The sequence below is a fragment of the Triturus cristatus genome, chromosome 12, assembly GCF_964204655.1.
Source record: "Triturus cristatus chromosome 12, aTriCri1.1, whole genome shotgun sequence".
Taxonomy (NCBI): domain Eukaryota; kingdom Metazoa; phylum Chordata; class Amphibia; order Caudata; family Salamandridae; genus Triturus; species Triturus cristatus.
The window spans coordinates 291,576,315-292,572,420 of NC_140595.1; the positions used below are offsets into that span (position 1 = coordinate 291,576,315).

General features: G+C 45.2%; 1 protein-coding gene across 1 annotated transcript; it reads right to left on the reverse strand.

Moving 5' to 3' along the window:
* Positions 1–3,554: 3,554 nt before the first annotated feature.
* On the reverse strand, positions 3,555–962,085 carry CNGB1 (cyclic nucleotide gated channel subunit beta 1). Its single transcript, XM_085637063.1, has 39 exons — positions 961,262–962,085; positions 903,033–903,154; positions 893,016–893,058; positions 875,362–875,446; positions 874,870–874,990; positions 869,079–869,163; positions 867,918–867,972; positions 843,943–844,070; positions 837,322–837,472; positions 825,227–825,314; positions 811,423–811,456; positions 790,400–790,436; positions 789,820–789,834; positions 787,393–787,462; positions 738,552–738,588; positions 695,467–697,044; positions 635,296–635,539; positions 630,181–630,225; positions 582,786–582,827; positions 529,663–529,713; positions 445,132–445,231; positions 411,035–411,077; positions 406,209–406,359; positions 398,641–398,703; positions 359,997–360,154; positions 335,440–335,631; positions 327,007–327,215; positions 316,594–316,644; positions 305,348–305,434; positions 287,210–287,274; positions 259,971–260,093; positions 258,909–259,050; positions 224,999–225,158; positions 221,601–221,698; positions 181,369–181,452; positions 142,926–143,044; positions 73,510–73,656; positions 6,588–6,777; positions 3,555–4,216 (listed from the first exon to the last, which is right to left on the reverse strand). Exons 2-39 carry the CDS (start codon positions 903,144–903,146, stop codon positions 4,013–4,015), a joined length of 5,409 nt encoding a protein of 1,802 aa, XP_085493189.1. The 5' UTR covers positions 903,147–903,154; positions 961,262–962,085; the 3' UTR covers positions 3,555–4,012.
* Positions 962,086–996,106: the final 34,021 nt, after the last annotated feature.

Consider the following 996,106-nt stretch of genomic DNA (forward strand, 5'->3'; position numbering starts at 1 on the left):
TGTTGATGGATGTAGAATTGTGTCTTCTGATAGTTGATGATTAAACCCAAACTTTGGAACAACTGAAGACAGGCCTTTGTTGCTCTCGATGCCTGATGGGCAGTTGGTGCTTTTATGAGCCAATCGTCGAGGTACGGGAATACCTGGAAACCTTTTTGGCTTAGGTGGGCTGACATTGGGCTAGACATTTCGTAACGATGCGAGGGGCTGATTTTAGACCAAAGGGGAAGACTTTGAATTGATAGTGAAGGATGCCTACACTGAATCTGAGAAATTTGTGATATTTCGGTTGAATAGGAATGTGAAAATAAGTATCCTGTAGATCTAAGGTTGCCGTGTAATTTCCATGATTGAGGAGATGCAGCATGTCTTGAAGGTTTATCATTCAAAAGGACTGCTTTATCAGGTATTCTTTCAATCTTTGGAGATCTAAAATGGGCCACCATTTCCCTGATTTCTTCTTTATTAGGAAAAAACGGGAGAAGAAACCCATTCCTTTCTGAGAATGTGGGACTTTCTATTCTGCTCCTTTGCGTAGCATGGCTAACACCTTCTTCTGAAGTAGATGGAGATGAGGTTAGTGCACTCCTTTTTGTGGATTGTTCAGAAAAATCTGAAAGAATTCTAAAGTATAACCGTACGTGATGAGATGCAAAACCCATCTGTCAAAAGTTTTTTCTGTCACTGACGGGAATAGTTAGAAATATTTGATCCTACAGGTTGGTGATCTGTAGAAGCTACAAATGGCACTTTTGAGATGTCACTGTTTTCTGCCAGTGTCTCTTGAGATGCTTGCTTTCGCCTTGGTGGTTGTTTGGTGTAAGCTGCTACTGGAGGCAATCTATAAGTCTGCTGATGGTAGGGAGGTTTGTATTGCTGACTGAAAGGGCTGATAATGCCGATACCTCTGATAACACGCTGTGTATGAAAATGAGCCTCTTCCACGTGCCCCTCGAAAAGGCACCTTTCTAATTTGTAAGGTGCCCAAGGACGGTGTCTGCGTCTGCCTGTATTGGTTGCAAGGCATTGTCATCATGCTTGCAAAACAGAGTCTTTCCGTCATATGGCATATCTACTATTTTGCTCAGCACTTAAGGCCTGAATGATGTGGCCTTGAACCATCCTTGCCGCCTAAGAACCGCAGACCCTGACAACTGTCTGAATCCTGTTGAAGCTATAGCCATAGCACAATCTATAATCTCTGACAAGGTTAATTTTTCTTCCTGCAAGATTTTCTTTGCCACCCATTTTTGATCCTCAGGCAGAAGATCTATATATGTGCAGAAGTCTAACCACATTTGTCTACCATATCTGCACATAACTGATGGAGAATTCGCCTCTTGAACTGATGTTGCTGACATTGTCCAGGAAGGTTTGCCTATATTATCAAGACATCTGCCTTCTCTGTCAGACGGGGTTGGTATTGGTATTGAAGAGTTCTTGGACCGGTGCTAGACCACCTGTGTCATCACAGAATCCAGCTTTGGGTGACGAACCAGACATGCAGGCGAATCCTCGGGTGTCCTGAATTTTTTATCAATTCTTGGCAGGACGGCTTATACTGTGGCAGGAGTTCTCATATTCTTTATGCCTGCCTCCCAAATGTAATCCACTATTGGGATTGCTCTAATTGATTTTTTGGAGGGTTAAATCATACAAGCAATCCAATTGCTTAATCGTTAGAGGCAATTGAAATCATTTTGACGCTCTCTCCATGAGACTATGGAAGTCTTTATATCATCTGGTGAGGAGTCCACCAGTTGCGGTGCAGATGGAGGTGTTGAAATGAAATAATCATCATATACGCTGGGAGTAAACTGATTATCAAGGATTTCCCCTTTCTCCCTATCCTCAACCGAGGAAGATGGATCATCCACAGGAGGCACTGCATTGTTAGACATCCGAGTCATTCTAGGAGTTGCAGGTAGTGGCATAGGACATGAAGTTCCCGGCGGAGGAGCTTGAGGTGGATGTTTCGGAGATGTTGACTTTGTGGGTTCTGGGAATTGTTTATAATAGTCCTGTAACATGCCCTGAAAGTCTTGAACTAGGTCTATCAGAATCTGAACCATACCCTCTTGAGATGGTGGTTGAGCGAAATGTTGAAAATGCTCCACTTACTGCTTAGGTTCTTCTATGTACTGTTTTCTTGGTTCTGAGTCCTCTGCATCTAGCAGATGGCTTGGCGGCAGAAGAGATACATTGCTAGGTGAAGTGTTTTTTGTGCAAAATTTCACGAGTTGGCTCTGTCGACGATGTCATTCTCAAGTCTGTTTTTAATTGTAATGCTGGCAGCTTCCTTGTAGGTGGTCTTACCATCGACAATGGTGTCTTTGCCAACATCTGTGTCGTAGTCAATGGTCTGGTCAACAACGTCTTTGTGGTCACAATCATCGTTGACAGTGTCGTTAGGCTTGCAGTTGATGGCATGTTTGTCGAATTGGTAGTCGTTGAAGATATGGTTGTCGTCGACGCCATCCTCGTCAGTGTTGTCGTCACTAGCATTTAACAGCGATACAGTCATCGTCATGTCTTTGCAGCCAGCCTGGATTTTACAGTTGATGGCTCTGAGGAGGATTTTACAGTATGGAAAGCCAGGTTCAAAGAAGTGGTAGGCTCTGACCTTGTGGCTTCTGAAGACATTTTCTTCCTCCTATCTCTGTGAGGAGCCTCTCCCGAAGACTCATGGTGAGTCTTTTTTAAGGCTTCCTAGGTGCCTCTGGTGACCCCTGGTGTGATCTCTCCCTTTTTCTTGATCTTTCTTGTGAGAGAGTGGAATCCTCACTATCCTCAGAAAGGACAGACTTTCTTGAATTTAATTTCTGCAGCCATAATAAAAGCCTCCTCTCTCTATCTTTAAGAGTTTTGGTAGAAAAAGTATGACAAATCTTACGATCTTTTACCTTGTGGACAGGATGAAGGCAGTAGATGCACTAATTGTGTGGATCCTCTGAATGCAGCCTTTTTTCCACAGGTCCCAAAGTCCTTTTTTATATGGTTCTGACATTTTATTGTCAGTGTCTGGTAAATAGGAGTAAAGTTGTCTTTGGATTACCCAAAATTTGGTCAAATGCTGAAAAACTGAGCAGAGCTCAAGAAGACTCCGTTCACATGACATGCGGTAGAAAATCTGAGGGAAGATGCCTCGGTAGGGAGTTTTCTAGAGGGTGCTGTCTCCTGATTGGTTGGAGATTGATTCTTTATAAATTATGTGGATAAGCTACTCAAAGTAATGTCTTGTAGCCACTATAAGCTATGTGTGCTGTTTGTACTGCTTTGAAAAGGTACTGTGGGACTCCCAACTCGATGACAGGGAATGATTCAAGCATGTGACTCTATGAAAGATCCAATACTGGAGAATATACAATGACCAGGGATTTCCAGTCTGATGACATGGAATGGTTCAACTTTGTAAATATATGAAACATATCAACGCAAGAGAATTTGAGCTACAGAGAAGTAACTAATTTTATCATTGTGTACCAGTCTCCAGAACCCGAGAAACATGCATAAGCAGCTTTCCTCTATGTAACAATCAATAATAAAGCAACAAGTCATATATGTACCATTTATTGATAATCATCTTTACAAACAGCAAAGCTTCAACTCCAGACACCCGACACCCCAGAGAGGTGGGGAACGTGGCAGTAAATAGAATACCCTTTTTTAGACAGGATCCTCTTCAAAGTCAGTAGCCCTGAGACAGATATCAAGATTTACTGATATATGGCGTGTCATTCGACTTGCTAACGTCTATGGAAGTATTTTTATTATTCTTGAAGATCGCAATGCGACCTCCAGGTTTTTGCCTTTGTCTATACTCGGTGCAGCTGGTGAAGTTCTAAGCTTCTGCTTCTCTGGAATGCAATGTTTTTTCTCTTCTACAATTGCTCTCAAGCAGGGTCCTTAAAAGGCTTCTCACACATCTAAAGTCTCCATGACTTTCCGGGGCTCCCTGACAGCCCTGTAGCCAGAGCGCATTCACTCCTCTCTCCCATCTAGCATTTGCTCTTTATTTCTTCCCCTCTTCTTTGGTGGGAACCTCAACTGACAAGATGTGCTCATCTCTCCTCGAAGTGGGGCTCATACGGATAACGACAGAGTGTTCTACGGATTCTGAAACTATCTCTGCACCATCGTCCTCAGGTTTGTGGGTGGGAATTGGGGATCGTCTGTGTACTGGAGAGCCCGGAGGGATTTGACTGGAGGTGGATGGCTGCAAAACAGATAGAAAATAAATGATTAGACAAAGTGAGCTGAGACATCAAAGGCTCAAAAAGCATTATATATATTTTTTTTATCAGTGGATTATTCCAGCAGTATGCTAATAAGGTTACTAGTGTAAATCAATGTCTTGGTATGTACAGTCTTTTGACTACACTAAATTTTCCATCTAATAGCATGGAAAGATATTTTCCCTCCTTCAAAATGAAAAAAGTCTCCCGGAAACGTAGTCCTTCTTTATGTGTGAAAATACCATTTATATCAAACAATTCTTTCCAAAGTGTAATAGAAAAGAAAGGGCACCCTGTGTACCAACTATTGATAGGTGATTGTCAATGTATAGGCATTTTTGATAAAACTATACAAGCTCAATTTCAAAAGCAGTTTCTGGCCAATATGTGCTGCCACTGAAGATCCTGTCAGTGCAGGTCTGTCCCAGAGATGCCCAACTACTGACAACCCAGGTGTGGAAAAACTATTTTGAAATGACCAGAGTATAAGAATTTTTTTAAAAAAAACCAAAAATCTGTTTCATATAAATAATCTGTTGCACATAAAAGACATTTTCAATACCTTACAAAATATTTTTAGCAATGATAATTCAAATTCAGATTATTGTAGTTAGGGAGGTTTTGTGGTATTTGCTTATATTTTTAAATAGGTTATGATCGAAATATATCAATATCACTGGAATTCTGTCGAGAATTAACTTCTCCTTAATTAGAAGAGTTTTATATTATCTGCAGTTGTCAATGAAACCAAAGGAAGAATTTAGGTATTTCAGACAGAAAGATGTAAATATAAAGTTGGAACATGTGCATCATTTTAAGGGCTAGACTGGTTGGCAAAATTCTTAATGTTCCAGATTCCCAAGTTATTAATGTTCTGGAGACCTTGGAAAATATGTGCTTGCTGCTGGTGGATGCAGGAATAGAGATTTGATATTCCTGATCTGGTGAACCATTTGTAAACGGAGTCAAGTTGAAACAGGAAAGATAGACTTCACCTTTCAGAACTGATAAAACTACCAGATTGGTGTTAGTTTTACACAAGTGATAAAATATGAAATAGAGAGCCCGATAAAGACAGCACACATTATAGGCATAATGCTTAAAATATCTGATGCATCCTAATGTATAGATATTAAAATATCTCCATTACTCTGCATAAGCAGCAACGCTCCCCACAAGTCGTGGTGACAGCAAAGCAGTCCCGTACTACACTCCTTTATCATACATTGATACGGATTCCTTACAAAAGCACGAGACCATGTCAAGGCACACAAAAGATAAACTTAAAAATTGGGGAATTAGGTGAAGTGCAAGATGCACATTTTCTATACTATTCAATCCAGCTCATGACCCTATTTTGCCCTTATGTGGGAAAATGAGCTCATAAACATGGGGTCTGCTTGATGGTAGTTTAAACATGACAGATAGACAATGCACACTGAACATAAGTGTATCTATGTAGGGGTGCTCAAAGCTTTTACTCTACAAGTGTTGTCTTGTGGAGGTTCTGATTATTGATCTCTCTGCACTCTGCAGAGTTTCACACTTTTCCTACATGTGTGCACTTGCATAATTTCGTTGGCTTTGGTACCTCAAGGCTCTTTCTCTAGGATTGCATACCTTGCTTCGCTTGACCTGCAAGTACTCTGAAACTGTGTTGGTAACTCAATTTTTACATGAAAGCTTACTTTGCTCAGCATTTCCTCGCAAGTGACTCAACACCAATTACACTTGTGTACAAAATACCTGTGAAAATCCTGATTTTCATGTGAAAGCCCAAGTTGTGTTGAGCTTAATGATCTTAGGGGATTTGCTGTGGTTTACCAAGAAATATTAGAAGCTAGTGAGAAAAACACTTTCCACACCAAGAGCCATATGGCGAGCCAGTACTCTACATGAAGAGCAATAATTAGGCATGCGAAAGGGATAGTGACACCATGTATGCTTGAGACTCTACGGCTATGTGAGCCCTTTTTTCTGTATGCTACCTCAAGTTACACTGTATATACTCCAACTCAGGGACGGCATTAGGGCAGTGCGACTGGTGCGATCGCACCGGGCGCTGGCCTGTAGAGGGGGGGCCGACCTCAGGAGGGCCGCCGTGTTTAGCAATAGCTTATGATTGTAGAGCTGAGGGGCACTTTTTTCTGGTGGTAGTGAGAGAATCCGAGGTGGCGGTCATGGGTTGTGGGGACGCCAAAATTGATAGTTGCACAGGGGGCCACCAGCGCTAAAGCCGGCCCTGCTCCAACTACTGTGGTATTGATGAACGTCCTTACCTCAATGTGCATGTTTGCTAACTACAGTGTACATCATGTAGAAAAATGTTAAATTTTCCTCTCCCCTCCTCACCTGGACTGACTTCTTGGCCTTCATTTTCCGGCGAATCTTGGCAAATGTTCCCTTCAGTCCCACCTTCTGGGATGCGGCCAGGGCTGCTTGTAAGAGCTTCGGAGTCTCCGGTCTGGGGGGAATGATGTGCTGGAAACCTTTCTCCAATGGTTTCTCCTCCTTTGGCTTGCTGCTATTTTTCAGCATTTTCCTAGACACAAGAACAAGTGACGCTTTTATTTTGGAGCAATATGTTGACTTTGATCTGATCCCTAGCATTCTATGAACACTAACTTCCACAATGAATTATATCTTGGTGGTAATCTGAAGATACCCAAATAACAAATCACAAGTATCTTGTGAGCAAACATCTCTAGTACCATTCAGTGGGTCTGTGAGTCACACTCCAGAGCACCACTTCACTTTTGCCCAGTCTTAATTACACCATTACATCTCACAACTGTGAATTCTCATTGTTGTCTAAGAACAATAATACCCAGTACAAAACCCTCATATATTATTCTATTGGACATTTAGCGGGTTCATTTAGGGATTAGCAGAACAGGAGTACACCCATAATCACCGATCTGCCACAGGGCTGCCTTGCTTGCAGTATCAGTGGCCTGCCACATATAAGGGGCGTACAGTGGACCCAGGCAGGGAAAATCAGCAATAGTACGGTGTAAAGACGAAACATCCTTCATATCTGGGACAAAGTTTTTCTCTTTCTCAGAAATAAACCTCAGCTTTGGGGGTTGGTTTTGCGAAGTAAAAGTTACTAACCCTAAGTAACGATCTTTCTGGTGGATACTCAATCTACCAGCAGATTCCTCACTTGTAGAACATACCCCAGGTTTCAGACTGGATCTGAAACCTTCAAAGCAATGAGGTCTCCGGTAGAGGTAGCTGGATTCAGTCGCTGCTGGAAGTGATGTCAAATGGCACCACAAGGCCTTAAACCTCCTGCACCCCCTCATCAACATCAGTTTCTCTCCAATTTGTTTCCTAGCCTTCGAGGCAAGATTTGAAAAGATTGATATCAATGATGGAATACAGTACCAAATAATACAGGATGGATTATTTTAACTTCCCCTATAATTTATCCATCAAAAGTAGGAGGGTGGGGGTGGTGGTGCTTTGGGCGATTCAGTGAAGATTTTGAAGGTAGATAGAGTATTCACCAGAAAGGTCGCTACTTAAAGTAAGTAACTTTTTCTTCTGATGGATACTTCTACCTGCAGGTTCCTCACCTGTAGATCATATTTCACAGCAATACCCTGGCCAGGAGGAGGATCAATGGATGATCAAACAAGGAAATTCTGCCAAACAGAAGTGTCCCTCCTCGCACACTTCTGGATTTATGCAGTAGTGCTTTGCAAAGGTATGCAAGGGAGCCTATCTTGCTGACTTAAAGATCTCTACAATCGGGACACCACACCATGGTGCAAAAGTAGTTGATTTAGCCCAGAGGATGATCCAATGAGATAAAGCCCTCTTCTGTACTCCCTTACTCTTTTTGGCACCACTGTAGCTGACAAAGAGCTGGTCGTCTGACCGTTAGTCCTTAGTGCAGTCCAGGTAATAGTTAACCGCCTGCCGAGGGTCCATCCGATGCAATAATTGCTCCTCCTTTGTGGGATAAGTAGGGGGCAGAAGGTCAGAAGCGTGATGGATTGGGCAAGATAGAAAGGAGGGACCACATTAGGAAGGATCCAGCCCTGGTGCACAACACCAGCTTGTTGGGAAAGAAGGTAGTGAAAGCAGGGCAACAGCTAAGGGCTTGCAACTCACTGATCCTTCTAGCAGATGTGAGTGCAACGAAAACACAGTTTTGAGAGTCAACATACAAAGGGTAAAACTATGAAGGGGCTCAAACCGTGTCCCCATCAAAAATGTTAGACCCAATTTAAGTCCCACTGAGGAACCACAGATGAAGTGGGAGGAAAAACATTGGTCCAGGCCCTTACGAAAAAGCATGACAACAAGGAACTTAAACAGGGATGGCTGACCACTGTTTTTGACCAATAGCACACCCCCTCTGAGAATGATTCAGCACAAATTGTGACACTTGAGGCAGTCTGGCCTGGAAGGGATCAACACCATTGTCCACACATCATGCAATGAACTTAGCCTATCTGCCAGACTAAGCCGACTTAGTGGAGTGGTTACAAGATGACGTCAGCCACCTCCAGTGGCAGATGAAAGCAGCTCTGTAGTCCCTGCTCAATTTCCAAGAATCTAGGTGGAGGTCTTGGAGATTAGGGTTCAGAAACAGTCCATCTGACAGGGAGAGAAGTTCCGGCTTAAATGGAAGGGGCAAAGGGGAGGGGGGGGGGGAACGGATATGCGGAGAAATGCAGAGGGTCCACATACCACAGCCTTCACGCCCAATTCAGGGCAATGAAAATGACTTGTGCCCAGTCTTGGTGAATCTTCCCAATGCCTCAAGGAATCAAGAGTATGGTGGAAATGTGTAGGTCAGCTGAAAGTTCCACCTCAACTGAAATGCATCCCCCAAAGTTCCCCTCAACAGATCTGCTGGCACTGATTATTTTCAGAGAAGGCAAATAAGTCCACCTGAGGAGTGCCACTCTGGGCGAAGATGTCCTGGACTATAGTCTCAACGCTTCCAGGCAGAGAAAGTGAGACCCTATTCCCCCATGCTGTTCAGGTTCCGCATTGCAGTTGTGTTGTCCATCAAGATGCGGACGGACCGACCCATGATGGAGGGGAAGAAGGCCTTGAGCACCAGCCGAATCGCCCACAGTTCCAGCAGGTTGATGCACCTGTAACTCTGGAGACCAAAGGCCTTTAATCTCCAAACCCTCCAGATGAGCGCCCCACCTTATAGTGGAAGAATCCATCACTACCATAGTCACAGATGGAGGGAGAGTGAAGGCCATCCCGTGAGTTAGGTTCGCCTCATTCCCTCACCAAGCCAAATCCGCCGCAGCACTGGGGGAGATCATGATGGAGTTCAAAAGGTCTCCCCCGTACTGTAGCTACTGCCTTAGGAGGCACCACTTCAGGGCCCTCAGGTGCCAATGTGCATGCATGACTAGGAGAACGCAAGAAGTTAGCAGACCTAGGAATCGAAAGATGGAACCATCACCTGGATGTCACAGATTCTCTGTGGGGAAAGAAAGGCAAGGAAAATGGTGGTGTCCAGTACTGACCCTATGAACTGGAGTTGTTGGGAGGACCATAGATGAGATTTGGGCTCGTTGATCGAAAAACCCGGGCTGAACAGCAGGGATTCTGTTGTCAATAGCTGGCTTGACAGCATCTCTGGTGAGCTGTTTGAGGAGAAAGTCGTCTAGGTATGGGAAAATGAGGATGCCCAACTGTATGAGTTGGGCCACGACCACTACCATCACCTTTGTGAAGACTCGATGTGCCGAAATCAAGCCAGAGGGTAGTATCACAAAATAGTAGTGTGTAGAGCCCACCACAAAGCGCAAGTACTTCCGATGCGACCTCAGGATAGGGATGTGGAAGTATGCATCCTGCATGTCAAGTGACACCATCCAGTCTCCAAGCTCCAACAACAGTATAACTTGAGCTAGGGTCAGCATCTTGAAATTTACCTTTCTGAGGAAGAAGTTCAGGCTCCTTAGATCCAGAATGGGACACAGACTGCCATGTTTCTTGGGCACATGTAAGTAATGTGCATCACAACCTTGGCCCTTTTCCTGGTCTGATACCAACTCTACCGTTACCTTGAGAAGAAGAGCTGCCACTTCCAGGTGGAGAATGGTCAAATGATCAGGAGAAGTGGGATGGGAGGTGGAACTTATAGGAAAGGAAAGGTGTAGCCCTTTTCTACTATTTGAAGGACCCACTGGTCCAAAGTAATGGCCTTTCAGGCTGAAGGAAAATGGGACACTCTGACAGGCTCTGTGTGGACTATGTGAAGCAAACTAGGTCTGCTTTCCTTGTAGTGGGGGAGGAAGAGGAGGAGGAGGAGGGTTGCAAGGCAGATCCATGGCCTTTACCTCTAGTGTGTATTGCAGGACAAGTGGATTCTGTTGCTGCTGGAGTGCCGCTCTATACTGTTGAGAGTGAAAGAAGGATCCTTGTGCAAAGCCACAAATGCAGCGCAAGACCGGAAATCTTTGGTCAGGAAGGAAACTGAATTTCCAGAGACATGACCGTAGCTTTTAAAAAGCTTAAATTGCTCCAGGGCCGAGTTGGCCTTGTCTCCAAACTGACGCACACCATCGAAGGGAAGGTCCATCAGGTTAGCCTGGAAGTCAGATGAGAAATTGGAGGTCCTGAACAAAGTGTGGAGACATGCTGTCACAGAAGTGGTCATATATCTGCAAAGGAGTCCGCAGTGTCAAAACCAGACTTAATAATGTGTTAGGAGGCATTCTGTCCATTTACAACCAGTTCTTAAAAATCCTCCTTCATGTCAGCTGGAACATGCAAAAGGATCATCTGGGCTGTATCCCACAAGACGGGGTTGTAACAAGCAAGGAAACAGTTAGCATTAAGGGACTTCAAGGTCATACTCCCTGATGAAAACATCTTCCTGCCAAACACCTCCAAACATTTTGATTCCCTGTCAGAGGGGGCCGTAGGGAAGGTCCCTTCTGATTGGGTGCTTGAACAAGAGACCTGGACACCAAGCTCTCTGGCAAAGGGTGTGTTGAAAGGAATGCTGGATCACCAGGAGCAGAGCGATAACCTCTGGCTACGAGCAGATTAAGCACCAGAGCAGAGGAAGGCTTCTCCCAAGCCACCATGATGGGCTCCAGGAAAGCCTCGTTGAATAGAAGGAGGGTTTCTGAAGAGGTCATGAAGACATTTGTTGTTATCTCCATTGTTTGCAGCTGCAAGTCCAACTCCTCGGCAGCTTTAAGCATGACCTTATGCAAGGACACAACCTCTGGCACTGGTGGTCCAGTGGGAAAGTCCATATCCAACTCTGGTGACGTGTCCAGGCTGCTGGCCAAAGACAGGCCCTGTAACTCCAGGGGATCCTGAAGCAGTTCACCATCAGTGAAAGATTTCACAGGGTCAGAATCGGTCCTAAAAATCTCATTGAGGATTGCTCAGTAAGACGCTTCTTTAAATAGGTTTTGAGACTCCCTGCTAGAGTGAGTCTGAGGCTCAACATCAGGCAGCAGCTCCAATGGGGTTGTGTCTGGAGCCAGAGGTGGAGGAGGTGGTGACAGTGAAAGTGAAGGCGGTGCCATCCACAGCATCAGCTGCTGCGCAGCGAGGTGGAGTGCTGGGTCAAAACAGTATGAAGCTGGCACCGAATCTGGTGGTGCAGCACCAAAGAATCTTTGCTGGAAAGCTAAGAAGAGTGGTAGCTGTGGTGGGGTTGATGGATGCCAGTCATAAGTCTTTATTCGAATTAAAAAATAATTCATACAAGACACAACAAATCACAAATATATAAAATCACAGTAATCGGTTCAATAAATACATTCCAATAAATATATAAAACCTTTTAGATAAGAAAGTATTAAACAAGCAACAGACAAATGACATGAAATTCACATAATTAAAAGAAGATAATTGGGATAAAAGTGACAACAGTGCATTTTGCAAACTTCAAGCCAGCCCATGTGCATTCTCTAAGGAATGAAGGGTTTTTAATCTAAGTGACCATGCCCACCCCAAATATTTAGCTAGACCTATTGAATGGACTGGTAAGGTACTCGTGCATAAAATTTGAATAGCTACGTCAGAGCTCCTAGTGCCCATCAATTTGCATAAAGGGGAAAGCCAGTGGCGTCGAGGGGCGACATATACTGGGCACACGAAAAGGAAATGGCCAGTGGTTTCTCGTTTGTCTCCACAGGCAGGGCAAATACATGTACTTCCACCAAACCACCCAGAAGTTAAAGCCCTTAATGGAAGAGAGCCTGCTCTGAGTTGGAAATAGAGTTTCCTATCCTTTGGAGACGTTATCAGATCCCAGTAGGGTTCCAAAAGGGGTATAACCTTTGCCTCTAGGAAACGATGAGTCATGGAAGAGGAAGTAGAGGCTGCCCACACCCTGTGATTTACCTTGTCCCAATAAAGTTCTTTCATAAGCTTTTTTGTAGGGAAGACAGCGACCACTGGGTCATTCCATAAGTTTTCCAGTCCCAAGGCAATTAGTGAATCTCGGAGATTCCTTAACCACTTGATTTTGTGAAACGTGTCAACCAGGATTACGTCCATGATACCCACTGCGTAAGGTCGAAGTTCCGGAGTAGTCCACAATCTCATCCAGTATAAAACTGGACGGAGCTTTGCCAAATCTTTGATGGACTTCCTACCTAGGTCGTAACGCAGTGGGACCATTGGCGTACTTTGTGGCAAGCCTGTAATGGAGCGGAAAAATTTATTTTCAACTACCGAGAGGGGTGTTAATATATCAAAGCCCCATAACTCGGCTCCATACAGAACCGAGTTTAAGGCCTTTGCCTCGTAGACTTGTAACATCGGTTTAAGAGGTTTAGTAAAAGATTTTTTAAACTCTTTGGCCAGCGTTCCCGATATTTGTGTGAGTTTCAATGTTGACATTTCCAAATGCCTGTTCCATCGGTTGTTGTGGGACATATGAATGCCTAAGTATGTGAAGTTAGTAACCTCCTCAAGAGTTTGGCCATTCATCCTAAGCTTACCAACCCTATAGCTAGTGTGTGGGTTGAAGGTCATAAGCTTTGTCTTTGCCACATTGACCTCCAGTCCGTGGTCTTTACAGAAATTTTCAAAAATTGCCAATGCCTTCTGCATGCCGCTCGGGGTTTTTGACACTAAAAGAGTGTCATCGGCAAACATTAGTATTGGTGTTGTAACACCTGCCAATTTTGGGGCATCAGTATTGGTCTGAAGCATGTAGTCCACTCTTCCATTAATGTACAAAGAGAATAGTGTTGGTGCCATTGTACATCCTTGACGGACTCCCCGCTCTACTGGGAACTCGGTGGTAGATTCCCCCAGGCCACCCCATTGAATTTTTGCGAAGTTGGACTCATGCAATCTTCGAATTAAGGTCAGGAGTTCCAAGGAAAGTCCTAGCTTTTCTAGGACCCTCCAGAGCTGTTCACGAGGGACGAGATCAAAGGCAGCTCTTAAGTCCACAAAAGTGACATAGAGACTGCCTTTGCCCAGTTCAACAACTTTCCATAACAGTTGCTTAAAGCGGAACACCTGATCAATGGTGCTAGTGGATTTGCGAAAACCCGCCTGGAGACTAGAAAGAATCTCGTTCGCATCAATCCAATTATGTACCTCATTCAGGACCATCCTCCCAATGACTTTTTGAATTGTGTCAATTAGGCTGATGGGCCTGTAGTTCCCCGGGAGGCTTTTGTCACCCTTTTTATAAATTGGAATTATGACTGCGCCTCCCCAAGATTTAGGTACTGGCGCACCTTCAGCCACGGCATTCGCTATGAAAGCGATATACTTGCTCCATGAATCTTTATTCTCTAAAAAGAGATCAGAAGGAATACCATCCAACCCAGGAGCCCGTCCTGCAGCTACACAAGACAGTGCAGCTAAGCAGTCTTCCGAGGTGAAAGGCCCTGACGAATAAAAAGCATAAGGCATTATGCCCTGACTTATGTAGAGGGGATCACGCGCATATTGGGGCTTAAAGTAGTCCAGCCAATCCCCTTCTGAGACATGGTTTGAAGGATTTTCTGATAGACCTCCTCTGCCCCACTTCAGAACGTTCCAAAATAGTCTAGCATCTCGGGAATCACTGGCTTCCTTTAGGTCCTGCCAAAACATTTCTTCACACTTTATTTTAGCATGTGTGATGCTTTTCCTATAAGCAGATCTTGCTAATTGAATGAATGGGGTGCTACCACTAGATAAGGCTTTAGCCAGGATGGATCTTGCATTTTTACAGTGTTTATCGTACCACTTAGGTTGCTTGGGCTGCTGTTTAGTACCGTGCCTTGTTTGCTTAAAAAAGAAGGGACGTAGACCCTCAAAAAATGACTCGTGCAGCCTGATTACTTGGTCTCGGCTTTGCGAAATGTCCTCAAGATTCGCCATGATTGCAGAGAGTTTGATATTAATCTGGGCTAATACTGAATCTTTGGACTTTACTGATGCCCATTTTAACCTTCGTAGGTCGTTGGTAGGCACGCTTGCGGGGGGGACCCGAATTGCTTCTTTTAACATTAGGCATGATTTACCCCACCAGCTATGGGAGACACAAATGGGGTTGTGGTCGCTCTCCAATCTTTGCACCACCTCCATATCTATAGGGGGGGACCACAGTCTCATACAGCAAAGGACATAATCAATCCTGCTGCATGAGCGGCCGTTATCAAAGGTCGGTGCTCCAAGCTTATCTCCATTGACTCTACCGTTCAGTGCCCGAAGCCCGAATTCTAGACAGAGTGCATTGACCTGGGTAGCCACCATAGACCACCGTTTGATTGGAGGTAATGCGAGGGCTGGGATGCCCCAACGTTGGTCCTCTTCGGGGTCAAGCCCCCATTCAGAATCGCTATCTAGGAGGGGTTCAAAAGTGACATTAAAATCCCCAGCTACAATCAAGTCCCTGCTACTCGATTTAGATTCTATGAGTGCAGTAAGGGATTCAAGCGCACTTGACTTCTTCCCCTTCGTGCCCCGAAGGTAGACATTATATATATCCACAGACTTCTTGGGGCCGAACGTGAGCCTAACCAATTGAATATCCTGGGACCCAGTGTCAATGTCTGTGGCATGTGAAAATAAGTTCTGGCGAGCCCATATAGTTAAACCGCCAGAAGGACGACCTTTTGTGCCTTTTATTGCTGGGACATAAAAATTCAGATAACCCGGCATGTACTGGGCCTCGAGGGACCATGTTTCCTGAAATAGGCAAACATCGAAATCATTAATAAAACTCGCCCATTCAGGAGTATCGATTTTAGTTGTGATACTAGCCAGGTTCCAAGACAAAAGAGTGCCCCGGTTTTTACCCGCGCATATAGCACGGGGCTCAGCAGAATATCCAGATACATTTGCCCTTGCTTCGCGCATATATGATGACAACGGTGAGATCTCTGGCATGATTACCAGTCCATCCATTGTTGGGTTAACAGTAGCCCCTAATGCCACAGGAATTAAGGGGGTGTCAATACTATGAAATTGTCAATGGCATGTAGGTGTAGTATAGAAGTAGTTTAAATCATGCACCGCAATTCCAGAACTGGGGCCATAGGAATTAATTTCCGTGATAAACTTTGAGAGGCGCGCATCTTTAAAATTGACAACAACACAATCGCCCTGAGTATTTTTAGGTAAAGGTCCTACCCATTGGACCCTTCTAACAAAAAGAATTCGACCATTCAATTCATTTGGAATAGGTCTATGGATATTGAGCCAGTGACTAACTTTGTTTTTTAATTGCTCATAGGATTCATATTTGTTAGTGGGAAGTTCGGGAACACCAGTTAAAACTGCAACATAAGGGAAGGATTCACATGGGAGATGGAGTTGGATCGGGGATGGCCTAGATTCGTTTCCTTGTGGAACAGCGTTCAAACTAGGAGGATTAGTGCACGGACCACCCAAATGCATGGTATTTGTATTGGTGCCCTGTGTATCTTTACTTGACCTACCCTCACACCTCGGGGATTTACAGTTTTGTATCGTTCCCTTCTGTCGAGATGGCTGATTGCTGTTTGTGGTTAAAATATCTACAGCAGTTGAAATAGAGGCAGAGACAGGCGGTATGACAGATATGGGTAGGACAGGGCCAGCAGAACCGACAGAGTGATTGTTTTTGGATATGTCCTTAGCACATAGTTTAACAACATTCTTCACCGAGCAGAAGTTGTCCAAGATAGTTTGTTCCAATTTATCTACTTTGGATACAACCATTTCGATCCTTTCCATTAAAGGGGATATTAGAGTACGAACGATGCTTTCTAGCTGGAGAGCAAAGTTACTTGGGTCAAAAGGAGGTAACTCAAGTCTACCAGAATCCTCCTCAGCAGTGCCGGGACTAATGTTAGGTGAGTCAAGAGGCACAATATTTTTAAGTGCTTTGGAAACTTTAGCTGGTCTAGAGCGCTCAGTCGCCCTCCCCCTCTTCCTTTTCTGTGCGACTAATCTAGTGGGTGTAGAAGATCTAGCCCCTGCTCTAGTCTGAGGGCGAGGGGTTTTAGGTGCTAGTATAGATTCTACTTCCTCTGCTGATGATGCAGCCACTAGGTCAGTTGTGTCTGATATGGGTCGTGATACCTCTTCTCGTGGCTGCTCTCTGTTATTGCTTGGTGAGCTTACGTGAACTAAGGGGCCCAGTGATGAACGCCTTGTAAATAGGGGCTCTGTTGAGAGACGTCTTTCGGTAATGGCAATTTCATGCTCCAGGACCGAGACGGCACGAGTGATAAATTGGTCCATGGTCCCTGCAATTGTGGTTTGAGCTGCGGTACGTTTCCCCTTCCCTGCCATTTTCACGGGACCAACAACACAGTGATCTACAAAGTGTAAATATCAACAGTCATCAATAGTCCCGATTTGGCAACCAACAGCGGCTTACTTGAAATGGCAAACGAAACAGAGTGTGGCCCAGCCGGGCCTCTTCCGGCCCCGGACGGCCACAGACGGTCCCGCCCTTGTCCCGGGCTTCTCCCGGCGCCGACCCGCACGCGATCCCGCGACGCGGGGGGCGGGCTCAGTTAAGTAGCGCCTCCGGGCGCGCAAAGTGCGTGGTTTCTACTTCCGGGTCGCTGAGGGGCCTGGGTAATGTAGTCCCCGTGGAGAACTCCCCCCACATGGCGGTCGCGATGTCAGGCGACGGCGGGGGGGAGTCGTGAGGCCAGATGAGAAAGAACGAGTGGTCCCAAGAAACACACGAGGCCACACAGGTGAGCAACAGAGATCCGCTTGCGATTGACAGGAAACAGCCCCCGCTCTGCCGGGGGCGGGCTCAGTTAAGTAGCGCCTCCGGGCGCGCAAAGTGCGTGGTTTCTACTTCCGGGTCGCTGAGGGGCCTGGGTAATGTAGTCCCCGTGGAGAACTCCCCCCACACGGCGGTCGCGATGTCAGGCGACGGCGGGGGGGAGTCGTGAGGCCAGATGAGAAAGAATGAGTGGTCCCAAGAAACACACGAGGCCACACAGGTGAGCAACAGAGATCCGCTTGCGATTGACAGGAAACAGCCCCCGCTCTGCCGGGGGCGGGCTCAGTTAAGTAGCGCCTCCGGGCGCGCAAAGTGCGTGGTTTCTACTTCCGGGTCGCTGAGGGGCCTGGGTAATGTAGTCCCCGTGGAGAACTCCCCCCACACGGCGGTCGCGATGTCAGGCGACGGCGGGGGGGAGTCGTGAGGCCAGATGAGAAAGAACGAGTGGTCCCAAGAAACACACGAGGCCACACAGGTGAGCAACAGAGATCCGCTTGCGATTGACAGGAAACAGCACCAGATGGTGCCATGGCTTTCGCAAATATGTAGTACATCACATGTACGTACCCCAGGGATCCTCCCTCCGCCCAACACTGTTCAACATTTACATGGCCCCGCTCGCACACGTTGCCCGACAACACGGCCTCAACATAATCTCCTACGCCGACGACACTCAACTGATCCTCTCCCTCACCAAGGACCCCATCACTGCCAAAGCCAACCTCCACAAAGGAATGAAGGCCGTCGCCGACTGGATGAAGATCAGATGCCTGAAGCTGAACTCAGACAAGACGGAGGTCCTCATCCTCATCCTCGGCTCCAACCCTCCAGCCTAGGACGACTCCTGGTGGCCGACGGCACTGGGGGCAGCCCCGACACCCACCGACCACGCACGCAACCTGGGAATCATCCTAGACTCATCGCGCTCAATGACCAAGCAAGTCAACGCCGTCTCCTCCTCCTGCTTCAACACCCTCTGCATGCTCCGCAAGATCTACAGATGGATCCCGACAGATACAAGAAAGACAGTCACCCAGGCCCTCGTCAGCAGCAGACATGACTACGGAAACGCCCTCTACGCAGGAGCCCCGACCAAGCTCATCAAACGACTATAACGCATCCAAAACGCCTCGGCACGACTGATCCTCGACGTACCACGACACGGCCACATCACCCCCCACTTGAGAAACCTGCACTGGCTCCCCGTCAACAAGAGTATATCCTTCAAGCATCCACGCACACAAAGCACTCCACAAGACCGGCCCAGCCTACCTCAACAGACGGCTCTCCTTCTACATCCCCAACCGCCAGCTAGGCTCCGCCTACCTCTCATTCGCCACCGTCCCGCGCAGCCACAGAACAACCACCGGCGGGAGGTCCTTCTCCCACCTCGCCGCCAAGACATGGAACACCCTCTCACTGAGCCTATGACAAACCCAAGACCTGCTGACCTTCAGAAGGATACTCAAGACCTGGCTGTTCGATCAGTAGTGGCCCCCCCCCATGTTGAAAATTGAAACAACGATGTGATTAAGCATTCACTAAAGACATGAACTCCCCTGTCCTCGGAACGGGTTTCTCTTCTTATGTTGTCTAATGTCCGGACTCCATTTTGTATTGTCATGTTTCCACGTGCTGTACACGAGAAGAGTCCTACCTTCTCGTTAGTTGCTCTTGTAATCTGCCTAGTAACAGTCTATAAATAGCTCCTTTGTCCGTCTGGCGCATGCCCAGACTTGACCACATCTGTTATCAGTTAATCCTCGCTTGACCATGTTTTCGCGGGCTCAGGAAATTGGTTACTCCGCCCACATATTGGTTCTGTATCGAAAATGTCCATATAAGGTAAAGATGTTCGCCTCATGATGTATCCACCCACTTATGAGCCCCTCTGTTGTGTATAAAAGGGGACTGTGTACGCAAGTTCTTTGTGCTACTCTATGCAATACTGAAGGGTGTTGTATGGATTGTAGGACCACCCTTAGGGTTAATAAACTTTGTCTTTGTACTTTGCAGTTTCCGTGCCAACTTCCTTGTAGATTCCATTGCAGGAGAGCGAACCCTTGTGTCCTGCGGGCCTAGCTGGGGCCTGTATTCATCAATTGGCGCCCGTCACGTGGGGCTCATCGGCGACTCGGATGCTCGAAGGACTGGTCGTGACGAAGGTGAGGAATTTGGCCGGGGATGTGATCACTGCCAGAGGCACTTTAGTCCTGGCATCCCGAGGTTTTCTTCCTTCCCTTCCGAACTGACCATCTGGGTGGCGCCGGTCCTCGACTGAGACCTCTTCTGTCGGTTCTGCCGTGAAAGCCGTTTGGGCGAATTTTGGAGCTTGGCAGTTGGAATCTGGACACTCTTGATTGGTAAGAACCGTTGTACGGTACTTGCTCCGAGTTTTTGAAGCCTGGGTTGGCTATTTGAGTTTGATTTGTGATGACCGGTCATATCTTGTATTGATTGATGTGAGAATATATGCGTTGCAACACATATAGGCAGGTAATGTGGAGATATTTCTCCGGAGTTGTGTAAATTTGAACGGCGCAAAGTTTTAAGTGCCATTTTTTTGATAATACTGCATATTTTGCATTATTTCTGAGCATGCCTGCTTTTAGCGCACTCCGTAAGTGGTGCTGCTGCTTTGGAAACCGGTTAAACCTCGAGGAATCTGCTCCAGCCCCCCCAGAGGGGACTCCTAATAGGGATATGTATGTGAAGCATGGTCTTTCCTCTATAATGTACAGCACAGTATGGAGGAAATACACCAAAAAGGATCCTGAGTTACGATGGCCTTTGTATGGATCGTTTGATCTGCGTAAGATTGAGTATGTGGAACAGTGTATGTGTAAACGGCGTGCTCGTCAAGATATGTTCGAGTGTGTGCGATTATGGGTGAAGGAAGTGCGTGAGCGCGAAAAACGTGAGAAAGCGCTGTTTGATAAAGAGCAACGGAAGAATGATCATGTGCGAGCGCAGGAAGCGAAGCGTCGGGAGGAAAGAGAACAGACGGAGAGACAAGAGAAAGAGCGTAGGCTGCAAGTGTCGGGTCAATATGCTGTTCGGCAGCCTCTTTATCCTGTCCTTACTAATCTTGATGATGATTTTTTCCTATTAGATCGTTCCCCGCCACCTTATGTAGGTGCGTCTGCTCCGACAGTTCAGGATTCCGGATCGGGTAAAGATAGGATAGACACGCGATCCATGTTATCTCTTGAGCGCTCGGGTGAGCTTCGGAAAATTTCTTATCGTGCAGTTTCAAATAAGCTGTCTTCTGCAGAGTTATTACCGGTTCTGGAAGGATGGCAGGATAGGGAGAAATTGTATTTTACTGCCGTTTTCTCTGATGAAGTGGTTGCTGCCTTTCGAAAATATTCTGATGCTTTTGAGCCGCAGGAGATAGTGTCGGATTCTAGAGCACTACGTAATGGTACTTTCTCTCCCTCTCAGGTGCCTGATGCGATCCGACGTCTGTTTGCGCTCCGGGATGAGATGCTTCGACTGCGGGACAAAACGCGCCGGAAGAAGGAGGAGGAGAGCTTGACCTTGCAGGCGGACGACCAGCAGCTGTCTTCCTCCCAGTCAGATAAGGGCGAACTAGTGCATGCTAAACCCATGCGAGAGGCGGCACCTTTGTATGTTCCTCCTAAAGGAGCGGGAACTAGTGCGGATATTACTTCTGCTGATGCTAAGGGATATTTTGTGTACAATTGGGTTTATACTCCCTGGCATAGGGCTGATGTTATGGCATTAAAGAATGCATTGCCTGATCCCCGCAAGAACCCAGCGGCCTTTTACGAAGAAGTCGAAGGGGCCTTGAATTCTTGTACTATGACCTTAGCAGATATAGATCTGTTCTTTGGGCTTATTTTACCACCGGATATGTGGCGATCTGTACGGAAGGTGGATGATCAAGCCGCTTTTAAGGCTCGGTGGTCTGAGATTGAGGATGAGGATAAGGAGAGGAAGCCCGCGCAGAAACCGCCTCAGATTATCTTAGATCTCCCCGCTGCTATTTTGACCAAGTTGAAAACAATTATTCCCCCTAAAAAGATTGACTGGAACATGTTAGCCTCGTGTAAACAGAAAGTTGAAGAGTCAGTTGCAGATTTCTTTACGCGCTTTGAGGAGACATTTCATGATTTTAGTGGTCAGTCACTTATGGGTGATACGGGTCGACACCTTTTTGCTGATAAATATGTGGCGAATTTGTTACCGGAAATAGCAGCTCGTTTAAAAGCGAGTGAAAGTTCTTGGTCCACCGCGTCTCCGACATCCCTCCTGACTATAGCTCAGTATTATGAGCGTCAGGAACAAGAAGCGAAGGGGCAGGAGGAGAAGAAGTCGAAAGATTTGAAAACGAAGGTGATGTTAGCGCAAGTGTATGGTCCGCCCCGTCGGGGTGTCAATAGAGGCAGGGGAGGATTCTATGGTCCGCCTTCGGGTCGCTCAGATTTAAATAGGAATCAATGTGCGTATTGTAAACAATCGGGTCATTGGGCCAGAGATTGTCCGGCGTTGTATGCATCTCGTCAGGGGCATAATCAAGGTGCACCGAGAGGTAGAGGGGGTTTCCCGAATCTCAGAGGGAATTCTAATGATCGTGCTCGTTTTGAACCTACCGTGCAGCAGCGAGATAGACCTAATGTCTTTGATCGACAGCACCAGTATCAAGTGTCAGGGACGGACCGCTCTGGGTACCATGATTCGCAGCATGCATAGGAATGCGTTGGATGGGGGTTAGAATCAGTTGAAGTGCCAGTTGATCAGAAGGGTCCTTATGTCTCAGCGAAGGTTTTGGGTTCTACTGATCGGTTCCTAGTAGATACAGGAGCGACTCGTAGTGCGCTGTCTAAACAATTGGTTCCGAGGGCTCCCCCATCTGGCTTAATGGTTACTTCGGTAGGGTTTGATGGTACACTCTCTCGAAGCCCTCTTTCCCGACCCCTTGCATTCCAGGTTGATCCTTTTTCTGCACCCTGTCCGTTTTTGCTTGCCCCGAACACGCCTGACAACATTATGGGTTTGGATATGCTCAAGCACTTCAGAGCTACGATCCGCTGCTCCCCCGCTGGAGTACGTGTGATATTAAACGATAATCACCCTTTGACAGAACGGATGTGTGTGGTTACAGAGGACACTGTGTTAGCCTCTCTCCCTCGTACTTTGTGGGCCATTTCGGATACCGATGTGGGACAGATGGTGATTCCGCCTGTCCATATTAGTGTCCAGGAGGGGGCGGTGTTACCACGCCTCCCTCAGTATCGTATTTCCCAAGAGGGGGAGGAGGCCCTGATACAGATTGTGCAGGATTTGATTAAGGTGGGAGTAGTGGAGGAAGTTCCCTACAACGTCTGTAACAGTCCGATTTTACCCATCTTGAAGAAGGATACGGATGCCAAAATTTATCGGTTTATCATTGATTTGAGGGAGGTGAACAAGATCGTGATACCTCAGTATCCAGTGGTTTCTGATATCACGACGTTGCTCACTTTGGTCCCGCCAACGGCGACCACGTTCTCGGTTATTGATTTGAAAAATGCCTTCTTTTCGATCCCTATTCATCCTGATAGCCGATACCTTTTTGGTTTCACTCTGAATAATAGGTCTTATCGATTTTGTAGAGTCCCTCAGGGCTACACAGAAAGCCCTAGCATTTACAGTCAAGCATTGAAAAGGCAATTGGACTCCTTTGTTCTGCCCGAGGGTGTCGCCCTTATACAATATGTCGATGACATCTTGTTGGCGGCTGACATTCCTGAGCTATGTGAGAAGAGTACGTTATCCTTGCTTTCCTTTTTGGCATTGCACAATCACAAAGTATCGAGGAAGAAATTGCAATTCTGTAGACCAAAGGTGACTTATTTGGGTCACCTTTTGTCTAAGGAGGGGCGTGCACTCACACCAGATCGTATTCAAGCAATTTTGGACACGCCAGTGCCTTCCACACAGAAGGACGTGCGTGCATTTTTGGGTCTTGTTTCTTTTTGTAGGCAATGGATATTAGGGTTTTCACACATAGCCAAGCCATTATTAGCCCTTTTGACAAAAGACACACCTATTCCGCTTACCTGGTCAAATGAGTGTGACATTGCCTTCCAGCAATTGCGACAGGCCCTTTGTTCAGCACCAGTGTTAGGGACCCCTGATTATACAAAACCCTTTTCGCTGTATGTGCATGAGAAAGATGGATCTGCATTATCAGTTCTAGTGCAGATGCACGGCGACAAGCAGCGCCCTTGTGCATATTTTTCGGCTGTACTTGATCCTGTTACCCGAGCATTGCCGGGTTGTTTTCGCTCGGTTGCGGCGACAGCTGTGTCAATACGCCAAAGCGAGGGAATTGTGTTATCTCACAAATTGTTGGTATTAGTCCCCCATGCTGTTGATGCCCTGCTTAATCAGACAAAAACGCAGCATTTGACCAGTGCCCGTTTAACGGGATATGAGTTGACGCTTTTGGCTCCTCATATTACGTTAAAGAGGTGTGTAACGTTAAATCCGGCTACATTGTTGCCGTTCCCGGAAACTCAGTCTGAAGCACGAAAAGCACATGATTGTATTCTTGTGACTGAGGAGCAGACAAAGGGTCGTATTGATCTCCAAGATACACCCTTTTCAGATGTAGATGGAGAATTGTGGGTGGACGGATCATGCCTGAAGCTACCAGATGGTACGACTTCAGCAGCGTATGCAATTACCACACTGCAAACAATAGTGGAGACAGCACGCATACCACAGAAATCAGCTCAAGCAGCGGAACTTATAGCATTAACACGAGCATGTGAGCTCAGTACAGGATTGTGCGTGAATGTTTATACAGATAGTCGCTATGCCTTCGGAGTAGCGCACGATTTCAGCCTGCTCTGGAAGGAGAGAGGGTTTCTAACGTCGCATGGAGTACAGATAATGCATGGAGAGTTAGTTCACAACCTTTTGACTGCATTGACATATCCGAAGAAGATTGCTATAATTAAATGTAGTGCCCATAAGAAAGTGGTTGATAAAGTTGGAGAAGGGAATGCTTTGGCAGACCGGGTGGCACGGGAGACTGCAATGCAGCCTGGTGCTACTGCCATGTACGTAGTGAAGTCGCAGGTAGAAAGATGGCACGATGCAAAGAGAGAAGTGCTGGAAATACAGAGGAACGCTTCTGACAAAGAACGGGAGCAATGGTCCAATGATGGAGAATTGGATGATGAGGGTTGTTGGAGAAATAAGCAGATGGATAGATGGAAGTTACCCACAGCTTTTGTACAACCTATGGTTCAGATGGCACATGGGCTAGCACATGTTGGAGCTTCCGCAATTGTAAAATTGCTTACTCAAGTCTGGGAGCATCCAGAGATTGCTAGCACGGCAAAGAGGGTAGTGCAGACCTGTATGATTTGTCTGAGGTATAACCCAGGAAAGGGTACTCGAACTCCAGCAGGAGGATTTGTGACACCTACTGCACCCTTTGAGGTTTTGCAGATGGATTACATCCAGCTTGAGCGCTGTAATAATTTGAAGTATGTTCTAGTAGTGGTTTGTGCCTTCAGTAAATGGGTTGAGGCATACCCTACGAAAGATAATACTGCAATGACTACAGCCAAGATGCTATTGAAGGAGTTCTTCCCTCGATATGGCGTTTGTAGACTGCTGTGGAGCGATAACGGACCTCACTTTATAGCGGATGTTATAAAGTATGTCCTGAAGGGTTTAGGCATTACCCAGAAGTTTCATGCAGTGTTTCACCCCCAGTCTGCAGGACTGGTTGAGAAGTATAATGGTACGCTGAAGCTCAAGATCGCTAAGATCCAAGCTTCGACTTCTTTGACTTGGCCAGATGCTTTACCGCTGGCATTATTGTCAATTAGATCGATACCACATTCTCGAACCGGTCTCACGCCTTATGAGATCGTTTTTGGACGCCCAATGAATATTTGGGGTCCACCAAGGCCTAAGGCTGTGTATGATGTACCTTGTGTAATGATGAATGATTATCTGGAACACTTAACGGATAACTTGGTTTCTATTCATCAACAGGTCCGAGAGGCGCTCCCTGATCGGTCCACAGGCGAAGGTCATAGTCTCCGACCTGGAGACTATGTTATGCTGAAGATTTTTGAAAGGACGAACAGCTTGGAGCCGAGATGGGTTGGTCCTGAGCAAGTCCTACTTGCAACGAGGACGGCTGTGCGGGTTTCCAACCGAAAGAACTGGATCCATTCCCTGCACTGTCGCAAAGTGCCGCCCGGATTGGTGGAGCCTGCTGTATTGACCGACTATCGAGAAATTCTGACTGCAGAGAAAGGCCGTGCTGTGGAACCGAACGACACTGAGGAGCTCTTTCCGGACCACGTGATTCCTGGAGGAAGACGATATCATCTCAGACCAAGGAAGTGAATTCTTCAGTATCAGGACAGGTTGTCAGAACGGCCCTTAGGTTAGTGAAACGGAGAGCCGATGTGGCAAGGGGGGGGGGGGGAATCAGCCCTGCATTAGTGTAGCGACACCCGTCTTGGCCCGCTGGTGAAGAAATCAACCGCTGCCTAAGGGGAAGAGTTCTGACAACCTTTTAGTTTCCGGAAGATATTGATTTTTTCATTCTAAAATGGAGAAAAAGAAAAATCCTTTGTGCAACAGGTTTTATTCTTACAGTAGCTATTGTTGGGATAACCACATGGTGTGTGGAGGATGTGACTCCTGCTCGAGAGTTGCTTGTTTTGACTACTCCAGTGCCTGAGGAGCACTATTTTTATACCCTTCCGTATCAAGAGTTGAAGCATCGCCAGTCTTACTTGAATAACACTTTCATCCAGATGTTGCATCATACCCATGTTGCCACGAATGCTACGAACTGTTGGATATGTGGCATGATGCCAGCTCACCAGAAGAAAGGAGGAACTCCGTTCATACCTCTTCCTTTTTCTCATAATGGCTCTTGCAGAGCATGGTACACTTTGCTTTTTGCCACACGGAAACCTACAGTGGGACGGTTACTCTTCAGACTTAATAGGGAATGTCATCAAGATAAGGATGGTTATCCACAGGCGAATGGGACAATTTGGGAATGGGAAGAGTATCGACCAGACAATGAATCGATTCCCTATATTTTCACGAACACTAGAGACACTGTGGGGAAGGACCGATTTGTGATTCAAGTGGCACAAGCTCAAGCGGACCTGTGCGTCCAGAGTGTGGGCTATATTCCTGTTGGTGTTAGCGATTGTGTCACCATCCTGAACATTGATGGGTTGAATAATAGTACCTTCTTAGCATCCCATAATACATACTTCGTATGTGGGAATAAGGGTTATTATCGTTTGCCAGCCGGTTGGTCTGGGGTATGTTATGTAGCATTCTTATTACCTCCTGTATTCTTGGCACCTGCATCTTATCATAAAGATTTGAAGTTGTTGAATAATGTGACTGTAAATAGGTATAAACGCACTCTATCCATTGATGATGTCGACCAGACCGATACTAGTCTGCAGCAGTATATTGATTTTAATTTAGGATTGTTCTTCTTTGTTGGAGCTGCCCTAAATAGTAGGAAAGTTCGAAGGTTAACAAGAGTTGTAGAGGCTGTGACAAATCAAACCGCTGCTGCTCTTGGGAATCTTACGGAAGAATTACAAATTACTAGAATTGTTGCATTGCAGAATCGTATGGTGTTAGATGTTATGTTAGCTGACCGAGGTGGAGCATGTAAAATTATCGGAAGTAGTTGTTGTGTGTTTATTCCTGACCACACGCCATCGATCTATAATGCTATTAACAAGTTACATAAAATTGCATCTGAAATCCATACAGAAAACGGCACTTGGACCTTTTCTGGATGGTTCTGGACATTGATCACCACGTGGGGATGGAAGGTTTTAACTGGTCTCTGTATTATCGTAGCAATTTTGTTTTCCTGTTGCATTTGTATCCAATGTGGTCCTTTACTCTGTTCCCTATGTGTGTCACTCTGTATTCCTGATAAGAAAGCTATTGCCAATGTCACTTACCAGAAACATTTGACTAAAGAAATAGAAGAAATGATGAAAATTGACATATACGATGATTATTTTAATAAACCGGATGTCTTCAGTAAATGCTGAAAGGGTCGTCTGTTGAAAATTGAAACAACGATGTGATTAAGCATTCACTAAAGACATGAACTCCCCTCTCCTCGGAACGGGTTTCTCTTCTTATGTTGTCTAATGTCCGGACTCCATTTTGAATTGTCATGTTTCCACGTGCTGTACACGAGAAGAGTCCTACCTTCTCGTTAGTTGCTCTTGTAATCTGCCTAGTAACAGTCTATAAATAGCTCCTTTGTCCGTCTGGCGCATGCCCAGACTTGACCACATCTGTTATCAGTTAATCCTCGCTTGACCATGTTTTCGCGGGCTCAGGAAATTGGTTACTCCGCCCACATATTGGTTCTGTATCGAAAATGTCCATATAAGGTAAAGATGTTCGCCTCATGATGTATCCACCCACTTATGAGCCCCTCTGTTGTGTATAAAAGGGGACTGTGTACGCAAGTTCTTTGTGCTACTCTATGCAATACTGAAGGGTGTTGTATGGATTGTAGGACCACCCTTAAGGGTTAATAAACTTTGTCTTTGTACTTTGCAGTTTCCGTGCCAACTTCCTTGTAGATTCCATTGCAGGAGAGCGAACCCTTGTGTCCTGCGGGCCTAGCTGGGGCCTGTATTCATCACCCAGAGCGCCTTGAGACCCTCGCGGGTATGTAGTGCGCTTTACAAATGATTGATTGATTGATTGATTGATTGATTATGAAGACTGACTGATTCAAACTGGAAACTCTGGGGAGTTTGTGGCCAGTTTCAGAGGTGGAATTGATGGCACCAAGGGCTCTGAGAATCAAGGTTGGTCTGAAGCTGGGCCCTTAGGGGGAGCAGGCCTGCTTGGACGATCCATTGGTGTCAAGTTAATAAGCTCTCGGAGAAAGAGAGTGACGGGGAGATGTACCTTTGATCTGTTCTTGCCTTCCTCCTATGCTTCCTCTTCTTCTTAGCTGAAGATGACAGGGCGTGGAGACGGTGCCGAGAGTACTTTTGGCTCCAGTGGTTGTCCTTCGATCGACTCATGAAGAGGTTGACCTCCCACTCCTTGATGGCCTTGGGATGCATTCTGAGGCACGATGGACAGGTCTTAGAATTGTGGTCTGAACCCAAGAAATGCAGATAGACACAATGATGGATTGTAATGGACATCTGTCCCTTGAAGTCCCCACAGGGTTTAAACTCAGGCTTTTTTGTGGGGAGACATATAGGTACTTTCTATAGGTGTTTTCTAAAATTTGTGAGGAAAATTCCTCTCAAAGATTAGAGCTCCAGATCTACGTCAAATGTGCGGAAAAGGAACTGACATTGATGCGCCAGGGTGGGCACTTTATGGCCTCGGTGGTGCTGCCTGACGTGACTGAGTCCAGCACCCTCTGCCGGTGACCCAGTAGCTTTGAAGCTTTCAGATCAAGACTGGCATCTGGGGATTGTTCTACAGGAGAGGAATATGCAGGTAAAAGTATCTATCAGAAACAAAAAATGCTGAGTGGGCCACCCATCATTTGGTATTGCCGAAAGTACTTTTGTTGCACCAGAAGAGATCTTTGTATTTCCAAGCAAACTCATGAGTGCCTGCCAGGCTCCACATACACCTATTAGTCCTGGACATCTCTGTCAGACATATTACCGAATGTGGTATATAGGAAATGATCCACATCAGTATAAAATGCTGTGCACACTAAATAACAGTTTTGCACCCAAGAGGGACTCAGACTGAGAATATACTTTTTTCAGATATGTATATAGAGCAAACTATAAAACAATGGTAATGCTTCACAAATGACTCAAAAAAGTGAAATGAGCTATGGGGAAGACCGTGACCAGTTAACGGCTATCTATAAACCCAGACACGATGAATGTGGAAAATTATTGAGGGCCAGATGTATGAAGCATTTTTGAAGTTGCAAGCGGGCGGATTGGCAGAATTGGGCCATTTGAAACCAAAAAAATTGCTTTTTTATGTACAAACACCAAACTACAATTCTCCAGAATCAGAATTTTGGTTTGTAATTTGATATTTGGAAGGAGCATGTTTAGGGCATCCCTTCCAAATACCGAATAACAGAGGTATTTATTAATGTTGTGCAAACATTTTCTGGTTGCAAAACATTGTTTTACCACCAATTCAAAACTGGTGGTAACGCATTCGCATATGGGAAGGGGTCCCCATTGGAATTTGAGAATGTTAAAAAATATATATATTTCAAGAGTGGGCAGTTGCCAAAATGAAAGTTAAACGTTTCAATTTGTTTTTGAATGCATCCAGTTTTCCTTTAAGAAAAATGGGCTGCAATAAATAAAATGCTTCATTTAAAAGCAATCATAGACGTGGCCTGCTGACCCTAGCAAGCAACCATTACTGCAATGGCTATCATTCCTAATGGGTCGCAAACTGCAACCTACTTCATAAATATTCAGGAGTCAGGATTGATTTGCGAATCTAGGAATTAGTAATTGAAAAATGATAGTTTCATATGTTAGAAATAGTTTATTCCTAATTGCAATTTGCACAAAACCGTAATTTGGAAATTGCTATTCCCAATAATAGTACATCTGGCCTTAAGGGCCTTATTTAAAGTATGGTAGACGGACAGTCACCAGGTCAGTAGATGGATGTCTTCAGCTGACCTGGCAGCAGACTGCCCGCTAACATGGCAGCAGCCCTGCTGAAGGCAGTGAAGCTTCGTTGAGCAGGCACCATGTTTGAAGATTTGTATTTTTCAAAAACAAACTCCCAGAGTGAGTTTGTTATAAAAATTCAAAATATAAATGCCCTTGACACACTGGCCGTTTTCTCCCAGTGGACTGGGAACATATCTCTGCTTTCCTTTTCAGGACCGCCAGCCTGTCCCTAGTAGTCCCAAACATGAAAAATATATATCAGAATTTGTCCACCCTAAATAGGATGGACGGTCTGACATACACTGACTGACAGCCAAGTGACGATGGGTAGTCAGTCAAAGGTTTCTGCCAGTGGGGATAGCGGGGATAGTGGAGACAGCGCAGTCCGAAACATAGCGCTTTAGTGCTCTAAATAGAGCAAAGATATCGCAAGTTTGGCTGGCAGGACATCTGCCAGTTTTGGTGGATGCACTAAATTAGCATTCGAGGGGACCTCATGTAGAGTATGGCAGATGGTCTGCCAGGTTAGCAGAGGGATGTAATTCACTAACCTGGTAGAAGACCGCCACCATACCTAGAGATCTCAACCAGACAATCGGGAGTCTGTGTGCTTCAGCTGAGCCATGGTGATGACAGGTCGAGTATCCTTGTTAGTTGCCCCAGGCAATGTTTGGTATCTCCGACTGCATTCAGCAACACCCTGGCCATAAAACCTTAATGAGATCTCCCTGCCCAGTCTTTATCAACCAGCTCTGCTACAGGCCATATGTCCATCTTTGTAAAGCTGAGAGGAGCACTCTGTTGCCTGACTCTCTGGCGAGGTAACGCAGCGTTGCCTCATCGCCCTGCACTGTTCAGCCAATATCGAATGATTATTTGAACGCCGCAATAATTTTAATTGTTTTGTGTCACTAATTGAATTTGTTGACTTGAATTTGAATGTATACTGCATTGAATGTGTACTCGTGCATGTATGCACAAGCTCATAAAGGCTTACCGCGACCGCTGGCGCGTGTGAGCAGTGTCTTTTAGGAATCACCCCAAGCTTGTTTCCCATTCCCCACGAAGGGCTGCTTAACAGATCACCACAAAGTGAAGCGCTCCACGCCTTCTGACCATAGAGAGGATCACTCCTCCCCTTGGTCACGGACTAGCGTGGCGGGTTAGCGCTCCAGACTCAAGTAGCTCGCATACTTATGGCGGCAGCTGTGCAGACGCACCGCTGGCGTGCCAATGGCCAGCCCATCTCCTCCCGTCCATGCCCAACCGGGACAAGGGGCCAGGAACCCTGCCCAATCTCACCCAGACCCTGCAGGAATAACAAGGTTCACAAAAAAAGAAGTATAACTACTAAGGCCAGCCATGTCGCTACGCTGCTTACATTCACTCAATGATGATAACCCTTCGGGTGTCACAACCCTCTGGCAAAACTGCGACTTCTCACTAAACATAACCCTGCCTAACATGAGCCACAAAGAGATTGAGAGTCATAATCACAAGCACAGGAAGATGGGCCTCATTAACTGCAGATCTCTTCCAGGTCACAAAATTGAGATCGGGATTCTTATAGAGGAGGAAGACCTTGATGTGTTGTTTCTTACAGAAACGTGGCTCAAAGAAAGCTCTACGCCAGACATCATAGTTACCTTCCCCCCAGGCTATGGGATACATAGGCTTGACAGGGTGGGAAAAGCGGGAGGCGGTGTGGCCATTATTTATAAGTTACTTTTGAGCTGCTCTGTCTGCTCCCTCAAAATAACCAATTGCGAGGTAATCCAATTCAGATTGACTCTCTCCCCCACATCTTCCTTCTCTGGCAGCCTCATCTATAGGCCTCTAGGGTCATGTACATCTTTTATAGATTCTAATAGCCGATCTCTTAGCCAGCCTAATCGTAGGAAAAAGCACATTCACCACACTAGGCGATTTGAACATCCACTTGGACGATAGAAATAACCTATCCTCCATGCAACTTTTGTCCGACCTAGAGGTTATGCAATTTACGCAGTGTGTGGGTTCTGCTATGCATGAAAAAGAGCACATTCAAATTTTTGGGGGGAAAATGGGAAAAAAGTGCTGCAAATGAAAGCGTCTGGGTTTTTCTCTGCAAATGGTATCAAAAAAGGGTTTGTGGGGCTGAAATCACCATTTTCCCTGCTTTTAGGGAATGACAGACTTTTGTCAGAAAACCAAAACTTTTTACGCAGTTTTGGCATTTTTCTGGGACATAGCCTATTTTATCTATTGTTTGTGCTTTCAACCTCCTTCCAGTTAATGGTATGAAAGCAATAATGGATCCGGGACAGCTATATATTTTTGAAAAGTAGACAAACTTCTGAATTCAGCAAGGGGTTATTTGTGTAGATCCTTCAAGGTTTCTTTATAGAAACTAACAGTTAAATATAGGAAAAATGGAAAATTAGTTGACAAAACAGCTTTTTGTGTCAATATTTTCACTTGTAACGTCTTCTAATTATGACAGTTCTTTGAAAGCTATATACTGTTACATCCGCAGGACCTTACTGGTTGTGGGGATATATAGGACTTGTAGGTTCACCAAGAACCCGACGAACCCAGAGCCTAAAACTGAGCAGTGACTTGCAATGGTTTTTTATTATGTAGCGGGTATATAGCAATTACTCTGGGAAAATGTATACATGGAAAAATTGGTATGAAAGACACCTATGTATTTCTGAAATGGGAACAAAATATAGAGTTTAGAAACAGTAGATATTTGCACATTTCCGAAACTGGGAACACTCATACTAGCATGAGAATTATCTGTCATTTTTCAAAATGACTTCTTTTTTACACTTTGTCTTTCATTTGGAAGGCAGAAATGCATTGAAAGTCAATCGGTAATAACAGTTGCTTTACAAATCTAAATTACACTAAGTCTCCCGATAAAAATGGTACCTCACTTGTGTGGGTTAGCATAGTGCCCACGACAGGAAACAGCTCAAAACGCAATGTGAACACACCACATTTTCACAATGAAAAACTTACCCTTTTTTTTCAAAGTGCCTAGCTGTAGTTTTTTAACCCTAGCTCTGCCGGCACCTAGGGAAACCTAGCAAACCTATACATTTTTGAGAACTAGACACCCAGGGGAACACAGAATGGGGTGACTTGACTGGCTCTCTCCAGGTTCCGTTACCCAGAATCCCTTGCAAACCTACAAAATTGACAACAAAAACATTTTCCTCACATTTCTGTGGTGGAAAGTTCTGGAATCTGCGTGGATCCACAAATTTCCACTCACCCCCCATTCCCCAAAGTCTTCAGAGAAAAATGGTACCTCACTTGCGTGGGTAGGCCTAGTTCCTGCGACATGAAACGGCGCAAAACGCAACGTGGACACACCACAATTTCACAGTGAAAAATGACCCCTTTTTTGGCAAACTGCCTAGCTGTAGTTTTTTAACCCTAGCTCTGCCGGCACCTAGGGAAACCTAGCAAACCTATACATTTTTGAAAACTAGACACCCAGGGGAATCCAGGATGGGGTGACTCGTCTGCCTCTCACCAGGTTCTGTTACCCAGGATCCCTTGCAAACCTAAAAAATTGTCAAAAAAACCCAACTTTTCCTCACATTTCTGTGGTGGAAAGTTCTGAAATCTGCGTGGATCCACAAATCTCCACCCACTTCGCGTTCCCCATAGTCTTCCGAGAAAAATGGCCCCTCACTTGCGTGGGTAGGCCTAATGCCCGTGACAGGAAACGGCTCAAAACGCAACGTGGACACACCACAATTTCAAAGTGAAAAATGACCCTTTTTTGGCAAAGTTCCTAGCTGTAGTTTTTGAACCCAAGCTCTGCCGGCACCTAGAGAAACCTACTAACCCACACATTTCTGAAAACTAGACACCCGGGGGATTCCAGGGAGGTATGGCTTGCGTGGATCCCCCAACGTTTCCCTACCCAGAATCCCCTGCAAACTGCAATTGTAGCTGAAAAAATCACTTTTTTCAGATATTTTTGTGTGGGAAAGTTGTGGCATCACCGGGCTGACACAAATTTCCTACCACCCAGCGTTCCCCCGGGTCTCCCAATAAAACGGCGCCTCACTCGTGTGGGAGGCCCAAGTATCCGCGACAGGCAGGGGCCCAAAACGTATTGAGGCGACATCAAAATCGTCTATCACCAAACAACCTGGTTTTGCAAGGGGGGTCACCTGGGCTTTGGGCCCGTGCTCGGCAGCCATCTAGGGAAACCTACCAAAACCACACATTTCTGAAAACTAGACACCCGGGGGATTCCAGGGAGGTATGGCTTGCGTGGGTCCCCCAACGTTTCCTTACCCAGAATCCCCTGCAAACCTCAATTTAGCTGAAAAAAATCTGTTTTATCACACATTTTTGTGTGGTAAAGTTGTGGCATCACCAGGCTGACACAAATTTCCTACCACCCAGCGTTCCCCCGGGTCTCCCGATAAAAACGGTGCCTCACCACAGATATGTGATGAAAATTTGTTTTTTTTGACAAAGTTTTAGGTTTGCAAGGGATTCTGGGTAACAGAACCTGGTTACCCCATCCTGGATTCCCCTGGATGTCTAGTTTGTAAAAATTTACAGGTTTGGTAGGTTTCCCTATGTGCCGGCTGCGCTAGGGCCCAAAATCGACAGGTAGGCAGATTGCTAAAAACAAATCCGTGCATAGTCGGCTTTCTGCTGCCCTGGGGGGGATATCGGGGGTGGGCAGTGTGGCTATTTTTTTGAGGGGTGAGGGCATTGGTATGCCCATTCTGGGCAGCCTCCACCCATAAAAAAGCCAGCGTAATCGTTGGCGTCTAGTGGGCTTTTTGTCCCCCGGGGGTGCAGATTGGGGGTTACTGCCCCCATCTTCCCCCCGTGGGGGGCAGAAAGGCTGTAATTGTTGCGGGTGGCGGCATTGGCATGCCCGTTTTGGGCAGCCCCACCGAATTAAAATTTGTCCCAAAAAATACACGGCGTCTAGTGAGCTTTTAGCCCTCGGGGGGGCTGATTGGGGGCTACTGCCCCATCTGCCCCCCAGGGGGGCAGGAAGGCTGTATTTTTTGCGGGGGAGGGGGTGGGGGCATGGGCATGCCTGTTTTGGGCAGCCAACACCTTAATTCAAATTTGCCCCCAAAAAATCCCTGCTGACTATGGGTTTCTTGCCCCCCCGAGGGTGCAGATTGGGGGCTAATGCCCCCATCTGCCCCCCAGTGGGGGGGCAGAAAGCCTACTAGAAGCCAGGGATTTTTGTGAGCAAATTTGGCGTCAAATGGGCTTTCTGCCCCCCCGGGGGGGCAGAAATGCTGTAATTTTTGCAGGGCAGGGGGTGGAGGCATAGGCAGGCCCATTAAGGGCAGCACTCACCCCAAAACAAATGGCGCAAAAAACATCCCTGGCGTTTAGTGGGCTTTCTGCCCCCCAGGGGGGCAGAAAGGCTGTAATGGTGGAGGGGGGTGGGGGCATTGGCGTGCCCATTTCGGGCAGCCCCCACCTGAAAAAAATGCACCAAAAAATCCCTGGCGTTTAGTGGGCTTTCTGGCCCCCCGGGGGCAGATTGGGGGCTACTTCCCCATCTGCCCCCCAGGGGGGGCAGAAAGACTGAGTTTAGCCCATTTCTTTATGGGGGGAGCGAAGGCCCTTGCCCAAGGGGCCGCTCCCCTCTCCCTGGTGTCTAGTGGGTGGAATCCTGCTTGGTGATCGCCCTCCTGGGGCGATCCCCAAGCAGGGATCCACTGGGGATGGGTACCATCGGAAAGGGGGATTCTCCCCTTTACAATGATACCTCTCCCGTCTTTCTACATGCTGGGGGGCTGAGATAGCCCCCTGAGCACATAGAAAGTGAAACTGAAATGAGCCTAAAGGCTCATTTCAGTTTCGGTTTCTGTGCAATGACGACAGCGCGACGTGCGCGCTGATCTTCATGGCACAGAAACCAGGGGAGCTCTTCTCCAGCTCCCAAGGTCACAGTGGTGAAATAGAAATCCCTCTGCTGTCTGCAGCAGAGGGATTTCATGCCCCTGGCCTCATGACGGAATGGTTCCGTCATGAGCACAAGGGCACCGATGCTCATGACGGAACCATTCCGGCATGAGCATCGAAGGGGTTAAGGAGAGGATTGAGAGGTCCTCTACTTCTCCCAAAGAATTGATCAAAATAGTGACATTTCTTACCACAATTGAACCAGGCACACACATACCCCAACAATAAAAGGGGAGATGTAACAAATGAACCACTTTCTTTAGGAACAATGTTGAAAACATCTACAACTTGCTACACACACTCCGGGGACATCCCTGAGGGGACGAAGGATACAGCAGACAAGCCAGACTCTCACCCTGCCCATAACTGCCCAAGCCCACCCCACCCCCGTCACTGTTCACCTTCCCTACGCTGAGCAAAGAGTGGGCAGGTCTCCTGAGTAACACCAAAACGGGGTCTCCAATAGATCCCGCCCCACTCACATCCTATCCCAGGGGGGCGATCCCATACTGGACAACATGGCCGACCTTATCACACTATCTCTTGGAAATGGCCTAGTGCCCAAAGAATGGAAGCATGCTATAGTGAAGCCCCTGCTCAAAACCCCATTTGGACCCTACAACCACGAGAAACTACCGGCCCATCTCACTCCCACCCATTCTGGGAGGAATTACGGAGAAACCCGTCAAGAGCTCCATTTCTCAATACCTGAAGGACAATGACATCCTGCACCAGTCTCAGATGGGGTTTCGCCCGGAACACACCACTGAGTCAGCCCTGCTTGTGATCACAGAGAAACTAAAATCTATACTCGATCAAGGCAGAGCCGCTGCAATTTTGCTCTTAGATCTAAGTGCGGCCTTCGACACTGTAGACCACAAGATCTTAATGCACAGGCTCAAAGAGATAGGGATTAGGGACAACGCCAATCAATGGGTGGCCTCATTCCTGGGTGATTGATCCTTCCAGTGAAGGCAGGCAGGTATCCTCTCCGATATTTTCACAGCCCCATGCGGAGTACTTCATTGAGTCCGAACATTTACCTGAGCCCTCTAGCACACATGGTACAGAAATTCGGCTTATCTATTGTATCTTACGCTGATGACACTCAGCTGGTGGTCTTGGTGTCAGTAGCACCCAACTCAAACCATCTGCAACTAGTTCCATGCTTGAAAAAAATAGAAACATGGATGGCCAACTGTAGCCTAAAACTGAACGGGGACAAAATGGAGCTTATGTTCTAGGCAATGGCCCGGGGCCATGGGCTGGGATCAGCTGGCCGGGAAATTGGGGCCCTCCCCCACTCCTAAAACCTCCATAAAAAACCTGGGGATGTAGTTAGACCAAAACCTAAGCATGGAAACACAGGCCAAAAAACGTTCAGCTATCTGCTTATGCTTATGATGATCCGAAAAATCATTAACCTAATCCCAGTAAAATCTAGAAAGATGGTAGTACAGGCCCTTGTGGTCTTGCGACTGGAATACGGAAACTCTTTATACCTTGACTCTCCAAAATATGTTACAGACAAGCTGCAGGTGGTCCAGAACGCAGCAGGCAGAATGCTTCTAAAGATTCCCAGACACAAATCAGCGAGATCATCTCTGAAGAAGCTGCATTGGCTACCAATCCAGTCCAGGGTTAAATTCAAGGCCCTCTGCATGACCCACAAAGCCATGCAAGGGAGAGGTCCGACCATGTTAAAATCCTTGGTCTCCCCATATGTTCCTAGCAGGCGTCTTAGGTCAGGAGCCAGTTTCCTGATGAACTCTCCAAAAATAAGGGAAATGAGATGGGGTGGAAAAGCCTTTTTACACCTGGCCCCAAAACTATGGAATGCAATGGACCCACAACTAAGACTGATCAAAAACGAACAGTGTTTCAGAAAAAAACTAAAACCCTGGCTGTTTCAATGAGACCTCACATTATGTCTGCTCCTCTCAGCAGCACTGGGATGCCTTTGGGTAGCCATGCGCTTTATAAATCCCATAAACATAAAGATAAGACCCAGGCATCCGACCCCTTCCTAGGTTTTTACTAGTACTGTGCTGGCTCTTAACAACCCCATATGGCCTCCTACGACTCAATCGCACATAGATCTTTATGCACTTTGTAACTAAGATACCTAGATCGCTGATATTACCAATTCATTTGATTTACCAGAAGTATTCAAATTCAGTGTTCTTAAGTCCTGATGAAGGTGGATGGATGATAGGTTGATACCCATTGAAACGTGCATCAGTGTTTTATCGTGACCATAGTGGATTGGCTTTATGACAAGTGAAGTCGCGGTTGACTGACTTCTGTCCTCATTTGATGGCCAACACTTCGCTACTAGGACTTTGTTTTCTGTTTATTTTTATTTTCTGGAAATATTTAAGTGATTTGCTTTCCAGGTTCTTTTATTTCTATAGGGGGGTTTAGGATTCACTTATTTGATGTAAGTCTATGAAAAATATAATGCTTTCAGCCCTTATATACTGTATAGATGAATTATTGATTATGAATTTAAATGTGATTCTTCATACATGTTTTAAGTTGACTAAAAACATTTATACACTGATAAGTAGAAATAATTGATTGCTCTGGTACTTTAAGACCGCTGAAACTACTTGATATTTTGGTGGTTACTTTTGATTATAGTTGGGTATAGAGTTTCAGTATTTATGCTTAATGGGTACTCTATTACCATATTAGGATGTTTCCCACCCTATTCTGCTTATTATTTAGATATCCCACATCCACCAAACTCTAAATGTGGTCCAAAGTCAGATTTGAAGATGTGGGTTTTCAGAGCCTGTTGATAGTGAGCAGAATATATGTTTTCTAGTAAGACGACTACATTTGATGTATCTCTGTCAGTGCAACTAAAGCACATTTTACTATAGCTGATTTAGGTAAAGGACAAATGGCTATTACTCCTGCAAAGGTCCTTATGCAAAGCTTCTGTTAGCAATGTAATGTACTGCAACATATTGATAACACATACTACCCCATTGTGTGGTGCTGAAGGGCTAGTCTACATTGGTAGCATTCTACATTGTGTAGGGTGTGTGGCTGAAAGTGTATTGTTTTTGTTTTGATCCTGTGTGGAAAGTGTTTCCATGTTGTGTGGGAGGACCACTGATGTGTGGTTATCATGTTATTGGATGCAGCACTCAGCAGTGTGATGGATAAAGAAGTGTGATAGACCGGCATGCAGTTTATGGTTTTCAGTAAGATGACAGCTTTTAACAGATCGACAGGTTTCATTATGGTATTTCTTATGGTTATAGTACACTTCGGGCCAGATGTACGAGATACTTATTTTGCATTTCCTAAATAGCGACTCCTTAGAAATCCCTATTTAGGAAAAGCAAAATGGTATGCACAAAAATATGGATTCCCTAATAGCAATTCCTACAGAGTAGCAATCGCTATTAGGAAATCACTATTGAGGTAATACTAAACAATTTGTACCTATGGGCCTTGGGTATGAATGTTTTTTCATGTCGTAATTTGAGATTTCCTGTTAGGAAATTGCAAATTAGGAAATGCTAAAGTAAGGGTGACGTTCAGCCTAAGGCCCCCCCCTTGCTGCACCCTGAAAAAGGTGGTGCCCATGTAAAGTGTGCACGTGTGCGCTTTATATCACTTTAAAAAAAGCCTTTTGGAATGCCTTTTCTAAAAATAGCACATGCTAACCACCAACTTTGAGTCAATGGTAATTGAATTTCCTACATGCCCAATTCGCATTTAGGAAATGCTTTGTACATGTGCTAAGAAATTGCAAATAGGAAATCCCTATTTGCGATTTCCTATTTAGTGAATAACAAAATGTGATTTCTACTAGGTAGAAATCCCATTATGCGATTTCCTAAAGGCCTTTGTACATAGGAAAAGGCTGTTTTACATTTCCTAACGGGCTGAAATTGCGATCGGCCCCGTTAAGAAATGCAAAAGGCCCTTGTACATCTGTCCCTTAGCTACTGCATTGGGTTGTCCATTCTGAGATATTTTGTTTAAAGTTATGGTCCTCAGCAGGCTTAGGTTAAAGGGAGGAATGGTGGAGAGCTCTGCTGGATAGACTTTGTTAATATCAGCTGTTACGATAGGAAGATTCCTCATAAAAGTGCCTTTCAATGCCTTTTCAGTGGTAGTAAGTGCTATATAAATGCAAATGCATGGTGAGGGATGTGCACCCCTGTCCTGAGTGCCTCGGCTGCAGCGATGTCTGGAATTCTGGTACTCCAGGCCTGTCTTGTTGGACTGAAAGAGGCACCCAAAGTGCTGCCCTCATAATGGTGAAAGGCTACTGCCTTTGCCAGGAGTGAAGTGTCATAAATGCGGTGGTGGCAGCATATCGCGTAATGATCAGTAGAAATGAACAGGACCTTTTACTTGTGTCACTGGAGAGAGGCCTATGGGCTGGCTCATGTAAAATTATGCTGCTGTGTGCTCAACTCACCCTTGGCCTACATCAAATTAGTATGTAGCGCTGTGCAGTGCACGTGTCATTGCCTGCATGTTCGGTATGTATGGCTGACTGAGAATGGTGCAATACATGGAGGACTCCATTTTGGGAAGCCCTGGAAGATCATGTGGTGGTACCGGAATCCCCTCAGACAGATTTGTGGATTGCTGTATTCCTGTGGGCAGGGTGACACACATGCTGAAAGAAGAAGAGCCAGGCTCTTTTGTACACTTTAAAAGGTGCTCTTTGATTCAGGAAGGAGTCACCTGAAAGGGGCTGGGCACATCTCAGGAAGGAGATGATGATGATAAGAGAATCATAAAGAGTAGGCCTGAGGACATGGGGTAACATTTTGATGCACATATCACTGTGACTGACATCCAGGCGTGATCCTCTAGTCAATCCCATGGTCTGTGTTGTGGGGCTATCAGATTTGTGACAGACTACCTTCTGAAGGAAGGAGAGGGCAATAGAGTGGACACTTCAAAAAGAAGCAGACCCACAGTACAAACTTCAAAGGCTCAGACTAAATCACTTTTGGTGTCTGGAAATGGACTATGAGAAGAGGCGCTTGAGGCCCCCAAACCTGTCAACTGCCGAACAGTCAGTCGGGCTGTATGAGCAGAAGAAGTTCTACAAGACTTCAGCTTGTGACCGGGGCTGGGCGCTTACGACCTGCCAGTCTCCTAGCTGGATGAGGGACATCATCCAGGGAAATCTAAAACCACCAGCCCCTGGAGCCTGGTGTACCAATGCTTGTCTGATTGTTAGTCCAGTGTGCCATGTGAGGGAGAGAAGAGCGCTGGAGTAAGCGAAGTCTAGAGGGGGGTCTTTTTCAGTGGATTCCTGCAGCGAGGTGTGGGGAGATGGCTGCTGCATCTTTCAGGTTGATGTTCATGTGCAGGTTCAAGTCAGTGACTCTGTATGCCAGAGGGGGCTGTCGTGAAGTAGCCATGGTTGGCACCATTGCCATGCCGTTTGGGCGGATGTATGACGTTACAACGCATGCTATTACAACGCCTACCATTACAACGCATTTTTTACAACGCAAACACTACTACAACGCACTACTTTACAACGAATACTTTTACAACGCTACACCTATTAAAATACTTAAAAGTGCAATTACAACGAAAACCATTACAACGCATACCATTACAACGCATAACATTTTTTTATTTATTAAAAAGTACAATAAAATCTGGCACGGGATGCAGGGAAATTAGGGGTTTTAGGGTGGGGAAGTGTATTAAAATGTGGAGAACAACTGTACGTAAATTAACTGTAATGCATGACAAAATCAATGCGCGAGTATTAAAATTAATACTCGAGTATTAAAATTAATACTCGGGTATTTAAATTAATACTCCCATTACCCCCAAAAATCCGTTTCCACACATTTCACAGTTTAAAACACATAACGAAAAATTAAACAACAGTTCATACACATTTTTATCATGAATATATCGCAAAATAAGCAAACAGAGTAAAACAGAAGACACATAAACATAGGCGCCATTTTATCCATCTCACTGGTAAATCTTGTCCTACAACACTTTCTATGAAAACAATAGTAAAAGACATGTTCCAAAATGGATGCCAAAACGGAGCAAATGAATAAAAACAATACATTTTTAAATGCTTTTTAAATTATCATTTTCCACAGAATATTAAAGTATACTAAAAACCACAACGAACGCAGTTTTAAAAAAAATTAATAGTGACACTGACTAAAACTTATAAATACCAGGAAGACACCATTTTGCAACCAGTTGATTATCAACTACCAGAGAGACCAGACGTCAAATCCTGACCCTCTGAGACCTCCACTGCGACCTCCAACGTCAGAGCACTGAAATCGTTTGGAAAAGCATTGATAGTTTGCAACTACTAGTAAGTCACTAATATATTTTAACACCTTGCTTTAGCGTAATTCATGTTTTCTTTCCATACAAACAATGTTTTAATAAATTTTATATTAACTTATAAAATCAACTATTTCTAATTTTTTAATCACTAAAAAAATATCACAACTTAAATCATCTACTTTCTTTTCCAAAAACAGAAACTTGATATTTTTCCAAATTCAAGAACTCTTCTACCTAATTGTCCATCACCTCAACCTATTCGACTCACCTGTTATATTGAGAAGGTAAATGTTGTTAAATTGCAATTGTTTTTTTATTAAAATAAATGTTATCCATTAGCAAAAATGTTGTATGGTAAAGGAGATTATATTAATTATTCACACATTCACACTGCATCGTAAACGAAATTATGATGTAGGGGTATCCCTTATTACTCTTATTTAATAATGCCTTGAAAGTGTATTATGTTTAGCATTACCAATTGTTACTCATACTCATTTCTTATGCAGCACCATCAAAAGTATGTTATATGATATAGAGTAAAATAAAGTATTAGAATTACAACCCATTTTTTTTTTTTTAAGCAACGTAGCCCAAGTAATTTTTTTATTTTTTTATTTATATTTCCACAGTAATAGCGTTGCATCTTTTTGCATTAAATCCATAAAAAAATAACTTAATCCAGCAGCCAGCAGTACCAAGAACCAAGAAAACAATCCGCCACAGAAAAAAGGTATTTTAAATGTTCAATGTAATAAATTCCACAATGGAATAGTCATTCCTTTTGTTATTGTTACTCCAGGAAGGTGCTGCAGTAGGGAAAGTGTTGGATAGTGTAGGGGTACAATTTACTATTCTAACTCCAGTAAGGTGCTGCAGTAGGCAAAGTGTTGGATGGTGTAGGGGTCCAATTTAGTAGTCCAACTCCATGCAGGTGCAGCATTAGGGAAAGTGTTATGTACTACTAATTATATTCAATGTCTTAATTTTCCAAAGTTAATCAAACTTTGCATTTATCAACAACGTTCAGTTATTTCATTTTCAGTCTCTGTATTTTTCCAGACAATTATTTGTTACTTTGTTCAACGAATCTGTCCGTCACATAAGTGACAACTCCAGCCAGCAGGCCAATTCCACTTTAGAAGCCTCCACAAGGAAACCAATTTCCAAAAAACAAGGTATTTTTAAGCAGCATTGTTTTTAAACCATCAATATGTTAAACAAACCATTTTCTTCTTTTTGTTAATATAACACCAAAAGATATAAAATTAGAGTTGCAGTTAGACGAAGTTTTTTTTCTTACTACAGGAAGCTGCAGCTATATGGAAAGTGTTGGATGGTCTAGGGGTGCAATTTACTATTCTAACTCCAGGAAGGTGCTGCAGTAGGGAAAGTGTTGGATGGTGTAGGGGTACAATTTACTATTCTTACTCCAGGAAGGTGCAGCAGTAGGGAAAGTGTTGGATGGTGTAGGGGTGCAATTTACTATTCTAACTCCAGGAAGGTGCTGCAGTAGGGAAAGTATTGGATGGTGTAGGGGTGCAATTTACTATTTTAACTCCAGGAAGGTGCTGCAGTAGGGAAAGTGTTAAGTACTAGTAGTTATATTCAATGTCATAATTTTCATAAGTTAATCAAAATTTGCATCTGTCAACAACGTTCAGTTATTTCATTTTCTGTCTTTTTATTTTTCCAGACAATTATTTGTTACTCTGTACAACGAATCTGTCCATCACATAAGTGACAACTCCAGCCACCAGGCCAAATCCACTTTAGAAGCCTCCACAAGGAAACCAAGTTCCAAAAAACAAGGTATTTTTAAGCAGCATTGTATTTAAACCATCAATATGTTACACAAACCATTTTCTTCTTTTTGTTAATATAACACCAAAAGATATAAAATAAGAGTTGCAGCAGGAAGAAGTTTTTTTTCTTACTCCAGGAAGCTGCAGCAATATGGAAAGTGTTGGATAGTGTAGGGGTGCAATTTACTATTCTAACTCCAGGAAGGTGCTGCAGTAGGGAAATTGTTGGATAGTGTAGGGGTGCAATTTACTATTCCAACTCCAGGAAGGTGCAGCAGTAGGGAAAGTGTTGGATGGTGTAGGGGTGCAATTTACTATTCTAACTCCAGGAAGGTGCTGCAGTAGGGAAAGTGTTGGATGGTTTAGGGGTGCAATTTACTATTCCAACTCCAGGAAGATGCAGCAGTAGGGAAAGTGTTGGATGGTGTAGGGGTGCAATTTACTATTCCAACTCCAGGAAGGTGCTGCAGTAGGGAAAGTGTTGGATGGTGTAGGGGTGCAATTTACTATTCCAACTCCAGGAAGGTGCTGCAGTAGGGAAAGTGTTGGATGGTGTAGGGGTGCAATTTATTATTCTTACTCCAGGAAGGTGCAGCAGTAGGGAAAGTGTTGGATGGTGTAGGGGTGCAATTTACTATTCCAACTCCAGGAAGGTGCAGCAGTAGGGAAAGTGTTGGATGGTGTAGGGGTGCAATTTACTATTCTAACTCCAGGAAGGTGCTGCAGTAGGGAAAGTGTTGGATGGTGTAGGGGTGCAATTTACTATTCTAACTCCAGGAAGGTGCTGTAGTAGGGAAAGTGTTGGATGGTGTAGGGGTGCAATTTACTATTCTAACTCCAGGAAGGTGCTGCAGTAGGGAAAGTGTTGGATGGTGTAGGGGTGCAATTTACTATTCTAACTCCAGGAAGGTGCAGCAGTAGGGAAAGTGTTGGATGGTGTAGGGGTGCAATTTACTATTCTAACTCCAGGAAGGTGCTGCAGTAGGGAAAGTGTTGGATGGTCTAGGGGTGCAATTTACTATTCCAACTCCAGAAAGGTGCTGCAGTAGGGAAAGTATTGGATGGTGTAGGGGTGCAATTTACTATTCATACTCCAGGAAGGTGCAGCAGTAGGGAAAGTGTTTGAAGGTGTAAGTGAACATTAGAGGTATAGCACTTACTTTTTCATCCTAATTTGTTTTTCTTCTTTTTTCTTTTCAGATAATGTCTAGTCTTGAGACTGCGAAGTACATTAAGTCCAGAAAGGGAAAAAATGTATTAAACCATGGAGGATACATACATAGTAAGGAAAGAGTAAGTTTTCCAAGAAATCATTGGAGGTGTGTGCAATACTACACTACCCATTGCAGTGGCAGAGCGGTTACTCTTGATAATTTAGTTGTTAAAACAACTGAGCATAACCACTCTGCCTCTGCAATGGAGGTAGAAATTAGAGAAACTGTAAACGAAATGAAAGCTATTGCAAGCACCTCCAATGATTCCACAGGATCTATTTTAAGAGAGGTTGCACAGCATGTCCCCAGTCATGTTGCTAGTAACATGCCTATAATTCCTAATCTGAGAAGAATTATTCAAAGACAAAAGCAGGCAAGTAACATTCAATTAACTACACCACATTCTTTCTCAGACATTAGAATTCCACATGACCTTGCTATTTCTTTTTCTGATGAACCTTTCCTTCTGCATGACAACGAAAACCCTCAGAAACGAATTCTAATTTTTAGTACCCCACGTAACCTTGCAAAGTTAGAAAATAGTGAAATTTGGATGATGGATGGGACGTTTAAAAGTACACCCCATCCTTTCACTCAAATTTACACTATACATGCCAAAATTAACAATAGTGTAATCCCCTTAGTTTATAGTTTGCTACCGGATAACACTTCTGCAACATACACTGAACTTTTATCAGTTATTAAAAGTAAAACATCTTCAAGTCCTAGGAAAATAATTATTGATTTTGAATTGAGCATGATCAATGTGATCAATAAAACGTACACGGATACCCAAATTCAGGGATGTTTTTTCCATTTTTCCCAGGCATTTTGGCGTAAATTACAGAAAACATCCCTAGTTGCAGAATATTCTCGTGATAGCAAACTACAATTTGAACTAAAAAAATTAACTGCACTTTGTTTTGTTGCTCCCGATAGTGTGGATGAGTACCACACTGCAATTATAGAATCTGCTTATTATACTAGTAACGAAGAGAAATTGGCACCCATTCTAAATTATTTCGAAGACACATGGATTGGGCACCTAAGCAGATCGGGTCACAGGAGGAAGCCACGATTCCATGTGGAGTGGTGGAACTGCTACACGAGTTGTTTAGAGGGAGAAGCAAAAACAAACAATGCCATTGAGGGATGGCATAACTCCTTCAACCACACAATTGGCAAACCTCATCCAAACTTCTACTCTTTCTTGGAAACTTTGAAGAAGGAGCAAAGTTTTCAAGAAATGAGAATAGCCCAAACACTTGCAGGTAGTCTAAACCCACGAGTAACTGTCAAAACTAAGGAGATGTCTGAGAGACTATTGGCTATTGTACAACAATTTTCGTTGTGTGTGGCTATAGACTACCTGGAAAATCTTTCTAACATTCTTTCTTTCTAAAATTAGTTTTGAACTTACTTTCTTGCTTTGCTTCAAATTTAAATATTTTTCAATTACAATTGGCATACAATGTTTTTCCAAAATTTTTTCCAAAATTACAAGTCGGGTCATTTTTTTTATTTTTTCTTCAAATCTTCATTTAAAGCAAAACTACCAATGTGAAAAAATCTACTATTCCATAGTATTGGACTAAACTTTCAACAACCAAACGCCAGTTGATTAATTTAAGAAAACTTCTTTATTAATTACCGACCTAAAAATTCTCCAAAATTCAAAATACTCCTCTTTGTAAAAGTTAAGCCACTATCCAAAATGCACATTGCTGCATAAACACCAATTTGTAAACATTCAATTTTTTGCAAAATTTAACGCAAACGCAATTAATTTTCACATTGAAATGAAGATCTAAATCATTTTTTTTTGTTCCGAAGTTAAGAAATAAACTTTGTGAGCAGTAACTTTAAATATTTTTACAGTTACATACATTTTTTTAATGAACCAATTTCTTTGCGCGACCCGACATAGGCATACATTAATAACATAAATGTGGACATGACTTAAAACAGTTACAACATCAATTAGTTTTTCCGCAACCTCTCCTTACTCCTTTCTTACTATATATGTATCACTTTTAAAGGTTTAATCTATAGTTTAAAGTGAAAACTGGTTCCTACCTGGGCGCAGATCAGCTTCCTGCTGCTTCCTCCAGCGATGGTCTTCAAAATGGCGAATTACGTCGACGCTCACGTCATGACGTCATCGTGCGCATTGATGTTTATCGCGGACTACTTTATGTATATAATGTATTAATAAATGTTTATAAATATAAATAAATTATTTCTAAGTTTACTAAATATTTTGCATTATTTTCAAAAATCAATAAAAATGTATTTATATTTTTAAAGTTTGTTGCAATAAAAAATAAATCTTTAAAATGTATTTGTTCACTGTTATTATTTTTTAAAAATGTAATTTTATCATGAAAAAAGTTTATTACTAAATGTAAATTTACTAAATATGTTCCTTACCTCGACTCTATATTCTTTTTCCATGCAAACTTGCGCTTTCTTCTCTTTCTGCTCCTTCTTTTCATGTTCCGCGGGTTGTATATTCTGAAGCTGCCAACATAAATGAAGGACAAATATGCTCATAGACTTCAATGCAAAAGCGTGGGATTTTTTTTAAAAGTAAGTTTTATTTTCTTTGCACTATTTTTTTTTGGTGTATTTTGTTTTTAAAAATACTTTTTTAATTACTCTATTAATGTAATAAATATATTTTAGTTTTTATCTTAAGTTTTTTTTTTTATTTCTCTTTTTTTAAATTATATATTATTATTATATATATTATAATACTCCAAAAGTTCTCTAACTTTATTAATTATTTTTTTTTCAATCATTACACATAAAAAAATAAGATTAAAAATGATTCTAGTATTAATCATTTTTAGTACTAATTCTTATATAAATTTTTTAATTACATTAAAAAGTACTCAAGTATTAATCTTTCTTAATACTAATTTATAAATTAATTTTTTTTTAAAGTATCTACTATTATATGCTCTATAATTATTAAATTATAATAATTTAAATTTTTATATTTTTAACATATAGAAATTAAATAAAAAATACTCAAGTATTAATTTCTCATAATACAAATCATTTTTTTTAAAATTAATATTTATTAAATTTAAAGAAAAAAATACTCTTTCTTATCTTAAAAATACTCAAGTATTAATTTCTCACAATACACTTCATTTTTTAATAATTTAATTTATTTTTAAATTAAATCAAAAAATACTCTTTGATATCATAAAAATACTAAAGTATTAATTTCTCATAATACAATTAATTTATTATTAAATTAATATTTATTTTAAATAAAATAAAAAATACTGTTTGATTTCTTAAAAATACTCAAGTATTAATATTTTGTAAAACTGTTCACATTTTTTAAATATTCTTAATTAATAAATATATACACATTAATTACTCTTTCATATTATCAAATATAGTATTTTTTTAAATTAATACCATATTAATTAATTTTTTAAAGAAACAAAATTTTCTTTTTTTTAAAAAATGCGTTGTAATAGTATATGCGTTGTAAAAGTACTTACCATATAACAGCATGCGTTGTAAATGCATGCGTTGTAAAAGCTTTTGCATAGTATACGTTGTAATGTTATATGCGTTGTAAAAGTACTTACCATATAACAGCATGCGTTCTAAATGCATGCGTTGTAAAAGCTTTTGCGTTGTAAAAAATGCGTTGTAATAGCATAGCGTTGTAAAAGTTGCGTTGTAAAGGTTGTTTCCCGTTTGGGCCCTAGCCTGAGTGCAGAGTGAAGTTGGAGACCCATCAGAGGGAACCCCCATGAAGATTACTGCTGTGCCAATCGAGCTGTAGCCTATGTGAAGAGTGAAGTTGGAAACCCTGTATGCCAGAGGGGGCCACAGTGAAGATGAGGTTGCTATTGTGCCAATCGAGGCGTCGCCCGTGTACGGAGCAAGGTTAGTGACTCCGTATGCCAGAAGCAGGCCACTGGAAGGGCAAGTACTGTTGCATGGTTCAAGCTGTCATTGAGACGAGAGGCTGCCATGATGACCCATGCAGGCCCGAGCCCCCGACCTGAGCAACAACACCCATCAACCTGTGAAAAGGATAAGAGGAACGTACCGTCTCATTGGGGGAAGCGCCGTGGGCACCTCAATGTTGCCCCTGCAGAGCTGTAAGTGCTAACAGCAGCCACTGCAGCTCCCTGTCTGCGAGGGAAGCGCTCCCGTAGTTGACGGCCACGCCATTTCTCCAGGAGCGGGTAAGACCGATCATGGAGACGGAAGGCCAAGGGGAGCATGTCCTGTCACATAGCACGTTGGGTGCAAGAACACTTTTAACTTTTTAAGAGAGTCAGAGTGCAACTCCTGAAACTTAGACTACAAGTGGCACCTAACCAGAATGTTGCCTGTAGTCAATGGGGAGTAACCACTAATTCTAGGGAAAGGGAAGTGGGGCACAGGGACCTGGCTATCGAACACTAGAGCCCTTACTTCAGAGGGACTGTGTGTATTGCTTGTGTATACTTTATTTCACTTTGTGTTCGACAATAAATACTCCTTTTTTCATAGAAGCAAGTATTCGACTGGACAATCATTTATTGCTGCTATTGAACTGATTTTGAGTTCTGAGCCTGTGTTCACACCTCTATACGTACCTCCCCCTGAGAAGCCTTGGACTGCTCGACCTGTGCTACCATTGAACAGCAAGTGCTGAAGGGGTACTTGGCCCAGTTCCTCAGGACTCATGGTAGGTTGGGCCCCAGGACATCAAGAGTAAAAGGCCTCAACCCCCACGGCTGGGCCCAGTAGCTCCTGCTTGCCCTCTGGCCTCTGAAAGGGGTTCTGACATCATCCATATCTGATTGCCATTGGGAGATGTCATGAAGCAGTCATAGTATGTAACTTTTTGGGACCTGCAGTGGTGGACTAAATTAAAATCCTCCGTTTGAAAGGTAGTGTGTGTTGACATGACCATTGTTTGCCTATTGTTAGTGTAAGAGTGTTAAAATGTCAAGCAGTAAAAGGGAATTCTTATGCTGCATGTATGAGCTACAATTGATGCCAAACCACTGAGTGTTATGGTATTAATATTAATGTGGCCTATATATTGCATTTTGTTTTAATTACATTTATATAGCACTTACAACCCATGATGAGGTGTTGTAGAGCTTTACGCCAGGCAGCATGCTACTCTGAAACCAAGGATAAGTTGCTTTTTGTGGTTATTGTGCTTTATTGGGATTCGTTTTGTGCTCTGAAAGACATTTACTCCTGTTTCTATGTGGCAGATTAAATTAATAGGAGTTAGGTGCAATCTTTGGTAGGAGTAGGCGATATATGAATTCATGCATTGACTGACTGTATTTATAGATGAGCTACAGGAAAGTTTGTCCTATAGGTACAGTATCAGTTGCATTTCATCGGTGTAGGAGAGGATGTTGATGTGTGCGAGCAAGAAGTTTGGCAGTGGGGTCATGAAGATGTTGAAGAGGGTGGGTCTGACAGAGAATCCTTGAGGTACTCTGCAGATGATTTCTGGGCTTCTGAGGAGTAAGCCGACATGTTGACTTTTGGGGTTCTTCTGGTTAAGAATATAAATATCCACTGAAGGGGCGGTCCGTGAATGCCAGTCACGTGAAGTTGTTGGATGAAGATGGGGTGGGAGACGAGGGAAGAAGGCTGCTGAGCGGCCCAGTAGGATGGGGGAATCCGGTTTCTTCTCTGTATTTTAATTGTTGGTCATCCATAGCCGTCAATCAGAAAGGCTTTTGACCGGTTAGCTGGACACATAGCAAAATGTGAGACTTCACCAGTAGGAACAGGAACTATCATTGTTGCAGACGTAAAACTGTGCATGGTTCAGATACTTTAAAACAGCCATATCTTCAATGATTTGCAGAAGTCAGATGGTTATGAAAGTCTTTTGTTTGAGCATGGAGTGAATTACAAACATTTGCTGTCTGGAAGTTTGAGCCTTCAACTTGCAACTTTCTGTACATTGATAATTCAGGTGTACTTCTATTCTCCCTTTTAGGTCTGAAGTTTGTGGATTAGGTTATAGTAGCTCTGACATTGCTCAAATCCTGCTTCTCTAGCTGCACGTATGTTCCATTGTTTGGATGAGGTGTGCAAGTGGTCTGGTTTTGGTTGCTCTTCTAAGTCTCCTCTTCTCCTTGTGGGAATAGCATTTTATTCCTCCTCTCTACGGATTGACCTATGGGAGTGAGTGATTGGGGTTTATTCTGACTGCCTTTTGGTTGGATAACTCTTGGTTATTTGGTTCATAGTTCTTTTACTGAATGTATTTGGGGCAGTGATCTGACCTGCAATATGATCCCCTGATGGAGCTTCAGTTTCTTGATCATTCATATGGCAATTATGTAACATCAGCCTGCTATTTTTCTGGTCAAATGCAAATACTCCTTTCAAAGCAGAGTCCAGCACTGGGCTAGTTGTTTTGGGGCATGTTTAGCATTCTGGATTGTAGGAGTGGGCATTGGCTTAGGACTGTTTGGTCCAGACAAGGTGCAGCTTATATCCAAGAGTGCCTGACTATTTCTTCATTATCTGTTACTTTACGTAGTTGGGTTCTGAGTATGCAATGATCTCTATTGGACGTTTTGAGATTCTGCAGCTCATGTGCTTTTTCCAGCCTTACATTTGTTGATACTGTGTTCTTTCACAAGGGTTTAAGGCTGGATGGAACAATAGCTTCTTTAGTCAATATGTCCTGACCTAAAGATGGGAAAACCTATGCTTAAACCACTTTGCCAGACATTGACTTGAAACTTAAAGCTGGAGAGTTTCCTCTAAGAAAAACAACAAACAGGAGGAAAAAGTCTGTGACAGAAAATACTCCCTATCAGAAGCTGCCATCAACAAAAGTGCACAATTGTGGGAGAATATTAACCGGCCAAGGCTCACTAAGGAAGGGACTAGTAGACAAACACAGAAAATAAATCAGAAAAAGCAAGAAAGAAAAGAGTCCAAAAATGCAAGGAGGCAAGATTCAGACAAAGTAATGATGAAGCAGCTAGACAAAAGTACTGAGAAGTATTGTTATACCCCAAGCATCGAATCAGTATGCTTATATACTATTTGTTGTGCTGGAAAGGAATCCTGTACCCAGGAAGTGATTCCACAGTTTTCTGCTGGGAAGAATAACATTGGATGTCCTGAAGTGGTGACTGTGATGTAATTAGACTTAGAGACCAGTAAGTGTCGCACCAAACATGGCGCAATCCCTAACAACATCCCTCAAATCAACATCGAACCCTAGCACATCCTACTCTGCCACCCACTCCTGTGAAAGTCAAATGGTCACAACCACCGAGGCAAAGATAGTGCAACATCGACGTAAACGACGTAAACGACGTAAACGAAAACGATTTCCGTGGTTGGTGGTCCAGTGGGAAAGTCCATAACAAGTTTAGGCAAGGTATCAAAGCCCCTGGCAAGAGGGTCCTGGTCCGGGGCACCACAAGAGAAGTGTTCTACAGTGTCATAATGGATTGGTGCTGTAAAAGCCTCCTCTTCCAGCAGCCTCTGTACCTCTCTCGGGAATGGATTTGAGACACGACATTGGGTTGCGGTGCTGATGGCATCGCTTCTGGAGCAAGAAGAGGCGACTGTGGTGGTGGTGGTGGTGACGGTGGACGTGGGGGCAATGCCATCCACAGCATCAGTTGCAATGCCAAGAAGCTGAGCGCTGGACTAAAACAATATAGCAAAATCACAAGTCCTGATGCTGCAACATTGAAGGGCATCAGCTGAAATGCTGCCAGGCCCAAAGGCGTGCCAAATGTCATTGAGGCTTTCGCGGAGATGGAATACATCACATTCAAGAATCCCGCTGGGTCCAAGGAAGTCAGGAACTCAGTGAAAACCGATGTCGGCGCAGAGGCCCAAATCGTGGAGGTGCCGAAGACTCTGGGAATGGAGGTTTGTCTGGAGCTCAATCTATAGGAGGAGGAGGGCTGTGCAGAGGATCAACTGGTGTCAGGGCGCTTTGTGGCCTCAGTGGCGTTGATTCATGTCACTTCGGGCGCCGTTTAAATCCAGCCCTCTCTAATGGTGACCTTGCTACTTTGACATTTTCCAGATCCAGTTTGAGGCCTGGGGAAAGTTCTACAGATGAGGAACCTGCAGGTAGAACTAACCATCAGAAAGGTAGTTTACAACCGTCACTTTGACCATTATGAGTCAGTGTATGAGAATTATGAACAACTCCCTATGATGAAGGTGCCAATAGATCACATAAAAGACTTATGCCACATGATGGAAGACTATTATACAAGATTCCCTTCAGGTTCTCAAGATCTACCTGCACCTCTGCCTCCCAAGTAGCTGCCGGCTTCACCTTTACCTACACCAAAGGTATCGAGGCAGGAGGGTGGACAAAACACACCTCCAACAGCAAGGTAACCAATACAGCAATTTGTGGATGCACCTCAAGCACCTATCCAAGCAGACACCTGACAAATATGCTGCTATAGAGGAGGGCAAAATACCTTCAGCAGATAGACCAAGGGGAAATGAGTGGGATAATTACATCCTCCCGGCAACAGACCTTCCAACAACTCACCTATTGATTTACCACCAGACGATATTAGCATATTCCACACTCTAGTGAAGAGAGCAGCAAAAAGATTTAACTTGCCCATCGCTGTCAAAGACACTGACTGTTTCCTATATGATTTTAAGGAACTAGCAAGGAAATCAGGAAAGGCTAAAACCTTGGTGGACCTCATTTGGCAGAAGGGAATAAAACTGATGCAGACTCTAGCCTCAGCAACAGTAACCAGGATCGATAAGAAATACAAGATCCAAGACAAAAAATGCCCAGGTTGTTTCCTTAGTCTCTGTGGCTGAGGCAGGAGAAATTACTAAATCAGTTTCAGGAGAGGTGTCAAGCCCACTGGCCTCGCCCAACTTCTCATACCAGTTCTCTTTGGCGAAAACTTGGTCAAGATTGTCGGTGAGGTCAAAGGCCCCATACTCTGTCTCCTCATCAATTTCCCTTATGTCAGGAAAGAAAGATTGCCCAGGTGGTGCTGGTCTTGATCATGGACTGCTCGTATGCAGCGCTGTCTCTGAGTCAGAAAGGACTATTGGATTGTCATGTGCCATCAGCGATGGCTGTGGTAGTGCCGTAGGATCAAGTGTGGGCAAAGGATGTTATTCAGCGCCAAGATACCCGTAGTGGTGAACGTGCACTTTACAAATACACATGTTATGTGGAGCCTTGGTGGGGCTTGGGACCGGGGCCGTTCTGGGTCCGAAGGTGGAGCCCCAGGGCACTAGTGGCTTCAGGGGAGAACCTGGCAATGGTAACCCGGTTGGAATGCCTCCCGACCCCAAGGGACCCAAAGGCGCTCCAGAGGAAGCTGGTTGTCCAAATACACCGACATAGTCATGTAAAACACCTGAAGTTGGGCAGGAGTCACACCGGTGCCTGGAAAGTCTGGGAAGCACAGAGATGGAGTCAGCGTCATCTCCACGGGAGGTGTGTGGAGGAGGGCCTCGTTGCACAGGGGCAGTATGGCACTCCTTTCAAGGATTTGGAAGGGAGTGAGAAAGCCAAATCGTACTTAGACTTCTTTTTCTTCTTGGCCCTTCATTAGATAGCATACTCCCCCTTTTTAACCCCCCCTCCAACCTTTTTCATCCCACATAAAGCCGCTTGTGGATGTGTTTCCGGTACTGTCACTGTTTTGAGGCATAATGCCGGCACAACATTTTAGTACTGTGAACCTGACCCTCCCTGTACAGCATAACATGTGCCATTTTATTCCACTTCTGCCCAAATTCATTTCTTTGAGGTTATGACTGAAAGCGAGGGGTGTTGGAGACCATTATGCAGCTATACTTGTTTACTCATCTGTGAGGGGTTGCACTTACGAGAGAGGCTTCAGGACCCATCAGTCATTTTTAGGTTGAAGCCTACCAGACAGCGCAGCAGTCTGGTTTGCTTAAGACATCTTGGAGACAGTCAGAAAGTCAACCTTGGAATGGATTCCACCTGTTGCTTACTATTGGCTTTGCAGTTTGTCACTTACATTTTCTGGCTTTGTACTTGTTTGCTTTATTTGCTTTAGGCTGTCCAGCTTGAGTTTGCCCCTCACCTTTGCCCAAACCTTGTTTACTGTATTCTTCCACAAACTCGCTTTCTACTAAACAGACCTTTAAATCTTGTTTCTATCTTTTCACATCAGCTGTGCATTCAAAGACCGAGATCAAATGTCAAGCTCTCTCTTACCAAGAAGCTTGTGGTTTACTTTACTTTCTCTAACTTCAAAGTGAGAGAATTTATGTGACAATCCTGCTGAGTATCCATGTAAGAGGAGAGGTCACACACAAACTCTGAGACCAGAAGGCACATTCAATTTGTTTTCTCTCCGCTTCAAGTACACATGCTCTGGTGACTGGCTTGGCTGTTAAGAGCCTGAGCACGAGCCGAGCCCTGAAAATGTTTGTCATGTAAATCATACAACAAACATCATGTAAAATATAACAAAGGTCTCTCCAAAAAAGTATATTTCTTTAACATGTGGAAACTTTGGCATTAATATGTCACATTATAGTCCTGCAGTGAAAAATATTTCATAAAAGTAATCGTTTTTAAACATGAATATAGAACCATTCCTTCCCCACCCCCACTCTGGCGACGGGGTCGTTAGGGAACTAAGAGACAAGACAGATGCCAAGCCAACCCTATATGTGGCCCAGATTGTTATAGACAGAGCAACATTTTAGCCTATTAAATTAAATGGGTCTTTGTACAGCTAGAATGCTGAACTCACGTATTTGAAGGTGCTTTCTTATGCGATAGTGAAGAAAAAGGAGAATCAGTAAATAAAATATTTGCTCAGGGTAACACAGTTTTGTTAAGGGCGAAGTTGCGATCAATCTACGTTTTCTAGTTGCACTTTGCACAAGTCAGCCACCACATGGGTATCTATTTGTGTCTCTCCTTTTCCCCTCAAATGTTAATAATGCCTTCTTTTTACCTCTTTGTGCATACAGGAAGAGGGAGGGTGGCTTGCAGAAGCCATATGGAAGCTCGGCTCGTTATGGCCTCGAGGTTACAATGGGACCTGGAGCTGAGCCAGAGCCAGGATACAGGCTCGAGTTTCAGCAGCTCGCCAACCTCTATATAGAAATAAATAGTATCACATCCATGCACATGGCGGTTCTCGCTCCTTAAAGTACGGTGCCGGGAAGAGATTTAAACATTGCATTTTGGCAGTACCAATGGTCCTTTATCCTTGGTCGTTATTGGCTCAGACCTTTTGTTACACTTTTTTTCATTGTCGAGGGCCTTCTTTGAACTGATTCATTAACACTATAAAGTGATTCTAAACGTTTTCAAGATATTCACTAACTGTCACAAATATATAAGTAAACACGCATTGGCATAGCCAATAGGTCTCGCCTTTGGGACCTTATAAATGTTTAACCATGCAACACTTGATGTTGTTGCACCAAGGATATTGTGCTGGATAACTAAACACTTATAAGGTCCCAATGCTTGTTTTTAATGCATTTCAACCACTGGGTGTCAGAGCACTTTACACACACATTAGACAGAGATAGTGAATCAAACGTGTGTAAATCAGTCCTTTTGAAATGTTACATAAAACAGTGAGGATTAAAAGTTGTAGGAATCACATGTCATCCATACTAGTAGGCAGTATATTGTAGGAGTGTTTGGCCCGGGGAAGCACAAACTCAGGATTTAAGAGGTACCACTGTGATCGTGTTTACTAAAAGAATGTATTTCTACCTAAGCTAACTGCTTTTAGCACCATAAGGATAATGAAAGACGGGAGAATCAATCAATCAATCAATGCATTTATAAAGCGCACTACTTGCCCGTGCGGGTCTCAAGGCGCTGCAGGGGGTGGGGGGGGGGAGGGGTGCTGCTACTGCTCGAAGAGCCAGGTCTTGAGGAGTCTTCTGAAGGTGAGCAGGTCCTGGGTCTGCCGCAGGTGGGTGGGGAGGGTGTTCCAGGTCTTGGCGGCGAGGAAGGAGAAGGATCTTCCACCGGCGGTCGTTCGTTGGATGCGGAGGACAGTAGCGAGGGCGAGGCTGGCGGAGCGGAGCTGGCGGGTGGGGGTGTAGAAGCTGAGTCGGCCGTTGAGGTAGGCTGGTCCGGTGTTGTGGAGGGCTTTGTGTGCGTGGGTGAGGTGAGGAAAAAACATTCTAACCTATCCCATGCCATTTGAATGCAGCTCCTTGGTTGCAGTTGATATGTAACTGTGGATCGTAACGTATAAACTGCAAATAACAAAAGGATCTCTGTGACAGAAGCAGTAACCCAGTGAGCTAGCCACAGAAAATGCAGTTCAGTGATCTGCATGGTACACATTCTTTGCAGCAGTCACATTAACTCTGTGCACTACTTCATGATGAGTTAAAACTGCCAAACGCTGATCTTACTCCAGAAGCAATATAATTCATGAGTTATCCTGACATTTTTATTGTCCTGGACACAAGGAATTCAGCAGCAGGTGGTTTTAAACCCATGATATTTCAGAATACACAACACCTGACCCTCCACCCCCCAGCCAACACTAGGTGTCGTGGTACAACAGAAGTTCCAAAAGTAACAGAGGGATCTCTATAATAAAAGCCGTAAGCATGATAGACCGAGGGAACTAGGAGACGTAACACTCCTCTGGAAGATACGATTGTTACTACATATGACACGCCTGGCAAAGGGGGGGAGGGAGTTGTTTTGTTGTTTTGTGTGTCTTTGCTCCTTGGCCTCTTGCAAGAGGCAGGCGAAATGATGCAACAGGCTTGAACTCACATCCTATTGAGGATCACTGATGTAAATAGGAGGATTGTAGGGAGGTGGGGGGCATCAAAAGGGACAAGAATTATACAAGCAAAGATGCTAAGCCATTAGACCTGTCAACAGAAGGGATAATGGGAACGAGTGAACTTTAAGAATGCTTGACTGTAACAGTGATTGCATTTGAATGTAAGACGACAAGAACAAATGTTCAATAAAATTTGTTTAAAATAATATATAATAAAAGCCGTAACTCACTGTTATAATCATCATAAAATACAGTGAAGTCTGTGATAAATGCATGGTACGCGTTCTTTGAAGCATGATAAATAACCCTCAGTGCTAGGAGAGGCGTGGCCTGCCAAGATGCCCGACTAGACGTCTTTCCTGACCTCTCCTGCAGATGAGCTCTGTATCCTTCGTAATCCTGGGCCAAATCATGCTTAAGAGAAACTAAAATACTAGTGGCGGCACCCTCTACTGATGGCAGTGTCTTGTGGGGGCCCTAAAAGTGTTTTGTGCGAAGTGTGGTGTGGTGTGAAACGGCGGGCCTGAATGGGCCCGGACACCGTTGGGAGTGTGGAGGGCCCAGTGTGACAGAGATGTAAGGCCACGTCAGCAGCGAAGAGACCTGAAAACCTGCCAGTGAGTGGGGAGCCTGGCGGACACACAGTGCGGATCAACCGACATAGATGAGGGGCCAGTGGCAGAGGCTTGGCCTTGGAGACAAGAGGACCTGAGCCAGCGGGCAAGAGGGACCATGTCCATGGCCTGCCCTACTCCCGCGGCTTGATTGCAGGGCTGCCCCGGGCCCACGCAGGGGGCCCTCCTAAGAGGGCAGCCCCCCTTAGTGCCACAGGATGGCACACGACGAGTCAGCCTACCAGTGTCTGGGACCCTCGTGGGTCCCCCATGCCCACGTCACTTCCGGGCAGGAGGGGGTGGGGGGGAGAGGTACATATACCTCTCCCGCCCACTGGTCGCCCTCTTTTTTATCCTGCCTGGACGCCGTTTGGTCGTTGGTTTGGCGTCGGTCCCCTTCCCCGGTGTTTTGACCCCGGTGAGTGCAGGGGTATTGCCTGCCCCGTCCCTCAAGTCTTTCTTTGTGTGTTACTGTGCGGGGGGGGGGCAGTCATGCGCCATGGTGGGTGACCCGGGGCCCCGTGTGTTGTGGTGTCGGGTTGTTCGTCTGCGTGTGCTGCCTTGATGTCCTCGATCCTCCCTGGCTTGGCTGGGTGCTGTGTTGTGGGAGCAGCCGGGCCGGGACTGCCTCCTGGCGTGGCTCGGGGGGGGGGGTGGGCAGTGGGGGAGCGAGGGTAGCGCCGAGTGTTGGTGCGAGGCCCGGAGGGGCCTTTACCAGGGTCACGCGTTATGCGTCACTTCCGGGACAGAATGGCCTTCATCCTCAGTAGTTCAGGGTGATTTGGGTTGCCTGGTGGTGTGTTGCGAGGGCTACAGCTCCTGGGCATTTTTCGGGGGGTGGCCTGTCTATCCCTCGCCACGGTGAAGCTACTGGTACCCTTTAGACTATGTTTTACTGGTCGACTTGATCATTAGGGCAGTTTCCCCCCCATCACAGATTGCCGCTCACCCCGGGGGGCGTGCATGAGCCGTAGTGCATAATTGCAACTCAAAACGCCATGCCACGGCGAAGCGGGTGTTACGGGTCCCGATTTGAGGGGCAGATGTTGCGGGCCATGTGTTGTGGCCGCCGGAGGTCTCTTTGTCGGTCTCTTTGTCGGTCTCTTTGTCGGTCGCGGGGGGCCAGTGAGCGGGATCACGGGGTGCTGGGAGAATGCCACAGGAATGTGTGGGCCCTCCTCGTCACGGCAGGAACCATGCAGCTGCCCTTGACACCGTTTTGCAATCCTTCACGCCGTCCAGATGGGTCCCGGGAGATTCTTAGTTTTCCTGTATCACGGCGAGTGCGTCCTCCCCCCACCCCCCTACAAAGGGTCATCAACCAGGACTGGGCAGCTTTCCTCGGCCATGCTTCCTTCGCCTCATGTGGGGTTACGGTGAGAGCACGACTTGGGTGAGCTTGGCTGGGCCTCGGTTGGGGGGGGGGGGGGGAGGACTAGCGAGCGCTGCGATGCTCCCTCCACCGCTGTTCCTGGGAGGCATGATTGCTGCAAGGGGGTCTACCGTGCGCTTTTTGCGGCCTGAGATGGGGCCTCGGCCCACGTGGGCAAGGATCGCATGGGGGAGGCTTTGAGGCCGCGCTGTTCACTCTCGCTTGGCGGGATCGCACATCAGGTCAGATCCTCGGCCCATTGGGTGTGCCCATCAGCTAGGCTGATCACCGTCTTCTCGGCTCTTCTCCAGGGTTCAGGCTTCCTGTGCCACTGTATTATGGGTTATAAGCGGATGATCTGTCCATTTGTTCAAAATGAGGTGATAGTCTCTGGAATGTGTTTCTATTGCAGTCGGCTGCTAGTTTTGGTCGCCAGTGGTTGCGTTAAGTTAGCACTGTCTTACTGCTTGCATTGGTAATCTTACAGCTCTAAAAGCTCTCTTTGAAGCTTCTTATTACTACCTCCTGTCCGGCCGACTTGTGTGTTTTATGCATGGGCGGTCAGCCGAGGGTCAGCTGGTGATGTGGGTGCCGCCGGCGGGGTTGGCGTGGTTTGACGGGGAGGGCAGTGGCGTTGTGGCGGATGGGAGGTTGGATGGTATTGGTGGTCCACATTTCTTGGTGGACATGCTGCCCTTGCGGTACCACTTGGTGGTGGGGCAGGCGGCAACAGTTTGTCGTGTGGGCACACGGCGTGCCGTCTTTGTATGGCCTTCTCATTACGGAAATGGGATAAGATAACTGGATTGAGTGCAGTCCGCTTCCTGAGCCCAAAACATTTTTCTTTTTTAAATTGACAATTGATTGGGCATCCTCATGAGGATGCTCTCTTGTCCTGCACGGTCCCCAACCGGGAAACAAGATGCCACTGTATCCTTGGACCTTTCACTCCTCTTTGCTTTCTGAAGACATTTGAATTCATTTTGTTCTGTTGGTTCTCCTCTCCTTCGTTGGGAATGTTGTTGGGAGCCGGATTGTAATTTGCAACAAGCCGTTTGGCTTTGGCGCCTCGATGCCCTTTTGGGTGAATGTGCCTGTCGTGGGGGATCTGCTAGTCGCTCTTACCGTCACACGAGCCTTCTGACCATGGGGAGGTATTTGTCATTTTGAAAAGTGAGAACCCTGGTTTGCAGATACAGTTATGTCATGCAAGGTCACGATACACACAGAGTTTCTTCGGACACAAGCCGTTGTCATCGCAGGTTGCCTATTGCGGTGAATGGAAATGGATAGCAGATAATTGGTGTTGAGGTTTTGGGATACTTATAGAAAAAGCGTGCTTTACAAGAAGTTGCATGCACACATGTTGTGATCTGTTTCAAGTGAATTATGAACATTCTATTGAACTTTTAGCCACAGTTTGCGTCCAGTACACAGTCGGGAGGCTCCAGTACACACAACTTCTAGTTCGAATCTCAGAACTGCCTTGATATGTTTGTCTAATGGTGACCACAGTGGTCTTAGGCGGCCATGGGGATGATTCTAAAAAGGAAAAGATTACAGAGTAGTGTGTTGTGTCCAGCCTCTTCCTAGCTAATGGACTGTTGTGCACTGAGGCGAAAAGTCCGACGTCTCAAGGGCATCTCTGGCTCGGAATGTCATACTGCCTTGCGGAGACAGTCTCTTAGCACGTTTCCTTTCTGAATCTAGGCCTGCACCCCGAACTTGTGTTGGAGGGGCTTTGTTACACAGTGTGCTCTGTTTCCAGTGGGGATACGTCAGGCCTGTTTTGGGTCTATACACTTTAAGAGAAATTATTGCGAGGCGCTTGGTGACAGGAACAGACGGGGTGTGCATCCAGTGCCTGGTGTGGGCCGGTGGTTTCCGGTGCTCGGCACCAGTACTTATTTCTTGGCCCCGGGGCTTGCGACGGTCTGCCGCGTTGTGGCCCTGTCTGCCAGGTTTGGACATGAGCACAACAACAGCTGTTTATTGGTTTAATATACATTGACGACCACTAGTGCATGCCACCCAAGCCAATTTTGTGGCTTTGGTGTCTGGTATGGTATGAATTGTCACGCGTGTAGGAGTGCTATGGTTAGTAGTTTTTTTCTTGCTGTCATTGGCGGCACCCGCGGGGGGCAATGGATGGTGCACGCTGCCTTGTCCGCTTGACGAGAGCCCTGGCACTTGTAGTTTTACAAATTGACCACTGTGTGCTGCGCGCCCCCTCGGCTGGTGCTGCCCTCAGGTTTGCGAGCGGCTTGATTTCGTGCCATCCGGTGGTCGGGCACAGGGGTTTTTCTTGGATCGCTTTTGACAGCGGGTCGCCTTGGCTGTGTTTCACAGATCAAGGGAGGAGAACGAACAATGACATGTGAGACGTCTTTGTGTTGGGATTGCCGATCCGGTTGACGCATGTCTCATGTGTGGTGTAGCGCTGGCGAATGCTGATTCTGATTTTGCGCAATATTGGACGTTTTTGGGCTGGGGTCGCTGTGAACTTGTGTATTGCACTGCCTTCAGTTTACTTGGCGGTGCGTCCGCCTTGGCTGGAACAGGACTGGGTGCCCTTCAGTTTGGGGAGTAAGGGTGCGAAACTATTTTGTACTGCTAGGGTGCCATAAGTGTGAAGGCCACCTGGGGGCAGTGTTTCTCGCTTTGCCTGAAAAAGAATGAATATTGTTTTCAGTCACTAAGACCGATCGGGGTAGTGCACTATATAACCTCGTAAGCAGGTCGGGAATGGTTTCTCATTCCCCTACATGGCTGTGCGACGGGGCATATTTAACTGAAGCGGTGGAATACACAGTCAATTCAATGAAATAATTATTACTTGGGGCCCAACTCTAACAGTCAGTAATGTGCACAAGGCATACAGCACGGTGGGACAGGGGTACCATCTTGATTGCAAGGGACCTGCTTTTCTGCGGTGTGCTTTCTAACGCTGATTGTTGCGAATAGGGAAGTATGCCTGTTACCCTTCTTCACTATTTGTTTGCGTTACATTCCCCAATTTATGTACGACTTAGGCCACATCCCATGAGTGAAGGGTATATGCACAGATAAGTCGAGCATAACTAATCCTGTAGGGGGATCCTGGTAGCAGGTTCAGAACCTGGTAGGTACACTCAGCAACTCATCCTTCAGAAGTCGACAATTCAAGTGCCATTCAGTTGGGTGGCTACGTTACTCTGCGCCAAGTTACCATGGGGGGGAACATATTTACATTCAGTGCGGATGGAAAGTTAAAGGAACTTTGCAAAATGCTGTGGGGCTGGTGGTATGCCCTTACTTCTCTGAGGCAATAGTTGGGGGCGGATGGGTATGCAGGCAAGAAGGCCTGGGTGATCCACCCCTTGCTGTTTGTCAGCGTGGGCGTAGGCTGAATCCAGTTTCGCGCAACATTGGCCATCTCTATGTATGTGTCGCCGCGAACAGTTTTAGATCAGAGCTGTTTTACTCTTCCTTCAGTTGGCCTTGCGGTGCGTCTGCCTGAGCGATAACCGGACAGGGTGCCCTGGGTGGGGCATAACAGTATATCAGTTTGGGGTTGACAATTGGGCGTTAAATCAATTTGTACTGCCAGGTGCCATAAAGTGGGAAGGTCTCTTGGGGGCAGTGTTTCTCTCTTTGGGAGCATGAATGAATAATGTCTTCATTTACTAATACCGATAATGGGCATGGCTCCATCCTTCTCAGCGAGGTAGACCTAAGCGGTTTGATATGTCCTCTGACTTTGATGAGCGATTCATTCATTGCTGTTTGTTAAGAATTTACACAACTGCTAAACATGAGGAAATAACATTTAGAGACATTCTTGGGTAACGCCATGCATCAAATCAGCAACCCAGCATTGCAATTGTTCACAGGAAGGGCCTGTTGTTGTGTGTCAGTCAATTTTAATTGAGAGGCAGTCACACCTGGCACTGCATATGTCAAATCAGTCCGGAGCCAGTTGCTCAGAGCCAGGCGTAAGTCAGGGGATACCGTGACAGGTGCTCAGGTAAGGCGCCTCGATACCTTCAGCTTGGGTGTGTGCTAGATAGAACTGTGAGGGGACTCCAATGGCACTTTGCATTTATTTGATCAAGGTGAGCGTTAAGCAAGCTGTTTGAGCATCAGTAGGTTGGGTGGGCACGTCCGCTTCCGACGTAGTGGCTTTCGACTCCTGATGTGACTCCTTGAGTCTATAGTCTTGCTTGTGGTAGACAAGGGCATATTATTATGGCAGGCAAGGTGGGTCCTGACAGGTGCCTTTGCAGTCATTCCTTTAGCAGGGGCAGCAGACACAGCGTTCTGGGCGGGCTTGGCAGCAGAGCGCACCATGCAGGTGGGATGATGGGAATCCCTAGGTTTTATAGGTACAGCTTTCAGTGGCCACCCTGGGGAGTCGCCGGATTGAGAGGTTAAGTGTATTATGTACAGGCGAACTTTATGTTGTCCGAAGGCACCCTGTGAGGCACCTGAGGTGACGGGGTGCAGTGTTTTGTGCAACTAGGTGCAAGCTCGAGTAGTTGTATAATATGGTGTGCAGCGCTCATTAAAGGGGCTAGCAACTGAGTATATCTTTATTTTGCCAGGATCCAAGGTCTGGGCTAGGGCCGTTCATGCGTCCTGAGTGTGGCGTGACGGGCGGAATCCAAAAAACGGAGGCTTGGGTTTTCCACTTCGGAATTACTGGGGGGGATGTTCTCCCCTCCCATCTTTTTGGTCATACACTAGGGGAGGCATGAGTTGACTTTCCTTGGAAGGAAGGCACTGCGGTAAGATTTGAAGCCCTCCATGCGTAAGATGAGCAGCTAATTGGGGAGCGTGTGAGTTAAAGGGGTCAGGGATAACCCCTTGTTTAGTTTGGCGAGGAGCCCGGCCAGGGGAGGCCAGGAATCCTTGTGCAGGAAAGGTAACAGTGCCATGCGTAAAATTCACTGAACAAAGGTGGTTTAGCTTCATCAGGCAGGGATTTTAGCAGGCCAAGTACACAGGGCGTTTTCATTAGGAGGGGTTCACCTGTCCAGAGTGAACAGGGACCTGTACCGGGAAGAGGCCTGTGAATCAGGAGGATATAGGTAAAGATGCCTACCTTGGTGGGGGGCCCTGGGTGACGGTGGCCACGCCCAGTGCTGTGGCGGAGTTACAGGGCGATCCAGAGGCTGTAAGGTACAGAAGGGTACTCTCTGCACGAGCACAGTAAGGGTGCTAAAGCCAAATATCCCCAGGGAGGTCCTGGCGTTGGACCCTGGAGGAGCGACGGCGCCCCGTTAGTCCTATGGGCGGTTGAGGACCTGAGCAACCGGGGGTTTCCTCAATGCTCCGCCCCCTATAGCTGGGGGGGCGTGAGTAAGGGGGTGGGCTAGCCCCTCCCTCAAATCTAACAAACACCGGTTGGCTAGGGCCACGGTGAATTTTGGCGCATCAGGTGGGCAGGCGGCGAGGGGCTGCCTGCCCTGGGATCGCCCGTAAGATAACCCACCATGTTGGCATATTTGTTATGCAAATAAACCTGCAGCAATTTTCTCCACTAAGAATGTGTCTTGTCTGATTATTTCTCTAAGATATTGCTGTGGGAGGGATGGGGAGTGTTGCCGATATTGGCACTATGCAGGGCTGCCCCGGGCCCACGCAGGGGGCCCTCCTAAGAGGGCGACCACTTAGTGCCACAGGATGGCACACGACGAGTCAGCCTCCCAGTGTCTGGGACCCTCGTGGGTCCCCCATGCCCACGTCACTTCCGGGCAGGAGAGGTACATATACCTCTCCCGCCCACTGGTCGCCCTCTTTTTTATCCTGCCTGGACGCCGTTTCCCTCCACACCGCTTACCCGGCGTACAGGCAGGGGTGGGGGTGTGTCTATCTAACTTATTATTTTGTGTTGCAGGCGGAGTTACAGGGTGATCCAGAGGCTGTAAGGTACAGAAGGGTACTCTCTGCACGAGCACAGTAAGGGTTCTAAAGCCAAATATCCCCAGGAAGGTCCTCGCGTTGGACCCTGGAGGAGCGACGGCGCCCCATTAGTCCTACGGGCGGTTGTGGACTTGAGCAACCGGGTGTTGCCTCAACGCTCCGCCCCCTTTAGATGGGGGGCGTGAGTAAGGGGGTGGACAGGTGGTCCACCGGTGGGAGGGGCTACCCCCTCCCCCAAATCTAACAAACACCAGTTGGCTAGGGCCACGGTGAGTTTTGGCTCATCAGGTGGGCAGGCGGTGAGGGGCTGCCTGCCCTGGGATCGCCCGTAAGATAACCCACCATGTTGGCATATTTGTTATGCAAATAAACCTGCAGCAATTTTATCCACTAAGAATGTGTCTTGTCTGATTATTTCTCTAAGATATTGCTGTGGGAGGGATGGGGAGTGTTGCCGATATTGGCAATAAGCAGTGCGGTGTCGGGGCGAGAGGATGGTGCCCCTCCCCACCCTGAGACACCCCAATGATAATGAATGGACCTGTGTGGATGCGGATGCATCTGGCAATTGAATTCAGGGCTGGGCTGTACCATTATTACTGCAACGTGGTCACAGATGCAGACTCCTTGTAGACTGGTGACCAGGGGACTGCACTATGAATGTTCCTGGGTCTGTGTAGGTGGATTGCGAGGACTGCTGGTGCCCCAGGAGTTTCAGCGCTCCCACCTATGAGGCCTGAGATGAGGATATAGCAGTTACGGCCAGTGAGGGAACAGGGAGTTGAATGCAGCCCAAGCTACAAGCCCCCAAGTGACTGGGGGAGTTTCTGAGGTTGCAAGTAGCCTTCTGGATGTCTTAAGTGATGCTAAGATAGGTAGGGGCCTGAACTGGGCCCTTGGAGTGAAGATAGTGGCCTGGGCTCTTTGCAGTTGTCTACAATTGTCTGATCTCCCTGACTAGACCCAGGGAGAAGGTGTGGACAGTGAAGTGAGCTGGACAGTGCGGTGAGAAGCGCAGGGCTTGAATGGAGTAGCTGTGGCTGGTGGAGGCCCTGGCATCGCGGTAGGAACTGTTGGGGTAGAGCTGACAGTCTGTGAGTCAGAAAAGCTGAACGGATTATGTGCTAGACATACATCCATAAACGCACCTTGTGATAAAACTACTCCGGGCCTCGATACCAGGTGCAGAGACAGAAGGGTGCATTCGCCAGTTGCTGGTGCGGCAGCAGACAGGTGATACTGCCTAGTGCGAAAAGTCCCAGAGAGCTGCTGACAATGGGGAAGGACAAAGGGACAAAACTGGCACAAGCCAACAACATCGATCAATACATTGTGACAATGCCAAAGGCGCTGCCGGCACACCAAGTCAGTGAAAAATCCACGGCAGCGCTGGTTCAGGGGCCCACTGCTGCGGAATTCCTGGCGGTGATAGAGGGCTCCTTTGTTGTGGTAGAGCGGAAAATTGACTCAATGGCTATGGAGATTAATCATCTGAGCCTGGATCTAAGGAAGGTAGCGGATGGGACCACAGTGGTGGAAGATGATGCAGATGCTCTGAAAAAGGAAGTTCACTCACTCAGAGCTGAAGTGGAAGGATTAAAACGCAGTGCCACGCACACGGAGGAAGCTGAAGGCCGGTCTCAGCAAAAACAAGCGCGGGCGCCTCGCGTTGTAAGTAAAAAAACTAGTTTGATGAGGAGAGGAGGAGGCAGCAGGAGGAGGGGAGAGAGGAGGGGGCCTGCACCTGTTTCCCTTGCGGGAGCGAGCAGGAACCATCTGTTAATTACAAACAGATGGTTTCAAAGGTCGCTCCCGCAAGGAAATTGCCAAACGTGCACGCGTTGCCATTCAAAGCAATGCAATGCGTGCACGTTTTTGCCTGAAAAACTGAATCAATTTCTAAAGGTCTCCTCCTATGCAGCGCATGCGCGCTGCGTAGGCGAGACCTAAAAACAAGCACATATGGAACATCGGACTGGAGGTGATTTGTGGGGATTCACAAAGCTTAATTTGAACTGGTGGTTGCAGATGGGGCCCACCAGCACTCTTTTGTTTGTGGACCAGAACTTATTTTCAATCCTCATCTTATTCTTTGCCCAATAATAAGGGAGAGAAAGGCAGCAAAGCAGGAAAGGAGGCGGAAGAGAAAGATGGAAAGAACACCAGAAAACCAGAGAGAAAGCGGGGATGAAAAGGAGTCGGCAAGAGTGAGATAAAGAGGGAGTGAGAGTGAGCTGGTGGGAGAAAGAGGCATGAGGTGAAATACATCAATGGTATTTAGCAATCCCGACATTAGACTGCGGCGCAAATGGGCTTCTGCGAAAAATGTTGGTCCAGGCACTTATTCAGGTCCAAATTAAGCAATGGTGGAGACTACAGTTATCTTTTGTAACTTGTTGTATATGCCTCAAAGAAAAGATGTGTTCCAGAATGGTAACAAACCAGTATAAGCCATTACAAAAACCAGCCGATGCAGTTGCACAGCCTGGTCGAGTGTCCTGAAAGCTAGTAAGAATGTCTTGTAAAGTCAAGAGTCGCTGACTGACTGCAGATGACTGTTCAGCAAGAATGTGCTTACAAATGCTGAGAGCGACTCAGTGCTTCAACCTGGATTAATTCCTGAAGATTAGTCGCCATGAAATGCAGTTTTCCCATTTTGACCTGGCCCATCAGCTGGGTGGCAATCTTGTTCCTAACAACGTAGGTAAATAAGCTTTGGAAAACCGGTGTCGGCTGTGAAACCTATTGAATTTGCCAATGACTTTTGTTATCCTAGATAGGCGCCAGAGATGTGTGCGCGAGGCCATCTTGAAGTTGCATATATTAAAATAAACCAAAACTGAATGCGAAGATGGCTACAGCAGATGTGCATGCATTCAGTGGCCATATTTAAATACACTTAGAAGTGGAGAAGCAAAAAAGCACATGAACGCACAGTAAAAAAAATACTAATTATGCAAAAGTTAGAGTGAATAAAATCTAGCAATTGTGAATCGTCTCAACTGTGCACGATTGACGCTGTACTCTCCCTATACTCACCAGGCCCTCTTTCAATTGGCCTATTTTTTTTCTCACAGCTAAGAACTATTATTTAACTGTTCAGAGAACCCCCCCCCGCCCCCTTTCGGGGTTACTACTATGGGCTCCTAAAAACCCTGAATATCTGCGACACGGATTATTACTATAAACTGCTGGATAGTCACTGGCGTTACAGTGAATGGGGTAACCCAGTATCCCGCAGAACCTGTGAAGTCAATCAATATAGGCAACAATTGGTTCTGGAGGGTGTAAGATACTAAATGAATTAGTTACTGATTAAACTCAGGCAAGCCACCCATTCAGCTTATCTACACGTAAACGTATAAACAAATCGATCCATGTAATAAATCATTGACACCAAAAGTATTTGAAGAAAAGTACTAAGGTATATTACAATTCATGTACCTTAGGTGCATACACTAGCCCAAACGCCATTGATTACATATATACAGTAAGTGAACGAACAACATTCAGTACGTCATATACAATTGGTGCATGATGTCACAAATGTAAACATTTAACTATACAAGACGTTACATGTGTTACAGAACAATACAAAACACAGACATTTCTGCAATGCTGGTGTCCTGAAATACGTTAAAAGTGATTCTGGTCTATGTCCTTATTAATAGGCTATGGAGTATGCTTGGTCACAATATGGAGCACCAGAAACGATCGTCCACGTTTCGACCCAATTATGTCACGTGCTCGGGTAAGGCATCAACACGGGTCTTCATCAGAACCATGTAGTGGGACAACATTCAATCGCCATTGCAGAGGAGCCACCACTGTTTGAAAGATTATCCTCCAATAACCACATCATCCAAATTAGGGCCTGATTCACAAACTGCATTTTGTCGTACTTAAAATAATACTATTTACTTACTACAAAATGCAATTCACAAACCTACTGTTAGACATCGCCACCTCTCCTATGTTTTCTATAGGGAAATCCTTACACATGTACGTTTACTACAACGGGGTCGATTACGATGCAGTAGGATACGGCTCCAACAGTCCGTCAGAGGCATTCCTACTGCATCGTAATCAGGTTGCCGGATTCCTTTCTGACCCACCCATTAGGATAGTGTTGGAATCACTTCAGTAATACCAAAGGCAGCTCTTTCTGCCCGAGGGATTACAATGACGGATTCCTACAGCCTTTCTGTGCTGGTCTTTCTGACACAGAAAGGCTGTAGGAAGTCAAATTTGGGGGCCCCCAGCAGGGTCCCCATGGGTGCACGGCCTGAGGTTGGAGTCCGAGGGACACCTATGGTGCCCCCCCCTTTTGATCCCTGCACCCCATGACAGGCACCTTGAGGTACCTGCGACGGGGTGCAGGGATGAAGTGCACCTCGCAGTTTTACAATGAAAGCATGCATTCCGGTCGGAATGCATGCTGTTATTGTAAAGAATAGGAGTGTGACCGAACAGCGTTCGGTTGCATCCTAATTGGTCGGTTGGGACCACCGACAGAATGTCGGTTGGTTGGTCCCAGGACCGAAACAATATCTTAAGTCCGCCTGACATCGTAATTAGGCCCTTAGTAGTAAATGTGGGAGGGACCGGGGGAATGGCTGAAAAATGGGTAATATCTACTACTAAGTGGCAGGGCATTTAAGGGCAGTATTGAGGGGTTTAGGTAGGGCTACGTATGGGTTTAGGGAGGAATAGACATCCACCCACAAAAGAATAAGCCTATTGTTGGGTATGAATTGCACTTCTAAAGTTACTACAGCCAAAAAGGACCTAACAACAGTAGTAAATGTAGTTGAGCTGAGACCTGGAGTAAGTCGAGCACCTTACATGGCCAACCACTAGTATTGTAACACTCTTGCATAGAAAATAATGAAGGCATGGAGTTAAAAATAGAGTCCCATAGGAAATAATGTTTAAATAAATTAATTTATTTCGACTTTGTAAAATATATATATATATATATATGTAATTTAATGATAAGATAAACATAAATGTAACTACTTAACATATTTAAATTAATTTAAATTAATTATGTGCCTAACTTTTTAAAACTTTTAATACATAATAAATAATTATAAACATTTTATTTTAGGTGTCAATTTTAAATGAAACCTTTACAAATATTTTTAATTTCATTTATTTAAATTAATTACATACTTTATTAAAAATTACATTAATAGTGTTGTACTATTTAACATGAAAATATTTTAAATATTTATTTTAAATACATTTTCTAAATCTTTGCTATATTTTACCATAGGAAGATCCACACACTGGTGGTGGTGAACTCCACCTACGTGTAAGAAGTTACTAGTAGTAATTCTACACTCGTAAATCTAAAGCTGTTGTAGGGGGGAAGAAATGGAAGTCTACATTTTAATATAAATTTAGAATCGAACATGGTGACAAGCTAAAACCAATAAATTTACTAAAAAATTGTAAGAGTAAATTTACATGTGTAGAATTACTCATGTGTAAATTTGTCTTTTTGAATAGGCCCCTTATTTTGATTGAAAAGCAGTGGACGGAAGGAATAATTTAGAGAGTTATGGAAATAAAAAAAAGACCCATTTTAAACTAGTAGTGATAATAATATACTGCGGGTCCCTGTAAACAAGGAGTAGTTGAGACATATGACGCACAAATCAGTTGCCTACATTTTAAAGCTACATAGGAGTAATAGGATTTAGGGCAGCTACCTAACAACTCATTTTCCTTTAGTAGAAAGAGTCATCATTAGGAGATATGCCTCTGTAGAAGAGAAGAGACTTCAAGGAGAGGCGACTCCCCGCACGAGGATCCGCTGACACCAGTGTGAACGATGCTCAGGGTGCGATGTTACTAGATTGTAGACTCTGTGGGTAAGTAAGGGCACCAGGGCTCAGTACACACTAATAGATGGAGAGGACAGCAAACAGCCTTAGCAAGGCACTGACAGCCCGTGGGATGACTGGCACACACCAACCAGTGATGCTGAGGACCACTGACTGGAATCTGTAAAATGTGATTTCAGTGGTCCTGTACAGCATGATTATAACAATATTTATTAATTGAACAATAAATATATTTACAATTACACCAATTGGAAATAGCTGATCTAGTCAACAGACAGCAAAAATTGCCTGTGTCTGAGACCTAACAAGGTATGGTATCAATCTATACACATACATTTCCTGGGGCTCACCCCAGGGTTTTTTAGAATGGGACAAAGAGTTGTGTCTTCTTTCTCTATGATATCAAACTAATCTCTTCCGAAAAGATGCATTAAATCAGCAACTACTGAAATACGAGGACACCCAGTGCTCTGATGAACCTTCTAAATGTGTGCAATGCTGGCAAAAAAAAATCCTCTGTATGCAGTGCTTCAATTCAGATTTTGCATGAAGAAGTATTAAAAAAATACATAAACAGTGACCGAATGTGCCGGGCAACATCATCCTGCCTTTCAATTATTTTTGGAGAACAGAGCTGCCCATGAGATTTGTAACAATCCCAGACTGGACATAGGAGTGGAGAGAAGGACACACATTGAATTTCAAGGGAAAACATGTCAGCCAGTCATATTAAGAATATTTCCACTGCACCACAAATGGAAGTGACATTTACGTCTTTTCCACAACTTGAAACCATTTTTGAAAAAACATATTTGGCATTTCTAGAAATAAAAAACTTTTTTAAATGCTTAACAGATACAGAGCTCCACTCTATGTGCATTTGACAAATAAAATATGTTTTTAAAAAAAAAATGCTTAACAGATGCATTGCTAGTAAGTGGTGAGAGGAATACCCTGCTAGAGCCACCAATCGCAAGAAGGATAACAAAAAGCAATGATATGGAACACCAGTGTTTTCCACCTGCTCCGAGGTGATGGACCTCTACAAAGAGTAAATTTGTACCACTTCTGTCACAACTAGAATTGAAGGTGACCTCCAGGCATCAAAAGGCACCGCTCATACACTAGTGAGCATTAATGGTTCACAAATTGTAGAGACATGTCCTCCGCTTGGCATTTACTGCATCTCCGGAAATTAATTTTTCTCTCACAGACTAAGGCAAGACAAATATATCAACATTTACTACGGGATAAATGCGAGGAAATAAAGGATACTATTTTGAATTGCCTGCTCTAAATACCAATCTAGCATGCTATGCCTGACTTCAACGGTGACAGTAAAGGTATATAACAGGTATGGTAAATACCTTACCCTTTACTGACCCCCACATGATCTTGCTCCAAGCAGGGTTTCTGAACTAACAGATTTGGTTAAGATTTGCTTCAGGTTCGTTTAGCACATTTGGTTCACAAACGACAGACAGAATCAGTCCACCAGTAAGTAACTTTGCAGGACACACAGGATGCTGGACACCAACCAGAAACCACATGGTATAGACTGTGAACCATGTACTTACTTGGCCTTCCTCCGCAGTACTTTCTGCGACTCCGGGTAATGGATCAGGATTTCATTCAGGTCCTTTTTATCCAGGATGAAAAGGTTGGTAAATCCATGCGCGACAACATTGGCAGTGCGTCGGTTTCCACCTCCTACGGCGAGCAAACTAGCCAAAGTGAAAAAAGCATATGAGACATGGGGTACTTGGAAAGTGTGCGTGACAACGGCAGAGTGTAACAGGGATTGGATAGAGGAGCACTGGCACAACAGGAATTGTGCGTAACATGCATTTTGTTTAATTGGGTCTATTTTCATTTATCAACACAACCGGCTTCTGTTGGTGAGCTTGAGCTCTTAGTATTTCATACCCATCTTTTTACATGTAGCACTACAATGAATGTAGGTGAAAATATTTTTTTTAGTTTAAAGATTTGTCTGTAACTGAAGTGCTTATTTGATTTTTGCTAGTAAACTCATAAAGGGAACGGATTCATTTTTACAAGCAATGAAGGTCTAATCTGAATATAGAAGGCAGCAGAGAGGATACCATATTGCACTCTCTATTTCAAGTGCTAGTTTAAGCAGTGCAGGGTTGAAGGATGTTGGACCTGTGGACAGCTATACCCAGCAAGGAAGCACCTTGGATGCTAGATTGCATGCCAGCTTGTTGCTGATCACCATTGAGGCCAGCAAAGCTACGAGTGCTTGTGGTCTGGTTGTACTGGTTGCAGAATCCACTAGCTTGTCATCGCAGCTTTGCTCGCCTCCCCAGTGATAGTTTAGCATCACTCGTAGTGTCATTAGTTCAGTACCTAATGTTCCACTCTTTCCACAAGAGCTGGGCCTCATGTTCACTCTAATAAAAAGCTTTGGTTTGGAGATACTGAAGGCCAACTATTTGAGGAACATAATCGACCATAACCAGCCTAGGTTCAAGTTTACGGCAGGTGATGAGTGAACCAGTCCGGTTTAACTGCCAACAGTCACCAACCCGGACTCCTTCATTCATCTGAAGAGAGCACCAACTTCACTTACTTTCAAATCAGGATTGAGCAAACTGTCAATCCTAGTGGAAAACTGGCCTCCATTGTGAAAGGCTAATGTGTTAACTTCAAACTTCTGGGAAAGATGCCCCGGGTTATCTCTTGACCTCCATAGCAGAGCAACCGCCACACTCATTGCTTGTAGATCCTAAGGGACTTCTGCAATATTCTCCATCACAATGTGTGTTTCATGGTTGTCACTAACCCCTTCGCTGCCAGGCCTTTTCTCCCCCCCATGCCAAGCCCTTTTTTGCCTATTTGGGGTAGATCGCGCTTAAGCCCCCATAATTTTTTGTCCACATAAGGTATCCACACCAAATTGGCATCCTTATCTTCCAACTTGCTGAAGATTCAAAAGATACCCAGGGTTTGCAGATTTCCCTGGAGAGGATTGCGAAATTAGCCAAAATTCAGCAAAATGTTGTGTTTTGGGGGGAAATGGTAAAAAAGTGCTGCGGAAGAAAGCGTCTGTTTTTTTCCCTGCAAATGGTATCAAAGAAGGATAAAATCACAATATTCCCAGCTTTCATTAACAGGCAGACTTTTGTCAGAAACCCAACATTTTCTACACAGTTTTGGCATTTTTCTGGGACATAGCCTATTTTTCTGATTTTTTGTGCTTTCAACCTCCTTCCAGTTAGTGGTAGAAATGGGTATAAAACCAATAATGGATCCTGGATAGCTATACATTTCTTAAAAGTAGACAATATTCTGAATTCAGCAGGGGGTCGCTTGTGAAGATCCTTCAAGGTTTTCCTATAGAAAGTAACAGTTGAAATAAAAGAATATTGAACTTTAGTTGAAATAAACAGCCATTTATCCCTACATTTTCACCTGTAACTTCTTCTAACTATGGTATATTTTGAAAAGCTATATGCCGTTACGTCCACGGGATCCTTCTGGTTGCGGTTTGTATGTTAACCAAGAATCTGAGGTACCCAGAGCCAATAACTGAGTTGCACCTTGCAATGGTTTTTCATTGTGTACCTGGTATACATTAATTCATCTGGTAAAATATAAAGAGTGGAAAATAGGTATCAAGGAGACCTATGTATATCTGAAATGGGAACAAGATATGGAGTTTAGAAGCAGTGGTTATCTGTGCATCTCTGAATTTGTGGATACCCTTATTAGCATGTGAATTAGAGGGTTGTTCGAAATGACTTCTATTTTACATACTGTTTTACATTTGGAAGCCAGAAATACAAAGAAAAACAAATGGTAATAAAACGTGCTCTACTATTCTGTGTTCCCCTAAGTCGCACAATAAAAATGATACCTTACTTGTGTGGGTAGCCCTAGTGTCTGCGACATGAAATGGCCCGAAACACAATGTGGACACATCACATTTTTCCACTGAAAACTGACAATTTTTTCACACTGTGCATAGCTGCGAATTTTGAGCCCTAGCTCAGCCAGCACCTAGAGAAACCTAGCAAACCTGTACATTTTTGAAACCACTCGGGGAAATCCAGGATGTGGTGACTTGTGTGGCTCTCACCACGTTCTGTTCCACAGAATCCTTTGCAAAGCTCAAACGTTGTCAAATAAAACACATTTTCCTCACATTTCTGTGATGGAAAGTTCTGGAATCTGTGGAGAGCCACAAACTTCCACCCACCCAGCATTCCCCTAAGTCTGCCTATAAAAATGATACCTCACTTGTGTGGGTAGGCTTAGTGCCCGCGACAGGAAACGGCCCAAAACACAATGTGGACACATCACATTTTTCTAGTGAAAACTGACCCTTTTTAGGTCTCGCCTGAGACAGCGCTTTAGCGCTGCTCTGGCGAGACTTATAGTAAGCGAGTTTTGGAAGTGCAAACGAGTGCTTTCAGGCCTCCAAATACAGTGCATGTGTGCCGGGCGCGCGCACCATTTGGAGGCCTGAAAGCACTCGTTTTCTTTCACTTTCGCCTGTCACACAGCCTTTGAAGTGTGATCGCGATTGCGATCACTTACATTTCGTGGGCGCTTTGATGTTTTCAGTGAGCCGCGCGGCCACTGAGGACATCAAAGCGCCCGTGAACAACATTTGCCACCCCCTTCCTGCTTGTTTAAACTGGCTTGCTCTGTTGTCCTGCTACGGTTATATATATTTTTTAATAAGATGTTAGCTGTCACTGTGTATAGACTACCTGCACTAACAGCAAAGCAGCGACATTGTAAGCTGGTGTTACGCATCTGACCACACCCAGCAGAACAACTGCACGGTCCCCATTTTGCAGAGGAAGCGGATGGAGAATTGTTTTCATTTTTCTTTTTACACCTCCCTCCTCATCTTTTAGTGCTCTTTTTGTAGCCTGCTAAACAGAAGATCAATCCAGCCGGAGCCAAGCCCCGCCTGCCTAAACCTCTCCCACTTTCAGAGACAGCAGCGCAGGGGCTTTGGTGCGTGTGCGCTCGTGTGTTACTTCAGAGAAAAACTGAAGTGGCCGCCATATGCTTAGGATTTTTTAAACATTTCCCTCAAGTTCTTAACTGTAGGGAGTCTGGACATACACCTCAATGGGAAGTTCTCATTTGCTAAACAAGGGGTTGCCTCCTCTAGGTAAAACATTTTGCACTGTTCTATTTTATCCCGATTTCTTGCTTTCAGCGAGCTCGTGGGCGGCAGCGTTGATATCTGTGTATACATAAAGGCTTGATCTGCTCCCCTCCCATCCCCCTCCCTTGGCCGCCTGCTTGCTTTGTGTGTGCTCTCTTGTTGGCTCCTAGTATGTCTCTCCCTGTCTCTTTCTCAATTTTTTCTCCCGTCCTGCCTCTGTCTTTCTTAGTCTCTGTCTTTCTTTTGCTTTCCCTCTTTCTATGCCTCTCTGGTCTCCCTTTCTCTCCTCATCTTTCTCTAGCCATCTGTCATTCTGACGCTCTCTCCTTGTCTCTCCGCCTGCCTTTCTCTGCCACTTCCTGTCTGTCTTATTTTTCCCTCTCTCTGTATCTTTGTGTATCCTTGTCTCTGACTTTCTATTTTCTCCCTATCTTTGACTTTTGTCCTGCTCTGCCTGTCTCTCATTATCTCTCTCTCTGTCCTTATCTGGAATTCCTAATTTCTGTCCCTGATTTTCTTTCTTTCTACATCTCCCTCTCCCTCCCCCTCCTGTTTATTTCTCCCTCTTCCAGGCACCGAGCTATGGGTGTTCTTAATGTCCTGGACAAACTACAAATGTTTGGTGCTAAGTGTTATTTTTGTGGTGCATGGATAATGAACAAGCATTTGCAATGCAATAGGTCTCGCATTTACGAGAGTTGGAGCTATCAGCATTGTAAATGACAATGCCTTTTATTAATTTGTTTTGAAAACCTGCAAGTGGTGCATAAACACGCACTTTGTACCTATAATTCTTAATTACGAGAAGCAAGGCTGTCAGTAAAAGAGACTGCCAGCTTTGCTTCTCAAAAGCAAGGACTATAAGTACAAAGTGCTTGTTTACGCACAGCCTGCAGGTTTTCAAATGCATAAATAAAAGGCATTGGTATTTACATTGCCAATAGCTCAAACTCTCGCAAATGCGAGACCTATTGCATTGCAAATGCTTGTTTTGCAATGTGCCTAGCTGTGGAGTTTCAGCCCTAGCTCAGCCGGCATCTTGGGAAACCTAGCAAACCTGTACATTTTTGAAAACTAGACACCAAGGGAAATCCAGGAAGGGGTGACTTGTGTGGCTCTCACCAGGTTATGTTACCCAGAATCCCTTGCAAATCTCATACTTTGTAAAAAAACACATTTTCCTCATATTTCTGTGATGGAAAGTTCTGAAATCTGCGGGGAGCCACAAACTTCCACCGACCCAGCATTTCCTCAAGTCTGCAGATAAAAATGGTATCTCAGTTGTGTGGGAAGGCCTAGTGCCCGCAACAGGAAATGGCCCTTGATGCAACGTGGACACAACATTTTTCCAGTGAAAACGGACACTTTTTTTGCAATGCGCCTAGCTGTGGATTGTGGGCCCTAGCTCAGCCGGCACCTAGGGAAACCTAACCAACCTGTCCATTTTTGAAAACTAGACACCCAGGGGAAACCAGGATGGGGTGAATTATTTATATCTTTTATTTTCTCACTTGACCATTACCTACAAAGAATTATGATTGAACAATGAGCTGAGAAACAATTGTTGAGAACTTCTCTATTCTATAATCATGTTAAATTCAAATATATAGAAGCTTGGTGCAACATTTATAAGGTTTTACAAATGTTTTGTTTTTAGCAAACTGTCGATAAAGTTTTGTTGAAAGTAGAAACATGCAAGATATGCATATTAGTTTGTTTATGTCGATTGACAATATGTCAGGATGACGTTGTACTCAAGGAAGTAATGTGAAAAAACGGCTCATGTGAAAAAGAACGAAAGTACGAAACGCGTCTGTTTCTTTGACATTAAATACTTGTGTTAATCAAGACCGCGTTTGTGTGGCTGTTTCCTGCTGGCTGCGACTCTTGTCTAATATATATATATATATATATATATATATATATATATATATATATATATTGTTGGACTTGGCCCTTCTGGCCGGTTCACCCCGAAACTTTTTGCTTAATATTGTGACTTGGTTTAGTGATTTTATTGACTTCTGCGCACTTTACCGCTGTGTCCCAGGGTAAAGTGCGTGCGTGTTGTGAGGTTGGCCTGCCCTCCCATAGGAATGCATGGGGGAATGTATGTGCCCTGGTAGTTCCTGATGCGTGGGGTGTGCAGGCCCGTGTTTGGTATGTGCGGACTCGTGTGAGTGAATGCTGCGCGTTGATGTGTGCGGCGTGCATGTACCTAGTGTGGAAGTGCCACTTCTAGAAGTGGGCACTTCAGTGTGCAGTATGAAATGTGTGGCTTGTCTGGCGATTGGCTGGTGGAGGTCACGTGACGGGTTAGGGAAATCCCCAGGGTCAGGAGGAGTCACCCAGTGGTGAATGGGGAGTTAGCATGTTGATGGCTGGGGAGGAGTGTACCTGGGTCCTGAATAGGACAGGGCTTCCCCCACACAATGCTGGCGCCGGCCCCTGTGGTGCATCTAATGACCCTGTTGGAACTGGTTCGCCTCTTCCCTGCACCTTAGACAAAGCCTTGTACTGTATAAAAAGGGGCTGTGTCCCCTTACATGGTGTTCTCTTGCAGGATCCACTTGAGGGGGGGCCTGCTGCTGCTGGGCGCCAGGAGAGACCGCCACTGGGGACTGCCTCCCTGCTGGAGGGCCCTGTGAGCTGGCTCTGGGCCCAGCCTTTGCCCCCCTGCTCTCTGAAGGAACTTTTGATTGCTGGACGTTGCTTATAGCGCCTGGGAGCGCTTTCTGGACTTCGTAGCGCTGTGCGCGCTGTTTTCCTGGACTTTGCCATCTTTATAGCGCTGGGAGCGCTGTTTTGCTTTATAGCGCTAGGCGCGCTGTGATTCTGATAGCGGGTGCCCACCCCGTGATTCTGCCGTGTTTGACCAGGTCGGCGGGTGCCCACCCCGCCGTTGTGTTCGTTACGAGGGAGCCTACCCCTCATTGCCGCTGTGGACGAGAATCACTGCTGCAGCCCGGACCGGAAGTCAGGCGGGCTGAGGGCGGGCCTCCGGGACAACCGGAACTGAGAAGAGGAGGGCGGGAGCCTACCCCGCCTCCTACCGAAGCGTCGCGGCTGCTTAACCCCCGGAGCAGGCAGGAGCCTACCCTGCGCCCCGGGGTACTGAGGAGAGTGACGAGGACGGCCGGAGCTGGAGCGGAGGGGGGCGCGAGGCACATTGTCGGTGCCTGCCCCCTCCGTGTCGAGAAGCAGCCCCGGAGTCCGCCGGCACCAGAAAGAGCAGAGCGGAGACGACGCGGGAGTTCCCCAAGCAGCCGGTGAGTGTCTAGAGGGCTGGGGGACTCCGCGCATGTGCTGGGGGTGCGGGGAGCCGTGCTCACGAGCCCCGTGAGGCTCCAACAGTTGTCACATTGCTCACGAGCCCCGTGAGGCTCCAACAGTTGTCACATTGCTTCTCGAGCCCAGTGAGGCTCCAAAGTTGTGGGGCATCGTTTGTTCAGAGCCGTGAAGGCTCCAACGAGCGGCAGAGATTGTGCAGAGTCCAGAGGGACTCCAACGACGGGGCATTGTAGGTGCAGAGCCACGAAGGCTCTAGAGGGCATTTTTAATGGTCAGAGCCCAGAGAGGGCTCCAGAGGCACGCAGAGTGCCTGAAGTTCGTTTTCCAGCTGCCCAGCACTTAGTGGGCAGCTGCCACGTTTAGGTGGGGGGACCATTTTCGTTTTAGTCTGTGCAGCTGGCGCAGCTTGACTGAATACAGAGCGTCCTAGCTTGGACAAGGCCAGTTGGCCCAGGGACTGCCACAGGTGGTGGCTCATGTGGAGTTTTGCGCTGTTGTCCCTACTTGCACCTCTGAATGTGTGTTGATGCATCATGTGCCTTGTTTTACACCTCTGAATGTTTTATGCATCATGTGTGTTCCTTCCTTGCACCTCTGAATGTGTTTTGATGCGTCATGTGCCATTGCTTTACACCTCTGAATGTTTTTAGGCATCATGTGTTTTCCTTCCCTACACCTCTGAATGTGATGCATCATGTGTAACGTTCTATTACCCCTACAGGTATTGTGATACTTAGGTGGTTGTCGCTTTCTCCTAGTGCAGGTGGTGCTAGTGAGGTTCTAGTTCCCTGCGTGACAGTCTCCTAAGGTAGTTAGGGTTACGCAGGTGGTACTTCCCCAATACCAGTAAGTACTGGTTGTGTGCTATACATCTTATTTTTGTGCTACAGTGATTTTATATATTTTATGTGCTAAATATCTAAAAGTGCTAATTCCTGACAGTGGTCCAGGTGGCCCTGTCTTGTACATAATCCCTTGTAAATTCTGCCCGTGCCTGTTGGCACATTGTAAAGTGTGTGTTTTTATCTAATGTGTTGTGTATAATACAAAGGTTATTTTTATAGAATACCTTGTGTGGAGTTTCCTTTGTGGTGGGCCTTGGGTGTTGTTGCTGGGTGCTCGCGCAAACGCTTTACACATCGCCTCAGAGATAAGCCTGACTGCTCGTGCCAAGCTACCAAGGGGGTGAGCAGGGGTTATCTTTGGCGTGTAACTTCCTTGCCCTGACTAGAGTGGTGGTTTCTGCCTGGCTTTGGCGCAAGCCTTAGCCAACCAGAAATCGCCAGGTCTAATAAATATATATATATATTCGGTCGCATTTGCTGCAATGGGGAGAGAGGAGGCAGCATCCAATGCCTGAACAAGGGGACGACAGGAGGCTTTTATTTTCATCCAACTGGGCACTCAAGCTGGACTGTAGCTCAGGCCCAACGAGTTGGGGGCATCACATGGTGTTTGGAGTGACCCTGCCACTGTGCAGACATCCATCTGGACTATGTTACCCAGCATGCATCTGCCTGGGAGGATGTTCGCGTGATGCAGGTACACCTTTAATTGGAGGAGGGGTCGAATACCACCTGACTGGGAGTGGTCAACTTATCAACTGCACTTTGCCTGACCCCCAGAGAGACAATGGAGTCCGTGAGACCGGCACTGAGGAAAGCCAAGAATGGCTGAAACGCGTCTGCCAAAGCATTTCAGGGACTGCCAGAAGCACGCAATTGTCATTTTAATAAAGCCCTTTTGAGAGACCCCGGGGTGTGCCGAGCCTTTACTTACCTGGGAGAAGGCAGTGGTCGTTGTGTTTGGTCAGCAAGCAGGTCGCTGACATGCGGCACACCCTCTCGGTCAGGAGCATCGCGGAAGACCAGCAACCCTGGACGCTTGCACTAAAATGCAAATACGCGGAGCCCCCCCAGCAGCTGGTAACACCATTCGGTCGCATTTGCTGCAATGGGGAGAGAGGAGGCAGCATCCAATGCCTGAACAAGGGGACGACAGGAGGCTTTTATTTTCATCCAACTGGGCACTCAAGCTGGACTGTAGCTCAGGCCCAACGAGTTGGGGGCATCACATGGTGTTTGGAGTGACCCTGCCACTGTGCAGACATCCATCTGGACTACGTTACCCAGCATTCATCTGCCTGGGAGGATGTTTGCATGATGCAGGTACACCTTTAATTGGAGGAGGGGTCGAATACCACCTGACTGGGAGTGGTCAACTTATCAACTGCACTTTGCCTGACCCCCAGAGAGACAATGGAGTCCGTGAGACCGGCACTGAGGAAAGCCAAGAATGGCTGAAACGCGTCTGCCAAAGCGTTTCAGGGACTGCCAGAAGCACGCAATTGTCATTTTAATAAAGCCCTTTTGAGAGACCCCGGAGTGTGCTGAGCCTTTACTTACCTGGGAGAAGGCAGTGGTCGTTATATATATATATATATATATATATATATTTTACAGATTTGTAGAGCGCATGGCTGCCCATGGGCGTCCCAGCGCTGATAGACAAGAACCTAGTGAGAGATGCTTTATGGGAACAGCCATGTTTTAAGTGCTCTACGGAATGAAAGAAGGTTAGGTTGGGCTCTGAGGTTAGGGTGGAGCGAGTTCCAAAGTTTGGCAGCGTTGAGTGAGAACAGTCGGCCGCCTGAGCGGGCTTTTCTGATCCTTGGAACTGAGGCTAAATTGCAGTTGGAAGAGCGGAGAGTTCTAGAGGTGGTGTGGGGTGAGATAAGATTTTTGAGTATGGGAGGGGCCTTGCCATGCATAATCTTGTGGGTCGTGCAGAGAGCCTTGAATTGAATTCTCTCTTGGATAGGGAGCCAGTGAAGGGCCTTCAAAGACGGTTTGGCTGAGCAGCGACGATGGGTAGCTGTGAGAATGCGGGCTGCCGCGTTTTGGGCCGTTTGGAGTTTTGCTAAAACTTTTTTGGGGGCCCCTAGGTATAGGGCGTTGCCATAGTCTAAACGAGATAGTACAAGGCCGTGGATGAGGAGTTTGCGGGATTGAGTCGGAAGCAAGGGTAGAATTTTTCTTGCCGATCTTAGCAGACCGTGACAGGTTCCAGCGGTTTTCCGTGCTTGGGCTGAGAAGTTGAGTTTTTCGTCTAACCAGATGCCCAGGCTCTTAATTTCTGGTTTGGGCACAGGGGGGGGCCCATGGCTGACGGCCATATGGAGATGGAACTGTATAAAGATTTGTTACCTAAAAACATGATCTCAGTTTTTTCGTTGTTCAACTTGAGGTGGGAGCTACTCATCCATTTTGTTATTTCGATCAAGCAGGTATGCAGGTTGGGAATGGAGAGGTCTTGCTGGTTAAGGGAGACCACAAGTTGAGTGTCGTCGGCGTATGTCAGGAGTTTGATGCCATAGGGGGCGACGATCTTCTCAAGGGGGGACATATAGACATTAAAAAGGGTTGGGCTCAGAGACAAGCCCTGTGGTACCCCGCAGTTGATGGCTGTGGGTCTGGACGTAAAGGTGCCCTCTCTCACCTGAAAGAGTCGGTTATTGAGGAAGGATTCTAGCCAGGCCAGAGCCGTTCCTGTGACTCCAAGGTGTTTGAGTCTTTGGGCCAGGATAAAGTGGTTGACGGTGTCGAATGCGGCGCTAAGATCCAGGAGGATCACTGCCACTGATCCCCCTGAGTCTATGATCTTCCTTGCCTCTTCGACTACCACCAGTATTGCGGTCTCGGTGCTCTGGCCTGGCCTGAATCCCGTTTGGGAGGGTTTCAGTAGTTTGTTGGACTCGAGGAATTGGGAGAGATTTTGGTTAACATGTTTCTCAGCTATTTTACTGGTACCTGGGAGTAAGGAAATTGGCCTTTAGTTGCCGAGTTCTAGTGGATCAAGGTGGGGTTTTTTGAGCAATGCTTCCACCGTGGCTCTCTTCCAGCTGGGGGGGACAATACCTAGGGAGAGTGAGTCGTTTATAAGTTTTGTCAGACTAGGTAGAATAGTGGATCCGACTAGTTTCAGGATGTTCAGTGGAGCAGGGTCGGAGGGGCTGCCACTTTTAATAGAATTGAGTATGTGGAGAGTGGTATCAGTTGTGAGCGGAGTGAAGGCTGACAGCTGATTGTTGGGTGGGTTGACGTCAGGGGGGGCACAGAGGGCGTTCAAGGAGGTAGGGGGGAGTGAGTTAATGATTTTAGTAATTTTAGAGTTAAAGAATTCTGCAAGTTCATTGCAGCGGGTGACTGAAGGTTCCACCAGAGGGGGGGGATCAGGTGTTTTGAGTAGCTTCCTTGCTATTTGATAGGTTTCCCGGGCTGAGTTGTGCGAAGATTTAATTTTATCCTCAAAGTGGTTGATTTGTGCAACTTTGATTGCTTTTTTGTAGGTGACAAGAGTAGTTTTATATTCGGTTTTCCTGGAATGGTCGAAATTTTTCCTCCATTCTCTTTCTGACCTTTTGCAGGCTTTTTTTAGGAGTCGTAATTCATCAGTGAACCAGGGGGAGGTGGGTTTGTTCCGTGGGTTACAGGAGACTTTTTTGGGGAGGGTTTTGTCTAGAGTGTTGACAATCCAGGCTGAGAATTCTGCATCAGCACTGATGGGGTTATTGTTGGGTTCAGGAGGGGAACTCTCTAGGTGAAGTTTCCAGGTTTCTACATCAAGTTGAGACCAAGATCGTGAAGGTTATATATATTCACTGAAAAAACCATAGGTTTCACACACGTTATAGTTAGGAATTAGCATTTAAAAAACCTTGCAAATTCACTGAAAAAACCATAGGTTTCACACATGTTAGAGTTAGCGGACATTTTAATCATAAAAAACCATTGAAATTCCCCCGTTATAGTTAGTGCAGGCAACTATAACTCACGCGACCGCAATCCTCTGCTGATGACATATGTGTCTTTATGAAAAAAAAATATTTGCAATATATGTATAGCTAAAATTTAATGGAAGAAGACATGGGCAAATAAGTGTCTAAATACAGTATTAGCATCAGCAGAGGATTGCGGTCGCGTGAGTTATAGTTGCCTGCACTAACTATAACGGGGGAATTTCAATGGTTTTTTATGATTAAAATGTCCGCTAACTCTAACATGTGTGAAACCTATGTTTTTTTCAGTGAATTTGCAAGGTTTTTTAAATGCTAATTCCTAACTATAACGTGTGTGAAACCTATGGTTTTAAAAAAAAAATAAAAAATGATTTTTTGGTCTTGGGGGTTCGGGTGGGACACCCTCACCATGGATAGGGGGTTAGGAGCTGTCTAGCCTGCCCCTTTTCATGTTATCCAACTTTGTTTTTCCTCCCCCCCTCAGAGTGCGAGAGAGAAAATGGCGGCCGATACTTCCTGGTTTCGACCGATTCGAATTATTACTAAGATCTGACAGCCAATCAGAATCGCGCTCGCGCACGGCACCGTACGCGTACGGTAAGCTTACCGTAAGCGCACGTTAAGCGCACCGTAAGCTGCCACAGATATATATATTGATTTAAATGCTATTTTCTCAGGAACTACTGAACAGATTTACACCAGACCTACAAAAGGCACTTCCTTAACCTGTAGACTACCTCTCTGCCAAATTTCAAGTAACTCTGTTCAGCCGTTCGGGCTGTAGCTGTGTCTAAAGGTCCTATGGAGAAATGCATGGGGAAAACGCGTTTTGGGACCCCCCTTTTTTTCTCAGCCCCCGCGTGACGAATCCCCCCGAGACTTTCAGGGTAGGAGCGGAGCGTAGCGCCCCATTAGTTTTGAAAATTTCACGAGGATTCGTCGACCGGCGCCAAAGTTATTCAAAATAGAATGTTGCGGTTTTCCTATGGAAACAGGGTCCTAACTATAACTACCTACTGGCGACCGCCAGTAGGTAATATATATATATATATATATATAATTATATATATGTATATATATACTTTTTTTTCGCTGACGACCTTTGTATCTGTAACATAGAAATTACCCAACACTTAGGTTTTTTTAAGGAGTCGCAGGTGGAAGTTATCAAATGGAAGAAGATTGTATCAGTGGATTTACGGAACACTTCTGTCTTCAGACAACCATTTTCAGCAATAATCATCAAGTCACAGAAAGACAGCTGCACTTTGTCCACTGTAATAGAGAATTTCAAGAAAGAATCAAATGAGTTGAGCCATGTTGAAAAAAATCTAAAATTGTCTTCACTGCCTTGCCAGATTAAGTAAAATCTCATCAATATATTGTTTCCATGGATTTATATGTCTCTTAAAAGGATTTGAAGAGTGGAGAACATATTCTGTTTCAAAGGCATGTACGTACAAACATGCTAAACTAGGGGTGAAGGTACTCCTCCTAGATGTGCTGTGTACCTTAAGAAAGAATTCCACTTCATATTCAAAGTAGTTACATGTGAGCGCCATGTGTGTGCAATCCAACACATATTCTTGTGGTTTTATGTATTTTCAGTTCAAGCCAGTAAGAAGTCTTTCTATTACTTTCAATGTTGCTTCCTGCGGGATACTAATATATAAGGACTCAATATCCAGACTGATCAAAATTAGTTTTTCGCTGTCAAAGGTAAAGTCTTTTATTATGTTCAGGACATCCTTAGTGTCCTTCAAAAATGAGGGCATGCATTTAACTAGTGGTCTGAGAAAAAAGCCACAGAATTGGGATACGGTCTCAAGAACAGAGCCAATGCCTGATACAACAGGCCTTCCAGGAGGAGGAAATTCATTCTTATGAACCTTCGGGAGTACGTAAAAGTAAGGTACATGGGATTCTTTCTGAATGAGGAAGTCGAGCCTCATGTTTCATGATCCATCCATTATCAAGACCCTTCCTGAACAAAAAATGCAATTTCCTCCGGTATTTCGGGTGTGGGATTCTTAGAAAGGGATTTGTAATTGCAGCTATTATTCAAGAATCTCAGGCAATCCTTATTATACATCAATCTCAATAGAATGATAATTGCCCGCCCATGTCTTCTGGTTTTATTACGACAGTGTCATCTGTAGCTAACTCGCTTAGAGCTTTTCTTTCATCGTTAGTAAAGCCATTAAAGGTGGTATGTTGGTCATTGCTCAAGGAATCGATCTCTCAATTCACCTCCTTTTCAAAGGCTTTTACCTCAGGGGACATTTAAAAAAAGAAGGATTGAAAGTGGATTTTGGTCTAAGTCAGATGTTGCAGTCTATTGGTTCTCCCACAGGCTCGTTTCCAAAGAAAACTGTCAATCTAATCTTCCGCAGAAATTCCACTATTTCCAATTTCAGTTGGAAGATATTTTCTTTGGGAGTAGGTACAAACCCAAGACCCTTTTTGAGTACACTATTTTGCGCCTTGGTGATAACGTTTGCGCTGTAATTAATGGTGATATCAGAAGTGGGCCCTAAGTTTTGCTTGTTCCTGGTATTGTACCCTTCATTCTGGTGGCTCCTTGTAATGTCTCTGTATTCTGTCATGTTGTTTGATGGTCACGTCAGTGTGTTTGATGATCTAGTTTCTATGCGTCATGTGATGAGGGTGTTTCCAATCACTGCAGAGCTGTCACAGGGAGTGGACGCCAGGAAGTTACACTCCTCCACTCTGCGTCCCCTGCCCAGGCGTCGATCTGGACCTGGACCCTGCCCCAGCTCTCCTAAACTCCTCACTCCCGCCTCAGCCTGTCCCGTTCTGCCACCTGCAGCTCGGCGGCCTCAGCGGGCAACTGCGGGTCACTGTGCAGCTCACCGCTCTGTGTTCGGAGAACAATGAGCATTCTAGTGATGACAGAGGCTGGCCCCCACCAAGCCTGTTAAAGCCCATGGAAGCCCTAACCTCTAAGCCCGCACGTCAAACACCCATTTCTCGTCTCCTGGCTGGCCCCAGCCCTTCCAGGGAGCCCTGGGGTCTGGATTAGAGGACCACAACAAGCAAATGTAGCACAGGAGCTGGAGCATAGGTGTTTGAGCCTGAATCAGTGTTGCAGCCGGAGCATAGTGGAGCACAGCAGCTGCAATTACACCAGGAGGAGTGAGGAGTGACCAACAGGAGCGAGGGAAAAGTGAGGAAGTAGGAGGGGAAAGTGAAGGCAAGCAGTGGAAGAGAAGGAGGTTAGATCCGTCTCACCAGGTCGAGACCCCTGATCGCGGAAGAAGCCCTAGCAAGGTCCAGGTGAGGCTTGCGGCAAGGGATGTGCTCACGCCCCCAGAATTGGCTGCCCTAGGGTCTCTGCGCTGCAGAGGTGAGAAAGATAACACCTCCAACAACTTCCAGCAAAACCCTCTAACAACACCCTTCAATATCCTTCAACAACCTCAGAGAAAAGCCAATCGACCTCCATGCACCACCTCAAGCACCCCACTGTGCTCTCCACAATGGGTGATCGCCCGACAGCAGCTACAATCCTTCCAGCTTGCTCCACCTTGCCATTTTAGGATCACGCCATCTGTGTGGAAGAACAAAGGGGTAAACTCCTCTAGCTTTACCCCTCATCTAACCATCCAGGAAAATTGGCCACGCCATAGTCTGGGAACCCACTAAAATACAAGCCATATCAGGAATGCCTACCTAATAGGACAACCCTCAAGATAAAGGCTGCACGAGTAGGCCCTAGCGCCATTTAATCCCAATCAAGCACTAATAAGTTTAGGCAAATCAAGACAAATTTAACACCAACTTGGCACAGCCTCCTATTCTTAAATGCTCAACATGTTATCTGGGAAGACGACGGGCCCCCAACAACACGTGCAAAAAGGAAAATAGCTCTGGCCAGAGGGACAGCATGCGCAGAGCCAACCATTTTAAACAAATCGTCACCATCATTCCCAGGATTTACTTTAGCAGCAGATAGTCCCACAGCCACAGTACCAGTGGACCAGGCCAAATCAGATATAAAATAGATAATTTCCACTTACGAGGACATGTGCCAGCCTAAAATTCACAGGAAATAGTTTTTTCCTCAGACACCAAGAAGCGGCCGTTTTCAGTTAGAATTCAAACATCTCGGGCCTACCATCTCCCCTAGAGCCAACCGTTATGAACTAAATTGCCTCCTATAGTCTCGCCCATGGTGCACTTAGTTGCAGTTTAGTTGCTTCACAGCCTACATCCAATGCCGCAACTTAAGGAGTCGAAGCATCCTTTAGCCCTATAGCTGACTATGACCACCTTTTCAGCAACAAATCACACATTGGGGATAATATTGTGTGACCCAAACGAGTGTCGAACCTCGCCACTATCCAACAGGCCAAGCAAGTGGATAGGAGATCCCCAAACCACATTCACCTTCACAAAGCCTGTCAACAAGCAGGGATGATGGAGACTCTGTCATTTTAATAGAAGCTATAGGTACCCAGGCAAGGCAACCAATTTTGCTTCCACCAGTCATCTCCACCATGTCCCAATCACAGCCACCAGGGCCTGCCCCCGGCGATATAACTGGTGCCCAACACTACAACAATAGTCACAAAACCAAGTGCCACCAACTTAGCTTCAAGGAACATGCAATACAGACGTGCTCCAACTGTGTACATTCCGGCAGCCTTGCCAAACTTGACCTTTATGAGGCTAGACCTTTACAGAATCCGTCCTCGCTTACCTCCAGAGTGGGAAGCCATGGTAGCAATGTATGGTGAGGACCAACTGAATTATACAAACTCAACTCCTGTAGCAAGTCACAACCTGACTCCACTTGGCATGACAGAGGAGCACAACAACTTTCATACAACAATTTTGCATACCACCCAACAGGTGTATGGGCAACTCTACTAAGAACCCTGCAACTAACAGTTGAAGCCCTCAACTACCACTCAACGAAAATTGATACTCAAATTAAACTGCTAAACACACTGGCTGTTTTCACATCTGGGATCGACACTATAATTGCTAACTTTAATAGCCTCACAACTAAAGCTCAAAAAGTGGTAGAAGCTTCAGGGCGAGCCAGCTCTTGTGCCTGCCCACCGATCCTAGACAAACTAGAGACTCTCCCAGCTATGCTGAACTAAGTCCTTAAAGATCTCAAGGTGTCCTTGAAACAGCCAACATTGACAAATGACTTTCCACCGAATGCTGCAACCATCTCCTCTCAGTGTGCACCACACCTGGAGCCCCCTTAAACAACTACTACCTCCAGCACCAGCCCGGGGCACCTTACACAGGCTTCACCATTGCTGACAACAACACTACCTTCTGAGGCAAAATCTAAGGAAGCGCTGCAGCTTTACCTGCCCTCGATCAGTCTCATCCGCGGCCTTAGCAATGGCTCCAACAGCTGCCCCCATGAACAAACCAGGATTATAAAATGTGTCAGGACCAACAGCCACAAGACCAAACAAAGAAGAACCGGCTCAAAGCGTGAAAACAAAGGGAAAAAACAAACACAGAAAAGACCATCTACTCCTTCTTTGGCATTCAAAGCAACAACCCTAAACCACACAATATGAGTAACATTTTAGCACATGAGATGACACCAGGCTGTGCCAACAACAAGGAGCCTGAGTTGCCAACTCCCAGAAAACCTCCCAGGAAGAGCTGGGCAAACGCACTGAACACAGCCAGGAGATGATTCAGACAGGAACCCTAAATCAAGATTTTACACTATCTCCAGCAGGCAGCTCAGGTAAAACCATGGCAATCAGATTGCCCAGCCCAAGCCTTTCAGTATGTAGAGACACTACCCTTAATGCCCATCTCTCTGATAGGCCCCACTTTGTAGATAAGAGTGCTGCACCAATTCTGGGTGCTGGCCAAACAAAAATATCTTGCACAATTAGACCAGTGCAAGATTTAACCCACCTCAATCTAGAAAATCTAGCACCTCAGGAAGCCGATTAAACACAACAACTGCTGTAAGAACCAGAGCTGCATGAGCAGCAACGGTCCTAACCACCGCCATCTAGATAAAGCAACACCCGGCCGTTGACCACGAACATACTGAACAAACAACGATCCCTCTCGTCACGAAAAGCAGCCGGGCTATTCTAATTTACCCGGAGTATAAATCAAGAGGTCCCTTAGACCTTCTTAACCGAGGCCACATTATTCGCCTATTTAGTCATATCCCAAGAACTTATCAACAGCTTACATCATCTAGGTCGAGTTCCTACCCCCCTCGCTGAACAACTCAAACAAAACCACCAAACTGACTTGGGCTTCCAGCACAGCTGCTACCTAGGTACTAGAGACCCCACTGCTAGAGTGGTTGCAGGTGCAGTGGTGTCCGTCCCCTATACAGCGCCTTGAGACCCTCACGGTTGAGTAGCACGCTTTATAAATCCCCTGATTGATTGATTATACCATACACAGAGGGACGAGATAGGGATGTCCACTGCCACCCTTGTTTTTTGCACTGGCTATCGAACCTCTGGCGGAACGCTTCAGAAGGGAAGGGGTATGACATGGGTTACTCCTGGATAGAAGGGCACATATAATTACATTATATGCAAATGAACTATTGTTATATATCAGAAATGGTCCCCGGGGCATACATCAGGCCATGAACATTCTAGATGAATTTGCGGGGCTGTCCGGACTGCGAGTCAATACTCTAAAAACCCAGATATTCCGGCTGGCGCCTTCTTTCCCCAGACCTAGGGACCTACCAATGGGCCTTACTTGGGCCCGGACTCCTTTCAATACCTGGGCATTAAAGTGTTTCCCAAACAGGCCGATCTTATGGAAGGCAACCTTATTTGAGCGCTAGGCTCCCTGAAGTCCAATGAGACATTCTGGCATTCCCTTAAACTATCGGTTATGGCTAGGGTGGCGCTCTCTAAAATGGTTATCCTCCCGAGGCTACTATATCACTCTCTTAACACCTCCCAGTGGTGATTCCCCACGGATGGCTTAGGGACTAAGACGGATTGGTATGAGAATTAATCTGGGACAGGGGGAGGAATAGGGTGGCCCTGGCAGTCCATCGAAGACCTATGGTGGCAGGAGACATGGGCACACCAGACTTTGAGGCTCATTATTTGGCAGCGCAGCTCCAATGGATGTCCCAATGGTTGAATGAGAGGGGATTAGAGACTCTTGGACTATCAGGACCTCACCCCCACAGAATTCTCCTCACCAAGCTCTTGAATCCCAAACACCAAATACATGGCATAGGGGTTCTGCTACAAGTGGCATTAAAATGTTGAGACAGAAGCGTTCCACATGCAGCCAAGATTGCCCTTTACGCACCTGACCTGCCCCTGAGCGGACTGCCGCGGGGAGGGGAGCTCCCCTTTCACACAGGGGCAACTGGGGGAGTAGACGGCAATGGGAGTGACCCCAGTTCTTGACTGCCCCCAAGATGGAGAGCAGTTCCCCCTGACGGACTTCTTTGCACATTATGACTTATCCTCAGGGCAGTTCCTAAATTACCACATTATGATGGGTACATTTACCACCTTAAGGGGAGGGAGCACCCACAAACCTAACACACACGCAGTACTACAGGCAATAATGACACTTGGGTCGGCGAGACATCCGGTAAAATGGATATATGCTGCGATTATTACCTTGACGGAACAGCCCTTGGCTCACCTGCAGGAGAAAAAGGAAAAACTGTGGGTAGGAAGCTGTCTGAACCAGAATGGAAGACCTCGGAGAGCTCAAGAAAAATCTCCAGGAACTCTAACTTCATATTTACATAGTTTAACATCCTACATATGACCTACCTAACTCCGCATAGATCAAATATTATGTATGGGGAAAATAGCCAACAATGTATGGGGTGTAGAGCACTAGATGCGAGATTCACACACATGATATGGGAGTGCCCAATTATACAAAAGTGTTGGCTTAAGACAATAGAGATTCTCAATGGGGTCTTGGCACAAACTCTGCCATGTACAGCAGAGATTTGCCTGTTAGGCCTATACCCGAGGCCCAAAGCAAAAAAAGTGGGATATAAATTTGTTGACCTAGCACTAATTTTGCCCAAGAGGCGCATAGCCCTTAGATGGCGGGTACCTACAGGACCTAGAGCCCCCGATTGGGAGAAGGAGGTATCGGCTGGGGCTGAAGAAAGGGCTTTGGCACGGGAAGACAAAATGAGTAAAACGCGCAGACCACTGGTGGAACCCTTGTTGCAGGGATTCTGCACATACACAGAACTAAGCGCACAATTATGGGACCTCGGTGTATAGGGGCTAAGCCTTCCCACCACCTTAGTGCCCACAAGTCCATGACTGAATAGCTATAGTGTCTCACTTGCTCTCCTACACACTTACAGAGAAGCAAATGATTAGACACCCTTGAACACAACACTCCCGACTCTCTCAGGAATTGTGGTAACAATGCAAAAACCTTTCGCTCGCACTCCTGTTTTTGTCAACAATAAAGTCTGACAGAGACACGAAATAGTTCAGAATATTTATTTGAACTATTGTGTTCTATAATGCAGTATACGTGCCACAACAAGCAGAAAACTGCAAAATACAAATATTGTCAGCATAGCAACAAGGCCATATATCATGAAGGGAGATGTCATAATGAAAAGACAATAGAGAGAAGACAATTCAGCCTAACCTCCCTCCCCTTGCTAGGAATGGATACTATTGTTTAAGAGAATGTCTCTGGGTTTTGTCAGCAGACCCCATGCCTTAGTGCCTAGATGGTAGATCTACGTCACAGGAACCACATAGCCCTTCTCCCTGGAAAGGTCCCTTTCCAAGTGTCTGTTTTTCCTGCGTTCATCCCCTTAATATCAAAATGCTAGTCTCCCACCAGCTGCATTGGTATGTTGTGTCTAGGTGCTAGGGCCTGACCAGAACAGAACAACAAGGGGCATTGTTTATCGACCTTGCTCACAATGTTCAGACTAAACTCCAGGAATAGGCAGACAGCGAACACAGCAAACAGTTCCCTTGTGAAAAGTATGGACAGAGACGTTGCAAAAATAAAAGCAGCTAGTACCATGTGTAAAGCTGAATCATGGCTGAAGGGCTCATTCTAACTTAGTGATGTTGGCAATGCCCCCACCGACCACGTAACACCCTCCCCTTGGCCAGGTCAGTAGCACTGATGCTAGGAGAACATGTGCCAAAGCTATTTGCCATAAGCCAAATCAAAAATCAAATTCTTTTTTTTCAATAGTCAAAATGTATTAAAAAAGCTTTCAGAAGTTGCGATTAAAGTGAAAAGATCACGTATACTGTAGAAGGCGATCAGTTCCAAAACACTTCTACCTCCAAAGAGGGTTGCCATCCAGTCAAGCAGCGTGAATGAACAGACATGCTGCTCATAATCCTGTGCATCAAGGAGCATTAGCGGGCAACCTGCATGAAATTCGAATGACACGGCTGTAAGACGCCCTGCGCAGAAGCACGGGTACTCAAACCAGCCAAAACTCCAAGAGTAGCGGAATACATCAAACGGTCATCCCTGGAACAGTCATGGTCGAGGGCCAGCAACGGACCCACTCACAGTTCATTATCTAGGTCAATGAGAGATGTATTTGAGCAGCATATATCCATGGCCCAATTGAAGGGGCACCAGCGACAATAGAACACAGGTTGCACGCAAGTGAAGTAGGCATAGCGGTAAGCATCCAAAAAGCTGCTGCATTCGTTCACGGTACTGCCGCAAGTGTAGGGGCTAGGCTGAACCACAGGACGAGCAGCCATTACGTAGCAGGCAGAAAAGCAGGAGTGCACCGCCAACCAGCAAGAGCACCAGGGGAAACCCATCGAAGGCCCTGGAAAAATAGAATGAATAAAAGCAAGTATAACACCAAATATAGTCTGAAATGATGACACCAGGCTGGATCCCACAAGTTAAAAAAAATTAACCAGTCCTTTGGTGTCAGACGCATTAAATATTTGGTGCATTAACTCCCCAAAATGTAGTGGGAGATTTGTGTTCAGCAGTGATTGAACCTCACTTGAAGTTCTATCCACCTGCAATTTGAAGGTCTCTCTAGCCGATGTGAGAGCGACTTCTTGTTGAAACAATAGCGCTTTGAGACTGCTTAACTTGTTGAAGTTTGTCTTCAAAGTTGGAATTGAAGGCCACCTTGTGAAACAGTTACTATGTACGGGATGCCGGCCCGTAAGCCGCAGCAATTATGGTTATTCAGAATAAGATAACTACCGTTAGAAAGTAAAGTCAGTGCGGGAATTATCGCAGGCACTGGAGTTCCTTTAAAACAACAGGCCATATTAGGGGCCGATACGTTGCAAGCGCCGTAATTTAACTTGTTTACATACTAAGGAATGTCCCACGGTAGAATCACAGTCCTCCCCTCTAAGGAATACTTCCTTCTCCTCTTGTTGACAGTGGAATTGAAAGGGTAACGACCATAATTCATAAAGAAAAGTACTACCAAGCGGTTCACACCTTCTGATCGGCTAATGCTTCATGCAGGCTGTGAATTAGAAGAGGGAAATAGGTAATAATATAACCCAATGTATTAACCAGACCGAAGATTCGGTCTCAGCAATAGTGAAAGGTAACTGATCTAACTTTTCAATGTGTAACATAGTATATGTTGCGTCTTTCATAGACATAAGCTTCTGTTTTCTGTCAGATAGAATGGTAAAAATAAGGCAGGATCATTAAAATAATTGCATGGAACTTTTCCACTTTTCAACGTTTGCAATGTCCAACCAAACTGCATTACAGACCGTAACTGATTTTGACCGTGGAATAGCACAGATACATCATTTTGTAGGATATCAATCATAGATGAGACAATATTATCCAGTGTATAAATACGCAAGGACATTGTGTTAATGCTATTATCAACCACATCGAGAACTTTGCGTAAATTATCCTGTTCAAGTTGTCGTAAGCGGAAAGCAGCTTCAATTTGTGACAATTTCCAAAATTTGTTATATGCGGCATACATAAAAAAAAATGTAGGCCCTAAAAGGAAGTCGGGCAAATCTATGTCCCCATTTAACAGAGACAAATGTTGTTTAACGGATGACAATGTGGAGTGTTCCAACCATTGCTTACATAATTTACTTACCGGGCACGTAGTAACGGTATGTGACTGAGGGAAGTGAGGGTCAGGTCTACTTAGCGTAAACCCGGTGGAAGCATTTAGAAAAGCGCAATTGACATGCAGTGGTACTCATTGGCCGTATCAACCAGCCGAATTGATTACTGTTGGAGGAGTTAAGAGTACCATTTAGAACCATGGAATATAGATCGGCCACAGAATAGTTTTTATATTCTGCCCATACTCCATAGGCAGACAATTGCAGAACTGAGGGAGCATTCACATTTTTAGTAGTAGCTAAACCAAAACATGTAGTCTGTTGTACTGTAATAATCAAACTGGAGGGAGAAGGAAGAGCTTCTGATCCACTCAGCTTCCTTGTCTCAAGTATCCAAAAATCAATGGGAGAGTGGATCACTAGTCCCAAATGAACCAGGGTGTGCAAAGGCAGTACAAAGTGCTGTTAAGAAACCCTCAATCACGTTATACAGAGGTCGATATTAGCGGTATATTTTCATTCTCCTCTTCGTTATTTGTAACGTGACAGCATCATCATCGGGTTACTGTAATGCTTCCTCCACCTGGAGGACGTACCACTGGTTGTATTGGTAGTGATCGTAGAAAAAAGGGTGAGTTCTAGTGAGGTGACAAGTGGTGAAAAGGTATGTTTAAAAATCCCGTAGAGCCAGTAAAAAATCTTTAATTGCACTGGATGCAGGAAGTTATAATAGATCTTCAATGTGCACTCGAAGGCTAATTAGGGCCCTGTGCACTGTAAAAAGGTGTCCATAAAATAGGTCGACATGTTTCAGCCCTTCTTATGCCCCGGCGGGTCAAGTGGGCTTTCTTCAGGACCTAAACGGTGAAGAAGACCCTAGTATTCATAAGGCCTTACAGTGAGGAGAGGGAGGTTGATTGATCCCAAGTGTATCTGTTCAATTGAACCTATAATTGTCGTTCCGAACAGGAAGGGTGGGGAAGAGGGTAGAGGGAATAACAGACCTTGTTAAAACTGTGAAGATGTCATTAAATAGAATACAAACATTGTTGGATATTCTAAGACTTTTTTCATAAGTGTGTGTAACAACTAAAAAATGGCAATTCTTTTTTATAAAAGTGAGTAACTGTAAATATCCTCACTCTGTGTGGCAAAATTTGTCCCTCCTTTCAACAAGAGTAAGAGAACACACATTCCATCTTGTCATACAAATTTAGAAAGTACTTATCTCAATGGTATTACTATGTTATGAACATTATTACTAGAAGTCAAATGCCCCTTAGTTTGTATTTTGGGCGAGTTAAAAAAGTGACAACAGAAATCTTTTCATATTGCGTGTTTGGTTCTAGATCGAGAGAGGTGTAGTTTCTGTTATAAAGGAGACAGATAGTGCCTCGACAGGAATAGGAGAACACAATTTACATCTTGTCATACATGCGCGAACACACTTATGTAAATGGCATTGCTGAGCATTGAGAATTATTACCATGAGTCAGGTGTCCCAAGGCATTGTTAGTGAATGGAAAAAGGGCCGGTGGAACGAATGGGAAAGTGACTAGCGATTTAGAGTACTTTCTTAGGCCAAGGAATTAGTAACGCGCTGAATTTTAAGGACGCGCTGAGTTTTTAAGGAATGGAGCGCAGTAGCGTGGTACGCAAAAATAGATTATCCGTACCTGTATCCCGTTATTGCAGGCTACAGCGGGTGTAGTTGGGGCGGTCGCTCACGCTCTTTGAAAGGAAATAGGGTGGAAGGAGAAAGGAAAGGTTCGTCAAATACTTGGCAAAGTAATACGTTATGGTTACGGTGTCAGCTGCAATCCTTCTGACCTCTTCGGCGTGGAACAGTCGTTCTGTGCTGACTCTGCCCTCGATGACCCGGTACTACTTTGAGTGCCTGTGTAATGAAGTTAAAGGAAGGCAGAGGGGGCATAGATATAAACGAAGGACTAATGGTGGAGGATAATACTTCCGGGAGGAAAAAGGAGGAGATTGTTCACCTTAAAATAGTCTTAACATGTAGTAATGTGCACAGTCTCATGAGTCTTTTTAGAGAAAAGGCAGGTTTTTTGAAAAAACGGATAAAACGAATTTAAGAAGGCAAGTAGTGGTAACAGATAACCACGTAGTTATACTCAAAGAAAATACGATATTCAGATGAAGTTACATTGCATTGCAGTAACGATATCCCAAGTGGGAGGGTTACATGATAGCTAATCATGAATATGGCAAATTGTGTGAAACTAAATTAGAAAAATTAAATAAATTAAATACCACCAACAGGTCGAGACGCAAGGGAGTCACTTGGTCAGACCAGCAGCGCCAAGTTCATACAAGGAGCATGACGAGCGCCAAACCAGGGACCAGCACAACAACCTCATCTTCAACCTAACTAATATAACACTCACAAACGAACAAGAAGATGTTCTCAATAAAGGTCTCAGTTATGTACCCACACCACCTCTAGATATTTTCAGACTCCAGTGCGAAATGGCTGAGTTCTGCAGAAAAATCTAATTGAAAGCCTTCTTCAACAAACAGGATGAAGTAACCAGAGACGGCGACACAACACTTCGTCGTAAATCCAATTTCTGTCCACTGAATCACCAGGTTCCAGTAGAAATTCTAGCTTTCGAACAGGCGATAATGAAGGAAGTGGAAGACCTAAAAGATCAGACCAAAAAACCTTTTATGAACATTTCCAATTCTGAACAGAAAGCACTAGATACACTACGACAGGATGAAGAACTAGTAATCAAACCAGCGGATAAAGGCGGTGGCATCGTATTGCTTAGCAAGGAAGGGTACCATCAACAATGCACCGAATTGCTTTCTGACAAGAAGTTTTATCAAGTCATTCTCACAGATCCCACCTCACGCTTGCAAAATACCATCGCAATTATGGTTGACGAAGCTGAAACCAACAATTGGATCTCGAAGACTGAGGCAGATTTTCTGATAACAAAAACACCAAGGATGCCGTATTTCTATTCCCTCCCAAAGATTCACAAAGAACGACGACCGCCACCTGGACGCCCCAGGTATCCGGGATTGGTTCTCTTCTAGAACCCTTATCACAATTCGCTGACCACTACTTGAGACCACTAGTACAACAAACCCCCACCTATTTAAAGGACACAAAAGACCTCCTTAATCTCCTACAAAATCTACAATACTCAGAGGACAGAATGTTACTAGTGGGACTCAATGTCGAAAGTTTGTATACCAGCCTCCCATAACAAAAAACTCTGGAAACCTTAGAGACGTTACTGTTTAATCAACAATGGGAACACAGAACACCGAGACATTTTGTTCTCGAAGGTTGTAGACTAGCGCTTACAGAGAATCACTTTGAGTACAATAAAATCACGTACAAACAGTGCCATGGTACTTCCATGGGGAGTACCTTTGTGCCGAGCGTAGTAGGGCTCTACGTTAGTGATTTCGAGGCCACCCATATCCATGACCCCTCCAACCCCTTCCTGAGCCACATCGTCTTCTGGAAACGTTACATGGATGACGTTCTCCTAATATGGGAAGGAGACAATGAGAATTTGAGTGAATTCCATCAATGGCTCAACACAAGAGATGAGTGTTTGAAGTTCACATACAGGAGCGAATCCAAACAAACTAGACTTCCTGGACGTCACAATCTTTATTGAAGGTGACAGAATACAGACAAAGACCTACTTCAAACCAACGGCCAAAAACAGCCTTCTGTCATACAAAAGGTTCCATCCACGCCCAATGAGGGAAAACCTTCCTTACGGACAGTTCCTTAGACTAAGACGGAATTGTAGCAACATCCAAGACTACAAAAGTCAAGCGAAGGAGCTTAGTGGTACCCTTCCTTGCTAAGCAATACGATGCCACCGCCTTTATCCGCTGGTTTGATTACTAGTTCTTCATCCTGTCGTAGTGTATCTAGTGCTTTCTGTTCAGAATTGGAAATGTTCATAAAAGGTTTTTTGGTCTGATCTTTTAGGTCTTCCACTTCCTTCATTATCGCCTGTTCGAAAGCTAGAATTTCTACTGGAACCTGGTGATTCAGTGGACAGAAATTGGATTTTCGACGAAGTGTTGTGTCGCCGTCTCTGGTTACTTCATCCTGTTTGTTGAAGAAGGCTTTCAATTTGATTTTTCTGCAGAACTCAGCCATTTCGCACTGGAGTCTGAAAATATCTAGAGGTGGTGTGGGTACATAACTGAGACCTTTATTGAGAACATCTTCTTGTTCTTTTGTGAGTGTTATGTTAGTTAGGTTGAAGATGAGGTTGTTGTGCTGGTCCCTGGTTTGGCGCTCGTCATGCTCCTTGTATGAACTTGGCGCTGCTGGTCTGACCAAGTGACTCCCTTGCGTCTCGACCTGTTGGTGGTGTTTAATTTATTTAATTTTTCTAATTTAGTTTCACACAATTTGCCATATTCATGATTAGCTATCATGTAACCATCCCATTTGGGATATCGTTACTGCAATGCAATGTAACTTCATCTGAATATCGTATTTTCTTTGAGTAGAACTACGTGGTTATCTGTTACCACTACTTGCCTTCTTAAATTCGTTTTATCAGTTTTTTCAAAAAACCTGCCTTTTCTCTAAAAAGACTCATGAGACTGTGCACATTACTACATGTTAAGACTATTTTAAGGTGAACAATCTCCTCCTTTTTCCTCCCGGAAGTATTATCCTCCACCATTAGTCCTTCGTTTATATCTATGCCCCCTCTGCCTTCCTTTAACTTCATTACACAGGCACTCAAAGTAGTACCGGGTCATCGAGGGAAGAGTCAGCACAGAACGACTGTTCCATGCCGAAGAGGTCAGAAGGATGGCAGCTGACACCGTAACCGTAACGTATTACTTTGTCAAGTATTTGACGAACCTTTCCTTTCTCCTTCCACCCTATTTCCTTTCAAAGAGCGTGAGCGACCGCCCCAACTACACCCGCTGTAGCCTGCAATAACGGGATACAGGTACGGATATTCTATTTTTGCGTACCACGCTACTGCGCTCCATTCCTTAAAAACTCAGCGCGTCCTTAAAATTCAGCGCGTTACTAATTCTTTGGCCTAAGAAAGTACTCTAAATCGCTAGTCACTTTCCCATTCGTTCCACCGGCCCTTTTTCCATTCACTAACAAGGCCTTGGGACACCTGACTCATGGTAATAATTCTCAATGCTCAGCAATGCCATTTACATAAGTGTGTTCGCGCATGTATGACAAGATGTAAATTGTGTTCTCCTATTCCTGTCGAGGCACTATCTGTCTCCTTTATAACAGAAACTACACCTCTCTCGATCTAGAACCAAACACGCAATATGAAAAGATTTCTGTTGTCACTTTTTTAACTCGCCCAAAATACAAACTAAGGGGCATTTGACTTCTAGTAATAATGTTCATAACATAGTAATACCATTGAGATAAGTACTTTCTAAATTTGTATGACAAGATGGAATGTGTGTTCTCTTACTCTTGTTGAAAGGAGGGACGAATTTTGCCAAACAGAGTGAGGATATTTACAGTTACTCACTTTTATAAAAAGAATTGCCATTTTTTAGTTGTTACACACACTTATGAAAAACGTCTGAGAATAACCAACAATGTTTGTATTCTATTTAATGACATCTTCACAGTTTTAACAAGGTCTGTTATTCCCTCTACCCTCTTCCCCACCCTTCCTGTTCGGAACGACGATTATAGGTTCAATTGAACAGATACAATTGGGATCAATCAACCTCCCTCTCCTCACTGTAAGGCCTTATGAATACTAGGGTCTTCTTCACCGTTTAGGTCCTGAAGAAAGCCCACTTGACCCTCCGGGGCATAAGAAGGCTGAAACATGTCAACCTTTTTTATGGACACCTTTTTACAGTGCACAGGGCCCTAATTAGCCTTCGAGTGCACATTGAAGATCTATTATAACTTCCTGCATCCAGTGCAATTAAAGATTTTTTACTGGCTCTACGGGATTTTTAAACATACCTTTTCACCACTTGTCACCTCACTAGAACTCACCCTTTTTTCTACGATCACTACCAATACAACCAGTGGTACGTCCTCCAGGTGGAGGAAGCATTACAGTAACCCGATGATGATGCTGTCACGTTACAAATAACGAAGCGGAGAATGAAAATATACCGCTAATATCGATCTCTGTATAACGTGATTGAGGGTTTCTTAACAGCACTTTGTACTGCCTTTGCACACCCTGGTTCATTTGGGACTAGTGATCCACTCTCCCATTGATTTTTGGAGTCTGTTGTACTGTGTCATTCAAAAATATCAACTGTGATGGAATTAAACATGCACGATGTAATGACTCGACCTGGATCTGCCAAATTTTGGTACCTCATATCGATTTCATATAAATGGTGTCCTTCCAGTAATCATACCCCTTCAGGCACAGGTCGGTTATGAACGAAGAAGCGTATATCAATTTAGTTTTGGTCAACATAAATTTTGAACATGTTTGTCTATTCAGTATGTCATAAAATGACGACGGTCTGAAAGATTATATCCAGAAAAATATACAATCTTATTTTTCTGTGTTGGTGAACTCCCTTTAAACGACGTTGGACAATGTTCCCACTGTGTTTAATTCACTACAGGTCAGAGAGTATTTGTTTTGTGTAAATAATGATGACCATAAAGATGGAAACAGTATAAGTCAGCATAGTTTGCAGAATTTAAATACAAATATTCAGTCTCCAAAGCTGTGTAATATTTCAAATCTGAAAACAAAGAATGGACTGTGTTGACATCCCAGTCATCTAAATGTATTCCTGGTGTGATGACATCACCTAAGGAAATACGGGACACGTATGGAATTTGAATTATCTCAGTCGGACCATATATTTCGAATGGAATTTTGTCCCTTCATTAAGTGGAAATGCTAAAATATTGACAAATGTTTGATCCAGTTTAATTTTTTTAGATGAAATGTGTGGGGCCAAAACTCCATCTAACAGATGGGCTGCAGAGCATTCAGGTAAGTAATGGCCATTTATTAGAAGGAAAAAAAACTGTCACAAAACCAATCCACATAAAGAGAAACACCATTGTTAGCACCATCCAGATGTACGTCCAAGGAGGAACCAGATATGGTTTATGAAACCAGGAGATGAAAATGCAGATCCAAGTTTGGGGCTCTTTTTCAGAAAAGCTATGTCTGTCCATATAATAACCACTGGCACCCAGGTGAAACAACAGAGGATGTTCTGTATTAGAAGAGGAATGGATTTTAGGACTAGGCAGTTCAACTGTAAGCATATTCATGCGCGATTGAGACTGATGGAGGTATAGAGACCAAATCGACCGGAGTCTCCACATCAATTTCCAATTGCTTAGTAGGCGGTGAAGTAGGCGAAGTCATCAGACTCAAAGAAACATTGCAATGAGGAATGCTTGTAGACCCACTATTCATAATTGGCCATATGGTGTAGCTTGACATTTTCAATAGAAATAAATCAGTTTTCCTTGCGGCCAGGCAAAGGAGGCAAAATCAATGTACGAATCCCCTTTAATCTAATAACTGGGACAGGTGCTCGATAAGAGGGACCAAATTCTTTTTTGTTCTCCAGCTTTTCTCGGACCAGATCACCAACTTTAGGAAGCCAGCCAGTAACAGGAATCAGCACAGCTGCTTTAGTGGACGAGGGCGTATGATCTTTAGCCAGTGTGTCACGGGTCTTTTGTAGTTCCTGTAATATAGTAGAATGGTTATCTACATCAAATGTTGTGGCAGCCGCCACAACATCTAGACCATCAAGGTCTGGCACAAACAGTCTAATGCCACAGAGCATTTCGTATGGGGTCCGCCCACCCCGAGATCTTCTAGGAAGATTATTCAGTGCACGTTGGACTCCGTACAAATGAGTTAGCCAACTCCTGCCAGTACCTAAGACTCTTGCTGTCAAAGATTGCTTTAAGTCATGGTTCATCCGCTCCACTACTGAATTGCCCTCAGGCCTGTATGGAGATGAAAACTGCACCGGCACCCCCAGAGACTCCATCGCGTCCTTGTAAGCCATAGAGGCAAACTCTGGACCTTGGTCAGAATGGAAGGTGCCACAGTCAAATGTCCCGACAAAGACACGCAAATCTCTAATGACATTTCAAGCGTCAGCACTATGTTGTGGCCAAACCCAAAGGAATCTAGATCACAAATCCACTGCAACCAAAATATGTTTAATGCAGTTTTTCCTCGTCAACCTCAACCCCGGCCGCACGCCGGGCTGCTACTGCGCCACCCCGAAACGTACCCACGGACCCTTCACCTGCAGCAACTGCCGCTTCACCTGCCTCCGAACCCACTCCGCTCCCGCCAAGAACTACTCCCCCGGAAACAACCTCCACTGCATCCTGGTCAACACCCGATCCATCCACAGGCACGCCATCGAACTGTGGAACCTCATTAACTCTACGAACCCGGACATCGCCTTCCTCACCGAGACCTGGATGAACCCCTCCTCGGCACCCGACATCGCCATAGCCATCCCCGACGGCTACAAAATCATCCGGAAAGACCACACCAACCGCATCGGAGGAGGCATTGACATCGCACACAAAAACTCCATCCGCATCTCGACCGACACCGACAACTCACTCCCCGACGCCGAACACCTCCACTTCATGATCCACAGCGACCCCAAAACCACCCTCAGAGGCACCCTCATGTACAGACCACCAGGACCTTGCACCAAGTTCAGCAAAGACATCGCAGACTTCGTCAACCCTCACGCACTCTCATCCACCGACTACATCCTCCTAGGAGACCTCAACTTTCACCTGGAGAACCTCACCGACAACAACACCACCGCCTTACTGGACAACCTCGCCAACCTGGGACTGAATCAGCTAGTCAACACCCCCACCCACGACGCCGGACACACGCTCGACCCCATCTTCTCCTCCAGCAAACACATCACCTTCAGCCACACCACCGAACTCACCTGGTTGGACCACAGCTGCGTCCACTTCATCTTCAAGAAGACCACCGTGCCCCACCACACCCAGCAACCACCAAGAAGACACTGGAATCGTATCACCATGGAACAGCTCGCATCAACCCTCTCCCAGAACCAACCCACCAGCACCACCGACCCCAACGTAGCCGCCAACAACCTCACAAACTGGATCTCCGACTGCGCCAACCTCCTGGCCCCCCTGAAGACTCAAGCCAGCACCAACAACCACAAGAAAAACTCCTGGTTCACCCCCGACCTCAAGAACTCCAAGAAAGAATGCCGCGCCCGCGAGAAGACGTGGCGCCTTAACCAGACCGAAGAGAACATGTCAGCTCTCAAGGACGCCACCCGCCAACACCACCAAGAAGATGAAAATGCAGAATAATAACGGCATGGCCATCCTAAAATCCCCTTTTTGATGCGCTTAGTATCCCACTAGGAAGTGTTGCAATTGTATAAACATTAATACTAATACAACCGCTCATGTCGTACAAGATAATAAGGGAGAAAAGCACAGTTTTTGGTAAATGAAACCGTATAAAATGGTTCCATCATCCTACCAGGGCGTGCAACACACGTACCGCTGTTTCAACTGTTATGAACGTGTCAGTTGCTTTCGCCTCCAGACATTGGTGGAGTGTCTCCCGCACTGTGGCAACTTCCGCTGCGCTGTCTAGGATTCTTACCGCCCAAGTCCAATCGAGGAGCAGGGTTCTCACCATCCGAGGCATACTTTGCTGTTAATGCTGCAACTTTTTTCTTCTGAAATTGGGCTTGATACGGAGGAGGTCCCTCTTCTTTGGGTTTTACTTCAAACTGGCGCTGCAGATTACGTCACTGTGGCGTGGTCACGCCTTGTCTATGATCCCTTTGCCCTCTGCAACCGAATTGCTGATCCGATGTTCCCTGAAAGGAACGAGGAGTACGAGGAGCAGGAACCTGAAACCACTCGAGGCTTTTTATAGTACAGAGGTCATGCAAATCATATCTAGGCTTAGAAGTAGGAGGCGGTGGGGACCCCACATGTGAACCAGCACGTGACTCTTGCTTCTGTTGTTGCTGCCACTGATTTTTATTCCAAGCCTTCTTTGGAAAGAATGGACGTCCCTCCTTCTCAGGAGGAGGCATATTTTGAGGAGGCTGTGTAAAAGGGCGAACTCCCAAACTATTGCAGCCCAATGATTTATATACATCCGCAATAATAAGCAGCAACTCCGGCTGCTTGTCAACGTCCACCACTACTGGCAGGCATTGACGGACCTGTAAGCTAACTACTTCACCTTTGACATTGACAAGAATCATATCTGAGACTATAGGGAACATTCCCACTAATCTCATCCCTAATTCATGGGCTGACCCAGCATCGTGCTCATCCTGAACCTTCTTTAGAACGGTCTGTAGAATGGTCATAGAGGGGGTGCCATAGCACAGCAAATAAACGGCAGCAAACATCGTTCCCCAGGTGGTGCAATCAGTTACATCGGGAGTTATACCTTTCGGTAAACTTATCGTCAGGATCCTATGTTTCTCAACAGGGGTAGTGTGTAGAAAAACAGCCTTGAGTTACTCAAATTTATATGCTAACCAAAACGGTAAATCATCTTTATTCTGAGGACTCTTGGCCATCACAGAATAGACCCTGATGGGACTAATAACTATACTACCACCATGTCCTGGTGGTTATGGAGCGGCTCCAGCCGGAGCCTCTTGTAAATTACGGGACATATATTGTATAACACTTCTGTGTATATGAATCAGAGAAGTATGTAATTGTCTAAGCTCTGCAAGTGTAACACCAAGATAATTAGGATGTGGTGTAAATTCCACCAAAACGGGGCATGGGGCCCCGTCGACCGATAAAGGGCCTAAATGAACCACAGTTACAGGGTGAGGAAGGGTGCCATTAAACCAGATGGTATGCTCCCAAGCTGGCAATGGAACTTCAAGCAAGTGATAAGGACAATGCTGTTGCGGAATCGGGGCACGAGTACATTCATGAAATAAATTATGATTTCCATCTGGTGCTGGAAATGTAACCCATGAGTAAAAAACCTTGAAGTGGTAAGCTGGATCCGCCTTGACTACAAATATGAAATCAGCTCCCGCATTAGGGACTCCATGCTGAGTCAAATGTGCTGTGACCGGCACCCGATTATGTGCCGCAATAGATTCTGCCATAACTAAAACAGTATAGAAGAAATCTGTAAATCGGTAGCGCAAAATGGGGTTCAGATGATAACAACAAAACCTTTTAAACTTCAAGCCCATCCTTGCACAGCGACACATCAACACCTTACCGGGGACTCCAAACCCCAGCAAGCAAAGCGGCAGGCACCGCCAACGTGATTCACCCGTGCCAGGGAGGTGCTTAAAGGCAGCTCAGGAGTCCCGCAGTGCGTGAGCCCGTCCTTGCACACCGGCACTTTTCTGGGGTCTCCAAACCCCAGCAAGCAAAGCGGCAGGCACTGCCAACGTGATTCACACGCACCAGGGAGGCGCTTAAAGGCAACTCAGGTCTCCCGCAGTGCGGGAGCTCATTCCTTGCACACCGGCACATCAACACTTTACCGAGAACTCCAAACCCCAGCAAGCAAAGCAGTAGGCACCGACCAAACATAAATTACCCGCGCCAGAGAGGCGCTTAAAGGAACCTCCGGTCTCCCGCAGGGCAGGAGCTCATCCTTGCAGATCGGCACATAAACACTTTACTGGGACTCCAAACCCCAGCAAGCAAAGCAGCAGGCGCCACCAACGTGATTCACCCGGGCAAAGGGAGGTGCTTATAGGCAGCTCGGGGACGCGGGTGTGCCTGGGCAAAGCCTGGGCCATGGGCGGGCCCGTCTGTGCCTGTCAGTGGCAGGAAGAGGCAGTGCTGCCTCCCCTCTTGGTTGGATGCTTTGACAATCTACTTTACTGCCCCCTATTGATGTGGCTGGCTCTGATCTAATTCTGATAGATAACATCTCCCCCCAGCTGCAAACCCTTATGTGGTTGTACTGGCCAATGTTCCGACTCTTCTCGCCTCTACACAAGAAGCATGAGACTTGTGAAGAAACAAGTCACTCAATTGGTTAAATACAAGACTTGGGCTGGGGGCAGCCCTTTTTGCAGATTTTAAGATGGCTGTACAGGTCAGGTGGGTTGGTAGAAGTCCTTAATTACTCCAGGGTGATTGGAGGTGCTCTCTTTCAAAACGCCAGGACTAGTTAATGCTATTCTAGGAAGAGTTGTTTCAGTGTTTTTAAACCAAAATCAAATATCTGTTTTACCCCTTGTTTTTTTATCAACACTTTTCACAACCCCTTATTCATTCTAATACGCAGATACAATATATTCCTCAATCACAATCACTATTTCAACCATCAAAATCCAATGCAAACTTTGCCGGCCCTTTCATGTATCTTATTTTGGCCTCTAATAGGTTTGATTGTCTCTGCAGCCTTACTGGGGTGGACTGAATGAGGGTAAACACTCGAATGGAGCTATTTGGTGTGGATTTGCCTCCACAATCATGACTCCTGCTTCTAGAACACCTATAGATGACAACTCATTAAATCCCCAAATAACTGCCGAATTGTCTCAAATAAGGAGTGAAGCAAATACGGATCCCACATCTCTAAATGGAAGTACCATTACAGTGTTATGCTGGAATGTAGCTGGGCTCTGTAGTAAGCATAACCCATTAGAATGGATAGACTTTACAACAGGTTTTATTATCATCTGCCTACAAGAAACACGGACCATCGAACCTATCAATCTCAATGGCTTTAAAGCATTCCATTCTTCAGCCCTTCCATTGAGACATGGTAGACCCAAGGGTGGTCTTTGTGCTTACGTTTCTAATAAACTAGTTTCCTTCAATATTGCTGTTAAGTCCCCTAACTCCTTCTATCAACTTGTCTCCGTAGATCTTTCAGTGTCTTCCTCAAGGGTATTAGCAAACTTTTATAATAACGCCTATGACCTAGATATACTGAATGTTTTAAGCCATCTCGATGTTGACCTGGAATCTGTAATTTTAAGAAGTCTAGAGATAAAGTCCTCATATGAGGGGGAGATTTCAATATTCAACCTTGCCGACTGCCAGCAAATACAATCTGTGATATGGCCTCCCCCACAAACGACAATATCTCTCACTTTTTACAGACAGAGTATGGAGAGAAACTTAATGAGCTACTTTTCAAGTATGACCTGGGCTTTAGTAATGAGATGGGAGACAGTTCAGTTGATGTATTTTGTACATTCAACGGTAGTATGGGAAAAAGTGTTATCGATTTTCTGTTGTTTCCTAATAGTTATTCAGCTTTAATTAATAATTTCATGTTACGCGATTTTGCAATGGGCGCTCATTTTCCTCAGAGTATATAGTTGGACACCAATTTTGTTAAAAACCATGGGGTTTGTCATCACAACTTATCAGTGGAAAGTATAGAACTCTCTTGTCTTAATGGTTTTACTGTGCGCTGGTCTATGGTGGATCTGACCAGATTCCTAGAACAACTCATACAACATCAGAGGTGGGTCTTTGATGCTTGCTTAGATGAGTCAGCAGAAGCCCCTGTGGTTATCGAGGCATTCAACCGAATTACTAAAGAAATTAAAGAAGGGCTTTCTTCAAATCAGAAAAGAGGAGCTGTAAACACCAAGGGATGGTTTGATCATGCTTGTACTCAGGCTCATAAAAATCTGAAATGGGCCTTAAACATCGTACCCAGGAATTTTTCTGGAATACAACATTGGAGGCGGGTGTACAGACTCGCCCTAAACCATCATAACAGAGGTTTGAAAGAGAAGGCCTGGGAAAAATTGCACAAGGCCACCTGTAATAAGAACTCCACGGCATTTTGGCGGGTTATAAACTCCCACTTTTTTTAGTGATGTAGATAAGCCCAGAATTGAGGTTGCAGTGACTGAAGAAGATTGGTTAGCCCATTTCTCCAAATGATACGCCAATACAACTGATGGGGGCTGTAATAGCCCAAGATCATGTCCGGTGACTGATTCCTCTTTGTCTACACTCCCCCACAACCAGTTTGACCTCAATTTCACTCTGGAAGAGGTCAATTCAGCTCTAAGGTCAAGTAAAGGTGGCAAAGCACCGGGCCCAGATGGGATTCCAGTTGACGTTTTCAAGGCTAATATTGAGGTCTGGGGCCCCCTTCTGACTCTTGTCCTTAGATCGGTGGACGGAGAGAATATCAAGTTTTTTTTTCCGAACTACAATAATATCGAGTTTGAAATAGCGAGGTAATAGCAACTGCAAGAATATCGTGGTACAGAATATCGACAGTAAGGTAAGAAATATCGCCTTTTTTAATATCGAAGACAGTAATATCGTCTGTAAAAATATCGTTGTTGATAATAACGAAATTTATATTAGTGTTCTGTATTTTTGTATGTGTGTTAAAAGTATGTGATGTAATTTTTTGGTATTAGTGTTGTGTTTTTTTAATGTATGTGTTAAATGTTTTTGCAGTAATTACTTTTATGTAAATCATTTTTTGCGTATTTTAGTTCTGTAGCGGGTTGTGGGTTTATAGGGGAATAGGGTGGGAAGTAATTTATTTATAATAAGGTAATTATTATTTTTTCTTTATTATTATTATATTGATTATTAAGTGGTTATTAATTTATATTAATTAATTAATAGATAATTATATTAATTGTGCTATTATTTTAGGAGCTGGTTGTGGGTGTATAGGGGAATAGGGTGGGAAATGATTTAATTAAAAAAAGTAATTATTCATTTTTTGTTTATTAGTAGTTATAATTAATTTATTTTAAATTAATTAATTGGATATGAATTTTTATTACTTAATTAATTGATAATCATATTAATTAAGTTATTTTTTTAGGAGCGGGTTGTGGGTTTATAGGGGAATAGGGTGGGAAGTAATTAAATTATAATAAAGTATTCATTAATTCTTTATTTATTAGTATTTATAATTAATTTATTATTAATTAATTCTTAATTGGTTATTAATTTGTATTAATTAAATAATTGATAATTATATTAATTGTGTTTTTTAGGAGTGGGTTGTGGGTTTATAGGGGAATAGGGGAGAAGTAATTTAATTATAATAAAGTAATTATTAATATTTAGTTATTAGTATTTATAATTAATGTATTACTAATTCATTATTAATTTGTTATTTAATTGTAATAATTATTTAATTGATAATTATGTTATTTTTAAACCTCTGCTATCAAACACTTTCCCTACTGTTGCAATCACTGGAGTGGGAATAGTAATTTTTACCCCAGCGCTATCTAACACTTTCCCTACTGTTGCACTCTCTGGAGAGAGAAAAGTAATTTTTATCCCTACGCTACCCAACACTTTCCCTACCGTTGCACTCACTAGAGTGGGAATAGTAATTTTTACCCCTACGCTATCCAACATTTTCCCTACCGTTGCACTCTCTGGAGTGGGGATAGTAATTTTTACCCCTACGCGATCCAGTACTTTCCCTACTGTTGCACTCACTGGGGTGGGAATAGTGATTTTATCCGCTCCACTATCCAATATTTTCTCTACTGTTTTAGTTAATGTAGTGTAAAATGTATTTTAAAAAGATTAAAAATATTTTAAGATTTTAATTTGTTATATATATATTTTTTTAATTTTATATTATTGGTGTATGTGTATGTATGTATTTATATATATATATATATATTTCTTAATTATATGTATTATTTACTTTATTTTACATTATTATTTAAACATTAAAAAAACGAAACGATATTTTTAACAATAATATATTTTTTTCAATATTTTTGTACTTACCATTATGTAGATACAACTTCGATATTCTGGACATCGATATTTTTTTACCTCGATATTGTGAGTGTCGATATTCTGTCAGTGATCCCCTTAGATCCTGTCAGAGTGTTGGTTTCCCAAATTCCCGGTCGGAGTCCCATATTGTGCCAATATTAAAAAAAGGCTACAAAAATTGTCCCGGGCACGATAGCCCCATCTCTTTGTTAGATTCTTTAGTGAAAGTGGTTGGTTGCATGCTTTTATGCAGACTACAGGAGTGGGCAGATTGCAATAACATCATTTCGGATTTACAATATGGATTTCGACCAGGAGTTGGGACCACGAAGCAAGCCATTAATCTGAATCTGCTGATAGGCAAATATGTACACATAAAGCGTGGTAATTTGTTTAAAGTTTTTGTTGATTTGTTATGCGCCTTCGATTGTGTAGTGCACGATAAACTTTGGTCTGTTATGATCTCAATGGGTGTAGATTATGTAGGAAGGTAGGATCTGACTGTATAGTTACCCCCACTTTTTGCCTGGTGCTTTGCTGGGTTTTGACTAGTCTGACTGGGATCCTGCTAATCAGGACCCCAGTCTATCAGCTTTCTCCCTAAATTGGCTGTGTTATGTACTTAGGTACACTCCAGATTGGATACTGGGGTACCCTCATCAGTCCCTAGTATATGGTACACATGTACCCAGGGCATAGGTACCCCAAAGGCCTCCCATAGGCTGAAGCATGTATTATTCCATCCATGAGAGGCCATGCAAAATGGAATTACAGGTCTGCTACTGCAACCTGTGCAAGCTGGTGCTTGCACCACTTACTTTAGTTATAGGTTCACTATATCTATAAGTCACTACACTTAAAACTTATAAGTCACTCCTATAGCAGCCCTTAACAATCCTGAAGGCAGGGTGCTGGGTTTTACGTAAGAGGGTGCCCCTGCATGAGCAGAGCCCCTCTGCAGCTTTTGGAGGCCATTCTCCAGGGTTGTCTGTGACTCAGCCAGACATATAGGTAGAGGTGCATTATAACATCGCCGTAAATGCTATCTCGAAAACGGCTGCATAGAAACATATTGTGGTATCAAACACCTTGGAATCATACCTACACACCGGTAACCGGTGTGGGAGGTATGATTCCACCCTTCTGAATCAAGCTTCATGGGGTCACTGGTCTATCCGGTGCCAGCCTTCTGGACCTGGTCAGCACAAAATGGATGCTGCCTACCAGAGACACATTTCTGCCCTCCTGCTTCTGAGCCAAGCTCGAGCAGAGGAAGGCAGCACAATAGGCATCCTGTCACAGGGAGGTGTGACCACCTCCCTGACAGGATGTAGTGTATTGGGGCTGGGTGGGTGCACTCTGAGAGTGCCTGAAAGGCTGCACTTGGGGCACATTTGGTGTCCCTGTGCATAGTCCAGCTCAAACCAGTTCTGGGAGCCATTGGCTCCTGCTCTGGCACGAAACTGGACAAAGGACATGGGTGTAACCACCCCTCTGTCCTGACCCTCCCCTAGGAGGGTCCCCTGAATCTGTCTAACCCCCTCCAGTGGGTACAAAAGGGCTTACCTGGCTGTAAGACTTTAGATTTTACGTGGACAAGATTCTACAAGAAGAAACCACTGACCTTCGACCGTCTGGACACTGGACTTCACTGGACTTCGACTGGGCTAACTTCGTCTCCCTCTCCATCCAAATCTTTGTCTGTGCCCTTGTGCCATACAGGCTCCGTGAAGGACCTGTGGTGCACTAAGGACAACTGAAGAATCTCCCTTGGAGTGAAGAAGTCACTCCCCTGCACTAGCAGGCACCTCAACGCAACGGACAGGTTTGCTGCTCCTGAGCTCCTGCGGACCCCAAAGATTTCAGCAACACAGCAGGTACGTTTTTGAAAGTCCCTGAGGTCTATTTGCCCTCTCACTAAGTTTAAGGCCCGTCCCCCTCGTGGGGACTGCATAACCCGAACCCCTGTGCACCGCATCCATTTACAGTTGCATATGCTTGTTGGCAATTCCCGAGCTTGTACATTGGATTACGCGTAGTCCTGACCCTGAACAGTATTTGCACATAAGAACTCCGGCCTCCTCACACCGAGTGCTCCGTGGGCTGGTACTTTGCAATCTTGCTTGAGGTCCCCTCGCTACTCCCGGTCATTTGGCCTGTGGGTCCTCTTGAGGGTCATCTTGATTTCTATTGGACTTCCCTGGTTGCTCCAGTTGTACCCTGACTCTCCATTTCTTGGAGAGTCCCCAGGATCTTGCAGGTCCTCACCGTAACCTGCTTGACCTTCTTGCGTGGGTTGCTGTTGCCAAGGCTTGTTGGTGCTCCAGCCAAACACCGACCCCTCAGCACTCGACATCCTTTGGGGGACAGCTAGCATCTGGCTCCTGGTCATCCTCAACATATCCTGGTCCTCGTGGCTGCAGAGTCAAGCATCCCCTCTTCGCACCTGAAGCACCCGACATCGGTGGGCATTCGTATACCGAGCCCCTGGTCACTCTGAAGTGACCCAGACTCTGTCCCCTCTGCTTTCAGGTTCCTTCCTTCCAGAATCCAGGCTTGGACCCTTTTCACCTTCAAGGCAGCAGTACTTCTTCACAGATCTCCATTGAGAACGGCTGCAGTTTCCGACACCCCTCCAGACCTATGCACCCGGCACCTCTGGGATAGGTAACTTGGGTACTATGGTATCCACGGTTGGGATGGCTCTCCAACCTCTTAAGCTCCAAAGGGTTTCCACGAAGTCCTCCTAGAAGGGTCTTTAAACTGTAAAATTGCAACCACCACTTTCCCATAGAATTGTACCGAGCCCGCGGTCGTGTTAGCACACTGAACCCATCCTCCGTGGGGTCCCTATCTACTCACCTTGGGTGGTTCCTTAGGGTCCCAGCGATTCTACATGCTCTAGACCTTGTCTTGATCCGAGTTGTGGTTGTTATACCATTATTTTAGTATATGGTTTTGTCTCCCCTCTGGAGCTCACTGTGTATTGTGCTATTTACAACTGTTCTATTGATCTCGTATTGTGTGCTTTGTGTTCTATCCTCGTGTAGAGGATGCTAGAGAGTGGTATATTAATAAATACATATTTTTATAAAACTACTGGGTGGTTCTCTTTTCCTATAATCAATATAGGAGGTGATATTCTGGTAAAACAAGCTGCGTTACATTCCTTCAAGATTAAGCCTAAAGGCTGCTCTCCACAGCTACCACTAGGATAGTTTTCTAAAGGTTATCTTTGACCTCATACATCATAGGGGTCATTTGGACTGGTGCTAGGTGCCCACTTTAATTAGTGGACAGCATATACCAAGCCAACTTCTCATAGATACCACTATAGTTAACTTTCTTAGATTTTTGTACTCCACTATATCCGCAAGGATCCGATTTGGTCTGAAGGAGGAATGTACATGACCCTTCAGTATCCAAAAAATGGGTTCGACAAAGGTGTGCACTCGCTCCTTTTCTATTTAATTTGTACATTAAAAGTTTGGGCAGCACTCTTGGCAATACATGTATGGAGTTGCCACACGTTGGGCTTCGACCTATACCGGTCCTGCTTAACTTATCTGTTTTCACTTTTATTCTATTGTCTTTTATTATGTATGCTTTTATGGTACACTATGTGAATCGAATAAAGATTATGATGATGATGAAACTTCAAGCTTGAAAACACAGAACTAGGGGCAGGATTATGGGACCTCGGTGTATAGGGGCTAAGCCTTCCCACCACCTTAGTGTCCACAAGCCCAGACCGACTAGCTATAGTTTCTCACTCGCTCTCCTACACACTCACCTAGAAGCAAATGATTAGACACCCAAAACAAAATAGTTTAGAATATTTATGTGAACTATCATGTTCTATAATGCAGTATACACGCCACAACAAGCAGAAAAATGCATAATACAAATATTGTCAGCATAGCAACAAGGCCATATAATAATGAAGGGAGATTTGATGATGAAAAGACAATAGAGAGAAGACAATTCCACCTAACCTCCCTCCTCTTGCTAGGAATGGGTATTTTTGTTTAACAGAAGATCTCTGTAGGCAGACCCCATACCTTAGTGCCTAGATGGTAGATCTACATCACAGGAACCACATTGCCCTTCTCCCTGGTAAGGTCCCTCTCCAAGTGTCTGTTTTTCATGAATGCATCCCTGTAATATCAAAATGCTTGTCTTCCACCAGCTGAATTGGTATGTTGTGTCTAAGTGCTAGGGCCTGACCAGAACAGAACAACAAGGGACATTGTGTATCGACCTTGCTCACAATGTTCAGACTAAACTGCAGGAACAGTCAGAGAGTGAACACAGCGAACAGTTCCCATGTGAAAAGTCCGGATAGAGACGCTGCAAAAATAAAAGCAGCTAATACCGTGTGCAAAGCTGAATCATGGCTTAAGGGCTCATGCTAACTTAGCCCCCACCAGCCAAAATTGTACGAGCGTGGGATGCCAGAGGGAAAGAGGCTGGAGAGAGATTTATGGGGAACCCCCCCTGGGAATTCCAGAGAGGGGGAAGCCTGAGAGACAGTAATGTAGAAGCATAACCACAGAGCCACGTAATACAACAGGATGCTCTGAGAAATCCTCACCTGCGTGACCCCCAACCCACTGTAGAACGCTATCCGATAACTGCCACAGATAACGCTAGATCACCACAGAATATGACCCCAGAAGGTAGTAGTTGTTATGGGTTTAATAAGTTAAAAGAAAATGTTTTCTCATTATAAAACAAAAAATTATTTGACATTAGCAGACCTGGAAGACCCCCCCAGACGAGACGCTTCCAAATGAGGCAAACTGTGTAAATGGCAGTTATTGAACATACTCTTGCAGAAATTGGAGTTATAACTGAAATGTAAACTGCTTGGAATTATCTTGTTTACTCCTCACTGCAGTAGTGCCAACTTTTCATTATGTTTTGCTTGTCATGCATTTTTTTTCTGGCTGGATGTATTGGAAAACTGTGAATAAAAAGATATAAAAAAAACCTAGGTACTAGAGGTTGCTGTGGTCTTCAAAACTAGGGGTATACTGGTATCAATCGCCAATACCCCCGGCTCTGCAAGGCCTCTCTCAGCTTGTACGTGGGGCCTGAGGAGTACCCCATATCCACGACTGGAGCTGGATACCAGGAGTCCTGAGCCAAACATCAAACCAATTATGAACAAGCCCCCCAGCATCAGCTCCTCCCGTGCATGCCAGGAAGCTCCAAAATCTGCTCCTGGAACATTAATGGTCTGCTAGACAAACTTGAAGACAATGACACATTGAATTTCCAGCTCTCTTTCCAGATCATTATGTTACAGGAAACATGGGTCGAAAAAGTGAAACTATTCCAGGATACATGAACTACATAGTCCCGGCCACTATAATGCCATTTAAGGTTGCCAATTTGGAGGACTAGTAATTTACATCCAGTCTACCAGGGAGTCACGTCATGATACCAGTAGTCTGGAGCAAAATGCAGACAGTCCTACTCACCTTGAATCGGGCACCTTGAAGCTCAAGCTTGCGCGTGTGATTATCTATATCCCACCGAAAGTGAAACATAAATTGGCAGCTACAGATCACCTGACCAACCAAATCCTACCTATACAAGATGGCCCCTCCACCTTTGAAATAATACTTTCAAGGGATTTTAACATGAATTTGCTCGGCTCAGGCCAGGATGAGGAGGCACTAGCAGCTCAGAAGGCCGTTTGGCAGATCCCAGATCAAGTCCCTACTTAATTTTCAAAGACGACAAAAAGGGCAGTGCACTAATTAGTGAACTAGAGTCAATGAACTTGCGTGCTGTCATCTGTGGCTTTCACGATAATCGCCCACTGTCATTCTCATTTCACAACCACAAGGCACGCACTTTAATAGATTTCACAATACTCTTGGCTCATCTGATTCATCTGGTTTCCAGCTTTCAAATGAATCCTCGAGACGAAATGACCACCTTCCGCAAGAGCTACTCTTTGCCTTGTACTTGGATTACCACAAACCAACAGACACATTCCAAAGCAGTGTTTACACAGTAAACAATAAAAAGCTCAAATGGTCATCAAGCACAATTACCAACCTGTCAGAAGAAGCGAATGGCATGTGGACAACCCACTTAGACAGAACGAGAGCAGCCCACATGGTATGCAAACAATTTGGGGCAAAATTTGTAGATAGCCACTCAAACTTGGGTGGCAGCTCCAGACGTAACCAAAGTGTTCCAAGATCGAAAGTAAATAGAAAAACAAATGAACTTAAAGAGTGCTTAAACCAGGCCCTACAAGCATATCAAAGAAATTCAAGGGATGATACATCAAGGACAAACCTGACTAAGTCCAGGTTAGCATACAGGAAGCACCTATGGAAGTTAGAAAGAGAAACGTCAGTCAAGCTATCAACCAAACTCCTGTGTGACCTTAAGACCAATAGGCACGATAAGTTCTGGAAGCTGGTGAATAACCTAAATGAGCTGTCGCAAACAGGAACCATAGTAAACATTTCAGAAGAGACATGGAATCAATACCTTGCAAAACATTTTGCCCACTCAGGCCCCAAATCGAGCCAGATGAAGAACATCACAAGAGCGACGGGCTCCCCCGGTCATAAAACTGCCCTAACCAGACCTTTGATCTTAAGTTCTCCACCCATTCGGACTGCTAAAATTGAGCAGCGGATCACCAAAAGTCGAAGAGAAGGGGAACCTGGACCAAATGAAATCCCGACTGCCGTTTTCAAAGAATAGAAAACGCACCGAGCAGAACTCCTTGAATCAGAGCAGAATCATATCTAATACCATTCCCTCCTCATGGAAAGGCTCCACAATCATGCCAATCTACAAAGGGGGCATGACAAATGACCCAGAAAAGTATCGGCTTACAGCCCTTCTGGATGTAGAATGTAAGTACTTTGTTGGCTGTCTCCTGAAGGAAAAAGCAACCTGGGAATCAGACAATAACTTAATCTCTTTCAACCAAACAGGGTTATCGAAAGGAGCAGGCACAACCTCTAACCTCCTGGCCATATCTCTTCTAATTGACCACAGCAGGGCATCCAAGCAATCTTCTACCTCCCATTCATAGATTACAAGGTCACATTCGACCAAATAAATGGAGGAAAGATGTGAAACAAGCTAGCCAGATGGCACATATCCAATCGGTTGCTGAGAGCGATAACCCTTCTCCACACTGACATCTGGTTGAGGATCAAGCTTGGTGACGGTGCTCATTTATCAAGGGAGATTCCAACTCACTAGGGGCTACAGCAAGGGAGTGTGTTAGCCCCTACCCTTTTTAATCTTCTTATAGCTGATCTGCCAACCAGCCTGGTGCAAGTGAATTCTCATACCCAAAACTGGGGAACACATTATTACTGTGTTTGATGTATGCAGATCACTTAGTAATACTCAATTAAACAAAAATTGGCTCACACTGGCGTCCAAAACCAAACTAATACCTCTGCTGGGCATAGCTATTAAAACCCAGCTCAAAACAGCTTTCATGAGGTCCCGATTGGGTTGTCTGCCATCACTCCCACATCTGCTCCCATGGAAGCATGCAAATGGGGCAGGCCTATGATGGCTACGTGGAAAAGCCCCTGAGACTCTGGTCCACCAAATCTGCATTTGCAAGGCCAACATCAAAGATCAGAGTCTGGATGCAAAGGGGCCTACATTGATGCAGGCCAGCAATCCTGGCCTCCTTCAACAGGACTGACATACAGCTCAGCTGAAGGCTCACAAAATATCTGACCAGGCTTGATCAGAAAATCTCAACCACATCAGAAGTCCTGTCTGCTGTAGAATGCAAAACCACAGGAAAAGTTCCCCAAGTCACCAGTGCAACAGTGAACAGCAGCAGCCTAGAATAGCAAACGGGATAGTAGCCGAGACTCATTGATATAAAGGCATCTAGCACTGTAGCATTTTAATGCATAGTCATTTATAAACATCTCTTTTTCTTTTTATGCCATTTTATATGTAACGTTTTAAAATATCAACACTTTGTGCAAAGGTTTGAATTAACTGTGCACTTCATAACATTAATTTGAACTTGAAACTGTCACTTTACTCTCTGATCTTTCCCTTTTCCTCTTCCTCTTCCCACTTCCTCTCTCTAAAAAAGATCTATTCTGATAGAACCATGGAAAATTTGTGGCGGATATACAGGGGGTCCATAATTGGCTGGCCACATCCATGGACACTCATTGGATGGTGCGAGTCCAAACGGTGCCTGCAGGATGAGAGGGTGCAGGGGGGGAACCCTCCTTGCCATCTCCTGCCTCTTGATTGTCTAGATAATGTATGCTCATTCTCAGAATCTGAGGTGAAACTACTCCTAGATAAAGTGTCTGAGATAGGTTTTGCTACTTATTCTTCCCTTGAGTATAAATAAACCGTCTCATGTGAGAATCTTTTTACGTCCTTTTGGAATTTTGTGTTCTTAGATTGCGTCAAAAAATCTTTAAATTCAGAAATTATCTTGTTTGCTTCTTCTAGTTTCTTTATGAAAGCAGAAGTGCTGATGCAAGATTTTAAGGCAGTTTGGCTGGCCTTGATGTTGATGATCAATGCGTCTGGTCGTCTTTTTGCTGTTTTTATTAAGACCAAATACTCTTGGTTCATTCATAACTAGCAATCCACATGGTGTATAGCAACCCGCTGTAAAATCCTTGGTGGCAGTGGGAGCCCTTTCCCACGTTATGTCTTAGTAATCGTACAACTAACATAAGTAGATATCTATTGTATGTATCACAACCCAATGTGAAATCATTGGTGGCAGGTCTACCCATGTTAGTGGTATGAATATCAAGAGATGACTAGGAAAGGAACTCCCAATGCCACCATATTTTTACGTTGGGTGACTACAATTATGAAGGTTGGGAGGTCAATTTAAAGCTGTAAGCATCAATCAATGTGACATAGTGTTCCATAGCATTTCTGCTGTTTGGTTGCTATAAGTAAGGTACTGAGGACGGCTTTACATTATAGACCTGTCCAGTGTATAGCCTGGTTTGTGCCAAACGAATACAGCAAAAGGGTATTTATTACCTATACTTCCAGTAGGGGTGCAAATGAGTGTCTATATCAATCAATCAATCAATCAAAAACAACTTTATTCGGGTTTTTGCTAAAACCATAAAAGTTACAACATATCCACACCTCATTAAAAGACTGAATCTTAGGGATAGATAAAAACAAATAAATACATAGAATTAAAAAAGAGTTTTACAGTTCATGTTATTAATTAATATACAATACAAAACGCACGAACCATAATTTTGAACCTTCTCCCTCTAATATGACTAAAATTCAAGACATGCCCTTGTTTTCACTACTGCTTTCAGATATCCCACGATGAAGAAAATACAATCTGGTTTTAACATCTGCAAAAACAAAAGTGCCGGGCGGACCTGATTAAAATTCAACCTTTTTAAAAGGGGGAGCATAAAGTGTCTTTGTGGTATATCATAAAATTTACATATGAACATAACATGTAGCAGATCCTGTGGAGATACTTGATCGCAGCCACAGGGTGCTAACACCTGTCCTCTGCTACACCCTTTAGGAACGGCAAGTTACAGATGAAAAAGATCAAAGCGGAACCTAGACAATAAAATTCTCTCGTATGTAGTCAATGTTCCCAAGAGATATGGCTCAGTAGATGGATCAGTTTTCAAAGTTAGGAGTTTGCGAACACTTGCTTTTCTTAGTTCCAGCTCGTCTCTTTCTAGCTTCCTGCTACAATTGAAAGCTTTCTTAACCAGTTCCCCATCCTTTTTTACTATAGCAGAAGGTTTTAAAAAGAGATCCAGGCGGCCCAACTCGGTAAAACAACCACCAATGTATTTCAGCCATGGGATTCGAAGCATATGGTCAAGGCGCATACAGTCCATTATGATCTGTTGTGTGAGCTCTAGATCTTTGTTTAGCCAGCACTTGAGCCAAAACACCAAAATGGCACCCCCAATTCCTCATGGACTCCCAAATTAGATAAACTTTTTGGCACACCCAGCAGTCATTTTAAGAAGTTATTCTCAACCACCTGCAATGCGTCTGTAGTGGTGTATCCCCAGATCTCACTGCCATAACAGGCAGTTGCTACACCTTTGGCCTGATAGATTTTCAGCATGGCTGCAATTGGGCGCCTGTCCATCTTGGCAGCAAAGTTGAAAATAGCGGTGGTAATTCATGTAAACTCCCCTTTTTTCTTCTGTATATGGGGTCCCCACTTTAATCGGTCATCCAACAGAAACCCCAGGTATCGAAACACTGTCATCAGAGGGACCCTCTTGGGACCCACGGCAAAGGGGTACTTTTTCGTAGGCTGAGCCCCTACCTGCATTATAAAAGATTTGGCGTTGTTGATAGCCAGGTCTCGGGTCCCCATAAAGGTCTCGAAGGTTTGTAGTCCCCTTGCTGTCCTGGCTATGAGGACCGCGTCATCCGCATACAGTAGGACCGGGAGACCCCGTTGCCCTATATGCGGATAATCAGCCCCTGTTGCAACCAAGGCTCCTTCAAGATCATTTATATAAAGATTGAATAAGAAGGGGGCCAGGATGCAACCATCACAGTGTCTATATCAATTTACACATTTGCAGAGTGTGCCTATAGAGGATACCATCTCCACCCAGACCACAGTGCTGTCTCTCCGTAAAGTTAGGTAGGGTAAGGAATCTACAATTAGATATAACTAGGCTTTTGCATGTGTCGACTGAACATGTGATTTTTTGGTTTGCAGTGCAGTGTCACAAATTGAATTACACTTATGTGTGTTTTAGCACTTTACATGCACTATTCCATGTGAGTGCCAATTTTTATTAATTCCCTTAAATGTTGAATTTTTAAGTGTTTGTACATTTTCTAGGAAGCATATTGTGGGGTCTCAAGGTAGGACACACACTGTCATAAGAGAAAGACAACCTCTAAATACTCCCTAATAACAAAGGGTATAACTCCAGAAATATATATACACAACTCAATATATAATAGTGCCGATTCCCAGAGACATAAATTGTTGAATATAAATAATCAATTCTTTTTTATTTTCATGTTAGTTAAAACTTATGCAAAAACAGCAATATCCATATATTTTTCCATCAAAGTTTTCTTATATTGCACAAATTTATATACACAAAAACCCCCACCTACCCATCAGTAACATTGACACCTATTTCTTTCATACTCACTGATTTAGCGTGTGTTTTAGCAACAGGGATCCCCACTGGCCCTGAAGAATGCCACTGACCAGGATTGGCAAACATTAGGGAGGAAGCATGTTGGCTTATGGTGGCTGGTGGGCAATAATGCCCATACCCCATCCTTGTATCGTTTTTAGACATACCGGAGGTACACACTAATAAACGTATTATCCTGGGTTTACCTTTAAGTATTTTTAGTTGATCTGGATCCCTTCCTGTCCAGTCAGTTTTATCTAAGAATTCCCTCTCAATTGAAGTGGAGTCCGCGCTTATAGTGTTATCTTAGCAGGGTGGGATGAGGTCGCCAATGATGAAGCATGCCACTAAGATTAGGTGAGGCCTCCTCTTCTAATATAATTGGAATCTCAACGGTGCGCTGGGAGACTGAATATGCACATCTACTAATTGACTCCCGGGTGCGGTGCCCGACATGGGCCAGAACCTACTTCTGATGAACTTGATTGCAACTTAGGACCAGTGATTAACATTTAAATTATAAAGATCAACATCTATTATTGGAACCCAGTGAAAAATATGTTTCTGAAATGAGGAAACTGGTAAACTAAAATGAATCCCTGAAGAAGTCCCAAGACGGATTGAAACACGTTGGCTACTTTTGGAGGATCAATTTTTGTAATAGTAAGAATAAAGGATTTCATAATCAACGAAAGTTTTTCCATATATTGACTGAGATTTACCCAGTGTGAATTTGTAAACCTTTTGAGACACAATTTACTGTTCTAAAATCAATATTGAGTTAATCTGCCTCAATCTTGATTTATTATTGGAGATAATAAACAAATAGTGGGTACTAAGCACTATATAAAAGCTTCAATACAAAACAATGGAATTGTACAGTAAGATACGGTATAGCCTTTTGTTGCATAATCTTGCATGGAACATTATGGCATGCCATTGTATGATATTATATGGTATAATATGGCTTTTCATTGTGTAGTATGGTATGGTACAGCCTGTCATTGTATAGTATTGTACGGCCTGTCTTTTTATGGTATGGTATGGCTTGTCATTGTATAGTATGATATGGCCTGCCATTGTCTATTATGGTATGGTGTAGTATTTTCTGTTTTTTCATAGTATGACCTGTGACTGTATGGTATGGTGTGGTATGGCATAGTATCGTACAGTATGGCCTGTCATTGTATAGTATGGTACGGCCTGTCATTGTATAGTATGGCGTGGCATGGCATGGTATGGCCTGTCATAGTATACAAAGGTGTGGTACAGTATGGCCTGTCATTGTTCAGTAGGGTATTATATGGACGGTCATTGTATGGTATGGTATGGTATGATCTGTTATTGTATAGTATGGTATGAGCTGTCATTTTATTGTATTGCATCATATGGTATGGTATGCTCTGTCTTTGTATGGCATGATACGGCCTGTCATTGTTTAGTATGGTAAGGCCAGTCTTGTATAGTGTGGTATGATATGGCCTGTCATTGTGTGGTATGATACGGTAAGACGTATTGCCCAATGGGTGAGATGATATGGTATGTTTTGTCATTGACTAATATGGTATCCTTTGTCATTGTATAGTGAGGTATGGCCTGTCACTGTTAAGTATGGCTGGTATGGTATAGCCCATCACTATATGGCATGGTAGATTATTGTATCACATGGGCTGTAATTGCACAGACCCACATAACGCAATGAGAGAGATGGAGGTACGCCACAGCACACCCTCCACAATCACTAATCAAATATCACAAACAAGTGAGGTGACTGAAGATATAAGGCAGATTTGGTATATATCATAGGTATTCAAATCAGATCCCAATGAAAATACTATCAAGAGATGGCAATTATATTGGAAGAGGAGGTCTCACCCACTCTTTGTGGCATGCTTCATCACTGGTGACCTCATCCCAACCTGGTAAGATAATACTACCAGGGTGGACTCAACCTCAAGTAACAGGGAGTTCTTAGATAAAACTAACTGTAGAGGAAAATATCCAGATCAGCTAAAATACCTAAAGGTAAACCCAGGATATACCTTTATTAGTAGATACCCCCAGTATGTCTAAAAAGGATACAAGGATGGGGTATGGGCAAAATGGCCCCACCATCCATCATAAGCCAACATGTTTCTGCCCTAATATTTGCCAATAGTGGTCAGGGGCCTACTTCAGGGAGCCAGTGGGGATCCCTATTGCTAAAATGCACACTAAATCAGTGAGTATGAAAGAAAATGTACAAACAAAACAAAATTAAACATTTAGGGAATTAATAAAAATTGGCACTCAAGAGGAATAGTGAAAACGTGCTAAAACACCTAGAAGTGTAATTCAATTTGTGACACTGCACAGCAAACCGAAAAATCATATGTGCTCAGTGGACACATGCAGAAACCTAGTGCATCCTTGACCATCTTCAGGTTCTGCATCCCTTGCATCAGGATCACTCCATAGAGGTCAATGGCAACGAGCCACTGAAGCTGGAACTGAATCGAAGACTGATTTTCTGGTCCCACTGACTGGCTCCCAATCGGAGTTGGTTGCCTAAAGTTACTCTAAGTAACTGCATTGATACTTACCAAAGTTTTTCCTGAAAACAGCTTTTTAGTGTCAAAATAGTTAAATTTGCCAATGTTTGTTTGCAGGTAAGTAAAAAGGGTTGATTTACTATGTAATTTTTTTTATCTCCGGAACCCCCTGGTGGATCTTTTTTGTTTTTTGTCTAAATTTATATAAAAATATACTCTATTTCAGTAAATTGGTGTTGGATTTCTTGAGTGTCTCGTGTCTTTATTCGCCAATTGTTTTGGTGCTGTTTAAATGCTTTACTCTTGTTCCCATCTGTAAGCATGACTGCTCAGAGCTACAGCTATCCAGAATTGAGCTAAAGGTTTAACAAACAAATTCTACTGGTCCTAAAGAGATTGGTAAGTGTATTACACGGTGAGATCTTACCACAACACCATATAATACATCCAATTTCCTCACATTGGTGCCTAGCAGTGGGATCCAGAACTTGTGTTTAGCAGTACCATACTGTTGTTTGAACTTGAAACATTGAGAATCCTCCAAGAGCGACAACTAGGAAAGAAGTTATTGTGCCTCCGAAGCTGTAGTTGACTTTTGTCGTCTCCGATAGCACTGTTTCTTAGAATTTGCTAACTATTCAATAAGTTAGGAAAAGTTGTGACAAAGTTTCCACAAAGGTTTTAAAAAGTTGGGAAAAGTTCCCAAAAGTTCATAGAAAATTTGAGGAGTCATTTCTACATCAAGGAAACATGGAGCTCATTATAGCGAGTCTGTCGAACCTCAAGAGAGATGAGTTGAGGGCACTTTGCAGGGACAGAAAGCACAGTGTGTGCATCAGGGCCAGAAATAATTATTTTCTGGTTAAAGTCCTCCAGGCTAAGGAGGAGGCCCACAGAGCTCCTCCAGTACTGGTGTAGGAATTACACCAAGGCAATAGGGAAGAAGATGAAGATGATGAGGGCAGGAGTGCCACTGAGGGAACAGAAGTGGCAGGAGAGAACCTCGCCCCCAACACTAGGCCAAGGGTTGCCTCCAGAACAGGCATCCTAAGAGGCTCCATCACTAGCCATAGGTCCCTCCAAGAGGACAAGACAGAACTGGAACTGGGGAAGAGAGACAAAGCCTTGGAAGAAGGATGACTGGCCCTTGATGAAAGGAGGGCCCAGTTGGGTATGAGCCCCAGAGAAGATGGTAGCAGCAGAAGAGTAACATTGGTTTCTGACAGGGGTACCCATGAGATTAGATTGTCCTCAGGGATTGTATTTAACTATGCCCAGGGGGATGATATTGACAAGTGGCTGTACCCATATGAGTGAGCTCTCACAATGAGGACGGTAGTACATAACACTGGGGGACGCTACTCTAGGAGTTAGTGCCAATAGTTGGTAGGGATAGGCCACTCACACTTGAAGGACCAGAGAGAGCAGAATCCCACCTAAACATGAGTGCAGCACTTGTTGAGCTCTTTGGATTCACGCCTGAAGATTATAGGCAGAGGCTCAGGATAACACAAAAGGGGGCAACACAGACCTGGGTAGACTTCATAGGCACCTCAGTTAAGGCACTAGATGGCTGGATTAAGGGCAATAAAGAAAGGCACTTATGAAGTGCTCTATAATCTAATTGTTGAGGAGCAAATTCTAACTAATTGTTCATCAGAGAAGTTGAACCAGTATCTGGTGGACTCTAAGCTGTCTCGTTTCAGGGACCTGGGTGAGACAGCTGACGAGTAGGGTCATACCAGGGGTCCACAAGAAGTCCCTTGGTGGTGACTAAAAGAAAGGAGGTCAGACCCCCCTTCAGGGGACATAGCAGGGTAAGGACAAAATGAAAGAGAATCCCAAAGACTACCCAAAAGATTCCAAAAGTGGGGAGCCCAGAGTCACATCCGAATCCAAGGGGAGGGACTATGTGGGAAAGAAGTTTAACCCTTCTAAGGCTGGGGTGTGCTTTGATTGTAATCAACCAGAGCACAAGAGGAAACACTCTGCGTGCACCAAAAGGCACCCATTAGTGACCTTTCCAATGGTATGGCCAATGTAGGGATGGCCCAAGAGATCCCAAAGGGTACACAGAGCCCTCCTTAGTGTTCATTGGTTGGGAGGACATCGAACCTTAGGCCCACTGGCTTCCTCGAATGGGGAACATACAGGCAGTTGCCAACAATCAATGAGGTGGAGGTGAAGGCTGTGAGGTATACATGTGCTAGTGTAACCATGGTAACGGCCAAACTGATTTCCCCAGATCAGATTCTTCAGGAAGAGGTGCACCAAATTGTCAATGCTGACAATGTCACAAAGCCCCATCCCATGGCTGTGGTGGAATTTAAGTGGGTTGGGCTTACTTGCCCAAAGAAGCTAGCTGTGACCCCTTCCATCTCAGTTGAGTGCCTGCTGGGCAATGATCTGGAAACTTCTGCCTAGTCAGAAGTGGAAAGAAGGACACATAAAAATTGCTGTGTCTTCCTGAAGGGGTGTGTGCTACCACAAGAGCACAGAAGGCCCTGCAGGACAATTAAGGGAACCTGGAGCCTGAAACAATAGTACTGGCCCCTAGAGCCAAAAGAAGGGACAGGAAGGCTGTTACCCACCTTTCAAAAGTCCACAAGCCCAGAAGGAGCCCAACCCTCAGGGAGAAGGCCTGATGCCCAAAGAGGGGGCTGCTCCAGGTGAATTGCCAGAGCTGGCAGAACTGAGGGGAGAATGGGGTCCCTCCAGATATGACCTGAATAAAGGACAGAGGACATGTCCCACTATTGAGGACCTGCAGCAGTTAGCTGTCAGGCAGGGACAAGTAAATACCAGTGGTACCCACAAAGCATACTGGCAGGAAGGCCTCCTGTACAGCAAGCCAAGGGACCCCATACCAGAGGCAACCAGACGATTGGTGTTTCCCCAGCAGTACAGGGTGTTTCTCCTTAAACTGGCCTACAACATTCCCTTAGCTGGACATCTGGGGCAGACCAATACCTGGGGCAGGCCCACCAGATGGCAGAGAAGGACAAGGAGTTTTGTGGCTCCTGTGTCACCTGCCAAGCCATGGCAATGCAGAGGGCACTCAAAAGGCTTCCCGGATACCACTTCCTGTGGTGTGGACTGTCTTTGAGAGGGTGGATATTGGCATTGTTGGTTCCCTAGACCCCACAACAGCCTCAGAGAGCAGGTTCATCTTTGTGATAGATCCTGAGGCTATTCGCCTTAGGACTTCCATTGCTCCTGCAGTAGCTAGGACCCTCAGTTGAATCTTCACCAGGTTTAGGTTCCCTAAAGTTATCTAAGACAGAGGCACTCATTTCATGTGTGTCTATCTAAAAGCAGTGTATGATGAGTGTGGTGTAACTTACAAGTTCACCACCCCCTACCATCTCCAAGGAAACTGCCTTGTTGAAAGATTCCACAAAACCTTAAAAGTAATGATATGGGTTTGCCTGAAAAGCTCAGGAGGCGGTGGGATGTTCACCTACAGGAATGTTCCACAAAAAGGAGTAGGCTTCAGTCCCTCTGAGGACATATTGGATTATGTGCTTGGCCTTTGGTCAAGAATGGTCAGTACATGAAGAAGGTAAATAAGGAGGTCAGCAAGGAGCGTGTGTAGTACTGGTATGACCAAAAGTCCTCAATGGTGGAATACCAGCTAGGACAGTTGGTATGGGTCTTAGAGTCTGTAGTTCCCAGAACACTGCAAGACAAGTGGACTGGCTATACCAAATCCTGGAGAAGAAGGGGGGAAATCACCTACTTTGTGGGCTTGGGGACCCCCGAAACCCCTACAGGTTAATAAATGTCAAAAGGCTCAAGCTACACCATGAAAAGGCAGACATACCCATGCTGATGGGTGACCAATTGGGGAGAACAAGACGAGAGTGAGCCACTCCTGAACTTGTGTCCTCTAATGTTCAAGACGGTACTGTGTAAGGAGTAGTTCTCTTCTCCACCCTAACAGACCAGCAGCAAAGGGACTACTATCAGTTGCAGTAGCAGTTTGCTCAGCTGTTTTCACTGACCTCAGGTCAGACCACATGGTGAGCCCATGATGTGGACACCAGTGCACCAGTTCAGTTCAGTTATCTTTATTTGGATAAAACACAAATCCATAAAAGAGGCAGGCACATACAATAGATAAATACATACTAAGCCTGGGCGGAGTGCAAACAAACCTCCGCCATGCTACGCGAAACTCCGCAGGTGGTGGAGTGTGTTGGATAAATGCTGTCCGCTGTGATTTTCAGTGCCAGGTGCTTGTTCGCACTGTGTAATCATCGCGAATGGCACCATGCACAGCGCAAGCGGGTGCTGCTTCCTTTCTGCCGCTCAAGAAGATTTCTACTCGACCAGCAGCTTTCTCAACGCGAACAGACAGTTTCTCAACGCAAGCGGTTGCGAGCATACGTAACCACTTGTAATGAGAAATCTGACCGCCCGTGTTGAGAAATCTCGCCAGGAGATTGATTTTCGATGCTCGCGCTCACCAACTTGATGTTGACGATCGCGAATGAGGAAAAATCTCACTGTGTGGTGGATTTTCCTCGCTTGCCAACTTGACTTTGGCCAATGCGAGCCAGAAAAGAATTCACCGCCCAGACTAAATACATACACAATCATAAAATTGTTAAAAACAACACTTGATTCTACAATACAGTTAAAATTATAAACTGCAATTAGACTGAGTTCATTGAGATGTGAGATCTAGCCGCAATTTTCAGAAAGGTACCCACACTAATTATTAGCTCATCCTTGCTCAGTGCAAGGGGGGTTTTGTAGGCATCCCTAAAATCGATGTATGATCTTTTCTTAAAAAAAAGGAGCATGAATGATTTGGTATATTGTTCATAGAACTTACAGAAAACCAGAAAAGGGAATAGAGTTTGACCCGAGTGGCCATTACATGGACAAGGAATACAATCAAGATTTGCTTGAAAGCCCAGAGGAAAGCATAGTAGATATTTGACAGTACCTGCTCTTAGGCGGAACAGGAGGCCACACTCCCATCTGCCCATAGATTTAGTCAGATAGCCGGGCAAATGTCGATCATTCTCGATGTTCATGTATGCAACAATGCTAGATTTACAAGACTGTGTAGCCAGTCTTTCCTCGTTTTAGTGCCTACACAGGGCCGCCCGCAACTCTTTTTTATTTACAGTATCTAAATTGTTGGGGTTATCAAAACATTTCCATAGCTAATCCTGCATTTCCTGGATCTCAACTCTGCTAACCTTGGAATTTCCATACCTTTCTCACATTCGAGACAATCAACTATGACATCCCTAGTAAGGGACGCGGCCTTATTTTTCCATATGGTTAACCAAAATAGAGCAGGACGGGCTCTAATATAATCTAGGATATAGTGTAGCTTAAGTTCCCTATGGCACAGAAATTGAGAAGAAGAAAATGTGGCACTCAAGAGCTTGAAACAGAACCTATTCTCCTCAAGCTGGGTATTATGACATTTAAATGAGTAAAATACCCCTTAGATTTCGGTACAGTCCTGGACTGACGACTCTTCACCGGATTAAGTGAACCGAAATCTAAGCCAAACACGGCATACACAAGCAACTTTCTACGACTCCCATTTGTGGGGAAGTACTGAGTGTCCACACAAGTGTCTCACAGGACTTAACTTTTAGAGGACATCTCCCGAGACACCTTCTTGTCATCATTTGACGAGAGCTTTTTTCAGACCTACTACGGATCTCTTGACAGTTTGATTATAAGACTACATATTTCGAGAGGGACATCGTTTACCAAGCAACTATCTACACCACAAATAAGTACCTGTTCGTGGGGTTGTGAAAGCCCTGATGAAGCCCTGTTTAGGGAGAATCGCGATGGCTGCTTGTTTGTCTGGTTGAAGCTAATAAAGAAGAATTTGAAACTTCACCCGAAGACTCAAGATTATGTGTTCTTGCTGGTTGAATTGAATATTTGTGTTGACCCTCTGTTTTTGCATTCAAAGAGACGAAGGTGCCTGCCAAACATATTTATAGGCATAAAACAACCTACAGTGCCCTCAAAACATTTAGGGTTACTAGGGTGAAGGCAGGAGACTGTTTAAGGAAAGGGTGGGGATGTGTCCTGCCTGAGGGCAAACAGTCTTTACCATGCAGGACCTTTACCATACAGGTAAGTACTAGGCAGGAAAGTATTTGTATCTTTAGCATGCAGAACCCTACCACACAGGTAGGGTTTGTAATACAAAATAGCATACTTTGTATGTTATTTAAAACAAATGACTAAGTTTTAGGGATTGGTATAGTTAGAGGGAAATAAGGGTGACTTTAAGGTTCGGAGTGGTGGCTAGAGATAAAGGGAGTGAAGGGTGACTTGAGGGTTGGGGTTGGGCTGAGGTAAAGGAATGTGAGGGTGACTTGAGGGTTCGGGGGTGGGTAGCGCCAAAAGGAGGTAAAGATGATTTTAGGGTTCTGGGTGGGTAGAGGTAAAGGGAAGTAATGATAATTGTAGGGGTCAGGGGTGGGTAGAGGTAAGGGTCAAGCATAAACCTTTTGAAATCTCTGCATGTCTGGTTATGAATAAACATCGTCTAAATTATAAAAGAGGTAACCAAAAAATTAGTGAATGTAACCCAGCACCAAACGTTAATTCAGAAAAAAACATACTGTATGGCCACAGTCTTAAACGAAGGTAGTATTTTTACAGCTTCACCATCAATAAAAGCCCAGGTAGCCGAAATGTATGTTTTGGACATTAGTCAAATGCGACAAAGTTTTGTTATTGCTAGTTGTTTACATTCAGCTCTTGGAAATATCATGAAGAGGAAGCTTCAACTTGGATGGTTTTAAGTTGGCTTGCAAGCAAAAGCAAAAAAAGTGTACCACAATCCGAGTGCATGCAGTGTGGAAGAACACTGTTCAATAAATCAATCATTAGTAGGTCCATACTTCGGGAAGTAAACAGAAACACAGGGAGACAAAGTATTGGCAAAAGGCTCTGACATGAGCTTACCAATGAAAAGGAGGAAAATAATATTGACTATGAAGTAAGCCAATGATAAGTAATTGTCGGGATTAAAGCCCCTTTTTTTTTTTTTTAAGAAGTAATGGATCGTCGCAAATAACAGCGCATGTGCTGACTCAGGTGCGACCTAAAAACAGGATTGACTGCGGGGTGTTATCTTACACAATCTGGTTTGGCATTTTTGTTACTTTGGAGCGGTTTCTGGGTGCTGCGTTATATAAAATACTGATCTCTTCAGACCCCTAAGAACAAATACTTCAGCATTCGGAGTGGTGGCTTCAGGTAGGTATCAAAGGGCTGAATGGTGTTCACTCTATTTGCGCACTGCTAAAGCGGCAATTTTTGCACAATTCCAGATTAGTGATTTTAACAGCGCTTCATACATTCCCGATCTGCCAACAGCAGTGAAAGAAGGAAACAGGACTGGGTCTAGCCCAGAAACAACCATGTTTTTGTGGTTTTAGAGTTCATACCACACCAGCATCCTTGCAGCCTGAGGGACCCTGAAGCTTCATAGACTAGATTTTCTAATACATTTGCGAATTTAAATGACAAAAAGTTCATTTCAACTGAATGCAACTGTGAGTCTAATCCAATATAAAAATGCAAGCTTGAGTCCCACATTTATTTTTTATTGCATCTATGCATTCTGCATGAATTTGGCAAAGATGGCCACAGGGAGGCATTTTATGATTTATATTTAATTTTTTGGAGTACCTTCTGTTCTTTGTCTGCTGTACATATTTCTATAAACAAAAAAGTCAATATTTAAAGAGCACTGCTGGATGAAAACCTACACTGATCAGTTGAGTGCTCTGAGGTAAACCCTTTATATTTGTGAGCTTTCAATGCATGTAACTCAAGATTGCATCAGTGCATAGAAAAACTTGTACCAGCAACCCCCAACAACAAACAAAACATTTGAATAAGTTGAGAGAAACATGCTGTTGCATTGACTGCTTTAATGAAAAGCTGGAATTGCCAGTTGAAAACAAGAAACTGACATGAAATATTAAATAAGTCCATGGCTAAAATGCCAAAGTACCTCAATCTGAGTGCGAACAGTGGACCAACACTAATAAAGACATTAATCAGTACTTGGTCTATGCTCCATTGAAGGAACAAACACATGAAGAGAAAAGGCATGCACTGACCAATGGGAAGCAAGGGAATGAAAGTGCCAATAAAGTCACCCAATTATAATAAACATGCAGGCTGTAAGTTAAGTTAACACATGATCTCGAGGCACATTCACTGTCCCAGTTGGCACCTAAAAACAGAGCAGCATCCTTTGACTCTGCAGATGTTGGCTATTTTTCAGAAGTAGCAAAGCCTAGTTATTAGATTGGGAGCTAGGTCCATTAACCTTTTAATGGTATTGTATGGTATGGTCTGTCGTGGCATGGTAAGGTATGGTATAGTATGGCATGTCATTGTATAGGATGGTATGGTATGGCCTGTCAATCTATAGTATGGTGTAGTATTGCCTATCATTGGATAGTATGGTAAGATACGGCATGGCCTGTCAGTATATATTATGGTTTGGTATGGTATGATATAATCCTCCACTGTATGAAATGTGATATGATATGGTATTGATTGTCATTGTATTATGGTATGTAATGATATGGCCTGTCATAGCATGGCATGGTATACGAATAGAGCAGCATCAATCTTGGCTATTTGTCTGAAGTGGAAGAGTTTTGCTAGAAAATTGGGGACAAGGGCTATTAACCTTTGTTTTGGTATGGTATGGCCAGGCATTGTATAGAATTGTATGGTATGGTATGGCCTGTCATTCTATGGTATAATATGGTATGGTATGTCTTATTGTAGTATGGTAAGGCATGGTAGGGTATGGTATGACCTGTCATAATATAGTATAGTGTTGCATAGTATGGTACAGTATAGTATGGCCTGCCATTGTATAGTAGAGTATGGGATAGCCTGTCTATCTATAATATAGTATGGTGTTGTATGGCTTGCCATTGTATTATATGATGTGGTATGATATAGTATGGCTTGTCATTGTCTCAGGCGAGACCTAGAATGAGAGACACATTGATTAACTACGCAGATTTTGGCTGTTTTTCTGAAGTAGCACAGTGTTGCTACTAACTCGGGGACTAGGTCTAATAACCTTGTTATGATATAGCATCAATCAATCAATCACTGCATTTGTAAAGCGCGCTACATACCCGTGGGGGTCTCAAGGCGCTGGGGGGGGGGGGTGCTACTGGTCGAAGAGCCAGGTCTTGTGGAGTCTTCTGAAGGCCAGCAGGTCCTGGGTCTGTCGTAGGATGGTGGGGAGAGTGTTCCAGGTCTTGGCGGCGAGGTAGCAGAAGGATCTGCCGCCGCCGGTGGTTTTCCGGATGCGGGGGCCTGTGGCGAGGGCGAGGTTGGCTGAGCGGAGGTTTCGGGTGGGGGTGTGGAAGCTGAGTCGGTTGTTGAGGTAGGTGGGTCCGGTGTTGTGCAGTGTTTTGTGTGTGTGGATGAGGAGCTTGAAGGTGATCCTTTTGTTGACGGGGAGCCAGTGCAGGCCTCTCAGGTGGAGTGTGATGTGGCTGCAGCAGGGGACGTCGAGGATGAGTCGGGCCGAAGCGTTATGGATGCGTTGGAGTCGTCTCAGGAGCTTGTTCGTAGTTCCTGAGTAGAGGGTGTTCCCGTAGTCGAGTCTGTTGGTGATGAGGGCCTGGGTGACGGGTTTTCTCGTGTCGAGGGGGATCCATTTGAAGATCCTGTGGAGCATACGGAGGGTGTTGAAGCAGGACGCAGAGACGGCGTTGACTTGCCTGGTCATGGAGAGAGTGGAGTCGAGGATGACCCCCAGGTTGCGTGCGTGGTCCGTGGGTTCTGGGGCTGTGCCTAGCGATGTGGGCCACCAAGAGTCGTCCCAGGCTGATGGGGTGGGTCCGAGAATGAGGACCTCCGTCTTGTCTGAGTTCAGCTTCAGTCTGCTGTCCTTCATCCAGTCGGCAACGGACTTCATTCCTCTGTGGAGGTTAGCTTTGGCGGTGTGGGGATCTTCGGTGAGGGATATGATCAGCTGGGTGTCGTCGGCGTAGGAGATGATGTTGAGGTTGTGTTGTCGTGCGACGTGGGCGAGGGTAGCCATGTAGATATTGAACAGCGTCGGGCTGAGGGAGGATCCCTGTGGGACGCCGCAGATGATCTCGGTGGTTTTGGAGCGGAAGGGTGGGAGGCGGACGCTCTGGGTTCTGCCGGAGAGGAAGGATGTGGTCCAGGACAGGGCCTTCTCTTGGATACCGGCGTCATGGAGGCGTGCTGATAGGGTGCGGTGGCAGACCGTGTCAAAGGCTGCTGATAGGTCCAGGAGGATGAGGGCGGCTGTTTCTCCTTTGTCCATCAGGGTCCAGATGTCGTCAGTGGCGGCGATGAGGGCGGTCTCGGTGCTGTGGTTGCTGCGAAAACCGGATTGGGAAGAGTCCAGGATGTTGTTAGCTTTGAGGTAGCGGGTCAGCTGTTTGTTGACAATCTTCTCGGTCACTTTGCCGGGAAAGGGAGCAGGGAGATAGGCCGGAAGTTCTTGAGGTCCTTGGGGTCCGCCTTGGGCTTTTTCAGAAGGGCGTTGATCTCGGCGTGCTTACAGCTTTCTGGGAAGGTTGCTGTCTCGAAGGAACAGTTGATTGTTTTCCGGAGGTGGGGCGCGATGGTTGTGCTGGCTTTGTTGAAGATGTGGTGAGGGCAGGGGTCCGCTGGGGATCCTGAGTGGATGGAGTTCATGGTTTTGATGGTGTCTTCGACGCTGACGCTGGACCAGACGGTCAGGCGATTGATGCGAGTGGTAGTCGCAGGGGTGGTGGACTCGGTGGCGGGTGCGGGGGGGGGTCTGAGTTGAAGCTGTCGTGGATGTCGGTGATCTTGCGGTGGAAGATGGTGGCCAGGGAGTCGCACAGGTCTTGAGATGGCGGGATGTCGTTGGTGTTGGAGCTGGGGTTGGAGAGTTCTTTCACGATGCTGAAGAGCTCTTTGGTGTTGTGTGCGTTATTGTCTAGCATGGCCTGTCATGGTATGGTATGGCCTGTAATGGCTTGGTGATGTATGGCCTTTAATTACAAAGTACGGCATGGATTGACCTGTCAATCTATAGTAAGGTATGATACAGTCAGTCATTGTATAATATGGTATAGTATTGTATGGCTTGTCAGTGTATAGTATGGTATGGTACAGTATGGTCTGTCATTGTATTGTACAATATGATATATTATGGCTTGTCATTGTATGTTATGGTATGATTTATGGCCACTTGCAGTAGGGCATAGTATGGTATTGTATGTCCTTATATAGTATGGCTTGGTGTGGTACGGCTTGTCATTGTTATATGGTATGGTCTGGACTGTCATATGGTATGGTTTGCCCTGCCATTGTATAGTATGGTGGTGCACAGACAGAATATCGACTTGCAAATATTGACCAACCATAATATCGAGTTGCAAATATCGTAATGCAAGAATATCGACTGCAAGAATATCGTGGTCCAGAATATCGACAATAAGGTAAGAAATATCGTATTTTTTAATATCGAAGTCAGTAATATCGTTAGTAAAAATATTGTTGTTTCTAATAGTGTGATTTATTTTAGTATGTATTAGAAAAGTATGTGATTTAATTTTTTTGTATAAGTATTGTATTTTTTTTTCATGTATGTGTGATTTTTTTTTATGTTAATTAAATTTTGCGTTTTAGTCCAGTAGCTAGTTGTGGGTTTATAGGGGAATAGGCTGGGAAGCAATTTAATTATAATAAATTGAATATTCATTTTTTTTTAAATAAAATATGCGTTTTAGTTCCGTAGTGGGTTGTGGGATTATAGGGGCATAGGGTGGGAACTAATTTGATTATAATAAGGTAATTAATAATTGTTATGTATTAGTATTTATAAATATTTTTTTATTAAGTCATTATTAATTGGTTATTGATTAATATTAATTAATAATTGATAATTGTGTTATATTTTTTGGGGTGGGATGTGGGTTTATAGGGGAATAGGGTGGGAAGTAATTTAATTAAAATTAATTATTCAATATTTTTCATTAATTAATATTTATGTATTTAATATTTTATAATCGTAATTGTGGTAAATAATTTATTAATTAGTTATGAATTGGTTATTAATTATCAATTTATTGTTAATTGTGTAATTTTTTTAGCAGTGGGTTGTGGGTTGATAGGGGAGTAGAGTGGGAAGTAATTTAATTTTAATACATTTTTTAATATTGTTTTATAAAATATATTTATTTAATGTTGTTTTATAGTGTTAATTGTGTGAATTAATTTATTAATAATTGTTTATCAATTGTTTGTTAATTGTTATTGAGTAATTAATTGTTAATTATTAATGTTAATTGTGTCATGTTTTACAACATTGGTGGTGTCATTTCTCCACTATCCAACACTTTGCCTACTGTTGCACTCCCTGGAGTGGGAATAGTAAATTATTCCCCTCCGCTATCCAACACTTTCCCTACTGTTGCACTTGCTGGAGTGGAAATAGTAATTGTTACCCCTCCGCTATCCAACACTTACCCTACTGTTGCACAATCTGGAGTGGGAATAGTAAATGGTTCTCCTCCGCTATCCAACACTTTCCTTACTGTTGCGCTTGCTGGAGTGGGAATAGTAAATTATTCCCTTCCGCTATCCAACACTTTCCCTTCTGTTGCACTTGCTGGAGTGGGAATAGTAATTTGTACCCCTAAGCAATCCAACACTTTCCCTACTGTTGCACTCCCTGGAGTTGGAATAGTAAATGATTCCCCTCCGCTATCCAACACTTTCCCTACTGTTGCACTTGCTGGAGTGGGAATAGTAATTTTTACCCCTCCGCTATCCAACACTTTCCTTACTGTTGCACTCCCTGGAGTTGGACTAGAAAATGATTCCCCTCCGCTATCCAACACTTTCCCTACTGTTGCACTTGCTGGAGTGGGAATAGTAAATTATTCCCCTCCGCTATCCAGCACTTTCCCTACTGTTACATTTGCTGGAGTGAGAATAGTCATCTTTACCCCTGCACTATCCAACACTTTCCCTACTGTTGCACTCTCTGGAGTGGGAATAGCAATTTTTCTACCCCTACTTTATTCAACACTTTCCCTACTGTTACATTTGCTAGAGTGGGAATAGTCATTTTTACCCCTCCACTATCCAACACTTTCCCTACTGTTGCACTCTCTGGAGTGGGAATAGTAATGTTTACCCCTACATTATCCAACACTTTCCCTACTGTTGCACTCTCTGGAGTCGAAATAGTAATTTTTACTTTTGCGCTATCCAACACTTTCCCTACTGTTGCACTCCCTGGAGTTGGAATAGTAAATTATTCCCCTACGCTATCCAACACTTTCCCTACTGTTGCATTTGCAGGAGTAGGTATAGTAAATTATTCCCTTCCGCCATTCCAGCACTTTCCCTACTGTTACACTTGCTGGAGTGGGAATAGTAATTTGTATCCCTCTGCTGCCCAACACTTTCCCTACTGTTGCACTCTCTGGAGTGGGAATAGTAATTTTTACTTTTACGCTATTCAACACTTTTTCTACTGTTGCACTCTCTGGATTCGAAATAGTAAACTTTACTTTTACGCTATCCAACACTTTCCCTACTGTTCCCTGGGGTTGGAATAGTAAATTATTCCCCTACGCTATCCAACACTTTGCCTACTGCTGCATTTGCTGGAGTGGGAATAGTAAATTATTCCCTTCCGCCATCCAGCACTTTCCCTACTGTTACACTTGCTGGAGAGGGAATAGTAATTTTTATCCCTCTGCTATCCAACACTTTCCCTACTGTTGCACTCTCTGGAGTGGGAATAGTAATTTTTACCCCACCACTATCCAGCACTTTCCCTACTGTTGCACTCTCTGGAGTGGGATTAGTAATTTTTACTTTTATGCTATCCAACACTTTTTCTACTGTTGCACTCTCTGGAGTGGGAATAGTAATTTTTACCCATCCACTATCCAACACTTTCCTTACTGTTGCACTCACTGGAGTGGGGATAGTAATTTGTACCCCTATGCTATCCAACACTTTCCCTACTGTTGCACTCACTGGAGTGGGAAGAGTAATTTTTACACCTTGTGCTATTCAACAATTTTCCTACTGTTACTCTCAATGGAGTGCAAAATGTAGGTTAGAAAATGTATAAATATTATAGTATTTTATTTGATAATATAATGTTTTTATTATAATATTTTATGTTATAGATGTATGTATATATCATAGTTACGAATCTGAATAAAAAAACGGGCGCATTAAACAAATTAATCCGTCTGCAATTTTTGCAATTTTCAGAGGCAAGAGATAAAGAAATTAAACATCTAAAAAGCTGCCGACAGAGGGAAAAAGGAAAAATCCGGAAAACGCAACAGGACCAAAATTGGGTTGATATCCAAACTGCAGCCAATTATCATGACAATTGCGCACATTGGAATTTAATAGCTAAACAAACTGGAACAAAGAAATGTTTGCAAGCATCACCAGTTCCTCCAACTGACTGGGAAATATACTTAACCAATTTATATAATCCAAATACAAGTTGTGAAAATCGGAGGCAAGCACCAAGTGAACTGGAGGAAAACGCTCAAGATAATCTAGCCTCTGTAGCACGTCAAATAGAGCAGTATATAAAGATCGCAAGATCTTCAGCCGCTATGGGTCCGGACCAGATCCAGATAAAGGTACTTTAAAATAACTCGGAGGAGTGGAGTAAGTTTTTGGTTCCTTTATATTCTCACTGTTATTCCACAAGGAAAATTCTGAAATCATGGAAGGGGGGTATAGTGATTCCCATCTTTAAGAAGGGATCTTGATTACACCCCTGTAATTATCGACAGATTGCCTTGTTGGATGCAATAGGGAACATTTTTGCGGCTAGCGTACTGAAGCATCTCAAAGACTGGGCTTTTTCCACTGGAGCAATCCATTTTAATCAGGCTGGGTTTCGCCCAAAACATGCTGTTACTGACAACATCGCAGTACTACAGACAATCATAGATAAATATATGGTCACAAAATCACAGGTCGTTTACGCTGTCTTCGTTGATTTTACAACAGCATTCGACAGAGTGAATAGACCTACACTTTGGAATAAGCTCAGAAACCAGGGAATTCCATCAAATCTCCTTTATATAATTATATCACTTCATTCTGAAACTTGGTGTCAAGTTCAAATGGGTAAAGAGAAGGGTCTTACACGTCCAATAGACACATCTAACGGACTAGGGCAAGGTTGCCTTTTGGCTCCCCTCCTCCTTTTGTTATACCTCAGTGACCTTCCGGCATGTTTCTCACAGGTCATCAATTTTCCTCCAAAGATAGCATCTAGTAAAATGTATACCATGATGTATGATGAGGATGTTGTAATACTCAACCTGACTCCAATCGGTCTTAAAAGGAATCTTGAAGTCCTCACCAAATATACAACAGAAAATTTCCTGATCCCCAATACAACAAAAACGAAAATATTGCCGCTTAGCGGGAGAAAGCACTATACAAAGTACAATTGGACATTGGGTTGAGAATCGCTGGAAGTGGTAAAAGAGTACACATACTTGGGGCGAATATTTACTCAATCATTGCAAAACTCTCCCCATCTGCAGCACATCAGTCGAAAAGCAGACGTTCATGTCGGGGCGCCCCAACGCTTATATTCCTCCTCGGGACAAAGACACTTTCTTCCACTACTACAGGTCTACATATCTAAGATCCCTCCAATGTTATCATATGTTTCGGAATATATTCCAATACAACACTGGCATCAAGTACAAATTAAGGAAGGGAAAATTCTACGCAAAATGATTAAGGTCCATCAAGCCGTCCCGGCACAAGCATTACGTTTAGAGAATTTTCCTTAGTCAGCTCCAACACCCGCGCCATCACTAACATCTTAAGATGGGCTTATAATCTTTTACATTCAGACCCAGGTACCCTAAGATCATTACTAAAAATTGAGACGTTCCAGCAGGAATCAACAAAGTACATTTTTAGCCAAAATCTGACTACTGTTTTTAAAGCATCAAACTGCACAATTGCACTTCTGAAATCATGGACTCCTGCATAACTAAAGCTTTTTCTAAAACATCTAATGCCGAGGCTAAGTTTCGATTTGGACACTCAACATTGCTCTAAACTTCATCATTACGAACTTTATGCTGCGTCAATTGAATATAAACAATTACAACATTATATTCACTTTACTTTAGGGCATGGAGTCCGGCGCTGTATTATACTTTTACATCTTGGGATACTCCCTTTTAAATCATTGAAATCTAAATGGAACTATAAAGAAAATGTTACCAGTGAATGTGAGATATGTAAAGGAGTAATCCAAGATCTAAAGCATGTTATATTTATATGTTCGAATCCGATAATAGTAGAGGCCAGAAAGAGCTATTTAAGATTAATTCAATTGAGATATAATAGTACATCAGTGCAGAGTTTGATTTTGTTGTGTAAATCTCCACCAGATGAATTTGTCTGTCACAATCTGTTTAAAGTTTTAAAATCATTTTTAAATTTATATTGAAAAATGTATTGTATACTATACATTTTAAATGTTTTATCAGAAAATTTGTTGTTCTCAGCAGAGAACTAAATCAAATAAACAAACTTGACTTGAAAAGTTAAGTTTTATATATTTAAAATATTTTACAATAAATTAAAGTTATTAGTTTGTTAATAATTTTACAGTAAATATACATTTATATATTAAATTTTATAAATGTATGTTTAATTTTTTATACATTAAATTTGTTTATTATATTTTTTTAATGTAGATTATATTAAAGTAATTTATTTAAAGTTAATTTTATAATATAATTGTTTTAACATCTATATATTTTTTACGATATTTTTGTCATTTACAGTTTAAAGATAGGATGTTGATATTTTGACTATCAATATTTTTACATCGATATTTTTGTGTTCTATATTTTTGACTTTGATATTATGTCAGTGATTCTAGTATGGTATGGTATGGCCTGTCATTGTATAATATGGTATGGTATGGCCTGTTGTATGGTATGGTATGGTATGGTATATGGCCTGTCACTGTATCGTAAGGTAGGGTATGACCTGTCAAGGTATGGTGCTATTGACCTTGTTGCTATTGATTTTGTTACCTTTAGCTTGGGGCAATAAGGGCTGTTAATTCCTCTCAAAATTGCAGTTTGGGAAATTAACAGCCATTAGATTCCTCTGTCTTAAGCAATAACGCTTAACTTATTATTTGCGGAAAAGCTAAAATGCATTCACTGACCTTATTTCTCCAAACACAGATCCGGATTTAAGAGTGACGAGCACAGTCTTTCCATCTGGCCCTCCTAACACCTGCACCTGGCCGGCTTTGATGATGTACATCTCCCTGCCAATCTCCCCCTGAAAGACAGAAGAAGAGTGATTGGCCTTTTGCATACATGGGAATTCTCAGACAAAACAAGAGACACATTTCAAATCCAAGCACATGAGAACAAAAACAGCAAGCGTTTGAGTCATAAAGGGTATTTATTGTAAATCTGCACTCAGAAGTACTTTATCGTACAGGATACCATTCATGATTTTTTCTTGATTCTCATAACACATCTGTTGTGGCAATAAGTAATATAATTTTTAAAATGTTGCTATTTTCCCAATGCGGAACTGTGCACAGGATATATTTAACATTTTTACAATGGCGACCCAGCCTCCATGCCCAACGAAGCTTGGTGGTGTTCTTGTTCCCTTTTTGCATAGAAAAGGGTTTGAACAGAGATTGGTAATGTCCAAAAACTCACATTTTTGTAAATTGTCACAACTCTCAAGGCAATCCATGTGTTGATCTTCCTACTCCCCAGCCCTCAAGTAAAGCTTAAAGCTGTTGATTTGTATGCAGTTGTGACGTACAGTTGTGCAGTACTAAATACAATCACGCTTGTTAGCGATCCTTTAGTAGATACCTGCAAACATAGGCAAGAATGGCTAAGTGAATCAGGCCCAGGTGTGCTCAAAAGTATCAGGAATGTATCTCATAGATAAGTAAACATCTAAGAGTGAGCTATGCATTTCTGCTAATTCACATACATTTCCTAATGTAATCTATATGCATCAAGCACGCTATAACATGTACACACAATGGGTTTCACAGATGCAAACAACAGTTTGGCCTCAGACATTTCCACAAGCCCTGTGCACTAAGCTATCCCATAATTCAAGTGCAAAGTAAAATGAGTTATATTTTTCCTACACTCGCAAAAGTATACTTTTTTAAATTTGGGAAGAGTTCAACCACTAGGAAAATTAAGAAAATAATCTATATATGTTTTCTCACCTTTGTCCAGTAGACACTCCTTCCTAATGTAGCCGATTTAGGACTATAATTACTATCATCTGCATTGTTTTTCAACTATCTAACTCCAAAGAAATCTGCCTTTTGGGTGAATTATTCATCCTTCTCTTACCTCTTTCAGCATACATCAATGGTTCCTAAAGATTGGCAATCAATGACTCTCCGCCCCTCTCAATTTGAGATACTGGGCAAAAGTAGGACTTGATTTAGCATTGAGTGACAGTGGAGAATCCTTTGATTTTGTTTTGAAGTGCTAAGAAGAGAAGATAATTCACCAGTGTAATTACCTCAACCATACTATCCATGAAGGTAAGGAAATTCCACTGGTAGATTCTCTGGATTTAACTTTTCTGCCCAAAATTAAAAGTTTTAGTTTGATCATCCAACTCTAAACCAGATATTTAATCTTTATGCCTCTGTTAACTATCTAGCTACCAAAACACAGTGTTAAGTGACCCTATATTGAAGGATAATAGCAATGAAAGTTATTATGCTTTGAAATTAGTTACATTCAGATGTGATTCACTCCCTGAGAACATTTGTTTTTAAATGCCCTAATTGTGTATTTTAAAACCCAAACTTTCAAATAAATTGTCCAAGAACTCATTGCTTTTGAAGGCAGTTTTGAAGGGGAACTTGTTACATAATGCAGAACTTCCATGGGGTAACAAGCAATTCCCAGCGTATTGGGTGGACTGCACCCCAAAAAACGTTCCAAAAAATGGTAGAAAAACAAAGCAAACTTTATCAAAATTTCCCTCAAAATTCATCAAATAGCCATACATTTTACAAGCAGTTCAAACAATTAGGATATGTACTTTTACATGCCCTCATTTCATTTATCAACATGTATAAGTCACTTTTACCTTACCCTTCTTTTCACTTTTCTACACAGGCACTTTCTAAGAAGATTTTCAGATCCTATAATATGACGGGTAATCTGCTTGGAAGAGGAAGGGTAATAAATTATATAAATCTGACGATCTCAGATTGTATAGGGAAGGGCTGTTCCCTCACGTTAGAAATATCTCACGTGCCCTGACACTAGAGCCATCATTCTGATTACAGATACCTTATAGGTCAGACAACAGAAAGTGTCCTATGGTTATACCAATATTACAGGTGTTGACAACCTTACAGACCTATTGCTTTTTCTAGATTGGTGGACGATGCAAAGTTTCACTGTGATTGGTCAAGGAGGTGCAAAGATAAAAGGGGGGTCCCAAACGCGTTTTGGCACCAATGCATTTTCCATAGACTTCATGTAGCAGCCACCTTACACCCAGTTGGTTGTGCATGAAATTTGGCAGGATTGTAGATTATGGTGTGCAGATTATCCTTTTGGGGATTACAGGTAAGTAGGGTAAGTATTTTTTAAGTTATAAGGCATTTAAACTAAGGGATATCTGGTGTTGCGAAATTCCGGGGTATTTCAAGAAACTACAGGGATATATAGCGATGACAAGGCATTATGTGATTGGGTAATGACCGTCTTTACAAAAGTTAAAGGCAGCCATGTTGTTTTCAGTACACTTTGGCGGTGCTCTGCATTACGTCCTTAGATATAATTAAGTATTACCTTCTATAGTTTTTTTCTTACCTATTACCACTTTAGTAAAGTGGTAATAGGTAGGGCAAATAATGTATACGTTTCTATATCTTTTCAAGAAAATGTACTGCATACTGCGGTGTTTCCTTAGAAGTACCTCAGTAGTTAAAAATAAAAAATATGTTGGTAAATTCAAAATACACTGTACTACACTATACTTTACAAATATAGTATCTTACAGTGTATTTTCAATTGTTTTCCATATTTATTTCTGTACAATTAAAGCTCTGTTCGCTGTACAGTGCTGTATAACTTTATAGAAAAATAAAAATCTATTTCTCTACCTAGTACCACTTTAACAAAGTGGTAATATGTAAGGAACAATAATAAAATCTAGTACTTACCTAACTCTAAGTCCCTAACCCAGAATGCAGCGAAACGCAGAATGCAGCGAAAGTGTGCGGACGACATGGCTACATTGTATGTTTTGTAAAGACAGCCATTAGCCAATCAGATATTGCCTTCTCATCAGCATGTACCATGGTATACCTTGGCACAATATATAACTAAGTATCTTAGCCCTTATACCTTTAACACTACTTACACATACTATCAAAAATAAACATTTACACCTCATAATCTATATTCCTGCCACATTACATGTACATCCATTCATGCACTTTCATGCTGGGTCTGTTTGAAATATCACACTCCACTCTATGCCACTCCACTCTATGCTATTACACTCTACTTCACTCTACTGTACATCACTTCACTATATGCCACTCCACTCTAATCCACTGTACACAATTTCAATCGACCCCAGTCCACTGAACACCAATCCACTCTACACCACTCCACTGTATGCCATTACACTCTAAGCTACACCATTCTGCAACACTCCGTCAATGTCACTCCACTGTATGCCCCTCCACACTACACTATTCCACTGTATGCAACTCCACTCTACCACACTACACTCTACAATATTTCACTCTATGCCCCTTGACAGTGTGCTGCTCCAGTGTACACAACTCCACCGTACGCTATTCCACAGTACGCCCCTCCACTATATGTCACTCCACTCTGCGCCATTCTACTCTACGACAATCCACTGTATACTATTAAACTGTACACCATTCCAGTCTTCGCCAGTCCATTCTATGGTGTTGTACTGTATGCCACTCCTCTCTACTTCACCACACTGTACTCCACTTAACGCTATTTCACTGCATGCTATTCCACTGTACGCAACTCCACTCTATGCCAATCCATTGTATGCTATTCCCCACTCCACTGTATGTCACTCCAGTCTACGCCGCTCCACTGTACATCAATCCACTCTACACTATTTCACTCTACGCCACTCTATTGTACGCTATATCACTGTATGCCACTCTCCTCTAAGCTATTCCACTGTTTCTCACTCCACTGTAGACTACTCCATTCTACGCCAATGCACTCTATGCTATTCTACTGTGTGCAAATCCACTGTTTGCCATTCCACTCTATACCATTCCAATATATGCCACTACACTCTATGGTATTCCACTGCACGCCACTCCATTTTACACCACTTCACTGCATGCCACTCCACTGTACCCCACTCCAATCTACGCTATTCCACTGTTCGCTACTCCGCTCTACACCACTTTTCTGAATGCTACTTCTCTCTACCCCACTACACTGTACAACACTCCAGTCTACACCACTCCACTCTACTGCAAGTTATTCCACTCTATGCTATTCAACTCTATGCAACTCCGCTCTACGCTATTCTACTCTACACATTGCCCCACTTCACCCTACGCCACTCCACTCTGCACAACTCCACTCTACACTATTTCACAATATACCACTCCACTGTTTGCTACTTCACTCTACACCACTTCTCTGTATGCTATTTCCCTCTATCCCACTCTACCGTACGACACTCCAGTCTACGCCAATTCACTGTATGCCGCCACACTCTAACCTATTCCAGTCTACGCCACTCCACTCTATTCTATTTCACAGTGTGCCACGCCACTCGCCCCAGTCCACTTCACTGTACGTAACTCCACTGAACGCCACTCCACTCTACGGCACTCCACTCTATGTCAATTCCTTCTATGCCACTCTACTCTATGCTATCTAACTGTACTCAACTCCACTATACACCACTCCACTCTATGCCATTCCACTCTCCCCCACTCCACTGTACATCACTCCAGTCTATGCCACTTCATTGTATACCACTTAATTCTACGCTATTCCACTCTATGACATTTAACTGTACGCTACTCCACTCTACGCTTTTGCACTGCATGCCGCTCCACTCTACCCTATTCCACTACATGCCATTCCACTCTACGCCACTCCATGCTTCCACTGTATGCCACTCCACTCCATGCTACTTAACTATACGCCACTCCACTGTACACCACTTCAGTCTACGCCACTTGACTATACGTAACTACACTCTACGCTATTCCACTCTATGCCACTCCACTCTACACTGTTCTACTGTATCTCACCCCACTCTAACCCCATTCCACTGTATACCACTCCACTGTACGCTACTCTGCTCAATGCCACTCTACTGTATGCCACTCCACTCTACACCACTCTACTCTATACTAATCCACTGTATGCCACTCCTATGTATGCCAATCCCCTCTACGCTTTTCCACTGTACGCGACTCCACTCTGCCCCACTCCACTTTATGCTCTTAAACTCTACCCCACTTCCCTATCCGCCACTCCAGTCTATGCCACTCCACTGTACGCCATTCCATGCCACTCCACTCTATGCTATTCAACGGTATGCAACTCCACTCTATGCCATTTCTCTCTGCTCTTCCACTATGTGCCATTCCTCAACTCCACATCACTGTATGCCACTCCATTCTACACTACTGCACTCTATGCCACTCCATTCTACAGTACTCCACTCAACGCTATTTTACTGTATGCCACTCCACTCTACGCTATTCCATTATATGCCATTTCACTGAGCGACACTTTATGCTGATACACTCTACGCCACTCTACTGTATGCCACTCCTCTCTATGCCGTTTCCCTGTACGCCAGGCCACTCTATGCCACTCCACTCTAATCCACTGTATGCAACTCCACTATAAACCACTTCAATGTATGTAATTCCACTCTACGGTATTCCACTCTATGCAACTCTACTGTATGCTACTCTACTGTATGCCACGACACTCCATGCTATTCCACTGTATGCCATTCCACTGTACGGCACTCCGGTCTATGCCACTCAACTGTATGCCACTACACTCTATGGTACTCCACCTACGTTATTCCACTGTATGCCCACTCCACTTTACACTGTTCCACTGTATGCCACTCCAGTGTATGCTACTCCAATCTATGCCACTCCACCGTATACCACTCCACTCTATGCCACTACACTGTACACCACTCCACTCTGTGCTATTCCACTGTACGCCAATCCACACTATGCTATTCCACTGTATGCAACTCCACTCTTCCCCACCTCACCCCACTCTAGGCTCTTACACACTACCCCACTCCACTGTACGCAACTCCAGTCTATGCCACTCCACTCTACGACACTCCACTGTACGCTATTCCACTTTATGCCATTTCACTCTATGCTATTCCACTATAAGTCACTCCACTCTATGCTATTCCTCTCTACGCTATGCCTATAACATCACTCCACTGTATGCTATTCCACTATATGCCGCTCTACTATACACTATTCCACTGCACGCCACTCCACTCTACTCTACATCAGTCCATGCCATTCATCTGTACACATCTTCACTATACGCCACTCCACTGTATGCTATTTCACTCTACTCCACTCCACTGTACGACAGTCCAGTCTATGCCACTCCACTCTAATCCACCGTATGCAACTCCACTATAAACCACTTCACTGTATGTAATTCCACTCTACGGTATTCCACTCTATGCAACTCTTCTGTATGCTACTCTACTGTATGCCACGACACTCCATGCTTTTCCACTGTATGCCATTCCACTGTACGGCCCTCCGGTCTATGCCACTCAACTGTATACCACTACACTCTATGGTACTCCACCTACGTTATTCCACTGTATGCCCACTCCACTTTACACTGTCCCACTGTATGCCACTCCAGTGTATGCTACTCCAATCTATGCCACTCCACCGTATACCATTCCACTCTATGCCACTACACTGTGCACCACTCCACTCTGTGCTATTCCACTGTGCACCACTCCACTGTACGCCAATCAACACTATGCTATTCCACTGTATGCAACTCCACTCTGCCCCACCTCACCCCACTCTAGGCTCTTACACACTACCCCACTCCACTGTATGCAACTCCAGTCTATGCCACTCCACTCTACGACACTCCACTGTACGTTATTCCACTTTATGCCATTTCACTCTATGCTATTCTACTATAAGTCACTCCACTCTTTGCTATTCCTCTCTACGCTACTCCTATAACATCACTCCACTGTATGCTATTCCACTATATGCCGCTCTACTATACACTATTCCACTGCACGCCACTCCACTCTACTCTACATCAGTCCATGCCATTCATCTGTACACATCTTCACTATACGCCACTCCACTGTATGCTATTTCACTCTACTCCACTCCACTGTACGACAGTCCAGTCTATGCCACTTCACTCTAATACACTGTATGCAACTCCACTATAAACCACTTCACTATATGTAATTCCACTCTACGGTATTCCACTCTATGCAACTCTACTGTATGCTACTCTACTGTATGCCACGACACTCCATGCTATTCCACTGTATGCCATTCCACTGTACGGCACTCCGGTCTATGCCACTCAACTGTATGCCACTACACTCTATGGTACTCCACCTACGTTATTCCACTGTATGCCCACTCCACTTTACACTGTTCCACTGTATGCCACTCCAGTGTATGCTACTCCAATCTATGCCACTCCACCGTATACCACTCTACTCTATGCCACTACACTGTACAACACTCCACTCTGTGCTATTCCACTGTGCACCACTCCACTGTACGCCAATCCACACTATGCATTTCCAGTGTATGCAACTCCACTCTGCCCCATCTCACCCCACTCTAGGCTCTTACACACTACCCCACTCCACTGTACGCAACTCCAGTCTATGCCACTCCACTCTACGACACTCCACTGTACGCTATTCCACTTTATGCCATTTAACTATATGCTATTCCACTATAAGTCACTCCACTCTATGCTATTCCTCTCTACGCTACTCCTATAACATCACTCCACTGTATGCTATTCCACTATATGCCGCTCTACTATACACTATTCCACTGCACGCCACTCCACTCTACTCTACATCAGTCCATGCCATTCATCTGTACACATCTTCACTATACGCCACTCCACTGTATGCTATTTCACTCTACTCCACTCCACTGTACGACAGTCCAGTCTATGCCACTCCACTCTAATCCACTGTATGCAACTCCACTATAAACCACTTCACTGTATGTAATTTCACTCTACGGTATTCCACTCTATGCAACTCTACTGTATGCTACTCTACTGTATGCCACGACACTCCATGCTATTCCACTGTATGCCATTCCACTGTACGGCACTCCGGTCTATGCCACTCAACTGTATGCCACTACACTCTATGGTACTCCACCTACGTTATTCCACTGTATGCCCACTCCACTTTACACTGTTCCACTGTATGCCACTCCAGTGTATGCTACTCCAATCTATGCCACTCCACCGTATACCACTCCACTCTATGCCACTACACTGTACACCACTCCACTCTGTGCTATTCCACTGTGCACCACTCCACTGTACGCCAATCCACACTATGCTTTTCCACTGTATGCAACTCCACTCTGCCCCATCTCACCCCACTCTAGGCTCTTACACACTACCCCACTCCACTGTACGCTACTCCAGTCTATGCCACTCCACTCTTCCACTATGTGCCATTCCTCAACTCCACATCACTGTATGCCACTCCATTCTACACTACTGCACTCTATGCCACTCCATTCTACAGTACTCCACTCAACGCTATTTTACTGTATGCCACTCCACTCTACGCTATTCCATTATATGCCATTTCACTGTGCGACACTTTATGCTGATACACTCTACGCCACTCTACTGTATGCCACTCCACTCTATGCCGTTTCCCTGTACGCCAGGCCACTCTATGTCACTCCACTCTAATCCACTGTATGCAACTCCACTATAAACCACTTCACTGTATGTATTTCCACTCTACGGTATTCCATTCTATGCAACTCTACTGTATGCTACTCTACTGTATGCCACGACACTCCATGCTATTCCACTGTATGCCATTCCACTGTACGGCACTCTGGTCTATGCCACTCAACTGTATGCCACTACACTCTATGGTACTCCACCTACGTTATTCCACTGTATGCCCACTCCACTTTACACTGTTCCACTGTATGCCACTCCAGTGTATGCTACTCCAATCTATGCCACTCCACCGTATACCACTCCACTCTATGCCACTACACTGTACACCACTCCACTCTGTGCTATTCCACTGTGCACCACTCCACTGTACGCCAATCCACACTATGCTTTTCCACTGTATGCAACTCCACTCTGCCCCATCTCACCCCACTCTAGGCTCTTACACACTACCCCACTCCACTGTACGCAACTCTAGTCTATGCCACTCCACTCTACGACACTCCACTGTACGCTATTCCACTTTATGCCATTTCACTCTATGCTATTCCACTATAAGTCACTCCACTCTATGCTATTCCTCTCTACGCTACTCCTATAACGTCACTTCACTGTATGCTATTCCACTATATGCCGCTCTACTATACACTATTCCACTGCACGCCACTCCACTCTACTCTACATCAGTCCATGCCATTCATCTGTACACATCTTCACTATACGCCACTCCACTGTATGCTATTTCACTCTACTCCACTCCACTGTACGACAGTCCAGTCTATGCCACTCCACTGTGCGTCATTACACTTTACGCTACTCCACTCTATGCTATTACACTCTATGCCATTCCACTTTATGCTGCTCCACTCTATGTCACTTGACTCTACAACACTCTATACAACTCCACTCTACAATGCTCTACTCCACTGTACTCTCATCTACAACACTTTCCAACAGTCTATAACACACCACTCCATTTTACGCCACTCAACTCTATGCCACTCCATTGTACGCTATTCCACTCTACATCACACCACTCCACGCTTCTACACTGTAAGCCACTCTACTCTACCCAACTCCACTACACGCCACTCTACTCTGCTGTATAATGCTGTACTCCACTCAACGTCACTATACACCCCTCCACTCTATCACACGATACTCCACAATATAGCAAGCTGCTGTATTGAAATGAAATGAAATGAAAAATTATATTTATATAGCGCGTAACTACCCGGAGGCCTCGTCGCGCTTTATTCCACGCCACTTTACTCCACTGTCCGATACTACACTGTACGGCACTCCACTGTACGGCACTCTCCCCACTATACTGTACAGCACTCAACATAATGACACTCCACTCAATGATACTGGAGTGCATGATTTGAAAAATATTTATTTAAAAAAACAAAGTTTTAAGGATCAGATGTAGTTAGGAAAACATTATTTAGTCTTTCTCTACAGACCCAACTTAAACAACACAAAACATAGAAATTCTCATGCTATAGTTACAACTTAAATTTATAAGTTATGCACCACCAGTTATAACTTACATTTATAATTTCACACCACCTTCAATTTACTTTAAGCTGCACACCTCTGTACACAGACTTGCCACCTCACTCGCCACACTACATTAACTATATCTCGCCCTTTCTCCATGAACTGGTTATACCCTTGCATATTATATGACACATAGCTTGTGAAATCATTCTCTCATTCAAGCATTCATAGCAAGACTTATGACATCTTAAATGACAATTTCTGAGAACACAGTGCATGGTAGAGAGGCAAGTTACAGTTAATGTAGTGTGGCGAGTGAGGTGACAACTGTGTATAGAGAGATGCATGATTTATAGTTGGTCTCTAGTATTGGGCTCAGACATGTGAAACTTGTTATTCTTAGATGACGTCTTTTGAGCCACAAGTTATAGTTACTCCTATGAGTGGTAGTACACATGCACACAGCAGGTGAGGATGGAAATGGAGCCTCAAAGTGAAAGATTGGGCATGCAAGTAAATGTAGAAAAGAAAGGTAAAGTTAAGAAAAAAAACATTTGCAACAATAAAAGGTTTCCGAGGAGGACGGTGGGCACATGTTAATCTACAGGACTGCATGACATGAACAGATGCTTACAGGGTAAGTGACATTTTCTGTTTGTGGCATGTGCAGCTGAAGATACACATGCTGTGCACAGACTGTAAAGCAGTTCTCCCCAGTGGTTAGCCAGAGGATGTTGGAGAGGATTGAAAAAGGGTATGCAGTACAACTTGGCCTACTTGAACTTGCTGGCGTGCTAGCATTTCCACACAATAATGTTTGGTGAACTTGTGTGTGGTGGAGTAGGTAGCTGCCTTACAGATGTCAGCTATTGGGATGTTACCCAAAAAGGACATGGATGTTGCCTTCTTGCGTGCAGAATGCGGCCTAGGTGAGCAAAGAGTTGTTTTTTTGACCTTGGCATAGCAGATTTGAATGCAGTTGACAAGTCAATGTGTTTGGGGAGGCAGTAACGAACAAATCTCTTCCACTTTGCCTGAATAGCAGGCTCAAGTGACAGGATGGCGTGCCTCTTTGTGGATGGGCATACATTCCTGATGCAAATTGAGGTAAGCAAACACTAGATCCTCAGGGGCCAAATCGAAAGGTTGAGCTGCTTGGGGTTGTGGTTACTCACTGTGCCCTGGTGTTGAGTGTGAAGATCAGGCAGGTTGGGGAGCTTCTCGAGAGGGACTACTGACAACTCGAGAAGGGTTGTGGATCACGGTGATCTGGTCCATGTGGGAGCCACCAGGATGAAGGAGAGGAGGGTTAGCTGTAGCCTTCGTACTACATATGGAATTAGTGGTAAAGGCAGAAAAACATAGGCAAATATCCTTGACCAGTTCATCCATGGTACATTGCCTATGGGTTGTGGGTGGGGAAACCAGAAGCGAAGCTTGGGCATTTGGCGTTTTTGGTAGTTGTGAACAGATCTAGATTGGAAAACCCCCAATGTTGGAAATATGGGAGCAGGACTTGGTGGCGGCCTGCACAGCTTGTGGGTGGTAGGGGAGGCACGCGGGGGGACACAGGGGGTGGGCGCTTACAATATTAAAAAAAACAATAACACTTACCTTGCTGCTGGGTCCCGCGTCTCTGCTCTACTGCATCTGACTCCAGGAACAGAAAGCAGGCAGCCAGGTTCCCTCCCCTAAGCCAATCACAATGCTGCAATGCATTGTAATTGATCTGAGCGCCGTGACACGGTGCTCAGCCAGGGGCTGGAGGGGTGGGCATGTTCTCCACGCAGGCTGTATTGCTGCCTGTATGGAGAACAGGGAAGCAGGCATGACTGTTTTGGGCAGCTCGAGAGAGCTAAACAAACAGTCATTGCGCACTTAGGAGTGGGCAAACCTCTCCTCCCCTGCTCTGTAGCCCCGCCCGCCCCTCATGCAAAGCTGCAGCAGCAGGACAAAATAAAATTATAATAACATTACGTTATTATCATTTTATTTTTTCCCTTCTTTTACTGTTGCAGAGCAGTGAGTCGATGCTCCTACGCCTTAGCGGAGGAGTAACCACTGTTAGGCAGTGGAATTCCAACTCATGGATTTGTTGCAACATTCTGCTAAGCAGGTCTGCAATGTCGTTGCCCACTCCCGAAAGGATCTCCACTAACAGATGAACTTTGTGGTGGATCTCCCAATGCCATATACTCTACGCTAACGTAGAGAGCTGGGGAAAATGTGTGCCCTCGTTTCTGAATGTAGTATATGGCAGACATGTTGTCTGTTTTGACCAGGACTGCTTTCAGAGCAAATTGGACTGCCAATAATTAAATAATTGGTGTGGAAGCTCTGTTGAGGGGGTATCCAGAGGCCCTGAATGGTCATACCCCGCAAGTGCGCCCACCAGCCCATGAGTGAGGTGTTTGTGGTAATGGCCACTTGGGCAACCAGGTCCAGAAAAGGACTGCCCTGCAACAGGATGTTGCTTTCCACCACTGTGGAGAGTGATGGCTGCTGGCCCATATCAACACTAGATCTTCCCAGAGACTTGTGACCATTGTGCCACTAGACACTCTCGAAGTGGGCCTCCTCAGCCCATGAGAGAGGCGTCAGTGGTAATGGCCACTTGGGCAAACAGGGCTAGAAAAGGACTGCCCTACAACAGATTGTTGCTTTGCACCACTGTAGAGAGTGATCAGCAATAGATATTCCCAGAGACGTGTGACCATTGTGCCACCAGGCACTCTTGAAGTGGGCTCATATGTAATCGAGCATAGGGAACAATGGCGATGCAGGAAGTCATCATTCCGAGAAGGCGCATTACTGTTCTGACTGTTAGGCAGCGATTTGGCTGAATAAGAGGCAGCTGAAGATGGAAGGCTTGAATTCATGCAGGGCTGAGATAAGTGTTCCCACTTAGGAACACTTAGGAACCTAGATAGAAGCCTTTCTCCTTTTGCATTACAGGAACTTTCTCTATTGCTCCTTTGAAGAGCATAATGATAGCCTCCGTTCTCAATAAGTGAAGACAAGAGGGGTGTCCTCCCCTGGGAGGGGTGTTGGATGGTCGTTGTATACATTCTAGGGTGTGGCCATGGGCAAGTAAGTCCAGCACCCATTTGTCCAATGTTATGCCGTTCCACTGATGGACGTGGCTAGATATTTGTGCACCAATGGGACAGGAAGGGGTTGTAGCTGGTACCTGATTAAGGTGACTGTTTGCGACCTGGGTCTCAGGTTTGAGAAGGTATTCTCCTTTGGGATCCCTGTTTGAAGAAACCAACTGTTGCTGACTGTCGATAAGAGGCCTGCTGGTAACCCTGTCTGTACTGGGACTGTTAGGCATGGTACTGTTGGGTGTGCTGGTATCCACACTTATATCTTGAAAAGCCTTTACCTTGCGCACCTCGAAAAGGCAATTTACAATAGTGTAGCGTACCCTGAGATTTGGCATAGCCAGTGTCAGTTTTGATGGTCAGCAAAGCCTCATTATTATTGTTTCCCAAATAATGATTCTCCATCGCAGACCATGTCCAGTATTGTGTCCTGAACCTCTGGCCTGTATGTCATTGCTTTCAGCCAAACCTGGTGTTGTAGAACAGCTGCGCCAGCTAGCTGTTGAAAGCCTGTTGTACCTATATCCATCATGCAGTCAATGACTTCTGGAGCTACTTGCTCCCCTTGTAAAATTGTCCTTGCTTCTTGCTATTTATCCTCTGGGATGAGATCCAACAAAGATGCCATTTTGGACTACATCTGCAGATCATAGCGGCCCAGAATTGCCAAGGCATTGGCAGCCCGAACTTTAATAGCAGACATTGAAGAAAAGCGTTTACCAATAGCATCTAATCTGTGCCCCTTTTTAAGTCTCGCATAGCGTTGCAGCGCAACGCGCTGTTCGCTTTGAGAGGCATGCAGAATACAGTATAGTGGGGGGGAAGCTAAACCCACGTTCCGTCCATGTTTTACATCGGATTAAATCGAAAATGCTGCATTCTTATTTGTTTTCGGCTTGTTTGTCCCTCCTCCTGACGTCCATGTCGTAATTTTTCTCCTTCCATGGCTATCGGCCCCTTTACTTTAAAAACTCTTTTGTTCCTCTGCCCCCCCTTCCCTCCCACAGTCCATAACTTCTCAGTCCACCACTCCCCCCACTCCCGATCATGCCTTCTTGGACGCACGCACTTTTGTTTATAATGCAATAGGCCTCGTGTAATACAAGTCCTATTGCATTTTTCAATGCTTGTTTTCTCCTGGGATTGGCTGGCTGAGTCTCGCACTTTATTTTGCCTGACCTGTCCAGACGGCTATGTTGCGCATGCGTTGTCCAGCAGCCGCTATACAGACGCTCCTGCGCATGAAGAGGAAGGTGTTTACCAGGACCCAGGAAGCCGCCCAGCAGAGCAGGAAGAGAAGCGTGCTGCGCCTGAACACCCACAGCTGCAGCCTCTTCAGCAGGGCCGGGAGTCACATAGTGACACCTGTGGGCAAGGTACAGACAACCCATCCCGCTCTAGGGGGCAACTGTCCCGGGCAGGAAGGGGGACACGGCGTATGTTCGGACTTGTGATGGCCTGTCCTGGGTTAAGACATATGAACCGCTTTGTGCTCACCCAGTGTGTGGACAATGAAAGTGTGTGTGTTTGCTGGTCGCACTAGAGCACGTGCTCTGTACAGTGCATGGCATGGTTGGCTTGCGGAGAGGTGCTTTTCAGCACCGTGCACAGCTCCGAAGGGACGGGCACAGCCACAGGCGCTCCAGCCCTGACCGGCCTGGAAAGCGGCGCATGCCTCCCGCGTCGCGGTTATGGTGCTCGAGGTGCCAGGAACTGTGGGGGTCATGGATCGTGAGGTGGGCAAGGAGCGTGAGGTGAGGGTGTGTAAGGTACTCAGTGTGACCAGCGTTCACAGGGCTGAGTTGCTAACTGCGGCAGGGGTTCACAAAACTGAGGTGTGGGGTCACAGAGCCTGAGGTGATGGTGCGTGAGGTGCTCATTGTGGCAGGGGTTTACAGGACGTAAGTTGCTCAGTGTGGCCGGTGTTTACAGGTCTCTAGGTGCTCAGTATCATAGGGGCTCACATGGTGTGACCGGGGTCCACTGTGCGCGCGGTGCCCAGGGTGACCGGTGTCACAGTACCTGAAGTGCTCAGGCTGACCCGAGTCACACACTATGTCAAGTCTCTGGCGGCACAGTCCGCACGGTGATCTCGACGCAGATACACGCGGGACTCAGGGCAGCACGGGTCACATGTAGGGTGATCGCAAAAGGCGTTGGCACGAGTCACCGTGCACGAGGTGACTCTTCAAAGTACGGTATGGGGTCGTATCGAAAGGTATCCCCATTTCAGGGCTGCTGTATGATAGGTGTAATTATGCAGCCATCTAAGGGGACTATCCGATGCCCCATGAGCGTACTGTGAGACAGTGAGGATCGTCTAGCAACAGCCCGGCAGCTCGTGCACAATAGTGTTACCACGACGGATTACACTAAAATACACCATAGAATGCCTTCAGTTTCTCTTAGATTGCACCACACAACTCTCAAACTCCCCCATATTCATCCTCCGCAGCATGACACGTGAGCCTCGAAGAGGTAGTGCGCAAACTGAAGGCGCATCATTTCTTGACGACAATATTTTCACAATTGCGCATCACTAAAAAAAAACGCGAAGAGCAGTTAAAGGATCAATGCCATTGAATTGTGCGGGTACTTATACATTTCCCAGAAAATATCAACTTTCAACAAAACATAGGCAAACGGGTTCAGAAGATAGTGAGGTGCTGTCGCGAGGAAGTGTGGACATGAATGGTCCTTTGGCTGGCTTACACACACCTGTGTAACCACCAGACACAGCACGGCGCCCATCGCCTATACTACAGGTGCACACACAAAGGTGCTCACACACCTGCTGTGGTAAGAGCTCTGTGTGTAAAACATCACAAAGCATAGTATGTTGTCAGCACTGCAGTAAACTGCTGATGTGTAGATCTGCTTGATCAGAGAACGTGCATCTAATTGCTCGCTTTTAAAAAATAATATTTGATGCACCTTATCAGGTTGCTTAAATTTTTGTTTAGGCGATGCTATTTTACACAGTAAATGCATACGTCAGAATTAACAAGCAGTTGCAGTTCCATAGGTCTCGCATTTGCGAGAGTGAGCTATTGGCATTGTTAACGATAATGCCTTTTATTTATGTGTTTATAAAACCAGCAAGCGGCGTTTAAGCACCGCTTACAGGTTTTGTAAACACATAAATAAAAGGCATTATCATTTACAATGCCAATAGATCTACCTCTGGCAAATGCGAGACCTATGACACTGCAAGTGCTTGTTGTCAGGAGGTGCTGCATTTGGCGTTGAGGGATTCCTAGACCTTCTTTGTGCAGCTTGAGATATGACAGAATCTACCTTGGGATGCACAGTGAGGCATGCTGGGGAATAGTCTGGGGTCCTGTATTTTTTGTCAATTCGAAGTAGGATCACAGTCACAGAAGTCATAACCTTTAGTCCCTCCTGCCAAATTTAGTCAATAATAAGTATGGAGCGGACCGATTTTCTTGTTTGCTCCTTAAAATCATACAGGAAGCAGTCCTACTGATTTAAGACCATGGGGAGGTAAAACCTAGTAGCCGTTCTCTGCATCAGATTGTGAAATCCTCCGACAACCTCTTGTGGAGAGTCAGCTGGATGATGTGAAGGCGGAGATGGCATAGGGATTATATAGTCATCCCACTCATAAATTGGCCATTAGTTAGGGTCATGAATTTTGACCTCCTCACCTTCATCATCAGAAGTGTATGGATCTTCCCTTGGAGGTAAATGAGTTAGTGGGTAAGGAGTTATCTTTGGTGTAGATGGCCTAATTGGAGTCAAAGGGTCAGAAGATTGCATTGGTGGAGTTGCAGGACGTATATCCTGAGGCTTAGGAAATCTCTATCTGTAGTCTGACAGCATAGCCAGTAGGTCCTGAATTAAAGATGGTGGTAGGTGCGCAGTATCCTGCCTAGTGGGTCTTGGGTAAAAACCATAAGGTTCAAATTGCCTCCGAAGAGCAGGGCAGGAATGTTGATAATACTGCTCCCCATCATCATAGTTCTTGTCGTGATATTTTACTGGGCACTCAGATGGGCTGTGGACTGTGCCAAAAGGACCTTCCTCATCCGAGTCCTGCAGATCTAGTAGGTGACTTAGTGTAACGGAGACACCTTGCTTAGTGAGGTGATCTCTCGGCGTAAAAATGTCTTGTGTATCTTTTAATTTGAACTCTTGTTGACGGTGTTGTCTTCTGCTGGCTGGTGTTTTTTGGAACTGAAGACGACGGGGCCTCTGTCGAAGGGTTCATAGACAGTGGGACCATTGTCAGTGGTAATGTCTTCGTCAACGGAATAGCTGAGGCTGGATCTGAAGGTGCCATCGACGGTGGCTTCGCCTGTGGGATCTTCATTGGTGGTGATGACGACGAGGTCTTCATGGACGAATGAATTGCTGTTGATATTATAGGAGCATTGGTGGCAACTGTAGTCAACAATATAGACGCAGACGGTCTCGATGATGAGATAGAAGTGCTGGTTGAAGTCGTTGGTGCTTGCAACATCGATGGAGATGGCATCATCGACAGGGACTTCTGAGGAGATTTATGTTACCCTGTATGAGAAGAGGAGGCATGAGGGGTATATTCTCCAAATGAGAAGAGTAGATGATACAGATAAGGCTGACTCTGAGGAGAATTTTGAGTGATTCTTCTTTTTATGAAAGTCCTTAGCCCTGGAGGTTTTTTAAAGTTTTTTGGACCCCTCAGATACGTTCTAATGGGACCTGGCTCTTTTGCAAGACCTATAAGAGGCCTCGCTGTCCTCATCAGAAGATGCTATTTGAAGCCACAAGAGCAACCTCCCATTTCTATCCCTCAAAGTCTTAAAGGAAAAGGTGAGACATATTTTACACAGTTTTCCCTCATGTTGGGGATGGAGGTGTTAGATTGTGCTCGTTGAGGCTCTTTAATGCCATGTATAAGTTAGCATTCGCCATGCCATTTTCTATTTAGGTGCCATTTTAATGTACTGTTCGAAACTAATACTGTTTGATTCCAAGAAATGCCCCTTGCTAAGTTTTGTTTCTATAATGAGGAACTGTTTGTGCCAGTGCATAGCTTTCCCTCAATAAAGGACCTCTCCTACCTGTCTGGCAGTTTGATCGCAGACCAGGGTGGAACGGCTTTGAAAGTGTTCTGAGCTGTGCATGATATGCGAGTAGAAACCTTTTTTTTGTCTTTTCGCTGTTCGCCCACATCTGTTGGGAAAATTCCACTCTGGGTGTGTTATTAGTTGACCATGCAATGCATATAATATATGTTCACTCTTACTGTTACTCAGTTCCCTCTGTAGTACTCTCTCGAGACTGTGCAGACGGAGCCTCGCTCTGAGGGTATATATTAAATGATTATTGGTGTATATTCTCCACTGTTTCTCTGACTCTTCATTCAGAATGGAAGGCTGATAGGTGGTCTGAGGTGACCCGGGTGGCCCTAGGTGGGTCACTTCCTTCAGTTGGTGCCCAAGCAGGGACTCCATCGAGGCATGACCCATCCAGTTTCCACAGGCAGAGGGGAGGACGAGGACATCATCAGGTCAGACTGACGGCTCAGGGATCCCTGCACGAAGAGATACGTTTCTCGCAGCTGCTACCTCTGTCCCACCGGAGGGTGCCTCGCCTAGTGGTCATCCCGACTGTAGAATCTGAGGGACTCAGCCTCTCTTGGGAGTGTTCTAGAGGGTGCTAGCACTTGATTGGCTATAGCTTAAGTTTGGTCCTTTTTTAAAAAAAAAAGGCTATTGAATTTATGGCCCAGTGACAACTTTATCATACTGCTTATTTAAGGTACCGTGGGACTCCCACTAACGGCGGGGAATGATTCAAGCATGTGAATCTATGAAAGATACCCCAATTCTGGATAACAATATTTACAAAGTGTATAGCATTAGTGGCAGCTTACCTCAGGAGGCAGGACCACCAAGTATTTCCCTATTTGGACTACTGGCTAGTGAAGGTAAACTCATTCTAAAGTAACAAAAACTCTACCAAAGCCTGTCTTCAGCTCTTTAACATTATAGGACTTACTCTCAACAGAGGACTAGTCATCTCTGAAGCCTCACAGGAAAATATACTTTAATGGGGCTTTTCTGGTTACTGTAGTAAACAAAGCCTCTTCTTCCACAGAATGATCGTGGAGGCTGATCTGTTTAGCCAACCAATTACAAAAAAACATTTAATATTATGGCATACTACTCACAACCCGATTTCTAACTCTCCACCTCAAATTCAATTTTATGTGCTTCATTTAGCACTATCAAGTTTAACTTTTGCATTGATCAAAGTCCACTTGGCAAGTATCTCCCGTATGAGAATGAAAAATGTCCTAGTAAACATGAAGGAAAGTTTCAATTCTATTAAGGAGACGGAGGTGAGGATTATTCTTTCTTTCTTTATTTTCCACAACCTGCAGTTTTCAAAATTAATACAAAAAACTATTTCCCATGGATCCTAGGGAAAGGTCAACAACAGAGGTGAACCGATAGGCAGCGTCAGGCGTTCTGAAAGGCAAAGGCTGCTGGGATACGTCCTCTTTCTTGACTGTGACCGTCTGGCCTTCATCGAATTCCGCTTGTCCGTTTTAGCAGGCTCGGACCCTACAAGAAGCCAGAGGACACAGAGATGAACCTGAACTTTCAAACCTTGGAATCTTGTAGAAAAAAACATACCACTCAGGAACAGCATAACATTAGGATATGTTCAACTAAAACTGCAGTTTCATAAAATACAGCATTGCATAGGACCAAGAAAAGACATGGTGGCTCATACTTATCCCATATGGAGTGCAGGACTCTTCTAGGTCTATATGTTTGTGACAATGGGTGGGAGTGATGACTGATATTCTCAGGAAAAAACTCTGGGTGGGAATAATCCTCGCCTCCGTGTCCTTAATAGAAATGAAACTTTACTTCATGTTTACTAGGTAATTTTTCATTCTATGGCAGGACCGGAGGCGAGGATTATGCTCGTTCAAAGCTTGCCAACGACCAGGGAGGCCATATCCATGACTGGTTTAAAATAGAATCTTTTGAACATGGAATCTGAAGACCAGTCTGCGGCATTAGTTATATCCTCAAGGCGAGCCCCGAAGGAAAAGGCTTTGGAGGCCATTGCTCCTCTGACTGAGTGGGCACCGAAGTGCGAGATATCAATGCCTGCCTCCTGCATGACCCATCTGATCCATCTTGCTATGGTGGGAGAAGAAACAGCCTTGAAGGGTTTCCTGAGGGATATCAGAAACTGGTTCTCACCGTGGGGGCGATGTTCGTCCGTCATACTTTTGTAAGTTTACAGACAACGCACAACTTCGGGTGCTTATCAAAGGCCATGTACGAGATCGCCCTAAAGCCCGACTTTGTGTGACGGGAAATATGGAAGGTGGCTCCTTGGGGAGTAAAAACGCAACCATGGAGGTCCAGGGCCCTCACATCAGACACTCCTGCAAGAGATCAAGCAAAGAAAAATGGCTAGCTTCGCCGATAACTCCTTTTGAGGCAGGTATTTATTCGACTGCCAGGCCTTAAAAAGATTCAACACGTTGTTGACATCCCACAGCTCAGAATATCTGGGTAGTGGAGGCAGCGACAGGCGAATACCTCCCATCAACTTACAAACAAACAAGTGTTCACCCACCACATTCCCTTGAAGTGGGACATGGCCCGCCGATATCGTGGATCTGTAAGAATTAATCGTGCGGTATGCCAACCTTCTGTGGCCAGGGAGGCCAGGAAATTAAAAATGTGTACCACTTCGAACCCCACCGGATCTTGATTCCTCCCAAGGCACCAATCCACCCATCTGGACCAGGGCGATCTATATAGTTTGTTGGTGCCTTCTGCCTATGCTGCTGCCAGGATGTTCTGAGCGTCTCCTGATAAGCCCAAGAGTCTCCAGCATTGCCGGAAATCTGCCAGGCCATCCGACTCTGCAGGATCAAGGGAGGTGGATCTCCCTGGGTATCCTGGAGAATCATCTGATCTTGGGGTAGAAGGATTGGAGAATCCCAGGAAAGTTCCAGAAGAACTGGAAACCATACTTGCGATCTCCAATAAAGCATGATCAGCACCACCTTTGCCTGCTGTCTGCGAAGCTGAGCTGAGAGGCACATTATCATGGCAAACGGAGGAAAGGCATAACCTGCCTCTTTTCACCAATCCTGGAGAAAGGCGCCCATGGCTGCTGCCAGGGGGTCCAGCTTCCAGCTGAAGAACCCGGGAAGTTGATGGTCCAGGCTAGATGGGAAAAGATCTGTCGAGAATGGGCCCCAAAGGGTGTGCAACCTCTGGAAAACTCGGGGCTCCAGCTTCCAGAGACTCCCGTCCGACCATACTCTGGAGTACCAATCTGCGACCACATTGGCTGCCCCGGGAAGATACTCCGCTGTCACAGAGAAGTTTTGTTCGAGGCAAAAGGTCCAAATCTCCTTGGCCATGCCTGCTAGCACTTTGGATTATTGCCACCCAGGTGGCTTATGTAGCGGACAGCAGAGACATTGTCCATCTTGAGGAGGACACTGCAGCATACCTTGTTCTTTGTCCAGCACTTTATGGTGAAGGAGCATGCCAACAATTCCAGGCAGTTGATATGAAGCCGCTGCTCATCTGCGGACCACTTTTCTCCTGTAAAGGAGTCTCCGCAGTGTGCTCCCCTGCCTGACTTGCTGGCGTCGGACTCTATAACCATGTCCGCGGCGGAGCCGAAGATGACTCGCCTGTTACAGGCCTCCATATGATCCAACCACCACTGCATCTCTAACCTCACCTCGTCCGTGAGAGGAACCTGCTCTGCGTACTGCAGACCCTCCCTCAGGTGGGTGGCCTTGAGCCTCTGGATGGCCCTGTAGTGGAGAGGGCCCAGAAAGATGGCCTGTATCGAGCACGAGAGGAGACCTACTAATCTGGGGACCTGCCGGAAGGAAATGGTAGTTCTGGCCAGGGTTCTCCTGAGCTCCAGACGAATCTTCGAAACCTTCCTGGATGGTAAACTCTGAGTTTTGCTGACTGGGTCTATGACAAAACCCAGCAATGTAGTTTGTCTTTCCAGCGTGAGGAGGGACTTCTTGTTGATAATGAAGCCGAGGCCCTGCAACAATGCCACAGTCACCTGCAGTTGGCTTGTTAGGAGTGTTGGGGACTGAGCCAAAAGAAGGAGATCATCCAAGTATATGATGAGGCGGAAGCCCCGAGTTCTGAAGTACTCTATCGTGGGTTTGAGGACCTTGGTGAAGCACCAAGGTGTGGAAGACAGACCGAAAGGAAGGGTGGTGAACTCGTAAGCCTGCCCTTTCCACTGAAGTTGAATGGACCGGCGGTGCGGGGAAAAAATCGGAACCGCCAGGTAAGCGTCCTTTAATTCTAGATGCACCATCCAGTTGTCTGGGCGCAGGAGATCACGCAGCAGGTGGATCCCCTCCATTTTGTAATGGGGGTAGACAGACCAGTTGTTTAACTCCTTTAGGTTGATAACCAGGCGTTGACCCCCATCTGTTTTGTCCACCAAAAAGATGTTGCTTTGAAAACGCCTTGGGTGGAGGGAGGGGTGAGAGCTCGCCCTTTTGCGTACCAGATCCTGTACTTTCCTGTCAACCAGGGCAGTCTGGGCTCCGGTAAACACCAGGGGATGGGGGCAGAATTCCTGTGCCAGGCTCACTTAAAACTCTATGTGGAATCCCCTGATGGTCTGTAGAACCCATAAATATGAGGTAATAGCCTCCCAATTGTGCGTGAATAAAGCCAGCCTGCCCCCTACCTGTGACTGGGGGTAAAGGGATATTCTCACCTGAGTGGGTCTGAAAGTGACCTTTGGTTGCGCCTCTGGAGCCCCTGCCCCTGTTGTTTCTCCTGGCCTGGAATAACTCCTTCTTGGGCTGCTCCTGTGTCTTCCTGAAGCTTCTGGAAGGAGCTTGGGTGTAGAAACGGCTGGCTGAGCGCCCCCTGTCACGACCGGCCCGACGAAACCTTCGGGTGAAACACCTTCTTTATGGAAGCCTGCGCCTTGTCTAAGGTAGTGAAGGTTGTCACGAACTTATTGAGTTCCTTAACAAAAGGTTCTCTGAAGAGTCCCCCTGTCGGCCACAGCACCTGCCTCAGAAGAAGCAAGATCCCCAAGCTTGGGGTCTACCTTCAACAGTAGGGAGCGTCTTCTTTCAGCCGAGAGGGTGCAGTTGGCGTTGCCCAGAAACACAATGGCACACTGGGCCAAACCAGACACGGACTTGGGAGAGAGCGTGGTATTGGATGCCTTAGCTTTTTCTGCAACGTCCAACATCTTAGTAAGGGGTCCGCAAGCGTCCAGGAGCTTGTCCTGGCAAGCCTTCCAGGACCTGTCTATCCCTTTTTTAGGGTTGCGGATATACTTCGGAAGGAATGTGGCCATTCTAGTGTCAATCTCAGGAGTGACCACCATCTTACCCGTGAGGGCGGGTCGTGGGCATTCCGCCCTCAGGCAGGCCCTGACCTCCTTCCCCAGAGGTTTCCTCAGGCGGCTCGCCACAAACTGAGCGACCTTATCACCTGGAATCCACTCTGTGGAGCGAGGGTGAAGGTGATCCTCTGGGACCAACATGTCTGAGGGAGGATCCGCACCCCCTGTAGCTGGGTGCCAGGGCCGGGAGGGGCCCACTTCCTCAGTGGATTCAGTGTGGGAATCATCACCCTCAACACCCCCCCACCATGCGGGGATAAGGGAGCAACCTCCTCTAACACTTCTAAGTGTTCATGGGATGGGCATGTGAGAAGGCCTTCTTAAGGCGCTCAAAGGAGCCTAGGTCCACAGCTGACTACTGCTTGCGTTTCGGGGAAGAAGTGAGAGGGGGGACGTCAGCAAAGTAATATGCTATTTGCATGCGGCGTCCCTCAAAGGGGGCCATGGCCGCCGCGACTGCCTGGTGGATGGAGGCATCCACCCCCTCACAAAACTCGTTAGCCAGGGGCAGGACCTGCAGGGACTCCTCCTCAACATAATCTCCCTCCATAGGAGACCAAGCCCATAATGCTAGAGTACCTCTGCCTCAAATATTTTTGCCAACCTGGGGTTCTAATGGTTTTGGCGGGCTAGAAGCCCTGTAATCTATGGCTGCGAAGTGCGGGAATTAGGGGAACTAGGACCCCTGCGGCTAATGCACCCACTTGTCAAGGGGTTAATAGGCCAGGCCCCAAATGACAGCCTTATTAAGGTGATAGCAGACCAGTGAAAAAACAGCCCTCAGGCTAGTTATTAATGTGAGCCTTATTATGGAGGAGAACACAGGGTAATACAGACCTGTTAAAACGGGCATCCAGGCTGTTCACATATTGACATACAGACCCGTGACACACGGGCGTCCGGCTTCCAGGTGGCGCGGGCAGCTGCTCGGCGGGGAACGCACTGTGACAGGAAGAATCCTGAAAGGGAAGTACGCGCGTTCGCGCAGAGCAGCGAGACGCAGCTCGCACAACACACGCGCCCTCTAGCAGCCTTCCGCCACTACCGCACTGCCCGCCACGAAAAAAGCCGCAAATGGAGTGATGAGAATACTCCCGCGGGCTTAACGGCTGCGGCGAGCTAGCCTCTTCAGATGAGCAAGAAACAACATTAGATCACAACATTGAGCAAATAAGCATTATGACAAAATACAAGAAACACAGAAAATCGACTTAACTGCTGGTGGAGCAGGAAAAGAAAGAGGACGTATCCCAGCAGCCCGTGCCTTTTTAGGATGCCTGACGCTGCCTATTGGTTCACCTCTGTTGTTAAACTTTCCCTAGGATCCATGGGAAAGACAGTTTTTGTATTAATGTTGAACACTGCTGGTTGTGGCATATAAAAAAAGAAAGCATTATCCTCGCCTCCGGTCCTGCCATAGAATTATTACATATAGACCATCACTTTGGTCCATTAGAATTATCAAGTAATTTTTAAGAGGACTCTACAGGGTTTTACACAAATAAGACACCCACCAACTCTCTGCCAGCTTTACTCAATCTTATCTCAATTAATGAGAAGTCCCTTGGAGTCAATTCACAATGCAGAATTTCCTGGCAGATGTCTAGCCTCTTGGCACTAAGGGGCATATCTACAAGAACGTCGATAAATAAACGCAAAGTGCGCTTAGCGCTTTGTTATTTATCGCCGTCTATCTCTGGAACTTCTCACCCTGGTAACGCGTTATTAACAACGCCTTACTCCAGGGCGATAAAAATTCCAGAGATAGCGGGGAAATCGCAGTTTTGCAGGGAACATCGCTGGTTTTCCAGCAATGTTCCCTGCAAAATGGCGATAACCTTGCTGATACGACCCACAGGGTCGTATCAGCATAATCCACCCCAATGTCAAGGATAGGTAAGTCTGCATTTTAGCAGACGTTAGTTTATGGAGATAACAGTGGTTTTCTCCAAAAACTAACATGTGCTAAAATCCTGTGGGATGCCTTGTAAATATTGCGATGTGAACATCAGCGATATTTGCAAGGTAGTCTATCCGGGGTACGCCCAGTGATGCACACATTGCATCTCATTAGAGATGCAAAGGAGGCGTTGGTAAAAAGGGTACTAACATGCGATTAGGCATGTTAGCACCCTCTTGTAAATAGGGTGATAGTTTTATCTCCGCTTTATTGGCTTTTTAAGCCAAAAAGCAGAGATAAAGCCCTTGTAAATATGTCTGAAGTTCTGAGAGAATAGTCAGTAAAATTCAGTCACTTACGATCAACGAACCTTGTATGCAATTCTGTGATGACAGTGTTATCCCTAATGATGAATCCTCATTTTGTTCCTAAAGTCCCTTCAGACTTTCATTTAAATAAGCCCATGATAATAAAGACTTTCTTCCAAAATTCAACTTCTGCAGGAGAAAGAGCACTTTAAATACTCAATGTCAGAAATTTTACATCAACAGAATCAAATATTTTTGCAAAACTGACCAGATACTAATAGCTTCTCAGTCAGTCAGTATTATCTTTATTTCGACTATAGAAATGTCATAAAAGAGAAGAATACAAAATAAAACAAATCATTATCAAATTTCCAGTATATAAAAAATACATCTTCAAATAGCAATAATAACCAAGAAAAAAACATCATCACCATTGCCTGTAGAAGATATCAACAAAGAATTGCATTCATCAATAAAATAATCATGTACAGTGGAGGTAATTTCATTATTTCACTAGGCTTCTTCTAATATTCCACATTGCAGCTAAGAATTTGCTAACAGCAAAAACAGTTAATGGGGATAGATCAGATTTTAATATTCGATAGGCGTGCAAATGCTGCCTGAACCCCCATTTTTTGCATAAGGGAACAATCCACTTTTTCCTAGGCTTCATATCAGAAGGACAGAAAAACATTACATGAATATCATTCTCCAGCTCCTCAATACAGGCGGGACAATTTTTAGCAGTTGGTGGGTGCCATCTGCTCGTAAGGGCTCTAATTGGTAGGGAGTTGTGTCTCCATTGGAGAAATAATTTTCTGAGACCAATGGGATTAATGTCATCCAGGACAGTCTCCATCTTATAATGGTCTTTCATTAATACAAATGTACTCGACATTGACCCCATTTTGTCGCTCAATAACCACACAGACAGGCTACAATCATAATACATACTGACCAGGTCTTTACGGGATATGTTTCTGCAAGTCTCTTCCGGATTTGTTCATAGAAGAGAACAACCCAGCCTCTCAAACTCATCCTTTATATATTTTAGCCATGGGAGTTTCTGTATGATTGGATATTTTAATAGTTCCAAAAATTCTTGCCTGTAGATGTTAAGTTCAGGGGTTACCCAAAGACGCCTCCAAAAAGTTAAGTGCTTTAAGCCTAATTCCTCCTTTATAGATCTGATTCCCAAGTCAAGCCTGAGAGGAAGAAGGGGAGAACTAGTAGGTAGGGAGAGTAGATTCCTAAGGAACTTGTTTTCCGTGGCAATGATTGCAGGGGCACAATTATGTCCCCACAATTCACTGACATAGGTTACTGCCCCTCGTGCCTGCATTTTATAAATCTCAAGTGGCGGTCCAATGGGTTTTGTCTGAGATTTATTCCAAAGTTTAATAATCCCCCCCGCCTTTTGCGTTAACTTTAGTTGGGATTTAATCTGGTGTTGGACCCAAAGCAGATGTTCATTTAGGGTCAATCCCAAGTACTCGAACGTCTGGACTCTTTCCAGGCTGACGCCATTTATAACCGGATTAGGACGGGAAGTCTTAGGAGGATTAAAGATCATGAACTTTGTTTTGGCCGTGTTTATTTCCAGCCCCCGATCATCACAAAAAGAGACGAAACCATCCAAGACTCGCTGGATACCCATAGGAGTCTTAGCGAGTAACAGGGTATCATCAGCGAACATAATCGCTGATATCCCTATGCCACCGAGCCTTGGTGCGTCTCTATTGGGGACCGCATTCAAATGGGAGATAACTCCATTTACATAAAGGCAGAACAGGGTTGGCGCCAAGACGCAACCCTGCCTGACCCCCCTATCAACGGGGAAGCTAGATGATAAGTTACCCTCTCTCCCACACCTGATCTTTGCAAAGTTATTAGTGTGGAGTCGTATTATAATATCCAAAAGGGGGGATGGCATTCCTAAATCCCGTAATACAATCCAAAGTTTCCTGCGTGGGACCAAATCAAAGGCCGCACGCAGATCTACAAAGACGGTGTATAGGGAGCCACCCTCCACCTTAGCCGTCTTCCAAAAGAGCCTACTCAATCTAAAAATCTGATCAGTAGTCGATACACTCTTTCTAAAACCCGCCTGATAGTGGCTCAGAATCTCAGATTCCTCCATTCAATCCAAGAGGCGGTCAAGGATCAACCTTGCAAAAAGTTTCTGGGCTACATCTATTAGGCTAATAGGCCTATAGTTGACTGGGAGCAGGGGCGACCCCTTCTTAAAGATGGGGACTACCTCTGCTCCCAGCCAAGTAGAAGGGACTGGCATACCCCCAGAGATTGTATTAAATATTATAAGAAGATAGGGCGCCCATACTCTGGGTTCATGTTTATATAAATCTCCGGTAACCCTATCCAACCCTGGAGCTTTACCCGCAGGCAGCCTGGATATAGCAGTCTGAACCTCGCCCAGGGTGAAGCTAATCACCGCTGTATCAACAGCGTCACTCATCAGTAATTCACCCGAAGAAACCTCCATACAGGAATGATCCCCCTTATAGAGGGAGCTGAAATGGTCTTCCCATACTTCTGGGGCAATGTTCGGGTTCACTGCTGGATCAGGTTCAGCTGAACCAGTGGTCACAATCTGCCAAAACGTCCTCGCATCCCTATCCGCTAAGGCAATTGTTAACCTAGCCCAGTTCTCATTCCCCCACTCAAGCTTGGCGTGGTGGATTAGGTGTCGATATACTCGTCTCCTATGTTGGATAACATCCCTGTTTGCATTATCTTTCAGTGCATCCAACAGTTCACTCTTCGCTAATCTACATGCCCTGTTATACCAGGGGTGCTTTCTGCGTGCCCTTCTCCCACAAGGGGCTGGGGGATTTAAAATATCAGTTAGGCTCAAGAATAATGCCTTGTTAAGTTCGGCCAGTTTTTCATAAAAATTAGACAAAGGTTGATGCCCAATTAGAGCAGCCATGTCTTCCAATACTGGACTAACCCTGACGTATACTTTAGATAGTTCATCTGGGTTGCTAGCCAATTTGTCCCATCTTACCCTGCGTCTATTGTTGGACAGGATAGCCCTATTGGATTTATCAGATTGCAATAAAGGTTCACCCTTACGCAAACCTGGTAATAAAAAGTCCAGGATCAGGGGATTGTGATCGCTCTCTCCCCTGGGGACCACCCTAAAATCTTGAACTCGGTTCCACTCCTTACATTGGACAAAGATATAAACAAGTTGAGCCTCTCTCCCTGGCTTGTTAAAGGTAGGCCTAGAGGGGTTGTCAGATTTTGCTCGTCCATTGCATGCCCTAATCGAATGAGCCAATGCCAGGGATGTGATTTGGACAGCCAAGGGTGTCCAAGATCTTACTGTTGGGCCCACCACCAGTGGGATTTTCCATAAGTCATCCTCCTCCTGATTTATGGCATCCAACAACCCGTCAAGTGGTTCAAAGTGAGAATTAAAATCTCCACCCACCACTAACATAGTACCATCAGAATTCTTGGCCAACACATTAGATAACTCTTCAATAACCCTTGACTCGGCAGAGAGACTCATAGGTCTCGAATAGACATTAATCACGGCTAGTCCAGAACCGGTCTGCCAGTCCAAGAGCACACACTGCACATCCACAGACTCTGTATCTGGAACACTGGCACTGCAACCCAAGTTGATAGCGACCCAGATTGTTAAACCCCCTGACGGTCGGCCCCTTCCTCCCCAGCTGGCAGGGACTGAAAATGAGGCAAACCCAGAACGGAATTGCTCTTCCCTGGCCCAAGTTTCCTGGAAACAGCATATATCTTGAAAGTCTATAAATGAGCCCCATTCAGGACAATTAAGCTTGTTTGAGAGACCAGCTATGTTCCAGGAAAGAATTGTTAGTAGGGATGGGGCATTAAAAGTAACAGGGGAGTTTTTACAAGAGACTTCATTAGTTAAATTCGGGATTTGTGTAGAATGCCCACTATCAGGGACAGAAAGGACCGGCTGCGGATATACACAGTGAGGCCCTCCTTCGTCACCCCTAACACCATTCTCCCGTTCCAGTCAGTCAACCTCCTCGAGGCAGCTAAACCTATTATAACCAGAATAGTCATCCAAAGCGGGCGCATTGTACCGGATGTGCCTCTGCCTTCTACTTTGAGATATAGATCCCACCCTTGTCCATTCTTCAACATGCCCTGCGTGGGTATATGTATTTCGTGGTGAATAGAAAAAGGACAATGGGAGGGATTGAATAGATGAGCCTCCTATATTCCCCATCCAATTACAAATATGTGACACAATCTGTGGATTTCTAAAATTCACCAGAATGCAGTCACCCTTGGTTTTCTTCATGGTATTTCCCAGCCAGCTAACCCTCCTAACCATCAGGACATCAGCTCTCATATTCAGGGGGAGAGGCCTGTGGGTATTCAGCCAACTGGTCACTTTATTTTTTAAGGAATCATAGGTTTCTAAGTCCGAATTAGGAAGCTCTGGGACTCCACTTAGGACTACTACATAGGGAGCTGCCTCAGGAGGGAGATTCACAACATTTTTCCGTCTCAAACTACTCAAATCTTGGTTACTAATGCCGCCATTCTCATTAGAGGTTTTCCCTAATTTAGGTAAATTTAATTTGGGTGACAGATTGGAAGACCTTACAGAGATGGATGATTGATTCTGTAGAAGTGGGGATATGTCGGTAGTAGGAGGTGGAAGATTTAGGGTGAGTGGGGATACACCTATTGGAATCGTTTGGGTTGCTGTTACAGGTTTTAACAGGGTAGCAGAATTAGTAATAGTAGACGGCAGAGGTTCGGGCAAATTCATTTGAGCCACACCTTGAGTCATACCATTATTCCTAATACAATTATCGATAGCCCCGGTAACCGTTTCTATATCTTTTAATCTAGCATCGATAATGTCAAATCTGGCCATCAAAGGGTCAAAAAATCCCTTCAATACGTTTGTAAGGGTATTTATTAAACAATTCCCCGCTCCTCCAGACCCCATTCCCGAAATAGAAAGAGGAGGCTGCGATTGGGGTAGGGTTTGTGCAGGAACTGAGATAGTTATTACATTAGGAGTTACAATTGGCCGGGTATCCACTACAGGTGGGATTACCACTAAAGCATCAAGAGGGGAATCTATTTTAGCTTTATTTCCCCCTTGAACTTCCTCACGCATTTTCTTTTAGGGGCAGCTCCCTCCCGTGGGCCTCGTGCACATAGCGACTTAGATTCACTCCCCATATCTGAAACAACTTCAGATGTGGGGGCAGATGCACACTCAGGAATAGGCTGAAGCGAATCTCGCCGTGAGGATATGCTAGTCCTCAGCCCCTGCAAAACCGATTCGATAGTTTGATCAATGCTATCCATTAGGGCAGTATGTGAGTCGTCCAAATCATCTGGGGATCTAGCAGATGCAAGTAAGCCCAAGGAGGATCTTCTGGTGCTTTCGATCCCCTCTGAGAGGCGTCTTTCTAAAATGTTTATTTCGTTATTAACCACAGAGTTAGCCCTAATAAGAAAACTATCCAAAGTACCTGGGACCATAAGAGATAACGGCATGGTTTTCTTCCGCATGACCCTTGGTGTCATTACCTCATTCCTTTACCTATATTCTCAGCAAGGGCCAAGAGGGGGGGCCCGGTCCGGTCTTGTCCGTGCTTGAACGGGCTTAAATGGGCCCGCCCTTTGCCCGGGCTTCGCCCCGGTCTGCGCCCCGCTCGCGTCCGGCTCACGCGAGACTGGGCGTGCCTAAAATAGTCAGAAGGAGGAGTCAGGAAGAGGGCCCCAGGTGCAGTCACAGATGGATGCGCGAAGCGCACTGGTCCTCGCAGTCCCAACGATGAAATTCCCCTAAAAACACACTCGTTCCTCAGTAATGGCCGGTCTGCTGCTCCGGAACGGTTACAAAGTGTCAAAAGTTAAAAACAATGCCCAAGCCTACGAGCGGCTCCCGCGAAGCGGGGGCCGCGAGGCGTTAAGTACCTTGCGGGGGAGGAGTCGGGAAGAGGGCCCCAGGTGCAGTCACTGATGGATGCGCGAAGCGCACTGGTCCTCGCAGTCCCAACGATGAAATTCCCCTAAAAACACACTCGTTCCTCGGTAATGGCCGGTCTGCTGCTCCGGAACGGTTACAAAGTGTCAAAAGTTAAAAACAATGCCCAAGCCTACGAGCGGCTCCCGCGAAGTGGGGGCCGCGAGGCGTTAAGTACCTTGCGGGGGAGGAGTCGGGAAGAGGGCCCCAGGTGCAGTCACTGATGGATGCGCGAAGCGCACTGGTCCTCGCAGTCCCAACGATGAAATTCCCCTAAAAACACACTTGTTCCTCGGTAATGGCCGGTCTGCTGCTCCGGAACGGTTACAAAGTGTCAAAAGTTAAAAACAATGCCCAAGCTTACGAGCGGCACCACTAATAGCTTCTGGTCCTCCCGAAAGGCACAACCTCTTTTAAAGCAAAGAATAGCACATTGAGTGTATGCAGCCTTAGTGTTTTCTTTAGTTTGCAGATTTTATATAGCGCTAACTCGACCAGAAGGTATTGGAGCGCTTTACATGAGCATCAGAAGTTATGTTACACATTCAGGCACGGGGAGATTAAGTGATGTGCCCAGAATCACAGGCTATGGACGCGACCCCGAGGCTCGAACCCTGGTTTTCAGCACCAAAGTCGGCAGTCTAGCCGACGGACCACATCCTCTCCCCAACAGTGTTCTGTCACAACAAAGCTGGCACTCCTCTACAAATAACCATGAAGGCTCACTCTATGAGAGGTGTTTACATGACCAATGCCTTATTTGCTGGACTGCCTATAACAGACATTTGCAGAACGGTGACCTCAAAAAACAGATTATCTTATGCAACACTACTGCCTGGAGTCGACAACATAGAGAGGTGCAGTTTTGATTCACATGCAAAACACCCTTTTCCCTGACACAGGCTCACCTATCACATATGATTTCTTACCACTGGTGCTATGAAATCTGAGTTATGGTGGCTAATGGGGGATTGGTGTTTGCCTGACTGAATTTTTCAAGCATGTGCTTCTATGAAAGCCAGAAACAATGGAGAACTACAATTACAGGTAAATAATGTTTTTTCCATGTACTGTTTTCTATAACATGTACTCTTCTTTATGCATTTTGTCATTTGAATCGCCAATTTAAAGTATCAAAATCAAGTACAACTTCCTTAGTTGCAAAAGGTAAGGACAACAGCACATGAAGGTGGAATCGATTCCTGGCCCATCCAGCAGAGATATAATGCATTCTATAATACTTTGGTAGACAGGAACTTCTAAGCAACCTCATACAGATTTGCCTCAGGAGGAAGGGCCACCAAGTATTTCCCTATGCCTTTCCCATGGACACCTATGATCCATTTGAACCGCACACTCACACACAAACACATGTAGACAAGTTAATTCACTTGCACATAGGCACACACTCTCTCATGTTGGCTGATGAATACTCTTACTTTTTTTACGAAAACACACACACACAAACTCTCTCCTTGCACTTAAATGGTCGCTGGTGCAACTCTCATTTTCAGAGTTCTTGCCATCTACATGGAATTAAACATGCAGGGTTTTGGATACTTGTCACTTTCTAGTACACAGTCACAGGGTGCGTTGCTGGCCTCCCTTGGGCTTTGGAAACTGTTGCTGTATAATGTCTGAACCCAGGGAAGACACTAAGCCTAGAGAAGAACAGGCGCAAGCAGAATTGCAACCTTACACTCACTGTCCTATCAAAGTTTTGGGAAAAGGAGGCTGGCTGAGATTCCATCCAAGCTCACGATTTAGACATTTATGCATGCTTGAAGGAAATCGCTGTGCTGCCAAAGAATATTTTGTCACACCAGCTGAAGAGTTGCAGAGAGACCGTCATGTTTCATGCAGCCCCTCAGAAAAGTTGTTGTATTTCAGGCACACTTTCAAAGTGGGAGTTTGTTTTTGAAAAACAAAAAGCTAATGACTGTGAGACCCAGCACAAGTTTTCCAAGCATGTGTGGCTAATTTTTATGTTTTGCTGTTTGGGACTGCCAGGCTTTTCCTGGTGATGGCAAACAGGAAATATGATGTTTGGATGACCCCGAAATAGGAAGGTCTGAAGTCTATTGACCCACAGATCAGTTTCTGACCTGTCGTCCGTCAATGGTTCCCAACAGCAGAGGCTCTGCCAGTGGGAACATGATGGGTCAAATGACTTAAAATAGAGCTGGCAGACCCGCAGATTAGCGGACAAGGTACTCTGACATGGTTGGGGCAGACTACCCTGTCGACCAAACTCTAATTAAAGATATAAGTTAAAATTAACTTCTTTGGTCCAGCAATCAGCTTTCTTCTCTTATATCAAGTACTCCATTCCCCCAAAAGTTCCACACTACATAGTTATTAAATAATCTACCTCAAATAAAAAAGTTTCTGCTGCTTCTTTAAAAAATCATACTTTGTGTCACTGGATTCCCATAAGAAGAGATTTAAGATCATCCTGCCAAGATTTCATACTTTTGACAAATTTTTCAAGTAAGTGGTCCTCCCTTTACACATATATATCAACTCTTATGGACAGTGGAAGCCCTGCCATTCCATGGCCACCAATTCATACACATCTTCATTGGTTGATAAAGACAGATACTGGCTTCAGTTCAGCATCTGTAATTTCCATAAACAGTGCATCATCAGTTTTCAATAACTATGTGCAATCAGTGCTGAGATTCTATTCCAGTTGTCTCTCCACATCCACTTTATGCTCCTTTAGCGACAATGGAGCCACTATTTGTATTGCTTTATTAATCCTCCACTATGTCATCTGCGATACCACTCAAACATAACCTAAGTCAGTAGTCTTTGAGAATGCTGTCCTGAGGATTAATACATGCACTGAGTCCTAACAATAAGACCCATGTTCACACTTGATTGATGTTGAGAAGGCAGTTCCCCTTCACTGTCTACTAACACACGCAATGATAAACATGGACGTACGGAATAAGGTATTATGCCTCTAAGAAGATCAGACTCAATATCAATGTATTGTCTATCACCTGACTTAACCCACTAGTGTAATGATGGTGGAGGTAGTGTTGTAATCCAGCAACAACAATTCCAGGAGGGAGGTAGAGTTCCTTATAGTGGACAATTGTCACACTCTATATTTCAAAATCTCTCAAAGTTTCAGACAAACTGAACTCAAATATCAGGGCTCAGCCTGTCATGCAGACACCAGATCTGTTCTGGAGCCCTTGACTTAATGATCCAACTTTTCTACTGAGAATTGATTTTAAATTCATTGATATGCAAGATTTACACTGTAAAATATGTTTGCTTTGATCCTAGTGCACAAGTATAGGTGAAATTAGATATTGAAGCACTTTGTAGGAGTAACTGTCAACATGTCACCTTGAAGGCCACAGCATACATTGTCAGGAGCTTTGCAGCCTATTCATAAACTGCACTTTGTAGTACATTTAGTAGTACTAGAATAGTACTACTAACCCACTACAAAATGCCATTGACAAACCTACATGCAGAGACATCCGCCTCTCCTATCTTTTCTTTGCAGAGTTTTACACACACGTATACGTATTAGTAGTAAATGTGGGAAAATTGTGGGGGAGGGGATGCAAAATGGAGAATACTGAATAGAAAGGGATTATGGAGGTGTAAGGAGGGGGTTAGTGAGGGGTAAGGAACGGTTTAGGAAGGGGCATGCATATAAAAACACCCACAAACAAAAGAGCAAGTTCATGCTATTCACAAACTGCAGCCCAGATTTACTTAGATTTTGCATCAGGGTTGGGTCCGTTTTTTTACTTAGCCCCAACAGAAAATCTATCTTGGTATTTACTAAGCAACTCAAAATCTGATTTGTCTGGCTTAGCATTGCTTAGTCAAATAAAAATAATGCAAGGCAGCACATAGCACTGCCTTGTGATACTTTGCATCAAGGAGGCATTCTACGACTTGAACACGGGCATTCCATTGCATCCACCCGTGGATTTTGACACAAATCTAGACTTACTAAAGACAGTAAACTGGGTTTGCACCAACATGTTTGTGGCAATTCTGTAGCACACATAGAGGAATAGGCCTCTAAAGATGTTTTTGTTCAGGAAGGTATTCTTTCCTGCACAAAAACAATCCTGACCGTAACACAAGCACCATTGTGCCATGATGCAAGAGTGTCCGGATTTGGTGCTAGGCAGCCACAAGTGGGCCAGCATTAGGCGAGAGCTGCATGCAACGTATACCTATAAATATGACACAGTTCAACTATCTGTTTCAAGTCACGCAGTGCAACAACTTCCTTTGCTGCACTACATGAAATGATAGAAAATATGTTCCTGCACCTCTGCAAGATGCCACAGCGAAAAACGTATCCAAAACAGCCATAAAAGTATCCCAGTCCACCCTGGGGTAAGTGCAGCACCACACATGGCCATTCCAAATTTAGGGGGTGTGTGGGGGTGTGTGGGGGTGTGTGGAGGTGTGTGGAGGTGTGTGTGTGTAGGTCTGTGTAGGTGTGTGTAGGTGTGTGTAGGTGTGTGTGTGTAGGTGTGTGTGTGTGCGTGTGTGTGTGTGTGTGTGTGTGTGTGTGTGTAGATATATATATATATATATATTTGGAATGGCCATGTGTGGTGCTGCACTTACTTATACATATATATAGTTATAATCAATTCAAAATCTAAATTGAAAACATATTTAAATATTTGTTTAAAATAATTAAATAAACCTTTTAAACTTTTAATACATATTCAAATATAACTAAACAAATAAAAATAAGAAAAAGTTATTAAATAATATTTAAATATAAAACTGACAGTAAATAATATTGATTCTAAATGTAATTAATATATCTTATTTATTAAATATTGATGTGATAAGATAATGTGCTGGACCATTTATTTTTTAACACCAGTGCAGTAATAATTTTCAACTATTTTACATTTTTTTTAAAACATTTTTATTTTTTTAATAATGATAAAATGTAATTTTGTTTTTCCCTAGACTTTATCATAGGAAGATCTCCACCCTGATGACAGAGACCTCCACCTACGTGTGAAAAGTTGCTAGTAGTAAATTTACACTTGTATAAGGTTTGATTTAGAAGGTTCCACACCCTGTTTTGAGGATATGGCGGCATGTATATCTATGCTGAGTGGTAAATTTACCCTCAGAAATGGTGAATAGCAAAAAAATGTGTAAAGTTACTACGAGGTGCAACAGTAAGTTTACACATAAGTAAGTCTACATATGTACATTTACCTTTGTGAATTGGACCCTTAAAGTGGTTTTACAAGTTACCATTTCCGTTGTGATGAAATTAGTCAAGGTGGTCCTCATGAAGATTATTTTAAGTTTTGTTTTATTGGTATATTACAGGTACCTGCACAGGTGCCACATTTATCCTCAGATAAGCAAATCTGTATATTGATAACTTTGAGCTGAAGCGAGTGCCATACCAAGATAATCCTTAAGGCTGGAATTTGATATGTTGGAAATGTTACATCAATGATGTGTTCTTCATCTAGTGATGCTCCGAAAGGCTCCTTCAAGGGTTTTTGAGTGAATCAGATGTCAGGATCCCCACTTTTCAGAAATAATGTGGATGTAGCACACCACAACCTTCTGGATTTGGAAATCTACCTAAACGATGGCCCCCGAAACATAAGAGTTTATAAAAAGCTGATAGACAGGAACTCTTTGCATGAGACTTTTAGCTTTCACCTAAGGTCTCTCTGTGAGAATAATCACTTACAACTGTTCTGAAGGGTCTATAGAAACTACACAGACATTTATTAAAGTGTGAACCGTTAGTAAAAATAGCATCAGGTTAATGAAGTGTAGCAACATACAACAAACATCAATCTGCCACCTCCTTTAGGTTATGCAGACATCTGCGTTGCCAAGTTTCGACCATCTAAAAACACCTGCTTGTGTTTGTGTAATTCACTGTATGTATGCATGTGTTATTTGGATAGTGCCGACCTAGCCAAATGACAGCAGAACTCTGAACACTGTTAAAGGCCAGGATATAGTCAATGAATGACTGGAGAGATAGCTGTTTTCTGAGAGCAGAATTGTACTATTGCTGCTTCATGATGTAGTATTCTTTAAAAAGATGCTTTTTAACACATTCCTAAATTGGGGCAATCGAAATGCATACAGGGATGGTGTTCCAGATCCTGGGTGCATACACAGTAATGGCCGGTTGCCTTGTTTTTTAAATTTTTTTACACTTCTTTGTCTCCAGACTGATGGCGTCCTGGCTGCTTGTGTACAGAAAGCCACCAGAGGTGCTTGATTAGCAGGGGTGGTGATTGTGATGGCTTTTTAAAATAGGCACCTGGTTTCGAAAAACATTTATAAACATGTGGAGCCACCAACCTAAAGTTGGAATTTTAAATATCATTCTCTTACCTTTTTGCAGACATAGTCCCCTGGCAAGTACACCACAGAGTGCAGCCGCTGCAGCATATCATAGATCATCTGGCGGTCACAGCCCTGAAAAAGAAGCAAAAAGAAAAATGGGGTTTCAGTCATCCAGTACAAGTGTTGGAAATTGTAGTGGTGGAGGTGGAAATGTTTGTGCAGATGAAGGTTTAAAAAGGCTGATAGACGTACAAGTTTCAAACTTCAAGCGGGGAAACATGCCGAGGTGGTGGCAGCACCACTATCAGTCCCTTTCAATCACTCTCTAGAAGCAGGAATAGAGAAGGCAGATCTTGTGCCACTCTGCAACTGTGAGAGTAACGTGGAGGGTTTCACCAGCTAAATGGTCAGTCAGACATCAGTAGAGGGAAAATGAAACTGCAGCACCTTGAAGAACAGGAGCCAATTTAAGTCCTGGCATATGGACTGTTGTTTCACGAGGGCAACAGAGTAAAATACTCTGTCCCAGTGGTAGAGAGGCCACCCACTAGATTTATAAATGACCACCAGGTTGGCATCATTTATAAAGCTTTGCCAGGAACCGTCGTCTCAGCACTCCCTAGCAATGCATTTCGCTGTTTGGTGCAGGGATCCAAAATGGTATTTTCATTTTGAAAATGAAATAGAAAATGCTTCCCTTGCCATAGGAGTCCTATCCGATGGCAAGGGAAGCATTTAGCAGTTTTCACTGCCACTTACCGCCAGGGGTGTTCAGGAGGTGACGGGTAGTGAAAATTGACCTCTAATTTTTTTCATCTAAATCAGGTGGGCGGAATTAGAGATCTTCCTCCGACGGCCCTCACTCCACAGAGTTGACAGAAGGGTTTAATCATGGCAGAGATGGTGCTGTCTCTGCCTTAATTAAACCTATGGCCCGCTTGCATCTAAATCGTGTGGGTGGACCATTATGTTGGTGGTAAGCATCACCGTTGTGAATGAGTATGCTTACCACCAAGATGTAAACCAGGCCCTAAGTCCGAAGGACCGGGGGGAACATGGCGGCCGCTAGTTAGTGCCGGGCGGTCGCGCTCTCCTCTTCCCTGACGGAAAGGGAAATTTACACCGTAATGGACACAAGCCTCGGATCGTTAGTCTTGGGAATGTAACGTAAATACCTGTGGACCTTAGATCGACTTCCTGGTGTGCACTGGCTTCTTTTTCGGCGGTCTTTGGATCAGCTACCGCTGGGGCGATTTCGTTGAGGCCGCGGCGGTTGGAGACGCCAACCCGCTACCGAGAGGTGGGATCTGGGCGGAGGCTGCGCTACGTATCACCAGACGTCGTTGCGTGGCAGCTAGGATCGGCTTCCCTGGATGTGGAAGCCCTTGCACGGCCTTAGTTGCGGTGGCGGCTGGCGGGAAATTAATTTGCCCGGAAAACGGCAGGGAAGGTGCCGAAAAGAAGAAGCAGTGCCCCTCGCAGATGACCCCAGTAAAAAAAAAGAATAAGGGGGCACGGGGTTGCACCTAGAAGGCGGGACTATAAGGAATGAAGGGGATGAAGCCGGTAATGGTAGTGCTCAATAATCTTTAAGGAGGGCAGAGAGATTGGTGGCTGTAGGTACAGAGGGGTGTAGCAGTACCCTGAATAGATATACTCTGCGCCGGAGAGGTCTGTGGGAGCAGGACTTGTCTTGCACCAAAGCGTCACCTAGTACATCACAAGTGGAGAAAACAACAATTCAACCTCAAATACCAGAGAAAAAAAGCACTAAGTCCGTAAAACCCCTAAAAACAAAACATAACCAGCCCAAGTTAATTAATCAAGTGAGTACTCGGGTTACGCCATCTCTCCGTAGTTACTTTAAAGTCCAAGCCCAGACCTGTATCCAAGCTGCCCAGGCCCCCTACAACTATGATAGTGAGAGAATAAAGGGTGGTTTAGCAGCTATGGAGCAGGGAAACGACACGATTCAGCTGGAGAATAGGTTCTCCAACTTAATAGATATGGAAGACGCATTAACAGAACCATGAATCAGTAGCGTAGAGCAAGACTTAACACAGAAAAACTCAGAAACTTTGAGCGCTAGTTCCAACCCCATCTCTACTTCCAGTTTTATCCTAACCCCTGCCATAAACATTTCCCCACATAATTTGCCATGTCAATCAGCCGAGCAGGGAGGAGGAGTAGGAGGACAGGCGATAGGGCCTATTTCCACCACAGAGAATTTACTCTTAAAACTGATCTCTGAGATGAGAGAAAATTTTGCGACATCCGAAAAAAAACAGCAAAAGATTCAGGGGGCCTGTGAGGCGCTTGAATTGAGAATTAATGAAGTAATGGGCAGAGTGGAAGCGGTAGAAGCTACAGCTGAAGATCTCTCAAGACAGGCTAAGGAGAATACAGTAGAGATTAAGAGATTAAAAATAAAAGAAAGAGCAATTGCGGATAAACTGGAGAGTTTGGAGAACAGCGCTAGAAGAAATAACCTCCGGTTTCTGAACATTCCAGAAGATCTTGAGGGAAGAGACATAAAAACTTTTGTAATCGATCTCTTAAATGACTTCCACCCTGAAATCGAGAGGTCGATTTTAGAAAATGATATCCAAAGAATCCACCGAGACCCCTTTATTAAAAAGCCCGGAAGGAAAAACCCCAGGAAAATACTAGTACATTTTAAAACATATGCTATAAAAGAAAAGGTTCTCTCAGAAAGGCTAAAAAGGGGGGTCTACAATAAGGGGGATTGGTCTTTCCGCATTAGATCAGATATCTCACATACCACACAGGAGAGGCAATGGGAACTTGGAAAAGATATAGAGGAATTAAAGACCCTGGGAGCCACTGCAAAGCTCCAGTTCCCCGCCTCTTTGAAAGTGATGTGGGATAATAAAATGTTTAATTTCAGAGACCCCGAGGAACTCAGTACTTGGATAAAGCAGATAAAAGGCACGTCCATCTAACTAATGATTAATCTACAAATCTCTATCCTATCCGTCAGGGGAGGGGATGAGCCCATTGGAAAGAGACTTGATATGTCTCTAGAGTTGAGGGAGGGTTCCCCAGGGAGGGAAGGGGTGGGGGGTTTTAAGAGAAAACACACACATTTTTCTTTCTTTTATCACAGGGTGGGGGAGCATATGGGAGAAATATTTAAAAAAACAAAAACCGTCCTTATATACAAAACATAGCCCTAGAAGCCGCGACATTGCAAGTAAGAAGATATTCTTAATGGATCTCATGATTAAATATGGATAGTGTACAAAATTTAAAAATTCTATCTTGGAATGTGAATGGGTTTAGGTTTTTAGCTAGAAGGAAGAAAGTTTTGGAATATCTGCGTATTACTAATCACAACATTATATTTATTCAGGAATCCCATCTTACCAAGGAAGAGTGGGCGGTAATACTTAAAGATCACAAATGGATAGAACATTGTTTCTACTCAACACAAAAAACGCCGACAAAAGATGTAGCTATTATTTTTAAGAAAAATACTCGAGTAGTTATCGGTAATGTAACAGCAGACACTGATGGTAGGTGGGTGACCGTTAGGGCCAAGATTAATACAACTTGGTTTACGTTCGCCAGTTACTATGGCCCCAATACTGATGATCCAACCCACCTTCAATCTCTGTTTCTCCACCTGGGAGAAGAAAACAATTGAATTATTATGGGAGGAGATTTTAACGTAGTTTTAAATCCCAATTACGACTCTACGTCTAAAAGAGCCGCAGGGGCCACATCAAAAACCCGTAAAGCCCTACAACAATTAATGACTGAGGGAGGACTTTCGGATATATGGGGCGAAAGCAGATTTACATTAAGAACTGCAGGGGGAAAATTCACCTTTCATAATAAGAAATGTGGCCACTCTTCAAGGATTGACTTCTTCCTGGTGGATCATACCACCAGTAAAGATACATCTAAAGTTTCACATCTGCCAGAACATCTGTCTGGCCACTCAGCGGTACTCCTAGAAGTTGCCCTACTAAAGCGCTCCTCACCAAGAAGATGGACTCTCAATCGTGCATTACTCCTTGATCGCGTTATTATTGATAAACTGAAAATAGCCACAAAGGAATTTCTCATATTCAATGTAAACTCAGCTGCCCATCATATCGTCTGGGATTCCTATAAAGCCTTTTTAAGAGGTTTATTGACCTCACTTTCTATAACACACAGCAAGAAAGCAAAGGAGCATATTGCGGCAATTGAAGCTAAAATTACCCAAAAAACAACAGCATTACAACAAACACCAAACGACCCGAATAGAACACAACAATTATTTCTTGCCAAGAATGAGTTAATAGACCATCTAAAGGCAATAAATAAGAAAAAATGGGAGGCAAGTAAACTTGCCCACCATGAGTATGGAGAGGGCTGTGGTAGACCCCTAGCATGGAAAACTAAATCAGAGTACACCCGAAATATGGTGAAGAGCCTCAAATGCTCAAGTACTGGTAAAATTACTGAAGAGGATTCCGAGATTGAGGAGGCCTTTGTTCGCTTCTTTCTAGATCTATATTCTGAAGAATCAACCCGAGTAAGGAAAGTCTGGAAGCCTTCTTCCAAGATCTTCAACTCCCTACTCTTTCGACCGCTGATAGTAACAGTCTAAATAATCAAATTGGGTTAGAAGAAGTATCGCAGGTTATCAAAAATCTAAAAAAGGGAAAGCAGCTGGCCCAGATGCCATCCCGAATGAAGTTTATATCATTTTGAAAGAAGAGCTAACTCCCTTTCTATTCCAACTTTTTAATTCTGTGTTTTCCCTGGCTCAGGAGTTGCCGGCTTCCTGGAATGAGGCCACAATTACTATTATTTTAAAACCCAATAAGAAGCCACAACTTTGTGAGTCATACAGACCTGTTTCCCTTTTAAACTGCGACCATAAACTTTATACTCAACTCCTCACTAAGAGGCTAGATAAGGTCGCCAGTTCCATAATACACCCTGACCAAAAGGGTTTTATGAAGGGGAGAAAATTACATGAATTAACCCATGATCTTATTGGAGCAATAGATCTAGGAAACTTATATGAGATTCCATTGGCAGTTCTAACATTTGACGCTGCTAAAGCTTTTGATAGGGTCAGTTGGCCCTTTCTAATAGAAGCAATCCAATGCTTCAATCTTGGTAAAATCTTTGTAGCAGCAATAAAGGCTCATTACATTAACCCTTCCGCCAGGATCCTCGTTAACGGGACTTTAACTAAACAACTTAAAATCTCCTGTGGGACTAGACAGGGTTTTCCCCTTTCTCCCCTTCTTTTCAATATGTATATTGAACCATTGGCATGCAAATTAAGATCTTGTCATAATATCCCCCCCTTTTGTTGTATGGGTTGGGAAAGGAAAATTGGTCTGTATGCGGACGATCTTATGGTCCTAACAGGAGACTTAGAACAAGCACTTCCGGAGATCTGTGCTCAGTTAGAGAGCTTTGGGAAAGTTTCAGGATATTCTGTAAATCAGCAGAAAACTGAGCTTATGATATGGAACTCCTCCTATAAAAGCAATCTGGAAAAACATCAAATAAGATATCTTGGGCTTCAAATTATTAAGAACATAGATAAGATAGCTCAGTTAAACTTTGATAAAACGGTCGCAAGTGTAAGACAGCAGTCACAGACATGGGATTTTCTCTCTCTTTCAATCGTAGCCAGATCTAACCTACTGAAAATGTCAATTCTACCTAGATTCACTTTCTTATTTGATACTATTCCCCTAGAATTCTCTAAAAGTTGGTTAAAAAAGGTACAAGGCTTATTCTCCTCCTTTATATGGGGTAGGAAAAATTCCAGAATTTCCCAAAAGAAACTCAGGAGGAAAAAATCTAAGGGTGGAATAGCCACTCCTGATCTATACCTCTATTATTGCGCTTTTCATCTTAAGAATTAACGCCAACTTTTAAACGACAGTCAGACCTACTCACCCCTTTTCACTGACTTAACACTCGCCTATAAAACATAAGCTGATTCCTTTCTTTTAAAATATGGACATCCGAAATTTTTTAAAAAGGTCAGATTGAAGATCCTCAAAGCAGCTATTAGAGTTCGGGTCCATTAGACATTCCCTATTATAATGAAGAAACACTGATATGGGATAGCCTGGGTACTCCGTCATGCTTACAAGATGCTCTCACACTTCCCCTACGTAGAACCGAGATAAAAAGATGGGGAGAGCGAATAGTGGACGAGCTAATCCCTTGGCAGTGTTTTTCTACTTTAACAAACAACTCGGTTTCCCGATTTAAGTGTCTGCAAATTCTAAGTTGGACCAAATCAATTAGCAAAGAAAAGGCTGGGAATGGAGATCTGGTTAAAGGACTCAGCGCAAGATCAACCCGAAAGGAGGTAGCAGCATGGTACTGGCTAATGATTGAGACTGGAGAGGAAAAAAACATTCATTTTACAGAGAGCTGGAAGAAGGACATGCCGGGCGAGGACCTCGAAACTCTTTGGCAAGTATCTATGTCTACTCTTTGGTCTTATGTGAAAGATGCCCCCCTAAAAAGAAACCATCTCTTTACTGTCCACAAGGCCTATTAGACACCACTATCTAAATTTGGGAATAGAGTGACAAAGAAGTGCCCGAAGTGTTATGGAATCAACGTAAACGAGGTACATATGTTCTGGCAGTGTCCTGCGCTGGAGCTCTTCTGGGATTATGTGAGTAAGATCTTTCTTGAAATTACGGGAAAAGAGGTCAGATTAACAGTCCCTATTGTCATTTTTGGGGTAATTCCAGGGGGGATAGACAATTTGGCTCTATCAAGAAAACAGAAGGCTCTTCTTTTTGTTTTGATCCTTCTGGCACGTAGGGAAATTTGTATAAAGTGGATCTTACCTATTCCACCAACTAAATCCGAATGGATAAGCTCGGTCCAGCGCATTTCAACCCTGGACCGAGCAAGTAAAAGGGTTGAAAAGACCAAATTTTGGGATTTATGGGATAATTGGTTTACAACTTTTATTTACAACTCATAGTTTTTAATTCAAGGTGTATCGTTTTTTCTTCACTATTTTTTGATCTGTATAGATATGGCTGGTTATCATTTATTATTGAACCTATTTAGGTAAAGAGGCACAATTTGAACACGTTTCAGTCCAATGATTATGAACTTGCTCTCAGGGGTGAGATGATGGGAAGCTAGCTACAGCTAGGAGTAAATGCCCTTTGAACGAGGAGGAGCTTTGGTCATGTCGGATAAGCGCTTATTGAGGACACCTCGCCCGGGGGTTAAATTTTTACCCATCCTTCAACGAGAAGAGACCGGGGATAGATGTTTCCTCTCGTCGGGCTATAACATGGTCTAATAGGCTCAATCTTCCCGAATTAAGAGCATGTTTTGTTGTATGAGGACAAAAAAAAAAAACAGGCCCTAAGTTACTTACCTTCTGTAACATTCTTTCTGGTAGATACTCTGTCTAACTGCTGATCCCTCACCTTAGAATACTCTCCAGATATCAGACTGGATCAAGAAAACTTCACATAGCAGTGCTGTGACAAGCCACTAGGTGGAAAGGTCCAGCTCTGTCCTGGGTTCACACTGCCTGGAAGTGACAGAGCGGAGTTGCATAAAAGTGTGTGTTGGACTAGCTGTACGGAAAATATGCACCAACGCCCTGTTGTAGCCAGGCAGATGTCAAGTACAGGCACTTCACACAAGCCAACACAGTGAAAACTGCCTTAACCCTGCTGGAATGGGCTCTCAGACCTTCTGGAAGCTGCTTTACCGCCACTACATAGCAGATTTTAATGTAGACAGCTATCCTCCTCAATAAAGTCCTCCTCTGCACAGCATTCTTTTTCTTCGCACCAGAAAACCCTAGTAAAAGCTAATCATCCACTTGATGGTCTTGGTAATACAATGTAGAAGGTAAAATCGCTATTGAGGTCCAACCAATGGAGCATCTCTTCTTTTTTTGAGGAGTGAGATAGGGCCAAGAAGACTAGCAGAATGATGGATTGCCCAACGTGAAAGGGAGTCACGACCTTCGGTAAGAAGGCCACCTAAGTCCTCAGCACCAACTAGCCTGAGAAAAAGGTGGTGTAGGGTTGTTGCACTAAAAGTGCCTGATGTTCGCTCATGCAACAACTTGACATAATCGCAAAAAGGAAGATCGCCTTTAAGGTTAGGAAACACAGCGAGCAGGTATTCTTTGGCTGGAAGGGCGTACACATGAGAAATGTCAAGACCAAATGAAGGGCCCACTGTGGCCTCACAAACGGGTGTCGGCCGTAGTCTGGAGGTGGGAGACGACTACCTGGGGCGAGCCCGCCTTCAACAACCAGTCGTCGAGATAGGGGAAGACTGGAACCCCTGATCTGCGCAGATGAGCTGCGACCACCGCCATCACTTTCGTGAACACCCGAGGGGCAGTGGTAAGGCCAAAGGGAAGCACGGCAAAGTGAAAATGCTCTTGGCCTACCGTGAACCGCAGGTAACGCCGGTGGGCCGGCAGGATGGGGATATGAAAATATGTGTCCTGCAAGTCCAACGCTACCATCCAGTCTCCAGGGTCGAGGGCAGTCAAGACCTGAGCCAGAGTCAACATCTTGAACTTCTCCTTCCGGAGGAAGCGGTTGACGTTTCTGCGGTCCAAGATGAGGCGCAGGCCCCCTTTCTCCTTCTTGGGGACCAAAAAGCAGTGGGAATAACAACTACGTCCTACTTCTAGCCAAGGAACGCGCTCGATGGCCCCCTTGGCCAAGAGGGCCGTGACTTCCTGCTGGAGAAGCCCAAAATGGTCCCCCGACATGCGGTGGAAGTGAGGTGGCATGGCTGTAGGGGCAGACTTGAAGGCGAGGGAGCAGCCCCTTCGGACTATTTGCAACACCCACCTGTCCGAGGTAACAGAACGCCAGTGGGGGAGGTGATGGTGAATCCTGCCGCCCACCGGTGTGGGGTGTGACCCAAAGCTCAGACTAGGAAGGCTTTGAGGCGGATGCTGTGGGAGTGGAGGTGGACTGACCCACACGCTGGCCCCTGTCCCGCCGCGGCGTGAACGAACGTGTCGGGCACCCCTTTCGTGGCCATGCGAGGAACGAAAAGCAGACGTGGCTGGGTGCGTGGTGGAGAGACCCAAGGACCTGGCCGTAGCCCGGTAGTCCTTAAAATGCTCCAGCGCACTATCTGCCTTATCGCCAAACAGGCGTGTTCCATCAAAGGGCATGTCCATAAGAGAACTCTGAACATCCCCTGAAAACCCAGTGGACCGCAACCAGGCGTGGCGACGGAGGGCCACTGTCGTAGAAATCGCCCTACCCAGTGAGTCCGCGGTGTCCAGTCCACACCGGATGGCGAACTTTGCTGCATCTTTCCCCTCAGCAACAGCTTGGGAAAGCACTGTCCGAACCTCCTCCGGACACTGAGGCAGCACCTGCGCAACCGTGTCCCACACAGCGTGGGAGTAGCGGCCCAAGAGGCATGTGGTGTTCACCGACCGCAGCCCTAAGCTGGCAGATGAAAACAGTTTCTTGCCGAAGTGTTCCAGCTTCTTGGATTCCTTATCCGGTGGGGCGGTTGGGAATGCGCTTTGGGAAGTGGAGGCCTGGATGACCAGGCTCTCCGTAGTTGGGTGGGTTGTCAAAAAAGCAGGGTCACTCGGGGCCGGGCGATGACGCCTGGCTACGTTTTTATCCACAGGAACCCCCGTTGCTGGTCTAGACCAGGTGCCCATCAATACCTCAGTTAACGCCTAATTGAATGGTAGCAGGGGCTCTGTAGAGCTTGCCGCTGGCTGTAGTACTTCAGTGAGGAGATTAGTTTTGAGGGTCACCATAGGCAGGTCAAGGTCAAGGGCCTCAGCAGCTCTACGGAGCACCATAGTGTATGTGGCACCCTCCTCCATAGCCACAGTAGGAGGAGAAAGTAACCCAGGTTCAGAGGAGAGGTAAGGCCACCTGCATCCTCCAACTCTTTTGTCCATTCCTGCCCCGACCGCACTGCCATGCGAGAGGGTCCTCAGACCCCTTCCAGTCGTCCCCGTCCTCCACTGCCCGTGGAACAGGCTGTGGCAGCGGGGGAGGGACATGGGAATAAAAAGGGTCAAACAGCGCCGGTCTGGCTCCGTGTCCAAATTAGGGTCCCAACTAGGGACAAAATTGTCCGGGAAACCGGGCAAGGGCGGTAGTGGAATGAACGGAACCCACTGCGGCGCTGGGAACGGAGCTGCGAGCGGCGCCGGGGCAAGGGCCACCGGCGGAGGACCTTGCGGCACCCGGGCCGGAGCTGCCGGTGGAGGACCTTGCGGCGGCAGGGCTGGAGCCGCCGGCAGCGGAGCCGGTGGCAAGGGAGGGCCCTCAGCTGGGACCGCGGGGCCCGAAGGGCCTGAAAAGGCGGTCCATGGCAGCAAGGAAAGCTTGCACCTGGGCAGGAGTGGCCGACAGACCCGGATAAGGTGGGTAAGCCGCGGAACTCACAGGCTCCAGAGGAGCCACGGGGGAGGTACCCCCAGCTCCCTCGTCTGCATCCGGAGACTGACGAGGGGACGTCAGAGAGCAAAAATGCTTCTTCCACTTCTTCTTATGACGTCTCTTACCTGATTCCGAGTGGGAAGACTTTGACCCCGAGGAGCGATGATGATGGCTCCGCGGTCGGTCCCTCGATCGACCCTTGGACCTCGAACGGTGTGGAGACGACTGCCAGGCCTCCAGCAGCTTACGGAACAACTACCGTAAGACCTTCGGAGCCATGGCCAGACATTCGGAACATGACCTGGACTCATGGTCGCGCTCCAGACATTAGAGACAGATGTCATGGGGGTCGGCCACCGACATCGTACGGCGACAGGGCCCACAGGATTTAATCCTAGGCATCCCTACGTGGCACTAGGAGTCAAAGACTCAAAAATGAAAGACAAAAAGTCTCAAAAGTTAGTCGAAAAGTGACTAGGGTACGTGCTCTAACCGGATCTGCGCTTGCTGGCACGGAAAAAAGGAAAGAACCGACGTCAGCGCGCAGGGGTCGCGCCTAAGTAGTCTTCGTGATGTCATCTTGGGGCATACGATGCCATCGACGTACGCAGAGCCGCACAACGCCACCTTCAAACGTGCAGGGGTACTACTGACGAAAACTTTCCGGATCCAGTCTGACGCCTGGTAATATTCTAAGGTATGGAATCTATCACTAACATGTCTCTTTCAGATAATGCTGGTACTCCTGTGCTGCCTGTATCTTTTTTAATGTTTGCCATTCCCCATACCACATGAGTTACTGAAGCAATTGAGGTCGCTGGCAATTGCTAAAGTATGGGGCAGGAAGCGTAATAGGGTCAGTATGGACACATTACAATGCAACTAGGAATCGGGGGCTCAGAATCCCTGATATCAAGGCCTACTATTAGGCAGCACAGCTTCAGTTTGCGGCGGGGCAGTAAATCTGTAGAACAGTACTGATGGGAGGATGTTGGACTGGGCTTTGGTGGAGAAAACACTCACAAGGGAACTGTTTGCAGGGGGATATACGACAGTGGCATAACCAGGCATAGCAAAGATCATCTTATAGGCATGCCAGGAGCTATGCCACTATGGGAAATACTCAGAAAAATGAGAAAAATCTGAAAAATTAGGCACTTAAAGAGATGGTTGATGGGTGATGTAGGTTGGGGTGGGTAGTAGAATTAGTGGTTTGAAGTGATTGGTTAATAATGAGGGTGGGGAACCTTTGCACGAGTGGTTAAAGGCAGAGTCACGGGGTAGGTGTGTTTGTAATTTCATTTGACATGGAAGAGGTAGAAACGCGCTGGAATTGATGGTTGTATAATGAAGGATGCAGGTAGATGTGTTTGTTTAGTTTGCTGCAATTAGTGGGCAAAGGAGCATTAGCCAATTGATAAGTTTGGCGTTGTAGGGTTTATAAGCACTGGGGACGAATTTAAAGGAGGTATTTTTGTCGGTGAGATGATTGGGTGTGGGACAATGATGCGTGGCACATATTTTGGAGGCACTAAGCATGGGTTTTAGACAGTCAATATTGTTTATTGCAATACAGTTAAATCAGATGGTTGGTTTTTCGTTTTTGTTAAAAAAGATAAAAATAACCATGTTGGACAGATGTTTGTATGGTAGCCTTATGGTAATGTTTTAATATTGCAGTGAACCCCCGAAGAAGGGCTAGGAAAGCCCGAAATGCATTGGGTTAATTAAGATACACTGTTATGGAAGATTACGTATTCTCTCGTGCTTCAGAGAAAGGCCCGGATGGGCATATCTGCCGCATTTGAAACATTGGGATTACGTACCATCTCACATGTGAATGAAGAATGAAAATGTGATTTTGGGAATACAATTAGAATACATGGATTAAAAATCGATAAGCAACAGATAAGTGTATGGATTTTTTGTGAAAGAATTACAGTTTTCAGCAGTGCGCCTTGGAGTGGAGCGTCACTTCGTTCCCGTTTTGAACATACTATGGGACATACTGGCATTTCATTGCATGACAAATTTATAGGTATGGTTGAATGGACGACGGGAGGCTGTAGAACGGGAGGAGATCCCTAAGAGGGTGACTCTTTCATCCCCCTGCGGCAGACTACTGAACAGTTCGATCTGGGGTGGGGTCAATATCAATACTACTACACATTACACCATACAGCCCAGAAAGTGTGGGGTACAGTAACCCACAACCCCAAGTGTCCCATACACGGGAACTGCTGCTCCACACAGACAATGGCAGAAGAATCATAACATGGGTGTATACGGCCCAAAGGTGGATATCTTGAACTTCTCCTTCAAGTCCAGAGAAAATGGGAGATGGACTGTAGCCAAGAATACACCGATGCCAAATGGAACTATACCCTGGCTCTCTTCCATACTATTACAAGCAATGATCGGTTTGGGCTGATACAATTCAATTTTATACATAGAACATACATCACTCAAGTCATGTTACACAAAATTTACCCCGCTAGAGTGCAGGAGTGTCATAAATACAGCCAGATGGAGGCCACATATTTTCATCCAACGTGGGACTGCCCTGGGTACTTGCATATTGGATGCTAGCAGTCAATTGCTATCAGAATGAGCCCTAGCTAGATTTACAAAATAATCTGCAAATCTTCCTACTCGGTATGGGAGCCAGTAACTCCAAAAATAAAATGAAACATATGTTTATTCACTTCTCTCTGTTACTGGCACATAGGCGAATGGCGATACACTGGCTGAAGCCCGCAGGCGCTGATGGACGCTAGTTGGATGAATGGTGTATAGCAGAGGAAATCAGGATGAAACTAGTGTGATAAAACAAAAACAAAAAACTGGAAGACGACCTCGAGCTCTATTGCTGTTGACCAAAAAACTGCAATTTACTCTAGATGAGCGCCTACCATGAATGGGATTCGACCCACACTCTTTTATAGGTAAATAGGAGTTGGAGGCACACAAGTAAACAGAACGTGGACACCCTTAGACGCCCGACAGCATGCATCACATCATAGAGGGTAGAGCTTATTATGAAAGCAGCTGGATGATAACAGTCCTGTTAGCCAGGACGATGCCCCCAGGTAACTCATCAGGGGTCTTCGGAGATATATTTGTATTGAGGCCATCACATCAAAAATCATATATATGAGTGACTAAGATCGGAAAGATGTGGCCTTCTCCATCCGACAGTCCTTCTGGACAGGTTTACCCCCTCTAGAACTTTGGTGAACTTGGGATAATTGTTGGTACAACTCGCTGGTGGGCTATACATTGTTTTGATCTATCATTCATGATTTCCCCAATGTGTGTTCTAATCTCAAATGTAAAAGGGAACGACTTGCTGTTCCTTGCATTATGTGGCATGTGTTGTGCTGTATGTATAAAACCAATACAAGTAATAAAAAACAGCTTACCATTGTTAAGAGACCATGCTGTGGTTTCTGGTAAGATTTCTGCCACCCACATCCTTGAGCACCATAAGTTGATGCCTGCAGCTCCAGTAATGTTGTGGCATGCTCATCTCACACTGTTTTCTCCTCCTCAGGCACAGCACATTCAGTGTACTGGCGCTATGTGGGCTACTCTGGCTCTCATTTATGGAATTGTAACTGCTGACTATCATGCACTCATGTACAGAATGCACCTCCAAAAGTGAGAGGCAAAAGGGGAAACCACAGAGACTTTTCCCATTGGACTGAGTACACTGTTCCTCAGCTGCTCTGACAGATCTAGACAGTCCTCGACCTTCTAGGGGTACAGCCACTGGTGGAAGATAGGGCCCGCACCCGATTCATGGCTACCTAGGCCCTTGAACCCCCACTTCTAGTTTTGAGCAGGGTAACAAATAATTCATTCTTATTATGACCCCCAAGCTTCTTGAATCTTCCCATCTTTACTTTATTTCACTGGCTGATTGATAAATGCTTAGGCCTTGCTTTCCTAGCAGTTCAATCCAATGGACATGAAAAAACATAGGTCTACACATACATTTACCTTCTTTCACTCTGCTATAAGCAATTGAGTTCTATAAGCTACACTTTAAGATGTTACTGAATACTCTTCGCCATCTTGTCATCCTGGAATTTCATGATGATCAGATTGGCCAAGGGCCCAACAGTTCCCCTTGACACTGGCAAAATAGAGAAGAATTGTGTTCTTTTCTAAACTGCCTCACCAACTTTCTTCTCAATCTACATGGAACAAGCCTTATGGGATCCCAATAGAAATGAAAATGCAGATCCCTCTTTATAGTGAGGAATAGGCAAGTGTGTATGTGCCTCATACTCAAGAGTTACGCCAGCAATTCCTTCATCTCATTCTCTAACAGGAAAATCACAGGGACCAGTGTGTTCAGTAAAACAGCTCTCCACACACCTTTGGTTTGTGGCATCAATTTGGATGCTGAGAATTTACTTCAGGAATACTCTGGAGTTTTCCATTCATGTCTGATTGTTCTCACAGGACTAGACATTGTGTATGCAGGCCACCATAAAGCTTTTCTTTTAAAAGACTGGTCACGATATTGCAGCTCCGTAACTAGAGCCACAGTTAGCACACCCTGGTGGGCTGTTTCTAGGGTATTTCAATACCTCCTACTGCTGGGAGGGCAGATACTGAAGTCAAGCCTCTTCCTTATCCTGATCTTCAAGCAGTGTTAGGTCGAACACTGCAATATACCACTTTTCAAAACTGCCATATCCTCTTGAGCTTGTACAGGTCACTCACCTTACACAAGGCTTGGTCTGCAGTGGCAGGCAGCTTGCTGACATTAGAGCACACAGCCTTCTCTGTCCACTGCTGGGCTGCTGTTGTGCTCTTCACTAATGCATCATGGTAACATGCTCCCCAAGTATTCAGATCACTTCTCTGGTTACCTCTTTCATTGGTCCAGCAACAGCAATCTCCACTGTCTACTCCATTGCTACCTTTTTATTTTCTATCAGGACCTGCACACAGTGCTTCACTACTGATGTCCAGTTTTGGAGAGGAGTAGTGGAAAAGTATTTTATTCCATCAAGATACCTGAGGCCTAATGTTTCGCGGGTTTGAAGGAAAGCATTATTCTGTAAGGCATCTTCTTATTCCACTTACACCCTCATTCTGAATACCTGAGAATTACCCATTGGGTGGAAATTGGAATTTCTGGCCACATAGATATTCCAAAACTCAGTATTACCACACTTGAAATTTCACGAGGACACATTTTGCCACATATAATCTGGTGAAATATGTCTTTGGGAAATTGCCTGGAATGTGGGAGTTATATGTGGAAATCGATGTGGAGACACCTGTTTCCACTGTCATTTTCTGTTCCTTAGGGGATATCTTGTAATGCTGCATTCATATTGCAGCAGGATATTGCTGCACCCCTAGTGTTGGAATTCCTGGGTGTAGTATTACTGCATTGGGAGCTCTGCAAAGCAATAATGAGAGTCCTAATAACAAACCCTTTGCAGAAGTTCACTACGTCACACAGAAAGTGTACCTCATATCTCTACACATTTTCTTGAGCATTTAGCTTGGTGAGAGAGGGATTTTGGTGGTTTCAATGTGATTGAGGAACTTGTCTCCCTCGTCTAGAACCTTCCAGAGCAATCAAGACCAATTTTTAGTTTGGGCATAATGGCACTTTAGTATCATTAGGTTTAAACTATTGCATTAGTGTTGTAGGAGTGGAGAATGGGAGAAGAAATGGCAGTACACTTCACATTTTCCACCTTCCCATGTCCATTGCGGTTCATCATGCAGCAGTGCATAATGATGAAAGCATGGCGCACTGATCCTTTTTTGCTGACAATGAGGGTATGTAATGTTATGTTATGTTAATTGTATTTGTTAAGCATACTAATCACCCCAGGGGGGTCTCACGGTGCTGAAGCAGCTCCACAGGTCAGATTAAAATAAGTTAGACGTTAAAAAGCCAGGTTTTAAGAGATTTTAAAAATAAAATAAAATTCGGACAGGAACAGTAGCCTCTGAGTTTCTAGAGCCTGGGGGAGGGCAGAGGGGCACAGTTTGGAGTGTGGTTAACCTACACCTCTAACTACACTACCACTTGCACCTAACCCGTGAGCATAATACTACGACTAGTGCACTATATAGAAATGCTGATAAAACATAAGGCTAAATTATTGTTAACCCTTGCGGAAAAATATATCCCAAGAGGATTGAGTCATTTTCAGCTCCAGAGACGGACTCAACATGAACTTAGCAAATTATTTTACACTGACTTGTTACTCCTATTGAATGCACACTGCTCCAGAATACTCTTCACACACAGTATGCTTCATCCACAATCTTCTTGGATATGAACCTAATGCTACTAGCAAACTACTGTGATCTGTAAGCTTAATGAATAAATCTGTAATAAAGTTTCCATATGAGTACACAATATGAGATATGTGAACAGCAAGTAAATGTGTGATCAATTCAGTTTACAGAGTTACTTACAAATGATCTTGCGAAAGAAAACAACGTTTTTCGAGAGGAAACAATGCAGTAATAGGAAATAGAGTAATTCCCATATAAAATGTACCATTCCCTTAGCACAAATTAGATTAAAAAAAAGTTTCTATGAGCCATTGGAGCAGTTTACAATATGATCAGAATAGTATGGAGATTTTTCATCTCAATCCAATTGTTCACGGATTGGCAAATATATTGCGGTAAGGTATTATGAAACCTGTGAAACTGAAAATGCAAAAGTAGCCTAATGTACATTGTCCAGCAAAGCAAGAGTTAGTTAGAAAGAGCAAAAATCAGATCCATGCATACTGCACTCGAGTTCTGGATAGCAAAATATTCTTATGAAAATAATCATAATACTAGCCAATGTTTGTTTCAGGTCTGTGGACGCAATAGCTCCAGGCACTTTAAATGATTGTCATGACATATCATTTTTTAGAAAAGATTGGGAACATTTGAAACCATGATCATGATGATTTTGACAGAAATCAGTGTTAAGATGGCTGTCGCGAATACTGCCCAAAAGATTTCACGTTGAATTCAAAGATTTTTGATGAATTCATCATTCAAGTGACCATGGGATAAACAATGATGACGGATTATTCCTGTAAATCAATGTTTTCGCATTCTGGCATATAGGTGACAGCTTGCTGGTTGGTAGAAACTTTTTGAAGATGTGTTTAGGATTTGGATATAACATTAACAATTGTTTAAGGTCATTGTGACCCTGTATAAATTACTAATCTGTTGCTAAATTGATTTATTTTTAATAACAAACCGATGTATAACGTATAGAAATGTATTATCTCAACATACTTTGGCCCGCATTATACGTTTGTTGGAATAGAGTGGGTTATGTACTACACTGGTAAATACCATTACCCCAGGGTGAAGTATTTACCACATGTGATAAATGCCTCCTATTCTTAGTTTTTAAACGAAAAGAGAGCCTAACATCTGGGGCTTTTCCCTTTGATATATGTTGGAAGGTTTGACCTGCCGGATTTATCTGGACATCTGGGAGTGTATGATAATTATCACACAACTCGTAATTCAGATCCCTGTGCAAACACGTTTGTACAGGGATTGGAATTGAGCTCTTAACTCGCAATGAGAATATTTAAATTAATGTGAGCTTTTGTAACTGCTGTATTATTTATAAAGAACTGAACTACTTCAAGGAGGAAACAGATTGGATCAATACATTGGAAGCTCTTTCTTGAAGCACTGCTCGTGCTTGAAATATTTACTTTCGGCGGGGAGTGGGGTGGCCAGGGTCAGATTGGGATCACAATTAGGCCCAAGCACTCCCCCAAAAAGTGGCACACATTCCCAAATGGTTAGTATTTTTTTGTGTAGCTTTATATAGGTTGAACTCGGTCCCAAGGCATTGGAGCCATTACCATGGGCACCAGCTACATTGCACAAAATCAAATTCGTTTTATTTTAGGTAGGTAGATTAAGTGATTTGCCCAGAACCACTGGATGTTAAGATGAAGCCAGAACTCCAACGTATTTCCCCATCTCCAACCTCAGCAGCTTTGAGACCATAATGCTTCATCCTATGCATTTTCTTTCTATGGGAAAAGTGATCTCACAACGAGGCCTATCCGAACACTCCCCACCCCTCCACCGACGCTTAAAAGACACTCGGCTCTACTTTCTACCTCCCACCTGGCAGCACATCTTCTTCCGGTTGTGCGGACCTGCGGACCCTCTCGTCAGTTCCCGTTGTTTCACTGCGCTAAGGCTGTCCCAGTCTCCCGCCGCCGCGTCATCAAACATCGCGGCCGCGGTGGGGAGACGGGACTACACACTCCAGCAGCCCTAGCGGCTACACACCAGCTGACGCTCAGTTTCGCGCTAGGAGGCGCTTAAACCATCGCTGCAGCCCTGGCAGAGCGGGCTCTACTTTCTACCTCCCACCTGGCAGCACATCTTCTTCCGGTTGTGCGGACCTGCGTACCCTCTCGTCAGTTCCCGTTGTTTCACTGCGCTAAGGCTGTCCCAGTCTCCCGCCGCCGCGTCATCAACCATCGCGGCCCCGGTGGGGAGACGGGACTATACACTCCAGCAGCCCTAGCGGCTACACACCAGCTGACGCTCAGTTTCGCGCCAGGAGGCGCTTAAACCATCGCTTCAGCCCCGGCAGAGCGGGCTCTACTTTCTACCTCCCACCTGGCAGCACATCTTCTTCCGGTTGTGCGGACCCTCTCGTCAGTTCCCGTTGTTTCACTGCGCTAAGGCTGTCCCAGTCTCCCGCCGCCGCGTCATCAACCATCGCGGCCGCGGTGGGGAGACGGGACTACACACTCCAGCAGCCCTAGCGGCTACACACCAGCTGACGCTCAGTTTCGCGCCAGGAGGCGCTTAAATCATCGATGCAGCCCCCGCGACGCGGGATCGCGCGCGGGTGGCGCCGGGTTAAGCCCGGGACAAGGGCGGGACCGTCTGTGGCCGTCCGGGGCAGGAGGAGGCAGGGCTGGGCCCACTCTCTAAGTCCACCATCCTACACTCTAAGGTACTGTCCGCATATAAGTTCATTTCAAGTGGTACACTTTGACTATCAGTTGCTCCTTGCGTTACAGTATTTGTGTGTCCCTCACATTTGTGGTGTGTGATTTTGTGGACCTCTATCGACGGGTATTGCCATCTAATTAATTATATTATGTCAAAACAAACCCCTATGTGTAAACCATCTATGCTGGGAGGTTCAGTCAGAGGCACGCTGGACAGTTTCATTACAAGAGCTGCTTCTGTCCTGGAAAAGGAGATTGCTATGGTAGAACGTCACCTATCGGCCGATCACTTACAATCTAAAAGATCTTCACTCGGCCCTATCCAGCTGGCCGTTTCACCGGCGTTGGCTCCACCCATCTCCTGCTTAAACAACAGCCAGATTGCCTGTCCATCTTCCCCGCCTGCTCATGTTAGTAAGATAATGTCACATTCTTACACACATTCAACACCGCCCGCTTCTAACTCTCTTGATAATCATTCTATGGATTCCACCTCATCGATCCCACAAGTTCTTAGGACTGTGCCCATCCCCATTGATGCCAGCCCACAAAGGTTGGGAAGGAGAAGTCATATTACAGGTCCGCCCCTTCAAAGAAAAGGAAGAAGGGAGGGAAAAAACACAACAAAACGAACCATTTGGGTAATGTTAAATATAAACTGGTGGAAAACATTGCAAACCGTTCTCCGTCAGCTGCTAAACAGCTAGTAGATCAAGCAACAGAGTCGGATTCTCTTAACTTTGAACTTCCACAAAATGACATTATGCGCCGACTTGAGACACTAGTCAAATCACTTCTTCTTCCATTAATAGAAAGGATGAAGGGGGTGTCGAACCAACTTGGGGTAATTGAGCAGTTGATTTTGAAAAATGTCGTCCAACCAAAAGATACATCGCCCAAGGTTTTGGCACCATCAAATAGTATTTCTCTTCTTAATTCACTCCCAGCGCTAGATGATAGGCAAAGTAGCTCAGAGAATCCTAAAGCTAAAACTGTACCAACTTTACCAAATGTAACTAGCTTGTTACCCAACCGAAAGTTAACTGACGCACCAACTCCCTCTCTCAATAGTTCCCACCCTCCCGCAAACAATTTACTTCCTGGCACCTCCTCGAACAAAATATATGGTGCTAGTCTTGATCACATAGATCTGTCACCAGAGGCAGCCCCCTATGTTGTACTTATGACAGGAGTCCCTGCACTACAGGTAGGAAGGAAAGAGGGTTATTATGACCTAAAAAATAAGGTCCTGCACTGGTTGGGAAAGAATAGACCTTTACCGCTCAACATAAATGGTGAACTTCTGAATGTTCGTAGGCTTGGCTGGGTGGGCCCACGCCCTAAGGATATCGAAGGTGACGTAATTGTTGTTAACTTTAGAGACTACAGAGCAACTAAACACATAGTTAACTGCTTTCAATACCAATACCAGAGCGCTATCAGTACTTTTGATTTAACCTACTTTTATCCACAAAGATTAATTAGGAACCCAACACATCCCAATATCTCTTCTCGGTCACAGACAGGGCCCCTTATTTTTAATTTACCAACTTTTAATCGTTTCTCCTCACTCAGAGGACTGGAGGATGTTGATTGACTCGCCCCAGAAGAACACCTTCAGCACCCTTCCTGTGGCTCACTGGATGCACAACCAGCTAGAGATCATTGTGTTCTAGCTTTGCCCAATGTTGCACTAGATAGTGGGGGGGGCAATTCTGGAACAATTCAAATACTCTCATGGAATATCGCAGGCCTTAAGAAGCACTTGGCTAATACGGACTGGCTCGACTTTGTTAACCAATATGAAATCTGTATGTTCCAGGAGACCTGGAGCCTGGACCCTCTTTATATGTCCGGTTATTCCACTTTCCACATACCGGCAGTGCACCAGGGTGTGGGCCGCCCTTCGGGAGGCCTACACATCTGGATTAAGGTCACACTGAATTTGGATATCAAAGTCCATAATGCCAAGTCAGCAGACATTCTCCATTTATCTTTTAAACGGCACTGGAATGGCTCTAGAGTTGATCTTTTTAATGTATACGCTAGGGGAGGCCCCTCTAATCAAAACTCTGTTACCATCTCCACTCTGGAAAATGCCTTGTCAGGTACCCCCCCACTCTCTAACATAATTTTAGGTGGCGATCTGAACTGTACATATGAACCATTAAGAGACGCAGATCTTCTGGGTCTCACTGAGGATGACACAAAAAACTGTATCCCTCCCTTAAATCTGGGTCCCATCAAGAGATGGACAGCGAGGGTACTACAGATTACTGGTCTCACCCTGGAATACAACCTCCGAGCATTAAATGGAAGAACCCTCTCTGATCCTTATTGGGCTATGACATTTAATAGACTAAATGGGCCATCGCGCATTGATTATATCATTGTAGACGCAAAGTCTTGGGACTATGTGGTTGACATGAAGGTAGAACAGATGCCAGATAGTGATCATAATCCCCTCTGTGCAGTTTTAAAATGGCACACAAGGTTAAACTCTTTAAATTTGAACTCAACCTCAAAAGTAGTAATTCCCACAAACTGCAACAGAAGGTTGAAATGGCATAAAGTATCATGTCATGAGGACATTCTAGCTTCCATAAACTCTCATGTGGCCATTAAGGCTGCAGAATTTGCCCTCCTCAATGCTACGTTGGCAGAGACAAATTGTGCAGACCTTAATAATTCCTATAAAACATTCATCGAGGACATAGGCTCTCATTTTAAAATAAAAGGATCAAAGGCTGGTATAAATCTTCCAGCTAAGAGAGGCAATCCATGGTACACTACTGAATGCAGAACCCGGAGAAAGGCGATCTCACTTGCCCTTCGTAAAAGAGATCCTGTAGCAGTTAGGCTGGCCAGACAAGCTTACAAAAAATCTACAGAAGCGGCTAAACGGATTTGGGAGGAGGATCATTGGCAAGCATTAAAGAAGGCAGCTTTTTAAAAAGATTCTAGTACCTTCTGGACTTTAATAACCCAACTAACCAGAAGAGACTCTGATCCAATTCCCAATCACATAACCAAGCAGCAGTGGTCTGCGCACTTCTCAAAACTATATTGTAACGAGGTAGAGCCCGACCACCTCGCGATTCTTAGCCCAGATCCCAACCTAATCTCCTTACAACCTGATCTAACAGATCTCTTCACACTTGCGGAGGTTCAGATCGCCATTAAAAGCATAGCACCTGGGAAGGCGGCAGGCCCAGATGGCCTGCCAGGAGATTTGATTCTTCATAACCCTTTAGTATGGGCAAGTCTTATTTTTAATATGATGAATCTATTGTTATGTGGCCATGCAGTCCCAGACTCCTGGAAGGGCGCTGAGGTGGTCACAATTTACAATAAGGGGGCGAGAGAGGACCCTGCCAACTACAGACCGATAAGCCTAATCGATGTCACCCAAAAGGTGGTTGGCAGGGTTCTTAATTCACGATTGGGGACTTGGCTTGAAGAGGGAAATGTCTTAACACATTTACAATCTGGTTTCAGGAAGAAAGTAGGTACTATGGACCAAGAATTCAGATTTGTAGCCACTTACTTGAAGACCGTCCTGATTGGCGGGGGATCTTTATACTTGGCCTTTATCGACCTCAAAACCGCTTTCGACCTCGTCCCTCGGGTTAAATTGTGGCAGGTACTACATGAAATGGGGATACCACGATATCTTCTGGAGTTTATCAAAAGATTGCATGATGGCACATATGCAAGAATTAGATGGGGGACCGAAGGTCAACTGACTGATCGAATTCCTGTTCAGAGGGGGGTCCGCCAGGGATGTGTGATGGCTCCGACTTTGTTTTCCCTCTTTATTAATGGGGTGGCAGACCATTTGAGGGAGGACCCAGCGGATGCCCCCTCCCTGGCGGGGGACAAAATACCTACCCTCCTCTTTGCAGATGATACGCTTCTCATGTCCAAAACTCCCATGGGCCTCCAGAAACTGCTTGATAGGTTTAGTGCTTTCTGCGATAATCGTGGCCTTACTGTTAATACCACTAAGACCAAATTGATGGTACTAACCAGAAACAAAAAACATAAGAAAATCAATATCGCATTAAATGGCACCCCGCTGGAGGAAGTAGATGCCTTTGACTACCTAGGGGTCAGGATTAATTCCAAAATGAAATGGGACTCCCACATTGTTAAGATGTCTTTAAATTTTAAGAGAGTGACAGGAGCAATACTTAGAGATCACCGTCTATCCTCTACTAAGCCTATTAGCCCCGCTTTATTAGTATATGAGGGCAAGGCACTGTCTGCCGCTACCTACGGCTCTGAATTATGGGGATCTGAAAGAGTTGCTGATCTAGTCATAGCAGAACACAAATTTATGAGAGAGCTTGTGGGCCTTCCAGTCTCCACCCCTCTTAAACCATTATTTTATGAACTGGGACGTCATTCCATTAAAGATATTGTTTTGGGTTCGTCTTAGAAGGACCCCGGAACTTAGTAATTATGCCGCAGTCCTCGACGAACTCATCGCTTTAAATGGTTTTGGGGTGATTTCATGGTTGAAAAATCTAAGGGACTTGGTAATTAACTTAGGGCTAAAAGAAGAATGGCTCTCACAGCAGCCCCCGCAAAAAGATATCATCAAGAAATTATACTGGGCAAATATAGAAGCAGCGGACTTGAAAAACCCTAAGTTGGGTACCTTAACTGATATATTCTTGACTTGCAAGCCAACACCAAAGTGGGAACCATTTCTTGATTTTATCTCTTTACCAAGGGATAGAGCTTTGTTTCTTAAAATGAGGCTAGGCACTTTACCCCTAAATGTTTTCACAAGCAGCTGGAAAAATGTTAAACCCCATTATACAGCTTGCCCGGGATGTTCTAATCCAACTGAATCATTGGGCCACTTCCTGTTTGCCTGTAAGGCATATAGGGCGCCCAGAAAACGCTGGTTGAGCACAGTATGTAGAAATCTGGGAACCAGGCAGTCGTCAGTGGCCCTCCGTATCCTAACAACGGATACCACATCCACGTTGGTAATTTGTGGGGTGGCTAAATATCTTGGGAAAGCATGGCAAATACGAACTAAGCTTGTTGAACCAAGTATTCTCTAGGCTGCAACATTGTGTAACTGTACCACTATATGAAATAGCTCCTTTTCAATTGATGTGTTTCTGCTTGATGTGTTTCTGCTTGTCTTCATTCACCTAAGTTCTCTGTGTTTTTTACTTATTGTGCATTTATTTTGAGCAATACATTTTATTAATTTTTATGGTTCTATTTATGCTGTATTGTATTTACTTTTATGATACCTTGTTATCGAATAAAGTATATCAACCTATTCCTGTAAATCAATGTTTTCGCATTCTGGCATATAGGTGACAGCTTGCTGGTTGGTAGAAACTTTTTGAAGATGTGTTTAGGATTTGGATATAACATTAACAATTGTTTAAGGTCATTGTGACCCTGTATAAATTACTAATCTGTTGCTAAATTGATTTATTTTTTAATAACAAACCGATGTATAACGTATAGAAATGTATTATCTCAACATACTTTGGCCCGCATTATACGTTTGTTAGAATAGAGTGGGTTATGTACTACACTGGTAAATACCATTACCCCAGGGTGAAGTATTTACCACATGTGATAAATGCCTCCTATTCTTAGTTTTTAAACGAAAAGAGAGCCTAACATCTGGGGCTTTTCCCTTTGATATATGTTGGAAGGTTTGACCTGCCGGATTTATCTGGACATCTGGGAGTGTATGATAATTAAGACACAACTCGTAATTCAGATCCCTGTGCAAACACGTTTGTACAGGGATTGGAATTGAGCTCTTAACTCGCAATGAGAATATTTAAATTAATGTGAGCTTTTGTAACTGCTGTATTATTTATAAAGAACTGAACTACTTCAAGGAGGAAACAGATTGGATCAATACATTGGAAGCTCTTTCTTGAAGCACTGCTCGTGCTTGAAATATTTACTTTCGGCGGGGAGTGGGGTGGCCAGGGTCAGATTGGGATCACAATTAGGCCCAAGCACTCCCCCAAAAAGTGGCACACATTCCCAAATGGTTAGTATTTTTTTGTGTAGCTTTATATAGGTTGAACTCGGTCCCAAGGCATTGGAGCCATTACCATGGGCACCAGCTACATTGCACAAAATCAAATTCATTTTATTTTAGGTAGGTAGATTAAGTGATTTGCCCAGAACCACTGGATGTTAAGATGAAGCCAGAACTCCAACGTACTTCCCCATCTCCAACCTCTGCAGCTTTGAGACCATAATGCTTCATCCTATGCATTTTCTTTCTCTGGGAAAAGTGATCTCACAACTAGGCCTATCCGAACACTCCCCACACCTCCACCGAGGCTTAAAAGACACTCGGGGAGATGTGACAATACCTGGCCCCTGACGAGGCCACCTCTCTTACTAACCTCCTCTTCCTCCCATTATAGCCTTAGGGTTTGACCTGGCAGGAGAGGGGGGGTCAAGAAAAGGACACAGCTGATACTGCTACTCCAGAGGGGCTTAAGTGAGAATGCCCCCCTCCGAGGCCCCTGCATATTCCCATTTTCCCAACAACTGCCATGGCCTGACAGTGACGACCCATTAGGAGGCATGATACGGTTTCTGGGCCAGGGCATCACACAATGCAGGGGGCCGACGTGAGAATACCCTAAGGGCCAGAACAACACCTGGCCCCCAGCCTCACTTTGACAGCATGGCAGGGGAGTGCCCATAATACTGATGACACTTTAAAGTGGTTTGGCGGGGACCGGGGTAGACAGCCAGTTTCTCTGGGCCGGTTTACAGAGGCTCTAAAAAAACTGGCCCACAGATGACCCTGAGGCACCGGCCCATCACCCAATGCCCGACTGCCAACCTTCTCAAGCCGACGCAGGGGGTGGCCAAGAAAGCAGAATGGTGAGACACTTCTGGCCTCACTCCTGTGGGCAATCTATTTTCTATGTAACCATCGTGTCTGCAAGAGCAGGGAAACATGTCTGGCTGACCGACAGAGACATGGGGGCCTTGTGAACCCCGCCGCCACTAATCCAACTGTGGAAACTCCTGATGCGTAGGAAGGACATGGCCCGTGCGGTGTGTGTGGAAATTTACCTTTTTAGGGGTACACTGATGCAGGGTCACCCTCTTGTTCACAGGTCCAGAGACCAACAAAATAGAGATCAGCATTGGAGTTGGAATAAATAACAAGTTTATTAATCACTCACGAGTGGGACCACGTCCACACAGCACTCTCAAGTGCTGCAAGGAGGTAGTACACTGAAGTCTTTTATACAGGTTTTCTGCAATGTAAGCATGTGAACTGAAATAGGAAGAACAAGTTTTAGAAATAGTTATCAGCAAACAAGGGCAGATGAATAACCACTTGGTCAGCAAAGTGTGAGGGGGAGCAGAAATGCTTATGGCAGCAGTAAATGGTTGACAGTTAACATCTATGACGAGGTGCCCTGGCAGCTACAAACCCCCAGCTCGTACATTGCTTTTAGCTGAGTCAGGAAGTCAACAAAAATAGATAAAACAAGCAGAGTGGAAGGACGAAAGAATTACGAAGGAAACTTAAATGGAAATCATAGCCAAAATGGCTGTTGCTTATGCTAAGTAAAATATTACACGTTTTCCACACGTGGAGATGCGCTGCAATAAAGAAGGCTGTCTAAAGGGGGCAGTAAGATCCTCCCACCAGAGCATGAGGAGCAGGAGAAAACACAAGAAACCACAATGGCAGGCCTGACTGCTCAGATGGTGAATTATGGCCAATGTGAGAGGAGCGGGGCAGCTGAGGACAATGTTAGGTGGTGCCATAGGCCCCTGATCTGTGCAGCTGCGAGAGGGGAGTGGCAGAAGATCAAGCCGAGTCGGGCCGGTGCACTTGGCCTGCAGCAGATACAGCATGGAGATTGCCCCTGAGGGACTCAGCAGCGCTATCACAACCACTGTGACTCATTGGATGCCAACCCCTATTCCAGTGCCCCCTGGCACAGTGACTATAGATTGTTTAGTCCAGGGAGGAGTTGGCTGGGAGATTTCCCACTGGAAGACCGTACAAGCAGTGAGGAAAGTACCCCAAGGAGAGGAGTGAAGACTGGCTTCTAACGCTTCTCCTGGTAGGCCTGAGAGTGCTGCACCGGTGGCAGACGCACTGCCCAGTTTTTTGAGAAAGTATTGCCACTCTTGATGCTATCCCCATGAGCCTCCATGGAGTGGGTCAAAGTGCCTGCCATGTTTTTGAATGACCTGGATCATAGGAGAAAACCTCCTTAAAGACCCAGCCCATTGCGACATATTAGGGACCGGTCACCCACCCAGGGTCTGGTGACTACATCAAGCGGGACAAAACCTGTTGGATACAAGTGGTGAGTAGGCCACGGCAAGGGAACGCTCTTCATTTCCCCTAAGAGGAAGAAAGCCTCCCATGGTGACCTCCTTGCCCACTTAGACAGACCACAGCCAAAAACCTGTGACACCTGAAGACATCACCCTTGACTCCACCATGGCTCTCACCAAGGCTGATCTGCTGGGTAGTCTCTGCATGTTGGAAACAGCCCACTCCCACTCCGCAGGGTGGTGGTGGACTCCCCGAACACACTGTGGTAGCTTGGCTCGAGTGGTCAGGAAACAGGCGCAGTGCTAAGCATACAATATACCCATACAATAACCATGCGTGCATCCGTTCCAAAAACGACTCTACACCGTAAAAATTATGAAAATATTCTTTCTTTATCTTTTTCTCTTAGTTGCTGATTGGGAAAATAAATAGGTCAATCACAATATACAAATTTCAATTAGTGCAGGTCAAATAAATATTGGCTGTTTGTTGAAATAAATAGGGGTGATCATAAATAACAGGGCATAAATACAAGTGCAATATATACAGACAATTAAATACTTTGAGGCAATAAATACTGTATCAATAAATATTGTACACCAACCAGTCCTGTGGACCTATAAATATAGTGCAGCAATAAATAGATAAAAATTCAATAAATACAGTATCCCCAATAAATAATTAAAAGTATACAGCAACACTCCTGTAATCAGATGACACTTCAATTCTTAAGGGCTGATTTGGCCCAGGCACAGCTTGTAGGGTTGTGGAAGGCTTGAGGGGGGGGCTACTCCCTGGCTGGGACAAGGCTGAGGCCTAAACTGAGGTAGATCAAAGGGGGGAATACCAATGCCCTGGCTTTCCTTCTCCACACAACCTCTCTAGGTTAGTCCCAGTTCACCCCAGGCACAGTCAGGTGGGTTTCAGCACCTCCCTAGCCCCTTAGAGCAGTCTCTCAGGTCTCCACAGGGCCTTAGGCGCCCTCTACTCCACTTACTGCCCTTTTTCTGCTGTTCCGACGCCGCTGGAGTCGTGTCGACGCCGTGAGGCGGTTCCGGTTCGGTCTCGGCGGCCTCGGCACAATGTCAGTTCTTTGACGACGCCGGTAGGCGGTTCCGGTCCGATGTCGGCGGCCTCGGTTCGATCTCTACCTCCGATTCGACGGCGTCGGGCAGTCTCTTCACGATGTCGACTTCGGGCGGCTCCGGTCCGATGGCGCTCTCGGCTCCGATGACGTCGGCCGGCCTGGCCTCGATGTCGACTTCCGGCGACTCCGGGGTGCGATCCTCACCCCCGACCTCCGGTGCTCCTCCTCACAGGTTCCGGGCGACTCCGGAGTGCGATCCTCACTCCCGACCTCCGGTGCTCCTCTACCTCGGTCTCCGACGACTCCGGAGGGCGGACTTCACTCCTCCGATGACGCCGCTCGCTCGACCTCGGTTCACTTCCTCCTCGACCTCTGGTATTCCTCACGACCTCCGTCGGCGCCCTCTTACGACCTCAGGCGGCTCCGGGTACGACGTCTGCTACTTCAGTCAGCGCCGCTTCTCCACCTCGGGCTCCAGGTCTTCAGGCTACTCGACGCCGGACTCCAGGGAAACCAGTCTCCAGGTCAGGATCTTGCTGTTTTCTTGGTTCTAAGGCCTGTTCCTGCTGTCCAGGTCCTTAGGATGGTTTTCTTCTGTCTTCTTCCCACACAGGGCTATAGGCTGGGATCCATCAGTAGGGACAAGTATCAAGGGTGGGTTTATGGACCCCACTCCAGGCACAAGTTTCCACCCCTGCTGCTTCACTCCTTCCTCCTTCACTGTTGTGCTCCTCTCTCTTCACCAGTCAGGTGCCAACTGCCAGCTCCAACTGCCAACTGCCTCTCTTATCCTCCCAACATTCTAAACGGCCTCCAACTGTCACAGAGTTCTGGAATCTCCTGGAATGTTCTGGAAGGTGCTGGTAGGTTCCAGTGGATGCTGGTGATGTCACAGGTGGCCACCATTTTGTGCTCCAGGCCCTCAGACAGAAGTTTCAGGGGTAGATAAAATGGCTCCCTGAATCTGTAGCAACACGAAAAAGTCTGGTGGTTCCCAAAAAGGAAAAATTCAAACAGGGTTTTGAGGCAAAAGTGGGACAAAATAAATAATGATGAGGAGGGACCACCCAAAGGGCTGACAGGTCTAACACGCGTCCCCCCCAGCTGAAAGTGGGGAGAGCTACCCAACCCCTTGGGAGTTCTCATCACTAAGGCGGAAATACCTTGAGAGACCGTCTGCATTGGCGTGGTCCACTCCAGGCCGATGTTCCACCTGAAAGTCCATCCCCTGTAGGGAAATAGACCACCTCAACAACTTGGGATTCTCCCCCTTCATTTGCATCAGCCAACGAAGGGGTCGGTGGTCGGTCTGAACCAGGAAGTGCGAGCCAAACAGGTATGGCCGCAACTTCTTCAGAGCCCATACCACTGCAAAGGCTTCACGCTCTATTGCACTCCACTTCTGTTCCCTGGGAAGTAGTCTCCTGGATAGGAAGACCACGGGTTGATCCAGACCCTCTTCGTTGAGTTGCGATAACACTGCCCCAATGCCATGTTCTGATGCATCTGTCTGGACAATGAACTTCTTGGAAAAGTCTGGGGCCCTTAAGACCGGGGCCTCGCACATGGCTTTCTTCAATTTCTCAAAGGCTTGCTGACAAGCCTCCGTCCAGACTACCCGTCGAGGTTGTTTCTTGGACGTGAGCTCCGTGAGGGGGGCTACGATGGTACCGTACCCCTTCACGAAGCGGCGATAGTATCCCGTGAGGCCCAAAAATGCTCGGACCTCAGTCTGTGTCTTGGGGGGTTCCCAGGCCATGATGGCCTCGATCTTCGCCTGGAGGGGCTGCACCGTTCCCCTACCCACCAAGTGTCCAAGGTACACTACCGACCCCTGCCCGATCTGGCACTTGCTGGCCTTGATCGTCAATCCAGCTTGTCTCAGGGCCTGGAGAACAGCTTGCAGGTGACGCAAGTGATCCTCCCAGCTGTTACTGAAGACGGCTATGTCATCCAGATAAGCAGCAGAGAAACTCTCCATTCCGGTGAGGATCTGGTTTACCAGGCGCTGAAACGTGGCAGGTGCGTTCTTGAGCCCAAAGGGCATCACACAGAACTGGTAGTGGCCATTGGGCGTGGAGAAGGCTGACCTTTCCCTTGCTCCATCTGTCAAAGAGATCTGCCAGTACCCCGAAGTAAGGTCAAAGGTACTTAGATATTGGGCAGCTCCCAGCCGGTCAATTAATTCATCCGCCCTAGGGATCGGATGAGCATCAGTTTTTGTCACTGAATTCAGTCCCCGGTAGTCCACACAGAACCTCAGTTCTGGTTGGGCACCCGGTGGTGCAGCTTTCGGTACTAACACCACCGGACTAGACCAGGGGCTGCTAGAAGGTTCGATCACTCCTAGCTCCAGCATCTTAGTGACTTCACTATGAATGCTGGCCTTCACCTTGTCTGACATCCGGTAGATCTTGGACTTCACAGGTGGGCTGTCTCCTGTGTCCACGTCATGGACGCACAGGTGAGTCCTACCCGGGACAAGGGAGAACAACGAAGAGTACTGCCCCAGGACCTGGCGACAGTCCTCCTGCTGTTCAGGAGTTAGAGATGGGGAGAGAATCACTCCCTCCACCGACCCATCCTTTTCTTGAGACGCAAACAGATCAGGGAGAGGCTCGCTTTCCACGTCCTCTCCTCCGTCAGTCACCATCATCAAGATGACTTCGGGCCTCTCGTGGTGGGGTTTGAGGCGGTTGGCATGCAGCACCCGCAGGGGCTGACGAGGGGTCTTCAGGTCCACCAAGTAGGTAGCCTTACCCTTCTTCTCCAACACCTCAAAGGGTCCTGACCAGCGATCCTGGAGGGCACTAAGCTCTCCAGGTTCGATCACCCACACCTTCTGGCCAGGCTCCAACTCCACCGGGTGAGCGTTGTGGTCATACCACGCCTTCATCACTGCTTGGCTGGCTTCCAAGTTGTCAGAAGCTTGCTTCCACAACTTAGCCATTTGGCTCCGGAAGGCCAGCATGTAGCTCACCACATCCTGGGGGAGCTTTCTGGGAGTTCTTTCCCATCCGTCTCTCACCAGGTTAAGAGGTCCACGTACAGGGTGCCCATACAGAAGCTCGAAGGGGCTGAAGCCCACTCCCTTCTGTGGCACTTCCCTGTAAGAAAAGAGCAAACAGGGTAGGAGGACGTCCCATTTCCTCCGCAGGCTTTCAGGCAGACTTCTGATCATGCCTTTTAAGGTTTTATTAAACCTCTCCACCAGACCATTGGTCTGGGGGTGGTAAGGAGTTGTGAACCGGTAGGTCACTCCACACTCCTTCCACATTGCCCGCATATATGCTGACATGAAGTTGGTCCCCCTGTCGGACACAACTTCCTTGGGAAAACCCACTCGGGTAAAGATTCCCATCAGGGCCCTAGCCACAACAGGCGCTGTTATGGTCCTCAGAGGTATCGCCTCTGGGTACCGTGTGGCATGATCCACCAGAACCAGGATAAACCTGTGACCAGCTGTAGTTGGTGGATCTAATGGACCCACAATGTCGATGCCCACCCTTTCAAAGGGGGTGCTAACGACAGGAAGTGGTTCCAGGGGAGCTTTCAGCTTCACCCCTGTTTTCCCACTGGCTTGGCAAGACACACATGTCCGGCAGTAGGTATCGGACGACACTTTCATCTGAGGCCAATAAAAGTGTGGGACAAGACGGGCGAAGGTCTTGTCTTGCCCCAGGTGTCCTGCCAATGGTATCTCGTGAGCCAACTCTAAAAGGAAGGCTCGAAAACGTTGAGGAACTACCAAGGCTCGTGACGATCCATGTAGGGGTGCCTTGGGTTCACTGTAGAGGAGGCCATCCTCCCAGTAAACACTGTAGTTCCCTTCAACGTTCCCTGCTGCCTGGGCTTCGGCCTGTCGCCTCAGCCCCTCAAGGGTAGGGCACTCCCTCTGGCCCTGGCAGAATTCCTCCCTAGACGGGCCTCCCTCCACGTGCCACTCGGCCGGGATGGGTAGGTCCTCCAGGTTGGTAACGTCCCCCTCCGCAGACTCCTGGTCCACCACCTCCGGTGGCCTATCCGTCCTACGGGGTGGAGACGCCGAGGCAGGCTCCTCCTGTCCTCGGTTCTTCCCTTGACTGGCAGCTGGCTGGGCCTTTGTTCCAGGCTCCAGCCGGAATGAACTCCCTCTTCGGGTAGTCACGGACCTTGTGCTAACACAGGCCCAGTCAGGTGTACCCAGCATCTCGGTGTGAGTCCGGTATTCCACCTCCTTCCAAGCGTTGTGCTCCATGTCATTGCCCAGCAGACAATCGACTGGCACGGCAGGGCTTACGGCAACTCGAAGTGAACCTGCAACCCCCCCCCATTCAAAGGGAACCTCGGCCACTGGATAGTGACCTGTTCTGCCGTCAGCCATCGCGGCTGGGTGGAGTACATCGGGAATTACCTGCTCTGGAGACACCAGTTGGCTACGCACCATAGTCATACTGGCTCCTGTGTCTCTCAGAGCCTCCCCTCTTTGGCCGTTGATGGTGATCCACTGCCCATACTTTGCGGTATTTGCGGGCACCTGGATCTTAGGAACCATCTCCCGTTCTCCCAGGGACACTAAAGTGACACCCGCCCACTCCCTTCCCTTAGTTAAGGGCATCTCCTCCCCGAGCACTACACTAGCTACTCCGGGGGGCTTTCCTCCAGTGGGAGGGGGTGATCGTTTCTGACACTTCGGATCTCCTTTATAGTGTCCAACGCCACCGCACTCGTAGCAATGGACAACCCTTGGCTGCTGACTCTGGCCAGGATTAGGGTTTCTGGGTGGGTTAGCCTTAGAGGTGAATCCTGTTCCCTTCCCTTGGAAGTTATTTTGGGGGCCTTTGGAGAACTCCTTTTTCTTTTCCCCTCCTTCTTTCTTCTGGGGGGCGCCCTGTCCGGCCTTTTGAGTATCCCCTCCAGTCCCCCTTGTGGACACCCGGGTACTAGCCCAAATGTCCGCCTCCTCAGCAAGCTTCCGGGGGCTGGTCAGCTTGCTATCCACCAGGTGTTGCCGCAGTTCAGGGAAACATTTCTCGAGTAGGTGTTCCTTCAGTACTAGGTCAAACAGCTCCTCGTAGTTCCTTACTTCACTGCCCTGAATCCAACCTTCCAGTGCCTTCTTTGCATAGTCCAGGAAGTCCACCCAATTCTGTGTGCCCAGTTTGTGACTACCCCTGAACTTCTGTCTGTACTTTTCAGGTGTTAGTCCAAACTTTCTGATGAGCGCCAGTTTCATGGTGGGGTAATGGGTCTGCTCATCCTCTTCGAGGGCCAATAAAGCATCCCTACCAGCTGGAGGCATGTACTTATACAATCCCCCTCCCCAGTACTTCAATGGAACCCCATGGGCCCTCAACGAGACCTCATAGGCTGCTAGCCACTTGGCGATGTCGTCACCCGCCCCATAGCTAGCTACTATGTCCTTGGGCAGGTAAGGTTTGGGTTCCCTGGTGGACTCTTGGATTTGGCTGCCACCATTAGGAACAGTTGGTGCCCCAATTCTTAGGATCTGAAGCTCTATCTCTTTCAGTCTTATCTCATGAGCCATCCTCTGTTTCTCCGTCTCATGAGCCAACCTCTGTTCCTCCTTCTCCTTCTCCAGCTTTGCTAAATCCCATGTGAGCTGTCTTTTCTCTCTCCGATCTGCTAACTCCACGTTGGATAAGCCCCCACTAGAGACAGTGCTGCCCTTCCTAGAAAGTGTCCTGGGCCCTGCTGACAGGTTCCCCACCTCAGGTTGGTACATCTCAGCCCCCTCGGGGTCAGGCTCTCCATCCCTGTCTTCCTCCTCAGCCTTGCTTTCTCGGCGTGCCTCCCCCCAAGCCCTTAAGCTGGTTTGGAGTGCACCCTTCTTTGCTCCTGGGGGACAGTACACCCCCTCCCGCTGGCAAAACTCCCTGAGTTGGGCCACAGTGTACGTTTCTAAATCTTCCAGTACAAACTCCATCTTGCCCACTCAGGTCAGAGGACAGGTTTTGTGCAGTAACAATGCAGGGGGGTACCTTTAATAATACCTCCTCCCACCACCAGAGTAAATTTGGAAAAAACAAAAACCCACAATTAGGAAGGCCGCTGTGAGAAAACTCCCGGTGTAGGCCTATGGACTACCCACAGTTATTGTTGAGTATATGTAGGCACAGCTCAATCCCACCACTGAACACCAATTTATGTTGGAAACAGCCCCACTCCCACTCCGCAGGGTGGTGGTGGACCTTCCCAACACAATGGGGTAGCTTGGCTCGAGTGGTCAGGAAACAGGCGCAGTGCTAAGCATACAATATACCCATACAATAACCATGCGTGCATCCGTTCCAAAAACGACTCTACACCGTAAAAATTATGAAAATATTCTTTCTTTATCTTTTTCTCTTAGTTGCTGATTGGGAAAATAAATAGGTCAATCACAATATACAAATTTCAATTAGTGCAGGTCAAATAAATATTGGCTGTTTGTTGAAATAAATAGGGGTGATCATAAATAACAGGGCATAAATACAAGTGCAATATATACAGACAATTAAATACTTTGAGGCAATAAATACTGTATCAATAAATATTGTACACCAACCAGTCCTGTGGACCTATAAATATAGTGCAGCAATAAATAGATAAAAATTCAATAAATACAGTATCCCCAATAAATAATTAAAAGTATACAGCAACACTCCTGTAATCAGATGACACTTCAATTCTTAAGGGCTGATTTGGCCCAGGCACAGCTTGTAGGGTTGTGGAAGGCTTGAGGGGGGGGCTACTCCCTGGCTGGGACAAGGCTGAGGCCTAAACTGAGGTAGATCAAAGGGGGGAATACCAATGCCCTGGCTTTCCTTCTCCACACAACCTCTCTAGGTTAGTCCCAGTTCACCCCAGGCACAGTCAGGTGGGTTTCAGCACCTCCCTAGCCCCTTAGAGCAGTCTCTCAGGTCTCCACAGGGCCTTAGGCGCCCTCTACTCCACTTACTGCCCTTTTTCTGCTGTTCCGACGCCGCTGGAGTCGTGTCGACGCCGTGAGGCGGTTCCGGTTCGGTCTCGGCGGCCTCGGCACAATGTCAGTTCTTTGACGACGCCGGTAGGCGGTTCCGGTCCGATGTCGGCGGCCTCGGTTCGATCTCTACCTCCGATTCGACGGCGTCGGGCAGTCTCTTCACGATGTCGACTTCGGGCGGCTCCGGTCCGATGGCGCTCTCGGCTCCGATGACGTCGGCCGGCCTGGCCTCGATGTCGACTTCCGGCGACTCCGGGGTGCGATCCTCACCCCCGACCTCCGGTGCTCCTCCTCACAGGTTCCGGGCGACTCCGGAGTGCGATCCTCACTCCCGACCTCCGGTGCTCCTCTACCTCGGTCTCCGACGACTCCGGAGGGCGGACTTCACTCCTCCGATGACGCCGCTCGCTCGACCTCGGTTCACTTCCTCCTCGACCTCTGGTATTCCTCACGACCTCCGTCGGCGCCCTCTTACGACCTCAGGCGGCTCCGGGTACGACGTCTGCTACTTCAGTCAGCGCCGCTTCTCCACCTCGGGCTCCAGGTCTTCAGGCTACTCGACGCCGGACTCCAGGGAAACCAGTCTCCAGGTCAGGATCTTGCTGTTTTCTTGGTTCTAAGGCCTGTTCCTGCTGTCCAGGTCCTTAGGATGGTTTTCTTCTGTCTTCTTCCCACACAGGGCTATAGGCTGGGATCCATCAGTAGGGACAAGTATCAAGGGTGGGTTTATGGACCCCACTCCAGGCACAAGTTTCCACCCCTGCTGCTTCACTCCTTCCTCCTTCACTGTTGTGCTCCTCTCTCTTCACCAGTCAGGTGCCAACTGCCAGCTCCAACTGCCAACTGCCTCTCTTATCCTCCCAACATTCTAAACGGCCTCCAACTGTCACAGAGTTCTGGAATCTCCTGGAATGTTCTGGAAGGTGCTGGTAGGTTCCAGTGGATGCTGGTGATGTCACAGGTGGCCACCATTTTGTGCTCCAGGCCCTCAGACAGAAGTTTCAGGGGTAGATAAAATGGCTCCCTGAATCTGTAGCAACACGAAAAAGTCTGGTGGTTCCCAAAAAGGAAAAATTCAAACAGGGTTTTGAGGCAAAAGTGGGACAAAATAAATAATGATGAGGAGGGACCACCCAAAGGGCTGACAGGGCTAACACTGCACTTTCAAGATTGAGCTCCACAATGAACGGCAACAAAACCTTAATAGCAGATTAGCTAAACTGAGCTCGGACCTAGGAGCCAAAATAACAGAACTGTGAACAGATGTGGATTCAGTGGGACAATGGTTCCTAGGGATGGAAGGATGCCTTAAGAACATAGCGATGGACAAATCCAGAGATGCGCCACACTGGAAGATCCACTTAAAGGTGCCATTAACTGACTGGAAGACCTCAAGAACCACCTGAGGAAAAAGAATCTTTGGCACAGGGGACTGAGTGAGGAGGTTCTTAATGCAAATCTCGAACCCTTCATGGTGGGAATGTTCTCGTCTCTACTGGGTGACAATCCCCCTGAAATATGGATTGCCAGAATACATCAAACAGGCTCCAGGAGGCAATTGCAGCAGCAGAGACCCAGTACTTCCTACAGGGAGCTAGAAGGGCAGGAGATGTGAATTTACAAGACTACTCCTGCACAATCTTTCAGGACGTCTCCCAACTGACATTTCAACATCATACTACATTCTGCCTGATAACCCAGAGTTTCAGAGAAGACGGCATCCGCTACAGATGGGCCTACCTCTTCTACCTTTTCTTTGAAACAGGAGACAAATGCCAAACTGTCGCAGAAGTACCGCTTGCGGAGGCCCTGCTAGGCAGGCCTGCGGATAGTATCTCACAGAACTCACAGACAACAAATTTGAGCTCAAGACCACCCTGAATGGGGGAACGAAGTTGCAATCGGACATGGAACCAGAATGTAAATAACCTGCCTGGGAGAGGCCGGGTACGATCCCCAGAATTGGCCTGCAGAGACGGGGCCTGGGAGCTGGCTGAAGGAGGGCATTTGTGGACTTTGTAGTTGCCATAGGGGATCAAGAATGGCTCCAGCCTTGATGGAGTCCTGCACCCTAAACGAAACAATGAAAATGAATACTTTCTGCTGAACACCAACTATACGAAGCCCATGGCAAAAATAGTAGTAGTCAGGTACCACTGGTGCTGGTTTAACAAGGGCTATATTTACTCAAAGCTCACTGAGGAGCTACCTGGTGACCTATGAGCTGGTGGTACGACAGGGGACTAAATTCCAGCTCAATGAGGTGGAGCAACTCTCACCAGTTTATCCCTGCTATAACTGATATGAGCACAAGGAGGGTATGTCACAGAGATATTGACTGGCCATGCAGAAGCAGAAGGGAGGTCCGGAGATTTCTCGCTGGTGGACTGGCTATACCCAGACAGACCAAGTCCAGTCAAGGAGCTGTGGGATCTCCCGGAGAGGAGGGGCCTCCCGCCCCCCCCCCCCCCCATTCGCTGCCCTCAACACAGATTCTCAAGGGAGGGTAGCTGTCCTCCCCTGATCCTGCTAACTTCATGTTTTGTTCTCATTCTTTATTTTTGGTTTATTTCCTTATTCTGGAGTGTTACATGCTCACTGTTCAGGAGGGAGGCAACAATGCAGTGTCCGCCATGGCAAAGCCTCTATGCAGATACAAAACACTCCTGATTTTACAGACTATTATTCCCAACACGAACACAGAGGAACTGAACTCCCCTAACAAATGGGGGACTCTCTGGCAAACACTCCAAGATTCCAATCCTGACTTATATGCTACAGAAAGACCAGGGAAAACAAACACACTTAAATACACTACATACCCAACTGCTTATCACTCTTCAGCTAACTCTAAACAACGGGGAGTAGCGATTTTCCTGAGAATAAATATCCCTCTGGTCTCATGGGTTAAATGGGATAAAGCGGATGAAGAGGGCAGATATCTCATTCTGTTGGGTGAGCTGGAGGGATGATCCCTCACATTAGCCACGGTATATCCACGTAATATGGTCCAGGACCTATTTCTTGCAGGCTTTCTGGAAGACATGGCAGGAGTGGGATGGGGGAATTATCCTCACTGGAGAGTTTAATTTGGTGTGGGGCCCACAAAGGGATGGGGAGTGTGGGTATGGGACACACACAATAGCCTTTTCCATACGGCTGAAGATAATCATAGAAGAACTAGGCTTGAGCGACGACCGGTGAGAGAGACACCTTAAAACCACCACCTTCACATTTACTCATATGTTCATCAAACTCGTTCCCATATTGATTACATACTATTGAGTAACCCAATTATCAGCATGATCCGTGCAGCAGAGATTGGACCGATCTCGGTCTCTGACCACGCTTTGTCTCAATTCGACTAGATTTGGGGACACAGAGGCACCCAGAGTGTTGGCCACTTCACCCTTCCATGATGAGAGAACAAGTTAACAGAGATGAAATAGGACAACACATAGATGAATGAAGACTAATGATGAGTGGCATAAGTGTCTTCAATGCAAGGGAGCTGTGAAACTGAAAACAGCCCACACATGGAGACAAACAGAATGGCCAGCACTCGCCCAGTGGTATCCTAGACTGTGGAATATACTTGCTATGGAACGATTGATGCTTAATACACAGGGACCCCGCTACTATTTTACGATAAATGGAAGCCAATGTACATCCAACTGAGTGGTGGGGGTCAGGCTAGCTCAACCCTTCCATCCCGATGGAGGGCTTTGAGCCTGTTTGACTGAATCCGACAGATGAGCTATTGCCACCAGTACTCATCGATACTGGAGTTGGGAGAAATCTCATATAGTCTGTTTGTCCGTGTTGAGGATATGTTCTGGAGCGATATTAAGGGTTAACGCAAGGGGAGGGCTCAGCCTTCTGTAGTTGAGGATGGCAGAAAGTAGGGAAGGTACATAGTGAGTATAGGGACCAAGATACAATGTAATCAGACAGTATCCCTACAAGATTGAACTAATGTGCTTTCTGTAACCATAATTTGCATTTGCATGTTACCTATGCCTATTGTCATTCAAAAAGTTGCAAAACCTTAATCAATGTCTCTACCGTACCTGAACATTTTATTAAAAAGAATAATAAAAAAAAAGAAATATTTGTTTTTAAGGAAAAAAGTGATGTACACAGATTTTCAAAAACTCTTGTGTGAGATTTGGGTAGTTCCTCTATGCTGTGTACCTTTTTCCAAGGTCATTCCTTGGAAGTATTTACTATGTTAACCTGGCAGTCCTTGTTAAGCTGCTGTGCTGTACTCAATAGAGAGTTCCTGCAGTTCAGTCTTAGACACCTTGCCATTGGGTAAATGAGTACAAAACATTTCTCAAAGTTTAGCTATATGCTCTCCCTGCTAGAAACACCATGCTGTTCATTACAGTGCTCCTAAGGGTGTAAACTGCCTGTTGCTGGATACACACCTAGCGATCCTATGGTGGTGTTTTATGAAATGCATGGAAGAAGCTATGTTTGTACACACCTGAAAGAGCGCAACCCTGCTCACAATGTTGTAGTTGACATCAACAGCAATATCCAGTCTCATTTTGTCAGGAAGCTGCACCATCAGCTCGGTCTCATCTGCGAAAAGGTGAAAGTGCTAAGTTAGACAGAGGCTACAACCAGTGCTGTACTTACAGTGGGTTTTACTGAAGTGAGGTTAAAGTGCCTCACTAGCTCAGTGATCTCCTGTGACAGGCATGACAAAAGGCGTCTGTGCAAAGACTACTGCTGTGCATGTGCCCACAGATACTAGAAGAATGTAACAGTTTGGTTAGTTATAAGGCTAGATGAGTGAAACATGCTGCAGGAACAACACACTTCATAACAAGCAGAAAGCGTTGAGTTAACCTACTAGCGGACTTGGTGTGTAGATCATATGGTCATATGGATACTGGACTCGGTCCTTGGCGAGTCATGATGTGAATCTTGACACTGACACTCTGAGCCTGAGCAGTGCAATTGATGTTAACAGTAACACATTTAGGGCAGACATTGTGGTACCGGGTATGAAGCCTAGCTCTACACCATTGACCGAATCCTGTCATTATTTTGGAGAAGGTGAATCATAGCCACAGTCATGCGTTGGATGGAAATGTTGCAACTGCTCTGGAGTTTTAGAAACCAAGAGCCAATCATGCTCTTGGTGTCAAATCTGGTGCATGTTTTGCTGGATGCTATACATGTTGTAACTAAACTAAGAATGAAAATATGTACATGTATTAGTTGTTAATTCTGTCACTAGTACAGTGACCAATCCATTGAACACACCTGGAGCATGTAAAGCCAGTCACAATTGCAGACAGTTTTTTTTCTTACCCATGATCACCTGAGACGTTGCGAAGGCTTCAAAGCATGTCTATTGTGTATGTTGGCTGTAGACCATTGCATGTACAGGATTGAGTGCTGGGGGGACTCCAGGCGGATTTGGTTTTGGAATTGTCTTTGTTATTTTTTAGTGCAGTACCCTACAAATTTTGTTACATCCAGGTAAATGTACACTTACAACTGGAACAAACAATTTCAATGATACTAAAATGTAGTCCATTTGTTATAGCCAGAAACAATAGTGAAACATTTTTTAAATAAATAAGTATTTTTTTCACAATATTACACCATTCTTAGATAGCCCGGTGGAGGAGAAATACAAAGTTTAGACTTTGGTAACACAGAATAGCCAACCAAACAATCTGAGCCTCATAGAGTAAAGTGTGTGTTTGTCTTTGTTATGTCATGAGAAGGTGTTGATTTGTGCAGTAATGGATTACAGTACACTATAGTTAGGTGGCTCTGGTGTGGAGCACGTGGTGCTAATAAAAATCAATCATTGTCACTTGGGGAAGTAGTTTTTTCAGCAGTGTCACAATCCTTACGGTCTGACATACTGTGAAGGTTTTTCCTGAACAATTTAGTGGCCTGTTTGGGGATGGTGAACACGTCACCTACCTTTAATTGTGATTCGGAGCTTAGCAGGGTAAAGCAGCGCATATTTGATTATTGCCTTTTGCAGTTTTATTTTTATACAGAGACATAGGTGGTATATGCTGTCTGTGTTTGCCGAGACGTTCTATCATTCGGTCTAGTCAGTCTGTGAGTTTGACTATCTTTGTGTCTATTTTTGCCAGGCTTTGCTTTGGGTCTGTAAGTAGTGTTCCGAAGTCTTGTTTATCAGACAGATCTTAGTTGGGCTACGACTGGATGCCTTCCAGTGGCGGATCATTCTCAGTAGGGCTAGTCAAATGTCTGTTCTCAGATGCTTTGGCTGCTTGGGGTCATGCTTGCCATGTTGCAGACATTAGTGCTATCTAAGCGCACACTGACATAGAAAGTGGAAAGTTTGGGGCCTAGCATAATTCTGCATAATATTCTGCACAGAGGATTCATAACTAAATCCATAACCTTTGTGCAGCCCAATGTCCTGTCTCATGCGCTAAGGTATGTTAATGTGATATCACAAAGTTTTCCTATAGCAGACTGTGGTATTTGATAGCAGCAAGCAACAGCAAGTGGATTTGATACTAGGAAATGCAAAACTAACCACTCCAGAATTACTAAGTATGGCTGACATCCAATCCAAATCGGGTCCTGCCTCAACCCACCAAAAGACTACCAGGCACAGTGCCAAAGGGAAAACTGCTCAGAATTGTTTTCCAGATCCGTCTGATGCCTGGGGAAAATTCCAAGGTAAGGAATCTGCAGCTGGAAGTATCTATCACATGGGAATCTCAACAGAATCATTCTTGAATTTTATCTGACAGTTGATCCCAGCAGCATAGTCCCGGCCAGCAACGTTCCCCTCAGTCTGGGATAACCAAGATAGCCAGTAGTGTAACGTAGCTTCTATACAATGGGAACACCATAAAGCTGCCAGGCACAGCACTCACACACGACAGATGCCACAGTCCACGCTTCTGCATACACACAACCCAGAGGCTGTTGTTGCCTGCTGCGCTGTGCACTCTGATGAAATGATTAACGCCTTGGCCGGCAGAGCCTTGCTAGTGTGCAGCCATATTGTGGCCCTACTCTCTGGATTCCCCCATCCTGAAATAATTATTTGGACTACCCAGAAACTTCCAGGTTCTACTAGTAAAAAAGTTTCATTTTGGCAATTATTGAATATACATTTATACACTACCATGCTATAGGTATTGAGATATTTTCTACATTATGTCTTCAGTTTATTAATTCTTTTTGCTTTTTAGATGGATCAGAAAGTTGGGGCACATTTTCCACATTTCATCGTGTTAGATTTGTGCATGCGGATCTGTAGAAGACGAGATTGGCTCAGTCAATAACAGTTGATCTAGTAATGGTGTTATGTTAAACTAAGGTAATTTTCTTTTAGCTTTGAATTAGTATGTTTCCTATACTGGACTGAGATGGGCAAGTATATCTGATATCATCCAAATGTATGATGAATTGTGAAAATGTATCCGATAAATATTAGATCAAGGATATATCTAATTTAGTAGGTGGGATTAGCGTCACTTTGTTTACAGATTAATTGGTGTAATTCATTTGGAGAAAGCACCTGTCCTGGGATACCAGGTTGATTGTGGGATAGTGAAAACTAAGTACATTGAGCAAGTTTTGTAATTTGGTACTACTCACCTGGGTGAAAATTTAATACTAGCGCATTGGGTATGAGTCTTACTAGTACTACACTAATGTGGTATGTGAGAATTTTAGCAGTGGTGCTGCAGAAGTTATTTCTGGCAGCATATTGCTGCCTGTGTACTTGTAGCTTTCATGGTGTATTCCTGACACTAACGTATCCACTGTAAATTCTGCCAAAGGTGTGCAGGGCACACATTCCAGTAACTGTGCACCTTTTACTGTACATATGTATCATTTTAACAATGATAAAAAATGTCTTACCCAGCATGCCTTGTGAATGCCAGGTGTACTCGTACCACATCTTGATGCGTTTCTGAACCGATTTGGGGATCCGGTTTGAGGTCATGTATTTTATTGTACTGTCCATACAGCTGCGATAGTATGTCTGTCCAGCAGTGGCTGCTCCCACTACGTCCCTCATCTATAATGAAAAGAATGATGCAATCATCGAATGTTAGAAAGGGGGACAAAAGGAGTAAACAAGGGTCATCTAAGAAAAAGAATTGAAGAGACACGAAAGAAACAGACACGAAGAAAGGAGAGGGGAGGGAACGGCAGGAAAGAAAAAGAGAAGAAAGGAGACAAGACCAGATAAGAGGAACTCTTTGGAATGATTTCACCATTTTTATGAATGTTCCCTTTTAGTTAGGTTGTTTCCTTTTTAAGAACATTTATCATAATATTTATGGTATTGGAAATATGATGAGTCTTGGTTGTTGAACTGTAATTGTCACATTAGCTTACCTTTTAATGAGGAATGCTACTTTTAAAAAATAAATTTGTACTTACTTTGCATTTATATCGAATGTTTTATAGTGTATCTTTTGTGGTTTTATGGAACCGAAATAAAGTAAACATGATAATGATGATAGTGATCTGAGGAGAAGAGTCAGAACAAAAAAAAACAAGAGGATGTTGGGAAAACAAAAAAGAGAGGAGAGGAGGAGGAAATGAAAAATTATGAGATGGAGGAAGATGGAATTAAGAACGAAAGAAAGGAAGAGTAGTCAAGTGAGGAAGGACATTTAAGGGGAGCAGAGCTGAAAAGTAGAACAAGACAGATAAGATCACAGTGTGGAAGAAAAGTGAGAAGCAACACATGAGAGAGTGAAAAGGTAATGGCACAAACATCAAGTGCATCAGTAAGGAGAAGGGAAAAGGTAAGATGTGGGAGAATGAACAAAGTCACAGTATGTTAATGTCAATTCTTTAGGGGAATATTTCACGACGTAAAGCCATTTCGAGTATTAAAGTGTAAATAGCTGTGAAATCTTGAAACATCAGTTTAATTTTTGATATATCACTGTCTAAGTAATTGGCAGTGAAATGAACTGTGACTTCTGTAAGGCCTACTCAACCGTGACTGTCAATCTATCACATCATTGATGTATACAATATCTGAAGTATTCCTTATAAATCTGCCACCACTGACATTTTCACTATCATCTGTAAAAGTGACTTTAGTTTAGTTTTTAAATTTATAATGCGTGACAGCTACCCAAAAAAGGGATCCCGGCGCAGAAGCAGGCCAAGGTGTGATAGACAGCAAGCATTCTATTTATCAAACAGCCAGGTTTTTAGCGACTTGCGGAACTTGATATAGTTTGTCTCATTAAGGAGAGCAGTGGGAAGAGAATTCCAAAATGATTGGCCTAGGTGTGAGACAGATTTGCCGCCCATCCGGGCTAATTTGAATTTCGGGACAACAAACCTTCCTTGGGTGGCTGATCGAAGATTGCGAGAAGGAAGGTATGGCTTGGCCAGGGCCAGCAGGTAGCTGGGAGCACTGCGAGATTTAATTTTGTGCATATAGTTAAGCGCCTTGAATTTTATTTGACTCTCGATTTTCAGCCAATGTAGTTTGCGTCGATAAGTTGAGATGGGGATGGTCTTAGGGACTCCACATAGAAGTCTAACTGCGGCATTTTGGGCCATCTGTAGTCTGTGAATTACCGATTTGTTTGATCCCACCTAGAGCACATTACCGTAGTCAAGCCTTGATGTAATTAAAGCATTGACTACGGTTTTTCTAGTCACATCTGGTAGCACCCAACAAATTTTCCCCAGCCATTTAATGATGGTGAAGCAGGTTGCTGCGACTTTGACTGATTGGGGATGCATACTAAGTGCATCATTAATTATGATGCCTAAGTTACGGACATGTGGTGAGGGGGATGGGAGATCACCCATTTTGCACGGCCAATGTTGCTGGTTCCAGAGGTCTTTCTGTTTTCCCAACCTCCGTTTTCTCTCCATTTAATTTCAGAAAATTCTTTTGCATCCATGATGCTATATTGTTTAGACCAGTTTTTAGAGTAGAGGGGTAGTTGTGTTATGTGAAGATAGGGAGAAAATAATTTGATAATCATCGGCATAGGAAAACATGGATAAGCCGGATTTCTCAGTCATCTCAGCCAATGGTCTTACATAAAGATTAAATAATAAAGGGCTGATGATGGATCCCTGAGCCACCCCATGGGCAGAAGAATGGACTTCAGATCAGGCAGTTTGGGAGAAAACTTGGAAGGTATGGTTGGAGAGGAAGGCAATGAGCCAATTTAGGGCGGCCCCTCCAATACCCTGTGATTTGAGTGTATTTATAAGCACCGTATGGGATACCGTGTCAAAAGCGGCGTCAAATCCAAAAGAATAAGTGCCACTGTGTCCCCGTTGTCTAGATGGTGACGTATGCCTTCCATAACCCCAAGTAGGGTGGTTTCAGTAGAAAAGCCTGCTCTGAAGCCTGATTGAGAGGAATGGAGAAGATGGTGTGTTGTGGCATACTGAGTTACGTGAACATGAATATGTTTTTCTAAAATTTTATACAGCACGGGGAGCAATGATATAGGACGGTAGTTGCTGGACAACTCTGGGTCCGCATTCGCCTTGTTAAGAAGGGGATGTATCATCGCATGATTCCATGTCGAAGGGATCTTGCATTCCTCTGTTGAAGCATTTAGGAGATGGGTTATCACGGATAGTGCTGAGGTGTTTAACTGTTTTAGTATGGATACGGGTAATGGGTCTTTTGGAGATCCAGATTTGATGTTCTTCAAGAGTATAGTTACACTATCTGTTGTAAGTAGAGGCCATGCCCTAAGAGAATGGTCTGGGTCATTGAGTTTTTCAGCTTGGTTTGGGGGAGAATGTGCCATACCAAGAGTGGGTTGTGATGGATAGGGTTATGGTGGAATGTACTGTCTGTTCCGACACAATATCTTAATATATTTTGTCAACTTTATGGATAAAGAAGGAATCTAACTCCTCACATTTAAACTGAGTCAGTGCAGGAGGCTGCATTAAGGTTTTAGATCCGGCTAGTTCTTTTACCGTGTTAAAAAGGGTTTTAGAGCAATTTGCCACTTTGGAAATGGTTGCAGTAACAAAGTTTGCTCGTGCCTGTTTACAAAGTTTATGATATTTGTTCAAAGCAAATTTATAGACCAGTTTGGACGCAGAAGCGTAATCCTTTCTCCATTTTACTTTAATGTAAACTCTATACCAATAATAAAAGGAGAGATGCCTAGTAAGTTCACAGAACCTACACGTGCTGGCCAAGTAGTCAGAAAGTATGACCGCTGTTTGTCTTTATTCACTCCTGTTCTAAAAATAACTTGTCGCAAACCTTCAGTTATTATGACATTCAATTACATGTATTTATGGGCAACAAGACATCCTTTTTTTTACTGATTTTGCCAACACTCAGTTTAGATATGTAACAAATCTCTCCTATTAATATATTTTTTTCCAAACCCTTACAGGGTCAATCAGTGATTACATATAGTTTATTGTTAAATTATAAAATACTTGTGGAAAATGCAACCATATATTTTTAGTTTATGATAGACCTTTTAAAAGAAGCATGAGTACAATACTTGTGCCCAAGACTGAGAAACATGAAGGTAACAGATGTATTTGGTGAATAGTATCAGCTTAAGAAAGACTGCCTTATGGCACAAAGGTTCTTGTCAACATGTTTTAGCTGATGCAGAAGATTAGGCCTACCCTTCTTCAAGAAGAAACCGTCAGATGTTAAACAATGCCTCAATTGTGTCACAGGAAATATATTAACTCCAAATCCAAACTGATCGAATAACATTTGGGAAGCAATGGCCCTGTTTCCCATCCCATCAAAAAGAAAATAAAGCCTTGTAGCTTTCACAAAGTAATATGTTGTCCCCTTGGGGTTTTAGTGACAAATACATCCACACAGGAAGAAACAGCTAAATGTAACTGATTTAACTGAACAATCATGTTTAGAATGAGTTCTAACAAAAACTCAACAGTTTCTTCTAATACTGCCCTTAACCATTATATGTAACTTTATTTATAATATCAACAGAAGTTTTTACTTGGCAGTAATTTATTGACTGCAACATCAGAACTTTAATCCTTTGTGACCAAGTCTTTAACACTGCTACTAACCTGTTGAATGCACATCGATCTTGCAACTGATTTTTTATAGTTGGTATCTTAGAACTGTCTTTCACCTGCACTGTGTCTCAAAATCAACCTACCACATAAGTGTAGTCAGCCTAGACTCCCAATACATTTAAACTCAGAATACCGATCTCACATCCAAACCACCTAGAGTTCAAAATTAAATTCACCACAGTAACAAAAATGAAGGAACATGTTGCTTTTGAGAGGTTCATAGACTTAAACATGGTCGTCATTCTTGGGTGAATGTTGAGACAAGTCCAAAGTGTGCTTAACTGATAATTACTGCTGTTACCAACATGTCATTAACAGCTATTGTTTTGCTCTCCCGCTTACATTATCAATCATTTTTCTCGTTTTACAAAAACGTATTGTATATCCACTGTCACCCAGACATTTTAGTCCTACAGAAAGCCATCCTGTTGCAAGGAAAGTGTTGAAGAAAGGGATCATCTGCAAACTTCAGAATCATTTGGATAACTCACACAGGTCTTGATATCAATCCGTTGGAATTGTGCCCCAGTCATGGGATGAACCTGGTCCTGCTTAATGTCATGGACAATCTCCTTAACTTAACTTGATTGATGGGGGAAATCTAATTATGATGATACAGTTTGCCAGCTCTATGCAGCTTTTGATGTGCACAGTCACTTTTTATAGACAAATCACTGACAGAATATCGAGGAGCTAAATATCGACCTACAAAAATATTGGTGACAAAATATCGACTACCAGAATATCGAATTCCTGTCTACAAACAGGTAAGTTAAAAAATATTGAATCCTAAATATCGGTGTAAATAATATAGTTTGCTAAAATATCGACTTTTTTAAATGTCTTAAAAGTAATGTAAAATTAATGAAATAACAAATATAATTAAGTAAAACATACTTAAAAATACTTAAATAACCTTAAAATTAATAATTAATTAATAAATAATAAATGTAAGTAAAAAAAGGTTTACATAATGAATGATTGATGAATTTTGTTTCCTACAATGTATGAAAAGCCTGCCCATTCAGTGCTAGATGATGGGGATATATGAGCAACTAGGGCCATATAGGCCGAGATTTTTATACATTTGCTCCAGAATGTTTATTATATATATGTGTATATTTTGATAAACTTAGAGAAAGTTATCAATAGATAGCTGGTGCCCATATGTTTATGTGTTTTCATCCAGGCAAAAACGTACCTATTTAAATATGGCGCTTACATTGTGGTGGAAAAGGTGGTCCTTCCTTTATGTTGATATGTGGATACAGGAAGTGTTGGTTGTAAACAATGTATAAAAAATGTCAGTTTCCGGCGCAACCTCGTACCATCGAGGAAGGCGACTACCGAAACTCGTCTGGTGCGATGTGGAGTTTCAATAAAATCAGAAGACTCTCCTCCGTGAGTGCTGCGTCTTTTCTTTGAGGGAAAGAAGACGAGGAGCGATAATATATATATATATATATACCTATAATATAAATATAAAAATAAATTATATATAATAAGTTAAAACATTAAAAAACAAAAATGTTTTGTTTTAAAGATAATATTTTCCACTACATTAATACATTAAATATAACAATACTGAAAAGATTGCATAGCGTAAAAGATTAAATTACGATTTCCACTCCAACAAGTGGTACAGTATGGAACGTGTTGGATGGCGGGAGGGTAAAAATTACTATTCCCACTCCAGTGAGTGCAACAGTAGGGAAAGCGTTGGATAGCGGGAGGGTAAAAATTACTATTCCCACTCCAGTGAGTGCAACAGTAGGGAAAGCATTGGATAGCGGGTTGGTAAAAATTACTATTCCCACTCCAGTGAGTGCAACAGTAGGGAAATAAGTGGATAGCGGGTGGGTGAAAATTACTTTTCCCACTCCAGTGAGTGCAACAGTCGGGAAAGTGTTGGATAACGGGAGGGTAAAAATTACTATTCCCACTCCAGTGAGTGCAACAGTAAAGAAAGTGTTGGATAGCACAGGGGAATAATTTAATATACCCACTCCTGCAATATAATTAACATTAATAAACTATTAATAATTTTAAAAAAATTAATTTACCTCCCACCATTCCCCCTATAAACATGACCTACAATATTGTAACATATTAATATATTAACATAATTAATTAACAATTAATTAATTAACTAATTACAATTAATATAATTAATAACAATCAAATCCCAATTAATTCACACAATTAACACTATAAAACAACAAAGAAATTATAATATAACAAATAATAAAAATTACATTAATATAAATTACTTCCTACCCTACTCCCCATCAACCCTCAACCCACTGATAAAAAAGTACAAATTAACAAATTAATTTTGTTAATAATTAATATCTAATTACTAATTAATAAAAAATACACAACTAACATAATTACCAATTAATTATTAATTGTTATTAATCAATTTATAATTAGTAATACACTAATTAACTTAATTAACAATATAAATTATTAAATATTAAATTATTAAGTAATAAATTAATAACTTAATTAATTTCAATTAAATTACTTCCCACCCTATTTCCCTATAAACCCACAACCCGCTACAGACGTAAATTACGCAAAAAAGATTTAACATATAATTAATTAATTCTAAATAATGCTAAAAATATATATTATAAATAAATTACTTCCCACCCTTTTCCCCTATAAACCCACAACCCGCTACGGAATTAAATTATACAAAAATTATTAACATAAAATTCATTACTTTTACAAAATTCAAACATACATTACAAAAAATAATACAAACTTTTAACACATATACTAACACTTAAAACACACAAAAAAATCGATATTACTAACTTCGATATTGTGGAAATCAATATTTCTTACCGGCATTTCGATATTCTGCACCACTATATTTTTGCAATTCGATATTCTGTCCATTCTATATAAAAAACTAGATATTCTGTCCAGTCGATATTTTTTGTTCGCTATTATGACTAGCTACCTTTATAGACACTACCCTGAAATGGCTTTCATTGTTTCTCTAGAATTAGAGTTCAGATGGTTAGAATTAGCACTTTGACCTCATCTCTGCTCTCACTAGGATGGTGCCATCCCCACAGGTGCTACCACTGCCCCTGCATATTTAACATTTACATTAAGTTAAGCTGTTCAGACAGCATAATATCTTATTTTAAGTAAACACTGATAAACAGATGATATCAAGGTCTTGGTAAAAATAGGTGGGTCAGAAGCGGTTACTGGCCCGACATGAATAACATGAGCCAACACTCAACTCCTGGACAGTTTCTCCACACCCCCAGACAGACTGAGGAGAAAAGAGACCAAAAATGTCTGCACATGTTTCTGCTCAGCTGAATGAGAGGGCAGGTATGTCAGTAAGCTGCAGCTCCGCAGTACTAATCAGTTAAAGGAAAGGTCCATGATTAGAAGCAGAATGGAGGCTGCGAACAGATCAGGACGGATGTTGTAACACGAAAAGACCCAGTTATCTTCTAGGGAAGGATGCTGCATTCTCCTTAGCCCCAGTTCCAAGAACACACTGTGGCCTCAGGCAAGTGTTGGGAAATTGGTGGTGGGGAAAACAGAGATCACTACAGGAAGTTGGATGTGATAACCTCAAAGAGGAATATCTGGGTACCCTCATGCATTAGACAACTGCAAGTGTTACATGGTCCTGTGTCTAAGGTACAGGGATGAATTGGGGTTCAAAATGAACAGGGGTAATGTACAAGAAATGGCGCTCTGCAGATTTAAGTTTGTGGGAAAATAATGGGGGGGGCTTTAACATGTACATGGTTTATTAAGTTTAGTGAGGTGAAAAAATGAAATGTTATTTGCACACTTTGGGCATTAGTTTGTGCACACTTGTAAAGCACACATGAATATAAGTTCAGGTATTGTCAAGCTTCCTGCTCGTGCTGAAGCTACCTACATCACAGGGGCGGCAGATCGACAGACTGGGAATGACATGTCCCTTGAGGCCCCTCCACCACTCCGTGTTGCCTCTCGTTCTCTTACGGTTTGTTTCCCGTAGTTTGCGAAAGGAACATAACAGAGGGGTGTGGCAGGGAGGGGGGGGGGGTAGTAGCGTGCGACATACGACGGACAGGAGTAACGTAAGTAATTAAATAAATAAAACAGTTTACCTTGCGTGTGGTGCATCACCAAGTTGGCGCTGCAGCGCTCGCAAGGTAAATTGTTTTATTTATTTAATTACTTACCTTATTCCTGTCTGTGGTATGTTGGACTCCACTACCGCCCCTCCTTGCCCTTCCTCTGCCGTGCCCCACCGCCCCGCAGTACTCCCTCCGCGAGCCGCTACTGGTACAGAGATGAATTGGGGTCCAAAATCGGTTGGGGTAATGTAGAAGAAATGGCCTTCTGCAGATTGAACCTTGTGGGAAAATAATGGGGGTGGGGGGGCTTTAACATAGACATGCTTTAGTAACTTCAGTGAGATGAAAAAAATGAAATGTTCTGTGCACACTTAGTGCATTCGTTTGTGCACACTTGTAAAGCATGTGACTATAAGTTAAGATATTGTCAAGCTTCCTGCTCATGCTGAACCTGTGTACATCACAGGGGCGGCAGATGGAGAGAGTGGGAATGACACGTCCCTTGACCCCCCGTTCCTTCCTCCCGCTCTCTAAAGGTTTGTCTCCCGTTGTTTCTAAAAGGAAGGTAACAGAGACCCGTGTACCATGAAAAATAGCAGTTAGACTTTCAGTGGCTTGTTGGTGGCATCTGTAGAGCACAGAGAAAGTTGCAATTGGTTTCAGTGGTAAATGAGTGCAGTGTGTGATGTTGCAAAGGTTACGTGGTCTTGTGTCTAAGGTACAGGGATGTATTGAGGTCTAAAATGCGCCGGGGTAATGTACAAGAAATGGCGTTCTGCAGATTGAAGCTTGTGGGAAAATACTGTGGGGGGCTTTAACACAGACATGCTTTAGTAACTTCAATGAGATGCAAAAAATGAAATGTTGTTTGCACACTTCGTGCATTGGTTTGTGCGTACTTTTGAAGCACACATGAATATAAGTTAAGGTATTGTCAAGCTTCCTGCTTGTGTTGAACCTGCGTACATCACAGGGGCAGCAGAGTGAGAGACTGGAATGACATATTTGAGCTCCCCTTTCCTCTCCTGTTTCCTCCCGGTGTGTAATAGTTCCTGTTCCCTTCTTTCTCACTGGTTTTCTGGGGACATGTGAGGAGCAGAGAGAAAGTCGTAATGTAGTTGTATGGTATAGAAAAAAACTGCACATAGTTGCAACTTACATATGACTGTAATTTACTTTGCTCAATAATTTCTCTTTACAGTTTAACGTTGCTGAGGTATGTCTATGCTTCAACATCTATTTTCACACGAGTTATGTATTAGAATATCTGATACCTATAAAACACAGTTATAGATCTAGTTGTATGTTTCTTTTAAGTATGATGCCACTAGGAAAAGGCATAGGGAGATGTATGCATCCTTTGAGTAATATGGTGACACTTTGAACTGTGATATGGAAAGGGTTTCTGGTTTGCGTTTTGGAGGCCGAACATTGTTAGTAGTTGCTGAGTAGTTAGATGCAAGAGGCCAATGAGGTTAAAGACATGATAAGAAATGATATAGTGAATATGGTACTTTGTATAAGTATTTGGGTAGGTATTGTTGAAGAACGCAGTATATATTTGTGTGGAATAAGTAGTGTTTTGATATTTGAAATCCAGAAAATAGTAATGTAAAAAATTGCTTTGTAATTAATATCAGTAATTATATAAAAGTATTTTAAAATATTGAATAAATGTAAGAAACTAATGAAACTGTTCTTTGCTTTTCAGAAAATTATTCTGTTTGGATCACAAATTGAAGATGGCAAGAAAAGATGAAAAGAGAAGGAAACAAAAAAAAGAGATCTACTTAAAGAAAAAGAAACAAAAGGTGTCAAAAACAAATGAGAGTCTTACTAAGGATAAAGTTTGTTTAGGTAAGACCACTAAACAGTTTCTTAAAAAAGTTGTGGAGAAATTTTATGAGAAGAATAGGAATGAAAGGACAAAGAAGAGTTTTTCAACTATCGAGAAGGAGAATGACAATTCAAATGGAAAAAAGAAAACAAAAAATAAGGAAAAAACACAAGTTGCACAAAGACAAAAACAATTTCAAGAGATTCGACAACGACTTTGTCGAAGTAGAGTAATTCAGAATTTATTGAAATACTGTAAAAAGTATAAAAAAAGAGTACTAGCTTACAAACAAAAGCAGCGGATTGAAACTGTAGAAGATTCTGCTTTTAACTTGAAACGAAAATTATTTATATTAATTCTAAAAAGGATGGAATCTTTAAATAAAACAATGAAGTGTCTGAAAGACAAAAGCAAAAAAAAAGGCTTGTTAATAGAAGTAACTTTTGGAAAACTTTCAGTGGTGAGTGAAAACACACTTCTACTAGTGAGCCTTTCTTTAATGAAGAAAGCTACTTTCAAGACAACAATTTACCATTTGCAGTTGATACTGGAGGTCGCTGTAATGAAGTTCGGAATGGTTGTCCCATTGCAAAAGAAGAAATAGTGTTTGTGAGTGCAGAAGAATTAATAATTCAGGAAGTCCAAGGGAGACGCACACGAGCTCCTGTATATAAGTGGGATTTTAGCAGTATTTACAGTATTCAACAGGAATCTATTGACATAATGTGAAATTTTTTACGACAATATGCATAGAAAAGTGTTAAACAGAAGATTAGATTGTTACAAGGGCTAGATCCAGGTAATGTAAGAAAATATACTAAGAAGCACGATCATTTTCTAGCTTGTCTTTCGAGAAAAGTGTGTAAAAGTACTTTTCATCACTTAAGAATGTTAGCAGTACACCACTCAGGAATGCGGAAGTTCGTAAGGAAAGTGTACTATGTAAAGACTCCTGCATTATGTTTAAGTGAACTGAACACAGCTCTTTTACATGGTTGTTTATCAGATGTAGAAAAAATGTGTGATGAAATTGAATTTCGTTTTTTTGGTTCAGAACAGCAGTGTGTAGAAACTGAGAGCTTGACAACTGCAGATGTTGAAGAACATGGGAAAGAGATTAGCATTGATCAGTTTGAAGAAGAAATTACAAAGTTTAAGACAGTATGTTCTGAAAAACCAAACTATGTATTTGTTGTCGACGTACTCATTATAAAAGTCAAACTAGAAAGTTAATTTGTATTTAAAAAGTGAAAAGGAGAACAATGATAGGTGGCAGCAATTTGGAGGTTACTTGTTGGTGGAAGGTCGATTTGAGTTGGGTACGGATCAACATATTTGTAAATATTGCTACAACAAATCAGAAGAGAACAAAATGCCAGCTACAGGAATACATAATAACTTAGAATTAGTACCTATTCCAGAGGAACTGGCAGATTTGAATACATATGAGTCAGTTCTTATTCAATCTTTTCATCCATTTGAAACTAGAATTTGCATGGAGCCGAAAACAGGAATACTGCCACCAACAGACTTACAAAGAGGTCTGAAAGGAAGAGTTGTGTACTTACCTTTAGATTTTAAGAAAAATATTGAAACTGTTGGTGGAGATAGAGAGGAAAATGAGGCAGTAGTTATTCTAGTAAATGGTGTACCAACAAAGAGTCAGAAAATATGGCAAGAGTTCGTAGATGTTAATAAACTTCAAAAGGCTATGTTATATCTTGTACAGAACAATATTTTTTATAAAATGTAAATGTTGATGAAGAGGTACTAAGTTTAGAAGATGAATCAGAAATTTCAAGTCGAGGAGTGAAGAGATTTATGAACATTATACAATACGTCCTCTACATTCAAAAGAAGTAAGAGGAAACAGCATTGAGTTATTTCAAATGAAAAAGCAAAGGGAACTCCAATGAGTGTATGGGAGAAAAGCTTAGAAGCTCGTTGTTTTCCACATCTGGTCCCTACTGGACAAGGTGGACGATTTGATGAGCGACCTGTACGGATTCCAGCTTCAGAATATCGCTCAACAAGATTATACTCTGAAGATCCTAGATTTCGACAGTGAATTCCATATATATTTCACCTTTTGTTTGAAAATGATTTGTCGTTTCTTTCATATGCAGTGAACCACATACTTAAAACGGGAGTTCATCAATCACTTGTTTCAGCCAAAGAATTCATGGACAAAGTTTAACGTACAGATGACAATTTAGAAGCACAGTTACTTAATTTGATGGCATGTCAACGTAGAACCAATGAGTATTGGTTTTGTCATCATGGTGAACTTAAGTGTATGTTAAGAAACTTAGGTACACCAACATGGTTTGTAACACTTAGCTGTGTGGAGTATTCATGGGAAGATTTACTTGAATTTCTACGAGAAGTAAATTCTAATATCAAAAATATTAAAATCTAGACACCTGGAGAACTGTGTTCACTGGATCCTGTAAATGTCTGCAGGTATTTTAATCATAGGTTTCAAGCTAAGATGTCTTTTATCTGCAATAAAAATAATTGTCCTCTTGGAGAAGTTATTGATTTTTTGGGCGAAAAGAGTATCAAGCGAGAGGTGTTCCATATATACACATGCTATTATGGGTAAAGAATGCTCCGAAATTTGGAGCGGATACTGATGAAACAGTATTGTCTTTCATTGAACAGTATGTTATGTGTGAGATTCCAAGAGAAGGAGGAGAAAAAAGCTTGAGACAACAAATTTTACGTTTCCAGAGTCACCGTTGTGGATAGTATTGTCGACGAAAATACAAGTCTAAAGGAAAATTTTATACCAAGTGTCTGTTTGGATTCCCACGTCCAGTAATTTCTAAAGGAAGAGTACATTCTTTTATGTCTGCTGTGAGGCACACAATAACTCGGAAATCACCGAAGAATACTTACAACTTAAAAAGAACAGAACAGTCAAAGCATATTAATGACTACAATCCAGTTAATTTGAAAATGTGGAATGCAAACATGGACATTCAATATGTTGCAGATTACTCAATCGCAATTGCACGCTATGTTACATCATATATAACGAAATCAGAAAAGACAGATGAAAGAAATGTGGGAAGAAATTTCACAAGAGAAGAGCCTTAGCAAAGAATTGTACAGCTTTAGCTTGAAAATGCTTTCCCACAGAGTAATTGGATCCTATGAATGTTTGGATCGCTTGTGCTCTTCTAGTTTATATTCAATGTCACGTGGAATCATTTGGGTAAGTTTAGGTCTTGCCTGCATACGAAATAGAGTGTTGAAAACATTAGAATAAATTCAATACTTAGCAGAGAATGATCCTGAAAGTACAGAATTTCTTAAAACTAATATGTTGGATACACACTATCCTAAAAGGAGTCCACATTTGGCAGAGCTTTGTTTGTATGAAATACTTCAACATTACAGCTTTAAAAGAAATGTTACACAGATTTTAAAACAAGGAAAATATGCAATAATTGGATGTGATGGTTGTTTAGTGAAACATGCCAAAGGAAATCTCATTAATCATAGAAAACTCAGTTGCGAAACTCCAGATAAGAGAGAATTTTTGTTTATTTAGCACTTTTGCAACTGTTCAAGCCATGGCATAGCGAAACTGAATTACTTGGACATTTTGACTGCTATGAAGATTCTTTTAATGCATGCAAAGATAACATTGCATGTACAGTTTTTCCTACATATCTACTAATGTTAAATGATGAAATTGAACAAGAAAGGACTATTACAGCTGAAATAGCTAATGGCAGTTCTCAAGATAGTCAAAGTTCTAGTCCAGCTAGTCAAGATCCACTGGGACAACGAATTATCGAAAATGAAGCAGCAATAGCCATGTATGAAGTAGAAATTGCAATGCAACAAGCACAAGAGAATACTACCTTGGAAAACTTAGAAGAACAGCTAAATGTTGAACAGAAAGAAATATATGTACAAGTGACGGAACAGATACAACATGGTTTGATGCATGAAAAAAAGGAATGTATATGTTAATCATTTAAACCTGTTCTTATGTACATCAGTGGTCAAGCTGGAACAGGTAAAAGTTTTTTAATCAAAGTTTTGACTAGGTATCTCCAAAAAACTACAGATTCACATTTATCTTGTGTTGTAACAGCTCGTACTGGATTGGCAGCACACAATATTAAAGGAATTACTTTACATAGACTACTTATGTTACCAGTTGAACATGATAATAAATTAGAATATCAGAAGTTGTCTGGAGATGCTTCTTATGAAGTGTCAAGAGTGCTGAAGAAAATGAAACTTCCCATCATAGATGAGGTGAGCATGGTCTCAAACTTAATGCTTGCCTTTGTACACTTGAGAATGCCACAGGTTTTAAAAACAGATTACGATGTTCTGTTTGGAGGCAAACATGTAATTGGATTTGGAGATCTACTACAACTAACTCCTGTAAAAGGACAATCAGTCTTTAAAACAGTGGTGCATGAAGACACTAGTAAATGTTTGGGAAGTATTGGAAATGTGAATAAATATGGTTACATTTTGGATTTAAAGAATTTATAAAGAATATGCGACAAGCAACTGATGAAGATTGTGGAAATATTCTGAAAGATATAAGAATTAGTGTCCTAAGCAAACATGGTAAACAAGCTATAGAAAGTCAGTTACTAAAAAACTTGTTTACAACTGAAAATACAGCAGCTGAAGTAATGTATAAGAAAATTGGAGAAAAGAAGTCTATAGTTTGCCTAATGCCTACACTGCAAGAGTGTTGTACATTTAACCAAGAGCTTCTAAAATTGGAAAAACAAGAAATAGTTCAGTTTCAAGCTATTGATAAAATAGAACATCAGGGAGTGACCATTCTTCTTTCAGAAAAACTACGGACTAAATTGGACTCTTTGGAAAAGTCGGTATCTAAAACTGCTGGCTTAGAAAAAAGTTTAGATGTATGTATAAACTGTCGGGTAATTTTGCGGCGTAATTTAAATGTAGAAGGAGGTTTAGTAAATGGAGCAATGGGAAAGTTGTTGATTTTGTAAAATATCAGAACAGAGATGGAATAGAATTCCTGAAAATAAAATTTGATCAGATTACAGAGGTAAAACAGATTGGGAGTTGTGCTGTACGTTTTTTGCTTGTAAAAGACTTGTATGTTCGCAGAAAACCGTTTCCTTTGTCTTTAGCATATGCAGTAACTTTTCATAAATCTCAAGGTTTAAGTGTAGACAGTGCTTTGGTAAATATTGGAAGTACTGTGTTCAAAGAGGGAATGGAAGATGTTGCATTAGCTCGAGTTAGAACATTGTATGGTTTGTATTTAATTGATTTCGATGACAACAAGATTAGTGCTGATGTAAATTGTGCTAGAGAATATAATCGTTTAAGAAGACTTTATGCACCAAATTTAGGTGAATATCCCATTTATGAGAAACGTGTTATGTGTTCTAAGCGAAAATATATTAATGAATCAAGTGCGGTTGAAAAACATTAAAAAATTCAAACAGAAAGGAAAAGGTGTAAAGAAACAGAAAATGGAAAGTGTTGATGACATTGTGGGATACCAACTGGAAAATAGTTCAGGTATCAACTGCTATGGTAATGTTATTCTGAATGTTGTATTTCACCTAGAAGATCTTCATAATGAAACTATGGGAAATCACGAAAAAAGATTATGTTCAATTTCACCTAGAAGATCTTCATAATGAAATTATGGGACATCACGAAAAAGATTATGTTCTGCATTTTATGATGTATTTCAACAATTGACAACTGACAGAAGTAAAATGCGAAGTTTGTGGTATTCGCCAACGCTTGGATATATGTACTGGTTCTTTGACGTTCAGTCTTAATATACAACAAGATACACAAGAATTTCTGATGGTTATGCTTGGAGTATTAGAAGATATCAAAAACTTATTTGGACTAAGTTACAAATGGGATCATAAATGTGAACAGTGTTCATTTAGTTCAAGCAGTGTAGTGGACACAGAACGATTCATATACTTAACAATACCTGATTGCAAATCTCTAGCTTTTAGCAAAATAGTAAAAGCAGCAAACCATGATATGAAATGTTCTCAGTGTAAATCAGAGAAGTTATTTACATTACGCATAGAAAGATATGGAAAATATCTGATTTTAATCCTACAACCTTGTTGAGCAAATGGAACAAAACTGGAAACCAGAATTAAAAATGTTGTTGCCAGTCAAATCTCTATTTCTGGAAGAACTTTTACAACAGTGGCTATTGTTTTCCATGCTGGACCTACTACGACATGTGGACACTATACTGTGTATTTAAAGTGTAATAAAGGATGGACACATTGCAACGATGCACACTTGGAAATAAAACCCAGATTACCTTACGAATTACCAAATTCATATTTGATATTTTTGAAGCCTAAGTTTTGAATACATCATTCGGCCTATTGGGAAGATGTAAATATGCTTTAACGAACTCATATTGGATATTTTATAAACCAAACTTTTGAATACATTATTCGGCCTAGTGGGAAAATGTATAGAGAAAGTACAGAGCACTGGAAACAATAACTAATTATAACTACTGTTGGGACTATTATTTGTGGTGATTGGTATTGCATTTGGAAAAATTGCGTTGCAATGAAATAGTTTACATATTTGTTCTGTATACTCTAGATGTACATTTGTGTACATTTTGAAAATGTTGTTGAGTTAAATAAAAGATATCTTTTAGAAGAAACATGAAATGAAAAAAATTGAAAGGAGGAATACATATAGGTACAGGTATTGAAAATAATGTTGTACACTGATTTTTTTTTTTTAACAATCTAGTTGATTGTTTCCCCCCCCCCCGCTGTTTCATGATGAATCTCATTGACATCACTGCGTACAGTGAAGTTAAGCAGAATCTGAAAACAGCAAAAAAGGGAAAATAAAATGTTATGTAAATGTTAAGTTATGTTGTAGTCTTTAAAAAGGAGCAGTGTAATTTGTGAAATACATTACATTACATAACAGTTTTTTCGGTTTATTGTATTTTTTTTTTTTTTTAATCCTCATTCGCCCCAGACCCCAGTTGACAAAAATACGGTGTTGTTACCATTACTCGGTTTTAAGGAGACGTAGGCAATTGAGATGGACCAGGAGGAAGCACCCCGCCTACTGGTATACAACAGTCCCAAAGAATGTCACTGACCCCTTGTTTGGAAGGGGGTGGTCTCACTCTCTTCCAGTTTAGATGTAGCCGAGGAATATTTATGTTGGGCTACTAAAAGTGGCAACTGAGGAAGGGGCCCAACACAGTCAGAGTTTTCAAAGAGGCCTAATCATAGGATCCAAAATTATTTTAAACGTGACAACGTGACAACTCAAACCCCTAAATTATAATTAGGGCTCCTGGTTTTATGGTATTTATTTTTTTGCCATTTCCGTCTGTATTTATCCATATTTATTTTATCTGTATTTATCCACATTTATTTTTCCCACAAGTAAAAGACGACGCTGCAGCTAGTATTTTTCCACATTTATTTAAATTGACAAGAAGTGTATTTGTGAGGGGGTGGGGCAAATTTTACTATTTTCGTTGGAGCATTGAAAACGACTTTTCTTGAGAAGCTATCACCAACAGGTGTGTGTGGAGGGAAGGCAGTTCATGGGACTTTATTTCTTGTTTACTTATTTAAAAAATTTATCTATTTAAAAATTATATAGACTAGTTAATTGTAATTTTAAGTTTGTTTTGCCATGTTGGCATAATATCCAACTTAATTAACTAAACTGAAACTGCACGCTCAATAAAACATTAATAAATCCTGCTGTAGTGTGGGAAAAAAACTAGGGAAAATGTATTGGCTTTTCTAGGCAAAGTATATATGAGATACATAATTTTAATGTGATAGTTCAGTGTGCATTTGAGATGTAATACAGTCCTGCACTGCAATGCAAGTGATCTATAGGCGGTGGAATGATACAAAATAACAGCCTATGGCCAGAGGTGAGAAGGAAATGGTCTTCACCTCAGTCTGTTTAGATTTTAAATATTTGGTAACAATAGGTGTATAATTGGGGCACTGTTAAGCTGGGCATAAAAAGAGCATATCTGGGCTTACTAACTGCATAATGTCTTCTGTACATAGGTAAGGGTGTCATAGCATAAGCACCTACAGGGATCAGCGTTCATACTTGGGACAAGTACTGAGAACAGAATGATAATGATAGCTAGGGGTGTCCTTCCCTCAGAACACCTCATCACAGTAGCAACAAGAGACTTTCGTACTAATCCCGGCTTCCCAACTAGGCCGTATTTCCGTGCTCCTGGGCAAGTCACTTCGGCTCCATACCTCCCCTGACGAAACTCAGTTAATCTATTGTAAAGGGCACTTAAAAGAAATCTTTCCCTTTTAAATAATTTGGATATGGGAACTGGAGTACGGAGGAAAATAACGTTATGTCTGTCATGATGTCACCGGACCCGTAACTAATTAAACATCTGTTTTTTCCCATGAGGCTGAAAGCATGCTTCACACGTTTTAGGCACGGCGACCTTTCTCTTTCACAATACCTCCTCCCTACGTTGTGTGTGGCAGCCCGGACTGAGACAGCTTCCCGTGCACACACAGCCGCACCCGAGTACTTCACAGGTCTTTAAAAGACCATTTGCTTGTTAATGTGGCTTTGTTGTTTTTCGCCCCTTCTTAGAGCCCCTGCAGCTCCACTCTGCCACGGATGGCCGCATTGCATTCGCCGACTAGTGATGTCCCGCATTACACCTATGGTAAATTTGGCTTGGAAACAGACAACACCTGCCCCCGACATCCGAAGCCACCGGGTGCGTAAAACTTTCTCTGGGGACTCAACCTCCACTGCAAAAAAGTACTGTCACACAATGTCATCAACCGATCCAAACCCTGCATGATGACTCAATCTCACCTCAGAGGAAGCAATGCAGCATCCAGCCAAACCAGTGTCCCCCAACGGACAAACAAACTCTGCATGCATGCCAAGTGGCCCTGGACGGCATTAGGACACGGAGCCCCAAGAGACGATCCGACTCCACCCGATGAAAACCCACAATACTAGCAAACAACACCATCTCCTCACTGCAGTTAAAAACAGCATGGGGTACTGCCTCATGCACTGATGCCGCCTGCTGAGTGCACCTCCATGTTTCTACGGATGTGAAGCAGTGAGCGCCGGAGTTCACCACAACCCAATAGACATGCGTCGATTCCACGGCCTCCGAAAGACTGCATGCACCCACCAGGATACGAACCGGTGACCCAACGTCAGGCGCGCAGTGCCCATTGGACTCAAAGGGCTTCAGCCCCCTCCATCCTGTCTGGCAGCCCGGGCTGAGACAGCTTCCCGGCACATACAGCCGCACCAGAGCACTTCACAGGTCTTTAAAAGACCATTCGCTTGTTAACGAGGCTGTGTTTGAATACTGATAACACCAGAGGCGATTGCTCTGTGAGCAATCACCATACCAATCCTGTTTTCAACTCTCTGCTGGAGCATGGCAGCGCCGCAAAATGTGCTAGTGTTTTCCCGTTTTTATATATAAATACAGACAAAGAAAAACTTGTTTTCCGTCTGTATTTATATGTAAAAATCCGTTTAAACGGAAAACCGGGAGCCCTAATTATAATCCCCCAAAAACTAGCGCTGAGACCAGCTTAATAAAAAATCCCATAGTGCTCTCTTCTTACTATTCTGCAATCTACCCAAATCAGTCCTAGATATTTTGAATAAAGAGGACAGTCACTCCGAATGTGTGGGGGGGTGCAACTTCTACCCATCTCTTGCGGATTTCCCCCCTAGTCACCAGGATTGCGTCAAAGAGGAACCCCCTAGCAGGGCCCGTTACCTCGCTAGATATGCCAAAAATTATCAGTGCAAGATAAATTTGGACTGGGAATCCCAAAATATCAGCTATAGTTGCCCCTACTTTTCCCCAATATTCTGTTATCACTGGGCATTCTTTAAACATGTGAATATCAGAGGCACTTTCTAAGTCACACTTCTTGCAGCTAACTGGGAGTCCCTTCGATATTTTGGTCAGTCTTAATGGAGATAAGTAAGCCCTGTGGGTAGTGAAATAATGATTCCTCCTAAGCCAAGCTAGTTTTACAACAGTGAACAGGATGTTAACGGAAGTTTGCCACAAGTCTTCCCATTGTTCATATGGCAAAAAGGCTCCCCACAGTTCTTCAGCTAATCTAAAATCTCCATCAATAGCCTCCTCGATGGACCAATAAATGGAGGAAACTTCTTTCTTTCCCACCGGTCTTATCACTAGTTGCTCCTCAAGGGTATTTCCTATGCCTATGGTTTGTTTTAGGTTCTGGGCCCAACTCTGCAACTGCAAGTATTTAAACCTAGACATGCTCTCCTCTAGCCTAATGTGGAGTGACGACCATGATGTAAGTGAACCGTCAGGCGCCAGATCCCCCCACACCTTTAATCCCGCTGTTCTAAGTGGTATAGCTAATTTATCTTTCAGTCAATCTGGAACCCCTGGAGAATCCCACGGGGGGCCCAACTAGAAAAGTAATTAAGACCAGTGTATTGTTTAATTCTAGCCCATATTCGAGCCATCCCCAGCAAAACTTTCAACCTGATCTTTTTGAAGAACTTTTGATCTCCATATTTAAAGAGGAATCCCTCCTGCGACAGACCCACACCCTTTAGCATAGCGGAGAACATGACCCCCACCCCTGAATGATAAGGGGTTTTCAGCAGCATTCTCGAGTGCGACAACAGGAAAGCCCAGGCATAGTACTGCAAGTAGGGGAGAGCAAGACCCCCTTTCTCCCTCCTACGCCTTAGCTTCTTCCAGTTGATTGCTTGCTGAAGCTTATCTATCGCCAATTTTTCAAAATGTAAAGGAGTGGTGTTAAAAAGAAAAGTGATTTTTGGTAGTATAACCATTTTGATCAGATTAATCCTCTCCAGAATGGTCAATGGGAGATGGGCCCAAGATTTCATTCATTTCTGGCATTCCCTAGAAAAATTTGCCAGGTTAGTCCCTGAAATCTTATCTATGTCCTGAACAATCCTGACCCCCAAGTACCTTATGTCCCTCTTGGTCTGGTGCCGGCACTCCGGTAGGTTCCATGACATGATTTTTGTTTTTTCAGCGATAACCTCGTAACCGGAAACCTGCCCAAAATCCTGTGCCAACCTAATGGCCTGAGGAAAAGACCTCTACGAATCAGAAGAGAGGATCAGAACGTCATCGGCATACAGAGCTACCTTCCTCGCCCATGCCCCAAACTTGAATGATAAAATACCAGGCTCTTCTCTTAAACGCTGAGCAAAAGGCTCAATGTATAGGTCAAAGAGGAGCGGGAAGAGGGGGCAGCCCTGTCTGGTACCCCTGGTGATCTTGAAAGGGTTGGTCAATATGCCATTTACCAGTAGTCTCGCCAAGGGGTCTCGGTATATGAGCTGAATAACTCGACAGAATTTTCTACCAAAATTAAATTTATCCATTACTGCCGAGAGATATACCCAATTAACCCTGTCAAAGGCCTTGGTGGCGTCTAATGTCATGGCTAGAAGAGGAAGTGAAAAGGTGGAAGCCAAGTCTATTGCACCAACGAAATCATAAGTGAGATCAGCTAGATTCCTGCCTCTCACAAAACCCTTCTGATCGGGATGAAGCAGATCACCCGCCACTGCTCCCAGCCTGTCTGCCAGGATCCTTGCATAGATTTTGTAATCTGCATTCAGCAGCGAGCTGGGTCTATAAGACCCACAGTTCGCCAGATTTTTTCCTGCTTTCAGGATCAATGAAATAGTGGCTTCTCCCCATGAATCCAGGAGCCTGGCATCCTCAGATAGTATCTTATTAAAGAGTGCTGTCAAAGTCGGGATTATTGCCTCCCCCAAAGATCTGTACAATTCATCTGGCAGCCCATCGGGCATTGCAGCCTTTCCTCCCTTACAGGCAGATATAGCCTTCCTGACCTCTTGCTGGGATATATCTAGCTACAGATCTTCTCACTGGAAGGAATTTAGGGAGGTAAGCTTACTCCCACTTAACCACTCCATGGCAGTGGTTTTATCCACTACACAATCTTCTTCATATAGCTCTTGAAAGAAAGCGAAAAAAGCATCCCCAATCTCTTCGTATGCGGATAACACAGTAGTCTTATCCTCGCTGTCAATTTGTTTTATCAAATTTTGCGTCCTATCAGACTTGACTTTCCACGCCAGAAGCTTACCAGCCCTCTCTCCATACACAAAATGGGCAAGCTTACTGGCCTCCCATCTTTTTATGATCCTCGTCTGCATAATAGTATCCAACTGATCCTTTAGACTACCTAATTTAACCAGATGTTCTTGGCACTTTGCAGGGGCAGTCTCACTATTCAAGCTCAACTCTACTACCTTTATCTCGAACTCCATATGAGCCACCTCCTCCCTGTGACGTCTATTTTTGTAGCACACCCTGCTTGTGATCATGCCTCTTAAGAAAACCTTCCATGCATCCCACACCACGAGATCTCAGCCGACCCGATATTCATGTTTAGAAAACACTCTGTTTCATGAAATAAATACTTGGTTTCAGATTCATCGAGGAGTAAAGAGCAATCAAACGTCCACCCCTCGATTGTACTTTCCCTACCAAAAGTAAGTCCATCCATACAGCTGCATGATCTGATAAATGAGGAGTCAAATAGCCAATGTTCTTGACTTTACCCCTAAGGTTTGGCTGACCAGAATGTAATCGATCCTTGACTTTTGGCCATACTTGCTGTTATAAAAAGAGATTCCTGGCTGGGAACCCGACCTGTCTTTCCAGATATCACAAAGTCCGGTCTGTGCCATCATCGTTTGAAGATACATCCGAGACTTGGATAAAAAAAACATTAGCTCTACTACTTGGGGACTTGTCCACCTTGGGGTTAAAACTATGTTGAGTCCCCCACCATAATAACTTGGTCTGGAAATTCCGCAAGATTTGAAAAGATAGTTTTCAGAGAGGAGGGGTCATCTTGGTTGGGGCCATAATAGCCCACCACCATCAGCAAGAAACCTTGAATAGACAATTTTGCGATGACTCACCTGCCACATGGGTCTACCGTTGAATCTAAAATACAAGCGTTTGCTTGCCTTTTGATCAAAATAGCTACACCCCTGATATCAGCACTCTGACTGGAACTGATCAGGTGTTCCACCGACTTTACATTAAAAAAAAACCAGACATTTCTTCTTTTAAGAGATGGGTTTCCTGAAAGATAATGATCTGCGCAGTTGAGTCTTTTAGATACTGCAGAATTTTAGCCCTCCTGGTTTTCACTCGCAGGCCATTAACGTTCCTGGATAAAAACTGGATGTTGCTCGTGGAGGTTTAAACACCAGAACCGTGAGTGTATTAGGTCTCCCAAAGAACCGATCCCAGACCAAACGTGACAAAATCAAGCTAAAAGGCGAATGAGGAAATTGTTTGTTTTTTAACCCAATGCTCCCCACCCTGTGCTCCCCCCACTTCCCACCTACTCCCCATCCCTCTAGCCCCCCCTGGAGAACCCTTCCCCCATTTACCTGGACTGATAGTCCAGATTCTGCCCACCGGGGGCAACCTGCTTTGTCCCTATATACTCTAGTGCTTAAACAAGATGAGAGGCTAGGACCCTGAGACCCTACCTCCAATTTCCCTTAACTATGCTTCTCTAAATGTAACCTCATAAGCTTGTGTTAATTAATAAACCAGTGTTTCTTCCTTATATCTCTGGTATCTGATATCCCAGGGAACTCAAAGCCTCAAGTGCGTTTAGATCCACCCTCAAGAACCCCGGGGAACCTAATACAAGTGATATTTATAAATACCAGTAACAAATCTATTTTGTAGCTTTACCAAGGCTGTCCAAAAGCTTATCTGCCTCTTGCAATGATTTTATGTTGTACATTTTGTTGTTGTGCATGACTTTCAAGAGTGCAGGACATTTTAGCTGGGCAACTGCACCAAGGGGCATATTCTCAAGGAGCTATCGCCGAGTTTACAGCACTTTATCACAGCCAAAGTTGCGATAAATGTATCGCCCCATTCACAAGCTGGTGTTACCAGCCCACAGCACCAGTTTACCCGCGATAGCAGCCTCAAAAAATATCGCCACAGAAGACCCCCGCAACTATAGCTAATGAGATGCAGAGTAGGCGTTCCCGTGCCAAAAGCCGCGACAACACCACTCCACAACATTCACAACAACCAGCCAAAACTGCGATAAGAACACAAAACAGGCGCGTCAGCAGCAGGAAAATAACACCTGCACTGACCTGGTGCAAAGTCGGACCACAGTCTGCACCACAAAATGGAGCAGAGCCCACAGCCACATCGGAATGGCAACAGATGCCATGGAGCCACTGGTCATGCGGTCCGGACACCCTGGCTGTACTGCACATGTTGGCCCTTGGTACCCCCCAACTAACCCCCGACAGAGTCAAAGGAGTCACACTGCCAGCAACATCCAAGTCCCTCACACCTGTGCTGAACATCACCATCAGCCTGGTACCCCAGTCCCCATACGTCCAACACAATGCGTGGGATCCGCTGGAGACCAAGCAAGGACCATACGCCATAGCTGGATGCACACACGTGTTGGGGCAACCCACAGCACACATGTCATACCTGTGCCCCCTGCCGACACAGCACAAAATCACCGCAACAGAAAGCACACCTCTCCTCTCACATCAATGTGCAGGCAACAACCGAACACCGTGGAACCTCCACCAATGTCGCCTCTAAAACCCAGCCAGTGTGCATGGTCACTTCATCCTCCGACAGTCCATCGCAACCAGCGTTCCCAGGATGGCACCAAGGGAAATGCACAACCCCTTGGCAAGTTCCAAATAAACACCCCACCCACCTCAACTCCAGAACCATGCAACTCACAACTCTGGCAATGCACACGTCACAAAATCACAACCAACTTGCAAAACAACATGCCCACCCACCAGACACGACAGAACAACTCACAATGGTAACTTGGGCAAGCTGTGAACATGAGCCATCAACAGCATGGCACCTCAGCCACACACTGGCCCAATGTGGGGAGAGGTGGCAACCAGGCATGTGTTAAGGATGCAGGAGAACCATGATTGGGAAAGTACACAATGCCAATAGTGGCGGAGATGACAGACCGCAGTATGCAGAACACACACATATCCATGGCGACATACACCGCTGGTGCATGGAGTGTAGTGGACAGTGGACGCAACCATGTCACCCCAGGCAGCGGGGGAGTTCGTGGAAATGTTGCCTGTTATGTCCCCCCTGTAAGCGTGAGCGGAGTGGGATGGCCCGGCTTAAGCCAGGCCAGTTTAGGGGTGTGAATAAAAAGCATGTAGACCTGGGCATGGTACTCTTCCGGAAAGCACAACGTCTCTGCCAGGGTGGTGCCTCTCACCACGCCACGAGGCGGACACCATCCTCGTGAGCAGAGTTGCCTGTGATCCTGTGCGCCTGCTGTACCCCGGCTCGCTGGACCCCGAACCCGTCAGGCTCGCCTCTGCGCAGCCAGGCCCCACTGATCACCTCCGACACCGACGTTTGTCATGGAGGGCCACCACGTGCCTGCGCACGCTCCAAGCCCGAGGGCCGCAACATTGGCAGCCTCTCAGACCATCACAGCCTCCACGACACAGGCCCGCTTTAGTCCTTTCTCATTGATGAACTCTACTGCCGCCTCCAGCCTACACTACGGTCAAGTAGGTCACACATTTGGAATTGAGTCTTGATCACACCATGGCAGTGAACATTATTTAAGACAGAGTTCATGTCACTATACTTCCTTCGATGTGGTGCCACCAAGTCTGTGCATAGCATCACAACCACACGTGTCTGTGGGCCTACACGGACTAGTGCCCTCGGCCCACTCTGCGCACGAGTAGGTCACATAATTGGAACTGAACATCGATCATTCAAAGGCAGAATACATTTCATCGCATGCAAGGAGAGGCGTAAGAGGATGACGGGAATAGGATAATCGTTACAGAGGTGATCGAACACTGCCGACAACTGCCCTGGTGTCACTAACTCTGTGCATCGCGAGCCAACAACAGGTGGGTGTGGTCCCCTGCTGACTACTGCCATCGGCCCACACTACGGCCAAGTAGGTCGCACATTTGGAACTGAGTCTTGATCATACATTGTCCATGTACGCACAAAAAGGAAGATTCAACTTCACTGTACTCCCTTTGGTCAGGTGGCAGCAACCAATTGCATAGCATCCCAACGACACATGGCTGTGGGCCCTTGCTGACCGCTGCCACCGGCCTACACATGGGTCGAAAAGGTCACCACACCTTTGAATTTAGCCTTGATTTATTTGTGGCAGACTTCATGTCATTGTACAGGCCTCATCACAGACTGCATCCCCTTTCAGCCCGGTGCCATTATGTATTTTCCCCGAGACCCATGGACACTTTCTGGTTGGACTTTGGTGGCAACTGAGTCCATGGACTTAGGGTTGTCGTCGCCATCATGGCGGTTATATTGACTTTGTGACGAAAAAGAGGCCGTGGCATTCCACCCCTCCATTTGCTGCTTCCGGACAGCTTCCACCCTCTGCATCATGCCCTGGAGGACACCTTCCACTGTTCCCCGCAACCCTCCGCAACATACACCTCGGACATTGATGAGGACCCGCTCAATTCCCATGGCCCATCTGACTTCACCACAAGTCACCATCCCGTGGCTGGGTGCCTATGCGGGCCACAGTGCATCCGGGGCTACTAACTCTGTGCCAGTCAGGTCCGGGAACCCTTCTTCTGAGATATTGGATGGCCTCTGAGGCGATGGCCTTGGGCTCATCAACGCCATGTGTCTGTGGCCCTGCGCTGTCCGCTGCCTCTGGCCTCAACTGCGGTCCACCAGGGCTCACACATCAAATCGAGTCCTGACTGGCCCAGACTTCGCATCACCTCAGGAGGCACACGCCGCCACCACCGCCAGGACCACCTCCAACCGCCATCTGCCAGACTCGAAACGGTGGTCCTGATAGACTGACGAAGTTGCTCACACCTGTCGTGGATGCCATCATCAGACGGATACCCTGCTCGGCACTCCAGGAGCCACTGACTCAATGCACCGCAAGCCACTGTCCGTTACTGATTGAGTGTCGTATTGTTGAGAGTTTGCGCATCAATGTCACCTCAAGCAGTGTGGGAGACCCGGGACGTTGATGAGGAAGATGATGCAGTTCTAACACACCCCACTGCATCTGCATCAGGAATGTCTCGAAGGGATACAAACCAAGACTTTTTCTTCACATGGGCGCGCTCAGCTGTAGTGCCCCAACCTCAGTGCACTGCAACTCATGGACACTTTTGTTTGCTCATTGTGTGCCCTCTAGACTTGCTCAGGCTACCTCCATGATGCTCCGCAGTTGTCCCCGTGATGCTGGTGTTGTATGTTTATGTATTCATTGTGTTAACTGCTGTATTTGTTGCCAGAACCAACAACTCCCTGAGGGCTGGCATGCACCCACCCCACACACATCCAGCACAGGCGTCACTGTACATGCTGCCCTGCCAATAAAGGGGCCTGGGCGCACATGCCCGTAGCCAGTTCAACATAATATCTGCGTGTGTCCCTGTGGTCTTGTTGTATGCATGAGGGCTCAGGGCCCTACGACATTACATTGTGCTGTGTACAGCGGATGCAGGCATGTCACCGCATGCATTGGCTTTGAGCTTGGACAGTAGCTTTGTCGTCATCCACTCGATTTGTAAGGGTAGTGGCCTGGGCCGTCGTACGCAGGGCCAATGTGGGTGTGTGACTGATATGTGCGTGCCCCTGGGCGTGGTTGTGTACTGTGAATGTGCATCTGCATGTGTCTCTATGGCAGTGTGGGTCTCCTTTGTGGGGTGTAGGTGGTACATGAAGGGCAATAGACACCAACGTATGTGATCTAGTTCGCCTTCCATGGGTTGGGACCCCACCCACACCTGTTGGGCCACCTCTTTTTGGCGTGCTGACACATGGCATTGGGGTGCCATGTGTGGATGGGTGAAGTGTCATGAGCCAGCTGTGCTTGCGAGTGCTTCCTGCTGTGTGGTCTGTTGCAGCCTCTGTGTTCTCCTCTAAGTAGCTTGGCTGCCCGGGTCCTGGTGGTGGGTTGCGTGGGATGTCCATGGGCTGTTGGAGGCCGTTGGTGTCAAAGGTGTGGTGGTCCTCTCTGGCATCACAGATGTGTTGTCTTCTGTCCTCTGCTGGAGGTGTTGTGTGCCCCTCTGCAATGTGAAGGAGAGATGCATGTTGACATTGTGTTGACATGTATGTTGGCGCATTGTTCTGGTTTACATGCAGATTGTATGACACTGTACATTGTGACTGTTTGGGAGGTGCTGACTACTGCTGCGGGACAGTGTACATTTGGACTACATGACGGATGTGAGGTCGTACGCGTACATTTTCATTTCACGGTTTCCTGCTCTGTCAGATGTAGTAGGCATGTTTCTGTGCATGTGCGGAGCCAGTTGTGTCCTCTGTTCTGCAGTGTTGGCTTTGTGCATTGTGCCATGTTGTCATCAATGTGGGTGTGCTGTTCTTGCTATGTGTGTGTGCTGCAGTGTGCCAGGGGGTTGAGGGACATGATCCAGGGTAATTGTGGGTGTGCAGTGTGCTACACCTCATTGTGCATGTTAGCCATTGTGCCCATCTCCCCCCGTCCCCCCAGTCCCTGTTCGTTACTCTCCTTGTTGATGTTGTGTCAGGTCCTCTCGAGCTGTGTCCGTACTCCCTACTCCTTGCACCGTGTCCACAACGATAACTGTGCTCTTGGTTTCCTCCAGCTCCTCCTGTGGCGCAGGGATGCCACCTCCTGTCGCCATTGCTGCCTTCCTGTTGGCAGCAGGTTTGTGCCTGGTTTAGGGTGTCACGTCATTCCGGCGCCTCTTGGCCTCCTCGATTGGCCTCCTCGGCACTCCGAATGCATTCTAGGTGCCTGCTTGTGGTTCAGTAGCTGGTAGTGTTCTGTCACCTCTGTGATGCTGGTCTTGTTTTCCTGCAGTCTGCACCCCGTCTTCCTCTCCCTCTTCTCCTTGGCCTTCCCCAACTCCGTTGTTCCTTGTGGTGGTCTGTGGGAGTTGTGGGGTTCGCGTTGGCCTCTGTGCTGGGTCAGGGTGCAATCATGTTGCTACGTGCTTTGGCTTGTTTCTGGTGTGTTGTTTCTGTGGTTTTTATGGTGCATTTTCCCGCCAGATGCGTGGGATTTGCAGGCCTGTGGCTGGTTTTCGATACTTTTTGTACAGCGATTGGCCTCATTGCATGATTTTTTGCGTTTCGCTTTTTTATGGCGTGGTATTTAATTTTGCGCGGCCATGTGACGCGTTATCTGGTGACTAATGCATGCTACCGTCGCGTTGTGAATACTTGGTTGGCACGGCGTAATTTTCCCATGATGGGCTGCGATGTTGAGAGTTGCTATAAGCTACTCTTGCGGTAGTTATCACACGTTCTTGTGAATATACCCCCCAAGTTTCTTAAAGTCGTCCAGTTTCCTGCCCAGCTCCCATTGCCTGTCCAGAGTGACTCGAGCCAAGTCTGAGCAGATTTCATAGGTAAAGTGGGTTTCAGAGACTTTTACTTTAAAGCACCGTTAAGGATCTTTTCCTTCAAGGAGAAAGTGAGAAGATTTATAAGAATCTTCCTAGGTTATGTCCGATTAGGGTGTTTCCTGTATGTCCTTCTTCAGGTCCTCTTCAGATTCTTCAATCTGAACTTATTCTCTTATAAGGGTTGCAATGAAGGACTTAAGATCTTCCCCCTCCCTCCCGGAACATTCAAGAGACGCAGATTATTTCTCCGCGAGTTGTTTTCTAACATCTCAAGCCTGTCTCGGAGCACCACCTCTTCTCTCTTAGGCGATGCAATATCTGTTCTAGCGGCTCCCAAGTCACCACTATGTTCTCCCACTGAATTTTCCAAAACCACTGTCCTGGAATTTAGGAGATCGATTTTCTTCTCTAACGGCTCGCAGAAAAGCCGGATCTCCCCTTGGTTTGCCTTGGAGACAGAGAAACCCTTCCTAATATCTACCGAAAAGGGAAGAGAAGAGGGCCTCAAGAGAGGCCACTGAAGACCCCACAATTCCATGTTCCTCGGAGACTTTGCCCAGCTCTGTGCTGTCATTATCCGCCATGCTTAGACAGGCTGGGGTTTTCTCTCCCATAGAAACGCTATTTATGTCCAAAACCTTAATTTGGACCGGTACAGAGGTTGTAGATACAGTTTCAGGTGAGGTTTGTGTAGGCAGAAGGGGGCCACCTGCCGCCTCCATCCTCTCCAAAAAAGGGCCTTAACTCCAACTGCCCTATTAAACTCTTCCTTAGGGCCTCCCCTTGTTTAACCACGTCCAACACTACTGGTTGCACTTTAAAATATGACCATAGAGATGGCGTAATTTTGACTCTCAAATCCAGTGGGTTACTTTTAGCTCTGACTGCTTTAATACTCCTGCCCTTGACCTCGCAATGCTGAAAAGTCGAACAGCTGCTATCAACGACTGTAACCGGGGTGGCACTCACCTTCCCCTGAATTTTACTGTCACTTATAACAGATTTTCCATCCAGGGGCTTCACTTTTACCGACCTTTGCGCCCCTCCACCACTTTTCTTGCCTCTCCTAATACTTTTTGTTGTAGGCACTGTGTTATTAGCAAGGGTAATGCTTAGATTGTCTCCCCCCTACTGACCCTCCAGTACCTGCTTCAATTGTTTTTGCTGTGACTGTGGCTGTGTGGAGAGCAGCACTAGCTTACCGCCTTCAGTAATAAGCATTGCACTGGCAGAAGCTGCAGTGGAACGACCACCCCCTTCCTGCCACCCCTGCACCTGTTCTTGTTCCAGTTGTTGTCGTCATGGCTGCGGGAGGAATGGCAAGAGTCCTCTGTCCTCAGGAGGCAAAAGCACGTCCGACTGCTTCAGAAGAGCAGCCCTCTCCAGTGTGGAAGCAATTCGTCCTGTGCTGCCTCTGCCGGTATCAGCCCAGAGGAGCCCGCAAGCTGCTGCTCTGCGAACCCTCCTCAGCTCTAGGGCGGTAGCAGACCAACACGGCAAGTCGGCGAATGCACCAACACACATCCCCTTGAAAATAAAAAAAGAAGCAATCCTCGTCCCCCACACGAGAAAAGAAAGAGGCAAGTAAAGACCGCTGAAATCAGCTAGCAAGGCTCATGGGAAAACGATTCGCAGGCCTCAGCCTCGCCTACGCATCAGGCGCGGGACAGAGGTGCCTCCGGTGGCAAGCGGCAGCTTAGCCAGCGGCCGCCATGTTCCCCTCAAAGGTGCTGTTCCTCATTTTCTCAGTTTATTGTATTGTACATAGTGTTAAACCTTGAAAAGAGTTTTAATGATGAATACGACAATAGTACTTTCATATTTACAGAAAAAACCATAGGTTTCAGGGACATTATAGTTAAGAAATTAGCATTTAAAAAACCTTATAAATTCACTGAAAAAACATAGATTTCAGGGATGTTATAGTTAGATAGACATTTCACTCGTACAAAACCAGAGAAATTCAGCCGTTATAGTTAGTTGAGCTAACTATAACTTGCGCCCCCGCAATGCACTGCTGATGACATCACATATTACATCATTCTTGACATGGTCAGTGACATCACTGATGACATCTCAAATGTATATATATACGTATATACACACACATATAATTTTAGATACATTTTTTCTTTTTGGAAGGAAGACCATCGACCTTTATTTTATTCATATTTTTTTTATTAAGGCACACACCCCCTTATCACCCTATACCCCTACTTACCCCTAAACATCTTTACCTCCTCAGAACTCCACCCACCCCAAAACCCTTAAAGTATCCTTTACACCCTACACCCCTACCCACAGCTAAAGCCAAATAAATACCCCTACCACCCTATGCCGCTACCCACCCCATACACTGTGTGTGTGTGTGTGTGTGTGTGTGTGTGTGTGTGTGTGTGTGTGTGTGTGTGTGTGTGTGTGTGTGTGTGTGTGTGTGTGTGCGTGCACACACACACACACACACACACACACACACACACACATTCTATCTCTTTCTTACCTTGCATGGTGAATGATGCAAGGTAAAGGCATTGCCTGGTAAACAGAGCATGGTAAAGAATTTTTCCCCTCAGAGTAGGCTTCTCTGAGGAATGTTTTTGGGTGATTGTTAGAACTGTCCCTTTTTCTTGTCGGCTCATTTATGGGCTGGGCATACTATTCAATTCAGTGCTTATGATTATTGGTGCGGCTCCCCTGTAAGTGAAGGAAAAGTTCCTCACCTATAATCCTAGTTTTCTTCCAGAGGGATTCTAATCATAGTCATAAGCAACCTTACTTCCTTAGCGGACATGAAATACTACAGTTTTCATCAATGTTTCACCTAGGATCCTCCAATCTTCTGTAAGAATGATCTGACCTAACTGTCACCCACAGGGCATGATGGAATACTTTGTGTGCTGTGAGGTTCTTAAAGGCTGGGTGTCCATTTTTCGTCTCTGGGCTTTATTTTGCAGCCTATTGGTTAATTTTGTCTTTCATTCCCTTTTCATTTTTTGTTCAAAAAATGTTTGTGAAAGATTTTCAATGGTCACTTATCATACAGTAATAAATAGCTCCTTTTTTAAAATGAGAATAACATGAAATGTGGCATTTTTGATCCTTTTATAAGCTGCAAATATATGTATATACATATATATATTATATCTATAAACATAATTTTAAAGTGCTCAGTGATCCCTTGTGTGGGTGGGACTATTCAGTGCTTCTGACAATTGATGAGGATCCCCTGGAAGATAAGTATGGAGTTACATTCTCAAATTAGATCCTGACTTGGTCTACCTCCAGGAGAGCCACGTCCTCCATAAAGACCACTTTCGTATAAAGCATATGTCATATCCAAATCAATCCTGGGCTTCACCCAGGATTGTTAAAGGTAGAAAGAGTCAATGAGGACCAGAATGTAAAATTATGGATACTCTATCAGAATACAGGCTTAACTCTCCTTAACATCTATGCACAAAAGAGAAGGCAGGAACACTTTAAGTCTGCCAAGGTTCAGAATTAATACTGCGGTAGGGCGGGGCAAATCAGCCATCCAGTCAAGTGAGGCTGGTTTGCCCCCTTTTATTGCAGAATTAAATTCTGTGAACATGCACCATGGAAATGAGGCAGAATCTGAGAAATAAATAAGTACGTATTACATGACGTGCTGGGAAACATCACAGATATGTGTGCACTGACAATGCACCACTACTTTGGGGATTAATTTCCAATTCTGCATTTGCTGGTAGAAATGTCACCATCCACTTGAGAAATAGCAGAATCTCCCATCCAAAAGAGCCTCCTACAATGGCAAAGACAGATAATTTGATGGAGAAACCTTTGGCCCTGCTCTATACATGCGGTATTTCTCCAATGCCATTGTGGCAGAGGACCAACATAGTGGCAGACAGAAGAATGCCAGAAAACCTATAAATCAGGCTACATTTAGTTTGTGTTTATAATCTGTAGCTTTGTAACAGACAAGTATCACTTCTACGGTTCCGTCCAACACCAGAAGAAATGTTGATCTTCTTATCACAGTAAAGTTACTGTGGCACAAATTATAACATAGCATATATGAGTAGTTTACGGTACTCACTAAAATGGGCTCTAATACCAGCACATTGATTCAGCTTCAGTTATTACATCACCCTCTGTCTAATGCCAACTCTAACATCAGTCAAACACTTTTCATGATACAAAGATAAAATCTAACACTGGACACCATGATGAATTGCAGAGAATTATATGTTTACCTTTGAATTATGACACAGGAAACAGAAAAAAAATGATAGGATACCTGACCAATCATTACAGAGAAGGCAAACACTCCCATGAAGTAGTTGAGGAGCTGGAAACACAGTTCGAAGAGCGTCTCTGGGTCGGGGAGGCCACCAATGGTGATCAACGTCTTCACAGCCCAATAATAGCACCGAATGTAGCTGTGGTGAAATACAAAGGCATTATTTTTCGTTGATGACAGAGTGCCTGTATATGCGGTGTGTATTTTACAGACATCTGCATACTCTGGTTTAACATTTATAACTCTCTCCAATTTATTTAAATTTGAATCACCACTTATTACGGGGATGCAATCATATTTTCAGTGCTAGAATATTGGATGAGTGCCATGGAATTGCATTCATAGGCCATAAAAAGCTAGTCACAACCTGACATATTTGTTCCCTGTGTAATAGTGGCATGAGGTAAATCCCTTGAAGCTGGAAGGGATCACACTCAAACCAAAACCAATCACAAAATTGCAGGCAAGACTGAATGGCTCTGAAGGGACTAGAGTGACACAACTACATCATAGATTTGATACTCTTGCAACTTGCAGAAAACATAGCTTGAGCTGCGTATTTTAGCAAGGACACAAAAGTTGAAGGAGCATGAGGGTCTGAATATCAGTTTACAATTGGAAGTGGCCCTGGTACATAAGTAATTTTTCACACAATTTGGATTCTCTTTGAGAGTATGATCAGAGAATGAATAAACAAGCAGTCTTGAATTCTCTCATAGCACTGAGATGAATGCCTTCAAATATAAAGAAGTTCTATTAATTTGACCGTTCATTCCTCTTTTTAGGGTGAGCTCTATGGAGAAGTTAAAAGCATAAACAATAACAGTAAATATATGTTCCTCCTTGCCAATAAATGGAATCTCATCCGCGGAAAACCCATAAAAGCAGGGGCCTGTAAATGTAACCCCACCTGAAAATAGCTCGGAACCCTCCACAGAGGAGTTTAATCACATTCAAGTTGATGGCAAAGGCTTCAGCATTACTGGGGGCTTCAATTAATGACAATGGCCATATACTACCTTAATTAGCGGATCTATGTAAGCAGAAAGTACTAATTACCTGTTTCCCTCTCCATCGTAGACCCACTTAGTTGATCTTAGGCCTTCAAAGTCAGATGCCCAGTAGTAGAGGCATGCATTCATGTGCAGGCAATATAGTAGGTATAATGTAGTTCTGATGACTCTGCAAAACCATATAAAATTTTTAGATAAACAGAAACAAAATGGAAAAGGTTAAATGGGCATCACTGAGGATGTACAGCATTTGAACTTAAAATCATCAATTTATTACATGAAGTGCATGTACATGCCACTATTGCAAATACATGTGAAATTCACAGATATGGGAGCATATGGGCAAGAGTGATTCAAGTTCCTGAAAGCTGCTACGGCCACTTGGCTTGAGATCCTAACCGTGACGATGTGGACTGGACAAAGACAAGGATGGCTCCTAGGGACTTTGCAGTCTCAGTGAGAATGAGACTTATCCAACAGATATATCTTATTATACCCCATCCAGACTGAGCAGAAGGAAGAGTGGTCAAGACCAGTGTTGTATTCAATGTAGGTCTAAAGTGGGGACCTTTTACCATACAATATGGGAGTGCTGTTTATACAACAGTATTGGGAATCCTTCCACAGGATTTTGTCCAGACCTCTTGGGCGAATGAGAAAACCTGAGTCCAACAATGGCTATTCTGAACCTTATTGATGCATGGGTAGGCCCAAGAGCAACAAGATTGTTGGTGGCAACATGACTATTACAGGCGAGGCGAGACATTGATTATCACTGACACTCAGAGAGCCCCCCCTTGCTTGCGGAATGGACTTGTGGTATAGACTGGTGTGCCACAGCAGAGGAGTCCATATATAAATCCAGGGGATGTCAACAGAAGCACAAAAAGTATGATGGGATTGGTGGCAATATTCTCAGGACTAATGGTGGATGATTTATATAAAAAATCTTTATATAACTTGAAATAATTTATTCACTTCCATTTTTACAAACAATGGCTTGTTGGCTTCTGTACACTGTTTGTGTGTTACATAACGTCATAAAACGTGTTTAAAAAAGATCCCTACCGAGAGTGACTAGACAAGAGAGCATAACTTGGATTTCATAATCAGTTGGTCAATGGCGTCTCAAGTGAAGTTGCCAATGAAACTGTATCTGTGTGGAATTGTGTAGCTGTTTACTGCACAGAGAGGAGGGCAGGAGTCTGAATTGAAACCATGAAACACATAGTCTACCGGACATGAACCAAATGTGAAACCTTTGCAGACATCGGTAAATAGGCTTGAGGCATAAAAGCATAGGGGTGGCGTACTGCTAAAAAAAAGAGCTTTTGATGTTAGCCTCTAGTGCTGTCAGTGAGCAGGATTTGTTGTTTTCTGACATCCCTCTCTATCTGCTCCCTCTGCCCTCACCTTAAAATCCTCTCTCCACTTTCAGCTTCTACTGGTGGAGATACATGTATTCCTATAGCATACATGATCATACTTCTTCCCTATGGACGAAGGCAAAGATGCAGCAAACCTTCAAAATGTCTGGCATATCTGCCTGAACGACGACTTATGTTGATGTATAAAATCTATGTTGTGTAGGTCACTTGTACACTTCTGGGCCTACACCTATAATTTTATAAGCAAGATAACCCTGCCTCTGGCTCTCTCCTATTCTCAACATCTTGCACAGACACACTAGCGCTTTGCACCAGATCAGATCTGCCAACTATCTGCAAGCCTGCATCTAGCTATATTATGGGAGCATGGTTTATCATAAGAAGGGCATCGAGATCCCCCACCATGGCTACCAACCAACCATAGCCCCACTTAACCAGGACTGTTTTCATCATGTTATATTTAATGTATTCCATACAACTGAAATGTTCACTACTGTTCTAACGCTATTTTTAGTATTTTATCGCACACATATGATAATAAAAATATGTGTATGTATGTATGAATAGCAGGAACATACATGCACTGCCCATGGGTGGCCTCCAGTTTAAATACATAAAGGAAGATGAGTTCCAGGGCAAAGAATCAGATACCTTCATATTTGAGATGACCTAAAGCCTACCTCGGTTGAGCATAGGTGAGTGTCTGAAGATGTAGTGAGCTAACTGGGTCATGAGAAAAGTAGGATCACTGACTGGATGTCCCTATGTACTATACAGAGGATAGGTAACTTGCATAAGCTTGGTGACATGCAGTAAGAGGAAGCCATTGACATCAATCCCCTTCCCTTGAGCCTCATTGATTGAAATAAATGCAGAAGTTCTGCGACTCTCCGGAAGTGGCTCATCCCATAGTTACGGTGAGAAGAATTGTGGTGGCTACATCAGCTTCATCGGTAAAACTAGGTAAGGGAAATGTCAGTGCAGGAATCTGAACACTTCATCTTCGTGGGGAACAAAGCAAAAAATATACTAATCAGGAATCTGAGGTCCAAGCACTTGATACAAGTCAATTAATAGACAAATTTAAATGGCCATGGCTCAATGATCCATAATTCTGGTGATTGACGAATAAGGCAACCTCCATTTTGGAGTGGATTGAGTTTGAGCCAGTTTTGTTGCACTCAGGAGGTGATAATTTGTAGATGTCAAGTTATCATGTCCAGGTTGAATTCTGTTCTTAACCTGTTGGTCACTCCTGCCTAGCGATGGTTCCAAAAGCTGTTTCTAGAAGCTCTCCAACCAACCTGTTGAACATCTGTTAGTATGTTTACACACTTATGCAGCACCCGCCCAAAACCACTTTGCCTACTCACATGTGCCAGTTTCCTTTTTCCAGTGCGGACTGGAACCACCTTTTCGCACTCTTAGTGATTATGTGCCACTGGGAATGTTCTGCCTATTTTCTAATTTATTAATTAGTTTTCTTTTATCTCCTCCTTTTTTCATCGATAGCAGCCCATGCCGCAATCGTTATTATAATCCATGCATGTCATGACAAACTTCAGCTCCTTGTGCATACCTGCACGCTATGTGCCTGCAAGCTATGTGCAACCATCCTAATGTTTCTGTTTGTTGCTTCACGCAGTAGATGATGGATTTTATCTGCAGAGGAAAAGCCAGTGGTTATGAATGGAGACTCAGAAAATTGTACAATATGGTATGGGTATTTATATAATGCTTACTACTACTTTCAAGCTACTGACGTGCTGTGCAGAAGAGAAGGATGCTGCTCAGTGGACACCCAATGTTAGTGCTTTAGGGCTAGATGTACGACCATTGGAAATTGCATTAATATTCATGAGTCGCAATTTGCGTGTCGCAATTTCCAATGTACAACATTGTCTGAGACACTGTTTGCAATTCCCAATGGGGTCGCAAATTGCATGTCTCATGAATATTAATGAGGTTGTCGCAATTTGCGACCCCATTGGGAATGGCGGGCACTCCCAGGGTTGGTGGCCTGCTGGGGTCAGCAGACAGCTCACAGGATTTTTGCATGCACAAACAGGTCTAAAACACATTTGAGGATGCAAAAATCCGTCATGCATCTGGCCCTTAGTCATACAGTTTGTCATGCTATTTTCATGTTATGTCATACATTTTCTAGTTTTCATCTGATTAATTTATTGTGCAATTCCTTACATATAGAGACTAAAGTTGTGTGTTTTGAGTTATGTAGAATGCTGCACACCATTTGAAAAATGCTTTCTTCTCCTGACAAGGTTCTCAATCACTTTGAAGATGTGCAGCATACTACTTCGTAAGATACTTACCACATTGGAGGCATTTGTCAAGGAAATTGCATTAACATTGGTCATGCTGTTTATCACACAGTTGTCACATAGTTTGTAAGTAGGTCGCTGAGCAATATGTCATGCAATCTGTAATGTACGGCAGTCAGAAACTGTCAAGCAATCTGCCATACCTTATCTCCTGAATAGATTGTGCATCTGTCAGGAAGTTAATTAGGTGACCGCACATGCAGTTGTGTGGTGTTCACATGTGCAGTCGGCAATATTATAGCTACCATGTAGCAATAGTGGTATCAATGATTACTGTATGCAGTCATCCCAGAAGAAAAAGAATCCTATCCTCTGGTGGTAGCACAAAGCCATTAGTAAGTGTAATATGGAGTCAACACAGGAGTAACAGAACCTAGCCCATGGCGGAAGTGCTAAATGAACCCGAAGTACAATATGGAGTCAACACAGAAGAGACAGGGTACCAGCCCCTGGCAACTGTGTCACCACGAAAGACCACGTCAAGTCTACACAGTAGCAACAAGATTCTAGCCCCTAAACCGGTGTTAAACCACAAGGGGATACCAAGAGTCCGAGTTGAGTAGATGATCTGTGGCTTAGCCTAAGAATTATTAAATTATTAGGTAGGCCAGGCTGTCAGATGAGGTGATGTTTAGAAGTGTCTGTTGGAGGAATGAGTTAGGTTTAATGAAGAGACAGTGAGAGAAAAAGAAGTGAAAGGACAAGAGTGAGGGCAGTCAAACCCACAGCTTAATGCTTATCTTGTAAATTCCATTCACCCATTTGTCATCAAGACATGGCAGTGCTTTCAGAGTTTGCCTACCAGGGTTGCTCCATGAGAGAAAAAGGAGACGTGCTTAGTATGCACTTGTTATCCACAGCCAGTAAAAATACCAACTATAGTCTCCTGGAGCAAAAGAGTAGCAGTACATGGTGTACACTGGTTGCAGGCAGACAGATAAATGCCCAGTGGGTCCACTCAGGAGCAACAAAACAGAAGAGCAACAAATGGAGTGAGTTTGATGCAGGCAGCCAGATAAATACCCATTGGTTGAACACTGGAGTGACAGTAGAACTATTGGTTTATAAACAGATGTAACACAAGTATTTTTACTGTTAAAAAGTTGTACATAATGAGGCTGTTTATGCATGGCAAATCCCATGATCCATGTGTGACGCTCACTTATGTGCTGAATAAGCATGGAGATGCACACCTACGAATTTTAGAGGTAACCTAGTCTTCTGATGCAGAGGTCAGCGGAACATGTAGAGTGTGGGTGCCGCTTAGGGCATGACTTTGTGGATGCAAAGCTTGAACTATGCGAAACACACAAGTAAATTCAATATAAACAAAAATTTCCAGTCAGGTGACTGAATGAGTGTGTTATAAAAATATTTGAGATGCCAAACATTGCTGTAATAAGAGGATTAGAGTAAGATATATGCTTAGCATAAATAACCTATAATAATGCTGAACATTCTGCTACAGTGATGTTACCTTTTTCTGTATAGTGGACATCAACCTAGAGTGTTGCCATTAGATCTAAGATCATCTGCATCCATTCCTTCAGTACATGAACATTTAACTGCACTTCAGATAATCCAGAAGTCTGCACAAGGGTCTTTAGGCAAACCAAATGCTACTTATATGTTCTACGCTGACATAAGGGGAAATCTGCCACTTAAATATACTGTAAGTGAAAAGGGCTGGTATTTGCAGAGACTTTGTATTTGAAAAAGAGCTTTTAAGTTACAACTCTACTGCCTACATTCCTGGAGCTGAAAGGAGGAGCTACAGTCACTGAAGCATGCGAGTATGGTGACTGGGCTACCCTTAGAAATTCTATGAGGATCTTTTAACAGGATCATCCTACTTGGAGCCAGCATTGTCACTACCTACTGCAAGAGTCATCATATTGCACAAAGACTGTGCCTTCACTGCAGCCACAAAATAATATTTCAAAAGGAAATACCCCAAACCGTTTCCTGGACTTTTGATAATGGATCAACATCTCCTGCCTGGAAAATACGTATAAAGGTGGGACCCAAATCATCCCACTTGGTTTTCCAGTTCTAGTTTATTTGTGACCTGGGAAAGGAGTGCTCTGCACCATACTCAAAGAGCTGCTGTGGTCCAGTGTTGATGTCTGTTTGGTAGCCAGTCATTCTGATGAGCAGGAACATCACCTAAAGTCTGCACAACCTGTTGGAGAGCTGTGGGTCTGCTTAGTGCCTAGAAGACTGCCTATCTGCTTACAGAGGGATGGAGCGTGCCTTCCCCTTCAGGAGCACAGACTATCCAGGAATACAAGCCCAGCCTTGTTCCCATAGTGTGGACCACCTGACAGAGCAAGAGCAGACATGTCTTCAAGAGTGTAACTGACACTAACCTGACCTATGAGGGGTCGTTCAGCATCCCTGCGTGGTTCATGTGGTGAATTGCATGAAGACAACCCGTGTTGTCTGGCATCCCCATAACATGACCAGAAGGATCTATTTTGCTATTGCCTGAAGTGCTGAGAGACCTGAAGGACCTCGTAAATGTCATGTCCCTCCCGTCTGCTGTGGCTGGCGCGCGAGACTGGTATGCCATGCGCGCGCCAGCTTTCCTTGGGGAAGACTACGAGGAAGTTCAGCAGTCTAGTTGTTTAGACGTGACCCGACTCGCACCAATCACGGAGCACTTCCGGGGGCGGACCTATTTCAACAGCGAAGCCGTCGGAATCGGGGCTTCGTATTGCAGACCCGAGCTACGTAGGAACGTGGCTCTAGCCAGCAATCGGACCCTGTCCGGACCGCGCAAGGGCGCCAACAAATCTCGGACCCCAGCGGCACGTGCATCCGCACGAAGCCGACAGCACCGTGTCCCTCAAACGCAGGAGCGCTTGAGAGGCAAGTCCACAGGTACTATTATTTCGGCGCAGGAGCGCGTTTATTTACATTGGCATTCCCGGCTCATGCAGAGGCACGGAGCCGCCTCATACTTTGCTGTGCAGCTGGTGCTCAGCACGGAGCTGACCAGTCCTTGAATATTTTGGCGCAGGAGCACGTTTATTTACATTTTGCATTAACGGCTCGTGCAGAGGCACGGAGCCACCTTGTCCTTTGAGGCTTCAGAGCTTGAGCACTTTCTTTTGCCCCACGCGTCCCGTTGGTATCACAGGGACGCGTTTCCTCTCCCTACACTTCTGCCATTTATACCAGGCCAGGAGGCCTTCAATGCAGAACCACACAGCAAGAGCAGAGGTGTATTGGTGTTCCTGGTGCGTCCTCGGTCTCATGGTCACTCGGCGCAGGAGCGCCTTCCCTAATCTCTGTTCGTGACTATTACTTCCCTGGCATTCAGGCCGCGGCAGATGGTCTTCACCGCACTGGGAGTGCTACGCCCCAGGTGACTATAGTACCATCTTTTTGACATATTATGCTTGTCTTGGTGGCTTGTGTTTGGCGTGTGTGATACCCATTTGCTCCATTCCTTAGGTTGCGTCCACCATCAGACCCCCAGTGGATCCAAGGGCAGGCCACTCCCGGCACCATCCCAAACTGTTTACGCCCTCCTCTGGCTGCCTCCCCCGTTCCCCTTCTTTGTCCTAGGTAGTATCTACCCTATCTGGTGGGCGAAGGGTGCCGGAGGGGGTTGTTCACGTCGTCTCTGCGGGATTACTCCACACAACAAACGGTAAGCAGTGTGGGGATCTGACAGAATACGAAGCCCACGTTGTGTATCCTGCCTGGACGACATGGACAACCCTACGGTTACGTTACAGGACATAGCCGTCATGCTTGCTAGTATACAAGCGGAAAACCGTAGTTTGCGACAAGACATATCGGCCCTACAAGGGCAGGTGGACACCGGTCCTACTGGGCCCTGGGGCCCAACTCCAACAGTCATGGCCAAGCAGGAAGGTTTAGTGAGGCCTTCCCTGTTTAACCATGTGGGTCCCGTGTCCTCTTCCTCCACAGCTGATTCGCCCATACAGGTCATAGCCCCGCATCATGCACAGTTAGGCACACCAGAACGCTTCTTCGGTGAGAGTTCGAAATACAGCATATTCCTCAATCAATGCCACCTTCACTTTATGGCCCGTGCTTCTGCCTTCCCGGATGACGCCTCCAAGGTAGCCTTTGTCCTCTCCTATCTGGGAGGCGATGCCGCGCAATGGTCCATACCCTTGGTAGAAAACGATGAACCTCTACTCTACAACTTTCCGGTATTCAAAGAAACCATGCGACGTATGTTTGCTCGTCATACGTTCGTCCAAGCCGCAGACAACGAACTACTCAACTTGAAGCAGGGCAACACTGATCTGCTACATTATATAACCACGTTCAACCGGTTGGTAGTAGACGCCCGATGGCCAGAGACAAAACAGGTGTCGTTTCTCTACCGGGGCTTGCGCGAGGAGTTGAAGGACCTCATCTTTCAAATAAGTGAACCACCAGAGGAGATTGGCCCCTTCATTGACATGGTAGTCAAGCAAAATTATCGACTCCAGGAGCGTCGGACTGAAAGATCAAAAAAGGGTGAGATCAGGCTCCCCATCTACATAGAGACCACCAAAACCCATGACACCACTGAGCCCATGCAGATAGGTGGCATCCGTGGCCCCCTAACCAGAGAAGAAAAAGAGAAGAGGCGAACCCAAAACCAATGCCTGTATTGCAGCAAGAGCGGCCATTTTGTCAGGGACTGTCCAGTTAAACCCCTCAAGCCGAAAGAGAAGACTCCTTTCGCTCTCCCCATAGCCCGAGGAGAGGGGCTGGGAAACAGGGCAACCCAGTAGCAAGCGGGGTCTGTCTACTGGGGTTGTCTGCTGAGAAAAAACAGACCCCTACCTCCCATAGCGTTCCTCGACACATGTACGTACCTGTGCTCCTGCAATCCCCCTCTGGTCTATCCTGGCATGTCACGGCGTTACTCGATTCAGGAGCAACAGGCAATTTCATTGACACCCGGTTCATGGCCAGCCTGGGCATGTCCAGCAGAGGGAAAAAAAAGCCAGAAACAGTCAAGGCCGTGGACGGCACGGACCTCACCTCGGGACTGATTTGCTATCAGACCGAAGACCTGGAAATGACGCTGGACAGCAAGCATACTGAGGTCATCACCTTCGACGTCTTCGACACCCCACAGTTTAAACTGATACTGGGGATCCCCTGGCTAACGCAACACAATCCTCACATAGATTGGGTGACCAAGGAACTCACGTTAACGTCAGCCCAGTGTAAGTCTTCTTGTTTCCCCTCTACAGAGCGACTCAACATCAGAACCGTGCAGGCCTGTGCCCTGCCGCTCCACGAGATAGGGACCATCGCACAGGGGGGGCATCCTTGTTGAATATCGGGATTTGATCCAAGTATTCGACAAGAAAGGCGCTAACACGTTACCCCCGCATCGAAGCTTTGACTGCAGAATCGACATCATTCCGGGATCCACGCTTCCCTGTAGCCGTGTTTACTCCCTCACCGAAAAAGAGAATGAACACCTCCGCAACTACCTCAAGGAATACCTACAGAACGGATTCATCCTTCATTCACGGTCTCCCGTCTCTTCTCCTCTCTTCTTCATGGCAAAGAAGGAAGGAGATTTGCGCACGTGCATAGACTTTAGGGCGATAAACGCCATAACGATAAAAAAACGGTACCCATTGCCTTTGATCCCTGACTTGTTGGACCAAGTGAAGGACGCAGCGGTCTACACAAAACTGGATTTGCACGGGGCTTACCATCTAGTCAGGGTCCGAGAGGGGGACGAATGGAAAACCGCCTTCCGAACACGGTACGGTTTATTCGAATATCGCGTCATGCCCTTCGGGCTCTGCAACGCCCCTGCTGCTTTCCAGTTTTTATCGATGAGGTGTTGAGGGAGTATATCGACCGTTTTTGTATCGTCTATATAGATGACATATTGATCTACTCAGCAACCAGGTCAGAACATATACCGCATGTACGGGCCGTTCTCCAGCAGCTTCAACAGCACGGCCTGTATGTCAAGCTAGAAAAAAGCGTTTTTCATACCACCACAGTGGAATTTTTGGGCCACATCCTAACCCCGACCGGCGTCGAGATGGACTCCACCAAGGTGAACACCATACTACAGTGGCCGTCCCCGGACCCCGTAAAGCAAGTCCAGAGGTTCCTGGGGTTTGCGAATTACTATCGTCGCTTTATCGCAGGCTTCTCCAAGATAGTTAACCCCATCACTTGCTTGTTACGGAAAGGCATACGGTTCTTCTGGAATAAGGAAGCCGAAAAAGCATTCCAGGTACTAAAATCATGCTTTACCTCAGCAACAGTTTTGAAACACCCCGATCCTAACCAGCCCTTCATCGTGGAGGCCGACGCCTCACAAAGCGCACTAGGAGGAGTATTATCACAAAGAGACCCCGGAACCGGTTTACTCCACGCCGTGGCTTACTATTCCAGGAAACTACAGCCAGCAGAATGCAACTATTCCATTTCAGACAAAGAGCTGTTGGCCATCAAGGCAGCATTTGAAGAATGGCGCCACTACTTAAAAGACGCCAAACACTCAGTGACCATCTTCACCGATCATAGAAACCTACAGTTCCTACGTTCAGCAAGGGCTCTAACCGCCAGACAGCTACAGTGGAATCTCTTTTTTAATGAATATGACTTCCGGATTACCTATCGACCAGGAAGGGAGAACGCCAAAGCCGACGCCTTGTCCAGGCTAGAAGAAACAGGAATCAACCTTCCGCCTACGGAGCCAGTACCCATTATACCTGAACATTGCTTCCAAGGAGCGATGATCACTTCCTCCTTTCTATCCCAACTACGCGGGGACCTGGAGCAGAAAAAACCAGAGGACTATACAAGAGACGTCCAGGGGATAACCGAACACGACGGATACCTGTACAAAGGAAAAAACTATTAGCTACCGTTAGAGAGTCACCAACAATGGGTATTGTTCCTGTGCCATGATAACCCCTTGTCCGGGCACCCCGGGTACCAGAAAACCAAAGACCTGATAGAAAGACACTTCTGGTGGCCTACTTCATCGTGGAGCTCCCCAAAACCAAGACAGGTGACACCACCATCCTCACCATTGTGGACCACCTCACCAAGATGGCGCACTTCGTGCCCCTCAAGAAACTACCCACCGCTGCCGAACTAGCGGTGGTCTTCGCACACAACGTGATCCGGCTACATGGCATTCCCTCCGTTCTGATCACAGACAGAGGGCCCCAGTTCGTGTTCCAATTCTGTAACGAGGTCTGTAGCTTTCTAGACCTGGAAGTACAATTGTCCTCCGCTTACCATCCCCAAACAGACGGGCAGGCGGAGAGGACCAACCAATCCATGGAACAGTACCTCCGTTGCTTGCTGCTCACCATCGAAAAAGAATGGTCCGAAGTACTATAGTTGGCAGAATATGCATACAACAATAACAAACACGCAGCTACTGGGGTGTCACCGTTCTTCTGTCTCCAAGGCCAACACCCCAGGACAACGCCATGGGAAGAAAACTGAACCAGCAACGTACCCACCGTACAGGCGTACCACTCCTTGCTCCGTGCCATATGGCAACAAGCCCGCTTTGAACTGGCCAAGGCAAAAGAGACCTACAAACAAAACACAGATAAACACCGGCAAACAGAACCCGACTACAAGGTGGGAGATAGAGTGTGGGTATCCATTAAAAACCTCAACACACATGGACCCAAAAAACTGTTACCACGCTTCGTGGGTCCCTTTCCCATAGCACAGGTGATCAACCGAGTTTCCATGAAAATAACATTACCTACCCAGATGAGGATCCATCCTGTCTTTCACGTTTCCCTCCTGCGACCCACTCACCCCGACTGTCTAACGACTGCGCCTCCACCTCCAGTCCTCGTAGACGATCACGAGGAAGATGAGGTCCGAGCCATCCTCGATTCCCGTAGGACTAGGGGTAGGCTTTTCTACCTAGTAGACTGGACGGGTTATGGCCCCGAAGAGCGGTCCTGGGAACCCCTGTCCCATGTCTGTCACGCACCCCGCTTAGTCCACGCCTTCCACATCCTGCATCCCCAGAAGCCGCGTCCTGCTACCCCTGTGTAACCGGAAGGGTGGGTCCCTTTTAGGGGGGGGGTCTGTCATGTCCCTCCCGTCTGCTATGGCTGGCGCGCGAGACCGGTATGCCATGCGCGCGCTAGCTCTCCTTGGGGAAGACTACGAGGAAGGTCAGAAGTCTAGTTGTTTAGACGTGACCCGACTCGCACCAATCACGGAGCACTTCCGGGGGCGGACCTATTTCAACAGCGAAGCCGTCGGAATCGGGGCTTCGTATTGCAGACTCGAGCTACGTAGGAACGTGGCTCGACCAGCAACCGGACCCTGTCCGGACCGCGCAAGGGCGCCAACAAATCTCGGACCGCAGCGGCGCGTGCATCCGCACAAAGCCAACAGCACCGTGTCCCTCAAACGCAGGAGCGCTTGAGAGGCAAGTCCACAGGTACTATTATTTTGGCGCAGGAGCGCGTTTATTTACATTGGCATTCCCGGCTCGTGCAGAGGCACGGAGCCGCCTCATACTTTGCTGTGCAGCTGGTGCTCAGCGCTGAGCTGACCAGTCCTTGAATATTTCGGCGCAGGAGCGCGTTTATTTACATTTTGCATTAACGGCTCGTGCAGAGGCACGGAGCCACCTTGTCCTTTGAGGCTTCAGAGCTTGAGCACTTTCTTTTGCCCCACGCGTCCCGTTGGTATCACGGGGACGCGTTTCCTCTCCCTACACTTCTGCCATTTATACCAGGCCAGGAGGCCTTCAATGCAGAACCAGACAGCAAGAGCAGAGGTGTATTGGTGTTCCTGGTGCGTCCCCGATCTCATGGTCACTCGGCGTAGGAGCGCCTTTCCTAATCTCTGTTCGTGACTATTACTTCCCTGGCATTCAGGCCGCGGCAGATGGTCTTCACCACACTGGGAGTGCCACGCCCCAGGTGACTATAGTACCATCTTTTTGACATATTATGCTTGTCTTAGTGGCTTGTGTTTGGCGTGTGTGATATCCATTTGCTCCATTCCTTAGGTTGCGTCCACCATCAGACCCCCAGTGGATCCAAGGGCAGGCCTCTCCCGGCACCATCCCAAACTGTTTATGCCCTCCTCTGGCTGCCTCCCCCGGTCCCGTTCTTTGTCCTAGGTAGTATCTACCCTATCTGGGGGGCGAAGGGTGCCGGAGGGGGTTGTTCACGTCGTCTCTGCGGGACAGTAAATGCCCCCACCAGCTGGAAGGTTGTGATTGCCGAAGATGAGTGCTGCTGAGGCCTGCTGTGCTGTTTTTCATGCGATCCAATATGTGGGCCTGCTGCCTGCAATCCTGCACACACTGAGTGAGGCACAGATTATGCAACCGACCTCTGTGCCCAACCACATCCAAATGAACTAGTAACGTGATTTAGAGATATCTGTAATTTTGCCATGCTTTCTCCCCGTACTTAACACAGCAAGACAAAATTCCAGACTTCAATCCCATTGAGGACATGGTGTTCCTAGGCGAGATGGGTGTGCAATATATTACAGCATATATCGCACATTGATCACTAACAGCCACACCACACTTAAAAAGACTAGAGATGCCTGGCAGGAACATTTGGGTCCACCTGATGAAGACGACTGGGTTGAGGCTCTTGAGTCCCCACACGGGGCGGCCACTGCTGTGCGCCTTCGTCTTATAAAATTTAAATATCTCCGCCGTTTATATTTCACTCGCTACAGGCTTTGGAGCGCCGGGATGATTGCACCCCCCCTTGTGTCTGTTCTGCGGAGTGGCCGATGGCACTCTCCTTCACACGGTATGGGAATGTACTGCATTATCGAGGTTTTGGCGTGGGGTACTGACCTGCCTCTCTGAGGTGCTGGGGTGGGACGTTCCACGGTCACTGCGTTTAACTATGCTTTACATTACGGAGGGAATTGGAGGTAAAAGGTACAAAAGACATCTGCTATACCTGGGTATCACTCTGGCTAAGCGTGACATCGCTAAGGCTTGGAAAGCGACTTCTCCGCCATCTGTAGGGGCCTGGAAATGGGGCCTTGACTTTTTCCATGGGGCTAAAACTACCAATTTTTAAGGCTCAGGGATGTCCCCAGAAACACCTGAAGATATGGAAGTGGTGGGCTGATTATCGGGGTCTGTATCTTGAACCTATCCCCCCGCGCTACAAAATGAAGATCTGCCATAAAGGCCTAATGCTGGGTACTAATATTGAGAATATTTTATACCTGTACTCAAATGTTACGATTGGAGATTTTGTACGATAACATATATATGGACTTTGTGACACCGATGTTTCTAGTTTCTAATGTTTGTTTGCGTTTAATTCAGATTTTCGCATATTCCTATTTTTGACAACTGTATATTGTAAAAGTTGACATCTTTACCATTGCCATGATTGTATACAATGTGCTGCCCAGGTGTTGCCTGGGCCTTTGTTTCTGTCAACAATAAAATCTGTTGTGAAAAAGAAAAATGCAGTTTATGAATCAGGGCCTTTGTATGGAGGTCAGCCCGTAGAATACACTTCAAAGGAGAACAACCCCAAACCATTCTGAAAATGTAGACAGACGATCCACATTTCCTCTCTGCTTTTACTGTTTAAAAATGGGACCCATTCACCCACTTGTTGTTCCAGTTTCAAGTTCTCTATGACCAAGGAGACAAGTGTTCCACAGCGTACTCAGAGGAGTGCTGTGCAACCAAAGCTGGTGTCTTCCTGACAGCCAACTTCCCAGAGGTCAACTGAGTCTAGCCTTGCTGGAGAACTGTTCCCCTAAGCTGAAGTGCTTAGAAGTCAGCTGCCTGCCTACTGAGGGAAGAAAGGAGTCTGCCAAGCTTGCAGGAGTGACTCTCCACAGGGAGTGAGTTGCAGTGTGGATCTGTCAGAAGAGGACGGCCACAAAGCGCAATCTGCATGTCCTGTATCGGTAGGCTCCAGACTCTCAGCTGCAATTCCTGGCGGGAAACGTGAAAAAATAGTATGACAAGAGCTGCTGTGCCTACATCAAAAATATCCCCTGATCTAAGCTGCTGTGTCTGCATCAAAAATATATTTTGCAAAAACAAGGGAACCCAAGCAATCTGGAAGGAACCTTGGGTGTGAAAATTTATATAACAGCGGTCCGTCACAATTTAGAATTATATCTGTAATTAGCACAGAGATGCAATGATGTCTAAGTTCATACATCCAGATGGATATTATGATTTATTTTGAAAAATACACAAAGACATACAAGTGAGACCGTTTACAACGAAAAATGTAGTTACCAAACTCATGCAAAAAACATACAGAGTAGCACCATAGTACATATTAGTAACAAAAAGTATAGGTTTGTGTCAAGGTGCTGAAGTCTATGATGTTTCCATCCCTTAACAAGATACTGGGATCATGATCAGGACATAGCAATTGATGCCTGAGGAGAATCCCAAAGGGGAATGATTAGCCGGTCCCACATGGAGTAAGTGCAGGGGTTCCAGGATATCTCAGTCAGGAAATTTCAATGTCAACTTGATTGACATACAATATGCCAGGAAGTAATTATTAACTACTGCTGCCAACGGAGCCAAGGCATGCCCTAATGGGGGAATTGCCATTAGAGATCTAAGGGATATAACAATCGAGGGAAAAGATGTATGCAGGACTGGAGTTTCGGTGAGAGACCGCTCTTCCTGCATGCATCAAAAACGCAGCATGAACTAAGGCTCTGTATGTGACCTTCGGTACCTGCATCAAAGCTGTGCCTGCATTAAAAATGTACCCAAGAAAGTTCACAACCTGAAACTGCAGCATGATAAAAGCCACAGTTGCCAACCAGCAAGTGAGCCATGTGCGTGGACTTAACTCCTGACTGAGCCCAGCCGAACCACCTGGTGAACTTGGGATTCCCAGAATCAGCTGTCTCTCAGAGCTAGGAGCAGCTATATCACCACAGACGTGACCTCCTGAGGTCTTCGTATACGTACATTGTACTTGCAGTCCCCGATGACTATCCAATTATGCATCTGGATAGATTGACATAGAAGGGGGTGGGGGAATGGTTATTATCTTTAAATAAATTTTTCAATGCACCTTACCCACTGAAAAATGTAGTCAAGCAGAAGCTTTAGGGTTCTCTCTACAAATCTCACCTAGTTTTTCAGGCATACTTATTTATCATCTTCCTGGTGCAACTGGGAAGTTTGTGAATTGTATAGGAGAAGCGCTGGCTCCTTTTTGTGTTAAATTTGCTGATTTCTCAGTTTTTGGGTAATTTTAATCTGCAGGTGGATAACCTAAATGATTTGCATGCTGGTTGTCTGGTGGGAACTCTGGATGCATTAAATATTCATCAATTCATCATGTATCCTACCCATACGGCTAGCCATATTACTGATTTAGTCTTTCAAATCTCAGCCTGATTATAGAGGGGCCTCATGGCCCCATAGTCAGGATGCCTCACATTCTCATCACATTCTAACTTCTCATGAGCCGAAAAACTACCATAGGTAAAGCTTCATTTGGGATGGCGCAGAGTTGGAAATTAAATAACAAAAATTACTTTGTAGTGGCCTTGCAGAGTTCCCACCTGGAACTCTCTGGTCCTCCTAATGAGGCGTGGTCCTCAGGTACCACCTGGCTCTTGTGTGCAGCTGAGCAAGCAGCCCCCTTCGTTTTATTCATTCTTCTCGCAAAAGTAAGATCTGTGCCTTGGCTTTCACCAGACCTTGCTCTAGAGAAAAAGTGTTGCAACATTGATGTATGAGATATAGTGAGGAGCATAGACCATTAATAAGCAGGCCTTAAAAGAGTATCAGAGAAAGATTAAGATAGTGCAAGTAGAATTTTATTTCTGAAAAAGTCTGAAAGGCAGATCAATCTGGGCATGAAACTTTCAGGATTGTAAAAAGTTTGGTGGCTTTTGATATTATCTCTCACCAGCTCTTGCATTCTAGATCTGCCGATTTGGGGATTGGTGTCTTCAGCTGGACACAATTCTTTCTATCTGATAGGGTACAATTGGTGTTTTTGAAGCCTTACATTTCAGCACCTAAGGAAATGAAATTTGGAGTCCCCCAGGGCCCCTCGTTGAGTCCTACATTGTTTAACATGTACATTACACCTCCTGCCCATCTTGTTGAGAAATTTGGATTGAAAGTGATTTGTTACGCAGATGTTACCCAGCTTATCTTCTCCTTTAGGAAAGTGGGCCTGATTGAGCAGGCCTTATTCAAAACATGTCTGTTAGAGGTGGTAAGCTGGATGAATGGGAACTGTTTTAAAGTGTAATGTGCCTAAAAAGGAGACCCTTCTCTTTGGCCATTCTGCTTTTGAGTGGCCCAATGACAAGATGCTGGAGGAATTTGGGCCTCCTCTTGTGGGAAGGAACTTGTTAGTTAAGTTTGATAACATTCTTTCCTTTGGCCATCAGATCTCTTCTGTGGCAAGGTTATGTTTTGCCTTGTTTTGGCTTTGAAGAAAACCTTGGAATTTGTTTCCCTAGATACGAGGAAAACCATTGTGCACGCATCCATCACTTTTAAACTGGATTATGGCAATGCCTTCTATCTGGGTTTGCCATCGTACCTGCTCAACTGTTTGCAAACTGTGCAAAATGCTGCCGCCCGATTAATCTTGGAACTTCCCAAAATGCAATTGACTCATCCTCTGCTGAGAAAGCTGCATTCGCTTGCTATTAAAAAGTGTACTATCTGTAAAGCCTTAGATCTTTCTTTTTGTGCTTTTTTTCATCGCTCGGCCCCTACATATATTTGTAAAAGGCTTCGGCACTACCAGCCCAGGCTTGCCTTCAGATCAGAACACGTTTAATTGCTAGAATACCAGTGGTTCCACCTGAGTAATAGGGGCAGCCGCTCTTTCATGGTCTTGGCTACCAAGGTATGGAACTCGCTTCCTCTCGCCTTGCAACGCCTTGAGAAGGAGAGTTTGTTTAGATCTCAGCTGAACACTTGGCTCTCTGACTTGGACTAACCTGTGTATTTGACTGGTGGTTCCTGCCTTGAGTCTGAGCGCTGGTATGCCTTCGGCAGCTATGCATTATATAAATCTGATTGAGTGATTGGAGGCACGAGGAACTGCCGGTTGGTGCTCACTCAGAGGAAGGGGAACAGCCACCTGAAAATTCTAACCTAAACACATACTGAGAGACTAGCTGGCTGAGGAACTGAACTGTGAATAGACTGTGCACATTTATGAAAGTACAGGGGTAATCTGCATCTGAGCCTAATCATGCCTGATACTGACCAGACTAGGAAAAAACACAGACCAAAAAAGGGGGACTAGTGACAACAGCTGTACGAGGGGCAGACATCACCCAGGACACTAAAACTGCATCATATGCATTCTCAATGAACAATAGTGTGCATTGAAGCACTTGTCCAGAGGAAAGTCAAGCACTGGATTGGGCAATCATTTATAGTGCTGATGTCTATTTGTTGAGGGGTGAGCTTAAGCCTGCCCACAGTGCTTACCTGAGAATCCTGTGATTGCTCGCCATCACTACCACTGAGAGTCAAGTGCTGAATGGGTTGTATCTGGTCCAGTTTGCAGAACAATAGTAGGATGAACCCTGGGACATCGGAAGCAAGTTACCTCAACACCCATGGCTAAGGTGCAGTAGCCCCTGAATGCCCCATGGCCCCCTTGAAAGAGCTCTAACAGTGAGGTTCTTTGAAAGAGGCCTGAGGCCTGTGAGTGAAAATGCAAGAGGCACCTCGTGAGGTAGCCAATCAGCGTTGTAAGTGCTTGCTTTCCCTTGCAGATGTGTTTCTGTGAGTGACTTCACAAGTAGCTCTCCGTTTGAGGTCCTATCATACCATGGTCCATCTGCGACCTTATCTGACACTGCACCTGAAGGCCACCACGCCCAGAGCCCACACGACAAGCTACAGAGAAAACGTGGTCTCTCCTACATGTCCACAACCGGCCCAAAGACCACTGCAGCTCTCTCTTGTTCAACCTTCCTCTGCAACTGTGACTCTCAAGATCTGGCATCCTGACTAAGTGTATATTCTCGAACCACTGCAGAGCAATAACGCACCAGCCTGACTTCTACTGCTAAAAGACTGTATCCTGCTGCTGTGATTCCCCTGTGTTTACAGCTCCGACAGGCCCCAAAACCTGCAACTTTAAAAAATGACCATAAAATATATGATGCACATTCACACTAGTCTAAAATTAGAAAGCAGGCAGGTCACTTGCTGAATCCTAAATTAAATTTGTATAATTGTAACCCTGATTCCACGAGGGTCTCTGCCCACCACTGCTTATCATAGTAAAAATAATAATAATAATAATAATAAACCACTTATAAAAGTGACTGGTTACACCAACTGGTGTCCCCGTGCTGGAAACCACTCCCTCGAAGGCTGGATGGAGCAAGAGCTGTGAAACATGGGCAAGACGGACACAAGCCTCACAGCTGAAAAAGCCAAGTTTTCAATCTTTTTCGGAAAATGTTTCTTGATGGCTGGCTCGGAGAAAGAGGGTTAATGCATTCCAGTATTTGGCTGCCAAGTAGCCGAACGAGCGTGCACCCATTCTTTCTCTTTGGACTTTAGGGACTTTAACCAGGTGAGCACCAGTTGACCTGAGATGACGAATCAGATTAAGGGAGGTAAAAAGATCATGGAGATAGCTGGGTCCTTTGCCCAGCAGACACCGATGGCAAGAGCACAGGGCTTTAAAAATAATTATTTGATTAATAGTCAGCCAGTGCAGGGAGTTAAGGGCTTTCGCAGAGGAAGCTCTCTTAAGTAACTTAAGGACTAGGCGTGCTGCCGCATTCTGGATACGTTGCAGCCTGTCAAGAATTCTTTTTGTTGCTCTGAGATTAAGGACATTTCCATAGTCCAACTGTGACGTTACAGGAGCATGAACCAGGGTTTTCCTGGGTGAGACAGGGAGGATGTCCAAGGTTTTTCTCAACATTTTGAGAATTCCGAAACATTTCCCTGTAACCTTCCTAGTCTGGGTCTCAAAGGAGAGTTTGGGGTCCAGCCAGACTCCTAGATTTTTGGCTTCCTCCTTTGGGATGGGTGTAGGGCCCAGAGTCTGGGGCCGCCAAGCTGAAGACCAGATGGAAGGGGACTTCCCTACAACCAGGACCTCGGTTTTGCTGCCGTTCAACTTGTGGCAATTACTTGACATCCAGGAAGCGAGGTCGCTCAGGCAGGAAGAAAACTGGATGGCTGCTTCTTTTGAGTTATGAGACAGGGTGACAACAAGCTGCGTGTCATCCGCAAAAGGCACAATGGTGACATTGTGTCTTTCCACAGTCTCCGCCATGGGTCTGCTGTAGAGATTAAAAAGAGTTGGGCTCAAAATCGAGCCTTGTGGGGCCCCTAGTTAGAGTGGAATGCTTTTAGAAATGTGTGGGCGATGCGCAACTTGGAAGATGCCATCCCGGAGAAAGAAAAACATCCATTTTAGAGCTACTCTCTACAGCCCACCTGACCTAAGTCACTGCAAGAGCAGTTTGTGGGATACCATGTTGAAGGCTGCGCTGAGGTCCAGTAGGACCAAAGCTACAGGCTGACCTTCATTCGCACGCCTGCATAGTGTCTTCGTGGCGAGGACTAATGCTGACTCCGTAGAGTACGTGGCTCTGAATCCTGATTACGTGGGATGGTATAGGTTGTTCCGAATAATATGCGCTACCAATTGTGTGTTTACCACCTTCTCTGCTATTTGAGAGAAGTAGGGCAGGAGTGAAATAGGGTGCATGCTATCCAATAGACCAGGATCTGCTGATGGCTTTTTCTTTAAGGGAGGACAATTGCTTGCTTCCACTTACTCAGGACCTCACCGCAGCAGGAGAGCTCCAGGAGTTGCTGTACATAGGGCAGTATTACATCTAGACCTTCCCTAATGATTTTAGGCAGGGTTGGGTCCACTGGGGAACTGGATTTGATGCTTAGAGCTACACCTTTTTAAATCTTCCAATGAAGGGGGAGAACTCCGAGAGGTAATTGGTCTCAAACACAGGGATGCTCTCGGATTGGGAAAATGTGCTGTTACCGGCCTCATCATGAAAGGAATCATATATGTTGGATACCTTCGTAGCAGGCAATCTGGTTACACAACTCTGGAGAACTAATGGCATAGTTCTCTCTAGGAAGGATACATCTTTAAGGATGGTGAACAGTTCTTTAGAGAAGTGTCTGCCTGCTCTATTCTATCATAGAAAGCAGCGCGGATTTTCTTAATAAGAGAATGGTAGTTCTTTAGTTCTAACTTGCATGCAGCCTTATTGCTATTGGAGAAATCTTTCCTCCACTGGCGCTCTTAAGCTCTTGCAGGGTTTTTTAACTATCATCAGATCTTCATTTAACCATGGCACCAATTTGGTTTGTCTCTGAGGGATATTAGTAGTCCATGGAGCAACTGCATCCAATGGTTCAGCAATCCACTTGTTCACTGCGGCATTAATATCCTCTCCCAATTGAGGATGACTCTGCTGAAGAGCTTGGGTGAAGCTCTCAGCGTTTAATTTGGTCCATTTCCTGTGCTGAGTAATTGGGCCTATTCTAGCTGTGGGAGGGGGTTTAGCTAGTGAAATAAAGAACACCACGAGATGGTGATCGGACCAAGGCGATTGGGGCTTCAACCTCTAACTCTAAACAGTTGGAAAAGATGGGATCTAATATGTGACCCAGTTGATGTGTAGGGTAAGTGGATGTACGCTCTAGCTGAAGGGTGGCTAGTTCCTGACATAGGGAATGCGCTTCATTGCTAGTATGGGCATCAAAATGTAAATTTAGATCACCCAATTACAGTCAGATTATTGTGGGGTAGCAGTGGTTGCACCACTGTTTCGACAAGGCTGGAAATAAAATTGGTGGCCGGGCCTAGGGGTCGGTAGATCAGGAAGCCATTGACAGCGTGATCGTCAGCCGCCGTTATAGTAAAGAAGGCTGCTTCACTGTTATCTATATTGGCCGTTTTCATGGAACATTTTAGGGGTAGTTGGTAGATAAGGGCTATCCCTCCTCCAGGCTTAATGGGGCGGTCCTGTTTAAGGATGCCGTAATCCTGATGACAAGCTTGTAGTATCTCGGGGGCAGAAGCCTCATTCAGCCATGTTTCCGTGAGAAACATGGCGTCAGGTTGATTATCTGCAATACAATCGTACATTTCAATTTTATGTTTACTGAGTGACCTACAAATTAATAAGTAGGAACTTTAATTTGTGCTCTTTCCTGAAACCTACCTTCAATGCGGTTGATTTAAGCGGGCAGTGGTGCAGCACAATGTGTCTGCCTTTGTAGATAGAGTGTGGCAGCATGATTCCAGGAGTGGTGGTTCCAGTTCTTTTGAACGTTCCGTTGAGTACCTCAGGGGCTGGTCGCTCCTGAAACGGACAGGGGTACTGGCCCCGGGCCCCGCCCTGCCACAGACGGGCGCAGACAGACCTGCCTATGGCACGCCTTCGGCTAAAACGGTTACATGATTATTTACTGTTCATGTTTACTGCCTATATAAGCACAAGAAAAGTATAACCAGTGTGCAGATCTGGCTGAACATTGGTGTCAATGAGGTTGAGGTGTCTCAAGACCTCATTGGTACCACTATACAGTCCTTGAATATCAACCTCTCGTCGAGATGCCAGGCACAGATGAACAGTTGAACTTACATCTGTAAGCTCAGGATAAAGTAATTAATCTATTGTTTAATGGGCATTGTCACAGTCGTGTCACTGAGTTCATTCAAGCACTTTTGGTCTGACCTCATAGTCCTTCCAGTTAGCCAAAGGCTTTTTAGGTGTTCTTTGACCCAACTTTTCAGTTGATATCTTGTTTTCCCCCTTAATTTCATGGTCAAAAAGAAGAAGCTTCAGAGAACAGTAGAAGCCTCTGGGTGAAATGTAATGGCTCACACATTATCCATTTGAACCATCATTGTATCACATATGTTGCCAGCTTCAACTATACTCTATGATTGCATTAATCACTGTCAACAGAACCACTTCTGGCTTCAGTGAGCATCTCTATATGCTCATCTTTGGATTCATAGCAGTAGTCCCTCTATTTGATAGTTTTCTGGGCCTATAGTGCTGCTATTTTCTGGTGATTAAGAATGGGTACAGGAGTTCTGGTATTCAAGGGTTCAATCACCAAAACATGAACAAGACGTTTAAACCATTGGCAGCTTATAAGCAGTTCTAGACAGCAGCCGCCCAAGGCTGAGTCACATGATTATGCTGCACAAGACCATTCAAAGACGTGTGCAATCCACTCTCTCACAAGCTTGAAGATAGAATCCAGCGCCAAAGAACAGCAGGACCGGAACTATCAAAAGCAATACACAGTGGATGCCAGGTCTTCATGATTACAAAGCAATGGATTGTCAGATCTGTAATCCATTAAAACAAGTATATGTTATAGAAAGTGTTTCAGATTGAAAGGGCATGCTGCAGACATTTTAAGGAGACTTTAAATGAGATCTAGTGGTGCATTTCAGGCTGAAGTCGTTGATATATATCGCCTCCCACAGGCAGAGTGATAGAATCATAAGAGGGAAAAACTAGTTCTTCAAATACATCTTAACTTATCATTTGACTTATTTCCTTTGATATATTTACTGGTCTCGTTTTTGTGCACTTGTGTCTCCATGGCTGAGAAGGTCCGCCATAACATCAGTGTTAGATGCACACTTAATTTTATCCAGACGGCACAAGGGAACCAGATAACCTTGGAGACTTTAGTTCCCTTCCTATGACCGGATCCTTCTCACACATGGCGACGCTGCAGACAAACATTGGTGCAGGATGCTAAATCGGAGGGTGATCTAACAAAGCAGACAGCCAGTTTCATTACAAGATGTTGCCAGGCAAGTCAGTACACTTTGGGGAGCTATTAAATACCCTTCTGAAAATACTAATCTGGAAGGGTATTTTAACCCGGAAGTCCCACCACCGGCAGTAGTTAGTTGTCAATTTGTCTGACTTTCCAGAGATCGACCTTCCACAATCTACAGATCCATCCCTGTTAGATTCATTTTACCTCATAGGGCCAGAGCTACTAACTCCCAAGACCTTTCTGGGACTCCCAAATCCTAAACTCCTGACACTGAGGCACAGTTGGCACAGGAGCCGTATCTTGGCCTACAGGTCGCACTTAAGGCGTCACCTTGAGGAAAACACAAAGGTGCTGGTGAAATCCTAAAATAAATCTCAGACCTAGTAAATACTCTCGACCACATTCCAGTCCATTGATTTTGCCAGTTTATATGCCCACTGTGTCACTCCACACAAGAAACTCCCCCAATCAAGTCAGGCTTGATCTTGCTCCAATAGTAATAATCCAACCCAAATTGCCATACTAGGCCCCTTTGAACAGGAAGCAAGCAACAAGAGACTACTTTTAGCATATGTCAGCCTCATCATTTAGATGCAGTTTGAATTCAATGGCACATTGAACATGAGACCCATTTCTGGACCTATCTGCCGCACTCAGTGCACCACACTGAGGAAAATGGAAAGGGGATAGTGGATTCTTTAAATTATTCACAGCTATTGATAATTATTCCAGGCCGCATTCAGGTGCATTGTTTTTTTGTCTTGTCCACTGTGCCACTTCAGACACAAGTCCCCCTCATGCAAATCAGCCTTTTTCCAGCTCCATTAGGAACAGTGCCCCTCAAACCTCTAGGTCAGGTCCCCTCTGAATGGGAAACAGCAGCACTTTAAAAAATATAAATAATGAACCCGACTGCGGCCTTTTATACTCCACCCTTAAAGTTCTTAATTCTTGCAATGAAGCCTACCTACTTGTTCGGGACTGGCAAGAGCCATGATGTAATAATAGGACAAAGTTACCTTTATGTTGGCCTTATGACTCCAAGGGCCTAGGCTCTGTAGTCTTCCCAACCACATGTGATAATTAACACATGCCCCTGTTTTCTGGGAGTAGCCACCTCACTGGATATGCACCATTACAACCTGTCTCATTAATATGAAGGAAGAGCACAGGCAGCAGCAATGTGGACAATGAGGAGCCAGGGGCAAGCCAGAACAGAACACCAAAAGCGGTGATGCAAAGGGGGCAGCCCTCGACCCAGAGAAATAACCAGGGAGTTGTACCATATCAAGGTAAACAAGCATTTGCAATGCAATCGGTCTCACCTTTGGGACCTTATATGTATTTAGCTATGCAGCACATTGGCCTGGGTGCTGAAAGATCTACTGTTCTTTAACATGGAGAGAAATTAAGCACCAAACTGCGTGACACACCTGGTATGGGAACACATGGAGAGAAACATTGCCTTTCAGCAGGAAATGGTATAGTCCAAAGCTCTGTTTTTAATATAAAATCAGGGCCTTAGGTGGTTATATCACTGAAAATACAAGATTTAAAAAAAAATTATTGTCTACGGGTGCTCGTGGAAGACAATTTCTATGGACTGGAATCTAGAGAATGCTAAAGTGATTCTGGTATTTTGCTGACCTTGGCAGGTAGTTTTCTATCAAGAAAGTTAAATAGAGGCAGTTGCCAGAGAAATAAAAAAAAGAGTTTAGAGAGGGTGGGGATGTCTTAGGATAAGGCGTTAAAACTGTCAACTTTCTGTGCTGAATTTAACTAAAACCATTTCCTATAACGTCAGACATACTAGTTTACCCATAGTCAAAACCATTACACTGACAGGTAGCTTACTGTTAAAGGAACTGGAAAAGGTGATGTCCCACAAAGAGTGACTGGCATAACCACTTCATCATTTTTTACGGATGCATGGCATGAAGCAAGAACAGTTTTTCAGTCCCCCGCTAGGTCAGATGGATGTTGCAGACAAGCAAAAAACACAAATGTGTGTCCATTAAATCTCAAGGGAGAAAGCAATTTTTTGTGTCCAAAAGGATGATTTATAGTTTTTCTTTGTGTCAGTTTCAGAGGCCTTCGAAAAAGAGATCCAAATGTAGATCAGTGAGCTGAGCTCTCCAAAGATGGGAAGCATGTGAAACTTACAGAGGCGGTTTTAAAAGAAGGAATTTCTTGCTAAATGCTCTTTAAATTTAAGAAAAACGTTACTACTCATCAATCAAGATATTATCCATTGATATTATTTTTAAACTTTCTAATAATCACTCCTAAAGCTTGTAAAAGTTCTAAAAAGTATTTACAAATTGAAATAAATGCTAAGGTTGGCTTGTAAAAGGATATAAAGTGTATTAAAAACTTTCCTTAAATGAAACCTAGATTTATTGGGATGACATGACTGTGGCATGGTCTGTTAGAAAGCAGAGGCTCGCCAGCCTTTCATCACTCTATAGCGGGTAAGATAACTAACACTGAGATGGTTAATTTTAATTTGAATTTCTTAAACTCCACAAACAAATTAAGGGGAGTGAAGAGGTACTGTAGAGAATGGGCTATTCCTTCTGTGACACAGAACTTTACACAAACTATAGAGCCCAACTCGACTGGCTCAATCTACGAATCCTCCTGTCGACCTAAAGAGAAAAATAATATTTTTGCTTTAAAGAACTCTCATCCACCACAGTACTGCTTGGTGGGCTCCTTCATCATAGGAAGTAGGGGTAACTAGAGCCCTGAGACTTCCTAACTTTTCCCGTTTTGAATCATACCGGCTGGCGCCCACATTAGAACAGTAGGGCTACCAGGCAGGTATTTTTAAAGAGTAACCCTACCCCCACTCACTCCCCTATTGCGTCTTCAACTCAACAGAGTGCTCCCATGTGCCTCACAGATTGTAGCACGCCCCGTTTGGTAGCGGAACGGAAAGGAACTCTATAACAAAGCAGGCCACCAACGAGTACCACTGGTGGGTGAGAGTTTTTTTTAAATTTTTTAAAGCAAAGTGATTTTTTCTCCTTAGGTCAATGGGAGGGTTCTTAGTTTGATCCAATTGAGTTGGGCTCTATAGTTTATGTAACATATTTTTTGAAACTGACAAAGAACACTGGCATGGATTCTAGTCTCAACCGTTAAACAGGTCTTTTAACCAGCGAACTGAATTACATGTTTTATTTTCCTGGAAATTAGAGGTTACATTATTTTGAAGTAGTAAACAGGCCCAATAGTAAATAATTAGCCTGTAAAGTTCACACGTTTCCTGCACAGACAGAAAGGAATAGGGCTGAACATTTTATTTATTCTTTACCGCAGCACTCATGGTAACCAAGATTTTCCTGAAAAATTATCCACTTAGGGAAATTGCTAATAGAAGCAATACAATTTTTTGTGGGATATCCGTGAATAGTGTTTCACTCTGCTACTATCAATTGTAAGACTTAGGGTGATCCAAGGAAGTGGTTCCCTAGAAATGCATCAGGTTTCCCAAATTCACTTCAAGATATGATACTAGCTGACAGTCCCATATGCCAGTCTGTACCAACTTGAGTTATCCATTAGTATGGGTCTTGCTGCCGCTGCCACATTAGCCCACTTATCCATAAGTAGGGGCCATGTCAACAATGCCACATTAGGCCAAAACTGAAATGATTATTTTTACCTGGAGTGTACAAGTTGGTCTGTTAGAAAATGGCAACAAGTAACATCTGATTTCCTGGAGAATCCTTGTACGTTGTATCTGCCTGTGGGTTCCTGAACTCACCTGTAGATGTAAGCCTTGCTGAGGATAGCTTCCAAGCGGTTGTTAAATTCGAAGAAGGCCATGTACTGTAAGACAGAAACAGTTACATCTAGGCATTAGAACATGTTATGAATAAACAGCTAAGCACCACAAAATTTAAGGACATTTTAGTGTGAAGCAGTCAGAGATGAGTGTTTGGAAGCAGGGGTTGAAAGATGGAAAGAAAATATGTTTTGGATGTCACTTGCATAGAGGTAATATGAGAATGCAAAGAAGAGGTGAAAAGTGGGCCACAGACTGATCCTTGTAGGACACACACAAGGTATGGGAATGGGATGAGTGCCATAGGAGGAGAACGAGGTACGAGTGAGAGAGGAGAGTGCTGGACCATGATCAAGTAGTGTTGAAGGTGGCAGAAAGGTTCAGTACTATGAGAATGGAAGACAGATGGTTGTGATGTGCGGTGGTGATGAAGTTAGATACCTGTATGATGATTCTTTAGAATGGAGGGTTAACAGGGGCCCGGTAATGACAGGGTGGGGGGTAAAGATTATTTTGAGATTTTAGGGACCATTAGGCAGGAATTATTGTTTCCGCACTGATTCCTGCATGGTTCTGCTCAGTGTTTTACACAGAGATTATGTCTGTTTCAGCAGCTTAAACCTCAGTGTGAAATAACATCACTTCAATGGACTCCATAACTCCTGTTTCTGGGCCCATCAGAATTAAAGGAACCCATATGATTGAGGTCTGAGTGGTAAAAGGGTAACATGGGCCTACAAGACAGGAACAAGCAAGAAGGGTTTTTGACTGTCATGACTGGTTTAGGCCCATCCATGAAGGGTAGTCAGGCGAACACATCCACTGGCATTATTGGGTGTTTGACGTATTTTTCTATAGTGCTTCATGCAGGTCTTTTGTTTTTAAGCACTGTAAATAATACATGTTTCTAATATCTCATTCTTCAGTACTCAGTTACACAACTACAGAAGGAGCAAAAGTCAATCTTCCCACCTGAGATTTTAAGGTGTGACCTGCAGATGACAGTGAGAAGAATCTCACTTGCTTGAGCCCTCTTGGTAACTATTGTTTCTTATGTATAAGAGGAGGAAAGGCGGCTTCTGAAAACTGTTGAACAGTCTGGTCAGGCAGGTTTGAGAAAGTGATTTCCTGCGACCATGACTGGGATGCTCCTGGATCCTGAATTTTATGAGAATGTATGGTGTAGTGTTCAATTTGTTATAGACTGTAGAATGAGAAGACCTGAGTTCTCATTCCAACATCCTCACTCGACCCAATTGTGTGGCCATGTTCTAATCATTTTATCTACCTGCCTCTCCTTCAATTTTTTTCTCCGGAAAAGTTGTGACTCTTGAGGAATGCTGAGCAAGTGAAGTAGTTTAGCATTTAGCTATGGTGCAGTCGCTTGGGAAGGCATTCTAGTAGGTTGTTTTTGCCCATTGTACCACAAAAAGGATGAGCAATATCCAATTCAACCTTGGTCCTGCTTCAATAGAAATAGTCCACCTAAAATGTCTGGGAAGACCTCTTCTGGACAGGAACGCAAGCTACCCAAGAACTGTTTTGTCTAGAGTGCTCAGTCCCGGTATTTCGGTTTGGACTAATCCTAATGGAGAAACAGCAAGTCTGAGGTTCATATGCCTGGTCCCCATCTGAAGTGGCATAGTGGGCAACAAAAAAACCCAGTGGACTGGAATGCGACATAAAAAAACAATGGACTGGAATGCGACAAAAGCAACCATCGGTGGTTGATGCTTTTGCAAATATTCCATTCATCAGCTTTGCATTTTAGTTAGTCGACTATGTTAATGGGTACAGGAGGTCTTGCAACACTGAAACAATTCCATGGCTAAGTGGCCACAATGATGATTGTGAGGTCCTGGAGATTGGAATGGCCCTGAAGTTGTGGGAGGAGATTTGATTTAGTGACTAAGTATAGATGACTATACAATCGGAAGCTGAAAGTTCGAATCGCAGCACGCTGTTTCTCCACAATTTTATAGTCTTGAGCAAATTACTTTATATCCTGGCTCTTGACATCACTTCAACTACATGAAAAAGTGTAAACATTCAGAAAACAGCTTAGTCCCTAAAGGAGATTCTTTTCAAGCTGTGGTCTTTGTGCTAAAAAGACCATACCTGAAACATCGGCCTGCCAAGAGGGCAAGAAGGCACATTGTGTGTCTGTGTCAGCTGGTGACAATAAGCATCTATCTACAGACCCCAAGTAGGCATTGTATGACCTGACCTGACGTGATGTAGGACTGGGCACTGTTACTTGGTCAGGATAGCTGGGCCAGGCTAGATTTGTAGCTGTTCAGGTCCGGCAATTTGTCCTGTGTGTCGGGGAGAAGATGCACTCTAGTGGTAAAGTGCCAGAATAGTGTTGCTTAAATGTAGCCTAACAAAATATTGTGACCTAAATATTGTTTACAAAACTATCACCCCATTGGAGTTAATAAAAAAATCTACATCCGGTGGAGCACGAAAAGTAGGCTGCAATACTTTGGTGAGCCTATATTTTGGCAATTATATTGTGACATACAACACACACATAATGTATCCATAACTGATATATGCTGCCACCACCGCACTCATGCTTTTTAACTCCTGGTGAAGGCGGTAGTCTTCCACCACCATGAGGGTAGTGCTTTGTGTGCAACAGCAAGACAGCGATCCGTGAGACAGGCCTAAGTCATGGCGCACATGCTTGATCTGTGTTCACCTATGACAAAATCACCATTAGGGATACAGACAACAGTACAGTTGTGCACTCAAGGCAGGGGTAAATGTCCATTATAATGCAGAGGACTTTTCTGTCCCAACAGAAGGTACTGTAACAATGCTGCACGATTGAAATGTAAAGCTAACTAAATATTTTGCTGCTTTAAGCACCCTGCTCTAGATATCGTCTGAGAATGTAATTGAAAAAGGAGTCTTGGATGGCACCATCTAGACCCTTGTTTCTCCAGCTTTAGTAAAAACCAATGTGAGAAAGGGAATGTAGGTTTCCTCGTTTGGGGTCCAGTGACAACAGTGGTGGTGGTGGACCCAAACATTGCTAGGTGCTATTAGGAGGATGTGTTAGGATGCTTCACAGTCTTAGTCCCACTTGAGCAAGCTGCGCAGGCCTGTGTGCAAGAATAATAGCCAGTGGAAGAGTGATCTTAGGATGTGCTTCTTGTTGTCTGTCTCATCTGGCTTTACAATAGCACATTCAAACATTGACGTTAAAAGTGCCAGTGGACAAAGGTCCCAGAGGAAGTGGTCAATTGTGAGCCCCAACATATCTGCTTAAACCAGGCAGACTAAGGCATGTTCTGCCACAAAATGTTTTAAATCTCGTATGATTTAGGATCCCATCCTTTCACAAGCAATACTTGTAATCTTGTGGAGCATATGTGAGGCTGTGCTATCTCACTGGAGCATGCACAAACACAATGAGAGTTTGATCTCTTCAAATAGGTGTGAGAGAGGCAAGATGAAACGAGAAAATGTCTTTGGCCTCAGTTCTAGCCAGAGATAAGTAGAATATTGATCCTTTACCTACCTAGGTGTGCATGACTATGCAGGACAGGGTGTTGTGGGGGACTGTGCTGAACTGGAACTAGAGAGTGAGACACTGCAGCAATACCTGTGGGAGTGTACTGTGAACATTCTACCTGAAGACAACTCTCTTTGTGGTAGCCTGGGCATGTAATGAGCAACATACAACCCTGAAATCAGAGAACCATGGTGCATTTCTTTTTAGTAAAGTGTTGGAGAGTGTCCTGTGAACACTACTTAAGGACTAAAGATTCTAAATCTTGCTTGTGCTATTCTGGAAGTGTGATTTTAACACACTACACGGAAAACCGAGAATTGCTTTGCAGGATTTTATTGTGAGAGGCTGAAGGTGTCCTGTGAACACCAAACCCTGGAGCCAAAAACCATAGTACCTTGTACATAACTGTGTTGTGAACTTTGAGGGCTTGTAGTGCAAGATGTTGTAATTATTCCTAGGGAGTGTGTGGCAACACTCCTTGGAATATCTGTAACCTAAAAAGAGCAAACAGGCTGTGTGGCGTGCTTTGACCAGAATAGTCAAACAACAATACCCAAACCTTCCCATCGAGGATGAAGGTGCACACAAACATTATCAGTATCATAACATACATTCTAATGGCTGGTATGCAATGGTTCAGAACTTAAGTGGGTGTGAGGAGTGCTAAACCCATAACTACTGCTCTTGCCTCCAGTCCGCAGAGTTTACCAGCTGATTCTTTTTATCTTTGGTTTCTGTTTACAATTTGTCAACCTTCCTGACTGATCAAATAACTGCTGTGTATTTATGTCTATTGGTGGTGGCTCACACCTAATGGGACATGGAAGCTTCCTACCTCTCTGGCAACTGCTGGTGGGACATGCCAGCCTAAAAGTCAAACTCCCCTTCCCCTTCTTTAGTCAGTGATTGTATCAGCAGCTCATAAGTAAAGCAGCCTGCTCTTCTCGATTGAACTGCTAACCTATTTACACCATTTTAAATGTTTTGTACATCTTCGCCTACCAAAAGCTGTACAGCAAGTTATGTAGCGTTGCTCTATATGTTCTATTTTAAATTCTCTAATGCAATTATCTGTTTGTTTGCCAAGATTCTGACCAGAATTTAACTGCACACTGCTGACATTTAGGTTCACGATTACTGACATCAAATTTGCTGAGACAATCTTCCTAATCTTTTCATTCAGTTTTCAAACCAGACACCCAGAGAAATAGCCAGGCCTTCCTTTCTTAGGTTTCTCTCTTTCTGAATGCTGTGCTGATGAAGACATCATTGAAATAAAAAAAAAGAAGAGTATACTTACTATTCAATGTGGTTGGTTGGTACCTTGAAAAGATTTCTTGCTGGTTCTATGAAAAGCTCCCGGTGGAGCCCTGACCCTCCGGAATTTCCATTTCTTTTGTGAATTGGGTACTTACAACTCATTGGTCGTTCCTTCAGAGATAACATCTTCAAGGAGGCTGCCTTCTTTATCGCAAGAGAGTGATGCTTTGGGGGTCTGTGCTGTAAGGCATGATGCACCATGGACATTGGGTGTTAATCCGAGGAGGGAGTTTTCCGATCTTGTGCACTGTTATTTATAATGGGGTGTTTAAGGCTGTCTTACACCGTTGGTGGTTGAAGTCATAGGGCAGGAATGTTCTCACCTTTTCTTCACCCTCTCCTTTCTCCAGAAAGCTGAGATTCCAGTCTATTGGCACATGTATTACAGACTCTTCTTCTTCTTTCAGAGTCAGGTGGCACAGAAAAGTTTCCAACAGGCACAGGAAAATGGATGTCTGTGTCTCCTCTTACCTCTGTTCTCCATTAGAAGCAGGCAACCAGCAAGTAGGGTCTGGCCTTAGAGATCAAACCAACTTTTCTACCCTATTGAATGAGCACTCGATCTTTTTTGGCCCAAACCACACCCTTGTTTATTCCTGCAGTTCTCTACGGGCAAACTTTGGATTCCAACTCAGGATCTTCGAGTTGTTTTTCCATTAATGTGGTAGGAGAAGTTGGTATTAATGCATATTAGTGGGTATCCTTTTGACATTGCTGTGGTGGTACCTGATGACCATGGTAACATGGTTTAACCATGATCTCCTGGGACTCACTGGTCGCAATGGGAAAGTACAGCTAAGTGGGCAATGGGGCACTGTTTTCTATTACTGGGCCATTAAGCCCCCCTGAGACTTTGGTCTCCTTTCCAATCAGAGCTCCAGATAGCACCTACTTTGGAGCTGACCAGGTTCTTATCAGAGCTGGTCAATTTTTATTTTTCCATTAGTATGGTGCATTTGTTTTGTTATTCATGATTTATAATGTCCTCCTCCGACATGTCTCCTCTGGGCAGAGAGTAAGTACTAGTCTTCTGGAAGCCTCAGAAGGTTATGGTAGAAGTAGGGCATGGGTTAGTTATCGAATTGTCATAATTTTGTTTCTCAGGTCTATTTTACACTTGACAAATTACTCTTTACTGCAGTCAGGTGTGAAGAATCTACATTGAGTTGGGTGAAGCAGTGTGAGAAGTTGGCCTGGCATATGCTGGTCACTAGTTACAGTGGCCACATTGCACCAGTCCAATTCGACTCTTATGGTAGATAGGTTTAAAACAACCTTTTAAAGAAAGCTATCCTAGTGGTAGCTGTGGAGAGCAGCCTTCAGGCTAAGTCTCAGAGGAATGTAAAGCAGCTTGTTTTACCTTATAATCTCTTGAATTACCAAATGAAAGGACACCACGCAGGTATATATAAATAAAATATATATGTATTTATTTCTAGAAACACTCTACTAATCTCTTTATGAGATTAGAAGACAGGAACACATTCAAATATCAACGTTTCACAATAAGTTAAGCACAAATATGGCTGGGGCCCTAGGGGCGTACCAGACCATATACTAAAAAAGAGGTTTAGGAAAGTCGACTTGCAGAGGGACAAGGCCTAGGGCCTGTAGAATCGCTGGGGCTTCACTAATCCACCCAAGGCAGGTAAGTAAAAGACCCACGGGAGACGCATGCAGGGTGAGAACACAGCTGCGGGTTCCCTATTGATTTCAATGGAGCAAGTTGCGGTTGGATTTTTAAAGTTTTAGGGTACTTCGAGGAAGTCTACAAGCAAGCCACTTACAAGGTAAGTAATTCGAGGGCCAACACACACTAGGGCACCGGAGTGCACAAGTTACCTCACCGATGGGAACCGGGTGCATAGGTGTCTTTTGGTGTCGGGTCGCGTCGCTGTTTTCTATGGAAGCCAAAGAAGATTTGCTGTTTGCGAAGACTGGAGAAGTGTCCGGTGGAATCCAAGGCTGGATTCAGGATGAAGATGACCTGAAAGCAGAAGGGACAGTGTTCACAGTCACTTGCCAGTGACCTGGGGCCAGGAAGATGGATGCCCACGGAAGTCGGGTGATTTCAGGCGATCAAGGGTGTTTTGACTCTTCGCTCACAAGGACCAGGAGGCATTGATGATGACCAGCAGCTGGATTCGGAGTGTCCCACGATGTCTGCAGCTTACTGAGGTGTCGGCAACCGGATTGGAGCCAACAAGCCTTGGCAATAGCAAGTCTCGTGGAAAGTGAATAAAGTCAATGGTGCAGACCAGCAAGGTCTGAGGGACTCACCCAGCAAGAGTAAGTGAGGGCAGGCTTGGAGCAAACAGGGGAGCCCTTTTGTTTGATCAGAAAGTCTTCAGGGGACCCACAAGCCAATGGGCAAGGGATCGCAAAGACGCCTCATGAGGAAATGCTTTACAGGAGCCCACGGTCACTCGGGACGGGGTAGGCCTCGGATTTTCGGTGCACAACCTGCTGGAGGCTTGGGCCACAAATGTTCCAATGCACAAGTTCGTAGAATGTCGTGAAGGGGTTGCACTCGACAATGTATGTATGTATGTATGTATGGCATACTTGTATAGCGCAGACTGTCACCCGAAGGGTATCCTGGCGCTTCAGACAATTATACCAACACCACCCAGAGTAGTTAACGAGATTTAAACAGACCTAGGAAAGAGAAATGTTTTGAGTTCCCTCTTAAAAGAAAGAAAATCTCCGGAGCTCCTTAGCGACAAGGGAAGAGTGTTCCATTGTTTGGCGGCCACAAATCCAAAAGCTCGCCCACCCATCCGAGCTCTCATTACCTTAGGGATTACCACAAAATGTGCTGAGAGCGATCGAAGGGAGCGAGTGGGTACATACCACTGGAACAATTCTTGCAACGGAACCGGTCCTTGTCCATGTAGTCCTCTGAACACTAAGCAAAGTGCTTTAAAGATAACTCGTTGCGGGACAGGTAGCCAATGGAGATCGGCTAGTGCCCTGGAGGAAGAGTCGGAACGGCGCCGGGACAAGGCCAACTTGGCCGCCATATTCTGCACACGTTGCAATTTAGCCACCAAATTGGCTGGGGCTCCCAGAAGCAGTGCGTTGCAGTAGTCCAACCTACTCAGTATGGTGCAGCGCACTACTTCTGGCCGAACACGGGTCGGCAGCAACGGCAAGATCTTCCACAGCATACGGAGCAGCATCATACAAGTGGCTACAGTTTTATTTACAAAAAGGTCCAGTTGAAGATTGGGCCCAAGCACTACACCCAGATTCCTGGCAGAGGCTGCTGCCAAAGGAGCATCCAAAAAAGAGGCGGGCCAAAAGTCAGGAGGCAGCGGCCGGGGGACCCGATCCAACGAGCAGTGTAATACCTCTGTTTTTGAGCCGTTAAGCTGCAGAGAGTTCTGCCTCAACCATTCCGCAGTTGACGCCATACACTGATGGAAGGTCTCCAAAGGCACCGCATCTTTGCCCTCGATGGAAAAGATGAGCTGTGTATCATCGGCATAGTTAATAACCGAGATGCCGAATGATTTAATCAGACTCACTAGAGGGCAAAGGTAGAGGTTGAACAAAATAGGGCTGATGGCAGACCCTTGCGGAACACCCTGCTTAACTGCTTTGATCTCCGACTGGAAAGGTGGCAGGGCCACTACCTGCTGCCTATCACCCAGATAGGAGACCAGCCAGTCACGGGCCAAGCCCTTCACCCCTACATCCTCAAGTCTTCTGACCAAGATGTCGTGGTTGACCGTATCGAATGCGGCCGACATGTCGAGCAGCACTAAAAAGGCTGCTCGACCAGTGTCGGCCCGCGAACGAAGATCGTCTAAGGCGGTCACCAGGGCAGACTCCGTGCCGTGTGCAGGTCTGAAGCCAAATTGAGACATGTCCAGGCAGAGATTGGTCTCCAAAAAACTGGATAAATGCCTAGTAACCAGTTTCTCCAGAATCTTAATGGGAGAAGGGAGCAGCGATATTGGTCTATAATTCGCTGGGCAGGTGGGGTCCAGGTGGGGGACAATAGTGCACGGTACCCGGGTATTACTGTTCTTCGTCACTCGTGGGGTCCACTCACCTCAGCTCTGCTGGGGATTCACAATGGCCATCGAGAAGTCAGGAAATCTACTTCCGGGGCTGCAGGGACTTCGGACTCCAGCGGGAAAGTTTGCGACCGTTGATTCAAAGTTTTGGTGCCTGCCAAGCAGGGGAGTCACTCCTTGACTCCAAGGGAGATTCTTCCTTCTTCCAAAGGTAGTGGAACGTCGAAGGACCAGGATTCTTCTTGTAAAGCGTTATCCAGGGATATCTAGTTTGCAATGGCAAGGGCTCCCTATCTTATACTAAAAGAAAGGGAGGGACTAGCTTTATGACCACTCCTCTGGGAGGGTCAGGGTAGGGGGTGGTTACACCCACTTCCCTTTTGTCCAGTTTCACCCCAGAGCAGGGACAGGTAGCCCCTGAACCGGTTTGAGCTGGCATATGCACAGAGGAGCCTACTGCTCCCCCAGTGCAGGACTTCAAAGCACTCTAGGAGTGCACCCAGCCAGCCCCAATACACTAAATCCTGTCTGGAAGGTGGTGACACCTCCCTGTGACAGGATGCCTATTGTTGGGCCTCCTCCACTGCGAGTTTCAGTCAGCAGCAGGAGGGCAGCCCAGTGTCTGTGCTGGTGGCATCCATTTTGTGATGCCAGGGCTCTTTCAGATTTCTACCGTGTTTCCACAGTGAGTACATGTCGTCCCCTCTAGAAGGGTGGGATCATACTCCCAGAGCAGTTACTGGTGTGGGGGTATGATTCCAAATTGTTTGACACCAAACACGACATGTTTTGATGCAGTCATTCCAAAGTTAGCATTTACCGGTAGGTTATAATGCACTTAAGAGTATATGGTTTAACCGCATCCACCAACAGCCACAGAGAATAGACTCTGCCAGCTGCAGAGGGGTCCTGCTCATGCAGAGGCACCCCCTCACATTGTAAACCAAGCACCCTGCCCTCAGGATTGATAGGGCCTGCTTTAGGGGTGACTGATAGGTTTATATGTGTGTGTATGGTGAGATATAGGAACCTATACCTCAGTGAGGAGTGCTAACACTACCTCACCCAGGCCGCAGTAGCAGGCCTGTGGTGTCAGATTTAGTCTGCTTCCCAGGGGTAGCATAATACATGCTTCAGCCCCTGGTAGGCCTGTGAAGTATCTAGGCCCTTGGTACCTAGGGTACCATATACTAGGGGCTCATAAGGCACTACAGTATCCAATCACTAGTGCATCTAATATGCACTCCAAGTTGTTTAGGGGAGTAAGCAGATAGGCTGGGTGTTAGAATTGGGAATCTCTAGTTGGCACAGGTAGGCACTTGCGACAAGCAGGGACTCTCAATTCTAAGTCAGAGTAAGGGGATCACCCTTTCAAATAACCCCTGCTCACCCTTTAGGTAGTGTGGTGCCAGCAGTCAAGACTATTCTCAGGGCGTCATAGGTTAAGCATTTGTGAACACATACAGTACTACAATGACACACCACAAATGGACACCAGTCAAGGTTGTATCAAAAATAGGTTTCTTTATATAAGGCTTAGCACAAGACCAGAATAATGATTAGAAATGACCACAGGATTATTTCAGAGTTCAATGTTCTTGTAGAAAGGCTTAAAATACAAAAATAGGCTTCTTTTACTCAATTCAGATTCTTTTCAGGCTTTGTACGGTTCGAACCTGGGTGTGCGACTCGTCCGCATTAAAAACAAGGAAAGTACGAGTCAAACAATCGGTGCGGACTCCGGGGTCCGTGACGCGCACGAACAGAACAAAGTACCTTAAGTTTGTGGGGTCCGCGACGGACAGTGCGGGACAAGTTGATGGGTCCGGGTTGCAGTTCGGCAGCGTATTCAGATGCTGGTCGGGTCGCGGCGTTGGGACGCGGCGTTGGTACGGGACCTTCATGGATACGTGCGGATGGCCCGGATCAGCTTGCAGAGTCCGTGGCGTTCGTCGTTCGAGCCGTACCTTCGGTGCGGATAGGCGGCAACACTTCTCAGCGCCGTACAGCGTACGGGGAGGATCAGCGTACTGCGGCTTCTCAGCTCTGAGTACGGCACGGTGCAGTACGTTAGCAGCGTACGAACCGTACCTGCGGGACGATGGAGCTTGGGTCCGGCGTACAGGGTTCGGCAGCCAGTGTTGTACGTCTCGAATCGGCGGGGAAGGTTAGGTGCAATGCGGCCGGGAGGGATACGGCGCGTACTAACGCTTTTGGATCAGCGTAGACGCATGGTGCCGGGCGGCAAAGACACGGCTTCGCGGCGGATGGGGTACGAGGCGTACTGGGGCCAAATCCAGCGGGAAACAAGCACAAATCGTCCAGGCAACTCAATTTTGGAAGGCAGATGAGTCCAATGGTCCTGGGACTCAGTTCAGGGGGCAAGCTCTTCTTCCAAGTCCTTGGAGATTGTTGAAAAACAAAGTGCAAAGTCTCTTTCAGTCTTTTCCTCTCCTTTCTCAGCAAGGCACCAACTGGAGGCCAATCTCCCAGGTCAGGGAAAGTTACTCCTCCTTCAGCTTCTTCCAGGTCCTTCTAGTCAGGCAGAGTTTCTTTGTGGTTCAATCAGGATCTGATTTCTTAGGAGCAGGGCTCCTACATTTATACCAAGTTTCTTTTGTCTTTACAGGCCAGGGGAGCCTTTGCATAATCCCAGTCCAGTTCTTTTCAGTGAGGAGCACTTTGTTGTTGGGACCCTGGCTTCTTATTTCAGCAGGCAGGGCAGAGACATCAGACGCTCCCCAGGGGGTGGAGCCAGCATTGTGGTGGCAGAGCACTGGCCTATTCAGAGTCAAGGTGCACTCCTCCCACCCATCCTGGAGTAATCTCTCTATTCACCACCTGGCAGCCCCAGCCTGTCTCCTGGAACTTCCCAGCCCTGTCACTCAAGCTACACACAAAGAAGATAACCCCTCCCAGCAGAGGCGGACTGAAATGGTTAGGCACGCAAAGGCTAACTTTCTAAAAGTAGCATTTGCAAACCCAGGATATTAAAATAACCTTTACTAAAAGACGTATTTTATTATTCTGAGTTCAGGCATACTAAACATGAATTTTTACCATGCTTCCTGAGCCTGCTAGGATTATAGAGTGTTATAATCTAGCAGCCCATTCTGGCCTATGGAGAGCAGGTAGCCTTACAATAGTGAAAAACGAAAATGGCTGTAATTCACTATTAGGACATGCCACACACCTCAGGGCATGTCCTACCTTATCCTTACAATGCACCCTGCCCTAGGGCCTACCATAGGGGTGACTAATATGAAGGTAAGGGAAGGTTTAGGGACTGGCAAGTGGGGACACTTGCCCAGTCAGCATGACAGTACCAGACTGCATGCAGGTTCTGCAATGGCAGACCTTAGACACATTTTACCAGGCTGCTTCGGTGGGTGGCACAACCAGTGCTGCAAGCCCACTAGCAGCATTTGGATATACAAGCCCTTGGCACCCCTGGTGCACTCTACTAGGGACTGATAGTAAACCAAATAAGCCAAACATGGAAGTCAATTCACATAATACATTTTACCATAGGGAGAGCATATGCACCTTAGCACTGGTCAGCAGTGGTAAGGTGCCCAGAGTCATAAAACAGCCAACACAAGGTCAGAAAAAATACAGGAGGAAAGCAAAAAGTTTAGGGATGACCCTGCAAAAAGGGCCAAGTCCAACACAACCCCCTTCCAGCCAAAACGCAGGGTAGACCAATCACCACCGTGATGGTCTTCCCTGCTTGGGGCGATAGAACAAGGACCTGGCCCGCAACTGCAGGGGCAGACTCCAGTTCTACGCCAATCTGAACCTATTGGAATCCCTCTGTCCATACTCTCAGGGCCCACCAAGCCAATCCCTGGGGAACCCTTCTCCTCACCTGTGGACACCACCTGTGCAGCACCTAACCTTAACTGGCCCACAGGTGTGTCCCAACAGACAGACAGCAAAATGCTACAGTGGCCACTGACAGTAGTCAGGGATGAGACCCAGGCCGTATGCCTCTCAGGGCTCTCAAACCTCTGTGGCGCCAGGGAGCGGGGGAAAGTAGCCCCAGGTGCTTGGCACCCTTTGTCCATTCTCCCCCTTGTCAGGTCAGGTATGACATCCTGGCACTGACCCACCAGCCCCAGGACTGTACCCGGCGGCTGGACTAAAGACTGGGGTGGCCTCTCCCACACCCGGTCCTCCCTCTTGGGGCTCGGTACCCTCCCACCTGGAGTGGTACCCCTTCCAGAATTGCCAGGGCACCTGGGGCAGGTGTCCTGCGCAATTCGCCCACCAGTTCAGGGGTTCTATCCTGCAACTGGGTGTCCAGGTCAGGGGGGACACCCTGAACCTGGCCCTCCAACCTAGGGTCTACACCCATCAGTTGAGCCAGGCTCAGAGGCGAGGACTCCCTCCCTCTGCACCCCCTTCCAGAGTACTGCCCACTCCCAACTGGCGTGGTACCCCTAGAAGCAACATGGGTCAGGACACGGCTTACAGTGGTCCCACCCTCCAGGTCAGACAACACCTGAACCTGGCTTCCCAACCCTGGCTCCAACCCATGCGGTTGAACGCTCGCCTGGCGCACCAGGACATCCCGGGGAGCACGCATGCCCCCCCTGAGGGTGACACATAACTCCTGGGTCGTGTGACAGTCTGCCTGGTGCTGATCTCCCGACCCCTGTCCATCTGACAGTGCCTGAAGATCCCCCAGGACAGAAGTGGTGTCACCATGGTCATTCACTGGTGACGCAGCCCTTCTGACTGGCCCCTGACCCACTGTTTCTTCCACTGGGGACTCTTTCCCCCTCTCACCCCTCTCTCTGGACTTCTGCACCCTCTCAACTGGAGCGGTACTGCCAGACACCAGAACCGAGGGAGGCCTGCTTACAGACACTCCCCGTCCACTAGACACTAGGGGATCCCCCTCAACCGCCGGACCATCAGGACAGCCTAGGTTTCCCCGCCTGGTGTTCCCTTAAAAAACCATCCAGGCTCTGAGACTGGGTTTCGGGCACCTGGGGGCACGCAGCCCCACACTCACTCCTTCTCCACTGAGACAGGACGTGAGCCCCTACACCCCTCCCACTACCAGGGGACCTAGCTGGGCTACTCTGCACCACTCCCACCACTCTGTGTTGGAAGATACCTGAGCCACTCCCCACGGGGTCACTCCCCAATGCCTCTCCAGACCCTCTGGAATCCACCAAAAGGTCTGCCTCCAATGTGAGCTCTCTGCGGTCAGAGAACTCACCCTCACACCGGTGTTGGCATAGCTCTGGAAAACAGGGACTTACAATATGCTCTCCCACAATTGGATCACACAGCCCCCTAGCAGGGTTAACCAAACTATCCTTCACCTTACCATCCAGTGCCTCACACACGTACTCCACACCACTCTCCTGAGACTGGCAAGACAGTATCTGACTGTCTCTGTCACACAACCCACACTCTTCTGGGCGGTCTTCACACTCACCCCCCAGGACTTCAATTTTGGGGGAACCCCTCTCGCTGCACCTCTCAGCTAGAGTCAGTAGAGTGTCCCTCTCGCTACTAGGACCATGAACCCCTGCGCCAGTTACCCTATTCCCTTCAGGGATACTGCGCACTACTGGAGCTACCTCATGCCCTTGAACCTCCTGGTGTATGTTAACCCCCTCCTTCAAGTCAGGCGCCACATCTCTGGGTATGCGTACTACTCTCTCAGCACTAGAAAATTCAATATTGCTGCCACCAGAGGGAGAGCGGTCTAAACTCTTGACCTTGAGATCCAACTCCCTCATTTTTACCTCATGTTCCATGGCCAGCCTTTGTCTTTCCATTTCCATTCGCAGTTTTGCCATCTCCACTTCATGTGCTCTTGCAGCCCTCCTGTCGGCCATCTCCTCTGGCGACAGGCCTCTGCCAGGCTTAGAAGCACCTTCTGGGGGTGTCACCTCCCGCCCATTCTCTGGGAACTTGGATTCGTACCAGGCCCTCAGCGCCTTTGTGTACTGCTCCTTGTTTTTCAATCCAGTTTGGTTAATTCTGTACTTGGAGAGGTATCCTTTCAAGACTTCCTTTGTGCACTTCAGCAGTGCCCTCTCCTCCCAATCTATGTCATCAACCCCAGAGAATATAGAGGACGCTCCGCCTCCATTGACTGAGCTAGGCATGGTTTCTTAAAGTGGAGATTCTTCAGCAAAACAAAAATCAATACTGTGTGGCTGCGTTATCGGTCTAAACTCACTACGTGGTGTTCACTCAATCACTGTACATGAATCACAAATGCAAATTCAAATCCCACCGCTGACCACCAATGTTAGAATTGGGAATCTCTAGTTGGCACAGGTATGCACTTGCGACAAGCAGGGACTCTCAATTCTAAGTCAGAGGAAGGGGATCACCCTTTCAAATAACCCCTGCTCACCCTTTAGGTAGTGTGGCGCAAGCAGTCAAGAATATTCTCAGGACGTCATAGTTTAAGCATTTGTGAACACATACAGTAATACAATGACACACCACAAATGGACACCAGTCAAGGTTGTATCAAAAATAGGTTTCTTTATATAAGGCTTAGCACAAGACCAGAATAACGATTAGAAATGACCACAGTATTATTTCAGAGTTCAATGTTCTTGTAGAAAGGCTTAAAATACAAAAATAGGCTTCTTTTACTCAATTCTGCTTCTTTTCAAGCTTTGTACGGTTCGTACCTGGGTGTGCGACTCGTCCGCATTAAAAACAAGGAAAGTATGAGTCAAACAATCGGTGCGGACTCCGGGGTCCGGACGTGCACGCTGCGGTGCGAACAGAACAAAGTACCTTAAGTTCGTGGGGTCCGCGACGGACAGTGCGGGACAAGTTGATGGGTCCGGGTCGTAGTTCGGCAGCGTATTCAGATGCTGGTCGGGTCGTGGCGTCGGGACGCGGCGTTGGTACGGGACCTTCAGGGATACGTGCGGATGGCCCGGATCAGCTTGCAGAGTCCGTGGCGTTCGGCGTTCGAGCCGTACCTTCGGTGCGGATAGGCGGCGACACTTCTCGGCGCCGTACAGAGTACGGGGAGGATCAGCGTACTGCGGCTTCTCGGCTCTGAGTACGGCACGGTGCAGTACATTAGCAGCGTACGGACCGTACCTGCGGGACGATGGAGCTTGGGTCCGGCGTACAGGGTTCGGCAGACAGTGTTGTACGTCTCGAATCAGCGGGAAAGGTTAGGTGCAATGCGGCCGGGAGGGATACGGCGCGTACTAACGCATTTGGATCAGCGTAGACGCACGGTGCCGGGCGGCAAAGACACGGCTTCGCGGCGGATGGGGTACGAGGCGTACTGGGGCCAAATCCAGCGGGAAACAAGAACAAATCGTCCAGGCAACTCAATTTTGGAAGGCAGATGAGTCCAATGGTCCTGGGACTCAGTTCAGGGGGCAAGCTCTTCTTCCAAGCCCTTGGAGATTGTTGATAAACAAAGTGCAAAGTCTCTTTCAGTCCTTTCCTCTCCTTTCTCAGCAAGGCACCAACTGCAGGCCAATTCCCCAGGTCAGGGAAAGTTACTCCTCCTTCAGCTTCTTCCAGGTCCTTCTAGTCAGGCAGAGTTTCTTCGTGGTTCAATCAGGATCTGATTTCTTAGGAGCAGGGCTTCTACATTTATACCAAGTTTCTTTTGTCTTTACAGGCCAGGGGGGACTTTGCATAATCCCAGTCCAGTTCTTTTCAGTGAGGAGCACTTTGTTGTTGGGACTCTGGCTTCTTCTTTCAGCAGGCAGGGCAGAGACATCAGACGCTCCCCAGGGGGTGGAGCCAGCATTGTGGTGGCAGAGCACTGGTCTATTCAGAGTCAAGGTGCACTCCTCCCACCCATCCTGGTGTAATCTCTCTATTCACCACCTGGCAGCCCCAGCCTGTCTCCTGGAACTTCCCAGCCCTGTCACTCAAGCTACACACAAAGAAGATAACCCCTCCCAGCAGAGGCGGACTGAAATGGTTAGGCACGCAAAGGCTAACTTTCTAAAAGTAGCATTTGCAAACCCAGGATATTAAAATAACCTTTACTAAAAGACGTATTTTATTATTCTGAGTTTAGGCATACTAAACATGAATTTCTACCATGCTTCCTGAGCCTGCTAGGATTATAGAGTGTTATAATCTAGCAGCCCATTCTGGACTATGGAAAGCAGGTAGCCTTACAATAGTGAAAAACGAAAATGGCTGTAATTCACTATTAGGACATGCCACACACCTCAGGGCATGTCCTACCTTATCCTTACAATGCACCCTGCCCTAGGGCCTACCATAGGGGTGACTAATATGAAGGTAAGGAAGGTTTAGGGACTGGCAAGTGGGGACACTTGCCCAGTCAGCATGACAGTACCAGACTGCATGCAGGTTCTGCAATGGCAGACCTTAGACACATTTTACCAGGCTGCTTCGGTGGGTGGAACAACCAGTGCTGCACGCCCACTAGCAGCATTTGGATATACAAGCCCTTGGCACCCCTGGTGCACTATACTAGGGACTGATAGTAAACCAAATAAGCCAAACACGGAAGTCAATTCACATAATACATTTTACCATAGAGAGAGCATATGCACCTTAGCACTGGTCAGCAGTGGTAAGGTGCCCAGAGTCATAAAACAGCCAACACCAGGTCAGAAAAAATACAGGAGGAAGGCAAAAAGTTTAGGGATGGCCCTGCAAAAAGGGCCAAGTCCAACACTGGGGTCCTGGATAGCAGGATCCCATCCAGACTAGTCAAAAACCATTCAAACACCAGGAAAAAAGTGGGGGCAACCATGCAGTCAGATTTCACCTTCCTACAAGCAGCATAAAAGATTACCAGTATGAGAGTTGCCAAAATAAGTAACTTGCAATAAGCCACTAAACCAGGGCTTAAAATGTAAAAGGTTTGATTTTTGACAATTTTTCTGAATAATTGTACATGGACCTCTTAGTCTTGCTTTTACGTGACCGAAGATGATCTAATTTTGAGCAGAGGGGTTTCAGGGCTGTCCTCGGGTGACAAAGATAAATCACACCTGAGTACGTTTATGTATAGGAATTGACTGATGTATTTTGGAAAGTAGGCGGCAAAGTAGATAATTAATACTAAAGATTTCTCAATTAAGAAGTCAAACTTGAGGGAAAACAGAGAAGATAATAATACATGACCTACTTAGCAGTCATTGTCTAAGTAGAAAAGAAACTTCAGAGAGGCAAAAAGTTGTATCCCCAAAGTCAATAAAGAGAATACCAATGGTTGATGTGGCAGATCATCATAATGGTGTGACTCACCTTCAGAATCCGTGGAAGTCGCAGAAGGGAACGCACACCAAACTTCAAGTAGAGGAAATCCAGCGGAAGCAATGAGATCAAGTCCATCTAGGATGAATATTGCACAGCCTTGTTACCCTCTACTCCAGAAACAAAATAGAGACATATGTAATGGTGCAAAGACAAGCAAAGGAAGGAAATAGGCCAGAAATAATTAGCTGACAACACTGTGAAACTAATTTATTAATACTTATATTTCTCAGCAATATCCTATGACAGCACTAAACGGGGTGTTCTAATTTAATATTATTGTAAAAATGTCTTGGGACGCTAATACTATTAAAACACATAAGAATATTGTTTGGTTTTACTTTGATTTAGTTTTAGAAGTTATTGTTTTTTATTTTAAACTTTTAATGTATTACATTTTAGTTGGTTAGGTTATTAATATTGAATTAATGTATTTTCTTATTTAATTCATCAATGTTATATGTAAAATATGTGCATTTTGTAAAGTATTAAATTGAATATTTTTAAATAATTGTTATTTCTGATGTAAAATTTGTGAATTCTTTTATATGTCGTAAAGTTTTGGATTTTTAAAAAATTCTATCTTTTTTTGGGTGGGTTTGTAGTGGAGTAGGGTTGGAATTATTTGAAATACACACATTTTAAGGTTGAACATTCATCATTAATTTTTAATTTGTTCATTTGGTTTTTAAATAAGAAAATGTGTAAAAATATTTTAGGAACATTTGATGAGTGGCAGTTTTGTTAAGTTGTTATATATCTTAATGTATGTGAATATTATTCTTTTTTGTATGAATAGTATTACTGGTATTATTGGTGTTGTTAATAATAGCAGTTACATTTTGTTTGTGTTAATTGTGTTTGATAAATCATAAAACATATTTTTATAATGTTCATTTTTGGTGGGCTGCATGGTTTGTAGGTAAGTAGGGTGAAAGCGTTTTTAAATATATATATTCTAATTTTTAATTTAACGTATTAATTGGTAAATCTGTTTAATACATATATAAATTAACTACTTAAATATTTTATATTGACATTTATAGATTTTTTTTATATATATATATATATATATATATATATATATATATATATATATATATATATATCCAATTCCCAAAACAAAATATCGTACGCTCTCGGTAGAAAAAGGCAGATACCAAAAAGTTGGGTAGTCAAGTGTTTATTTCACACAACGCGTTTCGGCGAGAAGCCTTGTTCACGTGCCATGTATATATATATATATATATATATAGAGAGAGAGAGCGAGAGAGCGAGAGAGAGAGAGAGAAATAGAGAGACTTTCTAAGAATGTTTAGTTAGCATGCTTATTTTAATATTTAAACTATTTTTTTAAACAATTTTACTAAATTTGAGTATTGCCTTTTTAATTATTAATCTTTAATTAGATTTTATATTTAAAATTGTATTTACATTGATTTATATTTATTTTGATTACTTAGCCCATTAAACGCTAAGGCCTTTTCATCTTCCACTGCCAATTCCTTTTTATGATATTTGGGGCACTTAGGCTTTCATAACCTTTTTCCACAAATGTTATCCAAGTCAAATTTGTGTGCTTTTTTCCATCATCTTGGGGATAAAAAAGATACAGAGGATTTGTGGATTTTCCTGGAGGGTGCTGAGAAATTAGGCACATATGGCCACATTTTGTTTTTTGTTGGAAAAATGGGAGAAAGTGTGGTGCAGGGAAGAATTGTTTTTTGTGTGCTAAAAATGGCATCAACAAAAGGTTTGCTGTATTGTCTTTCCCATCTATCCCGCTTTCAGGAAAAAGCAAACCTGATAAAGAAAACATTTTTTCACACATTTTAAATTTTTCTAACAGGTAGTCTATTTTGCGTACTTTGTGTGGTTTCAACCTACTTGCTGTTTATAGTAGATACAAGTGTGAAATCCTTGTGTGAACCCAGAAAGCTATACATTCATGACAAGTAAGCATAATTTGAATTCAGTAAGTGGTCAGTCATTTACGTAGCTGGCTCATGGTTTTTCAAAGCATCTAATCATTGAAATAAAAAAATAATGAAAATGAGTAGGAAAAAATTTCAATTAGTGATGTTTTCATCTGTGCTTTTCTGCGCTGATGGATGATTTCCAAAAGTAACATACAGTTGCGTCCGGCAGACCCACCACATGGCGGGGATGTATAGTGTTAGTTGGTTGTCCAAACACACACACTAGCCAGGCCAACACCTAAGCAGCTGCTTATAATGATCTTTCATTGTATATCAACCATGAAGCAATTCATTTACTAAAATTTAATTAATGAAAAACAGGTATGAAGGTAACCGATGTATTTCTGAAATGTTCACAAGCTAATGAGTTTAGGAATATTGGGTATTTATTCACCTCTGAATTTGGAGTAACCCATGCTATCATACAATTCAGGGGCATTTTGCAAAATGTATTCTTTCTTGCACACTGGCTTACATTTGGAAGCCAAAAATTGAGAGAAATCCAATTGGTAATAAATGTTGTACTATTCTGTGTTTCCACACTTCTCTCGACCAAAACGGTACCCCACATGTACCTTTTGACCGCAACAGGAAAGCCTCCAAAACGTAATGTGACTACATCAAATATCTGCCATGTAAAACAACCTTTTTAGCAATGTGTATAGCTAGGGAATTTGGGTTCGGGCTCGGCTGACACCCAGGAAAATCTACCAAACCTTGACATTTCTGAAAACTAGAAAGGCAGGGAGTCCAGGGTTTGTGTGACTCACATGGATCTCACTCCTTTTTTACCTACTATGCCTGATAAGCTTCAAACTTAGGCTAAAATCACAAATTCCTTCTTATTGTTTGTGAGAGAAACTTAAACAATTTGCAGGGATATACCAAGTTCCAACCACCCAGCTTTCCATACTTCTCCTGATAAAAACTGTACCCCACTTGGGTGGCTGGGCCTAACACTGACAACCGGAAGGGCCACAAACTTGACCCTTTATGGTGAAGTAGGTAGATGCAGAATTTGGGAACTTTGAAAGTTAGGGAATGCAGGATGGTAAGAATTTTAGGGAACCCTGCAGATTCCAGGACCTACCCTCACAGAAATGTGAGAACAATGCTTGATTTTAGCCAAAGTCTGCAGTTTGCAGGGCATTGTGGGTAAGAAATGGTAGTGTGACCATATGTCACACCACTCTTCACTTCCCTGGGTGTCTGGTTTTCAGAAATATCAGGGTTTAGGAGGGTTCCCTGTTTACCAGTTGACCTCGAATATTGAAGCCATTCACTATGGTAAGTGAGAGGCCTTCTGCTCCCATAAAGGTTAGAATGTGGTGAAAAACCCTCAAAATGCCCCGAGGGCAGCAGAAAACCTGTTGGGCCTGTGCTGGAGTGGGGACATGGACAAATGGCTGGGTGGGCCCGTTTCATGCCGCCCCCCTTTTGGATTTTTCACAACAAGTTTTATTTGTTTTGAAAGGAACAAAGCGGGCATGACCCGGCAAGAACACTTCATATGGTGTAGAAGACATAGCATACCTGGTTTTAACATTCAAAAATGTCTTGGTCTGCAGAACATAAGGCCAAATAGGTAACAAACCACACCAAACCCACCCAAAGAGTCTCAATTGCGTGTTATTAAAAATATGTCTGTTAACAGTCTGTTTTGTCAGACTATAATAGTGGAAAATGACCTGTATATCCCCCAGTGGGATCGTGAAGTGCCTGAATGTGGTAATGGGGGTAAATCACTCAAAGGGACCAGATTTTTCTGTGCTTCTGTGGGCATCCCCTCGCCTGAAAAAACGCAATTTCGGCCCCCATACAACTATCCATAGCCTTTTTCCACCCGGCTATACTAGATGGGGAAGTTGCGTTCCATTACTGTGCTATATCTCATTTATCAAGGGTTAGGCCCAGGAACAATAGGTGCTGCTTGTAGGGATTCCCGCCAATCTCGTCAGTGCTATGAAGGAGCAATAGTCTGGGGTCAAGTGGGATGGTCCAAGTCAGCACTTGGCCTAGACAGGATGTCACAGAGTCCAAAATTGTTGTATCCCCGTACAGCTCCATACCACATGGAGAAGAGAGCCCTCTTCGCGGGTACAACAAAGGCAATGGGGAGATTGAATAGCTCCCATCTTCGATAGCTGGTAGCGGGTGTAATATATCCGATGGAGGTACTTAAACTGAATGAGGCGGTATCGTGAGGAGACTGCCGCATACCGAGGACTGGCCAAGGCCTCTGTCCAGTCATCATCTGTCAGGGTTGGTAAATCTGCCTCCCATGCCACCCTAGTTTTATGTATTGTGTTATGAGTGTGAGTAATTAGTGTCTGATAAATTTGTCTGTCCTTGTGTGTCCCAATATCCCCCATTAGTATCCAACCCTCTAGTGGGTGAAATTTGGGACGTGCCTCCAAATGATGGATGTGGGGGTCTAAAGCATGTCGCTGTTGCAAATAGCGTTGGAACTGGGATTTATGTAGGTTAAACTCGGTTTGCTTTTGTTGGAAGGACCACCCCCTTATTTTTAACCATTTTTTTCCTTGTGTCTAGTGTGCTTTCTGCCCCCAAGAGGCAGATTGTGGGTATACCCCAGTGGAGCCAGTAAGACTGCTGGGCCCATTTTGAGATGAGGGCAAGGCCTGATGCTGGGCAGGTCGCCCCAACCCTTCTATATTTTGACCATTTTTCCCTGGCTCCTAATGGGCTTTCTGCCCAAGGGGTAATCATCCCAGTCTGCAGGGCAGAAAAGCTGTTAGGCCCAATTGGGGATGAGTGTATGGCCCCATGCCTGAGTAGATGTCCCCACCCATTCTATTATTTTGACAATTTTTTCTCCATAGTCTTTGGGTTTTCTGTCCCCTCCTGGGAGAGAGATTGGGGGTAAACCACCAAATCCACCCTCAGCAGGGGCCGAAGGAGGGGACACATATTGATACCTGGACAGATTGCCCCCAGCCATTAGATTTTTGGTCCTTTTTCCCTAGTAGCTGGTAATAAATACCTCCTTCCTTCCCCCAGGATGGGACTTCTGCAGAGGGGCATGATCCAATACCTAGGTGGGCACCTCCCTTGTTCTTTGTGGCCTAATTCTTCCCTGGTACATAGTGGGATGCCTGCCTCTCTGGGAGGGTAGGTAGGGGGTAAAGCCCCTAATCTGCCCCCAGGGGGAGGGGGCAGAAAGACTGTTGTGTTTCACCCGTTCTGTGGTGAGGACACAGCCTGATGCCTTCCTTTTTGCCCTATTTTGTCCCTGGTGTCTTATATCCTTTCTGCCCATCCCCGGATGGGTGACAAATTGGAGCTAAACAACCCTTATAAGTCCCCGCCATGACCAGTTGATTACAGGGTAAGTAACATAATCCACTGATTGGCATGTGTGGCTATAGATATACATGCTGTCAAATGTCAGCTATGGGAATATTTACTAAAAAGGTCACAGTAGCTCCTTTTATACAAGTGGAATGTGCTCTGGGAGTAACGGGTAAAGGTCTTGTGGCCTTAATGTAACATGTTTGTATACATTTGACTATCTATCTGGCTATGCCTGATTTGGATATATGGTTGCCTTTATGAGGTGGAGAAAAGGCTACAAAGAGTAGCTTTGTTTCCCTGAATGTTTTAGTTCTGTCTATGTAGAACATGAGAGCTCTTTTAACATCGAGGGTATGACGAGCTCTTTCTGCCACAAAGTCAGGGTTAGGGAAAAATCTTGGAGCTTAATGGATTGATTGAGGTGAAACCTAGAGACTACCTTAGGTAGAAATTTAGGATTAGTATGAAGAACCAGCTTGTCTCTATGTATTTGGAAGAATGGTTCCTCTAAGGTTAACGCCTGGAGCTCACTAATACATTTGAGTGAGGTAATGGCAACTAACAATTCCACTTTCCATGAAAGAAATTGAAGTGGGTATGAGTGACGAGGCTCAAAAGGAGGACCCAAGGCTACAAAAGGGTGCTAGAGGAACCTTTCTTAAATGCTTTAATGACTGGGAGTTTTAATAGTGAGAGATGCTGCCTATTTTGAGCTAGGCAACCATTACGGCGAGGTGTAACCTAATGGAAGTGTAGGCTAAATTAACCTTTTGCAAATGAAGTAGGTAGCAAATAATGTCTTGTACTGCGGCTTTCATAGGATCATTTACTTAGGTTGACAGTAGCAAACAAAAGATTCTATTTTGCAGCATAACATGCTCTAGTTGTGGGTTTGCCTGCATGCTTACGAATGTTCCTACATTCTTGTGATAAGTTAAGATAGCCAAGATGACCTCAGAAGCCAAATTTCTTAATTGAGAGTTTTGGCATCTGTGTGTCTGATTTGTCCTTGATTCTGAGTGAGGTCTGGCTTGGCGAGGAGCTTCTCGTATGGAACTACTAAGACATCTAGTAGTGTCATGAACCAGGGCTGACGCGCCCAAGTGGGAACTACTAGGATCATGGTAAGAGATGTTTGCTTGAGTCCCTGAACCAGAAAACAGAATGACAGGGAGAGGTGGAAAAGCGTAGGCAAATATCCTTGACCAACTCATCCATAGTGCGCTGACCTTGGATAGTGGATGTGGGCACCTGGAAGGGAAGTTTGGGCATTTTGTGTTTTCGGTTATGGCAAAAAGGTCTATTTGAGGAAAGCCCCACTTTTGAAAGTAGGGTAGGAGTACTCATGGGTGGAGTTCCTGCATCCTGCTGAGCAGGTCTGCAAATTCGTTGTCTGCTCTTAGCACATATTCCACCAAAAGATGAAGGAGGTGGTGAGGTGTCCAGTTCCATATGACCTGAGACAGTTTTGACAGTTGAGAAGATTGTGTCCCCCCTGTTTTTGTAATTAATATATGGCTGTCATTTTGTCCATCCAGACTAGGACAACCTTGTGAGAGAGGTGAGTAAGATAAGCCTTTAGTGCTAGGAAGATCACCTGAAGCTCCAAGTAGTTGATGTGTAGGGATTGATGTTTGACACCTCACCGACCTTGTACTGTGAGATCTTGTAGCTGGGCACTCCAGTCTGCCTCTGATGGATCTGTAGTGAGAGTGAAGTGAGGAATAGGGTCCAGAAAATGCCGCCCCTGTAGCAGGTTGTTGGTTTACTACCATTGCAGAGAACGATGAGTGGGGTGGTCTATCAACATTAGATCTTCGAGGTGACCCTCTGATTGAGACCTCTGGCGAACTAGACATTACTGCAGGGGATGCATGTGCAACCTCACATGGGGAACTATGGCAATGCAAGAGGCCATCATTCCTAAGAGACATATGACGATCCGAACTGTGAGAGTTTTTTTTTTGGTTGGAACTGTGGTAGAGTTACCTCAAAGTTCTGAACTCGAGCGGGATTGGTATAAGCTAGTCCTAACTGTGTGTTGAGAATTGCTCCTTAATAAGGTTGAACTTGGAGAGGTTAATGGTGAGACTTGGGGGAATTTATTGTAAATCCTAGCCTGTGAAGTAGATCCACTGTCAATTGAGTGTACTGTTGACACTGTGGGTGGGTACTGGCTTTGATGAGCCATTTGTCCAGGTATAGGGATACGCAAATGTTTTGTCTTCTCAGATGTGCTGCAACTACTGCCTAGCATTTTGTGAAAACTCAAGGTGCTGTGGTCACCCCGAATGGTAGAATTTTGAATTGGTAATGTTTGCCTGCTAAGACAAATCTGAGGTATTTGCAGTGTTCAGGGTTTATTGGTATATGGAAATAGGCGTCTTTTAGGTTCAGTGTGCCCATAAAGTCACCCTGTTGGAGAAGTGGAATAACATCCTGTTGCGTAACCATATGAAAATGTTCTGATAGGATGAATTGGTTGAGGGGTCAGAGATCTAAGACTGGTCTCAGTGACCTGTCTTTTTTTGGAATGAGAAAATATAGGGAATATACCCCTGATCTCTGCTGTTGAAGCGGGACAGGTTCTCTAGCCCCTTTGAGAAGAAGGGCTTTGACTTCTTGTTTGAGAAGGGTTAGATGATCCTGTGACAACCTGTGAGTGCAAGGTGAGATGTTGCATGGTATGGTAATGAGCTCCAGACAATAGCCCTGTTGGATAATGGCTAGTACCCATTAGTCTGTGGTGATGGATTCCCAGGATGGGTGGAAAAATTGCAGTCTGCCCCTGACAGATATGGAGTATTGGGGAAGGATTTGGAAGTCATGGCTTTGCAGAGGGTGTTGCTCTGCATGCGGAGGTACCCCGGCCCCTTCCCTTGTTGGTTCCACCTCTGAAGGAACCTCTAAGATAGCTCCTACTGTAGGCAGACTGGCTTTGTTTTTGTTGACTTTGCTGTGTCAGTGTCCTTTTTTCATTTTGTCAAGGAAAGTGTCTACTTGTGGGCCAAAAATGTGCTCTTTGTCAAAAAGCATATATAGAACTGCCTGCTGGACCTCTGGCCTGAACCCAGAACAGCTAAGCCATGCATGTCGTCTAAAAAGCATGCCGGTATTAACACCCCCAGTTGCTGTATCCACTGCATCTAGTGCAAGTTGGATTGAGTTATTGGTAATGGCCTGACCTTCTGTGACAATTTGTTGTCCCCTTTTGCGGTGTTCCTCGGGGAGGTACTACAAAAATTCATCCATCTCATCCCAATGGGCTCTGCCATAACGGGCCAGAAGGGTTTGGGAATTGGTAATACGCCAATGATTAGCTGCCTGTGCTGCAAACCTCTTCCCAGCTGCATCTATTCGCTTACTCTCCTGTTTAGGACGCAGAGAATCCCCCTTAGCCTGGCTGTTAGCTCTCTGACAAGTCGTAGTAGAGTCAGGTGGAACTTGACACCTGATGAGGAGTGGGTCAGAAGAAGCGCCTTGTATTTTTTGTACATCTGTGGGGCAATAACTCGGGCACGGGCTGGCTCTTAAAAAATGCCCTCAACATGCCTCAGCATGCCAGTATGTTTGGGCAAATACTGGGTATCTCTATGTGTGGATTAGAGGATATCAAACAAAAAGTCCTGTTCTAAGGACTCTTTGTGCAGCCCAACATTGTGGAAAGCCATGTCCCAGCAATTACTTGTTGAAAAGAAGTGTCATCGGCTGTAGGGTCGGGGCAAGCGGGATATAGATCTGGATTGTTGTGGGTAAAGGGATCAGTGTGGTATGCATCCCATGGGACAGGATCCCTTAATGGCCCTTGCAACCTCCCATAATCTGTATCTGGTGACCCTGGAGGTGAAGCATCAAGTGGGTCAAGTGGTGGAGATGTAGGAGGGGATGGTAATGGTGGTGGGGGTGGAGGAGGAGGAGGAGGCTGGTGTGTAGGACTCTTTGGTGGCAGAGAAACAAGTATCCATCCTGTACCTTCCTGGATCTGAATTTTCCATTGTCAAATGTTTTTTTCTCGAGGATGGGCTCTACCGGAGACATGGAAGGCGATGAAGATTTAGAGGCTATCAGCTCCATAATTTTTGGGACTGAAGCTTTCGGTGTGGAATCAAGATTTTTGCTCTGCACTGATGTAGAGATGGTCGGTTGCCAGCTCAATCCCGAAGGTCGGTCTCGGTCCGAAGAGGTCGATGCCAAAGGCTTGGCCTGGTATCAGTTTTTGGTTCCCGGGCTGGAGGGCGGGGCGTCCGAAACAATCTTTCAGATTTGACCATGGCCAGAAGGCACTGGTGGTCTAGCAACCTCTGTATGAGAATATTTTGAGGCCTGCTTGGGTATTGGATCAGGCTCAGGGGCCAAAGTACTCATGCGCTGACCGGATGGAAGGTTACCCATCTTCATAGCGATCTCCAAATCGGATTTAGAACTTTTTTAAGGGGAAAAGACCCTTGTCTGTCCTCCAAAGCTGGCTCCACCTGGGTGTGCTGCTCGCTGAAAATGTCAGGGGTGTCCTCGCCGTTTCTGAAAGACATTTCCAATGAACGCGCCCTTCGATCCCAAAGAGTTTTCTTGGACTGAAAAAACTTACACCTGTCGTATTTGGCTTCATGATGGTCTGGCGGAAGACACAAGTTGCACACGAGGTGTTGATTGGTGTGCGAATATTTTGCATGTCAACGCGGGCACAATCTAAAGTGTGTGCGTTCCATCAGAAGGGCATCTTCGATTAAAATGAGTGCATGCGGGAATAGACCAGAGACGGGCAGCGCCCCGAAGAGCACAGCGGGACGAAGCACGTACTGATGTAATTCGTGAGTAGTGTGGAAGTGAGAAGTTCGATCAAAACAATACTGTTATTGTTGAAGATGGTAAAAGAACCAAAGAATCGTACCAAACGGAGTTGAAATAAAGAGGCATACATGTCTAAACCTGACAGCAGAGAGAAAACAATCTAACAAAGAAGTTTATGCCAACATGCAGTAACACCAAGAGAAGGAGTCACTGTCTTGTGACCCGAAAGACCCCCTTGAAGAAAAACAAATTACAAAACTCCAAACCCAACACTAGATGGCGGGAATATGCAGAGCATGTGTATCTACAGCCACACATGGCATTAAATATATGTTTTTTGTTTTTTTTCTGAAAAGTAGATGAGAGGATATTGTAAATGCTTCAAGAGGAAGACTGTTACTAACAGATTTCAAAGAGAGGGCACCAGGACAGAAAAGTTATGGCTGCCTACTCCAGCTTGTTTGAAACAACAAGAAGAATGTTGGTAGCTGACCGTAAAGTACGTTGAAGGCAGTACTTCAATGTTTTTATCCATAGAAACCAGAATACACTTAAGAAAACACACAGGAAATACAACCTTTTTCTGCTACACAAACCTGTGAATTCTGGTCTCCAAATTAAAATTATGACTCACAATATTATCTAAATCAGTTGTGGTCTAGACATAACACATGATATTAAAAGTGATATCACTCTTATTGTCTGTTTTTTGTAGTTTCTGGAGTAAAGCATCTGCATGAAGGTTTTAACTTGACAAGATGCCACTCTGTGGACCTGCATTCAGATTGGTTGTTCAAGGTTTTTTAAAACCAAAATATTAAGATCATAAAATCAACCTGCCAGAATATTGTTGCCAAAATGCTAACTATTACAATACCTAAAGAAAGTAAATATAGAAATGTGGAGATTTACCATTCTTAACTCTACATCTATGTACTATTTACAATACATACATCTTCAAAGTATGTAGATGTGGAGTTAAGGATTATGAATCTATACTTACAAACATATGCTTACCTTCACTCTACAGAGGTTTTAGATATAGAGGCCACAATAATTTACAGTTCAATCACTGAAGTGGCGATATTATCCAAAATCTCATTATCATGAATACAAACACTGAAGGAAAGCATGAGAAAAGGAAATTGATCATACCTTGAAGCGATCCGTTTTTATGTAATGCAGACGCATTTCTTTTGGATTGGTCTGGAAAAAAAGACACAGAAAGCATTAGATACTAGTCATAGCTGTCCTATGTGAGAGAAAGTAATGCAAAAAAAATTCTGTTTCCCAAAAAGTGTATCTTGTGCAGACCATTAAGTATGGAAATAAGCAACAAAAAATAATGAAAATATAAATGTAAATATGGCATAAAGAAAAAGATAACAGTTGTAAAGATTATCATAGGCCTTCATGAAACAAAGGTTCACTATTTTGCTGATCCTTAATTATTTCTCAAACTTTCAACAAATAGGGATGCAAGACTTGTGATTTTGTGTTGGGTCTGAAAAATATCAATGGCATCTACCGCTTCAAGTCATACAAATCAAATTAAGAAATAGTGTGTGGCATATCTGTCATGGGTATAAATACTGAAATGATACAAGACAACAAGACAACCTGGAGCTGCTGCTATGCTGCAACTAACAAAGTGTGATTATTCACACTGTCTTGAAAGTGTAGGTTCCAATGCATCAGCATGGAAGAACAATAACATTGAAACACTTGATGTCAGAAGTATCTGTGGAAGTAGTAAGTGCTTATCTTGGATGAACTGTGGAATGGGCATCTCTACACAACTTAATCATTCTTCTTTGCCTTCCACATCAGCCAGCTTGACAATAAGTTTGGCACAAGGCTTCACATGCATATTAGAATTTGTACTCTTATCTGTTAGAGCACCCACCTTCCAGCAGTACAATGGCTGCTTCTCAGAGTTGACAACACATAGTTGTATTATTGATAATGTGTTTGTCTACACCTTACCTGCATGTTGGTTGTAAGTGCAGAAAATATTCCTACAGTAAATGACTGTGGCCATAAATTCAAATATTGCCTTTGTTTGTGTGCAGCTTAACTGAATAAATGCAAAAATCAATTGGAACATTTGTTGGATGCCTGCTTAATGGTTCATCTGCTTACTACTACTTAGATTGAGGCCATTATGAACAGCATCCCTACCTGTTCACCATTTGATAACCTGTATACAGATGTGATGAATAGTCACACTCTCACCTCTTTCCCAAATCTAACGCAAGAGGACCTAGTACTCTTATTGACAAAGGTAAAGTCTGGTTCTCCAGTTGACATCTGCCCCTGCAGGTTTTGAAAGCAGTATGTACCCGGTTGCCTGACCGTATATTGTCTTTTCTTAACCAATCTGTCAATATGGGGGTGGTCCCTTGGTCCTTTAAGAAAGTGATTATTGCCCCAATTATAAAGAAAGCTGGTGCTGATCCAAAGGATATGAAAAACTTCAGGCCTATTTCACTTTTACCCTTCTTTGCCAAACTACTCGAGGCCCACAAAGCGTCACCTATGTCTATTCATTGAAGAGTCATTCTTCTTGGTTTCTGTACCAGCAGGATTTCGACCTGCACACTCTACAGAAGCAGTGATTGTGTCTGTGGTCGATGATATGCGAAAAGAGGTAGATAATGGCTGCGCCCAAGTCCTGGTGTTGTTGGATTTGTCAGCGACCTTTGATACGGTTGACCATGGTATTTTGGCCGACCGGATCAGTGCCGCGGGCATACGAGATTCTGCTTTGAACTGGCTTCTTTCCTTTCTAAGGGACAGATTTCAATCAGTTAGGCTACCTCCTTACTCATCTTCAGAGGTGCGACTGAATTGCGGGGTTCCTCAAGGTTGTTCGCTGTCTCTGCACCTTTTCAACATCTATTTTCGTCCCCTGATCAATGCCCTTAAACACAAAGAAATTAACATCTTTAATTATACAGATGATATGCAACTACTATTTATGCTTAGTGATAGCCCTTCATCTCACTACATGTTTCAGGAGACGATGCGGTTCATCCGTGACTGGATGAACAGTAATCATTTAAAGCTGAACCCCGATAAAACGAGGATAATGCTTACAAGAAGTAAGGTGAACTATTGGTGTCCTTCGTTTTGGCCTCTACTCCGTCACCTAAAAAAGCTGTAAAAAGCCGGGGTGTTATAATAGATGCAGAACTTACTTTGAAGCAGCAGGTAGGAGCTGTGACTTCTGCCTGCTTTTGCCAGCCACGTCACATAAAAAAGATTTAAAAAATTCTTAACAAGGAGGCTTTGATCCAAGTGATTTTAGCGTTAGTTATGTCTAGATTAGATTATGCTAATGCTATTTACCTGGGTCTCCCTAAACTCCTTCAGTGCAGGCTCCAGCTTATTCAAAACCAGGCTGCCTGGCTGATTTACACCCTGCCCAAACGATGCCACATTACCCCGGTAATGATGGACCTTCATTGGTTGCCTGTTGTACAGAGATCAATGTTTAAAGCTTGCTGCATGGTTTTTAAGTCTTTGTACTTGAGCTACCCTGCCTCTGTGAAGTTGAGACTTATTGAATACTGTCGAACTAGAGCTTTAAGGTCCAGTAACTCGCATCTCCTGACGATTCTGACCTGGAAAAATAAAAAAGATCGGCAGGCGCAGGTTTGCCGTTATCGCCCCTTGTGTATGGAACAGCTTACCTTTGGAACTAATGGCCTTAATGGACCTTGCCAAGTTTAGGAATCTTTTGAAAACACAGCTAAGATAGGCTAAGTGAGGTGGGAGTTGACTGGTTACCTAGCGCCAAGAGACGGTCTGGTGGATGTGCGCTTTACAAATGTGTAGTACCATAACATAACTACTGGCTACATAGTGAAGTATTACCTCAAAGCCAAATAGAAAGAATACTGATAGGTATTTCTACAAGCAGATTCCTCACCTTTCAAATATCCGCAAGAGGCAAACTGGGTCTTGAAATGTTGCAATAGCTCTTCTGTGCCAGTTGGTGGCATAAGGTTTATCATGATGCAGGTTGAAACGCAGATGTGACATCAATGGAGCCAAATCGAGCAACCCAGGCGCCCTGCCATCAGTTTTTCTGTGCCCTTCAAGCTGATCAAGCTCAACGCCATCAGCACAGGCCTCGACATTGTCAGTAGCTCCAATACCTTCTCAGTGACTAAAGCCATTATGAGGAGGTCAAGAAGGGAGGCACAACGGCTGACTTAGGAGGCCTGGTACCGGGATGAGAACTAACCATGAACTAGGCCAAGAGAACAGTACTGGCAAGCCACAGACTACATCTTTGGGTCAGTTTATAACCATATCCAGATGTCACAGATTGCACCACATGATGAAGATGACTAAAGTGAAGGGGCCAATTTGCTACCCTTACTAACTCAGTTTGTGGCAGACTATCTAGAGCTTCAGTATTATAGCAGCTTGGACACCTCTTCAGAAATGGGAATAGAAGGCACATCGGGGACAGCTCCCTCTGTTGCAGCCTCTTTAAATGCAGTCCTCTGGAAGGTGGGGGAAATTCTGGAGCTACCCCTTCCCACAGTAGAGACAAAGCCCAACATTCCCACTGAAATATTGCAATCTACTTTCGCTGCATTTGAACTGCTGTTCCTCTTCACTGATGCCCTAATGGAGCCAAACAAGATGGCTTGGAATAAACCAAGATCTGCTCCATCTGTAAACAAAGTTATTGCCTTCTGAAAGAAGCCAGCTCCAGTAGTTCCTGATTTATTTGTCCACACAAGCTTCACCAGAAGGTTTTGTGGTCACAGCTTCCTTTTACTCCTAGCAAAACCCAGTAGAATTCTCCACTGTGGCTCCAGATACGGATCCCAAGAAGCTGAAGACCCTGGGTAAGATGGTGTTTTTGTCTGAGAGCCTGGCTATGAGCTCAATGATCACAGCATGCCTGCAAGCCAAATGCTTTGTGGGAAATGGTAAACATGGTACTGCCGAGCCTACCTGACCACATGAAAGACAACTTTTGGAACTTTGTGGTGGTAAAGTTTGCTCAGGATACTTCCAGACCAATTCTCAGTGCAGATCTTGACATGTTGGATTTGGTGGCCAGGGCCATGGGCTCCTAGGTAGCTCTACTTAGACATGCCTGGCAGCGATCCACTTATCTTTCAGGTGATGTGCAATCTAGCCTGATACACATGGTGTTCAACAGCTCTTGCCTATTTGGTGATAAAATAGACAAGGGTCTTGACAGGTATAAGGCAGGCAGGACAACTGTCTGATCTCTCAACCTAGAGTCTCCGGCCAGAGACCTTCACATGCAATATAGGAACTCTCAGGGCTAATCAAAAGAGCTGCTTTTTTTGTCAGCACCAGCCTTTCTAGACCATCCAACAGACCAATCATTTTGAAAGCAGTACAGGGACAAGCCCAAAGGCAGAGAGACCTAACAACCCTCCTCCTCCTGATTCTGCCCCTCACCATCCCAGAAAGCTGTGTTAGTTCCCACTTAAAGAAACATGTGCACCCTGTGGGAGGAAGGGCATCATCCTTTCTGCAGTCCTAGAAAGGCGTGACGATGGAGCAGTGAGTTCAACACATTAAAAAGGGAGAACCTTCCTTTAAAATAAACGTGTGCCCCAGATCTCCCTGCCTCAGTCCCTTCATTTCAAGGAACACAGCTGTATCCTCCATCAGGAGTGGTGGCACTTTTACGAAAGGAGAGGTGGAGTTGATCCAGAAGCAGGGTATTGGGCAGGGGTACTAGTCGCTGTACTTTCTGGCTTCCAAAAAGGATGATTGTCTGTGTCCGATCGGGGCACTCAGGATCTTTAATTTTTACCAGTGCAAAGACAGCTTCAAAATGTTGTCTCTGGATCAGGTGCTTTCGGCACTGCAAGTTATGTTATGTTATTGTAGTTTATAGAGCGCACGATTACCATACGGTGTCCTGGCGCTAAGCACTGATAACCTACGCTAAAAGAAACTAGAACTGAGAGAAGAACCATGTTTTGAGATTTTTCCTGAAAAAACTGAAGTCTGAGGCGGTTCTCAGCATCAGAGGGAGTTCATTCCAGATTTTTGATGCGCCATACACAAAGCTCCTTCCTCCCCAGTTTGCCTTTTTAATGCAAGGTGTTTTCACTAGCTTGGCCCCGGAAGATCTAAGCGTTCTACTTGGAGTGTACCAGCTGGACTTGTTTTTTAGAAACTCTGGACCTGTCCCGTTCAAAGCTCTAAACACTATACACGAGGCCTTAAATCGAGCTCTTAGGTGAATAGGGAGCCAGTGCAGCTTCTTCAGTTCTCCTTTAACTGATACGGTCCTGGGAGTCCGGGTCAAAAGTCTGGCCGCGGCGTTTTGAATAACCTGCAGCCTACTTTGATGTTGTGCCTGCATATTGACATAGAGACTGTTGAAGTAGTCGAGGCGTGATAGTATAAGTGCAGTCACCACCGTACAGAGACACCCCTCCGATAAGTATGCCCTGATTTTTCTGATCATTCTGAGTACCATAGAACATCCTGATGTGACCCTGCTCACCTGGTCCCCCAAGTTAAGTTTTTCATCTACCACCACTCCCAGGTTTTTAGCTTTCCTGCAAGGTGTGGGACAGAGACCAAGCGAGTCAGGCCACCAATCAGGTGTCCACATCAGAGGATTATTGCTAAACCTTAACACCTCTGTCTTAGCTGAATTCAGCTTAAGGCAATTTGCCGACATCCACCTAGAAATGGATACCATGCATTCTGAAAAACGTGCGCCAGTTTCCTTTTCAGCTCCCTCCATCAAAGACAGCACTATTTGCGTGTCGTCTGCGTAGGAGGTGAGCTGAAACCCGAATTATCTAATAATGCCAGCCAGGGGTGCCACATAGATATTAAAAAGTGTAGGGCTAAGAGATGAGCCCTGCGGCACCCCCCATGGCAAAGAGAAAGGTTCAGAAGTATTGCCATTTAATTTGACTATTTGAGATCTATCCTTCAGAAAGGAATCAAGCAGAGTCCATGCTCGTCCTCCTATCCCGATCTCCGATAACCGATTAAGCAGCACCTTATGATGCACGGTATCAAAGGCCGCGGATAGGTCTAACAGGATCAACATCGCATTCCCTCCTTTGTCCATCACCTCTCTAATCTCCTCGGTGGATTTAGGAAGCGCCAGCTCGGTACTGTGATGAGCTCTGAAGCCATATTGAGAATGATCCAGGGAGTTATTCAGAAAAAGAAAATCACTAAGTTGTCTGTTAATGGCTTTTTCAAGCATTTTGGCTGGTAAGGGAAGTCTGGAAATAGGACGGTAGTTAGTTGGATCTTTAGGGTCTAAGGATTGTTTTTTTAATAGAGGAAGCACTGAGGCTTTTTTCCAGGAACTGGGAAAGGTTCCGGAGAAAAATACATCATTAAACAGCAGAGTTAAGACCCTGCAGGTGATATCTGTAATCTGCTTAATAATCCATGTAGGACAGGGATCACTGGGGGCCCCAGATTTTATACTGTTCATAAGTTTCATCGTATCCTCTGTGTCCAAAGGAAGAAAATGATCCAAGATACTAACCGGGGGAGGGGAGATTTTGGTAGTAAAATCGTTTTGATTTTTATTGACCAAGTCTGACAGGGAAGTGGAATAATGGATGGTATCCCTCGACTTGAAGGATGCGCACGTCCACATAACCGATCCTGGAGTTTCACAGGAGATACCTGCAGTGGTAGTTCCAGTCCTGATGGTTCTTAACCTGCTAGGTCTACTTGGTTTGTGCAACCTACTGGTTGCTCATACATACTGGCACACGAGGACTCTCCTGTTGTGTCTCGAGCTGTCGTAGTTCCAACACGGGGAATCTGAAGGACATCATCAGGATTTCCCCGGACGCTTAGTTGGATCTTATCTGGTGGTCGGTAGAGGAGAACATGACCCAAGGGAAGACTTTTTACCCACCAACAACAATGGCTACAGTTGTAATGGATGCTGCCACCTTCGGTTGGGAGGTGCACTTGACAGAATTGGAGATCAGATGCCCCTTTGGTCTCCAGATGACCAAAAGTTGCATATGTTTGTTCAAGCTGAGGGCAATTCTCCTGTCCCAGAAATCCTTCCTGCCCATGTTTCACAGGCAATAGGCCCAGATTGGCAGACAACACTACTGCAATATGTTATGTAAGCCAGCAGGGAAACACAAGATATCATCTGCTCTGTTGTGAAGCTCTGAGACTCTGGACATGGGTGAAAATGCATGGGTGCATGGAACCTGGCTGGTGGCCAACCATCTGTCAAACATGAGTGACAGTCTAAGTCGGCATTACCTTGCAGAGCATGAGAAGGGTCTCCATCCAAAGGTCATCAGGACATCTTCAAATGCTTAGTGGTGTGCTCCTCAAGTGGATCTTTTCACCAGTCTTGAGAGTACACTCCAAAGTTTTGTGCCCTCCGGATTCCTCTGCAGGGAGTATCGGGGGATGTGCACCGGTTGACATGGAATTGTTTGCTTCAATAGACATATCCACCTAACCCTTGATTACTCGATTGTTGAAAAAGATGCACTAGGAAAGGGCAATAGTCATTCTAATTGCTCAGGGCTGGCCAATGAGAATATGGGATGCAGACCTCCTGATACTCTCCCCGTGTTCCCTATAACAGCTGTCACTCAAAATGGACCTCCTCTCCCAGAGAGAGGGCAAGTCCTGCATCCCAACTTCTAGAGCCTCCACCTTCATGATACGAGATTGAGCGGGGACATCTGAGCTCTTTTCACTATGCCAGAGGTAGTTCGCCTGATCCTGTCAGCTTGTCACTTCTCCACAAAATTGGTTTATGCCGAAAGGCAGAACCGATTTGTTGCTTGGTGTGCAAACAACAGTGTGGATCATTTGAAGGCACACATTTTTGAAGTGTTGTATTTTTATTGTTATTGGCCCAGCAAGAAATGTGGGGTGTACCGTTATTATTGAAGCCAAGTCAAAACTGATTTGCATATGGCTGGGTCCAAATTGAGGTGTCATGGTGGGCAAAAGAACAATGGATTGGAATGCTACCCAAGTGATTGCCAGTGGTTGGACTTATTGCAAGCATTCCTCACATCACCTTTTGTGTGTTTGATGTAATGCCCCAAGTGGCAAGAGTATGCCCAGACGTGGGTTCTGTGCTCACTGTACCACTGGCACCAAGCTACTTCGACTGACAAGCCCCAATCACAGTTAAACCAATCTTGGGTTGCTTGTGTTCTGGTTCAGGGAGGACCTGGCCTGGCAGGTCAGTCTGGATTGTGCCTATTGGAGAAGGGTCAAAACTGATTTTCATATGGCTGGGTCCAAACTTAGGTGTTATGCTGGGCAAAAGAACGATGGGTTGGAATGCAGTACTGAGGAATTGCCAGCGGATAGACTTATTGCAAGCAGTTCTCCTATCACCTTTTGTGTGTCTGATGTAATGCATTTGGCAAGGGTATGTCCAGATGTGTATCCTGAGCTCACTGTGTCACTGGAACCAAGCTACACCTAACTGACAAGCCCCAATCAGGACGAAGGCGAACTTAGGTTGCTTGTATTCTGGTTCAGGGAGGACCTTACCTGGCAGTTCAGACTGGACTGTTCCGATTGGAGTAGGGTTAAGACTGATTTGCATATGGCTGGGTCCAAACTGAGGTGGCATGATGGGCAAAAGAACGATGGGTTGGAATGCTACTGAGCGATTGCCAGTGGTTAGACTTATTGCACGCATTCCTCGCATCACCTTTTGTGTGTCTGATGCAGCCTTATCGCAATCATTTGTTTACCATCTCTATATTTAACTCCCCTGTTGTTGTAAGATTTCTGTAGGTGCGATCTCACATGTTTCCCACTTTTCATTTCATTAGAACACTATGGGACTTGAATTTGAGTCTGATGTTTCTGATGGGGGCTCCGTTTAAACTTTTACACATTGGCAGTTGCGGATTTTGACTTCGAACACTGTGTTTTCGATGCCCATCATGCTGGCATCCGTGAGCTGCAAGCGCTGTGTATCCATCAGCTCTTGTTTGAATCCCGACAAGCCTGGTGCTTAGGGCTAAAACAGCTTTCGTACCAAATGTTGCGACCCCATTTAATATGGGGTAGTCCGTGAAAATTCCCACATTTTTCTCCCCACCCCTTCACACCAAACAGGAGGAAAGGCTTTATTGGCTGGACCTCATAGGTTTATCAGAGTTCATATCGACTAGACAGAGAAGTTCAGATCTGACAATAGCTTTTTGTCCAATATGTGAGCAATAAGAATGGCAAGGCAGTACAGAAACAACTCAGTTAAGATGTATCATACTCTGCTTTAAGATCTGTTATGCATAGTTAAAAATGATTCTTTACAAACAAGAGCAACCAAATATTTGTGCGAAACTAAGTAATTAATGTTGGCGGAAGAATATCGATTTGCACAAAATTAATTTATAATTTAGATATGAGTACAAGATTTAAACTGGACATGAGTTTGTACAAACCACTGCTCTTCCGCATATAGTACTAAAAAGAAGCAACCAGGAGCAATCTGAGCTCATTCTATTAGAGTGAAGGCATCCAAATCAGTGATGTCCAGAGGAGTGGACATAGCAGACATATGTTGCATAGTGAAATGAGCTTACCTTCAAACATTTGCAAAGCATTATTGCTTGGATTCAGAAGTGAGAAGAGATGGCAGTTTTACTCGTTCAGTGCTTCAAGATTTCCTAATCTGATCAATTCTTCAGACTCATGACCTGGGAGGGGGTGCTAATGTGGTATCTATTCACAAGGTGATGAATTTTCAGCTAGAAGTATGCCATAGTAAAAAAAACGCACTTACGTTCTGTAACGATCTTTCAGGTGAATCATCTACCTGTAGATTCCCCCCCTATCGTTCCAACCTCCCTGTTCTGAAGGATGATCATAGGCATATGACCAATAATAAGATTCCAATTGAGTTCTGTTGCAATGCATATTCAGTGTCAAATTAAGTTGACCTTGTCTTTACCTCTAAGGGCTTGGAAAAAATGGATGGAACAGACACCAGGTCACTAGGGTGGCACTATATGGATCCAATGATGTCACATCTGCGCTGCAATTGACATCAAGATGGAGCTGAAGCCACCTACTACTGTTTTATATGTAAAAGAGGACATTCAAATGGGTTGTGTAGGAAGACTGCCAGACAGAAGTTATACAAATACAGAACTACTCATCAAAGAACCTTCTAAAGAATGCATTTTACTCTTTATGGGATGGTTTACCCTACTTAAGAGTAAGGTATGTACCATATATTTGAGATTAGAGGAAGCTTACATCCATAGAAATGTGGTCCTCTTACTGGAGAAATTCTCAGAACACTGGCCAAGCAAAGGGATGCATATTATCTTAAACTGGTGTCAGTACAGAGTATATGTGTAAGGCTAAAAGTCTATTAAGAATTCAGGGTATGTTTAAACACTGCTACATAGGAAACATCATCATAAAACTTTAGCATAACTGATTCAATGCGACAAAGTTTTTTACATACAAAAATATATGCCAATGATGTTTGAAGGGATTTTTAAAAGAAGAATGATTCACAAAAGGATTGTCACAGCTGAGACATTGCTCACTTACGATAATATCACCACCACGCACAAACTGTAGACGTATCTGGAAGACAGTGATGTCTAAAAGATAAATAAGGTCACACAGGTAGTCCATTAGGAGCCAATATTGGATATTTGTTGGCGTCTGGTACGGAAAGGCCCAGCGCACTGGGATCAGCCAGCAGTTCCAGTTCCAGGCCAGGACCACGAAGAATAACCAGAGGACATACATCAAATCTAATGGAGGAAAGAGAGCAGAGTGGAGAATGGGAGAGGGTAAAATAATATCAGAATAGAGAAGAAATGCCAGAGATAAAGAACGAAAATGGATTAGAAGATTACAGGATGGATGACGTGCCCCTTGGAAAAGTTGAGAGTAGTATAGGATGGGAGATGATTGTAGGAGAACAAAGGGGTACACCATGTCTGTCCATCGTAGCTCCAGGAGGGCCAGGTACATGACATATTTTCAAGGTAACTACTGGATAAGTACATTCATTTCTTTCAGATTAATAGTATGCACATTTATTTTACGTGGAAATACTGATAATCTGGCTTGTATTCACCGCCCTGAATTGTAGACCAATTTGTTGGAGAAAGAAGAAAGTGGACTGTGAGAAAGCAGATACAAGTGGAGAATATGCAAAGACACAGAGGAACAGTGATTCATCAACATGCAGACAACACTCACATGAGCAGACTGAAGGCCAACCTAAACAATGTGTGAAACTATATACCCTCGTGATCTTTCAAACTAATCTCCTCCAAACCTATTGGCCTACTTAGGATGTCAGATGGAGTTTCCTCTGACTGACATCCCTGTGGTTTCGAGACCGACTGATCGACCTTGGATTGGGTGGTCAGAAACCGCGATTACAATACAATCGCACATGGTGCGGTCTCAAACTCACATTTCCCTATGGGAGCTTGAGCAGCGGTCGGAAACTGGCTGCAGCACAAGATCCCATAGAGAAATGGGAGTTTCTGTAAATCCCTGCACCATGTGACAGCCACCTCACCGTGCCTGCCACACAGTGCAGGGACTTACAGCAGGGGTGCCCCCTCTGCCCCCACCGGGAGGCACTGACAAAAGGGGGCCCCTGCTAGAGGCTCCCAGAGTCGTTTTCCGCCTGGCTTTCCACGTCAGAAAGCCCGACATGGAAAGCCTGTCGGAAACCGATATCATAATCCCGACGGCCAAAACGTCGTCCGCATGAGATTATGGTGGCTGTTCCAACTGACTGACTGGCTCCTTGTTCCTGTCAGGAATCATAGTGTGAATAATAGTCATTTTCCTCTATTTCCTCTCTAAAATCCAGGACATACTTTCCATTTAGCTTTATTGGGCTATATGCAGTTTGCGAAATGTAGTCACTTGCCTCCTGTTCCTGATCAGAATGTAAAATCTGAACTGATGGCAATGTCGATATCTTCAAAGATGAAAGTAGAGGCCTCAAAAATGTATCCATTGATGGTGTCATCATTGACGGTAGTGTTGTTGATGGCACCGGTGGCATCAACAGCATAGTCTGTACCATAGTGCAGAATGAGTACCATAGATGGCATTGTCAATGACACCAAAGCCGCCATAGATGGAGCAGATTCCATTGTACACGGGATTGGTGTCGTTGGAGTCAGCGTCGCCATTGACCGAGTTGTGGCCATTGACGCTGCTGGTATCATCACTGATGGTCTCGTAGACGACTAAGTCATTGTCGACAGTATCATCATCAACGACAAAGGTTTGGAATTTGAAGATTTTGACGTCTTCTTCAGGGGTTGATCATCTGCTGTCCCTTAGATGCATGTTTTCCTTGTTTAGTGACAGAAGGGGTGGCTGCAAGCACTGTTCCAAACAAGTCCAATTCAGGAAACTAAATAAGTCTCTTTTTTGTGCTGCCTTCACAGAAGTGCTTGGAGGAGCACTTTCACTGAATCTTCCCCTGAAAACGGGACATCTCCTTTAGAAGAAGGAAACTTCTCTTTGGCAACGGGGCATCTTGGCGCTGAATAGCAGATGTATATTGTTACCCAACTCAATGGTACTCATTTTATCAACCACAAATGGATGAAAGGCTGAGTGGACCCGCCGGGATTTGAACCTGTGACCATGAGATAGAACACAGGCCCCTGCAGTGGATGCATTAGTCCACTGAGCCACCAGACCCAGCTAAACAGCTCTGAATTCTAGAAGATTGATATGGTAGGTATTTTCTTTGTCTGACCATACTCACTGGGTTTGTAAGAGTGCCCATCTCTGGACAGATGCATCTATGACTAGAGTTTGGACTGGAAGATCCTTATGAAATGGTACCCCTTTCAGTAAATTCTTTGGCTGTTTCCACCATGGAAGAGATTGGATGCAGACTGCGAGAGAATCAGCTTGTTTTCCAAGTATTCTGAGAACTGATTTCTTTGGCCTTCTAGGCATTGTTGTAAAGGCCTCATGTGAAGTCCTGCATGTAGAACCCCAAAAATGCAAGAGACTCCTGACCCCAGTAGGGATGAAATCTGTCTTGCCGTTGGATGAAGAGTGTGGAAGAGATTTTGAAACTTCAGAGAGATTGATGATAGGCTCTCCTCCGAAGGATGCACTTTTGTGAACTGTGTTTCCAGTATCGCTCCACTGTATTTTTTGCACTGGGTAAGTTGTAGATTTCCTGGGGTTCCATCGAAGACCCAACTTGGCTTATGTTTTGAGGTGTGTTTGAAAATGTTTCAATCTCTCCTCTGATGATAAGCCTTTTATTAGCCATTCGTCTAGGTAAGGATAGAAGAGAATTTTAGTTTTCTTAGATTAGCTGAGACAATAGCCAAACATTTTGCAAATGTTCGAGTAACTGATTTTAGTCTGAAAGGTGGGATTTTGTATTCAAAATCTTAGGAGCCTACTATGAATCAAAGAAACTTTTGATGTTTTGTTATTATCGGAGTGTGGAAGCAGACAGCTTGAAGGTCTATTGCACACATACAGTCTCCTTGATGTAGTTGAGGATAGATTTGATGTAATGTCAACATCCTGGACTTCCGAACCACAAAGTATCGATAATACATTCCCAATGCTCTCTGGTGATAAGGAACCTCCTTTACAGCATTTTACTGCAATAAACTGTTGACCTCCTCCTGCCGCAGATTTTTTCTGGTAAGCCGATGTTTTGGCTGGTGGACAGAAAGAGGAGGGGACTTGAAACAAAGAGAGTACTCATTCTGAGCAATATTCAAGACCCATATGTTTGTTATTATGATATGCCAAGCTTTCAGATGCCTGACCATACTCTCCCCACCAGATTGCCTGACAGAGAAGAGGGGTAATAGCGAATAATTGTTTGACTGGAGGTTTTCCTGCAGATGTGGATTGTTGCTGTTGGCTTTCTCTACCTCTGGAGGATTTACAAGGATGATAGGGCTGGTTCTGTTGTTGCTGATGGTGGTGAGACCAGTGAGGGGTTTGAACCCTCTAAGGAAAATATCTCCTATCATAGGGTCTGTACCTCCTACCATATTATTTTCGTTTTTCTAGACCAACAGCCTTTAAAGTGCATATTTTTTTTGTCATGCAGGACATTTTGCTGTTGTATGAGATTCAAAGGAGGGTGTTTCCAAAAAAGGGCAAATTTAGAATGAGACATTTTGCTTCTGGTTTGAGTTCAGTCAGTCTCAGTCAAGAACATCTCTTTGCACTTATTCTGTGACAATAGCCAAAAGAAGCTAGATCTAATGTATCCGCTACTGCACATATTATTTGGTTTGATACCTGGCTGCTCTCATTAAGAATGTCTTGATGGTTCTGTTTGTCCTCTTTGGAAAGTTTTTCCATAAATATTTGTGGTAAGTCCCGCAGAGATTTATCATATCTCTCCAACAGGGAAGTAGTACTAGCAAATTTCATTGTAGATGTTGATGTTCCACATATCTTTTCCCCCAGAGAATCTATCTGTTTATCTCTTTATCTGGTGGTACGGAAGAGGAACAAGCAACAGTATGAGACTTTCTTGCTGCATCTACAATCACCAAATCTGGATGAGGGTCTATTCTAAGGAACAGAAGGTCCTGGTCAGGTGGTTTATATGTTTTGAGAAGCCTAAATGGAGTAGAAATCAATGATGAAGGTGTGAAGAATAGCTGCATCATAGGTTCCAATAGGCCAGGTACTAGAGGAAGTAAAATAACAAAGGCAGATGTAGTAGGAGTAGGTATGTTGAGGATTAACCTTGCTGCTCTTCCTACCAACACATTGTTAAAGGTCAGCAGATTATCTACTGGAGATGTATCTCTCAGTGTAGGAGAATAATCTCTGACCAATGAGCTAGTAGTGGTAGTCCAGGTTGGAGATTGCCTTCTGCATTGAGATTGTGTTCTCCTACTTGATCTTTTGCAACATCGGGACGTTGAACTGCTTTTTGAAGTTCTATTAGATCTAGTTCTAGATGTGGAGTGATGGGCCATCTTGGAATTCTAGATCTTTGTGGAGATCTAGGTAGCAAAATCATCAGTTGTGGGCTGCTCAGGAGTCCTACAGGATCCTTAGGAGGAGTCTGTTGGCATCGTATTAGGCGATGTGCCTGGAGAGAAATGAGCAAATGTTGATTTCCTAGGTAATAGTGTGCTTGAAAGTTGGATCTCAAGTGTGACCCACGAGGGAGAATAAGTGAGGAAAACAATCTGAGTCTCATGCGTGTGCCACACTTTTGTGGTAAACTTTAAAGCCATTGTGGGGATATGTTTAAAGTAGACCGAGATTTAGCTCTTGATGGGGTGTGAGGTCTAGATTCTTTAGTTGATGGTGGTTTTGTTGGTAGTGATGGCGATGAAATATGTTTTAAAAGTGAACGTCTTGGGTCGTTCAACTTTGTCTCTGATGTTGAGGGTCAACAGGATTTGACTATCAATGATAACTTTGATGTTGAAAGGTGCTTTGACTGTGAACGTCATCAATATGGCTTGACATCCAGTGGTGTTTTGAAGGCATTTTCAATGGCATACCTGTCGACGGTGAACATGCTGGTAGTTTTTCCTTTCTCGATGCCATGCTTCTTGACATCGAACGGGGCGTCTCTTTTTCCTCTCGTGGTGTTTCTCCCAAGATCTCTCTCTATGGAAGTCCTTGGAGCTGGAGGGTGATGCTAAGGAAGAAGGAGTAGCTTCCTCAAGGCCTCATGTTGACCCAGCTGCTTTGTCTTGGATTCTCTTTTGGAGGCCATGCAGCCTTGAAGGTTCTCCTGGGCAATTTCTGACAGTGGGTACAGTCTGGATGATTGTCTTTGTTGTGTGCCTTCTGGAAGACCAAGTGTGGTCTGTCTGAACCTTCATTTCCCCATAGAAGGGTACTTCATAAAAAGTGAACACATTTTGACAAGAAAATAATTCATTTTCTGTCAAAAAAAGATGTAACTATACTCTGAGCATTGCAGTATAATGGTTAACAATGTCACATTTTACCTCTCCTTTTAAAAAGGCCCGTGAAAGATTGTCTATGGTATCTTTGCTATCAGTGTCAAAATGTAATGTATTTGGCTTCTTTTTTAAATGAAAATTATAGGGCATTATAGTGCACTCTCTCCTAGGAGCAGTGAGTAATAAATGCCTTGCATGCATCCCACTGCTGGATTCTTCTCTTTTCTTTTTTAGATTAGTGATTTCCTTTTATGTATCATTTTTTTATCACAGGTTTCTTTTTTTAGATTTCTTTTATTTTTTGGGAGGGGGGTCAGTGGGTTCCTTTATTTGTTTTCATCAATGGCTCCTTTTTTGGGATCAGAGGTTTTCGTGTTTTACTGATGCATAATTGGAATCTTGTATCCACAGGGGAAGCCCCACTGGAATCTGTGGACCCAGCTTTGGATCTTGTGGCAACAAAATGTTTTTAAAAATATTAAATATGTGGGGGTCCCTCAGGGCTCTCCTTCATAAGGGTCTGGGGGCCAGGGTGTGCTCATCCTGCCCACTTTTGTGCCTTTCATTTTCTTTAGCAGTATTTGAGGACCACGCACCACTGTCCTGTAAAAGCAGCCATCACATTTCCCCCTAAAGTTGCAGCCAGCCAATCAGAGAACTCTGGATTTGCGTGTCCAACTTTGGATCCATAGATTTGAAATGGCTTACGGGATAAAAAGCTCTATCAGCTGATGGGATTGAATAATTTATTTTAATGTTTTCATTTTCTCATCTGCGGCTCCGAATTGGCGGAACCTTGCTAATTAGAAGTCCAGATATCTCTAAAATGTAACCTCTTCATGCTGAACTCAAGCAGCTTTTAAGCACAAATGTCTTGAAAACTACTGAGCACATCTACACTAATCTACATAAAGGTAATTCCTTGAGCAAAGTTCTACATTAATGCCAAATGTGGTGTAATTCTGTTCAGCTGTTTTGTTCTGTTTTGGAGAGCAAAGATTCCTATGTGAATCAAAATGTGCACATTTGGGAAACCCCCATTTTTCTTAGCCCATGCTTGAAGGATCTCCCAAAACTTGCCAAGAAGGAAGCAAAGCCTAAGTATTTTTGGGGGAAAAGTTCCATGCAGTTTTGTCAAACGGTGGCAAAGTTATTAAGAAGACAAAAAAATGCCTTTTCTACAAAAACTCTGAATCAACCATAACTACACTGCCACTACAACTGCATGTGCAACTAGCACACGCACACACACACACACAAACACACACAAACACACACACACACACTGGATAAGGCAAAACAATACAATTTGATATGAAAATGAATATAAATGAACAGTTGACAGCATGCTTGTCTACACTCAATGCCTCACTCATGTTACTAATGAATCCACACAATAGAGAGAGGCTTATCCACAAAATCTAAACCATGGTAGAGTTTAATTTCTTCACAAGAACAAAGGAGTTTTGGAAAAGACTCCAATTGATGAGGTAGGCAGATGTTCTATATCTAACTCCTGTAGCTTATATGCCTTTGGTAAGAGTGAAAATGCAGGCACATTATAACTAGACATGATAGAAGAATGCCTATGGTAGCTCTGCTTGCTGCAGTTCTCAGCTGCACAGACCTGCTCAATACGTACATTTATGCGAATTATAGAAATTGCGAAAAATGTTTATGCAAGCCCAAAGACATTTGCATCTATGTAAGCATTCAGTAAAATAGCCGTTTAATATGAAGTGCAGTTGCTGATGATTGTTTTTCAAAAAATAGTTTGAAAAGTATTGTGGGACCTGTATTTTGACAATTGTGACAAATGTCCATATAACCATCAAAGTCCCTTGGTCAAAAAAAACAGGTGGCACTTTACAAGTGTAAATTGTAAGCCAAACTAAGCATTGCTTCTACCTGTTGGTGAACGAACAAGGTTTGTGCTTTCTTCAATTACATCCCACACAGAAAACCAGGCTTAAAAACAGCAATTAAACAATAGTCTTTATAATGTGGATTAGAGACTGGTGGAAGACCTGGACTTTGGTAGGGTCCCCTGTTGACCACATATCCATCCACACTTTCATCTTTGCTACATCTACGAACCACAGGTGTATCAGTTCAAATGAGCCTTTTGTTCACTATAAAATCCATGGCTTCTTCTTTGAAGTACACAGTAATAAAGATTAGAATAATTTTCTATTCTTTTAGACATAGGGGCTTATGTTGATGTTGGACGGAATAGCTTCCGCCTGACACCGACTCGATCCTGGGACCGACCGACACTCAGTTGGCAGTTCCAACTGGCTCATTAAAATGTAACCGAACACTGTTCGGTCGCATGCTCCCTTTCCTCAATGGGAGCTCATGTTACGGCCGTAAACCGGCTGTAACACAAGCTCCCACTGCGGAAAGAGAGGTGCTGTTCATCCCTGCACCCCGTGGCAGGTGCCACAAGGTGCAGGGATCAACAGGGGGTACCATAGGTAACCAACACAAAGATTATTTTATCCAACAGGGGGTACCATAGGTGCCCCCTTAGCCTCCAACCGGAGGCTGTGCACCAAAGGGGGCCCTACTGGGAGCCTGCAAACACGCTTTCAGACATGGTTTCCATGTTGGACAGGTTGGCATGGAAACCATGTTGGAAACCCTGTATCGTAATCTCAAGCGTGGAAAAGCCCGCCCTTGAGATTACAAGCCTGCTTCTGACTGGTGGAACGGCTCTCTGAGCCTGTCAGAAGCCAGCCAGAATGACTGTCCGGTTTCTTTCCGACCGCCTCCATCAGAATCAGGCAGTCAGAAAGGAAACCGAGTTGCCCATTACGATGCAGCCCTGAAGGCTCTGACAGGAGCCTTTACTGGCCGCATCGTAATCTGCTACTCAGTGTCTAATATTTGCATAATCAGCTGATACATTTAAACCAGGCTAGTAAATAGCAGTTTACAAATAAATCCCTGTGAAATTGCAAGTCAATCAACTATTCACACATGGACCTTGATACATTTACACCCTCAGCCAGCCTCACCATACACAAAGCTCTTTCTTCAGGACAGAATGGGCCTCTGTACTCACTGGTCAAAGGATCAATGCTGGATGGGAACTTATAGCATTTACACTGCTTGCGCCAAGGCCGCGTTTTGAATTTGCAGCAAAGCATCTCACAGTAATGCTCCTCCACTTTGACTTCCTCTGGCTCTTTCTTCTCCTCCGGTGGAGGTGGGGGAGGGGGAGGTGGTGCCCCTGCACCATCTTTCTTTGAAGGAGCTGCAAGTAAATGAAGTGCAAGGTTTCAATGTTAGTGGTTGTTAGACCTGTCAGCCCTTTGGGTGGTCCCTCCTCATCATTATTTATTTTGTCCCACTTTTGCCTCAAACCCTGTTTGAATTTTTCCTTTTTGGGAACCACCAGACTTTTTAGTGTTGCTACAGATTCAGGGAGCCATTTTAGCTACCCCTGAAACTTCTGTCTGAGGGCCTGAAGCACAAAATGGTGGCCTCCTGTGACATCACCAGCATCCACTGGAACCTACCAGCACCTTCCAGAACCTTCCAGGAGATTCCAGAACTGTGTGACAGTTGGAAACCGTTTAGAATGTTGGGAGGATAAGAGAGGCAGTTGGCAGTTGGAGCTGGCAGTTGGCACCTGACTGGTGAAGGGAGAGGAGCACAACAGTGAAGGAGGAAGGAGTGAAGCAGCAGGGGTGGAAACTTGTGCCTGGAGTGGGGTCCATAAACCCACCCTTGATACTTGTCCCTACTGATGGATCCCAGCCTATAGCCCTGTGTGGGAAGAAGTCAGAAGAAAACCATCCTAAGGACCTGGACAGCAGGAACAGGCCTTAGAACCAAGAAAGCAGCAAGATTCTGACCTGAGAACTGGTTTCCCTGGAGCCTGGCGTCGAGTAGCCGAAGACCTGGAGCCCGAGGTGGAGAAGCGGCGCTGACTGAGGTAGCAGACGTCGTACCCGGAGCCGCCTGAGGTCGTGAGAGGGCGCCGACGGAGGTCGTGAGGAATACCAGAGGTCGAGGAGGAAGTGAACCGAGGTCGAGCGAGCGGCGTCATCGGAGGAGTGAAGTCCGCCCTCCGGAGTCGTCGGAGACCGAGGTAGAGGAGCACCGGAGGTCGGGAGTGAGGATCGCACTCCGGAGTCGCCCGGAACCTGCGAGGAGGAACACCGGAGGTCGGGGGTGAGGATCGCACCCCGGAGTCACCGGAAGTCGACAGCGAGGCCAGGCCGGCCGACGTCATCGGAGCCGAGTGCACCATCGGACCGGAGCCGCCCGAAGTCGACATCGTGAAGAGACTGCCCGACGCCGTCGAATCGGAGGTCGAGATCGAACCGAGGCCGCCGACATCGGACCGGAACCGCCTGCCGGCGTCGTCAAAGAACTGACATTGTGCCGAGGCCGCCGAGACCGAACCGGAACCGCCTCACGGCGTCGACACGACTCCAGCGGCGTCGGAACATCAGAAAAGGGCAGTAAGTGGAGTAGAGGGCGCCTTAGGCCCTGTGGAGACCTGAGAGACTACTCTAAGGGGCTAGGGAGGTGCTGAAACCCACCTGACTGTGCCTGGGGTGAACTGGGACTAACCTAGAGAGGTTGTGTGGAGAAGGGAAGCCAGGGCATTGGAATTCCCCCCTTTGATCTACCTCAGTTTAGGCCTCAGCCTTTGCCTCAGCCAGGGAGTAGAACCCCCCCCAAGCCTTCCACACCCTACAAGCTGTGCCTGGGCCCAAATCAGCCCTTCAGAATTGAAGTGTCATCTGATTCATGAGTGTTGCTGTATACTTCTAATTATTTATTGGGGATACTGTATTTATTAAGTTCTTATCTATTTATTGCTGCACTGTATTTATAGGTCCACAGGACTTGTTGGTGTACAGTATTTATTGGTACAGTATTTATTGGTACAGTATTTATTACCTCAAAGTATTTAATTGTCTGTATATATTGCACTTGTATTTATGCCCTGTTATTTATGATCACCCCTATTTATTTCAGCAAACAGCCAATATTTATTTGACCTGCTCTATTTAAGAATTTGTATATTGTGATTGTTATTTATTTTTCCAATCAGCAACTAAGAGAAAAAGATAAAGAAGAATATTTTCATAATTTTTACGGTGTAGAGTCGTTTTTGGAACGGATGCACGCATGGTTATTGTATGGGTATATTGTATGCTTAGCACTGCGCCTGTTTCCTGACCACTCGAGCCAAGCTACCCCATTGTGTTGGGAAGGTCCACCACCACCCTGCGGAGTGGGAGTGGGGCTGTTTCCAACATAAATTGGTGTTCAGTGGTGGGATAGAGCTGTGCCTACATATACTCAACAATAACTGTGGGTAGTCCATAGGCCTACACCGGGAGTTTTCTCACAGCGGCCTTCCTAATTGTGGGTTTTTGTTTTTTCCAAATTTACTCTGGTGGTGGGAGGAGGTATTACTAAAGGTACCCCCCTGCATTGTTACTACACAAAACCTGTCCTCTAACCTGAGTGGGCAAGATGGAGTTTGTTCTTGAAAATCTAGACACGTACACTGTGGCCCAACTCAGGGAGTTTTGCCAGCGAGAGGGGGTGTACTGTCCCCCAGGAGCAAAGAAGGGTGCACTCCAAACCAGCTTAAGGGCTTGGGGGGAGGCACGCAGGGAAAGCAAGGCTGAGGAAGAAGACAGGGATGGAGAGCCTGACCCCGAGGGGGCTGAGATGTACCAACCTGAGGTGGGGAACCTGTCAGCAGGGCCCAGGACACTTTCTAGGAAGGGCAGCACTGTCTCTAGTGGGGGCTTATCCGAAGTGGAGTTAGCAGACCGGAGAGAGAAGAGACAGCTCACATGGGACTTAGCAAGGCTGGAAAAGGAGAAAGAGGAGCAAAGGATGGCCCATGAATTGCGACTGAAAGAAATAGATCTTCAGATTCTGAGAATCGGGGCACAACCTGTTCCTAATGGTGGCAGCCAAAACCAAGAGTCCACCAGGGAATCCAAACCTTACCTGCCAAAGGACATTGTAGCGAGCTATGGGGCGGGTGACGACATCGCCAAGTGGCTAGCAGCCTATGAGGTCTCCTTGAGGGCCCATGGGGTTCCAGCGAAGTATTGGGGAGGGGGATTGTATAAGTACATGCCTCCAGCTGGTAGGGATGCTTTATTGGCCCTCGAAGAGGATGAGCAAACCCACTACCCCACCATGAAACTGGCGCTCATCAGAAAGTTTGGACTAACTCCGGAAAAGTACAGACAGAAGTTCAGGGGTAGTCACAAACTGGGCACACAGAATTGGGTGGACTTCCTGGACTATGCAAAGAAGGCACTGGAAGGTTGGATTCAAGGCAGTGAAGTAAGGAACTACGAGGAGCTGTTTGACCTAGTATTGAAGGAACACCTACTCGAGAAATGTTTCCCTGAACTGCGGCAACACCTGGTGGATAGCAAGCTGACCAGTCCCCGGAAGCTTGCTGAGGAGGCGGACATTTGGGCTAGTACCCGGGTGTCCACAAGGGGGACTGGAGGAGATACTCAAAAGGCCGGACAGGGCGCCCCCCAGAAGAAAGAGGGAGGGGAAAAGAAAAAGGAGTTCTCCAAAGGCCCCCAAAATAACTTCCAAGGGAAGGGAACAGGATTCACCTCTAAGGCTAACCCACCCAGAAACCCTAATCCTGGCCAGAGCCAGCAGCCAAGGGTTGTCCATTGCTATGAGTGCGGTGGCGTTGGACACTATAAAGGAGATCCGAAGTGTCAGAAACGATCACCCGCTCCCACTGGAGGAAAGCCCCCCGGAGTAGCTAGTGTAGTGCTGGGGGAGGAGATGCGCTAACTTAAGGGAAGGGAGTGGGCGGGTGTCACTTTAGTGTCCCTGGGAGAACGGGAGATGGTTCCCAAGATCCAGGTGCCCGCAAATACCGCAAAGTATGGGCAGTGGATCACCATCAACGGCCAAAGAGGGGAGGCTCTGAGAGACACAGGAGCCAGTATGACTATGGTACGTAGCCAACTGGTGTCTCCAGAGCAAGTCATTCCCGATGTACTCCACCCAGCCGCGATGGCTGACGGCAGAACCGGCCACTATCCCGTAGCTGAGGTTCCCTTTGAATGGGGGGGGGTTGCAGGTTCACTTCGAGTTGCCGTAAGCCCTGCCGTGCCAGTCGATTGTCTGCTGGGCAATGACATGGAGCACAACGCTTGGAAGGAGGTGGAATACCGGACTCACACCGAGATGCTGGGTACACCTGACTGGGCCTGTGTTAGCACAAGGTCCGTGACTACCCGAAGAGGGAGTTCATTCCGGCTGGAGCCTGGAACAAAGGCCCAGCCAGCTGCCAGTCAAGGGAAGAACCGAGGACAGGAGGAGCCTGCCTCGGCGTCTCCACCCCGTAGGACGGATAGGCCACCGGAGGTGGTGGACCAGGAGTCTGCGGAGGGGGACGTTACCAACCTGGAGGACTTACCCATCCCGGCCGAGTGGCACGTGGAGGGAGGCCCGTCCAGGGAGGAATTCTGCCAGGGCCAGAGGGAGTGCCCTACCCTTGAGGGGCTGAGGCGACAGGCCGAAGCCCAGGCAGCAGGGAACGTTGAAGGGAACTACAGTGTTTACTGGGAGGATGGCCTCCTCTACAGTGAACCCAAGGCACCCCTACATGGATCGTCACGAGCCTTGGTAGTCCCTCAACGTTATCGAGCCTTCCTTTTAGAGTTGGCTCATGAGATACCCTTGGCAGGACACCTGGGGCAAGACAAGACCTTCGCCCGTCTTGTCCCACACTTTTATTGGCCTCAGATGAAAGTGTCGTCCGATACCTACTGCCGGACATGTGTGTCTTGCCAAGCCAGTGGGAAAACAGGGGTGAAGCTGAAAGCTCCCCTGGAACCACTTCCTGTCGTTAGCACCCCCTTTGAAAGGGTGGGCATCGACATTGTGGGTCCGTTAGATCCGCCAACATCAGCTGGTCACAGGTTTATCCTGGTCCTGGTGGATCATGCCACACGGTACCCAGAGGCAATCCCTCTGAGGACCATAACAGCACCTGTTGTGGCTAGGGCCCTGATGGGAATCTTTACCCGAGTGGGTTTTCCCAAGGAAGTTGTGTCCGACAGGGGGACCAACTTCATGTCAGCATATATGCGGGCAATGTGGAAGGAGTGTGGAGTGACCTACCGGTTCACAACTCCTTACCACCCCCAGACCAATGGTCTGGTGGAGAGGTTTAATAAAACCTTAAAAGGCATGATCAGAAGTCTGCCTGAAAGCCTGCGGAGGAAATGGGACGTCCTCCTACCCTGTTTACTTTTTTCCTACAGGGAAGTGCCACAGAAGGGAGTGGGCTTCAGCCCCTTCGAGCTTCTGTATGGGCACCCTGTACGCGGACCTCTTAACCTGGTGAGAGACGGATGGGAAAGAACTCCCAGAAAGCTCCCCCAGGATGTGGTGAGCTACATGCTGGCCTTCCGGAGCCAAATGGCTAAGTTGTGGAAGCAAGCTTCTGACAACTTGGAAGCCAGCCAAGCAGTAATGAAGGCGTGGTATGACCACAATGCTCACCCGGTGGAGTTGGAGCCTGGCCAGAAGGTGTGGGTGATCGAACCAGGAGAGCTTAGTGCCCTCCAGGATCGCTGGTCAGGACCCTTTGAGGTGTTGGAGAAGAAGGGTAAGGCTACCTACTTGGTGGACCTGAAGACCCCTCGTCAGCCCCTGCGGGTGCTGCATGCCAACCGCCTCAAACCCCACCACGAGAGGCCCGAAGTCATCTTGATGATGGTGACTGACGGAGGAGAGGACGTGGAAAGCGAGCCTCTCCCTGATCTGTTTGCGTCTCAGGAAAAGGATGGGTCGGTGGAGGGAGTGATTCTCTCCCCATCTCTAACTCCTGAACAGCAGGAGGACTGTCGCCAGGTCCTGGGGCAGTACTCTTCGTTGTTCTCCCTTGTCCCGGGTAGGACTCACCTGTGCGTCCATGACGTGGACACAGGAGACAGCCCACCTGTGAAGTCCAAGATCTACCGGATGTCAGACAAGGTGAAGGCCAGCATTCATAGTGAAGTCACTAAGATGCTGGAGCTAGGAGTGATTGAACCTTCTAGCAGCCCCTGGTCCAGTCCGGTGGTGTTAGTACCAAAAGCTGCACCACCGGGTGCCCAACCAGAACTGAGGTTCTGTGTGGACTACCGGGGACTGAATTCAGTGACAAAGACTGATGCACATCCGATCCCTAGGGCGGATGAATTAATTGACCGGCTGGGAGCTGCCCAATATCTAAGTACCTTTGACCTTACTTCGGGGTACTGGCAGATCTCTTTGACTGATGGAGCAAGGGAAAGGTCAGCCTTCTCCACGCCCAATGGCCACTACCAGTTCTGTGTGATGCCCTTTGGGCTCAAGAACGCACCTGCCACGTTTCAGCGCCTGGTAAACCAGATCCTCACCGGAATGGAGAGTTTCTCTGCTGCTTATCTGGATGACATAGCCGTCTTCAGTAACAGCTGGGAGGATCACTTGCGTCACCTGCAAGCTGTTCTCCAGGCCCTGAGACAAGCTGGATTGACGATCAAGGCCAGCAAGTGCCAGATCGGGCAGGGGTCGGTAGTGTACCTTGGACACTTGGTGGGTAGGGGAACGGTGCAACCCCTCCAGGCGAAGATCGAGGCCATCATGGCCTGGGAACCCCCCAAGACACAAACTGAGGTCCGAGCATTTTTGGGCCTCACGGGATACTATCGCCGCTTCGTGAAGGGGTACGGTACCATCGTAGCCCCTCTCACGGAGCTCACGTCCAAGAAACAACCTCGACGGGTAGTCTGGACGGAGGCTTGTCAGCAAGCCTTTGAGAAATTGAAGAAAGCCATGTGCGAGGCCCCGGTCTTAAGGGCCCCAGACTTTTCCAAGAAGTTCATTGTCCAGACAGATGCATCAGAACATGGCATTGGGGCAGTGTTATCGCAACTCAACGAAGAGGGTCTGGATCAACCCGTGGTCTTCCTATCCAGGAGACTACTTCCCAGGGAACAGAAGTGGAGTGCAATAGAGCGTGAAGCCTTTGCAGTGGTATGGGCTCTGAAGAAGCTGCGGCCATACCTGTTTGGCTCGCACTTCCTTGTTCAGACCGACCACAGACCCCTTCGTTGGCTGATGCAAATGAAGGGGGAGAATCCCAAGTTGTTGAGGTGGTCTATTTCCCTACAGGGGATGGACTTTCAGGTGGAACATCGGCCTGGAGTGGACCACGCCAATGCAGACGGTCTCTCAAGGTATTTCCGCCTTAGTGATGAGAACTCCCAAGGGGTTGGGTAGCTCTCCCCACTTTCAGCTGGGGGGGACGCGTGTTAGACCTGTCAGCCCTTTGGGTGGTCCCTCCTCATCATTATTTATTTTGTCCCACTTTTGCCTCAAACCCTGTTTGAATTTTTCCTTTTTGGGAACCACCAGACTTTTTAGTGTTGCTACAGATTCAGGGAGCCATTTTAGCTACCCCTGAAACTTCTGTCTGAGGGCCTGAAGCACAAAATGGTGGCCTCCTGTGACATCACCAGCATCCACTGGAACCTACCAGCACCTTCCAGAACCTTCCAGGAGATTCCAGAACTGTGTGACAGTTGGAAACCGTTTAGAATGTTGGGAGGATAAGAGAGGCAGTTGGCAGTTGGAGCTGGCAGTTGGCACCTGACTGGTGAAGGGAGAGGAGCACAACAGTGAAGGAGGAAGGAGTGAAGCAGCAGGGGTGGAAACTTGTGCCTGGAGTGGGGTCCATAAACCCACCCTTGATACTTGTCCCTACTGATGGATCCCAGCCTATAGCCCTGTGTGGGAAGAAGTCAGAAGAAAACCATCCTAAGGACCTGGACAGCAGGAACAGGCCTTAGAACCAAGAAAGCAGCAAGATTCTGACCTGAGAACTGGTTTCCCTGGAGCCTGGCGTCGAGTAGCCGAAGACCTGGAGCCCGAGGTGGAGAAGCGGCGCTGACTGAGGTAGCAGACGTCGTACCCGGAGCCGCCTGAGGTCGTGAGAGGGCGCCGACGGAGGTCGTGAGGAATACCAGAGGTCGAGGAGGAAGTGAACCGAGGTCGAGCGAGCGGCGTCATCGGAGGAGTGAAGTCCGCCCTCCGGAGTCGTCGGAGACCGAGGTAGAGGAGCACCGGAGGTCGGGAGTGAGGATCGCACTCCGGAGTCGCCCGGAACCTGCGAGGAGGAACACCGGAGGTCGGGGGTGAGGATCGCACCCCGGAGTCACCGGAAGTCGACAGCGAGGCCAGGCCGGCCGACGTCATCGGAGCCGAGTGCACCATCGGACCGGAGCCGCCCGAAGTCGACATCGTGAAGAGACTGCCCGACGCCGTCGAATCGGAGGTCGAGATCGAACCGAGGCCGCCGACATCGGACCGGAACCGCCTGCCGGCGTCGTCAAAGAACTGACATTGTGCCGAGGCCGCCGAGACCGAACCGGAACCGCCTCACGGCGTCGACACGACTCCAGCGGCGTCGGAACATCAGAAAAGGGCAGTAAGTGGAGTAGAGGGCGCCTTAGGCCCTGTGGAGACCTGAGAGACTACTCTAAGGGGCTAGGGAGGTGCTGAAACCCACCTGACTGTGCCTGGGGTGAACTGGGACTAACCTAGAGAGGTTGTGTGGAGAAGGGAAGCCAGGGCATTGGAATTCCCCCCTTTGATCTACCTCAGTTTAGGCCTCAGCCTTTGCCTCAGCCAGGGAGTAGAACCCCCCCCAAGCCTTCCACACCCTACAAGCTGTGCCTGGGCCCAAATCAGCCCTTCAGAATTGAAGTGTCATCTGATTCATGAGTGTTGCTGTATACTTCTAATTATTTATTGGGGATACTGTATTTATTAAGTTCTTATCTATTTATTGCTGCACTGTATTTATAGGTCCACAGGACTTGTTGGTGTACAGTATTTATTGGTACAGTATTTATTGGTACAGTATTTATTACCTCAAAGTATTTAATTGTCTGTATATATTGCACTTGTATTTATGCCCTGTTATTTATGATCACCCCTATTTATTTCAGCAAACAGCCAATATTTATTTGACCTGCTCTATTTAAGAATTTGTATATTGTGATTGTTATTTATTTTTCCAATCAGCAACTAAGAGAAAAAGATAAAGAAGAATATTTTCATAATTTTTACGGTGTAGAGTCGTTTTTGGAACGGATGCACGCATGGTTATTGTATGGGTATATTGTATGCTTAGCACTGCGCCTGTTTCCTGACCACTCGAGCCAAGCTACCCCATTGTGTTGGGAAGGTCCACCACCACCCTGCGGAGTGGGAGTGGGGCTGTTTCCAACAGTGGTCGACAGAACTGCCTTAGATTTTCCGCTGAGCTTTTTGCTTCCATATTGTGATTCTTAGCTCATGGAGATAAAGGCATTTGGCTGCATCTTGGCAATGGACCTTAAGAGAGATCAAATGGCAGAAGAAATTATTTGAGACATTGGACTCAATGAAGGATTCTGAGCCAGAAGGTGAGAGAGATAGAGAGGACGTGAGTGAGTCAGAAAGAGAGCAAGAAAGGATAAGAGAGAGAAAGAGAAAAATGGTATGGTGGAAACTACGGAAGAGGCCAAAATGATACCAAAAAAGTGAAGCACAGCAGGAACAGCAGAGAGCACTATCATAGGAGCAGGCTTGGGGGACTATACAGACACTAGTGCCTATGAGGAGCACAATATGCGGATAAACAGATGATTGACTCAACAAATATCCCAGAATGGTTTCTATTTCTAACTGGATTGAAATAAATGGCATCTTGTTTGCCAATCTTACTTTACTCAGGCACAAGCAGAAACAGACACCCTCAAATGGTCAGACATAACTGAACCAACCTATTTCTCATCTCCTATAACAATGACTGCAAAGAATGTCACGTGAGCTGCCCAGTATCAATGGCTACCCTATGAAGGCTAGCACTGTAAACTGTTGCTCTGAAATTCAACAGCATAATGCCCAGATGAATATCTTAATGTGGCTTTTCTACAGCAAATGTGCTAGGTTTGCCATGCTGTTTGTTGAATAAGGAGAGGACTTTGTCTGCATGAAGCCCAATTTAAATGACCTTCTTATCTTCCCTTTATTATTTTACCGCTTAATTCATAGCTAACCCCACAGGTATTCTAGCACTTCATAGTTAAAGAGAGGGCACTTACGATCCTGCCATTAAAAGAAATAATAAGACAATGGAGTGAAGGTAAATATGGATCACAGATGGTGGGGAAGCAGAGGAGGTAGGGAAATTCTAGGGAGAGAGAGAGTTAAGAGTTTGATTCTAGACCTGTCAAAGTAAATGAAATTACCATAAATTATGTGAACTGGACTGGAGGTATGTGTACAAAAGGTTCACTAAAGTATCTGCAGAATAATTTCTTTAGTTTCCTGTGAAGGGCTACAAAAATATCTGGGGACCAAGATAAAGTAGAAGTTAGTTTTCTATAACAGGGCATTGTGTGCATAACTGCATATATAAATATCAGTCAGACCTAGCATAGGCACTAGAACTAGGGGTGCAGGAGGTGCTGCAGCACCCCAGATAAACTAAAGGATTTTGGATGACGAATGAACCATAAAGAGGCCCATCAAGTGTTTTTCTTTTGGCAGCATTTGGGGTGATTTTAAAGACAAACACAAACACAAATGTCAACCAATTATTTTTCATAAACCGTTGCTAATTATTTTAGCATGAAGCTCCATGTTTTATTTTCCTGTCACAAACTGCTGAATGGGTGTGAAAGGAGACTGCAACATGAAACTTTTTAACACAGAGGTATTTAGCATTTATTAAAAAGCTAAACTTAACAAGTATTTTCAAAGGTCCCAGTAGCACATTGTACATATAACAAAAAAGATTTAGGCAGATTCAAAATAAAACAACACGTATACAAGACTAAGAATGCTCTGATTTATTATAGTCTCGTTTTATTTCAAATTAACTAACTGTAAAACCAAAATGCATTGTATTGTTTGTAGAACAAGCACGTTCCAGGTATTACTGCCATAAAGTGACATCTACCTTCTATTATACACATACGCATATTTAAAGAAATCCTTCAACAAAATTGTAGACATGTCACACTCCAGGAAAGTAGTTTTCTACAATATAGTTTATTAAACAAATGAAATTATCACCATAACAACCACCAACTCGGTTCAACCAGAGAGGCCTTGCTCACGGTAAAGTGAGTCCCAACCCATTTTTTCTATTTATACTTTCCCCATTTCAGCCCATTTGGAGGCATTATGGGAGTTTTAGTTTATAATGGGCATGCCCATTCACCCAAAGCAAATTTGGAAAAAACAAGAACTATGACGGTCAGCAAAAAAAGAAAAAAATATGCAACTTGGTTCTGGGGAAAGACCCAAATTGAGGACGCTTTGGAATATAAATATCTTGGCGTGAAGGTAGATAAAGGCGGACTATTCTTAGCACAAATAAACAGCATCAGGCATAAAAGTCTTACCATAGCGATCTCTTTAAAAGCGCTAAACATCAAACTAAACGGCACATCGATTCTGCCCTTGGTACAGGTTGCCTGCGCTAAAATTCTGCCAACAATTACCTATGGCAGCGAGGTACAGAGAGAAAGAGATGCTAAAATACTTCACACTACAGTAACATCTGCTTATAGGATCATCTTTGGTCTGTCCGAATACACCTCACCTGCGTAAATCAGGCTAGAGTTTGGCATAAAGAAAAAATCTTTTGCAAGACAAGAGGCATATATTATCACCTGGGACAAAGTGGGGAAAGCTGCTCAAGGAACTTTAAACGAACCTCTATGGAAGGAGTTACAACAACAAATCGCCTCACCTGCTGCCAAATATCTAAAAAGCAGCCTGCATAATATGGGGCTGAATTAGCACTGGGAAACACCTACAACTACCGCCACGTTTAAAAAGCTGGTCGGGAAGACGGTCAAATACCTTTCATGGGTGGAGGATAAGGCATCCCTCTCGAAAAGGGCACAATGATGGATGACTTTGAATACCTATACAGCGCCTGCCGCACAAAATTACTTTGATCTGGGCTATGCTAAAACCACAAAAATTAAGTTCTTGAAGTACAGACTTCGTCTGCTTCCCTGTATATAGCACCTTCCACCTTGGCAAAAGGAGAAAGCGGGCTCTACCTGCCGCTTATGTGGCTCAGCGCCAGGAGACCTGCTGTACCTGCTATGTCTATGTAAAATGCCACTTCAATCAGCTAAGGGTACGTACCAGGAGACAAGCAGTGCTGGCATGCTTTGCACCTGACGATCCACAACTGAACTGCCGTCTAGTAAAGTTCCTGAGGTCCTGCGAAAATAAATGCCAGCACAGTAGTCCCTAATCATCTTTAGTCGTCTAGAACAAGTTGTAAGCCCAGTAGGGAGGCCCGAAGAGGATGCTCCCCACCATTTACTCTACTCTTGGCATTAATGAACTTTATACAAATCCAAAGCACTTCTCTGAATTCTGGCATAAGTATTGATGGGAAATATGGACTGAAACTAAGTATATTGCACCTCATGATCCACGACTGAACTGCTGTCTAGCAAAGGTACTGAGGCTATGTAAAAAGAAAATGCTAGCATAATAGCTACTAAGTAATGTAGTAGTCTGGAACAAGTGAAAGTCTAATATGATGATTTGAAGAGAATGCTCCCTATCATTTACTTTGTCTTGGCACTAAAGGACTTTATTGCAGTCTAAAGCACATCTTTGCACTTTTACTGATTTCCGATATAAGTACTGAAGGGAAAAATGTACTGGACTAAGTACCTTCAAATGATATGTGCAAATTCAAAAATAACTTGGTTGGGAAATTTGCTTTACACTTGTTTGATTACAAAATAGATTTAAAGAATTATAAATATAAGATATATGAATTGTGAATTATTTTACATATATATTTGGTTTTTAAATTGAAACTATTTTTGTATTGCAACTGTTTTAATTAACTATGCAAATAAACTTGAACTAGTGGGAATGGTATATGTATGTCACGGGGTCACTCCCATGGACGAACGAGCTGAAGATATTCTTGACTGTTCCTTTCCGCCCCGGCCGCAGGACTCACACGGTCCCTCTAACGCGAACTGGGAATTCCCGGGGGAGGAGTCAGCAGGAACCACGTCAGAGACAACCACCCAATCAGGAGCCCCGCTCCCTCGTAAGGGGAACCCGGAAGAAGAGGAGAGCGCGAAAGCCGGAGGGAGAAGCGAGAGCAGAGAGAAGGAGGCACGACAGAAGCGAGGAAGCAGTGAAGACCGAGAGAGCCCGAACGAAGGATACAGCGGAAACCGAGGTGCGGCGTCGATGGAGCCAGGAGGCCAACAGATACGCCACTCGCCCCGCCACGTTCCTGGAGGAGAGTCGCTGGGAAAGGTACGTGACCGTATCCTGAGCTTTTCACTACCACGGGGAGGGACGGAGTGATTGGTGCGAGGGAGGTCACAGAGACACGGGGAGACAGAGTGTTGGGTGGTATCTGTCGGTTTTCTTCACCCCACAACCACACCTCTGTACCTAGGATCCTCTCGTTTGTTTTGAGTGAGACACGGCAGACGGTGGCAGCCCCGGTGACCCCTCACAACCCTTTCCCGCTCACGTCCCCCACGCCCCCTTCAAGCCTACTTACCTTTGTGTCCCTGTGTGTTTTTTTCTCCCTTGGCTCAACTGACGAGGAGACACCCCAGGAGGAGGAACCCTTGACCAGGACTCCCACAAGCCAGAACACCCAACAACATCCGGGACACTTGAAGAGAGCGGCGTTTAAGCTCAATAAAACAGATTATTCAGCACTTTGACGAGTCGCGGTGTTTCCTTACAACCCCCTCCATTCCCCCTTCCACAAGTGGCGAGCCAGATAGGAGCCTTTGGGAACCAGCATCCGAAACAGGATGGAGGCCCTCATCCATCAGATGAAGGAGGGCCAGGCTAAACTTGAATGGACGGTGGAAAAATCCTCCAGTCAGGCGGAGGCGGACCGTGCAGTCTTTACTTCAGCAATTCAGAACCAAGCTGACAGCTTGTTGAAGTTAGCCGAAGGACATGCCCAACTACTGGTCACGTTGGGGCAGGGAAGGGCGAGCAACCCCCCTGGAACAGTGGTTCCCCTCCAAAAGTTCGTACCAGGAGACGACCCCTTGGCGTTTTTTTTTTTATTTTGAAAGAGCCGCGAGGGCCAGTGCCTGGCCGGGAGAACGTTGGCCCTTTTATCTCGCCCCCCTCCTAACAGGAGAAGCCCAAGCAGCGTACCAGACCATAAACCAGGACGGGACAGCCACCTATACGGTGGTAAAACAATATGTGCTGGATCGCTTGGGGGTGGACGACGAGACACACCGCCTAAAGTTCAGACAAGAACGAGGAGCCCCGGGAGACCTACCGAAAACATTGTTCTTCAAACTCAAGGGAGCCGCTGACCTCTGGCTCAAACCTCATGAAGCCAATATGGAAGAGGTCATGAACAAAATCTATTTAGAGCAATTTCTGGAGGCCCTCCCATATGCCACTCAACGATGGTTAAAACAACAAGCTTACGCCAGGGCCCAGGGACGACCACCTACGAAAGAACCGGAGAAACACCCCCGTCCTCCTGGCCCTGGGAAACCTGAAAGAAGGGTCTTACGACCTCCACCCGAGGGAAACCGACCTCGTACCTCCCGACCCGAGAGCCCTGCCTACTCGTCCCCCCCAATGTTACGACTGTGTAGAGTGGGGGCACATCGCGCGGTTTTGTCGCAAGAAAAGAGAGAAAGAAGACGAACCCATGGATATCAGCTATGCACCCCGCTCTGTCCTATTCGCCCAGGAAACCGGGCTCATATTCTATGTAAGTGTGTCTCTCAATGGCAGGATGGTAAGAGCTCTTCTTGACTCGGGGTGCAGGCATTCGGTCATAAAGCGGGAACTGATAGCGCCTTCTTGGCTTTTACCCGGGAAGACAGTACAAATCCGATGTATACATGGGGATGTGAGAGAATACCCTTTGGCTAGAATTACCCTGGGGGTTGAGGACCGTATACAGTCAGAGGTGGTGGTGGGGGTGGTGGAAGATCTCCCAGAATCACTAATCATAGGGATTGACACCCCGTCCTTTACTCCCCATTTACGGGCTGCCCTAAACCCCACCAAGTACAACGTGTGTCTCACGCCTGAACCGTGGGCTAGAGACAATCACTTTCGGATGGCCCAGTTGAATGATGCAATTCTCACACATGCATGGCAAAAAGCACGAGACCAACAGAATCCAGTAAACCGTACCTATCCTACCTTCATAGAACAGAATGGTCTCCTTTACCGACTAGCCAAACCTGATGCCGTTCCCCAACTGTTGGTTCCCGTAGGGTTTAGAGACCAAATTCTATTCTTTGCCCATGCTCACCTCTTGGCGGGGCATTCCGGAGCAGAAAAGACTGGTCAGGCCATTTTACAGCATTTTTTTGGCCGGGGGTGTACGCTCAAATTCAGAAGTACTGCCAGGAATGCCAAATTTGCCAGAGACGCAATCCCTATATTCCCCCTCCAGTTCCCTTACATCCCCTGCCCATTATTGGAACTCCCTTTGACCGATTAGGTATGGACCTTATAGGACCCTTGCCCAAGTCAGCTAGGGGTCACCAGTATGCTCTGGTGTTGATTGACTATGCCACCAGATACCCAGAGGCCTTCCCACTTCGTGCCGCGACCTCCAGTGCCATAGCACAACGACTCGTAGAAGTATTCTCCCGCATGGGGTTCCCTCGAGAGATCATCACTGATCAAGGCACCCCATTCGTGTCTCGTTTAATGAAACAAGTGTGTGACCAGTTACGTATTAAACATATCACCACCTCTGTGTATCACCCCCAGACAGATGGGCTAGTCGAACGATACAACGGTAGTCTTAAACTTACCTTAAAGAAGCTTCTGTCTGGGGATGGACGACACTGGGACCAACTACTCCCCCTGGCCCTCTTTGTACTCCGTAGCCAAAAACAATCCAGTTTAGGGACCTCCTCCTTTGAATTATTATTTGGACGTAAACCACGAACATTACTTGAGATCACTAAAGACAGTTGGGAACGGGAGGGGCTACAAGAAGCCGAAACCCTACTGGATTATACTCGACAGTTACAGAGCCGGCTACATAAACTGAGAACCTTGGCCCATACACAGTTGTCGGTAGCACAGGGCCAACAGAAAACATTTTATGACCGGGGCACGAAGTGGAGGGAGTTGGATATAGGTGACTGGGCGCTGGTACTCTTACCCACCTCCACCCACAAGTTAAAGAAAGAGTGGCAAGGTCCTTTCAAAGTCACAAGAAAGATAGGGAAAACTACGTATATCCTACAGATGAGAGGAAAGAGGACCCAAATGTTCCATATAAATCTGCTGAAGAAGTGGTTAGGACCCCTCCTTCAGGGACTCATTCGGTGTCTATGGTCTCCCCCCTCCCTCATACAGCCCTAGAGACTCCTATCAATCCTGATCTCACCGCTACCCAAACCAGAGATATACAGTCTCTACTTATGAGCTTCTCAGATGTTTTTTCTGATCAACCCGGTAGGACCCTCCTAGCCGAGCATTCCATCTCCACCCCACCAGGGGTTGTGGTTAAACAAAAACCTTACCGGATCCCTGAAGCCCGATGAGCCGCCTTCCAGGAGGAGATCTCTAGGATGTTGGTAACAGGGGTTATCGTTCCCTCACATAGTAATTGGTGTTCCACCGGGTTTTGTATTGACTTTCGGGCCGTGAACAGGGTATCCAAACAAGACGCCTATCCTCTTCCCAGGGTGGATGAACTCATAGAACGCCTTGGTGAGGCCCGATACATAACCACTATCGACCTCACCAAGGGTTATTGGCAGATCCCGTTGGCCCCCGTAGACCAGGAAAAGACCACTTTCTCCACCCCTTCCGGCCACTACCACTTCACAGTTCTTCCCTTTGGGTTGCATGGGGCTCCAGCCACCTTTCAACGAGCCATGGATACGCTCCTGGCCCCTCACCTAACATATTCAGGGGCTTATCTTGACGACATTGTGGTCTACAGCAAGACCTGGGAGGAACACATAAGACACCTGGGGAACATCCTTGACAGCCTTAGACGGTCAGGGCTGCACGTCAATGCGAAGAAAACCAGGGTAGCCTTTCAGAAGGTTCGCTATTTGGGGTATCTCCTGGGGGAGGGACATATAGCACCCCAGACCGAGAAAGTGGCAGCCATACAGTCCGTTCCCTATCCAAAGACGAAAAGGGACTTGAGGGCATTTTTAGGGTTGGTGGGTTATTATCGGAGATTCATAGCCCAGTTTGCTACCATAGCGGGACCTCTCACTGACCTGCTACGCAAAACCCACACCTCGCCCAGGTTACAAGCCCCTTCCGATCAGGAAGCCCTTGTGTTTCAAGCCTTGAAGGATGCCCTGACTACCTCCCCTGTACTAGTGACCCCGGACTTCAACAAAACCTTTATCCTACAGACAGATGCCTCAGGTATTGGGATCGGGGCGGTTCTCTCTCAACAAGACCCAGACGGTAACAAACGCCCCCTTCTTTTCCTCAGTCGGAAACTATTTCCTAGGGAGCAGGCCTATTCAACCATAGAAAAGGAGTGCCTCGCGGTCAAATGGGGGGTCGAAAAACTCCGATATTATTTGGAAGGCGGACCCTTTATCCTTTACACGGATCACGCTCCCCTTACCTGGCTGCAAAGGAACCACGGCCATAATGACAGAATCCTTCGGTGGTTCCTCGCCCTACAGCCCTATCAAATAGATATCAGACATCGGAAAGGGGTGAACCAGGGTAATGCCGATTTTCTTTCCCGATTCCCTTGTTCCCCCGATCGGGGTACACCTGGGGGAGGGAATTGTCATGGGGTCACTCCCATGGACGAACGAGCTGAAGATATTCTTGACTGTTCCTTTCCGCCCCGGCCGCAGGACTCACACGGTCCCTTTAACGCGAACTGGGAATTCCCGGGGGAGGAGTCAGCAGGAACCACGTCAGAGACAACCACCCAATCAGGAGCCCCGCTCCCTCGTAAGGGGAACCCGGAAGAGGAGGAGAGCGCGAAAGCCGGAGGGAGAAGCGAGAGCGGAGAGAAGGAGGCACGACAGAAGCAAGGAAGCAGTGAAGACCGAGAGAGCCCGAACGAAGGATACAGCGGAAACCGAAGTGCGGCGTCGACGGAGCCAGGAGGCCAACAGATACGCCACTCGCCCCGCCATGTTCCTGGAGGAGCGTGGCTGGGAAAGGTACGTGACCGTATCCTGAGCTTTTCACTACCACGGGGAGGGACGGAGTGATTGGTGAGAGGGAGGTCACAGAGACGCGGGGAGACCGAGTGTTGGGTGTTATCTGTCGGTTTTCTTCACCCCACAACCACACCTCTGTACCTAGGATCCTCTCGTTTGTTTTGAGTGAGACACGGCAGACGGTGGCAGCCCCGGTGACCCCTCACAACCCTTTCCCGCTCACGTCCCCTACACCCCCTTCAAGCCTACTTACCTTTGTGTCCCTGTGTGTTTTTTTCTCCCTTGGCTCAACTGACGAGGAGACGCCCCAGGAGGAGGAACCCTTGACCAGGACTCCCACAAGCCAGAACACCCAACAACATCCGGGACACTTGAAGAGAGCAGCGTTTAAGCTCAATAAAACAGATTATTCAGCACTTTGACGAGTCGCGGTGTTTCCTTACAACCCCCTCCATTCCCCCTTCCACAATGTATTAACTTTAAAAGTTGTAGTTTACTTTACATTGTTTACATTTATATTAACCCCGCCGCAGCGCTGGGGGGTGCGGGGGGGGGCAGCGCGGTGGCGCTGTGCTCATGACGGAGCCGCTCCGTCATGAGCCACGGTTGAGCTGTGCTCATGACGGAACGGTTCCGTCATGACTCCGCCCATTTGCGTTGTCCCCCCGCACAGGCGGGGAAACAGCGCCGCATAGGCGGAGCGGCCGCCAACGGCCGTGACATGACGGAACCGTTCCGTCATGAGCACAGCGCAACCGTGGCTCATGACGGAGCGGCTCCGTCATGAGCGGGGAAGGGGTTAATATGTTTTTGGTTGTTTGAAATTATATTTATAATTATTAATGTTTTAATTTTGTTGTTGAAGATTTCATTTTTTTATTTTGTTTCATTATTTTGGGGCTTATTACAAAGTCGGTGAGAGTTGCCTCAGTTTTAGGGGCAGGTTGTAAGTTTTGTGTGGTTATAGGCTAGGAAGTAACTAAACTAAATTTGTGTAATAAATATTTTCTTTTGTTAATAAATACTTTCTAAATAACAATGTTTATTTGTGTGATATATTTTTTGTATTTTATTTATAATATTTGTAGGTGTTTGTGCTATATATTTAACATTGTAATAGATAGATTTTTTTTTAAATTAAATATATTTGTCTTTTTTATTCAACATATTTACATTTTATTTATTTAGCTTTTTTTAAATAATTTTATTTTGTTCCAGATATTTTATTTGTTTTTAATGTTGCACTGCCTGGAGCGGACATAGTAAATGTTACCCCTCTACAATCCAACACTTTCCCTACTGTTGCACTGACTAGAGTGGAAATAGTAGATTTTACCCCTCCACATTTCAACACTTTCCTTATTGTTGCACTGACTGGAGTGGGAATGGTACATTTTAACCCTCCGCAATCTAACACTTTCCCTACTGTTGTATTGAGTGTCTTGGGACTTGAACATGTTACACCTCCTGAATATGATACTTTGTCTACTCTTGTATAAATTGTAGTGGGAATAGTATATGTATGAACTTAAAATTTAGTAGTTTACTCTACATTGTTTACATTTATATTAATATGTTTTTGGTTAATTGAAATTATAATATTTATAATTATTAATGTTTTAGATTTTTTTCTTAACATAATTTTTTTTATTTAGTTTCTTTATTTTGGGGCTAATTATGAAGTCGGTCAGAGTTGTGGACTCGGAACCAACCGACTGACTGAAGATCGGCGGTCCCGACGGCCTGGTTATGATGCGACCGAACACTCTTCGGTCAGATTCCCACTGTGCTCTATGGAAGCTTGTGTTACGGCCATACAATGGCTGTAATCGAGGCTCCTATAGAGAAATGGGTGTGTATGTAAAATCCTGCACCAAGTGACAGGCACCCCATGGTGACACACAGTGCAGGGTTTTACGGGGGGGGGGGGTACCCTAGGTACCCCCTCGACCACCAAACAAAGGCCATGGAGAAAAGGGGGCCCTGATAGGGGCCCCCAAAATTTGCTCTCTGATAGTCTTTCTGTGTGTGGGATTGTGCTGCTGACCGACAGGGTTACTTCAAGAGCAGGTCGGAACCGAGTCGGAATGACCGGCCAGTATACGCTTCGACCGCCGACATCGTAATCGATCAGTCGGAAAGTCTCTGACCACTTGTCGGAAAGCTTCCGACTAGCGGTCGGAGACTTTTCAACCAACATTGTAATTGGCCCCCTTAATTGTATTTAAAATGGTTTGTTTTAAAAAATATATATCTTATTGGATATATGTATACATATTTATTTTTTCTATAACTACATTAAAAAATAAAATTATACTATTAATTTAATAAAATTAAATTAGATATATGTAAATAAATATATATATTTAAATACATGCTTGTTTGAAATTTTTGAAAATATTAATATGTTATAGTTTTCAAAATTAATTAATTTTATTTTTGTTATCTTAGTATTATTATTTAATTTACAGTTTACTAATTACATGTAAATATATTTAAAAATTGATATTTTAGAAAACTATATTAGTGACAACAATCTTTTTTCAATATTTTTGCAATTTCAATTATAAGTATAGTAAGTCAATCTTTTTGACATAGATGTTTTTGACTCGATATTTTGTATTTAGATATTATGGTAATCGATATTTTGTCAGTGAACCCTCCATACTGCATCACTGCACTCTACTTTGCACTCCTCAACTCTACGCCACTTCACTCTGTGCCTCACTACTCTACGCCACTCTACACCAATGCACTTCACGACACACATCTCTACTGTGCATCGCTACACACTTTGCCACTGCACTCTACAAAACTTCACTGTGCACCACTCCACTCTATGCCACTTTACTCTGCAACACTAAACTCTATGCCACCCCACTCTATGTCAATGCACTCTACTCTGTACCACTCCACTCTGTGCCAGCACACCCTATGCCAAGCCACTCTACTCCACTGTACTCTACTGTGCACCACTGCCCTCTACTCTGAAACAATCTACTTTATGCCAGTGCACTTGGCACCACTGCACTTTGTGCCACTCTACTCTGCACCATTTACTCTATGCCACTGCACTCTACTCTAACAACTGCATTCTATGCCAATGCACTCTACACCACTTTACTCAAAACCAGTGCACTCTATGCCACTGCACCATATGCCAATCTACTCTGCACCACTGCACTCTGCACCATTGTACTCTGCGACACTGCTCTCTTCGCCACTCTACTCTGCACCACTCTACTCTAGTCCACCCCACTCCATGCCAGTGCACTCCATGCCACTCTACCATACTCCACTGCACTCTACAATAATCCACTCTGCAACACTGTGCTCTCTTTCACTGTAATCTATGCCACTGCACTCTATTCTGCTCCACTCTACGCCAATGCACTCTGTGCCATTATACTCTATGCCACTCTGCTTTGCATCGCTCCACTCTAAGCCACTACAATCTACCCTGGACCATTCCACTCCACTCTGTATCACTCCACTATACGCCACTTCACTCTGCAGCACTGTGCTCTGCAACACTGCTCTCTCCGCCACTGAACTCACCGCCACTCTGCTCTGCACCACTGCACTCTATACAACTACACTCTACTCTGTACGACTCTCCTCTATGCTACTCTGCTTCACTCTACGCCAATGCACTGTATGCCACTACACTCTACGTCACTCTACTCTGCATCCCTCCACTCTACGCCAACCCACTGTAAGCCACTCTAATGTACTCTGTACCACTTCACACTACGACACTCTATTTCACTCTGGGCCATTCCACTCTATGCCATTTCACTCTACGCCAATGCAATCTATCCTGCTCTACTCCACTCTACGTCACTCTATTCTACACCACTGCACTCGATGTTACTGCACTCTATGCCAAAGCACTATACACATCTTTAGTCAAAACCAATGTGCTGTACACCAATCTACTCTGCACCACTGCACTGTATGCCACTATGCTCTACTCTGCAACACTCTATGCCACTGCACTCTCCGCCACTCTACTCTACACCATTGCACTCTACACCACTCTATGCCACTGCACTCTACACCAATGCACTTTGCGCCACACTACGCTACACCATTGCTCTCTATGACACTCTACTCTCCAACATTGCACTCTCTGCTACTTTACTCTGTGATCACTACACTCTATGCCACTGCACTCTACTCTGCACTACTCTATGCCACTCTATGCCAATCACTCTACGCCAATGCACTCTACATCACTGCACTCTATGCCACTACACTCTATGCCAATCCACTCTATGCCATACTAATCTTCTGTGCACCACTGCACTCTTCTCCACTGCACTGTACACCACTCTAGTCTAGGCCACTCCACTCTACTCCTCAGGACTCTACTCTACTTCACTCCACTTCACTCTATGCTAGTCTACTCTGCAATACTGCATTCAATGCCACTACTTTATACCACTGCACTCTACCCTGCACCACTCCACTCACCCCCACTTCACTCTGCTCTGGAAGAATCTACTCTATGCCACTGCACTCTACGCCACTTAACTCCAATGTACTGTACGCTGCTCACTCTACACACTCTACTCTGGACCACTCTTCTCTACACCACTTTACTCAAAACCAATGAGCTCTACGCCACGGCATTCTATGCAAACTACTCTGCACTACTGCACTCTACCCTACTATACAACACTCTATGCCACTGCATGCTACACCACTCTACACCATTTGCGCGACGTCACAGTACTCAAGTCACTCTATTCTACTCTGGTTCCACTATACTCTATGCCATTGCTCTCTGCACCACTCTACTCTATGCCAGTACTCTCTATGCCACTGCACTCTACGACACTCTACTCTACAAGACTGCCCTCTCCTTCACTGAACTCAATGCCACTCTACTCCACAACATTGCACTCTGTGCCACTGCACTCTACTCTGCACCGCTCAACTCCACTCCAATACACTCCATGCCACTATGCACCTACACTCTGCATCACTTCAGTCTACCAGTCTACGCCACTCTAATCTATTCTGCATCACAGTACTCCATGCCACTGCACTCTCCACTACTCTACATTATGCCACGGGAATCTCTGTGCCACTGTGCTCTACACCCCTGCACTCTACCCTGTTCCATTCTATGCCACTTCACTCTACTCTGAAACAATCTACCCCATTCTGCACCAAGCCAATCTACACCACTGGACTTTACACCACTGCAATTTACTGTGCACCACTCTACACCACTGTACACTACACCACTTTACTGAAAACCAATGCACTCTATGGTAATCTACTCTGCACCACTGTACTTTACACCACCTCCCTCAAGGCCACTCTAACCCACTCTGCAACACTACATACTATAATGCTCTACTCCATTAAATTCTACTGCACTCTACTCTACTCTATGCCACTCCACTCTACAACACTACTCCACTCTACGAAGCTGTACTCAACTCCCTCCGTGCAACTCCATGTCACTTTCCTCCACTCTATTCAACAATACACTACTCCACTCTGCTCCACTCCATTACTCCAAACTAAGCGACTCAACTCTACCACACTGTACTCCACTCTATGCCATTTCACTCTCATACGCTACTCCACTCTATGCCACTCCACTCTACGACAATCTACTCCACTCTACGCAACACCCTCAGCCCCTCTACTCTGTTCTACAACACTCTATGACACTGTTTGCCACTCTACTCTACAACACTACATTCCATTCTGACACTCTACTCCACTACACGCCACTCCACTCCACTCAACCCCACACACCTCAGTGCCCTTCCACTCTGCAACATTCTACTCCCTCCACTCTACTCCACAACACTCAACTTTATGCCACTCCATGACACTCCACTTCATTCCAAGCCACTCAACTCTACTCTACAGCACGCTATGCCACTCCATTCCTCTCTATACCATTTCACTCCACTCCACTCTACGACACTTCACTCCACACCACACCACTCTACTTTACCCCACTAACTTTTAGCTATGCTGAGCAGCAGCCACGCTGGTGTACAACACGGCTAAAACGTATTGGCACAGCCAATTGCTCTTGCATAGGTAAGACCTATTGGCTTTGTAAAAGGCTTGTTTAAGTAGCAGTAGGAAATTTTGCAACCCCTATGCATTTCCTGATGGCCAGCATGCCCGCAATAAAAGTTGTTACAGCACCACTGAACCTTGAGGAACGCGGTTCCACAATCATTCACTAGATCTATGGATCCACACTGTCAAATGGTGGCTCCTACTCGTGTGAGTAGAGTGATACAACCTCTCCTGCAATCTTCGGCCAAACAAACACATTGTGGCCACAGTTTAGCTAAGCTGAGATTGTGGCACAGATCATGTAAAGCTCACAGTACTAGTAGATGCCCCTACTTACATGCTGCAGGGCTCTCCTCATCTGAACTGCATTCTGGGTCAATCAGCTTCTCCTTCACCTTCTCTGTTCTGTCTTTGAAGAGCCGTACAAGCTCCTGAAGGCGTTCATTGATGACAGCACTGCCCTGGCTGATAGCAGAAGCCGCCCGTTCTGGTTCGCTATTAAAAGAGAACATCAAGACCTGATTATTTTCAAATCATGAGAAACTGAGCTGTAGGTCATTTACAGGCTCCATTAAATTATATCTGGAGTCTCGTACCTAGAAGTTAAGACAGAGATCTCTTATTTGTGATCTAGGGCCATGCCTTCTCTGCATTTTCTGTCTATGCAGGAAAAGGTCGTCGTAAATCAATGATTATGTTACAGAACAGGCCTACACTCTTCAGGGACCATAATGTTCAAAACCCCGAGCTGGACATTCCTCCCAATAATTTGCAAGATTGCACTTTCTACTTCAGGATTGATTAACTTTGTGACAGCATCAAAGAGATAAAACACCTTGCTCAGGGCATAATTCTGATTTGGCAGGTCACAGAAAATCCTAGGGTATGTAACAGAAATGCTAAATCCTTAGGAGAATATTCTGATGAATTTTATTCTTGATTCTATCCCAATTGTGAAGAACTTCTGTCACAATTTTTCCACCTAGATTTAGCATTTTTTACATAATTCAGGCCCTCTTTCTTTGAGCCAAAGACTTAGCATTGTGTAATAAGAGACAATAATACGAATTGAGTCTTATAGCCGGGTTTGATGATCTTTGACTTTTCTCTGGGGAAATCACCGCCAGGGTTCAAATCAGAATGCAGATACAAGCTTATTCAATCGTTGGCACCTCTGTTAGGAACACAACCTCGTTGCCACCTTGCTGGTTCTTCTGTTTTTATTTGTTCTCAACATGAAGGTAGACTTTGACCCCTAAAACATTCCTCAGAAGACGCAGTACAACAATCAGATAGGTATGACTTCTGATCCCTTATTGTCCGGGTCTGGTGAGAAAATAAGTGGTGACTCAAAGACGAAAGGACATCTTACCCTGTAGGTGTTTACTTTTCCAACGCGGAGTACTTAACAGACCAAAATCTTGCCTTCCCTCAAGATGGCAAATGGAAAAACAATCAATACTAGACACCACTGCATCGCAAGCATAGGAAGTAACTAACAAAAGAGTTAAAAGTCGTGTTAGATTCCCACTAAAAGCATCCATCATAGTCCTCTAATTATGCTGGAGAGGAGGCTTGGTAAAATCTAACTTTGCCTTGCCTTGCGCTCCTACAGCCCTGTCAAGGCTCCAACCCAAGGCTCTGTCTCTAACTGAGTGCATCAACTTCACTAAGAACACTCCAGGGACCCTTGCATCATAGTGCAAGAGTACCTGCGTTGAAGGAATGATTGCTTATGCACAAGAAGGTGTCCCTTCCTGCACATAAACAATCCAGAAAGGCGATTTGGAACTTCTATGTGTGCATCACACGTAGAAGTAGCAAATCGTCATTTGTTAAATGATTGTTTATGTAAAGGAAGGCGTAAAGACCAATTGATGAACAGAATGCAGAATAATGTCAACCATTCACCCCAGTACGAAGATCTGGGCCTAAATCCATAGTTTTTTTGCTCCGTATGGTAATTCAGTTTAAACCAAGCCATATGCAAATCATGAAAATTTTGAAATTACTGACAGCGAGTTTCAAGGATTCAATAATGTTCTTGCCTATTTTGAGCGTTCGCCGGAGATTGGGAGGAATTCTCCCATACAGGTACCACTGCATCAATTGAAGTGCCTGGTATAGGGTAGATAGGCCCTCCTTTTAACATGGATATGGAATAAATACACTTATGTTCACCTGACCCACAAGGGGGTGGAATGTCACTCACTGATTTGACTACCAATTGCTCTTTGACTTGGATGGTGTATTTTGGAAATTAATGTCTCCAACTAGACGGTTCTTATATTCTTGACAACAGGACCAGAATCTATGTATTGACTTCACTGCAATCCTGCCCTGAAGAAGTACACTGTTTGTTGGACAAAACGCGTTGACTGGCTTTATGAGTATTTAAAAGAAGCATTAATAAAAGAAGAACATTATTGGATCCTTGAAACTCGCTGTCACTAATTTCGATATGCAAATCAGTCTTCAACCTGCTCCCGAGGGAACAGTTCAGCCGGAACTGCCAGGCCAGGTCCTCCCTGGGTCCAAATTGGGGTGGCATTTTGATCAAAAGAATGATTAATTAAACCCAGATCTGTGACTGGGGGTGAGTGGTTGAAACGTTTCAGCACGCTCTCCATCATCTTGTTGTGCTTGCTATGTTCGTCCTAAGTGGCCATGGGTATGCCCAGACGTGGTACCTTGCTCGCTGTGCCGCTGTATGAAAGCTAGCCTGGCTGATGTGGGGAGACACCACAAATCTGTTACCAGGATACTTGTTTCCGGTCCAGGGAGGACCTGGTATGGCAGTTCAAGCTGGATTGTTCCCATGAGGAGCAGGGCCAAGACTGATTTGCATATGGCTGGGTCCGAAGTGGGGTGGCATAGTGAGCAAAAGAGCGATGGATTACACCCAGATCTGTGACTGGGGGCAAGTGGTTGAAAAGTTCAGCACTCCGTCCATCATCTAATTGTGTTTGCTATGCTCACCCTAAGTTACAGAGGGTATTGCCAGATGTGGGTCCCTTGCTTGCTCTGCCACTGGATTCCAGCTAGCCTGGCTGATGAGGGCTGAAATCCTGAAACCGGTCCCAGGATGCATGTTTCCGGTCCAAGGAGTACCTGGCCTGGCAGTTCGGGCTGGACTGTTCCCATGAGGAGCAGGCTCAAGACTGATTTGCATGTGGCTGGGTCCAAACTAAGGTGGCATAGTGAGCAAAAGAACAATGTATTAAACCTAGATCTGTGACTGGGGGTGAGTGGTCAAAAAGTTTCAGCACTCCATCCATCATCTTGTTGTATTTGCTATGTGCAGAAGGGACAGCTTCCTGCACATAAACAATCATTCATGACAATGTTCTCTTTATGTGTGCTGCACAATGCAGCCACACATAGAAACAGAAAAAATGAGGAGAGAAGAAGCATTTCTCCTTGTTTTATCATGTTGGGACCATGTTTTCCCTGCTCTTAATTTTGGTGCTGCCTCCTATTTATGCCACCCTTGTAAATAGGGGGCAGCATAAAAACCAATGGGTGTTGCGGAAGAACGCCCACCCCAACACCCATTGCATGCCCCTTTCATGCTAAGTGGCTTATTTAGTCGCCGACTGCCTGATCCCGATGTGACCGCACGTGGTGCGGTCACATACTCCCATTCCTCTATGGGAGATCGCGTTACAGCTGTAAACCGGCTGTAACACAAGCTCCCAAAGAGGAATGGGAGTCTGTGTTCATCCCTGCACCCCGTGGCAGGCACCGCAAGATGTCTGCCACAAGGTGCAGAGATCAACAAGGGGGCATCCATGGCGCCCCCTCAGCCCTAAGCAGAGGATGAAAACGGAAGGGGGCCCTGCCAGTGGTCTCAAAACACGCTTTCCGATAGGATTTCCATGTTGGAAAGGCCAGCATGGAAACCCTGCCAAAAACCGTGCATCGGGTGGTGTATGTGGCGAGGGGTAAGCCTGGGGCGTGGGTGAAAGTATGGGGCCCCTGGAACGCCTACCGCGGGGGTATCTGCGAGCCACCACTGCTGCCTGCTGCCTCACCAGCCCCGTCCCCCTAGTTGAACCCCGGCCCCGGGCACAGGGTTCCCCCGGTCCTTGATCTGTTCCCCTTCCCCTCTCTAGATTCTTGTGGATGGTTGGGGTCCCCCATTCGAGGAGCACGTGCTGTCACTTTCGATTGTGGGTTGCCTTGCGGGTGTGGTTTTTTGTGTTGTTTGTATAAAATGAAACCGTATTGTGGGCTCAGAGTCATGTGGCCCACGTCCTGGATACCTACTGATTTAGCTTCTCTGCAACGCCAAGTGCCTTTTTTGCATGTATGTCATATGCTCCTTTCATTCTAGCGGCCGGCCGGAAGGTTGTAGGCCCATACTTGTATATATTTGAGATTGCAATAAACGGTTTCAAAAAAAAAAAAAAAAATGTCAAGAAAAAAAAAAAAAAACGTGCATCGTAATCCAGAAGGCGGAAACGCCTTCCATTTGGATAACGGGTGGGTCTTCGACTGTAGCCAGCCGGAATGACTGTCCGGTTTCAATCCGACCGGCAATAACATAATCAGCCAGTTGGAACTGAAACAGACAATGAGTGTCGGAAAGCCTCCGACCTCAGGTTGGAGTCTTTCCGACAGTCATCGTAATTGGCCCCTAAGTGTAGCGTTAAAGGTTGGCCTTATTTACAAGGCGGCGTTATGCCACGTTAAGCGCCTTGTAAATAAGGTGAACGGATTATCGCTACAGGGACATCACTAAAAGTGCAGTTCCTGTGGCGATAGGGGCTTGCAAATATACCCTCCAGTGTCATAAGACAAATGCTGTCTCGGAGAGCATAATAAAATACATTTATTGCATCACCTGTTAGGCTCTCACAGCAAAACTCCAGGCCTCTCATATTGAAGGACACAACACACCTATTTCCTTACAAATCAATAAGTACACCAAGCTTGCTGAGGCTAGAGTTATGCACCCTACACAGATGATTCAGAGGAGATTAATTTATTAACTATACATATAGCTCTCATTTTGGGAAAGCTGTGAAAGATTGCATTAGCAAAGTTTGGCTTTCACAAAATCTGCGTTTATAGAAAAGGATTTCAGCATAAGCCCTTGAGAAATAAAGGCACATCAATACAACTAGAAATATGTCACCTAATTTAAATTTATACAACAGTAATATAGGAAAAAGATGTGGTTGCAAAAACTAATTCCATCTAGGTGTTACTACTTGAAACTTTGTAGCTGTTAAGCTCCTCTTTCTAGCAGTCCTGCCCCACTTCATTTGAGCTATTAGCCAGGATGTTTGTTCCTCATTACATTTTCCATCAGTGCCAAACCTTGTTTTATACCATAAGTTCTAGACTTCATTTTGACCTACAGGCAGAAGGAATGAAAGTTGAACTTGATGATCCTGAGATTGTATAATGAATAAGTTCTACTATGGTATGCAGTCTAAGAGCAGGTCCATGCACATGTGTTTGCTCAAATTGTGCCAGTTACAGAACATCCTAGGAAACACAGAGCACTGTTCCTTGTGGAAAACAAGTACAAGAGGTGGAGGTTCATGATAAACCTAAGAGATCTGACTGAGTTCTTAGTTTACAGGCACTTCAAGATTGAGGAGATCCATCTTTTAAGGGATATGTTGCTAAATAGGGATTGGCTAGTGAGGTTACATCGGAAAGATGCCTACTTTACCATTCTCATGCCCAGGGAGTATCAACCTTACCTTCAATTTACCTGGCAGGGCTGACTTTATCAATTCTGGGCGTTCCTCTTTGGCCTCTCATCAGCACTGTGGTGTTTTACCAAGGTAAAGAGTGCTGTAGCTTCCTACCTCAGAGAGAGGGGTATATGGGTGATAGTTTATTTGGACGGCATCTTCATCATGTCCCAATGCAGAGCGCAGATTTTGAGACCTGGACATGGTCATGTCCCTCTTGGTGTGCTTGGGCTTCATTGTGAACAGGGAGACATCTGTTCTTACCCCCTCCAGGTCTCTAGAGTTCTTGGGATTCACAATAGATTCTGTGAATGGGGTTCTGCTATTACCATTAAAGAAGATTTCAAATATTTGGAAAGAGATCTGTTCTCAAATGAGAGTCTTTAATACTGAGGGAACTAGCCAGGCTGCTAGGTCTTTTGTCTTCTTCTGTTCAGGTGATCTTTTCTGGCCCTTTACAGTATCAGGCCTTGCAGAGGATAAAAGCAATGGCCATTTGGGGAGGATTGTGGTATGGCTCCAAGGTGTTTCTAGATGGGGAAGCATGATCAGAGTTATCTTCGTGGTTGGATAATTTGGAGGCCTGGAATGGCAGGGCAATATTTGGATGCTCTACAAACTTTATCCTTGAATCATATGCGAGCTTAGCTGGTTAGGGTGCCCTCTTAGGTCCTCAGGATACTGGTGGCTTGTGGTCACATGCATCATATAAACTTCGTAGAATTAACAGCAGGACTTTATTACCTTATGAGTTTCAAACATTGTTTGCAAGGCAGAGGGGTTTTGTTAAAAATGGACAATGTTTCTGCAGTAATGTATACAAATCGCTTATGCGGAACAAGATCCCTAGACCTGACAGAATTAGCAAAGACACTCTGGCTCTTCTGCTTGGAACACAAGATCAGCCTGAATGCAGAATATTTGCCTGGGAAGGCGTATGTTACTGCAGACTGGAATTCAAGGTTCTTAAGGGATTTCAGCGACTGGAATTTGAACAGGTTAGTTTCATGAAACTGTCTCGGATTTGGGGCACACTGGAGTTAAACCTCTTTGCAAGCAGACTGAAGAAATATTACAGTTAGATTCCAGACCAGGATGCTCTGGTAGTGAATGCATTCCTTCAAACTTGGAAAGGAACCAACACTTACGCGTTCCTGCCTTTCGCTATGATTCTGAGAGTTTTTAGAAGATCAGGCTGGAGAGTTGCTCACTTATCCTAGTAACTACGTTTTGGGTCATATAGGCATGGTTCCCAATGACCTTGGAGGTGGCATGTGACATTCCCTTTTTCCTTTCTGCAGTGCAGTGCAAGGTCTACTGTAAATGCAGCTGGAAAAGAACACCCTTTGGTTCTGACTTGGACTTTGAGATTTGTTGCTTGGAGAGTGTCAGGAGATCTAGAAAAATGTCAGGCCTTCGGGAAGAGCTGAGGAACTCCTGTAGGAATCCTGGGCTCCAGATACCTGCTGCAGGTACAAAGGAATTTGGAAGACATGGGTTCGTTAGAGCTTGGAAAGGGAATTGGATCCCGTGGAGGCTCCTATAATAGAGGTAGTTAACTTTCTCGTAAAGCAGTTTGATAGGGGCCCTAGTTATAGAATGTTAAACTGCTATAGGTCCACCATCCCTGCAGGGCATAGTCTGGTCAATGGCAGGATTGTAGGAAAGAATGTTTTGGTTTGCGGAGTGCTTAAAAGCATCTGGTTGAAGAGAACCCCTTGACCTGTGTATGATACTCTATGGGATGATAATTTGGTCCTCTCTATGTTTTCCTCTTGGCGAGGTAATAGGCATTTAAATATGAAAAGACTTTCTATGAAGTTAGCCTCCTTTTTTTGTTTAATATCTTCTTGACTTGTGTCGGATGTAAAGGCTTTAAAGGGAAGCAATAGAGTTTACAATGAATTTGGGGTGACCTTTGAGATTACTAGAAGAACAAACACCAGATTTCATCCAATTTTTTATATTTGCAGAAAGCTGTGTGTTGTGAATTGCATGAGGGAGTACGACTCCAGAATGAGTGAATTTCGCCCCGATGGTACTGACCAACTTTTGATTTCCTATGTTAGACCCTTCAAAGAGGTTACCACTGCCACTATTGCTAGGTGGGTAAGATGGACTATGCAACTAGTTGGTGCTGATTTACAGAAATGTCAAGCTCACTCTATGGGGGTGCAATGGCTAGCCAGTTCTTTTTTAAAGGTGGCAGGCTGGAGAATATTTTGAGATCCACTGATTGGTCTAATTCCTCCATCTTTGCGAAGCATTATTGTAAGCCAACTGAGCACATGTCTGATGATGTGTTGAGGGGCTACCAACATGCATAATGGTAGCCTCCGGTCTAGTAATGAAATAGCTATTCTCCAAATTAAATGCCAAGAGAATCTGAATTTCATTAAAGACACGGAGGCTAAAATTATCCCATCCTCCCATCCCTGTATATTGGATTATATAAGAACTCAAAAAAGGAAAGAAAAGGTGGGAGAGAAACTGTAGAATAATATTATTGCCATAGATGCAACTCTTTTGTTATAGATGCAATTGTTTGGAGTATTGATTACCTTTCTAATTTCTTGTAATGTAGATTTGCATTATCTGAAGTTAAATGCTCCCCCTTTTTGTTCCAGAGAATAATCAATAACTGGTCTACTATATAGGATTCCACTCTTACATTTTCAGTTTCAAATGGTTTCTGTACCTTCATTCAGGCTTTGATGGAGAGAACAAGTTTGGCAATTAAAAGAGGCAGATTGTTGGGTGCACTGACTTATTATATGTACTGAATGTTCTGTTCTGGAATGTTTCTTTTCTGATGTTGACATCATTCAAGTGCTGCATAGAGTGGTATTAAAGGAATCCATGCATAATGTCAGCCTCCATGTCTTTAATGAAATTCAGATTCTCTTGGCATTTAATTTGGAAAAACACTATTCTTTAGGTAACTTGTATACACAAAAGCTAAATTAATCCACAACTGTTAGCAACTCAATCAGTCACACCATGATACCTACATGAGAAATGGATGAAGGTATTATCTTAAATGGGCTGCAAAAGCTTCTGCAGTATTTTGACACTCAAAATGAATTTTTGTAATCTAGTTTACTGAAAGAATTGAAATCTGTTAACCTGAGCTGGGATGACAATGCTCTTGGTTCATAAGGGCTTCCAACTGTGCTACTTCAGGTGGATTTGTCATTCTTGGCCTTTTATTTGAAACCAGTGCATAACAAATGCTATCCCACATCTTTAAAATCTGCTTTGTGGAAAGGTGCCATTATTCAATTCATTTAAGAAAAAGGCCCGAGGGTGAAGTCCTTTGAGGAGTTGCAGACTGAGTATGAGCTGGGGCCCTCCGAGTATTTTAGGTATATCCAGCTAGGCCACGCCCTCCGATCAGTCCTCGTGGAAGGTGAGAAGGTGCCGGAGTCCTCTCCCCTTGAGGACCGGGTCCTTGATGGTCACATGCCCGAGAGCACGATCTCGCTTATATACAAGAAATTGATTAACGTCCGGGCAGACATGCTTTCGGGGCTGAGAGAACAGTGGACTAGGGATGGCCTTGAGTTGGATAATGAGGACTGGCAGTCAGCGGTTTCTTCCCCTAAGGAGGTTGCGATCCCGTCGCGCCTGAGGCTGGTGCAGCTTAAAATACTGCATCGGGTCTATGTGACGGGGCCGCGGCTGGTCCACATGGGATTCTCGGAGGACGGCCTGTGCAGGAGGGGATGTGGTTTGGTGGGTACTTTCCTTCACATCATTTGGGAGGGTGGTGTCATTGTGGAGTTCTGGAGGAGAGTCCATGCAGTTATGGGGGAGGTGACGGGCATTGCAGTGCAGCCGGAGGCGCGGTGTTGCCTCCTGAACGTCTGGGGGCCCACTGACCTTGATGAGGCGCAGACCCAATGGGTGACCCTGGGTAACATGATCGCTAAAAGGGACATTGCGCGTTTGTGGGGCTCCTCGGGGCCCCCTACACTGACCGCATGGAAAGAGAACATGGACTGGAGCATGTTTAGGGAGAAGACGGTCTATTGCTCCAGAGGTCGCCCCCGGAAATGGCACGCCATCTGGGGGCGGTGGAACCAATACAGGGGGGGAATATGTCTTGCCCCTGACCTGGACCCGCCCGAGGAACAGCTTTCCCCCTGACCCTCTTTCCAGCATAGCTCGGTTTTAGGTACCGTTTTGGGCTTCTGCTGTCCCCCTTCTTCCTCCGTACATTGTCTTGTAATTAGTAGAAGAGTGGGGTCCGGCCTCCCCTGGGGGCTTTCACCATGGGTTTTCACTGTTTCTTGCCTTGCTGGGGTTTGTTGTGAGTTTTTCTGTGTTTATTTAAAATTGGACCTTTTGCACTAATCCTTGTACTGTACTGGGGACCCATCACTGTATCTGACTTTCCATGCTGCCGAACCTCCGGGCTGTCGGCTGAATAGCTGTGTCCTGATCTTTGAAATAAAGGTTTTCCAAAAAAAAAAAAAAAAAAAAAAAAGAAAAAGGCCCAAAAAGGTGACTCCTCTACCTATAGGCTGATGGCAACTTTAGATCGAGAGGCAAAATTGTATTCCTCCTCGCTGCTGCATGATTTAAAAGAATGGGCTTCTGCTGGAAACTGAATTCCATGTTTTCAAGCCAGCTTTAGGCAATCTATTAGTACCATTGATAGTCACAATGGCTGTGTTAATTTATTGAACTATCAACAATTGAAATATACAACTTTCTGCCAGATTTATAGATCTCAAAACCATATTTTTCAAAGTCATCATAGGCATGTGCGTTCAAAGCTTAACAACTGGTCCATCTAACCACTTCTTCTTCCAGCAGTACAGACTCTTTATTTAACACTTGGGTCCAGGTAAAGCTCCATGCAAAATCAGTGCTCTCAAGGAAAATACATACAAATAAAGGATTGAAGAAATGTTGCCTCTTTGGGATGATTAGTTAGGTCAGTCTTGGTAGCCCAACTGTCGCTAGACCTTATGTGATCAGAAGAAAAAAAGCTATGAGAAGCACTATTAGAGAGGGGTTTGGGCTCCACCCACATGTTAGTCTTCCTTGCTGCAAGATTTGTTGGGCAGAAGTTGTGTACCACTTCTGAAAAAGATCTGGGTTGGTTACTGTGACAAGCCAATATTCAAGGATGCAGGCCTGATGGTATATTTGAAAAAGGGTATGTCAGAAGCATAGATCTAATCTGTCTATATCGAAAAGAAAACAAAGGCAGTATACATGAATTATTTATTATCTAAAGCATGTATTAAATCCAATAAACCTTTAAGGGTGTTTTAAAGTCTGCAGACACATATTTCCTAACAAGGATAACTTAACTGTAGCAGGCAGAGTTTTGGTTACCCTCTAGGACAAACAATATAATATCACATACAGGATTAAAGAGGCTGGACCTCTTAATTAGAAGGCAGACAATGAAAGGTGACCCAGAAAAGACCGGAGGTATTCATATCCCGGTACCGGTTCGGTCTTGAGGATACCATCCGTTACAATATTCAGATGAAGTGTGGAGATTCTTTAATCCCGTATGTGATATTATACAGAATTTGGAGCTATTAAGTTTCGAAATAATCAAATTTGAAAGGAAACCTTTAGGTGGTTTGAAGTTTCCAAGAATTGAATTGAATTAAATTGACACTTGTATAGCGCATGGCTACCCGGAAGCATCCCAGCGCTGAACCTACCAACACGAGTTTGGACTTAATGGAAACCATATTGAAACTTAATTGAAACCATAATCCAGCTTTTGATTTGAAACTGTGGGAGACCTTTATCCTTGTGCCTGAAGAAGGTGGTTGCATCATTTTAACCCACTGAAACACGTCGACGCTGAGTTAGTTAAGTACTAAATCGACTCCGCCTTGGTTGTATATAGAAACTTTACCATCAGAGAGGTTCAACCTAGGACTGTGTGGTTTGAATAGCGCACCATTATAATGACAAAATGATTAATGTTTATGATTTTTTCTCCCTTTTCTCTATAGGAAGTTCTAGAGACTTTTGGCTAGATTGTTAGTGTTTTTTGTTATTAGTGTGACATCTGTTTTTGTAAATAGTGAAATGTTCTATATATTTTTATGCCATTAAGAATGTGATAATTGTACTGTTGACACATTGTTTGTAATTTTTTTTTATTGAGGAATAAAACCATATATTGAAACTTTGATTCCATCAGGAAGCCTTGGTGATATTGGGGAGAATTAGGTATGAATGGTGTATGAATTATGATCAGGCTCTTCTGATACTGTCCCAAAGGGAATTTTAATTCGACTGACAGTCAATCTGATTCCCTGTTCCTTTGGTGTTTAGGCGGGCCCTTCTCTTGTTTTTTTCTCACAACCCCTAGTATCTGCCAGTGGGGCTAGGTTTGCAATCTACTGCTAACAAAAAGATGAACACTTTGATTTTGTTCCTGCATATGCCTACTCTACATTTTTGAATAGTCACATATCTCTTGAAATACCCTTTTGTTCTACCTCGCTAATCCTTTGTATGCTCTCTAACGAATAGTGCTTTTCAGGGCTGAAGACATCTTGTTTACTGGAGTCTGGAAATACATACTTATGTAAAACTTATCAAGCATCTTATTATAGACAAATTTAACTTTTTATGAACACATTTGTAGCTGATAACTGCTGTCACTAATCAATATCTGTTATTTTCACAGTATCAATTTGGAATATTTTTGCGCTTGACTTCTTGGTGTAGCACTGCTAGCTGCATAGAACTTTCTCAGAGTTCCAGAGCTTTGACAAGACCTGGTACACCACACAGGCATTCTTCACTCCTCAAAAGGGGAAGTGTGCACTAGAAAGCTTGCAGGGTTTGCCTGAAAGGCAGTCCAATTCATTTTCATTTGCGCTCTTATTACAATAGGTACATATTCAAGTTTTTTCTTTTCGGCAGCCTTGGTACTGACAAAGAAAGCAGGCTTTGGGTTCTGACGAATACTGTTGTGTGCAACACGAAAGAGCATGCCAATCGTCTTCGCTGCAGGGTGCAAGCAGAATTAGATGGTCAGGCTCTCAATGCACGAACACTGAACCCGAGTCAGGGATGGGAAGCATGTCATGGATCCTCACAAATGTGTGCTACTTGCAGGCATGATTACCCCAAGTGCATCCTAACAAGCATGGTAGTAAATGCGATGATTGTGACAGATCCCCCGTCCTCCCTCAGGGACCATCGGCCCAGCGGTGAAGGTCCCAGTTTCCAAGGATGTTTCAAAAGGAACTATCATACTAACTGATCGGCGTGGAGGTGCGATGCTGGCTCCGATGGAATTTCTTCTCAACCAAAACCCTTCAAATGTTGCAATGTGGACATTGATTTATTGTGCACTCTGTGGAGCTTTTTAATGTTTATTTAACCCCTTTGGCCTTACCATTTCAAACAACATTGTTGCTATTCAATTCCTAATTAGACTAGGTAGTAGGAACTCTGACTTTCCCTTATACTATGCCACATTGTAAAAAAAATTGCTGGTACAAATTATTCCCTTTTAAAGGGCTTAAAGAAAATACTTCCTTGAATCTAAGTTGAAAAGAAAATCCTGGTGATCCATGAATCTATCTCAACTCGTTTGTATTACAGGAATTTAGTCTTGCTTGGCTTACCAACATTTCTGTCATATTCAAACTGTGCAAAGTTCAGCTGCCACATCTAATATTTCACTTCCCTAGGTGCCCTCCTGTTAAATCCCAGCTGTAGGTACGCTACAGGTTACCAGTGAATAAATTAATCTTTTTTTATGACACCGTGCATGAGCACAAGGCTTTTGCTGGCTCCTGTCCTATGTATATCACCTCTAGGCTTCAGTCTTACATGCCTGCTCACATTCTTCTTTCCTCTTCTCATAAACATTTGATTGTGCCCATTTTCCATCGCACAGAACCGGTAGACACATTTTCATTGCCAAAAGACTTGATGTAGCTCAGATTTCATCTGGATTCAGGCATTGCTTTATTTTTGTGTTTCAGACAGACTGCATTTAAAATGGCACACAGATTTTGGTGCAAGCGAAAACACATGAAACATGAAATGAGGCCTAGTCAAATGCTTTTTAAAAGTGGCACTTTTGGTGCATGCAAAGTGAAAGACATGAAATGAGGCCTGGTCAAAATGCTTTCAGTCTGAAATGCTTTAATTTAAAACCATGCTCAATTGATAAAACAAGGGTGGTATACATGTTTAGTTTAGATTTAACCTCACTATAGAATGTACATTTAATTTAAAGAATGTTTTATTTTTAACTTTTAAAGTGGCACATAATTGTGCTGAATTAACATGTGTTTTTGCAGTGTAGAAAACTCGTGATTTCAGTTTCCCCTTTAGCTTTGAAGACAAGATCTACACTCCCTGTTCCTGTCTCAAGAGACTTTGGCTTTGTTGCATATTTAGACAAAACGTATTCAGTTCATAACACATCTTTTTATAATGTGTATTTATTAATCAACCATGCACCAACACTACTTGTGGGGCAAACCCATTTTGCATGAAAAGCTATTTAAAACATTAAAGCATGTTGCTACGAGTATGTATTAATTGTTTGCGCTTTGAAAATTTGAAAATTTGCACTAGAGCATGTTTATGCTATGTTGTACATTGCACATTTTTGCATGATGTGCACAAATAATTGAAAAGCTGCTTTAAACTAATAGCTTTTGCTAGGTAATAACTAATACAGGGTACTAGTATGGGGGAGGTAAACATAATGGGTTTTATTTCATAAATTTATATTCTTTTGTGTTTGTTTTGTTTTTTGGGCCCACCATAAAATGGCTGCCTGGGAATCCAGCATGGCTGAGAATTGTTAACAGTGTGCTGAATGAGAGACGTGTGCGCAGAAGATTATGCCAGCTGCATGAACTGCCAAGTGCCTCAAGTGAAGACACATGGGTCAAGGCCACAATGAACTGTACACTTCTGTCATCGTGCCAATGTACCAGTGTTTGTGGGAGAGTGTAATCTCTGCGTGCGATGTGAAAGCGAGAAGGAAATATACTGATAATTTTTTTCTATTAAATGTTGCAATATTTGTATAATTATTGATGGTGAAACATATGACTGTATTAAGCCTTAACGCTTCGTTTGTTAAAACCGGTATGAGTTGGATTTGCAATGAGAACAGGATGGTGAGACCCGGATGTCGCCTATGCTAACCAATCACAGTGCGAGTTTCTACTGAAACTGCAACATTATTAGTTTAGCCAGCAAAGAATTACACTATAAATAATGACCCTTAGGGGGCGTGTCAGGTCTAAGGAGAGGAGAAGAAGCAGAGCTGACACAGACATCATATGGGTTAGGTACGTGAACGTCGCGGGTGCAGCCTGGGAGGAGATTGCATCCGAGGAGAGACAGAGGGAGGTGGGGGGGCCTTGCTCATATCTTTTTCAGTACTTGCACGTCATATTTTTGGCAAGGCAGATCACATTCCTCTGTGGTCTTGTGATGTAGGGGCATTTTTGAGGAGCAGCCTCTCAGTCAGACAATGGAGAGGAAGAAAGACAGATTGAACAGACCAGGGCATAGAGAGCAGCTGATAGAACAGATTTAGATGCTAAAACTCTAAGTTTATGCTTTGACTAACTAACTAGTTTTGAAAAGATGTATTTGCTTATGCATTTACTTCTCTTTATGGGAGATTTTTGCCAATTATTAATTATTGATTAGCCTTGCAAAACTCACTCTTGAATTATATTTTCCTGAATTCTTTAAAGAATTCTGACTGACATTTGATGCCTCATTCCCTTCTTTTATAGAATGCCTTGTATTCAGTCTATAATATGTTCTTTTTTAATTCTGTTTTTCCAATTTTCAATTTTGTAACCTGATTGATATTTGACTTATGAATAAAGGGTCAGAGAACTTTAATTTTTTCTTTTTTTTTCTTTTTTTTTGAAACCGTTTATTGCAATCTCAAGTATATACAGGTATGGGCCTACAACCTTCCGGCCGGCCGCTAAAGTGACAGAAGCAAATGACTTACATACAATGAGGCACTTGGCTTTGCAGAGACGCTAAAGCAGGAGGTATCAACAACGTGGGCCACGTGACTCTAAGCCCACAGTACGGTTTCATTTTATACAACACAACAACATAAAACCACACCCGCAAGGCAACCCGCGATCGAAAGTGACGACATGTGCTCCTCAAGTGGGGAACCCCAACCATCCAAAGAAATCCAGAGAGGGGAAGGGAAACAGATCCGGGACTGGGAGAACACTGTGCCCGGGGCTGAGGGAGGGGGCCATCTAGGGGGACGGGGCTGGTGAAGCGGGAGGCAACAACGGCGGCTCGCAAATACCCCCGCGGTAGGCGTTCCAGGGGCCCCATATCGAGAACTTTAATTTTTAACTAGAAAATAAAACCCTTTAAAAATATTCACAACTCTCTTTATTGGCTTAAATATTAATTGCATTTTGATTTTTCATGTTTATGTAAAGTCTCCTGAAGGTGATACACGGTGGCAAAGGTCCATCACCTTTAAAGCGGTAAACTAGAGGCAAATGAGGTTTTGCATTGAGAAATTACCGTGAATTTACTGCTGGATCAGACTGAAGGGCGAGTGGTGTCCCTGGGAAAGTGCAGAGAGCAGTACGCTAAAGCAGACGCATTGGCACTGTCATTGCTTGTTTTAAACTTTATATAGCGGACATTGGACGAATTGCTCTTGCTCAAAGAGCCTGCCCTGCTAAAATAGGTAAGGAGCTAAAGCATATTATGCACAATGCAGATGCTACAGTTTTTTTGTATCTTAAGAACATTGGATTACAAAATACTCTAATTGTAAGGGGAAAAATGTGCACGCATAATAAGCTGTGAATTAATTAAATTAAACCAAATTTGCTTATATTCAAAAAGCTTGGCTCTAGAAACAGTTTCATTGAAAAATTGGAAAATGAGTTAATTGAGTGCTCTGTTATGTACAGATATTTTTGGGTTATCTTCCATGAGAATGGCCCAGTTTATGCGCTTAAGCAACTGTTGCAAGCTAAAGCAATTTCCCTTATCTAAGCTTTACATCAATAACCAATAACTCTAGCAGGTCCTTCTCTGAAACCAACATTTGATGAGATAAAGATGCAATTTATTCCCTCGCTCACTTATGGGCTCAATGTCTAACCTAGGAAAATAAATAGTAATCTCAAAAATAATTTGGCTCAAATAGGAACAATAGCTAATTTATAGTGCATACTTATTCCAGAGGTTAGCTTATTTTTTTTTCTTCTTTTTCAACAGAGGGTACATAAAGAAATATAAACCCAATAGAAAGGGGAATAAAATAAGATAATAAAAAAAAAGATAATGATAGATACTAATATTGTTAGCAAACAAACATTTACAAATAAATAACAAATAAACAATTACATATGTACACATATCTACATACAAGGAGCCCCCTGTTTCATTAAAAATATTTCCAGATACGAGAAAATGTTTGCATCGTCTTGTCTTAAGCTAATGCTCGTTCCTTTTCATAAATGTCTTTCATAAGAACAATCCAATCAAAAAAAGGAGATGTAGACTAGATCCATTCTCTTGTAATACAAAGCCTAGCAGCGACTATTACATTAGATATAAAACTCGTGACAGCGGCGCTATCACAAGCTTTATATCCCAGCATGATCTCTTTAATAGTAAAAACTAGAGTAGATCCCAAACATTGTCCAGTATATCTAATAACCTTCTCCCAATAATCAGACAACATTGGACAAGTATAGAACATATGCAAGATATCTGTTGCCCGTTGGCCACACTTAGAACAGCATGTTCTATCTCCCCCAACCCCACCTGATCCCTGGGATTGTTGTTGCCACTTACTGATTCTCTCAGGAGTGTAATATAGCTGACAAATTGTTCGAAATTGTTGCAGTTTCAAATTAATAGTATAAGTGGAATTGTTTAAAGTGTTCAGTGCAGTAATGATCTCAGATGCATCAATATTTGTGCTAAGTGTTTGACTCCATTTGTCAGCTAAATGTCCATCATCAGTGCTTCTTAAATTACAAAGCTGAATATATACAGTGCTTATTCTAGCTTTAAGCGAAAGATTAAGTATATACTTTAATAGCTCCTGTGAGTGTGGAAGCTGCAATGGATATTGTTTTAAGAAGTAGTCTCTGATTTGTAGAAATTTATAAAATAGCTGGTGAGGAAGTCCATAAGAAGATTGCAATGATGAAAAGGTGGTAAAACCATTATGATCATACAGCTGACCCAATCTTACAATTCCATATTTTGCCCATCTGTTTGCAGCATAATCATGGAATATGCTCGGGAGAGAAGGACTGTTCCATAGTTTTAAATATTCATGCTGTTTGAGATCATTGACTGTAAGCGAAGAGTAATCAAGTATTTCATGCCATATATGAACCATGTCTCCGATAGTCTTAAAGCGGACTCTCTTGTAATAATTAGGATCATTAATCCTATAGAGGAACATTTGACTATCCGTGCCAAGTGCTAATACAATACCGTAGTATGGCAGTTTATCAGTTAATAAACTTTGTAACCGACTCATAAGTGCTGCCCAATAATAAAGCTTATAATCAGGGAGTTGCAAGCCTCCAAAATTATAAGGAAATTTAAGGTAACGTATAGCACGACGTGCCTGTTTATAGCCCCAAACTGCTAATAGCTCCCTCTAATTTCTGGAAAAAATAGTTCGGGACACGTATAGGGATTGCTCGTAACAAATACAAGAACTTAGGCAAGATTGTCATCTTATTTATATTCGATCTGCCAACGATGGTTATAGGAAGGTTATTCCACTTCTTGAGTTTTTTAATAACTGACTGAAGTAACGTTTCACAGTTAAGTCTCCATATGTTCTCAACACTGTTAGAGATCCTAACCCCCAAATATGTTACTACTGTACACCCACCGGTTATAGATGCTGTCGGATTTAAATTATGAAGAACTTGTGTTTTATGCGGATTTAATTTATACCCTGAGTTCCGACCAAAAGTATTTGCTTCTTCGTGGATGGCATGCAATGCTATAGCTGGATCAGAAGTGAAAAGTGCAATGTCATCCGCATATGCGATTGCTTTAAGTTGATAATTCCTATTTGTGAATGGAGTGATATGAGTGTTCTGATTTACAGGCAGATGCATCAAAAGAAAAAACGGTGGCACAAACGGGCAGATTCTCAGAATCTGCCCCTTTGCGACCGGTATTTTTGCATTTGGGATGCATCATCCCAAATGCAAAAATCGCAATTTAAGTAATCTCTAAATTGCGATTACTTAAATTGCGATTGCATTTAAGGACTCGAAAATGGAGATACCTTAAATGCAATGCATTACAGTAATAGGGGTGGCAAATTACCATGAAGTTGAACTTCATGGTAATTTGCAAAACCTTTGAAAAATGCACTTAGGGCATGTGTGTGCGCAACAGATGTGCACAGGTCAATTTCAGGGGTGCCACAGGGTGTCCATTTGACACCCTTGCACCCTGAAATTGCATGCGCAATTTCCCATTCCTTGCTATAGGCCCATAGAAATGAAAGGGCAGCTATTCCTTATTTCCGACTCGAAATTTGCGAGTCGCAAATAAGGAATGCGTAGGAATCGCTATTATTATAGCGATTCCTACATGCATAGGATTTTGCCAGTCCTTAATTGCGAATCCTTAATATTTGCAATTAAGGACTCACAAAATCCTAGCTTGATGCATGTGCCAGATAGTGCTTTAATAAATGGCTCTATATATAGAGCAAATAGCAATGGGGAAAGTGGACACCTCTGCCGGGTGCCACGTTGTATCGCAAATGGGGCTGAGTGCAAGTTACTATATATAAGTTTTGCCTGTGGGTTGATATACAATGCACTGATCCACTTTAAAAACCGAGATGGTAAACCATTATTACCCAGTATCTTCCATAACGCATCCCATGTCACCCTGTCGAATGCTTTTTCAGTATCTAACAAGATCATCCCTAATTTACGAGATGTCTTGTTAGCAATATCAAATGATGTAATAGCTGCACATTTTTTATTATTTTGCAGTTGTGGACTTTTTTAGGAGATTGGGATGCTAGTGCATAATTTATTAATGGAATAATTAAAAATGTTGTTATATTACGTTTTCATTTTTTTATAGCCTTCTTCATTTTTAAAAAATCATAGGAAGATTTTGCATTTATTTTAATTAATTTCCTGGGAGCGTGATGGATAGGTTTTTAATTTTCATGATATATTCATTAATATTACATTATGGTGTTTGAAATGTATGTGTTTATTTTAATAGTAACTTTTTTATTTTGCGAATTTCAAAGAAATATTACATTTTTTATAAAAAAACTTGGTGAATAAACTGAACACGTGGGTTTCCTACTTTTTGGAGTATTGTTTGGGTTGTTTATTTTTATTAGGAGCATTCATTTATATATATTGCAGGTTTGTTAATGATTTTAATGTACATTTAGGTTAGTCTTTAAATTCATGGATATGTAGTTTAAGAGAAATATTGGGGTTCCATGTTTTTTTATTAGAACACACATTTAAAAGAAAAATCAAATGCAATTCCTAGAAATTAAATTCCTCAATGTTTTTGGGTCTTTAATTAGGATAGTAAATCTGGCCTATCCCAATCACTGCAGTTTCCCTAATGTAAGTGAAAGTGGAGCTTGAGTAGAAATCTGAGTCTCTTCAAGTATGCACTTACTCAGTTGTTTATTAGACTAGGGCTAGAATAATAAATGTGATGCCCCCCCCCCCCCAATATATATGCAATTACCCCAGTGAAAGGTGGGCTAAAGTTATAATAGTAAATCTGAGCGATCTATTCACCCAGGATGTTTAACAACATCCTTGCATATATCAAAACTGCCACAACCCTGCTCTAATTTAGGAAACAGATGAGGACACACCTCTTTAAAGAACACTTCATCATGACAGAATAACAGTCCACAAACCGGCTACATCTCCAAACACTTGTTGACTGTATATTTTGACCATGTACATACAGCGTTCTACTGAATCTGACCCCCTTCAAGTTATGTACTTTCTCCAGTTTATGTTAGAGAGGAGGTAGAAAAATAAACCACAACATCCTGTCCCCAGATCATTTAATGAATGGAGAATTTTATTAATGTATATTTAAAATTTGACTGTACTTTGGTTGACTGTTAGTAAATCTGTGAATTTGTAGTGGTTCAAAAATGTATAATATGTGTTTACATGTACATATATGTTTATCCTGTGATATGTATTAATAATTACATATGTTTATATTGTATGTGGTTTCAGTTAAAATAAGTGATGTGCTTTTTTTACTATTCATAAATCTGTACATAAGTCAAACATATTTGATGAAATTTATATTGTAAAATATTCTGTTAAAACTTGATTGATCATTAATTTTAATTTTTTACAATAATCCTTTAAAATGAAAACCATTTTTAAAGAAAATATAATTGCTTTTTTTATATTTCACTAAAAAGTTGAATTCCTTTTTAAATCATTTAACTTTTATTTCAAGTACTATTGTTCACTAATAGATATTATCTTTAATATTATATTTTAGGGAACTATAATTTTGTAGTTGATATCTTTGTACGTTTATTATTGAATATCTGAATTTTGACCATCCTGTTTTAATTGAGTCTGTGTGTCTGGATCCTGATTTAAGTCCTGGTTGACAATAGTTTTTCATACGCCACTTCATAAGCATTATTAAGTGAAGACATATTCTGTAGTCAGAGCTATCTTCTTTGCATTTCATTCATTAAGGCAAAATGGTCTGTGGTATTCATTAATGTTACTCTGCTGTTTTTGAGTGAATTTACTTGGCTACTCTTCAAATGTATTCACGCGTTTCCGGCTTTTACTTAAGTTGTAATGCTGCTATAGCCTTCTCTGCATTTTTTTGAGCCTGACTCGATAGATAGACACCAATCTGTGTGGCTTCATAAATGCTGAGCCGTAATGAGTATTTTGGAAAAACAGGGCTCTCAGCTTCACACACATTAATTCAGCAATGGAGTTGTGGTAGGTAGTATGTACCAAACCATCCTTTATTTCTAGTAAGTGGTCATCCAAAATAGGTCATTTCAGTTTATCTGACCCAAGTCGTTTTTAAAGCACATAGCATAGGACATGATGTCCATAACTCCATGGTGTATGTAAAAAAGCTCTTTTTTAGGAGAATGCTTATGGTTGGGTCTTTGAAATATTTATTTAAAGTTAGCCAATTAGGTTACATAGTTGTTGAAGCAAGCATCTGAAGGAGTAACAATGGGTGTGACCACGACGGACAAGTTACTTACCTTCAGTAATGCCTTATCTGGTAGAGACTCTATCTTGCAGCAGATTCCTTACCTTAGAATATCCACAGGCATCAGACTGGATCCAGAAGATTTTCGAGCAGTACTCCTGTGCGCCAGAAGGTGGTGTTGCTCAAGTCCATGTCATCCGCGCTGGAAGTCACATGAGCGCTAGCTATAAAGGTGCTGCCTCGACGTGCTTACATCAGTTACTTTCATGACTTTCCACGGATCCATGATGAGCACTGACCACTGGTGTGGCAAACTAAGTACCTGAGAAGGGTGTTCCATACACTGTAATCAGTTTGCAGAGCTTGGAGGATGGGAGGGTTGGTAAGGAATCTGTGGCTAGATAGTCTTTACCAGAAAAGGTGTTCCAAAGGTAAGTACCTTGCTCATCTGATAGAGAATTCTAGCCGCAGATTCCTTACCTTAGAATTGATACCTAAGTGATTCCTCCCCAGAAGTGGGACTGTGAAGCCAATTAAATGAGAAAGTCTTATCACGACGGACACACCTGTCCAGGCAGTAGTATTTGGTGAATGTGTGCAGAGAGGCCCATGTTGCTGACTGACAGATGTCCAGGACTGGATCGCCATATGCTAACACAGTGGTCGCAGCCTTGGCTCTGGTGAAGTGAGCTCGCAAGCCCTCAGGGGGTTGCTTCGTGGCTAATGCATAGCAGATCCTAATGCAGAGAACAATTCATTACAAGATGGTCCTTATCTGCACTTCATTCCCTTTTTTGCGCCTGCATAGCCCACGAAGAGTTGATCGTCCACCCGGAATTCTTTTCTGCGGTCAAGGTAAAATGACCACGCTCTTTTTGGGCCCAGGCAGTGGAGTCTCTCCTCATGTTTGGAGGGATGAGGTGGAGCAAAAAAGGTAGGCATGGTGATGTTCTGGACTACATGGAACAGAGTCACAACCTTCCAAAGGAAGGAGCACGTATCCAGAGAACCAACTTGTACGGATAGAAGGTGGTATAAGGAGAGTGAGAAGAGTGCTTGCAATTCTCTGACTCTCCTGGACGATGTTATGTCCACTAAAAAGGCTGTTTTTAATGTCAAGATCCTAAGAGGGCAATTGTGCAGAGGCTAAAATGGTGCACACATGAGAAAGTTGAGGACCGGATTGAGGTCCCACTAAGGCATAATAAATGGCGTAGGAGGAAATATATGTTCTCCAGCACTGGATCTTTCATAGATTCACATGCTTGAACGCTATTTGCACAGCTCCAACAGATAAGGAAGGTAGAAAATGGGATTCTATGGGAAAGAGAGTTAATGTTCTGACTGCGGATGCATTTAAGATAGCTGATTCATTGGCAATCGTAGCACGACATGACAGGTAATTATGGAGACATGGCACCATTTCTAGAAAAAGTGCCAGAGGAAGATAAAAAAGCTAAGGCAATATTGAGTGATGGCGAACTAGCGTTTGCTTCCTTAATATATGTGGCCATGAATGCTTCAACTTGCACATTTAGGCAGGTTGGGAATGCAACAGTCATGCAGAGGTATGGCTTTTAGACCAGAGATCCAGGCACGAGTGATGGACATGCCATTTGATAGCAGTAATTTTTTTAGACTGAGCTTGATCTGGATCATATGGAAGCATTCTTTAGTGAAGATAGTTTTGAGGAAGAGGAAAGGGCAACTCATCCAGGGGACTTAAATATTCAATACAATGATGATGAGGTGGAGTACAGCAAAAGACACACAATTGATGGACTGAATGCAGAACAAATCAAAACATTCACCCCCAGTCAAGAGATCTGGGTTAAATCCATCATTCTTTTGCTCACTATGCCACCCCAGTTTAGACCTGGCTATATGCAAAGCAGTCTTGACCCTGTGCCTCATGGGAACAGTCCAGCCCGAACTGCCAAACCAGATCCTCCCTGGACCGCAAACAAGCATCCTAGGACCGGTTTCGGGGTTTCACCCCACTTCAGCCAGGATAGCTTGATTCCAGTGGCACAGTGAGCCCAGGACTCACTTCTGAGCATACCTGGCGCACTTAGGGCGAGAAAGAAAAAGACACACAATTGATGGACGGAATGCAGAACAAATCAAAACATTCACCCCCAGTCAAGAGATCTGGGTTAAATCCATCATTCTTTTGCTCACCATGCTACCCCAGTTTAGACCTGGCTATATGCAAATCAGTCTTGACCCTGTGTCTCATGGGAACAGTCCAGCCCGAACTGTCAAGCCAGGTCCTCCCTGGACCGGAAAAAAGCATCCTAGGACCGGTTTCGGGGTTTCACCCCTCTTCAGCAAGGATAGCTTGATTCCAGTGGCACAGTGAGCCCAGGACTCACATCTGAGCATACCTGGCGCACTTAAGGCGAGAAAGCAAAAGACACACAATTGATGGACGGAATGCAGAACAAATCAAAACATTCACCCCCAGTCAAGAGATCTGGGTTAAATCCATCATTCTTTTGCTCACCATGCCACCCCAGTTTAGACCTGGCTATATGCACATGGGCACAGGGTCAAGACTGATTTGCATATGGCTGGGTCCAAACTGGAATGGCATGGTGAGCAGAAAAACGATGGATTTAGGCCCAGATCTCTGTACTGGGGTGAATGTATGACATTGTTCTGCATTCTGTCCATCAATAGTTCTTTTTGCATTTGTCACCCCGAGTGGGACGGGTATGCTCAGACGTGAGTCCCGTGCTCTCCATGCCACTGAAATCAAGCTATCCTGGCTGAAGAGGGGTGAAACCGCGAAACCGGTCCTAGGATGCTTGTTTCCAGTCCAGGGAGGGCCTGGCAGTTCGGGCTGGACTGTTCCCATTGGGCACAGGGTTAAGACTGATTTGCATATGGCTGGGTCCAAACTGGAATGGCATGGTGAGCAAAAAAACTATGGATTTAGGCCCAGATCTCTGTACTGGGGTGAATGTATGACATTGTTCTGCATTCTGTCCATCAATAGTTCTTTTTGCATTTGTCACCCCGAGTGGGACGGGTATGCTCAGACATGAGTCCCATGCTCTCCATGCCACTGGAATCAAGCTATCCTATCTGAAGAGGGGTGAAACCCCGAAACCGGTTCTAGGATGCTTGTTTCCAGTCCAGGGAGGACCGGGCCTGGCAGTTCGGGCTGGACTGTTCCTATTGGGCACAGGGTCAAGACCGATTTGCATATGGCTGGGTCCAAACTGGAATGGCATGATGCGCAAAGAAACAATGGATTTAGGCCCAGTTCTCTGTACTGGGGTGAATGTATGACATTGTTCTGCATTCTGTCCATCAATAGTTCTTTTTGCATTTGTCACCCGAGGTGGAGTACAGCCAAAAGAAAGGTTCAAGGAATGCATGCATCAGGAAAGTTGGTTGAGGTACCGATGCGCATATTGACATCATTGCAAGACATGATTGAAGATTTTTTCAAAAGACTTCCATTGATCTCAGTCAGCAAGGGGTAGGAGTCGGAACTAACAAAGATTCCTCAGCCACCAATTCTGCAGCCAGCACATACACAAACCCAGTAAATTCAGGGAAAGCTAACAATGTCATTGAATGTGAATCCTGAGCAAGTGGCTTAGAATGAGCAAGATGGAGAGCAAGATGGTGGAGTAGGATCACATTTTAGTGGCAATATTAATGATAGCAATGATGCAGATAATTAGGGAAAGATGATGGGGTCCTTCAAGCAATTCAGTCAGACACAGAGATGGCATGTTCACTGGGTATGCTACAAAGTAGGTAGCCCTAGAGAGGATTTAAAAGACAATTGTTTCAGCAAGGGCAACAAGCAGTGTTTTTTTCTTTTACCTACATACAAAATATGTCATATGGTCAGTTCAGTTCATATTGACAGCAGGCAAGGCAGCAGAAGCAGAGAGGACAAGGCTACAGACAGAGTCAAGGAAGAATAAAGAAAAGAAGTCAGACCTCAAGGTTTGTGGGCAAAGGAGGAAGATAATGTTTTCCTGAAGAAGGGTGCATCCGATATTCAGCTGCCAGTCGGAGGAAGGATGCAGTTTTATTTTGAAAGTTAGCAGCACATAACAACAGTTTGGATATTGGTACTGGATATCGAAAAGAAAGATAACGTTCTAGAATTTGTTGAGGAACCACCAACAGTTCCGCTTATAAAAGAAAGACATGGACATTTAAGAGAGTTAGCAAAGTTATTAAAGAAAAAGACTACCAAAAGAGTACCAGTGGAAGAAGTACACAAAGGATTCTACTCAAGGTACTTTCTCATTTTAAAGAAATCTGGAGAATGGCATCTAATATTGGATTTAAGGGCACTGAACAAATTTATAAAGAAACAGAGTTTCCACATGGTCAAATTGTAGCACATTCTTCAGTTTATAAGAAAAGGAGATTTTCTAAGTTCAATAGACTTGGAGGATGCATATTTCAATATACCCATTCGTAAGAAACAGAGAAAATATCTTTGCTTTATGGTGTCTGGTCAACACTATCAGTTCAAAGTATAAGGAGGGTTCACACAGAGTCCCTGCAATTCTCTGACCATCCTGGACAATGTTATGGTCACTAAAAATGTCAAGAGCCCAGAGACCTTGCACCACCTTCAGATGGAGACACCATTTGTGATCCGCTAGGCATCTTCGGCTGAGTTTGTCCACACTGTCATTCAGAGAACCCATCAGTTGCTGAATGAACAGAGAAATGCCCTAACGTTCCAGCCATGTCCAGTGATGCAGAGCCTCTGAATAAAGTGTCCACGACCCCAAGCTGTTTTTTGCAGTACCACATGTTGTTGGTATTGTCCATGAACACCTGCACCAGTCTTCCCTTGATAGAAGGAAGAAAGACTTTCAATGCCAAGCCAATCACCTGGAGCTCCAAAGAGTGTATGTGGAGCTCGGACTCTGCTGGAGACCAGAGTCTTCTGATCTCCACCTATCCCAGATAGCTACCTCAGCCCAGAACTGGCACGTGTCACTAGAGTTTGCTCCGGTTGGGAAAGGGAGATTTCCCTGATGCTGTGCCCACTGAAACTTCAGGTCCCATAGCAGAGCCCGTAAATGCTAATTGGCATGAGTAACCAGCAGGATGCAGGAGGCCATGATGCCCAACAGCTGAGTCAGTGTCATCAAAATCCACAACAGAGGCTGAAACATTGGAATCAAAGCATGAAAATCCTGGACTCGCCACTCGGGAGGATAGGCTCAAAACTGCACTGTGTCTAGGACGGCTCTAATTAAAAAGGAGCATCTAAGAGGGAGAGGGAGTTAGGTGTAATTACCGCAAGTTAATAGTAAACCCCAGAGAGTGCAGGAGGTTTCTAAGTTGAAGGTGGGAGATGACAGCGAGCCCGCCTTCAACAATAAATCCTCGAAGCAGGGGAAGATTGGAGCCCCCGACCTACTTAAAAGAGATGCAACCACTGCCATCACTTTCGTGAACATCCAAGGGGCGCTAGTAGGGACGAAAGGGAGCACAGTAAACTGAACATGCTCTAAGCCCACCTTGAATTACAGGTAACGTCTGTGGGCAGGCAGGACAGGGATGGGGAAATATGTATCCTGCAAGTCCAGTCCTATTATCCAGTCTGGGGCAGGCAGAACTTAGGGGGACTGTGAGCGTTTTTAACTTCTCATTTTTTAAGAAGAAGTTGAGAGGACACAGGTCTAGGATAGGACGAAGTCTTTTGTCCTTCTTTAGCACCAGAAAGCAGGAATAACAACTGAAACCTACTTTTGATGCAGACACCCTTTCTATGGCTCCCATGGCAAAGAGAGTCTGCACTTCTTGATGGAGCAAGGAGAGATGGTACTCGGTCAGCCAAACATAAGTGGGTGGCATGAGTGTTGGGGTAGTCACAAAGGGGAGAAAGTAGCTCCTTTAGATGATTTGGAGTTCCAAGCAGTCTGATGTCAGTGACCGCCAGTGATGCAGGTAACGGCATATCCTGCCTCCCACTTCGTGCCCATGATAGTCAGAGGGCAAGCTAAAGAGGCCTGGAGGCAGCGGCTGGCTGAGGGTGGTGGTCTGAATCGATTGTGTGCTGCCTGTCCCATGCTGTCTATGGGACCTATGCTATTTGCCATGAAAAGGCTGGGTAGAATACTGCCCGTGGTGACTGGGAGGCTATGAGCACGGCTGAAGACCCCTGCCATGATCACAAAAGGAGCAGAAGGCGGATTGGCATTGGCAAGGGGCCATAGACAAGCCCAAGGACCTGACTGTAGCTCTGTTGTCCTTAAAGCATTTGAGCACTGAATGTGCCTTTCTAAATAGGGAAGGCTGGAAATCCTCTTAAAAGCCAGGCGTTGCTCTACAAGGCCACCAACTATGAAATCGCTCTGCCCAGCTTGCTGGTCATGTCGAGACCACACCTTAAGGTGAACATTGCTGCATCTCGCCCTTTAGCAATAGCCTGGGTGAGTATGGCTCGGGGCTTCTCCAAGACCATAGCCAATGCTTGCGCAACCAAGTCCCATATCACATGAGAATAATGGCACAGTAGGCAGGCTGCGTTCACCGACCGCAGTGCTAGGCTGGAGGAAGAGAACATTCTCTTGCTAAAGTCATTCAGCCTATTTGATTCCCTATTCAGTGGCATGGTAGGGAACATACCGGGTTAATTCTGGATGTGGAGGCTTGGGCCACCAAGCTCTCCAGGATGGGGTGGTTGGTTAAGGAAACTGGTGTCAACAGGAGCAGAGTGATGGTGGCAGGCAGTCATCCTATTCACAGGAGCCCCTGTGCAGGGCTTTAACCGGGACCCACGTAGAACCTCTGTAAGGGCTTAATTGAAGGGGAGTAGGTCTGTCAAGACTCCCATCTTGACTGCTACAGTTGGCAACTGAAGGTTCAAGACCTCAGCCGCCCTAAGCACCATTACTGCAAAAGAGGCTCTCTCCTCGGTAGCCACAGCAGAAGAGACCAGAACAGTGTTGGGTGAGGTGTCTAACCCACTGGTCTCCACCAGTTTCTCATAGCAGGTATCCTGTTCCTGTTCTTCTTCTGGGATCTGGCAACCAAAAGGGTCCAGAGACATTTCCCGTTTGTCTTCCTCTCCAGGCCTATCAAATGAATAAGACACTAGATCTACTCCGAGAAGCATGGACCAGGTCGGGATTGGAAGATGCCCATTTGGCTCCATGTCAGAGTCGAGATTAACAATGGGGCGGTGCTCCCTAGGGGCGCTGGAGGCATTGACACTGGATCAGGCATCAAGGAATGTCTCAGTTTTGCTGTTGGCTCCACTTTGGATCCAGCAAGGAATCCATGTAAAACAACTGGTGCTGAGACGAACCCGCTGCTGCTCCCGCGCTCTTAGGGCCCAAAGGTGCTCCAGAGGGGCTGGGCCGCCCATATATAAGGTGTATCACCTCATAAATCTGCTTAGAAGGTTGGGGTTCACCCCAGCTCTGGGAAGATCAGAGAAACGCAGAGCAGACTCATTTTCAGGTTTCTGCTGACTCACGGGGCCTGGAGTGATGATGTTCCCGCGTCTCATTGGAAGACTTCGATGGATGCAGCAAAGTCAAAGACCTCTTCGACGTCCTTGAATTCTTGTGCTTCTGGGACTTCCCTGATGATTTAGAGTGTGACAAAGTCCATTTGGAAGGGCTCTGTGAACGGTCCTGTGACCTTCCACATAAACAGGACTTCAAGTGTCAAGCGTCGTGGAGTCGACTGACTTTGGGCAGCGAGGAGTTCGAGGGAGTGCTCCCAGAGCCTTAGGATGCGCAGAACCACCACCGGAGGAAGATCGTTCTCCTACCTGGCAGCCAAAACATGGAACTCCCTCCCCGCACACCTACGACTGACACAGGACCATCTCACCTTCAGGAAACACCTCAAGACCTGGCTATTCGAGCAGTAGCAGCACCCCCACCCGCCTTGAGACCCTCGCAGGTGAGTAGCACGCTATATAAATGTACTGATTGATTGATTGATGGTGCTGCAGTCCTCACAGGTCTTGGAGTATTGTTCCAAGCACCAAAAACACAGCAAGTGTGGGGCCTGTCACCAACATTTGCCTGTGACAGGCCCCATATGGCTTGAAACCAGTTTTTTTCGTGGGTGACATGACCTCCCACCATGAGAAAAATGTCAAGAACATTCGACAAAACATTAAAAAAGCCAGTCAAAAATTGACTGAGGGTATCTCAGACCAGATCAGAGCTATCGGGAGTAGAAAGGAAAGAACTGAAGTCAGCAAGCTAAGGTGGCGCCTATATAGGTAACATGCACGTCACTCCCGGAGCGGACGCTGCCGACATGGAACTGAACAACGCCACCTACTGGTGTACAGGTGTACTGTTAAAATATGTTCCAGATCCTGTCTGATGCCTGGGAATATTCTAAGGCAAGGAAATTGCAGCTTGAAGTGCCTATCAGATTATTGTTGCTCTGGTTATTCTAAAAATGAAATACCATACATTAGGCATTTGTTCTAAAAACTGAGCAGGGCAGAATGTAAAACAAACCAGCAAGCTTTAAAGAAATTATTTTAGCGTCATCATTAATGACACTTGCTCAAGGACTGGAGGTCAGAAAATGGGTCAACACTATCTACATTAATGATTGGGTTAATAAGGTCTTCTAGTTATATAAATGCTGAAACTTAACATTGTACTGTGATGCCATCTACCAGGCATTAGAATGAGTCCACGGTGAACCCAGTTCTAGAAAAATGTTTCTGCTGCTATCTATTGAGGTTTGTGGCAATGATTGCTCCTTCTCCTCCCTGTGAGTGCATAAGAACATGGCTATGGTTTCCGTCAGCAGCTATGTCAGTTCACTGGTAAATGGATGTTCACCTTGCTACTGCGCCTAAACAGGTGTAATTTTTTAGCAGAGTGAAGAAAAATGCCTGTCAGGCTTAAAGAAAACTCCAGGTGCACCAATGACAAAGTTGTGACGACAAACCAGTTAAGGTAACAGAGCTAGCCATTTAGAAACAACATATTTATCATTACTGGAAAACAGCCCAGTGCACATTGTCCTAGAAACAGTAAAGAACTCCAGAATGAGCAAGAGTCAAGCAGAGCACAAAAAATAAGGAAATGAGGGGACAATCTTCCAGTATAAAGGAAATTTCAATATTGAGAGGTTGGTTTTCTTTGCTGACAGCTCCAGCAATACTTCTAAAATGTCAGGTGTCAGGAAATAAAAAACATAAGATCAAAGAGCAATGCACCATCTTGGAATTAAACAGCCCATTACAAGGACTAAGAGGTGCTATCATGGCACATGATTCTTGACTTGTAGGTGTATGTCAAAAAGTTTGCACTTCAAGCTATCGCCTTAACAAACCAACCACAGATGGCCACAGAATCCAGTAGCCTCTAGAAGTTAATCTGGCATGGGTCACCTGGAGAAACAGTGCACACCAGCCTCTTGGCTAGGGATCACTGTTCAGCGTCCCTATATGCAAAGCTGTAAAACGGGAAGATGCAGCTGTTGTATCCACACCAGAAGCAGGTAAAGAACAAGTACAGCAGGAAACTGGGAGGAAGGTGTGGCCTGAGAAATCCAGGGAACAACAGTTGTACTAACAACAATAAAAAGTATTTAAAGTTCAACAATGTGCCGCATAAGAATGCAATTTTAAGGTAGACGTTGCAATGTAGTTAACATTGAAGAACACAATCCAAAACATTGGTTCATATGTAACTAAACTTAATGGTATGGAATCTAAGAAACTTCACTGTGTGAACTTCATAATTCAAGGCCATTGGTCAATTACACTCTGCTCTCAAAGGAACCATGCAACAACCTGAGACCTTTAGTAAGTTATCCACCTCTTTGACCTCACATGCTACAAGAATGTTAACAGCATTATATAGCCATTAAACCCAAGTGCCTACATACAATATATCTCTAAATGGTGAGGAATCAGATTCAATTAAATCAAGAAAAGTCTGAAATCCTACAAAGAAGCAACCTAGTTTAATAATCCTCTTTCACTGCTTCAGCAAACAAGTATGGACTCTTGCCTAGGCTATGTCAATGAAAATCCTAAGTGTAACTATTAACTTTTACCTTCAACTAGAAGTCAAAATAATGTAACAAAGATATGTTTTAAGCTATGCAACCTATTCAGCATCCTGCTTTATCTGACATGCAGGTAGGTGTATTCCCCTGACTTAGACAAGACTAAACTACTCAAGCTCATTATTTCCAAGCTTCCCAGCCTGTCTCATTTGAAGAAACCAAAGACCGAAATATGTAGCAGCCAGACACCTCCCTACACACAGATCAAGAGAACATATCTTTCTGTCAAGCAAACATTCCATGTAGGGTATATCAGGTGAGATACAAGAACACATGTATTGCGTATAGCACAACCATCAAAAAGGCCACCAATTCTTCTAGGGTAAACTGACCAAAACTCTAAAATATCTTTTGAATGTGCTCAGTCTTTTGCAATACTACGAAGAACAAGGGAGACACACGGTACATAGGAACCTGGGGTATATAATATTTGTAAGAAACACCAGTCCCCACATAACCTGTACTTAAATGCAAAAAATAAATATATTTAAAATAACATATTAATATTCAAAAATACAAGCAAACTTTCATTAACATCGATAATAGTGGGCAATAAGGCAAACACGATGTGATAGTTGTGCTCAGACAAACAGAAGTGATAAAGTGAACGAACAGTGTAATATATATGCCCCAATATAAATAATAGCAATGCAGCCCACTTAATATTTGAATAACAAGAGAAAAGTGGCTCTGCATGCGATGTCAACGACATTTCAAACCTATATAAATATGCGGCTCATCATCAGGACAGTTGTGATTAGATGCCTGAGCTACATCTTAATACATAAATATACAATCATAAAAGACATTCACAAGAATAAGGAGAAAAAAGAAGAAGACAAAAATAATAAGTTACAAACAGAGAAAAGTTATACATCACGATATGAAAAATGAGTGAATAAGCATAAGTATGTCCAAATAGAGATCTTACCAATGTGCTATGACGTGTGACAATGTCACAATATCAGTCCTCATGAAGGGTATGTATATGTAAAAAATGTGTATAAATAAGTAAACCTTAACAGGACCGGGACAAGAAGAGTCAAAGGAAATCCAAAAATTAAAGGTACCTGAAGACAGGAGTGGTTTACTGAACAAACTATAAACATACAAAAAAAGTAAAAGAAAAAAAGAGAATTGAGAAATAAGCAAGTCGGACCAGTGCATCTAGCAAAATAGTGGGGAAAGGGTTTAGAATACTTTCCAGTTAAAAATACGGAGACGGGAACCAAGGGCACTGGAGCTCAAGAGAAGCCAATTCATGGGTTTGCAATGGAAACATGGACAAACATCTGAGTTCCTCGAATGCTTCATACAATTGATGCCAAAAGAATGTGCGTGCCCTGAGCATAGCAGTTGCCACGGAAATAGGCTCTGCTTAGTGGACTGTAAAGGTAATAAACATAGAGGAAAGGACAAAAAAAGAGAATGCCGGCAATCTGCATTAAAAAAAGTGCTAGACTGGTGTCCTAAATAATGAAAAAACAACCATAGACCATGCTGAAATGATAGCCTAAAAAGAGTGGAAATAAACGACTGGCAACGGTCTCAAAAAGAGGACTCGAGGACCAAAAGAATCTTCATGTTGCGTTGGGGAGCACACCATCTTAAATTATGAAAAAACAAAAAATAAGCAATACCTTGTAGTAAAAAAAGTGGAAAAGTAAAACATTTAAAAAAAATATATATATATCAAGGCCGCTTGGACGCCCGAAACGCGTCTGGACATCAATAATGGGAAATAAATAAATAAAAAACTGTTGGTACTACAAGAGGTCTGCGCCCGTGATTCCCAAAAGGGAAAGAATTGCGAGTTACTTCAATATATATATATATATATATATATAAATATTCACTTAAAAAACCATAGGTTTCACACATGTTATAGTTAGGTGGATATTTCACTCGTAAAAAACCAATGAAATTCCCCCGTTATAGTTAGTTCAGATAACTATAACTCGCGCGTCCGCAATCCTCTGCTCATGACGTCACATATTACATCACTCATGACATGGTCAGTGGCATCACTCATGACATCACTGATGACATCATCCTTGTGATAGAGTGGCGGTCGCGCGAGTTATAGTTATCTCAACTAACTATAACGGGGGAATTTCATTGGTTTTTTACGAGTGAAATATCCACCTAACTATAACATGTGTGAAACCTATGGTTTTTTAAGTGAATTTGCAAGGTTTTTTAAATGCTAATTCCTAACTATAACGTGTGTGAAACCTATGGTCTTTTCAGTGAATTTGTACGGTTTTTTAAATGCTAAGTTATGTATGTATTATTATTTTTTTTTTATATTTATTTTACAATAAATTACGTATTAAAATTTTTTTTTTGGGGGGGTTTTCACCGTGCGTGCACGGTGCGCCCAACACCGCGATTTAAAAAAAAAAAAAAAATGTTTTTTTCTGCCTTCGGGGTCCTTCAGGGACCCCCTGACAAAGGCTAGGGGGTCAGGACCTCTCTACCCTGCCCCCTTTTCACGTTCGCCACCTTCCTTTTTCACTCTCGCACTGAAAACAAACAAAATGGCGGCCGACACTTCCTGATTTCGACCGATTCAAACGTTGACTAACATGTAACCACCAATCAGAATTACGCTCGCGCACGTTAGGGTGCTCGCACGGTGCACGCACGGTGCGCGCTTATAGATATTTATATGCTTTTAAATGCTATTTTCTCAGGAACTACTGAACATATTGACACCAGACGTGCACAAGGCACTTCCCTGACCTGAGGACTACCTCTCTGCCAAATTTCAAGTAATTCTGTTCAGCCGTTCAGGCTGTACCTTCGACTAAAGGTCCTATGGAAAAATGCATGGGGAAAACGCGTTTTGGGACCCCCCTTTTTTCTCGGCCCCCGCTTGACGAATCACCCCGAGACTTTCAGGGTAGGAGCTGAGCGGAGCGCCCCATTAGTTTTGAAAATTTCGCGAGGATTCGTCAACCGGCGCCAAAGTTATTCAAAATAGAATTTTCAGATTTCCTATGGTCCTAACTATAACTATCTACTGGCGACCGCCAGTAGATAATATATATATAAATAGCAAGGCAAAAAAATGGATGCATACAATACATTATGCACTCAAAATACAAACAATTTGTATATAGCCATGTACAGAAGTAGACCTATATTGTAACCTATAATAGCAAGGTTTACAAAACAGACCCCTTCTTACTTATCCGTGGAGCCAATTGTCGCTACGTTAAAGAGGTTCAGTCTTCCAGCTTGTTGAGACCCATTTTCAGACTGTCCAAGTGTAGGATCCATTTCAGCTCTTCTTTGTTCGAGAGGAGAGACACACTTCCACCTCTGCTCGGTGGATGTACAACAGTGATAACTTGCAATTGCAGTTCATTTTCAGTGTGGCTGTGCTGTAAGAAATGTTCTACCAGTGGTACAGTCATGACCGTACACCTAAAGAAACTCCTATGTTGGCATATTCTGATGCATATCTTTTCTGTGGTTTGCCCAATGTATATAAGATCACATGGGCCTATGATAGCATAAACCACATTGGTTGTATTACAATTAGAGAATTGTTTCAAGATAAACTTGACATCCTTAAAATTATTTATTTTTTAGATTCAATAGCAAATGCACAAACACTACATTAGCCACATTTAAAATAGCCTTTAACTGGTGTTAACCCCAGAGATCATGAAGCTTATGATTGGTATATGGCATGGAAGGGATTCCCGCACTAAGTGGCCCTTAATACTTTATTTTTTGCGAAATGCAAAAATAGGCCTCTCAAGTGTAAGGTCAAACTTCATTTCTTCATTTTGTCTGGGACCAGTGAAAATTTAATAACAGACCAGCTTTTTAATTTCCTTGTTTAATTATTAGGAGTAAGTAACACATTTTTTGGACAATACCAGGCTCTTTCCAAAGATCTTTTCACTAAGCGTCTAGGATACCCTCTGGATATAAGTTCTGTGACAACTTCTCTGCTTCATCAAAGCGATCTTTTTTCTGCATACAATTTCTTATAATTCTCAGAAATTGTGAGTAGGAAAGAGTTCTATAAGGCTCTGAGATGATGGCTAGAATAAGCCAAGAGAGTATTTCTCTCTGTAGGTTTACAAACCAATTCAGTGTACAATTTCCCATTGTCAGTCTTAATTATCAAATCTAGGAGTGCTATTTCAGATTTGTTGTAATGTGAGGTAAATTTCAGACCTTTACAGCCAGTATTTAACCAACTAAGGAATTCAGAGAGTTCATCACGTTGTCTCCATGCCATATTAGGAAAATATCATCAATGTATTATTTTCACATTACAATCTGACTGTAGAAAGGATTATGGTCTGTGACATTTACCTCAGAGTCGAGGTTATCCATGAACAAAAAAGCAGTTTATTTAACTTGTTGGTAAAAATATTGTCAAAAAGAAATACATTTCTGGTCAATGTGAGCTGAATTAATGGTGGCCAATGGAGTGTTTGTGCATTAACTACTGGATATAAAGAATTGAAACAACATGTTTTAATTATAAGGACGTCAAGTTTACTTTTAAACAATTCTCTAATTGTAATACAACCAATGTGGTTTGTGCTATCATATGCCCATGTGACCTTATATACATCGGGCTAACCACAGAAAAGACAAGCATCACAATATGCCAACATAGAAGTTGCCTCAGGTGTAAGGTCATGACTGCACCATTGGTTAAACATTTCATACAGCACAACACAATGGAAGATGAACTGCGATAGCAAGTAATCACTGCTATAAATCCACCCAGCATAGACAGAAGTCTCTCTCCCCTTTTGAACAAAGAAGAGCTGAAAACGATCTTCTCTTGGACAGTCTGAACACGGGTCTCAACTAGCTGGAAGACTGGACCTCTTTAGTGTAGTGACAATTAGCTCTAGAAAGAAACAGAAGGTCTATGTGTAGTATACCTTGCATTTAAAAGATACAATACTGGTCTACTTCTGCACATTGCTATATACAAATTGTTTGGATTTTAAGGGCATAATGTATTCAATGTATCCATTCGTTGCCTGTCAATTTATATTTTGTATTTTTTTATTAATTTTTTTTAAAAATTACCTTTCCCCTTTTTTGCTATAAGACATTGTTTATTTTCTCTCTAATTTATGATTCAGTGCTCCTAAATGATTCTTTTGGTCCGGGAAATTTCTTTTAGCATCCATTCTCTGTCATTTAGTTCCACTCTTTTTAGGCTAGCGCTACGGCATTGTCTATTGTTGGTTTTTATAATTATTTAGGGCACCAACCTAGCTCTTTTTTTATGCCCATTGCTGGCATTCTCTTTTTTTGTTAATTCCTCTATGTTTATTATTATGGCAGTCTGCTGAGCAGAGCCTATTTCTATTGCAACTGCTATGCTTCGAGCATGCACTTTCTTCCGGCGTCGATTGTAAGCCGCATCCTCAGAACTCGGATGTTTGTCTGTGCGTCCATTGCCAACACAGGAATTGGCTTCTCTTCAGCATCCGGTGCCCTTGGTTCTCAGTGCTGTATTTTCAACTGGAAGGTATGCTGAACCTTTTCTCCATTATTTTGCCAGATTCAACAGCCTTGTTTCTCATTCTCTATTTCTGTATGTATATAGTCTGTCTGGTAAACCACTACTGTCTTCAGGCTTTTTTATTCTTTGATTTCCTTGATTCATGTCCCTATCCAGCTATGATTTCCTTATTTATGTTAATTTCTTACATTTACATACCCTTTATGAGGACTGACAATGTGACATTGTCAAATGCCATGGCACATTGGTAAGCTCTCTATTTTGGACATACTCATTCTTAGTCACTAATTATTTTTGTTTTGTACACTTGATTATTTGTTTATTCCCATGTATTTGTGACACAACTTTTCCCTGTTTGCAACTCATTATTATTTTTCTTTTTTGTCTTCATTCTTGGTGAATGTCTTTTATGATGGTACATTTATGTATCAAGATGTATCTCAGGCGTCTAATCACAACTGCCCTGATGATGATCCATATATCTATGCAAGATCTAAACATCGTCGACTTTGCATGTAGACCCTGTTTTCTCTTTTTATCAACAATTGATTGGGCTGCATTGTTAATATTTATATTGTGGCATAAATATTACAGTCTTCATTCACATTTATCACTTCTATTTGCCAAGTACAACTAGCGTGTCACGTTTGCCTCACTGTCCACTATTATGGATGTTAATGAAAGCTTGCTTGTATTTTTGAATATTAATATATCGTTTTAAATGTATTAATTTTTTGCTATTCAAGTCTAAATCTTCATTTATTTGGGGAACGTTGTTTAATAAAATAGTCTTCATAAAGGCATTTTTCTGACATGTTATTCAATTTCTGTACTCCTTAGGCACTCAATAAGAGGAGGCTGTTTTTTCCCCTCTGCACAGGAATTTGAATCACGAGTTTCACAGTAAGTACCACATCAGAGCAATTTTCACCAGGTGAATTTCAGCAGGTCAGACCTGCAATATTTTACTGATGGAAAAGGTCTGATAAATATCAGTAAACCTGGATTTTGGTGCTCAGTGCACCAAAATCTGCATGTTATGTCCCATTTTAAAGAACGTGTAATCAGTGATAAAAACTGCAATTTAAAATCCCAATCTCCGGGGTATCGGATTTTAAAATGTGAGATCATTATTGTATCCCCAGCTGGGCCACTCAGAATGAAGGCCTAAATGGTACTGAAGAATGTTTTGCAGGTTTAGTCTTCTCAACAGTTGTTGGTATTTATGAACAGTCTGACTAGTGCAGCATGCCGACATAAATACATCCAGGAAGCTGAAATAGACCAACATTGGCTTGTTTAGCCAGTGTGAGTGTAGATTAAAAACATAAAAGCTATACAAGATGAAAACAATAAGTGGATTAAGAGCTGAGATTATGAGTGCTTTTTCAGTCAGTTTTTGAGACTTTGATTTAAGGAGCAGGCTGTCACCATTTTTAATCCATATAACTGTGCATTTAACTCACCCGTCTTCTGCCTGTAAATCAGATGCATCCTCAAAGCTGTCTTCCTGGGATAAACCCTTGCTCCTATAGGATCAAAACAGATGCTAATAAGGCAAAGACTGTAGGCTATGGAAACCAGGATTGGTCTCTTCACCTACCAGATTGACAGCATGAACAATCCTAGTGCATATATAAGCACATGAGCATACTCAAGCCCAAATGACATGGGTAGTGAAATCCTCTAATAAAAAGGCAGATGTACAATTCAAATACTGCTTTAGTGGCACATTCCAATTTAGGAGCTGGTGTACATCACATACATGGGCATGTGCACACTCAAATACATAGGAAGGTAGATGTACACTCAAACACACATGCATGTGCAACCTCACAAAGACAAGCACAAAGTTTCAGAAATCTGTATGTTTACAAAGGTGACCGACACCCCTGTCCACAGTACCCATAAGGCCCCATGACACCTGCCTTTCAAAGCGAGTCACATAGTAAAAACATGCAAAATTATAAACTCCTATAATAAATAGATGTTATTGATTATTATGAGCAAATCAATATGGCTTCAATATCATTAAATTACTTTATAACTGCTCATGGTGGTGCCAGTGTCTTTCTATCTGCAAAGCAAAATTATACATATAGCTGCACATATGATCATCTCTTGCATATCTGTATGTAGGACTACCATGTCCTGTGTGACTTTGCAAAGTACATCCTCCGCCCGAGGATCCATGTTTAACAGAGAATCATCTCCTGAGCATATGCCTTTAGCCGAATCTACAACATACCTTCACATAGCATCACCCTCTACTACAAATTTGTGTGTGTATATATATATATATATATATATATATATATATATATATATATATATATTATAAATCCATATATATATATATCGGATGCAAAGATCCATAAAACACAGTACAAAAGTAACTAGATACAAACAAATAAATATCAAGATATTCAACATCTCATGAAACATGAATCTCATTAAACCTTGTGTCACAATAAGATGAGAGAAGAGAAAAAAAGGAAATGAGAAATAGAAGAGTAAAAGGGGAGATTTCAAAGGAGAAAGAGCTGCATCTAGAATGTAAATAATGTAAGAAGGTTCGCTATTGGGCAACATTGCTTGGGGCTTGACAATATGCAAGCAAGTAATCCAGGCAGCATGCAGGTATTTTGTCACCTCAACAACAATTACCTCTCTCTTGTCTGATTGTGTAGTGTGTGGGCATAATGGCGGAAGCCCAAAAGCTTACACAGCGGCCTCAGTCATTGTTTTCGTGGTCTATTGTAGGCTGGGCATAAAAGGCAAAGCGATGCAGAGTTTCTTCTGCTGACTTGCTTATGGGGCACATATTAGAGCTACAGTACTGTGTGCCCCAGTATATGCAGAAGCTGTTTAATGGCAAGGCCCCGTACCTCCATTTAAAGTAGAGTTGCAGGGGAATGGAACTGGTAGAATGTCCCAAAAAGATTCATATGCGGGGGCAGCTTGATGTCTAGAAAATAGTCAGTGAGACTACACACTTTTACACCTTTCAGATCCCTCAACCACAAAAACTCTTTCAGTTGTCCTTTTTACCAGGGCGCGAGGGACTTGTTTTGTCATGGCAGGGGTTTCCCAGAACAGAGGCAAGCCTATCTCGTACAATGTGGCTTTAATATAAGTGAACCAAGCAATCCTCTCACAACCAGAAGATTTGAGGAGAGCCCTAACCACAGTTCTATAGGATTCTAGTTTTTCTATGGACCACAGTCTATGCCAGTATAGGATAGGGTGATACTTGAGAAGTTTTTTTACAGGAGCAATTCCCAGATCCAGTAGTTGGGGGCGGTAAGGAGCACTTTGAGGAATGTTGAGAATGCTCCCCACTAACTTTTTTTCTTAGTTTGAACAAGATCATTCTTTTTAACATGTCCCCATAATTCTACACCATACAGGACTAAGCTTTTCGCTCTGATGTTGTAGATCTCCACCACTGGTTCTGGAGAATAAGCATGGGCCCGTGAGAGGAAGTACTCATTTTGTGATTCAGGCAAACCCCAAAATACACAAACTCCTTCACTTTTTCTAACCCCGACACTCAGTTCCTATGTCCCAGATGCCTCGAACAGAATGCAGATTTCCAACATATGTTTTGGACTTGTTCAGTCATTAAAACTTTCTGGCACCATATTCATACTGCTTTGGGTACCCTCACAGGGCTGGCCTGCATGAACACGTGGGAGGCCTGCCTCATAGGCATCTTTCGCGCAAGTAAGCAGCACAAGGTGCGGACCCGTTTTCTCTCCCTTGCGGTGCTCTTAGCCAAACGCAGCATCGCCATGCACTGGCGCTCCCCTACCGGTCCACCGCTGGCGGCTTGGGTGGGAGCTACACACAAATGGGCGGTGGCTGAGGAGGAGACATTACGGGAGGAGGAGGTGAGAGGGGTCCGCAAACGCCCAATATCTATGGAATGGGCCATGCTATTATATCAGTTCAAGCAGCTAACCCCGGGAGCAGATCCAACAGACGGCCTGCCCGCATTGTCAGCCCTGCACTCGCAGTCACAGACCCCACCCAACCAATCTTTCGAAATAACGACCGCATTAACTCCACACAAACACCAGCATCAGGTGTGCTATCGTGGCTTCAGGTCGAATCGAATTTGATAGGCAACCGTGAGTCACAGTGGTGCCTTACTCATACGACGTTCCATACCCCCGCTAGCGATTCTGGAGAGGTTCTTCCATGCCCGTTCCCTAGGTTATGCCCCGTTACACCCCAGGTCCTGTGCCATGTCTGGAACCTGAGACAACAGGGTACACACATCACGATATCTCTGTAAGTTGTTTATGCTCCCACTTGATGTATCACCAGTATATACAGATATTATGTACCACCATGGAATGTACAGTCTAACTTCACTATTCGAAAACTTTGTATGATGTACGATGTGTGAAATATGAAAATGGCAATAAAAATATGTTTAAAAAAAATGCTAACAACTCCTTCACTTTTTCTAATGCAATGCTTTGCACCCAAATACTTGCTCTAACAGATTTATATGCCATAAATTTTGTTTTATTGATATTTAGTTCAAGACCATGATCACTACAGAAAATTAAAAAGCGATCAAGTGGGGAGGAGCCAAGATGGCGACCGGGACGGCAGCGTAGATTCCCGGCTCCGTGAACCTCCGCATCCCGCACGGATATCCTGCATGAGATCCTTATTCTGCGCTACGAGATCGTGTTCGTAAACGAAAGTGGCAACCGATCGTGTGACTCCGAGGTCTCTGACTGCCGTACAACCGGAGAAATCAGCGGTTGAACTTTGCGGCCCGTGCGGTCCCGAAGCCGGGACCTCGAGTGGACGCCTTGGCCGGGCGGCAGTTGAACAACAGCGGCCTGTGGTGACTGGGTGGAGTCGGTCCACCGAAGTGGAGCTCCCCTCGGCCTGCGTTTTGCTGTGGCCGCTCCCCCCTGCTGAGCGTTGCGGACTGAGGACATGCCCGGGTGTGCAATTCTCGGATTCTGTGGCGTTTGCCCCTGCCTTTGACGGTGAGCTGCCCGGACGCCGTCCCTGGCTCGCCCTGATCCTTGCGGGCTGCTCCCGACTTTTCGCGGGAGCTGGTCCGTGGCGGAGACGACTGTTGCCCGTGACCGCGCAGCGGCTGAATCTGTGCCTGCCCCAGGATCCCTTTCTTCAGCGACGTGGACCTTGAGGCGTTGTTCCCGGGGTCCTGGCCCCAATACGAGTCGGGCCTTCCCAGCGGCCATTTTGTCACTATGCAGCCTACCATCCTGTCCGCTGGGACGCAGCGAGACTGGGGGTGTGTGACTTTCGGGAGTGTGGCGGAGCGATCGGAGGGAGCTGCTCTGGGGTACAGCGACCTCCTGGAGGCCCTTGGTGCCCTTCATTACTCCTTGGCTCATGGCGCCGGGGTCCTGGGGGGGAAGCTAGATGGTGTGGTAACAGCGTTGGGACAGTGGCGCCATGCTGGTCCACAGGTACACTGTGGCTTTCCACACTGCACACAAGAGGAAGATGTTGCGGCCCCCCCCGCGATTAGTGTACAGCCGCACACTCCGGACAATATGCTACCGTGTGGTCGGCTAACTGTGGACTTGATCTGTTCCGGAGGTATTGGACCTGAGCGGAAGATGGTGGCCTTGTCCCGTGCGCGGTCTCCGGCGTACCAGGGACAATTCCAGCAACGTGTGTCTCATTTGGCTGATTCAGCCTGTCTGGACCTTGTGTGCAGTGCAGATCCTGGGGCGGCACTGGAAAAGACGCCCCTCCATGGAGCGGTCTGTGCGGATGCTCAGAGACTTCCACCCCACCTGTGTGCGGCGCTTCCCGACTGTTTTTGGACACTCCTGTACCTTGGGACATCGGACATGGTGCTGGGTCGAGGGGCAGGCATGGGCAGAATCGCAAAAAGCGGTCAAGGCTGAGGCTGATCCTTCGGGGGTGGTCACCTAGTAGACAGGCGGACTCATGGTTGCGCGCTCTCGTGGTCATTCGCATAGTTGGTGTATAATGCTCCCCATTCCCCCCCCCCCTTTTTTGATATGGTCGACTTGGTGCTGCTAAGTGTTTGCTGGGGGGAGACTTCACCGTGCGGGAGGGAGAAGCCGGGGGTATGTTTTGGAGGCCCTCCTCCAGTTTATTATATTCTTTCCGCCCCCCCGTCTGGGGGGGCTCTTCCTCACTCTCTTTTTTCCCTGTCTCTTCTATATTTCGGGTCTAGTTCCAGGGCGACAGGCACACTGCTGGGGGGTGGGGCCATACTCATTCGCAGAGGTGCAGGGTGGGGGGATGGGGGAGGGGATTCTTTAGTCTTTATCTCTTTTTCCATGGCCTCCTCTTTCTTCTCTGTTTCTTTTTGTTCTCTTTTTCTGGGATCAGTGCGATACACCACCCTGATTGTGAATCGTTTGCTCTTCATGTGTGCCACAGTTTCCGGGGGGTTTGCTGGGCTTTAGGGACGGGGACCTGTAGGCGCAACTATCTTTGATATTTCTCCCCATCCGTACTTTCCCGCGCCTGCGCCATTGATTCAATGTATTGCTGCTTATTGTTAACGTCTCTTATCCTTGCCCCTTCTCGCTGTTGGGAAATTGTTTGGCACCTGATCCTACTGTTTCGTCTTATCATAAAATGGAAAACCCTTTCTCTCCTGGTGTCCTACCTGCGCGGCTCATTGGCCGGACTATATTGGATTGAAGACTTTGCTCTCGTAGGCGCCGCCTGTGTTGACATTTGCTTTTATTATCCTGGTTACTTAGCGTCCGGCCCCGGGGGGTTGTAGGCCCATACGTGTAAATGATTGAAACATCAATAAAGGTTTTTCAAAAAAAAAAAAAAAAAGCGATCAAGTAGTGCCTGCAGACCACACAGGGTTTTGGAGATTAAAAGCGTGTCATCTGCGAAAAGTAGCGTCACAATTTTATGGGGGACAAGTTTGGGTGCATTGTTTCCAGGAAAATCAAGTGTGTGTACTAACAGGCACATGCATCAAAAGAAAAACCAGTCGCAAACTAGCAGATTCTCAGAATCTGCCTCTTTGCGACCGGTATTTTTGCATTTGGGATGCATCATCCCAAATGCAAAAAAATCGCAATTTAAGTAATCTCTAAATTGCGATTACTTAAATTGCGATTGCATTTAAGGAATCGCAAATTGAGATTCCTTAAATGCAATGCATTAAAGTAAAAAAATTAGCGATTTCACTAATAGGGGGCGCAAATTACCATGAAGTTGAACTTCATGGTAATTTGCAAAAACCTTGAAAAATGCACTAAAGTGCGTTTTTCAAAGTTCCATTTTACACACACACATGCCATTGGGGCATGTGTGTGTGCAAGATGTACTCATATGCAGATTACAGGGGTGCAACAGGGTGTCCTTATGACACCCTGGCACCCTTGAAATTGCATTCTCAATTTGCGATTCTCTAATTGAGAATCGCAAATTGAGAATGTCTTCCCATTCATTCCTATGGGCCTCTAGGCCCATAGAAATGAATTGAGAGGTATTCCTTAATTGCGACTTGCAATTTGCGAGTCGCAATTAAGGAATGTTCAGAAATCGCTATTTTTAAAGCGATTTCTACATGCATAGGCTTTTGTGATTCCTTAATTGCAATTCCTTAAAAACCGAAATTAAGAAATCGCAAAAGCCAACATTGATGCATGTGCCTGTAGGTCATTAACATAAAGAGTGAGCAATATGGGGGCCAGGACACAGCCCTGCCGTGCACCAGTTTCAATCTTAAAAGGGTCTGTGAGCTCACCACAGTTGTCACACCCAACAGTATTGAGTGCATACAACCTGATAAGGACAGAAAGAAGGTTACAGAGAACACCCATCTTTTCCAGAACTTACCACAGCTTGGCCCTGGGGATAGAATCAAAAGCTGTCTCCAGGTCAACAAAGACCACATAAAGATGGCCCTTGTCTAGTAAACTGTTTTCCAATATAGGGCACAGAAACTGAGTATTTGATCCACCATACTGACCCTGTTTCTGAAACCCACCTGAAGCACTGAGAAGGCAGAGTTGTCTTTTACCCAGTCAAGCAGTTGGTCCAATAAGAGTCGGCAGAATATTTTCAGCAATGTGTCGATAAGGCTAATGGGCCTATAGTTCCGAGAGTTCTCTTTGGGCCCGTTTTTGTAAATTGGGACACTCTCTGCAGTCATCTACGAACTAGGGAACAGGCCACCTGCAAATATAGAATGAAACAGTACCTGGAAATGTGTGTCCCAGATCAGGGAGGGAATCAGGGCCGGGAGCTTTATGTGCTGGGAGTGACATTATTGCCGCCATTACATTTTTGCGATGGAAGGATAGAGGAAGACCTTAATATAAGGGCAGACATGGGACATTTCTTGAAAAGTAAATCTCCTGCCCAAAGATCCATGCTTAGCAGAGAATCATCTCCTGAGCATATGCATTCAGCACCATCTACAACATACCTTCACATAGCACGACCCTCTCCTACAGTGTGTGTGTGTGTGTGTGTGTGTGCATGTGCGTGTGCGTGTGTGTGTGTGTATCTGAATCACAGCCATCTATGACATAACGGTGTATAGCACCATCTTTTGCAAATCTGGATTTAGTCCAACCATTTTCTATATATCCATACATATTATCATACCATCTTCTGCAACCCACACACAGTTCACCACACCTCCTGAATGTTTGCAGAGGGTACCACAATCTCCTTCACATCTGTGCATATAGCAACACCATCTTCTGCATATTGACAGGCAGCACCTCAATAAAGTTAGGTCACATGGTTACAGTCCTGAAAATATCTGTCATAATGACCTTTGCTCATTGTGTTCAGATTGAAAGAGTATGATCAGAGAGGGAGGAAAGAGAAGAGGGGAGCAAAAAGATAAGAGAGAGAAAGTAGTCAAGACAATGAGAGAAATTATCAGAAGAGAGAAAAGAATGAGGCGGACTAAAGGAAAGCAAGAAGAGATGAAATATTCACCATAGGGCGGTCTTTGTATTCACCTTGTCTCCTTCTCTTGTTGAATGCACAGTGCCACCCTTATTACTCTTACCTCTTTAAAATGGATGATGGGCCTGGTACTGTGAGGGTTCGATACGGAGAGGGAGGTGGCTGGAGATCACCTGACTTCCCACTGTCAGCAACACCACTGACAGAGTCCACATCTTCCACATTAACAGCTGGATGGCAGCTTTTAAGGGGCTCTTTGGGGAAAAATAACATTGTCAGTAGATATATGTAGAGGACCACCATTCTCTGATAAGAGGTGAGCCAGAGCTAGAAAACACAACTTTAAAGTACAACACCATGGAGGAATTTGAGACAATTGTGTCCTAGATTTGGGGTTCCTACCTAGCTGTTCCAGGGCTCACAATCAAACCAGGTGGGACCCTGGTGTTATAGGTTTCAGTATTCATTTCTGTGACATCTGATGACACATATTGGAGGTCCAGGACATTTGAACTGCAGGCTCGAGGGAGATGCTAGAGCACTAACTCTCCACTTTAAATATTTAACCACTTTGTTCATGACCGCAGAGCCATGCTTTCCAGGGCATCTACCCATGAGTTTTGTAGATTTGGCTTTTCATTCAACTATCTCCACCATTTTTTTGTTTTTAAAGGGCCGTATTACAATTGCAGTCTTATGTGGGTGTTCATCAGACTGTGAATGGAAATAATGTCATAACATTGCTTGGTGGCAGTGTATTCATCTGTCCGCAGGTAGGTCAGCGATGAAAGTGTGTCTAGTAGCACAGGCTATTCACAGCCTTCTTACTCCAATCATTAATAACTTTGATCTACACTGCTTTTTAAATTAATATGGGCTAACTGACTCTGTTGGTTAATGTATCTCACACGGCTGCAAGTCACTGGGGACATTGTGAGGCACTTTGTTATTGAGCTGTGAAGAAGGAGGTACCTAGAAATTGTTTGACACTGCTTTATCTCTGTGAGAAAGAGTAGTGTCTCCAGTGACAATTTCTCAGACAGAAAAGCAGAGGAGTGGAAGGAGCTTCATGTCATGAGAAAGCAACTGCTTGATACAAATGCTGGAGTACCATGGAGCCAGTCATCATGGGCATGTATGTCCAGTTCTTGTTATAATAATTTCCTGCTATTATGACTGACTGTTGGCAAATCTGTTTTTAAGATATCACAGTGAGAATGTTATTGTGTTGAGGCTGTTATGGAGATATGGAAAAATCAAATCCCTTCCAGAGGTTCTGATTTGATGTTAAGGAGAATTCAATTCAAGGGTTGGCACAACTATAACCCAGCAATAGGGTTAAATGCATATCTTTGAGGCATTAGTTACACTTATATTTGTACAGCTATGCAAAGGAGATCTAACCACCTCCCATCACATTTCATAGGATAATACAAAGCACTTCAAAAACACTGCACAATACCGAACAGCACAACATCAATTAGACATCATGCACTACCTAGAGACCCAGAGGTAGACACCTCCTCGCTCTGGAACCCAGGATTCAGCACCCCGATCTTTGCTCTCCGAGGGTTAGGGGGAGAAAGGAGATGTGAGGAGGAGGGGCCTGCATTTGCTTTGTAGCTGGGAACATTAGGAAGCTGCTCAGTGGTGACTGAGGGGGCAAGCGGGATTGTCTGGCGGTCCGGCGGCTTGCGATGCACCAGGCGAGCTAATTCGACATCCTTGGTTTGCTTGGGCATGCTGGTGGGAGGTTAGGAGCAGGAAGCAAAGCACAGCAGGGTAGGACATCTGCAACTGTAATGAGAAACACAATAATCAAGACGCATCGCAGTTCAGGAAGTACATGGTCACAATTAGGAAACCTCTCTGATCAGAGCAATACAGGAACACACTTCCATAATCCTTAACCTACACTACAACCACCCACTAAAAATAGTGTTACACGTGCGTCTCCCTTCTGTCCCAAGTATTACAACATCCCATCTCCTATGCCCTGGCATTGGCTTCTGAAAGGTCTCTACCTCCACTCTCATAGTTTTTCAACACTGTGGAGAAAAAAAACCTGTTCTTTGCCCAGCACTGTATTAGTAGTAAATACCAACAATAGGCATTCTAGAATGTATGTCTGATGATGTCAGTTGGGTTTTTAGATCTAATTTAATTTCCGGATGGCCCAGTTAAAGAAAAGAATTAAGTTTCAGTTGGCAAGTTTAAGAATAGGTCTGTGGCTCCAGAGCTGGTTGTGATTTGTTGAACAGAGGACAATCATGGATGTCAATTAGCATAAGGGTAGCTCTTCCTACTCCCGACTTCACAATTAATATCCCTGGCATTGTACTTGCTTCTCCTTGGTTTAAGAAACCACAAGGGAAGGAAAACAAACAGAATGCATACAAGACCCCATGAGTCAAAAGGAAGGATTTGGGTGAAGGAGATTTACAGAGAAGGTGAAATGGGGGTCTTTAAAGGAAATATATTTTCCAGGTATCTTGAGGCTAATATCTAGAGGCAACATACCTTTGATATTTGACTGAGGAACTGCCAAAAGAATAAAACACATCTGAGCGCCTTTGATTTCTCTTGAGACTAGTCTCAGAGGTTAGATCCTGAAGGGCTCATTGTCGCTGAGAGGAATCTCCTTGCCATTTATGAATGACAATAACAATTTAGCTCACATATGGTGTAATTGTCCTGCACTAGATGCAGAGCACAGGTACCGGTGAAAGCCTATGTTTTATCACGGGGTGAACATTGGGGATATGATGTGTTTCTCCTTCAGTCTGCAGGTCCCCATTATATCAGCCATTGGGGTAAATAAATTCAGGTTGTCATATATCAGCTTAAAAATCTGATTTAGGTAGATCACGTTTGAGGTGCACTGGGAAGTTAACAACTACTCTGAAAGGCTTTTTCTTAAGAGTATTTTAAACAATATTTTAAGTCATGGTATGGTGGCACTGTGCCAATAGAGGTTTTGGATGGCACAGCTGGCACCATACAAGTTTTAAATAACATTCATTTTACATGAACTTGACAGTTTTATTCCACTAAAGAGCTATTCATTGTGTTTCACAAAATGAATTTAACTTAAAGGATCTTTACTGAGCAATACATTGAATGACTCTATGCAACTCTATTACTGTATGCTTTTTCTACTCTTTGCCTTCCCACATCCCTTCAGCAGGCTAGGCGTGTGACCAGGGATCTATCCTCTGATGTCTTTAGGGAATGAATGATGCCCCTGTACCTGCCTTGGAGTTTGATGAGTTGACACCTTTAAATCCTATCTATTTAAGTTTTTAAATGACTAACTTCTCTTTCTTGATTTGGGCGGGGGGAGGGGTTCGTACTTTCTTTTCCTGGTCTTACGATTTAAAAAGTGCGAAACATACACATTTCTTCTTTTTCACTTCTCATACCCTCAACACAGATTCCTTTTACTTATGCTGGGATTTAATAATGGGTTCTAATAGGGGTCCCTCTTGATCCTGACCCTGGTGTTCAATGAAGTTCAAGGGTTTTCTTAGCCCTAGTACTGGCTTTCAAAGATCTTCAACATATGCCTCCTTTCATAACACCAGTCTGACTCTGGCTTCCAGTCTGCTTCCCTATGTGACCTTATGCTCACTTCATGATGCTCATTTCCAGTGCCCCCTCGTCAATAACACTGATGCAGAATCCAATGAGACCATATCCTCGCTCATCTAATCAGTACTATGTAGCAGTACTCTGCATGTATACCGTGTCATGGCTTTCCCATACTGGCTTACAATATGGTCCAGATGTACGAAGCGCAAAATAGCGCCTCGCAAATTGCGAGTTTTTTCCGACTCACAATTTGCGAGGCGTTATATTGCATGTACAACAGTTTTTGTCAACACTGTTTGCGATTCCCAATGGGGTAGCAAATTGCGAGGCTCATCAATATTCATGAGCCTCTCGCAATTTGGGAGCACATAGGGAAGAGCAGGCCCTCCCAGGTATGGTGGCCTGCTGAGCTCCGCAGACCACCATGTCTGGGACTGCTTTTAAATAAAGCAGTTTTATTTTTAATGAAGCCCTTTTTCCTTAAAGGAAAACAGGATGCATTTGGGAAAAAAAATGCCCTTAAAAAATATTTCCCCTTGCATTTGATAAGGGTCGCAAAACTTTCATACATGAGCTTGTGCTTGCTATTAGGAAGGGAATGCCCCTTCCTAATAGCGAGCCGCAGAACCTATTTAGCGAGTTGCCAAAAATTGTGACTTGCTAAATAGGCTATGTACATGGCCCAATGGGTTTTTGCATGCGCAAACGGGTTCGCAAACCCGTTTGCGCATGCAAAAACGGTCGTACATCGGGCCTTCACCATCGAAGCATGTGAGGGCCAGGCGTGTTAGAGGTGCCTTTCCAGAGATATGTGCTTTTGCAGCAGGACTGGAGTATAGGGACTGGCATAGTTATGTCAGCAGAGCTGGGAAGTCTTTCAGTTAGGGCCAATCATAGAGTACAGGGGCTCCACTTGGCTTGGGTCTCAAAGTGACAAGGAGGCCTTAAATTTAGACAGTTGTGGGTTTTTTGGTTGTTGATCAGCTAGTAGCTTCAAAAGCCGGTAATGTTTCAAGCTTCTCTGGACCCTTGAAAGGGCCTGGTTGCATGAACAGAACTGCAGGGAGATACTTTGTAATAAAAGGCAGAGAGCAACTTGAAAGATAGAGAATGTACAGGAAGAACTGTAAATATAATAGGAAGGAGAATAGAGGCTTACAAAGCAGCTGTTTCAGTTTTCAGCAGTATACAGATGTGATTTGAAATTTTAGAAGTGAGACAAGAGGGAGGGTGAAAAGAGGTGCATTTGAGATAGCTGTGTGTCTATTCAGTAGAGCAACTGAAGAGAGACCTATTGTGTTGACAAGCTTCTTATATGTGCAAATCAATTGGCTGTACCTTCTCCCTCTGTAGTGAAAGCAGAAGCTGCAATGTCCAAATCCTGCACAAAACACAAATAAAATGTATTAAAAGTTTAGAACCATGGCACGCTTGTCTTTGAGCAAATTCTCTTGAGGTTCTAGTAAGTAAAACATTTGTGGTACAGAGTGCCTGTGGTGAAGCCATCTTTAGACACTATTGCCTAAACAAACAATGGAAACATTATGGTCATAGCCATGTGGCTGTCACCCACCACCTTTAACAGTGAATCCCAGATCTCAAGTAAGACAGTCTTCACAGCATACCCGGGACAGAATCTTAAATAATGTGGATCAAGCAGGAGGTCGTATGCCAGAATAGTTTGAGATAAAAATCTAGATAGTTTACACATCAAGTACCAAATTTTTGTGAAGTTAAGTGGATATTAGTAAGTATAGATTTACTATTGTTAATGCCACATCTACGTACCTGGAAGATAGATATCGTCAAGCTACATACATGGAGAGTTGAGTACAGTAAAACTACACTTATCTTTATACACTTATCTTCACAATATTTTGGTACCTGATATTAAGGCTAAAATATTTTGGAATTTCAATATTTCATCCACAGTATTAAGGTGGTATAACCAAGCAGGATCTACACTGAAAAATACACTACTAGCTGTAACACCACAAACTTTTAAAAGTTTATATATACATATCTCCCTAGGCTTCAGAACACATTTCTTTAGCTGGAGACAAGGTTATCATGGCTGTTTATTGGCATTGAAGCTTACTTCCAGCTTGGAGAAAGGGGGAGTCAGTAGATGTATCTAACATCCTTAGTTTCACACTTCCCTCTGACGCAACAGGCACACATTTAAATGTTTCTGGCTTAGGTACGTAAAGGATATCTCCAACTTTGGAGCATGCTAGACAGTTAAGGGTCGATAGAATGATGCATTGAGATCAACAGGCATAGCTCTCATAAAGCTTCCACTTTTCAAATTCACTTTAATCTTGAAAACCATGGCATTTTAATCAAATAAAGAACGTATGAGTGGGTGAGATCAAAGGCAGCAGTGGGTGTGGTGAACACTAGAAGGTCAAATGTACTACTTTTATCAAATATGTTTATATTGATTTTTACAACACAGAATATGGCAATACATACAGTGAGGTAATCCTAACATAGCCTCCCAGGAGCTTTATCAATACACAGCATTCTTTCATTATTTAGGGTACCCCCTATCACAGATTCTCATTAAAGCATTGCCAGAACTAACAATGAATCATTCTTCAATTACCCCTCCCAAAATGTGCCCTTCCCTTTATCTTATGTCCCTCTCTCCTCAATAAACAAAGATAGACATAGCAGTGGACTCGGGTGTCATGGGGTGAATGTGAATTTCACAGTTGGTTCTCTTGTAGGTAAGGCTTCATTGTTCAGAAGTTGAAGAGGTGTAGTGCTCTTTCACATGAGGGGGAGGCCACAAGTGGGAGTCCCCTAGAGAGGTAACTGATCAGGGGGCCCCAGGCATATTCAAAGTTTTTAAAGTAATCTCTAATGATGTCATTCATTATTTCCATTATGACTGCGTGCCGTAGGAGCGCGTACCATTGTGTGAGGGCCGGTGCTTCCCTCTTCTTCAAAGCTGTGGCAATAGCAGCCTTCGCTGCCCCCAGGCAGAGCCATGTTATAGCTTGGTCTGTTTTTGTTTGGTATTTCAAGCAGTTATTCCGTAAACCCAGAAGTGCTAAGTCTTGGGTATCTAGAATGGGGTACCCCAACATATCTTTTATTTGGGCTAAGATTTCAACCCAGAAAGGGCAGATTGTCGGGCAGTCCCACAAAATATGGTAAAAGTCCCCTAGTAGTCCACAACCCCTCAAAACATACGTCTGGTGTGTTAGGAAAGATCTTTCTCAATTTGGTGGGGTATAGGTACCAATCATAAAGTATCTTGTAGTGGGGTACTCAAGGACATAAAGAATGATTGTGCCGGGCTATGTCTTTCCAGAGTGTCTTTCATTGCCTATCAGAAATGTCGTGCCCTAGGGTGCGTTCCCAAAAATTAAGGTGATGTGTTTGCCGGGAATGTAGCGTGTATATCACGAGGGAATATAGAAAGAAAATGGCACCCTTAGTGGTCCCAGCCCCCTTCACAAAGAGCTCTAGTGGTGTGAGCTCCCTAGTCGCCGCTTCTCAGATCTCTGGCTGTAGAGCCCAATGACGCAGCTGTAGATAGTTGAATATTCTGTGTTCGGGATGTGATAGTCTCGTTGACAGTGTTCAAAGGTTAATATATCTGTTAAATAACTGTGAAAGATATCAGACAGTGTGAGGCAACCCCCCTTCCTCCAGGCATCAAATGGGCCTGATCACGCATCTGGTGGAAAAGTTGGGTTGTAATGTAGGGGGGTAAACTGAGAGGGGAATGTTTTCCATGCTGCTAGCTTGAGCACCTCATTCCAAGTTTTTAGGTCCCTCTCATATGGGTGCTTATATATGCATTAGGCGCAGTCTGGTTTCGGTTTCCAGAGTATATCCCATATGACTCTCCCTGCTATTGCCATGTCCATATGGAGTCAATGTTTTTCTGACTCTCGCTGGGACCACTCAGTAACAACTCAAAATTGTGCAGCTTTCTAATAGAGATTAAAGTCTGGGAGTGCCAAACCTCCTTCGTCCCTCAGCTTCCAAAGAAAGATAACGTAGATGGTCTCTTTTATTCTGCCAGATACATTTTTAAGCAGAATGCGCAAGCTAGGCATTTAATCCTGCTCAAGATCAACAGGCATACTCTGGAAGAGGTGAAGAAATTTTGGTAAGACTACCATCTTAATGGCATGTACTCGGCCGAGCCACGACATATACATGAGGGCCCATTGTCCAAGGTCAATCTTTAGTTGGTGGAGGAGTGAAGGGTAGTTGGCCACTAACAGATTTTAAATCTTCAGAGTTATTTTAATGCTCAGGTACGTGAGCTCTTTCCTTGCCCATTGTAAGGGGTTTGAAGCCACCGGCACCCTCATCTCCATGTCGGTCAACATCAAGTTATTGAGGAAGGATTTAGTCAGGTTAATAGATAAACCCGCTACCCATTCAAAGAGTCGCAACTCCTCTTGCAGTGTTGTCAGAGAATGTTGTGGATCTGTAAGTGTTAGTAAGATGTCATTGGCGAACAGTGAAATCTTATGGTCCTCTGAACCAAAACAGATGCCACTGATCGTCGGATTCTCCCTTATCATTGCTGCCAGGGGTTCTATACTGAGAGCGAAGAGGAATGGGTAGAGCGGGCATCCCTGTCTCATTCCCCAGCCCAGAAGAAAGGAATCCAAGCTCACCCCATTGACTGATACCCTAGCGCATGGCACGGCAAAATTTGCCTGTATCATTGTTATAAAGGCCTCGCAGAAACTAAATCGCTGGAGGCAGTGAAACAGAAAGGGTCATTCCACCAGATCAAATGACTTCTTGGTGACTGGACAAAGCAGTACTGCAAGAAACATGCATTTTGGTGGCCTTCTCAAGCAAATGGAGTACCCTCTTACATTATTGTGCATCTGCCTACCCTTAATGAAGCCTGATTGATCTGGCTGGATCAGAGCCGGGCATCAGGTCCTCCAGACGCGAGGCCAAGATTTTAGAGTATAACTTTGCGTCACGGTTGAGCAGTACTATAGGAGGATATGAGCCACATCTCTGCAGGGCCCTTTTCTGTTTAACCAAAATTATGGTCTCGCTCATTGTAAGAGTCACACGTTTCTGCAATACGATTAGAAAAACAAATCAGATGGGGAATTAGGTCTGTGATAAAGGTTTTCTAAAATTGAGCTGTCAGGCCATCTGGGCCCAGGGACTTGTGAAGTTTCAGGGTCCCTATTGCCTGTTCTCCCTCTTCCTAGCTTATGTATAACTGTGGAAGTTCCACTGAGTGTAGGTAGTCATGTTGCCCTTGCGTTTCGGTTTGGTCAGCTTTGTACATCGATTTATAGAACCTCCTAAAGACCGGTGATTTCCCCAGCTCCATAACTTCTAGTTTTCCTTAGGGGTCACATATATCCCCAAAATAATACTTCAATATATGAGTCCATAGTTGTGCTAAGAGTGCCCCTACCTTGTTGCTGTGCGTGTAGGACGTTTGCTTGAGGCAGAGCAGTGTCAGTTCTGCCCTGTTAGAATAAATTGCATTTAGTTTCTCCTTCATTGTCGTGACTTTCCGTTGGAGGCTTAGCGTGGGGGTGATTTTATGGGCCTCTTATAGGGTTCCTAATTCACCTTCTAACATCAACTGTCCTTAGTCCTTTGTTTATTAAGGGCTGAGATCAGTGCCATGCATTGTCCCCGTAGGACCGCCTTGAATGCCTCCCAATTATAAGCAGGCATAGTACCCTGGGGATTTTTCCATTGGAAGAATTGTCTAATGGCCTTCTGCAAATCGTCCCAAAGCATTCTGTCATGAACCAGCGTTTATCTTTGGGTGGAGGGTTGTTCCACTCCAGGAGACGACTACTGGGGCATGATCGGAGATGGTAATGGAGTGTATCGTTGTTCCTCTGATGTCATGGATAAGGGCCTGGCTAAGGAGAGCACATAATCCAGTCTGGAGTAAGTACAATGGATGAGGGAAATACTGTGCAGTTCCTAACCTCTGGGTGACTCTCCATCCAGGCATCAAGTAGTCCCAGGTCTCCCACCGCCTGTTTATAGCTTTTCGTAAAGCTACCTGTGGGTGATCTGTGGTGATGTGTACTGTCAGTTCCAGAATGTCATGTGAGGTTAAAGTCCCCCATCACGATTATGTCTCCCTCCGCAAATCCTCCCAAGAGTGCCAATAGAATTGTTATGAAAGCCACTTGGTTAGTGTTTGGTGCGCAGGCTGTTGCAACCGTGCATAGTTTAGAATGAATAAGACCCTTTACTAGCACCACCCTCCCCTACTCATCTGTTTATAATCCTCTGGTTGAACTTTTAAAGAGGAGTGCTACACCATTATGTTTTGTAGAAGCAGGGGATTTGTATATCAGGGGGTACATCTTGTGTTTTAGTCTGTGGCCCTCTGATCTTTTGAGGTGGATCTCCTGCAGTGCTATAATATCATAGTGCTGATCAAACAAGTATTTCCATATGTTATGAAGCTTGGCTGGGGCATTTAAAAGTCTAACATTCCATGAGAGAGCATTAATCACCATGACAGCAACTTCTTGCTTTTGAAACCTCCCATCTCATGGCTTGTCCTCCCTCTCTCCCCTCCACCCTCCCACCTTTACACCAGTCCCGGTGACACCCCATAGGGTACAGTACCAGTTCTTGGAATTCATTGTTTCTTTTCCATTCGTCTAAGTGTCCCCAGAGTACCTTCAAAAATAAAGAACATAAACCCCAAAACAATTTTAATTGGGACAATGGGTCCCCAGTTTATTCTACTGGTGTAGTATGTGTAGATAGTTGGAGGCAATTCAGACTGAGATTGCTACCATGGCTCTAGTGTAGCAGCTGTATGGAAGGGAACATATCAGCGTCAGCTATGCATTATGTGACCTGTGCCATCGGATTAGGGCTTGTGAAAAGCATCTAAAAGCACAGAGGGAGTGGGCACAAAGGCCGCACATTGGCCATACTCACTCCCAACATGGAATAGACCGTGTCACATCCCTCCATTTCACAGTGTTCATTCCTGTATGTATTCCTGTGGTGTGTCCGAGAGCAGGTGAGCTGAAAGAGGTGGCAACATTCCACACGGTCAGCATTTTCTCTGTAGTGTTGGGGGGCGCTGGAAGAGCCAGGGCCCCCACTCTCAGGCCCCGGTGGAGGACACCCCTGGGGCATCAGGCTCATCAGGATTATCGCATCTCTCAGGTGCCGGAGCTGTGGTAAGTTTTATTTTGGGACTCAAAGGCCAGGCCAAAGGGTTAAGTCCAGCGATATTTGATGTTCTCTTGTTGGAGCTTGTTTGTGACTGGCCTAGACTGCAGGCGTCGTGCCAGGGTCGCTGGTGCTATGTCCTGATACAGTGCTCAGGTGAACCCCTGAAACATCATGGTGTCCAATTTCCTGGCTGCCTGGAGGATGGCCTCTTTAGTTTTAAAAAGTGCAATTTAGCCACAACATCTATTGGGTGCCTTTTGTCACACTGGAGGGGTTTCCCACTCTGTGGACTCTCTCTATTTTTACCTTCATGGTTGTTGTGTCAAGAAATCCTGGAAAAGAGCCCTACCACAAAAGGCTCCAGATCCAGGCCCTCCGCACCCTCCTCCAGATTCTGAAGTTGTCTCGTCTAGATCTGTTTTTCAGGTCTTCATTTTTTAACAAAACCATTAGCAGCTGTGCTTGGAGATTGTGAGTAACTACTTTAATTTTCTATGTACGTTGTTTAAGCTCCAGCATTTTAGCCTCCATTTCTAGCACTCTGAACTCCACAAAGCCTACGTCCTGCTGTTGCGAGCTCAGTCTACCATTTAGGTCACTCTTGAGGGAGGTGTTAATGTCTGCCTTAAGTTCCTCCCTTAGCTCTTTCTTACAATCGCAGAAGGAGGCTAGAAGAACCTCTTTGGTAAGAGCCATTGTGGCCTCCTCCCCTGCGGTTGATAGGCTTCCTCTGGAATCTGTGAGGGCAAAATAGCTGGATACTCTGTTGTTTTGCTGTTTTTTTGGCGGCATAAAGGAAGTCCTTGTGTGTGCCCATATGAGCGGGGGTGGTGTCTAGGGAATGTCGAGATAGTCACTTCTGGTCAAAGGTAGACCCAAAACCAGGGGAGGTTGCAGAGGAGGTGAGAGCAGTTCCGTTCAAAGCAGTGAGAGCCCCCGAAGGGCTTCGGGCAGAATCCCCATACGCCGTCTTCAATAGGCCCCACTCCACTCCACTCCACAGCTCCCCCGGCAGCCCCAAGAGATTTATTGTTTGTGCTGGGCTCACCTCTCCGGCAGTAGTGCGATTAGCTCCTCCTGACTCTCAAATGTGTCTCATACTCCAGTCCTTCACCTCACGTTGCAAAATGGCTCCCCCACTGTATCAGTTGAGGCCTGTGTGGTGTCTTAGTAGGCCGCCATGTCAGGGTCAGGCATTATCAGCGGTGTCCCTGTCACCACCGCTCATCTCTGTCAAGGAGTAGTCCCCCTCCTGACACGGGAGAGGCCTCCCCGGGGCCCAACATCAGCTATGCCGCAGGACTGGTCTTACATCCACTAGTCTCTGCCTGCCATTGAGCCATGCCATCTTAGGGTCAGACAGGTCACGGCTCCAGGTTGTGCCGCTCCTCAGCTGCGAAGCTGCCCTCGGTGCTCCGGCAGGCCGCGGGAAGCCGGCCGCACACCAGTTTGACTCACGCTTCTTTCCCCCACTCATTGTCACGTTTTGTGAGTTGGGGGTCTTCTACTGTGTCCTCGTTGAGTGGGGTAGCTGCCAATCCCCTTTGTAGGAGCACTGACACCATGTGCATCCCGGTGTTGAAAAATAGTATTGTTGATTGGAAGAATATGCCACCCTGAGGGCACAGCTCAGGGCAAAAAAACAAGGAATACCGTAAATTGAAGTGAAACACTGGTTCAGTGTCTTAAACAGTTCACTTGATACATTCCTAAGCAAATTTAGTTTTGCTTTGTATGCTGTGTATTAATACCTCTGCAGTAGAATTTTAAAGTTAGATTTTTTCCTTGGGGATATTTGCCCTCAGGTTGCTTCCTGTCATTATACTAAAGTTCCTAATAAATTGCAACAAGATCATTTATCATAACCTTCCTCACTACGTGAAATGGCTTACCAATACCTCGCATAAGTCATCAAGTGATACTGAATAAAGCTATTATATAGGGTCATTGTGCAATCACTTCCAGTATAAGATGCAAAAAGCAATTTTTTTCTTGAACTTGAAGCAACGTTTATGCGACAAAACAGAGAAAGTGGCAGCAACTTGTTCAGGTAAGTAAGCAGACCCTATTTGAGTCCAAGGACATGCCTAATGCCAGTAAGAAACAGTCCTAAAACACGACCCTGAGAGTGAGGGTGAAAGACTAACTTTTCAGCAGGTAGTTAACGTTCCCCTGACCTTTTGGAATCCTGTCTAGGCTTCTAAGTGGGCTTGAAGGAAAGTGAATGGCTGGCAGACAGTAGAAGTGCCGCTGACTTCCTGAGTTTAGAAAGTCTTCCTTATTGAGCAGATGAAGGAATCCACATTTCCAAGCAATGGATATTATTAAACCAACCAGTTATAAAATATTAAAATTCAGTGCTTAATTTGTAAAAGAATAAGTGCTGGAGCTCTCATCGGTAGGCCACTGCAGCTTGCACACACATTTCCCCCCGCCAGCTGCCAATAATAGTACAAACACAGCTACTAACCGTCACACTTTTACAAGTGTGACAATTCATACTTTTCCAGCCCCCAAAAGCTATGTGAACGGCTTGGGAGGTAGGTATTAGTCATTGTCAATGTAAATGGAACTAATAAACAGCTGTTGTGCTCATACCGAAATTAGCAAGAAAGCGCCACCACACGGCAGACTGTCATAAGCCCCAGGGCGGGCAATTAGGTGCTGGTGCTGAACACTGGAAACCATTGGCTCAAATTAAGCACTGATATTAACCAACATGTTAATCAGGGCAATTTCCATAATTTAATAAAAATATATATATTTTTCTGAATGTATTTGTGGTGCTCCTAAATCACAGATCTAGCTCTAGTAGAAGACTTCAAAGGTAACAGCAAAGAAAAGTTTCAGACAGGAAACTGATTAACAACAAACCATCTGAGGTAACCATACTATAGTATCAAAATATCCACACAAAGGATACCATGAGAATTCACAGGAACATCAAATACAAATGTGATATGAGGGGTTCTCCAACTTCTTTATAGAAAAGATTTTAAAAAATCAAACAATCCATAACAGTCAAGTTAAGTGAGCTATTACATCAGTCTTTAACCCAGAAGAATTACTCACCATGGCATACCTTCAGAGAAATATCTCATGAGGGACTAACTAAAATGATCAGTAGGACTAAGCAGTCCTCACATGACATGATCCCATCTCTTATGGCACTCTCAAGTCAAGTCACTCCTAAAAAACACAAGGAGCAGACCCAGACATCTCAACAAAAACTGTATCTTTTCTAACTTATGATTCCTCACCAAGGTCCTAAAAGCTGTGTGAAAAATACAAATCAAGAATACATTGATGGATTACCTTTAATCTGGATCTAGATAAGATGAAGCACAGAGACAGCAACCCTAAAATTGGTGGATAATGCTGAGCATTGCCTTGCCAAAGGATACTCAAGACTTCTCAAAATACTAGACCTTTCAGCTGCCTTCAACACTGTGAACCACAATCCTGAGAATCGTTAGGTATTCACGACATTGGGTCCGATTGATATGTTGGCGGAAAGGGTATTCTATTGCAATGGCGATGGAGTAACCTTTGGCCAACAAAATGGTCTTCAGAGGTAGGGTTGTCTATGTCTGCCCGCCTAATTTAAATATGTAGGCATATATATCAGTTTTCACTACCCATCACTTCCAGGAAAACCCTGGCAGTAAAGGGCTGTGAAAAGTGCAAAATGCCCCCCTCGCTTTGTGAGATAACTCCCATGGCAAGGAGGACAAAGGCTTTTTTATTTATTTTCAAATTCAAAATCCCACTTTGGAGGATTGTTTTTAAAAATGATAAAAAAGCTTTAAAGTTTGACATAGGGCTTCGTCAGGTTGACGAAGCCATCCATGAAACTTTCAATGCATTTCCTTGAACCGCAGTGACAGCGGTTCCTGAAAATGCTACATAAGTCTGCTGTCCTGACAGACATATCTAAATACGGTGGGCAAAGTACCCTCTGAATGGCGGTCGTAGACTACTCCAGCCATGCCAGTGGATAATACTCCATCTGCCTACACCTAAATAGGGCCGATTGTCCTCAAATTGTTCTCATCATACCTTGATAATACAAGGTACATTAAATTCAACTATTCCTGTTCGAGTACACTAATTCTCCTACAAAAGTGCCCTCAAGGATCAATTCTCTCACCAAATATTTTCAACATATAGAACCCCTTGCCCACATCCTGAATCAATTGAACATAAACTATCACTTCTATGCAGACACCTAAATCACCCTAACAATCACCTCTCCAGAAGACACACAAAAACCGGCCAAAATCCAATCCTGGTTGTTGTTGCACCATCTAAAATTCAACCAATCAAAAACAGAATTTCTCATTGTTCCTCTGAATTGCAACATCCGTATTCAAAACTTGCCCAAGCAAAACCTGCTTTTTAGCAACAGCCCAAAAATTATTGACTAGGAGAAATCACTAGGATTCTCTCGCCAAACACTTACACATCCGGGAACACATTAAAAACATCTCAAATGGAGCCTATCCCCAGCTCAGACTATTAAGAAATTTCAAATAGTTTATCCCAGAGCCAGACTTCACAGATTTTGTCCAGACACAAGTCCTGTCAAGGCTGGACTATGGCATCTCTCTTCTAGTAGGAATTCTGAACATACAATTAGCCCCCTTGAAGAAATCCTCCATTCTGCTGTCAAAGGGGTCTCTACGCAAGAAAATGTGACCATATTCATCCAGTCTTTTCTCTTTAAACTGCAGCCCATCGAAGCAAGGATCTCTTACAATCTAGTCTGTATTGCCTATAAGGCAATTTACACATCAAACTATCTCTCCAGCAAACTTTATGTCTCAGGAAGTCAAAAACAACTAAGAAACGAAGATAACCTCCTTCTCAAGACCCTAGCTGTGAAAAAAGCCCAAACACTGAAACATTCTTTCCCTGAAAGAGCACCAAGATTATGAAACGCCATCTCACTACGCATGATTACACTACAGCCATACAGTCATTTCAACAATGCTCCCAAAATCATGAACCCCCAAGTTGGAGTACAGTGCCTTACCCCAACGCCTTATTCCGCCCAATCAGGATGAAAAACCCACTATCATCAAAATAATTATTCTCCCTACTCCACTCTTACAAGCTATCATACCCCCCACCTAAAACTGGGCACCCATATAACTTACGTATAGATTCCCTAATCCAGTCTGTCCCTATCAACACCCACAGAGTTACAAGACACAATTCCAGAGGCATAGTTGAAAACAACCTCACGCGAATTACTCTCACATTTGAACCCACCACAGCACCCAACAAGACGACGCTGAAATGTATACTCCTAAACTGCAGGTCAGCATCTGGACATGCAATTGATATAGCTGACCTTTTACTCGCTAACGAACCAGACTTTCTAATCCTGACTGAAATATGGCTAAATGAATCATCTATGCCCATCCTGGACATACTAGTACCCCCAAACTATGACATCACTAGACTAGACAGAATTGATAGGCCTGGTGGTGGGATCACTTGCATACATCAGAGCAATCTAACAGTGACCATCTCCAATGCCCCTGCACTATCCTCCTGTGAATACCTTTGTTTAAACATCTCTAGTAATAACAAACAAATATGCTCACTACACACATTCTACCACCCTCCAGGAGATAACCTCACATTCATAGAACACCTCATGGATATCGTAGCTACAAATGACGGGAAACAAACTATGCAAATATTCCTGGGTGACTTCAACCTACACTGGGATGACCAGAATGACCCAGGGGTCAACAGCCTCGAAGCTTTCCTCTCAGACCTTAATCTTAACCAAATATTTAACAGCTCTACACATGACAAAGGCTCAACCCTCGACCTAGTAATCTCCAAAGTTGACTCCACTCAGCTCGACTCAATCCTCCCTTGTGATTGGTCTGACCATCACATCATTACATTTCACGTCATGGAATCATTTAAACGACTTTTGACACAACCCCAGAGAACAAGGATCTGGAAGAGGAATCTAAAAAACGTCGGTTCCGACCCACTCACAACCTCTAATCCCAACATCCTACGTCCCCCGGAAGACCTAGCTTATGTATAAGGTCTGACCAACCACTACTTCCACTACATGAACAGCTTATTAGACGAAAAAGCTCCTTTACAATTGAAAAGAATCACCACAAAAGACTCAAAACCCTGGTATGATGATAGGCTAAATGAAGACAGGCGATCACTAAGAGCAATTGAACGCCGATGGAGATCTGCACCTTCCTCTGACCACCTCAAGCTACTAAGAACCACCAGAAACTCCTACTTTAGAAAGATCAGACAATCTAAAACAGACTTCTTCAGTAATCAACTAGACCAAGCCAAGAACCGTCCCAAAAAACAATTTGAACTAATCAAAGTCCAAAACAAGAGAGTAGCCACCCACCCCAAGGCTACCCCCGACACCATACCCAACTGTGAGGAATTTGCCTCCTTTTTCATTATGAAGTCAGAAACCATAAAAAACGACCTGCTCAATTACCTTTTATCCCTTACTGACACGCAAAAGAACTCCTCACTGCCCCCGACAGGTGACCCAGTCAAATGCTCCACAAAATTCAACCGTAAAAACAACGCATCCTGGTCCTCCTTCAACACTTACAGTAAAGATACTATACTAAAAACGCTAACCGCCTTGAATCCCTCCAGTCACTTCACAGACCCGCTTCCTGCTAACTACTTAAAAGACTTCACTCCACTGTTGGTACCTCTCTGGACCAAGATTATAAATACCTCCCTCAATCATGGAACCATCCCAGAAATCCTGAAAACAGGTCAGGTATCCCCTATCTTAAAGAAACCAACAGCCGACCCATCGGACTTAAATAACTATCGCCCGATATCCAACATCCCCACTCTAGCCAAGCTCTTGGAAAAATGTGTTCACACGCAGCTTAGCAACCACATTGAACAATTCAACCTGCTCAACCAATACCAATCAGGATTCTGGGCAGGTCACAGTACGGAATCAGCCATGACCCACATAATAGACGACGCACTAAAAATCCTTGACCAAAACAAAGCCTGCTTACTAATCTTACTCGACCTTTGATCTGCATTTGGCACTGTCAAACACGACAACCTGCTATAGCTCCTGAATCACAGAATGGGATTATCTGGATCTGTGCTTACCTGGTTTACCTCTTTCCTCCAAAATAGATCTCAAAGATTCAAGGTCAATCAATCTTTGTCCAACCCCGTTCTAGTCACGTTAGGAGTACCGCAAGGCTCTTCCCTTTTACCCACACTTTTCAACTTCTTCATGGAGCTACTCACCGAACTTCTCAGTCTCTCCAATGTCCATTTTCACATGTATGCAGACGGCACCCAACTCTACATCAAGATCCATTCACTTGAGGACATCAAATCTCCCAACTCAACGCTACAAAAAACTCATACATAGTTGGCCGAAAACCATTTGAAACTAAACTCCCTCAAAACGGAATTCCTCTTAATCGTCCCCCCAACAAATCGTCCAGCATCCTCGACTGGATGAAGCACCTAACAGCACAATAAGGGCAACCTCTCATTGTCGAAACAGCGAAATCGCTGGGTGTGACACCGGACAGAAACCTAAAGATGCAGAAACATATCAGCGCCTCCACAAAAGGAGCAAATTTCCACATGAACACCCTGAGAAGACTGAAACCCTTCCGCCAGCAAACGAGTTCAAACAAGCAGTTCAAGCCCTAGTAATCCCAAGAGTGGAATATGGGGCTGTAGCCCTATGCAACCTCCCAAGATCGACGACAGCCCAGCTAAGAGCCTCTATTAACTCCGCCGCTGCGAAACTCATCACAGGTTCAAAAAGACACTCTGACATCTCTACAGACCTTAGAGCCCTCAACTGGCTACCGTTAGACACTAGAATTAATTTGAAAATCGCATGTATGATGAACAAGGCCTTACATCACAAAACTCCGAGCTATCTAGCTCAGAAACTGGTACTCTCTTCTGATAATAGAGCCTCCAGGAATCTTCTACTGAAACCACAACGATTTGCCATGAAGAAGACTTACAACCTTCTCCGGAATGGCACCCAGGATCTGGAATGCTTTGCCCACAGAAACAAGACTGAACCTTTCTACTGACTCCTTCAAAAAGAAGTAAAAGCGATTCTCATGGCTAAATTCACTTGAATTACTTTCTTATTACTGTAATATAATTACTAGTCTGTATTAGTGATCACCTTGTATCGGAATCACCTATATTTTTATTTTTTTATGCTTGTACCTGTTTCCAACATCTTCTATGTAAAGCGCTCTGATACCCGCAAGGGTCTTGTTCGCGATATATAAAACCTTCAAACAAATAAATAAATAAACAATGAACTGAAATGACTGCTTTTCAGACACCAACTCTAGATTGACATGAATCCCTTGTAACCCGAACCAAGAGATTTTTAATCAGTTTTTAATAATAGACTTGACACTTGTGATTAATATTTGGTTGTATCTCTACCTCTTTATATAATGATTCTCTATGGTAGCATCATGCAGCTCACTACTACCAGGCCCTCAATATGTCGTAAGGTACCCAATTTAAGTCTAATTGTAAATATCCACCTTTACTTCTACCATCTGTTGTTATGCCTGTTCAAAAAATTTGAATGTCCTATGGTAACTTTGCTAACCCTCATTCATTACCTACCCTTTACTCTTTAGCCGTCTTATCATCTACTAGCACCGAACCTTTTGTGTATTGTAATGCGCACAGACACCTTCAGACTAGTTTGCGCTATACAAACACAGGCAATAAAGAAATATGTATATATAAACAGTAGTAGCAATAGTGAAGAGGAATAAAGAGTGACAAACCATGACACATATTTAAGAGAGAAGAGGGAAAACAAATACTAAATGAGAAAAGTGTTCAATTAATGGCTCTTCAGTGGTTTGTGGCAGACGTGAATGTGTTACTACTGTGCTAGAAAGCATAATTTTGGATTAACTGTGACTTGGAATTCACTGGAATCAATCCTGGGATACTACCACTTACATCTACAAACTTTGCTCGCCTTCTAATATTTTTATAACCCTGTAATGAATTTCATGGACTGCAGATATCAAAATGCCCTTACTAACGGGTCTAAGAACATGAAGCACTCGATAAAGCATACATGACAGAAATAAGGCACTGCTGGACCTTTTCTGATTTCTTTTCACTGGTTGCCATTGTCAGTGCGAGTGACATCCAAGCCTCCACGTTATCCATCGGTCTATTTATGTAGACTTCAGTTGGTTTATTAAACAAATTGGGTTAATATCTTCAAGTTGCAGTCCTCTGACCAAAGACTTTTGACCCGGTTCAACTGGCAGCACAAGAGTGGCTGAACCAATTCAAAACACAGAATGGACTTTAGGATTAGGATGGAAAATGACCAGCGTACCTCAAGACAAGAAGATAGATTTAGGTAACTACGAAATAACTTCAGATAGGTTAGTGAACAGAAATTTGAAGAAGAAAATTTCAAAGAGATTAAAGTAATCAAGAAGAATAAGTGTGTAGAGAAGGAGAGATAGGAGGTGGAGCAACATGCAGAATATGTGAGACTCAGTGTAAATAGTGAGAATTTAGAGCAGGCTTCTCCAACGAGTAGCTTGTGAACTACTGGTAGCTCTATAGCTACCTAAAAGTAGCACTTCTATGTGCAGCCCAGCCTACTAAATTGGAAGCTTTTCTTTGGTTAAATTAATATATGGATACCAAAATTTTAGAGTGTATTTAAGTTGAAAATGAATGTATTTTCAGAACTCTGAAGCTGATGTTTGGAAAAAAGTGGTTGAATTGCCCAAATAGATTTATAGCTGGTATGTGAGTCATAAATCATGAGGCGTTGTGGAGTTTTGAGGACTTGCAACTTTGGCCGGTATTTATTATCCATGCAGAGGCATTCCACATTGTCAAAGCCTTTTTTACATTACTGTTGGCAGCCATGTCTGATGAACTGTGGCGATCACTGTTAGTATTGTTGCCTATGGGTGTCAACAATGTAATCTTGTCTGACGTGGTCACCATTACAACACTAATAATATAAGTAGCTGAGATTAATTTACATTGAACGTAACTAGTTCTTATTGCTGGAAAGGTTTGAGAACCCTGATAGAGAGCCTGGCCACCGAAGAAAGGTAAGGGGTCAAGATTATAAATATAGTTGAAGAAAATACATAAATAAAAGAAGAGGAAACAGGTTGATACTACTGATATTAATATATGTAGTGTACTGTACACCAGGTAGGAAATAACCTAATCTATAGCTGTACCCAACACTTACAGAGCAAAAGTATTTTCTGTTGAGCAAAGAGGTTTGTTTTCATGTTGTTTTATGAAGACTATTTTGTTTATTATCAAGACCACTGGAATTAAGTAATTTCTCCCACATAATCCTTCTTCTGCTTCATAATTTGAACATTAAAAAATATGCCTAATGGCGTGAAACATTTGCCCATTCAGCGTCAATGAATGTTAAAATGACAAAATAGCAAAATAATACTGCCACAGAATATGCAGTACCAATTTCCTTGTGGTGTTGATTAATTGAGTCACCTTACAGTATAATTTGCTACTCCAATGCCTTGTACTTCCAGTAACTTATTCATCATGCATTGCATTATTACCCTGACTAAAACCCTTTGATAACTTTTTGTAAGGACTGAAACATGTTGACACAGCATGTAGTCTGGGCAAGAAGTGGCGCTACATCTGACTGTCGGTTCTAACATATTGCTTGACACAACTGTAATTGTATTACCCCTCCCTTCCTTTCATCTTGCAACACAATATTATCATGCTTATTTGTATTTTTTTTACCAAACATAATGCTGAACGCAATAGGTATAGTTTATTGCATCTAGTGTTTCGCTGCCTCAGTACACAGTGGCGATTTAATGTGTGGATCCCATCTCTTTGTTGTTCATTTAGGGGGGTATGAATGTGGATTTATAATGTGCTTAGATTGTAAACTTCGTAAAAGTACGATAATTGCAATAATGCCAGTATTATTGATGCTTTCCACATTTTCAACAGTTTGCATCCAGTTTTGCATTTAATTTTATGACACGAACAGGAAGGGGCTCTCATTATACATTTTTCTTTAGCTGTTTATTCTCCATAGCAGCAACTATCAGTAAAGACAACAGCATAAAACATAGGAAAAACGACACTGTCTCCAAACCTAAAGGATAGAACTACGTATGCATACAATACAAGTTCTTCACAAACACATTATAAATAGTCCTTGCAAGAGCAGCCCTTCCTTTTCCTTGCAGCTCCTTTGGCCAGTTAAGCGTTCTATTCATAGTCATTATTCTGGGGCATTTGCTTGTTAAAAGTCTTTGCTCCTGTTTAAATGGAGTGCGTGCTCTGTGTGTACAGTATACCTCACATACAGTCGACTTTTTTTATAAGCTTGCATCTAGTCTCATGGGGACTGCTATAAGCATGTGTCCCCCACCGGTGCAGTCCTTCGACTTGGGCTCACTTACGAGGGTTACAGATTTTCACTTTTGGGCATGACTTTAGCCCTGGGAATTCCCTTTGCATCCAGTGCAATACACTGGATCCTTGATTTTGGATTTTCTCCACACAGTGTTCTGAGCTTTAGTGTTAATAAGCCCTGATGAAGTTCTCCTTGTTGGAATGAAACGCATTGGCTGAGCTGTATGTGCTATTAACTTAAGCAAACGATTAAGTTGAAATAAAGAAATTTGATACCACTAAAGTGTCTTGGACTTCATTCCATGGTGCACCCCCGCTTGTAGATCCTTCGGACTTCTGTACATAGCACGCTTGGAGTTTCATCACATATGCGCTTTAGTTTTTACAAATAATTATTCTGTTACTCACACAACTTCTTTTTTTTTTAATGAGCATGATGCTTGCTTCTCCTATTTCACAGCATACAAGGCTTTCCTTTTCTTACTAAGATGAGACTCCGCCTTCGTTTTCCACAAATTTATATATCTCAATTTCAATTAAGTGTTGTTAGGTTATTGGTTTCTGAGGCAATGACAGTTCACAGTGTGGCCTGATAAGACATTTATAATTAAAAGTGAAGCCTACTAATTATGTTCTGAAGACCCCCTTGATACCAGTGAAGAAGTATTTAACGGAAACTTAAAACACATCACCCTTTCTTTCTTATCTGCTGCAAACACCTCTATGAGCTCTATCATTAATTACATTAGTAAAACTGTTAACGATATTATACAAACCCAGACTCAGCCTCCTGGTATTAGTAGAGAGAGTATTTCTAATAACCAACGTGAGGAATGGGATTCAGATTCAAATGTTGTTTTATTACCAATAAAACACCTCAGTGTTTCAAATGCTGCTTCAAATGTCCTTGCAAATCTATATTCAGAATTCCAGCTGCTCCTTTCAGAGTGCTTTCTGACTCTGCTGCTACAGAGATTCAGGGTGTTCCACTCTTCACTGATAATGGCGTAAGAAGGTTGAAATAAATCAGAGATAGAGATTGTTTCAGACTATTCATTAAGATATATTTGATAGAGACTCCTAGCAAACGATTCCTTACTTTAGAATATTCACTAGGTGTCAGATTAGATCCGAAAATATAGAGCAGGACCTCTGCACCCCAGAAGGTGGGGGTTATCGGCTCCGCATCCGCATTGTAGATGTCTGTGCCAGAAGTGACATGCCCGTGTCTATATATACACCACTCTAGTGCGCTGACATCAGTTACTTTCTTTCCGTGCCATCAGAGCAGATCTGGACGAGCTACCTCAGTCACTGTCTGACTGCTTTTTTAAAACTTTTTGTTGACCCTTTTGTGAGCTTTCATTCCCAGTGTGCCTTTAGGATGTCCCCTAAGAAACATGTGAGTTTTAAATCCTGTGGAGCCAGTGAAACAGGCGGATGTCTGTAACAGACCCCCCACTTGGCTTGTTTATGGTGCCTCGAGCCAGACCATGACTCCAAGGCCATGTCCTGACTGCCGTGCAATGAATCCCAAAGTGGTCTGGGAGTGTGCATTGAACCCCTGGGCACTCAACAGTGGACTACTATGTGCCACCCCAGGTCCCGGTCGAGTGGACGGTCACTGGCCCGATTGAGGAGTAATTTCCAGTGATCATCATCAAAATCCAAATCGTCATCAGGTAGGAAGAAGAACAATAAATTGAAGCATTCTTCGACTTCACCATGCTGGTCAAAACCATCGGACAAGACGCAGGAAGGAAGCCACAATCAAGGCCCCTCCTACACTTCCCCTGCGAAGCCTGAGTTTGGGTCTGCTTCGCACCTTCCTGAATTTCACAGAGCTGGAGTGACCCCCACCCAATTGAAGGAATTTTATGAGGCTATGCACCTCATCTTTGAGTAGATCCTTCTGGAGTGCCTTTGAGCACCATGGGTTCGGAAGGTGCACCGACTGGGTTTCCGCCGGTGGGTTCACCCTCTACGCCAGTCAAGCTCTTTAGATCTGTTCTTGGATCCGGATTGATTCTGGTCACAAATCCATGACCTTCACTGGAGTTTAGTCCAGTAGCATCATTCCCGACAACATCAATGTCCTTCCCCGACCTCATAGTAATTCCCCACTTCGATACAGAGCTGGACAACTGTTGTACGATGTCGAGAATGGTGCCAACTGGACCAAGACTTTCCAGCTCCAAGACAGTGCCTCCTTTTTTTGACAGTCCCTGTGAAAAATATGCTTGGGGTGGATGTGAGCATTCTTATAGTTATCCTGACCCCTTGAGGAACCCATGACCGAGGGTAACTGGTATGAGGAACTGGCTGATGACATTGGCCTTGACATCTTCCCATGCACGGACCGGGTCTCTACTTCTAGTGTGGTTACGGAGGAAGGGGTTTCCTTTGCCAAGGTGATGTGGAGGGTGGCAGAGGTCCTCAACCTTATGCTCCTCTTGGTGGAGGTCCAGACCAATGTCTTGATAGAGGTGCTTTATCCTGACTTATCTCACAAAGAACCCCACCTGACCCTCAATGACGCCCTCACGGATTTCCTGCTTGAGCCATGGGGCAAGCTCTGCACAGACGCTCCTGTGCGCAGGATGATCACCAGCCACCACCATCCTGCTTCTCGTTATTGAGCTTTCCTTAGGCAGCACCCCAAGCCCTAGAGCCTGGTGGTCCAAGCTTCAATGCCCAAGGTTAACCCTAGTGCATTCCCTACCATGCCACCGGATAGGGAATTCAAGAGACTGTATACCTTTGGTAAGAGTATATTCTCTTCCATCAGCCTTGTACTGCAATCAGTGCACACCGCATGCCTATTGAGCTGGTATACCACACGGTACAGGACCAGGTGGTGCAAGGGCTGCCCAGGGTCTCGGAGGAGGCCTGAGCCATCCTGATCCAGGCTATTGCCAATTGAAGGGATGCAGCAAAGTTCATGATATGCTGCATACTGGACACGACAGACTCGTTGGGCAGAGCAATTGCTTTGTTGGTAGCACTTTGTCAAGCCCGTCTGCGCCCGTCCGCGCCCAACCGGGACCAGAACCCCTGTGTTTCAGTCCCCAGAAATCTTACGCTACTCTAGCTCTGTGCTTAAACAGCTTAACAATCACCCAGGCCCTGGGTGCATGCATACTCTGTCCCTGAACGAGCATTAGTATAAGTGCAGTCTCTGTGGTTTCAGATTCACCCCACGGCTTCTCCACGCGGCTCTAAGCGGCCCCACCTTCCAGCTTTTTCTGCTTAACTGCAGATCTTTGCCCAAACACACGGCTGAGATTTTCACGCTCTTAATGGATCGGGCCGGAAGTTCTGTTCCTTACGGAAACGTGGCTAAATCCCAGCTCAGAACCTGACACGGCCCAAGCACTTCCCCCGGGATACTTAATCCAGAGGAAAGACAGAATGCTGGGGATGGGCGGCGGGATTGCCATAATACACAAAGATCACCTGGTCTGTAGACTACTTGATAGTCCTCTCTCAGACTGTGAGAATGTGCACTTTGCAATCGAATTTACCCCCTCATTGTCATTTTCGGCTATTCCTATTTTCCGCCCCCCTGGACCACTGGGCCAAATTGGTAAATCCCTGATGGAAACTGTTATAACTCGGGCTAGCTCCTCGGCTAATTTTAAACTGCTGAGAGACTTCAATTTACACTTTGATGATCCTTTAGCATCATCGGTAAGTGAATTATTGCAAGACCTTGCGGCTTGTCAACTTATCCAGAAGGTCTCCCAATCGACTCGTATTAAGGGTCACCTCCTAGACCCTATATTTTCTAATTTGTCAGACCTCAGTGCCAAAGTGCCCATGCCCATACCTTGGTCTGATCATTTCCTTATTTCCGCAATATGGACACCACACACCCCTGCACCACATTCACACCACAAGCGAACTCTGGCACGACCTTTGGCCAAACTTCCATTGGAAGAGTGGGTTCAGGTAATGGAAAATACTGCACCTAGCTTGGAACTTAATCCCAGCATAGACTACCGGAAGTTTACCCACTGGATCGAGGACTCACTGAATACAGTGCTCCTTAAGAAATTAATACAGAAGAAATTAGGTTGGAACAAGACTGCATGGTTCTCTCCTGAATTGCGGATGCTTAAACAAAAATGTAAAGGCCTAGAAAGGATCTGGAGGAAGGATTTCTCGGCGGCAAAAAAACAGGAATATAGGATTGCCATTGGCAACTATAAGGCTGAAATAAAACATGCTCAAGCCTCCTACTATGCGGAAAAGATCTCAGGGGCAGCCAATTCCTCCAGAGAGACTTTCTTGACTGCAAAAAACTTCTTAAAAGCCCAGATCGCACGGCAGCCCCCGACCCGTCAGGTGACCGCTGTAATGAATTGGCAGAATTCTTTGCCTCCAAGGTTCTCAACATTCTTTTTTTTTGAAAATTTTATTGAACAATAAATCGGTTACAAGCATGGGCCTACAACCACCAGGGCCGGCCGCTAGATTCAGAAAGGATCATACATTTGTTAAGGCAGTAGTCGACTCCTGGGGCCCAGCCCCGTAAATGGCTCCGGATAGTCCTAGGGAAGCAGGAGACATAGGTTTAACATAAATAACAACTAAAAAACAAAAGGCGAGGCATAAGGGCAAAAAGTGTGGGTCAGGCTACATCCGGGGGACTCTACTTCAGACCTTCAAATAGCTGTCAAGAGGAAGGAGTACTGATAGGTCGGGGGGGGTCACGGGAGAGGAACGTCTATATTCGGTTATTCCAAAAGTTGCAAGGAACCATCAAGGGTCAGGGGGACAAGGCAATATCGGTGTCCACTAGGGGGGGCGTACAGATACCCCCACGATACGCGTTCCATTGCCCCCAGATTCTACCCCATGCCCCCGGTTTACCACGAGCCACATACACAGTCTTCTCCCTGAACATGCACCAGTCCATGTTCTCCTTCCATACGGACACGGTGGGAGGCCGCTGGGAGCCCCAAAGCTGCGCTATATCTCTCTTGGCAATCATGTTCCCCAGGGCCGCCCACCGAGTCTGAGCCGCGTTATAATCATTGGGCTCCCACACATTCAGGACACAGCGACGCACCTCCGGCAGCAGCGCAACCCCGGTGACTTGTCCCATGACCACATGAACCCGGCGCCAGTATTCCGCCACCTCGCGGCACTCCCAAAGGATATGGAGAAAGGTGGCACTGAGCCCACAGCCCCGCCTACAGAGCCCGTCTTCAGAAAATCCCATCGAGACCAAACGGGGACCCGTCACATACACCCGGTGGAGAATCTTAAGCTGGACCAGGCAGACGGGCTGGAATGGCCACTTCCTTGGGGGACGACAGTGCGGACTGCCAGTCCTCGTCGTCCAATTCCACCCCATCCCCCGTCCACGTCTCCCGAAGGCGCACCAAGAGGTCAGCCCGATTATTAATGAGTTTTTTATAAATTAAAGAGATAGTACTGTCGGGGACATGACCATCGAGTATGCGGTCCTCGAGGGGCGAAGAAGCCGGGATCTTGGTCCCCTCCCCAAAGACAGAGAGCAGGGCATGCCGAACCTGGGCGTAGCGGAAGAACTCCCTTTCCGTGAGTTCGTATTCGCTCTGGAGCGCCGCGAAGGTTTTAACCGCGCCCTTAATCCATAAGTCTCCCACTCTACTAATACCAATCGTGTCCCAACGTTCAAACCCTTTAGTAGTCCAGAGGCTTCCCAGTCGGTCGGAGGCAAATAAAGGAGTAGCACATGTTAATCGCTCACTCCAGCCCATGGCTACATTGGCCGCCTTCCAGATCCGTACCGCAATCTTAGTAGGGCCCGTAAGGGTCCGTCCAGCCGAGCGGGAGTAAAGTGCCCTGTTATAGTTTCCGCCGGGAAGCAGGAATTTATCCATCTCATACGCCGGATTCAAGCCAGGCGCATACGTGGCATGGTTAATGGCCGATAGCTGTGAGGCCCAATAATACCTGCGAATGTCGGGAAGCGCGATGCCCCCGTCGTACCAGGGGAGAGTAAGCTTTGCCAGAGCGATACGCGCCCGTCCGTCCCACACCAGTCTCCTCTGCAGGCTCTCCACCTTCCGAAAGTAGGCCACAGGAATGACATCGAAGGAGTTCTGAAGTGCATAGAGGAATCTGGGAAGGGACATCATTTTAAACAGTGCTGCCCGACCCAGCGGGGACAAGGGCAGCTTACACCACCGAGCCGTGTCCTCCCTCAAACGCCGAAGTGGAAGCAGGAGATTCTGCTCATAGCGAGCCACCGGGTCCAACGAGACGTATATCCCCAGGTATTTAAAGCCGGACAGAGATAATTGGATCGGAAGCCGAGGCGGCAAGAGAGGAGGGCCACCGGAGATAGGATAGACACAGGATTTAGACCAGTTAATCGTTAGACCCTAATTTCTCCCAAAGGAAGTCAGAACATCAAAGAGAACATTAAGCGACTGCCGCGGCGAGGTGAGATACAGGAGAATATCGTCCGCATACAACGAGACCCGATCCTCGAAGCCCGGGGCCCACCGGATCCCTCTGATCGAGGGCTCCCAGCGGAGCCAAGCAGCGAGTGGCTCCAGGGCGAGAGCAAAGAGCAGAGGGGACAACGGGCACCCCTGCCTCGTACCCCTACCGAGAGCGAAGGGCCGAGAGACCCGCCCATTAGCCACCACCTGAGCCATGGGTCCCGTGTAAAGAAGCTTCACCCAGCCAAGAAATCCTTCCCCAAAGCCGAATTTGGTCAAGACAGCCCAGAGGAATGGCCACTCGATGGTGTCAAAGGCCATCGTGGCGTCTAAAGAAACCAGCACGGCTGGTTCGGAGAGGTACTCAGCCCTGGCGAGGGCGCCATGAAGACGCCGCAAGTTAAGAGCGGTGTTACGATGAGGGATGAAGCCGCATTGATCAGGATGAATCAGATCGCAGATGACGCTCAACAAACGATTGGCAAGGACTTTAGCCAGGATTTTAGGCTCTGCGTTTAGCAGTGAAATAGGCCTGTAAGAGGCACAGCGGTCTCGTGGCTTACCTTCCTTGGGGATCACGACTATCGTAGCCAGACGCTGGTCGGCAGGAAGGGAACCCGCCTCAAGGGACTCCTGAAACATACGACGGAGGAAGGGCGCGAGTTTATCCGGGCGCAACTTATATAATTCAATAGGCAGACCGTTGGGACCCATAGCCTTGCCCGAGCGAAGGGACCGAATCGCAGTTGCTATTTCATCTACAGACAAGGGGGCGTCCAGCTGCTCACGATCTTCGACGGACAGGCAGGGCAAAGCAATATCCCTCAGCAGAAGGCAAGAGTCTTCTTCATCCCTATCAGTCACCGGGGAGTACACGGCCCGGAGGTGGTCAGCGAAACATTCCACAATCTCACCAGGCTCAGTCACACACACTCCATCCGAGACACGCAGCTCCGGGACCACACGATTCACTCTCTCCTTCTTATCCAGCCACGCAATCAACTTTCCCGCCTTGTCCCCGGCGTCATACAATCGACCCTGCTGCTCCCTATACATCGTTTTGGCAGCGTCAGTGACAAGAGACCTGTATTCAAACTGTTTCAGGCTGAGGGCATGGAGCCCGTCCGGAGTGACACCCGCCTCCAAGGCCGACTCCAGCCCCGAGATGTCAGTCTCCAGCTTCACCACTGCCTCACTCTTGAGCTTCTTAGCCACCACTATCTGGGAGAGGGCGTGTCCGCGGATTACGGTTTTAAAGGCTTCCCACAGGGACATTGCGGACGACACCGACCCCTCGTTTTCAAGGAAGTATTGGTCCATAGCCTTAACCAGGCTGTCGCGAGTCGTAGGGTCTCGCAGGTACCACGGGTTAATGGGAGCGATCCGCCCTGCAGACCGCGACTCGGTGTCAAAGAGCAGCCACAGCGGGGAATGATCGGAGATACCCCGCGCCAGGTGCCTGACCTCTCGAATCCGACCAGTCTGCGCCGCGGGCATAAGGAAATAGTCTAACCTAGAAAGACTCCCATGCGCCCCAGAGTGAAAGGTGTACTGACATTGGGTCGGATGCATTAATCTCCAACTATCTACCAGGCCGAAGGTCTCCAACAGCCCACCTAGCCATGCCTGGGCAGTGGGGAGGGCCCTGGGTGGGTGACGATCCAGGTCACCCGAAACCACCGAATTAAAGTCCCCGCCCATAAGCAAAAGACTGTCCGGAAGTTCAAGCAGCATTCGACCCAAGTCCGCGAAGGTGGAGTTCTGGAGGCCCGGGGGGACGTAAACTGAGACCAGGGAAAGGGGCTGCCCCTCCCACCTCCCAGTCAGACACACATAGCGCCCTCTGTCATCCGAGACTACCCTAGTGATCTCCAACGGAAGTGAGGATCGCAGGAGAATGCCCACCCCCCTGGAACCAGTTGTGAAACCAGAATGGGCCACGAGGCGGTATCCCCCCCTGTTCATTGCATGACAAACATTACCAACCAGATGCGTCTCCTGGATAAATACCACATCAGGAGTCAGACGACGCAAATACTGCAGTACTACACCCCGTTTGATACGGTCCCCCAACCCATTGACGTTCCATGACATCAGCCTCAACCCGTCCCCCCCCATCCCCTCCAATAGATCAAAGGTCCCCCAGCCAGTAGCACAGTTCCCGAATTTGGACAAAAATCAATACCTCGCCCTGCAAACAGAAAACACACAGCAAAACAACCCCTCCTTCCCCCAACCCCCCCCCCCAAATCCAACTCCCCCCACCCTGCACCCCTGCGGGCCAAAAAACCCCCCCAACTTGCAGTGTGCCTGTCGCCCTACTAACCCCATTCTACGAAAAGACCCCGGAGGAGGAAAGGGACCCGTCCCCGCCCGCCCCCCACACAGGTCCTAGTAAGACGAAATGAACAAAAGAGGTAAAACCCAGCTGAACAGTGCAAAATGGCAAAATCAAGGACCAAAAGTCACTCCAAAGGGGACCCGTCACCTTCGGCGCCTGCAGAGGGCCCGGGACGGCCACCTCTGTCCGGCAGCGAGTCCAGCCAGTCACTCACGGCCACAGGAGAGTCAAAAAAGGCAGTCCGATCCTCATGTTCCACTCGGAGTTTTGCAGGGTAGAGCATAGAGTACTTTAGGCCCAGTTCACGGAGACGACGCTTCACCCCCTGGAATCCCATCCGCTGTTTCTGGACCAGTTGGGTGAAGTCCGGATAAAAGTTAATGGATGAGTTCTCATGACGAACCGGGCCGTGGACCCGTGAGGCCTGCAGAATCGCATCTCGGTCTCTGTAGTGGAACAGTTTGGCCACGATAGGCCTCGGGGGGGCCCCCGGCCGTGGCCGACCGCCCGGAACTCGATGGGCCCGCTCCACGGCAAAGAACTTACTTAGGCCAGCAGGGGTCAACTGTTGGAGGATGAGTTCCTCGACCAGGAGGTCAACCGGGCGGTTGTCGGAGGACTCCGGTACGCCTATGACACGGATGTTGTTGCGTCGGGCCCGTCCCTCGAAGTCCTCCAGCCGCCGGGCCATCTGATCGTTGACCACCTTGATGTCACCAAGCGCGGCCTGCAGGTCCGACACATCCGCACCAAGGGTGGAGGTCCGCGCATCGAGAGCCTGAACCCTCTCGTTCGTTTTGGAGAGATCCGCCCGAATTAAGGTGACATCAATTGCCACCGTGTCGATTTTACGGGCCAGGGCCTCGTATTGCGTGGCGATGGTTTCCCTGATGCCATCAATGGCGCCCATGATGTCCTGCAGGGAAAGCTCCGGAGAGACGGACGTGCCACCACCGGCGGCGTCCGGGGGGGGCCGGCCGCTCCAGGGGACCCTCTGCCCTGAGTGTAGCGGTCCATGTTGTTGGTCTGGACCGATCCCCCGCGGAGGGAGGCCTTAGTCTTACGCCCCTCGGGGCCCCCCTTGCCCCCCATGTGGTCACGGACACCGAAGGGGACCGCCGATCAAGAGTCGTAGTGGCACCGGCACCGCAGACTAGCGCCTCACCAGAGACCACAATATGGCGGTGCGGGGGGACCCAAGGCGATAGGCACACTAGTGGCAGGTGGAGACAAAGCCTCGCGCAGATGCCAAGGAAACACCCCGCCACCTCAAGCGCGTTCGCCGGCCAGCCCCCTGAAGTCCGAAAGTGAAACCGAAAGTGGTAGAGCGGCCACTGGCACCGCGCTGCAGCCGCTGTTGTTCAATTACGACACGGCTCCACGGTTCACCTTCGCCCCGGGCACCTCCGTCGGGTGGGTCCCAAAAGTTCGAACAACGACAACTCAGGATTCCCAGGTCCGATTCGGTTTCTGAAAAGAGATACGTGCTCAGCCGGTCTTCATCTCCCAGATTCCATAAACCACATCAGGATATTCTCAGGATAAATTCCGAGGAGCAGCAAGGGTCCGGGGAGCCCTGTGCTCACGCGACCATCTTGGATGCGCGCTAGGCTCCTCCCCCTCAACATTCTTAAACATCTCCCCCAAATAGATATCGACACATTCGAATCGACTGCCACGGGCCAATCTCGAGATAAACACAATTTGGAGACCTTTACACCCTGACTCAGGAGTCGTTTTTAGCCACTTTAATGTATGTTAAGTGAGGATCACCTCTGGACCCTGCTCCTCTCAATGTTTTAAAGTTGGCACCATCTACGGTGGCTCTCAGTATGACCAGTTTAATCAACTCGTCCCTTTCATTAGGGGTTGTCCCCCTTGACTGGAAGAAAGCTACGGTAAAAGCTCTGCTTAAAAAGCCACACCTGGACCCGGCAGATTTGGGCAATTATCGCCCTATCTCATTACTCCCGGCAATTGGCAAAATTGCAGAGAAAATAGTCAACCATACTCTATCCACATTCCTGGAATCAAATCACCTGCTCCACCCCACACAAACGGGTGTTCGCCCACGCCAGGGCACTGAGACCGCCTTACTGGCGGTGGTGGAGGAAGCTAGGAAGAATGTCGACTCAGGAGGCACAGCTGCCATCATACTCCTCAACCTAAGTGTGGCCTTCGACACGGTGAACCATCAGATTCTGACTCGCCGTCTAAAGAAACTAGGTTTGTCCGGCAAGGTGCTATCTTGGCTCAATTCTTTTCTGGAGGAGAGGTCTTTTCAGGTGTTTTCAGGTGACACTTTGTCTAAATCAGTCCCCCTCAAATGTGGAGTCCCACAGGGCTCGTATTTGAGCCCCACCCTTTTTAACGTTTATATGCACCCATTGGTGGAGACGGTTGCCCCCTTTGGGATTCATATAGTTACATACGCCGATGACACCCAGTTGGTGGTAGCCCTGACTCAGACCAACCATACTTCCATGAATCTCCACCACTGCCTGTAGGAAGTTACTAATTGGATGAGTCTTTCCCAATTAAAACTTAACGGCGATAAGTCTGAACTTATGCTACTTGGTAGCCAGCTTACTTTTAAAGATAACACCATGTGGCCAGCCTGCATGGGCCCTGCACCCACGCCGAAAATAGAAATAAAAAGTCTGGGTGTTTGGCTGGATCAAGATCTCTCCTTCAAATTCCAAGCCAGAAAAACCACTGCACCTTGTTTTGGCTTATTGATTCGTAAAGTTCTGCCTTTACTACCAGAACAAGCCAAAAAAATATTGGTTCAAGCGCTTATCCTATCAAGGATAGATTATAATAATGCTCTCTACCTGGGCGCTCCCCTTTGTGTAATTTCAAAATTACAGGCCGTACAGAATTCTGCAGGAAGGCTGCTTACTGGAACCCAGAAACGAAGCTCCGCAAAACCGGCACTACACGCGCTCCATTGGTTACCAGTACAAGAAATAATCCACTTCAAGGCCTTGTGTGTCGTCCATAAGTCCTTAGGGGGTACTGGGCCGCCTATCATCGAATCCTTGATCCGCCCTTAAAAGGCCCCTAGAAGTCTCCGTTCGGATGAGCTGCACCTCGCAGTGGTACCAAGGATAAGAAAGTCCAAAAGTGGAGGTCGTCGTTTCTCCTATAACACCTCCAAGCTGTGGAGCAGCCTTCCGCTGCAACTGCGTAAACAACCAAATCATCCTGTTTTATGCTAACAACTCAAAACCTTGCTCTTTCCTTAAAAGGCAGTTCCGACCCTAGTGTTCATACAGCGCTGGGATGCTTCCGGGTAGCCATGCGCTATACAAAAATCCTTTCTATTCTATTCTATTCTACTGGCTGGTGAAGGCAAGCTCATCCCAGGCAGTCGTCTCCCGCCTCCAGACTGGATAGAGTGCAATGTCACACCTATCCTCCGGAGCAGCGAGCCTGGGATACTCAGGATGTGTTTCCGATGTTTCGGTCTCTATCCTGGATTTTAGTGAGACTGACTCTGAGGCTGCGGGCCACATGGCCTCCTGCAACCTGCTAGCACAAGCATTCTGATGCATATGCAGGCTCTGCAGTGGGACCTGAAGTCCCAGGGAGGACAGCATCAGGGAAATCTCTCTAATCTGGTCCAGATATCGGAGGGAATTGCAAAAGATCTGCAGTGGTGGCTGACCAATCATGACTGACTCGGTCAGCAGCAGACCCCTCTCCTTTCTCCACCCAGAGCTCACAGTGGTGACAGATGTGTCACTCCCTGGTTGGGGTAGCCATTTGAGAGAGGTGGAGATCAGATCACTGAGGGTGATTCGCTTGACATTGAAAGCCTTCCTTCCATCCATCAAGGAAAGGTTGGTTCAGGTGTTCACAGACAACATTACAGGGTCAAGACTGATTTGCACATGGCTGGGTCCAAACTAAGGTGGCATGGTGGGCGAAAAATGATGGATTGCAATGCGGTCCCAAGTGAAAGCCTTTGGCTGATATTAATTCAATCATTCCATCCATCACCTTGTTGTTTTTGCATTTGACGCCCTAAGTACGCCGACTATGCCCAGACATGGGCCCCGAGCTCACTGTGCCACTGGAACCCAGCTATAACTGGCTGAAGAGCCCATAATAAGGGCAAACCAGTCCAATGTTGTCCATGTTCCAGTTCAGGTAGGACCTGGTCTGGCAGTTAGGACTGGACTGTTCCCAGGAGAAGCAGGGTCTAGACTGATTTGCAAATGGCTGGGTCCAAACGGAGGTGGCATGGTGGGCGAAAATGTAGGATTGGGATGAGGACCTAGCAATTGCCAGTGGCTGAGATGTATTCAAGCATTCCATTCATCACCTTGTCGTTTTTGCAGTTCACAGACAACACTACAGCGAAGTGGTACTGCAACAAACAAGGAAAAGTGGTGTTGTGGACCCTGTGCCTCTAGATATGGCTGGAACGTCAGGACATTTTCCTGGCATACTACACCTGGCAGGATCTCTAAATGTCTGAACGGACAACCTCAGGCATCAATGCCGTGCAGTTCACAAATGGCATCTTCACCCAGAGGTGGTGCAAGATCTGTTCTGAGATTGGGGAGAACCTTGGAGATCTATTTGCCACAGCTGATAATACACAATGTCATCACTTTTGTGCACTACGGTTTCCAAAGCGGCTTGCTCGGAGATGCATTTCGCCTCGAGTGGGACTCCGGACTCTGGATGCCTTTCCGCACTATACCACTCCTGCTCCTAGTTCTGAAGAAGATCAGGACAGACCAGCCAAAGTCATCCTAGTGGCTCCAGATTGGGAATAGACGGTATGGTATCCCAAACTTCTGAGCATGAGCACCCATCCTCCGTCCAGGCTGCCCTTTTGGGAGGATCTCCTGTCATAGCAACAGGACAGGGTTCTGAACCCAAAGCTGCACATGTTCCACCTTTATGTGTGGTGATTGGGCGATGGCAGCTGGCCATCTTGAAACTCCCTCCCAAAGCCTGTGAGGTCATTTTGACAGCCAGGTGTCCATCCACAAACACCATATTTGCCTGCTGTTGGGAATGGTCTTTAACATATGTTTCCCCCAAACCTTTTATTATGCCCTAATTAGACCTTAATTTGGTTGTAACCTACTTAATGTGTTCATTCTTTCAACCCATGAATAGCTGCCATCTAAGACTTCTGACCATCAAGACAGTCTTCTTGAGGGTCCTCTCGTCGGCCAGAAGGGTCAGTGAGCAGCTGCTGCTTTCCGTTAATCCTTAATACACCAGCATCTTCCCAGGCACACTAATTCTCCGCAACCGTGCCTCCTTTCTGCAGGAGGTAGTGACACCTTTCCATGTCAGCCAAAGCATCAAGCTGCTGACCTTCTTTGCTCCACCTCACCCCTCCAAGGAGGAGAAGATACTACATCTCCTAGACCTGAAAAAAGTGTTGTCATTCTACATCGATTGCACCAAAGATCACCGGGATGATGATCAGCTCTTTGTTGGGTTCATTGGAGCAAAGAAAGGGAAAGCAGTGCAAAAACGGACCATCTCAGATGGATTGTACTCTGCATTAAGATCCGCTATGCATGGGCTAAGAAGCAATCCCCTGAAGGCTTGTGGGCTCATTCTACCAGAGTCAAAACTGTGACCATTGTGTTAACTCACAGAGTCTCTGTCCTGGACATCTGTCAGGCTGTGAAATGGGCATCCTTGCACATGTTTACCGAACACTACTGCATTTAAATTCAAATCGTTGTAAAAAGCACTTTGCTGATCATGTCCTCCAGGACTTTTTGGTCAGACCCAGCCTGCTGACCCACATCCGAGGAGGTACTGCTTTTGTATCTATTCTAAGTTGAGGAATCTGCGTCTAGAAGTCTCTATCCGATGACCAAGTTACTTACAATCAGTAACGCCTTATCTTGTAGAGACTCTATTTAGACACAAATTCCTTACCGGCCCACCCATCCTATCCAATTTGTAAGCCAGTTTCTCATCCTAAAAAGGTCCCTGTATGCCCTTAGTATCTGCACACTGGTCAATTAGACTTCTGACGTGGCTCTGTGCTTCTGGTGCGTAATATAGTCACATAAGGAAACTAGTATTTAGCGTGGTGGCAACTATATTGGCACTGCACTCATAACTTCCAGCTTTAACACCAATGCGGATCCAATCAGCGCCACCTTCCGGCAAGCAAAGGTACTGCTCAAGATTTTCTGGATCCAGTCTGACACCTGGGGAATAGTCTAAAGTAATGAATCCGCAGCTGGATAGAGTCTCTACCAGATAAGGCATTACCAAAGGTAAGTAACTTGCTGATCTGATAATGATTCTGATGTTGGTGAGTATTTTCACATCTTGATGCTCACAAAAGCTCAGATTTAAATTGGTTTGGTCAAAACAACAAACTGAAGAGGGTTTCTAAATGTATAAATGGAAGCAAGAAAATATATGCCCAGAAAGAGATATGTTATTCACCTGGTGATCTGCCTTTGTATCGAATCCTTAAGTTTTTCATCCACTGTTCACTGATTGGTCAACTATTTTATACAGGCAAGGACCAGAACTTCTCTTGAAACACCTATCCGGAACATGCTGCAGTCAGAATGTCTTACATATTTCATTGCATTGTTGATCAAGTTTTAAACACTTTGGTTCATTACCAAAGTTGTAAAAAAAAAAAAAAAGGCTTGGGAGGAATATTTGTGCCTGGTCTTCCTTTCAGGGCAAATTATTAGACACTATTTGTCCTGTCAGAAATATTTTCAAAATGTCTGGGTAGGCTAAGGAGGGATCTATCAATATTGATTCTTCCGAGCTATCCAACTGGATTCAACTTGCCATGTGTTCAATTGGAAATGCCATTTCTGCTGTTTCCCTATAATGCAGCAGAAGTCTTTTAATAAACTTAAATACAAAACTATCAGAGCTTGTCCCTCAGCCAAAGGATGTTTGTTCCGTGATAACTTTATCAAAGAGTTACCTAACTGTGCTCATACATTTAATTTGATTGACAAGGTCAAGTTCACATTGCATTAAGTATTTTTACATTGTGTTTTTTCAAGGACCAGCAGAAAAGGGGGTTGTTCTGCTGGTCGCTACCTGTCTGACAACCGTTCCCAGATTGCAAACAACAAGGGTCAATATGAGTTCCAATAAAGTAGACCACTTTTACCCACTAAGGGGTGCAAAGGATACAGAAACATCAACCCATTAAGTCAAACATTAAGGTGTTTTGTTGCAGGATATCTCCATTATCAAGCTCTTCAGCAATTAAAGATCTATTATTCGAAAATGACTCAGTTTCTCAGACAAGAGTCCTTTGGATCAGGAGACACAGCACGAAGCAAATAAGTGGTTTGAACATCTTCATGTATGGAATGGAAGGTCCACTTTCAATTCCACTCTTGATCTTCTCTTACAGTCAGACTCAAGCTCATGAGAGTGGGATACTTGAAGTGGCAAGTTCTCAATTAGTAAGTGAATGGTTTCGGAACAAGCTTTACTTGCACATAAAGGGGCTTATTTACAAACCCTTGCGCTGCCGGTGCGTCACTTTTTTTGACACACCGGCGACGCAACCTGTTGTCCCGTATTTACAAGGACACGTATGGCTTTTCGTGTTCTTGTAAATAAGGCCACTTTACACGCAACACTTTGCGTGAAAGGGGTGTGCCATGGGTGTTGCTGTAGGTGTTCCCACACAACACCCATGGCTTTTGCCGCATTTCCAGAATTACAAGAAATCGTAAACCTGTAAATGCGTCCGAATGCTACGCCTCCCCTGGGAAGGCGTATAGAGGCGCAACAAGGAGACATTTTTCATTTCTCCTAGTTTTTTTCTCCTTCTATGCGTGCTGCATTCTGCATTCTGATGGGTCCACTCAGCCTTTCTTCCTTCCATGGTCAATAAAAACATCTGTAATTTTCAGACAATGTCAAGCCCCCCATCCTGGGGTTAATATGCACATCATAAATACACATTTTATGTTATGCAACACCACCACAGTCACTGTGGGTGACCATGAGGAAACCAACTCTGCAATGCTCATTCTCACCTGGGCAAAGACTTTTGTCTGAAAGGTTGTTTGGGTATCCCCCTCAAGGTTTGGAGCAGATGTGTCAAAGTAAACTGCGGGCTCCTCTTCCACCAGCGTACTGCAACAAACATTAAAGAAGAGAGAGCTATTATTAAATGTAATTGCTAGATGTATTGAGCCTGAGAAGCCTCTCCATGTATCATACCTCACTCCTTGAGATGTTTAATTGATTGAAAAAATCGGACTGCTCCCTAGTGATTGTCTAGAAGAGGAAGCGATTCTCTGCAATTGTTTACAATTTCTATACAATCAAATAAGAAGCATGGTGCCACAGGTAATTTACATGCACAGTCTCTTTGAAATATTTCATCATGAGTTATAGCCTCACATTCAAGATACAAGCAAGCATGGGGAATTGATAAAGATGAAAAAGCTAACAATCTTCAAGTCTCCAGAGTGACACAAATGGTTATCTAAGGAAGCATTGAGTTCTGAGAGCAAGATTTCCAGGTGGAGAGAGGTACAACATCCACACAGGAAACATTTGCACTTTGCATGTTCATAGGATTCCATGAGGAGGCTTGTATGCAGCAATGAGAGTAATTGTAATGTTGTATGGTACACCACTAGGAACCCTGGTTATGAATAATGTTGTATTGCATTTAAGCGAGTATTATTGCCCAAAAACTTACCATGCCAATGCCCATATGGGTTGATGAAATATATTGTTTGGGATAATCTCATGTTTCATTATGTATAAAGAATTGAAATAAGTCAAGCAATAAGTTATATACCAGCATTATTCAGAAATTTTTACCTGAAAGTGTTTATTAGATCTAGTTCATCTACAATACTTTTTATGTCGAGAATTGTTGAGATTTGTACTTACATTCATATCAAACCAGATCATTGAAGTCAGTCTGTTTTTCACGACTATGCCTGTTTTCGATCACGTGGTGTGTACTTCACTTTAAATGTCAGTACTGAAATGTGTCTCGTTATGTGAGCAAGCCCAGTGAGGTGGGTGAAACGCATCATCCTGCCATACTATCAATAAAGTAATTCAATAGCGCGAAGTGGAGTGTAAGAGGGAGGACGGCTCAGCACAGCGGAAGTCAGAAAACACGGACGGTTCCATGGGGGACACACCGGAAACTGACTGCGTTCTAGTCACGCTGGGACCGCGTGACGTCAGGACGCAGCCGCCAATGCAGAACAAGAGGGGCGGAACCAAGAAGGAGAGCGAGGAGAGCAGCGCGGAAAGCGAGTGGAACGGAGGCGAGCGGACAGCGGAGCAACGAGTACCAGGAGCGGAGGAAGCAGAGACACGCGAGAGGAGGACCAGAGGCGCTGCCGAAGAACAACGGAGGAGGGGACGACAGGAGAAGGTCGGAGAACCAGGCGCAGGACTCTCGGAGGCCACGACGACCACAGAAAAGGAGTATACTGCGTTCAAGCCCGGTGGCTCAGGAGAAGGAGAGGACGCCCCGGGTCCGGCTGCCACGGCCCGGTTAACGGGTCGTGGCCTCAGGCAAGTGCCGCTCAGAGGGTCTTTTTGGTGGGGTAGCTGGAACACCCATTAGGAGCTGCACCCTACCGGAGCCCGTATAATCCCTCACAACCCTTAAAAAGATCCCTCCCTGATATCCCATATTCCCTTCCCTCACGTCGTTATGGTGGAGGTGGCACAACCAAAGAATAGGAAAGGATAAAGCCTAACCCGAGTGTTTTCTGTTCTTTATTTCTTTTGCTGCCCTGGTGTGGAGATCCCCGGAGAGAGAACAACCAGACCCCGAAGAGGGAGGACCAAGACAACCAGGAGTAGAGAGTGGTAGCGGGACAAAACCCTTCACAACAACCAGAAGTCATAAGACTAATTCTCGGAGGCTGTTATTATTTGACCTTTGAAATCATTTTCGTAACACAGACTGATTGCCTCCTACTGTGGCGAATAAACAGTTTCCCTCGCATTCACGTATAACCCGACTGGTTTCTTCTGTATCACTAGTCTGTCTCTCGAGCATCCTTACAAAGTGGTGTCAGAAGTGGTATTTTTAAGTCCCGGTCCCGGTGTGTCGACGCCATGACACAACCCGTGCCTATTGAAGATGTGCTTACGCAGTTGGCAGAAGGACAAAGACACCTACAGTTGGTGTTTGAACAACAATTACAGGCTGCTAGAATAGAGAGAGAGGCGTTACAGGGAGCTCTTAAGGATCAGGCAACGGTGGTTGCCTCGAATCAACAAGTACAGGACACGGCAATCCTACGACTCACGGACGCTATAGTACATACCCGGGTCCATCCTACTGTACCAGGCACGGTCCTGCAAAAATATAAGGAAGGGGAAGACCCTGACTATTTCTTCCTGAATTTTGAGCGAGTGGCGTCTACAGCAGCCTGGCCACAAGAGAGGTGGGGCCAATATATCGCCCCGCTTCTCTCCGGAGAATTACAAGCTGCATATCAAGCCGCCAATCCCGATGGGACTACTGCCTATGTAGACGTAAAGAAGGCGATCTTAGAGAGATTAGGGTTCGATCAAGAACATTATCGGAACAAGTTCAGGAAAGAGAAATGGACTACTGGGGACAATCCTCGGGCTTTGTATTATCGAATAAGGGACTTAGGTAACAGATGGCTGACCCCCCACATATCCTCCATGGAAGAAGTAGTCGAAAAAGTGTTCCTGGAACAATTTCTGGATGCCCTACCACCCACCACGAAGTCATGGGTGAAACAACACCCGCACCTCACCTCCGCCTCAGCAGTGGAAATAGCTTGTGCCTTCCATAGGGCCCCAGATTTCAGAGCAGGCACTACACGACCACAGTCTCCGTTTCCCATCTCACGGCCCCAGTTACCTACCTCCTTTAGACCTCCCCTAAAACCCGAACTAAGGCCATTACCACACCTGCGCGTTAGTCTAAAGCCTTCCCCTACTTCTACGTGTGCCAGCGGACAAGGTCCTCAATGTTTCAGCTGCGTTGAATGGGGCCATATAGCCAGACAATGCCCTCACCGAGTACCACCCGCTGAACCCATGGAAGTAGGGTACACCAGGGGCAGGATTCTGTTAACCAATGGGGGATCTCAACGTTACAGAACGGAAGTATATTTGAATGGCAAGAAACGACAGGCCCTGTTAGACACCGGGTGCCACGTCACAGTGATTGACGGATCCCTGGTTGGGGAACACCAGTTGCAAACCACCGAGCAAGTGAAGGTGACTTGCGTCCATGGGGATACGAAGTCGTACCCCACGGCGGAAGTCGTCTTGGAAGTAGATAACGACCCACATCTTAAAAGGGTGGGGGTGATCCCCTCTTTGCCAGAACCCGTTATCATAGGGACCGACCACCCAAAATTCGAAACCTATATAGAAGGAACGAAGAGAAATACCCACACATGGCTAGACGAAGCTCCTTTTCGTACTGCAGAGATCGAAGCCCTAGAAACCCGAGAAAAGAAAAGCAGAAGGGAAAGGCGTAATGATAAAAAAGAGTTTTACTGTTCGCAAAGATCACGGAATGCCTTTCCCCTTTCCATTACAGATACCGATGGAACACCGCCTTATAGTTACCGGGCAGCCCAACGGGATGACCAAACGCTTGAACACGCCTGGGAACAGGTCCAGGAAGAGCCACCAGACCAGGTAGGACCTTATTTTCTTGCAAAAAGGGGATTGTTATATAGAGCTGAAAAAAGAGACTCAGTAGAGAAAACTCAACTGCTTGTTCCCCTATCCTTCCGGGACCATGTGCTCCAGTTAGCCCATAATAAAATGGGGGGTGGGCACTATGGCAAGGAAAATACCCTGAAGTATCTGTTAGAAAAATTCTACTGGCCAGGGGTTTATAGGGACGTTGCCAAACACTGCGCTGCCTGCGTGCGATGCCAATATACGAGCTCAGGGCCCATTACTAAGGCACCCCTACAACCACTCCCCATCATAGACATCCCCTTTAAACGAGTGGGAATGGATTTAGTCGGGCCTTTAACCCCCTCATCCCGGGGCCACCGGTACATACTCGTTATAGTCGATTATGCCAGTCGATACCCCGAGGCCTTCCCTTTGTCGCGCATGACTACCCCCGCTGTGGCACAAGCCATGATAACACTGTTTTCACAAGTCGGTTTTCCCTCTGAGGTCTTGACCGACCAGGGCACCCCGTTTGTGTCACGAATGATGAGCCAGATTTGTGACCTACTCGGGATCAAGAAAATAAGAACCTCAGTTAATCACCCACAAACAGACGGCCTTGTGGAGCGGTACAACAAAACTATCAAAAACCTGCTCCGCAAGGTCGTCTCTGACACGGGGAGAGACTGGGACCTTAAGCTTCCCCTGGTTCTCTTCGCCTTACGGACGCACGAGCAACGATCTACGGGGTTTTCCCCGTTTGAACTGCTGTTTGGGAGAAAGCCCCGAACCTTATTGGATATGGCCAGTGAACAGTGGGAGGGGGAAGAGGAGGAAGGGAAGCCCCTACTGAAGTATGTTACTGACCTAAAGACGTCATTAAACCACATATGGGGACTCGTACATGAAAACCTGCAGGAAGCACAGGGGACACAAAAGAGATATTATGACCGCAACAGTCGGCTTAGGGTGTTTCAACCAGGGGACAAGGTCCTTTTACTACTCCCGTCCACAGAAGATAAGTTATTAATGAAGTGGCAAGGGCCATATGTGGTGGAAAAAAGGATCACCCCTGTCACCTACAGCATACTACTGCCCCATAGAACAGGGGGTAAACAAATATACCATGTAAACCTCCTAAAAAAATGGGAGGACTCCCAGCCACCTGGAGGACCCAACCCCGCCTTGATGGCCTGCAGCTCCCCGCAGTTAGATATACCTCTCCTGTCGGTCCACGACCCCTCGAGTCCCTCTGTTCCCTTCGGAGAAGTATTAACCACTGAATAACAAGCGGAGCTAGGCGCCTTGATAACCATCTTCCCAGACTTGTTTTCCACAAACCCCGGTTTAACATCCCTGGTCCAACATGAAATAGTACCTCTGAACCCGACAGTCATAAAACAGAAGCCATACCGTATTCCAAAAGCCCGTAGGGAGGCAGTGGAAAAGGAAGTGGAGGACATGCTCCAGGCAGGGATCATAGAACCGTCCCAGAGCAATTGGTGTTCTCAAATTGTACTCGTACCAAAGCCAGGCGGCAGTCTGCGCTTTTGTATTGATTTCAGACAGGTGAATGCGATCACAAAGTTCGACACCTATCCAATGCCCCGGATAGACGAGATGGTAGAACGCCTGGGACAAGCGAGGTACATGTCAACCCTTGACCTAACGAAAGGGTATTGGCAAATCCCGTTAGAGCTTACCTCCAAAGAAATAACTGCGTTTTCCACACCATCAGGTCTATATCACTTCAAGGTACTCCCGTTCGGGTTACATGGGGCCCCAGCCACATTTCAGTGGCTAATGGACAGGGTACTAAAATCACACCAAAAGTATGCAGCAGCGTATCTTGACGATATCGTGGTTTTCAGCCACACCTGGGAGGAACACCTAGTACACCTCAAATCCATATTTCTTGCCTTACAAGTTGCCGGCCTTAAAATCAACCCGAAGAAATCCCTCTTAGGGACTAATAAAATACAGTATTTGGGATATACCATACAAGAAGGACACATCAGGCCCCAAGTTGATAAAATTGAAGCCATCCGCACCATTTCTAGGCCACAAACTAAGAAGGACATACGTTCCTTCTTGGGTTTTATAGGATATTACAGGCATTTTATTCCCCATTTCTCATCCATAGCCAGTCCACTCACCGAATTACTGTCCAAAACGCATCCCACACGCATTCAGACATGGCACGCAGCACAGGAAGCCAGCTTTGAGGCCCTCAAACAAGCTATTTGTACCACCCCAGTCTTACGATGCCTCAACTTTGATCGTACCTTTGTCCTTCAAACGGACGCCTCGGACCATGGGTTGGGGGCGGTCTTATCTCAACCAGACTCAGGTGAAGAACTGAGACCCCTGTTGTACATCAGCAGAAAACTGTTCCCCCGAGAGACGAACTACTCAACAGTAGAAAAGGAGAGTTTAGCTATTAAATGGGCTATAGAATCCTTACAATACTACCTTTTAGGCAGACACTTCCTGGTCCTTACCGATCACGCTCCCTTGACATGGCTCGCACGGAATAAAGACACCAATTCCCGCATACTACGATGGTTTCTCGCTTTGCAACCCTTCTCATTTCAGACCCTCCACATGCTGGGAATGAAGCAGCTGAGTGCGGATTATTTGTCCAGGCATCCGTGTTGTGAACGGCCCCAACGTCCATTCCTAAGGGGGGACGACTGTAAGAGGGAGGACGGCTCAGCACAGCGGAAGTCGGAAAACACGGACGGTTCCATGGGGGACACACCGGAAACTGACTGCGTTCTAGTCACGCTGGGACCGCGTGACGTCAGGACGCAGCCGCCAATGCAGAACAAGAGGGGCGGAACCAGGAAGGAGAGCGAGGAGAGCAGCGCGGAAAGCGAGTGGAACGGAGGAGAGCGGACAGCGGAGCAACGAGTACCAGGAGCGGAGGAAGCAGAGACACGCGAGAGGAGGACCAGAGGCGCTGCCGAAGAACAACGGAGGAGGGGACGACAGGAGAAGGTCGGAGAACCAGGCGCAGGACTCTCGGAGGCCGCGACGACCACAGAAAAGGAGTATACTGCGTTCAAGCCCGGCGGCTCAGGAGAAGGAGAGGACGCCCCGGGTCCGGCTGCCACGGCCCGGTTCACGGGTCGTGGCCTCAGGCAAGTGCCGCTCAGAGGGTCTTTTTGGTGGGGTAGCTGGAACACCCATTAGGAGCTGCACCCTACCGGAGCCCGTATAATCCCTCACAACCCTTAAAAAGATCCCTCCCTGATATCCCATATTCCCTTCACTCACGTCGTTATGGTGGAGGTGGCACAACCAAAGAATAGGAAAGGATAAAGCCTAACCCGAGTGTTTTCTGTTCTTTATTTCTTTTGCTGCCCTGGTGTGGAGATCCCCGGAGAGAGAACAACCAGACCCCGAAGAGGGAGGACCAAGACAACCAGGAGTAGAGAGTGGTAGCGGGACAAAACCCTTCACAACAACCAGAAGTCATAAGACTAATTCTCGGAGGCTGTTATTATTTGACCTTTGAAATCATTTTCGTAACACAGACTGATTGCCTCCTACTGTGGCGAATAAACAGTATCCCTCGCATTCACGTATAACCCGACTGGTTTCTTCTGTATCACTAGTCTGTCTCTCGAGCATCTTTACATGGAGTCCGTGTCCCGTTTCCAGCAAAGCAGCGCTGTGGGATTTAAGATTTAAATATGGATTTTTGCGGGAAACAGCTGTTCCCGCATCACAAACCCCCTTCTCCAGTGAGGGTCAGGCAGCTTTCAGCCGGCTTTAGCACAGTTACAGGTTCTGGAAGGAACATGCACTGCCGTGACCCACTGCACCCGGAACTATTCAGCGACCGAAACAGATAGGAGTAACACAGAAAGACACGAGTCGGAGGACCCGTGATATCTTCGGCGAAACTACAGGTAAGCATTATTGTATTGAGCTCAATTGCAGGTGGGGAGGTGTGCTATCAAAAAGGAGCACAACATATTGTTAAGCCTGTCAAATCCACCAAGAACTCGCAACCAAGATTCAAATTGTTTAGGCACATACGCGTGCACCGATACAGCAAGATATTGACCATGGCAGAGGCGGCACTCAAGGAGAGGGAAGCAGTGATATTGGAACTATTTGCCAATCTTCCAGCAGCCAATGACGTCAGGCGCCAAAAAGGAGCTTCAGCAGCATCACCCGAGGGAGATGTAAAAGCATTACTCAGATCATTGGAGAAACAGTTAAAATCGGAAATCACCAAATGGTTGGAGCAGAAATCTCTGGAGAAGTATGTGGAGGCGGGACGGATCCCTCGTGGATTACGCATAATAATCGCCTTGAGTTTTGACAACCTGAATCCTGACATGAAAATGGGCGGCTAGAAATCTTGAAGCTTCAATGCGACTGGTCCACATCTTGATAAAATATGCCAGCATAGCCCGCGAGACAGTTCTAAAAGAAATAGAAAAAATCAACGAAGAACTGGAAAAATCCAAATTCAAGGAGCCAATTGCAAAAACAGGAGTGAAATTGCCAGCAGATTGAGAAAACACGAGGACACTATCTAGACCAAGAAAGCGTACAAGTTTGCCAGCAACAAACAAGATTATGAATCAGGATAAATATTCACATTCTCTCGCAAATATGATGTCATCAAACGCGAGCATTTCTTACAGATCAATCAGATCAAGGACAATGTCGGACAAGAAGCAGCCAACAGAGAGCCCCAAAACAGTGACCGATTGTAAGGCGAGCTCCCTTCAAAGTGAGACCGAATCGGACGACAGCAATCAGGGAAGATATTATGGGGGTGAGGATCTTGGCACTCTGACTGCAGCGGAAGAACTGGATTTTTTATAATGGGCCCATCATCAAACACTCAGACCACGGAAACCCATGGCAACACAAGACAGAACCAAAGGAGGAGGGAAAAAAGGTAATGTAGGCAACGCAAGAAACAGGAAAGAGCAAAACAACAGGTGGAAAAAGAAATAAATACAAACCCCAATACTATCATCAACCTGTCCCGGACCCAATTGGACCAGGCGGAAATACAACTTTTATCCTTGGGCCTATCTTTCAGCCCTGAAAGCAATTTAAATTAAGTGCAAACGTGTGTGGACATCTTCGAATTCATTCATAAAATTAAATTTACCAAGTACTTTGCCATCAAACAATCCTAAAATAATCCTGTAGTCAATACCAACAAAGAAGCATCCAGTTCTCTGCAACAATCTCCGTTATTTGTATCAGATATTCCAGTTCTTTGTACATTGAAAACTTTAGCATTGGAAAGCAATGGTAAAGATCCTATACAAAGTACATAAGATATGTTGCACAATGTGGGTATTGGACTGAGAAGGCCAAAATCAAGTCCCGTTAAACCATCGTCGACCTTCATGCCCATCATGCCCCATGATGTCATTGACATTTTTCAAGATGCAGAAACTACACTTAAATGTCCAACGTAGAAAGAAAAAAGTATGTTTCAAACAGAAAAGTACCAGGATCCGATCAAGAAATTACAGGAGCAGAGTGATGTAATCATCAACAAATTGGACAAAGGGGGCAACATTGTGCTGTGGCCCAAGGATGAATATCTAGTGGAGGCACACAAACATCTGGATGATGAATCATGTTCTAAAAAGTCAAATCACCATCAACTCAAAGTGGTACAGGACAGTGTAAACAACATCTAAATAGATGGAAAAGGGAAAGTTTACTGACAAACAATGAATATCTTTTCCTCAATACAGATTTTCCCATCACACCAGTATTGTATTTTATACCTAAAATGCACAAAAAGATTTCTCCTGTCCCCGGAAGACCAATAATATCAGCGAGAGGTTGATTGTTGGAAAAGATGTCACAGTATGTGGACTTTTTCCTCCAAGAGTTCGTCACAACATTACCCTCCTATATAAGGGACACAAATGATTTTGGGGAAAAATTAAAGATGTGTGCTGGTCAAACCAATACTATTTGGTAACTCTTGACATAAGTGCTTTGTACACCAGCATTAATCATGTTGATGGAGTAAAAGCAGTGGGTTTCTTTTTGGAAAATTGAAAAGTATAAATATGGGAAAATGATCTTAGAGATGATTAATTTCTGTTTGCACAACAATCTCTTTTTATTTAACAAGAATGTCTATCAACAAATAAGAGATGTTGCCATGGGAGCCTGCTTCACCCCCAGCTATGTGTGTTTACACATAGGGTAGTGGGAGGAGCGGGTTCTCAAGGTAACACACAAAGAGGTTTGGGACAAGCATATAACTTGCTGGATGCGGTTTATAGACGATATTTTTATGGTGTGGAATGGTTTCAAAGGACTGCTTTCATTGAGAACATCAATCACAATGTTTTAAATGTGCAATTCAATGCAGCGATAGACAACAAAGCAATAGATTTAATTGATGTACATGTTCAGGTTATTAACAACAGACTAGAAACCACCCTACACAGGAAGAGCACTGCAGGAAACTCCACCATCCATGTATCCAATTTCCACCCTTATCATCTAATTAAAAGCATCCCCTATGGGGAGTTTCTCAGACTGTGGAGAATTTGCAGTACTGATCAGGCATTCGAAGATTGTGCTAGAGAAGCCATCAGTAGATTCACTGACAGGGGCTACAGCAAACAGATCATCCAGTCGACTCTCGACAAAGTTAAAACAAAGTCCCACGAGAAAACTTATTATAGAACTGCAACTCAAGACCACCTAGACGAACTAGTATTGAGTAAACCACAAAGGAAACTGGTCAGCTAACTAGACTTATAACCACCTACAGTAGACACCACAGAAAAACCAGAGCCATAATCAATTCTAATTGGCCTATTATAAAAATTGACATGATTTTAAGAGATCTCTTTCCATCCCAGCCTACGCTGACTTTTAGGAAAGCCAAATCCATGCACAATGCATTGGTCAGAAGCAGTACAGAGATACCATTTGGGGACTCTAAATCTAAGAAAACATGGCTAGCACCCAAAAATGGATTTTATAAATGCAGCTCGTGCAGAGCGTGCAAATGTGGCACAACACAACCCAATATTCCTACGTGTTTGGTCCTACCATTAACCAACTCAAAGGGATATACAATTACCGTACAGAATTCGCAGTTTAGCTTTTAACTTGTACCTGTGGTCTGCAATACGTGGGGAGCACTAAATTGCAAGTGCATGTGCAAATTCTCAAACATCTAAGGGCAATTGTTAACTCTGATACGTCCTACCCAGTGACTAGGCACTTCAAGGATGTCCACAACAAGGACCTGAATTGCCTGAGATATTTTGTCATAGGGGCGGTAACCCCACTAAGAAGAGGAGGGAACCGAGAGAAATGTTTGAGGAGGTTAAAGTCCAAATTCTCTTCAGAGCTGGCACACAAACACCTAATGGATTGAACAACGGGGTGGAAAACCATAACTACCTTTAATATTAGTGGTTGGATCATCTAGCTCCTTGATCCTCATTGTGTTTATATATATTTTTATATTCAGCTGCATGAGACTCCAAGTTAGAGGGTATATAGGTAGTTATCATGTTATGACAGCTCCAATTTGTGTGGGAAGGTTTCACCAATGACACTGTTAGCCATACCTCTACTCTGCGCTCTGCACTTTATTCCCGTAGGGGTCCCAAAGCTCATTTCTGATCTTCCAGGAATTAACTAGCCTTTTTGAGTATGCATGATTTAATTGATCAGGCTGCGCTCATCTCTAGAGAAGTACTATTGTTGCTACCTTTCCCAGTCACTGGTAGATATAGGTTTTTATTTTAGCACTTCAGTACTTTATCCTAGCACTATAGGACTTTTTAAATAATCCTGCAACTGAGTGTCAGGAGCACGCAGGCTAGTCGTCTTATCCCAGATTTGTCTTAACAGCCCTCATTTCATATGAATGTTTTCTTGAAAATGATTCATAGCACAGATTTAGACTCTTCATAAATGAGAGGAAAATATTGTACAAATTAATTGACAGTCTCGATGTACTTGCACCAAACACTTTATTATTACTCCAGGTGGAGAGAGGTACAACATCCACACAGTAAACATTTGCACGTTGCACTTTATAGGATACAATGAGGAGGCTTGTACTGCAGCAATGAAAGTAATTGCAATGTTGTATGGTACAACACTAGGAATCGTGGTTACGGATGATGTTGTGTTGCATGTAAGCGAGTATTATTGCCCAAAAACTTACCATGCCAATGCCCATATGGGTTGATGAAATATCTTGTTTGGGATAATCTCATGTTTCATTATGTATAAAAAATTGAATCAAGTCAAGCAATAATTTATTTACCAGCATTATTCTGAATTTTTTACCGGAGTGTGTTCTTTAGATCTAGTTCATCTACAATACTTTTTATGTTGAGCATTATTGAGGTTTGTGGTTAACATCCAGAAACAAAACAAGGGAGTTATCCTTAAGTCCACAAGGATGTAGAACAAATATATGTAGAAAAAGTATAGTAAAGATACAGGAGAGAAAAATGTTTTTTTCTTTTAAAGAAAAAGGTTTTTCTTAGAAAGAAACCCCTCACTCACCAACCTAGTTGGTGACATGCTTCATCATTGGGGCCCACCCAAATGGTCTAATACCATCCGGGTGTGCTTCAACGCCGGATTACAGCGGAGCGGGTTAAGATGTTACGTGATAGTGCACGTGAGTTAGTGATATAAGTGAGGTTTAAAAATACTTCAAGACCCCCTAAGTAATTTAATATGGAGTCAAGAGGGAAGATTAAAAACAATAGTGATGATACCTCTAAAGGAATAATGGCCTTTGGTATCTGGTGTTACTAGTGTTATACTAGTGATGTTAGATAAGGTCTTTCAGGTCAACATGTTTCTGCCATCTGTAGCAATGCTGGGCTTTCGTCAGGACCTAAATTGTTGGAAGGAGGGGTATGCGCGCACTAAGGTGCACCCTTCTCTCATCCAAAAATGTACCACCCCGTATACTCACGGAGTAGTTGAATTAGGGATCTTTTTCATGCGATATATTAATGCACGAACTACTGCCCCATGAAGCCTCAGGGAGGGGGCGTCAGGTAATGGTTCAGTGACCACGTTGCCTGGCCGCCCTCAGTCTCACCTACCATCGAGTGCCTCCCGGGACCGAATGTTCTAGATCTAGTTCATCTACAATACTTTTTATGTTGAGCATTGTTGAGGTTTGTGGTTAACATTCATATCAAACCAGATCTTTGAAGTCAGTCTGTTTTCCATGACTATGCCTGTTTTCGATCACATGGTGTGTATTTCACTTTAAATGTCAGTACTGAAATGTGTCTCGTTATGTGAGCAGCCCAGTGAGGTGGGCGAAACGTGTCATCCTGCCATACTATCAATAAAGTAATTCAATAGCACGAAGTGGAGTCCGTGTCCCGTTCCCAGCAAAGCAGCGCTGTGAGATTTGTAGTTAACATTCATATCAAACCAGATCATTGAGGTCAGTCTCTTTTCCATGACTATGCCTGTTTTCGATCACGTGGTGTGGATTTCACTTTAAATGTCAGTACTGAAATGTGTCTCGTTATGTGAGCAAACCCAGTGTGGTGGGCGAAACGCGTCACTCTGCCATACTATCAATAAAGTAATTCAATAGCACGAAGAGGAGTACGTGTCCCGTTTCCAGCAAAGCAGCGCTGTGAGATTTGTAGTTAACATTCATATCAAACCAGATCATTGAAGTCAGTCTGTTTTCCATGTCTATGCCTGTTTTCGATCACATGGTGTGTATTTCACTTTAAATGTCAGTACTGAAATGTGTCTTGTTACGTGAGCAAGCCCAGTGAGGTGAGCAAAACACGTTAACCTGCCATACTATCAATAAAGTAATTCAATAGCAAGAAGTGGATACATATATATAAATTTATATATATATATATATATATATATATATATATATATATATATATATATATATATATATATATATATGAGTTATAGTTAGCTCAGCTAACTTTAATTCTTGAATTTCAATAGTTTTGTATGAGTGAAATCTGAGCCTAACTACTATAACGTCCTTGTAACCTTTTGTTTTTTCATTGAAAAAAAATAAATACATACATATTTTTTTTCCAATGAAAAAACCCAACTATATATATATTCACTGAAAAAACCATAGGTTTCACACATGTTATAGTTAGCGGAAATTTTACTGATAAAAAACCAGTGAAATTGCCCCGTTATAGTTAGTGCAGGCAACTATAACTCACGCGACCGCAATCCTCTGCTGATGCTAATACTGTATTTAGACACTTATTTGCCCATGTCTTCTTCCATACATTTTTAGCTATACATATATTACAAATATTTTTTTTTCATAAAGACACATATGTCATCAGCAGAAGATTGCGGTCGCGTGAGTTATAGTTGCCTGCACTAACTATAACGGGGCAATTTCACTGGTTTTTTATCAGTAAAATTTCCGCTAACTATAACATGTGTGAAACCTATGGTTTTTTCAGTGAATTTGCAAGGTTTTTTAAATGCTAATTCCTAACTATAACGTGTGTGAAACCTATGGTTTTTTCAGTGAATTTGTACGGTTTTTTAAATGCTAAGTTACTTTACGCCATTCGAGGCGTGCGCGCCCACTTAACGCAGTTCGTTCCGTGCACAGTTTTTATCAACTTTAATAAGCCCTGTACATTTGGTGGCCTTCGGCCACCAAAAGCACAGGGGGTGGGGTCAATGTGCATAGTGTTTTTTTTATTTCGATTTTATAATTTCATGTTGCCAAAATTTAGTTTTTTTTACCTATTAATAAGCAATCGACATTTGGTGGCCTACGGCCACCAAAAGCACAGGGGGTGGGGTAAGTGTGGATAGTGTTTTTTTCCCTTATAATAAGCCCTGTACATTTGGTGGCCTACGGCCACCAAAAGCACAGGGGGTGGGGTAAGTGTGGATAGTGTTTTTTTCCCTTATAATAAGCCCTGAACATTTGGTGGCCTTCGACCACCAAAAGCACAGGGGGTGGGGTAAGTGTGGATAGTGTTTTTTTCCCTTATAATAAGCCCTGTACATTTGGTGGCCTACGGCTACCAAAAGCACAGGGGGTGGGGTCAGTGTGGATAGTGTTTTTTTCCCTTACAATAAGCCCTGAACATTTGGTGGCCTTCGGCCACCAAAAGCACAGGGGGTGGGGTAAGTGTGGATAGTGTTTTTTTCCCTTCTAATAAGCCCTGTACATTTGGTGGCCTTCGGCCGCCAAAAGCACAGGGGGTGGGGTAAGTGTGGATAGTGTTTTTTTTATTTTTATTTTTTTACCGTACGCTTACGGTAAGCGTACGGTAAGCGTACCCCGCGAAATTGCCGAAAAAAAAATAAAACCGTTTTTGTTCTTGGGGGATGTTTGTGGACTCCTTCAACATGACTATGTGGGAGGGAGTTGTCAAAACAGCCCCGTAACATGTTTTTGGCCATCATGTTTGATAAACAACACTCAGTGCGAGAGACAAAATGGCGGCCGCCACTTCCTGGTTTCGGCCGATTCGAATGTTTACTAAGATCTAAGAGCCAATCAGAATCGCGCTCGCGCACGCCACCGTACGCTTACCGTAAGCGTACGGTAAGCGTACGGTAAGCGGGCTCAGATATATATATTGATTTAAAGGCTATTTTCTCAGAATCTACTGAACAGATTTACACCAAACCTACAAAAGGCACTTCCTTGACCTAGGGACTACCTCTCTGCCAAATTTTGAGTAATTCTGTTCAGCCGTTCGGGCTGTAGCTCGTTCTAAAGGTCCTATGGAAAAATGCATGGGAAAAACGCGTTTTGGGACCCCCCTTTTATCTCAGCCCCCGCTTGACGGATCCCCCCGAGACTTTCAGGGTAGGAGCGGAGCGTAGCGCCCCACCTATTTTGAGAAATTCGCGAGGATTCGTCGACCGGCGCCAAAGTTATTCAAAATAGAATGTTGAGGTTTTCCTATGGAAACGTGGTCCTAACTATAACTACCTACTGGCGACCGCCAGTAGGTAATATTATATATTATATATATATATATATAGTTTTTTTGTAAATAAAAAAACAAAAGTTACAAGGACGTTATAGTTAGGCTCAGATTTCACTCGTACACAACTAGTGAAATTCAAGAGTTAAAGTTAGCTTTCACTCATACAAAACCAGTGAAATTCAACAGTCAAAGTTAGCTGAGCTAACTATGAGTAACACCCCCGCAATGCACTGCTTATGACCTCACATATTACATCAGTGATGACATGGTCAGTGACATCACTGATGACATCACTAATGACATCTCAAATGGCATCAGTGATAACATCATTCACAGCATCTCTGACACAACCACTCACACCACTGTAGAATTTTTTATACGGATGTATGGCGTTACAATGCAAACATTTACAACGCATGCCTTTACAACGCAGTTTTTCCATCACAACATCCATTACAACGCATGATTTTACATCGCATGCTATCACAACGCATTTTTAGAAACTACATTTACAACGCATTCCATTACAACGCATACCATTACAATGCATACCATTATATTGCATATTACTTTAAGGACAGCAGTAGGGTAAGTGTTGGATAGTGCAAGGATAACAATGACTATTCCCACTCCAGTGAGTGCAACAGTAGGGTAAGTGTTGGATAGTGTAGGGGTAAAAATTACTATTCCCACTCCAGTGAGTGCAACAGTAGGGTAAGTGTTGGATAGGGGAGGGGTAAAAATTAGTATCCCCCATTACTTACTTTATATTGTGTTGTAATGGCATGCGTTGAAGTAACATTTGTTGTAATTACATGCTTTGTAGTGACATGCAATGTAATGGCTGCGTTGTAATGGCATGCAATGTAAAGGATGTTGCATTGTAATGACTGCGTTGTAAAGGTAGTGTGATGTAATGAAAGCGTTGTAAAGGTTGTTTCTCCTTTTATACACACACTGCCGCTCCCACACAACCATTCACAAACCAGATCACAGAGCCATACCAGTACTTACACACCAACTCACTGATTAATTGAACTATACACACACATCCACTTGCTCACGCATACCGCTACTCGTAGACCCACTCACTCACTAATACAGCTATTGACATACCCACTCATACACGCATGCAGGCACTGACACACTGAGTGAGTCACCGATAGAACTACTCACACGCCTAGACACTCACCCATACATTCCATCATACAGCCATTTACTCACCCAAATAGTTACACACCCACCCACTTACTTACTCATACAAATAGGAACACATAGTCACTTAGCTATACAGTCCTTGACAGAAGCATGCAATCATCTATATAGCCACTCTCACATTCACTCACTCATGCATACAGTCACTCATATACTCCGTCACTCACATATACTGCCTTTCACATACTCAGTTACTCACCCATACTGACATATGTACTCAATCACTGGCACAGCCATACAGACACTCATTTACTCATACAACTTTATGCGCACACAACAGTACCCCATACAGCCACTGACTCACCCACTCACTGATCCATACAGGCAGTCACACACCACCTCACCAAAAAACACAGACACCCAGACAACCATAGAAGTAGTCAGACAACCAATCAATCACCCTTATAGCCATTCACGTACCCACTAACACACTCATACACCCACTTAGACATTAACTGACAGACAGATACACACATTTACACAACCAGTCACTCACCCATACATTCACTGAGACACCTAATTAATCACCGATAGTCAGTCAAGAAGATACTGAGTCATCCATACAGTCACTCATAAAACCACTGATTCACCAATACACCTTGATATATATATATTGAACACTCATACACTTTGAAAAAACAGTTACTGGATGATGTCATCACTAATCACTGATATCATCACTGATGTCATTTGAGATGTCATCAGTAATGTCACTGATCATGTCATGAGTGATGTAATATATGAGGTCATAAGCAGTGCATTGCAGGGGCGTGAGTTATAGTTACTTCAGCTAACTATAACGGCTGAATTTCTCTGTTTTTTTAAGAGTGAAACGTAAGACTAACTATAACATCCCTCTAACCTTTGTCTTTTTTGAGTGAATATATATATGCATATCCATCTATCCACTGGGCAGTTATAGTTTGGTCAGTGTTTCCATAGAAAATGCCTTTTTTGTTTTTCAAAAACGTTGGCAAAGTGTGACGTATCTTCACAAAACTTTCAAAAAGTTAATCTTTTTTGCCTAGTTTGTAAGCAGAAAGTTTCAGGGTGATTTGGCAAGCAGGGCTGAGAAAAAGGAGGGGTCCAAAAAAGCAAAATGCCCATGCATTTTCAATAGGCTTTTTTTGGCAATGCTACTGCAAAAACTGATAAACAGAAGAACACCACATTTAGCAGGAATATAGATATTGCGCCAGAAAGCATGCTTTTCTGATTTTGCTCAGTAGTTTTTGGGATAATAGGGATCACATTTTTTGAATATCTAGAAGCTTGGGTCGTGGGATTCCTGCGAGAGTCCCTGGAACCCATTTAAAAAAAATAGAGCATTCTGATTGGCCCAGGGGGCTTTTTTTCCCCTTAGGCCAATTCACTCCCATGACAGCCAGGCTCTGATTGGCTACCTGTGACATGAGGAAAAATGTTGCAGGCATCCATTTCAGGACTCAGTAACTTTGTCCCCTGCCCTGAGTGTATAAAAAAACAAATATATATATCTTCACTGAAAAAATCATAGATTTCAGGCCTGATATAGTTAGGAATAAGCATTTACAAAACCTTAGAAATTCACTGAAAAAACCATAGGTTTTAGGAGTGTTATAGTTAGCTGGACATTTCACTCGAACAAAACCATTGAAATTCCTCCGATATAGTTAGTTGTACTAACTACATCTCGCGCGCCCGCAATCCACTGCTGATGATGTCACATATTACATCATTCATGACATGGTCAGTGATATCACTGATGACATCTCAAATGACATCACTGATGGCCTGAGACGTATGGTTTTTTCAGTTAATTTCAAAGGTTTTTTAAATGCTAATTCCTAACTATATCAGGCCTGAAACCTATGTTTTTTTCAGTGAATTTCAAAGGTTTTGTAAATGACAATTTTTTATGTATTAATCATTATACTGATTTTTTTTATACTGATTTACTACATTTTTTAAACTATTTATTTTTAGATATTTTATTTTTTTAATTACATTATAAATTACAATACAAAATATACTTTCTCAGAATGAATTACTTTAGTTTAAATACTTTGCAAAGTACAGTAGTTACAGTTGTTGCAATGGGCAACATAATTTCAAAGACAATGCAACATTGAGCTCAATGTGAATTTCTAGTCAAATGTAATTAGTTACTTTATGGATTACTTTTCTAACCACAGGACTGGATCCTAGATTCAGTCCTTGGACATCTCCTGTAAACAGTTGAGTAAAAGCGTTTTGGTTACAGTAGTGATTTTTAAGGAATATTGTATTTTAAAAGTTGACACTTAGAAATGTTTTCACATAGAATCACCAATGTTATCCTATGGCAGAAAATTCACTTAGCAGGTAAGTAGTGTTATCGTTAGTTTTTCTTACTCAGTGGTGGATCCTGGATCCAGCACTGGTGCATCTCCTGTAAACAGTTGAAAGAATGTGTTTAAGTCATACAGACGATTTTTTTAGGAAAATTTTTAGTTTGTGAAAATAGACACTTAGAAACTTTTCTCCTGAAAACCACACAATGGATTTCTATGGAAGGAAATACAAGTTACTGGTAAGTACGCTTAGAATTACTTATCAGGGTCAGTGCTGGGCTAAAAGATGCAGCACTGAGTTCTCTCCTGATAACAGGTGAGTAAATCGGAATTCGTAGCTCGGCTGATTTTAGAGGAATATTTGTACATTTCAAAAATCGACACTTAGAAACTTTTCTGCTGAAAACCACAAAATGGATTCCTATGGAAGGAAATACAAGTTACTGGTAAGTACGCTTAGAATTACTTTTCAGGGTCAGTGCTGGGCTAAAAGATGCAGCACTGGGTTCTCTCCTGATAACAGGTGAGTAAATCGGAATTCGTAGTTCGGCTGATTTTAGAGGAAAATTTGTACGTTTCAAAAATGGACACATACTTTTCTGCTGAAAACCACACAATGGATTCCTATGGAAGGAAATACAAGTTACTGGTAAGTACGCTTAGAATTACTTTTCAGGGTCAGTGCTGGGCTAAAAGATGCAGCACTGGGTTCTCTCCTGATAACAGGTGAGTAAATCGGCATTCGTAGTTTGGCTGATTTTAGAGGAATATTTGTACAATAATGAAGGAAGGGGGCGGGGCCTAAGGTGACATGTGCAAACATGCCCTGTGGCGCGTTTTAAGTTGGGGAATTAATTCCTCTTCAATCCTGCGGTCCCCTGGGGGCCAACTAGCCCACCAGGTACCTCCAGTATGCGCCAGGGAGCTGTGTTGCAGAGAGGTTTTCAGAGGCCACACCCCTTTTTACAACACTCTGCAACGCAGCTCCGTGGCGCTTACTGGAGGTACCTGGTGGGTTAGTTGGCCCCTAGGGGACCTCTGGATTGAAGAGGAATTAATTCCTCAACTTAAAACGCGCCACAGGGCGTGTTTTGCACACATATCACCTCAGGCCCCGCCCCCTACCTTTACCACTGTGCAAACGTACCCCGTGGCGTGTTTTAAGTTGGGGGATTAAGTCCCCTTGAATCCTGAGGTCCCCTGGCGGCCAACTAGCCCACCAGGTACCTCCAGTATGCACCAGGGAGCTGCGTTGAAGAGAGATGTTCAGAGGCCACGCCCCTTTTTACAACACTCTGTAACACAGCTCTGTGGCGCTTAGTGGAGGAACCTGGTGGGCTAGTTGGCCCCTAGGGGACCTCTGGATTGAAGAGGAATGAATTCCCCAACTTAAAACGCGCCACAGGGCGTGTTTGCACACATCTCACCTCAGGCCCCGCCCCCTACCTACGCCACTGTGCAAACGCACCCCATGGTGCGTTTTAAGTTGGGGGATTAAGTTCCCTTGAATCTTGAGGTCCCCTGGCGGCCATCTAGCCCACCAGGTACCTCCAGTAAGAGCCACGGAGCTGCGTTGCACAGAGGTGTATAAAGGGGCGTGGCCTTATTACACCTCTCCCCCTGGCGCATACTGGAGGTTCCTGGTGGGCTAGTTGGCCCCCAGGGACCCCCAGTATTCAAGGGGAAATAGTTCCCCCTCTGCAAACGTGCCAGGGGGCGCGTTTGCAGAGTGGTGCAAGGAAGGGGTGTGGCATCCAGCCCGATCCCGTTTTTTTTTTAGAAGGGGGGCTGTGTAGCCCCCCTTCTTTTTCTAATTTATTGGCCCTGGGGACCCCATCCCCCAGGGCCTGCCCCCAATTAAAAAAATATATATATAAAAATCGGGAAGAGGGGCCGTGTGGCCACGCTCCCGAGGCCATAATTTGCCCCGGGGACCCCATCCCCCGGGGCAAGGCCCTTTTTAAAAAAAAAAATATTTTGGAGGGGGGCTGCCTTTCCCCCCTCCTGTGGCCACTTATGGCCTGTGAACCCTATCCCCCGGGCCGTTTTTAAAAATAAATTTTTTTTTAGGAGGGGAGCCGTGTGGCCCCCCTCTCGGGCCACTACTAGGCCCGGGGACCCCATCCCCCGGGGCTGGCCCTCTTCATTGGGGCTGTAGGGGGGTCCCCAATCCCCCCACGGTCCCAGCCGGCTCCCAGCATCCTGCGGGAGCCGGCATTGCTTTTCCACATGGGGAGCAGCTAACATGCTGCTCCCCCTGTGGAAAAGCAATCTGCTTTCCTATTTGGAAGAAAGAGAAGGTTTCCTGCTCTCTCTTCCAAATAGGAAAGCAGTTTGCAATGACAGGGTGGGAGCCGCAAGGCTCCCGCCCTGTCATTGCAAACCAGTGTCCTGGGGGTGGGCACCTCGGGACACTGCAGGAGCCGGCCCTGGGGGGTGGCGGTCCCCAGGGTCTAGACGAGGCTCCAGGAGGGGGGCCGTGCGTCCCCCCTCCCACATTTTGAAGAAGCCCCGGGGGGTGGTAGTCCCCGGGGCTGGGGGGCCTGAGTGCCCCCCACCCAATTTTAATAAGCCCCGGGGGTGGCGGTCCCCGGGGCTGGGGGGGCCTAAGAGCCCCCCCACCCAATATTAATAAGCCCCGGGGGGTGGTGGTCCCCGGGGCAGTGTGGGGGGGATTGGGACCCCCCACACTAGTTTTGAAAATCAAAAACACCCGCCGCCAGCAATTATCCTCCTCAGCAGCGAACCCGTTACGTATAAGTGACCCAAGAGAATCAGATCTGAGTTCTGAAATAGAATGAGACCCAGAAGGAGCGGCAAGAGGCAATATGAACCGGAGAGCACCTACATCAGTTCAGGAGTTCATTTTTTTACGTCTAGAACGTATCATGAGCCTGAGACCAAGACCAACAAGACAAGAACAAATCAAGACAAAAACTGCAAATCAAAAAGAAGGAGAAGGAAAGACCAGAGATGGGGAAAACACAACAAAAAAAGCCGCAAAAACAACATACAGAAAGAACAGACAGAGATAATGGCACTTTCTGAAACCGACAACACAGTAATCAACTTATCAACCATGGAGTTAACGCCGGATGAGAAAAGGATTTTATCGCTAGGATTATCTTATTGTACAGACACGAACTTTGATTACACTCAAACGAGGATCGATGTACACCAGTTCACACGCAAACTCAAACTGCGTAAGCATTTCTTCAATACAACGAGGAATGATAAGGAAAATGAGACACAAACTGTAAACGCTGCAGCCACAGGTACCCTTTTTCTGTGGCAGATATGAGCCTCTTACAAGGTATGGTAGAATTGGACTTTGAAGAAACACCTAACCAAATATCACCTTTGGAAGTGACAATCAGATCAGATATAGACATATATGGTACGATACGCACCCCTTTTAGACCGAGATCTATCTTTTCTCCCATGATGCCCAAAGATGGAATCGATATGTTCTCTGACAAGGTAACCAAAGACCTTAAAGAATTGGCTTCAATAAGTAGCAGAGAGTTTGTCAAGACTAAACACAATCAAAAGACAGAATATACCAATCTAGTGCAAAAAATTATACAAATAACTGATATTGTGGTACGATGGTCAGATAAAGGGGGAAATATAGTCCTATGGCCATTAGAGATGTACAATAAGGAAGCCATGACACAGTTGCAGGATAGAAATGACTACTGCCGTATCAGCGCCACACACACCGTTGGGGTAAAAGAAAAATTCCATGCGCCATTATATGAGTGGAAAGGTGTAGGATTGATCACCAGACACGAAATGGACTCCTTAAGAACGATTACCCTGTAACACCTCAGCTATACCTTATTCCTAAAATTCACAAGGATCCTCTTTGCCCCCACGGAAGACCGATCATCTCTGCTATTGGGGGACTGCTTGAGAACACTAGCAGATTCATTGATTTCTTTCTCCAGCCATATGTCCACGAACTGCCTGCCTATATCAAAGATACGGGTGATTTTTCGACAAAGATCTATGACTATGCATGGAATGAAAATTATGTATTCATGACATTAGATGTACAAAGTCTGCATACCAGCATTACACACAGGGATGGCCTAAACGCAATGAAGTTCTACCTAGGTAAAAGAGCCATAGAATTACACCAACACACCAAAATTATACTACAAATGGCAGAGTGGTGCCCAGACAACAACATTTTCATCTTTGATAGATTATGTTATGTTATGTTATGTTAATTTATTTCTTCTATAGCGCTCGGCTACTCCGAGGAGCATCCCCGCGCTTTGATGAAGAGTATCGGCAGGCAAAACAAGACATAACAACTAAAAAAGCAGACAGAAGAGAAGGATCAAGTTTATTTAGTAAAAAGTTTATTTAGTAAAAAGCCACGTTTTAAGCTCTTTTCTAAAAGCAAGGAGACTGGGAGCCTGTCTGAGAGAAAGTGGTAGTTCATTCCACTCCTTCGGGGCTAGGTAGCGGAAAGATCGACCTCCCATCCTTGCACGCCTGATAACCGGGACTGTCATTTTGGATAGACAAGATGATCTCAAAGACCTGCTGGGTACATATCGGGAGAGACGTTTCCTTATGTACTTAGGGCCAGATCCTTGTAAAGCTTTGAAGGCAAAAGTCAGGCACTTAAAAAGAATTCTTTTAGCGATCGGTAGCCAGTGTAAAGAATTCAGTAAAGCCGTGGCACCTGCTCTTCTCGGGAGCCCGTAAATAGCACGGGCTGCCGAGTTCTGGACCACTTGCAAACGGGTCAAAAGATATTTTGGTAGACCCAAGAAAAGGGCGTTTGCGTAGTCCAGTCGAGATCCGATCAAGGCCTGAACAATAATCTTCCTATGCTGGAAAGACACTAGAGGAAGAAACTTCCTCAGCATCCGTAAAATGCCAAAGCATTTACCTGAGAGGCACGAAACATGTGGCCCAAAGGACAATTCACTGTCCACAATCACTCCCAAATTTTTAGCCTTGAAAGACACGTTGTCAGGTGGAAACAGATCTTGTGGCCACCAAGCTTTCCAGTCTGGTTCACAGGTGCAACCAAAAAAGAGCAGCTCCGACTTATCGGAATTGCACTTTAATCCATTACACCTGAACCACTCAAAAACCACACCAAGGCAATCCCTGATCTGTACGCCGTCGAATGACCCGCCCCTATCACAAGTGAACAGGAGCTGGGTGTCATCGGCGTAAGATACGATCTGGGCGCCAAAGGACTCCGCGACTACCGCCAGAGGGGCCATAAAGATGTTAAATAGCATGGGGCTAAGAATGGAACCCTGCGGTACCCCTACCTCTAGTGGAGCCATATCAGCGGAGAAAGGGGGCGCCCAGATCGTTTGCCGGCGGCCGGCCAGAAAAGATTTAAGCCAATTCCACACCGTTCCCCGAATGCCGCTCTCCCAGAGTCTTACAAGGAGGCGATCATGAGGGACGGTGTCGAAGGCCGCCGACAGATCTAACATTACCAACATGGCCCTTCCTCCAGAGTCGAGTACTTCCCTGATGGCATCTGTGACCTCGAGAAGAGCCGACTCCGTGCTGAAGTTTGCACGGAACCCAGATTGCGTGTCATGCAACAGGTCGTTTCCTCTGATGAAATTGGAAATCGTCCGATGTGCAAATTTCTCGGCCACTTTCGCCAGGGCAGGGAGAAGGGAAATAGGCCTATAGTTGGCATGGATGAGGGGGTCCAAGGTAGGCTTCTTGATCAATGGCAGGATCAGAGCATGTTTCCATGCCTGCGGGACCACTCCCGTTGACAGCGAAGAATTCAGAAGGGGGTTCAGCAAGGCATTTAAAGCGGGTGCCACCTTCCCCAGATGTTTAGCCGGGCACGGATCAAGTGGAGAACCTGATTTCAAGCTTGACAAAAGCTCGAGAGAAGTGTCACGGCATAGATGTGGAAATTGTAAAAGAGAAAGGCCTAGACCCTCCCTAAATGAAGGGGGGGATGAGGGACCCACGACCGACTGAGAGCTAGGGTGGAAAAGAGAGGCTTGAATGGTTGTGATTTTACTGGTGAAGAAAGTTGCAAGCTGTTTTATCCATACTTCTGAATGAGCATGATATGGTGTACAGATAGCTGGAGAGGTAAAATCCAGAACAACTTTAAAAATTTCTTTACAGCCATTTTCAGCCTCATCAATTCGACGCTCAAAATAGGCCTTTTTTTCATTCCAGATTGACTGGTGGTAGGCTTTAGTTATTGCTCGAAATTTAAATTTCTCAGTCATATCATAGGTCCGTCTCCAAACTCTCTCAGCCGTTTTACAACCCTGCCGCTGCTCCCTTAGCTGGGGAGTGAACCATGGGGCCGACGCTCTACGTTCGCCTGATTTAAGCTTTTTTTCGGGGATTAAGGTCTGAAATCTGGCTGTCAGCCAATTCTGAAAGAGACTAAGATTCTCTTCCAAATTGCCCAAAAGAGGACATGGAAAGGTGGTAAGGGCCTCAGATAACATATCCACTGAAAGCAGATGGAAAGGGCGCGAAGTTCGTGTGGTCTCTATTGATTCTCTCACCCGAGTAAGAGCAGTGGCAGGCACAAAAAAGGAGATCAAAAAATGATCAGACCATAATACTGGTTGTATAGACGTTATCGTAATAGATTTTGTTGAAAAAATCTGGTCAAGAGTATGGCCTTTGTTGTGCGTCGGTTTCTGCAGAAACGGAGACAATCCTAATGGAACTGTGATGTCACTGAGTTTCATTGCATCGAGGTCCACTATATTATCCATGTGAACATTGAAATCCCCAAGAAGAATACAATGCTCAGATCTGAGACAAGGGACTGAGAGAGCTACTTGTAGTTCATCAAAGAACGGCCCTGCAAGTCCCGGGGCTCTATACAGGAGAATCCCGGTACAAGCCTGGAGGGGGGAGAGCTGAAGGGTGAAACCCAAGGCTTCACATCCCTGAATATTCTCTACCGGGAAGGTTGAGCAGGGAGTGTTTTTATTTACCACAAGAGCTACACCTCCCCCTCTGCCTGATATTCTATCCCTCCTAAAGATGTTGTATTCCGGAGGGATGGCGTTGGCTAAATCAGGTGCAGAGCAGTCACTCAGCCAGGTCTCAGTAAGAAATAGGCATGATATATTGGAATTCTGTAATAAATTCCAGATATCAAGGGAGTGACAGGTCAAGGATCTAGTATTAAGAAGAAGACATTGATAAGGGGCCGGAATATTGTCCAGCGCAGTTCCGATAGACGTTGGAAGACGCCAACCGCAAGTTGGACAACCTTTTCTTAAGGCCCGGCTGCCAGGAAAGAAAGAATGACATTGGCCACTAGGGGGGCGTAAGGCAAGTAAGTCTGCCGAAATATAGCAAAACATATCTGTGAGATAACACAGAAGTACTACAAGCAAATACAAAAATAGGCACCCCACCGTCCAGCTCCGGCCGCTGCCGAGACGCTGACGGGCGCAGACGGGCGCAGACGGGCAGGACTCTGGCAAGACTCCGGCAAAGCGGAGGCCGACCCGCTGCGCGATCCCGCTGCGCTCGGAGGACTGGTTTAAATAGTCCCTCCAGGTGGGGAGCAAAACGACCCTCCGGTACACCCAAGATGGCGCTGGAAGAGCGTCAAAGCCCTTCTCAAGATGGCGCCCGCTAGGAAGTAAAAAGAAACCCTCCACAACCCCGAAACCGGGCCCGCACAAGCGGTGGTGTTCTTACCAATTACAGTGCAAGTAAGGGGTGAGCCCCAGGAGTACTGCCTATTAAAATCAGGGGAAAAATAAAATAAACGAACAAAAGTACAAAACGGGCTTTTTTAAAAACAGAACGCGCTCACCACGCTGCGCAAGAGCTGTTACTAGCTGCCAATACCTGGCCAATCGTTTCTATCAATGTGTTCAGTGCCCAAGGACCGCCTTAAATAGTCCCTCCAGGTGGGGAGCAAAACGACCCTCCGGTACACCCAAGATGGCGCTGGAAGAGCGTCAAAGCCCTTCTCAAGATGGCGCCCGCTAGGAAGTAAAAAGAAACCCTCCACAACCCCGAAACCGGGCCCGCACAAGCGGCGGTGTTCTTACCAATTACAGTGCAAGTAAGGGGTGAGCCCCAGGAGTACTGCCTATTAAAATCAGGGGAAAAATAAAATAAACGAACAAAAGTACAAAACGGGCTTTTTTAAAAACAGAACGCGCTCACCACGCTGCGCAAGAGCTGTTACTAGCTGCCAATACCTGGCCAATCGTTTCTATCCGATTATTCTATAAACAAATACAAGGCACAGCCATGGGTTCTTGCTTCGCCACCAGCTATGCTAATTTGCATTTGGGCTGGTGGGAGGAGCAAGTACTCATGACAACACACCACACCATTATGTCTGAAAATGTGATGTTATACGTCAGGTATATAGACAATATATTCATGCTATGGCAGTGCACTGAAATGAGTGCTAGAAATTTTGCTAATTAAATCAATGACAATTGTTTGAACCTAACATTTACATGTACAACAAGTAAGGAGTCAATTAAATTCCTAGACCTGGAACTGTACATAGAACATGGCAAAATACAGTCTAGAACCTTTAGAAAACCAACATCCGGCAATGCATTTTTGCATGCTAGCAGCTTTCATCCAAACAAATTAAAAGAGAGCATACCCTATGCAGAATGCCTAAGGATGAAACGTAACTGCAGCACAACAGCAAGCCTCAGTGAAGCGACGAAAGGTCTTTTAAAGAGACTGAGTAGCAGAGGTTATGAAAAACATACTTTGTATAAGGCAGAGAAAAAATGTGCTAACATCAGGAGGGAGGATCGCTTACACTCTGCATCTTCAAAAAGCAAGAAAAATGATACAAACACATCACCTGAACTCATTACAGGGTACAACACCTACCACACCAACTTACGCAAGATACTGCACAAGCATTGGCCATTGGTTCGCAGTGACCCGGTTATAGGGGGCACCTGCATTAAACACCCACAAATTACATTCAGACGAGCAAAGTCTATGCGCCAAGAGCTAGTTTGCAACGCACCTACACTTGACAAAGGAGCCATCTGGCTCAAACCGCAAAGGTTTTTTTTTAAATGCTTTAAATGTAAAGCATGCAAACATGGAGTTAACACCCAAAACATCCCCTTACCACACAGAAACACCCCCTTTGAAATCCGGGGCAGCTACTCTTGTAAGACGGATTTCGCGTTATATATCCTGCGCTGCACTTGCAACAAAATGTACGTGGGTAGTACAACACACCCCGTACATGTGCGGCTCTTGCAACATTTGAGAGCCATTAACCATGATGATCCAGCATACCCAGTCGCAAGACACAGAAACACTGTCATGGCGGTAAAACAGAAGAACTTTCTTTCTTCATAATCGACAATGTCCCCAAAAACATCAGAGGTGGAAATAGACAACTGTCTCTCAGAAAATTAGAATCTCGCTATATAATACTAATAGACAGCAGAATCCCAAATGGGATGAATGCGGATGAGGCACTAAATGTACACCTTTAGTTACCAAGCCGTTTGTCCTGCACCGCAACCCTGTCCGTAGCATTAGGCTCTCACACTTCATTTTTCTTCAAATGTTTTATATAGGGCACTGTAAGCATATGATTCTTTTGAAAAATATTTTTTGTATTGTATAACCGGCATATGTATACATCTATTATTGTATTGTATCCTTTGAATCACATTAAGACAGTAATCAGGACCCACTAGGGCGAAATTCGCAAACCAGCTGCTTTTTTGAGACAAATGCGTCACACGCAGAGAGAGTCACCAGACTTGGCATGAGCAGTGCTCCCGCAAATTAGCAATTGCACTAGAATTGGGGATTTCAATTAATGCACCATGATATGCCCTCTGTATAGTGTTAAGTACACACACAATGTATAAATACATAAAATCTAAGTATAAAACACCACTTTAAGACTTTAACAATGCAGCTGACACTTTTCCCTGACCCAACATCTTCCGTACTAATTGTACGTTACCTTTAGTACTATCCATACATTAATGAATGCCAGTATACATTTGTTAACCTCCACTTTTTTTTCACATATTATTTACTTAAAATTTTTTTTTAGAAGTCACAATAGCGATTATAATTACATTTTTCATGTGCAAACTAATTGTTGTAATTTAGCAGGAAGAGCGATAACAACAAGACAATGTTTGTGTATATATACATGTACCTTTTTTCTTTCTATTGTTAAATAGAGGCATGGTTGACATACCTGTAATTTTTCTATGTCTATGACCAGTTGTCCGTTGCTGTGACAACTAGCCCAATCAGATATGGGGGAGGCAAAGGGACCCACTCCAGGGTAAAATATAAAGTAACAAAAAAAAGCTGTGAACCTGCAGGAGTCATGGACTCATGCAGGATCACAGCATTTAGAAACAAGCATTGGAAATGCAGTAGGTCTGGCTTTAGAAGAATGTTGCATGGGATTGTAATGCATTAAAAACAGATAGTTCGGCAATAGCTATATAGGTAACTGCTATTTAGTTACCTTAACTGTTTGGTATATAGCTTCATTTATGGGCACATCTGATCTGTATTTTTAAACACTGTTTATCATTTTAATGGTATTGAAACTGGTGAATTTGCACTTGATGAATTCGCATTTGCACTTTGTTTAATGCTGAGGGGTGAACTTTTCTTAAGGGACAGAGATTGTTGAAGGGATATTGCTGGGACCAAAGCAATGAGAGATCTTGGTCTTCCTTTGTTGGTAGCAGGTTTGGCTGTGTTCTGTGACTCAGCTACTATCAACTAGCGACCGCCATCTTGGTTGCCGCACTAGTCTTTGCTCCATCTCCCTCACGATGGGCCCAGCTACATAATGAACTCCGGGGTGCCTAAGGCAAGCCAGTCTGCGCCAGTCCGCGCTCGGACTATGCTCAGCGCAAGCTACCATGTTGGTTTTCTGGTACAATCTGTAGAATCTGGCTCCGATTTGCATTATTCCAGAAATCATCTTCTTGCTTTTAACACAACAGGTAAGCCTGGTCCTACTCTGTGCCCCACGAACAGTGAAGAGGCACTTTCATGTCCCAGGTGCGGCCTAACTACTCTGAACCAAAAAATCAGAATGCTCCATCGAAGAGAGGCTCTTCCCTAAAACCAACGCCCATTTTAAAAACTTTTCGATGCACGCTCATTAATGCAAGTTCTTTAATCAAACACGCCCCTGAGTGTGCAGACTTTCTGCAAACTCAAGAGATTGACATTGCCTTCATAATGGAGTTATGGACAGACAATACCTCAGACTCAGAAATGGCCATTGCAGTTCCCATAGAGTTCTCTATACCCAGACAAGATCGGGCCAACACCGCAGCACAATGAAAAGTACGTTTATAAATCGCACTTGTTCTACTGATTTTGAAGCATTATTCTTCAAAATTCAGCTTACTAACAATCATTAGTTTGATGGTTGACTCATTTTTCAGCCGCCTGGTCGCAAAACAGCTTTTTTACATGATTTGAGCCAACTACTGGACACTGTGGGTCAGTCCTCAGATTTCACTATATTGGGTGATTTTAATATTCACTTAAAGGACTCTAACGACAAGGATGCTTAACGCCTGATTGACATAATAGAACGTATGGGTCTTGCCCAACATGTCACAGGTGCCACTCACTTAGCAGGTCATCTGCTGGATGGAATCTTTTCTGACAAAAATATCCTTTGTACGTCGCCTTCACTCCTTTTGGTATGATAAGACCATTATGCGGTTATGTTTAAACTTCAGACCCAGATCTCCTGCATTGCGACATCATTACCTTTCACACCCAAGACAACCAAAGGCAGCCGTTCCTGGCACACTATTACACTGGAAGCCTTAAGCTTGTCACTAAAATTAAATTGTCCCTCCTCCTTTAAAATTCCCAGTGAGGTAGTATCGTCATTTGACCTTTGGATTACTTCTTCTTTGGATCACATTGCTCCCGTAAAAAATAATAAAAAAGGGCTAGAACCATGCCCTCACAACTTTGGTTCACAGAGGGCCTTAAACTCTAGAAACAGTCCTGCTACAGGTTGGAAAGAAAGTGGAGGACTAATTATAGTTTACCGATAAGGAGTTGTGTAAACAATCCCTAGCAATATATAAGTCATGATTTCAAACTGAGAAAGATTATTCCTATACTAAGAGAATTGAAGCCTCAACAAATTCAACAAAAGAACTATTTGTGACATAAAATGTCTTGTCAGGCCGCCTGAAATAAAAAATACAAATGTGAGTCAAGCGTTCTGTGTTTCTGCAGTTTTTTTTCTTCCATGATAAAATAAAAACAGTCTAGAATAATTTCCCACAGAACACAACAGCTACCACAGCGCCAGCTGAGGGTCCATTGAAAAACTCTGACTTGAGCCCAAGTGCCTTTCCTTTACACTGCATGAAAGTGAGTCCACATGTGCCCCCTCTTTCACTTTTTTTCCTTCTACTTACGGTAGCAGAAGTCACACACTGAATCCATCAAACCAAGTCGGTGTCACCACTCGACCTCTACCCCCCGAAATTGGTACACTTAGCTTCAGACCCTATCGGCAATTGTCTACCCTTTCCAGCTAAAATTCTTGAATGGGCAATGAATGCAGCAATTTCAGCTTTTATCGAAACTAATGGACTTCTTGACTCAATGCAGTTCGGCTTTAGAAGGCAACATAGGACCGAACTTGCCTTGATAATAGCCTCAGAACTAGTGAGATGAACGGTCGATGTAGGAGGCTGTGCGGCATTAGTCCTATTGTACTTCTCCACAGCGTTCGATACAGAGAACCACAACACACTTTTGGACCATTGAATAAAAGGTCTTGCACTATCGCTACTAAAATATTTTCTTTGATAATCGTGAGCAGTTTAAGGCTTTGGAAGATTTTCGCTCTCCTACCTTGTCCCTACCATGGTGCATATACAGGGTCGTCACTAAGTCCCACTCTTTTTAAAGATGGTGAAAACTGATAAAATCCTACGGGTTCTCGGTGGTGTCCTACTACGCCAATGATACCCAAAATGTGATATCAGTAGACAGCAACCCTGATGAAAATGCCTTGTGCTTTCAGGATTTCATGCTTCAGGTGGGAAAATAGGTGGCCTGAAACTTCTTAAAACTTAATTCCAGCAAAATCGAAGTCCTACTCTTTGGAAGAAACTCCATCTTTTGGTCCCTTACCTGGTGGCCACAGGAACTAGGATCTCTACCCACTCCAGTTGACAAAGTAAGGAATCTTGTAGTAGTCTTTGATAATAGCTTATCCTTTGAGGGACATGGTAATGATGTCACATCGGCCTCTTTTTTCACCTTAAATCCATAGGAAAATATTTATTTTTATCCCTCCCGAGCTTTGAAAAACTGGAACGTCTGCCTTAGTACTTTCAAGGGTTGATTACTGCAATGCCCTGTTTGTTAACATCAGGAAGAGGTCCTTGACCAAAATTCAAATTGTGCAGAATGCGGCTGCACGTCTTCTCCTAGGTATCCCAAAATACAAATCCCCTTCGTCTGCTCTTAGACATTGTGAGAAGCTGGCTTGGTATATGGTGTCCACTTATCTAAGTGAACACCTTGCACCAATCCAGACAGCCCTTATAATGATTTTAGGGTTCTCAGACAACCTTAGAAAGCTCTCTAAGTAGCAGCTGTGGAGAGCAGCCTCAGGCTTAGTCTAGAATGAATGTGAAGCAGCTTGTTTTACCAGAACATAATCTTATAGGTATAGATTGAGTGACAAAGAACAACACAGTGTATTTATAAGAAATATGTATTTATTATAAGACACTCACTAACACATACAGATATCTCCTAGCTGGAGATATACACAATGCACACAATGCTTTTCAATAGAAACACGTAAGTAGCACGAAATACACAGTGGTCACCAGGGGGAGACCAAACCATATATAAAATAGTGGTATACAAACCACGACTCGAGTCAAGACTATACCCAGAAGACGTAGAAGTGCCGGGGACCCAAGGGACCAATCGTGGTAAGTAACCAGGAACCCCACAGAGGCCTTGTGCAGAGTGGGAACACAACTGCAAGCTCAATACAAGTCAATAACCAAGACATGGTTGCAATTTTGAAGAAGGACTCTTCCCAGTGGACCATGAAGAAACGCCGTGGAAGACAGAAGGTTGGAGAGCCACCCCACACGTGGATATGCTAGGAATCAGGATACCTACACCAAGGAAGCCGGGTTCATAGGTGTGAAGCGGCATCAGAAAACGCTGTGGAACCCAATGGAGGTCTTCAGGAACATGCCGCTGCTGGAGAATGTGAAAGTGTCCGGTGGAACCCAAAGGTGGATTCAGGAGGAAAAGTACCTGCAAGCAGAGGGGACAGAGTCTAGGCCACTCATGAGTGACCAGGAGGCACGGAAGACGAATGCCCAACGATTTCAAGTGTTGCAGGAGAGATGACGTGACCTTGGAGCTGCAGTTGTGAGGACCAGTCAATGCTGTGGAAGACCAGGAGCTGTTCACAAGCTATCCCATGTCAGATGTTGAGACTTGAGGGGTCAGTGTCCGTCAAGAGCACCAACAAGCCTTGGCAACTTCAAACAATGTGGAAAGCGAAGAAGGTGCAGTGTTAGGACCAGCAAGGTCCAATTACTCACCACAAGCAGGGGAGTCAGGGCAGGCACTGAGCAATCAGGGGAGCCCAGAGAATTCAAAGATGACCCTTAAGAGAACCCACAGGCCGGAGGTACTGGAGTCAAGAGAGGACCTCGAGCAGCTCACCAAAGATGCAGGCGCACGGCGCAAGTGATGCAGTGAGGATGAAGATCTTGGTCACAGGAGATGCTTGAGGTTGGGGATACTTGGAGCCCGAAGATCATGGTGGAACTAAGCCAACAAGCCTTTGCAACTGCAAGTCGACGCAGTGCACAGGGGTTTGGTTCCTGCAGTCCCGACTAGGGATACTGGCCACAAACTTGGTGAGAGGGCAGGGCAGGCCTCGTGGGATGTGAAGAACTACCACCTGTGTTGCTGAGCCTTTTGGAGTCCGTGAGAGCCCAGGATCAGCAGATCGGTCAGCTTAGTTGCGGTGCCTGCAGATGCTGGGAAGTGACTCCTTCACTTCAAGGGAGATCCCTTCAGGTGTCTTGGATGCCCACAGGCCTTGAAAGGTTCCTGTATGGTGCACAGGCATGGACGTTGCAGCAGCCGAGCAGGGCGATGAGATCAGGAACAGCAGGAGTCTTCCTAGTTGCAGCCTTGATGCCCAGAGCGAAGTCCAGCGAAGTCTAAAGTGTCCAGACGGTTGAAGAAGTGAAGTCTTGAAATGAATCTTGTCCCACAATGAATCTAGGGACCCACTCTCAGGTAAGCCCTTAAGTACCTTAAGGAGAGGGTTGGGACGATTCAGGGTCCCCTCCCAGGGGAGGTGTCGGAAAGTGGGGAGTATACTCCCATGTCCTTTGTGCGGAGGTTAAAATGGATCACCCACATAAAGCAAACACTGAAATCTATTGGCTATGAAGATTCCTGGGTATCCCAGGTACCCCCTTCGAAACAGGACCTTAAGGAAGCTTATTGGAGTTGGGTAAATGCAAGAGATGTGAATAATCCCAAATTGGGGAAGCTGAGCGAGGCTTTCTTCGAACATAAGCCCGTTTGTAAACTGGAGGCATATCTTGACTTCATCCAGTCCCCACTGGACAGATCCCTGTATGTACGATTCAGATTAGGGTCCCTCCCCCTTAATTGTCTGACTGCTGGCTGGAAGGGATCCCTACCGTCATCTGCTGGCTGTCCGAGCTGCACAGCACCTAGTGAGTCTATTCCCCACTTCTTATTTGCTTGCCACTATTATCGAAGGCCAAGAGCCAAATGGTTGCGTCCGATCTGCAGAACGTTGGGATGTCGTGACTATCGTACTGTGCTACGCATTCTGCAGACTGATACCTCGTCCCTTACTATTGTCTGCGGCATTGCCAAGTACTTGGGCTGTGCTTGGCTATTGCGTAAGAAAAACATTCCATCCCAACTGTACTGATCCACTCTAGAGATCGACGTTTGCTTTGCACTTTAACGAACCCTAAGTCACCAAGCACTTTTGTCTCTGTTTCTCATATGCTGTTCTTAACTGTTTTTACAACTTTTTAAGACGTTTTTGATTATTGTTGTTGTTTTTACGTCCATCTTGATCCTTTTTATCATTGTATGTTGTGCTTTTATGATATTTTATATCGAATAAAGCTTTACCTACCTACCTTTGTCCAGTTTTGTGCGGGAGCCAATGGCTCCCTGAGCTGATTTGAACTGGACTATGCATGGGGACACCAAATATGCCTTTCAAGCAGACTGAGTGACGCCGGCGAATGCTTACTCCTGGCCCCAATACACTAAACACTGTCTGGGAGGTGGTCACACCTCCATGTGACAGGATACCTATTGTTCTGCCTTCCCCTGCTCGTGCTTGGCTCAGCAGCAGGAGGGCAGAATCGTGTCTCCGGTCGGCAGCAGCCATGTTGTGCTGTCCGGGTCTAGAAGACTGGTGCCGGTAGCACTGAGGGCCGCCCAGAGGAGCTTTACAGTGCATAGAATAATACCTCCCACACCGTTTATGGTGTGGGTATATGATTCCAACATGTTTGATACCAAACATGGTAGGGTTTCAATCATCAATAAATCTTTATTCGGTTCCAAATCAACCATACAACATTACATAATAAAAACATTTCATACAATTAAAAAAAGCAAATGTATGATCAAATATTGTTTTAAGGCATATATAATAATCTACCAACCATGTTTCGAAGCCGCACCGCGGTGGAAATGTATTTATAAATCATTAAACAAATAAATTCATCTTTCAAGAGGAGCAAATATTGTAACGCAGCCCTGCACTTTCTTATATTTAAAAATCTTAACAGTGGTTTTAAAAAAGCGCGTCTAGGAGCAGTATAGAGTCCACAGAAAAACATAAAATGTAAAGTGCTCTGTGCTGATTCTGAGTCACAAGGACACAAATCCAGTTTTGCGTCACAATGTGCATCACGCGGGTAGGAAACCAATAAATGGGCAATACCCATCCTAAATCTTATGATATAAAACATCTTAGGGAGATTAAAATAGAAAGAGAGATAGGGTTCAGTACCTAAAAAACAAACCAGCAATGAGTGTTCGGCAACTCTTTTCTTGCTATATTCTAAACGATCTCTGACTTCATAGCTATATGTCATAAACAATCTTTTCAGTTAAACTCTTGGAATTTTGACTATGTTACCGGGAGGGTCAATACAGTCTGGGAGCCCCAGCTTCCCCAGTAACCCATGTATATACATAATGCAGGGAATTTTCTTGACACCATGCAGTTTCAAACAGTCAGTGATTATAGCACGATTTAGGACAGTCTCTTCTTTCACCCAAATACTACGCCTAAACAGACTTGGTGATAACTGGAGACGAAAAGATCGTGGGCTTACACCTAATTCATTATGACAAATAGTAACGGCAGTACTTTTAGGCACTGTTAACAACTGTTTCAGAAACATATTTTCAACTCTCTGTAAACCAGCAGTGTTACAAAACCCCCAGACACCAGCGCCGTACAAAGTGATGGCGCACGTGCGAGCCTTATGTATATCTGTGATTACTTTCATAGGCCGGGAGCCTAGTTTTTTTGTGAACCTAAACATAGCCTCAACGTTACAATTAAAACCTCCAATTCTTGCGTTCAGTAAGTTGGACCATGTGTTTGTTTGATTAAAAAGAATGCCCAAGTAGGAAAAGGTGGGTACACACAGTAATTTTTAATTATTAATAAAACATGTTTTTGTGTTTATGGGAGGTTTGCCCACCACCATAACATGAGATTTAGCAACATTTGTTTTCAGTCCAAGATCACTCATAAAACCATTAAAACTAGTTAAAAGCCTCTGCAGCCCCACCCCAGTTCTGGACATTAAAACACAATCATCGGCATATAGAAGTGTTGGAAGGGGTCTACAACCTATGTGGGGTACATCCATATTCCCATTGCCCACATTACTCTCCAGGTCGTTAATGTAGAGGTAGAAGATAAAAGGGGCGAGGACGCAACCCTGACGGAACTCGCGATCCATCTTTATTGGGGCAGTTAGCTCGCCATTGACACAATACCGCACTCTACCCGTTACACCCTGGTGCATTGCTGCCAAGAAGTGGACAATCGATGGTTCTATACCCATTGAGAGCATCTTCTCCCAGAGTCTCCCCCTCTGCACCCAGTCAAAGGCAGACGTCAGGTCCATGAACCCCATATAAAGGGTTCCTGGCCTGGCTAAGGTGTATTTGGCGGTGACCAGGTGCAGATTCAGACACTGTTCAACAGTGCCAAGGCCTCTCCTGAACCCATATTGAACATCTGAGAATTTCCCCGTCTCAACTGCCCAAGTCTCTAGCCTCTCTAATATTACACGTCCCATAATTTTACTTGTGCAATCAATCAATGATATGGGGCGGTGAGATTTGGGGTCTGACCTATTACCCTTTTTGAAGATAGGGACTATTATCACTATTCTCCAGGATTCTGGGGGACCATGGGTCGCATAACACCTCAGTAAATTGGTCAGGAGTGGCAACCAAAGGGGAATATTGGCTAAAACCAGATCCAGAGGCCTTATTTTTGACTGTCTGGGATAAGGCTCTATCCACCTCTTCCAATGACGGAGGTGCCAGAGAAAACCCCCCAGATTGATAAGTAAGCCTCACATCAGAATTATTACAGCTCCGGTACAGTCCAGAAAAATGGTCTACCCAATCCTCAGGCATAATTGTTACATCGATATTATCATTGGTAGAACCATTAAAATAATCTTGATTTATGGTACGCCAAAAGTCTGGAGTCTCTATTTTGACATGCCACGTGAAGCTGACCCCAAGCTTCTTGCCTAAGCTCGGTCTTACGTTTCTCCAATGTATGTTTATAATTATGGCTTAAGTTTTTTATCATCACAATATCTCTGGGTTTTTCTTTTAAGGCATTAATTAATTTGCTGTGATGAAAGGTGAAATTACTATTGAACCACCGTTTATTATTCTGTGGTCTAGCACCTTGCTTCCTAGTTAATATCACATTCGTGGTCTCAGTTATTGCCATAAATGATGTTGCATTGGACTCAAAATGTATATCCTCAGCTAGACAGTCTATAATTTCTCTTAAATTGACTTCTATGATCTACTTGAGGACACGGTTAGGATTTATAGCCGACCATTTCCTAAGTAACCCCTTCTAACAGGATCATAGTTATCATCAAGTATGTTTACCAAATCTAGCGATAGGGGATAATGGTCGCTTAGTCCATTTTTGTGTATATTAAAAATAACAGAATGCAAGCTAAAATAATCAGATAAGACAATGAAATCAATCAGAGTGCCCTGGCCTCTTCCTACATATGTTGCCAAGTCAGGGCCCACGTCTTCTAGGAGATCAATAGTCATAAAGAGAGAATATTTTAACAAAAGGGAATTAAATATATTCCCACACAGGTTATGATCAAAATGGTGCCCACCATCACTGTCCCCTTTAAATAAATGACATGCAGAGCATTTAGAAAAGGGGCATATCTTACAGTTGAAGTCACCTTCCCAAAGTAAAACAAAATCCATAGTTATCTCCTCAATATGCCTAGATAATGCAGATTTCAATTCTTGGGCAATACAGGTATCTAACATATTAAAATTATTATCGTAAAAATTTACAACAACCAGAGTCAGATTTTTTTTATATAAAATATTAATAATTTGAAAGTGCAGGGACTCCAAGCAAATTTTTCCCAGTTTCCTATTTAGGGTGGTTGAGACCAGGGTTAGAAGCCCTCCTTTATTGTGTCCTCCTAGGGATACTCTTGCTGGTGTATGGATGGAGTAAAACCCATTTAAATGTATAATGTCGTGCATCCAAGTCTCCTGCAAACAAATTATGTTATATTTTTCAATAAAGCTAACCCATTCCTCTATCTCTAATTTATTCCGCAGCCCCGCAATATTCCAAAAGAGGCTTCCGTGAGTTATCAGTGTGTTCTGGGTGATTTGCACTCTCTCAACACCACTTGGCGCTGAGACTGGACCCTCCCGAAGCACCTGATCAGTGGGTGCTTGTGCATCCAACTCAGCAGAGGCAGATGCATCAGATAAAACTAACTTTGACTCTATAATTGCTAAAGAACTGGTTCTAGCAATTCTGGGCGTCAGGGACAGAGGTAGATTATCTATTCCCTGTTCAAGATTTATAGATGGCCCTTCTTGTGTTATATATTTGACAAGCGATGGACAATTCATTGTCAAGTGGCAAGGACTGTCCAGGTCAAACTGTGTGTGTCGTTGGACGCACCCAGAGACTGTGGGCCATGTCAAGCTGTGTGTCACTGGACACACCCAGAGACTGTAAGGCCTGGGTTTTGGAACGTAACCCTGCGATATTCCATGAGGTCATCCTCCAAAGGTGATCTGCGGGGGTGGGCATGGAACTAAATTGCTGCACAACTGGGGAAAGGACACTCCATACAAAATGGGGCCAGGGGGCTAGAACAGCGTTCACGTTGGTCTGACCGCTGGGTCATGGACAGGATACCACTATATCTCTCTGTTAAGTCCTTTATATCCCATGAGGCAAGTAATCTTTCCGCTATCTCAGTACAATCGGGTCTGCTTGCCTGCTCTAAAGTACCCCCCTCACAGCCCGCAGCCAGCCCTCCACCCGAATCTAAATGCTGGGGGGGGGGGGGGAATCAGTCAGTCAATATATCTTCCAGATTGTTAAGGGCTTCAAAGTAGTTGTTGACTGGGACAGCATAACTGTACCGAGCTAGCCCCGAACCGAAATCCTCCTCCAAGAGGTAATTAGAAGGTCTGGGTGGTTGATAAAAGAACCCTAGGGGGACAACACTTATCCCCCTGCTTCTGACCGGCCAATTACCCACCCTATCTAAGATAGTTCGGACCAAGGCTGGGGATCTGAAGGACAGCACTACACAGTCACCGGGCAAAGCTTTATTAGAATTTGCGACCCACCCGATTCGCCGTGCCATCCTAAATTCGGTGAAAAGATTAGAAGTTACTCCTGTGTTCCCACCTAAGAAATGGAGGGCTTTGTTTCGCAGAGTCAACCAATGCTCAGCTTCTCCATGTGGCAGTGGGGGCACATTCACCAACACTACAGTGTATGGTGTTGCTTCTGGTGGAAGGTGTAGTTATTTTGGACCCTGTAAACTGCCCCAAGTGCCCTTTTGGGTGCCAGAACTAAATTGATTGTGGCCCACCTGGCCCAAAATATGACCCTTTCTGCCTAATATTGCCCGATTAGGGACAGGTCTTATGATGTCTTTCCCCAGAGAACTGCCCTGTGTGGGATATGGGGCCTCTTGCTGTATTATCGTCGGAGTTGCAACTCCTACATCCTCAGGAGCAGATCTTCCTGAATTGCTGGATAATTTTATGGGGTTTGGTTTATGATGTTGTGAGAGAACATTACACATAGCATTACCCCGAGGGTTATTCAGCCCCCCATTTCCCATATCAGTGGCGGGTGGGTCTTTAGAACAACTAGGACGACCCTCTGTCAGTACTACAGGGGAGGAGTTAATATGTCTTTCCAAATTAACTAACCTCCCCCCTCCATACAAGTTAACATGGCTGATAGTGGCTTTAAGAGGGCTGACAGTGTTTCCTCCATTTTTTCCAGAACTCCCCTTGTTCCAGAGATGTAAAACCACCAGAGTCTACAATAGTGTTAGGGGAGATGGCGTGGACCTGATTTAAATCACTGACCCCGGATGCGGGATCACAACCGTGTGTTTTTGGCCGAATGTTAGATTGCCTGTTAGGGCCCTGCCCCTTTTTCTTCTTCGCCGGAGGGGGAAGGCACTTTGCATGACTACTTTTTCCTTTTTGACCCCTAGTAATTGCATTGGGTCTATTGGATCCATGTAACGGCTCCTGGGACTCGGGTAAATTGGTACTTGTAGTGTCAATTACTGGGGAGTGTGGCGGAGAGGATACAGCAAGATTAGATGCTAGGGTGATGTTAGCATCCTGTACAATCAATGGCTGTGGTTGAACAGCCAGGGGCTCGAGCGATAGTCTGCGTTCAGTTAAAGCAATTTCATGCATGGTAGGGTTTGTTACAGCCAGTCTACAGAGGGTCATCGCGTAATGACGCATGGCCACTCTATGTATCTTAATGGCTGATGCACTTACAGCCCGGGAGAATAGCTGCTCATGCAGGGGCACCCTCACCCTTAGAACAGAGCACCCTGCCTCCAGGATTGAAAGGCCTGCTTTAGGGGTGACTTATAGGTTTTAAGTGCAGTGACCCTAGATATAGGTAAACCTATATCTTTTGTAAGTGGTTCTTGCACCAGCTTACACAGGCTGCAATGGCAGGCCTGTAGTTACAGTTTGAGTGATCCCTCAGGGGTGGCATAGTAAATGCTTCAACCCATGGGGGACCCCTGGAGTACCTATGCCCTGTGTACCTCAGTACCATATACTAGGGACTGATAAGGATACACCAGTGTCCAATCTGGGATGTATCTAAGTACTGACCATACAAATTTAGGGAAGAAACCATAGAGTGGTGTCCTGATTAACAGGTTCCCAGTCAGACTAGTCAGAAACAGCATAACACCAGGCAAAAAGTGGGGCTAACCATAAAAGCAGATCCTACTTTCCTACAGACATCTACACCGGCTTCCAGTTAAAAAGCGTATAGATTTTAAAGCCATGTGCATTGTTTTTAAATCTATTCATGGTAATGGCCCTGAATATTTTAGGAACTGCTCCCAATGGTACATGCCATCCAGACCACTTCGGTCTACAGCAGAACAAAATCTTATAGTGCCAAAATTCAGAAAAGTCAACTGGTGTAGTAGAAGCTTAGTGGGAGGCATCACCAGACTATGGAACTCTCTCCCTCGCAATCTGAAAGGGAGTACCAATCTGTTAGCTTTCAGGAAGGCACTTACAACATGGCTATTTAATCGCTAATCTTAATATTTCCCTTATATGCAGCTTACCTATCTGAGACTGGCACCTAGACGCCCTTGGGCAGTAGCACGCTTTATAAATTCCTAATTCATTTCAGATATGTATTTGTGTGAAATCAAAAAACTGTAGAATAATACTTGCATAGGTGAAAGGGTCAGGTAACAGTTGCACTGTCAAGGCTGACCTAAAAATCCATGTAGGTTATTGACTGCCCTTCTCCCACCTATGCTGGCAACCGAGAAAAACACTATAAAATATCTAGTTATATAAGACACTTTAACAACAATGTCACGTCCAGGCCCCTGAAAGTTAAATCCAAGGCAGCAGGATTAATAAACAAAATGAACACAACTGTGTGGAGAGCAAGCACTTTGTAGAAGAACACAACTTTCAGCTCCAGACATGTGGTGGAGCCAAACCCCCTTTACTGGTGATTATCCCCTTAATTGTCTGGCAACAGCTGCGCTGTCAAGCCAAACCATGAAAATGAAATGGGGAGGGGGTGCGCTGGGCGGGGTATGGCAACCCCATACTCTGAGGCCAAAATTTCAAAAAGTAAGCGAGGAGGTGTGCGACCCCCTGTTATTTGGTTGCCTCTAGGAATGGTAAGTGAGCAGTTACCAAAGAGTCTGCCATTTTCTTCATCCAAGATGTCCAGTTCTTGGCCACTGAACTTCCTCTTCCTTTTTCTTCCCACTTCTTCTTGCAGCTTCTGACTACACATTATGCACACATTTCTGATGTAAACTGTATTGGATAAGTGTGCTCCTTTCCAAGGCTCAGCAATAATGCTCCGGCTCCCTTCCTGCATTGGTGTGGTCATCAGTTGCTGCTACGGCAACGGTTGCAATTGTGACCATTCGCTATTATTTGGAACATTCACCAAATAGCAACTGGAAATCGGTATTAAGTGATAGCAAACATTATGACGTCACTAGTTGGTAATGATAAGCCTTGGAACATATGATTTGATTAATTAAAGATACATTCAATTAGTTAAAAATCACAACTTATGAAATGCTATATCAAACGTTTGAACATCAGGCCGTCCGATAATACATTTTGGGTCTTTCCTAGTTTGTACCATGACTTTTGCCTCACCACTACAAAGGCCTATACAATGCAGGATGCACTTCCAAGCAGTAGGAGTCCTATAGCAGGCATGCAGAGCAAAGCATGGGGCAAAATGATCCTAGCAACTTTAGGGTAAATTAGAAGGCTGTCTCGACCAACTCTGGTAGACATGATTTGAAGGTTCCTATGGCACAGGAGAACACACTGCTTCTCTCAGAATATGTCTTTAGGTTCCAGAACTATTACTTACCCCAATACATTTTTAGAAAAATGCTGGGGATGACTGATGCCTAAAGGGCACTAGTGATATGGTGTACCTAAAAAGATATATTCACACGTTTAGAGTTAATGTGGTGAGTGTTGCATCCAGGCCACTGATATATGAGGGGTTCGTACACTTACAAGATATAATAGAGCTTAAATCAGGGATAGGCATTCCTTTGTGTCTCTGTTCTAGAGTGGTCTGTACTTCAAAGAGGACTCATGGAGCATGGAAGAGCTGTAGGAGGAGCAGACATGATGGGTGAGGACCCACCAGGGCTGGATGTCCTATCTGACATCAAAAGGACCCCGATCTGCTCAATTAGTGCCATACTGTCTTTCAGGGGAAATTCCTGAAGTGAAATTTACTCCTTGCTTTCACAGGAATACTCTAGTGTATGTCAAATTCTATTAATTACTAACATCGAAGGTGAATGCAGCCATACAGCAAGGAATCATGACATAAATGTGGCCATCTTTTTCTTTTTTTTTCTTCACAAAGATGGTTATAAAATGTTTGCCATTAAAAATAGAACCAAGAAGGTATTGCAACATAAAAGCTGTGACAAAAATGTAGTCAACTTTTAATTTAAAGGTAGTGTACACATAGCTGATGTCAAAAATGCCATTGTTTATCTTGAAGTGTTCTAGTTACTTCAGATCTTAAATAAAGTTACAAAAATATTTTACAGAGTTTTATAGAGTGCTTTACATAGCACCAGTTGCAATACATGAGGACACATTCATTTTTTTGTTAGGCACGGGGAGATTAAGAGATTTGCCCAGAATCACAGGATGTTCAGCGTCATTGCCGAGACTCGCACTGAGTTCCCCAGATTCGAGTTCGACCGCCCTAGCCGTTAGGCCAACTCCTCAACCGAATTTACATTTTAAGATGCAAAATGTTTCCATTTCAATTACATTAAACAAACATACATTTAAATCAAAATGTAATAACTTCAGTAATATTCATCTATCAAAACTGTGCTTGTAATGGTTCATTCCATTTTTTAATGCCACCCCTCTGGTACGAATGTATGACGTTACAACGCATACATTTACAACGCATGCCTTTACAACACAGTTTTTACATCTTGATGAAAAACAACCCTAGAATCACTGAACTTTCAAAAAATGTACAAAATAAAGTAACAAAAATACTCCCTCAGCAAGCTCACTTCGCTGTAACAATCATCTTAAGCAACAAATGTTTACATTACCTCCCGATCATCTTCTACTTGTTGCAGTTCTAACCACGTTAGGGTTGGTCCTCATCCGTGAGGCAAGAACCTCCATGGTGCATTTCAATAAAGATATAAACCCCTGAGCCGCCTTAGGACCTTGGTCCTTCCTCTCTGTTTATGCCTATTACCCCTCACATCCCTTTGAGAAGGTCCTCTTTTATTTCAGATAGGCGTACATCCATTGACCAGCCAGTAACCCAATTAAGTGGGGCTGGTGCTGGTTCAATCGGTATTTTAACGTTGTTCATTAAGTATGGGAATCATCCTTCAGCAATGCACAAGCCGCGTTATCACAAGTTGATATTTCAATCATCTTTGTTACTGACAACCTATCCGGTAGAAGTGGTGGGTCAGATGGGCAGAGAAAGAGCCTGTGCCAGGATTCCCGGCCTTCCATCGAGAGTGAGGAATGAGTGCGCTGGATTGGAAGGTTGTGACGATGGACTGCCCTAGTTGAATATAAATAAGAAAAGCGAAAGGTGCCCCGCAAGCAGAGAGTTTAGGGGCAGGATAACCGAAGGTTACAGCTGTAGCTGGTCCTCATTACTGTCAGTTGTGGGCATAGCCTCTTGGAAGCTCATCTCTAAGGAGGCTAAGAAATGGAAGGAAAATAGGAGACATGTTCAGTTTCCCTCTCCTCCCTCTCATCCAGAGAGTGTTAGCTCTCACTTCTAAAGAGCTACAGGAAACTTTGGATAATGCAGGAGCGTCTGCTTTACTACCGGAAGGCTCAAAGAGACCCAGGTTTGAGTCGGTGTTGATGAGAATGGAGATGAAGAGGAATCTGAAAACCACAAAGGAGAGTAGGTTCAGCGAGCCCCATTTAAGGAGGTAGTAGAATAGATAAGGATAATATTGGACTTTGTGAAGCCAGATGCTGGGGGAGACCCTGAAGAATTCTTCAAATCATATGGTCCGGATATTCCTGACTCTTTTCATCTTCACAAGGCCATTAGATCCATTCTAGAAGAAAATTAATGGACATACAGGCACATGCATCAAAGGAAAAACCGGTCGCAAACGGGCAGATTCTCAGAATCTGCCCCTTTGCGACCGGTATTTTTGCATTTGGGATGCATCATCCCAAATGCAAAAATCGCAATCTAAGGAATCTCTAAATTGCGATTACTTAAATTGCGATTGCATTTAAGGAATCCCAAATTGAGATTCCTTAAATGCAATGCATTAAAGTAAAACAATTAGCGATTTCGCTAATAGGGGGAGCAAATTACCATGAAGTTGAACTTCATGGTAATTTGCAAAAACTTTGAAAAATGCACTTTTGTGCATTTTTCAAACTTTCATGTTGCGCACACACACGCCCTTAGGGCATGTGTGTGTGCAACATATGTGCACAGATCAATTTCAGGGGTGCAATAGGGTGTCATTTTGACACCCTTGCACCCTTGAAATTGCTTAAACAATTTGCGAGTACCTACTGGTACTCGCAAATTGCTCATGCAATCTCCAATTCATTCCTATGGGCCTGGAGGCTCATAGGAATGAATGGGACGGCATTCCTTAATTGTGACTTTTTTGCGAGTCGCAATTAAGGAATGTGTAGGAATCGCTATTTTTATAGAGATTCCTACATGCATAGGCTTTTGCAATTCCTTAATTGCGATTCCTTCATAATCGCAATTAAGGTATCGCAAAAGCCTACGTTGATGCATGTGCCAGATAGACAAGAAAAGGTTCCTTCGATTCTTGTCTAGAATATATCCTTTACATTAGTTTGATTCTGAATTTCCACAATCTGTTATATAAATTCCTTGCTTTCCAGTATGTCTGGTGACAGAGGTTTCCCTGCCCCATGGTCCTGTGGTCAGAAAAGTGTAAGGCACACTAAACAATTTATGCAGCCTCCAGTTTTGCTTTCTGCATGACATTGCAGAAGTTCCTGAGCAGCCTTCTACTCCGATCAAATTTTAAAAGCACACAACTGTCACAAGACCCTTTTCAAAGTCGTCCAAGACCTCTCCATCCCCTGCAATATTGCACCCTCTCCATCAGTTTCGAAGGATCAGTGCGAAGCTCTGGCAGAATTATTTTGCCAAAAAGGTGGCAAATATTTGCCTCACTCTGGCCACGGGAACTAGGTGCTCCCCTCCACCTGAAAAAGCCTGTCCCCTCTGGAACCGCGACCCTGCACCACTCAAGGAAATAACTCCATCAAATAGTGAGCTAACACCATCCCACTTACACTCGTTTTCCCCTTTGGATGTATCCCGATTTACAGACCTATTACGATCTATTAAATCAGGTTCCCCACTTGATCCTCTCCCTCCCTCCAAGCTGAGTGCCTTAAGTCCACATATCCTGTCTCTGCTAGTGGATCTCTTGAACTCCTCCTGAAGGGAAGGTCACCTACCCAAAACCTGGAAACATGCCATAGTATTGCCCCTGTTGAAAAAGACCCACTTGGACCCTTCTAATTGGGCAAGCTACAGACCCATCTTGCTGATGCCCACTCTGTCCGAAATTTTAGAAAAACATGTCAATAACCAACTCTCAGAGAATGCAGAAACCCACCATGCCCTCCACCTCTCCCACACAGAATTAAGGGCTGATCACAGCACAGACGTCGACCTGCTAGTAGTCACGGAACACCTGCACCAACTGCTAGATAGGGGTGGCACAGCCACACTGTTTCTCTTGTATCTCAGTGCAGCCTTTGACATGGTGTCTCACAACAAGCTTATTGATAGATTGTCTCAACTCAGCCTTCAAAAGGCAGCACTCGCTTAGTTAAAATCCTTACTGGCCGACGGCACTTTCCGGGTTTTTTCCACTGATAAGGCGTCTAGTTCACATCCATTCACCTGGGGTGCCTCACAGGGATCTGCTCTCAGTCCCCTGCTCTTCAATATCTATGTCTGCCCTTTGGCAGATCTAGTGGAAATCTGTAGTTTGACTATTTTCTCCTACGCCGGTGACATCCAGATCATCTTTTCTCTGTCGTCGGTACGGGAAGCGGGCCCACACGATCTCAGATCCTGGCTTAGCCATGTAGCCAAGTGGATGAACTCTAAGTCACTTAAGCTAATTGGGGATAAGACTGAATTTCTCATACTGGGAAAAAACCCCCAGCTATGGGACCCCAGAACTGGCCCCACACCCTGGGTCAATCCCCAAACCGGCCGACAAGGTGAAAAGACTGGGTGTCTGGCTGGACTCCACCTTGTCCATAAAGCCACAAGCAGCCAAAATTACCTCCTCCTATTTCACCACTATGAAATGCATTAGAAAACTTCTCTGGTTGCTCCCCTTCTCTCCCCAAAGAACGGTCATCCAGACCTTGATCCTCTCTAGACTTGACTATAGCAACATTCGTTAGCTGGGCGCCGATAAGGCAGTCATCAGACGCCTTCAGCTGGTCCAAATTGCTACAGAAAGGATGCTTTTCCGGCTTTCCAAACATTCTTCAGTATCTGGACTCCTTCAAGACCTCCACTGGCTAACCGCATAAAAACAGATCAACTTCAAGGCCCTCTGCTTCATGTATAAAATGAAGACCCATGCTGGCCCGGAATTCCTACAAAAAATTAGCTGTGACTTATTGTCCCTCTCGAACATTGCGCTCCAGTTATCAGTCCCTCTTCTCAGTGCCCAAATTTAGAAGCTCTCGAATAGGCAGTAGGGTATTCTCCTTCACCGGTCCATTATGTGGAAAACACTTGCAGAATCAATCAGAAACTGCAACTCCCTGAAGAGACATGCCAGACAATTCCTCTCACTCACGTCCACTTATTAGATTTTAACCCTATCCCAGGGACCAAACAATAAAATAATACTGGGTTCCCTGGAGGTAGTTTTAACCTTTCACTTTCACTGTATCCACCACTCACATAAACGCAACATAACAAATGACCCAATTCCGCTGTAATCAGGCGTCAAAGCACACTTCGGAGGCACTCTGCCTGCTGGGTAGGAACTCTATAATAAAGCATGCCACCAACTAGGTTGGTGAGTGAGGGGTATTCTATAAACCTAATGGGTTCCCTGCAAGGGAGATCTTTCTCAATGACCCGGATGACTGACTTATCTAGAGCTTAGCTCTGAGCTCGTTCTCTTTGTTTGTTTAATTCAAGATTAGGGGAGACGAACAAGCGCCTTTGCTCCCTTATCTCTCTCTCTCTCTCTATTGTTTATTGTCCTCGGTGTACACCAAACTCCTCTATCTAACAACTGTTAGTTTGATTGATAAAATAAGCAAACAACTAGGAGTAACCTTAACAACACATACACTGGTAGTGTTCATAAAGCATTTAACGTATGCTCATTACTACCCATGGCTAGTAGTACTCATTAAAGCCTTTGTCCACTGAGGCTTGTAACTGCCTAGGCCACTGATACTCCTACTTACTGTGCCCACTGATGTTTATTTCAGCATGAGGACAATATTGCTGCTCATTACAGGCTAAAGCCAGTGATGTTCATTGCTGCTTGTGGACAATGATGGTTATTATTACATGGGAATTATCAGACAGGGTGCAATTCCTCAAACAGGAGGGAGACCCTAGCAACTTATTCAGGGAGTATGGTCCGAAGGATCCCAAGGAAGGGGGGATCTGAATTATCAGATCAAAATGCTTTCATACACCCGGTAAGGTGTCATGCTTCATAATAGGGCGCTCCTCGTCGGGCAGGTGCTTCAATGCCCAATGGGCCCCTCAGTTGGGGCTCTTTGGCAGAGATCTTCTGATCTTAAAGTAGTATGATGCGTGCAAGTGAGGGGATGTGAGTGTAGGGTGGTACACAGGTGGTTAAAAGAGTGTGGGACCCCCAAGAGATTTTAATGGGGTGGTGGTTCCCTTGACACATTAAAAAACAAGGGAGCTATCGTGAGTGTCAATGTACTGTGATAGCTTCAAAAAGTATTAAGTGAGGTGAGCCTGTTGGGTGAAGTCATTGACATTTATTAATGGTCATTGCTGTCTGCGCCCATTAATGTTTCTCATTGCTTGAGGCCATTCACAATCACCGGGGAGCAGAGAAGAATCAAACTAATCCACCAGGGCCCTTCACTCTGGGGGCAATGTGTGTGCCTTTCAGGGAGGCGGGATAGGGGACACAATAGATTAACTGTGATTAACTTAGGTCTCATTATGTCACCCTAAGGTGACACTGCCCTTCCTTTTTAATCATACTGACTATCTTCTGCTGACCCCACCAGCCTCCTACTGCCACATTGTGTGTTTCATCTCACTCAGTTTATCCAGTTTGTGCACCTAGAGATTAGGATTTAAAGTTTTTTTTTTTAAACTAAAAAACCCACTGGAAACAAGTTTAGGTAATTTATTACATAGTGTTGCTGGGAGCCATAGTGCGTACAACACAAATCCTTAAATATGGGAAATTCCCTAGTTAGTTGGTAAAACAGAGGTCTAGAAACTGTAGCTTTGAAATGCCAACTAGTGTACCACTTTATGATCCATTGGACTGAATAAGCCTTGTCTGTGGAATCTACTAAATTGTATTTCAACTAGAAATTGATGAAATGTTGAAACAGGGCAACCAAGAATTATACTCAGTTGGATGAGTGAGTGGCTGACTTGGATTTGACATATTACCCTATCAAAGGTAAAGAGGCCTCTGAAACTTGTGATTAGGCACAGGAGTTTTCCTTGTGATCCAAATAAATCTGTAAATGAGGTGCATTTCTAAATTGGGCTATGTATGGAATTACATCACTTGTAATATTTGATTTAAATACCATAACATACCTAGCAGCGAGCGTTTTGCCCTTTCAACTCAGCCAAGTATCTGTTAACGGGGTCACTCGAGCATGGCACCATCTTCTGAGAGGTGACTACATTTGACAGTTCTTTGAGACTTGCCTTGATGCTGTCGCACGTGCTCTATTAAATTGTGAAGTTTTAGAAGGGCAAAGAGGATATTTTGGAAACGTCCTTATATTTGTTTATTTGAGACAGCAGCCAAGGAAATGCTTGTGTCAGGGGTACAAGTGCGTTACTCGTACTGCAGTCATGTTTACAACCCTAGATAATAGAGTAGCAAGCTGATTTATGATTGCTTGTTGTAAAATACCCAAGAATTATGTGACCTTGAATGACGTGCGTTTGAATTCAAGTTTCCACTGTAAAATTTGATGGCGTGTAGTATAATGAACTTGTGCGGTTTTGCTGGGCATGTTTGAGGGAGCTGATCAAAAAAGTAGGTAACACTGAACTGCGTAAACTTCACAGATAATATTTGGACTACCACGACAGCAAAAATCACTCACAAAAAAAGGCAACTGAATGGATTAAAAGCTGGCTCGTGTGCTTACAAGCAGCGAGAAATCCTCACTTTGTGAAATTAAATTGAAGGATCTCCGGGTGAAAAAGGAGACTGCCACGTTGTTCCTTTCCACAATGGAGTGTAAATGTATCCAGTGTTTAATTTGTTCCTTAGTTGAAAGCGGAAGTCACCTCATTTCTGGACGGAGGGTCTTATTTGTCATCACTGTACTCTGACCCAGAGCAACAGAAAGACAGAAAACGGATAAGGGGGAAGTAAAGATAGGAAAACAGTGACTGGGGAGAAAGTATGAGGAAAAGAAACCTATGAAGAGAAAGGAAGAGTAGGAATTGGTTAAGCGCCATGTGAATCATACCCGTTGAGTTCTAAAATCTGTAGGGGCCGACACATGTTGCACTAACTTCTTAGACGAGTTTGAAGACTCACAAACGGAGAGTGAAATACAATGATACATTTTGCATAGTACTAGCATTTCCAGCGCTTCGGGGTGGGATACGAAGCAGGATGACGCTTTGACGGACAGCCAGGCCTCACTTACACCTGATGGATGGAGAGAGGAGATGACAACCGGGACAAAATGCTCGCCAGCCAGGTATACCACGTCCCATCGGGGGGCTGGGGGGCTTCGATAAAAGCAGTGTACCGACACCAAATCGCTATTACATTAACACACAAAGCGCAGAATGTATTGTTAACTGGACCACTCAGAAAAGCGCTTCAGGCCTGGCACGGGGAGTGTTAGACGCTACATAACTGCCATTAATACTAAGCGTACCTGTGCTCCGGCAAGTCCTGGGTGAGGCACACACTGGTGTACTCCTAGCGCCCTCCTGTCATGGCCTCCCACTTATCAAAACGCAGTGGCAGACAGGGAGCGGCGACCGGGGTTGCTGCTCCTTTTTGGGAGGAGGGGCGCTGCAAATCCTGTTTCGAGTTAAGAGGATTGTTGTCGCCTCGGCGAGTGATCTCTACTCTCACCCACAGCCTGGAAGGAGCAGCTCCTGCGCGTCGAGGACCACACGAGGCATCCGTTGCCTGGCGAAGCCGTCGTTGCTAGGGGAAGGAAAGACGTTGCTAAGAGACGCCAGTAGAGTATCACGTCACAATAGCCTGGGCTCCATCACCTGTGCAGGGCTGCTTCCAGTCAGTCACGCGCATGTTGTGTCTGTGCGCGCGAGAGAGGGGCGGGTGTGTTTGAGGACACGGCCCCTTTGAGTCGAAAACATTGGAGTGCTGTCAGCCGATAGAGGACATCCCGCAGTACCACAGCTTGCGAACTGAGACTCACATAACCCAATGTATATATATCGGACTGTGACCGCAGAAGCCAAGGGAGCAGAGAAAGAGAGAGGGCGACTTTGCACGAGTGTCTCATGAGGTCGCAGCGTTATTCGCATGTGAAGAGACAATGGTAAATGGTAAATAGGGTACATTCATTAGGTGGAAGCCTACCAGACACAGCAGCTATCTGGTTGCTAAGGACTTCTTGGGGACATTCTAAAAGCGGACCTAAGAATGCATTCCACCTATTACTTACCACTTGACTTTGGGTTGTAACTCACAGTTGCTTGCTTTCTATTTGCTGGCTTTATTTGTTTAAGGCTGTCCAGCATGTCTTTGGCCTTCCCTGGAGCATGGCCTGCTAACTGTATCATTCCACAAGTGCTCGCTTTGTGCAAACAGGCCTTTAAATTGTGTTCTTATAAAGACAGAGTTCATGTGTCAAGCTCTGTCTTTGAGGGAGCTTGGTGTTTACTTTTCTTTCTCTGACTTCAAAATGAGAGGATTTATCTGACAATCTGGGGGTGTTAAAGAAAGGCTTATTTTCTAGTTAAATGTCTGTAAATGAACTGTGCAAACTTTGCAAAATATATCAAAATTAGGAAAGTACGAATGAAACACATTTATTTTTTATTTAATTATTTCATGTGATCAAAATAAATCAATACACTAGGTGATGCCATTTCCACACATTATTATTTTTGTGCTGCATAGCTTCATCAGTAAACCTGTATCTATGTGAAAATGTAATGGCCATTTCAATTTAAAATGTCTGGTCTGTTATGCCAGTGCACTCATAAACGGCTTTAGCGCTGGTGGCGCCAGATGCAACACTGCTTGTTTCGCCCCATAATGACCACCTCCACCACAAGTTCCCTCACCATCACCTTTAACAGTGCCCAAGTCTCCATAACCACTCTCTCAGTTGCATTGAATTAGTTATATTGCGCCACTCATACCAGTGTAGGGTGTCAGAGCACTTTGCATCACACACACTGCACAGAGACAATCAATCATATGCTTGTAAATCAGCATATAGGAAATGTTACATAAAACAGAGGCTTAAAATGTGTAGGAGTGACATGTCATCCATACTGGTAAGCAGTACAGTTTAAGAGTGATTGGTCTAGTGAAGCACTGTCAGATACCCCACAAGTTACCTGTTTCTTGCGGAGAGATCTCGCAGAGACAACATGAGCTATCGCCCCCATGCCCACCTTACCCCACTCTAGATTGGACAACAAACTAGGATGAATATGGGAGTAGGGATGGTAGCTAAAAGATCAGGGTGATGTCAGGATGGAGTAGTGGACGTCCCTCTGTGCAGAAGAACCGTGTGCTCCAGCTGGACTGGGGGATAGCCGCTGCTGATAAGCGGATTCCCCCGGAAGCGCTGATGATGCCATGGTGGTTCCGGCAAAAGGCTAGACCGCTAATGGGCCGACACCGGAAGAGAGGAGATTGCGTCCCGCATGAGCAACACAGACGCACACAGGCAACCAGGGGAGCCTGTAGGGGTGACAACAGACGAACCACGACAAGCACAAACTCAGAATTTAAAAAGGTACCCCACAGTTGGGGGTTATCTTTAATAATAAGGATCGATTTCTATCCAAATTAACCCATTTTGCAACATCAATCTATGCTCAAATCTATATTTTGTAGTGTGCATGCAGTTATTTGATGAAAGTTAACAGCTTACTGTGCTATATTAGGATTGTAACTTATAAATTGCAAGTAACAATAGGATGTGTCTCTTAAAAGCAGTAACCCACTGACCTATTTACATTATATGCAATTTGTAGTTTGCATGGTACATGCTCTTTGCAACAGACATATTACCCTCTGCGCTACTTTATAGTGAGTCAAAACCTCAACTAAACAAAACTCCGATCTCTTTCCAGGAAGAACATTCATCACAGGAGTTATCGTGACATTATTTTTGTTGCCTGGAAATTGCTGGAGGACAGGAACGCAGCAGTAGGAGCTTTAAAACTATAATAAACTAGCAGCTCCCTGCAGTCAGCAACCGGTGTGGGGGCACCAGTCGCACCGCCTCAGAGCAGGCCCTGAGTGCACTACCACGTCATGCATATTCCATTCTATGCCAATCTACACCCCTCCACTCTTTGACACTCTACAACACTGCACTCTACACCACTCTACTTCACGTTACTCCACTCCAATCTATTCTTTCAGTCTATGCCACTCTACTCTAAGTGACACTACCCTACTTGACTCTGACACTCCACTCTACAACACTCTATGCAACTTCACTATACCACACTCTACGCGACTCTACACGACTCTTGGCCACTCTAGGTCACTCCACTCATTCTATGCCACTGCATTATTTTTCTATGACACTCTAAGCCATTCCTTTCAACAACACTCTATGTCACGCCACTGTATGCTAAAGTACTCCACGCCACTTTACTATAGGTCACTTTATTCCATTCTGCAAAACGCCACTCTATGACAGCCTATGCCACTGCACTCTAATATACTCCACACCACTTGACTCCACTCTGGGACACTCCACGCTACACCACTCCCCTTGATGATACTATACTCTATGCTACACCACTCCACTCCACAACATTTTATTCCACTCTATTCTATGCCACTCCACTCCACCCTACGTCACTTAACTCTAGGCCACTATACACCACTCCACGCCACTCCACGACTCTACTCCAGTCTATGGCTCTCTACCCCACTCTACTCCACTCCACTCCACTCTACCCCACTTTACTCCACTCTTTGGTATGCCCTCCACTCTATGACACTCCATTATATGCCCCTCAACTTTATGACAGTTTACTTTACTCCATGACACTTTGCGCCATTTCACTCAATGACACTCCGCTCTACGACACTCCTCTCTACAATACTTCACTCTACAACACTATATGACACTCTATGTCCCTTTACTCCACCCTGCGACACTCTACTCACCTCCAAGACACTCTACATCCCTGCACTCTACGACACTACACTCTATGTGACCCTACTCCACTCCACTCTATACCACTCAAAAACACTTTATGGCATGACACTCCACTCTGTGACGCTCTACTCTATGCCACTCCAAGCCACTTTACTCCACTCTACACCTCTTCACTCTACTCCACTCTACAACACAGTATTCTATGCCATACCACAGCACTATACACCACTCCACTTTAGTCCACTCTACTCCACACCACTCACTCTAGGACACTCCACACCGCTCACCAACCCTCCGCTCTATGCCACTTCACTCTACCACACTCCACTCTACGCCAGTCTCCTCTATGCCCTTACCTTTTAGCTAAGCTAAACAGCAGCCACAAAGGTGTACAACATGGCTAAAACATATTGGCAAAGCCAACAGCTCTTGCATAGATGAGACCTATTGGCTTTGCCAGTGCTTGTTTTTGCCTGTTATTGTCACATACTACAAACATTGCTGTTCTACCTGAATTGCCTCAAACCCTTACTACTAGATGCGTGCTCCAATTCTTGTTGTACCTAGTGCCATCCACTGTGGACACCAATGGGCTAAGTGATGATTAAGCTAGCTACGTTCACTTTACAATGTGAAAAAACACACAATGGGGGGCTCTGTCACCAAAAGCCCTAAAGTAGCCCCCTAGAAGTCTATAAGATAAATCTCATCAAAATACGTTCAGAAAAGGCTATGTAAGCAAAAATAAATAGTGTATATGCATCGAATTCAAGATTCTGCTTGCCCTACAGCCCACTTTGCTCTAGAAGAACACTAAGAATTGCCACCACTAGCGAGAAGTGGGACAACGCCAAGACTTTCTAAATTTCTCAAGGATACCATGCACTTATTCCTTCCGAAGGCACTTTAAAGTCCACATGTGGTTTGATTTATATTTATTGCAAATGGTGGACTCTAAGCCATTTGCAAGCACTTGCTACTTCAACAGATATTGAAAAGTGGAATTAGGAATTAATGAAGTATTTTCCCTGGATCTCATTTCTGAGTCAAAGTGGGCAACCAGGACGAGAATTCACATCACTCATTCTACAGCCAACAAGGAAATCTCTAGATCTCATATCTGTGCTAAAATGATCCCACTTCAAAGGCATGGATCATATAACAGTGTCTTTCGGGGCAGAAGTGCGTTTCTGTGCCATACGGAGGACGCCCCAAAGGAAGCACCATAGATACAGTGAGTGGTGGTGATTTTAATGTCTACCCATGGCACAATTAAAAAAGCAAAAGTCAAGAGGGTCCCTGTATTCGGATATACCAGCAGGTTCAAGGGAAACAAGCACTGGCATAGCCAATAGGTCTTGCGTTTGGGACCTTATAAGTGTTTAGCCAGAGCTATTGGCTTTGGCAATGTATTAAAGCTATGTTGTAGAGCATTGTAGCTGCCATGCAGCATGTTGAAAGGTTATAGTAAAAAAGTGTTAAAATAAAATAGCAGCAGCAACAATAAAACAACAACAATTATAAAAACAACTATGCATGTAATAGATAGCTATACAGCAGAAAACTATCTGTTGAGTAAGAGTGTTGTGTATCATGAGAGTGTTGAGAGAAGGTAGTAGATCATGTGCATCAAGTGCGCATTTTCACATTTCAATTACATTATGTTTACAAATCTATCACACTCCACACATTTTCAATGTTTAGCACGGGAAAGTAAGTGTTCTGTCCAGAATCACACATTTTTAGGTCCGTATTAGGAGCTGGGGCTAAACATCCAGGTCCCCAATACAGCAGCTCAGCACCAAAATGATAATAATAGTAATCATAAACAAACAAAAACCAACAAAAATTATAATATTGTTAATCCCATGCATCACTGATAACTGTGTTCTCCTAACGTGTTTGAAAGGTTCATGCAAAGGCGTTTTAAGGCACGGGCAAAGTGGGCCCTGGCCCAGGGCCCCAGCCTTTCAGGGCGTGCCCTGATAGAGCCAGCTTTGCTTTTGCTCTGATGACCCTGAATAATTCTTAACAGATTTTTTTAAATACGTATTCCTTTAATTAATTTTTTTAGTGTGGGTGATGTATTGGAATCTATTGCAGACATATGGCAGATAAATGTTTGTTTTTCAACACCATGGGACAGCCATAAAAACAGTTTCTTTTAGCTCAAAACAGGACCTCACATATCAGAAATCGCAGGAGGTCTCAAAGATTATTAGCAATAATGTTGGTGAGCTGCTTGTGAGAAGTTGGCCTGGTATATGCTGTCCACTAATTATAGGGGGCACCTTGTACCAGTCCAAACAACCCCTTATTGATGATAGGTTAAAGACAACCTTTATTTAAAGCTATCCTAGTGGTAGCTATAGAGAGCAGCCTTCAGGCAAAGTCTTGAAGGAATGTAAAGCAGCTTGTTTTACCAGTCTATTATCTATTGAATGGCTAAATGAAAGGCAACCACACCAGGTATATATATATAAACTATATGTATTTATTTCTAAACACACCCTCCTAGTCTCTTTATGAGGCTAGAGGTCAAAACACATAAGTTACACTTCAAATATCACAGTAATAAACACAAATACACGTCAGGCCGTAGGGGCGAGCCAAACCATATACTAAAATAGCTGTATAAGAACCACGACTTAACTAGACACAAGGCCTAGAGCCTGTAGAATGGCTGGGACCTCAAGAAACCACCAAAGGTAGTGACACAGGGGACCCACGGGGGCCGTGTGCAGTGTGAGAACACAGCCGCAAGCTCCAGTTTGCTTCTTTGGGGAAAGTCACGGTTAGATTTTTAAAGATTAGGGACACTTAGAAACGAGTCAGGACCAAACCCTTTGGGACTTAGGAAGTTCTAGGGTCAACACCCACGGGAGCACCGGAGTACTTGAGGTACCTCACCCAGGGAAGCCGGGTGCATAGGTGTCAAATGGTGTCGGGTCGTCGATTTCAATGGGAGCTGGCAAAGAAGTGCTGCTGCCGGGAAGATGCGAAGTGTCCAAAGAGATCCAAGTCTGGATCGAAGTTGAGATGAACCTGAAAGCAGAGGGGACAGAGTCTGGGTCACTTGCCAGTGACCAGGAGGACGATAGGTGGATGCCCACCGATGTAGGGTGATTTTAGGTGAAGAAGGTGAAGCTTGACTCTTCAGCCACGAGGACCAGGAGGTGTCGAGGACAACCAGGAGCTGGATTCGAGCTGTACCACAAAGGATGTCAAGTGCTGCAGTGTTGGTGCCCGGATTAGAAACAACAAGCCTTGGCAACAGCAACCCACACAGAAAAGAGAAAGATGCTTCGGTGCAGACCAGCAAGGTCTGGGGGACTCACCACTTGGGAGGGAGTCAGGGCAAGTCTGGAGCAACCAGGGAAGCCCAAGGAAAATCAAAGTTGGCTTCACAGGGACCCACCAGTTGACGGACCAGGGAACGCGAAGGAGCCTTGAGAGGAAACACAAAATGGCAGCCCATGGGTCACTCGGGGTGACTAGGCCGAAAATCTTCGGTGGAGTCTCTGCTCGAGGTAGGGGCTACAAGTAATCCCAAGCACAACTTCAAGTGACGTCGAGAAGTCAATGCACTTGCAAAAGTGCACGGTGACCAGGAGTTCCGGTTCCACGCTACTCACGAGGGCTGCAGGTCTCCACTTTGCTGGGGACTCGGGTCAACCTCTGAGATGTCTGGAAATCCTCTTCCTGGGCTGCAAATACATCGGAGTCCGGCGGGAGCTTCGGAGATGCAGACTGGCACATTGCTTCATTGGTGCCTGTCAAGCAGGGGAGTCACTCCTTGACCCCAAGGGAGATTTCTTCAGTCCTCTAGTCTTTAGTAGAGCGTCGAAGTTCCAGGATTCAGCTTCAGAGTTTCGTCCAGGGATATCTAAAGTTCTGGTTACAGAGGTGCCTTACTTATACCTAAGGAAGGGGTTGGACTAACTCTGGGAACCCACCTATGGGAGGGTTTGGAAAGAGGGGTGACTACACCCATTTCCTTTGTCCAGTTTCACGCCAGAGCAGGAGCTGGAAGCCGCTGAACCGGTATGAGCTGGACTATGCACAGGGACACTAAATGTGCCCCCAGTGCAGGACTTCAAAGCACTCTGAGAGTGCTCCCACCGAGCCCCAATACACATACGCCTGTCTGGGTGGTGGTTACACCTCCCTTGAACAGAAAACCTATTGTCCAGGCCTCCCCTGCCGGAGTTTCGGTCAGCAGCAGGAGGCCAGGCCCGTGTCTGTGGCTCCATTTTGTGATGCCCGGGCTCTATTAGATTTCTACCGGGTATACCAGAACTGCCATGTCTGTCCCTCTAGAAAGGTGGGATCATATCCTCACATCAAGAACTGATGTGTGGGTATGATTCCAAGGTGTTTGACACCAAACACGACATGTTTCTGTGCAGCCAGTCCAAAGTTAGCATTAACCGTTTAAGGTATAATGCACTTAAGAGTATATGGTCAGGCTGCAACACTGACAACCCCGGAGAAGAGATTCCGAAGGCTGCAGAGGGGCTCAGCTCATGCCTGGGCACCATCTCACATATAACCAAGCACCCTGCCTTCAGGATTGATAAGGCCCGCCATAGGGGTGGCTGATAGGTTACTATGTGCAGTGATAGGTGAGGTATAGTGAACCTATACCTCAGTAAGGGGTGCATACACTACCTTACCCAGGCTGCAGTAGCAGACCTGTGGTGTCATTTTGAAGGGATTTCCAGGGGTGGCACAATACATGCTTCAGCCCCTGGTTGGCCTCTGGGGTACCTATGCCCTGTGTACATAGTATACCCTATACCAGGGACTCACAAGGGTACCCCAGAATCCAATCTGGATTGTACCTAAAGTACATGCAATCAATTTAGAGAGGAAGCAGCTAGGCTGGGGCCCTGAATAGCAGGGTCCCAGCCAGACTAAAGTCGAAAAACAGTGAAAAACAGTGAAACACCAGCAAAAAGTAGGGGTAAACATGTGAAGCAGATCCTACTCTCCTACACTGCTGCTGAATTATAATATTGAAAGCACAGGTCACTATCAATAAACATCAAAGGTAAACACATGTAGAATTTCTACGTGTGCCTGTGCACTGTCAGTAACCTGGCCAAGGACGGCATGAAAGTTTTGAAATTGTTCCATACATTTTAAAACTGTTACAAACGGGGCTTCCCAAAATACGTGTGGCCCAGGGCCCGAAATGCATAGGATGTCCCTGGACCCTGGGTGCAATCGAACGTCCCGAGGTCTTGCTCCACACTGCTAAAGGAACGCCTGGGCCGGTACTCACTGGTTGGTTATCCTGCAGCTGCTGCTCCTCAGCCATAGTGCCAATATCGGCAACCGTTATCATAGCATACATCAGTACATAATCATAATAAAACACATGACACTGAATGTAAGTGGAGAAATATTGCTGCAGGTTTATTAGCATAATAAATATGCAAACACGGTGGGTTATCTTACGGGCGATCCCAGGGCAGGCCAGCCCCATGCCGCCTGCCCGTCTGATAAGCCTAGAGTCACCATGGCAACGCCAATTGGTGACCACCAAATGTTGGGAGGGTCCACCCCTCCCATCCGTGGACCTCCAGTCCACATGCTTCACCACGCCCCCCCGTGATGGGTGGGCGGAGCATACATGGCAGCCCCCGGTTGCTCAGACCCACAACCGCCTGTCGGTTAGCGGGGCGCCGTAGGTCTTCCAGTGGACACGCTAAAAGATCCCTGGGTATCCTGGCTTAGCACCACACGGTGCTGCTGCATGCTATACCCCTTGGTATGTGCAGACCCTGGATCGCCCTGTAACTCCTCCTGCAACACAAAAGTGAAAGTTGTTAGAAAAACCTTCCCCCCCCCTTCTTGTCCCTCCTGATGCCGGGTAAGCGGATGGGCGGGCAAGGCAAACGAGCGGACAAGAGGGCGAGGAGGGGGCGGGGACCGAATATGTACCCCCCCCTTGGCTCCTCCCCGCCGGAAGCAGCTACCTGACTGGGGTCTCCCTAGGTCAAGCCCAGGGACACGACCTCCCACCCCTGTGCCTTCCTGTGGCACTAAGGCGGCCGCCCTCAAGGGGGCGGGCCGCTGCGCAACCCCCACCCCGGGCAGCCTTACATAGTGCCAATATCGGCAACCGTTATCATAGCATACATCAGTACATAATCATAATAAAACACATGACACTGAATGTAAGTGGAGAAATATTGCTGCAGGTTTATTAGCATAATAAATATGCAAACACGGTGGGTTATCTTACGGGCGATCCCAGGGCAGGCCAGCCCCATGCCGCCTGCCCGTCTGATAAGCCTAGAGTCACCATGGCAACGCCAATTGGTGACCACCAAATGTTGGGAGGGTCCACCCCTCCCATCCGTGGACCTCCAGTCCACATGCTTCACCACGCCCCCCCGTGATGGGTGGGCGGAGCATACATGGCAGCCCCCGGTTGCTCAGACCCACAACCGCCTGTCGGTTAGCGGGGCGCCGTAGGTCTTCCAGTGGACACGCTAAAAGATCCCTGGGTATCCTGGCTTAGCACCACACGGTGCTGCTGCATGCTATACCCCTTGGTATGTGCAGACCCTGGATCGCCCTGTAACTCCTCCACAGCCTTGGGAGTGGCCACCGTCACTACCAGGGCCCCCCACCAAGGTAGACCTATTTCCTTACAACCTGCTGCAGCCAAAGCTTCCCCTAGGCCCAGTAGGTCCAGTCTATTCGCAACCCGCAGCTGCCAAGGCTTCACCAAGGTCAAGTAAAATTAAATTCATGCCTAGCGTGGAGAGGTGCACCCCATCACCCTCCAGACACCCTGTTGATTTGGCGTGTAAAAGGCCATGCCTGATGAAGCCAAAGCCTCTTAGCTCAGTGAACTTGCACATGGCGCTATTAACTTTTCTCCTTGACACCTCAATGGCTTCTCCTGAGCGGGCTCCTTGCCAAGGTAGCCTATTACTAACAGCCTGCTGCAGCCAAGGCTTCCCCTAGGTCCAGTAGGAAAAGAACCGTGCCTAAACTAGGGAGGTGCACCCCATCTCCCTCCCGGCACCCTGTGGACTTGGCGTGTATAAGACCATGCCTGATGAAGCCAAGACCTCTTTGCTCTGCGCAACTGCGCATGGCTCCTGGTAGGCCATCATACCTACAGCATACTGATACCGGGCTTCTCCCAGGTCCAGTCAAAACAAGTCTACGCCCAACCGGGCCGGCGGCCAGCGTGCACCATAAGGACAGGTTTCCCCAACCTTTCTAAACTCCTCCGTGGATTTGACTGAAATGACCTTAAACCTAAATAGGCGATGGTCCAAAGTTGCCTTTGCATGGCTAAATAACAATCCCTTTGCCAAGACACTCCTGCCTGGCAGTGCCCAGCCTGCCTTCCTTCCTCTTTCACTCCGTTGGAGTATGCCCATCGTATTCCATCAGTCACCACCAAATGTAAAGCCTTGCCCTCCCAAAATTCTGCTAGTATACCAGGGAGAGACAGGTCAGAGTGACCACAGAGGAGAACAACGTGTAAAATGCTTCTCTATTTGAATACTGGAAAAGCCAATTGGTCTCCAACAGATTTATAGCTTAAAGTGTTCCCCCGGTGCTTCCCTTAATCATATGGACCATAGGCCCCTGTTGGAAGGCCACTTCCACAACCTGCATAGCTGCCAGCCAGTGCTGTAGGGCGGGCGAAGTTACCCGGTACTGATGCTCGCAAAGGTACCTGTTTCGCCAAACTCAAGGGCGTGCTACTCAGTGAGCAACCAGACTCTGCCCTAGTACCCAGAGGTCAAACCCAAGCCCCTCCAAGTTCTGCTGCTTCACCTGCCTGTTAACACGAATCCCAGGGCAGACCACCGGCCTATAACCCATGCTTGGCCATGCCTGAGCTAAAATACCTCTGAACAGCCTGACAACAGGCTAACCACCAGCATTGCGTTCTGAATGTTTCTGACACTGCCAAGAAACATGCGCATAACTAAAGCAACTGGCACCATGCCATAAAAGTAACAGTTCAGCCTTCTATGAAACAAACGTGCCCTTGTGGCGATCAGAGTAGTGCTCCCTCCAAGCCAGCAGCCCTAACAGGCAACCCGCACCCTCTTGGCACTGGCACACCCCCGCCACAGCTGCCCTCGAGTGCCTGGTCGTGTGAGGCCATAACCTATGTTTCATCACTGCGTCATACCGGGGTATGATGACCCATCTAACTCTACTGCTGATTGCCCATTGCACCATCGCAAGTATGCCTTTGCCTGCTCAGAGTCTGGCTGTAAAGTTGGAAGACATTGACCCCCCAGCCCAGGGCGAAGATGGCAGCATTACAGTATCTGGTGCTATAGACGGTCCCCGTACCCTGATGGGACAGAATGCAATTCCCTTGCTCCTGTTGAGCACGAAACCAAAACCAATTGCTCACCCTGGTTTAATACCTTCCTGCTGCTAATCATTTCCTAGCTGAATGTTGACAAATCCATGTTCTGTAATGGCACTACTTCGCCGCCTGCACCATTCTGCCAGTGCCGAAAAGACCTTTGTCATGCTGCCTGGCCTCATCAATCATGCCCTGTTCTAGCAGCGCCCGCTTCAGCCGAGGAGCAAACAACTCGCCGGTACCCCCAAACTGGCCCTGATGCGAGACAAACCGGGCCAAGGCACAGCAGTGCGGTACTAACTAATAGCAGGTCTAACAGCGTCAACAGGCGTCCTCAGCTTACAATAGGCGTGGTGGAGTGAGGGTATCCAGTGAGAATCAAGATGACAACTTCCCATCTGACCGACCGTGGTGGGAACCACTCCTGCATATTCTAGTACACATGGTCCCAGTTCACATGTCACTGCCTGATGTACGTGCCCTAGGTACATGGTCCCCTTGCATGGCGGCCTGCCATTGAGACCCACACCAGTCCCCGATCAGTACCACTATCTGCCTACGCTACAATCTTGCCTGGCCTTCCTTCATGCCCAGCTGTACCACGCGATGATTGCTCTCCTCCGTCACTTGACCTGACCACACCTAGAAATACAAACACAGCGAGAGGAGGCAGCCTGTGACCTGCCCCAAAACCACCATCCCGCATCAAACCGACCCGATGAAAAGACAAGCGCCTAATGCTCTACACCCCTGGAAGACCCAGGAAATAACCCACCGATCAACAATCGAGTAAATAACAACGGACATCCTTTCAGCATCTGAAGGCCTAGCCCCTCCGAAGTAACCTGGGAGCCCAACGCCAGGCCTCAGCACCTGTGGCGTGAGTGATCTTTGCCCACTACCGTGTGAGCCAGGGCCCCCGTTTTTTTTTTTTTTTTTTTTTTTTTTTTTTTTTTATGACTGAAGCACACGAAAACAACCCTAGCTGTTCCTTGCCGCTAGGTCTTCCTACCCTCAGGAGACCAAGAACGACCAGGAAACAATAACACTCACTCAACACTAGGCGTTCCAAGTCCACTCGGCCTAATTTGCCAGCCGGTGAGCGTTCCAGATTCTTTAGCTTGACCCCTCCTATGAGCTCCCTGTTGTAAGTGGCGAGCCGGACCTGCCAGTACTATCTACCCTTCAACTCATTGCCGCATGGCGGCACTACCCATTGCAACCCTTGTCAACCAGCTGGCAATGTGGGTTAACCTCCCATTAGGGTGGCGGCAGAGCATCTAGCATGTGTCCTAGATGCCCAATCTATGTGACGTTGTGCCGGGGTAGTGGAAACCTTACACTGATAACTGTGCATCGCACCCTCAGACAATCGTAAAATTACTTGCTATTTAATAAAGCTGTGAATTGCAATGTGTAACTGTTGCTACTTTTATCACACTCCAGGAGTGAGAGGCAGAGCTAGCTACTGATGCACTGCCCATTATACATGGGGTTAACAGCAGGCACATCCCCTGGTGGGCTATCTTGTTTGGAAAGGATCCTTGAGCTGAGGATTACACCGCGATCTCCCTGCCAAGTGCAAGTACACCTAAGAAATGTGCCAGTTTCATACCTGAGACCTGTAAATAAATCCCCGTAGACCGGCTACCTAACATGACCATAATGCGTGCTACCGCCTCAGAGTTTGCCTGCAAAATAACTGCTGTGATTCCAGGCTGATATGAAAAACTCATGCATGAGGCAAGAAGTATTGATGGAAGGATCGTGATGTGGCCAAAATTGCAGTCACTGCACCCCCAGTGGGTTGACCCCTACCCCGCCCATCCTACTTACTTGCTGAGTCCTATCCCAAGTACCTTACCTGCTGACCTACAGTGGCCCTTGGTGCTGAACAAACTATGCCCCGGTATGCTTAGTATCCCCCGGAGTTGCTAGCCTCCCACAGGAAGAGGTGGAACTGGGCCTGCCTGTATCTAGGAGTACTGGAGGATGTATGTAATTTGCCCTCCTTGGGATAAAACCTGCCCTTACCTACACATGCATAGATTCGTGTGCTGAACTACAGCAAGGAGCATGCCCAAGTAACTTGCCCTTCTATGAGACCTGGGCAGGAGAGGACCTGCGACATACCCCACTATGGTTGACCTACGCAGATCCCAGCTGTGCCCACACACAGGGAGATTAAGCGATTTGCCCAGAATCACAGGATGTTTTAGCGTCATTGCCGAGACGCCCACCCAGTTCCCCATGTCCAAGGCCCAGCGCCCTAGCCGACAGGGTAACTCATCTCCCCAGCTCTCCATCTTGGCAGCCCGATCTGTACTCCTGTGACGCTGAACATACCAAAGCTAATAGTACTGGCTTGGCCATGCCTCTTTGTTGCATAAGATCAATGAGTCATAATTGCGGCAAGCAGGCATATCATTTGGAAAATGCCTCGGTTCAGGCATGGTGAGGCAGGGTCACCAAACACTACGACAAAATACATTTAAAACATACAAATGTCTGTGTATGTGAGCGCAAAGGCGATGACACGATAAACCTGATTTCCCGGAACCTGACATACTGCGCACATATCCTCGCATCTCTATATATACAAAGCGAGGAGCACTACTTACACCAAGCCCATCTATTGGCTGCTCAGTGCTTATGATTGCATATAGTGAAATAAGTACCCCTCCTAGCTCAATTGCAAGGCCCACCGAGAGCTATTCTCCCCTCATGTCAGCCTGCCTGCGAATACGACAGCTGGGCTGTCCCTCCACACCAGTAAAACGCCAATTCTCCATGAAAGACACCAACAGAGCCAGGTGCGCCCTGCGCCAGCTTCAAGTATGGAATAAAAGTAAAAACAACTGGTCTGCAGGGCTCCCTAACTAGCTGAGGCAATGACTAGGGAGTGAGGATGCATGCCTACCGGGATTGACTTCTCCACAGGATGTAATGCAGCAGAAAAACACCAACACGTAGTCAGGCCAGGCCCAGCCTGCAACTCCCAAAATCATATATGTCACCCAAGGAATGTGATATGTCACAAAAGCATATCTCAGAGCAATCACCACCTCTCATTGTGTAAAACTACTTAAACACAATATAGCGCGTCTCCACCTTCAGGGACGGGAGTGTAAGCGACATGCACGCAATCCAATTGTGCGTACGCGACCCCGAGGCTCAAAAACATGGTGCCATTGCCAGCCTGGGGCCTCATACATGCGAAACATGCGCCCACTGAGCAGTACTGTTCTTTTTAGCCACGGCTGCCGGATGGAAAGCTGGGGGCCGCACAATGGATTAAAGCCCGTAACCTGCAGATGCCACAGCATAGCCCACGTGCCCCCCGTGCGCATGCATACCTCTCCGTGTCGCCACTACTGAGGAGATAAAAATTATAGTGCGACTCTACCTGCCGGAAAAGGAGCGCTTACACGAGCACCGTGTTTCCATTGCACATTCAGGCACGGGAGATACAGTGACTTGGCCCGAGTCACCGGATGTGGCACGACCCCGAGGCTCGACCCATATATTTCAAGCCCCAAGGTCGGCAGTCTAGCAAGCGGACCACCTCCTACCCCCAATACTCCCCGGCTGCGACCCGATCTGAGGCCCGAACCCTGGTTACCCGCACAGAAAAAGGGCAATATCACGTAGGCGCACGAAGCTACCCGAAGGTATAGAAGCGCACGGCCTTGCCCCATGGTGCATCACACCTTCCATCCCGGAAGAAGTGGTTTGTCCCGGGGGAGTTGAAGGGATATACATACCCGTATTCACACACCAACTCTGGTTACCGCACCTCGTCGCAGCGTAGCCGGAGGGCCACCTACTCTCCCAGACAAATAAGTAACATATGAGGGTTAGATTCCTATTGCTGACGACAAACCCCGGGGATCGAACCCCGCTCGTCTATTCACCCTGATTGTATTGACGTGCTACACTAATCCCACTCACTGGTAGGCGACCCCGAGAGGGGGTGCCACAGATCGCTGCGCCGCGCCCTCCCCCAGGGATACCCGTGCCGCTCCGTGCGTGGGGGGGGGGGCTAACAGTGCCCCTGCAAGGGATCAAAGGATGTTGAGTGTTCCTGCCGAGACTCGAACCCGGTTCCGCAGCCTCGAGGTCGGCCGCTTTAGCCGTTAGGCCACATCCTCTTCAAAACCTGATTCCACAGACTCATTAGGCCGTCCTGCCCGCTAAGGCACAGCCTCTGCGTCGAGCGCTAGAAGCCATAGGCCCTGGAGAGAAATGATGCCCGCTACTGTGAGGCCACCGCGACCCCCGGGCAGCCCGAAATTGATATTATACCGCAACGCTCTCTGACTGGCACACGTTTCCAATCGGTGCGCGCTAGTTCCAGCCTTCCTTTTAACACCTAGCTGAGTCGAGAGCCTGGTTTTTACAAACGTTCCCACTCACGCGTGGCAGGAGTCCAACCCATGCCTGCGGACTCTGGGGGCACCGGCCCGAACCACTGTGCTAATGGCATTGCTTCTGGTATACAACGCAAATAACTGCCATTAGTACCAATTATTACACAGCTGTCACTACATGCTAATACTGTTCAGGAAATGCCGTTCCGTTCGAATAGTCATGCACTTCCCGGGATCTTTCCCCTGCAGTATCCGTGGTGTTCGATGCAGTTTCGGAGAACTGGCAATGGTAATCATATCCCACTGCCTATTCATATTATGGTAGCAAGGGCCACGCCCGAACCGAAGACTGTCCGGCCTCTGCACACCGAGACAGCCTCACCGCTGTCCGCTGCGTCCCCGTCTGCTGCCTTATTAATTGAGCTCTTCTAGATTGTATCGTCCCCGTAGCAGCGCGCTAACAACCGCACCACAGCATAATTCCCGTGTTCCCAGCCCCAAAATATCAGCTATGCAGTGCAGTGCCAGCTTCTTTCGCTCTCAGTCCAACAAGTTCGAGCTGAGAGACAATAATATGAAGTCAATGAAATACGTTTTTGGGTTCTTAACAGTGGCACAATAAACCTGAATGGGATCGCCCCCAAAGCATTGCGCCACCAACGCACCACCAAGACGGATCTGCGCCACACCGAATGCCTTTAACAATGTAAGAAGCCGTGGCCACGCCCCCACCAAAAGGCGTGCGAACAGACGCAATATGTATCCATGCGGTTGCCATTAATGGAGTACAAAAACAAAAGAGAAGCTGCCAACTTGATTCCAGGGATCAAACCAACATGCACTATGAGATCAATAGCTGAAATTAGCCTCTCTTATGGTCCAGGCTCGTCGCATGACCTGCGAAAACGTGCCCCAACAGCCCCTCGCAAACAATGTGCCCCAGAACTTTTTACGGAGAACTTGTTCCCAGCTAGTCCCAGGCATATCCCCCTGCCTCCAAACTAATTCCACAACCAACACCGGTCAAACCCCCGACCGCGGCATGCCCGGACCCCATGGGATCCTTCGCACCCGACATGTGGACGACACTCCTCGCCGCCAGACCAGCGGCCCCCAGTGCGTGAGGCAGTGGGCCCGACTCACCGTCATACCTAAGAGGCCGGCCATCAACCACGCGACAGGGCAATCCCGCACGACGCATGACCACAAGGCAAACGAGCGGACAAGAGGGCGAGGAGGGGGCGGGGACCGAATATGTACCCCCCCCTTGGCTCCTCCCCGCCGGAAGCAGCTACCTGACTGGGGTCTCCCTAGGTCAAGCCCAGGGACACGACCTCCCACCCCTGTGCCTTCCTGTGGCACTAAGGCGGCCGCCCTCAAGGGGGCGGGCCGCTGCGCAACCCCCACCCCGGGCAGCCTTACATGGCCGAGTCCAGAGACAGGCCCTTCTTAGCTCAATACTGATTGGAGAACATCCGCATGGCGGACATCATGGGTCTCCGTGCAGGCAGACATGGACGAGCTCTTGAAAGGACTGTGCCAGCGCCGGGAGGGATGGGAAGCGCCTCTCCTGGGCCCATATTTATGCATGAGTCTTGGCACTGATAGAGCACATATTAGCTGCAGTCAGTTGAGACATCTGATGCCTCATGCTGGATTAAACTCCAGGAATGCACGTGTTTTGTAATGTTTCACTGTGAACGTTTCCTGTAAAATTTTCTCGAACTCAGGCGCCATGCAAAATAAAGAGAAAGCACAAGCCGGAGCAAATAAGTCTGACAGCAAGAGGAGGAGCGCGTCTCCAGTTGTTACTTCAATTAAAAAAACATTCAATAAAGAGACAAAAAATTATTACGAGTTGAGAAAACGGAGAGGAGGAGGGGTGAGGGTGAGAGGGCAAAGACAACACGGACGAGTAGCGCTCGCACACAGAGCAGATTAACGATTAAGATACCCATAAAGGGAAAGAGAGCGGCAGCGGGCAAGCGAGAAACAGCGGGGACCATGACAATAATAAAGGAGTGTGCCGATCAAAGGATATATAAACCGGACCACATGTAACAGGGGCAGTAGCCCCCAAAGTGAAAACACGCCCAAAGGTGGGACAAAAAGCAGCATGTCACCTATCTAAGGAAAGCGATTTTGAAAGGCACACAAACAAACAAATGGAAAGTGCTGGCTTTGGCCTTACCACACAGAGGGATTACTGCATGCCTCGCAGAGCAGCGCATGCGCGTAGTCTCTACGCTCGACATAAAAACTGGTACCCATGGCACGATGCCTCATGATCAGGCTACAATTTTCTAAATCATCCACTTGTAAATGAAAATACCGATCTACAATGAAACCTATAGATGCGAGGGATGGGAGTTGCATTTAGAACGGCAAATTTTCACATCCTGAAATCCATTCACAAAAGGGGACTGGTGAAAAGCTTACACTGCTCTCTGCTGCACTTAATACACGGATTTAATGCAGCAACAGCATCTGTATCCGTGCTCTCCAGCGGCAGCAATCTGCAGAAGAGTAACTGTTGTTCTGCCCTTCTTCCAGCATTAGCTGTTAGACGTGTGGTCCATATGGGTCTAAAACAAGAGCTAAGTAACGGAAGCAATGAAGACAAATATTCTTTGTTTAAAATATTATAACTCGCTCCACCCTCAAAGACGCGTCGAATCCTGACAATTATGCCAGCAAAACTTATCTGCCTACCTGCCTATTTGCAGTGAGGGGAACGGCCAGCAAGGGGTCCAGCAGTCTTCCTCCCGCCACTAGCGGGTCCGCCGTGAGGGGAACGGCCAGCGCGGACTACAGATCCCAGCAGTCCTAAGCTCACCCCAGGCGCTTGCCTTTGATGTCAGCAGGCAGCGCCGGGGGAGCATAAAAACGCCGCTGGTGCCTCGCAGCGCGGGACGCACGCGGGCGGCGCCCGGGCAAAGCCCGGGCCAAGGGCAGGCCCATCCTTGCCCGTCAGAGGCCGAAGGAGGCCGGGCTGGGCATACCCTCTAAGCTCCACATTGAGGTGAGTGTCATTGAGTATTATGGGGAGACATACAGTCACATCCGGTTTAAAGCCCACAACTACTAACACTATTGAAAGTATGCTCGAAAAAGCTGTCAGCATCGTCTCATCAGAGATTGCACTGACTGAGAGGAGACTTTCTATGGGCCACCCGGCACCCCTATCACATTTGCCCGGAGGATTTGAGCAGGACAATTTAACCGCCCCTCTCCCATTATCACCCAATGTGCTAATTATAACGCCTAGTAACCAAGATATGTTGTCCGGGGGCCTTGAGACTGACAAGGACGATGCAGTAACCCCCGATTGCCAGTTACGGCCTCAAGCTAATGTTAGCATCGGAAATGTGGCCCCGGCAACCAAAGCAGAGGGGGGAAAAGGGAAGAGAGGCACGTCAAAACTTACTGGCAGCAAGAGGAATTAACGCCCCCGCTCAAAAACTCAACCCACACCCTTGAGTTTATGGAAACGAGGACCTACCGTTGTGTCTGTGAGCCCTACTGAGCAAACAAACGACTGTATTGTAGAATTGACTACATTAGAAGCAGCAGTTAATTCTACTCATACTCAGACTGAGCACACGATTGTTCATGGCACTTGTGAAAGGTCAGGAGACATCCTAATTGACACTATAATGGACTCTGTTAACGATCGTTTAAAAAATGTGTTAGATAAACAATGTAATGCTCTTTTTAAACGCCTGGACAGATTGGAAAATCTGGTTAAGAAACAGGATACTAATAAAAGAGGTTGTCACTATTGCTGATAAAGTTAGGGGGGAACAGCACTTAAAATCATCGGAGACAACTAATCAGGTCATATTAAAGGAGAGCAGTGATCGTACGTCTCCCGCTGTTAATACTGCATGCGAAAAGTGTGGCAACCATAAGAGTAGTTCCTTCATCGAATTTACCCCCAGCATGATGCCCCCATCAAATGCAGCACTTGGCAGCAGGATCAACAGTAGTATTTTATCCCGAAACCTAGCACCACCCACTCCTGTGCCATCGGCCCCGGTACCCACAAGTATGGCAACTGCTTCATATGTCATTCCTCTTACCGAAAAATGGGCTGAGAACCCAGCGGAAGATGTCCTTTATTTACCCCCTGAAGCCTGCCCTTATGTCGTAATCTTAGCTGGAACCCCTTCTCTGAAAAAAGACCAATCAGAGTCTTGGGAACAACTTAAAAATAAAAGTATTGACTGGCTATCTAAGTATAAGGGCCTAGGGATGGTGAACGCCAATGAAATTTTAATGGTGCGACGTGTAGGATGGGTAGGGCCCTCAGGGAAGAACATCATAGGTGACTGTATAGTCGTGAATTTCAGACGCGCCTCTTTGGTTAAATGGCTATTAAGAGCACAAATCCATCATAATTTCACCCCAACCCTTATACATTCACTACCCCTGGGCTTTTTTTTATAAAACTTCTCCAGGCACACGCAACTCCACTATCCCGACATATACCACACAGAACCGGTTTACCGTTCTTTCTAGTCTGGATAGCCAGGACTGACTATTGAGTCAATCACCGAATACTGTCCCAAACTTAGTTGTACCTTTAACAGTATGCCCAGCTGCTGTTGAACCCAGACCCCCCGATTCTAACTTAAATGTGTTAAGTTGGAATATCGCAGGGTTAAGATCTAAACTGAATTCCAGAGAGTGGGTTGACCTAGTCAGTAAATATGACATTTTGATGTTCCAGGAGACATGGTGCACATACGATCTGTTTCTTGAAGGATTCGCATGTCATAATAGCATTGTATCCTGCCCCAAAATAAGCCGTCCATGCGGGGGGTTATCAACATGGATAAAGGTTTCAGCTGGACGCAGTACAAAACCCCTGGTGACAAACAATGAAAACTTTCAAGCTACGGTCTACTCACAGGGGGTCACAATTTGTTTAATAAATTGTTATAATAATGATTTTACATCACTACCAAATAGGATTTTTTTTAACCTGTTCGAATTTATTGATAAATTAGAAGTTGAGCACAGGCACGGTAAATTGGACGAAATTTGTCTTGGTGGTGATTTCAATGTAAGATTGTATAGCGGTATTGATAATACAACCATCACCCCGGCCAGAGTTAACCAATGCAAAAGAGGGGAGGAACTCCGCAATTATACATCTTCTCGAAATCTAATTAACGTAATGGAAAAGGCAGGAGTTGACTCAATCAAGGGCCCACTGCCTACCTATAGAGGACGCGGTTGTTCATCTATTAATGATTATCTTTTTATATCATCCTCATTGGTAAACTTTTTTGCAAAGTCTGAGGTTTTATGTACTAGCCAAGGTGATCATAACCCAATTTTAACAACAATCAGACTTCTTCCCAAATTCACTACCCAAAGGAAAATAGGGGTTAAACATTTGGAGGCATCAACCGATAAACTCAGAGTGTTTTGGAAGGGCATAGACAATAAAGCACTATTTGCACGCATGATAAAATCTTATCCATCATTGGTAGAGACTTGCCTATTAAGTAGCATCTCGGGCGCAGAGATTATTGAGGCCTTTAGTGGCTTATGTGCTGGCGTTAAACACATAATTTCAAGACCTGCCACCAATTTAAGCCAGAATCCTAGATGGTTCGATGGCATATGCTCACGGGCTAACAGAGACCTGCGTGAAGCTTTAGCGGCTACACCCAGGGACATAACCCGAGTTAGATCTCTGAGAGCTTGCTATAAGAAAGCAACTAAAACACGCCCAGACGAGATATTAAGAGGACGCTGGGATAACCTTGCTAGAGCTGCCTCACTTAAGGATGCAACTGGATTCTGGAAAGAAGTCAAAGCCATGAAGTCTATGGGCTCAAACATTACTCCCATAAGCTGCAATATATCTAGCGAATTATGGGAGGAGCACTTTGCTAGAATTTATACAGCCCCCATAAAGATCCCTAATAGCCGTTTCAGCTCCTTAGTTATAAATGTTGCCATAAGTGTGACCGAAGTTGAGGATGCCATAAAACAAAGCATAGGGAATAAAGCGCCAGGTCCGGATGGGCTACCGATTGATCTTACAAAACATGAAAAAGAATTTTGGGCCCCCCTTTTATGCAATGTTTTTAATAACTTGACCAATACGGCTATTCCGAGTACCTGGTCGACTAGTATCATTGTGCCCATTTTTAAAAAAGGCGACCGATCCAATCCCAGCTGCTACTGCCCAATCTCCCTAATAGACAATACCCTGAAGATCCTGGGCAGAGTTGTGTTCAACAAGATTAGGACTTGGGCTGAAGATAACCAAATTTTAAATCGTTGCCAGCTGGGTTTTAGAAGCAATGTCAGAACCGTCGAACAGTGTTTGAATTTAAATCTTATCTTGGGAAAATACACGATTGCTCAAAAAGTTCCACTTAAACTGGGTTTTATGGACTTAACCTCAGCCTTCGATTTCGTTAACAGATCACGTGTATGGGAGGTTCTTTTAAACTATGGGTTGGACGAGGTTTTGGTCCACTTTTTGGCGCATTTGCACAGGGACTTGAAGGCATGGGTGAGGATAAATAATGACGCAGAGGTTTCCGGGGCATTGCCATTGGCAGAGGGGTTAGACAAGGTTGTGTCCTAGCCCCTCTACTTTTTATTCTTTATATAAATGAATTACATAACTCTCTGTCCAAGCTGTCCAATGATGTACCAAAAATGAATGGCAAATTACTCCCCGTGCTTTTATATGCTGACGACGCGGTACTTATGGGCCGCACCCCTAATGCACTTCGCACTTTAGTCACGGGGTTTGTGTCCTTTATGGCCGAACTGGACCTTTGCACTAATTTAAAAAAAATCTTACATTATGACGTGTGGGCCGAAAAAATACAGCATTAATTTCATATCGTCGGGTAACAAATCATTAACATGCACAAGCACTTTTCCTTACTTGGGTTTAGTTTTCTCAGAATCAGGTTCATGGCATGCCCATGTAGCCTATAGCAGAAATAAATTTTTTAAAGCGGTTAACTCTATAATTAGTCTTCGGCAGCCAAAAGAAGCAGAGGTGGTGTTATCTTTAATTCAGATATACAAATCACAATGTGTACCAACGGCCACCTATGGTGCTGAAGTTTGGGGGTATTCAGAATGTAGCGGGATCCAAATTGGAGAGAATAGATTCTGTAGAAAAATTCTCGGGGCTCAAATCTCTTCTCCAACTTATATATGCCACAAATAATTAAATTTACATTATGTGCAGGATTTTATTAGGTCTCGCCCAGCTATATTCTGGCTAAAAACATGGCAGAACCCCGCTGCGACCTTAACAAAAGAGATAATATCAGACTGCCTTAAATGTGACAAAGGTGGCAGTATACCTTGGCTTGCTGCAGTTAAAAATAGTTTAGCCAGTGTGAAGTTGGAGCATATTTTTCTACGCCCACTAGCACTGGAGGGCACAAGCGTAAAATCACTCAGGGGGTGCTGTATGATTTGTACCATAAAGAAAGACAGAACATCGAGCATCATAAACCATCGATTGTTAAGTACATGCCCCTTCTGGAGGCACCGAGCACCCAACATCACATGCCACAGAATTATCTTAGGAAAAACATAGGAAGATGGAAAAGACGTTTACTCTTCCGCCTTAGGGATGGTAGCATAAAATATTCACTCTGCTTCCCGATAGGATTTAATAGTAACCTTGAGCAGTTGTGTTGCCCATGCGGTATTGGTAGTAAACAAACATTGCTACATTTTTTACTTTTTTGTAAATTTTATGCCAGATATACAAAACCGTATCTAACTCCCTATTTTAAAGCATGGGCTATTTCTGATTTTAAATGAGCATACTCTGAAATTTTATTGTTAGGAAACGATGATCTGATTTTTCGGGTAAGCACGTTCCTACAAGCTGCAGTTCGCTCACGTGCTTCTATGAACGGACCTTAATGCCCTACAAACTTTGTAATATTTTTGTCTGACTTTTGCACGTTATTGCACTTTATTTGTAATATATTGCTGAATTTGCACATCGGTCTAGAATTTCATAACCCGCTAATAATGCTGCTACATCCCATAGCCCGTCTAACCTTTTTATCTTGTTTTTATAAATTGTAATTTTGAACTTGCATTGGATGATATGGTATATTTATAAGTCTTAAAAATTGTACTGTATTGTTGTTGGTAGTGATGCATTGTGCTTTTATGGATATTTTTATCTGAATAAAGATCATTTATCTATCTATCTATCAAAGACAGCACTGTTTCCCCTTCAAGCCATGCATTGAAGTATTTCCTACACCTCTTCCCCTTCCCATCCACCAACTCAATGTGAAATGCTGGGCAGTAACATGCAGCATTTGGCCTGATTTTTTTCCAAACTTTCTCAAGTGGAGAAGACACAAAGTCCCTCCCCATAGAGGAAGATGGGCTGTCTCTATTAGTGAATTTCAGATCAGATATTACACTTCGCTTGGGCAGCGCCAGCCTCCTATGAAAAATGTGTGGCACCTGCACTCTTTTATTTTTTACAAATTAGGCACTGCAAGTATGTGCACTGTGACTATATTACAGAGTCAGCACTAGTGACCATGTGTGTATGGTTCAGTTCCACTTTCTATACACAATGTTTTCTTGAATGTTAATAACTTTGATACCATTTGATAAATCTGAACAAATATTAGGATACCACTACTAAAAGTGGCTAGGAGTGATGATGTGAAATTTTGCACAGATCCATATATGAGAAAAGGTAAAGGAGGGGGCGGGGTGTCAAAAACAAATTTCCCATCCAGATTCCCATAGCAAATTTGGCTCTCAGGAGGAAAAGTGGAGGATCAGTAGGATGATAAAGGGGGATCAGGAACCCTGTTACTGAGCGTCTGCCATGTTGGTCGGCTCGGCCACGCCCCCCAGTAAAATCATACCTAATCACAGAACTATTGTAAGTAGTTTCAGGTTAAAGCTTATCTGATTGAAGACTGAGGTGTTATCCTTTTTAGAAACATGTAGTGAGTGAAGTGGGTGGATAATTATTAAGACATTTTGTAATTTGTATCTAGGCCCTAGTTTATATAGCTGTCTGCTACGACTATAAAGGAGATTGTTAGTATGCTACCATGGTAACTATCTTCTGCACGAGCACCAATTTGCCTTAGATCATGGTGCAGCAAGGAGACCACTACCTTACACACAGTTGATGATGCCTCCTGACCACAGATGAAGATGATCTCTGCCTCCTGATACTGCTAGACCTCTATGATGTCCACAATCAAACATCCCACCCTCATCCACATCCTGAATTTTCAAATAGGATTCTCAGGCAAATTCCTCCACTGGTTCATTGATCTCACCTTTTCAAATAATACCCTTTCATTCTCATGGGCACCTCCAGGCCTCAAAAGAACCTTACCACTAACTAAGACTAAGAAGTAGAAAAAATAACAATGGAATAGGCCTTTTCTATTTATGGACCCCATCCCACACATTTCCATCAGGACAGCCCAAAACCTGCTCCAGATTAGGCTAGAGTTGAAGATGCACCTCTTTAACCAGCACTTCATCAATATGCAGTAAGAATACAATAACCGGCTACTACTCCTATCACTTATTGATTGCATGCTTGCCTTTGACCTTGCACAGCGCTAACCAGCCTTTTGCCTAGGTTTGTTCTTTACAAATACCACATACATACAAAGATTCATACATATCCATTTCAGAAGTGGCCCATTTAGAAACTGGTAGGGGCTACTGCGTTAGGTCACACGGGTTGAACACTGAAAGTGTCAATGACCAGAGAAGGTACATACATACATATTTTTATTTCACATACAAGAAAAGTCTACATGAGTGAAGCATGTGTCACATCATCATTATATTAAATGTAACTGTCCACTAATATACACTAAAGTGATAACCAGGTCTAACTATTAGCTTTCATGATTGAGCATGTGAGCATAAATGAGCTGACTGTCAAAATGTAAATGTATTATATTGTAGACTGTAGGCGGAAGGAAGTACATAATAATCTGTACCTTTGTAACTATCAGTTGCATCAAATTACAACAGAGAAAACTAAATTATTAAATTAAAATCACTATGGCGTGAAAAAGAGTAGAGTGAGTTCTGTATTTTGCTGGTTTAAATTTTATCTAAGCATTGGAGCTCACAGTTTGCAGACCCCAGACCTGTGGTAATGAACAGGTTACTTACCTATGGTAGCGCTGTTTCTCACAGAGACTCTAACTAGGTGCAGATTCCTCACCTTCTTAATATTCTCCAGATGTCAGACTGGATCCAGAAACTTGCAGAAGTACCACTGCGCCCTGGTAAGTGGCACTGTGAAGCTCCGCATTGATGCTGTTCCGTCCCTGAAATGACGTGTGGAGCCTTTAGGCACCCCTCCGACGCACTGACCTAAGTTGCTTTTGATGCAGACCACCAATAGAAAATTGGTAGTAATTAGTGTGCAGATTCCTTGACTTGGGATCTTATGAATTGATGGAATCCAATCACAGAACTGGGAGGATTTGTGAGGAATCTGAGGGTAGATTCAGTTTCTACCAGAAAGAGCTTTACTGAAGGTAAGCAACTTGTTGTTCTGATAGAGATGTCTAGCAGCAAATTCCTCAGCTTTTAAATAGATACCAAAGCAGTATACATTTAGAGGTATGTCGGTGGATGGAGACTTGCACTCTTGCAGGACCACGCTGGCAAAATGCCCCTCTTGGCAAACCTTGCTATCCAGAAACTAGTGCTTCAAGAACGTAAGGAGGGATGCCTACATAGCTGCCTGGCAAATGTCTAGCTGCACATGAACTCCGCATGCTAACACAGTGGTAGCAAGTTTGGCCCTAGTAGAATGAGCACAGAGAACTTCTGAAGGCTGTTTTTTAGCCAATGCGTAGCAGCTCTTAATGTAGTGCATGATCCAACAGGATACAGTTCTCTTCTACACAGTCTTTTCTTTTTTTGCTCCAAAGAACCCCACAAAGAGCTGAACGTCCACCTGTTGTTCTCTGGTAGGATCTATGTTAAAGCTCAGTGTTCTCTTGGGGCCTAAATAATGGAGTCTGTTTTCTTCCTTACAGGAGGGAGGTGAAACTCAAACACTGGCAAGGTGATGTTTTGACCAACCTGGAATGGTGTCACAAATTTAGGCAAGAAAGATGCTTGTGTCTACCAAACCAGCTTGTCTGGGAAGAAGGTAGTGGATGGTGGGTTGACACAATGAGCTTGGAGCTCACTCACATGCTGCACCTATATAATGCCGAAAGGGAACACTGTCTTGAGGGTGAGAAGCTACAAGGAACAGTTGTAAAGTGGCACATCAGTAATTTGACGACCACGTTATTGTCTGACTGTGGCATGACAAATGGAGAGACAGGAAACAAACATTGTAAACCTTTCAAAAAGTGCATAGCAACTGGAGAATTAAATAAAGAGGACTGATTCAGCGGGCACAAAAAGTACAAAAGAGGTAGAAGGTACCCTTTATCTGTGCCCAGAGCAAGGCCTTGTGGGCTGGGGACAATATAAATAACAAAACTTAAGCTAACTTTTCCTGCAGGGGATCTATCTGCCAAGTACTACACCAAGCCATAAATATGTCCCAATGACAGGTGGACATAGTTTCATTGAGGGATGCCTAGCTGCTAAGATGACATCAACCACTTTCGGAGGAAGGTCGGAGGTGTCCAGCTTTGCAGCTCAATCTCCAAGCATGGAAGAGTCTGCGAATGCCTGGGTATAAAATCATGCCCTTCTGCGTCAACAGCAGATCCTCCCAGAGGGCCAGCCTGATCAGAGGACAGATGCTCATACCCAGGAGTTGTAGATACCATACTCTTTGTGACCAGTCTGGGGTTACTAGGACAAATATGGGTCCGGTCGGTCCTGATCTACTTGAGAACACAGGGCAGGAGTGGTATCAGCATAAAGGCATACAGGAGTCTCGAGTTCCACTTGAGGCGGAACGTGTCTCTAAGTAAGAGATGCATGGGAACTCAAACGTGCTGACACTGCGTGTTCTCTGCTGTGGTGAATTGATCAACCCAAGGTTCTCCCATTCGTGGAAGAGACCTTGTGCCACCTCCAGGTGTAGTAACTACCTCTGATGATCGGCTAGGTGCCGACAGCTGAGCTTGTCCACCCTGGCATTTAACAATCCTGCCAGGTGGTTCACCACCAGGAGATTGCCCAGGTGGTCTTGCCATTTCAAGAGGCGCAGGTCTAGCTGGGAGAAGGTCTGCAACCTAACCCTGCCCTGTTTTTTGCAGTAGCACGTGGTGGTGGAAGATGTCCGTCAGCACCTGTACCCGCCTACCCTTGATGGATGGAAGGAGGCCCCTGATTGCCACCTTTCCTAAATGGCCACCTCAAACCAGAAGCGATGCATCAGTCACCAGTGTCAGCTCTGCGTGAGTTAGTCAGTGGGGCTGCCACAGACACAATCATGGTCCAGTAACCACCAATGCAGATCTTTTGCAGTCTCCGAAATCTGTGGTCATGGTTGGAGAGGTCCCCTTGATGTTGGGTCCACTGAGATCTCAGTTCCCACTGCAGAGACTGCATATGCTATCTGGTGTGCTCTATCAGCAGGATGCCATCAGTCTCAACAGCCTCAGAATCATCCTCACTTGAATCCAGGACCCAGGTTGAAAGATCAGGATGATAGCTTGAATGCCCTGTACTCTCTTTCTCAGGGGGAAAGGCATAAAACCAAAAGTGTCCAGCATGGCTCCGATGAAGAGGAGCAGCTGAAGAGGAGGCAGGTGTTACTTTGGCACGCTGGTAGTGAATCTCAAAGATGACATCATGTTTGCCTGGAGGTGGTTGACAACCGTCTGGGCGAGCCTGCCCCTTCACCAGCTAGTCGTTGAGGTAGGGGATGTTCGGCACCACTGACCTCCGAAGGTGTGGTGCCACCGCTGCCAACCCTTTGTGAACACCCAAGGAGCACTGGTGAGACCAAAGGGGAGCACAGCAAACCGAAAATGCTCCTGTCCTACCACAAACCGCAGGTAGTACCAATGGGTCTGCAGGACAATATATGGAAATAGGCGTCCGCCAAAACCAACACCACCATCCAGGCTCCGGGGTTGAGGGCAGAACAGACCTGTGCCGGTGTGAGCATTTTTGAATTTTTCATTCTTGAGGAAGGCATTAAGAGGATGGTGGTCTAAAATCAGAAGGCAGACTCCATCCTTTTTCGGCACCAGAAAGTAGCAGAAATAGCAACCACACCCACCTCTAGCGCTGGCACCCACTTAATAGCCCCTTTGGCCAAGAGGGCTTGCTCTTCCGGCCGCTAAATTGAAAAACAGTCATCCATCAGTCGTTGGGGGGCAGAGGAAGGATGGGTGGTTCAGAAAGGAAAGGTAGGGTGTCACACAATCTGCAGGATCCACCTGTCTGATTTAATGGCCTACCAATATGGCAAGAATCGTTGGATCCTGCCTCCTATCCGGTAGCTGTGCTCCACTAAGGGCATGCTAAACAGGTTTGGCTGGTGGGGCTGCATGAGAGGGCAGTGGGCTGGGCAGCCTGTTGACCTTGGACATGAAAGCGGTGGACACCATAGCCGCGACCACAAACCTGCCTGGAGCATTGCTGACTTTGGATTGGCTGATGGTGTGGGGTACCTCTGCCGAAGCAATGAAAGGAACAGCAGGGCTGATGATGCTGGTGAGGTGGGGCAGATAAACCCAGGGAGCGTGCTGGGGCCCTACTCTTCTTTAACAGCTAGAGCGTCACAAACAGAAGAGTCCTGTCAAACAGCATGTCCAGGATGGATGAATGGTAATCGTCTGAAAAACCAGTGAACCTCAGCGTGGTGGTGAATGGTGACACTGGTGTCCAATGGCCCGCCCAATGGAATCGAGAGTGCCCAAGTCCCAACAAACTGTGAACTTGGCTGTGTCGTGACCGTCCTGCATGGCCCAGGTGAGGACTGGTCGGAGAGCACCTGGGAGGTCTTGAGCCAAAGAGTCACAAAGGGCCTGAGAATATCACCCCACCAGACAGCTAGAATTAACGGCCCTGGACACAAATCTGGTGGATGAAAAACCACCTGTTTTGACTCCCTATTGAGGAGAGTTGTCAGGAATGTGTTGAAATTAATCTTGCTTGCATTCCCCTGAACCACCAAGCTTTCAGGTGAGGAATACCGACATAAAAATGCTGGTTCACCCGGAGCCTAGTGGTGGTGTAATTTGGCAGTTGACTGGAAAGGCAGAACAAGGTTTGGCCAATGCCCCCAACAAAGTGTCTGTAAGGGAGTCATGAAATGGTAAGAGGGGCTCAGTAGATGTCTGCCCCCGTTGAATGACCTCTGTATGTACACCAGTCTTTACCTCCAAGGTAGGGAGCTGGAGGTCAAGGATGTTGCCTGCCCTATGTATACCAATGGAGTAGGTAGCACTTTTCTCAGTGGCAGGGCCAAGGAGCAAGAGAAGACTACATTGTGGGGAGGTATCTAGGTCGCTAGCCTCCTGCATGTCATCATACCAATTCTCCTCGTGATACAGTTGGTCAGTCTCATCGCCTGCATCACAATCGTTATCCAAATCCATGCCGAACAGGGAATGCAGGGTGTGCGTTTGTCACTGTGGAGGTAGATTAAGTCGAGTAATAGGAGCATCAAACTTGGCTAGGCGCGACTTCAATTGAGGTTGAACCACCATGGACTTTATGTCAGAGAAGGCAATTGGGGCCTCATCCTCCAGCGACGACGCTGATGCACCAGAGACCAGTGGGGACCGTGGCACCAGAGGTGGAATCGAGAGTGGAGCTGGAGGTGGTCCCGGTATGGGCTTGGAGTGCCTAGCTGGCACCAAGGGTGAACTCGTCAGAAGTATCCCAGATGAAAATCCTCTCAGCTCTGTGGGGCCTGCACAGCACCAGAGGGAGTCGACAAGGATCCGAAGTGTCTGAGCATGACCTCTTGGACCTCTTCAATCCTCACTGGTCTCTGGTGCATCAGCGTCGTCGCTGGAGGATTAGGCCCCAATTGCATACAACAATTTCTGTTTGCAACCCGATCCTGGGATGAAAACCATTGATAAGCAGGTCCAGGTATGTAGCTACGAGGTGTGGTAGCAACCCTCGAGAATTCTACTCTCCCCACTCCCTTTGGGGAGTCAGATTTTATCAGGACGAACTATTTGTAGGGCCTACTGACCTGGTCTGATGAGAGAGATGAGCGGACAAAGAAAAGGTGCTCTATTCGATCAGAAAGTGAATGAGCAATAAAGATGCCTTTCAATCTTGTTTTTACCTTGTCACATTGCTGTGGTTTAAAGACAGAGGTCAAATGTCAGCTTATGTCTTCCATCAAACTGCTGCTTATTTTATCCCAGAGATTGGCGTTTACTTTTCCTTCTCTGGCTGCAAAATTAAAGGATTTTGCAAAGTGAACTGTCCGACAATCATGCTGGGCACACATGTAAATAGCTTGGAAATTAACTGAATAAATATTTCAAAATATACTTCAGTAGATAGGAAATAACTTTTTGTAATAATGAAGTGAGCATGAAACAAGGATTTTAATCGCATCAAAACAAATCAGAATACTTTACTGTTTGATGAGCAAATGATAAATATTTGATGAAGCCCGATTTCCACACATTTTCGTCTGTGCGCTGCATAGTTTTATCAGTAAATCTGAATGTGAGTGGGTACGTTTGCGGCCATTTCAGTGGAAAATGTCTGTCTGTAAATTACAGTGTTTCACCACATCATGCTTTAGTAATATATATTATTAAAAGTGTCAGTTTTTAAATCTGAACTGAGAACCCTTCCTGCTCTTGCCCTGATGACAATGCTATCAGCAAATTAAGAGGCAAGTTAGGGGTCATGTGCACCCTGTATGTACTCTGAAATAAAATATTTTGTGTAGGATCACACAATTTGAGACTAGTTTAATTTACGGATGAAGTGCATTACAGTTAAGTCAAGTACTTTATTCAAGTAGCTAGATCTTGCTGGTCTAGTAAGTTTTTCTGATTTTTTAGGCTTGTGTAGACAATAATGGGTCATCTATGTTTCCTTTAATATAGCTGAGTCGTTAAATGGTGAGGAAAGTCAAAGGGTGCCATGCACACTGGGTACATTGAATGTCCAAACTTATTTTGATAATTGTCATTGTGTCTGAAGTATAACTTTACTTGGACTGTGTTTGTGTTTTTGTGTTTCTTTCTTCTCTCTCTCTCTCTCTCTCTCTCTCTCTCTCTCTCTCTCTCTCTCTCTCTCTCTCTCTCTCTCTCTCTCTCTCTCTCTCTCTCTCTCTCTCTCTCTCTCTCTCTCTCTCTCTCTCTCTCTCTCTCTCTCTCTCTCTCTCTCTCTCTCTCTCTCTCTCTCTCTCTCTCTCTCTCTCTCTCTCTCTCTCTCTCTCTCTCTCTCTCTCTCTCTCTCTCTCTCTCTCTCTCTCTCTCTCTCTCTCTATATATATATATATATATATATATATATATATATATATATATATATATATATAGCACTACAAGGATGGGATATACCTGCCCCATTGAATTTTGGGATCAGTATAGGATTACGCGCGTTGTGAAGCCCTTTGCCATCCCTTGCGTTTTACAACTAGTTACAAAGCTTGTGTGTAGCCCACACTGGGTCCAATTGTATAAGAGAGAAAAGCTCAGCGACTTACGGAGCCACTCTGGTCTCTTCTTCACTCTCACTGTGATAGGAGATCTGTAGCCTAAAAAGAGAAAGCAATTAGTGATTAAAACACCATCAGTCACAGTTGGAAGATTTTAAAGATTTCTTTGAAAACAGAAATGGAGGTGAGCACTAGCATCAGTCAAAGGTAACATTTGGTTAATTTATCGCAGGCTTTGTTTTTCTAGTTTATCATAACATGTATTTGGTAGGGAGCTATGTATGATTTACCTTGGCTTCTGGAGTATGAGCTACAACAAGGAATTGCTCTGGAATGAAAGTCCTTTTCTAGTGAAAATAACTTAAGCTACTGCTCTACAAAAAGTACAACTCCTAGAACAAGAATGGGCATCTTGGTATAACCTATTCTGTACAACCTTAACCTTGCAAATTTGGCTATCATCAGAGTCATCAGTTTCATGATCTATTCCTATGTGAATGGTGCCAAGATCATGGTGAGCATTAACAGGGAACAGGAAGTGGCTATACCTAGTCTTGGACCATGCTTGCTTGAGCAGTGGATGAAAAGTAACTATTGGAAGAGGAACTATACAAAAATGAAGATCAAAATCTGACAATATGCATAAACTTAAAGGCACCCCGACTTCCTCTGACTATCATAGCAACCCCTATCTGCACACCCTTCTGCAAGGGTTCTCTACAACATACTACTAAAGTCTGCTTAAATATCACATTCCTAGACCAGTTGGTGCATGGCAGAAAAAAGTAAGCATTTCACCCTGAAAAGGAGCCCTTAACTTCTACTTCTGACCAATACCATAGTATAAAAGATAGAGCCCCCAAGCATTGACTAGCTTTATTATATGAATTACACAGACACCTTTGGTATCTCCCTTTTAATCTGACACAAGTAAAACATTTCCTAGGGCCAAAGGAACTCCACCCTAGCCTCTCCTCAATCCAAAACGTACTCATCACTGTTTAGGATAATGGCTAGATTATGAAGCAATTCAGAGATTTTTTAAAATGTAAATGTTTGATTTTCTGTTTAATACCCTCAAATACACCAGCAACATATGCCCTGCTCTCATTCCTCTGGGTAAGTAGCTGATGTCAGAAACAACCAGCCTGGTTGTTTCTTTGATGTCATCCTTCCCGAAAGGAAGGTCCAATACATTTCGTTTTGAAAGAAACCACTCAATTATGTCTACCTTGTCTCATTCACTACAAATTCCTTTTCGCTTTTGAGGTCAGACATTTATATGTACCTACCTTAACGAGTTCACAGGACTTTTGTTGTATTTACTGAGTGGGCCCTTGCCACTTCCTTCAGAGGTTATTGGGGTCTCCTCTGACCTTGTAACATCGTATCATTGTTGTTGCTTATTACTAGAACCCACCGCTACCAGGTTAGGCGCCATTCTTCCTGTATACGTGAAAACCCTACACAGAACCCTAAGTAGCTGATGTTATCTCACACATTCCCCAGCCCATTCAATACTTACTTTTATATTCCCAACAAGGTCAATACATTTGAATGTTACTACATACCACCACACCCTTTCTCCCTTTTAATCATCCCATCTCAAACACCATATGCTGTGATTGGTCTACATGCCTATGCTACCATCTAGTCAGTTGCTATCAGTCCCAATGGGAATAATATAACTGCCACACAACACAACTCTAGTGACAGATTCTCAGATATTCTCTGCTCTGAGCTTTCATTCTCCCTCATTAATTCCCCAAATTAAAGAAGGCTCATTTACAACAGCCATCACCCTAAAGCACTGAGGAACAATTTACCAGTCAGACAATTACTACGCTTGCGAAGGTACTGTGACACCATCACTGAGTTCGAAAGGCAATCAGAGATTCTATCAGATAATCTGAGAAGGCGTAACTACCCTAGTAACATCATACGCCAGGCACATAAAAGAGCGAGAAATAACCCGAGAGCTGCCCTCCTAGAAGTGAGGGACAGACCAAAATCTGAAGCCATTACATGCGTCACTATATTCACGCCTAGCTCCAACAAGGTTCAGAAAGTTAGAAGGAAACACTGGGACATTCTAAGGACAGGTACATTTACTCTGGGGCCGCCCGCCCCCCCTTTTTTTTTTTTATTCAAACGCACGCAGAATCTTAGGGACCACCTTGTCCACACCCGCCCTAAGCCACCACTCAAGAGGGAACCAACCCTTTGGGCCTTACCACCTGTAGAGAGTCATTTTCCCTGCGGCTCCTGCTCTGCCTGCACCCAGACCACAGCTTCAAAACAGATTGACCTCGGTCTAGCCACACCTTGGCGACAAACGAAACACACCAATTGCAACACCAAAAATTGTGTCTATACCATTCTGTGCCCCTGTGGCAAGAGATATCTTGGCATGACCACCAGGCAGGTCAAGATAAGGATTGGTGAGCACAAAAGCACAATACGATGTGGTAAAACCAACACCAAGTTGTCCGCCCACTTCATGGAGCAAAAACACACCGCAGACAGCATAAGGTGGACGGCTATCGAATCTAATCCCAAATGGACCAACAGAACCCTCTTTAGGCAGGAACAGTGCTGGGTCTATAGGCTGAGAAGTGACACTGAGGGACTCAATGATGAAATCCCGTGGGCAGAATTAATGTCTTAATGTAGCAACTCCTACTCCATCTTAATAATCACTGGTTTAGGAGGAAGAGTATTTGTTCACTGAACTGGAGCGTCCTCCAACACCAGTCATGTACACATTACGTGGGCCCGATCTCTTATGGACCTTGGGTTATCACCATATACCGACCCTGACCATTACGTCCTCTCTTTTTTTTAAACTAGGCACGGTCTCCCGGCTTTATTTATGACCATGGGACTTATCCTGTGATGAGTACACCACCCTACATGACACACGTGAGTGGTGCACTCCAACCACACACTCACCATGGTCACATTATTCAAAAACACTGCCTACCAGCTTACCACAGAGGTGACTCACAGACCCACATGATCTTGGACTTCGATTCCGAAGTCCACACCACCATCACATGTATGATTGACGTTTTTCAGATACGTACAAAACCTCACCCGGTTCCATTACGCCTGATCAGTACCCAGCCGGCAATGTGCATATGGGAACTATAGGTCATTCTAATACAGACACTGCCTACAAACCCCCACCCTTCTGCACATTTGTCAGTTGCACCCTGAAATACGTGTTTCAATTGTCTTTGTTATTAGTTCACCCTGGCATAACATATCAGCATGCCTACCTCTTGTGCATGCTAGAGCGGCACAGTGCACTGCATTTAAATGATGTCTGTCCCATATGTGTTGTGCATTTTTATACCTTTATATTTGTGTGTCTCTCTCTATTTTTGTTTTCATCAGGTTGGGGGTAGGAACCCACATTGAGAGTCCCTATACGCGCAAGGACGCTCACACACCTTAAGACAGAGGTATTACAGGTTTACAGAACCCCCTTTCCTGAGACCTGTCCCTTTCTCTTTTACCTCACCTGCTTTCCGGTCCTGACAAAGCGCCTATGGATCCCTTATGGACCAAAAAGAGCGCAAAACATGTTAACCTATTTTGTATGTAGTTAATTCACTCCTGCACTAATTCTGAGAGCAGCGGTTAGTTACACATCCGCCCTCTTTATTTGTTTCTAAGAGGAGCTCCAGGATCCACATCTATTTTAACTTACCACTCGGACCCACGAATAAGCACAGGTTCTAGGTACCGTTTGATAATTTTAATGGACCCACTCACTTACCTCCCCAGGCCCACACACCCACATTCATAACTGTGGCGTCTCCTTAAAAGATCTCCGCTAAAGATCCCTCTTGCGGGGCCCGTGGGGGACTGCAGCGCCACCACCACAAGGAGCAACGCCCGATGATGAAGCATGACACTCGCAAGGGTGTGTGAGGGCACTATATCCAAAAGGAGGGATTCCACCATCACTATTTATGACCCAACCCTCTTTGAGACTAACCACTTTTTACCATTCCTCTCTGCCAACCAAAGTTTGGTTTCTACTTTCGTGAGACCTTAGCAACAGCTACTCCCCAGTGTATACAACAGTCAAATGGTACCTCTAACACAACTGTGCTGAGGCTGTTAATCTGAGTGCAAGGATAGCTTTTTCAGACTCAATTGTCACAGATTATCTTGCCCTTACTGAATTACTCTCTGACAAATCAGAAGCCTTCGATCAAGTCCTCTGAAAACTTCGATAGTGAATTTAGAAACACTGCATCTACTAAGCATCTACCACTGATATTTACACCTACCACTCCCCATTGCAGCCTCCCTGTCTTCACCTACATCAACTAGTCATCTCTCACAGCAAGTGACCTCCATCCTCTACCCCATGCTCCCCTCCTCTGTCACTCCTTCCCAGCCAGGGTTTCCTTCGCCTCTTCGGTGTAAAGAGCTCTCACTGGGCTCCTTCAGCAAACCTAGAGTGGTCATCTCAACAATGAGACATCTTCTCTATCCCCTTTCTATGAAGTCTACCCAGGAGGCAAATCCATCAATTAAGCTTCCATCAAAGCTCAGTTGCCTCCACTAGATCTGTTATGGTACACCACTATGAGACAGATACACCATAGCCTTACCATCAGACTATCTCTCATAGAGACATGACTCAACCCCTCTTCCCAGATGGTACTGGATCTGCTTCTACACTAATCCTGTAGCATTGTTGACCTTGACCAAAGCTGGAGGATAAAGCTGGTGGACAGTTATGCTAATTCATATAAACGCTCTTCAGTTCACATGCACCCATGCATGTTTCTTTGCAACCTTTCCATGCCTGATGGCTAAAATTAGGTCACACACCTCATGCTCTTCCTGAACAAATGTTATACATTGTCTCTGTTGTGACAACAAACCCTTTATGGACTGGAACTGATGCATAAAACTCAGAAGCTTCCAATTAATTCACCTCTCCAACATCATAGTTTTGGGAAATTTCAATTCTCCATGAAGAATCCATACTGATTATTATGAAATCTGTTTATTGGCATTTTGTGAATATAAACATGGCACATAGTACATTTGAGCAACCTGACAGTCAATGAGTAAATAAGTCTAATGATACATCCCCATTCATGAGTATGGTAACTAACAGGATCAAGTGCCACACCCGCTTGCTAGGAAAGGCAAACATTATGGGTCTCCTAGCCATGAAGAAACCATACTGATTACGAAGTATCTCAACTTGCCTCTTTTCTAGAGGACAATGCCCTAGACTAAGACTGTCCTTTGCTTCAGACATCCAACACATCAAATATTTTCAATACATCATCTGGACATGGAGTCCCCGCGCTAACCTGAAGTTTAGCCCAACCAAGACAAAAGCATTATTTGCCAAGAACAACAAACAAGAAACAGTGTTAAACTAGCTCAATTACATGAATCTTGACAGCTTCCAACTCCAACTTTCTCATATCATGTCACTTGGATTGACCTGGGAGGCCAGGTACCGGCTCACTCTAAAAACAAAAAAGTGAAACCATTTCTTCCAGAAAGCAAACGTCAGAACTGCAGTTCAAGCTGTCATACTCCTGCATCTGGATGGTGGTAACTCCCTGCTCCATGACCACCGAGACTCCACACTGATACCCCTTAAGGGCACCCTACACACTGCAGCATGTTTCATCCAGTGCCTGAAAAAATAGGATTAAATTATCCCCATCCTAATGGAAATTCATTGACTTCCCTTGCCAGTCCACCCTATCTTCAAAACTCGCTGCATCATTTACAAAGCCATCCTGCAGACAAACTCAATATCTCTGGTGGTTTTCAGCACACCACAGCCAGGACACACCATCAGACTGCAGGCCTTTTCCATCTATGCATTCAGGATCTTGAACAACATCTCACCATTCATCCGGACAGCTCCAACACCAAAGCAGCTTCAAATTAGCAAAGATTTGCAGATGCGCTTCTTTAAAGAACACTAAATCACAATTCGTTCAGAACAATCTACTCTGCTATTACCTGTTGATTTTAAGCTTGTCTTTGATCCTGTACAATGCCCCACTGATGTTTTGCTAGGTTATTGATATTCAGAAATGCTACATACATAGATACAAACAAAGCAAAGGCTCCATCTTTGATCTCAGTATATCCAAGGAAGACTGTATTCAGGTAAAGGTCTACTGACCATAACTGGCCTGACCATCTCCAAATACCTTTATCATTGTTTGTCAACAAAATCTCAGCTATTGGCTAACTCGAAAGACACACAGTATGGCTGTCTGATACTAAAACCTGAGCCTCACAGTTCCTATGGCTCATGCTTGCCAGTCTTGACTGCCTCTAATCTCTGGATGTAAATAAACTCACCTCTTACCATTTTGAGACCATGTCTGATAGCATTACAGATGTGGCCCGCCCAAACGAGGCAAAAACAAAGACAAAAATACAAAACAAGACAAATGGTTTTACCTTTGTCCTTTTCTAAACTTACTTAGTAGAGAAAAACATTAGAGAAAATGGCACCAAAATATAGATTCTATTCTATCTATACTTTTACCCACTGGAAGATCCTCCAAGAACCACATTAATGAAGCCAAAGCTTTGCTGGTAAACTAAAGAAAGCACTTAAAATAAAAGGCTGATGCAGTTGATCAAGCCACCTTACCACTCCTACTGTCTCACTTGAGAATTCTGCTGCCAAATTCAAGAAAGCCACAGTATTCTTTGAGGGACAAGTCATTTCCATGGATCTGACCAATTTCCCTATTTGCACTGTCTTGGTTTATTCTTTCAGGAAGTGTATTGATGGAGCTGATTATGATAACTCGGAAGATTCAGGTGGATCAAGCTCCTGTATCTTTTGCCTTTTACTGTAAGAAGCAGCATGGGGCAAGAAAAATCTTCCTTTTCTCCTCCACTATGGCGTATGATACATGGAATTCAGCTCTGCTCATCCGGTTGGGTTCTAAGTGAACATGCGATGTTACATCACATGCGATACCTCGCATGCCATTACAACGCGGTCATTACAACAACCGCGTTGTTACATCGCACACCATTACAACGCAAGTCGTTACAAAGACTTGCTGTGGGGGGCGCTGGATGTTGGGATAGTATAATTTACTATTCCAACTCCAGTCTGTGCAACAGTAGGGAAGGTGTTGGATTTTAAATCCAACACCTTCTGCCCCCTACAGCAAGTTGTTGTAAAAACCTGCTATGTAATGGGTTTCAATGCAACAACACAGTCGTTTTAACGACCGCGTTGTAGTGGCATGCGATGTATCGCATGCGATGTATCGGATGTCTTCCGTTCTAAGTAGAGTGGTTTAGAGTTAGGAGGCACCCATCAGCATAACTCTCATAGTACTAGCCCCACGGCCTAGAGGTACATGAGCTAGTAGTGAAACACTCTTGTACAAGGTGGGAGTGGATCCCTATGATGCCAGAGAGGGGCTATTCCTGGGCAGAAACCACTGCAGTATGGCTCACTACCCTGCCTATCTGTACCATCCACAGCGTAATATGCACAGTTCATGGCCCAGCCATACATGGGCACCCTGTGTGGTTTCTCCTTTATTCCTCCCCACATTTCAGCAGTCCTCTGTTACTACATAGACTTGTCCACAAATAAACGTGGAGAGAGCCAGGCTTACCACTGCCAGCCCAGCTTCACACTCAAAGCATATGAGATCAGCTTGAAACACATTGCAACTGAGAGGAGTGCTGTCTGCATCACTCAAGGGGGCTGCGATATCATTAAAAAAGCCAACCATCAGATAACCCAGTTCTTATGTCACCTCCTGGGAAGACTCCCCATCTACTTTGTTTCAAGATCCAGAAAACACTGACCCAGTCTTTCTCAGGATATGCTCTATAATAGGGAGGCTACTTCACTGGGAGTGTTGTCTGACTGCATCACATATGGGTTTCAAAAGAAACCTAAACAATTTCTGTGTAGTGGTCACTTTTTGTCTTACTTTCTCATTTAATCTTACTAAAAATTACTAAAAATGTTACTGATGTTAATCTGATTCTCCCTTATGCAGCCACTCATCCCTATAGTCTGCTCCCAGCCATGAACTCACTAGAGATGTTTTAAGGCACAGGAAAAGTGGGCTCTGGCACAGGGCCTAGCCTTTCAAAGGAAGGGGCCCTTGATTGAACCAGTTCTGTTCTGCAGAGTATTGCCCTAATGACGATTCATAATTCTTAAGCAGATTGTTTTAAATAGTACTTTACTTAAATTTATTTTTAATATGGGTGATGTGTGAGAATCAATTACAGACATTTTGCAAACAAATTTTGTGATTATGTTTCATGCAACCTACATAAAAGATTTTCTTTTACATCAAAAAAGGACCTAACATATGAGAAGTGGGGAGGGTGTCAGAGAATATGCGCAGTAATATTTGTGAGCTGCTGCTCTGTTAAAATATTGAAAGCACACGTAATTATCCCTGAATATTAGATGTATACATATTTAGGATTTGGACAAGGGAGCCTGTGAGCGGTCAGTTACCTTCCCAAAGAGGGCATGAAAGAACTGAAATTGGATCATAAACCCAAAATTGTACCAAGTAGGGGCCCTCAAAATACATTTGGCCCAGGGCCCCAAATTTTCTTAAATTGTCACTGGACATCATCCTCCTTCTTTGATAGCAAATCCATATTGGTCCCGTTATCGAGTGAAGTCATAGTTGATGTTTAGTCTTACTGTAAGAGACGTCTCTCCTTTATGTGTTTTATTACAAATACTGTCGCTCTTTTTTACCATATCGTCCTATTGATTGCATACTCTTAATATTACTCTTCTGTATACAGTGCTCTGATTGCTATATGGCAAGTTTGTGCTAAACATAAAACCACACATAAAAATCGATGAATTGTACTGAAAGTGCACTCAATAAATATTAAAAACATGAATACATAATCAGTTATCACAGCATGTATGTACCATACATATAATAAAAACCTAGAAATACTAACAACCACTTTACTGCCTGTAGGTAGGGACAGAAAGACTAGAGCTAGTCAACAAATACTAACCACATAGTGTGCCACTTGGGGAGGGGGGGGTGGACGGGGTGGCGATCGTACTAAATTCTCCCCTGGAGTACATGTTGGATTTATAACTTAGGCTGGCTGGTATGCAGATGTTAGCGTTCTGGGTGACTGAGTACGTGTGTAGGACTTGAGGCTCCTGTTGCAAGAGATGATGCAGGGGAAAGGCCGCACAATGGCTGTTATTTGTGTGGAATTCTGGGTCCCGACCTCAGCAAAGATGGGAGCCCGGAGGGTTGGGGGGTCCAGTACGATGTATAGCCGACTTTCACAATGCTCCACACACTGACCAGCATTCTGAATTGATATTGAAATTCCTGGATATTTACATGGCTCTTACAGCGCACCTCCACTATGATTCACTGCCCCACTACTAAGATATACACAGAGATCCACAATGGGCAGTTTTAAATTAACCCATGCACTGATAACCCAGTACTGAGACATTTGCAGAGCTCTCATAAATCACATATTATGATTTGGAAACTTTCACAGTTTCCCCACCCCTGAAACATCAAGAGTATATGCAAACAACCTCTATTCGGACTATGCAACAATATCACAATAGTAAGAAACTGAGAGTGTTCGAAATGCACCCTGCAAGTTTATTTCAGGTCTGGGACATTTGGGAGGCTCTCACAGTGCAGCACTCTGACCAGCATCATGCTCTGACATCACAGTACTGAGAGCCTAAATGAACATTTAATAACTCAGTGAGCTGGAAACATGGTGCGAACAACTGTCCAACCTGCTAGGTATGTTAAATCACAGACATTTACCTGTACCCTGCAGGACCCATTGGCAGCTATAGAAAGTGAATAAACTTGTGTACCAACCAAGTCAAGGAAATAACAGCTTCCTTGCTGATTTTACTATTTTACACCTTGTGGTATAGCCATATTGTGCAACTGTATGGTTTAATTTGGGTTACATAAGACTTTGCTTCTGTTCATCTTTGATATGTCTCCATTCTCTTGATTTTCAACGCTCAAAAGCTAAAGGAAGAATGGTCTTGTAAAGATTATGATTGTACAAAGCACATGATGGAAAAATGCAAAGTATGTTGAAACAATTTTCCAGGCCACCATCAAATTCCTATGTTGCTGTGCAACACAATTGTTGCAGGATAGGATAGGATAAAACTTGCAGAGCGCACTAATACCCATAGGTGTCAATCATTTGACTTCAGTGTAAAATGTTTTTTGCTGATTTTGGGTTAGTTTACTAAGTTTCCGGAAGTTCGGAGAATACACAATAAAATGTGTAATGCAGTACTTGTGAAACTGATGTTGGGTATTCTTAGACAAGTAATACCTACATCAATGTTGATAGACACAGTGCTTAAGTTGTAATAGAATGAGTGCCTGTGCCCCAAAGCTCCAATCAGAAACCCACAGGTCGGTGCTTTTTAAGTCTCGCCTAGGCAGCGAATGCGCGCAATCTATTCAAGACATGGTGGATCTAAAATTTGATATTGTAGGGTAACCATAGTTCAGCTAAGGCCAAAAAAGTCCTGGAAAAAGCAAGAGCTTTTGCTTTAATAAAGTGTTAATCACTTAGCCAAGGGCAAGAGGCATATTATTGAATAAATGCCAGAGAAGCAAAAATACACAAATCCAATTGTACGACGGGACACATGTAGGCATTGACATAATCAAACATTTATTAGTATTATATCAATACTTTTAGAATATAGTTCCTGTGTTCACAAGAAGGAAAAAAACGTGATGTGGCGAATGAAAGTGACTTTTCAAAACATACATCGCTTTGGCAACATAGGCAAAAACTCCTAATTTATTAAAAAACAAGTAATATAGTTTTTTTGTTGTAGAAAAGGTTGACATCGTTTCGATCTCAGTGATTTGAGATCATCATCAGGACAAAATTTGTGAGCATGAAGAAACTATAAGACAAGGATATTCCTCAAGAAAAGGGGATCGAAGTTATAAAAAACCACCTCAACGCTCGCCTTTCGCCCCACCAAATCCCCACTGACTTCATCATCTCTCTTTTACAAATAGCCCTTATGAAAAGCTATTTTCTATTCACTGAAAAATACTTTAGACAATGCAAGGGCACACCCATGGGAGCAGTTTTTGCTCCCAATTTTGCCAATTTTGCCATTTTGTTAGTTGACGACATTGAAAAATCGTTCATTCTTAACAAACACAACCCACATCTGTCTAAAATCCACATTTGGTGACATTACATAGATGATGTCTTCATGATTTGGATGGGGAACAACACTGAACTTTGTGCCTTGTGTGACTGGCTCAACAGTTGTCAACCAGATCTCAAGTTCACATACAATTTCAATAATGCTCAGATTGACTACAGATGTAACTGTCAAAACCCTTGTGAAACACACACTTGATTTCTTCTCTAACTGTAACACAAGTAATGTAATTTACTGCATTTGATGTCCCTGTAATCTGGCCAAACAACACAGAAAATTAAAACAAGGATATCCCAACACAAGAGCAGAATCTGCTGTAAAGTCATCACGGCCCCTCTGGTGGAACACTTCATGGAGAAAGCACACTATGAGAATGACTCTTAATGGCAAGTAATTGACACTCTACACCCACAACACAGAGGTGGTGATCATCAACGGATTTTTAACAGACTTGAGTGCAAATGGATTTTCAATTGTCACTCTATCGAACATGGCTTAAACACTTTGGAGGAATGGAATGCTATCCTTTGATGATTTTTATCGTACCCTTCAGTATATGGACTTAATGCTACTCAATCATTAGAGCATACCGCTCTATTTCACATAATTTTGTTCCAGCAATTGTGTAATATTATTTGGGCTTCAATCTTTAAATGATATGGTATGATTAGCCTCTTTCCAAATGTATATATTTAGTATGTCCTGTATCACATCTTTCCTTTTTATACTTCCGGCTCCCTGCCAATTCATCCACTGAGCACAGTAGACACTGGCCAGAACTCAGGGAATAGAGACCAGTTTAATTTTCTCCCTCCTCCCGACCTGCCACACCACACATGCGCACTACTCACGCGGTCTAGTTGTTTTCACTTCCGGTGCCTTTAACTTCCAGCCTCTACCACTCTCCTGTACAGGCCCGACTTAACCGGAAGGAGACAGAGCAGCTGCCAGTCACTTAATTTTGACCGCATCAGTCGGTCAAGACGCAGGAAGTCCTTTACATTCTTCAGTAGTTGACGCTGCTATGTCCCCTGGGCCATCCATCCTGATTTAATTCTCCCCCCTTCTCCTCATTTTAGCTCCACTCGCCTACACCAACTACGCGGTGCCCTTGGCTGACACGCGGTAATTACTGAGACCGCTGCTGCGGTTTGGGCCCACTTGGATTCTCGAGCCCTCGCGCCACACTAAGATACACCAACCTTTTTGTTTCTTGGAGGCCCGTGCAAATTTACGAGTGCACCCTTAGTAAGTGCTGTACTAATTTGTCCTTGCACAGGCCCACTTAAGCCCCTTGCCCAAATTAATCACACCAATGTACTTCACAGGTCGCGCTCCCATGGTCATAATCCCTGATCCTCCGCCCCATAAGCAATGCTTCTTCCTTTACGGAGTCCCCTTGAATGCCTAGTAAGTCAGTGGGTGCTATTCAGCTTATCAGTACCATTACGTAGACTCACGCACGTTCCACTCTTTCCAGCTCACTTTTTTCCATAGCCTCTACACCTTAGGCACTTAGCACCGCTAGGCACTTAGCACCGCTAAGACCTTCTTCGCTCCCATGGTTGATCCTCTTCTCACCATGCTGCTATAGCCTACAATCCCTTAGACACCCAGCACCACTAGTATTTATTCACTTTCATGGTTGATTCATTCACCTACTGCATGGACTGGAGTGCCCGTACCGTGTTTCGATTCCTTATTAAGGTCATTTTTTGACCATTGTGATAACCTCTTTGCTACAGAAAGAATGTTAACTGTCGGGAGCAATACGCATGAACTTTTTATAATTGTTTTTACCTTTAATTAATTCGGGACAGCATTTTTGATATTTGTATCTTATATACTTGTCTTATAGTCTTCATGCTCACAAATGTTGTCCTGATGATGATCTCAAATCACTGCATGTAGCCTGTTTTTTTCCCCACAGCATTCCTCTTCGGATTCTACAGTTTTGCTCTAGAAGGACTCACCGCCTTAAAGACGCATCATTGAAAATGGTGTGATGACCCTGCCGTTATACCCACACAACTCCTACACAGCGATAACACACAAGGGGACATTGTGGTGTGCACAAGCGTGTGGATTCCATTTGTTTAATTAAACTGTTTTTTTCTCTCTTATGTATGTATATTTCTTTTATATATGAATTGCGTTGACCTTGTTCGCCAGAGCAGAGAGCAAAAAAGTACAGAAAATGCCTACTCTAACGGTCCTGTTTGGGACCTCTGTTGGCGACCCTTGGTAGTGCTGCACTTTATCGCCTATTCCATGGGCCACCCAAATCGTTGCTTGCCACCCACCTCTAACTACAATACAATGCAAGAGTTTGATAAAAAACCACAAGAATAGATCCGCATTACGACAGTCCTGAAGCAGTTAGTCTTCCGAAGTCTTGCAGTTGGAGTTCGTCTTCCATGTCAGCGACCTGTCACTTTGTTTTGTAAACCCGGTCACCAGTTGCACTGGTATGCTCAGCTTTTTCTCCAGTTTAAAATGTGTAATTGTTTACTTTTGATTTCATTTTTCACATTGTAATTTGCACGTTGCTACTATTGGTTTGCATTCTGAAGTGTTCTGTGCCACACATTATACTCCACACCATCTGTAAGAGCATGGCCTGGTGTTCTGAGAAAGAGTCGTCAGATGATCCACTCAGAGCTCGATTGCTCCTGTCTGGTCGAACTTTAGGTTTCTACTGAATGGCAACAAAGACTGTAGAGTGTTGTTGGTACTGTAGTGAGGCTGCGTTTGTAGTACAGTGGGATTAGCTGCTAATGAGTCGTATTTTCAGGCACAAAAATGAATATGAAGTTATTTGGTTTACCTTCAATGAGCTGTGTGCATAACGTTGTTTAAAAGTATGCCTACTTTTTACTTTCAATTGTAGGAGACGTTTTTCCTAAAAATGTGAAGACAAACCTGGGCACGGTATTTTACAAATGACAAGGGCAAAATAACTCTAGGACAATAACAATGAGGATTTAAAAGAACAAACAATTATTACCATAACTGATATCAAAAAATTATTTATTTTTCATTTTTTTCTAAATTTATCAAAAGTAATTATTTTTTGTAAATAAATATATTTTTTTATGTATATGTGATTTTTTAAATTAATTTTAAAAAGTTTTATGTTGTCAGACTTCTCAGTGAACACATAAGATACAGTGATATGTATGCAGATACAAACATGTATACAGTAATAATAATGAATTACTCCATAAAATACATAAATCATCAATCATGATATACTATCACAATATCGAAACGATGTGCAGAGACTGGTGGTTTGTTGTCAAGTTATGTGCGTTTTGGCAAAGTCTTCGTCAGGACTCCATCACAGTAGTCACTTTTTCTTGTTGTACAAATATATTTCAACGGGAAGAGATCAAAATAACTGAGCTATGCCATTGGTGAGAGAGACGCGAAGCATCGGTTACGGGCGCTGCATGACTCGGTAAAGGCCCTCCATGGGGTTCGTATAGGCGCTGCTCAAAATGTTGGGACACTAATGCGTGAACCACATAATCTTTGGAGAAACCATACAGATGTTGGATAATTATTTTTGTATTTTATGGAGTAATGAATTATTATTAAAAATCACAAATGCATTAAAAAAAATATTTACAAAAAAGAATTGTTTTTTAAAAATGTTGAAAAAAATTAAAAATAAATAATTTTTTTATATCAGTTATGGTAATAATTGTTTGTTCCTTTAAATTGTCATTGTTATTGTCCTAGAGTTTTTTTGCCCGTGTCTTTTGTAAAATACCGTGCCCAGTTGTGCCTTCACATTTTTTATATCTTCCATTTTATGGGCTAATTTATCCTACAAACAGGGGCCACAGTCTTTTTCCAGATAAGGAGATGTTTTTCCCGCCACTATTCTGCTTTTTGACCCTTAATATTTCCATGTAGTAAATAAATGGCTCCTGTTCACTAGCCACTCCAGCCTCATGTCGCACCACCTTCCCCAGCTAAATGCATTATTCTCCATTCCCACTCCCTCCCTCACCATTGCATTTTTGAGTTCTCCTTATCTCTCTGTCTCTTTAAAAGTGGTCAGTGTCTCCACGCAGTGCCATTGCATAATGTGTTTGGTCTAATGTTTTTATACATTTCTGTAGCGCTTCATATACATTTGTTCAAGTCTGGGTGCCTCATGTGAAGGCATTTTTTTGTATGCATATCAGTATTATATGCATGTTGCTTTTTTGAGTGCCAGAGATGGGGCGCTTTGTTGGTTTCACAAGGTTGTGTTTGGAGATTCTCGACAAACAAGATCCATGAGTGGTTTTACAACCTCGCTAGTATGTCTGCAGGAGCCTCGGAAGTCTTTGTTATTCGTAAACGTAGAAAGGCCTGGCAGGGGGACTAGTGGGCTGCCCCCTTTTGAGTTGCTCGGTGGAGATCTACTCAAAACCCCCCAAACTAAATTTTAGATCCCACTCCGTCAAGACCTAGCTTATCTCACAAAGTACAAATATATTAAAAGTTAGCAAGTCTGTGCTCAATAAAAGCACCTTTGCAAATCTTAAAGTGGGCATCAGAAAATGTAAAGTATCAGTGTCAAGCCTTCAATATGCTGGTAACAGTATGGGGAGATGGCCAACTTGACAACTATTCTTTTAAAATCAGCAGGAAAGTAGAACCTAATGAACTAAATGTCTCCGAACTTTCAAGGTGATTTTGTCTTATCATACGTATTCTTGAAACAGCATGACCCAGTGTGTAGTAATTGTATAGCTCTTCAATCCCTGGCGGCACAGCACCCAGGATAATGTGCTCCATGGCTAAACATTAATAAGGTCCCAAAGGCAAGACCTATTGGCAATGCCTATGCTTGTTATACATTGGCATACCGATTACCAAGGCTGCATAGTTTCAAAATAACCTCATGGCTCTTCCATCCACGATCAGACAATGCCTGCCGCTTTATATCACTTTATCTCACTTAGGCAGGTTACTGCTTACCATCTTTTGAATAGCTTTCTCCCTCTTTCTCATCCTTATTCTTTCCTCTTTTTGTGTTTTCCTTCTCTTGTTTACGGTCAATGTCCAATGAAGAAAAATAAGTGCCGGTGCTCAAAAATGACTGCTGGTGGGTCTCACCGGGAACCACCAGCTCAAATTAAGCATGGAATTTAGAAAAAACCATGAAAAGATAAACACAATATTAATGTTTTTTAGGTGTTTTGGAACTGTGCAGAATCCTATTTTCCACTGTTCACTGGGAACGGCCACTAAAAAGAAAGAAACACACTTTGAATGTAGATCACAGACGAGGCAATCATAGATATGATTCGCTGTGTTGTCGGCATGACTGTGAAATTCAGGGGCTGATTTACAAACCCTGTGCGCTGCCGGTGCATCACTTCTAATATGGGAAAAAATGACGCACTGGCGGCGCAAAGGGCTTGTAAATAAGCCCCCATCAGTTTGTTCCTCGCAGCTAGTGGCTGGAAAGGACAGCACAGTTTATACTTGCCAGAGACAGAAAATCAGAACATCTTCCTTCCTTACATGAATTTCATCATTTGATATAAGCAGATAAGGACGTATTTTACAGGTTGCTTGTAGGTGATGTGTCAATGATTTCTTCCTCCTTGGTAATCCCTTTGTTGTGCATTTCGCATAGTGCTTCTTCGGTTTCATACCATCTGATGTATGGAAAACTCCTGTCCAGTAAACTTGGACTCTAGATCTTTGGCATCTTCTCAATATATACAGCTTCGTCATCAAGGATATCCTCCCTTGCTCTGGAATAGTCTGATTCCATTTCCATTGAGAACATGTTTGTCATACACCAAGAGTTTCCTTCTGGGCTCTCTGGAACCAGCAGGTCACACCTTTGGCATTGTAGGACCATTCCCAGTAGCCTTAAAGGAGCTCTACCTAATGGTTTTGATACAGTGGCTGTGGAAGATAGATGGTCTAGTGAATTCCTACATTTCACAATTGTGGAATGCCCACTGAACATGTTCACCAGTCCTCCATTGTATTAGGGTAGACTCAGCTCAATCAGTTCATGTTCCTCACATTTCATTTGTTTTACCAAGCAATTACTTCTTGAATCAGTGCCTGCCAGTCTTCTCTCGTGGCTCTTGGTTCTTGTCACTTACTAGAGTATTCCTTCATTTGTGGCTGCTTAAAACTTGATTATAAGTAGTTGAAATAAAATACAGAAAAAGCACAGGGGAAGTCCCATTGTTTCAGACAACCAATTGATTCCCTTCTGTGCAGAAGGAGCCTCTTAACATTAAACAGAGCAAAACATACACTAAACATGCTGTACAAGTCCTCCAAAGTCCTTTTGGCAGATAGAATTCTATAGATTTATTGTATTCACATTTCGATACTTGTTGTACAAGTGGTTTTGTGGCCTCACAGAAACTAAGGTCCTGATTTAGAGATTGGCGGACATGGTTCTCTGCCACTATTCGTCAAACCCTTGGTACTTTACTTGCCGCTCTATTACGAATGAGGTGGACTTTTAGATTTACGCCTGTTGTGCGCTGGATGGCCAAGCTGTCCGAAACCAACACCAAAGGCTGCAGTAGGGGCCGTTGGTGTAAGAACATTAGAATGGCTGGCAATTTTAGAGTGGGTGGTGTAATGTTCTTTGTTCTGTTCATGACCACCAGGGAAAACCTGAGCAGTCAAGTTTTCTTTTGTTGCTCTTTTTGTCTTGTCCACACCGTTTGCTCTGCATTTCAAATTTAGATCCACACATACCTTTCTTCATTCCAAGAAAAGGTGCATTGTTCTCAGTTGCAAGGAAGAGGAGCAGGGATTTGCCCTTTTTTCTTAGTTTCAAATATCACAGCCTTAAGGAACAATCCTTGCTCCTTTGGAAGATACTAATGTTGTACCTTTGTCAGCATGATCTTCACATGAATGTGTCAATTTCTGTCCTGCTTCTATTTTAATTATGTTTGCTTAGGTCTCAGTGTTCAGATAAAACTTATCATTCACTTTCATCATCTTGTTATCAACATAACAGTCTACATCCAATTTTCCCAGCTGAAGACTCTGGACATGTAAATCTAGCAAAGAAGGGGGTCTGTTCATAAAGGTAAGCAAATCTACATGTGTAAATTTACTCTTACACTTTGTAATAAATTTACTACGTTTGGCTATTCATCATTTACAAATGTAAATTTATTACAAAGGGTAGGCTTAAATGTCTCTTGCCCTGCAACCAGGGGGTGAAGCCTAATTTACAAGTGTAAAGGTACTACTTTTAAGATTTGCCACGTAAGTGGAGGTATCCACCTCCGGAGAAGAGATCTCACTCTGGTAAAGTATTGGGAAAAGTCAAAAAAGTTTATTAAAGTTAAAAAAAAAAATACTAACAATATTTGAAGATAAATATGAAAGTAAGTTAATTTACAATCTTTAAAGGTAGACTTTTTTTTTAAATGCTAAAGCCCTATAAACGTACTTTTGCACTAAACATTCAATTTACAAATATTAAATAAAATTATTCTTTCAAGATTTATAAACAAAAGAACTAATATAAAATGTGTATATGTATTTATAATGAGTAAAACATATTAAAAAATTTGCACAGAATTAATTGAAATTATTCTAATTAATTTTCCACAAAATTAAAGTTATTTATTTTGAAATAGAAGTTAAAATAGTTTTAAATGAATGAATAGTTATCGTAAATTTATATATCATTTTTACATTTAATTTTTAAAAGAAAATTATATATATGCTTATATCTATCTATCTACATATATATACACACACACACACACTATATATATACATATATATATATATATATATATAAGTAAATTATTTGTTGTAACAATATTTCCTAACAGGTGTTTTACCCATGGCTTCCATTATTTTCTGTCGGAGGGCAGTGCAGTACCAGTGCTTGGCCATGTGCTGGACTTTCGCCAAGCCTGAACATTTTTACTACTGTTTGGGGTCCTTTTTTGACTGTAGTAGCTTTAGAAATGCAGTTTGTGATTAGCAATGGGTTTACTCTTTTGTGGGTGGGTGCATGTCCTTCCTTAAACCCCTCCCTCTCCCTCATTTAACCCCTACTTACTCCTCCCAAATCTCCTCCCATTTAGTAAGTATCCCCCATTTTTCAGCTACTTCCCCATGCCTCCCACATTTACTACTAAAATATAGTCCTACCTGTGCAGAGATTTCAACAGCCAAATATAGATCTCCGCACAGAAAAGACAGGAGGGAGTCGGCGGAGACCTCGGCATGTAGGTATGTGAATTACATTTTGTAGTACCTGAGTAGTTCTAGTCTAGTAGGACTATATAGGCTATAAAAATGCACTTTTTGAATAGAATGCAGAGAGTATAACTGCTTTTGAGCCTTTTTAATTACATTATTCCCCAGGGATTTCAGTTCGACACTGCTTGTTAAAGTGATTTTTCATGCCCAATTTGTAATAATACCTCCATATAAAGGTTATTGATATGGCTTGGGAGTTTTTTTAATATAGTTTGAATTTTGGATAACTTGTAACTGGCACGTGCAGCCTAACATAAAGTGAGGAGTTGCTTGATTTTTATTTGGGCCTTATTACGAGTTGCCCCACATCTAGGGTTGTAATAGCAAACCAGGTAATTACTGTTAATACCCGGATCAGGGTTTCCACATTCCATACAATAAGGGCCTAAATCGCAGTGCTGTATGAGAGCTTGTGCGGATGTCTCCTGCGTGGGTCATATCGTTGCTTGCAATATCATTCGAACTGCATATCATCACGGTCCTTTCCGCATTTCAAGGTGCAGCGAGTACAGTGACACCATGAGATAGAGCCCCAGGGACCAACTGAGCCCTGTTTATTTCTGCATTTTACAGCCAGTATGGCAGGTGGGGAGGCCATTTTCCTTGCTTGCACTAGGGGCCATGGCACCCTTCCTATGCAACTGTTAGGACCTGCTTGTCTTTCCAAGCAGAAGTATTTACACCACTCTAATCTGTCCTAGTATGACTCTTTCTATGTCTGCAGAATCGTGCAAATGAATCTTTCAAAAACTGTTAATTTCCTCAGATAGCAGTAGTTCTATTCTGCTGACAACTCTGAAAGTATGGGTGCCTGTGGATCTGTGCAAGCAGCAGTCAAGTTGTGAGGAACGTTACAATGGAATGTGGCTGGCTGATCTCCAGCACTTCTGAGCTGTGGCTCTGAGGCCGCAGACCCGCGGGAATTCACAATATCAAACTTTTACTATCGACCTTCGAAAGGCAGAGGAGGACTCGGGCCTCATTTATGAGGCACCTTTGCGCCGCTGGCACGTCACTTTTTGTGTCAGCCACTATTTTTGACTTAATGCTGCCTCGTAAATATCTGTGTTAAAGGGGCGTGCAATGGGTGCTGCTGGGGGTGTTCCCCAGCAACATTCATGGCTTTTTGACACTGCCCCAGATTTACGAGAAAGCTAAATCTGAGGCAGCGCCCAAAACTTACGCCTACGCCTCCCCAAGGGAGGAGTAAGGGAGGCACAACCAGGAGAAATATCTTTATTTCTACTCGTTTTTCTTCTTTCTATGTGTGCTGCCTTCTGCAGTACACACATAGAAAAAGGAAAAAGCCTCTTGTGATTGTTTTTGCGCAGGAAGGGAAACCTTCCTGCACAAAAACAATCATCCCTGCATTCATGGTGCAAAGGTGCCTGTTTTGGTGTACAGCTAGCCCATTGTGCGCTGGCGCAGGGGAAAAAGACAGGAATGCGCTGTATCTGATAGATATAGTGCATTCTTGAAATTTTCTTTTGCCGTAGGGCAGCGCAGCAGGAAGGCCTGCAGTGCTGTCCTATGGTAAAACCTAATAAATGAGGCCCAGGAATGCGCCGTATCTGATACATTCCTGTCCTTATTTTTTGCTGTAGGGTAGTGCAGCAGGAAGGCCTGTGGTGTTCTATGTCAAAACCTCATAAATGAGGCTCCAGGTGTTTAGGTTTGTGAAACAAAAATCAGAATAAGAAGGGTGTAGAAGGGGATGGCCTGGGCGAACTAAGAAGCGTGTGGGTGGTAATGGAAAGTTATTAAAGTAGGCAGAGAAATTTTAAGTGATCTATTTTGCCCAAGTAACATCCTTCCGGTAGAACAATCATGGGGGATTGGATCAGGGAAATTTGAAAAGAGTTAACTTTCTCTAGCGGCACTGAGGTAGCAGGAATATTGTGGAAGATCAACAAGGAAGTGGTTGGGGTTCGGGCTGGGTAAAAATTCTGGGTAATTTTGCAAACAGGCGACATCCACCCCTTTTCTTTTTTTAATCTTTTTTTTTTTTTTTTGTTAAAATTTTTATTAGAAACCGTTGGTACACAATAAAATACAGACAAGGGCCTACAACCACCAGGGCCGGCCGCTATGGAGCCAGAGGGCCCGCAGTGCAACGCCACACATTCAAATGAACCAGAGGCAGAGCTCCCGGCATTTCGTGAGCACATGTAACAGGCCGCGGCCATAGGCCAGAAGCAATCGGAGTAAACAGTTTCATTTTTTATTAAATATAAAACACACTCAAGGCAATGAGAGTCCGAAATAGCAGCGTGCTCTTCCCAGGACGGGGAACAACGTACAGTGTCCAAAACAGTTCTTGTCTGGAAGCGGTAGAGGGGGGCAACGGGAGAGCAAAGCATGGAACACACCTCACACCATCCCGCAGAATGCGTGGCTAGGGGGACAAAGCAATATCGATCTCCAATGGCAGAGGCGGGGTGCAGATACGTCCTCGATATAAATTCCATGGACCCCATACCTTAGTCCACTTCCCTGGTTTGCCTCTCGCCACATACACCGTCTTTTCCCTGAACATACACCAGTCCATATTCTCCTTCCATACCTCGATCGTGGGCGGCCTCGGGGAGCCCCACAACTGTGCAATGTTACGTTTAGCCAACATGTACCCCAAGGTCACCCACTGCGTCTGTGCCGCATTACAATCATTCGGTTCCCAGACATTCAACAAACACCTCCTAGCCTCTGGCAACAGAGCAACGTGCGTGACCTCCTCCATTACGGTGTGGATACCGTTCCAAAATCGCACAACCTCCGAGCATTCCCATAAGATATGGAGAAAGGTACCCAACAGGCCACATTCCCGCTTACACAGTCCATCCATCGAGTAACCCATGCGCAGCAAACCGGGCCCAGTGACATACACTCTATGGAGGATCTTTAGCTGTACGAATCGTAAGCGGGCCGGGATCGCCACCTCTTTCGGGGAGGCCACCGCCGATACCCAGTCCTCATCGTCCAGTTCCAAGCCATCGCCCGTCCATGCCTCCCGCAGACGGAGCAGCAAGTCCGCGCGATCATTAATGAGTTTCTTATAAATCAGAGAGATGGTGCTGTCGGGCACGTAGCCATCCAACACTCTATCCTCCAGTGGGGAGTACTCGGGGATAGCAGCATGGTAGACTTGAGCATACTGGAAGTACTCTCTATCGTTTAATTCATATTCAGTTTTAAGCATTTCAAACGTTTTGAAAGACCCCTTCGCCCAAAGATCACCCACCTTACATATACCAATCATATCCCATTTCTCAAAGCCTTTCGATCTCCACAAACAGCCCAACCGCGCAGAGGCATACAACGGCGTCGCCCGAGTCAAGCGATCCCTCCACCCCATCGCAGCAATTGCCGCGTGCCACACACGTACCGCAACCGGCGTGGGTCCTGTCAACCGCGTGTCCGGGGTCACCGAGTACAGCGCTCTATTATAGTCTCCACCCGGGAGCAGAAATTTATCCATCTCGAAGGCCGGATTCAAGGCAGGACCATATATCCCGTGGTTCACCGACGCCAACTGAGACGCCCAATAGTATCGTTTAATATCGAGGAGGGCGACCCCCCCATCGTACCAGGGGAGCGTCAACTTGGCGAGAGCAATCCGCGGCCGCCCGTCCCAAAACAGTTGGCGCTGAAGACCCTCCACCTCCCGGAAATAACGGGCTGGCACGACATCTAAAGTATTTTGCAAAGCGTACAAGAAGCGAGGTAGCGACATCATTTTAAACAATGCCGCCCGTCCGAGTGACGAGAGCGGAAGTCGTCGCCACCTCGCGACGTCGGCCTTCAATCGCTGGAGGGGAGGGAGAAGGTTTCGCTCATAGCGGACCGCGGGATCAAGTGAGATAAAGATTCCCAAATATTTGAACCCCAGGGTAGCAATCTGGATAGGGCAATTCTGTGGCAGGAGGGGGGCCTCACCCGAGAGGGCGTAAACACACGACTTGGCCCAGTTGATGACCAGGCCGGAGTTGCGACCAAAAGAATTCAGTACGTCCACCAATACAATTAGCGACTGTCGAGGAGAGGTGAGATACAGAAGGATGTCGTCCGCGTAGAGGGAGACACGGTCTTCAAACTCCGGCGTCCAACTAATGCCTCGCAACGACGGCTCCCAACGCAACCAGGCGGCGAGAGGCTCCAAAGAAAGTGCAAAGAGAAGGGGTGATAACGGACATCCCTGCCGCGTACCTCTCCCCAGTGCGAAGGGAGCCGATACCCTACCATTCACCACCACCTGAGCCAGAGGGTCAGCATATAGTAATTTTACCCAACCAATGAACTCAGGGCCGAACCCAAATTTCGCCAACACGGCCCAAATATATGGCCACTCCAAAGTGTCGAACGCCATAGTAGCATCTAAAGATGCCAAGATGGCCGGCTCACGTATAAATTCCGCTCTAGCAAGCACGCCGTGCAACCGCCTCAAATTTAGAGCGGTATTCCGATGAGGTATGAAACCGGACTGATCCTGATGAATCAAGTCGCCCACGACCCGAACCAGTCGATTAGCCAATACCTTGGCCAGAACTTTGGGTTCTGCATTCAACAGCGAAATGGGCCTATAGGAGGCGCAGCGATCTCGCAGCTTCCCCTCTTTGTGTATCACAACTATATTGGCGAGGCGTTGGTCGGGGGGGAGGAAGCCTGCCGCACGTGCCGCGAGAAACATGTCCCGAAGATGCGGCGCTATCTTATCGGGACGCAACTTATATAGTTCGATGGGAAGACCATTAGGACCCACAGCTTTACCCGATGCGATCGAGCGAGTGGCCAGAGCGATCTCATCTGACGACAACTTCGCCTCCATCAATACTGCATCAGCCTCCGATAGGGTTGGCAACGCAATGTCTCTAAGCAACAGATGAGAATCCTCCTCCGAACGCACAGAAACCGGAGAGTATACCCCGCGGAAATGGGCCGCAAAGCAGTCAACGATCTCCACCGGGTCAGTCACACGCACTCCATCCATTCTCTCCACAACGGGCACCACCCTGCTCGCTCTCTCCTTCTTATCCAACCAAGCAATCAACCTTCCGGCCTTATCCCCCACATCATACAGTCGTCCTTGCTGCTCTCTACTCTTCCCTTTCGCGGCTTCCGTGACTAGCGCTCTATAATCTGATTGTTTGAGGCTGAGAACATGCACTTTCTCATCAGTAACTCCCCGCTCCAAGTCTTCCTCCATTTCAGCTATTTCAGTTTCCAGGCGAACCACCTCTGCTCTCTCGCACCTCTTAGCATGGGATATAAGGGACAAGGCCTGCCCCTGACCACCACCTTATAAGCCTCCCATAGGGAGACGGCCGACGGCACCGACCCCACATTATCATTAAAGTAGTGATCAGTGGACTTGACCAGTTCCACGCGGATCTTAGGGTTACGTAGATACCAGGGGCTAATAGGTGCAACTCTCCCCTCTGCCCCAGGGACAACCCTCAGTTGCAACCATATAGGGGAATGACCAGAAATACCTCGGGCTAAATGACGCACCTCCCCAATCATCCCAGCCTGGCTCGCCGGCATAAGCATGTAAGCAAGTCTCGAGAGACTCCCATGGGCCCCCGAGTGAAAGGTATATTGCGCCTGACCCGGGTGCATCAATCTCCAGCAATCTACAAGTCCCAAAGTGTCCAAAAAGCCACCCAACCAGGCCTGAGCCCTAGGGAGATCCCTGGGGGGGTGACAGTCCTCCAACCCGGAGACAACGGCATTAAAGTCACCCCCCAACACCAGAACCCCCCCAGGGAGTCCCAGGACCAAACGCCCCAAATCAGCAAATGTAGCCGTCTGCAACCCCGGTGGCACATACACAGCAACGAGCGAGATAGTCCTACCCTCCCATCTCCCCACCAGTGCCCCTATCATCGTGAAGCACTTCATCAACTTCCAATGGGAGAGAGGCCCTAACCAAAATGCCCACTCCCGTAGAGCCAGAAGTGAAACCAGAGTGAGCGGCAAGGCGATAGCCCCTCCTATTTAGGGCATGGAAGGAGTTCCTAATCACGTGTGTCTCCGGGCGAAATCCGCTTCAAAAACTGCAGCACCACCCCGCGCTTGATTCTGTCCCCAAGTCCATTCACATTCCACGAAAGGATTCTCAATCCCCTACCCCCCATCCCACTCCCGTGCATGATACCCACATCCCGGAAAGCACAACCCGGCAGAGAACTTCACATTGCCTTGCGAAACAAACAAACAATCCCCAACAACCCCCCTCCCCCACAATCCCCAAACCACAACTCCCCCCTCCCTGCACCCCTGCTTGAGCCCGAACAGCCCCCCCAACTCGCAGTGTGCCTGTCGCCCTAACATATACCACCAAAAGAACCCCAGAAGGAGGAACGGACCCCAAGAAGCTCCCCACAACCCCCAAGCATTTGAAGGGCATATTGTGCCAATCTAGGGTCCAGTTGAGCCAAGGTACAAAACGTCACCAGAACCAAGTTCTAGTCCTGCGTCACCAAATCCCGTCCGCTCTCCGCCATCCGACTGTCTCGATCTTGTCCCCGAGGCAGGGCATCCAACCAGTCTCCAGCCACCTCCGGCCGGTCGAAAAAGTGGGAACGACCCTGGAACTCAACCCGCAGCCTCGCCGGGAACAACATCGCATATTTCAGCTCCAGGTCCCTCAAGCGCCGTTTGACACCCAAAAATCCCAGCCGTTGTTTCTGGACCGCTTGCGGGAAGTCCGGGTAAAAGCTGACATTGGAGTTCTCAAACTTCAGCGGCCCGGCAACCCTCGACGCCTGAAGGATAGCATCCCTATCCCGAAAGTTAAAGAGTCGGGCGATTATAGGCCGCGGGGCAGCACCCACCTTGGGCGCACCACCCGGAATCCTGTGGGCCCGCTCCACTGCAAAGAACTTGCTCAGTCCCTTGGGCGGAGATGATTGGTCACCAGATCCTCGACAAAAAGATCTGCAGCAGATTCCTCCGATCTTTCCGGCACTCCAATCATACGGACATTGTTCCGTCTAGCCCTGCTTTCAGAGTCCTCAAGTCGACGGTCCGTCAGATCACTGGCTAGCCGCAACCTACGGACCTCCGTCTGCAGGGCGGCCACGTCCACAGTTAGACTCGACGCCGCTTGACTCAAGGAGTCGACCCGCTCGTTAGTTTTGGACAGGTCTGCCCTGACCAAATTCACATCGATCAGGACCGCGTCCAGTTTATGAGCCAGGGTATCAAACTGCTGACCCACAGCGGTCTTCATCTCCTCAATGGCGCCCATGACGTCCAGCAGGGTCAATTCCGACGATGGGCCGGAGACCTCCTTAGACCTCTCAGGAGATTTATGCGAGCCACCAGGGGATCCCTTTGCCTGCGCATTACGATCCATGTTATTGACCTGGGTATAGGCACCCCTCCGGGTTGACTTGGGTTTCGACTTGTCTCCGTCTAGTCTCGCCGCCATCATCCGGAGGCCACCAAGGCCGGCACCCGCCCGCACCAGGAAAAAAGGGACCAAGTAGCTAAGTCAGTTGAGCACAGCCGTCGCCGACAGTCAGCCCATGTATAATCCGAGAGTCAGGCCAGACACTTCGCCGTCCGCGCCCCTCTGAAACACCAGAGTCTCTCGGCCGATATCAGAGAGCAAGCTTGAAAACGAAAGTGAAAGTGCGGGGTCCGTGGCAGGTCAAGCCCAGCCAGCCGCTGTTGTTCACTTCGTACCCGGACACTTCACCAGCTCGAGATCGGGACCAAGGTAAGAGCAGGCCGCAAACTTCGGAGTCCAACCATTCCGGGTCCCGGCGTCCGATCTGAATTTGGAAAACGGGTGGCACCACAGCGCAAGTTCATCTGCAAAAGCCCGTCAAGTAAACCAGGATTGAGTCAGGATAGACGTGGGAGGTTGCGGAGGCCCTCGAGAGCCGTAAGCCTACGCGGCCATCTTGGTTGCGCGCTAGGCTCCTCCCCCTTTTTAATCTTTTTTATATTACATGAGAAGAGTAATTAGGAACATTTTATCTATTTATCTATCTATCTATAATATATGTATATATATATATATATATATATATATATATATATATATATATATATATATATATATATATATATATATATATATATATATATACCTTCACTGAAAAAACCATAGGTTTCATGGACGTTAGCGTTAGTTGGATATTTGACTCATATAAAACCAGAGAAATTTGTCCGTTATAGTTAGCTGAGCTAACTATAACTCGCGCGCCCGCAATGCACTGGTGATGACGTCACATATTACATCACTCATGACATGGTCAGTGACATCACTGATGACATCACTGATGACATCTCAAATGACATCACTGATGACATCACTGATGACATCATGAAGTGAATGTGTGTTTCTGTAAAGTTTAAATATTTTTCATATATATCTATGCCAAGGTGTATTGAAGAATGAGTGGATTTACAAGTGCCTGAATGCATTATTTAGTAGGTGTGTGACTGACTGTATAAGTGAGTGATTGAACATGTGTTACTGAATGTAAGGGTTAGTGACTAAACTGTGTGAAAGTCTGTATTACTGTCTCAGTTGGTGTATAAGCGGCTGCATGGGATGATGAGTAGCTACATGAGTGTCTATATGGATTATTGATTTGTTGTATGAGTATCTGTATGACCTACACGGCACCGGGAGAGACGAATTTCGGATGTGGCGCACCACTCTTGACGAATGTGTGACTACAGAGTGTCGCCCTCTACTCCAGTGCCATTTTTAGCTTTCTACTTAATAAACTCGTTCCAATGGGAAGAGTAAAGTTACATATCACTCCAGACTTACAGGTGGAGTATAGCCCATCGTAGTGGGCGGTGAGGGTTTTAGAAAAGTAGCATAGGGATCCAACTTGTCCTGATAAATGCCAGAGAATAAGCCTTGAACCGGCAGAAACATGTTGACCGCTATGCAGAATGGAGGGGTGGTGAGCACCTAAGTTACTCACACCACCATTATCTAAATAGGTATTTTTATATACCTTTTTAACTCTGACTAAGGAGTCTAGGAATAAAATTATTATAGAGATATCCCATAGCCAGTTTTAAATTCACGATTTCCTTCTGTCTTTATCACTGTTGTATTGTTTACCCCTCCCTATTGGTCCGCCTCTAGCGTTGGTTTTGCGCAGAGGCTTCAGTAGCAGCGCTATGATGAAGCATGCCACAACTTGTTGTGGGTGAGGGCAGTTTTTACAAAGTTAGTGTGCTCTCTTGAATCTATTACATTTGCAAACATACATAGGCCGATTATTGGTTGCTCTACCTCTTTGTTTGTGTTTACATACTATTTCTGAGGAGGATGAGGTAGGGCTTTTTTCCTTCTCCCCCTTTCTTTGTTGTGTGAACTATCTGTATGAGTGCCTGAGTGTCTGTGTGGGTGGGTGGGGGGTGACTCTGTGCATACATGTCTGAGTGGGTGATTCACTGGTTGTATGGATTCAAAAGTAGATCTGGGAAGGGCTGTATGGGTGTGATAGTGTGTGTATGGGTGTGTTGGTGAGTGAATGAATGTCTCACTGGTATATGTGTGAGTAACTACATATGTTTTAAGGCAGTATATGTGAGTGTTGGAGTATATAAATGACTATACGTGAGAATAAGTTATTTGAAGAGTGGGTGTATTAAAGAGTGTCTGCTTGTATCAGTGATTGTATAAGACAGTAAGTATGTGTTAGTATCTGCATAAATAATTGATGTGGTGTGTGTATAAATAATGAAGTTGGTGTGTATAACTGTATACATGAGTAAATGGGTATGTAATTGATTCTTTGCATGACTGACTAGGTGTGCGAGTAACTATGGATGAGTGGCGGACTGTATGTATAGGTGTATGAGTGCATATTATAGTACTGTACTGATGAGTAACTGCATGTATAAGTGAGTGGATATGAGTGTAGACCTAGGAAATAGTGGGTGGTATGTAGTATCTGGCATTGTTGTGTGTATGGTTTAAAAAATAGTAGTCTGTATTTTAGAGTGCGTGTATCAAAGTTTATATTAGGCCATCAGTATGTGCATCAGATTATCATGTGGATGATGTTATCAGTGTTGTCATCAGTGATGTAATTTGAGATGTCATCAGTGATGTCATCAGTGAGGTCACTGACCATGTCATGAGTGATGTAATATGTAACGTCAACACCAGTGCATTGCGGGCGCATGAGTTATAGTTAGCTCAACTAACTATAACAGGCGAATTTCTCTGGTTTTATATGAGTCAAATGTCCAACTAACCATAACGTCCCTGAAGCCTATGTTTTTTTCAGTGAATTTCAAAGGTGTTTTAAATGCTAATTCCTAACTATAATGTCTGTAAAACCTATGGTTTCTTCAGTGAATTGCAAAGGTTTTTTAAATGCTAATTCCTAACTATAACGTCTGTAAAACCTATGGTTTTTTTCAGTGACTTTCGAAAGTTTTTTAAATGTTAATTTCATATTTTAATATTTATAAAACCTATATTTTTCTATTTTTTTTGTAATATTTTGGAACTCTATTATCCTTTTTTTTAAATGAATTTTAAAAAATATGTAATGTTTTATATCTTCAAAAAACAAGTATCTATATCTTTTTTTTTTTTTTTTTGAAAACTGAAGTCCTGTACCGGTAGTGTACCAAGCTCTATCAGCAAACTAATCTTATCCGCCATATTGCTAAACTCGTAAAGGATGCGCATTTCGTATCCGACGGGTTAATGGCACCGCGTCCCGTGTAATATCATATACGTATGTGGTCACGCCAGCTGCTACTTTGGTATGCGACGGGTACGCAGTACCAAGCCGCGACTTACGTCATGTACGTATAGGGTCACACCCGCTGTGCGTTGCGTATGCGACGAGTGCACGCTGCCAGGACCTGTGTTACGTCACAGACGTATGGTGTCACGCCGGGTACACCATTCCCTCATTTTTTTTGTCTCAAAACTATATCTAAATAAGTTTAAAGAGTATATGAGAACAAGCGATAATCTAAAATATTTTAAACATTTATATATTTCTAACTGTAATAAACCTATATTATGGTAAATATATTTTCTCAAAATCGCGTCGGGTGCGGCCTCCTTGCGCGCTCGGTGCCCGATTGCCATGTGACCTTACAGAAAAGCATTTGATTGGTTCATAACATTTACCATTGTAACAGTTGGAGGACCCCACCCATTTTAGTCATTCTCTCTACAGCGTTTGATGAGAGACTCCTCTTCTCCTTAGAGAGCTTTTTTGAAAACCTTTTGCTATGTACACATATCTGACAATACACACAGCATGCAACCATCATCTTCATCAATATTCATGCTCTGTAAAGTAGCCTTCCACCTGTGATAGCCATGCATCTAAAAGCTACATAACAGAAGTTCTCCCCACTGCCAGAGGTAACATGGTTGGATACGCTGTCCACAGCACAATGTAATGTGGTACGGCCCAGGGGCAGTATCATGCATAGATAATGAACACACGGACACAGATAGATAGTGGAAGTGGGTACGGGCACGTGCGCTCGACTCCTTTTTATTACCAGGGTCACATATCCAGTGATGTCTGTGCTGAATGCGTGTGGGATGAGTCTAAACCAGCCCTCAGGGAATGGTTGCCGCTAGCATCAACTACAACAGTAATAATTGGACCACAAACAGAGATTCAATAATAAAAGGGTCAATAGTTTGTGCTGCAGTAAGGTAGGGACAATAGATGTGAAATAATACAGAAAAGATTCTATCGTAAAAGAACCATAACTTGTGGTATACTGAGATACAGGGAGTAGATCTGAAATAATACACAAAAAGATTATATCATAAAGGGTCCATCAGGTCTAGTGCACTCAGATAGCCACATCAAAAGCATTCAGCATGTGCACAGCCAGCAATGATGCATGCTGCGGGCGGGCCGTACTAGGAACAATGTCTGTTGCCTACAGGACTGCCTCATCTGCAATAGCGACTCGATCTGAATTGTAAACACTGCTGTCTGCAGTGTAAGCCAGAGAGCGGTCAGCAAGTGCCCACAGCCACGTGGCGTTGACTTGAGCTGTCCTGTTTGCAGATTTCAAATCCCCACACAGGTACGGTGCGTTTCACACGTACCCCTAGGGCACCACTACTCTAGTGCTACGGCCCGTACACGCGTGTGTAGGGCCCGTAGCACTATGGTAGTGTTGGCGTAGGCGTACGCCATAGTGCTACGGGCCGTACCCGCGTGTGTACGGCCCGTAGCACTATGGTAGTGTTGGCGTAGGCCATAGAGATACGGGCCGTACACGCGTGTGTAGGGGTCGTATCCCGATGGTAGTGTTGCCGTAGGCGTACGCCATAGAGATACGGGCCGTACCCGCGTGGGTACGGCCGGTAGCATTATGGCGTACGCCTACACCAACACTACCATTGTGCTACGGGCCGTACACACGCGGGTATGGCCCGTAGCACTATGGCGTACGCCTACGCCAACACTACCATAGTGCTACGGGCTGTACACACGCGTGTACGGCCCGTTGCACTATGGCGTACGCCTACGCCAACACTACCATAGTGCTACGGGCCGTACACACGCGTGTACGGCCTGTTGCACTATGGCGTACGCCTACGGCAACACTACCATAGTGCTACAGGCCGTACACACGTGTGTACGGCCTGTAGCACTAGAGTAGTGGTGCCCTAGGGGTACGTGTGAAACGCACCGTGCCTGTGTGGGGATTTGAAATTTACAATGGGGACAAATAAGGGACAAGTATTAGGGCCTACATGCATGCTGGTTGTCATGGATAACCAGTTTGAAGATCAAATGTTTCCATCATGTGGCCTGGAAAAAGCAGTTGGCCACATTATACATTGTTGCAAAGTGGTTGTTGACTTGACATGATGCTGCAAATTTGAAAAAATGCTAATGCTGTCACTGGTGTATGTTTAAAGGGATTGGAGGAAACGTAGGATGCAAATGAGTCTGACCAATCACTCTGTACTCCTGTAAATGAAATAGGCCAACAAGGCAGATATAAGTCAGCCAGAACCCATGAGAGGGCACTTGCCTGCACAAGTCATTGGACACCACTGCTGCTGTCATTGCTTCCTCTGTCAACATGTCGAGGTCTGTGGAGAGGGCCCAGCCATTCACCCAGGAGGAGAATGAGGCGTTGCTGGACGTCATCCTCCCACAGTACCCCAGCCTGTATGGGAGACCAGGGGAGCAGGTGAGTGCTGACTCCACTAGCTTTGACTGTGCCCCTTATTTGTGACTGTCACTTATGGCATTGTGTCCAGGTGTGACAGACATGCAATGTTGTTTAGAGTGGGTCCCGGGGGGGGGGGGAATGCCTTATGTCTCCCATGCAGAGCATGGTATAGTTCATGTCTGCACTCCTCACTTGTATTGTGCTTACTGTGACAATCACTGCATGGTGCATGGCACATTCAGCCTGGCAAATCCTTGGTGGCTTTTTTCCCTATTGTCCTGAGGTGATTCAGTGGTCCCCCCGGTGTGACAGGTAACTGTACCCACAGATGTGTGTGAGTTGAGTGGAGCAGTGGTGAGAGTCTCCAAATGGTGTGTACGCCCCCTGGACATTGATGTGTGTGAATGTTCCTTGTCATGTGGGTGAGTGTCTATGTGGAGTGTTGCACCACAGCTGCATGGAGGAGGCATATGCTCTACCCATCTGATGTGAGAAGGAAGCCGTGCTGTGTGTCTGACTTGCTGGGCTAGCCCCACGCCTGTGACACCCCCCAGGAAAGTGGCACATGTGCAGAGTGAGGTTTGTATCCGCTGTTGCCAATGGCAGGTGAAAGATCTGTGCCTGTGTGTGTCTGTGTACTCTGCTGAGGTTGCGTCAGTGGCCTGGGGCATGTGACTGCTTGGAGGTGCTGTCCATCAGCCTTGTGTTGCTTGTGATGCACAGTGTGTGCCATGATCAGGGAGTGTGTCGAACCCCTCATGCCACCTGTGTACTTTCAATGCCATGTAGTGCATTGGCGCTTACCCAGAGGCGAATGTCCCTATGACAAAGGTGCTATTAGTTTGCAGCATACTATGCCCTGTTAAACAAATCAATGATGTTAAAATGTGTGTCTCTGTGACATGGAGCAGGTGTAGTGATGTAGTCTCACTTTGTCATCCTCACAGGTAACCACCTACGAGAAGGGGAGAATTTGGAAGAGGGCCGTTAATACGGTGGAGGGTCGCAGTCGGCGCCTGCCCCAAGGGAGGAAACGCTGGCAGGACATCCGGTGCCGGACCAGGAGGATCGCCCGGGTCCTGCTGGAGGACTCACCACCACGCCCCCACGGCGGGCGTCGGCGCCTGACCCACCAAATGAAGCGTGTCCTGGCGGTGGTCTTCCCTGAGATGGACAGGCGGTTACAGGAGAGACAGCAGAAGGAAGGGGGTAGGTACATGTGTGTTTGTTGTGTGTCACCAGCTTTTGGAAGTGCCCATTCGCCTGGATACAGTGGCAGGGTTTATATGTGCAGTGCATATCCTGTTCCCCCAAGTCAACCGGTGCTGTTCTCCCTCCCTTCCCCTCCTTGACATGTGTTCCCTGGTCTGTGTGTAATCACTATTGCACATGGTCATCTAGGCTGCAAGTTAATCAAGGTGCACACTGCTTTCAGCTTCATGGGTGGGGGTGGTCTGTGATATTTGTTGGTACCTTGCCTGTGCCCTGTCCTGTTCACTCATTTGGGGGTCCATAATTGTTGGCACTGTCCTGAGTCTCAACATAGGATTGTGAGGTTTCAAATAAACAGACTTGCAGCATGCATGACCGATGTAGTGGCCTCAGACATTATGTGCATGAGTGGGAGATATGCATAGTGCCGGGACGGTGGCTCCTGTTACAGTCAGATCATTCCAGGACCATGGAGCAGTGTGCCCACTCCAGTCCCCTGAGACACCTTTTCCTAGGAATCATGTGTGACATCAAACACTGTGCCCATTCACTGTGTGTTCAGCATAGGTTGGCCTCTGTGGCATTGTTCCATGGCCTCATTTGTATTTACGTAAAGTGTGCTCCATGTCTCCACTGTCCATGCTGACCCCATTAGGCTTGTGCATCCTCACACTGGGCAGTGCCTGTGTGTCTATGTACAACTATCTGTTGATGGTTGTTTGTCACATATATGTGTGGTCAGCCTCACGAGGTGATGTTGAGTACATATAGGAGTTCTTGATGCACATTTTGTTAATCCCAGATTAAGAGGTGTAAGTACTTGCTCTGTCTCAATCACATTGTCTCAGGTAGGGGGGGTTTGTGCAGGCAAGGCCTATATGTCCAAACCTTATGTCTCCTTGCCAGGTCTGACCTGTGTGTGATAATTGTCTGTCAACAATACTACTTAGAAAGATAGGGTCTAAGGGAAGAGTATTTATAGACCTGCCCAGATTCTCATCCCCACAACTAGACTATACACACACACAAGAACTGGGGGTCTAATAGCAGGCAGCACAAAAGAAAAGGAAGAAGGAAGTTGGTGTATGAAACCAATCAGACCCGAACGTTCTTAGAGCAGAGCGTGGATTACCATCAACCTTACTCATTCAATGAAGCATATGGTGAGAACAAAATTGCTCTCTCGATCGTTTATATCATCTGGTATCCAACTTATGCAGAGGTATGTCTCTTGATCATAGAGACTGCCTCGCAAGTTAGAAGCTCTATTGCTCACTCGGGCTGTTGAGTGTGAGTCAAAAGACACGTGAAAAACTGTGGTATCCAAAGAGAATAATCATATAAAGTGCAATGCAAAGAAAAACAGTGAAATCTAAAAAAGGTTGTGTAGAGAGAAAGATCCTACAAATTCAATTCACTCCGCACACCTTGATTAAAAAGTGTGTCAAAGTTGTAACATCAGAGGGTCTAGAGAGCGAACTATATCGGAAGCCCATGGCACGCAATTCGCTTTTGCGATATGACAGCCAGCATCGTAAGGCTTTGAGGCACAATTTGCCCTATGGCCAGTTCCTAAGGGTTCGGAGGAACTGTTCGACTACTGAGGGTTTTACAAGACATACTAGTCTTCTAACTGAACAATTGGCAGAGAGACATTACCCACGCAAGTTGGTCAAACGGTCCCTTAAAAGAGCTTCGAATAATAATCGTGAAGCCCTGTTGGAACCACCCGCACCTAAGCCACCTCTTGAACGCTTGACGTTTGTCAACACATTTAGTACTTTATCTCACAACATCAAGAAAAGTATTAAGAAACATTGGCGGATTTTAAACAGTTGCAGTGCGAAGATTGCGATGCCGCTTTTTGCTTTCAAAAGATCAGGCAACATAAAAGACAGATTGGTCCATACACCCCCCAGGTTGTTCCTACCCGGTCGGTAGGCACTTTATGGGATTTACCGGCTGTGACTGGACACAACCCTTGCGGGGGGTGTTCGGTTTGTCCACAAACCACCCACACCTTGTCAATTAATATAGGGTCGAATAGACCTTGGATCCAGACCCATTTTACGAACTGCAACAGTAGTAATTTAATTTATCTACTTACATGCCCCTGCCGCATTCGGTATGTGGGCATGACTACCCGCAAGGTGAGGGCATACACCAACTTCCTTCTTCCTTTTCTTTTGTGCTGCCTGCTATTAGACCCCCAGTTCTTGTGTGTGTGTATAGTCATGTGATAACTGTCTGGACAGACACTCTACGTGCAGTGACCCAGGCATGTTGTGCAGGGGGTAATGTATGTGCTTTGCAGCATGTGTCAAAAGTTAAAAGACATGTTTCCTGCTCATCCATTTTTGGCACCGGTGTGTGCTCCAGATGCTACGTAGTTTGGTATGTGTGTGCTGACATCTGTGTGGACATTCTTGGTTCCCATGAGGGTGTCTCCTCAGTGCAGGTGCTCCTTATTCTGACACAATTGCAGGGCCATTAGCTAATGCATTGTCCTGTGTCTGGACATGTGTGCCACTCCACATGACAGGTAGTGGGTCAGATGTGTTACCAACTGTGTCATCATGGTACGGATGGCCATGTGACAGGTGGCATGATTAAAGTTGTTAGTCAAGATGTCTTGTACCTTGGCACTGACTACACTTGTCAAGTGGCACGGAGGGCGAGGGGAGTCAGGCGGAGGACCTGTCTAGTACCAACACCGACTACGACGCTGACGGGTCCGAGGCTGAGCTCCCTGAGGGGGCGGAGGCTGCTCCAACAGCTGGCAGCAGCACTACAACTGTCACCGCCCCCTCCATTCCCATCACCGCCCTCCCACTTGCTCGGGTCCCTTCTGTCCGTGTAGGGCAACAACGTGTCTCCTTCGTGCCAGGCACTGCACCCCCTGCCCCTGTCTACCCTGCTGCCCTCACTGCCGAGTCTGTGGACATTCAGAGGCAGTTGCAGGTTGGGCAGACATCGATCCTGACTGTCCTCCATGGCCACACCAGGCTGCTCACACAGATGGTGTCGTACATGGAGGGCATGTCATCAGCGATGTCTGACCAACGGATGTTGCTGAGGTCCATGGACTCATCACTGACGGCAGCAGTGAGTTTCCTGCAGCGCTTCGTCCCCCCCTACCCCTTCACCATCCACACTTCCCACTCCCATGCCTGTCCCAAGCACACCCAGACATTTCCAGCCACGCACCCCACCAGACACAGGCAGCACACCAACAGGGAAGGGCAAGCGCACACCTCCTGTCACCCACACTCAGGGGGAAGAAGGCACACCCACTGGGTCTAGGGCACACAGGCAGACACGCAGCCACAGTCCAAGTCTGCATGCCTCACTCCCCAGTCCCTCCAATGTCACTCCCCTCGGCTCCCCTGCCCCACAGTCTGAGAAGGAGACATACTTGGCTGTGCTGGGCCTCAGCCCCACTGGTTCACCATCATGCAACCGGGCAAGGCACTCCACGGGTAGGGGAGTTGAGTCCCCCCCCCTGTCCACCACCTCCCCCAGTAGCACTGCAACCCATCCCTCCGACCCCCCCCCCTCCTTGGGGCCTGTGGTTTCTTCGGGTGCAGGGGAGACGCTGGCCGAGCTTGCGGACGTGTGCAGCGCCATGCTAACCGCCACCTTTGGCGCTGACCCCCCCCCTGTGGTGGAGTCGTCCGTCCCTGCACCCACAACACCTACCCTTCCCCCTCCTGTCCCTGCGGTGCCTGGTCCTTCCCCACATGATGCCCCCCCCCCCAGTCACTGAACCAGAGGTTTAGTATGTGCAGGCAAGCTCGGGGAGACGCGTGGACATGTGTCCCCCCCATGACTTCGCATCTGGACTGGCCTATGGCCTTTGTAAATATTTTCCTTTTATACCTTTTAATTTAATGCTGAATAAAGCAATTTGTTTTTCCTTTGACCAGGATTGGTTTTCAGGTATTGATGTGTGTGCTGATGCTCCATGAGTTGGGGTGGTGATCATGTGTTAGGTGTCTGGGAAATGTTGCAGTATGCTGCTCATGGGGTGGACCCTGGTATCTGCGTGCCATCACAAGGTATCAGAAAAGAATATTTGGTCGTGTACGCTCTTTGTAGTTGGAGACATTGTCCCAAGGAGTGTTCCTTCCTCTGTGGCACCTGACATCTTCCCTGCAGGGAGTTGCACAATTGTTGTGCTGAACCTGTGTGTACATTTCCTTTGTGGGTGACGGATCCCTTCAACTATGGCCATGCCTGCTCATCAATGTCTCCGGCTGCATCGTCTGTGCCATCCTTGCTAGTCACTGTACTTGTGTATTGAGTATGTTGTAATGCCTTAATGGCGACATTCAGCATTTTCCGCACTATGCATGTGTGTTATCCCAGCCTAGCACACAATTGGTACTTGTTCTGCAGGGTATTTGGGCACCTGACTGACAATTGTGGGCATTGTATCTGTGAGAAGTCCACCCTATTCCTTCCATGAAAGGCAACATCTTGGTGCCTGTTCCAGCACCTGTACATTCCTATCAGTCCTGGGATGTGCGTGACAGTGTGTTTTCCCTTTGGCTCTCTTAGTTTAGTAGGCTTTAACATGACTATACAGTCTTGTGGCATGATCTCAGTGTGTGTATTGTGCTGCATCCGCCAGGGGTGAGTATGCATGTGTAATTTGTCCTCACACCCACATGTGGTGTGTCATGCAGTGGGGGGAAGACATCCATCCTCATGGGAGTGGGACACTGCTGTCAGTGATGTGTTGTTATGGCACTCTCAACATAGTCGCACATTGGGGATGCGTTCATACACCCATGGAGTTGTGGTCATCTGAGGATGATGTACACACCCCCATGTCTCTGTCCACTGCTGGGAGTGATATGCACCCACCACTCATATGTCTGGGCACTGCTGGGAGTGACATGCACCCACCACTCATATGTCTGGACACTGCTGGGAGTTCTCTGCACCTCATATGTCTGGGCACTGCTGGGAGTGATATGCACCCACCACTCATATGTCTGGACACTGCTGGGAGTTCTCTGCACCCACCCCTCATATGTCTGGACACTGCTGGGAGTTCTCTGCACCCACCCCTCATATGTCTGTGCACTGCTGGGAGTGATATGCACCCACCCCTCATATGTCTGGACACTGCTGGGAGTCCTCTGCACCCACCCCTCATAAGTCTGGACACTGCTGGGAGTGAAATGCACCCACCCCTCATATGTCTGGAGGCTGCTGGTAGTCCTCTGCACCCACCCCTCATATGTCTGGGCACTGCTGGGAGTGATATGCACCCACCCCTCATATGTATGGACACTGCTGGGAGTCCTCTGCACCCACCCCTCATATGTCTGGGCACTGCTGGTAGTGATATGCACCTACCCCTCATTTGTCTGGGCACTGCTGGGAGTGATATGCACCCACCCCTCATATGTCTGGGCACTGCTGGCAGTGATATGCACCCACCCCTCATATGTCTGGACACTGCTGGGGTGTCATGCCTGCCGAACACAGACCACGGAAGAGCGCGATCCCCTTCAACATGGCCGCTCGCTACTGCGCATGTGCAACGAAGTCAGGCGAGTAGAAAAGCCTGACTTCCGGTGAGCTCGAGGCTTCGCGTTCCAGTGTTGCTTCTCAGGCTGTTGTGGTAACTTCTTGTTGTTCCGACCCGTCCTTGGAGATTTGTGAGACCTGAGGATTCCTTGTTCTTTGCCCTTCGAGTCCCCCCCCACAACTTAGGCATTGGGCTGATCTATTGTTAATTCAGCCATACGTCAGAGCTCTGACTTCCCGAGTCCGTCTCCCTCTGCTCGGGACATTTGTGACTTATGCGCGTAATGCGCTGTTCTTTCCGGTTTCCCAGTATTATCAGGATTACACGGGTAGCGGTGTGCTCCACCTGCCTTACCGGATTGTGTCCCGTGGGCCAGCCGAGTTTAACCGCTCCCGTCCCCTGCTTTCCAGTCTCTCAAGTACCGGTAATTCCCTATACTGTCCTCTATTTGCAGTCCCGTTTTATTTAGCCTCCCAGAGACGAGCGATATCCACCGCATTTGGGAGAGGTCTGGATCTGGTGTTAACCTACGTTTGGGTAGACGGTGGTGAAGCGGACGTAGTCCAGAATTCTTCCTTCAAGACAAAGGTACTGTGCAGGGGTAGTCTGGGGGTGTGGTATACCTTTAATATAATACTACTCATCACTGTCTCTGTGTTTTGGACCTCTAGTTAAAGAGCAGATGGAAGACGCTGGAGAACAGGTGTGCATTCCTTAACTCGTACCAGTGCCCTTCCAGTTAAATCTTTTAGAACGCTCCAAGTCAATCATCCCTGTTTCCTCAAGCTTGGTATTCATACTCCTACTGTTATCCCTCGTTAATGGTGTGGTGGGGGGTTAGGGTATATTTTCCTATAATATCTAGGTACTCACTCACTCTTTGTGCTTTCCTAGATTTACAAGTCCCCAGACCGCAGATGAGGTGAAGAATGCCGTTCTCTGGATACTACCCCTCTTTCCTTGTTTTGTTTCCCCTCTTTCCCCAATCACCTGTGTATTCTAGGGTTTGATAGATACACGGGGTGAGGGTGGAAAGTTGGGAATTAGCAACAGCATCCTGAAACTCGGTGGCGCTCCTGCAGAACCTTTATCCGGTAAGATCCTGACAGAACGCGAAGCCCAAGTGGTGTGTTCTGCCCGAGCGCCATGGACTTACCTCAGGTGATATTAGCTGACTTAGCTAACATGATAGGGAACTTACAGTTGGAAACACAGGCATTGGCCACTCGGGTTAATACACTACAGAGAGAGAGACATGGGGAAGGTGGCTCTAGGGACTCCGCCCAGGTGATACACGTTACTACTCCCCCTTCCATTCCTCTCGCTCCACCCGAAAGGTTTTCGGGGGAGTGAACCAAATTTGCTACGTTTATTAGCCAGTGTCAGCTGCATTTCACTTGTAAAACGCACTGTTTTCCCACGGACCAGGCCAAGGTGGCTTTCGTGATCTCTTACTTAGGGGGATCTGCAGCTAAATGGGCAATTCCGTTGATTGAACGGGACGACCCTTTATTACAAGACTACGGGGCTTTTAAGGGAGAATTTAAAAAACTTTTCGATAAACATACATATACCCACTCCGCAGACACTGAACTGCTCTCCCTCAAACAAGGGACAACTGATCTGATTTCTTACATCACATCTTTTCAGAGGTTAGTGGTTGAGGCGGAATGGCCAGAAGAAAAACGCAGCACTCTGTTCTATCGAGGCCTCAGAGATGACATTAAAGACGCCTTATCCCAGATAGTTGATCTCCCTAGATCCTGTAAAGAACTTATCGGCTTGGTGGTCAAGATAGACCATTGTATTCAGGAATGTAAGAGAGAAAAGGGGAAGCCAGAGGTCCGGACATTATCTTTCAGAGAGAAAAAAACGGAAAGCACTTCTGTAGTGGACGAAGGAGAACCCATGCAGATAGGGACGATACGTGGTCCTTTGACCCTCGAAGAAAGGCGCCGAAGGCGTGATAATCAGTTATGTCTCTATTGTGGGAAATCGGGACATTTTCTTAGAAATTGTCCTACCAAGCCCTTGCAAACAAAGAAGTCGGAAAACTAGAAAGCCCAGGGCCCTGTGAGACCAGGACTCCGGGTTATTCAGGTTTAAGTGTCTCTTCAGCTGACCCTCTTATGTCTCCCTCCAGTCATTTTTTTGTCCCAGCTGAACTGTTCTGGGAACATGGAAAGACAAACATCCAAATCATGATAGATTCTGGAGCTTCAGGGAACTTTGTGGATAAGGCTTGGGCTCAGGAACAGCTTATTCAGACTCAAGATAAGGGCTATGTCGAAACAGTAACCACTATTGATGGAAGTGTATTAAAATCCGGACCCATACACACAAGACGGAGTCCATCAAGGTGCTTCTGGAATCCAATCATGCAGAAAGAATAGAATTCGATTTGATTCAATCTCCTCAGTTCCCGGTTTTGTTGGGCCTCCCTTGGTTGAGGTTGCATAACCCCGTCATAGATTGGAAGAAAGCAACGATTCAGTTCCGCCCTGAGTGCTGCACAGCACATATAATATCTTCTAGCCAGGTCCCTAACGAGACAGGGGTTGATGAGGGAAACTCGTTACCCCAGGTATATCAAGATTTGAAGGCCATCTTCGATGCGGAAGAGGCCACTAGTCTTCCCCCTCATCGACCATATGATTGTCGAATAGATCTTCAAGCGGGAGCTAAAATACCGTGTAGCAGGGTTTACTCTCTTACGGAGAAAGAAAATCTGTACCTGAGAGAATACCTGGATACCATGTTGGCTATGGGATTTATTCGTCCTTCCAGATCTCCTGCTTCCTCCTCTCTGTTCTTTATACCTAAGCGGGAGGGGGGGTCTGAGATGCTGTATAGATTATAGAGCCTTAAATAAGATCACAATTAAGAACAGGTATCCTCTCCCACTCATCTCCTCTCTCCTTGATAGAGTAAAAAGCGCCCAAGTGTTTACGAAACTGGACTTGCGGGGGGCGTATCATTTGGTCAGGGTAGTAGAAGGAGATGAGTGGAAGACCGCATTTTGTACTAAGTTCGGTCTTTTTGAGTATCTTGTCATGCCCTTTGGGCTTTGTAATGCCCACTCAGCGTTTCAATTTTTTATCAATGAGGTTCTCAAGGAGATGTTGGATGTCTATGTCATCGCATATATCGATGATTTATTGATTTACTCTCCTTCACTGCAGGAACACATACCCCATGTAAGAAATGTTTTGCAGCGTCTACAGGACAATCACTTATATTGCAAACTAGAGACATGTACGTTTCACGTACAATCGGTTCCTTTTTTGGGCTTTATCATCTCACCGCAGGGGTTGAGTATGGACCCACAAAAAGTTGAAGCCATTCATCGTTGGCCTGCTCCTCAGAAGGTAAAGGACATACAAAGTTTCCTGGGCTTCGCCAATTTTTATCTGCATTTCATTAATGGGTTTTCAGGACTGATAGCGCCTATCACTAAGCTATTAAAGAAAGGGATTCCCTTTTTATGGACAACAGAAACTGATAAGGCGTTTCAAGCCTTGAAGACGGCCTTCACACAAGCTCCGGTGCTCCAACACCCAGATCCCATGTATCCATTCATATTAGAAGCCGATGCTTCACAAGTTGCGGTGGGTGGGGTGCTATCCCAGGCAGACCAAACTACAGGGGAATTACATCCGGTAGCATTCTTTTCCCATAAGTTCACACCAGCAGAATCGAACTATGCTGTGGGTGACAAGGAACTCTTAGCCATTAAAAAGGCATTTGAGGAGTGGCGTCAGTACTTGCTGGGGGCTAGACACACGGTTATGGTGTTCACGGATCACCGAAATTTGCAATTTTAAAAATCAGCCAAGGCCTTGTCCATGAGGCAATTTCGTTGGGCTCAATTTTTTAGTGAGTACGACTTCACTATTCAATACCGAGCAGGTAGAAAGAACGGTAAGGCTGATGCCTTATCTCGTTTAGGGTTTGATCCCAGAAGAACAGGTAGAACCACCCCACATCATACCTCAGAATAGAATTGTGGGAGGGATTTCGGAAGAGGAATTCCGCACTAAGGTGAAAACAGACCAACAGACAGTGTGTGGACATGAGATGGTAGATTCAGTTGAGCACATTACCAAAGAGGGGTTTGTATATGTTCAAGAAGGTCTGGTTCTTCCTACTTTGGACTTGCAAAGACAGGCTTTGGAATGGTGTCATTCACACCCTTTGGCCGGACATCCTGGGATAAAGAAAACCATAGCCTCCGTAAGACGGTGGTTTTGGTGGCCCACCCTAGGAAAAGACGTGGAGCATTATGTACAGACCTGTCATGTGTGCGCCCAAAGTAAGACGTCCCGTCAGAGTCCTATGGGATTACTTCAACCCCTGCCTACACCTCCGCTACCATGGCACACAGTGTCTCTGGATTTTATTGTGGAATTACCGATCACTTCTACGGGACACACTACACTATTGGTAATAGTGGACCTGTTTACTAAGACAGCACATTTTGTTCCCCTACATGGACTCCCTACTGCTGCCGAACTTGCTACTGTTTTCCTCCATCATGTGGTTAGGTTACACGGTTTTCCCTCGGTGGTCATTTCAGACAGGGGTACCCAGTTTGTTTCCCGTTTCTGGAGGAAATTATGCTCTCTGCTGCAGATGGATGTCAGACTGTCCTCTAGTCACCATCCGCAAACTGACGGCCAGACCGAGAGGGTAAACCAGTGTTTTGAACAGTATATAAGATGCCAATCGTTACACTCCAGTACAGAATGGGACAAGATGGTATGGATAGCTGAATATGCTTATAATAACAGTCAACATACATCCACCAAACACACTCCATTCTTCTGTTCTTATGGTTTTCATCCTAAATCCTTACCCTCTGTAACCACTACAGAATGTACCGCTCCAGCAGTTAGTGAATTCATTCAGAACATTCAAGACATACACAAACTCACTCAGGAAAATTTAGACCAGGCAAAGGCAAAGTATAAGAGAGGGGCTGACACGTATCGACAGGCAGAACCTTCGTATCAACCAGGGGATGAGGTATGGTTATCATCTAAATATATCCCTCTACGGGGTCCTTGTAAATTCAAACCCAAGTTTCTTGGCCCATACAAGATCAAGAGAGTAATAAACCCTGTAACTATGGAGCTAACCCTGCCTGTGTCATTTAAGGTACATCCCGTATTTCACGTTTCATTGTTAAAACCTTTGGCACCTGAAACTCGTCTTCCCCTGACACCTGCTCCGGTGCTGGTGGATGGAGAGGAAGAATTTGAAGTGGAAGCCATCGTTGACTCAAGAAGAAGTAGACGTCGCTTGCAGTATCTGATACAATGGAAAGGCTACGGAATAGAGGAGCGTACATGGTAACCGGCCAGTCATGTGCATGCCCCTCGATTAATCCGTCTGTTTCATAGACGCTATCCTCACAAGCCCAAACCAGTGAGAGGAGTTCTGGGGGGAGTATACTGTCATGCCTGCCGGACACAGACCACGGAAGAGCGCGATCCCCTTCAACATGGCCGCTCGCTACTGCGCATGTGCAACGAAGTCAGGCGAGTAGAAAAGCCTGACTTCCGGTGAGCTCGAGGCTTCGCGTTCCAGTGTTGCTTCTCAGGCTGTTGTGGTGACTTCCTGTTGTTCCGACCCGTCCTTGGAGATTTGTGAGACCCGAGGATTCCTTGTTCTTTGCCCTTCGAGTCCCCCCCCACAACTTAGGCATTGGGCTGATCTATTGTTAATTCAGCCATACGTCAGAGCTCTGACTTCCCGAGTCCGTCTCCCTCTGCTCGGGACATTTGTGACTTATGCACGTAATGCGCTGTTCTTTCCGGTTTCCCAGTATTATCAGGATTACACGGGTAGCGGTGTGCTCCGCCTGCCTTACCGGATTGTGTCCCGTGGGCCGGCCGGGTTTAACCGCTCCCGTCCCCTGCTTTCCAGTCTCTCAAGTACCGGTAATTCCCTATACTGTCCTCTATTTGCAGTCCCGTTTTATTTAGCCTCCCAGAGACGAGCGATATCCACCGCATTTGGGAGAGGTCTGGATCTGGTGTTAACCTACGTTTGGGTAGACGGTGGTGAAGCGGACGTAGTCCAGAATTCTTCCTTCAAGACAAAGGTACTGTGCAGGGGTAGTCTGGGGGTGTGGTATACCTTTAATATAATACTACTCATCACTGTGCCTGTGTTTTGGACCTCTAGTTAAAGAGCAGATGGAAGACGCTGGAGAACAGGTGTGCATTCCTTAACTCGTACCAGTGCCCTTCCAGTTAAATCTTTTAGAACGCTCCAAGTCAATCATCCCTGTTTCCTCAAGCTAGGTATTCATACTCCTACTGTTATCCCTCGTTAATGGTGTGGTGGGGGGTTAGGGTATCTTTTCCTATAATATCTAGGTACTCACTCACTCTTTGTGCTTTCCTAGATTTACAAGTCCCCAGACCGCAGATGAGGTGAAGACTGCCGTTCTCTGGATACTAGCCCTCTTTCCTTGTTTTGTTTCCCCTCTTTCCCCAATCACCTGTGTATTCTAGGGTTTGATAGATACATGGGGTGAGGGTGGAAAGTTGGGAATTAGCAACAGCATCCTGAAACTCGGTGGCGCTCCTGCAGAACCTTTATCCGGTAAGATCCTGACATGGGAGTCCTCTGCAGCCACCCACCCACCCACCCACCCCCTTGGTGCAGTACACTGCTGTCCTGGCCATACACCCCCCCCAAATTTCCTGCTAATATGCTGCACCAGGCCGTAGTCTGACATTTGTGCCATGTGTACGCCTTGTATCCATAATGTACTGGTGCCGTAGGGGTACGGGTGAGACAGACCGTACCCCTGCATTCATAGGGTGTGTACGGTCCGTACCACGGTGCCCCTACATCACTATGACAATGGTGGTACGGATCGTACCCACGCTCTGGGGGGCGCGGGTACGGTCCGTGCCACGCGTACCCCTACGTCACCACTCCAATGGTGGTACGGACCGTACCCACGCTCTGGGGGGCGTGGGTACGGTCCATACCACCATTGGAGTGGTGACGTAGGGGTACGCGTGGCACGGACTGTACCCACGCCCCCCAGAGCATGGGTACAGTCCGTACCACCATTGTAGTGGTGACGTAGGGGTACGTGTGGTACAGACCGTACCCACGCTCTGAGGGTATGGGTACGCGCCGTACCACGCGTACCCCTACCTCACCACTCCAATGGTGGTATGGGCCGTACCCACGCTCTGGGGGGCGTGGGTGCGGTCCGTGCCATGCGTACCCCTACGTCACCACTCCAATGGTGGTACGGACCGTACCCACACCCCCCAGAGCATGGGTACGGTCCGTACCACCATTGGAGAGGTGACGTGTATGCGTCCACGTCCACTTCCGTTGTGGCGGTACGTGGGATTGGTGGACACGCCCCCCGAAGTGACCAGACCATGGAGGTAATTTATGTGCATGATATATGTGTTTTAGATTGGGTGGGGGTTATGTTTCCTGCCCCTCGCCCCCCCTTTGCCCCTGGGTGTTGTTCTGACCTTCTGCGGCGTCTGCGTCGGTTTCTGTGCACCAGGTCGTAGGCTAGGAGGGCCGGGATGACACGTAGGATGGGGTCCATGGCTGTCCGTCGCGTACTGGTGCTCCTTCTTCGCGTCGTCCTCAATTACCCGGGAGTTTTTGGCTGCCGTAAAAAATTAGCGGTGCGGAGTGACGTGGGCACGGATCGTGCTTGCTGGTCCGTAAAACGATGCCTGACTCTGTCTGGACGTCACGTACGCGATGTCCCGGATCGGAATTGTGGGTATTTTTTAGCCGGTCGGTGTTTTGTACAACTCGTACGGAAATGGTATTTCTGTACGAATCGTACTTGCGGGTTTGTAAGGTGGTATTCCCGGGTACGAGTCGGACGGAGAATACGCTCCGTACAACCATTCGTACCCGGGTTTTACAGGATCGGAATCGGCACCATAATGTTACCGAAAATTCATTTGTGAATTTGATTATAAACAATCTTATGTACAATATTTTCACACAGCATTTAATATATACAGATATTGACATTCTCCCCGCTAAGCGCCTTGACCCGGCGTTCTGATATCAGCTTAGGGGTAAATTGATCAATCAGGCACTCATATGGGTTCACTCTGAATGGGCTTATGATCCTGGTACTGCCCCATGGATAATGATCCATTTGGGCTGAGGACCTATTTAAGAATACCAGTCGAGCTGCGGTGACCATATTATTGTCATGCTGTGTCGCCCGCCGAAATTGACAAAGGCAGGATTGCCGAAACGCGTTTGTTTTCAATTTTTTCGCCAATAAATCTATAAGGAGATTTAAATAACGAGAGTGCTGGTCCTTTCTACTTGGTGTGGGGAGCTGGATATTACGAGCGGCACTGCCGCCACAGGACCGGAGAACCCATTCGAGAGTGCGGTGACTTCAGGCAGAATCACGGAGCGTGTGTGTATATGTATATGTATGTATATATATATTCACTGAAAAAACCATAGGTTTCACACACGTTATAGTTAGGAATTAGCATTGAAAAAACCTTGCAAATTCACTTAAAAAACCATAGGTTTCACACATGTTATAGTTAGCTGTACATTTCACTCGTAAAAAACCAATGAAATTCCACGTTATAGTTAGATCAGGTAACTATAACTTGTGCGCCCACAATAAACTGCTGATGACGTCACATATTACATCACTCATGACATGGTCAGTGACATCACTCATCACATCAATGATGACATCTGAAATGACACATTGTGGATTGCGGTCGCGCATGTTTTTTTCAGTGAATTTGTACGTTTTTTTAAATGCTAAGTTATGTATTTATTTTTTTTTTTTCTGGTTTTTCACCGTGCGCACACCCTGCGCGCACCGAGCGCCCATGTTGCGCAGTTCATACCGTGCCCGCCTCGCCTTTTTTTACACAGTAACAATTTTTCCCTTGCGGGTCCTTCAATTTATTTAATAAATGTGATTGTTATTTCGTTTTTTTTTTGCCGTACCGTACGCGCAGTCCGCGATTTTTTTTTAAAATTATTAAATGTATTTTTCGTACTTTTTGGTCCTTCGTGGACCCCCTGACAAACGCTAGGGGGTCTGCAACTCTCTCCGTTGCCCCCTTTTCACGTTATCCACCTTTGTTTTTCAGTGCGAGAGACAGAAAATGGCGGCCGACACTTTCTGATTTCGACCGATTCGAATGTTTACAGTCATGTAACCACCAATCAGAATTGAGCTCGCGCACGGCACCGTACGCGTACGGTAAGCTTACCGTAAGCGCACGGAGCGCGCTTACAGATATATATATTGATTTAAATGCTATTTTCTCAGGACCTACTGAACAGATTTACACCAGACCTGCAAAAGGCACATCTCTGACCTGAGGACTACCTCTCTGCCAAATTTCAAGTAATTCTGTTCAGCCGTTCGGGCTGTAGCTCGGACTAAAGGTCCTATGGGAAAATGCATGGGGAAAATGCGTTTTGGGACCCCCCTTTTTTCTCAGCCCCCGCTTGACGAATCCCCCCGAGACTTTCAGGGTAGGAGCGGAGCGGAGCGCCCCACCTATTTTGAAAATTTCGCGAGGATTCGTCAACCGGCGCCAAAGTTATTCCAAATAGAATGTTGCGGATTTCCTATGGAAACACGGTCTCTCCACTGACACAGTGTTCCTGGAGAGAGAGAGAGAGATATATATATATATATATATATATATATATCAAAAACAAATAGAGGCCCATTGCTGGCAGAAAACGACATTTATTTAACGTCTTTGCACTGCAGATTCCTCCCAAATGCCTAACGTTTCGGCCTCATCCGGCCTTGTTCACAGGCAGAAGGAAAACATTCAAACTGCTGATTGCGCACCTGCGTGCTTTTAAGTTCTTGTAACTCACGTGACCCATTACGAAATACAGGTTCCAGAGTGCACCGCCAGTAAGGTTGAAATAAGAACTGGAAGTCCTCGTTTCTTTATGGAAATATACAGTTAGTATCTGCATAGCGGTGCCACTCGTGTTGAAAAGTACACATAAAGCCAGGTGAGTAGATGTTATTTTGCACATTGCTGCGGACTATTAAAGTGGCGTAAAATAAAACGAAATCCAACCAGCACGATCGTAGATGAACATCCTTCATCACGAATCCCTTCCAAATTGCGTTCCCTTTTGCCACATTGGCGTCTCCTCGGTAGGTAGGGTGCATTGAGTGGGTCATGCTCCTCCATAAGTTCCAAAGCAAAAAGTCTCTCGTTACTGGAGCCCCCGACCCTTCAGGGCGGCCTCTAGACAATGGGCACGGAGCAGCCCATCCATTAAACAGCAAAAACAAATAGAGGCCCATTGCTGGCAGAAAACGACATTTATTTAACGTCTTTGCACTGCAGATTCCTCCCAAATGCCTAACGTTTCGGCCTCATCCGGCCTTGTTCACAGGCAGAAGGAAAACATTCAAACTGCTGATTGCGCACCTGCGTGCTTTTAAGTTCTTGTAACTCACGTGACTCATTACGAAATACAGGTTCCAGAGTGCACCGCCAGTAAGGTTGAAATAAGAACTGGAAGTCCTCGTTTCTTTATGGAAATATACAGTTAGTATCTGCATAGCGGTGCCACTCGTGTTGAAAAGTACACATAAAGCCAGGTGAGTAGATGTTATTTTGCACATTGCTGCGGACTATTAAAGTGGCGTAAAATAAAACGAAATCCAACCAGCACGATCGTAGATGAACATCCTTCATCACAAATCCCTTCCAAATTGCGTTCCCTTTTGCCACATTGGCGTCTCCTCGGTAGGTAGGGTGCATTGAGTGGGTCATGCTCCTCCATAAGTTCCAAAGCAAAAAGTCTCTCGTTACTGGAGCCCCCGACCCTTCAATTTGGAAGGGATTCGTGATGAAGGATGTTCATCTACGATCGTGCTGGTTGGATTTCGTTTTATTTTACGCCACTTTAACTTTCACCTGGCTTTATGTGTACTTTTCAACACGAGTGGCACCGCTATGCAGATACTAACTGTATATTTCCATAAAGAAACGAGGACTTCCAGTTCTTATTTCAACCTTACTGGCGGTGCACTCTGGAACCTGTATTTCGTAATGAGTCACACAGAGTTACAAGAACTTAAAAGCACGCAGGTGCGCAATCAGCAGTTTGAATGTTTTCCTTCTGCCTGTGAACAAGGCCGGATGAGGCCGAAACGTTAGGCATTTGGGAGGAATCTGCAGTGCAAAGACGTTAAATAAATGTTGTTTTCTGCCAGCAATGGGCCTCTATTTGTTTTTGCTGTTTAATGGATGGGCTGCTCCGTGCCCATTGTCTAGAGGCCGCCCTGAAGGGTCGGGGGCTCCAGTAACGAGAGACTTTTTGCTGTGGAACTTATGGAGGAGCATGACCCACTCAATGCACCCTACCTACCGAGGAGACGCCAATGTGGCAAAAGGGAACGCAATTTGGAAGGGATTCGTGATGAAGGATGTTCATCTACGATCGTGCTGGTTGGATTTCGTTTTATTTTACGCCACTTTAATAGTCCGCAGCAATGTGCAAAATAACATCTACTCACCTGGCTTTATGTGTACTTTTCAACACGAGTGGCACCGCTATGCAGATACTAACTGTATATTTCCATAAAGAAACGAGGACTTCCAGTTCTTATTTCAACCTTACTGGCGTTGCATTCTGGAACCTGTATTTCGTAATGAGTCACGTGAGTTACAAGAACTTAAAAGCACGCAGGTGCGCAATCAGCAGTTTGAATGTTTTCCTTCTGCCTGTGAACAAGGCCGGATGAGGCCGAAACATTAGGCATTTGGGAGGAATCTGCAGTGCAAAGACGTTAAATAAATGTCGTTTTCTGCCAGCAATGGGCCTCTATTTGTTTTTGCTGTTTAATGGATGGGCTGCTCCGTGCCCATTGTCTAGAGGCCGCCCTGAAGGGTCGGGGGCTCCAGTAACGAGAGACTTTTTGCTTTGGAACTTATGGAGGAGCATGACCCACTCAATGCACCCTACCTACCGAGGAGACGCCAATGTGGCAAAAGGGAACGCAATTTGGAAGGGATTCGTGATGAAGGATGTTCATCTACGATCGTGCTGGTTGGATTTCGTTTTATTTTACGCCACTTTAATAGTCCGCAGCAATGTGCAAAATAACATCTACTCACCTGGCTTTATGTGTACTTTTCAACACGAGTGGCACCGCTATGCAGATACTAACTGTATATTTCCATAAAGAAACGAGGACTTCCAGTTCTTATTTCAACCTTACTGGCGGTGCACTCTGGAACCTGTATTTCGTAATGAGTCACGTGAGTTACAAGAACTTAAAAGCACGCAGGTGCGCAATCAGCAGTTTGAATGTTTTCCTTCTGCCTGTGAACAAGGCCGGATGAGGCCGAAACGTTAGGCATTTGGGAGGAATCTGCAGTGCAAAGACGTTAAATAAATGTCGTTTTCTGCCAGCAATGGGCCTCTATTTGTTTTTGCTGTTTAATGGATGGGCTGCTCCGTGCCCATTGTCTAGAGGCCGCCCTGAAGGGTCGGGGGCTCCAGTAACGAGAGACTTTTTGCTTTGGGATATATATATATATATATATATATATATATATATATATATATATATATATATATATATATATATATATATATATATCTCCAGGAACACTGTGTCAGTGGAGAGACAATGTCATTATTTTAATGGTAATCACATTAAGGTATTTACATTGCCTGAAGCCATGCTAGTGCTCATGAAAGTTACTTCATCATCAGGGAAGCTTGTGTGGCTCACCTGCCTGCAGGGTACTCCTGGCACCCCAGCAGGTTTGTGGCTTGGCAGCATACTTAACTTAATGCACTTGCAATTAGGACAGTGTTGGGCTGCACAGGCATTCTTCACTGCCGGGAAGGAGGAATACTTGTGCTGCCCTGTGTCCTGCCAGCATTTCGCGCCGAGCCTGAGCAGCGCATGTGCTGCCCTGTGAGGCATGCTGTATTGAGGTAGATACGTGAAGCTCCGCCCACATTTTTCATTGGCTCGTGTCATTGTACGCTGTAAACTGTGTCTGTTCATTGGTCAAAAGGCTTAGTAGTCCCTCTTTAGTACTGCCTTGTCTCATTTTCTAACTTTCCATGGGGACATCCCTGTTACGTGTGTTGTTGCTCAGTAGGCTTTAATTACAGCATTCGAGCATTATTTTCTCAATTAGCTCCTAATGTTTTTTTAAATTTGTATAGTACGCATTTGCAATGCAATAGGTCTCACATTCGCGAGAGTTTAAGCTATTGGCATTGTAAATGTCAATGCCTTTTATTTATCTGTTCTAAAAACAACCCATAAATAAAAGGCATTGTCATTTGCAATGCCAATAGATCAAACTCTCATAAATGGGGGACCTATTGCATTGCAAATGCTTGTTTAAAATTGGTGGTACGCAGACATAAAAACAGGATCAGCCACCTCTTGCCGCAGAGTTGTTTTAAATGTTGCCTGCCGCTATATGAGTTATTCTTCCTTGACACAAGCTGATGACAGTTTTTGCAGCATTGAAATGTTACGTCAGTTGAGACCTTGCAAACGCTGAACGGGCTGAGAAATTCAGAGGTGGCTACAGAGGAGATGAAGGACAGAAGAAGGCATGCAACTGAAAGTGGTCCTAGGTACACACCTGGCTGCTTAGACAACTAACTGAATTTTTGTGTGTGTTGACTATTTGCATTCTCCCCAGTAATCTTAATGCTCATAGCACTTACTCAGACTCGTCCTCTTCCTCCTCCATGATCCATGCGAGCCTCCTGCAAGACATTAAAAAGTGGTCAAGGTGACATACTGTCCTGCAGATATTAATGAAAGTCAGCACAATGCCAGGAAGTCGACATTTAAAACTATGTTGTACTACATTATGTAATTGTGCCTTAATTTCCCTTCATAAACTTATTTCTGAACTATGAAAACTTTAAGTTGTGTCTTAAGTAAATGTAGGAAACCCTGAAGTTATCTTGCATGGCTAAAGGAATTTACCCAGAAAACGATTGAGTCTGAGAAGCCAACAGAACTGGGACTGAGTCTGCGGTCAGAGGCTTTCCGACTGACATTGACGGTTTCAATTCCGACTGCCTAGTTACAATCTAGGGGGTCAGAATTGAAACCGGCCAGTCATTCCGGCTGGCTTCCAACAGGCTCAAGGAGCCCATCGGCCAGTCGGAGACCGGCCTCTAATCCCAATGAACACCATTTCTGTTGTTGGGTTTGCGATGCTTGGTTTCCGACAGGCTTTCTGTGCCAGGCTTTGCGACATGGAAAGCCTGTTGGAAAGTGAGTTTGGGGGCCCCTATCAGGACCCCTTCTCCTTGCGGCCTCCGGTTTTAGGCCGAGGGGCCATCTATGGTGCCCTCCTGTTAATCCCTGCAACGTGTGCCAGACAGCCTGCCACGCAGTGCAGGGATTAACAGAAACTCCCATTTCCCTATGGGAGCTTGTGCTATGGACGGTTTACGGGCGTAACACAAGCTCCCATAGAGAAATGGGAGAATGCGACTGCACCATGTACGGCCTCATTGTAATTGCAGTGTCGGGACTGCCGACCAAATGTGGTCGGTCCCAAGACCGCGAAGGTGTCGGTCGGAGGTAACTCTGACCGACATAATCGAGCCCTTGGTGTTTTCTCCTGTTTGGCGGGAGATTTAAAAATACAATTATGTTTCCCTGCCCATGCTGGTGCAGGCAGGAAATCTACTGTGCCTCAGGAGTGGGATCCCTGGGACACAGTAACTGAGCCGGCCCCGGGGGATGGGGTCGCCGGGGCCTATTAAGGCTCAGGAAGGGGGATCGTGTGGCTTTCCTCCTTTTTAAAGATCTCATGCCACTGGGGTTGGGGTCCCAGGGGCCTCTCAAAAGCTCAGGGAGGAGGGCCGCGCAGTCCCCCATCCTTCAGTTTACATTTTGACCCTGGGGAATGGGGTCCCCTGGCATAATTAGGTTCAGGGAAGGGAGACGTGTGCCCCCTCCCTTCATTTTATTACTCAGCCCTGGGAGATAGGGGGCCCCAGGGCCTTTTTAGGCTTGGGGAGGGGGCTGTGCAGCCACCTCCCCTTTTTAATACATTGCAGCCCTGGGCATGTGGTCCCCACGGCCTAAGTAGGCCCTCATTTTTTTTTTACTTTGGCCCCAGAGGATGGGGTACCTGGGGCATCTCAGAGGGTCAGGCAACTCCCTCAAAACATAATATGCAGTGCCATCCCAGGCCCTGGCCAATGACGGAAGGTTTTTAAAAAAACAAAGTGCAAAGCCTGCCTTTTTTCCAATTTTGCAGTGGATTCACATATCCTCTGTGAATTTGGGGCAAAATTAGAAAACAAAAAAAACATTTTTGGCCCCAGGTGGGGTCATTCTGGGACCACTAACACCAGGCCTAGGTCGTCAGGGTATCCCTACCCTGCCCTCGTATGCCTTTTCTCTTTTTTGCATTTTTATTAGGACTTGGAGTGAGTCTTCAGATGGCTGCCACCACTTCCTGGTTTATGTGGTGGCAGCGCTCAGGAGGAGATCTGTCAGTTTGGCAGATCATCCGCAGCGACATGTACCATTTTTTAACCTTCATTTCTCCAAAACTTCTGAACAAATTTACACCAAAACACAAAAAGCACTCTTTCTGAACCAGGATCTAGCTTTCTGCCAAACTGCGTGTAAAACCATTCTGTGGTTTGGGCTGTAGCTGTGTCTAAAGTTCCTGTGGAAAAAAAGAATGGGGAAAGCGTGTTTTGCTACCCCCTTTTTTCTCAGCTCTCGCTTGACAGATCACCCAGAAACTCTCCATGGACACATTTTTTTTTATAAAAGGAGCACATTTTGGAAAAGTTTGATGGAGATTCATAAAATGGTGGCAAAGTAATTAGCCACACAAAAAGGCATTACCTATTGAAACTCAAACCTAACTATAACTTCCCAGTGACGACTGCCACTAGGTAATTGGGTAATATATATATATATTCCAGCATGCAATGGGACTGTAATGTGTGTTTCATGTGAGCAGCCCATTGGAGGCAAGTATTTTAAATAAACGTGTCTGTGGCAATGCAAATTTGGGTTGAGCCTATGATGAAGGAATCTTTCCGAAACGCGTAAGGCGTACACTGGTGTTTGGAGTGTCCTGCTGCCTGGGACTGATTATTGCCTCCCGAGTGCGCCCCCACTGCCGAGCAGTCTATTTTGTGATATATATATATATATATATATATATATTCCAACCAATCCCGACTTCATTAAAAATCGGACACCGACACAGGAGTATGGTTTCGCTATCCAGCTTAGGTTTATTCTTCTTACGCTTGACGCATTTCGGCACACCTGCCTATATATATATTCCGTCATGTGATCAAGGCAGGGATCTGCCGTAACGCGTCATGGCGACTGATGGTGTGTTGAAATAAATATAATTGCACCAAACCTGGGTCTACGCTCGTTAACTAATCCAGCCCCGCCACTAGCAAGCACAGGCGGGGAAAAGCTGGCAAGGACCTCTTCAATGCGCTCAGGCTATCAGGAACCAACAGGAATCCGGATTCAGTGCAAAAATGAGTTCATTCGGCATGAAATATATCTAACATATTCATCGGACATAATGTCCGCAATGACGCGTTTCGCATCCGCGAGCTTGATCACATGACGCGCTCAGGGACAACCATAGTTCAATTGTAGCACATGCACAAATTCCTTTGGAAAAAAACTACTATGTGCATAAAACTGGACAACAGACTTCAAAACACATGGTAAATTGCCGTGAAACTACCGACAGTACTCATAGCTCGAGAAGAAAATATATAAATCAAAATCGAATTGTAAATTCTGTTTGGAATCATGTAAAGTCAAATACTTTTTCGCTGCAAACACATGAAGCATTTAAGTATTAATTTAAATACAATAAATATTCTAAAAAACCTCGTCTTTAATATTCAAAAAACGGCATAATATCCAACCATATTTGTAAATAAACAAAATGTCAAAGATACACAATTAGTAATCACATAAGTTCCCATATCAGTAAAAATTAACCCCAGATGTTTGCAAATAGCAACGATATTCATATTATGCATATTAAGGTCATCATGCTGCACAAATAATAATCAGCATATAGATACCTAGCACTGTATCGAAAACATATATATATATTGTCCCAAATATAATGTAAATGCTCATAAACACATGAAGAAAAAATACCTCACGGCACATGCCAATGGTGAAAATGAGCAGTGGAACAACACCAATGAACATTACATAAGGAGCAAGTGCAAAATGCGAGTGCAAAGTATGGTGGTTATATTTCCACTGCTGAATCATTTACAAGTGTAAATAGTCCCTAGGGCATAGGTCTTATCTCAATGAGCAATAAATAGCAGCTCGACTAAAATATATGACAAAAAACACATAAGAAAGAATGATGATAACATCCAGGAAAATTCCTTTCAAAATTCTAAAACACTGTGCAAATAGGCATAACGGGACATCAGCTTAATCACATGTGCACCAGTGACACAAATAGCAGTTGGAAATAACAGCAGAGAAGGGAATACTTATCACAATTAAAATGTATATACCAATATAAGAATCAATATACTACATACACTAGTGCAAAATAGTGCAAGGTTTAGATGATGGAAAATTCCAATCTGGATCTAATGTGCAAAGAATGGTCATAGTAGCAGCTACAAACAGGATGAGCTATCGAAAGGACTGTCAGGTCTATCAGTCAACATAAAATACCTGGAAGTCGAAAGAGTGATAAAGTGCAATGTGCAAAAAGTAAAAAACATATTACATTAATAATTAAATGAGGCAGTTGGTAAAATTTGTTCAAGCCTGAACAAATATGCGCAAGAGAAACTTAGATCATATCATGAATAAAATATAATAAGTTGTACAGACTTCAATAGAGTTGATACGAAGATAAAACCATCAAGAAAGCACCAATTAGATATTGCATCATATCATAAAAGACTAGAATGTAAAAGACATATTTTAATCTCTTCCAACACAGAAAATAACAGAGCGCAGATCCAACAAGGAAACTCAGACAGCATGTATTAAAGGAAATTATATAAGTCCTCGCTGTTATTGAGACCATTAGGCATCTTAGTGTCAAGGGACAGGATAAAGTGTGTCTCCAGTTGACGGAGGGTTTTTTCACAATTACCTCCCCGCACAAAAATGGGGACAGCCCCTAAGACAGTATACTCAAGATCCTTAAGTTTGTTATTATGGACCATTTTAAAATGCCTCGCCACCGGATAATTAGGATCCGAATTGACGATTGCCCTAACATGTTGTAAGATGCGCTTATGTACGGGGAGCTTAGTGCTTCCGATGTACTCAAGACCACAAGTACAGCGTAGTTTATAGATCGCAAAATCTGTGCGGCAAGTTAGATAATCCCGAATAGGAAATTGTTTGTTGTCAAATGCCGTAATATAATCAGTACTATTAGTTGCAAAGGTACAAGCCCGACATGAATTGCATTTATAAAAGCCTTTTTTAGTCAACCAAGTTGTTTTGGGAGTGACTTCAGGACTTTATTTTACAAGGGCATCCCTCATAGAGGGTGCCCTTCTAAAGGTAATCGCAGGAAATTCTGGCAGAATAGATTTAAGTGTCATGTCGGTTAGTACAATAGGCCACTGAGTATACATCATATTGCGTATCTGTTTTTCTTGCTGACTGTACGTGGTAACAAATCTGACGTTAGTTAAATCTGTCTCACTATTCTGCTGGACAGAGGATGTTAATTGTGCTTTTTTTATAGTTAAAAGATTAACCCTTGGTAACAAATTAGCTTTGGTAAGTGCTGAATTCAAGACTTCTCTAGAATAACCTCGATCGAGGAAACGAACAAAAGCCTCCGATTGGCATGACTGACATTCTAATTCCTCACTGCAAATACGGCGAATCCGAAGGAATTCGCCGTATGGGATACTCCGAATAGTGTGGTGAGGATGGGCACTATCCGCATGTAGAATAGAGTTCCCTGCGGTAACTTTCCGATGTAGTCTAGTGTGTAATTTGCCCTTGCTAACATAAAGAGACATGTCAAGGAATTCGACTTTGGCATCATCAATTGTTGCAGTAAATTTGAGATTCAAATCATTGATATTAATAGAATCAACAAAATCTTGCGCACTCTGTCTGTCGCCCTTCCAAATCATACAGATGTCATCAATATAGCGCCAGAAATACATCACATTGTCAGTCCATACAGTATGGTAGTTGGACATTAGGACATGTTCCTCCCACCAGCCCACATGTAAACATGAGTAGCTGGGGGGGAAACATGCCCCCATAGCCACGCCTCTCAACTGCTGATATACCTCTGTGCTAAACAAAAAGAAGTTATTGTACAGGCATAGTTCAATCATCATTAGCAGCATTGCATTATGATCGCGCATACCAATATCCCTTTTTGAAAGGAAATATTTTACCGCTGCTAAACCATCTGAGTGATTAATACTAGTGTACAGCGATTCAATATCCATAACAACTATTAAATAATCTGACTGCCACATTATATTCTTGATTTTGTTTAGGAAATCTGGAGTATCTTTGACAAACGAAGGAAGAGACAGAACAAAGGGTTGAAGAAATTAGTCCACATATTTGGAAATCTTTTCAAGTAGACTTTTTTGAGCCGATATTATAGGCCTACCAGGGACAGGATCTGTTTTTTTATGAACCTTTGGCAAAAAATATAATATAGGAATCACTGGAAAGTCCACTTTTACGTAATTAAGTTCATCCTTAGTTAGTAGACCTTGTCGTTTCCATTGCACTAGACTTTTAGTTATTGTTTCTTGAACTAGTCGCATTTCTTGTCGTGAAGATTTTCTATAACATGTGGTGTCACTCAGATGACGCTTTGCTTCTGCAAGGTATTGATCTTTATGCCAAAGAACAACATTGCCGCCTTTGTCAGACTTGTTACTTATGATGTCACATTTTTGCTTCAATTTATTCATTAGGGTGTAGTATTGGGCACTCTTGAAATTATGAATTCTTGTTTTGGAATTGACGTGACGATTCAGTTTTTTCAACTCTTCAATTATTCTCTCGCTAAAAATGTCAACAGCATCTTTTTGCATAAGAGGTTGAAAAGTGGACGAAGGGCGAAATGGGCTGGGAGCTGGTTGATAGGTAATGATGCCCATATTCAGCAGTTGAGCTTGAGTGGACACGCTATCTCCAATTTCAGTTTCCATATCAGAGAGGTGAAGAAACGTTTGAAGCATTGGGACATCATTAACTTGTAAGGTCTCAACAGTTGCTTTATCGGCTTGTATAGTATTTGGTGCAGAGGGAATTTTATTCAATTGATAGAATTTTTTGAGTTTGATTTTTCTAACAAATTTATATAAATCGATTCTTGTATGATTGTAAGAAAAATTGTTGGTTGGACAATATGAAAGTCCTAAACTGAGAATTTGAATTTCAGCATTGGTTAATTTTTCTTTGGTCATATTGATTACTGTTTGGTTTGAAATGATTTTTGATTCCTCCATTTCTTTCCCCTGTACCCTCTGTTGGAACCTCTTACGACATTTGATCCGCCTCTCCCTCCTGCTGTGATTGAGGCATGTTCTAGTTGCCCTTGCTGTGAAGGAGAATTTCTCGCAAGGTTTGTCTCCAATCCTCACTGATAAAATGTAACTCCTCAGCTGGTGTTATGGGATTGATGGTTATTGACATATTGGTCCCCAAATTCAGACCATTGTCGTCAGAATCACTATTCGAGGTAAGGGAGTCGACATCTGAGTTCATATTGACTGATGGAATTGCCCCAGGGTCGCTTAGTTTAGTCGTAGATGTCTGAGTAGAAAGTGCTTGTCTCTTGTAGTTGTCAAACTTTCTAGAAAATGTAAAAATACGCCCTGTTGCATAATCATTGAGGTCACGTGCAAATTTATATGCTTTGCGAGTCTTGATTGTTTCCTCATGTTTTTTAATACGAATGTCGATTTCAGCCCGACCTTTGGTGACGAGGTCTTTGTCAGTGATAGCATCTAATAGCCCATTAATCCGTTCAATTTCCAAAACTATAGCTTCTCTGTCAATCTCTGCGTACTTAATCAGTATGTGGACCATATTCATTGAGGCCTATATATTTATATATGTATATATATATTAAAATCAATAGGTTTAGCCGAAAGTGCCCACATTTCACTTATGTTTTATATATATAATTATTTCCCAATTTTGGAAATACAGATATGATAAAGTGATTGGAAATATTTCTCACAAACCTCTCTTTTTAAAATGGAAAAACTAAAGGAAATGCAGGCCCATAAATCATGTAGCTAGAGCATTAACACCTTGACCGTGGCGCGAATTCCGCCACGGTGCTGGTGATTTATTGAGTGGGCGGGGTTCGGACGGCCCCCGGGCGTCTTTCGCACACGCCCACTGCATGGAAGGGGTTAATCTGAACCTGTATCTTTAAGAGTTTACCCTTGCTCCAGTGTTCCATCATGCACCAGGAGAGAAATCTCTGTATTTAATCTTTATCCGAGGAAGTGGGAGGGTTGCTTTGACTTTGATGAGGATTCCCCTGGAAAATAACCAGTATTACAGCTATGAAACTTTTGCTCCTCTTCCAGGGGATCCACCTCAATAGTCATAAGCACTGAATAGATTAGCACGCTTTTCCCACTGCCAAAAGTTTGCAGAAAAAAAGACGAAATACAGAAAATTCAATTTATTATGCAAACAAATTGCTTAAAGATGCTTGGTCTACTTTTGCATCAGCTTTCGAAGTGGAATTCAGACGAAGCCTGGTAAAGGTATGAATTGATCTCCATGTAGCAGCTTTACAGATTTCTGAAATGGATATATTTCTTAAAAGAGCCATAGTTGCTGCTTTTCCTTTAGACGAATGAGCCTTAGGTCTACCAGCCCGATATTTGTTCCCTAATTGCAACAAAGAATTATGCAAGAAACTCCATTTAAAATGGATTGTTCGAAAGTAGAAAAACTGTTCTAAGAGGACCATGGTTCACAAATAGGTGATCGAATTGTCTGATTTCTTTTGTCTTATCCAAATAGAATTTTAATACCCTTTTCCTATCCAATGAATGAAGGGCTCTTTAAACTGGATTAGAGGGGTAAGCGAAGAATGTTGGTAAGGAAATTGATTAGCATGTAAATCTGATACTATGTTAGGAAGAAAAGAGGGGTGAGTTCTCATTACAGCCCTATTTTTGTGTGTCACACTATAAGACTCTTTTGTACATAATGCTTGAATTTAGCTGAATGTGTGAATAGAAGTAATAACTACTAGAACGGCTGTTTCCTTGATAAATGTTGTAAAGTAGCCTTATGAATGGGTTCAAATGGAGAACCCAGTCATTTTAAAAGGACTATATTTAGCTCCCTTGGAGGAGAAGAATACCTAATAGGGGGAAAAAAGTTTTAAACCACTTCTAAGAAATGTTTTGTTACTGGTATTTTGAAGAAAGAGGTTTGTAAGGAGATTTCCTTTATGCAGTCACCGTTGCAAGATGAACTTTTATGGAAGAAGAAGAAATGCCAGGTTTTGCTAAATGATGAAGGCATGGGATAACTGTCTCCTCTTGGCATGAAACAGGGTTATGGTTATTCTGAATGCACCATATACAAACTCTATTCCACTTGAGAGGAGATAATATGATGTTCTAGCGGCTGGTCTCATCATCTACTTTAAAATGTTCATGTAATCTTGTGGAAGATTTAAGTGCCCATATTGTAAGGTTTCAGGAAAGGATTTCTAGGAGCCAAGCAACTAACCTCTCTAATGAAAGGTTGGGGTGTAGGATCTGACCTCTGAATTTGCAGAGAAGATCCAGATTGCATGGCAATTTTCTGTGTGGTCTCTGACAGGTGAAGTAGATCTGTGACCCAGCACTCCCTATGCCATTCCTAAGCTAGTTGTATCATTCTTTTCTTGGAATGTTGCAGTTTGATTAACACTGTCAGAATTGGTGGGATAGGAGGAAAAGCATAGAGAAATCTCCCTGACCAGTTGATCAGAAGGGCATTCCCAATGGATCCTAGCTGGTAATATCTAGAGGTGAAGTTTGGGCATTTTTTGTTGTGTGTGAAAAGGTCCAATTTTGGATATCCCCATTCATCGAATATATCTTGCATGATTTTGTCGTTTAGAACCCAATCGGAATTTTCTTGTAATATACAACATAGTGCATCTGCCTGCTTGCTGTGCACTCCTGGTAGATGTATTGCCATAATTGTTTTTGCTAGAAGCCATTTCGAAATGTTTTTAGCTTCTAGCACCAACTGTCTTGAAAGTGTTACCACTTGTCTTTTGTTAATGTCGTGCCACTCTTGAATATGGTTTGAAATACTTCTCCCTACCTCAGTGACTAATGGAGAGGTGGGAAAAAAAACTCATTGTTTTTTGTCTGAGGCTTTCCTGTAGTGGGCGATGTTTGATGGCCTTCTCTGCCTCTAGAGAACCACCTGCGTTGATAAGGCTGTCTTTACTGTTAATTTTGCTACTGTTGTTGATGAGGCTGCCACTGGGGGGTTTGAACCCTCTGCGGGAAGTATCTCCTTTCGTAAGATTTGCAGTGCCTTCTATACTCTTTTTTCTTCTCCAAACCTACAGCCATTAGAGTGTCTTATTCTGATTTCATTTGGGCCCTCTCATCATCAGTATGTGCACTGAAGAGAAAATTACATGAAAAAGGAAGGTTTAAAATCCTCTGCTGTGCTTCAGGTTTTAACTTGGTTAATCACAACCAGTCAGTACATCTGAGATATATCCCATGACAGTAGGCATGTGCTGACAGGTCGAAAGCATCACCTGCTGTGCATATCACCTGGTTTGGAACCATCAGTTTGTCCACTTCTGGCAGTTTTTCAGCAAATCTTTGAAGTGAGTGCCAAAGAGATCTTTCGTAATCACCCAGTAAAGCAGTTGCACTCGCTGTTTTCGTGGAAGTGGCAGCTGTACCACATATCTTTTTACCTTCTGAGTCCAAACATTTGCTTTCCTTATCCAAATGCACAGTAGAAATAAAGAACCACAATATGTGACCTTCCTGCAGCCGAAATTTTAACAAATCCGGAGGAGGATCTGATCTTAAGAAGAGAGGGTCTTGATCCAGTGCCTTATATTACTTAAGCACTCTGGAAGGTGCCAACTTTGCAATAGCTGCGGTTAAGAATAATTGCATGACTGGATCTAAAATACCTGGAACAAATAGCAATAGAGGCCTTGAAGAAGCTCTATGATGTATGGTTGCAAAAATCACAGAAGTAGTAGGTGTCTGAATAGGTATGTTCAATTTTGAAGCCCTTTTGACAAAAACATTGTTAAAAGTATTGATGTCATCTATTGGTGAGCCTCTGTCAGGAGGAGAGTCCAATAGCATTGGAGATTAATCTCTAATCGAAGAGCGTGTAGAGTGTGTGGATGGTGAGTAGTAGCTTTGCCTGGACGTTCTGTACGAAGACTCTCTTCACTATGATGTCTGTGATGACTTGAACAAGGTCTGGATCTTCTCTGGGAAACAGAACGTCTAGGTATTCTAGATAATCTTGGTGACCTAGATTTACGACATCCCCCTGACCGCATAGTGTCTTTGCTTGCAGGACTATGTTGGACCCGCGAGATTGCTAGTGTAGGTAAGGTTGGCAAAAACCTAAAATATTCAGATCCTAATAAGGAAGGAGTAGCAGATATACTTCCTACCTGCGTAACCTCCCTTGAGAGTGAATAGGTTCTATAATACTCTGAATCTGAGGAATGCAGTGCTGGATTATATTTTGGCAGCGCAGCCAGTCTACTGTGTGTCTGCATGATGGCGATGCAGACGATGGAGGCGTTGATACTGAATGAGACTGTTTTTTATGTGTTTAACGTTGATGATGGTGGTCTTGGCATGGACAGTGGCTGTCTCGACATCAATGTGAGGTCTCAACGTCGGTGGGGGTCATTGCCTCGATGTCGACTGTGGTCTCTAGGTTGACTTACAGTAATGTTTTGATGTCAATGGTGAAGAACCTATTCTTGACCGTGAGCAAGCCACCACAGTACCAGTCCTTGACATCACAGGTCTCAACGTTTCTTATGTGACTTTTTGCACTCTTTAGATCTACCTCTTGGGTAGTCTGTAGTGTGGGAAGAGTGTGTAGAGGTATGTGGTAAATTACCTCCTTGCCTGTCCTGAGGCTGAACATTGACACCTTTTCCTAGGTGTTTATTCACTACGCGTTTCGCCGTAAGGCCTTGATCACGTGATCAAGGCCTTACGGCCGAAACGGCCGAAACGCGTAGTGAATAAACACCTTGGAATCGTTCTGTCGTGTGGAGTCTATCATTACTGAGAGCGCACGTTATTTTCAGTATCGGAGGATTACTTTCCGGCGTGCCCCGCCGGAGTGTGCGCCTCTTCCCGAGGGTCCTGCAGTTTCCGGAAGGGGCGTTTCTTTGTGAGTTAGACATATAAATATATATATATGACTTTTCATTCTGTACCTTTAAGCCCTCCAGTGGGCTCCGGTCTTGCAAACAAATCCAGGACAAATTAGGCAGCATATCCCAGCATGCACCTTAATGACTGAAAACATCGCGGCACACCAGAGGCCATTTAAGTAATTATGTGAAATGAGCATGCAGGGGAGAGGCAGAGTACGTGATTTGTTGGTCTTTGTCAAACGGCCTCTGAGGAAAGAGACTGATTCTCTGAAACACGTCAGGCCAGGGACTAGACATGGGATGTGAAGTTGCCTGTTTGTTCGTAATAAAGGTTTGTTTTCCTACCTGCAGCGGTGTGCGGCCTCAAGCTTCTGGGCAACTTGGTGAAATATATATATATATATCCTTGATTTTTGCTACTTCTGCCTTCCCCCGCCCTCTGTAGAGGTTCGCTTGTAGTTGGCGGAGCGCGCCAACATCGACATCAATTATTACGCACCAGTAAAGCGATCACTCAGAGTTAGGCATACACCAGTGGTTGTTATTTATTCCAGGTGCTGTGCGAGCAAAACGCATAACCTGGAATAAATAACAACCACTGGTGTATGCCTAACTCTGAGTGATAGCTTTACTGGTGCGTAATAATTGAGATATATATATATATATATATATATAGAGAGAGAGAGATTGAGAGATTGATTGATTTACACTTCCATGTATGTCTTTATTTTGCAAAGTGCTATGGGATCTCGCACGTGTGCCGGACAGTTCAGTGGTTATGTCTGAAGATCCCCTAGAAGAGAATGTAATTTCCCGGAAGAGTGCTATGTCCCATAACAATCGGCCATTATTAGACATTTAGGGAAAATCATAATTTGGCCAGAAACAATAGTTATGGGGATTATGGGGTTATTTATAGTGTGTACTGGCTTCTCCACAGAGACATAGCACAAAATATAGCAGGGGCAATCTAACCAGGGAAAAAGCAGGAGAATGAGGGGGAAAACACGTGTGCTAATTAGTGCTCAAAGAACCAATTTGAGTGGTAATTTCAGGTGGAAATCTTTTAATAGTGCAGTAATCCTGCACCCCAAAATGACTATACCCCAATGTATTGGAAATTCCAGGTGTGGTATTATCAGTGCAGCTACCCGCATACACATTGATGAGATGTAGCACCCTTTCCTGTGTATTCGTCTATCTAAGCAAACTATGTGATATAAACAGTTAATTGCTTACAGACTGTGGTGCCTATTCACAAACTGCATTTTGTAGTACATTTTGTAGTACTAAAAAATACTACAAACACACTACAAAATGCTACTCACAAACGTATGTGCAGAGGTTCCTGCTCCACCTGCTTTTCTCCTATCTTTTTGTGTGTGAAGATTTCCGCCAGAATCTCTGCACTCTTAAGTATACATTTTAATAGTAAAGGTGGGATGAACAGATAGGAGAGGCTTGAAAATGGGGAATAATTATGACCTAAGGGGAGTGGATTACGGAGACGTAAGGAGAGATTTAGGGAGAGCTAGGGTAGGGGTTTAGGGAGGGACATGCATCCACCCACAAATGAGAAAGCTCCTTCCTATTCACAAACTGCACTTCTAAAGTTACTACAGCCATAAAGTGGCCAACCACTGCTACTGCAATACCGTTCCATAGAAAATAACAGATGTGGGGATTTAAAATAAAACTCCGATAGGAAATAATGTTAAATTAAGTTATTTAACATAGTTAAAAATATAAACAGAATTTAATGTTTACATTTTTTTTAACCTAATACACATTTTTTTGTATTTTAATAACCTTCTTTAATTGAAAAATGAATTTAAGATTACATCTTAATAAAATGTATTTAAATTACTTTTAATTCATTGCTTACACCATTTTTAATAATTGTTAATGATAATATATGTAATTTATTTTTGCATTAGGTAAGAATTTTTTTATTTATTTAAACTTCCAGTAACAATTGTAATTTAATTTCATATATTTAAATTAACTAAAGAAGGAATTCAAAATTAAGTTACTATTACAATAGCATTTATTTTCTTTTGTCCTACATTTAAAATAAATATATCAAATTAATTTAAAATAATATTTAACACTTCGGGCTGATTTTAAGTTTGGTGGTCTTCCAACTTGCAGACTCACGGTGGCGCAGCAGTGGCGGTTCACCGTTTTACCTATTATGACATTCACTGTCGTTTTGGCGGTGGACCACTGACTGTACTAGGGAACAATCAGTTCCCTGGTGGTGGCGCAGCTGTGCCACAATGCAATATGGTGAGCAGGGACTAGCGCAGTCCCACTCAGCATATTACGAGTTTCTGCACCGCCAGCTATTTCATGGTGGTGCCCTGCCATGAAAAGGCTGTCGCTGCAGTAACAAAGGGGGCCTGCCCCCATGTGCCCCCATATGGGGATATGTTCAGGGGGAGCACAACATGTGCCCCCCTGCCTGTATTCTCACAAAGTTCCAGCACGACATGGACGTCCACGTAAATGCCATGCTTGTACTTTTTTGCTGTTTCCATTGCGGTGCCTGTTTTTCAGGCACCACCATGGGAAGGGCAAAGGACTACCCACCGTATTACGAGCTGAACTCTTTCAACTCATAATATAGCGGGCGGTCCTTGCACGCGTTTGGTGCAGCTGTGCTGACGGAGAGCCGATGCAACTGCGTCAAACTCGTTATCTGCCCCTAAAATATCTTTACTCTTTTTTTGAGTTAAATAAACTTTTTTACTTTTCCCTAAAATTAACCATACGAAAATTCTGAGGAAAGTTAGTAAAAATATATTTATTTCAAATACTATTATAAATCAATTTTATATATATATTTTTTAAATGGAGAACACAAGAAAAAATGCTACAGCACTATTAACTTGATTTTGAATTAAATTATTAAGTTAAATATATTAAATGAAAATTATTATTCTGAAGTTTAAATAAAAAAATACATTGTTGCCTAAAGTAAAACATGTTTTACTATGCATTAATAATGATTAAAAGTTGTGTATATAATTAATTAAAAGGAATGTAATTACCACTTATTAAATATAATTTTCTTCTTTACAGTTTTTAAAATTAACAATCAGACAATGTGTGTCAGGAGTAAGAAACTGTCCTCCTTGTCCTGAAAACCTGAGAAAGTCATCGATTTCTAGTTCCATTTACATGTATTTATTCATATCAAAATAAAGGAAGTCTCAATTTCTGCATATTTCAATTTGAAATAGGACTACTTTTGAACGGTTTCATTTTTCTTGCTTTTCTTTATGGGAAAAACATATTCCCCAATGGAAAAATGCTTTTCACTACATCTTTCCCAATTTTAATTTCAGGGATTCAGGGACCAGATGTACGACCTGCCAAATCGCGACTCGCAAATTGCGTCGCTTTTGCGACTCGCAATTCCCCATGTACAACAGTGTCTCGGACACTTTGCGATTCCCAATGGGGTCGCAAAATGCGAGGCTCATGAATATTAATGAGCCGCTCACATTTTGCAACCCCATTTGGAATGGCTGGCCCTCCCAGGGATGGTGGCCTGCTGGACTCATCAGACCACCATGTCTGGGACTGCTTTTAAATAAAGCAGCTTTTTAAAAAAAAGTGCATGCCAGTCCGATAGCCCTTTCACTGTGCACTTTTAATAGGAAGGTCCAGGAATCGCGTATAGACTAAATATTAGTGGAGATGAGCATGTGGTCTAAGGTACTTGATTTTAGAGTGACTTCAAGGGCCGATAGTGACCACAATGCTCTTTGTCTGGATATGGTGTTCCCGGGCCCCAAGACAATTCCCATTTCAGGAATAGATAATTTGGGGGAAGGGATGTTAGTACTATCTAATAACAGGCGAAGGGTAAAATGGGGTAAAATAGCAGATTCAGCAGAGAAAATAGCAAAAATGTATGACTTGGTCCACTCACGATTTATAGAGGTAGATAGCCTAATCAGCCAACTGAAGTCCATAGAATTCAATGAGAAATTAGGTTCTATTCATGCAAACCTAGTTACCGGGCTAGGAGACGTCTTCAACCCCTTGGTAGCCATAAGGAAGAATAGGTCTCCTGTATCAGCTTGGTATAACTCTGCATGCAGAAAAGCCAAGACCGAGTTGATCCTTGCAGTTAAATCTGATAATGAGAAAAATAAAATACATCTTCTCAGACGACACTATAAAGAAGTTATGGCACATGCAAAGAGAGAATGGGACTGGGATAGGTGGCATAACTTAACACGGGCTCTGGATTCAAGAGATGCACGCAGCTTTTGGTCTCTAATTAATACAGGGTCAGGGGAACCAAAGGCTGCGGTAGAATCAAACATTGATGCCTTAATTTGGGAGTCCCATTTTAAGGCTCTTTACTGCGAAGAACCCTGTGTACAAACTGCTACTGGTTCAATAGATTTAAATGTTCAATACGACCCCTTGGAGTTTACTTTGGGTGAAGTGCACAAGGCGATAGGGAGACTAGCGATGGGTAAGGCTCCAGGTTTAGATAGACTCCCTGGGGACTTATTTAAGCACGAACCCGAGATTTGGGCTCCTTACCTACTCATCCGTTTTGATGCAATTGTAAAGGGTATGGAGGTTCCTTGCACTTGGCTGGGGGCGGAGATAGTCCAAATTTTTAAAAAGGATTCTCCTCTGCTCCCAGCCAACTACAGGCCAATAAGCCTGATCGATGTCCCCCAAAAACTCTTTGCACGCCTTGTATTGGATCATCTTCTGGATTGGACGGAGGAACATAAGGTTCTAAGTCCTCTCCAAGCAGGGTTCAGGAGGAACACATCTACCATGGACCAGGTCTTTCGTCTTATTCTGCTCTATTGGAAAACGGCAAAGATCGAGGGTGGCAGCCTCTACATGGTGTTTGTGGACCTCAGGGCTGCGTTTGATTTAGTACCAAGGAGGAAATTTTGGGGGGTTCTCCAGGAGTTGGGTTTTCCACCAAAAATTCTGCATATACTGATAAGGCTCCATGACGGGAATTTTGCTCAGGTCAGATGCGGAAGGAACGGGGCATTGTCATCTAGGTTCCCAGTTGGCAGGGGGTGAGACAGGGTTGCGTCTTAGCACCAACCCTGTTATGCCTCTATGTCAACGGTGTCATTTCGCATCTTGACAGTCTCCCCAATAATGACGCACCAAGGTTGGCGGGCAGGAGGGTAGCAGCAATTATGTTTGCTGATGACACCCTCCTGCTCTCCAAATCCCCTATGGGGATACAACGGATATTGGACGGGTTTGGGGACTTTTGCAGATCCAGGGGCCTCGAGATAAATGCCGATAAGACAAAGTATATGATATTTAATCCTTCGGCATCCACACTTTCAAATCTGACCTTGGGGTCTGTAAGGTTGGAAAGGGTCACTACGTTCCAGTATCTCGGGGTAACATTGCATGAAAACCTGTTTTGGGGTCCACAACAAGCAAAATCCTGTTTAAAGCTGTCTCAACTGGTGGGTGGCATTTTGAAGGTTTCAAATTCATCTACATTTAAGGCAGTAAATCCTTCCCTGGAGATTTACAAAACTCAAGCCAGGGCTGCAGCACTCTATGGTGGAGAGCTGTGGGGTCATTTCGCTAGCCCTGAAATCTGTAAGTTGGAATCCAATTTTGTTAGACGGCTGCAGTCACTCCCACAAAGTATCCCACTTTTCCCTCTAAGATTAGATTTGGGACTCCTACCTATAGAAGATGAATTAGCACTGAAACCACTTAGGTTCTGGCATAGGCTATGGACCACTGCGGAATTGTCACACTATAGACAGGAGCTGAAGCAGGTATTGAGTCTCTGCAATGCAGATAAAATTCCTTGGTTGGCTTTTGTCAAACGCGAATTTCAACGTCTGGGCTTGTTTGACATGTGGAGTGACCCGGAGAGGGGATGCCCCGAGTTATCGCGTAGGACCCTGGCAGGGCTCTTCAAAGAGAAGAGCTTGAATTCGGCACTATGCGCCTCTAATATTGGCACCCTTACTGAATCATTCCTGGCTTCCAAAAGTTCTTATAAATTTGAGGATTTTATGGATATTGTTTTTCCAATTTTAGCAAGAAAGCTTTTTATTCAATGGAGATATGGTACTCTCCCTTTTAAAGTGTTTACAAGTAAATGGACAGCTTTAGCAGACAAGACCTGTCCAGGATGCAGTTGTAGTACGGAAGATGAAATGCATGTGCTCTTCTTCTGTCCCGCCTACAGTAAACATAGGAAGCACTGGCTGGTTCCGTTATGTAGAAATCTAGATTTTAAAAACTGTTTACAATCGTTTAGAATTTTAAAGACTAGTATAACAAATTCTATTGTGTTTGAAGTAAGCAAGTTCTTGATAGCCATGTGGATGAAAAGGCGTAAATTAATGCTCAGTGAATGCAAACTTGGAAAAATGTTGTGATCATTATTCTTTTAATTGTAAATATGGATATTATTTTTTTTTCTTTTTCTGTAGTTCTAAATTAGCAACCCAATGGTTTTCAGGCGTGTTTATATACTTACTTGTATGCAATGTCAACGGTCTTAATTTTGTATCTTTTATGGCCTATATGGCCGAAATAAAGAATTTTGGATTGGATTGGCATGCCATTTTCCTTAAATGAAAACGGGATGCATTTAAAAATAATTAATATGAAACATTTTTGTTTCGTTTTTTAAGGGCAGGCAGTGGTTCCTGGGAAGGGAACGCCCCCTCCAAATACCGAGTCGCAAAACAGTATTTTGCGAGTCGCAATTTATTTGCAACTCGCAAAATACTGTTTGAACATGGGCCCATGGTTTTTAGCATGCGCAAACGGGTCTAAGACCTGTTTGCGCATGCTAAAAAACGTCGTACATCTGGCCCTCACTACTGTCGTTGACCATAAAAAATATGCAAAAGTTTTCAGGCAGGGAAACCAACTGCCAGAAGTTTGTGAAAACTGGAGTTTTTTTAACATATGTCCCATTCCTGGAACGCCCACAACTCACCCTTGTGAGTTTTACTCACATTTAAAAGTACACCACACTGGTATAATTTTAAGTGCAAATTAATCTATTTACCAAGGCAAAATATCACCTCAAATCCCGCTTGTTTCTGTAAATCAGAAACAGGATTTTGATCTGCTGCATGATGTCACGTGCACACCTAATTTTACCTTAGGTTGCAAACAATACTATGAATCAGGCCCATAGACATAAAAATATATATCCTTGTGAACAAAATTGAAAGTATCAAAGAAGTGAACTGTGAAGAAATTTCATTTTTCTAAAAAGAGTTAACCAACCTTGGGGGCAAGATGGCGGCGTAGAATGATGACATCATTGTGTGAAATGCTCTTGCCACTGCTTCTCTGACTCTGTTGGTGTGAGCACAGGAGAAAGAAAGAGGGTCTATGGTGAGAAATAGAGTCACCACTGAGCTACAGGTCACCAGGGATGACGTTGTTTACTTACTACCATCCTAACTAATTCTGGGAGGTGGAGTCCTGTGATTTTCTATTAAATAAACAGGGCTCCAGTCTCAGATTGGTTGGATGAAAAACCAAGATTAGTTGAGCCTCCCCCTACTGGTTCTGATCTAATGGTAATGTCCTTACAGGTAGGTCATATCAGCAACATCATTGTTTCTTCTTGGTTTTTTCAAGCAATGGGAAAGTGGTGAACCGTTGCAAGCACAGAATCAACTAACTTTTCATTGTTTCTGCTTGATAAGACTATTTCAATGATTACGTTTATCTGATAAGAATGCTCACTTTTCATAGATGGTTATAGAACAACCAAAATGTGTGCCTATTTCAGTGCTGTTCAAAGCAAAATTACAGCATCATGAACACTTCAATCTACAAAACACACACTTCACATCCCAGAACATCCACTCAGGAGACACCACTTTCCTCAGGGACCTTGGAATTCTAGTAGTAGCCCTCGTTCTCTGAGCTCTCTTGGAGAAGCCACAGAATCCTATATCAAGGCAGCTTAGACTGGAAGAAGCATACTACTCACTGTTTGAAAACAGAATAACCCTGTCTGGAGCCATCACCTCCCTCAGATGACAGAACATTGGCTACACACTGTACCTAGGATGAGTTGTATTTACCTTAGACCATGAGTGGTATGGACTGGCATGCTCTGCCGCCTTAATGTAACAGCGGCAGTTGACAGCTATCTAACTACAACAGACCTCCCAGGCCCAGAGAAGAACCTAGCACTTCACTTTCCCCCTGCAGCATTCCAAATACAAATCTCAAAATAACAACATGAAGGAGATACTCATGGTGGTTGAGTAATAGGATGGTGAAAGTGGCCTTAACTGCAGCTTTGTCAGACTGGAGCTCTTGCTACAGATGACATTTGCAGGGTTGTTATATTCATGTGTGGTCAAATTATGGATTCCTGTCACAGGCTTCAAAACGTGATTGTTGAGGTCTGGTACCAAGAGCTCCTTGCTTTTTTATAGGATTATATGAATGTAAGGTAGCCTAGGACACAACTTTCAAATAATCGAGGGATGCAGAAGGCATTCACAAGAGCTTGATGACTTTAGACTCCCAGCTTAAAAACTATCATAAGAACTTTCAAAGACTCAAGCTCTTGTAATTGTCTGCTGGTTTTGTGAGTATAGTAGGGGTGTGGAAGTCTGATGGCATACCAGTCTTGGAGAGAAATATAAACTGAGCTAAAAAAAAAAAGGCAAATTCGAGAGACTGCTGAGGCACAAAGGACAGGGCACATCATCAACAGAAATGTGAAAAATGTATGGCTTTTTGGCTGTTTTACTGTAAATTAAACTGTTTACTTATACAAATGACAAAGCACACAAAGAGCTGTTCCTCACCCAAAAAAGTATGATGCAAGAAACATGGTCATCCTATAATGGCTGCTTTGTATGAATGATTGTGTTCACCTTAATAGCGCACATTCTAAACACAAATACAGTTTTAAAACCCCTTCCCCAGATTTTTGCACAGCAAAATCCACAGCACTCGCTACCTCATGCACAATCATAAATCCACTACACACAGGTCAGCCACCTTGGGAGTCGGTGTGACAAATTAACTAGACAGCCACAATCTAATGTTGCATGGAAAGTTGGGTTAAAGTTATAGCCATTGAGGAGGGGTGTGGAATTGCCTCAAGTTAGACCAGAAAAAAGCCTGGGAAGCCTGTTCGGATAATATGCCAGTGGTTGTATGACCACCAAGAGGTTGAGGACAGCAGTTGTGTGATCATAGGCAGTTACACCAGAGGAGGGCCTGTGTTGGTACTGCTGGAAAGCTCACAGGATCCTGCATGCAACAATGAGATGGAGATCCAGGGTGTGTGGTGGTGCTGATGCAAGTACAAGTCATATCCTGGTGCCCACAACAAGCTTGGACATGCTGGTAGTTTGAGAGGCTACTGCTTGGAGGTTCTGCATCATATCCTTTGAAAGAAGATGCATTTTGCCAGAAAACGGTGGCCGATCGCTTATTATGCAGCTAAATATCCTACAGAATGTTATTCCAGAGCGCAGCACGTGGTGAACTGCTATGAGTTCAATCCCTATGAACTGACACTGGCAATTGCCACTCGGCCTGACCCTTCAATCAATGCATTGCGGGTTCAGCGCTGCTTCCCTGATGTTCCAGGTAATCTTTCTTGGTCACAGTTCATCGTTTGTGTCATAGTGCAGCTCAAGGTTAAATTAGTAATTGAGTGCTTCGTGCTTCGCAGGAACGATCGTCAAGAGGGTTTAGGCTCTAACATCAGCATACTCAGCTAATGGAACCCAGCCAGATTTGAGCGGTGGTAGCCGGTGATCCGCACCAGCACTTAATTGTCAACACCACACTTATGACAGTGTAGCACATGGTGGCGTTGCTCATCTAATTTAGAGATGAGCATAACAACGGTTGTTTAGGAAGGAGTACAATATACATAAAAAAAATACTAGTACCTGCCTCCCCAGCCATTTCTTTAGCTTTGGGGACCTGGAATAATCATGAACTTTCGCACGTGCAGGCGCGAGAGATGGTTAGGAGTTGTTTTGGTACCGTCATTGGCAGCGATGATGGGGCAATTGGTGGTGCAAGCTGTAGAGGCCTTCTCGTCAGGGCCCTGGTATTTACTATTTCACAAATTAGGCGCTGGGAACCCCCTGCCTGACCTGGGTCTACCACTTGATGCTGTCCAAGAGCCTGAAACTTCCTCTTTTGTTGATATTGTAAAACAATGCAGAGTGTCACTAGATGTGTCACCTTTCCCGTATGTTCTTGAATGTGATGACATGTCACACTGCCCATGACTTCTGAGGCCTGCAAGGTCCCTGTGATTGCAGACTATGGTTGACTTGCTGAAGTTGATCCTCTCCTTTCTGCCTGTGTCTGCTCATCAGAGGACCCAAAGTACTCTGGAACTTATTTACTAAAAGCTAGCTTCATCTTTTTTATAGGAATAATTTGGGGATTAGTCCTGCCTGACTCCCTTTACAGAGACTGGAGGAGAGATGAAGGCTCCCTCTATGAGAGAGGCATCTCTTTCACCTGTTGCCACTTTAGCATACAAAAACCATGCACCAACGCAGACAACTCCAATATGCTTGTAATTCCGGGCCCATCCATTCTGCCCATTTACCTGCTTAACTGTTCCAAACAGTGGCTCCTCGCTCGAAAACCTTTCTTGCATATGCTTATCTTACCTTTTTCCACTTCGTTTTTTAGGTCTCGGCTGACCCAGCGCATGCGCTGGTCTGGCGAGACTTATTGAGAGGGCTCCAAAAAGTGCTAACAGGCCAGCCAAGAGCTACAGTGCATGTGCGCGGGTGCGTGCGCCGCACTTTACCGCGATTACTTTCACTTTCGCGGCCACACGGCCGCTTTGCATAGCCAATAGGTCTCGCTTTTGGGAACTTATAAGTATTTAGTTATGTGTAATGTTGGGCACTAGGCCCTCATGCTGGGTGAAAGGACTGACACCGGACACATGGTTGGGGTAGTGGGAATGGCCACGAGCACGTGCGCTCGGCCCTTTTTATTAACCTCGTCACCTGACACAGTGACGTCGGTGGTGGGTGGGTGTGCAGTGTATTACACGGGTTGGAACACTAGAACGTGTCCATGCACGGACACTATATCCCTCCCAATTTTTAATGACAAAAACCCAAAGTCAAAATTCAACCTGTGGGAGAAAGAAAGATATACACAGATACAATACAGTGACCAAACTTCTGCAGAGTCTCTTAAGCCTCAGCTGCTTGGAGTCACAGACGACGTTCTTCCTGCCGCGGAGACCAACAGTTCACTGTGGCACCACCCATGGGTGCTCGATGGATCCTGTCTGTTGACGGCTCTGCCTTGAAGTTGTCCTCACAGTCTTTTCTTCACTTTACTTCCATGGCGACAAACGCAGTCTGAGTTCTTGTGGTTCACCGCTAGACGTTGCCGTTCATCTTTCAGTCCTGTCCTTTTCTTCATCGGTAGCGTGTGTTCTGCTTGGCACAAGACGGGTTGTTTGCAAGACACCCCTCTCACCATGATGCCCCTCTCGCGGGTGTTCCCCTGCCACGGGATATCCCTGAGGCCCTCTTCCTCAGATTTGTCCTGGGCTGAGTGTCCTGTATCGTGTTACTCCCATGCCGATTAGTGCGGGTGCGGAGGAGACGACAAGTCTCACCTCAGATTCCGCAGTCAGACCTGGAGGGTAGCTGTTGGCTCCTGTCTTCTCGCGCGATGTCTTCATCCTCCCGGGACCTTTGCTGAAGGGCGGCTGACGACCATCTCTCGTCGTGGGGACGCTCTCTCACTGGCATCCCTGAGGCCTCTGCCCCTGAGTCACCACGGCTGGCGTTGTCCAGTGTCCGTGTGACCCCAGAGGTGGATGTTCCGAATGGTCCAGCCTGCTCACCTCTGCAGATCCCAGGTGTGCTGAAGCATCGTGAAGCAGATGGTCCTCTCTCCGTGCCACGGGTGTTCTCAGGACTTGCACTCCCTGTTCTGGCACTTGTCGCCTTCCTTATCTTCGGGTGTGTGAGTAGTCTTGCCACACTCCTCTCTCTTTTCCTCAGTTCTCTTCTCCGTGAGGATGTCGTGTCACTCTGACTTCATCTCCTCCCACTCTTAACAATGGCCAATGTGCCACGGATCTATTCCTTCTCCTCACCTTCTTGCAGTGGCAACTGTGCCACTCAGATCTCTTTCTTTCTTTCTTCTCTTCTTGTAGTGGCAAACGTGCTACTCCGATCTCTTCTTCCTTCTTTTCCTTGTAGTTGCAACGTGCCACTCCGATCTCTTATTTCTTCTTTTGCTTGTAGTGGCAAACGTGCCACTCTGATATCTTCTTCGCTTCACGACGTAATCTGGACCGTTTCTGTTTTCCTCTGGTCTGACCAGGCTTCTCCATGCAGCGCGCCCACTCTGCACGTGTTCCCCCTGGTCTTGTCCTCGTCCGAGGACACTCTCTCCATCTTCCTCAGCATCCCGAGTTAGCGTTGTGACCTTCTCTTGGTCTTCTCCTTTTCACCAGCTACTTTGGTTGTTGAAGTTCGTGGGGCCATACTCGTGGTCCTCTTCGTTCTTGAACTTCACGGACCACTTGACGGTCCATCTTGTTCCGTAGTTTCACTGACCCGTGCGTCGGTCACCTCCTTTTGCAACCCCTGGTGGGTTGGCTTCTGTGTGTTGACCACCTGGCTGGTCACTTGTCGATGTGATATTCACTCTGACCCGTGCGTCGGTCACCTCCTTTCGCAACCCCTGGCGGGTTGGCTTTGTGGTGCGACCATTTGGCTGTTCGGCTTCACGAGGTGCGTCACGTCGCGTGACTACCTGTGTTCACGAGGTGCGTCACATCGTGTGACTACCTGTGTTTGCTGCCTTGTCGGGCGCTGGTGCGTGCTTCTCTTCGTACCGTCGTGGTACATCTTCAGTGTAGCGTTGCTCCTTGCGCCGTGTGATCTCTGGTTGTCGTGCACCCACTCCTTTCCTTCTCTAACTGTGGCAGCGCTTCAGCGCGCTTCTGACTGTGCCCTTTGGTTGCTTCCGTGGATGCACGTACTGCGCACTTCCTTCTGATCCTCTTTTGAGACTTGCTGCCTGGAAGAGTCTCTTCAAACCTTGCCACCCAAGGCTGGTGCACTCTGGTGTCTTCACTCTTGCAGCGACTACCCCTGGCCAGTAGGCGTCACCGCACTCCACGCAACCTCAGCAGCAGGTTCTTTCCTGGAGGATTCCTCGTGTGCGCACCTGGCGTTTGCCACCTCAGCGTAGGCAGTTGCTCAGCCTGTCCACTTTGCTTCTTGTAAGCAACCTGGTGCTGCCTCTCCTCCTTGCGCGCTAGTGGCTGCACTTATCTGTTCTTTTCGGGGCGCAGCTGCTGCTGTACAAAATGTGTCCACCCTATGGCAAGGTGGCTCTCTGCTGCTCACTTCACTCCTGGGGTCACTGCAGCCACGGAACAGTCGCATCTCCTGCTCTCACTGCAGGCTACCCCCTTCAGACCTTCTTAGTTTCTTTTATTGTCATGTTGGGTGCGCTGCTGCACCAGAACCGCTATGTGGCAGTGTCTCGCTGTCTTCCCACTCACAAGCCTCGGCAGGTTCTCACTGATGCGGGACTCTTCACTGCCTCTTCCACTTTCAGGCTGATGGTGTTCCAGGCACATTCACGGACGGCCGCCCTGCAGCAGGACCCCCTCTACCTTTACGGTGAGTCCTTTGTTTCTTTCCCGTGCAGGGGGCACCTCTTCCTCATATGCGGGGTGGGCTCCGCGCTGGGCACACACTGATTCTCCCCGCAGGCTGGGCTCAGACACCGCCAGCTGCACACACGCTTCCTAGGGCCCACGCCGGCAGCCTGACACCACCGGGGGACTCCGCTTTGCCACGTGAGTGCCTTTACTTCGCGCAGGGGTGCTTGCGATGTTCCCCCCACACTCTCCCCGCCCACGGCAGCCTCCAATTAGCTCTCATGCTGCGCGGGCGGAGGAGTCAGGGATCTCCGTCTAGTGCCGCGGGTGGGCTCCGCTCTTGCATTCATTTTCTCCCGCCCGCCTGGCGTCGCCTTGAGTGCCCCGCTTCACGCTCCTCGCTCGCAGCTTCAGTCACACGCTGCGCAGGGGAGCTGGCGGATATTGGGCTCCGCTCTTCGATTCTGCTTCTTTCGCCCCACTTCACTTTCGGACGCGGGGTGGGCTCCCGCGGACTGTGCCGCGCTCCGGCCAGGCCACACTTGGTCGTGGGGGTTGAAGGCGCGGGGTGGGCTCCCGCTGGCCTTCCTTTATTTATCGGGCTCACCTCTTCACCACCGGGCACGGCGGCGGCTCGACGGGGTCGGGGTGGGCACCCGACCTCCTCCTGCGGGGCCACGGCGTCGCGGCCGATGCGGGTGGGCTCCGCGCGGCTCGCTCTTCTCCCCCCCACGGCTCTTCCACGCAGGGGCAGATTAACTCTTCCACATAAGGTGTGGGGTGGGCTCCCGATCACCTTCGTCACGCAGGCCCAGGGCTCTTCACATGCCCCGCGGGCGGTCAGGCGCTTCTCGCCTGCTGGGGGGGCCTCCACGCAGGTAGCTCACTCCCCCTTTTCACATTAGCTGGGCTGCTGCACGCCAGGGCACAGCCCCCTCGTCGCCAGTGTAATGTTGGGCACTAGGCCCTCATGCTGGGTGAAAGGACTGACACCGGACACATGGTTGGGGTAGTGGGAATGGCCACGAGCACGTGCGCTCGGCCCTTTTTATTAACCTCGTCACCTGACACAGTGACGTCGGTGGTGGGTGGGTGTGCAGTGTATTACACGGGTTGGAACACTAGAACGTGTCCATGCACGGACACTACAGTTATGCAACTGTTGCATGGCTAAACACTTGTAAGGTCCCAAAGGCGAGACCTATTGGCTATGCCAATGCTTGTTTTTTCATGCGTTATTTGCGTTCACATGTTTTACATATTGTTTACAATGTAAGATTACCGAGGCGCTCGACGTAACCTGAATGACGCGAGACTGCACTTCAGTCTGAATCTTGACAAAAGTCGCATGTCTCTTCCGCAGCTTCTACGTGCACTTAAGGCCGGTGGGCGACCGCTGGAGCGGTTCGAAGGCGGACAGGAAAGCCGTAAGTCACGTCTGCCAGCAAGGCAATCCATGGAATTTCTCGAATGTGGAGGGCAGTAAATAACAAGCATTGGCAAAACCAGAAAACCTGACTGATAAGTACTTCACTTTGAAAAATTGCTAAAAATGTGTTGAATGTGAAATAGGATCATAAAGTAATTATTTGCCACCATTTTTCAGTAACACCAAACAAAGAGGAAAGGTTATGGAGTTCAAGCAAGGGAGTCAAGGTATGACCCTAAACAGTTCCATCACTTTTCGAGCTGCATTTCGGCCCTGTGACAAGTGGGCATGGAAATGTGAAAAATCACTTTCATGATGGTGCCCCCGTGGGCACATAAAATAATGTGTTTATGTAAATATGCAAAACTCAGCTGTAGATTCTGTAATGTGGTACTGTTCTAAGTATGTTCCCATATGCCCCACCCACCCCTTCATCGCGTTCTGTATGTGGGCACCATGCAGCCTAGCCTACGAGATGCCCTTCCTTTGGATTTTGTTTGCAGTGTCATATAGTGCAAACTCATCTTAAAGGCATTTGAGTGCTTTATATGCGCACCCATTACATTATACAAGAGCACATTTATGTCTTTTTAAGGCAGGCCTGTGTGAATTTTGTATAATGGTGCGGTGTGTGTGCACGTGTGCAATGTGTTTGTGAAAAGAGAAAAACTATTAGATAGGCATATTCCTGGCTACTCGCTGTAGTGCCCTCACCAGCTGAACATGTAAGTGATCACACCACACACAGAGCTCGTTATTACACGCAGGGCTTTAAGTCGGCGGGGTCTCACCGTTGCTGAGCACAGGCAGTTTTTTAAAGGGGGGCCTCGAAACGGGTCTCTATCGACCTCTGGTTTGTGCACTGGCACAGGCAGTCCGTTTTTTTCTGGACTGTAGTGACAGAAGGCACATTCATGTGTGCATGCTCATGCTGCTCACTTCTCACTCACTAGTGGAGAAGTTACGGCATGACATCATGCCAGGTGAGTGTTGTAGAGGAAGGGAAATCCTGTAAAGAGAGTAATTTTCTCTCAGGATTTCCCTTCTCTTTTTGAAACTCAGGAGCAGCAACATTGTTGTGATGTCACCACCGGGGATTTAAGTGGAAGCTTTTTCAATATTATATCCAAGACACAGTTGCTGCTTATTCATTTTATAAATGCCCTCCATGCCACTGGAATCAAGCTATCCTGGCTGAAGAGGGGTGAAACCCCGAAACCGGTCCTAGGATGCTTGTTTCCACTCCAGGGAGTACCTGGCTTGGCAGTTCGGGCTGGACTGTTCCCATGAGGCACAGGGTCAAGACTGATTTGCATATGGCTGGGTTCAAACTGGAACGGCATGGTGAGCAAAAAAACGATGGATTTAGGCCCAGATCTCTGTACTGGGGTGAATGTATGACATTGTTCTGCATTCTGTCCATCAACTGTTGTTTTTACTTATTTATTTTATGCAACTAACAACCATTGACAAAGCCAATAGTCCTGACTTGTTGAAGGTATGATGTTACTTGTTGTATCATATATCTGGATGCAATGACAGACACAGCAAAATACAAGTTGGGCGGCACACTATGCTAAACACAAATTTTTAGCTTACGTGTTTTTTAAGCCATGCCTTAATTACATTGTCCACGCCCCTTTGAGAGACCCCCGTGTTTTCATCCCACTTAACCCCTTCCCCACTCATGACGGAACCACTCCGTCATGAGCCACGGTCGCCGTGTGCTCATGACGGAGTGGTTCCGTCATGCTGCGGCCGTTGGCGGCCGCGCCGCCCACGCGGCGCTAATTCCCCGCCTGTGCGGGCGATTAGCGCAGTGGGCGAAGTCATGACGGAACCACTCCGTCATGAGCACAGCTCAACCGCGGCTCATGATGGAGTGGTTCCGTCATGAGCACCGCGCCACCGCGCTGCCCCCAAACCCCCCCCAGCGCTGCGGCGGAATTCCCGCCGCAGCGAAAGGGTAAAAGCCCTGATTACACGTCTTTATTCTTCAGACTGTAACCGTTTATTGAATGTACTACGTCATAATTTTTCTTAACCACACCCAATCACTTACATAACTATTCTATGGAGTCCGTCAGGGACCAGAGGGGTCCCGCTATCTCTTACACACACACGACACTACACCCATGTGGGATAGGTATGTTGTGATATTATTAATCTCTGTAGTTTTGTGGTAACTATGGAGTGTGTGTGGTATGCATACCAGTGTGTGTGGCTCTTTGTGCACATGAAGCAGACATTGTTTGTTTTGTCGCTGCTTCCTTTATGACCCCTCCAGTGCTGCCTGCTATCATTCCTGGCATCACACATGGGTGTCACTAGGTCTGCATAACAAACACACCATTACAGCCAGCAAGATAAGGCGAGGAGGGGGAAGGATCAAGCAAGGATGTGGTGTATGGGAGATGTACTGTAAACACATGTACTGTTACATTATTGTGGGAAGCTAGCTCTGTATGTAGTATACCAAAAAGAGGTATGCTGTGTAAAGAGTCCAGGTATCCCTTAGAAGTGGACAGGGGCTTGCTTTAACAATCCCAAGGTGCTCTATTTGTGGTAGTGTGGTTGAGCAGCCTTAGACATATCAGAGGGGAGTGTTAGGCATTTGTTGCATACACAGAGTCAATAAATGGTACACACTCAAGAAGGAGATCCACACCAATATTAGAAAAGTAACACATCTTTCTATATATATTTCAACACTAAGAACTTCGTGATTGTGTAAGTATTTTTCACAATATTACTTTTACAATTATTTGCAATATTTGCATTTTTACACTGTAATTCTTTTCCCATGGAGAGCAGAACATTAACTGCATACAGGTATTTGCAATAGGATTTCGAGGGTCCTATTTAGGCATTGAGGTGTTAGAGGGCAAAGGTCCCAAGTTTCACCAGTAGTTCGGTTTTACCTGCCCTGGAGTGTTCAGGTGTAAAGGTACTGGATAGGTTGGTAGCCTTGTGCTCTACACCATTGGCAAAGAGGGGGGCCACCTAGAAATAGACTGCAAAGGGGGACCTGAGGCCAAGTCTGGGAGCGCCCAACAGGGGGCTTGGTTCATGAGGGTCCTGGAATCAAGTGGGAGCAGTTGGTGTTCATGGACCCGGGCTGGGGAGCTTGGGTGCAGAGGGTTTTGGTCGACTGGACCTTGTGCGCCGTAGGTGGTCACATTTCTCGGTCATGGCCCAGAACAGGATGACAAACAGCTGGGTCTCTCTCTGTGCTGGTCTCCCTGGAGCTGGTGTCCCTCATTGGCTGCTCGGTCTTCAGTTGGAGTCCGGATTGAAATCTAACCAAACATTGGCCACGGCAAAGGGTCCAGAACTCCAGGTATTGGTGTAGGGAGGCTCGTAAAGGTCCTAGCGTCTCCAAACTTGGCAAGGAGAGGGATCTGACGTCTAAGTATGCTGACCTCATTCTGGGCAGCTACTGCATCAGTGGATCCGATGAGCCACAGCTTCTTGGAATCAGACGGTGCGGTCGGCACCTGCAGGAAATTGACTGCTCCACTCCAAGGGAGATGCTAGCTGGTTTTCAAAGAACTGGTAATCGTCCGAGGCTTTTGGAGGATGCACAGCTGCAGGATGAGTCGGGTCTTTACATTTGTCGAGTCTGGAGTGGGCAGGCACTTCTCATGTTGATCGGCTCTTCAGTGTCTTCTTTAGGTAGGTTAATCTGAAGTTCAGGTGTCAGGGTGTCACCTAAATACTCAATTTAGGGCCGTTAGGGGAGTGTGGACTAGTAGCCAATGGGCTACATACCCCTGGGGTCACTACGCCGCCATATGATCACTTCCTGTGGGAAGAGGGCATAACCGTAGTCAAAAAAGAAAGACCTCCCTTGGATCTGTATATGCCAACAATCATTCAAAAACACAAATCTTTTTTTAGGGGAGGAGCCTAGCGCTTGACCAAGATGGCCGCGTGAGCCTTGAGCTCCCGCTACCCTCGCGCCCTCCGGCAATCATCCTGTCCTAAATCCTGATTTTCATGCACGGAATCCTGCAGATGAGTCACAGCTGGGGCGATTGACGTTGTCCGGGCCAAGATCGCCCACCGGGGACCGAAGTTGTGCACGGCGGAAGATTGCGGCCTACCTCCGAAGGATGCCAGGGGCTTGCGTTGGCAGGATGCCCGGCCACTAATTGAACAACAGCGGCCTTGGGAGGTGTGAACTGACGGACGGATGCCGCGGCACTTTCACTTTCGCTTTCTCGCCCTTTGTTTGCTCCGGGTTGGGAGTGCGTCATACAGATCCTCTGTTGTCTGGAAGACCTCCACCCGGTCCTGACTGGCTGTTGAAGACCTAGTCGTACCTGTCTCCTCTACCTGAGTGAGGGACGTCCTCTTGCGACTGACCGTCCTGCTGTCCGAGATGTTGACCAAATCGGAGGCAGACAGGTCGAAGTCTAAGACTACCAGGCGGGGAGGCTATATCCAATCCAACAATATGGATCGTTATGCCCAGCAGAAGGGGTCGCCTGGTGGATCGGGACAGTCGCTGGAAGCACAGAAGGCCGATTCATCCCCAGCCTCGGAGTTATCATTGCAGGATATCAAGGGGGCGATAGATGGGATGCAATCTTCGATTGGGCGACAGTTCGAGACCCTGGCGCACAAGGTGGACATGATTTTGGTCGATGTCAACTTGATTCGCGCGGACCTGGGAAAAAACAATGAGCGGGTCAAGTCCCTGGACCTCAAGACTACTGGCCTCGCGGACGATGTCTCGGAACTCCAGGCTGAGGTCCGCAAGCTACGAACCGCGAATGACCTCTCCGCTCGCCGGCTCGAGGACTTTGAAGGTCGGGCCCGGCGCAATAACGTGCGCATTATTGGGGTCCCGGAAACTTCGGAGGAGCTCTCCGTGGACCTCCTCGTCGAGGATCTGGTGGTGAATCATCTTGCGCCAAAGGGCCTCGGCAAGTTTTTCGCGGTGGAGCGGGCTCACCGAGTGCCTGGCGGACGGCCTAAGGTGGGAGCCCCCCCGCGGCCGATTGTCGCCCGGATCTTCCACTTTCGAGATCGGGACGCTATCCTGCAGGCATCGAGGGTGACAGGCCCGGTGCCTTTTCAAAATGCCTCTGTGAGCTTTTACCCTGATTTCACCCAGATGGTGCAGAAACAGAGGCAAAGTTTCCTGGGGGTGAAGCGGCGGCTTAGGGATATGGACCTGAAGTATGCCATGCTTTTCCCCGCTAAGCTGCGTGTGGTATATGAGGATCGGACTTTCTTCTTCGAATCTCCGGACATGGCAGGGGACTGGTTGGATGCACTCCCTCGGCGACAGCCCGGCCGGGACAGCGTGGATGGGGTGGAAGGCGACCGGGATGGACAGAAGTGATACCTTCGGTGCTGGCCTGCTTCGATTCAGCCCTGGACAGTGACTCGCACCTTATTGCAGTAATGGGAGGGCGGCGGGGGGAAGATAGGGGCTCTTTCCTCCCTTGGGGTGCTTTTTGTAGATTTGTTTCTGGTAGGGCGTCAGGCACACTGCAAGTTGGGGGGGCTTTGTAAGCTGACGCAGGGGTGCAGGGTGGGGGGGGGGGGTTTCAGGATGTTGGGGTTGTTGTTTGGGGTTGTTGTTTTTTCTTGCAAGGCGTAGCAATGACTGTCAGAATTGTCCGATTGTGGTTCTCTGGGGGGGGGGGTGGTCTCTTTGTGTTCAGGGATGGGGGATAGGGGCTTAAACGTACTCAGCTGGAATGTTAATGGCTTAGGGGACCGTATAAAACGGGGGATAGTCCTGCAATTTTTGAAACGGACCTTGCCAGATGTGGTCCTCTTGCAGGAGACCCACCTTATAGGGAATATGTGTTATGCACTTAACAGAAAGAGCTACAAATTCATTGCTCACTCGGGGTTTTCCTCGGGATCCATGGGTGCGGGCCTACTTGTCAGAGCTTCCCTACCATTTGAGGTTGACTCCACCATTGCTGATGATAGGGAGCGCTTTGTGGCCGTGTCGGGGAGGTGGGAGGGCAGAACGTTGGTTTTGGTTTCTGTTTATGTCCCTCCTGCCTTGCAGGCCTCCACGTTTGCTGATCTGGGCAAGGCCTTGTTGGAACTCCCCGAAGGGATGCTAGTTGTGGGAGGGGACTTCAATGCGGTCGGTTCTGGAATGCTAGATAGGTACCCGCCCAGAGACACCGGGGGGGCTCAGAAGTGGCTTCCCGACTTTATTGATACTTTTGGCCTGGTAGATTGTTGGAGGCTGCGGCACCCCACTCAGCGACAATACACCTTCCATTCCGGGGCCCACGGGAGTCTCTCCCGGATTGATTATCTGCTCACTCTGGCGGCACACGCCTCTTTGGTAACTGAGGTTAGGCACATGGCACGGGGCATATCAGATCATTCACCGGTGTGGGCACGTCTGGACATAGGCCGGGTGGCGGGGGGCAGGGTGGCTCCCATTAACCCCTGGTACTTTCGGGACCCCAAGCTGCGCAGCGCGTTGCTGAAGACAGTTGACCACTATTTTCGAGAAAACCAGGGCTCAGTTGACTCCGCGGTGTCCTTGTGGGAAGCTTCTAAGGCTGTACTGAGAGGAGAAGCCTTGTCCTTGGTAGTGGCCGCCAAGCGGCGGAGAGACGCCGAGGTGATACAAGTGGAGGACGAGATAGCGGCTCTAGAGTTGGCCTTGGAGGGGGATATTGAGACGTCCACGCTGCACAATTTGAGCCTGAAGCAATTGGAGTATAGGGATCTGGTGACAAATGCCGCCAAGACCCTCCACAGGGAGCAGCAGGGGCGGTTGTATGATGTTGGTGATAAGGACGGGAAATTGCTGGCATGGCTGGACAAAAAGGAGCGTGTTAATCGTGTGGTGCCGGAGTTGTTGACGGATGGGGGAGAGGTTGTCACTGATCCCGACGGTATAGTCCGGTGTTTCTCGGACTATTTTCGTACGGTATACGCCTCGGTCTCGGATAGACCGACTGAGGACTCGTGTGATCTTCTGCGTGACATCGCTCTGCCCTGCCTTTCCGCCATTGATAGGGAGGACCTCGATGGTGATATCACTGTAGACGAAGTGGCAGGTGCTATCCGTGCGTTGCGCTCCGGCAAGGCTTCGGGCCCAAATGGTCTGCCGATAGAGCTGTACAAGCTTTGTCCGGATAAGTTGGCTCCTCACTTGACCGCCATGTTCGTGGAGGCGCGGGAGAACGGGTTTCTTCCGCTCGATCAACGGCTGGCGACGATTGTGGTAATACATAAAGACGGAAAGCCCCGGGATAGGTGTGGTTCCTATAGGCCGATCTCGCTCCTCAACGCCGAGCCGAAAATCCTTGCCAAGATTCTCGCGAACCGCCTGGTCAGGGTACTTGGAGACTTGATCCACCCGGATCAGTCGGGCTTTATCCCGCACCGTAACACTGCACTAAACCTTAGACGCCTCCATGGAGTGATTGCCAGGACGGGTACGATGCGAGAGCCGGCTATTGTGGCGTCCCTCGACGCCACGATGGCCTTTGATACGGTAGAGTGGGCATACTTGTGGGCGGTGCTGGCCAAATTCGGCTTCGGGCCTGGATTCGTGGGGTGGGTGAGGCTGCTCTATGAGGGGCCTCTTGCAAGCGTCGTGGTGAACGGGCGGGCGTCGGCACCTTTCGAGCTCGGGAGAGGCACCCGGCAGGGTTGCCCCCTGTCGCCGTTGCTGTTCGCCCTTGCTCTTGAGCCGTTGGAGGCGTGGATACGGTGGCACCCGGATATACGTGGGATTCGCTGGTCGCCTGACCACGAAGACCGTATTTCACTCTACGCCGACGACATTCTGTTATATCTTGCCTCGCCTAAGAAATCTCTGATAGTGGTTTGTGACGTCTTGACATCTTTCGGTAGAAACTCGGGCCTAGTCATTAATTGGGGGAAGTCACACTTGTATGTCCTGTGTGGGGATGTCCCGCCTGTCCCGCGTAACTGTTCGATCCAGATAGCCCAGCAGGGCTTTTTGTATTTGGGGATCTATATTTCCACCGACCCCATCTTGCGCTACGAGAAGAACTTGCTCCCTCCCTTGGCGCGCCTGCGGCGGGATGTGGCGGGCTGGCGGCGATTGCCGCTCTCCCTCCTTGGCCGCGCTGCACTGTTTAAAATGATGTCCCTTCCCCGTTTCCTCTATGCCCTGCAGAATACTCTTGACCTGGTCCCGGCCAGCTATTTCCGTGAGATCGAAAGTCACCAGCGCGCGCTCTTATGGGACGGGCGTCCGCGTATCGCAGTCACTAAGTTGACGCTTCCGTGGTACGACGGTGGTATCGCGCTTCCAGACATTCGACGTTATTACTGGGCCACCCAGTTGAGCGCGATTAACCATGGTGTCTATGGTCCGGCGCTGAGCCCTGGCTTCGCCATGGACCGCTGGTTGCTCCGTGGGGGTAACTACCACAGAGCGTTGTATTCGAAATCGTCGGACCTCACCCTCACGGGGCCCACCAGAGTGGCCGTCCATGTGTGGAAGGTGGCGACAGACTCGCTGGGCTGGAGGGGTAAGCTTACCCTTGCCACCCCTCTGTTTGACTCCGAGATTCTGGGGAAGCTTTGGCGCACAAAAGGGTTCGAGAAATGGGATTTGATCGGCATATCCAGGGTTGGAGACCTTTTGGTTAAGGGTAAGATAAAGTCGTTCGAGGAGCTGCAGAAGGAATACGAGCTGGGGAGCACGGAGTTCTTCCGTTATGCTCAAGTGCGCCACGCCTTGCGGTCAGTCCTTGTGGAGGGGGAGAAGGTGCCCGAGTCCTCTCCGTTGGAGGATCGGATCCTGGATGGTCACATGCCAGAGAGCACGATCTCGCTCATTTATAAGAAGCTTATCAATGTTCGGGCGGATCTTCTCCTAGGGTTGCGCGCTCAATGGACCAGGGACGGCCTTGAACTAGATGATGAGGATTGGCAGTACGCAGTTTCTTCTCCCAAAGAGGTCGCTATCCCCGCGCGCCTGCGGCTGGTGCAGCTTAAAATACTCCATAGGGTCTATGTGACGGGGCCCAGGTTGGTCCACATGGGTTTCTCTGAGGAGGGCTTATGTAAGAGAGGCTGTGGTATGGTGGGTACCTTCCTCCATATTATTTGGGAATGTGGTGCGATTATGGAGTTCTGGAGGCAAGTCCACGAGGCGATGGGGGAGGTGACAGGAATTGTTATGCAGCCTGAGGCGCGATGTTGTCTCCTGAATGTCTGGAGTCCTACTGACCACAACGCAGCACAGACTCAGTGGGTGACCCTGGGGAACATGGTAGCCAAGCGCGATATCGCTCGGCTGTGGGGCTCCAATAGGCCGCCCACGTTGACAGCGTGGATGGAAAACATGGACTGGAGCATGTTTAGGGAGAAGACAGTGTATTGTGCTCGAGGGCGCCCTCGGAAATGGCACGCTGTGTGGGGTCCATGGAACCAGTACAGAGGGGACATATGCCTGCCCCCCGACCCGGATCCGCCTGAGGAGCAACTTTCCCCTTAGTCTTTTTCCGGCTTTGACTTTCCCGCTGATATGTGACTGTTTCTAGAGTCTCTGCCTTTCCCTCCTTTCCCTTACTATAGACCTGTGCCTGTTGGACGTGATGGGGCTCGTCCCCCCTGATGGGAACCCCTCTTGGTGTTTACAGTACCTTTCGCCTTGCTTGTGTTTAGGGTTGTATTTATGTTTATGCAAAATAGAACCTTTGGCTCTCCTGTCAGTGATATGTGGACGCAAACATGTGTTGAATCTCTAAAGCTGCCGTACCTCCGGGTTGTCGGCTGAATAGCTGTGTCACTGATCTACAATAAAGGTTTTTTTAAAAAAAAAAAAAAAAAAAAAACACAAATCTTTAAGATAGCAGGGTGAGAATGGGCATCAACGAAGCAAACAAACTACATGATCATAAATTTATTAGAGTTAATCACATAAGTCTCACAAAAAGCGAGCAGTTGTACACATACGTTAAAAACAATTGTTGAAAAATTTCTCAAAAACATAAAAAGATAAAAAATCAATAAAAATTATATGTATGATTCAATAACACATAATGTAGCAAAACACCAACAATAATAATCAGTATCAATACACAATAGAAAGAATAATTAAAACGAGAAAATTGGGAAAAAAGAGAAATGAACAGGAAAATTATTCATACTCAAAAAGGAAAATCGCTTAATCAAAGACTAATTAGTTGTGACCCCAATGAAATTTGATTACATTACACATATCACACAACCCCTATTGTCACAGATTTTGTCCGATTTCCTTCCACTAGAGCATCGACGCGTTTCGGTAGGCCACAGGTTATAGCCAACACCTTCCTCAGGATTGTTTGCTGATCCCAATTTAATTATATTAAAATCTTATAAATTCCTTAGGCTTGCATAAGTCATAGCACCACAAGGATAGTGTTCCGTCGGTAAACTCATGGACAATAATCTCATGAGAGTCTGTTACCAATTATATCTTTGGTGCAGACAGGTTATATATACACACGCTTCCTCGGCTGTGGGTATTTGAATTATGAAAGAATCATCGGTCGCTATCCAATGAGATGTACAAGTATCGCTAGTGAAAGCGGCCTTAACTTAACACCATGAGACTGCATACGGGCCCTGCTGTTCGTAACTTAAAATCCGTTCTCTAGCACCCTTCCAGCGTGGTGAAGATAGAAAATCCCACAAAAACTGAGATCCAGTACGTCCCTTAATAGGGCTCGATACTGTCCGCAAGTTGGATTCCTTCAAATATATTGAAGTGGGCATAAACCTGTCCTAGTGTTACTAATTCTGCCATCACCAAGATGGTAGATTGTTCCTAGAGTGGTGCACATCAGACAGCACACCTTAGGGGTGTGTCTGACCTAGACATGCCCCTTGCCTTCTCGCATAACTAATTTCCCACCTGTCCTGGTGCCAAATGGGCCTCAGGGCAGGGGGTGACATCTCCCAGGTCTGGGAGATGCTGGGCTAGCATATCAAAGGCGGCAGAGGCTTTGAAGCCTCTGGCTTTGATATGCTGACTTACTAGCCATCCTGCTGGAGGAGGGGTAAACACCTGCTGATAGAGAACGCATTGTTCCTGACCTCTGAGAGCGGGACTCACACCTCCTAGGGGGTCAAAAGTGCATCTGTGGTGGCAGGCTGGGCCAGCGCACTAGAGGACTAGTAGGTTTCAGTGGTACCTCTAAGGTACCTTTTGGGTGTACGTATTACTAAATCCATCACTAGAATCAGTGTGGGTTTAATAATATGAGGTGTTTGATGTCAAACACCTTTTTTTTTCAGTGAAGCCATCATTTAGCTGGGGAACTTGTGATCATCAGTGTCCAGTACATATACTTAAAATGGCTTCCCTGTTCACTTGCAATGTCCAAGAATCGACAGACATCACAGGGGCATATCTGCTCCTGCAGATATGTCAAAATATGTAACATAATGTAACCTGCCTTTGGGCTGTAGGGCCTGCTGTGGGGGTGATTACATATATTGCATGCAGTGTCTGCAGGTGTAGCACATAGGGTGTGGGCCATGTTGTGCTTTCACTTTTGTCTGCACCATTTCACACAGCCTGCAATTTGATTTGGGTATTTGTAGAGCACAACTTTCACTACGAAAGCAGCATCCTTGGGCTGTGCTGAAATAATCAAAGGATGTCAGACAGACATATGATGTATCTCAATTTATAGAAGTGAAGAACAGAATGAGTTGGTCGACCCAAAGATCCAAGTTTTCAAGGCTTTCCTAAATTGGGTTTCTGATTCTGTTAACCGCAACTGTGTAGGCATGAGATTCCATACTCGCTCTGGTTCCCAGGACTGCCAAGGATTTCCCTCCTTTGGTTTTGTACCTAAAAGTAGGGGGTTTTAGTAGGTTTGCTGAGGAGGATCTAAGTGTCCTAGCAATGATGTACAGAGTGAATCTGGCCGCTGAGTATTTGGGTGCTGAATCTCTAAACGCTCTGAAGGTGATTAACAAAAGCTAAAATAGAATTATTTTTTTAATAGGCAGCCAATGAAGGGTTTTAGGGCTGCCGAAGCAGAAGATCGATGGGCAGTTTCAACACCTGGCGGGACACTGCATGTAGTACAACCTGTAGCTTTTTTAGTACTTGTTTGTTAACTCCTGCAAACAGGCTATTTCAGTAGTCTAAACTAGACAGGATAAGTGCTACTGCCACTGTATTCCTTACAGAGAAGGGGATGAGGTCAAAAAACCTTTAAAGAGTTTTGATAAGATTGAAGCACATCCCAGCCACTGCGAGGGCTTGTGGATGAAATGAAAGAGAGGCATCAAATTTTACCCCAAGATTCTTAACTACTTCCAATGTATTGGTTGGAACAGGCACATCTTCTGGGCACTATTTGATAGGATTGAAGGGATTATCCTTGCCTATTAACATAATCTCGGTTTTATCTGTATTGATTTTAAGATGGTTGAATCTCATCCAACGGATGTCCTCTGATAGACATTGTTTGAAGTTAATCTGCTTCATTGGACTCTGTCAAAGAGCAAGATAAATTGCGTGTCATCTGCATAGGAGGTTTTTTCGATGTTGAATGAGGATATTAACGAGATTAGTGGGGCCATGTAGATGTTAAACAAAAGGGGGCTAAAAGAAGAGCCCTGTAGGACACCTGAAGTGATGGGGCGTTCAGTTGAGAGAAATGATCCTAAGGCCACTGTTTGTCTGCGGTTAGCAAGAAAAGATTTTATCCAGGCTAAGGCAGTACGAGATATGCCACAGTTTTTCATTCGGGATAGAAGAATGCAATGACCAATGATATAAAATCAGGCCTACAAATCTAATAAGATCTGTACCGCATTTTTTCCATTATCTAAAGTTAGTTTCAATGTAACCACCATTTCCAATAGTGCACATTCGGTTGAGTGCTTAGGATGGAAACCGAATTGGCAGGGGTGCAGTATATTGGCTTCCTCAAGGATATCAGTGAGCTGTTTATTGACCAGTCTTTCTACAATTCTCACAAGAATGGGTAATAGTGAAATGGGGCGAAGATTAGAGAGCGTGGAAGGATCCATGGCCTTTTTTTTGGGAATGGTTTGACCACTGCCAATATTCATTCTGCAGGGAAGTCTGTATTAGTGTGGTGTGGGGTCCCTTAGGGTGTGTACAATACATGCTGCAGCCCTTAGGGACCCTCTTTAGTGCCCGTGCCCTAGATACCAGGGGTATCATTTACTAAGGACTTACGGGGTGCAAAAGGTCTTGCCAATTGGAGAACAATTGTACTATTTTAGGGAAAGTGATCTGGCACTAGGGACCTGGATACTAGGTACCCAGTGCACTTCTGTGAGAATTGCATCGGATACCAGGCAAAAAGTGAGAGTAACCATGTCAAAAAAGTGCACTTTCCTACAGTAGCACAGCAAAGAACATTAAAACAAGTCTGCTCATCTTTCCAGGCAACATAGGGCCCATGCAGTGCGGGGGCATGGGCTGGCATGCTTTTGTGAAACTGTCTGGGCAATATGGGCCATGGTCCGCGGGGCTTCACAAGCTTTGAGTGCTGCAGTAAGGGTCCTGCAATGGAACCATGTGGTAAGTGTCAGTTCAAGTTGCACAAGTTTTTCAAGAACTTGAAACTATTTTAGAGCATTTTTGTTCATGTCAAACTGCTGTACTGGAGTTCAATGCCACCTCGGTAGGGAAAGCAACAGGAACAAATCACTGATTTGAACCTCAAAACCCAGTACAATGTGTCTCAGTGGCTGCCATTTCCCTGCTCAAACTATCGATTCAACATCTGGCTTGGTGTTCAGCGCACCGACTCAACTTGCCAAGTTTATACCATCTTCTCTACCCGGAATACTTTGAGTCTCAATGGGGACTCAAACTGTCTATGTCTGACGAATTTGAGAGTGGAAAAAAATTACCTGCATTGCAGGCAGGTGCAGCCGAAGGACACTGGCCACTGGAAGTAGTACTTGGTCCAGGCTCCACGGCAGGACGAAGGCTCGACTTGAAGCCCAGGAAGAAGACAGATGAGGAAGAGGTGCTGACCAACAGTAAGCAAGGATATGAGAGTGAAGTGGGAACTATGTGGGAGCCAGCCAATGGTAAGTAGAGGTAAGTAATGGGTGGGTTCTAATCCACTTTTGAGTTTGTTTTTTTTACAAGAGATTTCGTAAGCAGAGAGCAAGCACTGTGTAGGTGAAACCTAAAAATAACATGCATTAGTGTTAGTATGGCTCCCCATAAACTTAGGAGTACGAGCCCGAAAGTGTGGCACCACCAACACCGGTTAGAAAATGAGTGTGCATTTAACATTAAAGGGACATGCATTTTAATGTATAAACATGCCAAGGATTATGAAGTACCTGGATTCTTTTTTTCGAGAGCATACACAGAAGGAGCAACCATAGAAGGATCTTTGACCTCCTAGACCTTCTATCAATGGCACTCAGACAGACCAGTGACTGAAGAAGGGGTACAGTTGCTAACTCTGTCTATCCAGAACTAAAAAGTGGAAAGCAAATTATACTCCTCACATGATATTATATGTTATCATCCCACTAATTTAAGTAGAATTTTAAATGCTTCTCTAACAATCTGCCAAATGAGAGGAAAGTGTTCTGCCTCACGTACCTCTGAAGTATATGCTTTTACCGAGCACCGCCACAAATGAACTTCAGTGTAGAATGAACTCTGTTCAGGTTTCAAAGTCTTCATATCTGCAACTGATGTATCTACTCGGTTTCCCTCTCTCATCCTTCCTGCCCCGTCTTCTTTTCCCCCTTACACTAATGACGGGCTCTCTGTACACTCTACCCACAAACACAAAAAAGTTGTTGTGAGTGTAAGATCCAATGAGGTCTCAGTCTATAAGTAACCAAGAGGCAATGTCTGCACTAAATGCAATTTATTGGGCAGGCAATGTGAGCTCAGTCAACTGTGCCTTCTTTGCTGAAGGCCACTTATTTATCAAGCAATATGAAACTGAATCAGCTGTGGTTCTTAGGTGTACTGCAGATTGTATAGAATTAGTCTCATTATTACATTTATGAGAAATGTGAATTTAACAGTACAAAAAACTCCTGCTGAAATATGTACTACATCCACTTTAAAAGCAAATAAAGCTAATGCATACATCTCAGTGAGGCATTCTAAACATATATCACAAATGACCAAGGGCCTGACGTCAAATGTCAAGAGCGACGACCCACTTTAGCACAATTACTTCTTGGGAACTGGGAATGACACCCGGCAATCCTGCTGAACGTTGACCAAGGCTCCTTGCTTCAGCACTACACTGGCTTTGCAGTGAGTACATTCATTGTACGTTGGCGTAAAGAGGTTCCAGTTCCTCGGGACGTTGAGCTTTACTAGAATCTCAGGGCAATCATATGGTGCCTGTTAGGTGCAGATTTTCCTTAAGGCATGGCAGCAGCGTCGCTCCTTTCAATATACCTAATGTGCTCACTTTGAATTTGCTCTGTTGATTTAGAAATTACATAGGCTTAAGATGAATCTTCTGCCCTAAGGCTAGCTTGACCTTACTAATGGAATGATCTCATCACAAACCTCTGCTACCTCTTATACCACATCCACTGAGGAACATCATCTTGCTGACCCACTTGGCATTCGAGGGATTAGTCATTGGACTGAAACGAGAAGCTCAAATACTTATTTTCAATCCAGAGAATCAGGAGCCCTCTGTCACAGCAAACGTGAAACTCTGAAGGATGCAGTGGCCAATCACACAGCTGATTTCTATCCTTCCTAATCCGTATAAGTCAAGGGCAGAGCATCATAGTTTATTCACCAATAGGAGGTCATTCGGTTGGGTGCATTGTTTCTTCAGATAGTAGTGGGGGTTTAGATGGTGATGATACCCCTTTACAAGTCAAAGTGCCAGACTCAATCCAAACATTTTGCACAGAAGACCATTGTGGCCTTCAGGTGAAATTGACAACTTAGGGTTTACATGTAATACAATTTTGGTATACAAAAGTATTAGGACATCAGGCCACTGCTAAGCCTCAGAGTGTTCAATGACTAGTGTGTTTGCAATTCCAGAGCGATGGCGGGTAAGGCATAGTCTGATAAAGGAGTCTGACTGGCGAGGAAAGACATAGAGACGCCTATCTCTTAGTCGCTATCCTCTAGCTCCACACATGCTGTCTCCATTGTGATTCCCCAAGCTCCTCAAACAGGCGCCTGCAGAGCTCAGTGAGAGGGAAATACAAATGCGGATATATCCTGAGGACATTATTTTCATTTCTAAGGACAAGGAAGCCACACAGGATCATCAGATTTGAATGACCACAAATTTGTTGGACTGTCTCACATCTGTGGTTAGCCAAGAGAATTCAGGTTCGATTCCAAATGACGGAAATGCCATTCTCAAATTGATCAGCAATACTAACAGGGCACATGGGTGACTGCAGAGGTTCACGTTCAAAATCTTTATTTGATCTTTTTAACAAAAGATCATAAAAGCATAAGATAAAAACAGAACAATACATTACAGATTTAAAAACAATTATAAATAATCCATCAGATAAAACTTTCTTTATATGCATACTAAAAATCAGTGAAAATCAATAAAAAGATCCTACTATTCATAAATAACAGACTATAGGTCAAATACATTAGCCCTGCAAACATCTGGACTGCCCTCCTAACTCTCCTCCATAGACATTCTGCAGCGGATGGCCATTGAAAAAAAACAGCACACATTCTAACAAACGTACAGGCTGTTTAGAGCTTGAAGATAGATTTAGGCCTCACTGCATTTATAAAAAGTTAACTTTTTCAGCGTGGGTTTAAGACAGGGCTGAACACATTTGCAGTAAAAGCCGCATAAAAAGGTAAAATGCCACAGATATTGCTCTGCCAAACCATTACAAGGGCAAGGGGGCAACGAGCTATCCCACATCTTTGTCTCACCAGAAAAGCATGTTAAATGCCATACCATTCTAGCTCTAAATCTAAAAAGAAGGGACCTCTTCCAACTCGTAAGCTCCATAGTAAGATACAGTGGAGTGTCTCCTGTCACAAGAGTGACATAGTAATTACAAATAGTTTGTTTAGTTAAAGCTTCTTGAATTCTCTGTGAGGAGACACACTCCGCGTACCTTGGCCTTAACCACCCTCTTGTCGGATTTAATTATTAAACCAGGGGTACTAAACAATCCAGGGTGACCAATGTCAGCAAAAGATTTGCTGACATACTTCAGCCAAGGGATGGGGGGACCCTTATCCCGAATAAGGCAGTCCGCTTTTACTGTTCTTATTAAAACTTGCCTCAACGTTGCTCCATACACTAACCCAGAAGAGGTGCCGATTTGATGCTATCTAAGATATATTCTAAATTCAATTCGAGCTTTGAGCTGACGAGCTGCTGGACGACGCACCTGCGTGCCTGTGCGGGCATTGAGGCCTTTGACAGTTGCTTGGCGGCCCTTTCTTCCACCCCTAACTATTTTCTCTAATGATGAGGGAAGTTATCCCGAAACCCGAGCCATGTCTCGGGCGATATTCTAAAACCCGGGACATGTATCGGGTCTAGAGATCATCAGTCTAACAAGTACTTACTTGCACCCACTGGGGTGAACCACTCAAGAACTCCATGTACCAGATTCCCCAGGGGCGACCCGGAGGAGGGGCTAGCGGAGTGCGGTCCATTGCGATTGTTTCAACAAACCTATCGTCGTCGACAGTGCTAAATCCCTTGGTGTCATACTAGACAAAATGCTCAATCTACACTCCCACAGCAATTCCATTGCAAAGAATGCACGTTACCAACTGCGCCTTTTCTGGGGGATTCAACGTTTTTTTCCGTAGCAAAACCTAAAAACCTTGATCCAACCTCTGGTTCTCTCTAGATTGGACTATTGCAATTCTCTCCTTGCTGGCCTCCCCAAATCCCACCTTTCCCCTCTTAAATTTGTACTCCATTCAGCGGCTCGTTTTGTTTATGGGGCCAAAAGAAATTATCACATTACACCCATACTGTTTTATCTTCGATGGCTTCCCATCGAAGCAAGGTCAATCTACAAGACTGCCTGTATCACCCACAAAGCCTTGCACACTTCTTCCTCTCAATACCTGGTGAATAAACTTAAAATCTCTGGAGGCTTTTGACCTTCACGTAATGATGAAAACTTACTGCTTGAGCCCCCTACCTTCAAAAGAGAAAGATCGATGGCTCAATCGTTCTCAGGCAATGCAGTTAGAATCTGGAACTCGCTTTCTCCATTTCTCCATACCACCACCTCTACTCGGACTTTCAAAGCAAACCTCAAATCTCTTCTCTTTCAAAGACACTTCCAGAATTAATACATCCCTTTTCATGTTCCTCAAGGCCGCTTGGCATTCTCCTGATGTTGTAAGTTCTTACAATGCTCTAAATATGTATTCTATGCCTGCACTAACCTAATCCTAAGTTTTTTAGGTCTCGCCTGACCCAGCGCATGTGCTGGTCTGGCGAGACATTTTGTGAGGGCTCCAAAAAGTGCTACCAGGCCAGCCTAGAGCTACAGTGCATGTGCGCGGGCACGCGCGTCGCTCTTTACCGCGATTACTTTCACTTTCGCGACCTCGCGGCCGCTTTGATGTTCTCCGTGAGGCTTCAATAGATTGCAGCAGTTAAAACAAGCATTGGCATTGCCAATAGGTCTCGCTTTTGGGACCTTATAGGTGTTTAGTTATGCAACTCTTGCATGGCTAAACACTTATAAGGTCCCAAAGGCGAGACCTATTGGCTATGCCAATGCTTGTTTTGTTTTTTGTTGTTGTGATTGCCACCTCTTATTTTATTTTACTTTTTAAACTATCCCGTTTGTATCTGTATTGTGTAAGTTTGTAAATCCCCTCATGTAACATACTTGGTTCTATTGTAAAGCGCTCTGACACCTTTGGGTAAAGTCCGTGCTATATAAAATTGCATACATCTATAAATAAATTAATGAAAGAGACAGGAGAAGTGACCAGTTGTCTATCGGAAAGTAAGGAAGCCAACCAACCAAATGCCATTCGCTTGATGCTAAAGTAATCCAAAAAAATCAAAAGTCTATTGAAATCTGCATAACTTTTTATTTGTTAGTGCCATACCTAGTAGCTTTTGGTTTTAATTCCATTTCCTGCACTTCTTGATGATGATTGCATGTGATAAAAGGTTCCTATGTTGGCTTTTCTGTTCACGTGTTAGGCCTGCAGGAAGGAGTCTGAGGGCCACTCCATATGGGCATTTAATGAGTGCAGGAGCTACACCTGTTATACTACCTGAATATCCTGTGCTAAATATTCTGATACCAAAATATCTAAGCCACAATATCGACTACAAAAATGATGTGAAGGTAAGCAAATAGAGGTAAGTGTACAGTTGTGAGTCTTAATTTCACATAAATGTACAATAACATATAGGATAAAGTACCCCCTACCGTACATTAAAAGGATATAGCAAGTCACCAAGGAGATCAAAACCATATAGGAAAACGAGGCCGTAGATCGCGTTCCTTCATAAGGTTATGGAACTCCAACATGACCTGCAACATCCTTATCATGTTAGCCAGGGGTTCTTTATCCCATATAATACATGGTCACACCATCACCTTTCCTATATACCACTTAAAACCTTGGTGTATAGCTCTTTTGTAGGAAAGAACAAGCATATTTGGAAACAGGAAGAATAACAATAAAAATTCTAGTGCAAAATTAAACACATCAAAAACCTGTTAGTTATTTTTTGCACACAGATATTAGAAACAGTTCAATACTAGTCAGTTAAAAAAAAAAATCTGCATTAGTTCCTAATGTGTAGCATTATACAGAAAGATTTTAGCTTTTCCCTAACTATCTAATGAGTACAAAAAACAAAAATGTTCTCTCCGCTTTTCCTTGTAAGCTAAAACATATAGCAGAAGAAAGAAAAGCAGTGTTCATTTTTGGTTGGTTTAAACAACTGCCTTAATGATGCACGTGACCTGACATGCTTTTCACCTCAACTGCTGGCTCTGGCAGCAGGCATTGTGGTGTCAGAACTCAAATGTAATAACTCATAATAGTCGAGTCCTGCCGTGTTTTCTTTATAAACGGCAACTGAGTGAATCACAAATAGCTGATTATGAAGAAATTAGAGACAGGCATTTATACAGGGAATACAGAATCCCATATATTATTATATATATATCTACAAGGTACGTAGACATGGAGTTAAGAATAGTAAATCTACACATATCTGTATAAACTTTGCCTTACAATAGTTTGGCAGTTGATATTTAGGCTACAATATTTTGGTAGCACATTATTTTTGTGCTGGATATTCTGACAGCAGACACCCCTACGCACAGACTGCCTTGGTGCATTCCTTACAGACACCTGGGCCCGCTAGCTATGACAGGGATGGAACTGATCAGACCACTCTGAGATGTATTTCTAGTTGGGCTTCCTAATCCTGTTTAAGGTGGGAAGCCGGATCAGATAAATCCTCAAGGGTGCTCAGATTGTATTGGTCTACAGTCTGACAAAATGATGGCTCTGTAGTTCTAAGTTAGGTCATAATAATAAGGTTTTGTGCCTAGTCAATGTGAGTATCAGCACTGTCACAAGCCCACTAACAATATTCAAGGGATTCAGAGGACACCATCACAAATTGAAACTACTATACTTACTCAGTCTCTTCCTCCACCACTTCTTTTGAAACATCCTGCTGTGTTCTGAAAGCAAGTCAAATATGAATGTATATTAATAACAGATTACACGAAAATGGAATACTGTTATCATGATTTGGGTCACATATCCTACTTTGGAGTAAGTGGTCTCAATAATGCCATAAGGAGTTAAAGTTCAAATAAACTTTATTCGGCTGTAAGGCCACAAAAGAGGCAATGAAATAATTTTACAGAACTGATAAAAAGCAGTGCAACTTTACAATAAAAAGAAACATGTAAAAATAGCACTTCTATCCTAATCTTAATGAAGAAGCAAATAAAGATAACAACTTTGAGACAGACAAAAACAGATGACAGACACTGCAGTGTCATAGGAACGTAAAATAGGGCGTAACAATTGTCTCCTAGGAATAGAATAAAAACTACACAGAAACATAAAATGCAGACAAGATTGATGGCTAGTGCCATTACAGGGACAACAGGGAAGAGATGGAAACCAACTGCCCTGTAAAGGGGAAGCAACCAAGAAATGAACAAGATTCAACCTGAAACGGGTTAAATAGAAGCAATGCTCTGCATTAGGGATCCAGTCTAGGTAAGAATCAGGTCGGACCAGTGTGACAATCTACATGTGATAGCTCCCTGTTTCAAACACCGAAAGTTTATTTGACTGAATTAAACTACATTTACATAAAAAGAGGGGCCGAATCAGAGCCTTCGAATTACTGCCAATCACAGTTAGAGAACGAAATAACTGGGGCATGCCCAAGTCAGTGATGTTTTTCTGATATAGGCCAACCAAGGGATGTTAAGACCATGATCTAAAGTGATGCGGTCAGAAAGGACGAGGCGGGAACATTTTGTAAATAGTGAACTCCAAATGTTTACCCAGTCCTCAATGTATGCCAAGTTGACCTCTGTGTGGTTAATGTATTTGGAAGTGCTCTTTGGAGCAGCCAATACTCTATAAAGAAATCTATTTTCCAATTGTAAACTGTTAGAATTGACATACTCCCACACCAAGTGCTCGAGGAGAAGCATTTTGCTTAATATAGGGTATTTAAGTCCCTTATAGGTTTGTGTTTTAGTTTCCTGGTAAACAAAAAGATTGCATCAACCGAATTTCCCATTTTGATGCTACGTTGAGACAGTAACTTATCCCAATTAAAATTCACGTCCATTAGGATCCCTAAATGATTAAAATGTCAAACTTTTGTAATGGGTGTCTCCTCAATTACAAACCTATGTGAGCTGGTATTTCTAGGTCCACACGTCATAAAGAAAGATTTGGTGTGGTTGACCTTCAGACTCAGGTTGATCTTAAAATCATAAAAAGCATTCAATAAAAGTTGCAACCCATTTGCTGTGAGTGACAACAACACCGCGTCGGCGGCGTACAGGAGCACAGGCACTAGTCTGTCTGCTAGTCGGGGCGGATACTCTCCGTTAATCTGTAAAAAAAAAAACACTCCAAGGAATTAATATAAAAAGAAATAAAAAGGGGGCTAAGATGCACCCTTAGTAACTTTAAAAGTAGACGTGCATTCACCAGCTGGACCATAATGGACCTGAGCAAAGTGTCCCAGTGCATCTGTTTTAAGAGTTCAATTATACCCAAAACCAACCCAAGGATCACTCTTAAAAGTCCACAGCCTGGCCATGTCCACTAAATCAAAAGCGCTGGACAAGTCCATAAAGGCCTGGTGCAAAGCGCCGCCCCTGGTCCTTACGTACTTCCACGATATCAGAAGCAGGTTGAGGGACTGTTCAACTGTCCCCACACCGCATCGAAAACCATATTGTATTTCTGTCTTCTACCTAATCCTCCAAATTCTGGAGGATCACCCTGCCCAGATATTTGACAGAGGAATCCAGCAATGAAATAGGTCGATAACATGATGGATTTCCCCTGTCACCCTTCTTAAAGACAGGGACAATGGTGGATCTCTTCCAGGAGCTTGGTAGATCCGCATGCACAATACACATTTGCCAGTAGAGGGACCCAAAATTCTACATTGTGTCTGTAGACATTTATTGGGACCCCGTCTGGCCCAGGGGCTTTACTTGGGGAACTATAAAAAATAGCAGCATCAACATCAGATATAGATATGTCAGTTGAGAACATGCAGAAGTTACAATCCGTCATATAAGTGGGGGGGGCAGACTGGGGGGCTATTTGAGGGGTTGGAGCCTGATGAATCAAATACCACAGGAAAATGAGACAGCTACTCCGCAGGAGAGACATGGCGTGTGCTTTTCGAATTCACATCATCTGAAAAAATAAGGAGTTTCACTTTGAAGAATTGGAAATAAAAAGCAGAAACACACCTCTTATGGACTCAAGCTGAGTGCGTAGTATAGGTACAATCAGGCATAGAAAAAGTCTATATCCTGTTTCACGATCACTGGTTTTGAGCAAACTGCTGTCAGTTCTGAGCTTTAACATTTAGAATTTCCTCAACCTACTACTTGAAGGAAAGGCAATCCAGTGCCAAAAGGGGGTTACGAAGTGAAAAACAGTTGCACAGTTTTCACATAGTATTCCCCATTGCAAGGTGTAAATATAGGAATCAAGTGCAAATACCACGCACACACACTATTTCCTTAGGTAATTTTTGCTCTTGACAACACCACGGCACTCGGAGTGAAACTCATGGTTTCTGTATTTTAGTCCTGAAAATGAACTTTCTTTGTAAGCCCAAACAGTCTAATACTCTCAGTACATAAAAACTAACCTTTAATAGTATTCTCTTGATTTCAAACACAAATTCCACTGCTCTTGGGAGCGAGGCAACGAGGCAGCTGTCCTGTATCCCATGTCTAAGGGTCTGTACATGAGAAACGTTAGCCAATCAAAGACATACGTGAGGGTTTGGCTTCCGGTTGAAAAAGGACATGGGGTGGCAGGATAAGCAGGAGGAGAATAAAGAAAGAAAGGGAAACAAAGTGGAAAAATGGAAGATAGAAAGGACAGGCGCAGCTGCAGGAAATGTTGTAAGACGAGGAATAATGCGAGATGGAGAATAGAAAGACTCGAGGCCACTAGATGGCGGGGGGTAACTCGTCACGGCAGGATATTTTTTATAACACAATGCCTCCAATTATTTTTTTGCATGTTGTTTCTGTGAAACATCCCAGACCCACGCGCAGTCTGGTCCTGCATTGCTACTTGCCAAAAGGCAAGTAGCAATGCAATACCAGAATGATCATTCATGGTGCAGATCTTGTAAGACAATGAGTTCCAAAGGACAGGGGGCAAACTCTGATAAGGCTTTGCCACCATTTCTGGCTTCCTAAGATTAGAGACCATCAGGAGTGTTGCCTGGAAGGAACCTATGTTGGTGAAGTGCACCGAACTGAAGAAATAGCCACTCGATAGAACACCCATTAGGAAATACAGGATAAGTAACTTGATTATATAACAGTATCAAATGGAGAAAGCCGCAGCAGTATGGAAATGGCCATTTCTCCTTACAGATCTTCATTAGCAGTCAAAAAATGAAAATCCTAAATGAAAAATACAAACGTGGCCAAGTAAATCGAGTAACCACAAACTAGGCAAGAAGAAATAATTTAGAGGGACTACCAATACAGTATAAGGTATATAAAGGGAAATAAGCAGTTTGATCGGGATTGTAAAATGTTTAAAGCGTGAGCAGGCTCTAGAGTAGACTGGCTCCAATGGAGAGGGCTACACTTGGCTTCCAAACATCACTTTCTGGCTTTCAGTTGCATCCAAATGATTAAAAAACGCAGGAGGTAAACTAGAAAAGTAAATCACATGACCACGGAAACTCATTCAGTTTTAACTCCCAATGTTGTACTTAAAGAATGGAATCCCCAAAAATCTGCTGTGGGTGACCAATTGAGGCAGGTGAGTGAAATCCAAAGGGAAGGCAAAGAGACGAAATGAGAAGATGGGCGTGGGAAAGGAGAACGAAAGCGTAGGGGGCGGAATAACAGGAGAAGGGGAAGGGCAGTACTGAGACAACAAGGAACGTTTTGGAACGATGGGACGAAAAAGATGCAGAAGGATGAGCTGAGAAGCAGGCAGAAGGAAGGATAGGGAGCAAGGAAACACGAGAGATGGGGAAAGGAGTTCCTGAAATACTGCGAGCTGTTGAGAGCGAACGATACAGGCAAATTGAAGGGAATGATGAAATAGATTAATGATAAAGGAGAATTTAGGATAGCCACAAAAGAGGACTACTAAGACAGGAATGGGACTGCTGAAAAAAGTACACTTAAAAGAAGAAACAAGTGTGATGGAGGATGGAGGATGGCAATGGATACATAGTAAGCAGGGGGAATTCCACATGTGAATTTTGCTGCACTCAACTTGTATTCAGGGCTTAGGCTCAATCATGATTAAGCAGCTTTACAGCACCTAAATTTACTTGGTGCGGTACTAACAAGCCCAATTTTACCGGCCAGAAAATCCAGCTGGTCAAAATCACCTTGGAGATGGGCTGTAGTGCAGCAGGGCCTAGTTCTGTTAATCACCACAGTTCAAGGAGTACCATGTGGAATTCTGTCTCGTAAAACCATGTTCACCATTATTCTCAATTCCATTGAGAAATAACTTTCAATTACATGATACTGGTTGGGTGTTACCGCACAGTACCAGTCTTTTCTGGTGCAGAGGTACCACCCTGCCAGCACTGTGCTACCCGTAATTGGGGCGTAAGTGGGGAATACAGAAGCTTAAACATGCTTGGGCAATGTTTGCTCTTTATTGCTCAAATCCTCTGGAGTGACGCTTCAATTGGTAAGTCAACACTTGGAACCAGTGGTGACCTGAAAAGAGACCACATTTTACAGGATGTTAAGAGTACAGTATGCCCAGTTCTCAAGCGCAACACGGAACTACGGGTAGAATTTTGCTGAGTAACTCTGGTCCTTTAGAAAGACAACCTGGAGCTCTGGAATTGCTCCACTCTGTGTAGCTAATGCTAGAGGCCTTTAGCAATGTTAAGAAGTGGTTGGAAGAGTGGTGAGAAGATGGAGAGAGAGCTAGTTAAATCTTCCAAGCAGATTCAAAATCTGGGACTGAGGACTTTGTTACATCAAACAAAGGGAACCTAATCATTTTCCATATTATCCCTTTTCACTTACTCTGATTTTTCTTCTACATCTCCCTCTTTTGGTGTCGCACTGGAAGGAGCTACCAATATGCATGTTACTAAGCTGGCCTCTTGCATCACTTCCTGCTTGATATCACTTTCCATCTGCATCACTTCCTGCTGGGGTATACCATCTTCTCCTTTCATGTCCTCGTGTATGTCTGTTTCATGTGGATGGGACTCCACGCCTTCGGTGGCTAGAACCTCCACCAGTCCCTCTTCAGGTTCGATGCAAACTGTAAAGGGAAAAGCAATTTGAGGGTCGGCAAGACAGCTGAGAATAAAATGCATCAAAAGAAAACCCACACATGTATTGCATTCAAATATCTCTATATGATTCATTTCTTAATTAAGTTCTACAAGTTCCAAAGTGTGATCGAAAGTATATTAAGAGCTCTAATTCTACACTCAGGAGGTCTGCCAAACTAACTACTATTAACGCCTGTTTGTGATTGTCCTCTCCTGTGAATAAGCTAATGGGGCAAATAGAGAGAATCAACAGGACACCAGCAACCATTCCACGGTTGAGAATATTTACCAAAACAGAATTTATGACCTTTGCCAAGAACAATGAGCAAGAAAGACCACAAACCTGGATCAATTATGTGCTCACTCTCAAGGAACACACTGCCAAGAAAACAGACCACCTGGTACCAGCTCTGTCTACTGAAGAAACTCAAGGAACACACTGCCAAGAAAACAAAGACCGCCTGGTACCAGCTCTGTCCATTGAAGAAAATCAAGTAACACACTGCCAAGAAAACATAGACCACCTGATACCAGCTCTGTCTATTGAAAAAACTCAAGGAACACACTGCCAAGAAAACAAAGACCGCCTGGTACCAGCTCTGTCCACTGAAGAAACTCAAGGAACACACTGCCAAGAAAACAAAGACCCCCTGGTTCCAGCTCTGTCTACTGCTGAAACTCAAGGAACACACTGCCAAGAAACAAAGACCCCCTGGTACCAGCTCTGTCTACTGCAGAAACTCAAGGAACACACTGCCAAGTAAACAAAGACCGCTTGGCACCAGCTCGTCAACTGAAGAAACTCAAGGAACACACTGCCAAGAAAACAAAGACCCCCTGGTACCAGCTCTGTCCACTAAAGAAACTCAAGGAACACACTGCCAAGAAAACAAAGACCGCCTGGCACCAGCTCGTCAACTGAAGAAACTCAAGGAACACACTGCCAAGAAAACAAAGACCCCCTGGTACCAGCTCTGTCCACTGAAGAAACTCAAGGAACACACTGCCAAGAAAACAAAGACCGCCTGGTACCAGCTCTGTCTATTGAAGAAACTCAAGGAACACACTGCCAAGAAAACATAGACCACCTGATACCAGCTCTGTCTATTGAAGAAACTCAAGGAACACACTGCCAAGAAAACATAGACCACCTGATACCAGCTCTGTCTACTGAAGAAACTCAAGGAACACACTGCTAAGTAAACAAAGACCGTCTGGTACCAGCTCTGTCCACTGAAGAAACTTAAGGAACACACTGCCAAGAAAACAAAGACCCTCTGGTACCAGCTCTGTCCACTGAAGAAACTTAAGGAACACACTTCCAAGAGAACAAAGACCGCCTGGTACCAGCTCTGTGTACTGAAGAAACTCAAGGAACACACTGCCAAGAAAACAAAGACCACCTGGTACCAGCTCTGTCTACTGAAGAAACTCAAGGAACACAACAAGTCCTGTTGAAACGCGATCCCGGAGACTAGGGAAATGTCGTGCGTACCCGCTACAGACTTGCCGTCGGCCTATCATGCCGAAATAACTTTATTGAAAATGCCACACATTGGTTTGAATCTTCTGGAATTGTGAATTTAAGACTCGCACTCGGTTGTTCCGCATATTTGGTTGTGATTTATATGCGATACCCTAAACTGAGACTCACACTACAGAAAAGATAAGGTGTCACACTAAGACCAGCCCTTTGAACACTTGTGACCTACCGGGAGGGAAGTATCGCAGGTTTAAAGGTCTAAATATCAGCTTGCCTTTTTCAGCCCTGAAGAAGTCAAGGATTTAAAACCGGTTTGACGAAACACGTGTTGGCTGGCTTGCTATGAAACGCGAACATTCCAAAAGGACATCATTGTCTTCATCCGTGACCAACATTATTGTGTTGTACTGTTTTTTTTTCACTCATTTGCGTGTGCATAGGACTTGTTGTGTATACTTAATTGGACCTTCTGTCCTTGTTTGAGGCCGGTTTAGGGTTTTTTCCCTCACCTATGGCACCGCATTCAACTGTTTGTTCTCTTTTAGAAATTCACACTATTTGGTAAAGCGCCGTTTGCACACCTGTGAGAATTAATACCCACCTTTTTGACTGTAAACTCAAGGAACACACTGCTAAAAAAAAAAAAAAGACCGCCTGGTACCAGCTCTGTCTACTGCCGAAATTGAAACAGACTTTTTCCAATTACGCACTCGGGATCTGGAAGTCCATCCCCATATGCATCAGGATAGCTCCAACTCTGCTCCAATTCAGGAAAGAATTTATGATGCACCTCTAATGGACACTACATCATGATGCAGATACAGTCGACAAAGCGGCTACCTTTCATATCACCGGTGAACTGTATATTTCCTTTGTACACTGCTCTGGTGCATTGGGGCTAAGCTGCACTATTCAAATGAAACCCTACCTGAACTTAAACACAGCAAAAACAAAATCAAGATGGTGGGGAACCAGCACAACCTTTGGAGCCCTCTATTGTGGCCCTGTTCCTTAGGCCACCTTCCACTCCTTAAATCTATTGTAAGGACTTTGAGCATGTGGCTGAGTAGTAATCTAAAATTTGATGATTAGATAAGAGCTGTGTCTGCCTGTTGCTTTGGTCTTTTAAAATGCTTAAAGAAGATACTCTGGGCCCTCCTGACTTAGGTGCCGAAAACTAAAGTCCACGCCACTGCAACATCACGCCTGGACTATGGGAATGTTTACAATGGGCATTAAGCAGGAGGCATTTATGAGACATCAAACAATCGAAAATGAAGAAACACACACTCGCTTTGCCCCTTGCCCAAGCATCATTCTATACGCTCTATTTGCAAGATCTACATTGGCTGCCGGTAGTCAACCTTTTACTATTTTAGATTTTTTGCTTTGCCTGTTGGGCTTTTGCTAATGTAGAGCAGCATTATCTGAGGCACCTTATCCGGCCGTATGTTCCATCCATGACTTTAAGATTAGCCAATAGAAAGTTAGCATATTTCCCCAGAACTAACAGAGCAAGGCAGAGGGGGCGCCCTATGGAACACTTTGCCACCACATTTTCGACAAAGCCCAAATGAAGGGACATTTCAGAAACATCTCAACACGTGGCTCTTCTAATCATGCAGACTTATGCGCAGATATTTACGATTGCCAAAATGTTGAGCGCTGGGAAGCCCTGTGGGAGGAAGACGTGTGCTGTATAAATTCTGTTAACATAACATATCATAACATAAACCATACCACATACATATACACATATTTCCTAATTATGTAAGTTTAGAAAAAAATGAATTTTGAAGAAGTAAATAAAATATTCTTATACTCGACGGGAGATTTTTGAAATAAAGAAAACTATATTTTCATTCTAAAACATGGATATTAATGGTGGGATCCATACTTTCTTTGTAACTACTTATTTATTTACATAGTTTTGTAAAGTGCCCAGAGCACTAGGAACAGCATGATTGATTGAAGTGGAACAGGGGTAACTAGAGTCTAATTGAAGGTAAGGAAAATCCTTTAGCCAGTATCCCAAAGTCTCTCCCCCTCTTGCAAAGGTTTTTCAGGAGATTTGTAAAACACATAAGGTTGGTTCCTGCCCTTATGATATCTGTATGTTCTAGGGGTTCCTTAAGAGGTGACCAGAGACAAAAGATCCATCTTAAAACATAACACTTTCACATACATTCATATCATAGTTTCCCCACGTCATTCGGAGGAGGGGGAGTGCTGAGTGTCCGGAGGAGTCAAAGCCCACTCTTTGCCAGAATCAGAAACTCCTTCATCAGCGCTGGGCTACCAACAACTGACACGGTGCCAAGAAATTTACCATGGTCATAGATTCGGCATTTGAATAGTTTAATCACGCACTGTCATGTCACCCTCACCTTGGGATATACTGAACACCCTCAAACAGGTTATAATAAATCACAACATCAAAAACACCGGTATAGACACCACCCCATCATCCCTCCCCTTCCATTAACACATCCTTCATACAGTGCCCCATATACAGTCACGTACACTTTCTCATACCCAGTCACAAGGTCATTCACCACCAGAGAAATGTATGCGATGCACATTCTTTTAGAGTGTAAATCACCTCACTTCAGCTTCCTCATTTAGAAGTGAATAGGTGAAATGCACACTTTAATCACAACTTTACATTGGATGTAATTTCATGGGCTGTCGCTTCTGTGCTCTCTATACATCTCTAGATTCTATGACTTCTATTTGAAACAGGAGTCCAGGGACCAGATGTAAGACCAAGGAATTTGCGACTCGCAAATTGAGTCGCAACAGCGACTCGCAATTTGTGAGTCGCAAATTGGTATGTACAATAGTGTCTGCAACACGGATTGCGGTTCCCAATGGGGTCACAAATTGCCTGCCCCATGCATATTCATGAGGCACTTGCAATTTACCACCCCATTGGGAATGGCTGGCCTTCACAGGTATGGTGGCCTGCTGGGCTCACCAGACCCCCATGTCTGGGACTGCTTTTAAATAAAGCAGTTTTTATTTTTTTTAATGCAACCCATTTTCCTTAAAGGAAAACGGGATGCATTTAAAATAAGAAATTATAAAACGTTTTTGTTTAATTCTTTGAGGGCAGGTAGTGGTCCCTGGGACCACTGCCTGACCGTAAAAATATTTTTGGAGTCAGTGACAAAGGGGAAGGGGTCCTCTGGGGACGTCTTCCCGTTTGCAAGTGGTTTACCACCCTTCTGTAAAGGGTGGTAAACTGCGAATGTTTTGCAACTGCAATTGCGGTCGCAAAACAGTCATACATGGCATTTGGGGTCGCTATTAGGAAGGGAACGCCCCTTCCTAATAGCGAGTCGCAAATCCTATTTAAAGAGTCGTAAATAAATTGTGAATTGCTAAATAGGGTTTGTACATGGCCCTAACAGTTTTTGCATATGCAAACGGGTCGTTAACCCAGTTGCGCATTCAAAAATGGGTCGTACATCTAGCCCCAGATCACATAACCTGTCCAAGTTGCACCAATTTGTACGGAGGTAAAATTTAGCTCCGATTTGCTGTTCGCAATTTTTTGTCAGCCCTGCTTTGAGACAAAATCAACGTTTGTGTTTTGTCTATTTAGATAAATAGAAGCTCTGTACAAGTGTTATTTTCATATAGGAACCCTAATATAGGCCCGGGTATCATCATACCCCTTCACCTACATTACCTCCCCTACACTACACTGTAACAAGCCTTTTAGGATTGAACCTTTACCTAGTTCTAGTCCTGGGTGCAGAAGGAGGGTTTCTCCTAAACAATAAAGTCCTATAACCCCATCAATAGACCCACACAGTATGAATGAATATTCATAAGGGTTGTTAGAAACCAGGCTGGGGCTATACCACCTTTCTTCCCATATCTACGTACATGGTTTGTCCCATACGTCATCCTCAAATCCAACAATGACTAATACAAGCAACAAGGGACAAAGGAGCTTTAGATACTTTCTGTATAAATATAGCACCTCTTGCTAGTGTTAGTCAGAGGGAACCTAGACTTCCAGGCTGACACACTGACCAGAGACGCTGAGGCTCCTGAATGCAGACGCTCCAGCTGACAGTGGTCTGAACATCCCTTGCGGGGTGTCCAACTCGAGACCAAGAACGGCTCCTACTTTCTCACACTTCAGGTAATGGGGTTCGTCTAAATCCTAGAGGGATTCTTGGCTCTACACCTACTCACATGCTAGGTACACTTAGGTACATCTAGATAGGCATTGTAGGAGTATGCGCACTTTTATCCTGCATTTTATATCCATGTATTTATTAATGCTTATTGCAAGATGGTAGAACTGTACTATCCTTTTATATTCATAGTACTGCTAATCATATATCTCTGCTACTGTCTAATGGTTGTTGCAGCTCATATATTCTACATGAAAATAAGAACTGTTCAATAAATCCTTATTGAAACACCCAGACTGTTTATTCTGTGTATTTCTGAGACAAACTAAATGAGCATGAGTGACTGAGTGATAAGTAGTACATTGTTTCCACGATCTTGAGGGATCAGGGTTGTCATGTTCTGAGGTTGCCAGAAACTATTCTCTCCCCGATAAGAGGAGACACTAGTGGCACTGTGAGCTAGCTAAATGCAAACAGGCTAACATTTCTCGGTGGGGGTGCACGGAACCAGTCTGCCACCGATCCCACAGTTAATGTTGTCCAAAGGTGCAGGTCCTGCATGGGTACTATAGGAACTACACAACACAAGTAAACACCACTAGAACAAATCACCACTACAGGGATAATTTAATTCCAGTACTCGCAATCTTAAACCAGCACAGTGCATTCACTGAAAAGAGAGCCAAATGGGAAGTCATTACTATCACATTTATGAAACACAAAGGAAATCAATGGTGCGGGTCACTAAAGTTGCACCGAACCGATTAAAAAATTATTAATGGTGCCACAAGGGCTCACCCTGGAAAGTGTAACAAAAACAACAGGTTAAATGAATCATGTTTCCGTTTACGGGGGTGTGGAGGGGGGGAATAGCGTAGTTGGTCCAGGCTGTGGCAAGCCCCAAAGTCAGGCCTCTGGCTCGATATATCTTTAGTTCAAGTTAGGTGAATGTTTTGTTGTATACGGCAGCCACCCTCTGAGTGTTGAAAGGATTCACTCCTGTAACATGCAGAGGGGTAGGTGCATGCTCTTCAATATCCCTCATTTAATCCCTACTCAATGGAATGTGTCAGTGACGTCTGATCACCTGATTATCAGAGCTCATGAACAGCAATAGTAAAGACAGAACTGGGCGTTCAATAGCTGAATATATTTTCGTTGCAACACAAACACACACACACACAGTGGCGTAACATAAGCCACTGCAGCCACTGCAGCCCCTGCAGTGTGGGAGGCCCTGAGCTCCAGGGGCCCCCTCATAAAAAGTGGTAGGTGGCGAGCCGAGGTGGGGGGCCCCCTCCATGTACTTTGTAGGGAGGGCTCAAGGTTTGTTACGCCACTGACACACAAACATACATATATATCAGTGTAGGGTGGTAATTTTAGCAGGGAGGGGGTCACACATGCACACATACACACTCGCACACATGCCCACAGATCCATTCACAACTCATTCACAAATATATGCATACATTCATACATACATGGAAGCACCACACATCACAAAACATAAAACACACCTTCACTGATGTGCCCAGAGAGGGGTCCCATGCAGGGTTGGGACTGCAGCCTCTTCTCAAAGGCTGACCTTAGGACAGCCAATGAGGAAGAGGCCGCAGTCCCACACTCATCACAGAGTGGAATGGGGTCAGTAAGACTCCTGAATCCACCCCACTCTGGGACAAGTCCCACTGATTGCCACTCGGCCCTGGGCACCTCAGGGCTTAAAACTGAAACATACGGGTCCGAGGCAATCAGTGACACTCATCCTTGTCACTAGGAGGAGGGCCTTGAGGCCCTTTTGCCGGGCTGAAGAGGTCATGCCAACAGGGCTGTGAAATCCTAAGCCTGGCAAAGTTCACTTCAGGCAGCCAGGGGCCTATGCATTCAGTGCATGTCTAGCTGCTGGTTGCCTGACTGGTATAGGAAGAGTGTCTGTCAGGTTGACCTCTGCTCAGCCTGACAGACACTCTACTTGTCAGGAAAAAGGCTGGGCAGCATGGCCGCTCTGCCCATGTGGATGGGCTGTGGCTGATATATGCAAAAACAACAGTTGATGGACAGAATGCAGAACAATGTCATACATTCACCCCAGTACAGAGATCTGGGCCTAAATCCATCGTTTTTTTGCTCAGCATGCCATTCCAGTTTGAACCCAGCCATATGCAAATCAGTCTTGACCCTGTGCCTCATGGGAACAGTCCAGCCCGAACTGCCAAGCCAGGTCCTCCCTGGACTGGAAACAAGCATCCTACGACCGGTTTCGGGGTTTCACCCCTCTTCAGCCAGGATAGCTTGATTCCAGTGGCATGGAGAGCACGGGACCCACGTCTGGGCATACCCTTCCCACTCGGGGTGACAATTGCAAAAAAACAACAGTTGACGGACAGAATGCAGAATAATGTCATACGTTCACTCCAGTACAGAGATCTGGGCCTCTGTTCGCCCTATGTGGGAAGGGTATGCCCAGAAGTGGGTCCCATGCTCACTACACCACTGAAGTCAACCTGTCCTGGATGAAGAGGGGTGACACCCCGAAACCAGTCATAGGATGCTTGATTCCGGTCCAGGGAAGACATGGCTTGGCAATTCGGGCTGGACTGTTCCCATGAGGCACCAAGTCAAGACTGATTTGCATATGGCCATGTCTGAACTGGGGTGGCGTGGTAAGCAAAATAACGATGGATTAAACCCAGATCTTTGACTGGGAGTGAATGTTTTGCCAATGTGCATCATTTCGTCCATCATCTTGTGTGTTTTGCTATTCGCCCTATGTGGGAAGGGTATGCCCAGACGTGGGTCCTGTGCTCACTACGTCACTGGAGTCAAGCTATCCTGGCTGAAGAGGGGTGAAACCCCGAAACCGGTCCTAGGATGCTTGATTCCGGTCCAGGGAAGACATGGCTTGGCAGTTCGGGCTGTACTGTTCCCATGAGGCACAGGGTCAAGACTGATTTGCATTTGGCCATGTCTGAACTGGGGTGGCGTGGTGAGCAAAATAACGATGGATTAAACCCAGATCTGTGACTGGGGGTAAATGTTTTGCCAATGTGCAACATTCCGTCCATCATCTTGTGTGTTTTGCTGTGGCTGATATATACATACATGCATTACACAGTGACAAGCATAACTGTTTACTTATAGTTAGGACTGGTATTTCACAGGAAATAGATTTTTGAGTATGCTAATAACTTTGATGAATTTCTTTTTTTTTTTTTTTTTTCTTCCCAAAAACCTTTATTGCACATAAAAACTCAATCCAAACATGGGCCTACAACCCCCAGGGCCGGCCGCTAATATATACATGTTCAACAACATCAAGGAAGCAATGGGCCCCCTGGGGCTCAGCCGAAGTGACAAAGTACTGAGTGCACCTCAGAAGTTATCAGGATACAGAAGGCTTTGATGAATTTCAATGCACCTTTCCACTAAAAAAAGTTAAACCAACTCAGCTCCTTCCTGGAAAGTTTTGGGGTAATCTGTCGAGTGGGGCGCCAAGAAAAAGGAGGGCCCATAAACAAGTTTTCCCCAAGCAATTTGCCATTGGAAAATTGAACAGTGCTACAGCCAAAATGGCTGAACCGAAGTACACCAAATTTGGTAGAAAGCTAGATTTTTACACAGAAAGTGTGCTTTTTGTTATTTGCTTTAAAGTCATTTAGTAGTTTTATAGAGACTAAGGTCCAACATTGATGTATATGTAGAGAGACAGTAGTACTATGGACCGGCAGATCAAAAGATAACGTTCTGATTGGCTCCGTCAACATCTACCAAGATGTTGCGGCAGTCATTTTAGGACTCACCCACCACATCAACATCAATTATTCTCAACGAAAGAACAGAGACTGCTATAATAGCAAATATGAGGACGGGCTACAATGAAGCTCTGACAGTCTTTGACCTCTTTGTATCGTACAACAAATATGGCCCTGAGATATTGTTTAAGCGAGAGCAAGAGTGTTTTAAAAAATGTTTATTTTATTATTTCATACCAATTTTAACTTTAATGGGAAAAATACATGTGGTTTCTGCATGGTTTTTAACACGCTCACTGTACTAAGAAAAACAGCTACTGAACTTATAGATTAAAAATCCTAGCTCTCAAAACCACAACGGTACAAAGGATGAGAGAAGGATATCTTATTGACCAATAAAATTTAGTGAGGTGTTGTGTAGATGGTATCAAGTCCATAGAGTTTCAATTTTGCCTAATGCATGATAATATGATTAAGGAATATTTCAACTGCAAACATGTTTTTAAGCTGAGCTGTCCCATTTGTTTTCTGAAATGTTTCATCATAATGCAAAATAAAGGAAAATTAATGTGCTGAGTTAATACAAGGCATTGTCTAAGGCGATTTGAAGTGGAGTAGTGAGGTAGGTGTACATTGGTCTTGATAGGAAATTTTAGAGGGGTGCTTTAATTGAAGCAGGCTTCAGTTGGAAGACGCCATAGTGACAACGCATTTTAAACAGTTGTTGGATGAAGTCAGCTGACTTCTGTTTACATTTAAATTCATGGAGGGCCCTTAGCATTTCTACGGGGAGTTTTTAGAATTCCATTGTGTTGGAAATGGGATTTTTGGTTGTCAGAGTATGCACCCTGTACAAGCAAGAACCTACACTCAAGTCAGGGTAAGCTAGATAAACACTAAAAAGTAACCAGTGCTCACCTCCTGGTAGCTTGGCACAGAGCAATCAGGCTTATTTAAAGAGGCAATGTGTAAATTATTTGTGCAACACACACACACATAGTAACACAATGAAAACACCACAAAAATACTCCACACAGGTTTAGAAAATAGATAATTTTGTGAGTATAACAAAACCAAAACGACAAAAATCCAATAAGTAGAACCGTATTTATGACTTTTTAAAGGATAAATCAAAATCCAGTGCTTAGAGTCAAGTAGCGCTTCGGGGTTACTTTGGGTCACGCTGGACATGGGTAAATCCAAAGTTCAAGCCGTCTGCAATGGAGGCCGGCTACAGGACTGATGCAGGTCCTGCTGAAAAAGTACCTTGGATGAAGCAAGCGTCGACGTCAAAGACTCGATACGTCGGTTCTGATCAGTGCAAGTGATGAAGATTTCGACGACGAGCCCCTTTGCGACGCAGGCGCTGCGCTGTCATCGAGCTGCGCTGTCCGTCAACGTTGAGCTGCACAGTCCATCAAAGCGAGGTCGTTAGGCACCTGTGTTGGCAATGAAGGGCAATGCGTCAGTTCCGATTGGCGCAAGGTCATCACTGCATCGACAGCAGAAATCACCTTTCAAGGGCCAGGACTGGTAAGACACTAATTGGCAGGCACACAGATCACAGAGTCTAGGTGCTGTTGCACAGTTGTAGGAAGTCTTTAATGGTCTTGAGACTTCAGAACAGGAGGCAAGCTAGCAAGTCCTTGGAGTCACTCTGGGTTCAAGTGCAATGGGTTCAGTCTGTGTTCTCAGCAGGGCAGAGATCAGCAGGCAGCAGGGCGCCACAGCAAAGCAGAATATCACTTCTTCCAGAGCAGCAGTCAAGCAGAGTGGCAATACTTGTAGCATAGCAGTCTTTACTCCTGGCAGAGTTCTTCACAGGTCCAGTAGTGTACTGTCTTTGTAGGTTCAGAGGCTCAGTACTTATGCCCAGTTGGGCATTTGAAGTGGTAGTGACTTCAAAGCAGACCCTTGAAGTGCAGAGGTCCTGCTTTAATCCCAGCCCTGGCTCCAGACTATCAGTAGGGGGTAATCAGCCCTTTGTATGGGAACCAGAACATTGCCTATTTGGGTGTGTCAGCTCCCCCTCCCTCTTACTGCCCAGGAAAATCGATCCAAATGCAGATATATACAGATGAGTACTCTGTCAGACCCACCCTTCCTGTGTTTGTGTCTGTCTAGAGGGAATGCATGAAGTGCAACCGTCACCCATCCCAGACGTATATTGTTGACAGGCTGCAAGGCACACAGCACAGTAAAAGCGGAGAAATGTCCACTTTCTAAAAGTGCCATTTCTAAAATAGTAATGTTAAAACCAACTTTACCACTGGGGTGGATTTATCATTACCATTCCGAAGAAATAAAACATAATGCAGCTACTTCATTCTGATCAGGAAATACAGCTTACATTTGTTTTAAGGAATCCTCAAGGCTAGCCTGTGAGAAGAGTAGGCCTCACAGTAGTTAACAACAAAATTAGATGTTTGTCACTACTTGGACATGCAAAAATTACCAGTATATGTCCAATCTTTTACTTACACAGCAGCCTGCACTTAGGGCTACATAGGGCCTACCTCAGGGGTGACCTATGTGTAATAAAAGGGAGTTTAAGGCTTGGCAAGTGTTTTTTATGCCAAGTCAAAGTGGCAGTAAACTGCACACACAGGCCCTGCAATGGCAGGCCTGAGACAGGTTTGAAATGATAATTGTGTGGGTCCCACAATCAGTGCTGCTGGCCCAATAATATAATTTATATTACAGACCCTGGGTATATGGTATACCACTTTCCAAGAGAGTTATAAGTAAACTAAATGTGCCAACTGAGTATACACCATTATCCCCATGTTTAAAGGAGAAGCACAGGCAATTTAGCACTGGTAAGCAGCGGTACAGTGCTCAGAGTCCTAAGGTCAACAAAAAGATACAGCAAAAAGAGGAGTTAAGCAGGCAATCGGTTTGGGGGAATACCACCCTAAGGATGATAACATGTGTCCCCCCAGCTGGAAGTGGGGAGAAGTACCAACTTCTAGGGAGTTTTCACCACTAAGGCGGAACAACCTGGATAGACCATAAGCATTGCCGTGGTCCACCTCTGGCCTGAGTTCCACCCTGAAGTCCATCCCCTATAGGGAAATGGACCACCTCAACAATTTTGGATTCTCACCCATCATTTGCATGAGCCACCAGAGGGGCCTGTGGTCAGACTTAATCAGGAAGTGAGTACCAAACAGGTATGGCCTCAACTCCTTCAGTGCCACAACCACAGCAAAAGCTTCTCTATCTCTGTTGCACTCCATCTTAGTTTCCTGGGGAGTAACCCCCTGGAGAGGCTACAGGTTGGTATAGGCCCTCTTCATTTAGCTGTGATGACAGTGCACCTATGCCATGTTCTGAGACATCTGTTTGAACGATAAACTCCTGGGAGAAGTCAGGGGCCTTGAGCACAGGGGCCGTTCACATGGCCTGCTTCAGGGAGTCGAACATTTTTTGGCATGCCTTTGTCCAAATTACATTTCTGGGGTGCTTCTTAGCGTCAGCTCTATCAAGAGGGCAACAATGGTGCTATATCCATTGACAAACCTTCTGAAGAACCCAGTGAGGCCCAAGAATGTGCTGGCCTCAGTCTGGGTTTTAGGGGGCTCCCATGCCATGATAGTCTTTATCTTGGTCTGAAGGGGCTGCACATTACCCCTGCCCACCATTTGTCCCAAGTACACCAAAGACTTCTTCCCTATCAGGCACTTACTGGCCTTGATATTCAGGTGTGCATGCTGCAGAGCCTAAAGCACTTCCTGGAGGTGAAAAAGGTGGTCCTTCCAGTTGCTACTGTAGACAGCGATGTCATTCAGATTTGCAGCTGAGAAGGCCTCCACACCAGTTGAGACCTGGTTCACCAATCTCTGGAAGGTGGCAGGGGCATTTTTTGTCCAAAGGGCATCATACGAAATTGGTACTAGTCCTCAGGAGTGGAGGAGGCTGACCTCTCCTTGGCACTTTCTGTAAGGGCAATCTGCCAGTACCCTGATGAAAGATAAAAAGTACTTAAGTACTGGGCAGCCCCTACCGGTCAATCAGGACATCAGCCCAGGGGATGGGATGAACATCTGTTTTTGTAACTGAATTGAGCACTCTATAATCCACACAGAACCTCAGTTCAGGTGTGGTACCTGGTGAGGCACATTTTGGTACCAGAACCACAGGTCGGGACCCAGAGCTACTGGAGGGTTCTATCTCTCCAGTTCCAGCATTTGAGAGACTTCCCTCTTAATACTAGCCCTCACCTCATCTGGCCACCTGTAAGATTTATTCTTAACAGGAAGGTTGTCCCCTGTGTCCACATCATGAGTACACAGATGGATAGTCCCAGGAATAAGGGAGAACAGAGAAGGGTTCTGTCCCAACTCTTGCTAGCAGTCTCTCTGCTGGTCAGGAGTTAGTCTGGGGAAAGGATTACTCCCTCCACAGACCCATATTTCTCCTTGGAGTCTGAGAGGTCAGGGAGAGGTTCACTCTCCTCCTCATCTTCTCCATATGTCACCAACAGCATGGTGAGCTCAGACCTCTCAAAGTAGAGTTTGAGGCGACTGACATGCAGCACCCTGTGGGATTGTGTGGGGATCTTGAGGTCCACCAGGTAGGTGGCCTCACCCTTTCTCTCATTCACCTCATAGGGCCCAGTCCAATGGTCCCGGAGGGCTCTTTGTTCCACAGGTTCCATAATCCACACATTTTGCCCAGGCTGCAATTCCACAGTGGTAGAATTTTGGTCATAACACTCTTTCATTGGAGCCTGACTTCCATAACTTAGCCATTTGGCTCTGCATGGCCAGCATTTAGCTCACTACTCCTGGGGAATGTTCCTGGGAGCTTGCTCCCATCCTTTCTTGACCAAACTCAGAGGTCCACTGACTAGGTGCCCATACAGAAGCCCAAGGGGCTGACACCCACACCTTCCTGTGGCACCTCTCTGTATGCAAACAGTTGGCATGGCAGGAGGATATCCTACTTTTTCCTCAAGGCCTCAGACCTCTCTCATCAAGCCCATTTGTTTGTGGGTGGTAAGGGGTGGAGCACCTGTAGGTTACCCCACACTCCTTCCACATTGACTGCATATAAGCAGACATGAAGTTGGTGCCCCTGTCAGACACCACTTCCTTGGGGAAACCCACTAAGGTGCAGTCGTGGTCCTCAGAGGGACTGCCTCTGGGTACCTAGTGGCATGATCCACCAGAACCAGGATGAACCTGTTGCCTGAAGCAGTCTGGGGATCCATAGGTCCAACAATGTCGATGCCCACCCTCTCAAAGGGTGTTCTACCAAAAGGCAGGGGATTAAGGGGAGCTTTCAGCCTCTGCCGTTTCGTCCCAATGATCTGGCAGGTCACACAAGTCCTGCAGAGCGCATCTGAGGAATTCTTGAGGCCAATAAAGGGGGGGACAAGCCTTGCAAAGGTATTGTCTAGGCCCAGGTGTCCTGCCAGGGGCATTTCATGAGCCAGCACCAGTAGAAAGGCCCTGTAGCATTGGGAACCACCATGGACCTTGTGATCCCATGCACAGGAGACTTAGCCTCACTGTAAAGGAGGTTGTACTCCCAAGAAATGTGATGACTCTCAGATGCATCACCTGCTGCATGGACTTCAGCCAGTTGCCTCAGTCCAACAAGGGTCTGGCACTCCCTCTGTACCCTACAGAACTCCTCCTTGGTGGGTCCTCCTTCCACATGCCATCGAGCAAGCTCAGGCAGGTCACCAAGGGAAGCAGTGCACTCCTCAGTGGGCTTCAGGCAGCCACCACAGATGCCCCATCCACCACCCTGGGAAGACACTCAGGGGCTGGTTTCCGAAACCCTCTGCCTTTCCCCTTTTTAGCAGCTGGCTGGGCCATTGTTCCAGCAACTGCAGAAAAGCCAAAATGGCTGAAATATAGCCTTTAATTGTGTCCTGAGCAGAGCCGTGATGAGCTAAAGAGAGAACAAATAGATGAACCTTCGAAGAGGTGCAGAAAAGGAGTTGATGATGTGGGAATCACACCATGTCACAAACTTATCCCAACAGCAAGCATGTACCGACTTGGTGGAGGGATGCCAGGCTGCCAGAAAAACATCACAGACTTTGGTAGGAAGGTCTCAATCTCTTCACATGAAGGTAAAGGTTACCAGATTTGAGTGCAGTACTCTCCCCTGTTGCTGCGACAGAAGATCCACTCGAAGGGACAGCTTGATCAGAGGGTCGATTGTCATGCTCAACCATTTAAGATACCAGACTCTCTGTGCCCAATTTGAAGCCACAGGAATAACTTGGGCCCAGCCATTCCAGATCTTCTTGAAAATTCTGGGCAGGAGTGGTATGGGCGGAAAGATGTAGAGGAAGCAGGAGCTTTACTCTAGTTGAAAAGTGTCTTCTTGCGAGAGCCGGCTTGGGAACTCCAGACTGCAAAACTGCTGACATTGCGCACACTCCAAGGAGGCAAACAGATCTAACCACGGCTTTCCATACTGCTGAAAGAATCCTAGCACTGCCTCATGCCATTTGTGATCTACCAGACATCTTCACCGGAGTTAGTTTGCCCTCACGTTAAGACAGCCAGCTAGCTAGGTGTTGAACCTCAGCATAAATGCCCTGGTGTTCGGGCCATGTCCAGAGATGTAGAGCCTCTTGACAAAGGGTCCACATTCCCAATCCTCCCTGGTTGTTGCAGCACCTCATGGCAGTTGTGTTGTCTGTAAACACCTGCACCAGACTTCCTCTGATTGAGGGAAGAACGGACTTCAATGTCAAGCGCATTGCCTGAAGCTCCAACAGGTTGATATAGAGCTCGGACTCCGATGGAGACCAGAATCCTCTAATCACCACCTGTCCCAGATGGCCACTCCATCCCAGAAGTGACACATCTGTCTCAACAGTCAACTCCGGTTAAGGAAGGGAAAGGGGTCTGCCATTGACCCAACTGCGATTCGTCAGCCACCACTGCAGATCTTTCACAGTTCCGTCCAAGATCTAGACCATGTCGGAGAGATTCCTCTGATGCTGGACCGACTGAGACTTCAGATTTCACTACAGAGCCTGCATATGCCAATGGGCATGAGTCACAAGCAGGAGGTCATGAGGCCCAACAACCTCAGGGTCATTTGCACTGAAATACAGGATAGAGGCTGAAACATTGGTATCATAGCCTGAATATTCCAGACTCGTGCTTGGGAGGATAGGCCCAAAACTGCACTGTGTCCAGAACAATTCTAATAAAAAGGAGCATCTGAGAAGGGGCCAAGTGTGACTTTAGCATGTTGATAGTGAACCCCAGCGTGTGCAGAAGGTTCGCTGTAGTCTGGAGGTGGGAGGCGACTGCCTGGCACGAGCCCGCCTTCAACATCCAATTGTCAAGATAGGGAAAGACTGGCACTCCCAACTTCCGCAGATGATCTGCACCCACCACCATCACTTTCATGAACACACGAGGGGTGCTGGTAAAGTCTAAGGGGAGCCTGGAAAACTGAAAGTGCTCTTGACCCACTGTGAATCGCAGGTAACATCTGTGAGCAAGCAGGAGGGGGATGTGGAAATATGCATCCTTCACATCCAACGTTACCATCTAGTCTTTGAGTTCAGAGCAAACAGAAGTGATGCTACCATGAGCATCTTGAATGTCTCCTTTTTCAGGAATAGATTGAGATGGCACAGGTCTAGAATAGGATGAAGGCCTGGGTCATTTTGAACACCAGAAAGTAACAGGAATAGCAACCACGACCTACTGCAATTGCTGGAGTCCCTCTTGATGGCTCCCTTGGGCAAGAGCCAACACTTCCTGACTGACCAAGGAGAGGTAGTTCTCTGTCAGCCAGTCACAAGTGGGTAGCAAGGGTAGAGGAGTAGTAACAAAAGGGTGGGGGTAGCCCCTTTGGACTATTTGCAAAGCCCAAAGGTTGGACATCGATGACCGCCAGTGGTACAAATGATGGCATATCCTGCCTCCCACTGGATGTCCATGATGGTCGGAGGGAAATCTAAAGCGGTTTGGAGACTGCGGCTGCTGGATGACTGGTGGACTTACCCAACATATTGCTACCTGTCCCAAGTGGTTTAAGGGACACACGTCCTCGATCACAAAAAGGCTGGTAAGCTTTTTGGCTGTGGTGGCTGGTAGGGTATGGACATGGCTGGAGACCCATTCCGTGGCCATGAAAGTGGTGGAAGGTGGACTGGGGGTGCCGAGGGGCCATAGATAAGCCCAGGACCTGACTGTAGCTCTGCTGTCCTTAAAGTGCTCCAGCGCTGAGTCCGCCTTCTCTCTAAAAAGATGAGAGCCATCAAAGGGGGATAGGATGTGGCCTACCGGCTACAGCAGTCGACCTCGAAGCTGTGGAACCAGGTTTGAGTCTTGGCAGGGACGCTTGACATCCTGTGATTCTGGGCAAATCACTTAATCTCCCTGTGCCTAACAAAAATGAATGTGTTCATCTGTAATACAACTTGTCCTCATGTAAATTGCTCTGATACCTTTGGTTCTAGTTTGCGCTAGATAGAACTCTGAAAGAGAAAAAAAGAACATGTCCATAAGTGAGGCTTGGACATCCCCTGTAAAACCAGTTGCTCTCAGCCAAGCATGGTGCCAGCGAATCGGTCATGTCAAGTTCACATCATATGGTGAACTTTGCTCCTTTTCTCCCATCAGCAATAGCTTGGTTAGAGTATGGCTCAAGCCTCCTCCGAGACCATGGGCAGCACTTGTGCAACCGAATCCCAGATCGTATGGGATTATCTGCCTAAAAGGCAAGCAGTGTTCACCTACCACAGTGCAAGGCTGGTGGAAGAAAACATTCGCTCTCCAAAGATATCAAGCCTTTTAGATTCCCTATCCTGTGGAGTGGTAAGGAACAAGCCTGGGTTAATCCTAGAAGTGGAAGATTGGACCACCAAGCTCTCTAGGGTGGGGTATTGGGTGAGGGAACTAGGGTGCCCAGGAGTGAGGCAGCATGCAATTGTCCTATGCACAGGAGCTTCTGAGCTGGGCCTGGACCTGCCCCAACTAGAATGTAAGTAAGGGCTTCATTAAATCGGAGTTAGGGTTCAGAGGTGAAAACTACAGGCAGAAGCACTTCAGTCAAGACATTTGCCTTCACTGCTACTGAGGGCAGCTAAAGGTCCAAAATCTCAACTGCCCTACACAGCACCATAGCAAAAGATGCTCCCTCCTATGTGGCCATGTTAGGAGGAGAGACCAAGCCAGTCTCAGGCAAAGTGTCTAGCCCACTAAACTCCACCAGTTCCTCATACCAGTTGTCCTACTCATCTAAGGGATGCAGGTAACCATAAAGGTCCTCAGACCTCTCCCATTCCTTTCCCTCTCCAGGCCTCTCAAAAGTAAAAGGTACTGTCTCAGCTCCAAAGAGCATGGTAGAAGTTGGCACTGGTACTGGTGTTGGGCACTGCCCATCAGTCTCTGTGGTGGGAATGAGGCTGGGTCAGCGGTGACAGGGCAATTGGCTCTGGAGCAGGTGCAGAGGAAGGTCTTGATCTTGCTGGCGGCTCCGCTATAGATCCAGCAGGGGATCCATGTGGCCCGGCTGGCACCAAGGGCGAACCCGCCAATGGGGATCCATTTGGGGCCCTTCCCAAACCCATGGGGCCGAAGGCAATCCAGAGGGGCCTGGCTGTCAAAATATGAGGGGCATGGCCTCATAGAAGTGTTTGAGCTGGGCGGGGGTCACTCCAGTTCCCAGAATATCAGGTAAATGTGTAGCAGATCCTGACATGCTCCGCCGAAGCGCTAGGTCTGAAGTGCTGATGCTCCCATGCCTCATCAGACAACATCAACAGACACAATGAACGTTGACGTCTTGGATTTTTTGTGTTTGTGGGACTTACCCAGTCACTTGGAGTGCGAGTATAAGCCAGTTGCGGCTCCACAAACAATTCCGGACCTTTCCCTGTGACCCGGATCTTGAGCATTGCAGGGTCGTCAGACATCAGGCAGTGAGGAGCTTGAGCAAATTGCTCCCACTGTGCCTTCGGATGCATGGTGCGGCAGCCCTCATAGCTCTTGGAGTTGTGGTCATGGCTTGAAACCAGCCTGTTTCATGGGAGACATCCTCACACCAGGGAAGAAATATCTTAAAAAGTGTCAGGCCACTCACCTGGAGAACCTGTCCGAAGAGACGATATTGGACCCTACTCTCTCCCAGCACAACACCCGACCAAGGAATGATAACCTCAAATAAGGCGCTATCCTAGGAGGAAAAGGGATCGTGAAAACATATTAAAATAGACAAAGATTTGCACCCTCTGAATGGTGTCTAGCTTGCTTTCCTGCTCAGGAACGCCCTAAGTGTCTTCCTCTTCCGGTGCGTCTTCTAGTGGTGCAAAGTAGAGTAACTAAGGAGAAGGAACATAAACACTATATTAGTATTGATCCACACTGACATAATTAGTTCAAATAATATTTGAGAAATGGAAGTACTTACACTGAGAAATGGTTATAATAACACAGAAAATGCATATTCTTTTAGCCTTGACGGAGAGACTTATCCACTCCTTTCACGAACTTCAAATAACAGTTCAAACATTTCCTGTCAGCATATTACGTCACATGCTTTTGTTAATTGACTGTACTTCCTTTTTTGAATTCTCCCTTTTTTCATTTTTGGAAGTTCACAAATTGTCTTTTGAACTTCCAGCAAGTAGAGTGGGGTTCTTATGTCGAGGTTATTTACACGTCTTGAAGTTGTTATTTTGTAGAATGGTAGCTGGCGAGTTTGTGAAAAGAAACAAAGAACGATGCACTAACCTTGTTTTCTCTTCTTTTGCTTGTGCTTCCTTTCATTGCAGGTTATATGGTCACAATGCCGGGATGGCCAATGGGCTGGTCCCTGGACAGCTGCAGCCATGAAGAGGATTCACCACCATCGCACACCGGTATGTCTTTTCTGGAATGGGGGGTCGAAGAAGTCCGATGAGTCGCTCAGGGATTTCTGCGGGAGCTCAGATGTCATGGGCCAGGCGAGGAAACTTGAATCGAGGAGAAGAGGGTGTAATGATCCAGGAAAGTGGGAAGGAAGAGAAGGATTCTCTTTCCAGGAAATAAAGCCATGCGCCCTACTGGCATTTGGCTGAGTATTTATAGGTTGGCAGTTCTTTCAAGAAAGACACATGTTTATTTATGTTCAGTGGTTCTGGAAAGTTTCCGGCTGCAGGCACATGGATAATTTACCAACACGCGTAATAATTGGTGGCACATGAATCACTCTGGAAAGTATCTGACTGGAAGGTCCCTTTATTGGTGGCAGGTGAATTATTCTGGAAAGTCCCTAACTATCATGCAAGTGAATAATTACAGCAACTTAAAAAAGGTCGTCACTGAAGTGAGGCTTGTACAAACATGTGGAACAAAAACATAAGGCCTTTTAGTCAAATATAGGGATTATTACAGGCAACAGTGATACCACACTTAGCAAAAATACTTAACCTAAGGTGTGTGAGGTTGAGGAGCGACTACATGATTTATAAAGTGATGGGTTGTTGAACATATGGTACATGCTTGGGTGCAGGAATTAGTGATCGTAACAAAAAGAGTTGACAAAAGTTGGCATCACAAACAGTCAAAAAATGACTGAGGGTAGCTCAGATCATCACTTTCTGGCATGGAAAAGAAAGAACTGACCTCAGAGCATCGGGTTGGCTCCTAAATAGGTACCGTGCATGTCACTTCCGGGGCGGACGGCAAGGATGAGCAGTCGAAGATGCCATAGGGGTACTGCTAAAAAATCTTTCAGATCCAGTCTGATGCCTGGGGATATTCTGAGATAAGAAATCTGCAGCTAGAAGTCTCTATCAGATAGTCCTATTTAAGACACCTCCATCCTAGAAAATTCTGCTGCAGGCTTGTCTCCCTAATGGGAGCTGGGTATGGAGATGCAATACTTGTCGCACCCGCCTTGCATACATGGAAAGCAACGGTCGGGAGTCGTATGAGGAAGCTGTGTTGCAGGGCCTCCTTCACGGCCTGGCTGCGCTCCACCATCAGTCTTCACCACCAGCCTCTCTAGAGCTATGAACACAATTACAATACAATAATGACTGCTCTCTCATTATCTTTTTCTCTCCCTCCTTTCACCTTGCATGTTCTTCATTTGTACCTCCTCTTTCGTACCACTGCAAATGTCACAATTCAGTCTCTCCCCCTTCTCCTTCCTGCCATGTTCAGCACCTCCAGTTTTATGCTTTTCCTCTCAATTACTCTCTTATCGCCTAGACATTCCTCACTCCCACCCCTCCTTCACACCCTATGTCTTACTGTTCCACCATACGTCTCCCCGTCTTTCACCCTCATCTCCTGAATCTTTTCTATCCATACTTCCACTTTCATCTCTTTTTATCATGCTTCCACTATACTTTTCCCTCATGGTGGCCTTCCTTTAATCTCCCCCAACTATCCCTTTTTTAAAGTATGTCTACCAAAAACTGTATTCCACAACACTGAAATATTTCGTAAAGCACTTATCATTAAAGGTCCATTTTCCAAATCACCAGTGGCCATGTTATCAAAAGTGCCTCTGGGACGCAATAGTCATGTGCACCCCTTAAGGCATCCCCAGCACATTTGACATTACAGAATGAAGAAGCCACAGACACTTGTGCGGCCTCACAGGCGCATTGTTTGCATTGGGACATTCCCTCATTCGCATGGGGGCATGACCACAGGAAAATGAGGAAACACATTGCCTATGTGCTTGCATCGTATTGTGGAGACAGGCACAGAGGCAAACAGCCAATCTGAAGGTGCTATGACTATGTCCAATATACAGGTCGCACAAAATGGGTGAGCTCCAGAGGATGTCCCTTGGAAAGTGAAAGGGGGGCCTATGGACCCCTCCAGACAGCACTGACTGCAGCGGGATCTCCATCTCTATGTAAAATGCAGGGCGGTTGCCTTCTGCACAGTGAAAGGTGGACTAGTGGCTTCATAGAGCCCATTTGTATTTCACTAAGGTGCTGCCTCCATAAAAGGCAAATGTTCAGTTTGCCTCTGCACTTGCCAGTGGGCAAACTGACTGAGTGCCACATGTAAGATAATGAACAGTGAGTGTCCCCCTGAAGATGCCCCTTGAAAGTGGGAAATGGAGGTTCAAGAGGGTACACCTGGTATGTCTCTTTCTGCACCCACCTGCAGGGGGATATCGGCCCTACCTTCAAATGCTGGCTAAAGTGCTTCCTGCACTTTGAAAGGCAGGCCTGCAGTTTCAAACAGCTGTTCCACCTTTTGCTAATGCTGCCTCTATGGCAGGCACGAGTTGTGGCTGCGCTGCGGACAGCACATTCACTGTGGTTGGACACACTGAACCAGTCGGAACTCGGCGCACCCACTTAAAGAGCACCATAGCGTCAACCAGGGAGTGCGCTGGGCTGTAATATAGTATTTGCAAGGAACAGTGGTCCCATTCAAGAGGAGTCAAATTAAATATCACATTTACTACAATAAGGATACGGAATTAAAGAGAATGAACAATGCATGTGATGAAAGAAGGTTTTTATGTAGATTTTGTAAAAAAACGTGATAAATAACAAAATGAGTGAGCTAGCCGTGAGGAGGTTAGAAGGGAAATCAGCCGATTTCCTTAACCCAGGCTGGTGACTTAAAAAGTGACTTTAGAATAAACAATGCAAATACGTAAAGTCAAATCAACATTTCATACTCAGAAAACAAATGTACAGTAGGGTTTTGAGTTTAGAGAAGTAGGTCGACGACGAAGGAGAAAAAGGAAGCAGGGAAAGCGACCAAGGGAAGCTGTGGTGGAAGCAATAGAAATAGAAAGTATGTGTGTGGCTGATGCCAAAGGATAAAGGCTGGCACGGAGGGGGAAAGAAAAATAGAGACAGAATTGAAGGAGACGAGGGTGCTGGGAGGCAGGCGTGGTAGCGAGGGTAAAGCGTGTGCAGAACGAGGGCCGGAGGGCTCAGGTGTAGAAAGACAAGAAAAGAAAAGCCCGTCAGGAGTAAAATAGGACTTACTGGGAGGCCACGAGATGAAGGAATGAATGGCCGAGAACCTCAGGTGCTGAGGCGCACGCAGAAATGAGGCGAAGAAGGGGCGTCCAGGGTCCGCACCTTGGGGATGCCAAAGCAACAATGCAAAAGAATTAGCTAGCGGTCCGGGTCTGGGCCGCAGGGCGGCGGTGCAGACAAGCTCGCAGGTGCTGGAAAAATAAATAAAATAAATAAATAAAGGAAACGGGGATAGTCATGTGGCGGTGGGACGAAGGGGCGCTAAAAGGAGAGATCGCAGTGTCTCCTACCTGGTGGGGGCCGTGATGCCGGTATGAGCAGGGAAGAGTACCGGAGCGGGAAATCCAGCGCCATATGTGCCGTGGTCCGTTGACCAAGGGTCGGCGGTAAAGGGGCCGGAGCCTTCGATGAGCTTGGGACGTCCGGGAGCTCAAAGCGTGGCAAGTCACGTAGTGCGGGCTTTCGATAGAGAGTGGAAGAGATGGGCAAGGGAGGGGCGGGCCAATAAGGGGCGCTTGGAAATAGAAAAGGTGACAAGTGCGGGTCCGGCCATGATGGAATGGGAAGGAGGGAAGGGAGCAGCGAAGCCCAGGGGAATGCAGGCTGATGGAGGGGGAGAGCGGGAAGGAGATGGGAAAATTAACAGAAGGGAAAATAAGAAGCCCCCAGCAACAAGGGTAAGGGGGCCACAGATACAAGGGTTGGGTGGGTAGGGGGAGAAGGGAAGAAAATGGAGAGATGAGATAATTAGGGGGAAAAATAAAAAGAGGAGAGGGAGGGGGTAAAAAGGAAACGGGTGAAGCTAGAGTTAAAAATAAGGTAAAACAATAAGGGTAATCAAGATGGAAATGTAGGGGAGGGGTGGGAAGGGCAGGGGAGAAGGCGACAATAAAGGGATGAGAGAGGGAGAAAAAATGGAACAGTACAAGGTTACATGAAAGCCATAGAGCATGACAGGTGGAACACGATTCCGCATAGGGTAGTTAGAGCAAGTTGGTCCAACAATGATGTATAGATCCCGAAAGGCTATCTTGTGATTACTGCTGTTGACGGAAAAGTCAAGGCCATGGCTGTGTGTATTGAGCCAGTGTTGGAATTGTAAGAGAGTATCTTCGGTGTTATTCCAGATAAGGAAAATATCATCAATATAGCGTTTCCATTGAAGGATGTGGTTTCTGAATGGGTTCAATTGGGATAGTATGATGTTAGTCTCCAGCCAGTCCATGTAGAGTATGGCGAAGTTTGGGGCGAAAACTGCGCCATGCTGGTACCTTTGACTTGTTGTTAAAAATGGCCATCAAAGAGAAAGAAGTTCCTTGTGAGGCAGATTCTGAGGAGGTGAAGAATGAAGGTAGAAGGAACCGCGTGGGGTTGTGGTCTTGAGTTAAGTAACGTGCCTATGACATCAATGCCCTCGTCTTGGGGGATGTTCATGTAAAGGGCCTCAACGTCGAGTGTACATAGGAGGCTGGTGAGGGGGTCAAATGGGAGTGACTCGATAAGGTTAACCATGTCCATGGTATCCTTGATGTAACATTGTGTGTTGGGAACAAATTCTTTGATAAAGTGATCAATGTATCTACCAAGGGGTTCAAGGATGGAGCCACAGCCAGAGACAATGGGGCGTCCGGGTGGAATGGTGGCATTTTTGTGTATTTTGGGTAGGGTATAAATCACTGGAGTACGTGGTGATTTGGTGTTGAGGTACTGGAAAGCCCTGTGAAAGGCCTTCCTCTGTGATATCCAGAATACGTTTCTGAATCTCTTGGGCGGGGTCAGTCGCGAGTCTCGAGTAGTGATCATGGTTGGATAGTTGTCTGAGGAACTCAAGGTTTATGTGCGTCAGTTTTTGGGAGGACAATGCCGCTGCCTTTGTCAGCTGGTTTGATAGTAAGGCCATCCATTTGCTTGAGTGCTTGTAAGGCATTCTTTTCGGATAGTGTGAGGTTGTAGGGGATGTATTTGCGAGTGTGTTCAAGCGAGGCAAGGTCTTTGAGAATGAGTTTCTCAAAGGTAAAAATTTCAGCTGGAAGACTATGGTGAGGAGGGGAGAAGTTGGAGGGAGGGCGAAAAGGTGTGAATGTAGTAGAGGGGGTATAGGGTTTATTCAGAAAGAAGGCGTGTAGACGTATCTTTCTAAAGAAGCGGAGTAGCTCAATCTGGAGTTGTAAATAATCAGGTCTTGTTGTGGGGACAAAGGATAGTCCCTTGCTGAGAAGAGTGATCTCTTTCTCTGATAGTTGGTGGTTTGAAAGATTAAAGATAGGAATAGTGTCAGGTTCGAGCATAGTCTCAGTGGAGGAAGCCTCCTGCGTGGAAGTGAGAAGACCTTGATGTCTCACCATTGGTAGTATCTTTGGCGTGTTTGTCTGTCGCCGGGGGTACTGTACTAACGTGGAGGGCGGGACGTTCTGCGATTGGGTTGTCGGCCCTGTTCCTGGCCTAAAAAAGTGGGGTTGTTAGTTCTGGGTCTAGACGTACTAGGGCCTTCTGTGGAATCAGAGTTATCAGAGGATTCTGCCGAGGTGTCAGAGAAACCAACTATATTTTGTTGTTTATTGAATCTGCCCCAAGGTCGTTATGTTCTAGGACCCAAGTATGTTCTCTTGGCATAAAAGTCTTCGACTAAGTATGGGTAGGTCCTTTCTACTTTGTAGTTTTTGACGTCACGTTTGCCTTTAATGATTTTTTTATTTTGTTCGAATCTATGAAACTCGGAGAGAGTTCTCTCAACTTTGTCTAACAATGTGTTGGCATCTGTGATAGTGCTATTGTCTTTAATCTGCCATTCATTATCTTTGATTTCTATTTCTAGTTTTTTGGCTTTTTCGTTGGCTATATTTATGCCCAATACCATCCAGTGCCTTGAGAATGTAGTCCCAATATGGCTGAAGCCAGTCAAATATTTTTTGATGTCTGTGAAGACCCCTGGTATATTGCGGACTTGGAGCCCTGCGGGGATAGTGTCAGATTTTAAATACTCAGTGAGCATGCGGACCATCAGTTGTAACCTGATAAATTTTTTAGTAGATTTCTTAAGTTGCTCAAATATAGTGTTTTCAGAAGTGCCTGTATTCTCAGTGGTGTCAGTAAACAATGATGGGCCCTCTAATATTCTCTTAATGTAGTCATCAGAATACAAAGGTGCATGTTGGGCCATGCTACCGGGGAACTGAAAAGGATGGGGGGCGAGGGGACAGGATGGTGGGGTGGTAGCGTGGGAAGAAGGAGGGAGAGGGGAGGGGGGAAGGATACGGGGCCCACTTTGGAACAAGAGTGGGAGGAATAAACAACAATTCCTTGCAATCCAGCGCTTGCGCTAAGGTTCAAAAAAGAAACAAGGAAACCCTGAGGTCAGAAGGGACCAGGGGTAGACAAGTATTTGCAAGGAACAGTGGTCCCATTCAAGAGGAGTCAAATTAAATATCCCAATTACTACAATAAGGAATTGGAATTCAAGAGAATGAACAATGCATGTGATGAAAGAAGGTTTTTATGTAGATTTTGTAAAAAACCGTGATAAATAACAAAATGAGTGAGCTAGCCGTGAGGAGGTTATGGTAATATAAGCCACGGTCTCTCTTCTATCTTTATTCTCAGTCGTCTTTTTTTTCCTTCGTGCTAAGAAGTGAACTTATGATGGTATTATTAGTTTATAAGCAAACAGTGACAACATGTGGGGCACTAAGGCCAGAACAATGGAAAGGGGGGGGGGCTCCCACTCACATTAGGAAACTGACAAAGGGGTACCAACATTGACATACTGCCACAGGTGCCCCAAAACGGACATAGAGACATTGGCATGAGTACTGCGTCTGAGGGACGCTGGCATTAGGACACTAACAAGGTGGTACTGACACAGGGACTGACAAACAGGCACTGGGATAGGCACATAAACTCTAACAATATGTCAGATCCAGAGGACCCCGACACAGGAGCTCCAATATGAACATGGGAACAGTAAGGCTGGAATGCTTTCACAGAGCACAAACACCAATACTGGGACACTGTCCCTGCACAGTTTTCACTGGGACACTGACACAGGGACACAAAGATTGAATGATCTTGACATTAAGATAGTAATCAAGGCACATTATGAGAACAGAGACACACAAAGCAATTGAAATATGTCTTTCCAGAGCCCCCAAGAATTCTAAAGATGCCACTGGGCAAGGGGATAGGGATGGACACAACATGGAGAGAGGCTGCGATATTGACATAGACAGAGGTCAACTAGATGACTTCTGAGGTGGCCCCATGGAAGGGCAGTTGCTCATTTTGCACATGCCTTAAAACATCTTGGATTTTCCTAGGGTAACTTCACTTCCAAATCTATCGATCCGCTCTCAGTGTTACCTAGTGATGTTTGAAAGTGGTGGGGTGTAATACCGGCCAAGAATTCACCGCATTTCTTTTAAAAGTTTGCCTTACTCATACTCACTCCCTCTCACATTTACTTGCACCTCCCTCACTCACTCTCATTCTTTCACTCATAATCATTTCCACTCACTGTTACACAAACTTACTCATACTCATTGGTTCTCACTCACTCTCACTTACATACACACTTAAAAACACTCACATTTTCACACTTACTGACTCTGCGCCTTGGTGTAACTGCACCTGCTAGATCATTATTAGCTGCACCCCTGACTTACTTCTACTCCTTCTCACAATCTCCAATCACTCACTTCCTATCTTTTCCTAACTCATTCTATCACCCTTTTCTATTTTTTTGTTATCTTTTGGTCTAGCTCGAACTCTAATGATGAAAAATAATTCTGGTTCATGAAAAATAATTTCTGGTGCTCATCATATACAAACTCCTGCGCAAAATGAGAAATGCCAAGGCTATAAAGTAGTGGTTAGGAGGCTTCTTGCCTTGATCCTATGCCTGTGGAAGTGAGCCCATTGCCACACTCACACCCTGGATAATGTCTATACTCCCAATACACTGTATGCCATGTTTAGGTCTGCTGCATACTGTTCTATTGAGGTTTCCCCATCAGAGCCAGGTACAGTCAGAGTAGTGATGACAGACCACGGGAGCATGTCTTTCTATGCACACTGTCTGCGTGCTCATAAATATGACCCTTATTTAGAGTTTGGTGGATGTCTCAGCAATCCTATGAAGGTTGTAAAGAGCATATAAGCACTCTAAATGGGGTACATAGGACATTTGCAACTTTTTCCGATATTCCTGCATCCAGCCCACAAATCACTGACATAATATCGATGCACATAATATCAAAACACAAATATAAAAGAAAATAAATCGTTAACAGAAATATTACCCTTCTTATACTTAACTATTGAAACCACAAATTTCGCTGTTAAAAATATAGATTTTTACTTATGTTGAAAATACAAATATCGGGAAAAAAGTATTGTTGCTTTTAATTAAACATATGTCAAAAATATCTACTCACACAATATCGACTACAATATAATTCCCAAAATATTTAGATTATCATTAATAAACTGTTAGAAATGGGGATCTCGAGTTGGCAGAGACTTGTACCCGGTCCAAGTAGGGAACCTTCCTTCTTGTCAGCGTAAGGAGATTACACAGCTACGATAACCCCTGCTCACCCCCTTGGTAGCTTGGCATGCACAGTCATGCTTATCTCAGAGGCAAGTAGTTGTACATAAACAGTACAGTAACATCATGAAAACACTACAAATGAACACCACACCAGTTTAGAAAAATAACCAATCTCTATTAAATAAAACAAGACCAAAGCGACAAACATCCAACATACTTAAGAAAAGATATCACTTAAAAAAGGTTCAAAATAGTCCAGTCAGAGAAAATTATGGATATGCCACTTTTAGCACAAACTACCTGGGATGGGTCAAATCAAAGACAAAAACAGGTGCAGGAAAGGTAAGGTGCCGGAAAAGCAAAGCAATGCGATGGTTCCTTACTCTCAGGGAAGGTGATGTGTAGGTTCCTTACTCACAGGGAAGGTGATGCATCAATTCCTTGCTCTAGGGGAGGTGAAGTGTTGGTTCCTTACTGCTAGGCAGGGGAAGCGATGCATTTGTTCCTTACTGTGAGAAGAGGTGATACGTCGCTTTCTAACTGGGAGGGGAGGTGATGCACTGGTTTCTTATTGAGAGGGGAGGTGAAGTGTCGTTTCTCCGGACACGTGGCCTTGGTTCCTTACTAAAACACAGTGTTGATGCACACTTGGTGCACAGGTGCATTGCGTGGAAAATCCAGGTGCACTGGGGCCGAGGCGGCGAGGGCAAAACAGGTGCTGCGTCGATTCTCCCAGCCATGAGCAGGTGATGCATCGACTATTCAGCCGCACAGCAAAGCTGGTGTCGGAGATGGAGCGGGGTCTCGTACATTGGAGACACGATGCTTGGGACTCGGGCTTCGCCGATCTTGGAACTGCACGACAGGCACTGCATCATTTCTTCAGCCGCACCACAGCAATGCGTTGGTTTTTCAACCGCACGGCAAGTTTGCTGCGGAAGAAAAAACAGGCACTGAAGACCGGTGCATGGATTTTCTTTCTTTCTTGCATCAGAAGCCACCTCCAAGGTCCCAGAACTGCAACTGGCACCACTAGGTAGGTCAGAACTTCCAAAGGAGGAAACAGCCATCCACACTGCCCCCAGCCACATGTGCATCCTGGCAGGGGTAAAATTACATAGTCACGATATGTACACCCACAGAAGGCTAGCCACACACCTAGGGTGGGCTACCTGGTCTGTACAGCTAAGAAAGGTTTCTGCCTTTTTTTAGAGTGGCAGAATAGAGGGTTTTGGGTAGAAAAGGTGACCACAGCCCCGGATGTGGTCACATCAAGAGCGCATTAGCCACTTGCACGCACACCCTTAACAACCCTAAATCTAGGATTTAAAGGGCACCCCTGGCACCAGAACTTTAGTTTTGATTTGAATTGCAACAGTGGACACAGTAGAGACCCGAGTCTGCGACAACAGGACCTGCACAAAACAAAGGCGTGATACTGTTCACCTGTGTCACCCATACTGATACTGCACGACTGCGACTAGTCCCGGACCTAAGACTGCTCCCCCCAGACAGAGGGAGCCCTTAAGAGCCAAAAGCAACTTCAGACTCCCATGGACTAGTGCCACTAGTCTCCTGCAGTCCACAGGTAAAAAGCATTGGGCATTGGGAATCGGCTAAAAGTAGATGTTCCGGTGCATTGTGGGAAATGTAGTCCTGGCCACAAGCAAGTTTCAGTCAGCTACCATTTCCCCCCCAGACCTCCGGAAGTCGAAATAACATCTTGCTGACCTTACCGCTGTCAAGGTTTGTTGTTGGCCAGTCCGGCAACCACCACCTTTACTCGACGGAGCAACATGAAGGAACTCTGCAGCACCTTCAACTGACCACAGCAGTGGCCCACTTGTCGACTTTTTGCATCTGTTCCCTGCCAGCACTGTCTAAGAGGTAAAACCAGCTCCCACGTGGCTCCTGCTTCAGCACCAAGGGTAGCCAAGAAAACTCTGCACCTGGCTTCTCGAGCCAGGTAAAATCAAACTGACTGTCATGGTTTTGTCCTGGTACAATCATCTGATTAATCCCCAGTGGGTTGCATCCACTCAACTCGACCTGCAAGTGACCGAATGTCACTAGTGCTTTTTACCACAGACCGCAATGCTAACGTTTTGCATTATTTATTTGCACTGATTTGGTTTTGCTTCTAAAATCCATAACTTTGGATACACTTATCAGATTGACTTTGTTTTAGTGTCTAAATTTATATACAAATCTGATTTATTTTTATAATTGGGTATCAAATTTGTTTTGAGTCATGTCAATTACTTATCGTCCATTTTGGTCCTCTGAAATGTTTAACATTTGTTCCTCTAGTAAAGCCTGACTGCTCTTTGCCAAGTACCAGGATAGATCTAAGGATTTATTGTTGTGAATCCAAGGACCATCTTTGGGGCATTGGGAGAGTAGTACATAGTGAGGCCTAACGAGACTTACTACATAATACTCCACCTTCCTAAAAATATGGATTGTACATGCATGATGGATCAGCAGTACACTCTTGGTCTATCTGACATGCAGTTTGCATAGTTTAGAGCAATCGACTTTAGAGGAAGGGCCTATAGCCTAGTCTACAGCTGTCTAGCAGAGCACTTGGTGTCAGAACTCGGAAATCAATAGCTGTCTCTGCGTCAAACAGCATGTTTGCCAGTGCAGGGTCCAATCAAGTACTGCTCTTTTATATTCTAGAGTGACAAAAGGCTTGCCTTGCAGCAGGAATGACTCAAAAGCTGCATCCTAGGTGAGTGTTTGGGATGAGTGCAGTTCTGATCAGAAATCACGAAGATATAAATGTTTATGATGCACATGTGTGTATGTGGTTTTGACCCGCGTTAATGGTGGTAATTCCTGGTCCAGTTTGTTCTTCCATGGCACCCACCCTTGGTATAGTGCTAACTGCATGATGGGTCTACCATTGATACGATCCTGGCAATTACATACTAACAAACAACAAAGTGTTTAAGTAATGTTTGAATCAATCCCAGCTACTAGTGATTACTTGGGGTGCAGTCCTGTCCATCATCTTTTTTGCCCACTATGCCTCTATCCAAAAAGACGGGCCATATAAAAATCTATCTTAGTCCAGCTCCAATAGGAAGAGTCCAAGGGGGATGTTAATGTGGCTGGTTTCTATCTAGGGGGATATAGTAGTTAAAAAATGATGTGCTGGAATATGGCCCAACCATTCACCAGTGGCTGAGATTATTTAAAGCATTAATTCCATCGCTTTGTTTGCTATGGCACTGAAATATTGACAGTAATTCCTGGCATAATGTAGGCATCCAAGGAATTATGGTGCCAATGCCAGTATGATACTGGCATATTGTGCCTATTCCAGGCATAGTGTAGGTATGCATGACATCATAGTGCCCACCCCTGGTACAATGCTAGGCCTGGAATAAAAAATTGCCATTCTTGCCCTGTGGTTGGCATCCATCACCTCATGATGCCAATGCTTGATATGATGTGGGGCCTTGCTTAACAGTGATAATTCTTGACATTTTGTGGGCATCCATGTCACAGTGGTGCCCAGCACTGGTATAATGCTAGTATTGGTATTAGGCCTGGGTGGAGTTCGCAGGGTTCTGCTACATAGAACTTCACAAAGTGGTGAAAATCTCACCGTGCTCCGTGAAGATCTGCAAGCGGCAGAGTTCAGCCACTGGAGTTTGTCCTGAGCTGTAAAATCAGCACAAATGGCACCACATGCAGCGCGAGAGGGAGCTGCTTCTTTCTGTTGCTCAAGTAGATGATTTACTCGAGCGGCAGCTTCCTTAACCTGAGTGGCAGGTTTCTAAACGGGAGCAGTTGCGACATACCGTTGCCGCCCCTCTTGAGAAATCTCTTATATGATTATCCTCGCGCGAGCGAGCCAACTTAACATGGCAAGACGCATGAGAGGAAAAAATCGACTCCGCTTCACTTTGCAGAGTTTTTTGGAACTCCGTGCTCTACGCGGAGTGGGCAAAACTCTGCAAACTCTGCCGGCGCAGTTGAGTTCACCGCCCACTCCTAATTGCTATGATGCCATGGCTATCCAAGGCATCATGGTACCTTCCCTAATATAATGCTGGGCTGGCATAATGGTTGTAATTCATGTACTACTGTAGGCATTCATTGCATGGTGGAGTCCATCTCTAATGCAATACTGGCCCTGGCATAATGGTGGTAATGCCTCATATACGTACTCTGGTCACCCCGGCATAGTGTTGCTGGCCTTAGCATAATGGTACCCAATGAACACTCTTGGTATGCTAGTCTTGACATTTTGGAGGTGATTCTCATCATATCATAGTCAGAGCTTCCATGGCATGTTGATGCTTATGCAGGATATAAGCCTGGCAAGGATAATGTTGATATTTCTTAGCATATTGTGGGCATCCATAGCCTGATGGTGCAAATGGCTCATCAATGGCATAATGCGGACCCCGCCATAAAGAGTGTAATTCCTGGGATATTGTGGGCATCCACACCATCATGGTGTACATCACTAACAATGACCGTAATTCCCACCATATTATGGATACCCATGGCCCTGTGGTGCCCATCTATGGTATAATACCGCCCCATGCATAATATTAATCCCTGGCATATTGAGTATCCATTTTACTGTGCCCGCTTCTGGTTTATAGCACGGCCGATAGCACTCACCTGGTGTGCCCTCCCTTCGTATAAGGCAGGGCCTGGTATAAGTATGATAATTCCTGACACATTATGGGCATCTGTTCATAGTGTTATCAACCACAGAGATAATGCTGTCACAGCCATGACGTTACAACAAACAAATGATGGACGGAATGCTGACAATGCAGACATTCTCCCCCAGTCAAGAGATCTGGGTTAAATCCATCGTTCTTTTGCCCACTACGCCACCCCAGTTCAGACATGGCCATATGCAAATCAGTCTTGACCCTGTGCCTCATGGGAACAGTCCAGCCCGAACTGCCAAGCCATGTCTTCCCTGGACCGGAATCAAGCATCCTAGGACCGGTTTCTGGCTATCAGCCGTCATCAGCCAGGATAGCTTGACTCCAGTGGCGTAGTGAGCACGGGACCCACGTCTGGGCATACCCATCCCACTTAGGGCGAAAAGCGTTACAACAAACAAATGATGGACGGAATGCTGACAATGCAGACATTCTCCCCCAGTCAAGAGATCTGGGTTAAATCCATCGTTCTTTTGCCCACTACGCCACCCCAGTTCAGACATGGCCATATGCAAATCAGTCTTGACCCTGTGCCTCATGGGAACAGTCCAGCCCGAACTGCCAAGCCATGTCTTCCCTGGACCGGAATCAAGCATCCTAGGACCGGTTTCTGGCTATCAGCCGTCATCAGCCAGGATAGCTTGACTCCAGTGGCGTAGTGAGCACGGGACCCACGTCTGGGCATACCCATCCCACTTAGGGCGAAAAGCGTTACAACAAACAAATGATGGACGGAATGCTGACAATGCAGACATTCTCCCCCAGTCAAGAGATCCGTAGTTATTCATCTCATATTGTGAACATCCATAGCATTACAGCACTGGTGCCATTTAGTCTGAATTCATCAAGGAGATCAGTAAGAGACATTCAAAGCTGTTGTAGGAAGGTGGAATATGACTATATGGTTGCCCCCAACTTTTTTCCTGGCATTTGAATGGTTTTTGAGTAGTCTGGCTGGGATCCTGCTATCCAGGACCCCAGCCTATCTGCTCCCTCTCTAAACTGATGTGAGTACCCTAGGTACCAACCAATTGGATACTGAGGACACCCTATCAGCCCCTTGTAGATGGTACCCTAGGTACCCAGGGCATGGGTCCCTCAGAGGCCTACCAGGGGCTGCAGCACTTATTGTGCCACCACTGGGACAGCCATACAAACTGACACCACCAGACCACTACTGTAGTCTGGGTAAGGAGGTGCTTGCACCCCTTACAGGGATTTAGGTATCCTGTATCCCACTTAATACAACACATATATCCTCATAGGTCACCCCTAAGGCAGGCCTTGCTAATCCTACAAGGCAGGGTGCTGAGATATGTGTGAGGGGGAACCCATACCTGAGTAGGACCCCTCTGCAACCTTCGTAAAACTATTGCTGGGTTGTTTGTAGTGCAGCCATACCTTATACTCTTAACCGCATTATAAGTAGTCGCGATAGCGTGATAACTTGAGAGTGGCTGCACAGAACCATGTCGTGTTTGGTGTCAAACATGTAGGAATCATACTCCCAATCCAACCATGGGAGTGAGGGCATTATTCCCCCCTGCTAGAGGGGCGATATGGTAAAAGCGGCAGATTTTAGACACCAATTTAAAAGTGCACACGTAGTACAAAATGGATGCTACCCGCCACCCACACGACTCTGGCTGCCTGTTGCTGGGCAGAACTCCAGACATCGACTACGCTTATTGCTAGCAGCAGTTCTTCACGTTTTGCCATTGAAAATCAGCCCGCGACCCGACATCGAAAACGACCTATGCACCCGGCTTCCCTGGGGCAGGTAACAGTGGTACCTCGGTACTCTCGTGGGTGTGGGCCCTTCAAAAGCTTAACTCTAAACTCTTGAACTTGAACTCCTGCTAGAAGTGTTTTTAATCTTGTAAAATTCAACCGCGACATTCTCCATAGGCTTTAATAGAGATCCCGACAGTAGCTTATACCCCTGCACGCGTCTCCCGTGGGTCCCCTTCCTCACTACCTTGGGTGGATTCACAAGGGGCCAGTGACCCTAAATGCCCTAGGCATTGTCTGTAGAATTGTCGTGGTTCTTATACCACTTTTTTGATATATGGCTTGGTCCCCCCCTGGGGCCCTACGGTTCCAGTGCTATTTATTGTAACTATCAATGCTTGTTTGAATTGTATCTTTACCTCCAGCCTCATAAAGAGACTAGTGGGATTATTCTTAGAATAAATACATATATTTTATATATATACCTGTGTGGACTTCTCTTTCATTTGGTTATTCAAGAGGTTATCTTTGGTAAAACAATAAGCTTAACACTCCTTCAAGACTTAGCCTGAAGGCTGCTCTCCACAGCTACCACTAGGATAGCTTTCTTTAAAGGTTGTCTTTTAACCTATCACCTTAAGAGTCAAATTGGACTGGTGCAAGGTGTCCCCTATAACTAGTGGACAGCATATGCCAGGCCAACTCCTCACAGCTGTGCTCATACTGAATCCATCCTCTCAACATGGTGAAAGTGGGCCGCAGCAGACAATAGGTGCTTTAGCTGCTCTTGCCACTATGTAGCATTCATGTGCATGGAAAAGGCTACAGCCCACCTGAGTTAAAAATAAAAGGAAAGGTGCAGCAGATGTAACATGCTGAAGGACATTGTATTGCACCTGGAAAGCTATGGCTCCATGTCTACAGATCCTATGCCATTTACTAAGGGGTATACCCCTGCAAACAACAGCAAAAAGGATAGGGGAAGGCAGGGAGTGGGTAAAAAAATGGAATGGAGGATAGAGTTTGAGAAGAGGGGATGAAGGGAGAATGTCCATAGAGGAAGTAAAGGTGGGAGAGAGATGTAGCAAAGGAAGTGAGAAATCGAGAAATTGATGGGTAAAACGAGAGAGATTTGTGAAGCGAGTGAAGGCGAGTAAATGAATGGGGGAGGGGAGGAAAGAAGGGTGAAAGAGAAGTATAGGTAGGAAAAGGAGAAAAAGTAGGGACAGTGTGCTGGGCAAGGGAGGAGAGGGAGACTAGGTAAAAGGGAAAGGAACCAGAGGAAGTGTGAAAAGAGGAAAGACGATGGGGTGGAGTGCAGAAATGGGAAGGCAAGGAATAAAGAACAGGTAGCAAGATAAAGGACTGGAGGGAAGGAAGGGATGGGCAGGAAGGAGAAGAAAATGGGACATGGCTAGGAAAGACGGCCATAGATGGAAAAGAAAGATCTGGTTGGTGAGCAGGGAAGGTACTTAAGGGGTAAGGGAGGGGGTGTAGAAAAGAAAGGAGAAGGGGAGAAAAAGAGAAGACAAGAAGTGTAACGGAGAATAGAGGTAAAAGAAGAAACGAACTGAAAAGCAGAGAAGTGAATATGGAAAATGTATGGGGAGGGAGAGAAGACAGTTTGGGACAGGAGGAGTGGAGGAGAAATAAATGAAATGAAGGAAGCAAATTAGCAAAGGGGGAAATGGCGGGAAACCAGGAAGTGAGAGATAATAGAAGAGAAAGTGGAAGGTAAACGGCAGGGAAGAAGGCCAGGAAGAGATATGGGTGAGGAATGAAAATAAGGCTACTAAAGACGAGATGGAAAAAGGGCTAGGGGGAGAGAGAAGGGGGAAGTAGACAAGGTTGAGGAAAAGACGAAGGACTGAGGAAAGAGAAAGGGCTTGAGGAGCTGGGAAAGAAGGTGGAATGGATTTAGTTGATATTGAGAGGAAGGAATGGACAGTAAGTAGGAAGGTAAACACAGAAAGGAAAGGGAGGGAAAAAGGGAGGGAGGGAAAAGTAGAAGAGATGGATAGAGGACAAAATAACATAGAAGGAGAGGTAAAGATGGGAATGGGGTTGAGAGGCATAGTAGGAAGAGTGAAAGCTAAATGGGGAGAATGGATGAGTGACAGGAATGTAACTGAAGTGGTAATTGAAAGGGTAGGAAAGATATAGAATGGGAAGGGACTAAGTAGGAGTGACATGGCTAGACAGGAAGAAATCATGAAGGGAAGCAGGTGAGGTTAGAGGAAAGGAATCATCAAGAAAAGGAGTGAAAATGGAAAAAGGTTGGGATGGTAATTGCAAGGAAATGTCTCTTTTTGCATGATCACCCTTAGAGTTTTAGATTGATGCTGCTAGGTTTTCAACTCTGGGAGTGTACTGAGAGCTGCTAACCAGCCAGTGCACTCACTCAGAAGTCCAATTGACATAAGTTAGCATACTTATAAGTCCCTACTATATGGTACCAGAGGTACCTAGGGCCTGTTTGATAAAGTGTCCTAAATGGGCTGCAGCAATTCCTCTGTCACCCGAGTGTGATAAAGGAACATTTTCTACCAGCCTTCCACTGCAGACTGGTACAGCAGTTTTAAAGTGCTAACTCGACTTTGTTATTTAAACCAATAACAAAGTTCAAACCTCCCGTTTTAATAAATATAAGTCACTCCTGTTGAGCCCTAAAGCAGGGTGTTGTATATTAAGAAGTAGGACATGTAGTTGTGGCTGCCCTAATTGTAAAAACTCCAAATTGTTGTTTTTACTGTGGAGAGAATCGTAGCTCCATTCGGAAGTACAGAGTTATACACTGACAACTCAACTGTGCTAACTCCTGAATGGTACCACTAAAGTTGGTACTTCAAAGTATCAAAAGAATCATTACATTAAACGCAACTTGATGTCCAGGTTGAATTTAATGTAACTTTTGCGTAAAAGGCAACTTTAGAAAGTGCCATGCTGCCCAAGTTTCCCAGTTGACATGTGTAGATGCAGGTCACAAGAGAGCCTTTTGTCTTCCTGGGGAGATACATGAATGACTCCAGAAAAGGACACAACAGAGCCCTGCCATTGGAAGAAGTGTTAACTCTACATGGCAGGAATCCACACAGGGAATGAGCCCAAAAGATGAGCTTCAAAGGGGAAGCCACCTTTGAAGGGCAAGTGGTGGGCACAAATGAGAGAGGCTTCTCTTTTGTTCTAGTAGACAGGTTGGCATCGGGGACAGAGGGGGAAACTAGTTTTCCAGTGGTTATGTACCTCTCAGTTAGCCACACTTCTAGGGTGGGCTACCAAGCTCCAAACCCCAAGAGAAGGGTTCTGCCATTTTGGGAGTGGTAAGAACTTAGCATCATGTAAAAGCTTGATGCCACAATTTGCAGGAAAGTCTATATCAGACGGAAGGGGACCTGGAAGCCCATTGGGTATTAGTCAGCACATCCCTTGAGGGCAAATTGTGAGCATTAAAAGTGGCACCCCTGGCAACCAGATCTCAGATGACATCTGTACTCAATAGAAGACAGATGAAGGGCTGCCCTGCTGTTTCCTACACCTGGTAAAGCGAGGCTGCACTAAAGACTGGCTTGCATGTGCTGCTCCTGAGCTAGCAAAGAAGGGACAGTTCCTGTGGTGCCCTGCTCAAGGAAAAGTGATATCCGAGCCCGGACAGAAGAGCTGAATTCCATGATTCAGTTAACTGCATTCCTATCAGTGGTATTAGTGACTGCACATAAAGTATTTTACCTGATCTCTTCTCTTGACTGGCAATCTGTCCCCATTCTGTCATGGCTGGTGCCGATTGTGCGGTAGGACGCGCTTTGCCTTTCACTACTTCCGGTACTCCACCGGATGCCAAGTCAGCGCACTAGTCGGTAGTCCTACCTCCTCTCCTCCTACCTACTTAAGGCAGGAAGGAGTGCGGACGCGCGCAGCGGACGCGCCGGCGGCGCGCCAAAGGCAAGCCTGTCTGCGCCCGTCCGTGCCTGTTCGCTGCCAGCCGCCACAACCCCTGCCCGTTTTCGAAATATTTTGTTATATGTGACTGGTACTTAAGCCCTGCTCTGCCCTGATCTGGCAATGCTCCGCTACCCAAGCCAGGAACTTAAACTATTAAAACCATCAACAACCTGTGCACCCGAGGGTCTCTTAAATTCCCCGGCATACACTACTGTTTCAAACTTAGTTACAGACACTACTCTTAATAGGTCTATTCCGCTCCCTACATCTCAAGTAAACAATGCTAGCAATACCATTGAGACCCTTAAGCAACTAAAAGGGCTTTATTTTAATACCCGGTCGATTTCGAAGCACTCATTGGGAAATATGGAGCCTCTTAGACCTAGAAAAACCAGACATCTGTTTTATTACTGAATCTTGGCTCCATGAACATGCTTTCCCTGATGTGGCAACCGCATTTCCTGCAGAATATCATCTAAATAGATTAGATAGAGAAACAAACAAAGGAGGCGGGATTGTGATAGCAACCAGGGAGGTATTAGGCATCACTACATTAGACACCTCAACCACAGAAACGTCCGAAATGTTAATTTTTAAAATTGACACTGAATCGAAAAGAACCTGGAGAGGTGCCCTATTGTATTGGCCTCCCCACCAGAAAACCAATTTCGTAAACCACTGTTAGAAATGGGGGTCTCTAGTTGGCAGAGGTAGGTACATTTGACCAGGTAGGGGCCCTTGCTTCTAGTCAGGGTAAGGGAGATACACTCCTAAAATTATCCCTGCTCACCCCCTTGGTAGCATGGCACGGGCAGACAGGCTTATCTCAGAGGCAGTGTGTAAAGCATTTGTGAACACATACAGTAATATAGTGAAAACACTGCAAATGGACACCACACCAGTTTAGAAAAAATAAGTAATCTTTACTAGACTTAACACAAGACCAAACAACAATAATCCACAATACAGTAATAAAAATATGACTTTCAGATGTTAGAAATAGCTTAGTTCAATGTTGATGGTAAAAGCGACATTTTACTCTCAAAGTACCTTGGATGCGTCACTCAAAACAAATAAAAGGGTTGCAGGGAAGGTGATGCGTCGGTTCCTTGCTTCAGGGGAGTTGATGAGCCGGTTCCTTACTGCAGTGCAGGGGAGGTGATGAGTCGGTTCCTTACCGGAGAGGAGGTGATGCGTCGGTTTCTTACTGAGTTCCGGTTACAATGCGACAAGATGGCGCCTCCATGCGATGCGATGATCCGGTGCGATGCTACAAAATGGCATCTTCGATGCGATGCGACAACGTGGACGGCCGCGCGGCGAACTCGGTAGACTCTTGAGCCGCGACAGGCCCTGCGACACGCTTCTCCAGTGATGCGATGGCAACCTCTGTGGTGGCAATACGCTTCTCCGGTGATGCGACACGCTTCGTCGGTGATGCGGCGGCGAACAGCTGCGTCTGCGACATGCTTCTTTGGCGATGCAATGGCAACTGCTGCGGCGGCGACCCGCTTCTTTCTTGTTGCGTCGCGCTTCCAGCTCCCAGCGACACACAGTCTCCAGAGGACCCAAAATAACAGCATGTACCTCACTGCAGGTAGAATTCCCAGCAAGGAAATTCAGGGGGAGCTGGTGGTGAAGTCTTTGTGTCCCTGAGACTTCAGGATAGGAGGCAAGCTCAACTTCAAGCCCTTGGAGAGCTTCCTCAAGATAGTAAAAGTTCACACAAAGTTCCTTTTCTCCTTTCCTTGACAATAAAGTAACCACTGCAGGCCAACCCCAAACAGCAACAGCACAGGGGCAGTAATCTTCCTTCAGCTTCTCCGGTTCTTCTCCGTGGCAAAGGGTTTGTCTTGATTCCCAGAAGTGATCTAAAGTTCTGGGGTCTGGGTCCCAATATTTATACTGCCAAATACTTTGTTCTCTGAAGGCAGAGAGTGTCTGTGCCCAGCCAAAACCAGTTCTGTCCTCCCTGGTGCAGCTTCCTGGCAGGAGGTGGAGACAGCATTGTTGAAAGCAGACCTGGCCCAGGTAGCTGAAAGGAAAACTCCTCCCCCTACTCTCTATTCTATGAAGGCGCAGGTCAGTGAAAGGAAATCTCCTCCCCCTACTCTCTATTCAATGCAGGTCCTAATCAGCCAAGCTATGACCCATCAGACTGCTGGAGCCAAGGCCATCTCCAGCCCCCTGTCACTCACAAACCAGACATGGAATACACAAACCTAGCAGAGGAATGCTGGCTGGTTAGGCAAGAAAATACCTACTTTCTAAAAGTGGTATTTTCAAACACAGAATGTAAAAATCACCCACAATAAAAGATGTATTTTAATATTCTGAGTTCAGGCATACTAAACTTTATTTTCCTATCTTGTTCCTAGGGTCAGTTAGGATTATAAGATGTTATAATCAAACTGCCCATTCTGGCCTTCAGGAACAGATAGCCTTGCAATAGTGAAAAACGAATGTGGCTGTAATTCACTATCAGGACATGCCACGCACATCAGGGCATGTCCTTTTACATTCAATGCACCCTGCCCTTGGGCCTACGTTAGGGGTGACTAATATGTAGAAAAGGGAAGGTTTAGGGACGGGAGAGTGTGTGCACTTGACAAGTCGACATGGCAGTCCCAGACTGCACACAGGCTCTGCAATGGCAGGCCTGAGTCACATTTTACAGGCTGTTTCTGTGGGTGGCACAATCAGTGATGCAAGCTCACCAGCAGCATTTGATTTACAGGCCCTGGGCACACATGGTGCACTGTATTAGGGTCTGACAAGTAAATCAAATAAGCCAATTATGGAGTCACTAATCCAATACAACACTTTACAATAGGGAGCACTTGCACTTTGGCACTGAATAGCAGAGGCAAAGTGCCCAAAGCACATAGACCAGCAAAAACATAGGAGGCAACAGTAAAAGAATGGAAGGGAGACCCACGCAAATGGTGCCTGGTCTAACAACCACCTACTGGAGACGAATGCACCGCATGTATTAGCCTCAGATAACTTTTTCCTAATTGGTGATTTTAACTATCACACAGAGTTGTTATCTGACCCTGACACCAGCCAACTGGTGACAAATGTGAACAAACTGGGACTAGTCCAGATGGTGGTGGGACCCACGCATTTAGCTGGCCATACTCTCGATTTTTTGTTCACCAACTCAATTAATGTAGGAGTGGAATCCCCCATCCCTCTGCTCTGGTCGGATCATAAGTTGTTAAAATACTCTCTATTAATAGACACCAAAAAATCTTTGCCCAACAATGAACTAACATGGAGAAGGCCAAGGCCTAAAGATACGCTAGCTACTTTTTCAGCTCATTTTAACCCCCCACCACTAGCACACATTGAAAACATTGATCATGTGGTAATGGCCGTTGAGGATGCAATCTCATTGGCCTTGAACACCGTAGCACCTTTGTCAAAGGTGAAGGTTAGACCCAGAAACTCACCATGGTTCACAGAAGCCTTGAAAGCTGCAAAAATGTCCCGTAGGAATGCTGAGCATAGATGGAGAAAAACTAAGACCATAGAAGATCGTCAAAAATGTAAGCAGATTCATTAAGGCTATTAAGACAGCATCAGACACACCAAAAAAGCTGTATTTCATTGACAGGATCAATAAAGCCACCAACTCCAATAAGGAGCTTTATAAAATATTAAACAAGTTTACTACTCCCGCTTCTATTCAGAACATTAATATACAATGGCAAGAATGGGTTGACACATTATCAACATTCGACGAAAAGATCAAATCCATCCATAGATACTTTCAAGTCCACGATACAAAATATCTTGATAATAATTCAGCCACCAATCCGGATCCCACTACCCCCCTTTTACTAGAATTCACTAGATTTACCTTAGATGAGGTCTCAACCGCTCTGGCAAAGGTCAAATCAGGATCTCCAATTGATCCTTTCTCTCCTTGCTTCTTTCCAACTATTGGCCCTGTGCTTACAGATAAACTAACAGACTTATTCAATATGTCACTAGCCCAAGCAAAGATCCCAGCTGGATGGAAAGCAACACAGTTTAAGCCCATCCTAAAAAAAACACTCTGCCGATTCAAAAGAACCTAGTAACTATCGGCCTATCTCATTGCTCCCGTATTGTGGAAAGGTACTCAAATCCTTGATCAATAAACAGCTTACCATCCACTTGGAGAGTCATGGACTCCTTGATCCATCACAGTCAGGGTTCAGGGCATCACACAGTATCGAAACCTCCTTGGTGGAGGTTGTAGACAACATCAGACTCGCCTTAGACAACAGGCAGTCAGCCATGCTCGTTCTGTTAGACCTGTTGGCCGCCTTTGACACCATCTCCCACAGCATTTTAGAACAGCGGCTCTGGGAGGTGGGTGTCATGGGCAAGGCCTTGGACCGGTTCAGAAATTATCTAATGGATCGGACGACCACAGTACAAGTCGGCACCATGGCCTCTTGTATTCGGTCTGTAGGCATAGGAGTTCCTCAGGGTTCTATCCTGAGTCCTATGCTTTTTAACCTGTATGTGACACCTTTGGCCAGGGTAATCAGGTCCTACGGTTTTGAAGTGGTGTCATATGCTGATGATACGCAGCTACGGATTACCTTGGCCCTGACCCCTCTGACACTAAGGTTCGTTTTAAAAACTGCATAACCCATATTGACAATTGGATGTGTACCAATCAGCTACAACTAAACAGTAGTAAAACAGAGGTCATCCTCTTTGGTAAGGCGGAGAAACACTGGTCCAGTGACTGGTGGCCACAGAAGTTGGGCCCGTGTCCATCACCCAAATCCGTGGTATGAAATCTCGGAGTGATCATTGACAATAAGCTGTCTATGAAAGGCCATATAAGTCACATAATCAGCATTTGTTATGGCATTTTGCATAAATTACGAAACATTTTTCACTGGATTCCTATTGAATCCAGGAAACCGCTGGTACAGGGATTCATAATGAGCCGCATTGACTATGGTAATGCCCTGTTAGCTTTCATAAACAAGGAGCTCTACTCCAAGCTGCAATTTTTGCAAAACACAGCGGCTAGACTGGTGTTAAACCTTCCAGCTAGAGCACCATCAGTGCCCAGTCTGAAGACCCTCAATTGGCTCCTGATTAAAAAGTGATGCCGCTTTAAAATCCTTTGTCTTGTTCATAGGAATATGTATGGAACTGGGCCAAGTTATCTGGCTAAGAACCTTGGCTGGTACCAACCAAGCAGGACGCTTAGGTCCAGCTCCAAATGTCTTCTTACCGCTCGCAGAATCCGCACTGCCAGAAGCGGCGGTCGATCTTTCTCCTTTCTCGCACCTGCATTCTGGAACAAACTGCCACCTCATCTCCTCTCCATCACAGACCATAAGTATTTCTGCAAAAAAATAAAAACCTGGTTGTTCGACCATCCATAACTAGCTAATCTGATTGTAAGTCTCCACGGAGACTTTTGCTAGCGACATGAGACCCTACGGTGATATGTGCGCTTGACAAGTTCCTCTGACTTGACTTGACTGTTGCCTCTCCAGGGCCACAAAAGCTGTAGAAGTCACCTTGGCAGGTTGGTAGTCACAATTGCTTGATCACTGCTGACCACCAAAGCCCAGCCCCGGAGACTGAACCCGGACACTCAAAATTTTAACCAAATCTGTTGGACCTGGGAGGGTAATTAAAGTATAGTTTAGTCACTCAACACAGACACTAGCCGCAGTTAAAGGGAGCCTCTTTTTTCACTGTGACTGGAGACCAGTAGACCAGTGGCAATTGGTTTTGGCTGGAATTCACCTGGACTTTGAGTGACATCGACCCCTGTGGCCAAAGCCATCCAACAGTGTTCGTGGACTGAGTGGTGGCTCCAGGAAAACCGAATCAGCATCTTCAGCATCCTCTATCTCTTGCATCAGGACCACTTCATTGATGTCTATGGTGGTTTGCCCATAGAGCCTGGAATTGGACTGAAAAATGCTTTGACTGCAAGGTAACTGTCCTGCTGTGCCTTATTGCCCCTCTTGACTTTCTCTTGCTGGAGTTGATCTCTGAATGTGGGCTGGAATAGCAAAACACAACTTTCCAAATGTTTTCAAGGTAACCGCTAACTGCAACAGTTGCCAATGCTTCTTTGCATTTTGAGTGAAAAGCAGCGATTTACAATTTACTTAAAAATTCATATCTCCAAAACCCTCTGATGGATTTTGTTCATTTTGGTGTCTAAAATTGATAAAAATACGATATATTTTTATGAACCAGTGTCAGATTGGATTTTCTTTGTGTCACGCTTCTTTCTTATTGGATTGTTTTGGTACTTCTAAATGATCTGCACTTGTTCCGTTGTTAAAGCCTGACTGCTTGAAGCCATAGCTACCCAGGATTGAGCTAAGGTTTTCCAAACAAGCCTGACTGGACCCAAGACAGGTTTGTGAGTTTATTAAACAGTGAGGTCGCACAACCACACCAAATAATAAACCGCATTTCCTCACAGGAATTCAGTGGAAAATGGGTCAGAAAAAGATGGAAGAAGAGGGAACAGAAGGGAAATAAGATGAAGGGATAAAGTGGGGGGGGGTGGTGGAAGGTAGGGTGGGTGTTGACAGGATATTTGGGGCAGGGAAAGGGAAGATGGAGGTAAACGAGTGGGGTCGGAGGGGGATATGTGCAAGTGAGGAAGGAGGGGTTAGGGAAATAAAGCATCTTCAGATGAGGAACTAGGAGAAAAAGGGAGAGAAATGGATGAGAAATGAGAAAAGGGGAAGGGACAGGTTTGGAAGAGGCCATGGACAAGGAGATGTAAGGGAGAATGCATTGAAGGTGATGACTAAGTAGGGAGGGTAAAGGTGAGAATGGCATGTAGAAATAAGAAAAAAAGAGTAGCAAAGAAAAATGTTGACAATGTGATTCAAAAGAAAGGAAAGGGAAGGAAAATGTTAGGTGGTGGAGTGAAGTGAGACCCTCACGGTAGATTTGTTGCGCTTTATAAACCATTCATTTATTGATTGAAGTGGGTAAGATGAGGATGAAAGTGTGGAGGGGAATGGCAGTGGGATGCATGAGAATAGAGGGTTTAGGCTGAAGCTGAAGGGAAAAGAAGAGGGTATGAGAATGATTAAAGGGTGGGGAATGGAATTAGCAAGCATAGTGGGGGACGAGAAAAGGGAGGGGTATGGAGATGCTCAACAAGAGAGGAAATAACATAGGGAAAGATGGTGCATGAAAATGATGGACGGGAGATGGGGAGTGATGGCTGATGGGGGAAGAAGAGGTGTGGAAGAGGGACAGAATTAAACAGGAAACAGAATGGCAGTGAGGGGAAGGACGTAGAGATGGTGAGGGGGAAAGGAGTCTTATTGTTCTTGAATGAAATGTGTGCGAGGGGAAAAGGACAGGCAGTAAGGGACGAAGAATTAAAGTGATGGAAGGAAAGTACAGGAGTTTGAATGGGAAGTGAGGCGGAGTGGAGGACAACGGAGGGAGGAAATAACCGGTTAGAGGAAGTTAAAATGGGAATAAAAAAAGATGACTGAGAAAAAGAAGGAAGTAGAGGGAGGACAGTAAGAGGAAGGGATAGATGGAGGGCACAGAAGTTAGGGAGTGTGTTGACAGCAGATTTTGGATCAAGGAAACTGAATGGGTGATGGTAGAGGGGTGGTGATAGGAGAGGGGTATAGGGTAGATGGAAGAAAGGACGGAAATTATAGTGGAGAGTAAGGATTGAAAGGGAGGGGAAGGAGGCATCATGGGAACCGAGGTGGAAGGACAACAGAGGTGGGATCTTAGGGTGAAAGGTTATACAAAGATGGGGTATGGAAGCAAAGGCAACAGGGGGGGAGGAGAAGGCACTGAAAGGGGGTGAAAAAGTTTGGAAGGGGCTAGAAGTAGGTGGTGCATGGGAAATGAGGGGATAGGAAAGACTGTAGTGGAGAGGAAAGACTAGAAGGCACAGAAGGGAAAACAAGGGAAGCAGAGTGAAATATAAATGTAAGTAATATAAAGGAAAGTGAAGGGCTAGGCGAAAGAGAAGGTATTGTGGAAGGAAGGGGGGAGAATGGGAGAAAAAGAGGGAGAAAAAGAAAGGCACCAGGAAAAAAAAATAAAGGGGGTGGCAGGAACAGGGATCTGGAAAGATGCAAGGAGGTTATGAAGACGAGTCTGGGAGATAAGGATGGAACTGGAACAGTGGGTTAAAGAGTGAGGAGAGGAGTTAAGAAAGGGAGTTTTGGGAAATGAGAGGAGGGGTTGGAGCGTGAAGGATTAAGAATGGATGATGTTTGGATTATGGGGTCGGCACTATTATTGAAGGTAATGTAAAATTGTTTGTGGGTGTTATATTAAGGGAGATATCATTGTAATTTAGAAAGGGTTGGAACACGTGTTTAATGGAGACTTAAAGTTGGGCTGGGGTTTTTGAGGGGCAGTTTTCGGTTTGGTTCTCAGTTCGGTTTTCAGTATTTTATTCGGTCTCTTGTCTCACCTTTGCTCCGCGTGCCCCGAACACCTGCGCTCTTCACTTCAGGGACCAGAACTTTCCTGGATTCTCCAGACGCTTGATGTCCCAAGATGCAGCAACAGGCAGCGGTCCACCCTGGCTGTTCTGCTCTCCGGCGCTGCCGTTCGCACGCAACCTGGCTTTTCTACTAGGGAGAGACACGTCACAATAGGCGCAATACGCATGTCGTCATGATGACATTCCAGGAGCGTGGGATATACTAACTACCAGCATCTTGCAAGGGGGAGGGGGCAGGGAAAGTCCTGGAGGATGCCTAGTTTCATTACATGATCTAAGTTGAAGTCGCTCAAACTGCTCCTGCAGTGAGCATGAAAAGTGAAAAGGTCGAATTCTCCCCGAAGTACAACCTCGTCTCTGTCAACATGGTATCCCGGGACACCTGGATTGTCTTCATGGCCCCAGAGCCGCTTGACATCGCCGTGCAGAGTCTGTGTCATTAGTGAGCTAGGCATATGCTTCTGCCGAGAAGGACTGTGGATTACCCACTGCTCTCCTGTCCAATATTCATATATATTGTCCTCTGGTAAGCATGTGTGGTCTGAGGTAGATAAAGCAGAGTTTAAAAAAAAAAAAGTTTCTCATCCAATGGGTTGCACTATGTGGGGTTGCTCCTTTATATTTCATCAACCCAAACAGTGCGTGATTAGTAAAAATAAAAAATATGTAATAACATTTTAAAAAAATTAGGTGCAGGAGCTCAACGTTTTTTCACGGGAGCATCCTGCCTGCACTGCTGAATGCCAAGGCTGCAGAATACCAATGCTGCCTAGTCTTGATTCGACCTTCTGCCTCTGTCCTCCATCACACTACACTTCCTTTCTCTTTTCCTGGCTCTCGCTGGTCCATTTTCAAACCTGCCTTAACGTCTTATTAACTGATTTTTTACCTTTCTCTTCCTCATCTTTTCTCCATTTTCTGCCTTTCTCTCTCTTGCTCTGGGTCAGTGTAAAATGATGTTAAAAAAAAAAAGTATTGGTTTCCCAAAAATGAGCGTGCCGACCACCTTCACAAATTATGCACTGAACCTGGAACAACCTCTACTCTCTTCCAGGTGAGCCCACCCAGGTACTCGAAAATAAAGTGACCAATGGACAGACCAGCAGAGCCCCTAATCTGATCCTTTCAACTACTTGTTGGAGCACGTGTAACTCCTATCTAGTTTCCACCATTACCCCTACATTGACTGTTGTTTAGGAGTCCCAGGAAGTTTAAACTTGTTTATTTTATGTGTACCATGTTACACACAAGAAACTTAGAGGGTCGTTTGGCGGTCAACAGTAAACTTGGGTGGGGTGAGCCAGGGGAACCTCCTGAAGAATACACTGGAAATGACAGTTCCTTTTTTGGCAAATTAATCCTTCGTAACTAATGAAAACCTCCCTATCGTGAAGTATGGATGGAAGGGGGAGAGGATGTGGCCTTATGGCTAGGGCAGTTGGCCTCAAATCTGGGGAACCGGGTTCGAGCCTTGGCAAAGACGCTCAACATCCTGTGATTCTGGGCAAATCACTTAATCTACCTGTGCCTAACAAAAATGAGTATGTCCTTGATTAACGCAGCTGGTGCTCATGTAAAGCACTCTGATACCTCCAGGTCAAGTTTGCGCTATATAAAGCTCTGAGAAAAAAAAAAAGTGCAAGGTTGTTCCAGATGACAGAGGCTCCTTGGATGATTACTATACAAACGTTTCAATTCAAAGCAGACTCAAATTAAAGTTATGAAGTTGAATTCTCTAAAAGATTTGGGGACTGCCAAATTATATACTCAAAGCCAACTGTTAGGATCAAGAAATATATTGAAGATTGACGTTTCAAATGTACTGTCCAGTGTTATCAACGGCACACCCCACATATATGGCTTCCGCAACACTGCGCGGTCAAAGGAAATTATACATCGTTTAGCAAGAAATAAGGTAAGTGTAACATATATTTCTAAAAAAGAGTGGTTGAAGTGTTGAGGGGTCTTAGGCCACCCCCCTCTCAAAATTAGTGAGATGGGATACAACCAGAATCAACATTAGTCTATTACTTAGAACTGTCCAGGAGTCAAACAGCACATACGAGGAGGTTTCAGAAACTGTAGCGCTATTTGCTTTTTTTTGGGCCAATATATAATTGTTGATACGTCCAATTGTAATCTCCAAAGGCTGGCATATAAAGCAGTAGAGCCCAGAAAAGGTATACATATTTACTGCGTCACATAATTGAGAGTGCCGCTCCCCACCCCTCAGGGAGAAAGAGTCTGCCATTTTGTTATATATCAAACCTCCATCTATAGTGATAAGATAAGTGAAACCCCCAAACGTGTTTGCGAACAAGGCATTTCATGTGTGATTGAACAGCGTGGCCCTGGCTAGTAGAGGCCATGTTTTGTCAGCTTAGGCCCCTACTCTGGAGCAAGTGCTTCTATCATAGCAATGCTAAGGACCCTTCCAAGTATAAAGCGTTCATTGAAGCTGGTAAGGGTAGCACAGCCTGGAGCTGTGCCGGATCCAAATGCCTCAGAATTGTGTTGCGTAAAAAAGATAATGACACGTGGCTCGTTATACAATGTCTGAACCCATTTAATGAATTAACCCTATCAAATGTCAAATGAATCCCATTGCCATGCTGAAATGAGAAGTGTGCAAAGCTGAGCAGTCCATTGACACTCAACTTTGCACGTTTTTTTAAAAAGATTTTCTGCTGTGTAAATCTCAAGAAATAATGAACAAAGAAGAGGTGCAGCTTTAGTAGCCCCTTGTAGTAGTGGGAAACTTCTGTGAGGATCTGCAAGAACAGCAGTTGTTCCCAGTTAGATGAAGCCCTCCGTTATATCCTACCAGCAGCCAATGAGCTTCCGTGAAGATCAAACTGATCTACTGCAGGCCACCAACAGCACTCCTGTTGGGACCCTTCTGAGATCCTGCAGGCACCCCAAGTATGTTCCCGTATATACACCCCATAGAACTCCTGCAGGCATGCAATGATTTGTGAAACAACGGCATTCAACTCCTGCAGGCGGCCTATTCACGTCTGGCGGTAGCTCACGACGTTCCTGGAGCTCCTTTCAGCTGATCAGTGAACACATGCAGGCATGCCAGTGAGCCCAGGCAGAAACCTACGCAGCACCTTTAGGTGGCTCAGTTGAAACCTTGCAAGAACGTAGCGGGACTCCTGCGAACACGCAATGGAGTATTGTCAATACCCATCTAAGCTCATGCATGTGCTCCCTTAGGGTCCTTCATCATGGGCTGCACTCTTTGCCTCACATCGAGTAGCTTCAACATCACTGCAGTCTCCCATCTGCCTTCCTCTTCCCACTCCCCCTACCTTAGTCTCACTGCTCCTCTGTCTTTACCATTCACAAGTTCCCTTCTCTACTCTTGTACTTTTTATTCCATTTCCCCATCTTCATTTCTTTTCTCTTTCATAAAGGTATACATTATTAAGCTACGATTTCTCCCCTGACCTCCTTCCAATCTTGTTTCACCCTGTCTTTCTTCCACTGACTCTCGTCCTTTTTCTTTTCTCACTCTTGCCAGTTGTTTTCACCAGCTTTCTCCCTTCATCTATTCTCACTTTTTTCTTTTCCCTTTACCGTTTTATGTCCAACATCTCTATCTGATTATTCCTCTTTCTCTATCTGCATTACTGTTTCCCTCTTCACACTTCTCTTTCTTATGCATTACTTCCTTTTTATTCATATTTTAATCTCCTCGTTTTCCCATTCCATTTTTATTATTTATTGGGACATCAACTCCGCCACTCAGTTTCAGTTTATTAATTTTACAGAGTTACTTAAAACCATTGCAATGCATGCAAGAAATAAAACCATATATAAAAGATTAATTCCCAATGATAAAAGTTCATAATTAAACTATATAACACGTCCGTTACTTACAAGTAAAAAAAAAATACCAATTAAATGTACGAGAGCAACGACTATGAGTGACCCAGTCAGTGCAGTGATTGTTACTCCCACTGAGAAATTAAAATTGATTATCCAATGGCTCCTTCCCAAAAAAGCTTTAGTGACAATTTGGCATTTTTGCCCTTGCTGCTTTAAGAAATCTGACTAGTCTGGAGTTCAATTGTGGTGATACTGGATCGAAGCAGGCCAAAACTGCTTGCCTCCTTGTCCAAATTCCCCTTTGATTCGTTTTTTTTTTTTTGCAGTTGCCTCCTTTCCTGAAGCATCCCCGAGCAAGAACAAACGGTATGGATGATGTCGCCCTGGCCATTTTTGCACAAACTGTATACTGTAAAAGTCTGCACCCTTTTCCATGGGGGAAGATGCTGCGTGCATGGTATCACTCTGAGTCTTAGCTTTAGGAATTTTAATTTCTGTGCTTTTAGATAGCCCAGGTTTAAATATTGTTGCGGGGCTAGGATTATATAAGAATTCAGAGTCATCCAGGCGTGCGCTCTAGCTGAAAAATCTGCTTTGTCCTCCACCAGTGACTGTTTTTTCAGCGACTTCCAGATTAATTTCTTCAGAGTTGAGTGGTGGCACTGTGTATTCCATAAAGGTGAAAAGCCTGTGTTTGCCAGGGTGAACAACCTTTACAACGCAACTTTTACACCGCACTACCATTACAACGAAACTATTACAACGCGAAATCTGTTACAACGCATGCCATTACAACGCATGCTATTACAACGAAATGCACTAGATGGCGCGCTAACATTAGAAATAGTGTAGTTTTACTATCCAAACACCTTCCCTACTGCAACGTGGACTGGAGTTAGAATAGTAAATTATACATTTCTAATGTCAGCACTCCATCTAGTGTACGTCGTTGTAAAAGCATGCGTTGTAAAGGCTGGCGTTGTAACAGATCTTGCGGTGTAAAAAATGCGTTGTAACGGCATGCGGTGTAAAAGCATGCGTTGTAACGTCATACATCCGTTTGCCAGTGCCTCCTGAAGATACATTCTTGCAGGCAAATTCTCCCTCTGTTGGAGATCTTGCCACAGAAGGTGGTTTAATGAATTAGGGGTTGATGTTCTGATTTTATTACAGCAGTTAATGTATGCTTCATATCTGGCCCAAGTTTGCTTTAACAGGCCAAACTCCAGTCTAAGCTGCGCCGGAGAGGTATAGTTCGGGAGGCTGAACATAGTTCTGTATGCTTTTACAAGTGTTTTATCCAAAAGATTGCCATCTCTCCCTCGCAAAGCTTCACTACCATAGGTGATTGTAGGTAGAATTTTAGCCTGTGCTACCATCAAAGTTTGCAGTCATGCTACTCTTTTTCATGTTCTCAGTTTAGCTTTCTCTCCTCCTTCCTTTCCTTCCACCTAGTCTTTCTCTTTCCCTCAGTGTTTAGTTCTATTTTTCACTCACACAGCTCACATACACACCCATTGCTCCCCACTCATGCTAGTTGACCTTAATTCTACTGTCATTCAAATGTCCTTCCTTTTCAGGTTTGGATTGACAGCGCAGCTGACTGCCAGAGCTTATGTGATCCCTACACAAAGAGCTTTAAGAAGCAATACTGGGAGTGGGGCTTTTGCTCCGCCCACCTGCTGGACTTCCGCTCTACAAGTATTTGATTGGACAATAGCTGCTTTTGTCAACATAAATAGTGGTTCCAATACTCATACCTGATTAAGACATTGTGCTAGCAGACTGCACGTCAAGTACATGAAAGGGGCTTTGCATGGTGCATCCCAGTGGGCAATACATTAGTAAGGGCTTTGACATTCTGAAATCTGTGACAAATATAACGCAGAAGAAGTTTCACATTGTGAACTCACTACTAAATGCAATAGGAAGGGTATTAATCTTGTGAACTCTCTGACAAATACAACAAGAATGAGTTTTACAGTGTTAATTCTCTGGCAAATGCAAGAGGAAGGGGTTTTACATTGTGTCCTCTGAAAAATGCAACAAGAAGAGGTTTTACATTGTGAACCCTCAAACAAACGCATAGGGAAGGGGTTTACAATATAAATTATGTGACAAATGTAATAGGGAGGGGTTTTACATTGAGAACGTACTACAAGTGCGAAAGGAAGGGGTTTTACGTTGCGGACTCTGAAAAATGCAAATGAGAGGGTTTTGCATTGTGAACATTCTCACAAATACAATAGGAAGAGGTTTTCCATTGTGAACTCTGACAAATACAACAGGAAGGGGTTTTATATTATGACTTCTCTGACGGATGCAATAGGAAAGAGTTTTTCATTGTGAACGCTCTCTCAAGAAAAATAAAGAGTGTTGTTACATTGTCAACTCTGAAAATTGATATAGGACGGGGTTTTACATTGTGAACTCTCTGACAAATGCAAGAGGAAGGGGAGGAAGGCGTTTTACATTGTGAACGTGACAACTACAATAGGAAGGGGTATTATATTGTGAGCTCTATGATAAAATCTAAAAGGAAGGGGTTTCACATTGTGGACTCCTTTTACAAACACCAAAGGAAGGGACTTTACATTGAGGGATCTTCTTACCCAAAGTTCAAGAGGTGACAGAGATAACTGGTTTTCATTTGTATGCATTTGGAACACCCGGAAACGTTGTTGAGATTTAGGGTCAGTGGGTTCTCCATGGGGAACATGTTACCCTGTGGAGGAAATAAAAGAAAAAAGAAAAAGTGCATCTGCACACCGGACTGTATTTCCTCAGTGCTGATCTGTATCCTCCATACAAGTCAGCACCGGGGAAACAGTAGATGTCACCTGACATTCCTAGTAGTAAGCCTGGAAATATATGACTGGTGCAACCTTCCAGGTGTACTGCTGGGAATGTTTGTGAATTCCCTAAAGTGATATATATACACTATTGTGTAGGTATCTATGACCGTGAGTGGAAATGCACAATGTTTTCATGCTATAGTCTCTAATATTCTGACCACAGCTCCTCTTGGAACTTTCCAGGTTGCCAAGGGTCTGCAGCAGCTTCTTACCCCATCCATTTCGGCCACCCTACATGCAGCATTGCTTCTTTTTCTTCTATTATCCACCCTACATGCAGCACTGCTTCTTTTTATTCTATTATCCACCCTACATGCAGCATTGCTTCTTTTTCTTCTATTATCCTCTCATTGTTTTTCCCACCTTCAAGTGTAAAACCTAAGAAGGGGGTATGGTAAGGACCATCTCTCCCTTCCTGAAGCAATCTGATTCATGAATGATTTAAACATAACCCTGATTTCTGGATCCCTCCTTACTCCCATGTTCTACATTACACAAACAAATAAGAAGGCATATCTAATAGGTCTTGGCTAAATTAAAATAAAAACACATTGCTATTGAACTTTATAATTTCAGGTGTTTGTGCCCTCTTCTCTATCTCCCCAATAAAAACATATTCTAACTGGGTCAGTTGTGCCACATAAAATAAAGTATACTTTTGGTATTGTTTGGTACCTGTTTGCAGCGCTTGTGTCTCGCAATGTCGAGTTTTTATTATCATGCATCCATAATATCATAGAAAAAATATTGACCACCAAAATACTAAGAAGGTAAATGTAAGCAAGTACAGTTTTAAAAGTCTTAAATCCACAACTACACACCTTGGAAAAAGAATATATATATTTTATATTCACTGAAAAAACCATAGGTTTCACACATGTTATAGTTAGCTGGACATTTTACTGATAAAAAACCAATGAAATTCCCCCGTTATAGTTACTGTAGGCAACTATAACTCACGCGACCGCAATCCTCTGCTGATGCTAATACTGTATTTAGACACTTATTTGCCCATGTCTTCTTCCATTAAATTTTAGCTATACATATATTACAAATATTTTTTTTTCATAAAGACACATATGTCATCAGCAGAGGATTACGGTCGCGTGAGTTATAGTTGCCTACAGTAACTATAACGGGGGAATTTCATTGGTTTTTTATCAGTAAAATGTCCAGCTAACTATAACGTGTGAAACCTATGGTTTTTTCAGTGAATTTGCAAGGTTTTTTAAATGCTAATTCCTAACTATAACGTGTGTGAAACCTATGGTTTTTTCAGTGAATTTGTACGGTTTTTTAAATGCTAAGTTACTTTACGCCATTTGTGGCGTGCGCGCCCACTTAACGCAGTTCGTTCCGTGCGCGCACGGTGCGCTTCGCGCACCGCGTGTCCACGTTACGCTAGATGGGCCCTGAACGCACGATGCGCTTCGCGCACCGTGCACACATGGAGGAAACATATGATGAGCATCGTTGTGACAGGTAAAATATATGTTTTGTAAAGTCTATATATATATATATTACCTACTGGCGGTCGCCAGTAGGTAGTTATAGTTAGGACCCTGTTTCCATAGGAAAACCGCAACATTCTATTTGGAATAACTTTGGCGCCGGTCGACGAATCCTCGCGAAATTTTCAAAATAGGTGGGGCGCTACGCTCCGCTCCTACCCTGAAAGTCTCGGGGGGATTCGTCAAGCGGGGGCTGAGAAAAAAGGGGGGTCCCAAAACGCGTTTTTCCCATGCATTTTTCTATAGGACCTTTAGACACAGCTACAGCCCGAACGGCTGAACAGAGTTACTTGAAATTTGGCAGAGAGGTAGTCCTCAGGTCAAGGAAGTGCCTTTTGTAGGTCTGGTGTAAATCTGTTCAGTAGTTCCTGAGAAAATAGCATTTAAATCAATATATATATCTGTGGCAGCTTACGGTGCGCTTACCGTGCGCTTACGGTAAGCTTACCGTACGCGTACGGTGACGTGCGCGAGCGCGATTCTGATTGGCTGTTAGATCTTAGTAAACATTCGAATCGGTCGAAACCAGGAAGCGGCGGCCGCCATTTTCTCTCTCGCACTCTGAGGGGGGGAGGAAAAACAAAGGCAAAAAACATGTAAAGGGGCTGTTTAGACAGCTCCTAACCACCTAGACTTGATGAAGGGGTCCCCAAAGAAACCCCAAGGCCAAAAAGTCAATTTTATATTTTTTTGAAAAATCGCCGATTACGCTTACCGTACGCGTACGGTAAAAATAATTTAAAAAAAATAAATTAGCATATATTGTCAATGAAAATGTAAAAGATTACCTTTCACAACGAAGCGCATAATATGTCCTCCATGTGCGCACGGTGCGCGAAGCGCATCGTGCGTACATGGCCCATCCAGCGTAACGTGGGCACGCGGTGCGCGTAGCGCACCGCGTGCCCACCGTGCGTGCACGGCACTAACTGCGTAAAGTGGGCGCGCGGTGCGAAGCGCACCATGCGCGCACGGAACGAACTGCGTTAAGTGGGCGCGCACGCCACGAATGGCGTAAAGTAGCTTAGCATTTTAAAAACCGTACAAATTCACTGAAAAAACCATAGGTTTCACACACGTTATAGTTAGGAATTAGCATTTAAAAAACCTTGCAAATTCACTGAAAAAAACATAGGTTTCACACATGTTATAGTTAGCTGGACATTTTACTGATAAAAAACCAATGAAATTCCCCCGTTATAGTTAGTGCAGGCAACTATAACTCACGCGACCGCAATCCTCTGCTGATGACATATGTGTCTTTATGAAAAAAAAATATTTGTAATATATGTATAGCTAAAATTTAATGGAAGAAGACATGGGCAAATAAGTGTCTAAATACAGTATTAGCATCAGCAGTGGATTGCGGTCGCGTGAGTTATAGTTGCCTGCACTAACTATAACGGGGGAATTTCATTGGTTTTTTATCAGTAAAATGTCCAGCTAACTATAACATGTGTGAAACCTATGTTTTTTTCAGTGAATATATATATATATATATACACATAACAAAGATTTATAGATGTGCAGTTCAATATAGTACACTTTTACTTAAATAGTTAAACTTTTTGTGACGATATTTTGGCGTGCAATATTTTGGCTACGGTATTATTGTATCATTATATTAAAGACTCAATATTCTGTACCATATCATTGCGCTGGTTTCTTTTTAGGTTTGGTGTTGTAATGAAAGCCATTTTTTGCACTTATTGATGACTAAGCCTTATTACGATAAACCCTAAAAGGGGCTGTGGCGCTCCAGCAGAAATTGGTATTGCCATTGGTTGAGAGGTATTCTGTGCTTTAGTAAAGGAGTTTACCAGTTGCACAACAATATTGCTGTATTTGCTATTTTTATTGGTAGAGATAAAGCAGCAGAGTCATGAAAGACATACTTGAGACTGTTTCATTAAGATAGATATGAGGGGCTGATTTAAGAAGGGTTTTGTCCTGGCTAAAGACAGCCATATGACTGTCTTTCCTGACTTACAGATGGTTCTCTCTGAATTAAAAGGGACTGAAAATAGGAGACTTAAGCCAGTTCTCAGATATTCTTAAATCAGGGAAAATCCCTTTGTAGATATCATTCCCCCCTCTACACTGGACATACAGTTTCAATGCTAGGTAATTTTACAGCATACATATACCCATGATTTCCTTTTTTCCCAGGCCAGCAACATAACATTTGCAGCACAATAATGATTTTTTATTCTTAGTGGGTTTTTAAAAACAAGGCTTTCTTTTTTTGAATGAATACCGTCTTCCAACAATAACAATGTTTCCTCAACGATGAAGCTAAGAGGCAGGAGAAATGAAAATTGCATTTCACCTCACAAACAGAAGGGAACAAAATGGTAAAACTTAGAATGACCCTCTTGCTAAGTAGTTGGTAAAGTACACAAGAAACAAGGTGCCTAGACGAAACTGAGGATGAGGAGATCTTTTATATGGGGACAGCACTAAGTCTATGTAGGCCTCATGTTGGCTGTGATCTTATGACCATATAACAAGGCCCACATAAGCTACCGTTGATGGATTAAAAAGGTCACTATTAGCTTTCTTCCAAAGTCTAGCTTTTAGATCCTTCAACAGTTACTTGGTGCATACAATTGTAGCAAACCTTTTAGAGTATTTTGGTTTATATTGATGGAAGAATTTGCACAGAACATAACAGGTTTACTCACCTCCATAGGCAACACATTTCTCAACCTTAGTTTCTTAGCCTGTCAATTGGGATTGATTCAAGTACTATTAACAACTTCCTAAAAAAAAGCCTGAATTGTGAGGAACTAAAACCCAAAGCAGCTCACAAATGAACATTTGTGAGCTTCTTTGGGTTTTAGTGGCCTCACAAATTCTGCACCACACTGCATGCTCGCCAGGGTATTTACCCTAAACAGCTCTACAGGGGCCAACAAAGGACCCTGCACAAGCTTAAAGTTAGAAGGAGGAGGAATCAGCTGATCAGGTTGATCGTGTGCTGTGCTTTTCTTAATTTGAGGATGAGATCTTACACTGTTAGTAAAGCGGAAGACCAAGTAACTGAATTCCTCATCACAACCAAGCTCAAATCGATGTAGCCCAAGCGCCCTTCTATGATTTTACCATTTCTCGCTAACACCTTCCACTTAGAGGAATTTGCCTTGAGTATTTATTTTTTTACAACACTCCGCAAAGAGTAATTTGTACAAAGCATTTTCTGTTTGCGCACCAACAACAGTATCCTCGGCATATGTAAGATAGAGAAGATATACCCGATTATCATTCAGGCAATCCACATTATACTTTTCCATGTAGTCATGAAGATCATATATTACAATATGACAAAGCTGTGAGGCTAGAAAGCAACCCTGGCTGGCTCCCTTAGTAAAGGAGTTGGCCTTGTGTTTTCCACTCTTGTACCATATCGGAGAAAGGCTGTAACTGACACGTAACGGACACAAATAATGAATTAATTGTTTTAGGATAGTATGTGAGGCCATGGCAAGACTTGGAAGGTCTGAATCCACATGAACTAATTTGTTGTCATGCCCTCATATTTAGTGATACGCAAACAAATGATGGACGGAATGCTGAATGAATCATACATTCACCCCCAGTCAAAAAATCTGGGTTAAATCCATCGTTCTTCTGCTCACTACGCCACCCCAGTTTGGACCCTGCGAGGATGCTTGTTTCCAGTCCAGGGAGGACCTTGCCTGGCAGTTTGGGCTGGACTGTTCCCATTGGGCAAAGGGTCAAGACTGATTTGCATATGGCTGGGTTCAAACTGGAATCGTATGGGGAGCAAAAAAACGATGGATTTAGACCCAGATATCTGTACTGGGGTGAATGTATGACATTGTTCTGCATTCTGTCCATCTATTCATCTTTTTGCACTTATATTTATTGAAACATGATAACCTCTGCTATCTAGCCATATGTGTGTTTACTAGTGCCTCGTTGATTCCAGAACCATTCACCATACTATCTTCTTCTACTCCTACCTGTCTTCTCCATTGGAGGGCTGGGGCGAGTATCAGACTGGGCTGTTTTCTCATCCGGCATCATTTCCTGCTGAAGAGTGCCTTCCTCCGGAATTACTTCCTGATGGATCAAGGCCTCTTCTGGCTCTTCTTTGTTGTTAACCCTGCATTCCTCTGGCAGAGTTTCCTGATGGAACAAAGTCGCCTCTACTGTCATTTCCAGTTGGCTCTTACTCTCCTCTGGTATTGCTTCCTGTTTGCCCGTGCCTTCCTCTTCTACAGCATCCTTCTTGGCAAGACTTTCTTCAAGCATCATTTTTAGTTGGTTCTTGTTTTCCTCTGACACCATTTCCTGATGGCCCTTTCCCTTCACTGGCAGCACTTCCTCTCTGCCCTTGCCTGCCTCTGTTACCACTTCCTGCTGTATACTATTCTCTGCTAGCATAACTTTGCTTTGGATCATATTCTCTGCTGAAATCTTGTCCTGCTTGCTCGTGACTTGTGCTGGCATAACATCCTGCTGAGCCCTACCCTCCACTGGCATTTCTTGCTGCTGGCCCTCACCTCCCCTTGACAATAACTTGTGCTGGGCTGTCATCAGGTCTTCTTGAGTGATATTTTCCTCTTCTACTACTACCTGGCAGCCTTCTACATCTTCTAACACCATATTCTGCTGTGCCTTACTCTCCTCGCACATCACCACTTGCTGGATCTTATACTCTCCGGACATCATGTCCTGCTGGCACGTCATGCTTTCTTCTGACAATGCTTCATGCTGGACCTTATCCTCCTCTGGTATCAGTTTCTGCTGGTCCTCACCTTCAGATATCACTATGTCTGGTTGGCCCTTACTCCTCAATTGCTCCACTTCCTGCTCGACCTTGCTCACCTCTGTTGTTTCCTTCTGTACCTTGTTCTCCTCAGGCACCGCTTTAGGCTGTGTGCTGCCTTCCTCTTCTGCTATTTCTGCTTCACCCTTGCAGCCCCCCAGTGTCTCTTCTTGCTGATCATTACTTTCTCGTGGCATCACGTCCTGATGGCTATCACCTTCATCAAGCACCTCATTCCCCTCTTTACTCTCCTCTGTCATCGTGTCTTGTTTCTCAATAGTGCCCTCTTGCCTTACTGCGTGCTGAGCACAGGCCTCGTCTGGTGTCACTTCTTCCTGGGCCTTACTGTCCTTTGGCATCTGATCCTGCTGTGCTTTACATTCTTCTGATTTGACGTCCTGTTGATCTTCACTTTCCCCTTTCTCTTCTTGCTGCACCTTGCTTTCTTCGGAAATCACTTCTGGCAGGTTCTCTTCTTCTTCTTGTTTCACTTCCATCTGTGCCTTGAAGTCCTCCGACAGATCCTCCTGCTGATGACCCTCAGCTTTGTCTGCTATCAGGTCGTGCTGGACGCCATTCTCCACATCTTTCTGGTCCTCATCCTCCTCCAGTATCCCTTTCTGTTGGACTCCACTTTCCTCAGTCTTGGCTCCATGCTGGGCCTCATTCTCATCTTGTCTCACATCCGCCTCAACCTTCTCTTCCTTTGGAGAGTCCTTGTCTTTAGCAGCAGGGACATCCATCTTACAATCTTCCACAGGGATGCATACTGGAACAAGGAGGGACACAGAGAGCATTGGTAAATGAAGAAGATACACCTTTGGACATGAATACAGAAGTTGAGCAGTGCAACCTTGCTTAGCACCCAAAAGGAAGTGTGCAGCCTGCTGGTCTCACATACCGTCTCACAATTTTGACTTCAAATGTAATGAGGCTTTTAGGCTTCCAAGGAGATCTTGATTCAGGTTATGCAACTTGTAGTACTTCATAGACCTAATGGTGAACATTGTAAATTTAAGACTAGTCGCTTCACGAATAATGTAATGTCTTTTTCATGCCTGCTGCCAGATTTCAACCTGTTCACAGAATTTATATAAATACATATTGTTTTCCTGAGTGATTCAAAACCAATGAACTGCATACTTCCTCTTCGGGTACAGTGCAGAGCAAACCTATGATATTTTACTAACTTTTTATTAGCAATGTATGAAGTTGAAAAGTTTATTTTCACACCCCTTTGTATTTCTCTCAAAAGCGAAAGAAAATGTGGGCCTTAACCACTGGACTTTAGTGCGAAAATCCTCCTTTTCACATTGAATTTAACATGGCACACTCCGGATTTAGCACAAAATCCATTTTTCATTGTAGGGATGCACTATAATCACACACGTAGACTGCATCCGCATATAATCTTTTGTCGTGTTAACCTGAGTGTTATGCAATAATATGAATGTGATGTGTGCAGGCCAAAATATAAAATATATGAAGAATTCTGTAGAAAATCAAATGTAAAAAGGCGAGAACACTAACAGAAAGCACTCATGTTGTGCGACTGACAATCGTTTTATTATTAAATGTGTTTATTAATCATGTCACTTTATACGTAGATGAAAACGTTAATTGTATATATCTCAATTTCTATAGAACATCATAAAGTTTATGTTCATTTCTCTTATGTTAGCTGAATATTGTAGGCCTGAAATGCATTTTCCCCTGAAGCTCTCGCATTAGAAAATAATAGCTGGGGGCGTGGCTAGCAGCCGAACAAAATGGCCGCCACCTAAAGTAGCTCCGGACTCCCTAAGACGTCTCCGAAGATTCTGCTACTTATCCGTCCTCCTCTGCTGTTGGTAAGCGGTGAAACAAGTATCGGAGAGCCCCGGGCACCCGATAAGCAGCCCACAACGGAAAATGTACCATCGCAGCAGCAACGGCATCGTGAGTGGTGTCTGCAGCCCACACTCGGAGGACAAGCCGGGACCTCGAGTGCGCCACGGACCCGTAGTAGTGGGCATGCCTAACCTGGGAGCTCCACCATTGGCACAGGGCGCCGGCTGCGGCTCCCGGACACCCCCGGGCAGACACAAGGAGTTTACTTGCGGTGACCGATGGTCTTCCCTAGCGGACTGGCTGACCCCGTCTAATAGGGCGCCCGGAAGACCCAAGGTGACGGCACCGCGCTAAAGAGGAGCGCAAGTAAGGGAAGCCACTTTGCCTGTACGGCTGATACGGGGCATGTAGAGCTGCGTGGTGGATCAACCCCCCCTTCCCCCTGATGGCCATAGATCCAGTAAACACCGCACCCATCTCAGCGCACAACCGACAGTGCAGTGACGTGGTGAGATTCCACAGTAATTCAGACTGCACGTTCTCCAGCCCAATTCCACACAGATGGCAGTGCAGGGGTAATAATCAGCAGCACAGCACTGATCACGGGCAGCACGTGTTGGGAATCTGCGGTTTGAGACTCAAACTTCCTGCGCATTACAGGCGACAGAAAGAGACTTCCAGCCCCCCCTTCCTCACCACAATCGTGAAAAGACACAGGCCTAATAAGCGCAGGGGCGATGTCAAGAAGCCCTAATACGCCACTCCACTGGCCACCAGACGGACACCTGGTACAGCGGTGAACCCACCCCGCGGTAGGAAACCCGAAAGGCCGCAGGTGACAGTGTATTGCCTAGGCAGGCAGCGGTGAGTACTACCGCCCATGTGGTTAACCACTGCGGAATGCAAACTAGACAAACAATGATGGGGGACCGGGGACAACGCGTCTCGCAACAGAATAAGTTAGACAAATACGCCTACACTAAAACCCAGCAGAAAACTATAGACCAATCGACCGCTACAACGTTGCACACAGCCTCGGGGAGGGGTCAAAGGTCACACTGCAGGACATACTTACCATCCTGAATAGGGTACATACAGCTCTGGACTCCCAGATTGGCGCAATATCAGTGGAACTCTCCCTGCTCAGAGCCGACTTTCAGAACATGAGCGCAAGTGTCACAGATGTCGAAACCGCCACAGGCACCCTGCGCGATGAGACCAAGGAACTTCAACGTCAATTGCATCACCTCGAAGCCAAAGGTATGGCAATGGCTGTTAAATTGGATGACTATGAAGGCATGAGGGCGCAACAACGTTCGAATAATTGGTGTGCCGGAGGGGGTGGGGAGATCAGCAATGGACTTATTTGTGGAAGATTTAATCAAACAATATATAGAGCCTAAAGGCCTATCACACTACTTCTTGGTGGAGAGAGCACATCGCCTCCCTGGCGGCAGACCCAATCCGGGTGCACCGCCTAGGCTGATCCTCGTCTGCATTTTTAATTTCCGAGATTGTGACCTTATTGTACAAACAGCGAGAGTGGCCCCACATGTGTGTTTTGAGAACAGTACGATTACTTTCTTCCCTGACTATACAGCTGCAGTGATCAAGCAACGACAGCTTTCTTGAAGTCAAAAAAGAATTGAGAAATAGAGAATTGAAATACTCCATGCTATTCCCGGCAAGGTTGCGAGTCGAGGCGGAGGGGAAAGCATGGTTTTTTACCACACCGACAGCAGCCCATGAATGGCTTGAAGGATGGCGTACAGTCACAAACGCAGGGAAGGCAAATAACAAATTGCGCCAACTTCCGAATGCAAGGACACAACCTGAGACAGAAGATGCAGCTGCATCTCAGGCAGAATCAATGGAAAGATGCTGAAAAGGGCATCGATTCCTCCAGAGATTGGAACCAGGGAAAAAACAGACTTCCCCATCGAATGGACGGAGGAGCCTCTTTGGTCAACGGCTCGCCTAAATGACGGAAAATTCTCTTTTGGGACTACCGTTAGCTGATTGATTGATACTCCATGTTAACGAATAATACCAATGTACGCTTACTCATCTATGCAACTTTCATAATTTTTTACTGTCATATATTACTGTCGCAGAGATATTCTGGGGGGACTGATGGAGAGACTAACCCCCCTACAAAGGTAACGGGGAATGGGACATAAGCACTCTGCATTGTTGGGGAGACGGGATGTTTTAAGACCGTCGTGGCGGAGGCAGGGAGGGGGGCGAGACCAGATACAGGGTTTGTTAATGGTTTATTACATTGTTTATCATTGTTTAATTCGATCTTCACCGAGACTTGCAAATGTCTATGTATGGTTTCCATGGGTTTCCTTGGTTTCGACATCTCGCAGACCTGGCTCAAATGACACTAACATCTACACCCATGACCCCTGATATTCCTCTGATGCACCACACACATGTACCATCATTATCTCTCATCTCCTGGAATCTCAATGGCTTGAGAGATAAGTTGAAGAGAGGACTAGTGCTGCAATATCTCAAACGTAGGGCACCAGCAGTAGCAATGCTCCAAGAAACGCACCTGGTGGGATCCACATGTAAGGCTCTAGACCGATGGTGTTTTAAATTAGCGGTACAATCCGAATTCACTTCGGGTTCTCGGGGGTTTGGAATCCTGATTAAAAAGCAATTCCCACTGATTATCTGCCGCACCTTCACGGACAATCAAGGCCGATTTGCAGCGCTTTCCTGCCAATGGGAGGGAAGCACAATTAACTTAGTGACGGTCTATATCCCCCTCACACTCCATTCACTGGCCTTTCCGGCACTGGGTACATTTCTACTCACACTGCCAGAAGGAGAACTGATAATTGGTGGCGACCTTAACGCAACACTGGATGATACTCTAGACCGAAAGCCTCCTAGACCACAGCACCGCACACGCTCCAGCTTCGCTGACTTCCTAGACGCCTTTGGCCTGATAGACACTTGGCACTTGAAATTCCCGCAGACACGTCAATTTACCTATCACTCTGGGGCTCATAATAGTCTCTCTTGCATAGATTACATACTCACACCACAGATAGTGTGGGCAGGTTCAGGGAAATATCGCATCTACCCAGAGGTATATCCAATCACTCCCCTGTCTAGGCGGAATACACCATACAGATTCAGACACGATGTCGCATGTACCCAATATATCCAGGCTATATGCATAACCCCAAGATCCGGAAAGTTTACTTACCACTACAAAGCACTATTTTGCAGAAAACGAATCGTCAGTGTCCTCCCACTGATACTTTGGGAAGCATATAAACTGGTCTTACGAGGACAAGCCATATCCCTGATCTCAGGTCACAAACAAAGAACAAAAAAAGTGGTAGAGGCCCTGGAACAGGAGGTGCACCATTTAGAGACACTGCATGCTCAAGACCCATCTGATGCTAACACACATAAGCGTCGCGCAAAACAGCAAGAATACAAAGAATACTTATGGGCAGGCGCTAGAACCCGACTCACAGCAGTTCGACACAGGGTCTATGAAATTGGGGACAAGGCCGGCAAGCTTCTCGCCTGGCTAGACAAATGAGCATGGGCAGACAGGTGGGTGACAGAGCTCCGACTCGAAGACGGCAACACCGCGACAGAACCGCAAGAGATAGTGGTCGCATTAGCGACCCTCTTTGAGCGCGTTTACACTCCTACGATTGGAGTGCAAGATGAGATAGCATTCCTAAGAGACATACACTTAACAACACTCACAAAGGAAGAGACCCAGTTACTGGAAGCTGACTTGACAGCAAACTAATTAATGCTAGCCATAAACAAGATACAGTCGGCGAAAGCTCTAGGTCCCAATGGCATACCAATAGAACTCTACAAGCGAACAGGTGTTAAACTGGACCCCAAACTATTAGAGATGTATGAGCCGAGCCTTGATCAAGGGGAGCTCCCCATCGACCAACGTATAGCCACCATAGTAGCCATCCACAAACCAGGCAAACCCCCCTCTGAAAGCACCTCCTATCGACCCATCTCTTTGCTCAACGCTGAAGCCAAGATACTGGCCATAACGTGGGTTCTCCGACTGACCCCGCACCTTTCCAAATTAGTCCACCCTGATCAATCAGCCCTAAATCTTAGACACCTACATAACGTCCTAAGCCGTAAGCACACCATACAGGAGGAAGCCGCCATATTGTCCCTTGACACAAGTATGGCTTTCGACTCGGTCGAATGACCTTTTCTCTTTGTGGTCCTTAAACATTCGGGGTTCGGGCCCAAATTCTGCTCATGGGTTCGATTACTATACACTAACCCGCTCACACATGTTGTAGCTAACGGATATATCTCACGTGAATTCTCCCTGAGACGCAGAACGAGGCAGGGCTGCCCTCTGTCGCCACTCCTTTTTTCCTTGGTCCTATAATCTTTAGCACCCTGGATAAGAAGAGACCCAATTATCCGTGGACTTCGCTGGGTGGAGGGCTGGGAATACTGCATATCCCTCTACGCGAAAAACATTTTGGTGTATATAGCATCCCCCAAATGCTACCTCCATAGACTCCTAAACATCTGCGAAGTATACGGGACAGTTTCCGGGTTCAACTGGGGAAAGTCCATACTGTATATTCTACATGGGCCTCCCCCAGTATTACCAATAGGTTGTACAGTAAAAGTGGTCAGGGACAGCTTCAAATACTTAGGGAGTCATGTCACATCTGACCCAGACGACTTCCTGGCGAGAAACCTCCAGGGACCACTGCAGAGACTGCGATGAGACGCCAAACACTGGAAATTACTGCCGCTTACCCTCCGGGGTAAGGCAGCACTTTTTAAAATGATGGCACTCCGCAGGTTTCTCTATGCCCTCCATAACACTCCCTTTCCTGTTCCTGCGTCCTATTTTAAAGCAATAGATTCAGAGGTCAACAATCTCCTATGGGATGGGAAACCCACCAGGATCGCCGCATCAAAACTGGTCAGAAGCTGGTATGACAGCGGTATTGCACTTCCAAATGTCCACACATACTACTGGGGCGGTCAATTAGCAGCGATTAATCAATTAGTCCATTCGCCAAACACCAACCCTGCGAACCGAATGGGTAGGCATACCATGGGTGCTGGAGGATTCAATCGGGTGCCCTATAATAAAATCAAAAATTAGTCTTACTAGGACCTACTGCGCACACTGTCCACGTATGGCATGCAGTAACATGATACCTGGGCTGGACAGACAAATTGACGCAACAAACTCCGCTATGGACCACAGGCAAACGTGGCACTCTGAGCAAGAGTAAGGGGTTCCAAAATGGGATGCAATAGGGATTTCTCGACTAGGCGACCTCTGGAAAGGAGGAAAAATTGTCGCCTTTGCCCACTTACAAGAAAAATACGAAATGACCCCCACTGAATTGTTTCGCTACATACAGATTAAACATGCATTGGAGGTGGTCATCCCATTAGACATGATCCTTCCTGAAGCCTCCCCATTAGAGGACAGACATCTGACAGATCACTTGGACAAGAGAGTGATCTCCCTCACATACCAGAAGATTGTGAACAATCAGCCAGACCCTCTGCAAAAGTTGCGGGTACAATGGCAGGTTGAAGTGGGCGAACGGATGACACAGACTGGCAGGAGGCGATAGAATCAACAAGGGTAGTAGCGCTTCCTCTAGGCTGCGCCTTGTACAATTCAAAGTGCTTCACAGGACTTACTTTACTAGAGTGACATTATGCAAGATAGGTAAAATCACTGATCAGTACTGCCTGCGCCAATGCGGTGACATAGGCACCTTTACCACACACTCTGGGAATTACCTACAATTAAACTGTACTGGACGGCAGTAATGAACACCATCACCGAGGTTAGTGCCAGTCTTGTTCCGCCTGAGCCTAAACGATGTCTCCTGAACATCTGGAAACCAACAGACATGAATCACATAGACCAAGCCTGGCCAACCCTTGGTATGACGATAGCAAAGCGAAATGTGGCCAAGCATTGGGGGGAGGCTGTTACCCCACTCCTTGAAGACTGGTGTAGGGATATGGATATGCTCATGGCGGCCAAAAAAGCCACCTATGTTCACAGAGGATGTCCTAAAAAATGGGAGAGAATGTGGGGTGAATGGAATAACTTTAAAGGAGGTATCTGCACCCCTCCGACACTGGGTCCGGTCTCAGACGATGATAAGTGATGGAGAAGTTGTTTATTCAGTATAAATTATACAATGTATGCCAGATGTACGATGTACTTGCGTTAACGACGGAATATGATGGAAACTGTGATCATATGTAGGTGCCAGCAAATGCCAATATTGCGAGTCTTATATTCAACAAAAATGTTAAAAAAATAAATAATACTTGAATTCCATGTGCATGTTAGATTCTGTTCTTTGTCACGTTTTTGTTGCAGATGAAAGAAGCGCCTTGTTAGTTAGAATAATGTCTGTTTCAGGAGTTAGGCAGGGAGAGAAGAGGATACATTGGGAGCTAACGCTGATAAGGAGAACTGCTGTGCTTTCTCACCAGAGAGGACCTGGGAATCAAGGTCATCATGCTAAATCATCATCTCATGGAAAACTAGCTATACAAATGTGGCCTGATCAGATGGCGTGACCTATAATGCATCCTGGGAAGATACCGGAGATATTGGGAGTATTGTAAGTAGGGAAAGAGTCCACTTTTTCTCTGCCCTTTGGAGAGAGAGCATCGTAGAACGAGCTCTGTCTCAGTAGGTTCATGCTACTTGACCTGTTAGAAGTGGAGAGACTCCTAAGGAAGACTCCACACGCTGACACCTTAACTGATCCTGTCCCACAAAGTGCTTAACTAGGGATGTCATGTTAGTGCTAGTATTTTCATAAACCTTTGAAGCAGGGGAACCTGGATTCTCGTGTCTCTTAATCTTAAATATACTGATTCTTTAATTAATTGTCTTGTGTATGCTGCACCGCCTTTACTTTCGTAGATTTGCCTTTGTATTGTTCCCAATATATTTCTATACCCTCAACTTGAGGTGTCTGTATATACAGTCGTTTTTGGCTTTGTAATAAAGTAACTAATGTTATTCGGTAGTCTGTGATTCTTAATGGCCCTAGAGAACCACAACTGAATTGATTGATATCATTACTGATTACTCTCCCCCTACGCTCTCATGCTGAGAAAAGGTACCATTGACTCGAGGCTCTAGAACAGATCTAGAGCATGTTCATCCGGCTCCTTCACTCCCAAGTGTCGTCATTGTGTATGCACACATAATTTTGGCATACCAAGACCTCATGAGTGTTCCTACCTTTGAGGAAATGCGCATACCAAACAATGTTCATTAATCTCCCAACTACATATCTAGAAAAATGGAGATAAAAAAGAGAGACTGAACAGCAGCTATTTTGTTATTTAGGGCACGTTGGGCATCTTTTATCCTATGTATGAGTTCAATTGCGTAAAAAATGCAATTTTAAGTAAGGGACATTATAGTAGGAAACTCTGAAACCCAGGTGAAAGTTAACAACACGAGAACTCTGTAAACTAACTCTTGTGTAATGAAAAGTCTCTTAATTCCTTCTTATGATTGAGTATCATACTGCTTTTTCATAATTCTATATTTTAGGCAATATGATGAGATCAGTGCTTCATTTGAGCCGATGGTTTTTGAAGCTGGGCACCGGCACTTAATTGTCAACACCAGCACTTGTGACAGTTTACCACAAGGTGGCGCTGTCCGGCTAATTTGGAGATGACCACAACAACAGTCAAATATTAATTCAAAATACATAAAAAATGACTATTACCTGCCTCCCAAGCCAATCATATAACTCTGGGGTCTGGAACACTCAGAATTGTCACACTTGTAGGAGTGTGATGGTTAAAAGTTGTGTTGTTACTATCATTGGCAGCATGGCAGGGGGATTGTGTGGTGCAAGCTGCAGTGGCCTCCTAACGAGAGCCCTGGTACTTATTTATTTACAAATTAAGCACTGGATGAGATAAGACCTCTACAATAATCTGTATTTTTTAATCAGCAGTTTTCTTTTCTGAATGCGCATTAAACCACTTCCGAATGTGCAGCACAAAAAAAGTCCGCGTTGAACTGACTTTTCTGTGCACCAGCTCCGAGGACTCTCTCACTGCATCATGGATTACAGACTGATGTTAGAAAATCATAGAAACGTTTAGGAGAGGAGAGTAGTTCAGGAGGTGTACATTTTGTACGGGATATGCTGCTTTCCTTGGCCTGTTGAGCCCTGAAGCTGAGCCTGCCTCACGGGGCTGCACTCAGCTCAGTAGGCGTCTCTCTGGCCATACTGTTTTTCAAGACTCTCCGTATCATTGGTGGGGCCTGCTTACCAGTGGCAGCTAGTGAGATTTGAAAGTGATAAAGCTTAAAAGTTAGGGATAACTTCTAAGTAGCGAGCGAGCACTGCATATATTCATTTACTTTCACTGTGTCATTATTTTGAAAACCATGTACCCCCCCATCACACCCATTGGCACAGAATCACAAATACAACTGGAATACGTCACCAATGCCCTGTGTGCTTTGCAGGGAGGCCAAGGGCTGGTGGCCATGTATTCTGAACACCTTTTTGACTCAATGACAGGCACTGTGAGAATTTTGCAGTGCCCTAGGCCTCAGAGCTCTTAATTGTTGCTGGTTATAAACATGCGCTGCAACTCAGTTCAAAGTATGCACTGTACAGGAGTAACGCGCTACATCAAAAAACACAGAAGCAACATCATGCAAATAGCTAACACTATGAAATATTACGTAAAAGTTCCCACCAATAATTTTGACTTGGACTCTGAAGAGACCTCCACCCCAATTGTTCGAAATGTTAGCACCCAGCCCCACTTCCCTTCCTAAGAAGTTTGTGGCTAAAGGCACACAACACCTACTGCCTGTATGTTTATGTGAGGACAGTGTTTTAAAGCATGTAGTCAAATGACTTACTCTCTGCTGTATTGTACTCCTAGCCATTGCATATCGTTACACAGATCTAACCTCCCAGCCATGCACCACTGCAGTGTTGGACATACACGTCTTGCACCTACATACATATCGCTTCATCCATGCAGTGCATTGCCCGAGTGAAAGAATACACTGCTGTTTCAAACCTGCTGTCCAGCTGAGCCCCCCCCCCCCCCCCCCCGCCCAGAATCTGGCGCATGAGACACATTGGTGCTAACTAACACATGGTATTGTGCGAGGCATCTTGAATTTTAAACAGTCCAACTTAGAAAGAAGAACACCAAATGCGAACATTTTGAAATCGCCCATGCCTAGATGGACACCATTGTGGACCTTTCATGCTGTGAGGCCATTATTTAAATACCTGAACATTAATCTCTTTTCCCCAGCCTGTTGTTCCCAGGTGAAATATCGATGTAACTAGACTTATTCGCCCGGATTCAAGAAAATCACACTTTAAAGCCCTTTTTACATTTGGGAATTCTTAAACCTATGAAGCACTGACTGCGGGGTTCACTAACTGCCTCCCAGGGGTCTTTCATTTGCTCAGGCGAGCGCCGTGGCTGGAAAAAGTAAATGTTACTATTTTTAACACCTAGTGATATCACTCAACAAGTGTTTGTTTTTCCTTATTTTATTAAAACATATAATACAATGTTACCTCGATGCAGCTGCAGGACGTGGATCCGAACGCCGGGTCTCAGGCCAGAGATGACTGGCTTTACCAATCCAGGAGCTGCTCTCGTGAAGCACCAGAATTGGAAGGAGAAGGCTAACTCAGCGTTCTTTTTGAGACAGAGACCTGTGTCTGCGCTCCATCTGCCCGTCTAACACTGCTCAGGTTGGAGAGGCCCGTAATATGCACGCTAGGCTGGACCTCGCAAGACAGCCGGCCAATCTGACATGCGCACTTTAGGCTGAGGCGTTCCTGCCGCCCATCCTCACACTTGGGCTAGACAGGCATCATTGGCACTTTGTAATAAAATGGTAATGACCATTTTATTATCATTTAATTTTGCTACGGTCGCAGGCTCGCAGCGGGGTGGGAGGGCGCGCCACCTCTGCTGCTTAACTGGTTCCTCGGTGTCAGCTGGTGGAGGAGTCTTCTCACGTCCACATCCAGGCTACTGTACACGAGGTGCAGGGGCTGCCTGCTTGGATATGGACGTTACATTGGAATCACCACCTCCCAGCAGGGTGTCCAAAAAGGCACCCAAAGTACAGAGGACGCACAAGCAACCTTACCCGGCAGATGGAATCTTCAGGAGCTATTTGAGCTCCTACAATGGAGGAGGCAATGGGTACCAGGAGCCTCCTATGGCACCTATGGCCTCCAGGGTAGTGGTTTTGGGAACAGCCGTATCGCAATCAACATCGAGCGCAACATAGGTACAGACTCAATCAAATCTATCTCTTACTGTGTTAAAAGGAAAAGAGATTTCTGTGCAAAATGATCTTTCAGCAGCTTTTCAGCAAAAGCAAATGTGTCTCATGTTAATACAGCTCCACTGGTCTGCACTAGCTAGCTCTGCTATTGCCCATTCTGTGGACTATATCACACATATATCCACAACATCAGTTAATTGCTGTGTGTCTGGGGTTTCTACTGATGCAACTACTACTGACATTACTTACAATAGTTCGAGAGAAGTAGCCATCACTGATACTATTACTGCTATTGTGGGCATTTAATTTTCCCAGGGGACAACTTGGGAACAATCACAATTAATTCAAGTTGGAACACCCTGATGCCTACCTAGCTTCTGCGGTTAAGGGGGACTTCCTCACAATGATTACAATATCCTCTACTGCACTCATACAATCATGTCCCAAAATGAATGTTATGGCACTGGGAGATCATGAGACTTAAGAAGCATTGTAGGGTTTTCTTTTTGCTAACCCATCTCTCTGATTCTGGTAGCCTCGCTACTTCAGGGTAAGGATCAGAGCATGATTTAGAGCCTGATGATGATATTGCTGTAAGTAGTGCTCAGGTAGCGACTGCAAGTGTTTAGGTCTTTGCAGTCCAACAAAAATGCTTAAAGAGAGGGTGCCACAAGTCAATGTGGGCAGACAGGTCTGGTCAGTGGAAATAGCGCCCTCAGGTGGGTGTTCATAAAATAAGGACATTGGAGGCTATAATGCGAATGAGTTACTTTGGCATTCAGAGGGAACAGACTACCAACAAAGAATTTCAGCCAGATGCTGGTCTCTTATCTCAGCCAAATCTGGTTCCTAGTGGTGATATTTCTAATCTGTATCAGCCTTCTGGGCCTCTACTCGCTGATACGGTAAGGCAGGCTATGCGGGCAGTAAAAGCAGCAAAAGTTTCAGCGTCAGATCATCCCCCCTATCATCTATCTACAATCTTCTTCAACTTTACAGGGAGAAATATAAGAAGGACTCGCTGGCTTCAAAAACTTCTCACTTCAAAACACATGTGGTAATGCATAAGATGTCTAAGAATATGTACATACCAAATGATTGCCTGAAGGATATTGACTCATGATGCTCTAGCCTTGTAGAGTTAACACAAGCAATTCAAAATCAAGTTTGTTAGCATAACACATAACAAGTTTGTTAGCATAGGCACCCTAAAAGCAGCAGCAAGAATGGTCACAGGCACCAAGAAATACGACCACATCACCCCTGCATTACAGGAACTAAAATGGCTACCCATCAAAGCACACTGCGCCTCCAAAACTGGCTGTCTCACCCATAAAGCCTTACACACAGGCAAACCGGACTACCTCGCAGCCAAACTCACAAAAGCAGGACAATCAAGAAACCTAAGAAGCTCCAACTCACTCCCCTTAAACCCCCAAAAAGACATAAACAAAAAGCCCTTGCCTGCTCCTTCTCAGGGAATGCCCCAAAAATCTGGAACTCTCTCTAACCCCTCCTGCACGAACTTCAAGAGACAACTAAAAGAACTTCTCCTCAAGCGTAATCTCTATGCATCTGGTCAATGACCGCGATCTATGTGACCTCCAGTACTCTAGGCACTATATTCTAATGTTTACGTTTCTATACTTGTATGCAGCTGTAAAGTGCACTGATACCCCTTGGGTCTGTAAGCACTATATAAAACTCCAAAAATAAATAAATAAAGGTAAATTGTGGGATATGTCTTAAAAGATGGAAGGTATTGAGAATTGCATGCACCAAAATAAACTTGGTGTGCTGGGGAACCCAAAAGGGAACAAGGGGGACGACACAAGTTTCCAGTTACAATATTCTTGCTACTTTTTCCTAGACATCTGTTTGAACTCAGTGGTACAACTCTGGCAGGTTATAGCTTTGTTCTCAGGACAGGCATAGCCAGCTCTGCTGAAATCGGATCACAAACAGTTGTGTAGGTGTAGGGTTTTACACTGGATGTCAAGGTCCTATTTTCCTTTGGGAAAACAGGACAGGAATGGGTAAGGGTGGTTGAGAGCTGAGTGGGGGGGGGGGGGTCAGGGAAAAGCTTAGGTGTGGAGGGAGCTGCGTGGGGTGTGAGTCAACAAGTTAAGGTGTTTCACGAGCGCTAAGCAACTTCAAGGTAAAATGGGCAATAAAGGAAGTTTCAATCAAGAACACATTAATTTCTAATGGGCAATACTCCATATTCTGGTAACTAGGATCTATACACACTTAGCTGGAACATAAATGGTATGCGGTTATCAGCTAAGATTAAATATATTAGAAAGGAATTAGGCACATTAAACCCTTATCTTCTGTGCATATAGGAGACTCTTCGCACTACATGTCACTGTTAGGAGCCCCAGTGTACCCCAATATAGGCCTAGGAGCTGCATGACCCTTTACCTACATTGGTCCTACGTTGCTCTACATAACGGCTCTGGCGCTGACCTTTTACCTAGTCATTTATTATGCATGAGGATTTTTAGTATCACAGCAGGATTGCCATCTTCTGCATAACAACTCTGTACAAAAGTCACCGCTATCGTCATCCTTGGAACAACAGACCTACAGTACCATGGCACATCTAGGTAGAACCCCTGAGGGTACCTTTCTGGTTTATAAGTACCACATCTTTGATGGGCAAACCAGAGGAGAAGCTTCCATGCTGACACAGAACGCTGAAGTCCCTGCACGCAGGCACTCCAGCACGCAGTGGTCTGACATTCCTCACAGGGTGTCCAACTAGAGACCAAGACCGGGTCCTTCATTCTCTCCCATCAGGTACTGGTGTTGGCTCTTTCCTAGGGGGATTCTTAGCTATACACCTACATACATGCTAGGTACATTTAGTTAGGGTTTGCATCTTAGGAGTACTCATGATTACTGCTGTGTAACTATATGCCTGCATATATATAATCAATCAATCAATCAACTTTATTCGAAGGCAATTAGCCATCCATAAAAGAATTGAACAATTCAAAACAAGCATAAAAATACTATTCATAGCATAAAATCAAGATATTTACATAGAGATACTATAAAACACAGAGTAAAAGGAAAAAGGCTTAAAATCTGAAAAAAAAATACCACAATATGTCAGAGATTAAAAGGACCGGTGTGCAACAATTAGAGGTTAAAAATAAAAGAAAGTGCTTTCGCATCTGAGAAAAATATTTCATCGAATTCATCATACATCCAAATCAGAAAGAAACATGACCATAACTTTCCTATAGCACAGGTAGCTAAGATTAAGTGAAACTAGTGCAAGAAGGGAGAGCAAAAAAACTCAGATTGGGACCCACATGCACTCCACTCCTACCCTATCCAAACTTGCGTAAATCTATTTCGATTATAAAAATGTGGAGATGAAGTGAATAATATGTACAGTACTCAGTTCCTTTAAGAGACGTAAATCATATATCCTAGAACCATACATTAATTGCACACTATGTCCCATTACTGTGGGAGAGCTAGAGAAATATTCTTTCTGGCATGAAAGACAGCCCATAAAAAGGATGCCGTAGTACAACAAATCTCCAAGGAAGGCAAAGATTGTAAATATAAATATGCATGGCGACATTGTGTAAAATGTAACGATCTAATAATCTGTAAAATATAATGTTTCCTTAGGTGGCAGTAAAACTCACAAAAAAGACCACATGCATAGTATGCTGAGCCATCACTCCATTACAGGGACAATTGTTTAGGGTTATAGACCAATCATTTGTGTTCGGAAAGCCGATTAGTCGATGAAAAATCAAAAGTAGTTAAGATCATTTGATTTTTCAAAACACTAGGCTTTGGAATTTCGATTATCAGTCTAAGATTTTCCAGATGTGTCATAGTTTCGTTTGTAAAAAAATGTCTACTGATAGGATCGAGTGTTTCAGGCTTCTCAAAATAATCAGGATGACCCAGGTCATGGCAGAAACGACGAATGTAAACAAGCCACAGCATACGCTGGTATAAACATGAATTAAGTCAGTCCCAAATTATAGCATGATTCAAATCAGTGTACTCAGAGGTCCATACTTTATACCAGAGTAAAATAGGCTGAACCATTATTAAATCTGTAAGATTTGGGGCTCCAAGCTCAGCACGACATACATGTACTGATGCATTTTTGGAGGTAGCGAGGAGATAACTAAAAAACTTGTTCTCAACCAATTGGATATCACCACATTTTTTTTTGTATCCCCACACGCCCGCCCCATAAAGTGCTACACTGAGGCATTTGGCTTTGTAAATCGACATCATCATCTCTGGTGGGTTAGAGCCTAGTCATCTAGCAAAGCCTCTAATAGCCATGCAGGCTTTACTAAATTGTAATTTCCTATTGACAATAGCTTTGTTCCATGAGCCCTCTTTATCAAATAAAATGCCCAAATAGGAGAAGGTATTTGTAAAACCGATCTTGGTGCAGTTTATTTTTAAATCACGACAAATGGCACTGCTCCCCCCACATTTCATGACACATGTTTTCGTTTGGTTAACTAAGAGTCTATGGTCCTGCATATATTCAACAAAATTTGTAAGCAGGGTCTGGAGGGCTAGTGGAGAACGTGCCATAAGGATGGCATCGTCAGCATAGAGGATGGCCAGTACAGGGTGGGTTCCTACTTGTGGAAGATCTTTAGAGGATGCAGCAAGTGCCGCACCCACACTGTTTATATAGAATGAAAACAGAAAAGGGGCCAGCACACAGCCCTGTCTCACCCCTCTCTCCACACTGAAGGCTTCAGTGCATTCTCCACTAGTGCCGAATCTGACCCTGGCCTTGCATTCCAAGTGCAAATCCCTCATAAAGCTAATAATCGATGGTTCCACCCCCACGTCTTACATTATTGACCACAATTAGCGCGTATTAAGCAGATATTTGCCTGGCATGTGTAATTAAAAATCACATGCATGAGGAAAATCTGTAGGAGCGTGACAGCCAAATAATTTAGATACTGCATGGTATCTGAGAGCTAACATGGCCAGTATGTAGGAGTTGCAAAAGTTGTGCTGGTGTTTGACAATTTCAAGATTTTTTTTACAAAAGACTTGTTTGATTGTTCTTAGCACATCTTCCTGTTACAAAGATTTGCTACTTATGATAGCTGTTTTGCTGAAGCAGTAACACTTAGAAATCAAAAACTCTTTATTTCGGCCACCAGGGCAATAAAAGGTCTTCTCTCGCCTCGATTTAAATAAAGGTTATCATTTGATTTGATTTTGAGTTTTATAAAGCACTCCTATGCCCGGAGGCGTCTTGGCGCTGATCTGAATTAAGAAGATATGCACCACTGTGGTGATCAAAATCCTGAGCTTGGAAGTGTTATTTTCTGTAGAGCCAAGTTATTTTTTTTTTCTAAAGATGAAAAGGGTAGGTGCTATTTTTAAATCTAGAGGAAGTTCATCCAAAGGATGGCGGAGTTTCTCACAAAGCCCTTACCACCCCAGGTGGTCAATGGATGCCGAGGTACAACAACTTTTTTCCGAAGCTGGATCGAAGGGATCTGCTGGAAGTGTACCAACTAAACTTATTTTTAAACTACTCAGGACCAGTTCCAGGCAAGGCTTTATAATACAGAGTAATTTGAAAGCAGCTCGCTTTCTCACTAGGAGCCACTGAAGTTCGTTGAATGCTAAGGCAGCAGATTAAAATGTTGGCAGATTATGAAGCATTCTAGCTGCTGAACTTTGTACAGTTTGCAGCTTCTGAATGAGATTAATTTAAGATAAAGACTGTTACAATAATCAATACTTGAGAGTACCAGAGCAGTGACTACTGTTTTCAGAAGGTCATAAGGAATCAGATGTCTGATTTTCTTCAAGGTTTTTAAAATGAAGAACGAAGAAGAGGCTACTGCATTAACCTGCAGTTTATAGGCTAATCTACTATCTAGCAGAACTCCTAAATTCTATACTTTATTTTAGGTGGGTGGGACGAACCCCCATACCTTGGGGCCAACATGAAGGGGTCCAAAAGGATATATTATGACCAAACAGCATCACCTCTGTTTCAGCCGAATTCAGCTTGAGGCAGTTCTTGCCCATCCAGTCCCTCACTGCTGACATACAATTACGAAAAGGGTTTGTTGATATTATGATCAAGATTGGAGAGGGGCACTACTATCTGGGTGTCATTCACGTATGATACCAATGAAAACCCGACCAATCTAATGAGTGCTGACAATGGGGTGACATAGACATTAAACAAGGACGGACTCATAGATGAGTCATGGGGAACACCACATGGTAAAACATAAATGTCACAAGGCGGACATACCCGGGGAAACAACAGGACTGACAAGAGACTGGTGGGAGGCCCGTGATATTATCCCTCCTCTTATCTCTCCCCGAGAGGACGAGTGGTTCCATTCATCCCAGCCGGACCTCACGGAATCAGCCGCTGGTCCCTTTAACTGGAGCTCGCTGGTTGCCGACTCCACCCCCAGCGAGGACATCGTCGCCTTTGATCAAATAAGAGAAGACGACGACCGAACTCGGTGTGTGCTATCACCGGAGGTTGGAAGGAGCGAGAGGAGAGCGGAGGGAGGAAGAATCGAGATGGAGAACGGAGACGCCAGGGACGAACATCTAGCCTCGGAGGAGAGGAGGAAAGCTCAGAGTGGACGGGAAAGCCAGGAGGCCACCGGGGCCATTCTTCGCCGAGCCACGCTCCAGGAGGAGCGTGGCTGACACAGGTACGGGAGCGGTTCGCGGGTTGGGTCGGGAGGCGGAAGAGGCCAGACGTGTAGAGACGCCAACCGCTTACCGACATTTGTACATAGTCTACATCCCCAACCTATCACCTTCACTCCTCACCGCTTGCCGTGTGTCACTGGTTGAATCGGGCGGCTCTCTCTCTCCTTTCCCTTATTTTCCACTGTGCCACAAGAATACTTACCCCTGCCTTTAATATATAAGCTGGGAGGACCAGAGAGGAGTCCCGTTATTCCCCTTATTTTATATTCAGACTGGCTGACCGCAGAAAGCGTACCTATTACAAAATAAAACCCGCTTTACCCCAACGTAGGCTCACACAAGTTTCTTCTGAACCCAGTACCTTAGGATTCAGAGATGTATCCGTCTAGAGTTACTGATTGAACTCTATAAGTCAGGAATGATTTAAGAAGAGCAATCGTCTAACCTTTCACCCCCCAGTGCACCTCGTCAGTCAACCACACAAATTTGGCCGACAGTATCAAAAGCGGCAGAGAGGTCAAGTAAAACCAGGGCAGCTCTTCCACCACTATCCAAAGTGGGATGGATCTCCTCGGTGGCAACTATAAGAGCAATCTCCGTGCTATGTCCACTACAAAACCCAAATTTAGATGCATCTAAAAGGTTGTCTGGCTCAATAGAAAAAGTTAACTGTTCGTTCATAACTTTTTCTGCCAGTTTGGCTGGAAAAGGCAGCCTTGCAATAGGACGGTAATTGTTGGTATCAGAGGGATCAAGGTTGAATTTTGATTAAAGAGGCAATATCGAAGCCCTTTTCCAAGCTATGGGAAAGATCCCTGATTGAAACATGTTGCTAAAGATGTTTACAAGCTGTTTGGCCATGATGTCTGGAATCAACTGAATAGTGAAGGGAGGACAGGGATTAAAGGTGGATCCCGAGTTAATGGCCACGATCAATTGAATAATTTTTTTATCTGAGGGATTAGGGAACTCATTCAGAGATCTAGAATCCTCATCTGAATATGAGCCTATGGTGGCAGGATCCTGAGTGGAGCGATTTATTATCGTAAAACTATCAAAGATTCTTTTGTAAGGAATGCGCCAAAGCATTACAGAAATCGCTACTGACTAGAGTGGGGTTGCCAGTGGGGATAGTGATTAAGGTGGTGATGGTACGGTAAAGTTCCCTAGAGAAGCTTTTTGCTTGCTCTATTTTTTGCATATAAAATTTAGATTTAGTAGCTAGGGTAAGAGCTTTATATTTGCCAACACATTTTTTATAATTTTCTTTTTCAGTGGGCCATATTCCTTCCTCCAAATTCTCTCCTGTTTCCGACAGTGCTACTTAAAGGCTTTCAGGCCAGGGTTATACCAGGGGGTGGAAGGATTACTTCTACTTAAAGTTTTACTTTTTATAGGTGCCAGAATGTCAATGGCTGACTGAATCCAATGTTCATAGTCCCTAATGTTAGAATCTGGATTTGCTTTGGTTAGTGGTTCAGATGCTAAAAGAGTGTCCCTAAGCTCGGGAACTTGAATTTTCTGCCAAAGACAGAAAGATTTGGTGTTACTCATCTTGGGGGAACTTACACCAGCAGCGGAAAGTGCAACTTTAAACATCCCTGCCTTGAGTTCAGACCATGACAGGTCTAAGGCCTTCAATAATTTAATGTTAGGGTTATTGGTAAGCATTCCATCCAGCGTATGACCAGCAGAATGAGTTGTACTATTAATGATTTGGGAGAGACCAAACCCAAACATGGTGTCTGTGAGATCCCCGGTATCATTATCGGTCAACTTTTGTAGATGGTAGTTGAAGTCTCCGATAACGGTGAAGTAATTTTTAAGGAAGTTTGATTCCAACAGGCTGCTGATATTTCGCAAAAACGTAGCTGTAGGGCCCGGGGACAATAAAGTAAAAGGCTATTAAAGACTGATTTCTTTGAGAGTTCAACACTGAAAAGTAGTGCTTCACAGCCCAGAACGGCGGTAGGGGAACATAAGGCCGGGAAGTAGTCTCTAAGGATAATTACGAATCCGCCCCCTGTCTTGTGCGCTCTATCCCATCTGTGAAAGAAGATTGCAGGTACATTACAAACTTTTCTACACACATTTGTCTGTTTCAATACAGAAGCAGCCACGGCCCGGGCTGGTAAGAGCAGTGGGGCAGTGGGGCCGGGTGGGGTGGGGGGTGGGGTGGGGGGGGGGGGGGATTTTGACAGACGAAGACGAGGGAAAATGAATTACTTATTTAATTTTGCCTCGTTGTCTGTTAAAATCTTCCCATGGCCTCACCGCCCCACTGCTCTAATCTCCATGGGCCACAGCTGTTCAAAAGACCAAGTTTATGTATGTCATCCACTGAAGAACTGTTTCAAGATGTCATTTGTCATACCTTACAGCCTGTCATGAATGTGTTCAATTAAAATGATGACGTATTGGTTTTGGAGCTACACAAAAAGAACAAGATAAAGCTCTTACACGAGTATGTAATTTACTTGCCAAAGCAGGTTTGAGTTTGAATGTAGGCAAATGTGAATTCCACAAGACAAAGCTAAAATTCTTTGGCCATATCTTTTCTGATGTGGGTATGACAACAGATCCTGCTAAAGTAAAAGCACTGTCAAATGCTGATCCCCCACAATATGTTTCAATGGTGCGTTCATTTCTTGGCAAAGACCAGCTGCTGTTCTAGATACATATGAGACTTTGCCACTGAAAGTGCTCCATTGAGAGAGTTGATGAAAAATAATATTTCATTTCAGTGATCTCATCAATTAGAGAACAGTTTTAAGAAAATCAAACAAGCTGTTGAGAATGGCTTATTTCAATCTGAAACTTCATACAGAGGTTGTCGTTTATGCTATCCCAGTTGGGTTAGGTGCTATCCTTGCACAGCTTAGTGGACACCCGAATGATCGAAGGCATATTGTGGCATATGCACGTAGGAGTTTGTCCCAACAAGAATGTGCTTACTCACAAACTGAGAAAGAAAGTTTAGCTATGGTATGGGAGTGTGAACACTCCCATGTACTCCTATACGGAAAAACGCTTCAGTTGGTGAGGGATCATCAAGCTTCACTAACAATATTTGGTAATCCAAAGGCTAAGATGCCTCCTTCCATTGAACGTTGGGGACTATGACTGCAGAAGTACAGTTATAACGTTGTGCATTACCCAGGAAAAGATCAGACACCTAATGACCACTTTTCCAGAGTACCTTTTTAAGGTCACGGCACTCCATTCAAGTCAGCTGAAGCTTATATCAACTTCATCGTAATATCAAACAAACCAGCTGCCACTGTTAGCCCAGATTATCACTGCCATGAGTCACAATAGTGACATGCTAAAGTTAATAGATATAATTACACATCAGTCATTAAACCAGCACACTAAACCTCTCAGCAGTGACAGTGAATATCAAAAATATAGAAATGTCAAAGATGAACTGTCCATAACTGAAGAGAGTGTTATATTGCAAGGGCCGGGAATCTTGAGTCAGGAGAGTTTACAGCAGAAAATGATTGAAGAGGCCCACAAAGAACATAGGAAAATCTTTGCCACAAAATGAGCTCACCGAGATTGGGTCTGGTACAGGGCCAAACTGGGAACCCAAAGCAGCCCAGGCAATTTCAAACGATCAGCCTCTGGGGACTAGGGGGTGGGAGCTGGTACAAGTGTGAAGCATTGCTGCATTTGCTACTGGGGGGCGATATAGCAGCACCGCACCATTAACAGAAAAACAGACCCCACTGCTGCAAAACAGGCCCCCACCCTTTCAGTCTCCTGGGAAAACCCCTGATGCCCACTACGGCCAGTCCAGCCCTGGTCTGTTTTCTACATCTAGATGAGCAAGTTGAGAAGGAATTAAAGGCCTGCCATCTATGCCACTGCCTATCTACCAAAGTTACTCAACACACCCTAAACATGTCAGAACTCCCAAAGCATGCCTGGGAGAGACTTGCCATTGACTGTTTTGGTCCACTTGACAATGGAGATCACCTGATGGTGATTGCGTTGAAATACTCGTGATTTCCATTAATTGAGGATCCCTCATCCACCACTCAAGAATAAGTCATTGAGCGACTGGATGACATCTTTGTGACATGGGGTGTTCCAGGTATACTAAAATCTGACAATGGCCTGCCTTTTAATAGTCTGGAATTCAGAGACTTCTTATAACATCTGGGATAATAAAGTATCAAAAGAAAATTCCTCTGTGGCCACAGGCCAAAGAACTGGTTGAGAGATTTAGGATTACACTAAAGAAAGTGGTGCAGCGTGCTAGACTTGAAAAGCTCAATTTATATACTGTGTTAAACTACATTGCAAGCTTACCGTTCAACACCTCACTAGACCACCGGCGAAAGTCTAGCAACATTGATGTTCGGGAGAGCAATGACAACCAAGATGCCCAAGTGGACCAATCAGAGAGAAAGAGATGACCTTGACACTCGTATGAGGGACTTGGTACAGAAACAAAAAATTTAAACATATGCTGACCGAAGATGACATGGCAAAAACATCCTCTCCAAGAGAGGAGACAGAGTGCATGCACAGCGGATACGGGAAAAAAATCTGATGCTCCCTTTGATGCAGAACATTTCCAAGTAGTGTCGACAAAAGGACACATGGTGACTGACCAGCACCCTAGGAAGTCTTTTACCAGAGACTCTTCTCCCTTTTGGTGCTTGATTCATTGTTCACCAGATCTCCATAGTGAAGGAGAGACTGATTCTGAAACACCAGTGAATGCTGCTGCTTGCTGCCTTTTCACCATCCCTTCAGATCTTGTATCATGATGGTGGCAGGTCTCACCTTCACACAACAAGTTCAAGTTGAACCATTACAATGCCAAAGAGATTCACTGAAGAGATTTAAATGTATATATTGGCAAGTTTTCATTTAACAGAGGGGGGAGATGTAGTGTCTTAGAGTTAACAACGACGGTAGTAGCGGCTCGTGGAGGGAGTGCCGCGGGCGGTGGGGTTGGGCGAGGGAGGGGCAGGGTGGATGTAGTAAACTCCGGCCGACCGGAGTAATTCCATTAAATAAATAAATAAAACGAATTTCATTGCCAAATGCATTTCAGGGCGTGCATGAAATTCGTTTTATTCATTTACTTACATTACTCCGGTCGGCTGTGAGCTGGATTTTACTACCCCCCACCCTGCCCCTCCCCCGTTCTGCCCCACTGCCCCGCGGCAGTCCCTCCAGGAGCCGCTACTGAACGACGGAACCCTTTTGGCTCTCGTGGACTCAGTAGAACTATGATGTAATGAATACAGTGCATTGTAGTGAAGACTGCTTTAGAATGTTGAGTTCGCAGTTACATGCAGACAAATAAAGAAGTGTATTAGTAAGCGCAGTGTGTGGCGTAGACTTTGGAGGGTACTGGGCTGGGGAGATGGTACAGACATCAGAAGTTATCGTACACAGCATGCGTCTCTGGACTAGATCTAACATTGCTTAAAGTAAATAAGCTAAGCAAGCAATAAAACAATCAGTGTATCTCACCAAAATAGTGAAATGATGTGTTCGGTGATATTGCAAAAAGCAATTACTTTCCTGTTTTATACCAATCTTGAAGAAGTAACAGGTTTATAAAATGAATACAATTCAAAAACCAGAAGATGTTGAATGGAGTGTTTCTGCATATATTTTATTGCACAGCACAAACAAGAATAGTCCATGGTAATGAAGCTATGCTAACCCCTCTCCACCTTACCACTTAACAGTAAATCAAATGTTTACGATTCACAAAACTTTGAGACGTAGAGAAAACTAAACAGATAATACTTCTCTTACCCGAGAGAACAAGAACCTGTGATGAAGCTTGGGAGCTGGTACAACAGGGAGCGTAATGGGGTCACGGTCAGTGAAAATAGTTATTCCAAACTTTTCCCAGTTCTCCTATGGTAACCATAGCATGTTGTGTAGAATTCAAAGCATATGGGAATTCTTCAGAGCGGGAATACACTTTTTTCCAGAATGAAATGGGGGAGGTCGCTAAAGGAGCAAAAATAACCAGACTGCACAACGCTTCAGTGAGGTCAAATAAGGACAAATCAAATCGCATGGTAAATTTGTCTGCTTGTTTACAAATCTTGGATATGCTTGCAACCTAGAAGTTTGAGTGCTGTCTTATGTTGATCCATGAACAATACAGGCAGTTAAGCTCAATTTACTGTTCGATATTTAACCAAATCCTGTGTCAATCAACTAACAAATGGCTTCATATTCCAGTCAAGCTCGAAATTATTCCAAACGTTAAAAAAAATGAGGCAGTCACTCTATTCAAGAAGGAGCTCCAGTAAGGAGTGATTGTAATCAGAAAAAGGTTGCACTACCTCACCTCCTTGTGGTCTCTTTATAGAGTATGCTCGAGTGAACCTGAGCGAGAGAGAACAGAGCCTGAAGCCAGAGGTGACAAACATGCACTGACCCACATTTCTATAGTCTACAGATGGAGTAGTGGATGGGAATCATCTCGGGTACAAGTGTGCCCCGCCCCACTCTGCATGGTCTAGAAATGTCAGGGGTGTATGAGTCTTTGTTGTCACAGGAGTGCACAACCCAACTCTTTGTGGTCTCTGGATCTAGGATTGAAGGAGTCGACATGAGGACACGGAAAAGACAGCGTGCATGGCTGTACCTCCTCACACTCCATTCATGGAGTAGTGTACATCAGTCGCCATTGGGAAAAGAGTACTCAGCCTCATTTCGATGTAGTCTTTAAATGGAGGAATGAATAAGTCATTAGTGGGATAGGAGGGTTCAGTTCCATCTTCAGGTGGTTTAGCCATGGGGCAGTCAAAATCAGGACAAGGGGGGGAACAGCCCCCACTCTGCATAATCTACAAAAGCATGAATGAATGAGTCAACGCAGACAGGACTGCATGGTTTAACTGCTATGTGGTCTATAAGTGGGCAACCTGCCCCACCTGAGGACGGTAGCTAGATTTAGGCATGGATATGAAGCATTGTTGAGGCGTGTGAACAACACTGATTCTGCATAATCTATAGACTTAGAAGTGGAGAGAATTGGACATGAAACAGGAAGAAAAGTGAAGGACGCACTCAACCTCTGCAGTCTGTGGAATGAACAAAGAGGATTTGACTGCACAGCCTCGCCTCTGTATGGTGGAGTCGACAATAGTAACAAATGAGGTGGAGACCACAGCCACCACTCCGAATGGTCTGTAGATGGGGAGTGGGCATGAGCCAGAAAGGGCACTAGTGTGCAGATTTCTGCTTGGAAAGTCTATGAGAGGCGGAGTTTAAGATCCCCACACATAAAAAGATAAGCATGTCGTATCTTTTTTGTGCACAGTTCTCCACCCGACTTGGGAGTCTCTGCAGTCGTAAATTCACTATTAAATCGGAGTTTGTGAATTTCAAAACATACGTAAACGTACACAAAAGTGTAAGTTCACCTTTGTGAATCGGGCCGAAAGAGTGCAGTATACAGAGTGCTACATTTCAAGTTGAGGTTATAGTTCCTGTTAACCAACTATGACAGTTAACCTACTGTGAGCGAGGGCATACCGTGGGCCTACAAGATAAGAGGTCTCTTTGTATAGAAGGTAAAGCGTCAAATGAACTGCAAGTCGGTCATCAGTCAGCTATAAATGTGCATGGACATTCTTCAAACTAGAGCTTGTTAAATACTGCGACAATAATCATTTATATGTATCAGAAATATGAGCAATTTAATGATATGCACTAAAACCTGATTTACTTATTTGAACATTTCAGTGTGCCATATTTTTTTACCTATGGAAATTTCCATACACCTCACAAAACAGATAGTTGATATTAGTACATGCTTCTGACATGAGAATGGTAATCCTTATCTTCATGTCAGTTGGTTTGATTTCACTTCAGGTTCCATTTAGGCATTTTTTTATTCTCAACCACTCTTCGCTACTTTTTAGTACTCGCCTATGTATAGAGCGGAAGGTGATGTCGCTTGGGAGGGCACCTGTTTGCCATTAGGAGGCAGTTATGAAGGCTTTGCTCAACAGAATATTTGCCAAAATCAGGGTATTATTTATTTTGTGCTACACTTGGAAACTTCAAAATCTCCTCGTTTGTTGAATTAGCCTTTGCTTAACTAGAGCCAAAGTTTTCGCCCCATAATGCACCTGTGCATGCGGTAAATTCAACAAAAGCATTGTTTTTCCAGTGTCAACATTTGTCTACACTTCAGAAAGATAGGGTGAACTGTGTCCGTGTCAAAAAGATTTTGTGAATTTCCAGCAAATCAAGGCAGCTCCGTCGAGGATTCTGGTGTCAAGGGATGGACATGTCACACAGCATCTTTCCATACGATGACGAACAGCAGACTAACAAAACTGCTAGAAATGTCAACTCTGCTCCCATGACAAGGTCGCTGGTTGTTCTTCCAGGTCATCTCTCGTAGTTCAGGGCCAGAGGCAATGCCAGTGATTTTTGACGCCATTTTGGATGAGACAGCGGGCAACAGAAAAAAAGAGCACTGGAACTCAAGGAATGTTTTTCCACATGCGCAGGAGTGGGTCGCGTGCGCTGACGCAGCCTTTCCATCGACTCTCGCCTTGGCAAGGTTCTCCCTGAACGCCTGGGCCTCTCTCCCAGCTGCTCTCCGTTTTCCGTTTGTTTCAGGGGTTTAGACCCCCTTAACCCCTGAAACAAAAGGAGAAGAGAGAAAATTAACAACTATAATGAGGTCATGCGGCTGGCGGCATGGGAAGGGAGGCAAAAGCTAGAGACTGCTGTATTTGTTTGTAAAAAGAGTGTTGCATTTCCTGCCTTACAGTTTTCTTCTTCCAGACTTCACCCCAGACCTTCCTTCTCTAGCTCCCTTTGCACAGTCATTCCCTTCCAGTTCTTGTTCAGTTGGGTTTTAAGATAAACAATTAGTGTATCTACGAAATCACACTAAAAAAACGAGAAACAAAACATCTGGAATGTGATAAATATTTTAGCAAAAGCAATTATAGTTAGTAGTGTATAATAACTGTAGAACATTACTACACAATGGCCCAGCTACTGCATGAGGAACAGAGATGGGATCTCCTCCTACCACATCAACTGAAGGAGAAAGCTTAAGAGTGATCATGGACTCCAAACTCTCCCTTGAAAAACAGATCATCACCATTGTACCAAAAAGAGCACACAATATTGTGAGAAAAGTACAAATATGCACCTACCTAGGTTATGTCCATATGATCCAAGCATCAACAGCTTTAGTACTGCCAGATCTCAACTACGCCAACACACACTACACTGGACTCACAGAAAGATTGCTCAAAAATCTTCAATGCATCCAGGAAGCTGCTGCTAAAGAATATAGAATTTGGATAAGTAATAAAAACTTGCCTTTTCTCAAAAGCATGACTCAGTGCTAGAAAAGCTCATATCAAATGGATCCAAAAGGTAGCAAGCTGATTCTACCCGCAAAACTCTTGTCCAGGCCCTGGTATTAAGCCGCCTGGACTATTGTAACGGCCTGCTGATCTCGGCCAATGATGCCTCACTCAGCAGACTGCAGGTAGTTCAGAATACGGCAGCACGGCTGGTACTGAATGTTCCTCCTAGGACCCCTTCCCACCTCCTCCTTGTAAGGCTGCACTGGCTTTCTATCTGCCAATGGATACAATTTAAAACGTGCTGCACTATCCACAAGGCATTGCACAACCTAGGCCCTTCCTACCTTTCGGAGAAATTCCTGCCCCATACGCCCCTAAGATCTCTCCGTTCAAGTGTTAAACATCTATTGGTGGTACCCCGTATAAGAAAGGTTAGACTAGGAGGAAAAGCTCTCTCCTACCTCGGCCCCCGCCTTTGGAATGAGCTCCCTCTCTCTCTCTAAGACAGTGCTCTGAACATCTGAAATTCAGAATGTTGCTTAAGACCTTCCTATTCAGTGTCTGTTAATCTTGCCAAGATCCGCTGCTTCTCCTCACAGTCTGCTTAAGCACAGAGATACCCCTCCGGGGGTCGATTCTGGCGCTATACAAATAATTAAATAAATAAATAAATTGGCAGCTATGAGGCTAAGCCAGTGGCACAGATGGTATACCGGAAATTACTGGATGGCTCCCATCTCTGTCCCACAACCTAGTATTTACCCCTGACATGATCATATAAACACCACTACAGGAACCCACATATACAAAAGTCTAGGAATATGTGGTAAGTAACGGAATGGGCGGCTGTATCCATTTCTCATATTTTTGTTTATGAAATCCATGTTAATGTGCGGCATAAAACCCTACACAACACTCCTATCCTCTTTCCAAACTCAAGCACAGCACATAGCGTTATCCTAGACAGGACAACCAAAGGCAACAGGCCTTCAACAATTCCCTCCCCACCCGCTGCAGGGAGCCCAGGAAATCCAAAGAGAGTTCCTCTTGCCACTAAAGGCTATGTAACACTACATAAATAATACAAACGGAGTAGCCGCTTACTCAGATCTTGGCAAAATAATTGAATCCTTGCACTTGGTAGGGAAAATACTCATCGCACCTATCAGAAACTTGTAGCCCTCATCATCACACACATGGTTCATGCCTGTATCTGCATATATCCTAGCCACACTTCTTCCCACAGGCCACAGCATCTATCATGTGGACCGTGCAAGTAAGGAGGGAGAAGACTTCGCTGTCATCCATAAGTCCCTCTGGTCCTACACCTTAGCCGAGCATGCAACACTCAACTCCATGGAGCTGCTGACATGCCATTCACTGCTTTCTGCCGTTCAGACTGCCACCTTTCAACTCGTGTACAGGCATTACAGCCAAAATAAAGACTTCTTTGATAAATTCTCAGATGTCCTCACCACCTCATCCATCCAACATACCCACACCACTATCTTGGATGACTTCACTCTACTAGACAATAGAAGCTCAAAAAAAAAAAAAAAAGACACCCTCATCAATACATTCAACTTGGTACGGCATGACACACAACCAACACACTCCAAAGTCCCCATCTTCGACCTTCTCTGCTCAGCATCTCCAACAATCCAATCCAAACCACCTATTTCCCTGGACTGGACCAAACACCTTCCAATCCTTCTAAGAAATACAAAGAGACTGAGTTTGAGGTCTCTTCTTTTTCTAAGTAGATAACACACACTGGCAACTTATGCAATTCTTAAATTAATTATATTATTTTATGACAACATGTATTTCACGACTGCTGATCTCGCTTCATCAGGGCCAGAGAGTAATTATAAGACACAATGCAAAATAAGGACCTATTTGTTGATAAAGCCAATACAAACAAACAGAAAATGTCAAATATATGATGGTATATTCCCCACTAATGCTGCTATGTAAACATCACTAATTCTGAAAGTTTCTTTAAGGAACCATTACTCGATACTATGGGCCTGCCTTGAGGGCGAGTAAGAAATTTGTGGCCCTTCGGTAAAAAATAAATAACTGATAACCGTGGGAAAGCAATGTTGAGATAAGAATATTCATTGTCAGACAACAAGTCCAGGCCCTTACATTTCAACAACAAAGTTGTTAAGTTCTTTTCTGTGGATCCCACTGCCTCAATATATTATATTTTACAACTGAAGTTACCCTGCAGGTGACTATTTAGCAGGTATGTTGAGGTGCAGTTACTGCCAGCCTTGCTTCTCGTAAGCAAGGACCATAAGTACAAAGTGTGTGTTTACGCACCGCTTGCAAGTTTCCAAAGACATAAATAAAAGGCACTGTCATTTACAATGCCAATAGCTCAAACTCTCGCAAATGCGAGACCTATTGCATTGAAATGCTTGTTTTGATTTGTGAAACAAAATCACCTCTAGTCTTTCACACACAGAAATGCAGAAATCATCTTGACACTGATTTTTCTTCTTCACACAAAACTATCTCTATCTAGTCTTTCACACACAGAAATGCACACATCAACTTTATTTTCGCTACATTCTTATCCACATTGTTGCCATCTCTTCACCTACTGCGTGCCCGTCTCTTGCTCGCACATCACTAAAAGTAACAATTGCTCACTCACACACAAAGAGCGTTGACCTCTTCTTCACATATTCCATCATTTTTCCTTACACAAGCCGCACACACAAGCACTTGCACACACTTTACTTTATATTCGCTTTTCCTCAAACTCACACCAATGTATGTGACATTAAATCTCTGTTTTAATTAATAGAACTCTGCTATATTTCCATCACACACACCATCTCCATCTCCCATCACACACATCTTTATCACTCATACAGAGGTCACTCTCTCGCCATAAACACATCCTAACCTATCAAAGAGCTTTCGCCAATTTCACCTTATATGATTTTCTTGTTTTGAAATGTGCTGGCTTGTGCTAGATAATCACCTCATATTGTGGTGTTTCTAATTTCAGGTTACATTTAATTTCCGCAGAGATTCAGTGATTTGAGGCTGCGTTAATATCGCGTCATAAAAGAATTTCAAAATAAAACAGCATAACATAAAAAAAGTATAACAAATGCACGCGCACAGCTGGCTTTCTCATCTGCTCGCACACATCCAAACTCTCTTGTACACTCACGTGGGAAGATATAGTTGAGGGAAAATGGATCCTGGACTTGCAACAAAGAGTGGAGGCAGACAGTGTTTGAACTGAGTTGGATTGAATTTTCAGAAAATGTTAATTCTATGAGTTCCGGCCCTTTGTGATAGAATTCTGCAAGGTCTCTGAGAATTATCTCATGATATGTACATTGAGAAGTCGACACTACATGCACTCCGATCTTGACCTTGCCACTGGGCAGAAGGTTACACGCCTTGGTGTGAGGTATTCAGTACTGATGATGGTGTGTGAATGGGCAGCGCCTTTGGATACAAGTGAGGAGAATGCACCTTTTATGTTAGGATCTATGTGGAATTAAGTCAGTACCCATAAAGGGGGATTTGCTAGGAGAAATGGATTAATTCATTTTGTTCATAGGCCAAAAAAGGATGAATGGGAAAGGAGTAACTGATTATAAGACTTTGGGACAGAGAAGGATGCCCCTCCTAAGGGCTTTCTTAATATTTTAACTGACAAGTTTTCTTTTTGAGAATCTTTATCTGGACCTCCCTGTAATTCCGGACAATTCACAACCATATGGGAAGGGGTGCGATCGGGCTAGCATAATGTGAGATATTGTGAGCGAGGGACAGAGAAGGGTGCATATAAGTGAACAATAGCATTTGAAAGGGAAGAAACAATGTGTAAAAATATGTAGTGTGGGTACAGAGACCCGTGTGCATGGTTATGTTACTCGTTTGTGTAAGCAGAATTTATAGAATAAGTTTAAAAAATAAAATGCCTTTACATTGTGTGTTTAAGGATACTGAAAACATATTTCACCTAGTAAACTGGCAATTTCTATGGGCAAGTGTGGCCAAAATGGTATTCACAGCACAGTTTATAATATTAGCCATGCTATTTTGTTCTCAACCTGTGGCATTATGTGGAGTTTGGTGTCAAACCCCAAGATCGCTACCCAACTTGTAGCTTCTATTTCCCACCTGAGGCGGCTCTCATATACGACAAGCGCTGTTTCAGTGGGACACAAACAAGGACAGCAGATCCACCATGCTATACTGCAGGTATATCTGTGATCCCTGAAGTTAGATCCTCAGCGCTGAGGTCCATCTTCAGGAACTACAGAATCTGTTTGTGCAGCTAGTTTTCTCAGAGCATCTGGGAACACTGCAAACCCTTTTCCTGTCTGGCACCACCATGCTTTACATGGTGGTGCCGGGCAGGAAAGATGTCGTCGGGCTTCCAGTTGCAAATTAGACCCTTCGATTTCCACAGGTATAAGATCTACACAAATGTTTGCCTACCAGTACAACTGATGGAGCTTTCATTGTTGGGAAAACTGCATCTCTGACTTTTAAGTGTTTCAGGGAAACCAAGATTTGGTCAGGCAGAACATCTGAAATTTTTTGTCAGACGTCTCATTACCACTCACCTCTAGATGTAGCCCTAGAAGGTAATTACATTTCTTTAGTTTATATCACAAGAGGAACACTTTGGTGTCCTCTTGCAGATTTCACAATCAACAGCTAATTGCCAGTGATAACATTTGGCAAAGAATGGAATAATACAAGAACATAGAAGGTCTGGCATTTTTTTTAATCTCACTGTATGTATTTATGTATCTACATACATATCTAAAATAAACGATTAATCCAGATTTGAAAAACTGCTTTTATGATGAGATTTTTACTTTGATGCCCAATCTGTATGACCTGAACGGTTTGTCTATGAATTCCAGAACCCAAATATTTTAAACAATAATGGTATGAAATTACCTAATATACATTCAATTTGCAAAACATGGGTAACAATTGTTAGAAGTTTTAATGAAGTACTTGCACTTGGAATTTTATATCTGTGATACCCAGAATTGTTTTCAGTTTGTCGTGACAAGTATTACAAATAGCATCCATGAAAAGACACCTATAACATAAAACACTTAAAGGAGTAGGTAAGTTTATCAATGTTAACTACAACGATGGAAGAATACACAATACTTTGGGATTCTTTTTTTTTCAATACCTTCATTCTTATGAGCCTCTAAAACTGATAAGGGTATAGCAAATTATGAATGAGGGTGCTAAAGCAAGAATTTATGAAATTAGACATGTATAGTGTTAGCACATTGACCAGGAAGTTTCTCTCACACAGAATGTTACAACTTATTGAATAGGCTCCCCCATTCCTCCCCTTTCCCAACTCCAGTCTAAAAAGGAGAGCTTAGTTTAAAATATACCATCCTTTATGTAATGGTCAAACCCTCGACATTAAGACCTGCTACTGGTAAATACAAGATAGGTACAAGGATTATGGGTGGTTGGAAGCTTATTTTCTGGGAAAGTCCAAAAATCACCAAATGTTTGAAAACATTTTCTCTGTGGTTGGACCTTAATAATTATTCCATGAATTAAACAATACCTTTGCTCAGACACATGGGAAATCATTTGAAAAATTATAAAGAATGTATTTGTACTCGAATGCAGAAATGCCAGTGTCGGTATAATTACAAATTGAATTTTGGCAATGCCCCAATCAGTGTAGACCATAAAGATAAACTAAAGGAAACTGAGCACACTAACTTAAAAAAAGGGCACAGTCTCCAAATAATGCAGGTATAAATATTGAGATGGACTTGAATAAAGGTAATTTGAGCTGTGATGCTTAATGCTATCAAGTAATTACTTACACTATTGCAGTTTGTACGAAGTGATATAATTGTAATAAAAGGTAAAAATACAGAAAAGCAAAAAAGGAATGCATAAAAACAAGAAACAATGCTATCCGCTTATTTTGCGCATAAAAAGTACTGCAAAAATCACAAATTATACTGTTATATTGTTATTTCGGGGTTTTTAAGCAACAACAGTAAGCTGAAAATAGTAATCGATCAGTCACTGTGCACTCAGGACGCAGAAATAATTTTCTGGAATCCAAGTATTTAGGACAAAATAGTAAAATATAGAGATGATTATGCTTATTTTTGTTTTACAGTTACAACTGTCCTTAATGTGTGTGATCTTCATCTTAATGAACATATCCATAAGTCGGGTCATAGATGAGAAGATACTTACTTAAGCACGACATCACTTTATAATCGAAAAGAGGATTCAAGGAGCCTTTTGATTCATTGTAGCTCTCATCATCAGTCACAGATTTTGTGAGGCGAGCTTAGGTTTGGTAACTATAACACTCTGGAGCCAAGTCACATAATCTCACATTTAACAAACATGGATCTCAAATTTTGCAAACGACAAATGAATACCACGAGGATTAGGATAAATTTGCTGGATGAGATTTCTAAACAGTTCCCTAAAACAAGTGCCATTATCTGAACAGTCTCCGCCCTCAAACAATCCAAAAAAGAAAGAAATCCTTGAAAGGTTATCTTCATAGCTGAGAGACTCAAATCACACTACAAGACATGAAGCTTCCACCACACTACCGTGCTATGTTATATGAATTGCTATTTGTTAAGCACATTGCCTGTCAGCTGCATAGAAGACTTAATGGCCCAAGGTACTGGTCCTGACCTTAAGAAGGACAAGATGTTTATCAGCGGAAAGCAAAGCTCGAGATGAGACTTAAAGGCAACATTTCTAAAACATAAAAGCATGAGCCTGCCCTTAAAGAAATTTATGAGGTATCACTAGAGATTAGAAAGGTATTCTATACTCAATATTAAGATGGTGCAGTGTAGTTTTTATAATAACAATTCATTATTAAGCGTGTCTCAGAATTTTGAATTAATTTGAGCTTTCATTACAGTTTCTTTGGAAAGGCTAGAAAACAATAATTTCAATAATAAAGTTGGGGTTTCAATGAGTGCTATGACTACTTGATTGTGGAAATCTCGTGGGGTGAATGGTAATTTTGTTCAGCTGCTTAAGATGTCAAAAAACAAGTGTTGGAAATGTTCACAACATGAGGCTCTAAGGAAAGATTGACATGTAAGGCTACACTCAATCAGAATAGGAGCGGGGTCCATCAGAGTGTGCAGAAAATTCGGACTCTGGTTATTTGTACAGTTCCAGATAACACATACTTCAGTCTTAGGGTCCGATTCTGATGTGGTTTGAAAGCTTCCCGACCGAATGGGTTTGGGAATGGTTTCTGACCGAATAGGGTCGGGAGAGACCAACCGACCAAGTACGATGCACCCGAATGCTTCCAGATACGATTTGGTTGGACTCCCATGGACTTCAATGGGAGCCTTTGTTACGACCGAATGCATAGGCTCCCATTGAAGAAAGGGGTGGCTGGGGAAAATCAGGCACCCTGTGGCGGGCACCCACTGGTGGCTGCCACACTGTGCATGGCTGGTAAGGGGGGACCCATGGGTACCCCCACGGGCCTGATTGGGAAGGCTCCGGGTGCAGGGGGGCCCACTAGGATCCCCCAAATTCTGATTCTGACTGCCGATTTGAGTTGGATGGCACGATTCGGAAAGGCGGTCCAAATCCAGCTTCGTACTCAGTCGTACAGAAACGTGGCCCGTAGAGATGCACAATTCTGCTCCGTAGGGCTCGGTCATTTCAAATGCTCTTGGGTTCGGATTGGGATATTCTTAACGCTTAACTTGCATCATATTCGGTCGGTCGGAAACCTTTCCGAGTTGGTCGGAAAGACACGTTCACTATCTGATTTGGACAGAGCAATTGCTGTTAGGAGGCCTTCCTACCCACATCAGAATCAGGCCCTTAGTAGGATTCAATTTTAGGAAATTTGAGGCCATCCAAGAACTGACAAAAAACAAAATGTTATACATAAAACTACTGCAGATGGTGGAATATTTTTTATGTCATTTTGAACAGTAACTGAGTTTCATTGGCATGTATGTAAAATCCGGCCTCATGTTCTGTAGTGCTGAAGCAACAGGGGCCATATATATTTTAAACTCGAGGTGAGATGACATAGAGCCCTTTGGGATACCCCAATTTGCAGAATTTACTGATAACTGATTATTCTGAAACAAAATGAATATACCCACTTAATTGCATCACCATTAAGACCGAAAGTGCGGGCTCTTGCGGAAAGTAAATAGTGGTCAATGGTGTCAAATGCTGTGCATAGGTCTAATCGTGTTAAGGCACATATTTCACCATCATCTGCCACACATCTAACACAGATTTTATTACCAATTCACTACTTTTGGCCAGGCCTGAAATCAGCTTGAGAAGTATTAAGTACATGTTACCTTCTATAAAAGACTGAAGTTGGCTAAAAGCTAGCTTTTCCAAGTAAACCTCTCTCCAAAGGTGATTACGTTTGCATTAATCATCATTTGAGGGAGGACAAATGAGTTCATCCAACATCTTCCTAGAGTTTTATATAAAATTGTCATATGTTGAACCCAGCTTGATTCTGATTTTTAGGTAGAGACCAGGGCACTCGTCATAGTCCCTGAACCTGTGAGGAACATTTTGATAAACTGAATCGTCTAGAGCCAAATGTTCAATCTTAACAAATCTTTTATAGGACTTTGAAGGGTTTTATAGTCCAATAGTGCCACTGGGAGGTTAGAATACAAACAGTAAAGGAGCCTTCTTTACAGGTTGCGTTTGGCACATATGATTAAGTTACTTTACCTTTGGTAACACCTTCTCAGATAGATACCATCTTACCGTAGACGTAGAGTCCTCATCTAGTGAATTTTCCCTAGGTGTCAGACGATATCTGTAAAGTTTTCAGCAATTCCCTCCCGCAACGACAGGTGGCATTATGTGGCTGCGCAGTGGATCTGGCCACTCCGGATCGGACGTAGGGCCCCCATAAATGGGTCACCTCCAAGCACTGAGTCAGTTTCTTTCAAATTTGTGTCCGTACTATCAGACACACAGCTATAGAAATCAGATAGTGCAGGGTGCAGAGCTTTAGATTTGGCATCTTTTTAATGGACAGTATGAGTCTATTCCATAGAATGGGGAGAATGGAGAGTCATTGAGGAATCTGCAGTTAGATAGAATCTCTACCAGAAAAGCTGCTACTGAAGGTAAGTAACGTGTTCTAATAGAGACATCTAACTGCAGATTCCTCACATTGTGACCAGATGCCAAAGTGGTCTACCTCCCATGGCTGGTGGGTCTGTATAATGGCTCAGACCATCCTACAGGACAGATCAGGTGAAGTACCTGTCCAGATGCACCTGGCTATCCAGGCAGTAATGCTCTGTGAACGTGTGAAGAGATGCCCATGTCACAGCTTGGTAAATGTCCACAACTGGCACACCGTATACAGAGCAGTCTTAGTTCATGGTTAAGCTGGGCAGTTGATGAGTGGGCCACGAGCACAGGGACCCCATGCAGACCAGAATTTAACACTAATTTTCCACTAAACAGTTTTATTTCTGTCAGTGGTTGTGTAGGCAGGGCCCAGCTCACTGCTTTGCCTGGTGGCCTATTATGCTGTTAAGACAGCCCTGACCGTAAGCCAGTGCAGTGGGAGCAGCATTCTCTCTGGCAAAGTGAGTGCAACAAGCCTAGTGGGGGGCTGGTTCTTGGCAAGCCCATAGCAGACCTTGATGCATAAGACAATGCATCTGGAGGTGGTCCTGTTTTGCACTGCTTTGCCTTTTTTAGCCCCAGAGGAACCGACAAAAAGTTTGTCATCCTGTCGGTAGACACTTGTTTAGTCGACATAGAAGCTACCTGCCCACTTAAGATGAAGGCAGCGAAGTCGTTCTTCCTCCTTGGAAGGGGTGAGCAGTGCATAGAAAGCCATCAAGGCGAAAGATTGCCCTATGTGGAAGGTGTGACTACCTCAAGCAGGAAAGCCGCTTTTGTTTGGAGGACTAGTTTGTTTGGGAAGAAACATTTACAAGGTGGAACTAAGTACAAAGCCTGGCATTCGCTCACTTGCTGGGCTGATGTCATGGCAATGAGAAATGGCGTCTTAATAATTAGAATGTGAAGAGGACCACACACATGGGTTCAATGGAGCGCTATTCAGATAAGTGAGAACTAGATTAAGGTCCCACTGTGGCATCACAGACGGTGTTGGTGGTAACACATGGGTCCCCCACCTTTTAAAAAACACACATCACAATAGGTGATTTGAAAAGGGGGGGCTGATCCAGTAAACATAGGAAGGGTCAAAAGTAAACCTTAACTGTAGCCACAGCAAGCCCTTGCTGGGCGAGGAACAAACAAAATAGAACATCTGATGACTGCACATTTAGAGGTTGGATGTGTTAGGAGGAATACAAAGCAAGAAATGTCTACAAGCATCCTGCATAGACAGAATTTGTGGATGGACACTTGGCTGCCACGATGACATAAACCAGCCTGGAAGTAAGACTTAAAGTCATAGGTGTAGGTTGTGTAACTGTAAAATTCGGCTCTGCTGCTGCAAAAGGAGGTCCTCCCGAAGGGGCAGCGGGAATTGCAGGAAATGTGCTCATAGCCAGAAGTTCTGGGTACCACACCCTCCTTCCCGAGTCCAGGGCCACTAGAATGACTTGGGCCCACTCTTTCTTGATCTTTTTCAGTACTCTGGGAAGGATAGATAGGGGCAGAAAGGCGTACTGGAGTCCTGAACCCCAGTTCAGACGGAAGGTGTTTCCATGAAAGGACCACTTTGGAAACTCAAATGTGCAACTGTTTGGACACAGCACATTCTCTGCGTTGGCAAATAGAATGATCCATGATTCTCACCATTGCTAGAAGATGCCCCATGCCACCTCCAAGTGTAACTGCCATTTGTGATCCATTAGGTAAAGTCGGCTGAGTTTGTCCACCTTGGTGTTTAAAGATCCTGCCAGATGCTGTGAAAGACAGGGAAATGCCCTAAACATTCAGCCTCTTCCAGAGAAGTAAGGCCTCCGGTATTGAACCCATGATGCCCTGTTTATTGCAATACCAGATGTAGGTTGTCTACTTCATGAGAATATTAACCCTTTCCCCCTCCATGGTCGAGACGTATGCCCCCAGTGCCAAGCAAATCACTTGCAACTCCTACAAGTTAATGTGGAGTCATGTTTCCACCAGAGACCAGAATCCTCTAATCTCACCTCTCCCAAATGACCTACCCAACCCAGGAACAATGCATCTGTCACGACTGTTAGCTCTGGGTGGGGTAGGGAAAGGGGTCTACACTAGCCTGATTACAATCAAGCAACCACTGCTGCAGGTCTTTCACCATCTCCCCTGAAACCTAGATGAAATTCGATAGATTACCTTGGTGCGGAGCGTACTGGGACATCAGATCCCACTGCAGAGCACCCATTTGCCATCTGGCATGGTTCACAAGTAGGAGGACCACTGTATATGGGCTGTAACCTCCACCATCACTTTGGTGAACACCTGAGTTACACTGGATTGGTCAACGTGGAGTACAGAGAACTGAAAGTGCTTATGGTCTACCTGAAACCAAAGGTGACTCCAGTGGAACTGAAGCATGCGGATGTGAAAACATGTACCCTGCAAGTCCAGTGCTATCATCCAGTTTCCAGGATCCAGGGCAGAAAGGACTTGGGCCAGGGTGAGCATTTGGAACCTGTCCTTCCAGGGAAGAGATTTAGAGCGTGAAGGTCGAGGAAAAGGCAGAAGCTTCCATCTTTTGTGGGCCCCAGAAAACAGTGGGAGTAACAACCAGTCCTAATCTCTCTAGCCGGCCCCTCTATTGCGCCCTTGGCTAAGAGAGACCAAACGTCTCCTCAAAGTATGGAAAAGTAGTCCTCCAGGAGGTATTGTGGTGTGGGTGGTATGTACAGGGGATAGAATAGGAACGGTGGGAGTATCCCTGGTCAACGATCTGGAGCACCCATCAGTCTAATGCGATGCTCTGTCATCCAGAGAGGTTTAAAGTGATTCGACCTCCAACCGGCTGATTGTGTGCTGCTGCCAAGAATGAATTAAAGTGGTTTTGCTGCACCTACACAGGTGGGAATGGGATTTGGGTAGTGTTTAGACCCTGGGGCCTGGACGCTGTCTGTCTGTCTGATCCCCAGCCTCACCCTCAAAAGGACTGAGAGGCCAGTTGCTACTGAGACACTTATCGTTGTTGCTTCTGTAGGAAACCCCTAATAAAGTCTCAAAAGGGGTGCTTTGTGAGGGGGGGTCTGTGGTGTAGGCAGAGCTAAGCCTGGAGAGCGGGCGTGGCCATGCTGTCTTTAGATCTCTCTGTTTATTATGTGATATATTTTAATTGAAGACTACAGTTATACTTGTAAACCAATTTAGTCGATAGGACCTGCTTGTATGGCTTTCTAGTTTGCTTTCCGTGCTCTGGCAAATCATGCTCATATAGATATTCAACAGTTACATTATTAATTGAAACTGTGCTGTTTATTCCAAAGTTTGATCTATCTATCTATCTATCTATCTATCTATCTATCTATCTATCTATCTATCTATCTATCTATCCATCCATCTATCTATCCAGCTACCTATGTATCTATCATCTCTTTCTATCTTAGCAAGCCAATCTATCTGTATCTTAGCAGCCCTTTTGTTCTATATCTATATTTGCAACTATATTTATCTACATTTGCAACTCTATTTATCTATATATGCAAATCTACCTATCTATACACCACTCTCTATCTACCTACCTATCTATCTATGCAACCATATCTATGTCTATACAACACTCTATTTGTCTTTGCCGGCCTCTTTATTTATCTATCTTTTTAACCCTCTGTCTATTTGTAATGAAGATAAAAGTTTACAAAAATATTACAAAAAATAATTACTAAAGGCAAGAGGCTGGTCCCCGACGCCAGACCAATTTTTTTTTTTGGGTGGCGTCAGTCAAGATCTTCTATGTGTATACATAGTTATGGGTGGGGGGGGGGTCAGCCAGATTTAATCCATTAGTCTGTTGAGTAGGCCTGGGCAGCAAATTCCGTTCCGCTTGCGGAATTTGCGGAATTTGCGTAATTTCGCGTTCCGCGGGGAACGCGAAATTGCTCAAAAGTCTGCTTTCCGCGATTTCGCGAAATTTTTGCTTGTTCGCGTTCTCAAAATGCATGTTCGCGAGATATTTCTCCTCGAACACGCAAACAGCAATTGCGAACAGGAAAAAAGCATCGCGAACAAGCAATTCCGCGTGTTCGCGGAATTTCTGCGTGTTCGCGGAGATTTTTTACTGTTTCGCGGAGATTTGCGTAACGCAATTGCGCAAGTTCCGCCCACCCCTACTGTTGAGTAATTCACGTTTTGATTTCACCCACTCCAACATGCATCATAGGGCAGTGGGTTAGTCCCGTTCATTCACTGGCTGACTTCACTATCAGTTACGGCAAGGTGCGCTTTCACAAGAAGCACATCCACACGCAAGCCTTACCTTCAGCTCAGGGACTTCTATTGAAACGTGCTTTTTTAGATCAACAATATTTTGCCTTTAGCCAATTTAATTTATTTATTAATGAGGGCCCAGCCCTCATATTTGCAAAAACCATGGAAGACAAAATAAGAGTTGGCAAATCCAAAAGACTGGCGGCCAGCGTCAGGGCTATTGGCTATGCCAATGTTTTTTTCTGAGACACACCACATTCCAACAAACACCTTTTCTTCATCTAACCAGACACACACTTACTTCCTCTCCACACACCCAACTTTGTTGCATTCACACCACCCTCTCCTCCTAAAACCATCTATATATATATATATATATATATCTCTGGCTCTCTCTCTCTCACCAGCAACAAAGCTAATAACACTTATTGTGTTAGTGCACCACTGAACACACACAATAAGGAGGAACACATGACTGGCCAAGTGGAGTAATGATCTTATATTCTTCTTCACTCTGCTGCATGCTGCCCATACACATGCATGTTTCTGCAGTGCTGGGACATGTCAGACCCACTATGCACAGTTTGTTACCCCCGTGTGCAAACAAACAGAGCTTTGCATTATTCAACAACAACAGTATAGTGTACTCACTCTCCGCCACCTGGCACTGGGTCGCAGCATCCACCTCCTGCAAGGAAAACAAAACACACTAAGACAAATGTGCAAACATACTGGGAATCCAGGAAGGACATGGCACTGGGTGGGGAAGGAAGAATCTTTGTCTTGGTACTGAAGCAATATAGTGTGCTGGAGGGCCACTGGCATTATGTGGCAGGAGAGGCCCAAATTATGCAGCAGGGTTGAGTAAATTATGTGGCAAGAAAAGGCAAATTATGCAGCATAAGGTGGCACATTTTGTAAAAGTATTACTTGTTTATTTTCATCATTTTAAAATATGGCAACACTCTCAGGGCATTGGTTGCACTTCATTAGTACCAGTTTGACATCCAAATGTAGCAATATGCAACAGAAAGGTGTGCAGCCCAGATTTGCAAAGAACCTACTGCACTGCAACACGTTTCATTGCATTTTTAAGTAACTTTTGAACCGTTTGAGCTAGATAAAAAAATCTTTTTATTAAACTTTGCAGATTATACAGCAGATGATGGATTATGTGGCAAATGCGGCAAATCTATAATTATGAGAAAATCGCCGCCGCCGCCGCCATACAATCGCACACATCCAGTGGCCCTGGCCATAGGGGAATATTACAGTGGAATGCTTATTCGGTGTTGGAGCAGGCTAGGCTCCAAATGTCATACGATGAGTAAATGGAGATCCTGGCATTGGACAGCACAGGCCTCTAGGCTGGAATGGAAGAGATGTGATTCCTGGTACTTGTGGAACGAATGTCTATTAGAAGCGCACATGTTAGAGCAAAGGGGCTAGAAACCGACAACTCAACCTGCTGTGCACTGGACACTCAGAAGGCTAACAGACACATGGTGTGGCAGCACACTGCAAATAACCAGTGAGAAACAGAGCAGAGCAACAGAACCATTAATCCATAGCTATCAAATGCCACCAACAGCTGGTACAACTCAGTAACATTACAAATCTAGAGCCAATCATCAGGAGAGAACAATCACAAAAGGCACTGTAGGGCTGACCTGACGGTTATTGGGTATTTCTTCCAAATAGTCTTAACATAAGATACGTGTGCAAGTGAAAAGGCAATACTCTGCTGCAGAAGCAAATAACTTGATCATGCTACTACAACGAATAGTGATACAAACCCTGTCAAAGCAAGCAGAGGCTCCACTCTCCGAACATAGATGTAGCGTGTATGGCATATTCTTATTAAACATTGGTTGCACAGATGGTCTGGGGCACTTATAGACAATACAAAACCTTAGCTAAAGTCCAAATGCTGCATATTATAAACCCTTGTCCTTTAAAACACACGCATATTATAAACATGCATATAATATGTGTCCTACTAGTCCCGCCAATGGGCAAGGGAATAAAGGTTTCACCCTACCAGTTACTGGCATCAGCACCTCATTGGTTGTGTCATAATTGTGGGAGTCGTGTGCATCCCACTTGCTCAAGGCTTGGGTACACCTCTATGAAATCACACTCTTGGAAAGCGCAGATCTCCACGGCGGGACAATTTTAGTCATCATTACTCCGCGACATAAGCCCGTCTCTGAATCCGCTGGCACTGCGGGACATGCTTAAAAGTGTATTTATCTAGCTATGATGTTCAGACGTGACTCAGGCGCGATGGCGTATCCAAGAACGACTGACTACGTGATACTGTGCAAAAGGCCGCTTTAAGGAAACAGGTGCACAATCTTTATAAAAACCTTGGCTCTACGCCTTACATACTAAACATCAATGGGGCCTCACTATACATCTTGAATATCTATACAAATCCTCCTCCCACTCCCCTAAGCAACCCTTCACGAACAAAACCAACCGACAATCCAATCACAACTCTCCCCACTCAAACTCCCCGCTTCCAAACCCTTGTGCATACACCACTGTTGCCTTCTTATTCCATTCATCAACTCTCCCTCCCCTCCCCCCAACCCCCCTGAAATCTCCACTGGGTCAACCTGACCAACGTTTCTTGCAATAACTTTTAAACTTGTGTAACACCACCCAAGGCACTTGTTTATTAACAGTGACAACCACAAAATAAAAAAACTTGTTCTTGCGCACCTGCCTCACCAAAACACACAACAGGGAGGGAGGGTGGAGAAAACCTCGCTACTGTCCCCTCCAGCTAGGGTGTACCTAAACTAAAATGGCACCCACACCTATCTGCATTCTCCAAAAATCCTTATGACCCCGCGCCCCCTAACTAACCAGTGCCGCCCTTCGCCCTTGGACCCTACCAGCCACCCTAAGATTCCAGGGAGGAGGGGGGCATTCTGTCCCCCCTCCCCCCAAAACCCCCATTCTCAACTTTCAAATGGATATATTTAATCTAGTCAAAGTGCATGCGTGGAAATTCTTGTTGAGATTTAAATATAGAGGAGACTGCTTCCAGCACATGACGAAGGACAGAAATCTTAGCAAAGTTACCTGACCTCGTCGCCAAAGGCAGAGCTCTAAGTGGGCCCAATCCTGCCAATGTTCAGCACAGTGAGTTCTTAAAAGCAGGTGCTGAGACGGGTCCCTACCGGGCTCTCCATTTGCATCCTCACTCTCAGAATGGAAAAAAATCTTAACTCTGCAGCAGTTCACTGTTTTTTTTTTTTTTTTTTTTTTTTTTTTGAAACCGTTTATTGCAGGTTGCAAAAGTTACAGGTATGGGCCTACAACCACCCGGCCGGCCGCTAGAATGACAAAAGCATATTGCATACATACAGTAAAAGTCTCTCGGCAGTGCAGAGCAGTGAAACAGGAGTAATCAATGGTGCAGGCCACACAGCTCCAAGCCCACAGTACGGTTCCCTTTTCTTGAAACAAAACAACACCAAAAAACCACACCCGCAAGGCAACCCGCGATCCAAAGTGACAGCACGTGCTCCATAAGTGGGGGATCCAAACCAGCAGCAGAACTCTGAGGAGGGGAATGGGAGTAGGCCAGGGACTGGGGGACCGCGCGCCCGCGGCCGAGGGAGGGGAGCCGTCTAGGGAGACGGAGCAGGCGAGGCAGCCGGTAGCAGAGGTGGCTCACAAATACCCCCGCGGTAGGCGTTCCAGGGGCCCCAGAGTTTCACCCACACCCCAGGCTTACCCCTTGCCACATACACCACCTTTTCACGAAACATACACCAATCCATATGCTCTTTCCAGGCCGACACCGCAGGGGGCCTCTGGGATCCCCACAATTGAGCAATGTCACGCTTAGCTATCATGTATCCCAGAGTCACCCACCGCGTCTGCGGGACCGAATAGTCATTCGGTTCCCATACATTCAGCAAGCATCTCCTCGCTTCAGGCAGCAGCGCGACACGCGTAACCACACGCAGGACCTCATGCACACCACACCAGAATCGCTCCACCTTCGGGCACTCCCACAGTATATGCATGAAAGTCGCCAGCGCACCACAGCCACGCTTACACAGTCCGTCACCAGCAAAACCCATACGCAGAAGCCTTGGCCCCGTCACGTAAACCCGGTGAAGGATCTTGAGCTGGACGAAACGAAGGCGAGCCGGGATGGCCACCTCTTTCGGAGAGGCCACCGCGGAGATCCAATCCTCGTCGTCCAGCTCCAGCCCGTCGGCAACCCAGGCCTCGCGGAGACTAGTCAGCAGGCACGATCTATCGTTGATCAGTTTTTTGTATATGAGGGAGATCGTGCTGTCCGGTACATGGCCGTCCAGCACTCTGTCCTCCAGGGGGGAAGACTCCGGAATGGATGCGACGTCCGGGAAGACGGAGCCCAGCGCATGGCGGACTTGTAGGTACCGAAAGTACTCACTGCCCTACAGAAGGATGTCGTCAGCGTAGAGGGACACACGGTCCTCATGCTCGGGGGTCCAGCGGAGACCACGGATAGAAGGGTGCCACCGCAGCCACTCCGCCAGGGGCTCCAGGGCCAGGGCAAACAGGAGAGGCGACAGGGGGCAACCCTGTCGCGTACCCCTCCCCAACGCGAATGGGGCCGAGACTCGCCCATTCACTACCACCTGCGCCAATGGGCCCGAATATAGCAATTTGACCCAGCTAATGAAACCCGGGCCGAACCCGAATTTCGCCAGCATCGCCCAGATGTATGGCCATTCAAGCGTATCAAACGCCATGGTGGCGTCCAAGGACGCCAAGATGGCCGGCTCCCGCACAAACGGGACACGCGCGAGCACCCCGTGCAAGCGCCGCAGATTGAGCGCCGTGTTGCGGTGCGGTATAAAGCCAGATTGGTCTTGGTGGACCAGGTCGCCCACCACGCCAACCAACCGGTTGGCCAACACCTTGGCCAGGATTTTGGGCTCCGCGTTCAAAAGCGAAATCGGCCTATAGGATGTGACCCGTTCACGGGGCTTCCCCTCCTTGTGGATCACCACAATTGTGGCCAGGCGCTGGTCCGGCGGGAGGGAACCCTGCGAGTGGGCCGCCAGGAACATCGCGCGCAGGTGGGGCGCCAACACATCCGGGCGTAGCTTGTAGAGCTCGATGGGAATACCATTGGGGCCCATGGCCTTGCCGGATGCAACCGAGCGAATAGCCAAGGCAATTTCGTCTGAGGTGGGAGGGGCGTCCAGCGAATCCCTGTCCTCCACCGTTAGGGAGGGCAGTGCGATGTCCCGAAGCAGGGCATGGGAATCTTCCTCCGAACAGGGGGAAACCGGGGAGTAGACTTCGCGGAAATAATCCGCGAAGCAGGAGACAATGGCTTCCGGCTCGGTGACACACGCACCATCAACACTCTCAATCAAAGGCACCACGCGGCTCGCTCTCTCCCTCCTATCCAACCACGCAATCAATTTGCCAGCCTTATCACCCACATCATACAATCGCCCCTGCTGCTCTCTACTGAGGCCCCTGGCCGCCTCCGTGACGAGGGCCCGATAGGCCGCCTGCTTTAGGTGTAGAACATGCAACTTGGCGTCTGTTACCCCGCTCCCCAGGTCACCCTCCAGTTCTGCAATCTCGGCCTCTACCCGGGTCACCTCCTCCCGCTCGAGCCGCCGGGCATGGGAGATAAAGGAGAGGGCCTCCCCTCTAAGGACTACCTTGAAAGCCTCCCACAGGGAGATGGCGGAAGAGACCGACCCCACATTCTCGTCGAAATATCGCTGTAAGGATTTGATCAAATCGGCACGAATGGTGGGGTCGCGCAAATACCATGCATTGATTGGGGCCACCCTGCCATCCCCCCTCGGGAAGACATCGAAATGCAACAACAATGGGGAGTGGTCTGAGATACCCCGCGCTAGATGGCGCACCTCCCCCACCCTCCCTGCATGGGCCGCCGGGACAAGGATGTAATCAAGCCGCGAGAGGCTACCATGGGCACCCGAGTGGAAGGTGTACTGTCGCAATGCGGGATGCTTTAATCGCCAGCAATCCACCAGGCCCAGCGTGTCCAGAAGGCCGGGCAGCCACGCCTGTGCCCGGGGGAGGTCCCTAGGGGGATGGCGATCCATAGACCCAGAGGCTACCGCATTAAAGTCCCCTCCAACCACCAGCAGGCCACTCGGAAGGTCCAGAAGGAGGCGCCCCAGGTCCGCGAATGTGGTGGCTTGTAACCCAGGCGGGACGTACACTGATATAAAGATAAACACTCTACCCTCCATTCTTCCCACCAGAACCGTGTAGCGTCCCCTCTCATCATGGCGCACCTCATCAATCTCCAACGGGAGCGAGTTCTTGATCATAATACCCACCCCCCGCGAGCCCGAGGTGAAGCCGGAATGTGCCACCAAACGATATCCCCGCCGATTCATTGCATGAAAGGAGTTACCTATAAGGTGCGTCTCCTGCAGGAAGACAACATCTGGTGAAATACGTTTTAAGTACTGCAGGACCACACCACGCTTAATCCTATCCCCCAGGCCGTTAACATTCCATGACAACACAGTCAAATCCCTACCCCCCATCATACGTCGAATCAATCGGTCGTCCCCCATCGAGCATCCTAATAACAACAACATAATAGCGGGTTTGCCCTGCGGTGCTAACAAACAACACACCCCCCCCACCCCCCGGTCCCAACAGAACTCCCCCCTCCCTGCACCCCTGCATGAGCCCAGACAGCCCCCCCAAAGTGCAGTGTGCCTGTCGCCCCATAGCTAAAATACTAACTAGTCCCCCAGAGGAGGAGGGAAGCCCCCATCAGACCCCACGCAACCTCCATAGGAGGGGAACATACGCAATCAATAAATGGTGAAGGAACAACGTCCAGAGCAAGGCCTATTCAGTCACCCCTCAATTCTGATCCGGCGGGCCCTCCTCGCCAGCCGCGCCCCCCCCGCCCCCCCGGCCCCGATCTCCAGGCAGAGTGTCCAGCCAGTCCCCAGCCGCCTCGGGCCGGTCGAAGAAGTGCGTGCGACCATCCACCTCTACCCTCAGCTTGGCTGGAAAGAGCATTGAGTACTTGAGGTTCAGGTCCCTTAGGCGACGTTTAACCCCAAGAAAGCTCTGTCGCTGCTTCTGGACCGCCGGAGTAAAGTCTGGGTAGAAATGTATCTCCATGTTGTCAAGCTTGACCGGTCCCTGTTGCCTGGAGGCCTGGAGGATAGCATCTCTGTCCCGAAAATTAAAAATCCGGGCGATGAGCGGCCGCGGCGGGGCACCAGTCTTAGGTCTGCCCCCGGGGACCCGATGAGCACGCTCCACCGCAAAAAGCTTACTCAGCCCCCGGGGCTGGAGATGGGTCAGGATCAGATCTTCCACGAAAAGATCCGCCGCCTCCGCCTCTCGTCCCTCCGGGACCCCCACATACGGACATTATTCCTCCGGGCCCGACCCTCGGAGTCCTCCAGTCGCCGGTCCATCAGGGCGCTCGCCTGGCCAAGCCGGCGCACCTCCTTCTGGAGGGCCACCACGTCTGTCGTGAGGCTCGTTGTGGTGTGGGCCAGGGAGTCGACTCGGTCGTTTGTTTTGGACAAGTCTGCCCTCACAAGGCTCACATCCACAAGGACCGAGTCTATTTTTTGCGCTAAGGTGTCGAAACGCTGGTCCACCGAGGCCTTCATCTCTGCGATGGCGCCCATGACGTCCCGGAGGGTCAGATCCACCGGATGAGCAGATGCCTCCGTCGGGCCCACCGGGAATGCACGCGATGTCTCCGGAGAACCCTTCTGAAGCGTGTAGCGGTCCATACTGTTGGCCTGGTGCGCCGTGCCACGGCGGGTCGTCTTCACCTTCGCCCGGTCGCCATCTTGTTTGGTGGACATGCTGGCTCTTCCACCGTCGTGCCAAGCTCCCCAAACGGGCCGCTATACCAAGTCACGGGTGCCAGGGGGGGGGCAGGGGCGACCACCGAACCGCGGGTCAACCCACCACCGGCGGGTCAGCCGGGCTCCCGGACAAGGCCACCGCACCCCGCTCTGCAGCCCGACCCGGCTTGAGAGCTAGGAGGGCGCAAAAGCGAAAGTGAAATTGCGGGGTACGCCAGTCGCCCAGCCCCGCTCGCCGCTGTTATTCACTTTGTCCCCGGATCGCCCCACTACTCCAATCCGGGGGGCCGGCGAGGAGAAGGCCGCAACCTTCAATCGATGCTCCCACCGGCGTTCGGGGTCTGATTCGAGCCCAAAAAACGGGTGGCGCCTCAGCTCCGGTTCCCCAACACAGTCCCCTCAACAAGGACAGGATATCGCCAGGATTAATTCAGGAGGTCGCGGAGGTCCTCGGGAGCCTCGCACCTACGCGGCCATCTTGGTTGCGCGCTAGGCTCCTCCCAGTTCACTGTTTTTGATGTAACTTGTATTTGTTTGCAGTTCTATATTGCAAAACTCAAAGTGCTTTACATGTGCACCAAGAAGGACATATTCATTTATTTTTTGGTAGGCACAGGCGATTAAGTGTTTTGCCGCCAAAGATAGGATGTTGGTTCGAGGCTGAGACTCAAACCTGCTTCCTCAGCTCCAAAGTTGGCAGCCCTAGCCATTATAACATAACATAACGCGCACGATTACCCTTAGGTGTCCTGGTGCTAAATAACAGATGTTTATTGTTACCCAACTCAATGGTACTCATTTTATTTACCTCAGATGGATGAAAGGCTGAGTGGACCCGCCGGGATTTGAACCTATGACCATGAGGTCGAACACAGGCCCCCTGAAGTGGCTGCTTTAGTCCACTGAGCCACGAGACCCGGCTCACAACCTCTCGTGCAAGAACTAAAGCATTTTCAATATTATACACAAGGAAGCCACAGTTGTATGTTTGCATGTAGTATATTTATCTTATCCAACTAACAACCTTTGACAAGCCAACAGTCCAGGCTTGCTGTAGGTGTAATGTTACTTCTTGCATTATATGTGGAGGCAATAACAGAAGCAGCAAAATGCCAGTCGGGTGGCACATTAAGCTGAGCACATATTTTTAGCATAAAGGTTTCAAGCCACACCCTTAATTATATCGGCCACGCCCCTTTGAGATACCCCCCAGTTTTTTCATCCCACTTAAAGCCCTTGTCAAAGGTGAAGTAAAGACGATAGAGAATGAGAAAGAGAGAACAAGATGTAAGAAGCCATATTTACTGCGGCTCTCCAGCAAACAGTACGGCACACAAATTAGCAGCTAACATGACTCTAGAACGCTCACTCATTCACCATTCTGAGCGAGTTCAAGTAGACTACAAAATACTAGGGGTGTGGGGGGGGCAGGGTATAGAGGGGAAACACAAGCAAAACATAATATAAGAATATAGCAAAATGACCCCTCGTTAAGTTTAGTGCCATTTCCACAGATTTTAAAGCGTGTTCAACAGCGTGGCCTAAAGTACCAAAAACTTAAAGAACTTACCTTTCGTACACAGACCGTTCAAGGAGACCTGTAGTGTAAGTCATACAGCGTTATCACAGCTGGTTTGCCAGAAAGCTTTGATTTCTAAGCTCTGCTGGAGTGACGTCTGTTGCCGCTCGAGCAGCTTGATCTGGCGCAGGCCTAACACTCCTGTGATGACGTAGACCAATCTAGATCCTCAGCTCGCAGCAGGGCACTTCCTGTTTCGCTCGAATAAGGCTGCAGAGGATCACGCAAAAGCGGCTGTCTCCTTTCTCCTCAGGGCTGTTCTTGCAAAGCGAGTTCCATTCTGGTAGGAGATGCCATTGTATCTGTGCCTTGCCAACTGCTTCTACTTTCTTGTTTTGCACACTTTCTTCGTCCCTCTTTCCTTCCTGTTTTCCTTCTTTGCTCTCTTCCAACCTTGCTTCCTCCCTTGCTCTTTGTTCATTCATCCCACGCTTCTTCCTTCGTTCCTTCATTTCTCTGAAAGAGAACAGTCATCTACTGAGGAAAGACGCCAACCTGCCATGGAGAAGGATTGTCCACCTATCTTTGTGGGCCTGTATGGCCACAGATCTTACAGGCAGTCATCATCACCTGTGTTTCTTTTGTGTGGCATGAAAAGAACATGAAAGGTGAGCTCCTCAGGATTCATGCAATCAAACTGAATGATTGAAAGCATCTGTGGACAGAAAGTCTCCGCTTTGGGGAAGTGTATGTGGTTCTTTTGCAGTGAGTGGAGTAGGTCTGAGTACGCAGTCTATCTTGTCGAGGCCAAATTAAAGACACTAAAATCATATAGCTGTCTCTGACTTCTCTGATCTTCTGAAGGACCCATAAAATCACAGGCGTAAAAAGCTTACAGAAAAGTGCACCATCCACTCCAACACAACTTGAGGAGGGCCCGTAGGGACCGGAAAGATCACACTTGGAGTTAAGGTGAGTTGCAAAAGCATCAATTGGTCGACGATCCCCAGGCTCAGACGACGCCAAATGGGACTTTCTGGAGAATTTCAGAGCCATCTGACGAGTAGATATACCAGCCTAGGTTGTCCACGCTGGTGTTGTCTTTCACCACAATGCGCAAGGCTAGTAGAAGCATGCCTTTCTGGAATAGCCACAATCAAAGAGCTGCTGATATCTAGCAAAGTTGTGGCAGGTGAGTGCCCCCTCCTTTCCTGCTGTAGAAGAGGGCCATGGTGTTGACTAGGACCATCCCCATCTCGAATCTCAGCGCTGATAGGAAGGGTGCTTTTAACTCTAACAAGCTTACATACAGAGTATTTCAGATTTTTCTCACAAGGCACCGATGGAGAATTCCCCATGTGCGCTACCCACTCGTACAACCTATCTTCTAGAAGATGGCCCAGTGTTCGGCCAGATGGAGCAGCAGTGATCATCACTCCTATGCAAGTTGCTTGGAGCATCACCATCTTCTGGAGCCAGCAGGCTTTATTGCCTTGTTGATCAAGAATGAACAGTCTGAGCTATTAATTACTCCTACCTTTTGTCCAGGAGGGAAGGTTTTTGCTAGGCAAGAGAGGAATATCCTCCCTATTAAGTGAATCATTTTAGTCAGAACCAAAGGGCTTTAGGGACCGCTCACTGAAAACTTAGCTTGTAAAGTGTCTTGGTAGTCAGGGCTCAGGAGGGCTCTGCATCTTGAAAATACATTTTTAAAAACAGGCAGTTGTCTAGGTATGGACAGTGGATTTGTTGCTGTCTTAGGAAAACTATCACTTGGGCGATTGTCTTGGTAAAGAGCAAACAAATGTCCTGCACTGGTAGCGTTCATGTTTCACCATAAACATGAGGTACTGTCTGTGTTCCTTCAGGAAGAGTGCATGAAAGTTTCACTGAGCACTTGCAGTGCTGCTCTGGGCAGCTGCTAACCCCAGGAACAAAGACTCTAGAGGAAAGGTTGGTTTAGGGTCTAAAGAACTAAGAAGGGGCTGAACCTTATTTCCTTTTTCCATACCCGGAAGAGTCGGTTGGACTTGTTTGTGCCTAAAAGAAGGAGTTTCTCTATCCCATGCAACACTTCATGAATATTCACTGAGGTAGATGCTCCATGGATGGTGGTGGCCACAGAAGCTGTAGACCATGGCCATTTTTTGCCACTGGAGGGAACTGATCCACCATTGGGGATCTAGGTCCAGAGGTGGTAGGGGAAGCAAAGTCTCTGCACTATCAGAAATGGTCCCAAGCAGGGCACCTGGTCAAAGGGGAAGTCACTGTGACTTCTTGGTCTCTGCTGATGCTGTGGGACTGGCTTGTTCTTCATAGTAAAGCTTCTTCTCCCTACCTGCCTTCACCAGAAAGAAGAGTCCACTGCAAAAGAACATCCTGCAATCTGGAAGACCTTCAATGGATGTAAACAATTTGGCTGTGAGTGTTCCTTTCTTATACTTCTGGAGGCCCAAATCTATGAAAGAGGAGATCGACTACTTTTTTCCTAGGACTCAAGCTTCAAGTCCAAGGAATTGAGCTATGACTGCCAATGCATGGCCAGACCACAGTTCATGATCTTCTGACTGTGTGAATGAGGTTCCTGAATGTCAGCAGGTTCTGCACTACATCTTCCTGGGTCAGGATGAGCAGGTCCATGAGCAAGAATGTTTACCAGTCAAATCTGGGTCAGATTTGAAGATTGTAGCTGGCAGTGAGTGACAGTGTTGGCCTGCTAGGGGAGAGACCATTGGGTTGGAAAGTCTTCTTTCCATATATCTCCAGGCACTATACCACCTTGTTCCTGTGGGAGTACACAGCTTCCTCCTACAGGGAAGCCATAATCACCACCGCAAACTGAACTGGGGATTCCAAAACACAAATAATGGATAGTCTGTAAGGGTTCATCAAGCATTACTAATGACTCTGGGACTGCAGCCTGAGACAAAACACTTCCCCCAACTCTCCTGAGCCCGTTTAAAAACCTGGAGTTGGGGATGGGGCAGGACGGTCAAGATGTAAGCAGTGTGCAGTGTTGTGGGGAGCCTCCTGTGCTTGTAATTGACTATGCAGAGACCAGACACATGCAGTAGCTGCTGAATGCATGCAAGGTAATAGTTGCAAGGCCCACAGACAACGCATCAGACCTGGGGGCTGTGCCGAACCTTGTTGGGTTTAGGAGGAGTGCGTTGTCAGCACGGTCACTGAGGCGGCAGCAGAGAGCCAAGGAACAGATCTGATGCTACTGCAGCTCCAGCGTAGGTGGGAGATCGGGATGGGGACAGACCCATGGCTCTGTTGAACGAGAGGCGCAGGTTGCCCCCTCCTGTGTGAATGACAAAGCAGGGAATGAGGTAGAAGTCAGTGAGGAAGTGTCCGTTTACTCACCCCTCTCCTAAATAAGGAACAGTGCCTCAAGGGGGTGGGATGCAGCTTAATTAAAGAAATAATTTATCAAGTGGGCCAGCATACAGGAGATGAAGGAAGCAGCTGAGACTGGGCCTCACAAGGCCCCAGCGCAACAAGTAGGGACTGAAAGATGCAAGGACAAGTGCCATTCCTTAGTGAGTCCTAAAAACAGCTTTAAAAGGCTCCATTAGAATGAATGGGCTTTAGAGTTCATATGAAAAAAACATTGAACGATAGGTAGATTCACTGGCTCTGACCAGGAGGCACCAGCAGAGACATTTTGTAGTATCCATGTGCATGAACTGAAGGGCCTCACCCTGTACCCCTCTGTCTGGCAGGCCTTTGCATGATTCGATGAGCCGCATTTCACTTCATTCCTACTGCACTCATGCTGCCCACACACCCAGAGAGCCCGGAATTACGCTGGCTGCTCATGCTTGGGTTACTGTCCCCCCCTTTGCATGTTGAGGCTCCACATCCTGCGCACAACACCACCCAGAAGCAGGGCCGGACTGGGAACCAAAACTGTCCCTGGCAACCTGTTTAGCCAGCCCCCCTGGGGGGGTGAGGGGGATGCAGCCAAGTTGATTGCTAGGGCCAGTTTTGGCCAATTTTGTAACAGGGGGCCAGTATTGCAGGCCCTCGTTAACAAAAACGGCCCCCCCAGGGGCTAAAACCGGCCCCCACCCTGGCGGCCCACCTGGGAAACCCTGTGTGCCCACTACGGCCAGTCCGGCCCTGCCCAGAAGTGACGAAGGGAGTCAGACTGTTAATACTTCCCATCCCCTTCCAAGCCAGATTCCGACACAAGTATGGTGACCACAGCACAGCCCTGTTGACACCGCTCACCAGGTCTCATACAAAATAGAGTTAAGAAGGGATAACCAGAAATGAGACCGGAGGTCCAGAGTGACCCGAAGGGACAAGAGGAGACACAAGACAAATGACCAGAGAAGCCCTAGAATAAAGATAGATGCAATGGGCTTAGCCCTTCTGAGGAAGGATCAATGTAAACTGGCATAGTGTGGTACCTGCCCTGACATCACACTCCAGATGCTCAGCTCCCAAACCGCGGACCATGAGAGACCTCAAGGACAGGGTGAGGTTTTGGGAAGAAAGGATGACAGATGCACAGGTCAAGACCAAAAGAAGAAACATTCAGCTAGTGGGTCTCTCGGAGGGGGCAGAGGGTAGCAACAGTCTGGAAAACTGGTTTTCTACCAAGGTAGCCTGCCAAGGCTAGTCAATATGTTTTTTCAGTGGCGAGATCACACAAAGTTTCGCTGAGGCAGTCATCCCCAGGAGAGGCCCCAAAACCCATTGTGGCTAAGCTGTTAGACTTGCAGGACCGCAGTGATACCCTGCAAGCAGCAGGGACAGCATGCCACCATGCATAAGAAAATAAGAAAGTGCTGACTACACTCTTGCAGTCCAAAGCCAGCGAGCCTCTTTTATGGGAGCAAAGAGGAAGTTACATGAGATGGGGCTTGTTAGACCTGTCAGCCCTTTGGGTGGTCCCTCCTCATCATTATTTATTTTGTCCCACTTTTGCCTCAAACCCTGTTTGAATTTTTCCTTCTTGGGAACCACCAGACTTTTTAGTGTTGCTGCAGATTCAGGGAGCCATTTTGGCTACCCCTGAAACTTCTGTCTGAGGGCCTGGAGCACAAAATGGTGGCCACCTGTGACATCACCAGCATCCACTGGAACCTGCTAGCACCTTCCAGAACATTCCAGAACCCTGTGACAGTTGGAGGCGGTTTAGAATGTTGGGAAGCTAAGACAGAGAGTTGGCAGTTGGAGCTGGCAGTTGGCACCTGACTGGTGAAGAGTGAGCAGCAGAAACCTGAAGGAGGAAGGAGTGAGGCAGCAGGGGTGGAAACTTGTGCCTGGAGTGGGGTCCATAAACCCACCCTTGATACTAGTCCCTACTGACTGAGCCCAGCCTGGAGCCCTGTGTGGGAAGAAGTCAGAAACACCATCCTAAGGACCTGGACAGCAGGAACAGGCCTTAGAAACAGAGAACAGCAAGATCCTGACCTGGAAACTGGTTTCCCTGGAGTCCGACGTCGAGTAGCCTGAGACCTGGAGCCCGAGGTGGAGAAGCGGCGCTGACTGGAAAAGCAGACGTCGTACCCGGAGCCGCCAGAGGTCGAGAGAGGGCGCCGTCAGAGGTCGTGAGGAGTACCAGAGGTCGAGGAGGAAGTCACCCGAGGTCGAGTGAGCGGCGTCATCGGAGGAGTGAAGTCCGCCCTCCGGAGTCGTCGGAGACCGAGGTGAGGTGTACCGGAGGTCGGGAGTGAGGATCGCACTCCGGAGTCGCCGGAACCTGTGAGAATCGTGCCGGAGGTCGGGAGTGGAGGTCGCACTCCGGAGTCGCCGGAAACCTAAGGAGAGGAGCACCGGAGGTCGGGAGTGGAGATCGCACTCCGGAGCCGCCGGAAGTCGACATCGAGCCAAGGCCGGCCGACGTCATCGAATCCGAGGTCGCCATCGGACCGGAGCCGCCCGAGGTCGACATCGAGTAAAGACTGCCCGACGCCATCGAATCGGAGGTCGAGATCGAACCGAGGCCGCCGACATCGAAACCGGAACCGCCTACCGGCGTCGTCAAGAACTGACATTGTGCCGAGGCCGCCGACATCGAACCGGAACCGCCTCACGGCGTCGACACGACTCCAGCGGCGTCGGAGCATCAGAAAAAGGGCAGTAAGTGGAGTAGAGGGCGCCTAAGGCCCTGTGGAGACCTGAGAGACTGCTCTAAGGGGCTAGGGAGGTGCTGGAACCAACCTGACTGTGCCAGGGGTGAGCTGGGACTAATCTAGAGAAGTTGTGTGGAGGGAGAGAGCCAGGTCTCTGGTATTCCCCCCTTGATCTACCTCAGTTTAGGCCTCAGCCTTGTCCGAGCCAGGGAGTAGACACCCCCAAGCCTTCCACATCCCCACAAGCTGTGCCTGGGCCAAATCAGCCCTTAGGAATTCAAATGTGATCTGATTCCATGAGTGTCACTGTCAGCTTTTAATTATTTCTTAGGGGCACTGTATTTATTGTATTTAACCTATTTATTGCTTCACTGTATTTATTGGTCCACAGTATTTATTGATGCACAATATTTATTGGTTTACAGTATTTATTGCCTCAAAATATTTAATTGCCTGTATGTATTGCACTTATATTTATGCCTTCATTATTTATGATCACCCCTATTTATTGAATCATTAAGCCAGTATTTATTTGACCTGCACTATTTAAAAAGTTTGTATATTGTGATTGTTATTTATTTATCCAATCAGCAACTAAGAGAAAAAGAAGATAAAGAAAGATATTTTCACAATTTTTACGGTGTAGAGTCGTTTTTGGAACGGATGCACGCATGGTTATTGTTTGGGTATGTCGTATGCTTAGCACGGAGCCTGATTCCTGACCACTCGAGCCAAGCTACCACAGTGTGTCCGGAAGACCACCACCACCCTTTCAGTGTGGGAGTGTGGTTTTCCAACATAAATTGGTGTTCAGTGGTGGGATTGAGCTGTGCCTACGTATACTCAACAATAACTGTGGGTAGTCCATAGGCCTACACCGGGAGTTTTCTCAAAGCGGCCTTCCTAATTGTGGGTTTTTGTTTTTTCCAAATTTACTCTGGTGGTGGGAGGAGGTATTATTAAAGGTACCCCCCTGCATTGTTACTGCAAATAACTGTCCTCTGACCTGAGTGGGCGAGATGGAATTTGTACTAGAAAATCTAGAAACGTACACTGTGGCCCAACTCAGGGAGTTTTGCCAGCGGGAGGGGGTGTACTGTCCCCCAGGAGCAAAGAAGGGTGCACTCCAAACCAGCTTAAGGGCTTGGGGGGAGGCACGCCGAGAAAGCAAGGCTGAGGAGGAGGACAGGGATAGAGAGCCTGACACCGAGGGGGCTGAGATGTACCAACCTGAGGTGGGGAACCTGTCAGCGGGGCCCAGAACCATTTCTAGGAAGGGCAGCAGTGCCTCTAGCGGTGGCTTGTCTGAAGTGGAGTTAACAGACCGGAGGGAGAAAAGGCAGCTCACATGGGACTTAGCAAGGCTGGAAAAAGAGAAGGAGGAGCAGAGGATGGCCCATGAATTACGACTGAAAGAAATAGATCTTCAGATCCTGAGAATCGGGGCACAACCTGTTCCTAATGGTGGCAGCCAAACCCAAGAGATCACCAGGGAACCTAAACCCTACCTGCCAAAGGACATAGTAGCTAGCTATGGGGTGGGTGATGATATCGCCAAGTGGCTAGCGGCCTATGAGGTCTCGTTAAGGGCCCATGGGGTTCCAGAGAAGTACTGGGGAGGGGGATTGTACAAGTACATGCCTCCAGCTGGTAGGGATGCTTTATTGGCCCTCGAAGAGGATGAGCAGACCCACTACCCCACCATGAAACTGGCGCTCATAAGGAAGTTTGGACTAACACCCGAAAAGTACAGACAGAAGTTCAGGGGTAGTCACAAACTGGGCACACAGAATTGGGTGGACTTCCTGGACTATGCAAAGAAGGCACTGGAAGGTTGGATTCAGGGCAGTGAAGTGAGGAACTACGAGGGGTTGTTTGACCTAGTACTGAAGGAACACCTGCTCGAGAAATGTTTCCCTGAACTGCGGCAACACCTGGTGGATAGCAAGCTGACCAGTCCCCGGAAGCTTGCTGAGGAGGCGGACATTTGGGCTAGTACCCGGGTGTCCACAAGGGGGACTGGAGGGGATACTCAAAAGGCCGGACAGGGCGCCCCCCAGAAGAAAGAGGGAGGGGAAAAGAAAAAGGAGTTCTCCAAAGGCCCCCAAAATAACTTCCAAGGGAAGGGAACAGGATTCACCCCTAGGGCTAACCCACCCAGAAACCCTAATCCTGGCCAGAGTCAGCAGCCAAGGGTTGTCCATTGCTATGAGTGCGGTGGCGTTGGACACTATAAAGGAGATCCGAAGTGCTTGAAACGACCACCCCCTCCCATTGGAGGAAAGACCCCCGGAGTAGCTAGTGTAGTGCTCGGGGAGGAGATGCCCTTAACTAAGGGAAGGGAGTGGGCGGGTGTCACTTTAGTGTCCCTGGGAGAACGGGAGATGGTTCCTAAGATCCAGGTGCCCGCAAATACTGTAAAGTATGGGCAGTGGGTCACCATCAACGGCCAAAGAGGGGAGGCTCTGAGAGACACAGGAGCCAGTATGACTATGGTGCGTAGTCAACTGGTGTCTCCAGAGCAGGTAATTCCCGATGTACTCCACCCAGCCGCGATGGCTGACGGCAGAACAGGCCACTATCCAGTGGCCGAGGTTCCCTTTGAATGGGGGGGGGGTTGCAGGTTCACTTCGAGTTGCCGTAAGACCTGCCGTGCCAGTCGATTGTCTGCTGGGGAATGACATGGAGCACAACGCTTGGAAGGAGGTGGAATACCGGACTCACACCGAGATGCTGGGTACACCTGATTGGGCCTGTGTTAGCACAAGGTCCGCGACTACCCGAAGAGGGAGTTCATTTCGGCTAGAGCCTGGAACAAAGGCCCAGCCAGCTGCCAGTCAAGGGAAGAACCGAGGACAGGAGGAGCCTGCCTCGGCGTCCCCACCCCGTAGGACGGATAGGCCACCGGAGGTGGTGGACCAGGAGTCTGCGGTGGGGGACGTTACCAACCTGGAGGACCTACCCATCCCGGCCGAGTGGCACGTGGAGGGAGGCCCGTCCAGGGAGGAATTCTGCCAGGGCCAGAGGGAGTGCCCTACCCTTGAGGGGCTGAGGCGACAGGCCGAAGCCCAGGCAGCAGGGAACGTTGAAGGGAACTACAGTGTTTACTGGGAGGATGGCCTCCTCTACAGTGAACCCAAGGCACCCCTACATGGATCGTCACGAGCCTTGGTAGTTCCTCAACGTTATCGAGCCTTCCTTCTGGAGTTGGCTCACGAGATACCATTGGCAGGACACCTGGGGCAAGACAAGACCTTCGCCCGTCTTGTCCCACACTTTTATTGGCCTCAGATGAAAGTGTCGTCCGATACCTACTGCCGGACATGTGTGTCTTGCCAAGCCAGTGGGAAAACAGGGGTGAAGCTGAAAGCTCCCCTGGAACCACTTCCTGTCGTTAGCACCCCCTTTGAAAGGGTGGGCATCGACATTGTGGGTCCGTTAGATCCACCGACTACAGCTGGTCACAGGTTTATCCTGGTTCTGGTGGATCACGCCACACGGTACCCAGAGGCAATACCTCTGAGGACCATAACAGCACCTGTTGTGGCTAGGGCCCTGATGGGAATCTTTACCCGAGTGGGTTTTCCCAAGGAAGTTGTGTCCGACAGGGGGACCAACTTCATGTCAGCGTACATGCGGGCCATGTGGAAGGAGTGTGGAGTGACATACCGGTTCACCACTCCTTACCACCCCCAGACAAATGGTCTGGTGGAGAGGTTTAACAAAACCTTGAAGGGCATGATCAGAAGTCTGCCTGAAAGCCTGCGGAGGAAATGGGACGTCCTCCTACCCTGTTTACTCTTTTCTTACAGGGAAGTGCCACAGAAGGGAGTGGGCTTCAGCCCCTTCGAGCTTCTGTATGGGCACCCTGTACGTGGACCTCTCAACCTGGTGAGAGACGGATGGGAAAGAACTCCCAGAAAGCTTCCCCAGGATGTGGTGAGCTACATGCTGGCCTTCCGGAGCCAAATGGCTAAGTTGTGGAAGCAAGCTTCTGACAACTTGGAAGCCAGCCAAGCAGTGATGAAGGCGTGGTATGACCACAATGCTCACCCGGTGGAGTTGGAGCCTGGCCAGAAGGTGTGGGTGATCGAACCAGGAGAGCTTAGCGCCCTCCAGGATCGCTGGTCAGGACCCTTTGAGGTGTTGGAGAAGAAGGGTAAGGCTACCTACTTGGTGGACCTGAAGACCCCTCGTCAGCCCCTGCGGGTGCTGCATGCCAACCGCCTCAAACCCCACCACGAGAGGCCCGAAGTCATCTTGATGATGGTGACCGACGGAGGAGAGGACGTGGAAAGCGAACCTCTCCCAGATTTGTTTGCGTCTCAAGAGAAGGATGGGTCGGTGGAGGGAGTGATTCTCTCCCCATCTCTAACTCCTGAACAGCAGGAGGACTGTCGCCAGGTCCTGGGGCAGTACTCTTCGTTGTTCTCCCTTGTCCCGGGTAGGACTCACCTGTGCGTCCATGACGTGGACACAGGAGACAGCCCACCTGTGAAGTCCAAGATCTACCGGATGTCGGACAAGGTGAAGGCCAGCATTCATAGTGAAGTCACTAAGATGCTGGAGCTAGGAGTGATCGAACCTTCTAGCAGCCCCTGGTCCAGTCCGGTGGTGTTAGTACCAAAAGCTGCACCACCGGGTGCCCAACCAGAACTGAGGTTCTGTGTGGACTATCGGGGACTGAATTCAGTGACCAAAACTGATGCTCATCCGATCCCTAGGGCGGATGAAATGATTGACCGGCTGGGAGCTGCCCAATATCTAAGTACCTTTGACCTTACTTCAGGGTACTGGCAGATCTCTTTGACTGATGGAGCAAGGGAAAGGTCAGCCTTCTCCACGCCCAATGGCCACTACCAGTTCTGTGTGATGCCCTTTGGGCTCAAGAACGCACCTGCCACGTTTCAGCGCCTGGTAAACCAGATCCTCACCGGAATGGAGAGTTTCTCTGCTGCTTATCTGGATGACATAGCCGTCTTCAGTAACAGCTGGGAGGATCACTTGCGTCACCTGCAAACTGTTCTCCAGGCCCTGAGACAAGCTGGATTGACGATCAAGGCCAGCAAGTGCCAGATCGGGCAGGGGTCGGTAGTGTACCTTGGACACTTGGTGGGTAGGGGAGCGGTGCAACCCCTCCAGGCGAAGATCGAGGCCATCATGGCCTGGGAACCCCCCAAGACACAGACTGAGGTCCGAGCATTTTTGGGCCTCACGGGATACTACCGCCGCTTCGTGAAGGGGTACAGTACCATCGTAGCCCCCCTCACGGAGCTCACGTCCAAGAAACAACCTCGACGGGTAGTCTGGACGGAGGCTTGTCAGCAAGCCTTTGAGAGATTGAAGAAAGCCATGTGCGAGGCCCCCGGTCTTAAGGGCCCCAGACTTTTCCAAGGAGTTCATTGTCCAGACAGATGCATCAGAACATGGCATTGGGGCAGTGTTATCGCAACTCAACGAAGAGGGTCTGGATCAACCCGTGGTCTTCCTATCCCGGAGACTACTTCCCAGGGAACAGAAGTGGAGTGCAATAGAGCGTGAAGCCTTTGCAGTGGTATGGGCTCTGAAGAAGTTGCGGCCATACCTGTTTGGCTCGCACTTCCTAGTTCAGACCGACCACAGACCCCTTCGTTGGCTGATGCAAATGAAGGGGGAGAATCCCAAGTTGTTGAGGTGGTCTATTTCCCTACAGGGAATGGACTTTCAGGTGGAACATCGGCCTGGAGTGGACCACGCCAATGCAGACGGTCTCTCAAGGTATTTCCGCCTTAGTGATGAGAACTCCCAAGGGGTTGGGTAGCTCTCCCCACTTTCAGCTGGGGGGGACGCGTGTTAGACCTGTCAGCCCTTTGGGTGGTCCCTCCTCATCATTATTTATTTTGTCCCACTTTTGCCTCAAACCCTGTTTGAATTTTTCCTTTTTGGGAACCACCAGACTTTTTAGTGTTGCTGCAGATTTAGGGAGCCATTTTGGCTACCCCTGAAACTTCTGTCTGAGGGCCTGGAGCACAAAATGGTGGCCACCTGTGACATCACCAGCATCCACTGGAACCTGCTAGCACCTTCCAGAACATTCCAGAACCCTGTGACAGTTGGAGGCGGTTTAGAATGTTGGGAAGCTAAGACAGAGAGTTGGCAGTTGGAGCTGGCAGTTGGCACCTGACTGGTGAAGAGTGAGCAGCAGAAACCTGAAGGAGGAAGGAGTGAGGCAGCAGGGGTGGAAACTTGTGCCTGGAGTGGGGTCCATAAACCCACCCTTGATACTAGTCCCTACTGACTGAGCCCAGCCTGGAGCCCTGTGTGGGAAGAAGTCAGAAACACCATCCTAAGGACCTGGACAGCAGGAACAGGCCTTAGAAACAGAGAACAGCAAGATCCTGACCTGGAAACTGGTTTCCCTGGAGTCCGACGTCGAGTAGCCTGAGACCTGGAGCCCGAGGTGGAGAAGCGGCGCTGACTGGAAAAGCAGACGTCGTACCCGGAGCCGCCAGAGGTCGAGAGAGGGCGCCGTCAGAGGTCGTGAGGAGTACCAGAGGTCGAGGAGGAAGTCACCCGAGGTCGAGTGAGCGGCGTCATCGGAGGAGTGAAGTCCGCCCTCCGGAGTCGTCGGAGACCGAGGTGAGGTGTACCGGAGGTCGGGAGTGAGGATCGCACTCAGGAGTCGCCGGAACCTGTGAGAATCGTGCCGGAGGTCGGGAGTGGAGGTCGCACTCCGGAGTCGCCGGAAACCTAAGGAGAGGAGCACCGGAGGTCGGGAGTGGAGATCGCACTCCGGAGCCGCCGGAAGTCGACATCGAGCCAAGGCCGGCCGACGTCATCGAATCCGAGGTCGCCATCGGACCGGAGCCGCCCGAGGTCGACATCGAGTAAAGACTGCCCGACGCCATCGAATCGGAGGTCGAGATCGAACCGAGGCCGCCGACATCGAAACCGGAACCGCCTACCGGCGTCGTCAAGAACTGACATTGTGCCGAGGCCGCCGACATCGAACCGGAACCGCCTCACGGCGTCGACACGACTCCAGCGGCGTCGGAGCATCAGAAAAAGGGCAGTAAGTGGAGTAGAGGGCGCCTAAGGCCCTGTGGAGACCTGAGAGACTGCTCTAAGGGGCTAGGGAGGTGCTGGAACCAACCTGACTGTGCCAGGGGTGAGCTGGGACTAATCTAGAGAAGTTGTGTGGAGGGAGAGAGCCAGGTCTCTGGTATTCCCCCCTTGATCTACCTCAGTTTAGGCCTCAGCCTTGTCCGAGCCAGGGAGTAGACACCCCCAAGCCTTCCACATCCCCACAAGCTGTGCCTGGGCCAAATCAGCCCTTAGGAATTCAAATGTGATCTGATTCCATGAGTGTCACTGTCAGCTTTTAATTATTTCTTAGGGGCACTGTATTTATTGTATTTAACCTATTTATTGCTTCACTGTATTTATTGGTCCACAGTATTTATTGATGCACAATATTTATTGGTTTACAGTATTTATTGCCTCAAAATATTTAATTGCCTGTATGTATTGCACTTCATTATTTATGATCACCCCTATTTATTGAATCATTAAGCCAGTATTTATTTGACCTGCACTATTTAAAAAGTTTGTATATTGTGATTGTTATTTATTTATCCAATCAGCAACTAAGAGAAAAAGAAGATAAAGAAAGATATTTTCACAATTTTTACGGTGTAGAGTCGTTTTTGGAACGGATGCACGCATGGTTATTGTTTGGGTATGTCGTATGCTTAGCACGGAGCCTGATTCCTGACCACTCGAGCCAAGCTACCACAGTGTGTCCGGAAGACCACCACCACCCTTTCAGTGTGGGAGTGTGGTTTTCCAACAGGGCTTAAATATCTTCTGCTTTTCTTCCTGGCTAAGCTTAAAATTGATAAAGACCAGAAGTCCTTCACAGAACCGGGAGCAGCCTGGGATTGGGCAGAGCAACATGCTTCAATGCAGCAGGTGGGACCCCCACCGGAAGGGGAACACAAGAAGTGAAGAGGGAGACACAAGAAACAAAAGGTTAGACAAATAGGTGCAGGAATGCAGAAACCTACAGAGTAGCAGGTTCACAAGGCTCGCCGCACAGCCTTGACGATGGTGGTAACATCGTAGATTTCTGAAGCGGAAACAACATCGCAACCAGGGGACTCTAGTGGCTAAAACTCATCAACATATTCCTTGACAAGGTCAGGAACTAGAAGCAGACCTGTTGCTTGGTGTGACCCCGCAGACAGCAGATGACTTAACATAGCGAATGCAACATAGATACATATGTTTGAGCTTGTATGTATAGCTGGGTTGGGGGGAGCTCAGATATTTTATGGGAAAGACAGAGATACAGTGTTGGACATTCATATGTCCCCCTCCCCCACATTACAAAATACAAGACATCACACTTCAGACAATAAGGGGCAGATGAGGAGTTTAACATGGAGTAGCCCTTTACAGCTAAGAAATATATAGGGTTTCAGGGTCGGAGGGATCTTATAAGCTCTCAACAATGACACAATACAGAGGAGGAGCACATACTTAGCAATTTTCCAAGAGATGGATCTTACTAGTGTAGAGGGAGACAGTCTACGCTGTAGATGGAAAAGCCAATTTTATAATAATGCTTGATCTGCATATGCAGGAGGAGTCCTACGGGGGAGGGACAGGGGGACCTTTTCATAGTAGAGATGCAAATAGTTGACCCAGAAGGGTGATCTGTATATGTAGGAGGTAGACTGGGTGGAAAGGCGCTCCACCCGTTAGGGTTTTACTTCCCCAATTCCAGTTAATGTCCTTGGCGGGACTCACTAAACTGTTATCTACGATTCCTTACGAGCTACTCATAGTGGGAGACTTTTATTGCATCTTGGATGTTGCACTGTTCCCCCTCTGCTGGGAACAGTGGTGTATACTCATGCCGAAAAGTTGCACGCCTGGTCAGCAAACTGACAGAAGTATGGAGGGCTAAACAACCAGTGGGCAGGGAATACTCTCACTTTTTATCCAGCCATTCACTGCACACCAGAATTGACCTGAGTTTCGTGAACGCTCATCTATTGGAGAGGATACAGGGGCTTGAATATTTAGCAATGACCCTTTCTGGTCATAGACCATTACTCTTTTCAGCACAATGGGGCATTGAACCCACTAGAATTCCATTCAGTGGCCCTGGGGAATGCGGCATACAGAATCATGACAGTGGAAGGAATACAGCCTTTTTTTTTTACATTAATGCTGGATCCACTGTAGATACTTTGAATGAGTGGGAAACATTCAAAGTTTTTATTTGAGGCATGAGCATTAACAACATAGTAGGTGTGCAGAAAACGCTGCACACACCACTTGATAAGCTTGAAGATGAGATAAGTCTGTTGGAAACCCAAGCCCTGAGACTGAAACTCAATGCTGTGCGGACAGAAACGGGACATTTTCATACCAACCTGAAGCAATACTACGGTTGCATGATTACAAGGAATATATAGCCTTACAACATTCAGAAGGAGACAAACCAGGCCATTTATTAGCATGCTTGTTGAAGGCAGAGGCTCCGCATCTTACAGTCAGAGCTACTCAACACTCAGAGGGCCACCTAGCTCCTTCCTAAACACACATAAATGATGTTTTCACCACATACTGCTCATGCCTATATGACGTAGGCCTAGTAGTAGAGCATTTGCACAAAATGTGTACTTCAGAGAAGCAGGTACAGTACATTTATTTATTTATAGAACACACAATTCATCCATTAGGATATCATGGCACTAGGTAGCAGAACTCATGGTAGAGGTGATATTAGGATGTTGATGGATCGTCCAGAATTAAGTCTTAGGGAACAGATGAGTTTTGAGTTTCTTTCTGAATATTAGGTCGTCAGCCGTGAGGCAAAGATCTTGTGGTAATTCATTCCAATGCTTAGCCGCGAGATATGAGAAGGTACGACCTCCTGCTCTTACTTTCTTTATGCGTCTTGTCCTGGCTTGCGCTTGACAGCGTGACCTTAAGCACCTTGTTGGTGTGTAAAATTCAACTTTGTTCTGTAGGATTAAAGGCCCGCATTGGTGCAGGGCATTGTGTGTGTGACTGAGCAGCTTAAATCTTGCTCTTTGGTGCATTGGCAGCCAAAGGAGCTGTTTCATACACTCAGACACTGAGCTGAATCGACTTCTGTTGCACACCAGCTTGGCGGCAGCATTTTGTACCACCTGCAGGCGTGTGAAGAGGTAATCTGTCATTGCCTACAAACAGTGCATTTCCGTAGTGTAATCTACTGATAAGCAGAGCTTGCGTGATTGTTCTTCTGCATTCCAGTGAGATCCAAGGAAATAGCCTTTTTAGGAGTTTCAAAATCGCGAAGCTACTTCCACATAGAACCCGCACATGGTCCTGCATGGATAAGGTATTATCAATAAGGACGCCCAGATTCTTTGCACATTGTTTGGGTACTGGGGCATTTCCCAGTGTCTGGGACCACCAAGTAGCATCCCAGATTAGGTTGGCACCTCCAAAAAGCAGAATTTCTGATTTTCTGCGTTTAATTGAAGGCAGTGTTCTGCCATCCAGATTGCCACCGCCGAGAGGCAATTGTTCCATTTTAACCTAGTGTCCTCATACCTTTCTTCAATGGCTATCAACAGCTGTGTGTCTTTTGCTTTCTCGCCCTAAGTGCGCCGGGTATGCCTAGACGTAGGTCCCGGACTCACTGTGCCACTGGATTCAAGCTATCCTGGCTGAAGAGGGGTGAAACCCCGAAACCGGTCCTAGGATGCTTGTTTCCAGTCCAGGGAGGACCTGGCTTAGTAGTTCTGGCTGGACTGTTCCCATGAGGCACAGGGTCAATACTGATTTGCATATGGCCAGGTCTAAACTGGGGTGGCATGGTGAGCAAAAGAATGATGGATTTAACCCAGATCTCTTGACTGGGGGAGAACGTTTTGATTAGTTCTGCATTCCGTCCATCAATTGTGTGCCTTTTGCTTCTACATAGGGGCAAATGCCTAAACCTCATTTCTTACTGATTTTTGCCAAAGATGACACATAGGCATTAAAGAGCGTGGGGCTCAGGGATGCTCCTTGTGGGACACCATAGCTGATAGATCTTGGTTTAGATGAGGACGCACCCATTTGTACACTTTGTGTTCTTTATTTAAAAAAGAACTGAGCCACTGAAGGGCTTTGGCATGAATTCCTTTCTAACGAAGAATCTCCCTCAGAAGGTTGTGTGAGACCGTGTCGAACGCTGCCGACAGGTCCAGCACGATTAGGGCAACGGCCTTCCCTTGATCAATCAGAGATCTTATGTTATCTAGTATGGCTAGGAGAGTTGCCTCTGTACTGTTGGTGGCTCTAAAACCAGTTTGAGAAGAGTCTAATAATTTGTTAGACTCGAGATAGTTGGATAATTGTCTGTTGACCAACTACTCCATGACCTTAGAGAGATACGGGAGTTGAGAGATAGGCCGATAGTTTGCTGGATTGTGAACATCTGTTCCTGCTTTCTTCAACCAGGGGGTCACTATAGCCTGTTTCCTTGTTTCTGGGAATACTGCAGTATCTAGTGATTTATTTAGTTGCTGAGTGACATATGGACATATTATGGACATGATCCGAGCAAAAATAAAGTGAGGGCATGGATCAAGTGGGGACCCAGACTTAACTTCCCCCATTGCTTTTCCGACCTCTTCCTCTGTGAAGGGGGAGAAACTACCCATACAGGCTGATGTATCTAGGTGGGAGGTTGTAAATTCCCAGTTGGTTGTGTCTAACGGGGTGTTGGTGCTGAATGAGAAATACATTTTGCTAATTTTGTCAGAGAAGAACTTGCTGATCTGTTCGCAGCATTTGTCTGAGGGGGGCAAAGTTTGGGACATACTAGCTGGTTTGCACAGCTCCCTTACTATTTTATACAACTCCTTTGCCGATTACAACTCTCATTGATTGCAAAATAGGTCTTCTTGGCCTTCTAAATATCCTTGTTATAATTCCTCAGTTCTGTCTTATATCTCAGTCTATCTATTTCTAGCTTGGATAGTCTCCAGTGATGTTCCATTGTTTTGCACTTTCTTTTCAGTGCCTTTAAGTTCAGGTGAGTACCACTTCTCAGATTGAGATCTTTTTGTTTTTGTCATTTTGTGTATTAGCTTAGTTGCACACAAATCTAGTGTGTCAATGATCTCATTTTCGAGGCTAACTACTCCCATATTAGCCGGGAGGGCGCTCAGGGTCTCTAAATTCCTGGGGAGAAAGTGGGACTGAAAGGAGTCCTCCGTAACCAGCCTCCAGACTCTGTTTGCCACTTGTGAGCGCTTCGGAGGCTTGGTTGAGTTTACCGAAAGGCTAAGTGAGAAAGATATGAGTGAGTGGCCTGTCCAGAAGAAGGGTTTAATTTCCTGGATAATGGTAGACTCTATATTTGAGAATAATAAATCTAGTGTATGCCCTGCAATGTGAGTGGACCCTGTGACCCACTGCTTTAGTTGAAGGATCTGCATATCATTCTCCAGATACGATGCTGCAGGGTTGTTTGCTTTCTCAAAATGGACGTTAAAATCCCCTATAACTAGGTAATGTTTGCATTTCAAGCACAGGGGAAATAGTTGAGTCAGTAATTTGGCACTAAGTTCAGCTTGATGTCCGGGTGGGTTATAAATCATGGCTCCACCAAGTATTATGCGGCCCTCTCAGGCCACCTGAAATGATAATATTTCGTGCTCTCCTAATTGTGCCACTGCGACGTGAAGCCAGGTAAGGTAATCTTTGAAGAGAATAGCCAGCCCCCTTCCCTTCCGTCCCTGCCTGTCTTGTTTTAATATTTTATACTCTGTGGGTAGGGCAATGGTGATGTCAGGCGAATTGTTTTCATCCAGCCTGGTTTCCGTTATGAAAACCAGGTCAGGATTTGTTTCATGTATGATGTCCCAAATATAAAGGGAGTGTTTAGGTACACACCTAGCATTGAAGTAAATACAGCTAAGTTTGAACAGGTCGTCTCCTTCTCTATATGGCTGGTCTAATTGCACTAGGCTGCACCATTTACAGCCAAGGCAGGAAAACGGGCCCTCCATATACCCAGGGTGAGCTTTGGTACAGTGTGTTATGTCACTTGGTGCCTGTTTGGATAATGCTGGGAGTGTGTCTCTTGGGTAGCAATGTATGATTTTAGGGGCTGATTTTATAGATACAGGGGTCCTGGCCCCTGGACATGGCCTGGCGCGCCTGCTGTACGCGTACGCTGTGCGTACACTGACACATCGGTGTAATATAGGAGAGAGCGAGCAGGAAAGTTTCTCCGCCCTCCTCGTCCAGAAGTGCTTTGTCAGTGGCCTTGATGCTGCCTGCCACGCCCTCCACACAAACAGCATCTAAAAAGGAAGCAAATTGAGGAGTTAGATGCACCGTTATCACTGCCTGAAATTAGCCTAGATATTGACCAGAAGATGACTGGGAAGACCCTGGAAAGCGATGGCCTCCCTCCATATTTTTATAAACATTCGAAGTTAACCTGCCGCCTCCCAGTTGTTAAACATTTATGAGATGGCAAGAGAAATGGGCATGCTACCTCCCATGCCTTGACAGGCACTGATAGCCATGCTACCGAAGTCAGGTGGAGACCAACTTGACTCCTAGTCTTACCATCCTCTATCATTATTAAATTTGGACAAAAATATGCTGGGTAATGTACACTCTAACTGGATTTGATCATTGTTCCCTTTCTGGTACACCCAGACCAGCGTATGTTTGTTAAGAGAAGGAGAACAGCATCTAATACCCGCAGGTTGTTCGAGGTCATGGGCTGCATCTCCGCAGATCGCAAATATACAACAGTAGTTTCCATTGATTTAGACAAAACATCTAACACATTCAACCGGGAATACTTCTTCCAGATACTGGAATATGTGGGCTTCAGCAATGGGATGCCACGGATTAATCTGCTTTATGCAAGCCCCACAGCCGGGTCAAGTCAGGGAAGATGGTGTATCCCCCTTCCAGATCAATAGAGGTACAAGGCAGAACTGCCCTCTTTCTCCACTTTTATTCTCATTAGCAATGGAACTCTTTTCATGCCAAGTAAGAGGGCTGTGAGAGACACATAGGACTCACCTGCAGGGTCACATAACCTTAGTATGAATGTACACAGCTGTTATAGGCCCATAATGTCTTGAAGAGCCTGTCTGTATTCCTGTAAGGTATTGAAAGGCATACTAGCCTCTAGGCTTCAGATTAACAGATTGAAATCCTGCATTCTTCCATTGTACCACAGAGGCTCTCACCTTCTTTTTTCCAGTGACATGGCTCAAGGTGGCACTCCACTCATGCATATATCGAGGGAGAATATTTATAGACAGCAAGACGATGTTTGAATGGAGAACTTGTAGAAATCTCAAGCAGCCTTGAACTGTTTACTGAACTTCCAGAAAAATGACTCATACCAATAGAATCGGAATCGCAAAAATGATTTTCCTCCCCTGTCTGTTTTCTACCATTCAAATCATTCTTACTCCCCTCTTTTTTAAAGAACTAAACTCAACTCTTGCAACCCTAATCTGGTGGCTGGGAAGGTGCAGGGCGGCCTTATCAATGCTCCAACTTCCTATTAAATAGTGGGCCCCAATCTGGAATCATACTATTTGGCTGCACAACTTCAATGGGCCATCCCCAATCTGGATTCTGGGGGTTTCTAGTTGGCCCAATTCGTACAGGGGTGTTAGATGGTGAGAACCTTCATGGACACAAGAGAAGAGGATGCATAGGCTTCTCCAACACCAGTTCCTCTCATACATTGCCATCAGCAAGACTATAAAAGAGGCTTAGGAACAAGCTCACAATGAGCTGAAGACAGATAAGCTATGAAAATGTCTACTAACATTGGGTGGGGGCAGCACAAGGTGACAAATTTATACAAAACCAAAAGAGTAAATGAAAAATAAGATCTCGTGGAAGGAGGATTAATAAAGTGAGCACAGCGGCCATTCTTAGCTTTACTGGAAAGATCTCCAGACAGGCTTGACTCAATTTACTTCAATTTAATTTTCTACACAGCATCTAACAGATACCAGTCAGATTGCTTTCTGTGGTCCTGGCATCAGATAGTAAATGCTCCATATGTGCAGAGGCAAATTCAGAATTTTATCATATTAAAATATACATAAAAGTATTGGATGGAATGCTTGAATTAATCTCAACCACTGGCACTTTTTGAGGCTGCATCCCAGTTCAATGTTATTTTTCACACCATGTCACGTCAGTTTGGACCCACCCATATACAAAATGAGTCTTAATCCTGCTCCAATGGGAGTACTGCAGCCTGAACCACAAGGCCTGGTTCTTCCTGAATGAAAACTCAGTAACTCAGGACTGGTTTCACCCTAGTAAGGGCTCAACAGCCAGGTATAGCTTGATTCCAGTGACACAGTGTGCACGGGACCCATGTCTCAGCATACCCGTCCAACTAAAGTATTATGGATGGATTGCTTGAATTAATCTCAGCCACTGGTGATTACTCAGGACTGCATACCATGTTGCCTCAGCTTGGACCCAGCCATAAGCAAATCAGTCTTGACCGTGATCCAGTGTGAACAGTGCAAACCAAATCACCAGGCCAGTTCCTCGCTGAGACAGAACACAAGCAACCCAGGACCACTTTCACCTGAGTTAGGGCTCATCAGCCATGTACAGCTTTGTTCCAGACTTCCAGTGACAGTGTGCACTCAACTCACTGGAAGTCAAACTGTGCTTCTCCAATCCTCAAGCGCTACAGAGAATTGAGGGTTTGGGCTGAGGCAGGAGATTTGGTGAGACAAAGGCTAAACAAGAGTATTAGGGAGGGATATCACCCTGTTGCAACTAACCTTGAAATCTGACGACAAACTGCTATGAGTCCCCAATCTCTGAACACCAATCACAGCAGCATGTCATGTTTTTCACTTATTGTTGGGCATTGTGCTTTTTAACATTTTGGGTATCCCAACTATAAATTTAATTATATCGACCAAATGGTTTTGTCCAAAGATCCCAATGAAATGTGCACTATCTCTCCCACTGTCCACAGATAGTTGTTTTTATTGTGCTATTTTCTGTATGTTTATTTAGGAAAATAAAATATATAACAAAAAAATAAAATTAATGAATGATAAGGGCAGACAAGCAGACATACATTGATAACCTTGCCAGCCAAGCAGAGGAGGCTGCCAGTAGGGAAGATCTAGGGAAGAACTTCAAGATCACTAACATAGTCAGTGGTTAATATTGTGCAGCATACATCATCCATATCATGACCAAGGAAGAGAGACTACTCAGAAAAAAGAAAGAAGTATGCTGGGCTCAGCACCTCAAAGACGCCTTGAACAGATCAGTACCAACAAGAGAAGTGGACATCTAACAAACAGAGACAGACTTGGATATGAACACTGCTCCACCACAGAAAGAAGAAATCATCACTGCCATCCGATCCCTAAAAAAAACAGAACACCTCCTGGCAAAGACAACCTGAATGCAGAAATGTTCAATACAGACTCTAAAATATCAACTAAGAGTCTCCAACCACTGTTTAAATCAATTTGGGAATTAAAGAAAGTACCATATGACTGGAACAAAGGCATAATTTTCAAGATTTCAAAGAAATGTGCATTATCTAAGTAACAACTGGCATGGAATCACCCTTCTTTCAATCCCAAGTAAAATCCTCGTAAAAATCATTATACAGTGCATTTCTGATGCTGTGGACAAGCAGTTAAGGAAAATACAGGCTGGCTTCCCAAGGGCAGAGGGTGTGTTGATGAGCTCCTCACTATATGCAACATCACAGAGCAGTGCACGGAATGACAGAGACAACTATACATCAACTTCATTGATTTTGAGAAAGACTCTGACAGTATTCACTGTGGCAGGCTCTCGCTTATATAGAGAGCCTATAGCATACAGCTGCAAATAGTTCTCCTCATCAAGAGCCTCTTTGATAACTATACTTGTAAGGTGGGAAATAGTGAGTATAGCTTTTAATTCAAGAATGGAGTGAGACAGGCATGCATGATGTCAGCGTTGTTCTTCAACCTAGCTATCGCCTGGGTGATGGGACTCACAAGAGAAGACTAAGCCAGAGTCAACAGATGAAGCCTTATTCTCTATTCAGGAGGAGTTGACAATGCAGATGACCTAGCGTTACTCTCTCACACACAAGCAAATGCAGGGAAAAGATGTTGCGCCTCAACATCTATGCACAGCATGTGTGCCTTACAATCAACATGAAGAAATTAGAAGCCATGCCACTCAACATCCCAAACCCTTCACCAGTCAAGGTTGATGAAGAGGATCTAGCCAGGACTGAAGAGGTCATCTACTTAGGAAGTACTATCAGACATGATGGAGGGGCAGGCAGTGCCATCAACAGCAAAATGAACAAGACCAGGATTGCCTTCAGGATGCTGAACAATGTGCGGAGGACATCTCAGTAAAGCCCCAACATCAAGCTAAGGCTTTACCAGAGCCGCGTCCTGTCCGTTCTCTTGTATGCTTCAGAATGCTGGTGGAAAGTCGCTTCACAAAACTGTCGGCCTTCCGTACTAGTAACCTGAAAAGAATCTTGTGCATCTTCTGGCTATGAACCATCTTCAACCAGGGACTGCTCAACAGATGCAAGCAAGAGAGCATGGACACCGACATTATGAGAGATAAAAATGGAGAGGGATAGGTCACACCATCAGAAGAGGAAAAGACTCCATCACAAGAATAGCTCTACACTGGACCCCAGAAGGCAAACAGGAAAGAAGGCGGCCAAGGAACACCTGAAGAAGAACTGTGGAAACAGAAATGAAAACCTTAAACCACAGCTGTTGCACTGTACAGAAACGTGGCCGAGACAGATATACATGGAGGCCCTTCATTGCTGCCTTACATGCCAGTTGGTATAACAGACAGTAAGTACGTTTGGCCACAGAATCGGAGTCTCAACAGACAGCGTACCCAAACATTTTGTCGTAATAATCTAATGGAATCTAGTTTGGTGCATGTTGTGGTGCTTAGTCTCCAGTTCAATATCTAGAACTGTACATCCAAGAAGGGCCAGCTGGAGTGGCCAGACAAAAGAACGGGTGAGTACCTAGACTGAGGGTGGCAGCGCTAGCTGGGACAGGGATTGATTCCTAAGGATGTTCCTCTGTCATTGGGAGCTGCAGTGGAGATAGTGGAAAGTTCCTTCGTGGTGAAAATCCTTTGGCTCCACTTGCTGGCTGCACAGTCTTTAAAACCAGATGTTTCATTTACAAGACCATCGTGACCAGCAACCCGCAGAAAAGCTCTCTTATTGGTTCAGGTACACCAGCAGCTAGGACATCATCAGACTGCAGACTAAGAAGTGTAAAACAGAAATAACAAGAGAACAGGCCTTTTCCATCTAAGCACCAAGTTCTAGAACAATATCCCTGAATCCCTCTGATCACCCCAATGCTGGTCCTAATTAGGAAAAAGTTAGAGACTCACGTCTTTAAGGATCACTATATCAATATGCATTAACCCCGTAACACAGCACAGCTTCCTCTCTAATGGCTTGTAAACTTTAAGCTTGTCTTGACCATCTATAGTGCTCCACTGAACCTCTGGCTTGGTTCGCGCAGAAGAAATACTATATATATATATATGTATACATATTCACTGAAAAAAACAAAGGTTACAGGGATGTTATAGTTAGGAAATAAGATTTAAAAACACCTTAGATATTCACTTTAAAAAACAACGGTTACAGGGACGTTCTAGTTAAACTAAGATTTTACACACAAAAAAACATAGAAATGTATCAGTTATAGTTCCCTGAGCTTACTATAACTTACACCCCAGCAATGCACTGCGTATGACCTCACATATTACTTCAGTCATGACATGGTCAGTGACATCACTAATGAAATCTCAAATGACGTCCTTGATGACATCATCCAGTGATGGTGAGTGTTTCGTAAAAGGTGATGAGTGTTAAACATATATACTAAGGTACTACAATAGTCAAATTAGTATATCTTGTGTACTACTAATGAGTGAAACTATGTCAAACATATATTATGTGTGTGACTGTGTGTATCCATGAGTAAGTGAATGTGTGAGTGGCTGTATGGGTGTGTGAGTGGCTGTATGGCTGAATAAGTGGGTGTGTGAGTACCTATGTGGGTGAATAAGTGGGTGTGTGAGTAGGTGTATGGGTGAGTGAGTGGCAGTGTGAGTGGCTGTATGGGTTCGTGAGTGGCTGTATAGATGACTAACTGGCTGTGTGAGTGACTATAGGTGAGAGACTGGGTGTGTATGTGGCTATATAGGTGTACAGTGGCTTTTTGAGTGGGTCGTTGGTTAACTGAGTGGGTGTGGGAGTGGCTGTATTGAACAGTGACTGTTGATTGGCTGTATTGGTGAGTGAGTAGACATGTGAGGGCTTGTAGGGATGTGTGAATGGGTATGTAAGTGGTTGTGTGGGTGTGTGAGTGGCTCTGTTGACAGGCTGTATGGGCGAGTGACTGGGTGTGTAAGTAGCTGTATTGGTGAGTAATTGGGTGTGTGAGTGGGTGTATGGGTAAGTGAGTGGCTGTATCAGTAGGTATGTGGGTGAGTGGCTGTGTGAGTGACTGTATGTGTGAGTGAGTAGCTGTGCGAGTAGCTCTGTAGCAGAGTAAGTGGGTGTGTGAGTGGGTGTAAGACATTGTGTGGGTGTGTCAGTCAGTGTATGAGTGGTTCTGTGGATGTCATGAGTGATAACATCAGTGATGTCTTTTGAGATGTCATCAGAGAAGTCACTGAACATGTCATGAGTTATGTAATAAGTGCGGTCATATGAAGTGCTTTGCAGGGCGGTAAGTTCTAGTCAGCTAAGGTAACTAGAACTACTGAATTTCTATGGTTTTGTGCATGTAAAATCGGAGCCTAACTATTAGGTTCCTATAACCTTTGATTTTTTTCAGTGAATTTCTACAGTTTTTTAAGATTATTTCCTAACTATAACATTCCTGTAACCTTCTTTTTTTAGTGAATTTCCAAGGGTTTTTTAATTTTATTTCTTAACTGTAACCTGTAACTTTTGAGAGTGGGTGTGTGAGTGGCTGTATGGGCCAGTGAGTGGGTGTCTGAGTGGCTGTATGGGTTGGTGAGTTGGTGTCTGAGTGGATGTATGGGTCTGTGAGTGGTGTGTGTGTGGCTGTATGGGTGTGTGAGTGGATTTGTGAGTGGTGTTGTGAGTGTGTGTGGCTGTATGGGTCAATGAGTGGCTGTATGGATCTGCTACTGGGTGTGTGAGTGGCTTTGTGTGAGTGGGTGTATGGCACAGCAGCGATCCTTGGCTATATATCTGTCAGTGGGAAGCATCTATCAGCCGAGTGAAATGATTCATATGACAACACTGCACACAGAGGCATGACTGAACCTAATGATTCATGACAATGTCTGACCTGTGCGGTAATTTGCCTTATAATGCGTGATCCTAACCCCTGTTGTGTGACGCTTGCCTAGGCAGAACGTGCCAGAAAAATTAGCGGGAAATGCCCTCGGGGGCCTTTTGGTAAACTGTCCATCAACGTGGGAAAAGGCAGGAAGACAGTTGCATACAATGAAGGAAAATGGGCGGAGTTTTCAGCTGATTTGGGGCATTTGCATACTCAGGGTAATTAAAAGGGAGAACTATGGACTCTGCTCTCACCAGGCGACAACAAGAACAAAACCACTCGTCACAGTCACTACAAATTAGATTGTGCTCCAATAGATCAACAATGCTTTCACCTCCATTAAGGATTCCAGATCATTTTTTGATGTAAAAATACAAGAGAATACCCACTTCCTTTGCATTCACCAAGCCCAAAAAGTTAGTATCATTTGTGCTTTTTCAGAAGTAGAGCTTCAACTGGGGCACCTGCTATGTTTATATTTCTATTTGCTTCCTGTTGAGGTTTAGTTTCTGTGAAATGAGCATCAGGGACAGAAAGGAGCTAATGTTTTCCAAGCATCATCCACAGTGTTGCTGAAAATGTCCACCCAACTGGAGTACTTTCTACTGGTTAAATAGTACGTGCTACCTCGTTGGGTAAATGTCTAGTACATATTCTACACAACAGCTGAGTAAAGGACCATGAGGTAATGTCTCCAGGGGCCTTGTGTGCCCTTTAATTTCGGCAATGGGATTGTTCAGCAAGGCGTATTCATCCAATCATCTATGATGACACTAATCCTATTCAAAAGAAGATGACAAGGCTACAAAGAGACGATTCTCCACCAAACAGGGGTTCCTCATAGCTGCCACATTTTCAGCAGGCTTATGTGTAACCCTTCCATTGTTTGAGTGACATTCAACTACCAAATGTGTGATGCTTAGGTACATTCCTGTGAGTACAACCAAGCAACGAAGTGCATGAAAAGAATATATATCACAAAATCAACCCTTTTGAGCAATGAGAATCTCTAAAAAGACCTTGAAACTGCTGCAAAACATCTGAAATGGAAGGTCACTAACCTACTACCCCTTAATGTCCCAGTCAATCAATCAATCAATCACGACATTTGTAAAGCGCGCTACTCACCCGGAAGGGTCTCAAGGCGCTGGGGGGGGAGGGGTACGTTACTGCTCGAACAGCCAGGTCTTGAGCTGCTTCCTGAAGGAGAGATGGTCTTGGGTTAGCCGAAGGTGGATGGGGAGGGAGTTCCAAGTCTTGGCTGCCAGGTAGGAGAAGGATCTTCCTCCGGCGGTGACTCTGCGGATGCGTGGTACGGTGGCGAGGGCGTGGCTGGTCAATCGTAGCTGGCGGGTGGGCGTGTAGAAGGTCATGCGGTCGTTGAGGTACTTGGGGCCCAGGTCGTGGAGAGCCTTGTGTGCGTGGGTGAGGAGTCTGAACGTGATTCTCTTGCTGACGGGGAGCCAGTGCAGGTCTCTCAGGTGTCCGGTGATGTGGCTTTGTCGGGGGATGTCCAGGATGAGTTGTGCGGAGGCGTTCTGGATGCGTTGGAGTCTTTTTTGAAGTTTGGCCAGTCGGTACAAACATTTGCAACATTGCCAATAGACTGTATTTTTCCCTTATATGTACATAGTTTTATCAGTGATTATAACAAGCAAGCACATCAAAATGTGTTGTGGAGCTTCATTAATGATCCCAGACTGATAAAAAAACCAAAGATCGAAAATCCATGTACAAAATGTATACAGATCAGTGTATATATAGGTTTCTATTTAAGTATTATGACCAGGCCTTTGCAGAATCTGAACATGAACATATCACCAGTATTTTCCACTGGTAAAGATGGCAACCCTAATCTCTGCCTTTAAGAACAGCCCACTAGATATTGATGCAGCCCACTGTAGGACCATTTCTGCAAGAGCATGCCTACATGGTACCCAATTCATGTTTACCGTGAAATAGCGCATTTCATGATTGTTTTGCCACAAGGACGACTGTCAACAGAAACAGGACTATGTGCTCAACATCTCAGGATCGACAACAAGTGCTGGTATGCACACTTACTCGTGAGTGTCGACTCCAGACTGTGTCCTCAATGCTAGTGCTCACTGCTGGTCGTGTAATGCCATCTGATGCACTCTAGGCAGCCCAGATGACGCTCTCTTTGGGCTCTGCACACTGCTGACAATCGACCCCCACCTTCCCATCCATGGCGGCTGAGCTTAATTCCCGTATCCTCCTGTACTGCAGTCCATCGAGTCCAGCAGGCTGGTTTGGTTAGGTTATCTGCAAGCTGGTTTGGCCACCCTTCCAAAGACAGCCACTGGCCTGGGTCTCAAGTCTGTGTGCCCCCACACCCTAACACACAGAGTGCAGAGGTGTATATATATATATTTTTATTCTGGCTATGGATCCTGGGTAGCGGCAATCTGCCTGTGAGGAGGGGGCAGGGGGATTCTCAGGTGGGTGAAGCCTGCTGCTAAAGAACTTTCAGTAATATCCTGCCTCAGTTCACCAAGTCTGTGTTCTCCTTACCCAAGTGGAGAGCAGGTGAATATTTTCATTGAAGCCTGGGCAGTCGGATGACTTCAATCTGCCTGGGGGGTGCTTATGAGGTGGGTTGCTAAGGGCCTGTCAGGACATTCAAAAACATCTTGCCAGCTTCACTGCTAGTGACCGCAGATGGTCGCACAAAGACACTCTGGCGGTAGTGGGCGCAGCAGAAAAAAAAACTGTTGTCTGCCGTCTTTCTGCTTTGTAGGCCAGGTGTCTTGCACAGACTGGGAAAACAACAGCAGGCAATGCGCAACCTCTGGATCCACCTGGGTGTCTCTGCAAGTCTGTTTTTTTTATTACAAGCTCCTCCACTGACATAGACCATGTGGCACACTCACTCTGCTGGGCGGGCGGCTTGGCTTCAACTGCCTTGTAAATGGGTGATTATTATTTTACGAGCATGCAGCACAGTGCGTAAACTGTTGTAATCCAAGGAAAACGAATAATTTACAATTGAGGCAGCAGCTGTTGTGAATACAGAGCACGCAGCTAGCCATACTATACTATATGAAGTAAGTGCTTCTTTGTTTGGTGGAAATGTCTTTGTATTCCTCTGCAGCAATAATGCTTCACCAAAATCTGCAGGAAACGCGCTCGGGCCTTTTGGTAAACTGTCCATCAACATGGGAATAGGCAAGAAGACCTTTGCATGCTACTAAGGAAATGGGACAGGGCCAACCAAGCAGAGCTTGCAGGTGATTTTGGGCATTTGCATACTCAGGGTAATTAAAAGGCAGAACATTGGCTTGTATGTCACCTGGAGATGACAAAAAAGAAACCCATTGTCACAGTCACTAATGATCAAATATCGCTCCAATAAATCAGCATTTACCTCTATTTAGGATTTCAAGGAGAGGGGGGCCGTGCAATGGTGCTAAAAGAAGAAGAAATGGCACTAATCAATGTACAGTGATGGCAGCTGTATTCACTGCCAGAGGTGTGCAGGGTTCGTTATTACGATGTAATAACCATTGGAGGAAATATCATCTCCTAATATATACCACATTTATTCTCATGTGGTCTCATCGCATGTCGACTTAGGATGATACCAGAAGGCAATAGGACCTATTGACCTCCTACGCTGGCACACTCCATGAAGGAGGTCTGACCACTGAAGCTTATCAGCAGACCAGCCCTGACGAAGTCGTAGGGATACCTCCCAAAGACGACGAAACACGTGTTCGCTAAAGGATGGTCGCTTGAAGAAACTAAAACATTGCAATAGAAGAAAAGAAAAGAAATCCCTTATGTTTATTATACTTTCTGGTTTAAAAATTGTTGGTTGATTTGGATGGCGTGTGCTTCATGTAATTAGACATTGCTTTTCAATATTAGGATTGTACCAAGGGGAGTAGGGTGTACCTTCCCACTATTGAATACACCGCGGGCAAAAACCCCATTCTTGAATACGTATATGGGACAAATATATGAGCGCTTGACACCTCACAAACACCTGGTTCGGCAACTAATGCTTTATGCATATGTTTGATAATACTACAGGCTTTGGTGCATGTCATCATTGCCCTTGTTTGTGCACAGAATGGAGCAGAGGATATGACAGAAGTGCTATGCCTAGGAGTCTGCCTTTCATGAACATGGATTCCTTAGCTACATTTGCTCAGTCGACATGTGCTAAATTGTCACATATTCTTGCTGCTCACGATGTAGTAGAGATGGAGTTTCCATTCTCTGCGCATTTCACAGTAGATAGATATCTGCTTGCAGGTTAACTTTGGACGAGTTACTTGCTGGTGAAACTTCATGTGGTTCATCAAAGAGTTATAGGATTGTATTCTGTCCTGTGGAACAAATGCAGGATGCAAGAGTGAGGTTTCCCCACTTGCTCCATTGATCCTAATGCATAGTAAGGGTATACTATACCCTAGTGATTTAGGAAGGGACAACTGACTGGGTGCTGTGGAGAAACGCTGAAAACAAGGCCTCCTCTTTGAAACCTACTGACATTCAGGTATGGAGGGAGGCTTGGAAATTATCATATTTTCAGATCAATATCAGGCTATTTGTAAGCTGAATATAGTATAGTTACAAGTTTTACTAATAGTTTAGAGATGTGTGAAGAACAATGTTTGGGGTGTATCTAGCTTTCACTCTTTATTAATTTTTTAGTGGCTGAGATGCTCATTATAATGATGATGATAATTTTTAGGTTGAGCATTCGAGACCTCTTGTATATACTTTAGTATATACTTAAATACTTTAATATATTCTTATATGTGTATGTACTTTGTGGGCTCTGGAGATCAGCCCTAGGCCTTGTCTGCTTCCACTTAGGGACTTTTTTTTCTGTTCAGCTGCCTCTATTTAACTGTCTCAATAGAAATGACCAACAGAGGCCAGTAAAATACCAGAATTGCTTTTTGCTGAGGGAGTTTATTTTTAAAAATTTTCTGGCAACTGCCTCTATTTAACTTTCTTGATAGAAAACGTCCAGCAGAGGTCAGTAAAATACCAGAATCATTTTAGCATTCTCTAGATTCCAGTCCATAGAAAATGTCTTCCACGAGCACCTGTATACAATAATATTTTTTTCAAATCTTATATTTTCAGTGCTATGACCACCGAAGGCCCTGATTTTATATTAAAAACAGAGCTTGGACTATACCATTTCCTGCTGAAAGACAATATTTCTCTCCATGTGTTCCCATACCTGGCGTGTCACGCAGTTTGGTGCTTACTTTCCCTCCATGTTAAAGAACAGTAGATGTTTCAGCACCGAGGCTAATGTGCTGCATAGCTAAATACATATAAGGTCCCAAAGGCAAGACCGATTGCATTGCAAATGCTTGTTATTCATCTGATTTGTATGAGAATGTCATATAAAACATTCTAGTCCATTATAAACTGTCAACATTTGTCTGTGTGTTAATTTTGGGGTTCAGGTTGGGACTCTGTTATACCTGCAGATGTACAAGATATGTTGGCAGGTTGTTTTCTAACTCCTACTCTGAAGAAGCATGACTGGTTGTTTAGGGGCAGGGACTCATCAGTTTTCTATTTCTCTGAAAAGTTAATATTTTTATTTTGGGTCTCATGAAAATTACCCGGTGCGTCCCCAAAGAATTTCAGGGTGGCAAGATGTTCACTGCAGGAACTCTAACTGGTTACTTCCCGGCACAGGAACTGTGATTGGCTCCACATCTCCAGGCACAAGATTTGGATGGGCAGTTTCCTTTCTGGCTACATTTTTTCTAAAGAGGAGGGCACAATTACTGCTTAGGGCAGTATGCTTATACTACTTTGCTACAGTGGAGGAATGGTGCTATTGGGCACTGTAGAGGGCAAACTCATGTACCATGTTCAAAAACACCTTAAAAAGTTACTGTGTTTCAGTCAATACATCTGAAAAAAGTTATTTGTAGTGCACCCTTAGTATATGCAAAGATTGAGGTGTATTTGTATCATTGAAGTCAATTGCATGAAACAAAAACAGCAAGCAGTGTGAATCATTGTAGGCTGCAGGAGAGCAGAGTGACTATGGTGGAAGGCATATCTCAATCGACCTTGCACGGACAGGAAATGGTCTTCCTTATAAGAGAGCCCCACCTACATCCCATGCAATACCTGATTTTGCTTAATCCAGCTGTACATCCTACATAGGACCTACCTCACCCCTGACAAAATCAACGGGTATTTCCATCGCACTGATGCTGCCTGCCCCTGTTGTGTGCTAGTAGACACCAACATAATATATATGCTCTGGGCATGTGCCTTTCTACAGTGTTACTGGGGGGGCGTAGTGAGCCGACTGGTACACTGTACTGACAGTGCAAACTTGAACACGTGGGAAGTATGCGTGCCAGGCATATATATATATAAAAGATAGGTATGCACCCATGTGTGTGCTGCTATTTTTATTTCTATTTGAAGTGTTTAGTCATACGTGAAAAATGGTGCAAACGGATCAGAGCTCCTTCTCTCAATTTGTGGGAAGGGCAATGTTCAAAAAATTGTAAAATACCCCTCACACACTGAAACCTGATTCAGTGTCATGCTTCATCATTGGGGTTTCCCCCCCCCCCTCTACGGGACGGGGCGTGCTACGACTTACGTAGATGCAGGAGCACTTTATCCAGTGATTGGTGAGTATGTGTAGTGTGTGGGATCATGAAAAGAAAATGTAAGATGGTTAAAAATTCTCTGGCTAGTGGAACGAAAATACTTTTTTTTTTTTTTAAACAGACTTTATTAGGGCACAGAACAAAATGCAGTCAATCCCCTTCCCCAGTACTCCGCCCTCCAGCCAAATCAGGACGTAGTGCAGTGATCACCCCACCAAACTGATCACAACTGTACAACAGTCACCCCAACAGTATCTGTGCTACGAGGTAGTTCATCCACAGGAGTAATCCACAGTGGGCGTGTGCGATAAAACCAATATACCCCCCACCCCATCCCCCAGCAACCCCCCCAACGACCCCCCCCACCCTACCCACCCACCCAAGCATGTCGCCAGTATCCATCAGAATTACATGTACATCAAAGCCTCACCCACCACTCGGTGGAACGAAAATACTTTATTGTCTTCCCTGGCTGAGAATAGTAAAAGTGGGGAGGTGTAGATGGTGTACTATAATGAGTCACCTCCTACAAGGTCGACATGTTTCAGAAGCCATCCCCTAGGCTTTCTTCCTCAGGATCAAAAAACCGATCCCTGTTACACCTCAATGGGTGATAGAATAAATGTACATATGCCTGATAGTCACAAACACTGTCCTTTGTTCCCTGTTATGGGAGTAGAAAAATATACCACTTGTATATCTTAAGAACCTGAAAAGAAAAATATTTTGGATAAATCATGGCTTTCATTGTTTATCTTTATCTATTCACATCACCATCACGTGGAAAGTTTTAAGCTTTTTTGTGATATATTTCTCTTTTGCAACTCTGTTATAAGTAATGGTACCATTTGGTAAATATCCTCTACTCATAAATCATCTGAAAGAACACTCCTTGTGATTTCTAGTGCCCAGTATTACATTTATTCAACATTTTTTCATACATCTGTATCTCCTAGCAAGATACATCTTATGTTACAATACATTCATACATAAAGGAAGTATTTGTACACTCCTATTGTGCCCCAAAAGGTTACAGATTAATATTCACAGCAAACGAGCACTCGCATTCATTCTACCCTGACGAGCCTTGGCAAAAAATGGGAGATGTTTGGCAAAAGTCTGTGCACTCGTCCTTTTCCGCTTCGCTTGGAGAGGAGGACGCTGTGATTGCTGAGTGAAGGGACTGCAAGTCCCAGGTAGCCCGGAGGTCTTGCCCCGCACTTGTGCCTGAGTCTACATCAACGGCTCGCCTGGAGAGGAGGACGCTGTGATTGCTGAGTGAAGGGACTGCAAGTCCCAGGTAGCCCGGAGGTCTTGCCCCGCACCTGTGCCTGATTCTACATCAACGGCTCGCTGCTCCCGCTCCGTGGGGCGAGCGCCGGGCTAAGCCCGGGCCAAGGGCAGGCCCATCGGAGCCTGGACGAGGCCGGGCCGGGCACCCCCTCTAACAGCACATATACCTCAGGTTAGTCCTCCATCTGCTTTCCATTAATTGTTGCTGACTGCCTTGGCTTAACCCCTTACAATGAGCAAGCGAGACAGGAAGCTGCTGGGGGCTGCCAATGGCGGCAGGGTAGCGGGGACGTTAGACCAATTTATTACAAGGGCAGCCTCAGTGCTCGAAAAAGAGATTGCGATTACCGAGCGAAGATTATCCCTGGACCTGCAGTTAAATAAAAGATCTTCCTTGGGTTTACTCAATTCTTCTCTCTCTCCGGTGCAGTTGGTGGTAAATGTTTCTGCGCCCATGATTGACAATGAAGTTAGCGGCTCAGCGCTCATCCAAGTAGGTTTACCCTCGGAGAGTTCTGTACAAGTACCGGTATCCGCAACTAATACTACTGTTGGCATGCCTCTACGAACTTCAGCCAGATCTACAAAAAAAAACATACTTAAAAATAATAAAACCATCCCAGATTCTGCAGTTAAAAGGAATAGGGGAGGCGGACCTCAAAGGGCGTCAAGTGCGAAAGTGCAGAGGACTAATAACAATGGTGGTTGTGATTTAGCAGCTGAATGTAGTACTCCCAGCCACCGTGTTCCGGTTTCTCGGGATTTTAACTTTTCGTCTCTAGGTGGCCCTAGCCAGAACTCTAAAGAGGAAATGTGGAGAAGGCTGGAAAATTTACTATCTACCCTACTATCTCCTATTACATATAGATTGAGCCGGATAGAGGAGCGATTAACTATCATGGAATCCCAGGCTAAGACAGGCCTTTTTGTACCTGAGGATCTATCTGCCAAATCCAAGCCCACTCCTGTGATTTCTAATAGTAATACGGGGCTTTTTGTGCCAGAAAAGGTTTTAACCAAACGTAAGCCTACAAGCCTGCATGCAACCAAGCCAACTGCTCCCGGGTCATACAAGAATGCAGCCGCAGTAATACAATCTAAAACAGTGCCCCTGCACAAGGATGATGCTGATTTGGTGAATATGTCCAGTGAATTTGCACAATCGATTTTGAGCTCCCCGGATGTTGATAGAGTGGACAACAGTAAAATCTGTCCCTTAGCCAGCCAAGCCAGTAAATTCAATCTTCATCAAGGACTTAGAGGCTTGGGTCAGAACGCTGTGCAAGCTAATGCTCCTTTTGTCCTTCACCTTCCCTCTGCAGCAGCACCTTTAGTGGTCGTCCTGATGAACGTTCCTCCATTGCGGGAAGTGCAGTCAGAAACCACAGATCAGTTGTTATTAAAATCTTTGCACTGGCTTAATAATCGCCTAAAAGATGTTGGGATTTGGGAGGAGGGAGTTGACAAGTATATGATTATGGCTAGACGAATTTCATGGATTGGCCCCTTGAGGAAAGAAGGGAACGGTGACTGTGTTGTTGTTAACTTTAACAATGTTCACATTACCAGATTTCTTCTGGATAAATTGGGAGGGTTGCCAGGAGTACATATGGACAAAGTGTGTATTTTACCACTAGGGTACTTTTATAAATCTGGGCCATATTTTCCCCGAAGTGTTTAATTCCCATGGGAAGGATAAGCAATCCCGGGGTACCCCTTGGCACAGTTTATAGACCATCAGAGGTTCTACTGACTAATAGGTTTGCTCCACTATCTGATCTAGCCCTATGTGATTGACTACTTCTATCAACCCCGATTTGGGCAGAGCACAAGGATAGCCCTCTTATCCTTTCATCAACTTCTTTAAAGGGAATCCATAAAGTAGAGGCTAAAAGCCAGGTGTGTGTGGAATCGGCATCATGCCTGGGAAAGCCTGCCGTTACAACTCCATCCCCAATTTCCCTGCTTTCTTGCAATATTGCTGGCTTACCATCTAAAACACTGTCCGCAGATTGGTCATGTTTTATTGAGGGATATGATATTATTGCCTTTCAAGAGACCTGGTCAGTAGACATGATCTACCGCCCGGCTTTCGGTAAAGCGGCTGTCCCAAATAGTAAGGGGAGATCTAGTGGGGGACTGATTAAATGGGTAAAGCAACAGACATCGTTTCAAATAGTGGAAGTACCAGTAGATACTCCAGATATTCTTGCTATTAAGATCTGTGCTGAGGGCGAGATAGATTTTATTTTATTTAATGTATATGCAAGAGGGATTGCGGGTGGGAAAGCGTCACCAACTATTGCCCTCCTGGATGAAACCATTAATGACTTAGCTGGACCCAATGCCCTGGTGATTGCTGGTGATTTTAATTGTACATTCGAGTCCTTGGGCCTAGAAGATTATAGCATCAGTATAGAGGAAGACCAGAACTGGGGGATACCGTCCCCATCATTGCCACCAATCTCTAAGTGGACAGAGGCGGTGTTACAATTAAAAAGTTTATCCCTCGGGAGGGGGCTAAGGGCTGCCAATGGGAGATCCCCTTCAGATATAGATGGTACCTAAACGTTTTCTACTGGGTCTAAAAGAAGTAGAAAAGATTACATTCTCATCAGTCTAGAGCTTTGGCCTAGACTTGTGGATATGTCGGTTCACCACAGACCAGAGAGTGACCATGATCCATTAGTACTAACTTTAGCTAGGTTGGGGTTGGACCCCACATTGGCAGGTATGGAAACTGCAAGAGGAGAAGTAATCATGTCACTAGACTGCCGACAGCTGAAATGGGCCGTGGTTGTAGAAGATGAATGCATCCTGACGCAAATTAAGGCAGCGGTGGAAGGAACCCTATTAAGGCTCTGCTCATCAGATTCGCCTGTAAAATCCTTCCTAGACTTTAAGGAGGCTCATGAGGATCTATTCGCAAAACTGAAGACCCTGCTTACAATAAAAAAGAAACCAATTAGGCATCATACAAAAAAATCGGCCAATTGGTACAACGAGGCTTGCGGAGTTGCATTTAAGCACCTTTCAAAAGCCATTAAGAAAGGGGTTCCTCAAGAGGTCAAACTAGCTAGAGTATAATACAAAAAGGCACAATTAAAGGCGAAGACGGATTATGATGAGGACAGATGGGTGAGCCTAACTAATCCGGGTAACAGGAAGAACTGGTCAAAATTCTGGTAACTAGTCAAATGGGGCAGTGGTGCGATAGGGCCCACACCGACGAACAATGTACCTCCCGAATTGTGGGTGGAATACTATCAAGCCCAATTTGCCTCTTCGTCGAGTATTGTTACTGACTACCCTGTGGTGAATTCTGATGTTGTCTTAACCTTTGATAAAGGGGAGATATAAAAGGTCCTGGATGGGGTCCCAGCATGGAGGGCACCTGGCCCGGACTGTATCCCAGCCGACATCTATATAAAGATAGGAAAAACTGGATTGAATATATTTTTATCATCATAAATGCTATTGCTAGAGGTGCGTCGATTCCAGAAACTTGGCGTGGGGCCGAAATCATTGCCATATATAAAAAGGGTGACCGTGTCAGACCAGGGAACTATAGGCTGATAAGCCTAATTGATACCCTACAGAAAATAGATGCCAGACTTGTGTTAGGTAGAGTAAATGAATGGATATTAGATCAGAAGGTCTTATCTACCTACCGAGCGGGTTTTCGACCCCATGTCAGTATCATCGACCAAGTTTTTAGATTTATGATGACATATCGGAGTACAGTGATTCTAGCAGGGGGAACCCTATATGTAGCATTTGTTGATTTAAAATCAGCGTTTGATTTAGTCCCCCGATACAAGCTATGGGATACACTAAAGGAAGCCGGGATGCCCTCAGAAATTTTAAGTTTTATCATTAAATTGCATGAGGCCAATTATGCACAGGTTAGGTGGGGACAACAGGGTGAATTAACAGACCGCTTCCCAGTTAACAAGGGAGTGCGGCAAGGGTGTGTCCTTGCTCCTACCCTATTCTCCTTGTTTATAAACAAGGTTATTTCATATTATACTAACTTTACAACTGATGCTCCAACTCTTGCCGGCTCAAGGGTTCCGCTTCTAATGTTCGCAGACAACACTTTAATTTTATCTAAAACTCAATGTGGTTTGCAACGAGCCCTTGACAGATTTACTGAGTTTTGCAACGACCATGAACTTGTAGTAAATGTTGATAAAACCAAGTTCATGGTGCTGCATAAATATAAACTCATTAAAGGGAGAGTTGAAATGAATCAAGCACCTCTCGAACAAACTAATACTTTCCCCTATTTAAGAGTGATAATGGGCAGGAAGATGAATTGGACTCCCCAGCTAGATGTTTTAGTCCTTAGGCACAATCAGTTAGTAGGTGCCCTACTCAAAGAACATCGACTCTCAAACAGTAAACCGGTGGGGCCCGCTTTATCGATTTATAACAGGAAAATCAGAGCTTCTATAATATATGGTGCAGAAATTTGGGGATTTGACAATTTATCACCCCTAGTTCTTGCACAAAATAAGTTTCTGAGAACATTGACTGCCCTTCCTCAATCAACTCCCATACTCAATCAACTCCCATAAAGCCCCTGTTGTCTGATCTGGGATGTACCTCCATTGATGAGGTTGCAGGATTTAGACCCCTAGCATACTGGAGGAGGCTTTGGACTACACCTGAATTGTCATCTTATGCCAATGCGCTAATGCAGATCAGGAATGCCGATCTGTCCTCCAAAATCAAATGGCTCCAGAAACTTAAGGGTAATTTGTCCGATATAGGGCTCCGTCACTTGTGGGAAGATCCTATGAGGAATTTATTTCCCAATAAAAATGAGTACAAAGAACTATATTGGGCTATGATTACTAAAAAGACACTGTCAAGGGTGAGCAGTAGTTCGCTCACAGGTATTTTTCTGGAGCAGAAGCTTACTGGAATTGGATTACAAAACCTGGTGATAGGAAACTATACCATCAATTTAGAGTGAGCACTCTTCCTTTAAGATCATTCACTGCAAAGTGGAATAAGGTTCAAGATACCAATTGCCCTTTGTGCCTGTCCCAGGTTGAGTCGATAACCCATGTACTGTTTGTGTGCCCGGCCTATGATGGCCCCCGTCGAAAGTGGCTTAAGCCACTGTGTTCTAATCTAGGTACCAGATTGTGTATGACAGCCCTGCGTATACTGGTAACAAATACAAGTCCAGATATTGTGATCGCGATGGCGAAATTTCTTAGCTGGCTTTGGGCACTAAGAAGGAAAAATCTGGAGGCTGGTCTGGTATTTGTACATGCTATCTGATTACGATACTGGTATGAAGGCATCTTTTGGTCAAAAAGTGTAGGAATTAGGTTTATGGATGCACTTGTATTTTTTAACTTAGTCAATAATGTCAGGAATTCAATATAGTTGTTATTAAATTCACTTTTAAGGAATGTAAGTTTTTTAGGGTTCCATAGTTTTTTATGATATTTTATGATACTTTTATGTTGTATTGTGTCTTTTATGGTTGTAAATTATCGAATAAAGACTATTGATTGATTGAGATTGATTGAACTAATTTGCATTGTCATAGCTTGAGGTACCATTTCATTGACATTCCTATGCTTGTAAGCGTGTAAAAGTAACTAAACAAAAAAGGCAATAAACAGATTCAAACAAAAAGATGAGAACAGAGCGACTATAGGACAAGGATTATCACACTCACCTGTGTCATCTGCTTTGTGACGGGCTGCGGGATCACCTTCTCCAGTCCTTGCGTGATCCAGTCAAGCACACTGCCAAAGAAAAAAACACAAGGTTTCAAAGCCAATGTCTCAGTTTCCTCCTTCCTATCTGATTCTCAATGCTGCACTCTTCTGATGTATTTTTGGGGTATGCACCCCCAGAGCACCTTTAAAAATGTCCTCATCCACCTCTCATTAAGTGCAGTACCACATCTGTAATCAATAACATTTGGTATCATTCTTCAATGTTGGGGACATCAGGGCATTGATAACTGCCCGGCTATTACTCCTGGCGTCTGTGCATGCTTCAATATTCATACTTCACTTCAGGGGCCAGACATGCAGGGATTCCTGCCAAAAATGAAGCCCCTTCCACCAGTACTTTAAGGTGCACAGCACTTCTTGTGGTGGCAACCCAATAGTGCATAGCCACCTCTTTGCACTCACCTCAACATGCACTGGTCTGATCTGGTTTGGTCTAGTGCTCTCAATAGTAATGGCCCCTACTGTTGCAATACATTTCAAGACCTTCCACGAGGTACAGTGGAGAGGAGTGTGCACACAGACAACTTCAGGAGGTACCAGTTGTGTGGTACTGGAATATGTCAGTCACCAGGGTCTGAATCTTCAATCATGGGTCATATGGACCAGCTCCATGAATGTAATGGGTTCAACACTGAGATTGTGATATGGAAGTACTAGAGCTAAACTGTGAGAAGGAATTACAATGTACTATGACAGGTCTCTTTATCACCCTATACTTACAGTAATGGTTGTTCACCTCGTCATTCCTCACTGTAGCGACTATGGAGGCTGTGTTTACATGAGGATGCAGAGTGGCCTCGTTCACAGTAGCGTTATCGGCATGGGGCAAACATTAATTCAATCAGCCTTTCATTGGCCAACCCAGTCAACTTCTGTAGTTTGGACATGCAGAAAGCAGTCCAAAAATGTGGAAGATTCTAGTACAGGCTTTTGCAAACTTCAAAGGGCCAAGATTGGACAGAAAGATGCCTTATGCAGTAAAGAGGTAGGGCTCTGGGTAAGTTGCTGTAAACTGAGAATCAGAAGGAATTTGGTCTCAGCAGCTGCTGAGAGAGAAAGGGTCATTCCTCCACAGCAGGTGCTTGCAAGTGATGGTTGCAAAGGAATCTGATGTAGATTCTTGTGGGATAATGTCTCTTAATAAGGCTGCTCAAGTAAAGATTTCCAGCCCCTCCTGTCATTGTCATCGCTATTGTATTTACACAATAGGATACTGCCAGTGTTGTGGCACTGAAGTTTTCTTAACTTGCCTTTAAAAGCAGGCAAGTTGTTTGGAGCAAATTAGAGAGCGCCTCCAATTGTATTGGAGGTGAGTGTAGAAGTAGAACATCTTGTGCTTGACGCCTATGAGTGGTTCAAGTTGTGTAGAGAGGTTGCACATATTGGTGCATATCAGCAGGCGACTGGGTGGGATGTTCATATTACCTGGGTGCTTGACTGAGGGATGAGCAACATGTTGGTGAAAAGGACATCCAAGAAAACTGAAAATGAACACTCATTATGGTACAGTGAGTGGTAGGTACCATAAACTGCAGGGAGTATGCCCCTTGTAAAATTATATCAGGAATAAATGATTTTCTGGCACATTTTCAGCTATCTTGCAGAAGCCCAGGTGAATTGGGCAGAGAAAAGGAGATCCTTAATATGATTACTAAAACAGTGCAGATAGATATCCTTCTCCCAAACAAACAATTCCCAAGCATGTAGCAATCCAACAGTAATTCAGTCCATGTCTAGCAATCTCAGTTTTTATGAGCATCTATAAGTTGGATCAGCTTCTTCAATGCACTCTGCCTGAGCCAGTGACCATGGCATTGACAGTGATCTGGGACAAGGTAGATCTCCCCAGTGTCCTTGATATATATTGGATGTCATTACTAGAACAACTAATATGACGAGTCCCCATCATTTACATGTTCTGAGACCAACTGGTCCTCCCCAGGAGCTTTGAGCTCTAGGGTGCACAAAACCTAATAGCATCATCCATAAAGGGCAAGTCACCTATGGTCATCAGAGACTGGACAGGACTCCTCAATGACTTTGTACTCTGCGGTCACCCTAGAATTTACCAGTTCACCCTAAGAGAACGTGACATTTATGGTCACCTTGGACTATACACCAGCCTCTTCTATGGCCTGAGGCCACACAATTACTAGGCTATGTCTTAACAGCTTGTGATTAACATCTGTTGTGACAATTAGGAAAGGATATAAGGCATTGCATGGGGAGTAGTGCAAACAGCAATGGAAGGGTGAATAGTGGATGATACAGCTTGGCTCTGAATGTTAACACTATCGGAGAGTTGTAGCAAATGGATATGCACAGACCATCCTCCAATTATTCCAATCTTGAGTGCTCCTTACCGCTTCTCTTCAGCCCTGAGAAAACAGAAGCACAAGAGACAAATTTCATCAAAAGGGTTTACAGGGAGACATATGTACGCCACAAGGGGCAGTTGTGGTTAATGCAGGAAACCCCCAGAAATATAAACAGCACAGACCAGATCAGTACCAAAAATTGCAGACGCTGCATGAGAGGGAACAGTAGATCACACACCTATGCACACTATGATGGATCACTATATACAGGAATGAAAAGCCACACCATAAAGAAAGAATATACAACACGTGCAAGTCATGAAGAATGATCAGTATATCACCCATGATGGAAAGGAAAAAAGAGTTGACACACATAGAGAAGAATGATGATCAAAAGGAAATACTGACTATTGAGAATGATCAATAGCATTGCTACTCAATGGATGGATATTTTCAACAGTACTAGCATGCCACATGACAAAAAAGACCAATAAAACGCACTCAAGCCAAATACAATGAACAGACATTTCCTACCAATTATGTAAAACACAGACACTCTATAGGTGAGGCTTACTTAGTGTCAAGCTATAGACCAGGTATAACAATAGAGTTTCACATTTCTTACCTGCTGGTCTTTGCATCTTTTTCAGAAAATCGACGTGCTGAGGAAATAAAAAAACAAATCAAAAATTAAAAATGTTTGCTCTGTACATTGTGTGGTGCCGGGGATTGTGAAACTATGGGACCTAATGCTAAACGCTTCTTCATATATTCCACCAAGGACTGTCCTGCAACTTGTCCAGTCACCTCAAGCAGGATCTCTAGAAGAAAATCTAACCTCTCAGTATCCTGGAAGCACCTCGATAGATGTCATAAAAGAGGAGTGCCTATAGGTTCTATAATATGACATGACCCAGTCATCTTTTTCTTTACCCATAACTCTGTGATACCCACCCTTACAAGGCAGTGAGTATGAGAGGGTTGTGTTACACAGCGACTGGCATGCAGATATAAGCAACTCAGTGGAAAGTTGCTAAATTAACACCCTTGTGTGCCACTGCTGGGAACATGCCATACAGGACCTGGAAAAGGGGTGTCGGGTCACAGCAGAGGAAAAGAGCATCTAAGAAGCTTGTCATTTATTTGTCTGAATTGATTATATATGGATCATTGGAAGGGTTTAGTGTAAAGAAAAGTCTCTCTCAAACTGAACAGAACAACATCTCTCTGCCAGCTCCTACTCCTTTTCATTAAAGACATAATACTAGCATTTTGAATTCTGATATTTTTTATTTCACTAGTGCTAATCCAGTCTCCTCTCATAAACTGTATTGAGAGCAAAATGCGTTAGAAGTTTTTTGTACTTATTCTATCTTAGCTTGAACAGTGCTTTAGTAATTCAAAAGAAATGATCTTGGATGGACATTGAAGAAGTAACACTTTGGGATGTGGGGGGTGGCAGTGTCAGCTGCCAACACTGGAGGGCACTGCAAATGAGCACCTGGGGCAGCAACAGAAAGGTTTGCTACTGAAGGACACAGAAATGATGAGCTGTATTGCCAGGGTCATTGACAATAGCCTTCACAAATGGGCACTGAGGAGCAAGCCATTCGAAGAGGCTGGGGTAGTGATAGACACTCATGAGTTGGCACCTGGGTTGTTGTATGAGAAGATATTACAAGTGGAAACTGAGTACTTTGTACAGGGGTGGGTGTCAATGTGTAGATGTTACTAGTCGAGGCTTAGCCAGCACCGGGGGACAACTGTTGCATATTGAGCCTATACCCTGAAAGTGAATCTCCTTTGAAGACAATATTTTGATCTCCACCAACTAAGAAGCAGTGGCTAGTTGCCTGAAGCTACTATCAGCTCCAAAATACTGATCTTTGGCTTGTGGAGAATATCTCACTAATAGATGCTTACATAGCACCAGGGGGCAACTGTCACACATGGAGCCAGTACCATGAAAGTAAATCTAATCTGAAGATTCTCCTTTGATATCCCCTTTTGGACTTGGTCCTCTCTGCAGGGTCACCCCCAAACCTTTTGCTTTCACTCTCCTTTTTTCTGGACCCGTTTTCTGTTGGCTTTTAGGACTCTGTGCACTTTACCATTGCATGCCAGTGCTAAAGTGCTTGTGCTCTCTCATTTAAACAGGGTAAAATTAGCTTACATCCAATTGGCACATTTAATTTACTTGTAACTCCCCAGCAAAGTGGCACTACATATACCCAGGGCCTGTAACTTAAATGCAACTGGTGGACCTGCAGAACGTATTGTGCCACCCACTTATATAGCCTTTTTAAACATGCCTCAGGCCTGTCATTGTATCCTGTGTGTGCAGTTTTAAAGTGACATTTTGACCTGACAAAATAAAAAGGACCAGCAGGGTGCCTTCTAAATAAAAAGTTATACATGTACTTTTAAGATTTACATGTCCTGGTAGTGAAAAACTCAAATTCATCTTTCACTATTACAAGGCCTAACTCTTCCGTAGGATAACATTGGGTTACCTTATTACATTTAATAATTGATAACTTTTTTATTGGGAACAGGTACAAATATCTTGTTTGGCATCTAAGTTATTTTAATTTAAAATCCTCTTTATTGATAAAGTTGGATTTTAAGTGACAACTGTAAAAAAGCCACTTTTAGAAGGTTGACATTTTTATGCTGGAACCATTTGGTACCTGCAGCCTGTTCCTTGGTTACATGAGAGGCGTAGTTCAACCTTATATATTGTTTCCAGACAGTTGCACAATAGATAGCCTGAGTATTGGCAGGATGGGCAAACAAAGGCAGGATAGCGGAGCGGAGTTGAGAGTAGCCCCACTTACAGTTCAATAGGATGAGCCTTGTTCTTACCCTAGCCTTTTGTGCCTGTAGCTAAGGTGAAGCCAGGACAGGGAGGAAGGAAATTCCAAACACCTCCTGTGGGGTGAAAGCCTTCGAAAGTTTCTCCCACTTCAAAGAAGGCACCAGGGATAAAAAGGGGACCCTCAGACGCACTCTTCAGATCAGTTTTGGACCTGTAGGAGACTCAGAAGAATGACTGCTCTGATGCTATGCTGTAAGAAACACTGCTCGTTGCCCTGCTTCTTTGCAGTTCGAGTGAGATGGACTGGAGCTGCACCTTGAACACAGGACCACCAGAGTGACTCCAAGGGCTAGATGGCGGGCCCCAGATCAGAGTCTCAAGGACAGAAAAGGCTCCAACGATCTTGAACCCCACACTTGGACTCTGCCAGCTGTGAGTCCTAACCCCCTAAGTGGTGTCCCTCCAGTCCTGAATTCTTGGAAGTGGGGGTAAGGGGGCACTGGCAGCCTAGCTGTAGTTTTCACCAGAACCAACACAACACATTGCAAATCCCATGCAGCCTTCAGAGCTCCTCATCTGGACCAACATACCACGAAGCAGCCTTGACACAAGCTCGTACTGAAGCCCTCTCAGCTCGTTGGAACTAACACTGCATGACTCATCCCGACTCAGGACCCTGCATCACTCTTCATTACCACTTCTGCACTGTGCAATGCCCCACATCAAGGAAATAAGGTACAATTCTCAGTGGGCCTAACCTGGTACCTGTATCCGACCTATGCTCCATTGTGGTTGATCTGAACAGATGACTTTAACCACATTTTTGGTTTGTGCTTTTGTCAAGGATTGAGCGTGATGAAGAACTGTTCAGTTTCTTTATTTAATACCAGAGGAAAAGGGTGAGTACTCCAAGTAGCCACAGTGTTACTTTGCAAAGTATAGAACACAAGAAAAGTGTCAGGAGTCCTTTTAGAAGGGTCCTAGTAGTTAGGAGAAAAACACAAATGCAAAAATTCTTCTTGGAGGTGTAATAATGCTTGATTGAGAAGGGAGATTTAATATACTGCAGATAAGCCAATGAATTAAACTCTCCCTGACATCAGGAAGAAAGAAGAGCCAGCAAAAATAATCCAGGGAAGGAATTCAATTGGAATCCAGCTGAATAAAGCAGAGAATCAGGGTAAAAACTGAGACCACACCTCTTCCATCAGAATCAGGGATTCAGTTAAACACCAGAAAAAGAAGACCAAGTTTGACACCATTTTCCGATGCCGGATTACACAGCTCTACCATAATTCGAAGCTGCTAATTGCTCCAACTGTTCACAGAACGCCCCTCTAGGTGCTGCAATCACAGAATTATCAGAGTACCCAGACTGCAATGCTTGCAAGCTACAGGTTGGGTGCAGCATCCAGCAATACATCCTCTGAAAAGGCAGCGTGCACACAGAGTTCCTTTGACTGTGGACAGCAGTTGGTGAGTCTTGAGCACCAGGTTCATCACAATGCCGTTGAAAGAAAGAGCAAGCCAGTTAAGGAGCATGAGCTGAAGATCACCCACTAGATGGCTAGTCCTTCCAGAGATTCAAAAATTGAAGATGCCCTCTGAAAATCCGAGAGTCACAGATACCTTGAACTTCAATAATGGTTGTCCTTGTATAAAAATTGAAGGGTCAGATAGAAGCTGATGATAAGGATCTGGAACATATAACTTCAGCTGAGATGAATGAGAGAAGGAATCTCCAAGTGAGAGGCTATTTCAATCAGAAGGCCATAGGACTGATTTGATGAGTGATAACGAATGGACAACATAGTATTAGAAATTTGAGTGCAATGTATGACATGGGAGAAAATGAGAAAACAACAAGAAATAACTCCAAGAACAAAGAGAGGAACTTGATCTTTACTTATCAGAATGTTCCTTCAACATGATCTTTGAACAGTGTCAACCTTAAGAAACAGGTTGTCTCAGTTTTCCAATTGACTCACGCTGCCCAAACGAAAAGGTCAGTCTGGGAGAAGAAGAAAAAACTCTGGGACAAAAACCATGCATCGAATAAAAGAATGAAACATTTGTTATGCTGCAAGTTGTGTTATTGTGGGGAAATTCTACAATGAGTAAATAGGAAACCCAATTGTCTTGGTTAGCATTATAGTAACATTGAGAATACTGTTTCCAGCTTTTATTGGTGCGCTCTGTTTGGCCATTTGACTGAGAAAGGTAACCAGAAGAAAAAGGCTTTAATTTTTAAGGAATTGCACAGAGCTTTCTATAAATGAGAAAGACATTAAGTACCTCTATCATAGAAAGCAGTATTTGTTTGGCCATGAAGATGAAAAATATCTACAAAACAGCACTGAGCAATTTCGTCTTCTGTAGTTAACCTGGCCAAAAGAGAAGAAAGAGGCATTTTGAAAAGGTGCCACAGTAACCATTATAGCTCAACATCCTTAAGAAGATGGAAGATCCGTTATGAAGTCTGTGTAGATGGCATCGCCATGCTCAGAAGCTACATGTAGTGGTTGTAAATATCTAAAAAGTATGGATTGTTCTGATTTATAGTGAGTAAAAACAGGAAAAGTGAAAATATATCCTTGTATGTCAGACTCAACAGTTGACCACCAAACATATTGTAAAACTAAATCCAAAATAGTTTCACTCCTCTATGAGCAGATATTGCAGAATTATAACACAGCTTTATTACATCCAATTGTAGTTCTATAGTAACAACCAAAATGGCTTACTGACTGAAATACAATTAATTTTTGTTGAAATATAGAAGTCTTGAGATGGAAATCTAATTGCTTTGGATCCACCGCTTCTTGAGCCAATTTAATTGCCAGCTCATTTGGGGAGCCTGAAAGCTGAGAGGAGGAAGCCGTGTCAATTACAGTCACGGCTGGGGAGGACTACAATTCTCAAACTCCTCTGCTGTCTACCGTGCATAAAAGCGTGTCGTGTCCCCGCGGCAGTTGTAGCCACTTTCCAGCTCTTTTGGGGAGCCTGAAAGCTGAGAGGAGAAAGCTGTGTCAACTACAGTCACCGCTGGGGAGGACTACAATTCCAGTACTCCTCTGCTGTCGACCGCGCATAAAAGCGTGTTGTGTCCCCATGGCAGTTGTAGCCGCTTGCCAGCTCATTTGGGGAGCCTGAAAGCCGAGAGGAGAAAGCCATGTCAATTACAGTCACTGCTGGGGAGGACTACAATTCCCAACTCCTCTGCTGTCTACCGCGAATAAAAGTGCGTTGGGTCCCCGCGGCACGGGACGCACCTTTGCCCTGGCTGGGCAAAGCCCAGGCCAAGGGCTGGCCCGTCCACGCCTGTCAGAGCCCGGAAGAGGCTGGGCCACCCCCCCAAATTTTGCTACTTGGTGACATCCTCAGCACGGACTTTGAACTGCTCCAAGAAACTGTTGGAACAGTGTACACCAAACTAGGGGTATGCACAATCCCGCAGCACAAACAACGGGAGGAGAAATGGTCAACACTCTTGACTCTTTCTTGGTTAGGGCTGCAAACACGCTATCTCAAGAAATCAAGCTTGTGGTGCGCCGTCTCTCCTTGGAGGAAGGAAGGAGGAATGGCCCCCTGTTACAGCCCATTTTACCCCCTCCAGACCCCACTAACAGAGGGTGCCGCACTTACCTCTAACTGTCTTTTGACCGTATCCCGATTGTTTTGCCCTAACCGGACTCCCCTGTATCCAACGAGTCTGCAATTGGCCCAGCGGTCAAGAGGAAGCGTAATGCAGGGCAACAGAAATCCAAAACCCCGAGGGTGATGAGAGCTTCTGGCTCCGGCCACGCTGTCTACGGAAGGAGACTTTGTGGTGGGGGTATGCGAGGACATGATTATAAAATTGGAACCGATGGTTCTTTCCCTACCTAAGCCGCTAAATTGTAGATTGGGGAAGATTTAGGAGAAAATAGAGCTCCTTGTAAATGGGCGCTTCACTTGTACACGTGGTATCTACTCGAGGCTGTCCCAGCCTCCTGTACTAGGATGTGCCCCTTGGCCTTTGGGGCATCCATCTGGGTGGGACAAGAACTCAAAGCAGGCAAACCAGGCTAAACCTCCAGATCCTATGATATTATCTACTACTCTTCAGCTCATCTCCCCCCACCCCCCACCGATCCCTCCATCGACCGCCACAACCAACACTTTTCAGGGGAATAAGGAAACATCTACTTTGGCCACTCAATACAGCTAACAAACAGTAGGAGGAAGAGAAGGGCTGGTGAGGGAGGTATCTTCGACCTTAGAGTTTCCTCCTGCTGAAATAAGACAGGTATACATTAGATTTCCCCCCCAGCAGCACTTCCTTATGACCTGGTCCTGGTTAATGTACCCCCACTAAGCATGGGCCAAAGGGAATCGACAGACCAGTTAATGGTTAATGCCTTGCACTGGTTTAATACCCACCTCAAAGGTTACGGTCTGTGGGGCAGCAGTTTGGACAAGCATATCATCATTGCTAGGAGAGTTGGGTGGGTGGGACCCTCTGTTACAGACACTAACTGTGATTGTGTCGTTGTTAACTTTAATAGCTGGCGTGTTGTGAGAAACCTGCGGAGAGTCTCCACAAATGCCCTTTTGCTCTTCACACAGATCACGGTCTCTCTTTTAGTGAAATTCTATAGACCTACACCATGCCAGACCCTCCATACCCAGAGACCCTTAAATAATCCTCTATGCCCGCCCTTACTAGTTATACGGGACCCCCCCAGCCCCTATAGACTGAGGCCAAGGTTTAAGCTATCAAACCAATTTGCCCCACTGTCCAATCTTGAGGCATGTGATTGACTACCTGAGGGGGGCGCAACAGGTAATTTAATTGCCACCAGGGAGCTCCCAAATATTCCAGCTGTACAGGTTCCTCGGGACCGGACGAAACCATCTAGGGGAGAAGTAGCTGATAACTTACCCAGCACTAATGACCGAAGAAGTAACTCAGGTGCATTGTCCCCTGTAAATCGGATGAGCCAACAAAAAGTGGGGTACATCTAGCTACGTGGAATGTTGCAGGTCTCGCAACTAAGATGGCTAATGCTGACTGGCTAGCGATATTGCAGGATCGAAATATAATATGGCTCCAGGAGACATGGGCATTAGACCCAGTATTTATTAATGGCTATCGAACCTACCAAACGTATGTGGTCCCTTCTCTGGAAGGAAGAGCTAAAGGGGCCTTAGTAACTTTAATCTCAAACACATTTGCTATTAAGGTCGTTAAATTTGAAAACTCTTCCCCCGATTTCCACCTCTTAGCTTTTGTAGGAGGACACCAGCAGTTTTGAATACTAATAAACTCCTACAACAATAATTTTGGTGATAGCATGCCGGCGATTATAGACTCATTGGAAAAAGGACTGGCAAATTTTACAAGGTCATTGACGTCCAAAGATTTTAACATTATATGGCTAGGCAATTTTAACTCCCAACCATGCCCTTATTCACTGGGAATGGTTTGTGGTGTAGAAAGACACAGAGGGAGACACACTGGTCCACTTCATGCATCACGATTATGGGAACACTCTAAATAGATACTTAGCATCCAAGACTTTGGAAGTGTACAATAAAATAACTGCAGATGTAGGAGGATCAGAAAAAACCTTCTTTCGTGGCGAATCCAATTCCACATTATACTTCATAGTTGCATCTACTAATTGTTGTGGAAATATTTTCCATACCGACACTATACCTTCAAACTTGAGCAACCATGCAGTACTATTCTTTGACCTACTCGGAGCTGGAATCTTCTCCTGTCAATCAGAGAAAGTACCAAATCCAATCCTAGCCAGGCAAAATGGATATCAGCTTAAATGGCACAACACAGACAATAATACAATTATCCAACAAGTTGTAACCAATACCTTGAACTGGGTTATAAACTGTCTAGACCCGGACACCGCACCAGATATTTTAATCCAAAATTTTATAGAAATACTGCAGGAGATTAAATTACCCCGGACTCAGACAATGAAAAATAGGGAGGGACCAGAAACACAATGGTTCGATGAGTTCTGTATCCGGGCTCTACACGACCTTCGTGGGGCTTTGAAAGCATCTCCCAAAAAATCAAACCCAGATCAAGGATTTGCGATTGATGTACAAGTAAGCCTGAAAAAAAAAGGGAGAATAGATAAAAGAGGAGGCGTGGGAAAATCTGGCAAAGGCCGCATCTTTAAATAACAGTACGGATTTTTGGAAGATAATAAATGCCCCTTTTTCTAAGGAGACAGAAAAATTGCTGGAAAATCATATGGGCAAAGATACTTTGGTGGCGCATTTCGAAAAGATCTTTGGGACCGAGACTCCATCGTGGGTTGAACAGTCTACCCCTTAGAGGCTCTACTTAAGCCCATGACTTTCAATTTGGATGAAATAAGCCTTGCCTTGTCCAAGTGTAGCCGCTCCAAATCACCAGGTCAGGTGGGGTCCCCATTGATTTCTTTCAAGGATACCAAGATTTATGGGGCCCTTCTGGTAACCAACATATTTAACAAAATCTCTGATTGTGGCCCGTCCCCATCATGGAGAACAACTATTATAGCTTAAATATACAAAAAAGTAGATACATCCAGACCTCTGAACTATCGTCCCATTTCCCTTCTGGACTCTACCGCCAAACTCTTGGGGCGTGTTCTACTGAAAAGGCTAGAAGATTGGGTGAGAGAAAATAACATCTTGATGCCAACTCAGTATGGATTCCACTAGGTAGAGGACCGACAGATCAATGTCTGTATCTAAACTGGACTATTTCTAAATACACCATAGCAAAGAGAGGTAATATATATATGTGGCCTTTGTGGACCTACCAGTGGCTTTTGACTGCGTAGGTCATCTGAAATTGTGGCCAAAAATGACCGAGTTGGGTATAGATGCCAGGTTGATCACCCTCATTCGCCAAATGTACTCACTGGTGACAGCATCTGTCCGCTATGGAAGGGCTGGGGAATGTACAAGATCTTTTAAGATTATGAGGGGAGTCAAGGCAAGGCTGCGTTCTCTCCCAATTCTTATTTTCACTCTACACAAATGGGGTGGAAGCCGCCCTGAAACGATGCAGTCTGATGTCACTACTTTTACCCCAGTCGCATTACCAATACTGGCCTATGCGGACGACGATGTCTTCATAGCAAGGACAGACGTAGCACTTCAGCATTTAATAGACACCTATGTGAATTTTATGTCATCTCTGGATCTAAAAGTAAATGAGTCAAAAACCTTCCTCTTAGTTTCAGGATTACACCCCCCCCCCACCCACACCTCCCCCCGAAAGATACCGTCTTTCTATATCGGAACACGGAAACTAGCAGTTGTGGAGACCTTTTTATACCTAAAGTTGTCTTTGATACCAAACAAACCTGGTCACACATGGTGGGTAGCAGGGCACAAATAATGGAGCGTCTCCTGGCTGCAGTATCCAGCTTTACCAAGAAACTGGGCTCTAAGCCCTTAGTAACCATAAAAAACAGATCTACAGTCATAAAACGATCTCGGCAACGACATATGGGGCATAGTGTCAACTGATTCCATCCAGAAGATAGAGAACTGTTTCTTAAAGAAGATCTCTTCGCTCCCCTCCTCCTTTTTAAACTATGTCACTCACTCAGAGTTGGATTTGCCCTATGTGTCTGACATAGTGAGTGTAGTCACGATCATGCTGTGGCATTCAATTTGAAACAGAGACACAGTGGATGTCAACCAGACCATTATACTAAACTGTCTCTTACTGGACAAGGCATATAAAATCCCTGGCTAGAGTATGTTAAATTGACTTTTCACTCGCTAGGAATGCCTGAATTGTATGTAAATCCAAGCTTCTGCTCCAGATTCCCAAAAAAGAGGCTAAAGGCTTTATTTTTAGCAAAGTCAGCCTATGAAAGGAAGGTATGCCAACATGCAAAAACAACTGTAAAACTTTACTACTTGATTCAACCATTAACAGAGGGTGAATACTTGTACTTGGATGCGGTAAGGAACCTACACCAAAGGGTTATCCTTTTAAGGTTTTGTGTTAACTTAATTCCTCTGATGTTGGGTTTCCCTCTGAAAAAGTATTCTGCGCTCGGACAATATGCACATGTAATAACCTATCCGTCCAGTCTGATCTCCACCTTTTTTTCTTTTGTCATTTTTACAGGGAACGGAGAACCAAATATATTTGACCTCTTCTAAGGTGGTACAATTTTAATCAATGTAGTGTCGCAGTGTTTTTCTGGAAGAAGCTCCATGATCCTTTTGTATGTTTTTGCGTAGCATCATTCCTTTGGTCTTGCAAGCGAAGGAGACATTTACTGTCATTGGAAAGCTATGTTAATCCTTAGCTCCATGAGCTTCCGAAAATATTATGAAAATTATGTGAGGCAGGTTTGACATGACACAGATTTTCTATAACATATTTGATATTCTTAAATGGTCTTATAAGCCCCTAGGGGTGGCTCTTTTAATTTAAATCACTTATTTGAGCGATTTATTAATTCATCTGGTAACTGGGAATCTGTAGCACTTTATTTGACTTTCTATTGCGTTTATCGCACAAAGTATAGACACTGAATTGCGAATCTTTGCAAAGTACAATCCTGTACCCCATTGTGTTGGGGCTATAATTTGTATCTTGCTATTTTAATTGTCAGTCTTCATTAGTATTATTGTATTAAGAAGGATGATATTATCTTAATATGTATACCTTTATGATATATATTTTCATATTAAATCGAATAAAGCTTTATTGATTAAATTCTTTAAAAAAAAAAAAGAGATAATACCAACCGAATCAATGAGAAAAAGTACAGATTGATCATAAGTAAGAGAGCTCTTAGGGTAAAATGGGACAGAGTATTAGAAAGACAAATGCTTTGAGCCAGGAATATAAATGATTGTGAAATCATTATGAGCAAAGAAAATATCCATCTAGTTTGAAGACTATTCTCGTAGAGAAGATTTCACAAGCAGTGCAAATTCCAATGATCAATTTGAATTTCAAATAATCCTTTAGTGCCCATCAAAAGATACCATCCCATTCAGTACAGGATATCTTCATTGCTAAAATCTCTCATTCAAAATCTAAATAGTTGCATTCAGGGTCCTACAAAACATGGTATAAGTAAAATACAGGATGTGTCAATCCATCTTTCGAACAATACTGTCCCAATAGCTATTTCAGAGACATCAGCTTCCGCAATTAACTTTTAGAAGTGTGTGAATGGCATAAGGTTGGTATTTGGGTAAATAGTCATTTCAAGTATTTTTAAATCTTCATCAGCTCAATCATGCCAGGAAAACCCCTTTCTCATAATTTCCTTTTTCAAACCACAAATGATGTCACTAATTAATTCTGCAAAATTCTGAATAAGTTGACAATATAAGTTTGCTTATACAGTAGAACCGTGAGACTCTTTGGTGTGAGTAGGTGAAGACCATTCCAGAATTGCTGAAACCTTCTTTGGATGCATGGAAACATCAGAAGCATTCACTCTGAATCAAATACACTCCTCTTCATCTTTCTCAAATTCAGACTACTCAGGTTTCCAGAATAAATTTTGTTTGAAGAATAAATGATGCTGCTTAAGGGCTGAGTGCCTAATTCTCATGTTCTTGATGCTCAACCAGTGTCTTAGAAAGTACAGCTACATAAACTGATTGAAAAAACAAAACAACTGAATCCATAAAGTGTTGAAAAATAGCTAGGGCATTGTACAATCCAAAGGGCACTACACAAACTAAGATTTGCCAAATGGAGTGCAAAAAGTGGTATGCCATATATGTAGAAGATGATACGAACCTTACAGATTGAGCTTACGTAAGACTATTCCCCCTTCGACAGACTCCAATTTAACCTTTGCAAGAAGCCAATCATATTGATCTTTGACTGTAATTGGATTTAAACCTGTACAATCTATGTCAGGTCTTGATCTTTCTTAGGTACAATACACAAATGTGCCCCTGCGGCTGGGTAGGGGGTGGTGAAATTAATCAATTTTGTAAAAACTCATTCAAGTAAACCTTCATTATCCTATTCCGTTAAGGAACACATACATCCAAACAAGCAATAAGACCAGGTTCTGTAGAAATGGCACACTCGTATACTCCATGAAAGGGAAGTGAGGTAACTTTAGACTCAGCAAAAACTTGAGTAATACCAAGGTACTGAAATGGCACTGACGAAAGATTGACCACAAACAATTCTGAGGAGGATTCGCTAATCTCATCATTAGGTCGTCAACAACTCCCTGAAGGATAAGAATGACTGTGATAAAACTGTGATGACAAGGATATTGTTCCGATAGACCAATTAACACATAAGTTGTACCTCCTCAAACAAGTAATGCAAAACAAGCTCCACAGCTGGAAGACAAAATAGAATCAATAGACAGCGCTTCAGAAGAAAATGCCTTTTAATGGTAAAAAGGGTCGGAGATCAATGGAAGACTTTAGCTGTTGAAGTAAATCCAGTAGATTTTTTTACTCTTTGTGAGATGTTATTCTTGATGGCCCAGTCCTGATCGACAAACTTTCAGCAAGCACTGATATCCAATAATGCTGAATAATTATTGTTTTTTCCTACTTCTGTTCTCAAAAATATTGGTAAAAGGAACAGATGATTATCAGTATTATTCATAGATGATTAAGTATAAGGAATTCAGCACACTTTTGTCTTCTATTTTTCAGGAGATAATTGGACTCTTCCTAAATTCTTCTGAGGTCCTTTTGCACATGTCTGGATCATATGTCCAGCTTCACCACAATATAGACATAAACCAGCCTTTTGGTGCCATTCCTCTTCAAACTCAGTCAAAGAATGTATTATTGACCCTATTTGTGTAAGTTCATCTGAAGGAAAAGGAAGAACAAGAGACGAGAGATTCTGACAGGCCATATAGGGCCTTTCTGGATAAATCAGAAAAATGTCTTCAGAACTTCTTTCTTTCTTTTCGTGTCTCTCGTAATCTATGTTCAATTACCAAGACCTGATCAGTAAATTCAGAAAAAGAAACACTGGGATCGAATCAACTCATTCCTAATCTCCCCTTTCAACTTGCTAAATATCACACCAATTTTCTTCTGTACTGAAAATCAGGGTGCATACTATCTTCTTAAATGCGAGCAGTAAAGCATCATACTTTTCCAGACAGGAATCTGAAAGCATGATCTATGGGGTATCTCATGTCAAAGCAGGTCCAGTAAGGCAACCAATAAAGTAACCCACCTTTACAGGGCAGGGTGAAAGGAGAAACTCACTGTTTGAGAATCCAGAATTTTACAGGATCCCCAGAGAAACAAGAGACACTGGAAGGGACTACCAGGATGTCAGTAGCCTTATAAAACAAGGAATGCTCTAATGCCAAGTCTTCAAGACTTAATTATTGTAATGTGTCTTTTTAAGTGGGTCTCATTTACAAGGAAAGAAAGTAAAGGCTACAACCTCCTTGTCAATCTAATAATGCTTTTTTAGAGGATGGAGATTCATGAAAGAGTAGCAGAGCCCTGCCAAATAACCCAGGAGGATAAACAATTCGGAATCCAGCTGAAAGAAGCAAAGAATCAGTGACAAAAACAGAGAACAAGTAACCAATTTACACAATAGAAAATAGGGACCAAAGTGTTTTGCAATGCATTTTCCTCTTCCAATTGCCACCCTTATATATGATTCCAAGAGAAACTGGCATCACAGGAAAGGCTCATACTTCATCTTGGAATGGGAACTTCTAATAGTGTTACTGGGCATCCAGTCATTTTGGAAAGGGTACTGTGTAGGCTTGACCATGGCTCATCCTTGCAAATTATGGCCTGAGCTAAACACACAAAAAACATTATTAAGGGGTGACATCCTTTTACTGCTGCCAGATTCTGCAGCTCCGCAGTGCTGACTAATATCTCCAACTGATTGCTGAACACCACTTCCACTGACTGTGATCATAGACTCATCAGTGCAGTCTAGAACATAAGGATGCTCAGTTGCGTCCTAGGCATGGTGTCAACCATACACACCGTCTGAATGCCTGGTGTGCACAGAGGTATCCTCTGACCACGGACAGCCTCTGGTGATTCACAGCTTTTTGGGTCGATTACCAAAGTTCCTTAAAAGAGACCTTCTTAGTCAATCATCCAGGTATGGTCAGAGATTGTTCTCGCTACTTCTGGGAGGCAACTGCTACAAAATCTACCAGCTGATATCAGATCAAAAGGAGACACCTAAAACTGATAGTAGTGGTGGCTTAGAGCAACCTTAAAAAAATCTGCTTGATCATAAGCTGTGCTTGTGCTTAGAATGCGAAAGTCAGATTGTTTTATCTGGTGTATTTGCAAAGGTGGTACAAGCATTATGGGACTGTGTTTTGCACACAATATGGTTAACAGTCAAGGACAAAGGAGTTCGTATAGATTCAAGTGTTACACTTTTCATATATAGAGTGTCAAAACTCTCCAAGACTCAGCATTGGGTTGTCAAACCTTATCGAAGACGGAAAGGCTCATTAAGATGACAGGCGGACATGAGTCCGCCCGCCCCGCCGTCGTTGCGGTGGTAGGGACCGCCCGCCAGTAATGCAGCGGTCCCACCACACATATTACGATGCACCTCTGGCCATTAACATTGCGGACGATGCTGCTGGATGCAGCACTGTTAGCAAAGTCAAAATGCGTGGAAGGCACCATGCGGGGAAATGGGTGGGGGGGTACCATGTGTACCCCTCCAGTGCAGCAACACCTCCCCCCGGTACAAGGGGGGCCCGCAACAGGCCCCCAAACACCATCCCCGCCGGCCTTTCCACGGCGTCATCGCCGCCATGGAAAGGCTTTGTCCACACAACATCCTGATTCAGTGGACCATTTCAGGCACCCTGCACCGTCCGCCAGGCAATCGGCACAATTGCCTTGGGTGGTGAAGTGGTGGGCCGACTTTGCGTCTGCGGTAACCACCGCCATCCTAATTGGGCGGTGGGTAAAACGCTTCGTGATGGCGGAAGGACCGCCGGGCTGGCGGTGGCGGTCCTTTAGCCATCCTAATGACCCCCTTTGTCTTTTTGGAATCACTCTTTTTCGATTGTTAGATACTGATGACTAGGTTCAGAGTCTTAAGGCCTAGTGTATTTGCGGTGTTAACAGGAGTCAGGGGTTTTGCTCCCTTACTGAAAACGGTTCCCCCTCTGATTCTATGGTCTTGCCCAGTCTGCCTCCAAGGCATCTCCAACTTTAGAGTGTTACAGCATTTGTTCACTCTAACTCAGTAAACTCCTTCCGAGAAAATAACCTCAGCATCTTCGGCGACTGCTCTATGGAGCTACCCTAAAGACTCCCAAATTATTCAAAATCAATCTGGATATTTTTTCCTTACAGTAACGGTAATCTGGAACTACATTTTTCTAACACTTTCTGATTTTCCAAGCCAGAAATAATCCGTTCTGAAATTACTTTGGGATTCTTGAGCTTTCCTTTGACCATTTTCTCTTTCTTTTCCACTTCACTATGGCGGCTAATCACTTCCTGTTTGTCTTCTTCCACTTCCAGGTCATTCTCCATCACTGAAAGAGCTGGGTTCAGGCATTCAGTATGTCGACTGACTGCCAGTCGGTTACTCGATTTGGATATTCTGGTGTCTCTTCATGCTTCCAGCTCTTCCATTCTGCCGTCCTTGATTCCTAGCCCCTCCTAGTCGATTCTTGGGACTGCTGCCGCACCTTGTTGGTTCTTGGGACGTCTTACATCTTCAGGTGAAAGCTGCCTTAAACCTTGTTACCTGCCTAGAGGCTTTTTAATCCCCACTTCACGTTTCCCTCTCGAGCATTCGGACTCTAGTCCTTGTTGTGCCCTTCCACGGCATCCAGCCCAGGCCTTCAGACTGGCACACGAGAAGAGGAGGCCCGACCTTTGCCAGAAGAAGACGACAAACAACCCACCCAGCTACCAGGAGCAGCCCCTGTCATAGCCTGCCACGAAAGAAGGCAAGAGCCTCCTGGGTCAGATTCTACAAAATGTTATTACATTACTGAAAACAGACAAGAAATTAGATGAAAAAGGTTAAGCGAGGAGTGAGTATTTTAAAGTTCTGATACTCAAAGTCTTTTGGCTCCTACTCATAGATTTGTTAGCATCTGGTTCTATAGGCATTGAAAAAGACACTGGTGCCGGAACCAACACTAAATGAGCATTATTGATTATTTGGGCAGTGTCTATTAGAGAAGAGGAAATACTGAACATGATCAAGCCCTTGCAAGATGATGGAAGTGTGCTTTAAAAAAAACTAAGACAATATCTCATTCTATGTCGCAAATTGTACAAAGGAATTGGATATGATTTTAGTTTAGGCCTCACTTGCCACCTTTTAGCAGGTGTCGTTTTGAGCAGATGTCCTTCTGTTGATAGTTGGAGCCAAAGTCAAATGCTCAGCATTAAGAGCACCATACCTACGATACCATCTCCGAGTAGTAGGAGGAATCAATGACATTCTTAGCATTAGGATTTCCCTCTATAAATGAAGTGAAGTGAAGAGTCCTACTCCCCTTCCAAGGAATACGAGTGGCTTCTGTAAACCTGACATTGTTGGGGCTGACAATCTGACAAGTGTCAATCTTTTGACTTGTGGTTATGAGGGAGACAAGAATGCTCTAGTCGGGCACGTGTCTGCAATTGCTGTGCTCTGTTAACAAAATCCAACACACCTAAAAGGGGCATTTTCTAAAGCTTCCCAGGTGAAAACTGAAATAGATACAAAAACTATCTGTAGCTTATGCTTGAAACATGAAACATACCACCAAATAAAGAAGAGAATGGAATTAAGCAGTTCAGGTGCCAAAAACCTGTAAAAGGGAAGCAGAAGCGAAACAAACGGTGGGCACAAATGTGAGCCACTGACTTTAGATAACTCACTGCCATTGCAGAAAAACATTGATCTAAGTTGGTGTTAAGGCACAAAGAATTAAAGAAACTCCTCAAAGCAATGGACACCAGAGGTGTACTCCTGGAACACCAAGGCACTCCAACTGTGAGCGAAAGAGCGGCTTTCTGTTCCCTGCTTAGTACCAGAGGCTAGCCTGCTAAAGGTAGAGTCTGAGGGACTGCATGTTCATGGTGGTGCATCAGTTGATGTCCTGCTAGTCACAGAGTCCCAGGGGCTGCCCTACTTGCAGACTTGTGGGTGCTATCTTGTGAATTGCATGATATCAGGGACTCTTCTGCTAGAGGATGAGGTTGAGAACCATGGTTTGCACTGTTCATTGCAAAGGACAAAGCACTGTGCTGCCCATAGGATACTACAAGGGGCTGTGCTACTCACCGGCACGGTCATGCGTGTGGCACTGAGAGTGGTAGCATACCTGAATCTGTACGGTTCATGGTATAGTAGAAAGGGCTGTCCTACTTTTCCTAAAGTAGAGTGCCAGGGTCTGCACTGTGTTTGGTCAAGTATCAATGTTTGTAAATGTAGTGACAAAGTACCTGGAGCTCTCATACTAACTTTGGGAAAGTAGGCGTTCTACCATTGGAGGACTAGTACTAGCCATCATACAAATGGTGTTGTGACTGCAGCATCTTGACCATACCAGCTGTGTTTGGTGACCTAACTAAAGTGCTTCTCCAACACAGCTCCCACACCTGTGGCAGGAGCAGTGTCAGGGGAAATCATTCCATGACGGCAGGACTGCTATGCCATGCCCAATGGTGGGTCTTTCGTCTCTTATGTTATTCCTAAAGACAGAGTCCCAGAATGTAGATCCATCTTCTGGAATAACATAAATAATAGCCAGTGCAGCGTGAGATTTTTCTTCAAGTATGAAGGAAAATTTCTACATTTTTACTGTCTAGGAGTGCGTGGTTTACTTGGTGGTCCCAGACAGATACGAAATCCTAGGAAATGGCATTCGACGGGTGTCCCTATATTGGACAGCTTCTCCAAAGTAATTTCAACTAGCAGCAGATCCAGCACAATGGTGTTCCTGATGGTGCTGTAAGCGGCATCCCCGTCATTGGGAACACTGACGTGTCCCCCACACTAAAAGACGAGGGAAGGCGGAGGAGAGCATACATGATATCTCAAACCCATAACGATACTCTTAACTTCAACAACTTTATGGGAACAGTCCGTTCGATAAGCCTCATCTTGAACTATGTGTTTTTAGAAACAACAAATGTTGAAAAGATGCTTGACCCTCACTCACACTGTTAGTATTCTTTATCACTGGGTACATTCTTTGCCACAGCAAATGTGTGTCATGGACCTCACTATTGCTTTTTGATGTTTTCTGTTTTCATGTGAGCCTTGCTCCAAGATAGTCTTGCCACCAAATATATTGAATTGCATCCTTTTTGAACACACCTACAGCCACAAAGCTTAAAATTGTGTGGTGGGGGTAAAACTAAACACAGTTCATACCCACTCACTCATTAGACTGAAACACTATGGGGTATGGTGTACCTTTTTATGTCAGCATTGAATGTCCTAAATGTTTGTGTCAGAATGTCAGCCTAATGAGGTTTGCAGTGTTCCTCCAGATTACAGACCTTCAATCTTCCCTAATCCTACCATCCAATCTGTTTCTAGTGTCATGCATGTGTCTCTAAGGAAGTTCTTAAAACTTATTGGAAGGCTAGAAAGATGGTATCATTAAAGGCAAGATTATGTATTCTTGTTTAATTTTTACATCATGGAGCGAGGATTTACACATGCATGGTGCCCACCTCAGGGTCCTCTAATTGGCTTCTGTTGCACTCCTCGCCCTATGCCAGGATGTGACATTGTTCCATTACTGCCCATTTCTAAAAAAGTAACTAACATTTCTGGTGGAAAACATGATGCAAGTAGTAGCATTACCAAGATGGAAATGAGGAAATGAAGGAAACAGAAGACAAGCCACCAGACTTGCTCCTGCCACGCCATAGGGTATGGAACTCGATTCCAATTCACGTTTGCCAGGCCCCTTATTCCTCCAACTTCTTGGATGATCTGAATGCTCATCTCTCAAGCAACATCTCATCAGTCTGTAACCACCTGCCTGCTGGCCCTCCTGAAGTCTCCCCTTGCTGCCTGCACTGCTATTCTTGCCTGCATTCTCCCTCTCTCCTCCCTCCACCTACTACTACTGCTCACACCGAGGCTGTACAATGTCTTCTAATAACTGTAAGCCCATCTGTTTATCACAATCTCTGCAACAGCACCCCTTCCCTCAAGATGTTCCTCAATCTACCCATTGGAATTTAATTAATGGCTTCCTTATTTTGTAGCTGGGTTCGTGCTATATAAAGTAAGTGCACGCATACATGCCATACATATGTAGAGCGCATATCAAACTTGATTGCTTCTAGGTGCTTAGGTAAATTTAAAGATGGGTTTATGGCTCTTGCAAAGAGCTGTATAGAAGGCAGAGCATGGCATACAAAGCAACACACTGGGCTTCCCCATCTCCTTAATGGTCAGCATGAACCCAGCCCAAGAACGGGGTAAACTTCATACTTCAAGCTCAAGAAAACCATGGCTTCTCTGCAGCCAATCTCATAACCTTCTCAGAAGTTTGAATTCAGAAGTGAATGTTAGTAACATAACTGGTTTTGGAATCAGCCTTAAGAACAACTTACTTCACATTGGGAGTTGAAATACCCACCCCATCACAACAAGACATTGATAAGAGTCATATTCTTACTATTTTCTTAAGGTTGAAAGATGGTTCAACTCCAGATTCAAAGGTTGCCCTGACAAAGAGATGCCTGCTTTTTTAAGGGGATATAACCAAGAGATATCTGTATAGGGACTTAAATCAAACACTTTTTGTACAGGGGGAAGTCCAGGAGCATTCCCTCTAGTGAAAGATTAACAAGGGTTCCCCTTCTGGTGGGAGATTCCCAAAAAATTAGAGCATAGCTCCTGTATTGCATTCTTGACACTTCCATACATATCCCACAACACAATGGTTGCTACCTTATCACTTCTGACCCATTCCTTTGCAACCACCATTTCCACATCTCTGCCACCACTTGGCACTTCTTTTCATCCTATCAGATCACAGGACCTGGCTACTGTCCACAACCAACACACACTGCATTGATTCCTCTCCTCCTGTCTGCCATTTGTCTTTTTCTCACCAATCCTCCCCAGCCCCTGCGCACTACCACTCTTTGTACTACTCACATCTCTCACAGAACCCCTCAGAACTAGATACTTGTTGCAGTCATTACTTCTAGAACCTCTGTCTCTTAAATAATCTTATGAATATACCTTCAAAACCTCATTACCTCTCCATGGCCTCTACCAAGAAGGCCCACGTCCTGATCTATTAATCTTCAGTCTTTCCTCTCTTTATCACTAACATCGGCCTCCTTTGGAATGGATTGTCTTCATGTTTGTTCCTCCAGACTCTCCCTGAGCAAACTTCAGAATTAATTTTGGCCTTCTTTAAACTTATTGCATTCCCACATGTTGCCTATTTTGTACCCCGGCTATCCTCACCTCTTTGCGATCTAACCACTCCCTAGGTAAAACTTCGCCACAAGCATCACTTTTTTCCTCTCTAAACTCACAACATATTCAGTCATGCAGCATAGCTCATTCACGTTGCAGGACCTTCTTTGGAACATGTTGTTCTAGTTAATATCTGCTATTTCACTGCTACCCTACCTTTAGAACCTCCTCAAGCAGATGGTCCACCACAAGTTATCACCTTTTCTGGGATCACACTCACTCCTTTTCCCTCTGTACATTGCCTTCTTAACCTTCCCACATCAGAACACCATTTATGCTCTGCTCACTCACACTCCTTGATCCCTCTGCTGATTTTTACTCCACTGATTACTCTCCAACTCCTAACACATTAGAGCCTGACCACAGAGTAGCCACTAACCTGCAGCTTCTGGACTGGACTCCACCTTCACCTCCTGTGAAACAAACCAAAGAAATTGGTCAGAAATGTAGTGAAATGTCCACATTGCAGCCGTCTTTCACTGAGCCGGCAATATCCAGTCTCTTTTCATCAACACCTCATCCAACGCATCCCAGCTATGCTGTATGCAGCAGCAAAGAGGCTGAACTCTGTTCTCATTCTAGCTGTTTTCTCTTGCTGTCACACTTTCTTGCTGCCCTTTTCCCAGTGCCCAACAAATGAAAGCTTGGAAAAGGAAGAGGAGACTTACTGGACAGATAGATACGTTTTTACATGAATGTCCATGAAAAGACATCTGAAGGAATTAGCTCTCCCACAACACACTTACCTCAACTAGATACAGCAAGTTGTACTCATACAACTCATTGCAAACCTGAGTAATCATGTTTTTATTATATACTGTGCAAACACAAAACTGACTCCCTTCTCATTGAGGCCTCCACCAATGTACTTCCCACAAGTTTTTGTTGCCTCAATCTTTCTGGGATTTTGGTCCAGGGGATATTTTCAGGGAGATGTAGACAATTCCTTTACATCAGATCTGAAAGTTGTAGTTCTCGTGCTTTAGGGACAATTTTGATGCTTTGCAAACAAGTTGGAATGTGTTTCGTGAAATTAACTCTTAACACCTAACTGTTTCTACTTAAGACAAACATCAGCAGCTGTACACCAACCAAACTGCAGCTGTCTCCATCAATTATCCTGGAATCAGTTACATTACATTTAAATGCATCACCATCTCTCCTTGGAGGAGGTATAATATATTTCCTCCAAGCATTCCAAACATATGGCTTGACTTGTGCTTTGGTGGACAGTGCACCTACTCATCTTCCTGCAACCAGACAAACGTGCTCATCATGGAAAGGTGGCCCTACGCACATCGATGACGTTGTAGTGCTTAAAGTGCTTTGAAATTTTGTACCAACTGTGATGGGCCACATGCTGATATTTTAACATTCAGCTATTTTAAAAAGCTTGATAATGTTTGTTAATTATTTATCTATGCGAAAGGTTTGACCTTGATCACCAATACCGCACAGCAGTAAGGAACAGAGGTATTGCACCTGCAACCGACGCATCACCTCCCCTGCGCCTCGCATCGTGTCCGGACGTTAGCAGCACAACGGCCCTGCACCCCCTCCATGAACTGATGCCTCACTTGCTACAGTGACACCTAACCTCATTTGCGCAATGCACCCCCCCCCCCCCCCAGTGCCAACAACCCTGCACAGCAGTAAGGAACCGACGCATCACCTGCTATCACTACACTTTGCCTCCCCTGAGTCTTGCATCATCGTTGAGTTTTGACATATCCAAGGTACTGTGCTGGGGTCTGCCCGACTCCTGTATCCGGTCCGTAATCCCTTGCAGTCGGACTGAAGTTGTGGATTTGTCTTTGGTCAACAGCAACCCGATAGCCTCAGTCCTAGCTATTGTTTTCCTAAGCACTAGAACTTTGCTTAACCCCTTCTGTGCCACGCCCTTTCCCCCTCCTGTGCCGGGCGTTTAATAAGCGGGTGGGGTTCATGACGAGATAGTCTCGTCATGGGCACAGCGCGACCGTGCTCCATGACGAGACTATCTCGTCATGGGCACAGAAGAGGTCAATATTGATTGCTTCATAACTTGATTTGTGTATGTTGTATCTTTTTGTGGTTTTGGTCTAATTTACTGAGATAAAAGACCCAATTGTGGAAGAAGAAGTTTTATGAACTCACCTGTTAAGGATTGGAACTCTCTCCCCCTCTTCATTAGGTCAATTTCTAACCCGCTTATGTTTAGAAAGAATCTAAAAACCTGGCTTTTCCAAAGTATTTCCATTGAGTTTGTTGTCTTTCTCCCACAGTGCTAGCGCCTAGAAAACTTTGGGTATTTGTTCGCGCTTAACAAATCACTGTAACATAACATAATATAACATAAATATTGGCTATTTTTAAGAACTGCTATGGAGTACTTTTTGATTGGTTTTGTCACTTTGTTACTGTGTGTGCGTGTACAAATACTTTACACATTGCCTCTGGGGATAAGCCTGACTGCTCTTGCCAAGCTCCAAATGGGGTGAGCATGGGTTATTCTTAGTGTGTACCTTACCCTGATGAGAGTGACGGTCCGTACTTGGACAGGGTACAAACCACTGCCAACTAGAGACCCCGGTTCTAACATTGGTGTTCAGCGATGTGGTGTTCAGCGCTAAGAATAGGACCGGTATTTGTGCATTGCATACAGTGACTACTTCCATATCTCAAACCATTATGTACCAATATACTGCTTTTCATTTTCCTTGTTTTTGTGGAACAACCCTTTTGAGTTTTCACAATCATGTCTCAGTCTGGAGAGCCATCAGCTGTACCTGCAGATTTGGAGTTTGAGCAGGAGAGGTTGGAAACCTTTTCAGTGTCTCAGCTCACAAGGCTTTGGAGGGATTTAAAGTGTTCTTTTAAACTAAAGGCCTCACCAGAAAGAAGCTCCAAAAGGCTTTGAGGGCCTGGTTAGCAGCCAGGGAAGCTGGTGAGCACCCAAAGGAAGAGGTTGTGGTGTTGAAGTAGGAGGAACACAGTCTACCTGGTGATTTGTTGGGAAATCAGAATCTGCCAGGGAGAAGGTGTCCTCCAGGCCAGGGAACAGTGTTTCCACAGCTGAGTTGAAAGACCGGCGGGAAGACAGGAAGCTCCAGTTGGAGGTGGCTAAACTTAATGTGGATGTGGAAAAACTAAAACTAGAGAAGCTGGCCTTGGGAAAGGACAGGTTGGCTATGGAGGAGAAAAAATGCTTTTGGCTCAAGAGCTGAGCTTAAGAAGCTGGATTGGAAGGCCAAATCCAGCGCAGATGGTGGCAGCATATCTTCAATGCAGTTTGATGGAAAGGTACATATACCCAAGAGTGTGGTGAATGATTATGTGAAGGGAGATGACATAGATCGTGGTTTCAGGACTATGAGGCAGCTTTACACATGCACACGGTCCCTGGTAGAGTTTGGGGGGCAGGCTTGTGGAAGCATTTTGCGGTGGAGGGGAGAGACACCTTGTTGCTACTTAGGGTCAACAGATCAAATGAGGTACCCCGACAAGAAGGCAGCCTTGAACAAGAGATATGGTCTTGTCCCAGATACATAAAGAAAAAAGTTTAGGGAGAGCACTAAACTCGATTCCCAGACATGGCTTGAGTGTGTTGATTTCTTTTTCAGAGCACTGGATGGTTGGGTGAAGGGCAGTGAGGTAACAGACTATCAGGGGCTGTACAATCTGATTGCATGGGAGCACTTGTCTAGTCTTTGTTTTCCAGAGCTGTGCCAGCACTTGATTGAAGTAAGCTTACTGACCCCAGGAAGCCTGCTAAGGAGGCATACCTCTGGCTCAGCACCTGGGTCCACAAGATGCTGTATGTGGGTGATTCAACCAAGGGTGGGCAGTGTCATTAACAGAAGGAGGGGTGTACAAAAATAATAAGGTTAAGAACTTCTCTAAGGGGCCCCTAACAGGTTCCCAGGGTAAGGATTCCCAACCCCTGATGAAAAGAAGAGCTGGTTCCCTTCAGAGAAACCTGTAGGGAAGGGAAAGCTGAAGTGTTTTGCATGTAATCAGGAAGGGCACTTCAAGGGGGATCCCAAGCGTCCCAAGCGGGCATTGCCCTCCAAGAGTGGGCAGACATTGGGGATGGCTGGTGCAGCGCTTGGGGAGGAGTTGGTCCCAGTAAGTGGTGGGGAGCCAGCTGAGATGGCCCTAGTCTCCCTGGGTGGCCGTGAGATGGTCCAGAGAACCCCCATGTCTTTACAACACTAAGAAGTACAGGCAGTGGGTGACCAACAATGAGAGGAGGGTGAACGCTCTGAGAGAGACAGGAGCCAGTATGACAACTGTCTGGTGTCATCTGATATCTGAAGAGCAGGTAGTCAGTCCCTTATGTGGTCCTCCAAGTAGTTTGCTGTAGACAACAGTGAGCGCCAATGGGTACTCTGTGAGAGGGCCTCTCAATTAAGTAAAGGAAGTCTGGGAGCACTCTCCTAGGGAGCCATCCCAGGATGTTTTCAACTACATGTTGGCCTTCCAAAACCAGGCAGTCTGCTTCCTGAAACTCGCCCAGGAGAATCTGGAAGCTAGCCAGGAATATATAAAACGATGGTACGATCAGAATGCCACTCTGCTGAGTTTCAGCCTGGGTCAGAAGGTGTGAGTGATGGTGCCCATAGATCTCCCTGCTCTGCAAGACCACTGGTATGAACTTATTGAGGTGCAGGAGTGCAAGAGTGATGTCACCTACCTGGTGGACATGCAGACCCCTAGGAACCCTGTTAGGATCCTCCACGCGAACCGCCTCAAACCACACTTTAAAAGGTCTGAATTGGCCTTGTGCTTGGTCACAGATGATGGGATGGAAGAGGAGGGTGAACCTCTCCCCGACCTCCTGTCATCCAAAGAACAGGATGGGTCATGAGAGGGTGTGATCCTCTTCCATACTCTGACCCTAGAACAGCAGAGAGACTGTTGCCTGATGCTGGGACAGTTTGTCTCTCTGTTCTCACTCGTCCCTGGAGTCACCCAGTGGGGATACACCCATGATGTTGACACTGGGGACAGCCTGCATGTTAAGCACAAGTCCTACAGGTTGTCTGACAGAGTGAGGAACAGCATCAAGGAGGGAGTCTCTAAGATGCTGGAGTTAGGGGTAATTGAGCCCTCCAACAGTCTGTGGTCCAGCCCATTGGTTATAGTCCCCAAGGCTGTCCCACTGGAACTGCGGTTCTGTGTTGACTTCCGTGGCCTTAATTCCTTTACCACGACTGACGCGCACCCTATCCCCTGAGCTGATGAGATCATTGATCGGCTTGAAGCTGCCAAGTTCCTTAGCGCATTTCATCTAATCTCTGGGTCATGGCAGATTGCCTTGACTGAGGGGGTGCAAGAGATCAGCATTCTCAACCCCAGAAGGGCACTATCAGTTCCAGCTCATACCTTTTGTGTTGAAGAACACCCCAGCCGCATTCCAGAGGTTGGTCAACCAGGTCCTAGCTGGGTTGAATAATTTCAGTGCTGCCTACCTTGATGACATTGCAGTCTTCAGTTTCAGTTTGGAGGACCATTTGTACCATTTCCAGGAGGTGTTGAAGACCATGCAGCCTGCAGGCCTCACTATCAAGGCCAATAAGGGCCAGATAAGGCAGGGGCCTGTTGTGTACTTGGGACACCAGGTAGGGAGTGACAAGGTGAAGCCTCTACAGCTGAAGATTGACACCATTCTGACCTGGGCACCCCCAAGTCCCAGACCGACGTGAGAGCCTTTTTAGGTCTTACTGGTTACTGCAGAAGATTCCTCAAGGGATATGGCACCATTGTTGCCCCCTTGACAGAGTTGACTTCCAAGAAGCAGCTCCATCAGGTGATCAGGACAGGGGCGTGCCAGACCACTTTTGACACCCTTAAGGAGGCCATCAGCACGCCACCTTTGCTCCTAGCTCTTGACTTCTCCAATGAATTCGTGCTACAGGCTGATGCCTCAGAGCATAGTGTGGGAGCTGTGCTTTCACAGCTTAACAATGAGGGCCTAGCTCAACCTATAGCCTTCATTAGTAGGAGGTTATGTCCCAGGGAACAGAGGTAGAGCGCAACTGAAAGTGAAGTTTTTGCTGTGATCTGGGTACTGAAGAAGCTAAGACCCTACTTGTTTGGGACAGGCTTCTGGGTCCAGACAGACCACAGGCCCCTCAGACGGCTAATGCAGATGAGAGGTGAGAATCCTAAACTGTTGAGGTGGTCCATCCCTCCCCTCTGCCTGTCCCTAGTATACAGATCAGTATCGGATGACAGTTGGGCTTTGTGAATTTACTCTAGACAGTCACACACAAAGAGAGATGAGGAATGCCCTGCATATCCTGATGGCCCATCAGCAGGCTGATGAGCATTCCTGAACTAGAGTGGTGGAAGGAGCTCACACTTTTACCTAAATAGGACTGTGTCTGTCCCCTCACAAAGAAGTCTCAATCACCTGTAGAGTGTCTGGAGCCAGGGCTGGGAAGGGCAGGGCTTTGGGCACTACAATGACCTTTCTTTGAAGTCTCCGGTCTTCAAAGGCTAAAACGGGTATATACTGTGAAAACCTTTGAGCTGAGGACATTCTGCCAGGAAGAAGAGCTGTTGGGCTGCTAGGAGGGTTGCCACTTTGTTGTTTGCTTTGCTGTGTTGGCCTGCTGCCTCCTGTTTCTGTCCTGGGGTGAGAGGACTGTACTTTGCTCTCTACATCCTGCTTTCTAAAAGTTTCTCGAAGGGCTTGAGTTCAGCTTGCCTCCGGTTGCAAGACTCAGGGCCATCAAAGACTTCATCTCTAGTTACTGGGCTCATCTGCTTAGAGCCCTACTTGCCAAGTTGTGCCAATTCCAGTTCCTGGGCCCTTGTAAGTGAGTTTGTGTGCTACAAGAAGAAACTAACTCCGAGTGACTTCAAAACCTGCGCCTGTCTGTAACTTTGATGCCGTGCTGCAGCCTGCACGGAAGCCTTGGTCCCCGCTCGATGCAACAAACATGACTGACAATGCAGGCTCAGACACCACTGCAGTGCCTCCGAAGAACCGCCACTGCAGGCATTCCAGGCACCCTGCCACCGATGTCTGTGATGCACAGCTCCAACTCCATCGCCGTAGCTGTGGTTTGAACTCGATGTCACGTAACCGAGGCCTCGCAGCTTGATGGCCAAATTCATCATCAGTACCACACAGCAGTATGGAACAGAGGTATCACACATGCAACTGATGTATTACCTCCCCTGTGCCTCACATCATCCCGGGCAATTAGCGGCTCAACAAACCTGCACCGCCTCCAGGAACTGATGCCTCACTTGCTACAGTGACTCCTCCCCTCCTTTGCCAAATGCACCATTCCCAAACGCCAACATGCACAGTAGTAAGGAACTGACGCATCACCTGCTTTCGCTACACCTCACCTCACCTGTGCCTCGCATCATACTTGAGTTTTGACATATCCAAGGTACTTTGCTGGGGTCTGCCTGACACCTGTATCCAGCCCATAGGCCCTAGCGGTCGGACTGAAGTTGCCTTGGTCAAGCGCAAGGCAATAGCCCCAGTCAGAGCTATTGTTTTCCTAAGAACTAGAGCTTAATAAATTGATTTGTGTATGTTGGATTTTTTTGTCATTTTGGACTGGTTTACTCAGATAAATACTGGCTCTTTTTCTAAACTGGTATGGAGTACATTTGTGGTGTTGTCACTGTGTTACTGTGTGTGCGTGTACAAATACTTTACACATTGCCCCAGGGGATAAGCCTGACTGCTCTTGGCAAGTTAGCAACGGGGTGAGCACAGGTTATTCTTAATGTGTACCTTACTTACCCTGACAAGACCGAGGGTGTCTACTTGGACAGGGTGCAAATCTCTGCCAACTAGAGACCCCGGTTCTAACAGCGTTCTATTGTGCTCTTTGTTGTTTTCAAAAAGCAGAAACGGAATTGTTTACACAAAAAAGAAATACAACCAATTTGATCAATTCTTTGTTAATAAAATCACACAGATTTGAGATGAGATTGCACTGTCTGTTACTGCAAAACTCAGGCCTGATTTCAAGTGCAGAGGTATTTTATGTCAGGACTGGAGGCAAAGATTATGCGTACTTTGTTCATTTATTTTTCCCAGGAGCTTCAGTTAAAACAACAAACTACATTTAACATGATGCAGAGGGAAAACAAACAATTCAGTTCAACCAATCAACATTCTTTATTCTTAGCACGAGGCATTGCTCCTTCCTGTCCCTCCTCTTCCTTCAGTACTCCAGGAGCAGATAAATGTACCCTGTCTCTTTCTCCTCATGAAACTGTTTTATGACGTGTTATGGCTGCGGTGAAATATTTCCTTATGTTTTAACCGCTCGTATGCTGTCATCATCTTATCTTTTCAGATACAGGGGGCCAAGGGATCGCCTTTCCGATTCCCTTGCAGCTGAGGTGCTTGAGCAGGGGCCAGGCTGAGGCACAGTGGTCCTCTGACCACCAGGGGTCACTTTACCGTAGAGAGGCCTGCTTTTCCTGAAGAGAGACTCACTCTCTTATTGGCAGCCCAGCAGCAAGGAAAACACCAGTTCATGTGTCTCGCCACGGTTCCAGGCAGCCTAACAGCGCAAGCTACAGTTATTAAAGGCCCCAGGAGCCTGGAGCATGACGCCAGGGTGACGTCACTCCCCTTATAGGGCCTAGCCCACTGAAATTCTATTTGAACCTCCAACTTCAACAGTGTGTCACCTATAGGGTTCCATAAACTAGCGTTTCAAGTGCGTTATACACTGGCCAAAGGCTTTTAATTAAGCTTTTAGGGGTCCACGATATATGAAGAGTTATGGACGAGTGTGTGGAGGAGGAAGAGGTGGAATATGTCCCTTGGGACACTCAACTTGCAGAAACTGTGGATGCCCCCGAGCAGAAGGCAGTATTTTCAGAAGAAAATCGTAGAGTTTGTGAGTGCTCCCCCTAAACACCTCCCCCAAAATGAAGACATCCCAAGACTTTCCAGGTCATAAAAACCTCCAAGGCAGCCCAAACCTTCTAAGCACCCTGGAGACTCTTCCTCGGGTGTCGCCTTGGATCACCTCAAAAAGGCTTTTCTGGCAAGTGAGTCGCTGCTTGGAGGTGCCGGGGTCTGGACTCACTTTCTGGTAACGCTGACCCCCTCTGGAGGTGACCCTTCATCCCCTCAGGATGACCCAGCTACTACCCCCTTTTCTGAGATGGGGACAAGGATCCAGGGAGAACCTGTCACCCAAATCAGACCCTTCATCCTTGCCCTCTGACCAGAGCAGGCAGGCAGACCCAATTCTGGCCGACATGCTCAATCCCAACAGTATCTACCACCCTAGGTCGTCTGAATGGGTCCAGGCAGACAACTTACATGGCAGGTTGTCTTTGTAAGCCACTTGATAAGGAGGTCCGCAATGGGCTAAGAGCTGAATGCACCCGTCCTACTCTGGGCGGAAAGTATCTCTTATCCCAGAGATCGACACAAAAATGGCCCCTTCCTGGCAAAATATATCAAGGATCGTAAATGGGCAAAGACCACTCCTGGCGGTTTAGCCTGGATAAGCTTCTAGGCATTGCGGGACATTTAACCAAGATGCTAGACAGGGCTGAGGAGTCCACACAGTTGATCATCTCAAAAGCGCAGGCTCTAATCGTAGATCAAGAGGTCTCAGACCGATTAGTGAAAAGAGCCATAGTGAGGTCAACCCTTCACCCTAATAGCTTCCTTAGCAACATCTTCCTTGTTGAGTAGAAGGATAAGGGACTTAAACTAGTGATAAACCACCAGTGGTAGTTCAACAAGTGGTGTATCTTCATTCAAGATGCAGGGAATATACCTTCTGCAAGACATATTGCGCTCGGGAGACTGGTTAGTTTGCCTTCATCTACAGGATGCCTACCTAACTATTTTAATTTTCTAGCCACACCGCCGTTTCCTTCAGTTCCTCTGGTGCCACCAAGCTTACGAGTTATCGACATTGCTCTTGGGCCTTTCATCAGCACCTTGGAGCTTTATGAAACTGATGGTGATGGAATCCCTCAGGATGCTAGGCATTTGACTCATCTTCTATCTAGACAACATACTTCTGATGGATCAATCTCTAGATTGGATGACGGGTCATCTGAGGACAGCCATCTCACTACTGGAGGATCTGGGGTTCGTAATCAACTACGTGAAGCCTGAGGTCTCTCTTTCTCAGGGACTCCAAATCCAAGGATCTGGGATCGATGCGGTCCAGACCTCCCTCAGCCTTCCCACTCACAAGCTGTTCATGATCTGCCAGGAATTGAGAAGTCTTCTGGCCAGACCGAAGTTATCTGTATGCCAGATAGCAAGCGTAGTAGGGCTTCCATCCTCTTCCATACAGGCAATCTATCCAGGCCCATTCTATTATAGGGTTCTTCAATACCTCAAGGCATCCCATCTCAGGATGGGTCTCACTTATTTAGAATTAGTACCATTGTTGTTGAAGGCCAATGGCGGATTAATAGGTGGCTATCACACATGGAGGCGTGGAATGGAAGGGCAAGCTTTGGTTCTGAACATGATATCATCATTAAATCAGATACCAGCAAGTTAGGCTAGGGTGCCAGGTGCAGAGAATCAACTACAGTAGGAAGATGGTCAGAGCTAGAGCGATGCATGCACATCAGTTGTCTTTAATTCTTCCACGGCTCTTTCGCAATCAATGCTGGGCCAGAGACAGAGCTAAGTTTTGCGTTCTCCTTCGCATTCACAATCTCGTTGGTCAGATATATCAACCACCTTGGCGGTCTGAGATTCTCACATCAATAACGCAGGACTTTTGGCAGTACTTCCTCTCCAACCAAATCTCGATTGCGGCAGACTACTTCCCGCGTTCTGCCAACTGGGTGGCGAGTGGAACTCCAGATACCTGAGAGATTTGAGTATTTGGCAAGTGGATCCTCTGACATTAGCCTCCCTGTAACACCTTTTCGGTCTGTTTTCTGCTGACCTTTTTGCCTCCAGACTAGATCCCCAACTAACGAAATACTTCAGTTTGAGACTGAATCCTGCAGCAGTGGTGGTGGATGCCTTTCAGTGGGATTGGAGTCAGGAACAAGGATATGCCTTTCCCCCTTTCACAATGATAATGGCGGTCTCGGCACAGGGCAGACACAGGATGCATATATAGTTTGGATTACCCCGATATGGAGATCACAAATGTGGTTTCTAGTTCTTCTGACAGTTTCCTGGAATTTTCCAATCCAACTTACCCGCTATCTTCAAATTCCCAGGAATCCAGGATTTCTTCACCAGATGGTACAAGACAACGGATTGTTACTAATACTAAGGAGGATTACTAGCAACGATCGAAAACCCCAAGTCTTTCAGAACAATTTCAGGACCCTATCCACAGGGCGCTGGAAAAAAGTACTTCTAAAAGATACAGGTCAGCATGGGTAAGATCATTGGGTTGGTGTCATCAATGACAGTTGGATTCCATGGCATCAGGCATTGTTCACATACTGAATTTTCTTACAGAACGGGGTCAACAAAGTATAGTTTACAGGTCGGTAAATACCTTTAGATCAGCGAAATAAGCTGGTCATCTGCCTGTGGAGGGTCAACCAGTGTTGGTACACCCTCTACTGTGTAAACTCACTCAAGGTGTTTGCCTCTCTCTCCCCCCAGATTTTCAGGATTCCCCCAGGTTGTGTGTGGTAGATTGTCTGAAATGTTATAAGTATGTCACTGACGACATTACGCCAATGGGTAAACGACACACCCCTTAAGGAGGTTTCTTTCCCAGCCATCGCTAGATGGGCATGTTGGAGCATGCAAGAGGCTGGGATTGATACAACCCTGTTTGGTGCAAAGAGAAGGGCCATGGCTTCTAAAGATTTCTCAGTTGGAGCGAGGCTGGAGAACATTATGAATGCAGTAGAATTGTCCTCCGATTCCACATTTAAGAGGTTTTACTTCAAACCCATTATGGACATTGCCTCATTAGTGGCAATTAAGCTTTGAATGTGCATAATCCTTGCTTTCTGTTCTGACATCTTCCTTGCATAATGTAAAGGAAAGTTTCAATTTCCATTAAGGACTCTCAGACGAGGATTATCCCACTTGCACAAATCTCAGGTAATGTGTCTCCCTCCCAAACGGATTGGGTGTACTCAAACCAGGAAACTTTATCTGCTTACTGGGTTAGATACTACCTTTGATGAATCTTTGTAATGTTTATTTGTGGAAATTGGTAATGAGGACCAGGAGTCAAGTAGTTGTAGAATGTTTATAACACATTTTTCTTTATTCAGCAGGAAACTATCAGAAAACAGACTGGAGAAACAGGAGGAACAGGAAGGAGCAATGCCTCTTCATAAGTATCCAGAATGTTGATTAGTTAAACTGTATTGTTTCCCCTCTGCATAATGGGAAATGTAGTTTGTTGTTTTATCTGAAGCTGCTTGAGAAATGAAATGAAGAAAGTATGCACAATCCTTGCCTCTGAGTCCTTATTAGAACAGAAACTTTCCTTTACGTTTTCTAGGAAATTTTGAATTGCTGATTTAGTCGGTAATGGGATTTCCTAACTGAATCTGGAACTCTGAATTGTGGAACTACCTGTGGAAATCAAATTCCAGGTTAATTCCCAATTTCATTGGGGGAAAAAACCAGAACACAGAAATGACTCCAAAATTATCTATTGTTTAAGTGCTTGTAATTTTTAGTGCAAGTTTACTGCATTGCAATTCTTAAGGTAGTTAGAATGAGGGCCTCAGTATCGAAACTTGATCTTATGCAGATTCCAACTGAGATCAACCCGGCCACCTAGAATCTGGACTCCAAGTGCCTGATCTCATACAAGAGACTCCCTTCACAATTGCTTCAAAGTTGGCATGTTGACCAGCTCCTCTTCACTCAGAAGGTGGCATCTCTGTGAACCAGGAAAGGTCCTTGGTGAGTCCCCTTTGCAAGATGCAGGAGCTGGGTGTTGACCTCCTCCAGTTACCAGCCAGGATGGATTAGGGTCACATGTTTGCTTAGTGGTTGCTTTGAAATTCAAGTTTTCCAAGCAGTAGCATTTGCCTGCTGGCCATAAGACTGAGTCCTCCTTGGCTACGGAGAGCTTCCTTACTATCCTTGGGCGAGGTTATATTTCTGCCCTTATTTGAATGCATATTTCAGTGCGCTTTGAGGTGCTTTTGAACGGATGGTGCTTGGTAGGGACTGGGGGATCTGCCTTGTACAATATCTCCTTTTCCCAGAGGTCAGCTTGCTGAGGGAAGCCATGGGCTCCCACACTACCCCATTGTACCTTTTCACTTGTATATTTGTGTTGTTGGATGAAGTGTTGTGATGCTACTGAGGCACATTACCAGAAGCATTATCTATAGTAAATCCAAGGATACAGCATAGATTTACATACCTTTAGAGACACCTGCGTTCTTCTCAGTATTGGTGTGCCATGTTGAATTGAGAACAGAGCAGGCCTACTGATCCCATCATAGAAACCATGACAGACAATTTAGGGAGCAACGGGGGCCTCAGCTAATACACGCACAACATCCGTTGACCAACAGGAACAGGAATTTTGCAAAAGTTGCGGTCTGAGACTAGAGAAATCTAGATATCAAAGTCTTAGAGTACTTAGACAGTTGCATTTTCTTATCTCTGCCAAGGACGACCTCTAACCATTAATTGGCACATTTGTCATCCTAACTTTTATATTGCAGTGACTCAGGGGCGTAACACAGGCCCCACAGCTCCGGCAGTCTGGGGGGGGGGCAAGCTGCAGGGGGGCCCCTCAGCACTGTACTCAGGCCTGAGAGCTCCAGATTAAATGCGGAACGTGGCCCCTCCATGTACCTTGCATGGGGCCCCCTCAACTTTCCTTATGCCACTGTAGTGACTGCAGTGTGCCCTGTAACTTATCTCATACCATTCTCACCTCCCCACACTTTTAAAGATCTCCAGCCTACAGACACAATATTTCACATGATCCTCAGCTATCTTTTTAATTAGAACTGTGTGTTCCTCTTATTACCTATCAGATTAATGAAAACCTACCACTCGCACCGTGCCAGCAAGTTAGCATTAAAGCATAAAAAATAACAATGTGTCCTCAAGGAGAGAAGTGTGGGCCAACTGGCTAGTCTTGCTCTTAAAATTAGAATTTGCTTGACACAAAGAAAATGTAGCGTTTTGAGGGTGATAATTGCTTTGGTACTTAACTCCACACTGGCAGCAAGCACATGCATTCCTGAGCCTCTGTTCCATGCTCACTCACCTCCACCCTTTTCAGGGCCTCCATATCTGGTCGTGGCATCACTTTGTCCAAACCCTGCATCAGCCAGCTGAGCACGCCTGCCCCAGCCCTGCAGAAACAAGAGCAGCGGCAGCCATGTTACTGGGGTTTACCTTCACAGCATCTTGCATCTATTTGGTTACAGATCCTTCAATGCTTGAGAGTGTAATCTTTTAAATGTACATATTTGTTGTGACTGAAGGGTATTAAAAGAGAAATTTTACAGTCTTAATGATCTTGGCACAGCTCAGAAGAGGTGGTACCTATCTTGATGAAACTGTAACATTGGTAACTGTATAATTCTAAACACTTTGGATGAATGCCCCCTCCCCTTTTAGGAAGTGGTTTCTACTACTTCTCCCTTCCCAATCCTAGTCCTAATGAGAGAAAACATGAACGTTGAACTCCAATCATCCACAGGACAGGAGGAGGGATAACAGGGATACCCGGACACACAACTTCCTGTCATGGAGAGCCTCATCTTTGGCAGACACCCAGGAAGTGGTTATGGTCCCTGGACGTGCAGTTCCACACTCTCAAAGGTAACGACCATCTTTCTAATTTGTCAATTTTCTTCCTTTTTAATTACAGAGTCCTGCTGCTGATTGGAACTATTTATTTACTATCATTGGTATACTACTGTGCAGTCACTCCTCAGGATGAATTCAAGGGTGTCAGTCTCCGGTAGTCGAGCAGGAGTTCTAGATCCCATATTCCCACCAACCCCTCGGTGGGTAAGTTAGTGGGTGTTCACCGCCCCCTCCCACTCCCTAGTCTCATCTGCTGCTTGTTTGTGGCTTTCATTCCAGGTCTGATGGATACCTGTGCGTCCCTCATGATCAGACCAGCCTCTGCTCTCTCAAGCCCCTTGCTCCTGTACTCTGGGATCCTGTCTCTCATCTCCAACTGATTGAGGATATAGTGAATGATGTTTCTGAGAGGCATTTAGATGAGCACTGTTGGGTTGCCTAAATCTCCTCCTTCTGCACCTCTTATTCAGGATGATTCCTAGGCACAAAGGAACGTGGACAACTCAGTGACAGCAGTGGATGAAGATGATTATCCCGATTCCGAGGGAAAGGGATGTTACATTATGAGAGAGGGTCTAGTTAAGGCTGTGCACTTATCAACCTAAAATTCCATGAATGTCTCCAGGTGGTTTCATAACATCAACCAACCTCCAAGACGCCTACTCTGACGTACCTATCAGGAAAGATTATCACTCTCCCTCCAATTCGCTGTTCAGTATAGGCAGTTCCAGTTTCTGGTTGGTCCACTGGCCTGATGCTGAGCTGTCGTTTGTTTACATAAATCTTGGTTTCCTTGATTGTACTCATTCAGGAGGGGAGCATCAAGGTGCATCCCTAACTGAACCACTGGCATGTTCATGCCCCCACTCTTCAAACAAGATGGACACTCTTCAGGTGTGTTGCCTTCTCCAGTCCCATGGTTGTCTTCTAAACACAGACAAATGCCATTTCCAGCCCACCCCACATCTAAATGTAATTGATGGATTGTTTGTTTCCCTAACAGGAAATGTTTTCCTTCCTCACCATCAAATTCTAAAACTTAAAAATCATCTTCAATCACTGCTGGGCTCTCTTCTAATTTCATGCCCATTGATTTTATCCCAGCAGAGAAAAAAGAAGAAAGCTTAACTTAGTCCTTCAAAGCCCTCTAAATTCCATTTTATGGTACTGCTATGCTACGCTTACTGAAAGTGTGATCACTTTCAAACTCCCGAGTTTGTGAAAATAACCTATTTTATTTCAAAATAGACTATTGTTTTTTCCTGGCTTCAGCACTGAGAAACCAGTGGCTTCAGTCCTGCATGCTGGTGGACAAAGGACATGTCTGTTGCAGCCCTGATTTATTTTGATCTGTTGATGGCTGTTCACACATTCAACCATCATATCCCCCTCCACCCTCTATCAGAAACTGCCATTAGTGCCTCAGCTCTGAAGCGGATTCACTCTTTTCAGTCTAAAGGTTCCCATGTAGTTCGGCTGAGCATGCCAACCTGTAACACTGGGCCTATCCTATGGGGAGTCCGTCAGGTTTCCTCTCTATCTCCCCTTTTGTTTAATCTCTACCTTTGTCATCTGGCCTGCCTGCACTATGAGACAGATATGTCGTATAAACTGTATGCTGACGATCCTCAACTTTTAAAACAAATTGTGAATGATGGGAATCTCAAACTGTTGGGAATTGTCAGTAGTGCTTAGGGCTTTATTTCACTTTGCTTCTCTTCTGGAAGGGGCATCGACTGACAATCTTATAAGAATCACCAGAGGGGTGTTTAGTCCCCTTCCTTGGCTGTGGTGACACATCAGATTTGTGCCTGGGTGGAGGTTCACCTCCTCTCACTGACAATTACATTTCAGGGGTGGACAACCTGAGGGTGGTACGCTGAGTAGAGTAGAGTGGAGCAGGTCGTTTTGGTAGCCCCGGGGTGGCCATGGAGATCTTGGTTTCGACTCATTCAGAAGATAATGGTTTGTCCAGAGGGACTCCTCTTATGTATTCCATGCCCCATCCACTGGTCATCTCACCATTGGCCATCCCCATATGGCGGTTTGGCTAGTAAAAAACTAGGCACATGTGTTTTGGGTGTCTCTCCTGATGTGGCCTTAACTATTTGGCATTCTTGAAGGCCATCTACCTTGGATTCCTAGAACAAATACTGGCGGTCCTTGTTAAAAGGTGTGGTTCCAACAATCACCCTCTTTTTTCTGTGCTCCGCTGAGATTTCTGGTTTTTCCGCTGGAGAGGTTTGTCATGGGTCTGGCTGTGTCTTCCAGAAGGTATGCCATCTTTGCGTTTTCTGTGCCTTCTAATCCTGATGGTGTGTTCTAAGTCCCTTGGCTTATCCTGAATCCCATCTGGTTAGGGGATTTGTCCTTTGTTAGACCTAATGCACGTCTCCCTGTTTCATCCTAGGAGCATCCTTCGGTTCTTAAGGTTCTCCAGTCTACCCCCTTTGAGCCTTTGTTTGATCCTTCTTTGAATTTTCTGCTACAATGGAATGTTTGGCAGCTAGCACATCGGACATTGGCTAATGGAGTTTAGGGCTTTACTTTCCTCTGATACTTTCTCTTGTAAGTTCTTGTGGTATGGCATTTCCCTTTTTTCTCATCCAAAGTTCTCACTCACTTTCATCGTCCTAAGAGAGTTTATGTCTCTTTTTATGTGATTCTTCAACCTCAGCGGTGTAGTTTACTGTAGATTACATTCTCTTGATGCAGGAAGTGCTTATAGGGTGTATTTACAACTCACAGAGTTTCGTTCCACTGATTCTCTCATTCTCATATTTGGTGTTGTAAGAGTAGGTCATAAGCCCTCAGTTTCCACCCTGACATTGGGTATGCACTGCAATCTCATTGGCTTACGAAAGGTCAGAGGTCCCGGTCATGGATATTCAAAAAGGTAAATGGCAGGCATTTTGGTTGCTGCTTGAGATATTCTTCTCATTGTAATGCTAACAAAAGCCCTGGTGAGCACCAGAAAAATACCAAAGATCAGGCTATGGGTACTAGTGCTGTTTTTTGATTCTGGGTTCCTAAGTTCCGTGGCTGTGTATTGCTTTTTTAGTTCTGTTATTAAACTTTTATGGGTGCAGGATCAATCATTAGTTCTGTGTTTCAACAGAACATCATGGCATTGCTTGCTATATCCTCACTCATTAGGTCTGGGAAAAAGAAGAAACACAAAGGGCACGATTCTGATGCGGGTTGGAAATCTTCCTGACCAAATGGGTTTGGGAATGGTTTCTGACTAACTCGGATCGGAAGAGTCCGACCGACTGAGTACGATGCATCCGGATGCTTCCATATACGATAGGGTCGGACTCCCATTGCCTTCAATGGGATCCTATGTTCCGACCGAATGCATAGGCTCCCATTGAAGAAAGGGGTGGCTGGGGAAAATCGGGCTCCCTGTGGTGGGCACCCCCTGGTGACTGCCACACTGTGCATGGCTGGTAATTGGGGACTCATGGGTACCCCCACGGGCCCGATTGGGAAGGCAATTGGTGCAGGGGGCCCGCTACTGGCCCGCAAAGTCGGATTCCGACTGCCGATTTGAGTTGGATGGCACGATTCGGAAAGACTGTCCAAATCTAGCATCAGTCGTGGTCGTTCGGAAACGAGGCCCGTAGAGACGTACCATTCTGCTCCGTATGGCTTTGTCATTCCAAATGCCGTTGGGTTTGGATTGGGATATTCCTAATGCCTAACTTACATCGTACTCGGTCGTTCGGAAACCTTTCTAAGTCGGTCGGAAAGACATGTTCCCGATCCGATTCGGACGGAGCAAATGCCGTTGGGAGGCCTTCCTAACAGCATCGGAAACGAGCCCCAAGTGTTAATTCTCTGATTACTTACTAGTTATTTTTATGATACTGAGTTTCTGTTTCTTGTGTTTTTCCTACTTCCTCCCTCTCTCCTGGGGAGTGGTGGGCATTGAAGAATTCTTAGTGCTTGATATGTACAGGACGTTCTTTAGAGAGTGTCTCTTTTATTCCTACACCTGGAGGGTGTGGAGTTTAATTTTTTTAAGGCTATTCAGGGGCTCTGCCTGAGGATATGACACCCTTACTATTTAGGACTAGGACAAGGAAGAGAAGACTCAATGTTATGAAGATGACAGGTAAGTGATCCAAGCTCTCCATGCACTATTATCTGAATGGACCTCTGCAATTTTTCTATGTAGGCAGTAATGGCTGAAGTAATGGCTGAAGTGACTCAACGTCTTAAGTCAAACACCATTCTGTATCAAATTAAGAAACATATTCTCCAATGTAAAGCATCAGGTACTATCAGGTAAATAAAGTTATGTTGAAATATAAATTCTACTGCACTAGTAAGTGAGTGAACAATCCGTCATCCTGAAAATTCAATTTCAGACACGTATCAGATGAATGGACGCGAAGTTTGGAGGGCCCAAGCTGTAGCAGCCACAACATATGGCTCTGAACTTTGGGGATATGGTAACCTAAATGTCTTGGAAATAGCTGAGAATACATTTTTCAGAGTGGTGCTCAAACTCCCCTAAAGCTCTAAGACTTAGGCATTTGGTACATAGTCCCTCTAATTCGACTGAAACCAATTTTATATTGGCTGAGAGGTTGGTCTACTCCCGAGCTGGCACACTATAGGGTGGGTCTAAGCGATGTTTTGGATAGGTTTCAGGGTGGGGTGAAGCTTCTGGGACTGGATTATATGAAACTGTTATCTTATTCTATGTGCCTGCAAGAGTGCTGGCTAGATCCAAACACTTTTACACCAGCTGTACCACGAGGAGGAAAATTGCCTAAACAGACAGGTTTGGGACGCATGACCAAATGCTTTGAAGAGTCCAAGCCACTTCCTTCCTTCGAGAATTATATGGACGAGATTGACCCTCCTTTTACGAAAGCACTTTACTTAAGTTTCAGGTTGGGTACACTTCCCCTTGCTACATTTACAGCCAAATGGAAAGGTAGCCTCGGGGGCAGCAAAACCGGTCCTGCGTGCAGAGGGGGTGAAGAAACTGTTGATTACTTACTGTTCTTTTGTCCTAATTATTGTAAGCAGTGAAAGCATTGGATGTTTCCCTTATGTCGCCGCTTAGGTGTACTCCAGTACAGGGTGGTCTTGTCAATATGTAGAGCAGATACGTCCACTCTCATTGTTTTTTGCGTCGCTAAGTGCCTTGAGAGTATTTTGCCCATTTGGCTTAAAATTCCCTCCCTCTTCGCTCCAAATGCCACAGCTCACCCCCGCTAGACAACACCCTGACCCTGGGCCATTCAGACACCATTTTATAATAGTGTACTGCATGGTTTTTTATGTTCTTATCAAAACCGTCTGATTACTATGCAAGTTTGTAAATTATTCTTTTAATGAATTGTTTTTATAAGTGTAAAGAAGTAATGTATATGTATTGTCAATCTGCTACTTTTATGGTCTATGCCGAAAATAATGTTTTTAAAGAAGACCAAATGACTCCTTATGCAGCTGAAATGACATCGCACTAAAAGGTGGTCTGAGAAGACTTTAAGAAGTACTACAGTGGGAGGAGGAGCCTAGCGCGCAACCAAGATGGCCGCGTAGGCTTGTGGCTCCCGAGGGCCTCCGCAACCTCCCACGTCTATCCTGTCATAATCCTGATTTTTTCGACGGGCTTTTGTTTATGATCTTGCGCTAAGGTGCCACTCGTTTTCCAAATCGAAATTGGACTCCGGGAACCGTTTTTTTGGCGATCTGAAGTTTGCGGCCTTCTCCGGCTTTGGTCCCGGACTCGGGTTGGTGAGGTGCCCGGCTGCAAAGTGAACAACAGCGGCATGCCAGGCTGGGCCTGCCCCGGAACTCGTACTTTCACTTTCGGTTTTGAGTTGACCGACTGAAACTGTTGAGGAGACATCGGGAGAGCTGCACCGAGTGCGGAGTGCCAAGCCTGGACTTCAGCTAGCGGCCCGGATCCCCGGGCCTTCCTCCGGGTGCTGGAGGGTGCTGACCTTGCTGATCGCCAACGATGACAAGAGTGGATGGCGACAAGCTAAAACCCAAATCTACCCGGAGGGGAGCCTATTCTCAGGCCAACAATATGGACCGCTATGCTCAGCCAAAGGGATCCCCTAGTGGATCACGTAAATCGCCTGAGCCGCCCAAGGAGGCCTCGGGCGCATCACCCGAATTGACTCTGCTGGATGTCATGGGGGCCATCGAGGAGATGAAGGTGACTGTGAACCAGCAACTGGATACTCTGGCCAACAAGTTGGACTCGGTGCTGATCGATGTCACCTTGGTCAGAGCAGACCTGTCGAAAACCAACGACCGGGTCGACTCGTTGGCCCAAGCGGCGTCGAGCCTAACGGTGGATGTGGCCGCTTTGCAGACGACGGTGCGGAGGTTGCAGCTCACTAGCGACCTGACCGAGCGTCGCCTCGAGGACTCTGAAGGCAGGGCCAGGCGGAACAACGTCCGCATTATCGGCGTGCCCGAACGATCGGAGGAGTCTGCTGTGGACCTCTTTGTGGAGGATCTAGTGGTGACTCATCTAGCACCCAAAGGGCTGAGCAAATTCTTCGCCGTGGAACGGGCCCACAGGGTTCCAGGGGGTGCGCCTAAGGTGGGTGCCCCCCCCGCGGCCGATCATTGCCCGAGTTTTTAATTTTCGGGATAGAGACGCTATCCTGCAGGCGTCGAGGGTGGCGGGGCCATTACGATTTGAGAACTCTAATGTTAGCTTTTACCCAGACTTTACGCAAGCGGTTCAAAAGCAACGGATGGGTTTCTCGGCCATCAAACGGCGCTTGAGAGACATGGACTTGAAGTATGCGATGCTCTTCCCGGCTAGGCTGCGAGTCGAGCTGGATGGTCGCTCACACTTCTTCGACCGGCCGGAGGCGGTGGGAGAGTGGCTGGATGCCCTGCCCAAGAGTCGGGAGCCGGAGGGGCGGATGACGGAGAGCGGAGAAGGTTCGCCGGAGTAGGAATGGAACTGTGATTCTGGCGCTGGACTGCTTTGGTAACGTTTTGCGCCTGTGGCTGCACCGGACTCCAGTTGTTGACACTTTGCCCCGTGGTGCTTGGAGGTTGCGGGGGGCTTGCTGGGGCCCTTTCCTCCTTCTGGGGTTCTTTTTTTGTCCTTTTTGTAGTGAATTTTATAATGGGGCGACAGGCACACTGCAGGTTGGGGGGGCTGTTTGGGCTCACGCAGGGGTGCAGGGAGGGGGGAGTTTTGTTGGGGTTGATGGGATGGGGTTGGGGATTGTTTGTTTGTTTCACAAGGCGGGATAATATTTCATGCTGTTCTACTATGATTGTGCCACCCGGGAGGGGGATGTTCTGTGCTGGGAGGGATGGGGGGTAGGGGGCTGAAACTTCTTTCCTGGAATGTGAATGGGCTGGGGGACAGGATAAAGCGGGGGGTAGTCCTGCAGTTTCTGAAACGTATTTCGCCAGACATTGTGTTCCTGCAGGAAACGCACCTCATAGGGAACTCTTTCCATGCCATGAACAGACGAGGGTATCGCCTTCTGGCCCATTCTGGTTTCACCTCTGGCTCGAGGGGAGTGGGCATTTTGGTCAGGACCTCCCTCCCGTTAGAGGTGGATGAGGTGATCCACGACGACAGAGGGCGCTACACTGCGCTGGTGGGGAGGTGGGAGGGTAGGTTGATTACGCTGGTCACGGTCTACGTCCCGCCGGGCCTGCAGACGGCCACCTATGCTGATTTGGGACGTCTGCTGCTTGGGCTTCCGGGGGGGTGGTGGTCCTGGGGGGGGATTTTAACGCTGTGGTTTCCGGAGTTGAGGATCGATACCCCCCTAGGGACCTCCCTCGGGCCCAGAGTTGGCTGGGGGGTTTTCTGGATGCCCTGGGACTGATAGATTGCTGGCGGTTGAAACACCCTGGGCAGGCGCAGTATACCTTCCATTCTGGGGCCCATGGTAGTCTTTCGAGGCTTGACTATATGCTAGTTCCTGCGGCCCAAGCTGGGATGATCGGGGAGGTGAGACACTTGGCACGCGGTGTCTCAGATCACTCCCCCCTCTTGTTGCACCTAGATATCGCCCTGGGGGCGGAGGGGAGGGTGGCGCCGATCAACCCCTGGTACCTACGAAACCCCACGATTCGTGCAGACTTGGTCAAGTCTCTGGAACACTACTTTAAGGACAACGTGGGGTCGGTGTCTTCCGCCATCTCCCTTTGGGAGGCCTTTAAAACGGTGCTCAGGGGACAGGCCCTATCTCTCATTTCCTCCACCAAAAAATGCGCTGTGCAGGAGGTTGTTCGGCTAGAAAATGAGATTACTGAGTTGGAGAGTGAGTTGGAGCAAGGTGTAACGGATGACAGATTGCATATCTTGGAGCTCAAGCAGGCCGACTACAAGGCGCTGGTTACTGAATCTGCTAGGAGTATGAGCAGGGAGCAACAGGGACGTTTGTATGATATGGGTGATAAGGCCGGGAAATTGATTGCTTGGTTGGATAAGAAGGAGAGAGCGAGTCGAGTGGTACCGGAGGTTGAGAGGGTGGACGGTGTGCGTGTGACGGACCCCGGTGATATAGTTGATTGCTTTGCGGAGTATTTTCATGGGGTCTACTCTCCGGTCTCGGAACGCTCGGAGGAAGACTCTCGACTGCTGCTTCGAGACGTAACTCTGCCTTCCTTGTCCGATGAGGATAAAGTAGTGATGGATGCGGCCCTGTCGCCAGATGAGATTGCTTTGGCCATCCGCTCTATTGCATCGGGGAAGGCCATGGGTCCTAACGGACTCCCAATTGAATTATACAAGTTGCTCCCAGATGTTATTGCGCCTTATCTCAGGGACATGTTCCTTGAGGCTAGGGCGGCAGGCTCCCTCCCCTCTGACCAACGTCTTGCTACTATTGTTGTTATCCATAAGGAGGGGAAGCCCCGGGATCGATGTGCTTCTTACAGGCCCATCTCCTTGTTAAACGCGGAACCTAAAATCCTCGCCAAGGTACTGGCCAATCGTCTGATCCGGGTTGTGGGCGACCTGATTCATCAGGATCAATCCGGCTTTATACCCCATCGCAATACCGCTTTGAACCTGCAGCGGTTGCATGGCGGCCTTGCACGCGCGCCATTCCTTCGTGAGCCGGCCATCTTGGTGTCCTTGGACGCTACCATGGCGTTTGATACCTTGGAATGGCCATACATCTGGGCAGCATTGGCGAAGTTTGGTTTTGGCCCGGGATTCATCGGTTTGGTGAAATTGCTCTATGACAATCCGCTGGCACAGGTAGTGGTCAACGGACGGGTATCGGCTCCCTTTGTCTTGGGCAGGGGCACCCGACAGGGTTGTCCGCTGTCGCATCTCCTATTTGCGCTTTGTTTGGAGCCCCTTGCGGAGTGGTTGCGGTGGGAACCCTCGATGCGTGGTCTTAGATGGACGCCGGAATACGAGGACCGGGTCTCCCTATACGCGGACGATATACTTTTGTATCTTGCATCACCGTGCAAATCGCTCATTGTGTTGGTGGATGTTTTGAGCTCCTTTGGTCGCAACTCCGGATTGGTCATCAACTGGGCTAAGTCCTGTGTATACGTTCTTTCCGGGGAGGCGCCCCCCCCTTCCGCGGGGGTGCCCTATCCAGATTGCGACGTCGGGATTCACTTATTTGGGTATTTTTATAACACTGGACCCAGTGGCACGCTACAAACGGAATCTTCTCCCCCCCCTCCAGCGCCTAAGGGCGGATGTGGCGGGTTGGCGGCGGCTGCCGCTCTCGCCACTTGGCCGGGCAGCGCTGTTCAAGATGATGTCGCTGCCACGCTTTTTGTACGCCCTACAGAACACCATGGACCTGGTGCCGGCCCGTTATTTTCGGGAGGTGGAGTGTCTCCAGCGTCGATTGTTTTGGGATGGGCGGCCGCGGATTGCTCTTGCCAAACTAACCCTGCCATGGTACGATGGGGGGGTCGCCCTCCCGGACATTAAGCGATACTACTGGGCCTCCCAGTTGGCTGCCGTCAATCACGGGATGTATGGCCCCGCTTTGAACCCGGCTTTTGAGATGGACAAATTGCTATTGCCGGGCGGAGACTATAATCGAGCATTATACTCGGGGTCCCTCGATGCGCGGTTGACGGGCCCGACGCGGGTCGCGGTACAGGTGTGGCATGCAGCAAATGCGGCGATGGGGTGGAGGGATCGCTTGACTCGGGCTACACCATTGTATACATCCCAGCGCTTGGGCAATCTGTATACTACGAAAGGCTTTGAGAAGTGGGATACGATTGGTATCAGCACGGTAGGGGATCTCTGGACGAAAGGGAAATTCAAGACGTTCGACATGCTGAAAACTGAATATCAGTTGAATGATAGGGAATACTATCGGTATGCTCAGGTTCATCATGCCCTGTGCTCCGTGTTTTCGGACGCGGCGGCTATTCCGGAGAATTCCCCGTTGGAGGACAGGGTCTTGGACGGCCATGTGCCGGATAGCACCATTTCGCTGATTTACAAGAAGCTTATTAATGATCGGGTGGGTTTGCTGGCCTCATTGCGGGAGACTTGGATTGCCGACGGTTTGGAGCTGGACGACGAGGATTGGGTGTCAGCGGTGGCCTCCCCGAAAGAGGTGGCTATCCCGGCCCGATTGCGGTTCGTCCAGCTTAAAATACTCCACAGAGTGTACGTCACGGGGCCTGGTTTGATGCGTATGGGATATTCGGTGGATGGGTTGTGTAAGCGAGGCTGTGGGCTACTGGGGAGTTTCCTCCATATCCTGTGGGAATGTCCGGAGGTGACTCGGTTTTGGTGCAGAGTGCATGCGGTGTTAGAAGAAGTCACGCATGTGGCCTTGTTGCCGGAGGCACGACGATGTCTGTTGAATGTCTGGGAGCCTACTGATTACAATGCGACGCAGACGCAGTGGGTGACTCTGGGCTATATGGTAGCGAAGCGTGACATTGCACAATTGTGGGGCTCCCAGAGGCCGCCCACGGTCAGCGAGTGGAAAGAACACATGGACTGGTGTATGTTCAGAGAGAAAACGGTGTACGTGGCGAGAGGCAAGCCTGGCAAGTGGAGTAAGGTGTGGGGTCCCTGGAACTCCTATCGCGGGGATATATGTGCCCCGCCTCAGACGCGAGAGATAGATGCCGCGCTGTCGCCCTAGCCCGCGCATTCCAGTACGCTCCTGCGACATGCGAGTTTGGTTTCTTCGGCCTTGCCCCCCTCCCCCTCTGTTTACCCGGGTTGGTTTACTCCCTCGACACGAGGGGCACATGCTACTGCTCTAAAATTCCTTTGCCTTGTGTGTTTGTTGTTTTTCGTTTCTTAAAAATATGAAACCTTTGTTTGTTCATGGACTGCGACTGCGGCAGACGGCAAGGATTTACTCTCCAGTGACCCCTTTTTAGGGCTTCATCGACGTGAATGTTCAGCTGTACCTAGGGTCACACTGCATTTTAGCGGCCGGCCTATTGGTTGTAGGCCCATACTTGTATTTCTCTGAAATTGTAATAAAGGTTTTTCAAAAAAAAAAAAAAAAAAAAAAAGAAGTACTACAGTGTGACTGAACAGCCTTGTCGAGTGCATGTATACAGTCTCTTCCGTACCCTTTATCGATGGCAGTATCTAGCGTAGAGGAGGACTCCATAGCTGCAGTGGACAGAAGCTGGACTGAAGCCACCGGTGGTGCTGGGGCTGGAGCAGGAGGTGGTACAGGAGAAGGGTCTGGCAATGGAGGTGCTTCGACAACCTTTGTTTCTAATAACAAAAAAAATAAGATTACATTTTAAGTAGGAATACAGATAGTAAATTCACATGCCAGTCAAACCTTAGTGGGATTCCTGTGCCTTCCCATTTGCACAATCTGACTATTGTCCTCTTCAATGTCCTCAACTTCTGTATTATTGCTCTCTCTCCATGGACCTCTTGCATATACTTCGTTCTTTACCTCTTCCCAGGTTTGTTCCAGCATCATCTCCACGTCTCTCACAAGCTCCTTCCCAATTCCCCCACTCTTTTTTATATGCTCCACTTTGTTTTTGCATATTATCACATGTTGTTTTGTCCACTCATCTGTCCTCTGCTTCTTTCTCTCAAGACGCCACACTCACTGCTCCTCCCTCTGTCTCCTGCCAAACCCAATCTCCGTCCCTGTATTTCCTTAAGATCATCCCATGCTCTCCAATGGTTCAGTCAGTGCAGAGATTATTGAAATGCATGTACTTGCCAAGGATAGAGCCTCTACCTTCTCCAACTCAGATGCCAACCTTCAACCGTCCTTGCCTAACCATTTTCACCTCACGCAATGACACCGGTGCTCTGCCTCCTTCCTCCACTGCGCCCACCCACTCTGTGTAAAGGTAGAAACCCAATTCCAGTTTGAAAATTGGCGTTTCCTTGTACTTGTTTTTGCTGTGTGCGGTGTCTCTGGTTGATTGCATGTTGTATATCGCTCCTCCTGAAGACTGGCGAAATACATGACTCTGGGTGCGATAATCTGCCTTTGTGTATTTGAGCGACAGAGGAAGTCGGTCTTCTATTCTAATATGTGCCAGATGAGAACAGTCTTTATACAGTATATTTATCAAGAGAATGTCTATTATGTCAGTCAGGCACCACCCACCAATGAGGGATCCCCACCTCCACATGGGTGCGAAGGTCACTCCTGACTTAAGGGACACCGGTCCAAGACTCGTATTCCAAAACAATTTTTTGGGGGGTGCACTCCCTAATGATCGTTATGCCAACAAAAATGCCCCCACATGGAGTTGAAAGATACCAATACACCGCATAAATGTAGAACATTTTCCCTGAAAATGTCTACAATGAATCTAGACTAATTCATCGAAGCGTTCAATTGTCATTCCGCACTACAGCTGTGGTGCACTTTGAAAGCAAGGTAGGACCAGAAAGCTCTTTTCAAGCAATCTAATCTAAAACACTAACATTGAACTTTGTAGTGTACAACAGTGGCCTGTGTCTCTTTACCCACAATACTCCGACTCAAACCGCGCTGTACGAGAGATCTGGAGATCCCCATGAAACACCAACCTGGAGTCGATGTAGCGCAATAAGTTTGCCTTCACCACCAAAAAATGAGATCCCATTAGCTGTGCCTACTCAAAGAAGTCCTCCTCTTACCATAACACATTACTGCATGCTACAGCCTGACCCTGCATGGAATACTGAAGGCCATTTTACACTGCACCCAGCAAAGGACAACAAAAACCTTCAAAGAATCCAAACCCATGCCTCTCAGCTCATTCTTGCGCATGCACTTTAACCACATCTTGTCTGCACTTAAGACTGCATTGTGGCTCCAGATTAACCAGAACTCATGATGCTTTTATTGTGCATGTCTTTACATTGCGTCACCTATAGGTATGCAGGCATGGCCTACATACCCTACTCACTAAGAATAAAGTCACAGTCAACCTCCCCCAACTCCCTAGCTAGACATCCAACCGGATGCATCAATTTTGCGGGAAACCCGTCGAACACCCAAGGATTGCAACTCTGGGAGTATGTTACCTCAGACGGGAGGCAAATTTGCTAAAGTTTCGATGTGAATTAAAAACCCAACTCTTATGTGGCACTCTAGGTTGTTAATTGCTTCATGTCTTTTTGGGCAGTTTCTATTTAATCCTATCTTCCATCGAATGGTCATGTTTTAAGATCATACTTGAATTCCCACCAGGAGTGGCTAAGGCAAAAGGACCTCAAATATACAGTCACCCTTATACAGAGGCCTTATCATCATCCTCATAGCACCGCAATATATTGGACTTCAAACAGATATCCTCATTGTGCACAGTTCCTGTATGTATTAGACTTGGTCTGAATAATTTGCCAGTACCTCCTCCAAGCTGTCTGAAGCGACAAAACAAAGCAAAATAAATACACGCATATTTGAAACTATGCCAAATTGCTTAGCCTCGTAAGTGGACTAGTTTCGTAAATCTAGCTTAAGGTGTCTATTCTCATTGGTATTATTGTCTCATGAAAACCACACGTTTCAATACTCTGCATTGTGTGATTAGCCAGGAACTGCAAAGGTCAAGAGACCTTCCACTACCTTCTGATTGGTTGATGTGCCAGGTCTGAGTGACAGCATAGCCAGGAACTGCAAAGGTCAAGAGACTTTCCACTACCTTCTGATTGGTTGATGTGCCAGGTCTGAGTGACAGCATAGCCAGGAACTGCAAAGGTCAAGAGACTTTCCACTGCCTTCTGATTGGTTGATGTGCCAGGTCTGAGTGACAGCATAGCCAGGAACTGCAAAGGTCAAGAGACTTTCCACTACCTTCTGATTGGTTGATGTGCCAGGTCTGAGTGACAGCATAGCCAGGAACTGCAAAGGTCAAGAGACCTTCCACTACCTTCTGATTGGTTGATGTGCAAGGTCTGAGTGACAGCAATGGCCCAGCTCTCCAAAGGAGGCTGAAGGCTTCATTGCATCTGGCAACCGTAGAAACACGTTGTTCTATGGCAGATGCTGCAGGCAGAGGCCATTCTGAAGATACACAGGCTGATCACTCGGAAACCTGCAGCTGGGAGGATGTTAGCTCATTGAATAGGTAGATTACTTTATTAATGCTAAATTTAATCACATACGATTAGGATCAACTACTTCATGGTGTGCTCTATGGTTTTCTTAACCCTACACTACAAGTTTTGATACATTTTACAGAAGCGACTGAAAATAAAACGCGTACTTGTCAAAAGTAGTAGTTTTCGGAGTTGTACACAAATCTTCCTCACATGACACCCAAAAATAGCTTTGCAAGGGTAAAAGAAGCTGAATATGAGAAAATGCTTTTCACACGGAAATAGCATATTTGCCTTTGGACCAACAAGAGACGGGCGACATTTCATTAACTTCACAGTACAGGACAAGTATTAATAAGAGAGGTCCTATTTGTTTTTAAAACCATAAATCCAAACTACAGACGTGCAAGATTTGCGAGAGTAAAATGTTTTCAGGGGCAGGTAAAAAAACTGTGAAAAAAGTGCCTTTTAAATCTATAAATTAATGCGACAATGTTTTTGCATTTACAGATTCGACAGATGCCAGGCGGTCGCGCGTTGCAGTGCAGAGCACGAAGTTGGCTTGTGAAGATGCACGCGCTGACGGGGTGGGGACGAAGACATGTTTGCTGACGTGGCCCAGTGTTTCCCAGTCTTGGGTGGGCGGGGGTCTCTTAAATGTTTAGTGTTAGACTTGGGGCGTCTCTAGTTGGCACAGGTATGCACTTGTGACAAATAGGGACCCTCGCCTCTAGTCAGGGTAAGGGGGTACACTCCTAAAATAACCCCTGCTCACCCCCTTGGTAGCTTGGCACGAGCAGACAGGCTTATCTCAGAGGCAGTGTGTAAAGCATTTGTGAACACATACAGTAACCAAGTGACAACAGTACAGATGGACACCACACAAGTTTTATATAAAAAAATAAGTATTCTTTATATAGATTTACCACAAGACCATTAAACGACAAAAATACACAATACTGTTACTTTAGATGGTAGAATTTTGCTTTGTTCTCTTACGTTCTTAGATGCGACACTTTAAATCAATGTACCTTTTAGATGCGACACGCAGGGCAACGAAAGTGTTGCAACGATGAAGTTTTTGGTGCAAAGAAACGTGAAGATCTTCCAGATGTGGCACGCTTCTCCGATGTTGCGAGAAGACTCGACTCGATGCTTCAGCTGCAGCAGCGACACCCTTTACGCGATGCGACGACAGCGGCCTTGGCAGCGACACTCTTCTCCGACGTTTGCGAGACGCTTCCGCTCGATGCGATGTTGCAGCGGCGACACCCCTTTACGCGATGCGACAACAGCAGCTCCGACGGCGGCATGCTTCTCCGTGGATGCGGGCGCTTTTCTTGATGCGGTGCAATGCGACAACTACGAAAGCTGCGATGGCGACACGCTTCTTCGGCGTTGCGAGACACTTCCTGGATGATGCGAGATGGTTCCGCTCGATGCGATGCTGCAGCGGCGACACACTTTACGAGATACGACGACAACAGCTCCGATGGCGGCACGCTTCTTCTTGAGTCGCGCTTCCTGCGCCTTGCGACACGCAGTCCCTCAGAAGGCCCAACAACAGCAGCAGGCGCTTCCAAAGAACTCTGGGGAGCTGGGGGGTGAAGTCTGTTGTTCCCGAGACTTCAGCAGGAGGCAAGCTCTTTTCCAAGCCCTTGGAGATCCTTCACAAGTTGAGCAAAAGTACACACAAAGTTCCTTTCTCCTCTCTTTGGCAGTAAGGCAACCACTGCAGGCCAATCCCCCAGTTTCAGGGATAGTTTCCTCCTCAGCTTCTTCTGGTTCCTCCCTCAGCAGAGGTTCTTCTTGTTTTCCCAAAGTGATCTAGATACTTGGGATCAGGGTCCCAATACTTATACCCCAAAATCCTTTGTCCTCTGAGGGCAGAGGGGCCTTTGCCTTGTTCAAACCGGTTCTGGTCAGTCCTGGAGAACTTTGTTTACCTGACTCCTTCTTTCCTTTTAGAGTGCAGGGCAGAGACATCAGACGCACCACAAGAGGTGGAGCCAGCATTGTGGAGGGAAGGCACAGCCCTATTCAGGTCCCAGGTGCTCCTCCCACCCCTCTAGATGCAGATCTCTCTATTCACCACTGGGACACCTCACCCTGTCTCCTGGAATTCCCCAGCCCTGTCACTCAAACTCCAGTCAGGGAATACACAGCCTAGCAAAGGCAGGTTTGAATGGTTAGACAAGAAAATGCCTACTTTCCAAAATTAGCATTTTCAAACACAGAATGATAACACCAACTTCACTAAAAGATGTATTTTATCATTCTGAGTTCAGGCATACTAAATTCGAATTTCTACCATGTTCCCTGAGTCAGTTAAGATTATAAGATGTAATAATCAAACTGCCCATTCTGGCCTATGGAGAACAGGTAGCCTTGCAATAGTGAAAAACGAAAAGGGCTGTAATTCACTATTAGAACATGGCACACACACCAGGGCATGTCCTACCTTATCCTTACAATGCACCCTGCCCTTGGGCCTACCATAGGGGTGTCTGATATGAAGAAAAAGGAAGGTTTAGGGACAGGCAAGTGGGTGCACTTGCCCAGTCAGCATGACAGTACCAGACTGCCTTCATTCTCTGCAATGGCAGACCTTAGACACATGTTTACAGGCTGCTTCTGTGGGTGGCACAACGAGTGCTGGAAGCCCACCAGCAGTATTTGGATTTACAAGCCCTGGGCACTCCTGGTGCACTGTACTAGGGTCTGACAAGTAAACCAAACCAACCAATCATGGAATCACTAATTCGTACAATAATTTACAATAGGGAGAGCATATGCACTTTAGCACTGATCAGCAGTGGTAAAGTGCCCAGAGTCATAACACTGCCAACAACAGGTCAGAAAAAATATAGGAGGATGGCAAAAAGTTCAGGGATGACCCTGCAAAAAGGGCCAAATCCAACATTTAGAATTCAAGTTTACACTAATGGAGCCGTTAACATTGTAAGGACAGTTGTCATAGCTTGCTGGGCCCACATCCTGTCACAAGCTGGTCCCTCATTCAGACACAGCTCACATTTTCACTCAGACCCCTGTTTTCCTTCGGACACATTCCACAGCCCCATGCATGAAGAGGGGCTCTCTCATGCAGCCATATGCCAGGCCCTCGCAAGAAATGACAGCCACACTCACCCTTGCTGTCAGGCACTGGTGTCTCATCTTTGAGGACTGCAGCGTAGCCGCAGCATCTGCGCCTATGGTAATAACACACAAGGTGGGCAAATAACCCCAGAGTCCACCCTTATGCACAACAACACTATATTCTCACATCCACACAACATTCATTTACTCTCTCTCTTATGACGCACACGCTCTCATGACATATGTAGTGGACCTCACTCGTTCACTCTTGACACACATGATCTCCGGCCATCCACACACAGCCTACCTCACTCAAGAACAATTGACATGCTCTCTCACACATGAAGAGGAGGTGATCTTACTAAGGCAAACACATAAACACATACACACGGACACACACACCAATTCGTATTCCACGTGGACACAGTACTATTGCCAGTCACACAATTATAACTACTGTGTCCTTTGAGGTTACACTCCTGTCGCATGTTAACAGGATGATGACGTGAGAGTCCCTTTTCCATAGTTGCAGACACCCTGACCACCCCATGCAAAGCCCCAGAGAGCCCGGTTTGAGTCACCTTTCTCCGTATGTGCAGGTTCTTCCTCTGGTGTCCCATGGGCACGGCCTTGCGTTGGGCTCCACGTTGGTTGGGGTACAACCTTTTCAAGGCCTTGCGCTATCCAGCTAAAGACACCCACCGCAGGGCTGCAAAAAGAACAGAGAAAGAATGAATGTGCTCCATAGAGCCCTTATTGAGTGTACTGTACCTGCCTGAAGGTCCTTTATGGGATTAGGTATCTCTTTTCACTGGAGGACAGAGCTTCAGCATGAGGTCTCCCACCACAACTGGTGCATTCCCTCCTTGAACTGTTATATTGATAAGTCACTGGGCTTTTTCAATGTAAATTTTCTGTATCTACCTCCAATGGGTTTTCACTGAGGCTGCCCCTCGGTTTCCTCCTCTACCTTGTTCAACTGTGTCCTGCTCCTTTGTCCACAGCCCTCTTCCTTCTGTACTTCGGGACAGCTGCCCACCCAGATGTGGGACGGGACCAGAAACATCCAACAAAATAGTGTAAACAATCAAACACATCGGACCTGTGACCTCGCCCAACTCCATATTAGCCCACCTGGACTATCCTCCTCAGCTCCGTCTCTGCGGCGTCAGAGCAGCGCCAGGATTGGTGGGAGCAGCCTCTATCAGCGCTAAAAGGAGCACTGGAGGCTTTTGCTTTCTGTAACCCAGCTGTCTTAGTTTGAAGTGCGCACCGGTGGCCCACCGTGGCAAGACGGCCGGCCAAAGAGACATGCGCACTTTAAACAACCGCAAAAGGCAGCCAAGTGCCATTCAGCAGCAGCATCACCCCTGTCCTGGCTCTTGTTCGGGACGGGGTGACGAAAAATGAAATTGTAATGTATTAACTTAATTACTATTTTATTTTTCAATATCTGGAGGGATTTCAGTGGGGCGATGCTTCTCCGCTATAACGGAGAAGCCGCCCCTGAAATTGTGACATATTCCGACTAGATGCCACCACAGAAATGGTGGCTTTCTGAGGTCAGATAGCCATCATGCCTGCAATCATATTCAAACTGAGTTTTTTTTATTTAATGCATCCTATTTTCTATAAAGGCAACAGGTCTCCATTTAAGATTTTTTTTAAGGATTGTTTAAGGCTTGGCAATGGTCCCTTTGACCACTGCTCACTCCAAAATAAACTTTTTTTTTTTACATCCACAACGCAGAAGGGGTCCCAAGGGCACCCCTTCTGCTTTGCGAATGGGTCACACCTCTTTTGAGGCGTTGGTGAAATATCACGGTTTGCAACCGAAATTGCAGTCACAAACCATTGATACACAGCACTGTGAAACACTGTTCGGAAGAGACGCTCTAAACACGTCCCTTCCGAACTGTAATGTGTTATGCATTTTTAAACCCATTTTGTGATTCAGTAATCGATTACCAAATCACAAAATGGGTTTAGCACATTCAAATAGTCATTTGCCAGCCACAAACACTAATTTTGTGACTTGACTATCCTCCTCAGTTCCGTCTCTTTCTCTTACGGAACCAGGTGTACCCAGTCAAGGCTGCCCCTTAGTCAGACTGGAAGAGGAGGCAGCCGTGGTCCGTGCAGGTAACATTGGTGGGGCTGTGGGGCCGGGTAAGGGGGGATTTCGAGGGACGATGTCAAGGGAAAGTTACTTATTTATTTAATTTTCCCTCTGCATCGTCCCTCGAAATCCCCCTTACCCGGCCCCACCGCCGTTACGTGCAGGGACCACGGCTGACGGAAGGGCTCCAGCATGGGTAGCAAAATCACCAACCAAAAAGGTTGGTGTTATTTACAACTCACAGACAATAGCTATTATGTCACATGCAAGCTATATTATAATCATGGACGTTTGTTCATTAAAATGTACAGGGTAGATGAGATACGGTTTATGCTCCATTCAACCACCAATAGCATCGCAGGGTCCTAACGTTAATTCACAAGATGCAATATATCAATGTGTAACCTGCAGGGTGCTCCTACCAATGTCAGTAAGACAGCTGAAGGGTTTATGCACCCGCTGCAGCAAACAGATCTTATGGGTTTTCTTTGCCTTCTAAAGAGATGTGTACAGTCCCCAGGTAGGATGTTACCATCACATTTAGATTGTTATTATTGTTTCCTATAAGATCTGCTGCACTTTGAAAGTCAGGCCTCAACCCCAGCAGGGCATACTGCAGGAGGGGCTTGTTTAAAGATGCTGCAGTGGCGGCTCCTCCATTGGGGTGTGGGGGCGTCGCCCCACTGCTTTCTCGCACTGCTTGAAGGCAGAAGTGCCTGGTTGTAGGCGGGCGTATGGGCGGTCCTGTTTGAGGGCAGGGGGGAGGGGCTTGCCCACTGTTGTGGGTACTGACTGTTTGGTCGGCCCCAGGGTAACCAAAGCAGTCATGCGCACTCAACATCTTCTCTATGTAGGCTGCATGCAGCCTACGTAGAGAAAATGGCCTCCCTACTGGCGCCCGGCTGGAGCGCTCTCTGCTGCGCCACACCAATCACAACGCTGCCATTGCAGCGTTGTGATTGGCTCAGGGGAGCAGGAGGAGGGAGGCTGCCTAAAACGTGCCAGGACTCGAGCAGCAGGATGTGAGGTGGCGGCACGTGATGCGGTCACAGAGGAAGGTAAGTTTTTAATTTGATATATACCGTGACCGTCCCACTTCGCCCCCTGCCCGCGCAATCCCACCCACCCGTTTTGCCGGCCGTGACTGGCATACCTGTTCATTCATATGTGAGTAGCGTGCCAAGAGTTTGGCTTCCGCCTTGTTATCCTTGGTGTGGTGTTTACATGGCACTAGAAGGACGCAGTGGCAGTCTAATGTAAATTATTATATGATTGTGCTCAGTGTTTTTGTTGTTAGTCATCCGTGGTCCCTGAGCTGCATATGAAAACAGCTCGTCAACTCGTTGGTTGTGACATCAGCCACGCTCCTCACAGGAAAAGAAGGTCTGGTTTAGAGGCAGACAAGTAATTTACCGTAAGGTTGGAGAACACATTATTTTAAAAAGAACATTTTTAAATGCTCTCTCATGCTGTAACCGCGTTTACACATTTTTTCTGTGAATATTGTGTTTACAACTTTAAGAGAGAGGTGTGTGGATAATTCTCCCATGCCGTTTGTAAAGTGCTGGGTGTATGCTCATGGCACCAGTGGTGTTCCTTTGCTTCCCACACACTCACAGCCGCTCTCACGGCAGAGGACTCCTCCTGAGCTCAGGACCGAGCAGTTGTGCATCCGGCCCAGAGGACCAGCACCATGGAAGCTGCTTGTTTCCTGGTCTTTGAGAAGCGGAGAAAGAGAGAGCATGTGCTAAGAACACACAGTTCGCACTGAGAAGCTCCCCAGCAAGCACTGCAGCCTGGATGGACCCTGCAGGCTTGAGGTAATGTGCCGGCACTTTTTAATTTTGAGAGGGAGGGTACCGGCACTTCTCAAGAGAGACGTAATACTTTAAAATGGAGAGTAGCGGCACTTCTCAGAAACAAGCAGGTCTCTGGTACAGAGTACCTGCACTTCTATTTTTCCATTTCAAGCACTGATGTGTCCTAAAAAGATGCGGTGTTACGGTGTGTTACATTTATTTCTTAAGCACACGTTTACCTTAGGGTGTCTTGGCGCCTGGTTGAACCAAGCCAGAACCACTTGTGCTCATCATGCGATCATACAGAGGCGCTATCTTTAAGGTCGGGCAGCCCTTTAATATCCTGATCACACACCTTGTGGTGTCTGGGGTGAGTGGGAATGTTTCCTTTAATACACCCCAGTCCAGAATGCTGTACCCAAAGCTACAGATACATTTACAACTACATATGGAAATGCTTTGATAGATATCATGTGCATTCACTTGAATTTGCTCTTAATTTATTAAAACAAATGTAGCAATCTATAAAATAGAAGCGCTTTCTTCACATAAAGCACCATATTGTGGAACAATTATAATATTTAGTTATATTGGTCTCTGTGTCATTTTAAAACAAAGGCTATGCATTTCGCGCCAAACTGATAAGGTCTGCAACTACAAGGGGCCGGTGCACGCAGTTTCTGCAGAGCTGTGTTTTGTGCCTAACAGGCAGGGTGTGGCTCTGTGCAGTGTAGACACCTGTGCTGTGCTCCACGGTTCTCCCCAGTACCCATTGTCTGGGTCATCAGACCTCAGAGTGGTTGACACCTTCCTGCTTTCTCAAATTTGCTTGAAAATGCACCATTTGCGCACTCTTTTTTTAAAGTTTTCTCGGGGAGAGAACCCCCCCGAACCGCCCGTAGGTGGTTCAGGCTCGTTCGCTGCGCTCGCTCACCGCAGTGCAGTACAACTGTTTTACGCCTCACCATTTTCAAATGTCACCATCTGCCACTGCTGCCGAGTGCTTGCACTAAGAGGCCTGTGGGTATTTTACCTGCTACCTTTTCCTTCCAAACCTCCACTTACCAAAGAGGGACAAGTTGTCCTCCAATGATACTCAGACTGAATTTTTAAGAATTACAAGGAAGTAAAATGATCGGAATTTGACAGATGTAAGTTTGAAAAACAGAACGATCTGTGGGAGCTGAAAAGTGAGAATAGATGAAGGAACGTTTGCAGTGTTCTAAATGCAAAAATGTAGTTAAAGGAGACCATAAACAACAACCCACCATGGGCATTCTTTTGAAATTCGTATGCAACCTGGGAAACATCCAATGTTATATATTTACTTAAATTTCCATGTGGAAAAATATACATAGAACAGGCTTCAAGGATCAAGCGAGTAAAGATGACCAAACATAACCCAGACATGACATTCAATCAAGTAGTATTTGTATAGCACGCTAATCACCCTGTGGGTGGGGGGGTTTCAGGGGCTTTGCTGCAGGTATCAGTTGAACAGCCAGGTCTTGAGTCCCTTCTTGAAGTGGTTCAGCGAGGGTGAAGTGCAGAGGTGGAGGAAGTTCCAACCTATGGCTGCTGGAGAAGGTTGGAGAAGTAATGTCCTAGGGCGCAGCAAGGGAGAGGTTTGCAGAGCTGATGTTTCAGGTGGGTTAGTGGCAGGTCAGGAGAGGATTCATGTATTCTGGTCCTTGGTTGTGGAGGGCTTTGTAGGCATGACATTAGAACAAAGATTATGAAATCAAGTGTAGCCAGACACTTTAATGAGATGAGACATGACACATGTCAAATGAAATTTCAGATATGTGAAGTGTTGTCAAAACTGAAAAGAGGAGACATGATGAAAAAGACTCTTAGAAAGAGAACTATGGTGGATTGAATTATGGATTATGCCTAGAGATCATTCTCGTTTGGATATCTATATTACTTACCACGAATGCAATTACATAACCATGTTTGTCTTAGGAGAGTCGAGTATAGTTTCGAACTGCAAAGGACATAAAGGAAAGTCCTAGGTAACATAACCATGAGATGGATGGTTCGAGATTTTTTATTAACAGGAAGGTTTTTGGGGTATAAGCAAAGGCAAACCCAAACATTCTTAATTCGGTTTCCGAAGTCTGTCTTTACATCCTTAATGATTACAATGAAGGGTGCCATATCCCGCCTTTTATAATCACATTAACTAGTCTGTCCAAGGTGGATGAAGCCATAAACCTTAGAGAACAACAATAGACATGAAAGAAGGAGGGGGGCATTAATGAGATGATTTAAAAGGCCTTTTTTGCATTTTAGATTAGATTAGAATTAATATTTGGAAATAATGAAGTCCAGAGTTAAGATTTGTTTATGTAACCTTATGGTTAATCATGCTTTTAGTTCTATAACCAAGTGAAGTACGATAATGCGACTATGATGCGTGCAATAGGTTTAGGAAGTATGGTGCCATATTTACTCATTTACTGATGTAAATTAAGCATTTAATAGATGTGTGGCATAGATGCCATGGAGACACTGTATTGGTGATACGCCAAGTTACACAGGAAGGTTGTTTTCTTAACTTGTAGAGGCTCTGGGGCATTTTTGTTTCTACATGTCTTCAAATCTAGAGGTTAGGATGTCTCCCCTAAAGATAGGACTTTAGTCCTGAGATGTTTGGGGAATATGGATGTATGAACACATTTACAATTTGGAAACACATTTTCAGAGAAAGAAAATATAAATAAAGTGGATGAAAATGTACCATAAGGATGCATTTACTTGTGTGCGCCCTTTAGATGGCGAGAGACTCGCCATTTGAGATGATAGTATGTATAGTTAAATAATTCTGTAGTCAATAAGGAGCACAAATAATATTAATTCAAAGAGAGTGCAGGAAGAATTAAATAGACTAAAAACAAGATATTATATATAAGCTCCTCTTTATCCTCGACTCAGTTAGTGCAGAGAAACTGAAAGCAATTTATAAAGTGCGCTGTTACAGATTGGCTTCCTGGCACTAAGGATTGCTGACCGTTTGCCAATGGGAACTGGCTACAGATTTGCACATCTGGTAGGTCATTCCCATTTTCCTAAAAGTGCTATGATTTTCTGCCTGTTTTGATTTCTAAAGATAACATTTCCATAATATTTGGCAAATAACTCTTATAAGTGTCCACCAGATCCAGCTTTCTTTAACTCCAGAATGGACAGACTGTAGATCCATGGAAGGAGTATACCTACTTGAAATGTTCTGGAGGATTTTTAGCCAGATCCGCAAAAAACTAAATGAACCAAACAGATTACCTTGAACAGAATTCTCTAAACAGGAAGACAGACCACACAGCATGTTAGACATTGTCTCGTGTTCAAGTACTTAACCAATCTGACTGTAATGTTCTGCATTCTCAGCAATCTCTCATGGTCGTTGCTGGCAGTCCAAATATAGCAAGTTGTAGTAATCTAGATCACAACTTAAACATGTGCCCACCATCATTTAATGTATCTCAGTTGGATCCAATGGCAAGATTTTCACCCATAGAAGATAAAAGACTATTTAACTGTGTTAATCTGTTTGGTCTATAATGAAACTCTAGCATCCACTTTGTCAGAGGGCACTGGGAGACTACTATAATAATAATAATAATAATCTACATTTGTAAAGCGCGAACAATCACCCGTAAGGGTCTGTAGGCGCTGGGGGCTGTCGGGAAGATTAAGCAAGCTATTGCTGGATTAAGCTGCCTCCGGCGCCGGGGATTGAACCGTGATCCCCAGATTCCGGAGTCAGTCGCCCTGGCCGCAGGGCCACACCTCTTCCCTACTATTGACAAGGGCCAAAGATTATGGTTCTAGGCAGAGGGTTGACAGTCAGCTTGAAAAAACAAGCATTGGCATAGCCAATAGGTCTCGCCTTTGGGACCTAATAAGTGTTTAGCCATGCAACAGTTGCATAACCAAATAGTTATAAGGTCCCAAAAGCGAGACCTATTGGCTTTGGCAGGCGGCCGTGCGGCCATGAAAGTGATCGCGATTAAACATCAAAGCGGCCGTGAAAGTGAAAGTAATCGCGGTCAAGCGCGGCGCGCGCGCCCGCGCACATGCACTGTAGCTCTAGGCTGGACTGGTAGCACTTTTTGGAGCCCTCTCAATAAGTCTCGCCAGACCAGCGCATGCGCTGGGTCAGGCGAGACCTAATTAGACGACATCCATTGTTGAATTTTGCTCAACCATAATTATAATTGCTGATAAATCACTAATGGTGTCTGAAATCTGATCCAGTCTAAGAAGGAGCTATGTCTCCTCTGCATATGAAATGGCTATGAAACCAACATATCTGATGAGATTTCCTACAGGCCCTAGCATCAAGATTATTTACAGCTAATAAGGTGGAGTCCTAGGGAACTGCATAAGCCTCCTCATGGTTAGATGATAGACAGAGTGGAAGAAGACCCTTTAGCGAAAATAATCTCATTATGGCCCCCAGAGCGACAAACTTATTTTTCACAATTATTCTATACCACGGTAAATATTGCAAGCAAGTTCACAAAGTTTAGCGTGGCTTCAGGGTACACACATACAGCAAACTTTTTTGCAATATTGCTTTTCAATTTATCAGTACAAATACATGCAGGCAAGTCAAAACTGTAAGAGAGATGATAAGAATTTGCCAAAAGCAATGTGGTGTTCTTTTTCTTGGATAAATAAAATTACTTAAATTATCATATATTATTTTGGCTGGGGAAACACAGGAGCATCTTTGAGATCTAGCAGCACATAGGGTAGGTTGCAAATTGTGCAGTGGCGGCTGCCAACTTCGGCGAATGGAGGGTGGGCAAATGGTGGTGGGTGGGTGGTTCCAAAAATCAAAACAATTAAGTACATAAAATAAAAATATACTTATCTTGGTTGTTGCTGCGTCAACCTTGCTCTGGTCTTTTTCCCTTGTAACTCCAGGGCCCCAGCTAACTCTCTTAACCAATCCTAGTGCTGCTCCCACAGCGTCAGAGCAGCACCAGGATTGGTAGGAGCGGCATCCATCAGCACTCATAGGAGCACTGGAGGCTTTTGCTTTCTCTAACCCAACTGTCTTAAGACAGCTGGGTTAGAGAGGTTTAAAGTGCACATTTGTGGCTGTCCGTCGCAGGACGGCCGGCCAAAGAGACATGCGCACTTTAAACAAGTGCAAAAAGCAGCCCACCCTCCTCCCTGCTGCTGCCATTCAGCAGTGGCCCGCCCCCGTCCTGACACTCCATTCGGGACGGGGTGATGAAAAATAAATTTATAACGAATTAACTTCATTACCATTCCATTTTGCAATATCTGGGGGCATTTCAGTGGGGTGATGCTCCTCCGCTATACCAAAGGAGCCACCCCTAAAATTGTGACTTATTTTGACTAGATGCCATCACAGGGATGGTGGCTTTTTGAGATCAGCTAGCCAGCATGCCTGTAATCACATTCAAATTGGTTATTTTGTTTTTTAACACAGCCTGTTTTCTTTAAAGGAAACAGGTCTCCATTTAAGAATTCTTTTTAAAGGTATGTTTAAGGCTCGGCAATGGTCCCTTTGACCACTGGTTACTCCCAAACTATTTTTTTTACATTCACAAAGGGGAAGGGATCCCAAAGGCAGTCCTTCTGCTTTGCAAATGGGTCACCACCTCTTTTGAGGCGTTGGTAAAATATCACAGTTTGCAACTGAAATTGCTGTCACAAACCATTGATACACAGCATTGTGAAACACTATTTTGAAGGGGAGCTCTAAACACGTCCCCTCCGAACTGCAATGTGTTATACTTTTCTAAACCCATTTTGTAATTCAGTAATCTATTACCAAATCACGAAAAGGGTTCAGTACATTCAAATAGTCATTTAGCTGTCACGGACACTGATTTAGTAAATTGCAACCACTAAATGGCTGTGCACATCTGGCCCAATACCTTTAGGGAATTAGATTAACATTTTTTTTTAACATTCTGTCCTGTCATCTTCAGCACTGAGCAGACTGTCACCATACCATACACCCCCATCCCCACCGCGCATCATGAGCAGCCAGGGCCTACCTGAGATCAGTAATGACCCCTGACAGACTGTCATATTGAGCACTATATCTGGCTAAGCCCCTTCGCAGGCTGGCACGACGGTCAACATATGAATTTTTGCACCTGCCAATATTTTAAAGGAATATTACAACATAATTGGCGGTACTCTGAAATGTTTCACCAACACTCGCGTCTATTTAGACAACACCCTAATATATAAGGGCATCAAAACTGATAGCGTTTTATCTTCAGGCACAACAGTTTGATAAACTTTCAACTGGCACAGGAAACGTGAAGGGCATTATGTTTGGCACTTTCCTTAGATATTATTTATCTTGGCATACGATTTTTACCATTTGAGATGCAACCAGGACAAAACAGAGATCGTGACTTTTGGAGATGTGCCCCACAATTTCGTGGAAACCTGCTGGCCGAGCAACTTGCCGCACCCTGGTTCTCCTCAAAACTGTGTAAAGAACTTAGGGATTACAATAGACAATCCCTCTTCTTCCAACCTCAGATTCAAGCCTTAGTATGGTTCTGTTTCAATGTGCTTTGCATGCTGAAAAACTTTCTACCTCTGTTATCTGAGTCTGCTGGCAGAAAGGTGGTGCAGGCCCTGATTATATCAAGACGTGAGTATGGGAACGCTCTGTACCTCGGTCTCCCAGACTATCTTCTGAAGAGACTGCAGGTGGTACAGAACTCGGCGGATTGATTGCTACTCAGACTCCCACCTAGGTCCCACATGACCCCGCACCAGAGGGCCCTTCATTGGCACTTGATAAAAAAGAGGGCAGTCTTTAAGGCCATGGTCCTGATGCACAAGGCCCTGCATGGGACAGGCACGGCCTATCTCAGCGAGAGGATCAGTGCATACATCCCTGCATGCACCCTTCGCTCTTCCTCGGCGTACCTGGTAAGGGTACCCTGCATCAGTCGTCACAGAATAGGTGGGAGATCATTTTCCTATCTGGAACCGCACTTCTGGAATAGAATCCACTGGACCTTCGGCTAGTACAAAGCCTGGATATTTTCAAGAGGAAACTAAAAATCTACCTCTTCAACAGGTAATCTAGCTGCCTGTTTGATCTCCCACTGCCTAGTGCCGAAACACTCTGCTGAGTAGCCGTGCACTTTACAAAACAGTATAACATTCCCAGCATGCATTATGGCAGGTCAAGCCTGTCGACATTCCAAATTCCTTAAGGTATGCCAAATTTTGCAAGCAACACAGGCAATAGGCGATAATTAACGCACAAAATAAAGTCTAACCACGTCAGTGTGAGATTTTATTGTTTGTGATACTAAAGGAACTGAACACCGGGGCACTAGAAATCAGGACGCGCCTAATACGAGGAGTTGCTTTAAACACGCCGTGAAGGGAACGGCTACAGTGGGAACAAACTTACTCCAACAGCTGAGAAGCCCTTAATCCAGCCGCTGCCTACACCGACTTCGCCGTGAGGGAAACGGCACAGGGGGGGAGAGAACTACATCTCCCAGCAAGCTCTGACCCAGGCGCACGCCGTTTTCGTCATCAGGCGGCGCCTGGGCCCTTTATCAACAACGCCGGTGCCCCGCAGCGCGGGACGCGCGCGGGCGGGCCCGTCCTTGCCCGTCAAGGACCGTTTGAGGCCGGGCTGGGCATACCCTCTGACATCTGCTACTCATCTACAGATCTGTAAGTGTTGCCAGTGCCTGCCTGTCCTGCCATTTATTTGTGTATTGGCCTCCTATTTTGTGTTATTGGACCTACCCAGATTGGCTTATTATTAGCATTTGACTGTTAGGATATACTCTGCCACTTCCCGTGGATTGCCAACGGGCTGGAGATAGGCCTGTTGTGGACTAGTGACTCTGACTGGGACTTAACTGGACTATTATAGTGTGTGTCATTCTTTGCCTAGGGTCACTTTTCTTCCGTAGTGAAGTATAAGTGACTGTTTGCCTATCTAACATACTATGGCTGAGAGCCAAGAGTATTTGTCTTCTATAAAGCCTGGCGGTTTGGCTAAGTGCACATTGGACCGTTACTTTAGTAAGGTTACAATGGACCAAGAGAGGGAGGATACACTAGCTGAGTGCAGGGCCGAGCGCCGTCAGTCAATTGAGTGTCTGAAGAAAAGGCCTCCCATTGATTCATCACAACAAGTTACCCCGTCGGTTGTAAACTCTTCTAGTGATGATTTGATTTCTTTAGATGGTGTTCCTGCACTTCTTCAGGAGTTATCCCCTTCATCTTCCCTACCCAATTCTTTGGATTGTACACACTTAAATACTATTTCCTGCCAGTATGACTCTTCGCCGGGAGCAGAAGTGTTACCAATTCCTTCCTTGTTAAATAAAGAGACTACGAAGAGGAAGACTAGAAATCCATTGCTGTCTAAAGTTCTCGGCCCACCACTTAAGAAAAGGAGAAAGAAGGGTGGAGATTCATGTAGACCTAGGATTAGTCATACCGACTTTGGGAAAAGTTACAAGATTACTAAACCAGTTGTTTTTACCCCCAAAGTCCCCACGTTGCTTGTACAAACCCCAAAGGCTGTATCTAACATCGTATCAAACCTGGTGGAAGTAGGTACCCCCCAATACAGTCCTCCTAAGGAAATACAATTAAATGACCCTCTGGAAAGTATTGAACACCTTATAAGGTCTTTTATTTTACCAATTATTGAGAGGCTAAAGAGGGTCGAGGAAAGGCTGGGGAATATAGAGTTGGTTATTAGTAACAAAGTGGGGCAGACTAGGGATAAAGTGATGTTGGACCGCCCTCCCGCTGTAATCAAACCATCCTTATGTCCTGTCGTGGGAGAAGGTCCAGCTAGCGCGACGATTACTGGCCCTAAAGAGCAGATCTAAAAAACCTCTAAACCTGCAAGACACTCGGCCTTCCCAGTTCCAAATGAAACCCAGAGGGTGGGGGATAAACGAGATGTAAGAAATATGGGTATTGATGAGTGTATGAGTTCCAGTATTGCCAGGGGCACAAACTGTAGGGAGCCCCAGGTTGAACTACCACCTGAAGCAGTTCCCTACGTGGTAGTGTTGGCGAGAGTTCCAAAACTGCCAGATGGTAAGAGGGAGGGGTTTTTTCAGCTTAAAAATAAGATTGTACATTGGCTGAGCCAAAATCGCCCACTCCCCTATATCATCAATGGTGAAATCCTTCACGTTCGCCGACTAGACTGGTTGGGAAGTAGGACGAAGGATATTAAGGGAGATCTAATTGTCATTAACTTTAGGGACCCCGCGGCCATAAGGCATATTCTTAATTGGCCTGCAGGGACTCTTGGTACTTCTATTATTCCCTTGGAGTTAACTTTCTTTTACCCCAGAAACCAAGGGAGCAGAGTCAGACACCCTGGGGTTCCCCCCCTCTCTCTGATTAACTCTCGTGCATTTCATAAGAATGAGCACAGAATGTTTGAAACTAATCCCAAATCAACGACCCTTGATAGCATCCCAAGGTGGGACACTATACTGCCATGGAGCTATGGGAATCATACTGGGAGGTTGGACCACTTGGTCCCATTTACGCCATTGGATGTTTCAAACCGATATGAGGCCCTCTCGAACCTTGATGGTTGCGACTGACAGATGAGGCAAATGACCAAAATACCCCTTGTCGCAATCCAGCTTGACCCATTAATAAATCTTGGGCTACTACAAAATGGTAAATCTGATCTAATGGAACGACAAAGTCCGTTAAAGGGGATTTCGATTCCAGAACCGATTGTCCCTCCCTTTACTCCACACCCTTCTTCATATTGTGTATCTAATCAGGGGGTGGATGCTGGGTCCTCCATCTTGAGTAATTCCGCTGGCCTATTGGATTTTCAAACATCTAAGCAAGCCCTCAACGCTGAAGGTATTAGAATCATTTCATGGAATGTGGCAGGCCTCAAAAATAAACTCCCCAATCCTGAGTGGGGGACATTTATCACTTCCTTTGACATTTGCATGCTGCAAGAAACCTGGATGCTTAAAGAGAGTGTGGCTCCGGGCTTTGCAACATTTGATATTTTAGCATGTAAGAGTAGTAGGGGAAGGCCCTCGGGGGGGCTATCCATATGGGTTGGCTCCCATCTGGGAGTTAATGCAAAGGACATCCCAACTGACTCTCGGGATGTGCAACTTGTATTATTGGACGTAGTGAATGGCCCGAGTATTGCTCTGATAAATGTTTACTCAAGACCTATTAAGAGGGGCTTTGAATCGAAGGCTATCACTGCACTGTCCAAACTCTTACAGTTACTTGATTCCTCTACCGTGTTAATCCTGGGCGGGGACTTTAACTGCCACTTTGAGCCTCTTTTGGACTCAAATACAGGAGATCCCGATGAAGTGGATTCATTATGGAATATTCCTGAGCCACTGACCCCTTTGGTTAAGGTATGGACTCCCCTTGTCTTGCAACTGCAGTCACTCTCCTTAGCTGCATCATTGCGAGCATGTAATGGAAGGGTGTTGCCAGAAAGACCTGGGAAAGCAACGTTCAACAGAGCAAACCATACCTCAATAATTGATTACATTTTTATTGAAGCAAGACATTGGGACAGGCTTTATGAATTTGTGGTCATTGAGAGGTTTGATAGTGACCACAACGCTTTAGCTCTGACCCTCAAACCGGGGAGCTTTGGACTTAAAAATCCTGCCCCGGGTGATAATTTTGTGATTGATCCATTGACAATCACAAATTGTAGAAGGAGAGTAAAGTGGCCAGAACTTCAAATGTCCAATAGTAAGCTGGCGGAACTGTATGGAATAATAATACCATTTATTGAAGAGATGGGGAGAGTTGGGCCTCTGGGTAGCCCCACTGATATCCACGGCAAACTGGTTGTTGCTTTAAAGGACATTTTGTACCCAGTAAAAAGGGTCACACAGTCTCGGGCTGTAACAGCTCGGTGGTTTAATAAAACCTGCCGTACAGCCAAAAAGGTCCTGCTGATGGTAATAAAAACCAAGGACAGAGAAGCAATTAGGGCAAATCGTTCCCTGTACAAAAAAGCAATTAGTGATGCTAAGAAGGAAGGGGAGGCTGCACTGTGGGAGGAGTTGGGCCATGCGCTCAGCTGTAAGGATGTTAAATCATTTTGGACTATCGTTGCAACTGGAGTCAGTGGGCATTCTCATGCCCCTGTCCCTAATATTGCTGCCTCAATTTGGGAAAATCACTTTTGTGATCTTTACGGCACACGTGATTTTGATAGTCTGTTTGTTGACACCCCAGATCTACCTCCAGTCCCAGTATGCTATGTCCCATCTGAACTCCTTACTTTGGTCGAGGTAGAAACAGCAATTGAAAAAATGCTCCCGAATAAGGCTCCTGGCTTGGATAAATTGCCTGGGGACCTATTTAGGGCTCAACCAAAGATATGGGCACCCTACTTGGCGTCTTATTTAATCGTATATTACAGGGGGGGGGGAAGTACCCTATACTTGGCTCGGGGCCGAAATAGTACCCGTTTTTAAAAAGGGCTGTCCATTAACCCCCTCCAATTATAGGCCTATTAGCCTTATAGATACTTCACAAAAATTAATGGGGAGGGTTCTTCTGGACAGGGTCTTGCGATGGATTGAGGAGAACGGGATTCTGTCCACATTCCAGGGAGGCTTTAGGGCTGGTACTTCTACTCTAGATCAGATTTTTCGCCTGCAGGTCTTGTATTGGAAAACAGCCTTGGTTGAGGGTGGCAGCCTCTACCTGGTGTTTGTGGACCTGCGGGCAGCTTTCGATCTAGTTCCACGAACTAAATTGTGGCAAGTACTGGCAGATTTGGGTCTTCCGCCCTATTTATTGGCCGTCCTATCTAGGCTTTACGATTACAATTTTGCCCAAGTAAGGTGTGGTAAACATGGTGAGCTTACTGACCGTTTTCCTGTTCAAAAAGGCGTTCGCCAAGGGTGTGTGCTGGCCCCCACACTGTTCAGCCTTTATATTAATGGTCTTATTGACCATCTGAATTGTGTGGTAAATAATGATGCCCCTAAATTGGTCTCAGGAAGAGTGCCCGCACTGATGTTTGCAGACGATACTCTGTTACTGTCTAGAACATCATCGGGCATACAAAACACACTGAATGGCTTCGCGAAGTTCTGCGAGCTAAGAGGACTTGAAATAAATCAGGGGTAAACAAAATACATGATTTTTAATCCCCCTACGCGGGTGCGTCCAAACCCAGTTTTATTTGATATTCCTCTTGAAAGGGTCAAAACTTTCGTTTATTTGGGCGTCACTTTAACGGAGAATTTCAGCTGGAACTCTCAGATTGCTAAATCAACGCTCAAGCTAGCCCAATTGGCAGGGGGCTTAAATAAAGTTTTTAAAAAATCTATTTTTAAACCAGTGTCTCCTGCCCTTGAAATTTATTGTCGGCAGGCAAGAGTGGCTGCAATTTATGGGGCTGAACTCTGGGGACATAAGCAGACAGTGTCTCTCTTAAAGGCTGAGCAGTCTTTTTTAAGATCTCTTCTAGGGCTTCCTTCCAGCACACCGTTGATCCCCCTTAGGTTTGATCTTGGGATAGTCCCAACTGAAGAGATTATCAGTGCAAGACCAATCTTGTACTGAGAGAGGCTGTGGTCAGTGCCTGAACTGGCCTCGTATAGGTCAGAATTTGTAGAGATTTGGCCTGCTCTTAAATATAAAAAGATCCCTTGGCTTCTGCATATTAATACAGCTTGTATCCAACTAGGACTTCCGGAATTGTGGGCAAACCCGGAAGTAAGTTGTTCCGGGTTACCAAGGAAAGAACTTCTTTCTCTGATATCCATGAAAAAAATTTCATCTCTTTCGAGCTCTTCAGCAATGGGTAGGTTGACCTTAGAATTCCTCATGGTTAAGCAAGATCCCAAATTAGAGGAATTCATGGACCAAATAGAACCCCCACTTGCTCGAAAATTGTATATCCAGTTAAGATATGGTACCCTGCCGGTTAGGTCCTTTTCATCCAAGTGGCAGACACAAAACCAGGAAAGTTGTCCTGCTTGTAATTATAAAACAGAGTCTGTTGCACATGTGCTACTTTTCTGTCCTGCTTACCATGCAATTAGGAAATGTTGGCTGACTCCCATTTGCAGGAACCTGGGATTTCGTCATTTTAAGCACGCTTGTAGGTCGCTAATCTATGATACTCATCCCAATATTGTCTTTGCTGTATCCCGCTATCTACATAGCATGTGGCGCAGGAGACAAACTTTTTTAACCTAATTACTTTCACATTGATAACCTGAAGTTTAATCTTTTTTTTAAAAGTTTTAACATTATTTGCTTATTTATTGTCTTATTGTATTTGTTGATGTACGTATGTGCACTTTTATGGTCTTTCGACCGAAATAAAGTTATCACTGAAGAAATCAGGCAATTTGTTACAAACATTAGAGATCTGGCTCAAATGTCAAATATGGGATCATGCCTAGAGTTCTTTCAAAGTTCAGCCAGTGTCAAGGATTTCTTACCTGTGGCCAAACTTAAGTCATCAAGACTAGGGGATTGAGTCACAAAAGCATGTGAGTAAGGTTAGTGGCACAAAGGACTACTCTGACAAGCCTTCGTGAATCAATCCGAAACGCCGAATTAATACAAGTACGAAGAGGGCACAGTTCTCGTTATTTGTACTAATGGTGTCAATACATTCTCTGATTATTCCCATTTTAGATGTTTTGGGGTCAATTCACCAGGACTCGGGACAGTATGTAAAAGAATACTACAGGAATACTGCTTTTAGAACTCTAAAATGCCTTTGTGACTTGGCTCCAGATGTAAAAAACAGATTCTTGCTAAAAATCCCACAATATAGATGGGGTTCAAGATGAAGGTGCTACTTCAAGCTTTACAAATAGCACATGAAATTATGTTGCAATATGTTCAGTCCATTCCAAGAGTAATTGTTATTAAAACGTTCAAAAGAACATGCACCTTTCATGGATAACAGGCCACTTTAATACATATTAGCAAAACAATGTTAGAATGCACTTTTGAGTCATGTTTTAGGACTGTAGCTAGGATTTGATGCCTGGCTCATGAATCATTGTGCTCTTTGGGAGGGCAGAGAAGCAGCTCAAATTTCTGCCTTCCTATTGAGGGAAACAAAATTAAAAGCATTATAGGACCAAGGACATAGACAGCAAAGGGGACTAATCTATTTTTGAAGATTGTTAAGTGGAATTGGGGCATAGCAGAGGCCCCTGCAGCACATGGGACCCTCGATTCTTCAGGGACCCCCATTCAGCCCAACGCCAATGAACATCCGTGTGCTATGGGAGACTCCGGAGCCGTCAACACTTTCTGCAGGAGGGGGGATATCATTTTGTGTTACACCACTGAGTGAGATCAGAGAAATCCCCTCAGCAATCAGGTTCAACTGAATAAGCCCCCACCATTTTTGCCAATGCATTACTTGTAACCATCTCCGAAGAAGGATACAAAAACGAGTTGCATCTAAACAATAACCACAAATACTTACACTGGGGTATAATTACCAGTCTTTTGCTACCCAAAACAGCAGGTGCTCTAATACGCACCCTTGCTTCAATCCATTACACATCGAAATCTGTTGCCTTATGTGGCTTCAAAATTTTTTAGGCAAACCTGGCAAGATCCCCAACAAGGGCAACTTGTTCCACATGCCCTATCAGCGGTGTCAAATAATGCATGTACATTAACGAAACAGGCTTAAAGGTTTCTTTTGCCCACCACCACTGACGTCAGTGCAAGTTACCAGACGCTTAAACTATGGTGGTAGGTGTTCATTTTAGGACAGAATCATGTTTGCTGTCAAGGGAACAAACTGCTAACCAACCCTGTCCTCAAGATGACCTAATATCAGTCGCTAAATACCTTGGTCTCAATATTTAATGGGACCATCAACCAAACTGATACAGTATGAGATCAATCTCCATTTTAAAAATGTTATGTTCTAAAAGTCCAACATTTGGCCACTAGGAGTCATTAATTGAAGCAAAAGGAGATAGAGGGGGGCGTGGCCAGCCATCATGGTCGCTCGGACGTAAATCCGAGCGACTCCGGCCCAGGCCATATGATTTAAGCTATCTTTAGGGTGTTATCCATCTCGTAGGGTCCCATCCACTCTCGGAAATAGAAGATGTAGCCCCTGGCATGCTGTGGTGAACTCCTGATTCCTGATTTTGGCCACTTTCGGAGTTTGCTGGAGGAGAACCTGTTCCGACGCGCGCCTCGCAAAAGGTGGGCGGTCACCGGTGGCGCCCCTGATACCGCTCCTCCGCCGCCGGTGCGGCTCGGTTCTCTGGCCAGTTGCTTGGGGTGACGGTGGGCTTTCGGGGCCCCCCACCGCAGAGGAGCAGTGGGCTGACGGGAGCGATCCCCGGATGGGGAGCCGGGATCGGGTGAGTGCGGCGCAGATGAGGACATGACCAGTCCGCCGGCATCCCCATACCGGCTCAGTGAGGCTGCGAGCAGCCCCGGTAATGATACAAGAGGCATGGAGCCCTGAATTGAGCAGCGCGTCGGTGTGTGGCAAGTTGCCTGCCTGACCCCATTTCGCAGCCTTAGGACTCCGCTCAGCGCCACCGACCAGCAGTGCAGTGACCAGATTGCAGGCAGACTCATCCCTGCTCCGAGAGGCGGAGGACCTCCCTGATAAAGTTTCAGGTGTTGGGGGGCCCGAACAGTTTTGGAGGAGGTCTAAAAGGTAATAGATGGTTTAAAACTACAGAAGGCACCGGGCCTTGATGGACTTAATGCCCACTTCTATCGTACGTTTGCGCCAAAATTAACCCCCCATCTAGTGACCCTATTTAACAAAATAGCAAAGGCGCGCCGAGTCACGGACACCATGGGGGAGGCCCTGGTTTCAGTCATCCCTAAGCCAGGTAAGGATCCCACAATGTGTGCCTCTTACAGGCCAAATGCTCTTCTAAACCTGGATGCTAAACTCTACTCTAAAATTTTTGCTACGCTCCTATAAAACCTCCTCCCGGCATTGATAGATCCCTACCAATCGGGGTTTGTCAAGGGACGTCAGACCCATGACAACCTCCGCAGAATGGCACATATTATTGAGGAGGTACAGAGGAAAAACATCCCCACGGCCCTCCTTTCGCTGGATGCGGAGAAGGCCTTTGATCGTGTCGATTGGGCCTTCCTAGCTAGAATCATGCAACGATTCGGCTTTTGTGAAGTGTTTATAGATATGGTACAGGCCAATTACCACTCTCCCACTTCTAGAGTTCTTGTGAATGGAGCGGTGTCTGACGCTTTCACGCTCACAAGGGGGACAAGACAGGGATGCCCTCTGTCCTCCTTGTTGTTTGCGCTCAGTATTATGCCCCTGGCAGAGAGGATAAGGGCCAACCAAGACATCAAGGGGGTGCCCTTCGGCCCCGATACTCACAAGATCATTTGCTGATGACTTGCTCCTACCCATAACCGATCCTCAGACCACGCTTCCAGCAATTCTAGTGGAGCTGGAGTGCTTCGAGCGAGTGGCAGGATTTCGGGTGAATAGCTCCAAATCGTTCCTCTTAAATCTGACTCTCCCTGCGGGTGACTGGGAGAGTCTAAAGGAGACCATGCCTTTCTGTTGCACTAACAAACATCTTACTTACCTAGAGGTCAAGCTTACTCCCAAACTCTCAGGCCTCTACAAAGCCAATTACCTGTCGCTACGGCGGCAATTTAAGGATGACCTCAAAGGGTGGAGGGCGGCCTACACTTCCTGGATTGGGCAAATAAACGCGGTAAAAATGAATATTCGCCCTAGACTGCTCTACCTATTTCAAGGTCTCCCGATTTCTGTAGACAGGGAACTTTTTGCTGACCGCAAAAAAGCAGTCACCAAATTTATTTGGCAGGATCAAAGGGCCCAACTCTTACACCGGATTCTGGCTAGACCCAGATCAGGAGGAGGCCTGGCCCTCCCGGATTTTAGAAGTTATTATCACGTGGCCTAGCTCCGGGTCATCACGGAATGGTCGCTGAGGGAGTCGGAAAAACACTGGTTGCATATGGATCGCCAGATAACGGGAAGGACCATTTGGGATCTTTTGTGGTTAAAAAAACAGCAGAGATCACCGAACTCCTACATCAGTACCCCTACGGTCACTTACATGAGAGTTTGGGATCTGCTTACTAAAACGCTTTCTCTATCCACCTTTCCCTCGCCTTTCACCCCCATTCATTTTAATCCCGACTTCCCGCCGGCCATGCAGGAGGGGCTTTTTACGCAGTGGAAACAGGGAGGCAGTCTAATGATCTCCCACCTATATAATGACGTTTGAGAAATGCGCCAAAGAGTTCCAGTTAGAAGCACATAAGGGTTTCCATTATACGCAACTCAAGCACTGGATGCAGCAACCACAGGAGCGGCTGGCCGCTACCAGGGACTTGCTCCCATTAGAGAAATTCGCACAGTCAGGACCCTCCACTAAGAGCAATTATTTTTTTGTATGCCCTTATCCGGTCGTTGGGCCCTCGGGAGAGACTGAGGCACAGAGTTTTCTGGGAAGCCATCTTGCCTTAACCGGTACAGGAGAGGCAGTGGACCCGCCTATACAAAGATACAACTAAACATAATCGCTCAATGTACCTCCGGGAAGCTCATTTCAAAACAATGTATGATTGGTACATGTACCCGCAGAAACTGCATATAATGTTCCCTAACACTTCTGATAAATGTTGGAGGGGCTGTGGTTTGTTGGGATATTTTAGACACATCTGGTGGGACTGTCCCTCTATTAAACCATTTTGGAAGTAAATTCTGTCTCAAATAAAACTGATTCTAGGGTATCACATACCGGAGACCATTGAACACACTCTCCTGGGCATAAGAGATCCTCTACTGAAGCGACAAACAAACAGTGACCGAGCCATTATGTGGTTATGACTAGGTGCAGCTAAGAGGGCGGTTGCAGCAGCTTGGAAAAAGACAGAGGCCCCTTCCATCTCACAGTGGCATGCAAGATTATGGCAAGCGCTGGCACTCGAACGTCTGATGGACATCATGGAGGACACTAAGAAAGGCTTCAACTACATTTGGTCTCTGTTAGTGACATACCTCTCGGAGGGTCTTCCCTAATTTGCATGCAGCCCCCGACTGAGGGCTCTTCACCTCTTCCATATCTGACCAAGTAGGGAGTCCCCCATGGAGGACATCTTCCCATGTTGCTTTACATCTGGATTCGGCCCACCGCCCACCCCACACGACATATCACTCCACACCATTTACACCATGATACCGTGTTTACATTGTTTTTCTTTCTTTTTTCTCTTCTTTCTTTTACTAGTTCATGTTTTTCTCAATGGAGAACATAGTATGGACAGTAAGCATTCACATTCTCACCAAGTACTCCTTCAACCGGGTCGCTATCTAGAAGATCTGCTAATGCAAGCAGTGGAAACAAGCAGGGGAGTAGAATCATAAATGTGTATTGGGTCGAATCCTTGTTCACAAGCTGTGCTGTCTCATGAGATTTTTATAGCATTTGACCTGTTTATTGTATGATTATCCCTGCCATGTATTTCTTACTGTGGTGCTCTGAATATCTTCAATAAAAAGATTTTGAAAGAAAAGGAGATAGAGCCTTGCCCACCGGGACAGCGATCTCTTTACTACAGCACTTACTATCTCATCCGGGCCTAGAGCTCTCCAATTTTTACGAGAGTCGATGACTTGAACAATATTAGACTCATTCAGGCTTGGGTCTGAAAGCTGATCTTTAACAAATTGATCTGAAGAGGCCACTACCACAGATTATGATTTATATAGGAGATGAAAGATACAGAATCCGGTTCTCTTCTGCTATGTGAAAATGGTGAGAGGATTAGACCATGGAATGGCTAGCAGAAAACAAATGCCAGATTCTTCTATATTCCTAATTACAAAGTGCATCCTCCTTGGTTAGTCAGGGCTGTTGGCCACCTGTTTCCTTTTCCGGTAATTAATCTCCTATAGGCTGCATTCAGTCTTTTTTAAAAATCAGCAGATCAGACTTAATTCACATATATTGTTTTCAAGTGGTACCTCCTCCTTCTAAATTCAGTTTGCCTTGCTAATTCTGAGCCCTGGGAACCCAAATGGAACACAGAGTAAATCTGTCACTTGGATGTATTTATCAAAGCAAGCCAAAAGGCTAAGAAACCTTTGAACCACTTCAACTGTGACCCACGAGCGAGGCTGAAACACAGTCCTGGAATGCCCTGGATTTGTCGTGAAAGAGGAAAGGCCCAGAACTGTGCTGTATCCAAAATGGTTCCAATGAAAGAGAGTCTCTGTAAAGGAGTCAGGTGTGATTTTAACATATTGATTTTGAACCAAACTGATGTCAGGAGGTTCGCCATCATCTGGAGGTGAGCTACAACTGACTCTGCCAAGCACGCCATCAACTGCCAGTCATCGAGGTAGGGGAAAACTGTTATTCCCAACCTCCAAAGTTGTGCTGGGACCACCACTATCACTTTCATGAACACACGAGGGGTAGTGGTGAACCTGAAGGTGACCACAGCAAATTGGAAATGCTCCTGGCCTACCTTGAACTGCAAGTAAAATCTGTGGGGCTTCATGACCGGTATACCAAATATGCATCCTGCAGCTCCAGGGCAGACAGATAACTGGGGCAGCATGAGCATCTTGAAGCTGTCCTTCCCAGAAGGTGTTCAGAGGGGAGAGATCTAAAATAGTACTAAGGCATCCATCCTTGTTCAACACAAGGAAATAGCCAGTACCTACTATATGGGCACTTTGGACAAGAGAACTTGCACGTCCTGCAAAGAAATGGCCAGGTGCTCCTCTGATAGGTGCTGTGATGTGTAAGGAAGATGTGTCAAGTCAAAAAGGAATGGGAGGGTTGAACAATTTGGAGAACCCTTGTGTTGGAAATAACAGTTTGCCACCCTTGGAGAAAGGGCTGGCTGGATCCAGCCTCTTAGAGGGTGGTTGTGTGCCATTGAGGGCAAGCTAAAGTAGTTTGGAGGCCGATGCCACAGGGTTGAGAGACTCAGATGATCTCTGCCCCTGGTGACCTGCACGGTGTCTGCTCGAACCCCGACCCTGACCTGAAAGCACTGGGTTGACTGTTGTGGGAGCAGGGAGGCCCAAGGAACACATTGTGGCTTGACTCACCATAAAAAGTTCCAAGGCCAAAACTGCCTTTTCGCCAATCAGACAAGATCCATCCAAAGGTCAAAGAGATCCACCTAGACATCCTCAGGGAAGCCTGTAGATATCATCCACTACCTAATTGCCTTTTCCTTGAGCCTTGTTTTATTGCATGATGAAATGTATTGACCGAGAGCTGCTGTATAGGTTCTATATAGTAATCTGATATACATTACGTCAGAAGAGAACTATGTCATTAAAAAAAATAAAAAATATTATAGGGATAAAAATATACACATTTTTCATTTTATTGTATTAATGTAAGGAAGATTTAATGTAGTTTCATTTACTGCAATGAGATTGAAAATCTATGTCAGCAACATGTGGGTTATTACTAAATCTGGGACACTGCTAGGACAGCAGATAGATACGGATTGTTTCAAAACGTGTGAAAGGAGACGGGTGATAAAACCAGAAAGTCAAGTAAGAGTGGTGGTGTAATGAGTAAAAGGACAGAGAGAAAAAAGAAATCACCTGTCTGCTGAAGATGATCCCTGTCCTTGGCTTGAGACGTTCCCTGCTTTCTTTGCTGCAGTACCAAAAAGAGAAACAGAAGTCACATTAGGGAACCAAAGGATCTCAGTAGGTTGGTGGAATGGTTGAGCAATAGTCCAAAACTGGGCTTCACCACCACACACTCTGTAGAAACTGGTTGTGAATGTCACCTAAACTATTCTCCAGACCAGAAACAGAGGACATTCATTAAACTCCAGCACACAGTCAAATGGAAGCCGGACTAAAGATGTGAATCAAGTACCCAAGTGATAAGAAGTCATTGAATCCAATTATCAAAGCTTCTCAAAAGAGGAGCAACAATGCAAAGCAATCAATGCTAGCTGTGCTACCAACAATTTGCAGAGTGCAATGTTCTTTGCGTCTATAATCGCTGAGTCAATGCAGCCCCAGAAAGCCAATCACAGCCATAAAAGGGAAATGAGTAACAGATAGGTGCCATGTATCATGAAAATGTATAGAATTTGTGTTGTGCCATGTGCATGTATGGATCTGGAATCTGATGGAGACCAAAATGTGCACATAGATTTAGAAAGAACAAATGACGGGTTGGCGGTGTATTGGAAAACACTGATGGGCTGTGCATGAGGTAAGATATCTGAAACTCAAGACTGTAGGCCACAAAATTTCATATGTGTTCACAGTGACAGCTAGTCCGGAATGGGTAATATGATAAAATACAATTGTCTTCAAGGTTCTCGGTGCAAGTGTATGTGTGCTTCCATCGATAAAAGGCCTACAAATTGCCACTTTCTGTTTAAGCTGAGTGGCCAATTGGATGTCAACGTTTGTGGCCTTTGCTGAAGATGTCCAGTCAAGTGCGGGAAAGAGGTCTGGAAGATGGTTTAGAAGGGTAGGATGTCTAAGTTCCTCCACTGGAATTAGTGTAATTTTCCCACCCTCGTATGTGGACGGAAGGATGTGAGCGTGTCTCACCTGTGGGTTTTGAAACACTAGCACTGGTGGTTAGGTGTAAGGTGGCTGGGAACAGAACAGCACCAGGCTTTAGAATAGAAACACATACAATTCGAGCTAGTATATTTTACCATTATCAAATACTTTCAACAGGAGGTAATTACAATGTTCTTATACTAAACAATGGGCATGCCCTCAGCCCATTACCAGCCCAGCTGTAATAGTATTCTGAGAACTGCAGCATTTCCTTAAATACAGCAATGCCGAAGAGAGGGACTTCTGCAAAGAGCACCTACACCGAATGAGAACAGACAAACAGCATTCATTCATCACAACCCGCCACAACAAATGATGGGGGACTACCATACCAAACAGTTAGGATGCCACATTACCATTCCCAATCAGTCGACATCCAACAGTGGAACTTATAGAGAAAAACACGCTTTGTGTGTGCCATTACCAGTAACAGAAAGCTGAAAACAAGAGCAGGCCCAACCTCTGCTCAGCACTGAACTGAGTGCAGGCCACTTGCCCACATCTCCTCATCAATGGCTGTTACAATTACAAGATTTGTTGAATTAGAAGAGGGTGAAACCTGTTCGTACAAGTGCCCACACAGTGCTTTATTACATACCCTCATCCTTCAAGGTATCATTTTCCTCATGGGGATTGTCCATCTCAGTGATGATTGTCATCACACAATGATGCAGGAAAACTTCTGCAGCGGTCAGCTATTTCCAAAGAACAGCCACCATGCATCTTCAGCAGCCTCGGGGGGATGCTCCTGGAGCTGGCTGGAGACAGGTCTGGTCTTGGAAACCTCCTGCTCCAGTCTACTCGCCCCTCCACACACGCTGCAAGATGTGGCCACTCGCGCCTGGGAAGAGGAGCTTTGAGTGGTGGCACTACATCTGTTCTTAGCTTAAATAACTCACACTACTTAGTTCATGGTAGTAATACGTTTTGTTTTTACACTTTGGATGAGTCTGCCAGGGGATTTACGTTGCAAGGTGGACAAGTGGGAAGAGGTCAGAGGAGCAGAGAAGTGGTGAGGGTGGAGAGGAAAGGTGTAGCGAAGATGCAGAACGGGGAGACTGGAAAGATGAGCTAACAGACAGAGGCAAATGTGGATTCCAAAACTTGGGTTTGTCTTCGATTAGATCCTAGGCGCCTGTGCCTGGTCAGTAGATGAAAGCTTGTTAGGGTCACCATGGAGCATAAGGAAATAAGAGGAGTTTGCCATTGTGTGCCCATCTGACCAGACGATGAGCATGAAACCTTTAATGGCAGGGATCAAATATGGGTAGAGGTCAAACGACCAGTTGTCTTTTGCAAGCCTTTTGTTTTGGCCAATTACATATCCTATTGCCAGAGACAGGACATCTTGTCTCTTTTCTCTTGCATGCAATTTTTTTCAGAACATTCTTCTGGTGAAGTTCTAGTTTATGAACTTCTTCACGATCCAGAGATTTTACAGACGAAGCCTGAGGTATTCAAATTTTCTTTCTTTTTTTTTCAAAAAGCTTTGCCAGAGAGCTGCTTTTACTACTGCTTGGCGTGGAGTGCTTAATTTGGAAAAATGTAAGTGCCAGGGCCCAAGGTATTTCTCAGGAGGCCAAACTGGTCGACACTACCCCTGCCACCAACTATCACACAATACAAATGTGGCATTTTGGAATCTTCCTTGTCACCTCTTGCTCTAGCTGTAAAGATGGCCTGGACCAGCTGTTGTATTATTTTTTAAAGTATATTGAATACTTTCTGGATGAGCTCTGCTCAAGAAAGAGAGACAGCGCCGCCATGTGATGGACTGTCATGAGTAAGTGGCAGTGTTTTGAAGTAAGTGTCGGAGCCAAGCACCAGCAAACAATTGCACAAATTAAGCACTGGTGCAGCGTCCCATTAATCCCTCAGCAAATCATCAGAAACTCTGGCAGAGAGGAGCTTTTGGTAGCTTTGCAACTTGCAATGATTGGCTCAGAGTAGCCATGAAGCGTTTCGCAATGCCTCCGGCTTTGGGACAGAGTGGTGTGATCTGTTCAGTGGTTAAACCCACCTCGTCAGTGTGATGCCTTTACAATTAAATGGAGATCAGTTGTCAGAGAAGGATCCTACTAGCTCTCAAAATGTTGCAATGCTTTATTAGCCCATGGATGATCCCATCAGCTACAGTGATACGTGCAGCCATGACCTCAGGGAACCAGGATTATCCATCCAGGACAACCAATGCCCATCCTTCTAGCTGGGCCATGGCATGAATGTCCTTAAATTTCACCTCCTTCTGCAGGAGTTTCTTTCTAAATGCGGAAGACTCGCTGTTAGCATTCCTTAGCCATTTCAGAGTTTCCCCAACGTTTTATTTGTTAAAACTAAAGTCTGTCATGCATGCTCTCAGATGCAAGATGCATGACATGTATGTACGGTTTGAACAGGTTTCTCACACAGTGAATAAAAGGTGTATCACTCATGGTCCATGTTTTCCTAGGTCAAGAATTAGTTAATGAAGCTGTGCCTCGGTCCTGTATAAGAGACAATCCCTGGTGTATGTCCCTCCATCCATCTTTACATTCATGGCCGCAATAAAGAGTTCAAGCCTTTTGATCCAACAAGCCCAATTTGGATCCAGGAAACTCTAACATCAAAATGAAGTGGCATGGCCAGTGCCAAGGCGTCAGGGGACTTCGAGGTACTCTCTGGAATGTCTGTGCACAGTCTTAACTTCAAAGCTCTGTTGCTCAGAGATACAATGTTCTTCTTGGGCTAGGTCACAACTAGCACCTCATCTGTGGAAGACGTTAGAAGGGGAAGGTAAGCGGGTGACATCTGCAGGAAGGCTCACCAAAACAAAAGGAGCTGCGATTGCGGGGACACACGAAGGTCTGAATACCACACTGTAACCATTGTAGAGTCCAGTGATGGCCAACAACAGATTATAGAGGAACCTAATTTATGTGATCAATTATTCACAATGGCTAATCATCAAGCACATTCACCCTCATCAACCAGTTGCTATAGGAGCCGATTTGAGAAGTAGCCACCGCAGCTTACTGCTACTGCTATGTCGGCCATCTGTTTCGCTTTCGACAGTGCAAGTGTAATCTGAGAACGTGTGCACCGGAAGCAGTTGGCACAATTGTGCAAGATGGAACAGTGCGAGCGACAACTGTGCAGGATCCTCCAATGTCCCTTTAGCTGATGGTGTGTTCGCAGGTCTACATGACAACATTTATAATAAGTCAAAGGAAAACACCCATACCAGCTTAATATGCTTCTAACACTACTTACAACTTTAGCACAACATTCCAGGGAGGGACAACAAAAGTAGAATTTGTGAGGTGACAGGTGTGCTTCATCATCAGACCGAATCAGTAGTCATCGGAACATAGAGTGGATGAGATCATCTGTCTCCCTCTGTTGGAATCACTTCCTATACCAGGAGAAATTTGTCCCTTTGATGAAGGCATGGGGTAGTCTCTCATTACCATCCATCTCGGTACTCCTATATAAAGGGAATATTCGCATCTTTTCTAATTTAATTTGTTTCTGAATACTGCATCCTCGAGTGTCTCAATTGGTGAGACTGTCTTCTAAAAGTAGTTTTGTTTAGTCATGGAGGTTCAGCTCCAACTAGGAGGCAAACTGTGTTCCTGAGCAACAACCATCTCCATATTATACACATCATCAACCCTGGACTAAAGCCAAATAAATGTCCATGGGCAGTCATGGGGTTCCTCAGGGACCTCTTTACCCATTTCTAACACACGCTGGCAAAATGTCCTCTTTACATAGCTGCACAATCTGCCTTATATGCTGCACCCTACCCCCTCCCCCGCCCCAGTAGCCGTATTCAGGCCACACTGCAGTATATTCCAGCAAACAACTTTCAAACACTAACCCTAGTCATACTAATATCTGAATTAACTATATCTAGTCATATCCTTCCTGGTTTTCCCTCAGAAAGCCTGACAGTGGCCAGTAATTTACCTTCTTTCTCTTTCTGAAGTTTGGGTCCAAGGTGTTTCCATGGAAAAGTAGAAGCAGAAATTTGAAAGGACACAGCATAAGATTAGAAGAAATGTCAAGTATCTCTTAGAAGCAAAACAACATATTCAACCTCAGCCTTTTTCAATAAGTTCCGAGATATATGCAATCAAAAAATCAAATTAATGAATAGGTGTCAACCATAAAAATAGGCTCCCTTCGTTCAGAAGATAAATAAGGTAAAAAGATTTTGCATATATAGAAATTTAAAATCAATGGAACGCTAAATATCAGGAACATAATTACATATGAATTTTATGTAATAAATATATACAGTGTCTCAAAAGCCTCATCTGTACAACATGCAATATGCTTAACAGCATTATACTCACTCCTCCCAGGTAAGCCAGACACATAGGGAATATCTTGCTCTGTCTAGGCGGTAACTACTTTGGTGACATTATCGTCATAGGCCTGTTTAGCCTCTCTAGGGTGTCACTGCTGAAATTACATAATTTCCTGGGAGAAAGTATTATTGCCATTCTCGCCTCAGTGACTGTGACTTCTAAGAGTAAACATGCTCCCCTGGAAACTTGTAATTTCATACAAAATGGTACAATCTTATCCATTGGGCATTTCCAGTTTCACGGATCTTCAGTCATTGTGATCTGGCGACTAAGCGATTCCATGTGTAATGGCCCCATTGTGCAGGACCAAATGGCATTGTTCGAAGGATGAAACTGCTCGGTGTGCATGCTTCTGGTGTACACTAGGATGAAAGCACTACACATAGGCTGGTACTGCTTGGATTACTTCAGGTTTTCCATAACAACAGTCTATGAATGGTGAGGTAGATCAATGGGTGTGCTTGACGTCTTGTGGCTAGTGTTTTGAGTAGACAAGGCAGTCAAGAAGAAGGAATCACCTGAGGGAAAGATGGAAGCCTTGGAGGAGGCAGCTGTCTTTATATACACATTTGACAGTTTCTACTCCTCAAGGTATGATGTTTGTGAAGGTCATGATCTGGGAACAGCCTTTTAGGAGGGGAACATGACTCCGGGTAAGGCTAGTGCCTGTATGCAATACTCTGGGGCTAATCCTAAATCACTGCCAGGCATTCCTCTTGGGGGAATGGTCTTTCATACCTCCGCGAAAAAAGTGATATGGACTCACTGGCGAAATTAAGTGGGTGTGCAGGCAGTGTTATCACTGTAGAACAACTAAAATAGTCATTAGGCAAATACATTGGCAATTTCCTAACAAATCATTGGTGATTGTGCCCTCAGTCATTGGTGCAAACTAGGTGCTGAATTTAGACTAGATTATGAAGAGGAATCTTTGCAGTGAAAACCTGTTGCAGTTTTCCTACTGAGTGAAAGGGGGGTTGATGGTATCTCTCTCAATAGAACCACAAACTATGCAATACACATCCAACAAAAATGTTCTTCTTCCCTTGGGCATGGGAGTGCTTCAGTTTTGAGCAGCAGCAAGCATCAGGCGTAGAGTAGTCAGAGAAAATGGTGTAAGGAATAAACCAAGGAACTAATCAGTTGTCATGTTCCCAAATCCTAAATCCAGAGAAGATGTATAGACCTCTAGGGCTTTCTGAGTGTAGCCCCAAATATTATGCATGGTACGTACCTAGGGCAGTTTCAGGCCTAGGTGTAGGCTCACCCCATGCCCCACACCAAAAGGAACCCCAAGTTTTTCTCTGTAAGAGTGCGTCCTAAATCCACATTGTAGCTCCTCAGTTAAGAAGCCAGGTACACTTTTCATGTCTGTGCTCAATGGTGAGAAGACAACTAGTAAGTAAGGCTCAGTTCCTGCACAGCTACAACAATGGTTATATTAATGCTTATTGGAAGGACGCTACATATGGGGCACCACAGGTTTATGCAATCCCGTTCAAGTCACCAGATCCTTCCTACATTGACAGAGCATTATGCCCAGAACTTGGCTCTCATTATGATCAAAGTGAACAGAGAGTAACAACAGGCTCTTTCTGTTAAATACATACCTGGTCAGTGGTGTCATCCCCACCCTCTCGGTTGGACCGAGACAAAGTGGGACTGTCGACAGGTTGAGGAACAACTTTTCCCAGGCCTTGTGTAAGCCATGTTAGCACTCCGCCGGCAGCACTGTCCAAAGAAAGATAGAAGGCTATGGGCAACAGGTAACAACAGAGGTGAAAATCTATTTCACTGGTCTATAGAAGAGGGTTTCTGCTGATCTGAAATTTTATATTTTGTTAAATATTTGTACCTCGCTTTTGCTTATTCGAAAGAGCAATAAGGAACTTATTTCAAAACTCTTATCCCTGTACAAGAAGGCTTCATAGCATTTCTCAAGGTCATGTATTCCCTGTATGGGTTAGTTTCAGGAAATTCCATCCATTATTTTAATTGATATAACTGATTCTAAACAAGTTCGTATACCCCAACAGTGCCCCTGGAAGTTCCCATAGATCTTTTAATGCAGTGTAAACTCACTGTAGCATATTCCTACAGACCTTTTTCCTGAATCAGGTTCAGTACTTTGTCCTGCTCCCAAGGTCTTTGACTCAGCAGCTTCCGTAGCAGCTTTAACCACTGCCTCTGCAGCAGAAAGAAAAAAGGGAAAGTCCACTTTAATTGATGGTCAACCACGAAATACACAATTTGCACACAAAAAAAGTAGCAGTTTACATATGTTGTGGGTAAGGCTTTCTGTGTTGATGCGTGTACTGGAAACTGAAAGATTAGAGCAGAGAGGCTTTGTTGGGCTCTGGTTGGTAGCAGTTGTACCTAGGTGCTACTGGAATGGAACATGACCAGCCTGATCCAAAAATATATATTGAAATTACTGCAGTTGATAGTATTCTTAAAAAATATATACGTTTTTTCCCCAAGTAGGTGATTTTAACATTAATGCCTTTAAAAGTATGTTTTTCAATGACTGCATACACAGAATGGACAAACATTTGAACACAAGTAACAGAAAAGGTATCCTTCCTACATCTAAATATCTTGCGCTTGATAATTTCTGTGAGAATGATAGTACAGTAATCAAAGTTCTGATAAAGGGGTAAACGTAGTATTGTTCTTGTGTCAATGAACAGTATACTCAACCAAAAATCAAGCAACTTTTGAGTTAATTCTGCAAAGGAAATATAAATTTTAGTTTACATTCTGAAAAGGAATTTAGTTTCAATTTGAATCAACAGCTAAGGACAGCTACTTTTTATGTCCTTATAAAAACACATAGGTCCATTGGACCACCGGAAGGTAGACCTATTGTGGATGTTATAGGTAGTTTGGTGGAGAGCTTATCAACATATATTGACAGACTGCTTTTACCTTTTATGTCAACTCTGAATTCCTTTGTGAAGGATACCAAGAATGTTTTATAAAATCTATCACATATTTCCCATGCAAAATGATATGTGGCTGGTGACTCTCGAAATTGTTTAATTGTATATTTCTATTGGCTATGAGTTGGGCCTTAAATCTGTGAAGTACTTTTTGGATGAGTGATCAGCCAGCCTCCATGAATATAGATGAATGCTCTTAGATTTCACTGAATATTGTCTAATTCACAACGTTTTGTCTGTTTAATTTTGAATTGTTCCTGCAATAACATGGTACAGCAATGGGCTTCAATTTTGCACCATTGTGTGCTAATGGGACTGTGGGATGGTAGGAGAAAGAAAGGGTTCAAATATCTGAAAATGATAAATATGAAAGAAATATTGTTTTATAGATTTGTTTCATTGACGATGTTTTGCAGTAATTACATGTGGGTTTCAACACTTCTGCCAGGAGATTTAGCTGTGACCACCGTAGGCTTATAATTTTGTTTCTAACAGAGTGAAAGAATGAGAAAGGTAGTGCGAACAACATCAGAGTGAAACAGAAGAAAGAAGGCTTAGATAATATTTTACTCTATAGCTCATCAGTTGTGACTGTTCTAAACTGTAGTTCTATTCTAAAGTTAAAAGTAAGGATTTTTGTGCTTGAAAAACATCCCAAGGATGAGGGAGAGGAGACTTTGTCAAGTGGAGGTCAAATACATTTCTTGTTTGTCAAATATGTTTTCCACAGAAATGCATACATAAAATTAATTAAATGCCTTCCTGTGAAATTAGCAAACGTTTTTTGAGGAGCCTTTATATGCCTCCACAGTAGAGGCTATAGTTTCAAACAGTGTTGCATACTAGAATTGAGGGATGCTACTAAAAAATCTTGGTTATGAAATTTCGTTAATATGAATTGCAAATTGAAATTTTACTGTTTTTGTGTAACAACACAACAAGGGAAGAGCTACTATAGCCCCTCATAGGAGAATTAGAAATTAATGGAAAACATTTTTGTTAAAGTCAAAAAGTAAGAAATTTATTAGAAGCAATACTGCATGTTCTTTAGCATAATGGTTAGTAAACTCAAACTAAACATAAATAAACTACGAAATCCGAGGTTGATTCTTGATTTTGGAATTATTATATAGAATTTGAGTAAAGGCAAGGTAAAACTAACAACTGGATATTGATTGCTTGGTATTAGTTTACTCTTTGGGAGAAAATTAGTTTTTTGTAGTTGTATATATTTTTTTAACAGTTCTTTTTATTAAACATGCAGGAATGCAGTACACAGTACAGTCACCAATGGAAGCGCGTGGTAAAGATAATATAGTGTACAGTCCCAAATCACAAACAGCCAGGATTGTGAATTGCAGGACAAACATCACTAATAGCTCCAGATCAAATGCATCCACACAATCTGAAGGCCACTCGGCCCCTCTCCTTCCCCCCGCTGCCTCATAATCCCCTGAAGTAACCCATTGGTGCCACACTTTCTCCCACTTCTTGGGGCAACCCCTGCCCTTGTATATCACTTTTTAGGCTGCAGAACACCAGTCCAAATCAGTCTTCCATTGACCCACCCTCGTGGCTGGAGAACCCCCCATGCACGGGCAATGTTTCTCTTGGCTACCATTGCTGCTGCCATAAGCCATAGTTTCTGATATTTAGGCCAAGTCTGTTCCCCTTTCACACACAATATGTTCCATCTGGCCTTCATGGGAATATCCTGACCCAGGACCTCCAACATCACCTGAACTACTCTCTCCCAATACTGTTGTTTGAGCGGGCAGTCCCTTTTTGTAGTTCTATTTTTAAAAATCTTCAGACTTGTTTTTTTGTCATTGAGTAAATGTTTTTGTTTATCTGGTTAGTTTGTAGACAGAAATTCATTTGCACAGAAACTAAAGTTAGTATTCTTTTAAATCAGCTCAAGTGCGCAATCACATGACCAAGCAAAAAACTTTTTTAATATAACGAGTATTTAGTCGATAGATCTCAGAGGTCTGAACGGACTAAGCACATCTGTGAATCCCTGAGGAATAACACTGGATGCATTTGAAATACATCCTGCTGATGGGGTGTTGTGATGACTAAAAGTCTCATGGTGGAATCTGTTCATTGCTAATTGACAAAAACAAAAAAGAAATGGAATCAGTAAATACATGCCTTTTTACTGGGCTCCAGGTTAGTTTTAAGAGCACTATCTTGCAAACTTTCCAAAATGGCTTCTGGGGCAGTCTTGTGGATTTAGACAAGAAGTTAACCATCTTGGCTCCAATTAATCCTGTGCACCATCTCATTTTACAAAGATTTGTAAGATGCATCCCTGATTCCACCTGAAGCCCTCAGCAAAGAGCATATCAATTATTAATGTAGCTTGTGCAGTGGCATCTGTACCAGGAGGCCTAGGAAACTCCGCACCACAATTATGGTTGTATTTACATACCAACTTGAAGGCAGAGGATCTCATTTCCCTTGCCAATAGAGTCAAACCTGCCATTGCTATACCACCTAGTCAGTATGAGCTCAGTGGTGAGCCTAAGTAGTGGAAGAGGATAACATCTGTGCAATTCAGCAATAGGGCTTAAGGTAACAGGGGGATGCAGAACTAAAAAAAGAAGTTCCTGCAAAGCGCAAATTTTGGGAGAAGGCAAAGCAAAGAGGGCGAACATCATGTACACACAAAGCATGACAGGAGACCAATTTTGCTGCTGAAAAGGGCACTTGGCTGCCCTAGTTTAAACAGAATGCAGCATAAGATTGCAGGAAGAAGTGCATACCAAATAAAGCATTAGTGATGAAGGTAAATGTTCATGGGCACATGCACTACAGTTGCAATTAGAGTGTTCATGTCTATCTACTCGGACATGAGCTAAGGCAATAAGCACCGTTTATTGACGAGGAGTCACAATAAATGGGCCTTCCAGTGTATGATGTCACAATAAATCTCAAAACCCAATCTGACATCATCAAACAAAGCAATATCCTAGAACACATATTGTTGGTGACTGTTAGACATGCTTGACTTGGAAAAGAAAACTGTTCTTTTTCTCTACAATAGATGCACCCTATATGGGAAATAGTAAACAAAAGAGAAATTGAAGGAAATTGCCTCTTTTTGACATGGTCACCCCCACTTTATCTCTATATAGTAAAAACGAGGGGGGGGCAGGAGCTTGTTATGGTTCAGTGTCTGTGCTCCGTATATCATCTATGTCAATCAAATGAGGAGACACTGTTCCAAAGGAGTAGAGGAGAAAGGAAACAGAAAAACGTATGTAAAAGAGGGTCCTAGGCTATACGAGACCCAAGGGTCGAGATGTAAAGCAGAGCTTTTCTCTTGTTGCCCTCACACACCCCGAAAGGTGTCATGCTTCATCATCGGGCGTTTTGCTCCTCGTCGGGCCGGCGCTGCAATGCCCTACGGGTCCCCCGAAGGGTCACTTTAGCGGAGATCTTTTTAGAGAAAACGCCGTCTGGTGCATGCGGGTGTGTGGTATGGGTCCTAAAAATAATAGTGGTGCAGTAGTGTGTGTGACGTGATATATTAAAAATGTCTAAGGGTTGCTCAAAGGATATTATTTAATAGAAATGGGGGGTTGGCACCCTTGACAGGCTAAAAAACCCGTAGGTTGGGTGTTACCTTGGTGGGCTTAATGTCCCAAAAGGTACCTACAATGTGGTCAATGTGGTCAACATGTTTCGCGCCCCTGCGGTCCAACCGGATCCGTGGCGCTTCCTCCGGACCAGCTAAAAAGTGAAGTGTGCGTGAATGTGATCTGGGGGATATTACCCACAGTGTATATCCGGGCGTGCAAGGTCAAAATGGCCCTGCTCTCCGTTCTGTCAAATTCCAGACAGGAGGACGGTTGGGGTAGGTTCGTAAGAAGCCACACCGGAGCAAAACTCCCAAGAAGGTGTGAACGTTCGTCCCCTAGTCTATGGAGCACCTTTCTCCTTAACTTTAGGCAATATCAAGGAGCAATCTTAAATTTGACAGAACAGAGAGCAGGGCCATTTTGACCTTGCACGCCCGGATATACACTGTGGGTAATATCCCCCAGATCACATTCACGCACACTTCACTTTTTAGCTGGTCCTGAGGAAGCGCCACGGATCCGGTAGGACCGCAGGGGCACGAAACATGTCGACCACATTGACCACATTGTAGTTACCTTTTGGGATATTAAGCCCACCAAGGTAACACCCAACCTACGGGTTTTTTAGCCTGTCAAGGGTGCCAACCCCCCTTTTCTATTAAATAATATCCTTTGAGCAACCCTTAGACATTGTTAATATATCACGTCACACACACTACTGCACCACTATTATTTTTAGGACCCATACCACACACCCACATGCACCAGACGGCGTTTTCTCTAAAAAGATCTCCGCTAAAGTGACCCTTGGGGGGACCCGTAGGACATTGCAGCGCCGGCCCGACGAGGAGCAAAACGCCCGATGATGAAGCATGACACCTCTCGGGGTGTGTGAGGGCAACAAGAGAAAAGCTCTGCTTTCCCTCTCGACCCTTGGGTCTCATATAGCCTAGGACCCTCTTTTACAACGTTTTTCTGTTTCCTTTCTCCTCTACTCCTTTGGAACAGTGTCTCCTCATTTGATTGACACCCCCACTTTATGCCTGGTATTTGATGAAACTGTGCTATTGTTCCTCAATTGGCAAAGCCTTTAGGACCCCTGTAGGATCCTAATAAATATTACCCCTTTTGTCCAGGGCATGGGCACTAAAGAGGGTCACTAAGGGCTGCAGCATGTATTGTGCCACCCTAAGGGACTCACCAGCAAACTAATGAAGACTACCATTGCAGGCTGCGTGAAATGGTGCAGACAAAAGTGAAAACACGACATGGCACTCATCATGTGTTCCATGCTCAGAAACACTGCATGCAATATATGTAAGTCATCCCTACAGCAGACCTTACAGCCGTAAGGCAGGGTGCGTGATATTACATGTGAAAACATATCTGCATGACCAGATATGCCCCAGTGCTGTCTGGTTCGATTGCTAGATAGAACAGGGAAGCCAACTAAATATATGTACTGGGCACTGGCCATTACGAGTTGCTCAGCTACATGATGGCTTCATTGAAACCTATGTTGTTTGGTATCAAACACCTTGTCTTAATAAATCTATACTGACGCCAGTAGTGGATTCATTAATATTTATCAATATTAGATGTATTTATATGCACTCAGAGGGCACCTTAGAAGTGCCACCTGAAAACCCACCAGCCTCTCAGTGTGTTGGCTGACTGATACCTTCCAGCCTGCCACCACAGGTGAGTTTCTGAACCCCTGGAGGGGAGAGCCCATGCTCTCAAAGGTCAGAAACAATGCCTGCTCTGGCAGGAGATGTTTACACCACCCCCAGCAGCATGGCTAGTGAATCTGCATACCAAGGCCAGAGGCTTCAAAGCCTCTGCTTCCTTTGATATGCGACCTAAGCTTCCCCCAGACCTGGGAGATGCCACCCTGCCCAGAGGCCCATCTGGCACCAGGTCAGGCGGGAGATTATGTATGCAAAGTAGGCGTGGGGCACTACTAGGCCAGTCACAATCCTTAAGGTAGACTGCCTGATGTGCCCCATGAAAGAAGGCTTGCCCCCATTTTGATTTTGGTGAAAATAGGAAATCTGGGACAGGGTTATGAAACTCCCTACATGAAGTATCCCACGGGTAAGTAGCTTATTGGCTACTACCCTTCAGTACCTTTAATGCCCCTAAATAGAGTATTTAGGTCCCCCCTGACACCAAGAACGTAGATTTGTCTGACTGAAGAAAGAAGAGGACAAAGAAGAGCCAAAGAAGCAAGAACTGCAGACTGCTGGTAGACTTTAGCACCCAAACCCTGCTTGCCTACCTGCTCCTGTCCAGACGATTGCAACAACCTGACTTGCCCTGCAACTGTGCAGCCTCCAAAAGCCTCAGAGGGCCTCGAGCGCTTCACCAAGATATCCGCATCTGCCTTGAAGAGGAGGAGACACTTCACTGCAGCACCGGCCGCAAGGTCCAGTTCACATTCTGCTGCCCATTGAGTCCACCGACGCAGCAGCCATCCAGGAAGAGGTCACTGTGTTCCAAGAAGTCAGATCCGTCTCCCCATCAAGTAAGAAGACGCCAGGAAAACCCGGAGCTGCCCTGCATCAATACCTAGGGTACCGGACCCCTTGCAGTAACGAAAGCTTGTTTGAGTCCAATCCGGACTCCAACGTTGCAGAGACCGAGCAGTCAATGAGGGACATCAGCATTCCAGAGGCCTGCACAGAGAGTACTGCCCTAATTTGTACCCCTTTGCAGTTCTAACCGAGAACCCTGTGTGGCTTTGACGCATGGGCACCGGCTGACGAAAACCATCTGCACCTGAACTCCCTGGCCCGACAGTACCCCCTGTTCCCAGGACCCCTTGAACAGAGTCCCCCATTGGGAGCTCCATGACTTGTCCCCCTCTGCATCCTGTTCCAAGGTGGCCCCTCTCTTTGCCTATGGTGTAACGTACAAGGTTACCAACCCGTCCAGCACCGCTGCAATTGTACACTCCAGGGCAGGTAAACTCGAACTGCTGGTGGTACTTTGGACCTTGTCCCCCTAGCACCTCATGTTCTAAAGGAGACACCTCAGAATTGTCTGCACATACCCATATGCAGTAAATGCCTTTTTCTCCATAGGGAAGCATTACCACGTAAAATGCATTTGAGTGAACATTTTACTTACCTTCAAAAATTGCTATTATGAAAGTACTTACCCAATTATGAAGGTCTTGGTGTAAAAATCAATATAAACAAATGTTATTTTTCTAAATTGTCTTGAGTTTCTACTTGAGTGTGTGTCTCATTTATTGACCTTGTGTGTTTAACAGATGCATTAACACTACCCCCTGATTGCATTTGCTGATACCACTTGGTCAATAGGTGATTCCACAAAGAAACCCACAATTGAATTTAGTCAGAATTTTTTTTTAATTTTTTCCCCAAATGTTTCTAATCTGAACAGTTAGGGCCTTGTGTTAAGTACCCCAGTACTTGTATTCACATTTTTAAAAGGCTGGCCTAGTAATCTGGAGAAATACAGACAACAGCCACATATAAATGGGGTTAGGGTAGAAGCACTGAGGGATACAGGTGCAAGTGTCACCATGGTAACTGAAAAACTGATATGCCCAGAGCAGAATTTGGCTGGACAAACGTATCCAGTCCCCAGTGCTGATAACCATACTGAGGTTCTTTCCGTGGCTATGGTGTCCTTAGAGTGGGGAGGGGTTACCGGCCAAAAGAAAGTGGTTGTGTCCTCTGCAATCCCTGTTGAATGTCTGCTAGGGATTGATATGGAGACCTCAGCATGGGTTGAGGTAGAGCTAAGATCCCATGCAGCCATGCTGGGAATACCTGAATGGGTGTGCATGAAAACCAGAGACCAGAGCAAAGCACAGGGTGAAAAAGACTAATTGTAGCCAGGACTAATGACCCAATCTGTTAAGAGAAAAGGTAACAAGTCTGGGAAACCAACTTCTGAACAGCCACAAACTCAAGTCCCCTCATCCTCAGGGAGAAGACCTGTCAGCCCCAGAGGGAGCAGAGCCCCAGGAACTTGGGCCTTACATGGTAGAGCTCCTACACCCAAGGCGACCCCCTAGGGAAGAGCACTGCCAGGGACAGAAAGCTTGTCCTACTCTTGAGGGCCTGAGACAGCAAGCTGCTGACCAGGAAAAGCGAGATGTCAGTGGTTCCCACAGAATCTATTCCGTATACTGAGACCAGAGACCCCCAAACCTGGTGCCACTAAGAGAGTGGCGGTGCCTGAAAAGTACAGAGAGTTCTTACCTTCATTGGCCCATGACATCCCCTTAGCTGGGCATCTAGGGGGGCAAAGACTTGGAGTAGGCTAGTCGCCTACTTCTACTCCCCAAACATTTCCCTGAAGGTGAAGGTGTTTTGTAACTCCTGTGTTACCTGTCAAGCCAGTGACAAGACAGGTAAACACCTAGATGCCCCCTAAATTCAGCTTCCAGTAGTTATGGTTCCCATTTAAAGGGTATGGATTGACATAGGCGGTCCCCTTGGCCCTAGAACAGCATCTGGAGACAGATTTATACTGGTGGTAGTGGATCGTGCCACCAGGTATCTTGAAGCAATTCCCCTTAGGATTGTCACTGCTCCTGCAGTTGCCAGGGACCTCATCAGTATCTTTACTAGAGTAGGGTTCCCTAAGGAGGTGGTGTCAGACAGAGATACAAACTTCATTTCTGGCTATCTAAAGTAGAGTGTGGGGCCACATACAATTTTTTTCTGATAAACCGGATTTATTGATTTTAAACCACCAAATATGGCAAGAATTGAACAATTGACACACATGCATCATGGTAGAAAAGAAGAGGCAGAGATTGCACTAATCGTCGACATTCAAGTAGTACATCAGAGTTAAAAAAGAGTCTCAACCAGAATTCTATTCCAATTACAGATTTAGACAAATTGACCCAACCCCTTCCCCCAAACCCGCCCATGTTTGCATGAGCAGCCTCTAGCTTCATAAACCACACACTCCTGTTGTGCGCACCAGTCAACTCTTTGTCGTCATCCTGACAGGGTGGGATTGTAAGGCACTTCCAACTAGCAGCAATATCAGGGTTGGCAACCAGGAAAGCCATGCTCAAAAATGAGCGCTCAGCTCTCGTGCCACCAGAGCCTTCAAAAACACCAAGCAATGTCATCAGGGGGGAGAGAGGAATCTCCCAGCCAAGAACTTACATTAGGTCTCGGATCACCGTGGTCCAATAGTTCGCAATCACAGAGCAGAACCATACTATGTTATAGAAATCTGCAGGATCCATCCCTCAGGATCCATCCCACATCTGCAGCAGGCAGGGCTGGAGCAAAGGCCTGCTCGGTGCATTTGTGTCGAGGAGAGATAGGACGAATAGAGATAATAGGTGTGAACCAGCCGTAGTCGACTGGACCTAGTAAGTTCTCGAGGGGCCATCATTGCGTCCCGCCTATAGTCATCTTTAATGGGGCCCAGCAAACCCTCCCACCGGATTCTGAGATGATGTAGCATACCGGGTGAATTGATTATCAAGGTGCAGTAAATCTGGGAGATTCCGCCACGACCAAAGTTTTCCATATGGAGTTTTGCCTCATGGCGAATAAACTCTGGCAAAGTGTCGGGTAACAAGACATGATTGTGGAGAGCATGCCAGAGTTGAGGTATTTATAGTATTGGGTATGCGCGAGGACAATAGTGGTCTGAAGATCTTGGAAGTAATGTATGTGTTTTCCAGACTAATGTACCCCAAATGGGTAATACCAATAAGGTCCCAGGTCTTAAAGCCTTGAAGCGTTTTCACCTTCTTCAGTCAAGTGCCATGCCAAAGAAGTGTCTGTTGTGTGAGTTTGACATCTCATTGCACATGCCTAAGGGCCACTCTCCAGGCCAAGAACACCATTTTAGTCACTTGATGCATGAAGGTGGGGATTAGAGAGCCATAGAGCAGGGTTTGGAGGCAAGGAAAGCCTAACAGGGACAGTTCCAGGCGATAAGCAGGGCCGGCCGTCCTTCATTAAACCAGTCGTGAATTACAAGACGGTGAGAGGCCAAGTAGTAAAGATAGAGATTAGTCATTCCCAGGCCACCATCATAGGGGCCTCGTTGACAGCCGTCCAGTCCCACATACAAGTTTATCAAACCATATCACCAATAAGCCAATGGTCTAGTTGAGAGATTTAACTCAATCATGAAAACGCATGATCATGGGTCTCCCTGAAAAACTCTCAAAGACTTCTCAAAGAGCCTAAACAAGATAATGTGGACTATGTGCTTGGCTTACGTTCAAGGATAGCAGAGTACATGAGTAAAGCAACTATAAACCTTAAGGCAAGCCAACATTTCCAGAAGCTGTGGTATGACAAAAAAGGCTGCTCTGGTGGAGTTCTAACCAGGGCAGAAGGTATGGGTGTTGGAGCTTGTAGCACCTGGCGGTCGTCTAGGACAAATAGAGAGATCCCTATTGTATCCTTGAGAGGAAAGATGAGGTCACCGACTTGGTTGACTTGGCAATTGCAGGAAACCTCACAGGGTCATCCATGTAAACCGCCTGAAGCTTTTCTATGACAGGGCTGATGTGGCCAGGCTGAGAGTAAACTTCTCCATGTCCACCTCTCCCACAGTCCTAAAGATGGGTCAGTTGAAGGAGTTCTACATTGACTTCGATTGGTTACCCTGCAGTGTTACCACTCTGCATATAGCCTCCATGGGTACCTGAGTACTTACCTTGAGTGGTTCCTTGTGTCCCTGGCTCCTCTGGGTCTTCTAGTCCAACTCCCGTCCTCTTCTACAGTTTGCATTCCACTTTCTTAGTATATGGTTTGGTCTCCCCTGGCGACCACTGTATTTTTTGCTACTTAACTTATTGTAATTGAAGTATTTTTGTGTATTTGTGTTGATATCGCTGGGTAGGAGATATACCAATGTGTTAGTAAGTGCTGAGTAATAAATAGAAGTATTTTTATATATACACTGTGTGGTTTTCTTTCATTTAACTTACATTCTATGGTTAAACTGGTCAAACAAGCTGCTTAACACTCCTTCAAGATGAGCCTGAAGGCTGTTCTCCACAGCTACCACTTCAAGAGCTTTCTATGGTTATCAAAGACCACTAAAATCACCATAGCGGTTGCCTGGATTAGTGCAAAGTGCATCTCTTAAATAAGTGGGCACCATATACCAAGCCAGACTCCTACAGTATATGTATCCAGTTACTTGAAACAACTTTAAATTCCTTTCAAGCTCGTATCCATCGGCTGAGGTCCTCCTTAGAATATGAGACGTTATTTCGCATGCCATTACTTCGCATGCTATTACTACGCGGTTATTACTTAGCAATAACCGTTACTACGCAAGTTTTTACTTTGCATACCATTACAATGAAAGTGTTAATGTATGCGAAGTAAAAACTTACCTAGTAATAAGAATGGTATGCGGAATAACGTGTCATACTACCTTACACCTCTAAAACACTACCAATACATTAAAACACTACACTACCCTATACTACTGAAACACCACTACACTGCCCTAAACCCTAAAGCACTACCCCCTGCACGAACATACACATTCCTCTACTCCTGTGCCTACACTCATTCACTACCCATCACAACACCCCGACACTACACTAATCCCTAAAACACTACCCTACACTTCACTAACCCCACAGCACTACCCTAAACCCTAAAACACTAACCCCAGCATGACCCTGCCCCTACCCCCAGTCCGTTCCCTACTCCCAAACACTACCATTTCCGACCCCATACAATACACTACACCCAAATACACAACTTTACACTACACCTACACTACCATTTCCGACCCCATACAATACACTACACCCAAATACACAACTTTATACTACACCTACACAACCGTACACACAGCTTCACGTACCTCTCTCTCCTCATGGATCACCTTCCACTGCTCCAGCTTCCTGCTTCCTCAGAGCTGTACTACGTTTTTAGAAACGGAAGCGCCTAAATAAACACAACGATGTGGCTATCCTGCTAAGTAACGGTCACGCGCAGTAAAACCATGCGAAGTAATGGTTTATGCGCACTAACGATCCGAAGTAAAGGCAATCCGAAGTAGTGGCCGCGTAGAAAAGGTCACCCACCCCTCCTTATGCTCCTTTGTAAACTATGCTTAAATGAAAAAATGAGAAATCATATCCTATACGTAACGGCCTGTTACTATTTTTTTTTTACAACATGTAATTCATGCAGACAGGTGTATGAAATAGATGTTGTATATGAATCTAAAGTTGTTCCAAGCAACTGGATACATATGCCCAGAGTAAATACTGGGTATGTGAAGGTAATGTTTCAATCTAAGGGTAGAAGTGGGCAGCAGCCTCTTTGGAAAGATTATGGGCGGTAAAAAATCAGCAAGAGGGGCCTGTGGGCATTACAGAGGCGATGCTTGAGTGTTTACTGTGGGCCAGTACGTGTGTGACGGTCTGAAGGGAGTCCCTCAAGGCATGAACAGATCTTCCTGCGTGTGTGCTGCTTACTGAACAACGGCAATCACTTTCTGTGTGCGTTTGTTCCAACTGTTTACTTAACTGTAATGTTTCATAAGTAACCATTAAACACACATCCTTGTTTCCTTGAGACGCACCATACCTTTTTACGTACATTGTCGTCATTTTTATTACATTTTCAAACGGTTAATTGGGGGAGAGGCCTTGGCCCTTATAAAGAACCTTCTAAGGTAACCTTTAAATCAGACCAGGTTTGGACAAACATTACAAGCCTGATGCCGCAAATATTACCAAAAACGTGTATTTTTTGCTAGAAACCTGTATGATCCATCACAAAACCTCAAACCCAAAGTTATTTAAAGCTGTGCTTAAATCCTACTAGGATCTGACCACAGGGGCCTAGATACCAGTGGTGCAGCAGGTGCAGTGGCACCAGGCCTAGGGCACTGAGGGGTGCTTTGAGCACTGATTATTGTTGTAATTACTACCCGAATAGCAGTCAAAGGGGACATGTTCCTGGCTTGAACGAGCACCCACGGCAACTACGCTGCCGCCTGTCCCTCTCACTGGACCGGTGTGCACAGAAATTCACCATTTCCCACTTTTCCTCCAGCGTTTGTGCTCATATCTGCCGGGCATCGGCCTGCCTCTGCCCTGAAGAGGGCAAGGACATTTTGCATCGTTTGACCCCCTCAAGCCTCTCCTTTGTGCTGATACTGTCTGGCCTCTAAACTGGGCAGGGCCCTGACCAAGTATTGGAAATCCGAGACAGAGCCCGCTAGGACAGACCGGTTTCACGAAACGGGGGGCACGGTCTCCCCAGAGAAATGTACCCATTATGTGAATGATCAGAGAAGGGATTAAATGCCCTAACGTTCTCGGTTCTCGGACAAAGACGCAGATGATGCGGGATCTCAACATAAGAGCGGAACAGAGCCGAGAGGCAGAGGTGAGAGTGAGGGGAGGAGGGGAGATGGCTGAGTACAGGCAAAAGAAGGGGTTCAACCAGTGACGTTTGCGTAGGGGACAGATCGCCCTGGTCCATAGTTGCACGTGCCTCAGACAAACCGGGGCAGGTTAAGGGACGGGGGAGAACCTTTCAGACACGGCTGCACCGAGGACAAACAGCGACACCACGTGATCTTCAGTTCTAACTTCTAAACACTGCAAAGTGAAATTATGATATATATTCATAAGCAGTTTAAGGATTTGAATAGCTGAATAATGAACTGGTAGCGATGCATAACATATAGCAGCGCTGTCCAACTGCCATATTTCTATGCCATATACATGAATCACGAACACCCAAAAATATATGGATATGTCAAGGAATATTTCATTTAGATACACAAAAATACTCAGTCATTAATACTACCATAGTCAACAGTGATATCTAAATGACTGCATCTAGTACTTTCAAATGTGCATAACTACGGTAACCCTAGGCGTAGTTCGCGGAGTTGCACTACGCAAAGTGCAAAAAAAACTCCGTCGCACTACGCAGAGCTACGCGTGCAGCGGAGGATGATAGAAAAATGGCATTCGCAGTGATTGCACATTGCCGGATGATTGTCCACACTGTGCAATCATTGTGAACGGCACCATGCATAGTGCAAGCAGTTCCCTGCTTTCCTTTTCTGCCGCTCAAGTAGATTTTTACTCGTGCTGCAGCTTTCTCAACGCGAACTGGCAGTTTCTCAACGCGAGCTGTCACGAGCATACGCGACCACTCGCAATGAGAAACTTGACCCCCCCGCGTTGAGAAATCTTGCCGGGATGTTGATTTTCCACGCGTGTGCTCGCCAACTTGATGTTGATGATCGCGAACGAGGAAAAATCTCGCCTGGAGGTTGATTTTCCTCGGTCGCGGTCGCCAACTTGACGTTGAGGAAAGCGAGCGAGGAAAAAAACTACGCTACGCAACTCGAAGCAGGGTTTTTTTGGAACTCCACGATCTCCGCGTAACGCGGAGTGCAGGAAACTCCGCAAACTCCACAAGCGGAGTGGAGTTCACCGCCCAGGGTTAATTACGAGTAGCATTCACTTCGAATCTACGCTAGTATTAAGAACAATTTCATCAAAATGTACTTTAGTGCCACTAGAGGGCGAGATAGGCCAATATCAGGAAAATTATGTGAGAAATTCACATGACAATAGGAACAGCTACATTAATAGCGTCTGTGACTCTGATACTGGTAGTTTTTAATGGCTCACTGTATTTCAACTACTATGAACGGCTGCCACCAGGTGGCCAGGTGAGAGACTGCATCTTAGTATCAAAAATTGTGTAAAGCAGAAATCATATATGGGCGCCTTCACGGCATCTGTTTCATTCGCTGTAGCTTTATTTGTGTATTTTATTTTTGTATAAAATCCTCATGTGGCAAAAAGAAAACTACAAGATGAAACACGGTCACTGAAAGGATAGCACAGAACTGAGGGTTGTTTAAAGTAATTAAGATGGAAATGTTTGGTGGCAGTGTCATTTTAAAGGTTTTGGGGGCCCTGGGCAAAACGTATTTTTGGACAGCCACTGTATGTAACAAATTTGCCTTTTGTTACCAGTTTCAAAAAGACCAAAACCAATACAAACATAAGGTTACACATAACAAACATACAATAATACAGGTTACAGTGTAAACAGGGAACAGGCACAGTGGCAGAGGAGAAAAATAAATTTGTCTGATATGTAGCAGGATCAATATATTAAATGTGTCCACTTAATTTGCCAGAGGGAATGTCGATGGCGTTTCGACGTATCAATTTGTTAGGTCAACATCAGGAAGAGGAGCAGTATTTAGGAGCAACCATCAATTACAATTTGTGGCACAGTCAATGGGCCATTGACAGCGTCGGATTAAGAGGACATATTTTGTATTGGTTTTTATTAGTTTTATGTTTTACAAAAAATAATTTTAATAACAAAAAGGGTTTTTTATAAAAAAAAATGTATTGTGTGTACCTTTGTATTTTCAAATTAAAAAAAAAAAAACTTTTCTGTTTACTTTATTGTGGCATTGAATAGCATCAATGATACGCTATACTTTTTGAATGGTTGTTATATATTTTCTTTGAATTGGTTTCCCTGAACCATTGTAGCTGTTATATTGATTATTGGCCCTAGGTTCTGGGGATAGGGCTGCCCCTGTTGGATGTAATCATCACTGAAAATGACGTCACACCTGTTTGACTCAACTATCACTTCACAGAAAACCACATTACAAGCTAAAGGACATGGATCATGAACCATGCAGTTTCTGACCCAGATGTGATAATATAATGCCATCTTTCTCTTTTAAACTGCTCCCCCAAAGCTCGGCACCCCAATGACATGAGGGACTCCTCTCCTTTGCAAACAGGGCACCCGAGGCAATTTCAAATTTAAATTTGAGACCCTCCCCTAAAAAAATAAAGAGCTCCCTTGAATTCACACGATTGAGCCTGCCCAGATACATCCTTGTACCTAAGGCGAGGACTCGATATGAAGCATGCCACTGAAATCACAGTCAATTAGAGTCCTTTTAAAAGTTTGATGTAGACAAGGTCTCCCACTAAGGAGTGGTCACTCCTCTTTGATATAAGCAGCCAATGGGCTCCGGAGCCAGCAGGATAGCAGATGACTCAGATCCAATTTGCTAAAGGTGGGATTTGTCACTGTCAACCAGCTGGAGCATCCTTCCTGTTTACACAGCTGGGAGAAGTGCCAGGGTACCATATGCATCTGCCCTCTGATACTTCTCAGGCTGGCAGCAAGCATTAAGAAAAGGTATACCAATCTCCTACAAAACCAGAAGGTGATAGGTACTGCTTTAAAGCGCTTTCCTACCGCCTAAATCAGTAGGGTTGGGTTGGAACATATTGAAGCACAGAAATACCCCCAAATATTCAAAGGGGGGGGGGTGATTAACTATTCTAAATCAATACCTTGAATATTTGGAGCAGGTGTGTTTAATGGCATTCCCATATGTAGGGAAGCTGGGAGAGTGAAAACCTCAGCGTGTCAGTGCCCATGCGTAAGAAGTACTCACCTGCACAGCAGAGGCTGTAGGCATTGCCGGGTGGGGAGTGTTAACAGACTGGACTGGCTCTAGTCTGGCTTCCTTATTAAGTCAGGTTCGTAGAAAGGAGGCTGCTGTCCAAGGTGCTGCCCACTGTTGGTTCCCTCTTCCATCATTCAGTGCCCATGCATTATTGTATTGTATTGTACTGGTTCTTATATAGCGCTGCTGTCACCCCACGGGTATCCTGGCGCTCAGATATAGGAACACACAGCCATCATGATGAGGGATCAAAGGAATGACAGAGAGGATCAGGCTTTCGGGAAGAGCCATGTTTTGAGGCTCTTTCTGAAATCAGTTAGAGAGTCGATCTGTCTGATCTTCTGTGGTAACTCATTCCACAGCCGAGCACCAACCACGTAAGAAGTACTCACCTGCACAGCAGAGGCTGTAGGCATTGCTGGGTGAGGAGTGTTAACAGACGGGGCTGGCCCTAGTCTGTCTTCCTTATTAATTCAGGTTCGTAGAAAGGAGGCTGCTGTCCAAGGTGCTGCACACTGTTGGTTCCCTCTTCCATCATTCAGTGGCAGCACCAAGTGATGAAAATCAGAGCGACTATGGGCCATATGTATCAACACATTTTCCCATAGACACAGAATGGGTAAAACCCTTTGATACATCAGGCCCTTGGATCCTAAAGTAATCAGTGACATTTCTAGTGCAATAGGATCCTGCAACATCACTCTCAGTTATTTTTTAGAAACAGTTCAACCATTCTCTTAGACTCACCGTCTCTTGCATCGGAAGCTTTGCTCGGGGTGGCTGTTTTTTCCTTCGACAGCATCGAATACAAAAATAAAATAAAACAAGAATGAAGTCATGCTTATGTAGAGGCCAAGTCATTTTCACACAGCAGTATAAAATGCAAAGCTGACGTTACGTCTGCAGAACGACAACTACAGGAAGGAGCAGAAAGTGCTGCTGACAAGATGACAAACAAGTACCGTGCTTTCAACAGTGACGCTCTGACCAGCTTCCGGTGCTCTCGTGCTGTTCGTCAGATGTACGGGTTTCAGTCGATGCTACATTTTAGTCTCAAATCACTTTGCATTCTAGTGCTTGCGGCGTGCATCATAGCTTTCCTCAAATAGAACGGCCACAGAGATGGACCGCTGTGAGTGCTCAAATATTCACATTGTCACAAGTGGTGACAACAGGAGCTATCATGTCTCCCAGGATCCGCGCTTCGCCAGAAGGACCCACAGGCTTCATTATAGCACAATCTTTTCTCATATGGAACATGTTGCTTTAGAAGGACTCCAAGTCTATGTTTGATTTTCTTGTTTAAAATGAATTTGGGTAAATCCTGTATTGCTGTGCAAGTTTTGCTGGCACAGGGGTCAATATCTTGTTGACCCATAAAGTACTTGGGGCCACATGTATCAATATTAGGAATAGCGATTACCTAATTGCGATTTTCTGCGAATCGCAATTAGGTCATTGCAATTCCTAACGTATGAACCTCCATGAGTTTCATTTAGTGATTACTAGGGGGCCGCAAATCGGCCTACTTCATCAATATTAATGAGGTAGGTCACAATTTGCGACCCATTAGGAATCACTAAAATCATGCAGATGGTGGACTGCTGGGGTCAGCAGACCACCATGTCCTTGATTGCTTTTAAATAAAGCAATTTTCCTAAAAGGAAAACGGTTTGCGTTTCAAATAAAAAAAATGAAAAGTTTTCTTTTCATTTTTTAAGAGAAGGCAGTGACTACTGCCTGCTCTTAAAAAAAAAACAGCATTCAAAAAAGGGAAGGGGTCCCTTCCCATTTGCACATGGGTTACCATCTGATGAAATCTGATGGTAAACTGCAAATGTTTTGCAAGTGGTATTTCATTGTAAAACATACATACATACCGCTGTGATTCAGTATTAGAAAGAGACACCCTAAACACGCCACTTCCAAATATCGAACCGCAAACCCATTTTGCAATCCAGTAACAGGTTACCGAATCGCAAAATAGAGCTTGGTACATTGGAGAAGCCTTTTCGGATTTCGACTGGACAAATCTGTAAATCGTCCTGTTTGCGAACACAAAATAGGTTCATACATGTGGCCCTAGGCACATAGCACTTTACAAAGTTGAAAATAATCCACTGCACCTTGTACTTTGTATATTTTCTAGCACCAGGCAAACTTTCAATTGTGCCAGCATAATTTGTGTAATTTCTGTCATTTAGTGTTATGCTTTTTATGTGAAATTCTATGATATTACCCCATTACACCACTTGGCACAACTGGAGTCGCTTGGTTAAAATTCCAATTATAGGAGCACCAGAACAATCAACGGACAGAACGGCATTGCCTTTTGTTGGCGGAACTTGTGTTTTTTGTACTATCTTTTTAGCATAAAGTGCATCCTCATGTCCAAAACTGACGCAAGGATGCATTTCACACTAAAATATAGTGCAAAATGCCAGACTTGCATTTTTCATAATTTCACATAATTGTTCAAAAATATCTTGTAATGACACAAAAGGAATTTATGCACATTTTGCACATCTTTAGTAACTTTAAATCGTTTACATAACAGTGCAGTACACAAAGTTATAACAGAATTTAAATTACTTCCTTGTGGCTTCATGTGGCCAAAATGGCAGCTGGTTTGCAGATGTCCAGTGAAACCTGAAAGGTTGCCAGACCCTTCCTAAAGGGCAGCCTTTCAGGTAGCTATGCTATAGTGACAGCTAATACTCAACACGAGGTACATTCAAGGTTTGCAGTGCAGAATTTTCTATGTACAGCACAATTTTCCTAGTTCAATTTTTTATTACCAAAGTGCATTGTTAATTAAAACCATTACACCAGGAAGAATTTATAAAAGAACCATACAATTTAAATTCTTCAAAGAAATTCATAAAAGGATCATTTCTTGGCAATTAGGTAAGAGCGGACGGTGTTGTGGACGAGTGGCCGGGTGGGCGGGTGGGCGGGGGCATAGGGGATGCATAGGGGTCACGGATGGGCAAAAAAATAAAAATTACCTGTAGCCGGCCGCATCGCTATTTTCTGCTCCTATTCTCCAGGAGCAAGCTCCCAAACTGCCCTGCGGCCAATCCTCAAGCTGCTCTCATGCATAAGAGCAGCTTCACCATTGACCTGAATACCCTCAATTTGCGCTCACGGGCAGACTGGGAGTCTGTGCCTGCTCTCTTCAACCTAGCAACACAGCTGGGTTGGAGAGAGCTTCACTGCGCATGACGGTATGGCTTGCCTGAGATAGCCGGCCAAACCATCACACACAGTGAAGGCAGTGCACTTACCACTCCCCTCAGTGCCTGTCACCCCGCAGGCCCAGCCCCCAAAACTCAACAGCAAAGGAAAAATAAAACAAGTGTTTATCATCATTGTATTTTTCCTTTCCTGCCATTTTTGGGGTGGCGACGCTCCTCCACCATAGCAGAGGAGCTGCAGCTGTTAGGTGTATATATAAAGGGTCAAAGTGACTGTGCATAGCTTACAATTGATTTTTAAGAGGGTACATAAGGAAACGTTCATTGATGTGGTTATTCAGAGAGATTCAAGGAGTCAGTGCATGCTTCAAGGATCTTTCTTTATAGCCACTGGCCGAGGTGTGTCCATAGTTAGCCTCCATTTCTGCGGGGTCAGTGTGGTGTTTCGTTTTGGCTTTACAAATTATGCACATAGTTTCACAGACACCAAGTTGCATATTTATTTTAATAGGCACTAAGCTGAGTAGCAGGTCAGGGTCAACAGTGGCCACTTGCAGGGAACACGTCCAGCCAGTGTCACTCAGTCAACCAGAGACTCCTGTCCCCTTAAAGCCAAAGCAGCAAGGGTGTCCAAACACGCCAAGTGGGGCCTGAGGAAAGGGGTGTGACGGTGCAGACTCTGGCACTAGGACACAGAAAGGGCTGATAAGAGATGTGTATGGGGGCATGTGTGACAGTGTTGAAGACCTTGATAACAGGATCCACAAACTGTGACTGAAGTGAGATCTGTCAGAGGGATTTCAATCAGATTGCTTTCTAATATATAGGAATGTTGAATTTAAATGCGCAGACTGAAGCTTGATGTACTTTTTCATTTTTACCAACATTATTATGATTTTAATATGATTTGTCACCATTGTTTCTTCAGCTTTTACCACAGAAATGTGAACTAATTTCAGATTTTCACATATGTTTCCACAGATTTGAACTATCTCTACTCAAGGCTCAATATGATGCTGGAAGAGCACCAAGACCATGAGTGAATGCAGGGCCGGACTGGCAGTAGCGGGCACCGGGCAATCCCCAGGTGCGCCGCATGGGATGGGTGGGGGCCGGTTTTGGGACCCAGGGGCCGTTTTTGCAGCATAACTGCAAAATCTGCCCTGTAACAAAATCGTCCGAAAACTGGCCCTGGCAAAGAGTTCGACGGCACCCCCATGCCAGGGGGGGGGGGGGGGGGGGATGCTGGACAAGCACTTTGCCAGGGACGGTTTTGGTTCCCAGTCCGGCCCTGAGTGGATGGACACTCCTGCTGGGCTGTCGAACCTACGACGGATTTATATGTCAGGACCGGCGGCGAGGATTACGCTGTTCTTTCTTCACTTTATTATTACAGCAGCCTTATAAAAACATAATAATAACCAAACTATATTTCCCATGAACCATTGGGAAAGAAGACAACACTGAGTCTATCCAATCAGCAGACAGTATTTCCCTTTCTCCTTGTGTGAAGAATTCCTGCCTCCTCTTTCTTTGCAGCCTGCAGATAAGTGCATTGGCCTTAGTGCCATTTGTTTGAAGATTTTGCCTTCATTATAAAGGGCCTTGGGCTTCCTGCGCATTGCTATATTGCACTGTGAAAGCTAATGTTTGTTTTGCCTTTGTACCGTGGCCGCAGGAATGCTTCATCCACCTTCGCGGCCGCTTCAGTTTCAGTCTAGCTGCGCTGTGGCTTGAGGGAGCTCAGGGTGCAGCCTGCCGGCCGCTAGAGGGCGACACAACCCAAAAAATTCAATGTGCTCAGCGCGTATCTTGCCTCTCTGTGCAGGCGTGCTAACTCATAACTGGTAAAACCTGAGCAGCGCGTCCGGCAGTGCCTCAGTCTACGGGAGTAAAATTGATCAGTATCCCCAACCACCTGGAGTCAGAACGCCCCAACAGGAGTACGAACGATTGGCTTGCATAGCAAAGCCCACGCTGCCTATGTTTGTAGGGACACTGACCCAGGCTGGTGATTTACTGTCAGTTTACATACTGCCCCTTAAATCTAGTAGGGTCCTGGGTGTCCCCCGGGCTATAGTCCCTCCATTCAATAAATCAATCAGGGGTTTGTGAAGCGTGGCCACTCACCCTGGAGGGTCTCAAGGAGCTAGGCGGGAGGGGAGGTGGCTCTGAAGGTTGATGGCATCATCTAAAGAGCCAGGTCTTGAGGTCCTTCCGGAACTAGAGCAATGTAGGGCTTTGCCGGAGGTGGAGGGGGAGGTTGTTCTAGGTCTTGGCTGCGAGGTAGGTAAAGGACTTTCCACCCGTTCTGGTCTTCTAGATGCGTGGGATGGTGGCCTAGGAAAGGTTGGCTGATCGGAGGTTTCTCTTGGGGGCATGGAAGGAGAGGTGGTTGTTTAGGTATGCTGGTTTGATGTTGTGGAGGGCCTCATATGCGTGTGTGAGGAGCTTGAAGGATATTCTTCTTTCGATGGGGAACCAGTGTCCTTGTGAGCTGCCATTTACTACTTATCTGGGCCACCCCAGCTTGAATATTACCCCATATAATGCAGGACTCTGCAGGAACATACCTAGAGGAGGAACGCATTACCTACCCGCCCACTGATGAGAACTTGAGAACTTTGTGAAGTAATAGATGCAACCATCCACAGAGCTGTATCTGATACGGTAGTGCCCTTAGAGCAGATGGCAGTGAAATACTTTAAAGCCCTACCTCCGAGCGAAGATCTTTCTGGACCCTTGGTCCCTATACCTCTAGGGCTGCCCGATTCTTCCACAGAGAGCAAATGAAAGTGTGTGCACGACCTTGGGGTCGACCTGGATTATATAGACAGTCTTAAGAGAGCCTTTATCAGCCATGCCCAACCCCTAGGATTGGAACTCTCTGCCATCCCCGATTCCTGAACCTCCGAGAGGCACTTGACTAGTATTCTGCCAGGACCTCATGGACGGGGAGGATTCCTCCATGGCGTCAGATGGGGATAAAGAGCTGGATCCACCCTGGCGCCCCTCCGCTGCCATGCACACGCAGACAGCAATCACACCTTAGGGAAGGGTATCACTACCACAGGAGCAGACATGCTTGACCCAGAAGAACTGATGAACCCCTGCTCAGTGGGATGGGCCCCACCGTAGAACATGTCTGTTTATGTAGCAGGGCAACTAAGGAAACCCCTAGACAAAGATACGCTACTGCCTCTGGGCAGAGTGCCCCCACCTGTCCTTGGACGGCAGAGTGATGCTAACTCTGGAAATTGACGCTCGAACGGCCACCTTCCTGGCCAAGTACATACAAGATCCAAGAAGGAGATAGACTGCTCCTGACGCTCCTGTCAGGATAAGCTCCTCAATCTCTCCGGCTCCCTTTCCAAAGATGCGAAGGCATCTGGCCCCCTCATCTCCCCAGTGGCTGTATCAGATTGGGCCGAGCAGGCCATCATATTACTGGAGAACGCCAATTGCGCTATCTCCACGGAGAAGTGCAGGTTCCTGCTAATAAAGATGGACTCAAAACTGGGGTACCTGGCAATCTCAGAGGCGAGCCCCAGTGCCCTGGGGGAACTTTTCGGGGATCCGTTTATAAAGGAGCTAGGAAAATTTGTTGCCACATTCAACTCCCTGGAAGAGGCTCAGGCATCTATGAAACGCATTTTCTCACCCTGCGTTTTCCCTGTGGCTGGACCTGGCAGGGGGCCCTCGGTTGGCTGATTCCAGGACCAAGCCCCCTCTCGAGGTCACCGTGCCAGACGATGGCAGGACCCTGCTAAGTTCAGGAGATTCTACTCCACCAAAGGCAATCCCAGTCAGTGACGCTCCAGGGGGCTCTCCAGGGGTAGCGGCAGCCACAACTCGAATGTGTGCCGTGGTGGCAGCCTGGTGGCTTTCACTCACAACTGCGGGACAATTACATCAGACTCATGGGTCCTTCAAATGATTCGGGGTTTGTGGATATAATTCTACGATTCCCCGTGTCAACTGTCCCATCCCCACCCACTTTCCTTCATCAGTTTTAGTGTACGCAGAATTCGAGGCTCTTCTCTCAAAGGGGGCAATAGCCAGGACGTTTCCTCATCCCACTGGATTCCTCAGCAATCTCTTCATTGTAAAGAAGAGGGACGAGGACCAATGCCCGTCATCAACCTCAATAAGTTCAACAAGTGATTATTCTTCAGCCACTTAAAAATGGAGGGTAGCCACCTCCTGCATGACCTTCTGAAACCCAAGGACTGGATGGTGAGCTAGACCTAAAGGATACGTACCTCACGATTCCAGCCTACCCTCCACACCATTGCTTTTTGCAGTTTCAGTGGTGACTCCAGACCTTCGAGTTCATGACTCTCCCCTTTGGGTTGTCATAGGTGCCGTGGCGCTTTACCAAGTTCATGGAGCCAGTGGTGGAATACCTCCAAGATTGGGGCATGTGCCTCATAGTTTACTTGGACGGCATCATCCTCATGGACCAATGGCCAAGGAAACTGAATAGTTGCAGATAACGGTCGATCTCTTGGAGTCCTTGGGCTTCGTCATCAACGGGAACAAACCCATCCTGTTGCCGACTCAATCCATTGTCTTCCTGGGTATCATAATGGACTCTGACAAGGCCACAGTGAGTCTCCCCTCTTGAAAACTGACCAAGATCAAACAGGAACTGCGCTGAATGGTGTACAAACCGTCTACCTCCCTCAGGCACATTGCGGGAATAGTGGGGCTCCTATTATCCTCCACACAGGCCGTCTTCTCTGGACCTCTACACTATTGGGCCCTATAACTATGCCTGAAGGTCTTTCACCTTCAGCAGGTATTCACCTATTCTCAAACGGTCCCCTTATTGGACAAATCCTAAGAGGAGATGAGATGGTGGATTGCCCACATGGAAGCATGGAAAGGGCGGGCTATTCTCGGCTTCCGACCGAAGCTGATTATTGAATCTGATGCCAGCGGCACAGACTGAGGAGCGTGATATGGAGAATTCTCCACCAGAGGAAAATGGGCCTTGGATTTAAAACCCGTTCATATCAACTGCCTCAAACTGATGGCAGGGTCATTCGCGGTGACGTGCTGGACGAAGGACATAATTCAATGCTGCGTGCTACTAAAGAAGGACAACCTGGCATTGGTCGCATATATCAACCACCTGGGATGCACGGGACCTGAGCGTTCTCGGATCTAGCTCAGAGTTTCTGGGACTACTGACTCCAGAATCACATCTTGGTGATGGCGGAAAACCTCCCAGGGAAAGACAACCAGGTAGCAGATTACCAAACCCGACACAGATAGGCTATGAGCCTATGGAAGTTGAACCCTCTAGTCTTCCAGAAACTCAGGGCCAGGTGGGGCCCATTCATGGTAGGCTTTTTTACATCACGCCTAGACCACCAAATGGTCAGGTACTTCAGCTGGCGGCCTGACCCCAATGCAGCGGCGACCGATGCCTTTCTACAGGATTGGCAACCAGAAAAGAGGTATGCATTGATAATGCAGCTATCCGCGCAACTTCGGAGACAGCAGGCGGACTTGGTCGTAGTGATCCTGACGTGAAGATCTCAAGTGTGGTATCCAGTACTGACTGAACTTTGTTTGGATTCTTCAATCAGTCTATCCCAGTTTCCAACTCTCCTGCGGGATCCAGTCCTGGAAGGCAAACTACATCTCATGGCATAGAAGATTACAGAGAACAATGGAAAGTACCAAGCCTTACGCGACACGCTGCATCGCTCCTCTATAACGCCTGGGCTGCCAGCACAATCAAACATTATAGATCAGCCTGGTCTTGATGTTTGGGTTGGTGTCACCAGGGACTCCTGGGACCTGTGAGGACAGACGTCCATATCCTGAATTTCCTGGCCTCCCTGTCGGTCATGGCCTATAGGTCCATCAACACCTTCTGGTCTGACATTTTGTCAGGACATTCCCACATTGGGGGATCAGCCGGTGGATGAACATCCTCTGGTCTGCAAACTCATTAGGGACATGAGTTTATTCCTTCCCCAGGTACCAAGGTATTCTCCTCTGTTAGTATCTGTCTAAAAATCTTCCTCTCCTGGCCTTCCACTAAATACCTCTCCAGAAAAATGTAAGAAAAACTGGGTACAATGCGGTGGCTAGTGTCTTGTAGGAGAGTGTCTGACATCAGAGCTCTGGACAGTTACCCTGAGTGGGTTACCATGTCGCCAGAAGAACAAAATGTAATTCCCGTATTGTGTCATACCCTGTTGTCCCAGACACTCCCAAACTTTGTGTGGTTCGCAGCATTAAGGCTTACATGGCCTTGACGAGGACGTTTGCCCCCGGGGTAACAACAACTGCTCATTGCTTTAGAAAGCCCCACAAGGCAGTTTTCCACCCTACCATTGCTAGATGGGTCAGACGGGCTATGCAGGAAGCTGGCATTGACACAAAGATGTATGGGGCACACTCTGTTAGGGGCACAATGGCGTCCAAGACATTTACCATGGCAGCAAGCCTGGAGGATATACTCAATGCTGCTGACTGTTCTTCGAACTGCACGTTTAAAAGATTCTACTCAACCACACCCTAGACTTGCAGCGCTGGTGGTGGATAAGCTTTGAACTAGCGTAATCATTGCCTCCAGTCCTGACATAAAGTGATAAATTTCCTAGCTATCGTAACAGAAAGTTTCAATTCTGTCAAGGATGCAAATTCAATGATTAGCCCCCCTCACACTTCATGGTCATTTCTTCCCCCCTGGCCAGACGCAGAGATTTATGCATGTTACATGTGAGTATGTCAACCTTATTATACATGTGCATGCGCTAATGGTGTAATTCATACCCTGATGCTAGTGTTACAGTCTCTGTGTATGATGTTCAAATCTTTACTGGTGTATTTCGATCGGGGCTCCTGGATGGCAATTGTACATCAGTTTTCCATAGGAGCAGATTCTTCTAAACAAGAATAAAGACCAGAATTGTCGGCTTTTGTCACAGGAAGAAAGAAGAGGCAGGAGAGTCTTCACACAAGGACAAAGGGAAATACTGTCTGCGGATTTTCTTTCCCAATGGTTCTTGGGAAATGTAGTTGGGTTATTATTATGTTCTAATAATGCTCCTGTAATAATAAAGTGAAGAAAGAACAGCTTAATCCTCACCTCCGTGTCCTTAATAGAATTGAAGCTTTCTGTTATGTTAGCTAGGACATTTTTCATTAGCACCTAATCCACAGCCCCCAGCATGTGGGAAAATGCTTGTTATTTCTGTGATGTGGAATGGGTGATATTATGAACAATGTTATATGTTAGCACATGTAAAGAATAAGCATGTGCTAATTTAAAGCATGCACAGAAATTCTGTAATCTGTTGAACCAATGCAATTCTCTCGAAAACCACTGCAAAGAATATGTAACAGAATTGAAGACTTCCTAATAGTTTCAATTCATATTTTACAGTATGGTTTCTGGCAATTCTGCAAGCCCTGGCACAGGCCACAGTGAAAGGGAAGCAATAGACGGCAACCGCTGGTGGATTTAGGGCCCTGGAGGAAGGGACTGAGAGATCCGAAAAGTGATTCTGATTTCCTTGTTGAGTTATTATTAGACAGGTCTCACCTCTTCAACCTCCTCAGCTGGTGCTGCTTGCTCCTTCTGCTCTTCAGCCCTTGATCCTGTATTTTTAGGGGTCTCAGGAGGCTGGGGAACCACCTTCTCTATCCAGCTGAACATTGTGAATTCTATGAAAGAGGAGCCACATTTTAGCAGATTCTTACTTGATTCCATAATTTTATTAGCCATAGTCAATACAACTCTGTATAGGGATATCCCTGTACATCGGCTGACCTTAAATTGCCTGATCACTATATTTCCTCCATTTCAACTTGTGAAAGTCAAAGGTAAGATTAACAAAAAAGTTAAGAGTTATAGTTACTTAATTTAAATGAGCATAAGTTACTTCATTAAATACATTTTATATAAAAAATAAATAAATGTGCAGCGAATGCTCCACAATGTAGTGAAAGTGAGGTAGCAGCATATGCCAAAATAGCATACAAGCCTGTTTATATTAATGACTCTTCTACACATAGTGAAGTAATAAATACAGTTCATAGAGATCACACTCAGTAACACACAACTTATTCGCTTTCTTTTTGGCATTTTCCACGTCATGTGATCTAAGTACCTACTAGCCACTTTTCCCTTGTGGCAGGAACTGACATTTAAAAGTGCCAATATTTTGGTTTTCTAACGACAACAACATTTCCCTTATATTCCCTCACCCATGATACCCATCACCATTCAAACTTGATGCAGCGGCCTGTAGTTCTCCCACCTCGCTCCCAAAGTCTAGATCAATCTATGCCTGCACATCAGCGCCGCCTCCTCAGTTCTTGAATTTTGCAAGAAACTGAAGACATGGCTCGTCACCCATTCTCAGCTCTGACCCCGACCCATGCTGCTTCTGCTTTTCAGCACCAGGATACCCTCCCGGGTGAGCCATGAGCTCTACAAATACCAGTAACATAACAAACTTTGATCAGCCTAGTCCTAAGCAGCATAGTATATCTACCTTTATGTATCGAATGCCCTTTCCCTTCAGTACATTTCTTCTTCAGTCTCCTTACATGATGTTGCTACTTTTGAGATGTGCTTCTTTTTCACTATAAAGAGGCTCATGGAGAGAGGGTCTACGAGGGCTGCCTGAGCAAGATGGGAGCATGAAGTAATTGAGGTGATGTTAGAGAGGCAGACAGATGTTCAGGGGAGGGATAGTGACCAGGAAGGGTATATTGGACCCGGGGGCTGAAAAATAAATAGAAACAAAAAAACGATTGTGGTAAGAGTGGTAATGAGTATTTGTAGGGGCAAAGAAGAGGAGGGGTAAATAAATAACATTACTTTGATAAAAAAAAGAAGCCATGATAAGCCCCTACAAATTAAGATTTAGAGGAGCCCAATGTTTTTCTTAGAAGTCCACTGCCAGTAGCACTGTATCCTTCTACCACCCCCCAATTCCTATCTCCTTATCTTATTCTTTTTCATCCCTGCTTTTCTCTTTTGTCACTGTTTCTTAAATGTCTCTTCTTTTTGTCTGCCTTTCTTTCTCCTGCTCTGGGAAAAAGTCTGATGATGACAAAAAAATCCCGGTCCCCAACAAATTAGTGCGGATGCCAGTGCTTGCAACCACCAGAACAAATTAAGCACCGATGGTAAGATAGACATCCAAAAAGTGTAAAACCATTTTGTTAGATTCCAAATTGAGAAATCTAAAGCGTCTCTCACCGCCAAGGCAGCTCTCATACATGGACAGATAATTATAGCAAACAGGTTTTGATTGATATACCACAAGTGGGACATATTTTAGACATGTTACCGAGATATGTTTGTCTTACAGTATTTGACATATTTGCAAATGCCTGTTTTCTCGATTTGCTCTTTTTAGCAGAAGTATGAACAGAAGCAGTCCTCACAATTTGTGACCTTGACTTGTGCCAGTGTACGTGTTCTGTTTACTGAACATTGAGCCTGTGGATTTGGGAAATTGACTTCAGGCATTTCAATGAAGATTGTAGATGACCTGCAACCACCCTGGGAATGTCTACTGAATCAAAGTGATTGCAAGCTCAAGGAGGTGATCTATTCAAGTTCACGGAGACTTGAGTGTTTTATTTTTGTTTAGCAATTTATTTTAAAATTAGAATGTTTGTTAAGGCCTTTGTCCTGAAGTTGATTCTACAGGAAGACAATAACATTCCTTGCTGAAAGATTTCCTTAGAGTGCAAACAAGCCTAATGTAGTAGATCTCAACTGCTTAAGATGGGGAAAGAACAGAGGAAGATGGAGATATATCAGAATGCCCAATAGAAAACAAAGGCATGCAAGAACCATCCTGGATTAGACCAAGGCATGCTAGAACCATCCTGGATTAGACCAAGGCATGCAAGAACCATCCTGGATTAGACCAAGGCATGCTAGAACCATCCTGAGGTCCATGGCACCCATCCATTGTTAGACCAACACATGCTAGAACCAACCTCAGTTAAACCAAACCAGACAAGAACTGTCATGAGTTTAGATCAAGGATCACGTTAGACCATGACACGCCTGTACACCCAAAGACAGATTCAACATGTATGGTTGATATTACCATTCTACTTGCAGCACAGGGAATTGAAAAGATCAATTCCTGCTGTAAGAAGTGTCAGCCACCTCTTTTGGGCACTCCTCTAGTCTCAGAAAGAAGGATAAGAGAGATTCAAATTGGCAAATGTATACAACTCCAAGGTTACCAAAACAAGGAGCCACAGAACAGGGAGCCCTGAGAGCAGGGAACAAGCAGAAAGCAAAGGATTGTTAATGTAGGAGGAAATGTCTACTGAAGAAATGAGAAACATCAGGCAGGAAGTCAGGAGAACCAGGAACAAAAAAAACTATTTCAGAGTAACAATAGGTCCAAACAGCCACTCTCAAGAAAATGGGGACAAAGTACAATGGCTTAATACCCCACCCTCCAAACCACATTGTCCACACTTTTTGGGCCTGGAAACTGTTTCTTGAGTTGATGTTTCTCTAGCTTGGGCAGTGATCGACAAACAGAGCAGACTTCAGTCTGCCTACACAAATCTGCAATATACCAAGGATTTTTCATACTTTGAACTACACAAAAACACGGAACAACAGAAAGGTAAAAGTAGGCAACTAAATATTCAAAGAACCATATTCACCCCCACCCGCGGACCACACACGCAACCTCAGAATCATCCTGGACTCCAAACTCAAAATAGACCGTCAGATCTACGCTGTCACCTCTTCCTGATTTCACACCCTCCGTCTCCTACGTAAAACTTTCAACTGGATCCCCCTAGAACACCAATTTTATTTTTTATTTTACCTGTGAACAAGAAATGTTTTATTGCTTTGTGTATGCAAAGATTTTAATTAATCATGCATAATAAAAATTACTTACTTACTCGAACACAGGAAAACCGTCACTCACACCCTCATCAGCAGCAGACTGGACTAGGGCAAAGTACTCTACGCTGGGATCAACAGCAACCTCAACCACAAACTCCAGAACATCCAGAACGCCGCCGCCAGACTAGTCCTTACCCTACCGTGCCATTGTCACACCACCCTACACCAGCGGGCACTACACTGGCTCCCCGTCAAGAAGAGAATCACCTTCAAGCTTCTCACCCGCACCCACAAAGCCCTCCACGACACCGGCCCAGCCTACATGAACCACCGTCTCTCGTTCCACACACCCCAAAGATCCCTCAGCTCAGCCCAGCTTTTCCTTGCCACACTACCATGCATCAAGAAGACCAGAACAGAAAGTCGTTCCTTCTCCTTTCTCACAGCCAAAGCCTGGAACACCCTCCCTCCCCACCTCCGCCAGACACCTACTCTCCCCAAGTTCCTGAAGGACCTCAAGACCTGGCTCTTCGGCGAAGCACCATGAGCATCCGGCGCCGCACTTACCTTGAAAGGCCAGGGAAGAACTCTGACCCACCTGGCCTCTGACGATTCTCCATGAGCGCCTAGGAGCTGCGCCTCCCTCCCCCCAGCGCCTTGAGACACGTCCGGGTGAGTAGCTGCGCTTAACAAACCCTTGATTGATTGATTGATTGATTGATTGATTGATTGATTGATTATTCTAACTCTTACATCGGCCAGATGACATTTCTCCTGGATAAGTACGAAGTGGATGGAGTAGACCAAAGAATGACCTAATCATCTCAAGATATACCAAGCTATGCAAATACCATCCAGAATTGGGCCATGAGAGTATAGAATTGTCAGAGGAAGACAAACTCATAATAGTGGACTCTGAAGTGAAATAGAAATGTCACCACTACTTCAAATCAAATAAATCTTTATTCGATTATACAAATCGAAAGATAAAGGAATAAAATATACAATCACTTATAATGCTATAATTCCAGATTTAACAAGGACAACTCTCCAACAAGTGAATCAATTGTCTTAAAAATGCCTGATTGGTGCACTACTAGACACAATAAGTGCTTAAGCTAAAATCGATATAAGTCAATATTTAAAATGATGGGTCAAACAGTAATTTTCTGGGTTTTAAATATTCCCCATTAAGGTCATAGATTTATCAGGAATTCACGAGAGAAAATAAGGTGCACTGGAATCTCCATTAATTTTCTATTTTGTAGGGCAGTTTTTAGGAATCCTCCCACTGCATGACACCTAAGTGGAACAGACAGCATGCAAAGGAAAGAATAAGCAGGTCTATGTTGATGGAATCCACGAAGTTTTAAAACTGGTACCAGGTATCTACGTCTGGTCATCTGATAAAATTTACAGAAGAAAAAAAATGGACCAATAATTGAGAGCAGGAATCGTCACACGGGCAGATCAAAATAGATGTTCTATCAAACTGACCTAGGGGGACACAGAGGTAGCATCTGAGGCAACCAGAAGTGCACGTTCCCATGCATTTTTCACAGTAAAAAAATATTATTCAGTGCTCGTGCCAGTTTGAATTTTAGCTTTATTCCTCAGGACAGGCTTCAACAGCTCTCTACTCTCTCTGATGGCAGTCACAAAATTCAAGTAGATCTCCCTCACCTTAGTTTGCTCTGCTCACATAATAGTATGTGTGATGAAAGGAGTTCAGGCCTTGCCTGCTGCTTCTGCACCTTTCTTAACCTAGCTCAAGCACGGAATCCTGATCCCAAATTCACTAGTAAGATAATCAGGTATTACTTTGTTGTTGAACGATACTTCTCATTACTCCATATCAAGGTCCAGAGGAGGAGTGTGGCACCATAATCCCTCTAGCAAGGTAGCTAGAACCAAAACCAGATAGAACAAGGCTTGCTATAACAGTCAAAACTCAACAATGTATGCTAGTAGGGAAACCAGTGAATTCCTTGTACCACTTTCCTTACATTCACTTTTCGTGAAGTACATTCCATGCACGTAATTTACATGCATGGTCTGAGGTTGGGGTATCTACCTCTGTAAGGTATACCATGACATAAGGTGGTTATATAAACCAAGCCATAGATCAAGATTTGTATAGCACTGCTAATGAGCCAATAGGGTCTCCGGGCTTGCAGGTCCTGGAGGCTCATTCGAACAGCCAGGTCTTGAGGGCCCATAGGAATTCTGAGCGAGAGGTGATGGTTTGGAGCTGCATGGGGAGGCTCTTCCAGGTCTTTGCTTAAATGTTGGAAAAGAAGTGTCCTTTACTTCTGCTGTGGTGGATGCAGGGCGTGTGGGCAAGTGAAATGGAGGCAGAGCGTAAGCTTCTTGACAGTAGGTGGAAGCTCAGGCAGTGGTTGATGTAGGCAGGTCCTTGGTTGTGTAGAGGCTTGTGTGCGTGGGTCAGCAGCTTGAATTGGCATCTCTTCTGTACGGGGAGCCAGTGGAGGTGCCTGAGGTAGAGTGTGATGTGGGAATATCGGGAGAGGTCGAGGATGAGTCTGGCTACAGCGTTCTGTAGGGTTTGAAGTCTCTGTAGGAGGTGTGCGGCGATACCTACGTAGAGGGCATTGCCATAGTCCAGTCAGCTTGTGACGAGGGCGTGTGTCATGGTGCATCTCATGTGCAGGGGTAGCCACTTGAAGATCTTTCGTAACATGCGCAGAGTGAAGTAGTCAGAAGTGATGGCGTTTATCTGTGATTCCATTGTGAGCTTGTTGTCAATGATAATGCCAAGGTTTCTGGCATGGTCTGTGGGTATGGGTGCGGGTTCAAGGTCTGGGGGCCACCAGGCATTGTTCCAGGGGTTGCTGTTGTTGCTGAAGATCAGTACTTCCGTCTTGTCGATATTCAGCTTCAGGCAGTTGTTCTTCATATAGTTCATCTGTGACAGTTGGTCTTGGTAGTGGTAGGGTCATCAGTGAGGAAGATGATGAGTTGCGTAGGATATGGTATTGAGGCTTTGAGATCTGATGATGTTGGGCAGTGGGGTAATGTATGTGTTACAGAGAGTAGGGCTGAGAGATGAGCCCTGGGGGACGCCACAAATAATGTCCTTGGGTTCGGAGGTTAAAGGTGGTAGGGGGACCCACTGTGTCCTTCTGGTGCTTCTGGTGAGGAAGGAGGTGATCCATCTGAGCATGTCCCCAAGGATGCCAATGTGGTGTAGTCTTTCGATCAGCGTGTGGTGGGAAACTGTATTGAAGGATGCTGCGAGGTCCAGGAAGATCAAGGCTGCTCTTTCTCCTTGGTTGAGAAGGGTTCGAATGCCGTTGATGGTTGTGATAAGGGCATTCTCGGTGCTGTGATTGCTGCAGAAATCTGATGGAGAGGCGTCGAGCAGCTGGTTCTGCTCCAGGTGAGTTGTGAGTTGCCTGTTAATAGAGTTTTCGACAGGAGGTGGGAAAAATGGGCAGGCAGTACAAGAATTAAGCACAAGAATTAGCACAATCAGAAAAAAGCAAAATCATTAGCACAATCAGAGAAAAAGCACATTCCTACACAGGAAGGATTGCACCATGTTGTGTATTCCTTTCTGTGCATGAACTGGGGGGTGCTAAAATTGTGCCCCCCTGCCTGCACCCCCATGCACAGAGGTGGCAGGAGTTGCCTCACCGCCATCTCTTCCATGGCTGGCTAACCGCCAAAGGCAACTGGTCATATGCCTGGCGGTGCCGTAGCGCCACCGCCAGCATATTGCTCTACCTGTCCCCTGTACCACCACCGCGGGATACAGGAGCCTCTGTCGATGCAGTAGTCTAGTGGCGGTCCAACCACCAATGTCCTGCTAGGATGGTGGACGGTCAGTTTGGTGTTCCCCGAGCCGCCACCAAGGATTCAGCGGTCCAATGGACAACACCAAACTCATAATAAGGCCCTTAATTAGGTATTGCCTGGTCATATAAATCATAATTCTGTGGAATAATTCATAAATCCTTCCTTCCAGTCGGTAGGTCATATATAGTGCTGATAGGAACCACGCGCTCTTTTGAAGGTAAATTGTAAGTTATTAAGGTGTGAGAAGTTGGCCTGGTATATGCTGACTACTAATTAAAATGAGAACCTTGTACCAGTCCAAACAACCCGTTTTGATGATTAGGTTAAAGACAACCTTTATTGAAAGCTATCCTAGTGGTAGCTATGGAAAGCAGCCTTCAGGCTAAGTCTCGAAGGAATGTTAAGCAGCTTGTTTTACCAGATTAGAACCTTCTGAATGACCAAATGAAAGGAGAACCACACAAGAGATATATAAAATATATGTATTTATTACTAAACACTCTCTATTAACCTCTTTATGAGATTAGAGCACAAATCACACAATATTAAATCCCTAGAACGACATTAAATAGCGCAATACACAGTGGGCTCCAGGGGGAGACCAAACCATATACTAATAAAGTGGTATACCAACCACGGCTTGACTAGACACAGTGCCTAGAGCACGTAAAATCGCTGTTACTCCAAGGAACCACCCAAAGTAGTGCCACAGGGAACCCACGGAGGATGGGTGCAGTGTGTGAACACAGGCGTGAGCTCTGTACAATTCTATGGGAAAGTTGTGGTTGGAATTCTAACGGTTAAGGACACTTCGGAGAGGACTTTAAGCAAACCCTTTCAAACATAGAAGGTTCTAAGGCCAGCACCCTTGAGAGTACCAATATACTCGTGTTACTACCTATCCCAGAGGAGCCGGGTGCATTGGGGTCAAGTGATGTCGGGAACCTTCGTTGTTTTCAATAGCGTAATGCGGAAAAGTGCTGCTGCCGGGAAGATGAAAAGTGTCTGGTGGAATCCAAGCCTGGATCTGAGATGAGAAGAACCTGAAAGCAGAGGGGACAGAGTCTGGGTCACTTCACAGTGACCAGGGGCACGATAGACGAATGCCCACCGATGTCGGGTGCTTCAGGTGAGAAGATGCGATGCTTGACTCTGCAGCCACGGGTGCCAGGAGACGTCGACGATGACCAAAGTATGAAGGTGAGCTGTCCCACAAAGGATGTCGAGTGCTGGGGGATCAGTGTCCGGATTGAACACCAACAAGCCTTGGCAACTGCGACCCACGTGGGCAGAGGAAAGAAGCTTTGGTGAGGACCAGCAAGGTCCTTGGGACTCTCCAAGCTATGGAGAGTCAGGGCATGTCTTGAGCAACCAGGGAAGCCTATGGAAAGTCAAAGTTACCTTCACAGGGACCCACAGGCCAACGGACCAAGGATCGCAAAGGGACCTCGAGCTAAATTACAAAATACCAGCCCACGGAACACTTGTGGAGTGTAGACTGGAAATCTTTGGTGGAAACAATGCTCGGGGTTGGGGCTACAAGTAGCCCAAAGCACAGCCTCAGGGATTGCCGAAAAGCATATGCTGCTGCAAAATTACACGGTGCATAGGGGTTAGGTTTGCACGGTCCCCACAAGGGATACTGGTCTCAGAATTGCTGAGAGAGCAGATTGACTTAAGAGACCTCTGGAACCCACCTCCTGTTGTACAGAAATCTTCAGAGTCCTCGGGAACTCAGGAGATGCAAACCGGTCAGATGCATTTAGGTGCCTGCCTTGCAGGGGAGTAACTCCTTTACTCCAAGGGAGATTCTTCAGTCATCCAGCGTGGTGTAGATCATCGAAGTATTTGGTTTCTATAGCAGAGTTTAGTCCAGGTAAATTCTAAAGTTCTGTAGTCAGGGGTTCCTACTTTATACCTAGGCTGTCCGGAATTCGGTTAAAACCGACTCTCCCCGACACTACCCTACCGGGTGAAAATCATCTGACTCGGTTTAAACCGAGTTTCACAGATTTTTCGCATTCGTTGCACTGCTTCATTTGTTGCACTGCTTGGCCACTTGAGGGCGCCAAAGCAGTACAAAACATATTGAGACGGGCTATGGTTGGTCGCAGAACAGAGGTCAGGCTACGGGCGACACGGCCGACACCGATTTTACAATCCGGGCAATGAATGAATGAGTGTCTTTTATATAGCGCGCAGATACTGCGAGTGTCGCGGCGCTCGGCTTGAAAGTACAGGTGAAGAGGGGCAGAGTCCCCAAAGGTGTCCCAGAGTCCTCAAAGCCTAAAAAGATGTGTCTTCAGAGCCTTATGAAGGGAATTCCTCGGGAATGAAAGATAGCAGCGACAGAGCGCAATGAACACGGGGAGAAGGGAACGATGCACAGCAGACGCATCTATTGCATGTGTGCTAAAGAATTCTTCGTGTTACACAGATCGGCCTTTTCTTCCAATGTTGCCATGGATACGGGCAGGCGCGCAACACCCATTGGACTCACAGGGCTTCAGCCCCCCCCCCCGTCGTGTGTGGCAGCCCGGGATGAGACACCTTCCCGGGCAAAAAAGCAGCCGCACCCGAGCATTTCACAGGTCTTTAAAAGACCATTTGCATGTTAATGAGGCCTCGCTGTTGTTTCACCCCTTCTAAGAGCCCCTGCAGCTCCACTCTGCCTATTGCTTAAAGTTCAGCCCCCCCCCGAAATTTTTGCTCAGCCCCCCCCCCCCCCCCCCGAAATTTGGCTCTAGTTGCGCCTCTGATATCTTGTATATCACGTGGTTCATCGAGTAGTTTAATCTGACACACGTGTCTCTTCGGTGGCGTGTCAGTCGTAGTGTTGTTTAAGGCGCTATATTTAGCAACTCGTAAAACGGCGCTGATGTGCGTCCTGCTAATTCGGATCTGAACTCTCCCGGCTAAACTAATGTCTTCATCCTGCACCATTTGTTCAATAACGGTGAACCACCTGTCACTGCAGCAAACAATCAAACCACCCGTTGATTAACATTTTATGATTGCTGCAGCTGCCTAAATAGTATGAAACATATGCACATCTCTCTCGGTTAGTCTGTTTTCACTTTCCAGCTCTCAGATTAATGACTGAAAAATAGTGTGAAACTGTTTTACAACCAAATTTGTGAAACCGAAAGGGCAGCTGACACTGTTTATAAATTCTTTATGGAAATCTGAGCACAGTTGGAACTAACACAGAATAATGTATAGCTATGCCTGTTGTGTTTATTGCCAATAGAGTGGCCGACTAGGAGATTAAATACCGACCATATCTGGTGTACGAGTGTTAGTTTCTTTTATTAACTATAAATCCCATATCTAGCTTTTATTTAACCCCTCCCACATGTCACAGTCAAGCCACGCAGAGGATACGTCCAGAGGTGGATCACTTCTGAGTAGCCTAATAATACCCCCCCGAAATTTTAGCTCAGCCCCCCCCGAAATTTTTGCTCAGCCCCCCCCCCCCCCCCCCCCCCCGAAATTTGGCTCTAGTTGCGCCTCTGGATACGGGCTTTTATTTTGGGCTCAGCGATTTCAGTTTCCATTGTTGCATGTTAAACCTGAGGGATAGTTAAGAGGAATGAAGAAGAAAGGCAACCCGCTCTTGCCTCGAATGAGCTAAAATCGGCCACTAAGTATTGGCGACAGTCAAGGAGCGCTGGCACTTGTTTACAGAACACACTTGGAAGAGCTACAATAATAAAGCCAGCGCGAAACAGGATAATACATTTAAAAAATGAGAACAGTGGACCGGGGCTACTTTTGATTGGTCAATGACTTATTTTCTAGAGCGTAATGGTCATCTACAAACATGCATTAGGTATGTATTTAAAAGAATGGGTCCTGTTGGGCATGTGGCAAGTGTGCAGGGAAAAGCACACAGAGAGGAGAGTCCAATACGGCGGAATGGGAAGGAGGCCCACGGGCAAGAAAGAATATAGCGCTGAGAAATGCACATGTGGGAGGTAACTGGAACACACCTGCACTCTCATGCCAACATTTCGGAAGAGCAACGTGGGAGATTGGAAAAAACAAAAAAAATCGGGAGAATGGGTTACTGTCATGTGTGGGCTTTGGAAGTGTGCTGCTGCAAGATCGGACATTTGAAGCGCAAATGCACGTTTTTTTCGTACATTTCAGAAGCATGGAGCGCAATGGCAGGAAGAGAGAGGGTGGTGCAAGTGTTGTGCACTGACCTGGCAGGTTGCTGCCAGTGCATACACCCCCCCCCCCCTGTGTGTGGCAGCCCTGGCTGAAACAGCTTCCCGGACACACCACCAGCTGCCCCCAGTACTTCGCAGGTCTTTTAAAGACCATTCGCTTGTTAATGGGGCTCTGTTGTTTTTTCACCCCTGCATCGCCACTCAGACTATTGCTGGAAGAATTAGCACGTCACACAATACCAAGTCCTGTCAGCTGAGACCCCCTAGGAATCGGGTTTTTGTTTGCAGGAATGGGGTGGGGTGGGGCGGGAGACGCCTTGAAATCGGTAGTCTCCCGCCTGAATCGGGAGGGTTGACATGTGCAATACCATCCCAGAAGACGGCCCAGAGAGTACATCAGTTACCATTAGGTTGCTGTGTGGTGGCGCCGATAGGCCACGTAATGGTACCATTAAGAACGGCCCTGATGCGTTGCTGGCATTCACTTTTATTCACGGTTCTACGTGACTATGCACGACCAAACCATTCCGTGGGTTGGGAGGGGGTTGATAAGTACATACAAACGATGGGGTTATGACCTAGCCATTATATGCTGTTCAACAAACTATGTATTCAGCAATTACTTTATTGCTGTCTTCAACACTGAAGCTCCGGAGTTAACTGTATCATGAGAAAACAATAGCAATCGAAAATGTGAAAAAAAGTGTTAGGAGTAGCCCAAGATGCAGCTCTACATATTTCCTCTCAGGACAGACCCCCTGTCTTTGCCCAAGAGTCAGCCATGGCACGAGTTGATTTGGCTAAAAAAAATTATTGAAACCTGAGTTATTGCTTGCTTAACGCATCTGCTAAAATATTTTAGGAACTTACTGACTAAGGACGAATACCCATTAAGTAATTTGATGGAACCCTGCACAAACGAATTGCTGCCCACTAAGCTGCCAAAGGAGAAAGGGATAACCTCATGGATAAACCGTCTCTTAAAAAATCCAGAATTTTAAAGGGATCACCAGAGATAGGATCTACATATGATTTCTCATACCAGGAAGAAAAATTGGCCCTATGTTTTACATAGCATTTCAGAGACGAGGGTTTCTTAGCCAAATGGATATCACATGCCACTTTCTTTGAACACTGTTGCAACCTGGACCTCTCAATTTCCAGGCCACCAACCCCAGTTGGTAGAACTACTCATGAGTCAACTACAGAAAACGAAGCGCCGAGGATGAAGAGACAATGGCAGATGGGGAAGAATTGCCAACTGTATCAGAATGAGTTTATGTGAATGATACAATAAGAACCTCATGCCAACTTCGTAATAGTGGAAGGTATGGAAGATGCTTAAGTAATGGTATACAAAGCACAAAAGGGGCATGAACCATTCTGAGAAAACTACAAAATGATTCTCTCGTTTTGGGACAGTCGTTCTTGGGCATGAGAGTCTAGGAGTGATTACTGATGTTTAGTGCACTGCTCTGTCAAGCAGTTTCTAAGTACCAAGATCACATTTGAAGTTGACAGTAAGGGAATCAAACATTTAGAAGCAGAACAGGGAAAACATGGTCATCAGACTTCTATGGCTGAAGGAAGTCGGTGCATAAATATATGAATAATTGCAAATATTCTCAATTTTCTGTGAGAAATGGTGATAAACAAAGATGAAAAACCATTCTAATTATTTTACCCTCATTCAAATTGATGATAAAAGTATAGGAAACTGGACCCACTATCTTTATTTTAAGCATTCTTAAATATTTAGAAAATAATACAACTAAAGGAAGTCTCTTTGGCTGAAATTTGTGAGTCCTGATATCATGGCCATGTGGGCTGGCAGTAGAGACATTTAAGTGGCATTTAGCCAAGATAGTATACGTGTAGTGCTGCTTGGAAGAGGGATCAGAAAACATTCTCTCTTCAAGTGGTTCACTTTGCAGTGATAGTGAGACATCCAAGACTGAATCATGCCTAACTTAAATAGGAATGTGTGTGACATTTGTATAATTTACTTGCAAAATTTCAGAAAAATTATGCTTACGTACATACAAAACCAGCATTTAGCGCCAAATTTGACTTGTAAAAATGTATTTTAACGTCATATACACTGTACATAGACTGTCTATATTCCATGCACTAATTAAGAAAGCAAACAATAATAAAAGCAAAGCGTCCCATAAACACCGGTAAAACACCGTTTCAGTTGTTTTTTATAGCGCGAAAATTAGTAACCACTGAAAAGCACTGTTTTTTTGAGGTATTGAAATCACTGGAAAACACTGAAAAAACACCACCAGAATTTACCAAAAATAGAAACTGAAAACAGGAAAGCCTATTTATACCCAAAGAAGGGGTGGGACAAACTCTGGGGACCCACCTATGGGAGGGTCAGGACAGAGGGGTGGCTACACCCATGTCCTTTGTCCAGTTTCGCACCAGAGCAGGAGCAAATGGCTCCTGCAACCGGTTTGAGCTGGACTATGCACAGGGACACCAAATGTGCCCCCACTGTAGACTTCAAAGCACTCTCAGAGTGCACCCACCCGCCCAAATACACTAAAGCATGTCTGGGAGGTGGTCACACCTCCCTGTGGCAGGAAACCTATTGTTAAGCCTTCCCCAGACTCGTGTCTGTGGCTGGCAGCATCCATTTTGTGATGCCCAGGTCAAGAAAGCTGGTACCGGGTATCCCGGTGTGTCACATAAGTCCCTCTAGGAGGGTGGAATCATACCTCCCCTGCCAGTTACTGGTGGTGAGGTATGATTCCAAGGTGTTTGAAACCAAATACGACATGTTTCTAAGCAGCCGTTTTAAAGTTTGCATTTAACGCGAGGTTATAATGCACTTAAATACATATGGTTGGCTGCATCACAAACAACCCAAGAAAATAGGTTCTGAAGGCTGCAGAGGGGCTCTGCTCATGCATGGGCACCCTCTTACAAAACAAACCAGCACCCTGCCTTCAGGATTGATAAGGCCTGCCATAGTGGTGATTGATAGGTTAATATGTGCAGTGATTTAGATTAGATATAGTGAACCTATATCTAAGTAAAGGGTGCATGCACCACCTTACACAGGCTGCAGTAGCAGACCTGTGGTGCCATTTTGAATGGTCTCTCAGGGGTGGCACAATACATGCAGCAGCCCCTGGGAGGCCTCTGGGGTACCTAGACCCTGGGTACATGGTGTACCATATACTAGGGACTTATACGGGTACCCCAGAATCCAATCTGGAGTGTACCTAAAGTACATGCAATCAATTTAGAGGAGAAAGCAGCTAGACTGGGGTCCTGGATAGAAGGATCCCAGTCAGACTAAGTCGAAAATAGTGATACATCAGCAAAAAGTGGGGGTAACTATAACAAGCAGATCCTACTCTCATACACAAGGGGCCACAAAGGGCCACTGCATCCCCTAAATCTGCTCGTGGACGGCAATGATTCATATAGGGTGTAGCAGATGCTGGCCATGGGCGCCATTTGGCACCCTTTATACTGGCCGTGCTACGCGTGGTCTCAGGAGTCATGAAGCGTTTACTTTCTGTCGTTTTAAATCACTGCTCTTCCCGTAGACACTAAGCAGCAAACATGAGGCTGCTGAAGGTTGTAAGCTGGACTAGGCATCAACGGGAATATGATGCCACTTCCGCTATCTCAAGGATTTCAGTGACTCGATGCCCACAAACCTGCTAGTAAATACAGAAGGCCCAGAGTGTTAGCAGTCCCTGCTCTTCACCATCTGGTGTGAAATGAGCAAAGGCTTCATGCAGTCATCTACCACCCTGTCATGGCACACATTCAAATACATGGCTGACTGTTGCACCCAGTGCCAACCATCACTCTCCCACACGACTAGCCTCCAGTTAGTCCTGGTCCTGTGTTTCTTTTCTCATAAAGGCATGAAGTCTCATAAAGGTATTGTTGTAAAGGGAAGTCATGAAACAAGCCCTCACAACAATTACTGGGGATTGTTTTAAGCCAAACCTAAGAGAGGACAGGAGGGGAAAGAAAACCCGTCTGAAACCTACTTTTTGTAGCCGAATTCTCTCCCACTATTTTTAAAAATGTTCACCAATGACAGATCTGTGACAACATTTTTATAAGAAGCATCACAAAGTTGGTGAAGTCCACTTTTGCACAGGCCTATTGTTTGGACGGAATATCACCTCAATGGTACATGGACATGGAGCCCTGCGTGACCCAACTGTTTGTAAAACAGGTACCCTAATATTTTGTTGGTATAGCTTGCGCGCTTATCGAGTCCTAGAAATGCCATTGGTAAAACCAATGTCCAGAAATGTTCCGTGACCTGGAGGGGCACACCAAGCATGCCCTCCTTAATGACAATGGACTTCTTTCCACGTCCAGGGTTGTTTTCTTTAAATGGCGGTGACAGCATACCCTTTTGTAGATTAATAATCTTGAGCACACATTTTTTCTGTTCCTGAAGTAAGCACAGCCTACCGGCTCTTTTCATTTAATGTTCTGTTGAATTGTAACACCCAGACACTCCCGCTGACATTCTGTGTGTGTTTTGGGGGTGGGTATGCATGATACATGTGTAACACACATATGGTCACAAGCCTCTGAGTGTGAGAGAGTCTGAGTGCCTAGATCAGTGGGATCCATTCTGGATGGCCTCTTGTTTAGCAAAGTATTTGATGGCTGGAATACAGTTCAAAAACCAAAGGAAATGATGGACGGAGTGTTGAACATTGCAAGCACTCACCCCCAGTCAACTGATCTGGGTTTAATCCATCACCGTTCTTTAGCCCACTCTGCCACCCCAGTTCAGACATGGCCATATGCAAATCAGTCTGACCCTGTGCCTCATGGGAACAGTCCAGCCCGAACTGCCAAGCCATGTCTTCCCTGGACCGGAAACAAGCTTCCTAGGACCGGTTTCTGGCATTTCAGCCGTCTTCAGCCAGGCTTGCTTGAATCCAGTGGCAAAGTGAGCAAGGGACTCACGTCTGAGCATACCCTGCCAACTTATGGCGAACAAAGCAAAAACCAAAGGAAATGATGGACGGAGTGTTGAACATTGCAAGCACTCACCCCCAGTCAACTGATCTGGGTTTAATCCATCACCGTTCTTTAGCCCACTCTGCCACCCCAGTTCAGACATGGCCATATGCAAATCAGTCTGACCCTGTGCCTCATGGGAACAGTCCAGCCTGAACTGCCAAGCCATGTCTTCCCTGGACCGGAAACAAGCTTCCTAGGACCGGTTTCTGGCATTTCAGCCGTCTTCAGCCAGGCTTGCGTGAATCCAGTGGCAAAGTGAGCAAGGGACTCACGTCTGAGCATACCCTGCCAATTTATGGCGAACAAAGCAAAACCAAAGGAAATGATGGACGGAGTGTTGAACATTGCAAGCACTCACCCCCAGTCAACTGATCTGGGTTTACTCCATCACCGTTCTTTAGCCCACTCTGCCACCCCAGTTCAGACATGGCCATATGCAAATCAGTCTGACCCTGTGCCTCATGGGAACAGTCCAGCCCGAACTGCCAAGCCATGTCTTCCCTGGACCGGAAACAAGCTTCCTAGGACCGGTTTCTGGCATTTCAGCCGTCTTCAGCCAGGCTTGCTTGAATCCAGTGGCAAAGTGAGCAAGGGACTCACGTCTGAGCATACCCTGCCAATTTATGGCGAACAAAGCAAAACCAAAGGAAATGATGGACGGAGTGTTGAACATTGCAAGCACTCACCCCCAGTCAACTGATCTGGGTTTACTCCATCACCGTTCTTTAGCCCACTCTGCCACCCCAGTTCAGACATGGCCATATGCAAATCAGTCTGACCCTGTGCCTCATGGGAACAGTCCAGCCCGAACTGCCAAGCCATGTCTTCCCTGGACCGGAAACAAGCTTCCTAGGACCGGTTTCTGGCATTTCAGCCGTCTTCAGCCAGGCTTGCTTGAATCCAGTGGCAAAGTGAGCAAGGGACTCACGTCTGAGCATACCCTGCCAATTTATGGCGAACAAAGCAAAACCAAAGGAAATGATGGACGGTCCGGTATCACCCCCCAGCAAATCCGTGAACAACCTATTTTCCCAACTGTCAGGGCCCACCGGTCATCAGAACGTGTAAATGCTCTGCATAATAATAAAAATGTATATCTGGGAAAGCTAAATGTGTGTGTATATTATATATATATATATATATATATATATATATATATATATATATCCTCTCACTCCTCTCGAGTATTCCTTGCCACATCACACATCAGACCGAGAGTTGCGTCGTCGCTGAGACCCCTCAAGAGCGGGTCCTGTACATCAAATTCCAAAGATGACGACGCCGTGTGCGGTTTTAAAGATTTACTTCGCTGCCACTATCAAACGTGTTTCAACTGTAAAACAGTCTTGTTCACTGATAACGAAATTGTGAACGTGGCTATTTTTCTAAGTGTACACAATGCACTTTCATAAATGGCCGCTGTGTTAACCTTGTGGCCTGGGCGGAATAAAACATAAGCAACACGTGGTCCATAGAGGCCCTCGGTCTGTATCCATTTATAAATAGCTGGATCAGGAGAGGGAGCTCAGAAAATGGCCATAAAACCCCCAAGCCCCTGCCTCACATTGCATAATCAATTATATCTTCACAGGGTGATTCCTCTAACTGGCCGGAAGCTGTTCAGAAGATACTATCAACCATTTTGTCTGATGAAATTAATATAATTGAACCCTTTCCTTACCTCACAATAACCCTGGTAAAACAATTTGCTACAGTTTAGTTTTGTTGCTTGCTTTAATAACTGTACTATCAAAATGCCCTGTAGGTCGAGCCACATTACAGCGGGAGCCACTGAGTCTGTCTTTTATTTCTCCTAAACAGGAAGTATGTAGTCTCCTGGGAGGTGTTAATGTGCGGTTATGAGTTATGAGGCAATGCGTGAAGTGTGTGATCATGCCAATGGAGGTGACGGGGGTCAGATTACAGCTCAGGAGAAGAAAAGTTTCCACTGTAGCATTCTTTCCCATGGTACCTTCAGGGACTTGAGATAACACTTCTTCCAGCTCAAGATTGGAGAGGAAGAGTGGTAGCATTTTTAGAAATATTCTTTCTGTGGCATACCTCCCTTCATCTTAGGTACACTCTGTTACAATTCTCTTGCCCTAGGTCGTACGTCAATCACCTCTGGCGAGGATGTTCCACAGCAGCATTAGGTAGAAACTAATAGTATATCGCAAAGTGGCTGTAGCGTCTTCCCCAGCCCGGGAGCATGCAAATGAACACGTCACACACAGAGTTCGGCAACAGTCCTCAGCATGCGATCACACACTACACGCATTGCCTCATAACTTTCATAACTGCACATTAACATCTCCCAGGAGACTACATAATTCCTGTTTAGAGTCTGGACAGAACCATGAGGGTCCTGGCGCACATAATATCAAAGACACTACATCTCCCCTCTTTGTTAAATAAAAAGTACAGACAACATTAGCATCATATTTCCTCAACAAGTAGCATAGGAGCTCGCACTGGTCTGCGAGATTGGCTGGTATGAGGTAGTTGAGATGCACATTGATCAGGACCCGATGGCATAGACTCAGATGTTTGATCTGGACATTCAGGCAGTTTCACCTCGCTTGTGGTCTCAGGAGCTGACGAACATTGAAGTAGATGTGTGAAGTGTGACGAGTCCCGTGTGATGGACTTTCTAGGACAGTGCGCTGTCACTATGTGTCCTTTGCACATTACAACCCTCAAAGGCTCAACAGCAAATGGAGTGTCTGTTTTCCGTTTCTGTTTGACCAGTACCCAGTCCCCTTTATTGAAGACTGTTTCATGGGTCATAGGCACAGATCAGCATATGTTTTAATTTTGCATATTTGAGAAGTGTCTGTGACACAAACCTTATCGGCCTTCATCGATCGGTCCGATGTCCTTTGTGGTAGTTTGGTTCAGATGACTCTTCCACATATCAAGGTGGCAGGACTCTCACCAGTTTTGGAGTGAGGAGTTGGTTGATAGGCATGAAGGGTTTGACGCATGGCTTTGCTTAGATCGATTCCTTCTATCGATGCTCGCTGAATTACCCTCTTGAGAGTGCCATATATCGTTCAACAACACCATTGACCTGGGGCCAGAGAGGTGTACTCTTTTGATGCTTGACATTAAGTCAAATAAGAAACTTCTTAAATTCTTTGCTATTGAAAGGCAGGCCATTATAAGATTTGAGAGTACTGGCTCGATGACTTTGTCATGGGTTGTCGATGATAAGTCTTCAACCAAGGAAAAGGGAAATATTCATCAATGACTACCACGAGATGAAATCCATTTCCTAGAGGCCTAAAGAAAGCAACTGCAACTTTCCTCCAGGCGTGTCAGTGGATGCTGCGTCACCTTGGGGGATAAGCAGTTAAAAAGGTGGAAAGATGTACCTTCATGAGCTAGCTAAATGACTTGCTGTCTAAGGCTCTTGGGTGTAACGATTCCCGAGCCTCTGAAGAAGATACCGGGTGACGGATAGCTCATCCTGTACTTTCTTTTATTTTTGAAATTCATCATCATCAGCAATGTGTCAAATACTTTTCTTCCAAGATTGCGTAGTAACGAGGTCTTTGCATGTCCTTATCTGCTCTGGTAGGAGCAATCTGCTCAATGGATGGAGCTGCTGGCACGCTGAAACTCACAATGAAGTTAAGATACAATTCAGCCACTTTGGATGTCGAAATGTAGCAAGGTGGCACTCGTGAAAAGTAATCTGCGGGATTTTGGTCTTTCCCTGGCTTGTGTAAAATCGCACAGTTGTATTCTTGCAGTTGCAACCCCCACCTCTCGATGCAAGAGGGAATCTTAGCTTTCAGGTCTGTGATGATCGTGAAACGTTTCCCAGATAAAAACACATGAAACTTTTTACGGGTCCATGCTACAGCCAGACTCTCCTTTTGCGGCTGAGAGTGGGCACGTTCTGCTTCAGACAGGCTTCTACTGGCATAGAGTTACAAAAACATTGTGAGTGAAGGCATCTCACAAAAAGTGACGGACTGGTCTCACACACCACCTGGTGTCATGCTTCATCATCGGCCAGTCCTCGCCCTCTAAAACCTTCGTTTGATAGAGGGCGGGCATACACCTGACGACAGGGATGCACTTCTAAATTACTAAGTGGGGGCCCGTGAAAATGTGAGTGAGGTTAAAAATCATTATAGGTATCAAAAAATCTGTTTTAATGTGGCTAATAACTATATGATGCTAAAATCAATGGACGGTGAGTGGGGGGTTTATTGTCACCTAGCCGTCTTGTGAGTGGTCGACATGTTTCTGCTGTGTCGGCCCAGGTGGGTCCAAGGCATTCATCAGGACCTAAGTGTAAAGAGGGGGGCTCCGTTCTTACCAACTGGTGGCAAGAAGATATCACTGTGCGGGTGTGGCAAAGGCCACTCTCCACTTCCTAAACGGCTTCCAAATGTCAAGCCTAGAGAAAGTACGATAGAAATTATACATTATTGTAACAATAGACTTGGGTCAAGAGAACATGTAGAAACGCATTAAGAAACAACGCATGCATTGGTTCATTAAAGGTGAGTGACTATTCATGTGACATGTGACACTCTGTGTGTACACAGTAACAGAAAATCGTAAGAGTGAGATGACTCTCACTGTTCTTAACCTAATTGCAAAAACTACTTGCCCCATGGGGGGAGGGGGAGGGAAAACTCCTGTTGTCCGCTCTGAAAGGAAAAAATATGCAAACCACAAACTGCGTGAATGTATGTTTTTGGAAAAATGGAGGGAAACCTCTAAACACAGTTGCAAAACACCCACACTCGCACAAAACAGGATCAAAGGATCCTGGTGTATCTCTCAGCCCAGTCACACTCTTAGTGTCTCAGGAAAATTTTCCTCATGCGTCCTAGGTGGCTGCTCCCTGTCCTCCCGAATGTTGAAGTGAGGGAGTGGTGCCGTCGACTTTATAGTGCAACTGTTTGGTTAATTGGTGGTGACGATGTGAAATTAGCCGAAAAAGTGCCTCCCGGTGTGGCTTCCGGTGTCCTATGCGGTCGTGGGATTGATCTAAGCCGGTGAATGCCTGGCCTTAAGATGGCGGCGGCGCGCGTCCAATGGTAGTGCAAACGGAGCGGGACGTGCCCGTAAAAGGGGCGTCCGGGGCGAGGCTAAGGAGAAGGAAAGGAGTTGCGTGACTGGCTGGGGAAGTGCGCGCATGGGTGTAAGTATCCCATGAGTTCTGGTGATAAGGAGGCATTGTCATGCGTCCGAACGTGACGCGTGACGGTGTGTGTGGTTGCCATAGTGACGCGGTAGCATCGGGGGGAGTGCGGTGTCTGAAGTCGGATTTCTTGACTCAATGTGCGCGGAATGCGCGATCCAAAATGGGCCGAAAAAAGCACTGATTTTAAACTAAGAAAGGTCATGGATAGGTCAAGGGGAAGGACCATACCCGTAGACATGATGGGTATTGTCAGCACATGCATATTATGAGTGATGTTAAACCAGTGATGGGTACTCAGGAAGCGTTGTCATGAGTCCAAACGTGACGTATGACGGCGTGTGTAGTTGCCATAGTGACATGGTGGAGTCGGGGGGGAGTGCGAAGTCTGTAGTTGGTATCTTTGACTAAGTGTGCGCTGTAAATGCACGGTCCAAACTTGACCGGAAAAAAGGCACTACAATTGAACTGAAAAAAGGCCATCGATAGGTAATGGCGTATTACCGTAACCGTAAATATGATGGGTGTTGCCAGCACGTGCACATAATAAGTGTTGTTAGAACGGTGAGACCCTAGTGTAACTTGACGTTAAGAAACGCAGGGGGGACAGTGATATAAATGTTTGCCCCTAATTCTTGGAGTGGATGTCCATAGAACGGCCTTGTGGTGGAGCCATGTGTTATAGGAGAGAGATGGGAGTATTAGTGATACGTCGATTTTCGTAGTCCTGCTGTAACTATTCAATATTCATGATCTTGGAGAGGCAGGGAGGGATTGTTGTATAGTGTTTAGATCGTAGTCTAATATCATCTGCCCAACTGTAGCCAGGGGAATGTCATCATTAAGGCCCTTCTCATGGGACCGCAGGCGATAGACCCATCTTTGTTCCCTCACATGTAGGGCTTTTGTGAGGTCAAATTTGCTTTTTTTCATTACCTCAAGAATGGTCCATCTGAGGTCCGTGTCATTGTGATTTCTTTCCACAAAATGACGTGTCAATTTAGTGTTTGTTTTCTTACACCTGATGGTACTGCTGTGTTCGCTAATGCGGACTTTTATTTTTCTGGTTGTCATGCCTACATATTTATGGTCGCATGGAAATGTTATTAGGTACATGACATTTTCAGTGTTACAGTTGCTGAATGTTCATAGTTGCCATGGTTTTCCGGTGCCTATGTTCACTTCTTTCGTGTTGTTGGTGAGAGTGCAGGATGTACATCCACCAAATGAAAAGTGGCCCACTACTCGTGGTTGGTCCCAAAGTCTCTGTTGTTCTTCACCATCTGCGGTGGGCATTTTTGCATGTACCAGTTCATCTCGCAGGCTCCTATTGCATTTAAACGTGAACAATGGTGGTTCCTGGTACATGCCAAAATGACGACTGCAGATGGTGAAGAACAACAGAGACTTTGGGAGCAACCACGAGTAGTTTGTAACTTCTATGTGTGCTGCTTTGTGCAACACACATCGAAACAGCAAAAACGAGGACAAATAAAGAATTTCTCCTGGTTTCGCAAGGGTAAAACCAGGTTTCCCCTGGTCTTAAGTTTGGTGCTGACCCATATTTACGCCACCTTCATAAATACTGGGCAACCTCAAAATCAATGGGTGTTGCAGTGGAACGCCCACCACAACACCCATTGCACGCCCCTTTCACCCTAAGTATAGCGTGAAAGGGTGCCTTATTTACAAGGCAGCGTTAAGCCACATTAATTGGCTTAACGCTGCCTTATAAATAAGACGAAGCCCGTATCGCTGCCGCAACGTCACTAAAAGTGATGTTCTGATGGTGAAAGGGGCTTGTAAATAGGCCCCAAAGTATTACAGCAATAATCTCCATCTTTGAACCATGCTTCCTGTTTATTAAATCAAGCTTAAATTTGATACCTTTGTTTCTTTGCATTTACAGTTTCTAAATTTCTTTGTGTTGGCAAAACTTATTCCGTCTCCTCTTTTTCACACACCTCTAACTTCACTTTACAAGTGGTAGCGTCATTCATGGCTAGTACTCTCACTTGATCAGTACAACACTTGAGACATTCTTAGCTTCACAGACTCCCTTTGAATATCATTCTGTACTATATTCCTACCCTAACAATTAGTCAAAGTGACCACACTTGATTGGCCATTTACACTGCATTATTTCCTCTCTGATCCTAATCTACTATCATTCCATGGCGTCTACGTTACCACATTGGTTCCAGCACTTCTTGGGGCTTTTAACGTCCATTCCCAACACTCCCTATCACTGTTACGCCCCATTACAAACTAAGTAGTAAGTCCTAATATTATACTTTGTTTCAGGCTTGGAGTTGCAGAGACCACCCAGTACTATCAAAAGTGTGAGGGTTCTATTAGCCTTTAGCCAGGACTTTTTCGCATATTAAAAGTGACGCACCAGCGGCGCAAGGGGCTTGTAAATAAGCCCTGTGTATTTGTTCTCTGGCAGAAAGTTGGCCTCCCAAGTTACCGTCGCTCTGAGGCAGACATGGAGCATCAGTCAAGACCTAGCTTAAAGGAGGGGGTCTAGAGCTGAAACTAGATAAAGTCCAACACAATTATTAGAGTTACAAGGAAGAAGGAAGATGTTAACGATCTCATAGAGTTGCCTCTTTTTATAAATACACAACACTTTAATTTCTAAGAATATACAATAAGTGTACAGTAGAAATAAAGGTAAAAAGAAAAAAAAAAGCACAATACCCAATAAAAAGCAAATGGAATACATTAGCATAATAATACAAAACATAACTCACTACAACTGCTCTGTTAAACGCTGACTCCAGTGCAAATCCCTATTTGTGCAGCGTCCAGAATTCCAAATTGTGGGGACTGTACTGCAGCTGATAATTATCAGTGCAGTCAATTAAGACCAGTACATTTCGGGTAAAATCTGCCGAAACTAAGCAGGGGAAATGCCCAGTTGATTCCTGGACATGCAGTTTTTTGTGCATTAAGCAACAAAATCTGCATGTTATTCCCCATTACTGAGTAAAAACTCGAAAGAGGTCGAATTTATCGGATCCAATAAAGTCACAATCCAAAGGTATCAGATTTTATGGAGTTCAATAAACTCCCTATACCACTCCGGGCCCTCATAATCATGTCCTGTGTACTGTTTGCGATCACTAAATGACCACAAACTCTGGAATATTCCCAGAAATAAAATTTTAATTAAACACTAATGCAGGTACTAAAGTTAGGGAATGGTCTAAGAAATGTGTCGTATTCTATTAAGTATTCAATTTATTGAATAGTGTTATGTGAATATTTCATGAGTGGCTTTTCCATATTCCCGCGTGTCCATTTGCGAGTGCCTCCCTAGAACGCAATGTTTGTTGTGAACTAGACCTTCGCATACGACCATTATTGCTCTTCCTCTCTTGGCTGTCTATGCCCGGAGTACCATTCATTGGTGTTGTGTCATTACTACATTCCTTTGTGCAAGAGGATGGGGATTCAACATGTCCTCCCGGTGGCAGATTTCTGCTTGGGCATCCAATGGGTTCCAGCACCGTATGCGGTGAAGATTTCCAAAAACACAGGTAGATGAGGTTTCTGGCCTGAGTTATCCCTCAGGTGTGTAGCCTGTGTGGCTATTCCTCTCGTATAGTCTCTTTGGCTGCCAACAGTGAGTCATTCCATGTTCCCCACACTCAGCCGAGTGTTGCCCTCAGTCTGCATCTTCGCTCGTAATTTGTAAGTACCCATTTAATAGAGATGTAGACACATAAGTTCTTCCTCAGGGGGATTTCATAGGGAATCACTGTGAAACATTTATATTCATTAAAATATCCCTTTTTGCGCCTACCAATTCCTACATGACTAGCACTATAATTCAGATCACGCTGCAGCAAAGAAACAGCGACCTTACAAATTGTGGAAAATGGAGAAATGTGAGCCCTGTCTTCTGATACTGCTGGACCTCTCAGCTGCTTACAACACTGTTGGTCATCCCACTGTCATCCACAGCATGAAGTCTGGAATGGGATTCACTGGCAAGTCCTTCAAAGGCTATCCTCCTATCTGTCAAACCAACAGCAGTTTGTTCACATGGGCACCTCCACATCAGAGAATATACATATTACCTGCAGAGACCCGGGGCATCCATCTTGTTTCCTATCATCTTCAACCTTCACATGGAGCTTCTTGGGACTCTACTCACTTTATAACAGCATCAAGCTTCACCAACATTGTGACAGAACAACTCTTCTTCAAAGTCTCCACTGCTCCAGACACCCAACGCCTCAAGAACTGCCTATCCCTCATCCCAAGCTGGATCCTGCACCTGTAGGGCCTTGATGATTCTTCCTGTTCCCCCATTGTTGTTCTTGGTGCTGTATCTGTTTAGCGGTCCAAGGTACTTCTATTGTGAACCACCATATTTTAGCTGTCAGCTTTCAAAAGTAATACACGTTGAACATCTGTATTCCTCCCACTGGATCAACATGGTTCAGACGTCAGAACACATAGCTGCCATCCTCTTCACACTTGAAAAAGAAGAGGGAAAGTAGAGTCTGCCCTGGCATGCAGCTCCCTTTAAGTTGCTGGTCTTTTAGCCCTTCACGTACTTCTGGGCTTACTGGTCCTGTACGGCGGGTCGTTTGCCATATCGAGCTTGAGAAGGGTTGAACATCCTTGAGAGTCTCCACCTGCTGTCAAGGTTTTCAAGCTTCTAGTGAAGTTTTTGTTGCTGTGATTCTGCAGATCATAATCATCGTGATGGCGCCAGTGGATTCATTGTTTGAGAGTTCAGGGGATCTCTCACGCTTTACTTTTCAAGGTCAGCAAAGCAATGATGATTTCTCTTACTTGCTCAAGCCAAAGAAGGATCACCTGGTCTGCACAAGCTTCTTGGAGCATCTTAACTGTGTGGATGATGTCCAACATGGACGGCAGCACTCGTTTCTGGCTAAGGACTAGCTCCTGAAGTTCTTAAATGTGCTTGCTGGCCATCTAGCGTATCAGGATATCCTTCACTGACTCTGTGTTCCCATACAAACAGTGACATCTCTGCAGTGGTGTCTTAGAACCACAATGAGCTGTAATCTTTTCTGTGTTAGCAAACATGTCTACGTACCTTTCAACTGGTGAACCAGGTCAGCCAGATGCAGAATTTGTTTTTTCCTTTTGAGACAGCCTTTTCCCCATAAAATGTTGGAGACTCCATGTACTTAACCCCATGGCCATGATGGTATGCTAGTTTGGTAACTGCTTGGGCAAGAACTTTAATGGTATTGCTATATTTTGATCATGGAGGACATCTGTTCAGGTACCCACTCCAGAACTGTTGTCCAATATGTATAATTCACGGGCTTTTGATCGTTGCTGGCCCTCAACAAGTCTCAGTATTGGTTCCAGTCCTCCACTCACAATGGAGTTTATCAGAATCCACCTAGGTCTACCGTGAGAACACATTGCTGTCTTAGTAGTGCAACACATATATTAGAGCTCACACAGTTTCAGCCAGACAATCTTCTACTACAATCAAGTAAGCCTTTAAGATGCACTAAAGGATGGCACAGCATTTCACAGGCTGCCTCCTCTCGGATGTGATGCATGCAACATGTTATGGTTGAGGAAGTGAGCAGGGGTCAGAATGAGGTGTTTGTGCGGTGAGTGAGCCTGATTTCACGAAGTCGACCCTCTTTAGGGCTAGCAGGCAAGATAAGGACATTGCACGACAACCTCGGTGTGAGCCACAGAAATAATACCAGTCATGGCTAGCTCACAGTGCGCCATCTGGACTTCTAAACCTTACAAGGTACCGGATGGTGTCTACAACTTCAGAACATGACAACCCTGGCTCCCCTAGGAAATCGTAGAAACAGATCTAACCCTTCGTGAGTAACTTAGGCATGCCCAAAGGATATACTCAATTTGGAATTTCAAACATTTATGGAAGCAATAAGATTCTTGTGTAAAATATGTGTGCTTCAATGATTAATAGAAGGAAACAAAACAGAGCAATCAGCATTACTGAAATGTTTAAGAAAATAAACAGTTCAACCATTGTGCTGTTACATCGAGTACATATAATTGTACCTACGCTCCTACCTAGCGCTTCCGATCCTAATATGCATAGGGTGTGCTGATCTGCCAGAATACCTTTAGAGTGATCTAATTCCCCATTTACCTGTGGGTTTGTGTCATCTGGCAGCCCGTCTTAATGTACTGTGGGCCGTAGTCCTCCTAATGAGGGTAACCAGATTCAGCTGGGCTGAAATTCCGGCATGGGGTGACCTAACTGACCTTGACAGTGCCAGTAAAATGCTCGTTTCCCAAAACAAGGGGCTGGGAGAGTTATTATAATAAACTTCACCCATACTCTGTGCCAGAGTTTTAGTGTGGCTGTTGTTATTTATTCTACCCTTGCTGAGCTGTCGCCGAACAGACAACAACAAACGTCATTTTGCGCAGTGAACTTAGTCCTGTTACAGAATTTTCATGGCCCTGATAATATGCCTACGAAGAAGTGTACATGTAAGCAAAAGTCATTTCAGAGAATATTATCCCATATGGGCGCGCCAGCAAATGTGTGTCAAGAGTCATTGTTTAAAAAAGATGTCAACTTTAAATGTGAAGATGTAAAATGGTGGTGTTCTGTCTCCGGGTCCTATGAAACCACACAACAACTCCACTGATCACAATAGATCCAGTGAGCCACACCAGGATTTTATAGGTGCCTGAACACCATGCTCAAATTTACAGACTGAAGGTAGGAAGGCCCTGGCCACTGCCTGGCTCAGAGCAGCTGGCACATAAAAGCGTTGATCCAGACTGAAAGGAATGCCATGCGCAATCCGCATAGTAAAAATGGATCTGTAGGATTATTTCATGGAGATTAACTTTCAATTGCATGCTACTGGCAAGGTGCTTTCATATGGTATGTGTGCATACAGGTGCGAACTTTGTACCCCAACTGTACAGTGCAACTCATAACTGGGTCCCTAGACACAAACGTCTTGAAGACAAACTTGAGGATAATGTGAACAATTCACTCTTTCTCATAGTGGATCTACTACCTGATGTGAATCCTGAAGAATTAGAGGAATGTGTCAAGTCTCTGTTCGACAAACCTCTCCGACATGGTGACCGCCAACGATCCCACACAACTCCCCAGGAGGGGATTAGTCTTGCTGTGATGAGGCAGGGGGGGGCTTTATCTCCCATCTCCCCCTGCGAGAGGAGTGCACTTAAGTGCAATGCCAGCCCACGGCCCCCTGTAGCCACCAACAATTCCACACAACTACCCAGGAGGGGTTTAGTCTTGCTGTGACGAGGCAGGGGGGACTTCATCTCCCATCTTCCCCTGCGAGAGGAGCACACTTAAGTGGGATGCCAGCCCACGGCACAGTACGCTCCCGGGCAAAGTCTGGGCAAAGGGCGGGCCCGTCCTTGCCTGTCAGAGCCCGAAGGAGGCTGGGCTGGACCCTCCCTCTAACACGTGTTCAACAGGAGATGCTCGCAGAGAGCGAAAGATGGGGAAAAGTAAGGCTGCCCCAGTAGACCATGGAGGCGAGTCCATTAACACCTTGGATTCTTTTCTGCTAAGAACTTCGGATGCTCTGGAGAAAGAGATTGAAAGTACCACCCATAGGCTCTTCCTGGGGTAGTTCGGTCTTACATTGATACCACGTGCCCTCGGGGAAACTCCAGGGGAACATCCTGTGATGAATACAGACATTCCAGCTGAGCCCGTAATCCTTACCCACCCCAAAGGTCTGATTAAACGGTCTACGCGTTCAAATAAAGCTATTAGATCACCTACAGAACTGCCTATGAAGAAGAAAAAGGGGGGAGACAGAACCAACCCAGTAACACGGACACGGCCCTTACCCCGCTCCCCCAAACAGATAAGGAGGATATCCTCTTTAGAGTTGAACAAATAATCGCAAAGAGTCAATTTTAGCCTCACTCAAACCGGGAGGAGCAGCATTCCAGAGCGAGTAACCTCCAGCCAGGTACGTACCTTAACTACCCCCAACGATATAGCTCTGGAGGGACTGGACCCGTGCATTATCGTTTCCAACATGTCAGGCAGCAGATCACCAAAAGCTACGAGTCCCCCCAAGAGTTTTAACTGCCTCCCGAGTCTGAGGGAACCATTAAGACTGCCTCGGGGAGGAGCCAAGATGGCGACCGGAGCAGACGCTTGGGCGCCCGGCTCCGTCGGCCCTTGGCCTCGGACTATCATCCTGATTCCTATCCTCGCCGATTTTCGAGGTGCAACGTGTGCGACGATGCGCTGACCGCGCCGCCGCTTTCCCGGAGTCTTAGCCCGCCCGGACGCCGGAGTTCTTGGTGCTTTTGTTCTCCGCACTGGACCCCTGCTCTATTGTGGCCTTGGCCGGCCCCCTGGAAGCTCCGCAGTTACCGGACCCGCTAGCGTACACCTGAGCCCCGAGGTCCCGGTCCCACCTCACACCACGGACTGTCGCCGGATGAGCCGGGGGAGGGACGCCCGGACCCCTCCTGCACCCAGCACCGGATGGGCTGGAGCTATAGGGTAAGCCCCGGTGCGGCGGGTCTCCTGCCCCGTTCTGTGGACCGCGCTGTGGGAGGCTGCAGACCCCCTTCTTCTATTGCCTAGTCGGCTGCAAAGAGAACCCGAGGGAAGGGCAGCGACTGTTGGCTTTTCCCTGCTGCGGCGCAGACCTGAGGGAATTGCCTCCTTGCTAAGACCCCCCCCCTGGCCACTGTACCGTTCTGCGGTAAAACATGGCGTTGATTGCCTGCTCGCGGCTGGGGGATGCTACTCCGGTCTCGCCCGCTGCCCGCTTCGCCCTCCCTCTACCAGACACCAGCTCCACAGTGCCGTCCCGGATTGCTACCGATGTGGGGGCGCAGCCTCCGCTGACATGCGGCTCTGTTCTGGCTGCCCTACGGGACTTTCGTCTACAAATGTGTCTTGGCTTGCAGGCGCTGAGTGAGCGGTTTGACTCCATACTGTCGGCTGCGGGTCGTGAGCACCCCGTTTGTCATCAACAAGGCGTGGGTCTGCCAGTGCTTTTGTCCTCTTGCGGGGACGCAATGGCTGTTTATGATCGTGCTACACTGGTGCCTGCATCTGGCTTTACCGGCACCCAGGATCAATCGCTCTCCAGCTCAATTGCGGATACTTTGTCTCCCCGTTCATTGTTGCCTGCTTCGTTGTTGCCTGCCTCACCGTGCCCGCAAGAGTATCCAGCAGAGCGACACCCGACGTCCTCGAGGAACCGTTCATGATGGCCTACTGCTTCTTTTCTGTGGAACTCCTGTACTTTACATGCCAGGTCTGGACTTTATGTGGTGCACAAGGGGACCTCTATAGATGGTCGGCGGCCATTTTGTGACTCTACTTCACCATCTTCTCCCAAGCGGCCATATTGTCTTTGTCTGCACGGGGTGCGGGGCCTTCATGTAGGGGCTGGTGTAATCTTAAGCCCGCGATCGGGCCAGGGCTGAACTGATTTATATCGCCATGGTCTCACGGATGGACTGGACTGGATTGGAACTGTTTGCATATGTTGTGCGCACTCGTCGCGGTTTTGTTCGCCTTCATTTAAATTGTTGTGACACGTTATCTTCACACGACCGCTTTTGGCGTAGTGGGTTCTCAGTATGTGGAGGCCATAGCTGGCCGATGGTTTCGGGCGCTCTGGGGTAACGTAGGCTCCTCCCCACTTACCTCTTTGTTCTCTTATTTTTCTTTACTCTATTCCTACTTTCTCTCTTGTCTATATTTCGGGTTCATTGGGCGACAGGCACTATGCTGGGGGGGGGTAGGCCGTAGCCTCCGCATTGGTGTAGGGTGGGGGGGTAATTCACTGTTTCTACTTAGTTCTATGGGCCTTTTTCTTTTATGTTTCTGTGCTATACTTGTTTCGATTCGGGGTCCGGGTGTGGGGTGGATTGAGTGGGGGCGGCTCTGGAGGGGTGCATATTTACTCATGTGACTATCCTGTTATATAACTGCATCGCCTCACTGCCTGAGATTTTCCTTCCATGACCGTTTTAATGATGCTGCTGCTCTCCCGTGTGGTGAAGCTATTTTGCGGACTCGAATCTCCTTGGTTCTTATTCTTTACTGATTTTTCCCTGATAAAATTATTTTGAAAACCTTAAAATTAACCTTCACTTCTCCTCCCCCTGGTGTCAAGGATCTCTCCAGTGTATACCTCATGACTCGTTGCTAATCTTGACCGTGGATGCTCAGGGGATGTAATGTTTGTATCTGTGCTTAACCGTACCGTGGCCGGCCTGACGGTTGTAGGCCCGTATTTGTTCTTTTCATATGCACAAATAAAGGTTTTAAAAAAAAAAAATAAAAAAAAAAGACTGCCTCAATTGCTCCATCACCCAAATCCTTCACCCCCTCCTCCATACGTTACTACATCAATGGCGGCTGATCCAACACAGAGTTCTTCACGAGGCCCTCCTAACCAATCATCTGGGTTTGAAGGCATCCAAAATACAGACTGGGAAGGACAAGATGGTTTTCTGGGCCTAGGCCCCACACAAGTCTAGATCTGCTGCCAGCAGCCTGTCCCTTTATGATCATCCTGACCAATACCCCGGAGCTGAAGAGCTCGGAAAAGGAATCCACTGAACAATTAATTTTAAAAGCTTATCACTGGATTAGTAAACACATGGAAAGATGGTCAGAAGAAGCTTTTACAAGCATTATAATGGCAAGGAGGGTTGGCTGGGTGGGAAATGCAAACAAGAAATTCAGGGGGGACTGTGTTGTTTTGAATTTTAAAATCACACACTATGGCACAGAATCTTTTAAGCTTTCTACCTAAGGCCCCTTCTTTGATGCCCCAGATATTCACCCTACCTTTGGGCTTTTTTTAACCCCTTGAGTGCCCGCCCCTTTCCCCGCCCTGTGCCGGCCGTTGCATTAGCGGGCGGGGTTTATGACGAGCTGGTCTCGTCATGGGCACAGCGCAACCGCGGCCCATGACGAGACCAGCTCGTCATGGGCACTCAAGAGGTTAATAAACTTGTAATTCAAACTCCATGGGGAAAGGGAGTTAGAGACCAGGCAAGCCACCCCCATTTAATGAACAATCAGTCATTACTGATACTAATACCTAACCCTATAACAACCAGCAACCACTTTTTGCCGTTGGCTGATTTGGAAGCCTGCAATTGACAGATGACAAAGGGGGCCCCCAAAACACAATTTTTAATAGTGATGGAGACTATCTAACCAATGGGGGAAATGATCAGCTAACGATGATTGTATGGAATATTGCAGGGCTTGGTCCAAACAAATCTGATCAAATATGGCTCTGATCACCACTTACGATATAATTTGTTTACAAGAAATGTGGAAATTAGCCCCCTTTTGTGTGGACGGATTTCGTACCTTCCATACTCCAGCGATACAGCCAATATCAGGCCATGCACAGGGTGTTATCTTGACGCTATTATATAACACAGTGAAACTTCAAGTTTTAACCGCATGCAATGGCACACCATATTTCAACATATTACATTTATTAGGCCCTGGGGGTAATATCATTCTCCTAATAAATTATTACAATAATAACTTTGATAACTTTGGGGGCGAAATGGCAAATGTTGTTGATATGTTGGTGGGGATATTAACAGTAGCAATTCAGAATTGCAAGAAGGCGCCCAGTATTCTATGGGTGGGTGACGTCATAGCTGCCCCTCTGCAACTAACATGAATTGTGGATTATTCGACGAGGAAGGTGAGGACATTGTGCACTTTACCCACAATCTGCATGGGGAGACCCTTAATAAATACATTTTTAAGCAAGATTTAGAAATTATGAATCCTATTACTGAGGCCACAGGTCAGTTACAGAATACTTTTGGGTCTATGTATCATGGATCGAGCATTGATTATGTAATTGCCTCAGCATCCCTTAGCAAGTCTATTACCGACCTAAAAGTAAACTTCTCTAGAGTAATTGACCATGCGGCTATTACGGGCTGCTTGGCGTGGGAAGGGATACACGCCCAACAATTATTCCACATAAAACCACGAATAACTAGGAAAAATTGCATTGTTTTAAAACGGGGCAAAATTGATAAGGAAAAACGCGTTCCTTCAGTAGTTGCAAACCAACACAACAAAATCATGACATGCCTAGAACCGAACAATGCTCCTACTAAGATTGTGACAGCCTTTGAGTCAATACTGTGTGAGGTAAAAAATAGTTTAACAAAACATGGAATAGCAGCCAAACCAATTGCCCCACGGTGATTTGACCAAAATTGTACCAAAGCCCTCTCAAACCTACATCAGGCCATTAGGACCGAACCCAGAGACATGGTACAGGTTAAGCTATCATGGAAGCTTTATAAAAAAGTCAGGAAGGCCAGACTGCAAGTACTGAAGGAGTAGGCCTGGGAACAACTTCAGCAGGCCTCTACCTTAAAAAATTCAAGAACATTTTGGGAGGTAATTAATGCCCCATTTTTAAATCCTCCCTTGACCCTAACCTGGATAGTCATGTGGATGGAGATTCATGGGTGGCTTACTACTCAAAAATATTTGGAATAGAGAGCGAGGGGAGGCAATTCTCCACGAACAGTATCAGTATTAATTCACCCCCGTTCTTATGATTAATCTTTTAGAGGTAAGAGAAGCCCTCTCCCAATGTACAAACAAAAGGCCCCGGGTCCAGATGACACTCCAATAGACTTTACTGAGCTCCCGGACCTTGGGGACCCAGTTTTGACCAATGTTTTTAATGTGGTGGCTAAGGTTGGCCCATCGGAGTCAGGGGGAGAAATTGGAGCCAAAAAACATAGGCCTATCTCACTCCTGAACACCACGGCCAAACTGATGGGTCGGATATCACTGTTTTTTTGGAGGAATGGGCTACAAATAACAATGTCCTGATCCCCACCTAGTAGGGTTTAAAGAAGCGGAAAGGCACCCAGGACCAATGTTCAAATCTGAACTTGCTTATTGCTAAGTACTCACAAGCTAATCAATGCAAGCTTTACCTGGCCTTTCTGGACCCCTCAGCAGCATTTGACCGCGTGGCTCATCATCATTTGTGGAGAATTATTAAGGTCATGGGGGTTGATGAGGCCATTATTCTTTTTATTAGACAACTATACTCTAGGGCAGCAGCTTGTGTCCACTATGGGAAGCAGGGAGAGTGTACTAGGTGGTTCCCTATTAACAGGGGGGTCCGCCAGGGGTGTGTCCTTTCCCCGTTTCTTTTTTCCTTGTACACTAACAGGGTAGAGGCCCCCTTGTTAGATTCAACCTCTGACATCCCAAAGATTAATAAAGTCTGCAATCCCATCCTGCTGTACGCGGATGCTGCTGTTTTAATAGCATGCACAGGCGTGGCGCTCCAGAAGCTTCTAGACACCGATGTTAACTTTATGCATAAATTAGATTTGCATACTAATGATACTTTTATCTTGGTGACTGGGCCGAAGGTGAAGAAAGCTCATTCTTTTTAGATAGAGGGTTGAAGAGTGGCTCAGACAGGCACATTCTCTTATTTGGGGGATGACATTTGATGGTGCGCTATCAAGGTCTCATATGGTGAGAAACAGGGGCCTAATGTTAGAAAAAAACATTGGCGCTCTTTTTTCTTTTATTAAAAAGTTAGGTTTGAAACAAGTCCACTACAGTAGCAACTTATGGAGCTGGTGTGTGGGGACATACTAAGCATGCAACAATGCAAATAGCGGAAGATATTTTCTAGAAGAATCTGGTGGGCCTCCCTAAAAGTAGTTCTAACTACAATTGCCATATCGAGCTGAATGTTCCTTATATGTCAGATCAGATATTCCTGGCCCCAATACATTTAGGGCACTCCACATAGCGAAGGGATTCCGATGATCTAACCCAGCAGTTCCTGGTGGACTGCCTTGCTTTGCAACATGCAAAAAAAATCTCATGGCTATTGTATGTGAAAAATAATCTGATCACCCTAGGCCTTAAAATGAAAATACTCCCTTACAACACGTGCTATTACCATGCAGTAGGTTACAACGTGGTCGTTACAATGACCGCGTTGTTACCACGCGTGGCTTTACATCGCAAGTCGTTTCTACGACTTGCGCTAGCTGGCGCGCTGGATTTAGGAATAGTATAAATTACTATTCCTACTCCAGAGAGCGCTGCAGCAGGGCAGGTGTTGGATTTAAAAACCAACACATTCCCTGGTGTTGCACACCACCTAGCGCAAGTCGTAGAAACGACTTGCGATGTAAAGCCATGCATGGTAACAATGCGGTCATTGTAACAACCGCGTTGTTACCTACCTGTGTGGTAATAGCAGTGTTGTAAATGCTGTTTCCCCCTTAAAACCATTTTTGAAACACGAAGGTCTTGCCAGTATACCTAAAAAAAAAAAGCTATTAAGGAGCGTTTTTTCATTTACACGGCAGAAAAAAGGAATCGACTCAACAGTTCCAAATATTTGGTGCAAGCATACCGTGAGGGACCGACACTAATTGAGGGGCACTTTTCTTATTTGGCGACCGTGACAAATCCCCGCCATAGATTTGTATTGTTGAAATTATATTAAACCTAATTCCCTGTAAGTTAGGTTACCCATCTCGGGCATCTCTTCTTTACAAGCTTTACTGCCCTGCCCCTGTAATGGGGTGTCTACCCAAACTGACACACACATTTTATTCCTCTGTAAGTTTTATCAGGAACAACGCAAAAGATATAATATCTCACTTATGCGTAAACATACTTTTAGACAATGCCGCCTTGGTTTGTTTTTAAAAACGCTGCCAGATCACTTAATTTGCTATTGTGTTGCATCCTTTTTAAGTGCAAATAAACAGCCACAATCTGACACTGAAATGCAAACAAGCAACAATTATTCTAAATGCTGTCTTATCTAGGTGGGCCAATTTAGGGCGAACAAAGCAAACACAAGGAGATGATGGATGAGCGCTGAAACTGGGGTGGCGAAGTGAGCTAAAGAACGATGATGGATTCAACCCAGATCTGTGGCGGGGGTGAGTGTTTGAAAAGTTTCAGTGCTCTGTCCATCATCTCCTTGTGTTTGAGCACATATGAATTGTGATCAAGCAGTCTCCAAATCTTTAAATTAAGGATTAAACTGCAAATCCACCTAAAACTTTCCACCTCTGAAATAATATACTGTGCCAACACAACAGAATTATAGAAAGGTAGCTGTCACTGGGGTTTGTCAGACCCTATTAAGGGGACCAAAAGGCAGGCAGAGGCTACAGTGTCACAACTGTGGTGGCTTGGGTTATTTGTTTCTGGTATCTTGGGGTCTGTCCTAATTTGGCTCTGCAAATTGGGCTTGTACACCCACCCTTTCTGCACTTGACAGAGAGTGAGCAAGTATTTGTGTGTGGGGGGCAAGAACTCAGAACATAACAGTCAACCAACAGACACAATAATACACTGTTCCTCCCAGTACTTACTAAACAAAAAGAGGAGTACTTTAATAGCACAGCAGAATACAATACTACACACAGAAATGGGTTTCAGTTGCAGGCTTATCCAACACAATAGCCTAGAAATAATTCACATTGCACCTGCACCCACCCCTAGGTCCTAGTTCAGGAGTGGCAGTTCTGACTGGTTACAACAGTCTGGCACCATGGATGCACCTCCCATCAATCTATGGGAACTTAATACTGCAGGGAATCTTAAGACAAGTGTCAGTTCAGGTATGAAAATACTACTTGGCTTTTTGCAGGTGAGGGCACACACTGTCAGTTAAATCTGTATCTTTCTATAGAGATCACAGTGGCACTCATGCCTCCTTTTAAAACGTCATTTTCAAGCAAGACACAGTCTCAGTATCTCAAACACAGCCTTGTGGTTTACCTGTCCATCCATAATGCAGCTTAGCACTGCGATTATAGTGATGTGTCATTCGGGGTCACATGGCAATGTCCCTAGCAGTAGAAGCGGGGTCGTGGTTGCAGACCCGCCTCTTAGGTCACATCATTCCAAATAAAATATAGCTGTTCGTTGGCCTCAGGGCTGTTGGGAAGTTCTTTGGCTACATGTTATCTGGGTTCGCAGCTCTAATGCAGCAGCAGAAAGGCTCCTTGGGTCATGGCAGAGATGCCAGATGGGTGAACTGGATCTTGAAGGATTTGTTGTTTCACGCAGTTGGCCAAACGAACTGCGCAGGGAAGCCCTGCAACCCCACTCAGCTTGGGTCAATTTCGGGTATACTCCAAAACAGAAGTCAGCCTCTTATTCCACGTACCGGGAGCATGGCTGGGCTTAAACTCCTGGATAGTATCTCCTCCTGCAGGACCAGACACTATCCTTCCCTGTCTGAGCAAGCAGAAATCGAGGTGAAAGGCAGACACACAGCTTCTCCCATAAGTTGAGCAGACTTAAGGTGATGTGCTCTCACCTCAGAAAAATGGACTGTCAGACTGACAGCAGCCCTGGATTACAGCAGCTATTAGAGTACTCTTCAAAGTACTGCTTATCTTGGTCAATAGGGACTTGGAACTGGAACAAAGTGGGATGGTTTGGGTCCAAATTTTATACCGTTTTTTCAGACAGAGAATGCTGATCAACTGTCCTCAGTCCTGGAACCTGTTTGAGGTAGTTCCTTGGCCTTACAAATGCCACTTTCTGTCTGTAAGTGCAGACACAGCTTTCAATCAATCATTTGTAGCTCGCACTAATCACCCGTGAGGGTCTCAAGGCGCTGAGGATGGGGGGTGCAGCTACTGCTCGAACAGCCAGGTCTTGAGACGTCTCCTGAAGGTCAGCAGGTCCTGGGTCTGGCGCAGATGGGTGGGGAGGGTGTTCCATGTCTTGGCGGTGAGATAGGAAAAAGATCTGCCGCCGGTGGTGGTCCTGTGGATGCGTGGGACGGTGGCTAGGGTGAGGTTGGCGGAGCGGAGCTGGCGTTTCGGGATGTATAAGGTGAGACGTTTGTTGAGGTATGCTGGTCCGGCGTTTTGGAGTGCTTTGTGAGCGTGGGTGAGGAGCTTGAAGGTGATCCTCTTGTTGACTGGGAGCCAGTGCAGGTCTTTCAAGTGGGCAGTCATGTGGGTGTTGTGGGGAATATCGAGGATGAGGCGTGCAGAGGCATTCTGTATGTGTTGGAGTCTTTTCTGGAGTTTGGCCATGGTTCCTGCGCAGAGGGCGTTGCTGTAGTCCAGTCTGCTGTTGACGAGAGCCTGGGTGACCATCCTTCTGGTTCCGGTGGGGATCCATCTGTAGATCTTTCGAAGCATGCGGAGGGTGTTGAAGCAAAAGGAGGAGACGGCATTGACTTGTTGGGTCATTAAAAGCGATGAGTCCAGGATGAACCCCAGGTTGCGTGCGTGGTCGGTGGGTATTGGTGCGGCTTCCAGAGCGGCTGGCCACCAGGAGTCGTCCCTGGCAGAGGGGGTGGAGCGGAGGATGAGGACCTCTGTTTTGTCTGAGTTAAGTTTCAGGTGACTGTTCTTCATCCAGTCGGCGACGGCCTTTATTCCTTCGTGGAGGTTGGTTTTGGCAGTGGCGGGGTCCTTGGTGAGTGAGAGGATCAGCTGGGTGTTATCGGCATAGGAGACGATGTTGAGGTTGTGCGAGCGGATGATGGTGGCGAGTGTTGCCATGTAGAGATGTTGAAAAGGGTAGGGCTGGGGGATGATCCTTGGGGGACGCCACAGGTGATCTTGGTGGCTTCGGAATGGGGGGAAGCGAACCATCTGGGTTCTGCCGGTGAGGAAGGAGGTGGTCCAGCCCAGGGCTTTGTCGTGAATTCCTGCATCGTGGAGGCATGTGCGTAGGGTGTGGTGGCAGACGGTGTTGAAGGCGGCTGAGAGGTCCAGGAGGATAAGGGCCGCGGTTTCACCGTTGTCCAGCAGGGTCCTGATGTCATCGGTGGCAGCGATGAGGGCGGTTTCGGTGTTGTGATTGCTTCAGAATCCGGATTGGGATGGGTCCAGGATGTTGTTCTCCTTGAGGAAGTGGGTCCATTGCCTGTTGACGATCTTTTCGATAACTTTCGCCGGAAATGGGAGCAGGGAGATGGGCAGGAAGTTCTTAAGGTCCTTTGGGTCCGCTGTGGGTTTCTTGAGTAGTGCGTTGATCTCGGCGTGCTTCCAGCTTTCCGGGAAGGCGGTGGTCTCGAAGGAGAAGTTGATGATCTTCCAGAGTTGGGGTGCTATGATGCGGTTTGCTTTGTTGAAAATGTGGTGAGGGCGGGGGTCGGATGGTGAGCCGGAGTGGATGGTGTTCATGGTTTTGATGGTGTCATCATCGTTGACGTGGGTCCAGGAGACCAGGATGTTGGTTAGGATGGTGGGTGGTGAGTCTGTTGGTGGCTGTCGGAAGGGACTGGGTGATGAAGCTGTCGTGGATGTCTGCTATCTTGCGGTGAAAGAAGGTGGATAGGGAGTCGCATAGGTCTTGCGACAGCGGGATGACATTGGAGGCGGAGCTGGGTTTGGAGAATTCCTTCACGATGTTGAAGAGCTCTTTGCTGTTGGGTGTGTTGTCAATGCGTTCCTTGAAGGAGGCTCTTTTGGTGGCTCGGATGAGTTGGTGGTGCTTGCAACTGGCGATCTTGAGGGCTGCGTGGTTGTCCGGTGTCTGTTCGTGGTGCCACTTTTTCTCGAGTCTTCAGCAAGTCTGCTTGGATTCCTGGAGGTCGGTGGTGAACCAGCTGGCTTTTCTGTCGATGTGTCTGTTTGAGGGTTTTTTGATCGGCGCTAGAGTGTTGGCGCAGTCGTTGATCCATTGCCTGAGGTTGCAGGCGGCTGTGTCGGTGGTGTCGGTTGGTGGGTCTCGGGCGAGGGTGTTGATGAGCTGGTCTTCGGTGACCATGTTCCAGCTGCGGTGGGGGATCCGTTGCGGGTGGTGGTGCTTGGAGGGTTTCTTGTAAGTGAAGTGGATGCAGCAGTGGTCGTTCCAGTGGAGTTCAGTGGTGTGGCTGAAGGTGACGTGGTTGCTTGCGGAAAGGATGGGGTCGAGCGTGAGTCCGGGGGAATGGGTGGGGGTCGTGATGAGCTGTTTGAGTCCAAGGTTGGCGAGGTTATTTAGCAGAGCGATGGAGTTGCTGTCGTCGGCGTTCTCAAGGTGGAAATTCAGGTCTCTGAGGAGGATGTAGTCTGTGGAAGCAAGAGCGTGCGTGCTGACGATGCCGGAGATGGCGTCGATGAACCGTGGCCGGGGTCCGGGGCGGGTCTGTAAACGAGTGTTCCTCTGAGGGTGGTGTTGGGGTAGATGTGGATCTGGAAGTCCAGGTGTTCGGCGGTGCTGGAGGTGTCTACTGTGCTGGTCGAGATTCTGAGGGTACTCTTGTAGACAATGGCGATTCCTCCTCCTGGTCTGTTGGTGCGGTCCCTTCTGGTGATCTTGTAGCCATCTGGGATGGCTATGGCAATGTCAGGTGCCGAGGAGGAATTCATCCAGGTCTCTGTTAGGAAGGCGACGTCCGGGGAGGCTGAGTCGAGTCGGTCCCAGAGTTCGATGGTGTGCTTGTGGACGGAGCGGGTGTTGAGTAGTATGCATCTGCGGTGGTTGCATCCTGCCCTGACGGGTGGGGTAAGGCGTGCAGGTGTTCGGCAGCTGATGAAGCTGCAGCTTCGGCAGGAGAAGGGTCCGAGGGTGAGTTTCGGGGTGGCCTGGAAGCAGTTGGATGATCAGCCGGTGTTGAGTCTGTGGAGGAAGGAGGCGTCGTAGCATTGTTGGGTGTTGTGGTTCTCACAAGGGCCAGGGTGTCTGGCGTTGGGCGCGGTCCAAGCACGGACGGGCGCTGACGAGCTTGCCTTCGGTGCGCCCGCTGCGCGCATCTGCTGTGCGACCGCACAGTGGCCGCCATTAGGTAGGGGAGGGGGTGGGACTGGAGGAGGGGAGGCAGGAGCGGGGCTGTCAGTGGGAGGGGCTACAGGGGCAGCAGCGGCGGGAAAAGGCTGCCTGCCGTAGAACAGGGGGAAGTCAGGAGCAGTAAATAGATACTGACCTGTGCCTACAATAAAATTAAATAACTGAAGGCGAGTCTCCTAGCAAGTGAGGAGGAGACCAGGAGGTGCTGTGTAGATTGCGGGGGCGGCGCAGGGCTGGAGCGAACCTGGGAGGAGGGAGGGCTTCTGGCGCTGAGGCAGAGCGGCGCTGTGAGCGGAGCTGCTGGGGAGGGTGCTGCCTGGACCGGAGGCTTTCTCCTTGTACAAGGTGATAACTCTCAGAGCAGGTAGTGAGGATGCTGGCTTCAAACAGGAGTATCCCAAACATGGACACAATGAACTGTGAAATCTCTGAAACTGATAATTATGAACCTTCCTGAAGTAACAATCAGGGGAAGACAAAATGCAGTCCTACCTAGGAACTTTCTCACCCTTAACAATAGAATGTGCTGACTCACCACTCTCTCCTGCAATCCACCAAAAGGGAGTTCTCAGGATAAACTAATTAGCAATCCCCTGCCTAAAAGTCCTCATTGACTTTCTAAGGGTAGCCCTGCCTCCCCCCTCATTTCACTGTCGTTGTTTCCTCCCTTCAGCTTCAGGAATGCAGGAAATACACATCTACTGTCGAGGAAACTGTATCCCTCCTCCATCATGTGCTATGTCAAACCAGGGGAAATTCAAGATGGATCCCACTGGTTCCTGCAGTCAGGCTCTGTAGGAAAGTAGGATCTGCTTCTTATGGTTACCCCCACTTTTTGCTTGCTGTTACACTGTTTTTGACTAGTCTGACTGGGATTCTGCTAATCAGGACCCCAGTCTATCTGCTTTCTCCTTAAAATGTTATGTATGTACTTAGGTACACTCCAGATTGGATACTGGGGTACCTTTCTCAGTCCCTAGTATATGGTACACATGTACCCAGGGCATAGGTACCTCCGAGGCCTCCCATGGGTGAAGCATGTATTAGGCCACCCATGAGAGGACATGCAAAATGGAACTACAGGCCTGCCATTGCAGCCTGTGTAAGCTGGTGCTTGCGCCACTTACTTTAGATATAGATTTAGTATATCTTTAAGTCACTACACATAAAACCTATCAGTCACCCCTCTAGTAGGCCTTGACAATCCTGAAGGCAGGGTGCTGGGTTTTACATGAGAGGGTTCCCCTGCATGAGCAGAGCCCCTCTGCCGCCTTCGGAGACCATTCTCCCAGGCTGTCAGCGACGCAGCCAGCCATATAGGTAGAGGTGCATTTTATGCTCACGTAAAATGCTATCTCGAAAACGGCTGCAACAAAACATGTTGTGTTTAGTATTAAACACCTTGGAATCATACCTCCACACCGGTAACCATTGTGGGAAGTATGATTCCACCCTTCTGAAGCCAGCTTCGTGGGGTCACTGGTCTTCCTGGTACCAGCCTTCTCGACCCGGGGAGCACAAAATGGTTGCTGCCGACCAGAGACACATTTCTGCCCTCCTGCTGCTGATCCAAGCTCGAGCAGGGGAAGGCAGGACAATAGGCATCCTGTCACAGGGAGGTGTGACCACCTCCCAGACAGGATTTAGTGCATTGGGGGCTGGGGGGGTGCATTTCCAAAGTGCCTGAAAGTCTGCATCTGGGGCACAGTCCAGTTCAAACCAGTCCTGGGAGCTGTTGACTCCTGCTCTGGCTCAAAACTGGACAAAGGACAGAGAAGCATCCTCCCCACTGTCCTGACCCTCCCCCGGGAGGGTCTCCTGAATCTGTCCAACCCTCTCCTGTGGGTACAAAAGGGCTTACCTGGCTGTAGGACCCTAGATTCGACATGGACAAGATTCTGATCAAGAAACCACTTACTTTCAACTGTCTGGACACTCTGAACTTCGCTGGACTTCGACTGGGCCCGACTGTGTCTCCATCCCCGTCCAAAGCATTGTCTGTGCCCGTGCACCATACAGGCTCCGTGCAGGACCTGTGGAGCATCAAGGACAGCTGAAGTATATCCCTTGGGGTGAAGCAGTCACTCCGCTGCATTCACAGGCACCGTAAAGCAACTGCCCGGTCTGCTCATCTTGAGCTCCTGCAGACTCCGAAGGCTCCAGCAACACAGGAGGTGGGTTCCTACATTCCTTGAGGTTGAGCTGCCCTCTCACCAGTTTGAGCCAGTATGCCTCGTGGGGAACACATAACCCGAACCCCTGTGCACCGCGTACATTTGCAAGTGCATATGCTTGTTGGCATTCCCCAACTAAGTGCATTGGGCTATCGATAGCCCCAACCACTGTGCACATTTTGTACAAAGGACGTTGGCCTCCTCACACTCTGTGCCCTGCCAGCTGTTTTGTGATACTGCTAGAGGTCCCCTCACGACTCCTGTGCCTTCGGCCTGTGGGTCCACTTGAGGGACAACACTGCTTTTATTGGGCTCCCCTGGTTGTTCCAGGCCTGCCCTGACTCCCCTTGCTGTGGTGAGTCGCCTGGTCCTTGCTGGGCCAGACCGTGACCTTCCTCGACCTTCCATGTGGGTTGCCGCTGCCAAGGCTTGTTGGTGCTCCCGCCGGACACCGACCCCTCAGCACTCGACATCCTTTGTGGGACAGCTTGTATCCGGCTCCCGGTTGTCCTCGACATCTCCTGATCCCCATCGCTGCAGAGTCAAGGTCTCCCTCTTCACACTTGAAACACCCGACATCGGTAGGCATTCGTCTACCGAGTCCCTGGTCACTCCTGAGTGACCCAGACTCTGTCCCCTCTGCTTTCAGGTTCCTTCCTTCAAGAATCCACCTATTGGTTTCAACTGGACTCTTTTGTACTTTCCAGAAGTGGTATTTCTTTGAAGGCTCCCATTGAGAACAACGGCAGTTTCCGACGCCATTTCGACCCCATGCACCCTGCTTCCCTGGGATAGGTAACTCTGGTATTTCAGTATCCACGGGTGGGGTGGCTCTCCAACCTGCTATGTTCTATAGGGTTTCTTCGTAATCCACTGGGAAGGGTCCTTCAACACTAAAACTGCAACCGCGACTCTCCCATTGAATTGTGCGTAGCACTCGGTCGTGTTCTCACACTAAACCCGTCCTCCGTGGAGTCCCTTCTTACTCACCTTGGGTGGTTCCTTGGGGTCCCAGTTATTCTACAACCTCTAGACACTGTCTTGACTTGAGTCATGGGTCTTATACCACTATTTTAGTAGATGGTTTGGTCTCCCCCTGGAGCCTACTGTGTATTAGTGCTACTTACGTTTGTTTCTGTGCTACAGTATTGTGTGCTTTGTGTTTATCTGCGTGTAGCAGATACTGTGAGGTATTTAAGGTGTGTTATAATAATAAATACACATTTTTATAACTACTGTGTGGTTCTCCTTTCATTTAACCAATACAATAAGGTGGCATTCCGGTAAAACAAGCTGCTTTACATTCCTTCAAGACTTAGAATGAAGGCTGTTCTCCACAGCTACCACTTGGATAGCTTTCTAAGGTTATCTTTGACCTCTTAAATCACCATAAGGGTTGTTTGGACTGGTGCAAGATGCCCACTTTAATTAGTGGACATCATATACCAGGCCAACTTCTCACAGGCTCTCACCACAATACGGAGTCCTGCTACCAACCATCCCATACATATATGCACTCGACATACAAAGGACGTCAACGCAAGGGTCTTGGTGTCACATTAAAGCAGAACGTTACATGAGTGGGGTTGGTAGGCCACAATCTCCTCGAAACAGAGAAAATGGTCAGCTCAGTTCTGTCAGTTCACAAAATTGGTGTGCTACTACCAGCAATTTATTCCAACAACCTACAACATGTACTGGATGTCTATATCAACAAAGAGGGTACACTTGGTTTGCCCCTCCAGGTCACAGAATAGGTTCCAGACCTTGAAATGACCATGGACAGGCCTTGGCCTCAGCGCTCATGCACAATTAGCGCGGAGCCTGGGCCAACAAAAAGCCAGCATACCAGTTGCACCCGCAATTGGGTTACTCGGTGCAGGAGTAGACACCGGTTGCAATGCAGGGGTCATTCCTGTCCCAATAGTGTTTCTTTCTACAGAGGGGTTTTAAGTGACTGTAGGACCTGGGGTCACCGGGCCCTAAAGGCGTAGCGTGACTCGAGCGGTTGGGCACCCGAAGGCTTACGTGTGAAGCAACCATACAGCACACACATCCCCTGAAGCAGGAAGCGCACACAATAACTGACACCACACAGTATGTTCACTTAAAAATCAATCAGGTTTATCTAGTTCAAATGCAATTCATTAGATTCTCACTGGCAGTACCATTATACGTTTAAAGGCATTTCATTACCCTTTAAATTGGCAACCCTTAAAACAGTAAAACGTCAGGTTCTGGGAATATAGGGCTGCGCACAACAATTAATAGCGCTTAAAAATCAGGTTGCATAAACATTGCACATAGTGCTACACATGGGAGTTCACTAGCACGGTGAACCAGGCCCTAGGAATATAGTGCCGCACACAGCAGGTCAATAGCGCTTAGCAATCAGGTTGTCTGAACAGGGCACCTGGCGCTACACAGGGCAATTCATTCGCACTAGGAACCAGGCACCTGGAATATCGTGCCGCCCACAGCAGTTGACAAGCGCTCCCAAATATGGCATTTAACCCCACCCTGCAGCTTACAGGAATAGCGCTTAGGAATCAGCGCCCTGCACGTAGTGCGCCTGGCAGACTCTTGGCGAGTCGAAAATGTCAGTTCCACCGGGCTCTTTCATTAGGCGGAGTTCAGGCACAAGCGGGGGCCGGGGCCCAGTTCTGGCAGGCTCTGCGGGAAGCGGGGGCCTTGTGGGGAGTCTCTCCGGGGGAGGGGCGTGCTCCGGGCCTCAGGGGGGCCTCCCGCCCTCCTCCCCGGAGTTTACCTGAGTCTCTGGCCTTCCCTCGGCCCTGGCGACGGGTTCTCCGGCGGGATCCCTCCTCCTCGCGCCGCAGCTGACGTCCAGGCCGCCCGGCGATGTCCGGGCCGAGGGCCTTCCTTGCAGCTTCTCCTGAAGGTAGGTGGCGCAGGGGGACAAGGCGCGGGGCTCCCGGTCGGGTCAGACGTGACCGGGGAGCTCCGCTGGCGTCACGGGCACTTCGGGGGATTCCTGCCTTGCTTCCGGGGTCGCGCCCGCAGCCGCCAATGGCAGTGCGGACTGCGGGGGCGCGGCTCCGTCCACCAATGGGGATACGGCGGGGGCGGCGTTTGGCAGTCCGCCCCCGTCAGGTGATGCGGGTGCTGACTTCAGGCCTACGCGGCCGCGGCAAGACGCCTGGGCCCAACGAGGCCTTCCCGGTGCCGGGGATCGCGATTCTTCGGCTGCGACGCCAGCGGCGGGGCCCCGGGCTTCTCCGCGGGCCCCGGTGATGACAGGGGGGGCAGTTTCCCGGCCCTGGGCCGCAGCGGTGAGTGCACCTCGAATTCCCCAGGCAGGGGGGGTTGAAATTAAGCGGCGACTTCGGCGACCAGCGCCTGGCACAGGACTGACTAGGGGGATCCCAGGCAAGGTCGGGGAGCGCAGGGGTCACAGCGCTAGTACCTGGTTGATCCCCCAGCAGTCCAGCAGGGAGTCTTTAGTAATAAGTTTCAGTGGTTAGTTTCCGCCCTCAGCTTCAGCCTTAAATTCCGGCGGTCAGCTTCAGCAGAGTTTCAGAAGTAGGTTTTTGCAGTCTTGGTGGCGCAGTTGGTTCTCGCGCCCTTAAAAGTTCTGTTCCTTGGGGGGGGGGGGTGAGTTGGTGACTAGTTCCCTCCTAGTCAGGCTTGGCAGGTCATTCCGGGGTCTCCCTATCGCTGGGCCAGATCAGTGGGTAGTACAGGATCCCTCACTCACTTAAAGGGCAGTGCCTAAACCCTGTCACCTTCAGAGGCATAAGTCCCTGTCTAGGCCCTACCGCCTAAAACTCCTGCGTGGGTTCCCCAGGTCTGCTGTACCCCAACTAACTAGAAAAAGTTCCCTCCCTTTGTTAAGTAGCCCTAGGTCAGGTGACCACCTCCTAAGGCGGCAAAAGTAAAACCCCACCCTTCTTCTAGAAGGTTCCAGCACATTCCAGGAGCTTCCCCACTCTAGGTATAGGACAAAAAAGGCGGGCTGGTGTCGCAACATTGTTGTGGGGTCCCAGCCAGCTCCTGGCAGCTAGATTGCTACTAGAAAGGCCACTCCGCAGTAGCAGGGGCCTGTGGCAGCCATCTTAGGGGAAGGGAGCACCTGCACCTTAACACTGATTGGCAATGAAAAGGCGCCCGGAGACCTAAGTCCAACACAAAAATGAGGGTGGAAAAAATGAGGCACGATGAAAAATACAGGGGGAGACCACCCTAGGGCTGACAGGTCTAACAGTGACATTTGGCAGGCCACAAGGGCAAAGATCGAGTTGTCGATAATGTCACTTGGAACTCAAAAACACAAATCTCTGATTGGCCCATGTTCACTTTTATGCTATTTATGGGCCCCCACTAGTGGAAGGGTAGATAAATCGCAGCGAAAAAAGCACAACACCTACAGCAGCTTCCCACTATGTGCAGTAAATTGAAAATGTATGGGGTTATGTATTAGCGGAACGTAAAGAAAACATTATCTGGTTGAGATCAGAAGCAATGAATATAGACGTGTGTCTTGGAGATGTAGAGGAACGGACATAGCAGAAGAGATTTGTTAAGGAGGAATAAAAAATTAGGAGGACTGAGCTGACTGGAGAGCATTTGTCAGTCACCTACTGGACCCACCAGACACGCTGCTGCCCCGAGCGGAAGTTACTAGAGAACAGGAAGCTGAGGCCAAGAGACGCATGGCTCAAGGCGTAAAAGCACACACCACAGGACATAGTTTTTGTGTGATCATTAGGAGACATATTTCAGTCACCTCGAAGGGATAAGAGATGGACAAAATGCCCAGGGACGGGTGTCAGAATGCAAACCACTATTTTTTTATTGTAACATATTACAAGAATCAATGGGAATTACTGTGATGACAAAACATGAAAAACTAAAACATTTTGGTTATTTTAAAAAACTACATGGTGTCCAGATAGCCACCTTATCACCCTCTGCTAATCTTTTTTTTGTGCATTTATTTTATTTTTAATACATAAAAAAATGAGTTCCACATAGGTACAAAGCACCTCCCTATTGCAGTCTTTTGTTGTTATGGTACATGGTCTTGCAGCCCACATTTGTCTTAAATAGCCATTACGGCTGTTTAGACAGGTGTTGTTACCTTCCCCACATCTTGGCAATATCTCCATTTGCTACCATGAAGTCTAGTTTACAAAATAAAAGGTTGGCCTGTGCAAGGTGGACATCAAACATGGAGGTGTTAAAGGGATATCGACATCCATTCTTGCTTCAAGTTCTTTGATGATGATTCTCCAACAATTACCAAAAGTGGGGCAATCCCAGAGAGTGGGGGACAGCAGGCATCTCCTATTATGCCTACCATGAAGATAGTGTTTGTAGGTACGATTCGCTGGTCTCGGATAAAGATGTCGCAGTACGCGCAGTGGCAGAAAGAGTAGTCTTGTGGAAGGAAGAAAGGAGAGGGTCATGTAGCCAACCCATTGCAGATGAGTGGACGGGAATACTTGCATCTTTTACTGAACCTGAAACACTATAGCCTAATTTTTGGTCGATTTGGTGGTCTACGGATAGTATTGACGGATGTGATGGACCACTTCGAAGGAGGGCCTGGTGGTCCCAGTCACCACAATACCAGAGAAACACAGATTACAGGACATAAGGGTAGAGGAAGAACTCATGGAACTAGTCACTTTGAGGGGAAATAACAACAGAGAGAGTCAGACAATGGTTATTAAAATAGTTCTGTTTTTTGAGAGGTTGTGTCAGTAAAGCAGTCGTATACAGAACAATATGTACTACTGAATTTATTACTCTAGAGGAAATAATGCAGTGCTGGATTAAACCCTATGAAGGCCACTAGGCAGTTGAAATCCCCCCTCCTCCCCCTCGCCAATTATCTCCCAATACCTAATGTACCTGATTTTTTTTTACAAACTGCCAGCTGTCAGAAGATGAGCTTTTAAGAGACAAACTGTTACGTGAATCTGAGGTATCTGGTTTATGTACTTTAAGTTGTTAGTGGGTATATTACATTAATTCAGTATTTTCTCTATAGAGTCTTTAATGTAAAGTTTTCGTTTCTTTGAGTCGATTTATTTTTTTCTCTGATTTGGAAACAATATTTAAGAAAGCTTGTTTGTAATTTTCTTTCAAGATCAAATCAATATTATTTTAATCCATTGTCGGGTGGCCCCCACAAGGAGTGGGGCCCATAGGCCAGTGCCTACTTTGACTATCTAGTAATCCGGAACTAACATAATGCAACTGAAATGTTCACACGTTAGATATGAAAACAATGGTATTTTGCCTCACTGTTCAATAACACTTGCAAATAAAAGAACTGGATGTTTGTACTGGGTAAATGTTGACATTCTACACTAACTACCAATAAAGAAATATAGAAAGAGAAAGATTCCTCAGTCTTAGTCTCTCCAGTCTCGCTGCTGGGTCACCTCTCGGAGCAAACCCCCACGCATTACCTGTTTGCAGCTGGGCAGCCCATCAGCACGACCTAACATCTGGGAGTGCTGGGACCCCATTATAGGGCACAGGTGATCCTGTCAGTTTTATCAAAGTATGGATCTCGTATTATAAAAGGGGCATTTAGTAATAAGTATAGCAGTTTTGGAAACGTGAATATTTATAATGTTGCGGATCTCCCCATTAGGGACAGCGGAAGCCTTCTCCGCCTCTCTGGGCACTCTGGTGGTTCAAAGAACCATCTAGTGTGACTGATTGGGAGTTAGCCCAATCCCTGAATAGTGGAATCAGTCGGTTGGGTGTTATCCCAATCCCTAAATAGCGAAATCAGTCAGTTTGGTGTTATCTCAATCCATAAATAGCTGAATTCGTCAATTGTGACTCTCAAGTTGTAGTAAGTGTCACTCAAATGTTCCCAGGGGCCCGTTACATGCAATACCAATGTATCCTTTATCGCAAGAATTTATACAAGGACTGGAATATAGATAAAGCCGCAGGAATGATCGTCCCCGGGTTTGTAAAATACAGCAGAATATCATCCACATAAAAAGAAAAAAATTCTGACTGTCCCATAACATCAGGGAGTCCTGCTGAGTCTGCCTGTAGTCTAACCTAACACAGTAAAGGCACTATGCAGGGGGCGAAGAGCAGGGGGAACACCCTTGCCTGGTGTCTTGCTCCAGGTAGAACATGGCTGTTATTCCATTAACCTTCACGGTTCAAGGCAGAACAATAGGCATCCTGTCACAGGGAGGTGTGACCACCTCCCAGACAGGGTTTAGTTTATTGGGGCAGGGTGGGAGCACTTGCCAGCACCACATAGTCTGCGTGCAGGGCACATTTGGTGTCCTCCATGCATAGTCCAGCTCAAACCAGTTCAGGGAGCCATTGGCTCCCGCTCTGGCGCGAAACTGGACAAAGGACAGGGAAGTATCCTCCCCCTTGTCCAGCCCCTCCTTATGGAGGGACCCCTGTATCGCCCCAACCCTTTTTCTTGGGGTATTTGAGGGCTTCCCTGTGAGTGGGTCCCCAGATTCGTCGTAGGACACAATATAATTCAGACACCACTTCAACTTCGACCGTCTGGGCACTCTGGGCTTTGCTGAACTTCACTCTGGGCATCAAGGCTGCAACTGGGAAGGGCCTGTAGACATCCAAGATACCTGAAGGAATATCCCTTGAAGTGAAGGAGTCACTTTCCTGCATCTGCAGACACCGCAATTAAGCTGACTGGTCTGTTGAGCCTAGGCTCCTACAGATTACAAAGGCTCAGCAACACAGGTGGTGGTTCTTCACCTTCCTTTCGACCTGCCCTGTCCTCTCACCAAGTTTGACGCCAGTATCCCTCGTTGGAGCTGCAGGAACCCAACCCATGTGCACTGCATCAACTTGCAGTTGCAAAGGCTTATTGGCTTCTTTTCACCAAGAACTTTGGGCTCCAAGTAGCCCCAACCTCAAGCATCTTCAGTGACCAAGATCATTGTCCTCACCACATCACTTGCAACGTGAGCCTGCTTCTTTGGTGAGCTGCTCGAAGTCCTCTTGTGACTCCAGTTCCTCCAGCCTCTGGGCTCTATTGAGGGTCACCTTTGCATTCTTTGGGTTACCCTAATTGCTCGGGCCTGCCCTGACTCCCCTGCTTGTGGTGAGTTTCCACATTGGTTGCCGTTGCCAAGGCTTGTTGGTGCTCCCGCTGGACACCGACCCCTCAACTCTCGATATCCAACGTGGGACAGCTCATGTACAGCTCCTGGTCTTCCACAGCATCGCCTGGACCACACAGCTGCAGTTTCAAAGTCCCCGTCAGCTCTCCTGCAACACCTGACATCGGTGGGCATTCGTCTTCCGTGCCTCCTGGTCATTCCTGAGTGGCATAGACTCCGTCTCCTCTGCTTGCAGGTTCTTCACATCTTGAGTCCACCTTTGAGTTCCACCGGACACTTTCACCTTCTCCAGCAGCGGCATCTTTCTGAAGTCTCAAATTGAGTTCGACAACGGTTTACAACGCCACTTTACACCTATGCACCCAGCTTCCCTAGTGCAGGTATCCTGGTTACTATGGTCTCCATGGGTGAGGTGGCTCTCCAACCTCTTGTCTTCCACGGGGTTTCTTCAGGGTACACTGGGAAGGGTCTTCTTTATTTAAAACTGCAACTGTGACTAACACATTGATTTATATAGAGAACACAGTCGTGTTCCTACACTGCACACAACCTCCGTCGGGCTCCTAGACACTCACTTTAGGTGGTTCCTTGGCTCCCCAGCCCTTCTATGGCCTCTGAATATAGTTTTGACTAGAGTCGTGGTTCGCATACCTCTATTTTAGTATATGGTTTGGTCTCCCCCTGTGGACCACTGTGTTTTCCGTGCTACTTACCTGTTTCCATTCCAAAGTATTGTGTGTATTGTGTATATCTACGGCTAGGAGATATTTAAATATGCTAGTAAGTGTCTTATAATAAATACATATTTTTATAAATACACTGTGTGGTTCTTTTTCACTTAATCTATACCTAAAAGATAATGTGCAAGGTGTCCACTTACATAAGTGTACACCATATAATGAGACAGCCTCTGACATATGGCATATCGGATTCTGTCGCAGATAGACACAAGGTCTCATTTCGCCCCCATTTGGCTCAGCCACCTCATTTATAGTGCTGTGGAAGAGAGAATTCTCAAACGCAAAGCCGCTTAGGGCTTTTCCATTGTGAGCTCTCCTTCTGCAGACCCAGAGCTGCTGAAAATGTTGACAGAGAGGCTACCAATGTAGGACAATCCCTCCAACACCATTTCTGCCAGCATCCTTTCACTCCGGGTCCACCATGTCAACCATGGTGATCAGACAGCTCAAAGTCCATAAATGTCCACGTGTGTTGTGAGAAACACTCCTAGTGCATAGCAGACATTAATTGTATTATCGCTAAGGATGTCCACTTGCTTTGGGGCCTAGCAGCATCTTTCATTAAAAGTGCTTTTATATTCTCCTACTAGTGCAGCAGTGTGTGCAGCCCAAATTAGAGGTAAATCACTGTTACAGCTTAGCCACAGGATTACTCACTGGTGCAACTTTTCCGACAGGATCTACTGTGTAACTATCTTCTTCCAGGATCCCTTCATTAAATGTTATATTTAGACAGAAAACCCAAGCCAAGATCGTATGCATCACCCTTCCCTAATGTACAAATACCCTACCCGAGGATCCATAGCCTTAGTCGAGACATGCGTCCAAGAAATAGTCCGGATATACCACACTTAAAGCCTGAAAAATGTTCTGGGCATGTTGTTTGAGGATACAGGTCAATTGAAGTTCTACTTTTTATTCAGCTGTTGCTAAAACATGTCCAAGTACATGGAGTACAATTCAGATACAGCTTGAAGGTTTTCAGAAGGACCGACCTTAAAGGTTTTTGCTTTCATTCAATAAAAGGGAGAAAATTCAGATCCTGCAATCCCATTAATGTTATTGTTTTCTCTTTAGAGAGACTATAATAAAATGTTTAAAAATACCCTATTGATAGCATGGTTCACAAGTAGGATCATCGAAGGGAAAGAAAGCCTGTGGTGACACCATGAAAAGAACTAAACAGAAGAATGACTTGAGCAGCCATGAGGAATACTGAGATCAGGAAACAAAATGTTCCTGGTCTTACTACAACTGCATTACCGTGTTGACCACCCAGGAATTCAGCCCTGCAATCCCCTCATTGTTTGCAAGCAGAGAATGTCTGGTCTAGAAATTCAAAAACACATCAACATTAATGCTTACAGCCAACACACCTCAGTAAATATCCCCACTCTACACACCTCAGTAAATCTCCCCACTCTTTGAAAAGAGCTCACCCCACGCCCTTGGCACAGGTGACCCCTTCCCATTAAAAAAAAACATAAGTAGCAAAGGCATCTAACCTCATATAGTTCCCAAGTGAAATACAGCTCAAAGAATGCTGTGCTAGAGACCCAAAAAGGCACTGAAGGCCCAGAAATCAAAATTGCCAGTGGCCGCCCAGCATGTCAGGCCGACTACTGCAGGCACAAATGGGCCATTATCCAAGCAAAAGAAGACTATTGTAAAACCTGCATATAATGGCAGATAATACGTTAAAAGCAGAGCACAGAATGCACACCCAGAGGACAGCATGGAACATCATGGAAAACTCAATGGAAATTACTTTAAAGCAGCATTGAGCAATGAGATAGCGACACAAGACAGGTAGACTGGGACCCTGAGATGGCGAAACACAGAAACTGCCACAGGGACAGAATATGTGTGACAGGGAGGCAAAGGACATTGGGACAGGGAGACAATGACACTAGGGTTGGAAGACATAAGACACTAGGGTAAGTAGACATGGACACCGGGACAGGGAGACACGGACATTAAAGCATGGAGACATGGACATCGGAGAGAAAAAGAGCGAGCGAGACAGAAAAGTGGCAGAACTGAGGTAGGGAGACACAGGCACCACAACAGAGAGACACTGACTCTGGACTAGGCAGACACAGATTGTGATACATTGAAACTGGGATATGAAAGGATTAACACAAGGGTGGGAACTCATAATCTTACACCGCGAGACACAGGGACAGTGATGGGGTGATGTGGACATTGACACTGAGGCAGGCTGGCATGGAACCAGACAGATATGAACAATGACTCATGGAACACAATTCATCAAACAAACACAACCCAGAACCCCCACATCAAGAGGCCAAACATTGGCCAACACTGCATTCTATAAGTAACATTACAAGTAGCAGAACACAGAATTACTGACGGAATGAGCCTGGGAACTTGTGGTAGAGACAAAGGCGAGCACAAGGTACAGAACACGAAAACACCATAAGAAAGAAATGTAGAAACATAAAGTTCGGGCTGAACTGTTCCCATGAGGCACAGGGTCAGACTGATTTGCATATGGCCATGTCTAAACTGGGGTGGCAGAGTGAGCTAAAGAATGATGATGGATTGAACCCAGATCAGTTGACTGGGGGTGAGTGCTTGCAATGTTCAACACTCCATCCATCATCCCATTTGGTTTTGCTTTGTTCGCCCTAAGTTGGGTCTCTTGCTCACTTTGCCACTGGATTCAAGATAGCCTGGCTGATGAGGGTTATGAACCCGAAACCGGTCCTAGGGTGCTTGTTTCCAGTCCAGGGAAGACATGGCTTGGCAGTTCGGGCTGGACTGTACCCATGAGGCACAGGGTCAGACTGATTTGCATATGGCCATGTCTAAACTGGGGTGGCGGAGTGAGCTAAAGAATGATGATGGATTGAACCCAGATCAGTTGACTGGGGGTGAGTGCTTGCAATGTTCAACACTCCGTCCATCATCCCATTTGGTTTTGCTTTGTTCGCCCTAAGTTAGCAGGGTATGCCCAGACGTGGGTCCCTTGCTTACTTTGCCACTGGATTCAAGATAGCCTGGCTGATGAGGGTTATGAACCCAAAACCGGTCCTAGGGTGCTTGTTTCCGGTCCAGGGAAGACATGGCTTGGCAGTTCGGGCTGGACTGTTCCCATGAGGCACAGGGTCAGACTGATTTGCATATGGCCATGTCTAAACTGGGGTGGCGGAGTGAGCTAAAGAATGATGATGGATTGAACCCAGATCAGTTGACTGGGGGTGAGTGCTTGCAATGTTCAACACTCCGTCCATCATCCCCTTTGGTTTTGACATTGACACTGAGGCAGGCTGGCATGGAACCAGACAGATATGAACAATGACTCATGGAGCACAACTCAGCAAACAAACAACCCAGAACCCCCACATCAAGAGGCCAAACATTGGCCGACACTGCATTCTATAAGTAACATTACAAGTAGCAGAACACAGAATTACTGACGGAATAAGCCTGGGAACTCGTGGTAGAGAAAAAGGCAAGCACAAGGTACAGAACACGAAAACACCATAAGAAAGAAATGTAGAAACATAAAGTGAGGGAGCATAGAAAGACCTCATGAATGAACACATACAAAGTAGGAAAAGGAGCATTCAATCAAAAAGAGCAACGTGTATGCCCATAATAATCATAACATGACTGTCGAATTGACATCACCAACAGAAGCGCGGAAACAACAAAGAGAATTGAAGCACGTGGTCGAATGTGGGCATCAAAGAAGGAACATAGTAACCTCAAGTTACACCAACGCCAAAAACCATGCAAAGCATGTACGCAACCTACAAAGGAGGACAGAAAAAGGGGAAACTGTCCAAGAGGAGAGCACAAACGCAGAGAGAAGGAGCATACACACATTAATGGAAGCAGCCTAGGTGGAAACACCAAGGGAAAGAGCACAAAAAGTCAGATAGGATATAAACGGATAGAGAGTTCGCGAAGACCAAGGGAAATAACCTGGAAGGTTTAGATGAAGGTGAATGGAAAAACCAAGGGAAGGTGAATGGAAAAACCAAGGGAAGGTGAATGGAAAAACCAAGGGAAGGAGAATGAAAACACCAAGGAATGAGAACGGGAAAAGCACAGAAAGCATGCACACACTGGGGAAAGACAAAGATGCATTAAAGACTTGAGCATGGTGTCTTCAATGGGGGCTTTGGAACGCCAAAGAAAGGAACATGGAACTAGCTAGTCAGAAAACAAAGACATCATGGGAAGAAGTATTAAAACATCAACAGAAAATACATGACCCACGAGGGAGAGGTTTGTGGAAACAACAAGAGAAGGAATATGAAGACACCAAAAAATCCTGCAAACAACAAAAAAAAGGCCATACAGTGCTGTGAGAAAAAAGATGGTAATACAAAAGAAATGAGAATGGACCACTACATAAGGGGCACTAAATCAATGAGATCTGAATCAAAGACGCACTAAAGAAAGGAGAATAGAAACATAACAAGAAGCAATGCAATACCACGGTAAAGAAACAGGAGATTCATGGGGAAAGCATGCATGTGAAAAAGAAGAAAAGTGGAAGGACCCCAAAGGACAAATGTTGGAAATGCTGCAGAAAGGACCAAGGGTGCAAGGTAAGGTCAAGAGTGGTGGCAGGAAGGTAAGATGCATGCTAGCCCCTTAAGAAGCAGTGGATATAGGCACCATGCTGAGAAGCGTAAGGGCTCTGCAGGGATAAGAAAGTGGGCACCGAAGGAAAGAGCATGGAATGTCTAAGTGGAAAAGCAGAGGATCACCAAACGAAAGAGCATTTTATTGCAAAGGATAAGCCCTATTGGAATGATCGGAGAACCATAGAAAGGGGTAGAAAAGAGCGAGTATGGAGGCAGCATGGAAGAAACATGGCTGAACTGTAGGAAGTAGCACTGAAACACCAAGGCAAGAAGCCTGGATGATCAATCCAAGTGAGGATCCGCGGAAACATCATGGAAACAAGGAAGTGCTGTTGCAGAAAGACTCAAGTACAGTGGCAAAGAGCACTGAGGTACAGCTGAGTCTAGAAAACTTATGGCAACAGAAGGGAGTACCTCAAGTGAGAAGAACAGGGTCAGTGTGGGGTGGAGGAAGGAACGCCATAAGAAGATTAATGAAAGAATTGCAGAATGGGAGCACAGAAAGGTTATGGGAAGGAGTGTGAAGAACTGCGGCAACAAGAAAACTAACCCTTAAATTAAGGACCATCTTCCTTAAAGAGTACAATGTATCCCCATGCACTGTATTTTCATGCAAAGGCACAGCATGAGGAACAGGTATGGTTTGCTCCTTCAGCTGTACTCCCAAAGAAATCCCTTTGCACATTCCCCCACAGGACACGCACAGTGTTGTCATAACTTCCACTGCTCCCCACTGAAGACCTCCTTTGTCCTCAGAGCTCTGCATTCATTTCACTATCATGATTGTCATGCATTGCTCTTCACATAATGAGCTATTTTCCATTCCACTGTCTTCATTGCTTTGCTTCATCTCTGTACGCCACCATCTAAGCATTTTGCGGTCACATCCTAGTGTCTTCCACCAGGTGCCATAAGAAGCACTCGATACCACACTTACCTGCTAGTAATCGATCGTGCCCCTCATCCGACCCTCTTCATAGGTAAGACTTCCCTTGATCCCCCAAAAATGATTAATCTTGAGCCCCCTCTTTTTAAAACCATCACATGTGACCTCCCATTTGTCTCCTACATAGACCTGCTATGTGCCCATTATATTCTCTCCGTCATTGACCCCATGGCCAATCTGAGCTACGTTGCCCAACTCTCACACAGATATGACATCTAGATACCCAAGGCTGCACTATCCAACACCATTTCTCTGAGTTGTGTAAAGCATGTTAACCCGTCTCGCTGCATCCCATGACCCTAAGCATGTCGTGTACCGCCAACATTTGTGGAGGGCCCTCACAGTGTCATACATTCCCTCACCAAGCTACTCCATGGTGCGTCTATACCTGGTAATGCTGCTGCTGCCCTTTGCCCCTCTCGATACCAAGTGGTCCTTCCGAAGGATAAGCTGGGGGCTTGAGAAAACCATCCAAGGGAAAGACTTAAGGCAATGGGTGCGGTGCGTAATGCTGCAGCCGAAGGTTCACCAAGTCCAGATTCCAATTCACGGCAAGGCTCCACTAATAAGATTCCGAAATCCACCTTGTGTTCCCTTGCGTGATTCTGCAGCTCAAGGACACCTTAATTCAGGGATCCCTCACTCATGCAATTCTGAGGACACCTAAAAACCCAAATCCCAGACTCGTGCAATACTGGGCGTCCATATTTAATACCTTGAGCCCCCGGCTCCACAGTTCTGCAATGCTGGAGATACAATAAATCCTGGATCCCACTTGTGCGAAGTTGCAGTCCGTGAACACCACAAGCCTTGGCTCTTCCTCAAGCACTGAACCACAGGAACCTTAAATTTCTTCAAGTTCTAGTTCCCACTTGTGACAACTCAGGAGGCCTCGATCCCGAGGCACGCATGTGCGATGATGACGTTGGAGAACACCTCAAGGCTTCAACTTCTGCAGCTCTGGTCAGACCCTTCACATGGAGGCGCGGATAGACAACATTCAAGCCATGGCTCTCAGACGCTGCAGGCACTCCTGGTACCAGAGTCCTGGTCCCCTCTCTGTGCGGCCGTCCAATCAAAAGCACCAGATTCTATTTAGATGTTTTCCTGATTGAGTGATGAGGTGGGCCAATCTTGGGTCGTGGCACTGGACACCCAAAGTCCTTGTCCCCTCTTGCGGGGTGCTGCAGTCAGTCGCTGGTTGCTGCTAGTTCTAACCCCACCCTCATAACGGGGGCTGCTGAAATCCTCTCGTGACTGCCACAAGTGATTACAGCTCACAGCACAGACGGATTAAAGGCTCTGAGCTTCCCTCGCCGCAGGGGCGGTGGCTCTGTGCATGAGCTCTTCTGTAGCGCTTTGCAGCTCAGTCATTATCTCCTATTCTTTTTTAGGTCTCGCCAGACCCAGCGCATGCGCTGGTCTGGTGAGACTTTTTGAGAGGGCTCCAAAAAGTGCTACCAGGCCAGCCTAGACCTACAGTGCATGAGCGTGGCCGCGCTTGACGCGAGTATTTTCACTTTCGTGGCAGCTTTGATGTTTGATCGCGATCACTTTCGTGGCCGCACGGCCGCTTGACATAGCCAATAGGTCTCGCTTTTGGGACCTTATAAGTATTTAGTTATGCATTTCTTGCATGGCTAAACACTTATAAGGTCCCAAAGGCGAGACCTATTGGCTATGCCAATGCTTGTTATGCAATGGTGCCCAGAAAAGTTCCGCAAAAGGGAAACTTATGGAGAAAATTGATGCATGCATTGCCATTGTGCATATGAAAGCTCTGCAAAAGCTAAACGTGCAGAGAAAAAGCAGTCTGCATTTTCTAGAAGGGCTGGTTTCTATCCCAGTGAAAATGATCCCAGTATGCGTGAAAAATCATCTCGCAACGAGCAATAAAACTTGCCCGGACGAAGGCTAAGAAACATGCGAAGGCCACAAAGGGCAAGAATATACATTTTGCAAACTTTGCCAGTTAAAAAAAAATGCATTAAAAAGATCAAAGTCGTATTTGCTATGTACTTTATTTGCAAGAGCCTTAAAACACTACAATATATTTCCCGTGAGGTACCTTGACATTTCAGGAAGAATAATCTTCCATTTTCAATTGCCATGAATGGCATTAACCCATTAACTCTCATCCTGGCCCATTGTCGTGAACGAGAGGCCACTTGTAGAGGGTACCACCATGAACCAGTGGAATAGACAAAGGCCTAACTAAATGTAATATGTACATAACAATTCTAAAGATCAGAAGGACCCAGTGATATGTCTGATGTGAACGGAGATGTATGAGGGGACATTTTTTTTACATACCATTCCATGATGTCCCCAAAAGAGCACCTGCCTGCAAACATTAGCACATAAAGCAGGCTCCCATGTCCCTAGAGACCGACCACACCTACTGCCCACAAAACCATGGCCAATAGCCTGTACTGCCTGAAATCCAGCTCCACCCACAATTTTTATTTAAATTGTATTTAAAAGGCAGTTTGGTTCAAATCAAAGAAATGGGTATGATAGATCTATGGTTGGGTCCCGTGTTCTGCACCATAGTGCGTGGGAGCCACAAGTGCACACGCACTCACGCTCAATTTGCGTGTGCTGTTCATTTGCGTGAATGGAGAGCCATCGGCAGACATTTGTCAGCAGCGGTGTCACTTGCGTTAGTTTATGTTGCAAAGATCTGCGGTGCCCCAGACAAAAATGCGTTCAGATTCTGACACTTTTTAGCCCCCGACAAAATGCCCATTTGTGCATTCACGTAGGAGTCTGGGCTAGAACTATTCCGGAGAAGATAGCCGTGCTCCATCGATATGAAATGGAGATTAAAACATGAGAATAGGATTTATAGAGCTTAGTATGCACAGGGAAGGTGAGAAACTGACTAGAAAAGAAAGAAAAAGAAAGACTAATGATTGCAACGAGAAAAGGAAAGGAGAAAAAAATGATGAGGTAAGAGGTGGCAGGTGAAGCAAAACAAGGAGAGAAAGAAAGAAGGCGGGAGGGAATAAACGCACGAAAGCAACAGTAAGGGTATGGAAAAGTTGGGGTAGGAGGGAGGGCAGAATCAAGCGAGATCTTGATTCTTAGAATGTGAGAGAGACATTTCCAGAGAAGATTGTGAGGAATTGAAACGAAGAAAGGAGGGAAAGTAAGAAATTAGGCAAGAGAGGGACAGATGCAAGACTAAAAGACATATATACATCAAAGAAGATGCAGATGAATAAACTGGGAAGAAAGGCATCCAGAGGAAGAGTGAAAGGAAACACAAGCATGAGAGCTGGCATGGCAAAGTGCAATATGGAGACGTAGATGAAGAGAAGGCGTATGGAAAGGGCATTTAGGGACGTAACAGACGCCTGAGGAAGCGGGGCAGGGGATGACAGTGGGTGACAGATGGCCAGACGTCCCGGAGTTGCCCGGACGGTCCCGTTTTTCATGGACTGTCCCGGCGTCCTGACACTTTTTTCAAAGGTACGGCTCACCTTTCCTCCGACCCTCTCTTCTTAACACAGGAACATAGGCTGAGCCGTTTAAAAAGCCACCTGCTGATAGACTGTGTGCTTGTGTATGTGTGTGTGTGTGTGTATACAACAGTACAACAGTTTTTAATTTCACTTGACAGAAAGCACTTAATATATACCACTTTAAAATACTTCACTAACCACAATGCACTAGATAAAATAGAACAGGAATTAAATGCGTGTTAAACATAAAAGAAAGGTACTTGTCAGGTGATCTGATCCCGTGATCAAGCCTCTGGAAGAGGTGAAACGCGTTGGGCTTGGCAAGAAAAATAAAGCCGTTTACATAAAAATCTATGAGTGAGTGCGCTCTTTCTTAGTCTGAGAGACTAAGTTTGATGTATAGATATCGGCTGGATCCTGCCGAAGAGATGCGCACCGCGCTACATGAGGAGCGCCAACGTCGAAAGAGGATCCAATTCGGATTTTGAGAATATATATATATATATATATTACCTACTGGCGGTCGCCAGTAGGTAGTTATAGTTAGGACCACGTTTCCATAGGAAATCCGCAACATTCTATTTTGAATAACTTTGGCGCCGGTCGACGAATCCTCGTGAATTTTTCAAAATAGGTGGGGCGCTACGCTCCGCTCCTACCCTGAAAGTCTCGGGGGGATTCGTCAAGCGGGGGCTGAGATAAAAGGGGGTCCCAAAACGCGTTTTTCCCATGCATTTTTCCATAGGACCTTTAGACACAGCTACAGCCCGAACGGCTGAACAGAATTACTTGAAATTTGGCAGAGAGCTAGTCCTCAGGTCAAGGAAGTGCCTTTTGTAGGTTTGGTGTAAATCTGTTCAGTAGATTCTGAGAAAATAGCCTTTAAATCAATATATATATCTGAGCCAGCTTACGGTGCGCTTACGGTGCGCTTACCGTACGCGTACGGTGGCGTGCGCGAGCGCGATTCTGATTGGCTCTTAGATCTTAGTAAACATTCGAATCGGTCGAAACCAGGAAGCGGCGGCCGCCATTTTCTCTCTCGCTCTCTGAGTTGGGCAGCAAAAACGAAGCCAAAAAATGGCTAAAGAGGCAGTTTCGTCACATCCTAACCACCCAGCATTGATATAGGGGTCCCCAAACAACCCTCAAGCCCAAAAAAAAAAATTTTTTTTTTTCGGAAATTCGCCATTACGCTTACCGAAGGGCACCATTTGTGCACGGCATATAACAACAATAAAATTAACAAAGAATACATTTCAAAAAGATGCGCATAATATGTCCCCCATGTGCGCACGGTGCGCGAAGCGCATCGTGCGTACATGGCCCATCCCGCATAATGTGGGCACGCGGTGCGCGCAGCGCACCGCGTGACCACCGTGTGTGCACGGCACTAACTGCGTAAAGTGGGCGCGCGGTGCGCGAAGCGCACCGTGCGCGCACGGAACGAACTGCGTTAACTGGGCGCGCAACGCCACGAATGGCGTAAAGTAACTTAGCATTTAAAAAACCGTACAAATTCACTGAAAAAACCATAGGTTTCACACACGTTATAGTTAGGAATTAGCATTTAAAAAACCTTGCAAATTCACTGAAAAAACCATAGGTTTCACACATGTTATAGTTAGCTGTACATTTCACTCGTAAAAAACCAATGAAATTCCCCCGTTATAGTTAGTGCAGGCAACTATAACTCACGCGACCGCAATCTTCTGCTGATGACATATGTGTCTTTATGAAAAAAAAATATTTGTAATATATGTATAGCTAAAATTTAATGGAAGAAGACATGGGCAAATAAGTGTCTAAATACAGTATTAGCATCAGCAGAGGATTGCGGTCGCGTGAGTTATAGTTGCCTGCACTAACTATAACGGGGGAATTTCATTGGTTTTTTACGAGTGAAATGTACAGCTAACTATAACATGTGTGAAACCTATGGTTTTTTCAGTGAATATATATATATATATATATATATATATATATATACACACATATACATATACAGGGCTTTAAGTGTGCGGGGACTCACCGGTGCTGAGCACGGGCAGTTTTCTAAAGGAGGCCTCGAAACGGGTCTCCGTCGGCCTCGGTTGTGTGCCCTGGCACAGGCGGTCCGTTTTTAGGTTTTGCCTGAGCCAGCGCTGCACTGGCGAGACATTTAGTGAGTGGGCTTTCAAAAGTCTGACCACAGATTTTGGGGTGGCATAGAGCGTGCGGTTACGCGCACAATGATGAGCAGAGGCGCCATTTGGCTTTCCTCTCTAGTCATGGTGCACGCACATCGCTCGTGATCACTTTCACTTTTGCCGCGTGCACCACTCACAGGCTCACCTCCTGCTCTCCCTCTCAGTTAACAGTTAACTTTTGCGGCCGCGCTTGTGTTTAAGCGGTTGTTTTTTTAAACTTTCGGCGTGCACCACTCGCGTGCTTGCTGCCGTCGCCACCCCGACCCTTTTGCTTGTTTTAGCTTTGTCAGTTTTGCATATGTGTATTACCCCCAAAGCGGCATCGCCTGGGAGACAGCAGGGGACATGCTGCAGTCAGTCAGTCCTTCTGCTTCAACTTGTCAGACCCTTGCTGGTCATTGTTTTCACAGAGACTTTATCTCCAATCCATATATAAGTAACGTGTCAACTGGACAATGCAGGTGAAGACAGAACAGGCTGCTGCTAAAGACGTGCCTCTGCCCTCTTCACCAACACTAAACAAACACAATACAATCTAGCGCGAGAACCACCACACCCCCCCTGCACAAGGCAGCATGTCTAAAACATCAAAGCCATGCCACAACTGGGCTGTGTAGCTATGACAGAGCCACCCAAGGTCACGCATAACTTGCATTAACAAACATCTCCTTGTCAATGACTAGACCGCGGGACATCAGAAACACAACCAACCCCCTTCCGCATTTAAAAGTTTTTCTGCGGTCACAGCCAAGATTCCCTGTGGCAGGCTGACCCCTCCTCCAGGAGGCAGGGGTTTGAGTCAGCATCCTGTCTATGGGGCCCGGCACCCCCGCCCCAAAAGAAAAGATCCACTTGAAACGACGAGCCGCGCGCCGCTCCGCCACTGCGGGGAGCCGATCAATAGCAGCTGAATGCCATCTGCTTCGGGCAGCAGAACAGCACTAAAAGTGTGAGCCATGCATCTTCTCTTTTCGAAAGGTTATTTTTATGCAAGTAAACAATCCATCGTCCCCTTGCACGCTTGATGCTCATTTACCACTTGGGATCAATAAAATATGCAAAACAAAACAAATTGAACCCTAAGAGTAGTTGTGGTGCCGGGGTGATAGGTAATCAGTAGCAGGTCTCCGTTCAGGAAGGCGAGCAGCGGGGGTGATCTCAGTAGAAGGCCCATGAAATCCTTGGAGCCGCACGTCAAGCGTCCTAGGTTGGCCTGTTTTTTAAAGACTCCTGTTCCTTAAAGACATGATAATGCTAACTGCAATAAGTAAAGTAGAACAAATTGCAAAGGACAAAAACAGCCTGCACGCGAAAGGTTTTGACCTTATAAGTATTTAGTTATGCAGCACAATATTCTTGGTGCAACAACATCAACTTTTGCATGGCTAAACACTTATAAGGTCCCAAAGGCGAGACCTATTGGCTATGCCAATGCTTGTTTTTTCCCCCAGACTGCAGTGACAACAGGGGGATGAGTGCGCGCTTTCCACACTGCTGACTTCTCACTAGTGGAGAAGTTACGGCATGACAGCATGTCAGGTGAGCGTTGTAGGGGAAGGAAAATCCTTTAAAGAGAGTCATTTTCTCTCTGGATTTCCCTTTTCTTTTTGACACTCAGGAGCAGCAACATTGTCCTGCTGTCACCAGGGCTTTAAGTGGAACCTTTTTCAATATTATGTACAAGCCATAGTGCTGCTTATTTATCTTATGCAACTAGCAACCATTAACAAAGCCAATAGCACTGACTTGTTGTAGGTAAGATGTTACTTGTTGTATCATATATCTGGATGCAATGACAAACAGCAAAATACAAATCGGTCGGCACAGATTTTTAGCTGACTTGTTTTAAGCCAGGCTCTTAATTACATTGGCCACGCCCCTTTAAGAGACCCCCCCCAGTTTTTTTCATCCTACTTAAAGCCCTATATATATATATATATATATATATATATATATATATATATATATATATATACACACACACACACACACAGGGCTTTAAGTAGTATGAAAAAACGGGGGGGGGTCTCTTAAAGGGGCGTGGTCAATGATATATATATCTTATTGGCCACGCACCTTTAAGAGACCCACCCCCAGTTTTTTCATCCTACTTAAAACCCTGTGTGTGTATATATATATATATAGGGCTTTAAGTAGGATGAAAAAGCGGGGGGGGGGGGTCTCCTAAAGGGGCGTGGCCAATGATTGATAGATATATATATAAGTGACCATCAATATGTTTAGTGTAGTCCTTTTGTGACCGTGATACCGGCCCCATAGGTCTTATTTTTATGTCTGCGGCTGTCCAGGTTCTTCATTCTGAAAATCTGGTCACCCTAGTGACAGAGGGCGACGAGGCGCCTTTCTGTGAGGTATAATCACCCTGGCCTGCGATGACGGTGGAGGTCACTGAGCTAATCACCTCCCTGCTGAAGCAGCGCACTCGGGGATGATCCATTTACCACTGAGTGGATTTGAGACTGTGCCTAATCCAGGCGGCACTGCCACGGCACCCGAAGAGGCGATGGGGCGAGGGGCGCGAGATGGGGCGAGGAGAGTGCATCCGAAGAGAGGGGCAGAATACTAGGCGAGAGGGTAGGGAAAAAGAGCGGAGAGAGGTCAAACGAAAAGAAGGGGGAGAGTGGATAAGCACTGGAAGTTAGATGTGAGTGAGAGTGAGCCAACACATTAACAGTGAGAGCTGAGCCAAGGGCCTGGCATGGCTCTTAAAACTGGTTTCGCGCCCAGCCCTGAAAATGGTTGCCATCGAAAATCATATACAACAAATATCACGTTCAGTATGTGGCCTCTTCGACATTTCAAAAACGTGTATTTCTTTTAACACATGGCACCTTTGACATTGACATTAGATCACAATAGTTAGAAGTATTAAAAGTGATAGTTTTTAAACATAAAACATTAGTGAACTACGGAGCAAGACAGTTATCATGTAAACGCTCCATATTATACAGCTACATTATAGTGTATTAAATCAAACACAATAGGTTTTTGTACAACTGGTATTCAACTCTCTTTAAAAGTGTCTTTGTATGCGATAATGAAGATAAAAGAGCTTTGGTGAAAAATATTCGCCTAAGATCCCACAATTTAAGTGGGAAGCCGCAAATTATCCAGGTTTTCTGGTTTCACTTTGTAGAAATCAGCCACTACTTGGGCATCAATTTGTCTTTCCTTTTCTGTTAATTTACTGGTTTTGCATGTTTGGCCAATTTTCAGTAGTTTTGTATAGCATCAACTCGAACCGAAGGTATTGGAGGCTTTTTCTTGGCACCAGTTACATTAGATAAGGTCACATTCATTGTTTATAGGCACTGGGAGATTAAGTGATTCTTTCAGAATCACAGGACGCTGAGCCGATGCAGAGACTCAAACCTGGGTCCCTTGTTCCAACATATGCAGCTCTGGCCATAACGCCACATCCTGGGTAGAGCGAGAGTGGCACCACTTGAAAGCTTAGCTCGTTATGGGCTTGAGCTGTGCATATCAGAACCTCGAGCTGAGCCAGAGCCAGGCTTCAGGCTCGAGCCTGGCTCTAGCTTTCGGTGGCTCGCCCACCTCTACTGGAGGTGCGAGGAGAGCAGGAGAAGAAAGGTGCAGAGCACTGGAGGAACGCAAGCAAAGGAAGACAGGAGACGGTAGGAAAAGAGAGGGAGAGTAGTACTGACCGGAAGGAAAGGTAAAGGGAGGGAGGAGGGGTCAGGCATACAGGAAGGCAAGAGAGATGGTGACCAATTGCAATTGAAAAGGAATTTATTACATTTTTATATTTCACATAAAAATATTTCTTTAGAATATTTTTTGTAAAAAAAAAAAAAAAAAAAAAAAAAAGGATGTCGCCAATTAATTTTTATGGCAATTACCTGCTGTAGTGGTTGGAAGCCACTATCTGGGGCAGCTGTTGTCATAAAAAGGGGTTCTCACACAGACCGTCCAGCCTGAAGATAAGATATCGGGCAGTAGGAGGGTAGCCGGCCTGAGTTCAGCCTGTGGCAGAAACAGCATGTAAGAAATTGGGTTATTAGTTGAGGGGGTAGGTACCCACCTCAGGTACTAACCACAATCCTTTTTAGGATGAATCAATAAGGTCATTAAATTAACCTGGGCTCAACATCCTGGTAGCTGTGACACAGAACAAACAGGCTTGAATGGGAGGCAATGTGTAAAGCCTTTATGCAGTACTAAAACAATGGAAACGCAAAACACGAACACTCCCAGATGAATTAGCAAAATAAAGCAACATTTTACAGTCAAAATGATGCCAAATGACAAAAATCGAATAAGAGAAACCAGAGATATTAATTTTTAGAAGTTTTAAATAGGACTAGTGTCAAGAAGCACAAAGTGCCAATGATAGTCAATGGTCATGCTAGGCCAGAACCTAGGCACAATTTGACACGGACCGCAATGGAGCATGAGTCTGATACACTAGCCAAGTTCGTCTTGGTGGAAGATTTTACTTTAAGACTTTACTCCTTTCAGTCCAAATTCACCAAAGGAGAACACTTCTAGAGCCCCACAGTACATCAGGGGAGGCACTTAGAGACTCGCAGGGTGTCAGACAGAGTCCAGTATAGGCTCAGTTGCCACTGATTAGCGGCACAATTTCAGGAATGTCAGTTTATAGCTGGTATCCCTGTAGCTTGAACAGGAGGTCAGTCTTATTACCTTTGGAGTCCACTTATTTGTCCTGTGTACAAGAGGGAGAGGAGGTCCAGTTGTCTCGGCTCTTTTTAGTTCTAAGACAGTAGGTTCAGTCCTCTTCTAACCATCCACAGGTGCAGGAGTGTTCTAAAGTGGGTACCTGGAGTTGACACGTTTATATATGGCACAGGCTAGTGGTTGGAAGTGACCCCTGGGAAGGTATTAACCAATGTGGTAAAGGTTTCCGGGGCGAACCACACCACTTTGAGCATTTGCAAGATGGCTGAAGTCTTTATCCACAGTAAACTTGGGCAATGAAGATTGGGGATGTGTGTGGGGAGGGTACTATGGTCCTTGTGTCTTTCCACATTTAACACAAAAATTCAGTTTTCGCCACTTCCTCTACCCCAACAAGTTTAGAGACAGAACCCTGGTAGAACAAAAGCTACATTTTCTACAACCACAGTGGAAATACCTACCGGTATTTTGAAATACCCGTATTCGTAAAGCATGAACAATTACCCCCAAGGGTGTCAAGGCGCTGGGGGCCATCGGGGAGATTAAGCAAGCTATTGTCCAGAGTCACATGGTGTTGGGCTGAGCTGCCATTGGTGCCGGGGATCGATCCGTGAGCCCTGGTGTTCTGAAGTCAGCCACCCTGGCCGCTGCACCACACCTCTTCCACAGAGTGTTTTGGCATTCTCTTTCCCTCCTTTGAAGTGAGCCTCAAATGTTATATATAAAACCCTAGCACACATATCAAGCCGGTCTTGACACTCCAACAGGATCTGACACCTAGATGTCAACACTGTGATGGGATCAGTTTGGCTGGCAGGGATAAAAGAAGGGTGCAGGCCTGGGCATTAGCTACATCTGCTTGTGACAGGGTAGGCCTCTTTGAAGTTCAACAAGGGACTGAGCACAACCTCCATGCCATCCGATTAAGGGGTGGAGAGCACCCCCCCCCTCCCCACATCTAAGGCCAATTATCCCTGCCATGAGAGCAGTTCACACCTCCCGGTGTGGGAGCCATCAGCAGTCATGTGACAGTTGAAAGTCACAGATAGGCCGTTTGGACTTTAGGCAGGGAACAAGTAACTTTTTTAAAGTAACTTTTCTTCAATTGTTAGACAAATTTTGACTTTATCCTTAAATTGGATTTTGTTTAACAATTAGAAAGAGCTCTTGACATATTTTTCAAGCTGCTACCAAACCGAAATTATCATTATAAGTTGTAATAGTGCTTTCCCACGGAAGCCGCCAGCCCTGCTACAGTGAAAATAGCTTTTAGGCTTTTTCACGGTAAGGACATGTGGAATCAGTGCTTAATTTGTGCGGGCAATTTACAGTGCTCAGCACCAGCACTTATTTCACAGGTCCAGCATTACAGTTTGTCTCTCCACCTTGGGCCGATGATTACTACAGATAAATGTACCTGTTCTTCAGAGTGCCTGCTTGGTATGTCTTCAGCCGGTCCATCCTGGTCTTGGCAAGATGAATTTGCATCATCATGTTAGTTATGTCAGGATGACTGCCTGCCACGAAAACCATCATTTTCACTCAATTTTACTGATTGGATAATTGGGTCCGAGGCCTGCAGTCTGGCTTCCGTGGCTGAGCTGGGGTGAAGCAGGCTGTGACAGAGATAACGCTGGATAAACTTTTCTGTGAAGGTACCATACTTGCGGAGCAAATTAAAATTATGTACGGAGGGCACCTTTAGCTAGCCTTGCTGCCTAGAAATAAAACTGACTGGCATAATTCTGCATTGGCGTGCTTGTGACTCACCACCAACTTCAGAGTGGTCAACTCTCCTATCATTGTACTGCACTGGGTGTCCTCACTATTGGGCCTCCCTTGAGTCTGGCAACATTATGGGGTCGGGGAGCAGGTGAACAGCAGGCAGCGGCGCGGCATTATAAGCCAACGTTGTCCTGACCTGCACAGATTAATTATGGCACCAACCATCACTGTGTGAATCTGCTGTGACCAGAAATCATCCATCGCAAGCGAGTACCCAAAGGAGAGAGAGGCCATTATTGCCGCTAGGCCCTTGATGCTTTTGTCATGTCTTTGGGATAGAGATACCTTGAGTCCTTGCATAATTGCCAACATAAATGCACAGTAACGTAATTGTGGCAGTCTTAACAATTATGGCTTGTAATATTTGTGAATGGACGTTGTGCATGCACTTTTATATGTATTGCTTTTTGTGCTCAAGTAAGTGTGCACAAAAATTGGATTTTTTACATTTACACCGGCAGTTTGTCTGACTAACGGCATTATAGGGGATTCGTTTTTTCTAACCTGTGTTATATTTGTATACACACAAATCCACCTGCTGAGATGGCAAATATTCAAGCTGAAATAGCAAAAAAAGAAGACCAATGTATTCTGTATTTTCGTAAAGGGCACATCATAGCAGACACTAAGCTATTTGTACCATTTTCCAAAAGGAAACGGATATTTAAATCGGAACCTTTTGGACTTCCAGGTTTCAATCCCAAAACAACGAAAAAATGAAAATGCAGGACCGTTTGTATTTAAACAAAATAGTTGTAAAGCAGAGGCTGTCTTAATAGCTTTGCAGTCAGAATGTGGTTCAATATATTAACTTAATTTTAAAAAGCATATATGTTCCTTTTTTTTAGAAAAAACACGTGCGTAGGAAATATTATCACATATTTGCCCCGCAATATAAATCATGGATAAATATAAGAAAAATGTAGTTTGGATTGGGAGCCATAAAATCATCTATCCCTGTGAACTGTTTTTCTGTTTTGCCCTGAACCCTGTGCAGCTGATGGGCTGGATTGTGCCATGTGCCAACTGTTCTACTTTAATAAAGGGGTTGAATGCGGAGGCCAGAACTCCTCCCACTGCTCCCTTCCTCACAGTGATAACCCAAAAGCTAGTTAGAGCCCTAGCAGAAGGCAACAGACGGTGTTGCTGGTGCTTAATTTGAGCCTGTGGTTGTAGGTGAAGCCCATGCCCACCAGAACGTTTTTCTGGGGACCGTCACGTATTCCTCAGCATACTTTCATCCAGTTCCACAGAGAGAAAAAAACCACACAATCTTCTGAGGTAAGTTTTGGGCCTTGGCACTTATTCTTTTACATAATAAGCACTGTGTGGAACATTCAACTTTTACATGTCCTACTTTTAAATACCATGCACCGGCCTTATGGGGAATAAGGCCTACCTTAATGGTGACATTAGTATTTGAAAGGAAGGTTTAGGGCTGTCAAAGGGTTTATTCTGACAGATCCAATGTGTAGGTGAAACCTACATAGCCAGGCTACATTAGTAGGTCTGGAGACATGCTTTACAGTGGCTGGCACAATGAGCCCTGCAGTTCACTGTTAGCATTTAATTTACTGGTCTTGGGTACACCTGGGACCATAAACTAGTGACTTATAGGTAAATTAAATAACCTAATCAGGTGTATACCAATGTTACTATATTGAAAGAAGGAGCATGAGCACTTTACCCCTGGTGAGCAGGGGAAAATGAGTGCACAGAGTCTTATATCCAGCAAAAATTGAGTTCAGCAAAAAAAAAAAACAACAACACGGTCAACTGCAGAAAGGCACATTCCCAACAGGGCTTATTTAGGATTTGTTGCAGAGGGAGTCAAGTCACAAATCGACAGGTTATCTACTTAGCTAAATCTTTGTCTCCCCTGCCCTGTTTAGAGGTGGGGAACTGCAGACTAATCAATCAATCAGGATTTATAGAGTGCTGCTTATCACCAGTGAGGGTATCCAGGCCCTGGGGGAGATGGAGAGCTGCTGCTGAGGGCTATCCACTGAACAACTAATTCTTCAGGCCCCTCCGGAACTCCTACAAGGTCAAAGCTGTTCAGAGCTGGAGTGGGAAGTTGTTCCAGGACTTTGCAGTTAGGTGGGAGAAAGCACGGCCACCGCTTCTGCTTCTGCGGATGCATGGTGTGTGAGCCAGGGAGAGAGATGCGGTGCACAGCTGTCTGACGGGCTGGTAGTAGTGATCTCTGTGGCTGAGGTAGGCTTGACCCTTGTTGTGAAGGGCCTTGTGGGCGTTGGTGAGTTGCTTGAACTGACACCGGTTGCTGAGGTGGGGGGGGTGATGGGAGTTCGCCTTGGGGATGTCGAGGGCGAGTCTTGCTGCTGCATTCTGAATGGCCTGGAGTCTGTTTAGGAATGGTGCAGTGATCCCCACATAGAGGGCATTGCCTTAGTACATGCAGATGGTAATTCGTGCCTGGGTGATGGTGCGTCTGATGTTGGTGGGGAGCCAATGAATATTTTCTTCAACATGCGTAGGATGAGGAAACATGACGAGATACCGTTTATCTACTTCCTCATAGTGAGCTTGCTGTCAAGTATGATGCCTAGGTTCCTTGTGTGTTCTGTGGGGCCAAGTTGGGTTTGCCAACAGGAGGTATTGCTCTTGAATACGAGTACCTCAGGTTTGCAGATGATGAGTTTGAGGCAGTTATTCTGCATCCAGTTGGCGACGCTGGTCAAGCACCTGTGGAGGTTTAGTTTGGTGGTGGTGGGGTCTGAGGAATGGGATAGGATGATCTGAGTATCGGCCGCGTAGGATATAACGTTTATTTCATGGGTTCTGCCAAGAGTGGCCAGTGGGGCCATGTATGTGTTGAAAAGGGTGGGTCTGAGAGATGAACCTTGTGCGACACCACATATGATGTCCTTTGGGCCTGAAGAGGAAGGCAAGAGGCTGATGCTCTGGGTTCTACTGGTGAGAAAGGACACAATACAGTTACGGGCTTTCCCTTTTATTCCCAACTTGTGGAAACCCTATAGGAGGGTGTAGTGGGACACTGTGCCGAAGGCTATGGTGAGGTCGAGGAGGATCAGGGCTGCAGTCTCTCCCTTCTCTAGGAGAGCCCTGATGTCATCGGTGGCTGCAATTAGAGCGGTTTCCATGCTGTGATATGAGAGCAATTCTTATTGGGAAGAGTCCAGGAGTTTGTTGGTTTCCAGGTGATTGGCGAGTTGGATGTTAAATGCTTTCTCCAGGACTCTTGCAGAAAGGGGAGCAGGGAGATTGGCCGGTAGTTTTAGTTCTGCCGGGTAGGCAGAGGCTTTTTTAGGAGCAGTTTGACCTCTGCGTGCTTTTAGCCCGCTGGGATGACGGCGGAGGTGATGGAAGTGTTGAGGATGGTGGTGAGTTCTTTGCTGATGAAGTTGTTTTGTTGTTGCAGGGATTCTGCGCAAACACATAACTATGCATAGGATTATGGGACCTTAGTATGTAGGGACTATGGCATCCTACCACCTTAGTACCCATGAGTCTGGGACCGAATAGCTTTAGTGTCTCACTTGTCCTCCTACTCACTCACAGAGGAAGATGTGATTAGACACCCATGAACAGAAAAACTCCTGACTCTCTTAGGAATCGCGGTTGCAAGACACACCCTTTGGCTCACACTCTTGTACTACTCTACAATAAGATCAGACAGAGACACAAACCAGTTAAAAATATTTATTTTAACTAATGTGCTCCAGTATGCAGTATACATGCCGCAATAAGCAGAAAAATGCATAACACAAATATGGTCAGCATAGCAAGTAGTCCGTAAATCACAAAAGGAGCTGTCATAGAGAAAGACAGCGTAGGCTAAACTCTCTCCCCCTGTATAGAAGCAGGATTATTATATATTAGATCGATGAGCGTTATCTGCAGACCCCGTACCTCAGTCAATAGATGGTAGATCTACATCACAGGTGCTGTCATGCTCGTCTCCCTGGAAAGGTCCCTCTACAAGTGTGTACTACCTATCCGTGTTTTCCAATAAGACCAAAGTACGTATTTGCAAACAACAGATGCATCTGTATGTTTTGTCTAAATGCTAGGTCCTGACTAGAACAGAATAAAAAGGGGCATTGTTGTTCTACCTTGTTCACAATGTTCAGACTAAATCCCAGGAACCTGCAAAGCATGAAAACAGTGGTAGGTGTCTCATGTGAAAGTAGCAAAAGAGACATTTGAAAAATAAATGTGTTGTAACGTGCGCAAAGCAGCGGACAGTCTACAGAGTGCTCATGCTAACTTAGCGAAGACGACAGTGTCCCCATGGGCCATGTGACACCCTAGGTTGAACTTAAGGTGTGGACACTGATCTCTTGGCGCTCCTGCGTGGATAGTGGTCATGATGGTGGCAGTGGTGTGTGTGAAGAGAGGATCCCATGCAGTGATTGTGTCTAGGTTGCGGTCAATGATGGTGGAGAGTCCGTTGATGTCGAATGGGGTGGTTGAGGGTCGAATGTTCATAGATGGGTCGATTTTGCTGTGGAAGAATTCTGCAAGAAAGAGTCGCAGTGATCCTGGGAAAGGGTGATGAAATTCTCGGTGGCTGGGGGGGGTGGGAGGGAAGGTTGCCGAACTCTTTGATGATGCAGAAAAATTCTTTGCTGTGGTTTGAGCTGGCTTCAAAGTGAGTGGTGAGGGCATTCTTGGTCTTTTTCAGTTGTTTGTGGTAACTGTCGAGAGCTATACTAGGAACTTACAAGGGTACACCAGTAGCCAATTGTGGCTGTACAGAAGTACTTACCACGGTCACTTTAGGGAGAAAGCACAGTGCCTGGGGTCCTGATTCGCAGGAACCCAGTCAGACTAGTCAAAAATATACTGAAACCAAGCAGAAGTGGGGTGTTTTGATTGCGCCTATCAGATAATACAGATTCTTCCACACGGTAGCCCAGCACCGGGCGCAGCAAAGACTTTAACACAGCACCTTTAGAAAAGGGTTTTATTTTACAAAATGCAAGGACTCTCTCTCTTAGAATAAGGCTCTGGGTTTTATTTTACACAATGCTCTCTAACAGAAAGGCTTTCCAAGATGTCAAATGCACAAGATTCAAATACATAAAGTGATATATATATATGTTTATATGCAAGCAATAATAACACACTTGGTAAATATAATGCATGAATGATACTGATGAATAAACAAGCAGCAAATAATATGGAATGAGACTCAAGCAAATATACTGGATGTTCTGCAAGAGATCAGAAAACTATATATATATATATATATATATATATACATACACATCAGAAGATTACTTTGGATGTACACCTCAACTCACTCCCACATCACAAAGAAAACACCTCAAATGATCAAAGCCACTGGCCAAAGATCACAATGGCAATAACCAAAACTCAATACATAACCTGGTGCAAACACTGCATCTCACCCACTCCTGACTGGGGAAGTTGAAAAAGCCAGGGGTTTGAGAGCCTCAGCAACCAGGGTTCGGCTCTGAGGTAAACGCGTCTGCCCCCACTCAGATTTCAAACTAACCCGTTTCCGAGTCAGCAACCCGCAGCTTTAAACACACTAGAAGGTTCGAGAAAGACCTCCCCCCAGGTCAGATGAATCTTACCAGAACTGGCCAGGCTCCAAGCAAGCATTCCCATGGCAGGAAGGAGTTCTCTCGTCCCCTTCTCCAAATCTCGCATGTTCCAGCCTCTATCTTGACGAAGCTCACAAAGCCTTTCAGAGCACATAAACAATCCCTCACAAAAACAGAAAGACCTTGAACGTGAATAACCCAAGCAACTTGCAAGCGCTGCTGTGCACACAGAAAAGCTGAAGCAAGGCAAAGTTAGGAAAAAAGGATGACATGAGGCCATGTCAAAGCCAATAGTAAGAACTTCATACTTCTCATCGATGTACAACACAATGCACAATCGTGCACAACTGCTTATAGATTGACACACTTCATCTCTCAATGTACAACACCGAGCACATGTGTGCATCACTGCCCACAACACTGCACTTCGAGACAAAAAAGTACATTCCACAACTCTCTATTCCCTTCACGCTTTCAAATGCACATCCCACACGTTCTATTCTTGGCAAGGCTGTTCTACTCCGTGACAGCTCTCACTGAAAGACAGCAAGATTACAAGAAAGAAACTTGTAAGAGAAGCAAGCATATGCAGGACCGTCGTACATCCAGGCTAGGCTATAATAACACACTAAAGTCAGTTAAAATAATGGTAGTCAAAGGTCATCGCTGGGTGTCAAACCACAAGAGTGCCTCTAGCACTACAGTGGGGGTAACCATGAATGTAGATTCTACTTCCCTACAGTCAGCATAGGTTTACTATTTTTAACTCCACTTCTTTATACATAATATATATGGAAAATATGACATAGTTCTCTGTGAGATATGGATTTTGCTATTGGAATTGCAGCCCTCAAAGTACTCTGCAGAGATTACCATTGCCAGGACACTATGTTATGCTGCAATAGAGGACCAACTTACGTGACAGGGTTATCCACATTATGTGGCAAGAAAAGGCAAATTATATCGCACTTTTTTTACATACTATTCTGATCCATTTGTGCTCGAAACAACATTTTGTGTTGAGATCTGAAAAGTAAGCAGCAAATTATTTGATAAGTGTAGTAATACCATAATTATGCAGCAAACGCAGCAGCCACATTCTCTTATATTTCCACTAGCCTTGACCATTGTCCATTGTTTTAGCAACAATTCATTCAATAAAGGTAAACAAATTCTAAGCATCCTGATTACAATCAGTACCCATTGTTAACTTCAGCATAAAGAGACTAACCTCTACAATCTCTCCTTTTTGGACAGAATGTGCTTTTAACAACAAGAAATTGTGTTATTTACTAATACTATACATTCTTTGGTACACAAATAAATACATTTTTTTTCTTTTTACTGTAGACAACCAGATGAGTATCCCTTACTATTCTCAATAAATATTTCGATTTTCAAGCTCACTATCTGAAAATAAACCTGTGCTATAAAAAACACAAAATGGTCATCTATAACTTCTGATGACATTTACAAACCACTCAGTCGTTAGATTCGTGGGTTCTGATATCACAAAATCCCCTAAATGGCAATATTGAATATATTACACAGATAACTGTTATGCATCCTCTCTCTTTCGCTTTAGCGGCTATTAGGCTGTTTATACCTTTCATTCATAATTTTTTGATAAAACAGTGGTTAGTAGTGAGGGACAATGCATATTTGTGAGTCTTTGGCTGCAGCACTAACCACATAATTATTGATTTAGAACAAGTGCCCCATAATTCTCCACTTAAATTGCAGGTTTAAAAAAAAAAAATGGTTTCTAGCTCAGAGTAAAATAATACTGCGAGAGAATGTGTCCGATAATTTGCATTTTTGCTGCAAAATGTAGATAACCTTGTTGCTTAATTTGGATTTACATACTACATAATCCTAGAACTCGTAACAACGGTAAAGCTCTGAGAAGTGGTTTGGTCACTGTCACAATCCATATTGAATGAATCAATGAGGGGTTTTATAGAGCGCACGGCTACTACTTGAGTGTCCCGGCGCTAGTTGTGTGGCCAATATAAATGTGAGCGACAAGCTATTCTTTAAACAGATGGGTTTTCAGTTGCTTATGGAACAGATGTATGCCTGATGGACATCTGAGGGGAAAAGGAAGTTCATTCCTGTGTTTAGCCGCCAGCAGTGTGCAGGCATCGGATGGACAGAAGACGAGCCGTCTGCGAGCGCAGGGATCTTTGCAGGCAGCAGTTGGTCAGTTTTCCTAGCAGATAGCTGAGGCCCATTTTTTAAAAGGCTGAGTGTGCCACTGTTAATGCTTTAAAGATGATCCTCTTCTTTACCAGTTATAAGTGTGGCTGTTTATGGTAATGAGTGATCAAAGTGTGTTTTGGGAGATTAAATAGTAATTGAATGGCCATGTTCTGGACTTTTTGTAGTCCAAGTGTCAGGTAGTCTGTGAGTCCTATATACAGAACATTTGTGTAGTCCAGTATGGATAAAACCAGTGCATGGACCACTGTTTTTTTTAGCTTCCCAGGCTAAAGGTTTGATGAATTTCCTCAGCATCCTTCGAATCCAGCACATACCTTTGATTACGGCAGTGATCTGGGACTTGAGGGATATGCGAGTGTCAACAATAACCCCTAGGTTTCTCACCATTTCAGTAGGGGTGGGAGCAAGACAGTGAGACGGCCAAGCACCTGACTAACTTCGGACGGGGTCTGTTCCAAATAGCAAGACCTCTGTATTGTCTGGGCTACATTGTAATGTATTTGAATTGAGCCAACACAACACTGCTGTCATGAAGGCAGCAAAGTTTGTTTTAGCCTCGTAGTCATTACTGTTATATGTTTGCAGCAATTGGGTATCATCCATGTAGGAGACCACCTGGATGCCTGAGGATTCGATGAGGTAGGTCAGTGGGATAATATATATATATATATATATATATATATATATTCACTTAAAAAACCATAGGTTTCACACGTTATAGTTAGCTGGACATTTCACTCGTAAAAAACCATTGAAATTCCCCCGTTATAGTTAGTTCAGATAACTATAACTCGCGCGCCCGCAATCCACTGTTCATGACGTCACATATTACATCACTCATGACATGGTCAGAGGCATCACTCATGACATCACTGATGACATCTTCCTTGTGATAGAGTGGCGGTCGCGCAAGTTATAGTTATCTGAACTAACTATAACGGGGGAATTTCAATGGTTTTTTACGAGTGAAATGTCCAGCTAACTATAACATGTGTGAAAACTATGGTTTTTTAAGTGAATTTGCAAGGTTTTTTAAATGCTAATTCCTAACTATAATGTGTGTGAAACCTATGGTTTTTTAAGTGAATTTGTAAGATTTTTTAAATGCTAAGTTATGTATGTAATTATTATATTTTTTATATATTTATTTTACAATAAACTACCTATGTATATAGTTATAGATTGACTGTATCCTGTAATATGGAATAGCTCGTTTTTTTTTTAAGGTTTTTCACCGTGCGCGCACCCCGCGATTTAAAAAAAAAAAAAATAATAATGTTTTTTTCACCCTTCGGGGTCCTTCAGGGACCCCCTGACAAAGGCTAGGGGGTCAGGCACTCTCTACCCTGCCCCCTTTTCACATTCCCCACCTTTCTTTTTCACTGTCGCACTCAACACACACAAAATGGCGGCCGACACTTCCTGACTTCGACCGATTCGAATGTTGACTGACATGTAACCACCAATCAGAATTGCGCACGTTAGGGTGCGCGCACGGTGCGCGCTTATAGATATTTATGTACTCTTTTTTTTTTTTGTTTAAGAATTTTTATTAAGTTTTCAGAAAGGAACAAAACACAAAAATACATAATAATACAATCAATCAGGATTTCAAAATTATACCTACATAGTATAAAAAACAAGTAATGGAAGCAAAAATTCAAACAGAAGAGAAGAGAAAAGAAAAGACGAGAAAAGAAAAGGAGTAAAAGGGAGGGAGGAAAGAAATGAAAAGCGAAAATAAGGAATAGGAAAGAATAGAAATGTCCTAAAACTAAGTATGCAACCAAATAGAAGAAGAAAGATCAAAGTTAGAGTAAATGAGCGCATGAAGAAAGATAGGAAGTAAATGGTAACCAGAGAAGATCAGATTTGATTTTTTGTGAGAGGAGAGGGGAGGAGACAGAGGCAATTCGATGTTCATCACATATGAAATTCCACCACGTTAATAACGACATTTTCGAATTATCTTTCCATGAAGATAAAATAACTTTGAATGCCAATGCAATAAAAAGATCAAACAATAAAGAAATAGGAGTGGAATCATCCAGTTCAGGTGATGAGGAACCAAGCATAACATTATGAAATGATAAACTCAAGTTACAATTAAAGATGCTCATGCATTTTGCCCAAACCAACTACTAAAACTTCATAACATTGGAACAATCATAAAGAAGATGTCTCAAAGTGCCAGTATAATTAGAACAAGACCAGCATAGTGGAGACGAGGTGGGGGAAAACTTGGATATGCACACAGGAGTAATAACCGCTCTATTGTAAATAAAGTACAGGGATTGAGTTATACGAGCAGCGGCAGAGACTTTAAATAACTTAGACCATAGTTTGTCCCATACATCAATAGTAAATGAAAGGGATAAATCTAATTCCCAAGCGAGTTCATTGGGGGATTTAGGTCTCTCTGTTGAATGTGATAACAACAATTTATAGACAAGGGCTGCTTTAGGTATATGTAAAGAAAATATACTATATAGGGGTGTGGGAGGCATAAGGGAAGGAATTGATATAGGTACGTCAAACGACGATAATTGTGATTGTAAAGCGGCTGAAATTAAAAGATATTCAGCACGATATGTGTCAGGTAATTGAAATCGCGTTTGCAAATCAAGGAAGGGAATAACAGAATGCTGAAGGATCAATTGGTGTACAAAAATAATACCCTTTTCCTTCCAATGTTTGTAATAGAATGATTTGCCCTTGTATCGAAGAAATTTATTATACCATATCGAGGAGGAGAGAAAACATTGAAATGGAGTTAAACCTTTTGTAAACGTATTATATAGTAAATTTTGGGAGTATTTTATAATCGGGTTGTTAGAAATAAAAGTGCAATTAGACATGTAAATCACATTTTGAAAAGAAAAATCCTTTAAAGAGGATCGTTCAAAAACAATCCATCTCGGGATAGGAGTATGAGCAAAATCAAAGGATAAAGCGAAGGATTGCTTGATGAGAAAGGCTGAGTGATAGGCCTTGAAATCAGGGAAACGTACTCCACCTTCGGATTTCGGGTGTTGGAGTTTTGTAAGGGCAATACGTGGGTGTTTCTTATTCCATAAAAATTTTACACAGATAGAATTGACTTGCGAAAAATACCTAAGGGGGATACGAATGGGTAACATAGACAATATATAGAGGACATGAGGGACAATCATCATTTTTATAGTATCTAACCTTCCCCACCAAGAAAGGAACAACGGGGACCATGAGAGTAACAGCGACTGAATTTTAAGAATTAATGCTGCAAAAGTAAATTTTATTGTGGCAGGTAAGGACGCAGAAAACCAAATACCAAGGTATTTAATTTTTGTGGGGCACCAGGTGAAATTAGTATCATGAAACATATAATGAGAGCATAATGGGTTCAGGGGTAGAACTTCTGTTTTAGAAAGGTTTAGCTTATACCCAGAAATGCTGGAGTATAGTTGAACCTCATCCATGAAGGGAGGAAGGGATGAGAGAGGATTAGACATATAAATGAATATATCATCAGCGTAAGCTGATAATTTAATTTCTACCGAGTTGTGAGTAAAACCAGAAATGTGAGTATTAATCCGGATACGCTCAAGGAAGGTTTGAGACAAAGAACAAATAACAAAGGGGAGAGAGGGCAGCCTTGACGAGTCCCACGAGATAAAGGAGAGGGCTTAGAAAAATGGTTATTTACAAAAATACTAGCCCGGGGACAGGAGTATAATAATTTAATATAAGAAATAAAAGTTGGACCAAAGCCAAACCACCCAAGGGTTCTAAACATAAATTGCCAATTAATACGGTCAAATGCCTTTTCGGCATCTAAAGATAGCGCTGCAAGAGGAGATTTAAATTTCTGTGCATGTGAAATAATATTCGCAAACATTCGAGCATTATCCGCTGCTAATCTACCCTTAATAAAACCAACCTGATTAGTCTTAACCAATAGTGGGAGAAGACTCTCAAGACGGGAAGCAAGAATCTTTGCGACTATCTTACAATCATAATTAATCAAAGAAATAGGGCGGTAATTTTTACACAGTGAATGATCCTTGTCAGGTTTAGGGATAATGATTATTAAGGCATCCATAAAGGAACCAGAGGCCTTAGCCTCACTAATAAAGGAATTAAACAGTGTCAGAAGTTTAGGGACACAAAACGATGCAAAGGCGGAATAAAATTCGACCGAAAAGCCATCCGGTCCTGGAGCCTTTGATTTTTTTAGGGAATTAATGGCATTATTAATTTCTTGAGCAGTAATAGCACCCTCCAAGGCTTCAAATTCAGATGGCAAAGATGGGGGAGAAGGATGGCCCGAAAAAAAGATATCAAAATTTTGATTGGATGGGTTTGTATCATCAGAGTAAAGGGCCTCATAATAGTTATGAAATATAGTGGCAATATCATCGTCTGAGGACACTAGGCGTTTAGTGGATTCATTTAAAATAGGGCCAATATTTTTACGTTCAGATTTGATTTTTAAATAAGTAGCCAACATCTTGCCAGCTTTATTTTGGCCACCATGGTATTTGGATTTAATTTTGAGGGGAATATTACATGCTTCCACTGTCGCAAGTTTATTAAGCTCAGACTTGGCCTTAATGAGGTCGTGAAGTACCAAAGGTGATTTAGAGGTGAAGTAGTTATGCTCCAGTATCTTAAGCTGCTGTAGCAAAGCTAAATATTTATTACGAGCAATTTTCTTTTTCTTGGAGACAAAAGAAATAATAAATGCCCGAAGTGAAGCTTTAAAAGCATCCCAATTATTGGAAACAGAGGTTGCTAGAGGGTCATTAAACATAAAGAATTCTTTAGCAAAGGAATTAACTTCTTGTATGTAAGTAGAATCCGATAATAAAACATTATTAAGTTTCCAACGACAACATTTTTGGGAGGTTAATGACAAATCTAAAACAGAAAGGACTGGTGCATGGTCTGAAATAAAAATTGACCCAATCTCCGCGGATTGAATAGATGGGAGCATGTATTTACTAACCAGAATATAATCAATCCTAGAACGTGTATGATGAACATTGGGAAAAAACGTAAATTCAAGAGAATCTGGATTACATGTCTTCCAAACATCAAATAGAGGACGAGAAGCAATGGCCGATTGGAAGGCTTTATGGGATTTGTCAGGATGAAACTTAGATTGAGATTGTCTATCTGAAAATGGATCTAACCATTGGTTAAAATCACCAGCAATAACAATATTGGGGCAATCAACGGAGGAGAGTAGAACCTTGATATCGTGCCAGAATTTGGGGTCAGGCTTGACCGGGCCATAAATATTCAATAAAATAAAATCCTTGCCTTGTATAACCGTCCTGGCCATTACCCATCGTCCCTCAGTGTCATTTTGTGTAGAAACAATTTGCACAGATAAAGATTTATGAAACAATATAGCAACACCCCCTTTTTTACTGGAAGCAGGGGAATACACAACTTGACCAACCCATTGTCGTTTTAGCTTAAGTGATTCCGCTTCATTACAATGTGTTTCTTGAATGAAAGCTACCTGAGAATTTAATTTAGATAGATGGGAAAGTACCTTTTGTCTTTTGACAGGGTTGCCCAGACCACGAACATTCCAAGTAACAAATTTACACATAGTGAGGGATCGGAGGGGAACAATACGAAATGAGATGATACACTTTAGGGAGACATCTAAAAAAAAAAAGAGACACCAAAATGAATCAAAATAGGATTGGGAACAAAAATATACAATAGGAAAGCACATAATTCCAAAAAACATCCGCAATAAACAAAACATTGTCAACATAATAATAGGACATACTGAGGAAAAGAGTAGAAAGGCAAAGACAAAAATAGGGGAGAGAAAAAGGAGAATAAGAAGATAGATCAAGGAAACATATCCAGATCTAAAGAAAAACAACGATAAAGACAGATGGATGGGGCATAACAGCACCAACAAGAGACGGAGCGACAGAGAAAAAGATAGGAATAGAACACCAAGAAACAGCTGCATTAAAAAGTAGAGAAAAAGGACACAAAAGCATTAAGTAGAAGATGAAGAGCCAGATGCAGAACGTGAAGACAGGGTTTGAAGAAAAGACTTCAGTTTAAGAGGGTCATCGAAAGACCGGGTGGAGCCATAATGAGTGATTTTACACAGACAAGGATGAAGAATGCCATAGCGAATATTCAACTGTCTCATGAGAGGACGAAGTGCCAGAAATTCCTTCCTTCTCGCATTAGTAGCATTGGAGACGTCTTGTGAAATAAAGATATTATGACCGGACCAAGTGAGATGACGCTTCAATCTGGCAGCGGAGAGAACACGCATTAGGTCCGTGAATTCCAAAAACAGCATGATGATGCCTCTAGGCTTAGAAGCGTTAGGTTGAAAACGACCAAGTCTGTGTGCACGTTGAATATTCAAAACAGGCTCCGGGGAAATATTTAAAAGTTCAGTCAGAAATTTCCTCAGGAAGAGAAGTAAGTCAGGACCTTCCAAATTTTCTGGCAAGCCATAAAGGCGTAGGTTGTTACGCCGATTACGATTTTCAAGGTCCTCGGTGTGAAGCTTAAGACGTTGGATGTCTTGTTCCAAACTTGGAATTTTAGTAGAGATATCCTGTATATCACTAATACGTTGCTCCATATCAAACACCTTAGCTTCCATAGAGATCCATCTGTCTTAATTAATTGTGGCTTCTCATTAGTAGTGGCCATAAAAGATTTAAGACCCCTTACCTCATCTAAAATAGTATCCAGAACAGGATGTTGAGAAGAAAGAATGGGAGATGGAGAGTCCTTTTTGGCTCTTTTGGGCTTGGTACCCGAAGATACTGCTCTGGCCGAAGTAGAAGCCTCACTGGCCATCATGAGACGATAAGGTGGACGAGAAGTGATCTTCAATAACGACTTCTGTCTGCCCATCCGTCAAAAAAAAAATACACCAAGAAGAAGACGTCACCTTCTGTCAGCACACTAGAGGCAATTAACACTTATGTGCAGAACAGTCTCGCAAATAGACCAAATAAGTCACCACAAGACTAGGAAAAGGACAGCGAGGAGGTGAGCACAGCTGTCACTGCCATCCAAGAGAATTCAACTGGAAATGATAAGCTGCGAGTGGGTCCTGCGATATTGAAGGAAGGAGCATAGAGCTTAACCATGGGGAAATATGGTAGAAAATTGAGATACAGTTTATGAGGCAGTGTGGCCAAAAAATAAATAAAGAGCAGAGGAAGAAAAACGATGAAAAAACGTTGCCGCGCGCTGGAGTATTAAAGCGCCGGATTACCTCACAATATTCAGCAACACCGCAAGAGCTATCTCAAAATGGCGGCCGCTACACTCCCAGCGCTGAGGAGATAGCACCGCTACAGCCACCGGGTCAGCGAAAGGAAATTATAGGGTCGGAACGGACGAAATCACCGCACCGACCCTTCATCACTCACAAGCCAGCTGCAGAAAGTGTCCATGACGGGAAAAAGAGGCTGAAAATAGCAAGAGACCTCCGCGTTCGAGCGGAGCTCAGCAGTCCGCCGCCATCTTCTCGTGGCGCGAGACCACGTCCCCATATTTGTGTACTTTTAACTGCAATTTCCTCAGGAACTACTGAACAGATTGACACCATATATGCAAAAGGCACATCCCTGACCTGAGGACTACCTCTTTGCCAATTTTCAAGTAATTCTGTTCAGCAGTTCGGGCTGTACCTTCGACTAAAGGTCCTATGGGAAAATGCATGGGGAAAATGCGTTCTGGGACCCCCCTTTTTTCTCAGCCCCTGCTTGACGAATCACCCCGAGACTTTCAGGCTAGGAGCTGAGCGGAGCGCCCCATTAGTTTTGAAAATTTCGCGAGGATTCGTCAACCGGCGCCAAAGTTATTCAAAATAGAATTTTCAGATTTCCTATAGAAACTCGGTCCTAACTATAAGTATCTACTGGCAACCGCCAGTAGATAATTAAAAAGAGTAGGGCTCAAAGGCTGACCCCTGAGGGACTTTATATTTAATTGCTTTTGTTTCTGTGTGAAACGGTTTGAGCCAGACCGCCTGTTCCCTGTGTTTTAAAAAGGATCCAAGCCAGGCTAAGGCCTTACCTTCACCTCAAAGGAGGCGAGCGACAGAGCAGGATGTCATGCGAGATCGTGCTGAAAGCCGGAATCAGTGCGGCATTATGTCCAGCATCTATTGTGAATTTAATGGAGTCTGTGATCTTCATCAGTGCAGATCCAGTGCTGTGACGGGTTCTAAAACCGGACCGTGAGGGGTGAAGGAGATTGGAGGTTTCCAAAAATTACATTAGCTGGGTGTTTTTTGCTTTTTCTAAGATCTTAGAGACCCCTGGAAGGAAAGATATTGGTCTGAAATTTGATAGTTTTTTCGGGTCTGTGTTAGGTTTTTTTAGTAGAGGAATGGCATTTGCCATTTTCCATGCAGGGGGCAGTATCGCAGAGTACAGGGAAGTTATGCATAGTTATTGGTAAATGGAACCCAGGCTAGTCCCTTACAACTTCATGACTTGGGGAGGAAGGGGGTCCAAGGGGAAAACAGAATAACTTTTGGATAAGACAGCTTCCAGTTCCTCAGTTGTTGAGGGGAGAAATAGCGGTAGTTTGTCCTGTGCCATAGGTATGGGAAGGCTGGAGTTTTTGTATTTCAACCATGAGGTATTTTCCACATTTCACACTTATATGTGAAATATACATTTTCATAGCACAGCAATTAAAGCACACAAACATATAATAGATAGAGTATGCATTTTGGATAACCATATAATATGGTGCAATATTGACATAGAGAGGTTTTGGGGACATCATAGCCCACAAGGCTGAAGCCTGACTGATTTCTAAATTTCACCAGTATCGTGGGATGGCAATATAGGACCATATTACACTTGTTATAATTATGCATTTTATTTTTCTAGATTACATTTTGAGGTAGTTATCTTGATTTTTAAAAAAAGATGTTTTCTTCAAATTGGAGCTAACAATAGGCACTGATTACAAATACAGTTTTTAGGTTTACCTTTCAAGATTATCGATAAAACAGTGGACAATTGTGAGGGCCAGAGGATTAATTTAATTCTGTGGCTTTAGTATTTACCACATAATTATAGCTTAAATGCATTTTCCACATATTTTACACCAAATTTAACAGAAAAATGTTCTTTCTAGCTAAAATCAATCAAAATAGTACTGTCACAGAATGTGCCACATAATTTCATTTGTTGTTGAGTAATTAAAAAATTTGCAAACATTCGTGACAAGAATTTTCAATTCTATTAAGGACAAGGAGGCGAGGATTATGCTTTCTCATTTCTTTATTACAAATGCTCAGCAGCCAATCAGATAAACCGTAGTAAAACGAAAAAACTACAGTACCCATGAGTACCAGGGTACCACGTGACCAACCATAGAGTCTCACATATAAAAGCTAATGAATGTGAAAATACGTCCTCTTTCTTTGGTGAGGAACAGTTCGCAGGAAACAGGAAGTCCAATGAAAAAACGATGAATGCCAGGTAGAAGAATCCATCAGCAACTGCCGGTGATCACCCTGACGATAGAAGAAACAGCAAACGCAGAACCCAGGAGACAGCAGACCATCCAAGCAGAGTAAGCAGGAGGAACAGAAGGGTCGTTATTTCGGGTCAGAACCTGAAAGGAAATGTACAGCCGTAATATTCACTCCCAAATGCAAATATAACTTTTGAAAACATGAGAACAAATCATGACTTTGGGTGGGATAATCCTCGCCTCCTTGTCCTTAATAGAATTGAAAATTCTTGTCACGAATGTTTGCAAATTTTTAATTCTATGTCAGGACAGGAGGCTCCGATTATGCTTGTTCAAAGCTGATCCACCACTACAGAAGCAATATGGTCAATAGGTTTGTAATAAAAAGTTTTGAACACAGAGTCAGAAGACCAATCTGCGGTTTTCATGATGTCCAATAATGAAACACCCATCGAGAACACTTTAGAGGCCATAGCCCCACGAGCCGAATGAGCACCAAAAATGGAAACATCAATTCCAGCCTCAGACAAGAGCCATCTAACCCAGCGCGCTAAAGTTGCAGGCGTAACAGGACGAAAAGGTTTTTGCAAAGCAATAAGTAATTGACCCTGTGGATCTGAACGTAAAGGGGCAGTACATACCTCATAATCCTTGACACACTGAACAACGCAAAGGTTGGGATGGTGAGGAAATGAAGGATAGGTAACAAAAGAAGTAGCCGTTTTGGTGCGTTTAGAAATAAGAAAAGTGACACCCTCGGGTGTAAAACTGCGACCTGCCAAGTCTAACGCACGCACATCAGAGACTCGTTTGAAAGAAACAAGACATAACAGCATAGTCAGTTTGGCAGAGAGTTGCTTGCGGGAAAGCAAAGAATTAGAAGGCCAGGCTTCCAAAAATTTCAAAACAATGGAAACATCCCAAAGCGAGACATATTTAGGACACGGAGGATTTGATAAACGAATGCCCTTAAGTAATTTGGAAATTAAGGGATGGTCACCCGCAGGTTTACCATTGATAGGAACATGAGCCGCGGAGATGGCGGAACGGAAGTTGTTGACCGTGCGATAAGCCAAACCAGAGGAAGCGAGAGAGGCTAGAAAATTAATAATCATAGCCACATCCGCTGAAGCGGGATCAACTTCCCGCGGAACACACCAGTCACACCATCGTTTCCATGAGGCTCTATATCGTTTGTGAGTACTGGGAGACCAGGCGTCACTGATGAATTTGGAAGCATCGCCTGAAAGGCCTGGGAGCGACCAGCGATCCCCGAAATTCGCCACGCCAACAGAAGGAGATTGCCGGATAGAACAAGGGGATGCGGATTGCCCAGGGGATCCAACAACAGATTCCACTTCTGGGGAAGAAGGAATGGGACCGCACAGCACATCTCCAGAAGAACCGGGAACCATGCTTGAGCTCTCCACAGCGGAGCGATTAGAATCAACTCTGTTTGAAAACGTTTTGAGTAGGCCAGAACCCTGGGAATCATCATGAACGGGGGAAAGGCGTAACAAAGAGTCGACGGCCAGGTCTGAAGGAATGCATCCGTGGCTAGGGCTTTCGGATTCGGCCTCCAGCTGAAAAACAGAGGGAGCTGAGTGTTCAGGCGAGAAGCGAACAGATCTAGGTAGCATTGACCCCAAGTCCGACGGAGAATGCGAAAAATGCGAGGATGAAGGCGCCAATCGCTGAAGTCGCGAAGATGGCGAGAGTTCCAGTCCGCAATCTGGTTGTGACAGCCGGGTAGGTATTCGGCAATAACTGTGATCTTCTGTTGAAGACAGAAGTGCCAAAAATCCTTGGCGATCTCCGCCAAAATCTTGGATCTCGTTCCCCCTAACTTGTTGACATACCGGACCGCTGAGACATTGTCCATGCGGAGGAGAATGCAACAATTTGACTGAAGAGGAGTAAAACAGCGTATCGCAAAGGAACCCGCCAGGAGTTCCAGACAGTTTATGTGAAGGGATAGTTCCTGGGAGGACCATCGACCCCCTGTCGAGACGGGACCGCACCGGGCTCCCCAACCCCATAGACTGGCATCGGATTCTATCACCAGATCCGGAGAGGAGCCGAACAGGGCTCGCCCATTCCAGGCCTCCATGTGGTCTAACCACCATTGCATCTCGCTCTTCGCATCCGCGGAAAGAGGAATCAGATCGGAATAACGCAGACCTTTTTGGAGATGACGAATCTTCAGCCTCTGAAGAGCCCTGTAGTGCAGAGGGCCCGGGAAGATCGCCTGAATGGAGGATGCCAGTAGACCTACAACTCGTGCTAACGATCTCAACGACACAGTCTGTCTGGAAAGGACCGACCGCAACTCCCTCTTGATATACCGAATCTTTTGGTTTGGAAGTAAAAGTTGACATGAAAGGGAATTCACCTGGAAACCCAGAAACTCTATTACCTGTGTAGGGGTCAAGAGAGACTTGTGAGGATTGACGAGAAAACCGAGAGATTGTAAGAGGTCGATAGACCACTCCAGATGTGATAGAACCATGAGGGGACTGTCCGCCATGATAAGAATGTCTAGATAGATTATTAAACGGACACCCCGAGCACGCAGACATTCCGCGACAGGCCTCAGAAGTTTCGTGAAGCACCAAGGTGCTGACGAGAGGCCGAATGGGAGAACCGTGTACTCGTACCAAGTTCCCAGCCAACTGAATTGAAGAAATCGGCGATGAGGCTCGAAGATGGGAATAGAAAGATACGCATCCTTGAGGTCGAGCCGAACCATCCAGTCCCCTTCGCGAAGAAGATCGCGCAACAGGTGGATCCCCTCCATCTTGAAGTGTCTGTAAACAACACTTCCGTTGAAATCCTTCAAATTTAAGACTAGACGATTTCCGCCCCCTTTTTTCTGCACCAGGAAAACAGTGCTGACGAACCCCTGTGGATGGGGAAGAGTTGGAATGATTGCCCCTTTTTTGAGAAGGGAGTCGATTTCGGCCGAGATAAACCCTTGGTCTTGAAGGGAAAAATGTAGTGGATGTGGAGGGAGGGATTGATGTTGGGACTGATAAAACTCTATCTTGAAACCTTGAACAGTTTGCAGAACCCAAGCATCGTTTGAGATTAGACGCCAGTTGTGGAGAAAAAAATCGTATCCTGCCCCCCAAAACCACCTCGGAAAAAGGAATCAAACTCACCTGAGGTGTTGGAGTCGTGATAGGCACCCTGGTTTCCGCCGGAACGGCCTTTTCTAAACTGACCTCTTCCTTTACGGGATGGGTAGAAGTTGGAGCGGGAGTTGTATCCAGCCTCCTGACCACTGCCTCTCTGGGACTGATAACCCCTCTGTGAGGTATTAGGAGCGCCACGGCCGAACGAGCGTCCCCTATGTCGTCCGGCCCTGGCAAAAACCGGGCGAAGTGCACGTTTTAATGAAGCTTGGGCCTTATCAAGGCCGCTGAAGGTCGCCACAAACTTTGTTAATTCTTTAAGAAAAGGCTGGCCAAATAAAAGACCCTGTGCCACTGGGCCAGATTCGGAAGTTGAGAGCTCTGCCAACTTCGGGTCTATTTTTAGAAGGATAGAGCGACGACGCTCGCTCGAAATAGCACAATTTGCGTTGCCTAACTGGCAAATGGCTCTCTGAGCCCATTCTATCAGGTCGTCAGGATCCACAAGAGAGGAAGACTCCTTGGCGTGAAATCCAAGATCAAGAATCTTAGTGAGTGGGCCCAATAAATCCAGCATTTTATCCTGACAGGAACGCCAGGATCTGTCAAGACCCTTCTTTGGATCCTTTGCAAATTTTTTGAGATACGAAAGCATTGTGGGATCAATTTCCGGAGTGTCCGCCAGATGGTCAGCAAGATCCGGGCGAGGGCACTCAGAGCGAAGGCGAGCCCGAACATCTTTTTCAAAGGGCTGACGGATGTGCGCCTGAACATAGGCCGCCACCGCAGGAGAAGGAAGCCAGGAAGATGAGTGGGGATGGTAAAGTTCAGATGGTTCAAATGTAAGGACCTGAGGATCAGTAGGAGCATCAACGTAATGCTCCTTACGAGATTTCTTGCGAGGAGGAGGAACATCCTGGTCCGAAGAAGAGGAAGGAGGACCTTCAGTGTCTGTCAAAAGTCCAGCAGAGGCAGCAGCGCCCAGCGATGACACAGAAGGAGCCTTGTCGGAAGCTAAAGATTTAGCCAGTCTTTTAAAATCCGACCTATGCGGATTAACTGGAGAGTGCGATAATCGTGAAGAAGGCAACCAACCTTGCTGTTTGGCGTAATTTGTCAAATGACGCTTAAGAGGATTAATAGCGTGGACAAGGGCTCTATTTACGGATTGTTTAACCCCTTGGTCCAGAGCCTCCACCAAATCTTGCTCTAGGAAGCTAGAGTCGTCATCATCAAAGGTGTAAACATCCTCCTCAAAGTAATCCTCCATGTTCTGTCACAGTACTGTGATATTAAAGCCCACAAAATGAAAGTCCAATAAAATATAAATATGCCAAAGGCACAAATCAGGGGGAGTGAAGAACCCCACAGCAAGCCAAAAGGAAAGGTAGAAAAACCTTACCAAATATAAATAAATAAATAAATTGTGGAGGGAGGGCTTGCTGAAATGTCACTCTAGGCAGTGCCTATGCTCTATTATACAGCCCAAAGCCTTAAATAAGCGAGGGGCGTCAATGGGGCGATTAACTCTCTGAGGCAGTGGGCAGCGGTGTGTGGAAACAACCGATTCAGGTAAGCTCCGTGTAGAACACGGAAAATAAACAAAGAAAATGGCCGCCGCGCATGCGCGGTAACGGCCGCCTCGAGATAGGTGTAAAAGAGGAGCTCGCGCTCTAGCGCGAGTCCCTCTGCCCCCGTACTCCCACTCCACCAGAAAAATGCCTACGGACGCTCCGACGAGCGTCCGGACCACGGGAGGTGACACCACGCTCCCATACCGTGTATCGCGCGTATGAAGCAGCGCGCAAGAGATAAACGCGAGCGCAACAAAGTAGCAAGCTAGGAAATGAATGAAGCAAGCACGCTGAAAGCGGTTATAACAAATAACGCGCAACAATGCAACATTAATACAAAGTATCAAGATAGATAATAAAGGCACTTAACTGGCTGCGGAGCAGCAAAGAAAGAGGACGTATTTTCACATTCATTAGCTTTTATATGTGAGACTCTATGGTTGGTCACGTGGTACCCTGGTACTCATGGGTACTGTAGTTTTTTCGTTTTACTACGGTTTATCTGATTGGCTGCTGAGCATTTCTAATAAAGAAATGAGAAAGCATAATCGGAGCCTCCTGTCCCGACATAGAATTCATAAAACTTTGCTGTATAAATTTGGTCTTCCATGCAACATAATCCCAATGGCCCAGATAATGTTAAAACTCTGCAGAGTGGTTTGGAGGATGTCATTATATAGATCTCATCATCATTTCACGGGGAACCATTTCATTTTCCCATATTTCACGGTTAACTGAGTTTTTATACCAGTGCATATTGTGCAATAAAATCACCCAAACACATAGAGAGAGTGTTTGTGTGTTTATGCAATTTTAACACTAGGAGTAAAACGCAAACTACACAAACTCCAATTTTAGTCCAGACACTTTCATTTCCTCGCTAAATGTACAAAATGAATCCAAATAGGAGCAAAACCAATGTTTGCACACATTATAATCTATTATTTACAAAGTGTATAAATCGGAGACGAAAACACACCAAATGCCCAGTGTAAATACTATTTGTTTAAAGGCATTTTAGTATTTGATATTACCTGAAGGGAGTAAATGATCCTTGTTACAGTCGAGAATGTTTGGGTCTACTCTATCAATAAAACCATAGCAGAGTTAAAAACAACATTCTCAGGTTTCCTGGGA

Bases quoted from the DNA above. Each gene is read 5' to 3' on its own strand.
- CNGB1 (XM_085637063.1), bottom strand. From the start codon at position 903,146: ATGTTCAGCTGGATAGAGAAGGTGGTTCCCCAGCCTCCTGAGACCCCT. The intron at 445,232-529,662 runs GTAAGTCGCTGA...TGTTTGTTGCAG, and splicing joins GAAGAGACCAGAGTGGCTCC to TACGCTGGTGGAAGAGGAGC. The intron at 4,217-6,587 runs GTGAGGAGGGGA...TCTGTTTTGCAG, and splicing joins AGGCCAAGAAGTCAGTCCAG to CCATCCACCTCCAGTCAAAT.